The sequence below is a fragment of the Antedon mediterranea genome, chromosome 2 (assembly GCF_964355755.1).
Source record: "Antedon mediterranea chromosome 2, ecAntMedi1.1, whole genome shotgun sequence".
NCBI classification, from domain to species: domain Eukaryota; kingdom Metazoa; phylum Echinodermata; class Crinoidea; order Comatulida; family Antedonidae; genus Antedon; species Antedon mediterranea.
Window position 1 is genome coordinate 36,166,231 of NC_092671.1, and position 1,105,600 is coordinate 37,271,830.

General features: G+C 33.4%; 68 protein-coding genes, 4 long non-coding RNA genes, 5 other non-coding genes and 2 pseudogenes across 118 annotated transcripts; 35 read left to right on the top strand and 44 right to left on the bottom strand.

Moving 5' to 3' along the window:
- Nucleotides 1–16,791: 16,791 nt before the first annotated feature.
- Nucleotides 16,792–81,291, bottom strand: LOC140040918 (RNA-binding protein 28-like). Of its 6 annotated transcripts, XR_011842786.1 has the most exons (18): nt 81,156–81,291; nt 80,694–80,742; nt 80,066–80,226; nt 79,328–79,451; nt 78,734–78,965; nt 77,864–78,038; nt 77,151–77,243; nt 76,096–76,441; nt 75,467–75,576; nt 74,718–74,782; nt 72,849–72,996; nt 72,109–72,329; nt 70,106–70,255; nt 61,008–61,082; nt 59,260–59,556; nt 58,344–58,526; nt 48,953–49,117; nt 16,792–16,876 (listed from the first exon to the last, which is right to left on the bottom strand). XR_011842786.1 is itself a non-coding variant. In XM_072087195.1 (17 exons), the coding sequence occupies exons 1-17, from the start codon at nt 81,289–81,291 to the stop codon at nt 58,395–58,397; spliced, it is 2,472 nt and encodes an 823-aa protein (XP_071943296.1). In that variant the 3' UTR covers nt 57,477–58,394. The 6 variants fall into 6 exon arrangements, 3 of the variants coding, with proteins under 3 accessions (XP_071943296.1, XP_071943295.1, XP_071943297.1); XR_011842787.1 differs by lacking the exons at nt 16,792–16,876; nt 48,953–49,117 and adding an exon at nt 56,697–57,361; XR_011842788.1 differs by lacking the exons at nt 16,792–16,876; nt 48,953–49,117 and adding an exon at nt 57,477–58,003.
- LOC140040915 (calcium-activated chloride channel regulator 1-like) lies at nt 18,763–47,768 on the top strand. Its single transcript, XM_072087189.1, has 16 exons — nt 18,763–19,059; nt 22,416–22,671; nt 27,923–28,049; nt 29,855–29,994; nt 30,189–30,299; nt 31,734–31,904; nt 34,704–34,878; nt 35,173–35,300; nt 35,625–35,787; nt 36,134–36,375; nt 37,194–37,371; nt 39,783–39,955; nt 41,707–41,902; nt 43,867–43,989; nt 44,656–44,814; nt 45,029–47,768. The coding sequence occupies exons 1-16, from the start codon at nt 18,836–18,838 to the stop codon at nt 45,625–45,627; spliced, it is 3,165 nt and encodes a 1,054-aa protein (XP_071943290.1). The 5' UTR covers nt 18,763–18,835; the 3' UTR covers nt 45,628–47,768.
- Nucleotides 81,292–85,675: 4,384 nt separating the features above from the next.
- On the bottom strand, nt 85,676–86,071 carry LOC140039428 (C-type lectin domain family 19 member A-like). Its single transcript, XM_072085029.1, has one exon. It carries the CDS (start codon nt 86,069–86,071, stop codon nt 85,676–85,678), a length of 396 nt encoding a protein of 131 aa, XP_071941130.1.
- A 9,138-nt stretch (nt 86,072–95,209) lies between these two features.
- LOC140039873 (C-type lectin domain family 19 member A-like) lies at nt 95,210–96,152 on the bottom strand. The gene is made up of 2 exons (XM_072085456.1): nt 95,679–96,152; nt 95,210–95,516 (listed from the first exon to the last, which is right to left on the bottom strand). The coding sequence occupies exons 1-2, from the start codon at nt 96,058–96,060 to the stop codon at nt 95,395–95,397; spliced, it is 504 nt and encodes a 167-aa protein (XP_071941557.1). The 5' UTR covers nt 96,061–96,152; the 3' UTR covers nt 95,210–95,394.
- A 4,689-nt stretch (nt 96,153–100,841) lies between these two features.
- Nucleotides 100,842–102,508, bottom strand: LOC140039874 (uncharacterized). The gene is made up of 2 exons (XM_072085457.1): nt 101,954–102,508; nt 100,842–101,399 (listed from the first exon to the last, which is right to left on the bottom strand). Exons 1-2 carry the CDS (start codon nt 102,411–102,413, stop codon nt 101,251–101,253), a joined length of 609 nt encoding a protein of 202 aa, XP_071941558.1. The 5' UTR covers nt 102,414–102,508; the 3' UTR covers nt 100,842–101,250.
- Nucleotides 102,509–103,243: 735 nt separating this feature from the next.
- On the bottom strand, nt 103,244–104,519 carry LOC140039875 (uncharacterized). The gene is made up of 2 exons (XM_072085458.1): nt 103,992–104,519; nt 103,244–103,738 (listed from the first exon to the last, which is right to left on the bottom strand). The coding sequence occupies exons 1-2, from the start codon at nt 104,443–104,445 to the stop codon at nt 103,572–103,574; spliced, it is 621 nt and encodes a 206-aa protein (XP_071941559.1). The 5' UTR covers nt 104,446–104,519; the 3' UTR covers nt 103,244–103,571.
- A 7,011-nt stretch (nt 104,520–111,530) lies between these two features.
- On the top strand, nt 111,531–115,324 carry LOC140040916 (uncharacterized). The gene is made up of 3 exons (XM_072087191.1): nt 111,531–111,590; nt 112,154–114,167; nt 114,862–115,324. The coding sequence occupies exons 2-3, from the start codon at nt 112,157–112,159 to the stop codon at nt 115,152–115,154; spliced, it is 2,304 nt and encodes a 767-aa protein (XP_071943292.1). The 5' UTR covers nt 111,531–111,590; nt 112,154–112,156; the 3' UTR covers nt 115,155–115,324.
- Nucleotides 115,325–115,402: 78 nt separating this feature from the next.
- LOC140040917 (integrator complex subunit 10-like) lies at nt 115,403–126,769 on the bottom strand. 2 transcript variants are annotated; one of them, XM_072087192.1, is made up of 17 exons: nt 126,626–126,769; nt 126,353–126,420; nt 126,028–126,131; nt 125,597–125,653; nt 125,319–125,401; nt 124,923–125,004; nt 123,717–124,047; nt 123,169–123,326; nt 122,095–122,213; nt 121,461–121,617; nt 120,585–120,667; nt 120,420–120,500; nt 119,784–119,843; nt 118,930–119,115; nt 117,426–117,594; nt 116,736–116,820; nt 115,403–115,990 (listed from the first exon to the last, which is right to left on the bottom strand). In XM_072087192.1, exons 1-17 carry the CDS (start codon nt 126,761–126,763, stop codon nt 115,834–115,836), a joined length of 2,118 nt encoding a protein of 705 aa, XP_071943293.1. In that variant the 5' UTR covers nt 126,764–126,769; the 3' UTR covers nt 115,403–115,833. The 2 variants fall into 2 exon arrangements, with proteins under 2 accessions (XP_071943293.1, XP_071943294.1); XM_072087193.1 differs by lacking the exons at nt 124,923–125,004; nt 125,319–125,401.
- Nucleotides 126,770–126,909: 140 nt separating this feature from the next.
- On the top strand, nt 126,910–130,987 carry LOC140039429 (uncharacterized). Its single transcript, XM_072085030.1, has 6 exons — nt 126,910–127,226; nt 127,877–128,008; nt 128,234–128,387; nt 128,861–128,998; nt 129,418–130,012; nt 130,103–130,987. Exons 1-6 carry the CDS (start codon nt 126,968–126,970, stop codon nt 130,985–130,987), a joined length of 2,163 nt encoding a protein of 720 aa, XP_071941131.1. The 5' UTR covers nt 126,910–126,967.
- Nucleotides 130,988–132,059: 1,072 nt separating this feature from the next.
- On the top strand, nt 132,060–144,916 carry LOC140040919 (uncharacterized). Its single transcript, XM_072087197.1, has 14 exons — nt 132,060–132,099; nt 138,353–138,441; nt 138,689–138,782; nt 139,222–139,532; nt 139,867–139,986; nt 140,122–140,202; nt 140,509–140,562; nt 140,885–140,956; nt 141,280–141,358; nt 141,475–141,614; nt 142,010–142,270; nt 143,681–143,762; nt 144,196–144,298; nt 144,442–144,916. The coding sequence occupies exons 2-14, from the start codon at nt 138,364–138,366 to the stop codon at nt 144,539–144,541; spliced, it is 1,575 nt and encodes a 524-aa protein (XP_071943298.1). The 5' UTR covers nt 132,060–132,099; nt 138,353–138,363; the 3' UTR covers nt 144,542–144,916.
- A 620-nt stretch (nt 144,917–145,536) lies between these two features.
- On the top strand, nt 145,537–149,711 carry LOC140040922 (mammalian ependymin-related protein 1-like). Its single transcript, XM_072087200.1, has 4 exons — nt 145,537–145,693; nt 146,748–146,989; nt 148,467–148,675; nt 149,278–149,711. Exons 1-4 carry the CDS (start codon nt 145,679–145,681, stop codon nt 149,538–149,540), a joined length of 729 nt encoding a protein of 242 aa, XP_071943301.1. The 5' UTR covers nt 145,537–145,678; the 3' UTR covers nt 149,541–149,711.
- Nucleotides 147,847–147,918, bottom strand: Trnat-ugu (transfer RNA threonine (anticodon UGU)). The gene has a single exon. It is a non-coding gene; the product is annotated as a tRNA-Thr (tRNA).
- Nucleotides 149,712–150,658: 947 nt separating the features above from the next.
- LOC140040924 (uncharacterized) lies at nt 150,659–153,897 on the bottom strand. Of its 2 annotated transcripts, XM_072087205.1 has the most exons (8): nt 153,843–153,897; nt 153,461–153,523; nt 152,803–152,976; nt 152,316–152,392; nt 151,654–151,767; nt 151,338–151,505; nt 151,060–151,153; nt 150,659–150,952 (listed from the first exon to the last, which is right to left on the bottom strand). In XM_072087205.1, exons 1-8 carry the CDS (start codon nt 153,880–153,882, stop codon nt 150,684–150,686), a joined length of 999 nt encoding a protein of 332 aa, XP_071943306.1. In that variant the 5' UTR covers nt 153,883–153,897; the 3' UTR covers nt 150,659–150,683. The 2 variants fall into 2 exon arrangements, with proteins under 2 accessions (XP_071943306.1, XP_071943305.1); XM_072087204.1 differs by lacking the exon at nt 153,843–153,897 and having other exon boundaries at nt 153,461–153,819.
- A 21-nt stretch (nt 153,898–153,918) lies between these two features.
- On the top strand, nt 153,919–156,075 carry LOC140040925 (small ribosomal subunit protein eS27-like). Its single transcript, XM_072087206.1, has 4 exons — nt 153,919–153,984; nt 154,824–154,932; nt 155,485–155,595; nt 155,826–156,075. The coding sequence occupies exons 1-4, from the start codon at nt 153,979–153,981 to the stop codon at nt 155,852–155,854; spliced, it is 255 nt and encodes an 84-aa protein (XP_071943307.1). The 5' UTR covers nt 153,919–153,978; the 3' UTR covers nt 155,855–156,075.
- A 717-nt stretch (nt 156,076–156,792) lies between these two features.
- Nucleotides 156,793–160,349, bottom strand: LOC140039876 (uncharacterized). Of its 2 annotated transcripts, XM_072085460.1 has the most exons (5): nt 160,055–160,349; nt 159,100–159,251; nt 158,100–158,672; nt 157,254–157,432; nt 156,793–156,962 (listed from the first exon to the last, which is right to left on the bottom strand). In XM_072085460.1, exons 3-5 carry the CDS (start codon nt 158,173–158,175, stop codon nt 156,822–156,824), a joined length of 396 nt encoding a protein of 131 aa, XP_071941561.1. In that variant the 5' UTR covers nt 158,176–158,672; nt 159,100–159,251; nt 160,055–160,349; the 3' UTR covers nt 156,793–156,821. The 2 variants fall into 2 exon arrangements, with proteins under 2 accessions (XP_071941561.1, XP_071941562.1); XM_072085461.1 differs by lacking the exons at nt 159,100–159,251; nt 160,055–160,349 and having other exon boundaries at nt 158,100–158,942.
- A 4,007-nt stretch (nt 160,350–164,356) lies between these two features.
- LOC140040926 (uncharacterized) lies at nt 164,357–209,678 on the bottom strand. The gene is made up of 26 exons (XM_072087207.1): nt 209,599–209,678; nt 205,331–209,313; nt 204,865–205,039; nt 204,382–204,603; nt 203,567–203,922; nt 202,992–203,340; nt 201,951–202,247; nt 195,528–201,719; nt 195,173–195,306; nt 194,705–194,864; nt 194,077–194,363; nt 190,283–193,874; nt 188,985–190,070; nt 188,165–188,890; nt 187,891–188,046; nt 187,031–187,420; nt 186,278–186,574; nt 185,857–186,051; nt 185,256–185,370; nt 184,947–185,073; nt 181,166–184,459; nt 176,406–181,004; nt 175,294–176,246; nt 174,961–175,058; nt 174,395–174,590; nt 164,357–174,010 (listed from the first exon to the last, which is right to left on the bottom strand). Exons 1-26 carry the CDS (start codon nt 209,663–209,665, stop codon nt 165,868–165,870), a joined length of 36,189 nt encoding a protein of 12,062 aa, XP_071943308.1. The 5' UTR covers nt 209,666–209,678; the 3' UTR covers nt 164,357–165,867.
- A 498-nt stretch (nt 209,679–210,176) lies between these two features.
- Nucleotides 210,177–287,541, bottom strand: LOC140039431 (uncharacterized). The gene is made up of 78 exons (XM_072085031.1): nt 287,099–287,541; nt 285,798–286,193; nt 283,891–284,186; nt 283,404–283,563; nt 278,074–278,112; nt 277,678–277,772; nt 277,173–277,218; nt 275,370–277,016; nt 272,322–273,815; nt 271,622–271,872; nt 271,202–271,388; nt 270,835–270,950; nt 268,530–268,590; nt 267,694–267,878; nt 266,801–266,996; nt 266,042–266,178; nt 265,530–265,758; nt 264,677–264,906; nt 263,794–264,155; nt 263,206–263,385; nt 262,447–262,847; nt 261,784–262,046; nt 260,987–261,332; nt 259,888–260,595; nt 255,852–259,661; nt 255,346–255,525; nt 255,054–255,194; nt 254,137–254,702; nt 253,577–253,788; nt 253,042–253,220; nt 252,485–252,633; nt 251,775–251,966; nt 251,242–251,410; nt 250,931–251,071; nt 241,228–241,371; nt 240,590–240,766; nt 240,024–240,262; nt 239,369–239,547; nt 238,682–239,010; nt 238,055–238,285; nt 237,671–237,857; nt 236,991–237,467; nt 236,535–236,676; nt 235,997–236,155; nt 235,255–235,480; nt 234,658–234,848; nt 233,694–233,802; nt 233,199–233,447; nt 232,652–232,831; nt 231,802–232,431; nt 231,475–231,620; nt 231,196–231,307; nt 230,504–230,826; nt 230,159–230,377; nt 229,662–229,928; nt 228,722–229,034; nt 228,199–228,419; nt 227,891–228,044; nt 227,360–227,610; nt 226,745–227,011; nt 226,397–226,622; nt 226,098–226,207; nt 225,276–225,470; nt 224,560–224,674; nt 223,417–224,156; nt 222,752–222,933; nt 222,213–222,441; nt 221,637–221,832; nt 221,152–221,274; nt 220,437–220,639; nt 219,497–220,136; nt 217,173–217,344; nt 216,793–216,881; nt 216,029–216,228; nt 211,516–215,518; nt 210,861–211,213; nt 210,553–210,751; nt 210,177–210,361 (listed from the first exon to the last, which is right to left on the bottom strand). Exons 1-78 carry the CDS (start codon nt 287,445–287,447, stop codon nt 210,177–210,179), a joined length of 28,395 nt encoding a protein of 9,464 aa, XP_071941132.1. The 5' UTR covers nt 287,448–287,541.
- An 8,351-nt stretch (nt 287,542–295,892) lies between these two features.
- Nucleotides 295,893–301,478, top strand: LOC140039432 (choline/ethanolamine transporter flvcr2a-like). The gene is made up of 9 exons (XM_072085032.1): nt 295,893–296,413; nt 296,540–296,669; nt 296,920–297,057; nt 297,234–297,301; nt 297,771–297,874; nt 298,051–298,161; nt 299,027–299,132; nt 299,933–300,044; nt 300,326–301,478. Exons 1-9 carry the CDS (start codon nt 295,928–295,930, stop codon nt 300,430–300,432), a joined length of 1,362 nt encoding a protein of 453 aa, XP_071941133.1. The 5' UTR covers nt 295,893–295,927; the 3' UTR covers nt 300,433–301,478.
- Nucleotides 301,479–303,266: 1,788 nt separating this feature from the next.
- Nucleotides 303,267–311,639, top strand: LOC140039877 (choline/ethanolamine transporter flvcr2a-like). Its single transcript, XM_072085462.1, has 9 exons — nt 303,267–303,288; nt 305,635–305,764; nt 306,019–306,156; nt 306,333–306,400; nt 306,821–306,924; nt 307,101–307,211; nt 308,895–309,000; nt 310,440–310,551; nt 310,831–311,639. The coding sequence occupies exons 1-9, from the start codon at nt 303,283–303,285 to the stop codon at nt 310,935–310,937; spliced, it is 882 nt and encodes a 293-aa protein (XP_071941563.1). The 5' UTR covers nt 303,267–303,282; the 3' UTR covers nt 310,938–311,639.
- Nucleotides 310,187–310,258, top strand: Trnat-ugu (transfer RNA threonine (anticodon UGU)). The gene has a single exon. It is a non-coding gene; the product is annotated as a tRNA-Thr (tRNA).
- A 1,732-nt stretch (nt 311,640–313,371) lies between the features above and the next one.
- Nucleotides 313,372–319,518, top strand: LOC140039433 (choline/ethanolamine transporter flvcr2a-like). Its single transcript, XM_072085033.1, has 9 exons — nt 313,372–313,857; nt 313,984–314,113; nt 314,364–314,501; nt 314,678–314,745; nt 315,183–315,286; nt 315,463–315,573; nt 316,978–317,083; nt 318,376–318,487; nt 319,412–319,518. The coding sequence occupies exons 1-9, from the start codon at nt 313,372–313,374 to the stop codon at nt 319,516–319,518; spliced, it is 1,362 nt and encodes a 453-aa protein (XP_071941134.1).
- A 1,077-nt stretch (nt 319,519–320,595) lies between these two features.
- Nucleotides 320,596–327,988, top strand: LOC140040928 (choline/ethanolamine transporter flvcr2a-like). Its single transcript, XM_072087209.1, has 10 exons — nt 320,596–320,662; nt 320,916–321,407; nt 321,548–321,677; nt 322,026–322,163; nt 322,357–322,424; nt 323,362–323,465; nt 323,722–323,832; nt 324,205–324,310; nt 325,279–325,390; nt 326,520–327,988. The coding sequence occupies exons 1-10, from the start codon at nt 320,660–320,662 to the stop codon at nt 326,621–326,623; spliced, it is 1,368 nt and encodes a 455-aa protein (XP_071943310.1). The 5' UTR covers nt 320,596–320,659; the 3' UTR covers nt 326,624–327,988.
- Nucleotides 327,989–328,050: 62 nt separating this feature from the next.
- LOC140040927 (choline/ethanolamine transporter FLVCR2-like) lies at nt 328,051–342,549 on the bottom strand. Its single transcript, XM_072087208.1, has 9 exons — nt 341,976–342,549; nt 341,047–341,179; nt 338,521–338,658; nt 335,309–335,376; nt 333,728–333,840; nt 332,648–332,758; nt 331,779–331,884; nt 331,012–331,123; nt 328,051–329,861 (listed from the first exon to the last, which is right to left on the bottom strand). The coding sequence occupies exons 1-9, from the start codon at nt 342,468–342,470 to the stop codon at nt 329,764–329,766; spliced, it is 1,374 nt and encodes a 457-aa protein (XP_071943309.1). The 5' UTR covers nt 342,471–342,549; the 3' UTR covers nt 328,051–329,763.
- An 825-nt stretch (nt 342,550–343,374) lies between these two features.
- On the top strand, nt 343,375–351,000 carry LOC140040931 (protein arginine N-methyltransferase 3-like). Its single transcript, XM_072087212.1, has 14 exons — nt 343,375–343,406; nt 343,765–343,956; nt 344,240–344,289; nt 345,070–345,178; nt 345,597–345,786; nt 346,366–346,552; nt 347,055–347,176; nt 347,503–347,575; nt 348,070–348,175; nt 348,700–348,887; nt 349,281–349,367; nt 349,616–349,666; nt 350,137–350,224; nt 350,684–351,000. Exons 2-14 carry the CDS (start codon nt 343,770–343,772, stop codon nt 350,791–350,793), a joined length of 1,548 nt encoding a protein of 515 aa, XP_071943313.1. The 5' UTR covers nt 343,375–343,406; nt 343,765–343,769; the 3' UTR covers nt 350,794–351,000.
- Nucleotides 351,001–351,040: 40 nt separating this feature from the next.
- Nucleotides 351,041–356,263, bottom strand: LOC140040930 (speckle targeted PIP5K1A-regulated poly(A) polymerase-like). Of its 2 annotated transcripts, none has more exons than XM_072087211.1 (8): nt 356,129–356,263; nt 355,594–355,784; nt 354,897–355,106; nt 354,251–354,496; nt 353,796–354,022; nt 353,227–353,456; nt 352,812–352,901; nt 351,041–352,325 (listed from the first exon to the last, which is right to left on the bottom strand). In XM_072087211.1, the coding sequence occupies exons 1-8, from the start codon at nt 356,181–356,183 to the stop codon at nt 351,178–351,180; spliced, it is 2,397 nt and encodes a 798-aa protein (XP_071943312.1). In that variant the 5' UTR covers nt 356,184–356,263; the 3' UTR covers nt 351,041–351,177. The 2 variants fall into 2 exon arrangements, with proteins under 2 accessions (XP_071943312.1, XP_071943311.1); XM_072087210.1 differs by having other exon boundaries at nt 352,812–352,904.
- A 310-nt stretch (nt 356,264–356,573) lies between these two features.
- On the top strand, nt 356,574–364,539 carry LOC140039878 (nuclear envelope integral membrane protein 1b-like). The gene is made up of 8 exons (XM_072085463.1): nt 356,574–356,677; nt 357,082–357,203; nt 358,771–358,987; nt 359,502–359,574; nt 360,072–360,165; nt 360,877–361,217; nt 361,696–361,857; nt 363,416–364,539. Exons 1-8 carry the CDS (start codon nt 356,602–356,604, stop codon nt 363,579–363,581), a joined length of 1,251 nt encoding a protein of 416 aa, XP_071941564.1. The 5' UTR covers nt 356,574–356,601; the 3' UTR covers nt 363,582–364,539.
- A 55-nt stretch (nt 364,540–364,594) lies between these two features.
- LOC140040934 (condensin-2 complex subunit G2-like) lies at nt 364,595–480,871 on the bottom strand. 4 transcript variants are annotated; one of them, XM_072087219.1, is made up of 29 exons: nt 480,868–480,871; nt 382,353–382,433; nt 381,980–382,114; nt 381,263–381,389; nt 381,040–381,109; nt 380,399–380,486; nt 379,913–380,047; nt 379,174–379,268; nt 378,679–378,841; nt 377,463–377,555; nt 377,095–377,220; nt 376,763–376,942; nt 376,049–376,201; nt 375,554–375,776; nt 374,818–375,008; nt 374,278–374,355; nt 373,815–373,885; nt 372,281–372,422; nt 371,483–371,617; nt 370,586–370,738; nt 369,392–369,496; nt 368,973–369,086; nt 368,430–368,529; nt 368,023–368,195; nt 367,664–367,798; nt 367,116–367,210; nt 366,117–366,217; nt 365,644–365,737; nt 364,595–365,371 (listed from the first exon to the last, which is right to left on the bottom strand). In XM_072087219.1, exons 2-29 carry the CDS (start codon nt 382,425–382,427, stop codon nt 365,305–365,307), a joined length of 3,417 nt encoding a protein of 1,138 aa, XP_071943320.1. In that variant the 5' UTR covers nt 382,428–382,433; nt 480,868–480,871; the 3' UTR covers nt 364,595–365,304. The 4 variants fall into 4 exon arrangements, with proteins under 4 accessions (XP_071943320.1, XP_071943321.1, XP_071943318.1 ...); XM_072087220.1 differs by lacking the exon at nt 480,868–480,871 and adding an exon at nt 383,156–383,211 and having other exon boundaries at nt 368,973–369,083; XM_072087217.1 differs by lacking the exon at nt 480,868–480,871 and adding an exon at nt 383,156–383,211.
- Nucleotides 383,328–394,027, top strand: LOC140040938 (aspartyl aminopeptidase-like). Of its 2 annotated transcripts, none has more exons than XM_072087232.1 (15): nt 383,328–384,022; nt 385,228–385,303; nt 385,579–385,667; nt 386,385–386,498; nt 386,830–386,955; nt 387,345–387,469; nt 388,244–388,292; nt 388,875–388,982; nt 389,427–389,504; nt 390,082–390,162; nt 390,503–390,660; nt 390,930–390,969; nt 391,072–391,173; nt 392,851–393,018; nt 393,309–394,027. In XM_072087232.1, exons 1-15 carry the CDS (start codon nt 383,417–383,419, stop codon nt 393,357–393,359), a joined length of 1,971 nt encoding a protein of 656 aa, XP_071943333.1. In that variant the 5' UTR covers nt 383,328–383,416; the 3' UTR covers nt 393,360–394,027. The 2 variants fall into 2 exon arrangements, with proteins under 2 accessions (XP_071943333.1, XP_071943334.1); XM_072087233.1 differs by having other exon boundaries at nt 383,359–383,434.
- LOC140041497 (5S ribosomal RNA) lies at nt 387,796–387,913 on the top strand (annotated as a pseudogene).
- On the bottom strand, nt 394,225–394,297 carry Trnak-cuu (transfer RNA lysine (anticodon CUU)). Its single transcript has one exon. It is a non-coding gene; the product is annotated as a tRNA-Lys (tRNA).
- On the top strand, nt 394,626–416,289 carry LOC140040932 (carnitine O-palmitoyltransferase 1, liver isoform-like). 2 transcript variants are annotated; one of them, XM_072087214.1, is made up of 18 exons: nt 394,626–394,893; nt 398,620–398,774; nt 399,144–399,269; nt 399,735–399,946; nt 403,199–403,284; nt 404,090–404,194; nt 404,912–405,043; nt 405,532–405,586; nt 405,942–406,071; nt 406,566–406,708; nt 407,127–407,326; nt 408,163–408,198; nt 411,274–411,424; nt 411,984–412,055; nt 414,078–414,238; nt 414,540–414,696; nt 415,343–415,456; nt 416,022–416,289. In XM_072087214.1, the coding sequence occupies exons 1-18, from the start codon at nt 394,766–394,768 to the stop codon at nt 416,226–416,228; spliced, it is 2,370 nt and encodes a 789-aa protein (XP_071943315.1). In that variant the 5' UTR covers nt 394,626–394,765; the 3' UTR covers nt 416,229–416,289. The 2 variants fall into 2 exon arrangements, with proteins under 2 accessions (XP_071943315.1, XP_071943316.1); XM_072087215.1 differs by lacking the exon at nt 408,163–408,198.
- Nucleotides 420,172–426,448, bottom strand: LOC140040933 (cathepsin L2-like). The gene is made up of 7 exons (XM_072087216.1): nt 426,291–426,448; nt 425,634–425,877; nt 423,509–423,661; nt 423,043–423,267; nt 421,929–422,094; nt 421,620–421,731; nt 420,172–420,917 (listed from the first exon to the last, which is right to left on the bottom strand). The coding sequence occupies exons 2-7, from the start codon at nt 425,874–425,876 to the stop codon at nt 420,818–420,820; spliced, it is 999 nt and encodes a 332-aa protein (XP_071943317.1). The 5' UTR covers nt 425,877; nt 426,291–426,448; the 3' UTR covers nt 420,172–420,817.
- LOC140039879 (uncharacterized) lies at nt 450,553–452,062 on the top strand. The gene is made up of 3 exons (XR_011842660.1): nt 450,553–450,983; nt 451,134–451,219; nt 451,328–452,062. It is a non-coding gene; the product is annotated as an uncharacterized lncRNA (long non-coding RNA).
- On the top strand, nt 458,996–551,794 carry LOC140040935 (colorectal mutant cancer protein-like). 4 transcript variants are annotated; one of them, XM_072087221.1, is made up of 17 exons: nt 458,996–459,319; nt 478,385–478,680; nt 488,506–488,648; nt 508,035–508,115; nt 534,844–534,957; nt 537,717–537,859; nt 538,975–539,084; nt 539,578–539,738; nt 540,248–540,469; nt 540,829–541,122; nt 541,506–541,899; nt 542,640–542,841; nt 544,279–544,513; nt 544,852–545,049; nt 546,321–546,529; nt 547,895–547,997; nt 550,324–551,794. In XM_072087221.1, exons 1-17 carry the CDS (start codon nt 459,156–459,158, stop codon nt 550,405–550,407), a joined length of 3,153 nt encoding a protein of 1,050 aa, XP_071943322.1. In that variant the 5' UTR covers nt 458,996–459,155; the 3' UTR covers nt 550,408–551,794. The 4 variants fall into 4 exon arrangements, with proteins under 4 accessions (XP_071943322.1, XP_071943324.1, XP_071943323.1 ...); XM_072087223.1 differs by lacking the exons at nt 458,996–459,319; nt 478,385–478,680; nt 488,506–488,648 and adding an exon at nt 498,760–498,926 and having other exon boundaries at nt 550,324–551,792; XM_072087222.1 differs by lacking the exons at nt 458,996–459,319; nt 478,385–478,680; nt 488,506–488,648; nt 508,035–508,115 and adding an exon at nt 513,483–513,756 and having other exon boundaries at nt 550,324–551,792.
- A 1,252-nt stretch (nt 551,795–553,046) lies between these two features.
- Nucleotides 553,047–644,506, bottom strand: LOC140040937 (transcription factor 12-like). Of its 6 annotated transcripts, none has more exons than XM_072087226.1 (21): nt 644,320–644,506; nt 642,966–643,003; nt 641,173–641,250; nt 633,755–633,824; nt 614,235–614,326; nt 608,871–608,928; nt 599,162–599,217; nt 594,286–594,418; nt 589,087–589,118; nt 586,747–586,846; nt 586,046–586,182; nt 585,614–585,731; nt 584,938–585,014; nt 575,709–575,790; nt 570,909–571,027; nt 564,395–564,598; nt 561,025–561,124; nt 557,022–557,196; nt 556,221–556,447; nt 555,730–555,852; nt 553,047–555,205 (listed from the first exon to the last, which is right to left on the bottom strand). In XM_072087226.1, the coding sequence occupies exons 2-21, from the start codon at nt 642,969–642,971 to the stop codon at nt 554,949–554,951; spliced, it is 2,244 nt and encodes a 747-aa protein (XP_071943327.1). In that variant the 5' UTR covers nt 642,972–643,003; nt 644,320–644,506; the 3' UTR covers nt 553,047–554,948. The 6 variants fall into 6 exon arrangements, with proteins under 6 accessions (XP_071943327.1, XP_071943329.1, XP_071943326.1 ...); XM_072087228.1 differs by having other exon boundaries at nt 557,022–557,193; nt 594,286–594,421; XM_072087225.1 differs by having other exon boundaries at nt 594,286–594,421.
- Nucleotides 644,507–646,671: 2,165 nt separating this feature from the next.
- Nucleotides 646,672–667,179, bottom strand: LOC140040939 (uncharacterized). 2 transcript variants are annotated; one of them, XM_072087234.1, is made up of 15 exons: nt 667,026–667,179; nt 666,330–666,472; nt 662,286–662,427; nt 661,922–661,989; nt 661,131–661,275; nt 657,655–657,782; nt 657,122–657,260; nt 656,819–656,886; nt 655,735–655,831; nt 654,152–654,360; nt 653,589–653,733; nt 652,928–653,077; nt 652,483–652,536; nt 650,186–650,281; nt 646,672–649,800 (listed from the first exon to the last, which is right to left on the bottom strand). In XM_072087234.1, exons 1-15 carry the CDS (start codon nt 667,081–667,083, stop codon nt 649,661–649,663), a joined length of 1,782 nt encoding a protein of 593 aa, XP_071943335.1. In that variant the 5' UTR covers nt 667,084–667,179; the 3' UTR covers nt 646,672–649,660. The 2 variants fall into 2 exon arrangements, with proteins under 2 accessions (XP_071943335.1, XP_071943336.1); XM_072087235.1 differs by lacking the exon at nt 652,483–652,536.
- Nucleotides 667,180–675,446: 8,267 nt separating this feature from the next.
- LOC140040940 (uncharacterized) lies at nt 675,447–681,717 on the top strand. Of its 6 annotated transcripts, none has more exons than XM_072087238.1 (9): nt 675,447–675,525; nt 676,377–676,584; nt 677,432–677,538; nt 677,693–677,790; nt 678,316–678,431; nt 678,761–679,044; nt 679,130–680,078; nt 680,451–680,577; nt 681,310–681,717. In XM_072087238.1, the coding sequence occupies exons 3-9, from the start codon at nt 677,452–677,454 to the stop codon at nt 681,635–681,637; spliced, it is 1,989 nt and encodes a 662-aa protein (XP_071943339.1). In that variant the 5' UTR covers nt 675,447–675,525; nt 676,377–676,584; nt 677,432–677,451; the 3' UTR covers nt 681,638–681,717. The 6 variants fall into 6 exon arrangements, with proteins under 6 accessions (XP_071943339.1, XP_071943340.1, XP_071943337.1 ...); XM_072087239.1 differs by having other exon boundaries at nt 676,377–676,538; XM_072087236.1 differs by having other exon boundaries at nt 675,450–675,739; nt 676,377–676,412.
- Nucleotides 681,718–682,086: 369 nt separating this feature from the next.
- LOC140039880 (phosphoserine aminotransferase-like) lies at nt 682,087–691,641 on the bottom strand. Its single transcript, XM_072085464.1, has 10 exons — nt 691,490–691,641; nt 691,048–691,108; nt 690,880–690,949; nt 690,526–690,722; nt 689,535–689,612; nt 689,197–689,294; nt 686,242–686,411; nt 685,657–685,785; nt 683,961–684,098; nt 682,087–683,035 (listed from the first exon to the last, which is right to left on the bottom strand). The coding sequence occupies exons 1-10, from the start codon at nt 691,556–691,558 to the stop codon at nt 682,924–682,926; spliced, it is 1,122 nt and encodes a 373-aa protein (XP_071941565.1). The 5' UTR covers nt 691,559–691,641; the 3' UTR covers nt 682,087–682,923.
- A 369-nt stretch (nt 691,642–692,010) lies between these two features.
- On the bottom strand, nt 692,011–700,817 carry LOC140040942 (pyruvate kinase PKM-like). Its single transcript, XM_072087243.1, has 12 exons — nt 700,765–700,817; nt 698,363–698,526; nt 697,276–697,506; nt 696,814–696,905; nt 696,460–696,579; nt 695,917–696,103; nt 695,598–695,740; nt 695,247–695,374; nt 693,851–694,001; nt 693,206–693,358; nt 692,936–693,102; nt 692,011–692,807 (listed from the first exon to the last, which is right to left on the bottom strand). The coding sequence occupies exons 3-12, from the start codon at nt 697,463–697,465 to the stop codon at nt 692,522–692,524; spliced, it is 1,617 nt and encodes a 538-aa protein (XP_071943344.1). The 5' UTR covers nt 697,466–697,506; nt 698,363–698,526; nt 700,765–700,817; the 3' UTR covers nt 692,011–692,521.
- On the bottom strand, nt 699,289–700,877 carry LOC140040943 (meiotic recombination protein DMC1/LIM15 homolog). Its single transcript, XM_072087244.1, has one exon. The coding sequence runs from the start codon at nt 700,724–700,726 to the stop codon at nt 699,686–699,688; it is 1,041 nt and encodes a 346-aa protein (XP_071943345.1). The 5' UTR covers nt 700,727–700,877; the 3' UTR covers nt 699,289–699,685.
- Nucleotides 700,878–701,201: 324 nt separating this feature from the next.
- On the top strand, nt 701,202–703,780 carry LOC140040946 (riboflavin kinase-like). Its single transcript, XM_072087249.1, has 4 exons — nt 701,202–701,627; nt 701,867–702,018; nt 702,436–702,538; nt 702,713–703,780. Exons 1-4 carry the CDS (start codon nt 701,420–701,422, stop codon nt 702,820–702,822), a joined length of 573 nt encoding a protein of 190 aa, XP_071943350.1. The 5' UTR covers nt 701,202–701,419; the 3' UTR covers nt 702,823–703,780.
- A 77-nt stretch (nt 703,781–703,857) lies between these two features.
- LOC140040944 (large ribosomal subunit protein bL9m-like) lies at nt 703,858–707,127 on the bottom strand. Of its 4 annotated transcripts, none has more exons than XM_072087248.1 (7): nt 707,071–707,127; nt 706,522–706,624; nt 706,224–706,386; nt 705,663–705,829; nt 705,108–705,209; nt 704,682–704,768; nt 703,858–704,307 (listed from the first exon to the last, which is right to left on the bottom strand). In XM_072087248.1, exons 2-7 carry the CDS (start codon nt 706,603–706,605, stop codon nt 704,155–704,157), a joined length of 756 nt encoding a protein of 251 aa, XP_071943349.1. In that variant the 5' UTR covers nt 706,606–706,624; nt 707,071–707,127; the 3' UTR covers nt 703,858–704,154. The 4 variants fall into 4 exon arrangements, with proteins under 4 accessions (XP_071943349.1, XP_071943346.1, XP_071943348.1 ...); XM_072087245.1 differs by lacking the exon at nt 707,071–707,127 and adding an exon at nt 706,835–706,982; XM_072087247.1 differs by lacking the exon at nt 707,071–707,127 and adding an exon at nt 706,849–706,979.
- A 67-nt stretch (nt 707,128–707,194) lies between these two features.
- Nucleotides 707,195–721,285, top strand: LOC140040947 (tetratricopeptide repeat protein 21B-like). The gene is made up of 30 exons (XM_072087250.1): nt 707,195–707,254; nt 707,675–707,744; nt 708,289–708,418; nt 708,783–708,893; nt 709,047–709,111; nt 709,228–709,329; nt 709,445–709,533; nt 709,756–709,947; nt 710,246–710,330; nt 710,747–710,845; nt 711,322–711,514; nt 711,725–711,822; nt 712,024–712,224; nt 712,625–712,840; nt 713,060–713,131; nt 713,523–713,753; nt 714,238–714,392; nt 714,735–714,818; nt 715,100–715,283; nt 715,381–715,519; nt 715,915–716,107; nt 716,715–717,010; nt 717,529–717,679; nt 718,279–718,440; nt 718,728–718,791; nt 719,136–719,261; nt 719,358–719,471; nt 719,814–719,924; nt 720,202–720,322; nt 720,787–721,285. Exons 2-30 carry the CDS (start codon nt 707,718–707,720, stop codon nt 720,930–720,932), a joined length of 3,957 nt encoding a protein of 1,318 aa, XP_071943351.1. The 5' UTR covers nt 707,195–707,254; nt 707,675–707,717; the 3' UTR covers nt 720,933–721,285.
- A 2,650-nt stretch (nt 721,286–723,935) lies between these two features.
- On the bottom strand, nt 723,936–738,313 carry LOC140040948 (metal cation symporter ZIP14-like). Its single transcript, XM_072087251.1, has 12 exons — nt 738,062–738,313; nt 734,778–735,071; nt 733,133–733,340; nt 732,695–732,792; nt 732,117–732,279; nt 729,808–729,977; nt 729,105–729,302; nt 728,907–728,984; nt 728,618–728,684; nt 727,897–728,052; nt 727,314–727,501; nt 723,936–726,247 (listed from the first exon to the last, which is right to left on the bottom strand). The coding sequence occupies exons 1-12, from the start codon at nt 738,266–738,268 to the stop codon at nt 726,122–726,124; spliced, it is 1,953 nt and encodes a 650-aa protein (XP_071943352.1). The 5' UTR covers nt 738,269–738,313; the 3' UTR covers nt 723,936–726,121.
- An 848-nt stretch (nt 738,314–739,161) lies between these two features.
- Nucleotides 739,162–753,263, bottom strand: LOC140040949 (eIF5-mimic protein 2-A-like). The gene is made up of 13 exons (XM_072087252.1): nt 753,224–753,263; nt 746,815–747,066; nt 746,374–746,486; nt 746,147–746,212; nt 745,512–745,647; nt 745,143–745,252; nt 744,442–744,528; nt 744,076–744,159; nt 743,547–743,693; nt 742,940–743,011; nt 741,895–741,961; nt 741,101–741,226; nt 739,162–740,518 (listed from the first exon to the last, which is right to left on the bottom strand). The coding sequence occupies exons 2-13, from the start codon at nt 747,053–747,055 to the stop codon at nt 740,484–740,486; spliced, it is 1,284 nt and encodes a 427-aa protein (XP_071943353.1). The 5' UTR covers nt 747,056–747,066; nt 753,224–753,263; the 3' UTR covers nt 739,162–740,483.
- LOC140041323 (small nucleolar RNA SNORD57) lies at nt 740,842–740,909 on the bottom strand. Its single transcript, XR_011842928.1, has one exon. It is a non-coding gene; the product is annotated as a small nucleolar RNA SNORD57 (small nucleolar RNA).
- Nucleotides 742,566–742,634, bottom strand: LOC140041322 (small nucleolar RNA SNORD57). Its single transcript, XR_011842927.1, has one exon. It is a non-coding gene; the product is annotated as a small nucleolar RNA SNORD57 (small nucleolar RNA).
- A 464-nt stretch (nt 753,264–753,727) lies between the features above and the next one.
- LOC140039881 (methionyl-tRNA formyltransferase, mitochondrial-like) lies at nt 753,728–758,864 on the top strand. 2 transcript variants are annotated; one of them, XM_072085466.1, is made up of 10 exons: nt 753,728–753,798; nt 754,396–754,688; nt 755,142–755,190; nt 755,369–755,550; nt 756,389–756,508; nt 757,071–757,173; nt 757,841–757,916; nt 758,068–758,156; nt 758,265–758,340; nt 758,637–758,864. In XM_072085466.1, the coding sequence occupies exons 2-10, from the start codon at nt 754,528–754,530 to the stop codon at nt 758,843–758,845; spliced, it is 1,065 nt and encodes a 354-aa protein (XP_071941567.1). In that variant the 5' UTR covers nt 753,728–753,798; nt 754,396–754,527; the 3' UTR covers nt 758,846–758,864. The 2 variants fall into 2 exon arrangements, with proteins under 2 accessions (XP_071941567.1, XP_071941566.1); XM_072085465.1 differs by having other exon boundaries at nt 753,739–753,891.
- Nucleotides 758,865–759,270: 406 nt separating this feature from the next.
- On the bottom strand, nt 759,271–783,126 carry LOC140040950 (centrosomal protein of 152 kDa-like). 2 transcript variants are annotated; one of them, XM_072087253.1, is made up of 23 exons: nt 783,075–783,126; nt 782,012–782,150; nt 772,701–772,810; nt 772,221–772,368; nt 771,295–771,784; nt 770,930–771,085; nt 769,960–770,099; nt 769,308–769,508; nt 768,670–768,817; nt 767,776–768,022; nt 767,472–767,661; nt 766,891–767,016; nt 765,256–765,386; nt 764,603–764,731; nt 764,362–764,497; nt 763,792–763,941; nt 762,722–763,393; nt 762,454–762,594; nt 762,212–762,319; nt 761,613–762,056; nt 761,074–761,161; nt 760,819–760,975; nt 759,271–760,622 (listed from the first exon to the last, which is right to left on the bottom strand). In XM_072087253.1, exons 2-23 carry the CDS (start codon nt 782,117–782,119, stop codon nt 759,851–759,853), a joined length of 4,992 nt encoding a protein of 1,663 aa, XP_071943354.1. In that variant the 5' UTR covers nt 782,120–782,150; nt 783,075–783,126; the 3' UTR covers nt 759,271–759,850. The 2 variants fall into 2 exon arrangements, with proteins under 2 accessions (XP_071943354.1, XP_071943355.1); XM_072087254.1 differs by lacking the exons at nt 782,012–782,150; nt 783,075–783,126 and adding an exon at nt 772,972–773,057.
- A 7,889-nt stretch (nt 783,127–791,015) lies between these two features.
- Nucleotides 791,016–804,571, top strand: LOC140040951 (uncharacterized). Of its 3 annotated transcripts, none has more exons than XM_072087255.1 (15): nt 791,016–791,118; nt 791,576–791,707; nt 792,198–792,327; nt 792,734–792,993; nt 793,399–793,518; nt 793,612–793,818; nt 794,009–794,127; nt 794,417–794,547; nt 795,705–795,767; nt 797,750–797,831; nt 798,100–798,156; nt 799,544–800,171; nt 801,756–801,985; nt 802,373–802,435; nt 803,137–804,571. In XM_072087255.1, the coding sequence occupies exons 2-15, from the start codon at nt 791,623–791,625 to the stop codon at nt 803,284–803,286; spliced, it is 2,325 nt and encodes a 774-aa protein (XP_071943356.1). In that variant the 5' UTR covers nt 791,016–791,118; nt 791,576–791,622; the 3' UTR covers nt 803,287–804,571. The 3 variants fall into 3 exon arrangements, with proteins under 3 accessions (XP_071943356.1, XP_071943357.1, XP_071943358.1); XM_072087256.1 differs by having other exon boundaries at nt 792,737–792,993; XM_072087257.1 differs by lacking the exon at nt 795,705–795,767.
- LOC140040956 (uncharacterized) lies at nt 804,541–815,514 on the bottom strand. The gene is made up of 14 exons (XM_072087261.1): nt 815,389–815,514; nt 814,749–814,888; nt 814,529–814,640; nt 813,928–814,033; nt 813,208–813,365; nt 812,761–812,860; nt 811,240–811,403; nt 810,555–810,775; nt 809,480–810,326; nt 808,882–809,128; nt 808,398–808,579; nt 807,973–808,175; nt 806,360–806,453; nt 804,541–804,940 (listed from the first exon to the last, which is right to left on the bottom strand). Exons 2-14 carry the CDS (start codon nt 814,883–814,885, stop codon nt 804,842–804,844), a joined length of 2,670 nt encoding a protein of 889 aa, XP_071943362.1. The 5' UTR covers nt 814,886–814,888; nt 815,389–815,514; the 3' UTR covers nt 804,541–804,841.
- A 126-nt stretch (nt 815,515–815,640) lies between these two features.
- On the top strand, nt 815,641–818,354 carry LOC140040954 (complex III assembly factor LYRM7-like). The gene is made up of 5 exons (XM_072087260.1): nt 815,641–815,817; nt 817,065–817,137; nt 817,399–817,469; nt 817,608–817,689; nt 817,885–818,354. The coding sequence occupies exons 1-5, from the start codon at nt 815,806–815,808 to the stop codon at nt 817,956–817,958; spliced, it is 312 nt and encodes a 103-aa protein (XP_071943361.1). The 5' UTR covers nt 815,641–815,805; the 3' UTR covers nt 817,959–818,354.
- A 49-nt stretch (nt 818,355–818,403) lies between these two features.
- LOC140040952 (histone H2B, sperm-like) lies at nt 818,404–818,896 on the bottom strand. Its single transcript, XM_072087258.1, has one exon. It carries the CDS (start codon nt 818,884–818,886, stop codon nt 818,488–818,490), a length of 399 nt encoding a protein of 132 aa, XP_071943359.1. The 5' UTR covers nt 818,887–818,896; the 3' UTR covers nt 818,404–818,487.
- LOC140040953 (histone H2A, embryonic-like) lies at nt 818,833–819,768 on the top strand. The gene has a single exon (XM_072087259.1). The coding sequence runs from the start codon at nt 819,229–819,231 to the stop codon at nt 819,595–819,597; it is 369 nt and encodes a 122-aa protein (XP_071943360.1). The 5' UTR covers nt 818,833–819,228; the 3' UTR covers nt 819,598–819,768.
- A 1,629-nt stretch (nt 819,769–821,397) lies between these two features.
- On the top strand, nt 821,398–858,539 carry LOC140040957 (C3 and PZP-like alpha-2-macroglobulin domain-containing protein 8). The gene is made up of 40 exons (XM_072087262.1): nt 821,398–821,867; nt 827,240–827,391; nt 827,898–827,920; nt 829,120–829,288; nt 829,831–829,883; nt 830,837–830,909; nt 831,997–832,110; nt 833,215–833,299; nt 834,461–834,569; nt 834,772–835,002; nt 836,631–836,801; nt 837,142–837,276; nt 837,804–837,948; nt 838,264–838,433; nt 838,592–838,741; nt 841,426–841,560; nt 841,938–842,004; nt 842,484–842,604; nt 843,020–843,251; nt 844,183–844,336; nt 844,483–844,583; nt 844,939–844,990; nt 845,452–845,655; nt 846,332–846,423; nt 846,885–847,020; nt 847,343–847,609; nt 847,989–848,227; nt 848,795–849,035; nt 849,272–849,492; nt 849,979–850,140; nt 851,134–851,196; nt 851,442–851,714; nt 851,840–852,020; nt 852,296–852,415; nt 852,875–853,078; nt 853,266–853,337; nt 853,547–853,678; nt 853,971–856,030; nt 856,263–856,421; nt 857,081–858,539. The coding sequence occupies exons 1-40, from the start codon at nt 821,779–821,781 to the stop codon at nt 857,348–857,350; spliced, it is 7,827 nt and encodes a 2,608-aa protein (XP_071943363.1). The 5' UTR covers nt 821,398–821,778; the 3' UTR covers nt 857,351–858,539.
- LOC140040959 (uncharacterized) lies at nt 824,563–826,519 on the bottom strand. Of its 2 annotated transcripts, none has more exons than XR_011842790.1 (3): nt 826,443–826,519; nt 825,714–825,773; nt 824,563–824,987 (listed from the first exon to the last, which is right to left on the bottom strand). It is a non-coding gene; the product is annotated as an uncharacterized lncRNA (long non-coding RNA). The 2 variants fall into 2 exon arrangements; XR_011842789.1 differs by lacking the exon at nt 826,443–826,519 and adding an exon at nt 826,250–826,430.
- Nucleotides 850,885–851,531, bottom strand: LOC140040960 (uncharacterized). The gene is made up of 3 exons (XR_011842791.1): nt 851,464–851,531; nt 851,059–851,190; nt 850,885–850,930 (listed from the first exon to the last, which is right to left on the bottom strand). It is a non-coding gene; the product is annotated as an uncharacterized lncRNA (long non-coding RNA).
- Nucleotides 858,540–859,251: 712 nt separating the features above from the next.
- LOC140041166 (uncharacterized) lies at nt 859,252–861,729 on the bottom strand. The gene has a single exon (XM_072087590.1). It carries the CDS (start codon nt 861,727–861,729, stop codon nt 859,828–859,830), a length of 1,902 nt encoding a protein of 633 aa, XP_071943691.1. The 3' UTR covers nt 859,252–859,827.
- Nucleotides 861,730–884,381: 22,652 nt separating this feature from the next.
- Nucleotides 884,382–888,064, bottom strand: LOC140040958 (carbonyl reductase [NADPH] 1-like). The gene is made up of 6 exons (XM_072087263.1): nt 887,927–888,064; nt 887,173–887,436; nt 886,947–887,059; nt 886,736–886,861; nt 886,490–886,634; nt 884,382–886,205 (listed from the first exon to the last, which is right to left on the bottom strand). Exons 1-6 carry the CDS (start codon nt 887,945–887,947, stop codon nt 886,044–886,046), a joined length of 831 nt encoding a protein of 276 aa, XP_071943364.1. The 5' UTR covers nt 887,948–888,064; the 3' UTR covers nt 884,382–886,043.
- A 922-nt stretch (nt 888,065–888,986) lies between these two features.
- On the bottom strand, nt 888,987–892,433 carry LOC140039882 (carbonyl reductase [NADPH] 1-like; annotated as a pseudogene).
- A 539-nt stretch (nt 892,434–892,972) lies between these two features.
- On the bottom strand, nt 892,973–896,750 carry LOC140040962 (carbonyl reductase [NADPH] 1-like). 2 transcript variants are annotated; one of them, XM_072087268.1, is made up of 7 exons: nt 896,741–896,750; nt 895,430–895,470; nt 894,653–894,916; nt 894,391–894,503; nt 894,003–894,128; nt 893,722–893,866; nt 892,973–893,394 (listed from the first exon to the last, which is right to left on the bottom strand). In XM_072087268.1, the coding sequence occupies exons 2-7, from the start codon at nt 895,448–895,450 to the stop codon at nt 893,233–893,235; spliced, it is 831 nt and encodes a 276-aa protein (XP_071943369.1). In that variant the 5' UTR covers nt 895,451–895,470; nt 896,741–896,750; the 3' UTR covers nt 892,973–893,232. The 2 variants fall into 2 exon arrangements, with proteins under 2 accessions (XP_071943369.1, XP_071943368.1); XM_072087267.1 differs by lacking the exon at nt 896,741–896,750 and having other exon boundaries at nt 895,430–895,557.
- Nucleotides 895,653–905,774, top strand: LOC140040961 (solute carrier family 25 member 44-like). Of its 2 annotated transcripts, XM_072087266.1 has the most exons (5): nt 895,653–895,709; nt 898,894–899,595; nt 900,998–901,137; nt 902,906–903,093; nt 903,896–905,774. In XM_072087266.1, coding segments are annotated over exons 2-5 (933 nt in total). In that variant the 5' UTR covers nt 895,653–895,709; nt 898,894–898,991; the 3' UTR covers nt 903,897–905,774. The 2 variants fall into 2 exon arrangements, with proteins under 2 accessions (XP_071943367.1, XP_071943366.1); XM_072087265.1 differs by having other exon boundaries at nt 902,906–905,774.
- A 997-nt stretch (nt 905,775–906,771) lies between these two features.
- On the bottom strand, nt 906,772–909,888 carry LOC140039883 (uncharacterized). Its single transcript, XM_072085468.1, has 5 exons — nt 909,807–909,888; nt 908,731–909,298; nt 908,046–908,151; nt 907,389–907,483; nt 906,772–906,958 (listed from the first exon to the last, which is right to left on the bottom strand). The coding sequence occupies exons 1-5, from the start codon at nt 909,822–909,824 to the stop codon at nt 906,882–906,884; spliced, it is 864 nt and encodes a 287-aa protein (XP_071941569.1). The 5' UTR covers nt 909,825–909,888; the 3' UTR covers nt 906,772–906,881.
- Nucleotides 909,889–910,651: 763 nt separating this feature from the next.
- On the top strand, nt 910,652–929,168 carry LOC140040963 (pyruvate dehydrogenase (acetyl-transferring) kinase isozyme 2, mitochondrial-like). The gene is made up of 12 exons (XM_072087269.1): nt 910,652–911,046; nt 914,119–914,260; nt 915,823–915,891; nt 916,149–916,212; nt 917,982–918,105; nt 919,321–919,410; nt 921,275–921,352; nt 922,983–923,059; nt 923,591–923,692; nt 924,509–924,622; nt 926,355–926,468; nt 927,119–929,168. Exons 1-12 carry the CDS (start codon nt 910,935–910,937, stop codon nt 927,305–927,307), a joined length of 1,275 nt encoding a protein of 424 aa, XP_071943370.1. The 5' UTR covers nt 910,652–910,934; the 3' UTR covers nt 927,308–929,168.
- Nucleotides 929,169–930,362: 1,194 nt separating this feature from the next.
- Nucleotides 930,363–935,108, top strand: LOC140039884 (uncharacterized). The gene is made up of 5 exons (XM_072085469.1): nt 930,363–930,441; nt 930,887–930,974; nt 931,076–931,273; nt 933,143–933,215; nt 934,513–935,108. The coding sequence occupies exons 2-5, from the start codon at nt 930,936–930,938 to the stop codon at nt 935,106–935,108; spliced, it is 906 nt and encodes a 301-aa protein (XP_071941570.1). The 5' UTR covers nt 930,363–930,441; nt 930,887–930,935.
- A 2,251-nt stretch (nt 935,109–937,359) lies between these two features.
- Nucleotides 937,360–939,585, bottom strand: LOC140039885 (regulator of nonsense transcripts 1 homolog). The gene is made up of 4 exons (XM_072085470.1): nt 939,398–939,585; nt 938,746–938,883; nt 938,389–938,512; nt 937,360–938,204 (listed from the first exon to the last, which is right to left on the bottom strand). The coding sequence occupies exons 1-4, from the start codon at nt 939,539–939,541 to the stop codon at nt 937,759–937,761; spliced, it is 852 nt and encodes a 283-aa protein (XP_071941571.1). The 5' UTR covers nt 939,542–939,585; the 3' UTR covers nt 937,360–937,758.
- Nucleotides 939,586–939,886: 301 nt separating this feature from the next.
- Nucleotides 939,887–947,031, bottom strand: LOC140039434 (uncharacterized). Its single transcript, XM_072085035.1, has 9 exons — nt 946,237–947,031; nt 945,187–945,817; nt 944,904–945,020; nt 942,980–944,574; nt 942,651–942,796; nt 942,092–942,222; nt 941,481–941,795; nt 940,363–941,099; nt 939,887–940,111 (listed from the first exon to the last, which is right to left on the bottom strand). The coding sequence occupies exons 1-9, from the start codon at nt 947,029–947,031 to the stop codon at nt 939,887–939,889; spliced, it is 4,692 nt and encodes a 1,563-aa protein (XP_071941136.1).
- Nucleotides 947,032–948,413: 1,382 nt separating this feature from the next.
- LOC140039886 (sulfide:quinone oxidoreductase, mitochondrial-like) lies at nt 948,414–955,123 on the top strand. 3 transcript variants are annotated; one of them, XM_072085471.1, is made up of 9 exons: nt 948,414–948,569; nt 949,087–949,324; nt 949,806–950,030; nt 950,409–950,606; nt 951,010–951,222; nt 951,622–951,805; nt 952,116–952,183; nt 953,040–953,218; nt 954,140–955,123. In XM_072085471.1, the coding sequence occupies exons 1-9, from the start codon at nt 948,460–948,462 to the stop codon at nt 954,198–954,200; spliced, it is 1,476 nt and encodes a 491-aa protein (XP_071941572.1). In that variant the 5' UTR covers nt 948,414–948,459; the 3' UTR covers nt 954,201–955,123. The 3 variants fall into 3 exon arrangements, with proteins under 3 accessions (XP_071941572.1, XP_071941573.1, XP_071941574.1); XM_072085472.1 differs by having other exon boundaries at nt 948,536–948,682; XM_072085473.1 differs by having other exon boundaries at nt 948,554–948,587.
- Nucleotides 955,124–955,407: 284 nt separating this feature from the next.
- LOC140041167 (kelch-like protein 23) lies at nt 955,408–957,420 on the bottom strand. Its single transcript, XM_072087591.1, has one exon. It carries the CDS (start codon nt 957,322–957,324, stop codon nt 955,459–955,461), a length of 1,866 nt encoding a protein of 621 aa, XP_071943692.1. The 5' UTR covers nt 957,325–957,420; the 3' UTR covers nt 955,408–955,458.
- An 842-nt stretch (nt 957,421–958,262) lies between these two features.
- LOC140039887 (alpha-(1,3)-fucosyltransferase 4-like) lies at nt 958,263–960,477 on the bottom strand. Its single transcript, XM_072085475.1, has 2 exons — nt 960,459–960,477; nt 958,263–959,836 (listed from the first exon to the last, which is right to left on the bottom strand). Exons 1-2 carry the CDS (start codon nt 960,468–960,470, stop codon nt 958,508–958,510), a joined length of 1,341 nt encoding a protein of 446 aa, XP_071941576.1. The 5' UTR covers nt 960,471–960,477; the 3' UTR covers nt 958,263–958,507.
- Nucleotides 960,478–962,582: 2,105 nt separating this feature from the next.
- Nucleotides 962,583–964,472, top strand: LOC140039888 (glycoprotein 3-alpha-L-fucosyltransferase A-like). Its single transcript, XM_072085476.1, has 2 exons — nt 962,583–962,673; nt 963,188–964,472. Exons 1-2 carry the CDS (start codon nt 962,668–962,670, stop codon nt 964,463–964,465), a joined length of 1,284 nt encoding a protein of 427 aa, XP_071941577.1. The 5' UTR covers nt 962,583–962,667; the 3' UTR covers nt 964,466–964,472.
- A 6,826-nt stretch (nt 964,473–971,298) lies between these two features.
- LOC140041168 (glycoprotein 3-alpha-L-fucosyltransferase A-like) lies at nt 971,299–972,481 on the top strand. Its single transcript, XM_072087592.1, is given in 2 exon segments — nt 971,299–971,954; nt 971,956–972,481. Coding segments are annotated over 2 exon segments (1,182 nt in total).
- An 865-nt stretch (nt 972,482–973,346) lies between these two features.
- Nucleotides 973,347–989,171, bottom strand: LOC140040964 (uncharacterized). Its single transcript, XM_072087270.1, has 15 exons — nt 988,938–989,171; nt 985,394–985,718; nt 984,790–984,957; nt 983,469–983,695; nt 982,773–982,899; nt 982,469–982,583; nt 979,547–979,615; nt 978,663–978,799; nt 978,318–978,405; nt 977,824–977,985; nt 977,232–977,347; nt 976,029–976,089; nt 975,192–975,275; nt 974,527–974,742; nt 973,347–974,063 (listed from the first exon to the last, which is right to left on the bottom strand). Exons 1-15 carry the CDS (start codon nt 989,110–989,112, stop codon nt 973,965–973,967), a joined length of 2,169 nt encoding a protein of 722 aa, XP_071943371.1. The 5' UTR covers nt 989,113–989,171; the 3' UTR covers nt 973,347–973,964.
- A 9-nt stretch (nt 989,172–989,180) lies between these two features.
- LOC140040966 (uncharacterized) lies at nt 989,181–996,162 on the top strand. Its single transcript, XM_072087271.1, has 11 exons — nt 989,181–989,318; nt 990,046–990,146; nt 990,564–990,823; nt 991,273–991,342; nt 991,842–992,243; nt 992,657–992,911; nt 993,053–993,162; nt 993,420–993,539; nt 993,911–994,032; nt 994,577–994,681; nt 995,106–996,162. The coding sequence occupies exons 1-11, from the start codon at nt 989,239–989,241 to the stop codon at nt 995,176–995,178; spliced, it is 1,698 nt and encodes a 565-aa protein (XP_071943372.1). The 5' UTR covers nt 989,181–989,238; the 3' UTR covers nt 995,179–996,162.
- A 3,126-nt stretch (nt 996,163–999,288) lies between these two features.
- On the top strand, nt 999,289–1,011,459 carry LOC140040967 (COP9 signalosome complex subunit 8-like). The gene is made up of 7 exons (XM_072087272.1): nt 999,289–999,392; nt 1,006,018–1,006,088; nt 1,006,247–1,006,295; nt 1,006,848–1,006,977; nt 1,008,774–1,008,881; nt 1,009,452–1,009,514; nt 1,010,401–1,011,459. The coding sequence occupies exons 1-7, from the start codon at nt 999,345–999,347 to the stop codon at nt 1,010,478–1,010,480; spliced, it is 549 nt and encodes a 182-aa protein (XP_071943373.1). The 5' UTR covers nt 999,289–999,344; the 3' UTR covers nt 1,010,481–1,011,459.
- A 10-nt stretch (nt 1,011,460–1,011,469) lies between these two features.
- LOC140041169 (tripartite motif-containing protein 2-like) lies at nt 1,011,470–1,013,955 on the bottom strand. The gene has a single exon (XM_072087593.1). It carries the CDS (start codon nt 1,013,953–1,013,955, stop codon nt 1,011,787–1,011,789), a length of 2,169 nt encoding a protein of 722 aa, XP_071943694.1. The 3' UTR covers nt 1,011,470–1,011,786.
- Nucleotides 1,013,956–1,015,799: 1,844 nt separating this feature from the next.
- LOC140040968 (uncharacterized) lies at nt 1,015,800–1,085,403 on the top strand. Of its 2 annotated transcripts, none has more exons than XR_011842792.1 (3): nt 1,015,800–1,015,913; nt 1,083,789–1,084,095; nt 1,084,669–1,085,403. It is a non-coding gene; the product is annotated as an uncharacterized lncRNA (long non-coding RNA). The 2 variants fall into 2 exon arrangements; XR_011842793.1 differs by lacking the exon at nt 1,015,800–1,015,913 and adding an exon at nt 1,082,956–1,083,199.
- Nucleotides 1,033,529–1,037,086, bottom strand: LOC140039889 (tripartite motif-containing protein 2-like). The gene is made up of 2 exons (XM_072085477.1): nt 1,036,691–1,037,086; nt 1,033,529–1,036,042 (listed from the first exon to the last, which is right to left on the bottom strand). Exon 2 carries the CDS (start codon nt 1,036,040–1,036,042, stop codon nt 1,033,877–1,033,879), a length of 2,166 nt encoding a protein of 721 aa, XP_071941578.1. The 5' UTR covers nt 1,036,691–1,037,086; the 3' UTR covers nt 1,033,529–1,033,876.
- LOC140039890 (tripartite motif-containing protein 2-like) lies at nt 1,042,338–1,045,526 on the bottom strand. The gene is made up of 2 exons (XM_072085478.1): nt 1,045,476–1,045,526; nt 1,042,338–1,044,850 (listed from the first exon to the last, which is right to left on the bottom strand). Exon 2 carries the CDS (start codon nt 1,044,848–1,044,850, stop codon nt 1,042,682–1,042,684), a length of 2,169 nt encoding a protein of 722 aa, XP_071941579.1. The 5' UTR covers nt 1,045,476–1,045,526; the 3' UTR covers nt 1,042,338–1,042,681.
- Nucleotides 1,085,404–1,105,600: the final 20,197 nt, after the last annotated feature.

Below are 1,105,600 nucleotides of genomic sequence, written 5' to 3' on the forward strand. Positions count from 1 at the left end.
ATCCCTTGTGATGGATGGCTACAATTTTCCCACGTGACTCATCATCTATTCTGAACTCGTTTGTTTCTCCAGGTAACTTGACGGTTACATCAAACCATGTTCACATGTACACCTGAGATTTAACTTCCATCATGATGATAATTAGGCGCTACAGGTAGATATGTAAAGAAACTTCCGGCAGACGACTGCCACAAGGAGCGAAGTAGCAGGTGGGAGGGATGAGGCAATCGTTAGTTGTGGATGTGGCCGGCTTAAAACATGAAATAAAATGAACACAATGTATTCATTCATCATACGTTGAGTCATTTTTGACACCTGTCATTCTAGCGAGCACCTGTGTAAATCGTTATTTTTTTATTGTAACGTCGGTTAAACATTTTTTGTATAAAAAAGAAATACAGATAAAAATTAAACTGAAGTATCAGCTAAACAAGTTGATTAGTATTACTCTAGTTTTATATACTATAAATATGTAGTATAGTTATTAGTTACTCTGATGAAGAAATAGTGTTTTCCAAAAGCGTAGAATTTCTTCTGTTCTTCACCATTTTGATTTAGATTTTTACTTATTTATTAAATGTGTATCTACATTGAAATCCAGCCAGCCACAACCTTCTATTGTCATTTCTTTTCACTAATCAGTCATGATTAAAAATGTGAAGAATATCGTCATCTGTTATGTTGAGTGAGTTAGTAGAGGAAATCATGGAGAATAGTGTTAACTGTTCTGATAAGAATATTAGCTGTTTAGTGGGCATAATATTCAAGAGGCAAAAAAAGTTAATGAAAAAATGTAAAGGGAATGGATCGGAAAATTTATAAGAAAAAAAGTGAATATAAAAAGCAATAAGGTACAAATCCTCACTAATTTGACTTCGAATTTATAATTATTTGTAAAGTTAAATAAATGGATTACATCAGGAAGAAACCCTAAATTAAATTTGGTGAACATGGGACCACATTACGAGGCCTAAATAAAATTTTATTAGAAATTATTCCAAAAGACAGTTAATTCACGTTTAGCCATGTGTTACCTATCAAAGTGTATAATAATAATAATCTTTATTGGAAATTACACCTTTTTAATCGGACGTGCCAAACGGTGCATCCAAGAAGAACAAAACAAAACAAAACTTAAAAACGACAATAAATATACAAAAAAAATTAATATACATATTGGAAGAACGTAGCCTAAAATGTAATAATATATCTCTAGTTTAGTTTAATTTAGCTTATGTTTGAAACATTAAAAAAAAATTGGATTGGATGAGTCATAAATTCCTTCCCATACTTTACATGGCCTACCTGACGATTATCAGGAGTTTTAAACCTACCTGGGAAAATCAAATACCGGTGCTATCTAAAATTAATGTATAGTAGATACATTCATTGTTTCATTATTTCCTGCGTTTCTTCCTGTTTCTCTATCTTGTCGCAAAGTGATTTTAAGGAAACAGTTGCGTATATTGGTTTTACTTTCACTTATAAAACCCATAGATTACCTGCGGGTTCACGAGGGGTACTGGAATATACTTTAGTTGCACGAAACTGTTACTTAACCAATCTGAGAAGAACACACACCAGTTTCTCTGGTCTAGGTCAACTTCAGTTGCTGTATCTATCAGCTTATTCTCGGTACTGTAAATTTGCCTGTATCATAGACCCTAATCTAACCAGTAACCCTCCCATGATATGACACCACATGTAAAATGTTGACAAATTTGTGCAGTTTTGATAATCGGTTTTCAATAACACTTACTAACGTTATTTTGTGGCGTCATCCTGTATACACATTATTAAGTGGCGAAAGTGTATTCACATTTATAAAAAAAACACAATTTTTGAAAATTGTGAGAAGCTCCACAACGCCATACTGATCATCCACGCTGTAATGATCACACGGCAATGATCGACCACGATCTGCAAATCTATTTTCTTACTGACAACGTGTACGCGCGAGCTCCGTTAAGCAATTGGAATATATGCCTTCACATATATTGAAATAATCAAGCAAATACGGATAACAACAATTATTGATCAGATTTACCTTTATTATAATTACACCTGAACTTTTAATCAATCAGCTGACTTGAATCGCATCGTCGATCGTTTCTATGGAAGGCCAACTGTTACAGTACAACTTTGAATAAGTTACATCTAAAGATTATATTAATCGAGTTTGAACATGAAATATACAAAGTAGCTAAATCTAAGTATTATCGAAGGAGGTGCCACTGCAAGGTTAATGATGTTCACTGAAAGCGTGCCAATCGTATGTACGTCCTTGGGAAAGTCAGTTTTCCACCCATCCCTGTCATATTCCCGTATAAATGAAATATCTTAATAATGACTTGCAATTAGCCCACGGACAAACATTAAACAATAACCATTTTTTTAATTAGAACAATTACAATTACGGGGTTTTATAGTCACGCAGGGTGCACGTGATATTGAATCCAGATTGATGACCCTTGACCAGGAATTTCCCCTAATTGTAAATTGTAATTTCGTCGAACCTATAAGGTAATGATTTCAAACCTATACGCTATAATTTGTGGAATTAGAGTGTATCGTCTGCTTATCTTTGCCGCCACATTTCTTAATGTTCGCTTGGAATCGTGGGATAGATTGCGTGCATAATGTAAATCACGTGAAGCTGTGATGTTGGCTGCAGCCACTGCTTGTTAAGAATTGTTCGTAAAAATAAATGATTAATATACGCCCTGAAGACAGTTTAAAGGGACCGTCCACCGAGTAAACGTGTTAAACCCGGCCACCATAACACACAGTTACACATTACAGTGCAAACAAGTTAGCAAGAGTAAAGCTATGTCTACACTATCAAACTAGTTTGACAAAAAAAGTGTGATGTACCCAAATATGGTAGTGATATGACATCATCATGTCCATATATGTGCACATCACATTTGTTGTCACATAAAGTTTGATAGTGTAGACAGCGCTTAATGAAAATTTGCGGAATCGGCGCCGTCTTCTATTTAGTGAAACGAAAGAGACCTGTTTCCTTATATTTTTTCTAAGGTGGGTGACGCAGAAACCATTCTCGACCCGTTTTTGTTGAACGCATGTACTTGACGCAGCCAACCCTCACGTGTAACATGTTAAGCACTGTCTACACTATCAAACTAGTTTGACAAAAACAGTGTGATGTGCCTAAATATGGTAGCGATATACACAAATATGGTAGTGATATGACATCACAATGTCCACATATGGGCACATCACATTTTTTTGTCACAAAGTTTTATAGTGTGGACACAGCTTTACACAAATTGAAAAGTAATAAATTGTATCTTAAATATACCTCTATACGTAGCAACATGTTTCAATACGTTGACCGTTGATCACATTAAACAATTTGGACAACATACGTCACTGAACCATTAGAATGAACTATTTCTGTAGTCTGAATGTAACATCTATATAATCACAGACATATTTTAATTATAATAGTTTTGACGTACTCTTGGCTCATATTCTATATCCACCGTCATCTAGATGGGCAGATGGGCAAAAGATGTTTAGTGCGCAGTGCATCAAAGGAAAGGCTCCCAAAATATATTATTATACCCGCCCACTGCGAACTGAATAAAGCATACGTCTGATGTATTTAACATATCATTGATTCGGTTTAAAATTTGCATGACTAATTTTAATTTAGGTTACTGTAAATACTAACAAGGCTGGTTTACCACATATTATTTCGGGGATATTATGGCCAACTTTTAAAATATTTCAACCCACTCTATTAACGCCAATCCCAAGGTCGATAACGTTTTAAAAAACATAGATTCTTAAAGAAGAAATGTTAATTCCTCCACTCTATAAACCTCTGCGATTGAACCCTGGCATTCGTGCATTTGTTTCCCTAACCGAACGGAACCATCAAACTGCCGGTTACATGCATCGGTAATTTATTTGAATTCTAACCAAAGTGACGCGTGGAACAATGCCAGATTTGATTGTATTTGATGAACATTCACGTAATCTAACTTGTAAAAGTTTCTGTATTAGTTGCTGGAAAAAACTATGATAATTTTAAATTACTTGGATAATTATGATACAGAATAAACGCGACTAGGTAGATTAGATAAAACAGAAGAGGAATGTTGCTAAGCTGTTTATCACTTTGGCAGTATGACAACACAGGGTCTGACTTTTTGTATTATGAACATTGTCGTATTAACACTAGCCATCACTCGTTATCTCCCCACTCCTTGACTGCTACTCCCATGTATTATGCACATTTACGTAAGCTAACGGGTAAGCAGTCGAGTAAGTTATAATAAAGTAGCGATGTAGAGTTGCTTAAACGGATTAATAATGATGTAAATAAATTCCAGACTATGGCAATTATTTCCAGAACTAAGTGCATGGTAAATAGAAGTATGTGTTATGCGAAGATAATTATTCTGAAAAGGTCTATTTCAATGCTGGTACTCGTCAAGATGAGCAAGGCAATGTTTTTATGATCTCGCCTTGCCAAGATAGGAACTCCTAACAGTCCTTTGATCTTATGTCTGGTTTCGACAACAGTGACTGTATATATTCTCCACGGCGTGGAAAAGGCGTGAAATGTCGCAACTACAGATAACCCCTTTGATCCCCGGAGCTCAGCATCCTGCTAGATTGCCTTGGTCAAAATATGCACGTATAAAAAGCATTGGGGCACGATTTGAAAAGTGGTGTTTACAAGGCGCAACTGTAAAATCAACAAAGAAGTGGAAGTTGATAACGGTTGCCAGAAGGGTTTTACAAAGTGTACAAAAAAATATATTAAGTTCCACTTATGGTCGGTATCATAGCAAGATGGCTAGACAGTGTGAAAGGTGGAAGAGTGGGTGGGATCACTTAAGTTCGTTATGTTTCTCTATTAACACTGACCTGGGAGAGTTTAAATAAGAGCTTTGCCAAGCTGATAATAATACGTTAATCTGGTATATGTGCAACTTAACATCTCTGATATGTTTAGCATGTCCGTGGATTTTATCATGAAGTTACAGACTTACGAAATACTTTATTTAAACGGTCGTTGACATTGTTATGGATTATTGAAGTCGCCTTAAACTAATGCTTGTGTGTAGAGCTATAATACCAAATTAAAAGACGATATTATAGCAGGGAAGTTCACACTCTTCCCTGATTATAGTGTCTTCTGAAAATCAAAGATTGGCATGTACCAAGAATCCCATAATTAGTTAAATATATATAAATAAATAGGCCCTATATAAATTCCTAATATTTAGAAATATGTCTAGGGACCATGAGGATTTTTTTGGTCTTTTAAATTGAAATTGTATATATTTATATATTTATTGCACTTACACTAATGAAGGGCTAGTGTTGCCCGATAGCTCTAACTTGTATGGCTGTTCACTTTATCGTTTTGGTTTAGCTTTTCGCTTTGTTTTGTATCTCCATTGAAATCCAGTCACTGATACCCACAGAATTGTCATTATTTCAGTGCTTATTTTATTTTGTATCTCCATTGAGATCCAGCCACTGATACCCACAGCATTGTCATTTTTTCAGTGCTTAATTATTTTTGATCTCCATTGAGCCCCAGCCACTGATACCCACAGCATTGTCATTTTTCAGTGCTTAATTATTTTTGATCTCCATTGAGCCCCAGCCACTGATACCCACAGCATTGTCATTTTTTCAGTGCTTAATTATTTTTTATCTCCATTGAGCCCCAGCCACTGATACCCACAGCATTGTCATTATTTCAGTGCTTATTTATTTTGTATCACCATTGATATCCAGCCACTGATACCCTCAGCATTGTCATTTTTTCAGTGCTTAATTATTTTTGATCTCCATTGAGCCCCAGCCACTGATACCCACAGCATTGTCATTTTTTCAGTGCTTAATTATTTTTTATCTCCATTGAGCCCCAGCCACTGATACCCACAGCATTGTCATTATTTCAGTGCTTATTTATTTTGTATCACCATTGATATCCAGCCACTGATACCCACAGCATTGTCATTTTTTCAGTGCTTATTTATTTTGTATCTCCATTGAGCCCCAGCCACTGATACCCACAGTATTGTCATTATTTCAGTGCTTATTTATTTTGTATCTCCATTGATATCCAGCCACTGATACCCACAGCATTGTCATTTTTTCAGTGCTTATTTATTTTGTATCTCAATTGAGATCCAGCCACTGATACCCACAGCATTGTCATTTTTTCAGTGCTTATTTTATTTTGTATCTCCATTGATATCCAGCTACTGATACCCACAGCATTGTCATTTTTTCAGTGCTTATTTTATTTTGTATCTCCATTGATATCCAGCCACTGATACCCACAGCATTGACATTTTTCAGTGCTTATTTTATTTTGTATCTCCATTGATATCCAGCCACTGATACCCACAGCATTGTCATTTTTTTCAGTGCTTATTTTATTTTGTATCTCCATTGATATCCAGCCACTGATACCCACAGCATTGTCATTTTTTCAGTGCTTATCTTATTTGTATCTCCATTGATATCCGGCCACTGATACCCACAGCATTGTCATTTTTTCAGTGCTTATTTTATTTTGTATCTCCATTGATATCCAGCCACTGATACCCACAGCATTGTCATTTTTTCAGTGCTTATTTTTTTTTGTATCTCCATTGATATCCGGCCACTGATACCCACAGCATTGTCATTTTTTCAGTGCTTATTTTATTTTGTATCTCCATTGATATCCAGCCACTGATACCCTCAGCATTGCCTTTTTTTCAGTTATTTGCCTTTGGATTTATATATTTATTTATATATTTTGTATCATAAATCGTGTATGTTTTTAATGAGTTGCAAATACATCAAATCAAAAGGGTGCAACAAAGCGTTTGGCATAAGTTATGACATTTTTCTAAACACAGTTTGGACGGATTTAATGTTAACGTTTGCCATCTTCATTTATATATGCATATCATTATACAATCTGTCACCAATAGCATATAGATGTTATCTCAAACCTTAGGTTTAGAAACAAAAATATCTTATTAGGGCTTGTTTAATTATCATTCAGTTTTAGTGACTGAAAACCATCATTATTATGTGTTGCTTTCAAATTTGTATAAACCATGCTTTATAGGTTACATTTGAAATATTGTTAAATTTTGTCTCGATCCTAGATCCTATAATAATGGTAACAGTGTTTTCAACATTTTTACGGCTTATCCGGTCGGCGGTGTTTTCTTTTTCATGTTCTTTGCTTTTTTGTATTTTTGTAATATTTTTGCCAAATATAAATTTCATTTGTAAATTTCTCCACCCATATGCCTGCATATTATGCTTTCTGTTGTGTTTAATGTGGGTGAGGAAAAAAAAACACCAAAGTAATGTGATCACATGACTAGTCACATTTTGTCTAATTTTATGCTAGACAATTCCTGAAAATCAATCAACTCTGTCACGTGGTTTTAATAAATACTTATTAACTATTATATTATTAATTTAAATCTAATGTACAGGAGGCCATCAAAGTCATATGATATTACGTCATGATGGTGCATATTTTAAAACTTGCAGACAGACGATTAGGCCCAGCCAATCAGATTGTCTCTTAGTAAGCGTTCTCCAAGAAACCATGCATGAAGTCAATTTATTAATAAACGGATTCATTTCAATAAAAAAGAAATTAAAAGGAGAAATTATATAGAAATGTAATGCATCTGTGGATAACCATTCACGTGATAATGTAAGAACAGAAAATAAATTAAATGGAATAATTTCATTCTTTGTTTCAACAATTTACATTAGTTTCAATCAATAGCCTAACCCACATCCAATATTAATTAGTTAGCCAATAGAAGTTGACGGGACTACTGTGTTGAATGATTCAAAATTAATTTGATAAAAATGTTCCCATTCCATAGAATAAACAAACAGGGTTAATATTAGGCCTTCAAAACCGATTTTATCAAAATAATTTAATTCTTTACACGAACTGATAAATAAACATGATTTCTGGTCCTAACAGATATCACAAATTAGTCGATTGCAATGTCATAAAATTTAGTTCAAATACAAAATGTTGATGATTTTAAAAGATAACAGTAACATTTTAAGGCTTTAGAGCATGAAGATTTTAATTACACAAACGTTGAGCAAGGAAATATAATTAAACATTTAGTTTAAGCCTTAATTAAAAACAGAAACAGGCGTTAATTATTAATTTAATTTTAATTTTCCAACTTGTAACATATGCGTTCCAGCGCCCACAAGTTCCGAACACTTTCTTCATAAATTGGGAGTACGATTGCCTTTATATAGCATCGGTTTTAGGAGTGGGATAAGTTTAATCAGGAATTTATAAGTATTAAGTAAGTATTAAAAGTATTTTGTAATTAATTTTCGAAACACATTAAAACCAGATCTCTGTGGCGATCGTGGTTTCTGTTCAACAGTTTACATGTATAAAGTACGACTAATTCTCAAATGATGTTTATAAAGAAAGAAGAAGATGATGATAATGACGACGACGACGACGATGGTGATGATGATGTAGATAATGATGATGAAAATGATGATTATGATGATAATGTTGAAAATGATGATGACGATGAAGAAAATGATGATGATGACGATGATGATGAAGACGAAGATGAAAATGATGATAATGATGACGATGATGAAAATGATGATGACGATGATGATAGTGATGATGACGAGGATGAAAATGTTGATGATGATGACAATGATAATGATGTTGATGATAATGATGTTGATAATGATGATGAAAATTATAATGATGATGATGATGATGATGATGACGATGATGATGACGATGATGTTGATGATGAAAATGACGATGCTCATGATGATGATGATGATGATGATGATGATGATGATGATGATGATGAGCGGCCGAGCGGTTAAGACAGTGGAACCGTAATTACGTAGCCATAACATCGGCAGGGGTTCGAGGCTCACTCACTCCATGGTTCTGGTGATAGAACGAGTCTTCTCGGATAAGGACTATAAATCGTAGGTCCAGTGTACACATCTAGCTCGTGTGCACTTTAAAGAACCTAGTACATCTTTCGAGACGAGTATCGGGTTACCCCGGTGTATTAGTACATCACAGCCACTGATCACCAACTGGGCCCTCTGGGAGACCAGTCTTTGACTGAAGAGGTTACCCAGTATAAATATATATTTCAATCAATCAATGATAATGATGATGATGATGACGACGATAATGATGATGATGTTGATAATGATGATGAAAATGATGATTTATATGATGATAATGTTGAAAATGATGATGACGATGAAGAAAATGATGATGATGACGATCATGATGAAGATAATGATGATGACGAGGATGAAAATGATGATAATGATGACGATGATGAAAATGATGATGACGATGATGATAGTGATGATGACGAGGATGAAAATGATGATGACAATGATAAGGATGTTGATAATGATGATGAAAGTGATGATGATGATGACGATGATGTTGATGATGAAAATGACGATGTTCATGATGATGATGATGATGATAATGTTGATAATGATGATGATAATGTTGATGATGATGATAATGATAATGATGATAATGATGATGGTAATGATGATGATGATGATGATGATGGTAATGACGACGATGATGATGATGGTAATGATGATGAATTCATACAAAGACCATGTTGCGAGTGGGCATGATGGGTCCACGTGCCATACACAAGGTATAAAATAAAGCCTGAAAAGAAAGTTCCTAATGTGTTAGGGTGTGAACCAACGTAATATATATAAATGCAATTTCAGGGTAACATTATCAGATTAATGTTAATTAAGGTTCTTTTAAAATCAATGACGATAACAAATACATTGTCACTTTTCGGAGTCTAAATTATGATTTATTTTACTCCGAGTCTAAAAATATAAAAAAAGTTACATTTTTATGAATTAATGTTCCAACTTTTAGAAAATGAAATTACATTTTATGACATTTCTGTCACAATTGATTTAAGGACAAATTGATGTGACTATCAAGCGACATTCATCTGTGACAAAGGTATTATCACTTCTTTCATCTGCATTTTATGCATTACCTCATTCGGTTAAAAAATCCTAATAATTGTTTAAATGTGCATTAAAAACATACATACCGATGTGTTTGACAAACACAACATTAAGATAAACAGAGGAATGTTGACATGCTGTATAACATTCATTAATGTACAGAAATAATGTTACAATGGTCACTCGGCAGCGCTTGGATATGCTAAACAGACGGGTTTGAACAGTTTCTTTATCAAACCTATTTATAGATCGACAGGAAACTTGGCAATTTCATAATTGAGCAAATTATTTTATTATTTCTCAAGTGTTATTATAGACTAATTATGTTTCTGTGTCTTTTTATAAGTTGTATGTTATGATGCGTTACCATGACGACCTATGAAATACGTCATTAATAACTAAACAACAACATAAATATAGAAGCAAGTTCTAAATTAGGACGTTTGACGAGAAGCTAATCCAGTTGTTGAAAGACAATAATATTGAACACGACAAAACTGACAATGTTTGTCAAATAATTCATCAGAACTCTTAAAACCCGACTGAAGACTTTTATTTTCAAAAAAAACTTTCTCATTTCTAACAATGTTCCTATTTCCTCGTTTACTTTAATATATGTCAGTACAGCGCACTGATAATCTTCTTTTTTATCTTAATATTTGCTGTAACCAGTTGTCACAGTTTCATTTTTATCTTTTTTTCTGCATAATTGATGGATTATATATCAATATTCAAGCAAGTACAAATTAATAAATAAACAGTAATTTCATATTCCCTTAAAACATTGTTTCTTCTTTGAATATGTAATAGTTGCATTTGATGTCTCTGTTACTTAAAAGTAGGGCCTATTTGTTTGCTTTTACTACTGCTTTAAGCTCTGTCCACACTATCAAACTTTATGTGACAAAAAAATGTGATGTGCCCATATATGGACATGATGATGTCATATCACTACCATATTTAGGTATATCGCTAGCAGATTTGGGCACATCATACTGTTTTTGTCAAACTGGTTGGATAGTGTAGACAGAGCTTTAGGTATACTATAAAATATCATTCAACCGAGACTGCAAATGTTATGCATTCTATGCATAAGCTTTTGAGATTGATCATTTAACTTTGACTGTTATAATGTGTATACTCTAATAGAGATATGACGTGGGTTTTTAGGGCAAATTTGGCAAAGGTATTAAAAAACTAAAATTGTAACAATCACCGTTTTACCTCAGTAGCGTGTGTGTACCAAAGTAAAATTAACATGATCGCTAATCAAGTCACAGCGAGCAGCAGCGAGTGATAAGTTTGGCATGCGATTGACTCATGGGAAAGCTACTTTAAAGATCAAACATCTCGAAATAAATTGTGATTATTAAATAATTTGACAAGTGTTCTGCTACCGGGCTTTACAGTCTGCTCCTCGTCGTACAGTTAACGATTTTAGCGCGCGCTGCTCGTTGTGATTGTAGCCTGCAAACCACTGTAACACGTGTTGCATTCATTTTCCTAAACTTTCACTTTGAGTTGATTAACACCAGATAATAACAAGCTTAACTTCGAACTTAAAGTCGTTTTAATACGGCATTAGTTCTGATCATTCTGATCGTGCTTATTAATAATAGTAAAGAAAAATAAACATGAAATGGATTAAACATCACATTTTCTGCGCAATTTGACCTTTATTTTTTTTTTAGTGGGAATCGACCTCTACTCCATATTGTCTAGGCGGTACTTTACGTTTTGCTCTTCTTTGAGTACGGTATTGCTCCTCTTTTAGTACGGTATTGCTCCTCTTTTAGTACGGTATTGCTCCTCTTTTAGTACGGTATTGCTCCTCTTTTAGTACGGTATTGCTCCTATTTGAGTACGGTATTGCTCCTCTTTTAGTACGGTATTGCTCCTCTTTGAGTACGGTATTGCTCCTCTTTTAGTACGGTATTGCTCCTCTTTGAGTACGGTATTGCTCCTCTTTGAGTACGGTATTGCTCCTATTTGAGTACGGTAACGTGCCGTTTTTGGGTTCATATTAATGCAAAATATTTGACCATTGCAACATAATTTTACCATTGCAACATCTTACATATCTACAACTCATTAGCTTCTATATTGTAAATTAAGTTATGTTAGAAAGTTTCTCTGTAGGCCTACGTTCGACCTAATAACACTTGGCCATACTTGGTCATTAGCTAGTTCTCCATGGGTTATAGCTGGGAGTAGCTAATACAATGACTTTGTTAATTGCTATATCACTGAATCACAAGATAGATGATTGAGATCCCATAGGCCTATCTATCGGGCCATTGGCTATGAAACAGAGTTGTCACAGCAGTGCTAGGATGCTAGTGTTTAGAAAGATAGAGAGGTCAGGCCTTTCATCAAGGCACCGATTACAATCATCCCTTGTGCTTCAGTAATCTATCAGCCAACATGACCTAGCAATTAGATAAACTAACACTTTTAAAATGTCCACGATACTAATACGAAAGTGACCCAAAATTTGGTCCCTGGAACTTTTTATTTCACCCTGGATATTCTTCACCCATTGAGTTGTAGCACCCCCGTGGGTAATAATCGGAACGTACATTTTAAAAGACATTTTGAAAATTATCTATGTAGGTCATTGTCTATAGTACAATTTTATATTACATTTATTCATGAAAAGAACAATTAATGACAGGTATATAGAGAATCTCTTGGGAATGGAATCTATGCCATAAAACTATATTGACAGGTTGTATGGCATGAACCAGTTACCTTGATTTGGAAGGTTAACACCTGTTGAACCATGGAAAACTACCTGTATCATTATCCAGAACTTTTTAGTGGTCCACACTTTAAAAAAGGAGCAAACAATTGTAGGCCTATACCAGGACGGAAAATATTCAAAATATCGGCAAACTTTCGCAAATATCGGGAGAGTTTGGAGGTGATTGCATAATTTCTTATAATATGTTGTTGGTATAGATATGAAAGCAGCAGCATTTAGAAACAATAAATTCCTTATTAAAAGAAAATGAAAACACAGTTTCAAGAAAAAATGGAATTTTACAAAAAGAAAACAAAATCAGAAGACTGAAAAAAATGTCACAGATGAAATAACAGTATGGTAATCATCATAATTGGAGAAAAAACTACTGTTTTTGGATCTGAATCGGGAAATACGTCACTTTGATAATAAGTTGACGTAACTACAGAAGCTCGTTCTCAGAAGCTGTTCGCTAGCGTCGTCACTGAAGTTTTTTTTTACAATAAGTACCCATGCCAAATTCACCCCACGCTTATAATTACTGGCAATAGTACAGCTTGGAAGAAGGGGCTGCTTCAGTCTAAATTAAAACATCATTGCGTGATCTTAATGAATACATCATGATCAGTATAGGCTAACACGTTTAGAATAAACTCAATCCATTTTATTCAAAGTTTTAACTTTACAAATCGAAGACACTGGATGCGATATGCATCTGGATGATGAGCATTGCAGTTCTTAGAAATTCAGATTTTTCTTATCAAAATTGAAACTAAACTTTCCACAATGATCAACCTGTTACATGTCATGAATGACCTCTGACGGTAAGACCCTCAGACCCGAGGTCATAGTGCGATATGTAAGTATATTCTGAAAGCGAGGTTTGACAAATAAATATGTATTTAGGCCTTATAATCTATCAAGTTTTGCTAATTGTTTTATTGCTAGGCCTTGAAAATTGGTATTAGGGGCCTTCATTATAATACGCATTGGCAGACAGGTAATGTTAACGTCTGTTTGAATTGTGACCCAACTTCAGTCACCTGTTGAAACTGGCTTAAGCCTCCTGACTAAGTTGATGACAAATCACGTCAGTCACTCAATCAAAACCACCAGTTTTGTCAAACTATGCTTATGATTCATCTTTCGTTTCTTATCGATTAATATGGTCAAAATGTTCCCGGGAAACAAGAAACAGACAACCCACCCCTCCACTACACTACATTGACAACGGTACTCGAAGATTTACAATGACCACAACAATGATTTATCTTTGATCTGAATCAATATACGCTTGGATTCACCTTAATCTTCCATATCGAAAACAATGTTTTAAGGAGGAGGATTTAATTAAATATTTCCTTAGTTTAAGATAACAACGCTCATCTTCGGATGTTTGTTTTAGAAAAGGATAGATACATCATTATAATAATATTAAATTAATGATATTATACCTGTTGTTCCAAAATGATAACCTATTTCTGCATAATCTTGATTCATAGAAAATTATATCATTAAGTATTTTAACAGTGTATGAGTTCAGAGAAACAATTATATAATGATAGACTATCAAAGAAGGAACCTTTTCTTCTTTCGCTAAGCAAATACAACTTTGGTCATTAAGATGAAAGATAGTCGAAGATTTACAATGATCACAAAAATGATTTATCTTTGATCTGAATCAAGATATTAGAAGATTTACAATGATCACAGCAATGATTTATCTTTGATCTGAATCAAGATACCCGAAGATTTACAATGATCACAACAATCTTTGATCTGAATCAAGATATTCGAAGATTTACAATGATCACAACAATGATTTATCTTTGATCTGAATCAAGATACTCGAAGATTTACAATGATCACTCGTTCGTCTTAAGGGTTTTAGAAACAATTTTTTAAATGTACTGATAAATCACTCCACTCATTGAAATCCTACCCAAACCCAATCAGCATCATGATAAAAACAAATGTCTTGCTGAAAAAATACATGCACAATTATACAAAATACTTGTACATAGTACAATGTACTTTCTATCGTTATGGAATCTATATTGATTTGTTCAAACTGTTCTTTCTTTCTTGCTTCTAGAGAGACATGGCAACGATCCAATACAATGTTTCCGAACGTTTAACCCAGAAATTAGTAACATAATGATATACAAATTTGTTAATACCTAAGCTTATGAACAGTTTTACTAGGAATTAATAAAGCGAAGATTGATTAATTATAAATAAACAAATAAATAGATAATTACTGATACATATAAATGTCACAAACTAAAAATGCGCGTTAACAATTAAAAAATCTATTTTTGTTGACGACTTGATCTATTTTAGGTATTCAGAAAGTTAAATGGGACTTTGCCAACTTATATCCACAATTACGCCTTGATATTTAAATATAATTTAATTTGGTTGATTAAAAATAGATATTTTAATGCGGTTAAAGAAATTTTAATAGATGTGCACACACTATTTTAGCTGTTAATCGTTTGTTTTTGGTAACAAATAAAAACTGCTTTATCGTCTAGGCCTAATAGATAAATCAACACGAAAAGACATGCTGAAAGTTATGATTTTTATAGGGTTATTTCACGTGCGCGTATATTTGTGTTGCACATGAACACTTTAGTTACGCAAGTATGATTTTTCTTACAAATACAATTATATGTGAAATAGGCCTACTGACACACAAAAAAGCAATGTTTTGAAACTGTCATTCAAAAAATAATTAAAACAAAACGAAATTACCGTCATCCTATTGTAACGCCTATTGTTCATTCATTTGTCTAGATTTTCTTTTTATAGCATAAAGCTCTGTCTACACTATCAAACCTTATGTGACAAACAAATAGGATATGCCCATAGATATGACGATGTCATATCACTACCATAATTGGGAATACAACTACCAAATATTTGAACACATGCTATTTTTTTGTCAAACTAGTTTGATAGTGTAGACAGAGATTTAGGGTGGTCTTCCTATAGCATGCTTCTGAACCTCCCAACAAACACTCCCTTAGCGTGGGATTCACATTAATCTTTCACATCGAAGACAATATTTGAAGGAGGAGTATATAATTAAACATTTATAGTTTAAGATAACAACGCTCATCTTCGGATGTTTGTTCTTAGAAAGTGATAGATCTTCATTATGATAATATATCTGTTGTTCCAAAATGATAACCTAGTTCTGCATAATCTTGATTCATAGAAAATTATATCAAATTAAGTATAGTGCCTTTCACAGTGCACGAGTTCAGAGAAACAATTATATTATGATTGACAATCAAACGAGAATATAGAAAGAATAAGAACATACAACTTTGATCATTAAGACGAATGATAATTGGAAGTCTTAACAAACACAGATAAAAACTACAGAAGTATTTTTAGGCTTACCAGCAAACTAAAGCATCATAATTATATAGGTATATTCAATAATTCAACATTCAAATTCATTTCAAATAATTTAAGAAAACCGATATAATTCGGCCTAAAGCTCTGTCTACACTATTACATTTTATATCACTACCATAATTTGGGCACATCACACTTTTTTTTGTCAAACTAGTTTGATAGTGTAGACAGCAGGCTTTAGTAACACCATTTTACGACAAATATATACACTTGTTACACCGCACTCAGTAACTTTGCTACAATGTATTAACATTTCTCGGATGTGAACATCTCAACCACGTGATTTCCGTAACGTTACATTTTGAACAAAAGATGACATTCATACAATTACAAAGACAAGATAGTAATACTTTGAAGGGTGTGTAAAGGTCATGAAATTGTAATGTCAACGAACGCACTTCAATGACGTAGCAAAAACTTATTGGTTTGCTTCTACTCCATGTCTGCACACACAAATTATTAAAAGATTATTGCAGAAACGGATTGTTTTGAAATTTGGAAATAGTACGCAGTTATATTATTGTATAACAATAGAATAGTATAACTTACCGATAAATGTGACGTCACGAAACGATCATAAAGGACTATAGAGTGCAGTGCGTGGGCCGTAACAAGTTGTCACCGAAGAGATGGTGTTAGATACTGCAAAGATAAATTAATGAAAATAGGCCTAGAATATAGATTACGTGTATAATACGGTATCGATCTATATAAATATACATTTACATTCGATGACATATACTAGGTTAAAGTTAGTGCGTGGAGTTATTTTAATTCGTATTGGATGTAAATCTTTAATACACGTTGTCATATTTAGAAACCAGAAATTCAAAAATAACTTCACAAGTGAAAGTAAGTTATTATAATTATCTCTAAAAGGGCTATTCTAATAATTATGTTCACCGCATTATCTAATTTGTAATGGTTCTTGGGAATTTGGTTGCCTGCTGCTGGGTCAATCTTATAGTATGCTTTAAATAAATATAGTTGGTGGCTAGATCGCGTGTAAAGAACGAATATACTTCCATACTCCGTAGATCTTATTATAGATTATATATAGATTACGGTATATTTAATCTATATGGTGTACGATGTTTGAACGAACATGAAATTGGTGGTACATAGGCCTACATAGTACATTTCTGTGCGCCATTTTAACTAAAAACTAGCTTGCTACTATAGCGTATTACGTAACTGTCAGACCTTGTGTGAACGGCTACTTAAGTTCCGCTACATACTGACGGATACATCTCAACAGTATTTTGTAGCTACTACTAAATGCCTACTTACACAGACGAGAGGTAATATTTAATAACAATATATAATCTATGTTATTCCTTATGACCATTTACACGAAATGCGGAGCGGACGGGCGGGTTCAACTCAGGATAGATACAGACTCTATGTGAGACAATCTACTCCGTTTTCCGCTTACCGTTACCGCTCGTCAAAATGTAAATAGATAGATGGATGGATAGTGTGTATAAATATAATGTACCAGAATGCAATGAAATTTATAAATAAATTAGGAAGCTCCACCAGAAGATAATGACGAACAATAAATCAATGGTACCTTCGATTATGCAAAATCATTTCTATTCTGAACTTTACAATGAACTTTTAACAAGTTATGTTAAAAACAGTATGTTTATTAATAATCTGTTACATGGTCATTTGACCATTCATTCCTAGAATGACGATAATTATTGTTTTAGGTTATTCAACTCGGAGCATCAGTGGTAAACCTCGTGTCGTTATAGATAATGACAACCCGTCTCATTAGTGACACTTCTGGAAATTAGCCGAAATACTTATCAACACAAAACCTGGTTAAAATTATGATAATAAGAACATGCTGTATATAATGTTCCATAAAACATCATTTATTGGATTTTTTTGTAATCGGATACGCCAACACACTCGGCAAATAATTAAAAAGAAAAAACCTAACATTTTATTAAAAACGAATTGCTGTCCTGTGTTTAAAAATAGATTGAAATTCTGTCAGTTAGCTTAATTGGTCCAGTGAAATTGTTTGTTACTTAGCTTAGAATGCGGAAGTGATAAGTTGTAATTTACCAACATTACAAAACAATATTTAAACGTGTATTACCAGGTACGATGTCTTTGTTATGGCTGTATTGCCGCAAGTCAATGCACTTAATATGAGTAATGCATTTTGTTTTAAAGTTGAGAAGTCCGGGATACAAAAAAACCACAAATATCACTTAATAAAAGTTGTAGCGGTCAATAATAGAATGGCCGACCCAGACAGTTAGCACCGTTATGTACTTATTGACATCAAGACAGAGTGTCAATTCAATTTATTTACGTTTAATCCAGATCTTTAAAAACCCACAACAATAGAATGGAATTTCAGAGAAAATTAAGTTTTTCTAATGATAGAGGGCGCTGATGATACTCGATCGATTTAATTAACTATGCTGTGGTGACTTTCGCTATAAAAGACGATTTGGTTTATTTTGTCAAATCAAGTGGATTGGTCTTCATTGGGATAGAAGATCACTTAGTGTTAACACACGCGAAAACAGGAGCAGTGTTTAAAATTTTGGCTACTAGGGTAATTCCAATCGTATTAAAATGTTGGCTACTGATGCAACGTGCCTGGTGAAAGGAGTGTTCTTAATTGTTGCCACTACTCTTTTATTTCACGATGCAACATCATCAAGAATTCTTTTAGTTAAGAATAAATATATCAATGTTGTGGTTGGAATTAACGATCGTGTCAAAGAGGATCCAAATTTAATAGAGAAGTTGAAGCAACGACTAACCGAAGCATCCGCATTCCTCTACGCAGCAACTGAGTAAGTCATTAATTACGTTAAATTAATTCTAATTTCATGTTACAATATGCTACAATATTCTACCATAGCTAGTTAGAAGAAACCACTATATTAATTTGCATAGTAAGTAAAACAGTCTTTATCTTGATTATTTATGTATGTAGTGTATGCATTATATTTAAAAATACAAAGCGTAACGTGTTTTTTGTTTTGTTTAAAAAGGTAATTTAAACAAAAGTCTAAATTGGGATTTGTTTAAAATCAAATAATTAAAAGTGTAAGGACTTGTTTCAACCATTACATTTTGATATAGGTTTTGTCAATATTATTTTCTCACCTTCATCTTTATCCATAGTATCTTATGAACATATTCAATCGTTCTCTCTTTTTTTTTTCATTTCCAAAAACACAAAATAATTAAAAGGGTTCTAAAAATGTTACTGCTACAGTAGCTATGGCTAATAATAAAAGAAATTAATATAAAAAAACCAGCTTTGAACTTAATTCAACATCAGATGTGCATGTGTTTATCTAGAAGCGCAGTGTTAAAACCGGTTGGTCAACACACATTCTGGTTTACTTGTCAAGTAGGGCGCACTTAGATTAAGTTCTTAGTGAAACTAATTCCACAACGAATGTAGGCTGTTTGCTTGAACTTATATGAATAATTAAGAACGACCCTAAAAGGGAAAATTAAAATTAAGGAAACAAGTACCGCAGTAAAGAGGGAATAAGAAACATAGAGAAATCGGATAAATTACCATTATATTAAAAACGTTAATTCTATAAAACCTCTTGTTTTGTTTTTCTTATTTTTTACTTTTTTTATATATTTTTTTTTTGTAAAGCGTTGTTTAAGTTTCAATACGTGTTTTTTTTTTTGGTATTTGGTATTTTTTTTAAAGCGTTGTTTAAGTCTCTATACGTGTGCGGCGCTTTTCTACGCAAATACGCATTTTCTTTCCATAGGCAATAATCAATACACCTGCTCGTTGACAATGTTAAAAAATACAATTCTTAGAAAAAAATCCAGACTTTGAATTTCAATAACCTCTTGATTCAATCGCAAGATATCCAACAACCAATACGGTATTTCAATGCCCGGATGTTCGTTGGTGGTACACCTGTTGCAAAAACGATAGTAGATAACCAGGTAGACCAAACAGATTATCCATTTCCATCCGGGATAGAAAGAAATTCGCAGACAAGTTTTATTTGGTTATTATAATAATATATTTACGCGTAGGGTTCGCATTAGTGAAGCAGCCTCGGTAATTATACTACTGCATAGTGGTTTTTAAAAGCTTTGCTGTAATCGTTTGTTTTGTATCTTAAAGGGACTAAGAAAACTGAATTTAGATTTTTTTTTATCATTGGTTAAATTGATTAGAGCATGACTTTAAAGTTGTATTTTGCAAAAAAAAAACATGAAAAATGAAGATTAATAAAATCAGACTTCAAATAGGACATTTCGCAGTTTTAATAAAGTTATTTACTTCTGTATAAAAAAACAAAAAAAATAGTTTACTTCACTTATCAAAAGATAAACAAAATTATTAAGTTTAAACAAAAACCACAAAAATTTAAATATTGTTTGCATTAATTTACATTTTTTCTGGTAAATCATTTTTTTCCAATCCATTTTTGGTCACAGTGAATAACTATTACGTGACATTAAATGGCATATTCAACAAAAAATTGTAAAAAACATTTTTTTAGGGGGATAATATATCTTTAATGTAGGATTTCTCAGAATAAGTTAAATTTTTTTAATAGTTAAAATGGCACTTGTTAAACATTATGATTCTAAACCCGTGATATTGAATATAAAATCGAATTTATCACGTGCTGTAACTTAGCGTAGTTCAGAAGGAAATGCGCATTAATCGTCAACCTTCTCTGACCCGGCTTATTAAACTAATTTTCAAGCGAACTTTCAACATACGTGCCCACTCGAGATAACGCTATATTTAAACAGCAACATACAAAAAAAAACAAAATGTTACTTATTAAAAATCTACTAGCAATACGAAATGTTAAAATAGGAGATTATTACAAACATTAAGAAAATAGCACAACGTTTATGACAACCATGGGAATAAAGTTCACACATCAAGTATTGTATAACCTTGCCAACTAATTAGCATCCGTATATTATTAGATCGACCAATAGCGTAGTAATAATATTAGTATCCTTGACAATGAACTGCGCGCAGGATGTTACCTTGGCAATATGAACAACGCGCATTCTATAGCCTTGGTAACCTACCGCGCGCAATCTGTAACCTTGACAATGAATGAGCGATAACCAATAGCAATCAATTAAAGCTCTGTCTACATTATCAAACTTGTTTGACAAAAAAAGTGTGATGTGCCCAAATATGGTAGTGATAATGCCCAAATATGGCAGTGATATGACATCATCATGTCCATATATGGGCACATCACATATTTTTGACAAATAAACTATTACGTATTGGCGATAAGACTAATTTACAACGCTGACAACAACACAAATAAAAAAAAACTGGAAACCTCAACATATTTTAAACATCGACGATAAATACTTTTTAAATTGTTGTTTACCGTACGGCCGTACTTTTATTCATCTTTATTTGTATTTTAACCAAAACTACATAAAAAAATACCTTGTTTGTCGTAAACTTAAAAAGGATATAAATTAAATAAAATCGTCGATTCTTTCAATTTTGAGGATATCAAAATAATATAGTGACTGACTCAGTTTGGTATGACGGAACTAACTAATTTATACAATTAAATCCTATATTTTTTACACCTAAACAATAAAAAAAGTATTTTAACATGCTGCCTTGAATATTTCCTCCGCATTTTAGTCAGAAATAATAAGAGTGCGATGATGATGATATACTTTGAATATGTACAAGGTGGAAATATGTAATCTTATATTAATATGGAAATCCATTAAATACGTAGTAATATTTATAATTGAAAATAACCTTAAAACAACCACAAATCGGTTAAAGCTTGGCGCGCACACGAGCCGATGCGTAGGCATATTCCGCTCGGATTTAGGATATCGGTGGTTGTCATAATTGCATATAATCCACGCGTTTGTTCGCGTGTATAGGAAGTGCTTCATTAAATTCAATATGCTGATGTTGAAACTTAAAAGCAATATAAGTTATAAATACCATAGTATAATATCGGCGACATCGATTGTAATCACGCAGGAGTGTGTCATACAGTTGCAAAAATGAATTCTAATAATCATGCTAAGTTTGAGGTTATTATTAGCATCAACAAATCTATCTAACAAAAGTTCTTATTAAAAAACTATTTATTGAGAAATACATTTTTATTAAAAATAGACCTAACTATGTTTAATTTCTTTATAGCCAAAGAACCTATCTTAAAGAAATTCATATTCTGGTTCCCGGATCATGGCGACGTCGTGCGCACTACAGCAACGCCGAATGGGAGCAGTACGATAATAGTGACGTCATTGTAGATTTGCCAAGTGACCATTTCGGAAACAGGCCGTACACTAGCAAAGCCACTCAGTGCGGAGAACAGGGTAACTACATTCATCTCACCCCAGACTTTATTATGGACCCGAAACTACAAACACATTATGGAGAATTTGACAAAGCCGTGAGTATTTTAAACCATTTCAGCACAGTATGGAAACTCTGGCCTTGTTTTCGCAGCCAAAAATTAACCGATAACAATTAACCGATAAACTGCCTGTGGAAACGGGGTTTAACTAATTCCACTCGAGAAAAATTAACCGATAATTATCTCATTCAAATCAGATAATTATTGGATAAATGCGATCAAGTTTAACCTTTAACCTGAACACAAATTGTTGCGATGCGATTGGGTCTCTGGTGGTTCGGTAATGACTGATCATGCGCACATTTTTGTTTTAGCTGGCTCCGGAAACACGGCCTCTTTGAAAGCGTTAGTATAGATACATCAGTATGATGTCATAAGTACTGTACATTGGCAAAGTGACGTCATAATAAATAATAACAAGCGAATAAATACCTATACATATTTATAACTGTAGGCCTACAACTACAATAATAACAATCTTAAAAAAATTCATTTCAATTGACTAAAGCATTTTTTTGCTAACGAATTTGAACAGTGATACGTTGGCCATATATTGAACTCTTTTAATGGTGTATAATGTATGTATCACTTTGTATGTATCACTTTAGTTTGACGAGGGAGATGTAACATAATTGTTGTCCATGGACACAATGGTGAATCAGCACCATGTTATCAAAACTAAGAACTAACTTTCACATTAACCGATTTAGGCCAAAAGGCAAATATGCATTCAACATTAATAAGGTGTCTTAAATACATTTATTTTTAGTATAACCTTTAGTTCCTTTTAGAAAATAATGAGTCCAAGAAATTAATTTAATTACATTTTGCGATTAGCGTTATACATTTAAAATGTCTCTCAAAGAGAGCGAATTTATTTTAAGTGTAATCTTGTTTGTAGAAATTTCTTATAATTGGTAAAATTAATTTCGACGAAAAATTATCTAAGAAATTTAAAACGGAAGTTGATAAAGATTACGATAATAAAAAATGGAAATTCAAGCACATTACCGAAGCACGAAGACATGATTTAGGAAGAACCAAAATGGCATGATATAAGCCTGGCTGTCTAGCTATCTCCACTGAAAATATCCACTACACTTGTCGACGCATTAAGCGTCAACAACTATAAAGTTGACGCTTCAAAGCCTATACTTTCTTACTATGAGAACCCTTGTTAAGGAATAAAGAGGAACACCTTCAAGATCTAACAAAGTGTCCCTTTCACTTCATTCATTTTTCGAAAAGTTTCCATTTTTAAAAAGTCCCCTGAATAGAGAAGGGGTTCTACCACCATACACCAGAACGATGGGTGATTTAAAATCTTTCTATGCATTGCATTGCACTGATTAGGAATGGTACAAATACGATAATATGTGACTTATAGATGTGTAGTATGTAATTGGAAGTTTGCAGCCATGTGTTAGCTTTAGGCTATCTAAGCTCTATATCGGAACATGTTAAAAAAGAAATTATCATTAATGACTAATACTAACTTAAACAAGTATATAAGGTTAAAAGGATGAGGGAATTCATTCCCGTGTTATAATACAAATGAAAGGTCTGATTGATATTTTTGATACAAAATAATACGTCAGAGTGACGTCACAAATCGTTGTTTTACCATAATTGGTATTAAATATCGATACAATAAAGGTGTTTTGTCCGGTTTCTGTAAAGTATAACTAACGTCACTTTATAAGATACGGTCACTGATTGTCCATAAAAACGAAACAAAATAATCCATATAATCTTCAGGATAGGAATACACTTTGTCTGTTTAACCCAAGGGTAAAATTCTTAAACAATATGAGATTAAATTTTAAATAACACCATCTCCGCCTTCTAACTTTCGTTTACCGAAACTTTTAATTGATTTTAAATGACAATATCCAAATAGAAATGTTTCGTTTAAAGCAGTGTCTACACTATCTACCTCTTGGCCAGCTTTGCATTGATTAAATCAGCCTAAAATAAAGCTATGTCTACACTTTGAAAGTGTATGTGACAAAAAAGTTTGATGTGGCCAAATATGGCAGCGATATGCCCAAATATGGTAGTGATATGACATTATTAAGCGCCTTGAGCACTTTGTGTATATGTGCGCTCTATAAATCTTAAAGTTAAAGTTTATTCGAATATCCAACCGGTTGTTATTGACAATGTCAATATCAGTTAATTTTTAAAGAAATAGGCGTTATCGAATTATTATCAAATGAGTAGCTTACTACCTTATTCTTACCGAATCAAGTTTAAAATTGACCTGAGGAAATATCTGTGTTTGGGTGGAGTGCTTCTATCTCATTACTGCAAGGGAAGACGACTTATTTTTACAATTGTTTCTCATTGATGTCTTCCTATTCGTGTTCGTCACATATTGTTCACATATCCTTTGTGAACGTCCTTAATATACGTCCTAAACCTTGAGCATAATTTTCAAATTTCCTAGCCCAACTCATGTTCATTACCAAGGACCTAGACCCCAGCGGCATCTGCTTATCCCGTCGGGTGTCGGAACACTGATAAGGCCAACATGTCGGAAATATGTTTCATGTGGTGTAAACCAGTCTATATTAATGCTGCGTTTAACCCTCCTGTGGTGCAACATGCACCCATCCATTTTACTGAAATGTAGTGAAATATAAACGATATGCTAATTTCTAATAAAAATCAATTTGAAGTGATAATTTTAATCAATTTATTAATAAAATTGTGGTGATAACCAAAACAGTTTATGTCGGTACAAATAATTGATTCATCAAATTACGATAAATGTTAACGTATACAGTAGATTAGTTAGTTAACCACTAACAATACTGTAGGCCTAAAACTCTGTCTACACTATCAAAGTAGTTTTACACCATGGTAGTGATATGCTTAAATAATATGGTAGTGATATGACATCATCATGTCCATATATGGGCACATCACATTTTTTTCACATAAAGTTTGATAGTGTAGACAGAGCTTTAGATTTGCGTTTGCGCCGCGTTTCAATACACCTTTTGCTTATTAGGAGTTTATTTGTACTTCAAAATCGCATAACTCGCACCAACTGGATTATCATAATCGTGCTAAAATAAAACCACACCTGACCTTTAAGCAACCTTAATACTGCGGTATTGATATTACAGGCTTTATCCAAAAGTAACATTTAATCCTAATAATACTTTCTAATCTTCATCAAAGGATTAGCGATGATCGCCAGTAGAAATCTGACACAAACAAAGTTAATCACATCACGTCTTATTTTTTCTAATTCTGCAAGTATATAAACACAGATTACCGTTTGAAATCAATCATTGTTGTGGTTACGTGTAGGCCTAATTATAACAAGATGATGTATCGTACTCTTAATAATAATACTGACCAGTGGCGTAACGGTTATGAGCGCTTACTAGCTAAACCCAGGGGCCCCGGATCTTATGGGGGCCCCTGCGCAGTGTCCAGAGGCATTAAATTAATGTCGAAAGGGGCTAAAAACACTCAGCGTTGGAGGACCACTTGGAGTTCTCAAACCATGGGCCTCAGGCCTCTGCGTTATGCCACTGATACTTATGTTCATCTTAGATCATTGAATCCTTTACTTAGTTCAGATTTCAATACCGGTAGTCGGTTTCGCGCCGTCAATGAAATCATAATTTTTGTCTACGCTAATCTTTGGCACTTGGCAAGTATTTGCAGTTTGTAATGTAATTGTAATGAATTGGCACTGAAACCAAATGATATCATCTAAAAGCCGGATTTAGATTTTGAAAACGAGGCAACGATACAATTACATTAACTTAGTAGCTAGCGACTCGGGTATTGTGTCTAGTGAACGACTCGGGTATTGTGCCTAGTTCGCGACTCGGGTATTGTGTCTGGTATCTAGTGAACGACTCGGGTATTGTGTCTAGTGAACGACTCGGGTATTGTGTCTAGTGTCTAGTGAACGACTCGGGTATTGTGTCTAGTGAACGACTCGGGCATTGTAGTATCTACATTAGTGAACGACTCGGGTGTTGTGTCTAGTGAATGACTCGGGTATTGTGTCTAGTGAATGACTCGGGTATTGTGTCTAGTGAACGACTCGGGTGTTGTGTCTAGTGAACGACTCGGGTATTGTGTCTAGTGAACGACTCGGGTATTGTGTCTAGTGTCTAGTGAACGACTCGGGTATTTTGTCTAGTGAACGACTCGGGCATTGTAATATCTACATTAGTGAACGACTCGGGTATTGTGTCTAATGAATTACTCGGGTATTATGTCTAGTGTCTAGTGAACGACTCGGGTATTGTAGTGTCTAGTGAACCTAAATTATATCAATCGGTTCTTGTTTGGTAATTTACCCCTACTGCCCACCCCTGCTACATTTCGACTGTGGACCTAATAGGTCCATGTTCCGACAGCGTCGATCAAACAGAGGTTTTATAAGAGACTAAAGTTCACCTTCTTTTGGTCTAAAGCTCTGTGAGAAGGTGTGAGATGCCAAAATATGGTAGGGATATGCCCAGATATGGTAGTGATATGATATGACATCATCATATCCATATATAGGCACATCACATCACATTTTTTGTCAAATAAAATTTGATAGTGTAGACAGAGCTTTAGATACTCCTATCTTTTTTTTTTTTTTTTTTTTTTTTTTTTTTATTTCATACTCATCCAAACAGCGAGTAACTCGCCAATTACAGGATGGATAAACTATTTAATAATTTATCGTGCTTATAAACTAAGTCTCATTTGAGGCTTAGGGAGTGGAGTTGAAAGAGTCATGAGTTACAACCCTGTACTAGGTCAGGATTGAACCCGGGACCTTGGGATTGGAAGGCAAGCACGTTAACCACCAAGCTACAGCTCCACTACTTAAAACCTATAAAATGCAAACTCATCGCGTTTGAAGCGGAATCTTTATAACGATTCATACAGCGATAATTTAATTTCTTATAATTACAATTCTCGATTAGTTGATATGAATATAATTTGTATTTACATCTGGGAAATGTCTACACATCGAAGGCTATTATAAATAGAAACTTATTTCAAAACCATTCATTAAATTTAAATTGTTTCAATACTTAACGAAGTAAGATATTACACAACTTCAAACTAACACATACTAGGCCTGATTGAAAAGTTGTCAAAATGTCGTATTTAGCGATTTGGGGTTCTGATTCTGCTGGAATTTTAACCATGCAACTGTAAACCTTTTCAATTCTAGTTTTAATTTCCCTGGTAACAATTATGAATATACACAAATATTAATAATATTAATTAAGTTATTACTATATTGTTTTTCCAGTTTGTACACGAATGGGCTCATTTTCGATGGGGTGTATTCGATGAGTACGCCGAGGACGACATGCCCGCGTTCTACATTGATTCCAACGGAAAAGCCGAAGCTGTACGCTGTGTTCTAGATGTGACCGGTAAGACGACGTCTTTAATTATTAATATTAATAATATTAATTAGTGCAAATTTAAAGCTCTGTCTACGCTATCAACTAAATGAAAATCGTTACATTCTATCACGACCAAGTTTATCATTCTACGTAAGACTTTCAATTTATGAAATTAAATAAAACGTAATCACTTCTAATTACAATGAAAGGGTCTTTCACATCTGTTCCGGCACATTTCCGGTCCGGCGCCGGAAAATGCAATCGAACGTCAATGTTTCGTTTTCACACGCGGCTACGCGCATATCGATTGGCGCATAGCCGCGTGGAGCTTCGTGAAAACGAAACTCTAATGTTCGATTCGTCGGACCGGAACCGTGCCGGAACAGGTGTGAAAGACCCTTAAAACGAATTATTAATAGATTAATATAACAACGTCTACTATTTATAGTGTCGATTCATTGAAAAAATACATTTGTCTACACTATCAAACTAGTTTGACAAAAAAAAGTGTGATGTGCTTAAATATGGTAGTGATATGACATCATTATGTCTATATAATGGGCACATCACATTTTTTGTCACATAAAGTTTGATAGTGTAGACAGGGCTTAAGACTTCTTTGTGAATAGTCTATTTAAACAAGCGGTAACAATGTTTTAAGGTGCAATATAGCAGAACAAGAGAATGTGTCTATCATGTTTCTTTTGCTTTAAACGCTAAACTAAAGCTTTCTTTGGGTAAATGCTATCCATCTCTTAAATCGTTACACATACACAATCTTCTGTCAAAAAAGACAAAAACTTGTATTAAGCCTTGCAGCAATGTTAAAAGAACTACCAAGGTTTAAATTTATAAGATATACATTTCAATATAAATGTACTACTTGGAAAAGAATGAATTACACATCTATCGAACGTTACAGGGGACAACATATTGATCATCTATCACTTCTAAGTTACTACAGAACAAATAATTATATTAGTTAAACAAAAAACGTACGAATGAGTCATTCTTGACAATACTCATTAAAATAAACACTGCCCTTGGCCTAAAAATATCAATAATAATTATTTATATTATTCTTTATTAAGAAAATGACATGAATTGAACTTGGTTGATTCTTCTAGCAATACAATAAAACTTGATTTAATCAATAAACTATGACTCATCCATACTAATTATAAAAATGTAGTATCTCTTAGTACTAAATCGAAAACGCGACCAAGTTCATCATTCTACGTAAAGCTCTATCTACACTATCAAACTAGTTTGACAAAAACATGTGATGTGCCCATATATGGACATGATGATGTCACATTACTACCATATTTAAGCACATTACACTTTTTTGTCAAACTAGTTTGATAGTGTAAACGGAGCTTTAGAACTTGTAAATCGAAATCGTTATATTATAATCGAAATATTCCAACACGACCAAGTTAATCATTCCACGTAAAACTCCTTTCAATTAAAGAAATTAAATAAAACGTAATCTCTCCTAATCACAATTAACACGAATTAACGGTAGTCCCTAAAGTCGTTCTAATTAGTGTAATGGAAACCTAATAGATTAATATAACAACGTCTACTAGTGTCGATTCATAGAAATACAATACATTGATAATTACATTTTGTCTACACTATCAAACTAGTTTGACAAAAAAATGTGATGTTTCCAAACATGGAAGTGATATGCCGAAATATGGTAGTGATATGACATCATCATGTCCATATACGAGCACATCACATTTTTTTCTCACATAAAGGTCGATAGTGTAGACAGGGCTTTATAAGATAGAATTCACATATTTAATTTATTTTATGTAAATTAGGTACCCTACGGAATATACGTACAGGAGGAGATTGTACGTATGGCACGGATGGGTTGCCAGATGGAGACTGCAGATTCGTTGATGACCGTAGTTCTACCAATTACGATGGTTCACTTATGTACAAGCAGTACCTACCAAAGGTATATACAACTATATACATTTTATCTGAAATGTACACGTATATATATTTATATGATATATTGTCCCCCAAAAACATGAAAAATGACGAATAATAAAATCAGACTCCAAATATGCCATTTTGCAGTTTTTTTAATAAAGTTATTTAATTCTGTAAAATAAAAACTAACGTATAAGCCTACACTAACAACTATAGGTGCAGCGGTTTTGCGACCAGCATTCTTCAGGAGGATGGACAGCTAATTTGCATAATCGTCAGGCACCCAACAAACAAAACCAGCAGTGTGGAGGAAAAAGTGTTTGGGAGGTAAGCAGAATATATAACACAATAGAAACAATATTAATATTAATTGCTGACACACAAACAAAATAAAATAATAAGGCGTTACTATACTATAATATATAGATTTATAAAGCGCTTTTTCCAAAAAAAGACCAAAGTGCTGTACATTAATCAGAGCAGTATATAAAGCCAACTAGAACATCTAAACTTATTCCTTAGGCAAAAAAAAACTTTTTTAACAAACTATACGCACATTAATAGGTAAATTATTCCATAACTTAGGTCCAATTACAGAAAATGATTTATCTCCAAATAGTCTACTAGTTTTAGGAACAGCAAGACGAGTAATATCTTATGTGGATATTAAAACAATAATATAATAATTATATTAGGCTGGTAAATAAAATTAACTATCAATAGCCATAGACAATCTCTTTGTGAGTTTATCTTTTGCGGCAGAAAAACGGGATTTAAAATAAACTAAATTCGTAGTAGGTTTTTGAATGACAGTCTATCCTTCCAGGCTATTCACAAATCAAACAACCGATTGCATCTGAAAGGCTCAGCATAAAATCACATGTTTATCTTACAGGGTATACATTTTAATAACGGATTAAAAACTAAGGAAGAACATACTAAGAAGGACATACACAAATGAAAGTCAAAAAAGAGACATTTCCTTCAAACCTTTGCGATCAGATCTAAAGAAATAATTATAAAAACGAACATCAGATTTTCCATTATCACATTTCCTTTGAAGGATTCTTCAAGTAATATACCTAGATGTTCAATTAAACTCAATTTATAGGTAGGAGAGTAAATGCAGTTATGAAGCGATTAATTTTGAATGTATACCTCTAGGTCTAAGATTACTTTGTTATTTAATAGAGAAAGTGAGTCATTTCATTGTGAACTAATCGTGTTTTAGTAGGTCACAGTGAAATCAAGAATAATTAGTTTTCATCAGCAACGAATAGAAACTGCATTTTCTAGATAGAGTTATATATACTAACTATAACAAAGTTCTTAAATTCTCTCCATGTAAAGGTTGCAACAATTTGTAATGCACACTTTCGGACAATGAATTAGATTTAAAAAAATCATCTATGTTTCAATGTATTCATATCTGTTTAAATACAACAACAAAAATATCTACAATTGTATTAATTTGTATTTATATACGTTTTTGACCTGTTTACAAACAATGGCAACGCTGAAGAACTGACTATACTACTGAAATAAATTGATTATTCCAAATTGATTATTACTATAAATAGTATTTTTGATGTATTTTTCTTTGTTGTTTATTTTCATAATTATGCCAAGCAAAATTTCCATTTTAAAATGGACCAATAACATTTCTTGAATTTTGAATGGCTAAATATATGGTACCACCGTACACAATCTACCACCAGTTATGGTAATGAGTTAATAATAATAATCTTTGTTTTCTTTAAGGTGATGAGGGACCACTTTGATTTTCAAAATGGTTTTAACCCATCGCTAGATACAGTTGGACTTCCAGAAGTTCCAACTTTCAAAGTGGTTCATCAACAAGCAAAACGAACTGTCATTGTGTTGGACGTGTCGGCAAGCATGAAAGGGGAACCGTTGACGCAATTACGTCAGGTGAGACAAATGAAATAATATAACTATTATATAAGATACTGTACTTAATTATACCAAGGCAATCTAACAACAGGACACTGAGTTCACCTTGCCAAAATAGGAACTCGTAACAGTCCTTTGATCTTATGTCTGGCTGCGACAAATACCAACAGTACTATTACTATGTACATATTCTCTCTACGGCGCGCGATGTAGAACTAATCGTGTCGCAGCCACAGATGAACCCTTTGATCTCTGAAGTCATGTAGAATAAAACACCATTATGAAAACAAAAAGTTGGATAGGAGAAAGCGTGTTAAACACAGGTGTTTAAAATATTTTTTACATAGTCATCCACAGAAGGTGACAATTTACATAAAACAGGTGGTACAAAAGTGGTAACAGAGACAAAACTTTTACCGTTATACGTAAAACATTGTCCATGTAAAATATGCTTTGTCATTATATGACAAAATGGTAAAGAGAAACATAAAATAATTTAAAAATCTACAATAACATCATGCGATACCAAAGAGTAAAAACACGGATTTTGTCCAGAATTTATTTTCAGTTTATTTGTTTATTTTCTAATTCATTAAAACACATGATTTTATATATTTTATAGAATTACTTAATTACAGGTCTCGTGGATTCGGTTTTGTTTATTGTTTTAATAAATGTATAATGTATTTTGTGAAATATACGCATCTTGAAAATGAAACAAGCGAATGATATAGGCTATGATATCATTTATGCCTTAAAGGCGTCTACGAAATGATTATCTCTTTGTATGTAGAGTTATTCGCTTTGGACCAATTTCATGTCCCGAATGTATTGTGTCATAATTTACTGTAGCATTACACAATTATGACGTATTTCTGAACATCTGTTGTGGTGAATAAACTAAAAGATTAAATTACATTACAGAAATATTGGTATATACACATTTATTTGGGAAAACAAAGGCAATAAATACAAATTGTTTTTTCTACTTCAAAAAAAATCTAGGCCAATGACTAAAAAAATAAGCAGATAAGCGAAATTGAAATCTCACACTGCTATTTTTGTTGAAGAAGAAAAAGTATTTAAAGTATAATCAAGCTGGATATCTTTTGAGTAGGCATATAGATGTTTTATAACTTTTTCACAATGTTCATAATACTAACATATACGATAGAGACTGGACTACGCATAGCTTTCGAGTCTAAAAGACACTCTGCGCACGCTCAGAAAATGCGAGATTAAGCGCAGTTTGTTTATTTTTGTTTGTTCGTTTGTTTTCTTTGTTTGTCTTTAGTTTAGATCCGTGTTCCTATGCATTTTCCAGGCTCTCTCTCTTATAATAATGTTTACCAACTTTAGTCATAAACATATAACAAATTCTAAAAATTGAAATGTTTGAAGTTAGGTGACGCATAGTGGCTCTAAGGTGACTACTATTTACCCCGTTGGGATAGACAATACAATCAACAGAGAAATCTTTGATCGTTTTATTTATTTCCTCCACCATTCGTTAAATACCCAATAAACATAATCAAAGGATATATTAGACTCATTAAACTGTCTTAATTAGAGCAAAATTGCCACAAAAAACTGGCGTGTATTGTTCTCGGCGAAACATAGTATATTCTGTGGCTGACTTGCCCTTTGCTTCACCTTTTAGTTCCTCATCATAATGAATGCGCTCTTAAAGTTAATTCGGCAGATTAAATTTTAAAGCCTAGTCGTTAAATATGAATTCAAGTTTAACATAGTATATAAGAACACATTCCTAGATGTTGAGTCATACATCAGGTAAACAGTAACGGTATTTTCCTTTAAGCGAATTCAATTAGTGTGTTTATAAACACGAGAAACTATCCACAATACAGCTTATTGATTAAGAGCGGATATCAATTTGTAAAATAACCCAGGTGGATTTCAAGAAGGTATAAAACTTACCTATCAATAACAAGTTTCAATCTTACTTGTCAAGTTGCCATTGTTCAAATTTAATTGAACAAAAAACTGAAGATGACATCACTTTCGCTGGACAGATAAAGATATAAAACACATCCCCCAACGGGTAGACATCAGTTAACTCTTTATTTCCCCCCCCCCCCCCCCCAAAAAAAAACACTATTAAGGATTAATATTATTTACTTTGGACTTTTGGGTTAAATCTTGCTTGAGGAACTTGGTGTGATATAATTATGGGAATATAATGGTACAAACACAATTAAAAGTCTTTAATTCTTGTCAAACTTAAATGTACGTATTATACGGTTGCACTATTATGTAATAACGAATAAAGACAATACAGTAGCAACACCGCCTCGCCTAGTCTGAGTTCTACACGGAGTTTTGACTTGGTAAACAGATAAATATTTTGGCACATATGGCGTTTCATACGTATACTACTTGAGCTTGTAAACAACCTATATCTATTACATAAAAATAAAAGCAACATAATCACTCATTAATATTCAAAGCATTCAATAAATGGAAACTTCAATAAAAGTCACATTGATACTGATGTCAGGGAAATGTTATTTAGCAAAAGAGACAATCATCAAGTTCTATCATCATTTTGCCCTGAAGTCAGGGAAGTTGGGTATTAACCCCACAGCAAAAATAGGATATGGGGATGTTATTAACTATTATAAGAGAAATAAAACGACTGAGTGAATCGTGGTTGAATCTGAGGTGAAGAATTGCATAATCATGGTAGATACGCAGTGATGTTTTAGAAAACCGCCACACATCATGATTTGTATAACGTTTGAAATAGATAAGATATAGAAAAAATGTTTATTGCATATTTTTCGATCTATACTGTAGGCTGCAAGTAATCTCATTACCAGCACGGCAGAAGATGGTGAACAAATTGGTATTGTGACATTCAGCCGTGAAGCTACCATTCGATCCCAATTGGTGACAATTAACGAGCGGACTAGATCGACACTTGTCACCAAACTACCGACGGATGCGTCTGGTGGTACGTCTGTTGGTGCAGGTATGGTACACATAAATCAGATACCCAATTCCAATTCTTTCTTTGATATGTTTTTAAAAAATGTTAATATAATTCTAACGTCTGGTTAAAATAAATTTGTATGAGTAATTGTCATAATATGTTGGAATATACGGTGATAATTCTAAAATTAAACAGGAAAATTGTTGTTGACACGAATGTCAAAAAGAAACCGATACTTAACGTTAGTGACTAATGTTTACTAGCTGCCATGTGAATCGGTTGCTCGTGCGTAAGATAACTAACTGCTAGTGGTTCATTATGTTTATGACGTAGGTATTCTACGCGCATTTGATGTTCTCGGTATTAAACTCAACCAAGACTCGAAGGACACCGGCAACCTACTCGTAATTTCGGATGGTGCCGAAAATATCCGACCACTTATCGAAGATCTTCAGGACAGGGTACGTATTGTCAATTGTGACGTCATACTGCATGTTCTGAGCACTTCCAGATTGGAAATAGGAAGTCTTATTTCATCGCATGCTTTTTTTTCAAACTCAATTTCCCATCGTCTCTTATAGTTCCATATGCACAATTTCCGTTCATATGTCAATCAATTGGTTTCCATGGAGAATCAAAATATTGAACGCACATGGTCAAACAATATTGAATTATTCTTTAATAAACTTGACATATTAACAGTAGTTTCACCTGTATACTCGAGAGCTTCTACGTTATTTAGCATTTATTGCAAAGTTTCTATTCTATATATATATATTATATAGATCGCGACAAAGAATATCCACATCAACACCGTTGCTATTGGACCGACAGCTTCGCCAAATTTAGAGGTACTTGCTAATCTCACCAATGGTATGACGTTTTATCACACAACAGGAACTAATACTTTAAATGAAGCTTTTGGAACAAGTTTTAATAAAAATAAAGGTAATTAAGTCTCTAAGAAAATAAAGGTAATTAGGTCTTCAAGAATATGGAAAGAACAAATTTAATTGGCTAGATACGGTATAGCATATGAAGATTATGCATATAAAAACAACTTGCACATGCATATTCACCAGATTGTGTTGCTGTCACTAGATACATCTCAACTGACTATTGCAAGTCAGTAAGATACAAGTTCAGAGATAAGTATTTAATACACACCGATGCTTGTATCTAACTGACTTGAGAAAGTCAGTTAAGATGTATCGAGTAACAGCTGAGGAAGTGTGTGTACAGTTTAATCCTAGTAAAAACTAAAAACGGGTATTAAACAATATTTGTTTTACAGCTGTTCAAAACAGACCAATCTACCTATTTAGTGACGTGATGACATTATTAGGAGGCGAGACATTGATTCGCACGGTCCAGATTGATAGAACAATTAACCGAAAAGCCGAGTTTATATTTGGGTTCGATCCATATTTTGCGAGCTTATCAATCGTCGTAATCAAACCAGATAGAACCGAAGTCACCAATACAGCAGACAATGTGTTCGGAGTACTTCGTGTCAAAGTTCAGAGTCCTGTTCAGGTGCGTACAATGTTGTGCGAGTTTGGGAAAATGCTAATTGGTTATGTTGTTATAAACCAAATTATTATTTCTCTAGTAGACTTGCCCCAAGTCTGTATTTATTGTCTTTTTTATGTTATTCCACCAGTCGACGTTTCGATTTTTGTCTGAAAATACAAGTTTACAAGCTCAAGTAGTATACGTATGAAACGCCATATGTGCCATAATACTTTTCTGGAACCCACACTATATCTCTAGATACACACCACAACTCATATTCAAATGTCATCCTTCTAGTTATTTTCAAAAAAAGAAGAAATTATTTTGCAAGAATAATCGGAAATCTCCGAAAACAACTATAGTTTAATAAACTTAATCCTGTTTTGACAAAAACTATAGAAATGTTTAGATATTTTAGAAACGTTAACACACTTTCGAATAATAGTTGCCTCTTAAATAAGGCTCATAAACCAACCACCAAAGATTCAATCTAAGCCCATTGACTCACTGACCAGTACTTAGTGATACACAAAGAATATATGATAATATTAATGGATTTTAGGTATTAGCAAATCGTATACAAGTCATAACCTTTCAGATCCACTTACTATAGATAGAAGCGGAAATCCATTAAAAATCTTACAAAAATAACTGGAAATACTATTAATTAGGATTAATCAGAACTCCGTGATGGCAAACAAAATATAAAATGCGTCCACGCTTTTAAACTCAACACGAGGTAATACCTAACTGACATTGATTGAACAACAGATCATCTCCATCAATCTATAAATGAATACTAATACATTTTAACAATCTGGCTGTTTTGTAACATACAGGTTGGAAATTGGAGGTTTAGAATTCGCAACGACGATGCACAAAATCCAGCAAAAGTAACCGTTACAATCCAGTCGTTTTCTAGCGCTGAAGAAGATCCAATTGTTGCGACAGCATCGTGGAGCAGAATGGCGGTAGTTCCTCCAGAACGACAGGTTCTCTACGTCTATGTTTCAAAAGGTATAGTTGACAACTGTTAAGGAACGTTTAATTAACAGGATTAATAAACCCCTCCCCCCGCGCCCCCTCTCAATATCTATCCCCACAATCTTGACGACTCCCTTAATTACTTGACCACTTCAAAGTAGATAAAGTCAAGTTTTTGGAACTGATGATTCAATATTTTTCTTACGATTTTCATCACTTTTGGCGTGAATTGCCGAGGGCTTATACATGACGTAAGCACACTCTAATAATAATAAATATCCTTTCACAGTAATTAACTGTCCAATTCCACAAATTAACCTCTCAAATAGCTATATCTAGAATTAAAATTTATTACGGTCAAGTTCAATGAATATATAATCGTAAGAAGAATCCAGGATAGCTTAATGAAAGGCCATTAATAAGATTATGTAAGTCACAGTCACCGATTTAATTTGCAATTTCTTATGAAATGTCCTTGCTTGGAGTAAGAACCTATAAAATACAGGTGATTCATCTACATTGTCATTTTATTTTAAAGGTGACATATAAATACCTAAATACACATCAGCTACAATCTACACTATGTTTTTCAATGTTATAAGAACCTATGAAATGAAATGCAATGATTCATTTTAAAGGTGAAATACATCTAAAACAATAGTGCGACAGCAGTCACTCTCCACACACAGTATACACTATGTTTTAATGTTATACCAGGCCTACAACTTACGTGTAGGCCTCAGTAAAACATAAAGCAACAACATATTCCATGGCCTAGTAGCCTATTAGTGGCATTTTTATGCCTAACTGATATTTATATCCTTTCAAAAAGTGTGTTTCTATTTACGTTATCCTCGCAGTAGTTTTCACCAAAATCTGCATCAAATACCCACGTTATGATGCAGCCATTCATCGTCATTTCCATCAAGTTTAAATTTATAAACCAAATCGCCTATTCATCCTGTTTTATTTTAAAGTCACCCTGAGGCCACCGTTTCCTCTACAACTTGGGTTTAAATTACAATAATATATAACCTCTTAATGACATTTTATTCTGGTCTTGTCACCACCAGAGTTGTGGACCAAGATATTCGGAATATAAGTTGTAAAGATATTTTAAGCAAACCTGTTATTTAGGTCATTAGACGTATTACAGTAATGCAATTGAACTATTTTCCTAATAACATTAATGTTTTGAGTGAAACAGCAAATCATGTCCAGTCATTCGACTCAAAGGTCCAACACATATATGGCACATTAAAGCTTGAATTTTTAATTCATAAATGTGATTTAAGCTATGGAAAGCCAAAGGTGACTAATTGTAACCGACCGGGTAACATAACATTATGTACACCATTATTAAGGTCAACTAGTCATTCGACTCAAATGTCCAACAAATTTATGGCAAATCTTTCTAAATGTTTTTATTCATAATTGTGATACAAGCTATGGAAAGCCAAAGGTGACTAATTGTAACCGGCCGGGTAACATAACAAGTTCAGTGCACCTGTTTTGTCGACAAGTTCTGTAGCGAATTTAGGGCGCCGGGTGGATAATCTAAAAATAACAATAATTAAAGCATCAACTCCAGTCATTATACTAAACATGATTCATTCAATAAACCAATAAGATATGATTTATCAAAGTTCTTTATGCTTAAAATAATTACTTGTGAATATCCCATAATGATACCACACTTCATTAAGCCCCAGTGTCTGTGAGTCACAAACCCGAATCCTATAGGATTCACACCCCGCATCTCAATAATAGTATTTCCGTGCGACCGAAATTCATTGATTGATTATTACAGTACTTTCATAATACTATGACGTCAGTGATCCGGTTCAAGAGGTGTTGCTTAAACCCGTCTAGTGTGTATCCCGTGCTAAGTTCTACATTCTCTTTTAATTGATAGTACGGTACGATAAGCCATTGTATCCCGGTGTGCGCTAAACTTGTTACTAGCCAACGTAATTTCCGAGTGAAATGTTGAAGAAACTTTTATTTTTTTTATACTTGCTCTATTTAAATAAAAAGTTGAAGCGTTTTAAAATTAATATCTACAGTAAGATACACTCACATAGGCCTATTAAACAAACACTTCCGTTATGTTTGAGATACATTTTATATTGCATTCAAGCATAACCTGAACAATAAACACGAATAATACAAAAACAAGTAAGTGGCATACTAGTAATTATTAAGGGTTAGACCCGTCTCGGCCGCTGACAACAATCTCGGCCGCACGATTAAAAAGCAGAATTGTATGACGCGCCACCGATGCGAAAATGTAATGCATACGCACGCATAGTCTATATTATGTAATGAATGAATACATTCATTAATTAACCTTTGAACAATTAATGTTTTTGTTTGTTTTTTGGGGGTTTTTTTTTTCAAATTAATAATCATTATTAATATCACACATAATTTGTTACTTTAAGGTTACACTCCCGTTATTAACGCCGAAGTTATTGCCGAGGTTGAGATTGCCGGTAACATGACAGACGCACCGATCCTATCCGATGACGGTACCGGAGCAGACGTGAACAGAAACGACGGAATCTATTCCGGTTATTTTACTAACTTCATAGCTGAAGGCAGATACAACGTCAAGGTAGATATACAATCTGTATTGATACGTTGTACTTGTTTTAAAGGCAAAATCGAACCTCTAAAATTCGGGCAGAATTAAATAAATTTAGCTGAACAGAGATTCTCTACAATAGTCCGATTGCATTGCATCAAAATTCGACCTAAAATGGTATGATGAAACATATATAATATACTAAAGCTCTGTCCACACTTGTATGAAAAAAAGTGGAATTGCAACAGCTATAGCCAGTGGAGAAGTAGCTTTTAAATATGAAGTTTGCTCCTAAATGGAAGAAGAACGTTATGTGACAAAAAATATTATGTATTATTTGGACATGATGATGTCATATCACTAACATATTTGGGTATATCACTACTATATTTGGGCATATCATATATTTTTCTAGTGTAGACAGAGCTAGCATAAATTGATGACATATCCATAGAAGATACCAATTAATTGAGCGTTAACCCCAGTGTAGTAAGCGGTTATGACTAACATGATTTTAATAAAAAACTCGTTACGTTCACAATTGGAGTAATGCTCTAAGTAAGCTGTAGGAATCCGCGGTAGTTAGTGCATTGTACCGCGTCATGATACGCGATGACATTATTTTGTGTATGCCTGCACAACCCTATGACGGGATACATTCATGTTTTTATTTAAAGCTTTATCTACACTATCAAACTTTATGTAACAAAAACATGTGATGGACATGATGATGTCATATCACTACCATATTTGGGAATATCACTACCATATTTAGGCGCGCACATCACACTTTTTTGTCAAACTAGTTTGATAGTTTAGACAGAGCTTAACAACTCACAGTCCAAAATAATATAACCAAAACCTGTATAAACTAGGTCTATATGCAAATAAATAGGTCAAATACTGAATTGAAAAGAGGTCGTGATTTTAGCCTTAAGCTCAGTCTACACTATCAAACTTTATGTGACAATAAAATGTACACGATGATGTCATATCACTACCATGTTTGGCCATATCTCTACCATATTTGGGCATATCACACTTTTTTTTAAATTATTAATAGTATTCATTAGTAGACGAGACAATTGCCTGATGCTGACTGGGGTACCGTACTGATCTAGAGTGATAGTGGGTGAACAATGTCACGTGGTATGGGAAATGAAAGCAAATTCTTAATACTTATAACAACAACTGTTTAAATAGGATGTAAAGGTTTACACTGATATTATACGATGTATTGCACTAAATGACGATAAAGCACGTGGGGGTACTGTGTACAAGGCACCGTATCACATTATCTTAATGACATTTAACATTATGCCTACAATTACGCGCAATTTTGTATACCAAAAAACGTAAATAATTATATTATTTGGAAATATATATACATGATTGCACTAGGTCTATTTAACAACACTGTTTTGTCAGAATGTTATTTGTTAATGAATATTTTTTCGAAGTAAATTAGATTTGAGAAAAATTATAAAGACAAAAATCTGCATAAGAATTAAGCGCTATAAATATACACACTAGATGTGCAATTTATTTATTAAGTAAATTGAATTTTTTAAATTTAAGGTCAATAATAAGGGTGACCTGCCCGATGTTTAAAAATATAAGCTGATTATCGAGTGTCGCACGAATGTCACACGCGTCCGTCTAACGTTATTATAGAGACAAGTTCTTTTACTTCTATTTCCAATCCCTGAAACAGCTCCTATTATTGTTACCATTTAACTTATTATTTTCAAAAAAAATTAATAAAAAATATTGTTATTTAGGTTAGAGTGACAAACAAAAAGAGTGTTACCCTGATAGCGCATGGCAAGTCATTAGGATCGTCGAAATCCGCCCTCCCTGACCCATTATACGACCAGCAAAACGCAGAAGGAACGAAACAACAACAAGAGGAAGAAACAGGACCGTTCCAGAGAGTGGCAAACGGTGGCAGTTTTACATGTACTGGAGCCTGCACTGGTATGTTGAATATACGCACTCATATTGTTCATGTTTTAAAATTCTGTTAATAGATCTTTGCACACGGCATCATTGAGTAAAAATTTCTTGTCGCGAACAATAACTTTATATTAAAACTGTCTAACCTTACAAATTAAAATGATGATGTTATTGAATTCAATAGTAACATATCGAAAGTTCTGTTGCTGATATATTAATTGTATTTACCCATGGGTGGTGTACTGTGGCATTACCTATTAGATGAAGCATTTTGTGAAGTTAATAATAGTATTACATAGTTTTGCTTTTCATATGCAAGCCGCAACTACATGGCATTCCAATTGATGAATGCGCACATTTAAATGTTGATAATAAATAATTACGGCTTTAGTACGCGCGCGTCTACATCTTGTCAGTTTGTTATCAAAAAATGCAAGCCGCAACTACATGACGTTCCAGGATTGATGAACTACTCCAGTAATACCACGAGCACATTTAAATAAATATTACGGCTTTAGTACGCGCGCGTCTACATCGTGTCGGTCAAAAAATGTACGCGTTGAGCTTAGCCTTACAGCTTAACTTCGTTACCATCATTATAAATTGTGTTAGAAATAAACAGACTCGAGATCACAATCATAATTATTAGTCCCAGGGTTCAAAACTTACTTTTTAACATCAGAATAAAGTACGTAGTTAACATACCCAAGATAATAACAGTATGAATAACTTGTTACTTTTTTCAAACAAATTAATGACGCCAAATGCCCATATTAAGACAATGATCTGGATTTCTTCGAGGGTAGTAATTATGTTTCGGTTTAGTCATGTTGACATTTGGAAATTGTAACGTACATATTTGTCGAAAATGTAGTACTATATAATTGTGCAAATTATACATCGAAAAAAACAAATTGAGAGAATTTGGAAAATGGTTCGTTTTCCAATCGACATTATCATCATATCCAAGTAGTGCATGGTTGGTTGCACATTAGCACAAGGTACTCTATGATTATGACGCGGAAAACACATGGGCTTCCTTCATTGGATTGTTCTATTAAGTGGCCTAGAAAAAATAATGGACATGATTTTAAAGCTTATCACACTCACGCTAACTTTGAAACTAAACTTCCGAATTGACCATTTTAAAAAGCACATATTAAATGTCACACACAGTGAACATTCAATACCTAAGTGACTTTCAAGATCCTAGTGACATTCAAGAATCAAGTGACATTTAAGACCAAAGTGACATTCAAGACTCGCCTAAAACTTTTTCGGGTTCCAAACAATATAACAATCTTATTAGATCATGTTCCGAACATAAGCACTGTTTCAATCATTCGAGATTAAAATATAACAATCCATAGCCAATCAGAACCAAAATTCTCAGACCTACCCAGAATGTTATAATACCGTATATATAGAAACCGGGTACGAGTGAAATTACACTCTTCCCTGAAAGAAACAATATATATATATTGTTGCTATTAACTTGATCATTGCCAAATAAGGCAAAAAATACTCGAATTTATCTACATTTGTCTATAAAAAACTGTTCTCAGCTAATCAAGACCTACCCAAAATGTTATAATATATAAAGAAACAATATAATATTGTTGCTATTAGTTTTGACCATTTCCAAAAGGCAAAACATACTCGAATATATCTACATTTGTCTATAAAAAATGTTATTTTTTTCAGCTGATCAAGACCTACCCAGAATGTTATAATATATAAAGAAACAATATAATATTGTTGCTATTAATTTTGACCATTTCCAAAAGGCAAAACATACTCGAATATATCTACATTTTGTCTATAAAAAATGTTATTTTTTTCAGCTGATCAAGACCTACCCAGAATGTTATAATATATAAAGAAACAATATAAAACTGTTATTAATTTGATCATTGCCAAATAAGGTAAATCATACTCTAAGTTATCTACATTTTTCTATTAAAAAAAAATGTTCTTTTTTTCAGCTGATCGGGACCAATATCCTCCCTCTAGGATTACTGACCTAAGAGCACGCTTAGTAAGCTTCAACAAGAAGGAGGTAGAATTGAGATTCAAGGCACCGGGAGATGATCTCATGTATGGCAAAGGTTAGTCATTTCCACAAGATGCATAATTACGTCCTGTGTTTATAATTAAATAGCTCATTATCAGCTGATAGAGTCTGTGATACCTCGATAATTTGCATAGTAAAAGGTGAAATATGGATACAATTAACTGAAATCAGATAATGATATAGTAAATAAATTGTCTTGAGGTATTTCCCTTTAAAAAAAACTTCTCTTTTTTAATCAACACTGAAGGAAACTCTGACTACACTATCAAACTAGTTTGATTTGTGATATGTCTAAAAATGGTAGTGATATGACATCATCATATCATCCATTATAGGCACATCATATTTTTTGTTCACATAAAGTTTGATAGTGTAGACAGAGGTTAAGACATAATATGATTGGAAACATCCTTTCTAAAACGAATAACAAGCTTTTGAAATTAGCAAAACATATTCCTACGTTATCAAACATACTTACATTAATGTAATAAGACATGTGGCATGCAAATTAAATCTTTTCTTACAATTTAGAAAGATTTAATCAGAAAAATCGTTTCTATTGTTACATAGTTTTCTCCAAGACCTACTTTTCTAAATACTTTAACTTGGAATCAATATTTTTGTGTAATAGTATTTATCGAAAATAAAATACTATTTTTTAATTTTCAATTTTTACATTTTTTTTCATTTATATTTACAGCTAAAGAATATAATATTTACTACTCGACGAATTTTGATAACCTGTACAACAGTATTGGCGTAATGGCCATCACACCTGATCTAGTGAAAGAGGGCAGTCTTTCAACTCCGCTCGAGGCAGGACAAGAAGAAAAATTCAACGTCATTGTTCCGCAAGTTGGTAAGTTGTTGTCTAAATAGATTTTTAAGCGAATCTGTTTTAATATTTTACATCACAGCCTTTACATTATATATACTAATATTTCAAGACATTAAAACTACATCGTCTAAAAAAATTACTTTTATCAAGATAACGACGATCTGATAAAGTGAGATTGAAGTTACTTAACCAAAATCAAATTATCATTGACAATATGTACATTTCTAATCTACAGGTGATTTTGCGTATACATTTACGGTTGTTGCTGTTGATGACGTCGGAAACAAAAGTCCTAGATCAAACTTCATTACAATTTCAGCCAATGACCACAGTGGGAAGGTTAAAACATGGGTTGTATGTGTCATTTTATTTGCAATTGCTGCTATTATTCTACTCGCACTCATGGTATTCGTACTTTTGTACCGACGAAAGATTCGCAATTCACAGCCTGAAAAACCTATACAAAAGAATCTATCCGCGTCTGAAATGGAAAAAGCAAATAGTCTGCGGATTAACTCGATGACAAGGCTTGATCCAACCTTAGAATCAACCAAGAAAGAATCGCCAAAGAAAAAACGAGCACCGAAACCTCCTACTGGTCACATGTCATGTTTTGAACCTTGTCAACTGAACTTAAAGAAGGGAATAAGAAAAACTGATCAACGAGCAAGTGTACCCGCGCGTCATTTACATATAGAACGCGCGCCAAAGTACGAGAACGCTGACTTTAAAACTTACGAAAACGCCATTTTAGATAATAATGTACCACGTGGGCATGTACGAAGTACGGCTTTCCTTATAGAGAAAACAAATACTGTCATACATAAAATATGAAGTGAAATCAGTGAAGAGTCTGATGTTTATTTATGCCGCCTGTTTGCGCGTACCATACGCGCGCAGGTGTCGGGTAATGGTTATATGAAGAACTCGCCTGGTTACTTCTTGTTGAATGTAATGTATTTAGCAAAGAAAAACCTTTGACGGTGATGAACTATAATATAATTTAGGCAAACAATGCATTGTAATATAGGCCTAATTTTATATAAAAACAATTGTTTCATATTTTTACAATTTAGATTATTATAGGCGTGATCTAATTTGCGCATACATTTGAATCTGTAGAATATAAAGGTAATAATTATATTTCAGTTAGAAAGTTGAGTTTTATTTGAATACGCCTTCGATGCATTATAAATAATAATTATAAAATCTACTTCATATTGTTTAATATAAATATTGGTTTCTTTTCACTTGGCATTTATAGCATTTGTAAACAATACATTTTGTAGAATGGAAAAATACCATTAGAGTTGATGGGCATCATGTCATCACGTATTTTTGGCACGGTTTGCGTATTTTTGCAATGCATAGCCCCCTCAAGTTGACGTATTTTTGCAATGCATAGCGCCCTCAAGTTGACGTATTTTGGCATGATGCTCACCAACGCCACTCGAATATACGGTATTTACAAATTAGTAGTTGCTGTTTATTAATTCCTAAAAGATGCTGTCTCCCACGAACATGAAAAATTAATATTAATTAAATCAGGCTTTAAATACATTATTTTGTAGTTTTAATAAAATTAATCCCTTTCTGTAAAAAAAAAATTATGTTTTCGCATGTAAAATGTCAAAATAAATGGTCAAATTCAACCAAAAACCCATTTTCTCTAAATTACAGTTTTTCAGGTAAAGATTTTTTTTCGATTCAATTTTGTTTTTAAGTGGATAACTATTATGTGACATTAAAATGGCGTATTCAATAAAAAAAAAAAAATTTAGGGGGACTGTACATCTTTAAATTAAACTATTTTTATTTTTTAACCATAAAGAGATAAATATTTATTTACTTATTTATATACCATGAGTAAACAATGATGTCATTTGTTGTACGAAACTTCATTCCATTTCATAATTGATATTCATTTATTTACAATATATTTATACAATATATTTATACTAATATGTTGGCTGTTTCTTCTCTAACCATCGAAAGTATTGCTTAATATTATTATGCGGTTAAACCAGAATAGAATTAGATCAACTCAACGAAATGATTACTTTATCAGTACAAGTCTGGCGCCCGTCAATACACCAGAGTTACTATTTATATATCTAGTTTAAAGAAAAAACCCACTAAATAGTTTCTATTTAAATACATAATTTAAACGTTATTTTTTACAAATAAAAGGTTGTATTTATTATATTTAATTCCTTACTAAAGCTCAGTCTACACTACCAAATACGGTAGTGATATGCTCAAATACGGTAGTAATATGCCCAAACACGGTATTAATATGACATCATTATGTCCATATATGGGCACATCACATTTTTTTTGTCACATAAAGTTTGATAGTGTAGACAGAGCTTAAGGAAAACCTATATTGGTTGATTGATATTGCAGTTCTTCGATTCTATAATCGTGACCTATGACCTTATAACAAGAACGACATTCAGGAGTTAGGGAAGGATGACAAGAAGATACAGAGGGTCTAATCTAATCTAAATGATCCTGGAAAATATAGTTGATTAAAGACTGGATATGTATTTTAATTTAGGCGTGACAATGCATGAAAAAATGTTAACCCTTTTAAAAATAAAAACAATTCTGAGCAATGGTTAGCTCCGCTATTTAAGACTACTTCAGTACACTACTGTATTCAAGTGTGCGCCCGATCATACACGTAACAAACGTTCATAAACATGTAAATATGGAACGCAAATTGCGTAAAAGGACGTTCCTCGGTGATGGTTACTATACATATTTCATAAATAAACCGTATACTAACTGTTCTCCACGATTGAGTCAAGTCTAGTATCGGAATGTGATTATAAAACACCTTTTAGTAACATTGAAACGAACTCCACATTTTGTAACATATTATGTAAATTTTGTAAATAGTCTATCAATGTTTTGCTTGGTTTATATTATTATGACGATATTTAAATAAAAGCTGGTGATTGGCTAATGTATCTTTGTCGTATATACTTTTTTTTTTATTTTTGTGAATGTTAATCACTGAAAGATAATAATACTGCACTTTAAAATGTCTTTTGTACTAATTTTTTCCACACGTTTAGCCATAAACATGTTTAGGTTCTAAATACATTCTAAACATTGTAGTCTGTATCCAACTAAACACATCAGTGACGTGTTGATTGTTTAACATGTGGAGCAATTTAAAGACACGTTCAGGTTTTAAATGTGTTTAATATGCCATTTGTCGAGCTTTTCCCGCCACAGTAAACCATATGCACGCAACGCTAAACACGTACATAAACATGTTGACTGAATATAATAGTGACATATTGACTGCTAAACACGTTTAGGTTTTAAACACGCTAACATGTAACTCGTGTTTAAAAGCTAAACGTGAGGGAAAAGTGGGTACGTGTAGGCCCCTAGGTTTTAAACACGCTAACATGTAACTCGTGTTTAAAAGTGAGTGGTAGCGAGTGAGTGGCAGAGCGGTTAAGACAGTGGAACAGTAATTACGTAGCCATAACATCGGCAAGGGTTTGAAGTTCACTCGCTCCATGGTTCTGGTGGTAGAACAAGTAGGATAAGGACTATAAACCGTAGGTCTAGTGTAGATACCTGGATCATGTGCACTTTAAAGAACCTAGTACATCTTTCGAGACGAGTAGAGGGTTACCCCCCGGTGTACTAGTTCACACACAACAGCCACTGTCACATACTCATCATATTATACACTGGGCCCTCTGGGAGAACAGTCTTTGACTAAAGAGGCTACCCAGTATAAAGAATGAATAATAATAATAAAAAGCTAAAGGTGTGGAAAAAGTGGGTACAAAATAGGTGTTTAAGATCTAAACACTGTGATGATAATTATTTCTGCTGATGTGAACGAATATTGATTTGTCTGAATTACCTCTACCTGTTATATTAACCATAGCGAACGACGATAGATAAATATATATTTTTTCTTACAGAAAACAAAAGAATTAGAACAGTTTTCATCAAAAAACTATCAGATCTAGTCCAATGACGTCATCAATAAGAACGTATAAAATCGTTATCTCCCTAGGCTTTAATACTGCCAGGTCTACTCATTTCAATATATATAATTGGCATTTTCGTTTGGGGATTTTTGTTTAAATAACTCATTGAAGCCTATAATAACTTCGGTACTTACCCTGGCGTCTACTGATGAACTGTAATGATGCCTCTGAGTGTCGTGTCTTCCAGCAGATTTTTCTTTCTCCTGATGAAGCCAAGATATTTCTGCTGTTGACGCTTATCATTATCGGCTTCTCGTCTTTATTTCAACGTCAATATAGTTTTCTTACGATCTCACGACCTTTAATATATAAATATAATTATATAATTAACTCTGACGGAAAAATTGTGATTTGTTTTAACCTTGGCACTACTCTCTCTCTCTCTCTCTCTCAGTTTTACTTTATCGTTTTTTGAGATCCATCCAAAAACATTCAGTCTTTAGATTTATATAATTAACTATATAATTCATGAATTTAAACAATATTTATTTCTTTATTTAACAACATCTTTATACAGAATTACACAATCAGGCAAAAGAAAACTTGTTTTGCATTGTGGTTCTGGCTTAAATACAAAAAAAAATCAGGAGAAAAAATGTTTAGCTTTGTGGAGAAAAAATGAGATTAATATCTAGCTTTGAATGAAGCAATTGTTGGGGAATATTTAGTTTCAGTTGGTAGGTTATTCCATATTTTAGCGCCTGCAATTTTGAGCGACGAGTTCACCTCACTAATGGTATAGTATTTATTATAATAATAAATAATTATTGTACGATCGTTGTGAATACAATACGAAAATCGTTTACGCCCTCAGCAGCATTTTGCTTCGCTACAAGCGGAGCATTTTGTCGACGTTTTTAAGTTGCTGCTGTGGCGAGGAACGATACGTACTGTACGTGTTATGTTCGTCTGTTACAAACCAACAATCTTGGAATATACCAGGAATGCTAGGTGCTCACTACACCTGACAGAAACACTGATTTTAATTAAGCAGTGGCTTAATTTCCACCGTATATGTGTTGGTGTGTACTCTGTTATGATATAACGCGTCAGAATATTGGTTTAACGCGTCAGAATACTGCTTAAAGCGTCAATGTCATTACCTAAATTACCTATCTGGGACGATGATACAAGTACATTTTAGCGGAATTAAGCTGAATTTGAACGGATAAAAGAGTAAACGGATTCATGTGATTATTCGAATGTCCTTCAAATCTCTAAAAGTTGTCCAACACTTGGTAAATAATATGTGTTGAATTGTACACTGCAATGGTATTATATTCATTACAGGAAAATCGATTGAACCATTCAAACATAATGTCACGTCGCTTCGCCGACATACTGTAAATATTTTTATTTGCAATTTGAAGTCTAGGAAGTCTATTCTATTTAAATACACTTACATTCAAAACGTGATCACTTGTTAATATAATCAGTCAAAATGGCGACTGCTGCAGCCGAGAATAAATCAGTTCAAATGACCAGTGGACTAATAGAATCACCGACCGATATTGTTTTTACGGAATCGCCATACGGAGAATCTCTTCGGAAATTCAATGTAACCACGGAATTCCCTAAACCGTTTAAGCGGCCGAATAAGCGACGCGGCCGTGATGGAAATCGGTACCGTACACAACCCGTAACATTTGCTGAAATAAAAGAGGTTGATGAAGAGGTTACCAGTGCAGGAGAAAAACAAAAAAAGGATTCGTCGTGGTTAAGGGGAAGAACGATGGAGAAACTAAAGGAATCGGACGTAGATGTTAGTAGCCAGCACTTTGTAAAGTCAGTATCGTTTGATAACGCACTTCATTAGAAGAAACTCAAAATTAATTGTTTACGATTACGTCATGATTCGATAATGACGATGAATCATGACGTCTCGTTGATTTATATGTATCTAAACAATAACTGAACACTTGGTTTGTTTGGCGACGTGCGTACTTTTCATGTTGTCTTTCCGCGCGCGCCTGAAATTAGTCAGATGATTCAATACGCTAATAATGTTATCGTTATGACAGCGAAATCTAGGAGATAGGCCTAACTGTAGTGTAAAAACCAGGGTTTGCTATTATGCTAATTATCCTTAGATAATAAAGCTTTAGAAATGAAATAACAATCGATTTAATAGATGGATTATTGATACGATGAAGTCTTTGTTAGGCCTAGATTCAGTGCAATTTTACTTCTGTCGAAAACATAGTCCTAAACAGAGAGTTGTCAACTACATGGTCCAAAAGTAATACAGATGACATTTGAACATATTGATGTTCAAGGAATCGAAACGGTACTGCGAGGTAAATGAACGGTACCATATCAATACCAGCTGAGTGTTCTGTAATTTATATTAGCTTGTAAATAGCAGAAGGAAAATGACATTATTTTGAAGATAAATAGTACAAAATGCACTTTATTTTCGGCGTATCAATATTGTCATTTTGTATTGGATAACAAGCAGAGAGAGTGATACATCAGGGGGATACATTATACAATTATTAATAAATCACTTATCCATAAGATACCAATCAACTGTCAAACAAACCAATAGACATCCATCTTTGTCTACTACCACAGTAAAAATAACACAAGGGTAATTAATATTGAAAAAAGGGAAATACATCATATTGAAAATTCAACATTAAAACATGTGTGGTTATGTTTTTTTTAAATTATCACCGATTCCCAGTTTTCTATCTCCGCATACTATCTGTCATATGAATATACGGTAATACAGCATCTCATTTATGTCACATGTGATGCCTGTATCATGTACAGTTATTTTAAGGGTTTTATTTTATTTATTTTATTTTATTCAGTTGACACCTAACAGCGATAAAACCGCTACTAATAGGTTGAATATATAGGTATAAACACATGTGATGTTGTATTACAAATATTCCCATGATACTTCGGAAATATATACAGTACTGAGAATCGGTTGAAATTATTCGTTGAATCTTCTGGTAGCCTACATTCAATAATTTTATAACTATAATATATTAAAATAATTCATAATATTGAATCATTATCATAATATACGCGTCGCGAATCGACAAAATACAAAAGGGTGATATTTTTAATGCAAGTATAGATATGGACATATCGATGTGTACATATTGATTGAGACACGTTCAACACATCACAATAAGTACATAATGTACATTCTCATTAACAACATTACAGCCAACATACCAGCACGACCAAAGCTATGTACGCATGCGCACATTGTGTTTGTTGGTATTGCATTTACTAATGGTGTAAGTAATGATAAACCAATATTAAACAAACGTCACAACATTATGGATTGTTATTAGGCTTAATAGTGACGATGACGTTGATTAGGACGATGACGTTAATTATAACGATACCGTTGAGTATGATGATGACGTTGATTATGACGATGACGTTGATTATAACGATAGCGTTGATTATGACGATGACGTTGATTATGACGATAGCGTTGATTATGACGATGACGTTGATTAGGTCGATGACGTTGATTATGACGATAAAGATGATAACGAATTATAAAAGATATACCATAGAGGACCACTATCAAACTTTATGTGACAAATAATGTGCCCATAATTGACATTATGACGTCATATCACTACCATATTTGGGTATACCACTACCATATTTGGGCACATCACACTTGTTTTGTCAAACTAGTTTGACAGTGTAGACAGAGCTTAATTCCTCCATGGATAGACCAACGAAGACATATAGCAATATTACTGCACTGCCATAAAACAGTACAGCGAGAGATAGGTACAAATTGAGATTTAGTTAAAACAATCCATCAATCAACATCAAGGTGTACTAAAACTAATAGATTTGTCGTGCTAAAACTAATTGAAAGTTAGTGGGCTGTAAAATACACTTGCTTAATCATTTACCGTATAGTGCATCAGTAAAATGGGTCAGTGGGTTATGAAATACATAAATCACTTAAACAGTCATAGGATACCTTGCTTCAAATACATATCTAACGCTCTGTCTAAACTATCAAAGTAGTTTGACAAAAAAATGCGATGTGCCCAAATATGTTAGTGATATGCCCATACATGGTAGTGATATGACATCATAATGTCCATATATAGGCACATCACATTTTGTTGTCATATACAGTTTGATAAGACAAGGCTTAAGGACCACATAATTAATATTCTCTGAATGTATGGTATCGAGAAAAACTCCTTCAATCACCATCAAGGTGAGGGTCCATAATGATCAGCTTTGGTTGCATGGACCACCGTCATAAAATATTGTTGAAATAAATAAATAAATAAAAATAAAGCATTACTGAAAAGATCGGTACAATAGTGATTTGTAATGTTGACTAATAAAATACCAGAGGATTCGTTTATACAAAATTACCGAATGCTTATTCCTATTTACCTGCAAACAAACAATACAGGTGAAAACATTTCGAGCATAAAATCTGATCACGTATTAACAATTACGTTAAATTCTTCACGGAGAGTATTATTAGCAAAGCGTTTTAAGCCACAGTTAACTTAGCATTAATGCGTCAAATTACCAGGGACTAATGCGTCTGCTTTCTCTGTTTTAATATACAATTGTCACGCTTCACTGGCTATCGATTATTAATATCCAATACTGTTGTGATGATAGTCACGATGGAAGCACTCAATTATCTGTGAATTAGGGATGGGTTCAAGTTACCTTGAAATAATTGTATTGAGACAATTTTACCGTTACAGAGCTATAGTGGTTGATGATAAATTCAGAGTATGGATGGGGTCTGTTCATACGACAAAGAACAAATGTTTTTAGGGGGTTTATTTGTCAACGTTCGTTTCTCAATTGTCCCATCAAAGCTTGGTTCCCACTAAATATTGGTCCACACTAGCGACGCAACGTAACGCAACCTATACGCAACGTAACCTATACGCAACGTAAGAAAATGCCCTTCTAATTGTGTTTTCCCCCGTCTGCGTGAAATCAAACCTGCGATGTTTGCAACACTGTTGTTGCGTCGACGGTTTTCTCTGTGACTACGCAATACAGCACTTTGCGTTGATACGTCGCTGCGTTGTAATGGGGACAACGCTTTACATACGTAGGGGCAACGCAAGTAATATGACCTACAATCCCAGGCGACGGATTTTTCAAACCGTTGCTTGTCATATCAACTCGCATGGATTGCACTTATGCCCCCAGTGGGAACCAAACTCAGTAGAGATGTCCCCTAAATAAAGGTGTACCAAGAGAGAGGTTCCATTGTAGCGATCAGACTGGGACGTCCCATCGAAAGCGATTGAGTTCGCTGTAGGATTCCTCCGGGTCCGGCATGTGTGATATATGTGTTATTGTTTGTATTGTAAAATCCGGTATAAATTGAATTGAATAGGGTTTTTGAAGAAAACACTGACTGTATAATATACAGTACAGTACGATGTTATTGCGATCAGATGTTACTAATTGCGTTCCACGGAGAATAACATACAACACACGTGTACCGTTTAATTAACTTTTATAATCAGGAGACGGTGCAGTGTAATTATTACATTCGTTGTTTTTGTTATTTTAAACCTTATTTTCCTGTCAAAATACTAGAAAATATACGTAACGGAAATAACAAGGCAAGCTAGTCACAAATGTCTCCCAGAAGAATATTACAACATTTTTAGAATAGAATAATATTGATTGTAAAGCATCAGTTGTTGTTTTAGCGTAGTTGTATGACTTTGAATTCCGGATACAGGCCCTGTTAGTACGTACTTAAAAACAGCATGGTGTTACTATGTAAAACGTGTGGAATAATAATAATGGTATTAGATAGGCGTACATGAGAACATGGATTAAAGAATATTCTTTAATCCATGATGAGAACGACTCTAATCTAACCAGATTTAAGGGACAAATGCCATCGAAACTAAAATGTAGGAGAGAATCACCGGCCATTAATGTTGACATTTTACGTACTTCTAAATAAATTATAAATGTGACCGACACAATATGCACAATAGTGTGTTCGAATCCAGACGGAGTTTTTATTTAATATTAGTCACAAGATATTTTTATTATTTTGGCACATATGGCGTTTCATACGTAAACTACCTGAGCATGTATTTCAGAGACTTGTGGAAAGTCGATGTGCATAAAATAAAGCCTGTCAGAAATAAAGTACAATATTTTATGATCGAGGCATTCAAGTTTAAATTTCTTTTATCGAAAGATAAATACCGGTCACTTGTTTTATGTCAACAAAATAAATACACTACTATTGTACTATTTCGACGTAACCTCCCCTCCACCTCACTGGCTAATGATCTTAGGGAAGGGAACTACTAATAAGATGCCTACATTTTCAGGTATACATGAATGAACCCGAGGAACTTAACGGGGTTTAATGACTGTAACATTGATATCTGATTTCCAACTCAGTGTAATAGACAATTGGTTAGGCCGTATTTCACACAAATGTAACATACTTTGATGTTTACCGATCAGACGACAGTTGATGCCGTAAAAGCTACAATAATTAAAACAAAATTTGGATTGCTACACGTCTTTCAGGGATCATGTAGCGATTTAAAAACTGTCAAACTGCAACAATAGTACATTTATGTAATTGAAATTGTATCAATAAAGTTTTTTGTTCTTATCAATCAACCCTTGGAATATAGGAAGCTTTGTCCACACTATCAAACTAGTTTGACAAAAAAAGTGTGATGTTTTCAAATATGGTAGTTGTATGTACAAATATGGTAGTGATATGACATCATGTCCATATTTGGAAACATCATATTTTTGGTCACATAAAGTTTGATAGTGTAGACAGAGCTTTAATGATATCACCTCAAAGAAACTGTGAAGTTCGCATTTTAGACCCCGATGACGGCGCAAACTTTCGTCGAACGCGCACGATTTGTGCTACTCCGATACTACACCGACGAGCACGTATCTTTGCATAGTAATAACTCTGTGCAAATGCGCTCGGACATAATAGGCATTTTTTTCAGTTTTGATAAAGCATTTACAATAATTAATGTAAATTATTTGATAAAGATATTTACAATGCTAAAATTAGTGTAGTATTTATCAGGTGGGACTAAAACATACGACCTCCAGATTACTAGCCTGGCGATCATACCTCTAGACCACGACTTTGGTTAGGCTCTAGGAAGCAGCGGGTACAGCAACAACATGATTGATTATATTACCATCCAAGTTTATTATAGGTTATTATATTTAGTTGAGTGATATACAAGTGGTTGGTTGTTAAAACGAAACACAAATAAAAAGGTAATAAAAGTAAAAGTAACAATAACACTATAAAAAACGATTCATTAACAGAAACTAAACGGCAATACAACACTAAGTTGTGGATGATGTGTTGAAAGTACAGTTTATAAAATACGACGTTGTATAATGTTGAGTAGAATGTCGTAGCCTATAAAGGCTCTGTCTACACTATCAAACTAGTTTGACAAAAAAAGTTTGATGTGCCCAAGTATGGTAGTGATATGCTCAAATATGGTAGAGATATGCTCAAATATGGTACTGCTATGCTTAAATATGGTAGTGATATGACATCATCATGTCCATATATGGGCACATCACATTTTTTTTGTCACATAAAGTTTGATAGTGTAGATAGTGCTAAAAAGCTGTGCAATAAATTGTGTAGAATGTTGTGATACAATACGGATAAAATAGTGATAATAGGAGTCATGATTTTTAATAGTCCCACTGTTGACAGGAAATACCCACACTAACACAATAAAAAATATAAAGCTCTGTCTACACTATTAAACTTTATGTGACAAAAAAATGTGATGTTCCTAAATATGTAGTAGTGATATGTACAAATATGGTAGTGATATGACATCATCATGTCCATATATGGGCACATCACACTTTGTTGTTGTTAGTCACATACAATTTGATAGTGTAGACAGAGCTTTAAAACAAAACTGAATTGATTGTTTGTCCATATATGGGGCTCAATTACAGAACATAGGAATTTAACATCACATCACACTTTTTTGTCACATAAAGTTTGATAGTGTAGACAGAGTTTAACACACACTTATTAAATATTTACATATTGAGTGTAGAAAATGGGTTAATGATTACACATCTTTTACACTAGTGACAATTTGTGAAATTGAATAAAATAAAATTGTTCAACGATAAATAAAAACAAATAAATTCTAAGTACACTACAGATTTTAAACTTGGATTCTGTTTTCATGGCTGACAGGTTGAATTGAGTTGTTAAATACTGACCTGGATTCATCCATGCGTAACAACATATTATAGTATTAACAATACTGTTCAAATTTTGCAATGGCGATATACGCGGTCTGGTGAGAATTATGATATTAACATAAACAACAAAAGTTAATAACCGAGTGTATTTGAATCAAGTGAAAGACGTTGCAATTAAAAATTTAATTAAAATATTAATTCTGAACTAATTTAAAATCACAAAATACCTACATAATTCCCAAAAGTAGAGTAGGGTGTAGTTGTGAAATTGCAGCTTGTAAAATAAGAGGGGTTCTACCCTGTAAAAAAAAATCCTTGAGTTTTTAATTAAAATAAAGACAATTCAATTTAAAGATGTATTGTCCCCCTGAAAAAATAATTCTTACAATTTTTTTTGTTTTTTTTTTTAATATTCCATTTTAATGTAACATAATAGTTATCCACTTTGATTGAAGTGATCGAAAAAAATGTATTTACCTGAAAAAAAATGTAATTTAAAGCAAAAAATGGTCAAATTGGCTGCCAGCCAATAGATGTTTGGTTAAATGTTACAATTTATTTTGTCGTTTTATAAGGGAAAACATGATTTTTTTCGTTTTTTTTTCTATTGAAGTGATTAGCTTGATTAAACTAAAAAATAACTTATTCAAAGTCTGATTTAATTAATCTTTATTTTTCATGTTTTTGGGGGACAATACATTTTTAATGGATATAATTGATAAGCCCAAACAAACCTAACGTGCCTCTCATCAGAAGACTGCCAGATGTTGATGATGGAATATGGAACACACAATTAAACCAATGTACACTTATTAAAAACATTTACTTTATTTACTCTTCCTCATCACGTTATATAGTAATACATCATATTTTTCCTAAATTGACGCAGTCTCAGTGCATCTGAACTTTAAGGTCTCTCTTGTTAAAGATATATTGTCCCCCTAAAAAAAAAATTTTTTTACATTTCTTTTTAATATGCCATTTTATGTCGCATAATATTTATTCACTTTGACCAAAAACTGGACCAAAAAAAAATATATTTTCCTTGAAAAAAGGTAATTTAAAGCAAAATATAACTAAATTGTCTGTCAGACAGTGGTTTTTGGTTAAAATTAACCGTTTCTTTTTGTTTTTATAAGTGAAATAATTATTTTTGTTGATTTTTTTTCTATAGAAGTGAATAGCTTCATTAAAACTGTAAAATGGCCTATTCTAAATCTGATTTTATTAATCTTTATTTTTCATGTTTTTGGGGACAGTACATCTTTAAGTCTCACTCACTTCTAACTCGTAAACAATTCTTCTTCGTAGTCATTTATGTATTTGTTTCCTTTATTCAAACCACTTGCTCGTAACTTTCCTCTCTTTCGTTACGTCAGATATTTTCTTTTTGTAACTTTCCACAAGCTTGTTGAAATGTCTTTCCTCGTCCTTGCCCTTGTTGCGTCTTGAGCTTGAAGAAATCTACAACAAACAAATTCAATTGATTTAAATTTAAAGATAATCATTGTCAAGTGGATGCTGTACAAATTGAAGAACTTTCCAACAAACTTCAACAACAAAAGAAAAGATTAATATCGTGTGAGTTGTCAAATTAAATAAGTCGCATCCGTTTCGGATCATAACAATTGCAATTATAACTAATTAATCTGAATTTTATTTTCAGAATGGAGAAAACAAAAACTAAGCAATACCAGTCATAATGTGTACAATATTGACAGATATGAGAATGTAAAATGATCCATGCAGTAATGCCAGCCAACACATATACACACAGATGAATTACAATCATTTAGTTACTAGCCAGAGTTATCAGTATTACTGTACTACTATTAAAGATGTACTGTCCCCTCAAAACATGAAAAATGAAGATTAATTATATCACACTTTGAATAGGTTATTTGTAGTTTTAATCAAGTTAATCACTTCCGAAAAAAATGTCTTCACTTATAAAATAACATAATAAATGGTTAAATTCAACAAAAAATCTATTGGCTGGCAGCCAATTTGACAATTTTTTGCTTTAAATTACATTTTTTTCAGGTAAATGCATTTTGTTTTGATCCAATTTTTGGTGAAAGTGGATATTAAATTATTATTATGCGACATTAAAAACCATATTCAACAAAATGTAAACATTATTTTTCAGGTGGACAGTACATCTTTAAAACAACTTATTTGTATCAAAAACACACACCTTAACTTTTTTCTTCTTTTTCTGTTTCTCCTCCCCATTTGTTGGTTTCTGGAGCTTTGCAGCGGATAGTTGGTTCCCTTTCTTTGTTTTTTCTTGTTTCCCCCTATCTCGCCATCTTTCTTTCGGTCCAAAATGTTTTGGAAGTCCTTGCTTCTTTGCTTGAAGTTTTCTTTCCACAAATGTTGAATCGTTTAGGTTGCCTGTGACAGACTTATTTGGTTTAGACTTTTTAGAAGGTTTTTGTTCTACTTCATAATTTTTACTCTCATCATATTTCCTTTTCTCAATGGTTATTTTCTAAGAAAAATAAAAAATGACTTGTTCATTATATAAAGTGATTTATATTTTCTTAAGAATGGGGTGGTGTATAATTATTTAAATTTCGGTCAGATGTTTTGCCCTACTCCGACATAATTTGTACTTTATACCAAGTACATTAAAAAACCTGCGAAAAATATGCAAGTACAGTAATTCTAGGGTTGGACTCGAACCTCACTAGCCTGGAGTTCATACCTCTAGACTACCGAGCTTGCGCTGATAGCTAGAGGTTAGATTTGAGCCCAAGTAAGCAGCGGGTACTGCACCAACAGGATTGTAATTTTAATTTTGATATTAACAGAAAGACAGAACATTCTTAGTGTAAAAAAGACATTATTTTGAAAAACATTCTCAATTTTTAAAAATTGTTTCCAGATTTTTATAAATAACAGTTAAACCAATTATTATTTTTATATTTTACAAATTATTGTCATGTGTATTTTGAAATAACAACATTTATTCTAATCATATTTTTGGAAGAGAACATTAGGTGATACTAACAGTGTTTTAATAAGCTAAATTAGCCAGACTTTATAGAGTGTTGCTATAATATTATCTGTATAACTCATAATGGATTCACAGTCAGAGATTTACAGCACTACTGGATAAGACATCCAACACAAAATAATATGTTGAAACAGTTGGCATAACAGCTGTTTAGATTTGACATATCGTTATAAAGGTCAAAGTTCAAATTATTTGGTTACATCATTAACGCATATATCAATATGATTTTTTTTTCAAAACAGGTTTAATATATGGTCAATTATCTGGATAAAAAAAGTCATCATTCGGCTGGTCAAACAATGTCCATTTTTTTTTTGGCAAAACAGGTTTAATATATGGTCAATTATCTGGATTAAAAAAAATACATCATTGGGCTGGTCAAACAATGTCCATTTTTTTTTCCAAAACAGGTTTAATATTATCTGGATAAAAAAGACATCATTCGGCTGGTCAAACAATGTCCAGTTTAGAATTTTAGACCTTAAACCTTTTGTATACTGGATAGTTTTCAGTTTTACCCGACTTTGGGAGAGATAATGTCTATTTTTACATTTACCTAGAAGAAATTTCGGAAAATTATTTTAAAATCCATTATTAGAGTATTATTCTACTGCAGTTTACTAAACTTTGTTTACTCTTAAACTCAATTATTTAGCAAGCTGGTTTGAGTAATCATACCCATTGTTTACTGCAGTTCCTGCCTTGTAAACCTGTACATTGAAATAAACTAAAATAATGAATTACTGCAGTAAAAAAGTATAGTTACTGCAGTAGGATAATTTTGACACGATCCCTTTAATCCTAACATACTGTAAAGGTCATAATTGCAGCATGTTTCTGTAAATATTTTAATTATGCACAGAAATTATCCACAAGAAATCTTCTTTACACAATGTAAAATCATAATGTTGTTTTTTAGTTACCTTGGATTTTTGCCGTCTTTTTTCCTTCAATTCAAGAGCAGTTCTGTTTTCTAATGAAAATCCAACGATTGGACGCTATGAAAGAATTCAAAAATATATTTTAAAATATATTATATATTAACATAATTATACAGTATTCGACTCTCACAATAATGTAAATAGGTTGGGTAATCATCAGGATTAGTCCTAAACAGGAAGATGAGCACCCCTGCCCACCGATGAGTTTCGGGATCCCTTTGACTTCGAGGGAGAGTACCCGTCAGGGTCCCTACTTAGGATCACAGGTCTCGGGTTTTTATTTATTTTTTTAATGAATCAGTGTTCCATGACCTTCTCATCAAAATTAATGTCTCTCATTGTTGTGCTATGTAAATATAATGTCAATGACGTCGAAACGTCCCCAATAATGGGGATAGCTATGCAAACAAGTAACAAGTAATACAAGACAATTAGAAACTGTTCCCAATAATGGGGATAGCTATGCAAACAACAAGTATACATACAAGACAAAGAAACTGTCCCCACAGCCAGACTGTCTTTTATAACATTAAAAATGCATTCTAATGGAATTTCTGAAAGAACCAGACAATTACCAATATTGGGAGAGTTGACTGTAAATAATAAATATAATTATAATATACAAATTGTTATTGAAAATCATTATTATTCATGTTGTACAAATAATAGTAATAATAACAATAGTAATAATATTTGTTCTTATTGCACAATGCTTCTAACGCTGAACATTATTACCCAAGTTATTTATTTATTTATTTATTTTATTTTTATTTTATTCATTTCGGCAATAAACATGAAATAATAATTACAAAACATAGAAATATATATATATATATGAAGTACAAGACACAAAGCCGGGGAGAGACAAAAGCATTAAACAAAACGCTTATTCATTTCGGCAATAAACATGAAATAATTAATAATTAGAAAACATAGAAATATATATATATATATATGAAGTACAAGACACAAAGCCGAGGAGAGACAAAAGCATTTAAAACAAAACGCTTATTCATTTCGGCAATAAACATGAAATAATTAATAATTAGAAAACATAGAAATATATATATATATGAAGTACAAGACACAAAGCCGAGGAGAGACAAAAGCATTTAAAACAAAACGCTGTCACCGGTAAGGTGTGTCTCTCTCTATTGGATCAAACATGTATGGAAACATACTGTACTCCCATAATAATGCAGCTAGTAATCAGCGCAAAGTTGTGTCTTGATCTAACCGGGTACCCATTTATACACCTGGGTGGAGAGAGGCAAAGATAAAGTAAAGTATCTTGCCTAAGGATACAAGCAATGCGGGAGAGTATTTAGTATATTATTTGGTTATTAGCATTGAAAACAAACAAGAAAACAATAGCCTATAATGACTCTGCTTTTTTGACTAACATTCAGGACGTCAATTATTATGAAATATATATATTATTTCCTGAAATCTATTCTTTAATTGTATACACAGCTTAGGCTCTTGTGAGCTACAAAACAAACACACACTCAATACAATTTTTTTAAATGGATAGACATTTTAGAAACATACACGTAGAAGAGCATACTACACTTTTTGTCTAAAAAATTGGTAAATATTGTTATGTTTACATTATGAATACAGTAAACAGTTACAAAGACATTCATGTTTAGACAATGTCTAGACTAACATTCAAGGGATCGATATGTCAATGACAAATCCAAAATCATTTTATCTTTTGAACAACTGGAATTATTATACTATCATTTTTATTTTTATTTCTTTTATTCAATTCACAACGAACAGAGATAAAATCAAAGAATACAACAAACATTATTCAACTTTTACAATGTTATATCTAAAAATGTATAAACTATTAAAAATATGTCAATTCATTCAAGGAACAAACCAACCATGTTTCCCTTTAATTTTTATTACAAAAGCGTTTTAGTATTTGTCAATTTGAAGTAGGTGTAATCACTTGTTATATTCACAACATTCGATGTCAAGTCAGGTCTATAATTTTAGAACATAATTACAGTAGTAATAAATTAAATATGTTTCCCCTTATTTTGATTGGAATCACAAATAAATGGTAAAATCATAATTTTTAATTTTTAGCATTTGAAATTTGGAAATAACCACTTTCTCAATAGGCTAATTTTTACTATTTAACATATATTTATTTGAGTTTGCTTCATATAGTATTTATTGTGTCTTTCGTTGGTCTTGATGAAATAAATAAAATTTTAAAAATTTAAAACGCTAGAATTGTGTATGATTTTAAAACACATTAATACAGATTTATAAATTATACTCTAAATACTCCTCTTATTTCATAATGTCATATAAATGTAGTGGAGCTGTAGCTTGGTGGTAACGTGCTTGCATTCCAATCCCAAGGTCTGGGGTTCAATCCTGACCTAGTGCCAGGGTTGTATGGAGCGACTCTTTCAACTCCACTCCCTAAGCCTCAAATGAGACTTGTTTATAAGCACGATATATCATAAAATAGTTTATAATTAAACTGTAATTGGCAAGTTAATCGCGTATGAAATAAATATAAATAAAATAAATAAATGCTAAAAATAAAATTATCATTTCCAGAATTTTTGTTTGTTTAAGAAGTATATACTGCAAGTTTGTACTCGCTGTTAGATGCGTACGAAATAAATAATATAAATAAATGCTAAAATGATAATTTTAAGAATTTTTCTGTTGAAAAGTACTTTTATACAGTATTTATATCAACATTTATGACACACCACAGCAATATAATTTTTAATTATTATATTGTAAATTTTGTACGCGACAATACATCATTAATTGTGACATTCAATTAGAATTACCATAATGCACAAATGAATAATCGCCAGATTGTGGTACTAAGCACTCAATAAATTAAAATTCACTTTTGATGGAATTTTTAACAGACTAATTAGGGTATAAATTGTCATTCAGGTACTCCCACACACTCTACCGGTACCTATTTTAGTCTTAATAAATTAAGTTGTTTTCAGATTGAATTTCTAACCATCGAGTTACAATGATAAATGTTTTTGAAATGCAATATGTTCAAATAAAAGCTGTTTACACGGTGACCTTGTCTATGGCAGAAAGATTAGAAAAGGATTTCAATCAATTTAATTTCAATAGGTATAGAAAAAAATATATAAATCAGCTGTTAAATTGCTAAAAATAAAAAGTAACAATGAAATATAGTTGCAATCCTATCCAAGGTTATAAAAATAAATGTTATTCATCATATTGTATGCAGGCTATTGTTATATAATGACATAGACATTTGAATTGAATTGGTATAAAGAGTATATTCCATGCAAACAGTTTTCAATGCATAGTTTCACATATTGAATTTGTTTTATTGCATACTGCCATATTTTATGACACAGTTTTAAAAATGAACAATGATTTTAACATGATTTGAGTTGTGTGTCGTATTTGTTATATTTTAAATTGCATTAGGATCTTAAGCTCTGTCCACACTATCAAACTATGAAATGTGATATGCCCATATATAGATATGATGATGTCATATCACTACCATATTTGGGTATATTGCTACCATATTTGTGCACATAACACTTTTTTTGTCAAACTTGTTTGATAGTGTAGATTATTTTATGATATGCAGTTCTGCTATTTTTTATATATGTAAATATTATTTTAGACCGCTAAGCTATTTTGGTGATGTTGTGATTTATATTGGGCAGAAGTGAGCAGGGTTACCCAAGAAAAGATTATTTTTAGCACTTATTCTATTATTTTCCCTATATTAACATTTACTTACTAATAGCGTTTTTAAAAAAGAGACTACTATACATTTTGTATAATACCAAAATTTGCATTACAAAAGAATATTGATTTTTATAGTAGTTTTATTAGTATCATTAACGATTTTGTTTTTTTTTAATTCAAAGAATCTTGTTTACTAGATTGTCTCCATAAAAAAAATGGATTGTTAATATAGTTATTTAGTTGGTGGATGTTTGTGCACACAATTTAATTAGTTCATGGCTTTTGGGCTTAGTGGTTTACTATATTATTAATTTATTATAAAAAAATTCAGTATGACTTGTCTTGGCTGCCAAGCTTCTGTTGAATGATTCTTGTATTCTTATATTAACTTGTATTAGGGCCTAACTCAAAACCTTATAAAGCTTTGTTCCCACTAGGTTTTGCCTAACTCAAAACCTTATAAAGCTTGGTTCCCACTAGGTTTTGCCTAACTCAAAACCTTATAAAGCTTTGTTCCCACTAGGTTTTGCCTAACTCAAAACCTTATAAAGCTTTGTTCCCACTAGGTTTTGCCTAACTCAAAAGCTTATAAAGCTTTGTTCCCACTAGGTTTTGCCTAACTCAAAACCTTATAAAGCTTTGTTCCCACTAGAGTTTGCCTAACTCAAAACCTTATAAAGCTTTGTTCCCACTAGAGTTTGCCTAACTCAAAACCTTATAAAGCTTTGTTCCCACTAGGTTTTGCCTAACTCAAAACCTTATAAAGCTTTGTTCCCACTAGAGTTTGCCTAACTCAAAACCTTATAAAGCTTTGTTCCCACTAGGTTTTGCCTAACTCAAAACCTTATAAAGCTTTGTTCCCACTAGAGTTTGCCTAACTCAAAACCTTATAAAGCTTTGTTCCCACTAGAGTTTGCCTAACTCAAAACCTTATAAAGCTTTGTTCCCACTAGGTTTTGTCTAACTCAAAACCTTATAAAGCTTTGTTCCCACTAGGTTTTGCCTAACTCAAAACCTTCTATATAAAGGCTTGTTCCCACCATGGAGGAAATATCCTACTAGGTAATGCCTAACTCAAAACCTTCTAATAAATAATAATAATAATAATTTTATTGTTTCTCTTTTAAAACAGAGGCACAATTCTCAAGAGATGTGCAACAACAAAAAAATAAATATGGACTTATCTTACTACACAATCATATACAAACATAAATTATTACATTAAAAAGTATATAAACATTAGGTTATAAAAATTCATTCAATACATTTGAGCGAAAAGTAAAAGATTGTGTTATGGACGGATATTATAAATTTTGTTGCGTTCTTTCCATGCAGTTGTTAAAAATAATTTACAATATTTGTCAATGATGTTACTTGCTAATACATAGTTAATATTGTTTATACATTGGATTTGATATTCTTCATGAATTTCTAGGTTGTTAAAAAAAAGGTGATATTTAAGTTCAGGTGAGCTTGACGTGAATAAGTCCCATATTTTATGCAAATCATTGTTGCATAGATCTTCTTTAAGTTGTTTAACTATTGAGTTTCTAATATTAACTAATCTAGTACAATTGATTGAATACAAAATGATAAACTGTTTCTTTTTCACCACAATTACGTAACAAACATGATCCTAAATGTTGTGGTGACCAAGCTTCCTTTCTTCCTTCGAGTGGTAATGAGTTAGAACGAGCTTTGAATTTTAGACTTGATGCATGGTAGCTACGTTTTTCCAATAAGTATTTTTCCATTTTAGGTTCATTTTTATATCTTAAGTAATTTGTTAAGGATGATTTAGTTTGAGCCTTGTTAAACCATGTTATGTTATCTTCTATAATATTTTTTCTTTAAAACCATTAAGCCACTTATTACAATAATCAATATTGAAAAACATTTGCAAATCAAATTTGTTTAAAATGGATTCAATCTTTTGGAGCCATTTCCAACTGAGTCTATCTTTAAGAACAAAGAGAGCTCTAAATAGTAATCTTTGCCAGCGATGTTCTTCCATATTTTTTAGCCAACTGTATAGATTCAACTGATTGCCAGCCAAGTTCATCATATAGAGCTTCCTTTGCAACATATCTGGGTGCCTTTAATAGATATCTGGCCATTTGGTATTGTAAATTTTCAATTTTTTCTATAGAGTTCTTTTTATCACATAACCATATACTGCTTGCATAATTTATGGTTGGTATACCAATTGATTTCCAAAGAATATCACCATAGTATATTCTATTGAAGTCTTCCTGCCCATTTATTATAGATTTTATATATGATATTATTCTATTCCCCTTTTTAACTACTTCATCAATATGGTAGGTATCTTTTATCTTCCTCGATACAAACATCCCCAAATATTTATAATTATTAGTTTCGTTAATAAAGTTATTACCAATTGGCCATTTTCTATATTCATTAAGGCGTTTTCCAGCTACAATAACATTAGATTTATTAAAATTAAACACCATTCTCCATTTTGTTGCAAATTCATTTGCTGCATCCAAAAGTAATTCTAAATCTTGCTCACTGTCTCCAATCAGAATTATATCATCAGCCCAGAATAGACTGCCAATATTTATGTCAAAAATATTAATTCCTAATTCTCTTTCTTTAATTATCTTATTAAGTTCATTTATATAAATAGTGAATAGAATTGGAGACAGTGGACAACCTTGTTTGACCCCTTCATCAATACTAAAAACATCAGTTTCTAAATCTCCAAATGAAACTTTACCTTTTACATCTTTATACAAGTTCTTTATAATATTTAATATTTGACCTTTGATTCCTATATTTGCAACTGCGTAAAATAAACCTTCTCTCCAAACGGTGTCGAATGCCTTACTGAAATCCATGAAGGCGAGATAAGTTTTCTTGCCTTCAGCTTGTCGACAAGCAATAATACTCTTCAGTATAAGGCTTGTTCCTACTACTGTAGATAATGTCTAACCCAAACTTTCTATAGGCTTGTTCCCACTAGGTAATGCCTAACTTAAAACCTTGTTCCCACTAGGTAATGCCTAACTCAAAACTTTCCATAAAGGTTTGTTCCCACAAGGTAATGTCTAACTCAAAACCTTCCATGTAAAGGCTTGTTCCCACTAGGTTATGTCTAACTTAAAACCTTGTTCCCACTAGGTAATGCCTAACTCAAAACTTTCCATAAAGGCTTGTTCCCACAAGGTAATGTCTAACTCAAAACCTTCCATGTAAAGGCTTGTTCCCACTAGGTTATGTCTAACTCAAACTTTCCATATAAAGGCTTGTTCTCACTAGGTAATGCCTAACTCAAAACCTTCCATATACAGGCTTGTTCCCACTAGGTTATGCCTAAATTAAACCTTTCATATAAAGGCTTGTTCCCACTAGGTTATGCCTAAATCAAACCTTTCATATAAAGGCTTGCTCGCACTAGGTAATGCCTAACTCAAAATCCTTCTATATAAAGGCTTGTTCCCACTAGGTAATGTCTAACTCAAAACCTTCAATATACAGGCTTGTTCCCACTAGGTTATATCTAACTCAAACCTTCAATATACAGGCTTGTTCCCAATAGGGATTGTATGTATGCAACGTATATATTGGTCATAAGTAATGTTAAAATCGTTTTTCAAATTAATTATGTTAAAATTGGAAGCAATCGCAGTGGACTTTATAAGAAAATGGATAGTCAAAAATTTAACTGATGAAACTATATAAATATTTAAAATGTTGGAAATTTGCTAACTGGATAAAAGATTAATTCCAAGTCCTGAATAATCATAATATTGTAATGTATTGAAAAATAAAGTAAGAAGAATATAACATACATTGTGTTGACGATAATGATGACGGATATTTACAGTACAGTATGTTAAAAACCATACAAAATTGGCTATATTTAGATCTTTAATGGATGGAAATATACACATAGCTTCAAAACAATAATTTAGCCGTAACGAGACAGACAGCAACATCCTTTGTAATATTTTTTTCCCACAAAGCTCAACATTCTCATTTCCTACATCTTATCCCCAAGGTCAAAGGGCACGAACAACACATTAAACGAAGTGCAGAACATTAATTTCTAATGTGATTTTGTGCATTACCCTACAAATGTCATTTCTTTCAAGTGCTTATAACGGACAACGAAATAGCAAATTTACATTTATAAGAATTGTATTAATAATTTAAACTATCTTGTTAAAATATTATAATCTAGGAACTATAAATTTAAATCTGTAATTTATTAAGTTTTTCATACCAATTATTTATGGATTTTGTTATTTGTTTGTTATTATTTCTTTATACTGTACTGGGTAGTCAAAGTTTGTTCTCCCAGAGGGCTCAGTGTATGATGAGTACTAGGCTAGTACACAGGGGTAAGCCCCTACTCGTCTCCAAAGATGTACTAGGTGCACATGAGCTAGATTTGTACACTGGACCTATGGTTTATAGAAGACTCGTTCTACCACCAGAACCATGCAGCGAGTGAGCTTAGAACCTTGTCGATGTTATGGCTACATAATTACGGTTCCACTGTCTTAACCGCTCGGCCAGTCACTCACTCTTATCCACTCGGCCACTATTCAAATTTTCTACTCCCCAGTCACAATTTAAAAAAAAACACTTTAGTACAAACATCCGGCCCATTACATTCCCAAGCTCTGTCTACACTATCAAATTGTATGTGACAACAAAATTTGATGTGCCCATATACAGTATATACATGATGTCATATCACTACTATATTTGGGCATATTATCACTACCACATTTGGGCACATCACACTTTTTTGGTCAAACTAGTTTGATAGTGTGAACAAAGCTCTGTCTACACTATCAAATGGTATGTGACAACAAAATTTGATGTGCCCATATACAGTATACATGATGTCATATCACTACTATATTTGGGCATATTATCACTACCATATTTGGGCACATCACACTTTTTTGGTCAAACTAGTTTGATAGTGTGAACAAAGCTCTGTCTACACTATCAAATTGTATGTGACAACAAAATTTGATGTGCCCATATACAGTATATACATGATGTCATATCACTACTATATTTGGGCATATTATCACTACCATATTTGGGAACATCACACTTTTTTGGTCAAACTAGTTTGATAGTGTGAACAAAGCTCTGTCTACACTATCAAATTGTATGCGACAACAAAATTTGATGTGCCCATAAACAGTATACATGATGTCATATCACTACTATATTTGGGCATATTATCACTACCATATTTGGGCACATCACACTTTTTTGGTCAAACTAGTTTGATAGTGTGAACAGAGCTTTAGATTACGCATCATTTGGATCTTAAAGTGAGAATAACTGTGTCTTACCTTTTTTGGGCCAAATACTTCTTGGTTATTATTTAAATGGTTCAATAATTTTAGGGCATTTTCATGGTTATTTACACCAACAAATCCATAACCTAAAGATTTGCAAACGCCAGAAGAATTCTTTCGAGCTAAATCTCTCATTATCCTAGCCTGAAAAAAATAATAACATCATGTAAAATATAATTATATTATATAGTGTTTTTAGCAAAGTTGTGTCTTTCTGTCTGTACCCATTTTATACACCTGGGTGGAGAGAGGTAATGCAAGTAAAGCAGTGAGAGTTGGGTTCAAACTCAAGATCTCACGATCAGCAATCAAACACACTGCGACACATGCCCAAGTTACTAAATGACAGAAACGGCAATAAGGGTAAGAAAGATATAATAAGCTGTAAAAAGTGGAGTTTTTTATACAGGTTTTAATTCAGTTTCAATCAACAGTTTTTTCAACCATATATTTGAACCTGCTCATTCAACTTTGATGTTTGAAAGCTTGTACCGATTTTATATGTAAATCTCTCACAATTCAGTTTTATTTTATATATACTGCAAAGAGAATTATTGAATAAAAGCAGAATGAATGAATATTTGAAAAATTGACTTTAACATTAACATTTCAATTTCTATAGCGCCTTTACAAGGATCAAATTGCTTTACAAAGACCGATCATCTCTTACAATTGATACAGCAATAATAGTAATAGTTGTAAAGTCATTAGAATAATTGTTTTTTTTTTTAAACATATTTTAAAAAAAACATATCGGGTATAGATGTATCACCTGTATCCTTTTACATATGGTCCTGTTTTTAGAAAATAAAAGGTTAACGAAGAATTAAACGAAGGAGACTAAAATGGTATGGACACATAATTAGATTACCAGATGATACCCCAATCAAACAAACAATGAACGAAACTAAAAGGAAAGTAAAACGACCCGTAGGGAGACCAAGAAATAACTGGATGAACCAATTTAAGAAAGACTTACAAGGACATGTAGACACTAACAAAATAACAAACCATCCTGCCATACAACAGACAAAAATGGAAACAAATTGTGGAAAGCGTAATGTCGGAAGACGGAAAACGTTAAGAAGAAGAAGAGTAACAACATTTTATAAAAACTCTTTAAAACTTGCTAAAACAGTAAAAAAGCAACAACAAAAAATATATGTGCAAATTATAATAATATGTATATATATATATATAAATCCAAAGGCAAATTACTGAAAATGACAATGCTGTGGGTATCAGTGGCTGCAGAGCTTTCGGGCAACACAAGCCCTTCATCAGTGCAAGTAAAGGAATTTGGATAATGTCATTGTATAAGAACTGGCAAGTGCTGCCTGGGTGGACAGGAATAAAAGAAATACAACAAAGGCAGCCAGGGTGGAGTCTGAATAAGAGTAGAAAACAAAGAAGGTAGCTTGGTAGAGATATAAACAATTTTGGAATGAAACTAATAAACAGCTTAAATGTTGGTTAATATTGAAACTTAAATTTAGGTAGTCAATGGAAAAATTTTACCAATCTGGGAGTATGTTCCTAATGTTAAGTCCGAAAGGTTTTGTGGTTTTAAGTTGTAATTCCCAGTGGTTTTCTTTGTATTTGCGAGTTTTGTCACTCCATTTGACATCTTGGTCTATTGCAATAACTCAGAAATTTGCAATCGAGTGACCAGGTTGATCAAGCTTGAATGTTTTGATAGCTGATCTGTGTTGTGTCATTCTCATACAGAAAGTGATTTTTGTTTCTCCGACGTACTGTTTGCGATGTATTCCTTCGTGTAATTTCTATTCCGGAGATGTCCGGTTAGTTCTACGGTACGATTCTGAAAATCTAAATCTGAAGAACAGATACGTCTGATACGTAATGCTTGACTGTACGGTATGTTTTTAGTACAGTGTCGGGGATGACAACTGCTAGGGGGAGGGGGGGCAGGTACATATTTTTATCCGTGGGTTTACGGAATAGGTCAGTATATATATAATACAATAGATACAAACCTCAGTAACAGTATTTTTATGTTTTCCAATTGCTTTAACACAGATATCTCTTAGTTGTTTTTGATCAACAGACACGGGTAAGTTGTGAATAGCCAACCGCGTCGGTGACACAAATACGTTTAGATTCTTTAACTTTGTACGTTTAATTTGTTCTAAGTTCGTTCTTTTCTTTATTTCGGATTCAGAGAGGCCTTCTGCCGATTTTGTTCCCGGACGGATCACTGTAATGAAATTTAGATTGGTGTTCAGTTTAAAAAAAGTGGTCTGAGATGTTGATTACAATAATATTTTTTTTAAATATGTCTGTCAATGATTTTGGTCAAAATTAACTGTTTCTTTTTAGAAGTGAAATAATTATTTGTGTTGTTGTGTGTTTTTTTTCTACAGAGGTGAATAACTTTATTAAAACTGCAAAATGGCCTATTCAGAATCCCAAAAATTTTTTATTAATTTAATTAATTTTATGTTTTTGGGGGACAATACATCTTTGACAAATAAAATATTCACACAATACAATTAAGATGTAATATAATTCACTAAAGTCAGTAATATTATTTAAGGCCAAAATATTGCATTGTCAACAAGATACTTGAACAATAATACATACAGTCAAAATGTGGTAGTTTTTTAGGAATACGAATTAGTTTTTCTTTTGTTTTTTACAAGCACCTTGAGTACTTTGGTGGAATGTTCCCTTAACAAATCTTATTATTATTATATTAAGGTATGACTAAACTTACTTCCTTCACGGAGTAAATAAAGATTACGTTTATCTTTATTTTTTACTTTTTCTTTATCTTTTTCTTGAGTTCTTAGTTTGGTTGCTTCTTCTCGGCTTAGTGCCAAATTTAATTGGAGTCTTCGGTTTTTGAAAACAATTCCAGTTTCCTGAAAATATAAATAATATTGATTAATATAACATTCTACAATATTGATTATTATATTATATTGATTAATTTTAATTAATTTTGAAGTTTTTCTGCCAAACGTTTCACTAATTAATCGTAAAAAAAAGAAGAAAAACTCCAAATAACCGTAAAGTGAAAACTGAATGTACGCTTCACTTCGTTAGAGCACCGACAGGTGACGATATAAAAGAAAGATTGCTTGATAATGAATGATTAACTATAAACAATGTATATCTATATATTACAGATTCCCTTTCTCAAACACCTGTGTCCAACAAATCATTATTTTCCTTTCGGCTAAAATGATTAAATTGATTAATGATAAAAGATTTCTTTTTACAGGAAAAAAAAACAATGTAGTTAAACATCAAAGGTTCAGATTAAGTTTCATGTTTTACTAGAAATTGCAGATTATCTGAGAAGATATTTTTAAACTGAAAAAAACCCCATTAATTTGTGCTGTCATAAACCGATTATAAATGCGCTATAACAATGTTATTTTTATGCACAGATCTTGTCCCAACCAATCAGCATTAGTTAATAAATGTGAGAATGTTGTATATTGTAAATATCCTGAGGATTTGATACTAAACGTCTCAGACGTTAAATATGCAGATTAAGGATCAAGTGAAGCAGGTTGGTCAACAACAGTTCAAGGGTCAAAATTCAACCAAAAACCCATTGGCTGGCTGGCATGGCAGCCAATTTGACTATTTTTTGCCTTATATTACAGTTTTTTAGGTAAATACATTTTTTTTAAACTGGATAACTATTAGGTAAAATTAAAATGGCATATTCAACCAAAAATGAGAATAAGAATTTTTTTTTTCCGGGGGAGAATACATCTTTCAAAATTGATTAGATTTATATTGATTGATGGTTGGTCTATCATTTCAGTTATCTGCAAAGTTAATAGTTAATAGTGATTATCCATCGTTTTAAATAAAATAGAAACTTTCCAACATGGTTTTCTTAGGAAAGTGTTCCTTAACAGGGCTGTCTCTTGAATAGGGCTTCTGATTTTTATTTTTGTATAATTTGGTTCGCATATAACATTTTATTTAAGGTTATATTTTATTTTTTTTTATTTTTTGGCTACACTTGGCTAGCAATAATACTATATTATTATATATATATCAATTATCATATACTTCCATTTAATTTATTAATTGAAAATGAAATTATTTAAATGTAAATATAGTCGTCCTTATGTTTAACTGAGAAAATTCTAATTCATTGAATCCTCTATGGATACATAATAGCCAACAATACAGTAAATCGTTTTGGAACTAGTGTGTAATTCAGTGTTATACATATATCGAGCGCGAGTTTTTAGTAGTAGGTAATTTTGTGTGTGTTCTATAGTGTTCTTATAGTTCTTGTATTTATATGAATTGTCATTTTATGATTAAAATAAAGATTATTTGAAAGTTGAAAGATACAGTGCTATACCACTCTTTTTTTAATATAGTGTACCAAGTTTTTTAAAGTGTGATGTGCCCAAATATGGTAGTGATATGCCCAAATATGGTAGTGATATGACATCATCATGTCCATATATGGGCACATCGCATTTTTTTTGTCATATAAAGTTTGATAGTGTAGACAGAGCTTAACAATGTGTACTATATGTACACGGGACCAACAGCTTTAGGTCCCATTTGAAGGATGTGTATTATAAGTAGTAAGGTAGAGACATACCGTTTCTGAAGTAGCAATGCATTCCTCAGCAAGATCTTGCGATTCAAATTTAACAAATGCTGATCCTGGTAAAAAAATATCAATTAATCAATAAAAAACAAAGAAATAAGTATATAAAATAAAATTATAAAATAAAGATCTCTTTCTATACACAAATCAATAAACAATGTTGAGCAGACCTAGGCCCATTTATGATTATTAAAACTTATTAGTTAAGAAAAACAAATCTTCGTTCTTATTGTAGAGCCCTTTATTTTAACGATCACGAAAATAAAATGTGTGCTAAAATCGCGGAATTCCAAATGATGTTGTTTACAGTCGATCAGCCTAGGTTTTATTAGCTAGGCCTAGGTAGGCTAATTAATATGGAAAAAATGAATATAAAATAGTTACACGAAGAACTTCTAATTGTGTATTCTTTGAAACATTTGTAATCCCCGATTATTTATATTGTTTGTTCAGGTGTAAATAGTTGGAATTGTAAAATTGCAAAAATTTAGGGCCACGAACATTTTGGCCTTTACAGTATATGAAATCTGTTGTTTTTTGGAGTTCGTAATTTTGTAATATTATATTTTTTGTTTTGAGGAGCTTATTCATTATACAAGCTATGGTTTTGTTTAGGCTCCTCCACTTTGTTTAAGTTATTAGTAAAGTGTAAATGAAATTATCTATAGAAATAGTGGCATATTGGTAGTATAATGTGAAAGTGAATTCAGTTTTATTCGTAAGAAAAAATAAGCAGTTACCTCGAAGTCGCTCTGTGCTAGGGTCGATGACAAGCCTACAATATGTTACTTCTCCGTATTCCTCAAACAACTCTGTTAAATCGTCTGCTGTGATATCAAATGGAATGTTCCTGAAAGATAACAAATTTTACAATTTAAAAAAACCATCATTTAATTTAAAATGAAACTTCGGATTGGATTTACATTTTTAACCAGACCGATATGCAAGTGCTCTTGAGTACAAAAGTCAAGTTTGGGGCGTTGGGGTACTTCAATAATAATGTGATTTTTTTTTTATGCCATGGTTGTGCAATGTCAATTAGTTTTACATTCATCTGAATGATAGATAAAACTAAGGCAGGACGGTTTAAAGCACCTTGATTGGTCTTAACATTGATCAAGGGCTTCTCTCGTCCAGTACCCACCTTCAACAGAGGAAAGGCATGGGCCAATACGTCTGAGGCAGATACTAGATACAGGGGTTGCCATAAGAGTCAGCAGTGCCGATTTCAAATGGGACATACAGCAGTCATTATTCCCAAATGTTCTCTCATCCAAGCTCTAACCAGGCCCAACGTTGCTCAACTTCGGTGATCTGACGAGGACCGGTGTTTCCACATGGTAAGCTGTATATTAAAGTGAATAATTACCTAACAAATACAGTTTTACCGGCTGAAACATCGCTAATTCTCTTAAAACTTGATTTATTATCTGGTTTTTTAACTGTTGGTTGTGTTTTTCCTTCACCATTAGCTTCATCGCCATCAATCTCTTCTTCATCTTTATCTTCATCAATCTCTTCTTCATCGCCATCAATCTCTTCTTCATCTTCATCAATCTCTTCTTCATCTTCATCAATCTCTTCTTCATCTTCATCACTATCGATCTCTTCCTCCTCAGTATCATCTTCCTCCACTTCAGATGTTTCATCAAATTTCTCACTTCCCTCTGAATCCTCCTCATCTGTTATCTTTTCACCTTCATCATCTGACTCATCTATTACAAAAGAACAAATGTTTGCCAAATATAAAACAAACAGATAAAGTGTGATGTGCCCAAATATGGTAGTGATATGCCCAAATATGGTAGTGATATGACATCATCATGTCCATATATGGGCACATCACATTTTTTTTAAAAGAAAGTTTGATAGAGCTTAATATTCTTTGCTCTAAAACATTCTACACCTAAAAGGCAACGAAATACCAAACAGGTGCGAAAAACCAATTTTAGTTGAAGCTAACTCAGACAGCGTCGTACGTCGAGGCCTGTCAAAGCGAGAAAATGAAAGATTCTCAACTCAAGATGACTCGTCTCGTCAGGAATCAACTCAGACAGCACTGACAAGTCAAGAAGTTTCAATCCGTCCGAGTTGGCCAACTACAGTCCTATTATTTTCCATACCAATACCATATTATGTTTATAATTTTTCAACAAGTACTATGTTCGTTAAAAAGGTTTAAAATCTCTTGTTAACATTCGGCACACAGAGCTTGTTTGCACCAAATAATCTAAAGCTCTGCTTACACTACCAAAGTAGTTTGACAAAAAAAAGTGTGATGTGCCCAAATATGGTAGTGATATGCCAAAATATGGTAGTGATATGACATCATCATGTCCATATATGGGCACAACACATTTTTTTTTTTAAAGAAAGTTTGATAGAGCTTCACATTTTTTGCTCTTAAACATTCTACACCTTTACCATCAATATTTTCGGTGCTCTCAGCTTTATTTTTACCCGTGATTGCATCATACTTCAGTTTTGGTAAAGACCAATCAACTGCAACTTTTCGTCCTGTAAAACAAGCAGACAAATAGTTTAATTATTTAATATTAAAGATGTATTGTCCCCCAAAAACATGAAAAATAAAAGTTAATCAAATCACACTTTGAATAGATTATTTGTAGTTTTAATAAAGTTAATCACATCCGTAGAAAAAAAAATTAATGTTAAATTCAACCAAAAAGCCATTGGCTGGCAGTAAATTTGAACGAATCACAGGTACGTGTCGCTTGTCTGCCTATGCCTAGCGTAACATCAAAGCGAGCTAGGACTATGTATCAGAATTGACCTGGCATTTTATGTAATTTAATTTTCGTAAATTACTTTCCATAAATCTATAATTATATTATAATCATTATTATAATCATTCCTGATTCAATGCAAAATGGATCAAAAACTATATTCATTTTGTAGTTACGAATATGACTGGTGATATTTGTCAACACGAATATGATTGGGGATCAACTCAAAATGTTCACAAATATGTGACTTATCCATTTTTGTATTTGTAGCATTGCGAAACCTCCCTAATCAATACACTGATGCAAGATGCTGTCTAAAAACTTTCATTCTGTTAGGCTTTGGGGGAGAGAAGGCAAGCATTACCCAACAAGCCACAAATCTTCACTTACCTAATATTTCCTTAGCATTCATGTCTTTTACAGCTTTTTTAGCAGAATTTAACTTAACAAACTGAACAAAACCAAAGCCAAATATCTTTCCATTATCATTCCCTTTTCTTGGAATGGAAACTTCAGAAATTTCGCCAAACTTCTCAAATGCTTTCAGAAGGTCGTTCTCCCGACACTAAAAGAGAGAAAACAAATAACAATGTGAAAAAAAATGATTGAAGACTTTAAATTGATATATGACTCAAACATAAGAAATTATTTTTATTTTATTTTATGTCTTTATGCAATGTGGCCAAGGATTACCAATAGTAAATTAATCACTGTGCTATCAGCTATGGTAATCCCACTGATACAGGGGCTATTTTGTGAACCAGTTCACCGGGTATCCCCCTACACTTCTCGAATATTTAACTGGGTTCTTTAAAGTGCACACAGGTTATAACTGTGTACACTAGACCTACGGTTTATAGTCTTTATTCGAGAAGACTTGTTCCAACACCAGAACTAGGAGCGAGTCGGCCTCGTAGAGAGTGAGTGGCCAAGCGGTTAAGACAGTGAAACCTTGCCATAATAACATCAGCAAGGGTTCAAGCCTTACTTGCTCCATAGTTTTGGTGGTAGAATGAGTCTTCTCGGATAAGGACTAGTAAACCGTAAGTCCAGCATACACATGTTGCTCATGTGCACTTTAAAGAACATAGACATCTTTCGAGACGAGTAGGGGGTTACCACAGTGTACTAGAATACACACAGCCCCTGTCCCACACAGACACTTATAACTCATCTTATTAAGAGATGATTTGTCAGCATACGCTGTTTAGGGTCAACCCTCTATAAATAAGGTAACATTTTAAAAAATCATCAAATTACCTTAAATGACAGATTCCTGACAATAAGACGAGCTTTCTTCAGCGTTGTTTGCGAAACTGTTGCATTGTGGGAAGATAGCAAAATCACATCTAAATTCCTATCATTTATTTTTACTTTCTTCAACAATGTTTGAGCCGTTTTAGCATCTGTGGGTGACTCGTAGCGAACATATGAAACATTTTTCTCTTCTTCACTTACAGGGAATTTTACCTCTTCAACATTATTGGTTTTACTGCAAAATCATCACACAAAATTATAAGTAACTAGCAAAGACACAATGTAGTTAAAACCTTCCCAGTAAAATTCATTTTTATATCTCTCTCCCACCGAAAATTATTATTTTTTTTTTTTTATATATTTAGGCAAATTGCCAAGGATAACAATAAGCGAATTCATTCACTATCCTTCTTAAAGGTGGCAATCCGTTAACAAGCCAAACATAAACAAAGACATATAACAAGTATTTGGGAGTGGAGTTGTAATTTGTCATTAGAACAAATCTGACATATATGACAGGACTTGAACCCTTGGATTGATAGCCAAGCATCATAACGACTAAAAATGAAAAAGGTGGTATTATGGTGCGAAACAAACCTTATGATCTCATTAACATCTTCTTTTGTGGTGTCTTTCAATAGGTTTTTGATGACTAATGTTCTATGAGTTGTAACATTTGATGCAAAAGCTTTTGAAACTTTCTCTTTGGTAACCTTCTTACCTAAAAAAAAATGTTTTGAAAGAATGTTTTGTTACAAAGAAATAAGAATAATTATTTTTAGCATTTCTTGATTATTCTAGGCTATATCTCAGGGGAGGATGTAAAAATTGATCAAGAATTGAACCTACAAAAACACTTGACCCTTAGCCGCAAAACCACACCACTAAAAGCCAGCCAGCCATGAGGCTATAAAAAAGCGCATGAATGAGCGATTTTCAATTGCCTCGATTCTGCCGGAATCCTAACCACTTTGTTTAATTTACTATTTGTAATTATATATTAGCGGTCCCTACCCACTTTGTTTATTTTACTATTTGTAATTATATATTAAGCGTGGTTCCCACTAGCGACGCAACAACGTAACGCAACGCAAGTGAATTGACCAATCACAAGCGATGGCTTATTCGCTTGTGATTGCTAACCGTCTATAACTTCGCTTGTCATTGGTCAACACGCTTATGTTGCGTTTACGTCCTTGCGTTACGTTCTAGTGGGAACCAAGCTTTAGCGGTCCCTACCCACTTTGTTTATTTTACTATTTGTAATTATATATTAGCGGTCCCTACCCACTTTTTACAGAAGCCACAAAACATTTATCAACAAACAAATCTTACTTTCAATATCACTTGTTTCTTCATCCTCACTTTCATCATTCCTTTCTATCTCTTTTCTTTTTTTTGGCTTATCTTTTACATTTTTTCGATCAGCAAATTTGACCACCAGTTTTCTACCATTAATGGACTTGTGAGCATGAGTAGCCTTTTCAGCATCTTCCCTGAAAACAAACAAATAAAACAAATTTGATTCAACTATTTATTGTACAGTAGTAGTGCCTATTTTTACAGTAGTACAAAACAATCATTTTCATTGGATGGCCTTTTTTTTAAATAATATATTTCTTATATGAGTTTGTAATATGGAATGGAAAGTTTAGACTCAACTTTTATTTTCTTTAAATCTTTCTCACTACTTCTTTTTGCTTCAATTGTACTCATCTGGATTATGACAATCATGTACAGCCACCGAAGAAGATATGTGTTATACTGTAAACTACCTTTTATTTATTTATTTTTTTTTTTACTTACTGCTAAGCTTCCCTATTTTGGTCTCTGCTTAAAATAAAGTCTGTTTTTATACTTATTTTGACCACCATCCACATTTATACTTAAATAATTAACTAGTATAAAGAAATATATCATATTATATTTGTGGAAAATCAATCAATAAACAAACAAACAATACCTGGAGGCAAATGTAACATATCCAAATCCACGACATTTATCTTTAACTCCTGAAAAAATAATGATAAATTACTTTTTATAGCCTAGCAAATCATAGAAACATGCCTCTAATCTAGGCCTAGCCTAGTAGCTAGCTAGCTAGGCCCTACTATATGATGTGTATATTAGGCTAGGTGGTAGGCACATGTGGACCAGTGTTGTACAATTTTGGAACAATCGGCAGCCAGACACAGTTTAGGCCTAGTAGCAAGTGTAGGCCTACACTACACAGTAGTACTGTAGTTGGTTTATACCTGCATGCATGCCGGCGGACAAGCTTCCTGTCGCTCGGCTCAGCCAGCATGGTTATACTGTATAAATAAAGAACATACAAAACAGCCTACTAGCCTAGGCCCTAGCCTACTAGACGCATCCATTGATTTGGCCTAATAAATTGTAACCTTATTGATTGGATATTACAAACCTTTATCTCTAACAACAAAGCATCGTTTAAGAGGACCGATATCACTAAATATTTCTTCGAATTTATCGTCAGTAGTAAAGAAAGGTAAATTTCTCACAAACAATGTGTTCTGTGAGTGTTCACTGCGTGCGGCCATTTTTTATTGTATGCAAGTGGACAAAGAGGGCGCTTTATATATATTGATACAAATTACTGTTATTTTAAAATTGAATAGAAAAAATATTTTCCTTGATTTGTTTTATTATTCCATACCTAATTCTGAATTATAATATATACGTATACAATTATATAATTTCTGTACATAAACTTTGCTGAATAAATATGAAATAAGGAAGAATCATATCGTCAGACCTGACTCAAGAAATGATTTATAGACAGAGCCATTTAATGTTAAATAAAGTTAACGCACTGCCCTCTATCTCAAGTACTTTTAATCAGATTGCTATTACCGGAAATGCTACCCCCCACCCCCCCCCCCCGTTCCTTCGATCTTTCAAACCTATACCTTTCAGCAATTTATTATGATCGAGCACATTTTTTTTTATATATTTTGCTTATACTCAACCCCGCTTGACCACTCACTCTCTACAAGGCCGACTCGCTCCTAGTTCTGGTGGTGGAACGAGTCTTCTCGGATAAGACTATAAACCGTAGGTCCAGTTTACATAGTTATAACCTGTGTGCACTTTAAAGAACCCAGCATTATTCAAGAAGCGTAGGGAAATACCACGGTAAACTGGTTCACAAAATAGTCCTTGTATCAGGGGGATTACCACCTATCTGATAGGACAGTGATTAATTTACTATTTAAATATAGTATAACGAACGTTGTTGTGATTCTCAAAAAAACACTCACAACTTTTCCCCGTTTTGGAAAATAAACCTAAACATATTTGAAATGTCGCCCTCATCTGAATCTCCTTGTTTATCCTTAGCCTAGCAATAAGTTCAAGGACCAAGAGAAACAAATTGTTTACAATGTTATTTATTTATATACTGGGTAACCTTTTCAATCAAAGAGGGAGGGGGCCCAGTTGCTGTGTGTACAAGTACACCGGGGTAACCCCCTACTCATCTCAAACTAGATTCTTTAAAGTGCACACAAGCTAGATGTGTACACTGGACCTACGGTTTATAGTCCTTATCCGAAAAGACTTGTTCTACCACCAGAACCATGTAGCGATGAGGCTCGAAACCCTTCCCGATGTTAGCTACGTATCACGGTTATTCCACTGTCTAACCGCTCAAAATACAATTACAGTAAGCTTAACCCAGATAAGTTAAACCATTACTTTTCTTATGCTTAAAATTGAATTTAAAAGAACCAATCAGAAAAAATAAACTTTATTCTATGACTATACAGTAAATTTTCTTCAGGGCCAAGATTTATTACGATCCCTGGTACGCCTAGATTTATTTTGTATTAGATTATTTTGGGACGATCAATATAATTGTCCGCCCCCACTTTTTTCATCTGTTATATTAATCATTATAATATTACAAATTTAAGTAACAATAGACACTTTCAAGGCAGCAGTCGAGGCCCTCGCCGCCTCGTCTGAATTTCAATTTTCACCACCCACCCCAATTCCTCAGCACAGATCGTCATATTTTATATTAATAATTGTATTTAAAGCATCTATGTATGACTCGTCTGTTTTTGACCTCTCGCACGGCCTTGCTTTCACTTGACTCTCAAACTTCCCCTGCGTGATGATACGCGCGCCAGGAGCCTAGCCTATACGCTAGGTCTCATATTCTACCTCTGTCATTGGAAAATTAGCCGTACGACACTCATCAAATATAATCATTAATCAAACAAAAAAATCTAGATTTATTTAAATGCAAAGTCGAAAGAATGTTTTAAATCAATCTCACATTAAATTAAATGTAGGCCTAGCCCTATAGCTACAAATTAAAATTAATATAAATCTTATTAAATTATATTTTGAGATCAATAGGCCCTAACAGTACCAAGGTTGTTGGGTTTTTAGCCTAAAGGGAAACATAGTCATCTCTGAGTCATTTATATTGGGCAAATTGCCCATACTTGTGATAGTACAGGAAAACTATGAAATATGGTTGAAAAAATTGCAACAGAATTTATTTTTACCACAGTGCATTTCTATAAGGTCCCTATATAAATATACTAAAAGTCTTGAATAAGCTAGGTAAGGGAAATAGGGATTTTTTAAAACAAAATGGCCAACAATGAAAGTGAAAATGTCTAAAAAAGGACAAAATAACATAAATGATAGATATAATTACCACTTTATAACGTTTTTGCATTTTTGCTTTATAAATTTATTTACAGTTTCTAAGATCTCGTGTTATAAATTAGAAAATGGCCACAAAAAACATATCTTTAAGTATCTAGATATCCCTACGTTATAATATAGAAAATTCAGTCCTATGCTTAATGCATAGGTCTTCGGTGTCTAATAAATCAGTACTGTCTTAACAATATACTTCAACATTGGTAACGCCAGCGAGGAGGGCTATAGGAAGGGGGATCATATGGGGAACGGTAAAGGGTCCGTCTGCCCCCTTTCCAATGGGAGGATCAGCCATGTTGGGAGAAAAATATGAATTTCCTAATGAACATAAAAAAAGAACTGCAGGAGAAAGTTTTTACTTCATGATGCATGTGTATGACGGGAAGCACTGTAAATGTATTATATAGGTGTAACGTATTTCGTTTGTGCTTTTTATACATGGAATAATCCAGAGGGATGTGATACTACATCCCACCTATCCGGTACAGAAAAAGGTGTGCTTACACCAAACGTCCAAAAAATGAAATTTGCATTGGTATAGCTATATACTGTATGGAGGGAACTAAGGATAATTTGGATAACCTAACGTTATTCTGTGAGAAATTAGTCCTCAAAAAGCCAAACGGCACCTGAAATAAAATCGATTCCCCCAACAACAAATGTTGCAAAATGTCATTGATTGCGTGTCTATTACCAGGTACAGCAGTGAAGGAAAATACTCTTTAAATGGCGTGATGTCTCCATTTTGTGAAGAATGCCATGGCATCAGCACATGCCAAATCCCTATCTATAGACGGGGTATGATAACATGATAATGAACGAATTAATAGATTGCAAAATTGTAGTTTATTGTTTGTGACAGTGTAAATCTAAGTTTTATTAGACACTGTAGTTCTATGAATTAAATGCATATGACTATGCTGTCTATTATAACGTGGTTTGATACTTAGATGTTTGTTTTTGCTGCCATTTTCTAAATAATTGCACTTAAATTAAAATGTATATTGCAGTTGAAATGTTTGAAACTAAAGAAACATAAAAAGCACTGTAAAAACTGCTATCAAGTGGTAATTAGATCTAATTTTTAGGCTTATTTGTTCGTCCTTGTTTACACATTTTCGCCATTGGCGGCCCATTTTGTTTAAAATCTTATTTCCCTTACCTGGATTTTTCTAGACTTTTAGTATGTTCATATATGGACCTTATCGAAATGCATTGTGTGGTGAAAACAATTCTGTTGCAATTTGTTCAACCTTTTATTTCTGAGCATATTATCTTTCTTGTACTATGAGTGAAAAATGACAAAATAAGCATAGACAAAATTCACGAAATGGAAGGGCATTTTCTTATTTTGCGTAGGTTGCGTTGGTAGTGGGAACCACGCTTTAGAGATTTATAGTGACATTTTATTTTATTTGACCTTCTGTCACGTGCAAAAATTCACTTTTTTTATATTGCTCTTCTGTTGTGAAGTATTGTCATCTTCCATTTCCACCTTACTTCGTCAGCATCGAAGACCTTGACCTTTGTTATAATCGTTTATAATCATCATCATCGTTATAATAATTGTTATCTTCTTCATCATATTATCAAGTCATCGTTAACATAATGACCTTCCTAGTCGTCATTATCATAACCATCATCATCATCATTACCCACCTCAAAACCGTACTAGCATCATCGTCTTTATCATAACCATCATCATTATCATAATCATCATCATTATCACCTCAAAACCGTCATAAGAATAATCATCTTTGTCATAATCATCATCATCATTATCATCTTCATAATATGATCGTCGTCGTCATTATGATTATTATCATTAGAACACAAATAAACAGACTGTGTACAAAGAAATACTATTTTGTGTTTACACATTTTATTCTGATACAAAAATGCATATGGAAAATTACCGATATTTCTTAAAATTGTTCGTAATTTAAAGCAAAGTGTTGTTCAATTGCCTCATAATAATTACGGTATCGTCTCTACCACTTTGGTACATCTCGTTCCGGGCTAGTTCTCTGGTGCTTGTCATATCCGGTAGTGGTAGTGGTGGTTGTGGTGGTAGTGGTGGTTGTGGTAGTGGTGGTAGTAGCCACCATACTTAGTTCTATTGTTTCTTTTTTTGTTATTAATTTAAAAGTTCGTGTTATCCTGAAAATCATGGTGTCCTCTCCTATCGATTTATTCGGAGCTGTGCTATTTAAAAGTCTCTGTTCCGAGATGATTTTAGTAGGCCTATACCGTATTTGCTCCTTGATCATAATATCCAAAATCTTGTTGTTCTCCTGAAGGAACCATACACACGAATGGCCGTTCAAGCTCACACATAGCGTCATTCCACAATGGCATTCCTCGTCTTAAGAAGAAGGCAACACAATTTTCTATCTCACCAGATGATTGTTGACCGTTATCAGGTTGTTCTTGAGCCCAGTTTACGTATTGGAAAAGGGTTCCATCTCCCCATCTAAAAACTTCTTCGGTGTGGATGTCATTTCCGCTTGTCCAAACTGCGTAGTTTTGCGGCGAGATTGTTCCCATTAATTTCTTCAAGAAAATTTCGTCTAGTCTGCTTTTGAGAGAAATAAGCGACGCTGGCTCTCCTTGGCAGTTCATGAATCTCGAGCAAGCCATTTTTGCTTCGATCCATGGTAAAGCTTCTACAAAAATACGATAGCAGTTTGAATTATATTGTGTAAATAATGCCGGGCAACGGGCCGTTGCCACCACAAAAAGACACGATAAAATAAGAAACCTCATGTCGCAGCTTTCTAGTTTCAGCAACTACTAAACAAAGCTTCTACAATGTTAGCAAACTATCGAGTGATGAAACCTCGATTCTTGAAAACGCGGAAGTGTAGCGCCCTCGCAAGTTGACAAGTTAAAAGTCGCCAACCAGTGACGTAATTCATGTCCTCGACCAATTAGATTGTTTGTGTGATTAAATATGCAAGGAAGCAAAACTTACGACAAATCTCAAAAGTCAGTTGTATATTTTCGTTTTCAAACACAATACAAATCTAAAAATAGGCAAGTGAATCGATTTTACCAGCTACAAAAGTTCCCAGCAATTGGGACACTGTCGGGAAATCGGTCGCCTGGCAGGAAATCTTACCTTCACTACAGATTAACGATTGTCTCAACAAAGTAATGGAGCAACCACCTGTTGTAAACGTTTGACCTGTACGTATTCATTTGTTTGATGACAGTTTAAAAACAAGGACAAAGAATGAAACAATGTATTGTTTTAATAGTATAAATTTACATTTAGGCCTATACGTTTGATCAAATAAGAAAATCGCCATTGAGTTTATAATCAGATGAACTCAAATTGTGATTAACACGCTAAGTAAACTCTAAGTCCAAGCAAACATTTTGTTTACCGACCTAAGTATGTTTGTAATTGTTCTAATGGCATTCGTACATATTTCCAATCATTTTTCTTGTACACAGACAAATAACATTGATATAAACACTAGATTTCACTGACAACAGCAACATATAAAAATGCAAATTTCTTGCATATTATTTTTTTCGGAGAAACAGTAAATTTTGTATAAATAGTTCATCTAAAGGTAAAGGCTCTGAAATATATAAATACCTATTCCGCGACAAACGATTATAAATGACCTTACGTTATATTATTGGGGTCAAGTAGATATGAGAATTAGTGGGTAATTTTAAGAGGTATTAAAAAGTTGGATGTTACGATTATGTTAAGGAAACCCATTGAAATGAATACAGCTTTACTCTCACAGGTGAAAAGTTTAAACGCGAACAATAGTTTTCCTATTAAGGGGACACTTTTAACACTACGACCAATCCCTATTCAGTGGACACTCCTATTAAGGGGACACTTTTAACACTACGACCAATCCCTATTCAGTGGACACTCCTATTAAAGGGACACTTTTACCACTACGACCAATCCCTATTCAGTGGACACTCCTATTAAGGGGACACTTTTAACAATACGACCAATCCCTATTCAGTGGACACTCCTATTAAGGGGACACTTTTAACACTACAACCAATCCCTATTCAGGGGACACTCCTATTAAGGGGACACTTTTAACACTACGACCAATCCCTATTCAGGGGACACTCCTATTAAGGGGACACTCTTAACACTACGACCAATCTTTATTCAGTGGAAACATCGTTCAAGGGGACACTTCGTTGAGTCCAGTAATTTTGGATCTACTGGAGTACGGTACTGTACTGTTTGGAATGATGTTTGAGTGTGTGTTATTCATCTAATCTGTCATTTTTGTTTAGCATCCATTTTTTTTGTTATTCCTAAATACGTTTTAGTTTGTTGTGTATGTTTTTTTTTATCTTGCAAACTCATCATGGCCTGGCCTTGATCAGAGCTTTGATTTCTGTCCATGGCTGTACACGACCGATACACGACTGACAACTTTCAATTATGTATTCCAAAAATATTTAAAAACAATTGAAATACTACTTTACTATCTAAAAATAGATGAGCACCTGCACATTCGTATGGTTATTTTAGACGTGTATACCATGGGTATAATATGTTCGTCTTTTTAAAATAGTTCAACTTACTTTAAAGACGCTATGGACGAACATTGCGTAAACGAAGGTTTTTACTGTGTAAATATATCCTAATAATTAGCTTTTTTACTCCAAATAAGGTCTTTTAGCTTTACTCCAAATAAGGTCGTTTTAACGGTATACAAATATGACAATAGGCCTAATATTGTTATTGGCCAGACTTGACCTTAGCAATAAAATTAACTAAAGTGACAGAAATGAGTATTCACTTCTGTAACAAAAAAATAATATTTATTCACATATAAAAAGAGAAAAGAAACTCAAAAACCATTGTCTGACAGACAATTTAAGTATTTGTTGCTTTACATTACATTTTTTCCAGGTAAAATAACTATTATGTGACAATAAAATGATGACACATTCAAAAACATTTGAAATAAAAAATATTTTTCAATAAGCGAGCAGCGTTTTTTGTAAGAAATATTTCTTGTTTAATATCGTCTATCACAATATCAAATCGAAACACTAAATCGAAAGAGTGGTTTCAAATTACATAGGCATTATAATTATGATTTGTTTATAAGAATATTGACATGGATTTAGACGTGAACGTTGAAATTCAAAGTTTGAAGTATACTCGTGTTTTGATCGGATATATGACTAAGAGGATACACAGTCAAATGAAACTAAAAAAAAAAAGAATCTATGCGCATTCATCATCATCCCTATAGATCTAATTTAAAGTTCTGTTCATATAGGCCTGTATAGTAAAACACACCATATTTGGGCATGTTATTTTCATATCCGTGTCTTTTTAATTTTTCTATTTTTTCTATTTATACACACAATTGTAAATTGATGTGTAGGCCTTATAGGCCCATCGAGTGGTGAGTAATAGAGGAAACGCTACTCATCTTGACTGGGGAAGGAAACATCTGAAATATGACTGACCTCTTTAATAACTTAATTAAACGGAGGATTTCGCGTGGGTATTTTTGTTTTTGAACTTGCATCTGCTTTGCAGAAGATATAAGTTTTTGAAAATCATCATCAACGGTTTATTTTTAGAAATCACAAAACAGAAAAGAATCATTCAATTTTGAAAACGTTATTATAATATCGACAAAATAATTTATGATTATAAATAAAAGTGGCATTAACAAAATGTTGAGCGTATTCGATTGGAAAACTTTGAGTATAGGCCTAGTTGTTTTTCTTTTGTTAATTAGCGCAAACATTACTTTTCTGTTGAGCACAGAGGTTTCCCAATCGAATACTCAAATTGGCAACTTTAGAGCACTTTTGTAAATACTTTATTTTTCACTCTCATAACATAATAACATAATATAGAAATAAATATGACCAAAAAAACGTTAAATGCATTATCACTGATAATAACAACATTTTACTAAATGATTGTTAATCTACGTTGAAACACTCGTGAACAAAATACTGCGAATTCTAATTTTTTGTTTTAATCACATATTTTGGTGTTTTTCTTTCTTTTTTTCAGAAATAAATGTAACCGGCCTATACACTTTGTCTTCAATTCGGATCTGTCTATTTCAACATCATCAGAGAAATCGACATAAATTTATACGAATTGATATGAAATATGTTCATTGGTAACATGAGAAAATAGATTTTTATACAATTATAATGCGTTACAATGTGTTATAATGCGTTAAAATGTGTTATAATGCGTTACAATTGTGTACAATTTTTTTTGCAAGTTCCGACTACTGTATAAGATGCTAACATTTCATCTCCTTCAGATTGAACTGTACTTATTTTAACTCGATTTAATTATGTTAGCATAATCACACATTTTATTCCTTGCTTTCATTATGATATTCAATCATACTTACCAAAAATTGGTGTGAAAGAAAGGAAACAGTACACACATTTTTTAAACAATTTTTTTCTCTTTTTTTACAATTTTAAATTTCACCATTTTTAATTCTTTTTTTCATATAACATTGAAAGCAAGTAAATAAAATGTGTGATTATGAATTATGAGATGAAATGTTTATGAAAATGATTATGCTATCAAAATAGACATAATGGAAATTGATAACATAATTTTTATTTATTCAATTTCTGCCATATACATAACAAAGAAGACAAAACAATTATAAAAGGAGGCACGGAAGTGATTCATACATTCGTCTTACGAGTTTTAATGTATAGGCCAATTATTCCATATCATACATTTTAGTCATTGCCTGTTCCTATGTAACTTTCTCCCTCGGGTTTTCCTCTCTGCACAAGTCACAAATGCAAATATGTTTATGAATTCATAATGTTATTTTGAATAGTTATATCTTATATTGTTTGAAGTTTTGAACGGCGAAATCAAACGTTGATATAAATTTGCGGTACACCGCGTATATTAGTTCTGAAAAAAGTTTCGATATATATGTTTTGATCGTCCTCAACATATTGATCGAAACGTCAAAAAAACTCAACAAACGTATATCATCAATATTTTTATCTTGTTATCATCTAATTGGATTTTAATTAAACATCTTTCCAAATAATTCAGTGAAAATAACTTTTTTTACTACGGTATTAACTTAATTGACATTTTGAATTAATACAAAATTGTTTCATAAATTTGTATAAAGTAACATATTTATTAATAATAAAACATATTTTGATTTTATTGATATTAGTATGTTATTTCAATTTAAACAACATTTATTAACGTCCAAAAGACAAAAAGTAACAAAAAACAACAATGGCAGGAGATAATAAAGAAAAATAAAAAGCTAGCTTGTCTTGACAAGTTAGTGAAACAGTGTGGTGATGGTGAGATTCCGTTTTCGGACTTTTTTTTCTGTTGCCTTAGGCTATTTCGTGGTTTATTTTACATCAACATTTCCATGTGCTCACACTTAGAGACTATTTGTATTTTGCGCTATATAAATTTAAAACCATGAAAATGGATGAAGGCAGATTGCGTTAATGCAGCTAGAATTATTTGTTTATTATACCATGATTATACTATGATTGTACATTTTTTACATGGTTTTGAAATTAATAAAATTAGTTCTAAGCACTGTTTGATAAAGTGTTTCTTTTTGTTTTATATACACATTTAATCATAACATCAGTATACAATCCTAAATTCGCAATTAATTAACCATTTTTTTAAAGCCGGAATGTTTTTATAAAATGTGCTTTGTATATTATTTACTAATGAATTGTCCTTGGTACTATCTCGAGAACTAGAACTAAGTTCACGTGAAAACGAACATCATACAATGCCTATCGAAACAAAACTTGCAAAGTTTAATAGGACGTGAATAATAAATTGGAGGTTAAAATGTTTAAAGCTGTTAAAATGACAGTGGAAGAAAAAGATGAAAAATAGAGAGACACGTCAATTTGAAGGTTATTATAAAAAATATTCTATAAGGCAATCATAATGTTTTTTTGTCCCAGTTTTCAGGACAGGGTTAATTTAGCTAGTTCAACAATGTTAGAACAACAGGAAGGACATTGATATAGAAGTTGACCACGAATGAAAGCAATAACAACCAAATCATATTGTTCCAAATTTGGGCATGTGCAGTTATCGGCAATACATCTTTCTTCATACATCTTTAAAGCTCACATTTTTGTTTAATTCGATAACTCATACAGTATTTCAATTATCAGTACAATCCCTCATTTTGGACACTTTTTTTTCAGAACACACCTCTTATTAAGGCGACACTTTCCCGTAAAACGAACGAGGGGAAACCCCTATCTATGGAAACACCGCTATAAGGGGACGCTTGGGTACCACCAAAAGTGTCCCCATAATTGGTTCTATACTTTGCATTTAATATAGCCACGCCATTTAAGCAACGTATGTTAATATAATTAAAGATATATTGTCCCCCTAAAAAATATAATTTTTTTTTTGTTGAATATGCCATTTTAATGTCACATAATAGTTATTAACTTTGACCAAAAACTAGATGGGAAAAAAGTTTCTCTGAAAAAAATTGGAATTTAAAAAAAGTAGCAGCAGGTATATTTTTCTTTCATTTTTTCAGGGAAATTATTGTCTGTCGGATAATGGTTTTTGGTTAAAATTAACAGTTTCTTTTGTCTTTTTATAAGTGAGATAATTATTTTTGTTGATTTTTTTTGCTACAGAAATGAATAACTTTATTAAAACTGAAAAATGGCCTATTCAAAGTCTGATTTTATTAATTTTTATTTTTTAGGGTTCTTTGCGGGGACAATACATCTTTAAAGCGTTTATAATCCATTTAAGAAATCAATGTCAATGCCTTTAAAAACAGGCCTCACTGACCGGCCGGCGACCGGCCCTACTTGTCCTTGTATCAAAATAGATGGCGTTTCCGTTGGTTTTAACAAGATGTACTATAAGCGGTATCTTTGTGATAATCGCTAGTAATTATCACTGACCTGGATAAACGGAAAGACCATACTTTATTTAAACTTCTATCAAACAAAAGAGAAGAGGTAGAAAAAAAATACATCCTGCAACGTGTAATAGACAGAAGTGGAGTTGACAGCCTATCGTAGTTTCTCAGAGATAGGTTCAGTTACAAAACACAAAAACAAAACAAAAATTGCATATATAAATATATGATAAATCATGAATGATTCCACCGAACTTTCGAGTTAAAATAACGATAGTTATCTATTGGGATGCAGGAGTGATATTGTTTTGAACATCAACATGCAGTGTCCGTACAGTCCGTAAGCGTTAAAGATGTATTGTCCCCCTGAAAAAATCATTCTTAAGACATTTTTTTTTTAATAATATGCCATTTTAATGTCACATAAAATGTATCCACTTTGACCAAAAATGGGATCGAAAAAATGTATTTTTTACCTAAAAACCTGTAATTTAAAGCAAAAAAAGGTCAAATTGGCTGCCAGCCAATGAGTTTTTGGTTGAATTTAACCATTTATTTTGTCATTTTATAGGTGAAAACTTTAATTGGTTTTTTTACCGAAGTGATTAGCTTAATTAAATCTACAAAATAATCTCATCAAAGTATGATTTTAGTAATCTTCAATTTTTCATATTTTCGGGGGACAATACATCTTTATGTATATTTTATTTATTAAACTTTATCGCTGCACATAACATAAAGGCAGCGAAATGAAAAGAATGAACAGGTGACAAGCACCTCTATCCCAACTTAAAATACACATATTAACAAATAGAATATATAAAGGCACAATGTAAATATAAAAATAGCTAAAATAAATTACTTACTTTTAAATACAATACCGAATACAATTTCATTCATTTATTTCATTTACTCCACATTTATTTAGTCATCAATTACAGTACATCATAATTACAGTACAACTGAAAACAGGGATCCTGCATAAAAAAGCTGTAGCTTCGTTTTTGTTGTAGGACCCTTTTACATAAGAACAAGTATATAGAACTTAAATAAAACAAAGGTGTTGTTAATCAGCATATAGTGATAAAAAGTATTTTTTGACCTGTTTTTTTATACATTTATTTTGTTTCTTTAAAATAACCGGTTTATTACCGCCATTACAAGTGAATTCTTTCCACGATTTTGGTCCATATATGTGTATAAACTGTTGACTGCAAGTTAGTCTTGTGAAGGGAATTTCGAATTCAGTTTCTGTTCTGAGGTTATGAGTAGGCCTAATACTGTCACAGTAATTAAAAATTTGAGAAATAAAATAAATAAAATACGGTATGACGTTAAAACTTACACTTTTATATATGAATATGATGTATGTATATATGAATATGATGTATGTATATATGAATATGATGTAAATATATATGTGTACAGTCAATAGCCACCATATGTGATCTAGTATCACAAGGACCAGTACCAGTAGGCTTACTAGTATCATTTGTTTAAATTTAATCATTTTTATGGAGAGGAGTACTCTTTTCATCATTATAATATTATCATTTTCATTATCATCAGAGAAATCGACATAAATTTATACGAATTGATATAAAATATTTTCATTGGTAACATGAGAAAATAGATGTTTATACAATTATAATGCGTTACAATGTGTTATAATGCGTTACAATGTGTTATAATGCGTTACAATGTGTGTGTTTTTTTTCGTCACCGGTATGTGATTCATTGATGTACACGGATTCACGCTCAGCAATTTCCTTTTACTAATCTTTATAATGTTTTTTTTTTTTCATTTGATAAACGTTTTAGATTTAGATTTTTCAATTTGATTTATTATTTTAAACTGGAATTTAAAAAAACATTGTTGTTTTATTTTATTGGTGTCAGTCGACTGATTAATTGCGATCAAACACTTCTTACTAATTGATTAGCAAATCGATCAATTCTTGATTGAATACACAAATATTGATTAATCGATTGATCGATTAATTATAATCGATTAATTACAATCGATATAAATATAGAAATAATAATAATACACATTTTTGTTAAATAAGTTCATTTGGATCTGATAATATAATGTGATAAAAACGTCAAGTTCTCTGGAAATGTAAGTACCGATATCATCTTACAAACTTGACATTATAATTGGATCATATAAAAGTACTTTTTATCACATAATACACATTTTTCATAACCCATACATTATCTATTCATCACCATTAAGGCCCGTTTACACTAGAACGATAACGATCGGCAATAAATAGATAAACATACATTTTGCTTGCATAAAACAAAAGAAATTAGAACAGTTTTTGTTCTACAACTATAGGATAATCATTTATGCTGTCTTTTATAAAAAAAAATCGTTTTATTGTCACGATATCATATTGCTCTTACCGATCATGACGTCATTTGATTGGAAATGTGAAATATCATTTTCATCAAACGCAGCATAGATGGTTATTTTATAGTTCTAGAATGAAAACTTTTTAAATTTTTTTTTTTGTTTCCGGTATGAAAAATGCATATTTATCGTCGATCGTCATCGCCCTTGTGTAAATGGGCATTTAGTCTTCATTTACTGTTTCCATAATCGTTTGTCATAGTTCACATAATTATTACCCGTAATGCATTTCTGTAGTCGTATAAGGTCCAATTCATTAACTCATATATCGTATAATTTCATGCAACAATACCAACTTAATAAAAGAACTACATTACTTTTGTCTGTGTTTTTTTTTTTATTATTAACAGTCACTTAACAAACGTTCATTTTATAAACTTTTTAAAAATAAAACATTAGATCTGAATTCAAATGACCCGTTGCTTACAGTCCTCAAAAAGAGTCTTGGAATTTTATTCTTTTTAGGCTCTTGTTAAATTAGCCCCAATTCTACCCTTTCTATCCATGTTAGTTATCTTCGGATGGGTTTGTCGCAAATGATCATCACGTGATGCTTTTTGTTTTGTTTGAGGGCGTTGGTCACTGAGTGTTGTTGCGTTATTGGTGTTGATTTCTGGAGTTGTGTTCTATCTGTTCTAAAAGAGGGGTTGTAGTTCATCGCCAGCCGGCATTTCACAAACAAATCGCAGCTCACGATCACATGGCACCTCCCTCCACGTATGACCGAATTCGTTGGGAAATGTCCTTGCGCACGCTTCTACATTCGAGACAAAAAAGATAATTCAAAATATTAAATATCATGTATTATAAATAAATAAAAATATTATAAATAAATAATAATTATATAATACATCACGGTACTGTTTTACAAGCAAGTTTCATTATAAAAGTATGAAATAAACATTATAAATATATTTACCGCCTGGTTGGTTGTTTGCCCAATTTGTATAGCCGGGCCTATTTGACTGAGAATCAATTATATTCCCGGATTCCCACATCCAGAGATCTTGGTTTTGTGGGTCTTGCGTAAGGCCAAGCCATATTGGAAAAGTCGGTGGTTCCATCACATAGTCACTCAGTAGAAGATGCATGTAGTTGTCTTTCTGAAGACTTTCGATGCTTAGAAGTCTAGCAAGTTCGCCGTCGCACGAACCGTATCTTGAACAATACTCAGAAGCGGCTAACTTTGTTAAAGGCTTGTTGACATATTTGTAGCATTGTCCCCTGAATTGTACCCAAAAGGGAGGGCACCCAGCCGAAGCTGCCACGACAAGGCTGAACAATACAAGTATAGCTTTCATGATGAGTTAGTAAAGACCCACCGACTAAAAATTTCGCTTCGTGATACAGCTTGTTATACCAAGACTGGCGATCAAGCCATCATAATGCCAAAAACTTAGTTTTCTTCATTCAACTGTATGTGACGTCAGCGGAAGAGTGACCTCTGATTGTACCGTATCTCAGGCACTCGTTGACTCATACTTCAACTAAAGTTTTCAAGGATAGCGTACTGAGAAGTTTCAAACTTATTTTTCCGAATTATAATATTTTCACATAGTGTCTGTATTTGAAAGTTTATGAAGTCAAGGCCTTTGTATCTGTTCATGCCATTAGAGGCCCCATTTAACCTCACACTTTGTTAATACTTTAAAGTATCTGTTTTCCGTTGTTTCTAGCAAATAATATTTCCCAAAAGCAGTATAATCTACATTATTATATTTTAAAAACACTATATTCAATGTCGTTACTGTTTGTAAATAATATGTCTTAAATTATATAACACACTATTGCCAAATGCTAGACAAACATATACTACAGATTGAACGAAACAAAACACAATTTTGCACCACCCACTATGTAAAGTTGATGGATCTGTTGATATTTTTTTTTATTCACTTGCTTGTTTCCGTCACAAGGTTTTGTCTAATGTCAGTAATATCTAAATGTTGTCGTGTTATCTGTTGATTTTTGCTTGTATATATTATATTATATTTTATGACTTTCAACTCTGTTAATGGTGACGTTTGGTCTAAAAAAATAATAATAATAAAATTTCATTTTTTTTAAAAATTATAAATCATATTGTGCTTATAAATATATTTCAATTTCAGTGCATTTTAGGGCCTATAAGTATTAAATCTGCTAAGCATTTCAATATCAACCATTACTTTACAACGGAAATGTCTGTTTCTTTGTTTTAAATAATAATAAGTTTCATAGTTAACAATTTCTCATCATTACTTTTACCATCCTGAGTTACAACTCTGGACATTGGGATTGGAAGACAAGAGTGTTTGTAAATTAAAGATGTATTGTACCCCAATACTGAATAGGCCATTTTGCAGTTTCAAAAAAGTTATTCACTTATGTAGAAAAGAAAATTTAAAAAGTTATTATTTCATTTGTAAAAAGACAAAAGAAACTTAATTGTAACCAAAAATGATTGATGACAGACAATAGATATTTTTTGCTTTAGGCCTAAATTACATTTTTTTCAGATAAATCATTCATGGTGACCTCTCTGTGACCGACTTGTGAAATTAGTCTAAAAACACATTTTTCGCACACAAATTACGTCTTAACAAAACCAAACGGGATTTACAAGATAATATAATAGAAAATAAAAATAAATAAAAACTTAAAACCAAATTATTAAATTATCTCAATATTTATTTTTTTTAATAATTTTGATATTGAAAATGTGTGTAATTGGTCGCTTTCTTGTAGATGCTTTAATTGTAAAACGTAATTATTTCTTTATTTATTTATTTCTGTGCTCTGTATGTTCTGGGTTGACCAACTAGCATAGGTGTTTAGCACCTGTTTGGTCTTTCCTTGCCCCATTTTGTAATTGTTTTGTCTTCTTTGTATTGTATATGGCAGAAAATTGAATAAATAAATAAATATATAATTCGGGGTTTGGTCATGTGGTTTAGGAGGAGATATGGTAACACATTTTGGGCTATAGTGCTATTATGATTATTATGAAAAACAACTGCCTATATATAAAACACTTTAAAGCTCTGTCTACACTATCAAACTAATTTGAAAGTGTGATGTGCCTAAATATGGTAGTGATATGCTCAGATATGGTAGTGGTATATAAATGGGCACATCAAATTTTTGGTCACATAAAGTTTGATAGTGTGGACAGAGCTTAAAGAAAAAGAATATCATTGTTGTCATGTTTACTTCGTTTTGCTGTAGGTCTTATAAAGTGAGATAAAATAAGCCTTTTTTAAACAGAGGGCAAGGTAGCTGAATACAATTTAAAACGGTAAATTCATGATTTTGTGAAAATTCGTGTTTACTAAAAGATTAGCTTGTTTTACAAACAAGGTGTTTGCTTGTACTAACCTTGTGAAATTTCTCAACTGTTGACCATAGGGCTACAATGTGTTTGATGTATAGATTAAGATTATATTTTAAATTATGCATGTTTGTCTAACACCTTGATGATAATCAATCTTCTCTCGAACATTAACCTATCCCAGCAAGGTGTTTTTGTTTTTTCGGCTACTCACTCCATTCTCCTATGTCATCATAAGCGTGGTTCCCACTAGAACGCAACGCAGCGACGTATCGACGCAAAGTACTGTATTGCGTAATCACAAGTGGAAACCGACGACGCAATAGTGCTGCAAACATTGTAGGTTTGATTTCACGAAGGCGGGGGCAAACACAATGATTGGAATGGCATATTCTTACGTTGCGTAGATTGCGTTACGCTGCGTCGCTAGTGGAAACCACGCTTTAATGAACGACCGTGTGTAATCTCAGCAGGGTCTAGACTTAAAGCTCAGGTACAGGCATGAATTTTAAATGTAATATCTGGTTAATTGTACATAAATAAAAAATTTGTAACACAAATCAAGACGAAAAAACATGAATTTCCCTTAATATGGTCAAATACAAAATTTGGCAAAATACTGCCATAAAAATCAGGAAGACTTTTTTTCAGTAGTTAAGTAGTTTAACCTAATGTAATAACATGTCTGGTCACTCCCTAGAAGGTGAAAAAAGATGGTGGATATACGGTGGATAATTGTTGCTATAGCATGAAAATAAAAATCTAAAGTAGAATAAAAATACCAGAAATGTAAAATTCAAGTTATATTACCTATATTTATTCATATGATAACATTTTTTACCACACCGTTTAGTTTTCATAGCTTTTTAAAATGTCTCTCTATTTACAGAATTTGTGTACAAAAGAATAGAGATTTTACTGTGTAATTTGAACTATCCCCCCACTGATAAGAAAGTGCTTATTTTCAACAAGCTCGTGTAAACACAAATAAAATCCCAAAAATTATGAAATATAGGGGAAATTATAGATCGATAATTATTGGAATGTATGATCAATAGAAATTTGTTGCCCGCACCTGGCCTTTAAGTTAGCTTCTGCTGTTACATAGATCCTTGCGTTACGTTCTAGTGGGAACCAAGCTTTACATTGCGTCGCTAGTGGATACCAAGCTTAATGCGTGGTTCCCACTAGCGACGCAACGTAACGCAATCTACGCAACGTAAGAAAATGCCCTTCCGATAATTGTGTTTGCCCCCGCCTGCGTGAAATCAAACATGCGATTTTTGCAGAACTATTGCGTCGTCGGTTCCCACTTGTGATTACGCAATACAGCACCTTGCGTCGATACGTCGCTGCGTTACGTTGCGTTGCGTTCTAGTGGGAACCACGCTTAAAACTTGGTTCCCACTAGAACGTAACGCAAGGACGTAAACGCAACGCAAGCGTTTTAACCAATGACAAGCGAAGTTATAGACAGTTAGCAATCGCAAGCGAATAAGCCATCGCTTGTGATTGGTCAATTTACTTGCGTTGCGTTACGTCCTTGTGTTGCGTCGCTAGTGGGAACCCCGCTTTAGGGGAACCACGCTTTATTTATCTATAATTGTATAGACGTTTGGTGGATCCAGGTACGTTATAGTTTATAATATATTAACAAGGCCATATACATGGCTGCAGTCGCGTGCTCAAGTTAGTGTTTACTGACCAACCGACCGACCGACATAGTGAACTGTAATGACAATATATGAGTTGGGTGTTAAGCGTGGTTCCCACTAGCGACGCAACACAAGGACGTAACACAACGCAAGTGAATTGACTAATCACAAGTGATGGCTTATTCGCTTGTGATTGCTAACTGTCTATAACTTCGCTTGTCATTGGTTAAAACGCTTGCGTTGCGTGTACGTCCTTGCGTTACGTTCTAGTGGGAACCAAGCTTTACGTTGCCTTACGTCCTTGCGTTACGTTCTAGTGGGAACCAAGCTTTAGATTACGATATGTTTACAAGTGTCTTTCAGTCAAGATTTTTTCCAAAAGAGGATAGATTCAATTTATTTCATGTTCATACTGTCTTCATTTGAATGATCCGAATATAGCACATCATTTCATCAACAAGTAACAAAACATTTGATTATAATTATTTCCATTTAAATGTATGATTTTAATAATAATAATAATAATAATAATAAATAATATATTTATACAGGATAAAACAATCAGATAACAGTGTATCTGTTTTACATTGTGGTCCTGTCTTAATCAAAATATACAAAAGAGAAACTTAATTAAATATAATACAGTCATGTTTATGAAAAGAAATGAGATTTGTATCTAGCCTTAAAGGACGTAATTGTTGGTGCCGATTTAATATTAATTGGTAAACTGTTCCATATTTTTGCGCCTGCAACTTTAAAGGACGAATTCATTTTACTAAGGGTGTGTAACTAAGGGTGTGTAACTAAGGGTGTGTAACTAAGGGTGTGTTTACTAATAGTATTACCAGAGTACCATTGTCTCAATCTATGTTTATTAATATAATGTTCATTATGGTAATGTAATCGTTGTATGTTGTACTACACTTTGCTATACGTACTTATTATTTGTAATTTCGTAATGATCAATCTTGTACTTGAAATTTGTGACGTCATAGTCTTGAACGCGTCTAACTGCAAATGACCGGAGAACCGTTTTCGTCTTTAACTCTTAAACAATCATCATCATCATCACATTATTAATATCAAAAACAAAAAAATTAAATGAAATAAACAACCATTGTATTTTCGAATTTTCTTTTTATTCAAAAATTCTATTCTATAACATTTAACGATTACAAAACATTAGCACCGTTGAAAACCTGAGCCTATAATTTCGCGTTACTTTGTTGACGCATTGTTGCGTTACTGTGTTGACGCATTGTTGCGTTACTGTGTTGACGCATTGTTGCGTTACTGTATTGACGTATTGACTCGAAAGGGGAACGAATGAGTTTTTTGTCTCATTTTCTTTTCCTCTCCTTCTTTTTGTTACTATCCTTTTCTGGAGAAGTGCATCAAGTGCGCCAGTAAATAATCAGTACAAATTGTTGTGACCAATGGGTTTATTAGTTACTAATCTAAAAATTAATTTACAATCGTGAGGATTTTCTGTTGTTCTTTCGTCCAGTGACGGCGTTGCCGGGTGTCTACTGTATGGCAACTGGACGTCGGCGTGGTCCTACTGGTCGTCGATCTCCACTTGGCATTTCACACAAAATACCGGCGCGTATGTTGCAAGCGGTTGGCTTCCAGATTAAACCTACTGTATTTTGTAGCGCGGTATAAACACATTGTCCTAAAGAACGAAAACAATTTGTGTTATATAACATAGGTTATAATAAATAGGTTTTTAAAATCGCCGTTGCTAAAGATACGGTACCGTATCCATGCTTTTAAAAACTAAAGATACGGTAATTATAGAGGGCGCTTCCGTTTGCTAAAAGTACGGTAAAATTGCATTCCTAAAACTCGTACCTAAATATAAAACTCCTTCCTAAATATTAAACTCCTTCCTAAATATTAAAAACCTAACCCTCTAAATAATCTCTCTTAAATTAAAAACTAAAAAAAAAAAAAAAAAAAAAGACGTCAAGAAGAGTATCGAACCCCCAAACCCCTTAAGCCAAAGCCTCATCACATGCCCACTAGGCTACACAGCTGGCTTGCAAAAACCAATGCAATAACCTATTTGATTAACATCCACATTACATAGCGCCCTCTATAATTACCGTACCTTTAGTTTTTAAAAGTATGGATACGGTACCGTATCTTTAGACATAACGTTTTAAAATACTTTGACTTTTATTTACATTCACTACTAATGTCTTTGAATTTATATTCATCACTTACCGGTACCAATTGAGGGCAGGACTGTTGAAGATACTCCAAAATTAGTATATGGTGGTACGGGTGGTACGGGTGTTACTCCTGCTCCGGGCTGTTGTCCGGCGTTTCCGATCTTTGTTCCGTCACCCCACATCCACCAAGCATTGTTTGCGCCAGTGGTGGGGTCCCTGACCTGTTGAAGTCTCAGGTTAAGCCAGAATGATGGTGGTTGCCGTTGTTGTTCTGATACAAACATGTTCATGTATTTTTGAAGGAGAATCGTTTCTCGGTGAGATTCGATCTGAACGACTTGAGCCATCTCGCCATCACAGTTACCATAGTCCATACAAAAATTGATAGCTTGATCAATGGTGGCTGGTGTCCTAAAATATCTATAACATGATCTTCCTCCTGATGTCCATAGTGGTGGGCAGGTTGCCGCCGCAACAGCGATCAGAGCGAAAAGCGTTACAAACGACTTCATGATGGAAATTGAAAGGAGTTGTCAAAACTTTAGTGCTAACAACCAACCGAATGAACCAACTTTTTCGTTCGTTCTTAAATGATGAACAAGTACAGTCGGAAAGCCGAGTTGGTGACGCATCACTGATTTCATTCATTGTGAGGGCGCGCTTTTATTAGTACAATTTAAAAATGGTATAATTTTGCATATTGTGTAATCACTAAACGTATTTCAATAGTTAAACTACAAGTTTAAATAATGTTTTTTTTTTTAGCTTAATGTTTTTTGTCTTTTGTTCTCTACCTTTTGTTTTCCATTCTTTCTCTTTATAGTCGAGCGCATAGAGACATCGTTTATTTGCGCTATATATATATATATATCTACCTATTATATATTATTATTATTAAATTATGTCACCCGGCACACATTAGATATAAAGGAAACGATCTCACCATATACGGTCATATCCTCGTCTACTAATGTTTATTAAACAGCTATAAAAAAGACGTATTTATGGAAAATTCCCGCGCGAAACATTGACGCTTTTGTGGAGAGGTCGTTTAAAATGAATGACGTCATGAAGAGTCCGCAATAACGGTCAAAATCCGCAACGCGGCTCTGCGACTGTCTCAATCTATGCTTATTAATGCAATGTTCATTATGGTAATGTAATTATTGAGAACCATGTATGTTGTACTACACTCTGCCACACATACTTATTATTTGTAACCCGTGATTTCGTAATGATCAATCTTGTACTTGAAATATGTGACGTCATAATCATCATCATCATCATCATCATCATCACATTATCATTATCAAAAACAAGAAAATAAAGTGAAAAACAACCATTGTACTTTCGAATTTTTTATTCAAAAATTCTATAATTGATTTAGAAAACATTTAACAACGATTACAAAACATTAGCACCGTTGAAAACCCGAGCCTAGTGTTGACGCATTCTTGCGTTACTGTGTTGACGCATTCTTGCGTTACTGTGTTGACGTACTGACTCGAAAGGGGAACGAATGAGTTTTTTGTCTCATTTGATTTTTCTCTCCTTTTTTTTGTTACTATCCTTTTCTGGAGAAGTGCATCAATTTGGAATTTTTTCTTACTTCATTTCGAAGTGCAAGTTGGTGTTGTGTCCAAGGGGTTTATTAGTTATTATTCTAGAAATTAAACAACTCCAGGACGTCGTGGTGGTGGTCCTACTGGTCCTACTGGTCGAGCTCCACTTGGCATTTCACAGATAAACGCCTGGATGTTTTGCTTGGCGGCACAGGTGGTTGGGCTCCAGATATAATTGCCTAATTGGTTGTTTTGTGTGTGTATAACACATGATCCTAAAAAACAAAAACATATTGTTACATTACACAGGTTGTAATATATTGGTTTTTAAAATACTTTAATGGTCTTTGACATTTATTTACATTCATCACTATGTCTTTGAATTAACATTCATCACTTACCACCACCACCTGAGGGCAGGATTTGTGTTCTGAAATTACTATATGGTGGTACTGTATTCCTGTTCCGGACTGTTGTCCGGCGTTTTTTTTAATACTTTAATGTCTTTTAATTTTATTCATTACTTACCGGGATTCGCTTGGGGTAGGCGTGGTGTTGCAAAATTACTATATGGCGTTACTAGTGGTGCGGGTGTTATTCCGAATCCGGGAAGTTGTCCTTGCTGTCCGAGCTGTTTTCCGTCACCCCATACCCACCAATTAGCGCTTGAGCCAGTGTTGGGGTTCATGACCGGTTGAAGTCTCAGGTTAATCCAGAATGATGGCAATTGCCGTTGTCCTTCTGCTGCAAACATGCTTAGGTATTTTTGAAGGAAAATCGATTCTTGGAGAGATTCGATCTGAACGATTCGAGCCATATCGCCATTACAGTTACCATGATCCATACAAACACCGGAAGCGTCATCAAAGGAGGCTACTCCCCTAAAATATCTATAACATGATCTTCCTCCTGATGTCCATAGTGGTGGGCAGTTTGCCGCCGCAACAGCGATCAGAGCGAAAAGCGTTACAAACGACTTCATGATGGAAATTGAAACGAGTTGTCAAACAGAAGACTTTAGTGCTAACAAACAACCAACCAACTGAATCAACTTTTTAGTCCGCAAATGTTCTTAAATGAAGTAAGTAGGTGGAGCTACGGCAAAACGTGTTACTTCCCATGTCACTGCGAATACACAAGCGCGCGAAGTACGCAGAGGCCTTGATCCAATAAGAACAAGCGATTTAAAGTGATTCATTCTAGGTAAGTGACGTGTAAACAGTTTCTGCGGATGTTTAAAGTATCGATCATAGGAAATAGCTAATCATATCTTTTTAGAAAGTGAATAATAAGACCAAAGCTTGAGTTTTTCAATAATTTCAACAAAGATGGAGTATTATTACTATACATTTGGGACACCCCTATTCAAGGGGACACTAAGGTCGAAGGTGTCCCTATAATAATATGTTTTACTGTATTGTTTTATATCTATTAAATTGGTTTCTATATGAAACATGAACAACAGGTTGGAGTATGATTATAATTGGTAGTATACTATCGTTTTATTTATTTGTTGACATAATATAATTGTTTATGTTTTTCTTCCCGGCGCACACGTGTACAAAATGCAAAATAACTAAAAAATATAACAACATTATGGTAAATGGGAAGACATACGTTATCAGGGAAAGAATTAGAATGTCAATATGGATAGTCTTGTGTGACTTTCTGTCATTGTTATCCTTTAAACTTTTTCGGAATTTTTTTCGTTTTTAATTATTAAATTAATGTCTACTTAAATAATCATTTACTAAGAGTAGTATCAGTTTAACATATTCTATGTATAAATATACATAACAATTAATGATAAAGGGGAAAATATCTACATATCCAGGAAAGAAATGTTTTCTCAATGTTGTAGAGAAAAAAAAATAGACCGCAAAAAACAGGTACCAAAAAATCTTAACTTATATGAAGAATAATCAGTCAAATGTCTTTCTATAGGTGGCGGTAGTCATTAATAGTTTTCCGAGTTCAATATCAGAACTTTTGTTGTTTTAACAATTTAACGATTTAACAAGCACGAATGTGCAATACTCGGGGTACAGCGAAAGAAGCTGTATACAGACGTATACAGTTAGAAAGTAAAGAAAATAGGTTTCGCCAGGGCTCGAACCGGGACCTTCTGCGTGTTAAGCAGACTTGACAACCACTACACTACGAAACCTCTTACATTAAAAATGTGGGTTACAGAAAGTTTTTTAATCCATTTAAATTACAAATAAATGGTAATAAGCACAAAGCAAAATAAACATGTGTAAAAGTGATAATTACCGATTACACAAAATAAGTATTTTAAAAAATAATAAAAATAAGATATACTCTGTATAATTATCATATTGCGTATACAGTACTTTTCACCATAAATTAAAAAAAAAAGGTTTCGTCCGGGCTCGAACCAGGTACCTTCTGCGTGTTAAGCAAACGTGATAACCACTACGCCAAGAATCCGCATATAACCATATAACTACATAACGCTGTGGTGTGTGTCACACATTGTGGCTTCTTAATTAAACAAATTAATTAACAAAAAATTAAAAATCCGGCTCTATAGCTTTGAGGAAATGTCCCTGTAGTATGTTCATGCCAAATCCCAGCTCAATACTATAACGAATAAGGGAGGAGTAGTACTTTAAAAATCGCACTTTTTACTCAATAGTGTCCAGACGGAGGAAGCGAAGGAGAAAATGAGTAAGTACTAGACTCGGGTACCCCCCGAGTAAAAATCGTTTCTACAGGTGGCGCTAGTCAATAAGAATGCTTAGATGAGGACCGTAGACTCAAATATTAATATCAAATCCTAATTATTTTTGACAAAAAAAAAGTGGGGGAGGGAAGACGATACAAACACGAAAACGATAAAAAGATTACCAAAAAAGGGGAGAAATAGACCAAAAATGATGACAAAAAATATTAATATAATTAATATAACAATATGTATCTACAGTATATATCAATTTACGTAAGGGCAAAATCCGGTAAATCGCGCGTTACTTCTAGAATGTTTACTCGGTGGTATATAAAAATGGTTCGTACTTTCGGTGCTGATTTTAACCAATTCCAATATCTCAGTCTCTCTCAGTATAATTATTTGGTTTAACACAAGTAGGTAAATTTATTGGTCCTTAGGGGATAAACTTAACACCTTTAGATATAGAATTGCAATTTTGATAATACTGTAAATACGTATTACACATTTAAATGTCCATGATTATTTTTTCGCACCAATGTGAACTTTTGCGAGGTGACGCTTGAGATTGGTCAACTCATGTTCGTGATTGCGTCGGCGTCTAAAAGTGGGCACCAATATTTAGAGAGGGGAGAGATGGGGGAGGGGTGATTAGGGGGGGGGGAGGAGCAGGTAAATATAATTGCTGCACAACACATCGTTTAATTCTATTCATTAAGCCACAAATTACTTCTAACCAATAATTCGCATTATAGTGTCTTTACACTGGCAGTGAGCGTGACCATGGATTCTATTTACAGAAGATAACGATACACCATACTGTGTCTGATTGATTGTTTCGTTCGTGCATAGTATTGTAAAGAGCCGTGGACGTGATGACCTTGTGTCTCTCAGTCTACTCTTAAATGTCGATCATAATACAGAAAACAATAGACATAATAATAACGGGGTTATATATTGACTGATAATGTACTGTATCTAATAGATATTGTCCTCCAAAAACATGAAAAATGAAGATTAATTAAATCAGACTTTGAATAGGTAGTATTTTGTAGGTTGATAAATTAATTTCTTTCGTTTAAAAAAACAAAATGTTTTCACTTTTATAAAATAAAAACATAAATTTAACCAAAAACCCACTGGCTTTGTTTTTCCATCCAATTTTTGGTCAAAGTGAATAACTATTATGTGACATTAAAATGGCATATTAAAAAAAATTAAGAATTATTTTTTCAGGTAGACAATACATCTTTAAAGCTAACTCTAGTGACACCGGACCAAAACATACCATCGTAAAATGCTAGTGGTCTAATGATAGTGTGATGTTCCCAAATATGGCAGTGATATGCCCAAATATGGTAGTGATATGCCCAAACATGGTAGTGATATGACATCATCATGTCCATATATAGCCACATTTTTTGTCACAACAGTTTTATAGTGTAGACAGAGCTTATACACACCTGGTATGTTGAATAAAAACACAAAATGCTAGAATAGGAAAGACTAGAATAAGGAGGAGTTCAGAAAACATTCGACGTCCGACAAAACAATTTAACGACATTTAATATCAACAACGTTAATAATTAATTGTTGGTTCATCAGTTCAAGTCTTAATTTATTCCATCTATGCATAATAATAATAATCATTGCATTATCACCATGCGAGGTATATACATCGTCCAATGGAAAGAATATAAAAAAGTCGTTGGCCAGTAACAAATACGGGAATTCGCGAAGAACAATAGGCCTACAAGTTCCCATAATAGAAGAACTGCGGGTGTTAAATACACCATTGAATCAAACTAGTTGTCTTTATTACGCACTCCATTATAATACAAGACACGATACCATTTAGTATCATTAAGACTCGATTGAATTCATTCAGAGTCGACATGAACAGGACACAGAAACGACGAAATTCGTTAGCGATTCCAGTACCGTCGTCGCCACGTGAATTCGGAGTCGGCGGTAAGAACGGAACACAGGAACGACGAAATTCGTTAACGATTCCAGTAACGTCGCCACGTGAAATCAGAGTCGGTGGTAAGAACGGAACACAGAAACGACGGAATTCGTTAGCGATTCCAGTAACGTCGCCACGTGAAATCGGAGTCGGTGGTAAGAACGGAACACAGAAACGACGGAATTCGTTAGCGATTCCAGTAACGTCGCCACGTGAAATCGGAGTCGGTGGTAAGAACGGAACACAGGAACTACGAAATTCGTTAACGATTCCAGTACCGTCGTCACGCGAATTCGGAGTCGGCGGTAAGAACGGAACACAGAAACGACGAAATTCGTTAGCGATCCCAGTAACGTCGCCACGTCCTTCTTCTATAGAAGCTCGTAGAAAATCAGCGGACAGTGGTTTGTTGCCCAGGCCTACATCTAGCTCTGACGATCAACCTGTACTTCAAGTTCCGAACAGCTTCAACAGCAGGCGGAGGTCTTCCATATCGCATAACATCGAGAGGTTAACAAATGCTAGAGATGCAAGGACCGCTGCCATTGAAAATCTCGTGGTTACAAATAAAAAAAAACAAGATAAAGCAATGGAAAAAAAATACACCCAGAAGGTAAGAAATTTGGTTGTGAAATTCAAATTGAAAAATAATATATCATCTTTTCAAGGTTATATAGATATTCATGAACAATATTATTTATTTTTATACCTACTGTGTAGGCCTATAATATCTCACGTCTACCGTTTGAAATGTAACTAGATTTGAACTCGTCACTTTGACGAGTTAGTTATCCGCACAACAAACGCCACGTGCACGTCATACATTAGAAAATGCGCAGAGCCTGTAAATTAAATTTATATGATATATAGAGACAGTTTCTTGTTCGCAAATGTTTGGTATTGTCCATTTGTATAATACATGTGAAATCACATCCGTATTTATACTGGGAAGGTTTTAAACTATACTTTTAAAATAAATTCAAAAATTAAAGTACAGGCCATCTGGCAGTGGCGTAACGGCTAGAGCGTTCACTGGCTAAACCCAGGGGGCCCATAAGCAGCGGACCAGGGAAAAAACAGGCATATCCCAAAAAAGGCTAAAAACGCCCAGCATTGGAGTACCACTTAGGGTTCCTAAACCAGGGGCCTCATGTCTCTTCGTAACGCAACTGCTTTCTGGGGCGCGTGTCTTTGCGAGTCAATACAATTAAAGAATGCAGGGCCAAATGTACGTCACATGCGGCGGGAACGATTACTTAATATGATTTCTACTACTAGGCCTACTACTTATAATAATTACTAAAATGGAAGGTATAAAAATAATAACTAAGATTCCTTTTTGTAACAGCCATACAAATTATAAGCGAAGTTACAGAACGTCTCGAAACCTGGTTGTTACAAAAGAAATATTTGTTATACCTATTGTATAACCAAATGACATTTGTCCAACATATAAATATAATGTACATTTATTTACAATAGACATCCGACGAAAAATTGAAGAGTGACGATACAAGATTGAAAACACCTAAAAGCAACTGGAAGAAAGCAGATCCAATAGGCCTACAACAACCAGACATGAAGAAAAAAACAATAGAACAATCATCGGGAAAAACAGTAAAAAACCAAAGTATAAACTCACAACGAAGACGTTCAGTGGTAACAGGACTTATTGATGTTTCCGGGGAGCCTATAAACCTCGCGGCTTTAATGGAAAAACAAAAATTACCTAATGATGAACAAGCAAATAACTCGAACAGCAAAATAGAAGCAGGTACCGACGTACATGGTACACGAAAACCGAATTCAAAAAAGAATTCTATTCGTACGATGGAACAAATCGTTAACGACGTGGAAGAAGAGTTAAAGGAACGGATAGATAAACGGAAAGCGGCAGAGGCTCGTTATAATACAAGGCTATACGACTCGACGTCCCGGAATCAGTTTTATCTCCCGCCTCAACTACATCAACGTAACCAAACGCGCAGAGGGTCCATTCAACTTAAAAAGTTTCTAGAAAGTGTTAACGATGAAAGACGTACAATTGAAATTATTGAAATGAACGAAATTAGATTAAAAAATGCAAAAGAAGGACTATGAATAGAATAATGCACCCGTCCGTCTAATGGACGGACACCATCTTATAATGATTGTAAGTTCGGGAATAAAAAAAGATCTACAGTTATATAGTATAGTACAATGCAGTATACACACATCTGGGTGTATAGTGGCGAGAGGTACATTATACAGTATTGATATTAGAAGCAAGATAAAGTGAATAAGTTAATAATATTCTTCTTTATATTTAATTAACCTAATAATAATAATGAAAAACAATATAATAAATGAATAGAATAGTTCTATTACGTAATATCAGCGAAGAGTGCAATTTTACTCTTCCCTTGTAATAATTATAAAATACAATTGTAAAACAGACGTATACGCTTCGGGTTTATTTATTTAAGTTATAGATCCAGGTTTTTGAAAACAAAAAACACTCTTTTTTGTCTTTGTAAAGCTCTGTCTACACTATCACTACTCCCGTGTCATACTTATATGGTTTTTTTTTGTTATGTAGAAAGATAATAATAAAATCAAACTTGACAAAATAAAGTGTGATATGCTCAAATATGGTAGGTGATATGCCCAAATATGGTAGTAATATGACATCATCATGTATGGGCACATCACATTTTTTTGTCACATAAAGTTTGATAGTGTAGACAGAGCTTAACACTACAAAGAATTTTGTTTTGACAGCAATATCAATTTAGAAAGATACCAGCATATATAAACTGGCTAAACATGGCAAAAAGTATACAGTAACATTATAAAGAGTTTATTATATCCTTGAGGACAGGTATGTATAGAATTTGGCACAAACGAATTTCTAAAACGTTGCACTGTCAAACAAATCCAGAATTGAATATACAGTTATTAGCAGTTCAGTGTTATGCTTAGAAACGATACCAAATCTGTGAGTTAAAAATAAAAGTATCCATTAAAAAATCTTGTAGCAATTTAGTTGCTAATTAAACTAAATTTTTAGTTCAGAAGCATAGTTTTGTTTTGTATTTTATGTTATGAAATAGGCCTAATAGCAGTAAGGTAGTTTGGTATTATTATAGCTTTTTGATATTGGCGAAACTATTCCCTCCCTGTATCCTAAAACCTAATTCGATTCGAAAACATTAATAATAAGATATACAGAACATTTCTTCTATTTCTAAATACGGAAATCAGCTGTGGTTAAAGAGAAATGATGAGGAAATAGAGAAAATATAAGCCGACTTTCTTATATCTATGGATAAGGATTACTCAACCGGCCGACTGGTGGCGCTAATTCCTCTAGCGATTCGATCATTTTGTTGCTGAGTAACAACACATGATAAACAATAACAATACCGAGAAACACAACCACCACAATTAATACTAAAATAGTACAACTCTGCTATATATATGATAATGAAAGGTTAGTATCATAAACGTACCCACTATCTACAGTCTAATAGATCCTACATGAGTTCATTATAACATAATAAGGTGCTAATGATCTGAAATGAAGTCCTTGTCTGCCACATCCCTACTAGCCTATAGGCCTAGCCTACTTACTAGTAGGCCTAGGCTAGGCCTACCAGCTAGCTAGGCTAGGCTGCTACTACTAGCCTGAGTCTAGGCCCTATCCTATCATAATATTAATAGTTAGGCCTAGGCTACATTCACCACTAGGCCTAGATTAGATTAGGTAGGCAAGCAATAGTGCAGGGTATACTTTTCGCTAGTTCCAGGCATGCCTAGTAAGCTAGGCCTATTAATGCCAATGGGAAAGTTACAAGAAGTGTCCCCTTGTTGATTATTTTAAACAATAATAGGCCTAGCTAGGCCATTCTCTAGATTAGATGGTGGTAATATAATATTAAAATTACCCAACAAGAAGCAAGTTACAGTACTCGTTCATTTGGCGTAGATCTAATTAAATCTAATCTATCAATTTCAAAAAAGGGAATTTAATTGAAACAAAATTTTATTTTCTAGACAATGAATTACGAAAATGACATAAACATGTGCGATTTAGAAGCTTCCACAGAACTACAATTAATCTCTGATGACCTAGTGGAAGTTAAGCAAAACGACAGTAGCAACCAAACTGACCATAAGTATGACCACATTTCAGATGAAGTGTTTATCAACGGTCAAGGCAAATACTGCTTAGATCTAAGTGAAAGCGGGTTAGAGCAATTACCTGATCAAGTATGCTCAATTGACTACCTACAGTGCTTGCTACTTACAAATAATAATTTGGAAGAGTTATCTTCTAAGGCATCATCCATCACTGATCTGGAGATACTAGTATTACAGTTCAACAGCCTATTTCATGTCCCTAAAGTCATTTTCAATTTACAGATTCTACAAATTCTAGATCTCAGCTCAAATGAAATTGTGAAACTTCCAGCAGAAATTTCACAATTAAAAGGTTTAAAGCAATTATTTGTAAATGATAATCGTCTGGAAGAAATTCCTGAAGAGTTGTGTTCCTTAGTTGATCTAACCGCTTTCTGCGCAAACCAAAACCAGCTTAAATCGCTGCCATCAGCGATCTCACGTTTGCGTAACCTACGTGTGCTTGCTTTGAACAATAACCGCCTTCAAAGATTACCTAAGGAGGTATGTCTACTCGACCAGCTCGTGAAGTTGACCGTGTCTGGCAATTCTCTTCAAACTTTACCAGCTGACATTGAATTTTTTTTCAATCTAATTGAGTTACATTTGGATAGTAACTGCTTAGAATATTTGCCAATACAGATGTACTGGTTACCTGAATTACAAGAGCTTAACCTTTCAAACAATTGTCTGAGAGAACTTTCAACTGAAATCAACCAACTGGACAAATTAAGAATCTTAAAACTGAATAACAACAAACTTAGAACATTACCTACGAGTCTCTGCCAACTATCTGAACTTAATGTTTTGGGTTTGAATGGTAATCAACTTGAACGTTTACCTAAAGGTATTCATCATCTACATAAACTGCAAGAGCTTTACTTGGACAACAACAGCTTCAAATCTCTACCGGATGAGTTGTCTTTGCTGTCTAATCTTAGAGTAATTGATGTTAATGGAAATAAGCTTGACAGTATACCTGTTGAGTTCTCAAATCTTAAGTACACTCAACAATTATCAATGTGTTCTAACATATTTAAATCTCTGCCGCTTGCTGCGTGTTCCATGCGGAAGATGGAAGTGCTAGCATTAGATAACAATGTGCTGACCAGCATGATACCAGAAATCTCAGAGATGGAATCCTTACACACTGTCACCCTGTCCTCAAACAGTTTCAAAGACTTTCCTTTTGAGCTGACACACATACGATCTCTAACAACTATCAATTTAAGTGACAATCTTCTTTCCAACTTGCCATCCCAGATTCGACACCTGAGTAACTTAAAACATTTAGACTTGACCAAAAACCAATTTACAACTATGCCTGAAGAAATTTGTAAACTGGAAAAGCTAGAAAAGCTGGCGATGGCCGAAAACAGCATCACAAAACTTCCTGAAGACATCAGCACGATGACGTCATTAACAACTCTGGACCTATCAAACAACAACTTCAAAACCTTTCCAATAGAGGTGTGTGGCTTACCAGCCATAGAGGTGTTGATCTACAAACAGGCTTTAGGATGCAAAAGCACATTTATACCAGATAACATCAAAGACCTTGGATTACTTAAAGAACTATATGTGGATGATAATGTTCTAGAAACATTACCAAAAACAATTTCAAAGTTGCAGAATTTGATAATCCTCTCTTGCCGAAACAATAACATTTCTAGACTCCCCAACTCGTTTGCTGAACTTCAATCTTTACGTTGCTTGGACTTGGAAAATAATCAACTGAGTGATCTCCCAAGAGGTTTTGATAAGTTGACCAACTTACACCAGTTAAAGCTTGAGTTGAACCCATTAACTCATCCACCATCGCAAATATGTGATGGAGGTGCAATGCAACCTATTTCAAGGTTTTTAATGGCTGCTGCAGCCCATCAAGGTACTAACATAAGCATATATATAATTTAATTTCATATTCTGTAAAAACATAATTGAAATTCTTCTATAATGACCAAGTATAATCCCATGCTTGTTCAAGTATAATCCCACCTCCTGATTTAGGCTAAATTCAGACACAAGACTTTGGTAAATCCATTGTTTAATCCAAGTATAATCCCATGCTTGTTCAAGTAAAATCCCACCACCTGATTTAGGCTAAATTCAGACAAGACTTTGGTAAATCCATTGTTTAATCCAAGTATAATCCCATGCTTGATCAAGTATAATCTCACCACCTGATTTAGGCTAAATTCAGACAAGACTTTGGTAAATCCATTGTTTAATCCAAGTATAATCCCATGCTTGTTCAAGTAAAATCCCACCACCTGATTTAGGCTAAATTCAGACAAGACTTTGGTAAATGCATTGTTTAATCCAAGTACTGTATAATCCCACCTCCTGATTTTTGCACAAGGCCTTCTAAGACTCTGACATTCATTCAATTTAATTTATTTCCACATACACCACCCACATATGGAAGATGCATATCAAATATAAGATCTGTGCTACGCATTAATAATAATAATAATGTAGCATGGCACCATGACTAAAGTGATGTGTTTTATGTTGTTTTACAAACTACCAAACCCTCTGTAAATAGTCTTAATTATTAAAAATCACTTTTTATTATGCAGATGCGCTGTTGAAGAAGATGTTTGAGTGCGTTTCGTACAACATGCGCGAGCGTGAAGCGAAGGAACTGATGCGTGTCTTTCGTTTCAGTAAGGACGTTACTGAATCAATTGAGAAAGAGTACAAAGAAGACACGCGTAGTATGGTGCTCCACGTACTCAAAAGGTGGCGTAAATCGCGACAGAAAAATGCAAATGCATCCGAGTTAATACGATATATCGGTCTAATAATGATGCCCGTCTTGGCAAAAAAACTGTGTTCTATTAATTTGTATGCGCAATCACACAAACTATAAGCAAATTCAGTAACTACATAATATAAATCATATCTGCTGCAGTAATGAAATTGCTGCAGCAGATGAAGCAGATATTACAGGGCTAATAGGGCTAAATATACCCCAGTGCTAGGTGTCCAACAAGCCAAGACAATATTTAGTACTGAAGCTTAGATTTTATCGAGTTATTATATGAAGAATCATGGAAACACTCATAAAACAAACCATTACTTTGTATAAAATCTAGTATTTAATATTCTCGAAAAAAATGATTGATCATTGCTTTATTTCCATTTCAAATTTAGTAAGTTTCATTTGAATCTAAACAAGCATTTAGACGATCTGTAGTTGCTATACTTTCTGTATAACAATCATAGCGCACGAAAGACAGCAGCCTGACGAAAGCGTTTATATATATCTTTTGAAAACTGCATTAATACACTGTATGAATACTAAAGTGGAATAGTATTAAACAAACTACAATTAATAGTGTTAGTTATTGTTCTATCCAGTAATTTTTATTTTGTCTGAAATTAATATATAAAAAACTACTAGGAGCGTTACCTGCACTGGTATCACAGCTCCTATTGTGGTTGTGCATAGCATATAGCCTTGTGGTCCAAGTAAAACATTTTACAGTTTTTGGTGTATGAGAAATGCTGCAGGCCGTTTGTAATTATTATCCTCAATGTTGTAGTAATCACATGAGATGTTCAAGAAGTGTGTCACGCTCACAAACTAGGAACTGCTTCAAGAGAAACTCAACATTCTCTTCACATCGTTTTACTTGATTTTCCAATGCAATTCGAAAGTCCTCTTTGCCACCTTTCACAACACCTCTTGTAACTACTTTTTGCCTAAATGATAATGTAAAGGAATAACCTTACTTCAGGATTCGCTTCATAGATTAACTTTCATGACTATAACCAAATGCATTATAAATACTGTGAGGGCGTGTGGCGCAGCGTGTTGGATATTGGATTGCTGATCGTAAGATCGTGGTTTGAATCCAACTCTCACCAAAATTCTTGTATCCTTAGGTAAGACACTTTACTTACATTTGCCTCTCTCCACCCTAAGCTAAGCTAATGCTAACGGCCGTGGTGCCCATCTCCATTTCTTTAGCGTTTGGGCCAGACTCCACTATGTGTGTATGTTTGTGGGGGTACGCCACTCCTCCCGCACAAACGAGTCTGATTTACCTTCCCAGTACTTTTTACATACCGGTACCCATTTCTATCACCTGGGTGGGGAGGAACAATGTGGATAAAGAATCTTGCTCAAGGACTCAACACTGCAGTGACTGAGCCGGGGCTTGAACCGACAACCTCTTGATTGCAAGTCCAATGATCTAACCACTGCGCCACAGGTGTATAAAATGGGTTAGATCTAGACACAACTTTGCGCTGATTACTAGCTGCATTATGGGAGTATTTTTTCAGTGTTTGAAATGACCAGCGCATTGATAGTTTGGTTTGCGCTATATAAGAATGAACTATTATTATAAATAGAATTGAGTACACATTATACTACAGTATAGTATACACATCTTTTAAACATTTTAATAAATTTATTTCACAAAACAAAAATCCAAAAGTTAACCTTTGTGCTGGAGGTAAAAGGTCAATCTCAATTTGACCTGCTTCTTCTGTTGCCAGGAATGCAAACTCTTCAAGAATATCAATGTCTGATATCAAGTCAAGGAATTGTAGCTCATATCCAGAACATTTAAAGTGGGTGGAACTTCAATCCATGTGTGCAGAATGAAAATGGGCTGGCTTTTGTAATTCAAGTGTAAAGAGCACTCCCACCCATAAATAAGGCCAATTTACACATACAAGGGGTAACGGTAATCTGAAAATGTGTAGCTTGTCCCCTGTAGAATATATGTATATCTATCCTGAGCAGAAACACCCGTCCGCTCCACATTGTGTGTAAATGGTCATAAAGAATAACATAGATTCTATATTTTTATTACCGTTACCACTCGTCTGTATAAATTGACCTTTAATGGCATTTAAGCGGTATATGATCAATATATTATATTGCAGCAATTGCTCTTCTTGTTTTGCCAGCACATACCATTGCATGTCAATATCCACACAACAACATTATTGTATTGTATTTATAAATTGTAGAATCCCTATAGAGGCACCTGGCATTACTAAAAAAAGTGTCCCCATAATAAAAGTGTTCCCTGAATGGGGTTGGCCATATCCCACTTGCTCATTCCCAGTCGCTCTATCCCTGTAGGACAAGTTCTAAGTACTGTATATAAATTGTAAAGGATACTGATTATAAACTTAAAAAATAAGCTGTAGGTGAATGTTCCTTGTTTGCGAATTTTTTTAATTGCATCAGAAAACAGTGACTCTTCCTTCGGCCAATTATATTGCATCAACACTATCATGTGACCCAGTGCTTTGTCATCTTTTGTACTGTGATGGTGAAATGACTTTTTCTAGATAAAATAAAACTTTGTATGAGTAGGGAAAAGTAAATAGTCTATACATTTTCAAAAATATAATTATTTATGTATACTTTTAATTTGATCTGAGATTTTTAATAAAGTTATTATTTTATTTTTATTTATTCAATTTTCAGGCACACAAAAAATATGACAACAAGACAGCGGTGCAGCACCCTGAGGATTGCCATGCGTGCAAAGCACTATCAAGATGGCTCTCCATGTACTGCACTTGAACATATAAGTAAACAATAAAATTACAAAGAGATAAAAATTTAAAAATTGCGAGGCATCAAATTGAACAATCATTAAAATTGAATCTAAAAATATATAAATATACTGTAAATATTATGTACAGATAAAAATGATTGTTTAAAGATAACAAGTTTAAAGTTGCCTGACATAAGACCGGAGAGCTTATTATTAAGATATAAAAAAAAAATTAATAAAAATAAAAAATTAATTTGGAAAAACTCCTGACTACAACACAGTACATACAGTAAAAGTAAAAGCGCTACATTTTATTATTAACATGCAACACTAACAAAATATGTTCGCAGGAAAAATTAAATAAAGATGTATAAAGAAGTATATATCTTAAACTCATTATAAAGTAAGATATATAAAACATATTCCAAGCAAAACACACTGTTTATTGTCAGTGTATTTTATTTATGATGTCAATTATACTTAATTACATACTTCAAGTTTTGAATTACAAATTTGAATATAATTAAATTTATACTTCATCATATTAGTTAAGATTAAGTTTTTAAGAAAAGGGAGGATATTTTATATTCCTCCTCTTCGTTTATATCCTCTCTACCCGAACAAGATAGTGACTTTTATTGATTTTAATGACTGTTTATAGTCTTTTATTACCATGTTTTATCTATATACTTTAATTAATGTAAATGAAAGCAAATGTGGTTTTATATTGAAATCAATCATCTTATTGTGTAAATATGCATGTATTTTAACTACTTTTAACACTGTAAGATTCTTAATAATATACATTCGGAAGGAAAGAATGCATACAAACATTTAATTGTCACAAATGTACATATATATATATATATATATATGCATATTAAACAGATAATTTTTTTGGGGGGGGGGGGGGGTCATTGTGAGAGTTTAACTTCAAATTTTGATCCCTAAAATGGTCTTATATAAATTGCTGATTATTGTTTATTGTTATAATATTGTTTGTAAATGAAAAAAATTACCATTTTAAAATAAAAGTTTATTGAACTTGAACTTGAATTATATAAAAGTGGGACAAACCCATACAAAACAAAAAAAAGATGTTTTGAGAATTACACTAACCTTGTAGCATTGAAGTAATAAATTAATGCAGTAAGGTAGTAGTTCCCTGCCAGTAACTGGTAGGAGTAACAGCATCCGCGTGTACTTGCTTGTGTGAGACGGCTTCTCCGGTTGAACTGCCTTGGACACAGAAGTCTCAGAAGATGGCATCAGGCTTACTGCATCTAATGTCATCTCACATGCACTCTAGTTTAGATTTAAAAAAAAAGAAATACTGATTGAGAAAAATAAAAGAGAATTTTGAAGATTAAATTAAATCAATTGTTGTCACATTTTTTAAAACAAATATTAATAACAGCGAATTCTTACATATAATTTAAAAATTACGATGAATATATAGAGAAAAGAAATAATGTTACAATTTTAATGGGTTTTTTTTTTTATATGCCTTTCTGTATGTTTAAATTTTATGTGTAGTTTTGCTGTGAATTTGTCTATATGCAAAATGTATGATAAGTAATCTTTACAATTTTAATGGGGTTTTTTCTATATGCCATAATGCCTTTCTGTATGTTTAAATTGTATGTGTAATTTTGCTGTGAATTTGTCAATTTGTGATCAATCTTTCAATGTTTCAATCTATGTACTACAATATTTTCAAATTTTTGTCTGCTTTTTGTAAATTTGTTATACCTGAATAAATAAATAAAAATAAATAAATAAAAATAAATAAGTAAACAATATGTTTTGGAAGTCTAGTGAAGAAATTATAATATTATCGTACAGAGACAAAGAAGGAATTTGTACCCAGGATCATGAAATTGGTAAGCAAGCATACCAAGCTACATTGACACGAATGTGTTAGCTCTGTTTAGGGTGCTGGAAACTAGAAGGTTCCAATTGTAACAACTTACCGAAAACTGAGCCAATCTGAAATGACAAGCAGCCATTTGGAGCAGGATTTTGAGTTTGTCCTAAAAAAATGTTGGATAAGAAAAATTTTAAAATGATTACAAATAATAACAGACTTTGCCATGCAGACAATTAGCATATTCAAATGAGTAATCTTTGTGCTCAACAGAAAGTATTGTTTTCTTTGAATGGCAAATGATTAACTAATATAACACACACTTGTTTTTTGAGTAATGTTCAAATATTCTTAACTAATACTCAATGAAAAAACTGAACGGAAAATCACTCTGAAATCCAAAAGAAATTCTTTGAGTTGGTAGTACAGTATTGCATTTTGAAAAATCTCTGTCCACACTATCAAACTTTTTGTGATAACCAAATTTGATGTGCCCATAGACATGATGATGTCATATCACTACCATATTTAGGCATATCACACCATATTTGGACACATGATACTTTTTTTGTCAATCTAGTTTGATAGTGTAGACAGAGCTTTAAAAAGAAAACATCTTTTGCTTTATAGTGTTGAAAACCTTTTTAACAAATTCCAAATACTGATCATATTGTAATTTTACTGCAAATTTGTTTTGCATTATGCGTAAAATTGCACGCAATGTTCACGCAAATCTGTTTACCTTGGCAACTTCTGCAAGTGGCATACTTGACATCTGTTTGTGTTTCTCTTGTAACATTCTTAGGGCTTGAGAAAAATCTCCCTGCAATAAAACATACCAATTGGGTTTGAGGAAGCAGAATCACAACAGAATATATTACTTGTAAAAAGACCAAAAGAGCTTTACCTTAAAAATCATCATGTCAGTCTGAAAGGATGTTAACCACTGCCATGTGTCGGCCTTCCAACGATGCAACAGCCAGTTCAAATCTGAAATCAATGATAATTAAAATAGATGATAATAATTATCAGTAAAGTGGTAAAGCAAGTACTTATTCACAGGATGAATGACTAAAGCTCTGTCCACACTATCAAACTTTATGCGACAAAAACAAAATGTGATGTGCCCATATATGGGCATGACGATGTCATATCATTACCATATTAAGGCATATCACTACCATATTTGGGCATATCACTACCATATTTGGGCACATCATACTTTTTTGTCAAACTAGTTTGATAGTGTAGACAGAGCTTTATACTCGTTTCTGCCTTCAATGGAAACTGGACCCCCAACGGAAATAAACCGTAAGGTTTTATTGGGTCATCCTGAGCTTTGTTTTTTACTTTTAAGTTTATATTACAATCTTCCATTATTGTATTGTTATTTATGTGCTCGAATAAAATTGAATTGAATTGAGACATGTCAACATTACAATTTAAAGCTCACCTTTGAGATGCCTCTATTCAGGTTACACCTCTATTAAGGGGACACTTTGCTGGGCCTCCTTAATAGAGGATTTACTGTATAACTATCATTCACTGTACTTTCAAAGATGATTGTTTAAATGTCTTCCTGTTAAACTGCACTTTTTAATTACTTTTATATAAAAAAAAATGGTGTTGTGTATAGGTAACTCCAAATACTTGGGACACAATCAAAGAGCATGTTAATAGACAATACTCAACTATAGAAATATTACATAACACAAAAATATATGTAGCAGCATTGGCCGTCAACGTTACAGGCACGACACCACGATAGCTAACTCCGACTAACCTTTTTCGAAATATTCATTTGCGTATAACAGTTTCCAGCAATCAATGCCAGTCTCAAAGTTTTCAATCAGTTCTGGAGTGATGCCATATGATTTGTTAACCTTTAGATTGGCTGGAATACTGGACAGGCCTGGATCGTCTGAACTATCCGAGTCCAACTGTGAATAAAATAGTTATAATCTATCAACTTCTATAGAGGGACACCTTTATAGGGGTTTGGTTGTAGTGTTAAGGGTCTTTCACACCTGTTCCGGAACAGTACCGGCCCGGCACCGGCAAATCAAATAAAACGTCAATGTTTCCTTTTCATGACACTCCACACAGGTATGCGCTAATCAATATTCGTGTGAAATCGAGATATTGACATTCAATTTGATTTGCCGGCGCAGTATCAGATATCTTTATTCATACCTCGTGGGACAATTTACAAAAGAAGGAGATGCATTATTATCTTACAATAAAACGTACAAATTACAACATCATGGTTCCATGACATAAGAGGTGTGAAATACCCTTTAATATTGTCCTTTGGTTCATGGAAAATGTGTCAAAGAAGGGGTTACTCATGAGGAATTCTGTAACAGCCATTTCAATTTATACCTGTAGATTTATAAGCATAACTGATTTGTACTCACAGGTATATCATTCTCATCCAGTCTAAGTTTCTTGTGTTTATGTTTATGCTTCTTAGATTTTAATTTAGCATTCAAGTCTTCCAGAAGTAGAAGAGACGTTGAATGGCCTATGTTAGTACCTGTACAAAAAGACATTAAAATAAACAATAGCTATATTGTTGGAGTGGTCAAATCATGTGCCTGTTAAAGATGTATTGTTTCCCCCAAAAACATAAAAAATGAAGATTAATTAAATCAGAGTTTGAATAGGTTATTTTGTAGTTTTAATCAAGTGAATTATTTCCGTAGAAAAAAAAACGGAAAAAATAATGTTTTCACTTATAAAATAACATGAATGAATGGTTAAATTCAATCAAAAATCCATTGGCTGGCAGCCAATTTGACCATTTTGTGCTTTAAATTTCAGTTTTTTTCAGGTAAATACATTTTTTTTCGATCCAATTTTTGGTCAAAGTCAAACTATTATGACTATTATAACTATTATTATATTATATATATTATTATTATAACTATTATAACTATTATGTGACATTAAAATGGCATATTCAACAACAAAAATTGAAAAAAAGTATTTTTCAGGGGGACAATACATCTTTAATGGGTGCATATCAAGCAAACAATGTGAGTGGCCGAGTGGTTAAGACATTGGAACCGTAATTACATCAGCAAGGGTTCGAGTCTCACTCACTCCATGGTTCTGGTGGTAGAACGAGTCTTCTCGGATAAGGACTATAATCGGTAGGTCCAGTGTACACATCTGTCTCATGTGCACTTTAAAGAACCTAGTACATCGTTCGAGACGAGTAGTGGGTTACCCCAGTGTACACACACAGTCACTGTCACAATCTTATCATATATATACACTGGGTCCTTTCGAAGAACAGTCTTTGACTGAAGATGCTACCCAGTATAAAGAATAGATAACAAATAAAAGCGAGTTTAACCACTATGAAAGTGTTACCAACAAAATGCCTCCATACAATTAACATATATTGCACTCGTCCTCTTAACTTGAGTTTTCTAAAGAACTGTACTTGAATTATTTTTATTGAATTTTATGGTGCTAATACTTACTAGCAAAAGCCTCTGAATCTACTGTACTTGCATATGTAAAGGCTGTCTTGAGAAAGAGTAAGACAGTTGAATAAAAGATAGATTTACTGACTGCAGGTGCATCAGAAGGTTGTTGGCGATGACACTCGGAAAGATGTTGGAATCTTGACGACACGCTTCTGTAAAAAAAAAAATAAATAAAACTGTTAAAAACACCACATTTTGAAGAAGAGTGATTCAATTCAATTTATTTCCGGATTCTACAATACAACAATAACACATACTAGACGTGGGGGACTCCTACAGCAAACTCAATCTAATTCGGGCTGGGTGAGGCGGGACATAAACGAATCCTCCTACTAGCAGAAAAATAAACAAGGTATTGCAAGTCTGTTCAATGGACACCCTATTATGCCAGGTACCTTCCAGTGAAAAGAACAGGAGGCAATACATTTTAACACTACGGCAAGCGACATTAAGAGGAACATCCATATTAAAGGGACACTTCGTGGGGTTCCAAGTAGCGTTTTTAATTTATTATAATAATTGTCAAAGTTCAATCAACTCACCCAGTCATTTTTGGAATAACATGCAGATTCCATCCACACTTTTCAGCAATTTTAATAATTAACTCATGCATTTTCTCCCAGCTATCACTAGCCCCTTCTTTTGGTGGCCCATCAAAACCTGGTCTTGAATAACACGGACTCTTCATAGGAGAGGAGGCGTTGTGAGTAGGACTTGTAAGGACCGGCGTTGTGGCTAGCTGTTCATGTTTCCGCGGGGGCTGGGTTATATAACTAAGGTAGTAAGCCATTGACTTCTGCAACCATTTAGCATAGAACTTGATGGGAACTTCAATCTGTTTGTTAGCTATTACAAGTGGTAAGACTTCACATACTGAAAATAGAAAAAAAATCAATAAATCATAAATCAAAATAAAAGTGTATAGCATGGTATAAACGTAGATCTCTAGTACCTGGTACTGAGGCACTGCCTGGTACCGAGGTAGTGTCTGGTACCGAGGTAGTGCCTGGTACCGAGGCAGTGTCTGGTACTGAGGCAGTGCCTGGTACCGAGGTAGTGCCTGGTACCGAGGTAGTGCCTGGTACCGAGGTAGTGCCTGGTACCGAGGTAGTGCCTGGTACCGAGGTAGTGCCTGGTACCGAGGTAGTGCCTGGTACCGAGGTAGTGTCTGGTACCGAGGTAGTGCCTGGTACTGAAGCAGTGCCTGGTACTGAGGTAGTGCCTGGTACTGAGGTAGTGCCTGGTACTAAGGTAGTGCCTGCAACTGAAGTAGTGCCTGGTACTGAGGTAGTGTCTGGTACTGAGGTAGTGCCTGGTACTGAGGCAGTGTCTGGTACTGAGGCAGTGCCTGGTACTGAGGTAGTGCCTGCAACTGAAGTAGTGCCTGGTACTGAGGTAGTGTCTGGTACTGAGGTAGTGCCTGGTACTGAGGTAGTGCTTGCCACTGAGGTAGTACCTGGTACTGAGGTAGTACCTGATACTGCCTGGTACTGACGTAGTACCTGGTACTGAAGTAGTGCCTGATACTAAGGTGGTGCCTGGTACTGAGGTGGTGCCTGGTACTGAGGTAGTGTCTGGTACTGCCTGGACTGAGGTGGTGCCTGGTACTGAGGTACTGCCTGGACTGAGGTACTGCCTGGACTGAGGTGTGCCTGGTACTGAGCTAGTGCCTGGTACTGAGCTAGTGCCTGGTATGGAGGACTTTCTTTGGCCAATGCAGATACTAGTTTGAATAATGAAATCCTTACCCAGTAGACTACGATATGGATTTAGATCAGCTTTCTCACCTTCTGCTTTTTCCCAATCAATTAAACTTTCAGCAAGACTTACCTACCAAAAAAAATATAACATTATTCTTATAAACCTAAACAAATTAACTAAAAAAAGCACTCTTAATACATAAACACATTTTTAGAGACTGTTTTACCTAACAAGATATTTTGATCAAGCAAATTGGACAATTTTTCGCATTTGTTTGTGACAAGTTTTTATCGGACTACTATGACTTGTTTTATCGTAAATAATTTGATATTGCTGTATTCGGTTCAACGCCTTATGTATAAGAAATAAATACCATAGGCAATGTTCCTAGGAAAGAAAAAAATAAGATTATTATGGGTTACAGAGCATATAAATCGACTTACACCATATAAAGGTATAGAATCAGGAAAATTCTTCATCAAAAGTAGTTTACATCTTGATTTTTCTATCATATTTTTTGTATGCTCTGTAAAACAACAACAAAATCATCAATAAATTATATAATTTTTAAAATGCACAATTACCTATCTAAAGCTCTGTCTACACTATCAAACTAGTTTGACAAATAAATGTGATGTGCTCAAATATGGACATGATGATGTCATATCACTACCATATTTGGGCATATCACTACCATATTCAATTGTATAAACCTGCTTACCTGATGTCTTTTGTAAAATGTCATACTTTGCTTTTGAAGGAAATGAATCAAACATATCTAAACAAAGACAATTTAAATTGAAAGTAGCTAAAGATTATTATTAAACAAAGTGAAATCTATCTTTATAATACATTAATCCATAATAATATACTGGAAATGAACATAACCTCCAATAAAAAATAATCATATTATACTCTGTTATAGAGAAATATATTACATTATTGTTCTGTGTCAATGGTATATGCAGTCTTCACAACAAAACATGTGGCTTTATATTGATCAAATGGTGGTCACATGATTCTCTTTTTTCATTAAATTTTTTATACAGAATTTTATCAATTGAGTTCATCATGAGCGTAATAATAATAATAATAAACAATATTTATATAGCGCCTAATGGATCATGGATGGACCCCTCTAGGTGCACGTACCTCTTAGAATAACAATAGAAGGATCTTGACTTTCAGATTGTAAAGCTACTATCAATGCCTGAAGTTCATCTTGTAGTACAGGCTCGTCAAAAAAATGCTGAAACCTTTTAATCAAAAAAAATTATAGTTAAAAAATCAATCAATTTAGTAATAATATATCTACATAAAGACCTTTCTTACTCATATAATTAATATCAAAACAGGATATAACTTTTGATCAAGATAAAAACTAATCCTAATTCAACTGTGATAATTAATTATAAAAACAAATAAAATGGTAGGCCTATTAGGATAGGAGGCCAGCGGCATGTTGTGCGGTACTTACATATCAAGTAAGATTGCAGCACCTTCTGCTGTTTTTCTTGCAGATTTCTCAATTCTGTATGCTTCAAACTTATTATAAACATAAGAAAAGAAAGAAAAAATTAAATTATCATTGAGAATGTGTCATAAAAACGACCTTGGCCTAGGCTGGGCCAAGCTGACAGGGTCATCACTGACACACTCAGCGGGAGAAGAACGCAAGAAGAGTTACCGAGACTGACTGCTTGTTGGTAGCCTACCATAGAAAGTCTCTAATATATGATATTTAATATACCTGAATCCTAAAATTTCTCGGATAAAGTGATCTTGCCGTTATTAATAATGATTTGGATGCAAACAAATCAGTTCTGAGGCATTTTTGTGCCTTTTCTACCATCCATTCTGGCCCACTCAGACTTTGCGAGACATCCATGGGGGCTGCCATTTTGTTTTTCTTCATCTGAAAAAAAAAGAGGGCGTGCTTGAAAAAATGTAATCAAAACTTTGTAAGCGTGTCCTACAAGAATTTGCATTTTCTTTTAACTTATTTAAATATTTGTTGTTCTCCGGTGGAGAGCATGTGATTATTAGTGCTCTTACTTTACGAAAGAGAGGTGTACTGTATTCACTTAGAAACATGGCGAACAAATTCGAAAAAATACGTGTAATCGGAAGTGGCAGTTTTGGCCAAGCTTGGCTCGTCTGCTCAAAGCAAAGTAAAAGAAAATATGTTGTAAAAGAAATGCAAGTAAGTAATATGACAGAAAAAGAAAGGAACCAAGCATTAAACGAAGTATCAATTCTTGCCAGGCTAAAACATAAACACGTTATTAGGTATCGGCAAGCTTTTGTTAACAATGGAATGCTGTGCATTGCAATGGAGTATGCTGACGGGGGTAAGTATGTGCACCTATATTCAAACGGATATTTTGTTTACAAATTTAATAAATGCAATATGAGATTTTAAAGTTCATAAATTAAAATGTATTTTAATAGGATTTGAATAGATACGATTGGGAACTTTCGTTGTCAACGTAAAGATTCCTTGAGTACTTTTTGTATTCGAATTGTAAATTTGTGCTCAACAGAAAGTCATTCGAATAGAAAACGTTGACAACGAAAGCTTTTTCGTTAAGAACAATCTACACGCTCAAAATACTCCGTTAAAGAAGTACTCAACGAAAAAACTGTACTCAACGGTGAAAGTCTAAATCGAATACGACAAATCTCAACGCTCAAAATAATCCGTTAAAGAAGTAGCCTACTCAACGGAAAAACTACTCAACGGTCCACTCGAATAAAAATAAAAGACAAAGTAGAACCCCTATTAAAAGGACACCTTTGGGACCAAGGATTCATCTTAATAAAGGGAGGGGGATCAGTCTTTGGAAAGGTATTGGTTGGCCGTGGTGTTAAAACATACTGCATGCCTTCATTTATTTCACGAGAAAATTGTCACCTCAACAGAGGTGTCCATTGCATATTGAAATCAGTCTCCTCGAATTAATGTATTAATGAGGTACTTAACTTACTGTAATTAAAACAGGTGATATGGGCGTTATCATTAAAAGGAAAATTGAAACGAAGACTTTAATTCTTGAACATCGTATCACAGATTGGTTTGTCCAGATTTGCTTGGCCCTGGAATACATCCATGCTTTAAACATACTTCATCGAGGTAATATAAACTTTACAAATGTATTAAATTTCTTAAGCTCGGTCTACACTATCAAACTTTGTGTGACAAAAGAAATGTTATGGTGCCCATGGGCATATCACTACCATATTTGGGCACATCAAAAACTAAAACTAGTTTGATAGTGTAGACAGAGCTTAACATAATGTTCAATTGAAGTAAAAATAATATTAGTTAAATTTATTAATTATCTCGTTTTTATTTCAGATTTAAAACCACAGAATATATTTGTAACTTCTGATGACCTCGTAAAAGTTGGTGATTTTGGTATCGCGCGCATTTTGAGAAACGCAGACGAACATGCATATACAGCAATTGGAACACCATACTACCTATCACCTGAAATATGCTGTAGAAAATCGTATTGTCCATTTTTTTTTTTTTCATTTTAATTTAATTCATGTCACTATGTTCAATGTCTCCACATGTTCATACTATTTTACTGTGGCGGAAAAAAGCTCCACACATGAGCTCCACACATGAGCTCCACACATGAGCTCCACACATGAGCTCCACACATGAGCTCCACACATGAGCTCCACACATGAGCTCCACACATGAGCTCCACACATGAGCTCCACACGTGAGCTCCACACATGGCAAATTAAACACGTTTAAAACCTAAACGTTACACTTTATATTGCTCCAAATGTTTAACAATCAACACGTTACTGCTGTGTTGTGTTGGGTAGCGACTAACCATGTTTTTATATCATGTGATGACATTTTAGTACTGTTATTTCTCTTTTAGAAAGCACATTCAACTGTTTAAAAAGAAACGTCTGAATTTACATTTAAAAATCTTCCATATTAAATTGAATTTTCTATTTTTAGATACAATCAGAAAAGTGATATGTGGGCTGCTGGTTGCATACTTTATGAATTATCTACACTGAGGCATCCATTTGACGCTACAGATTTCTCATCACTAGTCGTCAAGATTTTATCGGCAAAGTTCAAACCTCTCAGTCGGTTAGCAAACTTATTTCCAGCTAAAACTCTGTCTACACACTATCAAACTAGTTTGAAAAAAAAAAAAGGTGTGATGTGCCGAAATATGGTAGTGATATGACATCACCGTGTGCTAATATGGGAACATCACGTTTTTTTGTCACATAATGTTTGATAGTGTAGGCTCGACAAAGCTTAAGCAATTTCTTTTTCTTTTTAACTCTTTTGTCACTAGCTTCTCTTTTTTTACTTTGTTTACTAAAACATCATCTCTTTCGTCTTTCTCACTTTCACTTTAGTTTATCCCAGTTTCATTTCTTTTTCTTCCACAACTTATTTAACTCTTTTATCACTAGCTGCTCCTTTTTTACTTTGTTTACTAAATCAGCATCTCTTTTGCCGGTCTTTAATTTACTCCAGTTTCATTTCTTTTCCTTCAGTGTGTACGGGCCGTTTTTGAATGATCTTATATCCGTTCTGCTGAGTGTCAATCCAAATGATAGACCGTCTGCCGAACAAATCCTTCGAACTCCCGCCATTCAACGGTATCTTGCAAAGAAGAGCGATGGCAGCATGACGTCAGCGCGTAACAATGCGTCTGAAGTTGGAGTAGTTGTTGATGCATTGCAGCAAAGAGGCCAACAGCATTTTGTTTCCAAAGAATCTCCAGAAAACCAGAAAGAAGTAGCCAAAACGTTGTCAACTTCACAGAAACGTAAAAGTTCCGGTCATTCAAAATTAAAGAGTTCTCGAGACAATGCTCCACCACAAGTGGATGTTTACAATAATAACCATGAAGTAAATCTTCCTAGTGTAGTTTACAAAGAAGTTGTTGGGCGAAATGCATCGTGTGGTAACACGACCAACAAACCATCGCGTACTCTTGAAAACATGAATTCCTCATCAGACCACGAAATAAAAACACCAAAAATGAGAAAATATTCCGTAAACAGAACGGGGATTCATTTAGGAGTGAGCAGAGGTACAAGATGTGATGATAGAAGAATGCTCACTCCTACAATATATTTAAATAAGGTAATATGACGTTGATTAACGTGGCACGTTTGTGTCGTTACGGTTTTTGTTGATTTCGTCATCATTTTTTATTTCGAACTTCTTTTTCAGGATGACGTAGTGCATCAGGAATCGCCATCCATTGTCGTCGTCAACAGATTTATATCATCAGAGGCCAGTAAATGTTCTTCCTGTTCGAAGACTTCGCCAAAGAATTGTAAACGAAGAATTGAGCGTCAAACAAAGAGTTCGATATCTGACCAGTACTCGACACCAACTAGAGAATTGAATGCTACGAACCGTAAATCGGCAAGTCTACAGAAAAGTTTGATAGCGGCAAATTCAAGGAGTCGCTCATCTTCAGGTTCGAATGTTAGAAGAGCTACTACAAGGAAATCCGATATTAAACACACTTCGGAAACGTCAGAACAAAACTGTTATTCTACTAGCTCACTACGTTGCACTGGTGAGGCAGAAGAATGCATAGATCACAATAGTGATCTGACGTTATCTGATCTAATGTCAGATGAAGATGTCAAGTTCGTTGAAGTAGAATCGGAGGGTGACGTTTACAGTTTAGACTTCGTGCCATCCGGTTCCAAGATGCGCGCAGCAGGTAGACATATGCATTACGAAAGACAAAACGACAACGATAAAGAGAATATTGAAAACACTATGATACACGATGGAAATGACCGAATTACCGATATAAACGTCAACAACACTAAAGGATACACGGTTGAGCAGATGTACTTTTGGGCGCGTAAATTAACGCACTGTGAGCGCGTAGATGCCAGTAAGCTTGAAATGCTGAGGCGGTTTCTTGAGAATCGGGTTCCGTTAATCAAGTTAAAGGCTATTCGTTGTATACTCAAACAAGGAGACCTACAAGATGATGATTCCTTGATGTTGGTTATTAAAGAGGTCCTGGGAAATCATATTAATGTACTCCCGTTAGTTTTAGAATTACATTTCATGGAATCAACGCTTGGATAAGATTTATACAAATACAGAAACGAGCAGTTTAGTACCGTACTGACGCGGGTATAAGTCCCATACTCTGGCGCGTCAGTACGGTAGTTATAATTCATTCCTACACAATTTTAGTATTGTACAATAACTTAAGGCAATTAATAGTATTGTTTATATATTTACGTATAAATTTACATTAATTAAAAATATTAAATTAATATATCAAATTATAATTGTATTGTTATTTCATTTGTAATTTATATATAAATAAAATTACAAATATCACAATTTTTTATATTTTATAATTAAAATATTGTATCCGTGTTATTTATTTTATGAAAAGCTTTGTGTATTTTGTCTATATATAGAAAATAAATTATATTTGTATTTTGGGTTTTATTCTTATTTAAAGTTTATATTTAATGTGTACAAATAAATGATATATTTATTAACTTGTTTAATGAGTTATGTTTTTTAGTTTAAAGTTGTATTTTCCCAAAAAAAAACATGAAAAATGAAGATTTATAAAAAAAGACTTTGAATAGGCCATTTCGCAGTTAATTACTTCCATAGAATTAAAAAAAACACAAAAATAATATTTTCACTTATAAAAAGACAAAAAAAACCATTGAATTTCCGCAAATTTGACTTGTTTTTTTTTTTTTGCTTTAAATTACAAATTCTTCAGGTAAATTTTTGGTTTCGATCTAATTTTTGGTAAAAGTGAATAGCTCTTATGGGACATCAAACAAAAACATTTTGAAAAATGTATCTTTAATGTTTAAACGTAAATATCAACAAAAGCCATTGCAAAAAATAATTGCATTCAATACTCAAAATGCATACCAGATTCTTCATTACGGTCTGCATTAAGGAATGTGAATAAAAACACACAAATCCATTCCATCTTCAATAGACTACCAAGCCTACACAATTACTACAAATCTAATATAGGTTGATTGTATAAATTAATAAAAACGTATCCAATGCCATAAGTTTGAATGAAATTATGTACAGGTCTGTGAATGGACGGGCTATAATGACTACAGTAAGTCTAGCGACAATACTTCGCTGATACACAGTGTGTTAATAAGAGAGCACTCGAGAAGTATCTTTTCGGACATATCACACTAAAGGTAGGATGATATAATTACAACAACAATTACTAAATTGTAGGGTATATAATAAATAACTAGTATAATGTTTTGAGTTATTTAAAATTTAAATAATTCATAAATAATTATTTAAAATGTAAGCTTTAATATATTACATAGAAATGTAGGCCTCCTATATCCAACCGAAAATAATAGAAATGGTGTTATTTAAGGTATAGAGAACCGCTCCTTTGGGACACCCCTTTTAAGAGTGATGGGTTTGGGGGGGGGGGAGGGGTACTCTATTTAGGGGGACACTTTTGTGGTGTTCTACTGTATATCCAAAAAAGGATAAAAATAAAAAGCTACTATAATGATATATAAATTATATTATATTTAAGTCTCCACAATCTCAAGTTGACAAATATGTTGCGCTGGTGTTTAAAGCTCTGTCTACACTATCAAACTTTATGTGATGTGCTCATATATGGACATGATGATGTCATATCACTAGCATATTTAGGAATATCACTACCATATTTGGGCAAATCACCTTTTAGTCAAACTAGTTTGATAGGGTAGACAGAGCCTTATGGTACGTATTATTTAATCGAATGTTAGCCTTGATATTTATGAATATTTTAAAGACGCAATGGCTAATAAGTTAAATACTGTATAATTTAATAGAAATAACTGATTTAATATTATCAGATGCATTCGTTTTCTTTCCACTTTCACAAATCTGAAGTGCACTTGTCAAGTATTGAAAACGATTGAAAGAAATGCATGATCGTTGAGTGACGTGCATGCACTTTTGATGCGACAGATCACAAAAATGCTAACTTAAAATAAGATAAGGCTACACTTTTCGTGTAAGTACACTTCTTAGTGTTGTTGTCGTCCACTCGTTTAGCAGTCAACATGTCACTATTATGTTCAGTCAACATGTCTAGGTACCGTACGTGTTTAGCGTTGCGTGCATAACGATTTTACTAGTGAAAAGCTCCACACATGGCAAATTAAACACGTTTAAGACCTAAACGTGTCTCTACATTGCTCTACATGTTTAACAATCAACATGTCACTGATGTGTTGAGGTGGATACAGACTGCAGAACCTAAATAATGTTTATATCTAAATATGTTTAAGGCTAAATGTTTGGAAAAAGTGGGTACAAAATACATGTTTAAGATCTAAACACTATTTGACAGTTTAACATTGTCACATTGAAATACAGATCAGATGTGGAATATAATTATTAATAGACACAATGTGAGGTTATGCACCTGTTGTATCGAGTGTAACGTATTAGTGGGTTATTCAATGTGTCGTATACCCATAATGACAATCCTACCCGCTGAGCCAAATAAGATAAGCAATAATCCCAAAACTCAAACATAAAAACAAGAGATCTGGGCTACTATATAAAGTTGTATCTCTCATTAAAATAAGACCTATACATTATGATTGTGGTAATTATTATTTGCGATATGTATTTATTCAATATATTACAAACATTGTTATTTGGAGAGCGATTAGGCTATGTTTAGCAAATACATGGCATATTGGTTCATCCATAACGAGTAAAGCTCTGTCTACACTATCAAACTAGTTTGACAAAAAAAGTGTGATATGCCCAAATTTATGGTAGTGACTGATATGCCTAAATATAGTAGTGGTGTGACATTATCATGTCCATATATGGGCAAATTATATTTTTTGTCCTATAAAGTTTGATAGTGTAGAGTTTTAGCCTGTCATTTTAGTATGAATTAAATGTTTACTATAATATACATTTAAAATACCCTCCACTATAGTGAGCGAGTCCAAGCAACTTGGTTGTCGCGTATGCGCGCCTATCATATTTGGGCGATTTCACTTGATGTGTAGGGAATATTTTTTGCCAATTCGGACAATCTTTTGATTGTATAAGCGCTTTATAAATCGAACGAACAACAACAACCAGTGCCTCATTGAAATAGATCTATGATGTGCAATTAAAAATCACAGCCCCTTGGACAGATTTCACCAGCCATTGTAATCTTGGTAATGTTAAGCTCTGTCTACACTATCAACCTTTATGTGATGTGCCCATATATGGACACGATAATGTCATATCACTACCATATTTAGGCATATCACCACCATATTTGGGCACATCACAGTTATGTTGTCAAACTAGTTTGATGGTGTAGATAGAGCTTTAGTTATTAGAGGGCTATCAATTTGTTAAGGAATGAATTGTTAAGAGAAATTCCGTTTTGAAATAGAACCCCAGTAGCCCAAAGCTGTTAAGCGTAATATAGTTTACACAAATTGCTGTCTGGGGTAAACTCACACTATATTTAGCATCTCCCTGACATTACCGTTATATGTACTCACAAAATCGATAATCAAGCCCGTTTAGAAAATTAGAAATCTAATCGATTCCTTGAAGCAGAATGGGTACTGCAATCATTGTTGAGAGTAACCTTTGATTGAAATAAGCATTGAGCTGCGCGGATCAATAATTAATAAGAATCGTGACAAAACTAGACCTTGCGATATTCCACATATTCCACGTGTGCATTGAAACACGTATAGTTCTAAACGGTAAAGACTCGTACACCAAACAAACAATGCATTTGATGTATGTAGTTAAGTATTTTAATTAATATACAATTAGATTTAGAGGATTTAAAAAAAAATAATGTTAAGAAGTAAATACTTTGTATTAATGGTATGATACGAAAGGTTAAAATTATGATATCAATGAGGAAAAACAGAAAATAATGAAAAAAGGTAGAAAATTTTTAGAAATTATGTAATGAAATATTGAATGATTAAAGGTGGTGGTGAACCACAAAAGATGAAAAAAAAAAAAGACTCGTTAAAGTTGAACTTACATAGAATAGGCCTACTATAAATATTTAGTCTTATTGATTTAATTAATTTCTAAAGTACAATTGTTATAACTGAAAAATCTCACGATGATTCTTTGCATTCAATTCAAAATTCATAATTCATTCATAATGCTAAGGCCTATATGTATTTGCTTTGAACGTTATGTAGTGCAATACTAATTTAACCAATTTCATAATACGTGCACTGTAATTATTGAAAAATAGTTTAAACTTATTCTAGATCAGTGTAATGTTTCAAAATATATATCAAATTTTTTGTATATTTTTTTTAAATTTTTACGAAAAAGGCACGTCATAAAAGAATAAAATTTGATGTACATTTCACACTGCATTGTAATTCGTTACTTTTTTGGTATTCACGAGCCTTGAACTTTCATATAAAATAAAAATCGTCCAAAATAATTTAGCACAACAATATCTCCACAATAATAATCTAATCTAAGTTGAACAATTGTCCATTTTTACACTTGTGCTAAACAGCGCATAGATACTATTTTTAGTTTGCGCTATATATTTAAAACCATTAAACCATATGTTTTCACTCACTCGATGTGACTCGAAAGTTATACCAATGTGTATTGGTCGCACTAATCAAAATGACTATGTGCATGTGAGTATAAGTTCGACTGCTGCGCCAAGCCTGAGGCTGCATACAATATGAGATGTTATCATGTTGTATCGAACTTTCTTAGTATCGCAAGACATACTGAAGCGTAAGTAGGCATAATCATCGCTATTAATCACAACCCCAACCCCTCCTGCTTCCACCCTTTATGACGTTATCTCACTTTCTTTCAATTTTAAAGCTTGTGGCCGTGTTCACCATTCACATTTAGGCTAAGGAAAACACTTAGGCCTACCCTTAAAATTACAAAAATCTCCTATCTAAGTAAATAAGGACATACTTAAATATTTATCAAGTTAAGTAAAATACATAATATTTAAGGGAAATATCTCACTTAAGTGTGATTGGTGAATGATAAGTAAATTATTTGACCAAAGTAATTTAACCAATCAAAAGTGATGGATTATCCGAACTGTTGAGTGTTATTGGTCAACTTACGTTGCGCTTACAGTACCTCCTTGCGTTGCGTAATGCTTGGTTCCCACTAGAGACGCAACACAAGGACGTAATGCAACGTAAGTGAGTTGACCAATCACAAACGATGGATTATCCGAACTTCCACTTGTTATTGGTCAACTCGCTTACGTTGCTCTTACACCTTTGTGTTGCGTCAGTTGTAACCAAGCTACGTCCTTTTTAACTGTGTCATGTACATAGCACTCAAGTCCATAAGAAGAGCAAAAGTTAAAACTAATGAATATTGAAATCAAACCATCAACTAATCCAATACATTATTGACATAGCTAGAGGAGTAGATAGACCCGTAGGCGACAGATCATGTTTGATGTTATACAAAATAATCGACTTCCATTTCACTTAAGTCTTCAAATTGACAGAACAATATATTGCGTTGCCATTTTTCTCACTTCCATACATATTAACGACAGATATTAAAAGTGCAATTTATACTGTACAACATAGATTAAAAAATACTATAAATTGAACAAGATAAATTATTACTGAATCCACTATTTCCACGTTGAGAAGCTTTTAAACACGTAGTTACATGTTTAGCGTGTTTAAAACCTAAACGTGTTTATAGCTACATGTTGTTTTCTTCCACTCGTTTAGCAGTCAACATGTCATTATTAATATGTTCAATTTTTCCACACGTTTAGCAGTCAACATGTTTTGGTACGTGTTTACCGTTGCGTGTATATGATTTTACTGTGGCGGAAAAAAGCTCCATGACACATGGCAAATTAAACACGTTTAAAACCTAAACGTGTCTTTATATTGCTCCAAATGTTTAACAGTCATTAATGTGTTGAGTTGGATACAGACAAGAATTTCACTGGAACCTAAACATGTTTCTAAAGACTAAATGTGTGAAAAAAGTGTATATCAGGATTTGGCGTACGTTTTCTTAGAGACTACCGGTAGTACTTTGACCCTACCAATGGCCTGTACGAGTGACATGCCCGAAAGCGCTATATTATATACAAAGTAATTATAGATAAATGTTATTCTATTTCCACACTCGCCATGATGAATGATCTAACCTATATTATCACTGACGTCATTTATCATAACATACATTTACAGCCTTCAGTGTTGATAACCAGGGGATGGGGGATGGGGTAATTGATTGACGATATTCTCTTCAATCGGCTTATTGAAATAACTTGATAAATTATCAACATTTATTATTGTTCAATAAGATCTCAAGAAATAAAATACTTTATATTTTCCTAATTAATCATGTTTTAAATGTAATCAAGCAGCTCAGATAATACAGAGGAACCATTTTAGATTCGATCCAATTATTTTATTTAAAATTTCATAATTACTAAATCAAAGCAGCTATCTAAAATATCTCGATTATGTACACAATAATTATCTGATATAGTTTGGCCGTGTTTCAAAAATATTCATCGTTGGATTAAAGTAGGGCATCTGTGATTGAATCAATGCTCGCGCCATTGGCAAAATACACTTCGACAGAATACGCAGAACAATTTAGGTGGGCAAACAATAATTATTATTGCCAACTAATCCCGCGTTGTCATAAATACTAAATAAAGCATGGTTCCCATTAGAAAGCAACGCAGCGACGTTTTGAACGCAAAGTGATGTATTGCGTAATCACAAGTGGGAACCGACGACGCAACAGTACTGCAAAAAAACGCAGGTTTGATTTCACGCAGGTTGGGGAAAACACAATTATTAGAAGGGCATTTTCTTACGTTGCGTAGGTTGCGTTACGTTGGGTCGCTAGTGGGAACCAAGCTTTAGACACAACGCAAAGACGTAAGCGCACCGCAAGTAATTTGACCAATCACGACGCGATGAATTCCTGAACTGTTGCTTGTGATTGGTCAACACATGCATTGGGCCTACGTAGTACGGTACGAAATATTGTTAAAACAATATTCGGTAAATTAACAATTACGTAATTTATTGATCAACGAATTGATTTGATCCTATTTTTTTGCTAAAATTGACTAATTGAGAAGCTAACTATCTGATCACCAAGCAACGATACCGTTGGTTGACTAACTGCCTGACCAATATTGAATGATTTTTTTTTTCTTACAGAACGTAGAATGAAGTTAATTGCATTTTAAAATGACTAGAGGGCGCAATACTCTTCTTTTACCCTATCTATGTATCTTTGTTTTAATTTGGATGACGTCATATACCCACGCAAATCAACACAAGAAGAGTAAAAAATGTAAATTAATATCAAATATAAAATAATAATTATTATTATGCTTTCATAACCATTTTGTTTATTAACCACTTTAATTCCATTTCTTCTTTGTAGCATGTGAGTATATGCAGACGGGCTTAGAGATAAAACACAGACAAAGTTTTACTTCGCCTGACGATCCATGCGTTCGCTGTATGTGTAAAGTAAGTAACGGTTAAGTGTTGAGACACACTAGTTTTCTTTGCGATTGGAATTAATGTGTATTTCAATAAACAATTTTTTTTAAAGTGACGCCAATTTATCGGCTATCAAGTTTCGATTAAATATACTTTCAGCGATATATTCCGAATAAGTCAGTATCACTGAATACAAAAAAAAACTCTGATAGCGCAACACAAAATGGAATTAAGAGTTACAGTGTGCAGTCCATTATGTCTTCTCTCTTTTTAGAATGGACGTTTAAATTGTAAAAGGCGGGATTGCCTTATATTACATTGCAATGTACAAGTAAAAGAAAAGGGTGAATGCTGCCCAAAATGTGCAGGTGATTGCTCCCTCTTTTTCAACGTAACTCTACCAATCAAGGCAATCTAACAACAGCATGCTGATCTCCGGAGATCAAAGGGTTTATATGTGGCTGCGAACCGATCAGTTCCACGCCCCTTAACAAACACCACGTGCTGAGGAGAACATGTACATAGTATATACAGTACTGTTGGTATTTGTCGCAGCCAGACATAAGATCAAAGGACTCTTACGAGTTTCTATCTTGGCAAGACGAGCTTAGTGCCCTGTTGTTAGATTGCCTTACTGTAGCCTATTTAACGTAACCAGTCAGAATAATGAAAATATAATGTTTCTTCCTGTAGACCAGTGAAGAGTGTCACATAGAATTTATATACTGTTAAATTCAATTAAAGTTTATTCATTACAGAAAATAGTGAGTGAGCTTGCTCAATTAAAGTATGTTCTATTCATTTCAGAAAAGGTTATTAAACCGAATGTAAATGACACATCAGAAACATCTATACGCGTTGAATTGACACTTCCACCACCGCCAGTTATTCCCCCTCCCCCGCCGTCACTTGGTGAATTCATAATAACAGAGCTTCCACCAACTGTTCACAAAAGCGCTATTGGTGCTGTAAGTACACCCGACCTTCAAATTATTCAACTACCTCCACCTCCCATTACACCACCTCCGCCTCCATCACTTGTGACGTCAATGCTAAGCATTTATGGTGTAAACTACGTTCCACAAGCAACTGAGTCTACGGAACAATCGATAACTGAGGTAAGGAACAAAATTACTGACTGACTGCTTCAATAATGTCTGACTGATTCACTCACTCATTCAATGACTGACTGACTGACTTAAATGACTGACTGACTGACTAAGAGTGATCCATGACTTACTGACTGACTCAATGACTGACTGACTTACCCCAATGACTGACTGACTGACCCAATGACTGACTGACTAACCCAATGACTGACTGAATGACCCAATAACTGACTGTCCCTAATGACTGACTGACTCAGTGAATGAATGAATCAATCAATCAATGAATAAATGACTGACTGATTCAATGAATTAATCAATTAATTAACGAAATACTTTTCGTTAGGTTGTAAAAGAAGAAATACACGAATGTAACATTATCAAACAAAGTTGTGTTGGACCAGGTCCGGAAAGAGAACCTGGTGAGTACGGACAACCAGGGCCAGCAGGACCAATAGGAAAGAAGGTAATGTCAAATACGATTACATTTTATGTGTAGGCCGCCTATACTAACTATAATTTGTACAATTATTAGTTATAATGTCATGACTGTGTAGCTTTATTTAATCCATTTCATAATACTGTACAATCTACATTACAGGGCCCACCGGGAAGACGGGGTAAGAGGGGTGATGACGGACCACCGGGTAAAAGGGGAAAGTCTGGTGAAAGGGGTAAACCGGTAAGTGTGACGACGATCGGATGATAATCAAGTCAGTTTCGTGTAGGCATCTATAACATGGCACATACTTACCGTTTAAATAAAATTAGGATAACATTTTAAATAATTAACACTCATTTGTAATGCGAAAGCTCTGTCTACACTATCAAACTAGTTTGACAAAAAAAAGTGTGATGTGCCCAAATATGGTAGTGATATGACATTATCATGTCCATATATGGGCACATCACAGTTTACTGTCGCATAACGTTTTATAGTGTAGACAGAGCTTTAAGTAGGGTAATTATTTTTATATATTTCACGTAGGGTTTGCCAGGAAAGGCTGGACCACCGGGAGAGCCAGGAAAAGACGGAATACCGGTACATTAGTGTTTCTGTTGTCTGTTGTGTTTAGTATTTAGAACAAGGCCATATACATGATGGCTGCAGTCGCGTGCTCAAGTTAGTGTTTACCGACCGACCAACCGACCGTCATAGTGGGCTGTAGAGTGTAGACTAACAATGACGAGGGACGTCAATGTTGAAAATCACCTTCTAAACTAAGAAATTAAGTCATACCGTGAATAAAATAAATACTTAATGTATCCATGGTCAAAAGTAGTCGTTTGGAGAGGAGGCAGTTGGTTTGTTGTGAAAAAAACAAATTATTATTATCTAGAACTATTTCTTATTCTTATTATAGGGTTTACCGGGGATACAATCTGCAACAGGACCAGTTGGTCCCATGGGTGAGCGTGGTCCACGTGGAAAAACAGTAAGTAAGGCTAAAACATTATCAGCAAAACATAATGAATTCATGCTATACAACTAATGGTTAGGCCATCTGCCTATAAAGGAGAAAGTTCCGGGTTCGAATCTCGGTCGGGGTAACTTTTTCTCAGTCTCACAGATTTCCTTATCTTTATCATTTCAAATATTGCTCGACATTTAGTATTACAGTACTTCAAAGTACGTTAATAACTTTTTACTTGCGGGTGACTTAAAATGCAGGCAGAACAATTTTTACTTAATTACAATCATAGTATCCAATGCAATATTGCCTTGCAATGTAATTAACAATTCTGTCATTGGTTTAAGGGTAAGCGTGGGCTAATTGGCCCACCTGGGATAACAGGAAGCAAAGGAAATATGGGTATACAGGGACCAAGAGGAATCGGTAAGTATAGGCTTACCAAATGACATGTGCTACTGATAACGTTAACGTTGGATATATGAATAATAATAATAATAATAATTATTATTATATAAATAACTGTTGTTGAATTCACTTAGATGGCCCACCTGGTTATAAAGGTGACAGAGGCATGATGGGTATCCCCGGAGCACCTGGTTTAACGGGACGGAATGGTCCACCCGGACCTAATGGTGTTGATGGGATCAAGGGAGAGAAAGGAGATACAGTAACAAACGGAGTATGTGGTTGTCAACGTAACATTGTGTTAATTTACTAACCAATAGTTCTACAGACTATTTAATCTGACACACTTGAATACAACCTGGGATTACTGGAATCCTAGGTTGGGATTACTAATCCCAGGTTGGGATTACTGCATTAAGTAATCCCAAGTAAAGCCTGTTAAATTAGATTCATATCAGTACAAATACAAATGTGGTTTTTTTGTCAGCAATTAGTTGTTCCGGACGAATTCGTCTCTTTAATCCGACACACTTGAATACAACAGGAGATTACTTGAATCCTAGGTTGGGATTAATAATTCCAAATTGAGATTACTGTATTAAGTAATCCCAAGTAAAGCCTTAGCTAAATCAGCTTCATATCAGTATAAATACAAATGTTTTTTTTCAGCAATTAGTTGTTGTTGCGGACGAATTTGCCTTAAACGAAATAAACTCCGAGGTTTTACTAGCTTACCGACTGGACAACAAGAAGCTCTATCTACGAGAGGACGACCAATGGCAGTGCGTAATGCTTCAGAAAGATATCCAGAAAATGCAAGGACCGCCAGGACCACCGGGGGAAACAGGGAAGAGAGGGAAACCAGGACCTATGGGCCCAAGAGGAGAAAAGGGTGACGGTAGCAAGGTAGTAAAACATGATGATAGACAGGTAGGTAGATGTTGGGCAGCAGATGATGACACACTGGTGTTCAAACGCTGGTGGCCAACTGTGTGTTTCTTAATGGTGTCGTCACTTTAAAGCTTGGTTCCCACTAACGACGTAACATAAGAAAATGCCCTTTCAGTTATTGTGTTTTCCCCCGCCTGCGTGAAATCAAACCTGCAATGTTTGCAGCACTGTGTGGCGACGTTGGTTTCTACTTGTGATTACTGCGTAGTCTGGGCTCCAGACGGAGTTTTGTCTTAGTAGGCCCTGTGGATTCCATATAAATATTAAACTACGGTCTTTCCACGATTTTTTCTCAAGCTACTGAGTCTGATCCGATATTAACATAATCCTCGTTCTCAGTGACATAACGCCCATGAGCGCTCACTGGCTAAATCCAAGGGGAGGAGCTTATGTGGACCACTGAGTAGTGCCCAGAGGAAAAACAGAGGCATTAAAATGTGTAGAAAAGGCTAAAAACGCATGAGACCTGCGTTGGAGGGCCAGTAAAGCTTGGTTCCCACTAGCGACGCAACGTAACGCAACCTACGCAACGTAAGAAAATGCCCTTCCAATAATTGTGTTTGTCCCCGCCTGCGTGAAATCAAACCTACGATGTTTGCAGCACCGTCGGTTCCCACTTGTGATTACACAATACACTTTGCGTCAATACGTTGCGTTCTAGTGGAAACCACGCTTAAAGCGTGGTTCCCACTAGCGACGCAACGCAAGGACGTAACGCAACGCAAGTGAATTGACCAATCACAAGCGATGGCTTATTCGCTTGTGATTGCTAACTGTCTATAACTTTGCTTGTCATTGGTTAAAACGCTTGCGTTGCGTTTACGTCCTTGCGTTACGTTCTAGTGGGAACCAAGCTTTAGGGTTCCTAAACCCAGGCGTTACGACACTGCTCGTTCTAGATACACTATCTAAGAGAGGCAGATGACACTAATTCATCTAAGATTACATTACTATAATCATAATGGAAGGAAGTCATGTTAAACATTGCAATTTCACTCTTTCCTGCTTGTTACAATCAATCAGTACCATATGTCCATTATGTTACTGTATTTCCCAGTACCGACATACCGTTATTCAATATTAGGCCATCGAGTGACGACAACTTAAGCCCTGTCTACACTATCCAACTTTATATTACCAAAAAATGTGATGTGCCCATAATGGACATGATGATGTCATATCACTACCATATTTGAGCATATCACTACCATATTTGGCCACATCACACTTTTTTTGTCAAACTTGCTTTATAATGTAGACAGAGCTTTAAGTATAGTTTTATATAGTTACTATTATCATTCAATACTGACATGTATTTTATCGTATTCCATGTTTCTAAATTCTGTTTCAAAACGTGTTAAAAGATTCAATTTATTTTCACCAAAACAGTCTGGTAATTGCGGGAATGGTATAATTGAAAACGGAGAGTCATGTGACGACGCAAACAACAATGATAACGACAATTGCATAAGTAAGTGTCATTGTGACAACATTAACATTGTTATTTATACACCACCATTTTTTTCCATTTCGTTTTAACATAGGGCCTATGTATACAGTGTATATAATATGAGTGGATGGAGGTCACGTAAGTTTTGTAAATTAACTTTTTCTCTGATAATAATAACAATGCTATGGATAATAGACTAAAATATATGTTTAATAAAAATCAACATACAATTTAAATTAAAAAGACAGTAAAAGTTAAGATTAACAAGGTAGTTTTATGACGATTATAATGATAAAACTAGAGTATAATGTATCTGTAATAATCGATCATATGTATCTGGTGAAAATTAATTACTTACTTTTTTCTTGAGACAAATGAAAAGAAGAAAATCTTCAATGAGGGTGGGTCTATTATTCAAATATCGGTGGTATCTAAAACAACCCTTTCTTTTCAGATTGTAACCTATCATTTTGCGGGGACGGATACAGACAGGAAGGGGTCGAAGAATGCGATACGTTCGATTTCGGTGATAAAACATGCGATAGTTTCCTTCCTGGGTAAGTCTCATAATCAAAAAAAAAAAAAACTGCTGGTGTCAAAAACCATTTTAACCATTACGATTCGGAAACAATTTAGGCCTGCTGTCAATCAATTTAAATTTATTTTCTCATAATAAAGAACGCATTTTTTTTTTATCCAGGTACGTCGCAACCGGTCGTTTACGGTGCAACTTTGGATGCCAAATCAACTCCCAGGGATGTCGAGCCCTTTACAGAAAAACAAGCACGCCATTTGGTTAATTGATGTTGTAACAACAGTTATATAAAACGAATCCGAAATACGATAATTATGAACACTTTTTAACGAAAAGAACTTATTTTTTTCACAATCAAGAACCATGAACGTGTTGTGCAGATTGTTCTAATTCTGGCCTACACTATCAAACTAGTTTGACCAAAAAAATGCGATGTGCCCAGATATGGTATTGATATGCTTAAATATGGTGTTGATATGACATTATCATGTCTATTGTATGGGCACATCACTTTTTTTGTCACATAAAGTTTGATACTGTAGACAGAGCTTAACGGTATAAACTAGACTAAATTAATAACCAGCTCTTTTAATAGATATATAAAATAGTTTTTCTATTCAATAATAGAAATATAATCAAATATCTATTTTGTATAACTGTACTTGGTATTTTGTGTATAAGTTATAATGCGGAAAATATCAGTGACACCGGCGTCGTTCCTCATATACCGCGGTATCTAAAATCAGTTAGAACAATTATTTTGTGTATAAGTTATAATAATAGTTCCTCACATATCGCGGTATTTAAAATCAGTTAAAACAATTATTTTGTGTATAAGTTATAATGCGGCAGATATCAGTGACGCCGGTGTCGTTCCTCATATACCGCGGTCATAAATCAGTTTTATTTTTAAATCAAAAAGCAACTGTATGACGAACGTGGCGTGATATATATAACAGTCGATCTGCTGAGACCAACAGACAAACTGACTGACTATAAACAAACAAAAAACTCGATTGCAATACATTGAACTTCCAGAACAATAGATCATTAGACCTATATTTTGGAACTGTCCCAAGTGCGGACACATTTAAATACAATTCCCGCAGATTATCACTACAATAGATTTGATCTGTACACCCTAGACAAAGATATATAATATTGTACAATGATTATCACATCCGATAAACCTATAACTATATACAAATCATACATTACCAATACAAAGTTGAGATCTTGTAAAGGAGATACAAGATTATTTTTATTTGAGAAAGACAGGTCACAGAAACAGATTATATGCAAATGATGGAACAAGGTCCGCTGCTGATATTATAAATTCAAGTTCAGTAAACATTTTTCATTTATTTGTTGGTGAAAGGTGCACGAGAAAACATCGAATACAATGACTACTATTCGGGTAAGCTTTTATTATCGTTCTAAAATTCTTATTTTGAATTAGTTTTTCTGTTAAACACGTCACAGAACGTTTAATTGCTTCAATGTGCTGCCAATCTTTATTGCAATTTTTCTTTTTATCGCAAATTTGAAAGAAGAATTTCAAACGGCTTTTCTGACGATTTTAGCCTTACAATCATTACCTACTAAACACATCGACTGCATGCAACTTAGTTTTATTTACCTAGATAATTGCGACAAAAAAGCTTGCGTTGTCAACGTTTTCTATTCGAATGATTTTCTGTTAGCACAAAATTTGCGAATACAAAAAGTACGAAAGTTCCCACTCGAATACAATGTCGTACTGTATTAGTATGTATTGTGCGGCCTTATGGTGCGATTTTAATGTAAAAACTATGAAGTCATTACAGGTCTGTTATAATAACGCACTTAGAAAGATTTTAAGACGCTCAAGGAGCTGTAGTGCTAGTGCTATGTTTGTTGATAACCATGTTCCCTCCTTCTATGAGTACATTCGGAAATCAATTTTTTGTCTCAAAACAAAAATTGAAAAAAGCTGTAATACTTTAATTAGGCCTACATGTGTTTTTTTCTCGTATTCTAAAAGATACAAAGTTGCATAGAAAATGGATAGAACTTTTGTATATATAATCTCATGTATACTTTTACGTGTGTTAACTAGTATCAGTATAGCCATAATAATGTGTTGTTTTGTAAACTATAGTAATCAATAATATAATAATGTCTACAGTCTACATCCAATAAATCCCAAAACATAGTCCACATGTATTTTAAGAGGCAGTATATGTCAACAAATAATTATTAGTCCTCTCTCCATCACATCACAGCCACTGATCATCAACTGGGCCCTCTGGGAGACCAGTCTTTGACTGAAGAGGTTACCCAGTATAAATATAAATTTCTATCAATCAATCAATGACGGTTGTCACATAATGCTTTGTACTATTTTTTATTGTATTTATATGGTTCATATGGACAGTTTGTCTGAAATAAAGTTGAATTGATTGATTGAATATGTTTGTATTCGTTTACAGACCATTCTATTTTTAGCTGTTTGCATTGCGGCGGCGTCGAGTATGCCAACAAAGCAAACGTCGACCGCACCACCGACTACACCTGCGCCAAAACCATGTACATCTCCTCCAAAATGGGAAGGACGAGCAAGTGAATATGACCATAAACAAGGAATCAACAATCGATTTTTGATCAGCTTTGATGGCGAATCCAAAATGAAGAGATTCATCGAGGAGAGAAAATCGTTCATGCCCGGAAAGAGGTAACCTAATAATTAGAGGCTGGGTTCCCCACTTGTGAGTGAGTTGACCAATCACAGTTCAAATGATTACTCGCGTCGTGATTGGTCAAAATACTTTACGTTCTTACGTAGACACATACAATATGAAATGACTTTGTTCCATGACAAGTTTTTTTTGGCAGTGTAGTGATTTGCAGTGTAGTGATCTTGATTGTTTTTAATAACTAGATTTAAGACGGATATAATTATATTTTGGATGTGCATAGCTTTACAAAATCCGATCTTAACTAGGTAATTCAGAGTTTTTCGGAACTAGAGATAGATGACATGTGTTGCCTCTGGCCGGATGAAAGGGGTTACCTATACATGTATAGATGTTGTGCCGCTGCACAATAATTAAAAGATGAAGGTGTAAGCAAAATGACCGGCTACAATTACTTTGGCTACATGCAGTGTTTGGTGAAGGCATGGTGAAGTACATTTGGCACATGTCTTGAACTGTTTTGGTGTTGCACATACTTTTGTGTTATGGTCCTGTGCTAGGAGGATGGCTGTAGTTGATGAATGATTCAACTATGAACTTGTCTTGATGAAAATCATAATTAGAATTGTCCTAAATATTAAAAACCTAACCCTCTAAATAATCTCTCTCAAACTAAAAAATCTCAGTAGAGAATCGATATAGCCCACTGAGAAATTCAAAAGCCCCTATCGTATCAAATTAGGTTATACAGAAGTGTATATATATATATATATATATATATATAAATCATACTGTAAATTATAGAAACAGTGCTCATATTCGGAACATGATCTCATAATCGCGTCGAGCATAGCTCATTGGCGAAAGTTCCGTATTTTTTAGTTGTATGAAAAAATGTCTCTGGCGGGATTCGAACCTGCAACCTCTCGCTTACAGGGCGAGTATCATACCACTAGACCACAGAGCCATGTATGGTATTATCACAGATTTTCACCCACCAGATACATTCTCTCATACAACAAACGCCCTCACAATCAGTGGAGGCTTAACGAGTCAGAATAAATTCCAACTTTAATTCGCAACGGTTTTTTAAATAATATTGTGTATATGTAAATCAATGATGTTGCGTAGCACTGTGTAAATTATATATTAATCATACTGTAAATTATAGAAACGGTGCTCATATTCGCAACATGATATCTCATAATCGCGTCGAGCATAGCTCATTGGCGAAAGTTCCGTATTTTTTAGTTGTATGAAAAAATGTCTCTGGCTGGATTCGAACCTGCAACCTCTCGCTTATGAATGATGATTACTCTTATAACAAAATAACCGCACAATAATATATACAACGCGAGTTTCCGGCCAGGAAAATAAAACAGATGCTAAGTTAGTGACGATTATCGGTAACATGTGACACTGTATTACAGAATGTGTCCATGAAACTGGGAAAATCAGTTCATATGCGGGGATACAGTAGAGAAAATAATGTATTTCTATATATTTTTTTAACAGATTTTTTGAATACATCCAGGACTACACCAAGAATATCCAATACAAGATCAACAAGAGCTACAACCAATGCACCGTTGATAAGCTGAATACCCCATGGCAAAACCATACCATCCCGGTCAATGCTACCCTGGAGGACCAGTACACCATGGGTGATGTTTCGGAACAATTTCATGTGCAGGAGTGGTCCGACAGAATACCTGGACATAAGAGTAGGTTCACACTAGATTTAATCTTTGTTCATATTAGGAGGCGAGCCGAAAACTAAACGAATTGACTAATCGGAAGCGATGAATTATTTGAAACGTCGCTTATGATTGGTCTGAACATAAGATATTATAGTTCACTATATAATATCTCTATGGTCTGAATTCGTTTACGTTCGTCCGTGTGTGAGCCAAGATTTATGGGCGATGCTATGATTTTATGGTACAAGAGTACGGATAAAAAAAAACCAAGGAACCGTACATTTAAATAATACGACGCGTAAAAAGAGTTCGTGTATCCATATACATCATATTTTACGGCAGTCGTTGTTGTAAAGATATACATAGTAAACGCGTTCGACAAAGAACAGTGTAAACAAATATCAACATTTATCTTTGTCAACTTAAGCTCTGTCTACACTTATCAACAAAAAAGTGTGATGTGCCCAAATATGGTAGTGATATGCCCTCATCATGTCCATATATAATTTAACCATACAGATATTAGGCATACAGTGATCATTTTATCAAGCAGAGGCCTGGGGTTTTCCCTCTACAATATTTTGTATATTTTTCTACAATATTTGCGTATAATTATCTATTTCCAGAGGAAGCATGGATTGGCGCATTTACGGTAAAAAATTGCTGGCCTGTCTTTGAGGTGTTCACCTACAACGACCCAGAGGACGAGTACAGTGTGTCCACCTCAACCCGGTTCTTTGACCTGACCGTTGGAATTAAAGACATGAGTGTGTTTACGCCGCCAGACATCTGTAATAAGGCTCTCAAGGAATTTGAGGAGAGAGATGAATCTTTCGTTAACAATGTTGTAGAATTTTTCAAGAAAATGTTTACATCCTGGTCAATCTAGGATTACACGAATAATCAATTCGTATATAATAAAAATATTAGTAACATAATGATCAAATTTTAGATCATCAAAATGTGTTTAAAATTAATATTTACCTTCACCAACGTTAAGCAGATATACTGTATTAATGTGTAGTGAATTCATAATAAAAAAAAAGTTAAACTGATAAAATGTCTGTTTTGAATTTTTTTTTCAAATTGTGTGCTGACATAATGCCAAGAATTATAATTTTGACACATTGAATAATTTATCACTTGTGATTGGTCAAATCCCTTGTGTTGCGCTACGTCTTTGTGCTGTGTGTCCAGTGGGAACCACGTATTACCACTTGGATGCAACACTGGGATATAAGCGCACTGCAAGTAAGTAATTTAACCAATCCGAACGCAACGATCATCCAAACTGCCGCTTGTGATTGGTCAACTCACTTGTGTAGTACCATGGAGTAATAATTAGAAGTACTCCATGGTAGTACCTACATTGTTTTGTTCCATTCAAGTTTTTTGAGTAATTGAGCTTAAAGCTTGGTTCACACTAGGAAGCAACGCAAGAGTGTTGACCAATAACAAGCGACAGTGCCAATAATTTATCACTTGTGATTGGTCAAATCCCTTGTGTTGCGCTACGTCGTTGTGCTGTGTGTCCAGTGGGAACCACGTATTACCACTTGGATGCAACACTGGGATATAAGCGCACTGCAAGTAAGTAATTTAACCAATCAGAACGCAACGATCATCCAAACTGCCGCTTGTGATTGGTCAACTCACTTGTGTAGTACCATGGAGTAATAATTAGAAGTACTCCATGGTAGTACCTACATTGTTTTGTTCCATTCAAGTTTTTTGAGTAATTGAGCTTAAAGCTTGGTTCACACTAGGAAGCAACGCAAGAGTGTTGACCAATAACAAGCGACAGTGCGAATAATAGATCGCTTGTGATTGGTCAACTCGCTTAGTTGCATTACATCCTTGTGCTGCGTCTCTAGTGGGAAACAAGGACAAAGACTTTTTTTAAGTGTTGGTTTTTGTGAGTAAAAATACAGTATATTCAGATTGTAAATTTCAAAATACTGTATAGTGAATGTATTTTTGCAATGCGTATGGTATAAAAACTTAACAAATGCTATTACAATAATTATTGTCTTTATTTCTCATCCAGTACCCTTGCTATAATAAACGATTTACCATCCTTTTCAATCACATTACAGGTGTCAAGGTAATTTGCATTAGATGCACGTGTCTGTTTAAATAATTTATCTTTATCTGCATCAGACCCAGAATTGACAGTTTTTGAAAGTTTATGAAAGTAGTCCCTGGGAGCAGGCGTAGTAATCTGGAAACTAAAGCTGAGAGAACAGCCCTTTACCACCTCCGTGTGGTGCCTCATTCCAACATACCAAAAAAGTAATTCCCCTTAAAAATGAATAATAGTAATTCTTTTTTATAAATAATCAAATTAACACAAATATACAAATAGGTTATTATTCAAAATTTAAAAACAAAAGTTGTCTAGTCCTTACCTGGGTACAAAGTAAACACAATAGGCTTTGACCATTTCAATTCTCCCTCTTCCGAGATTGGCCATGACAGACTCCAATTTTTTACCCCAGAAAACTGCAAAAACATACAGTAAGCAACATGAGGGCTGTAGGCACCAAAACCTGACCACTTTTTCACAGAGGACTTTGGCAACCCAGTGGCTTGAACAGAGATTGTTCCCCTTTCTTACGAAATCCGTACCACTTTATTTCTCGTGGCTACATGGGCGGAATGCGAATATAGAAAAATGAAATCTCACCTGTGCAGATATGAATGTGTCACATGTTTCATCCAGGTGGGGTGAGACACCTGTGTTCTCTGTTCCGATAAAAATATTTAAATTTGGATGTGAAGAATTGATGTGCGGCTCTGCAGTGTAAACATCTTTGAATAAGAAGTAGGGTGCCCTCACATTATTCATCAGTTCCTGAAAGAAAGTTAAGTACATTATTTTAGAGAGACAATTAGGTTTGTGTGTACGCACTTTGGTATTATATTCCTGATTCAATGTCTGAGGGCAGCAAACAGACAATTCAGATACTGTATTAATTTACCCTTAATAAAAATTTACTTACTTGCATATATTTTAAGTTTTCTGGAGTTTGTAAATTCATGTATCCCGCCATACACTCCAAGCCTTCAAATTTGTTTCTCTTATTAATATTTCTTAAAGAAATATTCTCTTGTGCCTGAAAAAAATTAAATGAACATAATTTTATTTCAGTGTTTATACTCAGAAAAGATTAATTGAATTCAATAATACTGAGGTACAGTAGGATTAATACTAATAAAAAAAAGAGAGAAAAAGGAGCTTATGAAGGTTCAAAACTAGGCCTGGTGGTTGTACACCAAACATACAGTATTTTTATAGAGTTCTGCGGTGCAACGTCACAACGAAAGATGGCGCTGCGTGGTTGCTACTATGTTGATAAACACATATAGATCGGTGTTTCTATCAAATTATGTATCTTAGCTTGCTTTTTTTTTAACTTAAACTGTAGTTGAAAAATAAATAGATTATTCAAAACGAATATTTAGTGATATTTTGAAATTTTAGTTCGTTTTTATTGAAAATTATTACGTTTTAAAATGACTACTTCAATAAGCCTATTCCAAACCATTGGTGACCTTGGAGTCACTCAGGCAGGTTGAACGCATTTTTTGGTTGGCTAGCAACCACGCAGCACCTCCTACCGTCCACGCAGTGCCACCTACTAGATTGATTTCAATATCTTACCTGCCAATCAAAATATTTAGCATCAGGATAGTTATAAATAATGGATTGACAGTTTAGTTCACCAAGCCCTGGCCAGTCTAGTGGTTGAAAGCAATAACAATAGAATTAAGTGCAGGCATAATAAAATACTCACGTTGTTATACATTGAATAACTAGTAGACTAGTACTAGTGTTTTGTATATCCTCTGGTATACCCTCCCCCTCCCCTCTTTAGAACATGTAATTTAGTCAACTTTGGGAGTGGGACTATACCCGGAGAAACCTTGGTTCAGGAAAAAAATGATTGGTAAGCATTTATTGTAAACCTCTTTTGAACTGACTAGAGAAAGGCCTACAGTACATCATGACCAAAAGAGACTATACCCGGGGATATACCTGTTTGTGAAATTAGACATAAAATAGGGGGTGGGATTAGACCAGAAGTGGGATTATACCCGAGGATATATTGCAATCTTTCCTTAAATGTCGTAACTTTTTTTTAAATTACCTCTCATTCCATCGGTTACCACAACAGGCTCTCCAGTGTTTACAATGTTTTTAAATTCTTCTGCATTTAAGTTGCTAACTCTTCTAATACTTTTGCTTGAACTCTTGCGGATAAATACTCTTTCTTCTGCAGCAATCCAATTTGGACACGGTAATAACATTGCATTTAAGACGTCTGGAAAAAAAATGGACTAAATTAAATACATGGGTACAATTCAAGAGTAACATTTTAAGATAAATAATTATCATGACAAGTTGGATGATGCATATAAAAAATTAATTCATAAATAATAAGAAAAACTAAATTTAAAGTTATTAATATAAATGTGATCACCATTAAAAATGAAATAGGCTTGAACTTTTTAAGTACTAATTATTAATATTATTTTATTAACTAATTATAAACTTGTCTTTCATTAAAAAGTAATTACTTCTGCTAGCAGCTATGCCTACTAAGTACTACTACTGTATTACTTAGCTACTACTAGCTAGCCTAGTATATTTGATGAATAAGTCTACCTACAGTACTACTACAACCACCAAAGTTTTACTACCCTAGGCCTAGTGGAGATCCGGCCTAGTTAGTACCTAATGCCTAGAACTTGCAATCAAAATTCAAAAACGTTTGTTAAAATGTTAGATATTTAATCTAGGCCTACCTTCTTTTAAGTAAGCAAATGTTTCCACAACATCGACACCAATTATGAATGAGGACGTCGAAGCTATAAAAGGTAGTGTGATATTCCAGAATACAAATAATGCGATTGGAAAACTTAGGCCTAGTAATATTGCCACCTTCGGTTCAACTGGTTGGATGTGCCCCGGTTGCAGTGCCGAACTCTTCTTGCCTTTCATTATTAATATTAGACTGGGGGCCTAGCTATTTTCAAACTGGTTATATTCACGCTTATTCTTAAATTAAGTCTAATTTACACAAATCATGACTAAAAATCACTTATACTGGCCCAAACTATATACAAATAGATAGACGCTAAAACAACTTTTTATGCAGTAAACCTATATTATGCAACACAAACAAACATGTGTGAAACAAGACAACGCCCTCATTGTTGACATTCATTTATTTCCACAGAGCATGCGTGAAAGAAAATTAATGGCGGAGATGGTCACGTGACGTACGACCTCTTTCATGTGAATTTCACATTGCGACGCAATCATGCCAGTAAGTAGGATAAAATTTTACAAATTTAGCACATTTTAAACCCATATTTGTTGATTTTTTCAAGGCCATCATATTTAATAAATGTTACTCTTTCTGTATGTGAATTTACAGCATTATATTCTTTCTGAAAATAGAGTATAGAATAAATCTTTATGAACATGTTTTAAACTTGTGGTAATGCGTGTTTTGCGCTAGGCTACAAATACACGCTAGCCATGCCACCAGTGTGGTGGGTGATCGATAGTGCCTTCCGTACGTACGTACGTACCAGCTTAGTTAGGCCAGACTGAAACTTCTATCTAAACCTATTTATAAAATAACAAAACGTGTGATATATACGTTGAGGATCAAGCTTTTAAATCTTTACAGGGTTAAATGTTTAGGGCTGGGCCTATTAATAATAGTTTTTAGGCTTGGTTTATTCTTTACTCAATGGTTTTATGGAGAGAGAGAGGGGCAAGAGAGGGAGGGCAGCAGATTTTTTATTGAATTGACAATATTTTGGTTGCACAACATATGGAAATTACAACCAAACAATGTTGACTTTGATTGTTTTGATATTTTCATCATTTAAATAGTATTTATTCAACTTTGTTGCTAAAAACAATAATTAATTGTTTAAACTTAATTAAAATCACGATCCAGAATTACAAAAATGGTAAGATTGAAGAAATATGAAGAATCAGTATTCAAATATTTGAATATTTTATTTTGTTTTGTACTTCTTTAACTGAATATAGTGCTTATATGTAACAGTAGTAGTAACTAGTACTTGGTTTTTTTTATTATTTAATGTAATCCGTGAAAACATTAATTTACTTTATTTTTATTTTACTTAGCTCGCCAAAGATTTGTTGAACCCAAGCCTGGAGTGTGAGAAAAGAAGGCACAAAAAGAAGAGATTAGTGCAAAGTCCTAACTCCTACTTTATGGATGTTAAGTGCCCAGGTAAAACAACGTAAATTACTCTGCAATACCGAAAAAAGAAAATCTGATTTCAATTTAAAGTCCTTGCCTTGTCTTTTGAAAATCATAGGTGTGCTACAAATTCCACATCTCAATACATTCAGGGGTGCTGTTTGTATTGTGGCGTGTAGAAGTTTACCAAATTAAGGGGTGTTGTAAATCGCACTCCTCAAGGGCAGTTTAGGAGTGTGTTAGGTGAGTGATCGCACTCACTCGCTCTAAAAGACAAAGCCTGGGACAGAATTTGTTTTAAAATGGAGTGTACAGTACATTAGATTGTTGGGTGCTACTGTACTTTCCCACCAAATCTCTTGAGCTTACCCAATTTAAAAACATTCACCCGCTGCGCGGTGGTGATGGTGAGTGACCCTGAAGTCTTATGCCCAATTTTAGGTGCGAAACTGCAGTAGCACCGATTGTTGCAGGTTACTTTACTTTCAAATGTGGCTTTGTACAACCACTCATCTAACCATCACTACATAAAAAGCTCTCACTAACTGTATTACTTATTTGTATATACTTTTTCTTTTTTAGGCTGTTACAAAATTACAACTGTGTTTAGTCATGCACAAACAGTGGTGTTGTGTGTTGGTTGCTCCACGGTCCTTTGCCAGCCTACAGGAGGCAAGGCTAGGCTAACAGAAGGTAATTTTAATCGCTTTCTGTAACTATTTCTGCTCTAATTTGTAGCCTCCATTTTCTATTTGTATATCTTTGTGAACTCTGTGTTTAATTGAGAATGTGAGTTCAGCTCACAATCTTTTTTGGAAAAGGCAACATGTTTTTTTTTTATTTTTCATTTCATTATGTGCTACATGTTTAGTTGTTGTTATGAGATGAATGTTTGCATTTTACAATGTTTTTTTTTTTTTTAGGCTGCTCCTTCAGAAGGAAAGCCCATTGAGTGAACAACGACTGGGAGAAGGTGTACAGCATGTGTTACATAGACCTAAGGAGCCATTCTCATAACACTTAAAATAGCAGCAACACAACTAATAACAACAATCAGTTGATGGTATAATTATGTAAAATATAAAAAAATATCAAAAAGGCTCGTGTATTTGTTGAATATTCATCAGTTACATTTACAAAGAATTAATAAATGCTGTGAGCCTTTTCCTCAAACTACTTGTTTGGTATTTTTTGTTAGTGAGCTTTTGATTTGGAACAACTTATGTCATGTTAATTTATTATGTTCATTCGGGGAAGTTTGGATGCGCTTCCTCCTATTATTTCTCGACACAGATTTGGTAGTTTCTATGTCTCGACTGACGACACAATGTATAAATCCTCGATTATCGCAAAGTGAAAGCTACTTTTGTATGTAAATGGGTAAATAAACTGCTACTTGCAGCCTACTGGGACTAGTAAACCAGGGGTAACCCTCTACTCTTCCGAAATATATACTGGGTTCTTTGAAGTACGCACGAGGCAGATGTGTACACTGGACCTCCAGTTAAGTACAATGGTCGAGGAGTGACTTCAACCTGTGCCGATTGTGTAGCTATGGTTTGCGGAGCCCCTGCCTTAACCACTCAAGCCGAGTGACCGAGCCAGATTGGCGAAATACATCAAAATTGACAGTCATGAATATGATACGAAAAAATGTTATTCTAGGAAGAATGTAGATTCTAGGATACGGTTTGCCACCGGTGGTCTACGGTATTGTCATGGTTAAATAATAATTGCTGGTCAACAAATGTTTTTAAATTATTTTATTGTATTTAAATTCTACAGTACCACAAAAGTATAGACTTGGTAGGCCTACAAAGAGAAACAGCATAGCTTGGTTCATGCTAGTGAACGTCCAATCTGGACGACGCAAAAATATAGACTTGGTAGGCCTACAAAGAGGAACAGCATAGCTTGGTTCATGCTAGTGAACGTCCAATCTTGACGACGCACGACACAATTACAGTAATGGCCATTACAATCTCTGCCATAGCAAATGATGCTATTAGGATTCGATTCATTTTTTTAAAACGATTTTCAACATCTTCAACGGTTTCTTTCTAAAAAAAAAAGTTTGAAAAAGAACATGAAAAATAAATATTTTGATATTATTAAAGAAAAGTGGGAAGAGTGCGAATGGTCATGCGTTTAGACAACAAACATTAAGTAAAGCTCTGTCTACACTATTAAAGTGTGATGTGCCCATATATGGACACGATTATGTCATATTACTACCATATTTAGACATATCACTACCATACACTACTACATTTGGGCACATCGCACTTTTTTGTTACATAAAGTTTGACGGTGTAGACAAATCTTTATACAGAAGTGGTGGTGTTTTATACCTGTTTAGTGTTTTGTTTATACTGCATGGGACCTTGTTGCTTGGGACCTTGTTGCATGGGGCCTTGTTGCATGGGACCTTGTTGCATGGGACCTTGTTGTTGCATAGGGCCTTGCTGTTGATATGGTTGTTGGTATGGTACGCCATTGGGCTGTCCTACACCGTAACCTGTTGCAGCAGCTAAACACAAGAAATATGCGATTACAATATCTGATGGAATATGGCCTCAATGCACAAACATGCCTTTTATTTAGGTCTAACCCTAACTAAAACATAGGCTTGCAAAACAAGGAAGACGACATACATTGATGTATATAGAGACGGATACTGGTATGCAGAGAGATGAACTGGCTGTCACAATGACAGATATAGGAAGATATGGAGTAATCTAGTCATAAAGTTTGGGTATGTCCCAGACTAAGTAATGCAGAGAGATGAACTGGTTGTCACAATGACAGATAGGAAGTTATGGAGGAATATAGTCATATAAGTTTGGGATGTCCCAGACTACGTAATGCAGAGAGAGATGAACTGGCTGTTCTGTCACAATGACAGATAGGAAATTATGGAGGAATATAGTCATATAAGTTTGGGATGTCCCAGACTACGTAATGCAGAGAGATGAACTGGCTGTTCTGTCACAATGACAGATAGGAAATTATGGAGGAATCTAGTCATATAAGTTTGGGATGTCCCAGACTACGTAATGCAGAGAGATGAACTGGCTGTCACAATGGCAGATAGGAAGTTATGGAGGAATCTAGTCATTTAAGTTCGGGTAAGTACCGGACTAAGTAGGCCTAAGTAAGTAACCCTGACCAGTAGTTACATAAAACAGATATATTACCTGAATTGACATTATTCAACGTATAACCGATAAACAATATCAATGTTGCTAGGCCTATACCAAGTTTGATCATCATTAATAATTCTTAGAAACTTTCAGTGAATGGGATGGCCTCTCTAATCTGCTACGTTTGCTGTTTTTATGTGTTTTGAGTTTGGCCTTCTTGGAGACCAATGTCAAGGCAACAGGTGGTATGCGCGCGTGAGTGTTGTGCGATCAACGTATAAGACGCTTAATGTGACGATTTGCGCTAAACGCGAATAATAACCAACCGGGCCATCAATATACGAGCATTTTATATTATGAAAATACAAACAGAAAAGACAATTTTGTTATAAATATTATTTATTTAATCTTTAGCAGGTGTTTTTTTTATGTGTAAATGTCAAAAAAATGTTAAAGCATTTGCATCCCTTGCTGCATTCCTTTGTCTGCTTTGAAGAGGCAAAACTTGACGAAACCAGTGGTGAAGATTGTCGACAAAATAAACACGAACAAGAAAATGAAAAATCGTTTCACAAATTTCCGTCGAAGTGGACCTTTAATTTCCTTTACTGTTTTCTGTCGTGGAGGCTGTGATTAGAAAAGATATAAACAATGATTATATTATTTAAAGAAACATTATTTAGAATATCATTACAAGAGGCCAACTCAGAGACAGCGTCGAACAACGAGGCCCGATGAGGAAAAAATTTAACATGTTTAAAGTTCTCCCGACGACCTAAGAACGACGCCCGACGCTATCTCAAGACAACTCGTCTCGTCGGGATTCAACTCGGAGAGCACCGACGCACGTCGATTCTGTCTGAGTTGGCGCCCTTTACAAAAGGTGGTTCTGCTGACGTCAGATACGGTATCATAATGGTCAAGTAGGCCTATACAATATTACATTCAAACTACAATGAGGTGCCAATACTGTGTATAATTAGTAGACCATTACTTCAAAATGTTGCAATAGACTATTAGTATTATGGATAATAACATTTTCGTTTGGCCTTACTCTTGGTTGGTATCCAACATTTCTTGGTTCCCGCTGCAAAATCATGTTGTCCGTAATGTTAGTCTTCAACGTTATTGTTACATTTAGTTTGTTTTCAAGACTTATGACATCATTCCCATTGTTAATCGCTGCAAGAGGTCTTGCAGATGCGACTGTTGAAAACACAGAAATTATACTCTATTGACTTAGTGGCCAGATGTAAAACAAAACCCAACTATATTGAATATTTGATGAGAGAGGGTATCATCATTGTTGGACGATGGACGTGGTAAATGGAAATTAAACAATCCGCAATTTTGTGTTGTAATAAATGAGAGAATAAAATGAATGTTGGCATTTAATAATGTGATTGTATAAACTAACTAATTGAAAAAAAATAAGACGGTTTTCAGTAGCAGTAATAGTAATTTATTTATTGTTGAATAATATTTAATATACTGTAATTAATAATACACTTTATTAATTTGTTTTAATTTGCATTTAGCTTAGTTTAGTTTTAGTTTCTTTATTCAAATTCACAAAAACACAACATATAAAAACAAAGAATGAATTCAGGGTAACACAAAAAAGTAACCAAAGGTCTAACTTATTTTCATTGTGGCCCTTAATATTTCCATTGTGGCCCTTGCCCTTTAGCTATAGCCTATTAGAGTGGTGTAACGGCTATGAGCGCTCACTGGCTAAACTCAGCGGCCCCGGAGCTTATGTGGGGGGGGGGGGGGTCTCTGAGCAGTGCCCAGAGGAAAAAAATACATAAAAATATGTCGGAAAGGGCTAAAAACGCCCGAGGCCTCCAGCGTTACTAGGCATATTATAGTTTGGTTGGCCTACTTTACACAACACTACAAGGCACTGCCTGTTTAACGACGTAAAGCGTTCATCCTAACAGGCTCTAGGGCTAGGCCTAGGGGCCTATTAATAAATAAATTATTTAATTTAAAGTGTTTAAACTAACCTGTAAAAACCAATACCAAAACTGAAAATAAAAACATGATACTTGAATCCATAATACACTGTTTTTTTTAACGAAATTTTTAACATAGAAATGCGATCGGTATGAATACTGTAAACCTGGTAACCGATGACGCTCGCATACTATCACTAAGCTACTAAGTACGCGCGCGTGCGTGTTACGTTTGTACTTTACGTGCGTACTTAATTACAAGATATAAGTTTTTGCAAAATTGTTATTGGCTTGCCATAAATAAAGCTCTCTGATTGGCTTAAATATTGTTATCGTTTGCTTCTCAATAAAATATCGCTCATGCAAGCGGTATGCAAAACGATCTTATATCGTACAGGATAGAATCGTATAGTTATCGTCCTATTGTGAACGACTCTATTGATTTTAACTTTTATTTTATCACATATCGTTAAAGCAACCGTCGTAGTGTAAAAAGGCCTTTAAGCTAAGTATAACGAGAGGCAAGCAAGACTAACTCTTTGGTTCATAGCTTGAAACACAAATATTTCGTTAATTATTTCATTTTAGGCCGCCTAAAGAGACATTTTCACGTCGTCGGTTTGTCTGTAGTGTCACCGACTCTTCTTCTTCTTCTTCATTTTCCTCATCATAATGATTAAATTCAAATGATGAGTATTCCATGCTCAATGATTCGGGTAAAGATGATTCAAACAAGCTAGCCGAGCCATCGTCTGGCCAAACCTCGGTCGCTTTGTTGTCGTTTATCCAACCAAATATCGAGTTGCATAGCGTTCTGCCTTGTTCGCACGAACACAGCAAGCTACCTCTGAAGAATCGTTCGTTAACCTGGAAACGAAAGTTAAACGTGTTACGGATTGTAAATTATAAATAGACGAAAAAAGGAAGTTTTTAATAATGCCCTACTGTGAAAATTAAAGTGTACACTCCCATAATAAACAATGAATAATGGATTGTGGTTAGAGCGCAAATAAACAACATACAGGAGGGAGGAAACCATGCCATGTATAGATAGGAATAAATCTAGATCACAGTGGCGGATCTGGGCTTTTGAAATAGAGAGTTGGGGGGGGGGGGGCATGGTGAAATGAAGGGCTGAGCTTAATTTTATGTCCTATATTGTGCATTACAATGGAGATCTACGCACACATTTCAGGGTCCAATCCAAGATGGCCGGAAGGCTCTTGGTTAATAACTAAAGTATTAGGCCTAACTATACTGAATAAATATGGTCTATTATTATAACATCAACGTCATCGTCTTTTTCATGTAATCATCTCCATTGTCTTGCTCTAAATACGTCACCCGTTTTGCTAACTTGCCGTTGGTTTTATCACAGTATAATATGGAACGCCGTTTACGCAACATTCATAATCATCGAAATGTTGCGTAAACGGCGTTCCATAGTTCCATATAATCTCTTTGTGATCAGCATGTTTTATCACCATTGTCATAAAAGTAATTTATTTTTATTAAAAGGTTCTCTAAATAACACCTGGTATTACTTTGTCTAGCTGGATACTATAGTATACCCTTTAAAGCTCTGTCTACACTAGTTTAACAAACAAAAGTGTGATGTGCCCAAATATGATAGTGATATGCCCATATATGGTAGTGATATGTCATCATCATGTCCATATATGGGCACATCACGTTTTTTTTTCATCACACAAGTTTGATTGTAAACAAAGCTGAAGTTGAAATATTTAAATATATAATGAAATAAAAAGCATACTACACACTTACACCATGAAAGACGCCTCTGTGTACGCATCCACATTCAAATTTCGTCACACATTTGTCATCAACCGTTAGATACGTATCTTCTCCATTCCTTTGTGGACACTGGCAACCCGGATGACAAACACTGGTACATTTAAGTTGGTCTAACAAGTTCTCTCCGTAGAACAACTCCTCACATGTTGTCTGTAGGCCACAGTTGCGATGACAGGCAGTTCGTTCCATATCTCCAGCGCAACTTATTTCATTACTTGTTGTACTATTATAATCTTCTGTTAAACAAGAATATGAAATTAATATCTTTAGTTAACATTACATTATATTATATTATGTTACAACGCAGTTGTTAATAAAACGTAATATACCTATCTTAATCTAATTACTAGGCCTAAATTCAGATAACCGAGGTTTGAATGGTGATGAAATGTTAATATACTAAGCCTATACGCAATTGACTATTATTTATACACCGAATGATTTTCCTAGCCTTAATAGTACCAATGCAACCTAACAACAATATGCTGAGCTCCGGAGATTAAACGGTTTATTTGTGGCTGCGACACGATCAGTTCCATGGAGAATATGTACATTGTACATTACTGTTAGTATTTGTCGCAGCCAGACATAAGATCAATTAAGGACTGTTACGAGTTCCTATAGAGCAAGGCAAGCTCAGATAGAGCCAGTCAGTTAGATTGCCTTACTAGTAAACATTTTGTGTGACTACACATAAAGAAATCAGTTAAATAAAAAGTAATTAAATATCATATCATTTAAATATTATACTCATAAATACCAGGGAAGAAGGGAATATAATATATGCCTAGAGCTTTTCCTAAACATCTTAAGGAGATTCTGCATTTTGTAAATTAACTACACTAATAATAGGCCTAAATTACTATACTGAAAACACTATAGTATATAACTTACGTAACGGTATAGCGAATCCAGTTGAAATCAGTAAATAGAAAGTAACATAAAGCAGCAGAAATAGCAATACATTACAAGATTGCGCTAACATTATGTGTCCTACTTCTATAATGCACTCAAAGAATATAAATAATGTTATTCTCGCTACTTCACATTTCATTATCCCACATGATCAAAGCAACATGGTTTATAATGCCGAATTTTTAGATGATTTATAGGGACTTTATTTCCTACTCAGGTTGATTAAACATTTGATATCAGCCAGTTGGCGTACTAATACGAGATTGCAAGTATAAAACAGAGAGGTATATAACACGGCCTGTGATTGGATCATAGAGTAATTATTACTCCATGATTGGAGTTACTGTAGCGACGACCACAGCGATTTACGTCATGTGAAAAAAAAGAGAAACTTTGTGCAAATCACTCGTGTTACCACGAATAATGTAAAGTTTGTTCGAGCGCTATAAATTATAACAGACGTTGTAAGCTGGTTTAAGAGTGGAGATAAAGTGGCTCTTTTTGTGTCTTTATGGGTAATAAATGAGGTTTAACGACATTCGTCTGTTGGTCGATTAGAGTCAGGTCGGTTCACAAACTCTAACCACCGCCAATCCTTCCATAGACAATAATTAGCATTTCCGCTAAACACCGCTGTTTGGATGTGTATATAGGCCTAGTAGGCCTATCTATATCATAGTTGGCCCAAAGGCAACTCCTGACTACATTGTAGGCCGTCCATTCTAAATGAGGGGCCGCATTCTAAAACTATAAACTGTAAAAAATAACTAATAAAGGTAAGATGTCTACACTATATCAATCTATATGCCCATATATGGACTTGATGTCATATCACTACCATATTTGGATATATCATCACTACCATATTTGTGCACATCACACCTTTTTTGTCAAACTAGTTTGATAGTGTAGACAGAGATTTACACGCTCATTATGAAACAGCTTTGAATTAGTTGTATTTAAATAAATGTGGTTTTTTTTGCTTTCCTATCTTTAAAATTATGATTAACAAGGAAAATTCGATATATCCATTTCCTTTTCCACGATTACGCACCGCAGTAAATAAATGTGCAGAATAACCACGGCTGACTAAGCGACCACAAACGGCTAAAAAGCACGTATTCCCAAATATACCGTAAGCTCACATCTTTTGGTTATTAAAATGACTAAAGCTTCTATCCATAATGTACTTCTAACCTCTCATAAATAACGTATTGTGGATTTGAAAGTATTATAGGTACGTCGTGGGCGTGTCTGGAATAAAATGTTCTTAAAATTAAAGTGCAACTAATTTGCAAGTGTGAAAATGAGGATAACACGAGAATTTGGAATTGGATCTCCTCTCATTATGATCGCGTAAAGCTCTGTCTACACTATCAAACTTTGTGATGTGCCTATATATGGGCATGATGATGTCATATCACTACCATATTTAAGCGTATCACTACCATATTTGGGTATATACACTAAAGTCTGATAGTGTAGACAGAGCTTTAGATGTTTAATAATCGTGCATAATCATTACAGATTGAAATGTTGCATTATGTATGCCTATATATAAAATGACATGCTATAATTAATGTAATGACATTAAGAAACATACCGTAGAATTACATTCTGTGTATTTAATTTGAAAGCGATGAATACAATAAAATATTAAATGAAACTTAGCTAATAATTATAATAATTAAAAAAACCTGAATAATATTAATTTAAAATGCTATACACGAGTAATGTGTCAAAGTGCCGGAAGGGTAAATGTTATATTACAAGACATTTTTACTTATTGTAAAAAATTTCTAGGTTAACGTTTTATCATTATTAGGCCTATACATAATCACAATTTATAACGAACCGTTTTAGGCCCTGTAATACACATTTTCACTGTATATTTAATTGTGTTATCATATATGGATTTTAACCCAATATCAACATATTTTCTATAATTCATTATCCTATTGACCGCAGATTGTGCAGTATCATTTAAATATCCATTGTTTCATCATTATGTACAATAAAAGTGGGCTGTTCCCACAAATGAGAATTTGTTGTTGTTATATTTTGTTTGTCATATTTCGGGTTATTCTTCTTCCTTTTACAAAACTAAATGTTTTTTCTATATTATAAAATATTAGTTTCCTAGACTTACTTTACAACAAATATAATTAATAAACGTTTGCTATTTACATTTGTCTCTGTTGTGATACTTATGTTAAAAGAAGTCAATGAAAGTTTGTATTAATTGAATAGGCCTATACACCGCACAAAAATATAATTGCATCTAGAAGTGAAAGGAATTATGCTTAATTTCTAAAAACGTATAATGGTATTTTATACCTTAAAATAACAAGACATTTAACATATATAATCTTATTCTTATATAGTATGTACATATTGTCTTAGCGATAATCGTTTGACAAGCGTTTAAGATGTTATTTGTACCTCTTGGTGATTTTTTAAAAATATTTTATGTAAAGTAAACAAAAGTTATAAAGTGCAAGTAGACTATAACAGTTTAATACAATTAATTTTAATAAAAAGTTGAAAAAAAATAATCATTTGATAAAGTGAATGCACAACCAAGTAACCGCCTTCTTTTTTCATATAATATTCATTCATTCATTCAATCGTTTATTTCGGAATCTCTGGTCTAGAGAAAGTAAAATTACATATAAATGAAATAAAAATAAACAAGACTGTACTAATTACTACTAGTCATTTCAGGATGGCATACCACTTGGAGAGCATCTTTGTCTTATAAGAGACGTTGCCTATAATCGTTGACACTAAAACATTTCCACTTGAATAATCAGGCCATAGGCCAATATCTTAAATTTTCTTTTTATTTCTTAAAAATCCATAAAAGGAAGAATATGATTGCTTCATTACTATATAGCTGAATTTAAACAAACAAAAATCAGGCCTATATTTAAAAAAAAAAATCTTTATTCTTGTTTTCAATTAATTCATAAAAGAAAGAATAATGATTGCTTCATTATATATAGCTGAATTTAAACAAACAAAAATTATATTTTAAAAAAAAAATCTTTATTCTTGTTTTCAATTAATTAATTCTTCAATTATTGGCGAATTGACTTTTATCGCTATTTTATAAGATTGATTTGTGTAATATACTAATAAAAAGAATCGGTTGGTTCTCTAAATGTCATCATCGGGATTGGTGTTGGGGCACCATCTTCATCGGCCATTATGAAATTTTCATTATCATTATGTTCTTCTCCCGAGGCGATATAAGCACGGAACATTTGTCTTTCTTCATAACTCGAAGTCGTCTCTTCGTGATGACTCAAAGTCGTTTCTTCTTCTTCGTAAGCTAACCTCACAGCGGACTGTGTTCTGCCACCACCAGTTTTGCTACTATCTAATTTCTCCGCATCAATCCTACGTTTTCGGTAACGACAGTACATAATGAAACAAATCCATGTCATTAATACGACAAAGAAAAGTATTGGTATCCACAACCACCACCACCATTGATTATTTTCGTCTACGGGCTCGCATAATAAACTGTATCCCTGCTCACAGAATGCTGAAGTAGATAACTGTAGCGTTCGTTGACATAAAAACGCAAACATAGTCGCTGACACGTCCGCATGATCTAGCCTCTGTGACACTGCAACATCTGAGATGCAGGATTCGAAGAAGAATTGCCTTGTACTGCGTAATTCATCGCACTCGGTAAACAGTATCCCCGTGTAATAGAGTTCATAGCATGTTGACATTGCCATCGCTTCATATGTCTCATTCGTAAATTCGGGAATGTAGTTACGTCGAACAGAGATAGGAGCGTTAGACGCTATCCACATATTTGGGTTCATAACATAACCAAGAACTTCATCTTCTTCCATTGGTAAATGCATCGTTGTATTTCCAAATCCTTCATTCAATGGAATATTCATTATAAGCCCATCATCTTCTACCTCAGTGTGCCTGTTTATGTTAACGGCAATGTCAGAAGCAGTCCTACAATATCGCCAGAGTGAAACACTGTCTATAGTTCCCTGGAATTGATTCAACCCGATGTCAATGGACTGACCAATCACGATTGCCGTGGAGAGCCTTACGTTTACAGCCGTATAAATGTTGAATACTGTAAAAACTCTGTAGTTATGTCCGTAGCAGGACACAGAAACTCTTCCATCGAAACTTCTCCATGTCAGTGAAATAAATGTCCAGTTACCACTATCAATAACAATATCGGTTGTAATTTCTATGTCATCAAATTTAATAAGAAGCTGGCCTCCTGCAACAAACTGTAAAACGAGTCTTGTGTCGGTTGTAAATTCTAAAAGTGTTTGCGATTCAGATGGCACCTTCTGCAGAATGAACCAGACATCCAGCGTAAATTCGTGCAGTTCCCAGACGTTGACAGAAACGAATGACAAACGTTCTTCGTAAAAACGTAACGCATAGCCAGGAGACTCAAACGTGACGTCATCAAATCTACTCTGTAGGTTATATCTATCATTATCGTCGATCTGTAATAAACGTAATACCGTTACGTCCATATACGTCTGCGAAAGAACGTCGGTTGCAAAGTTGGTACCAGTGACGTTTGCAGGGTTCAAGTCGTTAAAAGGGTCCTGATCATATGACCCAATTAACATGCCGTTAACGTGTTCAATATCGAGTTCAAATATGCAGGACATGACGTTCGCTTCAAGTACAACCAAAACACTAAAAGTGTCACTAACTGTGATGTTTATTAAATTGAGTTCATACCAATTTATACTAATACTTCCAGTGAGCTGTTCAAACTTTCCATATGTTATTCGTGCCCACTCTTTGCCGCTGTTTTCATAAACAATCAACTCTGTTGACGATCCGTACTCAACACTAACAGAAAGCCCAAAGGCCCCGCTTAAAATCATTAACTCCGTCATCATAAGGCAATTAATGTTTGAATTGCATTGCTGGAATATCGCATGAACAAATACGTCTTCATATTCGAATAGTTTCGTTACTCCGGGAACACCAATACGCACACTTGCACCATCTACGGTGGTCAAATGCAATTCCCCGTAGATGATAGCGATTCCGACCGAGGGGTGTTCACCGTTAATATAACTCACAGCGCAATCATTCGCCATCCACCCAGTAGTACACACGTCACAACTGTAATTTGTAGACGATTGATTGCTAAATCCAAGCCAATGCGAGTCGCACAAACATTCGCCAGTTGTTACATTGCATGTTCCGTGTCCTGAACATGGTTTAATAGTACCACCAGGACACGGGTGTCCACAGTCAATTCCCCAGTATCCAAACTCGCACACGCATACGTCTATATCTAATGTATCTCTCGTTCCAAAAACACACGGAGTTGTACAGTCAACGCCAATCCAATCTGGGAAGTGCCTGCCGGGGAAGTCATTACACAAGTGCCTAGCTGGTGAGATGGTGACGTCATCAATTTCCAGAATACAAAGTTCAGCAAACGCTACGGTCGCCTCGATTGCAGCGCTGAGCTCAAGATGGAATGATATATCACGGACACATTGCAAGTAATACGCATCAACAGTTGCCTGTCCAAAATAGCTTAGAAAACGATTTTCAACAGCAAATCCGGTTACAAAGATGGCGCTACATTTGCCAACTGCAGCATCCTCTAGTGTCTGATTGAAGAATTGTGGGAAGTCAAGCAACGGTTGTCGTCCGAGTGGTAAATCATTATCAGCAATTCCCCACACTGGACTATTCCATTCAGGTAAATGCAATGGCGAGTTGTTTATCAAATCGTACAAACCCTTCTCTCCATTAAATAGTTTCCAGACATAAGTGAGTTCTGCTGTATCTCCCATTGCATTCAAATTCCAATTTGATACCACTATAGATGGGTTTGATCGGCGATTCCAGATTCGTATTTCATCTAATTCTCCGACAAACGGATCCGATGGAAGGATTGGTACGTCGTTTGGATACACGCTGTGCCACTGTCCTAAAGATAAATACCCATTGGTTTCAAATGTATTTTCAGGTAAGGAAATAGCTTTAACACGACCTAATCCATTTCGATCAAAGATATACACTTCTAGGATAAACGTCTGTTGGTTCCAAACAATTGATATCTGGTTCCATACAAGAACTTCCAATGATATTCCAGTTTCAAATAGTTGTGTTCCCACATATATTGCAACGCCGCTTTCGATGTTTACAATGGCAAATACATGTCGAGGTGTTGCGTATGAGAGGATGACGCCGCCGTGTTGGTATACTCGTAAAGATATCTCCAAAGTGAATAAACTCGCTGGTAAATGTATTAATTCTGCAGACGAAATCGTGTAATCGTTAAAGTAGAGGCACAGTCCAGCACCTCTTACTGGTAGCAATGAGTTATAAGATTCGAACGAAGCGTTGACGTTGAAGTTGACAACGAAACTAGCTGCATATTGATCAATGAGACTTTGAGTGACATTTTCTCGACAATGATCAGTATCAGTGATGTTACCGCGGCAATTTGCTCTTTCTATGTCGTCGACAGTATCACAAGATGTTAATAATCCACTTATGTCTACGTCATTACAAATGTCTGATGTTGTGACGTCAAATACAATGTCTAGACGACCGCGGAAAACGGTAATTTGTATATCGAATGGCATAGACAAGATTCGTATTCTGTAAGTTATGAGATTAATACGAATAATATACATGTCCTCGTTGATGATTGTTCTGTGGTCTAAATTGAGAAGTCTGCCATCCAACCAAAAATATGGTCGATAGCTAGAGAGATCAGTTGCTGAAGCTCGTATGATTACTTGCCTTCCATATGAGTGTAGAATCACTGCGTCAAAACTATCACCAAAGTTATGTCCATTAGTAGCAATTGCTGATCTGAAGTAAATCGATGTATGTCTAGAGGTGTATAGGTTGTATACGCCGTGGATTCTCAGATAGATGGATACCCCACCAAATGTTGTTATTTGATTCCCGCCTGTGATATACGCTACGAACCTATACGACACATGTATGCTACGATATTGATATATAAACAAGGCACAGTCATCTCCGAGCCAGTTTGTAGCACACACCGAACAAATGTGATCGCGGTGCCAGTTGATGTTACAGAAGCACTCTCCATTACTTTGGCAGACTCCATTGCTGTAACATGGAGTTATTTCGCCACCGGGGCAGGTGTTACTACATTCAGCACCCCAGTAACCATCAAGGCATATACATGTATCATCTGGAGTTGTATCCCCAAATAAGCACGTATCACACGTTTCTTGTATCCAATCTGGTAAATCAAGTTCGTCAAAAATAGAGCAGAGGAGGCTCGTACCAACAGGAACACTACCATCTATTTGTCGACAGTAGCGCGTAGAAACGGTATGTAGTACGCCATACGCAGAGTCTAATGATCCAGTTGTAGACACAACTTTCAGACAACTCATATAGTAGAATTCAATCATTCCTCGGTCCATACTTGTACATATGTCCTCTAGCCGAATACATATTTCTACGGCCAGTCGGCTTAGTGTTTCATTATCAAATTGCTGTCCGAACGGCCAACCGTTTACTGTTGGAATATCAACATCAGAGAATATCCAGCGAGGAGGATTCCAGGAATCTGTTGGTAGGATAAGATTATTGCCATTTGCTTGCTCTGAGACTACACCTCCGCTTCCTACGTCGAATTTTATGAGCGTCACCAAGAATTCAGAATACACTGTGATATCAATATTTATATTTACTGTCTGTTGTATAAACGCAGGATAGAATGTCGTATTCCATATACGGAATTCTTCAATTTCACCATGGAACGTATAATTCAATACAATAAATTCACTATGTGTTGTAATTACCCATTGTCCAAATGATAGTATGCCATTTTCTTCAAACCTAACAGGCTCCGTAAGCGATATCTCCGTGCTACTAAATCCAATCGTAGAAACTGTATGATAAAATTGTAAGATGTTGCCCTGGCTTATAATAACACAAGCTATGCGATTCCATTCTCCGATTATAAGTGATATTCCAGTGTCGTAACTACGCTCACCAATGATGATTTGCACCGTACCATTTACTAAAATCGTAAATTGTGTTGTTAATCCATACGATAAAATGACTCCGTAGCTGTTCAACGGTTTTACACGGAACTCTATAGTTACATCTGTAGTATTGATGGTAGACGAAAACGTGAATGTAAAAGGCTCTGATGTTACAGCGTTACCGTTAAAATAGAGAGAGAATATTCCACCAGTGGGTACTAGGACTTCAGTATAGATACCGTATACGTGCACGAAAAGACTGTCTATAATAGTCACATGCCATCTGGATACGAGATAAGAGGTTAATTCTGATTGGCTTATATTTCTAGCAACATCAAAGTCATCGTATGCAATAAGACCACCAGCATTGGCTGTAATATTGTCTGGGAAACCAGTTGAAACTTCGATGTATTGACCAACAACTTGGATGACCACTTCAATGTCTAGATGTACCGAACTTCTAACAACGTAAACAGTTGGAGACACCACCTCTAGTATCCAGTTAGTCTGTCTTATATACAAAACATTTGTTTGTAATATTATCTCCTCTTCGTTGATCCATATTACAGCTCGTCCTCCAATTTCGTACGGAGCATGAAAAGTGAATCTTGTATCAGAATCCAATAGAAATGCTATTGCGTTTATACAGACGGCATCACGATAACATGGGATTTGTCGAATTTGTATATCGCATTCAGAATGCCGGAAGAGATAGTATTCTCCGTATGCTGCAAAGTAGTAACTAATACCCGTAAATGTAGTGTAGTATCCATATAGCGTTGTTAATGACACATGAACGTGTTGGTAGACTACTAAACTGATGGTTAACGTGCAGTCAGCTTCATACCACTCTGGTGAACACAACGAGCAGTCGTCTGTACTGTTCCAATTCAATTCACACAAGCAGTTTCCACTTAAGTCACAGACACCATGTCTATTACAAGGATTTTCTGAACCGCCAGGGCAAATACCTTCACATGTCTCTCCATAATAACCATCAAAACATTCGCATTTTTCATTAGCTTCCACACCAAATATACAAATGCCCTTACATTGTGTACCGCGACGTAATTCAGTGGCATTTTGACAAAGTTGCCTGGCTGGCCAAGTTGTTAGGTTCAGGTTTAACTGGCAAATATCCGAATAGGCAAATGCTATCTTAAACGCCTGGTTGATGTCATTTGATACTGAAACTTCACGAAGACAGATTGTATAATACATGTTGGTCACTGCTTTGTCGATGTTTTCACAGTGGTCTGCGATTGGTGACGTCATTAAGACGGTATGACATATCCATTGTGCATGTACTTCTATAGTTATATCTGGAAATGATGGCGTAAGTGGAGGGATTATATCTTCTGCAGAGCGAGGGGCATCGGATGAAACCCACACTGGTGGTTCCCACGGTCCTACTGGCATCTGAAGGATGTCTCCATGAATATCATCGTAAGTGTACGAGCCTTCACCCTCGTCAAACCGCCATGAACGTACAAGACCTATACTGTTCACGTTTACATGCCTTGTCCAGAAGTCGGCTATTTCTGATGGATTAAAGACTTTGTTCCACACACGGAAGTCATCAATGTCACCATTAAATGCTGGTAATGGTATCTGGTTGACAGCTGCTGAAATCGGCTGCCATTGGCCAATGGCGAAATAACCCCGTGTTCTGAAGATTCTTGCCGTTACTGCAAAATCGCGCCGTTTAACTTCACCTGATGAAAAGATGATATATACTTTAAGCTTGCCAGTGTCCGAGTAAATAATCATTATTTTATTCCATAGATTAACCTCAAGAGGTATATAAGTGTCGTAAATGTCAGTTCCAATGTGAATCTTTACTGTTCCATGGACATTAAGAATAAAACTGGTATCATGTACATAAGACAATACAACACCCCCATCGTTAGAGGGATCTCCGCATCTCAATAGAAACTCAAATGTTATATCATAGCCAGTAGTGACAAACAAAACAGTGTTTTGAATATACATAACTGATCTTCTAAACTGAACGTTATAACCAGCATAGCTTTTAATAATTAAATATTGAGTGGAGGTAGATATTATGCTGTCACATGGGTCAACACCCCAATGATCTAAATAACGAGAAATATTATCAGATGATGGTGATATCCAATTTCCAGATGAGGAAAGACTATCTCTTGTATCCTCCATAAGGAACTTGTACTCAATATTTGAATCGAGTGGAGAGGGCGCTTGAAAAGGTAAAATACTCGAGCAGATTCCAATTGTTGTGTTTTCATTTGGATCTAGCCAAAGATCAGGCTGGGCAGAAGTGTCATTACACAGTCCTCCAAAGAGCAGACCAGATGCTATCTCACAAAACCAATCAGGTACTCTGGTATCAACTGTCAGATATCTACCATCCGTTCTTATGGTAAGTGAGAAACCACTTGGCCCGGTTATAAGAATCTCATTAAATGACAACCGTCGGAAAACATAGCCTGACCCACCAAACTCCAGTAGTGTGTCAATGGATTGTGGGTAACCATTTACGGTTATTGACATTCCTCCATTGTGATGACGTGGTCCTCTAAACACTACTGATGAAAATCCTTTGTTAACAGTACCAAATCGAATGCCAATGTGTCTTATACAGGAATACTGTCCATAGCAACGAACATAATGAGCTTGTATTACCAAATCCAGGTGGATCGTTCTAATTAGTGTGTATTCCCCAACATGGTAATGTGTAAACGTGTGTCCAGAGAATGTTGTTATCTGAGAGAAACTTCCAATTATAGATAGTCTAATATAAATGTAGATATGCAGATGTCTTGAAGAGTAGACAGTGACGCAGTCACCACCTGACCATCCATCAGAACAACTGCTACAGTCTATCAAAGAGCCTTGCCAGTTCAACGAACAATCACAGTAACCTGTGATGACGTCACACACACCTTCATCGTTGCATGGGTTAAATGCACCACCGGGGCAAACACGATCGCAAGCAGTTCCCCAGTAGCCGATGTCACAAACACAAATGTTCCGATCTTCCGGGCTGGCATAGCCAAACGCACATTGTATGTCACAGCTGTCCCCAATCCACATTGGGAATGGAGCGCCTGTGAAGTCGTTACACAGTTGTTGAGCAGGCCAATGTGTTAGATTTAATACAACCTGGCAGAAGTCTGAATATTCAATGACAACATCAAGGGCTGCTGCTTGACTGTTTTCAGCTGTTGTTAAAGACAGACAATCCTTGTAGAATTCGTTTGTTAACACTTCACCAAGTGACTGGCAATAACTAGAAAAAAATTATATAAAACAATTACTGTAATATTATAGGTGCATTTAGATATCACACATAGAGGGTCACATCATGTCCATGCAGAAATATACTATGTTGTAAGCACTTATTCATCTATTTACAATTTCGAGAACTGGTACACCGGGGTAACCCCTACACTATCAAGACAATTACTTAACTGCTGAAGTGAGTGTTTTCCAATTTAATTCAAGCAAAATTTGAAAGTGATAAAATAACTAAATTAGCTATCAACTATTGCCGAGCACTGGGACACCGGGGTAACCCATACACCATCAAGACAATTACTTAACTGCTGAAGTGAGTGTTTTCCAATTTAATTTAATTTAAAAATGATAAAATAACTAAACTTATCTACTATACCTGTAAAGGGGTCCATCAAAGAATATGGAAAAACAGAACACCTCTTGCCAAGTATATACAGGTGCTTCTGTAGTCACTACCACTTCTGTCTCAACTGAATGTCCCAGAGGTGCATCACTTCTCTGCCAAATATCTCGATTGTTAGGAATAGGAATGTTTGCAGGATGCAAAGGAACACTATCATGAATAGTAGTGTCTGTAAAAATACAACAAATAATTAATAATGTATAAACAAAGCTTGTACCAGTTTACCGCAATCAAATAACTGCCAAGGTTGGCAAAAAAATTGTAAGCATTACGGTGCATGCTAAAAATGTATATACTGTGTATACAGTATGTGTGTAACTTGACTGTAGTCACATTTTACCCTGCTCCCCAGCTCCACACCCCACCCACCTGTACATTAACCAAACTATCTTTAAACTTTAAGTGAACAATGTGATGTGCCTATATATAGACATGATGATTTATATCATATCACTACAATATTTGGGCATCACACTTTTTCTCAATCTAGTTTGATAGTGTTGACAGAGCTTAAGAGAGATGCTTGGTATATCCTTTACCTTCTCCTTCGTTCATTTTCCAAAGATGTACTATTCCACGTGCAGATGGTCTTGTGTCCACTCCCCAATGGTTCAGAATTTCAACATTATCAATGTATCTGAAAAATAATAAATTAAACATAATAATCAAAATATGTAATTACAAAAATATTTCTCAATAAATTTAAATGCGTTGATCAGGACTACAAAAGGGATGTATTCTTTGCTATGCAAAATGGTTACGTTCAATTTTTTTTTTTATTTAAATTAATTTCAATTTTATCAATAGCTTGCAAATCTTCAACTTTCCACATTATAATATAAACACTAAAATAAATAGAAAATAAACATTACATTTCCCATATTCTTATCTCATCAATCTCCCCTATTAACATATCCTTAGGCTGGAATCCACTACCATCTGGAGATGGCTGCCATCTTCCTACACAGAAGCTTCCTCCAGAAGGAAATATATCACCACCAAAGCCTGTGTAACTTCTTCGTTGAAACGAGCCATCAATATGGAACACGTAGATCTCAAGTGTCAATGTCACTCTATTCCAAATCAGAGTCACCTGGTTCCAATAGTTCACTTCAAAGTATAAATCAGTTGTATAGTTCAGGTTTCCATAATGTATAGTTATTTGTCCAAATTCATTAGATATGAAAAATGTTGATTTACTTGTGAATGAGAATATAGTTCCTCTACTACTGTACTTCACCATCAACTCAAACGCAGTGTATGTAGTTTTTGGAATGTACACATCTGACACAGTTACAGATATATCAGTGATAAAAACGCAATAGCCGGCATATGTTTTCTGATATACGTATGGAATAATATCAACATAAAATATTATATCTGCATCCACTACTACGGTATACCTGCATTTAACATGTATTATGTCCACAGAGTCAGTAGGATAAATGACGACCAAGCCAGGGATTGAAGGTGAATTATCACCCCCTTGACATGGTGTACACGGTCCACATATTCCTTGTGTTACATTTCTACAACACGTGGTCTCTGGCATCTCAATGTCCACAATAAGATTGTTCTTCATCACCGACACGTGGATGATTAGTTCTAAAACAGATGACGTCACTCGGTATTGGCTCGAACTCGGCTGACTAATGGATATTGAATCAGTTGTTTGCATGCTACCATTAATAAAGACATGTTCACCATTCACATGGAGTGTAGATGCATAGGATCCATCTTGACGAATTGTTACTGATGTCTGGCCAAATTGCATTGCTATTGCATCCAAGCAAATTCCATCACTTGTGCACACAACTTGACTAATCTGCAATTAAAAATTTCAAATTTGTATCCAATCTGGTTTAATAATAATAATAATAATAAATTCTAAAACAATGTTATATTATTAAATAGTCAAATTGTATATACATAATCTAATAGTTCTACTTTTACAATGGTTCATAACTATATAAGAGATTTTTACCTGTACTTTGAATGATTCAACTTCTAAGAGCGTATAAATTCCAATATCTTCAAATGTAAAGTAGTGTTCATTGAAATTCACAAACGTGCCCGATCTTGCTGAACAGACGGTAACATGGCGTTCTGGTAAGGGTAGCTCAACTAAAGCACAATCGGCTCCAGACCAACCATGACTACACACACTACAATCAGTACTTCCTAACCAGTTGTCACTGCAATCACACCTGCCTGTTGTCACGTTACAACTACCATGATAATCACATGGTGAAAATGATCCACCATCACAGAAACCAGAGCACTGCTCACCCCAAAAGCCAGGCTCACAATTACAAACACCACTAGAGTAACTGCCAAAATAACACTCTTGGTTACAATCAGATCCTGATAATATTGGGAAGTCAGTAAAGTTGTTACAAAGAGCTCCTGCTGGCCATTCATCCAGATTGAGAACTACTTGGCATTCGCTGCTGAAATCCATTACCGCGCCAATAGCCGATGTTGCATCTCCTGTCAGTGCTGTGACATATAAACATGCGTGGTAATGATACTGAGCTGATGAAATCATAACAGAACATTCTACGCTAAGCGGACCATCATAGATGTACGAAAGGCATGTTGATATTGCGTAGTCTTGTATGTGAATGCTTGTATAATAAACTGATAGTCTGAATGTGATATCTACGTAGATTCTTAATGGCGTGTTATACACAGTCCATATTGGAGGTCTGTATGTTGGAAATACAAGTTGTACATTGCTCACTCTGTCCACTACAGTTGTGCCAATTCCGGTGTTGAGAGGCCAGTATATTATCAAGTTTGATTCATATCGTCTGTAAATACGGGAATAACTGATTTCAATTTCTGATGATGAGAACCTGCGACCCCAACACGAGAAGCCAGTAATATAACCAACAAATCCACTAGATGGTCTATTGGTATAACCTCCTAATGGAGTTTGCCAGCTTCCAAAACTAATCGTTCCTCCTTCAGACGAATAAACATGTGGTCTGATATTAATATACCGCCAACTTAAGATTCCTGTAGAGTCTGATAGATATAGGTCAATCCTTCCAGTGAAACTGTTGTACACCAGTGACATCAAATACCATTGATTTGACACCAACATATCAGTTGGATAAAAGTAATCACCATCATATACATAGACAAGGCCATTTTCAAGTGAGATTGAGAAAGTTTGAGTCTTAGAGTAACTGTAGATTGTTCCGAATGAAGACGATGGTTTAAAATAGAACTGTATAGTAGTCTGTTCAACTGAGAGTAACCCATCCAAAAGAACGGAGCTGACAACACCAGATTCACTGAAAAACAAGGCATAGCCTGATGGATCTACCGGATAGTTTATGAAAACTGTGCCACTGTATGCCCTAACAAAAACACTTCTGCTACTGGTGATTCTCAGAGCATTGCACACACTAATTAACAACTCTTGGCTTAATGGAAATCTTCCTGAATACACAGCAATTCCAAGATGTTTTATTGCGCATATTGGGTCATCATCGGTCGATGTACATGTTGTCTCACGCACGCTACAAGGCCCACATAATCCTAAACTTGTAGCGCAACTATTCTCAGATGTATCGATATCAATATTAATGTGGATACCGAATAAATGGATGCGTACTTCTATGTCAGATATTTTGATGTCATAACGTCCATCAGCTACACGCGTAATAACCAGTTCACTGTTTTGAGTACCATAAGTAGCACTTGATTCAATTTCAATTGTTTGATTATTTACGATGATCAACGGTGCTATTGAGTCACCTGTTGAGGCAGATATGACTATTTCAGTGGTAGCTGTAACTACCCCAAAAGCTTCCACACAGGCATCTTGACCACCACACGGCGTCTGACGTATTTGGAATTCTACAAGTTCATTTTGATAAAATATATAATCACCGGTATCCACGAATGAAATACTTGATCCATCGAATTGCGTGAAGAATCCATTACCAAAGACAGAACAACGACTTGATAACGCCTGTGAAATGTCAGTCACAACAATAGAACAGTCTGAACCTGTCCAACCCTGTGAACATGTTATACAGTTTGTAGTATCATCCCAGTTATCATCGCAAACACATCTACCATTTTCCTGCTGACAATATCCGTGACCACCGCAAGTAGAAGATGAACCACCATAACAGATGTTATTACACGTACTGCCCCAATATCCTTCGGCACAGACACATTTCTCGTTTTCAGTGTTTCTGGGATCTTCATGGAAGTAACACTGGATATCACAATTTCCTCCACGCCATATCGGTGCGTAAACACCAGTGAATCTGTTACAAAGAATCGCAGCTGGTAACATACCTGCAGGAAGGCATTCGTCTGCCAGAGCTAAAGTTGAGTCTAAAACACTGTATAAATCGTTCGAAAATGCATAGTCAATCTCACATGTATACATATAGTAAGAAATTGTTTCTTCGGTGACATTACAAGATGTTGAAAGTGCTAAGTAGCGTAGGTTGTCTTCACATGCTTGAGTGATTCTAAATTCGGTTTCCAGATCGGTGAACGAAAACATATATAATGTTTCAATGATTTGAATATTGACGTACGAGTATCTCCATGTAGGACTAGAAGCCCAGTCGATATCAGTGACTGTAAAATGAGATGAACCAATATAATCCTCAACATCATAACCCTGGCCTTCATTCAATTTCCACAGTGCCCCAAGTCCTTCAGAAGTCTCTAGTACGTTGACACCAATGTTGTTTTGAATATCATACAAAATCAAAGCTCTTTGCCATACTTTAATTTCATCAATAGATCCAATAAAACTAGTTCTTATTAGATCTTCTAAGTCTGGATTGTAAATAATGGTTCGAGATTGAGGAGAAATAAAACCTGATGTTGATGGTTGTTTTTTACCGATTGCAAAGTATCCGCCGTTAATGAACGGGTCAATAAGAGTTTTAAACATATGGTACTTTTGCGTAACATCACCCATAGGAGATACAAGGTTAAACTCAAGCTTTTTGCTATTTCGAATCCACACCAAAATAATCTGGTACCATTTACCAGAATCGTCTATAGCGATCTTAGTATCAAACCTTTCACTGCCAACTTCAACCCAAAGAGTTGTGTCAATATATACCGTTATAGATGTATGGCAGCCATAAGAGAAGATTATTCCTGGACTCAATTCGTCAAACACTATCTGGAAATCTAACGTGACGTCAGCATTATCATCAAATGTATCTTCTACAACAGTTGATACTAAACTGGAATCATCAAAATGAAGGGAGAACCCGCCACCGGTGATATTCCTTTGTTCATAGTAGCCTCCTTGGTAGTATAATCCAGTGAATAGTGAATCTTCTTCTGACACCAGCCACGGCTTCTGAGATATTATATCAGTGTAAGATGTGATGTCATCACCAACGTTATCATTACATGATCCGCAAATTCCACTTGCACTCTCACATTTAGATGATGTAGTCACTTCCAAAGAAAACGATAAATATCTATCAATTACTCTAATTTGTATAGACACGTCAGATCCTTTAATTACGTAGTCGTCTGATGAAATTTGTTCGAATTCAAAAGTATTAAACTGTGCTGTTTTGTTGTAGTAAACAGGAATGTTATTGTTCCAGAGAAGCAACCGGTCTGCAGTTGTATATCCTGCACGCAAGATAATAGTTTCTTTTTCTTTCCATTTTGAAACAGCAAGAGCAACAACACATGAAGACATAGTATAACATGGTAGAATCCGAAGCTGAATGTTTATATCATTAGGATATAATAAAACATGATGTTCTCCAATTTCTTTAAAGTCAAACCGTCCAGCATCGAAATTAATAACATGTCCCTGACCAAACATGCTGCATGTTGGATATTGAGGCGGTTCTGGAGGAGGCCCATCAAAAGCAGCACAATCATCTCCAGACCAGCCTAGGTCACATTCTAAACAGTTTGTGTGAGGTGACCATCTGATCTCACATTGGCAGTCACCAGTTTGTTTATTGCAGTAGCCATGGTGGTTACATGTATTGTCAGGTGCCAGTGGGCAAGACTTATCACAAATAACTCCCCAGTGATCGTCATCACACACACAATTACCAACCTCGTCAAAAGAACCGAAAATACACTCAGTTCCATCGCAGCCAAGTAGCAAAGAAAATTCAAAATCATCGACATTCGTACAATTTAACTCAATTTCTTTTTGAAGGACTGATTCACAATACGTTCTGTAGGCTTTAACAGCAAATGATAGATCATACAAAGATCCTGCATAGGCTATATCCACAATACACATTTCATAGTAAAAAAGTGCCGCAGACTGTCCTAAAGTGTCACACTGGATACGTATCTGTCCTTGTAGAATCCATTCTGTGCATGCTATTTCTGCATCTTCTCTCGATGGATTCGATGTAAATTTTGAATACACCCGCTTTACTTCAGAACTTGATGTGGATGTAAGAGGATCCGATTGTAATGGGGCGTTTCCGAGCCACCAAATTGGGCCACCTACTTGTGAAAAGAAAATTCCATAATTGTTGATTGTATCGTAAGTTGAAAATCCAAATCCATTTGAAAATTTCCATAGACCACTTAAGCCATCAGCTTTCTACAAAATGAATAAAATAACCATTATTTATTATTTATTTTGTAACATCATTTTACATATTTTCACTGTATTAAATTGTAGACTTGTCTGATGCAATGTTATCAAGTTTGCTTTTAAGGAGGAAAAACAATTTCTATCTAAAAAAATTATATAGCACTTACTTCAATAATGTTCAATGTATAACTTTGCCAAATTGTTAACACATCTAGTCTTTGTTTCCATATTCTCAGTTCATCAATGTGACCAACAAATCTAGTAGCTGGAGGGGTTTCACGTTCTGGATTATTTCCAGATTGCCAAAGACCAAGTCCAATCTTTCCACCAGGTAAGAACAATCCTTCCATTGTAGTGTACGAATACCCGTTCATTATACCATTGTCATCAATCACGTAAAGTGACAGGCCACTAGAATCTCTATGATACGTAAATGCGATGTAACACCATCTATTAGTTGTTGTCACAATCTTTGTTACTATCACTTGATAGTCAATATGTATTTTTATGTACACGTCGTTAGTTATTGCAAAACGGTGGTCAGTTTCTATGTTGATGTATGAAAACAAAGTTCCACCATATCCTACAGCATCCTTTCCTTTCACATACATCTCAATTGTTACGTCAGCATCAGGATCAAAAGTTTTGTCCAAAGACTCGGAGATACACCCAGAATCGTTAAAAAAGAGGTTAAAACCTCCGTCACTAAAGTGTCGATCTTCACCATAAATACCATAATTGTAAATAAACTTTGTAGTGACGTTGAAAGGAATTCTACAGGCATCTGAAAATGGACCATTAAGAATGGCAAATGTTAAGTTGCTAACCGGTAGAAAGGTGCCGGTGGAAATAGGAAAATCGTTACTGTTGTCTTCGTCGCAGAGCCCGCATATTGATGAATAACTTGCAGAGCAGAGTGATCTTGCAGTAGCTACAACCAAGCTAATGAAATGGGTATCGATGGTAATAGTAATGTTTGCCTGAGTTGCATGACTCAAACTATACTGAGCACCTGATATTCTGTCAAGTATGAAGTTATTTCCAAGATCTACTGCTTGTTTGCTTGTAAAAGGAGAACCGTTTACAAGTACAACATACTCTGTGTCTTCAGTATAAGGAACGCGAACTTGAATATCAGCCGTCTGAATATTTATCCATACAGAATTTATGCAATGACTATCGCTTCCACATGGAACTTGACGGGCATTAATGGTCATTAACTCATTTGATGTTAAAATAAATTCGCCATCTGAATGCAAGTCAAATGCTGTTCCGTCAAAGTTGACATAATGAGAGTAACTGGACACAGAGCAAACTGCAAACGAGACATCAGGTTGTAAGTCTACGACAGCAATTGAGCATTCACTACCATACCAGCCATATGCACATGTGATACAGGATGAATCCAAGTCATAAAATAGTGGACATTCGCATACTCCTTCTACAGGATCACAAACACCGTTGTCACCACAAGGTTTATCTGATCCTCCTGGACATTGGTATTGGCAGCTTTCTCCCCAGTAGCCGTCCAGACAAATACACTGATCAGAGTTCTGTCTTATTTCTCTCGAAACGCATTTGATATCGCATGATGCTCCTATCCAATCAGGAAATGGCCTACCAACAAATGTGTTACATTGGTTTTGTGATGGTAAAGTTGGTAATAGATTTACTACCATACAATGCCAACTATATGCCATAAATATCTCCATTGTCCAGATGTTTGAACCGGAAAATTTCCCATCCCTTACACACTGTAGATAATAGAAGTCAGTGAGGTCTAAACTGTTGCAAACTGTATATATTTCTGAAGGCTGGTATAATAGATTATAACAGAACTTTTCTAGCAATTGTGCTGAGGATGTGTTGTATTGATTTAAAGAATATAATTCAGAAATTGTGTAACTTTCACGCTGTACAATTGCATCTGAATACACCCATTGCGAGCTTGGCCATAAAGTATCTTGTTCGAATCTTAAGTGTCCTGTAGAAACGCTATCATAAACACTTGACCCTTGACCTTCGTTAAAACTCCAAAGACTTGCAAGATTGACAGTTGATGGAGGAATATATAGGTTTAAGTGTAATAATAATTCAGAAAGCACAAATCGTCGATTCCATATTTTGAACTCATCAATAGTACCAGTAAAACCTTTATAAGGTCTTTCACCAATATTTGATGGTAGAGATTTCCATTGTCCAAGTACAAACACACCTCCTGGAGAATATATATTAATTGTTGATGTAAATATAGCTCTATTGGATTGTCCAGAGGCATCAATGAGGTACATTCTGAGAATAAAGTTTGACTTCTCCCATACTAAAGATACTTGATACCAGTTATCAACCACCACACCAAAGTCAGTTATTACAGTGTTGGTGCTGTCTATTAGAGTGAATGAGTTATCGCAGTATACCAGAGCAAAAGTTGTTATTTTTGCATATGAGAAGACAACTCCACAACCTGTGTGATCTTTTCCAATCTTGAGATTAAATTCAATGGTGACATCAGAATCTGTGAATGTGTGAATTTCATTAGAAACAATGCTGGTGTCATCAAAGAAAATTGCATAACCCGCTGCTGAATTTTCAATGTCACGTATCTCTCCAATTCCGTCATCTCCGTATACAAACAATGATGTTGCGTTCAGATTTATTCGCCATGATGATCCAAATATGCTATGGATACTACTTTGGTTGAGTGCTGTTTCTTGGATAATTAATCCTTCTTTAGTAATGAATTCATTGAGTTGGTTCTGATCGCAATTTCCAAGAAGACCAATGGCACTACTGCATTCACTATTGTCAATAAATTGTAACCTTAGATCTAAATATCTTCCTTGAACCACAATAATTATTGTATACAATCCAGAGTTCTTAATTTCGTAATGATTAAATGAGATTCTTGAAACAGAAACATTAGATTCTAACTGGATAACTGTTCCGATATCAATTCTTTTTCCATTACGCCAGATTATTCCATCAAAATCACTATCATCAAGTCTACCATGGAAGACAAATGTATCTCTATTTATCTTAAATGCTGCTGCGTTGATACAAGTTGTTTTAGCTGTTACAAAACAAGGAACAAGACGTATGTGTCCAAGGAGATTGGCAGTTTGAACCAGCATATGTTCTCCAGTGCCATAGAAAATGTAGTTAGCACCGTCAAATGTTGTGAAATGTCCCTGGCCAAACGACATGCCGTAGTATAAATATTCAGAAAGCGTTGTTAATTTCACCGAGCAATCAGTTCCTAGCCAACCTTGTTCACATACACTGCAGTTTGAGTGTGGTTCAGCGTTGATGTCACAACCACAACTGCCATCATCAGGGGAACAGACACCGTTACCATAACAAGGATTAATTGCTCCACCAGGGCATTCGTATTCACAGGTGTCACCCCAGTATCCTTCGTTGCAAACGCAAACACCTGGATATGTGACATTTGCTAGCCGATCCTACAAAACAATGATACAGTAGCCAATGAACACTTTTACATGGTATAGTTTAGCTATATTCACATTCTCCGTAAGCCTGGATTCGGTCCAGTGGCCAGAGAAAACTCAAGACTGGAATTTAAATCAATCTGGGATGAGTTAGTATGAATTCTATTCTTAAGCTCTGTCTACACTATCAAACTAGTTTGACAAAAAAGTGTGATGTGCCAAAATATGGTAGTGATATACTCAAATATGGTAGTGATATGACACCAGCATGTCCATATATGGGCATATCACATTTTTTTATCACATAAAATTTGATAGTGTAGACAAGGCTTTAGACACTACACGTATTTTTCGTGAGCCACCCGTCTGGAATCCGTAGCTTAACAGAGGACATACATATTCTGTATGTGTATCCTAAAATTCTTATATTTATGAAAACATCTTACAACATCATTGTTGATATAACCATAAATATAATTGAAATCAATTATATACTTACATCATACTGGTCCTGTTCCAATCCAGTACATCGTTTAGGGTAAGTTGGATAAGCAGTCACATCATGTCTCTGGTTGGAAACTAGGTAGGCTATATACCAGGTTACATTAACTGTATTATCTGAAACTCTGTGTAAACAAATAATAATTTAAAAACCAATTTGTAAAATAATTTTACAGCACAATTAATAGACCAAGTGATGAGAAGAAGATATGGAGAGACTGATATAAGCCTACATATTAAATTAGTCTAGTACTAATATTATCTCAATTACATTATAGTGAAACAAATGAAGAGCAATATTACTTACCTCACTTTAAACATATTAGTATGTTTGCCTGGTTTAAATTTAGAAGGCTGGCCTTGGTTCTCATTGATAGTAATAAACTCATCTTCATTAGAAAAATGGAATCTATTATCAGGTCCTTTAAGGAATGAAGAACAATAGTAAAGAAAATGTATTAGTAATACAGTGTCGAGATATTTTATTACTTTTTCTGAAAATGAACCTAAAATATAAATGAGAACACGTTTGAAATACTCGCATATAAGTGTATTCTCTTGATGTAAAAAAGTGTTAAAAAATTGAAATCTTATAAAGAGTGTTGCTATTAGATGAAAACCTTGTTAAACTAGTAATTTAGTTACAAAGGTTCATAGTTCAATTTATTTATCCATACGGAAATTCATGTGACATACAATTGCTCAAAGTTAAAAGGTTAATACAATAAAATTACATAGCAACAAAATTCAACGATTATTAAAATGTCTAATTGAGTACGGAACAAAAGAATTAAGGAAGTGTTTTGTTCTACAACGTGTAGCCCTCAAACGCCTTCCAGATCTCAACCATTGAAAATCACTATAGAGTGGATGACTATACTATACTATTATATAGTAAAGTAACTTACCAATAGCAATGTAAACATTATGTTCATTATCATTTTCATATCCAAACCATACTGTATAACCCGTGCCATTAGAAACAGATTCTACACAATTGACAACTGGCTGAACTAAATTCTGACCTCCAACACCATCCAATGGGTCAATGTATACTCCTTGTCCCACATGGCATTCTTCTACGCAGGCTTCTCCGAAACGACCTAAAATTGGAAATTAGAGCAGTTTATTTCACAGTAGAATATAAACGTGATCTTACATCTTAAAGTCTAGTTTTACAATTATTAGGTTAAACCCCTTATTTTAAAATCCTTGATTTAATTTATTACACTAGAGATAGTAGATTTCTTTTGTTTTTTTAGTTAATCAATAAAAAGCCAAAGTAATTTGAAAGAAGTCCTTAACAGGTATAAAAATTTGAAATCTTACTACGTATGCATGTTTTACAGTCAGGTTCATCAAATCCCTCAAAACATTCATTGCAACTTGCTCCTGTCCAGAATCCATTCTCCTCATCTTTGTAACATTTACAAACATCTCCACCTTCAGTTTCAGCGTATCCATGGATACAAGCAACGCCACAGTCTGTATCATACCCGATGTATAACTCTTCGCATTTTTCGCACATGTCTCCAGCATATCGAGGGCGGCAGCGTTCACAAACCTCACCACTAAAGCCAGGATAGCACACACATTGTGGAATTACGCCAATGTTGGTACAATTTCCTATAAAAGTCAATATGGTTTATTAGTGATGTTCCCAAATATGGTAGTGATATGCTTAAATATGGTAGTGATATGACATCATTATTTCCATACATGGGCACATCACATTTTTTTGTCACATAAACTTTAGACAAGGCTTTAGAGACACTAAAAAGGACAGTGAAGAATGCTATCTATCAACGAAAAGCATTTTTTTTTTCATAAAACTTCATCCTTCAAATACATAGCATTATTTGAGCAAAGTAAACCCATAAACCTCACCAGTATACATGTCTCTTAAGCGTGGTTCCCACTAGCGACGCAACGCAAGGACGTAACGCAACGCAAGTGAATTGACCAATCACAAGCGATGGCTTATTCGTTTGTGATTGCTATAACTTTGCTTGTCATTGGTTAAAACGCTTGCGTTGCGTTTACGTCCTTGTGTTACGTTCTAGTGGGAACCAAGATACTTACCATTTGCATTACATTCAGGAGTACCTGGACAGTAGAATTCACTACAGTCATCCCCTCTATATCCAGGTTTACACGAACAGATAGACTGACCTTCTCTTCGTAGACAACTACCGACATTTGAGCAGTCTGGTTCACCTGGACAATCGAGCTGGTCACACATTTCACCCTTAAAACCTGCAATACACTCGCAGACACCTCCATTGCATACACCATTATCTGAACATTCTATATTACACTCAAGGCCAGAGTAGCAAGCATCGCATACACATCGACTGCTCTGTGGTGGAATCTCTTCACCATGGGTGCAGGGAATGTGACAATGACCACCAATCCATCCATCTGTACAATTAACGCATGATGGTGGGTTAAAATTTATACCATCACAGTCACCTAAAAATAAACAATGAAATAATAATAATAAATAATATAATAATAATATTATACAAACAACAATACAATACTAATTATATGATAACAAATATTAATCAGAACATCAGCAATAATTGTATCATATTAATTATGAATATTGTATGAACAATGACAAACAAGGAAAATCATCAAAGATGAACTCATAATACTGTATATTACGGAAATACTCAACATTTCTAAATCTCTAATATTGTTATGAGAATTTTGAATATTACCCTTATTAGCTCTGTCTACACTATCAAACTAGTTTGACAAAACAAGTGTGATGTGTCCATTGTATGTGTCCATTTTTATTTGGGCATATCAGTATCATATTTGGGTACATCACACTTTTTTTGTCAAACTAGTTTGATAGTGTAGACAGAGCTTAAGGTGATTGGATGAAGACTAGATACAAGTAATCTAAGTACAGTAAATTTTCTGTAAGTTACCTCTATTATTACAATCATCAGTACACTTAGGAATATTACAACCACTTCCTATCCATCCAGACTCACAAATACATTCCTGAGTACCAAGTGAACATACACCATGACCTGTACAGTTACTGCCATCACCAGGACAACCACGATAGCTGCAATCCGGTCCTGCAAATGTTAAGAAATATTCAGTTTTAAACAAATTTGAACGCAACAAAAAGAGAAGAGTTGCTGCTGCACATATACACAAATTACACAGCTGGTAAAGAACAAAATTTAAACTCACCCCACCATGCCTGGTCACAAACACATTCTCCATTGTTACATTTTCCATGTCCGCTACATTCCAGATTACACTCGACACCACCAAAACATGTAGCACATTCACATGTCCTGTTCTGGGTTGTTGTGCCATTAACACACCGTTGTTGACACGCATATCCAGTATAACCATTATCGCATTCAATACAAAGAGGAATTCCTGTACTGCCGTCACAGACACCATGACCGTTACAATCAGGATCACCAGGGCAATCTGGAATATGGCAACCTTCACCAAGCCATCCGTTATTGCAAAAACAAATAGATTCCTCATCTGCATTCACAGTGCATATACCGTGATTAGAGCAAGGACTCCCAACACCCTTGCAGGATGGTTCTTCACAGTACAATCCCCAATTTCCAGGATTGAGTCCATCATTATCTGCACAGTTGCATGTTTGTGTGTCATTTTCACAGATGCCTATACCATTACACGTTATGTCACAACTACGGCCATGCCAGCAACCATGCGTACAAATACACTGACCACTGTTATCTGGGTATTGGTAGCCATTTTTAGGACCACATGGTATTTCACAAGCGACTCCCATCCATCCACTGTGACAATCACGGCATTCTGGTTTGTCACCTCTATCATAGCAGTTTCCTCTGCCATTGCAATCTGGTTCCCCGGGACAATCAGCAGCTTCACAGCCTACTCCGAGCCAACCCTCATTACAATAACACGTACCTACAAAAATGAATTAATATCGATTGGTATCACAATTTTTGTCTATATTATTATCAGTTTAGTACCTTTTAAACAAGAAAGGAATGTAACTTACCAGCAATACAAGAGCCACGTCCTGAACAATCAAGGTCAAACTTTCCAGGACATCCTGGGTTACAGCAGAATTCACCTCGTCCTGGTCCAAAATTACAGTCACAGACACCATTTTCATTGCATGTACCATTTCCACAACACATAATATCACAACCAGGCCCATGAAAGCATGGGTCACATGTACAATTCCCAGAATCCATTGGGATCTGACTTCCATTAACACAAGGGTATTCACATGCTGGTCCCATCCACCCAGGGTCACAGTTTCTACACATAGGTGTTGGCTCTTCTGCAACGCAATCTCCTCTGTTGTTACAATCTGGTGTTCCTGGGCAATCCGGTAATTCACATCCATCTCCCTTCCAGCCACTTCGACAGTAACATTCACGTGTTGCGCGGTTACATTCTCCGTGACCACTACAATCTTCACCATACCCATAGCAACCTTGTATTTCACAAAACTGACCACGCCACGGGCCAAATTCACAGTCACAAGTATTGGTTGTAGTATTACATATTGTTGACTGGCCGTTACATAATAAGTTGCAGGATATACCATAGTAACAATCACTACACACACATTCCCATTCGTTATTGTCTGATCGAATTCCAACACCGTTTATACATTCTAATTCACAAGCGTCACCAATATAAGGAGGATCACAATTGATACAGCGTGGATATTCCTCGGTAGAATTATAGGAACATTCTCCTCGTCCGTAACAATCAGGAGTGCCAACACAATCTGGGTTTTCACATCCAATTCCTTTCCAACCTGCATCACAAATGCATTGAAATGTGGCAAGATTACACTCCCCATGTCCATTACAATTTCCAGGGCAACCAGGTATTTGACAGAAGTCACCCTGAAAGCCAAGCTCAAAGGTGCACTGGCATATTCCATTCTCACAGTTACCATTTCCAGAGCAGATGTTATTGCATCCCACACCATAGTAGCATGGATCGCATACACATTTATCACCATTAATGTTTGTTCCATGTTCGCATTTAACATTGCACACATCACCTGCCCATTTAGGGTAGCATTCGCACTGACGTGGCGTTGTACTTAAACACTGGCCATTACCTGAATAACAAAATATTGGAAAAGGTATTAAAAATGTAAACAAAATTTTATATAGAAATATGCAAGAAATTAATTATTTTTAATAAATTCTCACACAGATAAAGATTGTTTTTACTAAAATTAAAACTAAAGAATTGATTGTTAAGTGTATGCCACACCTAATGGTATATACAACTTCTAATTTTGATGTAGACAAAAATGTCTTGCCATACCTGAACAACTTGGAATGCCAGGACAGTCTGGGAAATCACATGCCTTACCAGACCATCCAGGATAGCAAGAGCATTTCTGAGTAGCGCTGTTACAGTCTCCATGGTTACTGCACACAGGTTTTCCAGGACAGCCAACTTCTTCACATTGTTTACCAAGGAAGGTATTATCACAGACACATTTTTGTAGTTTTTGGTCGCATTTTCCTCTATTGGAGCATTCGCTGTTACATCCAAAGCCGGTGTAGCACGGTTCACATTCACAGAAGCCACTATCCATTGGAACTTGTGTTCCATGTGTGCATGGATCAGCGCACGCTGCTCCCATCCAGCCTTGTTTACAATTGGTACAAACTGGAGTGTCACGGTTTGTTCCATTACAGAAGCCTCTGTTGTTACAATCTTCTGGGCAGTCAGGAATCTCACATCCATCTCCTCTCCAACCAGGATAACAGAAACAAACTTGTATTGCAGAATTACAATCACCATGTCCAGAACAATCAATGTCAATGCCAGGACAACCAATGACCTCGCAATAGTCACCCCACCAACCTGGACTACATTCACACATTGAATTCCGACACTGACCATTGTTAGTACACTCTGCGGTACAGCCTTTACCAGAATAACATGGCTCACATACACAGTTGCCGCTATCCATAGGCACTTGACTACCATACAAACATGGTTCATTACAATCCGGGCCCATCCAATTTGAACTGCAATTAGTACATTTAGGTGGATCAAAAGTAGTGTTGCAAAAACCTTGGTTATAACAATTTGGATGTCCAGGGCAATCTGGTAAATTGCATCCTTTTCCAGTCCATCCATTGTCACAGGTACACTTTTGAGTAGCCAAGTTACACTCTCCATGTCCAGAACAATCAATATTTTCTCCGGGGCATCCAATAATATCACAAAGCTCTCCTCTCCATCCTTCTGTACAATTACATTCTCCATTAATGATTGTTCCATGAAGAGAACACTCAGCGTCACAACCTATACCACTCCAGCCATCTAAACATTTACAGAAGCCACTGTTTGGTGGGGTCTGTACACCATGCGTACATGGGTCTTCACACGCTGGCCCCATCCAACCTTTAGTACAATTGACACATATCGGCGGGTCAAAATCAGCACTGCATATTCCTCGGTCAGCACAGTCAGGGCTTCCAGCACAATCAGGATCTTCGCATCCAATGCCTTCCCATCCACTATTGCAAGTGCACAAGGGTTGTGAACTATCACAGCTACCACGTCCACTGCAATCTAAGCCAAATAGTCCAGGACAACCAGGAACGTCACACAACTCTCCCTTCCAACCGGTTACATAATCACAAACACATTCATTGTCTATAATTTGTCCATGCTCTGAACATTCTGAATCGCAGCCTACACCACTCCAACCCCTACTGCAGTTACAGAAACCACTGTTCATTGGCATTTGAATTCCATTTATACAAGGGTCATTACATGCAGGCCCCATCCATAATAGAATACAGTTTTGACATATTGGAGGGTCAAGGGTATCATTACAGATTCCACGATCAAAACAGTCAGGTTTTCCTGGACAATCAGCGGTAGCGCAATCAATACCCGTCCAGCCTGGGTAACAATCACACTCATGGATGGCGCTATTGCAGTCTCCATGCCCGGAGCAATCTTCATCTTTACCTGGACATCCAGGTATATCACATAGGACTCCTCTCCAGCTGACATCACAATCGCATTCTGCATTTGCATCATTACATTGTCCATGACTAGAACATAAAACGTCACATCCTGATGCTGTCCAGCATGGATCACACAAGCAAAAACCACTATCAGCCGGTTCTTGATGTCCATTCTCACATATGTCATTACAATCTGGACCCATATAGCCAGCTGAACAGTTTTGACACATTGGTGGATGAACAGTAGAATTGCAAAATCCTCGATTGAAACAGTTTGGTTCTCCTGGACAATCAGGCTGAGAACAGTCATTTGCTGTCCACCCAGGCTCACATATACACATGTGGATTGATGGATTACATATTCCATTGCCAGAGCAATCTTCAGTCTCACCAGGACATCCAGCAACTGTGCATAGATCTCCACGCCAGCTTTCATCACAGGTACATGTGTTATTAAAACAGATACCACGACTGTTGCATTCTGAATGGCAAAACTCACCCAGGTAACATGGATCACATTCACACACATCTGACACACACTCTCCATTATCTGAACATGCAATTGAACAGCTGCTACCATGGAAACAAGGATCACATAAGCATTCACCTAACTGCGAACACATCCCATGTCCAGAACATGTTGTCTCCGCATCACACTCGAACTCACAGTAGTAGCCAACATATCCATCATTACACTGACAGCTTCCGTATTCAGTACACACTCCATTACCATTGCACATTATGTCATCACATTTTATTTGACAAGCAAATCCAACATAACCAGACGAACATGCACAATTTTCGTCTTCATATGACCAAGTCCCATGATTACTGCATTGCTGACCTGAAAAGCATAATGTTCCATCACCCCCATCTTCAGATGATACAGCCGTGCCTCCGTCAACATACCTGTTGTTAAGTACAACAGCATGTAGATATTCAGGAGAATATGCTGATATACGGCCACCGGCACCTCCCCCACCATAATGATGTCTAGTACTTGAATGGGAGTGTGTATGGTAGTATATATATGTATGGTAAGTGGCATCAGCACCATTAGCCTTCAGACTACCCCATCCTTCAATATAAAGTCCATCGACCCACAAAGAACCCCCACTCCCTCCTCCGGCACCAGCAGCCCCAGATTGTGCATTTGCAGAGACGAACCCTTCAAATTCAATCAAAGAACTTGCAATTAACTTTACAGCCCCTCCACCTGGACCTCCATTATAACCATGACTATCAATACCTCCGCCACTGCCAACTAGGGTGTCCAAACAGTCAGGGCCATATTCTATTCCTCTGTTGTTATTACTACAAGTCCTGCCTCCTTCTGAACCATGCCCAGCTCCAGTACCTCCACCACATGTGTAACCATGTCCTGGTCCGCTAGCAGAAGAATAACCAACAAAATCAGCATTGATATTTCCAGATCGTTCTATTTTTCCACGATGAATATAAGCAACAAACCCATCTCCCACCGCAACACTGCCTGAGTGATCGATATTAAAAACTCTACTTCTTAACTGTATTGCATTATTGTTTAGATCTCGTACACCACTACCAACAATTTGTAATTTCCCACCGCTTCTAACTGTCATTGACTGCAGCAGATACTGCCCAACCTCATTACTGCTGCTTGAACAGTTGTTACAAACAGAATATCCAGAATGGTAAAGCCTTATCGAACCATGACAAATAATGTCTTCTTGTCCGTATATACCTCCAGCAACATCTAAGATAGCAACTATATCGGTAAATGGTGAAATTGTTAAAACACCTCCAATATTTACTTTGATGTTTGCCAATGGGCGTGTCCTTCTAAAGTGAACAAGGTGTAGATATTGTCGTGTTCCAATTGTTATCAAGCCTGATTTGTCACCTTCAATGTTTTGAATTGTGATGTTTGTAACTACAGAAAGCTAAAGTTAAATGAGAAAACAGAAGTATTAACACACAGATGCACTGTCTTGTTTACATAAGATAAATTTAAATAAGAGAGTTAAATTCAATGCATTTATCATGTCTTTTCCATCATAACTAAGTTACCAAAACAATGAATTGAAATAAAAAATGACACACATCAAGTAATAAAAATAACAAAAACATGTTTGTAACACATACCACTTTGAAGGAAACAGAAGCTTTTCCCTTAAGAGTGACTATGTCCAAAACATATACATCAGTAGCTGGTTCATCAAGTATTACTTGATATGTACTGGAGATATCTCGGTTCAAATTGTCCACATCCAGATATGTTTTTATATCACTCCCTGTTGTTACAGTCGTGTATAGTGTACCCGGTCCACCAAAGGCTGTACCTGTTCCACCGGCTAAACTAACACTTCCTTTAAACAATGATGTTTCTGTCAAGTACATGCCTACACGGCCTCCACTTCCCCCTCCAACGCCTAAATAAACACACAATGTACACAAGTTATTAAAACATTGATCAATATATTATTTTACATATACACTTAAACTACATAATTGAAGGCAAACAGTTAAATATTTTTAGAATCTATGATTAAGTTTAACTTTACATAAATTATTCACTCCAATCATTCAACAGTTAAAGTTAATTTCAACAGTTAGAGACTGGTTTCTATTGGAACCCTTCAAGGTAACATGGTTACCTCAAAGCTATACTGACTCTATCACAGTCACATCCCTTATATCAACCTATAGGTACAGTATCACAGTGAATGACAAATATGAAAATACGATAGAAACAATTAGGCCTTGTACATACTATATGAACCAGACGGGTAACCATTGCCACCATTACAGCTAATAGATCCACGTCCATAGATATTTGGTGCGTCAATGTTGATACTTCCACCACTTCCTCCTCCACCATATCCAGTACCATTGTTTCCATCAGCACTTACTACACCATTGATTACAATGCCCTGTAAAGCCAAATCCACTTTTATGTTATGAATAGTACATTTTGAACAAATAGAAAAAAAAGGCAGGGTACTAGCACATACCTTATCACAACCTTTATTACTTTTCATGACCATCTTTAAATGCCTAATGTAACGACTAAGCATAGAAAGGTAGTCTAGTTTCATTGTGACATGGCTTTAAACAAGTTAGCCATAACTGTGTGCCCAGGAAACCTTATTTAGGTAAATAACTAAGCATAAACTGGCCATAAAGCTCCTTAAATAGGGTTTTTACCCAGGTAATTACAGTATATTAGTACTTAATGTACCTTTCCTGAAAGGATGTTTATTGCTCCTCCTCCACTTCCACCTGTTGAGCCTCCACCACCACTTCCCGGATCACGAGGGTTGATAAACGAGCCGTATGGCACTCCGCTGGAGGTTATGCTTGACCTGAGCCCACCTATAGTTATAAAAGATGATTTACTTTTAGAGTTTATTTTAATATTCATTTCTAAATAGAATACAATCAAATAAATTATACAGTATAAATATACTATAAATACAGCTATGTATTAGCTAATAGTATATTTAAGCATCAATACAGTCCTGTAAGTTTTATAATATTCTGAAGAAATTAGGTTCCGATTTAAATGTTAAAATGTAAAATAAAATGTTAACTACCTGAAGAGCCATGTCCGGCACCTGTTCTATGGTATCCAGAAGTTGACCCACTTCCAGGTCCTGTACCACTAATGTAACCATGCCCATTGGACTGTAATGTTCCACCGGATTCCACTGTGCAATCTCCCACTTGAAGTGTTGTCTGTTGGGTTTCTAAGTCAACATTCCCTCCCTTTCTAACAATGAACATACCAGTGTCCAATACTGGATGTATCGGATTAGTTTTAACCACAAGTTTACCAAGATTATTGACTGTTAATTTTCCAAACACAAGCAACCCTGGAGTAAAAGGTCCAAATTCTACCTCTCTATACCATGTGTCCTTATCTTGGATATTATGAGTATGTGCCGCGTTACCAACAAATTGAATTTCAGCATTTCGCTCGACAAAACATTCCTGAACTCCGGTCAATCTGCCTTCCAATATGACTTTCTCACTTAGTACATACAAAGTTGTCGGTAGCACTGCCTCACCTCCGGCATCTATATGGAACCCACAAGGTGCTTCAAGGTAGGTGTGAGTTGACTCTACAATGTCAACAAACAAGCGCTGTCGATCTTGCACTCTAATCAGTCCTTTCTTGTTGCCTGTAAGTTCATGGATCATTATCGTAACATTGTGCGCTTCTTCTGGGTGATAAAAGTGTACATATGAATATCCTTCAACTTGTACTTCGTCAAATTCATAAAACCATGTATCTTCTTCCATTACCATTACTGGATGGTCGACATCTATATCATGGTTATCAATCTTAAGTTTGGAATGTTCTGGTTTAAACTCTGTTATATTACGTTCAGGATCTCTGTATTTCAATTCCCGGTATTGTGGACCACGTTGTGATTCGTACTTGTAGACTGTTCCTGCAGCACCGTGTCCAATGTTCGTATTTGAACCACTATGGTATCCGCCTCTGGAAACAAACTTTCCTCCAAATGTGTTTTTGTGGATTATGTGTATACCCATTCTACCACCACTTCCTCCACCTCCATCATTAATCCCATTGCCCCCGTTCACATGGATTTCTCCATGACCTGTCATATTTATTGCTTCAATAAGAATACTACCTCCACTACCACCTCCTGACTTATCATTCACTGCATGCCCTCCACTTGCTGATACCAGACCATTAATATGTATCAATTTACCAACTTTCCAATGCAACTTTCCTCCACCAGCTCCTCCACTTCCGGAACTGCCTGCTCCTCCACCACTCCCTAAATGCACTGGTGTAAATACAGATCCATAAGGCATGCCAAAACTACCACCAGGTACCTGTCCACCAACACCACCATAGCTGCCACCAGATCCTATTTCATTAACAGTTTGACCTGCTCCATCTCCACCCAATAAGCCTTTTCCATCAAGTAGAATTTTACCAGTACTTTCAACGTCAGCATTTCCATTCTCAATAAACCCGTGATTAATCAGCACAAGCCCTCCATACTTAATCTCAAAGAAAGCAACAGTAACAATCATATCATTATAGACATGTCTGAATGATATTTCACCGCCTTTCTTGACATACAGCTCCGGCATTGAAAAGTTTCCTTCGTCAGTTATATGTACATATTCTCTATCCTCTACAAGCGCTGTTTGAGCAGTTGAGGTATACTCAATTTGTGCACCATCTTCAATATACATGTCATGAACACCTGTTGTTAATCCACTGATTTCTGTTCTAACACCATGAAAATGAGTCTCCGATGGCAAAATTATTTCACTGTTATAGTCTATTTTAAAGCTACACGGTGCTTCTGTTCTGTTGGATATTGATTCAACAACTTCAACATATAAAGTCTGGTTGTCTCGTAAGTGCAACTGTCCAGACCTATCACCAATAAATCGATGGACCGTAACATTTACGTAGGAGTCATCAGGATGGTATATAGTCATTCTGGAAAATCCAGTAAGTTCAAGTTCATCAAGTTCGTACTCATAAGTGTTATCTTCTAAGAGAACTGTTGCCACTGGAACATCATTACCATCATTATCCACATGTAAGTACTTATGATCAACTTCCAACAAATACATATCAGTTGATTTTATGTATTTACGTATTCGATATTCTAATGGACGTAAATTTTCTTCTACGTAAGCAGTACCAGCAGCTGCTCCCCTCTCCAGCTCAAAGTTGGAACCCAAACCACCTTTATCAATAAATTTACCACCATATGTATATCTCCATCTACAATGTATTGCAATTCTTCCTCCAGCCCCTCCACATCCATTGCCAATGCCATTACCTCCTTGCACTGAAATTACTCCATGTCCAGTGACATTTGTGGCTTCTATGAGAACACTACCACCACTTCCACCCCCTGCATTGCCATCAGTTCCTTTGAGTCCATCCAAGGATAATTTACCATTCAAATACAGAAAATGACTGACTTTCCAATGAAGTTGTCCACCACCAAAGCCACCAGAACCACTTCCATTGCCTCCTCCACTTCCCATAGTAAGAGCCCAAAATATAGAGCCATGAGGTTGACTGACTAGAGAAATATTCTTACCACCACCTTCCCCACCATGCCCAGCACCATACCCAATTGTGCCTATAGTGAAACCTGGACTCGGACCACTTTCAGAAGTATGACCATGTCCATCAAAATGAAATATTCCTTCACTTTCAACCCAACCATACGTTGAGAAAATTTCAGCATGGTTCATATACAGTACGCCTTGATATTTGACGCGTAACTCACTTGATTCCAATTTCATCGTATCAGTTATTCGTTGGAAGCCTGCAATGCCACCTTGCTTGATTGTAACTGTAGCAAATGAAAAATTACCTGGCGGTGTTTCATTAGTGTATGTTCTGTTTTCTAGTAGAGCAGTTTGAGCAGTTGAATAAAACTCCACCCAAGCCATATCCTCGATGTAGAGATGATGTACTCCGGTAATTAAACCAGCTAATGTAGTATTACTGCCATGGATGTGAAATTCAGTTGGCAAAACGATTTCAGCATATTGGTCAATTATATAGCTGCAGGGAGCTTCCGTTCTGTTGCTGATTGATTCTATGTATTCTACATATACCGTTTGGTTTTTTCTAATGTGAAGTTGTCCAGTACGATCACCAATGAATTTATGCGTAACTAGAGTGACCTCTACATCATCGCTTGGGTGATATATTAGAAGTCTTGCTGCTCCAGTTAATTCCATCTCATCAAATTCGTAATCAGTTAGATTTGCTTCCATTATCATTGTCGCAGTAGGAACATATTTGCCTACATTGTCCACATGCAGATAAGTGTGATCAACAACCAAGAATGTGGTGTTATATTTCTTACTGTATTTTTTCTCTCTGTATTGAACAGGTCTAAGATTTTCTTCAACATACACGGTTCCAGCTGCACCTCCATGGGTGTTAATGTTATTCCCTGTCCCATCTCCTCCATTATCCAAGAATGTTCCACCATATGAGTAATGCCACTTACAGTGAATTCCTACTCTACCACCAGCTCCTCCGCCACCTGACCCAATGCCGTTACCACCAGTAACATCAATTATACCATGACCTGTAAAATTAAGTGCTTCAATAAACAGACCACCACCACTTCCACCACCAGCATCGACACCACTACCATGTCCACCCTGTAATGCCAGCAGTCCATCTAACTCAAACCTATCTCCAACTTTAAACCAAAGGAAGCCACCACCATGTCCTCCAATTCCATTAGTACCATTTCCACCGCCACTTCCAAACCCACGTGGTGTATACACCGAGTTATACGGAATGCCTCCATATGGATATTGTCCACCTCCTTGGCCACCATGTCCAGCACCTGTACCAATATCATTACTTGTGAAACCAGCACCAGGACCTTTTTCACTGATATGACCATTTTCATTTAAATCAAACGTTCCTTCACTTTCTATGGTAGCATACGAGCATGCAATTTCAGCATCGTTCATAATAAAGTATCCTTCATATTTGACTTTCAATATTGATGTTTCAATCTTCATGAAATCATGAATCTTTGAGAATTCTGCCAGGGAATTTCTTTCAACAGTTAAACTTCTAAAATTAAAATAGCCAGGTTTTGATATATCAACGTACTCTTGATCTTCTACACGTGCAGTCTGTGCGCTAGAATAGAAATAAACATTCGCTCCACTTGCCATCAACAGATCGTGAACTCCTGTTATCATGCCTGCCAATGTTGTTCGTGTTCCATACAAGTTTACTATTGCAGGAAAAACAATCTCCGCACCTTTGTCTATCTGGTAACTACATGGAGATACTGTCTCATTAGTTACTGATTCCAGTACTTCAACATACATCACTTGATTTTCTCTTATATTGAAGAGGCCAGTTCTATCCCCAAGGAAAAGGTGAACGATGACAGTGACATTAGGTGCTGTTGTTGGATGATGAATCCTAGCATTTGCATAACGTGTTATATGCATTTCATCCAGTTCATAAAAATCACTTTCTTCATCCATCAACATTGTGAAAATCCATTCTGCATGCTGGTTTTCATTATCAATTTGTAAGTAGCGATGATCAGCAACAACAAATGATGTATTTGTAATGTCATTGTATTTTATATCACTATATTGAGGACCTCTTGCTGTTTCTTCTCTATAACTTGTTCCTGCAGCACCAAAATTTGTTTTTGAATCACTTGATCCACCTTTTGATTTAAAATGGCCGCCAAATGTAAACTTCTGCTTGGCATGTATAGCAATCCTTCCACCAGCACCACCATATCCATTGCCAACTACGTCACCACCATTCACATTGATTTCACCATGTCCTGTAAAATTGGTGGTTTCTATTAAGATGCTACCACCACTTCCGCCACCAGATCCAGTGCCTGTACCAGATTGACCTTGAAGATATATCAGTCCATCCATAGTAAATAATCTACCATTTCCCCAGTACAGCTTACCACCACCACTACCACCGATTCCTGATCCGTTTCCTCCTCCACTGCCAAAATGTGTCGGTGAATACAAAGATCCATATGGACTGCCACCTGAAATAGGACTAGGAGCTCCACCATCCCCACCATGTCCTGCTCCATATCCTATATTACCTGAGGAATAACCTCTCCCAGGCCCACTTTCAGCTGCAAAACCAGTGTAATTTAAATTTAAAACACCTTGACTTTCTAAGATGGCGTCCCCTGTTTCAATACTGCCGTGGTTCATATTAACTTGCCCATGGTACTTAATCGTTAGTAAACTACATGTTATTGTTAAATCCTCTGTGGTCTTTACTAAGTCCAAAAATGAATCTTTTTGAATTGTAAGAAAACTAAACGATATATTCCCAGGTTCTGTCATTCTGAAATAGGTTCCATTTGAAATCAATGCAGTCTGTGTAGTTGAAGAACACGTCACGTCTGCTCCTCCAGCAACATGCAATTCCAAGACACCAGTCACCAATCCATCAATGATTGTTCTAGTTCCTAGAAGGAAAAGCCTTGATGGAAAAATAACCTCTGCCCCTATATCAATCTTGAAACTAACAGGAGCAATCGTAAACCCTGACTGGGATTCTACATACTCAGAGTACAATTTCTGGCTTGTTCGTAAATGTAACTGACCGGTTCTATCTCCAACAAATCGATGTACAACAAATGTTGCATTTCCCTCATGCAGCCACAATACAACATGGTTGTTCATCTCAAGTTCATCGACCTCAAAGTATGTTCCGTTCTCGTTCATTATTACTGTAGGAAGATCATGGTTTCTGTTCAAATTATCTACATACAATTTTCTAAATCCATCTGTCCACAGGGTCTCATTGAATTCATTCTGCGTTGCTTTTCGAAATCTTAATCCATCGTTTGTATCGGTATAATATACTGTTCCACAAGCTCCATTACCAGAATTTCCAAGACCACCGTAGGCGGTTAGGTCACCAGAATATTCCCGGAGCCATGACACGTGTACAGCTAGACGACCACCAGCTCCTCCGTACCCTGAATTATGACCATTTCCTCCGTTGACAGATATTCGGCCATGACCAGAGAATAAAAGAGTTTGTATATAAACACCTCCTCCACTTCCTCCTCCATCATCAGTTCCTGTACCATCTCCACCATTGTTGAGAATTTCGCCATCAATGTGGAGTGAATTCCCAACATGCATGGTAATAAGACTGCCTCCACTACCACCGTTGGTTCCTCCTCCTCCGCTACCCATATGAATAGGTTTAATGTATGAGCCATATGAGTATCCTATAACATTTTAAGACAAAATTACAGTGAATAGGATAAAAATGTATATTGTAACATTATATTTTAAGCTGTAATCTTGTGATACAATTTCTTGCATGCTTTTCACTTCACTAAATAAATAAACGTTGATTGTTTATTTTACTATTTGCTATTTAGTTCTACAGTTAATAAATTCAGTTTTTTTTTATTTTAAACATGATAAATAATTTTGCACTTTCTAAATAAGCTTACCTATTGTTGTATTATTAATGTCTGTACCACCTCCAAAGCCACCATGACCAGCACCGGTTCCTTTACTATCCGGTTTGTGACCAGGTTGTTCACCTTGGCCAGCACCGGGACCTCTACCACTTGTCTGGAACTGGGCTTCTCCCTCAATATGGATGTTGTTAGCTAGGATATTGATGGATTGTGCAGAAACAAGAGATTTATAGCGAAGTATTATTTCGCTTATCTGTAACAACATATGCTCTGGATACGTAAGTGTCGACTCTGATTCAAGTTTTAAAATTCCTAGTTGTAAATTTCCTGTTCACAGAAAATAAAACAAATAATAACAGATGAATAACTTGTACTAGCAATTTCTATTAAAGCTTGGTTCCCACTAGAACGTAACGCAAGGACGTAAACGCAACGGAAGCGTTTTAACCAATGACAAGCGAAGTTATAGACAGTTAGCAATCACAAGCGAATAAGCCATCGCTTGTGATTGGTCAATTCACTTGCGTTGCGTTACGTCCTTGTGTTGCGTCGCTAGTGGGAACCACGCTTTTGACAAATGTTGATAGTTGTTAATATCACCAATTTTAATTATAACATTAACATGACATGTTACACCACACATCATAAACTTAAATCTTAAATCCTTTGTCGATTCGATTTCTGTTTGTCATTTGCAGACAATTAAATGCATTTATGCAGCAGCAATTATATACATGAAACATGAAACTTTCAATAAACCAATTATCGAGTACACACTTGCTACGTTTTGGCTATTTTCAGTAGCCTTGGTCACACAATTGACTCTGTGATGACCTGTCATGGCTCGGCGATTCGTGCCATCCCTCGACTGATGTTCAGCTTTCTGCTGATGTCCCCCTCTGGATGCCTGGGTGTTCCTTTTGATCATATCATCATAGATGTGGCTCGCTCATGTCCTCAATAGCCAAAACGTAAGTGAGTACTTGATATTAAATTGTTTTATTGAAAGTTCAACCTTTTTATACAATATTATTTTGAAACCAGGAGTTAACGGTGAAGACTATTCCTTACCTTTCTCTGGTTCGAATGTGTAAGACCCATTGTTAATTTGCACAGTAGTAGCATTTGCACCAATAACTAACTCTTTCTGATCAGCGACAGTGAGGTTATAGACGCCAGTTAACCTCCCATTAAGAATAAACGGAGGATTTTTATCTCCGATTATTCGAAAATCTGAGGGAAGGTAGACTTCACCGTCATTGTTAACATGGAAGTTCACAGGAGGAACAGAACGTCTAATTATGTCTTGGGAATATTCAATATAAAACGTCTGATCTTCTTGTATGTTGAACAAACTTGATCTGTCACCAAGAACAGTACCGATGGAGACTGATCTACTACCATTAAGTTCAAACGTAACCTACAAAAAAAAACAATTGCTACAGTTTAGAAACCATAATTATTAGTATTTTAAAAATGTCTTGTCAGTACTTCAATAATTGGTCAAAAATAAATTTTAAAATGGAATCAGTGATTCTAAGGAATAGGAGTATACAATCTGGAAATTCTGAATGTTTTAAAATATCGTTCCTGTCCTAAAGTCAAATAGTATAATTAGTTTAAATAATAAAATATAAACCACTAACGTTATTTTGCAAAGTTAATTCTTCAAAGGCGAAATCAGCAAAGTTTGGTTCAAATACATCTTCACCCATCATTACTGGGTTGAATTCGTCCAGAATAAATGGCCATGGATGAACACTGTTCATTTCGTCTAGGTAAAGTCTACGATAAATTGTACCATTTCTTTGTTCTTCAACATAGATGGTGCCAGTTCCTCCGCCAGATGTCGTTGATTTTCCTTCAGCTCCAAACGCAATTAAAGCACCTCGATATTCATCTTGCGCGTTGACGTGAATGGCTATACGTCCACCAGAACCTCCACCAGCGTTTACACCAGTTCCTCCTTTAGCTTCTATCTTTCCATGCCCACGAATATGGTCTAAGAAAACAACAAAATATTACTGTGATATTTAATTTTAATCAAATGAAGTTGTAAGTACATTTTAATTTATCATCTTATTTATCATTTATCTACATCTTGAGACAAACATTTCCTATTTCATTTGAAACAACATAAAAATGCAAGAAAACTGTATACAGTACAGCTAAAAATTACTACAATATTTCCCAAGTTCTAACTTCATGGCTAAGCGTGGCTATGAGGTATTGTATTTTTTATCGCGATCCTACTACGAAATACATTGTTTTTTATTTAAAATCCTATGAGAAGCATTGTTTTGCCATACATCTTATCACAGTGTCTTATAAACACCAATTTTATCAATTATCCAAGGAAACAATGATTGACTATACAGAAGCGATGTCCGATATATTTATTTAGCCTAGGGCCAGAGTCCAGCGATCAATTTAACCAAAATATGTATAGCTTCATGCAAACCTGTAGTTATCCAAGTTGATCCACCACTTCCACCTCCTAGTGAGGTCACTGTTCCATCATCGGCATTGACGTTTATAATACCATCAAGATCTAGAATTGCTCCAACTAATATCCGTATTCTACCACCTCCTCTTGGCCCTGTCCCACTACCTCCAGCACTACCACCAAATATTGGTTGGTAAATTGAGCCAAACGTCCTTCCACCCATTCTGCCATTTTTATCTAAAGTACATTACATTAAAAAGTTTACAGTACAGCATGGAAAATGTAATTTAAAAAGTTAAAAAAATATGGAATAAATTAAAATTTATTTGAAATTACATAAAAGTAAGTGCACAGTAGTTAAACGTCACTTTATAGCAAGGAAAATGTAATTTAAAAAGTGAACAAATATGGGATAAGTGGAAATTTACTTGCAATTTCAGAAAATTGTATTAGAATGAAAGAATTTTTGTACTAAAGGTAAATTATTTATCTTCATACCTGATCCACCAAATGAAGCATGTCCAGCCCCAGCCTCTGAATGACTTGATACACCTGGAGAATCACCAACTGGGCCTCTACCTTGGCAATTTAAGAGAGCGCCAGGTTCCAAGTAAAAGTCAGTTACATAAATTTCGAAAAATTCAGCAGTAAATTCTGAGTTTGATTTCATATCCTACATTACACAAAACAAGTTAGGCATTATACAAAAAAAAAATTATTATTTAATGAAATCACTTAAAAGAGATACTAAATTGATTGGAAGAACACACTAACTTTTGAATGAGTTTTCATTCTGGGAGATCATGATGTCTGCATATAAGAGGTGTTCAACTACAGTATGTGATAATATGTTACACATACATATACAAACGTACTTGTTTTAAATGAAGAATAACAGCCATTAAATATCTAAAATGTACATTGGGTGTAATGATAAATAATAATACACATGTTGCATACTCACCAAAAAGCCAACTTCAAATGTGATTCCCAACGGTGGTGGAAATGCAACCCTCGACTCAGCTCCAAATTCAAGATCTGAAAACTTAAAAGTTCCTGGTTCTTCTTCTACAACAACTTCATTAACCAAAAGTGAGGTGTGCGCAAATTCTCCAATTAACGCTTGCCTTCTATATGCAATTCGCAGATTATGTACTCCAAATAGCTGTCCATTCCAGTCAAGGGCTGGGATTCCTTTACCAATTATATCTACAGTTTGTGCAAAATGCGCTGTGGCACCTGGGTCAATTTTATAATTCACTGGTGATTTAAGAACAGTTTTCACAGATTCTTCAACTTCAACTGCATATGTCTGATTTTTAAGCATATGTACTACTGCTGTAAAATCACCATATAGATGGTGTATGACCATTTTCTTGCCAGTCATTTTCAATGCAGCATTTCTTGTCAAATGTATCTCGTCAAATTCATATTCTGTTATATTTGGCTCATCGATGATATGGTATATTTTCCAAGAACGATGTGAGTTATCAAGTCGCAGCTGAACATAAGTTTTGTACTTTTGTCTTTCGTCCTGAAGATAAACCGTCCCTGGACCACCATGTGATAGTTCATCTCCAGTAGGGCCACCCTCACCTCCATAGGCATTGTATTCTCCTTCAAAATTATTTTTCATCGATGTAATGACCATTATACGGCCTCCAGATCCACCACCTGATTTTACTTTATTGCCATTTCCTCCATGAGAGGTGACCACACCATGCCCTTCCATTTCGATGGCCGATACCAAAATTCCACCTCCACTTCCACCGCCACCACTTCCGCTCAGATCTTTTGCTCCATCTGCTTTAATTACTCCATCTAAATGAAGTTTTCCAGCTACATTTATAGAAACATATCCACCGCCTTTCCCATTTGTATTTGATTGTCCATTTCCACCATCACTACCTCTTAACAAAGTAGATTTATAAGAGCCATAATACGAACCACCAGGTGAATTTGATCCATATCCTCCTGCGCTTGCATGTCCAGCACCCGCACCACCTTCGGTGTTATCACTACCTTTCCCAATAGTCTCTGAAATGCTGTCCTCAGGTCTATCTTCAGCTGAACATGTCAGAATTGCTCCTTCCTCTAAGTTTAGTACTGAAGAAAGAAGCTCAATATGTTCAGCAGATATCTTAGCTGCATATTTCGCATCAAATTCAACAACGCTACATCTCATTCCAACGTCTGGTGCGAACTGCATTGTTGACTCACTCAGTAGCTGCAGAGTAGCAAACCTAAATTCGCCAGGCTCATCAATATATTCATATTTTCCATCTAAATACATGGCCGTATGAGCATATTTCATAAATTGAACTGTAGATCCCTGATTTATTACTAAATGCGCGACATTGATTAACTGTCCGTTAAGATCAAAAGAAACAGTATTCGAGTTCAGGCCTTCTCCAATAACATAAAGTGTTTCTGGAAATAAGATTGTAGCACTTTCGTCAATGATAAAATTAACTGGTGGTTTGCTAACTGTTGGAACCGATTCAACCACTTCAATTATGAATGAGTGATTGAGATGAGCATGTAGTAATCCACTGCGATCACCATAAACATTATGAATAACTAATTCCTTATCAACAGATGTTTCTGGAAAATGGAGAGACGACTTACTAGGCATATGCACCTCATCAAACTCATAAAAGTCCATGTTGGTTTCATTGAGGGTAACATATTGGCGAATATCTCTATCCAAATTGTTGATAAACAGTCGTTTGTAGGTATCAGAGTTTTTGGGTTCTTGTAAATACACTGTACCTGAGCCACCGCTATTTGTTAAATGATCAGATCCACTACCACCAACACTTATGAACATGCCTTTATATTCATTGGTTATATTTGTGTACACAGCAATTCTTCCACCTGAACCACCCCCTTTATTTGTACCTCCTTTACCCCCATCAGCAGTTGCTTTTCCATATCCGTTCATTTCAGTGGAAACAATCAACATACTTCCAGCACTTCCACCTCCTCCTTCATTATATGTATCTCCTCCAGAAACTGTTAATTCACCATCTAAAATGATATTACTAGCATCAATGTACATAGTACCACCACCTTTTCCACCACTACCATCACTTCCTCGGCTCCCTTTGTTTGTAGGCAAGTACAGTGATCCATATGGTTTGCCACCCGTTGCTGCATTTGAGGTTATTCCACCAAAACTGCCATGTCCAGCTCCTGTACATTTTCCTCCCTTGCATGTACCACTACCAGTACTAATGTCAATATCATTTGAATCTTTTCTAGTATTACCATCACATGTAATCAGACCACCAAGTTCAACATCCAATAGAGAATATTTTCCATGATGGAAGTCAGAGGCTACCGTTGCATAAAACTTGATCATTAAACGACCTATATTTATGATAGATCCCATGTCGTTAGCAAATATCCATTGACTCCCACTAAACATTTCTACAGTTCCAAATGTAAATTCTCCTGCGTTCGATGAAGATGAAACGCCTGATGTTGAAAACTCTGCTGTCTGTGCAGTTTGGGTAACTTTCATTACTCTATCTTCAGCAAGGATAAGATCAATCACTCCAGCTAACGTTCCAGATAAATCCAGAGCACTGTGTTGATCTACAGTACCAAGAAGTTGTGTCTTTGAAGACATAATCAAAGTTCCACCGAGGTCAACTTTAAGATTGATTTTAGTCTTACTAGCAGTGTTATTGGTCTCAAGTTCACGCTCAACAAACATTGTCTGCTGTTCATGAATATGAACTAAACCAGATCCGTCGCCAACAAGCTTTCTTATTGTGAAAGTAGTATTAAGTTCCTCTTTAACTTCCATTTCAAACATAACATTATTACTGAGATCTATCTCATCTATAAAACCATCATCCCATTCTTCTGCAAGTGTAAAGAAGAGATCAGTTTGTCCATTCTCATTATCAACAATAAGTTTTTCAAACCAGGTACTGTTGTCTGATAATTTTGTCTTGATGTAGATCGAACCAGGTCCTCCGTCGTTACCACCATCCCCACCGGCAGCCTCATATTTACCTATGAACATATCAGTGCCATGAACATAACTGGCAATGCGTCCACCTCCACCACTACCTGAGCCAGACGTACCAGACCCACCATTTGCTGAAAACATACCAGTACCCCGAAGACTCTCATAACATATGATGTATATACTTCCTCCACTGCCAGCTCCAGTACTACTTGATTCTCCATTAGCCAAAATATTTCCATCAAGATTTAGTTGGTTTCCTGACAAATAAACAGTTGCACCGCCTCTGGCCCCTCCACCACCACTCGTTCCTGGATGTATTGGATTGTAGATTGAACCGAAAGAAGGGGCAGATGGATTTCCTCCTCCAGGCCCACCATAGCCACCACCACCATTACCAACTCCTCCACTAGGATGGGTAAGGTTAAAACCTGCTTTAGCAGACACATCGATTACAGCATTTCGTTCAAGAATAAATACTTCTGATGTTATATCAACAAAATCATATGTTAAAGTAACAGAACCCTTGATGTCTAATAATTCAGTAGTTAGTTTAAGACCAGTGTTTACAATTTCCAATAAAGACCCTCGTTTAAGCACCAAACTGGTAAATAAAAATGTTCCTGAATCACCAATTGGTGTGAACCCATCTACTGTCAATCTACCGGCAGTTGATATATTATACAGTCTCAGTATTCCATTCTCTTCTATTGACACCGTTTCAGCTACAAATTTCCCCTCGATGTCAAGTGTTGTTCCATCAACCACCAAATAGTATGGGAAGATGACAGTCGATGAGCTATCTACAATGATGTTAACTGTTGTTAACATGTGACCGAATACATTTTCAAAGTCTCCAGCATACATTGTCTGCATATTATTTGCATAAATTGTAGCACTCTTGTCCCCATTAAGTTGCTTGATATAAATGTCATTCTGAGTACCATTAAACAGAAGTGATGCACATCCTAGAATAGAATAATTTTAGATATATTTTACACAGATTTAGTATATTCATTATTATGAAAGTAGAGTATGGGGTCAGACAGTATTGAAGTTTTGTTATATTACACTAACATATCAAAAGCTTTAATGTATACAATTTACATAATATATGTTAGTAATAAATGTCATTAAATTTTCTTTTTAATGTTTCCAATTATTATAACCATGATTTGTAGGTGTGGCAAGTAATTTACTTTCAAAAATGTAAAAACAATGTTTCACATCACTGATTATTAAACTATAAATACCTTCTACTAAAAGCGTATCCATATCAAAGTCTTCCGCTTCAGTTGTTAACACAGATTTTGAGAACATCGGACAAGGACTCTCTTTTCCACCGTCGATGCTCACATGATATTCAGGAAATCCAGACAATTGAGTTTTGACAAAAATAGATCCTGCTGCCCCAACTACAATATTTATATCATCTGTGTTACTTCCGGCTCCATAACAGGTTATGTCACCTTTAAATCCAAAGCTTAAATGATAAAAGCAAATTTATAAACTGGTAAATTTAGACATAGGTAATACACATTGTAACATAATAATGGATCCGTGTTGGCTCACAATGGATAGTACATACAATTTGTTTGTTGTTTCAGTCAATTTTTGTTAATTTTTTACAAGTTTACATCAAAACACCTACTAGAAACTCTGAATATATAATGACATAAAGGAACAAAATACAATTTAAGTAAATATATTTATTTATATTTCTATAAAACCTAAGTATGGTACAAAAATGTCTTAACAGAAATATGTGATGGCCTTGGTAAAGTTATGTATCCTTTCTACAATGACAATTAAACAACAGAAAACAAGCATCTTACTCATTTTGTACATGGAGAGCTATTCTTCCTCCAGCACCACCAGATCCAATTCCTTGACCCTTACCACCGTTGGCTGATAACTTACCAGCACCAACAATATCAGAAGCTGTAATATACACTCCACCTCCACTACCACCGCCGCTATTACTAGTTCCATCTTCTCCATTAACAATAATGTTTCCTTTAAATTAAAGTTTGATTTTTTATAATATAAATTGTGTAATTTTCTTAAAATAAAGTCATCAATGTTTGTCTTTTCATTCATTCATCAGTGGAAAATTACTTCCATTTAGTGTCATTTGCATATAACATATACATAAAAATTATGTTTGAGATATACAACAGATAATGAATAAGATTAAGAATTTTTACCTTGTAACAACAGATTTCCAATGATCTTTAGATTTAGATATCCGCCCCCAGCACCACCAGCTCCAGAAGCACTACCTCCACCACTTCCTGGCAATGATGGATGCTCCATTGACCCGTACCAAAAACCACCTTGACTATCAACAGTCCTGTCATAACCACCATAACCTCCATATCCTGCACCGGTACCTTGAATGCCCGTCTGAAAAGAACATTAATATAATATTATTCATTGAATACACAGTCAGTGGCATAACGTAGAGACCTGAGGCCCCTGGTTTAGGAACCCTGATGCTAAACTAAAGACTTACTGAATTCCCAGCTCCAAATCCTGTATCACTGGGTTCTCCACCACCAGTCAGATCAATTGTTGCACCAGGATGAACGATAACCTCATTACTTTCCAAAAGAAGCCTGTGAGCTATAAAGACTGCACCATACTCCAACTCCAAATAATCAATAGACAACGGTTCAGTTTGATTTTCAGAAGGCTTAGGTAGTGTCAGTTGTCCATGGTTTTCTACAACTAAGCTTGCAAGCCTGTACACACCTGGTGGTGAGTAGCGGTAACTACCACCAATATTTAGAGATGTTCTTCCAACCGAGGATAGTGTTACTTTCTGATTTGCACCAATTATCATATTGAATATGTTAGTGAGGATACCTGAAAGAAAGGATGGTAAACCTGTAAATTACATGGACATTGTTAGTGCTATGTTAGTAATAATTACCTGTATTTAATAAAGCTCACTAATTTAATGATACTTGTATTGTAATTCTAGAGAGTTGTAGATTTAAATAAATTTAAATATTATTGAGTGTGAACAATTTGAGGGCATATCTTCAATATTACAATAAATTATCTCTGCACACATTCAATGAAATAAATGAGCTGTTGTAGACATTAGCTTGATCCTGTGTTTGTATTTTGGCAAAAACTATTTTTCATTTTTTTGGGCAACATACCTGATAAGTCATTGTCTGGTCCTTGGAAGTTAACAGTGGGTGGCAGACGAAGCTCTCCCTCCTGATGCAATTGGATACTGCATTTTATGACAGTTTCATCATATTGTTCATCAATTCCAAGTGACATCGTGTCATGAATCTGAATCACACTTTCTTTATCACAATAAAAACGATCGGTTGTGACTGTTATTTCCTCACCAGATAATTTCAAATATATGTGACCTTTAACATGAAGTTCATTAAATTCATGCTCAGAAATTTCAGTTTCGTTGAGGAGTGTCGTTGGAATTTTATCATCTGCAGTGACTTCTGAGTTATCGATAAACAGCTTGGATGATTTCACACGATCAATAATCTGAACTTGATAATAAGTTCCTGATCCGCCAGACTGACTCTGACTATGAACTTTTTTCCCACCGTTAATGACAGCTGATCCCGTAAAAAGTGAAGTGGTTTCAACTTGTGTAACTATACGCCCACCTCCTCCAGCGCCTCCACCGCTACTACCACCGTCTCCTCCAACAACATTCATTAGGCCAGATCCAATAAATGAGTACTTTACATCAAGAACTATAGTTCCACCGCTACCTCCACCAGCCGTGTTACTGCCTTCCATTCCACGTGAAGAAACGGTACCATCTAGTCTGAGATAATCAGTATTAAGTATGATAATACCACCTCCGGATCCACCTGATGTTCCATCTGAACTTCCCCCACCACTACCATGATCAGATATGTCGTATAAACTACCATAAGAACAGGTTGAAGGTTCAACACCAGACTTTCCACTTCCACCACATCCTCCATAGCTTCCACCAGATCCGCTGACTCCATCCCAGATACCAAGACCGGGTCCATTATTGGAAGTAAAACCACCACCATCACTTCTAATAATTCCACCATAATCAATTTCTATATATGGTGAATCCACCTGTAACCAATCTGATTTGATTTCAGCCAAATAACGAAGATGGATATCGGTTAAGATAATCAAAGATATCTTGGTACTGTCGCTGTTGAATGTGATTGATCCTGATCCTAACACATGCAGTTCATCAAAGGTGAATTCACCAGGAGAATCTTGGAATTGTGCATTAGCTGTACTGGCTTTGCTATCAATAATTATGTTTGAATTAGCTCCAACATTGAAATTGGTTACGCCATACAATACTCCCATCAGATGAAGAGAAGCACGATCTTGTATATTTGCTTGAAAAATAACATTACTAGCCAGACTGATTTGTGCATATTTTTCTACATGTAAGGCAGTTGTCATGGGGTATAAACTTGCCCCATAATCTGCAGCAATGGATACAGATTGATTCTGCTTTACCAACATAAAACCAGTGTTATCACCTGTCAGGCTAGTAACTGTAACCACTTGACTGGCATCTGTTAAAAATTCAACTCTTCCGTGTCTTATGCAAGTAAGATCAAAAGGTGTGTTTGATTGTAACAATATGGTATTCATTTCAGAAAACCTATCATCATTATCTACAACAACTGTGTCCACAATTGATCCTCTACATAGAACTTTTGTATAAATTGTACCTGCAGCTCCAACTTTATTACCTCCTCCACCAAAAGCATTTATTTGTCCTTGGAAATCATTGGTCTCATCTAAGTAAATAGCAATTCTACCACCACTTCCTCCACCACCGCTTTGAGATCCACTACCACCATTAGAGTAGACATAACCATGTCCTTCCATTCTTGAAGATTTTATAAGAATGCTGCCACCCGCCGCTCCTCCTGGTAATGAATTTTGCCATGATTGTCCATTTGCTGATAATATTCCATTCAGTTTTATTGTGTTAGTGATAGTCATACGCAAAACACCACCACCTCTTGCACCCCCAGCAATACCACTTCCAACATCTGATGGATTTGAGAATGAGCCATAAGCTTCACCAGGTAGTCCAGATATTACACCACCATAGCCTCCATGACTTGCACCTGAGTTAGTATTGTCAGGTGTTCCGACTCCAGTTGTGTTTCCTTGTCCATTCACATCAATCGTAGCATCTGTTTCTAGAATTGCTGTATTGAGCTCGAAAATAAAGGCATTTAGATCAACTTCACCCTTGATCAGTGAACTATACAACATTATCAAAGAATTACATGTTACATTAACTACCTCATCATAGAATGTTACAACTGAATGTTCTCCCATAAATAGTTCTTCTAATTTAAAGTCTCCAGATGTAGATACTTGGCCTACACTGCCACCAGAAGAGATGTCCAATGTAGCACTACCACCCAACTTAACATAATCCGTTTCAATTTGACCAGTAGGACCAACTGTGGCAACACAGCCTCTACAAATGGATAGTTTAGGACTCCTGAGCACACCATCAACAGTTACTGAAATTGTCTCAATTTCGTTTGTATATTCCAGGTTAGGCATAATATCTAATGTACAGTTAGTGAATACATTGAAACTACACCTCGGACCTAGATCACTGTTACCAAACTTGGTGATGTATACTGTGGAGCCATTTACGATGCTCATATAGCCAGTTAAGTCACCATACAGTGTTTTTATGTCAAGGTTAGTTGATATTTTGATTTTAGAAGATGTGTTTAAATGAACTTCATTCAGTACATAGATATCCTCAAGCAAAGCAGATGACAATACAGTTGGTTGATCACAAATTCCATTGATGATAAGCTTTGTGTAGCTGTCATCTGTATCAGAAGTGTCATCAACAAATATTGTTCCTGCGGATCCACCAGATGAACCTTTAGCATTCATTTCACCAAAGAAAGATGTCATATCATTAACATGAAGAGCAATACGTCCACCGCCACCTCCGAGTCCAGACTTTCCTGACCCTCCATGAGAGAGAAAACTTCCATGACCTGTTATTGTGTGAGCTTTAATGGAAATGCTACCGCCACTTCCTCCACCTCCGATTGATGAGCTAGCCCCACTTGTGTCAATTGTACCATCTAAATGAAAGGTAGTAGTTACTTCTATAGCAATTTGCCCTCCTCCATTTCCTCCATTAACTCCAGCAGTACCACATTTCATTGGTTCCGGTATACTCCCATACAAGTAATTTGAATCAGTTTGCCCACCACCAAGACCTCCATAGCTACCTCCAAAAGATTCCAAGTCATCTGCTGTCTTTCCTTTACCCTTAGCATTGATCTTAGCACCAAGACTTACATATAGTTCACCAACTGTTAAAGTGAATATGTCACTTGTACAGTTATTTGCGACTATTATTTCTGCTCCATAGTCTAACATCACTTCATCATAAACATGAGAATCACTGGATAGATAGCATGATTGATTCTGGTTCAAATGTAGTGTGTTTGTTTTTGGGCAGTCAGTGATTTCTAAATCTCTCGGAGAAGGCAAAATAAGTTCGGTGTCCTCTGTAGCTAAAAATGTGTTATTTGTAAAATTTGATCCATAACCAATCACCCATCTGTTTGCGTCAATGCGCATTGGATAGTTGGCATTATTTCGACAATCTGTTGCTCCTTTCATTATACCACCATATAATATATTTAGTTCAGTAATCCTAAATTGTCCTTCAATTCGTTCTTCTGATCTTGTTGGGTAACCCATTTCAAGTGCACCGCCATTATAAACAGTCAGTTCTCCCAATTCCAATCCATTAATAGTTCCACATGTTTCTAACCTTATATTATCTCTCAGAGTTACTGCAAGAGGTACAGTTACAAGGCCCATATCTGTCACTTTTATAGATAACGGTAAGTCTAATTGATCTGTATCATCAAACGATGAACAGCTAGATGGATATTTATTTGAAATATAAGCGTGTACTCTGCTTCCAATATATAGTTGTCCAGATCTATCACCTTCTAAAGATTCAAAACAAAATGTTGTTTCAATTCCAAAAATTGTATATAGGGTTAAAAGACCGCCATGTGAGATGTCTAGAATATTGATGCTAACCGAGTCCACGTCTTGACTGTATGAAATAGATGATGATAATGAAGAAGCTCTGTCACAATTGCGAACAATAAGCTGTTGAAAAAAAAATTGAGCTTTGAGTTAATTCAGTTAATTTAAAAAAATGAAAACATTGAAAAGAAGTAATTGCATACAAACGAACATACCTAAAAACCAAGAGAATTTAAAACCTATTCCACAAAAAATACACAAAAACAAATTCCTAAAATGTAAGCAAAATTTAAACTCATGTAATTAAAATACATAAATAAAAATAGTAAAAAAAGTTCAAAATTACAAGGTATAACTATCGGAATAAATAAAAGCTTTGTCTACACTATCAAAGAAGTGTGATGTGCCTAAATATGGTAGTGATATGTCCAGATATGGTAGTGATATGTCCAGATATGGTAGTGATATGACATAATCATGTCCATATATGGACACATCACATTTTTTTGTCACATAAAGTTTGATAGTGTATAGATGGTCAACCTCTTGCAATCCCAGACAACTCCCTACTGAAACAGCAAACATAAATGACATGTGTTATCAATCATTTTATTTGTATAATAATCAGTATACCTTAGATTTTTGTTCTCCGTCGGTTTCATATTCAATGTATATAAATCCAGCAGCCCCGTTATTTAACCCAAGTCCACCGCATGCTATTGGATCAACAACATTAGTAATCTGTGGGCTTATAATAGAAACGAATCCACCAGCTGCACCTTCCCGGAAGTATTCTGATGATTTTGAATTGCCACCACTAACATCGATAGCACCTATGGTAAAGATATTGATAACGATTATCTTATTGGTTTTCTCCCAACTTGAATATGTTTATATGAGGGCCCCTTGATTTTAATCACATGCTGTTTAGGGCCAACGTCTATAAATAAGATTTCTTTTTAGTTGTTTTTTAGATCATTATATTTATTTTCAAAAAGATAACAAACATTCTATTATTTGGTTAAATTATTTTCATATCTCGATATATTTTATTCAACATATAAATATGGTACAAATACAAACTAATTATAAATGATTATAAATATGGCAGTCCAAAGAGTTGAATGGCAATAATAAATATATATATCAAACTAACATCAACAAAGTTACACAAAAAAACACAATATACAAAAACAACCAGCATGATAACAAATTATGGAATAAACAACTAGATAACAATTTAACATGGAGATGTTTTGTTTGTACACTTCACTAATATTGACTTTGAAGGCTTATACATAGATACCTGTAGTGTAGAACAAATTTAAATAGCTATACTCGAGTGGTCTACCAGTAAATCATTGGCAAATAAATTACTTTGTATAAAATATAAATACCTGTGTTTATAAACACCAGACTGGCTTCAATCCATATACTTCCACCAGCACCGCCACAACCAATTAGTCCGATTGTGATATCCTCACCTCTGTAAAAGTCAAATATTTTTTCAAAAACAACTGTACATTACTTTTACATTTTATAGAATTACTTTACTTTGACATGCAATAGATTTTCTTTTATAGCAAAACTGAATTTTATGCCTTTTTGATGTGTTTTCTACTACTTTTACTTTCTTATTTCAAGTGTTTTGTATTTTTTGTCTTGTTTTGTCCTGCATATACTTGGTCCTCCAAGCTGTCACCTGGGATGTTTGGTACATTCTTATGTTTTTACTTGAAATAAAGGATGATTTTACTACTAATTATTCATTATGTACCTTGCTGATATTTGTCCTCGATTTTCCAAATTAGTACATTTCAGATGTAAAGCTCCACCACCAGCTGGCACTTCTGCAGTGTTACAACTAGCACAGCTACCAGATCGTCCCAACATTGTTGGCGAAGTTACGTTATAAAAGAGTAGATCAACACCCTCGCTACAAGTAACACCTACAAATAAATTGAAATTTATTAAACAGTTTAGGCTCTGCTTTGGTTACAAACAAAATTTGCTGCTTACTTCACCACAAAAACTTTATAAAATCAAGAAAACAAAATTGAAAGATTTACAGTGATAACTTTAAGATAACCTCAATCATTGAACGCGTTCTTAGTAAAAGGGCATTCATTTTACTTAAGTTTGGTATTGGTACAGTGTGGTAGTTATTATTACTAGCAATTGTTTCAGCTTTGATAAATTTAGCAAATAATTGTATTGCAAAGGTAATTCAAGAGTAACTTACAGTACTGACTACAAATCATGTACCATAACCCGCGTTTGTCGCGCGTGTAAAATATGTGTAATTGCCGCGTGCCTGTATTTGCCGTGTGGACCATGACGTCATCACTTTGTAGCTTTTTACTGGTAAAATATGGAACTCCCGGTACGACGCCCGCGACAACACACACGTGGGTATCAGTTTGTTTTGTTTCTATTGTTTAGGCCTACCATCATATTTATGTAATCTGAACCCGCCCGTTACTGTATGTAACAAAGTTTATTTTTTCTCTATTGTTTAGGCAAACAATAAATAAGAAAGTTTATAGAATTCATGTAAATTGTTTTTCATCGGGGTTTTGTTTAGAGTTCACGTCGTATTATTTTATATAATGTGAGGCGTACAGTGAGAAGTGTACAACAGGGAGGCTAGAATAGAGAGCTACTGTACCTAAGCCCCCCACAAAAAAAAAACATATTTAGCGATCTTTAATAGGTCAATAAATAGCCTAATAATAGTAAAATTATAAAATGATGTTTCCTTGTATTTTCGTAACCGTAACCCAAATATTTAAATTAAAATACAGCGCTAGTGTTTTAGGCCAAGTACAGTATTCGCTCAAATAACTGTGAATGGGTTTTCCGCCGTTCGGTGTAGAAAGTAAAATTATTACGTTCTTCTAACACGTTTATTACATGTCTTTTAGTATATTTCTATCTAACATGTCTGCATTGTATACTTGCTTTATACATTCTCTGCTTATGAAACGACTTAATAAGTTGCTAAATTGACGTTTAAAGCAGATATTTGTCTGACATCAGCCCATGTTTATAATGAAAACAAAACAGGGTTCCGAAAATGGTACAGTCCAAAATGAGGTGTGCAATTAAATAGGTCAATAAATAGCCTAATAATAGTAAAATTATAAAATGATGTTTCCTTGTATTTTCGTAACCTTAAGCCAAATATTTAAATTAAAATACAGCGCTAGTGTTTTAGGCCAAGTACAGTATTCGCTCAAATCGGGGCTGTAATTATAAGAGAACTGATTTCCCCTGGACGGGAAATGGTAAAAACTTGTATTTATTCGACCTCGCTTCTCTCTCGCTCTGGCTGTGTGCGGAGGAGAATCGCTCCAACGTGGTCCGGTTTCGTGGAGCGATTAATGGTCCAGTCCGTAACAGGGGTGTACATTAGTTACCGCGCTAAATACATGCATGTCAATACTGGCGTTGTAATACTATATGAATGTTTTCCTCCCCGACGGGGAATGGTAAAACCTTTATGTTATTATTTGGCCTAGCAACTGTGTGTACTCAATGGATGAACTCTACAACGTGGTGCGTACAGAAAGTACGTCATTCGGCCACCAGCAACGATCGTGTTTTGAAAGATATTGTTGGGTCTTTTCTACCTTGTTTTTTTTAATGAGTTTTCTCAAATACTTAATAAATATGACTTAAAAATATATATAAACAAACCCTGAAAGCAAACTAGGCCTAGAATAGTAGTACTGTACTCCCGGTAGTAGGCCTACTAACTAGGCCTAGTATCTTTCAATCACAGACATAATTGCATCATGATTCATGAAGGTTTTTACCTCCAGGATTCATTGCACTATGATAAATAAATCGATTTTTTATTTCAAATAGGCCTATATTTTGTTATATAAAATGGTATGTTATGCTGTACTGTAATTCCAGTTATTGTCTGTTTGATCAACAAATTATAAATACAGTTCGCTGCAGTTGAATTACTCAATGCAGTAATGCATGAGTGAATATGGACAGTATTGTTAGTACCTAATTACACGCGAGTCACGCGTTTTTCACACCCGTGTAAAATGTGTGGGCTTGGTATATGATATGTAGTCAGTACTGTACCATTGTTTTCACCACCATAGTCCAGATTAATGAATCCGCCTTCCTCTACAAATATGTCTGCTGCAGTTATTTCAAGATTTCGTCCTAAAACACTACCACCAGAATTAACAGACAATTCTTCCAAATGTAAAGTAAATTTCTTGTGTGTACCAGTCATTTCAATGGATCCTCCTGCTTCCACATTTACAGTATTGAAAACAAATTCCCTTTCCTTCTCAGAAGAAACAATAGTGTGTTCACTTAAAATAAGCTTTCCTGAACTGACTGATAGATCAGTGGTACCTTCGAGAGTGCCACTGATGGAATTGGTAGTTCCATGCATCATTATTTTCTTCGGTAGTTCAAGATAACCATTTTCATAAACATTAATGTTTACTGGAATATAATAAACAGATGATATGATTTTCACTGTTTGACGAGAGCCAATGTGGATGCTGCCATAACGCGAGCTATCTTTGACGTCTTCGCCAGTAAGTTTCATTACATCAATTTCTACTGATTCTACACCAGGTTCAATAGCAACATGAGCTCCTCCTTTAATCGTAAATTGCCGTATTTCAATGAACCTAGTGAAGTCACTGTACGACAACCATGTCATTCCACCTAGTTGGCTAAAGTCATCGTAACTTGAAATAATGTTCTGAAAAAATAAGAACATGTATTTTCTGTAACTTAAAATAAAACTAAGGCTCTTTCTACACTATAAAAACTAGTTTGACCCAAAAGTGTGATGTACCCAAATATGGTAGTGATCTGCCCAGATATGGTAGTGATATGACATCATCGTGTCCATATATGGGCACATCACATTTTTTGTCACATAAAGTTTTATAGTGTAGACAGAGCTTAATAAGATAAAAATCTGTATAAGCCATAAATTTATTACTTTCATTTGAAATATTAGTTTTAAGGTAAATGACATAAATTTGTAAAAAACTACCTCATTTGGATGTTGTCCACGGTTATCGATAATAATATTTGAACTTTCTTCTGATTCAATTTCCCAGAAAATTGTTCCAGCTGCACCTGGTTCTACTGACGACCTCCCACCATAACAAGTCATTTCTCCATCAAAAGTACTGCTAGTTATAGCATAAACAGCAATCCGTCCTCCACTACCACCGCCACCAAACTCCCCATCACCTGAAGAACATCAAGATATGGTATGACTTAAAAACAACCAAACAGAAGTGTCCAATGGTGGAAGTTATACTGGGTATTGATATTCTGTACATACACTTAATTATTTTCACTGATGCATGTGTATGTGCAACTATTGTTATTTCGCCGTACCACGTCGGGGTGTTAAAGAGTCATTATCAAATCATATTTGAACCATGAAAGCCCCAGTAAAGCTCTGTCTACACAGACAACAACATTGTTATGTGCCCAAATATGGTAGTGATATACATCATCATGTCCATACTATATGGACACATGACATTTTTTTGTCACATAAAGTTTGATAGTGTAGACAAAGCTGTCTGCAAATCAAGGAAAAATTCCTGGTTTGAAGCTTAGTAGTTCTCAAAGATTTCCTCATCTTTCCTCACCGTTTAAAAATAAAATTAATAAATGAATTTTCAGTACATCACTGGGCGGAATTTCTATATTCTATCTGCAAAATTATATACAATATTTAAGTCTTATCTTACCATTTCCTCCATTGGATTGTAAAGTACCAAAGCCATGTAGATGATCAGACTTAATATAAATGCTTCCACCACTAGCGCCTCCTTTGCCATCAAGTCCATTGCCAGCATTGGCCTGTATGGTCCCTGTATAAAAAAAATCAAAAAAATAGTAGTGGCTTTCAGTAGAATTGGAGTAAAACCTATTTTTCACAAATACTACAAATTATAAAAACCAACAGTGGTGTTTGTAGTCTATGAGTGAGATACCTACCTACCTGTATCTCAGGAAATAGACTTATTATAAAAACAAATTTAATAAAAATCTCTTTATATTTCCATCCATGCATTTTGTGATTCAAACAAATGCACAACCAATAAGAATGCAGGAAATGTTATTCATAGCTAGCTAGCTATAAGTCATTACATGTATACTTTATATTAGTCCAATGGCAACTATTTTTCAAACATTTCTCTGTACTGGTATTGATATAATAAATGCTTATTACCATCAATCTGAGCCAGATCCGACACCAGTTTAAAAATACCTCCACCCAAAGCCCTTCCATTGCTAGATCCAAACTCTTCTGGATGAAATAGGTTTCCATAAGCTAAACCAGCTCCATTATTATGACTTCTTCCTCCCATACCACCATGCCCAGAACCAGCTGATGCTGAACCTCTTCCAATTGGATTATCATATTTCTAAAAAAATATTATTTAATACTATCAATAATTTGCATAAACGCAAACATAGTAAAAAGTAATGTTCATAATATTAATCATAAAAAGAAAATAATTTAGTTGATGTAGTGATAAAGATGAAAACAACATAGATGGCAAACATCAAAAAAGAAACTGAGTTTTTCACATTCGGACCAAACAAAAAACACAAGTGAGACACCCAATGTCTAACGACGACTAGATAGGTAGAATTATGTAGATAATAATGATGAGGTCGATGAAATTAATGATAATATAATAATGATAGTGAGGATTGAAGGTGTTTACAATTTTTACATTAATTCATTTATGTAAAATGGAAGATAATCTGAAAAAATATTGTAAAAACTTCTACAACGCACCACTTCATTTAAGTCCACCAATGCAAGATCCTCAAGAACGAACTCAAAGACTTCAAGTGTAAGATTGTCAGCCTTTAGATAAGAGCCACTATGAAGCACTACAGAATTTCCAATTAATGTCAAACCACCTTCACCCTCACCCTCAACAATGACAGTACTACCTCCATGCAGTATCAAATTTTCAAACTGGATTACATTTGTTGTATAATCAGTCATATTAGTGAGAGGTCTAAAAGCATAATCACATTTTTTTTATCATAAACAACAAGGTAATCATTACATAATACAAATTTTAGTAAACAAGTGGTTTACAGTTCGTGTTTAATATTTTTTGAAATTGGACCAAGTAAATCAAATAAGTAACTAATTCAAGTGAATTTGTTCATATGTTCTCAATGTACTTAGCATAAATTACAAAATTATGTCAGAGTGGGCAAACATTGTTCATACTTGTAGTCTAACAATATCAATATTTTAGGATGGCCCCAGAAAATAATTGTAGTCATTCATGGCTGTCACAAATTTAAAAGTAAAATTACCTTAAAATTAATTTACCACCAAAACCAACACTAATGTTGCGAACGGTTTTAACAATTCCCTCTAGTGTTACAGTTACTCCAAATATTTCAAGATGTTCAGGCATGTACAATTCTGCTTGGCTGTACAGCAATACACCCCACATAAGACGTGGGCTAGATGATGGAAGACCAATTCGAATTATCTAAAAAAATATAAAAATAGTTGATAGTTGAAATCTACCAGTACAGTCTATCAAGCATAAACATATGAGCAATAACATTAGAATTATTATCTGACCATTATCTGACCATTATCTGAACATTATCTGACCATTATCTGACCATTATCTGACCATTATCTGAACATTATCTGACCATTATCTGACCATTATCTGATCATTATCTGACCATTATCTGACCATTATCTGATCATTATCTGAACATTATCTGACCATTATCTGACCATTATCTGACCATTATCTAAACATTATCTGAACATTATTGACGCATCAGAAGAATCAATTATTGCCAGGCAAGATTTACAGCTATGTCATAACCACCATAATTATATAACATATAATTATAAATTGTGAGCATTGGTTGGCTCCCTTGAAGTTTACCAAAGTAACAGGTTTAATTTCATTGCAATAACAATATGTGCACAGCATAGTAGACACAAACATTACCTGTAATGGGCCAACATGTACAATCCCAGAAGAATCCCCTTTACTCTCAACTACATTAATAGTCTGTGTATCCTCTTCATCGTGTTTATATAGTGCAACATGGGCACCTCCTCGAATGTCAAGCTCCGTAATATTATGCTCAAAATAATCCATTGATGGTAAAATCCATGTCCGTCCAGTGTCACGACCTGAGTGGTCTCCAATAACACCAGGAAAATGGATATCTTCACTTATAGGAGAACCAATAAATTCATTATTAACTATCAGACGATTTTCATTTGTGTCAGTATTATGTAGTACAACAGTTCCAGCCCCACCAACTTCAATCTCACTTGCCCCTCCACGAATACCAAAAGTACCAGTAAATGTATTGTTATACGAGTGTATTGCAATTCGACCACCAGCCCCGCCACCATTTGGATTTATAGCAGCACCTCCAGTTGCCGATATTACTCCTTGGCCATCGAACCTAGTAGACATGACAAATACAGTTCCACCACTACCACCACCACAATACACACAGGTTGAGTCTTTTGCGTTCGATTCAAGACTACCGTAAATTTTAACGGTGTCTGCTGTAAGACTTATTATACCACCACCATATGCAATGACTGAACCTTCATTATTGCCACCAGCTCGTCCAAACTGATCTGGATAAAATATATCACCTCTTGGTTCTCCAGCAATTTGTACTGCACTCCCTTGACCCCCACTTCCTCCATAACCTCCTCCAGAAGATCCTGTAATTTTAGATTTATACTGGTATTGTTTCATGTAAAAACAAGAAGAATTTAGACAAATATAGGCTACATATGTTTCTTTGAGTGTTATTTTCACATCAGATACGGAAAAAGGATTGGATGAGAATACTTCTATTCAAGGTATAGTTTTCACTAGACTTTCTTGCTTTCCAATAATAGTGAAGGTAATAATAATGAAGGTAATAATAGTGTGAACACAGCTTTAATAGTACTTGTTCTTAGAAAGTAAAGTTTGTTTCACACATGACCAGCTATCAACATGTATTCTAGTGCAAAAAAACAACCAACACAGTAATCCAACATGCAAAATAAATTCCAAATATTTACTGGTCATTTATAGCCTTCATGCAATATTTTGAACTCTAAAAATGTACACACTTACCATGTTCATTATACAAATACTTCATTTTAGTATAAGGACTTTTGTTTGATGTGTCTATTATTCCAGCTGGATCAATTTCAATTTCGGTATTCGCATCGATTTTTATCCAATTACCCTAGTAAGCCAAAAAAATAAATAATGAAATGAAAATTGATTAAACATCCATGTAGAATGATAAATTATAATATGCTGCTAAAAATGATAACACTAAACTCTCTAATCAGGATTGGATAGATTGACATGATAGTTGGTTAGGACATCTGCATATCAAGCAGGAGGTCCGGGTTCGAATCTCGGGCATTTTTTTCTCATTCTTACAGATTCCCTCATTTTATCGTTTCAAATTAATTAATTAAATTTCAGTATATCACCGGGCAGTTTAGAATTAATGTTCTATGCCTAATGTGTTTATAATACCGTAAAACCTCGAAAAGAAGCCCATGGGCTTCTTCTTTTTTTAGTGCTCTTGGGTGGGCTTCTTTTCGAGATGGGCTTCTTTTCGTAGTTTAAGCCCATGGGCTTTTTTTCGAAGTTTTACGGTATAACAATAATACGTAAAAGAGTAAACAAATAATTTATAGGATATATTAACATGATAGTTTACTCATTTTCAACAACATTTCTGGTTTAACCATCATAGAGTGGTGCATTACTAGTTTTTTTATTTTGTTCATTTACAACATTTCTAACTAAATACAATATTATTAAAGATCAACCTCTATTTTTCCTCCTGGGTGGATTTGTAGCGACTGATCTAAATTGAGTTCAAGTGATGGGAATCGATTTTCATCATCCTCTTCATCTTTGTCAAAGTCAGTTGACGGATCGTAAAATGAGGATAACACACCATCACTTAAAATGTCTACATTCGTAAGAAAAAACTGCTTGTAGTTGTAGCCAACTGATTTGCCCTGTAAAACCATACAAAAATATATTTGGTAAAACGTTCTATGTTTTTAGTGCCAATATATGTTGTGTAAATTATATATATATATATATATATATATATATATATATATATAAGTGAGTGGAAAAAATAAATAAACGAAACGAAACGAATGATTTAAATAACTTTATAACATGGGTTCAAGGATGTAGACAATCAGACGAACTGAAATTAGTCATGTGTGCACTCTTTATTTCAGCAGTATTCAGAATGTTGTGCATGTTGCACCATTGTAAATACCCTTGAGTGCGCCGCATCTCCACTAATGCACTCTGACTGCGTTATTTGTATAACAAATCTGATTATCATGTATTTTAACTAATTAGTGTTCTATGACCTTCTCATCAAAATTAATGTCTCTCATTGTTGTGCTATGTCAACATAATGTCAATGACGGCGAAATTTCCCCAATAATGGGGATAGCTATGCAAACAAGTAAGTAAGTAAGTAAGTAAGTAAATAAGTATAGTAAGTAGTTACTGAACTACTTTGGAAATCAGTACATTTGTATTGAAGAAAGTGTATTTCAGTTAAAAGAAAGCAAGAAGTAAAAGTAAAAATACATTATATCAGTGTAATAGATATTACTTACATGTTCTCCTATAACCATACTGATACCTTGACCAATTGTCAATTCTTCTACACCTCCCAATGCACCATCAATCTTATATGTTGCATGTTTAACATCACCCAAATATGTTACTGAACAGAAAAAAAAGAATAATATTGCTTTTGCATCCTTGTATTGTTGTGGATATGCATTGCAAACAAATTTCAATTAAACCATTGTAACGGTTGTTTTACTGACGGAGCAACATGTAACATTCCAGATCCGTGTCCATCTAGGCGTAAAACTTGAATAACTTCATTTTATAATTTAAAAAACTATACCTCTTGGAAGAGAGAGTGTTGACTTGTCATAAACTCGGAATCCGGCCGGTAATGGTGATATCGCATCATCTATAGACATGCTTACTGAAGGAGCAACATGTAACATTCCAGATCCGTCTCCATCCAGGTGTGAAACTTTAATAACTTCATTATTCATTCCTTTCACATCAATTGCCAAGTGAGCTTTATTTCTAATTTCTAGTTTAGAAATTAAATACTCTGAATTCTATAATAAAACAATGAGAAACAACTCCTAATACAAATACAAATTTTAAGCAAAAAGCGAGAAACTCCAAAGTTAAAATTATGATATTGATGCATTACACATGAAATTGAAGGAAGTGTTACCATGTTATCATCCTCTAATACAAGGTAAGCTCGAGCACTATCTTTCGTGACGTCATAATCATATGAAAGATATTCTCTTGTAGGTCCTCTCCCGTCATTATCAATAGTCAGAATAGTTTCAGTCTGATTGTTAGAAACATATATTGTTCCCGGACCTCCAGCCTCAGAATCACTACGACCACCAAACGCCTGGAGCGTACCACTAAAATGGTTGAAGTCAGTGCTATGTATTGCAATACGTCCTCCTGATCCTCCTCCACCAACTTCCTAAGTTTCAACATTAAAAGTAATATGATAGTAAAGTGACTGTAAATGACATAACAAATTACATATGTACAACTGTTAATAATTAAATCACATTTAGTCTTAAATGTTTGCAATCATGTATAATAAAGTTTATTTTAAACACTGGAAATCAACACTCTAAAGCTGGACTTTTTGAGTACTGAACACGTGGATAAAGTCATAAAACAAACTGATGGAAGAACAACTTTTTTTGGTGAAAATGTTTTCTATATTGTGTAAGGTGTACATTTTTATACTTACTAAACTGACAAAATAAAGATAAATAACCTAGTACAGCAGTAAAATATCATTACACATGTTTGTGATTACCTTTCTTTCTGTTCCTTGTTCATTTCTACAATAATACCCTGTACCATAATCATACCAACGACAGCCGTACCATTCATCTCTTCTATACTCACAAGGTTCTTCGTTATCGGAATCATGACATCGTACAACACAATTAGCAGATCTCATGTACCTCCCACATTTACATTGTGTGCATCGCCTTTCAGTATTACACTGGTTGCAACATGGTACACATGAGCCATCTCCACCGATAACTTGCATCTTTCCATTACCTATAAAAATAGATTAATAATCATCAATTATAAACCAATTAATAATAAGTGTTTTAAATTTCAAAGTGGAAGGAACCGTAGGAGATACAAAAGTTGTGAAATCTAGTCCACTGTGCTTTGAGTCAGATACAGTGGCATAAGGGCTATGAAACCCAGGGGCCCAGAGCTCAAAGGGCCCCTAAGTGAGAGCAGCCTCAATGCAACTGCCAGCGTTGGAGGGCCCTTAGAAATGCTAAACCATGCCACTGGGCAGATAGTAGAGAGGCATAATTATGCTTACCAGCAAAGGATTGAGCATTAATCAAAATGCTGCCACCACTTGATCCACCTGTGCGGTCACGATCTGCATGCTTTCCATTGGCCAGAATGTGACCATCAACCAGTGTGTGAGTCTGCGCCGTTAGGATAACAACACCACCACCTGTACATGCATTCTAAATGGCAGTTATGTGAAAAAGAGAAAATACTTGGTCAGACTAATGTAATTGTACTCTTTGTTAAGCACATTTGAGAACATACAAAAATCATGTCAGTATGCTACATATTTCAGATATTATGTTAAGTCTATTAGTCACTTCTCATACTTACCCCACTGTTGCTGCAACCACTACCATACGAAGTCGGTGTTATAAAACTACCATATGATAGATTGGAGTATGATACAAACTCACTAGCACCCCCCATTCCACCATATGATGCACCTGTACCTCCATTTGCATGATGGACTCCAGGAGCATCCCCGTGGCCTGGGCCCCAACCACCTCCACTTGCATCAAGAAATGCTTCATGATCAATATGTATGTTGTCAGCTGGAGAAAAAATATTTAGAAAATGATTACATTCAACTAGTATTCCCTCTGCTATATTTATAGTAATAAAAAAACGTACCAATCTACAGTGTAATAGTAGGCTTAACTAGTAGTCTATCTGCTCTTATAGCATGATTTCTATAAAACATAACAAGGTACGGGTAGCTATACACTTTCAAGCTCAACAAAGTGTGGACTCTTAATTGTGGTGTCCTCTAAATAGGGGCTGACACTTTCTCTGAAAAGGGGTGAATACAGGTGTCTATGATTAATTATATTAAAACTAATTATAGAAATTATACCTCTAATTTCAATGTAAGATGATGTAAACCTAGCACCACCTCTTAGTGCAAAATCACTATCAATGTCAAGTTCCAATGCATTTGGTGTAGTATATGGTGTTCCATGATAAACAACAGAACCTCCACTTAGGATTTCAAACGACTGCAATTGTACATTACTTGGTGATACACTATTAATCTTAGCTGGAGGGTGTATTGTTAAAGTTGATCCATAAGATATTTCTAAATTTTCAACCCCAAAGACATCACCAGATATTAGAGTAAAATCTACATTCTGGAAAAAACTAAGTTCAGGCAAACCAATGCTTCCACTCTAAGAGATAAAACAAGTACAGTTACAACATGTCAATAAAAATTAGTCTTCTGTATTTTGCATTACGTGTACAGCCCCATTAGAGAATGTGTTTTTTCAAAACTTCGGGTAAATGTCACTTAACCTCCTACTGTGACATGTGTTTATATAAGCCCAACTTTGATAGGCAGGTCGTTAAACCTTTTGATCATCACCAAATTTTGCTAGTTTTTGCCGGACCATTGACCTTGAATACTGAAGAATGTACCTTGTCCTAATCAATCAATTACAAGAGAGCTAATAAAATCACAGGGGTATAATAAGATTCAGGTAATTAATCACCTGCTTAGTTGATTTATCTGATAAGGATTTTGACCAAAAAGTTCTAATGGGGATGTACCCCTAATGTGATTATTTGATTATATTGGGTGACCTCTTCAGTCAAAGACTGGTCTCCCAGAGGGTCCAGTTATGATCAGTGGCTGTGATGTACACTGGGGTAACCCCTACTTGTCTCGAAAGATGTACTGGCTACCATAATAAAATATGACATATCGTGTTTAGTATGTTAGTATTAGTATGTCTCTTATTTCTTGATTAAATCTGGATATGTTGAGTATCATACCATACTATTATTATAAACCTTACCTCATACACAATAATATTGAATGGAATATGAGAAGATGCGTTTGTATGAAGTGAAAGCGTATCGGATTGACCGCAGTGAACAGTAGCTGTATAGTCTCCTCTGATATCAGCAATGTTGATGTTCCTTTCAGGTGGATTGTCTTTGATCGGAATTCCACTATCATCAACAGCTTCCAACTCAAGATGAGCATAGCCTCCGATGTCTAGCAAGTCTATGTCATGGTCAGAATCATGAAGTTCAGGTAATGTTACCCACGTTCGTCTTGCCTAAAACATTAATAACATTGTGTAAACTAGAATAGCCATTAATTAAACAAAAGAAAATATTAAATTAAAAGAAAATAGAATATTGATATTTAATTTTGTAATCTTTTTATGTATTTTATATATAAAAATATTTTTAAGAGCCTGTATTTAGTGTTACACGCAATATGGCCATTGGCCGAAAGTTGTAATGTTTGTTGTGTTTTTTTCCCAATAAAGCATATAATAAATACCTGATTTTTTGCATAATTGTCATTATAAACCATCAACGTTTTGTGAAGGACATCGCCTGAATGTTTAAGATAGACAGTGCCTGATGCGCCGTGTTCAGTAACTCCTCTCCCTCCTTTAGCTTCAAATGTTCCATCAAATATGTTCTCTTCATAGTGCAATGCCATTCGTCCACCACCACCTCCACCTCCACCATCATATTGTGCTTCACCACCATTGGCCTACACAAAAGAACATGATGGGTTTTATCCAAACATTTACAAATAAGAAAGGCTTTGTATCATTTGTGAATTATCTTATAATGTTATAGTTTCAATTTATTGGTGGATGGTTGGAACATACTGTACCTCTAATTTTCCTGAGCCTTCAAATATCTTTGTGACAATGAAGATACTCCCTCCACTTCCACCTCCCGCAGAGGTTGCACTTTGCCCGTTAACACTGACTGTGCCCTCAATTTGTAAAGTATAAACGTTCATTGAAATGATTCCTCCTCCACTACCCTGGTTTGATGTGCCGGTACCACCACCACCACTACCAAATTCAGTTGGGGCTGTAAAGGAGCCATAAGCTAACGGAGGTTGTTGAGTGGAGTCTTTGCAACCACCACTACCGCCATGAGATGCACCAGTTTCAAATGAACCATACGTGACCCCAGCACCAGTACCCTCTAAGATAAAGACATTGCAATCAGGTTTATCACAAATACCTTGATTTCGCAAGAAACGCCATTGCACAATGCATGATGAGAAGGGTTTGGGAGCAATAGCGCCACTGTATAATACAAACTTTGTATACTGGTGGTGGCGTTATTACTCCCAAACCCTTCCCATTATGCATTGTTCACGCAATTTGCGATAAACCTTATACATTATCAAATACATTAATTTGCATATCTAGCACATGCTTTTTGTACATTAACTTTGTGAGAGAACATACAGGATTGTGAGCAAGGTTTCGTTATATGCATATAACAAAGAATATACAATCAATTAAACACCATCATTTCTAATAGTTGGTTTATGATTCCATGTTTTACCTCCTGCAGGAAATCCTTCAAAGTCTGCTGATATCCGTCCTTTAGTATCAACAATGACCTCATCAACGTCTAAATGAAGATTGGTTGTTGACAGTGTTCCGCCTCCGAACACCTTAAAATTAAAATAGATTATCACAATTAGTTATTCAAATTTCCGCCATTAATTATAGGCAATAACAATATACCATTTCTGTTATGCTATTGCCTTTATATTAAATTTTCTAAAAAAGAAAATAACTGAACCAAAATTTAAGTTTAATTGTATAAATGGGTAAATACCTGGATATAGCGTCCTCTAAGGGTTCGACGATCTTTTCCATTTTTCGTGATCATATTTCCATTATTTCGAATGTTAATAGAATGGAAGTCAAGCGTTTGAGTGGCAGTTCCATCAATGTTAATCATCTCATGCATGTAAACAGTTCCTACAAAAATTAACAACAAATAATTTGTTTGTTACAGACTGTCACCGGGCAAACAATTCAATTATGATTACAGGGTGCATGGGTTTCTTCTTTTTTTTTGGGGCGGGGGGGGGGGAGGGGTGGTTTGGAGTGTCCAGGTTCTTATAATATTATACAAATTTATTATATTTAGTCAGCTTACCTCCATCAGTAATAGTTATATTTTCTGCATTTTCCAAGACACCTTCTACATTGATAGTTACTCCAGCAGCTTCTAGTTCTCCTTGTAATGTAGCCACACCCCCACGGTATACATCAACATTCATTGGTAAGAAAGCATTTGCCATATACAATGATTGGTTAAAACCAACATTCAAACGACCAGTTCGATCACCCCTGGCTGTGCCAATCCGGATGTCCATGGTTGCTGATGGATCCAAAGGCTCAATGAAACCCACTTGTGCCGAACCATACACGTGAAGCTCATCAATAATGATATGTTCAGTGAAGTTATGACTCCATTCATTCCTTGAAAAATCCAATTCAGATCTATCACTTGGGATCAACCATGTGACAGCACTGGCCAATGAGTAGTCAGCATAATCGTCTGTTAAGTTCTTTGCCTCGTTTCTTGGCTTGCGTCCAAGGTTGTTAATGTACAGCGTTCTATTTGTAAGTGGTTCTGTCACGTTGGAATCATGAGTTATTTGGCCTTCTTTACTGGTAGCATCAAGTAAACGGGATCCGTTGATGGCTTGAAGTCTATGAAGGTAAACAGTACCTGGACCGCCAGGTTCATAACCATTTTCCCCTCCTGCAGCTATAAAATCACCTGTAACAAGAACAAGTCTGCTAGATAATATTTGTTTTCTTTCTTTCATGGTAACATTTGTGATACGTAAGTTGAAGAAAAGAAAACAAGTATAAAATCTTGTACAACTTTAATATAAAAATATTATCATTTGACATTTTACTTCATTATTAGGAGTGTTATTGGGCCGCTAAACAAGAAACCTTAAAACCAGGGATCACTCTTCCCTGTTAAAACGTACCAATGAAATAATTATATCCATAATATATTGCAATTCTTCCGCCGGCTCCAGCTCCACCATAGCTGGAATACCCATCACCACCAGAGGCATCTATAACACCATCGCCATGAACCACTTCTGCTTCTATCCATACCCCACCACCGCTTCCACCTCCACCATGTGGAGATCTCCAGTGGTCACCTATAACACGTAGTAGAAAGTAGGGTTTGTGGTATCACTTACTACAGTAGCAATTCATAAGGCAACACTTTCATGTCAAATATTACATCTCTAAGCATGTAATATCTATATAATATACAATATAGATTAATAAATGAATGACTTTCAACGTTTTATTGCACATTACAGACTGTTTCATGATACAAATCACTTTTCAATCATCATGTGCTAGGCTCAGAGTAAAGAATAAAGTGCAATTCACAGGAAGGGACTGTTTATGTAGTTAATTTATGCAAGCATTCACTTATTGTTAATTTCACTAGTCTATTGTGTCTTATGTACCTATTGTCTATGATACTTTAATAATTCACTACAGTATATATTTTACCTGTGGCATCAATTATTCCATCAATAACAATAGTATTTGTAACATTTATAAATATTCTGCCAGCTCCAAATCCACCTCGATAAGGAAATCTACAATATCCACCGTCAGAGCCTATTTCATTAGGTGTTGTGAAGAAACCATGAGTGACACCCACTCTAGACTGGCCATAACCTTGACCTCCATTGCTACCATAGCCTGCCCCTGAAGATCCACAGCTGCTACTTGGTGTCCCTAAACCAGATCCAAATCCTGCTCATATAGTGTAAAACCATATTTATTGTCACATTATATATAATTTAGTTATTCCTGGGTTAAAATTCTGCCGGATACCAAACACTGTTACAGTCTTACTATATTATATAATGAGTTTATGTAAAGCATTTGTCCGTCTCATTCTGTATTTTTTCATAGGAACTTACATGAAAATTAATTAAATAGTTAGTTAAGTATTTATTACGTTCATTAATACTTTTAGTACACAGATTGTTTACCTACCATGAGATAGTAATAACTTGCTGGTCACAGTATCTCGTTTTGTTGTAACGAGAGCAGAAGGTTCGATGCTGACGTTGACAAAATGGAGACCAAGATCACTCGATAACAACTTAATAAAAGACACAAAAATATTATGATGCATAATAATTGTTCATTAGTTTACTAGTGACACAGAATACAGAAATTTATTGGTCCAAAAGGAAATTCGTTTCGTTATCAAGCTCTCAAAACAATTAATTAAAAATATATAAAAAGTCATGAATACAAAAATACAAGATCTTATAAAAATACGAATAAACATCAAAAAGACAAGAATATAAAAAATATATATCTTAACATATAAGATATATATATAAATATATATATATAATACCAGTATTATATACAGATTACATACAAATTACATTTTCAATCTATCTTTTAATAGTTGCGTTATATAAATGGCAAGAATTTGGAACAAATGACTTTCGAAGACGATCATGATCTCCTCTTGTGGACGTAGCCTGATACCCGATCTGTTTAAAACATAGTACTTATTTAGTGGGTGTGTGTGGTCATTCATAATCATGTTAACTTTATGTAATACTCTTTTTTCATATGTTTGTTGAATAGTTGGTAGGTCAGAGCCCAATACAAGATGAAGTATGGTACAAAATGGATGCCAATAACAAATAAATTAAAGACACAAATAAATTGTTAATGCTTAATAATGGACTTGCTTGCAGTGACAAACAGTACCAAGATGAAATATGGTAGAAAACATATATCATTCAACTTTTTAATGAAGTAAGGTGGTGTCTCGATTTGATCTGATCTGATTTATTGCTTGCTTTGATAAACTTACATTCAAAGGCTATCATTGTTTTCATTACTAGTCTAATTTTCTATTAGATCTCACAATATGTTATAGTCCCCAATGTATAGTTCTAGTGGATAGTTATAACAATTGATGTTGTCTACTTACTTTAGCGCCACTGCGGACATTCAGCGTTGTGCCAGTAATCAACGTTTCACCGTAACTATTATGATTAATGTACATATCACCGAATGTTTTGACGTCTAGATGATTGATATTGAATTGTGTGTCATTGTCATGTTCAAGAGTTACTTGACAACCAGTGCTGATAGTAAGTCGTTCCACATCGTGAAGTCCACCTGAATAAAATTGGTGTAAAAATGGAACTTAAAGTCACTAATAGGAAATGCGCTTCTCAATACCAGCAAATGGTATGAATGCATTTTTTAACATTCTGTAGCTTCACGAATGATTGGTATTAATAAACTTATATTCTAAGGGTATCAATGTATATTACAGATAATAATAATAATAATATTTGTTATTTGAATAGCGCCATTCTAACGATAATTTCTTATGGCGCTGTGGACTTAGATGTTACACTTTCCAACTGCATGCTTCTAATGTCAGTGCTACCAATTCTAGTGCTCTCTACGTTCTCTTATTATGTAACTAGTGACAGGCATTTACAGTTGGTTTGTTTAAAAACTTTTGTAAATAAATGCTTTATAATATTTTCAATAAAATAAAAATGAAATTAATTACCATGTATGGTTAAATCTACTTGTTTGCAATCAAGCACAGTAGGAAGAGTGATGTCTGAATCAGGGTAGCTCAACATTGAGAATGGAAGAAGTGTTCTATTCATTGTTGTGTTGAAAGTTTGTGAGTTACGTATCGTCATCCACCCATGCGTATCACCTTTGATGGTGTGTGCTGTTAAACTGGAAGCATTGGTCATACCTAGTGCACCCTTACCACGGATTTCAATCTAAAATAAAATATGAATTTTGTATTATTAAACAAAGCATGTATATTAATTTGAAGGTGATTGAGTCAATCAGGTTTTTTTTTTAATTAGCAAAGATATAACCCTCCTTCCTATAAGATATTGTTGGTTTTTAGTCATATTCAGCGTTGCTAAACCTTTATTAGCAACTGTATTTCAACTGGTACTGTTTCAAGTAACCATCTAAAAAGAGACATCTGGTAGCCATTGACATAAAAATTGCTACTTTTAAGTGTACAAAATATTTTTGGGTTTTTTTTTAATGTGACATACTACAGACGATGCAATAAATTACACAAAGTAATCAGAATAAACAAAGTCGGAATGAATTTCCTTTTGGAAAAATAAAATGAACTATGATTCATGAATACCATTTTCAGTCATCATTGAGATATTCTATTCAAATTTAGTTCCTAAAGTAATATAAGAATAAAATTGTCTTGAACCAAAGATTGGGGCATGATCTTTGTAACCTCTAAATTGTAACTGGAATATTACCTCTTCAAATTCAAAATCCTGTATCTCTTCATCCTCTGTCACAATGGTTGTTTCTGGTAAAGATGAGTATGGCACCTGACTATTCTCTTCTTCCGATTCTTTAATCCAAATGGTTAATTCATTTAAATATACATCACTTCCAGTCAGATCAACTGTGATCTAAATAAAATAATAATGTATTATTATTAATAACATTGCTTGCTTTAGGATTCATAGTTTCAAATTTATAAACAGCGATTCGGCTCAATACTCAATTAAAACAAAAACGAACAAGAATCAAAATTCCCATCGGTGACACTCGTAAAGGAACTTTAATAACATAAAAAGGAGCACTAAGTAGAGACTGGGGATGATGTTTAAAATTAAATTGATTGAGGAATATCTTTCAAATAGATGATGGTTGGAACATCCAAACCATAGACAGCAATACAAATTAAACATTTAGTGGGTACACATTCAAACTAATCTAAACTTTAATATAATATTTACAACTAGTTGGTCGGTTAAAGATTGTACAAGATATTCTGAAATCGGTTACCTTTTCTATATACCGGTCGATGAACACAATACCATAAAGTTGTTTTTCTTCATTATTTACAAAGCCAGACGTATCAACAAAATCAGGAGTGTGAATAACAGTATCACCCGACACATGAGTGGAAACTTTATATGAGATTGGTCTGTAACAGAAAAAAAACTTTAAATTATTACAAAATTAAGAAAAACACAGCTTTTGAATGAATGTTTTTCTCTTTTTCGTAACAGCCATTGAAATTTACCTTACTGTTATTCAGTCATAATTTAAGTCATAATAGTTTTTAATACATATCAGGCGATTTTAACGGTCAGTATTAAAGTAATTTATAACTTAAGAAATATTTCAGATTGTTAATAGTTTTACCTTAAATGAACAATACATGAAAACAAATGTGTAGTTTAAAAAAAATTTAAATCTTAATGTGCAATATTTTTGTTTTGCTTTTTTTTTACTTACTCATTTTGAACGGGATCTATACGTAGTGCATGTACATAAAGCTGGAAAGGAAGATCTATTGAGATGGTCACAGCATCTGCTGTTGTCCAATAGTAGCTACTATCTCTGGAAAACACATGATCAAAAACATAATCATTTTTATGATTACTATATCTATAACTTGGTAAATGGGTAGTGGCAGTAGTTACTCCAGAGTAAGTTGTGTAGGTTGTATCATAATAGTAAGTACTTGGTCCCTTCATATTTAGAATCGAATATTTGTCAAATCTAGAAGGGTCCTCTGATTCAACAACTACACCATTATCAACCAACAGCTTTCGATTGAATACTTCAGAATCGGCTAAGTCTTCGATGTACACGGTACCAGCACCAGCTTGGACTTGACCGTTACTGTAGCCACCATAAGCCTGGTATTCACCATTAAAGTTGTGTTCACGGTAAAAGTACATTGCCATTCGACCACCTGACCCACCTCCACTATTTGACAAACCTATATTAAAGAAGATAGTATATTTATGATTATACCTTCAGAGTACAGAGAAGCTACTTTTCAACCTAGAAAGATTTCTTTCGCACAAAATACGTCAAACAAAACCCCAAACAATTTCATTAGATTAGAACATTTCATGACAAATGTGACAATCAACACATCACATAGATGGTATAGTCATTTGGCATACTAAATTTTCATGGGCAACATACCTGATCCTCCATTAACCTGTAGTCTACCGCTTCCATCAAGATGTCCGACATAAGCCAAGATACTTCCACCAGCCCCAGCTCCACAATCTCCAGATCCATCTCTACCGTTAGCGTGAAGGTCGCCCTCAATCCGCATATCATCTGCTATCTCTAGGAACATTGTACCTAAGTTCACAAACAGATGGCATACAGAAGAGAAAAAACAAAAGTTTCACTCATTAAAATAACTGTAAATGTTTGAGATTTGAGATACTGTATTAGTTTTTTTAATCGCGCTCTTTATTGAAATTAAACATATACTATAAACAATGTGGCAAATTACTATACTTGGCTACAAAGAATGTTTGCCTATAACAACCTACCGCCTCCATTTCCTCCAAGATTTCCACTACTCCCATAACCCCCACCGCTTCCCATTGTAATTGGCTGGTACAACGATCCATATGCAAATGCTGAGTAAGCCCCATTGAATGTTGTTCCACCACGACCACCATGTGCGCCTCCACTACCAGCCTCTAAGCTTCCAGATTTAGCCAATCCACTACCTACTCCAGAGCCGGGTGCATGTCCACCAAAATCAGCATGCATATCACCTTTCAACAAAATATAATAGAGTGATCATTGTGTATATTTATAGATACTGTATCTATTATGGCTGCCAGAGGCGCTTGACAGTGTTACTCCCATTCTGCTTTTTATCATTAGTGCTAGTGAGAGGCGCTGCCTGAGTGGACTGGAATAAAAGAAATAAAAACAAAGGAGCCACAGGCTGGTGAATAGAGGGTGGATAGAGTAAGAGTAGAAACAATGAAGATAGCTTGGTAGATATAAACAATTTTAGGAATTGAACAACTCAAATGGTGGTTAATATTGAAATTTAAATTTAGGTAGTCGATTGGAATAAACAATAATAAATTTGTTTATCAGTCTTTTTGATGCTTTAATTAGTTTTAAAATTTTCATTCAGACGAATTACAAAAATATCAAACCTGCAACATCTATTGTAAGATTTGTAGCAATCAGATGCAGTTGATTGGTTCTAACATAACCACTTCCTTTCACTTGAAAATCTGTCAGATTCAACGTCATCATGTTGCCGTCTTCTACGGTCAGAAGCTCAAATTTTCCATTTGCGCGTACTGTCATGTTGACAGCGTGGAAACTGCCTACAGGTTGGTCTCTAGATCTTCCGTATGACCACCAGTAAAGCTCACCACCAGAATCTACATTAAAATCAACGATGTCTGCAAGTGTTCCGTTGATCTCCATCCAGACGTCTCGTAAGCTAAGTCTTGGTGGAAGTTCAAATTGTCCATACCTAAATTTAATTTTAAACAATTAGAAACAATACTTTTTTTTATTACCAAACTCCATCTGAACCTTTATTTAAACAATTAAATATTTTTAGCTTAAATGATCTTCATACTAAGATTCAAGTTAAAGTAGTGGAGCGGTAGCTTGGTATTTAACATGCTTGCCTTCCAATCCCGAGGTCCAGTGTTCAATCCTGACCTAGTGCCAGGGTTGTAATACATGACTCTTTCAACTCCACTCCCTAACCCTCAAATGAGACTTAGTTTATAAGCATGATAAATTATAAAATAGTTTATCCATCCTGTAATTGGCCAGTTTCCCGCTGTTGGATGTCATTTTTTTGCAATTTTTCAAATATGTACCTGTACAGTAAAACATTTGCAGCAAAGTAGATGTCAACGAAGTCAAATGATACAGTCTGATTTTGACCAATGTGTATGACGCCACTCCTGTCTCCATAAAAGGCACCGCCCCGGCATGCAACAACCTCTGATGTTGTGTTGCTTAAGACAGCTACGTGGGCATTACCATGAAGATGAAACTGACAAAATAAACAAGACAACAATAATTTGAAAGAAAGCTTAAGCTTTGTCTACACTATCAAACTTGTGACAAAAAATGTGATGTGCCCATATATGGACATGATGATGCCATATCACTACAATTTTGGGCACATTACACTTTTTTTGTCAAACTAGAGCTTTAGACAGCATAAAAACAAGTTTACATTTTGCACAATAAACGTATGCTCATAACTATCATATCAATTCAAGTTCACATTAATTTAGCCACGAAGCATGGCATCAAACTTTATGTGAACAAATGTGATGTGCCCATATATGGACAAGACGATGTCATATCACTGCCATATTTAAGCATATCATTTGGGCACTCACTTTTTTTGTCAAACTAGTTTGATAGTATAGTACATTTTCTGTAGCTGTAAGTCCTTTTACATAATTTAATAGACAAATACAATCAGAATCAGATTTGCTACTTTTCACCATGAATACTAACCTCATCAAAATAATAATCATCTAAATCATGCCACAACCAGGTGATGCCGCCAGCCTGACTGATGTCATCGTACCTTCCGTCCAATAGATTGCGACGAGGGTTGCTCATGTCATGTGACTTCGGGTACGCAAGTCTATAATTGTTGATTTTAATAATTCGATGTATCGGTTCCTTGGTCTCAAAGTGGTACTTTTGTAAGTAAATCGTACCAGAACCACCCACTTCATGGTTACCGTCACCTTCAATTATAAAAAAAAAATATTTTCATTTTCTGTTTATAAAATGAATCAAAAAAATTATTTTAAATAAGTTTTAATTAATTATAAAAAAGTAATGTTATTTTTTGATCAAATTGTTATTAAAATTACTATCAAAACCTTTAAAAGGTTTTGAAATGTCCTTTATTCAATCAATAGTCAGACTTTTTGATTATTTTTGCATACTTTGAATTGATCTTTTGTATCATCATCATTAAGTAAAATGGTAGTTTTGAGTGAGATACCTACCTGTATAGGTAGGGATCTCTATAATTTTAGGAAGCATAATTAGGATTGTCTATTACATACCTCCATGTGCAAAGAATGTTCCATTCCAATTTGTCTTGTCGTTGTAACTTACAGCAATACGGCCACCACCACCCCCTCCACCTGTAGAATCACCACCTGTTGCTGATATGCTTCCATATCCATCAAACTCCTCACACTCTATCCACACTGAGCCTCCTGAACCACCACCAGAGCCATCTGTAACAAAACACAAGTGATATGTTTATTTAAAAGTATCACTGTAAATATCAATTTTAACCTATAGTATAATAGTACTAATACTCATCTAGTTAGTAAGGTTAGATGTTTCTACAATTGATGGCAGAACTCCATCCAGCTCCAACTCTTGTCTTAAATACTTTGTCCTAAAGTTATTTTGAATGACATTTTGTAGTCTGTCTCTCATTTTCCTCTCTATTAAACCTTTTCTACATCTCTTCATCCAGTTATCCTATTCGATCATATAATATTAATATTCATCATATTTTTTATTAGAATGAATTGATTGATTGATTGATCACTTTATTTCAGAATAAAAATTCCATATATATAACAAACAATACAAAATCACACTAAAATAGATAGATTGTAACAGATAGTTTGTAGTACACCTAACAAGATCATTTTCACTATTCAAAATTCTTATTGTCAAATCATACCAGATGTTGTTTCACCATTGGCTGATATGCGGCCATCAAGGATCATGTGACGAGTAGCAACATGAAGGGCACCTCCTCCGCGCCCTCCAATATGTGTACGAACATACGCATTCCTATATGGCTCTTCTCCAAATTCAAGATTTCCTAGAAAATTAAATTTAATGTGATAAATAATCAACATTTTTATATATGCACTGTATTTTAATACATATTCAAATATGAACTAGAATTTAATTCGTCACTTTGACGAATTATAGGTGATCATTTTTATCTTTTTATTGACATTAATATTTTTTAAACATGCACGTACGTTAACATACGATCGAAAAATGTTGATTTATGCCATCCTATTATACGTATATAGTGCTGATTTGTGCCTATTATATGCCATATACATTATGTACAGTATATACTGTATATCTATATACAGTGTAGCATTGGTGAAATTACGGACACAAATCATGATCTAACTTTTTGGTATTATGACATTATCAAAATAAACTTGTGGATAATAATATCGAAAGATAATGAATTGAGCAATAAAATATAACAATTGGAAGAAAATTTGGCACGAAGAAGCGCGGTGAGCGCTCGTAGAAATTTGTATAACTTTGACTAAAGAATTTTAAAAACTACTTTTTTGCTTCAACTGGCCATATGATAACGTTACAACATCAGATGGGATTAATTTGTATATGAATTCATATCTACATTTCACCAACTTTCATAATAAATTATAAACATCAAGGTCAACTTTAATTCAGAAGAGCTGTAAGGTATTCAAATATACATTGTAGGTGAAATTACGTAACCACCGTTATTCAAATTTTAAGACGTGATGACGTCATCAAAATGAAAATATTGGCAACTCATGAGTAACATACTTGGTTAAGGTAGAATATGTTACAAATTAAAAGAAAATCAATCACAGATAAGCGAGTTGAGCTCTGTTGAATATGGTGGTCTATGACAAATGAGGAAAAAACCCTATTTTAAAAATGTATGTGGCCAAATGATGACGTCATACCATTTTGTACGTCTAATGTGTATATACAATTATTTCTACAACTCATTGGCTACCATAGTAAGTTTAAAAAAATGGGGGTCACCTTCCATTCTGAAGAGTTATATTCATTTTAAAAAGGCCTTATTTTTTACCATTTTTAACACGTTTGTACAATTAATGTGCTCATTTTGTCATTTTTAACGTGCTCGTATAGCACTATTTTAAGTCGAAATGGACTCAAATTTGGTGATTGAACTATGGAAGATGAGTAGAATGCAATTTGTACAAAAAATTGTTATTTTTTACGCTTTCTAGGTACGCCCGCGCAAAAACGTGTTTTTGCGCAGTAATTTTTTTTAACACGCAAATGGCCTAATTCATGCTCTAAATTGATCAAAACATAATTTTGAGCTTTTTAAATTTTTAACGCGCGATTTCTTGCGCATGACCCTACGTGCGCGTGGGTTTTTATTTGCTAATATTTTTACCCTTGACCTGAAGTTTACGTGTAGTGAATTTCATTAATATGAGATAATTAATTATGAAGATATGATTGATAATGTGATTTCACAAAATGGCGTATAAATGACGTCACGGATGAGTGATCACGCTAAAAAGCTTATTAGGACTAAGTTAAAGTATTTGAAAAACATTCTGAAATTTTCGTAATCATTGACATTAAACTTTTTGAGATATTTGTTACACAAAATCTGTACAGAAAGAAATTGCGAAGAAACATTTTTTTTTTACAAAAACAATTTCTCACTAGAATTTAATTCGTCACTTTGACGAATTATAGGTGATCATTTTATCATTTTAATGAAATTAACATTTTTTAAACATGCACGTACGTTAACATACGATCGTAAATAGCTGATGTACGCCATCCTATGACATGATGCATATACACTTATAGCGCTGAGTTGTACCTATTATATGCCATATACAATATGTACAGTATATACTGTATATCTATATACAGTGTAGCATAGGTGAAATTATGGGACACACATCAAGTTCAAATTTGTTGGTATGATGGAATTATCAAAATAAACTCGGAGATGACAATTTCGAAAGATAATGAATTGAGCAAATAAATATAAGGATTGGAAGAGAATTTGACACGTAGAAGCGCAATGCGCGCTCTTTGAAATTTGTATAACTTCGACTAAAGAAATTTAAAAACTACTTTTTAACTTCAACTGGCCATATGATAACATCACAACATCCGATAGGCTTAATTTTTATATCAATTCATATCTACATTTCATCAGCTTTCATAATAAATTATAATCTTCAAGGTCACCTTTAATTCTGAGGAGCTATAAGATATTCAAATGTATGGTGTAGCTGAAATTACACGACCTAGGTTATTCAAAATTTTACGCGTGATGACGTCATTAAAATAAAAATGTTGACAACTTATGAGAAAGATAATTAATTGAGCAAGCACATACTAAAATGTGTGCAAAAATTGGGCTCAAATAACGGAGATGCGCTCTATTGAATGTGATAACCCACACAAAAAGATAATAATTACTAATTTTTAAATTCAAGTGGCCATTTGATGACGTGTTACCATTTTGTACGTCTAATATGTATATATATTTATATCTACAACTTATTGGCTTCCATAATAAGTAAAAAAAATTGGGGTCACCTGCCATTCTGAAGAGTTATATTCATTTCAAAAAGGCCTTATTTTTTTACCATTTTTAGCACTTTTGTACAATTAATGCGCGCATTTTGTCATTTTTAACGTGCTCGTATAGCGTTATTTTAAGTCGGAATGGACTCAAAGTCGGAGAATGTACTAAGGATTGTGAGTAGAATATGATGTATACATCAAATTTTATTTTTTACCCTTTTTAAAAATCGCATGCGCAAAAATGTGTTTTTGCGCAGTAATTTTTTTAAACACGCAAATGGCCTATTTCATGCTCTAAATTGATAAAAACTAAATTTTGAGCTTTTTAAAATTTCAACGCGCGATTTCACGCGCATGACCTTGAAACGCCCGAGTTTTTATTTGCTAATATTTTTTATCTTGACCTCAAGTTTACGTGTAGTGATTTTCATTAATATGTGATAATGAATTATGGAGATATGATTGATAATGTGATTTCACAAAATGGCGTATACGTGACGTCACGGAGGAGTGATCACGCTGAAAAGCTTATTAGGACTAAGTTAACGTATTTGAATGACATTGTGAAATTTTGGTAATCATTAACATTAAACTTTTTGAGATATTTGTTACACAAAATCTGTACAGAGAGAAATAAATAATAAGAATAAGAATAAGAAGAATAAAGATTTCATACAATAACAATAGGTGATCATTTATTCTAAATGATCACCTAACTAGAATTTAATTCGTCACTTTGACGAATTATAGGTGATCATTTTTATCGTTTTATTGACATTATTATTTTTAAAACATGCACGTATGTTAACATACAATAGAAAAATGTTGATGTATGCCACCCTATTATACACTATTTTGCTGAGTTGTACCTATTATATGCCATATACATAATGTACAGTATATACTGTATATCTATATACAGTGTAGCATTAGTGAAATTACGGACACACATCATGTTCTAATTTTTGGCACTGATGACATTATCCAAATAAACTTGTGGATAACAATATCATAAGATAATGAGTTGAGCAATAAAATATAACAATTGGAAGAAAATTTGGCACGTAGAAGCGCGGCGCGCGCGCTTTAAAATTTGTATAACTTTGACGAAAGAGATGAAAAAATTGCTTTTTAACTTCAACTGACCATATGATAACGTCACAACATCCGATAGGCTTAATTTTTATTTGATTTCATATCTAAATTTCACCAGCTCTCATAATAAGTTATAAACATCAAGGTCAACTTTAATTCAGAAGAGCTGTAATGTATTCAAATTTACCTTGTAGGTGAAATTACGTAACAACCGTTATTTAAATTTTAAGACGTGATGACGTCATCCAAATGAAAATCTTGGTAACTCATACGTAACATAATTGATTGAGGTAGAATATATTAAAAATTAAAAGAAAATCGATCACAGATAACCAAGTTGCACTCTGTTGAATATAGTGGTCTATGACAAAAGGGGGAAAAACCCTATTTTAGAAATGCATGTGGCCAAATGATGACGTCATACCATTTTGTACGTCTAATGTGTATATACATTTATATCTACAACTCATTGGCTTCAATAATAAGTTAAAAAAATTGCGGGTCACCTGCCATTCTGAAGAGTTATATTCATTTTAAAAAGGCCTTATTTTTTACCATTTTTAGCACTTTTGTACAATTAAGTTGCGCATTTTGTCATTTTTAACGTGCTCGTATAGCACTATTTTAAGTCAAAATGGACTCAAATGTGGTGAATGTACTATGGAAGAACGCAATTTGTACAAAAAATTGATATTTTTTACGCTTTCTATGTACGCACGCGCAAAAACGTGTTTTTGCGCAGTAATTTTTTAAAACACGCAAAGGGCCTAATTCATGCTCTAAATTGATCAAAATGTAATTTTGAGCATTTTAAATTTTTAACGCGTGATTTCACGCGCATGACCCTACGTGCGCGTGCGTTTTTATTTGCTAATATTTTTACTCTTGACTTGAAGTTTACGTGTAGTGAATTTCATTAATATGTGATTATTAATCATGGAGATATGATTGATAATTTGATTTCACAAAATGGCGTATAAATGACGTCACGGATGAGTGATCACGTTGAAAAGCTTATTAGGACTAAGTTAACGTATTTGAAAGACATTCTGAAATTTTGGTAATCATTGACCTTATTGAGATATTTGTTACACAAAATCTGTACAGAAAGAAATTGCGAAGAAACATTTTTTTTTACAAAAACAATTTCTCACTAGAATTTAATTCGTCACTTTGACGAATTATAGGTGATCATTTTTATCATTTTAATGAAATTAACATTTTTTAAACATGCACGTACGTTAACATACGATCGTAAAAAGCTGATGTACGCCATCCTATGACAAGATGCATATACACTTATAGTGCTGAGTTGTACCTATTATGTACAGTATATACTGTATATCTATATACAGTGTAGCATAGGTGAAATTACTGGACCCACATCATGTTCAAATTTTTCGGTATGATAGAATTATCAAAATAAACTCGAAGATGACAATTTCGAAAGATAATGAATTGAGCAAATAAATATAAGGATTGGAAGAGAATTTGACACGTAGAAGCGCAATGCGCGCTCTTTGAAATTTGTATAACTTCGACTAAAGAAATTTAAAAACAACGTTTTAACTTCAACTGGCCATATGATAACATCACAACATCCGACAGGCTTAATTTTTATATTAATTCATATCTACATTTCATCAGCTTTCATAATAAGTTATAATATTCAAGGTCACCTTTAATTCTAAAGAGCTATAATATATTCAAATGTACGGTGTAGCTGAAATTACACGACCTACGTTATTCAAGTTTTTACGCGTGATGATGTCAAGAAAATAAAAATGTTGACAACTCCTGAGAAAGATAATTAATTGAGCAAGCACATACTAAAACTTCTGCGAAAATCGAGCTAAAATAACGGAGATGCGCTCTATTGAATGTGATAACCCATACAAAAAGATAAAAATTACTAATTTTTAAATTGAAGTGGCTATTTGATGACGTCATACCATTTTGTACGTCTAATGTGTACATAAATATGTATCTACAACCCAATGGCTTCCCGAATAACTTAAAAAAATTGGGGGTCACCTGCCATTCTGAAGAGTTATATTCATTTTAAAAAGGCCTTAATTTTCACCATTTTCATCACTTTGATGCAATTAATTTGCGCATTTTGACATTTTTAACCTGCTCGTATACCGTTATTTTAAGTCGGAACTGACTCAAATTTGGTGAATGTACTAAGGATGCTGAGTAGAATGCGATTTGTATAAAAAAATTGCAATTTTCACACTTTGTAAGTATCGCACGCGCAAAATAATTTTTTTGCGCAGTAATTTTTTGAAACACGCAAATGGCCTAATTCATGCTCTAAATTGATTAAAACGTAATTTTGAGCTTTTTAAATTTTTAATGCGCGATTTCACGCGCATGACCCTACGTGCGCGCGCGTTTTTATTTGCTAATATTGTTACCTTTGACCTGAAGTTTACGTGTAGTGAATTTCATAAATATGTGATAATGAATTATGGATATATGATTGATAATGTGATTTCACAAAATGGCATATACGTGACGTCACGGATGAGTGATCACGCTGAAAAGCTTATTAGGACTTAGTTAAAGTATTTGAAAGAAATTCTGAAATGTTGGTAATCATTGACATTAAACCTTTTGAGATATTTGTTACACAAAATCTGTACAGAAAGAAATTGCGAAGAAACATTTTTTTTTTACAAAAACAATTTCTCACTAGAATTTAATTCGTCACTTTGACGAATTATAGGTGATCATTTTTATCATTTTAATAAAATTAACATTTTTTAAACATGCATGTACGTTAACATACGATCGTTAAAAGTTGATGTACGCCATCCTATGACATGATTGCATATACACTTATAGTGCTGAGTTCTACCTGTGTCATACAATATGTACAGTATATACTGTATATCTATATACAGTGTAGCATAGGTGAAATTACGGGACTCATATCGTGTTCTAATTTTTTGGTATGATGGAATTTTCGAAATAAACTCGAAGATGACAATTTCGAAAGATAATGAATTGAGCAAATAAATATAAGGATTGGAAGAAAATTTGACGCGTAGAAGCGCAATGCGCGGTCTTTGAAATTTGTATAACTTTGACTAAAGAAATTTAAAAACTACTTTTTAACTTCAACTGGCCATATGATAACATCACAACATCCGATAGGCTTAATTTTAATATGAATTCATATCTACATTTCATCAGCTTTCATAATAAGTTATAATCTTCAAGGTCACCTTTAATTCTGAAGAGCTATAAGATATTCAAATGTATGGTGTAGCTGAAATTACACGACCTAGGTTATTCAAGTTTTTACGCGTGATGACGTCATCAAAATAAAAATGTTGACAACTCATTAGAAGAATAATTAATTGAGCAACCACATACTAAAAGTTGTGCGAAAATCGGGCTCAAATAACGGAGATGCGCTCTATTGAATGTGATAACCCACACAAAAAGATAAAAATTCCTAATTTTTAAATTCAAGTGGCCATTTGATGACGTCATACCATTTTGTACGTCTAATGTGTATATACATTTGTATCTACAACTTATTGGCTTCCATAATAAGTTAAAAAAATTGGGGGTCACCTGCCATTCTGAAGAGTTATATTCATTTTAAAAAGTCTTTATTTTTTACCATTTTTAGCACTTTTGTACAATTAGTGTGCGCATTTTGTCATTTTTAACGTGCTCGTATAGCGTTATTTTAAGTCGGAATGGACTAAAAATTGGTGAATGTACTAAGGATTGTGAGTAGAATGTGATTTATACATCAAATTTTATTTTTTACGCATTTTAAGAATCGTGCGCACAAAAACGCATTTTTGCGCAGTAATTTTTTGAAACGCGCAAATGGCCTAATTCATGCTCTAAATTGATCAAAACCTAATTTTGCGCGTTTTAAATTTTTTACGCGCGATTTCACGTGCATGACCTTGAAACGCGCAACTTTTTATTTGCTAATATTTTTACCCTTGACTTGAAGTTTACCTGTAGTGAATTTCATTAATATGTCATAATGAATTATGGAGATATGATTGATAATGTGATTTCACAAAATGGCGTATAAATGACGTCACGGATGAGTGATCACGCTGGAAAGCTCATTAGGATTAAGTTATATTATTTGAAAGATATTCTGAAATTTTGGTAATCATTGACATTAAACTTTTTGAAATAATTGTTACACAAAATAGTGTACAGAAACAATAAAAAGAAAAATAAAGATTTGATACAATAACAATAGGTGATCATTTTATTCTAAATGATCACCTAACTAGAATTTAATTCGTCACTTTGACGAATTATAGGTGATCATTTTTATCATTTTAATGAAATTAACATTTTTTTAACATGCACGTACGTTAACATATGATCGTAAAAAGCTGATGTACGCCATCCTATGACATGATGCATATACACTTATAGTGCTGAGTTGTACCTATTATGTTTCATATACAATATGTACAGTATATACTGTATATCTATATACAGTGTAGCATAGGTGAAATTACGGGACCCACATCATGCTCTATTTTTTTGGTATGATGGAATTATCAAAATAAACTCGAAGATGACAATTTCGAAAGATAATGAATTGAGCAAATAAATATAAGGATTGGAAGAGAATTTGACACGTAGAAGCGCAATGCGCGCTCTTTGAAATTTGTATAACTTTGACTAAAGAAATTTAAAAACTACTTTTTAACTTCAACTGGCCATATGATATCATCACAACATCCGATAGGCTTAATTTTGATATGAATTCATATCTACATTTCATCAGCTTTCATAATAAATTATAATCTTCAAGGTCACCTTTAATTCTGAGGAGCTATAAGATATTCAAATGTATGGTGTAGCTGAAATTACACGACCTAGGTTATTCAAGTTTTTACGCGTGATGACGTCATCACAATAAAAATGTTGACAACTCACGAGAAAGATAATTAATTGAGCAAGCACATACTAAAATTTGTGCGAAAATCGGGCTCAAATAACGGAGATGTGCTCTATTGAATGTGATAACCCACACAAAAAAGATAAAAATTACTAATTTTTAAATTCAAGTGGCCATTTGATGACGTCATACCATTTTGTACGTCTAATATGTATATATATTTATATCTACAACTTATTGGCTTCCATAATAAGTTAAAAAAATTGGGGGTCACCTGCCATTCTGAAGAGTTATATTCATTTTAAAAAGGCCTTATTTTTTACCATTTTTAGCACTTTTGTACAATTAATGTGCGCATTTTGTCATTTTTAACGTGCTCGTATAGCGTTATTTTAAGTCGGAATGGACTCAAAGTCGGAGAATGTACTAAGGATTGTGAGTAGAATATGATGTATACATCAAATTTTATTTTTTACCCTTTTTAAAAATCGCGTGCGCAAAAATGTGTTTTTACGCAGTAATTTTTTGAAACACGCAAATGGCCTATTTCATGCTCTAAATTGATAAAAACTAAATTTTGAGCTTTTTAAAATTGCAACGCGCGATTTTACGCGCATGACCTTGAAACGCCCGAGTTTTTATTTGCTAATATTTTTTACCTTGACCTCAAGTTTACGTGTAGTGATTTTCATTAATATGTGATAATGAATTATGGAGATATGATTGATAATGTGATTTCACAAAATGGCGTATACGTGATGTCACGGATGACTGATCACGCTGAAAAGCTTATTATGGCTAAGTTAAGGTACTTGAAAGACAATGTGAAATTTTGGTAATCATTGACATTAAACTTTTTGAGATATTTGTTACACAAATTTGTACAGAGAGAAATAAATAATAAGAATAAGAAGAAGAATAAAGATTTCATACAATAACAATAGGTGATCATTTTATTCTAAATGATCACCTAATTATTATAATATCAATAGCCATTTTGTGGTTCTTTATCTAGCCTTTCAAGAAAGATTACGGTCATTTTTTAAATATTTACCATATCCTGAACCATATCCCCCATTGCTTCCATAATCGACTGGTTCATAGATCGAACCATATGCAAGTCCAACCAAAGACTGTCCAATGCTTCTTCCACCACTTCCACCATGTCCACCACCACTTCCTCCACTTGAAGAACCTGTTAAAATATTACGATAAACAAATAACAACAATTTTATAAAAAGAAACGTGCTCTGTCCATATATTGACAGGGTGATATAACTTCCATATTTGGGTATATCACTACCATGTTTGGGCACATCACACTAGTTTGATAGTGTAGACAGAGTTCTAAGGTTTAGTTCATACCATATCCTTGTCCAGGCCCCTCATTCTCATTAAATCCAGGACCTCTTTCTTCAATAGTCTCATATCCACCATTGTCAAACGTAATCTTTCCACCAGAATACACAGCCATCAGATGTGAAACATTAACATTTAAGCGGTCGTTGGATATGAAATGACCTCCTCCATATATCTGTTAAATCAAAAGATATTACTTTCTCCAAATGTGCAGTAGAATAGAGTACAATATACAGGCTTGTGCCTGTACAGAAGAGACAGGAAAAAGGGAGAGCACCTTATTAACTCTATTATACTAGACTTCAATAAAACTCCTTATGACCCAACAAATTGTACTCTCAATAGGTAGTGTGTCCTCTGAATATTGTAGTATTATTTCAAAGAAGTTCTACTGTATTAAGAAATGTTATCCCAACAAAAATGTAGTTTTAGTATTAGAAATTGTGTGTTTACTGTACTACAGTATAAAACAAGTTTACTGGTTGAACACAAAAATAATTATAAAATAAATTAATTATAAAAATAATATGCAAAATTACGGTAAAGTTAGTGACATCAATACTCATCCCAATGTGCTTATCATTTGCAAACATTTCAAATGTTCCTCTATCTTGCACATGAAGTGTTGACAAGTAGAACTGGGTGTCTGAAGTGTTGAAACCAAAGCTTGCATTTGTGTCTACAAAGACGGAACCACCATCAAAAACAAAAACGTCCTCCAGTCCTGTAACCTATATAAATTAGTTGAAGGCATTGTGATGTTGATTTATACACTATATATTCTAACTTTAATAACCAGAATTGTTCTTTTTTTGTTTCTATATTCTATTATCTCATTTACAGTATCTCATAATTTCTACCACCCTTTTCACATCTACAAAACCAGGTTTACATAGTGTGACAATTTTGTGTCCCTTGTGAAATCTCGGAAGAAAAACACACCAACAAGAGGCCTGTGTTTCGAGATGTTCCGAGTACTCACTACGCTCACGTGTATTGATCTGGTATTAACTGACCAATCATAGTAATCAAATAGCGCCCAGCTACTCTTTCCTCCCGAGATTTCAAAAGGTTCGCGTATCCGTGTGTGAAAAAATGTAATGAGTCATGAGATCAAACCTGGTTACAACTTTTTAAAAGTAACAATTTATGCAGATGTGAAAAAGGTAAAAGAGCAGATTGGTATCCACAAACTAGTACTACAATTTGGGTTGTGTATGCCCTTGTAAGATGAAAATGATATTGTTACCTTTCCAGATGTCTTCAGAGAAACTCCTTTGAAAAAAGCTCGTTTTGGGTGGTGAAGATGGCCAGACTCATAGATACGGCTACTAAATGGAACATCCGGGTGAGTGACATCTATGTTAAATGATTGGCCATATCCAACGTGTATGAAACCTAAGTGAATATATGATAACAATAAAAATATAGAGATACATATACAGATTCCTTTTATTATCCAATATAATGGAAATGACAGTGCTCATATCTTGGCTTACCTAAAATAAATATAAAGGAAAAAAACCTATCTAACAAATCTTTTGTTATAATGTTATATCCCAGCTGGGTAGAACGAGTACTTGTAACGGTCCTTCTGCGCGTTCACCGTCCTCATCCTACCACTTCTAAGTGACAGTGAAGAGGATGATTGGCGTCTTCCAATATAGCATGGACACATTGGCAAGCTGTTCGCTGTATAAAGAGTCAAGCGTTTGCACAGACAAACCAATTACTTTCCACGCAATACAATGCAATTATTAAACAAAAATATTTCTGTTAGCACTACTACTTAGTTATGTTACTAACCTGTTGTGTCGCCAACAAGTTCTCCAATTTGGACATCAAACGTGTCATTGAAAGCATTCATTGGCATAAAAGCAAGTTGAGCACCACCAAGAATTCGGAGTTCATCAAATTTGTACGAGTTTGTTCCTGTTTCTGGCTCTATCCAAGTCCTAGCACTATCCAACTCTCTAAAATTGTACCTGTCAGTAGAAAAGATTAGTAGTCTAAAAAGTGAAATTTTAGAAACATCATACCACGAAATTGCCCTTCAAATATAGGAATATTCATCATATATAATGATGTCTTGCGACATTACGCTTTCTTCTTATTTCTAAAAAAATTTGTTTTGCCTTCTATTTAATAAGACCTATTCCCGCCAATCTCTCGCATTATTTATCCATCCTTTGAAATGTTGTCTTATTCTTTATTCCCAATCAAAACAAGAACAACAACAATAAACAACTACAAAGTAAGTGGCAGGAAACACAAAAGGGAACTAAATCCCAATGACAAGAGCCTGTGAATCCTCTTACCAAGATTTTCTTCTAATTCTTACCTATCATGTGTATGCATACCGTCTTCAAATATCTCTATTTCTGATAATGAAGCATAATTGTTAGGACTTCCATCTCCGACTATGATGACTACGACCTTATCTGCATTCCTTCGTACTGGTAACTCCAGAAACGTCCCTTGTGTACACTTTGAACTTGGATTTATATAATTACTTGTTTCATAATTTATTGAATCAGAAAGTTCTGTTTGCACCTAAAAAAGGTAAACATGTGTTTGAAATTTATTCGCTGTTTTTAATAAATATTCAGTAAATGGAATGTGCATTTGAGCTTACACCATGAAACTTAACTATTTTTAAGCATCATCTTTTGACTGAGCTTATTGAATCATGATTCATAGTAATTCTATTCATATGATATAAACTTTAGCTGCAAAATAATTATAAAACACGAAAACAATATTTTTAATGCAAAATGATAAGTTAGATTGTTTGTTAAAATATTTGTCTGTACCAGATGCATTGTGGGTGATTTTGTGGCTTAGGATTGATGAAAATAAATGCAAACTACATAGAGAAATAAGGAAGAAAAGAAAACTTACTTTAAATTTAGTAGGACGGGAACAGACAGGGTAAATCCTTAAAACATTCACAAACTTAACTTTGTTGTTGAAATCGAAAGTAATCGTAGCGGATGATCCATACGCTAGGTAGTATTGACCATAGGCTGAACCCAATGTTTGATCAAACATATTTTGGAGATAATAGTTATAATAATAGGGATGAGAATAATATGGGCTTGTACTGGTTGTGACTATAATTCCACTAGCTGTTGTGTAACTACTTTTACGAGCGTAAGGGTACCCGGGATCCATCAGATCTAAACGTCGTCCAATGTTTTCAATTTCGTCATCAAGAGATGTACGTCCCCGATTGTCGACAACAAGCGTTTCATGGTCTGTATCCAAGTGTTTGATGTACGCTGTCCCAGATGCACCAGCTTCTGATGAAACACTGTTGATTGTACCACCTTGTACGTTGTACGCACCTTGGAAGAAATCGTGGGTCACATTACTTGTGTGGTAGATTGCGATTCGACCCCCGGCACCACTTCCACCTGTTCCAAAACCTGCTCCTCCAATTACCTCAAATGCACCAGTGTGGCCACCTGAAATAATAAATCATTTTTAATCAAAACAATTTAATAAGCAGTATATTAACCAAATAAATTCATATTTCACAACCAAATAAATGGAAGTATTAATACTGTATGAACTTTCCTTACTGTTATTTTAGCATTTTAATTAATTTGTGGGTATTATTTTTACAAGTTGAAATTTCTAAATATTTAGTATTGCTGACTAGCCTAATCATAACCAAGAGACAGTCAATTGCATATAATTCATAATTACTGTGTTTACGAACACCATATGAACAAGTCAAGCAGAGAAAAAGAATCTTGATGACTTGTAAAATGTTGGAGTTTTACAAATCTAAATGCTAATGCTCTAGAACTTACCTGTGAGGGCGCCCACAGTTACTAACAGACTACCGCCACTTCCTCCACTGCTATTTGGGTCTACGCTATCTAAACTATTTGCAGCTATGTGACCGTCCACGCGTAATATATTTTCAACTTCAATTTCAAGAATACCACCTCCTGTAGATTGATAAATAATAAGATGAAAAATACAATTAAACCAAGTACAGAACTTGAAATACATGCCATTGTAATTTTAGAGTCAAAAGTAAATACAGACTCTTCTATATTATCATCAACATTTGATTTTTGCCTCTTAAAAATAAATTACCTTTTCCGGCGACCTCTGTAGCACCATAGCCTCCGCTTCCGAAATCCATTGGATAGAAAAAGTTTCCATAGGGATGGTTTCGCTTTAGACGGCAAGTAAAGAATCCACCACATTCACCCCTACCACCAATACCTCCATGCGAGGCACCACTTTTCCAATGATAGTTGAACGTTCCTGGTGCTGAAGATGAATAAAACACAGTTAATACAATTTTTGATTAAACCAAGTCTGATTTGAGGCTTAGGGAGTGGAGTTGAAAGTGTCGCGAGTTACAACCCTGGCACTAGGTCAGGATTGAACCCTGGACCTCGGGATTGGAAGGCAAGCACGTTAACCACCAAGCTACATCTCGACTTAAGGAACTTAAAACATAGAGAATGAGTTTTGTAAATGCGTATATAGTTAAAGTTTCCTTTCATTATCTGGAAGCATATAAATCTGATAATACCCAAATGGTACTTCAAATTAATTTTTATTTTGAATACAAAACTAAAATTATTATTTACCTGGACCTTCCATAGGTAAATGACCTCCATCACTTGCATCAACTCGACCACCATCATCAACTACCATATCAATACTTTCAATTTTCAGATGATTACTGTAAATTGCTCCACCTCCTTCAACAACCAAGAGTGGTACATTCAAATTGTATTGGTACTCGTGAGCATTCTCACCGCACGTACGGATAAACGAGTCAGCTTTTATTGTGACCGAGTCATTAAACCGATATTGAAGTGCCGGTAGTCGATTTGTTGACGAGGTATTGAGAATGTGCAAAGCAGCTCCGTTGTAGAGTTTCATAACATTCACATGATCCATTGTACCTTCCAGATATATAAAAACTTTACTGAGAACAGTTTCTGGCGCCAGACCAATGTATCCCTTATCGTACACATACGAGCTGAATGGAGTATCAAGGAATTCACGTTTTAAATCCATTATCTGGTTCGGACCAATGTGTACCTTACCCGTTCGATCCCCGATCATGTGACGGAAGAATAAACTAGCTCCATGATCATATGGTTCGGTTAGTATTGCAACTTCAGCGTTTCCATATATTTGTAATTCTTCAAAATGATAATCCCGACGTCCATTGGCAAAGTAATGTTCACCCGCCTGTGGAAGTATCCAAGCTTTGAATGAATCGCCACTTATATCAGAATGTTCAAGCGGTCTTGTACACATATCTTCATGATCAGGAATCTTAAGCATATTATTGTCAATTAGGAGAGTGCGATGTTCGTAGTAAAGATGGTATAAGAACACAGTCCCAGGCCCACCATGTCTATCTGATTCAATTTGATCGATATCTGCTCCACCAAATGATTGAAAGGACCCAATGAATGTGAAGTTGGACAAGAGGTAAAGTGCAATACGACCTCCTGCTCCACCACCACCTCCTTCACTTCCACTGACATATCCACCAGAAGCAGTAACATTACCAGTTCCTGTAATCAGATTACAATTTATAAACACACTGCCTCCACTACCACCTCCATTGCACCCAGTAACATACTCTCCATCAGATTTGATCTCACCATCCAAACGAAGTACATTGGTGATATTGATCCAGACAGTTCCTCCACCAGTACCACCTTTAGTTCCACCACCAGAGCTTCCATGAACAAAAGGTTCATACAAATTTCCATATGGTTGACCAGTAAATGCATTTCCTTTTCCTTTTCCACTTGTTCCTCCATGGCCACCACCTGAGGAGCCTGTAGAATAACTACACCCATCATAGCCTTTCCCAATATTGATTTCATTATCTTTGTCTGTAGTGTGCTCTGGTGTAAATCCCTCGTAATTGGTATCTAGCTGTCCACCATCATCAATCGTAAGGTTAACTGATGTGACCGACAGTCTTGTTCCGTGAAACAATCCTCCGCCTTCGATGTACAATTCTTGAGTATCAATAGATATTCCTTGATCCATTAATGGTGATGTTACGCCGAGAAGTATCCCGTTATTTTGTATTTTAACATCGTTAAATGTATAAAAGTTTGGATCATTTTCACCAGTATATCCTCCACTCCTCATCCATAAAAGTCCTCCATGCCGAATAGTTATATTTTCCACATGGTGTAAGACATCTTCTAACCAGATACTGACACCATGAACAACTGTATAAGGAGCAAGACCAACATAGCCACCAGGGTATTCAATTACGCTAAATGGCAAGTCAATTACAGGACGTTTTAAATCAAATACAAGATTTTCTCCGATGTGTACAGTACCTGTTCTGTCTCCTATCATATGTCTGAAGAAAAGGGTGAAATTACTATTTACTGGATCAGTTAGTACTGCTAACTGAGCTGATCCATAAATCTGAAGTTCTTCAAAGTGATAATCATAGGTTCCATTAGCAAAAAAATGTCGACCAGATTGAGGTAAAATCCATGTTCTACAGCTGTCAGTACTAAGATCTTTGTAATCCTCAATCAAATGAACTTCATCAGTTATGCCAATTTTAACATGCACATCGTAAGGAGTTGTCAATGGTTCACGTCCACCGTTGTCAATGATGAGTGTTCTATGTTCATGATACAAATGATATACAAAAGCAGTGCCTGCACCTCCATGCTCTGCGTCATTCCCGCCAAACCCGCCTCTAGTGTGATATCGGAAACCTGTCATTGTCTGGTTGTTTACAAAGTAAATTGCAATTCTGCCTCCAGCTCCTCCACCCCCTGTTGCAGTTGCCAATCCATCGCCTCCGTCGGCTTCAAATTTTCCGTACCCTGCCAGGGTGTCAGTATAAACCCATATACTTCCTGCACTTCCACCTCCTCCACCGTTATTATCTCCAGCTTTCTTAGCAGCATATCCACCATTCGCTGAGACTTTTCCATCAATCAAAATCGTGTCGGTAACATTCATCCAAATAATTCCTCCACCAGAACCACCATCAACATTTGTTTTGCTTTTCCCACCAGCACTTCCAAAAACATACGGTTCATAGAGGTCACCGTATGCGAATCCTGCACCAAATGATTCCATTGATTTCCCTCTACCACCACTACCACCATGCCCTGCACCAGCACTTGGTCCCTGAAGTGCATCTGGTGACCCAGGATTCACGTCACCAAGTAGCGACACTGATCCATGTGTATCGTTGCTATGATTTGGTTGATAGCCTAGACCATCTGCTATTATCAAACCTCCAGCATCTATAGTTATGTTAGTAGATAAAAATGTCATGCGTGTTCCGTTAATTAATCCTCCACCCTCTACCACAAGCCCAATTGTATGGAATGTAATTCCAGGTTCATCAATTGGACTGGTTACTGCTTCTATGATCGAGTCATCTTGTACTAAAACAAAATCAAATTCGCAATTACTTGGCTGCTGTCCCGTTGTTCGTCCACCATGTTTGACTGAAAACAAACCGCGATGATGTAATGTAAAATTCTTTACATGTGATAATTGTCCAGCAAGGTGAATCTCTACATCATGTGCAACTGTGATTGGGGCTAATCCCAAATGACCATCATAATACACATGCACATTAAATGGTAGATCTATCTCTTTTCTGTTCAAGTCCATTTCTTGTTGGTCTGCAATATGTAGAGTTCCTGTCCTATCACCAATCATGTGAATAAAGTGAAATGTAACTAGTTTGATTCCGGTTTGGCTAAACTGAACTCTTCCCCATTCATTAAGAGTATCTAAAGTCCTGTTAGGTGTCAATGCAGCTACATGTGCGCCCTCGAATATTTGCAACTCTTCAAAATGGAATTCATTACTACTTCCAGCAAATTCATGACCACCTGATAATGGGAGGATCCATGCCCGGCATCCATCTTCATCAAGAGTGTCCCAATCAATTGATTTGGTTCTAGGTTGCAAGCCTGCATTCTCTACATACAAACTTCGATGATCTTCTAATTGATGATAAATAAATATAGTGCCTGGACCTCCACCTTCACATTCAGAATTGCATCCAGTCCCAGGTTGCCCTCCATGAGCTTCGTAATTGAAATCACTAAAGGTAATGTTTTGGTTAAAATAAAGAGCAGTTCTACCTGCTGCTCCCCCTCCACTGTACGACCCACCGTCGCCACCATTCACAGCAATAGTGCCATATCCTCTGATTGTATCACAATACATCCATATACTTCCTCCGCTACCACCACCACTTTTGTCATTTCCATTTTTACCATTGGAAGAAACAAGGCCATCAATATCAATGGTGTCTGTAACATTAAACCATATCCTGCCACCACCTGGACCACCACCTGTACCACCACCTGCACTACCAAACTCTGTAGGTTCATATAAAGTACTGTATGGCTTTCCGGTTTTGCTTAATCCTAAGAAAACATAATAAATATTCTTTTATTGAATAATAAAATAAATAAATGAGTGACTGAATGCTTAAACATATTCTGCACGCTAGCTAAACAGTAAAAACACTATATAATTCAGTAAATAGGGCAGGGTATGAATACATAGGAAATAGATTTGTGTGATTTACAAGAGCTATTAATATTGGTTAGAAACAGCTGAAAATTGACACCAAAATTGAACTGTTACTACCTTTGCCATGTCCACCACTGCCACCATGCCCTGCACCAGACGATCCACTGCTACTTGTAAACCCCTGTCCATAGTTGATTATTCCATGCATGCCAACTCGGTAACTTCCATCGGTGTCTGTACTACCCCCATCCGAAACTGCATAACCAAACCCGTCTGCCCGAAGAACACCTCCAGAATCGATGGTAATGTTTTCCGAATGCATATATAAATGAGTTCCTTCCAAAAGACCACCACCATCAATGTGGAGAAGTCGGGTAGTAAATCTGATCCCAGAATCCGTTACAGGATCAGAAACCATGTGCATGTAACCTTCTGTCTGCACATGGACTGTGTCAAACTCATACGTTGAGGACGATAGGTTACCAGTATGACCATCGTGATTCAGCCAAAATCTACCACCATGATGTAAAGTCAAGTTCTCAACATAATCCAGAGCACCATCTAGATATATAGTAACACCATGGACAATAGTTTCTGGCGCTAACCCCAGCCTTCCATCTTGATACACTCTTACATTGAATGGTAGGTCTAGCTTTTCTCTAAACAAATCCATCGTCTGGTTCCTTGCAATGTGAAGTGTACCGGTGCGATCACCAATCATATTTTCGAAGAACAAAGAAGCTGGTGTAAATAGTGGATCAGTAAGTACAGCAAGATGCGCATTTCCATAAATTTGTAATTCTTCAAAATAGTAATCAAAATCACCTAATACAATACAATACAAAACAGAATTAATGTTCAGCTTATAGAAAACAATTTGAAAATGAATGTTAACTTTCTTTTAAACTTGCAATATTGCAAGTTTTTTTAACGGTTTAGTTTAATTTTATTATTATTACGTTCATTGTTAACAAAGATTTCAGCCTTAAATAAGTGGTGCTGTTTTGTATGTTTATATATATACATAAAAAAATAAATAAATTTGAAAACCTAGACCTAAAGAAAATGGGAATCCATGATGGAGAGAATCTACCATATGTTTGTAGTGGAGACAATTATTATTATTCATTATATAAGTGTTTTCTGCAACATTTGGATGCACAATCTCAAGATAAGACAAAAACATAGTAATCAAACTGTTCAATAAAGCACATACCTGCAAAGTCATGCAGACCTGAGGATGGTAAAAGCCATGTGTGACTTTCATCTTCAGATAAATCTTCATAATTCTCAATTGCATTGTCATCCTCTTGTCCTTTGCCATTATTATTAACAAGAAGCGTTCTGTGGATGTAACGAGTATGGTAGAAGAATATTGTTCCTGCTGCACCTACACCAGATGATACACCCCCACTATCACCTCCATGGGCTTGCCACGAGCCAGAAAAGGTGCGATTCAGAGCAAAGTAGACTGCGATACGACCAGCGGATCCACCTCCGCCTTGGTATGTGGAACTATGTGTATGTCCATCTCCACCGTTAACAGATATCGTTCCATATCCCTGAAAATTAAAACTTTATCTGATCATTACAGTAGATTTATTCAATATTATTTATATTTAGTGATTTTTAGGTATTGTTATAGAGAACAAAGACAATAAACACACTATAAAGCTCTGTCTACACTATCAAACAAATATATATGCCCAATTATGGTATGTCTATATACAAGAGCACATCACATTTATTGTCACATAAACTGTGTAGACAGAGCTTTAGACTATCAAATTTTACTTTCCTCCATTTTTCCCTTTTCACTTGTTTCACAATGCTTCAAGATTTTTATTTGTGCTTTATAAATTTTTAAAACCAATGTCAATTGATAACAGTAGATTTTTAAATAATATGTGCATTTCCACTTTGAAAAATGATTTAATATAGCATTTTGCACTTTTAGCTCCATCAACATAGTCTTGCACAATAAAACATCTCAGTGATAATATCAATATATACCTGCATATTGTTCGTATTGATCCAAATAGTTCCTCCACTCCCACCCCCAGAACCGTACTGTGTACCTGCCTCTCCGTTGGCACTTATTTCACCATCTATTTTCATGTTTTCTGTAACTGCAATTGTTAATGTTCCTCCACCTCTACCCCCAGAATTACCGCCACCTTTACAACCCATGTGGTATGGTTCAAATACATGGCCAAATGGGGCACCTGTCTTTGCCTGATGTGAACCACGACCTCCTGTGCCACCGTGACCCGCACCTACCGGTAAAATGTTTGTTTATGGTATTCATGCAAAGAAAAGAAAACCCTAAACCATCAAATAATAATAGACAAATAATAATGATTAAAATCCAAAATGGTATCAATAAAAAAAATGTAAATTTATGATAAATATCGGGAAATTGTCTAATACACTTTTGTTTCCATTAACCTACATTTACATCCCAAGTTTTAACCTTTGACATCATGGCTTTATTTCAGTTATAAGATCAACAGTTTTCAATTTGCGATGACTAGGACCTAATTCAGTGTGCGCATGCATTGAAATGTAGGAGGGCTCTTCCTCACTCGATTCCTCAAGGACAACGACCTATGACACAATAATGTGTAGGTCACAGGTCATAACAAAATATAAGCTCCCTAATAACACACACTATACCTGAACTTCCATATCCATTTGGAGAATTTTTCCCTATGCCATCAGGGTCAATACAAGTCACATCATGATAGTCTGCTACAATACGACCTAGGTCATTAACAACTAACGAGTCAGCATTCAGTTCCAGATTGACGGCATGAAGATGTCCGCCACCTTGCACATGAATTACATCTGCAGTGATAGTAATGTTGCTAAGAGCATCATCGTCATCATCCAATGCAGTAACCTCACCTCCATCTGCTATGGTTAAGGTGTCAAACCTGAAGTGACCCGCTAAGCCTCCTGATGTAAATTCTATAGATGTTTCTACCGAGTCGTTGATGAGACGTGACGTTCCACTTGGTGCTAGAAGCAGACGACATCCTGGACCAACAATCATGTTGTGGACACTTATTACACCTCTGAAATAATGAAACCAAATTTTAATTAACAATTTTACAACCAGGATGGCATACATACAACAAGAAACAATAAGGAAATTGACAGAGTTGTCAATGTTTCAAAATCGTTGTGTATTGTATAAATAAAAGTGTGTTGCTAAACTTTTGCCTGATGAAATCGAAGAACTGATGAAAAAAAAATGTGTAGCAACCGTTAAGCTCTGTCTACACTATCAAACTTTATGACAAAAAAGGTGTGATGTGCCCAAATATGGTAGTGATATGCCCACATATGGTAGTGATAAGACATCATCATGTCCATATATGAGCACATCACATATTTTTGTCACAAAGTTTGATAGTATAAACAGAGCTTTACCTTATTGAAATTTCAACATCATAGCATTCAAATGTTGTTGGGAAAACAATGGTTCCACCTTCATAAACATGGATATTAAGCTCCCATGATCTGTCATGAACTGGCTTAACAACATAAACCTGCCCTGATCCAATGTGAAGGTAAGACGTTGTATCACCATGAAATAGATCACCACGGAGACTGAAAAATAACAAAACATTTAATAAAACATTTAAAGATGTATTGTCCCCCAAAAACATGAAAAATGAAGAATAATTAAATCAGACTTAGAACATGTTATTTTTTAGTTTTAATAAAGTTAATCATAGAAAAAGAAATAATGTTTTCACTTATAAAATAACAAAATAAATAAAATAGTTAAATTCAACCAAAAACCCATTGGTTGACAGTTTTTTAGGAGAAATATATGTTTTGGATAACTATTATATTACATTAAAATGGCATATTCAACAAAAATGTTGTTAAGAATTATTTTTTCAAGGGGACAATACATCTTTTCACAAAACAATAACTTTATTTGTATATTTTGTTTAATTCTATGCATAGTGTAACCATGCTAGCTTTAACATTTAAACAAATATTTCTTACCCAGTAATATTTGAATCAGCAGCAAAATGAGCTTGTTTTACTACAAATATATTATCTAAATGCAGTTCTTCATCTTCTTCCGTTGACAACCATGATCGGCTTGTATCCATGGAAACATCTTTGAATGATGCAATCTCCTCAATCGGGGGCTGTCGGTTATTGTTATCAATCAACAGCGTTTTATTCGGGAAATGCGGTGGCAGTGCTTCGAGATAAACGGTCCCTGCACCACCAACACCATAACTACCACTCCCTCCAAACGATGTCAGTTGTCCGAACCACCAATCGATAGCGCGGTAGAAGATAGCAAGTCTACCGCCTGAACCACCCCCACCATTTGTCCCACCGTTGCCTCCATTGACCTACAAATAAATATATTTAAACTTAATACAATAATTCTTCAAAAGTTTTGTGCAGCAAGCATTTTTTAAAAATAAGATATTATCAAATACAGTAAAACCCTTTCCTATTAAAGGGACATTTTTCAGTAAATAATCAAAGGACCCTACCGGAAACAATTTTAAGGACTAGGTTATCCTTGGTGTGAAACACCCAAAATAATAACAACACACTTTATTCATGGGACACCCTATTATGGGGACATTTCGTTCGTTCCTGAAAATCAGAAAATGTTCCCTTAATAGGGTTCTATAATCTAAACTACACTGATCAGGGAAAAATTTCATTTCGAAATTATGTTTAGCAATATTGCTAATCAAAGTGATTTTTGATCCGAGAAACATAGTTTTGTATTGTATTTTTTGCTACACAATTGTACAAATGTGTAGCAAGGTTGTTTTGTATAGCTTTTTGCTATGCTACACTGGCGAAATTATTCCCTGCTGATACTCTCTAGACTAATATATTACTGAATGTGTCATACCTGTATACTACCAATTCCCTGTAGTTCGTTTGTGTAGACCAAAATGGAACCTCCAGTTGCTCCTCCTTTATATGAGGCACCATTGTCACCCACTGATGTAATAGAACCTTCCACTAATAGTGTAGTGGTATTCAATTTCAAAATACCTCCACCTCTTGTACCACTACCACTACCACTACCAAAATATATCGGTTGATCCATTTTACCATATGGTTGTCCAACATGTTGATCTGTTAAATAATATCAGTTTCAGAGGTTTTAAAGTTTATTTACCTCCGCCAAGGAGGTATATGTAGTCGATCGTGTGTGTTTGTCTGTTTGTTTGTCAGCAGGATTACTCAAAAAGTTATTGCAAGTTCCTTACCAAAATGAAAATACAGATAGATATGTGGTCAAAAGATAGGAGATAATTTTCATAAGCTGGCAAGCAGTTTTAAAGTAACAAGTAAACTGAAATTGCATTTTTACTCGAGAACTACTTGTCCAAAAAACTTTGTACAAGAGGCAAGAGTTATAATTTGTGATTTGTAATTTCAAAATCTCTATATCTTTTTTCCGGTGAAATTTTATGTAGGGGGACTTTACAGTAGGAGGTATGCACTCTAGGAGTGACGTTCTGTTTTTTTTTTTGTAATTTATTACACAAAAAATATATAAATACACACAAATAAAAAGTTAGCTCAAAACCTTTCATCAAACTTTCATTAAAAACTTTAGACACTAACTAAATTTATTTTGTGTGAAAAAAAAAATTTTCTTTATTTTAGTTTCATTGACTTTGAAACCAATCTAATTTTCTAACATTTACATTTCACATATTTTTACATAATAATAATAACAAAAATATTCTCACCTGTACTACGTCCTCTGCCACCAATTGCCCCGAACCCAGCTCCAGATGTCACTACTGATAGAGGTGTGCCAGGTCCTTCACTGTACCCCATTCCGTTCACTGATAATTGTCCTGAAATCTCCACATCAATGCTTTCAGCAGTAATATCAAGAACCGATCCACGAAGTAAGCCACCGCCTTCAATTGTCAATTTTCCTGACCTTTGACCTTCACCTGTTCCTTCTAGAATCTAAAAATAGATTTTAAAACAGTTAATGAAACAAAACTGATGGAATAAATTTCTGGTTTGATTAGACATTGAGTCTTTATTAAGGTGAATGGGGAGACAATTAAATAATGACAAAATAATAATTTTTATTTTTTTTTTACAGAAGTGCATAACTTTATTATTACTACAAAATGGTCTATTTAAAGTCTGATTTGATTAATCTTCATTTTTCATGTTTTTGGGGAACAATACATCTTTAACAATTTAAAATATTTTTAAAAGAAAAAAAGCCACAACAATATACCTGAAGAGTCCATCTATCATCCTCATCGTCTACTAAACTTTTAAAGTCTAAAATACCATTTTCCTGAATAGTGATGCCAACGCATTCTATATGACGTCTACTTGACAATTCCAACGATAAAGTTGTACCTGAAGCAACTAATTGTAATATAATATAAATGATTAGGGATGAAGATTAGGGATTAGGGATGAAGAGTAGGTATTAGGGATAAAGATTAGGAATTAGGGATGAAGATTAGGAATTAGGGATGAAGATTAGGTATTAAGGATGAAGATTAGGGATGAAGATTAGGGATGAAGATTAGGGATTAGAGATGAAGATTAGGGATTGGGGATGAAGATTAGGGATTAGGGATGCAGATTAGGGATTGGAGATTAAGAATATCATGTTGGCTGATTTACATTATCATTTTGATTTAGCTGGTTACATAATTTTATTTTTATCTCCATTGAGATCCAGTCACTGATACCAAGAAACGAAGAAAATGTTTTCTGTAATTTGCCTTTGGATTTATAATATACATAAATCATACAACAGAATATATACCGTAATTATGTACACAATTTATTGATTTAAATAATAAATTTTTACTTTAGTCAATTTAATTTCTGTAAGAAATATATACCAAAAGATCAGATTTTGAAATAGATGTACTTTTTACTCAAAGAATTTTGTTTAAACTTAAATTATTGTATACAATTTTTTTTTAAACAAAATATAATATAGAATAGTCATGTACATATTTCCGCTGTTATTTACCATATCCAATCAGAAGGTGTGCTCTGGAAGTATCTAAAATACCCCAGATTTTCACATGAGAGCTGATCAAGTTTGTCCCAGCACAACCAGTTCTGTAAGACTGTCGAAACTCTACCGTGGCAGTAGGAAGTATCCACATTGCCTCTTCATAGATGTATGGAGCCCAGGTAACATTGGCTCGAATGTAAGGCGATACCTTCAAAGAAAGATGCATTATTTATGATTACAAAACACCAGTTGTTTGTAGCCTTACTTTCTAACAAAGTTATTAGAGCTCTGTAAAAAAAGAGAAACTCAACAGTTCTTTTCAGAACTAGATATGTTGGTGCACCGCAAACTTCATATCAACAGCTCTGTACAAGTTATCTTTTTTATACAGTATTATGATACTGTTTAAGGTTTGCATACAAATACACACTAGTAAAGTTCAGAATGTGAAAAGAGAAATAAAGAGTACAGTTGAGAATGAGTTGAGGTTGGATTCTCAACTTTACTTTATTTTCTTTTGGATACACTTTTTAATGGTTGAAGTCTGTCGCAAACGACAATGTCAGTTTAGTCTTACATTCATCTGAATTGATGAAACTAAGTCAGGACTGTTTAAAACACCTTGGTTGGTCCTAACATTGATCAAGGGCTTCTCTCGTCCAGTGCCCACCTTGACCAGAGGAAAGGCATAAACCAATACATTTGAGGCAGATACTAGATGCGGGAGGTGCCATAGTCAGCAGTGCTGATTTCAAATACCTGATGGGACTCCAGCTTCATATATACAGCACCTGATAAGCCCAGATGGTCTCCCATCCAAGCTCTAACCGGATTAACCGAATTTTGACTTTATACTGTACTAAGATATTCAACTCTATGTCTAGCCAATACACATTAATACTCACAGCATCTACATCCAGAATGTGATTTGGTGCAACATGTATATAGCCAGTGTCATCACCATGAACCCATTCTGTTCTAACAATTGTCCTATTTCCAGCAAATGTCAGATGTGCACCTCCATAGATTTCAATGTGAGTGAATCTGTATTCAAAATCATCAGATGCTGGCAGCAAATAGGCAATGGCCCCTGTATATTAAATAACATTAATAGTAGATAATAAAACATCTGCATAAAGATCTTTAATTCAATGCATTTGTGGTGTAATAATATTTTTTGAAGCTACACATTTACAACGGTGGCACATGTTCATACACGGTGTATAGGCTAGTCTAGATTATAGACAGAGATTTGACTTAATATTTGTAATGAAAGCACTCAGAAACTGAGTGAAGTACCATGTATCATGTTCATACATTGACATGATACATTTTCTTTTTTTTATTTGTGAAGTTATTAATGAATCGATTTTCTTGAATTTCAGTATGCATGTTCTGTAAGTATATACCTATCTATACCAGAATCTTCAGAATTATAACTTGAAAATTGTAGGCGCTATCGTGCTAACAAACAAAGCAAGTACTTTACTAAAATTATATTTTTATATTTTTTAAGTAAAAAGATAAATACTTTGGTGCACAAAGCATTTTATATGTAAAAAAACTTTTTCTTATCTATTTAAAAAAAAAATCCCACCCATGCAATCTGTCTCTCTACTTTTTTAAAGCCATGATTTGAGTGAATTTATTTTTTTTTTCAAATAAAGGATTTTTCATATAACATAATATGCAAAATACTATTTAAACATGGTTTATAAGAATTGCCATTACAATACATCACCTGTGTTTATATATGTTTGATATTGAGCCTTTGTAGCACTGGTTCCTGAAGGCATTGTCACCTAAAAATAAATACAATTCGTTGTAAGCATGTTTTACTAACACACATACTATTCTTAACTTAATGGTATAATTTTCTTTAGCAGAGAACGTCATTTTAAGGTCATTTGTTTTATGTGAACACAAGTTGTGTGCACCTATCACTATACGCAAAGTATACATGTGTACAATATAATAGGTTGAGTTTCAACCAATGTAGGCAAAAGTGTTCGATGCAAAGCAGGGCAGAAATATAGTTATAACTTGAACATTTTAATGCACTACATGCTGTTTCATTAGGAGTACATCAATCATGTGCTTGGCTCTGAATGTCACATAAAACAAGGTTACATAAAAGGTAGCAGGCAAGCAGTTTTATGTTATGTAATTAGTAGTTGCAATATACAGTTCTATTGTTATTTAAAGATGTATTGTCCCTTGAAACAAAAAAAAAATGAAGGTCAAAATATTCTAAATTTAAAGTGGCCATATCAAAGTAATATTAAAGTTATTCACTTTAAGTTGAAAATTTGAGCCAAAAGCAACAAATTTACGTAATTAACAGGTAAATTAGTTTGATTACATTTCATCTGGAAAATCGTCACGAGCGAAAGTAAACAAAGATTTCAAACCATGAGTACGCATTATGCATATGCTAAATTAGGATTGTTTGCAACTCGTCACGGTTAAGAAGGTATTTTCACACAGATCATGAGGAAGTTTTATGATTATGCATACAGAGTATCCAACCAAGCGCGTTTCATTATGGGATATTTTTTGATTGAAAACTTTGACTGGAAGTCAAAGTTATTTTTTTAACAAAAAAACGTCTGTATTTCAGTTAAATTTTTTTTTTTTCGAAAAATTTTTGGTGATAGTTAATAGCTATTATGATACTTCGAAATGACCCATCTTTTTTCGAAATCTTTTATTTTTTATTTTTTTGGAATTAGTCAAAGGGACAATACATCTTTAAATTACTGATAACTTAAAAGGAACTTCTTTCTATCATGTGTGATGTATTTTACAATAGAATTAATGTAGCTTGTTCAACCATACCTCCCTGGTTCAACATACCACTGAGATCATCATTCAGGTTCCATATCTCATTATGCTAGCATAAGTGTATCTTTTATCATAATCTTTTATAAACAATTCCTCATTGTAAACCTTTTAAAAAAAATATTTTAAGTGCGTTGTCTGAAACCATAATGCATACAATAAGCAAGCCTTAAAAATTGTGTATTCTTCAATAAAGATTTTACTGTATTAATCTATTTTAAACATCTTAATATAATAAACATTATGTTCCACTCTGATTCGTTGAGAGTCATATGAAATGAACTCCTGTTTTATTTTAAAAGAAATGATAACAGGCCTTGCATTTTGTGGCTTTTTGCCAATTGATGTTTAGTTTAGATATAATATGGGTAAGTTTGTTTAGTATTGTTATCTAAAATTGTTGAAATATCTTGGAAAATACAATTTTTAAAACATGGAGGTATAAAAATAAAAAAATATATAATATATTTGTATACCTCCATGATTTAAAACTTGCATGCAGTTTGTGTGAGTTATGTTTGCAAACTTGTTTTCTATCCTAGCCTAGGGACCTGTGTGGCTATTTATTTTACAATGACAGACAATCATGACCTGCACTGGCTGGGGAAAAAATGTGACACTCCAACGTACAACTTATAGCCTAGTCTGATCCAAGCCTCCTCCTCCTACTACTACTACTACTAGGCCTAGGCTAGGCTATGCCTACTACTACTACTAGTACTGTACTACTACTACTAGCTTGGCCTAGGATGTATAGGCTAGTCTAGGGCTAGCGAGGTCTAGAAACGTGATGTTTATAATGTATTTTAGCCTAAAATACATTATAAACATCACGTTTCTAGACCTCGCTAGCTCTACTATTACTAAATACAATTATCATAATTCTTAAAGCAATTTCCACATCACCAAAATCATCGTTTCATAATAATCAAAACCAATGTTATTTTGATGCTTGGCAAAAATCATGGAGTAATACTAATACTCCATGGCAAAAATACACATTTTCTCTCCTCGTGGGTAGTGTCGTCTGCTTTCAATTTTTAAAGGTCCCGCATCTGAGAAATGAGGGCAGCATTTATAACTACAGTTCAGAGCCATGTATGACTCTGCTACAGTTTGATTGTCTCTTCTTTCATCGTCATGATGATCTTTATTTCGTTTGGTTTGTTTTCCTTTTTTAAATTAAGGCAAATAATGGTCCATACCTCTGGATTTTGGCACTTGTTGTCAATTCGTAGGTTTTTAATTTGTGGTTCTCGTCCCTCTAAATAAATGACACCTGGCCCTCCTGATTCAGCTCCATTGGCACCTCCTCCACCACCTTAAAAGACCGTAAATAAATTAATTAATTCTCAAAGTATTTAATTTATAAGAGTTTGCTGGGGCTCATGTGTAGATTTAAGAAAGACCCAGTCGGGACTCCACCCCTAATCAGGAGACATCCGCTATTAAAGAGACTTTTTCCCATCATGTGAATATTTTGTAACAGAGCCCTATTCAGAGGACACTCCTGTTAAGATATATTTTAAGGTTTCTAAATACAATTTCAGAAATAGGAAGAGTAAGGCATACCGTTAAATGTTGCTTGACCGCTGTTGAAATTACTAGATCTGTAAAACACCGACATTCTACCGCCTGATCCTCCGCCAGCATAGTTATTGCCATCACCGCCAATACCATAAATATGCCCTGTTCCATACAAACTATCGCATTCTACCCAAAGACCACCCGCACTTCCTCCGCCATCATTAGTAGAAGACTGAAACAGATTCGGAATATGTAAATTGTTTTATTAAATATCAGTTAGTGAACTACAACAGGCATACCTCTATGAGATCTAATAGATATAATAAAATCTGTTATACGGCAAAGATGACGGATGTTTGGCCACTTCTGTGTGCGAATGGGGCTTTAGTTACCTCCACAAATTCAGATCTTTCAACTGAAAGAATAGAAATGCAAACTGTCACCCATATAAGGGCTATAACTTACACCGTCTTCCCCATTAAGGTGTATTTGACCATTTAATGTAAATGTTGTGTTGATATTCATCTGAATCCTTCCGCCTCCACGTCCTCCATTTCCGGATCCAGACCCTCCTCCACTCCCCCATTCTGGAATTCTATAGATGTTACCATAAGGAAGATGTTCTGCTAGCGTTTTATGACTGGAATAACCTCCTCTTCCACCTCGTCCACCATGACTGGCACCAGAAGCACCATTAGAATAAGACACGCCTTTTCCTAAAAGAGTATAATACATAAAATTGTACTAAAAAGCATGGTTCTTCTGTTGTGTTCAAAAGCTTTCCGAAGCACGTATTGAATTGAATTGACAAGATCATTAGGCCTAATATTTTTTTTTGTCATTTGGTATGTTTGGGCTTGGGCTTCAATGAACACCCGATAAATCTCATTTTCCCCGGCGTGTCCAATAGCAGATTGTACTGTAGACACTGTTACTGTAGGCCTACTACTGTATACTCTGAGGTTAGTACAAGAACAATGCTATCAACGAATAAATGAATTAACTTACTGTGACCTCCATCTATTCATAAAATCTATATACTTATTTTATTTATTTTGTTTTAACATTCATATTAAGAGTGGAAAAATAAACGAAAAGAAAGAAAAAGCACATTGATGGCATTTAAACAAACTGGAGAGCTTGTAAAATAGAACATAGAACCTACCTGGACCACTGTCACTTGCGTAACCACCACCAGATACATCAATTTGACCATTAGTGCCGACATTAAGAGAATTACAATCGATTACAAGAGATCCCGCCTTGAGGAATTTATCAACAGTAATCGTTGTCACGTAAACGACAGATTCATCGCAACCACTTCCTTCGATTGGAGAACCTTTGAAGTCTAGGTCCAGTGTTCCTGTCGTAGAGATCAGTAGCTTTATGCAAATGAGAGATGCGTTGATGTTCATTGGAGTATATGTCTCCATTAGACCATGTACTGTCAAATAATCTATATAATAGACGTCTTTAGGCTCCAATTTGAATGTTCCAGAAACACCAATAGTAACATCTTCCCATCCAGCACCGACTTTAAGTAAACCTCCATAAAGATCTCCATTAACAGTAAGATGAATTAGCTTGAAGGTCGAACCCTTAGAGCTTGACCATTCACGTGACGAGTGATCGCTTAATAAAGAATCTAGTGTCATAGTTCCAGAGACTGTGATATTGTCTGTCAAATCTTCCGAACGACCTATGACCTCAACTTGATGAAATATATCGAGTGTTCCAATAACAACAAGAATATCGACTCTCACTTCTGTACTGGCATCAAATGAAAACGATCCGCTTACTTTAACTTCGTAAGACGTCAAAGATAGTTCCTTTGCTTTACAATCACCACCAATATTTAAATAATCAATTGAAAATATTGAAAATGTCAAATTGGTTAGAGATGTGTTAGCATAACTTCCGACATCCAGATGCAGTGATCCACCATGTCCAATAGTGAAGGTATCTGTGAATGGTTGATCTCTTCCACGAATAACTACAGGATTGAGTATCCGAACTTCACCACCGATATCGGCATCGTTTAGACGCAGCTGTGATGGATCGTATAGCTGGAACTTAAAACTACCTGTTGAAGACATTTCCAGTTTTAACCAGCCAATACCAACGTCTAAACCACCCGGTAAAAATATGCCATTGACAATGACGTTATCTGCATTAAGCTCAGAATAGCTACCACGCCAGACTTGCCATCCACCTGATGTTGTATCCAAATAAACTGCACTTCCTGATCCAATCTCTAAGCGTCCAACTCTTTCATTTATATTTCCGCGAATAATTATCGTGTTCGATGTTCTGAACACGGTAGAGTTCAGAATAAACATTGCGTCACAGAGAAAGTCATCAGCTGATTCAAAATCCAAGAGGCCATTTTGTGACATATATAAAGAATTCCAGCCATTTCCTTCTAATTGATTTGTCATCCTTCCTGCTAGAAACTGTCCATTAATTGTCACATCTCTTAGGGCAATTGTAGATGTATTTGTCCAGTTGCTATGCGCCCTATTACTCTCGTCTATCTTTAGAACTCCGTAAGGCTCGATTATGAACGAATCAACACGAATATCTGTTTTCCCGCGTAAATGTAGTGTCTCGTTTACTATTACCTCTCCATTGATTCTCACGTGATTTATTTTAAATGTAGCTACAAAAAAAACATAGCATTAACAATCATCTTGGAGACAACATTATAACTCCTTTTAATTTTCATTTTTATTAGCCGCTTGACAGTCTTTTGGATTTTGAACTGTTTTCTTTCTTTTTTTTGTGAAAAATGAAATGAAATAAAAATGAAATGATAATAACCCCATACTTATTTTTCGGAGAACGAGAACGTGAAATTTAACAAAAGTTGTGCTACTTGTTATAAGATAGGAAGTCATGTAGCACTACTTGGTATTACTACACGATATTTGTTTGCTGTCACTTCCCACAAGAACGCAACGCAATGACGTAAGTCACAACGCAAGAAAATTGGCCAATCAAAAGAGATGGATTATTCGCTGTCGTTTGTGATTTGTCAATTCACTTGGCTTACGTCCTTGCGTTGTGTCCTAGTGGAAACCAATCTTTAGACCACTCGAGATTTTATTATCCGTTAACAATATTTATCAGCACTGGAGTAGATGTTATACTTAAATCGATAGTTCTAAAAGGCCAAACTGTATAAAGTAAACATACTGTACAAGCTATGCATGTTTATTCCATGATAAAACTAATGTATTAATGCTAATTGCATCGGTGTTATCGTGTGACAGTGTATTACAAAGATAATCACTATGGTAGGCTTAGTCATATCATATAAAGTCAACGACTGGTCATGTAGACGATTAAATCGTGAACGCCGCCTGTCATTGATTTCTCGTGACGAATTTGTCAATATGCATTTTAGATACATACATTTTAAAAGTTCGTTCCCGTTTGGACAAAGCGCAAGGACGTAGGCGCAACGGAAGTGAGTTGACCACCAAGACGCGATGAACCATCGCTTCTGTGGTTCGTTACCGTAACTCACTTGTTTGCGCCTTATACGTCTTAGTCACGTCCAAGCTTTACGCGTACCGAGTACAGTAGTAGTTGCGCAATCGGTCGTAATATTTAACCCACAAAATGCTGTCAGTTAATAACGACCCTCCACAAAGTACAATTTAAAATACGTCCAGGGAGGGAGTTATCATAAGAAATATTATAATAATTTTCCTCGGTCATACAGTCAGGAAAGATGGCTTGGAGAACCTATCATTAACTGGAAAGATAGAAGGAAAGAGGAGCAGGGATAGAAGACGAGTAATTTATTTATTTTATTTATTTATAAACTTATTTTACATGGATGACATTTTCATTAAAAATAATGTTCTTACAAATGGTCCATGATAAAAAGAAATGTATGCATAATAGTGAATAGTTACAAAACATTTTGTTGTTGTTTTAGATTATAGAAAGATATACAAGAACAATTACATTTTAAATACAGATACAGAATTAATAATAATAAACAGTTAAGTAAGTACTGTGGATGACAAGTGTAATTGAGTGAATAACAGAAAAGGTGTAAAACATCAAGGAGTGGACCTGTTAACGAAAGCGATAAGCAGAAAATTGAGGCAGAACATGATCGCCTACGTCCGCAGATATGGCACCAGGAGAGAGAGAGAGAATAATTTTCCAGATAAAATATTTACAAAATATGTGTACTCACCAAACCCATCCAAGCTACCCACTTTCACTGTAGACCTGGATTTGGTTGAAACTGATCGGCATATGAATTCATTTGCTAAAATAAACTCCATACGTGCATTATCACCGACTTCTAACGTATTCCAGCTATCATTGTTCAATTGATTGTCCATGGTAGCAGCAAGAAATATACCGTTGATATTTACTTCATATATTCCGATCGTTGAGACACTGGGAAGATCTGACTGCATTGAATCTTCAGTTTCTGTTAAGTTTCTACCACTATCAAATACAACACGAGATTCAACACCAGTCGTAAACGATTGAATTAAGGACTGAGATCGGCCAGCTAATGTAATATGTGTTAAGCTATCAAAGATTCCATCAATCTTCACTTCGTCGAATCTGAATGTGTCGTTCGGTTGAAAGATAAAAGAGCCACCACCTTGGAATTTTGTCCATCCGATTCCTATGTCAATCCGACCAGATTGAAAAATACCATCAACTGTGACTTCTTCTGCCAACATTTGTGACGTCATTGTGTCATCTCTCCATTGACGCTTTACTGACTGATATACGTTATCTAACAAAAGTCTACCAGTATCACCAATAACAACCATCTGAATCAACTGATTGCTTTTACCATTGAAAGTCAAAACGTGGTCGAAGATGAGGTAGCCGTTTATTTCAAGTTCATCGGTAATAAAATTCCCACTGAATTGTTCTATCTTCGCGTACCCATGTTCTCCTACGGCAAATTTTCTAATACCACGTCCGTTTTGAAACGGTTCAGTAGCAATGAATTGTCCGTTTATGAAGACTTCATCACAAGATAGAATAGTTTCTAATCCTAACCACGTGACTGATCCACCTTCGTTTATCGTAAACTCAGAACATGATATGTTAATTGAGTTTCTAGAAATCATGCTGCCATCGATGGTGATGTTTGTATCTAAAAAGTTCACGTCGTCAACTGTTAAGTTAAGAGTGCCGGCAGACGTTATGGTCATATTACTGATGTCATAAATACTGACCAGACCTAAATCGCAGTCACCATTAACAACTAGCGTTTGTGTCTGTATTGTGTTCGTCAAAAGAAGAGAATCTCGAGAAAGAACATCCGTATTGAAAACAGCATCTACCAATTGTATGTATCGGGCAGTAATGTTGGCAGTACACCCGACTCGTAGTTTTGAATTAACTTCCATCAATAGATCACCGGTAGCATCTGTCATGACGAGGGTATATCCACACGTATTCGTAGTATCTAATAAAACCGACGCATCAGAATTTATTGTCAGGGATTTCAGTGAAAGAGTCAAATAATCTTCTGCACCAGAGAGAGCAAACATCTGAAGAACCGTGTCTGGGTTACCTCCAATTATCATCTCGGAATCTGGAGTAGTAGTTAATGTACCAGCTACATACAGCGACCTATCAAAGGTGTAGTCAGCATCTTGGAGATTTAGGGTGGCATGGTCATAAACATAGGCTGTACAGCTAAGACCGACAAGAAGAGTGACATCGGAACCAATGTGAAGATAGCTGGATGGTTGACCATTGATGCTGGACACTGTTATGGCTTCGCTGAGAACAAGATGATCACTGTTACTGATACTAATGTTGCTGAGAGTCATCGGTAAAGTAGATTTCACCCACGCTGCAGCACCTGATGTTATAATTTTAAAATATAAATTATTTATTGATCTTTCTAAATGTTATTACATAATATTTTGTCAATGTTGTGAATCTCTACTCATTTTTCAGAAATATATATTGGGACATTTAAAATATTGGAACTGATTTAATAATATTGTTATCATACCAGATTCTTCATAGAGAAACTCGGAACAATCAGTTGTCATTTTTATCTAAGAAATGAAAATAATGCCATTATAAGAATAAGATATTAACAAGTTACAGTATAACATAATACAGTACAGTAGAGTACTTATTTTCAGTACAGTACAGTACAGTACAGTACAGTACTTATTTTCAGTCAGTAAAATGTTATCACAGTACCTTTAGAGGAACACTTTTTGTGAAATGAACTGAGAGGAAATAATGTTCTAACCAGAGAGACATACCTCCCTGTTGTAACACTAAAGAATATATTCAGGGGACACATTGAAAAGGTAAAGAGTCCAAAAGTTGTCCTCTTAAGATTGGTTCCCACTAAGACGTAAATAAACCAATCGAAAGCGAGAGTTCGAATAATACATAGTGTTTGATTGGTCGATTCGATTGCGTTGCGGCTAAAATGCACAGTGTAAAATGTGTAAGTGTAAAATAAACTTCGGCATTTTTATTCTGAATATATCATTATTTACCTTTGGAAATTGTCCTTTATTATCGATAATCAAATGAGAAGAACTGCTAGAAGTGTCTTCGATATAAACTGTTCCAGGTCCACCCGGTTCAGGTGCTGAAAAAAAGTTTATATCAACAATTTTTCAAGATAACTTAATTTCAAGATAACAGTACTGACATAGACTATGATTAACGACTTAGGATTTGGTCAAGTGGGTGATACGCTTTTTATAGACAGAAAGTGTTGTTAAACGATTTGTGAAATTTAACGATAATGGCCGGCCAACAAATATTTATTATGTTGAAAAACAAATATTACACCATACTTTCTGCCCAAAATGTAGTTCATCTTGATTAACTAGTCAAATGGCGTCATATCACCTACAGAACAAGTATGTCAACTAATATTTACTTACATGGATTCGTTCCTTCCTGACATGAATTAATTGAGGTGGCTGAAATAAAAGTTTCAATGACATCAATTAGTAATTACAATGACAGCTTAATGCAACGGTAATCTTGGTTCGCACTTGTAGGCACAACGCAAGCGATCGACGCGCTACGATGTCCTTGAGTTACGTCAAAGTGCAAGCGATCGACGCGCTATGAAGTCTTTGAGTTACGTCAAAGTGCAAGCGATCGAAGCGCTACGGCGTTCTTGAGTTACGTGAAAGTTCAAGCGATCGACGCGCTATGATGTCCTTGAGTTGCGTGAAAGTTCAAGCGATCGACGCGCTATGATGTCCTTGAGTTACGTCAAAGTTCAAGCGATCGACGCGCTATGATGTCCTTGAGTTGCGTGAAAGTTCAAGCGATCGACGCGCTATGATGTCCTTGAGTTACGTCAAAGTTCAAGCGATCGACGCGCTATGATGTCCTTGAGTTACGTCAAAGTTCAAGCGATCGACGTGCTACGATGTCCTTGAGTTACGTCAAAGTGCAAGCAATCGACGCGCTACGATGTCCTTGAGTTACGTCAAAGTGCAAGCGATCGACGCGCTACGACACCCTGAGTTACGTCAAAGTGCAAGCGATCGAAGCGCTATGATGTCCTTGAGTTACGTGAAAGTTCAAGCGATCGACGCGCTATGATGTCCTTGAGTTACGTGAAAGTTCAGGCGATCGACGCGCTATGATGTCCTTGAGTTACGTCAAAGTGCAAGCAATCGACGCGCTATGATGTCCTTGAGTTACGTGAAAGTTCAAGCGATCGACGCGCTATGATGTCCTTGAGTTACGTGAAAGTTTAAGCGATCGACGCGCTGCGTAAAAGTGTGAACCACATGCGTTTTATTACCTGTAATAACTTCATGTCCTGCAGGTAAATTTAGCTCATGTGTATATAGTACAGGCTATATGTGATATTTATCCTATGTAACCTTGAAAAAATTCTAATAAAAGGTCTTTTGGTATTTTCTTGTAGCTTTAGGTGTGAATAAATACCAAAAAATTTTTGCAGCCTTCTAGTTGCTGCGTTAGTGAGATATTGAGGGTCAAAGGTCAGTGACCTTTTTGTGGCATTTGATGGCTCATAACTCCTCAATTCCTGGGTTTAAAAAGACAACTGTGGTGTCTACATCTATGTTTTAGTGGTCAAACAACAAAATAAAGTTTGTGCAAATTTCGGGTTACTTGTGCCATTGGTCAGATTGTCGGGTCAAAGGTCATTGACCTTTATTCATTAATAACTACTACTAGTTTAGGACCTGGGTAAGATTTGTATGCATTCAATTTAGGAGAGAATATCTCAACTGTTATAGGATAATTAGACCCCAAGGAACAACATGGGATGTGTACCAAATTCGTTATCGAAAATACATATTTATGTTCAGTCGAACACAACGTTTACCCCAAAAAATGACCGGAAATGCTTTTACTGACCTTTGACCAAACTTACTTACTTAATCTCATCCCACTATTAAGTGGGTGCCATGATAATTTGTCTCCACACATCTCTATCAAGCATGCTCTTTCTCAGTTCACTCAGGTCTAGTTTGGTATCTTTCAACAGAATGTAGAGCGAAGTCAGTTGAGGTCTTCCCACTTTCCTTTTCTCTTCTGGTTCCCAAAGGAGAACTCTTGAGGCAGACTCAGAGCTTCTCATAACATGACCGGCAAGGCCCATGCGACGTCTTTGAATGATGGTCGTAAGACGGGGAAGGTTGGCATATAGTGTCTTGTTGGTGGCGTGTGAGGACCATGGGATGTTTTGGACTTTCCTCAGCATGCGGGTGTATGCTCCATCCAATGATTTTGAGAGCGATGAAGTAAGACTCCATGTCTCACAGCCGTAAAGAAGAATGGCTTCAACTGTTGACTTAAAGAGGCGGATTTTTGTGGACTTGTTGATACGAGATGCCCATATTTTTGAAAGACTGTTCAGCGCACCCCATGCTTGACCAAGTCTTGCTTCGACATCATGGTTAGTGGATGAACAGTAGCTTCCGAGGTACTTGAAATCCTCTACTTGTTCTATTGCTGATCCATCCAGTGCGAGAGTTATAGAAGGTGATGAGGGGTTTAAATATATGAATTGGGTCTTCTTGATGTTTAAGTATAAACCTATAGCTTGTGTGGCTTGTTGAATTCTGTGCAGTAGATTTTCGGCAGCATGTATGGAATCTTCAAGAATGGCGATGTCATCGGCAAAGTCCAGGTCTGGTAGTACTTCAGCTGGATGTCTTCTACTACGGCGGAGGGTGAGACCGTCTGATGATGTAGTTGCTGATCGCACTACATAGTCAAGGCAGACAATAAACAAGAATGGAGCAAGAGGGTCTCCTTGAACTACGCCAGAGTCGATGTTGAAGCAATCAGTCTCACCATCTGGAGTCAGGACAACTGCTGATGTATTGATATACATTACTCTGATGGCTTCTACAATTTTATGAGGGATGCCGTATGCTAAGAGGATCTTCATCATGATGTTGCGATTGATGGAATCGAAGGCTTTGCGAAAGTCAATAAAGATAATGACTGCCTCTTTGTGATGGTTCGTAACCTCTTCAACAATTCTCCTCAGTGCAAGAATGTGCGTAGTTGTTGATCGAGCCTGACGAAAGCCATTCTGGTTGGGGCGTAAAACTTCATTAATCACAGGACGTATCCTATTTAAAATCAGGCGATTGTAGATCTTTGCAGCCAATTGTGATAATGAAATACCCCTGTAGTTATCTGGTTTTGAAAGATCACCTTTTTTCAGGATATGAACGAAATTCCCCATTCTGATGGCCTGTATCCATCAAGAATTTGATTGCAGAAAGAAGTGAGAGCTTTCTGGGTGCCAGGTAATTTCCATATTTCGATGGGAAGACCGTCAAGACCAGTTGCTTTGCCAGATTTCATCTGTTTGCAGGCAATTGACACCTCAGCCTCGGAGAACCTCTCGGAGCTTATCTGGTGGTTAAGTTGAAGATTTTGACGATATCCATGTCATCTACCACTGAAGTCTCCACCGATAGTAGTTTGTGGAAGTGAGTTTTCCATGCTAGAAGACAATCCTCTCCCATGATGCATGCACTTTGAGATCTCTTCCCTGAGAGTTGTTTGACAAGTTGCCATGCAGATTTTAAGCTGTTGGCCGATGCTGGTTGATCGACACACTGTATGGTATAAAATGGAAGCATATACAATATGCTACCCATTGCTACCCAACTTGTATTGAAATAATTTTTGATTAGGAATATAACTTTATGGAAAATGTGCATAATTGACTTCAGTATTTAGAATTATTATTAATTTATCTTTATCAACTAGTACGACCTTTCCTGATGATTTGAAGTTGGGTCTAGTTACATTTATTTTAAAGAAACCTTCACTGGATCATACTTCCATGGCAAATTTTTGATCTATTTCTAATGTCGCTTTTTTATCTAATTGATCCTTGAGAAATGCGTTGCTTTAGATCTCATACATTTTCTTGACGACAATAATTTGTTCGACCCTCTTCAATCAGCATATAGAAAGCACCACAGTACAGAGTCAGCCATTCTCAAGGTGCATAATGATATTATTTTAACTCTGAATAAAGGTAATTGTCTTTTTTCTGTGTACCTCGACCTGTCGGCAGCTTCTGATACCATGTACTATTCCATTCTTATTGCAAGACTCTCGTCTATTGTTATATGTGGATCTGCTCTAAATTGGTTCAAGTCATATTTGTCTTCTAGGAAGCAGCAGGTCCGGATTGGTAATGTCAAATCCACCTCTATCGACCTGAAATGCGGTGTTCCTCAAGGATCAATACTGGGTCCAGTATTGTTTTTAGTTTACATCTCGCCCATGAGTGATATCATTAAGAGACATTGTGTCCAATATCATGTGTACGCAGATGATACACAACTGTACATCAGCTTTAATCCAGCAGAGTTTAATGAGGCGAAATCGGTTATCGAAGCTTGTGTTGTTGATGTTCAGGATTGGCTAACTAAAAACATGCTCTTTTTAAACCTGGTAAAACAGAAATCTTATTTCTTCATTCAAAACACTTCAAGAAATTGGCCATTGCTAGAAACATCAATCACATCATCGTTGGAGGTTAGATATATCGGAGTTGTATTTGACTCAACGATTATGTCCAGACATATCAACAACATTAGTAAATCTGATACCTACCACCTTCGTAACATAAGATCAATTCGCAAACACACTCCTCGCTTATTAAACTTGTCCATGCACTAATAACATCACGGTTAGACTACTGCAATGCCATTTTGTTTGGTCTACCAAATAAAGAACTTAATAAACTACAACTAAGTCTTTTCTTTCTTATACCAAATATTTCATTACAACGCTAGAATTATTTCACCTAAAATAAACTTACATTAATTTATACTCATTTTTGTCTAAATTTAATAAAATATGCATATTTTCCAAAAATAACATCACATAATTAAATACAAGTTGGGTAGCAATGGGTAGCGTATTGTATATGCTTTCATTTGATACCATACAGTGTGTCCATTGACATTTTAAATATTTAACCCGAAAATGTTTTTTTTTGGTCAAAGGTTAGTAAAAGCATTTCCGGTCATTTTTGGGGGTAAAAGTTGTGTTAGACCGAATATAAATATGTATATTCTGAACAATTTGACACCAAAAGCAAATCTGTATGACAAGTGGTTTTCGAGATATAAGAACCACACATTTCTAACCTTTGACCCCGATTTTGGGCATGTTCGCCCCAGATAACGAATTTGACACATATCCCATGTTGTTCCTTGGGGTCAAATTATCCTATAACAGTTGAGATATTCTCTCCTAAATTGAATGCATACAAATCTTACTGAGGTTCTACACTAGCAGTAGTTATTAATGAATAAAGGTCAATGACCTTTGACCTGACTATCTGACCAATGGCACAAGTAACCCAAAATTTGCAAAAACTTTATTTTGTTGTTTGACCACTAAAACATAGATGTAGAAACCACATTTGTCTTTTTAAACCCAGGAGTTGAGGAGTTATGAGCCATCAAATGCCACAAAAAGGTGACTGACCTTTGACCCTCAATATCTCACTAATGCAGCAACTAGAAGGCTGCAAAAATTTTTTGGTAATTATTGACACCTAAAGCTACAAGAAAATACCAAAAGACCTTTTATTAGAATTGTTTCAAGGTCAAACCATATATAGCCTCTACTAATAGTTGTATTATTATTTTTTAACAGTCTACATTGTGTTTCGTGTACATGTGCAATGAAAACAAACACATAGGCTTACAAAAAAGTATGTATATAATAGACCTACCTATGTTATATCCAAAAACTTGAATTGTCATAGACACTGCCGTTTGTATTTCCAGTGGTTTAATACGCAACGTCTTTACTTTAATAGGGTCATCCAGATCATTGCGGACGATACCATTCCCGTTTGTATTCCCATTGAATTCAACTACTTCTCCGAAACGCTTAATAGAAACGAAATTCGATAATGTTTAAACTGTTATATATTCTTACCTTATAATGCACCAAATCATCTTCGTCGTTTTTTTTTCAAAGATACATTTTCACATATTCAGTTGCATAGTCCTTAAGTGATACTTAAGCTTGGTTCCCATTTAGACGTAACGCAGGGACGTAAGCGCAACGCAAGCGAGCTGACCAATGACAAGCGACAGTTCGAAAAATTCATCGTGTGTCATTGGTAAAAAAAAAGACTTGCGTTGCTTTTATGTTCTAGTGGGAACCAAGCTTTAGGCCACAGGAGCATCAAAAATAACAATCGTCATTCTTACCTTATACTCCACAAAACCGTCTTGTTCGTTTTCTTTATATTGTAATGAATACCTTTTCACATATTCTTGACTAGAACCAGGGCAGTTACTACCACATCCACGTGTATCTAGACCACTAAACATCACAGGATCTTCAAAGTTAACCTGCAGGTATTCCTGAGCGATGTGAGTCGTCTGTCCGCGCCAAAACTGATCATCGTCATTCGAACGTATGGCGTATGACGGAGGGTGGTTATTGGATTGTGAGTATGATGATAGCCAGTCTGAAGATAGGGTTATAGCATCGTCCTGGAGATCTAAAAGAACAAAATGTAGGCCCAGTCATAACCTCTAAAGCTAAATGATAAAGCTCTGTCTACACTATCAAACTAGTTTGACAAACAAAGTGTGATGTGTCCAAATGTGGTAGTGATATGCCTAAATATGGTAGTGATATGACATAATTATGTCCATATATTACATCCCAATTTTTGTCACATAAAGTTTGATAGTGTAGACATCCCTTTACTTTGAAAATCAATCATTACATGTTGTAATTCCTATTATTACAAGGCCGAAACATGTGTTGGTAACTTGGGTTTTGTATTCCTGGATAACTTACTAAACCTTACTAGTAGTGGAAGGAGATAAGTAAGGCAACTAACATACCGTTGTAAGAACCGAAAAATTAATATTGCTAAAATGTCTGTTATTACTCGTATCGGACGGGAGTGCACTCTGCCACCCACATTAGACTCTTGTCTATAAGTGTTTGTATAAAACTGATTGAAATATCCGTTTATAGCCTACATTCAATAAAATACATTTTATAACACTATATATCTATTACGATTAGGTTTAGTAAAACAAGCCTACAAAATATACACTAGGAGAAGCTGTCAAACATCTTTCCAATGAGTTCGTTTCAGTGACGTATCAAAGAATGTTGATGCTGGAACGGTATTACTAAAATTGAAAGGGCTTTGGTGGAGAGTATTATTAGGAATCACTCTGAAACTTTTCTTTGCTTCTGCACACACAAAAACATAAATAATATATACATTTTACCAGAATCCCATTCTGTCAACATAAACCCACAGGTAATGGATTAAGAAATTGAGTGAATAGAACAAGATAGGATCTGTTGTCTGACATAAAAAGACAGCAGCAATAGAGATAATCATAGTACAATAACAGCAGCCGATTCTTGCATAGAAACTACGACATCAACATACAATGACATTCATTGTTTAATCGCTTCAGAAAATAAAATCCTATCCGGGGGGTAGTTCTCCAGAAGTTACAATTGTCTTTTACTATAGACAATATCGTAGTTATTCCATTTTAAATCCTAGAGGTAGTTTGTCGAGGTTGATAGTTGTCCTAGGGGTAATTTTTCTGAGATTATTGTCTGATTGACAAATGTTACCGCTTTATTATCACTGTACTGAAATTTACATTTAGTATAATAGCTGCACTCGAGTGAGACGACTTACTTTTTGTCAATTCTATCTTATTTTCAGCTTTGTTTAGAGTTTCTCACTTCGCTTTATATAATCATCACAAATAGTATAATAATACGATTTTAAACCAAAGTAAGAGATGTATTTGTACTAAAATGTATATAATACTTACATTGTGTAGTCAGATTTTTACTACACGACACAATTTACTGTGAGGTTATGAGGTTATAAGTACTAATTGAAAAGTTTAGCTATAAACACACTAAATAATAGTAATACAAATTTATTTTGCATTTTTCTTGTATTGAATTTATCTAGAAATGGCTATTATGGGGTTTTTTTTATGTAAAATTAGTTTTCGATTAAATTTTGGCCAAAATGAATAAAATGTGACATTATAATAAAAATTCAACAACAACAAAATGTATGGGGACAAGAATATCTTTATGACAAAAAAATACGTACCATTCCGTCCACCGTGGGAATTGGTTGTTCCAGTAAATGACCCAGAATTGAAAACTATAGAGATGCGTCCACCAGCTCCACCTCCTCCTCCATCTGCGCGTCCACCATTTACTGATACATGACCACTACCAGAAATAGATGTGGTGGCTTCGAGGTGAACACTACCTCCACTTCCGCCTCCACTATTTCCTCCGGTTGCATCATTGCCATTCGCCAAGATGGTACCACCTAAGTCAATAGTCGCAGCCTTTATGATCACCACGCCTCCTCCGTTTCCGCCGCTACTTCCGCCGCCACCACTTCCAAGCATCGATGGCTCAGTAATGTCACCGTACGAAATGGAGTTTTGCTTTGTAAGGAAAACTGAAGACATGCCTCCCCGACCTCCATGTCCACCTAAAAAAAATTCCTTCTTTTTATGAATTGTTAAGAAAATTGATATATGGCTTGATGAGTAGACTAAATACAAGTTGAAAATGTTTTAGTCTCAACGATTATAAGCAACGTAATATTTCAGTCTAAGATGCTCTCTAGATGGAATGCCTTCCTGAGATGAGTAGTAGTAATTAGTCTTGTTTATTTAATTTTAATTATATGTAATTTTTACTTTCTATGGACCAGAGATTCCTAAATAAAAGATTAAATTGAATACAAGTTTTTGAAACACAAGTGTTTATATTTTACTGAAATTACTTATCAAAAATAGAAAATATAAAAATTAATTTGTTGCTATATTATAATATTTTTATCTAGATAACAATTATTGCAGGCCTACATTTTATATCAAAGACAAACAGCATTGCTGAATTTACAGTATTTCTTGCATTCATTTTTAAAGATATAAGTTGTGACTTCCATATTATCCATTGAAATGGAGATGGGTGACAGTAAGTGTTTCAACAATCCATCTTATATGTTTAGATATAGCTATATTTTTAAGATTAATGTTTGATTTAAAAAAATAAATATTATCGATTTTAATTTGTTATTTTTTGGAACAAATTATTTTATCTTTTCTGAGATCAATAACATTTTACTGATTACTGATTAATTGTACCTATTAAATGTAATATAAAAAGAATTGACAACAAGAATTTTTGACAAAAAATGTATTCAAAAAGTTTTAGGTTATGAATATTTTTGACATAATTTAATTTTACCAAAACATAAAATATAGGTCCAATCAAAAAGTTTTGGAATATGAATATTTTTTACAGATTTTCACTAAAAATTTGCAATTTATTTTTTACTAAAAAAAGAACGTTGAATCAAAAAGTTTAATATAAACAACTTAGGCCTACCACCAGATCCAGTTGCGTCACCAGCACCTGTCCCTGTGGCTGGTCCATGTCCAGCGCCATTAGCGTCAATGATACCCTTCGTTCCTATATTGACCGCGGTGGTAGCAGTCAGTTCCAGAGAAGATTCATAACTAGATACATCAATAACAAGTGTTCCATCAATATCAATCTGATCAAACGCGTAGGCCTGGGCTGTAATAGTACATGTATCTCCTTCAGGAATTGTTAACGTAGTTGGACCGGGAAGATTTGGACACACAGCCTGGACATTCCCGATGATGACCAATAGAAGAACAACGATATAAGTAAAGGAATACCTAACGACCGGTATTCCTTTCTTCACTTCCATTCGTAAGCTATTTTCTTACATAGGCTCTGTAATAAACAACGAAACTTTAGGCTAAGTGAAAACAAATTGTTTTACAATATACAATACAGTGTACATGCGGTGTTGCCGCATTCAAATGACTCCTATATAATATATATATACTATATATATACTTGAAATACCAATAGACCTATAGTCCAAGTTTTAAAAAGTAGGCGGAGTTTCAGTATATTATGTATATAAAAAACAAGTATAGGCCAAGTAAAGGTATTTGGTCTTGGTTTTACAACAATTTTATCGCAATCAAATGATACCATGGCAACCAGTAAACAGCTTTGATAAGAATTATATACTTTCATAGGCGGAGTTTCAGTTTTATGGTAAGTCTATTTCAGATATGACAAACCTGATGCAAATACACTGTGACATTCGTTTGATCCATTTGGAGTTAAAATACATAAAATATCACGTGATTTCATAAACACAACCCGGTTACAAACTATGATATCTGTGAAATATTCTTTGTAAACAAATTCCAAATATATATTTAAATGAATACGTAGGTATTTACTTATATGGCAAAACATTTCTTTTGATCACGTAAGACTATAGATTAAGTATTTTATAAGCTTCTAGATGCGTATTTTACCATTGTCGTAAGGAAAACTACCGTATATATGGTAATGATGATCACTTTAATATAGGCCTACATATCATAGAAATTGTTGAATTCGGTCCATTTGCACAATGTTTCTGCACCTGTCACTAGATCACACATCTGACAAGCGTAAATCAGATACAAGTCTCAGAGTATGTTATGTACTTTTAATTCATCTCTTATGATCCATGCGTGCAGACAATAGAAAAACCCTAATACTGAGTTTTATAGGTTCCAATAAGGGACGTAAATGGGACGTAAATGGGACGTAAATGAGACGTAAATGTACAGCGATAATCAATACACAATTAGGAACAGCATATAATTATAGACCTCAAGATGTAACAATTAAAAAAAAGATGTAACAATTATTGTAGAAATCGGGTTCCTTATTTCTCGTTATTATTTTTAGTACATAAATTTCTGGGTGTAACGAGACATCTTCTGATTGGTGTTGCGTGGTATAACCGAGAATTGTTATTTATATTGATTCACACCTTCAATCTGTGTCAAACTTATAATGCAGGTGCATAACAAATACAAAAGGACCAAAAAGGGTAATGGCGAAAACAGATACGGATAAACAGTGTAAAATCTCCCTGGCAAAACAATAATAAATTGACCTGCTTATTAATTTTGTTCACTTTTATCATAGAGGTATTTTTTACCTTCCATTCTTTTATTAAAACTATTATCAGAACGTCAATTTTAAATCGCTCATTAATATTAGGATTTGTTAAATGTTTCGTTTGACTTTGAATGTTATATTGAATACAACATAACCTTGCGTAACTTTAAAATAATTACCAAACACTAACAAATCTGAACCATAGAAATTTGTTAATGTGTGTTTACACGATAAACAAGACTATCACTTCTTAGATAAAACGGATAAAACGACTGCTGTAAAAATCCTGTTATACACACCAATCAACGAGGAAGTTACATGGATATAAAAAGGAAGTGGTTATATACTAATTTGACAGTCTAGATCCAGGTAAACAATAATCGATTGACCTTTGTCCCATCGATCACTAATAGAATAAACAACATATTGGGCAATTTGTATCGTTTATCTCTCTCTTTTATAGCTTCACGTTTTCACTTTTTATTATTCCAGCATGTGTATCAAAAGTAGGCATGGCTATAAAATTGAATTAAATTAACATTTATGTCATAAAATATAATTAAAATATGCAATTAATATTTAAGGGCCTTTTCAGGAGAAAATCCACAATAAAAAAGAAAGAAAACGGATCTCTTCAGTTCAAAGCTCTGTCTACACTATCAAACTTTATGTGACAAACAAAGTGTGATTTGCTCAAATATAGTAGTGATATGCTTAAATATGGTGGTGGTATGACATCAGCATGTCCATTAAATGGGCACATCACATTTTTTTGTCACATAAAGTTTGATAGTGTAGACAGAGCTTTATACAAGTTTTCAGTAAAAAGTTAAATTTGTACTTTATTTGTTAGATTGTTTTGTTTTAAAGAATGTCCCTGTTAATATTCGAACATGACCTCGCAGTTAGAAGATAGGTCTATTAAAATCACAAAAGTCATGGAGACAGTTTGTTCATACATTAAATAGTATAGCTGCGTAAAATATATACTAGATAATATTCAATCCATCATTTTGCAAAAGTGCATTTATACATTATACCGTAAATCCTTAGGGCAAACACACTTCATCGTATGTGTTAATGGACATAATACAGTAACAACACTGACAGTTCAATTCTTAATACACATTATAAAAATTTAACTGAAAATAAACTTATTTTTGAAAAAAAAAACCCTTTGGTTGAAATTAAAACTCATCACCATAGGCACTGCAGACACATCTACAGGCTGTAGTCACCCACAGGGTTTACATCCATGAGGTATTGCAATGGAATTGAAGGCAAGCCTACCATCTGATTATTTAAGGCATATTACATAAGTTTATCTGAAAAAACTTACCATGGAAGTGGGGATTACTTATTGATAAGAATAATTAATCGATAATCTTCCTCTTGATACAAACTCCACAACGCCTTTTATTTTACTCCTGGATCTCAGTAGGCATCGTGTCTTAACTTGTACTCATATTAAGAAATAAGATTGCAATACTTGAGGTGACCCATTCAAGGAAGTAGGCTTACGTCAAATTAGTATTATCTTACCGACCAAACACATTCCTTTAGTAGAAAAGCTATCGGCAAGGTGTGTTACTACAATTCAACCGACAGGAACATCGGATAAAACGTCAGGTTTTTTTACGGATGTGGGAAAATAGGTCCGTGTGCTCACTAGACTAATCGTATTCTACAGAATACCACTAATTTTTCTTAGCGGCCCCGAAGTCCCAGCAAATTGGGAACACTTCAAAATGTCCTAGCTCTTTGTGAAAATATTATGGTAGGGAATAACACATAAGTTGTTTATTTATCCGATATTATTTACAAAAAGTAAAAAAGTATCTTGATGGAAATGTGGGTACTATTCAGATGTTCTCAAACATTTACTTCCGCTTACGGCTAAACAATTGTGCGTTAGATAAAAAGATTAGGCCTACACTTTTAATTCACACGGAAACAAACCGATTTGTATATCTTACTTGATCCTTTGCCAATGAGGAAGTAAAATGGAAAGAAATGAAACGCTTCTAATTGTTTATACTGAATTCAGTATAATTGTGACAAAAGCAAATCTAATTTTACGTTCCCTCAAAACTTCCCTGTTGGTTTCATTGTAAAAGAATTTACTCGTCGACACAATGTTCCCGCATATCTCTTCAGGTGAAACACTAAATTAAATTCGGTTACGTAGAGAAAAATCGAAGAATTCATGAAAATTCCCTATATATCTTGTCTAAAGCTCTGTCTACACTATAAAACTAGTTTGACCAAAAAAAAGTTTAATGTGCCCAAATATGGTAGTGATATACTCAAATATGGTAGTGATATGACACCATCATCTACATATAAGGGCACATCACATTTTTTGTCACATAAATTTTGATAGTGTAGACAGAGCTTCACACGTCAACCGGAGCCACAAATTGGAGGAGAGAAGAATGTCCTATCAGTAATGTTAAATTGATTAAGCCGAAATTGTATTTATCTGTTTTTAGCATTTAAAAATATAATTTTTTTGGTGTGACGTCACGTCATCCAAATAAGGACACGCTATAAATTACGCCATTTTTGCCGGTAAAGCGTAAGTTTCCACAAGATACGCAACGCAAGTACGTACGCGTAACGCAAGCTAGTAGATCAATCACAAGCCACGGTTCGAATAATCCATCGCTTACGATTGGTCAAATATTGCAAAACGTCATTGCGTTACGTCGCTAGTGGGAATCAAGCTTAACTCATTACGGCGCACATCGCCGACAACAACTGGAGTGTACAACTGGCAGAACACGCCGCGGAATTTTCAAACGTTTCTAATTCAGTAGGCCTACTATACTTTCAATTGCAACCTAAATTGTCTAACTCATATTAATACATCTTGCATAAAAATCTCCTTACCACAGTACTATATAAAACATTTTGCATTATGTATCTGACTATTAATTAACTTTTAAGCGTCTACCTAATTGTGTCTGTTTTCTTTAACAACAAACATAAATGTTTATATCACAGAGCTCATTTACCGAAACGGTTTAATAAACCCTGCCAACAAATCCCCATCTCAGACACCTCACAAACATTCCCACTATCCAAGGGCAACACAACATGTTTACAACCACTAACATTATAAACTTATTTATTTATATAGCATAACTTCCAACATTCCCGTACATTAGTATATTGAATGATTTTGTCATGGTGTACAACGTAACCAAAATAACGAACTGGTTTAATAAACCGTGTTTACATGATGGTCTATATAATATTACTAAATCCCACTTATCATCTTTAATAGTTCCGTTTACACTGGGTAAGATTAATTAAAACATACAAGACAGAAAAGTGCTGAAATGCATTAATTGTTTGAAATGAATGAACATACAACAGTTTGTGAGACAATCTGTCACGGGGACAACTTATTTTCACTTACTAGATGGTACGCTCGCTTCGCTCGCGTACCATCTAGGTCGTGCCCACAGATGTGGTTCTCGAATACATAGTAATTTCAGCGTTAAAAAAACTGGCGACTTCAAATGTACATGCAGGACAATAATACATGTCGTTTACAGGAACGAATAAATAAACACGGTGATTTATGTACTCAACTAAAATTAGCACACCGGGAATTACTTCCGAAAAAGAAACTTGTCACAAAATAAGAAACAAACTGAATTTGTGTTTTGTATGTAACATTAGGGTTGAGGGATGGGGAAGAGGATGGGTGCAAAGACGAACAATGTTTAAATATATTCTTTATCGATTTAGTAACGAAATATGAATTGGTTTCATGTTTACCACTAAACACAGTAAAACATTGCGATGTAATACTTTGTTGAAACTATCACCGTCCTAGTCGATTGAAATAGTACAGTACATGTAACGATACATCACTAATACGATGTTTATATTTTTTTGTAGTTACATTATTAATTAATACAAACGTTCAGAAGAAACTGTCAGTAATAAAGTAAACACCTCTATTCGGGGCAAATCGTAAATTCGCTTTAATCGTCAATAAATAATTATCTAACTCAACTTAATTAGTAGGCCTAATGGTCAATTGTTTCATAGAGCCAATTCATACTTAAGTTGTTTCCTAACCACCAAAGTTGTTCTGCGTTTAGGGCATGTACTGATCCTTCGTACTGTAGGTCTGTCCTCTACTGGCTTTACAACGCTACTCATGCCAGTGAGGGGGAGGGTGGTGGTGTTGGTGGTGGTTTAGCTGCAATAATAAAGTTGATTGTACATAACAGACGGCGACTGGAAAGGCTAGCTGATTATGCGTTAAAAAAAAGATTCCACAGATTGGAAAAAAAATGTATCGAATTTCTGTTATGACTGTACTTGTCTTTACGACGCCTGAATTTATATATAGATAATTATAATTGTATAGAGTTATTTCTTAGAAAATAGCTTACAATATGTCTTTATATTCATGCATTGGATATTCTGGTGGGATAGTGACACATCGGTGTACTTTTAGCGAAAAAAAATATTACGCAATAAATTATTTAAACTGAAAAATTGCAAAATGTATTTATATCATCATAGAGAATATTTTTTACTCAGATACTATACTAAAGTAAAGGTTGTATGATAAAGCCTAGACATCACCACTCACACATTACTGAAATAACATTCAACTATCTGGTAATGAATGGAATATGATATATTTTTTTTATTTTCCACAAATAAAACTATTGTCAAATATACAAAGTACTCTTATTATTACAAATTAGTTTGTTTAAATATAATCACCCAGTAATAAATTATAAATAATATTATAGCAAATATAGTATATGCTACTTTATAGTAATAACTATTGCTTAAGTCCAGTACCGAACTACATATATAATATAACGTTTAGAATACTGAATCAGCTTTAAAAACTATCTACCAAACAGTAAAAAATAGCCCTAATACCTGAGATGTAAAAGGTTAGTTTTTTTTTCAAAAGTTTTGAACTTCTCTCTTTCTGGCTGATTATTTTCGATTTTATTAAGAATTTTGTCTACTAGATGGCACGCTCGCTTCGCTCGCGTACCATCTAGGTCGTGCCCACAGATGGTTCTCGAATACACAGTATTTCCAGCGAGAAAAAAATGGAGATTTCAAATGAACTGCAGGACTATAATACATTTTCGTTTACAGAAACGAATAAATATACACAATGATTTATGTAGTCAACCAAAATTAGCACCCTGGGAATTACTTCCGAGAGAGAAACAAAATGAGTCAATTTTTTTATTTGGACTCATTTAAACAAACCCAATTTGTGTTTTGTATGTAACATTAAGGGTTGAGGGATGGGGGAAGAAGATAGGTACAAAGAGGAAACATTTTAAAATATATTCTTATCCACTCAGTAACGAAATATTGTTTTTAATGTTTTATAGGCCTATAAATAATATACCACTAAATACAGTAAAACATTTACGATTTAATACTTTGTTAAAACTCTCACTGTCATAGTCGATTGAAATAGTAAAGTACATGTAACGATACACCACTACGACGTTTATATATTTTTAAATTATTAATTAATACAAACGTTGAGAAGCAACTGTCAGTAATAACGTTTATTTATTTGTATATTATATGTTTATAATCTAACAGTAGGGCCTACCCACACTCACAGTAATAAAGTTTATTTGTATATTTGTTTATATTATATCTAACAGTACCAACACTCACAGTAAGAAATTTGCGATTCAAATTGCGATCAAAAGTGGTTAATACCTTAACAGTATTGTACAGCATTGCAATACTATTTATGTTTATTCTCAAAGGGGGCCCATAAATCTAAATCTATACCTCTATGGTTAAACCAAATAATTTGGAATGTTCCATTCATCACAAATCAATACATTTGTAAAAACGTAAATTAAATCTATCAAAATAGTATTTTTTAAAGAAAATCGGCCTGTCTTCAACATTATGATGCTGTACTCGAGCAGTTCAATCGGTTTTCAGCTATTAAAAACAATTATCGTAGGAGGAGATAGGAAAATGCGAAGCGTCCTCGTATTATTGTGTGCGGGTATTTTTCAAGTTGGACATCCATTAGACAGTGTATACCACGATCGGAAAACACCCCTATTTGGGGCAAATCGTTGAACCTAAATTCGTTTTAATCGTCAATAACTAATTATCTAACTCAATTTAATTAGTAAACAGGGTTACATCAGGTGGTTAAAATCAGTACCGAAATTACGAACCAACTTTATATACCATCGAGTAAAAATTCTAGAAATAAACCGCGATTTATCGAATTTTGCCCTTACGTAAATTTATATATAGATTGTACCAAACAGATGGCGCTATTCATGAATGAACATTAACACAACTTGTTCCTTCCATTTCGTCGCCTTTCCCTTTTTTGCATTCTCTCTTTGAAACGAACTGCCACCTTTTGTCAAATATTCATTTAAAACTAATTTAAAAACTCATCTATTTAGCAAATTACAGGATACGTTGACATTTTGTTTTAATTGGCGTAATATAAATGTTTGATTATAAAATGTATGTTTGATGAGTACTGTATCTACATTCACATGGGCCTACCAGGCATTAAAGGCACACAATAAAAAAGATTTATCTATTTAGTGCTTTAAAATTGAAAAATAAAACGGCAAAGAAATAATAGTTCAATAAAATACGGTAACATTATTACATGGTATGGTGAGACTCAAGCGAATTCAAGACATTTTGGAAAGATAACTTTAAAACTGTAGGCCTAATGTAAAAGGTTCAAACGCATCAGGTCGGTGATTATAAGCTACCTTATCAGTCAGTTAAGTATGATTTTCAATTTGATCCATGATTTTAGGGGAATGAAGTGAGTCATGACTTTATAAAATTAAAGTCAGGACCTATCCTACATTTGACTTAAGCTGCTATTTATATCAAAAGTGTTACAATTTGTGAAAAGTACACAATTATTATTGTACCAGCGGTGACTTTTTTTAAAAATACTAGTATTTTTTCCAAAAAGGATTAGTTAATGATTTGGTTTGGCCATGAGAGTATATTATCGCTGTCGAAATGTAATGGTATCGCTTCAACCGATAAGTTGTAAAGAAGAACACTGTATTATTATTTGTTAAGTTGAATACTAATCCGGTTGAAAATTGGAAAATAAAGCACCGTATAACACGCATCACTACATCAGTAGAAAGATTGATCTGTAGCCTATGACTATTTTGTATTTAGTTCATCATGGAAGACAAGCCTGAAAAGTCGTGTTTGCTGGTTGATGAATCTGGCTGTAAGCTTTACAAACGGCGATGGATTATGCTGGCTAACTTTGGTCTTTTTACGACGACAAACTTGTTTATGTGGGTACAATATGCTGCAATATCTGACGTAGTAGCTGAACATTACGACGTTTCAACGAACACCGTTGATTTACTAAACTCCACGTATAGTATAGCTTACATAGTTTTTATTGTGCCAGTTATGTTGATAACCGAAAGATTTGGCTTAAGAACTATTATAATGCTCGGTACTAGTTTACAATGTGTTGGATCATGGTTTCGGTTTATTGGGACATCACAGGATTCATTACTTCTACATTTTATTGGTCAGTCCATGTGTGGAGCAGCAGGGCCGTCTGTCATGGGGATGGCGCCACAAGTTGCAGGGACATGGTTTGGGATTGAGGAAGTATCTTTTGCATCTGCCTTAGGTTTTATTGGAATTGAGGTAGGAATAATTTACTATTATTACTATTACTTATCACTTTTAAGTGAATATTAAAACATTCAATTATGTTGTTTGAGTTGATTGGGAATAATTCTGCATTAATTAATCATACCATTGTGTTTTTAGGTGGGGATTGGTATGGCCTATATTTTACCCTCATACTTCGTACAAGGACCAGATATTGGACATCAAATAAAATATTATTTCTTATTCACTGCAATAGTGATGACGATATTAATGTTGATTACTGCATTTGGTAAGATTTATGAACTGTGTGTTAATTAATATGAAATCAGCAAGTATATTGTGAATTTCAATTGCTACAATCATGGCTACATTTGATTGAAAACCAATATGATGCACTGTTTATTTTAAGTGGGCCTACATACGATAATCCTGCTCTCTGAAATTGACAAAAGATGGATTATTGCTTTGAATTATGGGATTGTTTTTATTGGATAAGGAGGATAGTTGAAGGATCATATTTTTTTTCTTTTTGTTTTCAGTATTTGAGAACAAGCCACCCCTTCCTCCAAGCAAACCTCGGATGAATGTGAAAAAAGCCGGGAAAAAGGACAATTTCCTGCAGTCAGTTAAATACATTCTGAGCAACAGGAATTATTTACTATTATTGGTAGCATTCGGTACTTAGAAAATTAATGTTTTCCGTTGATAAGTGAAGTGCTATTCAGAGATATAAATTGTTATTCATGTTACTTTTATATTATTTTCATCATATTAATTAACCATAAATGTTTGATTAAATTGTTTTAAATAAATACCATAAAGCATTAACATAATATACGTATCATATTTTCAGGTATAAACGTTGGGTTCCTCAATACAATAGGCCTAGTATTGAAAGACTTTTTGAGCTCAACGTATACGGTATGTATTTTAATTAGTATACGGTAGTGATAGCCAATCGTTTTAATTTAATATTCATTTCCACAATATAATGACATACAGGATAATATATACAATGAAGTAATCATGTTGGGGGTGGGGGGGGGGGGGCGGTCATATAAGTCAGAAAGACTTTAAGTTTGACCCACCCCAAGATCACATTAAAAACGAATATGAAAACGAAAAAAATAAAAATACATAAACTTAAAATAAATAAAAGAAAACAAAGCATCATGTTGTCTTAAAATTAATACAACTTATATTATTATCTATTTTCATTATTAATATTGGTATTGGTAATATTGGTAATATTATTTTATTCATTATTTATATAGTAAAAAAATATATTAGTTGGGAAGGTGGGTGCAATGGTAGGCAGGAGGGCGGGGTCTAATATTTATATTGAGACAAAACAAACATAGTTTTCTTTTTTTATACTTATAATTAATAGGACAGTTCAACCATCTTGAGTCATCTTGGTATAGCAAAGATTTTGTGTGGAGTATCTGGGCCACTGATTTCAGGAATCTGGCTCGATAGGTCAAAATATTTCAGGTAATAATTCTTTTAATCGGTCTCATTTTCGGTACAATTTTTTCCTAATTAATTAATATCAATATCACATCCTCTCAATTTTACGAACTCGCAGCTCCACTTAAGTTACATTTGAAAGAACGAAGATGGTTTGTAAATAATATATTATGATAATAAGGCTATTTTAATTCTTATAGGGTAACAACAATTGTGCTTTCTATTCTGATTGCCACCTCGGTATTATTATTTGCAATTTCATTGGCTAATGCCACTAAATTGCTTACTACAATATCTATAGGAATATTTTTGTAAGTATTTTGAAGTTATTGTTTTACGTTAGGCTCTGTTTACACTATCACTTTATGTGACAAAACAATGTGATATGCCCATATATTGATATGACGATGTCATATCAGTATCATTTTTAAGCATAACACTACCATATTTGGGAACATCACACGTTTTTGTCACATAAAGTTTGATAGTGTAGACAGAGCTTTATGGGCCTTATATATTAAATATGTATTGTCCCTTGAAACACAAAAAATGAAAGTCAAAATATTCTAAATTTAAATTGGCAATAGCAAATAGCAAAAGTAATATTAAAGTTATTCACTTTAAGTCGAAAATTTGAGCCAAAAAACAACCAGTTTACGTAATTAACAGGTAATTTAATTTGATTACATTTCATCTGGAAAATCGTCGCGAATAAAACTAAACAAAGATTTCAAACCACAAGTATGCATTATGCATGATGTTAATTAGGATTGTTTACAACCCGTCATGGTTGAGAAGGTGTTTTCACACAGATTGCGAGGAAATTTTATGATTATGCATACAGAGTAGCCAAAAAAGCGCGTTGCATTATGAGATATGTTTTGATCGAAAACTTTGACTGGAAGTCAAAGTTTTTTTTTGAACAAAAAAACGTCTGTATTTCAGTTAAATTTTTTTTTTCGACAAATTTTTGGTGAAATTTAATCATTTTTATGATACTTCAAAATGACCCATTTTTTTCGAAATATTTTTTTAATAATTTTTTTGGAATTAGTCAAAGGGACAATACATCTTTAAGTAGATAGCATCTTTCATATTTGACAGATATAACCAAACCATATGTTATGATGGTTTAATAACAATTATTATAATAATGTTAGTTTCTTTTACTTCAAGTGTTTTTATATCCTCGTTTTTTGTCGTTGCAACTGAACATGCTGTAGAAGTAACGTATCCAGAATCTGAGGTAATGTCCTCAGGAATTCTAAACACTACTGGTTTTGTAAGTAATTTTCCTTACTATGTCAGAAAGTAAACGTCTAAAGCGTTTATTTCGGTTGTATATATTATATATATATATATATATATATATATATATATAAACAAATCAGGCATAGAACATTAATTCTAAACCGCCCGGTAATATACTGAAATTTTAATTAATTAATTTGAAACGATAAAGATGAGGAAATCTGTGAGAATGAGAAAAAGTCGCCCAAACCGAGACTCGAACTCGGACCGCCTGCTTGATATGCAGATGTCCTAACCATTAGACCACTGGGGCTTTCATGGTATTGTTCGAACTCGATTGGATAACGACTCTTTAACATTCTCGGCGTGGTACGGCGGAACAGCACTAGTCCTCAGTTGTACGCACGCGCAACAGAGATCAAATTGATACGCCCTCATCTTTCAGTATTTTTATTCACGAGGTGGGATCTCCGAAGAGATACTTTTATATATATATAAACACAAGAGGCAAAGAACATTAATTCTAAACCGCCCGGTGATATACTGAAATTTAAGTAATTAATTTGAAACGATAAAGCAGAGGAAATCTGTGAGAATGAGAAAATTTTCAAAACGATAAAGTAAACAGCCAGAAAAGTTAGCAGAGCTTTCGGGCAACACCAGCCCTTCATCAGCTTTTTCTCATTCTCACAGATTTCCTCATCTTTATCGTTTCAAATGAATTAATTAAATTTCAGTATATCACCGGGCGGTTTAGAATTAATGTTCTTTGCCTGATGTGTTTATATATATATATATATATCAATGTCAATGGAGTTGTTTTTCTTTTAGGCCGTTGCATTGTTGATGATGTTTACAATTGATGTTATCTTGTCTGATCAAACTGTTTTTTTCAAGGCATGTTTTTGTTTTCTAATTCTCATCATTCCAGTTATAACTTCAGGTAAGTTTTGTATCTGAAACAAGCTCAATTGTTTAGAGTGTTTTGAAGAGGTTTCCAATATTTTCGCTGGTATCAACATAACTGTTTCATGAAGTGCATTTCATGAATGATAAATGGAGGATTGTTTGAATTGCGTACATGCCACATGTTTAGAATGTGAAACATGTTTCATATCTAAACATGTTTACTCGGCTAAATGTATGGAAAAAGTGAGTACAAAATACATGTTTAAGATCTAAACACTATTTTTACAGTGTATATGTGTGTTTTTATATATACAGTGTGTATAACTAGTAATAACAGAAGACAGGATGCTGACACGGACAACTACCAAGAAGAAGACAACTCTTTGGCGGTCACTAAGTTGATGGAAAGCACGCTGGATTGAAAATGAAAATAAATGATGGGTACGGGGCGCCGTCCGGGACATTACTCATTTTGTCGACATAATACAATTGTGTGACACATAAAGAAAATAAGATGCCAGGGAGAGAATTTCTTCTGAATTGGAAGAAAGTTGTTGATCATTATATAAGATAAAGTAATTATATCAGGAAAATGTATATACATATCATATTTATTTAATTGATAAAAGAGAATCGTATGACCAAAGAAGAATACGAGAAGCCGTGATTGTGTTTTACAAGGTCGTGTTCATAGATGGTCTACGAATATACATTAATTCCACCGAGATAAAACTGGCGATTTAAAATGTACGTACCGCAGGACTATAATACATTATCGTTTACAAAAATGAATGAATAGACACGGTGATTTATGTACTCAACTAAAATTAGCACCCTGAGGATTACTTCCGAAAGAAAAACAAAATGAATCAAAATGTTTTATTTGGACTCATTTAAACAAACCCAATTTGTGTTTTGTATATTATAACAGTAGGGTTAAGGGATGGAGAAGTAACAATTTTTAAACATATTCTTATCCACTCAGTAACAAAATATTTAGTCATGTTTTATAGGCCTATAAATAATATACCACTAAATACAGTAAAACATTTGCGATTTAATACTTTGTTAAACTGTCACTGTCATAGTCGATTGAAATAGTAAAGTACATGTAACGATACACCACAACAATGTTTATATTTTTTGTAATTATTAATTAATACAAACGTTGAGAATCAACTGTCAGTAATAAAGTGTATTTGTATATTATGTGTTTTATAATCTAACAGTAGGGCCTACCCACACTCACAGTAATAAAGTTTATTTGTATATGTGTTTATAATCTAACAGTAGGGGCTACCCACACTCATAGTAATAAAGTTTATTTGCATATATTTTGTTTATATTATATCTAACAGTACCAAAACTCACAGTAAGAAATTTGCAATTCAAATGGCGATCAAAAGTATTACAATACATATTTACAGTATTGTACAGCATTACAATACTATTTATGTTTATTCTCCAAGGGCCCATAAATTGACCTACTTGTGTTAAACCATGGATGTATACCTCTATGGTTTAAACTAAATAATTTGGAATATTCAATTCATCGCAAATCAATACATTTGTATAAACGTATATTAAATCTATCAACATAGTATTTTTTTAAAGAAAATTGGTCTTTAACATTATGATGCTGTAATCGAGCTGTTCGAACGGTTTTCAGCTATTACAAACAATTATCGTAAGAGGAGATAGAAAATGCGAAGCAGTCTTGTATTATTGTGTGAGGGTATTTTTCAAGATGGGCATCTATTAGACAGTGTATACGACGATCGGAAAACACCTCTATTTGGGGCAAATACCTAAAATTAGTTTTAATCGTCAATAACAAACTTTCTAACTCAATTTAATTAGTAAAACAGGGTTATATTAGGTGGTTAAAATCAGTAAGTACGAACCAACTTTATATACCGTCGAGTAAAAATTCTAGAAATAAGGCGCGATTTACAGAATTTTGCCCTTAAAGTTATATATAGATACTGCTTTGGTGGTCCAAAGAACTTCGAAGTCGGGTAGAGGGTAACATGACGCAAATAGGTTTTGTCTATTTTATTCTAAGCTCTGTCTACAAACTAGTTTACAAAAAAGTGTGATGTGCCCAAATATGATATTGATATGCTTATATATGGTAATGATATGACATCATCATGTCCATATATTGGCACGTCATTTTTTTTTTTTATGTTCGCCCATAGACTTATAACACAACTATGTTTTATTATGATTCACATCTAGATAATAATAATAAATAGAAACATTGTTTATATTGTGATTAGAAAATATTTATTTACAGAAAACATAGAACTAATCCTATTAAAATATATAAAATCTTTTGTTATACCATGAAGATTTTTATGTCAACAGTTTGTACTAAAAATAGACAATAATTGTTAATAATCAGCAGAAGTAAAAAGTAATAATTAAGCCTAAATATGTACTTTATTAAATATACTGTGAGAGCATCCAAATGGAACAGGTGATTCTCGTAAAGTACGAGACAAAAAAACTGAGGTGCAGTTTAAGGTCTGATTGTAGACAATAAGAGAACCAGGTGAATGGTAAGTGAGATAATCGCTTCAATATAAGAGCTGAAAGCAATTCAGTGTTCGTATAGTTGTTATTGAATGCTTAAATTTTTTATAAATTTCTTTAAAAATGTGAATCAAAAAGGCCTAAAAATAAAAGTATAACACGCTTTAGTGCATCAACAGAATGCACTCAGGATATGTGCATTGTGACATGGAAGATTAATCTGTAGCCTAGGCGTATTTTGTATTTAGTTCACCATGGAAGACAAGCCTGAAAAGTCGTGTTTGCTGGTTGATGAATCTGGCTGTAAGCTTTACAAACGACGATGGATTATGCTGGCTAACTTTGGTCTTTTTACGACGACAAACTTGTTTATGTGGGTACAATATGCTGCAATATCTGACGTAGTAGCTGAACATTACGACGTTTCAACGAACACCGTTGATTTACTAAGCTCCACCTATAGTATAGCTTACATAGTTTTTATTGTGCCAGTTATGTTGATAACCGAAAGGTTTGGCTTAAGAACTATTATAATGCTCGGTACTAGTTTGCAATGTGTTGGATCATGGTTTCGGTTTGTTGGGACATCACAGGATTCATTACTTCTACATTTTATTGGTCAGTCCATGTGTGGAGCAGCAGGGCTGTCTGTCACGGGGATGTCGCCACAAGTTGCAGGGACATGGTTTGGGATTGAGGAGGTATCTTTTGCATCTGCCTTAGGTTTTATTGGAATGGAGGTAGGAATAAATTACTAGAATTACTATTACTAAAGGAATAGAATTACCTAAAGTAGAAAATGAAGATCATATTGTTAAAATAGCTCAACTAGCTGACGATACTGTAATATTTACAAAGGATGAAATTAGTTTAAACCATATTCTGTATGAAATTGAAATGTTCTGTTCAATATCAGGTGAAAGGTTAAATAAAAGTAAATAGAAAGGAATTTGGATTGGAGCAAATAAAAACAAACAAACATTGCCATTTAATATCAAATGGACCAAAACCAGTGAAATTCCTTGGAATCAACGTAGGGTATGATAAACATACTTGTGTTAAATGAAATTGGGATGATACAGTTTTAAAATTAGAGAATACACTAAAACTATAAGAAAAACGAAACCTTACGTTTTTTGGCAAGGTAACAGTAATAAAATCTCTTGCCATTTCGAAATTAATATACAATGCTTGTATAATAGATGTACCATCTTATATCTTTCCTAAAGTTGATACATTGTTATATAGATTTTTGTGGGGAGGAAAAAGGGAAAAAATTAAAAGAAAAACTCTTATAAACACAGTAGATAAAGGTGGTATAAATATGGTGAATTTTAATATCTTAGTGGACTCTCTGAAGTTGAGTTGGGTTAAGAAACTGTTAAATCCTAACCCAGGTATTTGGAAATGTATTCCAAACTACTATAGGCATCCAGTTGATTATACTGCGAATTGTAGTAAATTAAATACTGAAGCGCATACTAAATTTAAAAAATATGCCAGTATTTTATATTGAAAGCAGCTGTAAAGTTAAACAATATTGTATATTGTTTAGAGCCGCAAAATTTACAAGAAATTAGGTCACAACACTTATGGGAAAACAAATTTATAACATCAATTGAGGGAAAATCTCTATATTTCAACACCTGGTTAAACTCTGGATACAAAAGAGTAAATGATATAGTCGTTAATAACAGGTTATTGACTGCAGCAGAAATTATTCCAACTCTGTCGAATAAACAGAATGGATTATTAATTGAATACTTAGCAACAATAAATGCAATACTTGATATATGGAAAGAACAAATAAGGTTGGAAAATGCACGCATAGGCTACATATAAAATTAAGAGAACGTAATATATTTCATAATAGGATAAGATCGTCTTACTATTATAAGCAGTTTATAAATGATATATGTATTATTCCAAATCCTCAAATGAAATGGGAAATAGAATTTAGAGATGAAATTATTGACTGGAATGAAATATGGAATTGAAAAGTATGTAGAATGAAACACATGGTAAAAGTTGCTCAATTTAATTTTAAGTTGTTACATCGAATCCTTATATGTAAAAAAAGACTAAAAAGATGGAATTTTTCCACAACAGACAAATGTAATAAGTGTAAGAATCATATAGAAAACGAAAAACACTTATTAATTGCATGTAAAACTATTCAACCAGTCTGGAGAAAGTTTAAAGATATGCTGGTTCAGTGTCTTCCAAATGAGGTTACAGTACAGCAAGACTTCCCCAAGTGGGTTAATGTAATTTTGGGAACAACAAACAAACATGTAAACGAATTAATTTCAGTTTTTACTTTTTGTATATATAAATCCTCCATAATATATAAAGAACTAGAAACGACAGAAAAAAAAAAGAATCTGCAAATATTTGGGGGCTATTTAAAAATGAAATTATAAACCTCATAAATAATGAGTATTCGTATAACTTTTATACTGCTGATCAGAAATGGAAAAATAGTAAAGACAGGATATTTGACATCTTGGACTTGCACAGTGTATGGACTCTAACCTTACGGTTTTCATTAAATATATCATTGCATGCTATCATTCTAAATATCTAACTTTCAAACTTTTGCATCCCTCTTTTTCATTTCATCCTTTTTATCTTGGTGAAAAGGGAGGATACTACATTTTCCTCCCCTGAGTTTATAGCCTCTCTACTCAAACACAAATAAGATCACAAATAAGATAGTTTAACAAGAAAATTGTAATCATGTATTTTACCGCCATTTTTCATTTTGATATTTTAATTAATATCGTATCTAAAATTTTAATGAAAACAAATATGGTTAATACTGAATTCAAGCATCTTATTATGTAAATATACCTGTATTTTAACTACTTTAAACACTTACTTTTAATTGTCACAAATGTACTTATATGTATATAATATATTCACCAATGAGAATTTAAATAAACGTGAGATGAACTCACACAAGACAAAAAAAAAAGAATTACTATTACTTATCACTTTTAAGTGAATATTAAAACATTCAATTATGTTGTTTGAGTTGATTGGGAATAATTTTGCAATAATTAATCATACCATTGTGTTTTTAGGTGGGGATTGGTATGGCCTATATTTTACCCTCATACTTCGTACAAGGACCAGATATTGGACATCAAATAAAATATTATTTCTTATTCACTGCAATAGTGATGACGATATTAATGTTGATTACTGCATTTGGTAAGATTTATGAATTGTGTGTTAATTAAAATGAAATCAGCAAGTATATTGTGAATTTCAATTGCTACAATCATGGCTACATTTGATTGAAAACCAATATGATGACTGTTTATTTGAAGTGGGCCTACATACGATAATCCTGCTCTCTGAAATTGACAAAAGATGGGATGTTATGGCTTTGAATTATGGGATTGTTTTTATTGGATAAGGAGGATAGTTGAAGGATAATATTTTGGTTTCTTTTTTTTTTTCAGTATTTGAGAACAAGCCACCCCTTCCTCCAAGCAAACCTCGGATGAATGTGAAAAAAGCCGGGAAAAAGGACAATTTCCTGCAATCAGTAAAATACATTCTGAGCAACAGGAATTATTTATTATTATTAGTAGCATTCGGTACTTAGAAAATTAATGTTTTCCGTTGATAAGTGAAGTGTTATTCAGAGATATAAATTGTTATTCATGTTACTTTTATATTATTTTCATCATATTAATTAACCATAAATGTTTGATTAAATTGTTTTAAATAAATACCATAAAGAATTAACATAATATTCGTATCATATTTTCAGGTATAAACGTTGGGTTCCTCTATACAATAGGCCTAGTATTGAAAGACTTTTTGAGCTCAACGTATACGGTATGTATTTTATTTAGTATACGGTAGTGATAGCCAATCGTTTCAATTTAATTTATTTCCACAATATAATAACATACAGGATAATATATACAATGAAGTAATCATGTGGGGGGCGGGGGGGGGGGATCATATAAGTCAGAAAGACTTTAAGTTTGACCCACCCCAAGATCACATTAAATACGAATATGAAAACGAACAAAATAAAAATACATAAACTTAAAATAAATAAGAGAAAACAAAGCATCATGTTGTCTTAAAATTAATACAATTTATATTATTATCTATTTTCATTATTAATATTGGTAATATTATTTTATTCATTATTTATATAGTAAAAAAATATATTAGTTGGGAAGGGCGGGGTCTAATATTGATATTGAGACAAAACAAACATTTTTTTTTTATACTTATAATTAATAGGACAGTTCAACCATCTTGAGTCATCTTGGTATAGCAAAGATATTGTGTGGAGTATCTGGGCCACTGATTTCAGGAATCTGGCTCGATAGGTCAAAATATTTCAGGTAATAATTCTTTTAATCGGTCTCATTTTTGGTACAATTTTTTCCAAATTAATTAATATCAATATCACATCCTCTCAATTTTACGAACTCGCAGCTCCACTTAAGTTACATTTGAAAGAACGAAGATGGTTTGTAAATAATATATTATGATGATAAGGCTATTTTAATTCTTATAGGGTAACAACAATTGTGCTTTCTATTCTGATTGCCACCTCGGTATTATTATTTGCAATTTCATTGGCTAATGCCACTAAATTGCTTACTACAATATCTATAGGAATATTTTTGTAAGTATTTTGAAGTTATTGTTTTACGTTAGGCTCTGTTTACACTATCACTTTATGTGACAAAACAATGTGATATGCCCATATATGGATATGACGATGTCATATCAGTATCATTTTTAGTCGCATGGAAGCGACTCTATAGTTCACTATGTCGGTCGGTCGGTCTGTCTGTCTGTCTGTCGGTCTGTCGGTCTGTCTGTCGGTCTGTCTGTCTGTCTGTCTGTCGGTCCGGTATCACTATGCGTTTTATCGCTTTATGACCTTATCTTGATATCAGTTTAATCTAGCTAAGTCAATTTTTCACAGAATATTCCTTATGGCCAGGAATCGATGTGGTTATGTTTTCACGGTGCGCAATAAAAAATTACGCGGTCTACGCACGATTTAACGAAATAACGTTTGTAATCATATCTTAACAACCATGAATCACAATTAAATAAAATTTGGTACTCATAAATTTCAGGGCATAAATCATCATATGGCAATACAATTACGTGCGTAGCGCATGTAACGCATGCGTACGCGCGCTTAAAATTTTCAAAATTTATTTTCGATGAAATAAGAGTACGTTTCAGGCAATTTTAAGCGTTTACAAAATTGCCATGAGTGCGCAGATTTTTGCGCGCGCACTGCGCGTTAAATGTTATTGCGCACTCTTTTTACCCGATTTCTGTTTTCTTGACTTACTTTTCAACTCGAAATTACGTTATACGAGCACGTCAAAAGTGACAGGCTACGCACGTGTAAATTAAAAAAATATAAATGTTTTTAAACATTTCAACATTTTTAAACATGTTCAGTAATTTCGGTCAGTATAGTTCACTATGTCGGTCGGTCCGTCTGTCTGTCGGTCTGTCTGTCTGTCGGTCTGTTTGTCTGTCGGTCCGGTATCACTATGCATTGTAGCACGCGACTTAATGGCTGTTGGTCTTGTTAAGCATAACACTACCATATTTGGGAACATCACACGTTTTTGTCACATAAAGTTTGATAGTGTAGAATGAGCCTTATGGGCCTTATATATTAAAGATGTATTGTCCCTTGAAACACAAAAAATGAAGGTCAAAATATTCTAAATTTAAATTGGCAATAGCAAATAGCAAAAGTAATATTAAAGTTATTCACTTTAAGTCGAAAATTTGAGCCAAAAAACAACCAGTTTACGTAATTAACAGGTAATTTAATTTGATTAAATTTCATCTGGAAAATCGTCGCGAATAAAACTAAACAAAGATTTCAAACCACAAGAATGCATTATGCATGATGTTAATTAGGATTGTTTACAACCCGTCATGGTTGAGAAGGTGTTTTCACACAGATTGCGAGGAAGTTTTATGATTATGCATACAGAGTAGCCAAACAAGCGCGTTGCATTATGAGATATGTTTTGATCGAAAACTTTGACTGGAAGTCAAAGTTTTTTTTTTAACAAAAAAACGTCTGTATTTCAGTAAAAAATTTTTTTTCCGACAAATTTTTTGTGAAATTTAATAATTTTTATGATACTTCAAAATGACCCACTTTTTTCTAAATATTTTTTTAATAATTTTTTTGGAATTAGTCAAAGGGACAATACATCTTTAAGTAGATAGCATCTTTCATTTTTGACAGATATAACCAAACCATATGTTACGATGGTTTAATAACAATTATTATAATAATGTTAGTTTCTTTTATTTCAAGTGTTTTTATATCCTCGTTTTTTGTCGTTGCAACTGAACATGCTGTAGAAGTAACGTATCCAGAATCTGAGGTAATGTCCTCAGGAATTCTAAACACTACTGGTTTTGTAAGTAATTTTCCTAACTATGTCAGAAAGTAAACGTCTAAAGCGTTTATTTCGGTTGTATATATTATATATATATATATAAATCCAAAGGCAAATTACTGAAAAAAATTACAATGCTGTGGGTATCAGTGACTGGATCTCAATGGAAATACAAAAAAAAAGCGAAAAGCTAAATCAAAACGATAAAGTAAACAGCCAGAAAAGTTAGCAAAGCTTTCGGGCAACACTAGCCCTTCATCAGTGCTTTTTCTCATTCTCACAAATTTCCTCATCTTTATCGTTTCAAATGAATTAATTAAATTTCAGTATATCACCGGACGGTTTAGAATTAATGTTCTTTGCCTAATGTGTTTATATATATATATATATATATATATATATATATATATATATATATATATATATATATATATATATATATATATATATATATATATATATATATATATATATGTAAATTATAGAAACAGTGCTCATATTCGGAACATGATCTCAGGTTGCAGGTTCGAATCCCGCCAGAGACATTTTTTCATACAACTAAAAAATACGGAACTTTCGCCAATGAGCTATGCTCGACGCGATTATGAGATCATGTTCCGAATATAAGCACTGTTTCTATAATTTACAGTATGATTTATATATAATTTACACAGTGCTACGCAACATCATTGATTTACATATACACAATATTATTTAAAAAACCGTTGCGAATTAAAGTTGGAATTTATTCTGACTTGTTAAGCCTCCACTGATTGTGAGGGCGTTTGTTGTATGAGAGAATGTATCTGGTGGGTGAAAATCTGTGATAATACCATACATGGCTCTGTGGTCTAGTGGTATGATACTCGCCCTGTAAGCGAGAGGTTGCAGGTTCGAATCCCGCCAGAGAAATTTTTTCATACAACTAAAAAATACGGAACTTTCGCCAATGAGCTATGCTCGACGCGATTATGAGATCATGTTCCGAATATGAGCACTGTTTCTATAATTTACAGTATGATTTATATATAATTTACACAGTGCTACGCAACATCATTGATTTACATATACACAATATTATTTTAAAAACCGTTGCGAATTAAAGTTGGAATTTATTCTGACTTGTTAAGCCTCCACTGATTGTGAGGGCGTTTGTTGTATGAGAGAATGTATCTGGTGGGTGAAAATCTGGGATAATACCATACATGGCTCTGTGGTCTAGTGGTATGATACTCGCCCTGTAAGCGAGAGGTTGCAGGTTCGAATCCCGCCAGAGACATTTTTTCATACAACTAAAAAATACGGAACTTTCGCCAATGAGCTATGCTCGACGCGATTATGAGATCATGTTCCGAATATGAGCCCTGTTTCTATAATTTACAGTATGATTTATATATATATATATATATATATATATATATATATATATATCAATGTCAATGGAGTTGTCTTTCTTTTAGGCCGTTGCATTGTTGATGATGTTTACAATTGATGTTATCTTGTCTGATCAAACTGTTTTTTTCAAGGCATGTTTTTGTTTTCTAATTCTCATCATTCCAGTTATAACTTCAGGTAAGTTTTGTATCTGAAACAAGCTCAATTGTTTAGAGTGTTTTGAAGAGGTTTCCAATATTTTCGCTGGTATCAACGTAACTGTTTCATGAAGTGCATTTCATGAATGATAAACGGAGGATTGTTTGAATTGCGTACATACCACATGTTTAGAATGTGAAACATGTTTCATATCTAAACATGTTTACTCGGCTAAATGTATGGAAAAAGTGAGTACAAAATACATGTTTAAGATCTAAACACTATTTTTACAGTGTATATGTGTGTTTTTATATACAGTGTGTATAACTAGTAATAACAAAAGACAGGATGCTGACACGGACAACTACCAAGAAGAAGACAACTCTTTGGCGGTCACTAAGTTGATGGAAAGCACGCTGGATTGAAAATGAAAATAAATGATGGGTACGGGGCGCCGTCCGGGACATTACTCATTTTGTCGACATAATACAATTGTGTGACACATAAAGAAAATGAGATGCCAGGGAGAGAATTTCTTCTGAATTGGAAGAAAGTTGTTGATCATTATATAAGATAAAGTAATTATATCAGGAAAATGTATATACATATATCATATTTATTTAATTGATAAAAGAGAATCGTATGACCAAAGAAGAATACGAGAAGCCGTGATTGTGTTTTACAAGGTCGTGTTCACAGATTGTCTACGAATACACAGTAATTCCACCGAGATAAAACTGGCGATTTAAAATGTGCGTACCGCAGGACTATAATACATTGTCGTTTACAAAAATGAATGAATAGACACGGTGATTTATGTACTCAACTAAAATTAGCACCCTGAGGATTACTTCCGAAAGAAAAACAAAATGAGTCAAAATGTTTTATTTGGACTCATTTAAACAGACCCAATTTGTGTTTTGTATATTATAACAGTAGGGTTAAGGGATGGGGAAGTAACAATTTTAAACATATACTTATCCACTCAGGAACGAAATATTTAGTCATGTTTTATAGGCCTATAAATAATATACCACTAAATACAGTAAAACATTTGCGATTTAATACTTTGTTAAACTGTCACTGTCATAGTCGATTGAAATAGTAAAGTACATGTAACGATACACCACAACGATGTTTATATTTTTTGTAATTAATAATTAATACAAACGTTGGGAAGCAACTGTCAGTAATAAAGTGTATTTGTATATTATGTGTTTTATAATCTAACAGTAGGGCTACCCACACTCATAGTAATAAAGTTTATTTGTATATATTTTGTTTATATTATATCTAACAGTACCAAAACTCACAGTAAGAAATTTGCAATTCAAATGGCGATCAAAAGTATTACAATACATATTTACAGTATTGTACAGCATTACAATACTATTTATGTTTATTCTCCAAGGGCCCATAAATTGACCTACTTGTGTTCAACCATGGAGGTATACCTCTATGGTTTAAACCAAATAATTTGGAATATTCAATTCATCGCAAATCAATACATTTGTATAAACGTATATTAAATCTATCAACATAGTATTTTTTAAAGAAAATTGGTCTTTAACATTATGATGCTGTAATCGAGCTGTTCGAACGGTTTTCAGCTATTAAAAACAATTATCGTAAGAGGATATAGAAAATGCGAAGCATTCTTGTATTATTGTGTGAGGGTATTTTTCAAGATGGACATCTATTAGACAGTGTATACGACGATCGGAAAACACCTCTATTTGGGGCAAATACCTAAAATTCGTTTTAATCGTCAATAACAAACTTTCTAACTCAATTTAATTAGTAAAACAGGGTTATATTAGGTGGTTAAAATCAGTAAATACGAACCAACTTTATATACCATCGAGTAAAAATTCTAGAAATAAGGCGCGATTTACAGAATTTTGCCCTTACGTAAATTTATATATAGATACTGTTTTGGTGGTCCACAGAACAACAGAACGAAGTCGGGTAGAGGGTAACATGACGCAAATAGGTTTTGTCTATTTTATTCTAAGCTCTGTCTACAAACTAGTTTGACCCCAAAAAAAGTGTGATGTGCCCAAATATGATATTGATATGCTTATATATGGTAATGATATGACATCATCATGTCCATATATTGGCACGTCATATTTTTTTATCACATAAAGTTTGATAGTGTAGAGAGAGCTTTAGCATTTCTTTTCTATGTTCGCCCATAGACTTATAACACAACTATGTTTTATTATGATTCACATCTAGATAATAATAATAAATAGAAACATTGTTTATATTGTGATTAGAAAATATTTATTTACAGAAAACATAGAACTAATCCCATTAAAATATATAAAATCTTTTGTTATACCATGAAGCTTTTTATGTCAACAGTTTGTACTGAAAATAGACAATGATTGTTAATAATCAGCAGAAGTAAAAGGTAATAATTAAGCCTAAATATTTACTTTATTAAATATACTGTGTCAGCATCGAAATGGAACAGGCGATTCTCGTAAAGTACGAGACAAAAAATGAGGTGCAGTTCAAGGTCTGATTGTAGACAATAAGAGAATCAGGTGAATGGATATAATATATAATAAGAGCTGAAAGCACTTAAATAACAATTCAGTGTTCGTTAGTTGCTGACTATTATATGCCAACCATTGTTATAATATTATAGTATTTTTGGTCAAAAAATGTTTCTTAAATTGAATTGAATGCTTAATAGTTTTCAAAATTCCTTTGAAAATGTGAAACAAGTAGGCCCAAACAAAAAAAGTATAACACGCTTTAGTGCATCAACAGAATGCACTCAGGATATGTGCATTGTGACATGGAAGATTAATCTGTAGCCTAGGCGTATTTTGTATTTAGTTCACCATGGAAGACAAGCCTGAAAAGTCGTGTTTGCTGGTTGATGAATCTGGCTGTAAGCTTTACAAACGACGATGGATTATGCTGGCTAACTTTGGTCTTTTTACGACGACAAACTTGTTTATGTGGGTACAATATGCTGCAATATCTGACGTAGTAGCTGAACATTACGACGTTTCAACGAACACCGTTGATTTACTAAACTCCACATATAGTATAGCTTACATAGTTTTTATTGTGCCAGTTATATTGATAACCGAAAGGTTTGGCTTAAGAACTATTATAATGCTCGGTACTAGTTTACAATGTGTTGGATCATGGTTTCGGTTTGTTGGGACATCACAGGATTCATTACTTCTACATTTTATTGGTCAGTCCATGTGTGGAGCAGCAGGGCTGTCTGTTATGGGGATGGCGCCACAAGTTGCAGGGACATGGTTTGGGATTGATGAGGTATCTTTTGCATCTGCCTTAGGTTTTATTGGAATTGAGGTAGGAATAATTTACTATTATTACTATTACTTATCACTTTTAAGTGAATATTAAAACATTCAATTATGTTGTTTGAGTTGATTGGGAATAATTCTGCAATAATTAATCATACCATTGTGTTTTTAGGTGGGGATTGGTATGGCCTATATTTTACCCTCATACTTCGTACAAGGACCAGATATTGGACATCAAATAAAATATTATTTCTTATTCACTGCAATAGTGATGACGATATTAATGTTGATTACTGCATTTGGTAAGATTTATGAATTGTGTGTTAATTAATATGAAATCAGCAAGTATATTGTGAATTTCAATTGCTACAATCATGGCTACATTTGATTGAAAACCAATATGATGCACTGTTTATTTTAAGTGGGCCTACATACGATAATCCTGCTCTCTGAAATTGACAAAAGATGGATTATTGCTTTGAATTATGGGATTGTTTTTATTGGATAAGGAGGATAGTTGAAGGATCATATTTGGGTTCTTTTTTTTTTTAGTATTTGAGAACAAGCCAGCCCTTCCTCCAAGCAAACCTCGGATGAATGTGAAAAAAGCCGGGAAAAAGGACAATTTCCTGCAATCAGTTAAATACATTCTGAGCAACAGGAATTATTTACTATTATTAGTAGCATTCGGTACTTAGAAAATTAATGTTTTCCGTTGATAAGTGAAGTGCTATTCAGAGATATAAATTGTTATTCATGTTACTTTTATATTATTTTCATCATATTAATTAACCATAAATGTTTGATTAAATTGTTTTAAATAAATACCATAAAGCATTAACATAATATTCGTATCATATTTTCAGGTATAAACGTTGGGTTCCTCAATACAATAGGCCTAGTATTGAAAGACTTTTTGAGCTCAACGTATACGGTATGTATTTTATTTAGTATACGGTAGTGATAGCCAATCGTTTCAATTTAATATTTATTTCCACAATATAATGACATACAGGATAATATATACAATGAAGTAATCATGTTGGGTGGGGGGGGGGGGGTGGGCATATAAGTCAGAAAGACTTTAAGTTTGACCCACCCCAAGATCACATTAAATACGAATATGAAAACGAAGAAATACAAATACATAAACTTAAAATAAATAAGAGAAAACATTAATATTAATACAACTTATATTATTATCTATTTTCATTATTAATATTGGTAATATTATTTTATTCATTATTTATATACTAAAAAAATATATTAGTTGGGAAGGTGGGTGTAAGGTGCAATAGTAGGCAGGAGGGCGGGGTCTAATATTGATATTGAGACAAAACAAACATTTTTTTTTATACTTATAATTAATAGGACAGTTCAACCATCTTGAGTCATCTTGGTATAGCAAAGATATTGTGTGGAGTATCTGGGCCACTGATTTCAGGAATCTGGCTCGATAGGTCAAAATATTTCAGGTAATAATTCTTTTAATCGGTCTCATTTTCGGTACAATTTTTTCCTAATTAATTAATATCAATATCACATCCTCTCAATTTTACGAACTCGCAGCTCCACTTAAGTTACATTTGAAAGAACAAAGATGGTTTGTAAATAATATATTATGATAATAATGCTATTTTAATTCTTATAGGGTAACAACTATTGTGCTTTCTATTCTGATTGCCACCTCGGTATTATTATTTGCAATTTCATTGGCTAATGCCACTAAATTGCTTACTACAATATCTATAGGAATATTTTTGTAAGTATTTTGAAGTTATTGTTTCACGTTAGGCTCTGTTTACACTATCACTTTATGTGACAAAACAATGTGATGTGCCCATATATGGATATGACAATGTCATATCAGTATCATTTTTAAGCATAACACTACCATATTTGGGAACATCACACGTTTTTGTCACATAAAGTTTGATAGTGTAGACAGAGCCTTATGGGCCTTAAATATTAAAGATGTATTGTCCTGTCACACCAAAATCAGTCCGGGCCAAAATCGATCCGGCGGACCAGTTTTGGCTGCTAAAATCAGTCCGGGGGACCATTTATGGCTGCCAAACCCTGTCCGGCCGGACCAATTTTGGCCGCCAAAACTGGTCCGGTCTGGATAAAATCGGTCCGGGCAGTAGGACTGTTTTTGGCCGCCAAATATGGTCCGGTCTTACAAATATATGGTGCGCAAAATGATTCATAATGCATATATCATTAAAAAAGGCCATGATTAGTCATTATATTGAAAACTATGGGGTTTTATTTGTTATTTTAATATTCTAAATTAAGCCTGTTTTTTTTATTATCATTATTAGTAGTAACTCATCAATAAAATAAGTACTAATTGTTAGGCTTTTTGTATACAATATGTATCTCTGCCTGTTTTTAATCCATTTTGTTCTTTTTTAACATCTTCGTTTCCCCATGATGTTAAAAACAATTTAATTTATCATTTATTTATGGTTAATCAATCAATATATCAATTCAATACAATTATTATAAAACAATTATCCAATATTGATTAGGCTGAGGAAGGCAAAAAATGAAGGTCAAAATATTCTAAATTTAAATTGGCAATAGCAAAGTAATATTAAAGTTATTCACTTTAAGTCGAAAATTTTAGCAAAAAAACAACCAGTTTACGTAATTAACAGGTAATTTAATTTGATTACATTTCATCTGGAAAATCGTCGCGAATAAAACTAAACAAAGATTTCAAACCACGAGTATGCATTATGCATGATGTTAGGATTGTTTACAACCCGTCATGGTTGAGAAGGTGTTTTCACACAGATTGCGAGGAAGTTTTATGATTATGCATACAGAGTAGCCAAACAAGCGCGTTGCATTATGAGATATGTTTTGATCGAAATTTTGACTGGAAGTCAAAGTTTATTTTTTAACAAAAAAACGTCTGTATTTCAGTTAAATTTTTTTTTTCCGACAATTTTTTTGTGAAATTTAATAATTTTTATGATACTTCAAAATGACCCACTTTTTTCGAAATATTTTTTTAATAATTTTTTGGGAATTAGTCAAAGGGACAATACATCTTTAAGTAGATAGCATCTTTCATATTTGACAGATATAACCAAACCATATGTTATGATGGTTTAATGACAATTATTATAATAATGTTAGTTTCTTTTATTTCAAGTGTTTTTATATCCTCGTTTTTTGTCGTTGCAACTGAACATGCTGTAGAAGTAACTTATCCAGAATCTGAGGTAATGTCCTCAGGAATTCTAAACACTACTGGTGTTGTAAGTAATTTTCCTTACTATGTCAGAAAGTAAACGTCTAAAGCGTTTATTTCGGTTGTATATAATACATATATATATATATATATATAAATCCAAAGGCAAATTACTGAAAAAAAATACAATGCTGTGGGTATCAGTGGCTGGATCTCAATGGAGATACAAAAAAAAAGCGAAAAGCTAAATCAAAACGATAAACACTAGCCCTTCATCAGTGCAAGTGAGGGAATTTGGATAAAGTCATAGCATATGAGTTGGCAAATGCTGTTATATATATATATAAACAAATCAGGCAAAGAACAGTAATTCTAAACCGCTATATATATATAGCGACAAAACTCGCAAAGACAAAGAAAACTACCGGAAATTACTACTTAAAACCACAAAACCTTTTGGACTGAACATGCTGTAGAACTAACGTATCCAGAATCTGAGATAATGTCCTCAGGATTTCTAAACACTACCAGTTTTGTAAGATACTTATATTCTTTATTATATCAGAAAGTGGACGTATAATGCCTTGTCTAAACTATCAAACTTTATGTGACATAAAAATATGTGTACTCATATATGGACACGATGATGTCATATCATTAACATATTTGAACATATCACTACCATATTTGGGCACGTCACACTTTTTTTTGTCAAACTAGTTTGATAGTGTAGACAGAGCTTAAAGCGACCAGTGATACAGTGTTGGAAATAAGTATGTCTGTTTGATTTGGCGTGAACGGTAAAAGGTCACCACAAGTTCGAACGTTCTGGTTTTGTGTGAGGTACAAAAACGTAACCCAGTCCGAAATGTTTATCGGTCTCTGGATCGAATCTGGGTTTAGTTGAAACGCGCTTATCTCGATATATTGAAGATTAGATCCATTTCATGCTATATTGCCCCATTTATGATGACATCAGAACGGCATTATTCTCGATAAATCTAAATCTAGATTTTAATCTAAACTTATGAAAAATATGTCACAAAATGATAAGTTTATATTTATTATGGGTGCAAATGATCCCGATATCATCAAGCCAATTATGAAGTATGTATGTTCGGCGTTTGAAAGGCGCTTGACCATTCAGGCCTCCACCTGATACTGAGCGACCTTTATGCAACATACATGCTCATTGAATGCTTTTATTATTGCTTTTTCTTTTAAATCTTTGTTTATTTTTGTAAATGTTGTTGTTAACCATACCTTGATGTCAAGGTGAATGTTAATAAATTTGAATTGTTCAGACTACCTGGTCTCAATTATTCGGTTGTATACATCAATGGATTTGTTTTCCTTTAGGTCGTTGCATTGCTATTGATGTTTACAATTGATGTCATCTTGTCTGATCAAACTGTTTTTATCAAGACATGTTTTTGTTTTCTAATTCTCATCATTCCAGTTACAACTTCAGGTAAGTTTTGTTATTTTCTAGTGACAGAGAGAGGACAAGGAATCTTCCAATCTCCATAAAGGTCAAATGTCGTGTAAAATAAAAACAATTTTTGTAGTAATAAAAACATTTTAGTTATACTGTATCTGAAACAAGCTCAATTATTTGGAGTGTTTTGAAGAGGTTTCTAATATTATCGCTGGTATCAACAATAAACGCAGGATTGTTTGAATTGAATCAATTTATTATAATTTTTTTTTAACTTGGTGCGAATCAACCGGCAGACACTTGTGATCTTTTATATTTTACATTTTTCTTGTTCCTGTGAGTACACAAATTCAGTACATTATAATATCTCTATGATTCAACCAATTGGCTGCCAAGGCACTTATGTCATAGAGTTTTAAAATAAAGGTATTGATCAATATAAATCTTATCGTAAAATACCTTTATTACACTGTAAAAGCAGTGTGGAGCTTTTAAACACGTAGTTACATGTTTAGCGTGAATAAAACTTGTTTATAGCTACATGCTGTTTACCTCCACCCGTTTATCAATCAATATGTTCAATTATTTTCAACATGTTTAGGTACGTGTTTAGCGTTGCGTGCCTACGATTTTACTGTGGCGGAAAAAATTTAAAACCTAAACGTGTCTTTATATTGCTTCACATGTGTAACAATCAACACGTCACTGATGTGTTAAGTTGGGTATAGACCACATGGTTAGAATGTGTTTAGAACCTGAACATGTTTCATATCTAAACATGTTTAAGGCTAAATGTGTGAAAAAGTGGATAAAAAATACATGTTCTAATCTAATCACTATTTTTACAGTGTATATGTGTGTTTTTATATATAGTGTGTATAACAACTTTGAAACGTTATCACTATTCATTCTTTCGTGGATACCTACATTTTCTAATGTGTGTGTTTTTATATACAGTGTGTATAACTAGTAACAACAGAAGACAGAATGCTGACACGGACAACTACCTAGAAGAGAACAACTCGTCGGCGGTCACTAATTTGATGGAAAGCACGCTGGATTGAAGATGAAAATCAGATGTCAGGGAAGAAAGTTGTTACTTTCTATTATTATATAAGATAAAGTAATTATATCAGCGAAATTTATACATATTATATCCTATTTATTTATGTTGTGATTGAGATTAATACTGTTTTGGTTGTCCACAGAGCTTCGAAGTCGGGTAGACGGTAATATGTCGCAAATATGTTTTGTTATTTTTATTTTAAGCTCTGTCTACACTAAAAACTAGTTTGAGCAAAAAAAAGTGTGATGTGCCCAAATATGGTATTGATTGTACAACAATACAACAGAAAAGTTACAGAAAAACAAAAGCCTATAAATAAAATAAATTAACAGTCTGAAAAGAAAATTTGGAATATAGTAAAAAATTAATATGTTAAATTAAGTAAAAATAATAAATATATATATATATACTTAGGTCTAACATTTTACAATTTAAAGTCTTGAAAAGGATTATATAGTTTGGAGAAAAGTCATAAGTCTAGTTTTGAATGAAGAAAAGGATAAGATCATTGTAGAAATGCGGGCCTTGTAGCTGAAAGAGAGTTTGACAATTTCAAGAGAGGATCTAGGAATGTGAAGATTTCCTTTGGAGATTTTGAGAGTAGTCCTCCCATTGGCAATAATATTAGTTAGTATAAGCTTATATATGGTAGTGTTATGTCCAAATATTGTAGTGATATGACATCATCATGTCCATATATGGGCACATCACATTTTGTTGTCACATAAAGTTTGATAGTGTAGACAGAGCTTTAGCATTTTTTTACTATGTTCGGCCATGGACTTATAATAATAATAATAATAATTCACACCGAGATAATAAATAGAAACATTTTTTTATATTGTGATTGGAAAATATTTATTTACAGAAAACATAGAACTAAGCCCATTAAAATATATAAAATATTTTGTTAACGATATACCATATGCTGCTTTTCATGTCAACAGTTTGTACTGAAAATAGACAATGATTGTTAGTAATCAGCAGAAGTAAAAAAGTAATAATTAAGCCTAAATATTTACTTTATTAAATATACTGTGAGAGCATCGAAATGGAACAGGCGATTCTCGTAAAGGACGAGACAAAAAAACTGAGGTGCAGTTTAAGGTCAGATTGTAGACAATAAGAGAATCAGGTGAATGGTAAGTGAGATAGTCGCTTCAATATAATATATAATAAGAGCTGAAAGCACTTAAATAACAATTCAGTGTTCGTATAGTTGTTATTGAATGCTTAATAATTGCCAAAATTTCTTTGAAAATGTGAAACAAAAAGGCCTAAACAATAAAAGTATAACACGCTTTAGTGCATCAACAGAATGCACTCACGATATGTGCATATTTTTATTTGTGACATGCAAGATTAATCTGTAGCCTAGGCGTATTTTGTATTTAGTTCACCATGGAAGACAAGCCTGAAAAGTCGTGTTTGCTGGTTGATGAATCTGGCTGTAAGCTTTACAAACGACGATGGATTATGCTGGCTAACTTTGGTCTTTTTATGACAACAAACTTCTTTATGTGGGTACAATATGCTGCAATATCTGACGTAGTAGCTGAACATTACGACGTTTCAACGAACACCGTTGATTTACTAAACTCCACCTATAGTATAGCTTACATAGTTTTTATTGTGCCAGTTATGTTGATAACCGAAAGATTTGGCTTAAGAACTATTATGATAGGCGGTACTAGCCTACAATGTGTTGGATCATGGTTTCGGTTTGTTGGGACATCACAGAATTCATTACTTCTACATTTTATTGGTCAGTCCATGTGTGGAGCAGCGCATCCCTGCGTCTACGGGATGGGGTCACAAGTTGCAGGGACATGGTTTGGGATTGAGGAAGTATCATTTGCATCTGCTCTTGGATTTATTGGAATTGAGGTACGATGTTTGTTTTTTGGGGGTTTTTTTTGCAGTAAAGTACTTAAGGTTTAAAAATAGTAGTAGTAAATTCCTAAATAGGCCTATACTTAATCACAACACTATTATACTTCTGCATTCATTAATGATATCATTTTTAGGTTGGGTTTGGTATAGGTTATATTTTGCCCAAATACTTCGTACAAGGACCAGATATTGGACATCAGATGAAATATTATTTCTTATTTACTGCAATAGTGATGACAATATTAATGTTGATAACGGCATTTGGTAAGCACATATTTATATAACTGTGACAAACAGTAAGGTGATACTTGAATAATTGTGTGTTCTGGATGTTCGAACGAAAGGATGGGTAGACGGCATAGGGCCCACATATCAGGAAAAGCGTCACCTCACATATACCGGTATAACTTGCATAATCCTGCTTAAAGTTTAGGCCCGCACTCTGCAATTAGGGAGCTTTCTATTTCACGACAACAAAACTACGTCATGTTAATTCACTGTGCGCATGCGGGGACGACGCGTTTCAATCAACCCGTTATGGGTTTGGCTTATGGGTTTTTAATGGATGGATAGCTATTATGGTAAACCAATGAAGAAATCCTTTTTTTTCAGTATTCGAAGGCAAGCCACCCCTTCCTCCAAGCAAGCCTCGGATGAATGTGAAAAAAGCCGGGAAAAAGGATAATTACCTTCAATCAATTAAGTTCATTCTTAGCAACAAGAATTTCTTACTATTATTAGTAACATTCGGTACTTTTTTTTTTCACAAACTTATAGAAACGTTTCCGTTGTTAGCTTAGTATAGGCCTACTAGTCAGAGAGTTATCATTCTTATATTATATATATTCTATTATTATATATAATAATTTGTTTTTCTATCACCATCATAAAGTTAATAATATATAGAATATCATTATTAACAACCAATATATCGTATTTTCAGGTACAGTCACTGGGTTTTCCAGCACACTAGGTCTAGTATTGAACGAGTTTCTAAGTTTAACGTACGCGGTATGTATATACTTAGTTCAGTTTAATGTCGTATTAAGTTGGTCGATTAATTAATACATTATTATCGAAATATTACTACAATTATTACTTATAATATAATAATTTATTTGGAAGCTACACTTTTGAAACAGTGGCACACTTTTTGAATTAAGGTGCATCCAGAGTAAGTAAAGTAAAAGTTAGAGGAAAAAAATGATTTAATGTTAGGCCTATTTACAGTACAAGGAAATTTAACTAAATTATGTACAAGATATAATAAAATTAAAATAACATTAACAAAAGTCATACTTTTGAAACAGTGGCACACTTCTTGAATGGAAGGTACGTCCAGAATAAGTAAAATAAGAGTTATAGAAAAAAATAATAATAAATTATATACAAGATATAAAAATAACATTAACAAAAGTAATACAGGATTTTAAAAAACAAAGTACTAATCATTTTTATTGTGGATTTCCCTTCTCTTTTTCCATGCCCGTTTGGTGATTGAATGCAACCTCAGTAATAGAGAAAGAACCATATTAGCAGGGGTGTTTGGGTGCGGTTATAAGATTGATGTTCGGATCCTCATAATTATTATTCATTTCATTTTACTTTTAGTTTTTAGTTACAAAATCAATTACATTAATAAGTTTAAACAAAAAAGGCAGACACAGAAAAACAAGGCCATATAAATGGCTGCAGTCGCGTGCTTAAGTTAGTGTTTACCGACCAACCGACCGACCAACCAACCAACCGACCGACACAGTGATCATCTCAGGATCTCCATAATTTTGTTATGGAGCCTGAATGATTCAAATGACCATAATACATTCTATCATTCCATTTTTGGTTATAGCTGACATTTATTTAATCATTTATAAAATTAACAGATTTTCTAGTTAGTTATTAAAGCAGTTTGTTTAAAATAGTAACACATTCCAATAATAATTAATAGGACGGTTCAACAATCTTGAGTCATGTTGGTATAGCAAAGATATTGTGTGGAATATCCGGTCCACTGATTTCAGGAATCTGGCTCGATAGGTCAAAATATTTCAGGTAATAATTATTATCAATAAATAATCAACCTATGTGTCATTATCATCACCATCATCATTATCATCACCTTTTTTCGAAACCAAATAAGTAATGAATCATCTTGGTAATTTTACTGTAAACTGTAAACTTTAATTTTTTTTGATACAAGAAATTACATTTGGAATTGAAAGTAGTTATTCGATAATGTTTAAATATTATATTTGGTATTTATGATAATAATACATATGATGATAATAACCAATTTTTATTCTTATAGGGTGACAACTATTGTGTTTTCTATTCTGTGTGCCATCGTAGTATTATTATTTGCAATTTCATTAGCTTATGCAAATCAGTTGCTTACTACAATATCTATGGTAATGTATGTGTAAGTGTTTTTGACGTTATTGCTTTACGGTATGTTAAAAGAACTAGTGCAATAGTGTTTAGATTTTTAACATCTATTTTGTACCTTTTCCCACACGTTTAGCTTTTAACCTAAACGTGTTTATAGCTACATGTTGTTGTCGTCCACTCGTTTAGCAGTCAATATGTCACTATTATGTTCAGTCATATGTTTAGGTACGTGTTTATCGTTGCGGGCATAATGATTTTGAAAAAAGCTAAATGTGTGGAAAAGTGGGTACAACATAGATGTTTAAGATCTAAACACTATTTTACAGTGCATGTATTATGTTTATTGAAAAAAAAAATGATGTAGTTTTTCGCCACATAGCTTTTCTATTATTTTCTATTCAAGCCTTTGCATCACCTCATTTTTTGTCGTTGCCGCTGAGCATGCTGTTGAACAAACGTATCCAGAATCTGAGATAATGTCCTCAGGAATTCTAATCACTACCAGTTATGTAAGTAATTATTTCCATATTAGAAAAAGAACGGCTAATCGAAAAACATAAAAGTTTGCTAATGAAGTCTACACCAGCAAAGTTTAACTATCACATACTAGCAAAGACGCAGTTTGCTAGTATGTTATAATTAAAGTTTGCTGGTGTAGACTTCATAGTTTGACAACAAAAAAGTGTGATGTGCCCCAAATATGGTAGTAATATGAGATCATCGAGTCCATGGGCACAGCACATTTTGTTTTCACATAAAGTTTGATAGTGTACACAGAGCTTGAAGGACCATTCGACCGAGAACCATATTTTAACAAAGTATTAGGGATGTACATATGATTTCAATCCCGCAATTTAGTGTTGACGTTATCCTGCTGACAAACAGACAACAAATTCACAGACAAAAATAACAACATTATTATTTATGATATCGCCGCGGTCAAATACAAAATTTGGCAAAATTCTCCTTAAAGACCAGGGAGACTTTTTTCCAGTAGTTAAGTAGTTTTACCTAGTGTGATAACATGTCTAGTGACTCCCTAGAAGGTGAAAACAAATGGTGGATATACGGTGGATAATTATTGCTATAGCATGAAAATAAAACTCTGAAGTTCAATAAAAATACTAGAAACGTAACATTCAAGTTATATTACATATTTAGTCATCTGAAAACATTTTTTACCACACTGTTTATTTTTCATAGTTTTTTTTAATGCCTCTCTATTTACAACATTTGTGTACAAAAGAATAGAGATTTTACTGTGTAATTTGAAGTATCGCCCCATTGATAAAAAGTGCTTATTTTCAGCAAGCTCGTGTAACACAAATAACATCCCAACAATTATGAAACATATCGGAGACTATAGATCGATATTTATTGGACTGTATTAATCAATAGAAATGTTTTGCCCGCAACTGGCTTTTAACAAGCCTACGATTGTATAGGCCTACATGTTGATGGATTCGTTTTCTTTTAGGTCGTTGCGTTGCTATTGATGTTTACAATTGATGTCATCTTGTCTGATCAAACTGTTTTTTTCAAGGCATGTTTTTGTTTTCTAATTCACATAATTTCAGTTATAACTTCAGGTAATGATTTTTTTTTTTATCATTTTTAAGGTTACGACGGAATCGCTTATATTCCCTTTATTGATTTCTGATCAAATTTATCAACGTTTTTGGGAAATTAAAATTATTGTTTAGTTTTAGTATAGGGAGTGTTTTTAAGAGTGTCCAATGAGTGGCTGGGGCGGAGTGTTAGCGCGCGTCCCGGCTGCGATTTTTTTTCGTACATAAGTTGGGGACCCCATGTGAAAGATAGCCGAACTACTTCAACTAACCCTGTAAATAATCTCTCTCTCACTATAGAGTAACAGAAGTAGCTCATGGGATTTAAACTCCATACATTGACATGTAAATGAATATTCATGTTTATTTTGTGACATAAAAGGTCCCCAACTTATGTATGAAAAGAAATATCGCTGCCGGGCCAACCTAAATTTACAAATTGCAAAAGATAGAGCAGTAGGTTCAGTTCAGCACAGTTTTCAAAAAAAAATCCTGGATCTGCCCCTGTATTTTATTGTTTGAATTGTAACAATGTACCGTCATGCTATGAAGACTTCATATAGCCATATCAATAGACTTGTAGTATTGCCTGTAGACCTAATAATGCCTGTATTAGAGTTTATTGAACAACAACAATCTAAATTTAGTTTAACTTGGAATGAACTACTGTACTATTTATGTATTGTTATGTAAATTCAAAACAAAAATGAAATGAATATAAAGTTATTATAACCCAGATATTCATTTATTATACAATTGTTGCTGTTAAAGATGTATTGTCCTCAAAATCATGAAAATAGGATATATAGGCCATTTTGCAGTTTTAATTAGGTATTCACTTCCATAAGAAAAAGAAACAGAAAAAAAAAACATAATTTCACAAGACAGCATAATATAAACAGTTAACCAAAAATGCATTGTCTAGACAGACAACATGACTATTTTTTGCTTTAAATTACAGTTTTCTCCGGTAAATATTGTTTTTAGTAAATAACTAGTGTGTGACATTAAAATAGCGTATTACTATTACACACACAACAAAATATTTTTTTTAGGGGACAATATATTTTTAATGAAAACAACTTTGAAACGTTATCACTATTCATTATTTCGTGGATACCTTAATTTTCTATGTGTTTCTTATATACAGTGTGTATAACTGGTAATAACAGAAGACAGGATGCTGACAACAACAACTACCAAGAAGAGAACAACTCGTCGGACATTAAGTTGATGGAAAGCACGCTGGATTGAAAATGAAAATAAATGATAGGTACGGGTGCCGTCCGGGACATTACTAATTTTGTCGACACAATTATGTGACACATAATTTATTCCATTCGCGGGAAAAAAACAATTGTGTGTCGACAGAATATTCTATATATTTTGTCCGAATAGAATCAATTATGTGTCACATAATTGTATTATGTCCATAAATGAGTAATGTCACGAACGGCGCCCCGTAGATAGCAGGAGTATCGTCCAAGTTTTGAAAAAGAACTGTTGATTTCTATAAAGGTTTCACCAAACGGGCATGAAAAATAGATAAGGGAAATCAGCAATGTTTTTTAAATAATGTATTACTTTTGTTAAAGTTATTTTTCTATATTTTGTATAACATAATTTAGTTTAAGTTTCCTTGTAAATAGGCCTATTAATTTTTTATTTTACTTACTCTGGACGCACCTTCATTCAAGAAGTGTGCCACTGTTTGTAATAAATTACCATTCCTAACAAATAGAGTAGCATAGTGTCTACATAAATATTCTAGAATAACAGTATGTTTAGATTTAAGAAACCATGTATAATTAATAAGAACAATCAGGAACATTTCAAAAGTGCTATTAATAGAAACTGTAATCCAATAGAATAAGAAGTATAAAGAATGATCTAGAAGGATAGGAACATCTTGTATATAAAGGGATGTAAAACTATTGTAAGGTTGTTGGATTAGAGGTTGGATATTCGATTGTAAAAGTTATTGTGAAGCTGTTGTTTAAAGTGCTTACTGGATTGTTGACAGTTGAAGTTGTTTGAAATTAAAGTTTTGTTTTTGAGTTATTTTACAACTTTGTGGATTTTGTGTGTATACTTTTATGTTACAAGGGAGTTCCTAAAGTAATTTCAACCGCTCGGAAACATACGTAAAGGGAGTTTGTGCCACTGTTTCAAAAGTGTAGCTTCCAAAAAAATATTTTTTTTATATTTTGTACATAATTTAGTTTAAGTTTCCTTGTAATTAGGCCTATTTTTAGATAAATTTTTTTTCTTTAACTTTTATTTTACTTACTCTGGACGTACCTTCATCAAAATGTGTGCCTGTTGCAAATGTGTAGCTTCCAAAAAAAAATTTTTTTCTATTTTGTACATAATTTAGTTTAAGTTTCCTTGTAATTAGGCCTATTGTTAAATCTTTTTTGTCTGTAACTTTTATTTTACTTACTCTGGACGCAATTCAAGAAGTGTGCCACTTTTTCAAACGTGAAGCTTCCACATAAATTATTATTATTATAAAATATAATATCAGTGAACTGTAAAAAAATACATTCTGAACAAACAATATATCTATTTGAATGTCTTTTTCGAAATATCGAGGAAATGTTTTTTACTATTATATAAAACAACATTATTTGGTTTAGGTTACATCAATAATTAATATACATTGTAGAGAGAAAATAAAAAAGAAACATATTTGATATTGTATTAATTTGGAAAACATTTATTTAGATAAAACAAAGAACCAAACATATTAAAATACAGATTATAGTGTCCAGAAATTTTATCATTTCCTACTACAACATTGGTGTTGTACGAACAGTAGCAATTTTACATTATCATTGGACGAATTTATTCACTGCTACCGGTACCAGTAAATGGTAATCGTCCACACAAACACATGTTCATTATCATAAATAAAACCTTATAATAAATAGTCTTTGTTTTCTCCAGCTTAATGAATGTTCAGACTAAAGTTTTACAATGGTTAGGCCTAAGATTCATTTTGTTGACACACAATGAATTCTGTCTACACAGAATGAATTTTGTCTACATATAATAACTTTTGTCTACACAGACTTGTTTTTGTCCGAATAGAATCAATTATGTGTCAGAAAGAAGTATCCCATGCATTAACAAAATAAAACAACACAAATAATATCATTAATAAGGAGTGGTAGATGTTTTCTTGACGCCGATCAAGTTTGCTGGGATGGAGTGAAGGGGAGACACATTCGTATAGCGGTGGCGTAACGCAGAGGCATGAGGCCCCTGGTTTAGGAAACTAAGTGGCCCTCCGAGTTTCAACGCTGGAGGCCTTTTAATGCCTGTTTTTTTCTTCTGTGCACTGATCAGGTGCACACATAAGCTCTGAGCCCTGAGTTTAGCCAGTAAGCGTTCATAGCCGTTACGCCACAGTCAGATAGAAGTGGTCAATCACGGTTCGCCCTCAGACTAAGTCTGAAACCACCTTTCCCATTTTCCAACAAAATTTAGTGTTGCCGTGGAAAAAAGGAACGTGCTCCCATCCCTGTACTACATGATCGACACCAATGCATAATACAACGATGTATGAAGGCGAAAAGGTGAATAGGATCAGATCCTATCCTCGGTTGAACCATGATGGAAAACTGCTCTGAACATGGTTAAAACTGTACCATGTAATAATGTGAGATAGTTCTGTTTATTTTATAATATTGCACATTTTCCTAACCACTGTTATCATCACTGTTGTTGAATCAACGTATTTGTATATACAAAATAAAGTAATTGGACATTATTATTAATGTATTCTTTTTAGGTATATATAAATTAAAACATGTCCTTTCAAATTAGATAATAAATACATATCAATTATTAACTATTGATACCTTTTTAAATACAGTTTATATTCACCGGGTTCATCTAACCACTTTTATTGCTTTTAATTGGGCTATTTACCTTGAATAGCAAATTAGGATATATAATAGCAAAACGAATAACAAATAAGTTAATATCGGATACGATACGATATATCGGATATATACCATTAATATCATACACCAGCTAATTATATACAATATTTCCGATACCATTATATACTACTAATCTGGTTTTCCACTTTACGAATTTGTTCAGTGAATCAAAAGCGTCAGCTTATACGCATGCGTATTCATATTTTCATTTTCCAAAATCCCTCTCTGTGACGAATCCTAGTTCCTTAAGTTTTTCGAATCGGATTGTGGGAAAATTGCGCAAACAATCAGTGCGGCGGAAATGAAAATCGCAGCTATATAGTCTGATTTATTTTTGCGCTACAGGCTTTATAATATATCTTTACATAGGACCTAAGCTTAAAATGAAACTTAAGACTTAACACCTGGGATAAAAAATGTACTAAAATATTTCGTAAAAGATCTTTACTTATTTGTAATTTCTGTGTCAGATTCAGAAACGATGGAGTCATCAAAATTGTCTATATCTGCGTCTTGTCTTCGATAGGTTGGATCGATAAACACTGTAAAGGGTAACATATTGATAAGATATTAAAATATTGATGAGATATTCATAAGATGTAGATAAGATATTGATAAGATATTGATAATAATGTATTGATATTGATACGATATGTTCATCTTCATCGTTATGAGTTCCCACATCATGTTAATTATCACGGAACTAATCGGTGTGGTGGCAGTATTCACGGCTGATTTTGGGTTTAGTTTTGATATTGATACGATATTGATACGATGTTGATAAGAGAATAGATATGATAAATACCGCCACGAGCTATTGAGTGATTCTTTACACACTCAGTCCAGATTTCCCTGCTCAGATCAAGGCAATCGTAAATCTCTGTCTACACTAACAAACTAGTTTGACAAAAAAAGTGTGATGTGTGATGTGCATATGAATATCATCATGTCCATATAGGCTTATGTGCACATTTTTTTGTCACATAAAGTTTGATAACAGAGCTTTAGATTGTATGCTCAGATATGACGGTCGAGGAGTACATATCCTACATACTCAAATAGTTTAATTATAATATTTTAAGGATGACATTTTTTGTTTTTAACAATCTATAAAACGGAATACTTATACTCGAAACGTTTTTTTATAGCTTTTTCTAATCGAAAATTTCATCTTTAAAATATTAGAAGCTAAATGAAATTCTTCGAAGATATAATATCTTACTAGATATATTACAAAATGAAACTGGATTTATGATATTGCTTGATAAATTGAAAGATATGATGTTTTGTGCAGTTTGAATACATGTAGAGCAGCAATTTTCTGAACTGAGCATTATCATACAGAAGACAATGATCAAAAACCTATGTCGTTAGAAATTACTTGATAAATAATAATAGAGTCTGGTAACTCCAATGTTGGACCAAGGCAATCTAACAACATGATGTTGAGCTCCAGAGATCAAACAGTTTGTCTGTGGTTGCGACACAATCAGTTACACGCCCCTTAACCGACACATAGCACATACACAGTACAGTACTGTTGGTATTTGTCGCAGCCAGACATGAGATCAAAGGATTGTTACGACTTCCTAGATTGGCAAGACGAGCTCAGTGTCTCGTTAGATTGCTTTGGTTGGTTATTTCTCCATGGTTGGACCAATACAAACATTCTTCACCTACAGTAATACTTACATGTTAATATGAATGCAATGAATAGAGTACAGCAAAAGATTGTTATTGTTATATAAACGTTTGTACTTTCCAGGAAAACATCATAAAGCAACATCATAAAGCAAGCGACCGTCTGAAAATAAAATATTGACGTTATAAAGCGTGGTTCCCACTAGCGACGCAACGTAACGCAACGCAGTGACGTTTTGACGTAAAGTGCTGTATTGCGTATCACAAGTGGGAACCGACGACGCAACAATGCTCCAAATATCGTAAGCGTGGTTCCCACTAGCGACGCAACGCAAGGACGTAAAGCAACGCAAGTGAATTGACCAATCACAAGCGATTTTTATATATATTTATTCGCTTGTGATTGCTAACTGTCTATAACTTCGCTTGTCATTGGTTAAAACGCTTGCGTTGCGTTTACGTCCTTGCGTTACGTTCTAGTGGGAACCATGCTTTAGACCTACACTATATCAAACTTTATGTAACAAACAAATGTGATGTGCCCATATAAGGACATGGACACGATGATGTCATATCACTACCATATGTGGGCATATCACTACCATATCTGGGCACACCACACGAGCCCACAAAATAAGTAACTGCGTTAATTGATAATTTATATGGAAGATCAACTAAATTTCAGATAAAATACGAATGTAAATAAATGGTTTACAGTATTGTAATGTATATATACATAATATACATGCCTACAATATTAGCAATCAAATATATGAATACAGACAGACGGAATGGGAGTGTTAGGAAGTTGTTCTTACATATCCGGTAGCGTTTAAAAGACCCGATGACATGATCTCTGGTTCAGGATACGTCAACTCAACAGCATACTCAAACACCACAATGATCATACAGGCAGCAAAGAACCTGTGAATAAACAGATATATTGTTTAAACAACATCAGTAAACATGTGACATATGGTTTATTATTGAAAATATTGAACGATAAGAATGTGTAAAACCGTACTAAACGCTGTGATAACAATTACAAATAACAGACACTAAAGCTTGGTTCCCACTACGACGCAACGCAAGGACGTAGACGCAACGCAAGCGAGTTGACCAATCACACGCGCCGGCTGTTCTAATAATCCATCGCTTGAGATTGCGTTACGTACTGGTGTTGCGTTCTAGTGGGAACCAAGCTTCAGTGGTATATCAATTGGCTGTATTCACCAGTCACACTTAAGTGAGATATTTCCCTTAAATATTAAGTATTTCAACTCAATAAATTTCCCTTAAATTGTATCATATTCATAGATATTTTTAATTTTAAAGGTGTTTCTCTTAAATGTGAATGGAGAATTCGGCCACAGAATTTGAAATCGGTGGGTGGGCGGAGAAATCTAACGTTGTAAAAAGAAGTGCTGAACTGAACATAATATCTATCTTCTTTTGCATTCGAAATTAGTCCTTGGATCCGCCTATATAAACTTATAAAGCATATTGCGTAGCACAATGCTTGTATTACAGTACATCAATACCTTACTAGGATAAAATAAATTAGTTAACGTTTTTTTAATTCCTTTTTTTATTATTATTTTAAACAATGCAGTATTAATGGGCTTAAGTTCAATCATGCAGAAATTTGCCTAATAAGACCATTTGGCAAAATGATGATTTTACTTACCAATATAAAGCCATAGATAAAATAACTAAAAAACCTTCAGTAAAATAGAGAGACAAGGTAAAACAAGCAATTGCAATGGTAGCCATAATTGCTGTGACAATAGTAGTACCTCTGAAATAGAAATAATTAACGTAACGTAAATTATGACGTAATGTAAATTGTGAGTAACATAAACTTCGACATCAAATCAATTATGACGTAACGTAAATTGTGACGTAACATAAACTTCGACATCAAATCAATTATGACGTAACGTAAATTGTGACGTAACACAAACTTCGACATCAAATCTATTATGACGTAACGTAAATTGTGACGTACCATAAACTTCGACAAAAAATCAATTATGACGTAACATAAATGAACGCAATGTGTAATGGCCTACATTTAGATAGACATATTCTATGGTTAATAAAAGAGAAACTGATTATATTAATAGGGCTATTAATACTGTATAAAGGAAATGTAATTATTATGCCCACCAGACGCAACGCAAGGACGTAAACGCAACGCAAGTCGAATAAATCCATCACTTGGGATTGGTTAAATCCCTAAAGCGTGGTTCCCACTAGCGACGCAACGCAAGGACGTAACGCAACGCAAGTGAATTGACCAATTATTCGCTTGTGATTGCTAACTGTCTATAACTTCGCTTGTCATTGGTTAAAACGCTTGCGTTGCGTTTACGTCCTTGCATTACGTTCTAGTGGGAACCAAGCTTTAAGCGTGGTTCCCACTAGCGACGCAACGGAACCAAGCTTTAAGCGTGGTTCCCACTAGTGACGCAACACAAGGACGTAACGCAACGCAAGTGAATTGACCAATCACAAGCGATGGCTTATTCGCTTGTGATTGCTAACTGTCTATAACTTCGCTTGTCATTGGTTAAAACGCTTGCGTTGCGTTTACGTCCTTGCATTACGTTCTACTGGGAACCACGCTTAAAAGATCAATCACAGGCGAGGCCATTATTCGAACAGTCGCTTGTCATTGGTCATCTCGTTGCGCTTACGTCATTGCGTTGCGTCCTAGTGGGATCCAAGCTTCATTCTGTACCACAAAACAATGAAATAACTATACCTGAAACTTCTAGATCTATCCAGCCAAATCCCGACTGCAATAGGGCCAAATATACAGCTAATAATCTTCACCATACCGACATACTGAACTATTTCTGTGCTGCTCTCATCCTCCTAAATTAATTTTAAAAATAAACGATCACAACCTCTTTCTTGTTGAATTGTTACGTGGGGAATAAGAACTATAATATAATAATTGATTATTGATTATTAATTGGTTAGATGTTTTGAATTGAATTGAATTGTCCTACTCTGACGTAATTTTTACTTCATACTAAGTACATTGAGAATACTTGCGAAAAAATACGCAAGTAATTCTCGGGTGGGACTCGACCTCCAGATCACTAGCCTGGCGTTCATACCTCTAGACCACCGAGCTTGTGCTGGTGGCTATTGGTTATAGATTCGAGCCCAAGTAAGCAATGGGTACTGCACCAACAGGATTGTAATTGTTTGTAACTACTGTGGAGTAGCTTTTTTTCTCTCACAAGTAGGCTATTCTCAATGTACTTAGTATGAAGTACAAATGACGTCAGAGTAGGGCAAAACATCAGACCAATTACTCAACACCCTGACGCAATGCTTACTCCACAGTATAGTTACAATCAATTACAATCCTATTAATTATTATTTAAAACAAGGAAAGATAATTAGGAGCTAATAGATATATCTTGGCTTTCATGGTTAATACAATAATAATTGGTCAGATGTTTTGCCCTACTTTACTCCTAGGCCTACTGGATAAATAATGCGAGCACGTCGAAGCTGCTTTGGGTTGATAATTAAGCCAGCTTACAAATTGTTCTCAATACACAGGCCTAGTATCCGACAGTACAATTAAGTCTTTTCTATATCTCATATTGTCCAATTATATCAAATAGATTCAAACTAGGCCTCTTTTCGTTTTTGATATCGATATGATAAACTATTGATAAATAGTGTTAGGGATTTCTGTTTGATGATCAATAAAACTGTTAAACTGAATAAAGACGTTAAAGTTATCGTTTTATTAACGAGCTTTGGCTGGTTTCCGACCATTATATCACTATAATATTTGATTCGACACAGCTTAACCTGACTAACCCATAGAGCTATAAGAATCATAGAATAATTACTATGATATAACAACAGGATCATCATGAGCTTCGGAGATCAAAGGGTTTATCTGTGGCTGCGACACGATCAGTTCCACACTCCTTAACATTAACAGACACCGTGCGCCACGGCGGAGAATGTACATTAGTTCAGTACTGTTGGTATTTGTCGCAGCCAGACGATGATCAACGGACTGTTATGAGTTCCTATCTCGAAAAGGCGAGCTCTGTGTGCTGTTGTTTAATTGCCTTTGTTGAATGAACAGCAAATGCTCCATAATAAAACAGAATTACAAGTAAATCCTTAGTTTAATAACAAAAACGATATGGTATAATATTATTAGCCTAAACCCTAGGCTATTAGGCCTATGTGGATTTTAACAGAATTGTTGATAGGCCTAATTAGATAGGGCGTCTCAATATGTGGGGTGGGGGGGGGGGGTGTTTACATTATATAATATTCGAAAAGAGCTAGAATGGGGACTTACCGAAAATGCCAATAGAACTGTTTCATTTAACTTGAACGCTATTAGCGACAAAAACCCAAGGTTGAAGGCTAAAAAAGAAATTTTTTATTTTAGATCGATTTTTATTTTGTACTTTATAATGTATATATATCATTAAATCAAAGAAATATTTCTATAATTAGATCCTCTGTTAATTGCCTCGAAATGGACAAAAGCAGTTAGTTTTTAAACACGTAGTTACATGTTTAGCGTGTTTAAAACCCAAAGGTGTTTATAGCTACATGTTGTTTTTCTCGTTTAGCAGTCAACGTTTCACTATTATGTTCAGTCAACATGTTTAGCAGTCAACATGTTTAGGTACGGTACGTGTTTGGCGTTGCGTGCATACGATTTTACTGTGCAGGAAAAAAAAAAGCTCCACACATGGAAAATTAAACACGTTTAAAACTTAAACGTGTCTTTATATTGCTCCACATGTTTAACAAGTGAGTTGAGTACAGACTACATGTTTAGAATGTATTTAGAACCGAAACATGTTCATATCTAAACATTTTTAAGGTTAAACGTGTGGAAAAAATGGGTAAAAAATACATGTTTAAGATCTAAACACTATTTTTACAGTGTATAATAGCGCTATCAGAATGATTGTCGAAATTTTAACTTTAAACATATTTTTGGAATAAAAGAGTATTGTTGTTACAGGGGCATGTACTTTGGATACAGGTAATCGGGATTAAAGAAACCACTGAAGTGTGCAGTGTTAAAAGCATCACATTGTGAAGATCACTAACGGGTCTACAATATAACAATGTCAATATATATTGCTGAAAAAAAACGTAACTGAATGAATGCAAATGACAGTCATAACCAGATCTCCCTTGCCTAACCTTTATATAGCAAGTCAAATCATATGGTTGTCAAATTAATTTTATAGCTCCTGCTTTTATCCGATAATGTTACAATCAGTCGCAGTAGCGGATTAAAATAAACAAAAACGAAGTGCTGACACCAATCATTATTTCATTGACAAAGATTGTATAATAGAAAAAAAATAGCAAGCATACCGAAGTGCTGTTGTATTATTTACAACCCCCACCCGCCTCCCACCTTTTAAGCCCAGCTAGGCCTACCCCGTAGACCACAACCCACGAAATAAATTAAAAATTAGGCCTAAATGGGCTCCCTTTATCTGGTTTAAGCCTCTGCAAAATAATCCGATTGGAATGTGTTACACATCAATACAGTACCAATAACAAAATGTAAATATTCTCTATACAAATCACAATTAACGTGGCATATCATATATGCAGTATTGTCTACGTAATATCACGGTTATGCTAATTATACAATCAGCGATTAAAATCTATAGTTTTTAAGTAACTTCAATTGTACAGCTGCAAATTTATAATTATGCGGGCAAAATAGCATACCCGCACCAAACGAGTATCCGTATGGTGCGGATGAAGGCCTAGGATATCTAGGCCTTCATCCGCACCAAACAAGTATCCGTATGGTGCGGATGAAGGCCTAGGATATCTAGGCCTAGGTTGAGTTCAAAGAAACCTTAATTATCAAATGGAATCCACTTTGAACTGACCTAACGAGTTATTAATGCTTTAGATAATTTACTTAATATCCAGGTAATTAAATTTACAAATTGAGTCCACTGTTTAGATTTAGATTTAATTAGATTATAAGGGTGCTAATGGTATAGCTTTAGTTTAAATTAAATGTTAAATTGATAATGTAGAGAGAGAGAAATATAAGTAGTGGAGTTGTAGCTTGGTGGTTAACGTGCTTGCCTTCCAATCCCTAGTTCCAGGGTTCAATACTGGCATAGTACTACCAGGGTTCAATCCTGACCTAGTACCAGGGTTGTCAACTCCACTTCCTAATCCTCAATTGAGACTTAGTTTATAGGCTAAGCATGATAAATGATATAATAGTTTATCTATCCTGTAATTGGCGAGTTTGTGCTCACTGTTGGATGCGTATGAAATAAAAACAAATACAAGAAGAGATGTGATTAAACAAATGGCTAAAACAAAAACGGCAGTTTACCATTTTTAGCAATGAGTAATTCACACCTGAGCCAGATGCACTATCAGTTCATTAACGTAATAATGAGAATAATTGGAAAGAGAAGTCATGAATATATCCTTTCGTGATTGGATCCAATTAAATCAACTCCTTTGGGAAATTACTTAATCGTTTATCGAAGAAATGCGCTTATTACGGTTGACGTTCTTTTATTACTCCGACACGCGCAAGGTATTGAGTATTCAACGTTCTGATTTATTTAATCATTTGAAATTCTTGAAAATAATGTATTAAGCTCTGTCTACACTAGCAAACTAGATTTACAATAAAAGTGTGATCATGCCCAAATATGGTAGTGATATGCCAAAATATGGTAGTGATATGTCCAAATATGGTAGTGACATACACAAATATAGTAGTGATATGACATCACCATATATGGGCACATAACATTTTGTTGTCACATAAAGTTTGATAGTGTAGGCAGAGCCTTATGGTGGCTATCTCGTGTAGTAAATTTAGTGAACCGTATTGTTAAGTGAATCTGTATGAGTATTGTGAAAATTTCAGATTTTGTTCATTGAGTCAAATCATTAAAAGCTATTTAAAAACAAATTTAGACCTTATACACTCCAAGGCCTCGACTGCACAGGCTAAGACTTATAATATCATTATGATATTTATTATTTACCGTACCGTACATAACTGTAGTATTGCGTGTATTGATAGTAAAATAATTTGTAAAATATTTATTCTCAAATTTATAAAATTCGGATTCCCACCTGTGCCGATCGTATTGCCATGGTTTGCGGCGTAATATTTCATTAATATTAAAATCTAAAATTAGAATATATTAATTCGAATTATAAATATCTATCTTATTAATTAGGATATATTAATTAGAATTATTCATATCTAGAGTATGGTTACATTGTTCCCAAAATATACTCAATATAACCATGGAGAAATAACTTATTTCTCCATGATATAACCAACCAATTCTACCCATCATATACAACTTCGCAATAAGAAAAGATATGGAAATATTGTTCGTACCATGAGTCGTAAGAGTGACAAGAGTCCCATTCCATATCTTACTAATCTTATCGATTAATGTTATTGATGTTGTATTATATTTTTGATGTTTTATGGAAATAAAGATACCGAGATATATACACCGTCTGATGACTTACAGTTGGCAGCTAATATGACCAGAAAATTTCGGTTCTGGAACAACACCTTTAACGACAGGTAATATTGGACCTGTTTTCCGGCGGCCGCCATGTTCATTTTAGGTCTACTTGGAGGTAGCGGTGGCGATGCTTCAAAAACTGAAATTAAAAGAATATTTATTTTACAAGATACATTAAGAAACTGTATTTGCCGGTTGTCAGCAATTCAGATTAAAAAGATAATAAATATACAGAAACGGACTAAAAAAGTATAAACAGTAACATAAATTCGGTTAAAATGTTAAAAAATCATGATGACCGCACTCCATTTAACAAACCTATTTGTTTAATTCTGTATGTTGAGAAACGGATACAAATTATATTTCTCAGAGCTATTTTTCATTTTAACATACGTGTCTTATAAAGGAAATGGAGTGTCTCAATTACTGAAGGAAATACATCTAACATTCAATCTACACTATCAAACTTGATGTGACAAAAAGTATGATGTGCCCAAACATGTATAGTCATATGCCTAAATATGGTAGTGATATGAAATCATCATGTCCATATATGGGTACATCGCATTTTTTTGTCCCATAAAATTTGATAGTGTAGAAAGAGCATTATTTTCGTACGCTGTTTTAACATGAAATACTATACTATGAATACTATAGGCCCACTGTAGCCTGTATATTAAAATCAGCCAGTAATCCTAACGCCAAAATTTATCGTATAAGTTATTCATTATGTTTAAAAGTGTTATAATAAGTGTATAATATATATAAATAATATTTATGGTAATTAATAATTTTTAATTAATATATATAAACACGTCGGGCATAGAACATTGATTCTAAACCGCCCGGTGATATACTGAAATTTAATTAATTAATTTGAAACGATAAAATGATGCAATCTGTGAGAATGAGAAAAAGTCGTCCCAATCGAGATTCGAACCCGGAACCTTCTGCTTGATATGCAGATGTTCTAACCATTAGACCACTGGGGCTTTCATGGTATTGTTCAAACTCGATTGAATAATATATAATGTGCACTCTTTGTGTTCATAATCAGTGTACATGTCCCGCATACCTGGTTCAGCATAATATATTGTGCCAGTTCTGCGGTACATTTTATTTCGAAACCTGAGCTGCACTGACGAGATCTAATAAGATCGAAACGGACTGTAAACATTATGTATATAGATGAATTTGTATGTTTAAATGTGTGTATGTGGTTTATGCAGGTTAATACTTGAGACACTGTGTACACCATACAACGAATTTAATGCAGGTAGTTAAGTATAAAAGCACAGGCAATGAGCAAACAATAAGCTGGTAATTTGAATTAATATACAATACAATTGCTTTTGTAAATAGAAGATTTAACAAGAAGCATGTTAAAGCTTGGTTCCCACTAGAACGTAACGCAAGGACGTAAACGCAACGCAAACGTTTTAAAGCGTGGTTTCCACTAGCGACGCAACACAATGACGTAAACGCAACGCAAGCGTTTTAACCAATGACAAGCGAAGTTATAGACAGTCAGCAATCACAAGCGAATAAGCCATCGCTTGTGATTGGTCAATTCACTTACGTTGCGTTACGTCCTTGTGTTGCGTCGCTAGAGTGGGAACCACGCTTAAAAGGTAAATAATACTTGTAATGTTTATTAACATTACAAAAAACAATGCAAACAGATGTTTTAACAAACAAAATTGTAAGTGAAATATAAATGAATGTGATTTAACCAAAATAATATTCAGTAATGGTATAATATTTAAGGTTAAAATTATAAATGATTAATATTAAAGAGGGGAAAATCAGAAAATAACGGGAAAATAAGTAGAACATGTTTAGAAATTATGTGATCATTATTATTTATGAACATATTGAATGAATAAAGGTGGTGGTGAACCAAAAAAAGATTTAAAACGTCATTAATTAAATCAAATCACTGGTAAACAGCTTCCAGTGGCATACGGTATTCAATACAAGTATGTCGAGAGTAGACACAACAATGAATATCATAAAACATTAGTATTTCTGTTGTTTTGTTTTGGTTTTATTCCGACCAATCCTTGTACATTCTTTAATCTTTTAGGGAATGAATAAAGCTGATTTTAAGTAAGTGAGTGAGTGAGTGGCCGAGCGGTTAAGACAGTGGAACCGTAATCACGTAGCCATAACATCGGCAGGGGTTCGAGGCTCACTCACTCCATGGTTCTGGTGGTAGAACGAGTCTTCTCGGATAAGGACTATAAACCGTAGGCCCAGTGTACACATCTAGCTCGTGTGCACTTTAAAGAACCTAGTACATCTTTCGAGACGAGTAGGGGGTTACCCCGGTGTATTAGTACATCACAGTCACTGATCACCAACTGGGCCCTCTGGGAGACCAGTCTTTGACTGAAGAGGTTACCCAGTATAAAGATAAATTTCAAATTTCAAAAGTACATTGTATTAATTCATTGTATCATCAAGTTTGTATTATAAGAAGCTAAATAGGAATCAAAATAGAAGAAACAAAATAGATAATACAAACCTAGTATTGTCAATGGAAGTATCAACGTGATCACTATTGCAGTGTACAGAAATAAACTCTTCATTTGGCTGTCAAGTTCTGGGCCATTTTGAACTACTAACGGAGAAATCACGATAGAAAACCCGACTCCGATCTTGCAAGAAAGAAAAAGAATATTATTTATGTTAATGTAGGCTAGACACTATCGATAAAGTTTTATTGGAGATCTGTTATTGAAGCCTGTTGATGGGAAAAAAAACTCTTTCTGATCTGCATGCCATGTTTGTTGTTTTTAGTTTCATGGTTGCATTTCTCATGGTTTTCACAAGCGCCTTGAGCACTTTGTGGATATGTGCGCTCTTATAATTTACTTGATTTAGGCTACTTGATGTTGACTTATTAAGCCGAAGCTTGTGTGTCCCTCGACGTGTTTCTATATATTAGCTTGTCTACTATACTACTATAGGGGGAACACTTGCAGAAAGAAGTAGACAAGTGTTTTTCCAGTCTTATTATTATTTTTATTTGAGAGACGAATGGTGGATTGTAGAATCCCCTTTTTTTTTCTAAGACAGTCCTATATGGGATCCACCCCCATTGATAAGTGAATACAGTAGGATTATCAATTCATGATACATTTTTTTTTCGTCAACGTTTAATTTAATTTCAATATGACATAAATACAGAAAAAGTTTACATGGTAAACAACAGAGGTAAAAAGTCATTGAGGATCTATACTACTGTAGATCTTGGGGTTGTTGCACACCAACTCTATTAGGCTAACTTCAAAAACTTGATAGATATTGGCATGATGGAATGATAAGGGGTCGAAACCGTCTTTTAAACCGTAAGATAGGCGTGTGTATCTTTGATTTTGGCGAGGTTGTGACTTCGTTAAATCAGAGCACATGATGGTTTAGAATTTTTCAAAAATTGACATTTAGACCTACCTCAACAGCGGCAAACCCAATTCCATTTGCTAAGGAGACTTCACTAATGCCAAACCACGTTCCTGCCATTTGTGAGGACATTCCAAAACAACATGGCTGACCCAATGCACATAAGATTTGACCAATAAAATTGACCGCTATCGAATATTTCACTGTCCCGGCGTAACGTATCCATGCTCCAATACATTGTAGAAAAGCACCGAGTACGAGAACAAACTTTAAATTACATCTTTCCGTCAGCCACATAACAGGTAAAATTGCCGCAACATACGTTATTAAATTCACAATACTAAGCCAATCCACAGTGTCCAAGGAAACGTCGTAATACTCCGCTACTGAGTCTGAAATCGCTGCGTACTGTGCCCACAAAAAATAATTGGACATCGCAAAAGTACCGAATATACCTAACATTAGCCATCTTTTATTGTATACTACGTAACCTTCTGCTTTTAACAAATGTAACTGTTCTCTGTCTTTACCGTCTAAGTCAGCCATGTTGAGTTGTTAACAATGGGCCTATTTTGTCAGCTGTTGTATGGGCCACACTGTGTACCAGTATATCGTAGTACGTTGTGATTCAATGATTCTCTTAAGTTTAATCGATACGCTACACATGCCGTATTCTTTTATTGTCAAAAGTCTGTGAAGCGAATCGATTCGCTTATAAAGTTTTATGAATCTAAGAGATAACGAAATGTTGCATGGAAATTAACATAAATTTACACTGCCCACATACCTACTGATATATTATTTAGTATATATTGACATAGGCCTAATTTATTTTGGGTTATTTATTTAAATATATAAGTCAATCAACATGCACAGGAATGCCTGCCAACAGTTACAGCATCATAGGCCTCCATGATATAGGCATGAAGCACCGGGCAGCTTATACAAAACACATCACAGAAATTCAAATTAGCCAGATATATATATTAATATAACTACTGGTAAAATATTGTATACTACTATGAAAATTCCAAACAATTGGCTTCAAAATTTAATTCTTTTTTTCTCCGGAATCCTTTTAGTGGACCATTTTGACCAAAAAAAATATAATAATATTAAATTATGTTAAAGACAAAAATAAATAAATAAATAAATGAATCAATATATGCAGACATTTGGACGCCGGTAACATATTGTAGAATAAACATGCACTTCATTTTTCAACACTGAAAAGTTTTGAAAGTCACCGTTCAATTAAAGTATTGTACTATGGTATCAAATGATATGTATGAACAAAACTTTTATTATTACAGTATTTTTATTACGGTATAACGGTACATTAATATTAATAAGGTGAATATTAATGGATGTATGTCAAATACCAAATCCAACGAAAATTTATATGTCGCCCTCTGTTGTTTCATTTTTTTTACATGTGTGTACCTGTGTGTGTACAAAATCACGTTGTTTATCTAAATAAAAAAGTTGGTAATTCAATGAGATCTTTACTTATTTTCAATATATAAACATAATATAGTTTATAATCATTTATGTTAGTACATTAGGCCATTTTAAATTTAGATAGGTCTTGTTTTGTGTAGTTCTCAGTTAGACCTCTAAGCCTATGCCAGAGCTTTGCATGTTTCTTGTTTATTGTAGCAGCAGGGTAAACAGACGAACTGAAACAGCCGATCGTCTGTGTGCTGCTGTTAACTGTAACTATGTAGTAGTAGGCCTAAGATGTATGTAGGTCTATGTTTTTTTACAGAATATGAATTTAATAATTATGTAAAAATATGTTATAATATTTTTAAACATTTGTCATGAAATAATATTTTAGACAAAATGGATGACCTTCCTGACTTAGATGATATAGATGAAGATAATACCTGGGATGACTTCGAAGATGAACCGATGAATTTGGAATCTCCGTGTTTGTTTTGTTCACGGATATTTCCATCAGCCGAACAAGTTCTACAGCATTGCAATGTAGTGCATTCATTTGATATCTTAGCAGTACAGAAAAAATATGGTATGTATGTGCATACCGTACTGATTATTTGTGTGGTACTGCTGTAGTGTAGGCCTACAAATAATTCTTATTTTTAACTGAAATTCATAACTATGCTATTTACTACTATTCTATTATAGCTAATGTCAATTTCAAGGTATCATTGTGTTCTTGTTGGTAGTGAAATCCAATAAAATCAATCTAATTATTTTTAATTAACTTAATTAATGACATTTTAAATTTAAATTATGAACATTTTGAATTTGTAAAATTTAATACTGATTATTAATATTGTTATTTTCAGACCTTGATTGCATTTCATACATAAAGATGATAAACTTCATCAGGTTACAGGTATGTATTAAAACTGTCTCTAAAGCCCGGCGCACACTAGAGCTTCCGGCTGAGCCAACTGGCATGAGTAATACTTGCCTCACAGTGTGCGCCGGGGATTTCGTGAGGAATCGGCCACACATGCCGCTGAGGAAAATATCTATCGTGTTTAATATTTTTTGGAACCCGTACCATTTTCCTCAAGTGTGCGCCGAACGTGAGCTTCCTGCTCACTAAAAAATTCCACTGCGCATGACATGTTCTGATTTATTACGATATTTCAGCGCGTGCTGTATAGCGTAGTAAGTAATTATCCAATCAGAAAATCAGTGTGTGTCTGATAGAACGCGATCATAGTTTGCGACAAATTTTTTAGTGAGCCAAGTGTTACTCGTGCCAGTTGGCTCAGCCGAAAGCTCTAGTGGGCGCCGGGCTTAAAGTTGTGTCTACACTATCATCAAACTAGTTTGACAAAGTGTGATGTGCCTAAATATGGTAGTGATATGCCTAAATATGGTAGTGATATGACATCATCATGTCCATCCATCACATTTTTTTGTCACAGTTTGATAGTGTAGACAGAGCTTTACATTAATAAAGTAGAGCCCTACCTATTCAAGGGACACTTTCTAACCTTATTTAAAGAACACTTTCCAATGAAGGACAGTATACGTTTTAACACTACAGCCAACCTCTATTCAGGACCCCCTCCCCCTTTAAGCGGAAACTTTGTTTGGTTTGGAAGGTGTCCCCAATAGGGGTTCATCTACTATATAACTTAGCTCTTATTTTATTTCTTAGAAACCAGAGCCAGTTAAATTTCAAGAAAATTATCCAATCGGTCAGCTTCCTTGGACAGCAGATGAGTTTATGAAGCCTGTTCTCGACAATGACCTCATGCTTGTATATGGTAAACACAAACATTTTTTGGAATTTGAGCGAACTACTTGGCAAAATGCAGAGCTATATCAGGGGCGGATCCAGCATTATAGATTAGGTTGGGGGTGGGGGGGGGGTGCTAAATATTTCATAAATGATAAAAACAATCCTTCGGGTTGCAGAAAAATAAAAATAGTAATTGTTTTATTTTAAAAAGACATGGCTGTTACATTTTAAAGGGGGAAGGGGGAGCTAAAGCATGTTTAACCCCCGCCTAAATCCGTGCCTGTCTTTAATATCTTGGCCCACACTGAAGATACAGATAAATCAAGATTTTAATAAGCTATTGTGATGTTAAAACATTCTCACTCTATAGAACATTTTTTCTTTACAATTATCATCGTAAATTGCTATATTTTGCATTATTTTTTATCAATTGATTCGTTTAGATATTGAGTCTATGACTATAGAATGTATGACTACAGAATCCAACACATATGGTAGTGTAAATGATGACATCAACATAGATAAAATGGATAGCAGCAGTAGCCTATTACAGCGGTTGAAGCATGCAGAACATCGTGCTGCTAGAGCTGAAGAGGCATTGGTTCAAGCACTTCAAGATCTTAACCTTGCAAGGTGAATTGATCAACAATTTCCATAATAAAGAAACAAAATAGAATGGGTTTAGACAAAAGAGATTAGATAATTAACTAGAGTATGAATTCCAATTCAGTGGAGTTGTGGCCTGGTGGTTATGATGCTTGGCTGCCAATCCAAGGGTCCTGGGTTCAAGTCCTGTCATATGTCAGGATTTTTTCTAATGACAATTTACAACTCCACTCCCAAAGACTTGTAATAAAGACTTTGTTTATGTAGAGCATTGTGTGTATATGTTTGTCTCGTGAACGGATTGCCACCTTTAAGAAGGATAGTGATTGAATTTGCTTATGGTTATCCTTGGCAATTTGCCTAAATATATAAAATAAAAAATAAATAAAATAAATAAAGTAATCACAGCTCAGTTTACTGTACAGCTCTGTCTACCAAACTAGTTTGACCAAAAAAATGTGATTTGCCGAAATATGGTAGTGATATGAAAGCATCATGTCCATATATGGGCACATAAACATTTTTTTTATCACATAAAGTTTGATAGTGTGAACAGAGCTTTATACTTTATTAATAACTGTATGTTTTAACTGATTTGTTTTTTAGGTCAACTACAAAAAATTTATTTGAGACCAAAGATGTTCAGTTAAATGTTGAAAATGGCGAAGAAGACCAATCATATTTCGATTCTTACGCACATTTTGGAATTCACCAAGAAATGTTGCAAGATAAAGTTCGCACAGAAAGTTATAGAGATTTTATTTACGACAATCAACACATATTTAAAGGAAAGGTATGAAATATTTGTTGTATGGAAAATATGAAATTATTAAAAATAGCCACAGTGCATTGATGCTTAAAAATGTATTGTTCTCCAAAAACATGAAAAAAAGATTAATACAATGAAACTTTAAATAGGCCATTTTGCAGTTTAAAAAAAGTTATTTATTTACGTTTTGTTTGTTTGTTTGTTTCATTTATTTATTTTCCACGCATTGAACAAAAAAGAACAGATATGCATACTTTAGAGAGAAAAAAAAAACAATGAAAAAAAAAATTATTTCACTTATAAAAAGACAAAAAAAACGTTTAATTTTAACCAAAAACCATTGTCTGAAAGACAATCTAAGTATTTCTTGCTTGGAATTACATTTTTGTTAACTATTATGTGACATTAAAATGGCATATTAAAAAAAAAAATTGTGAACATTTTTTTAGGGTGACAATTGAATAAAAGTTGTTCACAATCTGAAGCATAAAATGTAATCATATGATAATTAAATTGTATTCTGTAGGTAGTGTTAGATGTTGGATGTGGTACCGGCATCCTGTCAATGTTTGCAGCAAAAGCAGGTGCGAAGCAAGTGATTGGAATCGACCAATCAGAAATCATCTACAATGCAATGGATATAGTCAGGTAAGACTAAAGCTCTGTCTACACTAGCAAACTAGTTTGACAAAAAAAGTGTGTGATGTGCCCAAATATGGTAATGATATGACATTATCATCGTGTCCATATATGGGCACATCACATCACATAAAGTTTGATAGTGTAGATAGAGCTTAACACAAGCAATATTGATGAATATATATTAATGAATTACAAAAGTTTGACAAAAAGTACCTATTTATATTTTTGTTATACAATTTACAGTATTTAATGTGCAGTTAAAGCAGTACTGTTAAACTGAGAGTGTTAGCACATAATCACATAATCACAAAATCACTATGTTTCTTTTATAGAGAAAATGGATTGGAAAATGTAGTGATGCTTATAAAAGGCAAGATGGAAGAGGTCAAGCTACCGGTCAAACAGGTCAATTGTGATTTATTATATCACACAAAACAGAAAAATACTGTAATGTCAAGCTTAATATATGTTGGCTATCCCTCGTTTTGAGGTCTATGTTCCTTGTTGGTGTCGATGGACTATTAGGTGACTTATTAGTTCAATTCTGGACTTATTTTTGTAGGATAGGATAGACATAGGCCCTTTTTCCTCAAGCTCCTGTGATCATCAATGAGCTGGAGAATGGAGCGGTGTAAATAGTTCCTCTGCTTTTCTTCTTTTTTTTTATCATTATTATTATTATTATATAGGACACATGGCTCCAGGTGGTAGGTTATAACTTTGAAGCTGTCTTTCTTTACACATTGTTCTCCTATTTCCAATTTCTGTGCAATTTTTTGTTGCAAAGGTTTTTGTACCTTCGTATTATAATTGCTCAACATTTCAACATGCTTGTTCTGTATTTTCCACTGTCCTATACATTGTTAATATGTCATATTGCAATTTGTGTCATTATTTAGGTCGATATAATCATCTCAGAGTGGATGGGTTACTTTCTTCTCTTTGAATCAATGCTGGATTCTGTTCTCTTTGCTCGTGACAAATATCTTCACCCAGATGGTACAGGTAACGTAATCTGAATTAACAACACATCAATAAAAACAATTTGTGTTTATTTAAAGATATAGGACTATTGTCCCCCTAAACAATAGGACTATTGTCCCCCTAAACAATTTATAATTTGTTGCTTAATGTGCCATTTAAATTCGCTTTGACCAGAAACTGGATCGAAAACAAAAAATTATTTAGTTTAAAGGAAAAATTGTCTGTCAGACAATGGTTTTTGCTTACAATTAACTGTTTCTTTTGTCTTTTTATAAGTGAAATATTTATATTTTTTTTGGAGAAGTAAAGAACTTTATTTATTTAACTGCAAAATGGCCTATTTAAAGTCGAATTTTAATAATCTTTATTTTGTATGTTTTTGGGGACAATACATCTTACAATACAGTTTATAAGCATGATAAATTATAAAATAAAATAGTTTATCCATCCTGTAATTGTTGAGTTTGTGCTCGCTGTTGGATGCGTAAAAGCATATCAAAATAAAATATTATAAGTATTTTTTCATTAATTTTTATTAATTTCAGTCTACCCTGACCTATGTACTCTACGTCTTGTTGCTATTGACGATCAAAGAAATCATGATTCAAAAGTAGATTTTTGGAACAATGTTTACGGATTTAAAATGACGTGTATGAAATCATGCGTGCTGGAAGAAAGCAGCGTTGAATATGTGAAAAAGGATACGGTTATATCAACGCCTTGTATGGTTAATGTGGGTGGAGCTTTTTGTTTGTGTTAAAAGTAGTTCTGTCTGCCAGGAATGTCCCCTCTTCGGTTCTATTTTTCAAAACTGTTCTTAGCTAGCCCCAACCATGGTAGAGTCCTGGAGACATATATTTTGTTTCATATTTCGTATAAGTTCGATATCCAGGGACCTAGCAGCTCTATTTTTCAAAATGTGTTTAGCTCCACCCCAACCATGGTGGGCTGGTGCTGTAGACTTATATATTTTGTTTCATATTTCGTATAAGTTCAATATACAGGGACCTATGAGCTCTATTTTTCAAAATTTTCTTAGGTCAGCCCCAGGGGAAGGTGATTACACATGGGTAGTGGAAGAAGCATTACGTATATTTCAAACAATTCATTTTTTTTTTGTCAACAGTGTGTAGATATTTGCAGTATCCATGTTAAAGATTTAGATTTTACTTCAAGTTTTAAACTGGAAATTCAACGAGACTCTAACTGTACAGTAGGTTATTTTATTTTATTTATAAACTCTGTCCACACTATCAAACTAGTTTGACAATAAAAGTGTGATGTGCCTAAATATGGTAGTGATATGCTTGAATATTGTAGTGATATGACATCATCATGTCCATATATGGGCACATTACATTTTTTTTTGTCACATCATTGTAGGACAGAGCTTGAGAAAATAACAAATAATACAGCATCTGTGTACAATAAACTAAACAAATAAAAATTTCTACTTTTCAGGGAATTGTTGGATATTTTGATGTCATTTTTGAAAAACACTGCAAGAAAACTGTAAGTTTATAGGCCTATACTCTGGTACTGTATTACATTTTAAATTTGTAATTATTTTTTCAATTCTTGTTCATTCCTTATCTTCATTTACTGTAGCAAATTCACCTACTTCTGGTGAGCCTGTTTCTATTAGCTTCTGTCTAAACATCGGACTCGATATTACCGTATATCCTCTGATATAATCCCAGCCCCCTAGAACATGAAATTGGCCCGACTTCGGTGGATGGGACTATACCTGTGAAAACCCTGGTTCAGGGAAAAAATTATTGGCAAGCATCTGGACTGGCTAGAGAGAGGCCTACATCAAGACCAAAAGTCAATACTATACCCGGGGATATGCCTTGTAAAAATCAGATATAAACTAGGGGGTGGGATTAGACCTGAAGTGGAATTGTACCTGAAGTGGAATTGTACCTGAAGTGGAATTGTACCCGAGGATATACAGTATTTAATTTTGACATTTTCTATAGGTGATGTTCTCCTGTAGTCCAACTAGTGAGAAAACCCATTGGAAACAAACAGTGTTTATTTTACCTAAGCCAATACCACTTAAAAAAGGCAAGTCATACTACAGTATATCTATTTAAGATTTTCCTACAATATTACTATATTGGCATGGCAACAGATTTCTCCCTGAATTTTAGATGGACATGAAATAGTACAGTCGTTTTTTAATGTTCTATTGCATGTAGTAGAGTATCGTATTATTGAACATGAGAGGGCATGTGGTGCAGTGTGTTTGACGTTGGATTACTGATCGTGGTTCAAATCCAACTCTCGCCACCCAGGTGTATAAAATGGGTACCGGTTAGATCAAGACACAACTTTGCGCCGATTACTAGCTGCAATATTATGGGAGTATGTTTCCATGCGTTTGATCCAAAAAATGACCGGGGTTATAAGTGTGCAGCACATTGAGAGCTTGCTTATATGCACAATCTTTAAATCAAATGATAAGGTTCCGCTTGATTGCATTGTAGAGAATCACAATTTTAACATTTATTTTTCTGTTCTTAGGAGATGTCTTAAACGGAACCATAGAGTGTGCGAAGAATCCAAAAGACAAGAGGGCACTTATAATAAAACTGACAATAGATGAAGAAGCTTTTAATTACATTGTCCAATGAAATTAATTAAACGCGTCAACCAATATATTTGATGTCTCTTGTATACTCTACTTTGGAACTAACTGTCTCTAGCCAATGGTATAAATTATTAAATAAAGTTGTGAATATAACATTTCTTGTTTTACTCTTTATTTCATTTATTGATAAATGATGCTTTAATTTTTTATGAATCAATTTTTAAAACAAACAATTCTTTTTTTTTATGAATAAAAATATTGTAATATCAAGAGTTCAGTACAGTATGCCTTACTTATAAATAATATGTGTACCAATAAAATGGTATACAAACAAAATAGTTTTTACATATAGTACATTTTTGCTTTTTAAAAATCTCAAACATTCTAAAATAAAATACTTTTTTAAGCACTTTTTATTGTTATTTTTTTACTGAAATGTATGTTCAGATAACAGTTTCAAAAAGAAATTGTCAAAAAAATGAAAGAAACTTTTGCATTCAATTTCCTCGGTCACTGGTTCCATTTTGAGAACAAGTTTACAACTACCATCTTCAAACACTTTCCTCAGATGCAACTGTAGGCTCATTGATCCAGATTTGAAATTGACATCACCCATAAGCTCCTGTTCTTTTACCACTTTGGTAGTTACAGCACGTTCTAGTGCAAACACGTTTGACTTGTATTCTGGTGCCTTCATCAACACTCGTTTGTGCTTCCGTCGACCAATCCACATTGGGAACTTTGTCTTGCATATATAGGTGATAAGATGTTCACCAGGGAGCGAGATTACAGATGAGGTAGAAGACTGAACATCCATGTCAATGGCATGAGAATCTGTGGAAGAGATGAAAGAAACATCTGCAGAACATAGACTTGTGTCGGATGTCTGTGGATTTTCATTGTGTACTTCTCCACCATCCATCTTTAATTTCTTGGTTGGCAGAGACGAATCGTCTTCAAGATGTCTTTTTAATGAACCATTTGAACTAGTGACCTCAACTTCCTCAAACGTTGGTTGATTGTTCATGTCAAACATGTCCTCTTTTCCATCCAGAGACTCTACATGGCAATCAAACTTTAAAACATCTTGTAACACTGTTTTATAAAACAGCATGACCTGATGCACCCATTCCGCGATGGCGCCATTTTGATTGCCGTCCCACCTACTTTTAAACGAATCCAAGAATGTGCAATTACCGAAACCCACTTCTAAGCAACCAGTAACCTCGGCTTTCAGTGAGTCACTAGTTCCTTCCTTCACCAGCAGCATCAAACCCCATAACTTCCTTTCACCATCAGATTTTGAGAACCTCTTTGATTGACATCGCACCTGTGCCACTTTGATCTCTCCAGCCAATCTCTTAACTGTCTTTTCATTGACATTGCCTGCCACGTTGTGACTTAGTTCCAGTGGATCTTGTACATTTAAACACCCACATTTGAACTCCTTTTCCTTTTCTCCTGCTTCTGTCTGAAACATTTCAATCGGTATTATCTTGCCCTTTCTTGGGCAAATTACATTCCTTGAAAAATCCACTGTAGCATAGAACTTATAAAATCCAACCAACAGATTATCTAGAAAGCAGTTAAAGTAAAATAAATGTGTTGTAAAATTGCTTTAATTAACAATAATGGAAGATTGATAAAATAATATCAAATGATTAACACTATATTAGCGAGCGAGGGGTTGAGTGGTTAAGACAGTAGAACCATAATTACGTAGCCATAATTTTGGCAAGGGTTTAAGGCTCACTCGCTTCATGGTTCTGGTGGTAGAATCTTCTCGGATAAGGACTATAAACCGTAGGTCAAGTGTACACATCTGGCTCATGCGCACATTAAAGAACCTAGTACATCTTTCGAGACTAGTAGGGGTCTACCCCTGTGTACTAGTCATAGCTACTGATCATATCTGGGCCCTCTGGGAGACCTGTCTTTGTCTCAAGAGGTCGCCCAGTATAAATAAAATATTTAAATTCAATATTATATAAATGCAATACATAATGGAGAATTGTTATTCTCATGATTGTCATTTATAGCTTATATTATATATATACATACCTAAAGAGTTCTCTTTGGCGATGGATGCAACATTGTTGACGTCACAATTAAAGGTACAGTTCCAGCCATCAATAATACATTCATCGCCATCTTCTGGAAATATAATAACAATCATCACAGATCCTATTCTCTCTATGTACCTATCCAATATGATTGTAGTCTTGAGCTGTCTACACTATTAAACTTTATGTGACAAAAAAAGTGTGATGTGCCTAAATATGGTAGTGATATGCCCAAATATGGTAGTGATATGCCCAAATATGGTGGTGATATGACATCTACATTGTGCTGTTCTCATCCAGGTTATACAATTGTTCAAGTAATTTCATCATGACATCTCAGTTTAAGCCTAACCACCCTACCCCACCCCTAAATCTAACCCAGAATCCTACATGGCCTATTTGCCAAACCTTACCATTAGCAGCCTGTAACTCTTTCACAGAAGGTAGCACTTTGACCTCTTCCATCTGAAGGTATGTAATCACCAGTAGAGTGAGTGCGTAGTTCGTAAGCTTTGGTCCAGCTCCAACATTGCCAGCAATCTGTTTTACTTTAGCCCACTGACGTATTGCGAACACTAACGGTCGTACAACTGCATTTAGCTTGCCATAGAAAGCTAGAAGTTCAGTATTACGCAATGCTAGTCTATAAATAAGATAATTTACAAACATATCAATACAAAAACATTAGTTTTAAAAAAAATCTCAAATAGATGTTTGAGGGTACATTGCATATAACACGTGTATACAGATAATGCACTCACATAAAACAACAAGGCCATATACATGACTGCAGTCGTGTGCTCAAGTTAGTGTTTACCAACCGACCAACTGACCAACCGACATAGTGAGCCGTAGAGTCGCGTTGCACGTGCCTAAAAATGCACTGTTGATATAACATGGGCTTTATGGAGTATTTATTGAATATCATGTGACCCACAATCCTCCAATCAAATTTGCTTAAAATAAATATGTGACGCAATACCTGTTGTTGATTGATATATCACACAAGAGACCCGATTGAGAATGACTGAATTTCACAACTGGTTTTCTGGCTAATGGAATCCCTCGAACATGTTTCACTCCTGGTACCAGTTGGCGTATTATCTTGCAAATGATTTCCATGGTAACACTGTCATCATTATCATCAATATCCATCGTTTCACTTTCATCAAAGTCTTTTAGGTTTTTCTTATCTATTTTCTCAACAATCTAGTGGATATAAAAATGTGTTAATAATGTTATTATACATACATGTTTTAAAAACATTAATCATCAAACTAAGATATTTCAAAACATACTATAATATACCAGATAAAAGTTGTATTATTTATAAGTATAAAGCTCTGTCTACACCATCAAACTTTATGTGAAAAAAACATATTTGGGCATATCACTACCATATTTAGGCACATCACACTTTTTTGTCAAACGACAAACCTCATCTTCTGCATCTGGTGTTGAGAACTCGTACATGAGATTTCTGCTATCTATCGTTAAATTTAGGTCCAGGTCACAACCTTTGACCCCATAACTATTGACTGATGATCCATATGGAGCAACAGCAGCATATGGCATGAATTCTTGGAAAACACTCTGGAGTAATCGACAGACTAGATAACGAAGATTGACATCATCTGGTGACAGCTGTAACTGTGCCATAAGACCATGCATTTGCTCTGTTACCTACACAAGATTAAGAATGGGATTAACATTGATTCAACAAGATGAAGAATGAGATTAACATTGATTCAACAAGATTAAGAATGGGATTAACATTGATTCAACAAGATGAAGAATGGGATTAACATTTAAATATAAAAAATGCTGTAGTAGTTTGCTATTGGAGAGCATCTCCATTGTTCTTGTCCTGTTAGATGATGTGCAAGAAAAAACACTAAAAAAGCCACAGTAGGAAAGAAAAATGTAAAGAAAACCTTAAAGCTCTGTCTACACTATCAAACTTTATGTGACAAAAAAAATGTGATGTGCCCATATATGGACATGATGATTATTACCATATTTGGGTACATCACATTTTGTGAAACTAGTTTGATAGTGTAGACAGATCTAGGTAGACACTTACATTGTCCAAAGCTACAAGCGATTCAACGACTCCTTCATCAACCTGACCTCTTGTGTTTTTCTTCTTACTTGGTTGCTTTTGTTTCCCCATTACTGGTTTCCATTCTCGTTGTTTTACATTTACCTTTCTACCGCCTATGATATGTTTCTTGGTTGCTAGAGCTTGTTCTACAACTTCTTCAGATTGAAATTCAACAATTGCATACCGGTGCTGAAATGAAGTATTTTCTGTGTAAATGATTTCGAATAAAAAAAAAAATTGTCCCCCTAAAAAATTATTTTTTAAAATTTGCTTGTTGCTATGCCATTTTAATGTTACATAATAGTTATTCACTTTGACCAAAAACTAGATCGAAAAAATGTAATTTCACATTAATTTTTAAGCAATAAATACCTAAATTGTCTGTAAGACAATGGTTTGTGGCTAAAATTAACCATTTCTTTTTATAACTAAAATAATTATTTTTGTTGATTTATTTTTTTTACAAAAGTGAATAACTTGATTAAAACTGCAGAATGGCCTATTCAAAATCTGATTTTATTAATCTTTATTTTTCATGTTTTGGGGATAATACATCTTTAAATTAATATTATTATTAAATGATTTTAAACAATAAAGTAATAATAATTACAATCTATAAAGCACTCAAGGAGCTAAACATAGAGGGTGGACATACATTTATGATTCATTGATTTACCTTTTCTTTATCCAAAATAACTCTTTCAACTGACCCAACCTTCATAAAATAATCTGTAATTTCAATTTCTGACATACTCTTCACAAGATTACCAACAAATATACTCTTCTTTGCTTGGATCTGCCTCATTTTAGTTACTTCTTCAACTTTCTGGTGTTTTTTACCCTTCAGATGTTCTTCCATTGCTTTCTCTGTGGAAACAAGTTTACCATGTTATCTCATCCTAGTCCTTAGGCCCTCTAGGCCTGGCCCTATACAACTAGCTAGAGACCTGTATGTAGGCTGGTGGGCCTACCAAGCTAGCCTAGACTCGGCCCCTACTACTAGCTAGGCGAGGCCTAGCTAGTACTGTAGTTAGACAGGCTTTTTTTAGTTAGCCTACTACTAGCCTACTACTACTACTAGCCTAGGCCTAGGCCTAGTACTATCTACCTAGGCCTAGCTAGGCCCTACTAGGCCTGGCCCTAGCTAGCTAGCTAGGGTCTAGGCCTAGCCTAGAGACCTAGCATTATAAATAACCCTTAAATTACCTTACCTGAAATTAAAGATAAATTACAGACATCGCAAAGAAATTTGTTGCTTGATGCCATCTTCGTTTATGGAACCTTAACTACTAAAAATAAAGTAATTGTACGTCCTACGACGTACGACGGACGTATTACTATTATATTTTGTCAGCATGCATGACTGAGTTTAATGAAGGCTATTTACACTCATCAACACATCTACTGTTAACTTTAATTTATTTGAAAAAGAATAGATTTCTTCTTTTTACAGTTATAAATTATAAGAAAATACCAGGCTATCATTTTTAAATAAACAATTAGGCGTATTTCTTTTATTTATGCTCATTAAGAAAAATGCTAGGCCTATATCTAATGATCGGGTAAATAGACAATTTGTAAAAACGTAGGTAGGGATTTCCCCTTTTCGAATTTGAAACGCGCCATCGCCTTTTCATTGATCGGCCTTGTTTAAAAAAAGAATACAAAAAAACCCACATTTAAAATGGATATCACCATTTTCTATATAGCTGTACTTTTGTGCCTATTTACATGTTTTCAAATTGGTAGTTCTAGTAGTAGTAAGTTGATTGGTTATAAAATATTTAGTTTTAAAAACATTTAGGCTAGCTAGATTAGGCCTACTACTAGTACTAGAACTACTAGCCTAGGCCTAGTAGGCCTAGGCCTGCCTCTCTCTAGGCTAGCCTAGCTAGGGCTAGGCTAGGCCCTACTAATGTTTTAAGCCAAGCAAGAAGGGCTTGTCTTCTCTCTCAGTACAGAGGCCATCAAATGAAAGTACTGACTGGTGGCCTCGGTCGGCTTTCTTGGACCTATACTGTATACCTACTGTAGTATATCATGGAAAATGTTTTTTTTAAGAAAGTTTTTTTACATCCAAATTTAAAAACTTTAATTATAAATAATGTTAATTTGTATTTCTTTTTCTAATTTAATAATAATAGTTATTGCATTTATTTTACAGATAATTCCTTTGTGATACCCGTACCCTATAAAGTTGATGTTCAAAATGACAGTGGTTGCGAAATATATTGTATTTCTTCTGCAGAATCAATTGGTCTGACTAATCTATGGAAAACAATTAAGGTGATTCTAATTAAATTGTATTTATCATTTACAAACATTATTTTAAGTTTCAGGATATACGAATATATGATGAGTATAGTCCCATGTCCAAGTATAATCCCACCCCTTAATTCTGGCTGAATTTGGACACAAGACTTTTTATTAGCAATCCAAGTATAATCCCACCCCCTAATTCTGGCTGAATTTGGACACAAGACTTTTTATTAGCAATCCAAGTATAATCCCACCCCCTAATTCTGGCTGAATTTGGACACAAGACATTTTATTAGCAATCCAAGTATAATCCCACCCCTCTCTGGCTGAATTTGGACACAAGACTTTTTATTAGCAATCCAAGTATAATCCCACCCCTTAATTCTGGCTGGATTTGGACACAAGACATTTTATTAGCAATCCAAGTATAATCCCACCCCTCTCTGGCTGAATTTGGACACAAGACTTTTTATTAGCAATCCAAGTATAATCCCACCCCTTAATTCGGGCTGAATTTGGACACAAGACATTTTATTAGCAATCCAAGTATAATCCCACCCCTTAATTCTGGCTGGATTTGGACACAAGACTTTTTATTAGCAATCCAAGTATAATCCCACCCCCTAATTCTGGCTGAATTTGGACACAAGACTTTTTATTAGCAATCCAAGTATAATCCCACACCCCCTAATTCTGGCTGAATTTGGACACAAGACACTTTATTAGCAATCCAAGTATAATCCCACCCCTTAATTCTGACTGAATTTGGACACAAGACTTTTTATTAGCAATCCAAGTATAATCCCACCCCCTAATTCTGGCTGAATTTGGACACAAGACTTTTTATTAGCAATCCAAGTATAATCCCACCCCCTAATTCTGGCTGAATTTGGACACAAGACTTTTTATTAGCAATCCAAGTATGATCCCACCCCCTAATTCTGGCTGAATTTGGACACAAGACTTTTTATTAGCAATCTAAGTATAATCCCACCCCATAATTCTGGCTGAATTTGGACACAAGACTTTTTATTAGCAATCCAAGTATAATCCCACCCCCTAATTCTGGCTGAATTTGGACACAAGACTTTTTATTAGCAATCCAAGTATGATCCCACCCCCTAATTCTGGCTGAATTTGGACACAAGACTTTTTATTAGCAATCCAAGTATATATAATCCCACCCTCTAATTCTGGCTGAATTTGGACACAAGACTTTTTATTAGCAATCCAAGTATAATCCCACCCCCTAATTCTGGCTGAATTTGGACACAAGACTTTTTATTAGCAATCCAAGTAATAATCCCACCCCCTAATTCTGGCTGAATTTGGACACAAGACTTTTTATTAGCAATCCAAGTATATATAATTTTTGTCAAATTCATATATGACTGACTTTAAATATAGAAAATTAGATATTTTACCTACATTAATTTTCAATAGCCAAAACTTCACAATCACCTAATTTGCTATCCTTATCCATCTGCCCATCTGTAGCTAGTCTAGCCTGTAATGCCAGTACTGTTATTTATTCATTTATAATATCATATTAAACAAACAAATTACAAACATGATTTATTTCATATTTTTAAAGGTGCAAGCTGTTTGTAATCGCACAAAATATGCAAAATGTGACAGTCCTAGTGTCACTGTTGGTGAAAATGAAGAAAAGTTGAAGGGAAGCTGTATTAGAGGATGGTTACCAAAATATTCCCCTTGGGAGAAAAATGTTGCAAGTGTGTCCCCATTCAAGAATATCTGCTTTTCTGTGATGCATGACAATACTTACAAACTTACTGTTACACCTTATAGTAAGTTCATATAGACCTAGTTTACGGTTTTATTTACAACTCTCAGTTTTATTTTGTATTTATCTTGACTGTATTGAAATAAATTGTGCTATCGCAGCACAAAATCGAGGGATTACCCTAAAAAGTATTTTTAACTGATCCACCCACCAGTTAACCAATGTTATTTCTAGCCTAAATTCAAATTTGCTGGCCATCAAGTATTTTAAAGAATTATTCAATATATTCTTTGACCGAAACAGGCCAGTTACTGGAAAGAGCTAAATCTAATGGTTTCAGAAACTTAAATTCACTTAAATGCAATATCCTATTTCCAACTTTTTACAATAAAAAGGATAATATTGGATAATTATGATACAGTATACATATATTTACTGTATTACCAATAGTGCTAAACCCTGATTTTTTATTTAGAAATGACCAATTAATTATTGTATAATCAGGCCAAAGTAACTAATTTGCTTTTTTTATATGAATATTTTTAATTTATTTATTTTAGCTTTTTTTTTTTAATTAGCTGCATACCTGTATTACATCGCTCTCTGTATATTTGGCTTGGTTATTTTTATTTATGCTCCAGCATTAAGTCAGTAAGTCTATGAATGTACCGGTAGTAGCCACCTTTTGATTTTTAATGACACGACATGTGAACACACAGCTATTGAGTCTAACAGTCATTCCACACATTCTCTTTAGAGAGTGTGCCTTTTCGACTCAACAGCTGCATTGTGGCGAGTCATTAAAACAAAAAGTTGCTATTATTGCAGAAAGAAAACAAAAATGATTAATTTTTTTTAAATTTAAATAATTTTGTTTTAAATTAATCTAGGGTCCTTATCATACAAACCTCCTGGTTTCTTGAGACCCCATTTCATCATTTTCTTAAATCATTGTACATACTATTATTTTATTGTGATTTGTTGAATATGTAATGTATTGTATACAATGACAATGTCTATGTTCATAATAATTCGATAAATTTGCTGATTTCAGCATTAAATACTATTTTATAAACACGCATACACTCTCTATATATTTGCAACATGTATGGTATTGATTTCATTTAACCTTTAACCTTCGTTTCTAGGAACCTTCTTTTCTATTACTCCTCTGGAATCACGATTGGCGTATTTGCATCACTCATCATACTCGTGTACATTTTAAGTAGAATGATACCAAGGGTAAACTTTTTTTCATTTTTGTTCTTAAATTATTATCATGTTGCCAACTTTATGTTGTCAGGCTGACAGAAAGTGGTCGAAATGTTATCGTATATACCACTGAATTAGTTACCTTACACTAGTTAATATAAATAATAACAGAGGTATATTAAAGAATTATCATTTGCCTGTCTGTTGTAATTCTTATATGATTCTCATTATCGAGTTGAGTGGCCGATTGGTTAAGGCAGGGGTGCCGCTGCAAACCATAGCTATACAATCGGCACAGGTTCAAGTCACTCCTCGACCATTATTCTGGTGATAGAACAAGTCCTAGGATAAGGAGGTCTAGTGTGCACATCTAGCTCGTGTGCACTTAAAGAACCTTGTACACCTTATGGAAGAGTAGAGGGTTACCCCGGTGTACTGGTCCATTCAGCCCCTGTCGTTGCAGACAGACGAACGGGTGTCTATAGGGGAGTAGAAAGTTTTTGTATGTGTCATCCACACCTGTGCGCAATTAAGCCCAGTAGGCTGCAAGTCGCAGGTTATTCCCCCATTTACTTTATCTTATCTATATTACTCTGCAGACTTAACTCTAGTGTATGTAGTTTTTAATTTATTACGCGGTTGAATGATTAACCCAGTAAGGTCTAATTAAACGTCGCATTTAATATCTTAAGAACTGGTTCATCAGTTGTTCATATCTAAAGTTTGTTTTTCTATTCACAGAAAACTGGTGCGTTTGCCGTCATTGCCCTGGGCTGGTCCGGAGCACTTGTTATTCTTAACTGGGTGTTTGAAAACATAGCAGATAAAGATTATCAATATCTTGTAATTTGCTACACAGGGATCTCTTCCCTGATAAGCTTTGCTGTATGTTACTACTATGGGCCTAGCTACCATGAACGCGCTCAGAAGCTTGTTCAGTGGGCGATACAGTTGTGTGCGTTGTTTTGTATATATCAAAGTACTCACGACCAAATTGCTGCAGTCTCCCTCATTGTCGGTCTGTTAACTGTTATTAACTTACCGTATGGATTCTTTAAAAGGATTTTACCAAATTTACGATGGTAAGTAAGGTTATTTTTTGGTCATATTTTAGTACGACAGGATTCATATAATTTGTCAAGAGTTAATTTCCATCACAGTTTAAATTTTTTTTTATTAAAGGAAAATAATGTTTATAAATTGTGTTTTATTATGTTTATTTTATGAAAAGTCAATTTGTCATTACTTAAAGCTCTGTCCACACTATCAAACTTTATGTGACAAAAAAATGTGATGTACCCATATTATTTGGACATGATTATGTCATATCACTACCATATTTGGGCATATCACTACCATATTTGGGCACATCACACTTTTTTATTCAAACTAGTTTGATAGTGTAGACAGAGCTCTACAGTAAAATTCCAGGTTTTCAATTACCCCTGTAGGACGCTATAGTGGATAGTTTAGTCTGGGGAGTATATTTTCATTTTCTGCGTTTGTACACTATTAAACTTTTTCAAAAACCTCTTTTGACGTCTTTTATACAAATATAAGGAAATTCAAGAAAATAAAGAAGCCTAGATTCCTTACGGAGGAAGAGTATGAGGAGCAAGCGCGTGAAGAAACTAAATCTGCTCTGGACGATTTGAGAAAACAGTGTTTAAGTCCGCAAGTAAAGACCTGGAAGATGGTATCACGGTTAGAATCACCTAAAAGGTATGTAACAAATTTTATATAAATTCCTGTCATTTGATTGGACGAATTAAAAATAGAATATATATTTCCAAAAAAAATATATTTGTTTTCGTGTAATGGTACAAATAATGGAATTTGGTGAATGATGAAAGGTTAAATATCAACTTGGCTTTGCCTCGTTGATATTTAACCTGTTATCATTCACCTCATGCCATTACACTCATAAACATTCATTATTTTTATAATATTGATTTGAAAAACATGAGTAGTTGCTGCTTCTATCTTAATTAATTCATTTATTTCGAATAGTACATCTATATACAAACATACAAAACAAAAAGAGAACAATTCACCAAGAAATTAACAAAAGCATCTTCCACAAAAAAACAACCTAAAATATCCTAATGTTTAAGGCTAGACAGAACCATTAGATTAAACCATTTAAAGGTTGGTCTGATTTTGGTACAACATTTATAGTTTGTTTGTTTACATTTTGTTATATATTATACATTTTATATAATTTTTTGTGCAATTATTATAAGGCGACAGTATTTTCTAGTCACGATTTTATAACTTTTTTTTATATCTATTTTTTTTTTTTTTTTTTGTGTATAAATATATCTCTGATGTTCTTGTTTCTTTGTTATATCGTTTTTAAATATTTCTTGAAACGTTTTCCGTCATTCCAACTTTACGCTTTCCATGATTTGTTTCCATATTTTTCTGTTTTGGGTAGGATGGTTTGTTATTGTGCTAAAGTCTACATTTTTTCCTTTTAAATCGTTTTATATTTAGTTTATCAAGTTTTCTTTTGGTCTTCCTGGTGTCTTTTTACTTTCTTTTCAGTTTCCTTTATTGTTTTGTATTGTATTTTTGTCTCATCCGATAGTCTAATTATCTGTTCATACCATTTACATTACCTCACTGAAAGAGATGCTGTTTCCGATTTTTAATCTTTTAATTTTGTATATTTATGTACCGATCGATCCCTTATACTAATTTTGAGTATTCAGAGACTTTTTTATAAGCTTGTACAAATGTTTTACTTTGTGCAATATTTGTTGTATTTCGATGTGTTTTAAGGGGCAACTGACTCTTTGAGTTATAGTAATTGTTTTGCTTTAGTTGCCTCTGACCATTGTGCTTTGTTTCTGTTCTGTATCTGTTTATTGGTCAAATAAATAAATGGAATGAAATAATAGTGTTTCATTTAATTCTTTTACTACATTCCTTTTGTTTTGTTATTTTGTATTTGTGTTACTCACTCTATCTGTTAGTTATGTGTTGCAATATAACTATAGTAAAAGGCATATGATGGCAAATTAGCCAATTTCCATGATACACTAAAGCCTGTTTTCCTGTCGATGTTATTCGACGCTATCGTCGTTGATCGTTAACAGTTCAACGACGATCGTTTGAAAACGATCAAGTTGAATTTATAACGATAGCGAGTACCTTTTTCTGTAAATCGTTAACATTTCAATGTTTACGTAGAAGATCGCCAATTATTGTTAACGATAGCGTTGAATAACGTCGACAGGAAAACAGGCTTTAGAGACCGTTTTTTTCTAATCTAAAGATTTGCACACTTTGTGTTGGGTGAAAGTCACTTGTCTGGTGACGAGATCACCGCGTATGATTCGGATGTGTCGTTGATAGAAGATGATGACGACACGGCAGAAGATAACACCTCTGATATCATGACTGACGACATTAGCTATCAAGAAGAGGGCGTAATAATATGAGGAAGCCAACCAACCAGTTGATGGTACGGAGACAGAAGCCATATTGCTAGAAACAGTCATGGTAGTGGTGGTTTCTTCTATCAAAACCATGCAGTTAAAATGTTTCTACAAAGTTGTTTTAAACTTTTATGATGGCAGTTTACAGGTTTTAAGCCCTTTTTTAAAGTGGTGTTGATACACTATGCGAAAAGAAGTAAGGGGGAATATAAAATGTTTTAAACATGAGTGCCATCATTCGATACCTAATTGTTGATCATGGTGTTTTATTTACAGTGATAATATTTAGAAGAATAACTAAAGCTCTATAAATTCATGTTAAGAATTGTCTGAACTTGGAAAAGGGTAACAAAATAGGGTAAATAATTATTAAAGCTCTGTCTACACTATCAAACTAGTTTGACAAAAGAAAGTGTGGTGTGCCCAAATATGGTGGTGATATGCCCAGATATGGTAGTGAAAGGACATCATCATGTCCATATATGGGCACATCACATTATTTTGTCACATAAAGTTTGATAGTGTTGAAAGAGCTTTAGTCTATGTTCACACGGAATCTGGATGCAGACCCGATGGCCAGATAAAAAAACGTGTGATGTTTAGAAATACAATCATTCATACACTAACTAATTTCAGATTCTATAGTGAATGCACCACATGAAAAACATAACATAGATAGATTTCTATCCAGTCATTAGACCGAATTCGGTGTAAAAATAGATTTATCGGATGGGCATTCTATAGAAGCTTTAATTTAATATATATAATTAACATTTATGTTACATTAATACATTTCTGTTGACTAAATGCCACAATCTCAATTTTTTTTTTTTCGTTTTAATGTTGTAGCAGTTAGACATCATTTTACTGTTTTAAAGTTTGTTTTCTGTGAAGATGTTTTAAATATTACAAATAAAGTTAGTTTTTTGGTTTTATTGTTGTAGCTGTTAGTACTGTTTTATTGTTGATATTTTGAATAAATTATATACAAATAAAAAAGGCTACTTTTTTGCCGAGTTATAATTTAATATCTCTTGAAATATAACAAATTACAATATTAATCAAAGCCAAAGCTTGTAATAGCCACAAAGATCACTACAGTAGATGTGACACTCCTACAATAGGGACTTTTAGATTTACGTGAACGAAGACCATGTCCACATGGCTCGTAGTCGACTGTTGCTCGTAGACAGATATACGAACGTTTAGATTAAGTGGACGTTTATGTGCTAGTGAACGTATGACGTAAAGATCTCTGGGCCAGTGGAAGTACACAAGCTTAGGTCAAGTTAAGTGTGTTGCTTAGGCCTAAATTCTTAATTTTCTGAACAAAGGCTGGCGTCCTAATGATAAGACCCAAGCAATAACCTGTATTATTAAAAGCTTTATTTAAATTAACCAATTTAAATCAACAATTCAGTTTGCAAATATAATTTCACTGAAAATCACTTTGCAGTGTTTTGACGTCATATGTCCACCCGTACTCATGTACAACAAAATGCCATTGAACAAGTGCTCAAATTTCTCAGTCGAAGCTCCAGTCACCTAGCGCATGTGCATATTATAATTATGATGTAATATGGTAGTAATCGAAAATCTAAAGTGTTGTTGACAACAGAGAAACTCTTTACAGCACTACACAATAATTATACAGTATATAAATAAGTAATAAATCTATAGTGTAAATCCCTGGTTATATACAGCATACAAATTACATGTTTATTTTTCATTCAATCCATCCCATATGTTGATTTAATTCAGAAATTATTCCATTCGCCTGTTCAATCAAATTCCTAAAAAAAGAAGAAAAAATAATTACTTATAAATCAAAGACGTATTTAGGGCTCGATATTTTACTAGCCCGGCATACAAAGGCCAGTACTATTGGCCGTGGGCTAGTCACAGTAACTTCCTATAAGCCTGGTTGTCTAGAGTAAAATTGGGACGAAATGCAGTAATATACAGTATAATTTGTGAATGAGTTGGTTTGTTAAACAGCCAGTTGGCTTGTGAACCTCGCAATGAACTAGTCGAAAATGTTCGCATTTGATTTACCACCACCTACCTTTCACTTTCCTCATTATCTGTCCGATTAAGTTTCGCAATCTCTTGCTGAACCAACAGCACGCACTCATTTAAGCCGTTGGTTTTCTTACCAGCTAAAATTAAACAAATTACACTTTATATGTAGTTTTATATAGATTAACATGCACATAAATTCTAAACTGCCAGTGATATACTGAAAATGAATTATATATACATACTTTTAAAAGGTAATGTTACCAAAAGCTGTGTACTACTATTAAATTAGTATTACAGAATACAGAAATTTATTTGTCCAAAAGGAAATTCGTTTCGTTAACAAGCTCTCAAACAATTAATTAAAAATATATAAAAAGTCATGAATACAAAAATACAAGATCTTATAAAAATAAGAATAAACATCAAAAAGACAAGAATATAAAAAATATATATCGTAACATATAAGATATATAAAAATATAAAAATATATATTAGAGTATGACAACCAAAATATACCTTTTGCAATTGTGTAGACAATGTAAACAGCTGCTAGCAATCCATCAATCCCTCGTAGGCCTCCAACACTGACACACTGGTGCAGTTCACCCACAAAGCTCCTAAAAAGGTAAAATTTAATTGATTGTACTTAAAACCTGGTTCCACATGCCCGGGTCAGGCGCGTTTTTATAATTTGGATGAACAATTTTTTTTACAGAAAACTCCTACAGCGGGAAAAAAAAACTATCACTGACACAATCCACATAGTTTTATCGATTGACATACTGCAGCACACGTTGTCAAATCATAGTAAACTAGCCCCTGGACACCTTTCCCACCACCGCCATGTCAGATCATGTCTAAGGCCCTGTTCCCACTAGATATTTGACCATATATAAGCAATTGTTATTGATTACTTAATTGAAGTTGAGTTATCTTTTGTGGTTGATAGGATGCTACTGGGAAACGGACAGATTTTAATGACTGAAAACAAATTTTTTTAAAAAAAACGAGATAATCCAGTGTCAAAAGTGCCTTTCTTTTAGCAATATGAAGCTTACAGCAAAAACGAAATGTCAAAATGATGAATGCTGTTTGATGTTACTGTACATGGTTATGAGTTAAGCTTGGTTCCCACTAGAACGTAACGCAAGGACGTAAACGCAACGCAAGCGTTTTAACCAATGACAAGCAAAGTTATAGACAGTTAGCAATCACAAGCGAATAAGCCATCGCTTGTGATTGGTCAATTCACTTGCGTTGCGTCCTTGCGTTGCGTCGCTAGTGGGAACCACGCTTAAGACCTATGTGGTGTGATCTTGCCAAAAATGATCGTAAATTTATGATGCAGGGCTAAAGTTTGGATCGCGATGTAATGTAGAATCTTGTGTGACACATGCGTTGTGTTCATTACAAAGAGGAAACCCTGGACTGAGCTGCATTTCTAAAACTGAATTTTAGGACGCAAATTTGCGGAAAGCTTTTCTAATACATCTCATATACTTTGAAGCTTCTTACCCTAGTATCGAGACCTTGCTGTTTACCAGCGTCATAAGAAATGATGACAGAATCGGTAAATCACTAAAACTTTCACTCAGCTGGAGTTTTCCTTCCTAAAATAACAGTTTTTATATCATTTGATTTACAAAATTATAAGTAAAGAATTTCTTTATGTTGATAAAATAGTTAAATTAAGAGTATTAGTTTACATTCACAAAGATTATAACCTGAAATGTGACTTTTTTCAGATAACAAATCTAAAGCTCTGTCTACTAGTTTGAAAAAAAGTGTGATATGCTCAAATATGGTAGTGATATGATCAAATATAGTAGTGGTATGCTTAAATATGGTAGTGGTATGCTTAAATATGGTAGTGATATGCTTAAATATGGTAGTGATATGACATTATCATGTTCATATATGGGCACATCCAGTTTGTTTTGTCAAATAAAGTTTGATAGTGTAAACAGGGCTTTACTTGACTTGAGAGTTTCTGGTTACAACTGTGGACAGAGCTTATTCAGTACAATAATAACAATATTAAAAGCACATTTAATAATTTTTACCTCATGAACAATGCTGGTCAGTTCAGCGATAGTGGCGGCCATGATAGTAGCCAATACATGCTGGCAATTGTCAGGGTTGTTTCTGTGATAGCATATAAGAGTCTCCATTAATCCAGGTTTCACAGCGGACAGTATCTAAACAAGACAACATTAAAATAAATAATGATATTGATTATTATACAGTGTATATAAATTAAGGCATTGACAAACTAAAAATTGGCCAGTGAATTTGTGCTGATTGCTAGCTGCATAATGGGAGTATGTTTCCATACGTGACGGTGTTTGATTAAAAAAATGACAGCGCATTGATATACAAGAATGAACTATTATTATTGTTATATATGAATATTTATTCCGACCTTTTCAACATCTTCTTTTGCGTCTTTAATCTTCTGAGCCAGTAACTTTATAATATGCATAATCAGAAGAGGTATGATGTCATCCTCTCTAGCTTCATCATTGGATGTCATTAACTTTAGACACACCTGGTACAAAACCGACACTACTGAAGGCATTAACTCAACGGGAGGATCTGAAAATGCAAACAAAATTCTGCTAAAAAATCTGGAACCTGGATAAAGCTCTGTCTACACTATCAATCTTTATGTGACAAATGTGATGTGCCCATACATGGACATGATGGTGTCATATCACAACCATATTTGGGCATATCGCAATTTTTTTGTCAAACTAGTTTGATAGTGTAGACAAAGCTTCAGCTCAATTAAAAAAGTAAATTAAATACACTGTAACTGTATTGCATTACCTTTTTGTAAGATAATTGCCAGAAACCCAGCTGAATTCTTCGCAATTTCCACAGTAACTTGACCAACCATGAAGGCTTCTGTATTTACTGTCAGGAAGCACTGTAAATAAATATCATTTTTATGAAGTTTTCTTTTTTAGTTAAATTTTAATCAGCAACGTTGTTTATACCAATCTAATATTTGCCGGATGTATTTTCTACTATTTTTAACTTCTTATTTTAAGTGTTTTATATTTGTTGTTGTGGGATGTTTGTTACATTCTGATGTATTTTATTTGAAATAAAGGATGATTTTATAAAATATATTAGTATAGTTTATCTAAAAATAATACCATAACCCTGTATCTCCCTATTAGCTTAAAAAACTACACTATCAAACTAGTTTGACAGAAAAAAGTGTAATGTGCCCAAATATGAGTGATATACCCAAATATGGTAGTGATATGACATCATCATGTCCATATATGGTCACATCACATTAACACAGATGTAAATTTGAAAACAGCTCCAATACATTACTTAAAATTACTCCAAACATCATACCTTAACCCATCGACACTGTGTTGAGTGAAATGTGATTGGTTCGGAGAAAATATCAACCGCAGTCATGAATGAGGTCAAAAATTCACCACACAAGTCTCTATCAGTTTCAGTCTTCTATATTCAATAAAAAATATATTTTAAATATTTACTTTTTTTATCTTATTTATTTATTCATTTTGACAGGTGTGTGTGTAATTCATAGCTTTATATAAGAGTTACTTAGTTAATGTCATAATATCTCTAAAGCTCTGTCTACTCTATCAAATCATTTTGACAAAAAAAATGTGATGTGCCCATATATGGTAGTGATATGCTTAAATAAGGTAGTGATATGACATCATCATGTCCATATAAGGGCACATCAATATTTGTTGGTAGTGTAGACAGAGCTTTAAATGAAGTTGTACGGTTGATCATACCTGCTCAGCTTGAATATGCATCAATGTTTTACAGTATGAGTAAATGACTTGTTCCAAAACAGCTTCCATGTCTTTATTCATAGGTTTGTCCATCTGAATAGATTCCTTAAAAATAAAAGTACTTTTATTGTAGAGTATCTACAACAATAGAGACTTTACGAAACATGAAGGGAAGCCACAGGATGGTGCTCATAAATAATTTATGCATGAGCTTTAACAAAGTTGGCAGAGCTTAGTGTGAAATCCTGTCGTCTTAACTTTTTGAGGACGATCAAGTTGCAATTTTCTCGTTTACGGAGAACAACTAGAAATAATGTGTATATAACCTTTAATATACAGTTCAAATTACACTTAAACGTGGAATTTTCAAAACTCTAATAATATTTAGAGCGTCCCGCGTCACAAGAAAGGGGAGGGCTCGGAGAGATAAACTGCCGGTCGTCATCTTCGCGCAAGGGTGTGTAACTAATAAAATGTTGACTGTATATGATTTTACGCTCTAGCGAACACATTCGTTGTCCTCCCCTAACCGTCGTGTTTCGAAAAAGTCCCTAATAGCAGACCTTGTCATAACATAACCTGAACTAGAGATTGATTGATTGAAATATATATTTATACTGGGTAACCTCTTCAGTCAATGACTGGTCTCCCAGAGGGCCCAGTTGGTGATCAGTGGCTGTGATGTACTAATACACCGGGGTAACCCCCTACTCGTCTCGAAAGATGTACTAGGTTCTTTAAAGTGCACACGAGCCAGATGTGTACACTGGACCTACGGTTTATAGTCCTTATCCGAGAAGACTCGTTCTACCACCAGAACCATGGAGTGAGTGAGCCTCGAACCCCTGCCGTTGTTATGGCTAGGTAATTACGGTTCCACTGTCTTATTGTTATTGTTATCAACTGCAGGTCCACATGACTGCAAAGACTGACATTCTAGTTGTGCCAGAGGAAATCTGACATTGCCTCATATCACACTGACCCCTTCATTGCACTGGTCCACACTATCAAACTGAAGTTTGCTAGTGTGGACCATTTTGATTTTCTTTTGCTATGGATCATGTGAATTTTAAATCAAATATTTTTTTTCTTTTATATGTTTTCTTTTTCTTTTATAAATAATTTACTGTTTTACAATGTGTTCTCCTAAGGGGGGTGAATGAATTTGAAATTTACTGTACTTCAGTTTCTTACCATCAAAGTTTTTAGAGCTGACAACACCTGCATTAAGTTCGTCAAGTTTGCTTGCATCATGAATGCTCTCGTAGTCGGCTGACCTAACAACCAATTAAGTAGCCTCAATGCTACTTTACACTGTTCTATGCTTTCTTTCTCTTCGTCTTCATTCTTCAATAAATAAAATAATGACAAAACTAAATAAAATATATTGTACTATCCGAAAGGTGAAGTCGACCCTAAACCGTCTCGGCCAAAGTCAAGTCGGTCCCACATCAAATCGGCCTAACATCAACTAGGGGCCGACTGGGATCGAATTTCCCCCCAAAACCAGGCTCATAAGGAACAAACAGTCCTAAATACTTTTTACCATTAGAAAGACAATCTGTATACCAGACTTTCTAGAAAACCAGACAAAAGGTGTCCAGTTAGGCTGAGAGTTGACTGTATTGTGGTTTTAACTGAATGTGTTATAAACAGTTGGGAGCATAATAATTTGCAGGATGGACATTAAAACTATCAAATAAATGACGGCATTCTATTAAGGAATTTAAGATAATGATTTGTGAGGGCATGTGGCGCAGTTTGTTGGACGTTGAATTACTGAACGTGAGATTGTGGTTGGAATCCAACTCTCACTGCACTACTTGTATCCTTAGGCAAGACACTTTACTTACATTTGCCTCTCTCCACCCAGGTGTATAAAATGGGTACCGGTTAGATCAAGACACAACTTTGCGCGGATTACTAGCTGCATTATGGGAGTATGTTTCCATACGCGTTTGATCCAAAAAATGACAGGGGTAATAATGTGCAGCACATTGAGAGCTTGCTTATATGCGCTATATAAGAATGAACTATTATTATTATGGGCCACAAGGCCCGAGGAGGTTAGGTGAGGTAAAAAACACTAACAGCTTGTGTAATATCCATACTAGGATCGAATTCCGTTTCGTTCATCGTCGTTTCTTGTAGCAACGTGCAATTGACGTTCATCAGTTTCCTTCCTTTTCTCGTTTTATTGCTCTTGTTTCTCTGTTGGTATTGTGGCTATAATCAAATCAAAAATATATTCTTTGTCAGTTTGACGTTAGTTTAGATTTATGAATTCAGTATGCCAGGATTTAATATGGAGCTTTCAATGGAACTGTAAAAGCCAATTTACACAGATGAGCAGCAATGGTAATAAAAGAGAGAATATACGTTATTCCTTTTGACCATTTACATACAACACAGGATAGAATACAGATTCTACATTGGACAAGCTACATGGTTTTCAGCTTACCATTACCACTTGTCTATTTAAATTGTCCTTAAAGCTATTGCTGATCATTAGAGACCCTCAGAGAGAGGTTCACAAGACAAACATATACACAAGATGCTCTACATAAACAAAGTCTTATTACAAGTCTTTGGGAGTGGAGTAGTAATTTCGTCCTTAGAAAAAATCCTGACATGTGACGGGACTTGAACCCAGGACCCTTGGAGTGGTAGCCAAGCATCATAACCACTAAGCCACAACTGCACTGCAACCTACAAAGCTCTTTGTAAAGCAATAGTGATATTCTTAAGCCCTGTCTACACTATCAAACTAGTATGACAAAAAAAGTGTGATGTACCCAAATATGGTAGTGATATGACCAAATATGGTAGTAGTAGTATGACATCAGCATGTCCATATATGGGCACATTCACAAGGTTAAAAAAACAAACCTTAATGTTTTTTAGCCGCTGATGAATAATGTTAAGAATGTCCTCTCCCTTTCCCCAGCTAACAAGACATTCAAGAAGCGGAGCAATATCATTCATTGAGCTCTCAGAACTTATCAACTCTAATTTCTTCAGACAATTTTCTCTAAAATTAATGATAAAGAGCAAATATAAAAAACACACTAATTAGAACAACAAGAAAAAACAATCTTAAGTGCCAAAATTATTGAAAATAAGTTAGCACAGTTGGTAGTGTGACAGTAACAGGTTTTGAAAACCCAACCCCTAGAGCTCCGTCTACACTATCAAACTTTATGTGACAAACAAAACATGATGTGCCCACATATAATAATAATATCCTGGATTTATATAGCGCCTAATGTAATGAAACCTCTAAGCGCTGAACACTATTACCCCAGTCATTTTTTTTGGATCAAACACGTATGGAAACATACTTCCATAATGCAGCTAGTAATCAGCGCAAAGTTGTGTCTTGGTCTAACATGATGATGATGTCATATCACTACCATATTTGGGCACATCACACTTTCTTTGTCAAACTAGTTTGATAGTGTAGACAGAGCTTAATAACCCTTTTAACCTTTTGCTCCGGCAGTCACTCAATTATACATAAAGTACACACATTGATACGGTTTCGATCCAAGTCGGCCCTAAACCGTCTCGGCCAAAGTCAAGTCGGCCTCAAGTCAAGTCGGCCTCAAGTCAACTCGGCCTCAAGTCAACTCGGCCTCAAGTCAACTCGGCCTCACGTCAACTCGGCCAAAAAATAATCGGTCAACTCGGCCCCGTTAAAGTATGGAACGCAAAAAGTGCAAATGAAGGGGATTGATAAAATAATATTTCTTCAGAATTTTTTAACTATAAATAATTCTGACTTTTAATGAATATTAATATTTAGACAATAATATATTTAGCAAAAAAAATAGGAATGATTTCACCAACTTTCCTTTATTAATACGTTTAATAAAATTTCAAATTGCACAATTGAAAACAATTCGTAGCTGCGCCTCCCTGCGCCTTTGGCAGCTTTTTCGATATCTACAACTGCTACGTGTTTTCACTGACCGGGGGATTCCCCTTTTTTTTAAACGCAAATCATGGACAAAAACGATGTACAATCATTTTTTCTATGGCCAAATGGTGGAACGTAGGCCTCCGTCTTCGATTTACTAAAATGCGGTACCTGCACGTGTTTTTTTAACACGCGGGTACTTATATTCATATCGGCAATGAGTTCATTTTTTTATATGATAGCCTATTATTTAATTATATTTTTTTTTTATTCATTTTTTTTAAAGCGTGGATAGTAAGAATCATAATAATATTAAGCACTTTTTGCGTTCCATACTTTATTGTGGCCGAGTTGACCGATTAGTTTTTCGCCGAGTTGACGTGAGGCCGAGTTGACTTGGGGCCGAGTTGACTTGGGGCCGACTTGACTTGAGGCCGACTTGACTTTGGCCGAGACGGTTTAGGGCCGACTTGACCTGCACCCCCTTACCCCATTGATACTCACTTAATATCAGGTAAAGCCGAGCCAGGCAAGAAGCTGGCTAAATATAGAACCGCCTCTAATGATCGGCCACCCTGTGGTATAAGAAATTATAAAACCTATTTTAGTTCAACAGTAATAGCAAACATAAAGGTCTGTCTACACTATCAAACTTTATGTGACAAAAAAATTTCATGTGCTCATATATAGACATGATGATGTCATATCACTACCATATTTGGGCACATCACACTTTTTTTGTCAAACTAGTTTGATAGTGTAGACAGAGCTTAATAGTCTGCAGGACTATTTTTTTAAAGAGATTATTTATACAACAATCGTTCTCCTTTACCACGAAAAATAAGTAGGGTTATTATCAGTTATTGTTGGAAATGTTTATATTTTATAATAAACAATATGTTAAACTCGGAATTACTTTTTAACATTTTTAATAAATTGAACTTAAAATTTGTTTTTTATTCTTTACCTGAAAAACATCAATAAATAAGGGAACAGCCTTGCTGAATCGCTTCACTAACTTCTGTCGTACCTCAGTATGAGTTGTCTTAAATAAAATAAAATTAAAACTTTAAACGTCAAGCTAAAAATAACATTTATAGTTTTAGATATCATAGTAGTAGGCAAAGTATATGTCTTGAGGGTTAAGGAAATCACTAACAGCATTTATTTTAAGTTCACTTTTAATGGCCAGCATTTTGTTTTTCAAAATGGCTGCCATAAAGTACAGATTTTTGCTAATTTCTTAGCTCCTATACATAATGAAGCCATGGTTTTCGAAAAGTATATTTTGTTATGGTTACAGAATATAAATTCAGCATTCTCAAAGACTTAAAATTAGAAAGAAACATGAATATTAATGAATTAAGTAAACTTTAAAGAAATGTTGTATTGAAAAGTGCCAATAAATCGGAATCATGGAAGCAAAGACAGAGATGTCGGGAGGAATATCCAATCATTGATTGATTACTGATATCTAACTTACAACTTACTAAAACTTATAACTTACATTCAGTTGATGCTCTATATTTGTCCATATAATGACCATCACTTCCAGTAGGCCGTCTATGATGTCTTTATCAGCAAGGGTCAACACTTCTCCATCGTTCTCTTTCTCAACTTCATCTTCTGAATCAGAACTGTTCAATGACCTTTGTACACATCCAAAGACACACTGGCCAATCAGCAGAATGAACTTAGCTGTAAAGATGGTTTATTTTAGCATTATTTAACTGCAAGTTCAATTTGTACTTTTATTTAACAGTAACAGCACTACAAGCACTCAACAGGTAGCTATGGGCCATAGACCAAAACAAGGTTTATTTTAGCATTATTTAACTGCAAGTTCAATTTGTACTTTTATTTAACAGTAACAGCACTACACACACTCAAAAGGCAGCTATGGGCCATGATACCTCTAAAACATGCATTACAAGCACTCAAAAGAAAGCTATGGGCCATAATAGATCTAACACAAGCATGGATTTTCTTTATTTAATACAAGCTACAAGAGTAAGTATGAAAGTATAAAACATTGTGTCAGAATTCATTATTTAGTTAAGCTCTGTCTTCACTATCATGTGGCAACAAAATGTGATTTGCCCATGGACATGATGATGTCATATCACTACCATATTTGGACAATATATCACTACTATATTTGGGCACATCACACTTTTTTGTCAAACTAATTTGATAGTGTAGACAAAGCTTTACATTAGTTGAAAACAATTGGCCAGACATACCTGAATCAGCTGGTGACATGTGCTTTTGAGCATATCTGTAGAAAACTCTAGCAGCAGCAGGATTAGCCTGTACAAGAGCAATGCATCTGGTCAACTGGACCTCTCCAGCTTTGTCTAACGGCTGGAAAGAGTTGAAGAGAAGTTGCACGAGGCGTCTGACAATCGGAGCCGAATCCAATTCTAAACGCACCAGCAAATGTTCCACTGGGACTATTTCATTCACCTATCAAAAAAAAAATTATACATACCATACCTGTACCAAACAATATTGACTGTTAAGCTCTGTCTACACTATCAAACTAGTTTGACAAAAAAAATGTGCCCAAATATGGTAGTGGTATGCCAAAATATGGTACAGATATGACATCATTATGTCCATATATTGATAGTGTAGATATATTGTTTGATCCTGCCACATAATGTTTGATAGTGTAGATAGAGCTTTAAATTTCATTTATTGTCATGCGTAAAAAATAGCTTTAAAAAAAAACTAACCTTAATGTCACGAACACCCTTGACTTTGAGTATAAGATCGATGAAAGTAATGCGCACTTTCTCTGACGTATCGTGAATTAAAACACCTATCTGAGGCAGGAGACGCTTCATTAGGACATGGCTCAAACGGTTATCAAGAACGGAGGTCAAGCCCTGCAAAGAGACAGTAGTACTTGAAATTTTGATACGAATTGAAAACTAAAACATTTACTCTATTAAAAGTTTTTTATTTACTTTTATTATTAATAGACATATATATATATACATAAATCAAAGAGCTGCATAGGCAGGATATAGAAAAAAATCAAGATCAAATAAGTTAAAACTGCCTCAATATAGGTTATATATATATATTTATATATATAAATCATACTGTAAATTATAGAAACAGTGCTCATATTCGGAACATGATCTCATAATCGCGTCGAGCATAGCTCATTGGCGAAAGTTCCGTATTTTTTAGTTGTATGAAAAAATGTCTCTGGCTGGATTCGAACCTGCAACCTCTCGCTTACAGGGCGAGTATCATACCACTGTTTCTATAATTTACAGTATGATTTATATATAATTTACACAGTGCTACGCAACATTGATTTATATTTATATATATATATATACAGGCAGCCCAGGGCCTTGTGGGTCACATGGCGTGTCTGTCCCATATTATGTCTTATCGAACGGTCATTCAATAGTACTTTAATTGTGCAATCAAACCTTGTAAACAGCAGCTCTGACATCGGTAGAAGATACATCTCTAGCAAGATCCTGAACCAGCTTAGTAAGAAGATCTTCAGATGTTTTAAGAGGAATCAACTCCCAGAAAACGCTAATAATACGACAGATTCCAATGACACACGTGGTACGAACAACTACACACGGGTCATAAAGCAATTCCTGAGGCAAAAAACAATCATTGAATAAAGCACATGAATTGTTTTAAAATGACGATAATGTTATACGATACATGAGCTGGATCTGGGTTTGTGATAGCATTCACAAAGGAAGCTACAGACATAACTAGCCATTGAAAGTGTCTTTCTACTCACAGATAATATGTCAAACTGTTTTTGAAGCAAAATATCTCTTTCTTCATTTGTATGCTCTGGGTCCAGCAGCGGGAAAGTGTCCACTAATATAGCGATTGAATTTGCGCGTACCGTTCCATTTGCAACCTGACAAGTACAAATTCATGATTTCATATTTCACGGAAGCTACAGCTGACGAGTATAAGTCAGCTTAGATTCATGTCATTTGATGCTTAATAACAAGCCAGTTTTTCTAATTTCTTTTCTTTTATGTAAGGAAAATGCATGCTTATCTATTTATCATTGGTCGTTTTTGTCCTAGTGTAAATGGGCCTTAAATCCGTCTTCTATGCTTATTACCAAACAAGCTGAATAATATGGCTACTTACTTTGAGGGAACGCCATAGAATAGGGTTGTAGAGATTCAATAACATCTTATCCACTCCCTGATGAACTTTTTGTTTATGAAAACATCCAAGTATCTAGAAGAAAAACATCTATATTTATACGCATCTCTCTATGCTGACTAACTTTTGAGATGCGATTACATTGGAGTTGCCTCTCCAGTTAATAATATAATCTCTTTGAGTTGCCTCTCTAGTTCATTGTGTTTTTGGGTTTCCTCTCTAGTTCATTATATAACCTCATTGGGTTGCCTTTCTAGTTCACTATAAATATAATAAGCAATTTATGTATACATATTTTTTTCATTTACCAATATCGGTATTTATTTCATTTATAATTATCATGAAACTATTGAAATATAATGTAAATAATTTTTATAAAGAAGATGTTAGTTATGTTATTATACTGTAATTTTTTATCCTAAATTATATAATTATATATTCTAGGTTTATTTTTATTTTTTTAGTAATGTGTTTTGTTGTGGGTCCCTACGAGACAAGTTTTTAACTTCTAGAAGGGATCCATGATAATAATGACTACCAATTACTGCTTTATCTATGTTCACTTTAATATCTTTTTTCTATTTTGTATATATTCATTCATTATTATCTAAAAAAATATTATCTGAATTATCTGAATGAATAATCTCTTTGGGTTGCCTCTCTAGTTAATTATATAATCTCTTTGGGTTGCCTCTCTAGTTAATAATATAACCTCTTTGGGTTGCCTCTCTAGTTCATTATATAATATCTTTGGTTTGCCTCTCTAGTTAATAATATAACCTCTTTGGGTTGCCTCTCTAGTTCATTATATAATATCTTTGGGTTGCCTCTCTAGTTAATAATATAACCTCTTTGGGTTGCCTCTCTAGTTCATTATATAATATGTTTTGGTTGCCTCTCTAGGTCATTATATAATCTCTTTGAGTTGCCTCTCTAGTTCATTATGTCTTTGGGTTGCCTCCCTAGTTCATTATATAATCTCTTTGAGTTGCCTCTCTAGTTCATTATATAATCTCTTTGAGTTGCCTCTCTAGGTCATTATATAATCTCTTTGAGTTGCCTCTCCAGTTCATTATAATCTTTTTGGGTTGCCTCCCTAGTTTATTATATAATCTCTTGGGGTTGCCTATATAGTTCATTATATAATCTCTTTGAGTTGCCTCTCTAGTTCATTATATAATCTCTTTGGGTTACATACTTTTCTTAGTGTACTTGACATAGACCGTGTCCCTTCCCTGGATGCGTGCACAGCATGATGCATCAGGTCTTGAATACAATGTTGCTCAATTTTGTCAATGTAAGGCCCAGTAGCCAACTTCCATGCCTTGAAATACACATTGCCGTACCATTCAACCATTGGCCTAATAGAATACAGTAGTACATTTTGATGTTTAATTTACCTACCACATGTATCATTGTAATTTTTTCAGTAATTTGCCTTTGGGTCAATAGGGATATCGTTTAATTTGCGACGACCATCTTCGATTGAACTGACCTCGGTCGTCAACCTAGAAACCATCAAAACTGTGCTAAGGTGGGGAGTGAAGAAACACGTCCCAATATCCCCTCACACACAGTGAATGACATAACTTGGTCATTGGTCGTCAGAAATCGACAAACTCCCTATTACCTTAGAAACATTAATTGCGCTATATAAGATTACCATTATTATTATTATGTTTCCTATACATACTTTGGACAGGCTGGAACTTGGTTTTTGATAACCTTGTGAAGCTGTTCAATAAACTCCAAATTAAGCCCGAACAAATAGCTTAAGAATCTCTGACCCTACAAATACAAAACATTTTTAATTCATTCATCCATTCAAACGCTAAAGCTCTGTCTACACTATCAAACAAAGTATGCTGTGCCCAAATATGGTAGTGAAATGTCCAAATATGGTAGTGATATGACATCATCATGTCCATATATGGACACATCACATTTTTTTGTCACATAAAGTTTGATAGTGAAGACAGAACTTTATAGTAATGTGTGTATTAGGATGAAACCAAAATTTTTTTTATTTTATTTTATTTTATTTTTAAAACCAGAAACAACAGCAGAAACAAATCCGCCACTTACAGCTTGGTTTAACAGATACAAAACAATTACAACAACTCAGAAACACTTAAATTACGACGAAACCGATAAAGATTGGAATTAAAAATGTCAATATGGGGATGGGCCTGGACTAAACTATTATAATATAAACTTAATCTACTGATGTAACCACTTTTGAGAACATTGACTCTACAAAAGGGAACACAAAGGATACTATTGTTTCTTAAATTACGGGCGGGAACACGAATACCGAAATAGGAGATAAAGTTGCAGTCAAAAATAGAATGAAGACATTTAAAAAGAAAAATAAGATCACTATGCTATGCTATGCTATGCTATAATTTTGTACAATTGACAATAACATTTACTTCGTCGGGTTTTAGGAAAGTTGGACTTATAACACATCGTAGCAACAAGTTCTTTATGGTGGTACTGCTCTCGTCTGCATAGTCAATTTGAAGTAGGCTGGCACGTAAGGAATACACACGTTTTACGTCAGCAAGCTTAAATGAAAACACAAAATTTAGAGAGATTAATATTTTTCTTGTAAATCTGCCAGTTGCAAAATGAGGCAATGAAATAGGAACGAAGCAACATAAAATTTGTTGCAAAAGTATCAAATGTATACTGTATATCTTTTATATATTTTTTATATACTTTTATTGAAAAAACAGCACACTTGTACCAAATGGATAATTGCAGGTTACAATTACCGAAAAATGTTACATTAAAAATAAAAAACCATTATTGAAAACATTTATAGCCATTGAAAGTATCATTATACTGTGTGTGTAAGAGTGCAAAAATTGACATTTCACTATATTGGAATACGGTAATTAAATAATTATACTTACAGATGCATCTGGCTGAAGACTTTTAACAAGGAAGAACATGATTGTGTTGGCAACTAGAGCTTCTCTTCCTTCTAGTTCTTTTATCCACCTAATCAAAAAACATAAACTTAAAATGCTTTAGACACTCCTATTCATTAGAAATTCCTATTAAGGGAACACTTTTACAAGAAACAAACCAGGGGATATATTTTTATTTTTTATTTATTCAACTTTATTCAACAAGGATCGGGACCAACAGGTGGTAAACACCTCTAAAAGCTGTCCAGTCCCAATTGCACAGTGGCTGTGTGTGACAATGGCTGTGTTTGTGTGGACTAGTACACCGGGGTAGCCCCCCTACTCGTCTCGAAAGATGTACTAGGTTCTTTAAAGTGCACATGAGCTATGTGTACACTGGACCTACAGTTTATAGTCCTTATCCGAGAAGACTTGTTCTACCACTCGAACCCTTGCCAATGTTATGGCTGCGTAATTACGGTTCCACTGTCTTAAACGCTTGGCCACTTACTCACTCAATATACATAACACAACAGTCAACTCCAACTCATAGACCACCTCTAAATTCTACTGTTCAGTAATATTAAAGCAAATAGAAAATCAACAGTGTAATGGATTTGCATACTCTACTGAAATGTACATACCAAGTTTGACAAACTTTAGCGATGCTGGCTTGAAGGCTGATAGCCTTTTCTGGGAAATCGAGTAAAAGCTCTGCAAAAAACACAGATTAAATAAAAAATATATAAAGTATATTGCCCAATTGCAAAAGCACAACCGTAGGCTAATAAACATAGGATTATTATAGATTTATTGCCTTGGAAATATAATGTTTAACTGTTTTAAACATTGTAAATGTATACATACCATGTAGAGCTGTAATCGTTTGTAACATTTTATCTGGAATGATAATATTAGCTTGGTCCAAGACACAATCGGTAATTGTTAAAATATCCTGCAAACAGTGGAAAAGTATCTGAAGCTCTTCATCATCCTACAAAGAAATTTAATTTCATTTATTTATTTGACCAAAAGAAACAACAATAAAATCAGGTCAGGAAAAACATAAGTGACCTAGGCCACTATGACTCAATGAGTTAGTAATTCGTTCATACAAAATAAAAATATATAAATTGGTAATTATGAAAATCACCATTTACAATAAAAGTTTAACACAGGGCTGTAGCCATCAGTGGCATAACAGCTACGACAGCTCACTGACTAAATCAGAGGCCCTGAAGTTTATAGGGGCCCCTATAATTAAAATAATGTCGAAAAGGCTGAAAATGCCCAAAGCCTTAAGCGTTGGAGGTCCATATAGCGTCCTTAAACCAGGGGCCTCAGGCCTCTAAGTTACACCACTGCCACCAGTACAGTTGGTAAGGTTTCAACCTGACCACTTTTTCACAGAGAGGCCTTTGACAACCCTGTGGTCAGCACATAGGTTGTTCCCTTTTCTTGTTACCACCTCACCACTTTACTTCTCATGGCTACAGCACTGTAACATGTTTGAAATCACAAATACAATGGCTTCGCTAACATGAAAAATGTGTATTGTTGTGTGGGAGGTAGAGGTGGACTTACAGCATTTTGCATGAAGGGTGTTTTTGTAAGCAATTGTATCATCAAGTTATATAGTCCGTCCCACATCTGTTCTTGCTTCTTTTTTGTATACACAGGAAGAACTTCTCTTAGGTTAAAGTCGTCATTTTTTTTATTCTAAAAAACAAAACAAAAACACTTTATTAATAATTGCATTGTGATTCCAAACTGGCACTATCTATTTGTTGTATTTTTAATTTCATCATCACTGTCATCATTTTTTTATTCTAAAAAAAACAAGAACTTTAACAATATTTGTATTGTGAATCCAAACTGGCACTATCAATTCATTGTATTTTTAGTTCCATATCTAACATCACTGTCATCATCTATGTTTTCTAAATGTTATACTCACATGTTTGGATATTAGATTATGCAGTTTTTTGGGGTCAGTCCCGTTACAAGCATCAATAAAGCTTTCTATCATCATATTTTTCTAAGTAAACAAAAACAAACTGAATGATTTAACATTTAACACCACTTAGTTACATTGGAATATGTACTGGTAACAAATATAATAAACATAAAGCACAAATTCAACATATTTTGAATTTTCGACACCTGATAATGAAGACATGTAATATAGTTACAATACAAGTCAAAAGTTTTGTGCTGTGTAAGTTTGTTTAAAACACTTATATTATAACTTCTTATAGTTGGAAGTGATTATTAGTATCGGCTCTTATTATAGTTATTAAGGAGTATTGTCGACTGTAGAAAACAATGCAATTGCTGAAAATGAAATGAGGATTATTAATAATCAATATTATAGATCATAATCATGGTAGTTGACTTTTTCACACAGCAGTCGGTCATGCCAATCAATAGCCACCAGTTACAGTACTTATCTAGGCTAGGCCTCTCTCTCTCTCTCTAGGCTAAGCTAGCTTAGACCTAGTTTGGAGTTAGCCTACCTACTACTAGGCCTAGGCCTAGTCTTGAGCCTGGCCCTAGCTAGGCGCTGCGCTAGTCTATCAATCATTTGTTTACCCAGCCTAGCCTAGCTAGCCTACTAACTAAGGCTAGGCCTAGGCTAGTCTAACTAGGCCTACTTAATTTATTTATCTAGATAAGTCTAGGCCTATGCCTAGATGAAAATGTATTTCTTCAATTTATCTAAATCGTGTTTTGAATATGCTTGTAAATACTGTACAGTACTATAGTATTTTTTAGTTTTTCTATCTTAATTTATATTCGCCGCAGTGTGTGTTGTTTTACTATCAAAATTTCGCGCGAATATGGTTAACTGTAATAGAGGGCAGGCTTCAATTTTAAAAACCATAATATTTATGGTTCGACACGGTTAGGTAAGCAAGCGATCATTTGCTGATTCGTTATTACAAAAAATCAAAGACCTACTACACATTATCAGTATCGTTGCTAAAATAGTAAATATTCAACAGGCAGGGGTGAAATTTAATGTCAGATTTTTTGTTGGTAAGTCTTCAGAATCACAGATTAAATAAAGTTAAATTTATTACTAATATGAGCAAGAAATGGACCCCACGATTTTTGGACCATTGGTTGACAAATCCCGAACTGAATACATGGCTAGAGAGAGTTCCTGGAAATGAACAGAAAGCAATTTGTCGAGTCTGCAAACAGCAACTTCGTGCCCATCATGAACATCTGATGCGACATGCAAAAACAAAAAAACACATTGAGGCTGAATCTTCAAATAATGGTGGACAATTTCAAAAGCCGTCTTTTTCATTTCCAGTTCCTACATTTAACACTGAAACTTATCAATGGCCTGATAATAGATCATATAATATTGATAGATCGATGATTCATGTCCATGATGATGCTGGACTGCAACAACAACAAAGCCAACAACAAAGTGCACCGAACATCAACAGTTATACCATTAATAATGATGAGTTCCATGAAAATGAAAGGATAAAAACTGAAGTATTCGAAAACAATATTCATATTGTTGAAAACAATAGACCGTTAGTTGATGATGATGTGCAGAACAGACGTAATGATGATAATGTTGGTGTATATACATTTGAAGAGCTGTTTGTTAGTTGTTTTTTTAATTTGCTTGTCGTTAAAATTGTTAAAAAAGTAAATGCATGTAATTGTGGAATCTACAGTCACCCTCATTTAGGCATGTTTAAGTTCATTATGCACAGATTGGTTGAGAGGTGCAAATAATTAAATGTGCAAATAATTAAATATGCAACTTAAGCGTAATCAAATTGCCATTTATATTCACCACAAATAGTTAATACCTGTAAGTTATTGCTCAGTTCCCATGTAAAAAATATAAGCTTTTGTCGGCCTACCGTATGGATGCATGTAGTGGATGACATGGATTGCGAAATCAACCTATAACTATAGGAATAGTGGTTATATATAAAAGTAATTATTCATACATTTTTTTTGTAAAATGCGCAGATGCCAAGCCCAAGTCGAGATGCCTGTACATACATACATACATACATAGTTGCGGCATCGTGTTTGTGATTTATAAACTTGAGGTGGTCACGATACCTATAGGCAAAAATTGACTTTGCCGATACAGTACTTGAAACAACCAAAAATATATCAATCAATAATTTCATTATTTGGCATAAAAGAAATCTAAGAATTCCTCCAATTGCTGATTATATCTCTCAACTTGGCATCTCAGTGTAGAATGAATCTTGTTTAAGTTGTCTTTATTAACTCATTTGCAAGAATAGCATGTGTTTGCTCTAGTGGTGTTGTCTAGTATTCTCACCTTCTCACATTGTATTGTTCATTGAAATAATTTAGATTTATCACATATACTACATGGCATGGGAACTAAACCAACTAGTCCGTTTTAAACCTGTGTGGTGCATCCTACTAGGATGTTTTATATACTAGTTTTACTACCGTAATTGTAAAGTAAGCTCTGTCTACACTATCAAAATTTATGTGACACAAAAATGTGTGGCATTATGATATCATATAACTGCCATATTTGAACGTATCACTACCATATTTGGGTGCATCACATTTATTTTTTCAAACTAGTTTGATAGTGTAGACAAGAGTTTTAAGGTTTGCAGATCACCAAGGAACATTGAGTCAACTCCTGAAGATGGTTGTAGCATTACATAAAACATTAAGGCATTTTTTAATTTACTTTCATTTTGAAATAACATGGTGTACAGTACTACAACCCCCAAATTACAAGTGTTAACTTCCGTGCAAACCTTTTAAATATGAATTAACTATTTACTCGCTTTCTATTCTAGGGAGAACAAAGAAACATGTTGACTGCAGCAAAACAGTTTATAGAATTTGTAAATAAGGGGCCATCTCCTTTTCATGGTAGGTCATTGTAGAAAAATACTCGTCACATGTAAATCTCACCTTTTGAGTTAATTAATAATAAAATGATATTTTGTGTAGTCATTTAAAGCTATATTGTCCCCTTGAAAAAAATATTTTAAACATTTTAATGTCGCACAAAAATTAGATCAACAAAAAATTATATACTAATAAAAAACTTTGTATAAAGGTTATTGTAGGCTGCTTTAGCCCCCATAGCATTCTTTTTTATTCAATCCTTTATATAATAACCATATATTCTTTCTCCTTTTTAGTTGTTGATGAATGTAAAAACCTTCTACGGGCGCAAGGCTTCAAAGAGTTGAGAGAAAGAGACTCTTGGAAGGTAGAAAAGAACCAGAAGGTAAGGTTTTTAGCTGATATCAACATTTTATCGTTAAATCTTCAGTTAATATTTTAAGAGTTATCAATACACACATGAAACATATAAAAGAATTCTTTTATTTAAAACAACATCTGTTTCAACTTGTGTCTTAAATAATCAATATCGTAGAGTTTTAAATAAAGAGTTAAAATGTATTGAATTTAATGATCACATCATCTGTGATTTTTAAATAGACTCTTCACAACAATAGTCACATTAATTATCTCAATCTTTTAAGCTCTGTCTACACTATCAAAAAAGTGTAATGTGCCCAAATATGATGGTGATATTCCCAAATATGGTAGTTCTTCCACATCATTGTGTCCATAGGCACATCACATTTTTTTGTTGCATAAAGTTTGATAGTGTAGACAGAGCTTTACATAGGAGTTTGTAAGAATTGTTTTGTCATTGATGATGGTTTCGTATTGGCCAAATATGGCTGGTTTTCCAGAAAGTCTGGTTTCAGAATGTGTTTTTAATGATAAAAGATAAGATAAGAGCATTTATAAAAGCGCACATATCCACAAAGTGTTGAAGGCGCTTGTGTAAACCATGATACAAACCTTTACTTGAATTTTAGACTGTTTGGACTTCCAGAAAAATCTGGTATTTGAAGAGTTTCTGGTTTTCAGAGAGTATTGGGAGAGTTGAATGTATGATAAATAATCTGTATGAAATTGATATCGTTTATAGTATTTTGTGACCAGAAATCAGTCAACTATCATTGCGTTTGCTGTTGGGGGAGAATTCAAGCCTGGTAATGGGTTCACAATGCTTGGTGCTCATACTGATAGTCCTTGTTTGAAGGTAAAGCTTTTTGAGTTGTTTAGCTTTAGAATACTTACTGATTATAACATCATTAGAACTACCAATACTGTGGGCTATTCATTCAGAGAGGGGTGCATCCAAGTTTTTTTTAATAGTTGGGGTGAAATGGTGATGGGGTGGGCTTAATTTGATGTCCTGTATTTTGCACTACAATTTGTAAAATGCTAGATAAATAGTGAAATGAAGGACTGGGCTTAATTCGATTAACCCTCCTTTTTAGGTCTGTCCCTGTTTCAATAATTCTAAGCGTTCTAAAATGTTAAAACTTGTCATATTTTTTGTAAGATATTGTACACTTCTTGTTCTTTAGGTAAAGCCAAAGTCTGGTAAAATCCGTCATGGTTACCACCAAGTAGGTGTGCAATTATATGGAGGGGGTATATGGAACACTTGGTTTGACCGTGATCTTACGGTAGCTGGCAGAGTTTTAGTGAAGGTAAAATTTCTTAGTTATTTTAATATTGTACAATGCATTGTATGTATACAGTTGGTTTTTTCACTTAAGCTCTGTCCACACTATCAAACTTTATGTGACAACAAAATGTGATGTGCCCATATATGGACATGATGATGTCATACCACTACCATATTTGGACATGTCACTACCATATTTGAACACATCACACTTTTTTTGTCAAACTAGTTTAATAGTGTAGACAGAGCTTTAGTTTAGTAAAGTGGAGAAAAGTAAGAGAAGAGAAGAGAAAGCTTACATAAAAATGTCGATGAATTTAATTGAATTGAATAATAATTCTCTGAATATTTCCTTTTTTTGCTACCAAATACCATTTCATCTTTATTTACTATAACATTTATTTTTTTTAGGAAGGTGATAAGGTTAGACATCGTCTGGTGAACGTTAAGCGACCAATCCTTCGTATCCCCCATCTTGCTATTCATCTCAATCGTAAAGTCAATGATCATTTTGGACCGAACTTAGAAAGTGAACTGTGAGTATATATAATACCACACTACTATTATAGCCAGAGTAGCCAACAAAATGCTATAAAAATAGAATTGAAATGTATTTAATTTTATTCCACCAACTTTTCTTTGTTTTTATTGTTAAATTCTAAAACAAAAGCTTTCTATCAAGTTCAAGTTATCTTTATTGTGTTTTTAGAAACTGGTATAAAATAATATAAAAACACACAAACAAAAAATAAAAGTCAAAAACATTCAGATTGTATAAAAATATACAGTTAAACATGTATTGTATAAAAACTGCTTTAGCATAAAAAATCTATTATAAAATTAGAACGTTTCTAATGTATTATTATACGGCTTTACCACGTTGAAACACCGGTTCTCGTCAGATCACCGAAGTTAAGCAACGTTGGGCCTGGTTAGAGCTTGGATGGGAGACCATCTGGGAATAGCGAGTGCTGTATACGGAGCTGGGGTCCAGTTAGGCATTTTAAATCAGCACTGCTGACTCTTATGGCAGCCCCTGCATCTAGTATCTGCCTCAGACCTCTGATCAAGGTGGGCACTGGACGAGAGAAGTCCTTGACCAATGTCAGGACCAATCAAGGTGCTTTAAACAGTCCTGGCTTTGTTTGTATCAAACCTGTTAGTGGCGGTAATTATCGCTGTTGGTTTCGATTGAATAAAATAAAATAAGATTATTATAGTACCCATAAACACGTTTACTCTTGTACTTAATTCTATTACTTTTACCCTGTATATGGGTTTATTTATTAACATGTGTTTTTATTTGCTAGGCTTCCGATAATTGCCTCTACAGTAGAAAGTGCTTCTTCTGCACCAGGGGTAAGTTATCTTACTATAGTGTTATACTAGTCTAGGTGTCTTGCATATTGTCCAACTCCCACCCCCATCCCCCCTCCTCCTTTCCTATATTAATATCCATCTGCTAAGTGCACCAGAAAGGGCCAAAAATACCTCCCAATTCTCCTGATAACCACTGAATGTGGCCTCTATGTTTCAGTGATGTAGCCAAAGTGGCCCATTTTTCGCAAGAAGTCACTGGGTTGTGATACATGTAACTATAGCCCTGTGTTTCGATACATTTTAAACAAACAAAATTTCTAGCATCCTCTATTGTTTGGCCACAATTGTTAATCTCCTCATATTTCTTATTTTCCAAGTTAAATGACCTTCTCAAGAAGTAAATCATTTCCAACCTTTATCTATGATAATCTGTCTAAAGCTCTGTCTACACTGTCAAAATGGTTTGATGTGCCCAATTACGGTAGTGATACAGTATTCTAAAATATAGTAGTGATATGATATCATCATGCGACTGTGCATAATATGCGCGCATCACATTTTTTTTTCACATAAAGTTTGATAATGTAGACAGAGCTTTACAAATATGATTGTCTTTTACAGTCTAGCAAACATTCACCTGCATTGCTTGATGCCATATGCAGTGACATGGGTGTTGAAAAAAGTCAACTCCTAGACTTTGAGCTGTGCCTTGCAGATACACAACCAGCTGTAAGTGTCATTCAATTATAGTGTCTTAAGTATAAGCCTACCTCACTTAAGTATTGAATCTATTATCTCAAAGGGTTAATTATATGAAAGTGGAATTGTGGCTTGGTGGTTGTGATGCTTGGCTACCAATCCAAGGGTCCTGGGTTCAAATCCTGTCAGTTTCAGGATTTTTTCTAATGACAAATAATAACTCCACTCCCAAAGACTTGTAAGAAGACTTTGTTTATGTAGAGCATCTTGTGTATATGTTTCTCTAAACAGGATTGCCACCTTTATTAAGGATAGTGAATGAATTTGCTTATGGTTCCTGACAATAATTTGCGTAAATACATAAAACCAAAACAATACTCCAAAATGGGAACATTTTTGAAAATCAAATAATCATTTATTTTTCAACATACAACTTTATTTCATCAGGTAACTGTATCTTTTTTCTCTCTTTAGAGCATTGGTGGAGCCTTGGAGGAATTCATATTTGCTCCTCGTTTAGACAACCTTGTCAATGCTTATTGTGGACTACTTGTAAGTATTTAATGTAGCTTGGTGATTATTGTGCTTGCCTCCCAGTCCCAAAGTCCAGGGTTCAATCCTGACCTAGTGCCAGGGTTACTAAAATGAAGTTATCTAAAGCTCTGTCTACACTATCAAACTTTCTGTAACAAAAAAATGTGATGTGCTCATATATGGACATGATGATGTCATTTCACTACCATATTTGGGCATATCGCCATATCGTCATTTATTTGTCAAACTAGTGTAGACAAAGCTTAAGCCTAAAATGAGACTTATGTGTATAAGCATAATACTGTATAAAATAGTTTATCCATGCTGTAATTGGCGAATAATACTAATATTTATAAATAGGAAAAACTTATTATAATGTTTTTATGTCAGCTATTATAAATCATTTATTTATTACTGTAAATGTTCCATATTTGTCAACCCTGTATTGTGTTGAAACAGTTTTGAGGCTATATTCTTTCCAATTAACAAGAGATTGTGAATAATCAAGTGTGAATGCATTGTATTATAATGATGCTTTGTTCTATTACCACTAAACATCACTCTTTTGTAATGCAGATTTATTTTTCTTTCATAGGGCCTAATTGAGTCTTGTGCAGTAGATAGCTTGAACTCTGACCCAAATATTAGGATGGCTCTATTGTTTGATAACGAAGAGGTACATTTTCCTTTCCTTAATTCCATAACAAAAGAAAAAAAAAATTATTTGTTCGATATAGAAGACGTGTACTGAATAACTAATTAACTTAAATGAATTTTAACATTTTCTAATTCATTGTACAATATATGAATTTAAACATTTTTAATCTGTTTGAGAATTTTATGAATCCTCTTGTATCTTTATATTTGAATGTCTTTTTGTATAATTGTGTATTGTTTTCAAGAGGGCCTCTTGTTCAAGTTAACTGTACTGTAGTACAGCTGTTAGAGCTACCTTTGTAAAGCAAAGTAGAAAAAATAAATAAACATTTATTTTAACATAATGTCTTTGTTTTTAGGTAGGGTCTACCAGTGCTCAAGGTGCCCAGTCATCGCTAACCGAATGGATACTGCGTAGACTATCTACTGGCGGTAGCCGAACCGCCTATGAAGAAGCTATTCCTAAGTCATTCCTGGTCAGCGCTGACCAGGTGCATGCTTGCCATCCAAACTATGCGTGAGTTCACCTCTTTGTCATACGTTTCTGATTTAGTAAAATATGCAGAATGGCTATGTCAATAAACAACCCATCTGGTTAACTGTAAAATACTTTTTTTTTTCATTTTCTAACTGGAACTGTCTTTCTAATTGGAACTAGTTTATTTAATTTAAATTAATATTGATTGATATTGATTGATAATGGTCAAAACATCATTATTTTTTAAATACAGTGTATCCAACTGTATTCATTATTTGCTTATCAATATATAAGATTTATTTTTTTAGTGATAAACACGAAGATAACCACAAAGTTGGTCTTCACAAGGTAATGCCTTATCTTATCTTATCTTTTCATTTGTACCACATAAGAAAATAAAAGATAATTAAAAAAAATTTTTCATACAATATTCTAATTATGATTTTCTAGGGACCTGCAATAAAATTCAATGCGAATCAACGGTATGCAACAACAGCTATTTCTGCCAGCATATTAAGAGTCATTGCAGAAAAAGCAAGTGTTCCAATACAGGTACGTCAAAAGGATAACAAATTTCTGCTTGGTTTTTTATCTTTTTCTATCAGTAAAAGTAGCTTGAATTGAAGCCTTGAAAGTAATAAGAAATGGTATATTTAAATTCACCAGTGATATATATATTAGTTATATTTACATGCTCTTTTCTTTATTGGAGGTAAATAGGTCAATCTTTAAAGATGTATTGTCCCTTGAAACACAAAAAAATGAAGGTCAAAATATTCTAAATTTGAATAAATAAATAAAAGTGGCCATATCAAAGTAATATTAAAGTTATTCACTTTAAGTCGAAAATTTAAGCCAAAACAACAAGTTTACGTAATTAACAGGTAAATTAGTTTGATTACATTTCATCTGGAAAATCGTCACGAGCGAAAGTAAACAAAGATTTCAAACCATGAGTACGCATTATGCATGATATGCTAAATTAGGATTGTTTACAACTTGTCACGGTTAATGTAATATAACGATATACTTTTATATTTAAGAAATTGACCTTTGTATCAGAATTCAAATAGGTTCACAAACTTGACCCAGAAAGTCCAAAGGAGAGTTTGTCCAGATGTTTTAATGACCATTTAGTTTATAATAGAATTACATGGTGGAAGACCCGGGCAAATTAAATATAGTGTTGCGTTGTTGAGGTACTAATGAAGACTCTGACTCGCTTAACTGTCGTAACACATATATTGTTTATTCAGTATAATACTTCAGTACAATATACAACTATAAGTATAGATAAGGATACAGAGGATCAATGATGCTGTCGGTGAGGTGTGAAGTGTGTAGGTCTGCTTCTGGAGAAGTGGCTGTGAGGTGTAGATGTTCTTCTGAAGAAGTGGCTGTAAGGTGTGTCTGGGCTCTTCTGAAACTTGGGAGTATATTGTATATATTATTTATATTTATTGAAGGTATTTTCACACAGATCATGAAGAAGTTTTATGATTATGCATACAGAGTAGCCAAACAAGCGCGTTTCATTATGGGATATGTTTTGATTGAAAACTTTGACTGGAAGTCAAAGTTATTTTTTTTAAAAAAAAACGTCTGTATTTCAGTTAAATTTTTTTTTTTTTCGAAAAATCTTTGGTGATAGTTAATAACTATTATGATACTTCAAAATGAACCACCTTTTTTCGAAATTTTTTATTTTTTGGGAATTAGTCAAAGGGACAATACATCTTTAACTTGTTCTGCATGTCTTGTCTTATGTAAAACTCTGTCTACACTATCAAACTTTATGTGACAAATAAATGTGTATAGACAGACATATCACCACCATATTTGGGTAAATCACACTTTTGTTGTCAAACTCGTTTAATAGTGTAGACAGAGCTTTACATTGTTGACTGAACACATCACTGATGCAGTTGTATGCAGGCTTAAACTCTAGTGCATGTGGACACTGCTTTTACAACAAATTGTCAACTCTCTAAATACGAGATACCTTTGGGCTGGCTGGATGGTTTTCCAAAAATTCTGGTATTCGGAATGTGTTTTTAATGGTAAAAATGAATTTGGGACATTTTGAACCTCAAGAAAAGTCTGGTATTGGTAGAATTTCTGGTTTTCGGAGAGTCCAGTACTGGGAGAGTTGACTGAATATTGACTGAATATTGACAGATAATTCAAAATGTCTGCTAATGTATATTAATAAGATGTATTTTTGAATAGGATATTGTTGTGAAGAACGACAGTCCATGTGGCAGCACTATTGGTCCAATAATCTCGGCCAAGTTAGGCCTAAGAACTGTAGACATGGGTTCGCCACAACTATCAATGCACTCTATAAGAGAGATGTGTTGTACTTCAAGCATTAGTCAGAGTATTGCTTTGTTTAAGGTAAAATTATAGATTCTATTTATTACTGTATAATATTACTGAAGGAAATAATTTTACTGTCGAATTCTGTGACTCATTTTTAGTTTTATATTAATTAAAGGATACGGGTTGGGTAGGTTTGGCCAGTATGCATACGTTTTTATGGCCATCGGGCGTCCCGGATATTGCGTAATATGGCCAGCGGGCGTCCATTTATTGCATAATATTTTTTCAATGGCAGCGTCCGCTCCGTGCGTGTGAAGTATATATATGTGTACAGTATGTAATATTTTTATTTGTTTGCTTTTCAGACTTACTATAACACGTTCCCAGCCGTAGATGAATCTTTCATAGTTGAGTGAACATTTAAAATCAAGAGATGATATTAAAAATATCACATTAAAGTATTGCACTACTCTTATTGGTTAATATAATAGTAATAATATTTTCATTTATTGATGTCAACTAGGTTTCAACAGTCAATTTATCAACTATGAAAATATCCCCTCCATATCAACTCATACATTCAATATGTGTATACATGGCTGTATACAGGACAGTAAATAAACGTGTATAGATAAATATATATATCCAAAGGCAAATAACTGAAGAAATGACAAATTCTGTGGGTATCAGTGAATGGAGATACAAAATAAAATAACTAAAAAGCTAAATCAAACAGCCAGAAAAATTAGCAGAGCTTTCGGGCAGCTCCAACCTTTTTTAGATAAATATATATATAGGTCATCGAAATAGAAGATACAGTCTTCAACTCCTTGAATATTCACCCAAAAAGCAGAATCTTTTAATACCATCAGAAACCATTTATTTTGGACTCGTATTGTTTATAATTTTTTATATGACATGTCCAAAATCAATGTAAGCACATTATTATATTTATAAATGATTAATTCTCAATTGTAGCTGAACGATGTTAATTCTTGTATTTGAGCAGCTTCTGTTATTGTGCATGTGGAAACAAAGCAAGTGTATATAATATTTTGTAAAATGATTTCAGATGGAAAATAAAATACACAAAGCATTAATATACGTGTTTATTTTTAAAAACAGTTTTTGATCTAGTGTGTAAGATTATTTATCCTGGAAGATAATTTTAAGGAATCGATTTGAAGAAATCATTATTTATTGTTGGATGAAACCAGTTTATATTAAAATAAAAGTAATGTTGGAAAAAAAATAGGAAGGTGTAAACAAAATTAAAAAGTGCGCCCAATGTGGGGCTCGAACCCACGACCCTGAGATTAAGAGTCTCATGCTCTACCGACTGAGCTAACCGGGCTTGTCGAGTCCTTACTGCTTGAAATTCTCCATGAACATGAAAAGGGCGGGAAAATTATCAGTGGGTTTCAATGTGGACGATTCTATTTCTTAATTTATTTTTAATTTTTATATTCAATAAAATTGTATGTAAATTTCAACTAGTATTCATTAGTTTATTATAAGAAATATAAGATAATAATATTTGATAATTATGAGGTTTACGAATTACTTTAATCATTTATTATTTCCCCAATCCCCTTCTTTCCAAAATGGACGCATCCAATAATATATTGAACATCACACCGTCGTCGTGGTCGTGTGCAAAAGTGCCCGTGCGTGAAAACAAAAAACTAAACACGGCGGGCTAGCCAGCTGACATAAAGAGAGAGGAGGTTTTTTGACCGGTAACTTGTAATTCTGCCTCTCGAAAATAATATTTCCCTAGGCCTACGTTCAAATAATTTATTACTGATAATAATTCGTAGAAATGGCTGAAGCTAGAAGTGCAGTTGGCGAGCCAATTGTACCCGAGTTGGATGAAGATGAAGCGAGTTCATATTTGGCAGCTCTGAAAGAATTTCGCCGTTCAACAATACGACGATTTTTTCGAACAAGGTATGAAAATTATTGGAATGATGATTCATAATCATGATTTGTATTAATAATAATATCCGTTATCGTCTTCTGTGGTCGACCTAGACTTAGCAAGTAGGCTAGTTTAGTAGTAGTAGGGTAGGCCTATAATAAGTATTTATATTATTTATATTTTTTTAATTTACAGTACAAACAAACAACAAAGGTATTCGACAGGGAACTTTTTTATTGTTTGTACATTATTTTGTAGTCATAGATTCGTTGAATATATTTTGTATTCGAATTTATTTATTTATTACCATCTTTACTGAGGGTAGCCTATCCAGTTCCAATAGAACTGATCATTTAGGTCCTTCGAATGGTAAATTGTAAAGAATTATGCTCAACAGAAAATCATCCGAATACAAAACTATAAGTATAACAACTCAAGCTTTTTCGTTAAGAATAATCTCAACGCTCAAAATACTCCATTAAATAAGTACTCAACTAAAAAACTATACTCAATGGTAATGTCACAATTGAATACGACAACTGTCTCTCTCTTTTTTTCTGATTTCCTTCATAAAGCTTGTTCGCACTAGGACGCAACTCTAGGACGAAAGCACAATGTAAATAATTTCAGTGGGAACCAAGCCTAAACAATTTCCATTGACTCTAATACTAGTGACATACGGTATTTCCGCAGTATAACATACATAACTGCATAAAATTATCGGTTAATTTTTTACCAATCAGATAATTATTTAAAAAATAAAGTGTGCATGTGCACATATTACTGGACAACCAAGTCTTTTGAGACAAAGAAATAATTCCTTTCGTAAACTACCAATGTTTAGCACGTTTTTCAATGTTCCTTGCTATCTGTCTGTACAATCAAACAAAATACCATTTTTCAAGTTTCAAATGCAATAACACACTATTTAACGATTTAGTGATAAAGAAATTATTTATTATCACTGTAGTAGTTTTGGTCTATTTGCAATTTTAATCATGATAAAAAGTAAAATTATTAATTTCTATAATTGAAATATCAATATGTTGTTTTGTTTTACAAGGTCAGTTATAATCAATAACATTACAAACGAACCATCAACAAATTCATTGTATGTGTTTAACATTTTCTATCATTATCATCATTGATCAAAATGAGCAAAGTGTAAAGCATGGCACTAATTAGTCACCTGGTCTGGCACGGTCTTTGTTCTCAATTATTGATGCAGTTACAGTAGATGGCACAGAATGCTTGGTCACATCGTTTAGCAAAAATAATAAAGAATTTAGCTTTTAAATTCAATAATAGAGAATGTAAAAGCTAAATTCTTTGTATTAACTAATGATTACACTACATCTCTTTTTGTCACTATATTCATGGGACACAAATAAAACAATAGCCTACTGTAGGTCAATCTTGTGAATTAATTCGTCAATGGGTCAATCTACCAGGTGACCCATAACAAATTGATTATGTCCACTCCATGTGAGACAACATACAGTGCCATATGTAGTAGGAGCAAAACCAACCATATATTATTAAAGCTGATCTAACGCCTTGTTCATTTATCTATGAAAAGAGTATTCTAAAAAAAGTTAACAATATTATGAAAGACCCCACTCATCCGTTACATTACTGTTATAACTTAAATAGATCTGGCATTAGGCTACAACCTCCGAGAGCAAATCTTTGTAGAACTAGAAAATCCTTCGTTGTAAATAGCATTCAAATCATCATATGGCAAATAAGTCTATAAAGATCTGAAACTCTACTCATGCCAACCATAAATTATGAATAAGGTTGCAATCAAATATTTATTGCCTATGCTTTATATAGTATCCAAATAATGTTTGTTAGTTTATGAGGCATTATTAGAAAACTTATTTTCATATTATACGTTTATACGTTTACAGCCTTTAGTACTCAATTCTGTACAGTATATACAGGTACTACAATTTTCAGACCAATATACTGTATTTAACTGCATACTTATGTACTATAAGTATATGATAACAATATTATCAGTAAAATAGATAAATTACCAACATTACCCAAGATACAGATTAACAACTCCCTGCAGATACAATTAGTAGGTCATGTGGCATTAAAAATAGAATTTCTTATCGATTCTAAACATTTGAACAGAACAAGTGTTTAAAGATTAGGGGCTTCCCTGTGTCTGTGCTACTACTGTACCATTCCTGATACGCTTTCTTAAGCTATGTCTACACTATCAAACTAATTTGACAAAATAAGTGTGATGTGCCCAAATATGGTAGTGATATTCCCAAATATGGTAGTGATATGACATCATCATGTCAATATATGCTCACATCACATTTTTGTTGTCACATCATTCATTCATCTTTTATTTCTGAAAAAAAAGTAATTCTCAAGTTTGATAGTTAAGAGTTTTAGATTATTGTGTTCACAAATATTATTATACCAAAGATAATTAACCTTGGTTCGCACTTAGATGCAACTCAAGCAAGTATAGTAAGCTAAATTGTTTGACCATGGAGAAATAACTTATTTCTCCATGGTTTGACTAATCATGATGTGATGGATCATTCCAACTTTCGCTTGTGATTGGTCAACTGACTTGTTGCGCTTGCGTCCTTGCGTTGTGTCTTAGTGGGAACCAAGCTATACAGTCAATGAAATATTCATTTGCTATTTTAAATAGAAAGTAATCCATGCCCTCTTGTTGATGATGGTACCAGTACTATAGTATTAATATTATGTTATACAATTATTTATGTAATTCTAGAACAGAATAACATTTAACCCCGTGACATTGGAAATTGTATACTACAGTACTACTACTACTTAGTAATAGTATAATGTGCAGAGAATAATTTCGTCAGTGTAGCATAGCAAAAAGCTATACAAAACAACCTTATTGCTAAACATTTCTAAAATTGTGTAGCAAAAAATACAATACAAAACTATGTTTCTTGACTCCAAAATCAGTTTGATTAGAAATATTGCTCAACAAAATTTTTTTTTAATGAAATTTTTCCCTGTAATAACCTAATATTAAAATGATTTCTTGCAAAACAAAAAAAAATCCTTAAAATTTAATTGATTTGATAATTACAGTATTATTTTACCTTGTAAATTACTTCAGCTTTCAAAATGTTGAGTTTGTTTCTAAAAATAATACTGACCGTTAATTTTAATAGACAACTACAGTATTAAGAAATTTCAATAGATTATTTTGTATTTGTAGGTTCATCCCACTTTATTTTATTAAGTATATTGTAAATATTATTAATTTCTGACTTTGACATTTGACTTTGAGAATTCTATTTATATCTATCAGTGTCATTCTATTCAAACCATATTAGTCATTTCTCATGCAATTTGCCAATCATTTTCTTAGGGCCTGTTCAGACCTGCAGAGTTATGCTTTTGTACCGTACGCTGCGTACAACTCCATAGGTCTGAACCAGGAAAAGATTAGTGGAAGCGGCAGCCACCTATTACGACACTGATCTTTCGGTTGTTATGACAGCTCAAGGTACAAGATTAGTGAACGACGCTTACGATACGAACGTCATGCATCAACGATTTTTACCTCTAACCAATCAGGCTTATTCCTGCATACCAGATGTTTTCCCAAATCAGTGACACTTCTTAGCTTCAAACGAAAGCCGCAGCGTTAGTTAGGCAAATCTGAACACTTTGCTGTTACAATGTTACTTTATATTATGACATTGCTTGCCATTCTGTACCCTTATTTTTTTTTTTAGAAATCAAATTAAAAATGGAATGTGGCCAACATCTTGGTGGAATCTTGGTGTTACAGTGGCATTAGTTTCCATGGTGATAGTCAGTGACCTTGATATATTTAAATGCATTAATAGAAGACTATGGGCTTTTGGTGAATACTTCTATATTTCCAATAGTAAGTATGGAAGGTAATCTTGGTCAAAAACAATCACATTCGTCATTTTGTTGTGTCATAAGTTGATAAAAATTGAAAAGACAATCGACGCATTTATTTTCTCTTGTTACCGTAATTAACCATAAAAAATACACATCTAAGACAAAACATGGACCTGGTTTAATGTTTTGTAAAGTAATATATATATGCATTATATTTACAAAACATCAACAATTGTAGGGAAAGTATCTTTAATTAATATCTTGGATATATATATGGTTAGCGCCTATAGCGTCAAAAGAAAGCCATGCCAAAAATAAGTACCAAGAATCTTTGTTTATTAATTAATATTATTATTAAGTTAATTAATAATCATGATTATTTTTTCAGCACCTCAATATTTATATGTTAAGGTAGTCATTTTATCGTGGCTTTTTGGAATTTTCTTCTTCATCATTGTATTGTACGTTAGACGTTATCTGCTTCGACTTCTACTAGCATATAAAGGATGGCTGTGTAAGTATTATCTTACATTCTCATACATTTGTAGGCCTGTTTTAAATTAACGTACTGAAGCACGGAAGTTTAAGTCTTCACTCAAAACAATAGACCCATTGTTGTGTTGATTTCTTAATAGAATTCTTATGTAAAACCAGAAACCCACACATGTGTTACTGTTATGTTGTACAGTGTAAGTAAAGATATACCCTGTAGTGATGACATGATCTCTAATAATTTGTAGCTTGGTGGTTAACGTGCTTGCCTTCCAATCAAAGTCCGGGGTTCAATCCTGACCAAGTGTCAGGATTGTAACTCATTACTCTTTCAACTCCACTCCCTAAGACTCAAATGAGGCTTAGTTTATAAGCACGATCAATCATTAAATAGTTTATCCATCCTGTAATTTGCAAATTACTCACTGTCTGATGCGAATGAAATAACAAAAAAATGTTTTAATTAAATTTGAGATTTTTATTTCAGATGAGCCACCAGCGAAACAGTCGTGGATAACATTATTATGGGGCGCTTGTATGAGGTTAGTGACTGGTTCGAGTCCCTCAACGTACAGTTGTCAACAGAGTCTACCTCGAATGCCCGTACCATGTTTACGAGCCACTATCAGGAAGTTCATGAAGTCAATAAAGCCATTAGTTAGCCAGGAAGAATATGATCAATTTAAGAAAGAAGGACTGGTAATGTTTAGTACTTATTACTATTTTGTCATCAGGTCTGGTTATTAAATTACACAACAGTAAAACTCCTATTAAGGCCAATACACAGATGAGCAGTAACGGTAATAAAAATATAGAATCTATGTTATTTCTTATGACCATTTACACACAACATGGAGCAGACGGGTGGTTTCTGCTCAAGATAGCTACAGATTCTATGTGGGACAAGCTACGCGGTTTTCCGCTTACTGTTACCGCTCGTCTGTGTAAATTGGCCTTTAAACGGATACTTTTTGACCCAAACAGTGTCTCCTTAAAAAGGGTGTCCCCTGAATATGACCATCCCAAAGGAGGGGTTGTATATATTTTAAATCAATATTTTCAAACTACCAAAGCAGTAGCACTAGGTATCCCAATGAAGCGGATTTTCGTTACCGCGATTTTAACACGTTCGTGAAATTTCAAAAAGTGACGTGTCTTTGAAGTTAAAAATATACTATTTCTTATATACACATGTGAATAAAAATTATATGTCTGGAAAGATCTTGTTTAAGGAATTATTTTCATATATTTTTAATCTATGTTTATTAAATATTTTAATAGAAAACGCGAGTTAAAAATGAGGTACAAAAGCCGGCGAGCCGAAATCCGCGCGCTAAAAATAACTTTGGAAAACACCTACCCATTTTCAAAACACGATCGCATGAGGTCCATAATAGGTGGTGGAGTAATTTTTGTTGCATGTTATCAGGCTTTAAATACTCTTTATTTTGATATGTAAATCGGTTATTATTATTATGTACATCCGCCTCAAATGTCAATTTTAACGATAAAAATTGAATTTTTTAGTCTTTCTCATTATCAAAATCTGGCTAATTTAGTATTGAATTGAAGCTAATTTATATTTCTGTTTGATAAACCACATCGTTTTATTTGACTTTGCGTGGACCTCGTGCGAAGAGGCCAACAAGACCAACCACTGAAAAAAATCATCCCTACCATAAATATCAGTGTTTACCATTTTCTTTACGGGGGGGATTCAGTTCTCCGCTTATTACTAAATTACCGTCGCCCAGACAATGTGCATGGTATGCATGTATTAGCGCGTTAATTAATGATTGGATAACCCCTGCAGTGGACTGTTCCATTTTCTGAACTAGTCTTCGCCGCACACGAGGCATGTCGAAAAATGTCGCCTCTCATGGAATATTTGCTTCGAAACGTCAATTTTACCGATTTATTAAATTATTTAATAAGTGGAATATTTATAAATCTACTATATAAAGCAAGTACGTTAGGAAGAAATGTACCGAAGAAATTTAAGAAGCTTTGATTTTGCTATGCAGCGGCCGTAAGCCATTCTATGTAGGCGGCCGAAACGCGCTTTGGCCTGTGTTGCCGTTGTATGTCTACGCTGTTTCTAGGCCTAAATTTTATTCCGTATATTTCAATTCAAAGTGCAACTTTCGGTTAGAATTATCGAAAGGGAAATAAAATTAAACATGTTACAATTATACCATTGAGGTAATTACTTTGTTAAATAAAAAATTTCTTCCCGATATTTCTTAGGCAGAATTTTCGTCAGGCTTTTATTTAGACCTTAGCTAGGGGCCTATATAACTTAACTTGTAGTAGGCGCGGCCGAGTCTACGTTCGGCCCGGCGCTCCAAATGGAATCGAACACATAATAAGCACGGGCTTAATTCTTATTTTTGGCGGTTCGAAAATCAATTAAAATAATATATGATTATAAATATAACTTTAAATACTAGAATTATTAAAAAAATGTATACTTACGAAAAATAATATTTAATGAAAAGAAACAATACCCACACAGTTTTTTAATGCAATATTTTTTTTTCTTCACATTTTAACATTTTTAACAATATTTTATGTTGTATTTCAGAATTACCTACCTGTCAATATAAATAACCTTACTAAAATACATATTACATTTTATGCAATGCAAAAAAAAAGAAGTTAATTCACACATTGGTTCAAAAGTTATGAATCATTTAAAGACAGGAACTTTTTGGGCATTTTTGAGACATTGGGAAAATCACGCGTAAAAAGCCCTCGGACGAATTTTGGAGGGCGATATCTAAAAAAAAAAAATGTCGAGGACACCCAAAAAAAAAATATTCTTGTACAACTCTGTTGTATCTATGGGTTTGGAAAAAATAAGAACTTTAAAATTATTAGTATAAAAGTTATAATCCTTCAAAAATGGGTTCAAATATAATTAGAAAAAGTGCCATTTTTCAAGCAAAAATCACTGTTTTTTGGGCACTTTAACGGACCATAACTTTTGAATGGATAATCCGATTTCAGTCATTTAAATTGCAAAAGTTTATGTTCAGTAAGTTCCTTCTGATTAACTGAAAGAAAAAGTACCATCATTAATTTGAATTTTTACATTGGGATACCTAGTAGCACCCCTATTGAGGGGATACCTTTTGGATCATAACAGTGTCCTCTTAATAGGAGCATCCCCAGGGTTATAATATATTTTAAATCAAAATTTTTAAACTACCATAACTGGTTATTTGTATTTATTTACATATTTCAATTCTTGAATATTATTATTAATATAGGCATGATAAAATAGAAATATTCATAAAATCAGATGCAAAAGATACAATCAATTTCCTTCCTTAGGATGTGGAAAACTTTGTGGTTGTAAAAATAGATGAGTTTATTGCCCTCAAATCACTACTGTAAAATTAATTTTAAAAAAAAAACAAAACCCATCAACTATTCTAAACAATGATATACATACCTTGAAACATAGTCTGGGTTCCAGACAGAGTCTTGACTTCATATTAGTAAAAAGATAAATATTTTGGCACATATGGCATTTCATACGTATACTACTTGAGCTTGTAAACTGTATTTTCATACAAAAATTGAAAAGTCGACTGGTGGACTAACATAAAAAAGACAATAAATACAGACTTGGGGCAAGTCTACTTGAAACATTATGTAGAATTAAAGTTTTTAGAATCAAAATTTTCGTTTCTGATGAAGGACAACTAACGTTGAACTTACCAACGTTTCGTGCGTTAGCATCGCACTTTTTGGGAAGGAGATGAATTTTTTCAATTTTATTAGAATTAAAGTGTTATAAAAGCTGATACAATAGTATGAAGTGCAAATTACGTCAGAGTAGGGCAAACATCTGATCAATTAAGTGTTACTGTTATTATGTAACATCATGGAGAGAAGAAACTTTCTTCATGGTAACATTAACAATAATTTATGTTCTGATTATAGGAGTTTGAACAAAAGGTTGCTCCAAAACTTCAAAATTTTCTTCATCTAAAGAGTTGGTGGTCTCAAAATTATGTTACAGATTGGTGGTGAGTATAAACAGGGTAGTTAGGTATTTAATTGCATTTCAGGTCAATTTATTGGTACCATCAATTTTAAGAAAAATCCGTCACTACAATAGTACAGCTATAAACCGTATAAACTAAATATTTAAAAATTAATGTTTAAACTTTTTTGCCTGAGGTGTAAAACTGTTACTTATTATAAATGTTAAATTTTTTTTAAACAGTCAATTTTCATGTTGTATTATATTTTAACCAGATAGTCTTAAGCATTTTATCCCATAAACTGTAATTATTAAATATTGAATGATGAAGAATAGAAAATAATGTCTTCAAATTACTATGCTAGATATTGTATACAAATCTAATCTTTATTCGTTTCATTTATAAAAAATGTACATGGAAAAATTGTTTTCCTCTACAGAAAAATATGGTAAAACATTCACATTTACATCGAACAAAATTACAATTTAAAAACATAAATTAAAACAGCCATCAACTGTAAAACTTTAAAATATATATTGCATGTGCGCGATTATGATCTAACAATCTTTGAGTTAAAAATATGAGTTGAATTTGGTACAAAAGACAGTCGGTTTCTTGACGTATCAGCTTTAGGAACCCGTAGCCGGCCTGACTTGTTCTTATAAAATCTCATAAGTAATGGATGTTTCTTATCTTCTAAAATTTCACTTAATTTACTTAGGACCTGTTTATTTCATAACGATATTTTAAATCATTATCATTATTTTATCATTATAAATTGGAAATGAAAAGGAAAGTAATATTATATATTATTAATTATTACTTTTGTGTATTGAATTCCTTTCAGGGAGAAATATGTATATTTAATGAATAGGTCGCCAGTTCATATCAATTGTAATTATTACGGTCTTGATAATTTTAGATGGAAGCCTACAACATTCCAGTGTGCAAGGTACAGTATGTGTGTTATAAATACTATCTCAAACACAAATAAGATAATTGGTCAGATGTTTTGCCCTACTCTGACATATTTTGTACTTCATAATAAGTACATTTGAGAATACTTACAAAAAAATTAATTCTCAGGTGGGACTCGAACCCACGACCTCCAGACCACTAGCTATCAGCGCAAGCTTGGTGGTCTAGAGGTATGAACTCCAGGCTAGTGTTTTGGAGGTTGTGGGTTTGAGTCCCACCCGAAGACGCAAAGCTACTCCACAGTAATACGATTACAACAATTAAGATGTTTAACAAGAAAGATTTTAATCATGTATTTTACCGCCATCTTTTAATTTTACATTTTAATTAACATCGTATCTAAAATTTTAAATGAAAACAAATATGGTTAATACTGAATTCAAGCATCATTATGTAAATATACCTGTATTTTATATACTTTAAACACTTACTTTAATTGTAACAAATGTACATATATACCGTATACAATATATTCATAACTCACATAAGACAAACAAATAAATACTATCTCTGTGATTGGCACAGATGTTCTTATTCTTTTTATTTTCAACATTCTTTGGATCATATTTTTATCGTTTCCTGATATGGTTTTATAATTTATGCTCCTCTAATGACAATTGGATTGAATCATTGTTGTATATCTTATAATATTAATAGTTGTGGTGAATAATAAAAACATGTTTTGTTATAGGGCTGGTGCAATTACACATATGATAATGTGTTTTAAGAGAATATTGGAAAGAGAGCAGTTACCAGCTATGCGTATACGTAATACAATATCTGTGTGTATGTCTCAGTACGAGCGTGCATTTGGTACTACCCGGTTAGTATTTTTTATAAACCACTTTGAAAAAAGGGGGAAATTTCACCTTCCTCTAAACTAAGGTTTATTATGCTGGTTTGGTAGAAGGTTTGGCCAGATACAGATACAGATTCATTTATTGTCCAAAATAATAATGGAAATTACAGTGCTCATAAACCTTGGCTTGCCTAACATAAATATAAATATAAAGGGGACTATCTAACAAATGTTTTGTTATAATGCCTTATCCCAGCTGGGTAGAACGAGTAATTGTAACGGTCCGTCTGCGCATTCACCGTCCTCATCCTACCACTTCTAACGATAAGATGAGTAGTACCCAAAAATAAGATTTGAACCAGTACTCTAGCATTGATAAGCAAGCATGTTAACTGCTAAATAATACCATTTTCCTTGCAGTTTGCTTCATTAAGTGGTAACTTATAAATGTTATGTGTATATAGAAAGATATTGAAAATCAAATGATTAGAGATGATATATTTTCTTTGTAGAGTTCCAGGTGAAGAAATAGATGAGTTAGTACAAGCACATTCCTCGCAATCAAAGGTAAAATTAATAATCAATAAAATTCATTGTTTTTAAAAAATAAAAATGAATGCTTAATGTGTGAATTTGCTATTGTTTCTGGCTTTCACACCAGTCCCACCCTAGTCCACTTATATTACAAGTTTCCTGGACTTTCTGCATTCTCACTCTTGAGGACGATCAAAGCATATTGATCGAAACGTCGAGAAACACAACAGTTATTTTCAGAACTAATATACGTGATGTACAACAACATTTGATTTCGCCATGCAAACCTTAAAACAATATATTAATGTTTAATGGTTAAAAAATCCATATATTTTTTTAATATTTTGCTATTCGACACTAAATTTAATATTTGTATTTTTTGTCATAGCATATCATTGTTCTCAGGAAAGGCATATACTATAAAGTAGATATGATGGACAAAGAGGGTCAGCTGTTATCACCAAAAGCTATGGAAGGCATTATGGAATGGATTATAAAAGATGCTGATACCCATCAAGGTATGAATGAACTATATACTTGGGGCGGATCCAGGATTTTCTGAAAGGGGAGAAAGGGATTCTGCACCAACTCAGTTGGTTGGGGCAGAGTAGAGGAGATTTTGAAAATATGACATCTATATGGTCGGAAATGGCACTCTCATGTTATTATAAATGTGTTGATAAATGAAATTGATATTTTAAGTATGAAAACTAAGGTATTAGCTTATTAAAAGGTGACATTTTTCCCCTATATTTTAATGATTTATTTTTGCTTGTATATACACATAGCGGTTGTGTTTCGAACAAGTGCGCCCCCACATGATGGGTAAAGACCTTGTCATGCGCCAATCGAACCTTCACGCACCGAATTCACCAGAGTTGGCTATGAATCATTTCTTCTTTTTTTTATAGCTGATATAAAGGGGGATGCGTGCCCTTGGATTCTAGAATTTTAACCACAAAATTTAAAATTTAAATTTTGGAGAACAGCATCTATAATTATTTTTTGTTAGATTCTAAAACGGCAAAAGCTGGTGAACATATTGCATCGCTAACAGGTTTAAAACGTGCTGATTGGGCAAAGATTCGGCAGGAACATCTCCTTGAGGGAGTGAATAAAGAAACGCTAGAAAAAGTTGAAAAAGCAGCGTTTATGGTTAGTTAGCTTTAATGTCTTAATTTTAATATATTTTTTTTTAAATTGTTTGTTGATTAATTTTTTAAATGTTATTTCTATTGTTGTATACTGTTTTATTTGTATATGAAAAATTATCTGTATAATACAGATAATTTTTCGAAATATAGAAATGAAAAAGACATTTTTTAACATTATTTTTTATTGTAATTGTGTAAGTGTACACTGTTGTATTGTTTACAATGAAAAAGACCACTAGCTAAACATTATTTAATAAATTAAAATGGGGGGTATGTGAATGTTTTCAAATACCATCTTGTGTGGAGTAAAAATAGAGAGAATTGGAATAGGAATAGAAAACAATTTTGCTATTTTTTTACTACAATAAATTAAATAATAAGTCATGTATAAATCAAAAATTAAATTTCTTTGTTTATAGGTAAATTTGGAAACCATTTCGCCTGAGGATATAGAACAAAGAAGTAATTACATGCTTGGAGGTAGTGGAAGTAGTTTCTGGTTTGACAAGTCCATCTCTTTATGTTTCTTTGCGGACGCTAGATATGGATTCAACGCTGAACATTCATGGGCAGATGCCCCGGTTGTAGCTCACATTCAGGAATACTGTATGACCGAAGAGTAAGTATTATTTTACAATTTTACCAAATATGGGTAAATTTACAATTAAGTGAATTTTAACTTTTCTGTAATATATTCTGTGTAAATTTTACCAAAGGTAAATATAAGTGAGTTGTTGTATCATATTTTTACTTTTATGATAGTTTGTCCGGTTCCAATTTTTTGTTATGTATTCTTTGTAAATTTATCAAATTAGGTAATTTTTCAATTTAGTAGGTTAAAAATATTTTTTTCCACACTTTATTAATTATATATTAGTTTGTCTGGTTCAAATTTGTTTTGTATTCAGTGTCAATTTTAACAAATAAGGTAAATTTACAATTTATAGTGAGTTTTAAATAATTCTCTTTAAAATCTCTCTGTCACACTGTATTATATACATCCTTGTCTACACACTATCAAACTGTATGTGACAAACAAATGTGATGTACCCATATATAAATATGATGATGTCATATCACTACCATATTTGGGAATATCACTAACATATTTTTTATCGCTACCACACTTTTTTGGTCAAATTAGTTTGATAGTGTGGACAGGGCTTAAGAATAGAAAGAATGATATATACTTACGCTTTGTCTACGCTATCAAACTTTATGTGACAACAAAATGTGATGTGCCCATATATGGACATGATGATGTCATATCACTACTATATTTGGGAATATCACTACCATATTTGGGCACATCACACTTTTTTTGTCAAACTAATTTGAGAGTGTAGACAAAGCTTAATATCGATATGCTTCCTTTTTAATTTGATTTTTGTATTAAATTACAATCTGTTTTATGTTTTTATCTTATTTTTTTTCCTTTATTTTGATTGAAATCAGAATTCTTAGTTTTCTTCGGCATGATGATTCAGACAGGCAAGATATACAATATTTATTTTATTGAGTTTGCCAAAATGTATTAATTAACCCAATGCTTTTTAAACCAATTAAAGCTCTGTCTACACTATCAAACTTTATGTGAAATAAAAGTGTGATGTGCCCAAATATGGTAGTGATAAGACATCATCATTTACATATGAGCATATCACATTTTTTTGTCATATAACGTTTGATAGTGTTTGTAGACAGAGATTTAGATATTATATATAAGTTCAGTAATTTCCAATTTTTATATTATTTTTAGTTTTGCAAAGCTTTAGTTGTTAAATGCACTACACAATATAATAAAATATAATTCTTTACATAATTATGATGATTGGATTTTGAAATTGTAGCATTTATTGCCTAGTTGCTTATAAATCCTGACATTAATTTCTCTTTTTATTTTATTTATTTTATTACATATTTTTATGTGAAGAGCATAGAAACATTAGGCATTATGCGCTTAAAAGACAAAATTTATTATTATTAGTATTATTATTATTATAGTAAAATAGCTAAACCCAACTAACTACATTTATTTAATAATTTATTACCGTATTTTGATTTTTACGTTTAAAATTAATGTTAAAATTATGTTTCTCCTTCAGCAGGGTTTTGGGAATAGACTTTAAAAAAAACTAGAAATAGAATTTATAAAAAGATCACTGCTTTGGTACAAATTGTGTGTTAGGCTTGTCAATGGCGGATCCAGGATTTTGTTTTGTTGGTGGGATGAGAGAGAGAGAGAGAGAGAGAGGGGGGGGGGGGGGAGAGAGAGAGGCAAGACCTAAACATTGTGCTTAATTTGACCTATGTCTTAAGGCCCATTTACACTAGGAAGATAACAATCAACGATAAATATGTATATTGTTTGTATATATAAATCCAAAGGCAAATTACTGAAAAAATGACAATGCTGTGGATATCAGTGGCTGGATCTCAATGGAGATACAAAAAAAAAAGTAAAGCCAGAAAAGTTAGCAGAGCTAATATGTATTTTCATACATAAAACAAAAGATATCTAACAAGTTTTCATACTATAACTATAAGAAACCATCTATGCTTCCTTTGATGAAAATGATATTTTTATGTCCAATCAAATGACGTCACGATTGATAGCAATAATATCGTAACAATACAACGATTTGATTGGGTTATTAAAAAAATATTATTCTTATCAACATAAAGCACATCAACATAAATGATTATCCTAATCCTATAGTTCAATAGCAAAAACCCTTCAAATTTGTTTCACTTTCTGTAAGAAAATGTTTATTTATCATTGACCATTATCGTCCTAGTGTAAATGGGCCTATATCTTTTGCAATAAAATGTTCAAAATATGGAAAGCTGAGGCTTCATCTGAATCACCTATGTGTTTGATGCATGGTCGTTGTTGATAGTTGAATGTTTACAGACTAAAATGTAAGGCCTTTACAGCTTTGTCTACACTATCAAACTCGTTTGACAAAAAAGTGTGATGTGACCAAATATGGTAGTGATATGCCCAAGTATTGTAGTGATATGACATCATCATGTCCATATATGGGCACATCACTTTTTTTGGCACATTTTGATTTTTGATAGTGTAGACAGGGCTTACAGTAAGACTAGTCAATGTTGACTTAATTGGTATTTAATATGAATAGGAATACTCGGTAATATTGGAAAAAATTATTCTATTAATAAGTATTATTATTAATAATGTTTACCCTGTAATGATTTCACACAAAAATTGACACATGCACAATTATATTTAATCCAAGCGCATTATAACTGTATTAATTTTCACTCAAAGTAATAACAGTTTATCACAAGTAACATAGATTGCCTCACTTATACTTTTATTACAGATTTAAATCCAATTCCTATTCTAAAGTAATGGAAAATACACAAACTCACATCACCAATCAGGACCAACTAAACAAAACAGTAACACTCGCCATATAATGTTATGTTATTTTCTCACACTTGGGTAAATTTGGACATAATAAATAATGAATAAATATTTAATTATTAAATATTATGGTACAGGTCTGTATGCTGGGGTGGTTTTCAGGATAAACACCACAACTATTTGAAGTTCCTCCAAAGCCAGCCTCAAGCCACAGTTAGTTAGTTTCTCTCCAAACCCAATTGAGAACTCTGCACAGTCCTGTGTTATATATATTTTCTGAACTGCCTTTTTTCTTTTTTTGACAGCCCTGTTTACAATATCAAACTTTCTGTATCACAAAATAAGTGATGTGCCCATATATGGACATGATGATGGCATATCAGTGTTATCACTACCATATTTGGGTATATCACTACATATTTGACACTAGTTTGATAGTGTGGACAGAGCTTAAGTCTGTCATTGTCTTGTTTTTATCATCCCTATGCTTTGCTTTCTATTTGGTATTTCTATTTTCATAATAAAGTATTTTACTCCAACAGGATTGAATGATATTTATAAATTTATTTGTATTATTTGTACACTTTATATCTGATAAATTATTATTCTGACAAATACACACACCATGAACACAAGTATGAAAGGCATGTTATTTAAAAAAGGTTGATTTCTGGCTTTAGAATAAAAGAGAAGAAAGATATTTTAAAATAAAATATTTATGTGTGTAAATTGTTCTTCAACCATGAAAGTTGAAAGTACTATAACTATTTGAGAGTAACTCCTCTGTGTTTGAACTAAAGGCCAATTTATACAGACAAGCTGTAACAGTAATAAAAATATAGAATCTATGTTATTCCTTATGACCATATACACACAATACAGAGTGGACAGGCCGTTTCCGCTCAAAATAGATATACAGATTGTACATGGGACAAGCTACACGGTTTTCCGCTTACCATTACCGCACGTCTGTGTAAATTGGCCTTAACAAACCAATATTAAAATATACTTAGATCTTAAAAGTTACCTTTGAAGTTTTGTTCTTTTTTCATGAACAGTTTCTTAAAATCATAATTGCGTAATTTATCATTTTTCCCTAATTTCGGCTGGAATGACCACCCTCATAAAATATGGTTGAAATAAATAAATACAATTTGTGTCTTGTACTTTAGGGTACTAGGTGATCTGTATACCGAAGATGGACATTGTAAAGACGTACCAGGAGTTACACAGTCCAGTTATAAAATGCCGACAATGTTGATATGGGAAGTAAATAACCAGCTATCAATTCATATAGAACGGGCAATGACCTTTGTCACAGAGGTAAGCATAGCATCAACCCATTTACAGTATAAAGCCCTGTCTACATTATCAAAGTTTATGTGACCAAAAAAAATGTGATGTGCCCAAATATGGTAATGATATGCTTAAATGTGGTAGTGATATGACATCATCATGGCCATATTGGCACATTACATTTTTTTGTCACATAAAGTTTGATAGTGTAGACAGAGCTTAAGACTTCTCTTTCAATTCAGTATTTGACCTATTTATTTGCATATAGACCTAGTTTATACAGGTTTGGATTATATTATTTTGGACTGTGAGTTGTTAAGCTCTGTCTACATTATCAAACTAATTTGACAAAAAATTGTGATGTGCGCACCAAAATATGGTAGTGATATTCCCAAATATAGTAGTGATATTCCCAAATATGGTAGTGATATTCCCAAATATGGTAGTGATATTGTGTGAAATCCAAAGTAGCCTTGCTTAAACAATATATCGTAACATTGGTAATATTATAATAATAATATGATCCAGATATATGTAACTGCTCTGTCATTCAAAAATCATCTTCAAACTTCTTTTTTTTTTACAGAATAATAGCGACTTAGATTTGCGTGTTCGAATTCATGAAGTTTATGGTAAAGGATTTATGAAGAAGAGTAAGGTAGGCTTTGATTAAGAGTACTCTAGCTTGATTTCATTCTCTTCAAAGATATACTTGACTATACAGTACTAACAATGGTTTGAGTGTAGAAACGATGTCAACCCAGTTCTGATTGGTTGGTATAATTATATATTTTTGTATAATTCAACCCAAAAGTTGCAATAAAAGTATTTTATCCTTATTATTATTTAGAGGGTTAGGTTTTTAATAAGAGGTTTTATAGTTAGGAATAAATTGTTTATATTTAGGAACTAGTTTTATGTTTAGGGAGTTTTATATTTAGGAAATAGGACAGCCAATCACAATGCAGTTAACATCAATTCAATTCAATTCAAAATTCTTTAATCATCCCACACGGGGCAATTCAAATAAAAAGGTCTGGATTAAAATGATCTTACAAAATATACAAAATATCACAATACACAGAACAAAATAGAAAAAAAGTCAAGTCAAGGTTCAAGAATTTAAGAGTCGAATAGCCACTGGCAAAAACGATCTCTAACGTCATTATTGAGACTAATATGTTTTATTATTATTATTTTAGCAGAAAGTGAAATCTCAAATGATCATATAGAAAATACTCTCACTTCTTCTTGAATTGTCTTTAGGGTTTTTATTAGGCTACATTGTAATATTATATTGTCACTCCAGAAGAGCATAACAATCGAAACCTCAAGACATTCGCTTTTTTAATTTCAAGGAAATAATTATGCTTTCATTTTATTTTTTTATTTTATTTCACATACATCTAACGCCAAGTACAGGATGCCTTAAAAACTCAAATATAAGTAAATTAGATTAAAATATATATAACAAGTTACTCAAAATGTACAAAGTTAACGATCAAAAAATCAAAACAAGAACATAGAAAAATCATGAACTAACAAACTTTTCCTATTTCTACATCCTAAACTGTTTTTTATTTTTCTACCATCATACCTTCTATATTTTCATCCTTTATCTATTATACGATATAAACAGCATTACACGCGTACATCGTAACGCGAGCATTTCATTCTATACGCATACGCACTTTTATCGAACATAATTTACGATAAGACATCAACCGATTCAGTTCAAAACCAGTTTAAGGTAAACATTTTAAATTTAAATTAATTTATGTTTCTATCCACTCTACCATTTTCATATAAAGATATTGTGGAACCACGTCAGGTCAAGTTCAATATTGAATATCGAAACGTGGCAGGCTGAAGGCGCTTGACCTTTGACAAGATCGCCTAAATTTTTAATATATTAACTTTACAATACTTAGTGTTGTATATTCTGGTACAGCCGCTCCATAATCTCTTTGCTTTTCTTCCTTATATCTATATTTTTAATTTATACTAACAAATATCTTTTTTATCTTTTTTATTAATATAATAATAATAATATATCAAACATTTATTAGATAATATTCATCGCATAATATGCAATCTACGATAATTTAATTAATTGATATAACAAATTTATTAAATACATAACATCATTTGAATAAAAAGAACAAATCACATATCTACACATAATCATAACATCGTATACTCTATCTCTAACAATTTATTCAATCTTCTATCGACTAAAGCCGAAGTATAGTCGTTATCTCGGGACCGTTCTATGGCCACCACCAGGTAGGCTTACTTCATTAAGGCTTCTATGAATGGATGTACTGGTTGGGAGCAGGAACGCTAGTAGACCAAACCCAGTACCGTTTTGATTACGATCAATCGGGAAATTACCTCATGAGTAAAAAAAAAAATTGAATGAACAATCGTAGATTGCATATTATGCGATGAATATTATTATTATACTATAAAATGGAAGTTATTAAAATGAACTTATCTAAGCTCTGTCTTTATGTGACAAAATAATGAGATGTGCCCATATATGGACATGATGATGTCATATCACTACCATATTTGGGCACATCACACTTTTTTGTCAAACTGGTTTCATAGTGTAAACAGAGCTTAAGTACCTTAGATGAAACTAAACAATTTAAAAAGTGTAAATCTATTATTGCAGATAAGTCCAGATGCTTATGTTCAAGTAGCTCTGCAACTGGCCTACTACAAAGATGCCAAGAAATTTGCACTTACGTATGAAGCATCAATGACACGTCTGTATCGTATGGGACGGACCGAAACCGTGCGTTCGCTTACACCCGAGTCATGTGCATTTGTTAAGTAAGTGCTCATTTACGCAAATGTTTAGTTTATCTAACATAAGAAAAAATTGCATTGTGTGCATACATAAATTTTTTTAATTTATATATTAGATATATTGTCCCCTAAAAAAATGTTTTTTCCAATTTTTTTTTATTATGCCATTTTATGTCACATAATAGTTATTCACTTTTACCAAAAACTGGATCAAAAACAAATTTATTTACCTGAAAAAATTGTAATTTAAGGCAAAAAATACTTAAATTGTGTGTCCAGAAAAATGGTTTTTGATTAAAATTAAACGTTTCCTTTCCTTTTTTAGAGCGATGGTCGAGGACAATCGCTCGGATGAAGAAAAGGCACGGCTTCTCCACGAAGCAGCAAAGGTTCATGTACAATTATACAAGGATGCAATGAGTGGACGAGGTGTTGACCGACATATGTTTGCACTCTATGTCCTTTCAAAAGGCTTTAATCAGGTAATCATATTACTGTATTCGGGAGTATAGTGACCTTTGAACTTCAGTATAGCTCCTTTGTGTTTGTCCTCTATGGCCTTAAAAAAGGCCCCAGTCAGGTATCAGATTTTTATTTTTATACGCATCCAAAAGCGAGTAACTCACCAATTACGGGATGGATAAACTTTTTTATAACTTATATCATGCTTATAAACTAAGTCTCATTTGAGGCTTATAAACTAAGTCTCATTTGAGGCTTATAAACTAAGTCTCATTTGAGGCTTAGGGAGTGGAGTTGAAAGAGTCTTGAGTTACAACCCTAGCACTAGGTCAAAATTGAACCTTGGACCTTGGGATTGGAAGGCAATCATGTTAACCAGCAAGCTACAGCTTCACTATTTTCTACCCCCAGTATTTTTGTAATCATGAATGTATACATGAATACAGTGAATTTTTAAGTATGAACCCCTCTTTTGAGGACACCCTCAACAAGAGGACAATTTTCTGTGAATCAAACAAGGAGTAATATATATTTAATAACCCCTATTCAATGGACACATAGTTTTACTGTACTCCCTGTTTTTTGTTTTAATATTTGTTTTCCTAATGGAAAGTTGTATATATAAAATAGCTAATAACTATTCTTATTAATTGTTCTTGTGTTCAGGAAAGTGATTTCTTGCATCATGCACTAACGATGCCATGGACATTATCAACAAGTCAGACACCACAGCAACAAATGTCATCCAGCCCCAGGCTTGACTATGCTAATCGTGATAAAGTATGTCATTTCAAATACAATATTACTATATATTTCCATTTTTAAATATTTAGTTATTGATTTTTTTAAAATATTTTTGACAAATCTTGGAATATCAGGGATTTAATAAAAGTTAATAAAGTTATTAAATCAATGCTAAAATTATAACTCAGAGATAAGCAATGAAACTTTTCATTTTTAATGAATGCATCTCTAAATTTGATGGTGAAGGTTTGCATGATGAAATCAAATTATTTATTTTTTTTATGTCAGCTGTACTGCTATACTTCCTGCAATATAGTTATTAATAATATTATCGTGCCTAATGTTGTGAAACCTCTAAACTCTGAACATAAACTAATACGAAAAAAGGAAATTCCTACCATGCCAAAATCGGTCGATCGGTCTAATTGAACCCAGGTCAGCACCAGTTGTGTCTCGGTCATCCCGGACTCAGGCGCCTCCTGCCCTACTAAATTAGATCTGAAACAATCTAGGTGGCACGTTAAAGGAGAAAAAAGGAGATTAATATGCTCTATTAATTAGTTGAATAAATAATAATTAATTAATATCTATATCACCATAGGTATGTCCAGGAGGTGGTTTTGGGCCAGTGTCAGATCAAGGTTACGGCATATCCTATATGTTCCCAGAAGATAGTATGCTGTTTTTCCATGTGTCGTCAAAGAAGTCGTGTCCCTTAACAGATTCTCAACGTATGCAGGACAATATATTTCAAGCCCTAGCTGAAATGAAACAACTTTTAGAGAATGTTGGAAAGAGCAAGACTTAGTTTATTACTTTTAATTAATTGTTTAATTATTTAATTATTTTTAATCATTAAATTATTGTTTTGTTTTTGTATTACAATTAATTAAATTTTAGACACAAATTTAAATTTATTTATTACAAACTAGTACAAGAATGTTGAAAAAAGCAAGACTTAGTAATATTACTTTAAATTAATTTTTAAATTATTTAATTTTAAACAATTTTTAATTATTAAATTATTGTTTTGTTTTTGTGTTACAATGAATTAAATTTTAGACACAAATTTAAATTTATTTATTACAAACTGTTACAAGAGGTCAAAATCAAATAATTGTGAAAACAAAAAGACTTAGTTTATTACTTTTAATTAATTTTAACTATTTTTTTTGTCTTACAATGAATTAGTTTTAATTTATTTATTACAAATTGTTAAAAGAAAACATTTACTGTATCCAGCAGATTTTTAACTGAACTTTTCCGTTGAAAATAGTTTAAATAAGTTGTACACTACTTTTACCCATTATGGTGTGGAGCTCGCCACTTATAGAATGAAACAATTTTTTTTTTTCAACGATAAGAATTTAATAAAATTCAAAGCACTTATCAACTCAAAACATTTTTTAAATTTAGATTAAAATAATAATTTTAGAACTGCCTTCTGTTATTATTTTAAAACATGACTAAATATTTTAATTGTTTGTATATAATAAATAAAGCAATTGGTGCATATTACATAAGTATTATGTTGTGTGATAATATGTTGGTTTCTTTTAGTACATTTAAAATGTGATACCCTAAACATTGAAGCATATGCTTATATCGGTGTGAATATTATTAAATAAGTAAATGTGTGTGTTTATATAAATAACTTGATAGTTTATCCAAGTTTGCCAAAATGTGACAATACCTTTTAACGAAATGATCGCACTTAGGCATCTCATTTAATCTTGGACATGTTAATGAATATACAGTACTTTTATAGTCATGTTATCAGTCAGTCAGTGAGTTATAGTTTATAGAGTTTTACAGCCAAAATGGTTGTATACCTGCTTTGCGATGTGATAATCTTTGGGGGTTTTTTTTCTCAACTCAATTGTGTAGGTCAAATGTCATACATAGCGCTTGCTATTACCTTATTGATGCTGTTGATATATAGACAATCTTGCCATTATTTGATATTTTTGTTTTTTTATTTATTGTATAATATAATTTTGTGAATTTTCTAAGTAACAAATTATGATTTCTTTTAGTAACTTTTTTTTGTTTTTCGCTTTCATTTCTTTCTTTTTTGTTTTTCACCTCTCCACTTTTAATACTTTTTTTTCTCTTTTTTTGTTTTTCACCTCTCCACTTTTAATACTTTCTTTTTTTCTCTTGTTTGTTTTTCACTTTTCCACTTTTATTATTATTAATATATTATTATTATTTTCTTTTTCTCTCAAGACATATTTTACTGACGTAACATGATATAGCATACAAAAACATAATACTGTAACAAAATGCATAAGGTAAAGGGAAAATTAGCATGAATACTAGTTTCAGAATTGTAAGAAATTGACATTCACACTTTTAAAGCACTGACATATAATAGTAATAATAGTCTGTAAAATATAAATATTAAAAAAATAGTTCATAATTTAATTTTAGCTGATAAAAGGAATCTCCCTACAACTAACTAACTTAGTTTCTTATAACTATTTTACATTTTTTCTTCACTTCTAGAAATAGTATACTGTAGGTAGTCAAACAATATTAACGTTCAGGGGAAAAACTATAAAGCTATGTCTACACTATCTAACTTTATGTGACAAAAATATATGATGTGACCATTTATGATGATGTCATATCACTACCATATTTGGGTACATCTCTACCTTTTTTTTTGTCAAAATAGTTTGATAGTGTAGCCAGAGCATTAAACATTATCTCTTTTAAATTTATTCCCGTCATTCACCTAAAGTTGCCTCCAATCCAATTTAGTTTATGTAAATATTGTATGTAGAACTTTGATGTTATTGTTGGATTTCATGTTGATAAAAAAAGGCAATTTTCAAAGCGCCATTTGCAATAATAATGAGTGTTGTAATTTGTTTCACCTCACAGTGGTTTGGCAATATTTGAATTGAATGTTAGCTAGATAAAGGGCTTTTTTTAATTAGCTTGTTGATAGTTCTTCAAATGCTCAAATGTTAACATTTGTAAGGTTTAAAAATGTTTTTGTAATGAATTATGTGTATACTGTACTTTTGATGAACAAACTAACGAACAAAACCCCCTTTGATTTTGTTTAAAATTTGAATTTGATTACAATCTAACGTAATAAATAATGCAAAATTAAATTGTAAAGATGTCGACATTTTAATAACAATGTGGGATAAAGCAAGTGTGCTATGTGGTATTATATTGAGCATTAGCCTATATGTATAGTATGTTATATAATGCCAGTATCCTTTCATTTAAGATTCCTCAATATCCATTACAGTCAAATCTCCCAAAATTGGCAATCAACATCCCTAGTTTTTCCAGAAATTCCAGTTTCAAAAAACCATTTTAAAGTTAACTAAATATATAAACTTTTATTTTACAAATTCAATGCATATAAAAATCATATGAAGTTAATGGAAACCTTTTGAAATTCTAATTTTTGCGAGTTTCCGGTTTTGGGAGAGATGACTCGATAATGGTATTAATCAATGCAAGTAAAATATATGTAATGCTTTTTTTATGCAATATTATAGTTTAATGTCACTTTGTATTAATGAATATTCATTAGCCATTTTTTGCATAAATGTAATAAGCATTGAATGATTTGAAAGAAAAAGTTTGATTGAATGTTACTTGTCTTGTTGTATTCTTTTATTGTTTTCAATTCAGGCTGTAAATAATAATAACAAATTACATTTATAAAGCGCTTCATAATGACAGAAACAAACTCCAAGCGCTGTACATAAAAATAACATAAACATCTGGTCAGCTTAAAGATATTAAATAATTTTGTTTACAATTTTTTTTGTTGAATATACCATTTTAATGTTATATAATAGTTATTGACTTCAACCAAGAATTGGATCCAATGGATTTTTGGTTGAATTTAACCATCATGTTATTTTATAAGTGAAAACATTATTTTTTTCTGTTTTTTTTTTACGGAAGTGATTCACTTTATTAAAGCTAAAAAATAACCTATTCAAAGTCTGATTTAATTAATCTTTATTTTTTTATGTTTTTGGGGGACAATAAATCTTTAATCTAAAGCAATCAATAGCAAAAATTTTTAAATTACAAAATAAAAAAAGGTATAATAATATACAAGCGAGAACAGTTTTAAAATACACATGTAGTTTTTGCAGGGGAGGTGTGGGGTAGGGGGAATGCGATGAAAGTAAAAGTTTCAAGAGAACTTGTACATTAACACTAAACATTAGTGTCACACATTTCATATACATATAATAGTGCATTACATCACATATTAAAACCTCAGCATTATGTGGTAGGGTGACCAGTTCATTTCCATGCTGCCGCATCCTCCCTAGTATTTTCAACCAGGTACTCATTTACAGCCGAGTAGACTGGGAGTTGTCAGGAATTGAACCCAGGTCTCTGTATGACAGTCAAGTGTCCTAACCACTCGGCTACCCAACTCCATATGTTATGTTATATTGTCTCACACTATTGCATCATCTATTTCTTTACCTTTTTAGAGTTCACGATTATCTTCTTAACCACAAGCAGTATTCAGTCCAGACTTAACCCAAAGTCTCTCGTTATTATCTTTTTATGTTTATAGTATATCACTATACCAATATTTCGGTTTTTGTCTGTCCAGCTCAAGTTTTAAACATATGAAACGTCATGCGTGTCAAAATGTCTATCATATAACCAATATTAAGTTGAATCGCCGTTTTGCACGTAGACTATACTATAGTCGGTCATTTAAAAGTGTAATAAACACAAAGACATCAAAGTACAATTATACATTTTTATTGAACCTACTAAAAAATACCTGCATTGAAAAAGTGACGAGGCACAACATACTACAAATAATACTAGATAAGAATAAATATTATAAAGTATCGGATGTATTAGTCCAAAAGAATGCAACTTTACTATTCTCTTTGGTGGACAACACGTATCCTTAAGCACTGTCTACACTATCAAACTAGTTTGACAACAAAAGTGTGATGTGCCAAATATGATAAGTGATATGGCCAAATATGGTAGTGACATCATTATGTACATATATGGCCATTTTTTTGTCACATAAACTTTGATAGTGTAGACAGAGCTTTATAAGACAATAACAACTGTATTTACGAAGGTTTTACCCAAATGTTCAAAAAGTTTATATTGCATTTAGTATAATAATAGTAACAGTATAAAAGTACATTTTCGAAAATTATTTTTAACACTAAATATTGTTCACGTCTCACAAAACAAACTTTACTAAAGAAAATAGATGTGGTTGTACGTAGAGTATTAATTAATAATTTTATTGTCATATCAAACTATAATGAATATTATATAACTGGAATTTTTACACAGCATTAAATTAATTAATATCCAGAGGTAATGATTTATTGTGTGTAAAAGTTATGTCAAAGAATTTTAAATTTATACTAGAGGGTAGCTAGCAGTAGTAGCAATTCCACACTGGTTGTTTTTGTTACGTGACATCATAATGTATCCTTCTTGTCCCCATGTTGTTCCCCAGCTGCAAAAAAAAAAAGAAACATAATTGTTTACAATAATTGCAATTAAAAGGATAATTAAATTAATTACTCCTTGGATCACCATAGTAGGTTGAATCTCCAATGTATTCAAATTTGTTAATTATTCATTTTTATTTTTATATGTATTTTGTTTCGGCTCACTTTATGCAATAGTTCATTTAACCAAGGCAATCTAACGAACGATGTTGAGCTTGCCTTGCCAAAATATGAACTCGTAACAGTCCTTTGGTCTTATGCCTGGCTCAGAAAAATATTAACAGTACTATCTGCATATTTTACCCGGTGCATGGTGTCTGTTAATAAAGCGTGTGCAACTGATTGTGTCGCAGCCACAGATAAACCCTTTGATCCTCCCGTGTCTGTTAACCAAACATTTGAGAAAGTAAATTGGCCAATCGAAAATAAGTCAACAAGTTAAGGGAGCGTGGAAGTGATCGTGTCACAGCCACAGGTAAACCCTTAGCTCAGCTAATCCTGTTGTTAGATTAAGTTAATTTAACTCGCAGACTGAAACAAGACCACTATTTAACCCTTGCATAAATTCTATGTATAAAGCTTGGTTCCCACTAGGACGCAAGCGTGTTAGCCAATGACAAGCAACAATTTGATTAATCCATCACTTGTGATTGGTCAACTTGCGTTGCATCCTAGTGGGAACCAAGCTTAAGGCAGCATGTTCTTACCTGTTCTTGACCAACCAGTAATCTGAACCAGATGCACTATCTGTGCCATATCCAACAACAAGGACACCATGATCTAACCTAGTTGTGCTGCATGCAGTTTCATCATATACACCTGAAATTAATATTTATATACATCTTATTAATATAATTCCTTAATATTATAATAAAATATATTTAAGAAAGAAGATCAGTTTATCTGAAATCGATCACAAAAATAGAAGACCAATTCAAATTTGCTCCAGCCAAAAAAAATGGTATAAAAATGTAGTTACCTAAAAACATTTTTGTTAATGGTAACAATGCACTTACCACTTTCATACAGTTGGAAAGACCCATGGCTGGCATCAATAGCAACAGAGATTGGTCCAACAGTTGCTGAAGCCTGCTTGAGGGCGTCTTCATCTCCAGATGTTACGTCAGTGAATCCTTTACATTCAGCAGCATCACCGCTTTTAGTGAATTTACATTTTTCATCCTGAAGTATGAATGAAAATACAAGATAATTAATGTAGACTTGTTGAAACTAGCTTGGCTACGACCAATGGAGGACTTGATAAAACACAAGTGTGGAAATAAGTTGGGCTATTACCAATGGAGGACTTGCTAAAACACAAGTGTGGAAATAAGTTGGGCTATTACCAATGGAGGACTTGATAAAACACAAGTGTGGAAATAAGCTGGGCTACCACCAATGGAGGACTTGCTAAAACACAAGTGTGGAAATAAGTTGGGCTATTACCAATGGAGGACTTGATAAAACACAAGTGTGGAAATAAGCTGGGCTATCCTGAATGGAGGACTTGATAAAACACAAGTGTGGAAATAAGCTGGGCTACGACCAATGGATGACTTGATAAAACACAAGTGTGGAAATAAGCTGGGCTACGACCAATAGTAAATTGCTGATACTGGTGAACCCTGGCTGAACATATTACTGTCATATTATAATAGGAAGTAAACATTAGCACTATCACCAGAATTGCTACCCATTAATGTATTATTACAAGGGTTCAAGTATGTAGCCAATGATACGCGCTGAAATTAGTCACGTGTGCAACAATAAAGCATAACAGCACTCTGCATGTAAACCTTATGGCAGATTACGTTGAAGCTACACAATATACGAGTACGAACCAGTCATCTGCACCGCAGCCCCATTTATTTTGCTAGGCTAGGCGGTGATTTGATCGCCGAGCACAGTGGTGCTTGCCGTGGTAGCCTAAGCTAGGCCTAGGTGTATTAACCCAAAGAGAAGGCAAGTTCATAGACCCATGTTATAAAACAAATTAGTGGACATGCGGCGCACTCTCAGGTATTCACAATATGTCGTGTATTCGCGCCATTGTAAATACCCTCAAGTACGCTACAACTCCACTAACGCACTCTGACTTGTGCATTATTTGTATACTGCAAAAACTCTTACCTCGGCATCATATGGGTAAGAGGCTTCCGAGTCAATACCGCCATTATCTTTGACATATTGGAAGGCTTGATCCATATATCCACCCTCACAGCCAGCATTTCCTTCAGATGCGGAACAGTCAACCAGATTTTGTTCACTGAGGCTTACAAGTTTGCCAGTTTTCTTGAAGGTTTGACCCTCAAGGGATCCAGTAGAACTAAAGGCCCAGCAAGAACCACATTGTCCCTGAAAATACACCAATAAGAGTAATTGGTAGTTAATATTTAATTATTGATCCTGAGGATAATCAAAGTATATTGATTGAAACGTCGAGAAACTCCTCAACAGTTCTTTTCAGAACTATGTATACGTGGTGTACCGCAAACATTTGATATCACCATACACAATCCACTTATATTTTTGATACACTTATAACTGAATGCGATTATAATCGCACTCATATTGAATACATAATTTGTAACTTTACCTGATTTTTGACTGGTGTTACATAACCTTGGTCTCTCCAATCAACTTTGTCTGGCATTTCCAAAAAGATAGAGGCCATGAAAGTGGAAGCGGCACCTTTTGTTTTATTACTGGCTTTGAAACCGTTCATTATTCCAACAAATTCTCTATTTCTCTGCAAAAAAAAAAGAAATATAAAACTAATTTTTTTTTTTGTGTAAAATCATTATCTTTCCATTCAGTGTTTCAGGTTTTGCCTCCAACTGGTGCAAGACAATTATACATAAAATAACAACTTATCTAGTAGTGGTAGGTTATACTAGCCATTAAAAACATAGATTAAGAGCAATTAGAGGCTATTATTTTGTCCATTGAATCGACAAAGTACAATATTATTTGAATTCCTTGTATTTAGTAGATTGGTTACAGCTTAGTATAGTAGGCCTATATCAATAATTCGGTATTTTCTTAATTTGCCAGACTTTTTTATTTTGTTATTCTGTTTGGCCAACTAAAGGATCATCTTTTTGTGTGTTCACTGCTTGATTGTGAGATATTACATTTTTTTTTACAAATTATTTAATTATTTTGTGGGGGGGGGGGGGGTTGTAGAAGTATTTCTTACATTAAATAATTTTAATTAAAAATGTATTTTTTATGAATTTAATTCCCATGTAAATAGTTAATATTCATTATTTTCAAATTTCACTTTGTATACAATTTATAATAATTTAAATTTTCAATTTTAAAATGTGTAATCTACTATATATTTGATTTGATTTAGAAATAAGTTATATTTTGAATGTGTAATTAATTTCTAACTTAATTAAAGACTGTTTGTGCAATTTGTTTTCACATGACCCAAGTGGAAATAAGGACACTTTTCCTGTGGCTATCCTTGTATGCAAGGTCTGTTCCTTTGTGCAAATGTTTTTTTTTCTATTTCAGTGTTAATTTGATATTCATGTACCAGTATTTATTTGAAATGACCTTGATTGCTTAATTAAAGAAACTCAAAACTCAGGGTTTTAGATAAGAGAGATAGAGATAGGAAAGAATAATCCAAAATTTACAAGGTTTAGTTCACTTTATATTTTAAGTTCCTGTTTAAATGTTCTATTGTGTATACACGTCACGTTTTGTTCCGTGTCGTTACGTTATTGAATCTTTTGTCTTGTATTTGGAATACCAAATATAGATGAATTCAAAGCCAAAACCAAACTTAATTTGAATTCAATGTATTTCGATGAGTCACTCTCAAACGTAAAAAACAATGAATTTGTTTAAAATCGACATACATTTTCTAAATGATCATAAGTTATATTTATTCTACATTAACCAGCATATTATAGCAGTTATTATTATAGCAGTTATTTGCCAGCCTTGCAACAAGTAAGTGATTCAACCTTGATGTCATGTGATCCAGTGAACAATCACTGGTCACATGATTGTTGGAGTAGGTATTGTTTGTTTGTGGTTAGTTTAGTATTTCATCCAAGGTTTAGTGTCATGTGACACACTGGTAATATTATTATTTTTAGTTATATAACAAAGTATAAAGACTGCAATGACAAACATTTTATATAATAGCATACTATTACTATAGATAAATAAATATATCTTATCAATTATCTGGTCTCAAGTAACAACAACAATTGAATCGTAATACAACTGTGTCATGTAACAGACTGGTATTATTACATGTTGGGGTTTTTTGTAGTTATATAACTAAAGTATAAAGACTGGACAATGAAAAATCCATTTATAATAGCATAAATCAATAAATTTATATGATCATATTTATCTTATCTTGTCTATCAGGTAACACTTTACACAATCGTAACACAAACAATTCTAAGCTGATAAAAGGTTAATACTGTACAATGGATAATCAGTAGTTGTTGATTAATACATTTACAATGGTACTCCAAGATAAGTATTTGATTAGGATTCTAAAAGTGACGCCATATGGTGTAAAATTACACAAAAACCTTCAGAACACTTGTGTGAGTTATTAATTAAAGGTTTAATTTGTTTTTGTTTTGTTTAGGTTGAACATTTTCCATACAAAGATTTTAAAGTCCTGTCTTTAGGATTGTACCAAGATACTTATATTTATTATTAAAAAACGTAATACAAAAACTCACCATATCAGCGTATTCGTTCATGCCTAGTTTATAGGAGTGTTTCTTCATGTCGTATTCAAGATTGTGCTTTGCAACTTTTTTCAAATTTTCTTCCCAAATCAATCGTCTGACTTGTTCTTCGCCCTTTTCATACGCCTTGTTGTGCGTGTTCTTCCACATTTCCCAATCATCATCAAGGTCCAATATGAATGGGCTTGCAAGCGTGGCAACAATAGCCAATGATAATACTACGAAACGCAACATTCTGTGTGAAAAAAAAAGAAACGGTTAGAAGGAGCATAGATGGATTAATACTTTTAATTTTTAGGCGTTTTTAAGTTTCTTCTTCTACAATGTTTCAGTTACAAATACTCCACCGTCATTCAATTTGTTTTGTGCTTTAGAAATTCTTATTTTTATTCTCTATTTGTATTACTTATTACGGTAAACTTAGGCCTAGTCATGGTATATGCTTTAAAAACAGCAAACAAAAAAGATGCATGGATCTGTTTTGTTATAACATCCAGGCTGTATACGTACGTCGTGTCCTCTCGGCCCAGCAGCCTGCTGATTGAGTCGAGATGAGAAACTGCTGCACAGCCGGTCAAAGAAAAGTGTACCCTAGTTATGCTAGGCCTAGATAGAATATTTAAATAAAACAATTATTTTTTTACTTACTTAATATTAAGTACAAGGTGAAAGACAACCGGTGACAAGATTTTGTAGTACGGTTTAAACTTTAAAACGTGTGGGTCGTACTTTTATACTGTCGTTGCTGCGTAGTGCGGTGATGTGTGTAAAGTCGCGAACAATGAACTTCCTGGTGGTTGGTGGTATAGTATCCACGGACACGTGAGACGGTATGCGTCTCGTGACTTTACACAGTCATGTGATTCGTACTCATGGATGTTATTACGTCATAATACTGGATGATGAAATAGTTTTTAATAATTATAACAGCGAGACTGCATGCGATATTCGGCCTATATATTATGTAAGATAATGAACAATTGATTTCCTTTTATTATTATTATTATATACGGATCAGGTGCCGTTTCCGGCCACCTCGACTCGTATGGACTATACCATTATAAAAAGATGGGAAAATAGGGGTGTCCCATTTATTAATTCAGTGTGTTAATGTGTTAAAGTACTGCTGCTTTTGTTCTTTTGTTTTTCTTGTTGTTTCAGCAACAAAGGGAAAACAACTACGCCCTGCATGCTGTAGAATTAATTTCAGTTTTCAAGTTAATGCAGTATATTATGGCTTTTATTTCTATATAATGTTTACAGATTTATAGATACAGAAAGTATATAAAGAAAATATAATTTACCTAACGATAACACAGTAGTACATTTAATAAAGATGACAGTATACATTTAATAAGATCTATCACATACTCTGATTATTAGGTAATCAGTAAAACAAATAAACATTATAATTTTGTCAATCTGTACCATTTTGTTCCCAGAAAACACAGCGTTTGACATTGCATGTTTTTAGGTTTGGTTTTTCTAAAATGTTTTAAACACGTTTTTAAACGTTTCTGTGTAGAAATACATGTTCTAATTGAACAACATTTGCATCAAAAACGTTATAATAGCGAATGCAAAACGGAGCTGATAATGTCGCCATGAAGAGGATGATTGGTGGTGTCTTCTATAGCATGGAATACACCGGCAAGCCGTTCGCTGTAGAACGAGTCAAGCATTTGCATAGACAAACCAATTACTTTCCACGCTCTACCCAGCACCTTCTCAATTTGGTCTTTATCCCCCTTACATTCCCTTACTGATATTCCTAGCCCAATACACAATATGCCCAAATAGAACATCACTGATTAGAGTAAAACATAAACACTACTGCCAGATACTTATAATTGTTAACAATCTCTACTTCCTTTACTTTAATTAATGTATACTGTCAGACCAATTATGTTTTCGAAAATCAATCCTTATTTCTTTCGTTTTATTTATGTTTAGTTCAAGAAAATAAAAAATATGATTTATCTACCGATAGGATTGGGCCTATTAGAATGCATTTCCCAACATTCTTTAACATATTTCACAACATTATAGAGTTTAGGTAATTTAACCGATTGTAATGTAGTATTTAGGATATTTTAATATCGATTGTACTGTAGTATTTAGGATGTTTTAATTACGATTGTATTGTAGTCCATGGGATTTAGACTTTTAACTCACACAAATTGCAAGAAAAGGTTTTTTTGATGAAATGTGTTCTTTAGACCCTACTGAAGACATTTATCAACGTTAGGACATTTTTCGACAACGGGAAGTAGCCTAATTTGCATAATTAAAAATGGCGGCCATTTTTAATAACGTACTATGTATCTTGGAAACCGCTAGTCACAGATACTTAATTATGGTGTTAAAATCGTTAGAATATATGTATTTATATTCACTTTAATGAAAAAGTTTGTCCAAAAATGAATGGAAGTGCTATTTCTAACATTATTAACCTTTGACCTTGAATTCTCATATCTCAGCAACCACTAATCGGAGATATACAAATTAGGGCTTAAATTGTTCAGAAACTGCACATTTATATCCAGTCTAATGGCATGTTTTTGCAAAAAATGGCGGATTCTAACATTATTGACCTTTGACCTTGATTTATCATATCTCAGCAACCACTAATCGGAGATATACAAATTAGGGCTTAAATTGTTCAGAAACTACACATTTATATCCAGTCTAATGGCATGTTTTTGCAAAAAATGGCCGATTCTAACATTATTGACCTTTGAACTTTACACTACATAAAATCGCATAACTTTGAAAATATTGTACATATGAAATTATTTTTAGTGTCAAATTGTTCAGAACATACATGTTTCTATAGAGTCCAATGACACATTATGTCCAATAATGGCCTATTGTATGGTTATTAACATTTGAACTATATTTGAAAAGGATTTAAACCCGGAATCTTCTTCATGTGGACATCCATTAGAACATGTGATTTGGCACTCTAAAATGTAAGAGTTGCAACGTTGACTTATTATGTTTAGTTTAAAGTAGGCCATTGGTACATTAAATTTACTAGATGATACGCTCGCTTCGCTCGCGTACCATCTAGGTCGTCACCACAGATGGTTCTCGAATACATAATAATTTCAGCGTTAAAAAACTGACGATTTCAAATGTACAATAATGCAGGACAATAAGACACTGATTTATGTACTCAACTAAAATTAGCACCCTGGGAATTACTTCCGACAGAGAAACTTGTCGCAAAATGAGACCAATTGTTTAAGTCAAATTTAAACAAACTTAATGTGTGTTTTGTATGTAACATTATGGTTGAGGGATGGGGAAGAGGATGGGTGCAAAGAGGAACAATTTTTATATATAGTCTTTATCCATTTAATAACGAAATATTAATTGTTTTCATGTTTTACAAATAATATACCACTAAACACAGTAAAGCATTGCGATGTAATTGAAACTATCACCGTCCTAGTCGATTGAAATAGTACAGTACATGTAACGATACACTACGACGTATATATGTTTATATAATGTTAAACAATTTGTGAAAACCACCTCTCTATTCGGGGCAAATCATAAATTCGATTTAATCGTTAATAAATATTAAATTATCTAACTCAATTTAATTAGTAGGCCTAATGGTTTTCAATTGTTTCTAGAGCCAATTCATACTTAAGTTGGTTCCTACCCTCCCACCCGAAGTTGTTGTTGATCCTTCGTACCATGAGTATACAGTACTTGCCTTTACGACGCCTGAGGGAATAGACACTTGTGGAACAGAGATTGGAATGTTCCATTCATTTCAAATCAATACATTTGCATAAACGTATATTAAATCTATCAAAATAGTATTTTTTAAAGAAAATCGGCCTGTCTTCAACATTATGATACTGTACGCGAGCTGTTCAACCGGTTTTCAGCTATTAAAAACAATTATCGTAGGAGGAGATAGGAAAATGCGAAGCCTCCTCGCATTTTTGTGGCGGGTATTTTTCAAGATGGACATCCATTAGACAGTGTATACCACGATCGGAAAACACCCCTATTTGGGGCAAATCGTTGAACCTAAATTCGTTTTAATCGTCAGTAACTAATTATCTAACTTAATTTAATTAGTAAACAGGGTTACATCAGGTGGTTAAAATCAGTACCGAAAGTACGAACCAACTTTATATACCATCGAGTAAAAATTCTAAAAGTAAGGCGCGATTTACCGAATTTTGCCCTTACGTAAATTTATATATAGACTAGATGGCACGCTCGCTTCGCTCGCGTACCATCTAGGTCGTGCCCACAGATGGTTCTCGAATACACAGTATTTCCAGCGAGAAAAAAATGGAGATTTCAAGTGTACGTACCGCAGGACTATAATACATTGTCGTTTACAGAAACGAATAAATATACACAATGATTTATGTAGTCAACCAAAATTAGCACCCTGGGAATTACTTCCGAGAGAGAAACAAAATGAGTCAACATTTTTTATTTGGACTCATTTAAACAAACCCAATTTGTGTTTTGTATGTAACATTAAGGGTTGAGGGATGGGGAAGAAGATAGGTACAAAGAGGAAACATTTTAAAATATATTCTTATCCACTCAGTAACGAAATATTGTTTTTAATGTGTTATAGGCCTATATAAATAATATACCACTAAATACAGTAAAACATTTACGATTTAATACGGTACTTTGTTAAAACACTCACTGTCATAGTCGATTGAAATAGTAAAGTACATGTAACGATACACCACTACGACGTTTATATATTTTTAAATTATTAATTAATACAAACGTTGAGAAGCAACTGTCAGTAATAACGTTTATTTATTTGTATATTATATGTTTATAATCTAACAGTAGGGCCTACCCACACTCACAGTAATAAAGTTTATTTGTATATATTTTTATATTACATCTAACAGTACCAACACTCACAGTAAGAAATTTGCGATTCAAATTGCGATCAAAAGTGGTTAATACCTTAACAGTATTGTACAGCTTTGCAATACTATTTATGTTTATTCTCCAAGGGGGCCCATAAATCTAAATCTATACCTCTATGGTTAAACCAAATAATTTGGAATGTTTATTTGTATATTATATGTTTATAATCTAACAGTAGGGCCTAACCACACTCACAGTAATAAAGTTTATTTGTATATATTTTTATATTACATCTAACAGTACCAACACTCACAGTAAGAAATTTGCGATTCAAATTGCGATCAAAAGTGGTTAATACCTTAACAGTATTGTACAGCATTGCAATACTATTTATGTTTATTCTCCAAGGGGGCCCATAAATCTAAATCTATACCTCTATGGTTAAACCAAATAATTTGGAATGTTACATTCATCACAAATCAATACATTTGTAAAAACGTATATTAAATGTATCAAAATAGTATTTTTTAAAGAAAATCGGCCTGTCTTCAACATTATGATGCTGTACTCGAACTGTTCAACCGGTTTTCAGCTATTAAAAACAATTATCGTAGGAGGAGATAGGAAAATGCGAAGCCTCCTCGCATTTTTGTGGCGGGTATTTTTCAAGATGGACATCCATTAGACAGTGTATACCACGATCGGAAAACACCCCTATTTGGGGCAAATCGTTGAACCTAAATTCGTTTTAATCGTCAATAACTAATTATCTAACTTAATTTAATTAGTAAACAGGGTTACATCAGGTGGTTAAAATCAGTACCGAAAGTACGAACCAACTTTATATGCCATCGAGTAAAAATTCTAGAAGTAAGGCGCGATTTACCGAATTTTGCCCTTACGTAAATTTATATATAGATAAGCATAAACTATTGCATTCATCCATAAACTGCCTACAAGTTTACACGTTTGTTTATTTTATTTCTTATCGTCCTCGCAGCTGAAGCTGAATTACAAGATATTTATATTAAAAGCATTAAAATTGATGGTTAAAAATGGTAAAAATTAAATCACATAGAAACATGGTACATACACAATACATTCACGTAAAAAAAGTACAAAAACAAATTATAAAAGGTTAAAAACTATACACCACTAGTAGTCATACTGTATATGGTTATTGAAATAATAAATAAATTCCATAAGAAACTGAGGTTTTTACTGTATACGGCGAAAATATTGCAAGTGGTGGTCAGCCTAATTATGAGTCTCGATAGCCAATTTAAACTAAACTAAATATGTTGCATTAATATCGATCTTTTAGAATTCCAGTTGTCAACAATGCGTCTAGTAGTAGAAAAGGCCTTCTTAATAAGACTATGTTTCAACCTAAAAGAATGCCCTCAAGAGTAAATATAAACCAGGGAGTTGTTATTAGACAACTCCCTGTATAAACTAAATAATCTTTAGAAATTTGTTTGTTGAATATGCCATTTAATGCCAATTTAATTTGATCGAAAAATAAATTACTAATTTGAAAAAAACTTTAATAAACCTGCAAAATGACATGGCCTATTTAAAGTATGTACAATATATCATTAAAAAAACGACATCTTTGTTGGCTCTGTTAATAGTGTGAACACCAAATTTCTCCTGAGTAAGATGCAAGACCTAATTTAAAATTTATTAATAATCCAAACCTATAATGTATGTATACATAGTCTAATATTTTTTTTAAAAGTGAATATTTTCAGTAACTAAATTAAATCAACTGGTTACATGCACGTTAAATTACCACCATATTCTAAACAACAAGTACGGTAGTGCCAAATCAAATGTTCCAATGAATGCCTACATGAAGAAGATTCCGGGTTTAAATCCTTTTCAAATATAGTTCAAATGTTAATAACCATACAATAGGCCATTATTGGACAAAATGTGTCATTGGACTCTATAGAAACATGTATGTTCTGAACAATTTGACACTAAAAATAATTTCATATGTACAATATTTTCAAAGTTATGCGATTTTATGTAGTGTAAAGTTCAAAGGTCAATAATGTTAGAATCGGCTATTTTTTGCAAAAACATGCCATTAGACTAAATATAAATGTGTAGTTTCTGAACATTTTGAGCCATATTTTGTGTCTCTCCTATTAGTGGTTGCTAAGATATGATAACTCAAGGTCAAAGGTCAATAATGTTAGAATCCGTCATTTTTTGCAAAAACATGCCATTAGACTAGATATAAATGTGTAGTTTTTGAACAATTTAAGCCCTAATTTGTATATCTCCGATTAGTGGTTGCTGAGATATGAGAATTCAAGGTCAAAGGTCAATAATGTTAGAAATAGCACTTCCATTCATTTTTGGACAAACTTTTTCAATAAAGTGAATATAAAAACATATATTTTAACGATTTTGACACCATAATTAAGTATCTGTGACTAGCGGTTTCCAAGATACAGAGTACGTTATTAAAATTGGCAGCCATTTTTAATTATGCAAATTAGGCTACTTCCCGTTGTCGAAAAATGTCCTAACGTTGATAATTGTGTTCAGTAGGGTCTAAAGAACACATTTCATCAAAAAAACCTTTTCTTGCAATTTGTGTGAGAAAAGGGTCATTTTTTAGCTAAATCCCATGGACTATTGTAGTATTTAAGATTTTCTAATTTCGAATCCGATTGTACTAAAATTTAAAGTGTTTAAATCCAGATAGGAATAACATAGGCCTTGTATTTTATATACTTTAATTTTGATTATACTGTAGTGTTTAGTTTAGTTTTTATATATAATAAGTAAGTATACCTACTTATATAGTTTTTATTCATTCATAGGAATCACCTTTATATTGGTGTCACACATTTATCAGTTAATGGTGCATCCAATTTACAAACAGAATTACAAATAACATAAGCCACAAAGTTCTAAATACTAATACATACCATCAAAACAAAATGTAAACTAATTAATTAATTAGATCTGTATGAAAATACATAATACGTAAATTGTACAATAACTACAAAAATACAGGATAGGCCTAATAAATAAATAAAACATACAGATACATCCTCATAGAGATGTCTGTAGCTTGTTTACTATATTAATCAATTAGTTGAGAGAGGTAATGCTGATAACATCTAGTAACCCATGCTTTCATTCAATATTTTTTACAATAAAAATCAAAGATTTTTCCAAATGTTTCATTTTCAGTGAATAAACTGTCTAGCATAAAGTGGTGTTTTAATTCCTGAGGTCCACAATTACAATTATCCAGTACATACTTAATTATTGTCTAACAGAGTTTAATGAAGGACATTTAATAAATAAAAAATGGTTTACTGTTTCTTTTTCGTTAGTACTACACATCTTACATAATCCTGTGTTATGATTTGACCAGGATTGTCTACGACCCTCAAGATCTAGAGAGTTTGATCTTGCTTTAAATTTTAAATTGATACCCTTAAAATTAGTTTTATCTAACAAATATTGTTCAAGGTTTGGTTCCTTTATACATAGTATATTCCGTTAACGTTGTTTTGCATGGAATTTCGTTTTGCTTTGGGCCTTTGAAAACCACTCGTTATGATCAACTTGTTTATTATTTTTTCTAAATGGCTTTATCCAGTTAGTAGATGCATGGTTCATTAAATTTGTCTATAAAATTTGTTTTATTTAAAATATCTTTAGTTAGTATAGTAATATTGTTGGCATTCCCTAACACAGTTACCTAATAATAACATGCCTTATAAAAAGTACATGCATTGCTAGGTTTGATGTTTTGTATTGTTCCTTGTAGTTTGTACTGTAGGTTACATAACAGAACAATTGTATTGTCTTCCCATTCAATAGACACCCTTCTCTACATAACACATAATACACCACACCACCTCGACTTGTATGGACTATACCATTATAAAGAGATGGCAAAATAGGGGTGTCCCATTTATTAATTGAGTGTGTTAATGTGTTAAAGTACTGCTGCTTTTGTTTTTCTTGTTGTTTCAGCAACAAAGGGAAAACAACTACGCCCTGCATGCTGTAGAATTAATTTCAGTTTTCAAGTTAATGCAGTATATTATGGCTCTTTATTTCTATATAATGTTTACAGATTTATAGATACAGAAAGTATAAGAAAATATAATTTACCTAACGATAACACAGTAGTACATTTAATAAAGATGACAGTATACATTTAATAAGATCTATCACATACTCTGATTATTAGGTAATCAGTAAAACAAATAAACATTATAATTTTGTCAATCTGTACCATTTTGTTCCCAGAAAACACAGCGTTTGACATTGCATGTTTTTAGGTTTGGTTTTTCTAAAATGTTTTAAACACGTTTTTAAACGTTTCTGTGTAGAAATACATGTTCTAATTGAACAACATTTGCATCAAAAACGTTATAATAGCGAATGCAAAACGGAGCTGATAATGTCGCCATGAAGAGGATGATTGGTGGTGTATACATCGGCAAGCCGTTCGCTGTAGAACGAGTCAAGCATTTGCATAGACAACCCAATTACTTTCCACGCTCTATCCAGCACCTTCTCAATTCGGTCTTTATCCCCCTTACATTCCCTTACTGATATTCTTAGCCCAATATACAATATGCCCAAATAGAACATCACTGATTAGTAAAACATAAACATTCTATAGTACAAATATCCTGCTTCACCCCAAAGAACCGAGTTTCCTCAAGCAGTACAGCCTTGTATTTAACTTCTTAACTACGATCAACATGTCCACTACTGCCAGATACTTATAATTGTTAAAGCTCAGATACAGGCATGAATTTTAAATATAATATCTGGTTAATTGTACATAAATCAAATATTTGTAACAGAAATCAAGACGAAAAAGCATGAATTTCCCTTAATATGGTCAAATACAAAATTTGGCAAAAATTTGCCATAAAAACCAGGAAGACTTTTTTTCAGTAGTTAGGTAGTTTAACCTATGTAATAACATGTCTGGTGACTCCCTAGAAGGTGAAAAAAGATGGTGGATATATGGTGGATAATTTTTGCTTTAGCATGAAAATAAAAATCTGAAGTTGAATAAAAATACTAGAAATGTAAAATTCAAGTTATATTACCTATATTTAGTCATTTGATAACATTTTTTACCACACCGTTTATTTTTCATAGCTTTTTAAAATGCCTCTCTATTTACAAAATTTGTGTATAAAAGAATAGAGATTTTACTGTGTAAGTTGAACTATCCCCCCCCCCCCCCCCACTGATAAGAAAGTGCTTATTTTCAACAAGCTCGTGTAACACAAATAAAATCCCAAAAATTATGAAACATAATTATGGGAAACTATAGATCGATAATTATTGGAATGTATGATCAATAGAAATTTTTTGCCCGCACCTGGCCTTTAACAATCTCTACTTCCTTTACTTTAATTAATGTATACTGTCAGACCAATTATGTTTTCGAAAATCAATCCTTATTTCTTTCGTTTTATTTATGTTTAATTCAAGAAAATAAAAAATATGATTTATCTACCGATAGGATTGGGCCGATTAGAATGCATTTGCCAACATTCTTTAACATATTTCACAACATTATAGAGTTTAGGTAATTTAACCGATTGTAATTTTGTATTTAGGATATTTTAATATCGATTGTTCTGTAGTATTTAGGATGTTTTAATTACGATTGTATTGTAGTATTTAAGATTTTCTAATTTCGAATCCGATTGTACTAAAATTTAAAGTGTTTAAATCCAGATAGGAATAACATAGGCCTTGTATTTTATATACTTTAATTTTGATTATACTGTAGTGTTTAGTTTAGTTTTTATATATAATAAGTAAGTATACCTACTTATATAGTTTTTATTTATTCATAGGAATCACCTTTATATCGGTGTCACACATTTATCAGTTAATGGTGCATCCAATTTACAGACAAAATTACAAATAACATAAGCCACAAAGTTCTAAATACTAATACATAACATCAAAACAAAATGTAAACTAATTAATTAATTAGATATGTATGAAAATACATAATACGTAAATTGTACAATAACTACAAAAATAAAAACAGAACAACAAAAATACAGGATAGGCTTAATAAATAAATAAAACTTACAGATACATCCTCATAGAGATGTCTGTAGCTTGGTTACTATATTAATCAATTAGTTGAGAGAGGTAATGCTGATAACATCTAGTAACCCATGCTTTCATTAAATATTGTTTACAATAAAAATCAAAGATTTTTCCAAATGTTTCATTTTCAGTGAATAAACTGTCTAGCATAAAGTGGTGTTTTAATTCCTGAGGTCCACAATTACAATTATCCCAGTACATACTTAATTATTGTCTAACAGAGTTTAATGAAGGACACTTGAATAAAAAATGGTTTACTGTTTCTTTTTCGTTAGTACTACACATCTTACATAATCCTGTGTTATGATTTGACCAGGATTGTCTACGACCCTCAAGATCTAGAGAGTTTGATCTTGCTTTAAATTTTAAATTGATACTCTTAAAATTAGTTTTATGTAACAAATATTGTTCAAGGTTTGGTTCCTTTCTACATAGTATATTCCGTTAAGGTTGTTTTGCATGGAATTTCGTTTTGCTTTGGGCCTTTGAAAACCACTCGTTATGATCAACTTGTTTATTATTTTTCCTAATAAATGGCTTTATCCAGTTAGTAGATGGTTCTTCATTAAATTTGTCTATAAAATTTGTTTTATTTAAAATATCTTTAGTTAATATAGTAATATTGTTGGCATTCCCTAACACAGTTACCTAATAATAACATGCCTTATAAAAAGTACATGCATTGCTAGGTTTGATGTTTTGTATTGTTCCTTGTAGTTTGTACTGTAGGTTACATAACAGAACAATTGTATTGTCTTCCCATTCAATAGACACCCTTCTCTACATAAAACATAATACACCACACCACCTCGACTTGTATGGACTATACCATTATAAAAAGATGGGAAAATAGGGGTGTCCCATTTATTTATTAATTGAGTGTGTTAATGTGTTAAAGTACTGCTGCTTTTGTTTTTCTTGTTGTTTCAGCAACAAAGGGAAAACAACTACGCCCTGTATGCTGTAGAATTAATTTCAGTTTTCAAGTTAATGCAGTATATTATGGCTCTTTATTTCTATATAATGTTTACAGATTTATAGATACAGAAAGTATAAGAAAATATAATTTACCTAACGATAACACAGAAGTACATTTAATAAAGATGACAGTATACATTTAATAAGATCTATCACGTACTCTGATTATTAGGTAATCAGTAAAACAAATAAACATTATAATTTTGTCAATCTGTACCATTTTGTTCCCCGAAAACACAGCGTTTGACATTGCATGTTTTTAGGTTTGGTTTTTTCTAAAATGTTTTAAACACGTTTTTAAACGTTTCTGTGTAGAAATACATGTTCTAATTGAACAACATTTGCATCAAAAACGTTATAATAGCGAATGCAAAACGGAGCAGATAATGTCGCCATGAAGAGGATGATTGGTGGTGTCTTCTATAGCATGGAATACATCGGCAAGCCGTTCGCTGTAGAACAAGTCAAGCATTTGCATAGACAAACCAATAGTACTTTCCACGCTCTACACCCAGCACCTTCTCAATTTGGTCTTTATCCCCCTTACATTCCCTTACTGATATTCCTAGCCCAATATACAATATGCCCAAATAGAACATCACTGATTAGTAAAACATAAACATTCTATAGTACAAATATATCCTGCTTTACCCCAAAGAACCGAGTTTCCTCAAGCAGTACAGCCTTGTATTTTAACTTCTTAACACGTCCACCCATTTAAGCTTTAGTCAAACACTACTGCCAGATACTTATAATTGTTAACAATCTCTACTTCCTTTACTTTAATTAATGTATAGGCCTACTGTCAGACCAAATATGTTTTCCAAAATCAATCCTTATTTCTTTCGTTTTATTTATGTTTAGTTCAAGAAAATAAAAAAATATGATTTATCTACCGATAGGATTGGGCCGATTAGAATGCATTGCCAACATTCTTTAACATATTTCACAACATTATAATAATAATAATAATAAATAACATTTATAAAGCGCAAGAGACAAAGGTTTCAAAGCGCTGTGTTTTCCAAGATCAGTGCAAGTAGTAGCGTGCGATTATGCTTCTCTGAAGAGATGAGTTTTGAGTTTAGTTTTAAATGTGATAACAGATTTTGATGAGCGTATTTCGAGTGGTAGAGTGTTCCAGAGTTTTGGGGCTGCGACAGCGAAAGCACGATCACCGTAAAACCGAGTTCTGGAACGGGGTCCAGGTTTTAGAAGAAGTCTGCTGGATGAACGAAGCGAAGAGTTGGTTGACGGAGTAATGATGTCACATATGTAGGCTGGAGCACATCCGTTGATGGCCTTATATATGTCAGCAACAGGATTTTAAAACGAATGCGCTGATCAACAGGCAACCAGTGTAAGTCACGTAAAACGGGAGAAATATGTTCATGTCGAGAGAGTTTAGGTAATTTAACCGATTGTAATGTAGTATTTAGGATATTTTAATATCGATTGTACTGTAGTATTTAGGATGTTTTAATTACGATTGTATTGTAGTATTTAAGATTTTCTCATTTCGAATCCGATTGTACTAAAATTTAAAGTGTCTAAATCCAGATAGGAATAACATAGGCCTAGTATTTTATATACTTTAATTTTGATTATACTGTAGTGTTTAGTTTAGTTTTTATATATAATAAGTAAGTATACCTACTTATATAGTTTTTATTTATTCATAGGAATCACCTTTATATCGGTGTCACACATTTATCAGTTAATGGTGCATCCAATTTACAAACAGAATTACAAATAACATAAGCCACAAAGTTCTAAATACTAATACATAACATCAAAACAAAATGTAAACTAATTAATTAATTAGATATGTATGAAAATACATAATACGTAAATTGTACAATAACTACAAAAATAAAAACAGAACAACAAAAATACAGGATAGGCCTAATAAATAAATAAAACTTACAGATACATCCTCATAGAGATGTCTGTAGCTTATTTACTATATTAATCAATTAGTTGAGAGAGGTAATGCTGATAACATCTAGTAACCCATGCTTTCATTAAATATTTTTTACAATAAAAATCAAAGATTTTTCCAAATGTTTCATTTTCAGTGAATAAATTGTCTAGCATAAAGTGGTGTTTTAATTCCTGAGGTCCACAATTACAGTTATCCCAGTACATACTGAATTATTGTCTAACAGAGTTTAATGAAGGACACTTAAATAAAAAATGGTTTACTGTTTCTTTTTCGTTAGTACTACACATCTTACATAATCCTGTGTTATGATTTGACCAGGATTGTCTACGACCCTCAAGATCTAGAGAGTTTGATCTTGCTTTAAATTTTAAATTGATACTCTTAAAATTAGTTTTATCTAACAAATATTGTTCAAGGTTTGGTTCCTTTATACATAGTATATTCCGTTAACGTTGTTTTGCATGGAATTTCGTTTTGCTTTGGGCCTTTGAAAACCACTTGTTATGATCAACTTGTTTATTATTTTTCCTAAATGGCTTTATCCAGTTAGATGGTTCTTCATTAAATTTGTTTTATTTAAAATATCTTTAGTTAATATAGTAATATTGTTGGCATTCCCTAACACAGTTACCTAATAATAACATGCCTTATAAAAAGTACATGCATTGCTAGGTTTGATGTTTTGTATTGTTCCTTGTAGTTTGTACTGTAGGTTACATAACAGAACAATTGTATTGTCTTCCCATTCAATAGACACCCTTCTCTACATAAAACATAATACACCCCACCACCTCGACTTGTATGGATTATACCATTATAAAAAGATGGGAAAATAGGGGTGTCCCATTTATTAATTGAGTGTGTTAATGTGTTAAAGTACTGCTGCTTTTGTTTTTCTTGTTGTTTCAGCAACAAAGGGAAAACAACTACGCCCTGCATGCTGTAGAATTAATTTCAGTTTTCAAGTTAATGCAGTATATTATGGCTCTTTATTTCTATATAATGTTTACAGATTTATAGATACAGAAAGTATAAGAAAATATAATTTACCTAACGATAACACAGAAGTACATTTAATAAAGATGACAGTATACATTTAATAAGATCTATCACGTACTCTGATTATTAGGTAATCAGTAAAACAAATAAACATTATAATTTTGTTAATGAATCTGTACCATTTTGTTCCCCGAAAACACACGTTTTTAAACGTTTCTGTGTAGAAATACATGTTCTAATTGAACAACATTTGCATCAAAAACGTTATAATAGCGAATGCAAAACGGAGCTGATAATGTCGCCATGAAGAGGATGATTGGTGGTGTCTTCTATAGCATGGAATACATCGGCAAGCCGTTCGCTGTAGAACGAGTCAAGCATTTGCATAGACAAACCAATTACTTTCCACGCTCTACCCAGCACCTTCTCAATTTGGTCTTTATCCCCCTTACATTCCCTTACTGATATTCCTAGCCCAATATACAATATGCCCAAATAGAACATCACTGATAAGTAAAACATAAACATTCTATAGTACAAATATCCTGCTTTACCCCAAAGAACCGAGTTTCCTCAAGCAGTACAGCCTTGTATTTAACTTCTTCAACATGTCCCCCCCCCCCCCCCATTTAAGCTTTAGTCAAACACTACTGCCAGATACTTATAATTGTTAACAATCTCTACTTCCTTTACTTTACTTTAATTAATGTATACTGTCAGACCAATTATGTTTTCGAAAATCAATCCTTATTTCTTTCGTTTTATTTATGTTTAGTTCAAGAAAATAAAAAAATATGATTTATCTACCGATAGGATTGGGCCGATTAGAATGCATTGCCAACATTCTTTAACATATTTCACAACATTATAATAATAATAATAATAAATAACATTTATAAAGCGCAAGAGACAAAGGTTTCAAAGCGCTGTGTTTTCCAAGATCAGTGCAAGTAGTAGCGTGCGATTATGCTTCTCTGAAGAGATGAGTTTTGAGTTTAGTTTTAAATGTGATAACAGATTTTGATGAGCGTATTTCGAGTGGTAGAGTGTTCCAGAGTTTTGGGGCTGCGACAGCGAAAGCACGATCACCGTAAAACCGAGTTCTGGAACGGGGTCCAGGTTTTAGAAGAAGTCTGCTGGATGAACGAAGCGAAGAGTTGGTTGACGGAGTAATGATGTCACATATGTAGGCTGGAGCACATCCGTTGATGGCCTTATATGTCAGCAACAGGATTTTAAAACGAATGCGCTGATCAACAGGCAACCAGTGTAAGTCACGTAAAACGGGAGAAATATGTTCATGTCGAGAGAGTTTAGGTAATTTAACCGATTGTAATGTAGTATTTAGGATATTTTAATATCGATTGTACTGTAGTATTTAGGATGTTTTAATTACGATTGTATTGTAGTATTTAAGATTTTCTCATTTCGAATCCGATTGTACTAAAATTTAAAGTGTCTAAATCCAGATAGGAATAACATAGGCCTAGTATTTTATATACTTTAATTTTGATTATACTGTAGTGTTTAGTTTAGTTTTTATATATAATAAGTAAGTATACCTACTTATATAGTTTTTATTTATTCATAGGAATCACCTTTATATCGGTGTCACACATTTATCAGTTAATGGTGCATCCAATTTACAAACAGAATTACAAATAACATAAGCCACAAAGTTCTAAATACTAATACATAACATCAAAACAAAATGTAAACTAATTAATTAATTAGATATGTATGAAAATACATAATACGTAAATTGTACAATAACTACAAAAATAAAAACAGAACAACAAAAATACAGGATAGGCCTAATAAATAAATAAAACTTACAGATACATCCTCATAGAGATGTCTGTAGCTTATTTACTATATTAATCAATTAGTTGAGAGAGGTAATGCTGATAACATCTAGTAACCCATGCTTTCATTAAATATTTTTTACAATAAAAATCAAAGATTTTTCCAAATGTTTCATTTTCAGTGAATAAATTGTCTAGCATAAAGTGGTGTTTTAATTCCTGAGGTCCACAATTACAGTTATCCCAGTACATACTGAATTATTGTCTAACAGAGTTTAATGAAGGACACTTAAATAAAAAATGGTTTACTGTTTCTTTTTCGTTAGTACTACACATCTTACATAATCCTGTGTTATGATTTGACCAGGATTGTCTACGACCCTCAAGATCTAGAGAGTTTGATCTTGCTTTAAATTTTAAATTGATACTCTTAAAATTAGTTTTATCTAACAAATATTGTTCAAGGTTTGGTTCCTTTATACATAGTATATTCCGTTAACGTTGTTTTGCATGGAATTTCGTTTTGCTTTGGGCCTTTGAAAACCACTTGTTATGATCAACTTGTTTATTATTTTTCCTAAATGGCTTTATCCAGTTAGATGGTTCTTCATTAAATTTGTTTTATTTAAAATATCTTTAGTTAATATAGTAATATTGTTGGCATTCCCTAACACAGTTACCTAATAATAACATGCCTTATAAAAAGTACATGCATTGCTAGGTTTGATGTTTTGTATTGTTCCTTGTAGTTTGTACTGTAGGTTACATAACAGAACAATTGTATTGTCTTCCCATTCAATAGACACCCTTCTCTACATAAAACATAATACACCCCACCACCTCGACTTGTATGGATTATACCATTATAAAAAGATGGGAAAATAGGGGTGTCCCATTTATTAATTGAGTGTGTTAATGTGTTAAAGTTCTGCTGATTTTGTTTTTCTTGTTGTTTCAGCAACAAAGGGAAAACAACTACGCCCTGCATGCTGTAGAATTAATTTCAGTTTTCAAGTTAATGCAGTATATTATGGCTCTTTATTTCTATATCATGTCATGGAGTAATGTTTACAGATTTATAGATACAGAAAGTATAAGAAAATATAATTTACCTAACGATAACACAGTAGTATATTTAATAAAGATGACAGTATACATTTAATAAGATCTATCACGTACTGTGATTATTAGGTAATCAGTAAAACAAATAAACATTATAATTTTGTCAATGAATCTGTACCATTTTGTTCCCAGAAAACACAGCGTTTGACATTGCATGTTTTTAGGTTTGGTTTTTCTAAAATGTTTTAAACACGTTTCTAAACGTTTCTGTGTAGAAATACATGTTCTAATTGAAAAACATTTGCATCAAAAACGTTATAATAGCGAATGCAAAACGGAGCTGATAATGTCGCCATGAAGAGGATGATTGGTGGTGTCTTCTATAGCATGGAATACATCGGCAAGCCGTTCGCTGTAGAACGAGTCAAGCATTTACAAAGACAAACCAATTACTTTCCACGCTCTACCCAGCACCTTCTCAATTCGGTCTTTATCCCCCTTACATTCCCTTACTGATATTCCTAGCCCAATATACAATATGCCCAAATAGAACATCACTGATTAGTAAAACATAAACATTCTATAGTACAAATATCCTGCTTTACCCCAAACCGGGGCCAAAGAACCGAGTTTCCTCAAGCAGTACAGCCTTGTATTTAACTTCTTAACTACGATCAACATGTCCACCCATTTAAGCTTTAGTCAAACACTACTACCAGATACTTATAATTGTTAACAATCTCTACTTCCTTTACTTTAATTAATGTATACTGTCAGACCAATTATGTTTTCGAAAATCAATCCTTATTTCTTTCGTTTTATTTATGTTTAGTTCAAGAAAATAAAAAATATGATTTATCTCCTATAGGATTGGGCCGATTAGAATGCATTTGCCAACATTCTTTAAAATTTCACAACATTATAGAGTTTAGGTAATTTAACCGATTGTAATGTAGTATTTAGGATATTTTAATATCGATTGTACTGTAGTATTTAGGATGTTTTAATTACGATTGTATATTAGTATTTAAGATTTTCTAATTTCGAATCCGATTGTACTAAAATTTAAAGTGTTTAAATCCAGATAGGAATAACATAGGCCTTGTATTTTATATGCTTTAATTTTGATTATACTGTAGTGTTTAGTTTAGTTTTTATATATAATAAGTAAGTATACCTACTTATATAGTTTTTATTTATTCATAGGAATCACCTTTTACCAAGGAGGCCAAAAAGAAAAACCAGGCGTGGTACAAGAGCTGGGCGTGACAAACACACTAAAAACAATCTATCATTTCTGGACTTATCATCAAACTCTCTCTTATCTAAAAACAATATTAAATTTTGCAGTATTAATACAAGATCCGTTCGGAACAAAACAACAGAATTTGTGGATTTCGTTATCGAACATAATCTGGATGTTGTTGCCCTTTCGGAAACGTGGCTTAAACCAGAAGACACATCAGTTATAGGAAATATTACACCCAACGGATACTCTCTCAAACATGCTCCCCGTGCTGGTACTAAAAGAGGTGGTGGAGTTGCACTTCTTTACAAGGAAAGCATAGCGGTTAAATGTTATGACACGGGATTATTACCAAAATCATTTGAACTGCTAAATGTGGAAATAGTCAGCAATGCATCCTCAGTTTTCCTCGTAGCAGTATATCGTCCTCAAAGCAAATCAACGGGTTGCAGTCTAAATGTTTTCACTGAAGAATTCTCAACTTTGGTTGATCACTATGTATTGAAGCCGGCTCCCATACTATTCGTTGGAGACTTTAACATCCATGTGGATATGCCAAATGATGCAGATGCAATTCATTTTCGGAATCTACTTGTAGCAAGCAGTCTTCAACAGCATTTGTCTACACCTACACACCGACATGGTCATACATTAGACTTGCTGATCACTCGTTCATCTGATCCTCCTGTTTTCTCAAACCTTAATGTCATTGATGGTATATCAGATCACTATGCAATCACATGTAATCTCTTTATCAAGAAGCCACCCGTAATCACTAAATCCATCGAAACTCGTCATTGGAATGCTATAAATTTTGAGACATTATGTAAAGATATCAGTACACAGTCTGATCTCGGAACTTCGCTCTCAAATCTTGATTTATCAAGTAAAGTACGACTATATGTCACCACTTTGAGTGAACTTCTTGACAAACACGCACCACCGAAAAAGAGAACAGTAAAGGTCCGACCAAACACTAGTTGGTATAACAGTGACATCTATGCTGAGAAAAGAACAAAGCGTAAGCTTGAAAAGAAATGGAGAATCTCTCATCTGGAAATAGATCGTCAAGCTTACATTGCACAGAAGAGGAATGTAAATTCCATGGTAAGAAAGGCAAAGGCCAACTACTACATTGGCTTGTGTGAAGAACATGCAGCAGATCAGAAAGGACTTTTTAAAATTGTTAACCAACTCCTTCATCATCGCCAGGTATCACCTCTCCCAGATAGTCTTTCTGACTTAGATCTTGCGAACAGGTTCTGTCAGTTTTTCACAGACAAGATCAAGATCATCAGAGACGACTTCAAGATTGATGACATGTCATTTAATGAGCCTGTGACAGCTGTTCATCAGCATCTCACAACATTTACACCAGCATCTCAAGATGAGATCCGCAACATTCTGATGAAATCACCAACAAAATCATGCAGGTTAGATCCAGTTCCTACTTCTATACTGAAGAAGTGTATAGACGCAGTCGTTCCAATAATAACGGAAATCATTAACCATTCTCTTAATACCGGCATAGTGCCAGATGAACTGAAAATTGCTCACGTTCGTCCTTTAATAAAAAAGCAAAACTTGGATCATAACACGCTGAAAAATTACCGCCCGGTGTCGAATCTTTCTTTTCTTGGAAAGACTCTGGAGCGTGTAGTGACATCACGCATTACTCCATATCTTCAAAAGCATAATTTAAATGAGAATTACCAGTCGGCATATCGTGCATGTCATAGCACGGAGAGTTCCCTTTTAAAGGTACAGAATGATTTGTTACAAGGAATGAATGATGGGAAAATAACGCTATTGGTGTTGTTGGATTTGTCAGCAGCGTTTGATACAGTTGATCACCAAAGACTGATAACCCGTCTGAGAAATCGCATTGGCATAAATGGTGTTGCTCTTAACTGGTTCCAGTCATATCTTACAGGAAGACGTCAGCTAGTCTGTATCAATGATGCATTCTCAGATGAAGCTTGCCTGGAATATGGTGTACCACAGGGGTCAGTAATTGGGCCTGGCCAGTTTTCCATTTATACGCTTCCCCTTGGTGACATTATTCGCAAACACAGTCTACATTTCCATTTCTATGCAGATGATACACAGATTTATGTGTCAGTAAATCCAGTGCAAAGGGATGTTGCTGCAGCAATCAGTAAGATGGAAGCCTGTATAGAAGATGTTCGCAATTGGATGACAACAAATTACCTAAAGTTGAATGATGGAAAGACAGAGTTTATTATCGTCGGGTCTAAATGTAACATCTCCAAAATCAACATCACACATATCAGAATCGGAAACTCTAACATCGCTCCCTCATCGGTGGTCCGGAATCTGGGAATCATGCTGGATAGTAATCTCACTATGGAAGCACAAATAACAACTGTATCCAAAGCAGCATGAATATCGATTAGGAACCTTGGTCGTATTCGCGGTAATCTTAACAAGAAAACAGCTGAATTGATTGTACACTCATTTGTCACTTCTAAAATTGACATTGGTAATGCCTTGTTGTTTGGCATACCAAAATCTCAAATACAACGTTTGCAGCGCTTGCAAAATATGGCAGCTAGAATTGTAACTTATACAAAATCAAACGCTCACATAACTCCTGTCCTGATGGATTTGCATTGGTTGCCTGTTCAACAACGTATTAAGTACAAACTTGCGTTGTTTGTATTCAAGATCCTAAATGACAGTGCTCCTGCTTATTTATCTGACCTTGTGGATCCTTACGAATCATCCCGCAGAGGCCTACGATCATTGTCACAAAACCTTCTTCAAGAGCGTAGAGCGAAAAATCAGTGGGGTCAGAGATCTTTTTACGTTGCGGCCGCAAGTGTATGGAACAGCTTACCAGCAACAGTTAAATGCTCAACTAGTCTAAACAGTTTCAAGACCAACCTAAAGACGTCGCTATTCGCTGATGTTCTCGCACGTTGTTAATGCACAAAGCGCCATGAGCGCCACATGGGTGGAGGATACCGGCGCTATATAAGTTTTCATTTATTATTATTATTATTACCTTTATATCGGTGTCACACATTTATCAGTTAATGGTGCATCCAATTTACAGACAGAATTACAAATAACATAAGCCACAAAGTTCTAAATACTAATACATAACATCAAAACAAAATGTAAACTAATTAATTAATTAATTAGATCTGTATGAAAATACATAATACGTAAATTGTACAATAACTACAAAAATACAGGATAGGCCTAATAAATAAATAAAACATACAGATACATCCTCATAGAGATGTCTGTAGCTTGTTTACTATATTAATCAATTAGTTGAGAGAGGTAATGCTGATAACATCTAGTAACCCATGCTTTCATTCAATATTTTTTACAATAAAAATCAAAGATTTTTCCAAATATTTCATTTTCAGTGAATAAATTGTCTAGCATATAGTGGTGTTTTAATTCCTGAGGTCCACAATTACAATTATCCAGTACATACTTAATTATTGTCTAATAGAGTTTAATGAAGGACATTTAAATAAAAAATGGTTTACTGTTTCTTTTTCGTTAGTACTACACATCTTACATAATCCTGTGTTATGATTTGACCAGGATATTCTACGACCCTCAAGATCTAGAGAGTTTGATCTTGCTTTAAATTTTAAATTGATACCCTTAAAATTAGTTTTATCTAACAAATATTGTTCAAGGTTTGGTTCCTTTATACATAGTATATTCCGTTAACGTTGTTTTGCATGGAATTTCGTTTTGCTTTGGGCCTTTGAAAACCACTCGTTATGATCAACTTGTTTATTATTTTTTCTAAATGGCTTTATCCAGTTAGTAGATGGTTCTTCATTAAATTTGTCTATAAAATTTGTTTTATTTAAAATATCTTTAGTTAATATAGTAATATTGTTGGCATTCCCTAACACAGTTACCTAATAATAACATGCCTTATAAAAAGTACATGCATTGCTAGGTTTGATGTTTTGTATTGTTCCTTGTAGTTTGTACTGTAGGTTACATAACAGAACAATTGTATTGTCTTCCCATTCAATAGACACCCTTCTCTACATAAAACATAATACACCCCACCACCTCGACTTGTATGGATTATACCATTATAAAAAGATGGGAAAATAGGGGTGTCCCATTTATTAATTGAGTGTGTTAATGTGTTAAAGTTCTGCTGATTTTGTTTTTCTTGTTGTTTCAGCAACAAAGGGAAAACAACTACGCCCTGCATGCTGTAGAATTAATTTCAGTTTTCAAGTTAATGCAGTATATTATGACTCTTTATTTCTATATAATGTTTACAGATTTATAGATACAGAAAGTATAAGAAAATATAATTTACCTAACGATAACACAGTAGTACATTTAATAAAGATGACAGTATACATTTAATAAGATCTATCACGTACTCTGATTATTAGGTAATCAGTAAAACAAATAAACATTATAATTTTGTCAATGAATCTGTACCATTTTGTTCCCCGAAAACACAGCGTTTGACATTGCATGTTTTTAGGTTTGGTTTTTCTAAAATGTTTTAAACGTTTCTGTGTAGAAACACATGTTCTAATTGAACAACATTTGCATCAAAAACGTTATAATAGCGAATGCAAAACGGAGCTGATAATGTCGCCATGAAGAGGATGATTGGTGGTGTCTTCTATAGCATGGAATACATCGGCAAGCCGTTCGCTGTAGAACGAGTCAAGCATTTGCATAGACAAACCAATTACTTTCCACGCTCTACCCAGCACCTTCTCAATTCGGTGTTTTTATCCCCCTTACATTCCCTTACTGATATTCCTAGCCCAATATACAATATGCCCAAATAGAACATCACTGATTAGTAAAACATAAACATTCTATAGTACAAATATCCTGCTTTACCCCAAAGAACCGAGTTTCCTCAAGCAATACAGCCTTGTATTTAACTTCTTAACTACGATCAACATGTCCACCCATTTAAGCTTTATTTAGTCAAACAAATTACCTTTATTTTTTACCTCCGCCAAGAAGGAGGTATCGTTACCCATGTTATGATATTTTACTTCGGACGGCTGGTACCATTTATATTTTAATGATTAATCGATTTTAATCTTATTCTTGTGCTGTCTGCCCCCAAAATTCTTATCCTTTTTTTTTTTTTTTTTTTTTTTTTTTTTTATTTCATACTCATCCAACAGCGAGTAACCCGCCAATTACAGGATGGATAAACTATTTAAAATTTCACAAGACAAACAAATACACAAGATGCTCTACATAAACAAAGACTTATTATTAAGTCTTTAGGAGTGGAGTTTTAATTACGATATATGATTATTTAGCATTTGTTTTCTTTTTTAATGTCATGTGACAAGCAAAAGTCAAATTTCAAAGTTCATAAAACAGAATAAACGGCCGGGCAGTTACCGCACTCTTTCATTTTTCCAATCAAGGATATAATAGGACTCAACAATGATTCAGCAATAGTAGTAGTAATGGGAGACCAGTCCACCCTAGAATTTCATAATTAATTAATTAATTAATTAATTAATTAGATTTCCTGTTATTGTAATAATTAAATTATTCTTAATTAATGAAGGTCATTCTTTTCCTGTTATTGTAATAATTAAATTATTCTTAATTAATGAAGGTCGTTCTTTTCCTGGTTTCATAATAATTAAATTATTCTTAATTAATGAAGGTCGTTCTTTTCCTGGTTTCATAATAATTAAATTATTCTTAATTAATGAAGGTCTTTCTTTGTTTAGGGATGTTATTTATTAATATATTTATTTATATTTAGAAGGTGTTATGTAATGAATTATAAATCGTTCTTCCTGGAGGCTAATTAATCTAATTATTTCGGAGTTTCCGTTTTGACCTCTAGTAATTATTTTTGCTGGTAAAAATTTAATTACCATATCCTCCAGATGGCTCTTTATTTAATTATTTGTTTTTTGGCGCAATTTGTAATTCTTTTGTTTAGTTTTGATTGAAGGGGGTATGTTTTTATCGGGTGTATTATATTGTTTACTTTTGCAGGTAGGGGATACCCTTCAATGTCACCCTCCATTGTCATCCTCCATTGTACCCAATCTTTCTTAACGCATTGGCCTTAATGATTGTAGTGTTATTTCAAGATATTTATTTTAACTGTATAAAGTTCCCAGTCACTTTCAAATCTCCATTGCTGACTCAACATCTCGTGGTTGCCATTTCTAGTGGATTTTATATAATATATTTTCAACTGTTCTACTGTACCTGTTCTTCGATTTTGTAGGCCTATAATATATTTTCTACTTTTCTGCGTTCCTGTGAATTAATATGTAAGTACTAATGTTGTTGTCTCGGTATAGTTTTTTTTTTTTATTTAGTAATTACTTCTTATTGAGTCGTACTGTCACGTAAAAAGTATTTAATTATCGTGTTTCCTCGATTTTTTAATTATTTTTCGCTGTCTCTTTTTGTCTCTCTAGATCCCTTGCTTGCTGTATTCGGGGTCATTTGTCTCGTTTTTTTTGGATTTACAAATTTGTTTGGTATATTATTTCTATAGCCTAATGTGAGTTTCTTTTTTTCTGTTTATTTTCTATTTCGTTATATTAGAGTAGCTCTCAACTTTTTTTTTCTTTTTTTTCAATTAATGTATTGTTATTGTATCGTTGTATAGATGGATATGTCTTACATCCCTACAAGCATGTTAGAAGATGTGGTCAAGCTCCTTGACTACGCCGCTTGTAGGCGGTACATTTTGATGGCAGTGCCTGATTCCACGCTTTGGAACCTGCTGAAGGTTGCCATAGAGCAAATGGAGGAGGAGTTTCACTGGGAGCCTGAGGTGTATCACCTATATCCACCGGCATAATCCTGAGTTTATCTTATTTTTCCAGGTTATTTTTGTTAACAAAAATTCTGTTTTTTTGCTGTTTTGTATTTTATATATTTTTTTTCATTAAATGTTTTGAGAAATTGATTTTGTAAACAATTGTTTCCAGTTGTTTCCTTTTAATTGTTGCAGTGCTTCCCGTTTAGGTATATTAAATTATTTTTCTGGCGCGTATTTTTGATTTGTCCTTTCACTACATATCTTCATTTTCCCCTTTGTTGTTTTAATTAAGGTGTTTCCTGGGTCCATGTTTACCGTTTGGTTGAAGGCTAAATCTAATGGTCACTGATGTGGGAAGGTCTTCCTAATTATTTAAGGGCTGTTTGACCAATCTTAATAGCGGACACATTTCCTAAAGGAAGTTCTAAGTACCTTTGTTTGCATATATTTTTAAATTTGATTAGTGTCATGGGATGGTATAAAAACAACGTAAGTGTGGGTAATTTTTTCATTCGCTTACTGATTATCCAAGACTTATTACTGATATTTTTTTACAATGGCTCATTACACATTCATCATCATCTTCCGATTCTAACGATAGCTTGTTTATCAAATGCCAGAGAGCAGTTGAAGCTATCGTTAGTTTATCGCGGAATAATGTCGAAAATATCGATACCGACGATGTTATCCCCGATATTGGACTACTAGAAGATTTTGTATTTAATGACCAGGATCTTGATTTGGATGTTAGCCAGAGTGTTTCTGAAGCCGATAGCCTCTCACTTTCGGATATTTGTAATAATGCTATTGAGATAGTGCAGGAGCTATCGGCTAATTTGCGTATTGATGACGTAGAAGTAAGTGTTTGTTTATTTTATTTTTTACGTAATATTTATTTTACCGTGTATAATTCTTAAAAGTAGATTGTGTAACCGAACGTGTGTTTACAGCGTTTTACGGCTTCTTTGTGTTTCTTTCTAATTTATTTATTTATTAAAAAAATTTTTTTTTTACCGTGTATATCTCATAAAGTATTAGTTTATGTAATTGGGGCATTTACAAAGTTTTTCTGCGTTTACGGTTTATACGCGTTTTCCTTTCTAATTTATCTATTTATTTTTTTTCTGTATAGTACGGTGTTGGTGCTCACACCAAATGTTTGAGTTTGAGAGGAAATGTCGAGATTAATGATTCAGCGGAGTCTTCGATTATTGAGGTAACTATCGTTTTATTTTCTTTACTACTGTTGTTGTTGCTGTTGTACAACGTCTTTTATTTCTTTTTCTTTACCGTTTTTCTCTGTTTGTTTTCAGCCTGCACCCATACAATACGGAAGGGGTGTTAATAGAAAGAGGCTCAGAATCGAAGACGGAGAAGAAGAAAAAGAAGAAGAAGAATTTGCCGATATTGTTACTGTTGAAGACAGTATAGCATGGAATACATCGGCAAGCCGTTCGCTGTAGAACAAGTCAAGCATTTGCATAAACAAACCAATTACTTTCCACGCTCTACCCAACACCTTCTCAATTCGGTCTTTATCCCCCTTACATTCCCTTACTGATATTCCTAGCCCAATATACAATATGCCAAAATAGAACATCACTGATTAGTAAAACATAAACATTCTATAGTACAAATATATCCTGCTTTACCCCAAAGAACCGAGTTTCCTCAAGCAGTACAGCCTTGTATTTAACTTCTTAACTACGATAAACATGTCCACCCATTTAAGCTTTAGTCAAATACTACTGCCAGATACTTATTATTAACAATCTCTACTTCCTTTACTTTACTTTAATTAATGTATACTGTCAGACCAATTATGTTTTCGAAAATCAATCCTTATTTCTTTCGTTTTATTTATGTTTAGTTCAAGCAGGGAGTTGCTCCCTGGTTCAAGAAAATAAAAAATATGATTTATCTACCGATAGGATTGGGCCGATTAGAATGCATTTGCCAACATTCTTTAACATATTTCACAACATTATAGAGTTTAGGTAATTTAACCGATTGTAATGTAGTATTTAGGATATTTTAATATCGATTGTACTGTAGTATTTAGGATGTTTTAAACGATTGTATTGTAGTATTTAAGATTTTCTAATTTCGAATCCGATTGTACTAAAATTTAAAGTGTGTTTAAATCCAGATAGGAATAACATAGGCCTTGTATTTTATATGCTTTAATTTTGATTATACTGTAGTGTTTAGTTTAGTTTTTATATATAATAAGTAAGTATACCTACTTATATAGTTTTTATTTATTCATAGGAATCACCTTTATATCGGTGTCACACATCAGTTAATGGTGCATCCAATTTACAAACAGAATTACAAATAACATAAGCCACAAAGTTCTAAATACTAACACATAACATCAAAACAAAATGTAAACTAATTAATTAATTAGATATGTATGAAAATACATAATACGTAAATTGTACAATAACTACAAAAATAAAAACAGAACAACAAAAATACAGGATAGGCCTAATAAATAAATAAAACTCTCAGATACATCCTCATAGAGATGTCTGTAGCTTGTTTACTATATTAATCAATTAGTTGAGAGAGGTAATGCTGATAACATCTAGTAACCCATGCTTTCATTAAATATTTTTTACAATAAAAATCAAAGATTTTTCCAAATGTTTCATTTTCAGTGAATAAATTGTCTAGCATAAAGTGGTGTTTTAATTCCTGAGGTCCACAATTACAATTATCCCAGTACATACTTAATTATTGTCTAACCATGGAGTTTACTCCATGGTCTAACAGAGTTTAATGAAGGACACTTAAATAAAAAATGGTTTACTGTTTCTTTTTCGTTAGTACTACACATCTTACATAATCCTGTGTTATGATTTGACCAGGATTGTCTACGACCCTCAAGATCTAGAGAGTTTGATCTTGCTTTAAATTTTAAATTGATTCTCTTAAAATTAATTTTATCTAACAAATATTATTCAAGGTTTGGTTCCTTTATAGGCCTACATAGTATATTCCGTTAACGTTGTTTTGCATGAAATTTCGTTTTGCTTTGGGCCTTTGAAAACCACTCGTTATGATCAACTTGTTTATTATTTTTTCTAAATGGCTTTATCCAGTTAGTAGATGCATGGTTCATTAAATTTGTCTATAAAATTTGTTTTATTTAAAATATCTTTAGTTAGTATAGTAATATTGTTGGCATTGCCTAACACAGTTACCTAATAATAACATGCCTTATAAAAAGTACATGCATTGCTAGGTTTGATGTTTTGTATTGTTCCTTGTAGTTTGTACTGTAGGTTACATAACAGAACAATTGTATTGTCTTCCCATTCAATAGACACCCTTCTCTACATAAAACATAATACAACACACCCCTATCATAATAATGGTATAGTCCATATAAGTCAAGGTGGCCGAAAACGGATTATGGAATTTATGTTTAACCATAATTATTTCTCCGATATAGAATATAGTATGGATTTTGTTATAGTTTGGTATAGTAGGCCCTATTTTAGTGATCATGCGTACCTGTAGTGTGCCTTCTCCAGTTTGTCGTGTCTAAAAAAACATTAATTTAAATTTCTATTTATTTTGAACGCCCAAAAAAGAGCCAGGGAAGTCTAATTACCTTTATTTTTTACCTCCGCCAAGAAGGAGGTATCGTTACCCATGTTATGATATTTTACTTCGGACGGCTGGTACCATTTATATTTTAATGATTAATCGATTTTAATCTTATTCTTGTGCTGTCTGCCCCCAAAATTCTTATCCTTTTTTAATTACTATATATGATTATTTAGCATTTGTTTTCTTTGTTAATGTCATGTGACAAGCAAAAGTCAAATTTCAAAGTTCATAAAACCAAATAAACGGCCGGGCAGTTACCGCACTCTATCATTTTTCCAATCAAGGATATAATAGGACTCAACAATGATTCAGCAATTAAAGACGTATATACGTTGTTAGATTTGAGAGAGATTGTTCTAGGCCTAGCCAGGAAAAGTATGCCACCACTGATATATTGAAAAGAATACTCATAATCTCTCTGGTGGACACAATGAGCCATAAAAGAATTTCGGTTGAGCATCCAGGACGGTGACGACACAGACATAAATTTTTCTTATGGATGGTTTAATGTGTCACGTGGGGTTGAAAGCTATACAATCAACGGAAACCATTGTATAACTGTCTCATGAGTATATTGCAAATAAATTGGCCCATCATCTGAATATCTACTGTTCCAAAAAGTACTTTTTTTTCCTTAACTTAAAATATTTAAAAAACATATGTATACAGAATAAAAACATGTTTTGCATGGTCCTGTTTTTTTAAATCAATAGATTAAAAAACATTGCATAAATGGTAATAATAATATAATAATAATAATAATAATAACAACTTTATTTAAAAACGGATGCAACACTTGAATCACCATATTGGTGTTTTTCACAAGGCCGTTACTTACTACAAAACTATTTATACTATTACACAAGTTATCAATTCATATGAATCTCTTGGTGCAAATTTTGCAACCAAACAGTGATTTTTAATATGTACCTATTGAGCTGTTTATCTACTTATAAGTTCATACCAAGTTCATGCAACCCAAGTCTTGTCATCGTCCATTATATTGGGGGGTCAACCAATATGAATACAACTAATTTCCACAATGATTGATTATATTTTTTAACCAAAGAAATTAAAATGACATAAACTAGTATAGTATGAACATTTCCAGACTTTGTAATAATTACCATCTATTCATTAAACAAACCAAGTCACAGAAAGATAAACATAACCATTACCCGAATGAAAATGGTAGATCCCAGCTCGCTATCATTAAAACATAGGTGTCTTAATTTGGCAATTGTGAATATAAAACACGACATATTGAACTAAATAACACCTAACAATTGTTCCTTATATATCAAACATTAGAATGATATAACAATTAAAATGCTACTTACAATTATATAATGAAAAAATTAACCCCAAACTTAGCTACAATCCAACGGTCTGTCAAGTGAAGACTTCATAACACAGGCAAACCCTATTTGAATTTTTCCGCCTTTTTTTAGCATTTTTTAGATTTTTTCAAAATAGATTTTGCTATTTTGACACAGTCTATTTTAAGCCAATGCTCATAAGATAAGTATGTAAGGAATCTATGAATATTCAGCTTTCTTTTAAGAAACTATCCAAAATGATTGATGGCCTACAAGTGATTTTAAATTGCAAATAAAACACTGTGGTGCTTTAGAAAATAGGTAAAAAATTGACCTCACACTGTCAGCGGGCAATGGATGGTGAGTTTTAAAACGTAAAATGACACATACTTTTTGTAACTTTACAATTTCAAACATATATCATAATGTTCAGTATTGTCTACAGTTTATTTTGAGCTACTATCCAAAAAAATCCGATTTATAATAGCCGAGATATTTAGGTGGGAACATGAAAATCAAGTGTTTTGTAGAATATCACGATGCGAAATCAGTGGTATCCATGTCCCAGTGGAGTGTGTTGGGGCAATTTAGCTATTTCGTTGCTCAAGAGATTCATATGCAGTACAAAAACAACAACAACAACAACAAAAAAAAAAATGAAAAAATATAGATATTAAACTAAACTCTCGAAATCACAATATAAAGACAAACAATATTTACAATTTTCGACAAATTTTTTCATCTGGTTTTTATATAACTATCTGTGTATAATTCTTTACGTTAAACCAGGGAGTTGTTACTGGTTAAACCATTCATGAATACGTACGTGTAGGCCTACTCTACAACTTACAAAGCTAGCTACATACTCCTAGCATGGAGAAATTTCCTAACTTATTTCGCCATGCTCCTGCAACCATTAACATCTATTGCCAGATGAAGATTTTGTTGAAACCAAGTCGATACGTCGAACACGTCCGTACGTAGGGCCTATTCATGAATGTATTTTGCCATGTTTAAAAAAAGGAGTGAAAATTAAAGGAATAATTATGGTAATTGTTCAAAACAAGGATATCAAATATAGTAGCCTAGTTCCTAGCAATAAAGTAGTCTAAAAAGAAAATTTCAAAAACGAATCCAAAATACAATTAATAAATTGTAAAATAGTGAGGATTTACTTTGAAAAGAATTTGTTTCATAATTTGATTCTTTATAATATTATATATAATTATGACTATGATCCAAACAACTGTGCTACAACAATGTGAATCAACATTTGTTGTCATTCAATCGGTAATTAATAGTAGAATATGTGTAGAGAGAATATCACAGTTTGAAAATGTTTAAAATTTGGGCAACAAAGTGTAAAGCTATGTCTACAACATCTAACTTTCTGTGACCAAAAAATGTAATGTGCCCATATTTGACGTTTTGAGCATTTCGAAAAAAATTGTTAATATAAAAACACCAAAGTGCTTAGAATGGCTTCAAATCGCATTTAGAGATTGAACACAATGACGTCATATCACTACCATATTTGGGCACATCGCACTTTTTTTTTGTCAAATAATTTGATAGTTTAGACATAGCTTCAGCAAATGGAATAAATTCAAGAAAAGAAAAAAAAACGGACAGTATGGATAGAAGGTGCTCAGTTTTCGCCGAATGCCATTTCGTCGGCAGACATTTTGCCGACCGGGAATAGAGAACGGTTTGTTCTACTATAAAACTTTCATTATTCTGAGTTGAGTTGGTAATTAAAATCCACGCTTGCATACAAGAGAGATAAACATAGGTTGTTTTGTGTCTTGCTTAAGAACTTACTAAGAACCCGAGTTTTTGTGGTCATATCAGTGGTAAGTTTTTGCGCCAGTGTATATATAGAGGGCAGCATATTACTAAATACGCCTGTCTTGTTTCATTTTGAACTGAATGTTAGTATTTTTTATTCGATTTAAACATTCATCACTAGATTTTACGCGACGGTAGTTTCAATATATAAACAAATATAATGGCCAACTAAAACAAAAATGCTAAAATTGTAAAACTATATTTTTATCAGGGAGATGTAGGCCTATTTATATTTTTAAAAAACTGGTTTATAAACCGACTGTGTTTTTCATGTTGACACATGCTGATTAGATGAACAAAGCTTTATTGCTACTTTGTCCTTGTAATTGTTTAGATGGGAACTGGTTGATTTTTGAATTATTCTAAATAAGTAATAATAATATTACTGCATTGTACTATACTCAACACACAGCTCAGACTAAATAAAACTTTGAAAGTTAGATTTAATATCTTTGAAACTATATAGCGCCACCAACTAACCTTTTAGACTCTTCGAAACTCAAAATAGTAATGCATAATACTAAAATTACAATTAAATGATTTCACATTGATTAAAAACTTTTCTTCAAATAGTTAATACGTTTTTTAGTAATTGTATTAGATACACTTATAATAAATGTAACTATATTTAGGAATACAGATTACCAAAAATGTAAATTTGATTTTATTCCCCTAAAAATAATAATCGACGATGCGAACTGCTACATGACCTACATGTGCAATGATTCCATTCAAGCGTGGCGGCGAAACGGCAATACAGATGTTTTTGGAACATTCTCTATAGGCCTAGGCAAAATAACAGAATAAATAGCATTTCTGGAGTTAGATGACAGTGTTCTTTCAATTAGATTATAGTTTACAAAAGTATGCATATTTAGAAAACCATGGATAGCGCTGACGAAGGCGCAAAAATGTCTGTTGCCAATGCTAACTGTTCGTCTGACAGTTCTTGTTCGGACGATTCGGATTCTACCAGTACCGCAGACGAAGAACGATTGAGGCGTTTATTTGATACCTGTGACAGTGATGGTGATGGGTTTATTGATGGGTAAGCATGTACCTGTTATAGTAAATTCAATTAAATCACGATATATCTATACCTATGCCTAATTGCTTGTTACATAAACTGGTTACATTATCACCCATCCTGTTATTTCTATGCTTTTTCAAAATTTGTTTGTATGTATACAGTATTATATCATATGAAATATAATAATTAATATTGTGGATCAATAATAAATTTGAGATACGATTCTGTACTTAAATTTAGGGTGCCAGAATGTATGCTTCATTTTCCCCAAAAAATGTAGAAACTATAGAGGCCAGTGTTATAAAATCCGATTACACATATAATAGGCCTAGGCCTAGGCCTATTTAGTTTTGAAAGGCAAGAAATATTTTCAGCTGGCGAAATAGAGGTTTAATTAATATTTCATTATTAATAATATTAGTATTATTATTCATATTAATAGGTCCTATCAATGTTTTATGTACAGACTCATATCGTCGTACAGCTAGCTGGTTCTTTATAAAAACCACTCTTTGCAGTTTAAAAATAAAAACAGAAAATAAAACATACATTGATTTCTGGCAATTTTCTGATTCTAAAATGGCCACAGTTCGATCGAGGTATTCGCGGAATTGGAGCTGTTTTGAAAGGCATTTTTTATTGTGATAAAGATAATATAACGGTGGCTAAATCATGGTAACATGTTACATAATGGGCCAAAATTGTATGATGTGGGTGTGAAAAAAAAATAATTAAGTGAGAAATCGAAGATTTAACAGTGTGGTTTGAAACTGCAGTAGCGCCAAATTTAGTAGGTCTAGGCTACTTTATAGTTAGGCCTACTACTACTAGGCCTAGGGCATATGTTTCAAAATACTGTAGTCCGTACCATGTGTTTTTCCACGAGCCACCCAATGTTAACATTTTTGTTTTGTATTTATATATTTAATATGCATCATAAATATGAAGGTATTCCATTAATACAATTTTTAATTAACCAGCTTTTCTTCACCATAAAAACTGCAGGATCCAAGGTACATAAATCCCATCATACTGGCACGGTGCATCCAAATTCACTTAGTTAATATAAAAGTGGAAATTAAATGCAACACTGTGAATTAAAGTGACCCAGCATCCAGAAAGTTAGACCTCACATTGTTTAACGAAATACTTTTTGCTAACAAGATAACAACTGGTTGATTGGCATATCTGAAGTGTCAATCATCTTTAAACATAGACAACTCAAAATCTACTACAGTACAATCGGACTATTCCTGATTCATACTGTGTGTACTGTAGCGTTATAGTATGTACAGTATTAAATATTATTATTATTCTTTATACTGGGTAGCCTCTTCAGTCAAAGACTGTTCTCCCAAAGGGCCTAGTGTATTGTAGTAGTAGTACTACTGTACAGTGTACAGAGTTTTTAACAGGAGTGGAGCTGTGGCTTGGTGGTTATGATGCTTGGCTACCAATCTAAGGGTCCTAGGTTCAAGTCTTGTCATATGTCAGGGTTTTTTTTCTCATGACAATTTACACACCCAAAGACTTAATAATAAGTCTTTGTTTATGTAGAGCATCTTGTGTATATGTTTGTCTTGTGAAATTTTAAATATTTTATCCATCCTGTAAATGGCGGGTTACTCGCTGTTGGATGGATAAAAAAAAAAAAAAAAAAAAAAAAAAAAAAAAACTAGTATCCCGGGGTAACCCCTTGTTGAACCCACAAATGTGAAAACGCCCACAAATGTGAAAACAACCACAAATGTGAAAACGCATCACCCACAAATGTGAAAACAACCACAAATGTGAAAACGCATCACCCACAAATGTGAAAACAACCACAAATGTGAAAACGCATCAACCACAAATGTGAAAACAGCGCCCACAAATGTGAAAACGATCATCGCCCACAAATGTGATAACGCCCACAAATGTAAAGAAAAGAGAGACTTTTTCGCCCACAAATGTAAAAAAAATCAGATCAAATTTAATGCTAGATTCAGACAAACATTATATCATGATTGTATTGAGTTGTTTGTTCACGATACGTCTGTAAGGGTCGTCGTTAACACGTTGGATTATTATCATTTGCTGCTCATGCGCGCGATATTTGCACGTTAACTCGTTTGTTTAATGAACGTAATAGTTCAAGAAAATATTTGTTATTTGCTGCGCGCGTGCACCATACTTCAAGGTCAAGGCCATGTTATATCATTGTTGCTTCTAGTGTGTGGTTGTTGGCTTACTATTATGTACGTATAGTTATAAGTCGATGTTCGTTATTTTTTTTTGCGCGCTCACACGATACAACAAGGTCAAGGTTAAATTGCTACTTGTATGTAGTGTGTGGTTATTAACTCGTTGGCTTTCTGTTATGAACGTATAGTTCCAAGTCGATGCTCGATTCGATGTTTTTGGGCGTGTACACGATACCACAAGGTCAAGGTCATATATACTATTGCTACTTGTAAGTGTTAACTCGTTGGCTTATTGTTATGTACGTATAATTCCAAGTCGATGGTCGATTCGATGTTTTTTGTGCGCGTGCACGATACTACAAGGTCATATATCATTGCTGCTTGAAGTGCAGTTGGGTTTACTATATTAGTATTATGTACGTATTATAGCTCCAAGTCGATGCTCGGTGTACACGATACTACAAGATCAATGCTATACTCGTCGTTCAGTTATTGACCTTGTAGTATCGTGCAGTTATTGACCTTGTAGTATCGTGCACGCCCGCAAAACATCGAACTTCGACTTGAAACTATACGTTAACAACCACACACCACAAGTAGCAATGGTATACAAGTCATGACCTTTGTAGTATCGTGCACGCGAACAAAAAAACATCGAATCGAACATCGACTTGGAACTACACGAACATAACAATAAGCCAACGAATTAACTCCACAAGTAGCAATAGTATATTATGAACTTGACCTTGTGGTATCGTGTACGCGCACAAAAACATCGAATCGAGCATCGACTTGAACTATACGTACATAACAGTATTAAGCCAACGAGTTAATAACCACACACTACATACAAGTAGCAATTTAACCTTGACCTTTTAGTATCGTGTGCACACGCAAAAAAACATCGAACATCGACTTATAACTATACGTCCTATACGCGCGCAGCAAATAACAAATATTGTCTTGAACTATTACGTTCATTAAACAAACGAGTTAACGTGCAAATATCGCGCGCATGAGCAGCAAATTATAATAATCCAACGCGTTAACCACGACCCTAACAGACGTATCGTGAACAAACAATTATTGAAACAACTCAATACAATCATGATATAATGTAGTACCTCGATCAAAATTGTTTGAGTCTAGCATTAAATTTGATCTGTTTTTTTTTTTACATTTGTGGCCGAAAAATTCTCATTTTTTTTTACATTTGTGGGCGTTATCACATTTGTGGGCGATGATCGTTTTCACATTTGTGGGCGCTGTTTATTACATTTGTGGTTGATGCGTTTTCACATTTGTGGTTGTTTTCACATTTGTGGGTGATGCGTTTTGACATTTGTGGTTGTTTTCACATTTGTGGGTGATGCGTTTTCACATTTGTGGTTGTTTTCACATTTGTGGGCGTTTTTACATTTGTGGGTTCAACACCCCTCCTAAACTATATACATAAAGTATAACGACTTGTTCAAATTTCATAAATAGCTATCAGGTTCTGCTGATTCTACTGTACTAAAGTATACACTACCATAATCATGTATCATAATGACACAATATAATTTTTATATTAAGTTTTATTTTTAAATTCATAATGATTGAATCGGTAAATGATTATTATTAATTAATATAATTATTATTTTGAAATATTGTATGTTTGTCACTCATTATTTTTCCTTTCCTTCAGTTCTCCTTCAAAATACTGTAATCTCCTTATTTTGATATTCCACATCATATTATGATGATGATCATCTTTATAATCGCTTATGAGTGATTGTTGTTAAATCCTGGAGACTGTTTGTCGGTGTGTGAGTGATGATTTATGAATTAATGTCCAGTTGCACCAGCATTTCTGTTGTTGTCAAGTATGGTACTATATCAATAAAATGAATGCAAATTGATATTGCTGTACTGACGCAGGCAATTAATACGATAAGCCTATCCTAGGGTTTGAAATGACCGTAAACTCGGAATAGACTCGCAGTAACTAATGTTTAATCATTCTTTAAGCCACTATTTTGTAATTTAAATAATTGTATGTATACAGTAAAGATACCAAATGATATTGTTAATGTTACTACAATTCAAGTTACAAATACAGTAGAATTCTTATTGGAAGAAAGAGAGACACATTTAAGAACAAGAAGTGTCTCCTTAAAGCCCCCTTCCCTACGTTTTTTAGATCTAATTTAAGATCACAAACTATATTTAATGTAAAAATAATACTATATGGTCCTATTGCGATAATTTTTTTCGTCTTTAAACGGTTAAAAATGTGAAAAATAAGTCGATTCTAATAATTATAGCGGCCCGCTATAAATCCCAAAATGCATTGCGCGCGGATTGATATTTTTGTTTTTCACCTGTAATTCGCCCACTTTTTCCATCGATCGTGAGGCCAAAACAAATGGAAGACTCCTAACTTTTCAGCGAAAATACCGGGTTTTCCCCAATTTGTATCAACGGAGTCTGCCAAAAATAGAAAGACAATTAATGCAGCAACTATACAACGTCAGGCTAGGTATATAGCTAGCGTACGATGTTCGTACATTACCGATGTTTACCAGCTAGGCCTACAAAACTAAGCCTAGCTAGGCTAGGCCTAAGACCGTCCACAAGAGGTCGATCGCCGCGAGCTACTTAGGTAGTGCATTATTTCTCACTTTTTATCATAATTTACCATAAAACGTACATTTAAGACAAGGAATGACATGGTTTAATGTTTTTAAAGTGATATATATGTATTATTTTCCAAAAAAACGTCCAAAATTGCAGGGAAGGGGTCTTTAAGTACTATAATGGGTGTCACCAGAATAGTAGCCTGTAGGTTTAAAAATTACTGTACTCCCTATTTTTGTTTCAAAGGAAATTATTGCGTTGAAAGAGGTGTCCCAAGGTGGGGAGTGGGGAGGGGGGAGGTGTGTGTCTCTATTTACAGTAAGGCTGATTTTTTAAACTGTTTTTGTACAGTATTAAGATAACTTTTATACAGTAGTAGTAGTAGTACTACAGTACTGTAAGTACTACTGTATACTTAATAGGCAAATTACATTTTAGGTCACATTTTTAGTAAGTCACATGGAAACGCAACTCTACAGCTCACTATCTCAGTCGGTTGGTAAACACTAACTCAAATTTGCGCACGCGACTGCAGCCATGTATATGGCCTTGTTAAATGTATAAATATACAAATATTTCTGTTTTTTAAATAATGAATCTTGTTAATGAAAATGTAACCTTGAATTTCTGTTTACTCATGTGTAACAAGTGGTAGTAGTAGCAATTGTACTGTTATTTTAGATGCGTTTTTGTTTCCATGTCATTGTGTTCAAATCTATTGTAGTCTAGACAAAAATAATTAGAAATTTTATATCTAAATTGAATGTATAAATATTTGATTATTCATTTAGACAAAACATATAGGAAAATTGTGGCCAGTACATTTAAACAAAGAACTATATTTGAACTACTGTAGTCACTTTGACGAGCATTTAACTGTTTAATTATTACTGTACTGTATGTCTCCTTGTTTAAATCAGTTTAGTTTTTATTGAGTAGTGAAAAAAGGTATCAGTGTGCATGTAAGGTATGTAGATCAACCAACTCACAGAAATCTACTGTACATCTACTGTACAGTGTGGTCCTGAGATACAGTACTGTAAGCCTACTATGTCCCAAAGCTTCAATTTCAAGTTTTAAAGGGGATGGGCTTCATTTTATGTATAATGCTGCTGCTGATACTGATTATAGCATACAGTCAGTATTAGTATTTTTAATGAATAAAATTTGAAAAAAATGTGTGACCCAAGGCTTAGTTTCGGTGTATCACAAGAAGTCGGTGTTTACGCATTCAATTCAACAAGGTTTCCTAATGAGTGATGTAGTTTTGCTATCGGCATATATAACACAGTATATTTCCTGTATAAACCTATTAAAAATCACTAGATTATTTATTAATGCCTTGGATATTCAAATACTAAATCTAATGGCATGTTTTATAGTATAATGTACAGTAAGTTTATTCTACTAGTTTTAAGGAATTTATTTATACTTTTCATATAATAGTGGTGTGTCTCTTGAATAAAGGTCTTGAATAAATATTGCCCATATGCAGTACTGTAGTGTTAACATATATATTGTCCCACGTTCAGGTACTGTAGGGATGTTGAGCCTAAATTGGTGTCCCAAACAAGAGGTTCTGCTGACATAACAGTATTTGTTAAGCTCTGTCTACACTATCAAACTTTATGTGACAAAAAAACATGATGTGTCCAATATGGATGACGATGTCATATTACTACCATATTTAAGCATATCACTACCATATTTGTGTACAATCATCACACTTGTTGTCACATAAAGTTTGATAGTGTACTGTAATGTGTTCGTTGACTTGATAGAGCTTGTCTTTTAAATAAGTGATGTTGATGCTTAAACGTAGGTGGTCCCATTGAATTGTAATGAGGGGATTTGATATGGTAATCCAAACTAAATAAGCCCTTTACAGTTTCACACAATTTATACCAACATTTAAAATAGTATCATACTGTTCTAAACAGTTACAAGAAAGGTTATTAAATTAGAGGTACTTATTCTGAAAGATTACAATAGCCTTGCAAAGGATAGAAGATTCCTCTTTTAGAGTGTAGTGTTCTTAATCTGGATTAAATCGACAGTGGTGTCATGATTTTTAACTCAACATTTATTTATCAAATAATAGAATAGAAGTGGCAAATTTGTTAGATTGTTCGTTATGATGTAGAATTCTAAAGAATTGGCCTTGGTAAGAATAACAGCCAGTTGTTCAGTTATTGTCAACATTTGTACATTTTCTGTATAAAAATAACTGTTTTTATGTAAAAGTACTGTATAACTGAATGAATGCTCATCTTTAATCTGTAATGATAATAATACATATAATTAATATTTATTTATAATATTTTACGCATTCAAATTTATTACTTGTATACTGGTAGTAGCTAGTTTTTGAAGTACAGAAGTAGTCCTACAGTACTGCTGACCGATAAAGTTACTGATATGCACTACAGTGTAGCTAGGTTAAAAACTTGGAGGAACGGGAGAGAGATATACTGATAATTCAGCACCTCTATTTAAACGTCAACTTAAAACTTTTCTTTTTAATTAATAATAATAATGCTAGTATTGTTAAACTCTCTGTACTTTGTAGGGCGCCATACACAAATTTGAATAGAATACAGTAAAATGAACTGAAGTAAAGTAATAATACAATCGTGACCAGGCATGTACAGTACATGGTCGAATTTTACGTTATGAAACAAAATGATTACGTTGGTACGTTCCCACATGAGGGCGTGGTTGCGGACTGGTCCATTATAATACAGGGGTGTTCTAGGAACTTTTCACTTTCGTATCTAGAGCACGGGCTATTGTCGGTTTATACAGGTAAGCTAGCACTCATAGATTACTAACACCACTACTGGTTTGTGTAGTTAAATTTAATGATAAAGTTTGAATTTGATTAAGAAATGTAGCTTTGTACAATACAGTTAAGCTACTGTACTGTAACTGTACAACAATTTTGTTTGTACAGTACAGTATACTGTATAAGTTACAGTACTTCAACTACAGTGCTGTACTAGTATTACAATATGCAAAAAAAAGTCCGTAACAGATTAGGTGCATACTATATTAGTTTATACAGTACAGTATTTGATAATTATTAATATACAGACAGATTCCAATTGTCTTTTGGGGTAAATAGGTCCTGTAGAGGATGTAATAAAAGATTAAACTAATTGCATTTATGCAGAACAAACAATGTTGTGAAAATATTTGACTGGTAAAACTACCTGTAATACTTGAACTTTGAATGTTGTCTATTACTCTATCAGGTAAAGACAGGTAAGGACGACAAGTATTTACTTATGATAGATATTGATTGATTGACAGGCAGTTGGCATTATCTTTTGCCAATTAAAACCACATTGTGAACCTCTGTTTAAAGGCTATAAATTATTTATCGGTAGGTTTTATTTTATATACATTAGTGGAAAGTCTGAACTGAAGTGTTTAACATTGTGAATGCAATGGAAATACTCAGTAGTACTTTAATTGTCTCTGTGTCTTAGTGTAGACAGAGCTTTACAATGAAAACAAAGACACCGAGACAATTAAAGTACTACTGAGTGATGTACCCATATTATATGGACATGGTGATGATGTCATATCACTATCATCTTTGGGCATGTTTTTTGTCATGATAGTGTAGACAGAGCTTTAGAAATAGCAAAAACAACGAAATATTAAAATGTAACAAGATACAAACAGAAGACCACACAATGGCCGCCAACTGAATTTGGTAGTTTTAGCAAGGAAAGTTATTGTTTGCCTGTTAAAGCATTCTTTAACATCTGATCTATTTTCAGCAATGCCTAGAGGCTTTAGACAGCTTGAAATTCTTGAATTTGTAGGATGTAGGAGAGCAGGTCAAGCACAACTGGACTTTATAGTGTCACATTATTTAAGCCCCTGTTCACATTGTACTGTCAGTGTGCCACAGAGAGGGTAGTACATTTACTTAAGCCCTATTCACATTGTACTGCCAGTGCCATAGAGAAGGGTAGCACATTTTAGCACCTGTTCACATTGTACTGCCAGTGGCACAGAGAGGGTACATATATCTAGGCTCCTGTTCACATTAAACTGCCAGTGCCACAGAAAGGGAAGCACATTTATTTAGGCTCCTGTTCACATTGAACTGCCAGTGCCACAGAAAGGGAAGCACATTTATTTAGGCCCCTGTTCACATTGTACTGCCAGTGCCACAGAGAGGGTAGCACATCTATTTAGGCCCCTGTTCACATTGTACTGCCAGTGCCACAGAGACAGTAGCACATTTATTTAGGCCCCTATTCACATTGTTCTACCAGTGCCACAGAAGACAACAGTGTGAAGAAATAACAATTTGGAGAAAGATTAGCATAACTATTGTGAAATCAAAGTGTATAGATTAGCAGTCCAAAGAACCAGAAAATGATGAAAACAGAGAAAATTAATGAATTTATGTTTCAAATTATGAGATGAAATAAAATTTTAATTTCACTGTTTTAATAACCACACCTTGATTTGGCCTTGTCCTTGTGTTTCATTACTCTCATTACAGTAATTAATTAATTAAAAGTAACATGTGTCTAGCCTACACCATCAAGGACAATGCAACCAACTTATAAATAAATGTACCAAATTTATGTATTTACCATACTATTTATTCCCCTTAAAGATATCTATTTAAAGATGTTGTTCCCCAAAATGAAAAATGAAGATTAATAAAGTCAGACTTAAAATAGGCCATTTTGCATTTATAATAAAGTTATTCACTTCTGTAACAAAAAAAATTATTTCACGTATTATAAAAAGCAGTTAATTTTGGTCAAAATGAATAACTATTATGTGACATTAAAATATAAAAAGAAAAGGGGGACAATACTATATATATCTTTAATTTTATTTTTAGATCTTACATTTCAAAACAGTTATTAAATAAATTAAAGAAGACAGACAATTATTGGGTAACAGAAATTGTACAGTTGGCTGTATGCGCAAAATATTTGATAACAAGAATAAAATTTGATTACCATCTAAAGTATTTAGTAGAACAGATTGTTACTGGACTATCATGATTGAATCTAGAAATTGAATCTAACCTATAGTAATTTTGCTTGAAAATTGGTTACACCACTCCATACTATGCACAACTGATTCTCAAAAATTTATCTAGCTTTTTATTGCTACACTATGATCAAATGTATATACTGTAGGTTGATAATTTGTCGTAGAATTCACAATGCAAATTCTACTGAAAATCAAGTCCTTCAATCAACTGTAAACCTGTTAATTACAAAACGTAAAAGCAAGCAGAATAAAGCATGCTTCGTGGACATTTCTAAATTGAGAATAATATGATGTGATGGTGTATTGTTAAAGGTGGCAAAGTGGAAGAATTCCTTCTGGCTATCTTTTGTTCATGATCCATTTATTAAGTAATGTCGAGAGATTTGCTTGTTTTTATAATTTATTCTGAATGTATTCGTAAAGACAACTTTGCTTCTTGATTTTTGCCGGTAAGCTTGTCATTCCGTTTGACAAGCCGCTTAACTACAATATGTATTGTAATGCCGCTTTTCGAATATAAAAACATTTCTTTCATTAATGAAATTCAGATTTTGATACCTGTTTTACAGTACTGTACAAATGATTTTGTTTGTTAAAATGTCCCAAAATACTGAAATAAATAATAGATTACTGTCACTGCTTGAATAATAATAAACGAAAGATTTAAATCACTATCGAATGAGTGCCACTGATAATTAAGCGCCGCAGTTAAATAAGCACCAAAATATTAAGTACGTTATCAAAGAAGACCTGTTGTGGATTATTGTTATTATCATTCCAGTATAATCACAATCACATCTAAATTATCATTGTCATCGTCGTTATTAATTTTCTCGTCTATTTTTTTCTACTGTATGTCAAGCCTTAGTATGTAAAGGTCTTTCTACACTATCAAAGTTTATGTGACAAAAAAATGTGATGTTGTACCCATATCACTACCATATTTGGGAATATCACGTCCATATTTGGGCACAATAAACTACTTTTGTCAAACTAATTTGATTGAGTGTGGACAGAGCATTAGTGTCTGTTATCAGTGATAGATCTTCAACGATCAATATTCTGTAGACTTGCTTAAAATAACTTTATGACAAGACATAATTTTGTAATATTCATATTTCATAATGATGTATGTACACTGAGTGATAGCAATGTTATCATCATCTCTTTCACCTTGATTAATTATGGGTGTTGCACTGAATTAGTCATCCAAGTTGATCATCAGTGAATAACATATTATGGAAATGCATGATGTCTGTTGATGTAAAATAGTTTAAGGTGATTTATGATAAATAAAGCTTTATAAAATCACGATTTTTAATAGGCCATTTTGCAGTTTCGATGAAGTTATTCATATAAGAAATAATTATTCCACTTATAAAAAGACAAAATAAACAGTTAAATTTACCTAAAAACCCATTGTCTTACAGACAATTTTACAATTCTTTGCTTTAAATTACAGTTTTTCAGGTAAATAATTCTTTTGCATATCTAATTTTTGGTCAAATAATGTGACATTAAAATGGCGTATTCAACAAACGATTTTCAAAAATTATTTTTCAGAGAGACAATATATCTTTAATTAAGGTATATGTATGAAACATTAACCAGGATTAAATGGATTATACCAGGATTAAATGGATTATACCAGGATTAACTTGACAGTAGTTTGAGTATAAATTGTAAAAATTATATACCTGTAGGTTAAAAAAAATAGTAAATATTAAAACTAATTAAGTACTATTAAACTAACAATAAATTAAACAATTAAAAAGTATGGCTTTATGTAAAGTATGCATATGTTCCTAATATCAGATCTTTACATTAATTGTTTTAATTAACTACAGTATAGTAGGTTATTAAAACAATTTTTAGCATAGATATGATTTATATACCACATGTGTTTCCACTAAGTGTTACTGTACATAATTGGTGTAAAGCAGAAATACTTTATAACATGGAGGAATTTCAACCAATATTTTCTAATAAAATTTTATTTATTTAGCAAAGTGAACTGAAACATGTTATGGACAGATGAGATAGTATTAAAGTAGATATTCTTTCTCTTCCAGTTGAGTAAGGCCTATTATTTCTGTCCTCCACATTTCCCAGTCTTAGGGCCTGTTCGTAGGGGTTGAAAATACCAGCTTATTCCCGATTTCCGTTCGCATGATCCAATTAACTTTTGCCTCAGGCTACAAAAAATTCGAGGCAAAATGTTCACCAAATTTGCAGGTTATTTCAGCGATAATCCAATTATACTCGGCCTTCGAGGATTAATAAATCTCCGATAGAGGCATTGTGTCAAATTTTGACAAACGTTCGCTGCCTAGGCCCGTCATTTCTCCTACGAAGCTCTCCCATACACGCTTCGAGAGCAATCATCAGCTGGTGCTGTCCTTGTTGGTGTAGACCGCTTAGTAGTAGGCCTAGCTGTTCGGTGGTGTTTCCGTCGTGTAACATTGGGCTCAAATTCTTCATCAATGAGTACAATAATGGTTGTCAGGAGAAGGCATATTTCGGCAAGATTATCGGCGTTAAGAGGCATAAGGTTTGTCGCAAGGATAAGCAGTGTAAAAGGTAGCAAGTAATTGTTATTGTAAAGAAAGATCGCGAGTAAAAAATATACAACACGAAACTAGCGTGCGAAAATGGGGTCGTAGGTTGTAAAGACAACTGACCTTAAAACGTAATTTCCGGTTTGTGATTCGTCGATTAAGCATTTAAGCGGTTAAATATTTCAAGTACGAACAACACTCAATTTATAACCCGAGGCATGGGTGAAATTAAGCGCTTATTTTAACCACCGTACGAATACAACCTTAGGCTGAAGTCGCTGCCCATGTCCTGTACCTTAACTTGTTCCTTTTCCACAGGTCTTAAGCTCTGTCTACACTATCAAACTAGTTTGACAAAAAAGTGTGATGTGAGTGTCCAAATATGGCTGTGATATTATATCATCATGTCCATATATGGGCACATCACATTCTTTTTCACATAAAGTTTGATAGTGTAGACAGAGCTTTATAGTTGTCTGTTGGTCCCTCTTGCAGGTGGCCTTGGAAGTGCTACAGTACTCTGGGTATATCATCCCGTCTAGTTTTTATTTTCATCATAAAAAGTAGATTATTATTATTATTATAGTTAAGTTAATATTCAAACCAGTAAAACTAAAAAGGTTTAAAAAGTATAACTCATCCATTTAATGTTAGTAATTTGTAAAATATTTTTCTTATAAATTATGTATTTCAAAATTGCAATTAATAATTTTAATCAATATTCTAGTGTTTTCCATGTTGGGTAGCAGACTTTATTAATAGCTGATAAGCACATTGTCACACTTAACTGTAAATCCACTCACTTCATATCTGCTGCGCACATGCTGTTTATTCCTAAGTCTTTTGTAGTGCTTTACTCTATGTGTTGCTAGTGTTCAGGTTTTTCAAATTGTTTGTTGGATTTATCCACACTGCAGGTTCTTGGAGCTTGTTCCATTTTCAGCAGAAAACATTGATTAAAAATAAAATCTATTTTGGAAAGTTTCTTTAAAGCTCTGTCTACACTATCAAACTTGTTTGACAAAATAAATGTGATGTACCCAAATATGGTAGTGATATGCCCAAATATGGTGATGCTATGATGTCATCGTGTCCACATATGGGCATATCATATTTTGTTGTCACATAAAGTTTGATAGTGTATACAGAGCTTTAGGTCAGTAGTAGTGCCTTCTGGATAGGTACAGTAGGGTTGGAAGAAACAAGTTACTGTAAGTCTATTTACAGCATTTCGGCTTTTAACAATACCAAGTCATCATTATTCAGGAAAAATATGGGGGCACTATGGCTACACACTTAATTCCTTAGAAACTCTTTATTCTACAAAATCTGTCAACAGTCAAGTAAATATGCAGATTATTATAAAAAAATTACCAATACTATATTCTTTTTTTTTTAAACAAAATGAAGAAAACACTTTGGAATGAAGTTATTTGATATCCAGACACAGAAATTATTTATTGGTTAAATTTCAATTCAAAATGGCTCTCAACATAATCATAAGTTAAATCATCATTTTTATTTCTGCTTACATTTAACCTTGTTGCTAAGTAACCCACATTGAACTGTGCTCTGGGCATAATGTTACTCTATGTAACATTATAGTCAATTTATAAAGTCTCTTATGATTTATAATAATGTCATTTTACATTTCATTGCAATATATTAAAACATTATGGTACTGATGATACCTTGTCAAAATGCTATTAATACCTTAATATGAATCAATGCGTTTATGCTATACTGTACAATAATACATTCTTCAATACTTCTGTACAAATGAGTACAGAATACACTGGAAAATGTTTATATCACAACAACACAATTTCTTTTGCTAAACTACTGTACCAAATTGTTCCCACCAAAAGTGCATTATTGGCAGCATTAATAAAGTACTACCACTATACAGTACTTCAATATGACCACATTATTTATATCAACATCCCTATCCTTGTACTACTGTATATACAGTAGACTAATACTAAAGATAGTGGACCACTACTAATACAGTACGTTATTTGGACCACTACCAATACATTATTTGTACCACTACCAATACATTATTTAGACCACTACCAATACATTATTTGCACCACTACCAATACATTATTTGCACCACTACCAATACATTATTTGCACCACTACCAATACACTATTTGCACCACTACCAATACATTATTTGGACCACTACAAATACATTATTTGGACCACTACCAATACATTATTTGTACCACTACGAATACATTATTTAGACCACTACCAATACATTATTTGGACCACTACCAATACATTATTTGGACCACTACCAATACATTATTTGGATCACTATGAATACATTATTTGGACCACTACCAACAGTATTTGGACCACTACCAATACATTATTTGAACTACTACCAATACATTATTTGGACTACTACCAATACATTATTTGGACCACTGCAAACAAATATTTGGACCACTACCAACATTATTTGGACCAGTACATAATTTGTACCACTACCAATACATTATTTGGATGACTATGAATACATGTTATAATTGTAGACCAACCCATTATTACATACCAACACTACCAAATTATTTGTACCAATCAATTTGTACCAACACTACCAAATTATCTGTACCAACCCATTATTTGTACCAACACTACCAAATTATCTGTATCAACACAACACCAAAACATTATTTGTACCAACACTACCAAATTATCTGTACCAACACCAACCAATTATTTGTACCAACATTACCAAATTATCTGTACCAACAACAACACATTATTTGTACCAACATTACCCAAATTATCTGTACCAACACCAACACATTATTTGTACCAACACATTATTTGTACCAACACTACCAAATTTTCTGTACCAACATTACCAGATTATCTGTACCAACACCAACACATTATTTGTACCAACACTACCAAATTTTATGTACCAACATTACCAAATTATCTGTACCAACACCAACACATTATTTGTACCAACATTACCAAATTATCTGCACCAACACCAACACATTATCTGAACCAACGCTACCAAATTTTCTGTACCAACATTACCAGATTATCTGTACCAACACCAACAGTTGGAGTGGAGCTGTGGCTACTTGGTGGTTATGATGCTTGGCTACCAATCTAAGGGTCCTGGGTTCACGTCCTGTCATATGTCAGGGTTTTTTTCTCATGACAATTTACAACTCCACTCCCAAAGACTTAATAATAAGTCTTTGTTTATGTAGAGCATCTTGTATATGTTTGTCTTGTGAAATTATTAAATAGTTTATCCATCCTGTAATTGGCGGGTTACTTGCTGTTGGATGAGTATGAAAAAATAAAAAATAAAAATAAAAATAAAATAAATAAAAAATAAAAACACATTATTTGTACCAACACTACCAAATTTTATGTACCAAAATTTTATTACCAAATTATCTGTACCAACACCAACACATTATTTGTACCAACATTACCAAATTATCTGCACCAACACCAACACATTATTTGTACCAACACTACCCAATTACCTGTACCGACACCAAAACATTATTTGTACCAACATTACCAACACCATTGTCATCATTGTTTATGAAACATCATTTGATACTGTACAGTAGCTTGTTAGTTAATGCATTTGCAGCCACTCTATTCCAGCATATTTGTTACCATACTAATAGTCTGATTCAAAATGAACTCCTCTAAATTGACCTGTATTTTCTATTCGCTTTTATTCAACTTTATTATCATTACAGATTAATCAATAAAGGTATGTATCTCCATGCCTATTAAGTTAAAAATGATTTAAAATTCATACTTTCCTAAAATTGCAATTTAGATTTATTAAATTTGCTAACAATTTCTGAACATTTTTGAATAAATGTGAAGAAACATGACCTTGTAGATGTAATGATTTTTTAAAAGAAACATTTAAGAAACAGAAAATAATAAACCTCTTTAGGAATGTCAAATGTACTTAAGTATTTTATTTATCACTTGAAAAAAATGATTATTGACTGCTAAGGTACAGTATGTTGAACCACCTAGCAAGCTATCAACCTCAGCAGCCAGCTATCGTGCTCATTAGTAGGCAGAACATAGCCTTTACTCCACAGGGCCTACGGCCTGAAATAATGTTTTTATACCGTAAAACTCAACGAGTTTGTTGCATTAAGGTTTAAATATCAATCAGACTGTTTGTGTTTTGCATGTTGGAAATAACGACAATGTTATTAGTGGTTATAGCCAAGTAGTTCTGCATTGAGTAGGTTGTGCTTGTGTAGAATCTAAATGTTTTTATAAGGTTCATTTACCTTACAGATGCATATCATATTAATAATGAGGAATTTAATTTGCATGGAAAATCTACCAATATAGAATTAATAATATCTGTACCATACAATCATGGTTGACCGATCTACCTGGCCGGAACAGGTTGATTTCAAGCATCGGTAATTTTTATTAGTTATTTTATCAACGTGATTATTTCAATATGATATTTGATGACATAAATTGCCTCAAAGCACATTTTAAAATTAAGATTGAATGTACGATAGGAGTATTGTCATTTTAGATTTATTCAGAATTTTAAAGGGAAAATTAAATTGTTATAATGATATTTGCAATCGGTAGATTTCCTTCAATAGTTCAGTTTGAATTTCTATATCGTTAGATGTTTTAATGTTATCATAAAGGTTATATTTCATTTAATGTGCGAAGTGTATGAAAATCAATGCACGGATATACCTTTAAGCAATGCTTAAAAACTAGCACGTTGCGTGAAGTACAGGGTAACGTGAGAACGCAACGAAAGAAAGATTGTACGGAAGTAGTTTACTTATGTTTTGAAAGCGATACTAGCTTGGAGGTACATGTTAATTTTCTACATGATAGTTTTAGGAAAATGATGTGAAATTCAAAATAAAAATATTAAAAGTGAATACATTTTCTTCTGGCATCCATTAGTATATTGATATGATAGTTCATAGAGTGCCGTGTACATTGCGATGTTTCCCGTTAACTTGTGAGTGGTGGGTGTTTTAAATCTTTCGAGTATACACACATACAGTATATATTTTATATTTTATTTTTTTATATAACATTACCTGTAAGTGGAAAAATTGTTCCTGTTTGAATGTTTAAAAAAAAAAATAAAATAAATGAAATAAACCAGTATAACTTTTATTTTATTTTACCATCATATCAAAAACATTAAACATTTCTCTATGGAAAAACATCACATACTGTACCTAAAGATTATTTTATGTGTTTTACCCGAGTTAAGTTACAGTAGGTGATGCTCAGTATTAATACAGTACAGCAGAACCTCCAAAGGAATACAGTATACTGTTTTATGAGGTTTATATTTTGTACGATGGCCTTGATTATTGAATAAATTTACATTCAATATTATTTTTATAAATAACAAATGTGACTCATTTATGTGAATAGATTATAAAATGAATTATACATCTTTGATGTTCTAGCATTGGTATTTTGTCAATTGTCCAATTGGTACTGTTATTATCACTGTACCAATAAAATAATATTTGTCTAACAGTCGAGGAAAGCAGATGTTTTATCTTCTGTTTGTTTCATTAAACTGTAATGATAAAATGTTATGGAGTTATTAATGAGAAACATAAAATGAATATGGAGTTGTTTATTATTAGAGAGACATGCTTTTATATGCTTTTATTTAAAATTATTATGCTAATTTTTAAAAATAATCAATTTAAAAATATCAATGTATGATCTTTATCTACCTGTACCGCTCCCCCTCATTTCATCCACACCCAAAACAAATATGGAGTTGTTTATTACTATAGAGACATACTTTCATATGGTTTTATTTAAAGCTAATTTGTAAAAATAATCAATTTAAAAAAATCAAAGTATGATCCTCATCTTCTCCCCCTCATCTCATCCTTCCTCATCTCATTCCCCTCATCTCATTCCCCTCATTTCATCCACCTCATTTCATCCCTGCTAATCCCCCCCCCCCCCCCCCTTATCCTCCAATGCTACTGTAGTAAATAAACTATGTTAATTTTATAAACTATAAATAGAATGTACTAAATGCTGCTTTAAAGGCTCAGTTTTTAAGTAATTTTTTTCATGAAATTCAGGTGCTTAATCACCAGTTGATGCAAGTTAATAAATAATTCTGACGTTTTTAGCAGGTAATTGAGAAGATGGAATTATATTCTCTACACTAAAAGTTTTAAATGAACATCATTACATTCAATTTAATGCTATATGGCAACATTAATATGTTCTGAATGTGTCATGTGATGTAATTTAAATAGGTCACATATTAGATACAGTTTGTTATGTGAATTTACATATAGAACTTCTACTGAATGCCCATCAACGTTTTACTGTCTTTTTTGTGATCTTAAAACTACATTATTAGCATTATATGTATTTATTTTATGTGCATTTTATTTTTATGGACCATATGTGAACCGATCTGAATTCAATACATTCGTTTTTCTCTTTGTCCGTAGCACATTTCTGCTGGTTTATGGGCATGATTTATTTTATATTGGTTAGTTTCACTGAGCCACAACGTCAGTCAATGTATTGTACTTTCTTATGGATAGATATTAAATAAAATGTATTAGGAAACAGTTTGTTACAGAAGTACTCTTCACCAATTCATTTTTTGTCTATTTAATTTTTCTTAGACAAGATTTACTGGTGATGTGTCGGCAACTAAACATGGAAGAATGTGCCAATGAAGTCATCCACCAGCTAGGGGGCGACAGTATGGGTCGTATAACCTTTCAAGACTTTGCACGATGTCGTAGAAAAGTGCGATACGAGATCAATGAAGCAGTGAAACAGCACGAAGAAGAGTTGAACAACGATAGTCTTGAAGCTAAGCTGTGCGGCGTGGATTCAGCAATTTCGGAGAGTCTGCCTAGTCTGCAACAGAATATGAACTCTTGGCCTAGAAGTATTGACACCAATACAAGTCTTGGTAGGTATTTACTTGGCTACACTGAAGGTGTGTTTACGAAACTTTTCTGGGAGTTTCTGGGACATCCTCTGATAACTTGCCATTTATCATAGTTACAACCGCTAATGTAAAAAACGCCAGCTAATGTTGAAACAACTGTTAATGTAGAACAATCAACCGCTAATGTAGTAAAACCTCCAGCTTTTGTAGTAAATAAAATATATAATATTTTCTACATTAGCTGGCAATAGTAAACATTAGCTGGAAGACCATTTTTGTTACTACATTTAATAGCTGTTGACCATTCTACATTAGCTGATTTTAACAATTCCGTCTGGATTCTTCTGAGGCTGGAGTTGACCAGGCAAATCTTAATTTATATGCAAATCAAGCTACTTTTGTGCATTTTTTAAGACCTAATACAATACAGTACAAAATGTAGGGATTGTGAAACAGTTGAATGTGAATGTCATTATCATTGCTGAATTCCAAGAATTATTATTTCCATCAATTATTAATTGTACTTTTATGCAAGATTTGGTTTCAAGTATTTCAAGACATTCTTAAAATGTTAGAAAATTATGTTTAGAAATGGCTGTATAAATTGTGTAGTTTTACTTTAGTATGAAAGTTTTTGGTTATCCGCAACGAAGTTGCAGGATAACCTCTTGTGATTGTACGAAATCATCATCATCATCATCATCAACTTTTTGGTTATCCGCAACGAAGTTGCAGGATAACCTCTTGTGATTGTACGAAATCATCATCATCATCATCATCATCATCAACTTTTTATTAGTTATCCGCTTAGTAGCGGATAACTCCTTGTAATCGTCCTGTTTCAATTTTATATTATTCTTCTGTCTTTCTCCCTCACTTTTTGTGCAGAGCGCATCTCTAAAATGGGTAAACATAACATTTCATAACTTTGTCAACATATGGGCATTTACGTGAACTTGTGCACCTCCTATTTTTGAATGACGTCAGAGTTGCGCAACGTGACTTACGTGCGATTTTATGATTTTTTATGATTGCTCATAGACTAAAAACCAAGCATAATTTAGTTTTGACACTTTGTGAAAATTTAAGTCATATCAGGTGCAAACTTTTTATTGATTAAAAATGGCATGTTGTACAAGAAGTTACGCGCGCACGCGCATTTAAAGTTTCAAAATGCGTAAAATTAATTTTTAATCAACTTTTTACACGACTCATGACATTTCGCGCATGTCAAAAATTCCCACGTGCACGCATTTTTTTACGCGCGCGGTGGCCACGTACCGTGAAAAACATCTTTTTTTCTCATGAATTATGTTTTTCCAGCCTTCTAGAGTAATTTTACCATTTTAAAACCATTTGTGACTTTAAATTACGTCATACGAGCACGTCGAATTGAAAAATTTACGCGCGTTTTTGATCAAAAATCTAAAAAAATCGTCAAAATTATGCCTTTTTTTAAACAGTCGTAGTTTCTAAACTAAACGGTGAAAGTTATTTTTATTACATATTCTGGAAGTTGATGAGTTGTAGATATCAAATCATACATTAATATGGCTAACAGGACATTTTGACGTCATCGTATGGCCACACGAATATAAAATATAGGATTTTTGTCTCTTTCGTTATTGCTCATCACATTCAATGGAGCGCATCACGCTTATCCGTATTCCATTTTCTCCGAGATTTTAATATTGTCTAGGTCAATCAACTACCTTTCGCATGAGTTAAAAATATTTTAATATTTGTAACGTCATCATGCCTAAAAATGTTAATTACTTGGGTCATTAATTTCATCTTTACAGTAAATTTTAATCTGTTATCGCTCGTAAGAACAAAATGGGATAATCACGATTAAAATGTTTTCTGGAAGCTATTGGATTGTAGATACGAAATCATGTAAACATTTTGCCAATCGGATGTTGTGACGTCATCATATGGCCAGTTAAATAAAAAAAGTCGTATTTTCATCTTTTGCGTCATAGTTCATTACATTTAAAAGAGCGCGCATCAATATTTCACGTGTTCAAATTTCTTCCACACGTTAATATGTTGTTGCTGAGATAATTTCCTTCCGAAATTGCTACATTCGCGTTTCATTTTGAAACCGTCAACATGTTAAAAATTGCAATAAATAGCGGGTCCCGTAATTTCACCTATTCTACACTGTATGTGATATGTATACAGATTATACTGTGTATACTATATGACACAAAATAACAGAATTCAGCAATAAAAACATATCATATTCTTCAGTTCAGGTCACAATGCCATAATCTTTTTCCGTGTGCAATATTCCAACGTATGACGTGCACGTGGCGTTTGTCGTGCGGATAACTAACTCGTCAAAGTGACGAGTTTCATGTCTAGTTCTTCTTCTTTCTTTCTGTATGATTTTTGTGTAACGCTTTTCTCTGAAACTTGCAAACATAACATTTTGTTAACTATGTTAACATTTTGACATTTATGTAACGTCGTCAAGCGAAGCTTTTCATGATGTTTACAATTGCGCAACGTGACGTATGCGCGATTTAACGATTTTCTCGTATTTAACATATGTCGAAAACCAAATAACATTTTAAAGTGAAACTTTGCAAAAGTTTAATTTATATCATGCGCTAACTTTCTGTTGAAAAAAAATTGCGTGTTTTACACAAAGTTACGCGCGCACGCGCATTTAAAATTTCAAAATGCGCGAAATTAATTTATAATCAACTTTCTACGCGTTTCAAGTCGTTTTAAGCATGTCAAAAATTCCCACACGTGCGCACATTTTTACGTGTGCGGTGCGCACGTAGCATTGAAAACGTATTTTTTTCGCGTGATTTATGTTTTTCCAGCCTTTTCATGTAATTTTACCAAATTTTTAACAATTTCGACTTAAAGATACGTCATACGAGCACGTCGAATTGGACAATTTGCGCGCGTTTTTTATGAAAAGGTTAAAAAATTCGTTTAAAATATGCCTTTTTTTAAACAGTCGTAATTTCTAAACTAGACGGTCAAATTTTTGTGGATGACATATTCTGGAAGTAGATGAGTTGTAGATATCGGATCAGGTATTAATATGGGTAACCGGACATTGTGACGTCATCGTATGGCCACGCAAATATAAAATTTAGGATTTTTGTATCTTTCGTCATAGCTCATCACATTGAATAGAGCGCATCTCCACTTATTCGTTTTCCATTTTCACCCCGATTTTGATATTGTCTAGGTCAATCAAGTATCTTTCGCATGAGTTAAAAATATTTTAATTTTTTTGACGTCATCATGCCTAAAAATTTAAATCACGTGTGGCATTAATTTCATCTTTACAGTAAATTTTAATCTGTTATAGCTCGTAAGAATAAAATGTGATAATCACGATTAAAACTTTTTCCGGAAGCTATTGAATTTTAGATACGAAATTATGTAAAAATGTTGCCAATCGGATGTTGTGACGTCATCATATGGCCAGTTATATAAAAAAGGTCGTATTTTCATCTTTTGCGTCATAATTCATTACATTTAAACGAGCGCGCATCAATATTTCACGTATTCAAATTTCTTCTACACGCTAATACGTTGTTGCTGAGATAATTTCCTTTCGGAATTGCTACCTTCGCGTTTCATTTTAAAACCGTCAACATGTTAAAAATTGCAATAAATAGCGGGTCCCGTAATTTCACCTATTCTATGTATGTCACTGTATGTGATATGGATACAGATTATACTGTGTATACTATATATGAATTTAAATAATAAAATTCAGCAACATATCATATTCTTCAGTTCAGGTCATAATGCCAACGTGAACACTTCCTTTTGTCCTCAACCTATCCCCTTAATGTTAATGTTGCACCACTTGCGCGGCGGATAACCAAACTCGTCAAAGTGACGAGTTACATGTCTAGTTATTCTTCTTCTTTCTTTCTGTATGATTTTTGTGTAACGCTTTTCTCTAAAACTCGCAAACATAACATTTCGGTAACTATCTTAACATATTGACATTTACGTAACGTCGTCAAGCGAAGCTTTTCATGACGTTTACAATTGCGCAACGTGACTTACGCGTGATTTAACGATTTTGTCGTATTTAACATAGCTCGACAACCTAATAACATTTCAACTTGAAAATTTGCAAAAGTTTAATTTATATCATGCGCTAACTTTCTGTTGAAAAAAAATTGCGTGTTTTACACAAAGTTACGCGCGCACGCACATTTAAAATTTCAAAATGCGCAAAATTAATTTATAATCAACTTTCTACGCGTTTCATGTCGTTTTTAACATGTCAAAAATTCCCACGCGTGCGCACATTTCTACGTGTGCGGTGCGCACGTAGCATTGAAAACGTATTTTTTTCGCGTGATTTATGTTTTTCCAGCCTTTTCTAGTAATTTTTCCAAATTTTAAACAATTTCGACTTAAAGATACGTCATACGAGCACGTCGAATTGGACGATTTACGCGCGTTTTTTATGAAAAGGTTAAAAAATTCGTTTAAAATATGCCTTTTTTTAAACAGTCGTAATTTCTAAACTAGACGGTCAAATTTTTGTGGATGACATATTCTGGAAGTAGATGAGTTGTAGATATCGGATCAGGTATTAATATGGCTAACCGGACATTGTGACGTCATCGTATGGCCACGCGAATATAAAATTTAGGATTTTTGTATCTTTCGTCATAGCTCATCACATTGAATAGAGCGCATCTCCACTTATCCGTTTTCCATTTTCACCCCGATTTTGATATTGTCTAGGTCAAACAACTATCTTTCGCATGAGTTAAAAATATTTTAATTTTTTTGACGTCATCATGCCTACAAATTTAAATCACGTGTGGCATCAATTTCATCTTTACAGTAAATTTTAATCTGTTATAGCTCGTAAGAATAATATGTGATAATCACGATTAAAACTTTTTCTGGAAGCTATTGGATTGTAGATATGAAATTATGTAAAAATGTTGCCAATCGGATGTTGTGACGTCATCATATGGCCAGTTAAATAAAAAAGGTCGTATTTTCATCTTTTGCGTCATAATTCATTACATTTAAAAGAGCGCGCATCATTATTTAACGTATTCAAGTTTCTTCTACACGCTAATACGTTGTTGCTGAGATAATTTCCTTTCGGAATTGCTACCTTCGCGTTTCATTTTAAAACCGTCAACATGTTAAAAATTGCAATAAATAGCGGGTCCCGTAATTTCACCTATTCTACACTGTATGTGATATGGATACAGATTATACTGTGTATACTATATATGAATTTAAACAATAAAATTCAGCAATAACAACATATCATATTCTTCAGTTCAGGTCATAATGCCAACGTGAACACTTCCTTTTGTCCTCAACCTATCCCCTTATTGTTAATGTTGCACCACTTGCGCGGCGGATAACCAAACTCGTCAAAGTGACGAGTTACATGTCTAGTTTTTTGTTTTTTTTATTTTTTATTCAGTATATTACACAGAGGCGCCTTACAAGATGGAACCACCTTAGCTTCAAGGCGCCTCAGATTAACAAATACAACATTTTAAAACAACTAACAGAAACATCAATCAAATCTTCCAGAATTAACAAGAAATTGTTGTACATGATAAAATAATAAAGCATTTTCACAATTCGAAAGAAGATCGGAACCAAAAATAAAAATTTCACTTAAAAATGTAAAATTAAATGTTAAAGAAAAATCCTTGGCTAAGATATCCTCAATAATTGAGTTAGCGCTTACAAGTAGAATATCTCTTTGTGTATTATAATTAGGGCAGTAACATAAGAAATGAAGCGGATTCTCAACATTAAAGCCACAAGTACAATTTGGATTGTCCCGAAGTCCATGTAAGAGTAAATGCGAATTGAGACAGCTGAAACCAAGTCGGATTCTAGTGTGAATTTGGTTAATCTTCTTATCACCTGTGTCATAATAAGAACGTATGAAAGTTTACAATGAGCATCTTCTTAAAAATGAAATTGTAGAAAAGTTGTTGTCCAGAAGTATACATTTTGACTTGTTCTACTAGTTCATATTTCATATTTCATTTAGGAAACAACATGATTCTTATTCCTTCAAAGGAAAGAGATGATTGTGTTTTGGGATGCTCCCACTTGAGGGTAGGGTTCATGGAATGTACCATTATCTGATAAGGGTGTTAAATAAAATGTATATAATAATATATTTGAGTTGTAGCTCACTTCTCTGAGAGAATAATAGGCAAATGTCAGTTTATCCAGGTAAGCTAGCACTTTTGGTTGGTGTAATTTCTACTGTAGTGAAGTCTATTTAAAAGGAGCTGAAGATTTTGAATTGTCACGTTCATGCTGTAAGCAATACAGTTACAATTTACAGATTGCAACCCGGAGGTATATCTTGAATATAAATCTGTTTGGCTACAATATCAAATTATTCTTATTGATATAATATATTTATCAGGTGTCTTGTTTGTTGTATTTACTATGTAAAGTTACTGATTCTGAGGATGTTAGGCCGTGGTGTGAGAATTGTCACCTGTTTTAGACACATAATGTGTGTGTCAAAAGGACCCCAAGGAGAGTATCCTATGTAGAGTGTATGATCCTATTTAACCTGCGAGGGGTAACATTGAACTATTCTTTACTTAGTTTGGTTGATTACCTTGTTAGGACTTGGGGTTATGTTTTAAATTTACGTTCTGCATGTTGTCCCCACGAGAATTCTAACAAGGTGTATTACCCTGAAAGCGTGCCTACAGTACTGTAGTGGTAAGATGTCTTCTGTATTTATCAGAATAGTTACAGCACATGTTCAGTTTTAAGGCTACTGTATATTCAGTTTTAGTTATGAATAATAATTAAAGATAGATTAGTGTTTAAAATTTATGCAAAATGCCAAGGATAACCATAAGCAAATTTATTCACTATTATCCTCAATGTGGCAAAGGAGTGGAGTTATAATTTGCCATTAGAAAAAATCCTGACACTGACAGGCTTGAACCCAGGACTGAATTCATAGCCAAGCATCATAACCACCAGCTACAACTCCACTCCGAAACATTGTTAGTGTATTGCTTGCGTTACATTGCATTGTCAGCTTTGAATTTAATTTATAGATACTATACAGTAATAATCATAATCATAATATAAATTCCCAATTTTACTTGAAATACAAAATATTCAATTTGTAAACTTTCTATAAAACTTTATATATAATAATTCAGAAGCTTGTTCAAATTGCCAATATATTTTTTGTTCTGACATTTAGTAACATTTCTTTAATGTCTTCTTTTCTAGTTAAAAGATAATCATTTTGAAAGAATCCAATTTAGTTCAGAATCTTGAAACTATAAAAATAATCTTTTGATGTATCTGTCATGTTACCAATTATGTTTTGTCTGATTGATTTCTAGTTTTTCCTACGACACCATTTTGAGATTTATAACATTTAAAAGAAATTCCTATTTTATCATTTTATTTTTATCGATCAGAAATATTAAAAAAAGATGCTGCAAAATGTTCAATTACGGAATTGGCAAATCTGTAAAATAAACATTTGAGTAATGTAATGTATGTTTTATTTATGTTATCTAAAGCTTGGTCTATCAAACTTTACTGTATGTGAAAAAAAATTTGTGATGTGATATCACTACTATATTTGGATATATCACTACCAAATTTGGGCACATCACAGTTTGTTTGTTTTTTCCAAAAGTTTGATAGTGTAGACAAACCAGCTTTAAGAAAAATGTTCCTATATATACTTTGTATGTATACATTAGTTTCAATAATTTGTGCAAAATTTCCACAAATGCTCACATTTTGGAGTACAGTTTATACTTATAGATGTCTTTTTATTCAATAGAAATTTACATTTCACAACATGTTTTGTGTCTAGGGAAAAATATATTAAATTGGATTTTAAAATTCTTGATTATAACATGAAAATGTTCAATATGTTGAATTATTAATCTGTATTTGGTTCATGTTGTTATTCATGATTTATAATAAAATGCATTTGATTGTTGAAAACATGCTGCAGCAACAATATCCATGTATATCTCAAGTGTGCTTGACCTTTCACCTTAATATGCAAATTCACATTTTGGATGAATTATATATTGTATGAAGCTATAATATTGAGATGAGATTTTAGTAAACATTCTAAATTACAGTACATTATCTTAAATAGTATAGATGCTGAAAAATTATTATTAATTTTATGGTTCAGAATAAATCATTCTGCTCTTTTTACATGTCATCAACATTTGTAAGTCCTTTGGGTGAGATATTAAGCTGTTGGTCCCTTCTTTTTAAAACCCATTGTAAGAATAGGGTACTATGCTGTTTAAGGGTCTATTTCTGTTGCATAGTGCCAAATAAGCCTCAGCTCAGCAATAACCGGTTAAATGGCGTTCCGACACCGAATTGAATGGGTGAATGGGGTTTTTTTTTTGCATGCCTTTTTTAACCGGTTACCACCAACATTTTCTGTTTCTGCTCCCAAGAAAATGGGGTTAATTTATGCAGCAGAAATAGGACCTAGGAATGTGTACCACCTATATCTGTACTTTTAAAAGATTCTCTACCAGAGATAGCACTGTCTTCAATTACTTTAACATCTCATCTAGGATTTTATTGTTACAATGAATGATTACCCATTCAGAAATGGTAGTATCATAATAATTGTTGTAACATTAATGACGTTCATAAAAATTTTCAAGGTACTCTAGTCTGCTGTAGTAAACTGTACTAGGCAAGATTTCTAATAACTTCAGTACATTTTTTACTATCTTTTTTCTAATGAGTTTTGCCTTGGGCCAAAGTTTGTTTCCTTGCATCTACGACAGTTGTTAGCTTTATATTTTAGTCCCTCATTTAAGCATGTACTGTACCTGTTTGGGTTTTACGTATAGTTGTGTATAACTATAATTAAATAGAGTTTTTATTTTTGTATGTACAATGTTCACGAAATAAAGAATAAATGAATGATCGAGAGCATGCTTTTCCAAACAAATTGAGGTAATTTTTGTGGTTATGTAAAAATGTTCAAAAAAGGGTACTGTATCAATATTATTTTTACACTGGCAGCCTGCTAAATCGGAACAAAGGGAACAACTTGGGTTGCGTACAGTAAATCAGTGGAGCCAAAAAATATTTAATTTTATGAAGCAGTTATATTTTCTTTACCACTGGCCATTTGCAACTTAATCGCAATCTTTCATCAGGTTTCTTATGCCTTACATTATGGCCAATTGGTCTGTTTGTTTTCTTAGGGTGGTCTTGGTTTATTGGTGGTGTTTCAACTGATGAGGATACTGTACTATAGAGGATAGGACTTTTTTAGTGTTATCTGGTTAGCAACGAAGGCATATTCCCTTACTTCGGTTTGAGTTTTTTTTGGCATGGTTGGAATTCCCTTTTTTCGTATTAGTTTATGTATAGTGCTTAGAGGTTTCACAAAATTAGACGCTATATAAATCCAAGATATTACGATTATTATTATTTGACATATCGGTAGAATCAATCTGTGATTAAAATATTATACAAGTTGTGTTTTTACATTTACATGTGCTGGCATTGCATCAGCGACGCCATAAAGTGACACTAATGTGACTACAGCCACTACACATTTGAAGTGGATTTTGTGTTGTCCTAAATAGACACATTTGTTTATCCTTAATACATTATTACTACTAGTTAATAAATATATTTACAATTAAACAAAATCTTTTAATAACTGAATATAACTTTACACAGTCAAGTAAATACAAAATGTAAATTTCTTGAAGCCAAGATTATGTTTTGTAGAGCTCTTTACTTGAATCACAATCACAAAATGCTTTGTTTTATCAAATGTATCAATTAGGTTACATATTATTTCAGGTACAGGTTACTCCTCAACAGCAAGAGAATCCTGGGACCATGACTCCGGAGCACGGGATCTGAGTCCGGAACCAGGAACATGCATGCAGAAAGGAGGAGATGGAAGCAGAAAGTGTGCAAAATATCTTGACATGGCCAACAGAGTAAGTAATTATCAAATCAACTAACATTAATCTAGTGTTCTAAGCTCTGTCTACACTATCAAACTGTATCTGACAAAAATATGTGATGTGCCCATATATGGACATGGTGATGTCATATCACTACCATATTTGGGCATATCACTACCATATTTGGGCATATCACTACCATATTTGGGCAATAAATGTACAGTAGAAAACCATCCTGCAACGCCTACGTACTAGGCCTGGTCTGAATTGCACACAAGTGTGTCTGATCAACTTCTTTCTGAATAGTCCCATTGTTTTGTGCACCTGACAACCAGCTATCATTTGTCTGTGCATAGCAGGGGCTTCGATCAACACCAACACTTGGTTATCTCCCCTACTCTTCTGAATCTGAATCCTTTTCAAGTGTACAGTTAGATGTGTATACTGGACCTAAAGGCCAAAGTCCATATTCTTAAACGCGTTCCCATGATGCAACAGAAGCAGGTATAATCATATACTATATCATTTTACATTTAGGTATGAATACAAAAGCTGTCATAAAAACAAGAAACCAACAATAAATATGTTTTTTTTCTCAAAATACTATTGTGTGGACTTGGGCCCTTCTTATCCAGATATTCAATTAAGTACCCATCTACTCTAGTTCCATCTACTCTGAAAGCAGTCTCATATCTGTTAAAATATTTTAACAAAACATTTGTAGCAGGGCTTGGGCTGACATAGATTTGAAACTTTTCTTTAATTTGAAAAAAAAAAAAAATACCCAAAAAACAATATCAGTAATGTATAAATAGAAACTAATTCAACAAATGTGAAACCTAATTTTCGGCAGAAAAAAAAATTGTAATGAATTCTTAAGAGTAATTGATTGATATTTGCCATTGGCTAAACCAAATCCGTCCCGGAATTCATTATTCTTTAATGTCACCATCTCCTCTGGGAATGGTATTTCTTAAATTAGTAAGAGCTGAGAAACAGATATGAACGTGTTATAAAGATCTTTCTTGAAATGAGGAGAGCGGCGGAAGCAGTTGAATGCTCGTGTCGACATCAAGGGAACTAGTTTATATGCGAATGCGAAAATTGTTAGAGAGTTAAATAGTAACAGATACGTTTTAGGAGAAGTAGTGCAGTGCACGCTAATCATGTTTGTAGGATATAAGAAAATTGTATTTAGAAAGTGCATTTAACCTTATTTTCTGTTCACATATTCAAGCCTAGTTTTCAACAACTTGAAACTGCATGAAAATGGATGTATACAATATTGTATCCCTTGGTGTGAGATACACCCCAGATAAGGCTCTACCAAAGATTAGGTTATACTGTGTAGGATATCCTACGCAAAAGGTTTGCTAATAACATACCAAATACCTGGGCTTATATCTACTGTGACGGGTTTAAACCAAGGATAGGCTTGTATCAGTGGCTGTAACCTGTTTCTGTAACTATAGGCCTGTTCCTAAATTCCTTTGAACTGGGAAAAAAACAGGTTGTCTGACCTTTTTTATTTGATAATAACGTGCATATAAAATTATTTTATTACAAGATTAAACTGTTTTTCTTCAAAAACAGAATATTTATATAACACTGTGATAACCGGCCTACATTCCATGTTAAATTTGCTGTTTCTGTCAATATTCTGTACTTTATTATTGAGACGTTATACATTTAAATCCGATGTCGCCCGTTAAACTTACCCTATATATGTGTTCCCATTCCTTAAAGAGATTCAAAACACAATATAAGAAATGAAGGTTCAAAGAATTTTGTCTATTACTGAGAATTCAAACAACTGTGGCATCATTTATGATAAATGATAAATTGCGAACAAAAGTTGCACAGGATGTAAAAATAGACAGATAATAAATATCAAGTTATAAATATGAAATTCATAATCCACATGTTGAAAAAAAATACAAATCTTATCCATGCAAAGTTATGAACCTGTAAATGCCTTGATAATAATAAAGATTTATTTATTATATTAGATTAATCATATATTTCAATTTAGAACACTAAAACTCTTCATAAAAAAAAAATGTGATTCTTGTAGTGAGCCCTCTATATTGAGAAAATTTGTAAAATAGCACCCTCTATAGTTTTGTATACAGTGTTACTGTATCTTATTCTGAAGCTGTAAACCTTAATTTAATTTATTACATTCTATTGTACAGATTTTTTAAGGATGATAATTTTTTTTTAAAGTATAATAATGAATGAAAAGAATGAATGAATGAATATTTATTTTGACCAAAAATTGGGTCAAAACAAGATTATTTACCTGAGAAAACAGTAATTTAAAACACATAATGTAATAGTCAAATTGTCTGTCAGACAATGCATTTTTTGGTTAAAGACCCCTTCCCTGCAATTTTGGACGTTTTTTGGAAAATAATACATATATATCACTTTAAAAACATTAAACCATGTCATTCCTTGTCTTAAATGTACGTTTTATGGTAAATTATGATAAAAAGTGAGAAACAATGCACTACCTAAGTAGCTCGCGGCGATCGACCTCTCGTGGACGGTCTCAGGCCTAGCCTAGCTAGGCTTAGTTTTGTAGGCCTAGCTGGTAAACATCGGTAACGTACGAACATCGTACGCTAGCTATATACCTAGCCTGACGTTGTATAGTTGCTACATTAATTGTCTTTCTATTTTTGCCAGACTCCGTTGATACAAATTGGGGAAAACCCGGTATTTTCGCTGAAAAGTTAGGAGTCTTCCATTTGTTTTGGCTTCACGATCGATCGAAAAGTGGGCGAATTACAGGTGAAAAACAACAATATCAATCCGCGCGCAATGCATTTTGGGATTTATAGCGGGCCGCTATAATTATTAAAATCGATTTATTTTTCACATTTTTAACCGTTTAAAGACGAAAAAAGTTATCGCAATAGGACCATATAGTATTATTTTTACATTAAATATAGTTTGTGATCTTAAATTAGATCTAAAAAACGTAGGGAATGGGGCTTTAAATTTGTTGGCTTTTTATAAGTGAAATCATTTTTTTCCCATTTTGTTTTCTTATGGAAGTGAATAACTTCATTAATACTGCAAAATGGCCTATTCAACATCTGATTTTATAAATCTTTATTTTTCATGATTTTTGGGGGACAATACATCTTTAACTTTTTTACTTTTTACCTAGTTTTTGTTGAATCTAGTAGAATTTTACATTTCGTTTTATTATTTGTAAGATTACTAATCTATAGTAAATCTAACATTACAATACCAAATCTCACGATGGTATTAAAAACAAATCAAACTCGGTCATGTTGATAATAATACCGATGCTGGACTCCAGAGAACCAAAATCAGTCAAGCGTTGCAAAGTACAATCAAGCACGTCACAACATTCTGACCAGTGGCCTACTTTTTCAAGTTTCTTTTTATTACATGATAACATATTATGTCTGGACATTAATGGCTCACTGATTATAGGTGCATTTTAAGCATTTAAGAGGGCGTGTGGCGCAGTGTGTTAGATGTTTGACTACTGATCGTGAGATCAAGGTTCGAATCCAACTCTCGTCGCATTGCTTGCATCCTTTAGGCAAGATACTTAACTTACGTTTGCCTCTCTCCACCCAGGTGTATAAATGGGAACCCGGTTAGATCAAGACACAACTTTGTGCTGATTACTAGCTGCATTATGGGAGTATGTTTCCATACGTGTTTGACAAAAAAAATGACTGGGGTAATAATGTTCAGCGCTTAGAGGTTTCACAACATAAGGCGCTATATAAATCCAGGATATTATTATTATTATTATTATAATGCTGTATGGTAGTTTCACTAGCTTTAGTACATACATACATTGTGCATGAGATAAAATTCCATGTTTTTTCACCTGACGTTATTCGTATACAATAATTCAGAAATCAACCTTTTTTGCAAATTAACAAATTAAATTTGCTGTATACCTGTAGGTATGCAAGGGTATTGCTAAACACTGCAAACCACACAGCAAACCTAAAAAAAAAACCATCGCAAACCCCATCGAATTTCGATGGGGTTAGCTTTTTTTTTGGGAGGTTTGCGCTGTTTTTTAATTATTGAAAAAAAAAATGCAATTTAAAATAAAATATAAAAAGGCCATACCAAGTGTGTAGTAACCTGTATCTAAACTAAAACTATATTATTAACCAACAATAATAAATATATTTTAGAAATTATTTCTTAAAAGTTTTAATGGTCATTTAGCTTGAGTGTGAGTGAGTGGCCGAGCAGTTAAGACAGTGGAACCATAATTACGTAGCCATAACATCGGCAGGGGTTCGAGGCTCACTCACTCCATGGTTCTGGTGGTAGAACAAGTCTTCTCGGATAAGGACTATAAACCGTAGGTCCAGTGTACACATCTAGTTTGTGTGCACTTTAAAGAACCTAGTACGTCTTTCGAGACGAGTAGGGTGTTACCCCGGTGTATTAGTATATCACAGCCACTGATCACCAACTGGGCCTTCTGGGAGACCAGTCCTTGACTGAAGAGGTTACCCAGTATAAATATATATTTCAATCAATTAGCTTACCTTAACATACTAGTTTGATAGAATAATAATATTACCATTTTTTTTTTAGGTATGCAAAACAACATAATGAATAAATAGATTTTACGAAATTATTTCTTATAAGTTATGTTTTAATGGTCATTTGATGTCATAATGAATTCCAATACAATACTAGCTTGCTAGAATAATATTATTAATGGCCCAAGGACCTAAATATTTCAATAGTCATTTTAATACATTGGTCATTTATCATTTTTCATTTGTTGGCTAGTTGTGGATCAATAGTTAGCTAATGATTCTTGTACAAGTCTAATGAGGACATAATCAATGGTCAGTTTGTGATTACACAGCTGGACAAACACCTTGGATGCGCTGCATGAATTCAACATTTTATCTTTAGAAACAACAATCATTACGTACTGCTAAAATTCTCCTTTAATTGATGATTATAAAGTATAGAGTTAAAATTTATTTTCATATTTCATACTGGCTAATTTAAAGATGGGAAACCTATGCTTTCAATAAACCAAGTCTCATATTATTACATTGTTAAAAATATAAGTTTGACAAAAAAATACCAAATATGGTAGTGATATGCCCAAATATAGTAGAGATATGACATATTTTTTTGTCACATAAAGTTTGATAGTGTAGACAGAACTTTAGGTAGTGGCGCTGTTTGACCATCAAAAAGGTCTTGTGAATTGTGACAGGATTTGAACCAATGACATTAGGATTAGGAAGCAAGCCACTGTACCACTACTAATATGCAGCAAAGTCAAATGTGAATGTACTTTATTCCATTGGGATCGTTAGAGGGAATCGAACCATGCATACATCGGTCTTCGCGGTTAAATGCACACATCATAACTTCAAAGTTTTTACCATCTGCTTTAGATGAAGTTATCAACCTTAATATGCTTTTAATACAATCTAATCATAATTAATATGTAATAATCCAATTATTTCATCTTTAAATTAACATTCGTTTAATGATTTAGCAGCTGGTGGGGTAATTATGGTATCTTTGCGGCCGATTTTGAAGGTTTTTTCCTTATCAGTTATCTCCCATGGAAGGATGCTGTTTCAGAAATTGATTAAAGAATCTCGCTTTGCTGGCAGCAAGCAAACTCTATTGACATACATTAACTGTATGGTACATAAACATCATTAACAAGAAAGTATTTTGATAAAACGAAATGCATTTAGCAGTGATGTTATTCGGTGTTGAGATGAAAGCTGCATTTGCTAATTGGAGTTCATAACCTTAAATAATCGTCTTAGACTTGTGAAAGGTATGTACGGAGTGAGTAATAACTTTTAATTGAAGTTTTAACAAGTTTTGTCTTGAAGAAACGATAATTATCATGAATTTGAGGCAGTATATGTCGCTAATAGCCAACCTGTATTCTGAGAACATACCTAGTAAGGGGACATTTTGTTGGGTCCAAAAGATGTACATATTTCTATGGGTTGTACTGTCTCAAACCTCTTGTTCAAATTAGTTTTACTAGTCTTATCCAAACATTTTCTTCCCTTCCTACTGTATCTTTCTCCCTCTCTCTTCCCATCTGTTCCCTTATGTTTGGATTTAGGCTAATACTATTTTGTATCAATTGAGATCCAGCCACACACATGTACCAGTAATCATACAATGTTGTAGACAAGCAAGAACAGGTTGACATTTCCTGATTCCCATTTATCATACCAAAGTTATCCTGGACTATTGGAATTAATGCAAGTAGCAATTATCCATCCCGTCTGACCGTCTCCTAAGGGATTATTCTAAAAATAGGTTAACATAAAGGTTAAAGTAATTGTCATTATTTTGTGATGTAATTAACAACCAAAAGTTAAAAAACTTATTTTTAAAGCTTAAGCTCTGTATACACTATCAAACTAGTTTGACGACAAAAAAAAGGTGTGATGTGCCTACCCAAATATGGTAGTGATATGACATCATCATGTTCATGGGCACATCACATTTTTCTGTCAAGTTTGATAGTGCAGACAGAGCTTTAGGATATTTTAAACAATTACTTATTTTGTACTGTTATGTATTTAGTCACAGTACAGTTTTAAAGGGTGAGTTCTACAGTGTCTGAAAAACAGACCAGAACAAAAAGTTAGCCTTTACCAAACCCATCAACTACACACATACTTGCAATGGTTTTTATAGACAACTAGACAAAAGAATGGAATTATGATAGTTAAATGAAAAATAAAGCAACAATGATATGAATGAAACTTGCGGTAAAAATATCTACAACCTAAACTCAAACGGTTTTTATAGACAACAACAACTAGACGAAAGTGGCCTGGAAAATTAGAAATTTATGAAAAGATAGGCACATTACACATTACTGTTATTATCAAGACACCTATTTAGAAATAATTACAGAAGAAATTTAAAACGCCTTGTGATTCATTCATATATCAGGTGTGTTCACATTGCTCATTCGTTAGTCATCGATATAATGATACACTTATCTTGATTGTGTTACATGTATATAATTTCATCCACTATGCCTCCAGGTATTTTCTAAAATTATTTATGAAATCATAACATCACATCACTTAGTTATTTTGTGGATTGATTGATTGAAATTGAAAATAAGATTTTGGAATAAAGTCATACTGTGATTAAAAAGTAACACAAAATAATAAGAAAGTATATTATCATTATGTTGATATTATTTTTGCAGTACACCACGTTTATTTGATTCTGAAAAGAACAGTTTTTTTAAAAATGTTATACTACTGATCGTCCTCAAGAGTGAGAATGCAGAAAGGCCAGGAAAGGAGGAATATAAGTGAAATTGGGTGGGACTGGTGTGAAAGCTAAAAATATTAATTTAGTACTATATTATATATTTAATACAGTTTTACATTTTGTACCAGCAAAACTGAAACGTATGATTTTGTCTAGAATGTAATTAATACCCATAATTCTGCAATATCTAATGTTCTTTTTACACTCAAACTTTATGGCTTGTAGAAGAAAAAAGCTCAAGATATTTTTAATACAGTACCTCAAATGTTTGTTTGTGGGTATTTTTACTGCATAATTTTCCTTCTACTGTAAATGTAAAGAAACGAAATGTTTTTTTATTGATTATTTCCAACAAAGCAATTTATCATATTGCATATATAATATTATAAAAAATTATTTTGGAACTATTTGTTCAGAGTCCTTATTGTGCTGAATTGGTACATATTTTTAGAGGCTACACACCAGGGACCTATTTCTGTGGCTAGACCAGCATTTTATTGTATCCGTCTGTCTAAGAATGGAATTATGATGATGGGATAATTGAATGGATTGCTTTCCACATCATGGTCATGTTCAAAGTTGTTTCTAAATGCAGACCAAGGTTGCACCAGTTGGTGCAAAAAAACCCAAAAGTAGAATTTATACAAAAGAAACAATTCAATTAGAAAACCGTTAATGCTGTAATAATAGATTTCAAGGATTCTGTGGAATGCAAGGTTTCATAGTGTCTAACAAACTCATTTGTGCTTTATATAAAAAATAAAGAAAATCAAAAACCCAGCAACAATTATATTACAGTGCTATTGACTTCATGTCCTCCATGAGGTAGAAATATATCCAACTTAAGCTCGAACACAAATTTTCCACTTTATATGTAGACATCCTATCATTAGGCCACCGGCGCTTTTCAGTATGCCAGATAGGGTATGAAAAAAGTCAATTTGAACATTCAATATTAAATGTCTACACTATCAAACTTTGTGAAAAAAAAATGTGTTGTGCCCATATATGGAAATGATGATGTCATATCATTACCATATTAGAACATATCACTACCATATTAGAATACTGTATATCACTACCATATTTGGGCATGGTTTGATAGTGTAGACAGAGCTTTATTTTTTATTTGTCTGGGGACAAAATATTTACAGTAAACTATTCCGTCTGAATTAATCTTCTTCAAATTTCATATGGATCAATCTTACTTGATTCCTTACGGATCAAGATTTGATTCCATCCGGAACGAGACTTGCTTGAAGCAATGTAAGATATATTGCGTTAAAATTGTTATTGATTTAAGGGCAAAAGGATGAGTAGAGTTTCTCTTGAGAGTTGTTACATTCTTTAATTAAATTTCATAGAAGAAGTAGCATAGTTAGTTGTACTTAAATTGACTGCAATGAAGGAAAATGAAACGACCACCAGGAAGACCAAAAGAAACTGGATAAACCAAATAAAAAAGGTTTAAAGGGAAAAAATGTAGACTTTAGCACAACCATCCTGTCCTAAACAGAAAAATATGGAAACAAATTGTGGAAACCGTAATGTCTAAATGACAGAAAACGTTTCAATAGAGAGATTGACTGTGAAGGAGGAGCTAACAAGTTCTTGCTAGTGTAGATAAGCTTATGCTTATTTAAAATTAAATTAATGCTTATTTAAAATTAAATTGTATACTATTGTAGAAAAAAAGGCAAAATGATTGAAAAACATTTTAATATTTTGTAGGCATGGATTAGTAAGGCCACTAATATCACATGCCTAAAATGTTTTATACATGAACAATTACAATTTATATAATTATTATAGAAAAAAGGCAAAATGATTAAAAAACATTTTAATGTTTTGTATATATGGGTTAATAAGGCTACTAAACATCACATGCCTAAAGGGTTTTATACATGAACAATTACAATTTATATATTATTATTATGGAAAAAAGGCAAAATGGTTGAAAAACATTTAAATATTTTTTAGGTAAAATTTAATAAGGCCACTAAACATCACAGGCCTAAAAAGTTGTTATACATGAACAATTACAATATAGAGTGCTGTTATAGTGCATTGAATTGTGCAGTATTGACATAAACTCAGGTGAATGGATGGTATTACTACATCTGAAGGGCAATTGTGGATTTACCTTACAATTGCTAAACAGGTAGTAAAACACAATCTAAATTATCACACCTTTTAATTCATAATCAATTCCGTTGCTCTGAAATCTACCGGTAGTCATTGCACAAGGCAACACGCCTCAAATCAACCTAAATATTATTATCAATCGTTGGCGAATTGATTATTCTTGTCTTGGAACTGACAGATCCAGTGACATAGAAGTCGTGTCCCGGAAGAAGAAAAGTTTATTCTTGAAGTCATAGTCGGCTAGTTCTTCACAAAGATGCACTCATAACACAATATTATTTTAGTGTCGCAGCTAATTGAACAAAGACGGTTTTGAGTGACTTTTTTTGCATTAGCCTCGGGCTAAGCACTGGATTCGCTCATGTTTGAATTATTCACCCTCGAGGATATTATTTATTTGAAGATAGTATTTATGTATAAGGATGTTATGATCTTAAATTGAGATCTTTTGTACTGCCGACACTTATGCAAGTGCTTGAATAGATTGCTGAAGGAAGGTACTCAACTGTCATGTTGGTAAAGGTGTATAGTATACTAAAAGAGATTATCTTCTACTGTACAACATTGGATGAATTATTACACCACCCATGTGGTTCTATTAGAAGAAAATGAATATATAAATACTTGTGTATTGCGTTTGTATCAGGTTGACAGAAACATAAGCTATTCTCGTTCTTAGAAACCGTACACTCGTCCAATGCTGCTAAGGGATTTCACTTGTAATTGATTTCAAAGCAAAATCCTTTCATTGAATGTCTATATATCTGCCTTTGTGGATTTCAATACTCTTTCGATTGTCACCAGTGATAATACTACTACTCTGCAAGCATGTTGATGTTAAGAAAGAAAAAAGTAAGTATGCTATTAATTGTAGAAATATGTGCTTAACCATTTTTGCAGCTTGCGGTTTTTATGGTTCTTTTAAAACTTTTTTAATGTGAATGCAGCACCAGTAGCCTGGATATGTCATTCTTAATTATATTTGGAGCAGTCCATGTGTTCTATTGATTTACCAACCTGTACATGAACAATATACTATAGTAGGCTTACAACAATATTAATGGTATTTCAAAACGTTTTATTTTCAATTTTATTGAGGATGTTTCAGATGGGTTTAAAGTGTAAAATCAGTATGTATTACCTTGACAAATATTTTATTTAAACAGCAGTAGTAGAGGGAATACTTGCCCGACTCCAGTCAAGTTTAAAATCTTCCAAGTATAAAGTCCGGTCATCTCGTTACCCCATCACTCCCAAATCACAACCCCTCCATGACAGTTTTTAAATGTAGTTTAACCTTCTCACCCAGTACAAAGTCCAATTATCTTGTTACCCTAAAACTCCCTACCCACAACCCCTCTGTGGTACTGTAGTTTTCATATGTAGTTTCAAACCTTACCAGTACAAAGTCCAATTATCTTGCTACCCTAATACTCCCTACCCACAACCCCTCTGTGGTACTGTAGTTTTCATATGTAGTTTCAAACCTTACCAGTACAAAGTCCAATTATCTTGCTACCCTAATACTCCCTACCCACAACCCCTCTGTGGTACTGTAGTTTTCATATATAGTTTCAAACCTTACCAGTACAAAGTCCAATTATCTTGCTACCCTAATACTCTCTACCCACAACCCCTCTGTGGTACTGTAGTTTTCATATATAGTTTCAAACCTTACCAGTACAAAGTCCAATTATCTTGCTACCCTAATACTCCCTACCCACAACCCCTCCGTGGTACTGTAGTTTTCATATATAGTTTCAAACCTTACCAGTACAAAGTCCTGTCATGTTTAGATATTAAAATAGATGTAGAAAAGGTGCCAGAATTTCATACTTTACAGAGGAATTTATTCTTCCTACTTAAATTACAGTACTTTCAATTTTAACTGAAAATAAACCAAAACAAACCTAATTTCACATCATTTTTAAATGTTGTACCAAAAACCAATACTTTATGTTAAAATATTGACATAAAGGAGTTGGGTAGTCGAGTGGTTAGGACACGTGACTGTCATACAGCGAGACCTGGGTTCAATTCCCGACAACTCCCAGTCTACTCATCTGTAAATAAGTACCTGTTTGAAAATACTAGGGAGAAAAAAGGCGGCAAGGCCACCCTACCATGGCCACCCTACCACATAATGCCAAGGCTTAAGTAAAATGAGCTAACAGCTCATTACCCTATGTTCAGAATTGAATACGGAACCTTTACCTTATTGACAAAAAATAATTAATAAAGTGCTATTAATACTGTATCTCTTTACTTGCATCTCTTCAAGTGCAGACAATTATTATCAATTATTTCAAAGTGCAAAATCATTAATTAATTTACATAATGCTGTATAGTATATCTCATAAACTTATACTCTAATTAACCAACATAGATTGCTAAGTAGCACCATGTACTTCAAACCACTGTGATTACTAAAGAAATGTCTGAAAGGTGTTCACGCCCTATTACTCAAGAACAGAAAATGGCTGTATCCACTTGGAATCAATTACAAATGATCTCATTCATACTCCAATTATTAATAACATCAGAATTGTTTGTTCGTAAATGGTTCCGTAATTAATAATCTTAGTCATCGTTGATAATTTAGAATTGGGGAAGGTGAAGACTAGAAGACTAAAGCTATTGTGCTTAAAATAATTGCACCATTGTGAGTCACTCATTGGATCATGCTAGTTCCCCTTATTCTATCTACTGTAGTAGTAGTAAAATGCATGCTTGTATCAGGAAAGAGTGGAATTACCTGCTTATATTAAGACAGTGTTAAGGTAGGCAGCTACTTTAAAACCTATTTAAAGTACATTTACCGGTTGACTCAACTTTCAAAATGATAATCTGTTTTATTTCCATTTTAATGCATTATAAAATCCACTAGTGTGCTGATGAAATCCTAAAGAGGTGTTTTAAAACGATTGCTTTAAGTGATATGCTAGATAGTAGTTAGTTCCATACACTGCACCTTTTCTACAATTATAGTAATCTCGCCTTGGCTGGATCGATCAACCTGCCATAAATATTGGTGAATTTTAAACTATACTATAATATTACAATTCTTATTTTATAGGGCATGTTTCTGCTGAATAACGCAGAATAAACCGTTTATTTAAAAATATATTTTTTTTGGACTGATATCTCTTCTCCCAAAATAACTGTTTTGTTGTGGTTGGTTATTAGCAAAAACATTAACATTATCCAAAATGCAATAAGGGTTATCGCAAATAGCGTGAGTGATGCATGATGGGAAGGAATTGGAAGCAATAGCTCCACCACCAGTATAAGTTTTTATTATACTTTGGTGCTATTGCTCCCAAACCCTTCACATCATGCACTGTGCAATGACGTGCCTCACGAAAAGCAAGCTGTTTGGGATAAACCCTATGCGATCAGGCGATCAGCTACATCAAATATCCATTATTTTCCATTGCAGCTAGAAGTTGTACAGCACTATGTTTTTCTATGGTGTGTGTATTAGTACCTAAGACTTTTCTCACTAATAACATAAATCTTAAGAGAACTGAACAAAGTGAGCCATGCAGACAAATATTATATACAATAGGTCTCCTGGGGTATATTTTACACAGAGAATAACATTGAAATTCATTGGTCTCGTATTTTGAACTATTTGTTCACCTAAAGGGCACTGTGTAGTAGACTCTGTGTGCACTTTATTTACTTTTGAGGGATGCGTCCACAGTACGCAAACTTTAATTGTTATGATTGCCAACCCCCTATAGCTATGCTGTATTACCCAACATCAATAAAAGGCAGGTAATTGTAGTCAAATTTATACGCTTTATTCCTAATATTGTATACACTTTGCATTGTACTATGCAACACTGGTTATGTATCTTGTGTCTATGGGTAATTTAGCGTACTGTGTGTTTGATATCGCCTTGCAAAGTTTTATAGAGTGCTTATGCATTGTTATGGAGTAGGTTAACTTTAAATTACAGCGACCATGAATGGGAAATCTACCGATACACACAATCTACCAATATATAATATTTTGTGCGAGGTGTAGCGTGGAGAGCTGATTAGATAGTTCTTAACACTCATGGCAATCCTCGCGGTGCTGCACCTTTGCCATGTGTATAATGTTGTAGATTAAATTTCGTACCTGAAAATTGAATAAAATTAACAATTAAAAAAATTATATTTTATATACTTTTATTATACAGTAAGTACAGATTGATAATTTTATAGAATATCCCATTATTAATATTGATTTAAAGATTTAACATTATAAAGATGCATGTACACTATCAAACTTTATGATGATGTCATATCACTACCATATTTGGGAATATCACTACCATATTTGGGAATATCACTACCATATTTGGGCACATCACACTTTTTTCGTCAAACTAGTTAATAAAGTTAGTTACAATCTATACAAACAAATAAACCTTGAATTCTTTTATATGAAAATGAGTAAATAAATATATAAGATTACTATATTCACATCTACTGTGTGTGGACAGACATTATATTTATCATTCAGATTCACATGTAATAAGCTCTCCTTTTTACTTCATGACAACTATACTTCGTACTTGTCAATGTTGACATAAATAAATCACACTCCTCATGCAAGATAAGTTTCAAAGCAAAACATTAGCAAACTTGTCTCCAATTTCCTCTATAATTCGCCCACGAATTTATGTGTCTAGTTTTCTAATCAAAGTTTATGTCGGAGATTCTTCTAAAAATTCATTACATCTATTTTTTACGGATGTCACTTTCAAGCTGATATTTTGTTGTAATACTGTCGACTGTCGGAGAATATTAACAGCAGGTTTGTTCTTAACGCGATGCACTAAAGAAAAGTATTTTTTTGGAACTGAATGACTGAGTACTATTTAACGTTATATCGTACTGTGGTATGTGTATTCGCACTACTTTTTATGTAGATGTACAAGTGATTTTCCAACTGATCAAGCACGTTCACACTCTGTTTAAATTCCAAATATCATTGTTTTGCTTGGTAGCATCTGTGGAGATAGTAAATGTGTTGCGGGCTTTGCTATGTGTTTAACCGACAAACAATTAGGCCATAATAGCCTAGACAATGGACAAGTAGCCTGAAGGACTAGCGGCTAATTCTACTGTTAGCGCCAGTCTGTGTTTTTCATTAAACACATTATTAGTGTTCTGCAATGCATAGCAATGAATCTACTAAAACAAGTGTCGTTTGATGAGTAATCAACATTTTTAGGACTGCTTTAACCATTTCTGGTGAATTTATTCAGTTTTACAGTAGAGACATAGATAACTGATTGATACGGACAGTTAATACTGTACTAACTGTTGAATTTGAAGTTGTTATGTCGTCGTTATTAAACAGGTAATTTGTTGTTTTTGCCAATTCTTCAAGAGAATATTTAAAGTAGACCTTGGAGCACGGTTTTCTTGCATATTGAAAACTAGTACTTTACATTCTTTTCCATTAAAATGTTGGATTAGCTTCCATTGTATGTATTATCAAATGTAGGCCTCCTTCGTGCCTGTCATTTGTAAAAGTACTACCGGATGTGTAGCATAATTTGTATCGTAGATTGTTGCCATATTTTCATTTGGAGTGAGCTTCTTATTTATTATTTGTAAGTTGAATTGAACTCAACATCCAATATTAAATTTAAAACTATGGCAGTTAAATTGTGTTCTGTTTACACTTTAAAAATGTAAAACAACTTTAGATGCACTTGGTATGTAAATTAAAAGTTAATTGTTTTCATTGTGTAGTTTAATTCATTTGTTTCTTCAAAGTTATTTATTTATTATTTGTAATTTTAAATTGAACTCCACATCCAATCTTAAATTTAAAACTACAGTATGGCAGTTACATACACTTTCAAAAACAGCAAAACTTGCAAATTTAGATGCAGTCGGTATGCAATTAACAATTATTTTCATTGTGTAGTTATTTATTTGTTTCTTCAAAGTTATTTATTTATTATTTGTAAAAGTTAAATTGAACTCAACATCCAATCTAAAATTTAAAACTATGGCAGTTAAATTTTTTTCTGTTTACACTAAAAATGTAACAAAACTTTAGATGCACTTGGTATGCAAATTAACAGTTAATTGTTTTCATTGTGTAGTTTAAATTAATTTGTTTGTTCAAATGTATTTATTTATTATTTGTAAAATTAAATTTAAATTTTTTTTTCTATTTACACTTTAAAAATGTAACAAAACTTTAGATGCACTTGGTATGCAAATTAACTTGAATGAATTGTTTTCATTGTGAAGTTATTCATTTGTTTGTTCAAAGTTAATTAAACTTTAATATTGTATAATAAAGTGGTTTATTTATTTAAACCTGGACATTTGATACTAGATTAATTAGCTTATTAGCATCCTTATGATATATCGCTTCCTGTAGGTGACTGGCCATAAGTTTAATTATACTTGTTAGAATAGACAGTTCCTTATTATCCATTGGGGTGGTACTGTATTATAATCATTAGCTTTGCTTATTCTTTACCTGGCGGTCAGCGGATCATTACTGTAGTTTACAAGTTTGGATTTTAAGGTGATAGGTAGTTTGGCTGATTCTTTTTTTTTTAAATTGAAACAGTAAGTACAATTTGGTTCTATTTTCAAAATTATTGATAAATTATATATTTGTATTTTTTTTTTTGTAAGTTTCTTTTTTTTCTAAGCCAAAAAAGTATTGTTACATACCACTACCTTTCATCGTCGGTCATCAGGTCAGGTGAATGAGCTAGCCGAAGCTAGGTCGTATCATCGGTAGGTATTCTCCGATGACGTGCGTCTTCTGTGATGTTAAGAGGTCTTTTCCAGGGGGGGGGGGGGGGTCCCGGGTTCTCGCTGTTGGTGTAGAAGGTCATCATATATATTTGACAGTTCGTATGCCAAATGAAATTATTTGAACATATATATTTGCATCTTATAAAGAGTTGTAGAACTAGAGAAGGACTATTTTACCTCAAATTTCAACTTGAAAACAGTATAGAAAAAGTAAACTTACTTACAGTACTTAACAATATGGAAATCTTATAATGCGCCTGTTTCCATAAAAAAATTAGATGCTCTTAGCGAACTTGACATACCAATGCAATGAATGAAGTCATGTAGTAAAGTCGGAGCTGATGATAAACATCTTAAGCTTTGATTTAGGTTTACTTAGATAATATACTGGATGCAGGACTAAATTAAGAGTCCTCTATATCCAGATCCAATTGGTCACTCCTTCTGTTTTTGTATTCTTAACTTGTGATCATAAATTACAGGTTGATTCATCTAGAATTTGTCCAAACCATTCACTGTGAGGTTGCTGTCACATGTTCGGGCAAAGAATTCCAATTATTGGACAATTTATTTTAAATTAAATTATTTATTTGAGTTGTTTTTGTTTTACTCCAATGACCTTTCAGTAAGCAACTGTCAAACATGTGATATGTTCTGCAACTGCTACGCTCTGAGAATCCTGATCATACAAAAACATCTTTAATTTTCCACTACCATGCCCCGTAAAGCGCCCCCTTCCTGATTGTATTGATTGGTAATAACGTAAACAAGATTCTTGCATGCTACATGCTAGGAATCCTGATTCCTAGCATGATGTTTATGATTATTTCAATTTCTCGTACAAAGTTTCTATTTCTGGTCTAAAGCTGTCTACACTATTAAACTAGTTTGACAATAACATTCTGATGTGCCCCAATATGGTAGTGATATGCCAAAAAATGGTAGTGATGACATCATCATGTCCATATATAGGCACATCATATTTTTTTGTCGCATAAAGTTTGATAGTGTAGACAGAGCTTTAGGCATTGAACAAACATTGTGCTTACTAAGTTACAACCCTGGTATATTGGTTTGTAACAAGTATAAAATACCGGTCTTGGGTTTTTTTTTCCTTGTACCACGCCAAGAAGCCTGGTTTTACCCAAACATGATTTCATCAAAAACCAGCATCTATCGCCCTCTCGTAATTATATGTGTCAGGAGCAACACGTTTACATTTGTTTTCTTTCTTCATACCGAGAAGCCTGGACATACATAAACATGTTTATCATTTTCTTTTCTACCACCAAATGCCATTCTAGCCCCCTGGTATCTTTACAGTAGGCCTATATTTCTACTTATCGTTTTTATTTACAGGCATAAAGCTTTGTCTACACTATCAAACTTTATGTGACAAAAAAATATGATGTGCCTAAATATGGTGGTGATATGCCCAAATATGGTAGTGATATGACATCATCATGTCCATATATATATCCACATGTATTTTGTGTCACATAGTTTGATAGTGGATAACAGTAGACAGAGCTTAAGGAAATAGCAAATTCGTTTTTCTCTATTCAGAGCTCCCTTTTGCTTTCAAACTATTCATGTACTGTAGATTACAATACATTAATGTGTACTACTTTACTGCTGATTTATTCTTTTATATCTCAAAACAGCTGGGCTTTGGTGATATATTTTGTAATAATTTATACAATATTTCAAAATAACACTCTTTATATTAACAAACAGTAATTGTTAATTTGAATGTAAAAAACATAAAACCCTGTCTACACTATCAAACTGTATGTGACAAAAAATGTGATATGCCCATATATGGAAATGATGATGTCATATCACTACCATATTTGGACCATCTTTATAGGATATGCGACACAGATATGTTTTTCAGATACTTAAATATCATCAAACTTAACGAATTCTTATATCAGTTGATTCCTAGTATTGTTGCCAAAAACATTTTTATGAATTATCTATAGAATACTGTATCTTTACTTTTTCGATTAAAGTTTGTGATTGTTTAACGAGATTGATGAAACTTTATTATCTTCGAAATTTGAAATGGATTCCAATATTGGACTGGATCCTCAGACATATCTGTTGATTAATAACTGAATGTTATCCATACCTGTGTCTCGTGGGATCTATGCAATTAATTGCAAGTAAATATTGACATAATAAGTAATGATATAGTTTTACTGTGTTTATCACTTTTCTAGGTTAATAACCTTATGTTGATGAATGATAATTTATTAACCTTTGTCTTTGTTTCAAGTAAATAACAATTTTTCTTAAGCTCTGTCTACACTATCAAACTAGTTTGACAAAAAAAAGTATGATGTGGCCAAATATGGTAGTGATATGCCCAAATATTGTAGTGATATGCCCAAATATGGTGGTGATTTGCCCAAATATGGTAGTGATTTGCCCAAATATGGTAGTGATATGACATCGTCATTTCCATATATGGGCATATCACCTAAAGTTTGTAGTGCAAACAGGGCATTACAGTAATATAATTATTTCAGTCCTAATTAAAAAAAAACACTTCTTCTTTTCTCATCAAATTTTGGAAATTTATAACTAGTTATTTTGATTGTTTTCATCAATTTAATTGGAAAAAAGATCATTCAATTTTCATCGTAATTTCATTATTGCATTATGAGGTGTGAAACAGTGACTGAAAATTAGATGATACATAAGTACACCAATATGTAATAGTACTAATTTCTGGACGTGAAACTAAATTTGTTTTAATTATCCTAAAACAGCAAAAAGCCGTTTTACACTGCCCAGAGGTGAAAAAAATAGGATAACATTCAATTTCATTTAATCCTAGAGTGTTTTTTTTTACAATTTATTAAGTTGTAAAACGTGGTAGAGTATTGTAAAAGGAAACGTTTATGAATTTGTGTTGCATTAAATTGAATTCTAGTTACAACGATAATTAAAATCATTGCCATGTGTTCATTTATTTCTGCTACACTTACCTTCTAAATAATGGCGTTAAAATAAACCGATTGCAGTGACCTGAATTAGGTTTTAGAGACTCATTAATGTTAAGAGAGTTAATGCGATTAGGTCTGTAATTTGATGTGTTCATTTAATCAATTGTTTCAAGCTGCCAGTTGCTCATAACTAAATTTGCATCCATTGTTCTTGCAGAAACATCGACAAGAACTGGAAAACATTGTGATGTCCAGTGCTGCGGGTCAGAGTCGCCAGTCCCGTTCCAATGTGGAGGCAGTAAGTGTTATTTAGTCATTGTCATATTATCTTTATTTGTCCATTAAAACTGAAATGAACAGAAATTTGCTTTGAAAAACTGGTATATCATCATAAAAAAATATAATAAATAAAACAGTAAAAATACACAGAAAATTGTACAACACAGAATAGCTTGTTAACAACACAGAAACAACACAATTCTCTGATAAAAGATTAAAAATTACTTATTATAATAATTTTACTGTATTTCATTAAAAATATCTTGTACTAATGAAAGAACTGAAATTTAGATTCCTGGAAGACTTGCCTACCAGTCACTCCCATTTCCTATTTCATTTCATTTCATAGTAACATTTATTTCCTTCATAATAATAATAATATACAAAATATAAATAATACAATACAAACATTCATAACGAGAAGTAAGGTCAAGTTCAATATTGAATATCGAAACGTGGCAAGCTGATGGCGCTTGACCTTTGACAAGATCGCCTAAATTTCTAGTTTTTAACCTTACAATACTTGTATTGTATATTCGGGTACAGCCGCTTCATAATCTCTTTGCTTTTCTTCCTTATATCTTTTAACATAAAATTGTTTTTACTAACAAACATGACTGTTTATATGCCTAGTGTAGTATGTTTTTACATCTTTAACATATTGTCATAAACATCTTCATATCGTACAACTACTCGTAACAAATTTTCTCAACTTTCTATCATCTAAAAGTCGTAGTTAGTCATGTCTCGGGTCACATTCTATGGTCACCGTACAGGTAGGCTACTACATCAGTACTTCTATGAATGGATGACTAGTTGGTGACAATAACGCTAGTTGGTCATAACCAGTACCGTTTTGATTTCACAATCATTCGGGAAACCACCTCACGACGTTAAAACAATACAATCTTTGTATTCCATAACTAACGTGTTTTATGAGTTATTTATTTCTTTTTAAGACATTGCAACGGAAATAAAAAATTATAACATTGCTATCTGTATACAACTCTTTACATTAAGCCAGTAATTGTATACAGATATTTAATATAAAACCACATGAAAACATCTTATTACTGATATAAATATATTAATAACAATTTTTACACAATAAACATTAATATATTTTAAATATCATTGCATTAAATATACAGATTTTACTTGATATGGTTATTTATTTTTAATGCAGTTTCTACAAAAAAACGTCCAGTATACTATTAAGGGGACCCCTTTAGGATAAGCGTCTTAATAAGGGTACAGTATCTCTTAAATAGGAATGTCTCAAAGGAAGGGTTTCTGCTGTGTTTAGGCCAATTTACACAAACGAGCGGTAATAGTCATAAATATAGAATCTATGTTATTCCTTTGACATTTTCCACTCAGGATAGATTTAGATTCTACATCGGACAAGCTACGCAGTTTTCCACTTACCGTTACTGCTCGCCTGTGTAAATTGGCCTTTAAAATCAATTTTTGCCAGATAAATGACTTGCTCTGTTTTCTTTAAATAATGTTACATACACTATACTACAATGAACCCAAAATCAATAATGTTGCTTTTATTTTGGTGTTTCTTCAGCTGCGGGATGTTTGCTTACCTGTGTTTCTGAACACCTAACTAAACATTTTGTTTTATAAGACAGATAATGTTATACTACATTATTATACTGTAGCAATAACACACTAAAGGTTACCTCCGTTCTATACTGTACATGTTAATCTGATCAAATCATATAAAAGTTACAGTACATTTGCAGTAAGTGCGTGTATGATCAGGTAACTCTCTTATACCTCTTACCTCTGATATCAGAGGATACTGGTTTCAGAATGTAAAATTAGATAAACAAGCGCTTCCCATTTTGGGGAAGGTGGGTGTTGTAAAGGATGTGAGAGGGAGTGGTAGAGGGATGGTGTTTTGTTTGGTATTGAATGTTAGTGGTACGAGAGGCTGGTGTTATTAGGGAGCGAGAGGGGGAAGGGTGGTTGGTGGTCAGTATTTACATTTTCCTGAATGGTGTCAAAATAAATAAAATCAAAACTAATTATTAGGTGTGTGTTGAAATATCATACAAATTTTAATTAATATTGTTAAGTAATGAGATTTAATTCTGATGAAAAGAGAGGGATATTCTCCTTTGGGAAGATCAGCATTTGTTATTCTAGTGCCCTTCAAAAATTGATTTTAATAAGCTGTATACAGTACTAAAGCCTTGTCTACACTATCCAACTTTATGTGACAAAAACATGTGATGTGCCCATATATGGACATAATGATGTCATATCACTACCATATTTGTGCATATCACTACCAAATTTGGGCACATCACACTTTTGTTTTATCACACTTGTTTGATAGTGTATACAGAGCTTTAAGTAATAACATCATTCGTTTTTACTGCACATGCTCAGAGCATTCTTCTAAATAAAGACCCACATATCCAGCAGTGTATTAATTTATAACAGATAATAACAAATGCTAAGCACCGCATTACAGTAAGTCAAATTAGCTTCCCTCCACACCTCATCTTTTCTGCATTAATGAGGCTGACTCATACTTTTTTTAAATCTGTACTTGAAATTTTCAAACTATTTAAAATGCAAATAATCAAAGGTCAATAGATTTTGATATTCATCTGTGGAGTAACGCCTATGAGCGCTCACGGGCCTGAGCAGTGCCAAGAGGAAAAAATATGTCGAAAAAGCTAAAAACGCCCAAGGACTCCAGCGTTAGAGGGCCACTTAGGGTTGCTAAACCAGGGGCCTTGGGCAACTGCGTTATGCCACTTATACATCTGACCTGTATTATTATGGCTTCCATATTTTATACTGTATGCAAGGTCTTCAACAAGAATTAGTAAATGTTCAGGGAAGATAAAAAATATTAACTTCATAAATAAATAAAAAGAGGGTACAGTAACCCCAAAAAAATAGGCAGTCATGAGTAATTTTTAAACCTTGTGGAAACAACCCGGCATTTCATAATTGCATTTTCTTAGTTTTTTTTTCTTATCCTTTTTACGTTGGTTATTAATCATCAGTTTGATTGCCGCAATTATTTTTTATGGTTGAATATTTATCAAACATCTTTATCTGTCATTATTAATGTTCTCAAAGGAAAACAAACTGCGACAATGTTATTACATGCTACAAGGGGCATGCAGGTTGAACTCGGAATGAAACTCGACAATGTTATTACATGCTACAAGGGGCATGCAGGTTGAACTCGGAATGAAACTCGTAAAATTACATGAGCATGTTGATTGATTACTCGCAGTTGTCATTGGCAACCAAGTAGGGAATTGCGGGTTGAAAACTGTAGTATAGAGAAGATGGTTTATTGTATATTTTACAGTAGCTGCAATATAAATATTGTTAATGATAATCTAAATGCTATGGCATGGAAAAAACTGTTACATTTTAAAATAATGTACATTAAAGCATGGATGGATGGCATAGAGTACTGTGTATATAAATCCAGGTTGCTAAAAATGGAATATCGGTGCTATAAGCTCTGTCTACACTATCAAACTTTATGTGACAAACATGATGTGCTCATATATGGACATGATGATGTCATATCAGTACCATATTTGTTAATTTCACTACCATATTTGGGCACATCATATTTTTTGTCAAACTAGTTTGATAATGTAGACAGAGCTTATTAATGTGAATGAAAAATGGTGGACCCTCATTACCCTCTCAATAAGCCTCATTATCAAAATGTTATAAAACGTTGTATTATGGAGCTGTTCTCCTTCTGCCACAGGCGTATGTTTCAGTAAATGAATATATTGGTGCCCTTTAATACAGTATCAACTTTGTTTATATCCATTAATTATACATTTTCTTACTCTGCCATTTATTATTTATGTCTATGATTAATTATAGCTAATTAAAGTTTGCAAATTAAAAGCTATTTTCCCAGGAGGGACACCTTACTTTAAAGTAGAAACACAATTAGATTTTGTATATTTGGAACTTGATTAATTATTTTAAATAATCAAAAAGTTTGCCAGGAAGTCAGATCCAAAATTCTTGATGTGTGTAGGACTGTGTCGTGTTGCCACGGTTACTTGACTTGCATTGTTTGTGCAACTTGCTAAATGATATACTAAGTAAATATTAACCTTGGGTTTGGATAAGACAAAACAATACATTTGTGGTGTTATCAAACCTTCACAATGTTCTGTTGATCGCTGGTCATACAATATACATACAGTAACTGATTGAATGTTAGCATTTAGATACTTTGAGTGCGTGTTACAGGTACTTGCGTCCGACAAGCAAGATACGAGTGGATTTTTCTATGTATTGCACTACTTTCTATCAGTAAGGGCTGGTTGTGTAACATTCTTTGTAGATTCAATTTGGATTACGTGTTCATTTCCATAACATAAATTTATTACATGGTTTTCCTGGCGGTGCAAATGCTGTGAAAAAGGTATTGTAATTGGTATTATTTGTTGGTATAGTTATTCTTGGAAAAGATCAAAAGTACAGATCTCAGCCTCCTATGGACAGATATCTACAGGACCTTCATACCTAAAGAAATTGGAAACTACTAGAAAAACAAGAATCGTTGAGGAGATGAGCGACAAAATTAGATTTTGATTGCAAATTAACCTAAGGTTAATTCATCATGTTTTCTTTTGAAGATTAAAGAAATCTATGAACATGAACAGGTGAACTTTTACGGAAATGTTTTGCAGCGAAATTGAAATACACGAAGAGGTACATTTTACATTGCAAATCTATCAGACATTAGTTTAGTCTTGCCAGCTTGACTTCCAACCCACTGTTGGTATTAATGACATTTTTATTGTCTGCTTTATTATTTCTTGAGTAGGTCAAATCATGGCAGGTCACAGTTCAGTTCAAGGTCAATATAGTGTAAATCTAGCAACATAGGGGAGCTGTGATGTTAGATAGGTCTTGATGTGGTTTCCATGCTCAGCAGGCATATGGTATGAATGATAGGGGCCAGGTGACTTCAGTGAACATACTCAGCTGCGGAAAGATGGCCTAACCTGCATGGGAAGCTCTGTGTTTGTGTTTGGGAACTTTATTTATCAAGTGGAAACTAATACGCAACAACAAAATTGTTTGTTGATTCTAGGATATTTGATTTAACTGTAAAGTTTAACCTAATTTGCATATGCAAATGAAGCTGTGTTATATTATAACATATGACATAATACTGGACAAATAAACATGCTGGTATTGCCATGAGCTTTTAGTATTGTAAGTAATACCTCCTAAACTTTATTCAGCGTGTGTTTATTCTATGAAAAACTTTTTTTTTAGTGTGACTGATTCCTGGAATTATTATTTCATTTTTCCTGTGGATTAAACAGAACATATTTTCTTAATTATTGTTTCCTGAAACTATATATTTAGAAAATTATACATTTTTACCACCTGGCACCAGCAAATATGAAATAACATTTTCATTGCCTAAGTTTACCTTGGAGTATTTTATTCAGAAGCTAACCCTTGATAATCTTGGATATATAATTATGGGATTTTATTATCGACAAGATCATCGCCGATCTCAAAATCACCAGAGATTTGGTGATACAAGAAGATCAAGAAATGGTGACGGGATTAGTGATCACTCGTCTTTATCTGAAGAGTCTTTGGAAGAAGAAAGAGAGCGAATGGTAAGTGAATGTGTCATAAACAAATTATATTATTTTATAAATGAAGAAAAAGGTTTCTTAATGTTTTAGAAAACTTCTGTATTTTAGTTTTACTGTACATGCATCATATGCGACTAAAAAGTCATTAAAGCTTGTTCAGACTTACAGAGTTATGGTTTTGTATCATACACAGTGTAGTGTATAACTCCATCCCTCTCAACTAGGAAAAGGTATTAGTAGAATCTACGTCAAAACAGACACTAAATTTGTCTGTTGTAATTACAGTACTGATGAAATGATACTTACCACCTAGTGTTTAACTTATTGGAAGTTGATTATAGTGCTGACAAATTGAGGGCAGCATTCACAGTATGTTGTGTTGATGGATGTTCAGTGAAGCGTGATATTTTGGTTAAGCAAACCACGCTCCTTGGTAATTGAGATACCATTACATTGAATATAAGCAGTTTCAATTCACAGTTGATACACTAGGCGAGGTATTTAAAGGCTTAATATTTCTACCACCAGACCACTAAACGGTGCTCATATGATATTTAGCGTCATTTTCCAAAAGCTTGATAGAATATTTTTTGGAAGGTCATTCTAGAAGTTTATATTGTGATTGTCTTTACTGTTAATTATTGTCTGAAGATGAAGAGCTTTAAAGGTCAAGAATAAGTTGGTAACTTTCTGATATCTTATACAAAATCTTGTTCTGAATGGAAGTTGAATAGAGGTCATGTTTCCAATGATAATTGTACAGGAGTAGATTTGCAGTTTTTGTTAGAATATCTTTATTTTCTGCACTGAGAGCAGTACCTGGTTTTCGATAAATTGTCTATAGTACAAATGACAATTTGGAAAAGGTTTTATGTTTGTGCTTTGTCCTGTTTTTAAATCGGTTGAAGTTCGAGCAGTTGTTTAAAAAGTGACAGAAGAAAGCATTTTGTTGATGAATCAAATCCAAAAAAGGCATTATTTTTTGTTGAAGCATCAAATGAAATTCAAGAAGGCATTTTGTAGATGGCTGACATGAAATTCAAGAGGTTGAAACAGCTTTGAATCCAATATAGATTTATTGCATTTTCACAGCATAAACTAAATTATAAATCATGAAGCAGAGTTCTCTGACAAGATGTCACTCATTTTTTGTTTTCATGACAATTTTCTTCTTTTGTGTGAAGTTAGGTTACCTACTGTGAACTTAGATCTGTCAGCTGGAATAAATGAATCTGTGTGAACAATTGACTTGAAGGGAAGTACGACTTCAGTAGATCTTTACATTGATTGATTCATCTATTTTTACATCTGTTTCTCTGTTACAACCATATTTCTTTAATTACTACCTAATCAGTTATATACTCTGGATAATAATAAAACTCACAAAGCATGGACAGAATTGTGAAAAAAAATAATTTAAAAAGAATTAGGAATGAATGAATAGATCATGTCTGGATGGTAATAAAGTTCATAAAGTGGAAAACTAAATAATTTCAACAAATAGATTGGAAACTGAGTGAATTATTATTTGATTGGATGCATATGGGAATATTAGAAATAGCTGCAGATGTGACAAGAATACAATTGTACCTTCTTTTTATTGTAATTAAAGACAGTGTTACATTACTATACTGACCAGTTGTGGACAATAACTGACCAGTTGTGGACAATAGAAAGGAACCGTGAAAAGAAAGACATTTTATTGTTTGGTACAGAAGTTACAAATACGAGGATTATCTATAAAAATTGGATTAAGTTAAACTTAATTAAAACCGTATCCAGATAAGAAAATTTATTCACTGGAGATGTAACCCAACAATATCTGTTTGAATTTGTTTGCACAATCGGCAGACCAAATCGTATGTAGTAATGCACGGCTGATAAAACAGTGTCCACGGTTTGAAGATTTATATACTTTATCTCCAGAAAGCAATTTCTGAAATAATTTATTACATTGCACATTTCAAAGAATATTTTTTGACACATATATAAATTAATATTTATGGCCGACCATGTAGAGATTCAGCATTAATGCCGTTGAGTAAAAACTTGTGATTTTCTTCAAAATATATTTTTAGTGCTTCATAAATTTATTGATACAAATTGATTACATACCTGTATGTTGAGATTGTCACTGAGCAACATCGGTGACATTTTTTCACGAGTTGTTTACGATCGCTGACGTTTATCAAGTACACTATTCCATGCATATCTGATCAGATTTCCATAATATAAGTAGAAGGTATTAAAAACACATAACAATTACACTGCGAAAGTTTAAAATCAAACAGGAATACAATAACTAACAGTTTTCAGATTATCAGTGTTTGTGCTATATACTAAAGTATGTTGGTGTGGATTTGCACTATATTGGAACTTCATTGCTAAATATAGTCCTCGGAGTTAGTAAATACAGTGTGTCTATTGGATAGCAACTTCTATGTGGTTTTGTCTGATTTCCTGAAAATTATTAAGGCATTTTAATTCAAAACTTGTTTTGTCCTGGATTCAATTCTTGGAGGTCGTGGAAGGGTCAAGATGGACCCGAGGATGAAACAACAAGCAGAGGTTTGTTATTTTCTTGATTTTTTAAATTGTCATTGTTTTTAATATTGCATTATTTAATGTACATTTAGTTTAGGATTTATCTTGGAGGGAATATTTTTTGTTTTGAAATAGAACGACAAATTGTAAGTTGTGAAGGTAGCATTAGATTATGTTTTTAAGCAGCCTATTCTCGATAATGTGTCTATTTCCAAAGTGGAGGATACAGTACAACACTTGGGAATCTGGTGTTTTTAGCAGGTAACATAGACAAACAGCTACAAATTAACAACATATACTATAGAATAGATCCATTGTTTTTCCATTCCTAGATATCCTGAAAGATGTCCAATTTTATAAATTACAAATTGCTAACATTTTATTTGACAGCTTCCCGAGTTCACTGACTTGATTTGTCCAATGGGAGGCAACCAAAACGGTGTAAAAAAAGCTATAAACATTGCTTAGAATGCAGTGCTTAAAAGCTTAACAGAAACCTCGTTGATGTGCGACATTACGTTTAGATAACGTAAACACGTTTAGTACAAACACCTTGGATAATCCTCTGTAGAACGTTTTGTACTGGCAATTAATTTTCAAAGTGTGGAAGCTGGCAATGTGAACTAGATGGCTTTAGTAAACACACTTAAATGGTCATTTCTGTCTTACATCGCATATAACAATTACAATTTATACCAATTTTAAAATATGTTTGGATACAGATTGCGTTCTTCCTGGTGTCTAAATTGTAATAAGGATTTTTTTTTATGTGTTTTTTTTCGGATGAAGTTAATGTTGTTATATTTATATATAATTTTATATAACTTTATTCAAAAACTGAGAAGTTAGCTATCAATTTTATCATAAGTCTTGTAATCCATGTATTAATATGTAACATATCCTAATGAAAAATAAATAATTTCTATTATATAAATAATCAATAGCATAAAAGATAGAAACGATTTGGTGAATAGTAGAAAACAGACAGGACTGGAGATATACGCAAAGCAGCCGAGGCGGGAAAGTCATCGGACTATCTGACAGACCGGCAATAAACATAAACATATACATAATTAATAAATTAAAAATTAATGATTGTCTTGAAAGTTCTACAGTAAATTGCTATTTAACCCAATTTAACCCAATATATATCCTGTCGATCAGCATCGCATCAATCCTCTAAAGCTCTGTCTACACTATCAAACTGGTTTGACAAAAAAAGTGTGATGCACCTGAATATGGTAGCGATGTGCCCAAATGTGGTAGTGATATGACATCATCATGTCCATATGGGCACGTCACATTTTTTTTTTGTCACATAAAGTTAGTGTAGATAGTGTAGACAGAGCTTTAGATTGTCTTCTCCAGCCAAAGCCTGTCCAACAACAATTCTATGACCAAGATAAATATCTACCATTTGCAAACAAAAGATAAAATATGGATGTAACACAACAAAGGACATTACCTCAACAAATGATTATTATTAGAAAAGCTTTTCTGAGAGGTCGAATTTATTATTTTTCATCTGAAACAAATTACTAATAAATGCTTATAAATGAATGATGAATGGTAGCCAATAAAATATTAATTCATAATTGTATTACTAATCAAAAACATTTTTATGATTGTAATTTCATTAGTAGATTTTTGTTTTTATTTCATTGTTTTGTTTTTTAAATGCACATGGGAGATCCCCAGGGTAGTACATGGGAGATCCCCAGGGTAGTACATGGGAGATCCCCAGGGTAGTACATGGGAGATCCCCAGGGTAGTACATGGGAGATCCCCAGGGTAGCAGATTGTAAGCAATACCTATTATATTGTAATGTGATACTATATATGTATTACAGTACTATATAATGAAAAATGATGTGTTGACACTACTAATGTTTTATGTATGATCGATGAAATAATTTGAATGCAATAATTAACATGTTTCATCACCCTGGAAGAAACATGCACTGACAATATGTGTTAAAAAGGTAACAATAGAAAGCATGTCTGTATTAAGCTCTGTCTACACTATCAAACTAGTTTGACAAAAAAATGTGATGTGCCCAAATATGGTAGTGATATGCCCAAATATGGTAGTGATATGCCCAAATATGGTAGTGATATGATATCATTATATATGGGCATATCACATTTTGTTGTCGCATTTAAAGTTTGATAGTGTAGACAGAGCTTAGGTAGACACTCTTATTTCATTACAATGCAGATGGATCTTAGCTGTGTCTAAATTTGTCAACTAAACTATCTGTTAAAAAATGTGGTATGCCCTACATTGTCATTCCCACCTAGAATGATCTGCTGCCGAAACTTTTTTCATAAACTGATTAGTTAAATTATACATTTTAACAATGTAATATTATGACTGTGAAATTAAAATTATAGACAAAATATGAATTTGTATCATACTACCAATACATAAAAATAATATATAATATGTTAAGTTATTCCGTACCTATAGGCGTTGAACACCTGGTCTTACAAGATGCGTTGATGATATGACCTTTAATTGTTCAAATTATTCAAATGAATTGTATCCTTAAGCAACATATCTATTTTAACTAGTTATAATATAAAGTACTTCAAACCTTAAGTATATAAAAGTAAACTTGGATTTGATATCATTATGAAACATACCTTGCTAATGTTCTAATCTTTGTTTAATATTAAAATTATTCACTTAAAGATGTATTGTCACCCTGAAAAAATAATTCTTAAATTTTTTTTTTTAAATATTCCATTTTAATGTAACATAATAGTTATCCACATTGACCAAAAATTGGATCGAAAAAAGATTTATTTACCTGAAAAAATGTAATTTAAAGCAAAAAATTCTCAAATTGGCTGCCAGCCAATGGATTTTTGGTTGAATTTAACCATTTATTTTGTCATTTTATAAGTGAAAACTATTTTTTTTTTCTATGGAAGTGATTAATTTTATTAAAACTACAAAATAACACATTCAAAGTCTGATTTAATTAATCTTCATTTTTCATGTTTTTGGGGAAAAATACATCTTTAATATAGAAATATATATTCATTTTATAGTTTGCTCGCTTTGTTTTCTAATTCCTAACAATACTAACAGTTCATTCTTAAGAAGCCCATCTTATGTCACTGATTGATTGAATAACACTATTAAATACATTCAGTGATAGCTAGTGATCTAGTACTGGGTCAACAAAGGACATGAGTAGGGCTATTGATGACTCAGCGTATTTGAATAGATGGATATGATATTATTGATTTTAGTCTAGTCCCTATATACACGTTGCATCCTAATGTCTTGCAGCGTGTTTCTTTCACCTTGGAGATAATTAATGTAAATTATTATTTATACAGATGATCATTTAAATCATTCATGTTGAATCATCTAATGCTTTTCCTTCTTTAATAGTGGAACATCTGGTATATTATTAAAATATATGAATTCAAATTATCAATTCAAACTTTAACTAGTCCTATTTCGACCTATACGGTCAATTCAGTTTTGATGTACCACCACACTGTCCTCTCTTTAGACACACAGCATCCTCTTAAAACACACAGCATCGCCAGTCATACATCTTCCTCTTCAGAAGCACAGCATCCTTTACAAACATCCTCCTTAGACACATAGCGTCCTCATTAGACACATTGTGTCCTCTCTTTTAGCCAGACAGCGACATCCTCCTTAGACACATGGTGTCCTCATTAGACACATTGTGTCCTCTCTTTTAGCCAGACAGCGACATCCTCCTTAGACACATAGCGTCCTCATTAGACACACAACATCCTCTTCTTTTAGACACATTGTGTCCTTTTATTTAGACAAACAGCGTCCTATTTAGACACACAGTGTCTTCTTTAGACACATAGCATCCTCTTCAAACACATTGTGTCCTCTTCTGTAGACACACAACATCCTCTTCTTTTAGACACACAGCATCCTCTTCTTTAGACACACATCGTCCTCTTCGTTAGACACATGGCACCCTCTTCGTTAGACACACATCGTCCTCTTCGTTAGACACATGGCGCCCTCTTTGTTAGACACATGGCGCCCTCTTCGTTAGACACATGGCGCCCTCTTGTACTTAAGTTACTGTTTTGTCCTTGTTACTGTTTGTTAAGCTGAAACTTATTTTACTTAGTTATTGGTCTTAAGCTCCTACTTATCTTTGTTACTCGTCGCCCATAGCAGTCAAATTTTTTTAATTAATTACTGACACAAGGATGAATCAGCAGACACCTGCAAAGGTTTCAGCAAGGTGTTCAGATCAATGGTACTTAGACTTCGGTTAATTAGTCATTAAATGCATCAATAACAAGTCTTTCTATATCGTATTGGTATAACCTACTCTTATAGACTTCATATTGATTGACTCAATTGTAACATTGTTTTTAGTTAAAGATTTGAAAAATTATTTCTGTATAAGCGAGACAACCATGCAGCATCTAAAATGTCAGTGATAAATAAACACAAAGCAATTTTACAAAAGTAGACAGATGAAAATGGACATTAAATTATGTTACTCTTCGTTAATATTTAATATTCTTTTATTGCTCTTTTATTGGGTCCTATCTTTTCATTGTGTTGATTTAGAAAGTCTTTTATTGAATGAATGTGTGTTGTTTTGCTGTACGTATCGCAACCGTTTTCATCATGATGTCATCATCATCCCATCGTTACCACCAGATTCATCATCATTTCAACATCTTCATCATTTCATCATCTTCATCTCATTTTCATCAACTTCATCTCATTTTCATCAACTTCATCTCATTTTCGTTATCTAATCATCATCTCATCAGCATCATTTCATCACCATCATCTCATCATCATCATCTCATCATCATCATCATCCTCTCATCATCATCATTTCATCATCATCATCTCATCATCATCATCTCATCATCATCATCATCCTCTCATCATCATCATTTCATCATCATCTCATAATCATTTCATTATCATCATCTCATCATCATCATTTCATTATCATCTCATCATCATTATCATTTCATCATCATCTTCATCTCATCATTTTCATCTCATCATTTTCATCTCATCAACTTCATCTCATCATTCATCTTATCAACTTCATCTTCATCTCATTTTCATCAACTTCATTATAGAGTCAATCATGTCGCAATAAGCTTTCTGTTTTTGTTACTGTCTCGCAATCAAATTCCTCTCATTCCTATGAAATATAAAAATAGAAGTCCTCAAAGCCTCAACTCTCCATTAAACTCGTATTCGGCTATTCCACTAATTATCAGCTCATCATCCAATGATATCAACGATAACTGTGCTTTGAAATTATCCGAGGGTATTGCAACCAATGAAGCCTATACAACTACTGTATCAATGAATTAGAGCATCCATAGATCAATTAAAATAATTTGAAAAGTAATTGAGTAGTAAACAAAACAAAACAATTTATTTAATTAACTAGATTTAATTTTATACCAATTAGTCACCATGCTTTTTTTACAGTAATTTCAGATAAAAATGTGGTGTTTTAAGTAATTGTTCCTGTTTATTACCCAAAAATAACCAATACAATAATAAAAATATTTATTATGATAATAAAAATAATATTATTTAGTAAATTATCTAATAATGGTATGGAGTGGCTTTGTGGTTATGATGCTTGGCTACTAATCCAATGGTCCTGGGTTCAAGTCCTGTTCGTTTCAGGATTTTTTCTAATGACAAATTATAATACCTTGTTTATGTAGAGCATCTTGTGTATATGTTTGTCTTGTGAACGGATTTGCCACCTTTAAGAAGGATAGTGAATGAATTCGCTTATGGTTATCCTTGGCAATTTGCATAAATATATAAAAACAAAAAAAAACAAAAAGTAAGAGTTCTTTATAATTTGAATTTATGTAATATTTTTGTATTTAATAATACGTACAAGTTGTTTTGCATACTATATGCACCTGCTTCTGAGCAATTTGTTTGTGATAACAAACTGACAGTATTACATTAAATATCTAATTTTAACATAGCAAATGTTGTTGTAGATGTTTGTTGAAATGTTTAACATGAATGATTTAGTGAGCATTTTAATTACATGACATAGTGTCTATAGATGTGTCATGTTGTCTAGCTGATACATGACATAATTTCTAGTGGTTAACATTTAATCAAATGTTTTTGAATTTTGAATAATTAATTTTCATATTTCTGCATTTGTAAAGATAGTACACATATTGTTGAATGTTAGTACTATAGTTTGTTAAGCCCCTTTGACACACAGCTGTAAGACGGTAATATTGCGGTAATTTGTGAAAGCCGGCTTATTTATGTGTGAAAGAGTAAAAACTCTGTATTGCTGGCTTCCGTTAGGCCCCTTCTGGACCTACTATTAGGCAGTTATTAGCACAGAGTGGTGTTGGGAAAAAATATAGGTTTTATGCAGTGTAAATAAAATCCAATAAAACTAAGCAACAGACACACAAAACAACATCAGCAAACACATGTGCGTGCATGGCATGTTTCGTCGACGATGCCTGCCATTTTTTTTCCCCTTAAAAAGTGTGACCTCTATTTTATGAAAACAGAAATCTTTAAATATTGCACCTTTTCACTGTGGCCTTTCACACAGAAAACCGTAAAATTACCGTAATATTACCTTCTGTGTGAATGGGTCTAGACCGGCAATAATACCGGCTTGCTTACTGGGATATTGCCGCAATTCTATGTGAAAAGGGCTTTAATCTCATTCCTGGATCATCTCCTTCAGGGTCAGATAGGGTCCAATGGGTCCAATAACCCTAAATGCTCAAATCCCCAGACACTCTTTACCACCACTTACATCCTTTATTAGAAAATTCTTTTAGGCTATTCAATGGAAATTATTGCAGAATTATTTTGAATTAATATAAATTACATCCAATGAGGAATTATTATTACATGACAATGAGATTTATCACAGTGTTTGACCTCTGACAATAAAAGGTCATTATATTGTAACATTAATGTTTTAGTTTATATATCACATATTTTTAAAAGTCCTTTTGGGAATAAGCATTTTTACATGTAGGGGAATGTAGGGATCGTCTATCTAATAATGGTAGGCGTGCACTATGGATGACGTAAAGCCTAATCCGAATTTTTATTTATTTGTTTTTTATTCATTTATAAAAGATTTACAAAAAGCATACAAAAAGTCTGAAAATATTGTATTACAAATTCACAGCAAAACTACACATAAAATTTAAACTACAAAAAAAACCATTAAAATGTAACAGTATTATTTATTAGATTACTTATTTCCACAAACAAGGACAAATAATATTAAATTTACATTTTATTCAAAAATTAATTTCTAATTCTGATAAATACTGAGTTATCACAAAGAATCGTGAAAGAATTAAAAACCTAAAATATCTGGTTTTGTTTGGGAGAGTTTCTGGTTTCTGTTCCCCTTATGGGAGACTTCACAGTATCATAATTAATGTTGTCAGCTCTCCTCCTTGTTGGTAACAACTCTCCTACACATGGCTTTAAAGGATTTGTCTGTTGTTAAATAAGCTTACAAGAAAGGTTCAATTAAGTCCGTCACTAAATAAGGTTTCATTAAGTTACGATATTCAACTGTAGTCTATCAGGTGCTGGTTTCTAAGCCTCTTTTAAAATCTCTAAAGATGTATAAAATGTCATTCTATGTGGTCATAAAAGATTTTCTTAAGATTTATTATATATATTACACAACAAAATACTGTAGTGTAAATTGACATATACAGAATCTCAACTGCTTAACATTTCATCTGAAGGACAAGCTTTGAAAGAAAACCTCAGAGACACAAACAAGAAAGTCGGTCATTTTTTATTCATTTTGAATTTGTACAATTTGAATTAAAAGAAAATAAAATGCAATATTTAATCTCTGAATAATGTGTGATGTCTATATTACTATTAAATATATTTTATATTTAAATTGATCATATAGTTTTGTTACTAATGCATGTCGGGAATATGAAAGGAGAGAAAACGTTTGTTGCAAACCGAATTGGAACAAGATTAATGAATGTAATAAATAACAATGAAATATATTTATTATAGTGGACCTAAATATGCAAGGCTACTAACTAGGTTTGTTACCATGGTTATATAACCTATTGGAAAAACTCATTGTATCCTAAGCCTATATCTACTTAAATTCTATTGAGCTATGTTATAATATAATACACACTTATAATAAAAACTTTTGATTAATATTTTATCTGTTTTATGTTAACAGTATACTTCTGTATTTATAATATATATATTATATATTGTGATTATGATTACAGTTTTTTAAATTAATTAAAGTGATCTTCATTTTGTTAAAGACACCTTCCCTACGTTTTTTAGATCTATTTTAAGATCACAAACTATATTTAATCTAAAAATAATACTATATGGTCCTATTGCGATAACTTTTTTCGTCTTTAAATGGTTAAAAATGTGAAAAATAAGTCGATTCTAATAATTATAGAGGCCCGCTATAAATCCCAAAATGCATTGCGCGCGGATAGATATTTCTGTTTTTCTTCTGTAATTCACCCACTTTTCGATCGATCGTGAGGCTAAAACAAATGGAAGACTCCTAACTTTTCAGCGAAAATACTGGTTTTCCTCAATTTGTATCAACGGAGTCTGGCATGAATAGAAAGACAATTAATGCAGCAACTATACGTCAGGCTAGGTATATAGCTAGCGTACGATGTTCGTATGTTACCGATGTTTACCAGCTAGGCCTACAAAACTAAGCCTAGCTAGGCTAGGCCTAAAGACCATCCACGAGAGGTCAGTCGCCGCAAGCTACCTAGGTAGTGCATTGTTTCTCACTTTTTATCGTAATTTACCATAAAACAAACATTTAAGACAAGGAATGACCTAGTTTAATGTTTTTAAAGTAATATATATGTATTATTTTTACAAAACGTCACAAATTGTAGGGAAGGTGTCTTTAAGTTATTTATTAAGAAGTAGTATTAAACATAGTTAGGCCTATTCACTTTGACCAAAAACTGGATTAAAAAAAACAACTTCCCAGAAAGAAATGTAATTTAAAGCAAACTATACATAAATTGTCGGTCAGACAATGGTTTTTGGTTGAAATTAACCGTTTCTTTTGTCTTTTTAAGTGAAATGATTATTTTTGTTCATTTTGTTTTTCTACAGAAGTTAATAACTTTTTTAAAACTGCAAAATGGCCTATTCAAAGTCTGATTTGTTTATGTTTATGTGGGACAATACATCTTTTAAAAAGAAATATTATTTGGTTATTTTTTAAATTAAGCAAATGTGTTTAAAATGTTGCCTATTAGCCAGTACAGTATAGTTATAAGTTAATTAAAAATTCATGTTAAAAGCTATTTATTACACAGTAATATTAATAAACCATTGTTATAAAGTGTTTAGTTATACAGTACTAGCAAATGAACGAGTTGATCTTTGACATAAGTATTGGATAATTAGTCAAATTCCTTCTTTGTGAAGATAATCTAAGAAAAGCCAAGTATGATGTAGAATAAACAAGAACCCCACTTTTGCTAAACAGAGTGTGAATCGTTCTTAGCCAATCAACATGTTCATAGCAAATAGGATTAGACTGGTGTAGATTTGCACAGCTCTGCATACAACCTTGGAAGACTGATCATTGAGTACAACACTAGGCCATAGACATAAGCTATACAGGTGTAGGAACAACTTTACCAGGAGTTATGGTTACTTTGTGTGGATATTTTTATTCAATAGCAATATTTGTGTGCTAAAGCAAGTTTTTAATGGGCTTACTGTGGTTTGGTGTACGGATTTTACTCTCTTGAATCTATACATTGTTGGGATATTATGAGGCCTTGTTGTCGTAACTGTGAGGTAGGGTATACAGATATTGATAATAATATAGTCAGTGAGTTTGTTGGTTGCCTCCATAGATTTTATCATCACCTGGAAAGATACTTCAATAGGAAACATACTTACTATACTGTACACTATATGTATACGGTCAAACTCTCTTTCTATATTGTAGATATAGCTTTGAATTTGATAGATTCAAAAGTAAGACTTCTAAAGCTCTGTCCACACTATCAAACTGTATGTGACAAAAAAATGTAGTAGTGACAAAAATATATACTGTACTATATGTATACGGTCAAACTCTCTTTCTATATTGTAGATATAGCTTTGAATTTGATAGATTCAAAAGTAAGACTTCTAAAGCTCTTTCCACACTATCAAACTGTATGTGACAAAAAAAATGTAGTAGTGACAAAAATATATACTGTACTATATGTATACGGTCAAACTCTCTTTCTATATTGTAGATATAGCTTTGAATTTGATAGATTCAAAAGTAAGACTTCTAAAGCTCTGTCCACACTATCAAACTGTATGTGACAAAAAAATGTAGTAGTGACAAAAATATATACTGTACTATATGTATACGGTCAAACTCTCTTTCTATATTGTAGATATAGCTTTGAATTTGATAGATTCAAAAGTAAGACTTCTAAAGCTCTGTCCACACTATCAAACTGTATGTGACAAAAAAATGTAGTAGTGACAACAAAATGTGATGTGCCCAAATATGGACATGATGATGTCATATCACTACCATATTTGAGCATATCGCTACCATATTTGGGCACATCACACTTTTTTTGTCAAACTAGTTTAATAGTGTAGAAATAGTTGTACTATGCCAAAACCAGTCTACAGTATTATAGCTACCTTGATTGAATAAATAGTGGGGACAAAAATATGGGCGGTCAGTTTTACTGACCAGGTCAAAGTTTACAACAAAATGTTCAAACATAGGGTAAAATCATATTTAGAAAGTCATGCAAGGATTATTTCATCTTTGCTACTATTTGTAATATAGTACTTATAATGTGGTATATAGCTTATTGTTGAGTGCTTCAAGGATAAGCCTACCATATCTGTACATATTGTATCGTTAACAGCTGGTTATAATGTTATTTATTAAAAACATGTCTTAGCAACCATAACAGGCTTAATATACAGAGAGCAATGTATTAGCTTAAAATGCATAGTTGTACAACTGCATATTAACACAGGGTTATTAATGCTTGCCAGAAAGCGGTTAAAAGTTCCCCGATGTCTGTTAACCCACACTTAAGTATGTAGTTTGGGTTAAGAAATGCTCACATTAACTTCGGATTAGCTTTGCAGGAGATTTTCTTAAATTGCCTGTATGTGTAAAAATGCACATTTTATTTCAGGCAAAGTAGGAATTATATATTTATAGATTTTGCAATAATATGTAAAAGGAATGCTGACAAGTGACATAAAGATGGAATTAGGGTATTAATACAGTTGAACCCATATTAATGAGACACCTTCTAAACATGCCAATATGCCTTGAATATGGATGTCCCTTTAATATGGGTAGGTTATAATGTCAAATATATCCCTTGTCTATTTTGTGCTTTACTTACCTGGATAAAAACCGAATTGGCCTATTTTCTCCAAGAAGAGAGCTACAGCTTGAATACATCAAATTTTATGAAACACACCTATTAGATAATGGTACATTCCATGAAACTTAATAGGGTTGTCCCTTTAATAGGAGTGCCCCAAAGAAGGGATTTTACCTTAAATACTCTACAGCAAGTTCAGCAGTAACATTGACTAAACTTCAAACATTAATATATTTTAATATTTTAAAAATAGTTTTGTAACAAATTCACATATTTTGAGGTTTTTTGCTTGAAATCTCCATTAATATCTATATTTAGGTTTTGGTGTAGAGAATGGTTTTTTTTGTATTTTGCAATAGTTAATGATACACATTGAGCTTTAGTTTTAAATCTTTCACCCATAACATATTACTTTGTTCTAATACCTGCAAGCAAAGCTTTAGTGCTTAGGGCTTTAACACATTATAGACTTAATGCTGTAAGTACATCCCACTGAACCTTAGTATAATATCCAACAAAGCTGCAGTCATTCTGGACATAAAGCATTTCCACTGACTGTAAACAAATCATTCGTAAACCTTAAGCTCTGTCTACACTATCAAACTTTATGTGACAACAAAATGTGAAATATGGACATTGATGTCATATCACTACCATATTTGGGAATATCACTTATATTTAGGCACATCACACTTTTTAATAGTATAGCTTTAGATAGGGATGACTGATTTTACAATTTACCATTTTTTACTGCTTGTTTACTTGATTTAAAAGTGTGGGTTTTCTCTATTCAATGTCAAGTGACAGTTCCTCTTTATAAATCCGCAGATCTGATTTGGAACCGAACCTGCAAACACTGTACCAAACAAGGAACAGTTGTGCCATTATAATCCTTGAGTTTATTGTTAATATTTCAGTAATTTCTGCTGAATGTCTAAAAGTACAGTTGTTCCTACTGTGCTCTGATCTTGCCATAATCTCTATTTGATGGTTTATAGCCTAATCATATGGATTAATGTTAATCCCTTTTAAATGGATTTAAATACTGTACTATGCTTATTGATTATTAATCCCCTGTAATACACAGTAGTACAGATTGCGATAATGATAGCTAAAAGAAAATGCTATTTAAAAGCATTTAAGACAAAATACAGTAATAAGAAAATTGTGACAATTTACATGCTAGTGAGATGAACTGCATTCCTCAAATTCTCCTACTTTAAAGCAAAATAGCAAGACTCACTTACCCATGTTACATACTTTAGCTTGCTAGCATTCCACAACACTAGCAACTTTTACCTTTGTCAAAACATTGCGTTCTAGGAAAAAAAATTTTGATATATATACTGTATTTATTAAATTTTATTCCTTCAACAATACAAGATACGCTTCTCAACGGACTGAATGTCATATAGAAAATTACTGGAACATTCCAAACATTCACAGTACATTTTATTTTATGCAAGACATTTATGTTCAAATGTTATCAAAGCATATATCAGCACTTATACTTTTCATCATTGCATTGATGTATGTGTTTGTATCATAGAATAGCACATTTAATACTTTTTATATAACACCTAAATCAATTCCTGTCACATGGCGTGCAATAGTACATAGCCTATGTAAATACGCGAACGTGATTGGTTGAAACTGCATCACATGACTACCGCTGCGAGGATCGTAAATCGTATATATCCTCGAGAACGATGATATTGACTGTGTAATTTTCGCGTAATTATCGTGTCCCCTGTCATTAAACATATAGATTCTCGAGTACGATGATATTGACTGTGTAATTTTCGTGTGCCAACACTCGCGTTGCCGATAAATAAACAAAAGTCATCTACTCGATCTTGAACTCGGGTGGAATTGTCACTCCATCGCAAGACAACGCTTCAACCGCTGCGCCACGTAGCTTGCTTGAAGAAATTAATCATCTAAACTATTTAAACTATGCATACATAGCGCCCTCATTTGTTATTAGTCCACCCTAAATGTGATGAAACATTGTTTGTGATTGGTCAATACTCACGGTAGTAACCTAGTAACTAGTACGCGCTGAACATCCGGTGATTCGGCTCCTCGAAGAAGAGAAGAAGACGAATTGTTTATTCGGCCTACCTGATTATAATATTATTATTAATAGGCTTATTGATGGAAATTCTTCTGTTAATTTAAACGACCTAGGCCTAAGTGAATATTTTATTGCCAAGGAATCATTAATTAGTAATTATCTGTATATTATTCTTCTCAAGGTAAGGTGTCTAGGCAGGCTTGTTTAAATACAATACAAATACTATAGGCTATAGGAGGCCTAGCCTAGCTTCACCCAACCCAGCAGCAAACTTGTTCTTGGCTATATAATATAACAGATATTGCCTTTTATATCGGTTAAATATAAGATTTGGCATCCCCTCGGGAATGATATTAAGTTCTCGGGGAATATATATTTCCCTCAGCTGGCGCTTCGGGAAATATATATTCCCTCGAACATAATATCATTCCCTCTGGGATGTCAAATCTTATATTTAACCTCTAAACAGTCAATATCTGTATAATAGTACACTCATAAACATTCATTATTTGTATAATATAGCATGACCAGTAGCAATAGATTTAATATGTTTTGATAAGACATGCTGGTACTGAAATCATGAAGGTATTTTTCAGCAAGCCACCTAAATGTCATAAATTACTGATAACAGTGCAAATAAGGGTTCCTTTTTAGCATCATAATGTCAATGGTGTATTGTATTCCTGTGAAACAAACAGGGACAATTATATACGTTTAACACTTAGTTGGTTTGGTTCTGAAAGTGTCCCCATAATAGAGCTTCTACTGTAATGTGATGTAATAGTACACGGCCTAGTAAGTAACTCCTCTACCCTGGAATATGTACAGTACTATAGTTTAGTTTAGGACTTTGTTTATTGTTTACAGAGGTGAGTACAGTACGTTGTTTACAGAATTATTCAGCCTTTGGCTGCCTTCTGTTTGTACTATTTATGTGGTTTTTTTTATATGAATAAATACCTATATATATATATTTCAGACCAAAAATACTGTAAGATGAGGGCGTATCAATTTGATCTCTGGTGCGCGTGCGTACAACTGAGGACTAGTGCTGTTCCGCCGTACCACGCCGAGAATGTTAAAGAGTCGCTATCCAATCGAGTTCGAACAATACCATGAAAGCCCCAGTGGTCTAATGGTTAGGACATCTGCATATCAAGCAGGCGGTCCGAGTTCGAGTCTCGGTTGGGGCGACTTTTTCTCATTCTCACAGATGTCCTCATCTTTATCGTTTCAAATTAATTAATTAAATTTCAGTATATCACCAGGCGGTTTAGAATTAATGTTCTTTGCCTGATGTGTTTATATTTTCAGACCATATATATGTTACATAAAATGTTTACTACTGATTGTTAAACAAAAATAATTGATAATAAATCATTATTTTTTAAATTATTAAATAGAATATCAATAAAAAAGCATCATTTAATGAAGAAAGAATTTAATAATAAAAACAGTTGCGTCAAAACGCTGAGCGGCGCTTTTGGTAAGAAATATTTCTTGAATAACTTTGATTCAATGCTTTTAACAGCATGTTTTTTTAGTCAACATAATAAATTTATTCATATTTTTCCACTATTGATTTTTTACCTTGCCAACAATGTTTTTATTTGTTCACTAATAATTTTGTAGGTCGGTATTAAACTATACAAAGGGATATCATACTATAGAATTGATATCAAATTTAATTGGAATATTTTTAAAAACTGATATTTTATACACAATGATCACTCATTTTTTTTCTAAATATAGATATTAATATTAATATAAAGAAGCAAGGTAATAATTTAGTTTGATGCCAACTCTGGCAATGAAATAGTCTTTCTAAATATAGATTTTTTTTCAAATACAAAGTAGCAAGGTAATACAGTTTTCTGTATTTACAATTAAGTATTAACTTAGGATGTGGTTTTAAGCATTCAGGTATATGATTTTTACAAATCTACAAGGTCTGAAGTGATCCTTTAACAACAAAAAAACAATTTTGCCATATGGTGGTTGAATAAAGATTCAATGAGCTATATTAGATTATCTTAACAAAAGTTGTATTATAATCTTAGTGCAATCTAATTATTTTGATTATCTTGGTTGAAATTATTTTAAATCGTTTTATTTTGACTTTTTGTACCTGTACAATTGCTATTGTTTATTACCAGAACTTATATACTACTTTCTTTACATCACACCAAAAACATTGAACAACATACTACAAAGTTATTTATTCTATAACTTAGAAACCATACTGTAGGGTACATCATAATAGCGATTTTTGGAATTTGGTGTTTGGTCACAGAAGCTATCACAGAATGAGCAGACAGCAGTATTCTGTACAGTATTAATATTTAATGACTAGAATTCTATCAAATCACCATGCACCCATCCAATTCTACTAACCCAAATTTTCTCCAATCTGAAAAACAACACATGATCAATAATTGATGGATAATAATGTTTACGTTTTGCTCGTGTAACAAATCAACCTATTTGTTAATGATAAATTGTCATTGATGTTTGAAATTAGGTTCAGCGTTACACAACGCTTGACTGAGTCAAGATCATGCTTGTAATTTAAGAAAAATGAATTGACTATAAATTGTTTATCCTTCACTGAGGATGACAACGTCCCTCTAGGGGATATTTGTTATATTAATAAACAAGGTGTTTAAATCTGTGCATATGAAAATGATGAATAAGATCATTTGAGGCATGGCATCACAAAATCGGCATATTGTCGAAAATAATTATTATAATAAGATCTTCAGTAATCTATATTTAATAAGCTTTAAAATGAGTCGTTGTTTATTAAAATTGGTTTATTTAATGAAGAGTTATTAATGGAAACATACAAGTCACTTTCTAGCTATTTTGAGAAAAAGCATCATTAAGTTTTTTTAAATATTTTTGTTGTTGTTATTAAAATATATAAGTTTGTTATATATGATGAAACTGATTCTTTAATACCTACCTCTTCTCAACATTATAACAATATCACTTGCACTGATGAAGGTCTAGTGTTGCCCGAAACTCTGCTACTTTTTCTGGATGTCAGCTTAGCTTTTTGCTTATTTTATTTTGTATCTCGAGATATCTCTTGAAATCTCTCTTGATACCAACAGTCATTATCATTATTTTCAGTAATTTGTATTATTAAGTGACAAAACCATCATAAAAGTTGGCAAAATAAAATACCAATTTATTTAAGCCTGAGAGAGGTGCGGTCTGAGATTTATTTATTAATAGTTTTGTTCACAATTTCTACAGAAACTTTCAATGTATTAATAAATGGCCATGTGACACATTAGGTAATATGAAAACATGAAATACATGGACATGTGTGATGCGTAGTGTCCCCACAAGCTTCCATTGTGGTATTACCTTCCATGTGTAAATAACCAGGGGTAACACAACACAGTTGAGATAAAGCAGACGTTATAATGACGTCTAAAATAAGCAACAAGCTACTCAAAAGCATATTGACTAAAAAGTTAAGTAAGCAGCTTGGAATGGTGCTTACAAAAGGAATCGTGCTTACAAAAGGAATCGTTTGATCATCTTTGTGAGTACAGATTAAAGCTCTGTCTACACTATCAAACTAGCTTAACAAAAAAAGTATGATATGGCCAAATATAGTAGTGATATGCCCAAATAGGGTTGTGATATGACATCATCGTGTCCATATATGGTCACATCACATTTTTTTGGTCACATAAAGTTTGATAGTGTAGACAGAGCTTAATGCATGTAGTCATCTTACTGGTAATCGTTTGCCCACACGCTTTGATAATTTAGAGAAATAAACAAAGCAAAATGACTTGTTAATAGATAGGTCTACATTCCTGAAAGTGTATCATCTACGTACAATAAATAACATGAATGACTTCCAACAAAATTGATGTAATTAAAAAGCACAGGTGTACTGTATATGTTATTTTGTTAGAATGTAGTTCGGATAGGCATGAGTGTCACTTAAATCATGGCACATCATCACATTCTCATCATAAATTGTACAACTAACCGTAGTTATATTAAATCCAGTGTAATAATACCAGCATGGACCTGGTATATGAACATCTGCTAAAAGTGCATTGACCTGATGAATTATTTATTCACGATATTATCACCATGATTTAACAATAGGATTAAGATTCATGTGTGTTTATAACCAGTAAGCCTATTATTATACCAAAAATGATTATACTTTAGCTGAAATATAAGTTTTTATGTCAAGGCTCACTCGCTCCATGATTCTGGTGGTAGAAATAGTCTTCTCTGATAAGGACAATGAACCGTAGGTCCAGTGTACACATCTCTCTCATGTGCACTTTAAAGAATCTAGTACATCTTTCAAGTGCGGGGTTACCTCGGTGTACTAGTACACACACAGCCACTGGACATAACTGGGTCTTCTGGGAAACCAGTCTTTGACTGAAGAAGTCACACATAAAATGTTTCAATTAAATTTTGTAGTGGAATATTGCATGCCCTTATATGGGTACATTTAACAACATGGAAACCTACATATTCACTGTCATTGTCATTGCCAGAGCTGCCACCATCCAGCAAATTAAGTGCAATTTATGAACTTAGTACAGCATACCATTGCAAGCTATTTACTGAATCTCATCCTCGACCATTGTAAATAAATAATAAGTGTGCACTAAACAAGTTCAAATTACAAACTTTAAGCAGCGAAATACGCTTATCGATTCAATATACACCTATCAATATACAGCTATCAACATTACTGTATATCATCCAAAGATATGAGATAATGTTAATAATGAGATTCGTGAATTTGTTTAGGATGGAAATGTTAAGCCTATATTTGTACTATACCAAATTGATACTAGTGTCAAAATCTGTATACAATTGTTTACGTACATATGAGACGTTTCAACTTGTTGTTGCACATGTATGTATTTATTACTGGTTAATGTCAAGAATTGTATACAGATAGTTACTAAAAAACCAGATGAAAACATTGTTCGTAGTGACTGTCAATGTATTGTGATTTAGTTGATGCGTTAATTGTGTTTTTTTGTTGTATCTTTCAGTTACATTTAGCAGCTTTAGCCTCCCTGAAAGGAGAGATAAATGAGCTGAAACATAGATTACAATCAACTGCAATAGAAAGAGATGGACTTGAACGCAAGTTAGCTAAAGCTCAGGTTTGTGTTGAGTACTTATAAAGCTAGATCAGTATTCCCTGCTTGACCATCATGTTGCAACGATCCCACTCTGTTCATTGACCTTAGATCTTAATTCACCCATGTGCGCACATGGGTACCACTATCCCATCTAGGGTTAATCTACCTACGAATTCAATTCAAAGTTATTACGTATTAAATACATATTTTAAAGCAATTTATAGTTCTTATTTTTAGTGTTATTCTAAAGTATTAATAACACCACTTTTAAATTGACAATAATGACCACACTCAATGTCTCAACGCATTTTTGAAAAAAATAGAAATTCTTTAATACTCATCCTTTTTGATTTTTTTTTTTTTTTTCACAGATTACTTTTATTTTTATGTGAATAGCATAGACGCTTAATATGCATTATGCGCTTAAAAGTCCAAATTTATTATTATTATTATTATTTATTGAAGCATTGTAGCCTAAAATTATTTTATTTAAAGAAGATAATTTTTTAAGATTTAAAAGGAGTTTCTGAAAATGCTACCACATTCTAAATCGGTCATAATACTGAACAGATTCTGAAAATCAATTGTTGACACCTATTCTTCATGTACATACATCGTATCTTAGAAATAAGATAATTTAAGTACTTTGAACTTTGAACATTATATTCATTAATCACACAGTAAGTTGTGTAATGCACATTAGGATATGTGGGTGACCAGAGTTCACTTGAATAATAAACAGATTTTAATTCATCTCAACATTCAATAACTAAATTATGTAAAATAATGTTGTTATTGTTAAAAAATTAAAATGTGAGCAAGGCAATAAATTATTTAAAATCTATTGCTAGCTGGCATTCAAATTGCAATGAACATTACAGAAGACATAAAACAAGACATAAAACAAGTTCAACATAGTACAGTAGAGGTTGAAATCATATCATTTTAAAAAGTCAATACATTTCTGAATTTTACTATAATCATAAATTGTCGTTATTTTTAATATACATAAGTAGGAAAAATACAATGGTTTTTCAATTGATTTTTGTCAAAATGATTATTCATATAATTTATTTATTTTGTTGTAAAGTCGATTGAAAGAGCAAATTGATACAAAACAATTTTTTGAAAAAAAATTGATTTTTAAATGGTCTACATAAAAATTGTTCTTTGTCATTAATATAATAGGGAACCCTCCCAATACCGGACACCAATGGGCTGGCCTAATATGTCTGGTATTTGGAATGTGTAAATGGTAAAAATAAATTTGGGACATTTTGGACCTCAAGAAAGGTCTGGTTTTGGAAGAGTTTCCGGTTTTCAGAGATTCCGGTATTGGGAAAGTTGACTGTACTATTGTGTAGTAACCTATGTGAGAAATTCAAATAGATACATTATCTTCTGTAACACATAGTTCAATATAAACATATTAGGCACAGAACATGAATTCTAAACCGCCCGGTGATATACTGAAATTAAATTAATTAATTTGAAACGATAAAGATGAGAAAATCTGTGAGAATAAGAAAAAATCGCCCCAACATGTTAAGCGTGGTTGCCACTAGCGACGCAAAGCAACGCAGTGACATTGACGTGCTGTATTGCGTAATCACTAGTGGGAACCGACGACGCAACAGTGCTGCAAACATTGCAGGTTTGGTTTCACGCAGGTGGGGGAAAACACATTTATTGGAAGGACATTTTCTTGCGTTGCGTCGCTAGTGGGAACCACGCTTTATATGCTTTGCTGCAGCAGTGGCTACTAACACTACCGCCTAGACACCTAATCAATCTGCAAAGTGCTCGTTGTTTTACTATGGATATCGTTTGTCATTTAAATCACAATAGGTAAACTGACTTAAGTTGTAGCATGCCCTCGGGCATTACACAACCATTTGCAATAAAGAGTAATCAACGAGTTTACGCAATGTACAAACATCTTAGCAGGTCTACTCAAGTTCAACTGATAATTGCAATATTGTGTGGATATCTGCGGATGGATGGTTTGCTTTGGTTAATCAAATAAATTTTAGCAATAAATGAAAATTAAAGAATTTATCAAATGCAATAAATTATGTATTCTACAAATATTGTTTTTAATTTATCCTATTATTATTAAATAATAATGTTAGACTGAAATTAAAATTATGAAATGTTTGTCTATAAAAATTGGAAATAAAAATTTAAGATGATCATTTTATATTTAATTTATATTTATTTTGTATTGTATTCTGTATGTATTTGCTTTTATGATCTCTGTATTTTAAGTATTTTAATTGGACTGACCGTTTTATTGGGACTGGACCGTTTTATTGGGACTCGACCGTTTTATTGGGACTCGACCGTTTTATTGGGACTGGACCGTTTTATTGGGACTGGACCATTTTAGAGGTGTTTGTTGGCCCTATCCTTCACTAATTTGTGTTTTCCTTTTCTGTATAATTATACATTTTAATTAGTGAGAAGTTGAATAAATAAAAATAAAAAAATAAATGTATACTGTATACAGGTATACAGGTATCATTATGGAGGAAATGAGAGCTTTCATAAAAATTATGTCTAATATTAGCAATGCAAAAAAAAAGAATTATTCACAAATAAATACATTTTTGTAAATTAATTAAAAATGTTACATGACAATATTTCTAGTCTTAATGAAGTGTATAAAACATAAATGGTATGATACATAACATCTCAACATACTGTAGTGAAGTATTGCTCTTAAACCTCTTTAAGTGAAACATATTGTAACAAGTGTCTTATTTACATATCTCATTTAGGTTGAGCGTTCCCGCTTAATACACGACAATGAAGAGCGTCTTGAACAGCAAGCGATCCGGTATGAAGAGCGTATTACCGAGTTACACAGCGTTATCGCTGAACTCAACAAGAAAATTGACAGAACTCATAAAGACACTATTAGGTAAAGATTATTATTATTCGCGGTACTAGACGTACCATTTATTTTGTATATTATAGACAGTATTTCTTTTACAATAATATTTCTATAAGTTTAATCTAAATCATAATGAACGGAAAACGTATTTGATAAAAAATGGGTGAAGCTCTTAAACGCATTACTCTAAAATACCGAATCTAATTAGCAAATAAAACAATACAAGTAAATTATGCGGTTTAATTGATTGCCTCGCTGTAAAATCTTTTTTTTTTTATTACAATACTCAATTAATATGAGTATGTAATAACATTTGAAATTTCAATAATTTATTTATCCAAAGAGAAATTAAAAGAAAAAAATAGAATAAAATACATTAAAAGATGAAAAGACCCATCAACACAAAGCTAAAAGCTTGTACGTGTTTGACAACCTAAAAAACCATAAAACAGTAAATACAAAACAAAAAAATAAAATTAAGTACAGTAGCATCAATAGAAATTAAGATGTATACTTGTTAAATAGATTCAACTTATATAATTGTTTGAATTTATACTATATGTGCGAGTTTCATAAGTTAAATGTTAATATCATGTTTCATATTTATTATATACTGATTTTTTAAGATACAGTAATTAGCAGGTAGATTGGCCACTTGATATTATCTGTAATACGATAGTATAGGCTAGAGACGCAAATGTAATAATTTAGATAATTCGTCTGCACTTGTTGTCATTAACCGGCTTCTAGATTAGCGTTCAATAATGAAGACCATTTTGGGATTGAATTGCATTTTAGCAAGCGGCCTTTACGCTGTAATTGGAACACGGTATAATCAGCTGTATATAGGTTGTCTGCTGCAACACTAAGACCGAATGCGTGTTTATGTATATCTCGACTTTTGAACATTTTGCCGTCTGACAATTTGGGTTTGTAGAGTTCACGTAAAGAAGGCCATGACAACATTTTTTTCCGATATCGTACAATTGTAAATCATTTCTTAACCAATTAGTATCAATTTTCTGTCTTCTACTTGCCGATTTATCATCAATAATTCATAATCAAATGTTTTCTTTCAATTTCGTCTTTGTATTCATTAATTGATAACGATATTACATCAAAAATAATTTTGTTTTTTATAGGGAAGAGGATGAATTTTCACAATCGGCATCAAGTCCTCCAAGTAATATTAGCAACAGTGGAGGCAGTTGTAGTGGTAGCTGTTTCCATGGTAGCGAATCTGTTCAAATAGGTAAAGTAGCGGCAAATCATGATCTCATGGGTTTATAATTATTGTACTTGATGACTAAATAAATGTGGAATAAATTAAATGAAATGAAATTATCTGGTTGCTCGTTGGGATGGACTTTTTAAAGTTTAGTTTCCCGACATAATTTTTTGGCCGCCACAAGATGTCCGACAACCCATTCTGCACTAAAGTGTAACTAACAAACAAAGTCAAAGTGGATAACAAATTATGTGACATTAAAATGGAATATTCAAAAATACATCTTTAAATTATACAGTATTTATTTGAATATACTGAAACAGGTGTAGTATGAAAGAAGTGCTAAGTTAAATTTCTGATTTCATTGGCATTTATTATCACTTGAAATCATTTTACCCCTAACCATACGCCCTGCAACCATGTTGAGATTGTGAAGTTAACCTCAACAAAAACCTTTCATCCTTTTTTTTGTTAATCTCTGAAACTTATACCATATTTGCTGTGTTTATTACTACAGACCAGTGCAATGATTTAAATGCAGAATTAACCCGTGTGTTTGAAGGCATTGAATGCTCAATACCATCACGGAGAGACCTTCATCAACATGTGACCAGCATGGAAAGACAAGCTCAACAGCTGGAGAGTGCAAGTAAATACTCACAGCAACAAGCTATACAGGTAACAATGCTGAATAAAATACCCATATACAATAGAATACATAATATTATCTGTATTAAGAGGACACCTTCCCAACTTAGAAAGTGTCCCTTTAATAGAGGTGTAGTAGTAGTAGTATATAATGTACTTCATTTGAGGTGGTCCAAAGGAGGAAATCTACTGTATTCCTACAACAGTTTGTGGGAAAACTGTTTCTATTTATTTCCACCATATAACAACATATAATATAATAACATAAAAAAAAGTAATTCAGTCAAGAAGGGGTGGGGGGGGGGGGGGGCAGAATAAGTCAGAAAGACTGTATTCAGTAGTACATACAGTATATAGTAGTTCAGAAAACATGTAAAAAGAAAGAGAAAAGCTTTAAATTAAATGGTGAAAAAAAAGAAATGAAAGGTAGTAATGTCACTAAGAAGGGAGTCTATTGTATGTGCAAAGATATAAATTAATATGCCATCTTTTTTAGCATTACAATTAATTATTTATTCTGCTCTTTGTCTTGTATATAGGTAATGAAGGAGGTTGAAGCCATGAACTTAGATTCATCTAGTGATGTTGATCAAACCACAAAGATACAAAGAAGAAGGAGCAGCTTAGAACAAGAACTGAGATTGTTACAAGAGGAAAACGATAACTTAAATACAACAATGTCACGCAAAGATGATGAGATGCAGAAGATGAAATCAAATTTGATGAACGTCCGAGAAGAGAGGGAAAAATTTAGAAGAAAAGTACTTAACTCTAAATATTATTATTTTTAATTTATTATCATTGTTTTTGTTATCAATGTTTATTATTTTAGTTTTTTCCTTAAGGAGAACTTCATTGCCTTGTCAAATAAATGAAGTATTATGTTCTCTTTTTCCATACGCATCCAAACCGTGTAACTTGCCAATTACAGGATGGATAAACTATTTAATAATTTGTCATGCTTATAAACTAAGTCTTATTTGAGGCTTGAGGAGTGGAGTTACAACCCTGGCACTAGGTCAGGATTGAACCCCAGACCTTGTCATTGGAAGGCACGTTAACCACCAAGCTACACCACAACGTTTGTGAAGAATGTAAATTATTAATTATTATCTTTTAGGTTAGAGAAATGCAAGCAATCATATCGACATTACAAAATGGCAATCATCGGACCGGCAACTCATCATCATCGGAGCATTTAGCTTCACCTACCCAACGTCCATCCCCTGCCCAATCATATTCTGGTATCAACCCTAGCACGGGTGAACTCAGTTTGACCGGGTCAGAAAGGAAGAAAGAGATGGCGGTCAGTAAAGTAGCTGAAAGAGTGAAGTTAAAGCAATCAAGATCGGTTGATGTCCGACAGGGAAATGACCCCAGACAGGTCTTAGGTCATGAAATCACCACTGCTGGGGTAAGTTTAGGAACTGAATATTTGTTTTTGGTGATAAAAAAAAATGTAAAAAATAAAAATAAAAATAAGGGTCTGTTTAAATTTGATGTGACAATAACATGTCATGTGCCCATATATGGACATGATAATATCATATGAATAGCATATTTGGGCACATCACTACCATATTTAGGCACATCACTACCATATTTGGGCATATCACTACCATATATGGGCATATCACTACCATATATGGGCACATCACACCACTTTTGTAGACAGAGTTTAAAGTAAACATCAAAACAAATAAAAAGTTGCTGCTGAAACCAGTAATATAAAGAAGACTCAAATTATTTATGAATGAATGCGAGAAATAATTATTAATATTGATTTTTTTTTCTCAGATTCAAAATTCAAAGCTAGCAGAACACTTAGCCCATTCCTTACAAGAGTGCTCTAGCCTCCAAGAGGTTTTCCAAACACTCAATTCCCATGGACTGTCCATTCCAGAAAATAAAGTGAGGGAATTTGAGGTTGAAATGGAGCGACTGAACAGTAAAATTGAACATCTGAAATCACAGAATGACCTGTTGACCTTAACGCTGGAAGAAAGTAAAGCCAATTGTGATAGACTTAGTATGTTAGTTGGAAAGTATGAATCGAATAATACAGCATTGCAAATGGCTGTCAACTACAGTGATCAGACGATAGAGGCTTACAAAGCTCAGCTTGATCTAGCACGATGTGAACAGCAATCGTTACTAGCAAACTGTAAAGCAGCGGGGCTAGGTGGATTAGGTATGATGTGTTTATAGTGAATACTGAAACATAATATGATTTACGATTCTTCATGATCTTAAGCCCTGTCTACATTATCAAACTTGGCAACAAAATGTGATGTGCCCATATTGGGACATGATAATGTCATATCACAACCATATTTAAGCATATCACTACCGTGTTTGAGCATATCACTACTATATTTGGGTACATCACATTTTTTTGTCAAACTAGTTTGATAGTGTAGACAGAGCTTTACAGCAACACAATAAATATCAATCGAAACAACAATTGATATGCATTATTACACCTTAAATGGTTTGTAAAGGTTGCTGGTTTATTCATTAATTTTTTTAGTACCATTAATACTACCAGTAGAGAAGTAAATTTGTAATACCTAAACAGGTTTTATTGAAGACCCGCAAGATCATAACATTTTACCAAAATATTTTTCCAAGCCTGGAAATCATTGGGAAATTTACAAAAACCATTTGAAGACCATGACGAAAAAAATGTCTTTCTTGCAGATGCAATTTATACTGTTTGCTGTACCATGACCCATGACCTTTTAAAATTTTGTTTAGAACTGTTCAAAAGTCATTAAATCTTGGTTTAAAGGTCTAGAAATGAACTCTTTGAGTGTATGCCTTCTGTATATTGATTGTATCATCAACTCAGTATGATGATAATTATCTGTATATTTTACAATCCATTTAGCATCATCATTCTTTTTATCATCAATATTCTTGTTATCACAGGTGAGAATTCAGAAAGCTCTGGAGACGATTCAGAGGATACAACCAGCATGTTACGGCGAGTTCATGAGAATAAGAAAGTTGCCGAGAGCATGGCTAAGTCATTGCTACAGAGACTGGATAGAAGTTGTGGCGCAGTGCTTACACATGTTCAGGGTGCTACGCTACAGCCATGGGAAGATGTTTCATCTCAAAGTCACACTAGGTAAACTAAGAATAAGTATTTGTTTACTGAAATTGTATTACACCTTTTCAACAGATAATACTATAAACTTTTGTTGTTTACCATTTTTCTTCCCCTCAACAACATGAAAAATAAAGATTAATAAAATCAGATTTTGAATTTAGTTTAATTTAAAGTTAAATTTAGCAGTTTTAATAAAGTTATTAACTTCTTTAGGAAAAAATTGTTGTTTCACTTATAAAAAGACAAAAGAAACAGTTAATTTTAACCAAAACAACATTGCGTGACAGACAATAGGTATATTTTGCTTTAATTATATTTTTTTTCAAGGAACGTTTTTTTTTATCCAGTTGTTGGTCAAAGTGAATAACTATTATGTGACATTAAAATGGCATATTCAACAACAAAAATATTTCTTATCTAAAAGTATTTATAAAGAAGTAAATAAAGAAAAAGAAAGTATAGTGTTCATAATTTTTAAAATCTATATATCTTTACCAAACTGTTGATTGATCTATATTACTTTTTAATTTAGCGTTACTTCCTTATTTTGAACAAGGAGTGAACCTAAAAATGTACATTTTAAGATTTAAACCATCAAACCACAACTGCTTTCAGTTCAGTCATCAGTTTGTCATCAACTCATTCATCATGAAAATTAGTACGGAAAGTGAAACACAACCAAGACGTAAATGACATTATTAAATGTTCATGAAAATGTAAACACATCGTATTCACCTTGTTATGTGTTGATTAGCATGGTTGTTGACAGACATGTGACTGGGTGGACGGTCTTAGCTTGTAAGGTCAAGAAGGTTATTTCCAATAGAACTGACCATTAACAGGCTGACTGACAAGCAGTGGATGGTGATAGATGCATTGTACAAGCTAAATATCACAATTACAATTTCAATTTGAATGCAAGTGGTGCTTGCGTCAATGAACATCAACATTAATGAAAGGAAAATAATTAACGGTAGTTGGCGTGTCATGGGTTGTTTTTTATAGAAAAAAAAATATGGCAAAAAAAAGTAGGCATTTTAAAAACAATCCAATTAAAAGATTTAAATATCTTATTAAAACTTGATATTTTAATTATTATTCATGTATTGATTATGGTATGTGTTAAATATAACACACACACACACCCATCTCTATCTTTGAACTACTTTATCAATTGATCTTAAGGATCAGTTTGTTTTCAACTTGAGATCATTCTTGCGTGCTCTTCGATCTAACCTGCCTGACTTATTTTATTTGTAAACTAATTTTATTGACCAATATTTATTTCTTGCATTACAGCGATGTATTTTTACAAAGCTACCCCTGCCCAGCATTTTTTCATCTTTTTATATATATTTATATTGTATGAATTTTATGCTGGTCATATAAATAAACAAAACGAAATACTTGAGCAAAACTACTGATAATTTAAAAAAGGTTTTTTTTTTATTGTAGCACGACGAGCTCTACAGCAAGTAGTTGCGACACTGAGTTCAGTAAGGAGGATGAACAACGACTCAAAGATTACATCCAACAGTTGAAAAATGATCGAGCCGCAGTTCGTCTCACCGTCATGGAACTTGAGAGTGTACATATTGATCCATTAAGTCATGATGTAGCGCCAAGACCGGACACGCAACGTTTGGATTTGGAAAACGCGGTGTTAATGCAAGAACTGACAGCTCTTAAGGTGACAAGCATACTTAACTTTGTGTCATGTGTACTTAGCATAAAAATACTGAGTACCGTTGCTTAGCAACGGGGGATCTGTAGCGGAAATGCTGATTAGCTTCAGTTGTCAAACATTAGTTGTTAGCTCATTCTTCCTAATTATTTTTGTTAAAAGCTTCTTTATTATTTACGCGGACCAACAAAGAGTCGTCTAACTAACATAAATATAAAATGGAGAATGCATGTACAACTATAAACAAACAAAAAATTGCTTTTACAAGTTAAGATATAAAATAGAAAACAGAAGTAAAACTATTATATTAAAACTATTATTTATTTATTTTTTTTTTATTTCAGGAGGAAAGGGCAGAGCTTAAAGCACAGAATTATTTACAGGAAAAAGAACGCAAAGCGCTTGAACTTAAACTAAGTTCACGAGAAGCACAGGAAGAGGCTTACTTGGTTCAAATCAATAACTTAAAGTGTGAAATGAAAGAACAAATATCACATCATGGTGAGAAAGCAACTTATACACACCACCATCACTACTCTAAGGTAAACTTATTTTTCCTATATCTTATTCAAACTTTCTTTTTAGCAACACATTTAAGCGTTAACAACATATAGTAGAACCCCTCCTTAGGATGCCCCTCCTTGGGATTACCCCTCCTTGGGATTACCCCTCCTTGGGATAACCCCTCCTTGGGATAACCCCTCCTTGGGAAACGCCTCCATGGGATAACCCCCCTCCTTGGGAAACGCCTCCATGGGATAACCCCCTCCTTGGGAAACCCCTCCTGGGATAACCCCTCAATGGGATAACCCCTCAATGGGATAACCCCTCCTTGGGATAACCCCTCCATGGGATAACCCCTCCTTGGGATTACCCCTCCTTGGGATTACCCCTCCTAGAGATACCTATCCTTGGGATATCCCTCCTTGGGATATCCCTCATTAGGATACCCCTACTTGGGATATCCCTCAATGGGATACCCCTCATTAGGATACCTCTCATTAGGATACCCCTCCTTGGGATACCCCTCATTAGGATACCCCTACTTGGGATACCCCTCCTTGGGATACCCCTCATTAGGATACCCCTCCTTGGGATACCCCTTCTTGGGATATCCCTCAATGGGATACCCCTCATTAGGATACCTCTCATTAGGATACCCCTTCTTGGGATATCCCTCAATGGGATACCCCTCATTAGGATACCTCTCATTAGGATACCCCTCCTTGGGATACCCCTTCTTGGGATATCCCTCAATGGGATACCCCTCAATGGGATACCTCTCATTAGGATACCCCTCCTTGGGATATCCCTCAATGGGATACCCCTCATTAGGATACCTCTCATTAGCATACCCCTCCTTGGGATACCTCTTCTTGGGATACCCCTCCTTGGGATACCCCTTCTTGGGATATCCCTCAATGGGATACCCCTCAATGGGATACCTCTCATTAGGATACCCCTCCTTGGGATATCCCTCAATGGGATACCCCTCATTAGGATACCTCTCATTAGCATACCCCTCCTTGGGATACCTCTTCTTGGGATACCCCTCCTTGGGATACCCCTCATTAGCATACCCCTCCTTGGGATACCTCTTCTTGGGATATCCCTCCTTGGGATACCCCTCATTAGGATACCTCTCCTTGGGATACACCTTCTTGGGATACCCCTCCTTGGGATACCTCCATAGGATACCCCTATTAATGAGACACCTATTAATGAGACACTTTTCTGGAAAGCAAATTAGAGATAATGTATGCTTTTACTAAAGAAGACACTTTGTCATTTAACAGTTAATTTCTCTTTACAGAATGGCATATCATCACCAGTATCACTAACAGAAGTTGGGTCTTTGGATGGCAGTAGTGTTGGGTCCCAAGAAGAGTTCCTTCAAAGAGAGAAGAAGATGAAAGCAAGACTTCAGGAGCTGGTGACAACCCTTGAGAAGGTTCAGAAGAGTTCAGAGTTACGACATCAACAGTCTTCAGAGTTTGTGGCAGACCTTAAGAGAGCTAATAGGTATAGAACACTTCCAATTAATGACCACCCTCTAATTATAGAGGTGTTTGGTGTGGAATATATGCACAAAGATATAGCCTGCTTTATCCAAGTTCTTAGGAATACAGGGTTGTATGTAGTTTGTTTAGTCCATCCAGTTTTAAAGGTCCTCTCGTCTATTTTAAAAATACCATTATTGTTCAATAATATAATAAATTTTAACAATTTTTATTGGGTATTAAATAATACATTTTTTAATGTCTTAAAAATCTTTATAGATAAAAAAATATGCCTAATATGGTAACAACACCCTAACCTAGTATATCAACATTGTATCTCACAATTCATGGTAATACCCATAAAATTAAACATGACAACAAAAGATTGAGTTTTCTCTGAATGTTTTAAATGTCATCACATAATTATGAAATTGTCAGTCATAATTAGCATGAAATGATATACAAACTGCAAATGTCTATCAAACTATCTCCCAAGAGATCCAATCTAATCCTTCGGTCTTAAACTGTCCGTATTCATTCATCTTTGAAATCTGTATAATAGTTACAACTGATTCCGTGATTGGCACATTCAATTTGTTATCATATTAATAATCTTATTACATGATTTATATCTTTATGAATATTTTTTCTTCCCTTGTGACATCATGAAAATATTTTGCATACTAACATTTTAAAAAGATAACATTTGCGTTAGTTATCTTGTTATTTTGCCAAACCACTTACAACAGGGAAAAAAGATCAAGTAAATATAATAACCGCTTTCCTTTTAAATATGGACTGTGGATGGATATAGATTTTATCCATCAATACTTCTTGGCTTTATAACCGAAAGTTACTTTAAGATCTTTCAAAATGTAGACAGCCACTGCAAAACACTCCGAGAAAAATTTCCGTTTATTTAATTATTTTTGGAATGTTTATAAATGTTTTAGTATATCTAGTAAAGATATTCTTTTGGGACTCGTCTAGTCATGGGACACTTTTTTGGGTCCCAAACTTTACCCTTTTATAGTGGTGTAGTTCTACTGTATTGACTAATTTCATATTGTTTGAAGGTTTGCATGGCGAAATCCAATGTTGATATAAAGTTTGCGGTACACCATGTATATTAGTTCTGAAAAGAACTGTTGAGTTTCTCGACGCTTCGATCAATATACTTTGATCATCCTCAGGAGTGAGAAATCAAAGCATTGATTGAGAGAACTTTTCAGAACTAATATATGTGGTGTATGACAAACGTTATATCAACTAATTTAATGTTACATCATTACATATTCTTTTAAACGTTTATATCAAATTTAAGTACATTATTTAACTGTTTTTTTAAGAACTATATTTGTTAAAATGATTGTATTTCTTATTTCAGTGCCTTAGTAACGGCGTATGAGAAAGCGAAGAAAAAGCATCAAAGTCGGCTGAAGAAACTGGAAGCGCAGATGTTGGCTATGGTTGAACGACACGACACACAGGTATGTTTTATATACATTATTACAATGGCGTTCCACTGTGTTTTTACTTGTTTTTATTTCAACCCTTTGTTTTTTCAAGATTTGTCATCAGTACCAGCCACTGTGGTTACGGCCTTCAATTTGAATTAATAAATCGGTCAATTTAAAAACTTCTTTCTTCTGGTATCACTTAAATAATAATGTATATATGTGACTCAATTTAAATAGATTAATGTTGTCAAATGGGTCACATTACGAATAATAAATATAATTTCAATCATTTTTTTCACTTATAAGATGTTTAATAAAATATATATTACAAATATATGACATTTACAGTTCAGACATTTTTGTAATTTAAATTAATTGTTTTGATCCTTGAACAAAAAAATTGAAAAGCATCAAATAGAAAAAGACATCCAAAGTACGGAAAAGCTAAAGCTTAAGTTGTCATGGAAATATGTGACAAGGCTAATGTTGTACGTTGAACTGTAATGTACTACAATGTGTCAGCATTATTCCATACAGGAATTCAGTAAGTTTACTAACTTGAATCAAAGATTGAAATAAATATACTTTGTTCATCATAAATGTGAACATTTACAATCATTTCTTGGCAAGATAAAACATGTTAACCCTTTCTCTGCGTATACCCGGTACTACCGGGTATAAACAGACGTCGTTGAAATACGTATACTCGGTAAAACCGGGTATGGGCAAAACAATGATTTAAGCGTATTTGCGTATAATATATAGCACCCTCTGTATTTTTTCGATGAACTTGAATATTTTTGCAAGTCATTAAATTACATACCTGTAATGACGTCACATGACGTCATCAATATGCAAATTACTTTTTTTTTTATACCTAACTGTAAACTAACCCTTTGCCCATCACACACCACAAAAATAATTACACAATTATCTCAATTAGTATTTTTTTGCAATTAATTAAAATATCATAGGTTTTTCTTAAATATATATTACGCACAGAGGTGGGAATAATGCTCCGCAGTGAAAGGGTTAATATACTTTTAATTTACTTATATAAACAAATATTTAATGGCAACATTTAAAAGTACTAGTCTAAACTTAAGATTATCACTTTAAACTGTAACTTTAATCCGTAAAAGAATAGCCATCATACCCATATGAGACATTTCTGAGAAGCTCAAACAAATGATGTCATACAATTTGAGTGATTTGTATATATCACTGGTATATTTTATTCAATTATTAAATTGTATACATAAAAAATACGTTCATAAAATTTAGCAGCAGAAAAAAATAAAAATTTTTCAGCTGAATTGCACTTTATGTTAACAGAAGAGGATTACAATAAAAAAAAAACACATTACAAATTTAACTCCTTAAGTAACTGTACTAAAATAAGGGACTAGTCTTGTAAATTTGTGGTGTGTGCAATTGTGCTTTATGATTTAATGTACCACAACATACATGAAGGGGTGGATGTCATGTGATGTCACTCGGATCGTAGATGACAGAACGCAAGCCAAATGGCGCAAAGGAACCCAAGCATTCCAAGTTCATAGGCCATCAAAATGACTTGAATTAAACATGACAGACAGTGGTTGTTTTATTGGCAGTTCTAAGCAAGTCAGTTAGGATTTTCGCAACATTTTAGCAAACTTTCATTTAGATACAGTCATCCTGTAGATAAGTCCACTCAACGTGTCATACTGGTGTCTAAGCTAATTATCTGTTTTATGATGAGAACTGCCTATTGACGTTTATTACCTTACACAAACTTCCTATTCTGATACATGTTTTGCACTTATTGTTTAAACACTATCAAATTCTACCTACTAAAAATAATGAGATTAAACTTTTTTATGGGAAGAAAAAGTACTCCAACTCCTATGGTTATGGTTTTGTCTATTAGGAATTTTCTCAGTCGTAAATAAATCTATCATGATTAACTTGCTAAATATGATTTACTCTATCATGATTAACTTTATCATGATTTACTCTATCATGATTTACTCTATCATGATTAACTTGCTAAATATGATTTACTTTATCATGATTTACTCTATCATGATTTACTCTATCATGAATAAAATGATTATCTATATCATGGTTAACTCTTTCTTCATTTACGTTATCATGATTATCTCTATCATGATTACCTCTATCATGATTAACTCTATCATGAATAAAATGATTATCTATATCATGCTTAACTCTTTCTTCATTTACGTTATCATGATATCTCTATCATGATTATCTCTATCATGATTACCTCTATCATGATTACCTCTATCATGATTATCTCTATCATGATTACCTCTATCATGATTAACTTAAATGTTTTGTTGCTTTTCAGGTACGAATGTTAAAGCAAAGGATTGCATTGTTGGAAGAAGAAAATCAATCATCTAGACGTCCACACAATGAAACATCACTATGACATTGCATGGTAACCTCTCTATGATCATATGGATTACATGATCATTTCACTATGACATTGCATGGTAACCTCTCTATGATCATATGGATTACATGATCATTTCACTATGACATTGCATGGTAACCTCTCTATGATCATATGGATTACATGATCATTTCACTATGACATTGAATTCCTGTAAACCATTGACATCTAGGAAATTAAATGAACATTTTTTCCACTTGTCATCAAAGACGACTGATTATTATACTATAAATTACTGTAAATATTGTTGATTTGCCGAGCGGTTTTATTTATATAGATTATATAAATAATTTAGGAAGCTCACCTACAGAATGTTTTATATATTTATTCGCTTTGATGTTAAGTACAACATTCATTTACTACAACTTTGATCAAAATTATCCAGTTGTATCACAGGAAATGACTTCTAGAATAAATAAAAATACCAGCGAAACAAAACCCCTTCCATTTTAACATTCTGCGAGCCTTTGTATTAAATACACATTGTATCTATTTATAGAATTGTAAAATATGTAAATATATTGCAAAGTACATGAGTAGGTCATAGGTTAAACATGGCATCAGCTGTTTATGACTTAAATGAACAAATTTATTAAAATATTTTATTTGTAAAATATAAAAGATTTATTTATAAAACCTAAAATGCCATGAATGATACAATGAAATGTAGTTAACATGAAGAAATAAGCATAGAACAATATATTGCAGTTTGTATAACAATTAGTACACTATTGAAATAAGTGCATATAGCAAAGGAAGAATAGACTACCTGCTACATGTTCAATTTGTAGACTTTTGAAAGTATATGTGAAAATGCGCTCTATTCAAACTGTTCTTCTCAAGATTGTTTAGTTTTTGCTTTAAGTTTACGTTCTCGGATAAGGACTATAAACCGTAGGTCCAGTGTACATCTGGCTCATGTGCACTTTAAAGAACCTAGTACATCTTTTGAGACGATTATTGGGTTACCCCGGTGTACTAGTTCATTCATACACACACACTGTTGTGGACAGACGTATTGGCGCCGTAGTTGGCTGCCGATGTCACAATGGGACCCTTAGTGGAGCAGTAGCCTTTAACTATGAAGTTTGCTCCTTAAAATAGAAGAAGAAGAAGAAGACATGTTTAATTTTCAATTTAAGCTTTAGTTTAACTCATAACAATGAAGATAATAATGTATTGTACAATATCTTTACTGTATTCATTTTGTAAAAGAAATCTTTGACATGATAACAAAATATAAATGCATAAACTGTATAGCAATGTTGGTCTCATTAATTTGCTATTTTTTGTAAAATCCTCAATTATGATGGCAATATTATTGCATAATAATTGAATTTAAAAAAGTGAATATTTTCGCCATTTAAAAAAAAATCCCTGTACTATAAGTACAGGTAAATTTTCGAATACTGACCTATAAGATGATAACACAATATATGCGCATAGAGAGCAACATTATTGCATAATAACTGAATTTTAAAAAGTCGATATTTTGGCAATTTTTGAAAAAATCCCTGAACACAGGGAAATTTTCGAAACTGACCAAATTTCGACCCTTTTAATTTTGACATAAATAGTTGACCAAATTTTGACACTTTTTTTGACATAACTGGTTACTATGACTCTATAAGATGATGATAACGCAATATATAGCAATATTATTGCATAATAATTGAATTTGAAAAAGTCGATATTTTGGCCATTTTTTAAAAAAATCCATGTACTATAATACAGGAAAATTTTCGAAAAATTAACAAATTTCGACCCTTTTATTTTTCGACATAAGTCGACTCTATAAGATGATAACGCAATATATGATCATATTATACAGCAATATTATTGCATAATAAATGAATTTGAAAAAGTCGATATTTTGGCCATTTTTGAAAAAATCCCTGTACAGGGAAATTTTTGAAAAATTACCAAATTTTGACCCTTTTATTTTTCGACATAACTGGTTACTATGACTCTTAAGATGATGATAACGCAATATATGATCATATATAGCAATATTATTGCATAATAAATTTGAAAAAGTCAATATTTTGGCCATTTTTGAAAAAATCCCTGTACTATATAGTACAGGGAAATTTTCGAAAAATTACCAAATTTCGACCCTTATATTTTTCGACATAAGTCGACTCTATAAGATGATGATAACACAATATATAGCAATATTATTGCATAATAATTGAATTTTAAAAAGTCTATGTTTTGGCCATTTAAACAAAAATCCATGTACAATAGTACAGGAAAATTTTCCAACTGACCAAATGTTGACACTTATTTTTTACATAACTGGTTACTATGACTCTATATAAGATGATGATAACGCAATATATGCGCATATATAGGCCTAGTAATATTTTTGCATAATAATTAAATTTTAAAGTCGATATTTTGGCAATTTAAAAAAAAATCATGTACTATAGTACAGGAAAATTTTCCAAAACTGACCAAATTTTGACCCTTTTATTTTTGACATAACTGGTTACTATGACTCTATAAGATGATGATAACGCAATATATGCGCATATATAGCAATATTATTGCATAATAATTGAATTTTAAAAAGTCGATATTTTGGCAAACATTTGAAGGAATAAAAAACACAATTTTTCTGTTGTTACAAAGATGGCACATTTAATTTCTAACAGCTGACTATTTACAGTGATTCTATGGGAGCGCTATCCCACAGATAAACGCTAACAAAATGATCAAGGCTTGTGCCAAAACCTACACAGTGCAAGAAACAAATCCCTCTTAGTCCCTTTTACTCCCAACAGGACTAAAAAAATACAATGATTACCTGACAATAAATTACAATTTCATTAGTAGCAAGTCAATTAGTACACAATCTGGTGCCATAAAGGGTCAGAGAGGGGTCAAAGTGACCAGAGGGGTCAAAGTGACCAGAGACCTCAAATAATTAATTAGAAGACATCATAATAATAACAAAAGGTATTTTCCACATCAACAGGAAAAAGAAAATCCCTGACTGGTGCTCCTAGGCAACGTATTATGAAAAAAATCTAAGCTACACTTAAAGAACAAATGAAAATAAAATATATAAAACTATTCTACAACCAGAATGCAAGTGACAATGCTGATAAAGAGTGTCACATGTGATGTCACACGTGATAAACATTTCTGGAATGATCAGATGACTAAGATAATATTCTATAAAGGTAACAAGGTATCCGTCAATCAAATGACTCGTTCACCACGGTTCTCATTAAAATTCAACAATTAACAAAACAATGATAAAATGTGCTCAGATTTTAAATTCTTCAAAATTAAGAATCAAATGATATAATATCTATCTTATTAAATGTCTATAAATAAGTAAATCTGTCACAAATGTTGATATAATCTTTAGTTTTTTACCAATTTAAGGGCACTATAAAATGCCATGTCACAGTATGAGGTCAAAGGTAAGTGACATTGGGTAAATGAGTCGTTCACCCTTACACGACAACAAGTGGTAAAATTAAGTTTTAAAATCAAGTTGTACTGAAACAAATAAAATTTGGGCTCATTTAGTACTTAATAGTTATTTACAATCTTTAAACCATTGTTAACACTATTTGTTAAAAAAATTCATGATAAACGTAATCAATTTCTAGAGTCATCAATGGAAATCTAAATAAAGTAAAGGGAAGACAAATGTATTTTACAACAAAAGGCATTATGGAATTGTGTTCCCCAAAGATTCAAGTTTATTGATTGTAAAGCTTAACCAAATTATACACGGGTGGTAAAACCAGGGGGTGGGGGTGTAATCTTAATCCTGCTCCCCTCAGTAAAAAGTAAAACCATGGGGTGGGGGTGTAATCTTAATTCTCTCCACCTCGGTAAAACTAAGTAAACACTACTGAACATTGAAAGCTTCCTAATGTGGTAGGTTGAAAGACGTACACTCCTAAATAATAAACAAATTTATTTTACGTTCCAGTGTTGAATAAAAAAGAGTTACGTAAACTCTCTTACTAAAAACATACCATTTTTTTTAATCAAGAAAAAATATTTTAAATCGATACATTTGATATACATTTTTGTTTGAAAATTATTCAAAATATAAACAGAGAGTGTAGCAATGAATGGCGGCAGTCATCAGACGTCTGATCCGACTACCGACATTATTCCAAAAAAAAATGGGGGGAGAAACAAACAAAAATGACAAACACCACGAATAATTATCAGCAAACGCTGACCACTGGTGGCGGGATAACGATCCAGAAGATAAAAACAATTTTAGTTTTTTTTTTTTGTAAATTTAATTATAAAAAGAGCATCCATAGTAGAAATGCCAACGGCATCTCTGAGCAGCACCAACAATGCTGTCCTCATCGACTCAAATTTCATCTTTAGAAAATAAGTTTGAAACGAGTGAATTCACGACGCGTCCCCATTCGTGTCATCCTCAAGTATTTATTAATATCTACATGTTTTCAAAACCAGTGAACATCCCTCGTAAAATGGCTACAAAATCTTTAATAAATAAGTCTTGTTCATGCTTATAAGTTGTCTTCGGGTGATATTTGATTAACGGACGTCTGCATAGGTTCACTGGTGCGGAGCAACTCCAGTGATCCTGCAGGCGGCATATTAGTGACTGTTGCTGAGGATGATGGAGGTATCGTTGATAGATCGAGGCCATGGTGAATGCCGTATTCGTTGAGTTGTTGTTGTAGATGGCTTGATGGCTGATGTCCTAGATTGTCCATGAGTTCATTATAACCTCTCATTAAGCTACTTACAAGACTAGAAGAACCTGAAAAACAAAGTACTATATTTAAATATGCATGAATCCAAAGAGGTGATATTAATTATTTAAAATAAGTAGCTACTAACAAAACTGTAAAAAAAAACCACTGGATCTGTCTGTATCTAGTGGTAGATGTACCCCCTAGCCTCAATAGCTAGCAGGCACTGCTTTACTACTTGTCAATATTTTAACCTTTATATGACATTTTAATATTAATTTTGCATTGTATTTTATAATCTTATGTCATACTGTTTGTATTATTATTATATTATTATTTTAATTTCATTTTTATATTGATATCTGTGACAAGCAAGAGACATTTCAAACCACTATGTTTGACCAAATATATATATAAAAATAACATCTTTACCACAACATACCATATAAAAAAGTATTTAAAATCAGTTCCAACATTTTTTTTTCATGTATCTTTTACTACTATATTTATCTTTTATGTATTTTCTATATATCCTTGAATATATACTACATACTAAAAGAAAAATAGAGAGAAAAGCTTGGAACTTACCTACCTTGGAGGCCATGCTGGGGTCCAAGGTGGTCACTGGTTGGCCCTAGACCACGATTTGGCAATTCATCTACTTTTTCTTCTTCTCGTCTTTTAAGGCACGCTGCTTTGGGGTTTAAATTGCGATCTGGGGAGAACAATTGTTAGAATAAATTGTTGAACTGAAATTAACAATGCTTTAAAAAAGGGATAAGAATTAAGAGCTGGATTAAACTCTGAGCCATGTATACAAAGTTAACTTTTGATCGGACAACTTTTAAAAAAATACTTCAAATGTATAATGATCCTTTAGTCATCAACAGAGCAATCTTAAGCCCTGTCTACACTAGTTTGATGTGCCCAAATATGGTAGTAATATGCTTAAATATGGTATGTGGTATGGTATGACATCATCATATGGGCACATCACATTTTTTTCACATAAAGTTTATTAGTGTAAACAGAGCTTTAGGGAAAAAATGGTAATTTATAGGTAATATGTATTTATAAATTTACCTCTAACTTGTGTTTCTAGGCTGGTTATAACATTGACAGCTTGGTGAAGTATTAGGAGCTTTGTTTGTGCCTTATCTGTATTTAGGTGTAACTGACACATGCGACCCAACTCTTTGAATGCTTCATTAATATCTCGAACTCGGATTCTTTCTCTAGCGTTGTTTGCGCTTCTTCGCTCTTTTTCCTTCTCTTGCTTCGGGGGTGCTTCTTCCAGATCATCCGTAGTTCTACGAAAAAAAAAATAATGGAATGTTACTGATATGCAGGTATTCCTACCTATACATTGTTTCATACTGTACTCTTACTCTTATACTTGTGTATCATACTAAAGTATAGCCATCCTGTTAACATGTAGTTATTGTTCTAATATGAACCGGAAAACCATTCATATTTATTTTATTTATTATTTAATTTGGATTTATATAGCGCTTTTCCAAGTGACCAAAGCGCTGTACAATTGATAATACTATATACCCAACTAATACTTACAAAAACAAATATAGAAAAAGAAACGAAAATACAAAAATATATATATATATATATAAAAACTATGAGGGCCTATAAAAAAAGTTACCATAAATAACACCTCTCTTTAAGCTCTGTCTACACTATCAAACTTTATGCGACAAAAAATATGATGTGCCCATATATGGACATGATGATGTCATATCACTACCATATTTTGGCATATCGCTACCATAGTTGGGTACATCACACTTTTTTGTCAAACCAGTTTGATAGTGTAGACAGAGCTTAAGGGTTTTTTTTCCTTAAACAATATTTCATACTAGAATATCTTACCGTTTTTTTGTTTTTCCTGAATTACTTGAACGACCATTATCACTTTTATTGTCGTCTGGTTTGGTTATATCCATTTTTTCCTCTTTCTTGGGTTTGGCGCCAATTGATTTCGTTTTTACCTTCTCAATCTTTAATCCGTCTCCTTGGTCATGTCCCATCAAGTCATTCTGTACTGCTGCAAATAATCACATATAGACATTCATTAAATATTTACCGACTGATTTCATTGACGCCAACATAACATAAAGGATTTAAAACAATTTAAAAATGTATACATGTATACTAAAATAAAATTGTCATAATTTTATTTTACCATTTTTAGAAGAAAAAAAAACAACACCAGCTTTTAATTCAATTACATTTTCCAAATGTTAAATAAGTTAAAACCAATTAGATTCAATGTAGAAAAAGCGAATTCATATAATATTCTACATACATTCTGGAACCATATAAAAGGTATGATAGAGAGGTGAAAAATTCTCGATTTGATTGACAGCTACCTGAGAATATTAAATCACCTGCTGTAGTCTAGGTTAATGGCTTTAGATGAAAGAAGCCTACCAACGCAGGTAAGAAAAAGAGCATCACCATTAGGATGGGTATGTCATCCCCGTGCCTAACCTTATCACCTTTCTCATTCCAATCAAGCCCACATTTCTACCCTATCACACTCAATTGGCATATAATGATGCTGGTAATCTTGAATTTAGGACGCACCTTCGTCATCGACTACTCATTAAAGTCTTTAAACTCATCGTGCGCTTTGCAAGTGAGTTGACCGCTGTTTAGTGACGTTTATATGACACATGTCCAGGTTATTATCCTCTGCCCAGGAGTTTTAACTTCTATATTAGGAAGATGCTATTGCAAAGGTTGCCATGCCAACTTAACTCTACCTTCAAATCTAACTTACAACTCATCTCGGGTACATCAGTGGGATTATCGCCCGACCTATATTAAGAGTTTTTTTTTTCGCTCCAAGAGGAATATGTACATTTAATTATTATTTTGAAATAAAACAGAAAGTGATAAGTAGACCACCATTTTGACCCATGAGTCAGCTGTCCACTAAGGTCCTACTGTATTACATTGACCGCTGACCTAATTCTAACCCAGGGAGAAGCAGGGGAATGAAGATATGGGCAAATTAATCCACAATTAGGCTACTGAACCCAGCCAAGATGAAATTGCAAATTTAATTTTATACAACATGGTATACAGTGGGTAAATGACTATAGGTCCACTGATGGAACTTAAAGTATAGTAACAAAACTGCAGTACAGTATGAAGCTCACAAAAAATGTGATATGCCCATATATGGACATGATGATGTCATATCACTACCATATTTGGGTATACTGTATCACTACCATATTTGGGTATACTACTACCATATTTGGCCACATCACACTTTTTGTCAAACTAGTTTGACAGTGTAGACAGAGCTTTACTAATCTTTATTCTATAGATCCATATTACAAGAGGCATCCTAGATATCAAGATATTTGAATGTCAAACATAAAAAACCATGCATGTTACAAGTCAATACTGTAGTTTCAATTTGGAACTTTTTTTTCTAATGTGAGGACATTTTAATAGGTTTACTCAAAGGATATGCCTAATTTGAGCTTAATTTAATTTTCAAGTGACTGATAACCAAGTAGATTGGAAAAAGAATCTTTTAACACCTATCAAAGGCAGACCTGCTGACTTCATTTCGTTAATTTTACTCAATGACTGCAGATTAAAAGGTGAATTTTGTAGTAGTACTTCCAAAGAAATGTACACAATAACAGGAATATTCAGTTTAAATCTTCACTTAATATTTAATTTAGTTTTGGGGAAAACAGCTAAAATATAAATTTTCTAAGAAAAAGTTTAGTGTTTAAATGAATCGCATGTTACTGTTACTATTTGCCTTGAACTTAGAGGATGTAATATTAAGTACATTTTGTAGTTTACATTAAAAAAAACATTGTTTATAAATCTAAAAAAGTATTGAAAAATAATCATTTTTTTGGGTTATTTAATTTACAAGTACTGTATCTCTACAAAGCATAAACATGAAAAATACAGATTAATAAAATCAGACTTTAAATATATTTCTTTTTGTAGTTTTAATGAAGTAAATTTTCCAATTTCTGTTGAAAGTGGATACCGTAACTATTAGGTGACATTAGAATGGCTTATTAAAAAAAAATGTTGAGAATTATTTTTTCAGGGGCACAATACATCTTTAATGACAATATAAATTATCTTAGATGATGACACTTCATCAATTTAAAAACAATCATGTTCTTTTGTGTCCTTTACAACATCCAATTATTTTATTTTATCTATTGTGCGATATTAACACAACACGTCTTTTACTGAGTACTGCTACTAAAGAAACAGTTTGTTTTGAAAGCAGCAAGGATTAAAAGCATCGCTAGAATTCAAACGTGTTATAAAAATAAACTATCGAGCTTCAACATATCTCAAGTAATGTAAATCCTTATCAACAGGCTAATTAAACTCGTCACTGATATACAATAAAACCTCAAAATAAATCATCCCGTTGGAGGACAAGATAAGAACAAAGGCGGTTACGGTTTTACAACATTTTTCCATCATTATTTTTCGATGTGCAAATGAAATTGTTCTCAGAAAAAGATGATCATATACACGCTTGCCATAAACAGCTAGTATTGGGGATTATATATAAATTGAAACTTAAAGGATGTGATGATTTTTACTTTTTACTAGTGATATCTTTGGGGCAGGACACCCACCATGCACTGACCAGCTGGACAACATATGACCGCTGGAATTAGACCAAAAGATCATGGAGTGCACTAGATATTAAATGGTTTGATCTATATAGGATTAATTTCATCCCATGATATGGTCTGTGTATGTACATACACGTATGGATTACATTGCTAAAATAACAGATGATAGATAGAACTACCAAAGACCAAGAATACTATTTTATAGGTTAAAGATAATTTAATATAGAACAATAGGTTTGGTTTAAATCTGTCTGATACCTACTGAACGGTACCCACAAAACAAATTGACCAACTTTGAGTAATAATTTAAATTATGATATTCAAAAATTTAAAGATTCATGTAATTTATTTTTTAGGATCTAAGATTTCGTTTAAGCATTAATTCAATTACAGAGGAACTTTCATTTTTATGGATATGTAATTTGAGAACTCCATCAACGTTTTCCATCAATATATAAAAGCTTTCCGGAGAACCATCCATTTAAAACCAATCATTTCCTTATTGCTAGTAAAATGAAAGATTCCCAGGCTACAGTACTGACTGACCTCTATCGTGTAAACATAACATTCATATCAAATAATTATGTTCATTTTATAAACATGTCCGCAATGAACAAATATGTAGTACTGTACAGTAATACGGAGTTGTACAAGCATAATTCAATGTCACTAAGATATACATATTAAAAGATTTCCAAGATATTTTAAAATAGATATCAGAAAGTAGGTCATAATTTAATTTTAGCTGCCAAAAAAGGTGGGGGGAGGGGGCAGCGCATGTGCCCCTAGCACACCCCTTGGATCCATCCCTGATTTTTAAGAATTTGATTGAGAACGCCATTCTAACCTACACTCTGAATTATAAAAATCTAAAGCTCTGTCTACACTATCAAACTAGTGTGACAAAAGAAGTGTGCCCAAATATGGTAGTGATATGCCCAAATATGACATCATCATATCCATATATGGGCACATCACATTTTTGTTGTCACAGAAAGTGTAGACAAGGCTTTAGAATTAATTTAACGATCAGTGAATTTCAAGTAATACAGTAGAGTTTCAGGGAGTTGTTATTAGAATAACAACTCCCTGAGAGTTTATAGCGTTTTAATAATCACATTAGACTAATCATCGAATCATCTGTCATAATTCTTAATTAATCAGCCAAACGAAATGTGTCTGAAATAAACAAACACTTGCAAGAGATAAATTAATAGACATAATATACTTACAGCTGAATGGTTGTTGAGGTTGTGCTATTTCTGATGGTGGGAGAGGAGCGCCAGACATTGCATTGCGATGATTGTCGGGTACAGATGAAGGAGGTCCACCCTGTCAATAAACAAAACAACAAATTAGCATAAAATGTATTATGTTCATTTCATTGATATGCTTTTTTGTTAGCTCCAATTTTCTATTGGTAAATAAAGAAAGAATTAATGAGAATGTTGTCAGTTTTAAAAACTAACTAATCAAAGCAACAATTATTAATGACACATTTCATAAGAAATATGTAAATTTGAGAAAAAAAATTTATAAAAGTGACTGATTATGTGACAACCTGAAATGTGCATTGACTTGTCACATGTCAGCGATAAATATCAGTCCAAATCAAAAATGAAATATCACATTGAATGGTCAATAAGAGTTTTAATTTCCATCAGATAAAATTTGAAATCTCGGAAGAATTTAAGTATGAAACCTAATAACTTTTAAAACTTCATTATTTTATGATAACATAATTATTCTACATTATATAAAATGACTGACATAACTATATTTCTAATTGGTGCATTTTTTAACTTGCATAATTAAAGGAGATTGTCATAGACTTGGACATGGCAGATGATAAAGACAAGACAAGGTAGGTAGATAATAAAGAAATAAAGCAGAACAACGTTAAATAGAAAGCTAAGGAATAACAGAAAGATTTGTAAAGTAATTCTTACAACAAAATTATACATCTTATGAGGAAGATTTGCACTCTGTTCACTTCGCCAAGTCCTACCCTCCACATTCAAAACAATCAATAAATTACCTTTTAACATTTTACATATTTTAGTGTAGACTGTAAGAAGATGCTGGTAACAAATTGGGCAGAGCTATGACTGCAGGAATGCTAAATGTTTAGCAATTTTTTACAAAACTTTAAACAAGTACACTTGATAAAATAACCAAAAGACAATTTAAGTGCATTACTGGGAATCATCCGAGTAATAAAGCATCGTTGAACTTTGGAAAAAAAGGTATGCAAGCAAATTTATTTATAGCTTGAACTTAAACAGGCTTTATACAATTTTGTTAAAAGTATTTTTTTAATTTGGCTGTAGCAACAACAATAAGATTCACATTCTAAAAATATAGTTCCTAAATTTTTGACAAAATGACTCTTATATACAAATAGTGTAGTGATTGTTTGGCATCCTTACAAGCACGTAGAGCATAGGGGAAGCTAACAAGAAGAAACTTATTTAAAACAATCAATTTGTAGATATTACAGACAAATATACAGCTTGACAGGATGAAATCACTAATACATGCAGCTGAAGAGATTTCAAAATCTTCTGCTAACAGCTCGCAAAAACAGCTGAAAAGAACATCTGAAATCCAGACAAGTATTTAAAATTAGAATGATAGAATAGCAGGTGGATTACCATCATCTCAGGATAGAAGCTGTAATAGTGCGTCTCTGCAGGTGTCATGCCGTATGGGCTTGCGTACAAATGGTTTGGGTTCCACATACTGTCTGCTTGATACTCGGATATCGTATATCAAAATGCTGCTACCCGGCGGTTCTTCGTGGCTACCCTCGTCGCTCACTCTTTACTTCGACTTCCACGAGAACTAGCAATCGTAGACAGGACCACAAAACAGTAAAAATCGTACTAAATCCTTTGCAAACTAGCAGCGTGTAATATCTCCCAAGGCGGAAGTCGAATTGGAGAGAGCATGCTAGAGAATCGCTCTTATACTGGCGTGGAAGAACGTGATGTCACGTCGAGCGTATGGTGTATATTCAAATAATTCACATTAGACAGCTGGGTACGTGTTGAAAGCAGTGTTCAAGAGACGAACAAGAAAAGTTGACAGCGACGTAAAAGGCAAATTTGACAGCATGTGCTTGGTATCTATCCGCAGACTGTTAGCCGAGTTTGACAAACCCCAGTCGTCCTTTTTTTTTGCCTACATTCAAGTGTGAAACCGTTTTCCTACTACTCTACTGTTGAAGTATTGCTATTTCCCTGGCGGATCTTACCAGAAATGAAGGCTCGAAAACAAACCCAACGATTTAGTAGTAATTTCCTGCCTTTGCTGGCCTTCAACCACGATCTTAGATATATTCACCTACAACTTTCTTTAAAGGAAGTACTCTGCTAGTAATCATATGAATCTAACCTAGCGACCACATAGCCAGCATTCATTAATGAACTCTAATATCGGCTAATTCAAATCTAAAAAACATTATCGTTCTATTTTCTATTTTACATTCAACCAAAATAGTAAACTTTCTTTTGTTCTGAGAAAAGACATAATCTTAGCAAATTCGTATTAAATTAAATTTAAAAGACGCTAAATATTGTTTCTATATTGTTTTTGTTATTTTTGTTAATATCCAACAATTTAATCTTTGTTTTACATAATTATATTGATGGCCTTGTGTGGCCAAGATGTATGTACCAATTTCAAACTAACCAATCAGAACGGTTCTAACACTTTAATATCAATGGCATCCTCAATGCTATTGAATCAAGTACAAACCAAATTTATTTCCGATTGCTGTTCTTCTAACTGCAACCACATGGTCTAGTACCTGACGTAACTATGGTTAAAGGTCTATTAATTGGGATTCGGTAATTAATGACAGAATACACTGAGCTGGCTTAAGAAGCCGACTTTACAAATTAGCCCTGATAAATCCGCAAGGATCAGTCAATTCAATATGATGTCAAGGGTTATTGTAAACACATGGATATGTTTGGAAATTGCTCAATAAAATAACTATATTGTACTACCACCTTGTATACTGTATAATGTATTGTAAATAGATAGATAATACCATGTAATCTGACAATATAATGTAAATGTTGTCACCGATAATAACGTAATATAGATAACATTTTTTCATAAAGTTATTGTGATTTTTAGGATTAACTATTGACTGCAGGAGGTGAATCTATCCATAGTATACTAACACCATCAATTGAAAAAATACTTGCAGGCAGCAGGGGGTAATTCAGTAAAGTGAATGATGGAAGGGCAAAATAACAGCAGGGGTAATTCTGTCTAGCAAATGATAGAATAGCAAAGCAGCATGAAGGTACTGGGTGTTTGATACGATCATGCCCACAGCAGTCGTCGGATCACAAAAACTGATTCATACGTTTAAGTTCATTCGCCTATGGTTTCGTCGTCGTACTAAAAATATTTTGATATATAATTTTTAATATTACAAAAATGGTTTAATGTAACAACCAAAACAATTTAAGGAATATTTAAATCGATTTTAGTTGATACAATCTGTTATAAAAGGTTCATGATATTTAGAGAGACTCAGCACAATCTGTGAAAGCACACAAAGTGACATCCACCAGGTTGACTTACCATGTGAGGATGGTCAACACCATATTGTGCCGGATGACCGTAAGGATGGGAAATGCCGGGTGGCAGACCAGAACTGGAATGTGGGGGTAATCCGTTCATCATTTCCGGTGGCATGCCGGGTGCCATTGGATTCATCCCTTGTCCTTGTGTTGCGTGTCTTTGTAAAACATGAATAGCATCATTTAAGCATTCTTCCATTCGACTCTGAAAAATATAATTTGATAATTAAATTTAACTAAATTCTAATTATGCTTTTAAGTGTGTTTTATAAATCATTATTTTGTATGTTTGTTAAACCACATTTTACAATTTAGGTTTTGTGAAATAATGTGTTTGTACTATTATATATAAATTTTTGTTATTGCTATTTACCAATCTTCTAGAAAATTTTATCTGTTGTTATTTTATGATGATGATGATGGTGATAATTGAGAAATAAAGTATTTCAGAATTGAGTATTATCAAAACATTAGCAATCTGTATCTTCATGTCCATGTGTTTAATTTAAATCAACAACATTGTTTTAAATAATTTCATCATTTTGACAGTTAATTATCACAATCATTAAATGTTTTTTTTGTTAAAATTTGATTGTGGTAATTTTGATCAATTTCCAATGCCTTCAGGCTGTATACAGATGGCATGTAACAACCAGCTATGGTGTCAAAGCAATTGACAAACACACACTTAAAACAGAATGCACCCCTTACACCAGTTCACACCTGTTAATTCCCCCCTCATACCATTTGATAGCGCCTGTCACATTGCCCCTTCACGCCGTTGGTTAACGCCACCTGTTAATCCACCACACTACTATCTGTTAATGTTCGGTGACGAATTGTAAATGCGTGAACTGTCGGCACGTGTTGTTCAACACTTACGCACTTGTGAATTTTCACATGTAAAAATTGACAGTGTGTATAATCTATTTATACTAACTACAGCGGCCTTATAACCTGTTAGAGGACAGGCCGCAGTACATCATAGCTTACTTATACCAAACCTGCTGACCTGTTAACCCAATAAAAATAATCTCTGAATCATGTTTCTAATAATTCCAGAGCAAAGTATTCCAGTCATTTCAATTTGTTTTATTTATTGACGATAAAACGTCAGAAGAAATGAGTTTGCGACAAAAAGAAAGCCATAAAAAAGCGTAACATTAATAAACATAATAATACGAATATAACATTAAGCGTCATAAACAAAAGGATTATCTTTTACTGTTATGAGTTGAATTGTTTATAAAAACCAAATAAAGAATCCAAATAGAAAGGAACATTGTTTAAACATCTTTTATAATGCTTTGTGACTTGCCGAAATTTATAGGCCATTTTCAAACAAAGTAAAATATAATTTTATAGGCCTAATATTGCTTTTTAATATTGAATATTTGTAAATATTTTAAATATTATACTGTACAACCAGAGTTAATATATTAATAAATGTATTGTACATTTATCTGTAAAATTTGTTTTTCAACAATTTATAAGAAATACTACTAGTTACCCTAATCAGATTATACACTGATGTAGAAGTACCAAACGAATATACTTCATTGGAAGCCATGGATAGCTAGCCCTTGGCTGTTTGCATCTTATAAAGGATCCAAAGCTTGTTTTTATTACTAGCGTAGGGCCTAGTAGAGTCCATTCTAATAACTAGCAGCCCAGCATGAAGTAGGCTGGCCAAACCTAGCAAACACGGCCATCCTTCCCTTTGGGTTTTAGCCCAGACAGGTGTCAAAATAGCCAGCAGCCTGGGAAATGAGTATAGGGTATAGAATAGCCAATATTTATCTGCTAGAAATACTCTCATGTGACTTCCAGTAGTAAATAGAGCAGAGAGTGAAAGTACTATTATTTCTATGTGTTTGTAACATTCTACAATTCTACCTTAAAATCCTTTTACTCACAATTTGTTTTAAAAAGTATTGTTGTTTAGACTATTTTATTATAGATGATTATGATACTATCTAAAAACTGGCAAAGCTACAGTTCAACAATTAGATGAATTATGGGTAAATTTGGAATTTATAAATCACGTCAATATGGTCTTATGGAACAGCATCTGCATAATTAGCAGAAAAAGTTACGACTTCATTGACAAATTTCCTAAACATTTACTGTAAGTATTTAAATATTATAAAATGGTTATTAAAATTGAGGGTTTAATATGAAGAGGTATTATATTTTCAGATTTATGCCCTAAATAATAATTTATTAAGATCGTCGGTTTCCTTTTTGCTAATTGAAAATGAAATATAAAGTTTACGATCCTTGAAATGAAGGTAGAATTCAATGGCAGAGGAAACACTAAATTAACACTAAATCATAAAATATGTGATGTTGATAAATTTCAAGCTAAACTTTATTTCAAGTTCAATATTTAATTGATATCATTTAGTATTCCGTCTTAAATAGTTTTGATTTCAACATAAAGTTGAAGGATCGATCAATAAATTTCCATTTTTTTTTAAGTTTCTTTTTAATTTTAATTCCATAAACTCTTTCAAGACCCAGTTAAAGTCTTTCCTTTTCAAACAAGTTTTTCATTAATTTAAATTATTGCCACATCTCGCCTATTTTAATTTATGTACAGCGCATTGAGAGCTTGCTTATATGCACTATATAAGAATGGACTATTATTATAAAATGACTTTTGAAGCAAGTAGCATTCTTCTTTGTATTATTAAACACTGAAATAAAATTATCTAAACTGTTTGAACTTTGATTTTTTCAAGAGATCTTGAAAATGTGCCAACAAAAAGCTATGACAAATTGTCTTAAAATGTTGGCCACTTCTTCTTCAAAAGCCACATGCTAATATTCATTATCCTTTGTTTACTCTTCTTCGATAGTCATGAAAGGTAGAAAATTGAGTGAAGACAAATAAATTAATGTGGACAGTTGGACTGGGGTACTTGATTCGTCCGTACCTGGTCTTTTTCACGCATCCTGTCACAGACTCATGTGATTAATATCTCGTATATAGTTCTTGACAAGTTTTCACTCGATGGGGTCAGTTTTAGGGGACGGTAAACTTTCCAACCCCTCGGGACAATAACCACTATCACCTTTTTAAATCCCTTGGGACGAAAAGCACTCTCAAAATTCTCACCCTTTGTTCTCTAGGGACATCCCATTTTACTCTTTATTTCTGTGCTTAGATGTTCTTCTTTGCAATTAATTTCAAGTTTTAATATCTTATCTGTGCTATTATAGCCTTCAAATTTAATACCATATCATAGTAAGTTGTTAAAATCACAGTTTTCCACCAATGTATAACATCCTTGCTAATAGCAGAAAAATTATAAATATTTTGACAATGATACAATCATATAAAGACCAGACTTATCATCAATATTTAGGATTCAAGCGATCATTTAACCAATTAACAAATGTGTATACTTAATTAGAACAATCTTTGCGAACTGGCAGTCTAAGAACATTAACTGTACCCCATACCAGGAGACTAATAACAAACTCTTGCATTTAAGCATGTACCATATGTAACAAATTAAACTTATACAAAAGTATTGTTCATTGTGTGGAGAAAGACAAATAATAGCGGTTAATTAAAACAAGTTTGTTGGTGTTTTAAAAGTTAAAGATAGCTCACAATTCAAGGTTCTGACTGTGGAACCAACCGACAAGGTCTTGAACTATGGCGGTATTCTTTTAAAAATTTGTTGACATTTTTCTTCAATTCAAGAAGATAAGGTAATTTGGTAAATTAATCAGTTCATAATTTATAAGCTTTTAAATAGCACCCTCTAAGTTTGGATGTATTTTGTAAAAATGTTAGCACCCTCTATGGTTTAGCGATGCTTTATAAATGTACCGATATTCCATTTTTTTAACTTGGGACCTCTTTAGATTGTAATAATATTTGTTATTAAACTTATACAGTTGTTTGATCTGTTTTGGAAATTTCTAAAAGATTTTTTACAAAATTATTTTATTTTCATAATTTTGAAAAGTAGTAAACTTAAAGTTCAATTTTTGGTGTCAGGAAGTTTTTAATAAGCAAATTGTTAGATTTATTATCAAACAAGTGTTGTTCTTCCTTAAAAGGTAACCTCCTGAGTGTAGGCCTAGAACAACCAGATATACAGCACCCGGGGGATACTGTACAAGCATGCAAAGAACACATAAGCTCTGCTTGGCTTAAAATATTCCACAACACCCTGGAAACAGGCATTCAGAAGGGAGCAAGATTTCAAGAGCAAAGTACACAAGACCTCATCTTTGACATGTTGATGGAAATGAAGAATTGAAAAACAGCTGCCACTTGAGAAATTGTCATGTGTCAAAGGTCATTGTAAGCCAAAAATGTGTTGTGTACTCAATGAACAGTTTAGTTAAATCTACCTACGCAAATGAACGTGCTTATAAATCTTAATTAGATATTAATTAGTTGATACCAACGCAGGTTAAAGTATGACTACTGTTATTAACTTTCGGTTGTCGTACATCTTCTATTATCCATTGAAATAAAGTACTTCTTAGTTTTATCTTTTAAATATTTTTAAATTTATTTACTATGGTATAAAACATAAACTAAATTGTATACTAAAATATGCCTATTTCTGATGATAATAAATAGATAAATCAAGATTTAAACATGGAAATATAAAGACCCCACTTTTTTGTTTAGTTTGTTTTATATTGTCAGTGATCACAAACTTATTAGTGGAATCTCTGGTTTATACTACTGTATAATTTGTTGTGGCATTATATTTATTTAATTGTTTCAACATTATTTTTATTTTTTATTTCAGCAATATTTTACGAGGGTGGTCCACCCAGCCAAAGCTGATCATTAGGGGACCCTCACACTTTCCCAATAATTAAAAAGAAATCTTTTTCCATTTTACACTTTTCTTAATTTGAACTCTTATAATAGCCATAATCACTTTGTAACAGGTATTGTTTTTGTTTTTTGCTACTTGTCACATTAATTTAAAATTCTGAAAAGACAGGAACTAGTACACATTAGTTTTCTGAACTATATTTACCATTAAAACTGTTAAATATCAAACTGAAACCAACTGAGAACAAATGCCAAATAACAGGAACAATAAATAAAGTACAAATAATTAGCAAGCAAAATGAAAATTATTTTTCACAATTTCAAGTATGACTTTTATGTTCCTCATCTCCAACTGGAGCCAAGACTTCCATAAAGTTTTTGTATGAATAAATGCAGCATTGGCATGACCCATAGATATGATATATTACATATGTGAGCTTCCCTGACAGGTATTGGGCCGGTGGCGTCTACTAAGTTAGACTTGTGCTTTTAACAATTCTTTTAATGTAGAATAGTTTATAGTACATTACGGTAAATTGGTTGAAATAACGTAGAATAAACATTGTTTACAAAATTTTTTTTTACCAAAATGACACACATATTTATTAATTGTATTTAAATATTACTTTCATTTCATTTTCATTTCATTTCATTATTTATTCGGTCTATTTAAGTATATACAAAACAAAAAAAAACTGAAATAGGGGAGACCAGGGTCAACCTAAGTGAACTTAATCACTGTAGCTGAGCCGGTTGACCCAACCCCAAAGTCAGTTTACACATAAGACATAAAGACAAAATACAGTTACAGCAAATCAAAATGAATATGAACTTTTCTAATGAAAGCTGATGGGCTTTCTAGGACTGCAGCATCTGTACACTAGGTGTATTTATATACAATCATTGGTAACTATTTCTATTATTGTTATTAAATAAATTCAGCTGGTTCCTAATAATTATAATTAACAGGAAAATTATTACTTTTTTGTTGAACCAAACTTTATACCAATTGTGTATGTATTTTTTGGTTCGACAAAAAAGTAATAATTTTCCACAGTTAACTAGTATTATTTAGTTTTATCTTTCAGAAAAATGTACAAATAGTGCATGTTATTAAAAAAAAACAACTAAAGTAATGTTTTGCGTGTAGAACACAGAATGAGTAATGTAAAAATAAAATGTTGATGTCACTCCCCAATGAATAAAATTTAAGTAAAAATAAACTTTTAATGATCAATGATTTGACAGGTACTCAAGTTGAATCAATCTACAACTAATAGTATAAAATCCTTAATTGCTCTTTTTCCTGTATTTGGCAAGATATTGACAAGATCATCTCAAAGTTTTCAAGGATTTTATCTATACCATCAATTAAATATGATTTTGCAAAATATCATGCAAGTAGCATGACATAATGTTGTTGTATTCGTTTCAAATTTAATCTATTAGATGATTCTAAAACTAATTTTAGTAACATTTTAAGCTCTACACTATCAAACTAGTTTGACAAAAAAAATGTGATGTGCCCAAATATGGACATGATGATGTCATCACTACCATATTTAGGCATATCACTACCATATTTGGGCACATCACATTTTTTGTCAAACTAGTTTGATAGTGTAGACACAGCTTTAAAGTAAATTTGACAGTGAATAAAAGTTTTATTATTAAGCAGTAATAATGGAACTTGTCTTACCAATGAATGGAGGTTTTCTCCACTAGGGTTTGCAGATCCTGGTACTGAGCCAGGCCCAGCACCGCCATTGTAGCCTGGGCCAGCAGGTGACGGCTGGCTACCACTCCTAGGCCAAGGACCTATGGATGAGATTATAATTATTTTGTTAATATAATGTTAATTAAATGCTATTAAAAATATTATATTTAGACAAACATACGTAAAAAAGTTAAATCTTTGTTTTTCATGTTTCGATTGAGTTGTTTACCGTTTTATCAATAGTCTGCAAAACATACAGTAGGTTAAGTCTGCTCGGGAGACTTAACCAAAATACCCAACAATGTTTTACACTAAGTCTACATTTTTCATCACATATTCACATGTTCCCCTTGTTGCCGTTACTACATTGTACGCAATTAAAGGGACACCGGGGAGTGGGAAAAGCGTTCCTGCGAGGCGAGCATAGTGTCAAAATGATTGTTGATCGTTCACAATACAAGATCCTCTGGGAAGCGCGTGAATGCTTTCTATTAAGCGTATTCAGCCAAACGTTCACAGTAGTTTTCTTTCATTCTGAGTATAATTGGAGTTGTCACGCATTAATCTTTCTATCATCACCTCATAGATACATGGATAAAGAAGCTTGTAAGGTTCCATATAGGCTGTGATAGCATTTGCACACGACAAATCCAAGTTTCTTAACGTGTAAAAGGGAAATCAATAGCGACACTTTTCACTTCTGGCTGAAGAATACAATGCTATTTGCATCAAAGAAATTGAAATATATCAAAGATGGGGCCGATTGAAAGTGGCGGACGAAGGAAATGTAAGGTAGTCCACTGGGACTGCTCAACCTCGCTTGCATTATCTACGGAGGGTCACGGACAAAATAATCACTTAGACGATATTCGTAATGAAAGTCCAATTGTTGGCCTGCGTAGTCTGTGAGGCTAAGCAAAAGGTGAAATGACTGAATGACAAAGCATATTGGCTGCAAGTAGCGAGCAAATTGGCTTTGGCAGGCCGACAATGCTAGCCTAATTTTGTAAAAAGTTGTTGAGAGAATTAATATAGCTAGAATCGACGCTGACGGAAGCCTCTTGTCTGAAACGTTGGGCCTAGGAAATTGAGCCCGACTCACTGAGCTACAAGATGGCAGTAGGGAAATTAACACCGACTTAAGGTGAAAAGGTCGTCCCCATAACGCCTTATAACCAGTTGAGTCAGGGAGACAATAGCCTATATCAATCGCCACCTCGCATATTTTTATCAAACCGTTGTTGGGGTTACACCTCTACGTTGCATTATCACCTCAACAATTTACCACAATGGGAAAACGCCGGACACACGGGAGCACAAAATAAATGTACACACATTTTAGAAATTTCAACAGGTAGGGATAAATGGTAACTGCCAACAAAAGATAACAAATCACAAACGAATTCATAACTAATATAGGCCAAGTTGAGGTCATAATATTCATAACCTCATTTCAAGTTTTTGTAGTTAATTAGTCTGATAAATATTCCCATGTAGATTAGAACCCAAAAAAACTAATTTAATTAATAACTAATGAACCTCCTTTTACCAAAATATCTCAACCTCAAGTTTAATCAATAGTTCAGGGTGGCAGACAAGATTGAAAATTAAGTTAAAGTGGACTTAGTAGATGAAATTATATAGAATTAAATATGCCATCACAACATGATAAGTCCAGCAAATTAAATTAACACGTTGGTAACTTCAAAGATGCAAACTGATTACCATTGTAATGCTATCAAAACAAAACCCATGAAAATCTATCCTAGTGGTAAATTGGACAAGACAGCAAAAAACGAACAGGAAAATTAGAATGTGCGATGACAAAGACAACGCTGATGTAGAGGTTATGTTAGTGCGAAACGACTAGACAAGGTTTCTGGTGTCTAATTGCATCATCATAATGTATAGCTATGAGCCACCAAAACACTAAAATAAACAGTGTCGATGAACTTTCACACTTTAGTAGGTATATAACTAGATGCTTCTAGCAACAAAGCAAATTTAATACTGCAGAAAGCCATACCTCACATAATACAATATCAATTGGAGAACTAAGGTGAGGATAGTCTTCTTCCACATGTAGTAGGAACTAATGTATACATTGAAAGCTCTGCTAATTTTTCTGGCTGTTTTACTTTATCGTTTTGATTTAGCTTTTTGCTGTATCTTCATTGAGATCCAGCCACTGATACCCACAGCATTGTCATTTTTCCAGTGCTCATTTTATTTTGTATCTCCATTGAGATCCAGTCACTGATGCCCCTAGCATTATCATTTTTTCAGTGCTTATTTTATTTTGTATCTCCATTGAGATCCAGTCACTGATACCCACAGCATTGTCATTTTTTCAGTGCTCATTTTATTTTGTATCTCCATTGAGATACAGCCACTGATACCCACAGCATTGCAATTTTTTCAGTGCTTATTTTATTTTGTATCTTCATTGAGATCCAGCCACTGATGCCCACAGCATTGTCATTATTTCAGTAATTTGTCTTTGGATTTATATTACAAAAAGAAAACAACTTTGATTTTGCCCCCCCAAAAATGGAATTGCTATTAATCAAACGAATATAGGAATTCATTTGCATGCCTATATTGTCACTTCTTGTTCATCCAATAGCATGGCCACAAAACAAAAACTAAGTGGCAGTCCCCATGGAAATATATTTTCCTATGGAATCTGCATGGAAACAGGTCCCTATGGATAGCAGCATTTCCTCTAGTCCACTTGGCTCAAGGCTGTTTATGGTCTAATCACCCTACCCTACACATCTGCTTTACCCATTCATAGCAGCACACTATTTCCTTTATAGGGTTATACTACTACAAGTCTACAACATACCACATTGTTATAATTAGAGAGTGTGAAGAATGGTAGGTGTGGAAACATGTACACAAGGCATGGTACTCAAATAGCTTGCTGGAATACCAGCATATTTTACTTCAAAAAAATTAAGTAATTAGTTTATTACCAGTATTAATAATTATGGTAATTAAGTTTCTACCATCACCATTTAAGTAATGGAATAATTTAATGTTTATGATCACTTTCAGTTTATTTAAAAAAAATGTTCTAGTCACAAATTATTAATCTTAGAAACTATTATGATTGATTTAAAAGTATGTAAATAAAATCTATGAATCTATTTGATATACATAATATATATAGTATAAATTTCTTTGTTTTTTACTGTATCTTGTATGGGCTGTGTAACTTGTTCAAGTCCCAAATCCTATCAGTAAGTATAATCCGGTTTAGTGCGATTAAACTTTTCCGAAAGATTGTTATTATTTGCAGATGTTTTCTAGGTAATTGGATTTTTAAGATATATTTATAATTTGCCAGATTTCAACACTAATCAACAACAACAACAACTAGTCACTACTTTGTAAACAAATGTGTAAACAACCGCTTTGGTATACTAAATAATCTGTAGTTTTATCATAATGACAGTGAACCTAGAAGTTACCTCATCTTAAAAACAAATTTATTTTGTATGTACTTTTAATGACAAAAATATTGTTTGAATATTGTACAGTATATGATTTAAGTTTATCAATACAGTATTTATTAAGCTGCGCATTTAAAAAAAATTGGTTTTGGTTGTGTCCTGATTATAAATTGACAACCAATACCAAGTTTGTGAGAGTTTTAGTTTTTTAAATTTAACTTGCAGATAAAACAACTATATTTTCATACTAGGTTACTCATTTCATTAAAATTGACTTCAATTGCCCAGTATGTGCCTCGAATACTGTAATCCAGCACCTAGAACGACCACATAAAATAAAGGTCAGAAACGACGACAGATAAAATATAATCCTGCTCTTCCTCTCAAACTTTTCCCATAGAAATTCTCAAATCGACTGTCATGTTAGCGAATATTATATTTTAGCCATGTTGTTGTGTACAAGAGCTAACAAAGAGGTTCCTTTATGTAAAATGATCACATCTGATGTTCATTAATATCTCCAAGCCAAAGAAAACAAACAGTTACACTCAGAACATTAGTTTGGTACAAATTGATAAACTTGATATCAAAAAAATTGGACTGCATGTAGCTTATGTTACATTCTATTAAATCTAGTAAAGTATTATTTACCAATTTTTGTGGTAAAACCTCTTAAAAGTAATAACATAATACACTATTAATAAATACCCAGTTATAGATGTAACAGAATATTATAGAAAACCAGTCAATTGTTGTGGTCAGACCAACACATTTAAAATCTCCACGACAACCACAAACAACAAGAATTAAATGTTGCGGTCACTTTTGAGCGAGTGAACCCGATATGTCCGGACAAATAATTAGAGCGAATGACTGAGTGGGTAATTCTCGTTCTTCATGGTTCACCGTAGATTATAGACTTAATTACACGACTGATGATGAGTAGGTTTAAACAGTGCAGACTTTGTATAAAAAGTCAGTGTTGTTGAAGAATACTACTGGATCCTAGATTCTATGTTAGCGATTCTGACCAATGAAAAGCTCTAATATGGTAACTCCTCAAAACCACTAATTTAAGCATTTAAAATATTACTTAGCCACTAATCGGTTTAAGCATGCACGTACAGTACCTCCATGGTTTAGAGAAACACAATACTTTAACAAACTGATAATTATTCTCTTATTTTGTTGTCTTCATGCCATTGGTATAACTATTGAGTTATGACCGGTTTGGCAGATACAGGGTACATTGGAACCAAAAAAAGGCTACAAGAACATTATTGATTATTAGCATGCACTTAAGTAAATTGTATAAAAGTCTTACCTGTCATCGGTGGGGGTGAACTGACCGGCGTGGAGGGGTTGGAAGGGTAACTACTGTTGGTCTGTTCCGATGTTGAATAGATCTGAAAAACAGAGTACAAAACATATTATTATTAGTCATATTAAAACAAGGCTGATGAGTGTAGTAAGCTTGTGTATCATCATTCTATTTCCTCGCGAGGATTTAGACCTTCCTTGAATCGCAATGGCGCTATTCTATCAAGGACGTCAAATTCAAAATATTTACCACATTCAAAAAGAAAATAACGCATAAGAATGCAGATGATTTTTGCAGCAAAATGTGAAACTTAACTAACAAACTTATGTTAAATGTAACTTTATATTTAATAATCTTATTTTCAAAACATCAGTCAATCTAATAATATATTTTAATTGCTAATTGGTTTAATAGTAAAATTAAGGAATATATTTTTATAAATGATCATGTTTGTTTACAAAACATATTCAATTATTCCTTCTAAATCAAGATCAAGGATATAGGCCTAAGTTTGACGACAATATCATAAATTTATTGGTAGTAATTTTAGTGCTGTTAGCAAGAATAGTGTTTTTCATCAAGTGAGTTGACAGCTGTTTGGAAGGCAGGGCCTGGGGTGAGCATAATATCGCAGAGTACTGTACCGAGAGCAATGAACCTTTACTTTACACACGCACTAATCATATTATTATTGGACGATGATGAGGTATGATGTAAGTGAAATATGACGTTGGAACTAAATAAACAATGGTCAATTATTAGAGGTAATAAAGAATGATGATCAAAGTTTGGAAGTAGTAAAAAGTTACATGTAACATGCCCGGACTGAAGCAAAACATTCTACAAAAGAATTTAAGTTTGTCATAAAAGTTTCCAGTAATAATGATTGTTGATATCGTCACAGAACCATAACAACATTGCATAACAGAGTATGTTATTCTCTACTCTATTACCACTATAAACAGTTTATACATTAATATATGCAAAGACTAAATCAACCAATACAATTTTAACTTAATAGAATAGTTAAATTATAATCATAAATGTGTAAAATAATTAGTACCCAAGAATATCGCGGATGTCCATAAGTTGTTGGTAAAAACATGTTGCTTTGGTTGCTAGGTATTATACGGGAAATGTTACAAAAATATCTTCAAAAAATACTAAAAAGTTTCTTGCAAAATCAACAGCAATTCCGGTTCATCATATAAACAAAATCAATTAAAAACAAATTAAAAGCAGATAAATGATAACTATTTTTATCTATCCAATAATTATTCCTCAATTATCTTCTATGATGTTCATCTTCTATAGTAAAACAATTTATTAAACGCGTCAAAACAATCCAACTGAAGATTTGAAGAAAAAAAAACAACTTCTGAAAAATCTTGCAGATCACAAAATTCCAAGTTTTTCTAGAATTAGACGCTTTGTTCTGATGAGTCACCTGGAAAAGCTGAGTCAGGAATAATAGTCTCTGTTTAATATCTGTACCAATGCTGTATCTGCTGTATACCTGTTCGTGGCAAGTCAAAGAGTCCTGTTGTGTGCCTATCCGTAGGAGGAGGAGTCCTATACGTATTTATCAACAAAAAAGATGTTCAATGTATTTAGATAAAAGCTGTCATCGGCAAATGCTCTGGTATAGTCTTCTAAAAATCAATCCCAATTTGTCTGTCTGCTTACTCTTCTAAAAGATCATCATCTGCTGACGTCGTTTACTTTCATAATATTCGTTAAAAAACTCTCATTTAGATAGTTGCTGATGAGTACAAAACTATGGAAGTTCCTACCAACACTAACAATACCTCATAAAACAATGAATGAATGAATTGATCAACAATAGAAATATGATAAGAGCCAAGTCAGATGGAAATGATTTGCTGTTTCCTGTGTCAACACATGAAGAAACCAAAATCAGTAGGCTAGCTTTTTCCAAGGAGAGATCCTAACTCAATGAATTCAACAGAAAACCAATCAATGTCTACGACATCTAAAGCCTGACTAAATTGGATGTTATCATTGCTGGTCCTCCTCCCTCTACTCTACATAGTTTAATATGGGATTCAGCAGGGCATGAATTAAGTAGCTGGAAGAGCTGTTGAGTGAGTTGCCATAGACAAATCTAACTGGTCCTTCCATTGGCCTCCTTTGAAGTGTAAATCTGGTTGTTGGAAAATGACAATGGGGATGTCCTATTCACAGTAAAATTAAAAGTAATAATAAAACAACCATAACTTGTAAACTTTTTAATTACATTCATACAAATCTACTTTATTTTTATTTCTTTAATTTAAAAATAATAATCACTTTTTATCAGCTCACAAAATTATATCACCATTATCATAGTATAAGTAATTTTTAATTTAAATTAAATCATTATTTAAATGTTTTACTTAAAAATTCATGTAATTTTAGTAAAACTAAGCCAGAAAATATCAATTTTTATATAACATTTCTTGATTTAAATTTAGATTTGATAAAAAACAAAATGACACTCCCTATTTGAAGAATGAAATAGTCCAATTTTTAAAACAACAGTTCAAAAGTTGCTATAAAGTGTCTGGATATCTCATCAGAATTTTAGTGATCACTTTACTATTAAAACTCTAGGGACTCCAGATTACAACAACTAAATCAATGGCTACTGTATTGCTTGGAATAAACATACCCTTTTGTTATATAATCACATTATTACATATGATAGACTGTAAACACTTTGAATAAAACCTATATATACAGTAACAAAATAATAAAGAAAATTAAATTGGCTGTATATATTTTTTTTCTTTGATTTTTGAAAAATGTTATATTATTATATTATCATTAGCCCTGACGACGAAGGAATAGTGTTTTCCGAAAGCTTGCCTGTTTCTGGCCGTTTTACTTTATCGTTTTGATTTAACATTGTTCATTTGTATTGAGATACAGCCACTGATACCCATAGCATTATCAATTTTTCAGTAGTCTAGTAATTTGCCTTTAGATTTATTTATTTGTATTATTTTATCTTATATATTCTATATCAAAATTCTTCAAAATATCTTGTTTGTGTGTTGAGTATATGTGATGATTTAATTTGAATGCCAAACCAAATCATGTGATATATCCCACTAAATCATCATACAAATGTTATTGGCAAGTTACTGTCAAACCGCAATTCAATCAAATATTTTTTTTCACATTTTCTTTAAATCAGTCAACCATAAATCGTTTAAAATGCACTATTAATTTAATCAAAATTCAAATCAGTTTTCAGTAACTATATCTACTAAAACTAAAAGCTCTGTCTGTACTATCAATTGACAAAAAAAAGTGTGATGTGCCCAAATACGGTAGTGATATGACATCATCATGTCCATATATGGGCACATCACATTTAGAATGAAGCAGAAACACAAGTCCAAAACTGATAAGGAAGTTTCTAAAATTTCTAGCCCCAAATTAATTTTCAAGTCATGCACATAATGCATTTAGAGTCTGCTTATAATAATCTAAAATAGAAGAATTAATTAACTATCATTAACATATCCATTAATTAAACTATATTTAATTAATGGATATGCCGTCAGTACTTTACTATAATACAACAGTAAATAATATTTCAACAAGTGGAAGCCTAGGCCTATGTATGTGATTGCAAAAGAAAAGCACTAAAATAGATGAAATCTAATGGGAAAAAAGTCTACCTGGGATCTACTACATTGTCTGTTCAATGTGCCTTTTAATTCAATTAAGTACATATGAACTTTCTCCAACTGTGCACTAGTTATCATTGTACAATAGTTCTTTTGGAACAATTACATTTCAAACAAAAAGGTTAAAAACAGAATTATTCAAATGACCTAACCTATCTATTCTTTAAAAATTAGGTCACCCTAGTTCCACATTATGTCTTTATTCATGCTAACCAGTTTATTTATGGGTTTAGCAATTTATTCAATTGATACAGGGCGCCAATGCAAATATTTATCACATTCAAATTTAGTGTTGGGGATAATTAACCCCGATGTTTGTGTACAGAACGCCGCAATTTTATTTCTATCATAGGTTAATTTAGTATTAATAAAAGTCAGAATGGAGTATACAAATAATACATTCAAATTCTCTGTTGTATTGCAGATGAATCAAAAAGTTGTGGTTGATACAAAAAAATCAGTGTGAGAACGAGGGCAATATTTTGCTATAAAGGAAGTTGGGGGCAAGGAACTTGAACGCAACCCAGGGTGTCCGCCAGTTCAGTCCATCAACAGTGTACGCAGATAGGGTAAAGTTGCTCATGGTTTCTACCAATGTTTTATTATACTTTCAACGCGTCTCAGAAACTTCAGCAAACTGACTCCAGTTAAATTGAACATAATTTGGCCCCTTCAAGTCTCATTTGAAATCTTGCTAAAAGATACTTTATCCTTAATTTAAGTGGCCCTTTACCTTGGTTGTGGACCCCAACTTGCCCTTTTGTATCCTTGATTGTATTCATTAACACCTAGATTCTGTTTATGGGCTACTTGCTATACTCATGGTTTTTATACCTCCATGCTATACTCTACATGTTGACCTAAATTACTAATTCTAGTAATTTTATAATCCTATTTTGACCTAAATACCTAGATAATAAGCACAATGTATAAAAACGAAAGAGCAGGTATTAATTCACAAAGCACAATATTCTATATCAAAGACATTTATATAAGTTACCATTACATTTATCAATTTATATTCATTTATACTTTCATTCAATAAATTATTTTATTTGTGAATTTGTGAATGTTTGTAATAGAACAAATGTCTCAGTTTTTATTTTCCATTGTTTTTTTTAAAAAGTAATTGTGTAGTTTTTTGTTGTTGTTTTTTTTAAAGTAATTGTGTTGTTAAAATTCTGTATTTGTATGGACGCACCATCTACGCATGTGTGCCACTGTTAAAAAAGTGTTGATCCAAATAAATATTATTATTATTATCTACTTTGTAAACATTTTGTACGGGCCATACCTCCCGTTATTAGAGAGTTCTTCCGATGATAAATGAGAGAACCAATAAACAAAGCAATAATGAGTTAAAAGACAGGATAAATGTATACTGAATACTAAATGCAATAATATAATAAGATAATACAAGTTGACCTAAAACTGTTGTATTGTACACATATTGTAACACAATATTATAATTCAATAATTATTTTATAGTCCAGCTAGGAACAAACCTATAAATACTTAGCTATTAATCAGATAAATTAATAAATCCATCACAAGAATGGGGGGTGATTACATAAGAAGGAAGTGGGGACTTTTTTGGTTTTAAAATAGAACAAAGAACTGATGAAAGATTAGACATGGCCTGTAGCTGAAGATCTACTAAAGCCTGCTCATAAGGGTGTAGTAAAAACACTAATCACTTCAACACCTGGTCGTTCACCTTTGATCATTAAGCCAAGGACATTTCCCAATTTTTAATTTTAAATTCAACCTCAATATACGTTTTATAACTATCAAGAATACGTTCATTCCTTTTTATTTTTAAGTTGCTAGTAGCAAGAAGGGATATTTAAACCCGTAGGGTGGTTCAAAAATTTAAACGAACCTCTTTTTTCCTGATATGAAATTTTAAGAAGTGAACTTAAATAATATTAAACATCAATTTATTATGCTTAACTAGCCTAGCTTATGATGATTGTTTTTCCTTTTTTGCAGGAAAAAAAAACACTCTGTAAAAATTCCTGGCTATGGGCTTGTTATTTTCATATATAAATGCTTCAATGAAATTGATTGGAATAATCAAAACAGTTACCAAAACTGTTACTTTTGTGGTTGGTAATTTCAGTTTCAATCTCTTGAACTAATTATTTCCACCAGCAGCTCAAAATAGTTTAAAAACAAGGTGATTAATGTGATTTCATTTCTGTTTGACTAACATTTAACCACTAAACTGATTCTCAGTTTAAAAAATGCATAAATCAAAACATAAATGGGGAAAAAAAAAAATTACTCCAACACAATTGAGACAAATATTTAAGTGACACAAACTGGAACCTAATAAAAAATAATTGTGACTGTTTGATGTTTATTTTCTTATGAAATGTTACCTCTGGAAGAAAAAAATCAAATATTTTGGAGGAAAATGCAAATAAAAAAGTACAGAAGGATGGTATATTACTTGGTGTTGGTCCTTGGGGATGAAAAAACTAACTAATGCAGTCTATGGCCTGGAGGATGGAGTCACAACGGCTCATCATAAACATATTAAAATAAAAACCTATGGCTCAGCTCCAACTTTAATAATAATCTATTTTAAACAAACCATTTATGGTATATAAATTCTATGAATTAATAAATTTGATATAAAATTCTTATTTACGGGAAGCGCTTTAGTTTTGAATAGTTAATCAAAGATAAGCAGTAGATACTGTAAATAGGTACATTACCTTTTAAAAGTATAAATACATTGAATTTCCATTATCTATTACTTATTAAGTATGCTTATCTAGGTCACTATCAAATATCTATAAATTATTAATAAATACACCTAACTGTTATAATTTATTATTAATGACAAAGCCAATGGATACACTCATACAGCCTCAATAAAAAGAAAAAAAACAAAGAGAGCATCAATGTCAATGAAACAAACAATAGATGCGTTGTTTTCTCCGTCAGAGTTAAACACAGTGCTTCAATCGCACATGATCTGCGTTTCAACGTGTGTGGTATTGCGTACAGCTCTGTGTACACTATCAAACTTTATGTGTTAAAAAATGTGATGCGCCCGTATATGGACATGATGATGTCATATCACTACCATATTTGAGCACATCACCAACATAATTTGGATGCACTGGACAACTATTATATCGGAGGTACATCAGAGTTTCAATCCGACATGATAAGGATGTATAAAAAAGAATTAACTGATGAAGGTACATCAGAATTTCAATCCGAGATGATAAAGGCCCATTTACACTAGGGCGATAACGATCGACGATAAAAAGATAAATATGCATTTTTCATACTTTTAAAAAGTTTTCATCCTAGAACTAGTGGATTATCATCTATGCTGCCTTTGATGAAAATAATATTTCCACACGTCCAATCAAATGACGTCATGATTAGTAAGAGCAATAATATCGTTACAATACAACGATTTTATTGTTTTCATTGATCATGACGTCATTTGATTGGTTTTTCAAAAATAATATTTTTATTAAATACAGCATATATGATTATCCTATAGTTCTAGAATGAAAAATGTTCTAATTTCTTTCGTTTTATCAAACAAAAATCTATGTTTATCTATTTATCGTCGATCATTATCGCCCTAGTGTAAATGGGCCTTAAGGATGTGTAAAAAATAATTAACTGATGATCACACAGCATTTACGTCAGATATAACTCTGATATGATTCGGATCAGCTTAAATCTGTTCCAAGCATGATTTACTCTGTGTTTGTGTGAACACAGCTATTTTTTTTTTTTTTTTATTCAAATAAAATGGACGCAAAACATTATTCAAGGTGTCTTCTTGTCGTTTGATTGGTTGATTCATTATCACATTGCGTACAATATGTTTTTCCTTTCTGTTCTATTTATGAAGGTCTATAAAGCTCTGTCTACACTATCAAACTAGTTTCACAAAAAAAAGTGTGATGTGCTCAAATATGGTAGTGATGTGCTCAAATATGGTAGTGATATGCCTAAATATGGTAGTGATATGACATGTCCATATATGGGCATATCACATTTTTTGTTGCAAAAAGGTTGATAGTGTGGACAGAGCTTTAAGCAATATACCAAAAATTATGTACGGAGAACAAGAATATGTAAAATGTTTGCTGGAAGAGGTATGGAATAGATTGCTCACAGGAGACAAACTAGTTTTCAAAATCTATTTCCTGTAAAACAAATAACGTGCTCTTCTGGGAATTACCTGGCAACCTTTGTTGTAGCTGCCAGCCAAGGACACCATTTAGGAAGTCTAAAAACTTCTTAATTTTTTTAATGTTGTGGCTTACAAAGGCCTGTATAGTGAAAATCTTTACAATATGCGATTGATGTAGACGCTTGCTATTGTAATAGACTATTTTGAAATAATTATTTCTAAATATTTATTTACAAAAATTAGTTTGACTTTGTTACAATGTTTTTGCTTGATGTAAATACAATCAAATATTAAAGTTATACTTGGGGCAGATCCAGCATTATAGATTAGAAGGGCTAAATATTTCATAAATGATAAAAATGATGAAATAAAAAATAAATGAAAAAGTCCACGCCTAAATCCGTACCTGATACTGTATTATATATTATTCTACTACATCTATGACACTTGCACTACCTTCTAATTCTTCTCCTAATCTATTCATAAGTCTATGTTGTGATTTTACAAAATAAAATTGTGAAACAACTGAAATTTTGCTCTAATAACCATCAATAAACTAAAATTGCTGGAGTCAAAATATTCCCCAATGAAAAAACAATTACATAATGCAGTAACCTCCATCAAGAATTTCTTTGCCAACTTCCTTGGGAAATCTTGAATACTATAGTTAACTTCCTAGCTGGCATCATCAACAACCGATCATTGTCACCATTGGGAGTCATCACCATTGTTTCGTCAACTTCACATACAATGCTAGGGAATGTTCACTTTTCCGATATTTACCTCGGAGAAGTTGTTATTTCCTACGGAATGCGCCAAGTTTCTTTTTGATCTTGGTATATTCAATCACATGTTTACAATTACCGCAGTGCGAATGGACCTACTTTATGGGTTATTTCCATTGTCATAGTGATGTTGCATTTAAGATATAAATCGTAGGAGATTCTGCACAATACAGTAATCTAGTTAGTAGCATTTTATTAACTACTATTTCTTTTTTGTCAACTGGTGTTACTTTCAATATGTAACCTGACATTTCAAATAATTTGAAAGTAGGTTAGTAACATGCTTTAGCGCAACCAATCAACACGTTTTATTTTTCTGTTTCAATTTATTTATCATTAATTTTCAATAAAAAAAACAATCTTTTAAAATGTTGCTGTATATTAGAATGCCACATGTAACCACAAGAATGCTTCTCTTGATGTAACAGTCTTAGGGTATACCTAATAAAAATGCTGCCCTCAACTTTATAAATCTGAAGAGGGCAGCATTGCATATTTCTCATTAATGAAGATGAAAGATTGAAAAAAAATACTAAAAGAGAAATTTGTGAAGGAAATAAAGACACTTGACTTACAGATGCTAAAGCTTTTCCTAGCGTGACCCCAGTTTGTGAATTATCTGCTGCGCTAGCCGCCGTTGAACCTCGACCAGCTAAAAAAAATGTTTGAAATATTATATAAAAGAATATTAATGAGAAAATAATAATAATAAAAATAATCATAATCATCATTTATCACTTTTATGTTATAAAATATATGTAATGTGTTTTAATTAATGTGAAGGGACCGTTATTGCGTGCCATATTTATCAAGTTTTAAATTAAGATAATAATTATTGTTATTTTCACTGGTATGTGATAATGAGGATGATGTGAACAATTAAATTGCCAAGGATAACCATAAGCGAATTTATTCACTATCCTTCTTAAAGTTGGCAATAATGTTCACAAGACAAACATATACACAAGATGCTGTACATAAATAAAGTCTTATTACAAGTCTTTGGGAGTGGAGTTATAAATTGTTATTGTCATAAGAAAAAATTCTGACATATGACAGGACTTGAGCCCAGTACTCTTGAATTGGTAGCCAAGCATCATTACCACCAAGCCACCACTTGTCATTAACGAGTTAAATCCCATCTGAATGCTCAGCATGGTTTCAGTTTCTCTATGCTGATTCTTATTATTCATTATCAATTTAATTAATACCAGTATAAAAAAACATGATAATGATGATTTTGAAACACACCTAAGTTTGGTTCACTGCCGTTCAATGGTGACCTAGCACTGGGGTGGGCTTCGGGTCGAAAGCTGGTCATAGGGGGAAGACCTGAATTGGAATTCATCATTGCCTCTTGGCTGTAAGTCTGTAAAATACAAAAACGAAAAGGTAACAAAAAAGCTTGTGTTCATCTGTAATGAAGTGAAATAATTGGAGACATCAATTTTGTTATATTTAAAGTTTATACTGATCACTTTTGACTTGTTGAAAGGTACCATGGAATTTATATGAAGATTACAACCTTTGCACATTAAAACAATATACATAAAGATACATGCCAATCAAATCAGTACCTCACATATAAAATAATCCAATCAAATTTTATGGCTCAGATGACACATGAGAAAAATACTTTTTTTTTTTAATTTGCTTTTTTATTTTGAGGAATGTGATCCTTACCAGAGGATCTTGTGTATAATTAGTTGACGTTTGTGAATGTGATGTTGAGTTGGTTAACAAGGTAGATGATGGATAATTTGATGCTGGTCCCATGCCATTACTCCATCCTCCTCCCTCATGACCACTATGAGCGCCATCTATAAGACAAAATAAGCATCTATTATTATTAGTCCTATTTGACAATATTTGAAATTTTCTTGGGAAAGATTACTAAAGCTCTGTCCACACTTTCCAACTTTATGTGACAAATATTGTAGTTACATGACATCATCATGGGCACATAAAGTTTGATAGTGTAGACAGAGATTAATGCAGTAAATAGTAGTAACTCTCTGAATAGAACTGAAATACTGCATCCCCGAAGGTTTGGATGATGAATAACCTGAATTCCCAACGGAAGAGGAACTGGAAAATAACTTACCAAGGTAGTAACTCTCTAAATACTGCATTCCCGGAGGTTTGGGTGATGAATAACCTGAATTCCCAACGGAAGAGGAACTGGAAAATAACTTACCAAGGTAGTAACTCTCTAAATACTGCATCCCCGGAGGTTTGGGTGATGAATAACCTGAATTCCCAACGGAAGAGGAACTGGAAAATAACTTACCAAGGTAGTAACTTTCTAAATACTGCATCCCCGGAGGTTTGGGTGATGAATAACCTAAATTCCCGACGGAAGAGGAACTGGGATATCAACTTACCAAGGTAGTAACTCTCTGAATACTGCATTCCCGGAGGTTTGGGTGATGAATAACTAGGTGATTCTGATTGGTAGTCGTCTGAACCGGCTGGTGAATAAACCTGAAAGAAACACAATTATCAAATATGTTATTAAAATTAAGATTAAAGACAGAATTATGTTACCTGGAAATAGAGCAGTAAAAAATGGCGTATTAAAGGTAAGGTTCTTTTTTATAATATTAATATTATTATGTTAAGAATTTTCTAATTCCTAGATCTGTTTCTGTTTTATATAACAATAAAATATGTAACTAACCTAACTAAATGTAAATAATGACTATAAATGAATATTGGTGTCTAATCAATAAAGATAAAACAGTTTAAATGAGTTTGTAAGATTCAGACATATATTGATGAGGAATATTAACTTACTGTGTACTTTATGAGTCATCAATGTCTTTGTTTCTAAAACCAAACTCAATTGAATAAATCGACGTGCATGATTCTAAAGGTCTATTATTTTAATTTTTCACATTCTAGTAAATGAGATTTCCTGATTACATTTAAAATAGCATATAAACTAGGTTTTATAACATGATTTTAAAAAATATCACAACAGGGTTAACTGTTTAAAAGGGGGATATTCCTCGCCCAAATAGTTTGGACTAAGGCTAACTTGGGGTAGGTGTGGATATATAGGTATTACGTAAATTGTTTTATTCACTTTCCATCTCCATAAAAAAAAAACACAATGTATCTCCTCTCCTTCCCTCCTTAAGCTCTGTCTACACAAAAATCAATCTTTATGTGATAAAAAATGTGTTGTGCCCATATATGGACATGATGTTGTCATATCACTACCATATTTGGGCATATCACCATTTTTTGTCAAACTAGTTTGATAGTGTAAACAGAGCTTTAAATATATACCAAGATGTTATATAGGCTTATTGAAGTCTTAAAATCTATTTACTACAAACAAGAGAGGAACAATCTCCTCTTCTTCGATCTATACCCTAATTTGATTAAATTAATTTCCATTAAAAAACAATCTGCAAGTAAAATTCATCTATTAAAAGACAATTATAGTAAATAATGACAAAAGCAGTACTAGCAACATTTGAAAATAAAAACTTAATATCAGTAAAAACCATACTGCAAATTATCATTATGTAAATGTTGGAACAATAAAAAATTCCCTATCAACAAATAAACATTAAAAACCTGGCAGAAAAAAAAAACCTATTCTCATTATATTAGCCAATGTAAAGCTCTGTCCCCACTATCAAATTAGTTCGACAAAAAAAGTGTGATGTGCCTAAATACGGTAGTGATATGCCCAAATATGGTAGTGATATGATAAGTCCATATAAGGGCACATCACATTTTTTTTGCAGTGTAGACAGAGCTTAAATCAAACAAAACAGAAACATGACAATATGTATCAAATAAGGAGTAAAGCATGCACTACAATGTAAAAGTAATTAGCTATTAAATAAAAACAATGGAATATGTTCACTAAGAAATGTCTTTGATCTAAACTATCTTATTTAAACAAACCTATTGTAGTCCAAACTGTAAAACGCTGCAACACTATTCACCAGACCTCTATGAATTGGCTGTCCAACGGTCATAATATATCCTAAGCCATCGTTAACTTTACCCATATAAAATAATGACTTACTCCTAGAATACAGTGTACCCTATCCTAGTGTATGTAACTTAATCTTCATCAGAGTATACTACAAGACAACAACTACTTACTAGGCGGTGTGAATTTGAATAAAGATGATGATATGGATACATAAAAGCAGACTCTAGATCAATCTCGGATCGTCTTGGATCTAACATCTCGTTTTACGATCAAAATGAAAAAATCTCAGCACAAAAGTATAAATTCAAACCATAGACTACCATCAACAAAATATCTGATATCTCTGTGTATAATACTCTATGTACCCTTTTTTATTATTATAATGGTAAAAGTTTATGGATATGAAATCGACCAATGAATTTATAAGTACCTTATTATTTTAATATTAACTAGCACAGTAATACTCTCAACCACCAGCATAAAATCTATGTTATTTAAACAATTTAAATTATAAAAAAAAATCTTTTTACTTAAAATATAAAATAATATCTCAACAACAAAGCTACTTTAGTATCGATTGTATCATTATACTACGTTTTTAGGATAAATTTGGTGTTGAAAGGAAATAGGGTTATATTGAGAAAAATAAAAAGTAAATTAATTTTACATCATACACAGTTTAAAAGAGAATGCCTTAATCCTTTTTAATTGTCTTTTTTTTTTAAATAAAAAATGTAATATAATGTGTTACATTCAAAATACTTACTCCAATTGTGGGTTTTCTCCTCTTACCAAGACCTAGGAAATAAAAAGGTTAAACAAAGTTGAATTCATTGTGCATAATTCAAACTGCTCTAGACAATATTCTAATATTCTGTTTGTCGCCCTCAACCTACAGTAAAAATGTGCAACAGATTTAACAAACTATTATATTATTATTAGCAGTAATTAAATACCATTTAATCATAAAATAAAATGTTATCAAATTAACATTCAACAAATCCCTCAAATTTTTATAATACTAGATATTTGAAAAAAACATTTTAAGCTTATCGTAGTTAATCTAAAGCTGTCTGCACTATCAAACTAGTTCGACAAAAACAAGTTTGATATGCCCATATATGGTAGTGATATTCCCAAAAATGGTAGTGATATGACATCATCATGTCCATATATAGGCACATCACATTTTTTTTTGTCACATAAAGTTCGATAGTGTAGACAAAGCTTTAGATATCTAATAAGAAGCTCAAAACAGAAATCATTAAGTAAACCTCTGTCTACACTATCAAACTAGTTTGACAAAAAAAGTAATAGTATGATGTACCCATATATAGTAGTGATATGCCCAAATATGGTAGTGATATGACATCATCATGTCCATATATGGGCACATTACATAAAGTTTGATAGTGTAGACAGAGCTTTAGATATCTAATAAGAAGCTCAGAATATAAATCGTTTGTAAGATCAAGCAAGATAAAGATCGTGGAGTTTCCGTGGTAGGGTGTCTACCAATACAGGTCAATATAGGAGATAGCGACCTATGATCACTCTTAAGTATAAGCTATAGAGGAAGTACGAGTACACTAACTGCCGTGTGTAACCAAGAAAAGCGTGGCTCCTTAATCCTACCATGTATTCACCTGTTGTAAGATGACATTGCTGAAAAATGGTATTTACACCAACTACACTAGACTGATTAATAAATGAACGCGTGTATATTTCTAGGGTGAAAAATAAACATTATCTTTTCCTAAATCAGAAATACATTTATTACTTCCTTGATAAAAAAAAGATTCTATAAATAAAATTTAAACATTATATCTACTAGCTATATTGCTGTTAAATAAAATCATTTTATTCTTATTTTTATCTTGAACCTTCAATTATAGATACCAAACAAAGGTTATCTTTCTGTTTTAGCATAATGCTATTATTTCTGTTAATGTTCTTCTTGTACTGGAAGAGATATACTGTTCATATTGAAATATGTTGACGTCCAAATAAAGCTAACACAGCCACTGATTTAGTCCTAAAGCCAGATCCATATTTTAAACTATTCATATATTCAAACAAAAGATTGAAGGCTTAAATTCATCTCCGAATATTAAGTTTAACTTGGTATCAGGTCTACAACTTTCACGTCGTATTACCAACTTCCTGTCTTGCCTATCAAAAAGGTCACATATGTGTAAGTTGGCCTCTTTATGCATATTCTATACACAAATACGCATTATCAAGGCAAAACGCTAAATCTTTTGTTAATGATTTTAGTTTGATGGTTGATCCAAGTGGCTTCCTGTACCTAATACAGATATTATGATGATTGCTAATACAAGGACCTGGATAAAGAAGGAAGATAATCCCAGGGATGAGGCCTGCCAGGAAATACAGCACTATACAGTTATCAGTTGGCTTAAAAACAACGCTACTTTTTAACTTCTGTGTGTGTGTTATAATATGTATTGTACAACCGGATATTAATGTTTGATTATTATCAACATTAATGTCGATTTCTGGGAAAACATGTGATAGTTTACTCCTTTTTAAAATAACAGTATTAGATTGTTTCTTCCCTATTTCACTTTGAGTTAAGCTCAGGAATAGAAACCCATGTTTAAAGCCCCATTTCCTACGTTTTTTAGATCTAATTTAAGATCACAAACTATATTTAATGTAAAAATAATACTATATGGTCCTATTGCGATAACTTTTTTCGTCTTTAAACGGTTAAAAATGTGAAAAATAAATCGATTCTAATAATTATAGCGGCCCGCTATAAATCCCAAAATGCATTGTGCTATTGTGATATTTTTGTTTTTCACCTGTAATTCGCCCACTTTTCGATCGATCGTGAAGCCAAAACAAATGGAAGACTCCTAACTTTTCAGCGAAAATACCGGGTTTTCCCCAATTTGTATCAACGGAGTGTGGCAAAAATAGAAAGACAATTAATGTAGCAACTATACAACGTCAGCCTAGGTATATAGCTAGCGTACGATGTTCGTACGTTATCGATGTTTACCAGCTAGGCCTACAAAACTAAGCCTAGCTAGGCTAGGCCTAAGACCGTCCACGAGAGGTCGATCGCCGCGACCTACTTAGGTAGTGCATTGTTTCTCACTTTTTATCATAATTTACCATAAAACGTACATTTAAGACAAGGAATGACATGGTTTAATGTTTTTAAAGTGATATATATGTATTATTTTCCAAAAAACGTCCAAAATTGCAGGGAAGGGGTCTTTAAATATATATATATATATAATAACTACTAGCTTAGAATTTGTCAGATAGTTGGTAGATAACATACATGAAGGAGATCAAGTTGCTCTCTTTGCCATAAGAATATTGTTATTTTTGGTCATACATTATAGACGGACTATAGATGCATAAATATTTAAAAGCTATATTGTTAGGCCAACAGGATGCTACTGAATTTGTAATTATAATAATAGGTATACATAATTATATGAATACAAAATGTAACAGGTTTGTTTGTTTGTCTATTAATAGAGAGAACTCAATCTTATTAAATTATCTATAATAATGTATTACCAAAAATTGTCCAAAATGTTACTTTTATTATTATTATACTGCAAAAACATTCAAAAACGATCTTAATATTTTTTAAGACGAAGGTTCTATGTTATACAATAATTTGTTTAATATAATACTAAATAAAAAAATACTATGCCTCTTTAATGTATATAATTATTGTATTACTATTACATATTTACATTGTTTTATGTTTTAATGTATGCTTTGAGTGGTGGTGTGGCACGCCTTATGGCAACAGTGGTCCTTCGACCTCTTTTGCCACTCCTTGGCACACTCAAAGTTTATGTGTTGTTTTAATGTTGCTAAAATTAATAAAATAAATAAATAATAAATTATTATAATTCTATCAATTTACAAACTTAAATAATCATAAATATAATTATTCTAGTAATCTCAGATTAATTTAATAAAGACATAAAAATTGCTTTCATAATTTGCACTTAAGCTCTGTCTACACTATCAAACTGACAAAAAAATGTGATGTGCCCATATATGGACATGATGATGTCATATCACTACCATATTTAGGCAGATCACTACCATATTTGGGTACACTTTTTTTGTTAAATTAGTTTGATAGTGTAACCAGACCTTTTAAAGTCAATTGTTTTTGCACAAGCGCACCAAATCATTTACATCCCAAACAGCCCTTATTTCAATAGCATAATACAGATACTGACATTAATAAATGTTACATTTTGAGAGAAAATAAATAAAATCTTATGGGAATTAGACGCTCAACTAGAAACATCAATCGTGGTAATCTGAATTACGAGAAGTGAGCAAAAGGCCACGATAGTTACATGTATTTCGTCTCTAGATTCTCGCTAAGTGTCTATACGTTTAGAAATTACACATTATATCTAGGCCTAGTAAAATATATATATAGGACGTTTGTCATGCTATATTCTTATGCCTCTTTTTCATATGCAGCTTATTAGTAAATAAAACCATGATAAAAAAAAATTAAAGATAGTTATTAAAAAAAATAAAATGTACACATACTACAGACAAACAGGGGAAATATTATTAAATAAATTCATCTGATTCCGAATATAATTAACTGGACAATTATTACTTTTTTGTCACTAAGGTATTTATACCATTTGTGTAGGTATTGTTTGGTTCAACAAAAAAGTAATTATATTTTCCTGTTAAGGGGAAATATATTTTAACACTAGTGGATATCCCTATTTTATGACACTTTATTGGGCCCCGAAGTTGTGCCTTTAGAGAGAGGTTACTTAAATACTAATTATATTTCATCCTTTATAGAAATTTGTTGTTTGTATGAAAAATTATTTTTCAGTTCTGTATATAAACAAAATATGTAATTTTGTTATTTTATATCTCTGTTTTAACAAGTTTTTTTTTATATTAAAATAAGAAAGCTTTTTCTTCAATGTTCTGTGTTTTTTAATTTGTTCTGAAGGAACGTGATGTGTTTATCTATGACCTGACTATGAAGTATATTATGTTTGCGATATTAGAAAACATCTTATGACATTTGTGGTGACATTCTTTAAAGTCTCATTCATCAAAAGTGACAAGTTGGGAGTGTCACCTGATCTTTTAAAAAAAGTTCACCCTATCAAGTAAGTCTTATCTATGGACTGCAAGATGGAATAAACATCTAGAATGATGATGACCTAGTCTGTTTATTACTGCCATGAGTAAGGGTAACTATTTAGAACAAGCCACCAAGCAGCAAACCGTTTTGTTCCTGGTCTCGGGCAAAAGGTATCAAATAAATCTATTATTAGTAATATCTAAGATTGCCACCCACCAACTAATGTTTTATTTATTCATCCTATAGTTGTGGTCCTCTACGGACCCACGGCAGCAGTGCTTACTGTACCATGATCAGTACACTAGAAGATGAGGCAATGAGAGTGAATGTAATGACAAGCAATATGGCACAGACATCTCTCGAAACCCTTGCTCTTAAGGCTAACTCAGACAGCAATGTACAACGAAGCTTGACGAAATGTCTTGACTCGTTGGTGCTGTCTGAATCCTGTCGATACATGTCGTATGGAAATAGCGCCGGGCGTAGTTTTTAGGTCATTGTGAGAACTTTAAACATGATTAATTTTCTCTGGAATCTTTTCGGCCCTGGTCGTACGACGCTGTCTAAGTTGGCCTATACATGTCGGGTATAACATTCCGTTATCATTACCCCATACAGTATCGCTCTCCAAACGCACCTTATACCGTTTGCCGTTACTGTACATCGGGTATGAGAGGAGCGAATTCGGCACCTCTATTTAAACGTCAACTTAAAACTTTTCTTTTTAATTAATTACTTAGTATTGTTAGGCGCTCTGTTTTTTGTAGGGCGTCATATAAAAACCTGAATAGAATAGAATAGATCGTGCAAGAAAACCAAAATGTGATTTACCTGTTGCTGGTATTGGTGGTTGTTCTGGCATGGGCCGCCGTCTTGATGAGTTGTACATACTGTAATAAGATGCTGTTGATTTGCCATGAGGAGACAGGGAACCAGAGCTTGGCATTCCAAGCGCTAAAGCTGGCTGCTTTAAAAAAAAACAGAAAAAACATTCAAAGAAGAATGTAGCATGGAAAACAATAATGGATTTACAATCAAATAAGAAAGCCTAAATATACAGTAGAAAATGTGTTACCAGTATTAGGAAACTAAAATTTCTGTAATTAAACTAACAAAATATAATATATGTTTAGTTTTATGTTATTCCAGCACTTTACAACGAATTATAATATTTATATAAGCATTATTAACAATATTAAGTTGCCCATATAAAGTAACACCCCTCCCTAATTAGATAATCTAATTGACATTATTAATATCATACAAGGCACCAGATAGTCTAACTTGAATACTGGAGATAATGAGGATTATGTATTCCCATGACTATCAATAAATCTTGTAATTATTTAAACATTATTCTCAAATTATGATAAAAACTGTATGAAAAGAGAGGAACCTTAAATATGCTCAACAATATTTAAATAAATGGCAAGAAAAAAAAAACAAAAAAAAACCCCGAACTATGCTATTCTGTTTGAGACGCCATACCATTAAACCACTAGGGATTGGTTCAATATGATAGCAACTTTCAATCTAGCCTTAATGTCATACTTAATATAGTGACAACAATATTCAATAAGGGGTTCAGTGTGTGGCATCAACCACACCCATTGTTGTTGACATATTTTGAGAAGAACACAAGTCATTTTTTTCATAAACTGGATTTAAACAACTAGTTATAAAATATACCTATACATTATTAATTTTACACACAAATGTAGAAGCTGCTATAAGGAGAGGAATCTCTCAATCTGCATATGGTTATAGACTTCATTTTAGAATCAGGTTGCTTGGACAGTACTGAATTTTTTTATGAAATAGATGTGATAATATTTTATCGTTCTGTTTAGGGAAATGATAGTGTTATATTTTATAGTACTATCTGAATCATTTAAGGCTCTTCACTAACAACAAGAAAATCTAAAATATCCAAACTCATTAAATCAAATACATAAAATAAATCATAAACTTAGGAAATAACAACTTAAAAAAAACAACAGTGAAAGCATTCAAGAACAGACAATTATAGTTAACGAGATTGCCACAAGCCATAAAGGGGTTTGTAACGTAATTGGCGAGCTTTCATTTACTTTGTAATTTCAATAACCAGAAGCATAAGATAGTACAATAAATAGCTCGGCCAATCAGAGCGCTAACATCTGCTGGAGCACACTAACAAAAGACCTTACTAATTTACAATTCTTCTACTGTGGAGAATAATTAAAAGAGATTCTAATCCAAGGTACGTCGGCCAAGATTCACTAGATGCTTCAGCCAAATATGCCAACTATTACATTCACAGTTTTTTATATATATTTATAAATATATTATCAAATACATTCAAGTATATCAATCCTTTATATTTATAAATATGTTATCAAATACTTTACATTCAAGTATATCATATACCTTTATTTTTGCTTTGTATACTATGTATCAGCATGTTGAGCCTTCGTATTATATTTTAATATTTGATTTATTGAATTTTATGAAATCTCGAAGTGTTATCACAATTTTTATATAAATATAGTAGTTTTTTATAATTATTTTTTTATGATAATGTATTTTCTTACTGTTTGTATTGTCGAGGGCCCCAATGATCAGCTTTGCTGGTGGGCTACCCTCATGATACATGGTTCAATAACAAATTTTAAAAATGCATTTTTATTGTACAAAATTCAGACCTGTTATGAATGTTTTTACCAGAATAAATAAATATATCTACAATTTTACTAATAATTTCTTTCTTTATTTTTCAATCCATAAATAAATGTTATCAAAAATGTTTATTGTCTCAAGATTTGATTGTTAAATAATTTAAAATCTTTGTTTATACTATAAAACAGGAATCAGACGGAAAAATTATTGGTAATTTTGTACGTTTACGAGTAAACCAATTATGAAGATATTGAGAGTTGATATTCTCTTTATGTTCCATGAAATCACGTACAATTGTGGAGACAGGAATATAAAAATCTTTAACTGCAGTAGGTCTAATATATTTTATATTACATGTAATAAATTTTGTAACTATTATGAAATATAATGTAAGTTGATAATAAACTCAATTCTAAAGAATAAAAACCAAAATGAATATTTTAAAGCTACAAAATCTACATCAAACTTAGCGGGAATCTTGAAATTCTTAATCTTAATTGTGGCTTTAACCATTTTTGTTTTACATAAAAGATTTATTTAAAAAATATTTGAATCTGTAATGAATATTAATATACAGTTATTAACAATTTATTAACGATTTATTTTGAAAATATTTTAATCTGAAATGAATTGAAACTACATTGCCCTAATTCCAGATAGGGACAATTTAAAATTCAATAGTCAATATTAATAGGTAGTTATTAACAGTTAGCTCTTTTATATTAAAATTAATTTGATGGTATTTTGTATGTCTATAAATTAAATATTTCAATTTCAAATTATGAACACAATTTGAGTAAAATTACCAGTATGAAATAAATGTGTATATTAGATACTGTAGTCATCATTGATGTAGACATGTTAAGGTTTAAAATAATAATTTGTTAATGTTGTTAATTAATACAACTGTCAATCATAAATTAAATTGTTATGCCACATTCCGTAAACAAATTCTGTAATACTTAACACAGAACTAGATTACAGTAAATTAAGTAACAAATTAATTGCAATATTATTTTAAGAAAATATTATCGTGAATGATTTAGATGATGGCTCAGGAAATCAAACTTCAACAAGTGTATTGTGAAGCTGTGTTATTGATTTTGATCCAATCAATGTTTGTGGCAGGGCTCAGTTTAGCAGGATGCCGGACTGTATTCAATGCAAACAGAGAACAAAAGAAATGGAATTACTGAACTCGCGTAGCTTACAGCCGAATCTAATTACGTCAATCCAAATATAACAGCAACAAAAATTGGAATTCGCTAACTAGTATTTAAAGTTTAGTCAGAAAAAAAATAAAATGACTTTGTATCTAGCCATGGAATAAAATAATTTCTACACAATCTAACATGAAAAACTCCTTACATAAAATAATTGCATTATTATCAATGAATGTTTTATTTATACTGTATTTAATTAAAATCACATTTTATTAAGCAATATGTATGTTTATAAGTTTGTAATCTAAAAAGGCAACATTGAGTTCTAAAGTTAAAAATCAAAATCTTTTCTTTTCAAAATAATTAGGTAATGTTTGATTGAACTACTCGGGTACACACTTTTAGTAAACTACTATTAAGCCAAAAATTAATTGAAATTAAAAAGGGGAAGCTTATTTGTAAAGGAAATATGTAAATTAAATCATGAATTAACTTGTATAAGAATGTTTTGACCTAGTTTGGTTAACTGGTACCATAACACAGCTGCTTATAGTTGTATAGTAAAGGCAGATGTGATCATACCCAGCCACCTGCACCAATCGTTCATAGGTTTAGCCTAAGCCAAGCAGGCGAAAGTCAGGGAACCACACAGGTGGCTTGCTAGCTGTCTACTAACTCAATTGGAGGTGTCAGCCTAGCCAACTATAGCTAGCCTAGAACACAGGTGGGACTTGGACCAGTCCTCACACCACAGGTGTATGCATAAGACCAGCTGTCTAGTGCCTTCTCTGCTATAACATCTGAAACCTATTACAGTATCTATAATGCACCTGACAATACATAAGTTTTATACATGAATTTCGTAATATTTCATTTACTTAACAGGCAGGTATCCTTAACCCTAACACGGACATGATTTATTGCCAGCCTACGTTAAATGACAAACTAAAGCGCTTTTCAGTTTACCTATTAGTTTGTTGTTGTAACATGATTAAGAAACATTATCCAATAAAAAAAATTCTTCAAATGTTTCCATACTTCAGTAGCGAACGCGCCGAATAAAAAAAATGATATTTGCACAGCAGCATAAATTCTAATTTACTAGACACATTTTTTAATAAAAATACATTATTTCCATAACTAAATTGTAATCTTTATTTCTATCTACACGTAACATGTTTTATTATACTTATTAAAGATAATAAAAAATAAAGCAGTACATAACACACATAGAGTAACGAGTCCCTTTAGTCTCGTAATAATTGCTCTAGCTATTTCAGATTACTAGAAAAAAGAAGACGCGTAACTTTAAAATTGTTGAAGCTAATAACAATAAAAACACTCAAATAATATGTCCTAGTTAGGATAATTAGACATTGCTTCATACAATGTTCTACAAAACAATTCCAATGAAATAACAAGAAAACGCAAATTAAGATATAGGACCGACGATATCAATATTATTCAACGATTTCCTTTGTTACTATATAGTAAGATAAGGCACAAAAAATGGATACTAAAGTTAAGCGCGTAGTACGTTAGTATGTGTATACCACTTATTCTAGAAAATGGCGGTTTAGGTACACTTAACAGAGTCTGCCATTGGTAAATCATGATAAACCTTACATTTTGGTAATTTTAAGTTATACCTTTTCAACACATCCTTTACCAGGTAAAGGGCCGTAGCCATGAGTATGGTTGGTAAGGTTTCAACCACACAGGGGATTGTTCCCTTTTTTTGCAACCACCGCACTACTCTAATTTCTGTGACCACCACCTCTAATTTCCGTCACTACGACACTGCTTACCGGGAGTATCAGTCAATGATTCATATGCATAAATCAAATCATCTTTTTTTTATTTATATTTTTATATTAATTTCTTACCTGTGGTACTCCAGGTTCCCTTGGCATATAAGGCATTCCATATTCTTTTGATTTACCTGAAAAAATAATAAAATAATTCATTAATTCATTCCTTTATTTCGAATAGTACATCCATATACAAACATACAAAACAAAAAGAGAACAAATTTCACCAGAAAATTAACACAAAAATCAACCTAAAATATCCTAAAATATCAATTTGCTCCAATGCCGATGTAGGTTGGATTGTGGAAGTATGTTAACTAAGGTTTGAATCAGACTATTACAACTCTCCTGAATTCTGTTCTTAAAAAAATGTTCATAATGAGTAAATAAGTACAGAACAAGTTTTTTGTTGGTTAATAGTTATTTTAAATTTCTCATTTCTTGACAATATTTTCTTATTAAAATCAATGGTTAAAACAATACAGATCTTTTTCGTTATTTGTACGGATATAGATATACAAATAAAAAGAAATTGAACTGAAAATGAAAATGAAAATTGAATTATTAGAATATTAAAATACACAAAAGATTTATTTTAAATTCAAATTTTATATTCTTGGAAATACTGAATTAGAAATGAATTATTTTATTTTATTCATCCTATAAAAATACCCTTCAATTAGAAAAACGTATTGTTAACTAAAACCACAAGATAGCTTCATATCAAACAAACGAAATAAAAATGAACAATTTCTGAACAAGTAATAAATTACCGGTAGGTAAAATCATCGACACTTTCAGTACACGCTGTATATTGAGCATAATAGACGCAATTAACGCAACAATCAAGCAAATTAACCTTTCTTATGTGTCTTGATACAATCACACCATTAAAATTTATTTTTTTATTATATTGAAGTCAAAATATGTTTTCATTTGGTCAAGAAAAAACGCTATGAATATCTTTCCAAACACAAAAACATGCAATAACATATAAATTTCAAATGAGACATAATTATTTACATATTATACGTTTGTTGCGATTAGGAAACATTTTTCTACTCTCATCAACTTCAGAATACAAAATTAAAATATTTCATAAAAAACAAACAAAATACATAATTTCACACATATCAAAAGATAAGTTTTGTGTTGAATTAAAATTTGCATTATAAAATTGAAATATTTTACAGAATAATAACAAAATATATACATTCCATACACTGATTAGTGTTATTGAATATCAAAAGCTTTAATTAGCATTCATAATTTAATAATCACTATAATATTGTGAAGTGAGTCAATAATCCATATTATTCGATTTTCTTTTTATATCAAATCTAACAATCATAATGTGAATTCCAATCATAATTTAATAATCAAAATTCAATTTGTAATCAGTTTAGCTTTTATCCGATAATTTAATCGTTTTCATTTTACATGCCATATACAGCGCTGAATGATGAACAAACACTTGACTATTGCTACAGTACAACGCTGCTTAAAATCAATAAATGATTTTCTCTCCATCATTAAGCCTTTCTTGCATAAGTGTGAAAAGCCCACATTTAATAACCAACTCCCTATTGGATTAGAATGGCTAACGACAAGGAGACGTACGCTGTTGAATATCGCAACGAGAACACGCCACTCTGCCACTAATCTATATTAAATTACGATACCGCCGTTTACAATTATCGCTAAAGCGTAGTTCATTAATATAGACATCTTACACTATTATGTAAAATTGTAAATTAATTGTCTGCAGTTTAGGAGAAATCAGATTCTAACAAGATGTATTCACCTTGGTTACGTAAACTAACAAAGAAATAGAGTAAATTACTTTTTACAAAGCATACAAGACTTCCTAATGCTTGTAAACATAATATACAAAAAATCACTGATTCACCATAAGTTCAAGTGAAAAATAAATACACAAATTAAGGAGTGATATCACAGTGATGTTATAGCTTACATTTCATAACATTATGAATTCAATTTATTAATATTATAAAAGCACCAAACCAAATTATTTATTATTTTATACATCTACAAAAATATTGGACTGATACTGTTGCCATTTAGCACCTTTTATTTATATATTATATATATTTTTTCCTTTTTCTACCCGGATCTACCTGAATTTTGAGACTAAGCATTGATGTTTCTGTGCCCCTCTTGACCAGAACATATTCTTCTTTGATTCAGATTTTAATTTGAGTTTATTCTGTTTTTATAGATTTCCCACAAAGAAAGATTTATTAGATTAAGAATATCCTTTTTTTTTCCATTTTCCTTTTACAGTCAATTAATTAAAATTTATTATTATTATTTATCATAAAAAACTAAAAAATTTACTTGAAAATATTTAGTTATATAATTGCATATTATATAATACTTTTTTAAATATAAAAATGTATTACCTGCAGAAAGTAAATTGAGCTTAACTGCTACAAATAATCTTGATTGAACATAAATAGTCAAGCTTCCAAATGAATTAACCTTTAAAATCTTTAATAGTGACTCAAATTGGTTTTCGAAAATTAGTAATTATGAGTAATTATCAGAAATTTCACAATTCATTATAAAGATTGTGTAATACGATGAAGCAGTGTTCAACAAAAGGTAGGTGAAACAGTCCTGAATTAATATCTGTTGAACAAAGGGTAGAGAAGAGATAGCCCCAAGGTAAAAATCGTCATAATTAATTATGCTACTAGAGTCTTACAATAGACATCAAAATCAATACTAAACAATATCAGTTTTTTTCACTATCTACACACATACCTGGACTTTTGTTCATTTAATTAACTTCTTGAAAGAATTTATTTATGCAAAATTAATTTGTTACAATTATATTATAGTTAATTGTACTATAATAAAATACTAAAACTAACTTATTTTATAGTTTATTATAGATAATAATGAAGGTATACTGTACCTCCATGGTTGTATTATATTCAGGTATATTTATTATTTTAAAAAAAGATCAATGATACAAATAGCCAAAAGGCTGAACCCTTAACATTTTATAATAAAAAAGTTAAAATCCACAAGAAAATATATGCATTATGTAAAAATGTATAGATAATTAAATATATATTAAAATGATAATTACTGTATGTGAAATCAACAACTACTTGTTTTTTCTTATACTTTACTATCCTCGAAAGCTAAATTTTATTTTTATTTCATATGATGCATTATGCTTCTTAGAACAAAGAAATATTAAAAATAATGGTTTAGGCATTACACAAGTTACTGTATATGACGATATTACGAAGGTTGAAAACAAACAAACAAATGAAAAATAATGGTTTTATTGTATTCGTTTTAACATCTGGTTCTGAATCATATTGTGCACTTTGCGGAGTTGATTGAAACTGGTGAAGTTTTCACCGCATACCCAAAAATAGTGTCACAGTTGAGCTTCCATACCCGTGGGCTAATTTCCTAACAGTGTTAGCCTAATAACAAAATTTGAGACTTTCACGCTGTGCAATCAAATTGCTACTTTCACCACCCCATACTACTAGTGTAAACCTCGTCATTACTTCATGTATTTTGATTGGTCGCCGGGTGACTTTAGGGCGGCCATGTGTCAATTCTGGTCAGATCTGTGTTCGTATGTAAAGGCGGCCCCTAGAGAGTGCACTGTTTATCGACGGTGAGGTCTTTGCTCTACTTTGCTTGCCGATATGGTTTTGTTTCAATCACAACATACATTCACCGTAACGGTATTTGGAATGTCCCTCTAGGAACGAAACATACATTGGATCTCTTTCACCGCTGTTTGCTTCTCAGTCTTTACTATAACCTGAGGGAACTGACAGAAACATTCTCGCATAAAAACAAACGCTGTAGATTGTTGCCACGCACTTATGTCAAAATAATCAGAACCTATTTTCTAATACCAGCTATCATTATAATATCCTTATGTCACATGGCAAAATACAGTGGCTGAAAAGACATATCTACATACATTGTTTAAACAGTGTAAAAAAATAACTATTTGTACATTAATTTATCAAGTAAATATTAATATGCTTTCTTATTTTAATTGCATGATTATTTTTCTCATATTATTATATACTATTAATATTAACAACAGTATGCATTTTGCTAAAATCTTTATATTTCAAAAAGTGCAATTCATCGTTATACTTTACTATGTACTTAAGTGAATTTTAAGTTATTAAATATGTGATATTGGGCCTGATGACTACACATCCCTAGAGTTGGTGGGTGTTGGCGCAATAAACACACCAGTCAACAAAATCAGTCTGTTAAACATGATGAAACGAACAAGGAGAAATATATATTTTAACACTGTACAGGCTGTATTAAGGGATTGGGGTGGGGGATGTGACTGTCATGAAATTTTATTTTATACAGTACCTTCTCATAATTGAATAATCAAACTAAAATATTTAAAACTTAAACTACATTGTTTACGGTTACAGTATATGCATTCTCAAATATCTTTTTTATTTATTTAAGCTATATTAATATAGTACAGTAGGTCAGTATACCGATATATAAAACATTATTATTGTTTAGTTCACACTACAGACTATTAGCAGGAAATACTCGATAAAATGTGTCACATTAGGCCTAAATAAATGTAATTATCTGTGTTTGGTGTGGGTGGTAAATATACCTAAAAGGATACACACAACACAAGATGTTAAATCAGATAGCCTATCGTTTTTGCAAGTAAGCATTTCATACGAGAAGACGTACTCAGCTTTATCATTAGAATGTTTATCAAATGGTAATTTCTTCAATTTAAACAGATTAATCTTTAGGAGGCTGGGGAAGAGTAAATCTCCCCCGAGTCAATTAAACATCGACCTGTGCTCGCTACTTGGCCTAAAAAATAATGTTTTTAACACATCCAGGGTTATAAGTCAGATTTGAACAAGCATACGATGTTGCGATCTGTTATGACGGTAAGATTTTCAAATCAACGTTGACGTGTATATCCACGTAAGGTGAATCGTCTACAAATTAATGAAAACCTTTACAATTTAATTAAACTATTGGATTTCTTATTTAGACGGATAAGATGAATATAATCGGCTTTCTATTAGCAACAGAGAGTGCTTAAATGTGTTGCACACTGAATTAGTATCAGAATTCCTTTTATTAAAGTCTATTAAATAAATTCAATGTTTAATCTGCGTAGTTTTATTGGTTTATAATGTGCAATAATATATATATTTAAACAAATTCTACATTTGGTATCGTTAATTTACTAATCTTCTAAAATTTAGATTTAGAAAACATAATTTAAATTTAATCTACCCCTTTTTCCTAAACCTATATCCGTGTTAAATACACTAAACTCTCTTCATAAAGATCTATATTTTAATAAATGTTTTCTTTATTATTATTTTTATCTTTCGAAGAAGAGAAAGTTGGAACGTCATTAGAGATGAGAGGTATTATAGTCGCATCTATCTTTAATTTATCATCTTATTGAGTGCTTGTTTATTTTTGCATGTTAGAAGCATTACCAAATGATAATAAGTTACCTTTTAGAAGTGTTGTAAAAATAAATTGATTATTGTTGAGGTAAAAAGGAATTTAAGGCATGACCACTCATAAAGTTTAAGGGTAATAAATAAGTGCAAAATGGTCAAAGGTCATTCGTTCTATCTAACTATGATCGCTGATCGCTATCTCTTTTTCTTCCTTAAAAATGTTCTGAATTAAATAAATAATCGCCTTGTATTAAGAACAAGCCTTAAAACAAGAATTTGTTTTTATTGGAACTAAATATAATATTTTAAATCAAAATGTGTCAATGTTAATATTGAATATAAAATTTACATTAATAAACAATTACACAGCTGATTCATCATATGGTATGCTGAATAAATGAATATATCTATTTATTATAAATTAATATTATTATTAAACTATTAATTCTTTACTTTTCCAAACATTCTAAAGTAAAATAATATGTTTTACCAATTATTAATATTATTTAACACAGTTTGTACTGCACAGTGTAAAAGTTCAAAATTGTTCTGTTAGATGTATCTTAACTGCATGAGGCCAATGAATATTACATGCGTAAATATCAAAGTGCATTAATGAACTATGGCTGTACCAAGCATTTATAGGGGTCAAATGTCTACCGGTAGAGGTCACCACTACCTGGTAGGGTCTACAGTAATAGAGCAGTTGTGAAGCTCCAACGTCAATCACAACCTCCTGGGTTCAATCCTTGAAAGATTAAATATATTTTTACGAAGATAAGAGCATGATGTTTGTCACCCAATTCCATTGGCTATTATGGTATAATATCAGTCAACTCTCAGACAAAATATCTTGGGTTCAATTCTTCACAAAGTCGCATACATCCGTAATTTGATTGGTTATACCAATGGACTAATTTCTTAAATAATTTTCATTTTCTTTTAATTTTCTAACTACAGTATGTTTCTTTATATCAGTTCTAACATTCCCTTTAATACTATATTAATTGAATTTTCTCTCCAATCGAATACTAAATCTTATTCTAAGGAACTAGTTCACTAAAAGTCAGTCCTAGTTGATAAGACAAATTAGAATCATAAGTACCACACTATCAAAGTACGACTGTTTATTCCATTAAGTGTAACAGATTATCAAATCAAATACGTTACGACACGATGCGATGCGTCAATATTCCCCAATTCAAGTTTTGATCAGCATGTGGGCTAGATGCAAGGATCAAAAGGACATTCACAACACAAAATAAATATAATTTCACAATAATGTCTTTTACAGGACATATACCTGAGTATCCCATATTCAAATATAATCCCACCCCCTAATTTAGAACCAAACACAAGAATTAAAAGTTCCATTGATAATGCAATATAACTCCACATTTTTGCTAAATTTTATATACAGGCTCCCTTTAAATGGTATACAGAATAAAGTGGGCATGTTACTCTGATTTTGATACTAAAAAATTACAAGCAAAAATATTATATTTTTATTTGGAGAATGTTGCACTAAAAAAGATTTAAAAAATGTAAATAAACTTGTTAAAATTTGGAACATGCATCATCAGAGAGTCAGCAAATGCCTGTAAAGTAATTGACCTAGAGGTCAAACTGTTGTCCACTTACTGTATGTTGCTGGAAATCTTATATTCTGTAGATTTTATCTTAAAAAATTATAATAGCAAAACAGTTCAATAGGTCTTTAGCCTTGTCAATCTATGATACAGTAGGGTGCTAACAAGGTTTCAGAACTTATTTTATGGTATTATGTCTTGTAGGCTTGTCCTTACCGTTTGAATCAAATGCAACAAGCATGGGACTTGCTTAGGCCTCATGGGCTTATCCGCAGGGTCTAAAAACTTAATATCAGTATTAGCCAAGCTAAACAACTTTACCTGATATTCTCTACATTCCTTGAGGGAGATCACTATTTTATATTAAATTTATACCTAGAAGTAAAGTAAATTAAACAAAATATCTTGTTTGCTGTTTACACTTTATGGTAGTGGTACTGTAGCATAGTGCCTGCCTTCATCACCAAAGCTCTGGGTTCAATTCTAATTAATTCCACATAACTGCAACCTATAATTACTTTTCCTATTTGTCTACATTATATCTGAATTACGTGATACACTCAATAAAAATTAATATACAACAAACAAAATACATTGATCTCTGTATCAGCATACTACATATTATTTTCAAAATGCCTTATTCTAATACATTTTTAATATCTGGTGAAATAATTTCAGTATTTTTTCTTTGATAATTAGTCAGCCAGCCCAAAGGGCATAGGTCATATAGCCTTCCAGGCAAAGACAACTGCAGGCTGTAATTAGATAGGCCTTTCTGAACAGCTAAAACGACTGCCTAGAAAAATTGAAACTCGATATCATCATTCCATGAACATTTATGATTTATATAATATACAAATCAACAAACAATCGTCTCCTATCAATTTTAATATCTTATTATATCATATTTAATGACTAAAGATTAGGAACACACTAAGAATGATCAAGTTCTGTTAGTATTTCTGATTTATATTGCATAGTAGCGCTTTCATTGTTTTCTTCGGCTTTTCGTATGAGGTCATCCCTTGTGATTAATTGAAAACAGATGATGTTTCTGCCTTGATTTATTCTAAGTTTCCTTATAAAACAATTTTATTCTAACAATAAAATATTAAACAATATTCATTTTAAGGAAAATATTTGATACTTGCGTTCCCAAAATGAACAATTAAAATTGGTTTTAAATTGCTTTTAAAATTACTGTAAATTCTTGTGCATGTTATTCCCAACAAAATTTAAATTAAATTTAAATACAGCACTTATTGTAAGCAATTATTAGACTACAAAATCTATGCTATGGGGGTCAAACAAATTGTATCATTACTTCTTATAATTCTACAACTAACTTTTTTTTTTTTAACACCAGTCCTGTTTAGTTGATGTAACTGTAAAGTTAGGGTGGTATTATAACAATTTTTGGAGGGGTTTACAGGGAACATTTTCGCCAGTGTAGCGTAGCAAAAAGCTATACAAAACCACCTTATTGCTACACATTTTGAAAATTGTGTAGCAAAAAATACAATACAAAACTATGTTTCTCGACTTAAAAATCAGTTTGATTAGCAATATTGCTAAACAAAATTTTTAAATGAAAATTTTCCCTGGTTTATATCTGCATAAGTTTTCTAATATAAAGTTACAACTGATCGACAGATCTAGGTTTGACAGTGAAACAAGTTGTAAAGAATAAACATGAACGGACATGAATTACGACACAGAATCGTGAGGTAGAAACCTAAACTTGAATGTTGTCCTTTAAAAATAACCTAAGGGGCAAAGGAACAGCACAAACCTGTTAACCAACGAACAATAGGGATCCTATTACAGTAGGACATCAAAGAAAGGAAGCTAATTACTATGTATCCCATTTTGATATTAATTTAGCCGTTTTTACGCTGTCATGGAGCGTGCGGTTGTGACTGAGAATTGCTCTTGGTTATTCCATGCTGAGGTGCTAGGCCTACACATTCAAGGTTACCTTCTTGTTTTTTCCCAAGGCAGAACACAATAGATTCTACTGGCTGGGTGCCGACAATTTCATCGTGGGAAGTTTCCATTTGAAAACGAGTTCCTCTCATGTAATACTATCTATTGTTCAAATTTTTTTTAAAGTGCAATTGTGAAATGAAATACCAACATGATTAATATACTTCTCTTCCAGGTAGTAACGTTTAAGATTTTCTCACAATCAAAAGTTGTTGAACTTTCTTTCGTTGTACCATAATATTCAAAAGTGTAATATAGTGTCATAGCCATGAGAAATAAAGTGGTGCGGTGATCGCAAAAAAAAGAACAATTTCTCATTGGGATGCAGAATTGTCGGAAATGTGGTCCAGAAAAAACCATACCAACGGTACTAGTGGCTACAGCCCTGTGATATTGTTTGTACTACCACAAATTTTGTTTTGTTTTTGTTTATAGAATTAAACAAATCTTGATATTTCTGTCAGCAATGTGATTTAAAGATGTGCGATTGTAAAAGGGAAAAAAACCCTAGCTGGGAAGGGGGTACAGGGGGGCCCTCAAATGTTTGCAGTCAGGTATGGTTTTAATTCAATATTTAGATGCATTTAAATGATATCTTGTTGAAGAATCTAATAAATTAATAATACATTGATCTAATAATGGGTTTGGTCTATCAAAATCTGACCAACCATTCTGGTGGCTACAGCCGTGTTACCATGGTAACAACACACAACCAACACTTACCTGCTACATAGTTACTTTCATTCATTCCTCCTCGTTCACTCATTTCATATTCATAATTCTGAAAATATTAAAAGAAAAAAAAATTCCTTAAAACATTAAAGAATTAAAATTATATAATACTAAAAAAATAATCCTAGATAACTAGATAAAAATCTTAAAAGTATGTGTACTTTGTTGAAAATAAATTACAGTACAGAAAAATATGTTCGATGAAAAAAAATGTTTGATGATACAGTAATAAGTATGGTACCATTTTCAAGTAATACTTACCAAATGAAATTATATAATTTAACTACAAAGAAACTATGTACAAATTTAACTATATACAGTAGCATATAAATCATATAGACCAAAAATCTTTAAAATTTATATCTGACTTTCTAAAATCTTCATAAAAAATAGCAAAAATCTGATAACGAACAATAGATCACAAAATCAATAAAGTTTGTAACGCATACAAAAATGATAATTACTGATGTAAGGAGAAACTAAGGATAATATTTGTAAGCAAATAAAAACGACTATAAATATTGATTAAGGTAGTATTGAATGCTATCAAATAGAAATCACAGGTAGAATCAAAGAATAAATGAAGACAAGCTATTAAGCACTTTCTCAAGGGACACGAGTTCAGCAGAAAAATGATAAATTTATTGTCTCGCTATATGGTAATGGCGGAAATCAAATCCGAACGAACCTGTCATTCGTTTCCTGGTGTTAAAGCTTCAAAGGATGTTAGTAGATTCAGGTGATGTAAAATTATCATCGCATTCATATCAAATAAAACTCCAAACAACAAAACATGAGAAAAAAAACCTTAAAATTAGCTTAAAACCAACTCATTAAAAAGATTCAAATTAATTAATTAAATTTCAGTATATCACCGGGCGGTTTAGAATTAATGTTCTTTGCCTGATTTGTTTATATATATATATATATAAATCCAAAGGCAAATTACTGAAAAAATGACAATGCTGTGGGTATCAGTGGCTGGATCTCAATGGAGATACAAAAATAAAAAGCGAAAAGCTAAATCAAAACGATAAAGTAAACAGCCAGAAAAGTTAGCAGAGCGTTCGGGCAACACTAGCCCTTCATCAGTGCAAGTGATATATATATATATATATCCAAAACTACTGCATAAATTTTTCTCTTTCATTTACAATTTCTAATGGAAATATTCTAAATAAAATTTTACATAATTTTTGACAATTTGCTAAAATTGAAAAAAAAATGTGATGTGCCCATACATAGACATGATGATGTCATATCACTACTACAGTATATTTGAGTACACCACACTTTTTTTTGTCAAACTAATTTGATAGTGTGGACAGAACTTAAGTCAGTAAATGAATCCACCATTCTGTCAACAAACTATCAGCGTAAAGACATCTAAACAACTCAGTGAATCTTGTTTATTTTAACACCTAAGTGCAAGCGATCCTGGCGATTACAGTTTTTATCTGTCAACCAACGAGCTATTATTACTCTGACAGCGTACTTATTAAAAGCCTTTTGTTTTAATGCAATCGCTTTAGGAAGTTGTTGCCAACCATTATATATCTTGTATTATCTTGATGATTACTTTTGATATTGCTCAATACCTTTCACTATCATAATGTCAAGCACAATATATCTATTAACAACTATTATCACAAGATTTTTATTACATATATTTTTAGTGCAAGTAGTTTTATATAATGAAGAATAAAAATTAAATATTTATGGTAAAGAAACATATAGCATATTTGTTGAGGAAAGATCTGATACGTTTTTGCTGAGATACTGTAGGCTACTGTATCTTTATTTATATCTCTTTTTAAATATCTAATTACAAGATTTTTATTACATATATTTCTTAAAGTTTTGTATGATGGAGTATAAATATTAAATTATTGTGGTAAAGAAACATATACTGTAGTATATTTGTTCAGGACAGAACAGATTGTTTTAAGATGAGATACTGTAGGCTATCTATATTTATATTTGTTTTTAAAGATATTTAATTTCTTTTTATTTATATTAAATTAAAGGAGCCTTTTGGGCTATTATGGAAAATCTTTTATTTATTTAAAATGTAGTTTTTCTGTGCTGTCAGTATAGTAGTTATAATGACTTTGTACAATACTGTATGTATTTAAAATAAATAATTTTATTTTTTAAAATTCTTTGATTATTGAAATATCAAATGATTTGTATAGTAACAAATTGCTCTCTTGCTTGGAAACTTTTTTGTTCCTGATTGTCGAAAGATTGAAAATAAAATAAAAATAAAATAAAACAATGTTTATTAGTGATTTAATGTATTAAAAGCAAACATTTTTTTGCCGATGGATTAGCTTAAAGCGTGGTTTCCACTAGCGACGCAACACAAGGACGTAACGCAACGCAAGTGAATTGACCAATCACAAGCGATGGCTTATTCGCTTGTGATTGCTAACTGTCTATAACTTTGCTTGTCATTGGTTAAAATGCTTGCGTTGCGTTTACGTCCTTGCGTTACGTTCTAGTGGGAACCAAGTTTAAATAAAGATGTTTCTTATTTACCATAGGCCTAATTATATTACTGCAAAATGAATCAACTACAGTATGGCATAAACGGCAAACAAACAACAACAAAATCATTTATTTTACATATTTATAAATCCACATCTGTATGGAATAATTAACAATATAATCCAAAAAGGTGGCATTTGTCAATAAGTAGTATTTTCCCCTCAATGAACACTTTCACTTCCATTTTTATCTGTGGGAATAATCTATCGTGCCAAATTAATTTGCTTCACATTCAACTGTCAAATACTTGAATATACTTGTGTACTTCACCGGCGTTCACCAACATTTAAACTTTCTGAAGTAAATTTGAAACTTAAACTTACATAGCCATACTGTACAAACTTAGTGGGAAATAGCATTTCATTTTAGTATTATTAGAAATGGCATATCTATTATTTGGTTAAAATTGTATATCATATTATAGTACAACAAACTATAGGGTGGTGGGTACGGATTAGGGCACCTTCAGAACCAAACAAAAGTATCCCCTTAATATTGGTGTTCCCTGAATAGGTTGGTTGTAGTGTTACATGATTTCTCCTTGTTCATCTTACGAAAAAAGTGTCCCTTTAATGGGGATGTCCCTTGAATAGGAGTGCCAAAAAGATGGGGGTTTATTATAGGCCTTTATTATTTATAAGGGGATACATTGAGATGGTCCAAATTGAGGGCATTGTTCATGAACTAGAGACTTATTACGGATAAAGGTGTTCTCGCATTTCCAATATTGTAATATCCATCTATACATACAGACAGAAGTGCCTGTGCAAAATATCTCGTTAATCTTGGCAAGAATTAGATAATGTTTGTATATTTTGTGAACATACAGTACTACAATGTAAATTATGATACAGTATCTAAATATCAAAACGTTTAATAACAAGAAATGTTGAGTCATTAAAATCAATGGACAGATTCCAAGTTTTTTAATTGGAAGTCTACCAAAGTAAAGTTCTGCTAATAACGAATTAAACTATTATGTCATCTTGTTCATATTTTAAATGACAATACTGACGACGCTAATATTGCATTTAAGAAATTCTCACCATCTAATATTATTACTAATCATTAGATAAGAATAAATAAACAACTTTATTCTAGTTAAATGAACAAATACAAGTGGATATTAAATCATAATTAAAATTAATTTGTTTAACAAAGAATCAGACTTCAGAAATATAAATTATATAAGATATTGTTTGTTTATCCTAAAAGGTAAATTCCATTGACGTCAATGTTATTTATTTATTTTGACGATGTATTAAAATTAAAATGTCTGGACATACTTTACAAATCTAAAATTGGCAGTGAGCCAAGTACAATGTACAACCCGCATTATCATCAATTGGTCATATTTTCAATATTAAAGATATTTTCCCCCTAAAAAATAGGGGTTTTTTTTCAATTGTTTTTTAATATGCCATTTTAATGTCAAATAAGCAAAACAATTATTTTATTTTATTTATTTTTATTAAACTTTATTAAAACTGCAAAATGGCCTATTTTGTCTGATTTTATTAATTGTCATTTTTCATGTTTTTGACTGAAAGTATATACTAATCAACAAGTCACATACCAATGATTAATCATTTAAATACAATTTATTTTACAACTAACTTTTAAAAAAAATTAAAATATTTACAAGTTTGAATTAGCTATTTGACTAGTAACCAGACAAGTTGAATATACGTTTCAACTTAAGATGAAATAAATAGTGTTATGACCTCTACCGAAACTCTAGAAACCAATGCGATAAAAAAACCGACTTATTATCAACACAATAATGAGAATTCACGTCTTGTATAACCTTCTGTAAGCTAAAAAATCTCATGGTGATCAGTTTGATTGCTTTGTGTAAGGAGTGCCAAGTAGCGAGATTATTACTGTACATGACACGATAACAAAATTCTATGCGCAACCAACACTAAGCTCTGTCTACACTATCAAACTTTATGTGACAAAAAAATGTGATGTGCCCATATATGGACATGATGATGTCATATCACTACCATATTTGGGCATATCACTACCATATTTCAGCATATCACTACCATACTCGATATATGGGCACATCACACTTTTTTTGTCAAATTAGTTTGATAGTGTAAACAGAGTTTAAAATTCTCATGAGAAAGTTCATGTTTTAAGGTGATTAACTTCCAAAAACTCCGTTATCAAGTGTTATTAATTTCCCTGTTTGAAATTGTCAGCCATATTTATTATGCGTGCAAGTTTTTAAAGTCTTAAATATACGATGCAACTCATGAGGGAATCAGACACGAGTTCTCAAGGGAGAGGATTTCGAACAAATTTAATCAAAATATTGGGCAGAACTTGTCTGGATCAATAACAGGCTCTAATGTAAAAATTCACTAAAACTGTTTTTAATGGTCGGTAACCTAGCAACAAGCGACTGAATGGGTAATTATTAACAAGATTGGGGTAATACCTGGTTAGTATAAACTACATTTAATATATTTTGTGGATCAGTAGTTGTTTATCACAATATAGTATACTGTAAAAAATAGAAGTTGTCTATGAATTTTTCTACTGACAGCGTTTTGCAGGGGCACCACTACAATGGGGGGGGGGGGGGATCCCACCATGGAGCATCCTACCATGGGGAGGGGGGGGCTGTGGCTTAAATACTCAGCCTGAGTCTCTCTATTTCATAATCCTGGAACTTCCCCGGTTTTGAGCCAAACTTGCATTCATTGAATGGCTGTAAATTTGCGACCACATGGAAGCAACATATAATAATTCCGGCAATACCCCCCATAATTCCATAATTTTAATGTGACTTACCCTAGATGATTCATAATTTGGACTGGGTCTTGGGCCGTTACTCCATGTTGAACTATTTTCCATTTGTCCTCCTCCTCCTCCTCCTCCTCCTCCTCCTCCTACAAAAAAAGGTTAAATTCCCATATAATAGTCATTATAAAAACGTGTCATTCTTCTTAATAATATAGAATACATGTTTGTTCACAATTATTATTAAAGCATTACTTAAAATAAAACAATGAATGAAAATTGAATGAAATATGAAACAAATACTATTTCATTTTACTATACTCTACAGTAAACCACAAACAAACTCATATTATAACATAATGATTTCATTGTAATCAATGATTTAATATCATTTTCACCAATAAATAACATTGTCACCAAAATTAACATAATTGGTGACAAAAATGATCATAGTCGCAAACGATTATAATACACATTTAATCTAAGGTCACAAAAATATGATTCAAAACTTATTAAAAAGGTAACAAAATGCATGTCATGACAAAGTAAATATATAAATGATATCTTCCTGTCTCTAAAATGATCAGATTTCTTTACAAATCCACAATTTCAGAAAGATATTTTTAAAACTATGACGTCGTAATAAATGCAAATATACATTTTGTTGTCTTGCAATTTTGGTTTGAACAATTTTATGATATCATTAAACTACCTACATATAATTATAAAATTTGAGCAATCAATTTATGAAAAGAATTTATAATTATTATTGATTTCTTTAGAAGAGATCAAGAAAACAGATGTTTTTATTATTGACTATGTGATATCTCTACAAATAAGTACATGTGAATCACTACGAGCCACAATCTTTTGCATATCACCATTGAAAATAACAGAGTATAAAACTGTTTATCCAAAAATTATATAACATAATTTATGATACAAGTGTATATTTGCTTTGATTTAATTTTACATTACTATAAAATCTATTATTCTTTGTGATATACAGTATTTATTTGAAATCTTTTATTCATTGTATAAAATACTCTAAAGGCAAATCCGAATTTGCTGCAAAATGTATTTTAATTTTTGATTTTTTTATTTTTGGAACAAAAACTAACCACTGCACAAAGAGCTATGGAAAGGCAGATGCTTGGAGTGACAATTAGGGACAAAATCAGAAACACAGTAATAAGGAAATTGACTAAAGTCAAAGATATAATGAACAAAATAAAAGAAGCAAAATGGCATTGGCGCGGGACACCTTGCAAGAAGGGATGACAACAGGTGGACAAAACGTATGACAGACTGGCAACCAAGAACCGGCACAAGAAAAAGGGGAAGGCAGAAACGGCGATGGAGGGACGACATTACAAAGTATGCAGGCACCACGTGGGCGAGGATAGCACAGAACAGATGGGATTGGCAGAAGCATGAGGAGGGCTACATCCGACAGGGGATGATACAGCTAAACTGAACTGAACTGTATTTTAATTATGGATATGTTGTGATATACTTTTGAAGCACGTCAAATGTATGATGGATCCAAATTCAAATCTAAAAACACCTAGGACACCAATCTATACAACAACAAATGTTTTAAATTCTGTCTACACTATCAAACTTTGTAACATAAAAAAATGTGATGTGCCCATATATGGACATGATGATGTCATATCACTACCATGTTTCGGCATATCACTAAACATGTTTAGGTATATCACACTTTATTTTGATAGTGTAGTTTGATAGTATAGACAGAGCTTTAGAATCAATTCTCAGACAATTACATGTTATAGCATAACAACAAAATGATGGCATGCTGGGAAATCAAATCCATTTAAAATATTAAACAATATAATAATAATAATTTCATATAAAATATTAAACAAATATTAATCAACCAAATTTATATAATAATCAAGTAGGCCTTCCCTATTTGGTAATTTGATTGATTTTTTATTCAAATTTCTGAATATTGGAAAACAAACAAGATTTAAATAGCAAGCCAAACAGATGATACTTTACATTTAATAAAAACAAATCCTAAATAATATTGAATAAATTTATTCTGTAATTGTTAACTTTTTTTTTAGAAATTTTGTATAAAAATCAATAGCTTTTTACATGAAAACGTAATGCTTTAAAGCAACTGGTTTCCAGTCAGTTTATTACATACAAACAAGATATATTATTTTATTTTATCAACTATGGCTATAAAACAGAGTTCAAAAAAGACCCTGTGAATCCTGTCATCTGTTGGACAACTGTCTGTATATACAATTCCTCTAGTTTCTCTGTGTTAGATTAAGGTTATTATTTTCGTACTTGTAATTTTACACGTGTGGCAATTAAATCCTAGTATTTGATTCCGATCAGAAATCAATAATTGTACGACTACGATGAACAAAAATTGTCAACAGTTTTGTTTACTGAGACCTTCTCCAAATATTGAACGTAAACCGAGAATTCTTTACAAAACAATTTCCGTAATCAGTACATTTATTCGTTGAAAAAAATCTATGATTTTTGCCTACCACAAAAACCGACTTTTAACATCAGTTTATTTTGGTTTAAAACACAAATATATAAATTACTTATCTACTACAAATATTATTTTAATTTTACATTACTTGAAAAGATTTTTAAATATTTAGTATGTTTTAATCATACAGCATAATAGAAGAGCATTCATGATTTTTGTCTACCACAAAAACTGACTTTTTACATCAGTTGATTTTGGTATAAAACACAACAAATATTTACTACTAAAAGAATGTTTTAATTTTACAATACTTGAGAAGATTTTAAAATATTTAGTATGTTTTATATCATACAGTACATTAGAAGAGTATTCATGAAAAAATGGTTGTCTTTAAAGAGTAAAAGGTCATCAATATGACCTTTAACTCCTCCTAAGACAATATCATTCATATTCCAAAATTATCAACAACCCTACCTCTATACAGAATCATTTCAACCAATGAAGGCCACATCAGCGGACTGTTCTCCTTAGAAAAAACTATTCTTAATATTCCACCAATATCGAGTCATTGTCCTCATCTTAAGCTCTTCTCAGTTTTCTAAAACCCCTTGGGGTATCTCTCATCCAATCAGCCAATCACAAGCCATACTTGGTACCAACTATACCATATAAGGCTAGTGTACTTAAAGCCCTCATGCTTTAGTTAAGGTCATTACTACACTTCCTCTAAATTGAAATGTGAAAAGCCTAGTGATTTCCATTTTCCTATTACATTACACTTATAACTTTATTGAACCAATTCAGGATAATTTTGTTTTTTTTGTTTACTTTAGTAAACATGCATCACATGTAAACAGGGCTAAAAAATAAGCCTCATCACACCACTAATTACAGTAGAATTCAACTAATACGGTATAGATGATTTTATAAATGGAAGAATGTTGGTATTTTACCAATTTTATCATATTTTAATGATTTATATTCGTGACAAGCAAGACACTTTTCAAATTAGAATGCTTGACGAACTAAAATGATTTGAATTGACACGGAGAACTACAGAAATCACATAAAAATTGATACCAACATTGAAAAATATATATTGGGTTAAATTATCTTCAAAATAATAATAATATCCTAGATTTATATAGCGCCTAATGTTGTGAAACCTCTAAGCACTGAACAGTATTACCTCAGTCATTTTTTTGGGATCAAACACGTATGGAAACATACTCCCATAATGCAGCTAGTAATCAGCACAAAATTGTGTCTTGATCTAACCGGGTACACATTTATACACCTGGGTGGAGCGAGGCAAACGTAAGTAAAGTATCTTGCCTAAAGAACACAGTACAAGCAATGCAGTGAGAGTTGGATTCGAACCTCGATCTCCCGATCAGTAGTCGGACGTTCAACACACTGTGTCACACGCCCTTACAATTGCATCGTGCTGTAGTGACATGATACAATATTTTCCAATCTAATCTATTTATTTTACAACAATGCATTCAGCCTCATGTTCCCTCAACTATGTAAAGATATGAGGTATTTTTAAATGATTTGACACTTTTTTTTATAATAAGTACTAAAACGATTGCAATGAGCAAAATGAATCTCTTCTTGACACCATTTGCAGAAATTAAATTATACCAAGGCAATTTTTCTAATAACTCTGCAGGCTTCATTAAACGCTACGCTAATACTAAAATTCCTCCACTGGGAAGAATAAAATGAAGCAGGTTATTAAAGTCACGATTCTCATATATAATTCTTACTTCTGAACGGTTATCAGACGATTGGCTAGTGAGTAAACTACAGTGTTACACTTCCCCCTTGAGGCACATGTACAACACCTATCAGTGTATTGGCGTTTAATGGCAAGTATTTCATCTTAGGCATACATTCTGTGATCTGTCGATGATGCTGAATATTATCTATCCTACACTGTAACTAAATACTCCTGCACTGTCAACATCTGGGTCACAGAACTTTTCCTTGGAGAGAGAAAATCTAGAATCTGTATCAAATTGGACGAACTTTAATAACATGGAAACTATCCAAATTAATTGGAAATTATTAATGAATAATATTGATTACATTTTACTTCTTTTAAGATTTTATGCTTTGAAAGAAATGTATTGTAGGTCATCTAATTTTTATGTATTTTCAAATTATATATCTTCTGCCATATATTATTGTTATACGTGTTTGTATGTTTATGCCGTTTGTTGTAATTATCTGTTTTTAAAGGACTGCAATGGAATGAGGTTGATTTTCCTTTCGCATTAAGGGCTATCCTTAGTTTTTTATTTAATGTATTTGCTTGTAAATTGTTTGTATTCATATTATCAATCAATCAATCAATAATTTTTATTTCTCAAATAAAAACAAAATACAGTTAACATTTTCTAAAAATAATAGATAATAAATGAGAAAAAGGGGTACCCCACTGGAAGCTTAAGCTTTAAAATGTGGGGTCCTGGCAACATAATTAAAAATATTGTCTTGTAATCTTATGGTGAAACCGAATCAAATCCAATCATTTTTATCAAACCTATTGAGTTATACCGCTGTTAACTATAGGTTGTATTTGATTAAGCTGCTCTTGCAAAAAAGACCTACTTTGTTTATTACAGATATTATATTAGTCATAATAATATGAATTTGAACATCAGAAACGATGTATACATCAAAGTAATGCATCCTGAATAGTCATAAACGGAAGTATCATCAGGTATTATTATATATATATATATATATATACTCTTTACAAAAAATATATATATCACTTACATTTCCTACCAACGAAAGCTAATCAAAATATTAACCGATACTGTACTGTATGTACTTTTCCTATGCAGCGTTTAAAGATGTATTGTCCCCAACAACATGAAAAATGAATTTTTTTTTTGCTTTAAATTACAGTTTTTCACGTAAATACAATTTTACAATTTTTGGTACTGTAAAAATGGATAATTATTATGTTACATTAAAATGACATATTCAACAAAAATAATTATTTTTCCAGGGGGAGAATAATGAATCCATTCTTCTTGAATAGTAAATTTATTCCATAACCTAAAAGTCATCCAAGTTAATCATGTTATATCGAAAAATTACAAAGAAGAGGTTAGGCTGCTTGATAAAAATCAAATTTGGCTTAATGGTGACCCCACCCAATACAACAACAGCAATGTCAATAAATTTAACTATATTTCATTCCTGGATGTAATTGTTTGATATCCTGACCTACATTCATATGTGCTGCAGCATCATGCTACATGGCAGTGATCTTCCGGTTTCTCCTTCCCGAGGGAATTTACAATAGGACAAATTGCCATTCCTAGAAGAATCATGATGATCAAAAACTTTTGAGGCATTTTACTTCCTCAGTTTCGATTCACTAGTTTATATATAATTTTATATAACAGTTAAATAAATTCCTGGCATTTGATTGGAAGATTGTGGGTCACATGGCGTGCAATAGTGCGATAGCTAATTCTATATAGGTATTATTAAGTAGGTATTACAGTCAAGAGATTATTTTAAAATAATAGTTAAGTACTTGTTGCTACAGAAAAATTCATTTTAATTTCATAAATATAACGCATCAATTTTTATCATCAAAATTTCTGAATATTTTAATGCTCTTAAATTTGACCTGTTAATTCACATTTTAGCTTATCACAGTTATAACTGCTGCTGCCTTTGACCCGCTAATTTACATAGCGCATTAGCTCATTAGTTTATCACTGCTATAGACTTTATATAAATGACCTTTGACCTGCTAATTTGCATAGCGCATTAGCTCATTAGTTTATCATTGCTATAGACTTTATATAAATGACCTTTGACCTGCTAATTTGCATAGCGCATTAGCTCATTAGTTTATCATTGCTATAGACTTTATATAAATGACCTTTGACCTGCTAATTTACATAGCGCATTAGCTCATTAGTTTATCATTGCTATAGACTTGATATAAATGACCTTTGACCTGCTAATTTGCATAGTCGTAGCACTGCCTGTTTATCAATGCCCAGGTAATGAACCTGAAACACAAAGAAACCTGAGCCTAGGCGATCATCTAATTAAACTGCACTACCGATACAATGTTCATTTTTATTATATCACGGACGCTGCTTGATATACAAGAGTGTTCCTGTTGGCGTCTACTGATTGAATATATACATAATATTTAGATTGTGTTAATGAGAAATGATTCTGATTGTTATCAAATTAAATTATAATAGTTTGATTAACAGGTTTTAAAACCAAATTGTCATGATTGAGAAAGCAGTTTATATATCAATCCAATTATGTCCAACTTGTCGATAATTGTAAATAATTTATAACGGTTTAATAGAATATAAGATTTCCTATTTAAAGCTATGATTCCTAGTAAACACTAAATGGAAATGTGTTGTGTGTGTGCCACTTTGTGATATTTTGGAATTAAAAATAATCTAATTTTTTATTTATAAACTATTAATACATTTTTGTTCTTCAATCCCATTTTGAATTCTCTTCTCTTCCCAAAAACCTCAGTCTATGGCGCTATAAATTTACATTTTATGCCTCCATGCTTAGTCCGTTTTCATAATATTCGAATGGAGTTGGTTTTGGACCCAGTTAATTTTATGCACTACTATCTTCTTTCAAATTGTTTTTTTTTTTTGTTTTGTTTGACAGAGATTCTAACAAATATACAGTGATCTTTACAATTTTTAACTCGAACAATAAATAGTGCATTTATGATCATACAGTTAGTATTCTTTATAACAGTGTCTACATGTTAACTAGGTCAAAAGTAATATAATGTAATTTTACAATGTAAAACATGTTCTTAAACAAGAGTATAATATAATCCCAGACGATACTACTACACTAGCAAAACGATAAATTGTTATTAGACATCGTACATCAATTCTCTGTCTTATTCTGTTTCCTTGCCACTTTGATTACACTTTCTTTACTATCATTGCCTAAATGGGGACAAGTGAAAAGGTGACTTATATAACAGCTTTTGTTGGCCTAGTAAATCTTATAATAGGTAGTCATACATATATAGACTGTACTATATTACTGTATAGTAGTGGTATTCCGTAAATAAATTGAATCTTTAAAGATGTATTGTCCCCCTGAAAAAATAATTCTTAAACAATTTTTTGTTGAATATTCCATTTTAATGTAACATATAGTTATCAACTTTGACCAAAAATTGGATCGAAAAAAATGTATTTACCCGAAAAAAATTCATTTACCCGAAAAAAATTTATTTACCTGAAAAAAAATGTAATTTAAAGAAAAAAAAAGGTCAAATTGGCTGCCAGCCAATGGATTTTTGGTTGAATTTAACCATTTATTTGTCATTTTATAAGTGAAAACATGATTTTGTTCGGTTTTTTTTTTATGGAAGTGATTAACTTTATTAAAACTACAAAATAACATATTAAAAGTCTGATTTAATTATTCTTCATTTTTAAATTTTAGGTCAAAGTGGATAACTATTATGTTACATTAAAATGGAATATTCAACAACAACATTTTTAAGAATTCTTTTTTCAGGGGGACAATACATCTTTAAACGGGCAAACAAATATATTCAATTTTGTAAAATAGTTTCTGTTACTTCATTCTGCCAAATACATAAAGTTCTTTAAATATATTCACTATACTTGTATTTAATTATATTATTCAAAACTTTCTAACTGTACTTTTACTGTTTATATACAATACAAACAACAATTATTCTAAAATTAGTGAAGACATAAAATGATATTCTTTTAAAGTGTTCAAGTTGGTTAAGAAAGGTCAAAAGAGTAACATATAAATAGGTTGTAATTGGACTAATTTAATATGCTATGCCATTCTGCTAAATTAAAGCAAGAATTTAAAACCTCCAAGACATTCATTCACACGCAATAAAAAGTCCAATATATAAACTTACCCACAATAAAAAAAGCCAGAGTAGATGTGGAAAAAATGTAAAGGAAACCTATTGCTCTGTCTACACTACCATATTTGGGCATATCACTACCATATTTGGGCATATCACTACCATATTTGGGTACATCACACTAGTTTGATAGTGTAGGCAGAGCTTTACTTATATGTTTGACATAATCGTTTGACATAATCGTTTAGATTAATCTTTGATTAAAGTGATTAAAATCAAAGACACAATCTTAATAGAGATCAATAGTTTGCTTTTTAATTATATTGTTTTTAAAGAACTTTTTAAATCTAACTTAATCAGTTCTTACTTAGCGCCAGAAAAAGGTTTATCTTTAAAAGCTATACCAAAGTGGTCTATAATTATAAGACAACACATATTGTAGTTTGAAGTGCAGTTTGTAAAATGTACTTTCATCTAATTGTATCTCGAGACAACACAGTTTTCGATGACAAGAAAAATGATCTCAGTGTCTTTACTGCATGACTATTAAGCACTTTCTTATTGTCCATGCTTATTGTAACCAGTTGTAACTAAAACAGTGTTATGGGACAATCAATAGAACAATACACTAATCCTTTGGTATGTGATTAGGGAAAGAAAAGAAATCTGATGAATAAAAGACAGCATGAGTAGTTGAAACCTATTATTCTCATAACTATCATAACAAGAGGCAATTCACAGAGGTGTGAAGAGGTCCGATAAATGGCTAGTTGGGATTTCAATAGAGGCTATTGAATGCTAGATTTGGGCAATTACAGGTATGCTTTGGCCCCCCTGGTGGACAGGTAACTGTGGGCTTTCAAATAAAGGGCATTGACTAAATTATTATTGTGTTCACCTACGCATAAATTTCCCAAGCTTTAAAAATCACAAAGTATATTTCTCTTTCGTTTTCTAAGAAGAAAGGAACAATAATATCCAATAATCTTTCACAATGTTATTGATTAAGAAAAGATAAGGTTTCTAAAGGAAATAAAAATGATAGGAACTAATCAGTTGTAGATTAATCTACGTATTCAATGGGCAATTTCTTTTTTTATTTATTGCAGTATATTGAAGATTTGTGGTAGGGGGTTAATGATAAACTTCATAGCAATGAACCACCCTGATAATATAAATGTCTTTCCAGCTATAAACACCCAGTGTTGACATGCAGTGGAGAAGCTATCGGTCAATCCATAGTTTGTAAATTTAATTCATGATCACTTCATTTTATTTATGAAATGTTACATTTTGTATATTGTCATTACGTAGGAAGATAGATATTATATTAATTTTATAAAAAATAAGAAAGATATTTAATTTAAACCGCACTGAATTAAATTTCCTAAGCGTATTAAAATAAGAAGTAACAAATAAACCCTCATTTTATTGTAAAGATTGATAAAAAAACAACAAGCCAACATCTACAACATTGTCATTACAGTACACCCCAAACTCTAACAATGGTACAGTCCAGAATTGGTGGGTACAGTCCAGAATGGGTGGTTATAATTGTCGTAGTGGTTATTGTCCAATTTCCAAAACATTTAAGTTGTAGTTTATAATCTAATTTAAATAAATAAACAACAATTCATAATTGTGAATGTAGTTGAAATATTATATTTTTGTACTAATATCACATTTAAATTAATTAATTGGATCCAGATAAAATTATTAAAATAATTCATAGTGCTTTATTTACATTTTAAAGAAATCACGTTGATAATTTACTTGAATGAATCTATTCAATCATTGCAATAAGGACAGAATTGTGACTACCTTGATTATAAAATTAAATATTAATGAAGCAGGTGTTTTATTTGTGTACACTGCTTAAGAGACACAGACATCAAATAATATAACAATGCTCTTCTTATAAATATTGCACATTCAATTATTTAGCCAAATTTCTAAACATATTGCATTTAAAATAGCCGTCTAGATCAATAACAACAATATGAAAAAACACTTCCTTTCGTTTACACCCTGGAGAAGCCCCCTTACAACAATCTAAAATCAATGAATATATTGCATTATTTTTATTAAAAGGTCATAGATATTATTAATGTGTTGGTAAGTATTATTAAATAATGTCCGCAAGATTTGCCTTTAGATACAAGCCCTTCGTAATCAGTCTACTTAACAACCATTTTGTTTTATAATTCATCATCTTCTCGGTAATCAATCACATATAAATCACGCAAGACGTTTTAAACTCCAGCAAAATAAAGAAACTGTGCGTCGGGGCAAAGCTAAATTAAACATAGCAAATCCGGACGGTAAGCCTTAAGTGCTATTATTTCCATTGGCCTAGAAACCTAAACCTTTTATAAACTGATGGAACTTAATATAATACACCCACATATAAAGCTTTGTCTACACTATCAAACTAGCTTGACAAAAAAGTGTGATGTGCCCAAATATGGTAGTGATATGCCCAAATATGGTAGTGATATGACATCATCATGTCTATGGGCACATCACATTTTTTTTGTCATAAAGTTTGAGAGTGTAGACAGAGCTTAAAGACTGTAAACTGAATATACAGTTTACACACCTAGTGTTCGGATGCGTTAAAGGCCTGAAATATTAACATAACCAAGAAATCACCTACAAAATAGAAATATAGATGAAACAAAACCCTTGTTGCTCAAATGTTTGTTGAATATGAACTTTGACCTTTTATTAATCAGGGATTTAATATAATTATTCTACTGTGAGCACTCATGTGGAACCAGTCTAGATGCAATGGCCTGAACACTTAATGAGACTTATAACACTGTGTTTTTTTATTAAATTTTTTTTTAAAATACAACCTATAGTATAGTATTATTAGTAGTCATATGTACAAAATATACTACTTGTACACAACATGGATATGTAAAGATATTATATATTCATCTCATGAATGTCTGTATTTCATCAATATATAGGCCTATACAAACTTAGTCCGTGACCCAAGATTAAAATTCCAAGCATGATAGAACAATTATTTAGCCATTACAGCAACTCGCTGTAGGAAGACAACATCTTCTTATTACTGTACATTACACCGAGATGATCATAACAAAATAATTTACAGCCCAATGGAACAAAAAATATCACACATCTTTTATATTTTCATATGGGTGTAACTTTCCCATTTAGAAAACACTATAAAAATTCTCAAAACATTAATATTATTCAGGGGCAGATCCACCATTATAGATTGGGGTGGGAGGGAGGAGCTAAATATTTCATAAATGATATTTAACGATCCGTCTAGCCATTACAGCAACTCGCTGGAGGAAGACAACATCTTCTTATTACTGTACATTACACCGAGATGATCATAACAAAATAATTTACAGCCCAATGGAACAAAAAATATCACACATCTTTTATATTTTCATATGGGTGTAACTTTCCCATTTAGAAAACTCTATAAAAATTCTCAAAACATTAATATTATTCAGGGGCAGATCCACCATTATAGATTGGGGTGGGAGGGAGGAGCTAAATATTTCATAAATGATATTTAACGATCCGTCTGGTTGCAGAAAAATAAAAATAGTCATTATTTTATTTTTAAAAGACATGCCTGTTAAATTTTAGGGGGTGGGCTAAGGCCTGTTTAGCCCCAGCCTAAAGCACAAAGTGTTAAGGTATTAACTATAATAGTCAACATGTAATCAACACTATTAGATAATTAATTTTTATGGGGCATTACTGTATTTCCAAGTAACGAGCTCCAATAATTAATAATGTAATTTTATACTTTGGTTAGATATCATAAACATTTTCCTAAGTATCAATTATTCATTAGCTACCATATTATAATGACATTTAATTTTGAATTTGTCAATTTTATGGATTTTGAGATAACATTTTTTTTTTAAATTTAAAATTATAATAACTGTAAATTGTATAACTTGACACGAATGAACCTAACAGTTTTATCAACAAAAATATGTTTGAACTTGTCAATTGTATGGATTTTGAGATAAAATTATATATCAGTTTTTAAAAAAATTGTAAAATTATACAATAACTGTATGTAATTGTAGAACTTAATATTTTTATCAACAAAAAATTAAAAATCATTTTATATGTTTGAACAAATAGTTTATCATTATAATTGCACTTCCTTGATAAACAGTAAAACCCAAGTCACTGTGAAGGATGAACCCCCTTCCTACTAAATAAAAGGTCGCTACACTTCTCAATACCCCTGGGAATCTGAGAATACAACAAGCAGGATATGGTTAACCAACGCCAGTTTCATCGACGCATAATGTCGTTGAGATGAATATAAAACATCACAATACCCTGAGAAAGTGAAAACTACACCATTAATGATTCATAATAGCCTCGCTGTATCAAGTATAAGAAAATGAAGATTACTGTAGAAACTGTTTAAAACAGGACAAAATCTGATTGAATTAGGCTAAGATTTGGCAAGGTGCCAAGGCTAACGCTGCCTAAATCTTCAAAAAAAAAATCAATTAAACTATCGCTTGGACAATGTAACAATGATGTACTGTATGGGCCAAAATGACACATTTAGCAGTATGATCGAAGCTTGCTATAATCATATAAAAACGTAAAGCTCTGTCTACACTATCAAACTTTATGTGACAAATGTGATGTGCCCATATATGGACATGATGATATCAATCACTACCATATCTGGGCATAACACTACCATATTTAGGCACATCACGCTTTTTGTTGTCAAACTAGTTTGATAGTGTATACAGAGCTTAACATGTTTATCTACCAAGCATAGGCGAAGTAAGGAAACTAGTGCATGACAGAATATTGGAATAAAATTAAGTACGACGTTTCAGCATGTGTAATAGTGTCCTGAGAATACAAAACTAATCACCTTCTTCCTCTGATTGTATTCCTTATACACTGATTTACTACGCTATACTTTCCTAAAGAGTTGAGGCCCAAAAAAACTTATCTACTGTAGCGCATGAAAGGACAAGCAAAAGATGACCGGTAGAATTATCACTCCAATGAGAAATCACTTGTTTTTCCCTTCCATTTAAATGCGACTCACACGAAATGAAATTAAACATAACATGAAATTTGAAGTTTTTTTTTGCATGACTTATGATATAACCTATTATTTGGGTACATATTTAATAATGACCATAACAAATTTTGTATCATATTATCTCTTAAGGAAATGCTATATTAATATCATGGGGAAATCTGTTGTACTGCTGGTATCTATACCAGTACTAATAAATGTGGTTCGTATAATAATGTATATATAGTCTCTTCTTGTCTTCTGTGAAATTTTCGAAGTTTAAACAACTATTCCCTATACTCCAGTTTGGGTGCTAGCTTGGTGTTTTTGTCTTTTTGTTCTCTTCCGTTTGTTTTCCACTCTTTCTCGTCGAGCGCATAGAGACATTGTTTATTTGCGCTATATAAATCTATCTATTATTATTATTATAAAAGAACAAGACATCTTCGGGACTAACAAAATGTCCATGCCACCTCTCTACTGTATTTATACATCTTTAATAACTTTTTTTTAAAAACATGTTATAAAAATGTTAATTAAAAATTGTGCATAGGAGACAAGAAAAAATATTGATAGATATTGCTGTACATTAAAAGCACGAAGTGTGATGTGGTTTACAAGTGTATACCGGTATTACAGTACAAATGAGAGAGGAATGTTAATATTATACTAGTGCATTCATTAGAGACATGATAAGGGCCAATCGTATCCTGCTTCCATTGCACGCTACCGGCCTACACAATCATCCGATTTTAAAACCAAAAAACAATTATTTTCAATAAAAAGATTTTTATGAATTTTTATGATGATTTATTTGTACAGTAATTACTATCTACTTAAATCAATATATTTAAAAAATCTTTTATATATTTTATTTATTGCTAAAAAAAGTGATTGTAATAAGTTCTTTATAGTCAATTTTATTATTATATAATAAGCAAATAATGGTCGCTGTCGAATGTGTAGTAACTACTTTACAGTAGTACTAAAAAGAACACAGAGTTAGTACTAAAATGGTAATCACAAATCTGTAATAATATCTCAATAAAACTATTGAAAAATGACATAAAACATATCTGGTGTTAATAAAAAAAAAACTGCTCAACATTTGAGTAACCAATCAAGTACACGTTGAAGTTGTGCGATATGAAAAAACTTAAACAAAGGGGTAACATATATAGAGACATAAGCATAACACCAAGAACACAAAGGCACAGCTCATTTGCATACAGCTGGCGTTGTGACCTTTGCTGTAAGAGGGCTAAAATGATTATGAGAACGGACCATCGGAGACGTATCTTTCACCATTTTCCACTTGGTTAGTTTACAAGTACGGGACTCAAATATTAAGCAAATAATATTAAACAAGTGGATAAATATACATACAGTGATATCATACGCTTTGCTTAACCGATTTTGTTAAGGTGGGAGATTTTCATGGGTTACTTAATGTACGTGATTGTTCTCCAAATTGTTTTTTATCGAGTTACATCTCTAAAAGTGAAGTTTAAACAATTTAGTCAAGATATAAAAACAATATAATGATATGAGTCACCTTTTGAGTGTTAGTATTAAATCAGTAAATCAACTTAATTCGAGATAATACCAACAATGCATTATAATACGATAAATGTGTTATTAAATTTGTCCTTATTCATTTGCGAATCAAATTTAATATTAAATTATGAAATAAGGAGAATGAGTAATAGTAATTGTAACAGTAAATTTAATTATTTAGAGCATGTATCAAGCACAGTAACATTTTATAAGGCTCTGTTTACACTATCAAACTTTATGTGACAAAAAATGTGCTAACGTATTGACATGATGATGCCATATCAATACCATATTTGGGCATATCTCCACAATATTTAGGTACATCACACTTTTTGAGACAGAGCTTAAGATTTTTATATTTAGAAGTAAAAGTTGGTGCATAAACAATCAAAACATTAAGGAAATATTCCCAACAATACTGTACTTTATTTTTCCTCTTTCAGAACACAAAGGGTACTTAACTTTATTCCTGTGGAAAATGAAAATTGTTTTCGTAAGAAGTTTTTAAACAATTTGCTCATATCATATTATGATTCTTATGTTAAAATGCAGTGTCTCAGTAATGACTCTAATTTTGAGCTTCGAAAAAAAATGTCAAAGAAATGAAGGCACCTTGCAGATGGATGTAAATAAAAATACACTGAGATACAGTACTTCGAAAATAGGCACAGTACCATACAATTCCAAAAAGTACATTTAATCGCATAAAGATCCTTAAATCGACCACTAAAGTGTAAATGTTTGATAATATAATATAACCAATCCAACACTTTACTAGCCAAACGATTTATCTAGGTGTAAAATGGAACAAGGTCTATGTGCTAACCTATCAAATGAAGATTAATTTCACGAAAATTGCTACAAATTTCACAAACTCTCAAATGAATTAGAAATTACTATAGTTTTTTTTCACTCTGTATAAAGTGGTAAATTCATAAGTGAAAATGTATAGTCCTGTTGTGGAGGCAACGATGCAGAAATAGTGGTGATTATAATTTGCACTGCCTCCTCCTGCTCGTAACCCTGATGGAACAATAGCATACGGAAAGCATCGGAAAGCGTTCATCTATGACGATAACGAATCATCATCATTTTCGCTTATCAGTGTTTAGTTTCTTATCAAATGATAAAATATATCAAATTGGAAATCAAGATTCTTTAACGCCATGTTCTTAGATTTAAGGAAGACTTTTTGTACAGTACAAATATATCTTAGTAACAATTAAAGATGTATTGACCCCCAAAATCATGGAAAATAAAGATGTATAAAATCAGACTTTGTATAGGCCTGTATTAATAATGCAGTATAAATGAAGTTCCATAAGAAAAAATGGAAAAAAAATATGATTTCACTAAAAAGTTAAATTTAACCAAAAATTCATTGTCTGACAAATAATTTGACTATTTTTTGCTTTCAAATTAGTTTTCTTACAGTAGGTAAATAATTTTTAAATAGCATATTCAACAACAAAAATTAAAATTTTTTCAGAAGGGGACAATATATCTTTAATAGAAACTATTTATAGATAAATATTTTGGCATTTTCATCATTTGCAGTACATACACGTTTTTGTATTATATTATTTTTTTCAATATTTTTACCACTAATTAAAGAATAACTAAATGATGAAGTCATATACTATAATAATATATACAGTTGAAGTAGCTATATTAGAAATCATTATGAAGGAAATCAAAGGAAGAGGATATTGCTAATAACTGTGAGTCCTACAGTATATAAATTTTACACTTTAATAATTACTTAATCAAACTTTTATTAACGAATTAAAATACATTTATCAACTTAATCGGATTAAAATTTCAAAAAGAAACATTTAAATAAATCAAATAATTATCATGATTTTCAATTAAAAATAATTGCCAAATTTAAAAATAAATTGTTATGGAAACGGGTAGATGAATTAATTTATGAATACAACACTTTTAGAGAGAATTATTTTGATAATTTAGTGCAGCGAGTTCATTATGAATATTGTGTAGAATCGTTGACCATATCAAATGTAATAATAATAGAGTTCTTACGCGCAACGTGATTAGCTTGTAAGACCGATTCAAAATGAAAGTATCAAACTTGATGGATATTAAATGATTGGTAATTTTATCAAAATAAAATTTATACCCATTTGCGGCAAAATTATTCACAGATAATTAACATATTTTGTCATATTTTTCAGTTTTTCATAACACAAATCAGTTACTAACAATAAAAAAAAAAGTATAGTTGATCATATTTCTCTAAGTATACATAGGTCAACCTTTGCCCTAAATATTTTGTTTAAATTATAACTATTTTGAGCAAATTTGTAATTGCAATAAGTTATTGTCAATTGTGTTAAAAATGATTTATTTATGGAAGATAGGTGGACATTTTTGGGATAGGAGGGGGGGGGGGCATCAATATGGTATTTGGAGGCTGAGATACACCTAGTATATTCACAGCTCCCACCAGGTGAGATGTGGTACAAATCGTAATCGGTGTTAAAATGTTGGAACCCGTAAAAATATACAACATAAGAAAAAAATAAAAAAAGAAATCATGAAAAATCACAAGCATCTTCAGCTGACTTCCAAATTCCTTGTACTGTAAGAAATCTACACTATCTTAATACCTACAGTAATGTACTGTACCACCATAACCACAAACCAAATAAATAAATAAGTACTATTACCTGTACTGTATTTCAATGATAAAATAATCAGTCAGTTTTAGTTAAAATTAAATTAATTTTGGTAACAGTAACACAGATGTCTTGGCTATTTTTGTATGAAATTGGGTCAAACAATTGCATGTCATCTATAGTAGAGAAGTGTAACGTGGGCTGTGGAGTGCATTTATCAATATGGTAGGTATCAGTTTTTATAATTCATCATTCCATGTGTAAATCCTGGTTCTCGACCACGGTTATAAAATTTTATCTGATAATCCATTATTTGCACAAAATCACAGATAAGGACATTATCCGGGTGATGAATTTAAATTGATAAGATATTTTAAGGATTAAATAAGAGAAGTAAGGATTTCATCTCCTCTAAATTAAAATCACAATGTTTTTGATGATAACAGTATTTTATAATAAGACATTTTTCGATATGTACACTTAGATGGGTTTAACTTTGCTAATCTTGTTGGATGTGATGTTCCAAATATGATAGTGATGTTCCCAAACATGGTAGTGGTATGACGTCATCATCATCAGGGCACATCACATTTTTTTGTCACATAAAGTTTGATAGTGTAGACAGAGGTTTACAAGAGTTAATGAAAAAAAATGGTATACACTAATACTTTTAGGTATCCAGAGGTTTCTTGGTGGGTGCTGTGTTAAAATTAGACAAGTAGTGGAAGGCCCTAAAATGAGCTTTAGGCTGGGGGGGGGGGGGGAGATTTCAAAGGTGGGCATCATTTCCTACCTCCACCCAGTGTAATAGCATTCATAAAATTCAATGCTACAGTAAATTGTTTCTCCAATCAAGCAATTTACCACTTTTTCCTCAACAACAATTGCACTGCACAAAAGTACTAGCACGTCCGCTAAACAAAGACTAAGACCAGTTGAGTAGATCTTAAAGATCAATTGAAGAAAATCATAGAACTCTAAAGCTCATAAGCATAACACTGCAAATAATCCTCAACACTGGTCACATGATCAAATCAAAATACCGTACCTACTTAAATAATGAAAAGCAATGCTGTTTTTTTATCTAGACAAAGACTTGGCTTGTGGCTCAACAATTTGCCCTACAATACAACCTGTTTAAATACAGTAGTTCTTTCATTTAATTAGGAATTGCAGGTATAGCAAAACAATATTGTAAATGATGAGAATTTAATATTTTTCTTCAGACTGTACTTTAGGTACTGTACATACAGGGATCATATTCAAATGACAGTATTCTACAGTACTGCAGTTACTGCAAAAACTTTTATTTTTATTTTATAACCTGTCTGCAATAATATAGCAGGTTTTTTATTTATTTCAGTGTCTACCACTAGTCAAGTCAAGTATCATTCACTATAAACTATTCTATATTAAAACAAATTAAATTCATACACGTTATTTTAGATACTGCAGTAACTGCAGTGGAATAATGTTGATCTCTTATTTGACAATTTACATGTGTCACCATCACAACAAATTATTATTTTAGTTTTAATATAATCATTCACATTTTTCTAAACACAAATGTTTCATTATCTTAATGATATTAAGAGTATAATAAGTATAATAATAACTCTCTGTTAAATGAATTGTCAATTTGTTATATTAACAACAAATGCTTATTTTCTCTAGATCATTATTTCCCAGGTAGCCTTGCTCTGCAGGATGTCAAACTTGGCGACATGCTATGTTTTTTACAAGTTCAATATGTCACTAGTACAATGCTTAATTTGATTGAACACTAAATTAATTTGTTACAAAATATCATAATTTTTCTTTGGAACAATAAAAGTTTTAAGATATAATATTTTTTATTTCAATAATTTATTAAATTATGATACAAGATCATGCAGTTTTAAAAACGTAAACGTGAATACAATGATTAAATACCTTGTTTAAATGGCGCACCTTGCGCTGGCTGGCCCGCGTTCTTTGACGCACCAGTAGGAGGTGAAAACATCTAAAAAAAGAAAAAACAATATTTAATAATCAAAATTATCCTCCTTACAATCACTATGCTGTCAAAAAGTGAAGAAAAAAAAAAGTGCAGTAAATATTCTTTCCATCTGTGTTCCTTCAAATCACACCAAAACTTAATTTCAACTTGAAAAAGAATTCCTTTCAGTTACTGTATGCTATAAAATGATAGTAAATTCCGATAATTGTCTAATTTTCAAACTGAATTTGATAACTATGAACATCATCTAGTGTAGAGCATGCAGCGAGATGAAATGAATGGATTGGCTGGAAACAAAGAACATAGCAACATTACTGTACTATGGACATCCAAATAGCAATGTCCACCTACAGTACTATAATAAGTACTTTTAATCGCGATATAATATTCGCAGCAAGGAATGTAGTGTTGAAAGCAAAATGAATTACAACATCAAAACTAAGCTTTCATAAATCTTCTAATCATCCTTCTCCAATCCCACTGATTTCAATCAAAAAACATTACAAATTGAATATATACGGAGAAATGAACATTTTTCCATAACTGGAGCTAAACAAACCTGGCAACAGCAATAAATCATTGTGGATAGATAATGCATATCAATTAAGTATAATCACATAAACCAGACACATTAAAATGATAATCTGACTGAAGGGAGCAAAATGAGCCCTCGATTAATACCTCTCTCGTGATTTATGACATTGGGAGAAAGAAATAATGAAAAACAATAATACATAATAGATTGGAATAAACTTTTAAATGCCTAGAAACAAGTAGAAAAGCCATATGTACTACCCTAGCATCTAAAAATAAATCGTTTACGAATCACTTCGGTAATCAACTTTTAGAGTCGCAATAAAGTGCACATGCTGGCCCACAGTAGTATGATAGTACTTTGTAGAGGCCTATGACCCAGTCAACAGTTAATTTTATTATCTTATCTACAAACCTGAACATTATTAACTACTACTGTAGTACTATTTAATTGATTTGGATTTCATCAAATCATTTTGTAAGTTAAACGAATACAATCACCTTTAAAGCTCTGTCTACATTATCAGACTTTATGTGAAAAAAAAATGTGATGTGACCATATATGGACATGACGATGTCATATAACTACCATATTTGGTGATATCACTACCATATTTGGGTACATCACAAACTAGTTTGATAGTGTAGACAGAGCTTTAAGTCATTCATAGAAGATAGAACGATATATTACTGTATGATAATGTTAAAAGCAGACTATAAACCACATTGAAAAAACTGAATATGGTATATTACTTTATTAACAATTTTAGGCTTACACAGTTCAAAAACATACGAGAGGATTTAGAACAAGTGTGACCATATACAGCGCCACATGCTGGTACTGGTACTATTTTCTTCCTGATTTGATAATTTATTGTTTCTACGTCTGGGTTTCTACTTGAAGAGATTACATTTAATGACTTATTTTGATAAGACAGCAAGTATATCACAGTTGGATAAGTACAGTGCATGTGATATCACAGTTGGGTTCAGCCACCGTTTGTAATACCTCCACCATGGTGGTGCATGCTTACTGTTTGTGTGTACAAACATCTCTTGAATTGTATTTACTAATTATTCTTTAAAATACTGGCAGAAACAGAAATATTAAGAAATACATTGAATTGAGAAGTGTATAATCATTTGTACCATTTGCATGGCATGTGCTGTGAAATGCACAATGAAAAATTCCAATGGCCTGCAGTGCGGTAAATAGCTCCACGACTGTGCTTTGTAGAAAACATACATTAGCATAGCAATACCCCATCTATGAGCAAGTGGGTACAGTATTTATTAATAGCCGAGAATGGCTTACTGTACACTCTCACAGACTACTGGTATAGGTGATCTGGCAACTGCTGGAACCATAGGGCACAAGCAAGTGTCTTTAGCATAGGTGTTCAGGCTATTGGAACCAGCTGGACTGAAACCCTTGCATGACCTCATGTGACAACCTAGCCTGACCAGTCAAGCGTACAACATTAGAAACACCTGCAAACTTAGTAACAGCTGCTTGACTTCCACTTCTCATTAGTAAAATGTCCTTAAAACACTGAGATTCCACCAGTAACCACTGGCTACAGGTGTACTGTGCTATCTTTAAACACTAAATATTAAACTGTACAGTATACTGTACTACATTTTAACTGTACAATACCAGATGTTACTACAGTAACTTTACTACATTTTATCTATAGCAATACATAGCAATGTACAGTACCAGATGTTACAGACGTAGTAGGTTTCCACTTCTGGATAATAAGCGATTGCATACATTACTGCATGTACTGCAAGATTTGATACTGTACGTCATACAGTAGTTGATACTTTACGTCATACAGTAGTTGATACTGTACGTCATACAGTAGTTGATACTGTACGTCATATAGTAGTTGATACTGTACGTCATACAGTAGTTGATACTGTACGTCATACAGTAGTTGATACTGTACGTCATACAGTAGTTGATACTGTACGTCAATGTACTGTATTGATGTAGCCTCTATTTCAATTACCTTTTTTTCATTTCAATGTATAATCTAAACAAAGATATTGGTGTTAAGCTCTATCTACACTATCAAACTTGACAAAAAAAGTGCCATGCGCCCAAATATGGTAGTAATATGCCAAAATATGGTAGTGATATGACATCATCATGTCCATATATGGATATCATTTGTTTGTCACATAAACTTTACATTGTCCACAGTATGTTTATATATAAACAATGTTAAATTAACTACTGTATAGTAAATAATGGAAACTGTAATTTAAGAATGATGTTACGTTCTTTACTGGAAACTCCAATTTTAAGAACCATTTTATTTTACTGTACGTTCTTTACATACTGTAGTAAAAAATAAGGACCAAATGCAGGCATAATTCATATCAAACTATTTTTTACCCAAAAACAAGGTTTTATCAAATGAAAATAGGATAGATTAGAGTAGAACTAATATTCATAGGCAACCTTGAAACAATAAAGTTTTGATAATCTTGTATTGTGACCTTCTCCAGTCAGGATGTATACTAAATTCATATCTATTCCTTTTTTAGGTTACTTCATATAAATAACATCCGTTTGAGATTTGAATAATATAACATGTACTGTACTGTATACAGTAGGCAGCTTCTGTATCTTTAATAATAAGAGCCAATCATTTTCATCATCAGCATGAATTAAATCCAGTAGCTTAAGGGGTCCTATTGAATTACTCTTGGAATCACAGTTAATAGCAGTTACAGGTTTGAATAAGAACTGCTTAAAGTTTGTGTTTATCTGGGTTGCACATACTGTAAGAGTGATTATAATTTGGTAATATTGTAATGTTAAACATTCATACAGATCATTAGTTGTTATGTTACACATTTTTATGTGCGAAAAAATGTAATTAGACTATTGGTTTCGGACTTGAGATTGGTGGTTTTATCTAGCCTAAAGTATCCAGTACTTGGCTTGCACAGTAGAATAAATAATTGCTTGTTTGCTAATATTTTACAGTAGCTCCACACTGTATAACAACATATCATTTGAAATTATGTTACACATTTAGACATCTAGACATAATTAGACTAGAATAATACTGTAGTTGTGCTAATTTGAGATTGGTAGTTTTATCTAGCATAAAGTACTTGGCCTACACAGATAAATGTTGCTTTTGCAGCCTACTATATCCTATTTTTGGCATCCATCTTACAACCCTATGCACCCCCACTTCCCTCCACCCACATCTTAGGATTTTGGCATATTGTCTTATGTTCACTATGTTTTTTGTATAACCTTATACAGTAATTAAAACATGTGATGTGAAACATGTACAGTACAGTACTGTTGTAAAGTACACCAATATTCTACTCTGTTAGACAGAAATTGAGTTGAACCCAAGTTTATCTAGAATATTGTAAATCATTAATAGTTTGTGAATTGCGCATACCGGAATACTGGGCTAGAAAGGGTCACTTCCTACTACTTTCAATCTTGGCTCTGTAGTAGACATCTTTTAATAAATAATTTGTATTTAATGTCATATTCTTATGTGTATATATGAGAAAAAAACATGAATAGAATATTAAAGATGCATTGTCCCCCCAAAAACATGAAAAATGAAGATTAATAAAATCAGACTTTAAATAGCCAATTTTGCAGTTATTTTATAATAAAGTTATTCACTTTTGTAAAAAAATAAACAATTATTTCACTTATAAATAAACAAAAGAAACAGTTAATGTTAACCAAAAACTACTGCAATTTTAATATTTTTTGCTTTAAATTACATTTTTTCAGATAAATAATTTTTTTTTTGATCCAATTTTTGGTCAATGAATAATGAATAACTATTATGTGACATTAAAATGCCATATTCAACAAAACAATTTCAAAAATAATTTTTTAGGGGGACAATGTATCTTTAAATCATTTTTTTTAAATTCTTTTATAGGAAGTTCTTTGGATTTACTGTACTGTACCTTATTAAGATCATTTTAGATATTTTATTTACAAGAGAGTGAAAAAAAACAAGTCTCCTAAAGTTTAATAAGAAAAATAAAACATTTAGTTGATTTATGAAGAAAAAAAAAACATGGTACAGTACAATAACACGGAATAATAGATTTTTTTTTTACATTCTTTTATAGGATGTTCTTTACGTTATCATAAATATTTGTGGATTTTTTTTTATTTATAAGAAATAAAATAAGTCTCCTAAAGTTTAATAAGAAAACTAAAACATTGGTTGATTTATGATATAATCACTGCCAATTTGTTAGGAAATATACAGTTTTGTACAACACTATAAAGTTAAGTTGAACATTAAGTAAGAAAGTACTATATAAACAAGATACGATAGTAATCTGCAAGTTATTTTTAATACAGATCTTTAATTTTGTCTTTCCGTACAGTTTAAAACTTGTAACTCGTTATCAAAATTAAGAAATTTTTTCCCAAAAATTAAAAAAACTAGTTGACACAAGATTAAGATTCAGTAAAAAATGTCAAGCAGTTGATGAAAATGCGCTTAAAGTCATTGTAAGAAAAATGATTTCAAACTCATATTCCGTTGACCTAGTATTTCATAGTATTACCATATGTCCTAATTAGATGATTCATTTTAGTTTTGGTTTAGAATTACAATAGAGCTAATTAAATCAAAAATTCAAATACAGCTTAATACTCTTCCCACTTTTACGATGATATAATCGTTTTATTGAAATGAGATTGCTTGGTTTAAAGGTAAAGTTTCATATTGTGTCTTTGAACTGTACCGCTTCTTTATAATCTCTTTTATATATGGTATGCAAGCGATTTGTGCAATAGTGACTTTATAATGCAATAGTGACTACTAAAATGCAATAGTGACTATTAAATGCAATAGTGACTATTAAATGCAATAGTGACTTTAAAATGCAATAGTGACTATTAAATGCAATAGTGACTATTAAATGCAATAGTGACTTTTAAAATGCAATAGTTATTTTTAAAATGCAATAGTGACTTTTAAATGCAATAGTAGGTTAATAAAAATAGGTTAATTTATTGCATACAGTAGCATGGTGAATGCAAGTGATAAGTCAGACTTTGACTGGTCTCCAATGCAGGCATGGTGGGTACTGGAATGATGGTAACGCTCATGTATCATGCATATGTACACTATAGACCGAAGTGTGATGTGCCAAAATATGGTAGTGGTACTATGCCCAAATATGATAGTGATATGACATCATCATGTCCATACTGTATGGGCACAGACAGACCATTAGTATGGGTATGTATGTCAGACCACAATATGAAACTAAACTTAAACCACACTTAATAAGTACCATATTCCTTTCATTTTTTTCATAGATATTGTAGATATTGTAAGAAACCTTATTATTACCCCCTCCCCTTCCCCCTAATCTATAATGCTGGATCTGCCCCTGGAAACGTTGCCTAGTATCTGTACACTGTACTGTATACCAGACTGTACATTAACAATGGTGCCATCACATTTTACTTAAGTTTAAAGGGTCACATCAGAACTATACCTGGATAATCATTAACAAATTATTATAAATTTTACTATGAGTAACAACTGATTAACTCGGTTCCACGTAAAATAAAAACATAATTACCGCTATCACACTAGCTTATGGAATCACCAACAGATCAAATACGGTCAAATAGGATTTGTATAAAGCTCTGTCTACACTATCAATCTTTACAGTATGTGACAAAAAAATGTGATGTGCCCATAATATGGACATGGTGATGTCATATCACTACCATATTTGGGTATACTACTACCATATTTGGGCACACCACACTTTTGTTGTCACATTAGTTTGATAGTGTAGACAGAGCTTTATAATAGAGCTCAATGACAGAATGAAATATAATGCTTATGGTGTAAAATAATAATTCATAAATAATTCTGTTTGAGTTAATTATTAAAAACTATTAACTTTAACAAGGATACTTTACAACATGTATTTCCAGTATAAAGTGATGAGAGTGAGAGAGAAAAAATAATGAAATATAAAATTCTGGAAGTGAGAAGAATATTTTTAATAAAATAGCTGAAGTGGAATTCATACCACTTGCTTTACATTATCATTATACTGAACTATTCTATTGAAATTAAATGCTTGATAACTTTAACAAGAGGACTTTACCTCTTACAAATTAATAGTTTTAATGCCCAAATCATATGCATTCAGTTTCATCCATTGAATTTCAACATTGTATCTGATCTACGAAATACGCAGTAAAGCCGACTTGAAAAGATGAAATTATACGCCTCGACTGGTTTAACTTGCAATCCTTTCATAGATATATTGGTTGTAATTTGCCGTATTAATAAAACTTGATTCTACTAGGATTGGTTACACAATAGCGGTGGTATATAATTGGTAGTCATAGAAGAATTCTATTATTGTAGTTTTGCGTGTATAGTACCTTTTAGTTTCAAATTTGTACGCTTCGCAATATCTTCATAATTAAACTAGTGGTGTTCACTCAACCATATCAAACACAGAATTTAATGTGGTAGAAATGTACGAATTTCTCAAAATGTGTTTCCTTTTTAAAAAAGGAGACCTTTTGTGCACCCTTACCAGACGTGATCTAAAGCCTTGTTTGTATACACTATCAAATTTTATGTGGCAAAAAATGTGCCCATATATGGACATGATGTCATATCACTACCATATTTGGGCACATCACCACCATATTTGGGCACATCACATTTTTTACATAAAAGTTTAATAGTGTAGACAGAGCTTTACTGCACTAAATCTAGAAACCTGATGACATATTTAGTGTTTTATCGTAACAACTTACCGCACTAAAATCTAGTAGATCGCTAAGCTCCTTGTCCGAGACCATCGGAACCCGCCCATTCGGACTCTGCATCATATCCTATTCAAAAAATTAAATCATCATTATTGTCTTTATAACACTCTGTAATATCAACTTTAAGCATACACAGTAGGTAGATACTTAATCAAAAATAAGCATCTGGACCTAGTGTTAAATGATTTAGAAATTCATCCTAGGCATTAAATTATTGTCTATCCGCTGATAAAATATTTAGCAGATGAGTCAGAGTAGAAAATATAGAGGACATTGTATAAGATGGTGTTTAGTTGAGCTACCATCCTGACCACAATGTGCTTTAGATTGGTAATATGGTAGTGCTTGCTTAAGCCGTGGTCTTCCGCACAAGGCGAATACTTAAGCCATGGTCTCAGTGTACAAGGCAAAAAACATTTGCTTTAATGTGTGTTTATACTCAAAGTCAATAAGGCTGTTGCTTTTGCTACCAAAACATTATATAAAAGATACTGTACATTACAATATATACAAAACAATAGATACATATGTGTTTTAGGTACAGTTACATCTTACAGTTAATGTAAAACACAATGTACAAAACAACACCATCGGGAATTCCCAAATAGCTAAACATCTTTGCAGTTTTTGCTAAGCAAACATCTCTACATCTTTACAGTTACCAAACAATGACCTACAGCTGCATTTAGTGTACAGTACAGTACTTTCTATAAACTTCACTATGATATTAATAACATTGAATATACGTATATATTTTTAATACAGTACTTGATTGACAGGATATAATTCTTATCAATCAACAATTTATTAGCAAAGTAATTAAGGACCCCATTGGAATTAAGTAGATTTAAAAACTTTCATTTTAGTATAGTAGCCCTGCATTTACCTTGATAAATAAAAAAAGTGTTTACTAAAATAAACTTTAACAGAACTTTCTAATATTGTTTTAAATTTACTGTTATTAATAATCTGTAGTATTATGAACAAAAGTAAAAACGTTGCTATGCATGAAAATTAGTTTTAGCATGAACATGTTAAAAAGTCCCTTTATGGTGGGCCTATAGTATATCTGGACCAGTAATACATAGGCAGTATATACTGTGTACCATATTTGTATACATACTGGTATATTTCTTATGGTATTTAGTGATTAACTGTATTATTTTGTTATTAAATATATTTTTGAATATGGCAGTTTCTGTTAAAGGCATCTTATAAAGGCTTTAGAGTTTAGCTTTATTGTGACCTGTATTGTGTTGCATAGCTTTGTGTTTAGTTAATGTTCTGTTTGGTTCTTATAATGTACAGCAACTTATTGGACAACTCCACAGTAACAACCAAATTAGTATTGTGTTTAATTTGTCGAGGCATGAACACAAAGTAACCATTTTCAGAAAGAAACAGTTTAAAATTTAAAATATAAGTTTTGAATTATAGTTTTAAATTATTTTTCTCTATGTTGCCCGAAAGCTCTGCTAATTTTTCTGGCTGTTTTACTTTATCATTTTGATTTGTCTTTTTTTTGTATCTCCATTGAGATCCAGCCCTGATACACACAGCATTATCATTTTTTCAGTAATTTGCTTTTTGATTTATGATATTAGAAGATAGTTAATAGTTAATTTAAATGTAAATGTTCTTTTTTATAATAGTTAGCATGGTATCTGTGTTAGTATTAGGTGAACAATTATTTTGTTGTTGATTTTTAACAATTAATAGTTAAAGCTATGTGAATCTAAAACATTATCCTCAGTCCAATGTGTGTTACCATAGTAACCTACCTTCATTCAATGTTGGAATATCCACACTAGAAACAATTCTGTGAAACAAAACATAAAATATTAATGTTTTTAGAATCCAAACACTCAAAAATATAAATAAATTATTTTCTTTTTTATGATTCACTTAAATCAGAATCAGACAATTATATTTGAACAGGAGTGAAGTTATATGGGCAAGCACAGGACAGTACTAAAAATAACACTGTATAACACTACAGTATAATGTTTACGAAATTAAAGAACTACAGTTTAATTTACTGTACCACAACTGGTGAACTGAAGTGTATACTGTCACTGATAAATTGTTTATCTATTCTTTATACAGTATAAGTCCTTGTATAGTATCATATTTAGATCAAAATTCACAAAATTGACATCAGAATATGTCTATTTGCTCAGCCTCCAATCATGAAGATACAGTAGGCCTACCTCCATGCTCCAGTAGTTCAATTTGTGTGTTGCAAACAAAAGTAGGCTTTGCTCAGTCATTTAATGAAGGTAAAACAATAATGTGTGCAATCCTGATAATTATTGTATTTTGTTATACAATAAAAGACGGTGATTAACAGAACAAACGGTCTTAAAAAACAATAGAATCTGTAAAATGCTAGACTACTTTTTGTGCTGTAGAATGTGAACATTGTGTATGGTACCTGTCTCTAGAATAGATAATTTGAGTGGTGGATTTATGATTATGGAAAAAATGGTGGGGGTGGGGGCTCAAGGTCCTACTGTAAAGTTAAAAATTAAAGGAGAGGGGAATGCTGGTTCCCCCACTTCAATTCGCCCAAATTCAAATTTCCTATAATGCTTTTTGCATACAAATAATATTAAAGAAATATTTATAAATACTAAAATGAAAAAAAAAACATTTCCCTGAAAAAATCAAAAATACAATTAAATCATATTTTAACACTATACTTTTTAAAATAAATTTGCTTAAATTTTAGTAATTACTGTATAAGGTTGTGTTGGACACACATTAATTTGGAAGAACACAAAATACCTACCGTGTCCTGTAACACTAAAAGTACCAAAATTCTAAGACAATTCTCTAAACTAACACCACCACAAGTAGGCTAAATAAAACCAATGCTTGCTCACTGGTTTTCCGTCCTATAGATCCCAGATTTATTATTAATTAAATATAGAATACGAGACAAACTTTAATATATTTAACTCAAACTATACCATTTAGATGAACTTAAAAATGTTTGTGTTATTGGCGCCTTTTAAACACACCAGACTACGGCGAGTGCTAGGCCCACGATAGCTCTGTAAATCTGAGCACCAAATGTATGACCAATCGAGCTTAGAGTAAGCACTTTCTAAACAATGCCGACTCAATACCCACCTAAATATTTTTTAATTTCAGTCCAAAAATTAAACACTTTCCAAAGTAATACGATAAAACATATTTAAATCCAATAAATTCCTGCCAGAACAGTTTCTGAGTTGTTAGTTACACGCTAAGCCAGTAATGTTGAGTATATCTGCAGTCCTACAAGCTCACTTACACCGTAGACATATTTCCACACCACTCTCTGCTCTGCTTTGTTGTGGTTGATACGAAGAACTACGCAGGGTCAGGGGTAAGTAATTCTACATAAAGTAGTTCCTAACAATTGTCTTTCTTATTTCGTACTTAATGAGAAGCACAGACAAACAAAATATATATCAACATAGAAGGTAGCTAATTTTGAAGCCTGAGTGTTGTAATAATTCACTATTTAAACGTGTTTTATTTAAAATATTTCAATTACAAATATTAATCCGCATTAAGCATGCCATGTACAGTACAGTGTACATATAAGTGCGTACTTAATGTGCGGAAAAGACGATGTACGCTCAATGCGCAAAAAATTACTGTATAAAAATGCGGCGCTCACAAAAGTCCTTGCAAGTAAATGTGTCATTTTATAGTAAATTCTCTTGTCGTGTCGTAAATTTTTAGTTCGTGTCATTTACACCATAGAGATATTATAGTGCACGCGTTAAAAAAGTAAAGTAGAAACCCTAGTATTACAGTAGACCTCAATTGCAATAATTTAAATAAAAATTATAAAGATATTTTTTATTTAAGGTAACTTAAAAAAAAAGTTCATTTAAGATAAGATAGATGTAGTGTGAATAGGTTGTTTTTGTATACAGTCATTTAATAAAGAAATCCTTTGTTAGCAACAATGAACAAAAAAATACCATGAAAAAGAGTAAACCCCATTCACCCCACAAGTTTATATTAGGTCTATGTTTGATTTATTTTATTTAGATACTGGCATTGTTAAAGGTTAGTGCATGTTTGTGTTATTTTAGAAACGTTCAGATGGCATTTCTACCGGCTGCGAACTCGGCAAGATTTTTTTTGCGTGCGCGTGCGTTAAATTTGAATGTTTTCACGTTATCATTTGACCCCAAAAAATACAAATAAATTGTAGCAGCAATGTCAGTATAAATCTTGTTAGCGCCCTCTTTGGTTATGATCCACAAGAACGAATCATAATCATTCGCATCAAAATCAATCAATCTTGATCCGTCGCCTTATCATAATAATATCATTGTGCAAAAAATATACTTAGGACTACCTTCTTCTTGTGTTATATCTTTATTAATATGCTTATCATAAATAGTATACGCTTCTTCATCTTTTGTTTTATTGATAAGATTTTAGAACATTACCATCGTATCGTAAAAGATATTTAAAAAATAACAATTTTTTTTTTTTAAATTCAAAATCAATGTTAAGTCTCCCAATGATCCACTTGTTTCTGAAATGAGAAACAAATATGTGATGTTGGAATTAAAATGATTGACATCGCACTTTATTTTGTTGTCGATGTATTTTATTATTAGTAGGCATACGTCTTAATTTGAAAACGGCAAAAAATGAACTCATCATACATCATATCTAGTTGGAATCATCATAAAACCTAATATTTTAGGCATTCTTTAGTATATTTCGTACAGTTTTGTTTTGCCGATATTTACGTTGTCATTCGTTTTTGTGCGGTCATCCATGACGCGCGCTATAATGATTGGTTCCCACTAGAGAGACGCAACGCAAGGACTTAACGCAACGTAAAGCTTGGTTCCCACTAGAACGCAACGCAAGGACGTAAGCCGTAACGTAAGCGAATTGACCAATCACAAGGAACGGTTCGAATAATCCATCGCATGGATTGGTCAAGCGCTGGATAATTCGAACACTAGAGACGCAACAAAAGGACGTAACGCAACGTAAGCGAGTTGACCAATGACAAGCGACAGTTTGAATATTTCATCGGTTGTGAAAAGAGCTTGGTTCTCACTAGAACGTAACGCAAGGACGTAAACGCAACGCAAGCGTTTTAACCAATGACAAGCGAAGTTATAACAGACAGTTAGCAATCAAAAGCAAATAAAAAATAAATAAATAAATAAAATAAATTCCAAGTATGATGTTTGCACACCGAGAGACTGGCGCATATACCCATGTGGTCCTTCGCCAGTATTCATCCAGATCCAGAAGCCATCGCTTGTGATTGGTCAATTCACTTGCGTTGCGTTACGTCCTTGCGTTGCGTCGCTAGTGGGAACCACGCTTTACGTTGCGTTACGTCCTTGCGTCTCAAGTGAGAACCAAGCTTAAAGGCGCGAGTACCGTGCGTCCTTCTTGTTTTGAGGTTTATCCACAAAAATAACAAGTGAACATTTATTATTTTTCCATAATTTCATTTATTAAAGCAAAATATTTTGGCCCAAGTCAAATTTATATAAATTTATGACAAAAAATTGAAAATGAGTGAAATTTTTATTTTTTTAGTGTACCTAAACCAAACGTATATCTACGGACACAAAATTGTTATAATCTCACATAAAATGAACAAAGATTAAAGTTCTGTCTACACTATTAAACTTTATGTGACAAAAAGTGATGTGCCTATATAGACATGATGATGTCATATCACTACCATATTTGGGCACATCACACTTTTTTTTGTCAAACTAGTTTGATAGTATAGACAGAGGTTTAGAACATGGGAATCAGCACAAATTTATTTATAAAAACTATTTGTCGAGGCAGTACAAAAGATCTTATACATAAAAACACATTTCATTTTATTCTTAAAAGTACTATTTTTAAGAGGGCGTATTAATACGCGCCATATAATATTAGACTTTGCATCAAAATAGGCAATTTATAAGATCCTTGTACTGTATTACGATACAGTAAAATCCATATAGAGGGCGCTTTACCAAATTAGTTATAAGTAAGTTGCAATAAGGTGATACATTAACAAATTCTAGTAAAGAACAATGCTTTTTCATTGCACAATTAAATCACAAACAAATATAACAATTATACCTTATAGGTCTATACTAGCACAAAACAAACACATATATACATATCAATATGTATAAACTAAATTGTCATTTAAATGTACGTTACCGTATTCATAAAAATAACATATTAAGATTTTGATACAGATCATAGAGATATTATCTCTATGGATATATATCTATTTAGTACCAACATTTTTATTTAAATAAATAAATGATATTGTCTGCTGTACAATTTATGAAGAAGATAACAATTACAATCCAAATGACAATTCAGTATGTCATATTTTTTGAGTTATTAAATTTATTTGAGCCTTAATTATTAAAGATAATAGTTTAAGCCACCACCTTAAATGTCATATAATAACAATGTGATGTTGCACAAGTTGTAATAAAACCATTTCGGCTCATTGGCCTATGAGCTCCGCCTGCAAAGCCTAAAGCTCTGTCTACACTATCAAACTAGTTTGACAAAAAAAGTGTGATGTGGCCAAATATGGTAGTGATATGACATCATCATGCCCATATATGAGCACATCACATTTTTTTGTCACATAAAGTTTGTTAGTAATAGACAGTGCTTAACACAAGTTAAACAAAAATAATAAATAGTTTTTTGCTATAATTGTGTATATTGCCAATATTCAATAATCATTTTGTTTTCTTTTGCTCGACTTCTTTATAAAAGTAATTGATTAAACGAACTTATCCCCCACAAAAATCAAACTTTCCGTTTTTCAGTAATGCAGTCTCCTTAAATAACAATCATAAATGTGGGATATCCACATTTGTCCAGTAAATATAATTGTCCATTCAAACAATTCAAACTTTTTTTTCTTCTTTGCAAGAAGTCCAACATTACAAAATTGTTTACATTAATGCTTGAAAAAAGCAGTAAAGTGCAGCATGTATTAATTACTCTAAAATAAAAAACAAATTACAAATAATATTTTTTTTTAAATCTTTCTTCTAAATTGTTGTTATATACATAATAAGGCCTGTAGGTTGTTCCCCAGTTGACCGCAAAAATGAAAAATTATGAAGTATTTTTTATATTAATTTTGGACAGACCATTACTTTTATATGTACACCCTTTAAATTCGCCTCTGTGATTACCTTTTATTACTATGAGTGGCTTCAAGTGGCATTAGTCTAATTAATTTCTAACACTGAGTCCCATTCCAGGGTGTGGCTCGGGTGGGCCTCATACCAGGGTGTGGCTCAGGTGAGCTCCATACCAGAGTGTGGCTCAGGTGGGCCCCATACCAGGGTGTGGCTCAGGTAGGCCCCATACCAGGGTGTGGCTCAGGTGGGCCTCATACCAGGGTGTGGCTCAGGTGAGCTCCATACCAGAGTGTGGCTCAGGTGGGCCCCATACCAGGGTGTGGCTCAGGTGGGCCCCATACCAGGGTGTGGCTCAGGTGGGCCCCCATACCAGGGTGTGGCTCAGGTGGGCCCCATACCAGGGTGTGGCTCAGGTGGCCCCATACCAGGGAATGGCTTAGGTTGTGGTTGTGGTATTTTCTAAAAGAAACTAGTCAGCCTCTCAAACAGGAAAATTCACTCCTGCTCATCAACCATTAGAGTACAGACCTGACAACATTTAATAAACAATACCTAAACTTATATCAAAGTCAATGTTTTTCTTTTAAGTTAGTAGTCCATATATTAAGTATATGATAAATGAAATAATAATAGATAATATATAACTCCCTAGTAATCTATACAAATATAGAAAGGTGTTAAATTCAATAGTAAAGCCAAAGTTTCAAAATTAAAACTGAAAAAGAAATTAAAAATTATTAGTTAAATAATTTTAAATGTATGCAAATTTTTAAAACCATGAATAATCTACACTTAAAAATCATAGCTTGTTTTGTATGTTTTAGATGGAAAATCAAGCCAACAACAACTACTTTCTGGTAATATCTTAAAGATTGGATTGTGTATGCTGTGACTGAAAAAGTGTGCATGTGTATTTGCTGACACTTGCATATCAATTGGGAACCGACAAAAGGTTTTGGTTGAATGCATTGAATGAACATGTCAGAAAAACATTTACAGTTAAATGCTTGTCATAACAACAATGTTATTTAAATTCAAATAAAACCTACTATGTATCAACATAGAAATCAAACCCATAGCCAGGATTTTATAGAAGGGTTCCATTTCCCTTAAAAGAGGCAAAAATCATCATAACTTATACTAGTTGAAGCTGTCCTCACTACCACTGTGAGTGTCTAGTTTGAAAAGGGCAGCCCATCAAAAAGAGTGGTTTGTTTGAACCTTCAACTCCCTCTGACCTTTGACATTTTTTCTTGTGCATTAATTAAAATAAAGATATCATCTTAAAGTTGGTTCTGAAAGAAGTCATTATATTATATCTCAGCAAAACTGTCTTCAATGAGGGCGGTCTCATCTGCTCTACGGTATCGTCTGCGTCTGTTGACGTACAACAGTCCAGCGATGACGCACAAGACGACCATTCCAGCGAGCAAAACACCAAACACGATACCAACTGAAAAATAATGTATCAAGTTTTAACCAATATTTTTACTGAAATTTCCCTTTTTTAGGAATTTAATCAAAAGTGGTAAAAAAAGGACATTTTAAAGATAAGTGCTTGTTAGAAATACGGCACTTTAGTAACGAAAAAAAGTTAGGAGAAAAGTCTACAAAAGTTGAGGATAAACTTGTGAATTGCCAGCACTAAACTCTGTTTACACTATCAAACTATAGTGTGATGTGCCCAAATATGGTAGTGATATGCTCAATTATGGTAGTGTATGACATCATCATGTACATATATAGGCACATCACATTTTTTGTGATAGTATAGACAGAGCTTTAGAAATATTCCAAAAATGATATATTGAGAAATAATAATTGTATAATATATTCACCGTTGTTTGAATTTCCGTCTTCTACAATTGGCACTTTGTTAGGCTTATCATTGCCTGCCAGTGTTGTTAGTCCAAATGCCTTCATTGTTGGTTCAACTAGAAAAGAGAAAACAGAGGATTTACTTTTTACTTTAACAGTCAGTTGATTTTATTATATGTGCATTTAATAATATCTATAAAAATGATAGTGGAAAGAATGATTCATAATTTACCTATTATGGTATTCACAATTTATCTATGTGACATTCAAAATTTACGGTACACCACGTATATTAGTTCTGAAGAGAACTGTTAATATACAAATAATGAATGTTTATGAGTGCAATGGTACAAATAATGGCACGAGGTGAATGATGAAAGGTTATATCAACGAGGCAAAGCCGAGTTGATATAACCTTTCATCATTCACCAAGTGCCATTATTTGTACCATTACACGAATACAAAACATTCATTATTTGTTTTATATAACATCTAGACGTTTTTTTTTCGTACACAAAAATGTTTCAAAAAGTACTATTTAACGATCGTTGAATAGTGCGTACTATTGCACGCCATGTGACCCACATTCGTCCAATCAAATGACAGGAATTTATATAGGTGTTATATAATATACTTTGATCGTCCTCAGGAGTGAGAATGCTGAGGAAGATCAAAGTATATTGATCGAAACGTCGAGAAACTCAACAGTTCCCTTCAGAACTAATATATGTGGTGTACCGCAAACTTTATATCAACATTTGATTTCACCATGCAAACCTTCAAACAATATATTCACAATTTACCTATGACATCCACTATTAACTATATGACATCCACAATTTACCTATATTATGTGAATTCCACGACAAAATGAGCAAAACACTATACTGCTATAGTGTAGCACAAAATAGTCAAGTCCTAAATAGCATGCCTACATTGTGTGTGTAGTAAGACCGCATAAACCCTCACCACTGGTGTCACTCCATCAAGGGGCAAAGGTTTTGTTCAATGTTTACACAATGATAACTATAATATTGATAGCTTTTATTTGCTGTTTTTACTACAATCAATGATTGGACATTCACCTTAGGTTTATTAACAATTTGATAGGTACTAAATGTGTCAATGAGCTATGTTAAGTTTTATACAAATAATAATATGAATAGTGAGGGTAACGATATATTGTCCCAAAAAAAAAAACATGAAAAGATAATTTATTAATTAAGATAATTTTTAAAATCACGACATTTTGTAGTTAATCACTTCCATAGAAAAAAAAACCAAAAAAATAATGTTTTCACTTAATAAATGACAAAATAAACAGTTAAATTCAACCAAAACACATTGGCTGGCAGCCAATTTGATTATTTTTTGCTTTAAATTACAGTTTTTATCCAACATTTTTTCAGGTAAATAATTTAGTTTTTCGGTCCAATTTTTGGTCAAAGTGAATAAACTATAATGTGACATCAAAATGGCATATTCAACAAATTTTTTTGTAGGGGGACAATATATCTTTAATTGAATCTATTAAAAAATATATATACAGTACTTAAAGACCCCTTCCCTGCAATTTTGGACGTTTTTTGGAAAATAATACATATATATCACTTTAAAAACATTAAACCATGTCATTTCTTGTCTTAAATGTACGTTTTATGGTAAATTATGATAAAAAGTGAGAAACAATGCACTACCTAAGTAGCTCGCGGCGATCGACCTCTCGTGGACGGTCTTAGGCCTAGCCTAGCTAGGCTTAGTTTTGTAGGCCTAGCTGGTAAACATCGGTAACGTACGAACATCGTACGCGAGCTATATACCTAGCCTGACGTTGTATAGTTGCTGCATTAATTGTCTTTCTATTTTTGCCAGACTCCGTTGATACAAATTGGGGAAAACCCGGTATTTTTGCTGAAAAGTTAGGAGTCTTCCATTTGTTTTGGCCTCACGATCGATCGAAAAGTGGGCGAATTACAGGTGAAAAACAAAAATATCAATCCGCGCGCAATGCATTTTGGGATTTATAGCGGGCCGCTATAATTATTAGAATCGACTTATTTTTCACATTTTTAACAGTTTAAAGACGAAAAAAGTTATCGCAATAGGACCATATAGTATTATTTTTACATTAAATATAGTTTGTGATCTTAAATTAGATCTAAAAAACGTAGGGAATGGGGCTTTAAGTGATACTAGCACTAGAAAGTGAGGTGCACACATGCAAAAATCAAACAAACTGTTACATAAAAATGAGCAGTACATGATCCACTAATTAATTAATGTACGAAAAAAAATACAAATAAACAAAACACGCTACCTGTCTTTTCACCAGATTTGTCAGTTGTCATGGCAATAACTGTAGGATTACTACCTGCAACAATATTCCCAAGATGCACAAAGGTTAAAGGTGAGTTTAGAGGTCAGTTTAGTTACAAACATGAAGCTGTTATATTGGTTTTAAACAGTGAAAATGAAAACAATCACAAACAAAAATGTGCAAAAATAATAAATACTTTTGGTAGTGCTAAAGCGTGTTTCCCACTAGAACGCAGCGACGTATTGACACAAAGTCCTGTATTGCATAATCACAAGTGGGAACCGACGATGCAATAGTGCTGCAAACATCGCAGGTTTGAATTAACGCAGGTGGGGCAAACACAATTATTGGAAGGGCATTTTCGTATGTTAAGTAGGTTGTGTAACGTTGCGTCACTAGTGGGAACCAAGATTAATGATTGGCCTCATAGATAGGTTTTACTTACCATTGCATTGGCTAACAGTGATCAACTGATCTTCAATAAGTGTATCTGTGTAAGATGCTCCCAACAATGAAAATTTTACATCCAAGCCTAGTTCCACGTGTGTGTCGTCTTTCTTCTCAAGAGTGGCCTTAAACGACGGGTTAAGCAATCCTTTAAAAAGAAAGTTAATTAAGTTAAAGATTTATTGTCACCTAAAAAAAACAATGTTTACCAAAAAAAACATGTTTTATTGTACTCAATTTAAAAAATATATATATTTCATTTTTATTATATAGTACTAATGCTTCATTATTCTCACTAGTTCTTATCATTTTTTTGATGAAAAAAAAAACTGAGACAAGTTTACTTCTAGGTTGGTCCTCATTTTATGCTCTGTATTAGTTGTATGGCATTTGATGAAATAAATGTTTGTTGAATTTCAATTTGATATCGCTCCTGTTGAACAGTCCCCTGAATGGTCTGGTTGATCTGATTGGGAAACTGACTAATTAGACCCAACTAAAGCTCTGTCTACACCATCCAACTAGTTTGACAAAAAAAGTGTGATGTGCCCAAATATGGTAGTGATATGACATCATCATGTCCATATATGGGCACATTTTTTTGTCACATAAAGTTTGATAGTGTAGACAGAGCTTTAGGACGGTGCGAATTAACCTACCAGACGTTGGTAATACGAAGCTTTCTCCATGAGTTATAGTCTTTTGCCAGTCCACATCACCATCAGATTCGCTCTTAATACTCATCCAAAGTTCAATTGGGGTCACACAATGTCGAAGGTCAAGTCGAGCTATATATCCTTTACCCTGAAATAAGTAATTTTTAAAAATCATTACTCGATTTTGTCCGTTTTTAGCAGCTATAATTTTACTAAACCGGAATTGAAATGAAATATTGTATTTATACTGGGCGACCTCTTCAGTGAAAGACTGGTCTCCCAGAGGGCCAGTTAAGATAAGTGGCTGTGATGTACTAGTACACCGGGGTAACTCCCTAATCGTCTTGAAAGATGTACTAGGTTCTTTAAAGTGCATATCAGCTAGATGTGTACACTGGACCTAGGTTTATAGTCCTTATCCGAGAAGACTTGTTCTACCACCAGAACCATGGAGCGAGTGAGCCTCGAACCCTTGCCCATGTGATGATGGCTACGTAATTATGGTTCCACTGTCTTTAACCGCTCGGCCACTCTCTCGCAATAAATAAGGGATTAGGTTGACTTACCGAGACTAAGTCTTCACAGACTATTCCAGTACAGTTTGCAGTCACGTTACACGTTAATGTACCAAGACCTTTTGCTGACTGTATCATGTCATGAATGATATTTGCCCACGAGGTGCATTCATTTGAAGGAGTTGGTGTTACAGTGATCAGTGACGGTTTATTAGCTGTAGTCATGATGTTAATAGGTGGTGAAGGCGTTGTTGCTGGTTCTAATGAGATGCATGATTGAATTAAATGCTTAAAACTCTGTCTACACTATCAAACTAGTTTAACAAAAAAGTGTGATGTGCCCAAATATGGTAGTGATATGCTTAAATATGGTAGTGATATGACATCAATATGTCCATATATATGGGCACATCACATGTTTTTTGTCACAAGTTTCAAGTCTCATAACATTTATTTACAAACTCTGACATAAAAGATAATAAAATACAATGCAAAACAAAAAAAGATATGAGGTCAGAGTTTGAAGGCAGATGCCATTGAAGATGTGGTGGGAGAGCCTAAAAAAATGAATAAAAAAAAGGAATAAATGAAAAATAAATATATAAAAATACTGTATGGAAAAGACAAGTGGGGTAAAGAAATGAATGGCTAGTATTTAGAAAAGATATAATTTTGGATTTAAAATTGAGTCTAAAATGGTGGATGGAAGATTATTCCACAGTGTGGGTTCGGACTATCTTATATTGTGTTGGAATCAGTTGGTTTTATGGATGGGTACAGACATATTGTTTTGAGATCGTGTGTGGTCGTGATCAGAGACGAATTCAAGGATAGCAGAGATGATTTGGCATGAGTCAGTTAATGCAGGAGAGCTTACAATAAGGATTAAAAAAATAAATAAAATTGTCAGATAGATAAGCTCAGGTACAGGCATGAATTTTAAATATAATATTTGGTCAATTGTACATAAATCAAATATTTGTAACGGAAATCGAGACAAAAAAACATGAATTTCTCTTAATATGGTCAAATACAAAATTTGGCAAAATTCTTCCATAAAAACCAGGAAGACTTTTTTTCAGTAGTTAGGTAGTTAACCTAATGTAATAACATGTCTGATGACTCCCTAGACGGTGAAAAAAGATGGTGGATATACAGTGGATAATTTTTGCTATAGCATGAAAATAAAAATCTGAAATTGAATAAAAATATAAGAAATGTAATATTCAATTTATATTACCTATATTTAGTCATCTGATAACATTTTTTAACACACCGTTTATTTTTCATAGCTTTTTAAAATGCCTCTCTATTTACAAAATTTGTGTACAAAAGAATAGAGATTTTACTGTGTAATTTGAACTATCCCCCCACTGAAAAGAAAGTGCTTATTTTCAACAAGCTCCTGTAACACAAATAAAATCCCAAAAATTATGAAACATAGGGGAAACTAAAGATCGATAATTATTGGAATGTATGATCAATAGAAATTTTTTGCCCGCACCTGGCCTTTAATCTTCATTATTTATTTTTATAGAAGCTAAATTGAAAGTTATTGAATAAAATAAAATACTATTAATAGAGAGCTGCTATGCACAGTGACATGCCTGTGATAATAATAATGTCTTACTTACTGCATGGAGGAACTGGGATAGGTTGGTTATCAAGTAATTTCTCTTGGAATAAACACACAGGTATTCCCAAAACTTTAGGACAGCTTTTCACTATAACCTATTGAAATGTCGAATAAAAGAATTATGAATGATATTAAGACAAAGAGGTCTGCTCATTTTTACGGCTGTTTTACTTTATTGTTTAAGTTTTTTGGTTATATGTTTATTTTGCTTATTTTTCAGTAATTTGCCTTTGAATTTATATATCATAAGAATGTAATAAATTTATATTTTAAAACTATAAAAAAAGTATAAATTCTTTATTTTGTATTGGTTTTTATTACTGTTATATTTTCTGTATATGTGTGTATTTTAAGCATCAAGGAAAACAAATTTCATGTTCGCCGTGTTGTGGTCATGACAATAAAGATTTATCTAATCTTATATTGAAGCAGCTTTAACATTTTTTATTTTGATTTTATCAGAAGAATGAGTTCCCCCCTCCCCCCACCCACCAATTTTTAGAATTAAACATTTGTAACACTGTTAAAAAAACAATAATAACCGCTTTCACATAAGCGGATACATACAGAGACTAAAGAAACCGGGCGTAGATTTGTATGACTGCCGCAAAAAGTTACTTATAGAGTTCTGCGGTGTGACGTCACAACGATAGATGGTGCTGCGTGGTTGCTAGCCAACCAAAAAATGCGTTTCAACGCTACTATGTTTATAAAATATATAGATCTGTATTTCTATCAAAATTATGTATCTTAGCTTGATTTTTTTAAACTTAAACTGTAGTTGAAGAATAAATAGATTATTAAAAACAAATATTTAGTGATCTTTTCAAATTTTACTTCAATAAGCCCATTCCAAACCATTGGTGACATTAGAGTCACTCAGGCAGGTTGAACGCATTTTTTGGTTGGCTAGCAACCACGCAGCGCCACCTACCGTCGTGACGCCCAGCGCCCTAATCAATGTGAAACCATCATGTTTCATAGAAAACCAAAAATTGCTTATTATTCTGATATGACTAAAAAACAGTTAAAGTAAGTAAAACTTTTCTAATATTTTAACAAAAACTAAAGTAATACATTACTGTGGTCATAATCGTATTTGTACTTGGATCTGGGATCATGGTAACATCTAGATCAACAGGAGCAGGCCCTACAAATAATAAAATTGAAATAGATTTATTAAAAATTGTTAATAACCTTTCGGTGAATTGAAAGTCAATGTTTTGTTTTCACGTAACTCCACAATCAATATGTGTGTAGCCGTGTGAAAACGAAAAAATTGCCGTTTGATATTATTTGCTGGCGCCGGACCAGAACCATGCCGGAACAGGTGTGAAAAACCCTTAAAAAGGCACAAAATAAATAGTACACTTATATATACATACCTGCAAGAATTTGGAAACTTTCTGATTGGGTAAAATTATGTGTCTCGGCAAGACCTAAAGAGTTACTTTTAACCGTGATGTTGAAGGAGTATGGAACGCTACAAGGGTCTATCCTCAAGTCAACCAGAACATCATTTTCCTGGAAATATAAACACTAGTGGTTAAGCATGGTTTCCACTAGAACGCAACGTCAACGCAACGCGGCGATGTATCAACCACTATATTGTGCATTCACAGGTGGCAACAAATGATGCAACAGTGCTGCAAACATTGCTACAGGAAATCAGTTTGGAAATCAGGCATCGTACTGTACATTTTCAATTTATATTAATCAAAGTATCTTCGCAGGACAGAATAAAAATGCAAAATAGATTTAACCTTTTTTATTGGTTCGCTATTTGTTTTTGATGGATTTGATGTGGGCCACATAATATGCATTCTTAGGCCACATATTATGCACTCTCAGGCCACATAGTATGCACTCTCAGGCCACATAGTATGCACTCTCAGGCCACATAGTATGCACTACCTACCGCTTCTGTTCCATTGCATTGAAAGCCATTGCAGTCTTGGTGACTTCTACAAACAAAGCTGCTTGGTATTCGAGCTTGTGCTAACATATTATTCATGTCTGTACAATTACCAGCTTCAACAGCTATAACTAAATAGACACAACATTAACTAGACTAGACCAACTAGTTATCCGCACGACAAACGCCACGTCCACGCCATACGTTGGAATATTGCACACGGAAAAAGATTATGGCATTATGACCTGAACTGAAGACTATGATATGTTGTTATTGCTGAATTCTATTATTTTGATTCATATTATAGTATACACAGTGTAATCTGTATACATATCACATACAGTGTAGAATAGGGGAAATTACGGGACCCGCTATTTATTGCAATTTTTAACATGTTGATGGTTTTAAAATGAAACGCGAAGGTAGCAATTTTGGAAAGAAATTATCTCAGCAACAACATATTAACGTGTAGAAGAAATTTGAATACGTGAAATATTAATGCGCGCTCTTTTAAATGTAATGAACTATGACGCAAAAGATGAAAATACGACTTTTTTTATTTAACTGGCCATATGATGACGTCACCACATCCGATTGGCAAAATGTTCACATGATTTTGTATCTACAATCCAATAGCTTCAAGAAAACGTTTTTATCGTGATTATCACATTTTATTCTTACTAGCTATAACAGATTGAAATTTACTGTAAAGATGAAATTAATGCCACACGTAATTTAAATTTTTAGGCATGATGACGTCATAAAAATTAAAATATTTTCAACTCATGCTAAAGATAGTTCATTGACCTAGACAATATCAAAATCGGGGTGAAAATGGAAAACGGATAAGTGGAGATGCCCTCTATTAAATGTGAGGAGTTATGACGAAAGATACAAAAATCCTAAATTTCATATTCGCGTGGCCATACGATGACGTCACAATGTCCGGTTAGCCATATTAATGCATGATCTGATATCTACAACTCATCAACATCCAGAATATGTAATAAAAATAATTTTTACCGTTTAGTTTAGAAACTACGATTGTTTAAAAAAAGGCTTAATTTTGACGAATTTTTGAAGTTTTTCATCAAAAAAGCTCGCAAATTATCATATTCTACGTGCTCGTATGACGTAATTTGAAGTCGAAATTATTCAAAAGTTGGTAAAATTACTAGAAAAGGCTGGAAAAACATAAATCACTCGAAAAAATGACGTTTTTAACGCTACGTGTGCACCACGCGCGTAAAAATTTGCGCACGTGTGGGAATTTTTGACATGCTCAAAATGACATGAAACGCGTATAAAGTTGATTAGAAATTGATTTTTCGCATTGGAAAATTTTAAACGCGCGTGCGCGCGTAACTTTGTGTAAAACATGCCATTTTTAGTGCACAAAAAGTTAGCGCACGATATAAATTAGACTTTTGCTAAGTTTCAATTTAAATTGTTATATGGTTTTCGATCTATGTTAAATACGCGAAATTCATAAAAACGCGCGTAAGTCATGTTGCGCAACTCTGACGTCATTCAATTATAGGAAAGCACAACTTCACGTGATTGCCCATATGTTGACAAAGTTATAAAATGTTAACTTTACACGTTTTAGAGATACGCTCTGCACAAAAATGACAGAAAGAAAGAAGAACTAGACATGAAACTCGTCACTTTGACGAGTTAGTTATCCGCACGACAAACGCCACGTGCACGTCATACGTTGGAATATTGCACACAGAAAAAGATTATGGCATTATGACCTGAACTGAAGAATATGATATGTTGTTATTGCTGAATTCTGTTATTTTGTGTCATACACAGTATAATCTGTATACATATCACATACAGTGTAGAATAGATGAAATTACGGGACCCGCTATTCCAATTTTTAATGTTGACGGTTTCAAAATGAAAAACTAAGGTAGCAATTTCGGAAGGAAATTATCTCAGCAACAACATATTAACGTGTTTAAGAAATTTGAATATGTGAAATATTGTAGCGCGCTCTTTTAAATGTAATGAAATATGATGCAAAAGATGAAAATACGACTTTTTTTATTTAACTGGCCATATGATGACGTCACAACATCTAATTGGCAAAATGTTCACATGAATTCGTATCTACAATCCAATTGCTTCCTGAAAATATTTTAATCATGATTATCACGTTTTATTCTGACGAGCTATAACAGATTGAAATTTACTGTAAAGATGAAAATTAGTGACCCAGGTTATTTACATTTTTAGACATCATGACGTCATAAAAATTAAAATAAATTTAACTCATGCGAAAGATAGTTGATTGACCTAGAAAATATAAAAATCGGGATGAAAATAAAAAACAGATAAGTGGAGATGCGCTCTATTACATGTGATGAGCTATGATGAAAGATACAAAAATCCTATATTTTATATTCGCGTGGCCATACGATGACGTCACAATGTCCGGTTAGCCATATCAAAGCATGAACCGATATCTACAACTCATCAACTTCCAGAATATGTAATAAAAATAACTTTCACCGTTTAGTTTAGAAACTACGACAGTTTAAAAAAGGGCATGATTTTGACGAATTTTTGAACTTTTTCATCAAAAACACGCGCAAATTGTCCAATTCGACGTGCTCGTATTGACGTAATTTTAAGTCGAAATGGTTCCATATTTGGTAAAATTACTGTAAAAGGCTGGAAAAATATGATTTACGTAAAACATTGACGTATTTCACGCTTTGTGTACACCGCGCGCGCACAAATTTGCGCATCCGTGGGAATTTTTGACATGCTTAAAATGACATGAAACGCGTAGAAAGTTGATTAGAAATAAATTTTGCGCATTTTGAAATTTTAAATGCGCGTGCGCGCGTAACTTCTTGTAAAACATGCCATTTTTAATCCACAAAAAGTTTGCCCTTGATATAACTTAAATTTTCACAAAGTGTAAAAAAAAAATTATGCTTGGTTTTTAATCTATGATCAATCATTGAAATTCATAAAATCGCACGTAAGTCATGTTGCGCAACTCTGACGTATTTAAAAAATACATGCTGCACAACTTCATATAAATGTTCATATGTTGACAAAGTTATGAAATGTTATGTTAACACATTTTAGAGATACAGGAGCCACAAAAAAGTGGAGGAAAGAAAGAAGAAAAACATAGAAATTGATCCAGTACAGTTACAAGGAGTTATCCGCTCAATGCGGATAACTAATAATGCATACAATATATTAATAATAATATAATACTATGCCAGGGCCGTAGCCACCAGTATGGTTGGTAAGGTTTAAACCTAACCACTTTTTGACAGAGGCCTTTGACAACCCAGTGGCTTGAAGAGAGATTGTTCCCTTTTCCTGTGGCTACATCACTGTATGCATATAATATAATAATGCATGCATTTGGGGAAACATAGATCTTTAAATGAAACACAAAAACACCAATATATATCACATTGGATAATATTTATTTAAGGTATCAATACCTCTTGGTGGATTAGGATGACTGACATCGGTAGCTCTTGTTGGTTGGTTGCTCGGCACGGTGTCACATGGCGGTGTCCTGATCACCTGATCTGTCACAAGAGGTACTGTTGTTGTTTTGCCAACAGCTGTCGTATCTAAGAAAAGCTAAGTAAACAAAAAATTAAAACATTAAAAGGTAGTTCTTTAAACTAATAAACATTACTTCTGAAGAATGACAAATTTATCATATTATTATTATAATACTTCTCAAGTAGAAAAGCAGAGAGCAGGAGTAAATAATTAATCAGGAAGCAATAGATATATTTATTCCATAAACAAGAACACTTATGTACAATAAGTTGTAAATAATAACAGCATTCGCAATAACATTGGTCTGCCGGAAAATAACCAGTTAAATGTTTGCAGACCTGTTAAATAATCAATAATTAATAATTAATTAATTAATAATTTTCCAGTTAAAATTTCAATAAAATCTGATGAAATATCAATAATTTCACTTGATTCATCTCTTCACATCATTTCATACCTGGACTGAATGTAAAGATCGATTGTCTGTACCTCATTTTTAGTCTTTTAAGTTAATTGAAGGCCTTCCTTGAAGGGTCATATTTTGTGACCAGTAAATGAAGTGGAGAAGACCAGTGAAAATAAAAATGTACTGGTCCTCTTGTCTAGTTTAAGGTAGACTTCTGAATAATCTGACAGATTGACGTCTAGGTACAATGTCCATTTAGAAAGTAAAACTTGACCTGATAACAAACAGGTTTCTAATTAACTAAAAGTTACGCACCCCAAATCTCACTCCTTCTGTTACAGGTTGAAAGTCAACACGCAAGCTGGATGTTGATAAACCAAATGCTTAGGAAAAAAACACAGAATTAGGAAGTGTGATGCATTAAAACACAACTAAAAATAATTGAAAAGTCATGACTTTAAAACAAAACAAAATTATTTTTTGCTCTCTCTATCTCTGTTACACGCACACAACCAATACAATTTTAGTTACCAAATTCTTAGGGAAAAAATATAGAATTAGGAAGTGTTATATGCATTCAAGGTTGTTGGGATGTTGACACCACAGTTGTGAAATTCAGCATTATAATATTTCACTTTGATTATTTTCCTTGTCAGATAATAACAAATAGAATACTTACGGTCACTGGGTAAAGGAAATGTTGTTTGATGTGTAATGTTAGTATTAACATTAATTTGGCCACTTGTATCTTGGAGAATGAATGTCATTTGCGGAGGAATAGAACATGGTGACAATAGTACGCGCATATCTAACTCCTTTCCCTGAAAAACATAACAAAAGAAATAAACATTAATTTAGTTTTTTCATTTCATTTAATAATTGTTCACACATTGAACAAAATACAACAGATATTTATACTTTAGAAAAGAAAAAAAAGATACAAAGACAATATGGTATCCTCTCCACACTCCACTTCCTAAACATTTACAAAAGTTGTATTTTTACTGTGGTTGGTGTGATCAACAATTAACTAAAGCTCTGTCTACACTATCAAACTAGTTTGACAAAAAAGTGTGATGTGCCTAAATATGGTAGTGATATGCCCAAATATGGTAATAATATGACATCATCATGTCCATATATGAGCACATCACATTGTCCCATAAAGTTTGATAGTGTAGACAGAGCTTAAAAATTTTTGGTTAAATTTAAGACTGATCATTATCGTATGTGGTGTGACCAGACCTTTAGGAGAGAATACTGAATCATACCGTAGTTTGACTTGAGTGACTAAGTCCGTAACTTTCCTGTGAGTAAGCTAGTTTACATTACTTAACTAGACCGTTTGGTTAATTTGCAAATTTTGATAAAAAAAAAAATCCGTATGGATTTAATTACAGTAGAGATATTACTCACTACACATCCTATGTACAGCCATTGTATACAACTACAAGTAGTCACTTTATTTGAAGAAAGTTTAAACAAATGTCTTTAATAAAGAGGCAAATACAAAAATTATCTTGTAAAGATGTATTGTCCCCCTGAAGAAATAACTTATTTTTGTTGAATATGCCATTGTCATATGTCACATTATAGTTATCCACTTTAAACAAAAATTGAATAAAAAAAAAATTATTTACTGTACCTGAAAAAACTGTAATTTAAAGAAAAAAAATATTCAAATTGGCTGCCAGCCAATGGGTTATTGGTTGAATTTATCCATTTATTTATTTGTCATTTTATATGAGAAAACATTATTTTTTTTAGTTATTTTTTTTTGGAAGTTATTAACTTGATTAAAACTACAACATAACCTATTAAAAGTCTGATTTGATTATTCTTCATTTTTCATGTTTTTGGGGACAATACACCTTTAATATATTGTAGGTTTTTATGCAAAAACCAAAGGTTAATCCTATTTAAATGAATGTGATTGATAGGAAGGAAACACAATTGTTGATAAGTAAGTCAAATGGACAATACGGTATCCAGATATCAAAGTAATCAAGGATACAGGAATTGCACAATGTTTATGTATTCCTGACCTCAAATAAATGTGTTGAATATCTGCGAAGTCAGTACAATATTACAAGTGTTCATTTATGACAGGGAAGAGGGACTAGTTGTCATGGTGACTGCACATTCCATAATAAATAATTTTATTGAGCATAATCACAATTTGGCATAGAAACTAAAGCTCTGTCTGCAACTAGTTTGACAAAAAAAGTGTGATGTGCCCAAATATGGCAGTGATATGCCCAAACATAGTGATATGACATCATCATGTCCATGTAGGCACATCACATAACAAGTTTGATAGTGTAGACAGAGCTTCACAAAATGCTTTCAATAATTTTATTTAGCATAATCACAATTTGGCATAGAAACCAACAAGAAATATGGAATTTGGCAAAAACACGGAGATGGGATTTACTCACATAACTTGAACATCGATAAAGAAATTAGGACTTTACAGTTTATTGTTACCTTATCTTATTATTATCTATTTACAACCAAAGAGTTTGTAAACCGTTCAAATAGAATAAAAGATAAAAAAGTGGGCAATCCTGAGGAAACATCAACAGGAAAGCTAAATCACTCGCAACAACTCCCTCAAAACCCACCATTTTAATTTGCACTATTAATTTGTGTTCTTCTTTCTGTTGATTGTCTACATCACTATCAAAATTTATGTGACAAACAAATGTAATGTGCCCATATATGAACATGATGATGTCATATCATTACCATATTTGAACATATCACTACCATGTTTGGAAACATCACATTGATTTTGTCAAACTAGTTTGATAGTGTAGACAGAGCTTTAGAGGCGGCCTGCATTTGTGCTATATTAAATTGAATATTATTATTATTATAAATAGTTACTGCAGTAATCGCCAACCAGATACGATAGTCTAAATTTTCCGCACCTCTACTCTGTCATAGACCACAATGCCTACAATGCTTGCATATGGGCAAATATAAGATTTTTACTCAAAATTTAAATACCATAGCAACCTAGAATTAATCAATAAAAACTGTACTGTACTAAATCTCTCTCCTCAGCCTCACTAGGCTGTTAACTAGTTGCGAATACAGTAATAGTCTTTGTTAACAACATAAATATGAAGTATTGACAAATGGAGTAGCATAGTGTTTAGCTAATCAATAAAAATATTAATGCCTATTGAAACATGCAGTTGGTTTCACTCTCAGTTGGAACATAGAATATATTGAATCTTGTTTCTGCTGTAGGATAGACTATTTCTAATCTGGTTCTACTGTAGGATACTAGACTATTTAAATCTGTTGTAGGATAGACAATTTTCAACCATTGTTTTTAACTGTAGTATAGACTATTTTCAATCTTGTTTTCTAACTGTAGACTATTTTCAATCTTGGTTCTACTGTAGACTATTTTTAATCTTGCAAAATGCAATATATTTCAATATTATTATAGTATTTTTCTTATACAATTGTTAAAATTGTATTTTTCTTTTTATGTTGAATTTAAAGAGCTTATTGAAAACACTTAAAAATTGAAATTTAATCTAAGCCAATCAATTTAGATGCAATAAAATAAATTAATAACAACTTATTCAAATCCTTTGCATTACCACGGAAACTAGCTAGTATACTGGTTTTTATTGAAATGATTGGGAGGTTTAATCGTTATAACTTGAAAGAAACCTAAATAATAGTTTTCACTGTTTTTTTGGTGAGAGGGGTGGGATCCTTTTTTTAAAAAAAAGGGGAAATTTTGTGACAATGTAACAGGGCGTTAACACAAAGGATGGGTTCAGCATGAAATTCAAATGATTGGAAATATGGCTTTGTTACCAAGGGGATATTTTAAAATTCATAATTGGTGTTTTTGATGTTATGGGAAAGCAATAACTGTCAATTATCTGCCACGGACATAAGTTAACGCGAGCGTGTATAACATCATTTGAACGTGCACGCGTCAAGAGTCTCTAAAGCTTGGGGAGCATGGCAGTCACCAGACAGGCAAAGAAGACTTGGAATAAAACTTTGTTTTGGTCAAAAACACTGTTATTATCCCTATCCAGGTAACACTGTCAATAAACTTGTACTCTATAAAATGGTGTTAGACTTAGAGTGTATATGTCTGCACAATGGTTGAGATGGGATGTTTCGTAATTTTGTTTTGTTATTTCCCTTATAGTGGGAAATATATTTAAGTTAGGTAGACAAACAATAAAGGAGACTTACGTTGTTGTAACCATTCAACATCTCCAACGAACCAAATAAAATTGAATCAGGGACAAAGGGATTTCATTTGGAAAGGTCTTTCAGGTACTGACAATTCTCTAATGGCTTTTTGTATACATTTTTTAAAACTAAATCTCCTTGCTAGTTTATTAATTGTTATATTGTATTAAATGATAGTACCTAGTTTTAGCTACTGTAGTACAAAATTTATAGACACATTCATTTATTCAGTCTACTACCCAACCAATGTGAAGTATACAATAACTGTAGACCTATGTACATAAATATTATTATATACAGTATTAGTGATGAATTAAAAAAACATAAAGGCTCCATTTTGTTAACAAAGTAAATTTCAGAAAAATATCTAGTGGGGATTAGAGTATAAGAATGCTTTTGTGATAACAGATTTTGAGACATAAACAGTAGTTTCATATTCTGAAGTGTCAGGATAGATTTTATAACTCTAAATTTACAATCTTCTTACCAATAAAGAGAAAGTGCAGTGTAGAGAAGTACAGTCCGCTGATTTGACGCATGTTGGTACGGTACCTCCTGGTAAGTTGCTACTTAAGTCGGTAATTACAGAATCTAGGTCATGGCATTCTGGTTGATACTGACTCAAAACACCTAAACATGTGTTACAATACAGTTAAATGGGCTTTAAAAAGAAATAATGGTGAAATAAATTATTCATTTTTAAATAATAATCTTTCATTGATTTGATTCACAATCTTAATTTTAATATAATTTTGTCATAAAATGATAATACAGTATTATTCATAAGCATGCCACAGCAGGCATAAAACTAGGCAGCATTTTTAATCGTGTGGGGTGGCGGATGAAATTAACTGATAGACACGAAAAAAAACTTTTAATACATCTTCTGAAAATAAAAAAAAGGTCAACAATTTTCTTGTGTTGTTGGTAATGGTCATACAAACAGAATTGAATAAAAATAATTGTGTTTTTAATGAATAAAGACCAGCAGACAAAAACATTTATCAGATTCTGACTTCCTCAACACCTAACCTCAGGATGTGACAAAACAGGCGAAGTAGCCTACACACTCACATTACCTTTTACATCGTACCTTCTACCTGTGTCAGCCAGGGAAAGGTGGTCAGTATCGTTTCCGTCTTGCAGCCTGCCTGGCTAAACAAAGTAAATTGAATGTTCTTACCTGTTAATGATAGCGAAAACACTGCTAACAATAAGCATTCAGAGCTAAATGATATCATAATAACTACCCTGGTTAAATTTTGATAAAAATGTTTTATTTCTTTACATGAACATCCGACAAAACATTGACTTTTTAATAGGAGCTTCGCAATCGTTTTTTTGTTGTTGTTTTTCTTTATATAAACAACAGAGGGCGGCAAACACAGTTTTGCGATCACACACGACGTACACACGTCACAGTCAGTCACCATTTGGAGCTATATATCCAATACCAAATTGGCGAGTAAATCATGTTTTACTTTAAATTAAATTTATACGCTCTTCCACAAGGTCAATTGTTAGTTATACATACAGACTATATTAAAACAATGATTTTGAACACGTAGGGCATTTCTTTGAATTCTTTCCTATTGTCGTTTTGTGGTAATTTACAGCTTTTTATATGTTTAACAAACGTACATAATCAATTGCGTCTGCATCATGCTAGACTACAACTTCCGGTAGTGACGTAATCAGCATATTTTTGGTAATAAAACTTTTTCACTAAGCTAGGGAATCTTCTGATATCAATATTCATTAGACCGTACTTTAGTTAGCCAATCAAAATAAACGTATAAACAATTTTGCGGCGATGTTGTTGAGGTAAAATATACTGTGTTTTACAATAACCAATTTGGTTAGAGTAAAACACAATGATAAAGAATAGGAAACATTTAATAATATGATAAATGTCATTTACATAGCAATTTAGCACTGTGTTTTACTATAACCAATTTGGTTAAAGTAAAGCAGAATGATAAAGAATAGGAATTTAATAATATGATATATGACATTTACATAGCAATTTAGCACTGTGTTTTACTATAACCAATTTGGTTAGAGTAAAACACAATGATAAAGAATAGGAAATATTTAATAATATGATAAATGACATTTACATAGCAATTTAGCACTGTGTTTTACTATAACCAATTTGGTTAAAGTAAAGCAGAATGATAAAGAATAGGAATTTAATAATATGATATATGACATTTACATAGCAATTTAGCACTGTGTTTTACTATAACCAATTTGGTTAGAGTAAAACACAATGATAAAGAATAGGAAATATTTAATAATAATGATTATTTACATAGCAATTTAGCACTGTGTTTTACTATAACCAATTTGGTTATAGTAAAACACAATGATATAGAATAGGAAACATTTAATAATATGATAAATGACATTTACATAGCAATTTATCACTGTGTTTTACTATAACCAATTTGGTTAGAGTAAAACACAATGATAAAGAATAGGAAACATTTAATAATAATGATTATTTACATAGCAATTTAGCACTGTGTTTTAATATAACCAATTTGGTTATAGTAAAACACAATGATAAAGAATAGGAAACATTTAATAATATGATATATGACATTCACATAGCAATTTAGCACTGTGTTTTACTATAACCAATTTGGTTAGAGTAAAACACAATGATATAGAATAGGAAACATTTAATAATTTGATAAATGACATTTACATAGCAATTTAGCACTGTGTTTTACTATAACCAATTTGGTTAAAGTAAAACACAATGATAAAGAATAGGAAACACTTAATAATATGATAAATGACATTTACATAGCAATTTAGCACTGTGTTTTACTATAACCAATTTGGTTAAAGTAAAGCAGAATGATAAAGAATAGGAATTTAATAATATGATATATGACATTTACATAGCAATTTAGCACTGTGTTTTACTATAACCAATTTGGTTAGAGTAAAACACAATGATAAAGAATAGGAAATATTTAATAATAATGATTATTTACATAGCAATTTAGCACTGTGTTTTACTATAACCAATTTGGTTATAGTAAAACACAATGATATAGAATAGGAAACATTTAATAATATGATAAATGACATTTACATAGCAATTTATCACTGTGTTTTACTATAACCAATTTGGTTATGGTAAAGCACAATGATATAGAATAGGAAACATTTAATAATATGATAAATGACATTTACATAGCAATTTAGCACTGTGTTTTACTATAACCAATTTGGTTAAAGTAAAACATAATGATAAAGAATAGGAAACATTTAATAATATGATAAATGACATTTACATAGCAATTTATCACTGTGTTTTACTATAACCAATTTGGTTATGGTAAAGCACAATGATATAGAATAGGAAACATTTAATAATAATGATTATTTACATAGCAATTTAGCACCATGTTTTACTATAACCAATTTGGTTATGGTAAAGCACAATGATATAGAATAGGAAACATTTAATAATATGATAAATGTCATTACATAGCAATTTAGCACTGTGTTTTACTATAACCAATTTGGTTAGAGTAAAACACAATGACAAAGAATAGGAAACATTTAATAATAATGATTATTTACATAGCTAGCAATTTAGCACAATGTTTTACTATAACCAATTTGGTTATGGTAAAGCACAATGATATAGAAATAGGAAACATTTGATAATATGATAAATGTCATTACATAGCAATTTAGCACTGTGTTTTACTATAACCAATTTGGTTAGAGTAAAACACAATGATAAAGAATAGGAAACATTTAATAACATGATAAATGACATTCACATAGAAATTTAGCACTGTGTTTTACTATAACCAATTTGATTAGAGTAAAGCACAATGATAAAGAATATGAAACATTTAATAATATGATAAATGACATTTACATAGTAATTTATCACTGTGTTTTACTATAACCAATTTGGTTAGAGTAAAACATTTTAACTATGATAAATGATATTTAGCACTGTGCTGGATACAGTAAAACACAAATTAAGAATAGGAAACATATAATAATATGATACATTTACATACAAATTTAGTATTGTGTTTTACTATAGCCAATTTGGTTACAGTAAAACACAATGATAATGAAACATTTATTATATGATATTATTTACATAGCAAAATATTATATTAAACATATCTTATTATCTAAACGTTATGAAAAGAATAGGATACATATAATGTAATAATATAATAAATACAAGTTACATAGTTTATCATCTTGTTTTACAGAACCAATTTGGTGACACAGTTAAACACAGTGATAAAGAATAGATACTGTTTTAGGTTATATAACCCTAACCCTAGTTTGAAGCGACATAATAAATTCATCGCGAAAAAGTACGTATCGTATTTAGAAACTTTTGAAATTTGTTAGATATGTTTAATAGGTTCTTACGTCTATAAAACAAACAAAAAATATAAATTTCACAAAAAAATCGTGATTTTAATAATTTGCATTTCTAAAAATGTACACTTATGAAATACCATACATTTTCCAACACATTTTTACTTCATTGATGATTCCCAGAAATCAAAATAAAACAAATTATGATATTTCTTTTACATTATAGATGTAAGAACCTATATTGAACATGTACCAAATTTCAAACGTTTTTTAAGACGATACGTATTTTTATCGATGAATTAAGTATGTGATCGCTTCAAACTAGGGTTAGGGTTAAATAACCTAACAGTTCATTCTTTAACACTGTGTTTAACTTTTAACCAAATTGGTTTTAGTACAACACAATGATAAACTATGTACATTTTATTTTTCATATTACATTATAGGATACATATAATGTAATAATAATAAATACAAGTTACATAGTTTATCATCTTGTTTTACAGAACCAATTTGGTTACACAGTTAAACACAGTGATAAAGAATAGACACTGTTTTAGGTTATATAACTCTAACCCTAGTTTGAAGCGATCACATACTTAATTCATCGCGAAAAAATACGTATCGTATTCAGAAACATTTGAAATTTGGTAAATATGTTCAATAGGTTCTTACGTCTATAAAACAAAACAAAAATAAAAGTTTCAAGACAAATTCGTGATTTTAATAATTTGCATTTCTAAACATTTACACTTATGAAAGACAATACATTTCCAACACATTTTTACTTCATTGATGATTCCCAGAAATCAAAATAAAACTATTAGGATATTTCTTTTGCATTATAGATGTAAGAACCTAAATTGAACATATCTACCAAATATCAAACGTTTTTCAAGACGATACGTATTTTTAGCGATGAATATTAAATATGTGATCGCTTCAAACTAGGGTTAGGGTTAAATAAACTAAAACAGTTCTATTCTTTATCACTCACTGTGTTTAACTTTTAACCAAAATGGTTATAGTAAAACACAATGATAAACGTACTTATATGTCAATTTTATTTTTCATAACATAAAATGTTTGATATTCTTTATAATATTTAATATTATATTTTAGGCCTACTATTAATGACGTATAAATGCACACTACATCTGAAATAACTTTCTACTTCATTGGCGATTCTTACCAAAAAAAAGAACTAATTTTGTTATGTATATAGAGCAACCTATTATAACATGTCTTGTATGATTTTTATCTCGTTTCAATGACATTTTATACTACAATTCAAATGAAAAAGCATCACAAAAAAATACGTCTGGTATTCAAAAAGTTTCTAAACTCGGTACACAGAAAAAAGGAAATGTTGAAAATGTATGGTCTTTCATAAGTGTGAATTTTTTGAAATGCAAATAATGGAAATCATCGATTTGTCTTGAAATTTATAATTTGTTTTGTCTTATTGAACATATCTATACAAAATGTCAAACGTTTCTGAATACGATACGTTTTTTTTCTCGATGAATTTATAATGTCGCTTCAAACTAGAGGGTAGGGTAGTAACCTAACAAGTATCTATTCTTTATCACTATGTTTAACTGTGTAACCATATTGGTTCTAATAAAAAACAATGATAAACTATGTAAATTGTATGTTTCATATATTACATTTTTGCCAAAAAAAATTATTGGGAATGTCAAATTTCTTTTTCATGACATATATCTACAAATTTCAGAAGCTTTTGAGTACGAGTATTTTACGCGATGTTTTTTTATCCTCATTTTAATATTTTGGTAATGTAATTCACATAAAGTTTTGTATCCAAAAATTGTTTATTCTTGGGTAGAAATGAGGAAATAAATAGTATTCCTGTATAATATAATAATCAATAATAAAGTATAAAAAAAAGTGTTGTGTAAACGAACGTTTTTTACGCTTCGAATTTTCTGTTACATTATGTTTGAATTGAAGCTACAGATATTGAATCATGGACCTATAAATTAGTAATTTATAGGTCCATGATTGAACATATCGTCACTCACCACACATTTTTTGTTTTGTATTTCGAAAGTATTTATTCTAAAGAACAATTGATGCAAACATCAACTGCGTATCTTATTTCATTAATTAATTATATTAATTATAATTTGGCGATTATTCGTCACACGAAGAGTCGAATATCGATTCGTCTCGTCATGGGAAGAAAACGTGCATTGCGCACACTGTTTACGCGCCTCAACAATAAACGGCGAATATGCGATTCGTCACTTATGGAACGCCGTTTTACACAAGTTTTTGGCGATGATAAAAATTGCGTCGATGATGAAATTGCGTCGATGAAAATTGCATCGACGCAATGTAGATTGCGTCGATGCAATGTAGATTGCGTCGACGCAATTTACATTGCGTCGATGAAAATTGCATCGATGAAAATTGCGTCGATGAAAATTGCGTCGATGAAAACTGCATCGATGAAAATTGCGTCGATGAAAACTGCATCGATGAAAATTGATGTGATGAATTTAATTGATTATGAAAATTCCAAATGGTTTTAATTCAATCAATGATGAAAATTACTACTAGTAAAGTAAATGATGATGTTAATAATGATGTTAATAATGTTATTATGTTGCTAAAAATTGACGGTTTCTGAATATTTTGATATGATAAACATGTTTACCGCTTGCGCTAGCGCGCGTTATAGACAAGCGCACAGTGATCGCGCACTAAAACAATGTTGAAATATATGCACTGATTAACATTTTAGTGATTTATTGTCAACACATTTTAGCAATGGATCCATTATTGTCCTTTCGGACACATTATATCTTCTAGCTAATTGCTTCCGTTAATCCACCAGTTCAGTACATAAAATCCAGATGTCCAGCATCCATGACATCATATTCAAATCATACCGGCAGGGAGATCGCAATTTTCATCGATGAAAACTGCATCGATGAAAATTTTTTTTTTTTTCATCGATGCAGTTTTCATCGATGCAGTTTTCATCGACGCAATTTTCATCGACGCAATTTTCATCACATTAACGCAATTTTCATTACATCGACGCAATTTTCATCGACGCAATGTTCATCACATCATTACATCAATACTATATTCATCGACGCAATTTTCATCACATCGACGCAATTTTCATTGCATCATCGACGCGATTTTATCATCGCCTAAACTGGCATTCCATACTAATTGCGTGTGATCTGATTGGTGTATTATAAATAAATTCATCGCGATGAATTTTTCAGTAGATGTAATGAGACAGTTCAGTAGATGTAATGACAGTTAATTTAATTGTTCTGCTCTTTTTGTACAAATCTATACTACTTTATATTATGGATTTTGTAGTACTGTTAAAATTATTAAATCTCTGGAAGTGTGTTTTACGAGTATGTCCGCAAATTTATGCGTTTACGGTTTTAAAATGTGAGTTTTAAATAGCGAACATGATCTTGTTAGGTGCACTACGCACGCAGTATTCCAAAATGTCTTACTAATTGGGAGAAAATCATATTGTATCATATCATATTATATCCATTCTTTAAATTCATATTCTTTATCCAAAACTAAATTGGTATAGTAAAACACAGTGCTAGCAATTTATCATATTATTAAATGTTTCATATTCTTTATCATTGTGTTTTACTCTAATCAAATTGGTATAGTAAAACACAGTGCTAAATTGCTATGTGAATGTCATTTATCATATTTTTAAATGTTTCCTATTCTTTATCATTGTGCTTTACCATAACCAAATTGGTTATAGTAAAACACAGTGCTAAATTGCTATGTAAATGTTATTATCATATTATTAAATTCCTATTCTTTATCATTGTGTTTTACTCTAACCAAATTGGTTATAGTAAAACACAGTGATAAATTGCTATGTAAATGTAATTTATCATATTATTAAATGTTTCCTATTCTTTATCATTGTGTTTTACTCTAACCAAATTGGTTATAGTAAAACACAGTGATAAATTGCTATGTAAATGTAATTTATCATGTTATTAAATGTTTCCTATTCTTTATCGTTGAGTTTTACTCTAATCAAATTGGTTATAGTAAAACACAGTGCTAAATTGCTATGTAAATGTTATATATCATATTATTAAATGTTTCCTATTCTTTATCATTGTGTTTTACTTTAATCTGATTGGTTATAGTAAAACACAGTGCTAAATTGCTATGTGAATGTCATTTATCATGTTATTAAATGTTTCCTATTCTTTATCATTGTGCTTTACTCTAACCAAATTGGTTATAGTAAAACACAGTGCTAAATTGCTATGTAAATGTCATTTATCATGTTATTAAATGTTTCTTATTCTTTATCATTGTGTTTTACTCTAACCAAATTGGTTATAGTAAAACACAGTGATAAATTGCTATGTAAATGTAATTTATCATGTTATTAAATGTTTCCTATTCTTTATCGTTGTGTTTTACTCTAATCAAATTGGTTATAGTAAAACACAGTGCTAAATTGCTATGTAAATGTTATATATCATATTATTAAATGTTTCCTATTCTTTATCATTGTGTTTTACTCTAATCTGATTGGTTATAGTAAAACACAGTGCTAAATTGCTATGTGAATGTCATTTATCATGTTATTAAATGTTTCCTATTCTTTATCATTGTGCTTTACTCTAACCAAATTGGTTATAGTAAAACACAGTGCTAAATTGCTAAATGTCATATATCATGTTATTAAATGTTTCTTATTCTTTATCATTGTGTTTTACTCTAACCAAATTGGTTATAGTAAAACACAGTGCTAAATTGCTATGTAAATGTAATTTATCATATTATTAAATGTTTCCTATTCTTTATCATTGTGTTTTACTCTAACCAAATTGGTTATAATTTATTTAATTTCATTTCAAAAGACATTTACCTAAATTGCTATTTAATTATAGTAAAACACTGTGCTAAATTGCTATTGTATTAAGGACGAGTTCCGAGAAGATGTATTCAAAGCTACAACCAATCAGAACAGTGTTAATCAATATAGTCCATGGCTACAGCCAATCAGAAACGTCCAAATCGCAATAACCCCTAGGCTAATAGAAATTATTGGTCCGAGTAGCCTTTTCAACCAGACGTTGCGAGGTTTAAAAAGTAAAACATGATTTACTCGCCAGTTTGGTATAGTTTATATACCTGCCATTTGACCTCACCACACACCGCCAAAATTAAAAACAACATTTTATCTAGCCAGGAGAAAATGTCGTCTCTCAGTAGAGAGGATGGCATTGAATATGAAGTTTACTGGACAAAATATGGTTATTAAGTTCTTGCGATGTGTAATTATTCAAGATAAAACTGTAGTATTTATTTGTATAATGGTGGATTACCTATTAAGCCCTTATTAGCTATGTGGAATTACCTTCTTTGAGAGTGAGCTGAGAGGCTAGGCCTAGCTAGGCTAGCCAATGTTGGGCAAGTCTCTAACAAAAGGGCTTTCCTACCTCCTCCTAGCCTCTAGTCTTAGTTTAGGTAGGCCAAGTAGTAGTAGTAGGCAGGGCTAGAATAGCTAGGGGTAGTACAGTTGTAGTCCTTTTTACAAACTTTATATCATTTAAAATCAAGTGAATAGTATTTATATTCATTATGTCTAAAGATACGGTACCGTATCCATACTTTTAAAAACTAAAGGTACGGTAATTATAGAGGGCGCTTTGTAATCTGGATGTTAATCAAATAGGTTATTGCATTGGTTTTCTGCAAGCCAGCTGTGTAGCCTAGTGGGCATGTGGTGAGGCTTTGGCTTAAGAGGTTGTAGGTTCGATACTCTTCTTGACGTCTTTTTTTAATTTTTTTTTTTTAGTTTTTAATTTAAGAGAGATTATTTAGAGGGTTAGGTTTTTAATATTTAGGAAGGAGTTTAATATTTAGGAACGAGTTTTATATTTAGGTACGAGTTTTAGGAATGCAATTTTACCGTACTTTTAGCAAACGGAAGCGCCCTCTATAATTACCGTATCTTTAGTTTTTAAAAGCATGGATACGGTACCGTATCTTTAGCAACGGCGATTTATATTATGTAAATACAGTATTAAAATGTGCTTTCAAATTCAGATTTGACCATAAATTAAAACATTATTAATCTTAATTTGTTTTTATTTTATTATAGAAAGTGATGAAAGTTCTTCTGAAGCATTTATTCCTGGTAAATAAATCTACCCAACACACAAAAAAAAAAGATTATTGCATCTCTTGAATGAAGAAGCCGGCATACATGCATGTGAAAGCTCATTTGGATGAAAAATAGACAAAAAATATTGTGTCTAAAAACGTAAACAGACTAGTGAAGTGGAATAAACACATCTCTCTGACTACTGGTAAATGCAATAAACTTGTAGGATTTATTAAGAGGTGTGTTAGAACCAATGATCAGACCGTTTTTCCTAAATTATTTAAGTCTATCATTAGGCCTGTAATTGAATACGCTTCACCTGTCTGGTTTCCATTTCTGCAAAGCACCATCAATCAGATTGAATCTGTTCAGAGACGCTTTACACGATCATGCTTCCCACGTTTTTTTCACATGGATTATGACATGCGGCCGTCATACGAACAAAGGTTACGGACTCTAAAATTACCCACGATTTATAATAGACTTAAATTCATCCGTGTTAAATTTGTTGTGAAGTGCCTCTGTACAGATTTCCTAATTGATGGTGCTTTGCTACCTAAACCTGTTGAACGTAGAAGTGAGAAACTTGTTTTCAGACATGAGAAGTCTCGTACTAATGCTTTTTTTTATTCTGTTTTTATTTCATTTCCACGGATGTGGGATGAGATTCCGGTATATATAACAGACATGTTTATTTATAATGATTGCAATTTTTATTCTGTTTTATATAAATTCTATGTTACCGGGTTGTTAAATGTTTATCCTTGTTAATGTTATTTTGCCACCAGCACTATCAGGAGAGTCTTTTATAGCGATATTTTTTGCTTTTTGACAATCCGCCAGGATAGTGTTCTGCGCTTTTTCTCTGCTTGTTGTTGTTCTATGTAATATATGCTTTTTGTATTGTTTTTGTATTATTTTTTCTGGATAATAAATGAATATATGAATATGAATACTAGTAAATAATAACCCGCATAAATGTAGATGTCGCCTAATTAATTTATGGCAGTAACATTTTGAAATATTGAATTTTTATTGTTTATTTATTATAGGATTGACACAAAATAATAAAATGAAATCTTCAAAATTGAATGAAAAGAGAGTAAATTCAACAAAGTCAAACTCAGTGAAACAACGGCGATTAAAATCCGATAAAGAGGTAAAGTCATCTGTATATTCGACCTGTCATAATAATATAAAACTAAATCATAATAATAAAGAAAAATTAATACAAACAATTATATAAAATACAATGATATATAGCAAAAATACAAAGTGGTTCAGTATGTAAAACAGAATGTCTTTGATTTTAGAATTCAAATATGAAAGAAGATCGAGACAAGCCATCTTTAAAAGATTTATGTGCAGAAGACAAGACGCGGGTTGCCAACTTGATAAGAGAGTTAGCCAAGTATGTCATGCAGTAATGTAGCTAAACAAGTATAAAGCTCTGTCCACACTATCAAACTTTATGTTGCAAAAAAACATGATGTGCCCATATCCAAATCACTACCATATTTGGGCATATCACTACCATATTTAGGAACATCACCCTTTTCTTCAAACTAGTTAGTGTAGAAAGGGCTTTAGGGTGGTGTTAAAAGTTATGGATACGGTAGGAAAGAAGGTTTCTTGGTTTCTTGGTTCTATGGTGAGATTATACTTATTATTCTCTGTCTACACTATCAAACATTATGTAAAAACAAAATTTGATGTACTCATATATGGTGGTGATATGCCCAAATATGGTAGTGATATAAAATCATATCCATATATGGGCACATCACATAAAGTTTGATAGTGTAGACAGAGCTTAACACAAGTTAAACTTGTACACTTATAATTAGTGCCTAGTAAATAATACTTTGTATCAGTATCTTTTGATGCATATAGCTATGTTGACAAGTATATTTATCTCTTTTTTGCAACCTTATAGAACGGGTCGAGAAAAGGACAATGCAACAAATGAGTTGGAATCAGAAAGGAAAAAATATCACCTACAAGAACAGCAAAGCAAAGAGCAGTTAAAGTTGTTGGAAAAGGAAAGAGACAATATCTTTACTGGTTTTTGAAAGCAAACTAGTTAGCTAGCCAACTAGTTAATGTTAGGTGGTATAAAGCTCTGTCTACACTATCAAATATTTGACCACATCAAACTTTTTTTGTCAAACTAGTTTGATAGTGTAGACAGAGGTTTAGACACAGATTAGAGCAAAGCTGTTGTTTATAATGAGTGAAGAGTTGGCTGAAAGGTTTTTAATTGATAAGAATTCAAATTACTTTCCCACTTCTTTTCAGCACAACTGTATCTCTACAATATGTAAACTAAATACAATCTATGATAACAACAACAAACAAATCTAATTCTTAACTCTTCGTACCAGTAAAGAAACACTATGTTGACTGTCAACAGCTTCTTGCGCAATACCAGAAGGAACTAAACGAAGAACAGTTAAAGGTGGCAGAAGCTGTCGAAAAGAACAGGGAAAAAGAGAAAGCTCTGAAAGCTGCACAAGAGATGGCAGAACAGAAAGCAGCGTTGGCTGCCAAAGTTGATGCGGAGAAGGAACGAGAGATTGCAGAGAAAGCTGCCCAGATTGTTGCGGAAAAAGAAATTGCAGACCAGAAGAGATCATTGATTGCTGAGAATGAAAGGTTTGCAATGGTGAGTAGGTAATGGAAATGAGGTGGATAATGTACATCTTTCTATGTTTCTGCAAAACTAGAAATATTTTTTTTTCTCTTTCCAGTATCAGAATGGTGATCAGAACCGGTCAAGACAAAATAGAACAAAATCTTCACATCAAAATCATTCCACAGTTGGTCCTCCTAAAGTGCATACAAAGATTCCTGTTGAGGGAGAGTTCTATCCAGCTATGACCAGTACAAATCGTACCAAACTTGTAGGAGAATTTTATCCAGCTATGACCAGTACAAACCGTGCCCAACATAATGGAGAATTTTATCCAGTTATGATCAGTACAAACCAGTTACATCATCATTTATCTCAGAATATTCCTCCACAATCAAAGGAATTAAGAAACCAGGCAAATAACCTCAAGGATCCAAACTGGTTTGTCAATGATGTAGAAGATCCCAGGAGGTCAGTGGAAGAGTTCCACGCTCTTGAAGCTCAAGTCGATGACACTCCAACATTAGAAGATGGTTTTACACCGATGTTACCGGTTGAACGTCAAGAGTATAACGATACTGCCCCAGAGTACAGACAGAGCTACATGCACTTGACATCTGAACAAAGATGGAATGAACTTCTACAGCACAGAAAAAAACTGCGTGACGAACAAGAATGGCTTCGGAGAAAGCTTCATGAGCAAGAAGAGTTGTTAAAACATCGACACAAAGTGGAGACTCATGTTGCAACAAAGCCTTTAACTCCTGCTCACTTGTTATCAGAACAGCATAGTGAACCTGGTTGGCCAGTGTCACCTTCAAGGCCTACTCCTTCTCATCGAAAATCTGAACCAGTATCAACTCAGAATATGAGAAATGGACATCCTGATGAAAGGATTAACAGTGGCTATCTTTCAAGAGCCTTTAGTAGCCATCAACCAGGTAGTAGAAGACTGGTTTCAGAACCTAGACATAAAGCTGTTGCCATGGATGAAAGAGATGTAATAGCTAAGCAGAACCATCTGCATACACCTCCTTCGAAACAGACTGTAATAATGAAAGACAAAGGTAAGGGAGAATAAAAAATAACACACTTAAAATATTATTATTAAAATAAAGACAGAAACTAAGAAATCAATTTAAACAATGCATAATCTTATTTTGTAATCTTAAGCTCTGTCTACACTATCAATGTTAAATTCTACTACACTGTTTGCAGTGATACTGTATAATACTATTTTAACATTAAAAAAAAAATCTTTCTATTTAAAACTAAATCTCAAGTTATGCTGCTGTTTTTTCATGGAGGTAATTGTGGTACAGCGACAACAATGATTTGAACCATTGACTATGGAATTAATAAGCAAGCATGTCAACCACCAAACTACAGTGCCGCTACAATAGATTTATTAACCTAGAGTCCTTTGATATTTTATACAGGATGTTCACCACTTTATGTTGAAAGGGAAATACAGACTACATTGAAACAAACTGGTGGTGAGTCAAGAGACCGAGTGCTGGATTCGAACCGTTACAAGACAGATACAAGATATATGGAAAACAGAAGGTTAGGTATATTTTTTTTACCTCTGCCAAGGAGGTATATGTAGTCGATCGTGTTTGTCTGTCTATTTGTTTGTTAGCAGGATTACTCGAAAAGTAATTACAAGATCTTTACCAAAATGGAAATACAGATAGATATGTGGCCAAGGACCACTGCATTACATGTTGGAGGCAATCTGGACCACGGTCCCAATTCTGGACCACTTTTTAGTATAATTTTTAGACCTGCTAGTTTTAAAAGATAGACATAGATATTTGTTTTTTGGCGTTGTTGTTCTATTGTTAGTCAACAGAATCTGTTGTTACTTGAAAGAGTGGTTACATAACCATTACACCAAATTCACATACACATGCTTGTAGTGAAATTAGCCTAAATCACAAACAGCATTAAGACACACACAAATATATATATATATATATTTTCCAAGATAAATCTTATGCAGGAGAATGTTACAGTAGGCGGAGGTATGCAGTCTCGTAGTGGCTTTCTAGTTTTAAATGAAACTTTGACCAAGAGATGCGCTACAAATTGCAACACACCTAAAGCTCTGTCTGCACTATAAACTTTACATGACAAAAAAATGTGAAGTGCCCATATATGGACATGCTGATGTCATATCACTACCATATTTGGGTATATCACTACTATGTTTGGACACATCACACTGTTTTTGTCAAATAGAACGAGTTTTAATGACACTATTTGTTTCATATTTGTTATTTTTCCGTAATATAGTTTGTTGAAAGACATCGTAGACACTGTTGAGAATATTGGCATTACAGGGTATGATACGTCTCAAGACCCACCTGAAGTTCAACGACACCTTTCTATGCAAAAAGACCAACTTTCATCAACACAACGCACCCTCTATATGCAAGATCAACCATCGTTTCAGCCACGCCCTCTATCATCTATTTTTCAAAATCCACTGTCATCTGGTCAACAAAATCCATTCGCAATACAATCGCAAACTTTTTCTAATTCAGACCTTCTTGATATTCCTGGCGACGATGACACCGCTGAAGAGTCCCAGATTCTTCAAGATATATTTTTTCTCAAATGAACAATAAATTAAATTGAAGAATGCAGTTAATGAAATGTATAGTATTTTAGAGAAATAAAGAATTAACATTTTGTACAGATTATGTAATTCTGGGCTATCTGTAATTTTTTTAGAAGACCAAATTAGGACCTATTTGGCGAGTCAAAAGAGCGGTTAAGACAGGAGTGCCATTTACCGTACCTAAAGAGTCAACGATATCGGCATGGGTTCTCACTTCTAGTTCTGGTGGTGGAACAAGTCTTCTTGGATAAGGACTCTAAACCGTAGGTACATAGTTATCATCCGTGTGCATTTTAAGGAACCCAGCTCATTAAAAGACGAGTAGGGGGTTATCCCAGTGAACTGTTTACAAAATAGCCCCTGCATCAGGGGGATTACCACCTATCTAAAGACATAAAATAAAAATATTGAATACTCAAAACAGAACAACAATTCAACACTTTCCAATGTTTAATTGATACTTTTAAAAGTCAAGTTTTACATAATTATTTTACAAAGCTATATACAAAAGTTTACATGTTTGCAAATAAAACTAATTCTGTTAAAAAAAACACTAAAATAAAAATGGTCCTAATAGTCTAACCCTATTATATATCATGGTATAATACTAAATTTATACACACTTTTCAGCTGTCAAGTGTATAGCTTGAAACTGCACAAAGTATTACAAATATGAACTGTTTAAATGTTCGAAAATACTTGGATTTTGGCTTACAACCAGTATTATGTATTGGGTCAAGTTTGAATTTGTTTTAACTGCACTTATAATCTACATTAATTGCTATAGTACTGTGCTACTGGCAACCATAACTTACTTCTTATACAATAAATAGTATATTTGAGCATTGCATAAAATTGATAAAGAGAAATTAATTGTATGACAGACAGACATCTAACATATGGAAAACAATTTCTTATTAACATTTTGTTTTATATTAATTTATTTTTTTTATATTTTATTCATTTGATATCAAGCATGATTTTCTGGAGCTAAAATGTATATATCTTGTATAGAATAACAGTGGCATCAGCCAGTGAATATTCAACAAGCTTATGAATATTCAACAAGTAAATGAATATTCAACAATCTTTTAGTAAACAAACAAGCTTATACTAATATTCAGCTTTTGAATATTCAACAAGCTTTTGAATATTCAACAAACTTATAAATATTCAACAAGCTTATGAATATTCAACAAGCTTATAAATATTCAACAAGCTTATAAATATTCAACCAGCTTCATAAACAATTAAACAGTATGCGATGTTTGGTGAGCATTGATAATTTACATTAATGAAAAATATCGATCTTTGAACTCTGACATGAATTCGGCAAGTTTCATGGTTTCTTCAATTGTCGTAGCATTGTACAGTGAAGCACGAATTCCGCCAACAGATCTGAAGATATAAGTGTGTTTTTTTAATATCATATTTGGGATTTTTGTGAAGTAGTGTAAATATTATCAAAAATGATACTGTATACTATTGTTGTACACACAATATAAAATGTGTGCTCACACAAAAATGATTATTATTATTAAATAATTCAATTTACACAGACGAGCAGTTACGGAAAGCTGCTTGCTTGGTCCACGTAGAATCTGTATTTATCCTGAGCGAAACCTGCCCGTCCGCTCCGTGTTGTGTGTAAATGGTTATAAGGAAATTACATAGATTCTATATTTGTGTGGACCCCTTTGAAAACAAGCCTAAATGGTTATCCCCTGCATTCCATGTTTAATTTCTCATATTTGTGTTTTGTTGGGGACCCCTTTGAAAACAAGCCTAAATGGTTATCCCCTGCATTCCATGTTTAATTTCTCATATTTGTGTTTTGTTGGGGACCCCTTTGAAAACAAGCCTAAATGGTTATCCCCTGCATTCCATGTTTAATTTCTCATATTTGTGTTTTGTTGGGGACCCCTTTGAAAACAAGCCTAAATGGTTATCCCCTGCATTCCATGTTTAATTTCTCATATTTGTGTTTTGTTGGGGACCCCTTTGAAAACAAGCCTAAATGGTTATCCCCTGCATTCCATGTTTAATTTCTCATATTTGTGTTTTGTTGGGGACCCCTTTGAAAACAAGCCTAAATGGTTATCCCCTGCATTCCATGTTTAATTTCTGAAGTTTAATGTTTGTATTATTCTAGGTTTTTTATTTTCATTCATATTTTATGCTGTTTTAAATATAAATTGTATTGTGCTTGGAAAGTAATAATTATTACTTACTTAATTATCTTTGTGTAAATTGGCCCTTAAGCTTTTTACTATATCAATGAATTTTTGTACTGTTTTATTATTTATTTATTTATTCAAATTACCTGTGTCCTTTGAGTGAGACCATGCCTTGCTTTTTAGCCTCTTCTACAAACTTCTTCTCCAGTTCTTCGTTGCCGCCTGGCCCTCCTATCCTGTATGTAATATTCATTCTACTTCTTGCACTGACATCAACTGGACAACTATTTAAAAATTAAAAAATGCATTATTATTGCTTGATTGTTTACGAGGTAAAGGTTCTATGAATAAATACAACATATAAAGAAAATCTATCTGATTATGTTGCCATATCTAAATTAAGGAGACACTTTCTTGGCTCCTGGGTTCAAGTCCTGTCATATGTCCAGATTTTTTCTGATGACAATTTATAACTCCACTCCCAAAGACTTGTAAAAATGACTTTGTTTATGTAGAGCATTCTTGTGTATTTATGTTTGTTTTGTGAACAGGATTTCCACCTTTAAGAAGGATAGTGAATAAATTCGCTTATGGTTTAATCCTTGGCAATTTGCCTAAATATATGAAAACAAAACAATGTACAGAACAATTTACACTATACCTTACTGTATTTATAGGGATTGTCCTCTTACTGTCCCGGCGGAGGAATTCTCTTGTAATTCATACATATTTATCATACATCAATTGTTATGATACAGTATTGTGTGTTTATTTTCATATTGGGACACAAATGTTTCCATAATAAGGGTGTCCCAAAAGTAGGTATTTAACCAATCTAAAGCTTTGTCTACACTATCAAACTAGTTTGACAAAAAAGTGTGATATGACATCATCATGTCCATATATGGGCACATCACATGTTGCTGTCGCATAAACTTTGATATTGTAGACAGAGCTTAACATAAATTTATACTAAAATTTAGTATTGAATCATTTAAAGGTTGTTTTCCCAATACGTTTATGTCAATAAATAACACTATTCAATACTACTATGATTTTTTTGAATGAATAAGGTTTAACTACATAATATATCAGCCTTTTACAAGGTCTTATAATACAGTACACAAACAATGTAAAAAAGTGATGGTATATTGTTGAATAGACAGAAATAGACCTTAAATGGATTAGGGTTTAAAAGGACTATGAAAGGCATGATTTTAATACAAAATCAGAATATTTTGGGTTGGTCTTTTTAAACAGGTTATATACAAAACAAAATCCTGTAGATTTCCTGATCTGATCAACCTACACAAATACAGTGCAGTGTACCAGGAAGTGTAAAGAACTTGGTAACCAAAACAAGACAAAACAAGGACTACAGTAGTATTTTAAAATTCATTCAATAGTCAATTCATGTAAAGCCAGGCAAAGCAACAAAATATCTATGCTTACCAAAGTCTAATTCATAGGAAGGTATGGCAATGTTTTTTGGCAAGGAAAAATTTCAACTTTAAAATTTGTTTAGCAATTCGTTTATTTTTGTTTCGTTTATTTATTTAGCAATATAAAATAATAATAAATATTATTTATAACAGATTTTTGAGTCGAGAAACACAGTTTTGTATTGCATTTTTTGCTACACAATTTTAGAAATGAGTAGCAATATGGTTGTTTTGTAGCTTTTTGCTATGCTACACTGGTGAAATATATCTCGGTATCTTTCCCTGTTGGGGCATGAGAAGTGCACTTATACCAATTCATGTCTATTACTCCCACACTATAGTACAATTAAATTTATTATATAACCAAAATGTGTTTTAAATTCCCTCATAGTTCACTCACCAGTAAAAGTTTTCGGAGTTATCAATGACATCATATAATAAATTAGACTTCTTTATACTTCGTTCTTCCATAACTTTAACACCACCTTGTTTTTTAACCCATTCAAACACCAAACCCATTATATAAATACTGTAATAATAAAAAAAGACATTTAAAACTATTAGTTATGTATTAGAAACTGTAAAACAGACTATGTTGGCCTTTCATCTATTCAGGACACTTTGTCCCAAAGGTGTATTCCTAATTTGGATTCTACTAGATCTTAAACTAAGCAAGAGGCAGTTCGTGTAATTATTAGATGTAATCTCCCCTTGAAAAATAATTTGTTAAATTCTTGTTGTTGAATATGCCATTTTAATGTCACATAATACTTATTCACTTTGGCCAAAAAATGGATTGAAAAAAAAAAATAGTCAAATTGGCTGTCAGCCAATGTAATGGTTTTTGGGTTGAATTTAACCGTTTATTTTGTCATTTTATAACTGCAAACATTTTTTGGGGGTTTGCAGACCGAAAGTCTGGTTTTATTAATCTTCATTTTTCATGTTTTTGAATATACACCTTTAAGAATTATTTTAAATTTACCTGTATACAGGTGGTGTATTGTATAATGAGTTCATGCCAACTTGTGTCTTGTAATCAAGTATAATAGGGCATTCTGGGATTGACGTTCCGACAAGATCCTCTCTTACAATAACTGCAGTGACACCAGCACATCCCATGTTTTTCTGTGCTCCAGCATAAATTAAACCGTGCTACAAAATAAATAATGTACAGAACATCCTCAAAAGTTATACCAGAGAGAACTCAAAATGAAAATGAAGTAATAAGAACAGGAATAAAAAAAATAAAAAAAAAATTATGGTATTCAAATAGCTAATTGTATGTAAAGATATTGTCCCTCAAAAAATAATTTTTATATAGTTATTCATTTGAACAAAAACTGGATAAAAAAAACCAAAATTATTTACATGAAAAAATGTAATTTAAAATACTTAAATTGTCCGTCAGACAATTGTTTTTGGTTAAAATTAAACGTTTCTTTTGTCTCTTTATAAGTGAAATAATTTGCAAAATGGCCTACAGTATTTGAAGTCTGATTTTCTGTCTAACAACACATCTTTAAAATGTGTGCAATAATTGCTTATTTGCCATTGATAAACACAATCAATTCTTTAAACCAATTATTTTGAACAAGTCCTGGCATACAATAACAGATTATTATCGTGTTAAAGATGTATTGTCCCCCAAAAACATGAAAAATGAAGATTAATTAAATCAGACTTTGAATATGTTATTTTGTAGTTTTAATTAGGTAATCACTTCCATAAGAAAAAAAACGAAAATTATGTTTTCACGTGTAAAATGACCGAATAAATGGTTAAATTCAACCAAAAATCCATTGGCTGGCAGCCAATTTGACAATTTTTTGCTTTAAATTACATTTTTTTAGGTAAATTTTTTTCAATCCAATTTTTGGTCAATGTGGATAAGGCCAAATAAAAAAACATACTTGTTAAGCGTCAGCGCCCGCTCCTGATTATCCAGCCGCCTCTCTTTTTATTTTTATTTTTTTTTTACCCATATACAACGGAAAGTTCAGCGGCCCGGCCCAGCTCCAGAGCAGGGCTCAAAATTCACTCTAGCAAACTAGGATTTTGCTAGTAGATTCTTCATAATTGCTAGTTGAAAATTTCAAAACTAGCAAATGTTTGCTAGGCTGGTGTAATTTTTGAAAAATACGTACTTCTTAGCTTAGCCACGCTAGCCACCGATCGCTCTATGTCGACAACGGCAATTTGGTGAAAACAATTGTTTCATTTACACGCCGCCGATTTACGTCAAGGAAACACGAATAGCACCGCGAATCATGTAATGTGGTAAACAGCAAGCTTTTTCCCCAACACATTAAATCACGTGCATTTAGTACGTCGCTGAGGATTACATCATCAGTCACGTGATTACAGAATACACGATTATCAATTTAGGGATTTAACGAAATAAATATTTTGCCTACACAGTGGTCGAAGCGCGTTTTTTATAGGTTCGTAAATAGGAAACACCCCATACATAATGGACTCTACCAATTTTGTTTACGATGTTCTCACGCTCGAGATCGGCACACCACGAGGTCCTGTTGGGCGATGGGCGATGGGTTTTCTTATGCCTGGTTTACCTGTGGAATAATTACACACACTGTTCGCATTACAACTTTAAATACTGATTTACACAGCAATTGGCAAAGGATTCATCAAAGAAGAATGAATACGTTGAATAAAAATTCACTTAAGAAATGCCGTAAGCTGTTTTCAAAATCAGCCCACTATTTAGTATTATTGAGACCAACATCATGCTTCTCGCGATAGGGAATTTCCTGGATAGATGAGTTGAGCGAGAGACGGCGGACCATGGCCGATGAGTGAGGCGGGGGTAGCAGCTTGGACAGATTAGCCTAGGGCCTACAATTTCGCTCGGTGGCAATTAAATTTAATGTTTTAATTACGTCTGGATATAAACAATACAAAACTCAATTTTCATACATAGTCAATTTTGTTCTGTTTCGCATTTTAAAAGTTTGACGTTTCGTCCTAAAAAAAAGTGGGCCAAAACGTCCATCGCGCAAAAATATACCTCCATAAAAAGCAAAAAAAAAAAAAAAAACCGTCCCCCCGCCCCTGAAAATTTATGAGGGTGTGACGCTTAACAAGTATTTTTTTTTATTTGGCCTAACTATTATGTTACATTAAAATGGAATATTCAACAAAAAATTTTTTAAGAATTATTTTTTCAGGGGGACAATACATCTTTAAATGTTTACCCCATGTCAATTGAATTCTTTGAAAATAAGTACATATACATATTTGTATTGGTTGAGTTTTTTTTTAAAGAAAAGGTAAGGTTATCACTCAATTCATCATGCTACTAAGTCCTGGAGGATGAATTATTTACTCATTTAACTAAATAATAAAATAATCATAAACACATTTGGTCATGGATTATTGCTGGTACGGTCCGGTTTCTGCTGCCTAAAAATAACCGGTGGTGAATAAATTAACTCCAATTTCTTGGGAGCAGAAACAGGACAATTTTGTGGTAACCGGTTAAAAGGCAGCGCACAATGACCAGTTAAAAACACCCATTCAATTCGGTGTTAGAACGCCATTTAATTGGTTATCAATGAGCAATTTTTAGCTGCAACACAAAATAATGGTTATTTGATTGACAGCTGCTGACCCCGAGTTAACTACACTACAGTAACGTTTGAATTAACCGCCAGGACCAATTGCATTTTGGGTAATTCTAATGATTTTTGTCAACAACCACCCACTGATTTTAAATGGTTATTTTGAAGCAAAAATTGAGCAGAAATGCAGTCATTATAAAAATTACATTTTTGAAATAATCGGTTTATTCGGCGCTATGCAGCAGAAACAGACCGTAAGATACTCCTTAATTACAGATGGCAAATTCAATCAAATTCTCATTCTCAAGGGCAGTGAACCACTGAGCAGACAACAACAAATAGGTAGCATAATTTACCTTGGCAACATCAATTGGTCTTGACAACATATTTGATGAACTGTCACAAACTAAAGGAACGTTAGGTAATGTGTAGGGTGTCTGCTGGAACTCAACGCCTGTAAAAAATATCAGAAAAATCAGCATATTTTAGGTATTTTTAAACGTATGTATTTACATTAGGCTCTGTCTACACTATCAAACTTTATGTGACAAACAAAATGTGATGTGCCCATTTATGGACATGATGATGTCATATCACTACCATATTTGGGCATATCACACACTTTTTTGTCAAAACTAATTTGATAGTGTGGACAGAGCTTTAGAGATGTATACTATGATTGTATAAAACTCACCATGTACAGTTTCATTATTACAATAATACAAATATTTAGCATCTGGATTCAGATTCCATGTGTCATGTGATGGGATACCTATTTAATAAAATGCAGAAAAAAATATCAAATCATAGTCAATGTTTTATATTTTTATTACTAAACTTTAATATTTTTTTTTTTCAAAGTAATTTTTTTTTAATACTGCAATGTCATTGTCAAAAATACAAATTAGAAATAAAAATTCTAAATTATTAAATTTAACATTTTTCATGGTGATGAGAAGATAAAATACAGATAAAATTAAATATTTATTCTCAAAACCAGTTCACTGTGGCTTTTACATAAGAGTTAAGTTCAGTGCTATTTTTTTATTCACTGGCATTCCAAAATGACATTTTAATATTAAGTTTCTTCCCAATATGTTTTTATAAATTTCATTTTATGTATTGAACTTCTTATAGAACTATTAAATAACCAAAAACACTTTTTGATTTGAGTTAATACTTAAAACCACAAACAGCTGGTGCATATAGCATAAACACCCCTATTAAAGATAATGTAGCAGTCCAACATAAAGACTTTACACTTCACTGGCCTTATTAGGATTACTGATTTCCTTTACAGTCTACTTCCCCCATATTTGGAACATGCGATATTGCATCAGCCATATTAGGTGAAGCTCCTCCCATATTTGGAAGCCACGTAAGCTATTTCATCAGCCATATTAGGTTTTTGATGTACCTTATTAGGGTGAGGTTTTCTAGCTGCCATATTAGGGAGATATCTCCCCATATTTGGGAGGCAGTTATAGTAAACTTTTTTATTCAACATACAAATGGATATTCAATGATTTTCCAAAAGAAATTAATGCATTTTTGCTGAATTTAACTACTGCTTAAACATCTAAGTGTACAAAAACACAATTTAACACAAATTTAGACAATTATTATGTCTGATTTACGTCTGAAATATCATTATATAATGAATAACTGCAATGAATTGTACTAACCTGTGTAGGCTTTTGGTTTTTTGAAAACCTCTTGTACTTTTCCGTATTTCTGTGCCTCTTTTAATGCCTTTGCTGACCAACTTCCAGTCACAATGTAATCGGCTGTACCCCCATTCAAAATATTCATAGGCACTGCGCTAAATTGACCAGTACCACCTCCAGGTAAAAATAACACCTTGTAATTGTCTGGAATGTCACTGAAAGGGGGAAAAAATTTCACATTTAATACAAAAATATTTCTTTTATTTTAAATTACCATGAAATTACTGAGTATTTTTTTGTGTTTTTTTTTACGCATTGATAAATGTTTTTAAAAATATTATTAAAATCATAAAATTCTATTAAAACACTCACAGCAAGTCTCTATAATCTTGTTCTACTTTGTTCATTATTTTACCAAATTCAGCAGAACGGTGACTGAGTTCTGAAATAAGAAACACAGACAGGGGTTGTATGATTTTATTTTAATTAAAAAAAATATGTTGTGGCAAATTGTTAAAATTTTAAGAAAAAAAAACTTACCCATAATGCTGACTCCCAACCCAGAATAATTCATCATTTCTCGCTGAGCAGTTAGAAGAACCTTTAAAAACAAAATTAGGATCATCAAAAGAGAAAGGAAGCAACAAAAAAAAATTATTATTATTATTGACATAGGCCTAATGAATGGACAATAAGAACATTAAGATGGCTCCACTTTAGTCTTTAATCTTTATTTTTTTTTATAAAGATCGCATAGGCTACAACACTGAATCAACACCTTTATTTACGTCGTAATTAATCTCAGTTAAATAACATTTAGTCCCGTTGGATTCTAAACGGGCCTAAAACCGACCTTCTTTGTTTTCCTTGAGGTCCGGGATGGATGTCCCAGCTTCTCAGGCCAGGGCCAACCACCAAGACATTTCATTTCCTACACAACACACCTTTACTTTAAACGATTGTAAAGGCTGTAAAAACCTACCTCTTCGGGTAATTTTGCTGGTCCTGCGGCGAAGTTAATCACTCTTTGATGATCAATAGCGTTGGCCATCTTTCTTACTTTTTTCTCGATTTTTGAGGAGATATTTTTTGTTGAACACGCTTGACCACACTGCGACTTCACAATAAATTGTGATCGGAAAAATCCAAACAGCGGTGACCGAATCATAATAAAATTGACACTAAGCACAGTTAGCGCGTCACGAATCCTTGAATGTTATTGGATGCACGGTAGTCAGATCATTAATATACACGATTTGATTGGCTAACTAATTCCATGCAACACGCGAATACTTCATGTTAGCTTAGTTCTCTCTGCAGGTGAGTTTCAAATAGAGGGCGACAAATAAACTTTTATATAATATGATGATTACTGCTGCTCCTGCTTTTTTTGTGTTTAGCATTTTTTTGTAATGGAAAATTTTGGGAAGGTGTACAATAATGGTTATACAGTATTTACGTAATATCTTTAGAATATGAATAATACAACAGAACTAAACAAACTTTTTTTTCTAGTTTATTTCTTTGTGCAACTCCAGCTTGTTTGAGTAAATGCTGTATGGCTTGGTTCAGTACACACTCACAACTATTATCCTTTTTATAATTAACATGGATAAATAAGAAAAATAACTTTTTCTGCATGTCTATGGATTACATATTGTATATACTGTATTGTTTTCTAATTGAACTTTAAACTGCAATTCTAAACTAGCTGACAAGGTAACAAAAAATAATATTTTTATTATTTTGCATCTATAGTTCTTAAAATTATGGCAAAAAATGGAAATGATAGTTTTGATATTTGCATTAATATATTGTTTATATAACTTATGCTAATTATATATATTATTATTAATAGATATATGAATTACTTAACACAGGGATTGATCACATCAACACAAATAAAATTGTATAATTTGACAAAATAAAATCAGGTAATCTAGTAGCTACCCATCTTTTTTTAGAAGTTCAACTTCAATCGAATGAAATATTACAGTTTTTTAATGCTAAATTTCTAAGCTGGAATAATACGCATAGTGTTGGTAAAGCCTTGTCCTCCACGCCATCCAGTAATGCAAATAATCGCAGCGCCCTCTTGGAAGAATCCTCGCTTCTTACCAATGTCAACTGCATATTTAATACGGTTATCTACGTCTTCTTGCCACTCGGCGCAAACCGGTTCGGAATAATGTACCGGGAAACAACCACGCCATAAGTGGATCTTGCGAAGAACACTCTGATCACGGCTTACAGTAAGCACGGGAGCCAATGGCCTGAATCTGGATATCAAGTGTGCAGACCTGTAAAAAGTTGTTGTACATTGTTGAGTATGTAATACATTACAGATACCTATTATACATCACAGACATCTATAATAGAGAAAGTAAATTGGTCATAATTCATAATAAAATAAAACGTTGCTACATACTTCCCGGTTCTTGTAAGAACAATAATAGCGCCAGCCTGACATTTAAACGAAGCACCAACAGCAGCCAAGGCAATGGTTTCAGCAGGGTCAGTTGGAATCGCTACTTCACGAAGACGTTCTTCATATGATTGTCGGTGGAATAAAGCTGCCTCTGCTTCACGAGCAATCTAAATATAATATTTTAATTTGTTAATTCATTTAATAAACTGACTGGTTAAGCATATTTATTTGAGCATCAAATTATAGACAACAAATAACATTATTTCTTACTGAGTGCATCATCTTAACTGCTTCAACAGGGTATTTCCCTTTTGCCGTTTCCCCTGACAACATAATACAGTCACACCCATCTAAGACTGCGTTAGCGACATCACTGGTCTCTGCTCTTGTAGGGCGTGGATTTTTAACCATACTTTCTAACATCTGTATAAGTAGTAAAAGAATATGGTTATTTATTATTTAATCAAATAATTATAATTTCTTTATAAGTTGTTGTCATCACAATAATATATGTTAAATGATATGGAAACAGCAGAAAATCATCTTAAGCTCTGTCTACACTATCAAACTAGTTTGACAAAAAAGGTGTTATGTGCCCAAATATGGTAGTGATATGGCCAAATATGATAGTGATATGCCCAAATATGGTAGTGATATGACATCATCATGTTCATATATGGGTGCATCATATTTTTTTGTCACATAAAGTTTGATAGTGTAGACAAAGCTTAAAGCTCTACACTATCAAACTAGGTTTTACAAAAAAGGTGCAATGTGTCCAAATATTGTAGTGATATGCTTCAATATGGTAGTGATATGACATCATCATGTCCATATATGGACACATCACACTTTTTTTGGTCAAACTAGATTGATAGTGTAGACAGAGTTTTAGATTCAAAGATCTTTCTTTACCTGTGTTGCACATATAACTGGTTTCCCCACTCTATTGCACTGACTTATCATTTTCTTTTGTGCCAAGAAAACCAACTCTGCTTTGATTTCAATACCAAGATCACCCCTAGCCACCATCACACCATCTGTCACCTTCAGAATGTCCTCAAAACTAAAGAAAAAATGACAAATTGTAGAAATCTACTGTAATATTATACCTTATTGTGGTTACCATTATAACAAATGTACGATTGATTGAATAAAGTTCACATATATGTAGCACTCTTTATATAAATGACACAGACTGTTGTTATATTCTCTCAATGATGGTACTTCATTTACACTATATACAGGTACACAGAGAGTGATTAAGTTGTAGCTATCGGTTCAAGTTATTTCCAAATTGTGTTAATCTACAAGAAGTGTTAATTACAGAACATACATGACTATTTAAGGAGTAGCCCAGTGAGGTGACTTATCAGTTCAGTGACCCTCCTTGTCCCCTCCCAAGAGCTGGTATATCCATTAAGATCACACCCAAGTAATCATTAGTAAGTTATTACCAATTCCATAGAATAAGGCAATTAATTATTAGGAGTTGACACCTTTGGTTACAGCCCAGGTCTATAGTCTACATTAGTTAAGTATGGAAAACCACATGAATTCCAGGAGAGCGAGTGACCTGCTACATCTATATAGAACAAAATTGTAATTTAATACTACTTTTAAGTTGTAAAATGAAATGTTCAACATAAGCTAATGGTTTATTTTTTGCATTGTATATTCCACAATTTAGGAATCCCATCCATGTATGTAATAAATTCTAATTTAAGCTCTGTCTACACTATCAAACTAGTTTTACAAAAAAAGTGTGATGTGTCCAAACATGGTAGTGATATTCCCAAATATGGTAGTGATATGACATCATCATAAAGTTTGATAGTGTAAACAGAGCTTTACTTAGGTTGACTAATGCTTCTATTCTCTACTCTATCAATTATAAATAAATTTGTTAACATGCAAAAGTCAATGTGGTAACTAGTCGTGAAAGTTGAATTGGATTTTTAATGTGGATATCAGAAAATATCATTACTCTTTCTCTCCATACAACAGTAAACTGTGACCTATTATACGTTTTTAACCCAACTACTACTACAATACATATTAAAAACTGCAAACACTACTTCCATTCTTTATGCTAGTTGTGTAACACACCATATTAAGACTTATTAATTATCAAATATTATTATTAGTTTATATAAATATCATTTTAGTATCTTGTATGTAATTTAACCTATACCTATCTTGGTATTAATTTTTAAATTGTTTCTTAATATTGTACATCAGCTTCGGCTGGATGGACCACCCTCGTAAAATATTGTTGAAATCAAATAAAAATGAATGAGACTATACATACTTTTGCAGCCCCTCTTCATTTTCAATTTTGCTGATAACGAGCACCTTTTTCCCAGCTTCCCCCAGGCATTCACGCACAGCTTCCACGTCCTCCTTCTTACGAATGAACGACGCAAACACCATCTCAATCTAAACGAGAACAATTTCAAGAGAGTTAATTCCTTGAAAACATAATAATTATATAGCTGCATTCATGGTAATTTAGGGGGAAACTATCAAACTAGTTGACAAAAAAAGTGTGATGTGCCCAAATATGGTAGTGATATGCTTAAATATGGTAGTGATAGGACATCATCATGTCCATATATGGGCACATCACATTTTTTTTGTCACATAAAGTTGAAAGACTTACACCATGTTTTACTCCAAATGCAATATCTGCTTTGTCTTTTTCCGACAATGCGGGAAGGTCCACTTTCGCACCAGGTAGATTGACACCTTTACGACTTCCTAGGCTCCCTCCGTTTATAATGGTACAGTCTAGGTAGTCCGCCCCTTTAAATATATGACAAAGTTTGAAATCGAATAATGTACTACAGGTTGAAGAGAAACACAAACTAAGATTAGGAACTGAGATTAGAATTATCTATATTAGCACACAAACCATATGGTACACATACATACATACAGTGCACATTCTATAAATCAGTATGATTTTTATCAGTGTTTACCTTTTCTATCTACTTGCAGTGAGATAAGGCCATCATCGATGTACACAACAGCACCTAGGTCCATGATCTTAGGCATGTTCTTATAGTCAACATAAATACATTCTTCAGTTCCACACTCTGAGTATTTAGTATCAAACGACAGACGGATCTTATTTCCAGTCGTCAATTCTATTTCTGCAGATCCACCCTAAAATATTAAATATAACATTACAGAGCCGCATAGGAAGGGTAGATAGAAAAAATCAAAATCAAACCGCCTCAATATAAATTGATTAACACATGTTTCGGGCATAGCCCATCATGAGGTGAAGAGAATTGTAACAAAGGATAACACTATGAAGTAAACACAATATGAAGCTGGTGCATAAGCAGGTTAAATAGAAAAAATAAAAAATCAAGTTAAAACTGCCTCAATATATATTTTCAATGGTCACTGGTTTAAAATCATGTAACAATAATCTGGTAATAATATTTTATAACTCTTGATGCTCAAAGCCTCTTGTGGGTGCCTATATACTGTACCATGGTCATTTTATGACTTACCCCCTTTAGAAGTCCAGTTCTTATTTCAGGTCCTTTAGTGTCCAAAGCAATTCCCACATTTCTTGAGAAAGAAAACCTGCTTCTTGCTTCTTTGATGTTCTTAATGACACTCTCATGATACTAAAAACAAGTCAATATCAGATTTTAATATAACTGCCTCTTAGGCATTGTCTACACTATCAAACTAGTTTGACAAAAAAGTGTGATGTGCTCAAATATGTAGTGATATGCCCAAATATGGTAGTGATAATGATATGGCATCATCATGTCTATATATGGGCACATCACATTTTTTTGTCACATCAAGTTTGATAGTGTAGACAGAGCTTCACACAAACAGTGTACTGTACTAACCTCATGTGTTCCATGTGAGAAATTGAGCCTAGCAATATTCATCCCGGATTTCATAATCTCCTCTAAAATATCAACGTCCTTAGAGGCTGGACCTGAATTTTTAAAGCAAATAATATTTTTTTAATTTATTTAAATGTCAAACTTAATAAAAGGCTTTTACTAAAAAAAGCTTTAGTGAAAGTACAGCATCTTAATTTATAAACATTAAAAATGAACACAATTTATTGTTGGAACTGTTTTACGCAGGGATTTCCAGACTAACCTGAACGAGTTTTTATAATCATGAATTAACGGTCTTTCACACCTGTTCAGACGCTGGTCTGTCGGCAGCAAATTAAATCAAAATTTGCAATGCGGCAATCGATATGCGCGTATCCATGTGAAAACGAAGCACTGACGTTCAATTTGATTTGGAACAGGTGTGAAAGACCGTTTAAAGTACGAACCACTTGGTATACTTACCAATAGTACAGATAATACCACTGTTGCGTACGCTGCCTGGCGTTGAATGAATTTCAAGATGACTGTAGTGATCCAATTGAGATACGGCATTTATGGTAGCTGGATGCGCAATCTGCATAAAATGCTCACTGTCATGACCACTGATGTGACGCTCTGTGCGAGGGCGCTTTGCCATCTTCTCAGCAGCCATATCGCTCTGAGTATTTTGTTGAAAATTTTTTCTACTGAATACTGTACAAAAAAAGGAATACAAATGATTGGCTTTATTATTTCTTTCTACTCATTATGCACTTGTCAATTTTATGACCCACTATAAAACCCCCGGGAGAGGTGCGTCATTACAAATAATTACTGACTCAGGGGTGCGTAAAAAAACAATGAACAATGGCATGTCAATGTCCGTCACTTTAACACCCACCATATCATAAACAACATGGTCACAGTGTGCGTCAAAATGGGTGCGTCATAGTCACCTAAAGGCAAGTCACATTTTTGACTCACAATGGTATTCATAAGGTATGACGCACATCGGACAAATGACGCACCTCTTCCAGGGGTTGTATAGTGGGTCATACAATTGACAAGTGCATTATTCAACAATTGAAATGCAAGCCTATTCTATTATTTATATATTCATTTATAACAGCACACTTTATTTAGGTTTATCGGCTGGATGGACCACCCTCGTAAAATATTGTTTAAATAAAATTTTTGTTTAAATAAAATAATGCGAATATATAGGACTAGGCCTAGCTAGGAGGCACTAGCTAGCTAGGTTAGGCATACCTCTCTCCAGCCAACTACTTGAGTAGGGGCTAGCCCTATATGTCTAAGCAACTGACTGAGCAGCCTATACTAGGCTATACTAACTAGGCCTACAGAATATGTAAGCTCATTCCTCAGGCTTTTAAAGACACATACCATATCCCACCATGCCATGGATGGTACATGATGGAGTTTAGCTAGCAGCAGCTACAGGCCTACAATCTTTGAGTAGAAGCCTATATATGCAGTAACATTTATCGACAATAATCTAAAATACACAATATTGCAAAGCTCAAATAGTTCATATCTATAATGTACTTACAAGACTGCAGAACTTTGGAATGCCTTTTTTACTATCTACCGGTGCCGCTAGGAGAAGAAACACACTGGCTGCTCTTTTTCTTTTTCCTTGAAGAAGATTGATCTTCCGGTTGTTGAATGAGTTCAAGTTCATTGGCCAATCAGAAGTACGAATTTACACGGTGCCTGGAAGAGGATCGTGCATGGGAAGAGCATGCATGTTTATTGGAGGTTTTACAATAATTTATGAATGGTGCCAGATTACAACAATCGTAAAAATAACAATTTTATCAACAATATATTAAATTATAGGAAAAGCGAATACATAGTTCTATAATTTAATACTAATTGTATAAATCATTTGAAATAAAATACATTTTTATAGATAATACTACAGCAAGAATATATTTATAGGAAATGTTTTTGTTTTCCCATGAATAATATTCATATTATTTCAATTAAAGTTTATAGTTTCTAATTGAAATACAAATGTAGATTAAATCCTATAATCAACGATTGTATTATATACGATATAATTATCTCAAATTAAGAATAGTAAAAGATTTTGATTTTTTTTTAAATGGTCTATATTAATTAACAATAGAGGGCAGCAGAGTAATATTTTTAAAGATCACAAAATAATTTTTTTAACAAGTATTTTATTATAGAGGGCGGCAGACTGAAATGTTAAACTATCAGAATTGGATCAATTTGTATTTTAATCGTTATAAATAGTATTATTAGGCCAATACCTTGTAATGATGAAGAAATAATTATACTTGGGCAAGGAAAGGTTTATATAACTCATCACAATGTTTCCTTCTGGAAATAAATGATAAAGGTACACAAACTACACTTCCTTTTTTAATGAGCATAGACCCTATAGTGTAGAACAATTAACAGCTATTTAAAAACTTAGCACAATAATATACTAAAATCTTCCTTTAAACTTATATTATTTATATAATACATATGATTATAATTTATATATATATATTAGGTATATGTCTGAAAGTTTACAGTATTGCATGCTATTATTATTCATTTAAAATAGTTCAAACAGTGGATATTCCAAAGGAAAAATAAAATTATGGCATAGTTACTGTGGATAATTAATTTATAATAATTAATATACTGTTCCGCAGTGTACTTTAACATAAGGCAATATTCTAGGATATAAACACTGTAGGAACAAATTGTGCTAGTAAAAAGCCTTTTTTAAGCGGCATGTTTAAATAAAACTGTTAACCTTTAACACTCTTAAATTGAGCAAATCTTTTATATAAATATATAAATTAAATACTATCATTATCAATTGGTGGAAAATGTCACATTTAGGCCCAGTCTAGTCCTTAGCATCTGTAATTCCACCAGCAGTAATGGCAAATGTAGCTTCATTTTCAGGCATATTTGGGCTGTCATATACTTTGGCAATTCTCAATTCTCCTCTTCCTTTCCGCAAACTAAGACGAGTGGTTGATGCATGTGCTAAAATATGCCCACCAATTGGTTTCTTTGGATCAGCTTGAAAACTCATGGTTGCTCCTGGGTCAGATGTCATCTGGTTTGTGATGAATACAGCTACATTATACTCTTCCGATATCTTCTGTATTTTTGACAGTAATTGCGCAAGCTTTTGCTGTCTGTCTGCCAACTCACCACGTCCACTGAAGTCGACACGGAATAAAGCCATTATCGAATCAATAATAAGCAGCTTGAAAACTCCAGCTTCTTCGTGAAACTTGGCTGCAACATAATCCATCAACTCCATTTGATGCTCACTGGTATATGCTCTTGCATACAAAACATTGTCAAGCATTGCATCATGGTCCAAGTTGAAACGATCTGCAATGTCTCGCAGTCGGTCAGGACGAAATGTGTTCTCAGTGTCAATGAATATTACTTTTCCTCCTGTGTATCCATTTGCTCCTGGTAGCTGTGTTGTGACGCAGAGTGTGTGGGAAATCTGTGTTTTTCCTGTACGAAATTCACCAAATGCCTCAGTGATAGACATACTTTCTATTCCTCCACCAAGAAGCTTATCCAGCTCTGCACTCCCTGTAGTGATTTTGAAAACATTCTTGCGTCGAATGCTAAATGATAATGCAGTTTCAAACCCAGGATCATCCAGTTTAGTTGCTGCTTCCTTTATTTTTTCCATTTTGGCTTCAGAAATTCCTTTAATGTCACAAAGACGTTTTTTAGTTGTCATCCGAATTCCTTTGATGGTACAAATTCCATGAGTTTTTAGTTTCTTTATGTCAGCTGCATTGATGCCATGATGTTGAAGCATGTCAATATCTTGAAAAAATGATTCTTCTTCTTCATCATTGTTGATGTTTGGCTCCTCTATTCCAACAACAACTTGATCTCCCATTGTATCCATTATTTATATCTTTTGAAAAATAATTGTTTTAGGCTTACCAAGTTGATAGATTCGATCTGCTTGCTATGTGAATACAATGTGCTTTCTTTACGCTCTCTCTCTCCCCTCACACAAAAAGTTTAAATGCCTCGTCTGCCACGCGCGCATGCACCGGACACGCGTCATCATCCAGGGTCGTATGCTGCATGCATGCTGCACACTGCACATGTTTTAAATGAAATAAACGCATTTTTCAGCGCAGTATAAAAAAGGATGGCATTTATATTACACTAATAATATTCAATTTGATTGAAATCATACATATCTTTAAAATAATTTACTTCATGGTGAGTGTTTTTATTAAAATTTATCGCGGACGACGCGGATCCACAAAAAAAGTCAAATAAAAAGGCAAAATTTAAAAACCCCAACATCATCGTCTCGCTTCACTGCACACATACATACACACTGCTACACACACGACGACGACACGCCGTACAAAACTTTTGTGAGGGCGGATCGGTACAACGAGAACATTCTATTTTGCGGGTCTATTTTGCTATAGTACTAGTAGGCCAAAGAGTCACGTTCAACTATTACTAATTTCCTTCTTCATATAGTAAAGTTAGTGACTTATAAATAGATAACAGGCTATATTAATTAGGCCAGAATTATTAACGAGAACAGTTATTGTTTACGCCACTCGACGTATGTATGCAGATACTGCGGAGAAGAACAAATCCTTTCCGCCGTCAACTACTTGGTTATTTGCACATCAGGCCTAACTTATATAGGCCTAGCTCGAGTAGAGGTACAGACATGGAGGAAGTAAACGATTTTTCAAAACACATTCCATATTTTGCTCGTGGAGAAGTTGTGAAAGGTTTTGGAAGGGGAAGCAAACAGCTTGGCATTCCAACAGGTAGGCCTAGGTATTTTTAATTAATGTAATTAATAATAATAAGGAATTTATAAAATTAATTTTATGAATGATTCAGCAGAAAAAACAAATCTTTTGTTTCCTTCATTATTCAAAAATTGCACTGGTCATGTTAGTAATAGTATCTCCCGATACTGTATACCCGTGTATTTGAACAATAATATGGTATATTTTGTGTGTGTCAAAGAACTATTTCTGTAAATGTTATTGTTTTTCTTAAGCTAATTTTCCAATAGAAGTAGTGAATGATTTACCAAACGACTTTGCAACGGGTGTTTATTATGGATGGGCAAGAGTCAATGATGGTCAAGTACATAAAATGGTCATGAGTATTGGCTGGAATCCATTCTACGATAACGTTAAAAAATCAATGGTAAGTATTATAGTGTCCCTATATTTTATTACCAATAATTTGGCAATACATTAATTAAGAACAAGACATATTTCTGTCCTTTGGAATGTGCCTTGAATTTGGGCATTCCATAACCGGCAGCCGAAAAAACCTCTCTTGCTGGTATTAGTATCCAAGCCCAGGGTGATTTTTAGTAGTAGACAGCCCCGCTAATAAATAAAATACCTTTCACAATAAATCAATAGTAACATTGAATAGTTAAATTGTATGGATTTTTACTTCATATATATATTTTTTTTATTTGTCTCTTTTTTTCTCCTTTTTTTCCTCTTTTCGTATTTGTATCATTCCCGTTTTGTCAGCCTTGTATGTTTTGAGTCACCCTCATTAAACAAAGTTTCATAAAAAAATATATTTTTTTTTTTTTTTAATTTGCAGGAGACTCATATAATACATGATTTTAAAGAAGATTTTTATGGCTCAACGTTAAGTATAATTATACTAGGATATATAAGAGAAGAAAAAAACTTTTCTTCCTTAGGTAAGATTAACTATCAGTCAGTATTTTGACAAAGCTCTGTCTACACTATTACAAATTTATGTGACAAAAAAATGTAGAAATGTGTAGAAAGAGCTTAAATCCCAGAGTCCTGGATTTATATCTTAATAATACTCAATTATAATCATAAAGTAATAAATTTGCTTTTCTTTGCAGATGAATTGATAATGGCTATTAAAGCTGATATAGCGGAAGCCGAGAACCAATTAAATAAACCAGACAAACTTGTACATAAAGAAAATAACTTTTTCAAAGATCCAAAATGATGATTGAGGCGAATGCAAGGGGGGTTGTAATCACCTTATTCATTGGACCAAATTGTGTTGGCCAAAAATGCAAATGTCTGGCCGGTATACTCATCATCTAAACTCCTTTAAAAGTCATGGTACCGACATTTTTGTGAATATGACAAATTACAAAAGTACTGTATTTTAATCATGGATTGTTATTGGTAACAAGATGTGTTACCCAACGAGTCTGTCATTGTCAATGTTTAGTTGTTTAAAAAAAAATAACATTTAGTCTTTCATTCGTGCTGTAAACTTCTATTTGATCAATCTAGCTATTGGATAAAGATTACTTGAAATGCTACAATAGATGTAGATACAAAAATGTTTAAAAAATAAATTTGTAAAAAGAAATGATCTTTTTTGGTGCTAGTTGTGAACATCGGTTTCCAAATATTTTATTTGAAACCACAGATATTCCAGTAAGCTAAATTATTACTTAACGTAAGCTCTGTCTACACTATCAAACTAGTTTGATAAAAACAAAGTGTGATGTGCCCAAATATGGTAGTGATATACTTAAATATGGTAGTGATATGACATCATCGTCCATATGGGCACATCACATTTTTTTTCTCATAAAGTTTGATAATGTAGACAGAGTCTTAAAACATATGGTTGGGTATTTCTAGATTTTGACCCCAGGTAAAATAATGAAAATGATTAACAGATGAATACCATTTTTGTTGAGTAATATGCCTGTAGCATATGAAAATTTTGTTGCCAGGTACATTGCAGAAAAGGGCCCAATTATGGAAAATGTAATAATGGGATGTTTATTATTGTTGGTTTAAAAATATGGGTTTTGTTGGTTTTTAGAATAATATTGTAAGGCCAGTGTATTATGGAAAGATTATGTTGATATATTTTCCATAAAGGCTGGTAATACACTGCATTTCTTATGACATGCTGGAGTGTATGGAAATAGATTTTATAAATATTTAATATAGATAAAAACAATATGAAAATAAATTGTGTACAGAACACTAAAGTATGCATATTATATTTGATATTTTTATTTACAAATATTTGTTTATCTTTATCACAACTAGACAAACCTTGTTGGAATTACATACTTAAAACCTTGCCTTGCCAATGTTGTTTAGCAAGGCCATAGCGAAAGGTTAAAAACAGACGAGGCAAAGATGTTTTAAATACAATTATTAATATAAAACATAACGATCTGTGCTGGGGAATTGGGGTGGGTGGTGAAAATTGAGCGAGTGCCTCGTCTGCCTACGGCCCTGTTTAATACCTTTCTCTTAGTAGTCTTTAAACTTGGCCTGTCTAGCCTGGTGTTTATACACAATCCTAAAACTCCTCCTCTTTTTTTGACCGTAATTGATACCTCTTTTGTCTAGCATTTTCCTGTTCTGCTAACATCCTTTCCATCTTTGCTTCTTTTGATTGGTTTATTGCTTCAACTATTTCCATGGCAACTGGTACTGTTTGAATACCATTTATCTACATTCATTTTATGGAGAAAACAATAAATTGTACTAAAAAAGAACAATAAATATGTAAGAACTGCTGTATCACATTTGAACAGAAATAACAAATGCTTTTCATAAATATCTTTCATAATTATACAAGCATTTTAGAAATTATTTGTACAGGGCTTAGATTACTGTATTAAGCTGTGATGTGCCCATATAAGGACATGATGATGTCATAGCACTACCATATTTGGGCACATCACAGCTTATTAAACTACTGTAGTTTGCTAGTGTAGACAGAGCTTTATCAAAAGGCATTTTCTACGCAATAATTTAATAGCTTCATAATTCTTATCAATAGAAGAGAGTGTCAAATGTAAAATTATTTTTATCTTTCCTTACCGTTACTTTGACCTCAAACTTTCCAAATTCATTTACAATTTCTTTTTCTGGCATCGTAAGAGCGTAGTCTGGAACCATGACGGAAAGCTAAAGAAAGATTTAAGTTTTAAAATATGTATACAGTGTAGGCCTATATGGGTGGATGGAGAAATTATGTTTGCTCTGAGATATATACAAAATAATATAAATGAAAAACTAACAAAACAATTACAAAGTGTCAGATCACTCTTGTACGGTATACTGACAAGCATTCAGTGCCCGAATGGCAGCTGGATAGAAGCTGTTACGAAACCTATTTGTATGAGAGATGATGGGACTGATAACATCTATCTAACACCTCAAATACATTATGCATGGGATGAGTAGATTCTTGCAATATAGAAAGTGTTTTGTATACATATACTGTATATATATGTGTTTGCTTACCTTCTTTTTGAAGGCATGGAGCACATGTTCCCTTTTCAACGTCCAATCTTGATCTCGTCTCATTTCCACAGTCAATGTTTGCAGTTGTAAATATTTAATTGTCTGAAGAAAAAAAATACTCTTACTAATTACTACGTCTTGCTAATAGCAAATGTAATTACTGTTCATAATAGGGTGGGATTTGAACCCGTGACTCTGGTAGTACAGTCAACTCTCCCAATAATGGACACCATAAAGGCCCATTCACACTAGAATGATAACGATCGATCAAATAGATAAATATGCATTTTTCATACATAAAACAAATGAAATCTAAAAACTTTTCATTCTAGAACTATAGAATAACCATCTATGCTTCCTTTGATGAAAATGTTGTTGTCCTAGTGTAAATGGACCTTTAGATTGGCCATTTAGTCCAACAATTCTGAATGTAGTTTTAATGTGACCTTTTAGACTTCACGAAAAGTTCGATTTCCGGAGAGTTTTTCCGTTTTTTAGGGATCAGTCTAGTAATTGGGAGAGTCAACTGTATTATGGCACTCAAACTCTGCTTACCTTCCGTGCGGACGCTGTGAGCTTAGGATCCATCCCAGACGCTATCTGGGTGTCTGCCATGTGTTTTATGTTTTCAGGAGAGGCGTAGGTAGCCAACTGAAATGGAAGCAATTTATTCCTTCCAACTTGTTTAGTTACGTTCACGATTTCACCTTTGACACCAATTTCTGCAAAACAAATGTTTGTATTTTATTTTGTTAGTCTTTAAGAAGGAAAAAGAAAAAAAGTATTTCATATATGCAATGAATGTTTAAACATTACTACACATGGTTTTACAGAATTTATTTATTCACTCACAAGTCAGAAAGAAACGATTTTCGTGCTACATAAACAGTCGTGACCAGCCGTGTAAAAAAAAAATAGCATGGCTTCTGTAGCACGAAAATCGTCTATAATATAAGCGACTTCGATAACTCCAGAGGGCACCATATTTACAAGGTAAATCGGGAATAAAAATTTCCCTCTAGGCCATAGTGCGGTGATGTAAACTTTTGTCCCGATTTACCTTGTAAATATGGTGCCCTCTGGAGTTATCGAAGTCACTTATTGAAAATGACTTACTTGGAACATCCTGTAAGAGTATCAACTGTAGATCTCCTTGAGGTTTTAAGTTCTCATTTTCTGTAACGTAATACACCTTATGGCGTCTTTTCATTTTTCGTGGGAATTTTTTTCCTAATTGAGGCAAATTTGCAGGGGTCACTCGTGTGACTACAACTGTATTCTGAAAACAAAAAGTTTTTATTTAAAAAAATAATAAATATTATTAATACGGTAGCCGTAAAGCAGAAATAAGATTTCACTATTTTCACTTTCCATTTAACTGTGAATTATAACAATTTTTTTTTTTAAATCTTACCCTAACATGTTCTTTTACTACGGCAGATCTCCAAATAGATTGTAACAGTTGATATCCGACTCTAGTTCCAAAGTTCCAGCTCATTTTATTTTGAATAAATTCTCTGAAAAAATGATAGATTGTTTAAAATCAACAAAGTTGTGGGGTCTTTCAACTTAATCTTAATAATAATACCCAACGACCCAATAATGAGAAGTGTCTATCGAATGGTCAAACAGAAATTTCAAGATAACAAACAAAAATGTATGTCATTCTGGAGCACCTGAAATCTCATAGCCTAGGCTAGGCCTAGTTGTACAATCCTAAAACTAACTGGATTCTCAATACCATAGTCTCCCCCGGCCCTAATTCCTGTCTGCCCTGTCTTCAACACAAAGAGGTTCGTTTGGCCAGCAGGCTAGTTAGGCCTAGCCTTACTGGCTAAATTTATGGTTATTGTAATTATAGTAGGTTTTTAATACTGAAAATTTATAAATAAATTTTAACTATATAATAATACAATACCACACAGATAAATGATGATTAACATTAACAATACATTATTCTTACATAAATATTTTGGCCTGCTAAAAAAAAACATGTGAATAAACTTTTTAAAGACAGATTTAACCAAAACAGCGCCACCAACGGACATCGTCTTACCAACCATCAACAACCCAAATTCCAGAACTTCTAAATCTGATGAGCTAATTTACCATATTTTATGGGGCTATAATACTTTATTTAATATACAGTAAGTATCAAATTGGAAACAAATAGTATGTACATGTTTGTTTTGAACATTTTATTGTAATTCATTCTGAAATATAATGTTAGAAAGCTAGGCCTGGGTTAGGATGATAATAAGGCACTCGTGACCTGTGAGGAGAGGCACCCTCGACGCTTTATTCGTGTGAGCCAGTGCCTTTGTTCATTGGGAGTTAGCGCTAGACATACAAGATCATATATTTTTAATAAAAGATCAAATTTTTGGTTATTATTATTATTGATGATGGAATAAGAATACAAATATGAAGGTGGTTTATTAAACTTAAATTTTTTAATTTTATTAGGTTTTAAAATATATTTTGTTTATTAATTATTGTGACTGTCTTGAAATATAGAATATCATTTTCTTATTAATATTATTAACTTAATGTTGTTGATTTAATAGACTTCTAGTCAACAAGTGCATAAGCTATCTATAGAGGTGCAGCATGGCTGATTCAGATTCTACAACTTTGGTAAATTAAATATGGTTTTCCATTGCTTTTTAAAATTTGTAAATTTTATAATTAAAATATGATTTTTCAAATATTAATAATAAAATATGCAGTTTATTTATAATTACAATTATTATTTGATTAAAAATTACTTAAAAATAAATCATAATTTATATATTAAGTAATAAATATAATCATTCATATGCAAATGTAGTTAAAATATATATATATATTATAATAGATTTCCATAATAAACTTATTTTGAAATTGCCTGGAAAAATATGTAAATTATTAGACATCTATTGAAAGAGTTACGACATTCCGTTCATGGAAGTCACGTGGTACACTACCGACCATCTTTGTGTCCCAACTATTCCTATGTAGAGTATGGTGTTAAATCCGTTTTATAAAAATGTATACCGTTCACAAGTCTTGAACTATCAAACTAAACGCACACAAATAGAGTGTGCTTTGAGCATGCAATATTTTGGACACAAAAAATGGCTTCTAATCCATTCAAAGTCATAACTCTTAAAATATATGGCTCTGTAAATTATATTTATAGGCTGCCCTAAATTATTACTGTCAAGAGAAGCTATATAATCATATGCAAATTGTAGCAACGGAGGCAATCAAGAAGTATGGCAACGATCCCTTGCTTGTCTTCTACCGTGCTTTTAGCTTAGTCCTAGAAGGTAAGTTGTCGTCAAAATCTACGAAAGAAAAAGAGAACTGAGTGACAAAATATATCTGGAAAAACTATATCAATTTTCCTAAAAATCAATAGGCATGACGTTCTGTAAGTATACGAAATGTATGTACACCAACATTTTCAGAATGTAAGCGTTCTCGTGCTAACAAACAAACAAAGCAAGTATTTTACCTGACAAAATTCTATTTAGCCAAGTAAGAAATAAAAGGCAACAGCATACTTTATTTATAGCATTTGTAAAACATTTAAAACGAAAATACAATAAAGTAGGTAGTTTTCACTTTCATAATACTGAAATTACTAATTAACAGAAAGTATTTGATGTTGTATTTTGAATGTGTATTCAGGTCGTCTTTCTGAAGGCATGCGAGATCTAGAAACGCTGAAAGATAAATTAGACGTGAACATATGTTCTACGATGGCTCTAATGTACGCTCACAAACGCATGAAAACAGTCGGTAAGTGTCACACATATCCTGCTCAGCTGTTATTGGTGTACTAAATAAGAAGTAAATTTGTTGTATATCAGTTTAACTTTGGCCAAAATAGCTTTACAAAAAATAAGATTGTACCAAAGTATTTAAAATGATGACGATTTGATTTTTTTTCAGATCGCGAGGCTGTACAAGAATTAGATGCCAAATTAAAAGAAGAAAGGCGCTCAGCAGGAGAAAAGGTTTAGTTTGTTAATAAATTAATTATATAGTATTTATACGTCAAGTAAACGGAAACAATGGTTTGATTGGTTATCAGTGAATAGTCTTGTTAAGTATCTTTTTTTGTTTGTTTTAGGGCTTACTGTTTGGCGCTACTTTCCTGTGGCATAGTGGTCGTCACGACAAAGCGAGGGAGTATGTCGACAGAATGCTTAAAGCGTCACCATCAGCAAAAGAGGTTATATGTCAATATTGATATTAATAACTGTAATAGATTTGTTTTGATTATAATGGTCTTCATAAAATAAATAAACTGTGAACTGTGTTAATTTTATAATGTCACTGTTCTTCAGGGTCAAATTTTGAAAGGTTGGATTGACCTAACGAGTGGAAGAGAACCTGCAGTAAAAAAGTCGGGAAAATATTTTGAAGAAGTTTTAAAGTAAGTTGTGAATATAAACTAAAGTAAATTGAAAGATAAGATGAATACAATGCATACTATATTAAGCCCTGTGTACACTATCAAACTAGTTTGTGATGTGTGATGTGCCCAAACATGGTAGTGATATGACATCATCATGTCCATATATGGGCACATCACATTTTTCACATAATGTTTGATAGTGTTACACCTTATTGAAAGTTTCACATTTTCTTTTATCAGGAACTCAAAAGAGCTTGAAGCATTGCTTGGAAAGACACGTTTTCTTGTAATGCGGCATAATTTCAGTGGCGCCCTCGAGGTTATAAATCAAGCAGTTGTTGCATTTCCTGGTTGTATTCCAGCTCTTATTGAGAAGATGCGTGTGCAGCTTGCACAGGGTGACTGGGAACAAGCGCTTGACACTGCAAACAGGTATAGTTTTAAAATACTTGAATCACAGCCACATACTGAAGCACCTGATCAGAACACTGAAGATGACCCTATGTTTGAATACTGTCTCTTAAAACAGAACACGCTTGAGTCAAATGAATAAAACAAACAATATGTTTGAATTGGCTAGTTTTCATGAATGTGGGACATATTAGAACTCAAGAAAAGTCTGGCATTGGGAGAGCTTCTGGTTTTCAGAGAGTCCGGTATTGGGAGAGTTAGTTATTAGTAGTAAGAAATTTCTTTTTTATATAATACTGAACCTTGTATTTTGTATCAGAGCATTGAACCAATCCACTCACTGTTTGGAAGCTGTGCGTGTCAAGATCCTCTACCTCCTAAGTAGAGAGGGTAACTGTGAAGAGGTATGAGTCATTTTATCACACAAACTCATAAAGAAAAATCTGTATAGTAATGATGGGTACTCTAAATACTCACCTTTAACAACTGTACATTTTGAGAGTTAAGCTCTGTCTACACTATCAAACTAGTTTGACAAAAAAAGTGTGATGTGCCCAAATATGGTAGTGATATCCCTAAATATGGTAGTGATATGACATCATCATGTCCATATATGGGCACATCACATTTTTTGTCACATAAAGTTTGATAGCGTAGACAGAGCTTTAGAAACTATTATAAAAATTGTTTAATCATTAGTATAAAATATTGACCCTAGTGACCCTTGTACTATATTAAAGTCTACTATCTCTGTTATGATAAAGATTTATACATAATTAACATGTTTTATAAAATGTTTTATATTTTGTTTTATTTATAGGCTGCTGACAAACTAGGAGAACTGATTGAGAAGCTTGACAGATTCGAACCCAAGAACCCACATGCTTATTACAACATGTCATTAGCATTTTGCAGGATGGTAAGGCTTAACTTTATTCATTCTGTGGAAATTTTCAACATTAAATTCATTAGTATAACACTTTGTAAATGTCTACCAGTACAATGCTATGTCTACACTATCAAACTTCATGTGACAAAAAAATGTGATGTCCCCAAATATGGTAGTAATATGCTTAAATATGGTAGTGATAGGACATCATCATGCACATATATGGGCACATTTCACCTATTAAGTTTGATAAGGTAGACAGTATTATTTTATAATCTTTATCCTAAATTAACTTGTTGGAATCCACCTTAAGCTCTGTCCATACTACCAAAATTATGTGATGTGTCCATGCTAAAGTATGGTAGTGATATGACATCATCATGTCCATATATGGTCACATCACTTGTCGCATAAAGTTTTATAGTGTAGACAGAGCTTTAGGCTAATTGTACTTGCCATTTTTTTTTTGTATTTGTCTCACTAATAAATAAATTCCTTGTATCTAGTGCGGACGGCATCCCATTGTATTGCAACAGACCAACACATTACTAGAGCGAACTTTGAACTTGGAACCAAATAATGCTGAGTTTGCTACTGAGGCTGCCTATGAACTTCTGCTTCAGAATAAAACACGAGAAGCCATGAAAGGATATCGTCATGCAATGAAACTTGATGAAACAAGTGTTACTGCCCTCACTGGTAAGTAAGGTTTATCTTGGTGGTTAAGATTCTTGGCTACCGATCCCAGGGTCCTGGGTTCAAATCCTGTTAGGATTGTTTTTCATGACAAAAAAAAAACTCTACGCTCAAAGACTTGTAGATGTAGAACAGCAGCACAAAACATACAGTAATACTAGTGACAACAAACATATTGTTCTTCATGTTTTGGTTTTCTTTATTTCTCAACAGGAATCATAAGATGTCAGCTTATTGAAGATAACTTGGAAGATGCAGAACAGCAGTTGGAGTTTCTTGGTGAGATCCAAGACTCCATTGGGAAATCTGCAGTAGGTTTACTATTAAACTTCATACTTCTATCATATAAAATCAAAGCATTACTTTTCATCTATGCTCTGTCTACACTATCAAACTTTATGTGATGTGCCCATATATAGATACGATGACATCATATCACTACCATATTTGGGCACATCACACTTTTTGACAGTGTAGACATAGCTTAAAACATAGAGATATCCTATTCACAGGAAATTATCTACCTGAGATCAGTGTTAGCTAGCAAGAAAAACAAACCAGCAGAGGATGTGGTGGGTCTATTGAATGAAGCTGTAGAAGTGCACTTTGCTAAGTTCACGGGCACCCCTCTAGGACCTGAGTACTTCACTACACTCAACCCAGACTTTGTTCTTGAAATGACTAAAGAATACATCAAGTTCGCACCAACAGAGGTAAATTTCTAAGATTCTTAAAATTGTATAAGTAGATGTGGTCTAATGGAAAGATGCTCACCCTGTAAACAGAATGTCATTTGTTCAAATATGCACTAAGATCAATGAATTATATAAAACATTTCAACAATTATATACTTTTGCATATACAGTTGACTCTCCCAATACCGGACACCTTTGGGGTGGCCTAATATTTCTGGTTTTCAGAAAGTCTCATATTTGAAATGTGTTTCTAATTTGGGACCTTTTGGACCTAAAGAAAAGTCTGGTTTTGGGAGAGTTTCCGGTTTTCAGAGAATTGACTTATATATTATATAAATAGCCACAATTTGACTTAAATATAAGTCTTTCCTATGCTATGTACCTGGTTTCTCTATTGTTGTTTCTTTTTCTCCTACAGCCTCAGGCACCAGGCCAAGCTGTGTCTCCTCTTCTAAAGCGATGTGCTAGGATCCTTGAGCCCCTTACCAGAGGTGTACCAGGTCTGTTAGAAGCTCTGTACTTGATGGGTAAGGTTAGGTACCTGTCAGGCCAGGTTGACCAGGCTCAGAGCAGTCTTCAACACTGCTTGGATCAGAACCCTCAGTATGTTGAGGCTCACTTGTTAATGGCGCAGGTAAATAAAATCCTACTATAATGCTCAATTCTTGAAACCTTTGTGCTCAAAAGGCTTTTGTAGCGTCTTCTATTTAGTTAGAAAGTATGATTACTACTTAGCACTTGTTGTACACAGCAGGTATGTTTTAGTATCCATTTCCAGTATTATATTGTTTTAGTTAATTTAAATAAGTAATAATTTATTTAATTCTTAATTACGGTAATTCTATTTACTTAGCTTCACTTGCAACTTGGAAACTTCCAACAGTCATCACAGTCACTAGAAATGGCACTAAGTTACAAGTTTGAGGTAAGTATGATACTTAAGATAATAAGTATCTTATTCTGGTATTTGAAATTATAAAGTTAAATACAGTAGTATATATTTATTTAAAAAAAATGTAATACTTGTCCAACAGCGAGCACAAACTCGCCAATTACAGGATGGATAAACTATTTTATAGTTTATCGTGCTTATAAACCAAGAGGCTTGAAGCTTAGGGAGCGAAGTGAAAGTGAAGAATCGTGAAAGAGAGTTACAACCCTGGCACTAGGTCAGGATTGAACCCTGGACTTTGAGATTGGAAGGCAAGCATGTTAACCACTAAGCTATAGCTCCACTACATGTATATATATATATATAGTCTATTTTGTCAGGAAAGTATGAATAACCAAGTCATTTTTTCTAAAATTGACTGTAGGTCCGTGAGATGCCAATCTACCATCTGATCAAGGCAAAAACGTTGAAGAAGAAGGGTGAATATCAAGAGTGCGTGAAAACACTACAAGCCGCTATGGGTCTGCCTGGTATTCGCAAACGAGGGGGTTCAGCATCAAAGCGTGCCAGACAAGTTAAACATCCCGTCAGTCAAAATGACAGAATATCTGTATTCTTGGAACTTGCTGATGCGTACAGGCTAACTAATTCTACAGTAAGTCTTGGCTCAGTCTTGTTACTATGTGCAGTCAGTCTTTCAACTCATAAACATACGGCCATACAGTTTTGAAACACCGGTTCTCGTCAGATCACCTAAGTCTGGAATCGCGGCAGGTGCTGTATATAAAAGAGAGTGATGGTGTAATGATAATATTGGACTAGCATGTGATAGGCATGGGTTCGAGCCTATCTATACATACATTACTAACTGTATACTGTAGGCAAGATGTAAAGCCATTGGTCCTGTGTACGTAGTGCACGTTAAAGAAGTTAGTACACATTAAAGAACTTGGTACACTATTCGCAATTGGAGGGATCGTCTCCCGGTGTGCTAATCTACTGGCTGCCGTGGGTCCGTGGAGATCCTAATCTGAATTTCCTCAGTTAAGCTTGAGGACAAATATAAATACCTTTACATTCATTATTGTATAATGATCACAATTACTGTGTTTGAGAGTGCTCTTTCTTATTTATTGCAGCATGAAGCTGCTAAGATTATGCAAGATGCCATAAATGAGTTCAGTGGCACACCAGAGGAAGTTCGCATCACTGTTGCTAATGCTGACCTTGCCCTCAATAGGGGTGATGTTGAACATGCACTCACTATGCTTAGAAATGTAAAACCAGAGATGAGGTAAACTGTGGAAAATATCAAATTCTGTGTCTGATGCAAAATATGTTCCCTTGTCATTTGTTTTGGAAGTGACAATATCTTTTGACTAGGTTTTATGCAATGTCCCTAAAACTCTGCTTCTCTAGATGCAATAGTATAAAAGCACATTAAAACAATATAATATTTTAACTGCTTAAAACTAGTTTGACAAAAAAGGGTGATGTACCCAAATATGGTAGTGATATGCCCAAATATGGTAGTGATATGACATCATTATGTCCATATATGGATATATCGCTTTTTTGTCACATAAAGTTTGATAGTGTAGACAGAGTTTAAGTTTAATTGGTGTATTTTTTTCAGTTACTATGTCCAAGCAAGAGAGAAGATGGCAGAAATTTACCTACATCATCGTAAAGACAAACGTTTATATGCTAGTTGTTACAGGTAATGCACCGTGGATAGATTTTCGTGGCCCTAACACTTTTAAGCTTTGTTTCTCTCTTTTGTTGTCATGTTCAAGTTCATCAGTGAAATTTATTAACTATAGTATTTTGTCAAACATATCTTCCACAATCCAAGCTACATTATCAGTGTTGGTGCAAATTGATATTTTAGGATTCCTGGTGAAATTTGTTCTCTTTTTGTTTTTGTATGTTTTGTATAATATGGTTGTGCTATCTGAAATAAAGGAAATGAATGAATGATATCCATAATTGTTTTTTCAGAGAGCTTCTAGATAAGCACCCAAGCCCTCACACAGCACTGTTGCTTGGTGATGCCTACATGAGTATACAGGAACCAGAAAAGGCTATAGAGGTGTATGAACAAGCAATGAAACGTAACCCAAGAGATAGCTCCCTAGCTAGTAAGATTGGACAGGCTTTAGTTAAGACACATCAGTACGGAAAGGTAGGTTTTTGTTGAAATAAACAGGCCTAGCTGCTATCTTAAGACTTCACAGGAACAGAATTTAAAAACTAAGGCTACTCAATAATATTTTTTTTAGGCTATAAATTACTACGAATCAGCCATGAAAAATGGAGGACAGGCATTTATGCGGCATGATCTGGGTGAACTATTACTGAAGCTGAGGCAGTATGCAAAGGCAGAGAAGATACTCACACAGGCACTTGAACATGACCCATGTAAGACATTTAAATAAAACCTCTATTAAGGGGACACCCTCAGGACCAAATAGTGTTCTCAATAGGAGGACCCCTTATTAAGGATTGGCCGTACAGATAGTTTTAAAAGACTTATATGACTCTTCCCTCAAATGATTACTTCATTGTATTTATTATGCGGTATATTATAGTATTGTGGAAATAAAATAAAATTGAAATTGAAGTGTCCCCTTAATAGAGATGGGTTCAACTATACTATAATGTCAGTTTGTTTATGTTCATTTTTTTTATTAAATAGAATTTGAAATGTGTTATATGGTTTTATATAAGCCATTCACAAAATATTATCTACTAACAATATAGAAAAATATAGTACAACATTCATATTTGTCTCCTTTTTTAATTTTCAATCTCAGCCAATGATTTAGCTGTGATGGTTGATGACGTAAAGCTATTGATTCTGCTAGCCAAAGTTCAAGAGAAGAACGGAAAATTGGAAAATGCTTTACTAGCATTGACTAAGGCTAGAGATATGCAAGCTAGAGTTCTTAAGAGGGTTCAAGTAGAACAGCCAGATTCACTGCCAACACACAAAGCACAAGCATCTAGGTAAAGTAAAAAAAAAAAAGTCAAAACAGTGGTGTAATAGCTATGAGTGCTCACAGGAAAACACAGGCATTAAAATATGCCGAAAAGGCTAAAAACGCCCGAGGCCTCCAGCGTTGGAACTTGAAGAGCCACTTAGGTTTCTTAAACCTGCATTACGCCACTGAGTCAAAAGTATAAATAACAAGAGTTTGTCCGCATATGTTCTAATGCAAAAAAGAATTGGGTTGCAAGGGTCCCTTTAAAGCTTTATTGCCAAACCAATGTGCTCCAAGTAAATTTTTGCTATGTAGATTAAGAGAACAAACAAATCCTTTAAGGTGCAACCATACTGTGACTGTATTGTTTCATTTTGTATATATTACGGGAAATAAAAGAAATTTGGATATGATGAAACAGTGAATAAGTGGCCGAGCTCTTAAGGGGAACCGTAATTACATAGCCATAACATTGACAAGGGTCCCACTCCCTTCATGGTTGTGTCTTCTCTTGTACACCTTTCAAGACGAGTTGGCGGGGGGGAGAACCCCGGTGTACTAACAGTACACACACAGCCACTGATCACATTTAAAAGAAAAACAATACATTTAAAAATCTTTTCTTATTAAAGTATTTGTGCACAAATTGGCAAACACCACAGTGATCAAAGAGAATATGACAAAGCAATCAAACTGTACAAAGAAGCATTGGTATATACAGACAGTGACGGAAAAGCCATGCTAGAGGTTGCCAGGTTGTACCTGCTCCAAGACGATATGGATGCTTGTCAACATCAGCTGGTTCAACTGCTACAAAGTGAGACAGAGAATGATGCAGCAACGGTCATGATGGCTGACCTCATGTTCAGGAAAGGAGAGTATGACCAAGCCACGTTCCATTTCCAGCAGCTATTAGAAAGATCACCAGGTACTTTTTTAATTTAAAATTAGAATATAAATTATATAGTAAAATATTATAAGTAAAGCAAAAAATACTATGATACAAGCCTGTAGACAAGCTATTGTAAATGTACTATCCATTTTGAACCAATAAGCGGATCAAATCCGTGCACGATGTGAAAGTAGCTATAGGGTTTATTAAAGTACATGTCTGGCAAGTCTGTCTAATCATTTTTTCACAAATTGTGGTTTTTGTCTTCGAAAAATGAGGGGACCATTCAAACCCTCCCCACCAATTTCACCTGGAACTGCGGAACTGGCCTAATCTACAGTTTCCATTAAGCTCTGTCTACACTATCAAACTTTATGTGACAAAAAAATGATGTGCCTATATATAGACATTATGATGGCATACAGTATCACTACCATATTTGGACATATCACTGCCATATTTAGGCACCTGAAACTTGTTTGTCAAACTAGTTTGATAGTGTAGACAGAGCTTTATGTACATATATTTATTTACTTGAATATACTTTAAATCAGATCATTACGAAGCCATGGAGAAGCTTGTTGATCTGCTGCGAAGGGCAGGCAAGTTAGAAGATGTTCCTCGTTATTTAGAAATGGCCGAATCATCATCAGCTAAGGCTACAGTTGAACCAGGTTATAACTACTCTAAAGCACTGTATGAATGGTAAGTATGTATATATGCTCTTTAGGGTCACCCTCTATAAATAAAGTGAAATAAAAATAAATAAATTAATATAAATCATTGCATACTCATCATTTAAAGATAATTGCTGTCATCATCTTTATCTTAAGCACTATTATCATACCATGGCATTAGTTAGAAATCACCAAGCTCAACTATTAGTGCCCTAATGGAATAATGGTTAAAATTTGTATAGCGCATAATACATATAGTCTCTATGCGCTGTGGACTCAGATGTTACACTTTTTAACTACATGCTTTTCCCATATGGGCCACATCATGTCAGTGCAGCCACTATGATGCGCCTATCATCTGTCTACAACACAGTGGCTGAGTGTGAACTAGTTCACCGGGTAACCCCCTACTCTTCTCGAAAGAAGTGCACACGAGCTCGATGTGTACACTGGACCTACGGTTTATATTCCTTATCCAAGAAGACTTGTTCTACCACCAGAACCATGGAGCGAGTGAGCCTCGAACCCTTACCTATGTTATGGCTACGTAATTACGGTTCCACTGTCTTAACCGCTCGGCCACTCACCACCTATTGTGTAATGTTACTATAACTATTGTTTGTATAGGCACACAGGGAAGCCAAACGATGCCTTGAAGCACTTTAATATGGCACGCAAAGACTCTGACTGGGGCCAGAAGGCAATCCAGAATATGATTGAGATCTGTATCAATCCTGATAACAACACTCTTGGTGGAGAAACGTTTGAAACTATGGCGGATGATATGTCGTAAGTATTCACAATCAAACATGTTGAAAAACAAAACACACAAATAGACTTGTTCAATTCTAGCCCTCAGACAGAAGGTAATTTGCTTTTAATTATAAGGAAATTTACATATGACCTTACCATGTTTAAACCCTGATTCTCGTCAGGTCACCAAATTTAAGCAACCATCTGGGAATATCGGGTACCACTGGTACCTGGTGGAAAAATAATATGGAAAATAAGCCCATTCCCCTATTTTCAGAATGAATTTGAGACTAATCTTAAGTGTATTTTGTGTGCTTTTATAGTAGCGCTGCAGAAAAAGCAGATTCTGAACAGATGGCAGCAAGAACTGCAGATAAACTTGTTAGAGTAAGTAGAAGTTCATACAATTTGTATAGCAGACTTCACCACTTGAACCAGGGTTTAAGCAGGCAATCGAACAACAGGATGCTGAGCTCCAAATATCAAAGGGTTTATCTGTGGCTGTGACACGATCAGTTCCACGTCTCTTAACAGACACCACGCACAGTGGAGAATATGTACGTAGTTGTACAGTACGTAGTACTGTTGGTATTTTTCACAGCCAAACCTAAGATCAAAGAAGGACTGTTACCAGATCCTATCTTGGGCAAGGCGAGCTCAGTGTCCTGTTGTTAGATTGCCTTGGTTTAAGAGGCTTTTATTTATTAATTTATTTTTCACTTTATTTTTAGGAGCTGAAACCTCAACCAGGGTCTGATAAGCACGTTATGTTGGAGAATTATGTCCTAATGGCAACCAAGTCCAAAACAAACATTGAGAAGGCGCTTTCATCTTTTATGGAGATGGCAACTTCAGAGGTAATGTAGCAATATTCAAACAATGACAATAGTTGATGCTACTGGTGATAATATAATATTTTTTAATGATTTTAATGCTTTTTATTGTAATGTTAGAGAGAAAATATCGGAGCTTTGCTTGGTGTTGCTACAGCCTACATGATGATGAAACAGACTCCACGAGCAAGAAATCAACTTAAGAGGATTGTGAGAATGAATTGGGTTGCACTGGTAAGCAATAATTCTTAATCTACCAACTGTATGAAGGCTGATAATTTTTAACACATCCATGTCCATTGGAACACCCTATTCATGAACCCTGTCCCTTGAAACGAACAAGGACAATATATGTTTTAACACTACAGCTGACCGGTCATTCTCTTACACAGCTCCATCCTTATAGAATACTCTTCCACAATCAAGAATGCTAATTCTTTTGCCATCTTCAAACAATTGCTGAAAACCCATCTCTTTCGAATAGCTTAGCATCAAGAGACACCCATATTCAGGACATTTTATTGGGTCCTGAAGTTGTCCCTTTAATTGGGGTTCTTTTGTAATTTTTTTTTTTAGGATGCTGAGGAGTATGAAAAAAGCTGGTTACTCTTAGCTGATGTATACATTCAATCTGGCAAGTATGATATGGCCACCGAACTACTTAAAAAATGTCTTCAACATAACAAGGTAATAGTTAATTGCTCTTGTACTATATGATTGCACTCCTCAAATATCTGTAAAGCTCTGTCTACACTATCAAACTAGTTTGATAAACAAATGTGTTGTGCCCAATTATGGTAGTGGTATGACATCATCATGTCCATATATGGACACATTTTTTTGTCACATAATGTTTGATAGTGTAGACAGAGCTTAACACTTGTAATGTGGTAAAAACAACTGTAATTCACTGTCAATGTTTTAAGTTTTTTTATAAAGATGCTTATTTTTTTGTTTTTCACAGTCATGTTGTAAAGCCTATGAGTACATGGGATTTATCATGGAGAAGGAACAATCTTACAAAGATGCTTCAACTAATTATGAACATGCCTGGAAGTTTAGCAACAAAAGCAGTCCTACAATAGGTAAGAAACAGTGACGTAGCAGCTATGAACGCTCCCTGGCTAAACTCAGAGGCCCCGGAGCCCCTCTGAGCAGTGCACTAAAAAACAGGCATGAAAATATGTAGAAAAAGGCTTATAATGCATGAGGCCTCCATCGGTGGGCCACTTAGGGTTCCCAAACCAGGGGCCCCAGGCCTCTGCGTTAAGCTACTAGTAAGAAAGTTTCAATACATAATAGCATTAGATTTGAGTATTGTGTACAACAGCCAGGATCCAGAAATTGTTTAGTGAAAGAGGAGCGCTAACATGTGATATTATTATTCTTTAAAAAATAGATAAATTGTTTATAGTTTCATTTTAGCTTACAGCCCCTAGCACTCCCCCACACTGAATCTGCCCTATCAGCCTACAAAACATATTAACCTATACTATGTATATTTATTTAAAATCCTAAATTTTCCAAATTCCTCACAATCTTCTTGTAGGATACAAGTTAGCGTTTAACTACATGAAGGCACGCAGATATGTGGATGCCATCGATATCTGCCATTTAGTGCTAGCGGATAATCCAAATTATCCACGAATGCGGAAGGACATTTTGGACAAGGCACGAAATTCTCTACGAGCTTAATTAACAAGCAAGCTACACACGATGACCAAAGAGGCATTTCATAACTACAAAATGGATACAACCAGATCATTGTAAAAGCTCATTATAACTTTATTTTAACCTGATAAACACCAGTGGCTGTATTCACCAATCACACTTAAGTGAGATGTTTCCCCTTAATATTAAGTGTTTCACTTAACTCAATAAATATTTCCCTTAAATTTTATTCACTTAGATAGGAGATTTGTAAGTGTTTCCCTAAGCCTAAGTGTGAATGGTGAATACGGCCACAGGCTCATAATTAAAATGTAATGACTAACAGAAAACTACGAAAGCCCATTAATGCCATTTTAAGTATATGTTTTTCGAACGTAATCCGTTATAACGAATTAGTAATTCGTTTGAACGGATTAATAATCTGTTCAAACGAATTAGTAATCCGTTCAAACGAATTGCAACATATACAACAAGTGCCATTTAAAGTATATGTTGTAATTCGTTTGAACGGATTACTAATCCGTTCAAACAAATTACTAATTTGTTTAAACGGATTACTAATTTGTTCAAACGGATTATTAATCCGTTCAAACGAATTACTAATTCGTTCAAACGAATTACTAATTCGTTCAAACGAATTAGTAATTTGTTTAAACAAATTAATAATTTGTTTAAACGGATTATTAATCTGTTTGAACAAATTAGTAATTCGTTTGAACGAATTAGTAATCCGTTTAAACAAATTATTAATTTGTTTAAACAAATTAATAATTTGTTCAAACGGATTACTAATTCGTTAGAACGAATTAGTAATTCGTTTGAACAAATTAGTAATCCGTTTAAACAAATTACTAATCCGTTTGAACGGATTCCTAATTCGTTTTAACAGATTATTAATCTGTTTAAACAAATTAGTAATTCGTTTGAACAGATTAGTATTCCGTTCAAACGAATTACAACATATTCTTTAAATGGCACTTGTTGTATATGTTGCAATTGGTTTGAACGAATTACTAATTCGTTCAAACGAATTACTAATCTGTTTAAACGAATTACTAATTCGTTTAAACGAATTAGTAATCTGTTTAAACAAATTATTAATTTGTTTAAACAAATTACTAATTTGTTTAAACGGATTACTAATTCGTTCAAACGAATTACTAATTCGTTCAAACAGATTAGTAATCCGTTTAAACAAATTATTAATTTGTTTAAACAAATTACTAATTTGTTTAAACAAATTAGTAATTTGTTTAAACGGATTACTAATTCGTTTGAACGAATTAGTAATCCGTTTAAACAAATTATTAATTCGTTTAAACAAATTAGTAATCCGTTTAAACAAATTAGTAATTCGTTTGAACGAATTAGTAATTCGTTTGAACAAATTAGTAATCCGTTTAAACAAATTAGTAATTCGTTTGAACGGATTAGTAATCCGTTTAAACGAATTACAACATATACTTTAAATGGCACTTGTTGTATATGTTGCAATTCGTTTGAACGGATTACTAATTCGTTTGAACAGATTATTAATCCGTTCAAACGAATTACTAATTCGTTAGAACGGATTACGTTCGAAAAACATATACTTCAAATGGCATTAATGGGCTTTCGTAGAAAACAGTTCTGTCAAACCTATTCTATTCTATGTTATTTTAATACTTATGATGAATTAGAAAATCTCTGATTGAAATCGTTGTTATAGTTGATGCAACTACAGTTTGTCATCAAAATGTCCGACTGACAAAATTACGAAAGCCCATTAATGCCATTTGAAGTATATGTTTTTCGAACGTAATCCGTTCTAACGAATTAGTAATTCGTTTGAACGGATTAATAATCTGTTCAAACGAATTAGTAATCCGTTCAAACGAATTGCAACATATACAACAAGTGCCATTTAAAGTATATGTTGTAATTCGTTTGAACGGATTACTAATCCGTTCAAACAAATTACTAATTTGTTTAAACGGATTACTAATTTGTTCAAACGGATTACTAATCCGTTCAAACGAATTACTAATTTGTTTAAACGGATTACTAATTCGTTCAAACGAATTACTAATTTGTTTAAATGGATTAGTAATCCGTTCAAACGAATTACTAATTCGTTCAAACGAATTAGTAATCCGTTTAAACGAATTAGTAATTTGTTTAAACAAATTAATAATTTGTTTAAACGGATTATTAATCTGTTTGAACAAATTAGTAATTCGTTTGAACGAATTAGTAATCCGTTTAAACAAATTATTAATTTGTTTAAACAAATTAATAATTTGTTCAAACGGATTACTAATTCGTTAGAACGAATTAGTAATTCGTTTGAACAAATTAGTAATCCATTTAAACAAATTACTAATCCGTTTGAACGGATTCCTAATTCGTTTTAACAGATTATTAATCTGTTTAAACAAATTAGTAATTCGTTTGAACAGATTAGTAATCCGTTCAAACGAATTACAACATATTCTTTAAATGGCACTTGTTGTATATGTTGCAATTGGTTTGAACGGATTACTAATTCGTTTGAACAGATTACTAATCCGTTCAAACGAATTACTAATTTGTTTAAACAGATTAATAATCTGTTCAAACGAATTAGGAATCCGTCCAAACGGATTAGTAATTTGTTTAAACGGATTACTAATCTGTTTAAACGAATTAGTAATCCGTTTAAACAAATTATTAATTTGTTTAAACAAATTACTAATTTGTTTAAACGGATTACTAATTCGTTCAAACGAATTACTAATTCGTTCAAACAGATTAGTAATCCGTTTAAACAAATTAGTAATTTGTTTAAACAAATTATTAATTTGTTTAAACAAATTATTAATTTGTTTAAACAAATTATTAATTTGTTTAAACAAATTACTAATTTGTTTAAACGGATTACTAATTCGTTTGAACGAATTAGTAATCCGTTTAAACAAATTATTAATTCGTTTAAACAAATTAGTAATCCGTTTAAACAAATTAGTAACGAATTAGTAATTCGTTTGAACAAATTAGTAATCCGTTTAAACAAATTAGTAATTCGTTTGAACGGATTAGTAATCCGTTTAAACGAAATACAACATATACTTTAAATGGCACTTGTTGTATATGTTGCAATTCGTTTAAACGGATTACTAATTCGTTTGAACAGATTATTAATCCGTTCAAACGAATTACTAATTCGTTAGAACGGATTACGTTCGAAAAACATATACTTCAAATGGCATTAATGGGCTTTCGTACAAAATGGACATTTCTCCAAATGTTACAATTGTTCAACGGAGGCAGATGAACAATTTGCAGCAAATATTGTATCAAAATTGTATATTATACACACATTAAGAACCTTGAAAAAAAAACTATAGGCTAAGCCTAATTAAAATGTAAAATGATTAGTATAGATGTTATTGCTAAATGTTAATAGAATATTTTATACAAAATTGCTTTTTAATAGTGAGAGGGCAAGGCTCACATATTTGTGGGGGTGACTGTGATGCAGGCTTGTTAGCCTAAACCTAGATTAACCAAGTACATCACAGCTACTGTTGGCCTGGGGCCTAGAATACATCATCAATAATGTATCATGTTTTCACTGAATCATTGCAATAAAATAAGTATAAAACACACAATTTACCTTATGAGTAAAAACAACATAAATTGTTAGTTTATATTAATTAATTTATATAACTAGATTACCTGTATAAAGTTGATTCACCCTAAAACATTTTCTGTCGTCTGCTGGCTGATTGCAAACACTTTAGTATGATGGTACACTTGGCACAAAAATTTTTCAAAAATGTGCGCCAGCCATGACTATTGCACGCCATGTGACCCACAATCGTCCAATCAAATGACAGGAATTTAGGAATTTATTTATGTGTTATATAATAGTAATTATTTAACTTCATATGTGAAGATTTCAAATAGATTATGTAAATATTAAAATATTTTCAGTGACAAATTCTCCCTGGTATAAGTTTTATTGCCAATACATTATATTTACATTATAAATTATGAATTTCGCGCATTACAATAAAACTTATATCCACACATATAAAATGAAAAAATAATTATTATAATTGTTATAGGGCCTACCGAATAATTTGGTCAAATATTTTTATTTTGTATTATATATCCAACAGGGACTCGCCAGTTACAGAATGGATAAACTCTTTTAATTTATCATGGTTATAAAATTTGATTCTTGGGGAGTGGAGTTGAATAAGTCGTGAGTTACAACCCTGGTACTAAGGTTAGGATTATTGAACCCTGGACCTTGGAATTGGAGGCACGTTCACCATCAAGCTACAGCTCCACTACGCCAAGCTACAGCTCCACTGCGCCAAGCTACAGCTCCACTGCGCCAAGCTACAGCTCCAATACGCCAAGCTACAGCTCCAATACGCCAAGCTACAGCTCCACTGCGCCAAGCTACAGCTCCACTGCGCCAAGCTACAGCTCCAATACGCCAAGCTACAGCTCCAATACGCCAAGCTAAAACTCCACTACACCAAGCTACAGCTCCACTACGCCAAGCTACAGCTCCAATACGCCAAGCTACAGCTCCACTGCGCCAAGCTACAGCTCCACTGCGCCAAGCTACAGCTCCAATACGCCAAGCTACAGCTCCAATACGCCAAGCTAAAACTCCACTACACCAAGCTACAGCTCCACTACGCCAAACTACAGCTCCAATGCGCCAAGCTACAGCTCCACTGCGCCAAGCTACAGCTCCACTACGCCAAGCTACAGCTCCAATACGCCACTACAGCTCCACTACGCCAAGCTACATCTCCACTACGCCAAGCTACAGCTCCACTACGCCAAGCTACAGCTCCAATACGCCACTACAGCTCCACTACGCCAAGCTACAGCTCCAATACGCCACTACAGCTCCACTACGCCAAGCTACAGCTCCACTGCGCCAAGCTACAGCTCCACTATATGCATTCATTCGTTTATACATTGTAATGTTCAAATAATATAAAGAGGGTTTGCGCGCCTCTGTGTGTCGACCTGCTCTGTGGTTAAAGATATATATCGTCGGACCATGGAGATTTTACCTCCATTGTCTGACAATCCAAATCATCCTCTGTTATTTGCTCATGCGCATAAATCAGTCGTTCCCCCATTCAATAATGCAATGAGCTAGCTACGAATTAATTCTCTTAAGTACCGTCTCATTTGCAATTTGAAACTTGTCAGGTTTATGTTTATGCCAGTTGCCCCTCAAAGTACGCGATAAGTACCATCATGGACCAGCCGAGTACTAGTCCAATATTCTGTAATAGGAAAGTCTGGCCAGGATTGTCCGACTTTGTGTGATCCAATTCTGGCATCTAATAATAAAGAGAAACAAAAATTGACGGTGATATCAATAATGACAAATGTTGATATAAAGTTTGCGGTACACCACGTATATCAGTGAAAATAACTGTTGAGTTTCTCGACGTAAATATGCTTTGTTCGTCCTCTCAGGAGTGTGAATTTAAACCTTCAAACCTACAATAATTACAAACATAAGTAGGGCCTATATGAAAAGTAGGCTTGGCTTTTCGTCATTTGTTTTACCGCTTTCTCAATGAGACTATAGGCCAATGTCTCTGATTCATATTACAATATGAGAGTTATATACGCCAATATATCTTCGTATTACAATATCATTTCTAAAATAATAATTTTTCATTTACGATATTTCGGTCATGAATGTTTTATATAGGCTACATACTAGCATTTGTTTACATGGCTGTAACATTGTAGTTGTGTACACAACTCGTGAGTGTGTTGTTAAGCAGGTATTTTATTTACTTTACCGAAATGGAGCTTGGACCCCCTTCACCATACATTGGATACACCACGAAATATTGATTTGCTATTTACAAGTTCACATGGGGTGGGGTATCAAATGGGCTACGCCTACACTACTCTTGAAAAGGCATCCGACATAGAAATTAAAATATTTACATTTTGAGATAAGGATCAAGAAGTCCAAAGTTTGTGTAACTCCCAGTTTTTGAAGTGCAAAACATATTGCGTGTGTCTAAGTCAGTCATTTAATTAATGATAGGCCTACTCTTGTGTTTGAAAAACATCCCATAATAACATTATTGTGTAGGAGGCGGAATAAAAAACGATAAACTTTATTAACTTAGAGCCTACGCTAGTAGCGGCACGCAATGTCGGTACGGTGCGTTCACACATAAAATAATGTATCTATATATAAATTCGGTAAATCGCGCGTTACTTCTAGAATGTTTACTCGATGGTATATAAAGTTGGTTCGTACTTTCGGTACTCGTTTTAACCACCTGATGTAACCCTGTTTACTAATTAAATTGCGTTAGATAATTAGTTATTGACATTTGTATAATTATTATGTAAGTGACGTCATTGTTGTTTTCTTACCAAATCTACAAGAGAAACGTAGATAAACATTCCGGCTGTGACAGCAAACACCCATTGATGGATAGCAGTTCCTTCCCCGGCAATTATTCCAATATATAAACCGAAGAAAGCCATGCAAGCAGTTCCAAAGTTACATAATAATGCTTTCTTTACACTCAACCCATTATTTACCAATACGGCGAAGTCACCTATAAAAGATTATGATTCTTATAAATTATTACTGACATATAGGAGTTATGCCAAATTTCAGAAACAATTGACACAGTAATTGAATGGGATTGCATTTGAATCCGATTAGGCCTAAATCGATTTTAGAATATGAATAAAGAAAGTTTTATAAAATTATTATTATATATGGTACAATCCCGTCATGACAGACGACATTCCTCAGATCCAAAATATTATATAACTAAGCTAAGTACTTCTCTGCTACAGATGAGTTCTGTTGGGTTTATTTTGTTGTTCAAATATTTGTATACAGTAATGTTATAAGCATCTGCAATTAGAATTAGAATTTGTCTACATATACAAAATTGTTTTAAAAAAAAAGCAAAAACAAACGTTAAAACAAGAAATATCGAACCTAATTCGTGTGGTAGTTCGTGGAACACAACCGCAATACAAGTTGACAAGCCGACTGTTATACTGGCAGTGAATGCAACTCCTATAGCTAGTCCGTCCATTAAATTATGAATTCCATCACCAATCAAAATCATTGCATTCAAAGAATTAATGCCACCTGGAATTTAAATATTTGAAGTTTTGTAATTGTTGAATTTCTGTCCGTAACAGAACTTAAAAAGTATCAGACCCTTGGCCGTGTGGAACTTCGTCTTTTATTTACGGTAGGCCGTCCCACACCACCACCGATATTATGGTCGCACATTCTGTCTCTATTAATTGTATATTACGGTACTCGGACATTTTGGCGAATGCCCTTTCGTCATGACCATAACTATTGTCGGCAAAGTGTCCTGTCGGCAAAATGTAACCTGTGGGTTTAGTGTCTAACATCAATGGTATGTCGGCCAACCGTATAAAGGGCAGAATGTCCTGTCGGTCAATTGTCTCTCGGCAAAATGGTGGTTTTCGACGAAATGTCCTGTCGGAGAAATTAACTGTCGGAGAAATTTTCTGTCGGTAAAATTTCCGGCCAGTAGTCTGTCGGTGAAGTGGCGTTCGGTAAAATGTTCCATATATTATCCCTGATAAATACTGCATAGTTTGTATTTTCCTTTAATAATCATCACATTACAGTAATCAATAATAATCGATATCAACATAATGCCGATTATAATGTTTACCATTTTTGTCATCTATTTTCTTCTTTTCTGATGTTCCGCCTTCATTCATTGATAAGCTAACAATATCCTGTCAAGAAATTATAACATGACGTTGACATTGACATAAATAAAGCTCTGTTCACACTATCAAACTATCAAAAAAATGTGATGTGTCCATACATGGACATGATGACGTCATATCACCACCATATTTGGACACTTTTTTTGTGAAACAAGTTTGATAGAGATAATTATTATAATTATGCCTAGAATTGATCAAGACTTTAACGTACAAAGAGCATGTACCAACCTTCCCTGTGACGTCATCCTTTTCGTCTATCACATCTTCTTGAAAGCCCTTGTTAGTTTCGTAGCAATTACCATTTTCCTTTAAAATAACATATAATTGAAATAACAGATTAGAATGAATGGTCGTGAATTGATTAATTGATGGCTAACATTCATTGATATTAATTGATTGATCGATTGATTGACTGATCGAACCTACTTGCACTTCTTTATTCACTGGCGGACTAACACTAGGTCCGTGTCTATGGCTATGTGAATGGCCACCACCTAGTAAACTTGCGGATCCTTTCTCGAACAAGAAGAACACGTACAGAGATATAACTACTGTCAGGTTCTTCCACAAGACGTTCTGGGCGGTATCCTCAGCACCTTCTTCGTGAGAATGCAATCCCAGAGCCTGTCGTTGAAGAAGAAAAAAAACATCTTTCGTTATAAAACTTGAGTTTAGGCCTATGTACGTGTGCAATTATCAATGTTGTATCTTCGCGTATGAATCACCATTGATTCTATTCTTTCACGCACAAGAAAACACGGAGGATGACTATATCTTAAAGCTCTGAATACACTATCAAACTAGTTTGACAAAAGTGCCCAAATATGGTAGTGATATTCCCAAATATGATAGTGATATGACATGTGATTGGTCAAATCACATTGCGTTACATTACGTCCCTGCGTTGCGCCCTTGTGGGAATCAAGCTTTATGCATCAACAACACCAATGTTACCTATACTCAGTTGTAAACGTGACGATAAATCGTATCTTATGCGTCAACAACTGACGTACGCCCACGCCAATAAAAACGCGTTTATGATAGTTTACGATTTCTTATAATTGGAGACACTAAAATAATACAACCCGGATGAACAATACAATGTTTTTGTAATATCTAGACTATTTACCTCTGGCATCAAATGGAGAAAAGCATCGCCTGACATCGTACCAATAGCAAGTGCTATAAACACTTGGAGTACTTTATCATACGTTGAGCTGTTTAACATTGGGATAGTTGCGGCTCCAACTAGTGACAGTAGACTGATAATTAACACACTTAACGTACCCCATCCATAGACTACAAGAAAAATGAAAATAATGTTGTTTATTTATGTTTAATGACCTTGTCTTAAATTTGCATTTTTCTTGAATTCTTTATGTATTAAGACCAATTTACACAGATGAGTTCAAATGCAATACATAATCTTTTATCCTTATGACCATTTACACACAACGCGGAGCGGACGGGCGGTTTCCACTCAGGATAGATACAGATTCTATGTGGGACAAGCTAGGCAGTTTTTCCACTTACCGTTACCGCTCGTCTGTGTAAATTGACCTTAATGCTGTTGTATTATTGTCTTCTTTAAAGATGGTAATTATTAAATACAGATTGATTGAAATATATTATTATATTCTGTTTATTATGTCATACAAGATATAATATTAAAACAGTTTGTCATTGGTAATACCGTATTAAGAGGCATATATGAGCAATTTCACTATATATTTTGTCAGTGTCAAATGGTAATTAAAGGGGGTAATTGAAATCATTGACTGGGGCGGATCCAGACATTTTTGAGAGGGGGGGTCCGCCGATAAAAAGGGCACATCAGATATTGAGTATTTGAGCCACAGCCCCCCCCCCCCCCATGGTGGGGGTTGTGGCGAAGCGAATTTTGTTACAGGACACACTTAATGGCCGGAAATGGCACTCTCGCACGCAAAATCCATGATAAATGGCACCTTTCTAGTTCGCCGGAAATGACACTTTATTAGCAGGGATAACGATGCAAAATTAAAAGTTGTTATTTTTCAACCAATTTAAACATTATCTGTTGGTATTTTGTTTCAATATTCCAATAAAGAAAGAATTACGAAAATCTGACTTGTAGTTTTCGAAATATAGGGTCTAAAACATTGCCGAAAATGATCGTTTTTAGCCACGAACGTTGTAAACAAATTGCGCCATTTTTCGCTAAAATAATTACATATAATTACGTTTTATAGTAATTTCTTTTATATATCAACATTGGAAATATCAATAAAATATGTTATTAAATGTTTATAAAATATATAGAGTTGTTTATTTAACGGAGTTCGTACAAATTCATTGCTCTAAATTTGTGTAGTACCGTTCAGTACAGAGTGATCACGTGACTTCTTGGTACACGTACGCGAGAGAAAACATTCCGCGCGCTGTGGGTGATTCGCGTCCACCAATCAAATAGCCAGAATCCAAAATCATTCAACCGTGAGCTCTGCCGATCGCGGGAAAGCTCAACTTTGATTGGCTTACGATGACATCATATCACAAAATGGTGGTTTTGTAGTTGAGCCTCACGTAATTTTCACAAATAATTGTTTCAAAAATGAAATAAATGAACCTTCTTTATGGTATGTGTGATTTTTCTTTAAAATATTTGAATAATAAAGGCTTGATATCGAGAAAAAAACATTTTTTTTGCACTTATAATAAATATTTCTCAAAGAAAAAAGCACATGGCTTGTAGAACTATATTATCTTGGCGTAGGAAGTCAAACAAATCCCAGGTCATGAGAGGCTCAACTACAAGAACAAAGTTGAATAGTGTAGGATGACCGTTCGATGATTTTTGAGTAAACAATCTACCGCGTATGGTCGTACGCGCTAGATAGTACGATATTTTAAATACATTTTTTACATGTTTGGTTGGATGTAATGGAAATAAAAAACAGTTGATCTGATGGAATGATATGTAAATAAACAAATACTCAAAAGAATTATGTTTACAGTTCAATTATTTTCAGAATAATAATACATCAAAATGTGTTTACCAATGGACAAATAATCGCGTCAATGACATAGCGCGCATGGTAACGTACGCGGAGTTGAATTGTAAAAAGTTTACATGCGGCCTCTGTAGTATGTGAAACGATCTATTTTTAGAAGTTTAAGTAGAGATCATCACGCGTCACCACCTCTCACGATGCTCTTTGATCGGCCGCCGTAACTTAACATCGCGCTCATTGTGATAAATTTCTGTTTTTATTTTTGGGGTTAGTGTAGCCTACTCTGTGCATACTAATATACACACAAATATGTCACACGAATAAAATATTGAACCTCTAAAAAAAGGGCACCCTTAAAATTTAGGGGGGGGGGGGGGTCCGGACCCCGTGGACCCCCCCCCCCCCCTATGGATCCGCCCCAGATTGAAGCCACTGCATGTTCTACCTGATAGATTATCTGGTCCTTCAGATGTCTCCTCGTCATGATGGTGATCACAAGTGCTGTTGAGAAGTTGTTGGATGAGGGATGGACATATCAGTTGAAACGAAGGCTTATCTACGTCATCAACAATCTCGAATGTATTTAGCAAATCGTGGCTCGTCAGGCACTAAACATTAACAAAATCAATTTAGTACGAAATGCATAATCTAGGTTCTATAACATCAGTTCTGTCTACACTATACAATTTTTTGTCACATAAAGTTAACTTTATGTGACAAAAAAATGTGATATGCTCATATATGGACATGATGATATCATATCACTAGCATATTTGGTTATACAGTATCACTACCATATTTAGGCAATCACACTTTTTTTTGTAGAACTAATTTGATAGTGTAGACAGTGCTTTACTCATTACGTATGGTGACGTCAGTGACACAACGTCACAAGTTGGCGCGCGCACCAACAGCACTTGGACGCTTATTCAGAAGTGGACTATAGGGATGTTACCAGCACAATCTCCATACATTATTTTGACTCACCACATCACAAAAGTTAATTTTTATTCGTTAACTCACCTCATCCATTCTTTCTGGAGCAGAGAAGCCATGTTCGTCCGCTGCTGCCGTGTGTGAATGACTACCAAGCCCAAGTGACGTCATTATCTGCTCAAACCCTTTGAATAATAATTTAATTACAGTATATTTTAATAAAATGTAATTGTGACATAAACAGATTTTTTTTTTTTTTTTAAAGCAGTCCTATATACCATGCTAATACTACAGCTTTCACAACAACGGGATCCACAAGCAGATTTTCTCATCTTTGTCGTTTCTAAATTATTAATTTTCAGTATATCACTGGGTGGTTATTATTACGGTGATGATATTTTTTGATAACGACGTCACTTTGATGATGGCAGAGTGTCTTTTGTCAATAACCGAATCTTATACACGCGCGATTAAGAAATATTAGACAGTAATCTAAATTTAAACTATAATTGCTTATAGACAAACCTCCGTGCGTTAGTTGGTCTCCTTTTCCATATTGCCTGTAGATTTCACCTATAAACGCATTCGGTTGAACATACGTATTCTCCCCGATACAGTCTCCTTGAAGTAAATCAGATATGGTGTAGGCGCACACGGATTCAGTTTGAAGTTTATCGGCGCCTGGATTAACGTCTACGTTCGCGTCTTTGAATAAACTCTCAGTATAGAAACACTGTAAGCAAAGAATGAATGATTATGTAACTATTGAATACAATGGGACTGAATCTATGACAAACGTTGTGTTTAAAGCTAGCTTGGCCACTAGAAGTGACGCAACGTAACACAACCTACGGAACGTAATGAAATGCCCTTCCAATAATTGTGTTTTCCCCGGCCTGCGTAAAATCAAACCTGCGATGTTTGCAGCACTGTTGTGTCGTCGGTTCCCACTTGTGATTACGTAATACAGCACTTTGCGTCAAAATGTCGCTCGCTGCGTTGTGTTACGTTGCGTCGCTACCTTTTGATCATATTTTACATTAGAAACGATTGTCCGAATGAAAACATAACATTTATTGATTTATGAACTATAGCAGGCATAGGACTTCGTGAAGTTAAGCGTGGTTCCCACTTGAACGCAACGCAACGACGTATTGACGCAAAGTGCTGTGAACCACGGTTGAAGCTTGGTTCCCACTAGAACGTAACGCAAGGACGTAAACGCAACGCAAGCGTTTTAAAGCTTGGTTCCCACTAGAACGCAACATAAGGACGACGTAACGCAACGCAAGTGAATTGACCAATCACAAGCGATGGCTTATTCGCTTGTGCTAACTGTCTATAACTTCGCTTGTCATTGGTTAAAACGCTTGCGTTGCGTTTTCGTCATTGTCTTGCGTCGCTAGTGGGAACCACGCTTTAATCCTATTTTGTTTACATACAAAAAAGTATCTTAATGAAAACAACATTTAAGTTGTTTTATGAACTAAAGCAGGCATAGGACTTTGTGAATGATGAGGGCGCTGTCAATGATTTACAATAAAACATAGAAACGTCGTTGTCACTGTTGTAGTTATCTTATCTTTTGGATAAATATACTTGACAAAACAATTAATTATTGAAGTACGGAGGTGCATACTTAAACATACGACCCGAACACTTTTAATATAAATTAAATAAAAGGATGATAAAATGTTATGATGGTTTTAAACGTGATAATTTTACATCTTTTTAATCTGTTTATTTAAGCGGGATTTTAAGATTGGTCCGATTGCGTGCACGACGAAAAATATAGATTTGTTTATATGGACATTAATATGCCCATGGAGTAAAGATGATATGCCTACTGGCAGTCATAAAATATCATTATTGATTTTGACCTTCACTTAAGCTCTGTTTACACTATCAAACTTTATGTTATGTGCCCATATATGGACATGATGATTTCATATCACAACCATATTTGGTTTATTACTACCTTATTTGAGTAGATTTTTTGTCACATAAAGTTTGATAGTGTAGACAGACCTTAAGATACAGTATACTAAAATCAAAGGGTCATCGGTTTGTTGATTATAGAGGTTTAAATTGATGACGTGTTTAGCTGTGAAAACGTTTGTAATAACTATATATACAAACAAATATATCTATTTAAAAGACGTAGGCCTACCTTCACTTTAGAAAGTGCAATATATGTTTTATTGATTTTATTTAAGATATGTGAAAGTTCGTTGTCGGTTAAAAGTAGATCCTCTTCGGCTGTTTTATCGCCGTTTACCCCGGCTGTCATCAGTTCTTTCAGGTACCAAGTGTAGTTATGTGGGGCTAGTTTATTCTCACAGATCTCGGCAAAGTTGTACAGATAATAAGTTAAGACTACAGTAGCTTTTGGAAAGGAGCTTTCTGTTAACCCGACACTGGAATTGGCTCCGATTATCTCGAACAGAGTATCAACAGGTAAACACTGTGGACATAATACAAATAAGATAATATTAATAACGGGCCTAGAATATGACTTTCTCGTCTAGGTTGCTGAAATTACAGGTTTGATACAACATGATAGGCCCTAAAGGTATGATTCTGGCATGAATTCAAATCAAAATTTGCAGATGACACTAGGCCTAATATATGAGGATGAGACGAAAGTATTGACTTCGTTCTCTTTTTCTGGCAAGACCAATTCGCTACAGAATACACTTCGTGACGAAGAAACATTTTTAGAACCATTATCATACACTTGGGTTTTTGGCAAAACGTGTTTTTACGTCATCGCCGTAGGCCTTGACACGTCTTGTTAGCATAATTGGTGTGGGGATGGAAACAGAATATGTTTAAAAAGTAGACAAGGCCTGAGTGTCAAAGTTTTTGAGTTCTCCATTGTTAAATCCTTAAATGCCTTAAAAATGTATCTTAATACAGTGTAGGCTCAAAGTATTGAAAATGTATTACTATTACAGATGTTATGATGATTATAATAATACAACACTATATTTGATAGAAATAAATTAATGATTTACGATAGGGAGACGACAATGGCTTCTACTTGTTGTTGAGAAACAGGAAGAGACCAGGTGTGTGAAATTACGGACATTGATAAAGTTCGTTAATTAATAGGTTCATTAACACACATTGAGAGGTATAGCTATCTCAGTACATTGAGTTCTAAGGCTTTGGTCTACTTAGATACATACATTTGATTCCAGAATGGAATACAATATCTCAATAATGAATATCTCAGGAGCAATTCAAAATATCACATAATATTTATGGTGGAACATGAGTAAATAGTCAACTTAATGTTTAGAGAGTTGATAATAGCCAACCAGGTTTCGTCAAAAAGGAAGATAATGATAATAATAATATATTTAGGCCTATGTTTACCAAAAATAGTGTGATGTGCCTAAATATGGAAGTCATATGCTCAAATATGGCAGTGATAATGAGATCATGATGTCCATATATGGGCACATCACATTTTTCTGAAAACACAGAGTTGTATAGACAGAGCTTTAGATTACATAAATGGAAAATTGCAGCTCCAATAAATAGAAGATAATGCACATCTTTTTTTATTAATTTAATTAAGTTTTATTAATAATAGTTTATTACTGGACATACCCTATTGAAGAAAATAAATGGTCATGCTGATCATACATTTTCTGTTTTATGTATATGATACGGTAACATAACAAAAGCATACGTTATTTTAAAATCTTTAGGCAAAATGCAGCTTTAACGGTTTCCAGACGATTTTAATAATTTATGTTTTTTAATAACCAATAATGGAGTTGTGTATGATTATATTGAAAAATTGGTTGGTTATATAACTAAAAAAGGGAAACAAATAGATAGGCCAACAGTTCCGTTTTTATTTCGAGCAAATTAAAAAAAAACTTAGAGTAATGAAATATTATTAAACATGAATCAAAGTAATAACATAATTGTAAGACAGACTTCATAAAAGTGCTATAAGCCTAGATTTATAAACCCTAATATGGTCTGTATTTTACACTAGGCTATAAAGAGGAACCCGCATGTTTGCTTTATGACCAAAACTAAAATTGTTTTCAGTTTTTGCTAACTGAAAGCAATTATATAAATGTGACTTAACAATGCAGTTTAATATAAAAATGTCATGATTTATGATGTTTCTTTGGCGGCCTTCACCCGGCTATAATGTAGAAACATGCTCCGAATACACGAGGGGGGATTCTATTCGTGGAACAGGTGTGCGACCGTCTAACACGTATGCCTCATGCCGGATATCAAATAAACCTTTAGTTACCCTCATTCATCAATGTATCAGGAAAACATAGGCCTATTCCATAAAGGAACATAAAAGAACATAAAATAGATGAACATGCGCCCGAGCCAAACACAACAAAACAGTTTTTACGAGAATAAGTAGTCCTAGCTAATAACTGTAGTACCACCCGATACCATCGCGAATTGGCAGGTATAGTTAGGCTATACTAAACACATTTGAATAATCGAAAGGATAAAGCTTGGTTCCCACTATAGGATGCAACGCGAGAACGTAAACGCAACGCAAGCGTGTTGACCAATGACAAGCGACTGTTCGAATAATCCATCGCTTGTGATCGGTCGACTCGCTTACGTTGTGTTACGTCCTTGCGTTGCGTCTGTAGTTGGGGAGAACCAAGTTGAAGATAACTTGACGATTGACTCTTTTCCCAATTTTAATCGTTTAAATGTTTGATAATAATCACATTCAAGATTGCCATTTAGACACATAGGCGGACGTCAATGGCTTAGTAGGCTATTTTAATCAATGTTAATGTTGTAGAATTTACGCTTTAAAAAAATCAGAAAATTGTTCTAAAGCTCTGAGCAGTCAGGGGGAAAATGGCTAAATGTTTCCTACATTCTAGGATTTTTATCAGATAATCTACTGTTTTGAAAACCCTTGAACATGACCACAGTGCTGATTTTACCATTTTCCCTCTAACTGTGAAATTAAAAGAGAAAACAGTTACAGATTGCATTAATCAATCAACCACCAATTGTTTTTACTGCTTCCCGCCTGTTCGCTCTCTGTCTCTATCACACATTTGAACGACGGTTTTCTCAGCTTGGCTCAGAAATGTCATTATGGGAGTTGGAAAAATGGAATCAAAGTCTCCTTGACAATACTATACTAGCAGATATCATGTTCATCATTCATTCATTCATTTATTTCGGTTTAAAATCATTGTCAACATTATATAATTATGCACACACAATCATGACAACAAAAAATACACATAAAATGGAGTTAAAAAGGTATAAAACTGCAATAAAGCAATACATTTACAGTCATAAAAGATTATAGTAAATTACGTTTAAAAAGGTATCAAAATACATTATGTTATTGTCCAATAATTTCCAATTTCAATCAAATTAATTAATTATTTAAATCTAAATAATTCATGATACAATTTGAATACACCTTACCTCTAAGCACTTTTCATTTAAAGATTTAATGCAGCCTGACCGTTCCCATAATATTTCTAACAATATGTTTGTCTGTTGTTTCGATAAATGTCCCCCTTGCGACGATTCAAAGTCCTGTATGAATGTCATGGTGTCCAGTAAAGGGTCGCCACACTTACTGCAACATACGCAAAATAATACCGAAATTAATGTATACGAAAAACGCATTTTGTTGATTTGACAGTGGTACTTGCTTTGTAGTATGACATAGACGTCACGATATCTTCAAATGGCGATATAAAATTATAATTTGTCCTTTATCGCTTTCTTTTGTTTTGTTGTGCACACAGCACACTATCAAAGGTTTAGTTATTGGCCAAGATATTATTTGGAATATTCCATTTTAATATAGGGTAGCGATTATGCGATTTTCTGTTCGAAACCCAATACAGTATTTTTATATCAGATCACTGTATTCTGATGTAAACTGTTCGTATCCATGCAATGCATGTAATGTGTATATTTATATATTATTGTAGTATGAACTAACTTATTTACAAAAACAAAATCGGTAGTACTATAAAAATTAATATCTTCCAGGTTGTAGCACGTATGGCCTTGGTCATAACCATAAACGATAAGTCTTTATAAAGTAAAGATGAACAAAGTGTTAAATTGACGGCCAATTATTGACAAAATCATCGTGACCATAAAATTATGTGACAATAATGTGATGTGCCCATATAGGGACATGATGTCATATCACTACCATATTTGGACACATCACACTTTTTTGTCAAACTAGTTTTAAGTTTCATATATGATATAGAATAACAGTCAATTGGGGGCGAGGAATTGGGTTAAGTTCACCACGCTTCATTTGTTTACGCTTGGTTCTCAGACGCAACGCGAAGACGCGACATAGCGCAAGTGGGTTGACCAATCACAAGCGCTGAATTATTCGCACTTTCGCTTGTCATTGGTCAACACGCTCGTATTTATGCTAAATGATTTATATTCTATAGTAGAAATTGTGTGCAGCACAAACAGGCATAATGTATGTTACAATGTTTATCAGACATAAATAATGAAAAGTTAAAAAGAAGCACAAATGCATACAAAGTTAAATAATAATTCATCAAAACCATTTTATTTTTCTTTCACAAAAAAAAAGGACAAAAAGAATCTCTCAGTCACAGAATTAATATACCTAATAAGAATTATCAAAATATTGTACTACTGGAAGAAACGTGAACCAGCAAAATTATCAAATAATTTGGTAAATTAAATGTTTTACAGTTTAACTGATGAAATCATTGAATGAATTTGAAATTTATGTATTTCTCAATTTTATTAGGAATGTACTTTAATGAATGCAACTTTTTAAAATTCTGAATAATCTTAGTTTATTAACTCATAACAAAAAGTACACCAAATATGGGCAACAGTGTGCCAAATATGGGCAACAGCGCACCAAATATGGGCAACAGTGCACCAAATATGGGCAACAGACATAAAACAAGACACAAACATGTAGTAGACACAATGACTGAAAAACTGTTAATAAATACCCACAATTCATTGCTTCATTGTACACATGAACAATAGTAATCACTGGTGCATCATTATCTACTATAAAAAACTACAGAAAAATCAAGTGGGGTTAAAAAGGTGGACTTTGTTTTTACATCCAACACGACACAGTGACTTACAAATGTCTTTTTCTTATCTCTTATGCAAAATAGAAATTGGTTTATAAATACGTAGGTTGACATTCTAAACCGACAAGTACGATATTTATCTGTGTGTATAATTGCACTGTATACATACTCATGCGCTTTTATATTATCTAAAATAAATGTCAGCCTGACAAGCGAGACTGCTAGGCCAGCTATCGTATTACATAGCCTGTAGGCATATTAATATCTTTAATTTCAACCAGATTAAGTACCCAACCATTATTGTGTATCCCTATAAATAATATTCTAAATTTTGCAACTCTACACAAGATCTAAGATTTTATCTAAAATCAACAAACCAAATTCTGCCAAACCATGATAATCTGTGTGGAGAAATCCGTACCAGTATTGTTTATGTATAAAGCAAGTCCCTAATAAGTTAATGGATTAACTAACCAGCATATTCAACAACCAGGAAGGCATGCAAACCTTGGTTATACCATTGAAGTTTTAAATTTCTAGATATTGCTTCTACTGTTGCTAAATAATTTCATCATTTGATGATGGAATTAAAAATTATGTTTTTGAATCACAAACATCATAAACTGACGTTTAAACAAGCGGTATTGACCAAAATAAGAACAACTATGCAAATAATATGCAAATTTGAGAGCCCTGACACCCATGCTGCTGTCATCTTCTACATCACTAAATCAACGTACAGCGCAGTCCACCAGACTAGAGCATGCAGCACCAACAAATCTCTATTTCTCCTCTTCATCTGATTCTTCTTCGGAGTCTAAACAAACATTTGTAAAAACATTTTATTTGATTTTCTTCATAATTCAAGCATTTTGGTGCATTTTAACTAAGCAAATAAACGCTTGAACTAACATGATGTACTCACACTTTTATCAACTAAAGCTCTGTCCACACTATCAAACTAGGTTTAAAAGTGTGATGTGCACAAATATGGTAGTTATATAACTAAATATGGTAGTGATATGAACTCATCATGTCCATATATGGGCACATCACATTTTTTGGCAACCAAGTTTGATAGTGTAAACAGAGCTTTATAAAGCTTTTTAAGTAATAGTCAGGATGTTAAAAATGACCGCTGCATCAGGCTCATTAAATCAGTTTACCTCCAACTTTAAAGTCAGGTAGTAAAAAGCTCATCATATGCAAATTAGGTCATTAGCAATGCATATTGAATCTTGATATTTAAGACCCATTATTGTGGATATTACCTATAATATGGGGTTAAGTTGCAAGTTATACGCAACTGATCAATAACAAACATGCAAGGTCCTCTAAAACTAAAAACACAGGTCAAAGGTCCTCTAAAATAAAGGTCAAATGTCGTCAAAAAACATACCTTCCTCCTCAGCATTTTTCAACCATTCCACCATTTTGGTTGTTTGCTTAATGAAGATCGACTTGCCTTTAGGTAGATGCAACTCATCATACCATTTAACAATCACCTGCTCAGACAGAACATCAACTAAAAAAATAAATAGTATTTAAAAAAGAGGGTTAGGGAGGGAGCAGAGAAATAGTTAATAAATTAGTATGTAGTAGAATTTTCCATAAGATAATAGGTTTCGCAACACTACGAATACGATAACAAAACACACTTATTCATAAGCCAGTAAAAAAAATATTGAGGATGCCGTCCAAAATTTGAATGAAGCGCAGGTACGTACTGCTTGGCTGCCTAGGCCTAGCGTAACGAGCGATGGCTTTAAAAACTGCTATTTATCAAAATTGACCTGACATTTTTAGTAAGTTGTTTTCAATAAATTATCTATAATTATATTATAATCATGAATCATTCTCGATTCAATGTAAAATATGCAAAGTTTTGTAGTTATGAATTTGACTGGCAATATTTGTCAACACGAATATGCTTTACGAACATGAAATGGGGATCAGCTCAAACGTTTCACAAATGTGTGACGTTTCCGTTTTGCGAAACCTCCCTAATGTCAACTGTCAAGCATAAAATAACGAAAATCTTTGCCTTGACAAACTATATTATCAAGTTATAAGTAAATGCTAATCTATGATAGCAATTCAATTTAGTACCAGCAAGTATTATTATTTAGTTAGTCACTTGTGTTGGTAATTCAATTTAGTACCAGCAAGTATTATTATTTAGTTGTCACTTACGTTGATAAAAGATCATTAAGATCTTACAGAACATCTTCATAAGATACATATTGTCGAAACAATACTCCTAAAAAAGAAAAAAAATAAATCAAATATTGTTGGACAACTTATTTCAAGGGCCTATTATTTTTAAAAATTAAAAATAACCACCATTTTTGTTATTACCCGTCTGTGTTCTAAAGTTAAAAAATCTAGGTCAAATTCATATTTCTTTATTGCGGCAAAACAAATTAAAGTTCAAAAAAGGTCACTAAAAATTAATGTTATGTTGCAGCTAATAAAGTACACAGTAAATAAATAATAAAATACATGTGAAGGACAAATGAAAGCAGTTTGAATGTAATCTGTTGTTGCATATACAAAATTGTCGTGAGGTAATTTTCCGATTGATCGTAATCAAAACGGTACTGGGTATGGTCTACTAGCTTTTCTGCTCCCAACCAGTACATCCATTCATAGAAGCCTTGATGAAGTAAGCCTACCTGGTGGTGACCATAGAACGGTCCCGAGATCTGTTGTTACATATACAAAATTGTAATATAAAAAATGCAAAATAAATATATATGAAAAGAATGATAAAAACAAAATTGATTACAACAAACAAGAGGCAAATTGTAGAAAAGCTTTGAAAAATATAAATATTTCTAGTCATTATTTTTATAATTATCTTTGCATCAGGCTCATTAAATCAGTTTTACCTCCAGTTTTAAAGTCAGGTAGTAAAAAGCTCATCATTTGCAACGTACATTAACACCATGCAACTTAAGTGTTAACACCATGCAACTTGAGTGTTGACACCATGTAACTTGAGTGTTGACACCATGCAACTTGAGTGTTAACACCATGCAACGTGAGTGTTAACACCATGCAACTTGAGTGTTAACACCATGCAACTTGAGTGTTAACACCATGCAACTTGAGTGTTAACACCATGCAACTTGAGTGTTAACACAATGCAACCTCAGTGTTAACACTATGCAACTGCAAGTGTAAGCATAGGTTTTTTAAGTAGATTCTGCGTGTAGTGTAACAATTATGGACTCACCTGTATTTTCAAAATCAAACTGATCTCAGACGTTGCTTTAGTTGTAAAGGCTTCAAATAATGGCGCATACATCTAGAAAATAAATTGAATTAAATAAAGAGTAAATTATGTATTTGTTCAATAGTGGAGTTGTGTTTTTGCTTGGTGGTTATGATGCTTGACTACCACACCAAGGGTCCTGGGTTCAAGTCCCGTCACATGTCAGGATTTTTTCCAAGGACAAAATTACAACTCTACTTTCAAAAACATGTAATAAGACTTTGTTTATGTAGAGCATCTTGTGTATATGTTTGTCTTGTGAACTTCTACAGCAATTGCTGGATGGATCACCTTCATTAAATATGGTAAAAAAAAAAAATTATGAACTGAGGAATGATTCAACCCCCGGGAGGTAATTTACGAAACAAAAAAAGTATTTTAGCAAAAAATGCGACTGCGGCCGCTTACGAGAGGTGGCCGCTTACGGGAGGTACCATATGCACTAATTAGATAGGAGGAACGAACAGGCTTTTGAAAGTGCGTCCGTTAAGGGAGGGGGAGCCAATAACGGAGGTTAAACTGTATATAAAGAGATAATTGGAGTATGATTATGATTACTATTATATACCTTGAGATGTTTAGTGACCTGTTCTGTTATCTGGTCGTCTTTCTTACTCCATTCCTGAGCAGCCATTATGGTTTTCCACAGCAGTTTTGCAACCTCTGGCTCTGGAATATTATGCTTCAACATCGTCTCAGAGATGTATGCTTCCATCTGATAAAATATTGTTTATTTAAATGTATTAAATTTACTCATAATAAACATTTATCATTATTTATAATATATATTTGTTAACAAGAATACAAATTTATATGAATATATATAATTTCAAACGATAAAGATGAGGAAATCTGCGAGAATGAAAAAGGTCCAGCAACCGAGTTTCGAACCCACAACCTTCCGTCTGATTTGCAGATGTTCGAACCCTTAGAACACTGAAGCTTTCATGGTATTTGTTCAAAATCAATTGGATAGCAGACTCTTTAACACTCTCGGCATGGTACGGCGGACCAGTACTAGTCCCTCAACGCACTAGAGATAAAATTGATACGCCCTCATCTTTCTTTATTCATGAAGCTGGATAACACTGGCTTACCTCTTTAAGTGGCCTTTCATTTTCTATATACTCTTTAAGCTCAGACACCATTTCATTCTTAATACCTGCTTGTTGCAAGGCTTTCTGCAAAAAAAAACCCCACCAAATTTCAATTTAGAAAATTAAAACCAGTATATATACACGGGTAATATTAAAGTCAGGCAATACGGCTGAATGAATTTAACATGCACATACAGTTGAAAAAAGAAACATCTTACATATTACAAATTTGAAGCACTTTTCACAAGAACCTTAATTAGTTTTATCACATTTCATTGCAGAGTACAAACATTAGGTTTCTTAGTATTTTGAGACTGATAACTGGCTTATTCTTTAGCATTACTGCTTTTACATACATTAACATACCTGATAGTTGACGAGCGATTCCAAGCCTGCTGCTTCAAAGTGAAGTGCAAAATTCTCATCCGTGCGCTTATTGGCAGGAAAAATATGCTACAAATACAGAGATATCAATAACAGTCAATCCAATGCTGTTTCAGCTATACTCTAAATTCACTAAACTAAATACATATATAAATTAGAAAAAGTGAAAGAATATATTGTCCATGATAGATTAGAAGACTCGGATAAATCATCAGTTCTTTTAGGTAGTTCAGATTGTACTCTTGTGTATTTTAAAATTTTTGTTTCACCCTAGGGTGATCCTAAACAGCGTATGCTGACAATCAAGAGGCCCTCTTGATGAGTTATGATAAGTGTCTGTGTGTGACAGTGGCTGTGTGTGTACTGGTACTGGTTCAAATAACCATCTCACAGAGACATCTGGTAGCCATTGACTTAAAGTTGGCATTTGGATGTGTTACTTTTAAATGTACAGTATGAGAGTGACTACTACCAAATTGCAGAGTCACAAAACAACTTATAAAGCAGTTCATATATACAGTTAAAACATTGCTGGGAATTATAAATTTACTAGTACACTGGAGTAACCACTTACTCGTCTCTAAAGATGTACTAGGTTCTTTAAAGTGCACATGAGCCAAATGTGTACACTGTTAAGTATTTCTGCTACATAATAAGATCATAAAACTGTTAATATTACTAACCATAAGCTTCTTTTCCAACTCTGCCTTTCGCAGAGTGGCTGCAATGCTGTTTATGTCTTTGTCCAGAAACCATGTTCTAAAGAGCACAATGGCAAACTCTACAGAAATACCTGTTGAAATCAATCAATTGAATAAACAGAATTAGTATGCAAATACCGGTATAAGGAAATCACAATCTCATACAAAGTGTTCGAGCAGGTAAGACTACTGTGTGTTTGAAAGTTTAAGCTCTGTCTACATATCAAACTAGTTTGACAAACAAATTGTGATGTGTCCACATATGGTGATAATATGCCCATATATGGTGTTGATAAAGTTTGCGGTTATAAATTAATAAATTTAACAATACAAAAATAGGGAATAAAGTACCTTCTTTAACCAAGTGCTCTTGAAATAAACTTGCCAAGCAATTTGCAGGAATCAGACCAGCGGACAAGAAGATTCCAGTCAGCATAGCCAGCTTGTTGCGATCAGACTCAGTAAAACCCTTCAAGAACATCAGGATCTACAACATACAAACAGATACAGGACTTGAGAGATTCACTATCATTATTTCTAGTGTACAGGTTACAGTCAGGAGGACCAGCACATGATTTTTATATTTAAATTGATTTATTATTTATTCAAACTGGGTAAGCAAAAAAAAAAAACCTCTTCAGTCAAAGACTGGTCTCTCAGAGGGCTCAGTTATGATCAGTGGCTGTTCTAGTACACTGGGGTAACCCCCTACTCATCTCAAAAGATGTACTAGGTTCTTTAAAGTGCACATGAGCTAGATGTGTACACTGGACCTACGGTTTATAGTGCTCATCCGAGAAGACTCGTTTTACCATCAGAACCATAGAGTGAGTGAGCCGAAGTAGCGCATCAATCAAGGAGACCTCATGATGAGTTATGATAAGTGATGAGTGGATGTGTGTGTACTAGTACATCGGGGTAATCCCCTAAATCTTCTTGAAAGATGTACTAGGTTTTTTTTTTAAAGGCTATTGCTTACAACTTACCTTCTTCATCTCATCTTCCAATAATCTTTCCAGATATTTATAGCGTCTGGTCACCTTGATGAATACCTACAGAAGATAGTAAATTAATGAAGAAATCTCTGAAAACTAGAAACTCTCCCAATACCAGAGTTTTCTAAAAGGTTCCCAATTCCTTTTTATTGTTAAAAACACATTCCGAATACCAGATAGGCCTTCCTGGAAATTCATATGCCCATAGATTATTTTACCTCATGGGAATATTTCCGAATGGATGCCACATTTTCCTCTTGAGCGAAGAGGCTGACATCACTCCGTGAGACCTTAGTCTTGTCTCCATCTTCCACAAGCGTTCCTCCTGGTGCTGCAAAAATAGATAATTTCATAAAATTATCTTACTCAATTATATACATCTAACAAGTTTATATTATGGACTATAATTTTTCAAAAATCACTCAACAGACATTACATAGATTACATTCTTATGTATGTGTTTGGTACAGAGGATGTAATTATTTGAACCTTTCAACATAGTAAGTAGTAATGTCATAAATTCATACATAATGTATAGGGACATTAAGATGCTCGTCCTCACTCTTCTTTAACAGGGATTGGTGGATTCAACGTCTAGAAGAGACTAACACAATTAATACAGGCAAGTCACAAATTGAAAGTTCTTTTTGTTAGCATACCAAGAATTCCTCCAGCTATCAAAATATCAAATAGAGGCTCTGCGTAGCGGCGGTAGTCAAGCTTGTGTCCCTGGGTGTCAAGGAATTTAGCTACTTGGGCCAGATCAGTTCCTGCTGCGTTAAGCCCCTGTACAATTGCATCACGAAATCCACTAGGGTCGTATTTTTCTTTCTCATCCCTTTTTCGGACCTTGATCCGTTGTCCTGTCAGTGTTGGTTTTTTCGGCCTTTGATTATTCATAAAACTCGTTTCTAAAAAAAAACACCCAAGAAATTTTAATAAAACCTGAAAACAGACATTTCTTTGTATCTTGTATCTAAAAATGAAAATATGTTATCTACTGTATATAACCTTTTTAGTACTGTAGCATAACAGTATTATAGTTAAAGCCCCCTGTCCCTACGTTTTTTAGATCTAATTTAAGATCACAAACTATATTTAATGTAAAAATAATACTATATGGTCCTATTGCGATAACTTTTTTCGTCTTTAACACTTTGACTGCCAAACACGAAGATCTTCGTTTTTGGAAACACAACGCTTGACTGCCAAAAACGAAGATCTTCGTTTTTCGCGTTTTTTTACTAAATCCGGTAGATAGGTTAATTATTGGTATATACTAAAAATATGAACACTATATTCGGTCTGGACCGTCAATATTTTACAATTTGAAAGTAACTAATCTGGTTACGAACGACTGTCAAAATGGTACCTGTCGAAATAACAAACACCGCGCATCACAGTAGCGCGTAGAGCGATGGCTTGGCGCATTGTGTATCGGTCGCGCGCTAGCTATGCCGCCGAAGCATTACAAAGGTTTTTGTGGATTGACATGTTTGTTTGTTATCTGAATAAAAAATAATGGAGTCATTTTCAATATGAAGTCTTTAATTTTATTATTGTATGTATACCCTAATTGTTTTGGTGTTTTACTGAAAGTGACCGAGTTTCACGCAACAAACTTGTTTTGAAATGGTATGGTTATTATCATCAGTTTATTATCTCTTAGGCCTAGGCTAGTAGTACTAGGCTATAGCCTAGCCCTAGTCGTAAAACGGTTCCGGACCAACTTTAGGCCTGGTTAACTAGGCCTGGTGTCTTTACTATGTGGATTTTGGCGAAACATTGATGTAAGATTTATGATTTATAAAATGTAATACATTTTTCGATAGTGATAACTTGTTTTTATAGGCCTATCGGTGCCGTGTAAGTAACTTTTTCGTTGTTTGTTGATCTCACCGGGCGATATTTTCATATTGTGATGTCTTGCACAAAATCGCGATTATCTCGACTTTCTTGCGCGAAACTACGAAAAATTCAAAAAGTGGGTTACTTTCATTTTACTATTACGATTTACATATTGCGATTTAAAAATCGTTCTTGGTACCAATGTAAAGCTAAAATCTTTATGATTATTTTAGTCTAAATTACATATAAATCAGATCACATACATGGTTTCAATCAGCTTTAATAAAAACATCGAATTGGGCTAAAAACGCTGGCGGTGGCAGTTTCTAACTGGAAAAACCTCTGGCAGTCAAAGTGTTAAACGGTTAAAAATGTGAAAAATAAGTCGATTCTAATAATTATAGCAGCCCGCTATAAATCCCAAAATGCATTGCGCGCGGATTGATATTTTTGTTTTTCACCTGTAAATCGCCCACTTTTCGATCGATCGTGAGGCCAAAACAAATGGAAGACTCCTAACTTTTCAGCGAAAATACCGGGTTTTCCCCAATTTGTATCAACGGAGTCTGGCAAAAATAGAAAGACAATTAATGCAGCAACTATACAACGTCAGGCTAGGTATATAGCTAGCGTACGATGTTCGTACGTTACCGATGTTTACCAGTTAGGCCTACAAAACTAAGCCTAGCTAGGCTAGGCCTAAGACCGTCCACGAGAGGTCGATCGCCGCGAGCTACTTAGGTAGTGCATTGTTTCTCACTTTTTATCATAATTTACCATAAAACGTACATTTAAGACAAGGAATGACATGGTTTAATGTTTTTAAAGTGATATATATGTATTATTTTCCAAAAAACGTCCAAAATAAATATTTTGAAATGTGATGCAATCCTGCATTCTATGTTTCATTTCAAGTTGGAATCCGATTCGGTTGGCCTCATTCTTATTCAAAGTATAATCCAGATAGCATAAACGCACACAGAGAAACAGTTTAAAAAGAAAGGATCAGGTGCCGTTTTCGGCCACCTCGACTTGTATGGACTATACCATTATAAAAAGATGGGAAAATAGGGGTGTCCCATTTATTAATTGAGTGTGTTCATGTGTTAAAATACTGCTCCTTTTGTTCTTTTGTTTTTCTTGTTGTTTCAGCAACAAAGGGAAAACAACTACGCCCTGCATGCTGTAGAATTAATTTCAGTTTTCAAGTTAATGCAGTATATTATGGCTCTTTATTTCTATATAATTTTTACAGGTTTATAGATACAGAAAGTATATAAAGAAAGTTTTTATTCCAGTTAGGCCTACAAATAAAAAATATAATTTACCTAACGATAACACAGTAGTACATTTAATAAAGATGACAGTAGTACATTTATCACATACTGATTATTAGCATGGAGTAAAATTCTTTACTCCATGTTATTAGGTAATCAGTAAAACAATAAACATTATAATTTTGTCAGTGAATCTGTACCATTTTGTTCCCAGAAAACACAGCGTTTGACATTGCATGTTTTTAGGTTTGGTCTTTCTAAAATGTTTTAAACACGTTTTTAAACGTTTCTGTGTAGAAATACATGTTTTAATTGAACAACGTTTGCATCAAAACGTTATAATAGCGAATGTAAAACGGAGCTGATAATGTCGCCATGAAGAGGATGATTGGTGTCTTCCAATATAGCATGGAATACATCGGCAAGCTGTTCGCTGTAGAACGAGTCAAGCATTTGCATACTAGACAAACCAATTACTTTCCACGCTCTACCCAGCACCTTCTCAATTCGGTCTTTATCCCCCTTACATTCCCTTACTGATATTCCTAGCCCAATATACAATATGCCAAAATAGAACATCACTGATTAGTAAAACATAAACATTCTATAGTACAAATATCCTGCTTTACCCCAAAGAACCGAGTTTCCTCAAGCAGTACAGCCTTGTATTTAACCTCTTAACTACGATCAACATGTCCACCCATTTAGCTTTAGTCAAACACTACTGCCAGATACTTATCAATAATTGTTAACAATCTCTACTTCCTTTACTTTAATTAATGTATACTGTCAGACCAATTATGTTTTCGAAAATCAATCCTTATTTCTTTCGTTTTATTTATGTTTAGTTCAAGAAAATAAAAAATATGATTTATCTACCGATAGGATTGGGCCGATTAGAATGCATTTGCCAACATTCGTACATATTTCACAACATTATAGAGTTTAGGTAATTTAACCGATTGTAATGTAGTATTTAGGATGTTTTAATTCCGATTGTATTGTAGTATTTAAGATTTTCTAATTTCGAATCCGATTGTACAAAAATTTAAAGTGTTTAAATCTAGATAGGAATAACATAGGCCTAGTATTTAATATGCTTTAATTTTGATTATACTGTAGTGTTTAGTTTAGTTTTTATATATAATAAGTAAGTATACCTACTTATATAGTTTTTATTTATTTATTTATTCATAGGAATCACCTTTATATCGGTGTCACACATTTATCAGTTAATGGTGCATCCAATTTACAGACAAAATTACAAATAACATAAGCCACAAAGTTCTAAATACTAATACATAACATCAAAACAAAATGTAAACTAGTTAATTAATTTATAGATCTGTATGAAAATACATAATACGTAAATTGTACAATATATATAACTACAAAAATTAAAACAGAACAACAAAAATACAGGATAGGCCTAAGAAATAAAACTTACAGATACATCCTCATAGAGATGTATGTAGCTTGTTTACTATATTAATCAATTAGTTGAGAGAGGTAATGTGGATAACATTGTAGATCTAGTAACCCATGCTTTCATTAAATATGTTTTACAATAAAAATCAAAGATTTTTCCTAATGTTTCATTTTCAGTGAATAAATTGTCTAGCATAAAGTGGTGTTTTAACTGAGGTCCACAATTAAAATTATCCCGGTACATACTTAATTATTGTCTAACAGAGTTTAATGAAGGACATTTAAATAACAAAATGGTTTACTGTTTCTTTTTCGTTTGTACTACACATCTTACATAATCCTGTGTCATGATTTGATCAGGATTTTCTACGACCCTCAAGATCTAGAGAGTTTGATCTTGCTTTAAATTTTAAATTGATACTCTTAAAATTAGTTTTATCTAACAAATATTGTTCAAGGTTTGGTTCCTTTATACATAGTATATTCCGTTAACGTTGTGTTTTGCATGGAATTTCGTTTTGCATTGTGCCTTTGAAAACCACTCGTTATGATCAACTTGTTTATTATTTTTCCTAAATGGCTTTATCCAGTTAGTAGATGGTTCTTCATTAAATTTGTCTATAAAATTAGTTTTATATAAAATATCTTAATATAATATAATAATATTGTAATATAGTAATATTGTTACAAAATCTTGGCATTCCCTAACACTAGGCCTACCTAATAATAACATGCCTTTTTAAAATGCTAGTTTTTGATGTTCTGTATTGTTCCTTGTAGTAGGGATACCGAGAGCTGACTCCATTTTCATTACCACGATTAAACAGCGCGCACGTTACTATGCGCGCAATGTCATTGACGCGGTATTTTTTTACTTTGGTAAACACTTTTTATTAGGTAATTATTCTGAAAATAAATTAATTATGAAAATATCCTTTTGAGTAAATATTCATTTACCTATTATTCTATAAGATCAAGTATTTTTTATTTCCATTTCATTCAACCAAAAATGTTAATATAGTGGTTAAAAGATCGTTATCGCCTAGCGCGTATAGCTTTTGTTTACTACGAAACCCTCGGAAGGCTCAATGACCTACCATTTTCAACCTTATTTTTGTAGTTGAGCCTCTTATGACCTCAAAATGTATTTTATTCCTACACCAAGATAATATAGTTCCACATACCATGTGCTTGTTACTAAGAAAAATATTAATTTTAAGTGCTAAAAAAACAGTTTTATCCCGATATGAGGTCTATATAATTCGAATATTTCATAGTAACAGCCCATATACCATGAAAAATAGCTGTTTTGTCCATTTTAAAAATAATTTTTGGAAAATTCCGAGAGGCTCAACTACAAAAACGCCATTTTATGGTATGATGTCATCGCAAGCCAATCAAACCTTCGCATTCGACCGCTCCGCATGTCTCACGGTTGAACGATTTTGGATTCTCGCCCTTTGATTGGTTGACGCGAATCAACACACAGCGGAATAATTTTCTCGCAAGTGCCGTGAAGTCACATGGTGTCAGGCCAGTCCAATTACACGGGAAAATAATGCATTGAAATTCTTTGAATGAGGTTAAATAAACACTCTTTTTTATATAATAAATAAGTATCATCATATTTGATTGAATTTTACAATGTTGATATACAAAATATATTACTTAAAACCGTGATTTTATATAATTATTTTTACGAAAAATGACTAGTTCATACAATTGTCGACTGGGGGCGCAATTTGTTTACATCGTTCGTGGCTAAAAACGATCATTTTCGGCGATGTTTAAAACCCTATATTTCGAAAACTACAAGTCATATTTTCATAATTCTTTCTTTATTATAATATTGATACAAAATACTAACAGGCAATGTATAATTTGTTTGCAAAATATTAACTTTTAATTTTACATCGTTATCCCTACTTGTAGTTTGTACTGTAGGTTACATAACAGAACAATTGTATTGTCTTCCCATTAATAGACACCCTTCTCTACATAAAACATAATACACCACACCCCTATCAAAATAATGGTATAGTCCATATAAGTCGAGGTGGCCGAAAACGGCACCTGATCCAAAAGAAATAACTGAAAATCCATTTTTTTATTTTTACTCTTTTTAATTTGAATTAAAGCCTAAAAAAACTATAATTTCATTAATTAAACAATAAAATCATACTTTAATAACATAAAATACAGTAATTGAAATGACAAAACATAAAGCCTACAAAGTTTCTAAATAGCCTAGTCTTAAATGAAAGCCAATCCGGTCTTGGACACCCGAATGAGGCTTTCTCTTTCCTTGTTCACACAAAAAGAATACTTGGCTTCGGCCTACAGATTCTTGTCAGACAACACCCATAATTTATTACTCATTGTTCATTAAAACTATAATTTGTATAAAAACCGGTCATACAAATGTAATAAATATATATTAGAGAATATAATGTAGTAACAAATATGACATGAAATGTTTTCAAAGTAGAATATTTAAAGAAATAAGGCAACTCACGTGTCCTTTAGATTAAAAAAATGCTCTTTTTTCAACGACAATGAAACGGGGAAGTAAAGACAAAACGGTTTAGGGGTCAACATGACTTTACCTATTTTTTGTTAAATTATTTGTATTAAAATTGTAAAACTCATTGATTATAGAAAAATAATAAATAAATAATAATATTTTATAATATTATAAATTATATTTATTAAAAGCAATAAAAAGAATGATTCTAATGTTTTACCAAATTTTATTAGGTGTGTATACCCCGAGTATAACCTTTTCCGGGTTCTTTCCGGGTATCAGACTATTTTTAACTTTGTTTTTTAAAAACGTGCATATCTTTGAATAAATAAACATAAAGATAAAACAGCAAATTAAAATATGACTTAAATAGAATTCTTTATTTTAAATTCTTTAATTAAAATGTTAATATCAATTTGAAATTTAAAATTGCAGAATGTTGTTACATAATGTAAAAGGTTACACGGTGGGTCATATACTAGTCATTCATGCATAACGTTATGCAATACTGCTGTACCATGTGATTACAGTGTATAATTATTCAACAGCAGTATTCAAATTAACAAGTGTGTTCCTTTGTTCTATGTTGGTTAAAAATTCCTCAATGTGATTTGTTTCATCGGCGATTCAAATTAGCAAATGGGTTATTAAATTTTAAGGTTAGAATAGAGTAAATGCTAGGCGAGAGGTATAAATGTAGAGTAAATATTAAAATATGATGAAACTATCATCACATTTTTGATAGACCTTTGCTGTCTAAGTCTTAGGGCCTAGGCCTAGCCTGTGCCCTCCCCTGGCTATCTAGGAAAGGATAGGCCTTTTGTACAAAATAATTTTGCATATATTATAAAGACAAAAACAGTTAACCAATCCTCTGTTGATAATATTCAATGCCTTCTATCTAATTGACCATTCTTTTATGGTTTTTAGATAAATATTTTTGTTTGTTTAGGACAATAATTATGATCAATGAATCTTCAAAGTAAATCATTATCTGACATTAAAATAAAATGGCTTATTTATTCAAACATTATCTTTTAATTGCAATTAACACCTTTTTACCATTACTCTTTTTTCTATGACTTATTTTGTACTTGTTTGATGACACTTAAAACCATGAGAATGCTTTAATTAATTCTGTCGACCATTTTTTTTAAAAACAGGATTTGGAAAATCAATTCATGGTATGGAAACTTCATAAATGATTTCACTATCATTTCAAACGCAAGATGCTTCCTGAAAGTTTTTAACATTTTATTTGCTTTAAATTTTGAATACGAGTAGTATTTGAAAAAATGTATAGATTTCATAGACATTTATTAAAACTATGTTCAATAAAGCCCTATCATAAGATTGTCAATGGTTACTGCAAGTCACAACGTAGAAATTGGAAAATTTTGTTTTTCGGTACCGATTCTTTCTCCTTAGAAACACTGAAGTTACTCAATGAAAACAGGTGAGGACTGAAGATAAATTTTAATTAAAAACAAGGTTTTCTGACTTTTGAGGTTTTCATAGTGAGAGTCATAAATAAATTATTCTGTGACATTCATCATTTAAACTTGGAGATAAAAAACATATGGAAAACTACGTAACTTTAATAAATAATGACTAAATTAAAATGGAATCCCTTTAAAAATAAATACATTGAATAGAAATAAAGAACCAAAACAGATTAGCTACAGTAATACAGAAACGACAGTAAACCTTTGCAAATATTATTTATATTTTCCATATATTTAATGAAATTGATATTTTTTCTTTTATAAGCATTTGCTTCTTGAATTTTCTCCTTTTCTTTGTTTAAATCAGTTATTTTAAATTTTTTGTTATATTGAAATTTAATTCATCGGTCAAAGAAAATAAAAGAAGTTGTCACTGTCATCAAAATGCATTTTTCTTTTTTTAGAAAGAAAGATGGATTGGTTTGTGAACTCCAAGTTGTCTGTGCTAGTAAAGTAAGTAGAAAAAGAAAGGGTGCAAAATATAAATGCTCTTGCAGTAACAGCTATTGTTCTACTAATTCATTTTGTGCTTTTTACATTTTCTGTTGATTGTTCAGTACTTTAGAGGCACCCGCATTTTGCGCTATATAAATTGAACATTATTATTAATCTAATTTTTTAAATTATTTAGTTTGTCAAAGTTCGGCGTAAGTTGAAGCAGGTTTCTCCCGTGTGGACTTACGTGCAAGACAACGATTTGAAGACTATACCATGGCCGGTGGTTGATAAACAGAGTCTGAAAGGTTTTGATGTTGGTGTACTGTCATCTTTTGGCCATCTTATACCATCTGACGTTCTAGATTCACTACCACTGTAAGTGTCAACTATGTTTAAGAACTATTTATTTATCTGTGTTTACAATACCAGTACAGGGCCGTAGCCACCAGTACAGTTGGTAAGGTTTCACCCTGACCACTTTTTCACAGAGGCTTTTGACAACCCTGTGGCTATAGACTTGCTCCAAGTCTGTATTTATTATCTTTTTTTATGCCATTCCATACGTCATCGTTTTGATTTTTGTCATGAGTATCCAAACTCAAGTAATACACGTATGAAACACCATATGTGCAAAAATGTTTATATTTTTACTAATATTAAGACAAAACTTCGTCTGGAGCCCAGACTACCCTGTGACTTGAACAAAGATTGTTCCCTTTTCTTGCGAAAACCGAACCACTTTGTTTCTTATGGCTACAGCACTGCAGTATGGTAGTTGCAAAAGGATATTGTCACCTGTTGTTTAAAGATGCCACCAAAGTGAATGATGAATTAAATTACATTTTAGTAAACATTACATTTAGTTTGACAAAGTAAATACTGTACATTTACTTTAATTATGAACTGTAATCTAAACCATAGTAGATGTTACAATTAGTTCAGAAAGAGTTCACACATTTGATTACCAATACCAGACAAATTGAAATATATACAGTTATTGTAAAGCTCTGTCTACACTATCAAATTAGTTTGACAAAATAAGTGTGATGTGCCAAAATATGGTAGCGATATATTAAAAATTATGGTAGTGATATGATGATCATCATGTCCATATATGGGCACATCATATTTTGTTGTCACATAAAGTTTAATAGTGTAGACAGGGCTTAACTGAACTACAAACTCATAAATATATAATGTGGCCATTTTGCAGTGGTATTATAAATGTACATCCCAGCTTACTTCCACGTTGGCGAGGTGCCAACCCAATCATGCATGCTATACTTAATGGTGACAAGGAGACTGGAGTAACCATAATGCAACTTAGTGAAAGGTAAGCATGTATATTGTGGTGGAGCTGTAGTTGGTGCTTGCCTTCCAATCCAAAGATCCAGGATTCAATTCTGACCAGGTGCCATGGTTGTACACTATCAGTATCAAAATAATTTGACAAAAAAAAGTGTGATGTGGCCAAATATGGTAGTGATATGACATCACTATGTCTATATATATGAGCACATCACATAAAGTTTGATAGAGACAGAGCTTAAGCCTCAAATAAGACTTAATTTATAAGCATGATAAATTATAAAATAGTTATATCCATCTTGTAATTGGCGATTTGCTTACTGTTGAATGCGTATGAAATAAATGTGTATATAAATAAGAAAGATTGAAGGCAGTCTAGTATATAGAGTATATTACACCTCCATTCATCGGACACCAATTTTAAAGGGGGCGCTATATACTGTATGTTTTAACAGACAACTCCTATTCAGAGTACACTTTGTTTGATAAGGTTTTGATAATAAATCTGTACTCTTATACAGTAGCCATTTTTGTATTTCATCATAATTCAAATATTTAATATATATTAAAATAACATTTTATTTTAGGTTTGATTGTGGACCTATATTAAATCAAAAACACTATCCTGTTCCTGCTAAGTGTACTGCTGCTGATCTGAGACAATTACTTGCCAAAGAAGGTGGAGCTCTAGTGAGTGGAACGTCATCATACATGTTACTAAAAATAGAACAGTACACTCATTTGCTTTCAAACCATTATTATAATTGTTCAACCGGATTTGCTCATTAGGGCCAATATAGTATGTTTGCAACAGATAACATGATAGAGCGTGGTTCCCACTAGCGATGCAACACAAGGACGTAACGCAACGCAAGTGAATTGACCAATCACAAGCGATGGCTTATTCGCTTGTGATTGCTAACTGTCTATAACTTTGCTTGTCATTGGTTAAAACGCTTGCGTTGCGTTTACGTCCTTGCGTTACATTCTAGTGGGAACCAAGCTTAACAGTTGTATCTCTGCTTCCACTACTGCAGTGTAAATTGTAAACAGTCGAAATTGATGGCAGCAAATATAATTAATAGGTAGTTCAGTAAATGTTAAAATGCTAGGCATACTATTTTCTAATACAAACTGTATAGTAGACTTACTGTCCGTATACTATTTATGTCATGTGTAAAAAGAGTAATATGCTCTAAAGCTCTGTCTACACTATCAAACTTTATGTGACAAAAAAAATGTGCCCATATATGGACATGAAGTCATAGCACTAACATATTGGGTATATCACTACGATATTTGGGCACATCACACTTTTTGTGAAACTAGTATGATAGTGTAGACTTTGTTGTTTCAGTTAATAGAAACACTGAGAGATCTTGAACAATGTATTGCTAACAAGAGGGAACAGGATGAAAGAGAAGTGGTGGATGGTAGGTACAGTAATTATTACGTTGTATAGCTTTTGTGTTCTATGAAATTTTATTAATCAAATTAAGTAATGACAAAAATATAGAGGTTTACAAAGGTTTATGAAAAATAAAAATTAAACATATTTAATTAATTAATTTTTAAAATGTTTAGCACCCAAACGAAAGCCAGGGATTGAAATAGTGGATTGGAGTAAGAGTTGTGAAAGTATTTCCCGATTATATCGTGCAATATCAGATGAGGTGAGTTATAAATATATAGTCATAAAAATAAGTAGTCATTTTAATCATGTACTATAGAACATTACTGAACAAAGAATAATTTTGTATGTTTAAATTTGTTATTTTTAGGTAACATTACAGACTGTTTGGAAGGGTGATGTGGTCAAATTGAGCAAAATGGTAACAGTGGAATCACAAAGCATAGGTTTGTTGAAAAATATATCTACATTATCAAACTTTGTGTGAAAAAAAATGTGATGTGCCCATATGATGATGTCATATCACTACCATATTTGGACATATCACTACCATATTTGGGCACATCACACTTTTTTGTCACATAAAGTTTTATGGTGTAGACAGAGCTTAACTGTTGCTAGATGAACAATTTTAGGCAAGGTGAGGCTTGGTATATATGATGATGCCTGCCTATTAATGCATGTGTTTCTTACAACAAAACTTCTCAACTCAAACCATGTTAAGTTTATATTCTTTTTATAGGCATCAGTGATGTTGTTGCAGGTCAGATAAGCTACTCAAAATCACACAAGGCCCTGTGTGTTCATTGCAGAGATGGGTGGTTAGGATTCCAAGAGATTGTGTTCAATGGGAAACGGTTATCAGCAGCAGATTTCAACAACGGTTTCTTAGCAGGGCCTAAAATCAAAACAGTTGAAATATTTCAATCAAACATAGATGATAAATCGTGACATAGAGATTAGTTGTATGATACTGTATATAGATTTGCGAATAAAAGAATTGTGTTGAAAGATATCATTTTGTGTTCTATTAGGTGAACTTGTGCAACTGCACAGCTTAATTTGTCAGCACAACCTTTGGGCTGGCCAAGACATTTGGTCCCACATGATCCACAAGGCACTTGCTTTAGTAGCCCGGTTTATAATACATGATACACTTGTTTTCAAAAATTCCTTTTTGAAAACAAGTGTAAGGTTGTAACTTTCTGTAACTTTCATCAACAACTGACAAGATCTACTGTGTATACTATAACTACAACATGTAAAGTTAATATCATTTATTTCACAACAAATATAAAATATCAGGAATAAATTTATATAATTTATAATAAACTATAATTACATAATATACATATTTTTAATACATACAACACTAGAATACAGTAAATAGATCAAAAATTGGAATTAAAACAATTCATTTAAAATTGATAGTTACAGTAAAAGATTATTTTGCAAATGCATATATTGTTTTTATACTATCAAACTTTATGTGACAAAAACATGTGATGCGCCCATATGGACATGATGATGTGATATCACTATCATATTTGGGCACATCACACTTTTCTTGTCAAAATAGTTTGATTGTGTAGACAGCTTTACAGTATTGAGGTATAAAATCCTTATAGGGCACCAATATTCACAAAATTGAAATTTTAAAATTTGTCCATTTTGAGCTTAAAAGCTATTTTTTAGATTCACTGTAATACTATGGGATACATTAATGTTTTATGTCATAAGTTTTGTTCTGGTTTGTCTTGGATACTCCACAAACATTTTAAAATCCTTGTCGCGACTTTCCCTTGAATCCGTTGGCGACAGCGACGAGTCCAAACTCGGAGGAAGCTCATTATATTCGGTTAATATTGATGCGCTTGAGAGATTACACAGGGTAGGTATTTGTGTTCTGTGCGTTATTCTCATTTGAGCTCTCTCTGCAGATCCTCGTTGGCCAACTTATCTGAAACTTGACTGCGTGGATAGTTGTGGGTCACGGCCAGAATTTCTAGCAGAAATGTTATCAGCATATTGTGAAGGTATTCTATTAATAGAGCTGTTTGAAGTGTTTAATAGTTTATTATCACACGGTTTTGATTGTAACGAATTGGAATAGTAAGTCTTATCTTTCTGATTGTCTGAACTACTAGATTGTCCTTTCTCATGTCTTCTTGAACGAACTGTTATATTTCCACCAGTTTTACTTTGATCCGTATGACTTCTGGTGTTAAAAGACTTGATTGTCTGAGGAACACCAGCTTTTTGTGGTGAAGATGACATTGGTTTCTCTGGCATTGGGTTAAATTCTCTTGGGGACATTGACAAGGACTCCAAACTACCAAAATTGATATCACTCCTGTTTTTTTCTGATGAAGAATGTTTAGATGATTGAAGATGTCTTCTAGAATCTGTAGGATCAGATCTACGATGATTAAGCTCGCCATCTGTATCCAGAAAGCTGCTAAGACTAGACTCGCTGCTCCACTGTTTCTTTAAGTTGACAAGAGGTCTAGAAGATACTTTTGAATCGTGCTGATCTGCAATTGATGTCATTTGATTAGATTTTGAGGAAGATGTTTCATGGTGATGCTGCCTCTCCAGACTTCTTGTGACACCCTCAGGATGGAAGTTTAAACTGGTTGTTTGTTGTGCTCTTTCTGGTGATAACTCCAGTGCACTAGCCATAGCTGCCAGTTTGTTTGCAGTACTTAGCATGGTTCCTGCACCATTGCTGAAATTACATAAAAATAAACTTAATATTACTCTATTATTGGTTAGATGTTTTACTACTCTGACACAAAACATAGCAAGTAATTTTTGGATGGACCCTGACTTCTAGATCACTACTCTATACCACCAAGCTTGGCCAAGTAACTTGACTAAGCAATTATCATATTATATGTGTGGTCAATATGACATGACCTTACCTTTGACCTTTTCTGTCATCTTCAAGGAGCTGTTGCAAACATTGCAGATAATACTTGCGAAGCTTCTTGGCCGTTGCGTGTCGTTCTTTGATAACCTCTTTGCGCACTGTTTCTCGACACTGCTCCCGTGTCTTCTCTACATGTTGTAGAACATCATCTGATGTACAAAAGTAATGATAATTTTACGGTCAATTCTGAATGCATCGTTTCAAGTCTTAACATATTTTTTTGGATAAGCAATGTGTGTCAACATACCTTTTATTTTGTTTACTGTTGCCAAGTAATGTGATCGGAGTTCTTGGAGTCCATCTGTTGCATCAGAAGGTGTATTCATTGTTTGCGTCTAAAATTATGATAAATAACAAATACATTAGTTCCTCCTAAAGCTCTGTTTACACTATCAAATTTTATGTGAAATGTGATGTGCCCATATATGGACATGATGATGTCATATCACTACCATATTTGGGCATATCACTACCATATTTGGGCATATCACTATTATATTTGGGCATATCACAACCCTATTTGAGTACATCACACCTTTTTGTCACATAAAGTTTGGTAGTGTAGACAGAGCTTAAGTTTCATATAATATAAGTCAAGATAATAATAATTGGGGATGGGGGAATTAGGTTGAGTTTACAACTTCGTTTTACCATTTTTAGGCCCTGAGCTCCTCTACCCGCTATTTAAAAAAGTTTGATAGTGTAGATAGAGCTTAAGATTAATTATGTTTTAATTGATAAAAAAAGTTATAAAAAACAAACAAAAAATAAATACAATAAACAAACCTGAATACTGTTGTTAGAAACCTTAACGTGCTCCAAACGCCATCGTTTACGTTCTTGCGTATGTTTTTTCTCCTGTGTGTCTATAGCAACTGTATGTCTTCGTTGTAATTCGGCCATTTTAGCTTGCATCGTCTCCATAGCAACTGATCCCTCACTTCTTAGCTGATCTTTTAGATGTTCTAACTCTTTGTTCATAGTGTACTCTGTCTGTTCTAACTCCTTTTCTGTCATTTTAAGCTTTCGTTGCAATCTTTGTCGTTCCAACTGTGCTTTTTCAATTAGTTTGTTATGCTCTCTTGTAAACTTTCTTTTATAACTTTCTACCTTCTCTTCCATCTTTTGTTTTGATTCCTCCGCTTCTTCTAATTTCAGAAGTAGTCTGTGTTTCTCTTCTTCCCAAGTGTCGTGTGCTAGGTTTGTTTTTCTTGAAGCATCATTATGATTCTAAGATGAAAAATTAAAAACATATATGAACACAATTAAATAAAATATATTTTCAATGTTGAATAAGAAGAAAAACTCTAGTTAGTGTTTGGTGCTCGTTGAAGGGATCAGCGTAATTCAACTTTGAGTATGATGCTGGGCTATGTTCTATTTACCATATTATATTCTTTCTGAGTTTCTTCTTGTTGTTTAATAATTCTTTCTTTTTCTTTTTCAAGAGCATTCAATTGGTCAGTATACCTCTCTTCTAATGCTTGCCTTTCCTATTATTGAAAAACACATTTAAATAATGTGATGATTTGAATAATGTTATGTCATATCACTACCATATTTAAGCATATCACAACCAAATTTGATAGCGTAGACAGAGCTTAATGAAAATTATGCAGTTTTTCACCTTTTGCCACCTAGCCTGCTCTTCATTAACCTTTTCTTCAACAGCATCTCGTTTACTAACACTCCATTCTTCCAAAAGTTTAGTTCTTAACTTTGCTTCAGAAATACTGTGTTCAAGATCCCTTTGTTTTAATATCTTTGTCTGAAAACAAATAAAAATCACCTGATAAAAAACTCATTAGCACTTATTTCAGATAAGGTATAAAGATTTAAAAGGTAGAAAGAACAATAAACACCAATTGATAGACAGAGAAATCAGTAAACACTACCTTCTCATTATCAAATGCCTCTCTTGCTGATTTCAGAGCTTCCGTCAGAACAACCTTCTGTTCTTCCAAAGTCATCTGGAGACTATCATCATTATCTCTCCTAAGTCTATCCAGTGCATCCTGCTTTTCCTGATCTTTCCTCTTCTTCAGTGCTTCTATTTCCTGGTATTTCTTTTCCTCCAACACCTCCATTTCTCGTTTCCAGGATGTCTGTAGCTGTGACAACCGTCTGGAACTGTCCCTTGACCCATGAAGTTTTTCAATTTCTTGACTCCACTCCACTTTGGCAACCATCACTGCATCTTTGATTTTCTTTTGGACGTCTGAACTTCCTAGAATGCTTTCTCGTTCTTTCTCTAAGGCGCTGGCGACTAGTTCTTTGAGAGTGATCTCCTGTTTAGACTGCCATTCAGATTCTCCTCTAGACAATGCTGCCCTCACTGCAGATTCAATCTCATCAGCATGAGTTGTCTTCAAAAGGTCTTTTTCTTGAGAAAGTTTCTGCTTATATTCTTCCATCACTTCTTTTCTTACTGAAGTAACTTTATCTTCTAGGTTTTTGTTGACTTCAGCTTCAAGCCTAGCCTCCCATTCAGCTTCGGCTGCTTTGGTTGCACTCTCTCTGGCCTGTCTCTGAGCTGACAACATCCAATCAGCCTTTGCCAAAGATAACTAACAAAGACACAAGTAAAAATTCAAACAAAGGCACAATATTCCTTCTCTTCATTTCTTTTCCTTATTGTAAACCTTCTAGTTGTAGTAACATTGAAGCCGATTCCACTAGGCAAATTTGTTTATCAAAAGTGTCAGCTTATATGCCAGCGTAGAGAGGAATTTGGAAGATGGGAACATGAATATGCATGCGTATAAGCTGACACTTTCAATTAACGGGAACAAATTTGCCTAGTCGAAATTCAGCTTTACTTGTCGAATCGGAAACAAGGTTCCAGAAGTTTTAATCTAACCAAAACCACAACAGAACTATTCCAATGAATAACCCACCTACATATGTAAACAATATGATTTGCACTGTTGGAGGGTTTGGTTATTTCATTCCAGACATTTCTTACCTTTTCTTCTACCAATTTTTCAACTTCCTCATCCTTCACTTCCATAATCTTTTTCCGTGAGATTGCCATGGCAACACGATTGTCAGTTTCCAAAGAATTTTTTATATTATTCAATTTCTCTTCATTGTGTTTTTCAAGTTCTTCAATTGTCTACCAAAATGATAAGACGCATTTAATATTTAAAATATTATTTTATAGAAGGAGAGAAAAAGTTCTCAACAGGCTACTGAATGAAGTTTTGATTGTTGAGATGCTCGCCTACATATCCCAGGATCATACTGTAGGGTCAAATCCTGTCAGATAAAGAATTTGTTTATCTTGTCTTGTGAACAGGGTTACCTCATTTAAAGGACAATGAAGGAACTTTATGCCCAAATATGGTAGTGATAATATGCCCAAATATGGTAGTGATAATATGCCCAAATATGGTAGTAATATGACATCATCATGTGTCCATATATGGGCACATCACATTTTTTTGGTCACATAAAGTTTGATAGTGTTGACAGAGCTTTAGAGATATGCCTAAATTGAAAAAAGTAATATGACTACACAACAATTTTGTTTTACCTGCTTTAGTTGTCTTTCTGCATTTTCTGTCATCTTTGATCGTACTGTATCTTCAATTTTGTTTTTCTCCTCACAGACTTTGACATAAAGATCCTTGACATCATCTAATTCCTTTACTATTCTATCATTTTCTTCTCTGAAAAGAAAAAAAAAAGTTTTAATCACAGAATGAAGTTGTATAAATTCAATGTTGTTAAAGGTAAACAAAAACTAAGTGAATATTTCTATGTTTAACACTCACTTGAGTTGTTGAAGACGATGTCCATACGCTTCTTTGAGGGTTACTTTTTCATCTTCCCATTCTCTCACCATCTCTTGTCGTAGGTTTTTTGATGAGTCCTCGTGAAGTTGAAGAACAGCTGTACGACATCTACGAAGAATGGCATAAGATTGAAATAAAAATTGTGAGATATGTAAGATAGAGGACACAGAAATACCAAAATTTCACGAACAAGTTAATTTACGGTAATAATAAACAACAAAGGTAATCTTTCCTCAAGGTCTGTCGTCTACACTGTGATGTGCCCATATATGGACGGACATGATGATGTCATATCACTACCATATTTAGGCATATCACTACTATATTTGGGCACATCACACTTTTTTGTCAAACTAGTTTGATAGTGTAGACAGAGCTTAAGGAGTTCTTCAATAGAACCAGAAGGAAAACTATTTATTATTATCAAAACACAGATTTCATTTCTTTACGAGTGTCTACTGTAAAGCTCTACACTATCAAACTAGTTTAACAAAAAAAGTGTGATGTGCCCAAATATGGTAGTAGTATGCTTAAATATGATAGTGATATGACATCATCATGTCCATATATGGGCACATCACATTTAGTTGTCACATAAAGTTTGATAGTGTAGACAGAGCTTAAAGTATTACCTGTCAACAGCCGTTTTGCTATCTTCATCATGTTGCGTAATCATCTCAGACATCTGAATCTTCAGCTCTGCATTCTTTTTGGACAACTCTTCCGTCTTCTTCTCCAGTTCTTGCAAAGATGATTTTAGCTTCTATAAAGAAAAACAATTTCTAATAATAATCAATTTTATTCTCCAGGTGGAATGCCATCCTGAGATGAAAGCGCATTGTCTTTTTCATTTCGGAATACCATGATGGCATATCCATAGCAAAAAAGAAGCTTAATCTAAGAAATCATTGTACTGATAACCAAAAAAAAAACAAAAAGGATTGAGGTTGTACAGAATAACTGTCAAAATATATAAAGTCAGTGCAACACGGCATTTCACTGTATGTGCATTCTTGACACTTTAAGAACGTGGCGATTAATGGCCATGATCAAAGAATTACTACTTGCGTTCTTGTTGTAATTAGTCAGTACAGTTTTTTTTAATGTATACATAATTTTACTTTCTATGAACCAGAGATCCCGAAATAAAAGATTGAATGAATGATTATTATAATTCAAATGTTCACAATATGCTCATGGGTCGTTTTGGGAGAGTAACGCCCGTATTCTTAAACCGGACTTTAGTCGTAGTTCGAGCTAAAACTAAAAAAATGACGTCATTTTAATTCATAAACCGAACTTCAACTAAATCACCGACTAAATCAGGCCAACCTCGACTAAATCGAGACGGATTTTGATTGATTTTTTTAGTCCTGGAGGGGGCAGACTAAATGGTCGACTAAATGGTTTTTAAACGATGTTTATAAAAAACGTAACAGTCATTGAGTTATTATATTGGCCAGATATTGAAGAATGAAATATCTATATTTATATTAGCTTAATTAAATATACATTGGTATAAATTATAATAATGAAAATCATCTTTATTTACAACTGTATACAAATTACATTATTTTCTTCGCGCAAGTCCGACTTGAGCTACGTCACGCCATAGCGACAATGGGAGATGTGGCAATTCACCACGAGATGGAATGTTTAGGGGGCCTAGCGCTTTCTTGTCACGCTATGAAGTGCGTGGTTCGTGGCGATCATACTTTGTTGGGGGCCTAGAAAATATAAAAGTTACCGTACCGCCATGGTTCCTAAATATATTTTTAAGATTTTATTTGTTGTTAATCAAATATACTTCACTGTTAAATTAATACTGATATTGTTCTAATATTTAACGATTACAATTATTTTTCATGTATATAGTATATAAAATACAAAAAAAAAATACAATATAGTCCTGTGCGTAAAAAGTGTTGTAAGAAATGGAAAGTGATATCAATGCGCAAAATTTCGTCTGCTCCTCAAATACTCTCTTGTCATTGGCCAATGTATAGCCTTTGTTACCCAGACGTGTGCAACTCGACTAAAAGCTCGACTTCATTAAGTCAAACTGCAAACTTCGACTACTTCGTTTTTGAATCGAATTTGAAGTAATAGCTCGAACTACGACTTTTCCAAGTCGAACTTCGAACTACGACTAAAGTCCGGTTTAAGAATACGGGCGTTAATTTCACAGTTTATATTTTCACATTAAAATTTTATGAATAAACGTATTTGTGTTGGTTTGTATTTGTATATAAATAATTAGAACTAACAGCGTTTTCTTCTCCGAGTTGAGCACACTCTTCTTTAGTCTGAATTAGCTCAGAACGTAGATTTTCAGCTTGAACACGGCTGCCATCATTTGGTTTATCTTGAGATTCAAATATCCTTAGTTTAATCTGAAATCAAACAATTCATAGTTCGTTTATAAATAGAATTTAAAATAGTTTTTAGTCTGTACTCCATATTGGATTGTATCTCACAGCACTGATCTGTATATGAGACAAATGCCTTAAGTCTTTTGGTAGTGAGTGAGTGACCGAGCAGTAAAGACAATGAAACCGTAATTACGTAGCCATAACATCGGCAAGTGTTCGAGGCTCACTCTCTCCGTAGTTCTGGTGGTAGAACGAGTCTTCTCGGATAAGGAAGAGTAGGGGGTTACCCAGATGTACTAGTACACACACAGCCACTGATCATAACTGGGCTGTCTGGAAAAACCAGTCTTTGACGGAGGTTACCCAGTATAAATAAATAAATAACAAATTCAAAGCAAACTAGTTTACTACATTACACTACAGGTCAACAACTCATCTAAAACAAGGTGACCTTTAACACAATAATGAACAATTACCTCCTTGTCTTTTAGTTCTGTTTCCATCTCAATAATATTTTTCTTTAAATTCGCCAATTCTTCTTTGACACCTTTCAGTTCATTTTGTAATCGTGTCACTTGACCTCGCTTTGACCTATTACTGGTCAATGACCTCTCAAGTTCGGTTTTTAAACCAGACAGTAAATCATCAGGCGCCAGCTTAGATGATCTGAGAAAATGAGATAAAATAAAATAATATCCGATACACTGTATAAATATAACTATATGAAACAATTGTGAAAAATGTTTTTTGAATTGAAAACAACAAAATATGAGTGCATACTGTAACAATCTAGGAGTTTTCCAGTTTTCTTTGGCAAGATTGCGTTGAATGTACGAGTCTCCAGCAGAACCGTTAGGAGACTTGGAAGGACCAACCCCAAGACCAGCAGCAGCTTCATACATCCTTAACTCCTCTTTGACATCACCCAGTTCATCTTGCAGAGCCTGGCACATGCTCTCCGTGATGGTCTTGGATGATATGGCTTGCTGCAGATGTAGCTTCAGTTGTCCAATCTCTTGCACAGAACCTAGTACAGAAAGTAGTAAAAATTTTTTTTTTTTTTCATATATTTAGGCAAATTGCCAAGGATAACCATAAGCGAATTCGTTCACTATCCTTTTTAAAGGTGGAAATAATGTTCACAAGACAAACATATACACAAGATGCTCTACACAAAGTCTTATTTAGTAATTTATCATTTAAAAAAAATCCTGACATATGACTTGAACGCGGGACCATTGGATTTGTAGTCAAGCATCATAACCACCAACCACAACTCCACTCTGAATGTTGTTGTATGCAATAAATCTATATTTTACTTAATTCTAAAAAAACTGTAATGATAATAATAACAATCAGATTTTAAGATTTACATCTACTGAGTGATTAGTTTGATTTATTTATTTTTTATTTCCTATGCATCCAACAGTACAGCATACAACTAGTAACTCGCCAATTACAGGATGGTTAAACTATTTAATAATTGACCATGCTTATAAACTTATTTAAAGTCTCATTTAAGGCTTAGGAGTGGAGTTGAAAGAGTCGTGAGTTACAACCCTGGCACAGGTCAGGATTGAACCCTGGACCTTGGAATTGGAAGGCAAGCATGTTAACCACCAAGCTACAGTTCCAGAACTAAACTAACAATTACAAACAAAATATCACAAATACCAGTGTCCAAAAGATCTCTGCACTGTCTTTGGGTTTCATCCAGCTTCCTGGTGAGTGAACCGATTGTCTCAGTCATTTCCAACTTTTCTCTGTTTTGATCTCGTTTCAACTGACCTAACACTTCTTTTTGGGATGATAGTTCACTCTCCTGTTTAAGAACAAAATTAAATATTAATAAAATGTATTGGAGACTACTAAAACCTTTGTGTAATCTGCTACCAGTGTCATAGGCCTAGCCAAGGAAGAGCAATTTTGTGGAGTGTCTGGTAGTATCTATCATTTTTTTTGTTATAGAACTGTGGGTTTTTTTATTATTTTCTTGTGTTATTATTGCAAACTTATTAAAGGTGAATACAAATGAATAAAGCTCTGTCTGCATTATCAAACTAGTTTGACAAAAAAAGTGTGATGTTTCCAAATATGGTAATATGGTATGGTGATAGTAATATGGCATCATCCATGTCCATATATGCGCACATCACATTTTGTTGTCACATAAAGTTTGATAGTGTAGACAGAGCTTAACAGACCACTCGTATTATTATTCTGCATTGTGTGTGATAGAACAACTCGACTCGACGAAATATTGGGTCAACTTAAAAGGAGCTATGACCTGAATTAGATGTTTATTTGATTACCTTTTCCTGTAAGGATCCATTAAGTTTGTCCAGTTTTGTTTCAAATTCATAAACTTCTTGCTGTTGCCTTCTCTGCAACTCGGCTAATTGAGCGTCATACCGATCATGTGACCTGGCGATTGTCTGTGATTTGTTAAGTTGAATGAGTTGATGGTTTAGGGCCTCGTTGTTGGCTTTTAGTTCTTCTAAATCATTTGCAAGCTATAAAAAAAGCACAAAAAGTATAAAATAAGTAAAGAAATTGTTTATATTTGGGAAATACATCAATATGCTTTATCAATATATTAAAGGTAATTGTTTTGTAGAGTTGTGGATAACTATACGGTAAGTACACTACGTAACAAAACACATTAATTTAAATCTTCTAATACAAATACAAAGAAAATAAAGTTAAAGATATATTGTCCCTCTAAAAAATTTTTTTTCCAAATTTTTTTTTGAATATGTCATTTTAATGTCACATAATAGTTATTCACTTCTTTTTTGTAGTTTTAATAATGTCATATAATAATTTTTTTTTACAGAAGTGAATAACTTTATTAAAACTAAAAAATGGCCTATTTAAAGTCTGATTTTATAATCTTCATTTTTCATGTTTTTGGAGGACAATACATGTTTAAATAAAATAATCAATTAATATAACTGTTCCTACTTGTTGTTTGCTTGCCATAAGCTCCTGTATGTTCTCTTCATATGTGTTTATTGTCTGTTTCAGGTTTTTGCTATCATGAACACATTTCTGAAATTGTTCTTTGTTTTGCTTCAGATCTAAATTCAAGCGGGACTTCTCACCTAATAACATAAATATATTGTTAAACAAATAAATAATTTAAAAACTCTAATAATGTTAAGCGCTTAGAAGCTTTGTGCAATAAACGCTATATAAGAGTATTATTATTTATCATAAGAAAAGATGCATTGATTGATGATTGATAGTCATGTCTATCACAGAGGTTGTATTTAACTACTTTACAATCTGAACAGAATTCAACTAGAGAAAGGGTTTTGAGATTATAGTCAACCAAACTCTCTAAAAACTGGAAACTCACCCAAACTAGATTTTTCCTGAGGTTCAAAAGGTCTCAAATTCTTTTTTTTTTAACCATTAAAACACATTCCGAATACCTGAATTTCCAGAAAACCAGACATATTAAGTAAGCCAAATGGTGTCCGGTATCAAAGAACTTATCACAAGAATCTCCTGTTCGTCCGAAGCGCGTAACAATTTCGAAAGGCATTGTGGGATAGAATAGATCTAATGGGTGGCGCCATGGCACGCCCTCATCAAATTAGAAAGTCAAAATCATAGAGGGGATCTGCTAATACTATAGGGGGGATAGAGTAATTGACTGAGCCCTCTATTGGAATCAATAGTTTTGACTTCCTAGTTTGGAGGAGGCACTGCTCCATGCTGTGAAATGGCGACGCCCAGTTTGACCTTTTAACCCTGTACTTCTGATACTGTGTTTTGAATGCAAATTGATTCTTGTGTTATAAGTTCTTTGCCGGTATTGAAAGAACGGACTGTATAAGACGCAGGATGATGAAATGACCAGTAATAACTTGCAGCCATGGGCTGCTAAAACTAGCATATCATCAAATAATTAAAAGCTTATTCTCACCATCAGCTATAGCAAGTTGATGATTTAGCACTCGTGTTTGCCTAGCCCCTTCCTCTGTCACTTGCTTCAGTTTCTGACGCAACTCCTCAAGCTCTCTGCCTCTTGCTTTGTATAAGATCTGTAGCTGGCCTAGCTGCCTCGTATCATTACTACCACCTGTGTAACAAATTTAGCTCATTTACATATTTGGTCATCAGAATGCATAGTGAATCAATTAACATGAATTACTGTATTAATAGTCCAATTATGGTCTAGGAGTATCCTAGGAGCTTTTCATATCTAAGCCCTCCCTCTGGACAGCATGGCCGATTGTCGGTTTATCCTGGTAAGCTCGGCATGAAATAGACATTTTGATTTAAAAATACCTTGATTCATGAATTGCTGTAGCCTAATCTCCTCTTCTTGTACACTATTTACACCCCCATTTTCAGAATGGACTTGTCCATTGTGATCTGCATAGTTCTGTGGGTAGTTTTCTTCCTGATGTGGTTTATATTCCACATGCTGGGTATACGTTTGTTGTCTCATGTAACCATCTGATAGCTTATTATGTGGTTCATAATATTGTCCATTTTTCACCCACGTGTCCACATTCTTCCCTGTTTGACGTTGCTTGTTATTGTGTGCAAACTCTTCATTACTGTTGTCATTTTTCTGAACATCTTCCTCGTGCTCCTGTGTCGCACGATAGTGAAACTTGTGGTGATACTCTGGTTGTTCATTTGTATACTGTTGTTCATGATGGTTGGCAAAGTTGTTGCCAAAGTGGTGATTGTCGTGGTAGCCATTTTGAACAGGTCGACTTAGATCTCCTGATTCTGTGTCACTCTCTTCAAAATGATCAGGTGTATCAGGCTATAATTATAAATAACAATTTTAATTGAATACTTTGAATTTGTTATTTATTTTATTTATACTTGGTAACCTCTTCAGTCAAAGACTGGTCTCCCAGAGGGCCCAGTTATGATCAGTGACTGTGATGTATTAGTACACCGTGTAAACCCCCTACTCATCTCTAAGGATGTACTAGGTTCTTCTAAGTGAACATGAACTAGATGTGTACACTAGACCTACGGTTTATAGTCCTTATCCGAGAAGTAGTTGATTACTTAGCTCATGATGTTTAAAAAAAAATAATTTAAAATTTTGTGTAATGCAAGGATGGTGAACGTTCGACGAAACCAACCTATGATGTGAGTCATATATACAATGTCTCTCTCAACTACTAAATTCTGAACATTATTATTATTACATTATTTTGTACAATATCTAATGATCACAGGTGACCAACCTGATGTAACCTGTAATCTCGTGTCGGTGCTGGGGGTTTCAACGAGGGCACACCACTATCAAATGGAGTTGATGTATGGGTCAAAGGTTGAGTATGGGTCAAAGGTTGATTTTGATGATGCCATCCAAACTGTTGCCACATTGGGTTTCTAATGCAATAGAAAATAATTTTATTTACATTTTTTAATTCAATTCAATTCATTTGAAACATTTTAATATAAAAAAAAAACAGATATTGTTAATTTGAGTCAGTAATACTATATATTCAATGTGGTAGGTACAATTGATATTGCATAACCTATAAAATGTATTTTATGTTTACACTAATACAGTATAAGATAAACATAATTATCTCTAAGTACCACTGTACCAACATGGCCAATGTTTGATAACCATTTAGCCTACATTACAGTAAGTTGCTTTTAGTGGTCTGGTTTTAGGCTGCAAATAAGTATTGTGCAAGAATTTTAAATGTAATTACCTACTACTCTTCGTTGTTGGCGATTCAAATCCGGAGGAATCACGTGACGAGAGAGATGAGCAATCATCAAGTAGATCATCTGGAAGTTCATTGGACAAGAGATCATGTAACTGTAAAAAAATATACATTTAAAAAAAACAATAAAATCACAAAAAATATCAATTCTTACCTTGCAGTATGACTCCATTTTTGTCTTCTGTACTGTAAATGGTTACCTTTAACTCCATTCTTGTCATTAAAACAAAACGCCAATACAAAAAACTTGTCTTACCTTGTGGAGAAGGTGCTCAATTTCCACAACATCCTCAACCGTGGGAGGATCGCTATCCAACTCACTAAACATACTGACCTGTGTTAGCGACCATTAGGTTTTTAGAGCAACGTTTTGTCATGTTATGAGATGTGTAGGTCTGTTTAGTAGAGTAATTAAATTCAGAGTCTTACAAACACACAAACATCCTGTCTGTCAGCTATGAATAAAAAAAAGTATTTTGAGGACTAGAATTCTATTTTAAGGTCAGAATTTACTCAGACCAGTTGAATAAGAAATGTCATTAAATATCTATTTAGACGCGACAATGATAAAACCTTGCTGCCTAATAACATACTTAGTAAATAGGTTCATAATCTTGTAACAGGAATTTTAATTGCTCATTTTATAGATTATAGGTTTGTTTACAAATATATCTTATCAGATTTTATGTACAGCAAAACATAGTCCTAAAATAAATAATAATTGCACATCATGTGGCGTACTGTAGGCACTGCTGAAAATCACTAGAATATGAACTTCAAACAATGTCAGACCAAACGATGCAAAAAATATATGCAGGGATGATTGTGTACATAAACGTACAAATAATACACAAAGCATAGTTTTGAGGAATTAATGCAATTATAGAAAATACACTGAAAATTATAGAGGAAAAGAATAGGAGGAAAATCTGCTGGAAAGTGAACTTTTACTGAAGAACTTAAAAAACAAATATAACCATTTGTTGAAAATCAATCGTAATAAAGAAGTCTACACTATCAAACTTCATGTGATAAATAAATGTGATGTACCCATATATGGACATGATGATGTCATATCACTACCATATTAAGCATCCACTACCATATTTGGGCACATCATACTTTTCTGTCAAACTAGTATGATAGTGTAGACAGAGCTTTACACTTGAAATCTATTGTATCAATTACATGTATAAAAAATGAATGATGAAATTCTAAATGAAAGAGTGACGACAACAAATAAATACATAAACATTTTCTTGAATGTTTGTTACAAAATATATCAATGAAAAAACATTCTGAATGTGATTTCTGAAATATTTAGCAAATTAAATGTGTTTACTTAACAAAAACAAAGATATGGCAAAATTGGAAAGGGAAGGATTAATTTGTCACCTAAACAAAAAGAGTAACCTTTACCTTTTGTTTTCTAAACAATTAAAACTATAATCTCTTCCTAGAACCCCTGCTAAAGTTAAACCTTTCCTAGAAATAACAATTGGAACTTGCTGTGTCCATCATCATCTGACTTTAAGTTGTAATTATAGAGTATTTATTATAATAAAAGGTTCAGATCATTTTGAGTGATTGGCAGATGGGTGTTAGTACAAATCAATTGATGATGAATTCATGTTGTGATAATGAAACCAGTCTTGTTCTAATTGCCTGCTATGCTTTGGTCAGTTTCTAAACTGACCACACTACTTGATCTTTTTATGACATTGGATTAGACATTGGGATGTTTAACTTGCCTTGAGTAGCACTTATATTAAAAATGTTACCGTGAATTGTTCAAAAATATTATTTTTTTCAATGACCAAACTTTTCAAAAAAATTTTGACAGCACGATTTCATGTAGGGCACGCAGCTTTGACATCACATCTTCATGTATGGCACGAAGTTTTGACAGTACAATTTCATGTATGGCATGCAGCTTTGACAGTACAATTTCATGTATGGCACGCAGCTTTAACAGCACAATTCCATGATGTTTGGCACACAGCTTTAACAGCACAATTCCATGTATGGCATGCAGCTTTGACAGTACAATTTCATGTATGGCACGCAGCTTTAACAGCACAATTCCATGTATGGCACGCAGCTTTAACAGCACAATTCCATGTATGGCACGCAGTTTTAACAGCACAATTTCATGTTTGGCACACAGCTTTGACAGAACAATTCCATGTATGGCATGCAGCTTTGACAGTAAAATTTCATGTATGGCACGCAGCTTTAACAGCACAATTCCATGTATGGCATGCAGTTTTAACAGCACAATTTCATGTTTGGCACACAGCTTTAACAGCACAATTCCATGTATGGCATGCAGTTTTGACAGCACAATTCCATGTATTGCACACAGCTTTGACAGCACAATTTCATGTATGGCACGCAGTTTTGAATACAGTTTTTTTTTTTATTACAGTATTATCACTTAAAACCTATCAATTCATTTAATTGTGAATTTTAAAAGCCATGAAATATATTAATTATCAACTATCACAAAACATGATGGCTGCAATAAAAATTGGTCTTCAAACCAGCAAAAAATAAAAAATAAACAACCAAAAAACAACAAATCAAAAACTTGTATTAATCAATTTATCAATTAATGTTAATTGTGAATTTTAAAACCCAAGATATATCATCAACTATAAAAAAACATGATCGTTGCAATAAAAATTGGTTTTCAAAACAGCAAACGAAACTAAAATTTGTTTTTGTTAACTATAACGTCCAAAAAAACAAAATTTTGCACAAATTAAAGGCGTTCATTAAGTGTACACATAGTCAGTGACTAGTTCTTCTTCATTGATTTTTCATCTCAAAAAAGGAATTTGATACGGTGAACAAGAGGCTCGCAGTGTGTAGGCGATAATTGCGATAATGTTTACATTCAACGAAACAAGATATCAATACTATTCTTTGGTGTTGACTAATCTACGTTAAAATGAGAGTAAAGATTTCGCATAACTACTTTAACTCCAAGGACGCTTCTATGAAAAGAACATCAATATTCAGAAACTTAATTCCAAAGCAAGACGTAAGGGGTATTGATTTATAAGTGTAATTGATGACTGGATTATCTCAATTGACCCGATCCTAACCCAGCTGGGCGACATTTAAAGTCTATAATACATTGCTTTGGGGCACCCCTATTCAGGGGTCACCACTATTTGCACAGATACCAGAGATCTGGAACCAACTTCCTCTTTCCAGCCGTTACACTCCATCCCCTTTTCAATTCAAATCTCTCCTGAAAACTCACCTATTTCAATAGTTATTCTTTTCATGTTATGCTGTGCGACTCCGGTAAAGGCCGCTCTATAAATGTTCGATATTATTATTATTAATTTATTATTAGGGGACAATTTCAGAGAAACATGTATACTTATTAAATGTGTAATTAATTCCAAAAGAATACAAGAACATGAATAATGATATTAAACATATTGTACCTATAACTGTATACTAGTATTATAGTAAATAAATCCATGTTAAAGGAAGGGGTATAAAACAACTATGACTAAAGCCTGGTTCCATTAAAATCGCTACAACGTTTCCATTAAAATCGCTACACGCGCAGATGTCGCCGACGCAATCGGGAAGGCTCCCCGATTCATCGCAGTCAAATCGGCAAAGTTCAACCATGTTCAACTTTGCCGATTTTGTCGGCGATGAATCGTATACGCGTATTTAGCGCTTGCGTACTAGATCCCCGATAAATTCTAGCGTTTCCATAGAATCGCTACGCTCTGTCGTGTAGCGATTTTATGGAAATCAGGCTTAACCTGTTACAACAGAGATTAGGGTGAGTAACAATGCTCAGATTAGACACAATTAAACACCTTTGAAATAGGATGTCAGATTACAATGTTCCAGCATTCCTGTCGCTCTTAGTAGTTGTTTTTATTTCTCATAGTTTACATACTGTACAAGCCTGTTTGTTTACAAATTCAAATATGTTTGTATTTAACCAAAAACTTGAAAAATATTTTATACACCATTCAAATATTTTTTAACCAAAAACTTTAAAAATATTTTATACACCATTCAAATATTTTTTAACCAAAAACTTTAAAAATATTGTATACACCATTCAAATATTTTTTAACCAAAAACTTTAAAAATATTTTATACACCATTCAAATATTTTTTAACCAAAAACTTGAAAAATATTTTATACACCATTCAAATATTTTTTAACCAAAAACTTGAAAAATATTTTATACACCATTCAAATATTTTTTAACCAAAAACTTTAAAAATATTTTATACACCATTCAAATATTTTTTAACCAAAAACTTTAAAAATATTGTATACACCATTCAAATATTTTGTAACCAAAAACTTAAAAAATATTTTATACACCATTCAAATATTTTTTAACCAAAAATATTTTATATACCAAAATGCTGATTGTTTTGACATCTACAGTACATACAAATGAATATGGACCACAATTAATACAAAAGTACTAAGTATTAAGCTCTGTCTAAACTATCAAACTTTATGAAAAAAAATGTGATGTGCCTATATATGGATAGGATGATGCCATATCACTACCATATTTGTGCATATCACTACCATATTTGGGAATACCAATACCATATTTGGGCACATCACATTTTTTTCCGTCACACTAGTTTGATAGTGTAGACAGAGCTTTATAGATTAATATTTTATGACTTTCCATAACTTCCAATCCTACAATGAATGTTTTTATGTCTCTGATTGATTTACTGTTGTTTTGTACCTTGTAATGTCAAAGGTCAACAACTTACTTAAATGCTTCTTTATGGTTGTCTGGTTTGATTAATTTAAGAGTATTACATACATTTTTTAAATGCATACTAAATTATATTTAAGTTCTATTTTTAACACCTTTCACAAAATGTTATTGTGTGATATGTGCCATTTATTTTTTTATTCATAAAATGTTACAGTATTTTCTTTTAGAAACAAAAAACACAATCTTTAAAATTTCCTTTAGTATATAAAATGTTGTTGTGACTGAACTTATTTTGGGAACTAAACTATATGTCATCTTCAAATTTGTGGACAAATTTTTTTTTACAAATATTTGAACTTTTCCTATTTTTTAATGAAAATTATTCATGATTTAGTAATATTTTTTTATTATTTATATAAAAAATTATTTATGTGAAATTTCCCCAGGAGAATTGACGGATTAAAAATCTTCAACATGATTTCAATAAAATTCCCTTCAGTATAAATTAAAATATTGTTGTGACTAACCTTTTTTCGGGAACTAAACTATGTCATCTTCATTTGACTAACTTTTCCTATTATATATGATTTAAAAAAAAAAATTTATACATAATTTTGCTTTACAAAGATTCCAAAATAAAAGATTGAATGAATTTATTAATTATTTTTTAATTAAACAAAGCAAATGATTCTCATAGTGAAGTATCCCCAGTACAGTCGAGATTAAAAAATCTTTAGAATTATTTCAATAACTAGTACACAATTAAAAATTACATTGTTCTTTTGCTTTTTTTGGTTTTATCGCACTATCTTTGAGTTCATATGCCAACGAACATGTTTAGCTAGTATTGTCTCGTCCTGTGCTTCAATTATGTTTGTATCATGTATTAATTATTTTGTTAAGGTGGCCAAATACTGTACGAGCTTTGCTCTTTTTTGGTCATCCTTCCATTTTTGCATATATTCTGTTTCATTACACTTGTTTATATTGGAAAATAAAAACTGAAACTGAAAATTGTCCCCCTTAGTTTTCTCAAAACTGATGATCACCAACACCAAAGAAGGTACAACAGTAGCCCACCTGATCTAATAACAAATCAGCAAACATATTTTTATCCTTAAGTAAATGATCAACTTGGCAGTCAAACACTTTAGAATTTTCCATGAGATTCCGAAAGTAAATCTTTTGGTCTTTTATTTACCGACAAGAAATTAGATATGGGACAAGAAATTAGATATGGGACGAGAAGAGATTCTTTTTGAAGATTGCTTGTTTCGAATCTCATTAAATTTCATTCATCAATAAGTGATTATTTTGAATTGATGGTCAATCGGTCAAGTGTTGGAATAGAATACATAGTGTTTGGTGAGACGCTTACGAGAGGGATAATAACGTGCTTATACAAGATGTTGATTTAGGTAACAAATAAAAAACGAAATACGATACTTAGATCTATTAAAATCTTTAATAAGACAGACTATTATTATTGCTGACACAAGCAGTTACCATATCAACAGCTTTATTAAAATATATGCTGGTCTTTGTTGGATTGTACATTTAACAAGAAAAACAAGTCTTTTAAAGGTGTATTGTCCCCAAAAACGAAGATTTTTTTAAATCGGACTTTGAATAGGTTATTTTGTAGTTTTAATAAAGTTAATCACTTCCGTAGTAAAAAAAACCCCTAAAAAATATTGTTTTCGCTTATAAAATGACAAAATAAATTGTTAAATTCAACCAAAATTCCATTGGCTAGTAGCCAATTTGCTTTAAATTACAGTTTTTCAGTTAAATACATTTTTTTTCGAGGGGGACAATACATCTTTAAACATTACTAAGAACTATAATTGTTCAATCACCTCTAAGTATTATTATCATCACAGGGAAGTACCAACCAGAAATTAATTTCTTGGAGAAGATTGGTAGAAAAATAATTAAATCAATTGGCATTCAGTGTCTATTCAATCTCGCACAACCTTTTAATACTGTCTTTAAACAAGCTACATTGGTCTATTAATTAAATCAGGGTGAAAAGGTGAGAGAGACAATGTAAACATTGTTTGAGTATTTCTAGCATCATTTTAATTTTACAAAATTTGTACAAAGTATCTTTTGCACCAGGGAGCTATTCAGACATGATTGTACTTGTACTGTGTTGACCACATAGTAGCATTGCACCAACATAAACGGTAGTTGATACAGTGTATTGAGCATCTAGTAAATTACGTTGCAATAGTGAGATCTGACCAATCAATTTTGAATCTGATTAGGATGGCATGACACTAGTCAATTGTTTCTCAAATCTTAATCTTTACCTCTGAAACTTTTCAGGAATGATTTCATAAAACTTTAAATAATCTTGAGCCCTGGTGGTAAACTTTACACATGGACACAAAAATATTAATTCCCAACAAATGTAAAAAATATGAATTTCTAAATTGTCATTGTGATACTGTATTAATAAGTTAGTTTTTTTAAATGATAATTATTAACCTTTTTAAATTGAATTAAAAATTACAATAAATCATTTCTTTACTGAAAACACATTTTCTACTAATATTATAAAAATTATAAAAACGGTTTTAATCTTCAGACTTTTAATTTCTATTTATTTTATTGTTTACTAAAATGACCAAAAAATTAGAGGTAAAATAAAAAACAATACAATTGCAGTAATTGAATAATATCACAATAAAGTATATTATGAAGAAATAAAGAATATAGATCAATATAGATCAATCAAATTATTAAAATTACCTGATAGATTAGAAAAATCAGTATAGACTCGAGTATGACTGGAGTAGTTAGATATCAAATCCAAATCTTTGAGCCTCTCTCATACATCAAAACCCCGTATCTCTTGACCATTGTCAATCAAAACAAATGTCATTTAAGCTCCACCCCTATTATACTTTTGAAAGATGACTATTCCAGCAAGAACAACCAATCACAGACAGTGTATTGTATAGCTCCACCCATTTTGAATAGGATCTGTTTTGAGTGACATGATAAAGTCACTACTTTATGGTTTAGACCTCTATGTTTAGACATTATGTATATCAACTACATAAAGAGTAATAACAAAACCAAAAGCTCCACTAATGAGAGTCTAAATATGGAATTAGTTTAATTATAAACACCTAAACAATGAAATACACACAATCATGTCAGGGGTCAATATTTAAACATTAATTATACCATCATGACATTACAGGCACAAGTTAATCATAGAAATAACAAGACATGCTTCACAAACTTTAAAAATTTTTTTAATCAACATGTTGGAATGTTGATACAATATATTATTTATTTGGGTAAATAACATGATTAGAGAATCAAACATCAAATGGTATATATATGAGATATTTATTTTGGATTTTGTTGAGATGAAAATATTGTTGTCTTTAGCTCTGTCTATACTATCAAACTTTAAGTGACAAAAAAAAATGATGTGCCCATATATGGATATGACGATGTCATATCACTACCATATTTGGGAATATCAATATCATATTTGGGAACATCACACTTTTGTCAAACTAGTTTGATAGAACAATAATGATGACGTGTAAGTTGGAATTTCTACAAAAAGATATTACTTACCATTTATAATAACAGACAGACAGACAAACAGTTATTGAATGCACTTACTTACCTTTGCCTGATATACATTCAAGTTCAACAAAAATACACCAATGCTTAACATTGAACAAATGTGTACTTAAATGGCCTCTGATCTTATAAATACTTTAATAAAAAATGTCTAATTTATGGTTCAAAATTCCAAACACAGTAAATGTTACCAAATGCAAGTTTTGTTTTGGCAACATGAGTTGGTATCTTGAAATATCTTGAAATATACACTATGTATAAATACCTGAATTATATGTTTTTTTTAAATAAAAGTGGGAAGAACCCACAAAGACAAAAAAAAGGAAAAATATTTAAATCCTTGATGTGGTAAGCAAAACTAAGCATAACAAAAATATTAAAATAACATTTTACTAGTTGAATCACTAATTTTCATCACTTCAAGTGGTAGTAATTAATGAAAATGTTAAGGCAGTGATGTACAGATTAGACCTCCCAAATCTTCCAATATACCAAGTGGCCTATGTTACAAGTGCAATTTCTCCTGATTTTCCATATCATAATTAATCATCATCATAATGCACACTTGAATGCAATGCTATGAATTAGGACCTCTGACTGCCTATTGTTTATTTTATAAATAAAATTTGTGAAGTTAGTTAATAACCTTTTCACATCTGCATACATGTTTACAACTTGTAACAACTTGTAACCGAGGTTTGATCTCCCGATTGTTTTCATATATGCATACGCGAACGCGTAGTTGATTACTATGATTGGTCAGTTTAATACCAGAGAAATACATGCGTGCACAGTAAGAACTCGGAACAAAAACAAGCCTCACATTAGTGTGTTTTTGTCCCGAGATTTCACAGAGGTCCCCTTTGTTAAAATTGTTACAGCAGTCATAAATAGCGAATTTGCAAATGACTACAAAGTCAATAACAAAGATGAGCTCTTTTACATTACCTCTTGCTCTCGTTTTAAATCTTCCTTCTGTTGCTCCTGTTCATCTTGTTCTTCGAGGGCATTGGCATCAAAATGAATGCTTGTCCCTGGGTTGATCATACTGGCCATCCTTATTTTGTTTTGCAGTCAACTAGTACTACTAAAATAAAAAAAGTGCCTGAACAACAAATGCTGGAAATGCTTATTTGCACAACTTTTCATACCAATGAACGTTAGGGGCCTATATGTAATTTATTATTTTCTATCACATGGACAATCGTGCGCTTAGTTCTCTGTGCGAATAATAAGACAACATGGTGCCATAGGCTATTATTTCAATCAATTTTATAACCCACTATACGACCCCCAGGCAGAGGTGCGTCATGGGAGCATTATTTCAAGTAATTGATGCAGGGTGTGCATCTCAAAACCTAAATGGTACGTAACAATGCAAAATGGGTGCGTCATGGTCACCTATAGCTAAGCCTAAAGGTTTGAGTATCTTTTTGTCACAGCACATGGGTGCATCATGGTATCCATAAGGTATAACAGAAATCAGACAAATAATGCACCGGACATGGGTCATATAATTGACAATTGCATAGGCCTATATAATAAAATAAATAATTTGTATTATTAATTATATTCATCCATGGTCCATGGACCAGGCTTTAGCCTACTACTACTACTCTATCTAGGCTAGACATATAATAAATAATATAAAATTAATAATAGTAATTTCATGAATAATATTAACAACACCTAACTTCATTAAATGACACACTCTCTTGTAACCACCGGGATTAGCAAGTCAAAGCATCAACCTAGACCCTAGGCCTATGCTAGTAGTACCCAATCCGGCGGGCACTGGGGCTGACTGAGACGCATCTCTACCCACACCAAACACTACTCCAGCACAGTCACTCAGTCTAGACTAGGCCTAGGCCTAGGCCTAGCATTTATGTAGTATGCAAAAGTAGAATTATCACTTCGAAGTTAGTAACACAAAGTTGTTTAATCATTGCTCAAGATATTAAATTCAATTCACATATAAATAATTATATTTTTTAATTGATGAAATTACCATATATTCGAGTAAATTTACGGAGCAAAACTTCAAGTTTCAAAACATTCTCATTCACGCGCCATATTTTTTTGTAAACTGTTTGAGGGCGGTGTACATATTTTTGGGTGTTTTTTTATCGTGATCGAGCTATATATCCAATACCAAATTGGCGAGTAAATCATGTTTTACTTTAAATTAAATTTATACGCTCTTCCACAAGGTCAATTGTTAGTTATACATACAGACTATATTAAAACAATGATTTTGAACACGTAGGGCATTTCTTTGAATTCTTTCCTATTGTCGTTTTGTGGTAATTTACAGCTTTTTATATGTTTAACAAACGTACATAATCAATTGCGTCTGCATCATGCTAGACTACAACTTCCGGTAGTGACGTAATCAGCATATTTTTGGTAATAAAACTTTTTCACTAAGCTAGGGAATCTTCTGATATCAATATTCATTAGACCGTACTTTAGTTAGCCAATCAAAATAAACGTATAAACAATTTTGCGGCGATGTTGTTGAGGTAAAATATACTGTGTTTTACAATAACCAATTTGGTTAGAGTAAAACACAATGATAAAGAATAGGAAACATTTAATAATATGATAAATGTCATTTACATAGCAATTTAGCACTGTGTTTTACTATAACCAATTTGGTTAAAGTAAAGCAGAATGATAAAGAATAGGAATTTATTAATATGATATATGACATTTACATAGCAATTTAGCACTGTGTTTTACTATAACCAATTTGGTTAGAGTAAAACAGAATGATAAAGAATAGGAAATATTTAATAATAATGATAAATGACATTTACATAGCAATTTAGCACTGTGTTTTACTATAACCCATTTGGTTAAAGTAAAGCAGAATGATAAAGAAAAGGAATTTAATAATATGATATATGACATTTACATAGCAATTTAGCACTGTGTTTTACTATAACCAATTTGGTTAGAGTAAAACACAATGATAAAGAATAGGAAATATTTAATAATAATGATTATTTACATAGCAATTTAGCACTGTGTTTTACTATAACCAATTTGGTTATAGTAAAACACAATGATATAGAATAGGAAACATTTAATAATATGATAAATGACATTTACATAGCAATTTATCACTGTGTTTTACTATAACCAATTTGGTTAGAGTAAAACACAATGATAAAGAATAGGAAACATTTAATAATAATGATTATTTACATAGCAATTTAGCACTGTGTTTTACTATAACCAATTTGGTTATAGTAAAACACAATGATAAAGAATAGGAAACATTTAATAATATGATATATGACATTCACATAGCAATTTAGCACTGTGTTTTACTATAACCAATTTGGTTAGAGTAAAACACAATGATATAGATTAGGAAACATTTAATAATTTGATAAATGACATTTACATAGCAATTTAGCACTGTGTTTTACTATAACCAATTTGGTTAAAGTAAAACACAATGATAAAGAATAGGAAACACTTAATAATATGATAAATGACATTTACATAGCAATTTAGCACTGTGTTTTACTATAACCAATTTGGTTAAAGTAAAGCAGAATGATAAAGAATAGGAAATATTTAATAATAATGATTATTTACATAGCAATTTAGCACTGTGATTTACTATAACCAATTTGGTTATAGTAAAACACAATGATATAGAATAGGAAACATTTAATAATATGATAAATGACATTTACATAGCAATTTATCACTGTGTTTTACTATAACCAATTTGGTTATGGTAAAGCACAATGATATAGAATAGGAAACATTTAATAATATGATAAATGACATTTACATAGCAATTTAGCACTGTGTTTTACTATAACCAATTTGGTTAAAGTAAAACATAATGATAAAGAATAGGAAACATTTAATAATAGGATAAATGACATTTACATAGCAATTTATCACTGTGTTTTACTATAACCAATTTGGTTATGGTAAAGCACAATGATATAGAATAGGAAACATTTAATAATAATGATTATTTACATAGCAATTTAGCACTGTGTTTTACTATAACCAATTTGGTTAGAGTAAAACACAATGACAAAGAATAGGAAACATTTAATAATAATGATTATTTACATAGCTAGCAATTTAGCACAATGTTTTACTATAACCAATTTGGTTATGGTAAAGCACAATGATATAGAATAGGAAACATTTAATAATATGATAAATGTCATTACATAGCAATTTAGCACTGTGTTTTACTATAACCAATTTGGTTAGAGTAAAACACAATGATAAAGAATAGGAAACATTTAATAACATGATAAATGACATTCACATATAAATTTAGCACTGTGTTTTACTATAACCAATTTGATTAGAGTAAAGCACAATGATAAAGAATATGAAACATTTAATAATATGATAAATGACATTTACATAGTAATTTATCACTGTGTTTTACTATAACCAATTTGGTTAGAGTAAAACATTTTAACTATGATAAATGATATTTAGCACTGTGCTGGATACAGTAAAACACAAATTAAGAATAGGAAACATATAATAATATGATACATTTACATACAAATTTAGTATTGTGTTTTACTATAGCCAATTTGGTTACAGTAAAACACAATGATAATGAAACATTTATTATATGATATTATTTACATAGCAAAATATTATATTAAACATATCTTATTATCTAAACGTTATGAAAAGAATAGGATACATATAATGTAATAATATAATAAATACAAGTTACATAGTTTATCATCTTGTTTTACAGAACCAATTTGGTGACACAGTTAAACACAGTGATAAAGAATAGATACTGTTTTAGGTTATATAACCCTAACCCTAGTTTGAAGCGACATAATAAATCCATCGCGAAAAAGTACGTATCGTATTTAGAAACTTTTGAAATTTGTTAGATATGTTTAATAGGTTCTTACGTCTATAAAACAAACAAAAAATATAAATTTCACAAAAAATTCGTGATTTTAATAATTTGCATTTCTAAAAATGTACACTTATGAAATACCATACATTTTCCAACACATTTTTACTTCATTGATGATTCCCAGAAATCAAAATAAAACAAATTATGATATTTCTTTTACATTATAGATGTAAGAACCTATATTGAACATGTACCAAATTTCAAACGTTTTTTAAGACGATACATATTTTTATCGATGAATTAAACATGTGATCGCTTCAAACTAGGGTTAGGGTTAAATAACCTAACAGTTCATTCTTTAACACTGTGTTTAACTTTTAACCAAATTGGTTTTAGTACAACACAATGATAAACTATGTACATTTTATTTTTCATATTACATTATAGGATACATATAATGTAATAATAATAAATACAAGTTACATAGTTTATCATCTTGTTTTACAGAACCAATTTGGTTACACAGTTAAACACAATGATAAAGAATAGACACTGTTTTAGGTTATATAACTCTAACCCTAGTTTGAAGCGATCACATACTTAATTCATCGCGAAAAAATACGTATCGTATTCAGAAACATTTGAAATTTGGTAAATATGTTCAATAGGTTCTTACGTCTATAAAACAAACAAAAAATAAAAGTTTCAAGACAAATTCGTGATTTTAATAATTTGCATTTCTAAACATTTACACTTATGAAAGACAATACATTTCCAACACATTTTTACTTCATTGATGATTCTCAGAAATCAAAATAAAACTATTAGGATATTTCTTTTGCATTATAGATGTAAGAACCTATATTGAACATATCTACCAAATATCAAACGTTTTTCAAGACGATACGTATTTTTAGCGATGAATATTAAATATGTGATCGCTTCAAACTAGGGTTAGGGTTAAATAAACTAAAACAGTTCTATTCTTTATCACTCACTGTGTTTAACTTTTAACCAAAATGGTTATAGTAAAACACAATGATAAACTTATATGTCAATTTTATTTTTCATAACATAAAATGTTTGATATTCTTTATAATATTTAATATTATATTTTAGGCCTACTATTAATGACGTATAAATGCACACTACATCTGAAATAACTTTCTACTTCATTGGCGATTCTTACCAAAAAAAAGAACTAATTTTGTTATGTATATAGAGCAACCTATTATAACATGTCTTGTATGATTTTTATCTCGTTTCAATGACATTTTATACTACAATTCAAATGAAAAAGCATCACAAAAAAATACGTCTGGTATTCAAAAAGTTTCTAAACTCGGTACACAGAAAAAAGGAAATGTTGAAAATGTATGGTCTTTCATAAGTGTGAATTTTTTGAAATGCAAATAATGGAAATCATCGATTTGTCTTGAAATTTATAATTTGTTTTGTCTTATTGAACATATCTATACAAAATTTCAAACGTTTCTGAATACGATACGTTTTTTTTCTCGATGAATTTATAATGTCGCTTCAAACTAGAGGGTAGGGTAGTAACCTAACAAGTATCTATTCTTTATCACTATGTTTAACTGTGTAACCATATTGGTTCTAATAAAAAACAATGATAAACTATGTAAATTGTATGTTTCATATATTACATTTTTGCCAAAAAAAATTATTGGGAATGTCAAATTTCTTTTTCATGACATATATCTACAAATTTCAGAAGCTTTTGAGTACGAGTATTTTACGCGATGTTTTTTTATCCTCATTTTAATATTTTGGTAATGTAATTCACATAAAGTTTTGTATCCAAAAATTGTTTATTCTTGGGTAGAAATGAGGAAATAAATAGTATTCCTGTATAATATAATAATCAATAATAAAGTATAAAAAAAAGTGTTGTGTAAACGAACGTTTTTTACGCTTCGAATTTTCTGTTACATTATGTTTGAATTGAAGCTACAGATATTGAATCATGGACCTATAAATTAGTAATTTATAGGTCCATGATTGAACATATCGTCACTCACCACACATTTTTTGTTTTGTATTTCGAAAGTATTTATTCTAAAGAACAATTGATGCAAACATCAACTGCGTATCTTATTTCATTAATTAATTATATTAATTATAATTTGGTGATTATTCGTCACACGAAGAGTCGAATATCGATTCGTCTCGTCATGGGAAGAAAACGTGCATTGCGTACACTGTTTACGCGCCTCAACAATAAACGGCGAATATGCGATTCGTCACTTATGGAACGCCGTTTTACACAAGTTTTTGGCGATGATAAAAATTGCGTCGATGATGAAATTGCGTCGATGAAAATTGCATCGACGCAATGTAGATTGCGTCGATGCAATGTAGATTGCGTCGAGGCAATTTACATTGCGTCGATGAAAATTGCATCGATGAAAATTGCGTCGATGAAAATTGCGTCGATGAAAACTGCATCGATGAAAATTGCGTCGATGAAAACTGCATCGATGAAAATTGATGTGATGAATTTAATTGATTATGAAAATTCCAAATGGTTTTAATTCAATCAATGATGAAAATGACTACTAGTAAAGTAAATGATGATGTTAATAATGATGTTAATAATGTTATTATGTTGCTAAAAATTGACGGTTTCTGAATATTTTGATATGATAAACATGTTTACCGCTTGCGCTAGCGCGCGTTATAGACAAGCGCACAGTGATCGCGCACTAAAACAATGTTGAAATATATGCACTGATTAACATTTTAGTGATTTATTGTCAACACATTTTAGCAATGGATCCATTATTGTCCTTTCGGACACATTATATCTTCTAGCTAATTGCTTCCGTTAATCCACCAGTTCAGTACATAAAATCCAGATGTCCAGCATCCATGACATCATATTCAAATCATACCGGCAGGGAGATCGAAATTTTCATCGATGAAAACTGCATCGATGAAAATTATTTTTTTTTTTCATCGATGCAGTTTTCATCGATGCAGTTTTCATCGACGCAATTTTCATCGACGCAATTTTCATCACATTAACGCAATTTTCATCACATTAACGCAATTTTCATTACATCGACGCAATTTTCATCGACGCAATGTTCATCACATCATTACATCAATACTATATTCATCGACGCAATTTTCATCACATCGACGCAATTTTCATTGCATCATCGACGCGATTTTATCATCGCCTAAACTGGCATTCCATACTAATTGCGTGTGATCTGATTGGTGTATTATAAATAAATTCATCGCGATGAATTTTTCAGTAGATGTAATGAGACAGTTCAGTAGATGTAATGACAGTTAATTTAATTGTTCTGCTCTTTTTGTACAAATCTATACTACTTTATATTATGGATTTTGTAGTACTGTTAAAATTATTAAATCTCTGGAAGTGTGTTTTACGAGTATGTCCGCAAATTTATGCGTTTACGGTTTTAAAATGTGAGTTTTAAATAGCGAACATGATCTTGTTAGGTGCACTACGCACGCAGTATTCCAAAATGTCTTACTAATTGGGAGAAAATCATATTGTATCATATCATATTATATCCATTCTTTAAATTCATATTCTTTATCCAAAACTAAATTGGTATAGTAAAACACAGTGCTAGCAATTTATCATATTATTAAATGTTTCATATTCTTTATCATTGTGTTTTACTCTAATCAAATTGGTATAGTAAAACACAGTGCTAAATTGCTATGTGAATGTCATTTATCATATTTTTAAATGTTTCCTATTCTTTATCATTGTGCTTTACCATAACCAAATTGGTTATAGTAAAACACAGTGCTAAATTGCTATGTAAATGTTATTATCATATTATTAAATTCCTATTCTTTATCATTGTGTTTTACTCTAACCAAATTGGTTATAGTAAAACACAGTGATAAATTGCTATGTAAATGTAATTTATCATGTTATTAAATGTTTCCTATTCTTTATCGTTGAGTTTTACTCTAATCAAATTGGTTATAGTAAAACACAGTGCTAAATTGCTATGTAAATGTTATATATCATATTATTAAATGTTTCCTATTCTTTATCATTGTGTTTTACTCTAATCTGATTGGTTATAGTAAAACACAGTGCTAAATTGCTATGTGAATGTCATTTATCATGTTATTAAATGTTTCCTATTCTTTATCATTGTGCTTTACTCTAACCAAATTGGTTATAGTAAAACACAGTGCTAAATTGCTATGTTTTATCATTGTGTTTTACTCTAACCAAATTGGTTATAGTAAAACACAGTGATAAATTGCTATGTAAATGTAATTTATCATGTTATTAAATGTTTCCTATTCTTTATCATTGTGTTTTACTCTAATCAAATTGGTTATAGTAAAACACAGTGCTAAATTGCTATGTAAATGTTATATATCATATTATTAAATGTTTCTTATTCTTTATCATTGTGTTTTACTCTAATCTGATTGGTTATAGTAAAACACAGTGCTAAATTGCTATGTGAATGTCATTTATCATGTTATTAAATGTTTCCTATTCTTTATCATTGTGCTTTACTCTAACCAAATTGGTTATAGTAAAACACAGTGCTAAATTGCTAAATGTCATTTATCATGTTATTAAATGTTTCTTATTCTTTATCATTGTGTTTTACTCTAACCAAATTGGTTATAGTAAAACACAGTGCTAAATTGCTATGTAAATGTAATTTATCATATTATTAAATGTTTCCTATTCTTTATCATTGTGTTTTACTCTAACCAAATTGGTTATAATTTATTTAATTTCATTTCAAAAGACATTTACCTAAATTGCTATTTAATTATAGTAAAACACTGTGCTAAATTGCTATTGTATTAAGGACGAGTTCCGAGAAGATGTATTCAAAGCTACAACCAATCAGAACAGTGTTAATCAATATAGTCCATGGCTACAGCCAATCAGAAACGTCCAAATCGCAATAACCCCTAGGCTAATAGAAATTATTGGTCCGAGTAGCCTTTTCAACCAGACGTTGCGAGGTTTAAAAAGTAAAACATGATTTACTCGCCAGTTTGGTTTAGTTTATATACCTGCGTGATCGCGGAAATTCACATCGTTTATTATTGCCTTTTTTGGTTGGTTTTTATGCCATTTATAATTCATAAAAAACACGGTTAACGGGATGGGAATTCATTTTTAAATGTAAGCCTCAGAAATAGTTTATATCATTGATTAATTGGTTAGGCTAAAGGTAATCTAGGCAGTATGGAAAGGCTGGCTACCCTGGCTAAGCTAAAAGAAGGCTAGCCTAGCTTTTATTTTTTAGTTAGTTAGGGTAGTACTGTACTATAGTAGGCTAGGGTAGGTTTTGTTTTGATGTCAGTCCAGAGACAGAGAGAGGAGTATGACTATGACTATGAGTGAGTGAGGTGTCACAATTGAAACGTCATAGGCCTAACCATTACTATAAGTACAGAATAGTTGAGGAGTAGGCCTAGCTAGCTAGGCTAGGCTAGATGGATAATATTAGTGACGACAAAAGATTCAGCAGACTTGCTTATAATTGAATATTTGTTTATATTTATATTTTTAAATGATTGCTTACAATTAATTTTACAAGCCTACTTAATAAAAAAAAAAATTCATTGATTACTTGCAGATCACAGAAAACTCTACTAAAACCTGTTATACTTGTACGGTATAAAGATGGCTGACGACCGTGTGATGGAACCGGATGTGCCATCACAGACATCAACCTGTCCAGATGATGAGGATGATGATAGTTTTAGTGGTACCGTATTGTTGACTTTAATATTGTGTTCAATCAATGCAATCTAACAACCGGACACTGAGCTCGCCGTTCCAAGATAGGAACTCGTAACAGTCCACATATTCTCCGCGCGGCGGCATGCAGTGTCTGTTAAGAGGAGTTGGACTGATTGTGTCACAGCCACAGATAAACCCTTTGATCTCTGGAGCTCAGCATTCTGTTTGCATTCGATTGCATTGGTTCAATAAAACATACTACAATGCAGGGCGGATCCAGCATTATATAGATTATGGGGGTGGGAGAAAAATAAAAATAGTAATTATTTTATTTCAAAAACGCATGGCTGTTAGATTTTAGGGTGGGATAAAGCCTGTTTAGACCCCACCTAAATCCGCGCCAGTTCACTATGGCCGCATATATTAGTGCCTTTCAAGACAAGACCTTGAAGTTTCCAGAATTACTTTTAAAATGTTCTTTTTAAATATGATTTAAACAATATTTTTTTTTATAGCCGAGTCAGAATTGGCAGATGCGGAACCACTAAAGGGACGCAGGCTTGATGGTAAAGGGAAGAAAAAAGAACGAGGGTACAAAACATTTGAGGAAGACGAGACGTCCACAGATGGTGGAACCCCAGATAAGTTAGTATTTAGAACAATTAATTATGAGTATTAAAAATATTTACAGTAAATGTAAAAATCAAAAAATAATATTTGATTTGTTGATAACTAAAACTAAGAATACAGTATATTAACAAAAAATGTTTTTTAATAGTTTTATCCCAATACTACTGTATATTTCATGATACTGTACTGTATTGTCCAAAATGTTAACAAGTTTGTGTTCAAATACAATAATATGTTGTGTTTTTCTAATAACTTGCTTTCTTTAACCTCATGCTGAGTATCTAAGTACAGTTTATCCACATAATTTTCAAGAGATTGGCTTTAGCTTGTGTTTTTCTCATTTATCTGCTACCCAACAACACACTTTTTTATTTGTGTAATTTATATGTAATACTAATTGACAATTTTACACTTTATTTAGTAGAGCAAAACTTACAAAAAAATCCAGCTTCTTTCGGATAGGGTTCCAAAAACCGAAAGTTAAAGAAAAAGACAAAGAAAAGCAAAAGGAGAAACAGAAACCAAAAGCAAAGGATAGAAGTAAAGAGAAAGAAAAAGAACGAAAAGTGTCAAAATCGAAAGAAGGAGGAAGATCAAGAAGCAAAAGTAAAGATAATAAAGACACAAAAATTAAGAAACAGTCTTCAACTGCTGGATTAGAATCACAATCAACTGAACCAGGTGGGTCATTATTTATCAGTACCAGGTGGTAATATTTGAATATTGATCTCAGCAACCCAATGTGTCGTAAGGCAGGAGACAAAGGCACTGGTTTAGCACTCCTTAAGCTCTGTCTACACTTTCAAACTAGTTAGACTAAAAAGTGATAGTACCCAACTATGATAGTGATAATGACATCATCATGTCTGTTTATTACCACATTACATTTTTTGTCACATAAAGTTTGATAGTGTAGACAGAGCTTTACACTTATTTTATTAATTTATATATATATATATGTATCAAACCTGTTAGTGGCGGTAATTATCGCTGTTGGTTTCGATTAAATAAAAAAAAAAAATTAAAAAAAAAAATATTATTATAACCTAGTTTAAACTTTTGCTTCTCTGCTTGTTTTTTTTCTAGTTGAGCCACGCCCTGTTTTTGGCGTGGACTTGGTGTTGGCAGTTGATCGGTCCAATCCACATGATGGTATACAACTCCCCCTTATTGTAAGAGATTGCATTGATTATATTGAAGCAAATGGTATGTTGTTTTTCATTTTCTAAATACAAAATTTTTAAAATAAGTTATGAAAATATGTGTATTCCTAAATTTTTTTTTAATATTAAAATTTAGGGATGTATGTTGAGGGTATCTACCGGCTTTCGGGTGTAAAATCGAGGATAGACGCTCTTCGTACTGCGTATGACACAGCGGGTGAAGATGTTGACCTGACGGACCAGGATCCACACATCGTGGCTGGATTGTTAAAACTCTTTTTACGAGAACTTCCAGAACCACTGTTAACCCAACGAATTATGCTGTCTCTGGAAGAAGCCTCAAGTATTTATGATTTATAAACAAATTAACAAATCAAATAGAAGCAAAGAGAACTATAAAATACCAAATTAGAGAATATTAAAATAAAATAAAAAAATAAAATAAAAAAATAGTGTGGTTATATTAAAACGATATATAATTAATAATCGCACAAGAGAAAAATACAAATAATGATTTTTTGCTTGCTTTTAAGAAATTCCTGACAACAAAGTTAAAATTCAAAAGTTTCGTGGTGCTATCAACTTATTGCCAGTTTGTAATAGGACACTGCTGTCATGGGTCATAGTTCATATGGCCCACGTCATAGGCAACGTAAGTAGACTAAACCCTTGTCCACATTATCAAAGTTTATGTGACCAAAAAAAATGTGATGTGCCCATATATGGTCATGATGATGTCATCACTACCATATTTTGGCATATCACTACCATGCTTGGGCACATCACACTTTTTTTGTCAAACTATTTTGATGGTGTAGACAGAGCTTTAAATTGAAAGCGTGAATTTATTTCCAAATCTTTTCTAGTTATGTACTTGCTGTTTGAACATGTGTTAAAATAAATTTAAAGATTAACTATTTTCCGTAATTTATTTTTGTTAGGAAATTGAAACTAAGATGAATCTTCAGAACATATCCATTGTTCTTTGCCCTACACTTCACATCAGCCATCGTGTGCTCAATGTCTTCTTTACTTTTTGGCGTGACATATTTGGAGATGTAGTTCTCAAAAAGTAAGTCACAATTTTTCTTTAATATCATAATTTCCAATTTTAAGAGGAAAAACATTCTGACCTATAAAGCAGTTCATAAAACTCATTAGGACCAAAATATTTCATAAGCTAAAGCTCTTCTACACTATCAGTGTGTGCATAAATATGGTAGTGATATGACATCATGTCCATACTGTATATGGGCACATTTTTTGTCAAACTAGTTGATAGTGTAGACAAAGCTTAAAGTATTGTAGATCTTTAGAGGGCATTCAAGGACTACATTTATTGAATGCTGTTCAGCTATGTTTATTGGTATTTAATAATCAAAACAAATCCTCTGTTAAGCTATGTCTACACTATCAAACTTTATGTGAAAAAAAAAGTGTGATGTGCCCATATATGGACATGATGATGTCATATCACTACCATATTGGGGTATATCACTATCATATTTGGGCACATCACATTTTTTTGATAAACTAGTATGATAGTGTAGAAAGATCTTTAAATTATGATATGTTATTGAATCCTGCTGTTGTAATATTCTTGATATATTAATGTTGTGAAATTCCTTCCCAGAATGAAATCAAAATTCTTGTCTGTATCTGCACCATAGTGTTTGTGTATCATCAACATTTAAAATGACTGTGTTTGTTATTATTATGTTGTACCCTGAGAAATAAGAAGTTAACATTCAAGATACAAAATGCATTCTAGAAGCTTGTTAAACTTTATCTTTGAAAAACTTGTCATATAAACTATTATTAACAATTTTATTTCTTTCTCTCTTCATTTAAATATCATAGAATTATCTTTCAGTCACAGGATTTTCCCCTAAGCTTTAACCTAGTAAAACAATTAATCATCAAACACGTATGACTTACTTGAAAATTAATATTTAAATGGAAAGAATAATTAAATTTTAATTGTCCAGCATCTTATAGACAGTTTGATATCCCAAATTTCATACATACATGCAAATGTAGTGCTTTAGCTGTTTGTTGTTCAGTACAACTGTACCATTTTACTGTACTTTTTCTTTTATCTGGTGGCTTCTAAATTGGGAGAGGGTGGGTGCGGAGGGATTCCTTTCTACCCTATAGATATACGTTTTATCTTGTATTGTCTTGTTCGCATCTTCATTGTTGACTCACTCTTTCACATCACACAACTAGAGTCAAAAGACGACTTCGATGGCGCTCTTCTCGAACATCTCTCGAGCTCCCAGACAGTTCATTGTAAGTCATCTCTAACCCTTTGCTTCCTTCTATTCTAATCATGCCTAATGTTTATTCATTACTTCATGTCAAAGTTCATGCTTGTTTCTTAGCAGAGGCTTAATTGTGGGAGATGTGTATCTTAGCTTTCATGTTTTGTACTATCTGTTATAGTTCTCCTGTTGTATTTTTTAGCAAATTTTCTTGGCCTAGGTTAACTTACTGTAATATTTATTAATGCAGATTGCATGTTTGTTGTAAATTGTTTGTGACGTCTTGTTTTGTGTACTGATTTTGTGTACCTGTTGTCTAAATGTTAAATGTCTGTGATGAATTTTTTGGTTAATACTGTAGATAGCATTGCAATTTTTAACAAAAAATATTACTTTTTATATCAAGCTAACAACAGCCAACACAACAATAATTTTCATTTAGCACAGAAACAAATTTTTTTTATAGAGTGTGGTTGATTGATTGCATATTATTTTATAGGTTAAATAACAAATAAATCGTATAATTTTGTTTACAGCAGCAAATGCAACCGGTTATATTTAGGTCAGGTTTATTAATGAGGACTGGACGTTGCGTGGAAAAGTGCCTTACTGTGGACAGAGTGGGTTAGTGGGGACAGGGTGTTAGTTGAGACAGACTGTTAGTGGGGACATGAACTAAAATTGTCTTGTTAGTTTCACTACTTTAAAGTTGAGAGTTTTAAGAAATTTAGTTCAATATTTTACAATGATTTCAAAAACAAAAAATGAAGCTGCAATTAATAAGATTTTTACCAATATAATTGCAGTCCTAACTAGGTTTAAACAAACCTTTTTTTACTGTTAAAAATATTATAATAAATGATTCGAGATACAGTACTTAATAATATAGTATTGATAATCGTGCAGTGTATTCCATATTTATAGTTCTGTTCTGAGTTAACAATAAGCTAAGGTGAATCTTAATTTTTAGGAAAAATTGGCGGTTTAGAATTAATGTTCTTTGCCTCTGGTGTTTATATATATAAATAATAATAAATCCAAAGGCAAATTACTGAAAAAATGACAATGCTGTGGGTATCAGTGACTGGGGCTCAATGGAGATACAAATAAAATAAGCACTGAAAAATGACAATGCTGTGGGTATCAGTGGCTGGATCTCAAATGGATACAAATAAAATAAGCACTAACAAATGACAATTCTGTGGGTATCAGTGGCTGGATTTCAATGGAGATAAAAATAAAATTAAGCAAAAAGCTAAATGGAAAACAACCAGAAAGTAATATAATAAACATTAGGTGAAAATCTTGTTTCACATATTTTGTTATTATAAATTTAATATGTCAGAATTGGAACACTTGCATTGGTATGTCTTTTGCACATAGTGTATTTTATAAATAACTAATTAATATCATTTATGCATATTTTAATAATGCTAACACACGGCACCGGTGGGATTTGTAGTGAATGTTAACTAGAATATTTAGGATTTAATAAAAAATAATATAAAATAAGATATCTTTATTTTGACACATATCATTGAGGCACTTTTTGATATTATGCACCCGTTTGATTCTATATTTTAAAATGTGTATTTGCAGCTAGCTAAATATTATAATTAAAACAAAACAATATAGTTAAAAAAAGACAACACTAAGCATGTTCTGTTAATTAAACAGCAGAAAGAAACATTTTAATTTTTTGACATTTCTTTTAAGAAATTACTGTATTAATTCCAATAATGTATTAAAAAAATGTATTTGCACATTTTTTATAATCTAGACTAGGGCTAGTCCTATTTATTTTCAAATCAAATGTTTTATTAAAAAAAGAAAATATTTGAATATCATCTGTATTAGACTCTTCTAAAAAACTTAGCCATGTCTATTAAACACTGTTCTTTTGGTTTTGTGGATATTATAAATAAAATTGTCCATTTTGCTTACAAATTTCCCTAAGTTGTATTTGTGCTTAGAGCTTCTAAATGGCAAATAATTGAATTATTTATACAGGATTTTGGAAGAAGAGCTAAATAAACAAGAAGCAATCTTGTCTGAAATGCATGAACGTGTAAATAAAGGAACGGCTGATAAGGTAAATCAAATGTTACACAACATTTATCTGTGTAAATACTTTCTTTTTCGCTCTCATAACATAACAACATAATATAAACATTTCATTAACAAAATGACAAAAAAGACCAAAAGAAATCAGCTTTGTTAAAGTTAAATTAAATAAGTTTAAATAAAAAAAAGTTATTCATCTTATTTCAAATTTCAGTCTTTAAAAACAATCTCATTTATTTTGGTTAAATTATTAAAATAATTCCACTTAAAGTATGATTCTTTTTTTCTGATTACAGAATACTGAAGAGCAACTTTGGGAAGTTCAGAGAATTGTAACCCAGCTGAAACGAAAGGTAGAAGCATTGTAGTAGTTTTCTAGCCCTTTCACATCACCTAGAAAAGTTTTGGGGAGGCACGTCTGGTGACCATCAACACTAGCATTTGGGGAGGCACGTCTGGTGGCCATCAACACTAGCATTTGGTGAGGCACGTCTGGTGGCCATCAACACTAGCATTTGGGGAGGCACGTCTGGTGGCCATCAACACTAGCATTTGGGGAGGCACGTCTGGTGGCCATCAACACTAGCATTTGGGGAGGCACATCTGGTGACCATCAACACTAGCATTTGGGGAGGCACGTCTGGTGGCCATCAACACTAGCATTTGGGGAGGCACATCTGGTGACCATCAACACTAGCATTTGGGGAGGCACATCTGGTGGCCATCAACACTAGCATTTGGGGAGGCACATCTGGTGACCATCAACACTAGCATTTGGGGAGGCACATCTGGTGACCATCAACACTAGCATTTGGGGAGGCACGTCTGGTGGCCATCAACACTAGCATTTGGGGAGGCACGTCTGGTGGCCATCAACACTAGCATTTGGGGAGGCACGTCTGGTGGCCATCAACACTAGCATTTGGGGAGGCACGTCTGGTGGCCATCAACACTAGCATTTGGGGAGGCACGTCTGGTGGCCATCAACACTAGCATTTGGGGAGGCACGTCTGGTGGCCATCAACACTAGCATTTGGGGAGGCACGTCTGGTGGCCATCAACACTAGCATTTGGTGAGGCACGTCTGGTGGCTATCAACACTAGCATTTGGGGAGGCACGTCTGGTGGCCATCAACACTAGCATTTGGGGAGGCACGTCTGGTGGCCATCAACACTAGCATTTGGGGAGGCACGTCTGGTGGCCATCAACACTAGCATTTGGGGAGGCACGTCTGGTGGCCATCAACACAAGCATTTGGGGAGGCACGTCTGGTGACCATCAACACTAGCATTTGGGGAGGCACATCTGGTGACCATCAACACTAGCATTTGGGGAGGCACGTCTGGTGGCTATCAACACTAGCATTTGGGGAGGCACATCTGGTGACCATCAACACTAGCATTTGGGGAGGCACGTCTGGTGGCCATCAACACTAGCATTTGGGGAGGCACATCTGGTGACCATCAACACTAGCATTTGGGGAGGCACGTCTGGTGGCCATCAACACTAGCATTTGGGGAGGCACATCTGGTGGCCATCAACACTAGCATTTGGTGTCTTTTGTAATGTGCACCTGGTGTATGCAAACTCCAGAGTTGAACATTTAAAATTAATATTTCTTGGCAAAAGTTTTTGAATGCAACTTAAATAGTAGGAAACAATTATGGCTATTTTGAAAAAATATGTTTTTTTAGAGAATGTTGAATTTTTAAAGTGAACTGCTTTCTTATTTACCATAGATTCGAGTTTGTAGGAAGACTTCTGAAACTGCAATTGCTCCTACTCTTGAAGAAGAGGAGAAACCAGAGACAGAAGATGAGAAACCAGTAGTGGAAGAAGACAAACCAGTATTTGAGGAAGAGAAACCAGTATTGGAAAAAGAGAAACCAGCAGTGGAAGAAAAGTCTGCTGATGATAAGGCAGAAGATTCTGTATTCCTTGACGCTGTACCAGCAGTTGCTGACATAACAGAGCAAAAAGCACCAGAGGCAAAAGAGATTGAAGGAAAGGTTGAAGAACCAATTAAAGAGGAATCTGAAGTAAAACCGCAACGAAAGGAAAGTGACCAGGATGTAATGGAGACAGTGTCAACAAAGAAAGAAATTGTTGATGAATCTGTTGACAAAGTAGTTATTGAGAAAGAAAATGAAGTAGAAAAACAAGTTGAAGTAAAACAAAATGAACAAATTCAAGAAAGAGAAGTGAATAAAGTTAAAAATGTAGAAAATATTGCAGAAGATAGTGTTCAAGGTGTAAAAGAGAAAGAAGATAAAGAAGAAGAAAAACAGACAATTGGAGAAGTTGATAATCAGCAAGTGAAAGATTCAACAGAGGAAGTATTTAAGGAAGACGAAGAGGATGATGAAGGTAATTAATTGGCTTAACATTCTGTACCTTTAATGAAAACATTTCTTCTGGTTTCGATTCGTATAATAATATAAGTAGTTCTTTGATAGTAAACCAAGAAAACTTACGTTGGCAAGACAGTTTCGTCTAGCTGTCAGCTTGACTTCTTCAGTTGCTATGATGCGTTATGGCGCCGACTGGTCTCCTTTCCAGCCACTAGATGATTTTGTTGTGTAGCCTAGGGGACCAGTCGTCGTCAGAAGCTGATCGTAAATGTGAGATAGTTGGTGCGCGCCTTCGTCTCTATTCATCTTTGTATTTTTATTTTGCTTTCTTATGCTGATACTTTCTTTAATTTTACGTTTAAGCCAAACTTGTTCTTTGTGTAGTACCTCTATCTTATCCCAGTTAGGTATGTGGTTGTGTGTGGTCATATGGTCCGTGATTGCTGATTTATGTAAAATGGAGGACGAAACTTTCCGTGATGCACGCGTCTGCATGTTCTGTGTGTTTTCCTCAACATCTTTCATACATATAACATACGAACATACTTTAAACCATCTAACAAAATTAAAAACTTAATCGTCCGACCGAAAGATAAAGCATGCAAAGAGGATTCCTGTGGTGTTGTCTACAAAGTGGGGTGCACCAACTGTGAGATGGTGTACATTGGGGAAACGGGTAGGGCACTCAAAACCAGAATTAAAGAGCACAAGAAAGTTGTTGAGGAAAACACACAGAACATGCAGACGCGTGCATCACGGAAAGTTTCGTCCTCCATTTTACATAAATCAGCAATCACGGACCATATGACCACACACAATCACATACCTAACTGGGATAAGATAGAGGTACTACACAAAGAACAAGTTTGGCTTAAATGTAAAATTAAAGAAAGCATCAGCATAAGAAAGCAAAATAAAAATACAAAGATGAATAGAGACGAAGGCGCGCACCAACTATCTCACATTTACGATCAGCTTCTGACGACGACTGGTCCCCTAGGCTACACAACAAAATCATCTAGTGGCTGGAAAGGAGACCAGTCGGCGCCATAACGCATCATAGCAACTGAAGAAGTCAAGCTGACAGCTAGACGAAACTGTCTTGCCAACGTAAGTTTTATTGGTTTACTATCAAAGAACTACTTATATTATTCTGTACCTTATTTAAATCACCAACTTAGTACAACACGTCCTGGTTAATATTATCATTCCATACTAAATAACTATCAGCATGGTTGACTGTGCCTGTAACATAGGTTTTCTATTGACATGATTGACCATGCGCTTAGTTGACTGTGCCGTCATAATTATGAAACTTGTCAATAGAAAACAAGGTAATAGTCTTGACCTTGCCGAGAATAGATATGCCGATATAGAATTTCATTCCCAGTATTCCAGATAGCCACCACACCAAAATCCTAATTTACAATCACAGTGGACAGTACCTATAGAAAACTTCAAATTACATGCAGAACCGTGCCGATAGCCTTCATAAGTAGTTCTTTAAGAATGATATACTGTATATTGTGGTCATTAGTGGCATTAAGCACTCTTTATTATTTAAATTAAAATAATATATAATTATCATTTCTTTATACAGAAGTTATTCAATTACTTCTAATAACTCAAGCAGAAGCAATGGCAAGGCAGCAGGAACTGAAGAAGATCCAGTCAGAGTTACAGGAGAGGATCGAAGCAGAAAGAAACGACATTGAACGATTGCGGCAGAAGCTTGCTGAAGAGGAGCGCAGAGAGTCTCTTCAGTTGAGGCCATCCTCATTTGAGAGTGGTAACAGCTCAGACTCTTCTAATAGCAGTAGTAGTGAAAGTGTATCCTTTGATTTCACCAAAAAAACAACAACTTCCTTATTTTTCTGTATAGTTATTGAACTACTGTGTCGTCTTCTCCTTTCTTCTTCCTTTTTTCTTCCTTTTCCTTGCGTATGCCTTATTTATTGTATAGTCATTGAACTACTACGTCTTCTTCTTTTCCTTCTTCTTTCTTTCTTTCTTTGTTCCTTCCTTCTTTCTTCCATTTGAAGCAAACTTCATATTTGAAGGCTAATGCTCCACTGGCTACAGCTGCTGCAATTTTTCCCATACAGTGTGTGGTGCATACAAAGTTAAATATTAGTTTTAAAACTCCCAAACAAACTGGAACAATAATTAATATAACATTTATGTACAATATTAGTTACTCCTTAACATTTTTGTTAGGAGGATGAGGATACGTTAATGGAGATTCTAACAAAGCTAACCGAAGAAAATGAGAAATTAGAAGTAAGTATACAGTAACAGTGGTGGATTCAGAATTTTGAAATAGATGGAGGGAAGGGTGGGCCTAGGGATTCAAAACGTGAAATGAAAATCTGAACTTAACCTAATGTAGTGGAGCTGTAGCTTGGTGGTTAACATGCTTGCCTTCCAATCCCAAATTCCAAGGTTCAATCCTGACCCTTTTAACTCTGCTCCCTAAGCTTCAAATGAGACTATAAAATAGTTTAGTTATTGGCGAGTTCATGCTTGCTGTTGCATATGAAATTTAAAAAAAAATCTTCTGCATTGTATCCACCTATGAGTAATGTGCCTCTTTACTTCCGTAGACGGATTCACAGACAAAGGGTTAGGTTCAGGACAAAAAAGTGTTTGCGTAGGTAGGGGAATTAAAATCAACGTAAGACAGTATTTTGCAAAAGAAATTCTCTATATAGTTAGAAAAGGCAGTTAGAAATAATCATGGCATTTATGCAGTATTTAGAAATAGAAGAAAAGCACTCACTGTACAGAAAAATTAGTTAATATTTTCAATTCATATTAAATATGATCACCCATTGATTTGACCCTGATAATCCAGGTAGGTGATTGGTTAATGTTTTAATCAGCTTTACCAGGATCCTTCAGCAAATTGACAATTTTGAGGACTTCATAGTATATGAAAATATTTAAGTAAAATGATTGTGTTCAATAATGTTTTTTTATAGGCTAAAAATAACGAGTTGGTTACGAGTATTCATCTTGAACGTGAACGATGCGTAGATCTACGAGTGAAAATGACTACGATGATACTAAAGGAAGATTTACAAAAAAGGAGGTCTTTTAGTGGTCCGGCACCATTGGAAACAGATCTATAGTATAGAGAAATAGACACTAGTCAGTGCGCTGTTTGTCTAGTACAACTAAGAATCAATAATCATAGTGGCACATATCTAGATTGGTAGGTTACATATTTACTTACAAATAACAGAATTTCTCTCTAAATACCAGAATTTCTTTCTTCCTTTTGATTTGCAACCTGACTTATCACCTATGACCCACATATATTGTATAATTTCTCGCACTGTAGAATCCAAAATGCTGTAAATTGAGCTAGGAAGTATGTGCCAATGTCCCTGGGACAAGTTCTTACGTCATCTAAGATCAAAATCTCTCTATTATCTACAAAAAAACTTAAAACTCAATATTCGTATAAAGTAAAGTTTGCCATAATTTTTCTGCATTTATAATTATTAGCAGCGCTATTGAATATCTAAACTATTTATTATTTAATTATAGATGCATAATTTATCAATTAATATAAATGTTATATTGGTGCTTTGTAAATGTAAAACAGGGTAGGGAATGTTCCACATTCATGTTTTTGACAAGATTAATGGAATGATTTGTCTATTAATAAATTAAATTACATTTGGAAAAAATTAATAAATCTGTCCCAAATTTACAGTAATAGGGAGGTTTCACAACCTTTCATAACGAAAACGGATACGTCATACATTTGTGAAACTTTTGAGCTGATCCCCATTTCATATTCGTAAAGCGTATTCGTGTTGACGAATATCACGAGTATAGTTTTTGATCTATTTTGTACATTTTGCATTTGAATCAGGAATGATTCATGATTATAATATAATTATAGATTTATTGAAAGTAATTTACTAAAGTAATTTACTAAAATGCCAGGTCAATTTAGATAAATAGCAGTTTTTAAAGTCCTCACTCGCTTTGATGTTACGCTAGGCCTAGGCAGCCAAGCAACACGTACCTTCGCTTCGCTCAAATTTACCACAGTCATATTTTGGACGCGCCTCGATATTTCGTTGCCATGCGAAACAGATTTTTTTATGGCTTACGAAAACGAATACGTGTGCATGACGTATCCGTTTTCGTTATCGTATTCGTAAGATTGCGAAACCTCTCTATTTTTTGTTGAATAAAGGTATAGACCAAACTTAACTCAGATATGTATTTTTGTACACTTTTACAAAATACAAAAACAATTTTAAGCAGAAGATGAATTTATTTTCAAGTCAATATATATACAGTATTTACTATTTAAAAAATACTTGTGTATAATCTTTATTTACAGATATTTAACAATATTTGCACCGAATTTAAAATAAATAACATTTTATTATTCCAGAAGAAATTGAGTTATTTTTTGTTACTTTCATTGTTGTTAAAAGATCATATTAGCTTGATATGATACTGATCTTGTAAATGGAGCTGGTAAGGATTCTGAGATTGTTAAAAACATGTAAATGCTACAACTCTACACTTGACAGCATTGGGAATTGATGGAAATGTAAAGACATATTGGAATGTTGGTACAAGTTTATAAAATAATGGTATTGTGTAGCAGAAGCCATCTTATGACACAAAGAATATATTTGTTTTGTTTTTTTAATTCTTTTAAACCATACTCAGACTTGATGGAGTTTTCTTTTCTTCCGCCTCTTTCTGCTTCTCTTTCTCCTCATCTTCAAGCATTTCTTGGAGCTCCTTTCGCCACTTAAAAAGTAGAAAAAATGGTTACTTGGAGTGAGTCAAACTTATTATTGTTAGAATACTACTTATTTAATACAAAAACTATCTTAAGCTCAGTCTACACTATCAAAAAAATGTTACAGTAGTAATATGCCCAAATATGGTAGTGATATGACATCATCATGTCCATAGGCACATCACATTTTTTTGTCACATAAAGTTTGATAGTGTAGACAGAGCTTAAGAACTGATAAGTACGAAAGCCCATTAATGCCATTTTAAGTATATGTTTTTCGAACGTAATCCGTTATAACGAATTAGTAATTCGTTTGAACGGATTAATAATCTGTTCAAACGAATTAGTAATCCGTTCAAACGAATTGCAACATATACAACAAGTGCCATTTAAAGTATATGTTGTAATTCGTTTAAACGGATTACTAATCCGTTCAAACGAATTACTAATTTGTTTAAACGGATTACTAATTTGTTTAAACAAATTAATAATTTGTTTAAACGGATTACTAATTCGTTCAAACGAATTAGTAATCCGTTTAAACAAATTAATAATTTGTTTAAACAAATTAATAATTTGTTTAAACGGATTACTAATCTGTTTGAACGAATTAGTAATTCGTTTGAACGGATTAGTAATCTGTTCAAACGAATTAGTAATCCGTTCAAACCAATTGCAACATATACAACAAGTGCCATTTAAAGAATATGTTGTAATTCGTTTGAACGGATTACTAATCTGTTCAAACGAATTACTAATTTGTTTAAACAGATTAATAATCTGTTAAAACGAATTAGGAATCCGTTCAAACGGATTAGTAATTTGTTTAAACGGATTACTAATTTGTTCAAACGAATTACTAATTCGTTCTAACGAATTAGTAATCCGTTTGAACAAATTATTAATTTGTTTAAACAAATTAATAATTTGTTTAAACGGATTACTAATTCGTTCAAACGAATTACTAATTTGTTCAAACAGATTAATAATCCGTTTAAACAAATTATTAATTTGTTTAAACAAATTATTAATTCGTTTAAACGGATTACTAATTCGTTTGAATGAATTAGTAATTCGTTTGAACGGATTACTAATCCGTTTAAACAAATTAGTAATTCGTTTGAACGAATTAGTAATCCGTTTAAACAAATTAGTAATTCGTTTGAACGAATTAGTAATCCGTTTAAACAAATTAGTAATTCGTTTGAACGGATTAGTAATCCGTTTGAACAAATTAGTAATCCGTTTAAACAAATTAGTAATTAACAGATTATTAATCCGTTCAAACGAATTATTAATCCGTTCAAACGAATTACTAATTCGTTATAACGGATTACGTTCGAAAAACATATACTTAAAATGGCATTAATGGGCTTTCGTAGATAAGCAATCTAAAGTTTTGACAAGTTTACAGAAAAGTTTCTTACTTGATCTTCCACTATTCGTTTCAAGTCCAGACTTGTTCTGGTTGTGAAACTTGGTTGTTTCTCTACTAAAGCTGAAGACATCATTAATTCTTCCCTGCGGAAATACAAACAGTATGTAAATACTTTTGATTTTTCATAACATTTAATTACAAACTCTGACTCTGGTAGCAAAGTAATTTATTAAAACAGAGAATGAAGGAAGATGCCTGAAGATGATCTTGTGTTGGGGCAAGTCTTAAATAAAGAAATGAAAAGGAATAGAAAATTTAAAATAAATAACATTTTATTATTCCAGAAGAAATGAGTCGGGTTGGTGAACATCAGTCCAAAATACGCAGATTTTTTTCCAAAATACGTCAAGTTGAGGGCGCTATACTAATCCAAAATACGTGAGTCTTTCCAAAATACGTCGACTTGAGGGCGCTATTCATTTTCCAAAATACGTGAATTGTTCAAAATACGTCAAGTTGAGGGCGCTATAAATTATCCCAAATACATGAATTGTCCAAAATACGTCAAATTGAGGGCGCTATTTATTTCCAAAATACGTGATTTGTCCAAAATACGTCAATTTGCAATTTGGGACCGCTAGTAATTTTCCAAAATACGTCAACTTGAGGGCGGCAAACTTTTTTTCCAAAATACGAGAGCCTTTCCAAATGTATCATATTGAGAGTGTAAGGTAAAATTACAGTTTAATGTATTCAAAAAAAGTTTCTTGGAATAAAACAAACAAGTACATTTTAGTTATAAATGAAAGTATTAGAAGGCAGAATTTTTTGTAAATAAAATGTCAGAGTAGCCAATTATTATTTTTCAATGTAATCATTTATTACTGAAAAACAACAAATATGTGCCAACATCAGTCAATAGACATAGACAGTGCCTATAATATACGTTAATAATGTCTGAACGATGTACGATTGCATTGCCAGACGTAGCTAGTTTAAATGCGGCATAAACCGGCTACAAAACCAGCATGTACGTATATAGTATTTAAGTATAGTGATAGGTATGTGTTATATATTTGGTGATCTACAAAATCGATATTTTTCCCGAGCTCGACAGACCAACATCGCTTTCAATTTAATGTACAGTACTTATGGTCTAATAAGTTACCTAATCTGAAATCTAACATAATAATTATTTCATATAATATATAATAATAAAAAGCATATGGTATTGTGATTAAAATAATAGCAATAATTAATTGGTTAGAAGAAGTAAAGGAGTTATTTAAATTGCGTATTTTGGAAAATGAATAGCGCTCTCAAGTTGACGTATTTTGGAAAATTACAAGCGGTTCCAAATTGACGTATTTTGGACAAATTGCGTATTTTGGAAAATGACTAGGGCCTTCAACTTGACGTATTTTGGACAATTCGCGTATTTTGGAAAATGAATAGCGCCCCCAAGTCGACGTATTTTGGAAAGACTCGCGTATTTTGGATTAGTATAGCGCCCTCAACTTGACGTATTTTGGAAAAAATTCTGCGTATTTTGGACTGAATTTCACCAACCCTATTGGAAGAAATTGAGTTATTTTTTGTTACTTTCATGATAATGGTTCTTTTATGATGATCTTTTATAGTGTTGTCAGTATGTTTACTTACTTTAAAGATGGTCGATTTGGACCCTTTCTCACTGGTTGACTTGGCTTTGGTAATTCAACTTTTCTTCTGGGTGATCGTTTTGTGACTGTGACTGGAGGTGCAAGTGGAGGAAGATAAAGAGCTGACAGACTTGCAGCCAGACGTCCATCTAACGAATGCACGACATCAATCTTCATAGCTTCTTTCTCTATTTGGGCATTCACCTGGAAAAATTAAATGACCCACATGGAATTTTTGCAATTTTAATTTTTGTTTAAATGTCTTCAAGCATATGTGGCCAAGGATTACCAATAGTAAATGAATCACTGTCCTAGCAGATGTGGTGGTAAACTCCCTGATACAGATATTCAGATATGAACTTACAACACACATGGAATTATGCAAATTCTTTTGTGCAACATAGATGCATCCAGATGTGAACTTACCTGGCCAACTCTTATCGCTTCTAAAACACGATCATCTTTTTCCCTGGTGTGACATTTCATAAGCATATTCCACGCCACAGTTCGCATTCCATCATTTGTCTTGTCTCCTTCAGTACAACGGCATATCTTAACTAAACCCTGGACAGCCCCATATCGAATACGCCAACTCCAATCCTCAAAACCTGTAAAGTAAACCACTATTCTATGAACAGATACCATAATGTTGGTTTCCATTTTTAAGCCCTGTCTACACTATCAAACTAGTTTTACAAAGAAAGTGTGATGTGCCCAAATATGGTAGTGATATCGTGTGCACATCACATTTGTTGTTACATAAAGTTTGATAGTGTAGATAGAGCTTAAAAGTTCTACTTTTTTTAAATATAGAACTTTTAAACAACCCAGACATAAAGTGTGAAAAGAATTCCCAATCCCAAGACTTTAAAGTATACATACTCAACTGAATCTTGGCAGAAATACATACCTGTATCATTGACATCAGTTTCCAAATCCAGTGTAAAGGTAACAAGGTCAAGTAACCCAGCACTGACAATGCCGAGTGATCCATTCATTTTCCCAGAGTATAGAGACCCCTTGTGCTTTTCATTTCCAACAAGAGCAACTTTCCTGATGTTTGAGGTGTTCCCATGTAGACACAGGTTCGCCATCAACTCAGTGTATGTAAACGCTACTTCCCAACGCCAACCAATCAGGCCTAGCATGTTTGGTAGCTGAAGGTAAAGAATGATGACCAACAGAAGTGACGTTATGTTTCATTGGGATTTTTTTATTTCATACGCATCCAACAGCGAGTAACTCGCCAATTACAGGATATATAAACTGTTTATTAATTTATCATGCTTATAAACTAAGTCTCATTTGAGGCTTAGGGAGTGGAGTTGAAAGAGAGTGAGTTACAAGCCTGGCACTAGGATTGAACCCAGGACCTTGGAATTGGAAGGCAAGTATGTTAACCACCAAGTTACAGCTCCACTGGTTAAAAGGATGATGATTATGGAGTATACAACCTCTAATATTCTCAGGTACACTATTATTGAACAGAAGAAGAAGCATAATCTTACCCGATTTCTACTGGAAAACTTAGGTGTACTGGGTAGGGATGCAAATACAGGCCGTGAACCGGGCTGTACTATTCTTCCTGTTTTAGACGAAGATTCCGTTGACTTTCCACTGGCTTTCTTAGAACTACCATCAGTACCTTTCCTTTGCTCTGGAACAACTTTATCGTCATCTTTACCTCTGTCAGCTGAAGCATCAAAGCTGACTTCTCTTTTCATCTTAGGACCTTGAGCTAATTTTAAGGCTGTCTTTGGTCCTTTGGTAACATCCACCTGGTTAGGGTACACCTGGCTGTCATCACCTGGTAACATGTCGCTGTTAATGCTTGGCGATCGATCTTGGTTGATACCATAACCGGACATCTCACCAGCCGAGTCTAAACTTTCATGACTGCTTATATTTGGAAGAGTTGCTGGGGTGCTTAGCATTCTGGAATCTTTATTGAAGAAACTACTGTGATCTGTTAGAGATTCTGCATGTTTGTCCTGCAGAGTGTCTATCGTAGCTGCCATAGAGACATTCATCAATTTTCTTAATGATTGACTACTATATTCTTCAAAGCTTGTTTTCTTTTTCTGTTTCTCCTTGGACCAGTGCTTAGGTGAAAGGTCAAACTTAAGTTCACTAGTTTCTAAATCACTAAAGCTGGATTTTGTACTGGTAAGACTTGTTGCTGAATCATGATCATCAACATATATGTCACTCATAGTATCATTCTTGTCGTCTCTTGGCGGGAGTGGTGTTTTTGGAGGAACAATACCTTTCGCAAGGTTCTGCAGCGCCCTCAATACTGTTATGTTAGACTTTGCTGCCTCAGAAAGCACCTTAAAAGTGCATAATGCATCAATCCTAATAAAATGCAGAAAATTATTATCTATTTCAGTTTTAATTAATTTTATTCCGCTTTTTTAGTGAAATACATTTTATAAACATCAACAGGAGATAGAACAATTTGAAAATTGCATCATACAAAAACAGATTTTTTTAAAGTGTAAAACTTATACATACACCTGAAAGCAACTACCTTGGTCAAAATACTGTACATAATGCTGAAAACATATAAATAAATAACTCTACCAATTTTCAGTAGCAAGGCCTGTTCCACATAGTGTCAATGCTTTGACCGCTTCCTGGAAGCCATCGCTAAGGTGAACGGTGCACCTCCAAACATCTAGGCTATGCCAGAGGCTAGGGCTAAGATCATGTATGGTTGTCTCACTCAGTGCCTTTGAACGACTTGTGTGTCTAACTGTTTCTATATTATCTGTTGTAGAGTTTCTTCCACTAGTATTTATCATCTGCTTGGAAAATAAAAACATGTTTAAGTACAAATATACCATATTGAAGTGAACATTTCCATTCATCCCTGGGTTTAAATGAATACACTATAATTACAATATTATTAACTATTGATTCGCCATCACACAATACACTTTAACTTAATAAAATAAGTTCAGGTTAGTTGAGCTTCCATATCCAGTCTTAAATACCTTTCAGACCGCACATTCTAATAATGAATTAATTTTAGTTTTAAACAGTTCTTGCACATAAGAATTCCTTTAAATTTGGAATGATAAAGCTTCAGGCTATGACCACAGGTTCTGTTGTTGGCTGTATGTTGTAAGGTTTATTTTTCATGCTTAAAAGCTCTGTCTACACTATCAAACTTTATGTGATGTGCCCATATATGGACATGATGATGTCATATCACTCTTCCATATTTGGGCATATCACTACCATATTTGGGCAAGGATATAATTACCGTTTCTCTAGTAGACTCATTCTTTAAAATGTTGTCACTTTCCTTGATCTCTCCAGCATCTCCTGCATCGTCTCCAACAATCATGGCTCCGACCTCTGCAATGTACCTCAAGGCTAGGTGGGCACTTGGGTAGGGGTAGTATGCATCTTCAAATTCTGTAAAACCTATACAAAATAGCAACTAGTGTCAATTCTGATGCATAATATTGGTCACTATTATCATTTTGGCATAATCCCACCCACCAAGAAAACAAATTTGGGCCGACTTTGAGAGGGGTGGGACTACCCTGGAAAACTCTAGTTCAGAAAAAATGATTGATAAGCATTTCTGGTAAAGTCAGACCAAAAGTCAATACAGGGACTATGCCCAGGGATATGCCTGTTTGTGAAATCAGAAATAGGGTGTTGGATTAGACCTGAAGTGGAATTATACCCAAGGATATAGGGTAACAAACTCACAACTTTGCAAATGGATTTCCTCTAAAAATTAATGCACTTTAAAAATATCAAATAACTCTTGTGATTTAAACTATACTGATTATGCAAATGAGGATTTTATTCTCAAAATGTTGTAATTATTATTCTATTATACAAGCTGACAGAAAATGCTACAAACACATACAGCATGCACATTTCACAATGAAAAATCTATGTAAACTCAACCATAAAATGAACATGTTGATGAAATACATCAGGGTGACAGAAATTAGCTGCGTATACAAAAATACTTTATATAAAGATCCAAATATTAAATGGAATAATTAATATCATCATATACTGAAAACTGATAAAATGTTTCATAAATTATGTATTAAAACTACTGTACTAAATAACATGCTGTATAAATAAAATGTAAATATACTATACTTTAATCAACAACATGGGAGGGAGGGGGTGTTAGGGTTGGCGGAGGGGAGGGGGATGCAATGGGGCACCTTATACTTACATCATGAACCAGTAACCAATACAAAAATAAATATGAGCTCCATAGATGCATATAAACATAGAATTAATAGATACACTGATTATGTTTAAATAACATAGAATTATGAGTAAAAAGTTACAAATCTCTATTCTACACTGATGACAAGATAAAAAATACTATAAACTAAAAATACATGTTATCCTAATAGCGAATGGAATTGAGCGTACGATTTGAATGACATCATGCACATTATAAACTATTAACATGTGTAATGTGCGGATGCTATGCTATCCTGCAATATAGGAAATGGATGCACTGACATGTGGGATTTGTTTTTTATGTAGGTCATCACATGATAGACAGCACATTTGGACTTTACTTACCACTAATCAAAGCTTTAATAAAAAACGAGATAAAACTAAATGATAAATGGAAGAACATATTCATATCATAAATGGAAGAACATATTTATATCATAATAGAAATCAAAATATAATATGAATATTAGATAAACAAATGTAGATGATACTAAAGAGACAAGAAACTTGTGTTTTGCATATTAAAGTGTTGTTTTATATATAATACTAACATCTTTACCTTCTAAATATGTAATCAACCTATCTTTGTATTCTCTGTAGCCATGGAGATGACCTGCCATGTGATGAAAGAACAACCTACTGAACACAAGCTGACCCATCTATATTAACAACAAAATAAGAATTGAATTAAGATTACAGTGATACTCTGTTTTCATTGTATATAATTGATGTTGTATAGAAGGTTTACATTTGTTGGTGTTTTAAGGCAATCTAAGAACAGGATGCTGAGCTCCGGAGATCAAATGGTTTATCTGTGGATGCGCTCCTTAACAGACATTGCTCTCTGCGGGGGATATATACATAGTACAGTACTGTTGGTATTTGTCGCAGCCAGACATAAAATCAAAGGACTGTTACAAGTTCCCATCTTGGCAAGGCGAGCTCAGTGTCCTGTTGTTAGATTGCCTAGACTCAACATGACACCAATGGATTGAAACTATTTTACCTTCAATAATTTGATCTCTCCTATTCTGAGGAATGGCTGATCCATAGCGTCTGTCCGCAACCAGTAGAGTGTGGTCTCACCCAAGTAAAATAAACTGTTAATGTTATTTGGTGACAGTGGTGCTTGGTTGAGAGATATAATCATCACATCTAGACACTCTAGGGTATAGTGATACAGTAATGTATTCATTCATACAGAATTATAAAAACAATAACAAGATCAGCGCTATTGAAATGAGTGATCCACTCAAATGGCAACATAAAAGGAATTTGAATTGAATTTCTTATTTATTTATACTGGGCAAACTCTTCAGTCAAAGACTAGTTTCCCAGAGGGCCCAGTTATGATCAGTGGCTGTGTGTGTACTAGTACACCGGGGTAACCGATGTAAAAGGTTCTTTAAAGTGCACACGAGCAATGTGCATACACTGGACCTACGGTTTAAAGTCCTTATCCGAGAAGACTTGTTCTACCACCAGAACCATGGAGCGAGTGACCCTTGCCGATGTTATGGCTACGTAATTACAGTTCCACTGTCTTAGCCGCTCGGCCAGTCACTACCCTAACACACACAGAAAACTAATTTATAATCCCAATCCAGTGACCCAATACAGAACTGGACGACATTTTATTGGTATTTAGATTAATACTTTTAAATTCTTAAAAACCAAATCAAATTCTTGCAATCAAAAATTGACAACAAAAGTAATGTTTGTAAACCTTCTTGAACCCTGCCGCGACATTGTGCCAGCATTGAGAGTTCTGACCAGGCCTTGGGAAGATCAACATGGCTTCCTCGACTCGCATCTACCAAACCAACTCTTCGCTGTAACATTAATGAAACATTTAAAAATGTTTTAACTGTATAGTACAAATATTAATCATTTAAAATAACATCCATAATTAACTAATCTAGATTAATGCTCTATCTACACTATCAAACTGGTTTGACAAAAAAAATGTGATGTGCCCAAATATGGTAGGGATATATCCAGATATGGTAGTGATATGACATCATCATGTCCATATATGGACACACCATATTTTTTTACACATAAAGTTTGATAGTGTAGACAGAGCTGATGTCACATCACTACCATATTTAAGCATATCACTACCATATTTGGGCACATCACACTAGTTTGATAGTGTAGACAGAGCTTTAGTGAGTGGAGTACAGTTAATCCCTGGTACTATTGAACAAGGGACATTGAAATGCAAGTACGCCAACCACCAAGCTACAGCTCCAATACATCCACTCATGTTTTCATATATTCAAAAGTTTGATTTGCATTTATATTAAAATGTTAGCACAAATGACCTTTGCCCTTGCCAGCATCTTGAAGGCAAACTCTTCCAATTCTTCTTTAACTTCAAAATCAGTTGCATCATTGAAATTACGGATAAATTCTTCTGATAATTCAAATGGATTCCTTCAATTAAAAATAAACAGTAAATTAAACGTGTATATAAATATCACTACCAATCAAAATGCAGCGCTTTGAATAGAATATTTAACAAGTAGTAGTACACCAACGAACCTTGTGGTTGGAATTTCCCTGTTGCTTTTTGGAAATCCTAAGAATTTCTGTTTCATCAGCCTTTCTTGCAACTCTTCTCGTTGACTATGGGATATTATCCCAAATTTATGGACAATGGGAACTTTAGTTATAGGCATCTTCTATTTGAAAAGAAAAAAAAACAACAATATTTTAGCAAGAGTTTTCTGAGAATAGATTTTTATATAGCATTTTTTTTTTCACTTTGAGTAATGACAATGTATTTTGGAAGAATATTATGCCGAGATTTGATTGCTGTACCAGCCAGGTCCTCTTAGTTAGGTCACATGATTCTGAATTAAGCATTTATGATTTAAATATTTTTTTATATAGGGCCTACTTCTAGCCTAGGAGGCACGCGCCAAGATTAATTTGGCTAGCCTATTATTTAGGCCTAGCTAGATATAGCCTAGGCCTCTCTAGCCTAGGTAGGGCCCTAAAGAGAGAGTAAACTAGTAGTAGTAGTAGTAGGTAGGCTAGTAACCTGTAGTAGGCCTAGTTAGGCCTACCTAGTAGCTAGCCTGGCCCTAGGAAGTGGTATTCATTCATTATTAATAAGTTTTGTATGGTCGCCAGCTTTGTTTGTAGCGCCAATTATTGTTATGGTTTATATTTTACTTACAAACTACTGTATTATAAGGTAGATAGAACCGTTCCAACAATAAGGATTACAAACATTCTCAATTGAAAATGTCCAAGCCTAACAAATTGTTTACAGGTACCTAGCGATAAAAAGTCTTCTGCTAGAAGATTGACCAATCAATTTCAGGATAGGCTCCTGTGTACAGCCGAGACGTTCACGGTCCAGTAATTTGATCACACACAGTACTTAGGCTAGGCCGATCCTTTCTATAATTACACACAAAAACGCACAGAGTACACACGGCAGCAGCAGTCCAGTGTGGTACTCTAAAATCATAACAAATCACAACGGGCAAGGCCTAGCTAGCTAGAGGTATGGCCTAAAGACTAGATCAAAAACAGAACAGAATAATAACTTTGTTCGTTCAATTCACTTTTCTAATTTTAATTGGCAAGTATGAGAGAAAAGGTAAGATTAAATGAAAATATTGAATATTATTATTATTATTTATTTTAATATTAAATATTAATTATTAAATTCAAAAATTAATTAGGCCTAGAGGGGCCTCCAAGGCCTAGCTAGGCTAGGCCTAAACTAATATTTATCATATAGATTATAGGCCTCCGTGCGTGTACGTGCTCTGTCTGTGTGTTTCCCTAGACTAGCCAACTAGGCCTAGAATAGATTATTTTGAATGCTTTTAATTGATAATTATAATAGGCCTATTTATTATAATTATATATATATGTTATGCGCGATTTGAACGATTTGCGCAATTTGAAATTGCGCAAAAAAATCCTTGCGCAATTTGAAATTGCGCAAAGAATTCTTGCGCAATTTAAAATTGCGCAAGGATTTTTTTGCGCAATTTAAAATTGCGCAATCAACTTGCGCAATTTCAAATTGCGCAAGAAAATCTTTGCGCAATTTTAAATTGCGCTGCACAATTTGTAAATTGCGCAAGATAGTTCTTGCGCAATATGACACCTTTGCGCAATTTGAAACGAACTGTAAATTTTCCCATACATGGCTAGGCTAGGCCTAGGCAGAGGAGTTTAAAATTTAGTATTTTATTATATAAATAAGACCATTTCAATGAAGATAATGTTTAATACTCACTTTTTAAGTTTTTAATATTAGTTTAAGCTAGGCCATGTAACCTAGTCAGTATCAGTAGTCCAGACCCTAGCTAGGCTAGAGTAGTATAGCCGGCCGCCCGCACCGCGCCCGCCTGGTGGAACACCACCGCTTCGTTTTCCTTCGTCGGTTCTTCGACGGTATGCTAACTTATAACAATATTTGCACTACTAAAATAAGGAAATGCGATATTTATGTTTAATTTTGAATCATTCTTAGAAATTACTATAAAAATATGGGTGTGCATGATTTCACAATCTGTCGAAAAACCTTGCGCAATTTGCAGATTACTTGCGCAATTTAATACGTTGCTTGCGCAATTTGAAACACATGTTTCAATTCAAATTGCGCAAGGATTTTTTTTGCGCAATTTCAAATTGCGCAAATCGTTCAAATCGCGCATAACATATATATAGCTAGCTAGCTAGGTAGTAGTAGAGTAGCAATATAATAGGTGCCTAGAACTATTAAAATAGCCTCAGCCTGTTATTAATTAGAAATTCAATTAAGTTGTTGACTAAATAAAATGAATGTCTGATGATGTCTGGTAAATATTAAATTTATTTTTTCAAATAAAGGTACTTGCAACATTTCGTGCTCTTCATCGAACAAGACAAATGGTATTTAAAAATGATGACCATGTTTTAAATGGTAAGCTTATTTTTTAATAATAAAGAGTAAATTTAAGATATTATAGGCCTACTGAAGTATAACTACTTAATTGGTTTGATTTTTAAATGTTATTTCTTATTGTATGTACAGTTGAAAGGCCAAGAGAGTCTCCCTATATTGGATAATAATGTTTTAATGTTTAATTTTTATTATTGTAGTTTTGGTGTTTACTTAGTAACTGGCAATTTATGTTGCAAATAATGAACTTTATAGCTTTAACTTATTACTTATTTTTTACAGCTGCAAGGTTAAAAATAAATGAAGAATTTAAAAAGAACAAATTTGTGGAAGATGGTGAAGAAATTGAAAGGGTATAAAGAAAAAAACTTTTTTTAGGAATTACATAAGTACTTGAAACATTCACACTAGTTTAATTTTTTTTTTTATCAAAAAAAATTATTTGCCGTCTATATTATAAAGAAGCAATAATGTCGTTTGTTTTTATGTAGTTGGTGAAGATTGGCCAGGATGCAGAATTGTTTCTTAGGAAGAGAGTTGTACAAGCAGAGCATAAATCAGATGGTGTGGCCGGTAAGATGATTTTAAATTTAGATTTCAGACTCCAGGCCTAGGCCATGCCTATGCTTTTTAAATTTTATCTGGATCATGAGAGTCCCAAAAAAGAGTGAGTCGAGTACAGTACAAGGTCTGACTTTCAATTTAATGCTTTAAAGGACATAATATTTTTTTAGTAAAGTATTAACACCATAAAATTTCTTTTTTTAGAGCTTCAATTAAGAAATGAAGTGTTATCAGAAAACGCAAAACAGCGAGTGTGTGATCAAGAAACAGTTCACTGAGCTTGTATTCGATTGGTCTGTTGCAGCAGTTATTTGAATACTGAACTTTAACATGTGGAATTTAAGCGTGTACAACCTAGGCATAGATATGCTTAGGCCTATACCTACTCTTAACTAGCCCAACATGGTTTGTGGCTTTGAAGTGGAGAGATGTTGATAGGCCTGCTGGAGTGTGGTAGATTTAACATGTGGTCAACAAGAAAGCCTAGAGGCAGACCTATCTGTTGTTTTATAGTGTTGTACTAGGCTAGTAAAGTGGTGTTATGTAGGCCTATTAAAATTGTGGAAAAGAAAAGGGCATGATGACAATATATTTGCATGTTTAGGAACGCCTCATGTTATGTTTTATTGTTTTTATATATAGGAATAGGCCTAGCCTAGCCTTTACCCCACACATATCACACAATCACCTGTTTTTATTTCTGTATTAAAAAAAAGAGTTAAAAAGCAAATAAAATCTCTTTTGTTAAGTTGGGGGCTCTGAAAAGAGCCGTTTGGTTTGAGAAAATAGGTTTGTCGAAAATTAAATCTACTTCGAGCTGGTGTATTTGGTTACAGCCTTGGTTCCCTCACTCACTGCATGTTTGGCAAGTTCGCCTGGCAGGAGAAGACGGACTGCAGTTTGCACCTCACGACTGCTGATTGTAGACCTCTTGTTGTAATGAGCCAAACGGGATGCTTCTCCAGCAATACGTTCAAAGACATCATTGACGAAGCTGTTCATGATTGACATGGCACGGCTAGAAATGCCAGTGTCTGGATGTACTTGCTTCAGGACTTTGTAAACATAGATGCTGTAGCTTTCCTTTCGTTTGCGTCGGCGTTTTGTTACAGCACTTCGTCCACGACCTTTCCCTGCCTTCTTCATGCCTTTACCAGCCTTCACTGGGCTCTTCTTAGGACTCTTTTTTGGACTCCTTGGTGGCATCTTGAATTTATTACACTCAAAATTGAATGATGATCATTTCATTCAATTTGGCTGGTATTTATAGGCACGGTATGCAAATTAGGTTTCTAATTTGGGCTATCCTGCAAACACTCTTAGCCAATCAAACTATTTAAAAGATAGCCAATCATCGTTTTCCTTGTAGGTTATTGGCTAAAAAGTTTTACAGCTTGAGCCCATCTGTAATTGGTTGGCGCGCGCGTAACATTTCGATTGGATGTTGATAAACCGAACTACGAGCCTCCAAAAACCTATAAAAATAGCGGTGTACATTTATTTTCCGTTTATTTCATAGTTGAAAATATTTGGAGTGTAAATCATATAATGTCTGGACGAGGTAAAGGAAAAGGAGGAAAGAGAAAGGGTGCGAGGACCAGGTCAAGCCGTGCTGGACTTCAGTTTCCAGTAGGACGTGTACATCGTTTTCTTCGCAAGGGCAATTATGCCAATCGTATTGGTGCTGGTGCACCAGTTTACATGGCGGCTGTTCTCGAATATCTGACTGCTGAAATCTTGGAGTTGGCTGGAAACGCAGCGAGAGACAACAAGAAATCAAGAATAAATCCACGTCATCTTCAACTAGCTATTCGCAACGATGAAGAGCTGAACAAATTACTCGGAGGCGTAACAATTGCTCAGGGCGGTGTTCTACCCAACATTCAGGCTGTGCTTTTGCCAAAGAAAAAGAAATAGGCTAGGCCTAGGTAGGCCTAGTAGATACCTAACAAAATAGGCACTCTCAACTCAAAACAAACGGCTCTTTTCAGAGCCACCAAACAATAAAAAGTGATTTAATAAGTTTTGCTTGTCTTGTTTATTTTCTTATATTAAAAAGCCAATCTATCTAGGAGGGCCTCTTTATATAATGAATCAATATAGGCTACCGGAATCCAAACCACGGCGATCAATATAGGGCCTGTAGTAGGCCTATTCTATAATACAAGAAAGGGAAGAGTGACAATAATTATTTCACTATTCAATTCCCTGCCAGGAGCTATTATACTCGACGACTCTGATATCTCTACATTCATTTTTTTTACTAAACTGAATGCCGCCCCCTCTGTGTTGCATTATTGCGGCGCGCAATACTCTCTGTTGTAGCCTACTCTTCTCTTTCGCGCCACGTGTAGTGGTGGCCGCGCTACGGTGGTTCTTTCAATTTTCAATAATAGTCAATAGAAACATGGATTAAAGATATACCTGATAGAAAGTTCAAATGCACTCTCGCACCCAAAAAATATATACAATAGAGTAGGCCTAATAATAGTGAGTGGGTAGGTGTTGGCCCGAAAGCAACATACAAATAAGACTGATGCTAAAAATCGATCAAACATCAATTAGGCAACATTTATGTTATATTAAAAATAACTTTAAAGCTAAGCTTGGGTTCTCATTACTCATTAGAAGTACGTAGGAACGCGCAGCGCAAGCACACGTACGTAAACGCAACAAGCGACTGTAAAACAAATCCATTTTTTCTCCGGATTTTAAGGAGCGACTTTAGATTTTGATGTATTGCCCCATAAAAGGTCAACCAACAATTATACAAATCTCCTCATATCGAATGTTTATAAACATTTTCGAAACACCCCGAAGTTGAAGGTCAAAGGAGAGTCGATTTATTGATAGTGCACACTCCTGAGTAGATTTTTATTTATATTTGTGGAAATTCGTGTGTGGCACGCATTCAGTCCGTTGTACTGTACAAAAAGGAAGAGCGTGAATGAAAGCTGCATTAATTTTATTTATAGTTGAATGTTGTAGCCCCTTTGTTCTCTGGTAGGCTAAAATGTACAGCGGCTCTTCAGATAACCAGGTCAGTATTATTTTGCGCATTGCATCAGTGTGAACATAGTCAATAGCTATTGACTATGGTGTGAAAGACGAATTTGCGGCGCGTACAGTGTATCAAGATTTAAACGTGCTCGACTAGACTATATAATATATAGTCGATCGTGCACGTTTAAATCTTTACTGTATAATGAAATATTATTGGTGATCCACTCTCAGGATGGCCAGCAGGCCTACGTGTGATGATTTAATTTTAAATGTAAATATGTATATGTTTGTATGATGGCATTTGCAGCAGCAATAAAGAAATTAAATTGAATTAAATTGAATACCCTATATGTCCTATCCCCCGCACTGGGCCATTCCTGCCCGTACGTGTTTACGATTGGATCTCATCATCATCACATCATGTGTAGGCTATATAGGCCTAACTCATGTACAAAAAAAGAAAATTATACCTATTTTTATCATAATCAGCGCTTTCACTCTTTAGTCTCTTTGTATTTTATATCTTTCTTTTAGAATGGCACGCACCCACCACTCCGTATAAGAATTCCAATTAACTCGTTTGTCCATTGGTGGTTAATAGCCGATACTTTATCCGGTATTATTATTGGTTGAAACAAGTTGTTACGTCATATCCACTTTTACTTCTTATGCAAACAAGTTTGTGAGACACAAGGTGTTTAAAAGTGATCTTGATGTCTTATTTTGATCTTTATAGCTCATCTTGACTTGGACATAGCCTTTTATTGAAGTTATCAACACTCGAATACTCGACAATTTTTAAAAGTTACTGGTAGCTGTCTAGCAAGACATTTTTGTACTGTTGTGAGGTGGATATATCATATCGTGTGAAGATAAAATTAGTCATATATGTTTCTTCTGTAAGCATTAAACCTTAAGCGAGATGAAGGTTGAAAACTCATAATAATACACCATAAATATGCTGATTTATCCAAAGGAACATTTTTACTACGAGTGGATTTAAATATTGTGCTATACAGAGATTGTTGACTATACGATCACACCGAGATATTTTCGGTTGTTTGTGTGTGCGTATTTCGTTCGATATAATTTATAATGGCGATGACAATAATGGCGAAATTCAGAGTTTCTGTTTTTGTTTTAATATCTCTTTGCTGTTTCTGCACACGCGCAAATGCGAATAGGTAAGTCTTAATTTCAACACTTGACTATGTTTGACAAGAGCTTTTTATTTTGGAGTATACAATGTTTTAAACCTTACAATAATATAGGTGACAAGTATTAGGCCTACTATAATGGCAGGCCTCGTTGTACTTAAACATATAATTTCTAGTATCTTAATCGATGACTGAAACGCATGCATCTAACCTTTAACATCCGTTTAAGTCTAATCATTTTGAAGTTTTTTTTATACAGAAGGAAGCCGTTAATACGGTTCAGTCACTAAGGAATTTGTAACTTATCCCAGGGCATGTGGCCTCGACGTTATAGCATTGTTTCCATGTGATAGGACAACTACATTGCTCAAATCTATAGCTTTACTTTATTTTCCACCACATAATAAAACTGTTTTTTTTATGATCTTCTTTGTTAACGAATGAAAAAATTTGACTTTTATATACCTTTTTAATATTGAAAATATTCATATTAATGTTTGGATTGCTTTTATAGTTGCCCTTTTACAATTCATCTTTAGGTTGAGTGTCTTGAAAGAATGGAGCGTAAATTTTGTCCTCTTCCGATTTCAAAATTCCGTTAAAAACGATGTGCAGTTTCTCCTGCCCTGAAAACGTTTTATATAAATAAAATGTTTCAATCTTTAAGACTTAAAACAAGGCCATATACATGGCTGCAGGTCGCACGTGCACAGATTTGAGTTTACCGACCCACCGACCAACCGACCGACATAGTGAGCTGTGAGTCGCGTGCACGCGACTAAAAATGTTTAAAACATCTCGAGTTATATAATTTTCAAAAATAAACTTTAATCGATTGATGTGCTAAGAATATAAAAATTAGCATTTGCTTTCTAAGAGGACAGTAATAAATGTTAATGTTGTTGTTTGAAATGTCTCAAACATTACAATTTAAACAGCTATTTTCTCGTTTATTTTCACTTTTTTTTAGCTTGCCTAATACTCCCACTACACAACTTTCCGGTCTTAAATTCGATTATAAATATTGCGAAAACTTAAAGAACTGGCTGTAATATACTGCGGGAAGTACCCATTAAGAAAAGCCGTCTATACCAAAACACGTTTGGTTGATTTCATAATTATGCTTTTAAAATCAGCAGCTCGATAAACTTACTTGACCTTAAATAATATCGTTAATTTGTATTAGTCTGTAAATGAATCCCAATGTTACATTGTATTATTCTGCGACTCATTCAGGCCTTAAATTTGTCGCTGAATTAACAAGTCTACCAAGTTTATTTATCATAAAATTACCTCTTTACAATTTACTGGACTCAGTATTATCGATATTCTTTATTAAACCAATACAATACACTTTGTGATGGAAATAAGTAGACCCACACAGAAATGTTACCGCTGCCATATACGTTGCGATTAAGTGGAAACGTTAGAGTGGGGTTGGTGAAATCTGTCCATAATAGGTTACTTTTCTGTCCATAATAGGTTACTTTCTGTCCATAATAGGGACTAGAGGGCGATGTTGTTTGTCCATAATAGGTGACTTTCATAATTGGCTGTCCAAAATAGGTGACTTTTTGTCCACAATAGGCGAGTTTATTGGAGTAGTGCGCCATCCATTGTGTTGTCCATAATAGGTGATTTTTTTGGCGTACTCGTACATACGTAGTTTATTTCGCGAGTAGAAGTAATACTAATTTGCTTTCTGTTCAGACTTCGAGGCTACCTAGGAGGCCTAATTAGTATATAAATATTTAAGTCTTTCTAGCCTAGGCCTAGCTAGGCTAGTCCTGTTAGTTAGGCTACCTCTATAGGCCTACTAGTACTACTAGCCTAGGCCTAGGCCTAGTCCATTTGTTATTGTCCACTAATAATAATGAAATGTGAAATTTATTCAGCAACAAATAATTTAATTTGAACTTCATTTTAGGTTTGATAGTACGGACAGACATTACGCAACTTACCATACTATTGCAAGTTTAAATAAACGCCGTTGCTAAAGATACGGTACCGTATCCATGCTTTTAAAAACTAAAGATACGGTAATTATAGAGGGCGCTTCCGTTTGGTAAAAGTACGGTAAAATTGCATTCCTAAAACTCGTACCTAAATATAAAACTCCTTCCTAAATATAAAACTCCTTCCTAAATATTAAACTCCTTCCTAAATATTAAAAACCTAACCCTCTAAATAATCTCTCTTAAATTAAAAACTAAAAAAAAAAAAAAAAAAAAGACGTCAAGAAGAGTATCGAACCCCCAACCCCTTAAGCCAAAGCCTCATCACATGCCCACTAGGCTACACAGCTGGCTTGCAGAAAACCAATGCAATAACCTATTTGATTAACATCCACATTACATAGCGCCCTCTATAATTACCGTACCTTTAGTTTTTAAAAGTATGGATACGGTACCGTATCTTTAGACATAACGTTAAATAAATCACCAAACCCACACGTTCTTTTACAAAAATAAAAAATACCCCATAATACTCTAATGATAATATTGATAAAGTTTTATTTTTTTAAGATAATGAAAATGTAAACTGTTATTTTTATAAATGCATTGGTGTTTCAATGTAATTGTTGTATTTTTTTTTTCTTTGGACTTATTTTGTTTTGTTAACAGTAATAATAAAAATCAATTTAATATTGAAAAAGACATCACAGTTCAGCACTTCATTTCGTCATTTTAGGTCCTCCCCTATTTCAAAATTCTGGATCCACATAGCTCAATGACAAACCATCCCAGTCTAAAGTGTATCAACAGCAGCACATCTCATCCATTTATTATATTGTTTAATTAAATGAATCAATTTTAATGTTTAATAATAAGAAATACGACAATAAATCAAGTTTACATACACGCAGTGTACAAGCAACACCTTTGTTCTGTATTCAGAACAGTTTATTCAAAATCTAAATCACATTAAAAAAATACTGAATTATATTAATTTTAAAAGTGTAAAAACATGGTTAAACTACAATTTAAAAAATAGCAAGGATAAATAAAATGCACCATAATTATTATGTTTATTACTACAGTATAATTATTGATCGATGATTATGATCAAAAATAATATGTTGAAGTGATGTACTTTTTCTTTTGAGCAGCATACTGTATATGAGCAGAATATCAAACATCTGTATGCCTATAATAAAAAAAAAGGAAGCATTTAAATACTATAATAATGTTTAAGTATTTTATAATGCAAGTAACTTCAATCTTAGTAATGCTGAGACAAATTTTCATGTTGTATGGTGGGAAACAGTATGGTGGGAAACAGTTATGTTTAAATATTTTATTGCATTTAAAAAAAGATATGTAGGATTGTTTTACTAAATTTAAGTTTATACCAGTTGTTAGAGTCAATTATTACCATACTCACTATATGAAAACTGATATTAAATGTTTTAAAGACAAATGCTTTATTGAATGAATGCTTTAATAATATAACATTCAATTAAATTTTGAAATATTTTCTGCATGAATTTGTTAGTGGATTTATCTATTCTTTGTACTGTGATTGTAATGTTTATAATGAATGAAAAAAAAAATATCTACTTTTAATTTCTTAGCAATTCAAATGAATAGAATATTTCAAATCAGAATGTTAAAAATTAATTTTCATGTATTGTCAGTTTTTCTACTACGGTACTGATAAAATTCAGTTTGTCTCTCTAAAAATGTTTGACTAAATTGTATCCTTCTTTTCCGAAGATTACTTTTGCAAACAAATACTTTTTCTAAATAGGTTTCTTCTTGGGATTTTACAGTATCTTGGTCATATTGAAAAATGTCCTAAAAGATGTAGGCCTAGTGGGTTGTATGTAAAGTATTATTCTTCAATTGTAAGTTGGGCCTATCTGTTACTTACCCTGGTTAATGTCCATGCTACTGTACTATAACATTGATCAGAAGATACACTGTACACAATCTTTGATACATGCAAAAAATATGGAAAAATTGAGATTTAAATAGATGACATAATTAATAACATACAGTAACAATAGCTCTAGCTCTACTATACTGCCAACCTACTAACTGTCCGAACTGTCTGGATAAGACTCATTCATTCAAAAAATAATTTAAAAAAACAAAAATTTAAATAGGTCAATCTAGCAATCTAGATGTCTGTGATTTGAAGACAAACTACCAATAGGTCTAGTAGACTAGGCTAGTAGTAGCTGATTTCGGTCTTCAAAGTATAGTAGTGGGCGGTGGTGGCAGTGGTATTAGTAAAAGACTGTATAGTGACTAGTCCGCCAGACCTGACCTGCAGTTAGGCAGTATAGTTACGAGTAGGCCTAGCCTAGGCCCTAGTCTGTAAAATATTCATATTAAAAAAATAAAATAATAAAAAAACAGATAATGAGGATAGGCCTAGTTGTTTGTAGTAGGAAACCTATCTACCTAATATGAGCCCATGTCATTTGTATTCCTTCCCTGCTGTAAGGTAGGCCTACTAATTAGGCCTAGGCCTCCTACTAGCTAGGCCTAGGTAGCCTCGAAGTCTGAAGAGAAAGCAAATTAGTATTAACTAATAATACTATTACTTCTACTCGCGAAATAAACTACGTATGTACGAGTACGCCAAAAAAATCACCTATTATGGACAACACAATGGATGGCGCACTACTCCAATAAACTCGCCTATTGTGGACAAAAAGTCGCCTATTTTGGACAGCCAATTATGAAAGTTACCTATTATGGACAAACAACAGCGCCCTCTAGTCCCTATTATGGACAGAAAGTCCCCTATTATGGACAGAAAAGTAACCTATTATGGACAGATTTCACCAACCCTATTGAAACGTTAGCACTGTAACTGTAAAGTTTGCGATTAAGTGGAAACGTTAGGTCTTAAATTGCGGCGAGTAGGTGGAACAAATTAGGACTGTAACTTGCGATTAAGTGGAAACGTTAGCATTGCAACTTGCGATTAAGTGGAAAAGTTAGCACCGTAACTTTACGATTAAGTGGAAAAGTTAGCACTGTAACTTTGTGATTAAGTGGAAAAATTAGCACTGTAACTTTACGATTAAGTAGAAAAGTTAGCACTGTAACTTTGCGATTTAGTGGAAAAATTAGCACTGTAACTTTACGATTAAGTGGAAAAGTAGCACTGGATGGAAGTTTGAGATTAAGAACGTTAATACTATACTGCGAAAGTGAGAATAAAGAATGAGACACTTTTCCAGACATTCAATTCAAAAGACTTTTAAATACGTCCAACATAGGCCTACAAACAATAAGAAAGTAATAAAGATAACCTGTATTTACAATGTAAAAGGTAAAATGGACGAAGACATATTCCCAAAAAGATCAAACTTTTGTGGCGGGATTACAAGTTTAGTTAATATCTTTCTGTAATTATATTAATTTGAAGATATCACTTTTTAGGGGTTATCTAGTGACATGCCCATCAGTATTAAGATCGACCACAACTGAAACGATTAGTGTTACAATATTCCAACCATCTGAACCTGTTTTAGTAAATGTGTCACTTATTTACGATGGGAAGGAAGTTTCATCAACACAAGAAGAAATTTTAGGTAAGTTTCTTGTTTAATCTTTGAGTTAAAACAACACCAAAATAATTATTTTTATATTCAATACTGTGTCAGTGAAACCCATAATTTTGTAACGTGCGCGCCGTCCAATTTTAAGTTGGCCATGCACCTGTACCTGCAGCCATCACGTTTGTACAACTGTCCCATCGTTTTGACCTTTTTATTTATTTTTGTACCTAATAACATTACGATTCAATAAATTCAGTTTATGTTAACAGTTTGAATCTATACCGCATAATCAGGTGTATACAGATATCCGATTGCCATAATCTGAAACTTCCTATGTTGTAGTAGTAGAGAACCTCAAAAATAAAAACACATACACTTATTTAATGCCAATATGCAACGTTGATAATGACAGAGTATTTCAATGAAATGGACCCTATGAAATTGTTTAAATTAAAAACAGTATTGCAGTGTATAGTTCATACTTCATCACATTCCGTGAGTTTTAGGCTAACTGGTTTAATATCATTTTATTTTTACAGGAAAGGGGAACATTGATTTTAAGGTAGGAATACATAATCAAATAATATGAAACTGATTTAAAGACCTAAACACATTATACTTATGCCTAAAATATGGCTGCAGTTCCATGCTCACGTTAGTGTTTACTGATCGACCAACCAACCAACCGACCGACCGACATAGTAAGCTGTAATGCATGTTGGAACAATACATCAATAATGTGCAACAACAGCAGCCTAAACACATGAAAAAAGTAGAAACATGGACATGGAACCACCATGATTTCCAATCGCTCGGTTTGGTACCTAAACAAACAACTATGTAATTTACCGTTCAGGTTTGATATTCTCTTTAATTGTATAGGTCTCAGCAAGTTTCCACAAACAACTTGTTCTTGTCTGACCCCAGCGCTCAACTTTTCCAGCTTATACCCATCTAACACGATATAAAATATACACAAGCTGTATTTATCAATGTCATGCAATATTTATCAGCTTACAATTATAGACAAATTCCAAGAATGTGAAGAGTTTTTTTAAATATATCAGATTGTCTAAACGGAGCAAGTCGCGTTTTTGTCATTAGCAGCTTTTTATTTAGGGTTTCCGTGTAAATATTGTGAGTACTCTGCAATTATTCGCGACGTTATGTTTGTTTAAACACACAACCTTAATGTGATCACTACTCACGTTCAGCCAATTTACACTAACCTTTCCATCACCTGACAATTTCTTCTCTTATATAATGTCTATTTCGCAAGCGATTAAAAGTAGGTTTTGTGTATATTATAAACATTCCATGATTGGGTTTATTTAGTTTGTTCACCGACTGGTGCAGTTCATTGCATCTGGAGAAGGATATTGTATGGCAGGGGCGTTTACCAAATAAATCAATTTTGGCCTAGTTTGGAGTAGCCTATCAAGCCTAGCCAGTCAAGCACATATCCCTCTTGACGTCGAAAATAAATGTGTTCAAATGTTTAAAGAACTTCTAATAATAAATTTGTAATTACTCACAAAAATGGAGAAAACCATGAAGTTATAAAATTGTCATACCTCCTCCATGGAGAAAACGATAACTTTTCGTAGGCCCATTGGATTATGGTATAAACACCGAGTATAGCTTAAAATAGGTCTAATTGTGTTTGATAAAATTACAATCATGTTTGCATAGGCCTACTATAAATGATATTTTCGTTGATTAAATTTTGAAGAAAAAACTAACGTTATTTTTAAAATTTAGGTACCGAATCTACTACGAGGTGAAGCCATATTAAAAGTATGCGGTAACTGCGTTCCTGGAAACACTAAAGAGTATACATTTTTTAATTCAAGTCTTGTTCGTATTGAAGAAAAGGGGTCTTCTGTATTTCTTCAAACTGATAGACCAATTTATAAGCCCGGCCAAACAGGTTAGTGACATTGGGAAATAGCGTGCTCGTGCAAAAACTCCCGAATGTGATTGAGTTTTAAAAGTTTGTAAAAGTTTAAAAAAAGTTAAAATACAGTAGGCGGCGTCCTGTATTATTGTTCCCGTTTTGTGTATATTTTCTGCTTGTGGAAAAATGTTGTGAAAAGAGGAAAAAAATACAACAAAATAAAAAGATTAATGAATACATATATTCCCCATTTGATTATCCAGTATACAGTGTAATGTTTCCAGAATACAATAAGTGTGACTGTGTCTAAGAATTCATGTTAATTATTTTGTGATAGTAGTAGTAGTAGTCTTCAGTTTAAGAATTCGGTAAGTCAGGCTCAAAATCACTGACACTAACTAGGCTAGGCAGGCCTAGAAATAACCTACACCCAAGCACACCACCTGTATGCGACATATATTTCCTGCTAGGCCTACACTTGGTTGGGGTTGGAAAATGTTTACCAGATATTTATGCATTTGTCACACGTGTCATCTCCATAAAAAAAATGTCATAATATCTTTGTTTTTTTACAGTACTTATCCGAGCCTTTTTGGTGGATCCAGATTTGAGACCAAAAGATGCAGAGGTGAGGAGAAATAAAAACTTGTTTGGAAAAATGATTAAAAAAATAATAAAATAAGATTTAATATACCTAAATCATACATATAATGTTAACCAATACACAGTGATTTTCAAACATTTGGTGTATTTGATTGGGGTCTTTACTTTTGAGTTTTTTTGTTGAGTATTATTAACGGAGTATTTTCAACATTGGGTTTAAACCAGCTTTGGTTACTTTGATAGTAAACAAACAAATTATTTATTAACATTAATTAGCATTTAAATAAAAAAAGTACTTTTCTCTGAGCACAAAAGTTTTCCAATTAAATATGCCAATTGTTACATTTACCTAGTTGTTTACATGATGATACAACTAAGGATAATGTTCCTTTCTAATGAATATTATTATCTTTTCTATTATTATTAAAGCAGCAATTGTTAATGTTTAGTATCCATAAAGTAGGATATATTTGCATCAAGGTCAATAACTCTGTCAGTAGGCCTAACTCCCTAAGTGCTGGAAATTATCAAATCATTTTTGTGAAGTTTAATCAATCAATATAACCTATACATAACCCAGCCACCATTAATTTCTCCTAAACTGACCAGGGTGCCCGTTAAATTGTAAATCCAGTGCACTGTGTTAAGGTATAAAAAGATTTTATTTTAAGAAAACCCAGCCGGGCTAGTGGGTGTCCTACTAAGTATAGTAAAAAAGACCATTACCTTGAATCATACTTATCGAGATTTAGAAATTTAAAATTAGAAACATAGTTATTTGTCCAGTGGTGTATAATTGGCCTAAAAATCCAATATAAAAAAAGCTACCGTAGTTGAAGTAACATAATTTATTTCAATAATTTAATTTTTAAAATAAAATTAACCAAAGCATTCATAAAAATAACAATCAGTGACACTTTACATTGTTGCATCTCATGAGTTCTTTAACTAATATGGTCTAATGTTATTTGTATCTAGATATTTGCTTATGTGGTTGACCCTCGGGGGTCACGGATGATACAGTGGGAAAATGTGGAACCAATGTGTTGTGGTAAGAACTTTTGTTTGTTTCATATACAAATATTTTCATTTTTGTTAAATTTCATTTCTGACTCGCCAATTACAGGATGGATAAACTATTTAAAATAAACTAAGTCTCATTTGAGGCTTATTAGGGAGTGGAGTCGAAAGAGTTGTGAGTTACTTTGGCACTAGGTCAGGATTGAACCCTGGACCTTTGGATTGGAAGGCAAGAATGTTAACCACCAAGCCACATCTCCACTATTCTAGACATAACTTATTAAATATAATAATATTTGTTTGGAAACTTTTAAAAAAGTACGTAGTTTACCAAGGGGGCAAGTAATAAGCATTAGCAAAACACTTCCCTTATTTAATCTTGTGAACTTTCGTCTCTGGACGGCAGATGGTAATTTAACACTGACGGTTGTGGAACATTGACAGTATGCAAGTACCACTCGTCAAGGCCTGTTCAGCTCTGTCTACACTATCAAACTTTATGTGACAAAAAAATGTGATGTGTCCATGGACATGACGATGTCATATCACCACATTATTTTGGCATAGCACTACCATATTTGGGCACATCATACTTTTTTTTGGTCAAAATAGTTTGATAGTGTAGACAGAGCTTTAAATTGCGGTCCTGAAATGAATGCTTGTTATTGACACCGATAAAATATAGTATACAAAATAAATTAAAAATGTGGGCGAGGAGGGATAGAGTCAGATAAGTCAGAAAGACATTAAGTTCAACCCACCCCAATATATAACATTTACACACATGAAAAAAACAAAAATTACGTAAACTATTAAAATATTTAAAAAAACAAAGCTACGATCTTATTTCAGCAGTTAATTATTTTAGTAATAATAATTTAATTAGATAATTCAGATATTCAAATATTTAAAGCAACCAAGAATATTTAGTAGAATCAAAATTTACAATACAGAATTAAGTAGAGCATAACTGAAATAATATCGTTAGTGTTTCATATCTGACTATTAAAAATGGCTGACAACATCACGACTTCCTTTTAAACTCTTATCTACAGTGTTTCATTGACTCAGGTTTATCAATGTTTTCTTTTCAAATATCTTTGTTTTTTTTGTTACAGGAATCTTTAACTTAACCTTTCCCTTGTCGGATCAACCTATTTTCGGAGAATGGTTTATTTATGCTGAAGAACAAGGCCAAGTGTACAACGTCAGCTTTGAAGTCAAAGAATATGGTAAATTTAAATACTATTTTAAAGATATATTGTCCCCCTGAAAACAAAATTTTTTAAAATTTTTTTTGTGGATTCTGCTATTTAAATTTAATTTTTAATCACATAATAGTTATTCACTTTGACCAAAAACTGGATCGAAAAAAAAATGTAATTGAAAGCAAAAAATTAAATTAAAATTAAACGTTTCTTTTGTCTTTTAATAAATAAGTGAAATAATTTTTTTTTAGCAGAAGTGAATAACTTTATTAAAACTGCAAAATGGCGTATTAAAAGTCTGATTTTATTCATCTTCATTTTTTTAAACGTTTTTGGGGGACAATACATCTTTAACTTTTTGTCTAATTTTTGATTAAAAAAATATATTCCGAAAGTACACAATTTTTTCATACATTTTATGATGTATTCTGAAAATCAGATGCAGAGGATACAACCAATTATGGATTTGTCACTGCACACACTTTTACTTTATAAATGAAAAATTCAAAAAAATAGTGTAAAAGCCTTCCATTTGGTTGTGTCAATATATTTAGGTCATATCAACAATTGTTCAATCTTCCCTAGTTATTCATACGTACTTCCTTCACTCCATAGGGTCACATTTTATCAGCTGTTGTAGTTAAGTAGGCCAGAAACGTGATGTCTGTAATGCTGTTCTAAAGCTCTGTCCACACTATCAAACTAGTGTGATGTGTCCAAATATGGTAGTGATATGCCCAAATATGGTACTGATATGGCATCATCATTTCCATATATGGGCATATCCCATTTTTTTGTTCACATAAAGTTGATAGTTTAGACAGAGCTTAATTATTAGTTTGAGTTGATAATTCTCTATTAATATTATTTATATTAAACTCAACATCATAATAATGAATAAAAATGTTTGTTTGTTTCCGCCATGTTTTCGAAATGTAATTATAATTTGACATGTCCACTAATGTTATGCCAACATTGTCTGAATGTCAATTGAGATACTAAACTAAACAAAGCAAAGAGAGATATAACTTAATGTAAATCTTTCAGAGAATATTCTATATTGGTGAGAAATTATATAAAAAAAAATAATTATAAAATGAATAATGATTACTTTTACAATTTCTTTAGTACTGCCTCGATTTCACATTGACGTGGAACCTCCAAAGTATATTGTTGGATTTGAAGATTGTTATCCAATTGTTATAAGTGCAAGGTAAGTCAATTAAAATTATGTGGCTGAATATAGTCCCATGTTCGCATATAATCTCACGCCTAAAATAAGTTTTATATCAGGCCCTAAAATGAAAGGTTGAACTTAATTTGATGTCCTATCTTTTGCATTACAATTTGCGAAGTTTAGGGAGGGCTCGGGCTGACTAGGGCTCCCCTTGGATCCCCCCCCCCCCTGGTCATTGGTAATTGTTATTTATATGTTGCTAAGATACTATATTTTCACCTGACAATGACCGACGATGAAAGTTGGAAACTGTAGTGGTACTTTTTTGGCTTAGAAAAAAAGGAACTTCATCAAAAAAATACTATATTTTGGTAAATCAACTGTTATCAAAGCTGCATTTAGCCCGTTTTTCAACTACAAAAATATTATTTTGTGAAAGAGAGGATTTAAAATGGAAGTTATCAGTGTCAGAAAAGTAATTACTTGAATTAATTCCTTCCTTTTTGGCTCACTTTGAAACCAAAATAATTCATCAACACGGCGTATCCTTAAAGATCACTAGCCTGCTCGTGTCAAACATTTGTACAGGATGTATTCGGGATGTCAATTATATAAATGTTTTCCTGTTTTGAAGAAAATGGGGATGTAGACAATTTTTTTTAATTTTAAAATAAGTTCAAGAATTAAATGAATGCAAATTATTTGAAATTTTAGAGATAATTAGCGTTTATTTCTGAAATAAAAAAAATACATTGATATTGGCAGTATTTAGGAAAGCCCAAATTGCCACATTCAATTGCATACCAAACTGGTCCCTTCTGTCATTTGCATAAACTATGCCAAAATGTGTACAGTGTACCTTTTTCTTTAAAACAATCATAAATAAGGTAAAATAATTGTGATCTTAATGACTAATTTATACTGTTTGCATTTACATGAGAATTGGCATTTTAAAAAGAAAGGTAGACAGGAATTAGTAAGTTGCAACACTGTCTATAATCTAAAGCTCTGTCTACACTATCAAACTTTATGTGACAAAAAAAATGTGATGTGCACATATACTGTATGGACACGATGATGTCATATCACTACCATATTTGGGAATATCATACCATAGGTTGGCACATCAAACTTTTTTTGTCAAACTAGTTTGATAGTGTAGACAGAGATTTATTTATTTACCATTTCCTGTTGCAGCTATGTATATGGGCAACCAGTTCAGGGCAAGTTGATGGTGACCAGTAACGTCCATGGTGTTGGCTACTTTGAAGACCGTAGGGGACACCCACAAGAAAATACTGTGAACGTTAGTGTGCCAAGTTTTTAATTTCAATAATGCATTTCCGTCAAAAAATAATTTTAAAAATTTAAGACAGAAACAAAAGCAAAACTTTGAATAAAAATAAGGATTATTTATACTATAAACTAATTTAAAAATCACTACTGAAACTAGTATTGGTAATAATATATTCTACAATAAAACTTTAAGAAAATAAACAATTTTACAGATTGATGGTTCTGCAACTGTACGTGTTTGTCCAGAAAAGTATGTTGACGGTCTTTATGGTGACTACTTTCGAGGTGTCCTTCACATAGAAGCCAAAGTGGTTGCATCCGATGGGAACACTTTTTCTGTGATTGATGAATCGTGTCCAATCTACAAACAACAGTTGATACATATTAAGTTTTCCCAGGGCACAAAGCAACATTTTAAGCCAGGGTTACCATATAAAGGAAAGGTATGAACACAAAGAACACTAAACAACACTAAAACGTAAGAACACTAAAACACTAAACAACACTAATGTAAGAACACTAAACAACACTAAAACAGCAATTTTTATCATTAGATAACACCATAGAGAATCTCTATGATTTACACCAGTTTCCAGCAAGCTATGTTATTATTGTAAATTTTTCGTGACAAAAAGGGGATAAATAACAGATTCAACATGTTGTGGGAGGTAAAGATGATACAGTGAAAAACAAAGTATGGCGGGAATTATAATGATTATATTTAGGAAGCCGCTGTCATTAAGAAAAGAAATGATCATTGTTTTGAGGAAAATATTTGCACAACTGATGGAAAAAGTGAGCAGCTTTGACATGATGCAGGAAGTATTGTCTGGTAATAGGAAGCTTGTTGATTGGACGCTAGTGCTGTCTGAATAACCTCCCCAGCTGGGTGTTTTAAAGTCATTAGGCCTAATAATTTGTTGGTAATTACTCTTGATGCTGAGATAAAGAACGCCCCACCTTTCATATACAAGAAGCAGATGTCTAAATTTTGTGTCTGCAAGATTGTTAAATTTACGAATAAAAAACAAATGTTTTTAATTTGTTGTTATGATATCAATTATAATACTTCCTGTGATTTTGAATAGTTCAACTTTATAGCTAAATTAATTTTGTTTCGGTTAATTAGTCTGGAGCACTTTTATTATGCCATAAAGAATATGAAAACTAGCTTTGTAATGCTTTTATAACAAACCAAATTTTATGACAGTGGAACAGTAATTAAATAGCCATCACATTGGCAAGGGTTGGATGCTCACTCGCTCCATGGTTCTGGTGGTAAAACAAGTCTTTTCTGATAAGGACTATAAACCGTAGGTCCGGTGTACACATGTAGCTCATGTGCACTTTAAAGAACCTAGTACATATTTAGAGACGAGTAAGGGGTTACCCCGGTGTACTAGTTCACACACACACTGTCGTGGACAGACGTAATGGCGCCGTAGTTGGCTGCCGATGACACGATGTGACCCTTAGGGGAGAAGAATGTTTTTGAAAAGGTGTAACATCTAAGTCCACAGCGCTCTGATCTTATTGAAATAGGGCTATATAAATGTCGCATTACATTACATGCCTTTTGGATGTGTTTTCTACTACTTTTACCTTCTTCTTATTTCAAGTGTTTTATATGTGTTGTCTTGTTTTGTCCTGCATATTCTTGCTCCTCCAAGCTGTCACCTGGGATGTTTGTTACATTCTTATGTTTTTATTTGAAATAAAGGATGATTTTAAGTATTTATAATTTAACATAAAGTGTTTATTCAAGAATTCTAACAATATGTAAGTTGTTTAATGGGGAATAATTTTAATATGCTCTCTGAAGTAAAATTTATTTCTTGAACCATAACCGAATTCAGACCTATCTTATAGACACTGTACCTTTATCATAACAAATTTGTAAACCCTATTTTAATCCAAATGCCAACTCGATGTCAATGGCTACCAGATGTCTCTATGAAGTTGGTTACTTGAACCATTACTAAATATACTGTACATGTTTATTCAACATTCCATTCAATAAGGTTGATTCAATTGAAATAACATAGAATTTTTACTATGCTTACTTATACAGATTTTAGTTACCTACCCAGATGGATCACCAGCAGATGGCGTCACTATCAGAGTCAAGACAGCAGCAGTCCAGGAGGAGGCAGCTTTTAATGAGGAATTTGTTTCAAGGAATGGCGCTGTCTCGTTTCAAATCCCAGTAATTGAGATTTCAACACAAATGCTTTGGCTTGAGGTGAGTAAGCTTTCAAAATAGTGATATTATAAGCATATAAATAATTTTGCTCAATATTTTATTTATTTTATTGTTTATTGTTTTTATATTTCTTTTTATGTATTACACATTGTCGGGGCCCTCATAAGGCAAGCCTTTGCTTCAAGTGCGGGGCCCCAGTTATTATTGTTCTAAAAATGCATTTTTCACATCCATAGATGTAGATGCAGGTCACTTCTAAATGTCACCTTTTCAATAATTCTTGTTGTTCTTTTAGCGCTATGAGACATCAGTAAATAGCGCTTTATAAAAGTTTATTATTATTAATTATTATTATTTACTATATAATTTATAATTACAGGCTTTAGTGACGGCCATTGATGGTAAACCAGTAAAAGAATTCACTTACTCTTCAGAATACCTAACAATTTACAGTTGGTTCTCGCCATCAAAGAGCCATCTTCTGCTAAGCAATCTCAATGAAGGGGAGGTTGAGGTAAGAAATGCATTTTTGCCCTGTAGCTTGGTGGTGATCAGCTATACTGTAGTTCAATAATCTTGCCTCAATTCTGCACTTCTCTAGTTTTCTGTCTACACACTACTACTACTACTACTTTCTATACACTATCAAACTAGTTTGACAAAAAAAGGGTGATGTACACAAAGATCATCATGTCCATATATGGGCACATCACATTTTTTTTGTCACATAAAGTTTGAAAGTGTAGACAGAGCTGTATGAGATACTGTATATGAGATAATGCACATGAGATACTGCACATGAGATACTTCACATAAGATACTACATATGAGATACTGCACATGAGATACCGTACATGAGATGCGGCACGTGAGATACTGCACGTGAGGTACTGCACATGTGATACTGCACGTGTGATACTGTACATGAGATACTGCACATGAGATGTAAATATTATGACCTTTAATATCTGTATCTTTGTGTACCATCAAACCAGTATCCAATTTAAAGACTTGTAGAATGAATTGTTTTATTTCCATTAGGTTGGCAGCATGGCAAGAATTGGACTCATGTCAACGATGCCATGTAACTTTACTTTAAATTACGATATCATTTCAAGAGGGCGCATAGTTACCTCCAACAGTCGCATGATTACTGAGCAACGGTCGGAAGAATTCACCTCACAAGGTCAGTAACTTCACAACTCCCATTGAAGTGCAAGATTTATTTGTTAATCTCTGTCTACACTATCAAACTAGTTTGACAAAAAAGTGTGATGTGCCCAAATATGGTAGTGATATGCCCAGATATGGTTATATGACATCATCATGTCCATATATGAGCACATCAATTTTTAATTAACGTTATTATATACCTATAACAATGTATTATTGTAGTACTCGGTATACTATGCTATCCTATTTTTTTAATGTGTTTTATGAATGTTTCATTATTTTTCTTAAAATAATAAGTAGGATATATGTACATACATTTTTGTTACAGATACTTTGAACACAACAATGTTAAATGTTGGATGCCACGTAACTTTTGATGTTGAAGTGACCCACGCTATGGCTCCTGGATTCCAGGTCGTTGGTTATATGGTCAAGCAGGACCGAGAGGGTGTGACCGACACAGTGACCATTCCAGTTGCACACAATCTGCAGAATAAAGTACATTTTTTTTTCTTAAAAATAAATTCTAAAGAATGAATTAACTTAATTCAAAAAATAATCTTCATAAAAAACTATGTAGCTTTTCTTATGTAAAAAATATGACTTTCTTATCTGAATTATAAAGTTTTATGAAAGTCTTATATTTGTTTCCCTAGGTAACTGTGACATCATCAGTAAATGAGACTTATCCTGGTAGGAAAGTTGACATTACCATCAACTCCACACCTGGATCATGTGTGTGTATTTTGTCAGTGGACAGAAGTGTACATTTAATGAAGCCAAATTACCATCTAACCATTGACAAGGTATATATGTACAAAGATAGGCATAGTATAATGAGTTCTTAAGCTTGGTTCGCACTAGAGACGCAGGTATGTGTACAAAGATAGGCATAGTATGATGAGTTCTTAAGCTTGGTTCCCACTAGAGACGCAGGTATGTGTACAAAGATAGGCATAGTATAATGAGTTCTTAAGCTTGGTTCGCACTAGAGACGCAGGTATTACAAAGATAGGCATAGTATAATGAATTCTTAAAGCTTGGTTCCCACTAGAGACGCAGGTATATTTACAAAGATAGGCATAGTATAATGAGTTCTTAAGCTTGGTTCCCACTTGAGACGCAGGTATATGTACAAAGATAGGCATAGTATAATGAGTTCTTAAGCTTGGTTCCCACTTGAGACGCAGGTATTACAAAGATAGGCATAGTATAATGAGTTCTTAAAGCTTGGTTCCCACTAGAGACGCAGGTATATTTACAAAGATAGGCATAGTATAATGAGTTCTTAAGCTTGGTTCCCACTTGAGACGCAGGTATATGTACAAAGATAGGCATAGTATAATGAGTTCTTAAGCTTGGTTCCCACTAGAGACGCAGGTATATGTACAAAGATAGGCATAGTATAATGAGTTCTTAAGCTTGGTTCCCACTAGAGACGCAGGTATATTTACAAAGATAGGCATAGTATAATGAGTTCTTAAGCTTGGTTCCCACTTGAGACGCAGGTATATGTACAAAGATAGGCATAGTATAATGAGTTCTTAAGCTTGGTTCCCACTAGAGACGCAGGTATATGTACAAAGATAGGCATAGTATAATGAGTTCTTAAGCTTGGTTCGCACTAGAGACGCAGGTATATGTACAAAGATAGGCATAGTATGATGAGTTCTTAAGCTTGGTTCGCACTAGAGACGCAACGCAAGGACGTAGACGCAATGCAAGAAAGTTGATCAATCACAAGCGATTGCTTGAATAGTCCATCGCTTGTGATTGGTCAAATCACTTGCGTTATGCTCTGAGTCTCTAGTGCGTACCATGCTTTATCACTATCTCAATTTCTATTCCTATTATAAATGCATGCTTAAAACTTTCGATTTGCGATGATTTATGTTCCATAGGTCGTTTTACATTTGTTCTTTACTCTCCCGAAACAAAAGCTCTCTAATGTCATTGCTAGTGAGTTGTCGTGCATGTAAATGTCAAGTCATGCTTCTAATAGAAATGGTTCTATTTAGCTTCACCATGGCCGCACTAATCCAATTTACCCATACTTCCTGATGCACATTGATAAAGTTACATGAATGAAAATGTTTATTTTTTGAAGGAAATTTGCAATTGCCATAGTGGTCGTTTGTAAACTACTATTATATATTTCATACAATATGGAACATATTTAAAGTTTAAATATAATTTTATAATTTAAAATTTTTTATAATATAGATTGATAGATTTTAATGTCTTAAAGATAAAAAAATAATTTTTTTAAATGTTTTTGTTGAATATGCCATTTTAATGTCACATAATAGTTTGACCAAAAATTGGATCGAAAAAAAAATTATTTACCTGAAAAAACTGTAATTTAGAGCAAAAAAATTGGTTCAATTTATACAATTTATTTTGTTTTTGTTTTTTTTCTAATTAATTCTGTTAAAACTACAAAAATGGCATAATCAAAGTCTGATTTTAATAATCTTCCTTGTTCGTGTTTTTGGTTGACAATACATCTTTAAAAGAAAAGGACTTTTTAGTTACTGAATTTATAAATTGAACATTTTAATTTCAAAAACATGTTTTTACCAAACTTTGTTCACTGCTAAGTTTCTAGGAATCATAAATGGGTTAATTGGTTTGACAGAAGGTATCAGCTTATCACATAATAAGTGACACAGCATATTGTATAATACCAGATTGACGAGCTGTAAAAATAGCATTTGACTAACTTTCCCCATTGTATGAACTATTGGTTGTTGAACTTTTAATTCATAAAAGGTGTTTTTCTAATTTAAATATAAAGTAATATTGCAATATCATTCTTTCATTTATTTATTACCCATAAATAACAACAAATCAAATAACACAATGTCTCTTTATTCATCTCATAAACAAAAACAAAACACAAAACAAACAAGGAGTGAAAAATATTTTTAAAGATAGGGGGACCTCCAGGAAACCCCAAATCCCTGTACTATATAGTACAGGGAAATTTTCGAAAAATCGCCATTTTTTCGACCCTTTTATTTTATGATATAAATAGTTACTATAGCATAATAAACATGCGCAGAGTCGAATATTAGGTTCTGCGCATGTCAAAAGGGGCTTGTGATAGGAGGCCCAGTACAATCTACTACTGTAGTTACATTGATTAAGATACTGTAAAAAGAACAATAAATAGACCATAAAAGGATTAACAGATACCAGATGAGGTTCAAAACAGAAGCAGAAAGGTTACTGTACATATAATTAGTTACAGGCTAACCATATTTCATAGCTGTACTTTTCGCTTTGTGATAAAAATGCATTGTAATTGTATTGTAGTAATAGCATACAGAAGTCTCAAAACAATTATGATTCATATAATAAATTGTACGTAGCGATTATCTTTTTTTTTTCAAAATTATTTCACTCAGATTTTTTTTTCTTTACCAATTTATATTACTGTAATAATATGTGTCTGTTGCTAATTATGTACATCTTTTTTTTTTTTCAGGTTTTTAATGAGATGGAAAGTTATTCATCTCATGATGAATATTCATATGAGAATGTTTGGTTTAGTGAGGGTAAAAGAAAAAAGAGATCTTTATGGAATTATATTGGAGGAAGAGACGCAGGACTTGCATTCACTGTGAGTGGGTCACACTTTATTTGGTTACCAGATTAGACCGATGTCACACTTATTAGTTAAAGGCCAACTCAGACAGCGTCGTACGACAAGGCGCGTCGGGAGCAAATAAAACATGTTTAATGTTCTCCCGACGACCTTAAAACTAAGCCTGGCTACTGTATAATATCTCTGGATTATATCTCCAATTGCATCCAAGTTTCAATTTGTGTTAATTGTCAATTTTCATCTTAATTTTTCTGTATTTGAAAATTTAAAGAATAAATGTTTAGTTGAATTGAATTGAATTTCATACATTGTGAATCATTGTTGTTGTATAATTAATGTTGCTTGTTGTTTTAAAGTTTAATGTTTGTTTTCCTTTATGTTTTGACATTCAGGAAGCTGGTCTGAAGGTAATGACAGATGTTGTGTTGCTGAGGTTTCATCAAAATGGTGCTATAGATGGTAATAATTATAATAATATACAGGTGAAACTGTGAAGGGGAGGGGTGAACCTTAAAGGTGTATTATGTAAATAGGGATTTCACTTATAAAAAGACAAAAGAAATTGTAACCATTGTTTGACAGAATTTAAGTATTTCTTGCTTTAGAGTACATTTTTTCCAGGTAAATAATTTATTTTTTTGTTCAATCCAGTTTTTGGTCAAAGTAAATTTGGTTATTTGAAATTAAAATGGCATTCAACAAAAACATTTAAAACATTTTTTTTTTTTATTATTAGGAACAATATATCTTAAAAGATCATTAATATTATAATATACAGTCAAAAGGCCCAAAACGTCACCTCTTTGTAAAAATCATTTTGGAACCCCAGGAACCTAAAACAAAATTATGGTTTTTAACAGTGTTACAAAACAAAAACAATAACAACAGAGTATTTTTGTAATAGTATATATTTTTGTCCTTTTTTTTGTGTAAATTAGAAAGAGTTGAAGTGGTCACAACACTAAACAAAAAGAAAGAGGAGTCTCGACTTCCAAAGCGGGAAACACAAAAAAGATCATACTTCCCAGACACTTGGATTTGGCATTGTTTTAACATGAGGTAAACTTACAATTAATACTAATAATAATTTTTGTGGAAGCTATTTTTTTATTTTAAATACCATCATGGATAAATTGATGGATAAAAAGGGGTAAAATTTAAAAAAAATGTTTTTAGAATGTTTTTAAAGTCTTAAGCTCTGCCTACACTATCAAACTTTATGTGACAAAAAACTTTGTGATGTGCCCACTACCATATTTGGGCATATCCCTACCATATTTGGGCATATTCCTACCATACTTGGGCAGATTATCACACTTTTTTTGTCAAACTAGTTTGATAGTGTAGACAGAGCTTAATCGAAGTACTATCCATTGTATGCTTCATGGAGAAAGAAAGTTGGGAGAATTTTGTATTTTTTTCTCTTGATAACATGTTTGCATGCTTGGAACTTTCATCCTTTTTAAAACTTTAGTTCAACAAGGAAACAAGAAACATTTAGTGTCCACATTCCAGACACAATCACAACATGGGTGACAGATGTAGTGTCAATGTCGAAGCATACAGGTCTGGGCATAGCAAGACAGTCAACTATTAAGACGTATAAACCGTTCTTTGTTGAATTTGCTCTGCCTTACTCGGTGATAAGAGGAGAAAAGGTGAAAATACCTATCACAGTGTATAACTACTTGGATACGTGTGTACAGGTAGGTAGCATTGTATTATGCTTAATATTAAATTGTTTAATTTTCTTGTATAAAGATTTATTTTAACTGTTTGTATTGTATGGAGTGAGTGCAGAATCTGTTTGGGCTATAGCCTATTCACACTCCTGGTCATTTTTCATTGGTGACCGAATAAATATTAATATTATCTACTATATGGGCGGTTGGGTTGGAATTTTGGAAGGGACATCAAAGCTGTAAAAGAAATTTCATAATACTGTAATCAGGGAGGAATAAATAATTATTTTTATACCTCTCTGTTGTAATGTCATCAGGAGAGACAATTGTTCCATATTTATATTTAAGTATATTTTTTGAACTATAGTTATAAAAATAAAGAAATTCTGTTTTCTTTTACATTCTTGGCATTTACAGACATTTTTAAATCTCCAATTTGATATATAATCTTGTTTTATTTAGGATTTCCAGTTAAGTTGAGAAATTTTTTTTTTTACTAATTTGATTCATAATTTAATGACCGGCTGTTAAATAAGTTCTTTTAGGGAGAATTTTAGGAAAATTGTGGTTTTAAACTAAGTTGTTTGGAGTTAAAATATTAAAGGTCGTTAGGGGAATAAAGTTTAGTTGGCAAAAATCCAATATAAAAATATTGTATACATTTATTGTATAATATTATGTTTATAAATCTAGGTGTCAAATTTGAAGATATTGAAAATATGAGAGAGATTGTTGTGTATATGACGGTTTTGTCTGTACTGTATTATAAAGCTCTGTCTACACTATCAAACTAGTTTGACAAAAAAACGTGTTATGTACCCAAATATGGTACTGTAGTTATGTTTCTAAATATTGTAGTGATATGACATCATCATGTCTATATTTGGGCACATCACATTTTTTTTCACATAAAGTTTAATAAATTTCTCTTCCAACAAAAAAAAAACCTTTTTAGGCATCAGTGACTTTGCACCTGTCAGATGGTATTCATTTCGTGGACCATCCTGGAAAACGTCATGAAATTTTAAAATATTGTATGGAACCAAATGAACTGAAAACGGTTGAACATTTGTTGACCTTTGACCAGCTAGGGACAGGAAAAATACAGGGTATGCATGTTATTGTGTTTTTTTTTTTACAAATGTCAACAATTGTACAGAAATAAATAGCAATGTTGATACTCCTCCCCCCCCCCCCCCCCCTTCCCACTACATAGATTTGATAACAATTTAACATTTGATGACATTTCTTGCAGCTAAAGTTGTGGCAACAAGGTCAATGTTATGCTGTGGTGATACTTCTGCAACTGAAACACCTCTAGCCATTGACAGACTGTCAAAGCAGATAGAAGTAGAGGTAGAACCTTCTTAACATTGCATTTTTTGATGTTCCTTATACCAAGGCAATCTAAAAACCGGATGCTGAGCTCCGGAGATCAAAGGGTTTATCTGTGGCTGCGACACGATTAGTCAACAGAAACCACGTTCCACAGAGAATATGAATAGTACTAACAGTACTGTTGGTATTTGTTGCAGCCAGACATAAGATAAAAGGACTGTTACAAGTTCCTATCTTGACAAGGCGAGCTCAGTGTCCTGTTGTTAGATTAGATTATATAGATTTAGATACTCTTTAAAAAAAGTTCTAGCAAAATGTGTGACGTATTTATTTTACTTTATGTAATATTTATTTCATGTTTTTATATTGACAGGCAGAAGGAATACTTCGCTATTATACACACAGTGTATTCTTCTGTCCTAACGGTAAAGTCACTTATTGATATCTTTTGAATCATTTCTTCATTATTTATACTATAGAGAAATACATTTTTTTTGTATACAGCAATTTAGATATTATTTTCTCATATAGCTTTTGAATAAAGACATGTCATAACCATTATTAGTTAGTTAATTGTTCAAATTTATTTTTTTAAATGTTTTTCAATTCACAACCAACATAGATAAAAAAAACCTCCATTAACAGGCTGAGAAAAATTTCTTTACAATTTTAGATCTAAAAATGATAAACTATTACTAAAGCTGTTTATTATTTAAAAATTTTAGTATCATAAATATTCCAAGCATTAAGATTTTGAGCAAATCTCTGAAATAAACCTCTTTGTAACGTCTACTCGCCCAAAAGGGCTATAAGGTATTTAAACAAAAAAAATTTTTAAATCTTAAATGATTAAATGTATTATTTTAAAATGTATTATTTATTTCAGAGCGCATCACAATTTCAACTCCTAACACATATGATTACAAGTATGTGAAAAAGCCCTCCAATCTGCAAGTGTTTTCATTTGCATGCAAAGCAGAGAACGACGCACACATCGCATTAGCTGTCGACCCAACTGGCATGGATCTTTATGAGATTGTTCTTGGAGGATGGCAGAATACAAAGTCGTGGATCACAGCCTCTAAACAAGGTAATCATTGTTGGATTATTGTCACTCAAGTTCAACACCTCTTTACAATCAAGTATTCTTAGTGTATGATTTGATTTCAATTTATTTGGAAAATCATCATAAAAAATACATATAAATTACTGACATTACAAAAAAAACATTTATAAAAGATTTTCCAGGATAGCCCAAAAAGCTTATTCAGATTCAGATTTATTTGGTCCTTGCGGAAATTCTTGACAGGCACAAGCGCACACATAGAAATACAATGACTTACAAAATATATAAGTAAAAGTAAAGATAAACAAGTGAAGAGTTGTAAGAAAGACACACTATACAAAATAAACTACAAGGTGGTTCAACAGTATTTGTCATTGAAAGCATGGATGGAAAAAGGGATGTGAATGAATTTAGATATCTGTTATTTCAACATAGTAGCTTATTAGCTTATTTCCAATGAGATCCTGTATGTGTGAAAGTGAAAGTGCGACAAGATAAATAAATTGATGTTACTATCATATTAAGGAAATAAAGAATTTTGCTAAAAAAAAAAATTTCAAATCAACCTTAATTTTCCATCATAAAACCTTACAAATTAAGATGAAGGACATATAAAAAAATGCGAAGCCTAAAAATGTTTTACCGTTACCTAGACAATCACAACACAATCATACAACAAACGTTTTTTTGTATTTATTAGGAGAACATCTAGTAACAGTTTCAACTCCTGGAATTGTATCCTGGGATGAATTTAGAGCGTTCTGGATCACCTTTGAGAATGGTCTCATTGTGGTAAGATACTTGTTATTGTTAAAGATATTTTGTCCCCCAAATACATGAAAAATGAAGATTAATAAATTCAGACTTTATATAGGACATTTTTAATGAAATTATTCACTTCTTTCAAAAAAAAAACCAAAAAAAAAATTATTATTTCACTTATAAAAAGTCAAAAGAAACAGTTAATTTTAACCAAAAACCAAAAAGTATTTTTTGCTTTAAATTACATTTTTTTCAGGTAACTAATTTTTTTTTTCAATCAAGTTTTTGGTCAAAGTGAATAACTATTATGTGACATTAAAGTGGCATATTCAACAAAAAATGTGAAAACAAAAATGTTTAGGGGGATAATATATCTAACTATAGTAACATTTGAGCCTTTATTGATTTGGTAGAATATGAACTATTTAATGATGACAATATAGAGTAATGTCCACATTTTTTATTAAATACTTTAATTGTTTAATTTTTAGGTTGGCCATGGTGAAATCCCAAGTAATACCTCTACTATCATGAGTTGGCAGTTGGAATCTGAAATCAATGTAGATTATTTAGGATTTTCAACAGGATGGGGATCAATGGGGGAGTTTAGAATTTGGAGAAAAGAGGGTAAGTAGACATTGTAATGTTTATTTGTAGTATAACTCTGTCTTCACTATCAAACTTTGTGACAAACAAAATGTGATGTGCATATATACAGACATGATGATGTCATATCACTATTTGGGCATATCACTACCATATTTGGGCACATCACAGTTTTTTTGTCAAACTAGTTTGTGTAGACAGAGCTTAATATGCATAGAGAATGTTAGTTGAGATCCTTTTTTTATTTCATTTTATTCGTTCGTCTCAAAACAATAAACAAAACAATAAAATACACCAACGTAATAAATAACACATTTTTTTAATGAATGAACTTGTACTTTAGATTCTCAGAATCGTTTCTTGGAAGTGTTCAACTTGGGTTTACCGTTAAACTACATTCCTGGATCAGAGTATGCAGTGGCGTCCATGGTGGGAGACGTCATGGGTCCCACACTGACAAACTTACACAACCTAATCAGATTACCGTTTGGATGTGGCGAACAGAACATGATTCATTTTGCACCGAATGTGTATGTGATGGGTTACTTGGAACGTACGCATCAGCTCCATGAAGGAACACAGAAAGAATTGGTCACGTTTCTTGTACAAGGTGAGTGATAACAATCATTTTATTTTCTTTAAGCTCTGTCTACAATATCAAACTAGTTTGCCAAAAAGAGTGATGTGATGTGCCCAAATAGGGTAGTGATATTCTTAAATATTGTAGTGATATGATATCATCATGTCCATATTTGTCCATTTTTTTGTTTGGTAATGTAGACAAGGCTTTAAAACTAATTTTTGTTATTAATGTGTTTTGTATGATCTAATCAATTTATAAGTACTTAATGTTTGTATTTTTAGACATTTTATCATCATCTGAGGTGTCAATTGAATTTAGATGCAAAAAATAATTTATGATCATTCAAATGTACTGTAATTTTGTTTTAAACTATTGATTGTTCATTGGTGTCAATTTAATTTGTTAGGCTATCAAAGACAGCTGACCTACAAGCACAATGATGGGTCATTCAGTGCCTTTGGTCAACGAGATTCCTCTGGAAGTATGTGGCTTACGGCATTCGTCCTCAAGTCCTTTGCTCAATCACGACCGTTCATCTTTATTGACTCAAAGTTGTTGGATGGCAGCAAACGCTGGATCATAGGCCAGCAGCTTCCTGATGGGTCATTTCCTCCTGTTGGAAGAGTTCTTAACAAAGACATTCAAGTAAGTAACCTACGTGGAGTAAGTGAACTTAGTTGAGTAAGTGACCTAAGTTGAGTAAGTGACTTAATTCAGTTGAGTAAAGTGAGTAAAGTGACCAAAGTTGAGTAAGTGACCTAAGTTGAGTAAGTGACAAGTGGGGTAAGTGACCTTAGTGGAGTAAGTGACCTAATTTGAGTAAGTGACCTAAGTTGAGTAAGTGACCTCAGTTGAGTAAGTGACAAGTGGGGTAAGTGACCTTAGTGGAGTAAGTGACCTAATTTGAGTAAGTGACCTAAGTTGAGTAAGTGACCTCAGTTGAGTAAGTGGCCTGGTTGATCATACTGTTAAATTAATTTAAGTAAGAATAATTTTTACAAAATAGCATAGCTACAGATATTAAAAGTCTCTTAGAAATGACTTTAAATCAATTTTGATTGCTCTTGTAACTTGCACAGATTCATTGCGAACATTTTAGTAGAGATACTGTACCTCTGCACTGCACTGATAGAAGTAGAACCAACAACCACTGATGATACAGATTTAAATAAATGTTGAATATTAATTAATTAATATGAATATTCATTACAGGGTGGAGTTAAAGGAAAAGTGTCTCTGACAGCATATGTAGTGATTGCATTACTGGAAGCTGGAGTTGAGTCTGTGAAAGAACTTGCATCGATTGATAATGGAAAGAAATTCCTTGAAGATAACATACAGAATATAGATGACCCATACACTGCTGCCCTTACAGCTTATGCATTGGTTAAACTTGACAGTCAGGAGTCAAACAGAGCTGTGAGAATATTAAGAAATATGGCCATTACACAAAGTAAGGATTTTTTTTTTTAAAGTCAATATAGTATTGCTAAATCAATTTTTCAGTCCTCACTAAACTTTAAATATCCCTACAAACTAGAGCAATATTTAAATCATTTCATTTGGAAAAGGAAATGTTCATGTGTTAGCGTTATTTATACAATGTATAAATAACTTTATAAATAATTTAACTTTCTATGGATCAGAGATTCCGAAATAAAATGAATGAATGAAAACACTTTTTTTTAGATGGATACACATCTTGGCGTCTAAACGGCAATCCAGTTGAGACTGTGGCGAGGTTTGGTGGATTTGAAGACCTGAAGCAGACTATCAACTCAGCAGAAGTGGAAATGACAGCGTATGGTTTACTGACGTACACGGCATTAGGCGATATTGCATCATCATTACCAATTGTAAAATGGCTTTCACAGCAGAGGAACACACTTGGGGGCTTTACATCAACACAGGTATAAAAATCTATATATATTAGGAGTATCAGTGGTTAGATCTCAATGGAGATACAAATAAAATGATCAAAAAGCTAAATCAAAATGGTATAGTAAAAACAGCCAGAAAGCTTTTGTAAAACACTAGCAAGTGATTGGCCGAGCAGTTAAGACAGTGGAACCGTAATTACGTGGCCATAACATTGGCAAGGTTAGTCGAGGCTCACTCGCTCCATTGTTCTGGTGGTAGAACAAGTCTTCTCGGATAAGGACTATAAACCGTAGGTCCAGTGTACACATCTAGCTCATTTTAAAGAGATCAGTACACTTTTGAGACGAGTAGGGAGTTACCCCGGTGTATTAGTACATAACAGTCACTGATCATAAACGGGTCCTCTGGGAGACCAATCTTTGACTGAAGAGGTTGCCAAGTATAAATACATATTATTTCAATTATATTTCATCATCAGGGCTAATTCTAAAATGTTTCTACTTATCTTCATATAGGATACTTGTATAGCTCTGCAGGCTTTGTCCGAATATGCTTCCTTGGCATATGTTGGCGGTGTTAACTTGACCATTGCCCTGGCCACTGGTAGCTTAGATCAGAGCTTTGAACAGACCTTTGAACTTAACAATGATAACAGCAAAGTATTACAGCGAGTTTCGGTAAGTGAATTATAATATATCATTATTGTTTTGTTTGTTATACATACCATACATACATACCATAGCCAACTGTTTCAATGTTAAGCTCTATCTACACTATCAAACTGTATGTGACAAAAAAATGTGCCCATATATGGACATGATGATGTTATATCACTACTATATTTGGGCATATCACTACCATTTTTGTCACATAAAGTGTGATAGTGTAGACAGAGCTTTATATAGTTTATTTACTTTATATACATTGAATTGAATTGAATGGACCAGAGTTTGTTCTCTCAGTATACTTTTTATTATGAAATGTTTGTATGGTCGAATTGATCTTAATATTCATGATTTTGTTGATTTTAATACAAGTTATTCCGAATCAGTTATTTTTAAACACAAATATGCCAGAACCAATTCTTTTAAATATTCATTGTACACTAATTTTCCCCGTGTATGGCAAGAGATTCCTAATTATATTAGAGAACATTCTTTATTTAGTTTTAACACATTTGTGACAGCTCTCCGGTCTTATGTCAGGCAACTTTAAACTTTTTATTTTTTTTTATCTTTAAACAATCATTTTTATTTGTACATAATATTTATATTTATAAATTTTTTAGATTCAATTTTAACGATTGTTCAATTTGATGCCTCGCAATTTTTAAATTTTTATATCTTTGTATTTTTATTGTTTACTTATATGTCCAAGTGCAGTATATGGAGAGCCATCTCGATAGTGCTTTGCACTCATGGCAATTCTCAGGGTGCTGCACCGCTGTCTTGTCATGTATTTTTGTGCCTGAAAATTGAATAAAATAAAATAAATAAATAAAATAAATGTGAATTTAGCAACTTTAACCCATGTATAAAATGCTACACATTTAAAATGATATACAAAAAAATACAATACAGAACTAGACTGCTTACTTGGACTTGAATATCAATTATCACTTCTTGCTAATCGAACGAAAATTTCCCCTGACACTTGTTTTATTTTTCCAGATTCCCCAGATTCCAATTGTGATGTTTGTGAAAGCTGAAGGAGAAGGCTGTGGCTTGCTACAGGTAAGAACAAAAATGTGATAAAAAGCCGCTTGTAATCTTTGTTTTTTGCATTACATTGACAGATCCAGGATTTTGAAATAGGCTGGCATAAGGAAACCTAAATGTTGTGCTGCAACAGCCTATGCCATAATTTGTAATTCATCCTATTTTCCTACCACTGTATTCCGACACTTTTTCTTCCATTTTCCAATATGTAATTATCTTTGAAGTCTATTATATTAAAATTATATTACATTTACACATAGATCGATGTCAAATATAACATACCTGATCCATCCACCAAACAAGCTTTCAAACTCAGTGTTAAAATGAGAGATGCAAAGAAGACTGCAAATTCCATTCGTAGGAGGCGCTCTACTGATGGCCAGGAGGAGTTGCAACAAAACTCTTCTGAAGAACAAGACATGGTATTGATCCAGGCTTGTGCACGCTGGCTGCACCCAGGCTCATCCAACATGGCTGTGTTAGAAGTGTCACTCCATACCGGTCTTACTGCAGATTTAGACAGTCTTGATCAGGTAATATTGCTTTTAGATTTCCAAAGACTTTGTCTAAAAATCTTGAAGAGGGCATTCCATGTTAGTAAGCGTATTTTTATTTATGCATAATGAAGACGATAAATGAATATGTATGTTTTGTTTAGTTGATTTATGATCGTTCAACTGGTGTAAAACGTTTTGAGGTTGACGGCCGAAAGGTGTTGTTCTATTTCAATGAGATTCCTAGTCAATGCCAGACGTGTATTAACTTCACCGCGTACAGAGATTATGTTGTTGGAAATCTCAAATCTGTGCCAGCAAGAATTTATGACTACTATGAGCCAAGTAAGTCAAATTACATTATCATATTGTTTTTTCCAATTCAATTCAATTCAATAAAAAAGAATGTATCTGTTATTGCATTTGTATTTTGCAATGTAGACTGGGTTACCTCGTATTATGTTGTCTTGCTTTTGTACTCTTTTCATAGAAAACCAGGCTCACCAACCCTTTTCAAGCACCTACCAAGCACACCATTCTAGATCTCTCTGCATTTATCAATTATGCCACACATGTATATACATATCCCACTCACAGTGATGACTGTATTATTTTCTCAGGTTTTGAAGCTACCCAATTTTACAACGTAAGCAGAAGTAGTTTTATTGCAAGAGACCCATGTGATGGGGATGAATGTAATAAGCTACCAGACGATACACCAGACATGGCACAAGAACAAGGTAAATGTGTGTTACAATGTAGCTTGGTCTGATATCAGAATTGTTCCTGGCAGTGCTCTACTACTTAAACCTCCACATAAATCAAATTAGGTTTAGTATTGTTCTTCCTGTATTGTTGATGGTATTCATATCTAACCATTATGAAACTAAGAGTATCAAAGATCGTTTCTCTGCCTCTGAAAGGAGACTTCTTTATGAAAAGTCCAGATATGATAAATTTGTTTAGATATGCCAATTTCATATGTGCTACGTTTGAACTTCAGTATGTCAATCGCTGTTGCCCAGTTCTGTTTACACTATCAAAATTTATTTGACAACAAAATGTGATGTGCCCATATATGGACATGATGATGGCCATCACTACCATATTTGGGTATATCACTACCATATTTAGGCACATCAAACTTCTTTTGTCAAACTATAAGTTTGATAGTGTAGACTAACTAAACTTTTTACTAGTTCTAGACAATGATTGCAATACATTATCCAATGATTGTGATGATAATGATGTGGATGTGTGCGGTTGTGACCGTACATGCATTAGCACTGGAACTCAGATCTGTGGTAGTGACAACAACTGGTATAATAGTGTCTGCCAAATGGAGGTTGCAGCTTGCAAGTCATCGTATTCTGTCTATGCAGTTCCTCCTACTTCCTGCCCAGGTACTCTTAACTTTATTTTCCAAGTTGTCTGTAATTTTTTATAGTGGGTTCAGAGTTCAAATCAAGTTTAGTTCTTAATTTGTATTTAACCCTATTGAATTTCCATTGAAATAAGCATGAAAATAGTTAACATTTTAACGTATGAGCCATAGTGGCTTTAGAGCTAGTTATTATTGACATTTTTTAGAGCAACTTGTAATTCCGACTCCAGAACAACCGATAATCTCAACCAGTCGACCAGTGGATGTCAATTTTGCAGGTTAGAAATAGTTTGGCTCACTTTCTCTCTTACAAATAGTATCTTATCCAGTTTTAAATTAGATTAATATCAGCAGTCTTGTGCACTGTATTTCTAGTTTATACAATACCAAATGAAAATATTAGCAGTTAATAATGAAAACTTAAAATATTCCATTTCCATTTTCCAAACTTGGTTAAAGCATCATGTTTTTTATTCTCAATGTGAAGAATACGGTAGCTCTGGAGACATAGGAGCAGTGTACCAACCTGAGATGGTAGACTATAGCAGCAGGTTAGGTTCTATGTATGAACTGATTTCCTCCAAATTACAACCTAATGCTGATATCGTTGAAGATGCAGGTGAGAAAGCTTTGGTATGGTTACTTGGTACCTTACTTAATTTAAGATCCATGGATTGCATTAGTTACCCTACTCTCCCCATTTTAATAACTGGCCCGTTGCCATTGCTGAATTTTGAATAACCATCTGTTCTGGAAATCTTTTTAAATCTGCCAGAGATAGGCTGAGCATAGTGAAACTTATGGTGCTGAGTTGTACATTCTATAAAAAGCTTCTTTGAATTTTCTTTTTTTGGTATCAAGAATGTAAGTGTAATTTTATTTATTGATAATAGAATGATATTAATTTATAGTAAACGTTGATGGAGATATTGATTATGAAGAAGACCTGATTGACTTGACAGAAGAAACATTATCTGGAGAGAAAGTTGGAAATGATTATTTTGACTTGGCAGAAGAAAAATTACCAATAGAGGAAGTTGAAAAAGAGTTGATTGACTTAACAGAAGGAATATTACCCAGAGAAGAAGTTGAAAAAGATTATTTTGACTTAGCAGATGAAAAATTACCTGAAGAACTAGAAAAAGAGGAAATTGACTTAACAGAAGGAACTTTACCAGGAGAGGAAGTTGAAAAAGAGGAGATTGGCTTAACAGAAGAAACATTACCTGAAGAAGAACTAGAAAAAGAGGAAATTGGCTTAACAGAAGGACCTTTACAAGGAGAGGAAGTTGAAAAAGAAGTTGAAAATGATTATTTTGACTTAACAGAAGGAACATTACCTGAAAAAGAACTAGAAAAACAGGAAATTGACTTAACAGAAGGAACTTTACCAGCAGAGGAAGTTGAAAAAGAGGAGATTAGCTTAACAGAAGAAACATTACTTGAAGAAGAACTAGAAAAAGAGGAAATTGACTTAACAGAAGGAACATTACCAGGAGAGGAAGTTGAAGACGATTATTTTGACTTAGCAGATGAAAAATTACCCAAAGAAAAACTAGAAAAAGAGGAAATTGACTTAACAGAAGGAACATTACCAGGAGAGGAAGTTGAAAAAGAGGAGGTTGGTTTAACAGAAGGAGCATTACTTGAAAAAGAACTAGAAAAAAAGGAAATTGACTTAACAGAAGGAACATTAACAGAAGAGGAAGTTAAAAAAGAGGAGGATGTCTTAACAAAAGGAACATTACTAAGAAAAGAAGTTGAAAATGATTACTTTCACTTAGCAGAGGAAAAAGTACCTAGAGAGGAAGTTGAAAAAGAGATTGGCTTACCAGAAGGAACATTACCCAAAGAAGAACTTGAAAAACAGGAGATTGAATTTACTGAAGAAAAAGTACCTAGAGAGGAAGTTGAACAAGATTATTTTTACTTAGCAGAAGAAAAAGACAAATTACCCAGAGAGGAAGTTGAAAAAGACTATTTTGACTTAGCAGAAGAAAAATTACCTAGAGTGGAAGTTGAAAAAGAGGAGGTTGGTTTAACAAATGGATCGTTACCTGAAGAAGAACTTGAAAAAGACGAAACTGAACTAAAAGAAGTGATTTTAACTAGAGAGGAAGTTGAACAAGATTATTTTGACTTAGCAGATGAAAAATTACCTAGATATGAAGTTGAAAAAGAAGAGGTTGACTTAACAGAAGGAATATTAGTGGAAGAAGAACTAGAAAAAGAGGAGATTGAATTAACAGAAGGAACTTCACCTGAAGAACTTGAAAAGGAGCAAATTGAATTAAGAGAAGAAACATTACCTGAAGGAGAACTTGAAAAAGAGGAAATTAGAAATGATTATTTTTACTTAGCAGAAGGAAAATTACCAGGAGAAGAAGTTGAGAAAGAGGAGGTTGGCTTAACAAATGGAACATTATCTAAAGAAGAGCTTAAAAAAGAGGAGGTTGGCTTAACAGAAGCATTGCTCGAGGAAGAGGAAGTATCAACTGTCCTTGTTGAGCTCCAAACCGATGTTAGCGATATCCTTCTACAATCTTCAAACTATATGTCCTATCTGGCTGAATCCTTCTATACAGTTGACATTGATCAGCAAGACCCTTTTCCTGAAATGGTTACCCCTCATAAAGATCCAAGTCATGAAATTGACCAAACTCAAGCGCAAGAACCCACTCCCAAACTTGACCCCACCCATGAGGAAGAACTTGTCCATAAAATACTATCCTTTCAACAGCAGGAACCTACTGAAAAGAACTCCACCCATCAACAACAGAACTCTACCCAAGTTGTTGGAAATCAGCAAGAACCAGTATCTGAAGTTGTTGCAACCCATGTGCAGGAATCGCTTAATAAACTAGATACCACTCGCCAACCAGCAGTAACAGACGGTTCTACCCAAGAACCGACAGTTATTGTTGAGCAGACAACTGAGATTGTAGAGGTTGAGGAAGAGAAGGATACAAAGGTACTGGAATAGAAATACATAGAAAGTAATAAAAAGAATTAAAACATTTAAGATATAAAGTTACACTAATCAGTTTTTTAAATTAATACATTGTTGAGTCAATTATATATATATATACGATATAAAAATATATACAGTACATAGAAATCAATAAAAAGTTAAAAACATTATAATAAAAAAGTTAGTTAAAAGTATTTAAAACAATTTCTACATTTTAATAATAATTCTTCAGTTGCTAGAATTAGTGGAGTCATCAACCGTTACGCCGATGGTGCCATCGACAGACCACTTCCCAACTGATAGTGCTTCCACAGAAGAAATTGTTAAAAAACCAACACAAATATCCTTACAGAAGGAAGAAATTGTTGGTGAAACAGAGGTCGAATATAAGGTAATCACATCATCATTTTTAAAACTTTAGTTTTACATTTTAGACTCTGCCTCCCTAAATGTATTTTAAAAAAAAATCTCTTCTCTTATTATTAGCCTGTCATGTTTTGACCTTTACCTGTCTTTTCTATACTGTATCTTTATTTTAAGGCTCGCCCAACACAAGATGTTTATCTTCATCTGTCCGGGCATCTGCCTTTGACCTATTATTATATATATATGCATTGTATTTTTATTTTTATTTTTTGTCAGAGTTTGTAAATAAATGTTATGAAATGAAACGAATACTGGTAGTTAGGTTGATGTTTTATTTAATAATACTAGTATTATATTATGTAACACCATAATTGAGAAAAGTTCTAATAAGATTATTGGTAATATATTAGTAGTAGTAATTTGTAGTATGTTTAAAGTTGTTTTTTATCACCTCTAATTCCGAAAATTACGATACAAAAGAATGATAAAACTTTAGGTTAAGTTGAGCACAATTGTACACTTTCAAAATCTTAGATCCACCAGTCGTTTCCCTTTTGTAATAGAATTGAGATTTGTAATTGAGATTTAATAGAAAAAATAAGATGTATTATTCATTCATTAATTTTAATCAAACTGTTACAACTGTTTTGAATTATAATTTACTTGTTTATTATTTCATTTTAGATATCAAATGTCAGTAACTCGACATTAGTAGAACATGCAGATGTGATCTTTGACAAAATAGTGCACTATCTTGACAGGCCTGCTTCTGATGATCCATCAAGATCAGCTGATACAACCGCAGAAAAAGAAAACAACACAAAAGAACAACTCGAACAACATCACAAAGATAAAAAACATCACAAAGTGAATGTCAGTCCAAGAAGCAATCCGTCAGAGCAGACAAGTCTTCTTCAATTAGGTAAAGTTAATCACGAATTAAGGGGAGAATAATTAATCATATTTATATAATTTTATTGTATAGAATTGCTGTCAACAATGTAAATGTTATTCTTTGTTTTTCGTTTACATTTTATAAGAACAATGATAAAATAGGGAAATTATGTGAGATTATACCATCTCGTATTATAATAATATAGTAATATTGTATTATATACTGAGGATTACCTCAATGATCTATATATAGTTAGACCAATACGTAATGTGTGTGAAGTGACACAAAAAATTTTGAAGAAGAAAATGTGATACTGTATTTGAATCGTGTTTTTTTTTGTTAATCTTAAAATGTACACAGTAATCAGTCACTGCCATTTTAGTTACGCCTATAGCATTGCTTTTATCCTTAGGCAAGACACTTTACTTACATTTGCCTCTCTCCACCCAGGTGTATAAATGGGTACCTTTGCGATTACTAGCTGCATTATGGGAGTTTGTTCCATACATGTTTGATCCAAAAAAATGACCGGGGTAATAATGTGCAGCGCATTGAGAGCTTGATTATGCGCTATATAAGAATGAATTATTATTGTACAGTAAAATTACTATGAATACATGTTTGATATTCATGATACATTTGACGCTTAAAACTTTCACTTTCTCTGAAAATGTTTATAAATGGCCGCTGATGTCAGTCGTCAATTTTTCGGAATAGTCTACACAGACTCAATTGTGCCCGCGATGTGTCACTGATTAATTATGATGATCGCATGATATGACGTAGATACGATTACGTCAAGGAAACTAGTACTGACGTCATAAATTGACCATCATTACTTTGAACCAATCAGAAGAGAGAATACCACGACATCTATTCCGAAAAGTCATATATTGTAGTAAAGAATATCGAAATTAATGTAAATATAGCGTAAGTGTATTGGACAAAAAAGTCGTACATTTTTGCCCTCTTTAAAATTTAAATGTATTATTGTTGCAACATTAATACTAATATTCGCGCTCTATACGTAGTTTGTAAGAATTATTTTAAAATAAAGTTCGTAAATGTTTGCTCTCTTTTATAGTTAACTATTGTAGCCACGTAAATACTACAGTATATAATCGCTGTACACGTTTCTATATATCTATATCTGCTGTAACAATGATACACATTCTAATATACACAACGGTTTTTAATGGTTTTTTAACATTCTAATATATACAATCTCCCTCATATTTAATGGTTTTTTAAATCAACTTTTGTCAAAATATCATATCAAAAAAAACATGCGGTTACCCAGCAAACAATGTTTATTTTGTGACCAATTTCTTTTTTCTTTTATTTACATAAAATATAACAACAGTCTATTGCGAAGCACAAAAATGATAACTGAGTCTAAATTTAGCCCAGTGACAAAATAAAAGTGATTATAACATTACATTTGTACACAAATTGAACGCTGTTGTGTTGAGTATAGTTATACATACAAGTATATTACAGTATCTTACACACTGGAGAATGGTTTATTTTGTATACACGTGTACAATATTATTTGATTACCTACAGTGGCCTTAAAAATGTTTGATTCGTGTGTGTATATGCTGTTATTTTTGTATCATTTTTTTTTTGTGTTATAACGTGGTGTTTTACGCGCTGTCTACACTTATATCAAACTTTATTTGACAAAAAAAATGTGACGTTCCCATATATGGACATGATGACGTCATATCACTACCATATTTGGGTACATCACACTTTTTTGTCAAACTAGTTTAATAGTGTAGATAGAGCTTAAGGGTCGCTTCGTCTTTCGAAACAATTACACTAGAGGTTTTTATTAAACCGCATTAAATGTACATAACAATAGGTACTATATTCTTTTCTATAACACTGTAAAACGTTTTTCTTAGCTTAAGTCCGAGACATAATTATTACCAATATATGTCTCTGTTTCAGTGAAGTTTTATGTGCTATATAAACTTTTGACATTATAATCTTTATCATTGTCTCACGGTGTTTTCTTCAACAATACAATGCAACAATTGAAACTTTGGTTTTCGAAACAAGTGACGCATTACTCAAGTGTCAATATAATCCCGGTGAACATTTCCGTTTTAAGAACAGGTCGAGCATACATACCCTACACAGAAACTCACTCGCATACATCAACTCGGTAATTACTTATAATGAAAACTATCCTATTTTTTACCTTCGTCGTATACAGTTTCGAATTAATTTACAATTAACAGATTATCACCTTTGATTGTATTTCTCACTGGACTTTGTCCTATACATGGTATTTCGCTTTTACGAGCTTTGTATAACGAAAGTCGAAAACAGGTGTATGTTACAAATTATAGTCTTATCATTATAATCTACCATATTAATTATTTAACATGTTCTTGTATATTATAAATGATTACGTTAATTACGAATTATTATCGACGATGAAATTTAAACCATTTAAATATTTAATAGTCACCGATTTAATGAATATCTAAATCAACGTTACGTCATTCGGGATTAAATTGCGTCATCAGATATTATCAATTGCGTCACTTGGTTGTGCAAGTTTTGCATATTGCGTTTTCATCGATATATCGGAGTGTATTTCAGAAGAACAGTTTTGGTTAATTTCCAGATCTGCATACTTCAATCCCTCGGCGTTTAATTTCCGCGGATCAACGACAGCAACAGGCGACTGTATTAAAACCTCTTCGTATTTATTTTTTCCTACGTAATTTTGTGACGGTGACGCCGCTACGTTTGTTAGTTCCGCGTATTCGTTATTCTTTCTTTGTTCACATGACGTCGGTGGTGAGTTGCCATTAGTTGGTGACCTTGTAACATCCTCCAGGGATAAATGAAAGTCGCGTTTTATCGGCATGGCGTATTCGGGAGGTGGGTTTTTGGGGGTTCCTTTCATAGGTTTCGCGTATTTTGGGATCGATTGTTTATTAAATGAGGCCGGTAATGTGGCGCAGGATTTTTTGGAAATTTCGGTAGGGGAGTGCTTAGACGTCGGCAGTATTGGAGAATGCTTCGGGGAAGGGGGTTGTGACCGTGTAGGGCTTGCTGCTGGAGTAACCAGTGGACTTCTGTTGATAAGCTCTTGTGTTTTTTCATCTTTCATTTTATCAGTTTCTGATACAAGGTTACCATTATTCATTTTAGTAACTTCAATCTTGGCATAAGGCGCGTAATTCATTCCAACTAATTCGTCATCGTCAACGCTATCGGAGATGTTATACGATTTTCGCTTCCGTCTACACACAATAATAAGAGCTACCATTGAGAGTAAAACGATAAAAAGTCCAGCAACACATACGGCCAAAATTAGAACATTGTTTTGGAAGAAATCTATTGCCGTATGTTTAACTCTGGGTTTTGCCGGTATAAACGGTAGCTCGGTGGCTCCAGGGGCAATAGTAGTTACTAAATCGGCATCTTTTTGAGTTATCCTAAGCCCAATTTTATCTTCTACTATTAAAATAGCTTGCTCGCTGGCAACCTTATCTCCATTTGCTCCTCTGGCTACGCACATTATTTTAGACGCATTGTCGGCTAATGTAGGTCCCCGTATCGTTAGCGACACCGTTTCCGAGTCCGATAAAAATCGTTTTGTGAGAATCAAATTCGGTGATGCCATCCATTCGTACGTCGGATTTTCTAAGCCGTGTGAACTACAGTTAAATTTTATCTCGCCATCTTCCACAACTCTTCCTATTTTTGGCGTAATACGAACAATAGCCAGTAACGGTGTCAATGAACACGTTTTTGGAGTTTGTAAAGCTTGGCTGTTTAAAATACATGTGAAGGTAACTCCTCTGTGGATCTCCGTTAATTTGATCCTTATAAAGGTATTATGACCGTTAACTTCTGATTGTATGTTAAGCCTGGTGTTATCTGCGTTGAGTTGAAGTGTTGGCGTTGGGTTCCCGCCTTCAGATGAACATTCGAATTCGACGTCTCCAGTTGGAAGTGCGTTTATAAGACATACTGGAGAGCTCGGAGTCGGCGCTGTCAACACAACCAGCTCCACTGGATGTCCAACGTTGGTGTAGTACGACTTCTGCAATGGTTCATCTTGGTACGCGTACATACAGGAAAACAGTCCAGCGTCAATCAATCTAACATTTTCTATTTTCAAATCGAATCGGTGATTCGATGATCTTATTATAGAATATCGATGTTTGAATTCTGTTTGTTGTGCGCGTATCACCTGTAAGTTTGTACTTAAGAAAACGTTACGACTATCGGAAAACCAGGCGATATCGTAACTTTCCCGTACTTGTTGGCTGACGTGGCAATGGAATATTGCCGTTCCACCCTCAACTACTGCTAAACTTTCAGGTTTTTCTGTTGTCAAAAAGTTCGAAAAAACTGGACTTACAAATGTAAATAATGTACACGAGATAAATATTCTGGAAATGCTCATTTTCGTGACGTCAATTCCGAAACTGTTTGTATTTTTTGTCAATTCTGTGAGAATAGAATAAAATAAATTACGATGTCATAATATTTGTTTTTTAAATAAAATTTGTTTAGATTAAATAAGTGAAATAAATTAATGCGGACGAATTTTAAAAATAAAACCCCATTTTTTTAGATTAAATAAAATAATGACAGTTAACAACCATATATTTTCACACTACAGACTGCTTCATGAAGGTAATGAAATCAGTCTTCAATCATCAGGTTAAACTTTTTTTTTAAATTTTGTTTACACATCGCAATCTACAGAAGCGTTAATAATAATATAATGATGAAATATTTATAACAAAAATATCCATAAAAAAGTTCTCACGGTACTAACAACAAACAAATATTTAAACAAGAATATATAACCTACCTGTCACAACAGAACGGCTTTGGAAAATGTTATTTCAATAATAATGTTTCGTCTAATTGAACACAAAATGCCAGGTAGCTTTCCTGACCACATCAACTTGTCTATCTGTCTGTCTCTTAAAGTATACTTAATATTTCGCGTGACTGCTTCGACACAAGCAACAATAGACAAGAAATGAGCCAGCATCCTGTAGGGCACTTTCGATAGCTGTCACAACTCGATTCAACCATAGATATATAACAACGCCTCCACAAATACTTACTTATAAGTAATCCACGTGAAAGTCTCTCGCTATTATTTAAACAGGCTGTATTAAATAAATTTTCCTGTTTTTCAAAGTAGGCTTACTCTAGGCTATATACTATGAAAGTACATATGGAGTGTACCTTATAGACACCAAGGACATCACATTACATGATGCTGACTTGATAGTCAGTGATAATGGTGTATATATAGGCCTAAGTATAATCCTCAAATCGAATAATTGGAGCAATTGTGTGCAATGGTTAAACTGAAAAGCAATTTCTACACCATTCAGGTGAAGAATAATAACAAGTTTGTGAAGTACAATACTGACAATATGCGTGTATAATTTTAACTTTAGTAGAAAAGTTGAAACAGCCAAGTATTGAAATGCTTGAGTATAAAACCGCCTTTAAATGTATTCTTATACCTAAAGATGTATTGTCCCCCAAAAATATGAAAAATGAAGATTAATTAAATCAGTCTTTGAATAGGTTATTTTGTAGTTTTAATAAAGTTAATCCCTTCCGTTAAAAAAAAAAGAAAAATAATAATGTTTTCTCATATAAAATGACAAAATAAATAGTCAAATTCAACCAAAAACACATTGGCTGGCCGCCAATTTGACTATTTTTTTCTTTAAATTACAGTTTTTTTAGGTAAATCATTTTTTGGCATATTGAAAAAATAACATCTTTAATACAATAAATTTGTTTTTTTTCTTTTTATTTATTCAAATTCTCATAAAAATGTACATACAAAGAAAGAAAAAGACATAACATGAAAAAAACAGAGTACATTCAGTCAAGGATGGGACCAACAGGTGGTAAACACCTCTAGGACGGTCCAATCCCAAATTGCACAATGAGTAATGAAAATGTTTATAACATTATAATAAATATTGAAATATAATAGTAATTTATACATTTGTATGATTGTATAATTGATTTTAATACAACTGTCATGTGAAGAAGGCCGATGATGAACGATTCAAACTCTTGTATTTTTTTTTATTCATTTAGCATCCAAGACAATCCATTCAACAATACATTTAAAATACATAAACAAAGAATAAATACACATACACATACATATTATTAACAAGGCCATATACATGGCTGCAGTCACTGACGTGCGCAAATTTGAGTTAGTGTGTGGATGGAAGAACGACCCATAAAATCGACATGTCAATTTATTTCCAATGCGGTCCATTAAGAAGAAAACGGAGATGTGAAAGTGATGTATTAAGTATCTTCTCTTAATTGACTTAGTGTGTTTTATTTTGATGTTATGTTAAGCAACTGTATGCAGGCGGCAGTGGTATAATGAGTGTGACTATCAGTCAACGTCACCCATAGGCCTATTTAATCAAAATAGGCGCTTTTTTCTTTTTGGTTTCACTTCATTAAAACGTTTACCTTTACGTCATGCACGATTCATCCAGCGTTTTGGAAAGTTCCATCGCATGGGTGTTCTTCTTTCATAATAATTATCAGTAATAATAATTAACAGTATCAACGTGTGACTGGCTTTGGTTTAAATAAAGCGATAACTTACAAACACACACACGATCCACTACATAGGGCCGGCCTCCGATTGGCGAAACAGTGTTATTTTATTTTACGAGCCACAAAAATATACGAAAGGTTTCCCAGAGTAGTTCCGGCCTCCAAAACGGTAACCACAAACCCAGTAATCAGCGCACCTGGATAAATTTTAGTTTAGTACGCCTTTATAATTCACGAATGAAACGGTGTCCATTTTAACTTAAATGTTAAAGTTTTATGCAATATACAGCATGCTTATCTTGTAGCTATACCGGTATTGCTTTGTAATTTGTACTGGTTTTTGTATGTTTCCGCAATAAAATATTTGAAATATATTATCATCTATTAAAGCAGTTTGTAAAGCATTGGTATCTGTTTCTCCCAACTTTGTCTACATTCCGCTCTTCTTTCGGCTTCTACACAAATCAAACGAGTGACCAATTAAACACAATTCAACAACAGCCTATGACAAATTTCAGAGTAGTAAAAGAGTGACAAAGTAAGCAATCAAAAAGCCGTTAAAATTTAGGCCTAGATCATTTAAAACGACGTTACAAGGGGGGGGGGGGGAGAATGTCACATAGGCATACAGAACACGGAAAGTTGTGGAATTGGGAATTCCAAGATATTCACAAATAGGTACCATAGGAAGTAAACCTATATAGTATATCGTGATTTAAATCTGGTTCTGTTCAGTTTGTTGTCTACTTTTCGGACTTACATTATTGCTTTTAAGAACATAGTTATGGCGTCAAAATGGATTTGTTTTACCATGTACATGATGGTAGGTACGATTGTTCGTGGAAACTATGTAATTCAGGATTTTTCAAAAACTCGACCTTACATTAAGGTGAACAACAGTCCATGTTGGCCAATACAAAATACAACTTATTGTGATCTAATGCCGACAATATATGGGGATATTGGTAATAACAAAACTATGAACATCAGCGAACTGGTTGACCGTTCTAGAAATGTTTCTGTTGTGAAATTTAACATACATAGAGGCTCAGAGTCTGATACACTTGCATGGGTTGACGACAAAGTAGGAGCAACTATAATGTCATATCCCGCCAACTATGAAATATTGTCTTTAGGAACATTGACATTTGAAGAGATCACAGTGAATCTAAGATTTAACAACGTTACAGACAAAGAATGTATGGAAAAACTCACCGCTGAAGACATTATGGTGATAATGAGCAGGATAATAGGAAATTATTCCAGTGAAACAAATCTTTTTTGTTTAAGAAATTATACTACGAAGAATTCAAGTTCCTCAGTTGTTGATCTTGTGTACAACTATATCTACACTGCAATGCATGGAAATACTCATTACTCGTGCTACATGATTTCAGAGAAACAACGTTGCAAAGCAGCTTTGTATAAATTTTACTGGAATGTACCTATTACTGTAATTGGCTTAGTGGTGATGTTATTTAGTCCATTGGTAATTGGGGTGTTATTAGAGAACCCTTATCGTAAATCTTCAGATGACAATACGTGTCCACGAACCACAGAGGATGTAGCTCTTTTGGAAACAGACGATACTAAACAACCGCCAAGATTGGCTCTAAATTCTCCGTTACCTTTGGGTGCAAGGTACGCCATATTTCATTGGGGTAACAAACATGTATACCTACTAAGCCTCCGGGTTTTCTGCATTTGCATGGTAATAATTGTTTTGATTCCTGTGGCTAAATATTTGGAAGTCCATTTTCATGTTAACTTTAAACGGCAGAATGGTAACTATTTAAAAAAGTGTATTATTCTACAAAATGTTCTATCATCATGCCAGTTGTTAGCACTTCTGATCATCACAATTCACCCGGCATCGCTTTCTTATTTCGACGATGGATCAGAATGTAGACTTGACTTCGACAGCAACCGATACACATGTCTTTATCGTCAGATATTGAATCGATTTAAACTGGTGACCAGTTGGGAAGTTTGGCAAGATAGACCATTTATTGGTTTTACCTCACACATGCCAACGATATTTCGCAGAATGTTTTTGATCGTAGATGTTTTCATAGCTATATGTCGCATATTAATGTTTCTATTTCCATTCCTTTATTTCATATCAGCACCAATAATATCTATCTTCAAGTCTCTCTTTCAATTTTTTAAATCACGAGGTCCGCCTTTCCGTATAAAGTCTCTTCCATTTTATATGGTATTGATTGTCATACGGTCCGCGTTGTTAACCATATTTGTTGCATCTCTCTCAATGCAAATGATGACCATTGCAATTTCCATTATGCAGATGATTGTTCTGACCACTATAGGTATCGTGACGGAATATAACGATATCGTTGTAATACGAGTAATTACAATCCTCTCCTTTGGTTGGTACATTCTTAATGGCTTTAAAGAATACTACAACTGCTATGCTTCAGTTTGGCGTACCATAATTGATGCAGCAGAATCGTGGCAAGCCGGTTGTAACGAAGAAGCTTACAATGAGATTAACAACGACCCGAATTATCAAAGAGAAAATGTTCTTAAGGTTCGAAAATCTCCTAAATTAACAAAACCGCTTGTTGTTTATACAGAATTGATTCCATATTTACCAGAAGAGGTGTTGAATCACGTTATCAATAGATGCAAAAAGAAGAGTTTTCAGATTGCAAAAATGGTTTTGTGGAACGCCATTGTTGCCATCTTTTTGACAATCACATATTCAACGATCGTTTCAACTCATAAATTTACCGAATTCACACAAGTTACTAAATCGATGCTAACCTTGGCAATGGCACCTTTTCCAAAATTAGCATCAATTGCTTTCACCACACAAGAATATGCTTCGAGAAAAGAAGCCAAACAACGTCGAATTTGGTTTGAGGTGTTTAAGTACGCAGAGGAAAACGGATACAATAGAATTGGAGACGTTCAAGACGGTCTGCAATATGGCGAAGAAAATAATGACAGTGAGAGTAACTAACAGACAAATGTATTGATGCTATACAAAATTAATTTTACCAACTCTGAATGGAGAGAACTTGATCTACAAATCAGAACGTTACGTAACTTATACTCAGACAAATGTGTAGGGCCTATTATTTTATAGCAGTATGAAAAGCTTAAGTTTTAATGAATACTGATGAGGTAATTGAAAAGTGTGGCTTTACAATGTTTATAATGTGTTAATGACTTCTTAGATGCTAACTTTGTAAATATAACAATAACTTAAAATCCAAAGGAAAATTACTGAAAAAATGGCAATGCTATGGTATCAGTGAATGGATCTCAATGGAGATACAAAATAAAATAAGCAAAAAGCTAAATCAAAACGAAAAAATAAAATAGCCAGAAAAATGTTAGCTTAACAAATAATTTGTCAATATTTATATATAATTGAAGCTATATAGTAGATTTACAAGTAATGTTTGCATAATAACAAGTAAATGCATGGTACCATAGCATTCCACATAAACTACAATTTCATTAAAATTTTAAAAAGTCTATAGTATAAGTTTGATTTTCCATTTAATTCGGAAGAAGTTTCTCGCTCCTCTTTAATTTGCAAACACCTGTACATATTTGAATAGTGGGCTACACGTGACGAAGTCAACTGGACTACTCAGACTGAGCCACCATGTAGGCCTAGGCGCAGCCGCAGAGGTGTAGAGTTTTATTAGATTTTGGTTGTTGGCACCTGTTGCTACCAGCAATGTGAGTAATAAATTATTATTATGTATATGGTGGACAATATATAATTCGGTAGGTAGTAACATATACTGTATCAAACACCTGTCGCTCCGTTATTTAAAAGTACAGAACTATCGGCGACTGCTTTTTAAACATTTCCGTTCTACCGCCGGTGTAAGATTTAAATGTGTCCGGTGTTTGAAAGTGTCCACTGGACAATTTTCAGCATTGAATAGTGTAATACCAGCTGTTGAAAATGGCTGCAACCACCCGGGCAGCTTTCATCGATAAAAAAGTAGGACCATCGACATCATATTAACCCCGTAAAAACTAGGGCACTGGACGGTCACCAACTCCCGTTAGGGTAATTATAATTCCTTAGAATACCAACTTGAATCGCAAAATATCAAGTCGATTGAAATAAATATTACTATTATTATATCTGGAGACATATAGTCTAATCAAATTAAATTGTTTGTTTTTGATTGAGTATATACAACCTGTTGTCAATTTGAAGTAAATCTGACAACTTGAAAAAATATATAGCCTACCGGTACTGTATTATTATTTCTAGGGAATGAATATCACTAAATCATATAGGCATAGGGCCTACCTATTTTCGTTCTCTCGAAATATTATTTCATTGGAATTCGAATTACTAATTCGCGAGAGAACGAAATAATTTCCCTCGAAATTATTTCGTTCTCTCGATCATTCCTTGTCTCGAAGTAGTAATTCATTTTTTATATTGTTCAGTTCTTGAAATCTTATTTTGTTCTCCCTAAATATATTTGTTCCCTCAAAATATTTTTCAGTTCTCAAAATATTATTTTGTAATATTCATAATACTGTTACTAATTTAATAATATTAACTGATAACAAAAGTGCTTTAAACAAGTAAGTTCGTCATTGTTAAAGTGAGTTCTTTTTCATTATATTTTTTTTCACAGATGCCTGATTTTTGGTTTTATTTAATAAAACATTGAATTGATTAGTCACAATATTTTATTTGTTTCTAGAGATTTTACATTATTTATTTATTTATCTAAAATACATTTGAAAAATATTGTTGATGCATATTACCAAAAAATATTTATTTTTTTATATTTTATATGGCAAAATAAACACCTTAATTGCGCATCAAAATTATTCGTTCACTCAAGGGTATTTCGTTTTTTTGTATTTTTCGAATAATCTCTAAAAAAAAAACGTCCACCTCTCCTAAGGGACCACTTCTCATAATTCCGTAACGACCACCTTTCGCAAATTACCACCTCTATTGAGGTGGTCACTTACGGGAGGTGTAGTCGGTAAAAGAAGTGGTCGTCTACGAGCGGTGGTAGTTTATGAAAGCAGTCCGTTATGAGAGGTGGTTACCCCTTCAGGAGGTTGTCCATTGTGAGAAGCGGTCCATTAACAGAGGTAGTCCCTTTTAAATATTAAAGGTGGTCGCTAACAAAGGTGGTTGCTTACGATCAGAGTGCTAAGTTTTGAAAGCCGATCACTTACGAGAGGTGGATAGACTGACGACAAGTAGAGAAATACATTTGCACATGATTTAGACATTTTTAATTCAACATTTATTAGTTTCTATCAATGGTATAACAATACAATAAAAAGAATGATAATTTATAATGAGAAAATACAAAAAATACCATTAATAGAGGATCTTGCAAGAAGAGAATACTTGTCACGCAAGACCCATAAACAAAAGAAAAAAATACATTTGTATATAATTATTAAATAAAATAAAAAAAAGTCATGACAAAAACATTTTGAAGGTCTAGTTTGAGTACAATGATAACAAATTACTTTTAAGTTTTTTACGAAAAGTTGGGAGAGAGGAAGAGTTAACAATACTAGTATCTAATTGATTCCAAATTAAAGGGCCAGAAACATAAATAAAGTGAGAAGAACTAGTTAATCTTACAAAAGGAATAGTTAACTGAAACTTATGAACAGTACTTCTTAAATTATGACCATGGTTGAAATCAGCAGTGTTAAATAAATTCATCATGGGAGAAGGAAGATTGTTAGAAAAATATTGAAAGACAAAAGAGGCACTTTAGGTTTGTAAAATATATAATATTTTATTAGCTGGCGATATTAACTACATTAGCTGTGAGGCAATTTTCGTTACTACATTACCTGTTGAGTTGTATATGAGTATAATGTTGATTTTTATTTGATAAATAAGCTGTTGGTGTTTCTACATCATTAGCTAGTTCTAGGTTTTATTATATGGGTGGATTTGACTTTTCTACACTAGCAGTTTTGAACAGGGCCTACTGTGTTTAAATGGAATGCTACAAGTTGTATTATTTTTTTTTATTTATCGTTTTGTGTACTAAAGTGGCAGCATAATCAGTATTTATTTTTACCAGATGTCCAACAAGGGTAATGTCCCAATTGGTAATTGCCACAATTGTCAGGTCAACCTCAAAACAGCGGCTCTCGGGACCGGGAGAGTTGTATGATTTGTTTTTATTATTATTTTTTTTTTAATGCGCCTTGAGCACTCTGTGGTATGTGTGCTATAAAAATCCTGTTATTATTATTTGTTATTATTATTTCACCTTTTAGTCGTGTCTGTCTTAAAGTAAAGTGATCTTTAATTGGAAGAGGACCAGTACAATTACTTGTTTTTAATCACATGATTATAAACTATTTATTCCTCTTGTCTGTGCTCGTACAAAATAATAAAACGGTCGCTAATTGGAAGTGTATTAAAGTAAAGTGATCTTTAATTGGAAGAGGACCAGTACAATTACTTGTTTTTTATCACATGATTATAAACTATTTATTCCTCTTGTCTGTACTCATACAAAATAATAAAACGGTCGCTAAATGGAAGTGTTTAAATTGAAGTGATCTTTAATTTGAAGAGGACCAGTACAATTACTTGTTTTTTATCACATGATTATAAACTATTTCTTCTTCTTGTCTTTATTCATACAAAATAATATAACGGTCGCTAATTAGAGGTGTCTTAAAGTAAAGTGATCTTTAATTGGAAGCGGACCAGTACATTTACTTAATTTTGTCACATAATTAAACTATTAATTATTCTTACCTTTACTCATACCAATTAATAAAAATGGTCGCTAATTAGAGGTGTCTTAAAGTAAAGTGATCTTTATTTGGAAGCGGACCAGTACAGTTACTTAATTTTGTCACATAATTAAAACTATTAATTATTATTGTCTTTACTCATACCAATTAATATAATGGTCGCTAATTGGAGGTGTTTTAGGTAAAGTGATTTTTAATGGAAGAGGACCACTTCATTTACTTGTTTTTGTCATATACTTAACAATTATTTATTCTTTTTGTCTTTATTAATACTAAATAATATAATGGTCGCTAATTGGAGGTTTCTTTAAGTAAAGTGATCTATAACTGGAAGAGGACTAGTACAGTTACTTAATTTTGTCACTATCATAATTAAAACTATGTATTCTTCTTGTATTTAGTCCTACCAATTAATAAAATGGTCGCTAATTAGAGGTGTCTTAAAGTAAAGTGACCTTTAATTGGAAGCGGACCAGTACATTTACTTAATTTTGTCACATAATTAAACTATTAATTATTCTTGCCTTTACTCATACCAATTAATAAAAATGGTCACTAATTAGAGGTGTCTTAAAGTAAAGTGATCTTTAATTGGAAGCGGACCAGTCAGTACAGTTACTTAATTTTGTCACATAATTAAAACTATTAATTATTATTGTCTTTACTCATACCAATTAATAAAATGGTCGCTAATTGGAGGTGTTTTAAGTAAAGTGGTCCTTTATTGAAAGAGGGCCAGTACAATTACTTGTTTTTTGTCACATAATTAATAACTATATATTCTTCTTGCTTTATTAATACTAAATAATATAATGGTCGCTAATTGGAGGTTTCTTTAAGTAACGTGATCTATAACTGGAAGAGGACTAGTACAGTTATTTAATTTTGTCACTATCATAATTAAAACTATGTATTCTTCTTGTATTTACTTCTACCAATTAATAAAAATGGTCGCTAATTAGAGGTGTCTTAAAGTAAAGTGACCTTTAATTGGAAGCGGACCAGTACATTTACTTAATTTTGTCACATAATTAAACTATTAATTATTCTTGCCTTTACTCATACCAATTAATAAAAATGGTCATTAATTTGAGGTGTCTTAAAGTAAAGTGATCTTTAATTGGAAGCGGACCAGTCAGTACAGTTACTTAATTTTGTCACATAATTAAAACTATTAATTATTATTGTCTTTACTCATACCAATTAATAAAATGGTCGCTAATTGGAGGTGTTTTAAGTAAAGTGGTCCTTTATTGAAAGAGGGCCAGTACAATTACTTGTTTTTTGTCACATAATTAATAACTATATATTCTTCTTGCTTTATTAATACTAAATAATATAATGGTCGCTAATTGGAGGTTTCTTTAAGTAACGTGATCTATAACTGGAAGAGGACTAGTACAGTTATTTAATTTTGTCACTATCATAATTAAAACTATGTATTCTTCTTGTATTTACTTCTACCAATTAATAAAAATGGTCGCTAATTAGAGGTGTCTTAAAGTAAAGTGACCTTTAATTGGAAGCGGACCAGTACATTTACTTAATTTTGTCACATAATTAAACTATCAATTATTCTTGCCTTTACTCATACCAATTAATAAAAATGGTCATTAATTTGAGGTGTCTTAAAGTAAAGTGATCTTTAATTGGAAGCGGACCAGTCAGTACAGTTACTTAATTTTGTCACATAATTAAAACTATTAATTATTATTGTCTTTACTCATACCAATTAATAAAATGGTCGCTAATTGGAGGTGTTTTAAGTAAAGTGGTCCTTTATTGAAAGAGGTCCAGTACAATTACTTGTTTTTTGTCACATAATTAAAAACTATATATTCTTCTTGCTTTATTAATACTAAATAATATAATGGTCGCTAATTGGAGGTGTTTTAGGTAAAGTGATTTTTAATTGGAAGAGGAACACTTCATTTACTTGTTTTTGTCACATACTTAACAATTATTTATTCTTCTTGTCTTTTCACATACCATATAATATAATGGTCCCTAATTGGAGGTGTTTAGGCAAAGCGATCTTTAATTAGAAAAAAAAAATTTGTTTGGCATCATTAAGTATTATTGGTTATTAAAAGAAGACAAGACAAGTGCAGGCGTGATAAAAACAACCACCTATCATAAAACGTATGATACAGTATTTAATAGTGGACGCATTTCAATCCATGGGTCAGACATTATTAAACGGGCCGGACAGCATTAAATTGTTGAAAAACGCCCACGAACCCGTTGAAACATGCAACTGGACACTATCCAATGCTGAAAAGTGTCCACCCGGACACTTTTGAATGCTGGACACAATTCAATCTTACACCGGCCTCCGATTGGCGAAACAGTGTTATTTTATTTTACGAGCCACAAAAATATACGAAAGGTTTCCCAGAGTAGTTCCGGCCTCCAAAACGGTAACCACAAACCCAGTAATCAGCGCACCTGGATAAATTTTAGTTTGGTACGCCTTTATAATTCACGAATGAAACGGTCACTTATTATTTGATATTGTTGAACTGTGTCCATTTTAACTTAAATGTTAAAGTTTTATGCAATATACAGCATGCTTATCTTGTAGCTATACCGGTATTGCTTTGTAATTTGTAATGGTTTTTCATATATCCGCAATAAAATATTATATATTATTATCTATATTAAATCAGTATCTGTAAAGCATTGGTATTTGTTTCTTCCAACCTTGTCTACTAAACATTCCGCTCTTCTCTCGGCTACTACACAAATCAAACGAGTGACCAATTAAACACAATTCAACAACAGACTATGACAAATTTCAAAGTAGTAAAAGAGTGACAAAGTAAGCAAAAAAAAGCCGTTAACATTTTGATTTAGTAAATTTAAAATGACGTTACAACGGGGGAAATGTGTATAGGCATATAACACGGAAAGTGTAAACAAAAAGTTGTGGAATTGGGAATTCCAAGATATTCACAAATAGGTACCATATAGGAAGTAAACCTTGTTTTGGTATTATAAACACTCGTGATTTAAATCTGGTTCTGTTCAGTTTGTTGTCTAGTTTTCAGACTTGCAGTATTGATTTTAAGAGTTATAGTTATGGCGTCAAACTGGATTTGTTTTACCATGATGGTAGGTACGATTGTTCATGGAAACTATGTTATGCAGGATTTTTCAAAAACTCGACCTTACATTAAGGTGGTCAGTCCATGTTGGCCTATTTGGAGTCAAATACAAAATACGACTGATTGTGATCTAATGCCGACAATATATAGGCCTACTGGTAATAACAGAACTATGAACATCAGCGAACTGGTTGACCGTTCTAGAAATGTTTCTGTTGTGAAATTTAACATACACAAAGGTTCAGAGTATGGTACACTTGCATGGGTTGACGACAAAGTAGGAGCAACTATAATGTCATATCCCGCCAACTATGAAATTTTGTCGTTGGGAACATTGACATTTGAAGAGATCACATTGAATCTAAGATTTAACAACGTTACAGACAAAGAATGTAAGAAAAACCTCACTAACGAAAACATTATGGTGATAATGAGCAGGGTAATAGGAAACTATACCAGTGAAACGGATCTTTTTTGTTTAAGAAATTATACTACGAAGAATTCAAGTAGGCCTACCTCAGTTGTTGATCTTTTGTACAACTATATCTACACTGCAATTCATGGAAACACTAATTACTCGTGTCACATGATTTCAGAGAGACACATTTGCAAGGTAGTTTTGCATAAATTTTACTGGACTGGACCCATTACTGCAATTGGCTTACTGGTGATGTTATTTAGTCCATTGGTAATTGGGGTGTTATTAGAGAACCCTTATCGTAAATCTTCAGATGGCAATACGTGTCCAAGAACCACAGACGACATAGCTCTTTTGGAAACAGACAATACTGAACAACCGCCAAGATTGGCTCTGAATTCTCCGTTACCTTTGGGTGCAAGGTACGCCATATTTCATTGGGGTAACAGACATGTATACCTACTATCCCTCCGGGTTTTCTACATTTGCATGGTAATAATTGTTTTGATTCCTGTGGCTAAATATTTGGAAGTCCATTTTCATGCTAACTTTAAACGGCAGAATAAAGTAAATAAAATATTTAAAAAAGTGTATTATTCTACAAAGTGTTCTATCATCACAGGCCCGTATGCAGCATTTATAATGGGGGGGTGCGAGCGAAGCGAGCAACAATGGCTGGGGGCCAGGGGGCCGCCAAGGGCCCCCGGTCAGGGTCCAGGGGCCGAAGGCCCTGGAAAAATTTGCGTTATTTGACGTTCTAAAGACTGATGTAAGACTCTCTGTTGTGGCTTGGGCTAGTTGAACGATGGACACCAGAACTTAACGCTTTCATGATGAGGCCAACTCAGCAGGGGTGGCGCCAGGATCTTCCCGACGCGGGGGCTACATTCCCCGACGAGGGGGCTATGCGAGCATCACTAGGCTGAGGGCCAGGGGCCGCCAAGGACCCCCGGTGGGGTCCAGGGGGCGAAGCCCCCGGAAGCAACGCGTACTAGCGTCATTTGAGGTTTTTTTTAATCAGATTTAGGGTAGCCATTTTTTCCATTTTTTATAATGCATAAATAAAATACTGCGTGCAAAAAAACGATGCGCGATGACGGTTTCAATCCATATTTTTCAAGTTAAAAAATAAAAGTTCAAAGAAAATTTTGAAAAATAGAGTTGGAGGTCCTGGAAATTGGACTTATTTATACTTCAAAACATGAAAAAAAATATATAAGTCCCTATCATGGGTTGTGACTGAGCTAAGAAATGTTTGAAAAATAGAGATGTTAGGTCCCGGAAAATGTACTTCTTGTTCTTCGAAATATGACCAGCTTTATTGTTGGGGCTGAGCTAAGAAAATGTTTAAAACTAGAGCTGCAGGTCTTCAAAAAATTGCATTTTATACTTTGGAAACATCAGGCCTAGAGGCTTAAAAAACGCAAGCGTAGACCTTTTTCAGTCGGGGAAAAAGTTTATTCCTCCCAGGTGTATGCATGCGTACCATCTGGACTTCCGAGTGGTGAGAAATTCATGACATACAGGATATTGAAAATGTAATAACTATAGCTATAATGTTGGCTAAGCGAAAATGGCATGTTTTTTTGTTTAGTAATGGATGAAAAATTTATTTTAGGTGCCCCACGGTACAGAAGGTTACTTGTAAATTAAAAAATTGGTGAACAAACGAACAATTAACATAATTCGTTTTTGCTGTAGTGTAGCGTACGTCGACGCAGTACACGACGTAACCGTCGGTAAACTTCGCCTGGAAAATAACACATTACACATTTTGGTCCCTGGATGAAACTTGATATCACGCGTCTCGACCCAACGTTGAACGATTCGTACAAAGGGATACCGCCAGACAAGTGCGTACCTAGCTATTGTTTAGTAGTAAGTTAGATCGCTGGCAATAATGAATGCATATAAAGTGCATAATATCACTCTGACGTACTCTCACGGTGAATGAAACGTCGCGGTTTTCTAGGCGCTGAAGCTAGCTACGAAGTGAACGCGAACGCTTTTTACTGTATATTATATTCCCCGACAAAAAGTACACGTGTTCCCTGACGTTAAGTTGTCTGTATTTCTCCAGCAAACACTTTACCGCGTACCGCGTACATGAAGCGCTAAGCTATTGCTTGTCGTCACATGATCGACTGCGCATGTTTTACATCGAGTTTGTAGTCAGTTCAGATTCCGTAATTTAATTACCGGTATTTTTTCATTTTATATTAGCATATTTTTGTTTGTATACCATTGATAATGTAAATTTTGTATATATATAATGATATTGTCTTTAGTTAAACAAGACAAGAAAAAATACCAACCGAGGAAATAGTGGACCTTTTGGGACTTGGGGGGGTGCGTCTGCACCCAACGCACCCCCCCTGGATACGGGCCTGCATCATGCCAGTTGTTAGCACTTCTGATCATCACAATTCATCCGGCGTCGCTTTCTTGTTTCGACGATGGATCAGAATGTGGACTTGACTTCGACAGCAACCGATACACATGTCTTTATCGTCAGATATTGAATCGATTTAAACTTGTGACCAATCGTACGATTTGGCGAGATAAACCATTTGTTGGTATTACCTCTAACATGTCACTGATATTTCGCAGAATGTTTCTGATCGTAGATGTTTTCATTGCGGTGTGTCGTATAATAACGTGCCTATTTCCAGTTATTTACTTTCTCTCAGCACCAATAATATCAATCTTCAAGATTCTGTTTAAAGTTGTTGGATTTGACAATCCACGAGAGCGACGTATACAGTTTGCTCCACTGTATTTATCATTGGTTGTCATACGGGCTGCTTTGTTGACCATATTTGTTGCATGTCTGTCATTACAAGTGATGACCATTACATTCTTCATTTTTCAAACGATTGTTCTGACCACTATAGGTATCGTGACGGACTATGGCGATAACGAGATTATGGTAATACGAGTAATTACAATCCTCTCCTTTGGTTGGTACATTCTTACTGGCTTTAAAGAATACTACAACTGCTATGCTTCAGTTTGGCGTACCATAATTGATGCAGCAGAATCGTGGCAAGCCGGTCTTAATGCAGAAGCTTACAATGAGATTAACAACGACCCGAATTCTCAAAGGCGAAATGCTCTTATGGTTCGAAATTCTCCTAAATTAACCAAACCGCTTGTTGTCTACACAGAATTGATTCCATCTTTACCAGAAGAGTTGTTGAATCACGTTATCAATAGATGCAAAAAAAAAAAAGTGTTCAGATTGCAAAAATTGTTTTGTGGAACGTCATTGTTGCCATCTTTTTTACAATCGCATATTTAACGATCGTTTCGACTCATCAGTATAACGAGTTCACACAAGTTAGTAAATCTATGATAACGTTAGCAATGGCGACATTTCCAAAATTGGCATCAATAGCTTTCACGACACATGAATATGCCTCAAGAAAAGAAGCCAAAATACGCAGAGTTTGGTTTGAGGTGTTTAAGTACGCAGAAGAAAAAGATTACAACAGAATTGGAGACGTCCAAGGTTTGGAATAATGGCGAAGACAAGTTGTGCGACCATACTCAAATATACAGGATTGATTAAAATTTAAATTCTGAATAGAGAGAACATGATCTGTATATACAAATCCGAAAACGTTACGTAACTTATACTAAAAAAAAATTGTATATATTTTATAGCAGTATGAAAGCTTAAGTTTTAATGAATATTGTTTGAGATTTGTAAAGTGTTGCTTTACAATGTTTATAATGTGTTAATGACTTCTTAGGTGCTGATTTTGTAAATATAAGTTAAAATCCAAAGGAAAATTACTGAAAAAATGGCAATCTTAATAAAGATAGAAAATAAAATAAGAACAAAGCTAAATCAAAATGACAAAGTGAAACAGCCAGAAAAATGTTAGCTTAACAAATCATGTGTAAATATTTATATACGCCTATAATTGAAGCTATAGTAGGTTTATAACTAATGTTTGCATAACCAGTAAATGACACTATAGCATTCCACATAAACTACAATTTAATTAAAAATAAAAAAGTTTAGTAATTGAATACTTTGTGTGATGTTAAGACATAAAATATGTAGGCTATTATAGGCCTATAGTTACTGCGTGCAGCTTGCCATTAACATCTAAAGTTTAGAAGAATCTTAAGAATGAGAGAATTAATCAAACTTTAGTCAGTTTAATTCGGAAGAAGTTTCTCGCTCCTATTTGCATACACCTGTACATATTTGAATAGTGGGCTACACGTGACGAAGTCAACTGGACTACTCAGACTGAGCCACCATGTAGGCCTAGGCGCTGCAGCGGTGTAGAGATTTATTAGATTTTGGTTGTTCACATTGTACAATGTGAGTAATACATTATTATTATGTATATGATGGACAATATAATCTTAAATAATTCGGTAGGTAGTAACATATATTGTATCAAATACCTGTCGCTCCGTTATTTAAAAGTACATAGTAGCTGTCGTTGGCGACTGCTTTTTTTAAATTTCCGTTCAAAGGTCATTATGATTATTACCGGGCTGCGATTTTTTTTTTCGTACATAAGTTGGGGACCCCCTCATGAAACGTCACAAAATAAACATGAATAATTCATCAGTTAAATTTGTTGTTCCGTGTGCACCCAAGCGTATAGCAACAAGAAGTGATTACACGCACAACTAAACTGCGATACGATTCTTTCTACAGTAGGCCTAGGATTCTAGGTCAATTCACGTGATTGCCTTCGCGCACTCTTCTTTAAATCTTCACACACACACCACTATGCAAAATGTGTCGAGGCTAATCGACAGCTAGGCAAGATATTAAACTAAGTACTGTAGTTAATTGGACATAGCCCAAAGAAAGCAGACCCACAAGAATAAAAAATGTATATAATTTGTGTACTGTATTTTTTTAATTCTGCTATTTTAATTATCAAACAATATGCATGTACTCAAAGGAATTTTAAAAATGCGCGTATATGAACACATGAGATGGGAAGATTTGACCCACGAGAATAAAAAATGTATTTTTGTGTAATGTTTATTGTTTAATTTTGCTGACTTATTACTCGGATTGTGTGGGTAGTAACAAAGTGCGAGGCAGCGAGGCACGCGAGGCAGGGAAGGCATGCGAGGCAAGTCAGAAATTTATGCGAGGCATCGTTTTACCATCATCAAAAAATGCGAGGCATCATTTTATCATTTCTCAAAATTGCAAGGCAGGAAATCACCGAAATTGAAGTAGCCTAGGCCTAGGCCCGCTAGGCTAGTTTCCTTTTGCACCTGCCTTTTATTTTAACCAACTTTATCCTGAATACCACAGCTTAGAATTAGTAGGCCTACTTTAATGAAGAAAAATCACATAAAAGTAACAATAAATCCATTAAATTGGTGATTTTACAGACGTTGTTTTTCTCGCATTTCGCACACTCAATGTTCAATATTTTGGTTTCTATGGAACGCCAAAAGAGCAAAATTAATTAGAGGGCTAAAAACTCTGTGGAATCCATTTATATTTAACGCATTATTTGGTGAAAATCAAGTACAATTTCAATAGATTTTGTCACTGTCAGTAAAGAATTTTTTTCTTTGCGGCATGTTATTGGATCGCCATATCAGTTACCTTTTATTCACCGCCAGTTATTGAACTTGTCCTGACAATCGCTGTTCACCTTATTTGCGAGAGAGGTACACGTGTTGTTCCTAGAGAATGGAATGTCAAAAATGTCTTTGGCACGCCGCTCAGAGAGAAGTCTGTGCGTTGCTGCTGAAACCACGTGCTATAGGAGGGGAATGCACCTCAATCCTCTGAGCTGAGGGCTGAATCATTCCGCTACCTGCTAAATAGTAAAGAGGGATCTAGGCGCAGGGGTGTGATAAAATATTATTTTCACTCTGCTATGTTCGAGAGACATGTGAGTGAACACGCTCGAAATGCCAACAAACATTGCAGTCATTTGATGAGTGTGTCGCTATAACAATTATTGTTTATCGAAAGTTGAAGACTGTCGTTCAGATTTTTGAACCGTAGTTTGGGCACTTTTGTAAAAGTAAAATTTGACACGATATGACTTGAATGAAAAAACAATCGTTACATAAAAATAAACAACATGATGAGCGTATACACGAATCTATTTAGATACGCTTGTATCGATTGATTATTAGGCCTATAATATAGCATAATAGCACGTTAAGATATGCCTCGTACCTTTTTGAAATTGTAAACTATATGCATCGCATGCCTCGCACTTTTGGAAATGATAAAATGATGCCTCGCACAAATATTTGGCATGCCTCGCGTGCCTCGCTGCCTCGCACTTTGTCAACACTCGGATTGTGTCATACCAAAGATAGTAAGTGTAACTATTTTTGGTCATACCTAACACACACACGTCACACACACCCACATAGCTACTACTAGAATAGACATGGGTTTAGAGACTAATAATTAGACCTAATAGTATTAATAGAAACTATAGTTTTAACACGTAATTCTTTAGTAATAAATTATATTAAAAACACCATAAACTAAAGGCTGATTATTTCGACAATCCACACAAAACGCCGCTATTCTTCTTCTATGAAATCGCACGCCGCAACAACAGCGGAGATAGGAGGCCTAGAATCGTACCGCACTTGTGTAATCACTTCTTGTTGCTATACGCTTGGGTGCACACGGAACAAGAAAATTTAACAGATGAATTATTCATGTTTATTTTGTGACGTTTCATGAGGGGGTACCCAACTTATGTACGAAAAAAAAATCGCTACCGGGCTGGCTTTGGATTGGTTGAAGCGGTTTAGGAAAGTCCCGAAAAATTTGTTAGGCCTAAATTAATGTAACGTAAAAATTGAAAAATTCCAAAACAGATTCGTTTGCTTTTGAAATGGTTTTCCCAATCATAAACATAGAATTCTTATAGCCTAACATACCTATATTTAGACATATTGAGTGACTCACATCCAGGCTAGAATTTAGAGTATAGTGAACAGGAGGACATGATGCTAAACACGTTGCTCCAGTACAACAGTAAGTCTCTGTAGGCCTACATCTTATTATTAAAGAAAAATAGAGTGCAAATAGTCCTGTTTTCTTTATGATTATTATTATTATTATATGTCTCTACGCTTTTACAAGTCTGCTACACTTTAGTCATGTTCATAGTGTAGACAAAGACATTTCATTGAAAACGTTTGCTAAATTAAAAGTTTTAGGCTAAAGTGCAACATAGAAACACGGAAATAAATTTAAAAAAAAAGGTACATACCTGAGATTGGGAATTCCGAGACAGTCACAAATAGTAACAAGACGAGGAAGTTTATTATGCTCTGATCCGGGTTCTGATGGTAAAACGTCTCGTGATTTTGTGATTGTGTTCAGTATAATGCTTGATGGTTGATGTATGACAATCTTTTCACAAAATGGCCTCAAAATGGATAAGTTTTACAATCTACCTGATGGTATGTACGACTGTGATTGGAAATAGCGATGTAATGATGCCGATTATTCCTCAAAATCCTTACATTGAGGTACTGCATGAGACGTGTTCTTGGATAACAATCATGAGTAATACAACTGATGCTGATCTTACACCAATAATAGTCAATGACACCGATCACAAAATTATTAGCAGTGAACATCTGGTTGGGCGTGCCAAAGCGGAGCATTCGATTTCTGTTGTGAAATTTAAATCCGACTTATTTCCACCATTTACCTGGGTTAACGACAAAGTAGGAGCAACTATCATGTCATATCCCGTCAACTATGAAATACTGTCTTTGGGAACATTGAAATTTGAAGAGATCACAGTGCGTTTGGAATTTAACATTACAGACGAATACAGACGCATATTATCTCCTAATGACATAATGGCGGTAATGAGTAAGCACATAATTCAAAATTACACAACTGAAAAAGATCTTATTTGCTTTCGTTCTACTCCAAATAATTCCAGCGCCTCATTCGGTCATCTTGCGTACAACTATATTTACAGTGCAATGCAGGGAACTGCTCATCATTCGTGCTTCAAGATTGCAGAGAAACAAAGTTGCAAGGCAGGTTTGAATAACTTTGTCTGGAATGGACCTATTACTGTATTTGGCTTGCTGGTGATGTTATTTAGTCCATTGGCGATTGGAGTGTTATTACAGAATCCCCATCAAAGACCTTCAGATGACATTACGTGTACAAGAACCACAAAAGGAGACGCTCTTTTGGAAACAGACAATACCGAACAACCGCCAAGATTGGCTTTGAATTCTCCGTTACCGCTAGGTGCAAGGTACGCCATATTTCATTGGGGTAACAAACATGTATACCTACTAAGCCTCCGGGTTTTCTGCATTTGCATGGTAATAATTGTTTTGATTCCGATAGCGCAGCTAAAAGTACTTTTTGATGCCAACTATACGTATTTGTATCTTTTATCCTCGTATTACTTTGTACATTTAGTTGTAACAGCATGTCAGTTGTTAGCACTTCTGATTATCACAATTCACCCGGCATCGCTTTCTTGTTTCGACAATGGATCAGAATGTGGACTTGACTTCGACAGCAACCGATACACATGTCTTTATCGTCAGATATTGAATCGATTTAAACTTGTGACCAATCGTAAAGTTTGGCAAGATAGACCATTTGTTGGAATTACCTCTAACATGATAACTCGCAGAATGTTTCTGGTCGTAGATGTTTTCGTTGCGGTGTGTCGTATAATAACGTGCCTATTTCCTGTTCTTTTCTTCATCTCAGCACCAATAATATCTATCTTCAAGTCTCTCTTTAAATTTGTCAATTCACAAGATCGGCCTTTCCGTATACAGTTTCTTCCATTTTATATGGTAGGGCTTGTCATACGGTCATCTTTGTTGACCATATTTGTTGCAGCTCTCTCACTACAAATGATGACCATTGCAATTTTCATTATGCAGATCATTGTTCTGACCACTATAGGTATCGTGACGGACTATGGCGAGAACGAGATCGTTGTAATACGAGTGATTACAATCCTCTCCTTTGGTTGGTACATTCTTAATGGCTTTAAAGAATACTACAACTGCTATGCTTCAGTTTGGCGTACCATAATTGATGCAGCAGAATCGTGGCAAGCCGGTGGTAACGCAGAAGCTTACAATGAGATTAGCAACGACCCGAATTATCAAAGAGAAAATGCTCTTAAAGTTCGAAAATCTCCTGAATTACCAAAACCGCTTGTTGTCTACACAGAATTGATTCCATCTTTACCAGAAGAGCTGTTGAATCACGTTATCAATAGATGCAAAAAGAAGAGTGTTCAGGTGGCAAAAATTGTTTTGTGGAATGCCATTGTTGCCCTATTTTTTATAATCGCCTATTCCACGATTGTTTCAACTCATGAATATAACGAGTTCACACAAGTTACTAAATCTACATTAACATTGGCTACGGCTGCCTTTCCAAAGTTAGTATCAATGGCTTTCACGACACAAGAATACGCTTCAAGAAAAGAAGCCAAACAACGTCGTATTTGGTTTGAGGTGTTCAATTACGCAGAGGAAAACGGATACAATAGAATTGGAGACGTTCAGAACAGTTTGGTCGTCGGGGATAACGGCGACGACTAGAATGGCAGTAACAAGCTAACTGGTGACAACGATGTAAAAAAAGATGAAGAAGAAAATGAACAAGAAGATGGCAGTGACAAAATATAAAAGGACGGTGATTGCAACGTTTCTAATAAATGTTGGAAAGAAAAATGTATAGAAAAAATGCATTTTTGTAAGAAAAGCTTGAATTTGTAGTTTCTGTTAGTATCTGGTATAACGGCCTCACCAAAGAGAACAAATACAAACTTTATCGAGTTATAAGGAAAGCAGATAACATTATGGGTACCAAATCTGAGGACTTAAGCTTGGTTCCCACTAGAACGTAACGCAAGGACGTAAACGCAACGCAAGCGTTTTAACCAATGACAAGCGAAGTTATAGACACTAATTAGCAATCACAAGCGAATAAGCCATCGCTTGTGATTGGTCAATTCACTTGCGTTGCGTTACGTCCTTGCGTTGCGTCGCTAGTGGGAACCACGCTTTAGATAGCATATGTAACGAATTGTTGGCTAAAGCCAAAGTCATAATGTCTGATTCTGTCCATCCCTTGCATAGTTCGTTTGCTATGTGCTGATCTAGTAGACTACGTCATCCTTTGACAAAAACAAATAGGTTTAACAATTCTTTTATTCCCTCCTCAATTCGTCTCTTTAACAAACAATTTGTAAGATAATTACTGTAATTACTTTTAATGAACTTTACATAGGCCTACAATGTATTTGACTTGACTAATTGTATCGATGTTTTTACATGGTGTTTTTATTACGAATGTAACGCGTAGCTGAGTCTCACATTTTATAATTATTATGTGACAATAAAGTATATCTATGTCTATTTTAACGAATACAATGTTACTATATGTGCTTAGATTAGATGGTAGGCAAATAACTTGTTAGCTAAGCCTGCTACTGTTATTAATAAACATAATTATAACAAATATTATACCCTTTAATTAAGATTAACTATATTTTGAAGATTGGCTTTACGTGTAAATTTGAAAAAAAAAAAACATTAGAAAAATCGTTTAAAATGTTTAAGTGATCACCAAGTATTGGTTCATATTTTGCGTGCCAATAGTAAATGCTAATTTTAGGTATACGACAAGTCAACATAAGTTTCTCGCTAATAATCTTCTTTGTAATTGTGTATTTAACTATTATTGTTTGTGATGATAGCAGCATTGTGATTAAAAATAACTTGGTAGTACAGTATTTGAATAGTATGATGTGTTTTTTGTGTAATGACAGATTACTGCCATCATAGTTGAATTGATTCGCGCATGCCTCTGGTTTAATTTGATCAGCATTCGTTTTTCCTAATCTATGGTAAAATTAAAGAAGGATCTAGGCGCTCGCCTGGTCTGAAATTTTCACCACCCATTCCAATTCTCCAGCACAGCTCGTCATATTTTATTTTAATAATTATATTTAAAGCATATTTGCCGCGTCTGTTTTTAACCTCTAGTGGCTACGGCCGTGCCGCCCATGACAAATAACCGAATTGGCTGGTTCACACGTCATTGTGACATAGTAGGTGTAAACGCTTTCCATTAGCGAATATATTCGCGCGTGAAACAAACATTCATGAGTTCTGATTGGTTGCGCATTTTTCCACGTCACAAAATAAAATTATCTTATAAAATAAATGAGAATATTAATACGCATGCGTATTAGTCAGCGATTTGTATTCGCGCGAATAAATTCGCCTCTAGTCTAAAGGGCCTTTCACACCTGTTCCGGCGAACCAAACGCCAACGTTTCGTTTTCACGACGCTCCACGTGGATATGCGCCAATCGATATTGACGTTCGATTGGACGATTGCATTTGCCGGCGCCGGTCCGGCGCCGGTCCGGAACCGGTGTGAAAGATCAAGACCCTTTAAGCAGACTTTAAATAGCTTATAGCCTGTTTCGGTTTTATTGTCCAAGAAGTGAAGTGCCCTTTAGAAATTTAGTTTCATTTTATTTATAATCATATATTTCACGATGTTATATTATATTCTAAAAATTAAAACCCTCCCGATTAATACGGTACCGTATAACCTATAACCTATTTAATTAATTAAAATTTAAATACATAATTTGCACTGGAATATCAAGGAATATTTTAAAAAGTCCTGGCTAATTAATACTGAACCACAATGTATTATTATATTATAATTACAAAGTATTTCATTAAAATACTGGAATCTATAAAGGTATCAAATAAACCAACCATTAAACATTAATTAAATAATATTATTATTTTACAAAATGCCAGCCAAAACAAACAACATAGTTAATATATTGGAAGTTTTTACCAAGTTAATACTACAGATTTGTCAGAAAGGTGTTTCCCATTTGGTGTTCCTGAATTCTCAGGCAACAATGCACAATATACTGGTGTTATGGCGCCCTCATCTGGGGTTTTAGTTCCTTTGTGACTTGACATGTCAGTATCAACATAACCTGGGCAACACTGCAAAATGAAATCAAAGAAATCATCAATTACAGTATTTTAATTATCCATCTTAAATTAATAAAATATATGAATTTGTGAAATAGTTTTGATAAAATTTAATAACAGTTACCACTGTATGTACATTCAGGCCAGGCAAAGATTTTAAGCTCTGTCTACACTATCAAACTTTAAGTGACAAAAAAAATGTGATGTTCCCATATATGGACATGATGATGTCATATCACTACCATATTTGGGCACACCACACTTATTTTTTATAGTGTAGACAGAGCTTTACTTACACAGTTGATAAGAATATCCTGTTTTGAGGTGTCTGCACTCATGGCTGCAGCCTGGATCCTTGTTATGGTGATAACTGCTGCCTTTGAGGTACCATAGGCACTTTCTACCCATCCATCTTCTTTTATTGTCCCCTTTTCTGCACTCCTGTCATATAAATCATGTTTAATGTAAATACCAGTAATCCAACAGAAACATGCTTAAACTTGCGATTTTGAATCTATGCAATTACAAGTATTTATACTAACGCAACAAAGTCAGCCATCAGCTTATTGACATCTTCTTCTGTTTTTGCCTGTTTGAAGGCTTGCTGAAGTTTGGGACTCAACTTCTTGTACACCATTGGTCCGACTAAACTTGCCAAATGGCAAACCCTAAAATGAAAACAAAAGTTAAGTACATTGCAGACAAGAAAGAAAAAACCTATGCGAAAGAAAACATAATGAAAGCCTTCAGTACCTTCCATGCGAACGTATCAATGGGAACAGAGCGTGACAAACATTTAATGTTGCAGTGTAGTTGGTTGCTATGGATACCTTGGCTTGTACACTAAATGGAGCTGTGTCTGTTTGCTGAAATATAAGTAAAAATACATTTTTTTTTAAATTGCAAATACGTATCATGTAAAGTTTGGTTCTCGGAATGAAATGGGAGATGGTTGTATCCCGAGATAAAAATATTGTACCTTATACGCAATTGCAGCATTATTAACAAGTATATCTAGGCCCCCATGAGTGGATTTAAGAAAATCTCTCAAACGGTCAATGCTCTCTGATGAATCAATGTCCAGCTGATGAAAGTGAGGGTTCAGTCCTTCCTTCTTAAGTTCTTCTACAGCAGCTTTCCCTCGTTCTTCATTCCGTGATGTCAAATAAACGATACCATTCTGAAGTTCTTTGCAAAGAGCCCTCACAATGGCAAAACCAATACCTTTATTTCCCCCAGTCACCTAATAAAAGAAACCAATATTTTAGTGGATTTTGATGGATGATTTTAACCGGCATTTTCATATACCTGTACTGCAGTAGTATCGTATGTTTTGCAAGATTTATAATCAATATTTGTCAATAGTCTATAGATACTGTAGTACAAATAATAATTAATAGATATTTCCTACATCGACGTATGAAAACCTGCGGTTTTATATTCATATACGTGCATTAATTAACTTTTGTGAGATCCGGACCTTTCAATAAATACAAAACAGGCGGCCTCTGGAATATCTGATCTGATTATACAATATAATATTAATAACCTGTTGGCCCTGGCCTGCTGCCCCTCCCTCCCGCCGGCCCTGTCTAGGCTAGCCTACTAAGTACTAGGTAGGGCCTAGGCCTAGCTAGGCCTACTAGTACTAGGCTAGGCACCTTTAATTTATCTAGGTAGGCCTAGGCCTAGGCTAGAATAGAAGCAAATTCACTATTGATTATGATACTCACCACTGCAATTTTTTGTGACATGATTTGTTATAATTAATGGTTCGGTTCTAGGCCTATTCGTTGTCTACGACGAGTACAGCAAGGAAGTGAGTACTCTTTATATCAATTTCACGGGTTCATGATCTTGTTTGTTTACGACCGAGATGACTTTGCAATTTTTTTACGCACGTACGTCCACGTGTCCATAATTTTCTGTTTGCTATCAACACGGCGACCGTGACTTTGCTTAATTTAATCAATCTATCAATAAGTCCGACCCGATAAGCCTTTTTTTTTTTCAATTTGTATCTATTTATGACATTGTGTCTTATATGTTGTATGCTCAATTGACACAGTAAGTTTAACTTTTGCACAGAAGAAATGTTTGCAATAAACACTAGCCTACTACTTAGGCCTGGGCCTACAGCTAGTTCACTTCAAATCAGGACCCCCCCCCCCCCACCCCCTGCTTTGGTTAAGCCGATTTTCTTTTTCAGGGAGTAGGCCTAATCAACATACACGAACAATTATCAATCATCTACACAATAATTACAGATATGCCTTTTATATTCTTAGTGAATTTAGTTTTAATTTATAATAGTTTTAATTGTTAATTAATTAATCATAGTACGTCATTACATTATTTCTAATAAACATATACCGTAAAACCTCGAAAAGAAGCCCATGGGCTTCTTCATTTTTTTAGTGCTCTTGGGTGGGCTTCTTTTCGAGATGGGCTTCTTTTCGAGATGGGCTTCTTTTCGAGAGTACGTTTGCAAGCTGTAGAGGGGGGCTTCTTTTCGAAATGAATGCTGTAAATTTTGTGAATTTCTACTACAATAATATGACTTTTTATCTAGAATTAAAGGACACCATGTTTTTCAGTACAATTACGAAATAAACGAAGAAATGATATGTAAATTGGAACCTGAAAACATGAAAAGTCTAGCCAGAAATGCAATCAAGGTATGTTCGTTGAATGGTATAGATGTTGGACATGTTCCTGAATGTTTGGCTCAGAAAATAGCTCCGTTGATGAAAGATAGGACACTAGTGCAGCTTAAAGCCAAGATAACTGGAATGGAACAAACGGCCCCAGAAGGAAAATGGGTACTTGGTGGAGGTGTGGAAATTCCCTGCCGATTTTACATATAATTGCCAACGAAGAAGACAAGAAAAAGATATATGCGATCAAAGCACCATTTGAACGACAATAATAAACACGATCATACATATTCTTTATTATCATCAGTCTGCATCACAAGTATCTGGCATTAAATTATCCTACTACAGTAACTCTTAATCACGTGTTTGTAATGTTTATTTCTGTTCCTTTGACGTTCAGTTAATAAAGCTACATTCTTAATACAGTATAGTAGTCTATCTCGAAAAGAATTAAGTCCATACTATCTTGAAAAGAAGCCCAGGAGGCTTCATTTCGAGATTCTTTTCGAGAGTACTTTTGCAAACTGTAGAGGGGGGCTTCTTTTCGAGATGGGCTTCTTTTCGAGGTTTAAGCCCATGGGCTTCTTTTCGAGGTTTTTAGCTATTATAAATGAATAACCCAGTAATAATAAGCCCTATACGTTGTTGTTACAAATCAATATTAACTGTAAAAAAAACATTATTTTACTCTTAGACAATTGATATTAATGAAGCATTAAAACTGCCATTTATTCTGACAAAAGCCAGCCAAACCAATATATAAAGTCTTGGTAGACTAATTACCAAGTTTCAACTACAGATTTGTTAGAAAGGTGTTTTCCATTTGGTCCTGCTGAAGGTAACAATGAACAATACACTGGTGTTATGGCGCCCTCATCTGGGGTTTTAGTTCCTTTGTGACTTGTCATGTCAGTATCAACATAACCTGGGCAACACTGCAAAATGAAATCAAAGAAATAATCAATTACATGATTTTAATTATCTTAAATTAATATGAATTTGTGAAATAGTTTTGATAAAATTTAATAACAGTTACTAATGTAAAAAAATATGCATCCTATGATCAAGCAATTAAACTACTTAATCTTAAATTTTTAGATCAAAGAAGAGAAGATATTCTTCTTGATTTTGCTAAAAATCTTAACAAAATCGTTCCTAACGCACTTCCTAAATTGAGAGGCGAAACGTGAGGCAGGATACTTAGGAATGCTAAGAAGCAAAGTGAAATATATGGCAATACTAAAAGATTCAACAACTCATGTTTCCCAGCACTGTGTAGACTAATTAATAAACCAAAATAAACACAACAATAATAATAATAATAAGTAATAAGTACTTTCATCAGTTTCTTCCATGTGTAATATCTCCTTTTTTAAAATATTTTTTTAACTTTTTAACTTTTGTTGTAAATTTTGATGTTTGAAAGCTTGTACCAATTTTATATGTAAATCTCTCGCAATTCAGTTTTATTTTATATATACTGCAAAGAGAAATATTGAATAAAAGCAGAATGAATGAATGTATGTACATTCAGGCAGACAAAAATGTTAAGCTCTGACTACAGTATCAAACTTTATGTGGCAAACCAATGTCATGTGCCCATATATGGACATGATGATGTCATATCACTACCATATTTGGGCACATCACACTTTTTTTTGATAGTGTAGATAGAGCTTTACTTACACAGTTGATAAGAATATCCTGTCTTGAGGTGTCTGCACTTATGGCTGTAGCCTGGATCCTTGTTACGGTGATAATTCCAGCCTTTGAGGTACAATAAGCAGCTCCTGCATATCCTTCTTCCAATGTCCCCTTTTCTGAACTCCTGCCAAATAAATCAAGACATTTAAAAACACTTCAGACTGGCATTCTTAATCATTTACATAGAATGCATATTAACCAATGCTAATCACTATTATAAGAGTTACTAACAAAATAAATTCTCCATTAGGTGTACAATATCCAGCTACCCATCCATCTTCTTTTATTGTCCCCCTTTCTGCACTCCTGCCAAATAAATCACGTTTACAAGAAAATTAATAACATCTATAGACTGTCGGTATTCGTTTTCTCATGGTTTTTAATAATTTATTATTTTAGTATGATTATACTATAAACCTTTGGATATTCCATTCTAAACGCACGACCAATCGCGTGACGACACGATGGATGATCTTCGCGTCCTGATTGGTCAAATTGCTTGCATTGCGCTTTCGTCAAAAAATATAAAGTAACTAACGTAACGAAGTCAGCCATCAGCTTATTAACATCTTCTTCTGTGTTTGCCTCTTTGAAGGCTTGCTGAAGTTTGGGACTCAACTTCTTGTACATCAATGCTCCCAACATACTTGTTAAATGACAAACTCTTATATGAGAAAAAAACATTGCTATAGTGAAAACAAAAATACACGCTTCTTTCTGAAGGAAAATAGTTTTTAAAAATAACTTTTTTTCATCCCCAATTCTTTTTCAAAACAAATTTAAATTGCTCATTGATTTTTTCCAAATGTCCGTTTTCATTTTGGGATTTTTGACCTTTGTTATATTTTTATATCGTTGTATCTTCTTGTGTTTATGTGAGGCACCTTGTAAGAATTCTGTTTTAGGTCACTCTCTATAAACAAGGTTAAATACAATTACTTATCAAATTTCTATGAAATACTGTATAAGCTGAAGCAATGTCATGGGGTGTCAGGCCTTACTTACCTTCCATGCGAACGTATCAATGGGAACAGGGCATGGCAGACATTTAATGTTCCAGTGTAGTTGGTTGCTATGGATATTTTAGCTTGTACACTAAATGGAGTAGTATCATTTTTCTAGAAGAAAAAATTAAAATGAAATCTACATATATCTACATATATTTAAATTAGCATCATGATGAGATGATGATGTTCCATGAATACCTTAAAATTATACGAAATTGCAGCATTGTTAACAAGTATGTCTAGCTAGGCCCCCGTGAGTAGTTTTAAGAAAATGTCTGAAACGGTCAATGCTCTCTGATGAATCAATGTCCAGCTGATGAAAGTGAGTGTTCAATCCTTCCTTCTTAAGTTCTTCTACAGCAGCTTTTCCTCGTTCTTCATTCCGTGATGTCAAATAAACGATACCATTCTGAAGTTCTTTGCAAAGAGCCCTCACAATGGCAAAACCAATTCCTTTATTACCCCCAGTCACCTAAAAGAAAATAGTTGATTTTTAAGAATTACTTAAAAAGCAACTATTTTAAGCAACACATGATCTATAGTATAGTAGTAGTAGTAAATAGTATTTTTATCAAAGACAGCATAAATGGTTATCCTATTAGTATTATTTCTAGAATAAAACTTTTCTAATTTCTTTTGTTGTATGTAATGTAAGACAAATGTATGTTTATCTTGCTTTCGTCGATCGTTATCGTCCTAGTAGACTTCAAGGTACTAAAAGCAAGTGAGCCTGAGATCTACCCTCTCTCTTCCCAGGGAGTTGTTAATAACAACTCCCTGCTCTTCCTAAGTAAGCGGCATGACGCGGGTAAATAGTTCAATATTCACTAGTATATGTAAACGGTACTCACCACGGCAATTTTTTGTGACATGACACGTGTCTTGATCTGTACTGATATTGATATGACTTCGTGAAATCTCTTACAAAATTGTTTATTCCGAAAAGGCTTATAATGATTTCTTACTTCAATCTTAGTTTTATATAGCCGATATTTCTTTTTGTATAGAGACAAAAGTATGGCGTCTGGTCGGGTTCAGAAGGCTACAGTATATTGTGAACGTGAAACAATTTGCCATTTAAATGGAAGATTGATGAGTCCCATTAGGGACACCACAATGTCGAATTTTCTTTTATGTGTATGATGCATGCTATTGTTATTTAAAACTGAATATAGCCAATACAATTGTTACAGAACTTAAAAGAAGAGCCCATAAAAACGTCTACCCATGGATGAATATTACTCCATGGTCTACTATAGTTCATAAATTTTAAGGCAAAGGTATGGAGGGCCGTGCCTACCTTAACTTCAAGTTGATTAATAGGGTTTAAAAGCATACACAGTAGAAACAAAGAAAATGGGAGACAAAGAAAATATTTCAGATCCCAACACTTATTAATCCATCATGGCGCTAGACTACTTCTAGCCTCTAAAATCTCTTCTACTCCGTTATTACAGAAATAAATGCCCATTAACAAACATAACTTCTCAATTTGAAGCTTTGTTTTATTCATCATTTATAATTATTGATCATTTCTTTCATATTAGATTACATTATTTTTAATAAAATATAATACTAGTAATTGAAATTATTATAATTATTTAGCTACTATGATAAATAATTGTCATTAGGTCAGCCAAACAACAATCATATAAAGTCTTGGTAGACTAATTACCAAGTTTCAACTACAGATTTGTTAGAAAGGTGTTTCCCATTTGGTGTTGCTGAATTCTCAGGTAACAATGCACAATACACTGGTGTTATGGCGCCCTCATCTGGGGTTTTAGTTCCTTTGTGACTTGTCATGTCAGTATCAACATAACCTGGGCAACACTGCAAATGAAATCAACGAAATCATCAATTACATGATTTTAATTATCCATCTTAAATTAATTAAATATATGAATTTGTGAAATAGTTTTGATAAAATTTAACAACAGTTACTAATGTATGTACATTCAGGCCAGGTAAAGATTTTAAGCTCTGTCTACACTATCAAACTTTATGTGACAAACCAATGTCATGTGCCCATATATGGACATGATGATGTCATATCACTACCATATTTGGGCACATCACTACCATATTTGGACATATCTCTACCATATGTGGGCACATCACTACCACATTTGGTAGTTTGATATACAGAGCTTTACTTACACAGTTGATAAGGATATCCTGTCTTGAGGTGTCTGCACTCATGGCTGCAGCCTGGATCCTTGTTATGGTGATAACTCCAGCCTTTGAGGTACCATAGGCATTTTGTACCCATCCTTCTTCACTTAATGTCCCCTTCTCTGCACTCCTGTCAATAAATCATGTTCAAATGAAATTTTAAATAACATTCTGACTGTTTGTTTGTTTTAAATTTTTTACTTATTTGACATGTATATTAAAACTAATAAAAGTTGGCAACAAATTATTATATAAAAGCAACTAACGCAACAAAGTCAGCCATCAGCTTATTAACATCATCTTCTGTTTTTGCATGTTTGAACGCTTCCTGAAGTTTGGGACTCAATTTCTTGTACACATGTGGTCCTGACATACTTGCTACATGGCAAACCCTTATGAGAGATGAAAGAAGTTTAAATGGTACACTGTTAAGCTGTAATATAATGGTGATACACAAATATACACTCTGAAAGAAGGTGGTTTTATCTAAAGCTCAAACTTTATGTGTAAAAAATGTGATGTGCCCATATATGGCCACAATGAAATCATATCAGTACCATATTTGGGCACATCACACTTTGTTTACCGAACTAGTTTGATAGTGTTTGACAGTAATAGTAAATGGAAAGATAATGAAAGCTTTTATTCCTTTACCTTCCATGCGAACGTATCAATGGGAACAGGGCATGACAAACATTTAATGTTGCAGTGTAGTTGGTTGCTATGGATACTTTAGCTTGTACATCAAATGAAGTGGTATCTTTTTGCTGGAAACAAAATTGAAAATTTGAAAAAAAGGCAAAAATAAATGTTAAAATTCTGATTAAATCTGTATTATTATACAGTATAATAAATGTTCCACATAATAAAGCAAACCAAATTTCTTAATGTGAGCATACAAAAGTGTGCGGGATACCTTAAACGCAATTGCAGCATTGTTAACAAGTATATCTAAGCCCCCATGAGTGGATTTAAGGAAATCTCTCAAACGGTCAATGCTCTCTGATGAATCAATGTCCAGCTGATGAAAGTGAGGGTTCAATCCTTCCTTCTTAAGTTCTTCTACAGCATCTTTTCCTCGTTCTTCATTCCGTGATGTCAAATAAACGATACCATTCTGAAGTTCTTTGCAAAGAGCCCTCACAATGGCAAAACCAATGCCTTTATTTCCCCCAGTTACCTAATAAAAGAAATCAAATTATAGTGGACTTTATTTAAGTATATTATGTGTTATGCGTGAAAGAAAGCTGTATTGTATGCATGGATGGAGGGTTTTCATCCATTCTCTAGCCTAGCTACTCCTACTCCTACACCATGCACACTATCACCTCTGCTCTGGTCTGGTGCAAATAAAAACACGCTAGGCTAGGCCTAGCCTGTAGTATGTAGGCCATAGATAGTAGTACGGGACCCCTACAACTAGTACTAGCCTACTAGGATAGCTAGGCCTGGCTGGGAGTCCTCAGATCCTCCATAATAATGCCTGGCCTACTACTACTACTACTACTAGTAGTACTATTATTATTAATATTAGGCCTAATTCCCTAGCTAGGCCTAGCCCTAGCCTAGTAGTTCGGCCAACAAGCTAGCTAGCTAGGCTTACCTGTAAAGTGTAAATGTATTTAGGTAGGAGGCCTAGGCCTAGCTTATATTTGCATATAAAATAAAACGGCAATTAAAAAACGATACTTACCAAAGCAATTTTTTGTGACATGATTAATAATTTTAACTAAATTAGAAGGGCTAGGCCTAGGTCAATCTGCAAAAACAACAACACGGTGTACACTGGACCGCAGATCACTATTTACCAAATGTGCCGAGTCAGTCCACATTCATCATTGATAAGTTCAGTTCAACTTTTAGCATAAGCCAATGATATGATGAGGGGTGAATTTTTATTTTTTATGAAAAAGACTGTCCGGCGGAGAATCCAATTTACCTTTGACTTTAGATGTATTATTGTGTTGTATCTTGTAAGTTTTATGGCTTTTTTTCTTGGTTTAAAAAGTTTCTAACAATAAGCTTGGATACATAAACTATATAACAATATATAAGAATAATGGAAAAGTGGTCAAAACACCGTGTTAGCTAGGCCTACTTTAGGCTAGTCATGAGCCTGACGCCTAACTAGGTCTAGGCCTAGCTAGGCCTAGGCCTAGGCCTTAAAGGGTAGGCCGTATAGGCTGGGTGCTGGTCAACCCGTACCCAAACCAACCCGTACCCATGCCAACTCGTACCCAACTTGGCTAACCCGTACCCAAATAATTGGTCAACTCGTACCCACTTTGGCTAACCCGTACCCAAACCAACTCGTACCCATGCCAACTCGTACCTACATATTTGGCTTACTCGTACCCAAGTATTTGGCTTACTCGTACCCATTATTTGGCTTACTCGTACCCATTTTTGGATAATTAGGCCTACTTGTAATGATTTGATCGGCGCAAAACTAGTGGTATGCTTTCAAACGTATGAATATTTTTATATTTAAATAGTTTTTTTTATTTTACAGGTCTCGGTGAAATTTGTGCTAATAAAAATGACCATTGATTTGATTGTAAACTTCGTTTTAGGCATATATTTGTTAATGTTATGCGCGATTTGAACGATTTGCGCAATTTGAAATTGCGCAAAAAAATTCTTGCGCAATTTAAAATTGCGCAAGGATTTTTTTGCGCAATTTGAAATTGCGCAATCAACTTGCGCAATTTCAAATTGCGCAAGAAAATCTTTGCGCAATTTTAAATTGCGCTGCACAATTTGTAAATTAAGCAAGATAGTTCTTGCGCAATATGACACCTTTGCGCAATTTGAAAACGAACTGTAAATTTTCCCATACATGGCTAGGCTAGGCCTAGGCAGAGGAGTTTAAAATTTAGTATTTTATTATATAAATAAGACCATTTCAATGAAGATAATGTTTAATACTCACTTTTTAAGTTTTTAATATTAGTTTAAGCTAGGCCATGTAACCTAGTCAGTATCAGTAGTCCAGACCCTAGCTAGGCTAGAGTAGTATAGCCGGCCGCCCGCGCCGCGCCCGCCTGGTGGAACACCACCGCTTCGTTTTCCTTCGTCGGTTCTTCGACGGTATGCTAACTTATTATAACAATATTTGCACTACTAAAATAAGGAAATGCGATATTTATCTTTAATTTTGAATCATTCTTAGAAATTACTATAAAAATATGGGTGTGCATGATTTCACAATCTGTCGAAAAACCTTGCGCAATTTGCAGATTACTTGCGCAATTTAATACGTTGCTTGCGCAATTTGAAACACATGTTTCAATTCAAATTGCGCAAGGATTTTTTTTGCGCAATTTCAAATTGCGCAAATCGTTCAAATCGCGCATAACATTAACATTAATTTAAATGTAGTATTATAGTTTTATAAACGTAATGTTTGATGTGTCTTTTTATTTATTTACGTAAGAACATTAATTAATAAAAAAATATTTTTACTGTTGTATAGTATTACAATTCAATTAAGCCCAGGTAAAGTACCAACAACGTATCATTTTTATACTTATCAATTTTTATTCTTATCACCTAATTATCTTCCCTGATTACATTCGATCATGGAGGTATACCTCCATGATTCGATCAAGTAATTATTGTTTCTATTGTATTGGTATATTTAAAATTGGTTGAATTAACGACGCACTGTTTTAATCAAAAAGCCCACAGGGCTATGGGGTCGAATTACTCGTAGATTTCGTGTTACGTGTTTTTGCTGACCGGGATTAACCTTTTATTATAAAAAAAATGACGTATGATCGTTTTCCATATTTTATTTATTAATAATTCAGTGAAATGATCATGTACACGTACTGTAAAGTCTGCAGGGCTATGGGCCTAGATTTTGTGTTACGTGTTTTTGCTGACCGGGATTAACCTTTTATTATAAAAAAACACGCATTTATCGGGCGTCAAAGAGATGACTCATTAATGACGTATATGATCGTTTTCCATATATTTTATTTATTAATAATTCAGTGAAATGATCATATACACGTACTGTAATGCCTGCAGGGCTATGGGGCGTAGATTTCGTGTTACGTGTTTTTGCTGACCGGGATTAACCTTTTATTACAAAAAAACACGCATTTATAGGGCGTCAAAGAGACGACTCAGTAATGACGTATGATCGTTTTCCATATATTTTATTTATTAATAATTCAGTGAAATGATCATATACACGTACTTTAAGGCAGTTAAACATTTTTGGCAGATTTTCTTCTATAACAGCTACAGTGTGTAAAAAAAAATAGACAACGCAATTTGGCGTACGATCGTTTTCTTTTTTTTTTTTCTTAAATAATTCAGTAAAATTATCTGTTTGTTTACAGCAATTAAACATTTTTGGTAGATGTTTCCTCAATAACAGCTACGTGTTTTTGCTGACGAGGGATTCCCTTTTAAAAAAAAATACGCATTCTATAATATTCTACAAATAAATGACCCACACTCGTTTTTCCATGGCAACGGATGTCGTCTTATTTACTACACGTGTCTGTGTACATTCGTATCTGTCAGCGATAAGATGATTTTAAATAATAGATCAATAACTATTCATAAATGAAAAAAAATAGAATGCAGCACAGCAGCCGACCACTGACATCTTCCATGTAAAACAGCGCCCTCAAGTATTAATTTAACTACGACCCAAATACGATGAAAGCTGTGCTTTTTTCGTACGAGTCTGTACATAAATTATACTTAGGTAAATAGTTTTTGCCATTATAATATCGAACATAATGACCTAAAAATATGTAATAAAACTGGGTTTAACTGTAATAGGCCTATATAAATATACTTTAAATAGCATTAAACTTGGGTACGGGCCAGCCAATGATGGGTACGGGTTAGCCAATGATGGGTACGGGTGAGCCAAAATTTTGGGTACGAGTAAGCCAAAATTTGGGTACGAGTTGGTGGGTACGAGTTGGCATGGGTACGGGTTGACCTGTATTCCTATAGGCTTCCTTGGTTGTGGGCGTCGTACTCAATAGCCTAGCCCAGCCTACCTGCTAAACTGGACTTCCATAGCAAAGGTTAGTTAGACTATGCCTCTAAGCTAGAGTATATGTAATTTCCGTATTAGTACTGTGGTTTTTTAGTTTATTTGTAAAAAAATTTCTTTTCTTTTTTTAGAATTTGTTTTAACGTATGCTCACTGATGGTTCTGTATGTTGCAGAAAAAGTAAATATTTACACAGGCTAGTAATCAATAAGTTTGTCTTCCAATCACAATGATTTCTAAAACTACTGAAACAGAATCGAAGATTATAGAATGGGATGATATGGACAAGACTAAATTCTATTCATTTGGTGTTTTATTTGCATTATCAATACGAACGGTTCTTTATCCTACCACCTTGATCAAAACAAGACTGCAAGTGCAAAGTCAAAAATCGGCATATACCGGTACTTGGGATGCAGTAAAAAAAATAGGACGTTACGAAGGTATACGCGGATATTATAAAGGCTTTATGATCAACACGTTTACGATATTCTCAGGACAATGTTACGTAACTACTTATGAATTGCTACGTAAAACATTTTCTGGTGCTAATAACTTTACGAAATCTTTTATCGCTGGAGGTGGAGCGTCACTCGTGGCCCAAAGTATCACTGTTCCGATTGACGTTGTGTCTCAAAGGATAATGATGATTGGTCAGTCTGTAGATGGCAGTGTTGCACGGCAAAATATATCATGGAAGCAGACAAGCTCGATTGCAAGCGATATTTTAAGGACTAGTGGTGTACGTGGGTTTTACAAGGGGTATACTGCCTCCATTATGACTTTTATGCCAAGTAGTGCCCTGTGGTGGCCATTTTATCATTTTTATACAGGTTAGTAAATTGCCAATACACATTAATAATTTATTTTATTTATTTATTCAATTTCTGCCATATACATATTAAACAAAGAAGACAAAACAATTATAAAAGGAGGCACGGAAAGACCAAACAGGTGCTAAACACCTATGCTGGTTGGTCAACCCAGAACAGAGAAAAATAAATAAATTACGTTCTACAATAAAAGCATCGACAAGAAAGCGACCAACTACACACATTTTCAATATCGAAATTATTTTAAAAATAAATATTGAGATAATCATCTCACTATTTATTAACTATACATCACATGGAATTACCTTTTCAGCATATGGTACATTAATTCATTGAATAAATTTAGATTTTAAATGACAATTAGTATTTCCTTGTGTTTTTGACTAGCCCGTGGCCTTATTCACCAATCACACTAAATTGAGATATCTCCTATAAATATTTCACTTAACTCAATAAATATTTAAGTATTTCCCTTAAATTGTGTTCACTTAGACCCCATTTACACTTACGATTTAGGCCGGCCCTGGGTCGGCCCTGGGTCGGCAATTGATAAGTGTAAATACTCCAAAAAGTTAGGCCGGCCCTGGGCCGGACGCAGATCTGGGCCACCTCTCCAGGTAGGTTCAGGAGCGGCTTTTACGTTTGGACCGGCTTACGCAGTGAACTGTGAACAATGTTTGACCTTTTTATGAGGTGGTTGTTATGACAATTTGTTTTCTTCATCATTTATTATTATATAGTTAAATTTATTTTCAGACATCTTCTTTCAATAAAGTATTCCTCTGCTTGTTTCGCATATACATAAAATACAGCCATATTATATATAAAACAGTGGAGTTCATTTTGTTTTTAATGGGACAAAAAAACAACAATACAGTATAAATATAAAACGGTCGGTTCGCGCGGAGATTTGAATTAATTGACGATCGAGAGAGAAAAATTTAAACAAACTGTACTTCGTATCCCAGCATGCAATGGTACTTCCGATAAAATTATTTACGACCAGTAATCTGCGTCGCTAGTGTAAACGCTCTGGGGCCAGCCTAAAAGGTAAATATTTGCAACCGGCCCTGGACCCAAACGTAAGTGTAAATGGGGTCTTAGGATAGGATATTTTTTTTATTTTAAGGGTAAGTGTCTCCCTTAGCCTAAGTGTGAATGGTGAATACGGCCACTAGGTGTTGTTGAATACAACATTTGGTAAAGTAAGTTTGTAGATATACCGTTTGACCCAGTTTGTATAAACCAAATTCAATGTGAGTGACTTATACCTGCATAGTATGGTTGAAGATAGTATTTATTTATTGTTGAAGGTAATAATACAATTAAACAGTATCACATGTTTATTATTATTAATTAAAATATTATTATTATATTCTTTTATATTAATTTGTTTTTACAGATAGGTATAGCTATATAATTAAAGATGTATTAGATTTTCCAGTACCTCACATTGCAATACAGGCCTTAGCTGGGCCTACAGCAGGCTTCACTGCAACCACAGTCACCAATCCAATGGATATAGTGCGTACAAGACTTCAGGTAATAGCACAAAAATGTCATATTTTTATTATATTTACCACCGTAATCTATTTGTTACTTGGCAAAAATATAATTTTAATAATAAATATTGTTTGTTAGGATGATAGCGCCTACAATTTTTAAATTATCATTCTTAAATTTTCGGTGTAAAAGGTATACCTATTGAAATTAATAAAAATCGGTTCATTAATTAACTTCACAAATAAAAGTACTAAACTTCAAGTAAAAACAAAAATCTAGGCTGAAATATTAATATGCGCCCTCTGTGACAATATTTTGCCAAGTACTTCACTCAGTTTCTGAGTGCTCATTATTTTTGTTGAGGGTGTTGATTTGTAAAAAGGTTTGATAATAAAAAGCCCAGTTTGTTAACCATGAACAAAATACTGGCATATCAATTTGTAACATTAGAAATTCATTATGCTGTATTTGAGATTGGACCAAATCCAACCAAAAGTAATAAAATTTAATGCTTATTGAATTTGCACTTATGGAAACCAGATTGTTGTAATCTACTTTAAATAAAACATGTACAAAACAATTTTTATATTGTTTTAAAAAAAATTACAATATTGAATGAAAGTAATATCATTTTATTACGGTATTCTCTTCGTCCTTATTTCCATTCATCATACACAATCATAAACATACATAAATAAGCATACAGTAGTACAAAGAAGAAAAAAAAGAATATTATATGTTATTTAGCACAATAAAATGATAATATGTCAGTAAAACCTCTATTATTAAAGGGACACATTTGGTAGAAAAGTGTCCCCTTAATAGGAGTGATTGTCCAAAAGTAGGTTTTGTATTAGTACTGTATATCCTCTGGTATAATTCCACCGGTTCCAGGACGATTCGGCCCTGAGACGATTCGGCCCAGTTGTGGTGGGACGATTTGCCCCACTTTTGGGCTGAAACATCCCACTTTGTGGGCCGAAACGTCTCACATTTGACCAAATTCATATCCATTTTTTTTGGTATTTATCAAGTTTTTAAAGGTGTTTAACAATCCGTATTTTATTGATATTGACAATGTTGATATAATATATATAATAAATTATCTAAAAAACGTATTTTATATTTATTTTTATTTTTATATATATATATATATAATTTATTTTTTTATTACTTCGAAAACCTTGTTTATTTCGTGCATTCGCCAAGCGGCCAACAGAGGGCGTAACTTGTTTACATCGTTCGCGTGACTAAAAAATGATCATTTTCGACAATGTTTTCAAAATGTTTACTTTATTGCATCTTCAACCCTAGTAGTAGTGCTACCCCATAGTTTCTCTGAAAATAAAGTTTGGGGAAAAAAGGTTATTTTATGCTTATAAAATGCATATCAAAGCCGATAAATTTAAATGTGCCGAATCGTCTCAGGGCCGAATAGTCCCGGGCCGAATCGTCTCAGGGCTGAATCGTCCCGGGCCGAATCATCTCATTGCCGAATCGTCCCGTTACCATTCCACCCACCTAAAACACAAAATTGGGCCAACTTTGTGGGGTAGGACTACCTGTATACCCGGAGAAACCCTGGTTGAAGGGAAAAAAAAATCATTGTAAAAACTGTAGGACCCCTACAACCAGATCAAAAGTCAATACAGGGACTATACCTGGAGATATGCCTGTTTGTGAAAGCAGACATAAAGTAAAGGTTGGGATTAGCCCTGAAGTGGGATTATACCCGGGGATATACGGTAATTAAAATGAGCATATTTGATAGCTTTATTTATTTTCAATGACTATATTTCTTTCTCAGGTGCTTGGAGGCGATTCAATAATTGGTTCATTTAAGAATTTATTTCATGAGGAAGGGCTGAAAGGTTTCACCAAAGGACTAAGTGCTAGGTACCTAGCAACGGTACCAACAAGCCTCATCATTGTCCTTGGTTACGAGACACTGAAGAGAGTTAGTTTACGATCTGAATTAAAAGAATTATATGAATGGTAGATTTAATTCCTTTGTTTTCTGCTTAAGCTCTGTCCACACTATCAAACTTTATGTGACAAAAAGATGTGATGTGATGTGCCCATATATGGACATGATGATGTCATATCACTACCATATTTGGGCACATCACCACTAGTTTGATAGTGTAGACAGAGCTACTTTAGATTTAATAACATTTAATTCCAACATTTTGTAAAATCCATAACTCGAGGTTTGTCTGTACTGTTGCAACTATCCACTTATTAAGGCTCAAATTGTCCTTGCACCAAATTTGGTGGTGATATATCCAAATATGGTAGTGATATGACCAAATATGGTAGCGATATGACATCATGTCCATATTTGGGCACATCACATTTTTTTGTTACGTAAAGTTTGATAGTGTAGACAGAACTTTAAAGCATAGAGGAAAACTCTATGCTTAGAGCTATCAAATTGTATAGCTCCATGATTGTACAAAGCTTTTTTTTTCAATTGTGAATATAAGATAATTCCATCAATGAACAATAAAATATAGTATATCCTGAAATTATTAATTTGGTGAATTTAAACTCACTTTTTATGTATGCTGCTTAGCTACTATCTAGCTGCACAAAAAGCAAGGTTCTTTTTACTTTTTTGTAATTAGTATCCCTGCTATGATGGCATGCATCTGCAAATGAATGAATCAAGGGGGACAGCTTGTACTATGCATTTTGATCGCTCTATTTTTAGATTCCAGATTATGAAGTTAGTATTACATTTAGATTATTAGCACTTAATAATAATAATAACTTTATTTTTTCTCTTTTATAACAGAGGCACAATTCTCAAGAGATGTGCAACAAAAAAAATAATAAATATGGACTTATCTTACTACACAATCAAATACAAACATTATAAATTATTACATTAAAAAGTATATACACATAGTATTGTATAATATTCAATTTTACAAATATGAGTGAGATTTATTTTTTTTTAAATTAAGCGATATTTTGAGTATATTAACATATCTTTGTGAATATTATTAAAAGGGGCAGATCCAAGATATTTTAAACAGGGGAGTACCTAACATTATTATATTAATGGTCTATCAAAATAGATTCTTTATACCAAAATGTAGTTCATAATATCATTTTAGCGGGGGAGCCTGTCCCTAGTGCTACCCACCTGAATCTGCCCCTGATTTAAAATATTAATTGTGCTGACAATGTAGAACCATTCGATGTAAAATAATAAATACTGTATATAGTAAATTGATATGCAATAATACCTCAACACAAATTTATTTTACACTTAATATATAATTTAGCATTGGTATTTAATATTGGTATATATATATATTTAGATATAGTGTTTCTGCAATTATTTTAAGCTGTAAAGTGCAAGGAAGAACGGAATATAACAATTCAACATAATGGGCCATAAATTAATGGTACTATGATACATGTACCTTGAAATCATCAGGGCGCCCTCTCTAATTGAAAACTACTTTTATCTGGGACTTTGATTTTAGTATTTTATATCTGGGCGGGAGAGGGTGTTTGATTGAAAATACAAAAGTACAGTAGTTGTTTTTTTTTCTTTATGTGCGCGGTTGGTATGGGATTTTCTGTATTCAGAGATCTCACTTTCCCTGCCCTCATATTAATTATAATTTAGATCGATGTTTTATGAGCTATAATTAAGAGCTTATTATTTACATTCATCGGCGTAAAGCTTGGTCCGGTTCCCAACTACCGAAGCAACGTAGAAAAACGCAAGTGAATTGACCAATCACAAGCGATGGCTTATTCGCTTGTGATTGCTAACTATCTATAACTTCGCTTGTCATTGGTTAAAACGCTTGCGTTGCGTTTACGTCCTTGTGTTACGTTCTTGTGGGAACCACGCTTTTAGAGTGGTTCCCACTAGGATGCAACGCAAATTGATTTGACCAATCACAAGCGATGGATTATTCGAACAGTAGCTTGTCATTGGTCAACTCGCTTGCGTGGCGTCTACGTCCTTGCGTTGCGTCCTAGTGAGAACCAAGCGTTACGCATATGTCTACATCACTTTCCGTCGATCGTCACTGCGTTGCGTTCTAATGGGAACCACGCTTTATGAAGTGTTTTCATAAACGTTATATAATTATTGAATAATGTATCAGAATTGATCTCTTCAATGATTTCTATTTTTATTATACTAATTGTGCAAATTTAAATTGGTTGTATAAAAAATCGTTTTAGATTTTGAAATCCATATGTATGTATGTACTACAGTTATAAGTTGTTATATTAAAGTGGTAACTATATACTATATCCCTTTCACACAAAAACTCCGGAGTTTTGCTTTTGGTTTGAAAGGGGTATAAAATAAAATAAATTACAGTGTTTTTAGCTTTGTAAATCCTGAGGTTTAAGCCAACAGAGTCTGCAGTGGTAAATGAGTGAATATTTCATCATTATCTAGTGGATAGAACAATTTATACTACCGTATATTCATTGAATTTCAATTCCAAAAAGTGTTAATTGAACTGAACAGATGTGACTCGTATATTGATCTATGTAGTTGATTTTTAATTCAATATTACATGGAAGTGGGTATTTTATTTTTGCTTTTTAAATTAATTATTAAATATTGATGATTTGTAATGATGATAATATTGTTATTTTTGCCGTACAAATAAATGATTCTTATTTTAGTGTGATAATTATTATGAATAGTTAATTTAAACGAAATAAATGATAAAACAATAAATTATAACACTTCTCTGGAAATTCTGCTTGACTATAACACCCGATTCTAGACTGTATATCCACATATGGCATTATGATGATGCAAATCCTGTAATACAGGTATGTTGGGCTTATAGCCTGATACGGTACCGCGTGTGACACAGATATGACACCGTATTACAGAATTAACTGTGATAAATTTGTTATACAATACTCTACCAATAATCAGCTCCGTTAATATTTTGCTTGTGTAACCAAGGCAACCTAACAACAGGATGCTAAGCTCCGGAGATCAAAGGGTTCATCTATGGCTGCGACACGATCATTTTCACGCCCCTAATTATTAACAAACACCGCGCGCTGTGGAGAGAATTGTACATAGTATAGGCCACAGTACTGTTGATATTTGTCGCAGCCAGGCATACGATCAGAGGACTGTTACTGGTTCTTATCTTGGCAGGGGCGCCTGTTAGATTGCCTTGTGTAACTAAACTAAAGGCAACCGAAAATAAAATATTTCCATAAAGCATGGTTCCCACTAGAACGCAACGCAGCGACGTATTGACGCAAAGTGCTGTATTGCGTAATCACAAGTGAGAACCGACGACGCAACAATGCTGCAAACATCGCAGGTTTGATTTCACGCAGGCGAAGGCGCGCAAACACAATTAAGCGTGGTTCCCACTAGCGACGCAACGCAAGGACGTAACGCAACGCAAGTGAATTGACCAATCACAAGCGATGGCTTATTCGCTTTTGATTGCTAACTGTCTATAACTTCGCTTGTCATTGGTTAAAACGCTTGCGTTGCGTTTACGTCCTTGCGTTACGTTCTAGTGAGAACCAAGCTTAAGTAAGCGTGGTTCCCACTAGACGCAACGTACAACGACGTATCGACGCAAAGTGCTGTATTGCGTAATTGCGTAAGTGGGAACCGACGACGCAACAATGCTGCAAACATCGCAGGTTTGATTTCACGCAGGCGGGGGCCTACACAATTATTGTAAGGGCATTTTCTTACACTGCGTAGATTGCGTTGCGTCGCTAGTTAGAACCAAGCTTTAGTTAGGATTAAGCTCTAATCATTCTTCTTCTTGAATGGAAGAGTGATACCACGAAGTTGAGTCGAAAATACAATCCACACTCCGACCCATCTGGTCTATAAGAAAAAACAAACAAAAAACCTCTAATATCCAACACAAATGTACTCTTTTAAAACTACGACCACATTATAATAATGTAATTGTTATAGGCCTAGGCCTAACAAGATATTTTTATAACGGAAATTAAATATCTTGAAATCTTGAAAAATATTGACCAGTTTACAAAAGTTATCACCACTTGGTTTGCGCATGTGTGCATTTAAAAAAAATGATAGAAACCGAATTCAAAAAGTTTTTGTATTAAAACAATTCATCGGACAGGTTTTATACGGAAATATTTACATCCGGATCCTTGCGCACACATTTTATAATCGTAAAAACTATATATTATAAGGCTACCTATAATGACGATGTAAAGTAAGTAAGTAAGTAAGTAAGTTTAAATTGTGCCAAAAAAATTGTTTATTACATTTAACTATAGCTTACTCATGTTTATATACTGTTCTTGGTCACCTTCGTCGTAGATAGACGTAGTGTCGCCGATGGACGAGGCCGGTATCGGAGGCGTAAATTTTTTGTTTCTATGTTAAAAAAACATGTTTACAGAGTTGTAATTGCGTTAATTTAGATTTACATAACCATGTAGATTATGTGCATTTTCATTTTTCTCATTCTACAAAATGAATACATATTCTTACAATGTGGGTTAGTAAGACCAGGGTATGGATACCGAGTAAAGGGCCTTTCACACCTGCTCCGGCACGGTTCCGGTCCGGCGACGGCAAATCCAATCGAACGTCAATGTTTCGTTTTCACGCGGCTACGCGCATATCAATTGGTGCTTGGCCGCGTGGAGCGTCGTAAAAACGAAACATTGGTGTTCGATTCGCCGGACCGGAACCGTGCCGGAACAGGTGTGAAAGGCCCTTAAGTGTGTTGTTCATGGCCAGGGCTACATTATTTTGGACAATACTTTATAGGTTTTGGTTTATAAGCTCTGTCTACACTATCAAACTTTATGTGACAACAATGTGATGTGCTTATTATGGACATGATGATATCATATCACTACCATATTTGGGTATATCACTACCATATTTGGGCACATCACACTTTTTTTGACAGTGTAGCTTTAGTTCATACCTTCTTTTCTTCGTGGCTGCTCTGTATACAATGACCAGAAGTAAGATAAAAACAATTGTTGATAATATAGCAATTCCCAATTGAAACCATAATGAGTGGTATACGGCTAAAAAATAAAATTATGAACTTTTATTTGCTATAGGCCTACCATCTAAGATTTTATTTTCTGTTGTTTGTGTTATAAACGCATTCCCTGATTTCATAAAAGCTCTGTCTACACTATCACTATCACACTGCCCAAATATGGTAGTGATGAACATCATCATGTTCATATATATGGGCACATCACATGTTTTTGTCACATAAAGTTTGATAGTGTAGACAGGCTTAGTTCCTTTGTATCTTTATTCATGTATTTTTCGCGCCGCTCCTTTGGGCAGTTATTATAGGCATATTCAATAGAATGGAAGCATAATATGGCGATTCATACGTATAACTACTTGATTTCAAGACAAAAATCGAAACGTCCGACTGACATAAAAGACAACAAATACAGACTTAATTAGAGCAAGTATAACGCACACCCAAAACACGTTGGGAAGATCGAGATTCTAAATTAGAATTTAAAAACTCGGACTCCTGGGCAAGCGCTCTGGAATTTATCAAATAGAATATCAATAAAATAATTAATAATAAAGGAAAAGTTTTTTTGTAAGAAATATTTCGATCTTGTTTAGGCCTATACCTGATTTGCTGGAACATTCATCGGTGCAGTCACAGTCATCGCAGTCATCACAGGTTGCTCCGCTCCAGTTATCTCTGCAAACGCATTCTCCTGTGGTCCATTTACAAAACTCTGTACGGTTGTGATTGCATGTACAGTTATGTTCGCATTTGGTCCCAAATGTCCAATCAGCACATCTGCTATCACAGTGTTTACCCATCCAACCTGCACTACAACTGCAAGCACCATTGATTTTGTCATAAGATTCAATATTGTCTTGATTACATTCGTGAACATCTCTACACCGTGGGCCATAAAATGGGACTGGACAGCGACTTTCACAGAGGCAACCGTACCATCCTGGTTCACACAAACATCGTTTGGAATCAGAGCAGTTTTTAGCATTATCGGGTTTAATATTAGATGGAATTGGTTCACATCGGTTTTCACATTGCGGACCAAAATATCCTGGCTTGCAGACACAAACACTGGCTTCACAGACCTTTGCATTTCGGGGTTGAGTGGATATAGGCCTAGTTGTGGAGTTGACCGATGGAAAGGTCAACAAGACCGTTATTAGACCTAAAATCTGTCTCAAAAAGAATGTTATAACGATAGAAAGCAATAATGACGACTAATAGTACAGTAATACAAAATATTAATTTGGCACGCAGCATGTTTGCCCTCTGTGATGTAGTTCGGCTCGTGGAGTCGAGTCCTATATGCCGAGAATTGCAAGTGTTCTCAGTATCCAGTACAGAGCAGAGAGAGGACAAACATCTGATCAATTAGCCTAACTTGCTCCTCTTGACGCAAAGGGTCAAGATTACACTATATTACATTATTGTGTAAAGTTTTGAACAATCAGATTAATGATGATAGAATTGCCCAATGGTATTTATTAATGTTCTCTGACGAATTGCAATTAATAATTGAATGTTTGAATGTTCAGCATTTCTCTCACAATAATATGCTTAGTGAACAAGGCATTAGTTTCATTTAGGCCTATATTATTAAGCATTATAGTAGGTTTTTATTTGAGCAGAAAATCTGTGTTCTGGTTGCTTGAATTAAGCACAAAGAAACTATTTTCTTACCGTATATTTTGTATCCATTTTGTAGTAGCCTATTGTTTTATTTCAAAGGCACAAGCCAATTTAATTTGAAGCACGACATAAGAGATGTATGATGTGTTTGATCATGCGGAATCGGGTGCGGAATAAAATCTAATTGTTTAATTCATCAACATCACCACAACTGAGTATGATAATAACAGTTTTGATATTACTCTTTTACTTGTTTCAGTTTTGTATTCCAAGTGGCGGCGTCGTTTTCAGTCAGTCAGGCTGTCTATCATCACTCATCAACCACCAAATAATATATAAGAAGAAAAAATAATTTTAATACTTTTTTAAGAATTTTATGAAAATGTTATGATACCCGTTTCTAAGCTGTTCTATCGGAGTATGAGATACAAGTTTAGATGTATATAACTATATGATACGGACTGTATCTCCATGACTCTCGGTTGTCAGTTAAGATATATCTAATGACAGCTGCAGATTCATAACTTTTTTCAGGTAAAATATTTTTTTTTCGATCCAATTTTTGGTCGAAGTGAATAATTGTTACAGAATTTTCGATCCATTTTTTGGTCGAAGTGAATAATTGTTACAGAACATAAACAGTGAAAAAATGTTTTAAAATTCTTATTTTTGAATTCTTATCAATAGAAGAATAACAAATATTGATTGTTGATTGAAAAATATGAACGTAATTTTCCCGCGATATAATTATCGACACCCAACACTGTGTACGCATGCGCACAAAAAAACTGTTCAATGGAAAATTACGAAAAAAATACGAGACTTCCACACACACGTCAGCTGCTTGTTGTTTGTGGGCGGCTCACAGTACACACACACACGTACACAGAGAAGACAGAGGCAAGAGATGGGTTTGTTATTGTTATCAACGAACTGAGTACAGAAATGTGTTAAACTTGATCTAAGTTTATTATTCAATACTTTTAATTTGTTTTCATCGTCTTCATTTTTCAACGTTCACAAACGTCTAGCAGCCTAGTTAAGCCCGATTGTCACACACCCTCCTGCTTCTTGGAAATTGTTGCACAGCAGGACTGAACTCCTTTGCTACACGCCAATTCTCTTCTCCGTCAAGGAAGGCTTTCATATATAGGCCTAGCTCAACTTTGACTATAAACAATGAAGCTTACACTATTATTACTGAACTCTTTAAAAGGGTTACCAGCACGTATGGATCATTATTCCAGATTTTCACCATCACCTTTATCTATAAAGCAGTTTTTAGAATTTGGTGAGTACACAGAGAGAGAGAGTAAACTAGCCTAGGGAGGGGCCTAGATAGGGTAGGCCAGGCCCAAGGGGAAGGCCTATACTATAATAATATAAAAACATTCAATTCAAGTTAGGTTCAACTTGTATTTTTTTAATTAAAACAAAAAAATGTCTACTGTATATAGCCTAGGCCTACTAGGGCCTATTATAGTATTCATTTACCTATATTGTGATAAATTGTTATATTTTCTACACTTTTTGTATAATATAGGCCTAGCCTAAACTAAATATTGATTATGATATGATATAAACTTGTAATTTTGCAAGGTACAAAAGAAATTTGGTTGGTTGATTTACATGCAATTTGACAATGAATTTTTTTTAAACATTGTAACCAGTGAGTGATTCTATAGGGATCTTACAAAATTGCTATTAAATACATGAATTGAATTATAAACAAATGATTGTCGTCAGCAACGTTTAGTGTTTTGATTCAGAGTGATCAGTCTACCAGTTTGGTTTTTTAGAGGATGATCAGGGTCCTGACAAATTGTAGAGTTTTTAGAATATCCCTTTCATGAAGCAAAATAAAAGGTTCAAGGCTAGGCCTATATGTCGAAGAGTTTACTAGCCCACTGACGGTTTGTCTTTTCCCCTTTTGTGTAAGATTCGAGAACCAGACAATAGAGATGAATTAAAGAACACTTCTACAGTAATAACACTATTTAAATATTACGTTTAAATTTTTTTTATTATTATTTAAATTTGCCATCAATATACTAATAATGTGTCACTCTGACCATCAGGTCAACAACCCTGTATCACTATTTCTCCATACATTACTCCATCTATTTACATTCCTAGTGGTTTCTTTCTGTCCCTAGTTACTCTTTATTCACTTTCCTATAACCCACATCCTTAATCAATTACTGTTTCTACATCATCAAGGAATGTTACTAGCTGGAGTAGGGAGAAATAGTGATACAGGGTTGTTGACCTGATGGCCAGAGTGTTACCTTAATATTAAATAATATATTATTAATTATGCCTAGGCCTAGTCAAACTTGATGTATACTATAATTGATAATAAAAACATAAATTAAATAAATGTATCTTCATTGTACTGTCGTAAATTATATTTTTGAAAAATCAACAATATTTTAATATGGTAAATCTTAGATTATTACTGTAGATGGCAATGGGTCTAATATAATTTCCTCACATCTTTAACATCTGTTAATATCATTACTGGGTCATAATGCTATTGTTGCATCATTTTTTAGACACTGGCTGAACTCATATTTCTTCATTTATTATAAATATTTATTTTTGTTCAAAGTTCAAAATATTAAACAAAAGCCTTGTTTGCTACATGTTTTTCTTATGCTTTTAAAATCATGAATTAAAATTGGAATATAAAATTGGATTATACCATTGTATTTTTTTTGTTTGAATAAAAATAGTAAAGAAGGGTTTTGTATCTGATACTTAATATTTAATAAGTATTATAATACAATAAGTTTAAATATTGATGCCGTTTTTAAATTGCATGGTGATTATGACTTGCATATCATAGCTTGGTATAATATTTAATAATACAATGATATTGATATCCTGTTTGTGATGCAAATTACCTTTCACCAAGCCTCGTACACACCCACATAACTAGCCACTTAGAATGCTGCTTCACACTGACTACTATATACTGCTTTGTAATGACGTTTGTCATTCATGATTTATTCCACTGAAGCATAGTGGTTGATGACGTCAAGAAAATTTGTTTACATACATCAATAATTAATTTTCAATATGTACCGTATACTAAATACTATACTACTACAGTTAGAAAATCTGTAGTTAGTAGACTAAACAACCAAAAGATGCACTGATTATATTTAAATAATAATAATAGTATAAAAATGAGAGGCAAGCCATGATTCAAAACTAAACAGCTAAATGTATAAATTAGATCCAAAAGGAGATTATTTAATATTGGTAATATTAATTAAATAAATTTTGGTCACTACTGTAGATAATTATGAAGGCATACAAACATTTATTTGTCCAAAATATATGATAATTTTTATGTTTACAACAGCTTAAATACTGTAACTTAAAATATATGTCATTATATTATTCAGTCTTAACCATGTCATGTACAGTAAGCAAAATATGTACTTTAAATGAGTAAAGATGCTTGTTGGATGTTGAACATTTGAATGTATAGCCTTTTTTTAAAACTGTTACAAATTTACTAGATATATTACAGGCTACTAACCTATACTTCAGTGATAAAACTTAGTATTGACTATATCAATCATTATAAGAAAAATCTATGATCAATTTTTTTCTCTGGTGTTCGATAAATCATCATTTAAAAATAATTTTAAATGTCATGCTTATTTTCATTTAGTTTAGTAATCATATTTAAAAGGAAATTACGATACTTTAAATGAATTGCAATTTCGAGTTATTATTTGCCACTAAAACCCGGATTTGTAACCACAAATCTACACTAATTGTTTAAATAGTTAATTTGAATGTTGACCTTTGTAAAATTAATTTTTTTCAAATTTAAAGGTGAAATTTTGTACAATGTCATAACCTTTTGAATGGTTTAAAATGGTTTTAAATTTATATAGCGCAAAATACAAATAGTCTCTATGCGCTGTTTAGCACGAGTGTAAAAATGAAAAAATGTTGATGTAAAATAAACCACGAAATAGCCTAAAAACCGAATAAATTGACCAAGAGACAACAGAAAAAGTCCGAAAGTACTGATGACAGTATAAGTGGGTTACCAATTTACTAAAAAAACAAAAAATATTCAATAATGTATGCCCAGTACTGTTAGAACCTCTGTTGAGGGGACACCCCCAGGACCAAAATAAAAGGTGTAACCCTGAATATGGGTTGGCCAATAAAAGTGTTGAAACCTATATTGTTTGTTTGTCTTAATATAAGTATAAAACTTGAGGATACTCCTCCTAATCAAATTATTATTAAGGAGGAGTTCTTGTTTATTAGTAATAGATATTAAATAATAAATATTGATACTAGTTTTAACGTAATAAATTTGCCGATTTCACAGGTATGAAGAGTGCAAATGAGAAGAAATCATTTGAGTTTTTAAGACAAGAACTTCCAATCAGAATTTGCAATATGATGAAGGAGATGAATCTTCTACCAGAAAAACTGTTAAAAATGCCTTCAGTTAAATTAGTCAATAGCTGGTAAGTGTACAGTATATTTCAAAATGCCTTCAGTTAAATTAGCTGGTAAGTGTACAGTATATTTAAGTGTCTTTAAACAGCTTGTCATCCAATCAGGATGTCTCTTCAATGGGCCCGTTCGGACGGGACTGCCGTGTACTTCCAACTGTGAGGTCGCGTGTGGCAATTAACTTACGCCTCTGGCTATAAAAAATTAGAAAACCATCTGGACGAAAAATCCACCAACTTTACTGGTTATTTCAATCCCATTCCAATTACACGCTGCCTCGGGGTATAATTAATCAAGCGTTAACGGGGTCATGTCAAATCGCGACCTCAAATAAGCTTTATGATTGTTTAGCAATTATTGTTTAAAATGTTCTTTTTCGTTAATGCGAATGTATATCTATTGTTTTGTAATAAATAATCAACTCGTTGGTTTTTTTTCCGGTGACCTGAACTTGCGAATCGGTGGCTTATAATGTACATGTAACGGCAGGGAGTTCTGTATTGTGGTAGCCTGGTGTCTGTGAATTACCACATCAACCGTTCGGCTCGCACGATAAGAGGGGTACAGTGCGTGTTAAATGGAATTTTTACAACAATAGTTCGGCTCGCACGATAAATACACGTGGCGATTTTTACAAGAGGGGTACAGTGCGTGTACATTAAATGGAATTTCCACAACAATAGTTCGGCTCGCACGATAAATACACGTGGTGATTTTTACAAGAGGGGTACAGTGCGTGTACATTAAATGGAATTTCCACAACAATAGTTCGGCTCGCACGATAAATACACGTGGTCAACAAACAACATACGTTAGCAGGATTTTCGATCATTATTTATTTAAAAAGTAAATTGTATTCGATGTATTATAAATATATAGGTCTGGTTGTCGATTGAAAAATAATAATTGAACGATTCGCGCGCGAAACGACATGCAATATCCAGTTGAATTTGTCAACACGCCATGTCAATTGATATGGGTCGACGCACAGAGGGCGCTTTTTGACCTAAGAATTCCGATCTTAATTGGTTTCGTGTCAGCTTACCGGTACTTTGTTTATTCGTACGAACGTTGTATGGGTTTTACCCCAAGGGTAAAAACCAAATAAACGTGTATTTCAATCGCCGTACGAACACGGTCAATGACACTGAAGTAAGTAATTTAAGTCGTTAAGGGAAAGTGTTTCTCTACATGAACTATTATCATTTCCTTTATCGGATTATAAAAAGATTTCCAGTTTTATGTTATTTATGGCACAAAATTAGATTACCGTAAATTCATTGATAATTAGTATAAACAGTGAATAACTTTGCCAGTGTAGCAGAACAAAAGGCTACAGTATACATAACAACCTTATTGCTACACATTTCTAAAATTGTGTAGCAAAAAATACAATACCAAACTATGTTGGACTCAAAAATTAGTTTGATTAGCAAACAAAATTTAAAAATGAAATTTTTCCATGATAAACCATTTGATTTAACATTACATTATCATAAATAAAAGACAATACAGTATTTTGTAAACAATATGCAATAGTTAGTTAATATATTTGTAATGAATTTTTATTTAGGTATTTACAAACACTGCAAGACCTCCTTGAATTTGAAGATTCTGTGAATGATTCACCAACAAGAGAAAGGTACAGTATCTCACTTTAAAAAAAATGTAATCATATTTTGTTATATTTTTTATATATTATGTTATATGACATAAACAAGCAACACAAATTTAGAGCCAGAGTGCTTAAAGAAATAAAATAATTGAATTGAATACGTGAATAATGTGTTGTATGAGTTGTTCATTTCAATCACTTTAACAATTGTGACTTTTGTGTTTACTAAACACACCATATTAACTCTATAATTATTAAATATTTTTATTAAATATTTTTTTCAGATTTACAGAAAGTTTGACAACAATACGCAACAGACATGCAAATGTAGTTGAGACAATAGCACAGGTATTTATACAATTTATCTATATTTCATTTGGTTAAGGGACAGAGTAAAGGTTACTCTCAATATTATTGTAAAGTTATAGAAAGGTCAACCAACTATTCTGAAATCATATGTAATGTTTTACCAAATTAAATTTCATAACATTTGTTATGAAGTTGACATTGAAGAAGTTAAAATTCATAGACAATAAACAATCAGGTGTATGCAGCTTAATTTTTTCTTTTACTTTTTTCCCGTTATTTATTCATTTTTACTACATTTGAAATATTTATTATATACTTTTTAAATTCTTTTTAGCCTCTGGGCATATTTAAGTTTCTCCAGTATAATTGCATTGTACTTTAAAAAAAACTGTCATGTTATTATGAAATTATGAAAATAAAATTGAATTGAATTGAGTAATAACAAAAAAAGAAAGAAACAGAATTGTTTTTGGCGATAAACGTTCACATTTTAAGTCCCATTATCAAAAGGGCGTTGAATAGTGGTAATCAGTCATGTGAAAAATCCTGATACTAAATATAAGCAGAATTTCAATTGGTTAATGCTCAACTACTAGAGAATCTGAAGTTCTGAGAGTCTTACATTCTTTAGTATTTGGTTGTCCATTTTATATTCATATTCATATTCATTTATTATCCAGAAAAAATAATACAAAAACAATACAAAAAGCATATATAACATAGAACAACAACAAGCAGAGAAAAAGCGCAGAACATTATCCTGGCGGATTGTCAAAAAGCAAAAAATATCGCTATAAAAGACTCTTCCTTTTTATGTCTTGCTTGTGTGATGTACTCAAATATGGTAGTGATATGCCCAAATATGGTAGCGATATGCCTAATATGGTATTGATATGACATCACTATGTCCATATATGGGCACATCACATTTTTTTGTCTCATAAAGTTTGATAGAGTAGACAGAGCTTAACATTGTAAACCTATAACAATGTATTATTGTAGTACTCAGTATACTATGCTCCTGATTTCAAATCAAAAGTAGTAAAGAAGCAAAAAAACTATAACAATGCATTGTACTATCAATATCTTGCTGTTTAGAATTCCTTTCATTTTATTGAACATAAAAAAGTTTAGATGCTATCAATTTTTTCATGGAAATCAAAGAATGTAAAGATACCTCTATCTGAAATAGAAGTAAAATCCTATAACATTAACAATGCATTGTACTATCAATATCTTGCTGTTTGCAATTCCTTTTCAGTTTATTGAACTTCAACAAAGTTTAGATGTTATAAATGTTTGCATGCAAATCACATGTAAATATACTTATCTACAACAGAAGTACAATGCACTCTCAATGACAGTAGAATGTCATAGGTCTTGTTCACATAATTAACAATAGATTTAAAGTATTTCACGTCTGTTACTGGGCGTGGTAACATTTGAACAAGTCTGCATTAGATGTGCTTTTAAATAATTCTTTCTTCTGCAACATTGGTGTATTTCATTTAGTAATTTTACATACATGAAATGAGTTTGGTAGTCGAGTGGTTTGGACACTTGACTGTCGTACAGGTTCAGTTCCCGACAACTCCCAGTCCACTCAGCTGTAAATGAGTTGAAAATACTAGGGAAGATAAGGCAGCGTTGAAAGGAACAATGCCGAGGCTTAGTACAATGAGCTCCTAACAGCTACCCTATGTTCAGAATGAACTAGAGACTCACCTTTACCTTTTTTTGACTGTATACAAATAAAAAATGTATTGACCTTATTACTTCTTACTATTCTACTTGTATTAATGATTTAGGGAGTGCTAGAAATGAGGGAAGGCAAGTGGAATGTGGACACACATGAAGAATGTAATATACAGTACTTCTTAGATCGATTCCTGATGAGCAGAATTAGCATTAGAATGTTAATTAACCAACACAGTAAGTCAACCTGTAAATCAAGTTAAAGATGTGTTGTCACCCAAAAACAGTTTCAACTAGAGGGTACTCCGAGAGTACAAACCTCCGCCTACTGTCAAATTCCCCTACATAAAATTCCCCCCGAAAATGTTTTTTTTTACATTTTTTTTATTAGTTCTAAAGTGTAAATAGGCTAACTGCACACTACAAAGTTGTGGATGAGAGTTTGGTGTAATGGTTATGTATCCAGCCTCTCACAGTTAAGGTCCCTGGTTCAAGTCCCGCTGAGAATTTTTTAAAATTTTTTTATTTATTTTTTTTTTTTGTGGACCTTGATCTTTAACCCTGACCCTTCAAAATGTAACCAAAATTATATGATGAGTCATTGATCATTGTGGCTAAGTTTGGTGAGAATCGGATCAAAACTGTGGTCTCTAGGCAGTAATATAGTTTTTTGTTAGTTGTGACCTTGACCTATGACCTTTCCCCCTCAAATTCGAACTCGTCCGAGCTTTTTGGGCATAGATCATTGTGTCCAAATTTGGTTAGAATCGGATAAAAACTGTGGCCTCCAGGCTGTTCACAAACACACACACAAACACACACACAAACATACAGGGGTGAAAACATAACCTCCTTGGCGGAGGTAATGAAGATTAATAAAAGAAAAGGAATAGGCCATTTTGCAGTTTAATTAATTTTAATTTAATTATTTCCATTCCATAGAAGAAAAAAAATATTAACAATGTAAACAAAATAAACAGAAATATTATACTCCCAAAAGATGAAAAATGAATATTAATAAAATCAGACATTAAATAGGCCATTTTGCCGTTTTCATTAAATGTTAATCACTTCCATAAAACAAAAATTATGTTTTCACTTTTATAAAAAGACAAAAAAAAACAGTTAAATTCCATCAAAAACCTTCCAGTCAATTTGGCTATTTGTTACAATAAAATACATATTTTTTTGATAAACTATTTTTTTTTCCAGTCCAATAATTTTGGTCAAAGTGAATAACTATTATGTGACATTAAAATGGCATATTAAAAAAAAATTAAAAAAATTTTTTTTTTCAGGGGGACAATACATCTTTATATATATTTATAAAGAAATAATAATTTTGTGAGAGAGACCATGCATTGCATATTATTTTCCCATATTTTTTTATTGCCAATTTATTTTTTATTGTGTTTAATTGATTATTAATAAAGTAAATTGATTTAAATATAGCTTTAGTGTTTGGGTCAGAAACCAACGGTCACTCATCCAGGCATATTGGCAGCATTGATCCTAACTGTGATGTTGTGTCGGTCACTCAAGGTAAGTGACAACAACAATAAACCACAATATTAAAATCTATACCTGCTTATAAACAAGCTTTCTACTTAATAAGGTCAATTCAAAATATACACTTTCTTTTCAATTGTGATTCAAAAGTGATTTACATATATCAGGGCCCCTGGTTATGAAAGCAATAATTAATATATTTTTTTTTGTCATTAAATCTTTCAGTAAATTATAAAATTTTGTATGGTAATGGTAGCCTGTTCAGACTTAACAATTTACACATATAATGCTCGCTTATGGCATATGGATAAACCAGCTGTTTCAAAAACCCATGAGGTTGAGGTGGATTTTTTAATTACACCTTAAACAGCAAGCCGATTAACCATAAGATTACATGCGTAAATTGTTTGTAGTCTGAACTGGTTGTCTGGTTTTCCCAAAGGTTACACGTTACTGAATTTAAAGTCTGAACACAGCTTATTTACTACATTTAATATAAAGTTGACATTCATTGTGTTCCACACTCTGAATCCTGCTCCTACACACTAAAGCTCTGTCTATATTATCAAACTAGTTTGACAAAAAAAGTGTGATGTGCCTAAATATGGTAGTGATATACCCAGGGAGTTGTAAAATAATTATTATTTTACAACTCCCTGATATACCCAAATATGGTACTGATATTACATCATCATCATTTTAATATATGGGCACTTCACATTTTTTTATCACATAAAGTTTGATAGTGTAGACAGACCTTAACACTCTGTGTGATTATTATACTATAAAATTATATTTTAATACAGTATCTCCCTGTTTCATTGTGGAGTAGTTTTCACTTTAATCGGAACAATGCTTTTCGTAATAATATATTATACTATTACTTGTGAGCCGATTAATAATATGTTGTAATACCTATTAGTATAATAACATTATTCAAAGTTGGCATGAAGAGTAAAACAACATCAGAATGCAGTTTCAACCTGAAATGTGTTGTGCAGACTAGTTTAGTTAGTTTGTTTTGAATAGCGGGAAGGAAGTTCACTATATTAGGAAATATTGGCAATAAGTAGAGGATTTAAATTGCTGTATTTAATGCTGCCAGCTGTACTGTTATTGTCAATTTATCTTTTTTTTTGCACAGAGGTACAAAGACCCTGGCCTTTCATAACAATACATTGACCATATGACTACACAACTATAAAAATGTACTTACAGTATTATAGCCTACTTTATAATAAGAGAGACTTGTTGTTGGTGTAGTATAAAGAGAGGGCAGGATCAGTATTAAGTTATATTTAAATCAAGGTTTAATAAATAGATAAATCAAGGGTATTCTACCAGTTGATTGTGTATACAGTACATGTATATGCCAAGATGGGTTGATAGATAATAAATAAGTTATTGCTCATTATTACAGAACTATCAAATCATAACAGCAATAATTATAAAATACTGAGTTATTGCTGTTAGGTTACAGAACTATGAAATGGTAACACTAAACAGCTATAAAGCCTTTTCTACACTATCAAACTTTAAGTGTCAAAAAAATGTGATGTGCCCATATATGGTACTAGTGCTATGCTTAAATATGGTAGTGATATGACATCATAGTGTCCATATATGGGCACAACACATTTTTTTGATAGTTTGATAGTGTAGACAAGGCTTAAGGATAAAATACTGATGTATTATTTTATTTGATAATGTTATGGAAGTGTTTACTATACAGTTAGTAAATTTGTTCCTGTGTATTATTCCTAAGCGTAAACTAATACATACAGAAATAGCTTTACAGTAATATTAAAAGTTTTACTAAAATATTACTAATTTAAGAATTAATAATATTTGTAGGCTATTATTATTAATTTGTTTAATGACATTTTGTTTATTTTAGATGCCTATGATAGCGCAAGATATCTGTGTGATCAATATTATCTCGCTTCACCCGAGCTTGAAATATTCACAAAGAATGGTAAGTGAACGTGTAAAGCTCTGTCTACACTATCAAACTAGTTGTTTGACAACAAAAAGTGTGATGTGCCCAAATATGGTAGCGAAATGCCTACATACTGTATGGTAGTGATATGGCATCATCATTATTTTGTGACATAAAGTTTGATAGTGTAGGGATATTCCCATTGTGCCATATCACTTTGATTATTTTAAATGCTACTAAATTTAGAGTAATATACTGTATACAAGAAGTATCACATTGTCTATGTAGAAAATACAATAGATTTACACTGTACACTAACAGATATGTTCAACTAAAAACAACTTTACAAATCCAAACATAAGAATACAATATTATAGTGAGATTTTGTTACAATTGCAAGGAGGAAACAAAAAGTTGTGTTTTTCGTATTGTCGTTTTTTAAGTGTTGAGGGCGTCATGCATGCCAGCCTCAGCTGTTTTGAGTCACCCTCATTAAACAAAGTTTAATAAATAAATTGTAACAATTTTTCTAGTATGGTATTTATTGTTTTGTTATTAATTTCGACCCTGTACCAATATTTACCATGATAAATTTGGAATTTGACTGTAGAAATATTGACTTAATTAATAAGATATGTCTCACAGGTTATCAGTAGGTTGACTTTGTACAATTTCAGAAGGTCAAACTAAAATTAATAATACAGTAACAAACCAATGTAAAGTACTGGAAATGTTTGATAATGTTGTAAAGTGCAGACTTCAAACATGCATTATGTTATAGGCGTCACTTTACTGATATCGTTTTTCTCTTTAAGTTATTCAATTCTTATATAATTAATACTGACAAGTTATTTAATATTCGTAATCCACAACGTGTTACTCGTAGCTCTTCTTCTGTTGGTACTCTTTTTGATATTCGTCGCTGCAGAACTGAATCTTCTTTTCAATCATATATCCCACGTGTTACCAGAATTTGGAATAACTTACCCAGTGAAATCCGCAACTTAAATATTTCTGTTAGTTCTTTTAAAACCAAATTACTTAATTATCTCAATATTTATTTTTTAAATAATTTTGATATTGAAAATGTGTGTAGTTGGTCACTTTCTTGTCGATGCTTTTATTGTAGAACGTAATTTATTTATTTTTCTCTGTTCTGGGTTGACCAACTAGCATAGCTGTTTAGCACCTGTTTGGTCTTTCCGTGCCTCCTTTTATAATTGTTTTGTCTTCTTTGTTATGTATATGGCAGAAATTGAATAGATAAATAAAAATAAATAAAAAGTGCTATTGCTAGAATAATTTTCCTAAAAAGAACTTTATCAAAGTTTTTAGCTGTTTTTGTAATTTCAAATTAGAATAAACTAGTATTATAATAATTAACAGCTTTCTTTATGCCTGTAATTAACTATGATAGAACCTTTATTAAAAGTACACCTTTATGTTTTAATGCACATATATACACATAGTCCCTAAGTTGTTCACAGGGTGGAATAAATGTGTTCTAATACTCACCAAAAAATGTGATGTAAATAAGTATCTTGTTGTGTAAAATATATATAAAATTAATACCTCTTGTCTGATATACTGTACTTCATTGTAAAACATTTAGTGAAACTAATTCCTCTGACTGACTTTAACAAAATTCTTTTCTGTACTTTTGTAGGAAGTGACCCTACAAGTGGTATACACATGGTGTATGTACCATCCCATCTCTACCATATACTATTTGAAATTTTCAAGGTGAGTTATTCAGCTTTTATCAACATATAACAATAATAATAATAATATCCTGGATTTATAAAGCGTCTAATGTTGTGAAACCTCTAAGCGCTGTACATATTACCTTGTTCATTTTTTGATCAAACATGTATGGAAACATACTCCCATAATGTAGCTAGTAATCAGCGCAAAGTTGTGTTCTGGCCTTACCAGGTACCCATTCGTACACCTGGGTGGAGAGAGGCAAACAAAAGTAAATTGTAAAAGCAATGTGATGAACGTTGGATTCGAACCCATGATTTCACAATCAGTAGTCCAAACACAGGCCATAATAACGGAATTATTAAAAAGCATACAGGGTTGTTGTAGAGATACAATTTGAGCAAAGCAAGATTGTTAAAGAATTGTGCTTTTGCAGAATAGTAATTCTCTCAGATCATAGAGCAACTAAATAAACCAACACATATTGCATCTTACCACATAATAATTTCTATTCGTAACACCCACTGAGTTTAAAAATCAACATCCAATCCATTCACTTATTTTCTAAAGAATTCGATGCGTGCTGTGATGGAGCACCATGGAGTGGCTGCGGAGGAATTCCCAAAGATCAAAGTAATGGTTACCAAAGGCAAAGAAGATGTTACAATCAAGGTAGGACAGTGTGTACACAGATGTGTAATGCATTGTAAAATATAATGGCTTAATATTTTTTCCACAATATAACATACATATATTATACAATAACATAATGACATTTAATTAGAATTTATTTATATTTGGATAGTAAATGTTTATTTTATTTATATGTACTGGATGGATAAGCAAGCCTGCGAGCTACAGCGATTTGAATTGATTTTGCTTAATCCTTCCCTCCTTAGATTTCCGCCTGTCTTGTTTTTATGTTTGAATATATTTCGATTTTGAAGGCTAAATAAAGAATGAATAAATGATAAACTAGTTTGTTAATAAATAAAATTGCATATAAATACAATGAAAAGTAGTCATGTGAGGGTAGAGTCATATAAGTCAGAAAGACTTTAAGTTTGACCCACCCAAAGATATAACAATAAATATGAAAAAGAAAACAAATTACATAAACTAATAATATATAAAAGAAAACAAAGCTACAATTTGCACAATACTGTGTGTACAAAGAGTAAATGAGAAATATTAATTTTTGCTGTAGTAGAAGCAGGCTCTATTATTTTTTGAACAAATCATAAAAAGTAATTTAATATACAAAAATAAATGTATGACAAGTTGAAATGCCCAGTGGTGTAATGTAGAGGTAAAAGGCCCCAGGTTTAGCACTTGAGGGCCCTCCAACTCTGGGTTAAAGGATCTTTCAGACCTGTTCCGGCACGGTTCCGGCCTGGCGAAACGAGCGTCAATGTTTCACAATGCTCCACAGGGCTATGCGTTTTATTTTGGTGCAAAGTTTGTCACTAATTATTTTCTGTCTTCTAGGTATCTGATGAAGGTGGTGGTATACCAAGGAGTGTGACCGATGAAATGTTTAACTACATGTACACAACAGCGCCCTCACCACCTAAACCAGGAACGACAACTATTCCACCTCTTGTAAGTTTACAATTATTATTTGATAATTGATAAACACAAAGTTTAACTTGTGATGTATCGCATAAAATAGTAAATTAAATAAAGGATATTCGGTAGATGAGTGGAGTAAGAACGTAAAGAAAAGAAGGCTGACATGGTATGGTCACCTGCTCCGTTTAAATGAAAACACACCAGCTAAGATCGCACTGGGAGAGGCTCAGAGAAAGACCAAAAAACCAAAAGGAAGACCAAAAACAACATGGATGGCAAACATAAAAAAGGAAACAGAACTTTTCACACGCGGACCTATACACATGCTAGCTCAAAAACGTACTGAGTGGCGAAGTGAGACGCGCAATGTCTAACGACGATTAGCGTTTTAGGAGAGATTCGGTAGACACCCTACAGGAACACCTTCAGGACCCAACAACGTGTTCCCTTAATAGAGGTGTCGCCTGAATAGGGTTGGCCGTAGTGTTAAAACATATCTTTCCCCTTGTTTGTCTCATAGGCAAATGACACTACCCTAAATACAAGTGAATGGCCGTAGTGTTAAAACATATCTTTCCCCTTGTTTGTCTCATAGGCAAATGACACTACCTTAAATACAAGTGAATGGCCGTAGTGTTAAAACATATCTTTCCCCTTGTTTGTCTCATAGGCAAATGACACTACCTTAAATACAAGTGAATGGCCGTAGTGTTAAAACATATCTTTCCCCTTGTTTGTCTCATAGGCAAATGACACTACCCTAAATACAAGTGGATGGCTGTAGTGTTAAAACATATCTTTCCTCTTGTTTGTCTCATAGGCAAATGACACTACCCTAAATACAAGTGGATGGCTGTAGTGTTAAAACATATCTTTCCCCTTGTTTGTCTCATAGGCAAATGACACTACCTTAAATACAAGTGAATGGCCGTAGTGTTTAAACATATCTTTCCCCTTGTTTGTCTCATAGGCAAATGACACTACCCTAAATACAAGTGGATGGCTGTAGTGTTAAAACATATCTTTCCCCTTGTTTGTCTCATAGGCAAATGACACTACCCTAAATACAAGTGGATGGCTGTAGAGTTAAAACATATCTTTCCCCTTGTTTGTCTCATAGGCAAATGACACTACCTTAAATACAAGTGAATGGCTGTAGAGTTAAAACATATTTCCTCTTCTTTGTTTTATGTGAAAGTGTCTCCTTAAATAGGTGTCTCCTGTAATAGTATACACCTAAAGGCCGTGTTTCCGCAGCCATAACAAAATCGGATAATTGTTTAACCAATCAGATATTTAATAACAAAATAAAGTGCGCATGATCCGACCAAAACAACCAAGTGCCCAATCACAACGCAATGATGTGTCCTTCAGGTCAAAGGTTAAAAATTATCGCATTTATCAGATAATTAAATTGAATAAGATAATTATCGGTTTTCAAGTGAAATCGGTTAAACCCCATTTCCACATTTTTACTGGAATCTCTTCCTTCTAATTCATTTGCATTGTAAAAAATAGACTCCAGATGGCAAATTATTTTCTGGTTAATTGGATTAATAGTGATCTTGTGTTTTTTTTTGGTATCCATAATTCTATTCATATTGTACATATTTGTGAATCTGTTGTGAATAAATTCTATAAATATTTTTCATTGTGCATAATTTTTCAATTATGTATCTATCATTTTCAAGGATCAATTAAAAACAAGGTTATAGTATATATTAATATATATATATTAATATTTCATATTTTTATTTTGCAGGCTGGTTATGGATTTGGTCTTCCAATTGGTCGTTTATATGCAAAATATTTCCAAGGCGATTTGCAGGTGTCATCAATGGATGGCTACGGGACGGATGCTGTTATATATTTAAAGGTATATTATTCAAAATTAAACATTTGGTTGAGTGATTCCATCGCATCATCGCATACGTCATGTTTCTAGGTACTCTTTCGAGCCGAAAATTTCTAGTAAATAAATTTTTTCAATAAATCGTAAAAAATACAAATGTTTTTTTTTATTTCTTTTGCCAATTGGGATAATGTTTCTTCAAAACAACACACTGAACATTTTGGCAAATTTAATGACAGGTACCTATCTCATGTATGTTAAAAACAGTGAAAACTCATGAGGTAGATTTTGCTAAGCACACTTGACGTCACACACACTTAGATACATTGTTTTAGGCACTATATAAGACTACCATTATTATTATTACAAGAAAATTGTCTAAAAACATATTTTTTCACAAAACAATGGCCATTCTAAGGGTCTGCCTACACTTTCAAACTTTAAACAAAAAAATGTGATTTGCCCAAATATTGTAGTGATATGACATCATCATGTCCATTTATGGACACATTACATTTTTTGTGACATAACGTTTAATATAATAGACCGGGCTTCACATAGATGAATGACTAAAGGGCAGTTAAATGTATGCGAGTGTGAGTATCGGTCATGCAGCTTAGGAGGAGATAGAGGACAAAAATATTTCTATAATGATTATTTTTGTTTGTTTTCAGAAATTATCAAGCGAGGCGAATGAACTTCTTCCAGTGTTCAACAGCAGTGCTTCAAGACACTACAAGACACCAGCCATCACTCACGACTGGAGCCGGGCTGGTAATCACGTCCGCCCCTACCACTCTATATACCGCAGTATGTCACGATGCTACAAGACGACCTCCATCCCAGTATCATTAGCTAAATAATGTTAGTTATTTATCCTGTCTTTCTCGCTGACTTTAGTTGCATAGTGGCACTGTGGGTTGGTGCTTGCTTTTTAATCCGGTATCCTGGTTCAATTCTTGGGTGATACTTTCTGAATACGTACTGGTATATCTCATGGCAAATTGATGGGATGGCAACAGAATTGTACGTTTATCACATATATTTTGTCCAATATTTTCACATACTTTAAATGTGAAAATCTTTATTATTTTCAATACTGTAATGATATTCATTATGTATATATATTTTAACTTGAAAGAAACTGTTTTAGTTGTAAATAATTTATGATAAGATTGTTTTATTTGGGAAAAATGCATTCCAATTTGTTTTATATTTAAAATGAATGAATATGGCATGATCTGTACAAAGTTGTTGGTCAAGTTGATACGACTAAGATGTGGTAAATTCCACTTTATTTTGTTACGTGGGTAAAAAAAAAGGTGAGTCCCGTGTTCTCTGAACGTAGGGGAATGAGCTGTTAGGAGCTCATTGTACTAAGCCTCGGCATTATGTGGTAGGGTGGCCAGTTCCTTTCCACGCCGCCTTTTTTCTCCCTAGTATTTTCAACCAGGTACTCATTTACAGCTGAGTGGACTGGGAGTTGTCGGGAATTGAACCCGGGTCTATCTGTATGACAGTCAAGTGTCCTAACCACTCCGCTATCCAACTCCAACCCACGTCTGTTACGTGGGTACATATTATATATTGATCAACCCTCCATGTGTGCTATTGCTTGTGTTTAAACATATGGAGTAACACAATACTTACACCTCTGTTACAGTTGAACCTCTTCTATAGTTTAACCCAAGGAAATCTAACAACAGGATGCTGAGCTCCGAAGATCAAAGAGTTTATCTGTGTCTGTAACATGATCAGTTCTGAACAGACACCGTAGGCTGCTGATAATATGTAATACTGTATTTGTCGCAGCCATACATAAGATCAAGGCGAGCTCAGTGTCCCATTGTTAGATTGCCTGGTTTTTAAACTAAACTATTGTAATATGATTACTATAGAAAAACAAAACCAAGCTTGAAGCTGGTGATATACAAATCACTTATTGTAAACTAAAATGTGTAAATAATTTTAACTTAGAGATTGTGAAAAATATCATTGGGTTATACCAATGGAATGACAATAACCATTTGTACATACACTTTAATGTTTCGATTTGTTGGAACACTATAGCAATCATACATTGGTTATGAAATAGAAAAGGTTATAATATAAAGACCTTTATTAATACAACACATGCCATGAATATACAGTAACTGTTCTAAATCGTTAAAACTGCCATGTAATGCATTTTATATAATGAAGAGAATTATCTATAGTGTTGTACAGTTTATTTGTTTTAGAAATATTTAATGGATTTAGTTCAAATGAATATTTTATTAAAACTGTATTGAAATTCATAGAATCTTAAGCTCTGTCTACACTATCCAACTACTGTAGTTTGACAAAAAAAAGTGTGATGTGCCCAAACATGGTAGTGATATGCCCAAATATGGTAGTGATATGACATCACATTTTTTTGCCACATAGAGTTTGATGGTGTAGACAGCTTTACATGAAGTTGGGTGAAGAGGTGGGCTAATCTGGATTATATAGTTGAATACAATAGACATTGTCAATTGGAGGATTTTCCATTGAGTATTAACAAGACTAAGTTAGTACTCAACAAACCGGCTTTAGTTAATTAATGTTATACAATTGAATAAGAAAAGAAGTTTATAAGTCATTCTTTTAAAAGGCTGCATTTCATCAAATCTCGTTGATGATTTTTGTATGACCTTATAAGGTAAGTTTATTTACCACTGCCAACCAGAGACATATATATATATATATATATATATATATATATATATATATATATATATAGAAACAGTGCTCATATATATATATAAATGTCACTGCTGCCAACTGAACAACTATTAGTATTACTTTAGTATAAACAGTACAGCAATCCTTGTGTTTTAACATGGATTCAATTGATAAAATACAGTATAACCCCCCTTTGGGACACCCCCATTCAGGGGACACTTTTGTTTGTCCCCTGAATAGAGGTTCAACTTTCTATCATTGCATTTTAATGAAGGAGTTAATATTTAAATATATATTTGATTGATGACAATGCATATAAAGATATTTAAAGTTTGGAGTTGAATTTAAAGTTCTTTCTAGAACTATATTTAAAATATAAGTGTATATTTAAAGTCAAATATATTATATTCATATTATTTATGGGTTTTAAGCACTTACCTAAACTTTAACAACAGTCATTGAAATTGAAAAAGCTAAAAGTTGAAAATAATTTTAGACAGCCAAATAGTTTGTAAGCGAATCACCTAATTTTTTCAGTTTGTGTTTTTTTGTCAATGCTAATTTAAATTGACTTGCAAGAATCAACGTTGTTATTATTTATTGAAAAGTTATATTTTTTTATTCTGCAAAATAAATCAATTTATTGAATATTCATTAAAAGTTCCGACCATCCGTTGCATTTGCTCATAAATTATTCTTGATTTTCCCCAAAATTTGTATTGTTTTATCAAATTTTAATTTCTTTGGACAATACTGTAAAACAAATGGAGTTTAGGTATGTGCAATATTTTGTTTATTTGTATTTTAGAAAGAATTTCTAGTTGATGTAACTTTTATCAGTTAAAACCTACCTCTCTTTTTTTGTAAATTTTCATTGAAAAACAGGAAAAACAAAAACCAAGAATGTAAGTGTATCCTTGGTACATCGTATGTGATTGTATGAATCCTAACTAATACAGCCTTTGTATACCAACTGGTTTATTGACCATGTAAATAAATGATGTTTAACGAAGTTAAGAGCGTTTTGTATTATTTTTTCCTTTAATTTTCTGCGTAGAGGAAATCTGTACAGAACTACACCTACACCCGGTCGGGTCTATTGTAGAGGAGATTTTGTCAAATAAAATGTCATTATTGGTGGCGTAGTACCACTCCATGTTTTGAAACTGGTCAACCGTAACAACGTGACAGCAGAGTGTGTGTGCTAACCTAGAATATGTGCTTGTAGAGAGTGTGAACATTATGCGCCGTAAAAAATCAGCATTGTATGTTTTTTAAATTATTAAAAACGGTAAATATTAATACAACTTAAGCACTACAAGGCATACAATTAATTATTTTTGTTTGTACAGTAACAGATAAACGCTTGGCTTTGCTATCATCTGACCGAAATTGTTTAGAGAGAGGAGGTCGAATTCATTAACTTGGGTGTCTGTTTTTTCCATTAACTTTAACAACCTAGCTAGGCCTAGCCTTAGGCTAGGCTAGGCCAGGGAGATGTATTTTAGGCCTAGTACTAGTAGATAGTAGGTCTGCCAACCTAGTTTTGGCCCTGGGCAACTAACACACGTAACAGGGCTAGGCATATTGAACAAAACCCGAACAAAGGACTGGCTATGATGAGTGAAAGTAATATATATTAGGACTAACTTATTTCCAATTATTTATATAAAGTTACTAAAATTAGAATAATTTAATTTAAGTCTAAAATACAGATAAAAATTCTTGTTTTACAGTTTTAAAATGTTGGTATGAATTTGTGGATTGTGGTATGTGTGATATTGAATGGAAGTTGCAAAAATGGCTTTAACAACTCCAAGAAAAGTAAGTTATGTTTCTAGAATTGTTATTTACAATTTACCTAATTGGATTCCAGAAATTAACAATTAAATATAGATATTATTATGTAACTATTGTTTCCACAGTCAGCACCATACATCCCGTCGTGGCCTTTAATCCCCCCGGAGGAACCTTGTGTTCGATTCTTTCTCCTGGAATGGAATGCAACGGATCCCACTAATGCCGGAAGTATGCAGGAAGAAAAGGAAAGAGTAATGCAAGTATGGAATGAAATGAAAAATGAAGAGAAGGAAGTCTACTATAAAGAGTATGAACAGGATTTAGTAAGAACGCATTTAATTACCGTACTGACGCGGGTATAAGCCCATACTCGGGTATAAGCCCACCCCCGACTTTTGACTAATTTTCATGAAAAATGAGGCACTCGGGTATAAGCCCACCCATTAATTCGAAGATCTACAGTGTGTGTCGTAATACATTATTTGTATTTGGCGACGTCCATACACCGAATACACCTACCTTTGATCATAACAAAGCTAAGCTAACATACGCTAGGCCATATGAGGCCTAGCGGTCCTGTTTTGTTTACACTCCATCGCGGTCGAAGATCGCTTCACACACGACGCTACAAGTCGCCAAAACGGAAAACCACTATTTGGTATCGGCTGCCATAAACAAGCTTATTAAATTTCTTTGGTACATTTCTATTTAACGAACATTGTATACTTGTTTTTCTGCTTGATAAATTCTTGTTCAATTGATGTTTAAAATGAGATATTCTACGATAAATTACACAAACTATAAGCTTAATTTTCCGACACTCTACACCTCGTGTATTTAGAGGCAACGTCGTACACGTGAGGGCGCTCGCTCGCATGGTAGAATACACAGTGTACATGTGCTGTTTTTGACGATCTGCATTTTTGGATCCTCGGGTATAAGCCCACCCCCCAAACTTGACGTGATTTCATGTTCGAGGGGTGGGCTTATACCTGCGTCAGTACGGTAATATAAAAAGGACATTTCTATTCTTTGGGTTCTTGATATATGATATGTTTAAAAGGTCTTTTCATTCATTCATTCATTTATTTACACAAAGCAAAATTCAAAATTTCACACATGTTCCGACACGGTTCCAGTCCAACTTTGTCAAACCAAATCAAACGTCGATGTTTTGTTTGCCCATTACATCGATTGGTGCATAGCCCTGTGGATCATCATAGAAACAAAACATTGCTGTTCGATTTGATATGCCAGCGCCGGACCAGAACCAAGCCAGAATAGGTGTGAAAGACCTTTAAAGATGTATTAAATGTTTTAATGTCACATATTATAGTTAGTTTACCTCCGCCAAGGAGGTACTGTATGTAGTCGGTAGCGTGTGTTTGTTTGTTTGTTAGCAGAATTACTCAAAAAGTAATTACACGATCTTTACCAAAATGAATATACAGATAGATATGTGGTCAAGGACCATTCCATTAAATTTTGGGACTATTTGGGACCATGGTCCCAATTCTGGACCACTTTTTGAGTATACTTTTCAGACCTGCTAGTGTTAAAAGATAGGACAGAATTTTTCAAAAGCTGGCGAGCAGTCTTAAAGTAACAAGTAAACTGAAATTGCATTTTCTCGAGAACTACTTGTCCAAAAAACTTCATTTTTGTACAAGAGGCAAGAGTTATAATTTGTGATTTGTAATTTTAAAACATAATTTGATTTAATGTGCACGTTTTTTTATGCGAGTAGTAAACCTATTTCTTTTCAAATTTACTCGTTTGATTTTTGCGTTGCTGTTCTATTGTTAGTCAACTGAAGCTATTGTTAATTAAAAGGCTTGTTACATATCCATTACACCAAACTCGCATACACATGCTTGTAGTGAAATTAGCCTCAATCACAAACAGCATTAAGACACGCACAAATATATATATATGTATTTTTACCGGAGAAATCTTATGTAGGAGAATGTTACAGTAGACGGAGGTCGTAGGTATGCACTCTCTGAGTGGCTTTCTAGTTAGTTATATATTATAGTCCACTTTGACAAAAAGTGGGGAACAATGCATCTTTTTTTCAAGTCAAAGTTATTGAGAACATTTTAATTATGATTACAACAAGGAAGAAAGAGTATAAACCTATTGCTGAAATATTGCTGATTGATTGCATTTAAACTAATGTTATCTGTTCACAGACCATTTATTGGAGGATGCAAATGGTGATATGTGGATGCCATACCTGTAGGCAAGAAATTCAAAGCCACAGTAGTAAGTAACTAAGTTATAATTGGTCACAAAATAAATGATAAATTTATAAATATTGCTATTAATATAATGAAATAAATTATTGGTATATTATAAATGATTATAGTCTATTTTCAATAAACCAACGTTGGCCTATTCTCTCTGGGAAGAGAGCTACAACTCAAATACTGTACTGTATATAATATTTTATTAAACACCCCTATCAGATAGTGGTACATTCCATGAACCCTGCCCTTAAGTGGGAGCATCCAAACACCAAACCATCATCATTATGATAGACATGGTAGAGGTAACAATTTGGCCCTCAGGCTTAAATTCTAAAATTAAGTCTGAATTTAACCTTCATTGGGCATTATTTACCTGAAAAAAAATGTAATTCAAAGCAAACAAATACCGTACTGACGCGGGTATAAGCCCACCCCCCTCGAACATGAAATCACGTCAAGTTTGGGGGGTGGGCTTATACCCAAGGATCCAAAAATGCAGATCGTCAAAAACAGCACATGTACACTGTGTATTCCACCATGCGAACGAGCGCCCTCACGTGTACGACGTTGCCTCTAAATACACGAGGTGTAGAGTGTCGGAAAATTTTAAGCTTATAGTTCGTGTAATTTATCGTATAATATCTTATTTTAAACATCAATTTAACAAGAATTTATCAAGCAGAAAAGCAAGTATACAATGTTCGTTAAATAGAAATGTACCAAAGAAATTTAATAAGCTTGTTTATGGCAGCCGATACCAAATAGTGGTTTTCCGTTTTGGCGACTTGTAAATGTAGCGTCGTGTGTGAAGCGATCTTCGACCGCGATGGAGTGTAAACAAAACAGGACCGCTAGGCCTCATATGGCCTAGCGTATATTAGCCTAGCTTGGTTATGATCAAAGGTAGGTGTATTCTGTGTATGGACGTCGCCAAATACAAAATAATGTATTACGACACACACTGTAGATCTTCGAATTAATGGGTGGGCTTATACCCGAGTGCCTCATTTTTCATGAAAATTAGTCAAAAGTCGGGGGTGGGCTTATACCCGAGTATGGGCTTATACCCGCGTCAGTACGGTACTTAAATTGTCTGTCAGACAATAATTTTTGGTTACAATTAACTGTTTCTTTTGTCTTTTTATAAGTGAAATACTGATTTTTTTTTGTTTTCTTTAAAAAGAAGTCAATAACTTATTAAAACTGCAAAATGGCCTATTCAAAGCCTGATTTTATTAATCTTCATTTTTCATGTTTTTTGGAACAAAACATCTTGAATTATTAATTTATTATTATTATTTGATTATTTATAGGTATACTTGATGTTACTCATTTTGTCAATAAGCTGAAACAAAGTCAGGATAGAAAAATTTCAAAAGAAAGACAAAAACCAAAGGTTGGAATAAATACAATTGAACATGGTGCTCAGGTAAAACAAAATCTTGTATCCACTTGTGAAGTCATAGCAAAATCTGTAAATTCTGTGGAACAAAATGTCCACACAGAAGAGCTGCAGCAAGTACCTCAACAATGGTACAAAAACAGCAATGAAAAATGTTGTGAAACTAATCAAAACACATCGATAGAGTTTAAAGAGGAAATGCCGATTGATTTTCATTCAGAAACATGCAATACAGCGGAACATGGTTGTTTAAGACGTGAGAACAATTACTCTAAATTTGTTGATAAAAAAACTACCCAACTGATAAACATATCACCTGATAATAACTGTAAGTTACCACTGTCAAAAAATTCCAAAGAGAACAGTTCTGAAGTCAGTAATTCGTCTGTTGTGACACGTGGATACCCATTTACTACAACAAACTGTATGGATTTCTCTGATAATGAGTCTGATGTGTCAGAAGAAGTCTCTTTACAAGATTTAGTAAGAAACAATTCTTTTGTCTGATGATCGTTCAAGTCCCATTCACCAAGACTCTCCTGGCGCTTCCTGTCCATCAAACACAAGTGCAGAATTTTCTACTCACTTAATATGTTCTACCAACAGTGGTCTTTCAGTATTTCCTGCAGACTCTCTTGTAGCAGTTCCTTCAAAATCTCTTGTAGCAGTTCCTGCAGACTCTCTTGTAGCAGTTCCTTCAGAATCTCTTCTTGCAGTTCCTTCAGAATCTCTTCTAGCAGTTCCTTCAGAATCTCTTCTTACAGTTCCTTCAGAGTCTCTTCTTGCAGTTCCTTCAGAATCTCTTCTAGCAGGGATAGAAGGAAGTCATTTGCAGTCAAATTCAGAATTTTCTTCAAATTCTCATTTACCTAAACCATTGACTTCCAAAGATTTGCAATCTGCAACTGACATCTCCAATTCTCCAGTTGATCTTTTGACAGATTCTTTGAATAATGTGCTACTACCTGATGCTATGTCATGTCTTCCAATACCAGATTGTCATTTAGAGAGGTCAGTTCCATTAAATAAAGAAATTAATGATTTAAAACCAAATGAAGTTGAGTATTCAGACATTAAAAGGATTACCGTTGAAATGATCCTTAAAAAGTTGAGACATCTTAAGTCACAGGATGAGAAAACCCAAGTTGACAGTGGAAAGAATATTCCAGATTCAACAACAATGTCCGATGTTGACCACATAAAAAATGACATTGATAATAATTGGTCAGATTTTGCACCAATTAAGAATACCTTCACTCAATGCACTTGGGAATTCTTCATTGAAAATGAGGCTAGGAGAAACTATAACAGAAAGGTGACTTTAAAATTACGTTGGAATTCAAAAGGCGGAGAACCTATTCGATGCGTCGATAACAAAGGTGCAATATTAGACATACGCAGTATGCAGCCGTTTGTTAGATTAAAACAGTTAAAGTCGCTTACAACTCCCATTGTGCTAAAAACCTGTGATAACAGTCCTCTTTCAAGAATAGGAAAAAAGAGACCACCGATATTTATACGTAAGAGCAGATTGTCAACGTTTCGTCAATTCCGTTCCAAAGAAAATGTAATCCGACTTGGAAATAGACAAGTTATTGATAAACCTGTTGTTTGCAAGGTGTGTAATTTTGGTTTCGCAAAACAGGAAACTTTTAGAGTTCACATTGCTTCCTGCAGTAAACCAATTCATCTAAAGAAAGACAAAGCTTTAAAATCATTATTTGATTGCTTACCGTCACCAGTAGATAAAGACAAGAATTTAACCAGTATCGCACAACAATGTACGTTATGCACGGAAACATTCACTGATCGCGTTCAACTTAAGATTCACATGTTCACTGTTCACAAGGCACGTGTCTTGGAACACTTGCCAAATCGACCGTACGCATGTTCTATTTGCCCGAAGCGATTTAAAAAAAAGGGTCACTTAGTTGGACATGTGTGGACGCACATGCCACATGGATATAAGTGTAGTGATTGCAGAATGTCATTTCCGCGTCCTCATATACTTAATGGCCATATTAGAAAATACCACCGTACTGGAGTCCGATAGAATTTCATATACGAGAGAAAAAATGAGACACAGAATGTGCAGAAGATAAATTTGTATTTGTTCATAATAAATAAAAACATTAGTCAGGACCAGACTCAAATTATATATACATATATATATTTTTATTTAGCAACTACAGTAGAGTATGTATTGTTCTTACATACAACAAACAAACAGTATTCAAAATATTTTATTTATATCTATTTTACAATACATATATGTATAGATATTAATATATAATTATTAATATATTAATATAAAGACATTTTTTAAAGAACTTTGCAAATTAAAGCAGTATCAGTATTTTATTATAGGCCTATTTTAATCTTTTTAAATAGTAATTTATTAGCTATGTATAATTTTTGTAGTTAAAATTAAATTTGATTAGTTTATGATAAACTCAATATTGTTAAAATCTATAATTAAGAAAGGTTTTTATTAGTACATGCTAATTAAATATAATTATTTTATGATAAACTCAATATTGTTAAAATCTATAATTAAGAAATGTTTTTATTAGTACATGCTAATTAAATTTAATTATTTTATGATAAACTCAATATTGTTAAAATCTATAATTAAGAAATGTTTTTATTAGTACATGCTAATTAAATTTAATTATTTTATGATAAACTCAATATTGTTAAAATCTATAATTAAGAAATGTTTTTATTAGTACATGCTAATTAAATTTACATGTGTTCTTTTTTGCCATTTGGCGTACATTCTGTTAAAGAATTATACATTCTAAAAGGATACAATGTTACTGTAAGTTGCAGTATTTGATTAGTTTTGCCTTGAATTTGAAAAATTACTGTTACTTTGTTATCTAGTATTATGTTTAGAATATTTAAATAAATTATGTTGACGTGTTAATTAGTTTTTAATGAGATACCTTGTATTAATTTAAAGAATTTATTGATTTGTCTTTTAATTGATAATAATAAGCATTCATTAACTAGTATTTTACACCACCCAAACGATCACTTCTACAATGGTTGCGGTTACCACCCCAATTATAGTACTGACTGCCACCACCATAATTGGAATGCGGCCACCTCTGCTGCCACCACCCTAATTGCGACCACCTCTGCTGCCACCACCCTAATTGCGACCACCTCTGCTGCCACCACCCTGACTGTAGCCACCACCCCGACTGCCACCACCCCAACTGCCACCACCCTGATTGCTACCACCTTGCCTGTAACCTCCCTGACTGCTACCACTCCGATTGCTATTACCCCTACTTCTACCACCCCGACTGCTACCACCTCGACCCCTTTTTCTCCTACCATGCTCAAAACTATCTCTTGTATCCCCCTGTTTCTCTGTCCTGATATTTTGTGATTCGCCAGCCTCTTCACCCCTTCCAGATTTGGTTGTAGACTCCATATCTGCTTCCGACACCATTGCATTCATTTCTTTGACCCAATTAATCCAATGGCTCCACAGGGCACTACTCCTCAATGTACTTGCATTTCCAACTATGATTAAACCTCGTCGTGCCCGCGTTAACAACACATTAAAACGTCGTTCATCGTCCAGGAATCCTACAACATTACCAGGTAAATGGTTTTTTTGTGAGTATTACTTTGTTAAAACAATAAATTAATTTAATTTTTGTATAAAAGTGTTCAGTAATAATGATAAAATTATAACCATATATTCTTTTTTTTTATATTCATGCATCATAGTTTTCTTATATCCATTGTTGAATAGTTAAAATGTACTAACCAATAAATTGATCTTTATTCGACCGAACAGCAGAAAATATGATCACTTCTCTTTCCTGTCCTTGAAAACCATCCACAGTGCGGACGTCAATTTTCTGTTTGAGTGTTTTCTTGATTAAATTAACCTACGTACCAGGTATGAAAACTTACATTAGATAGATCAAAGCAATCTATTGGATACATTTGTGTTCTGTTTATGTTTCAGGTCAAAGTTTACACAAGTCAAAGGTCAACTGGTTGAGAAATTTAAATTAATAGCATATACGCATGTTGTGTTCAATTCGAATGCAAGTTATACTACATTATGTAAGTACAGCATATATTTTTCTATCACATTGTGATATGTATTATTTTGTACCTGAGCTGTATATGGTGATATGATCCCTATTTCACTTTCCTTGATCTGTTTTGCGTTTAACAATCCAGCAACAAGTGTCTTGATGCGGTTGGCTTCATCAATATTAGACTTAGAAGAACCTGTCGTCATTTCTTTACTCTACAATTGAAAGTAAAACATGCTAAAGTGTATAGAAGACTACACAAAAAGTAAGTATCGTATATATCCTCGAGTATAATCCCACTTCGGGTTCTAATCCCACCTTATACTTTATGTCTGATTTCACAAACAGGCATATCCCCAGGTAGAGTCGGTCCCAGTATTAACCTTTGATCTAGATGTAGGCCTCTCTCTAGCCAGTTTAGATGAGTTTTTACAAGAAATGGTAAACAATAATTTTTTTTTTCTGAACCAGGCTTTCCCTGGTACAGTCTCGCTGATCGGCCCAATTTCGTGTTAAGTGGAATTATAGCAGAGGATATACGGTAGTACAAGAACATAAAGACGATGTATTTCATTTTTCAAGTTTTTTAGACATTTAGTAGACATTGACAATCACAATACTACTTAAAAGCAAGTATGAACAGAGTATGATACAATGAAATCAAAATAGTTGTTCTTTGCTTTTGTTACAAGAGAGTTCTTTGTACTAATAGCTTTTGAATTATATTACCTTAATATCTAAGAAGATTATAGGCTGGCCTTTTTCGTGATAAGGAAATCCAGACGGAAGAGGTCTTCTTTTTGCCTCTACTCCGTTCAGTAGTTTGCTATCATAAAATTTCAGAGATGGGAACTCTGCGAGCTTTGGATGCATTCTGTACTGGGTGTTCAGAAGATGTGTTGGGAAGCTCCTTCTTAACCTTTATGCAATAAATAAAATGTATTATTTTTTGTTCAAATCAATAAAAGAATTCTAAACTCTGTCTACACTATCAAATTTTATGTGACAAAAATATATGATGTAGCCATATATGGACATGATGATGTCATATCACTACACATAATGGGCATACAGTATCACTATCATACAGTATTTGGGCACATCACACTTTTTTGTCAAACTAGTTAAGTTTGATAGTGTAGACAGAGCTTAATCATTTTCTATGTCGTTTACATGATTAGAAGACATTAGAATTTCATATGAGAACATTTCAAATATTTACCTTTCAAATATAGACATTTTGAGATTGTCTGCATTAGAGCTCTTCACCAGTGGAGGTAGTTGTTTGTCATCTCCAACAAGACATAATCGTATGCAGCCATATTGCAGCGGCACTATGGCTGCTGGTTCTGTAGCTTGTGACGCCTCGTCCATCAGAACATGTGGGAAATGTTGGTCTGTCATATAGCCTACACCCGCCCCAATACAGGTAGTGAAAACGATCTACGAAATTGAAACAGATATTTGATCTATTGAATGGTTAAATCAACTTATAAGCTAAAAGATCCACAATGAATAGTTAGTATTTAAGCTCTGTCTACACTATCAAACTTGATGTGACAAAATAATGTGCCCATATATGGACATGATGATGTCATATCACTACCATATTTAAACATATCACTACCATATTTGGGCACATACTTCTTGTTTTTTATCAAACTAGTTTGATAGTTGAGAGAGCTTTACAGTACCTTAGCCCGATGTATAATATCTTTTGCAACAGCAAAGTCCATCTGCATAGCATGCATCTTGTGTCCTCCAGCCGAGTACTTTGCCTCAAGAGTTATGCGTTTCATATCGTCAGTCACTTTACTAACGTTTCCAATTCGAACCATATCATCTGGAGATATGAAACCAAGTGTTAACACTTTCATAATCAAGTTATTTACGCCCTCGTTTGTTTCCGCACATGCTAGAATCGGTTTAGAATCCCAGGTGTCCACCCATCTCTTGATAATCTCAGTGGCAGTAAATGTCTTTCCAGTTCCAGGTGGACCTTGGATGATAGTTATCCCATCATTCATTGCAGCATCGACTGCTTCCATTTGGCTTTCATTCAGGACTCTTGCCTCACCCCTTTTTGCTGGTTTACGACGTGTAGACGAGGCAGCTCCAGAAACAGCTGATTGTTCTAAAGTGTTAGAATTATCTGGAACTTCTCTTTCATGTTCTGGTTGTTTTGCATTGTCTGCATTTACGTCTGAATGATGAAATTCTGGTGAGATTTCTGATGCGATTGGACAGGTTTCCTTAACGGTATCACTTGAAAGAGCACATATATTTTTCAGAGCATCTATCATGCGTCTATATGAGACAAGGCTGGCAAATCTGTCAACACGCCAGTAGCTGTTGCGTGGGACATCTTGAGCGGTCAACTCATCTGGCGACGAGCCAACTTTACAGATGAGATTAACCTGAATCATAAGACCTTTAAAGAACAGAAAACATAATTATTAAATATAAACTCACTCAAAGGCATAAAAGAACTCTAAACCACCTGGTGATATAATGGAAATTAATTACTTTTTTAAATGTTAAGGTGAGGAAATCTGTGAGGATAAAAAAACGAATAAAAAAAAAAAAAAATTCTTTGAGAATGAGAAAAATCTGACCCAACCGAGAATTGAACCCAGAATGTTCTGCTTGCAGACTTCCTACTATTAGACCACTGGGACTTTCATATGCATACATTTGAGACAAAAATCATTAATTTACTTATACAGCAACATGTACGTAGACCTACTAAAATACCAAAGTCACAAAATCATAATAGAAATACATGCAAGATATTATGTCACAGGATACCTACCTGTTCTTTTTGATTGCACGCATTCAGCAAAGTATTTTGGTTGAAACAGCAGGTTTTCATCCATTTGATGAGATGGAGTAAGTGCCATGCCATCTTGAGGCAAAAACGTCTGACGTGGAGCCTGAATGTTCAACCATCTTGCCAGCTTGCTTTCTGGGAAGGCATGTGCTTTTGAGAAATTGTCTGTGTTGATGGCAGTCTTCTTAAACACCTTGGCTTCCTCTAAGACTTCTATTGTCAAAAGACTGGTCCATCTAAGAAAGTATGTCTTGGCACCTTCCGTTTTGAAATCAGTTGGATCCAACGGAAATAAACCTGAAAACAAATTTACTTTTATATCAAAAACTTTTTAAATTATTTTATCTATTTCTACAGTACAATATTTTAGTAACAAACTGCTGTTAATATTAATATTGGGCCAGATACAGTCAACTCCCCCAAAACCGGAAAATCTCCCAAAGGTCCCAAATTCCTTTTTACCATTAAAAACACGTTCTGAATACCAGACTTTCCAGAAAACCAGACATATTTGGCCAGCCTAAAGGTGTCGGCTTTTTGGGAGAGTTGACTGCATCGTGATAATTATCATTACATTAGCTCTTTATACCTACCAATCTCAAATTGTTTGAGAAGATCCACAGAATGTGTTTCCACTGCATTCCCATAGATCAATAGCTTTAGGAAATTTACATATGTGGCTACTCGAAAAAATGTACATTTTCTCTCCATGCTTTCCAAAAACCTGGAAATCATAATATTATTAAATAATAATATTTCAGGACTTGTATTTTTAAAATTGTAGGTGTTCTACAAATTGCCTACACTATCAAACTAGTTTGACAAAAAAGGTGTGAAGTGCTAAAATATGTAGTGATATGCCCAAATATGGTAGTGATATGACATCATTTTTTGTCACATAAAGTTTGATAGTGTAGGGTAGACAGAGCTTAATAAATGTGGTGTTTGTATCATAAAAAGTGTAAAAGTTTGCCAAATTTAAGTGTGATGTAATTTGCACCACCTTAAAGGTCAAATTGGCACATGACCTTTCTAGATTTTTTTAGTTTTAATGATTATAGGATATAGAGCAATCTCCATATACATCTGTACTTATTTCTCCATGGAATAAATATTGCCAACAAAGAATGTAAGAATGTGCACAGCAGTAACCTTGATGTCTTTGGTACAGCAAAATTGCGTTCCATTGCAAGAAAGCAAAGTAACTTGTAATACGGGTCATCAGTGTAGTCATTGCTCAGTTTGGCATTTGTTTTCGAAAAAAGTATTTCTGTATAACTTGCTATGTAAGCACCATTCTGAAAAGAACACAGTTCAGTAACAAATTAAACTAACTGTGCAGTTGTTGTATACATTTGTAGGTCTATAGGCGGACCCCCCCCCCCCCCCCTCTCAAAAATGTCTGGATCCGACCCAGATAGCTAAACTTTGTCTCCCCCTCCCAATTTTCACAAACTCTCTGTAGTTTTTTAACAACCCACCTCAGAGTCTCCCTCAGCCATTGCAAAAAATTCCTGTAGTTGAGAATCCAGTAAAGTTTCATTGTCTGCAAAAACCTTCAATTCATCAAACTTCTTATCAACCTCGTCAAACCAGGTCTTTTTGTGTTCAGTATGTTGTGAATGAGAAACCACTGGAAAATCATCTTCATTGTACTCAAATTCTGGAACTTCAGAATCATTTAGAACTGGTTCTACATCCGGAGGATCTGTATCTGCTATGTAATATGTCGGTAACATTCTAATGTCTGTATACCCTAAAAATAATTCACAAGACATTACAGGTTCCCGTCTTAGATACGCATTACGATGTCTACTCTTAAACCCAGTGGAGAAATTCTGGAGGGCGACGCTCATTACTGTATGTCCATTTTCTTCCATGATGTTAATGAACGTGTTTCCTGTAGATTGATCAGCTGGATAGATTTGCAGCCTGCTACGGCGTACAAGCACTGCTTGGATAAATTGGCCTTTATCAACTATGCAGTTCTCTGATTTGAAACCGTGGATGGAAACAAACGCCCTCAAACCAGGAGATGTCGTTGCATCATTAGACATTTGCGATAGTTCAAGTGCTCCGGGTATAAGAATAGTTATTATCCATATTCCACCGAGGTCAAACTTGCAGATCAGTAATTTTGGAAGATCTTCAGCAACTTTGCTTATTATTTCTTCCCAAGAAAATGATTCTTGAGTATGGTCCGCCATAGTGTACATCAAAGACCATTTAGTAGGGGATATTTCGGAGTCAAGAGTAGCAATATCTTCTTGAGACAATATAGACGAGTGATTGAGGCCTGAATGTTTTGCTTTGATTACGTCTGTGCTATCTGGACAATCAACCATTGCAAGATCTCGCTGCAATCTGGTGAACGTTTTAAAGTCGATCAACTGACAAAACTCTGAAAGAAGATCCATTTTGTCATTCCTACAGCACCACTTAAACATCATTCGAAACAGTTTAAAATTGTCGGCCGGCCAGTTGTTGCTTCGTAATAAAGAAGAAATTGTTTTTTCGTCCTCGTTCATAAGATCATGTGACAGTATAGTAGATTTTTCACAAATTTCTAGATTGTATCGTATCATCAGAAGCTGTATGATTCCACTTCGTTGTCGTTGCAGTATGTTGCTATCGCCCTCGTAACAATGTTCTGTTCTTACCTCATCACCTGCTTTGTAAACAAGTGAAGCGGCCTCTTTAAATGTTTTATATTCTTCTGAGTTCTCCCCATATTCTTCCATCATCTCCTTTTCAATTTTGGAGATACTGTCTTTCGTTTCACCACTCAGTAATTTCGCGTTACTCACCATTTTTTGACAAATAAATGCATTTTCTTTTGGACGGCCAACTTTTAACAAGCATTTTGGAATAGTAACATTTTCACCAGTTTTTGCTGAATCAATTGCATGGTTGAATAGGTTAGCCAGGGCCATGCATTCTGGTGAATCAATTCCACCCATGTCTGCCCATTTTTCAAGTAGATTTGAGAATCTTGCCACCAGTCTGACATCATATCTAGCAAAGTAATCTATGAGATGTGTTGTGGTTATATTTGCTTGCGTTTTTGCCTTACAACCTTAAAAGACAAACATTTAACAAAATCAGTAAACCGTTTCATTCATTATATTCACTAATAGATTCACTTCGTGACTTGTTATGCTATTGTTATTTTACTATTTATACTGGGTAGCCTCTTTAGTCAAAGACTGGTCTCCTAGAGGGCGCAGTTATGATCAGTGGCTGTGTGTGTCTCTTTCGCGATGTACGAGGTAACCCCTATTCATCTCGAAAGATGTACTGTACTAGGTTCTTTTAAGTGCACAGGACCTATGTTTTATAGTCTTTATCCGAGAAGACATTTGTGAATGTCAAATGTGAATATCTATAGAAGTATGTTACCAGTACCTTGATATGATGTTGGTTGCCAGTGCGTTTTTGGAACCAGAGTTGGATCCCAACAAATCAAGTATTTATCTCCATCCAGGTCACTTCCAGCAATTTCATCGCAATGGGGTCGGCTGCCTATAACATAATTTGGATTCAAACTAATTAGAATTTGTGTGACATGCGGCCATATACTACTATACCATAATATAAAACATACTGTACTACTTATATGAGTAACCAGTAACAAAACATCACTCTTTTAAACGAAATATAATTACTTGGTAATGGTTCGTGTGCTTACCTTTCACTGGGAAGACTACACAGTCAACAAGATGTCTGATGTGTTTGTTATCCACACAATTAAGTATCCTAATATCGCCAGGATAATAACTTGGGCTCTTTGCGACAAACACTCTACCCTTTATTACCTGTGATTTTCCACGTATAGTCGGTTGAAAAAACACTGTTCCTTCCTCAAGGGTCTCGGAGATGTCGCATACACCAAAGACGTTACGCGACATCTCTGCTCGAATATTGAGGCCTTCAGCTTTAGATTTCTTGATTCGTTCCAGCTTATCAGAAGCACCGATTTTTCGGTCATCAAATACTTTTCTTCGAATGCTCTTCAAAACCTCTCTGATTTCTCTACTAGAGCAGTAATCACCTCCCTCTGTTGCTATCACCTTCTCTGCAAGGTCACTCCGCCCATTGATATACAGATGTTTTACTGCTATCCACTTGTCTTTTTCCAGATTTTGCAGTTCATCAAAGAATGTTGTCTGAAGCTTTAGGAACGCTTTATCAGGAATGCCCAAAGCTGAAAGAATTCTGATAAAATGCTTTATGAGGTTACCATACGCATATGGTTTGGCGATACCATCGTCGACCACTCCAAGAATGTGTGGCTCAACCAGCTTCCATGAAAATTTCTCCTGTAAGACAAATACATACATCAATACAAGCAGAAAGTCAATTTTTCATGATTATGTAAACTATACTATACATTATTATACAAATAATGAATATTCATGAGTGGGTCATTAAATAGTATGTACTATTCCATGCCATAGCGTACATCAATACAAGTAGAGAGTCAATTTTTCATGATTATGTGCACTACACTATACGAGTGGATCGTTAAATAGTGTGTACTATTGCACACCATGTGACACACAATCAAATGACAGAAATTTATTTAGGTGTTTTATATAATATACAAATAATGAATTTTTATGAGTGGATCATTAAATAGTGTGTCTATTGCATGCCACCAAATCAAATGACATGAATTTATTTGTTTCAAACCTATACTATTAGGCTGTATTATCACTGCTGTATAATGTATACTTACCAAAGAGTCCCTTAGCTTGATTCCTTTTTGGAGTTTTGGATCCACAACCAATACACCTTTACATCCTTTCAGTCTAATTTGGAAGACTGAGGGTACTGGTGGGTACTGGTTCTTGTATAGCTCTGTTAGACCCTTTGACTCTGCAACCCTCATTGCGCATTCAATCGATATTGTTCCGCATCCATCCGTAAAGTTATACCCATCTCGTTCAATATCGCCTTCCTTTGAGATTTCAGCATCTTTCAATCGGAGGACTTCGTTTGCGGTGGAAAGTAACAACCCAATGCGTGCAGCCCGCTTAGCAACATTATTGATGCTACTGAAGTCTCCAAACAGGTTGATGATATCATTGAGGTTCCCTAGCTTCTCGTTGTACATATAACACGTTCGATTCCTAAGTTGGGAAGAACTGTGTCCGAAAAACATGTACCGAGAAGGGCTGGTTTTTTTGTTGCGGTAACTTACAAGTAGTCCATTTGACAGACATTCAAATAGTTCTTGTCCCGGAAGATCAACATGAACATGAAGGACTAAGAAGTCACGATGGTTGAAGTTTGGATGTCTAAACAGGTTACACATCTTTAATTCACTTCCTTCTGGATGCGGATCAAGGACGAAATCTTCACAAGTCAGTTTTGGTCGTTTAGACGGTGGCGGTATTTGAATTTTTTGGGGTTTACGTAAAATATCTACAGATTTCATTCGCTTTTCTGATTCTGCTCGAAATTTTAAAGAGTCCGTTTTGATACGACTCATTTCAACAGCATTCTTTGAAATTTTGGCCACAGACGCCATTTTTATTCTATAAAGAGATATATAAGCTTTTAAAATAAACTCTGAAAAATACATGGAAAAAATAGCCAAATTATCTGTCAAATGGTTCAGCATTTATATAAAAAATAAATTTTAATTATAAAAAAACTCTGTTTTTGGTCAGAGTAGTTAAATAGTATAAATAACACTTGGACAAGGCACAGCAGAAACCATGGTGAACTACTGTATACATATATATTATATATATCCAATCTGCAGACAGTACTGTTTCGATCTTATTAGATCTCGTCAGTGCAGCTCAGGTTTCGAAATGAAATGTACAGCAAAACTGGCACAATATATAGGCTGAGCCAGGTATGCGGGACATGGTACACCGATTATGAACACAAAGAGTGCACAAGCTCAACGAGCGTGCTTTGCAAAATGCTAATAGTATTCACAACAAAAATGCACCGTTTCGAAATAAATATATATAAATCCAAAGGCAAATTACTGAAAAAAAATGACAATGCTGTGGGTATCTCAATGGAGATACAAAAAAAAAGTGAAAAGCTAAATCAAAACGATAAAGTAAACAGCCAGAAATAATTATATATATATATAAATATATAAATATATATATATATATATATATTTAAAACAGCATTCAAACTTTAATTCTATGAAAGGTCTTCATATTATATATTTCAACCAATAATGAGTAGCGCGCTTGGAGGTTTTGTCATTTTATTCAATTGATTTTTTTTGTACAGCACTACGTGTATATACTGTATATGTACTAAATGTACAAGATAGAGTTTTCATGTAGCTAATGTTTTATAAAAAAGTATCATTCATTAAACAAATTTCATGTCTATTATTACTAGCCTATTATGTGTCTTTAATTGGTAAATTTTAATAGCTGAAACATTTTAAAAATCACACCATTGAATAAATACCTGTGTTTGGCGTCTCTTTTGACAAATTTCAAGAACTTATAGATGTTTGTAAATCAGAATAATGGACTCAAAACGTCTTGAAAACTGGGAACTCTTCTTAAAATGGAAAATCCCCACTAACAAGGGAATTTCCGGCCAACGCGTCATAATGTGGTAAAAAAAACCGTCGATTGGTGGCGCAAATTGAATGTTAAATCAAAACAACGATTTAACGATTTATAAATAACCGTATTTGCTTTATAAATTAGGCATAATTGAACAAAATGATTAGTAGAATAAATCTAAATGTATGTTAATTGTGTGTCAGGATGATTTGTTACGGTGTGGATTTTTAGATAAAAACAGAATACAAAATCGTTACAAACCTGAGACAACTAATCCAAAACTTTGAGACTGATTTAACCCGTGTGGGGGCGGAGACTAAAAACTTCTCTCACACCCCGCGCGTGTCTCATCATGTGGAAACAAACTTTGTTCATGACGTAATAACAGTGACGTTATTAGCCAATCAATGAACCGCTTGCATTTAGTTCGCACACAAAAACCACCAGTGACGACACACTATACGTCACGTACACTGGACTCGACACAACCGGCCGCCAGCAGGAGGCGTGCGTGTGTGTACGTGTTATACGAAAAGTAACTTTTGTTAGGCCTAGTTTTTAGTATAAAAATAAGTTGTAACACGTTGATGTTGTAACAAGATACGTATCCTGAGATAGTTTATCTTTAGAGTACGTTATTACTACTAATAACTTGTTATTTAATTATACGTAACATGCTGGTGATGATAATTAATGTTTAGTGCGTGAGAGGGAATTTAGGTACTTGCACTGGCTGGCAGTGTCTGTAGGTACCTGGATGAAAGGTCTCGCACGCCTGTATGTATGTGTAGAGGTCACCTTGCTTGTGCAGTGAGGGCCTAGGCTAGCTATTAAAAGATTGTTCTCTGACCTAAAAACTGCTGCAAAACATAGATAAATTATTCCCCTTTTTACTCCCACCATGATACTCTTTTATTGTAATTTTCTATGAAATAGTGTGTGGCTACCTTGTTTTTAAGTTCATAATTATTAACATAATAATTATTTTGTAATCAATTCAAAACGACAATTAAAATTTTAAAATTTATTTACAGAAAGCAATTAGAACTAGGACCAAGTAAAACAATGGCGTATCGTTCAGTCTGCAAAACGCTTGTAAACCTTCATGGAGGAGCTACGTTTGTTCAGATGCGTCATCTCAGCACAAGTAACAAGTTAAACAATAGCTACCGTGCTGTCGTTGTAGGGGGTGGTGCTGGTGGGCTAGCTATGGCTAGCATGCTTGGCTCAAAGTTCGGAAAATCGCAAGTGGCTGTTGTAGAACCATCAGATGTAAGGCCTTACAAACAGTGGCATAACGCAGAGGCCTGAGGCCCTGTATTAGGAACCAACCCTAAGTGGCCCTCCAACAGTGGAGGTCTCGGGCGTTGTTTTTATTCGACATAATTCAATATCTGTTTTTTTCCTCTAGACACTGCTCAGGGGCCTCCATAAGTTCCGGGGCCCCTGGGTTTAGCACTCATAGCTGTTACGCCACTGTGATTATAAATAATTCATTATTTAAAATGATTTTTTTTTTAATAAAACCATAATAATGTTATTTTTACAAGGCTATTTTAGATGAATAATATTCAAAAACAGAAAATCAAGTTTAAAACACAGTAGGACCCCTCCTTTGAGACAAACCTGTTCTAGGGTGAAACTTTGTTAGACCTTAATGTGTTCCGTAATCGGGGCTCTTGTTAATTAAAACATACATTCTGTAAAAATGATTTGAGACATTGAAAATAATATACTCTTTATTGTAATATAGAATCACTATTATCAGCCAATGTGGACAATGGTAGGTGGCGGTCTAAAGACATTTGACCAGTCGGCGCGGATGACCAAAGACATCTTTCCTTCAAATGCCACTTGGATTCAAGATGCCGCTGTCAAGTTTGATCCAGATAACAACACTGTCTACACAAAAGACGGGAAAGAGTTAAAATATGACTTACTGATTGTGGCGATGGGTTTGCAGCTTCGCTTTGAACAAGTTAGTACTGCTAAATTTGTGTTTTAAACATACATTTTTACAAATTTCTTTTATCATGGTTTTTTTTTACGTCTTGGATTATTGATTTTCAATTTCTTCTGGACCCCAATGGAATTAAGTATTTTACTTTTGGGATATTCTTTCAATTGATTTCTTTATTGTTTTATATTGATTAGATAGATTCTGATCTTTTTAAATTTATTTTAAAAATTCAGTTCTAAAAATATGAGAAAGTGAGTAGTCATTCTCTATAAAGTGTGTTTATGGTCTTTGTGATATCCTAATTTAATTCCATAGATTAATATCCATATATCATTATTTATTATAGGCCTAATGAAATGACTTAAATCATTAAATATGTAAATATTGTATTGTAAGGTCAAAGGATTACAGGAAGCAATTGCCAATGACCCAATGGTGTGCTCAAACTATTCGGCAGAAACAGTAATGAAAACGTTTCCAGCCCTTCAAAAGCTTGAATCCGGCAATGCCATATTTACTTTCCCAAATACACCAATCAAATGTGCTGGTGCACCGCAGAAAATAATGTATCTAGCTGAACATTACTTTTCAAAGGTATTATTTTATTTATAGTACATTAAATGGTGTTCATACTGAGCCCAGATTCCAGTCCAGTGGTGGGATGAAAAATCATAAAAATTGTGTGTAGTGTTTAAGTATAGTATTCACACAGACTTATTTCTTATTTATTATTATTTACTGGGTAACCTCTTCAGTCAAATAATGGTCTCCCAGAGTGGCTGTTAGCGACTGTGTACTAGTACACCAGGGTAACCCCTCTACTCATCTCGAAAGATGTACTAGGTTCTTTAAAGTGCACATGAGCTAGATGTATACACTGGACCTACAGTTTATAGTCCTTATCTGAGAAGACTCCAGAACCATGGAGCGAGTGAGCTGTACAGTTCCACTCAACGACTCACTAACAAATTTGATTATTACTGTAACGTCTTTTCAGCATGGAAAGCGAGATAAGATAAACATTATCTATAATTCATCTCTTCCTGTCATCTTCGGAGTAAAGAAATACGCAAATGAGCTTTTAAAAATTATAGAGGAGCGGAACATAACTGTAAATTTCAGGCACAGTCTCTCAGAAGTAAATCATGAGAAAAAAGAAGCTGTGTTTGTCAAACTCGATTCTGAAAACCAAGAAACTGTTAATTTTAACGTAAGTATATCTGATGATTTTTAGAATGTAATGCAATTACTGTCATATAGAATCGGAAGAAAGTGTTAATGTTGAAAGGAAATTGCTTTTTATTCATGGTATTTTGTATGTTAAGTTCTGTCTACCAAACTAGTTTGGCAAAAAAAGTGTGATGTGTTCAAATATGGTGGTGATATGGCAAATATGGTAGTAAGTGATATGACATTCATATCCATTATATAGGCACATCACATTTTTTTGTCACATAAAGTTTGATGGTGTAGACCCAGCTTCCAAACGTTTTATATTTTTACAATATCTTTGACTTGATGTCCCAGTGCATGTCAAGCCAAAGATATGAGTTTGAGTCAATCATAGTTGGTAGTTTTTTTTAATCATCGCAAATATTTGATTTGATAGTATGACTTTCTGCATGTAAGCCCTCCAATGGGCTCACCAGACGTTCTCAAGAACAGTCCTATTGCAGCTGAGAACGGCTTCTTAGCTGTACACAAAGAGACAGGCCAGCACACTAAATATCCAAACATCTTTGGCATAGGAGATTGCACTGACATACCTACAGCGAAGACTGCAGCTGCTGTTGGTAAGATTTTGACATATTTTTATAGTTTCTCTAGTTAGTGGAGCTGTAGCTTTGTACTTTGTAGGTTCAATTATGACCTATTGCCAGGATTGTAACTCACGACTCTCAACTCCACTCCCTAAGCCTCAAATGAGGCTTAGTTATGATGATTTATAAGCATGATAAATTCTGTAATTTGCAAGTTACTCGCTGTTGAAAAACATATACAAGAAGTAGTTCTTTAGCAAGTTGGCAGTAACTTGCGTTATTTTCAGGTAATAAAGATATATTCCATATGTAATAATATTGAGTATGTTCTTCTCAATTTTAGCTGCTCAATCTGGTGTATTAAATAGAACTATAGAAGCTGTATTAGCTGGCCGCGAACCACAAAAATTGGTAAGCCAACATATTTTTATTTTAACTTGTATTGCAAGCTGTGGGTAACCATAAGATGTATTTAGACTACACCAGTGATATCAATTCAGGTTTGTATAAAATAAATGGTTTGATGGAAACATCAATAGATTTGTTTACTGTAATATAATTTGTTTGTGTTTTTTTTTCTAATAATTAGATTTTTTATATAATAACTCAATGGTGAAAGCATAGTTCCATTCTTTTATTTATGGTTTTCTTGTAAGATTAACTGGTAGTCATCAGTATTAACTGTAAACTGAAAGAAATTCACTGTTGTATTTAACGATAAAGGTAGTTTTACTGGTCCTCAAACTTAAATTCAGATTAGGCCCTCAGCGGACCCACAGCAGCCAACAGTGCAGTGCCTACCAGATCAGCACACCAGAAGAGTCCCCTACTCTTTTCAAAGATTGTGCCAAGTTCTTTAACATGTACTATATACACGAGGCCAACGACTTTACATCCCATCCGAAGGATGAATTTCCCTTTTTTGTGTACCGACTACATGGTGTACTGCGAACCTCTGACCTTACTAGTATTAATTCACCATACACATTTTTCTCCTTGTTTTTAGTCGCGTCTCAATAGTTCACTATGTCTGTCTGTCTGTCGGTCTGTCTGTCGGTCCGGTATCACTATGCGTTTTATCGCTTTTCTGTACTTTTTGAACTGTTTTGATGTACATTTTTTTCTGAGAGCATGCGACTTATGGCTGTTGGCCTTGTTTTCTCTAATTTTTATCATTTGACTGTTTTTATTTATGATATGTATGATGTATGGATTTGAAATAAAAACAAACACCTTCAAACAGAACTAAAACATTGAATTCTTACAGTATGATGGGTATACTTCTTGTCCATTGGTGGTTGGATATGACAAATGCATCTTAGCAGAATTTGACTTCAATGCACAACCACTTGAGACCTTTCCATTTGACCAGGGTAAGAAGAGAACATCAATGTATTATCTCAAGAAAGATATGATGCCAGAGTTCTACTGGAAAGGTTTAATCAAGTAAGAATTGATATTTTTTTTAACAATACTGTATCAGTTTACAAATAATGAATGTAAACAAGTTGAGTAACGTTTTTTGCAAATGGCATGCGCGACGCATGGTGGGAATGGTTTGGGAGCAAACATCATGACACATACACTATGTGATTTGTTTGTACGTATGCACCATGATGTTTGATCCCAAATCCTTCCCATCATGCATTGTGTAACGACATTCCTCGCAAAATTAAGCTATTTTCGATAAACATTATGGGAAGAATATTTTCTTGAAACGACAGTTAAACTCATAAAATACTCCCACTCAATAGATACAAATCATTCATTATTTGTTTTTAAACACATTAATGTTTCTAAAGTAAAATTTGATTGATCTGCTAACCACTTCCAAAGCTCTGTCTATCAAACGTTATGTGACAAAAAAATCTGCCATATATGGACATGATGCCACTACCATATCTAAGCAAATCACTACCATATTTGGGCGCATCAAACTATTTTGGTCAAACTAGTTTGACAGAGCTTAACGAGAATCAATTTTGAAGGGTAGACCATTATAAAGTAGAGTAGACCAGTATAGATTCAGTCGACAGCCTTGTGTGGCCTTTTTACCAATCATGCAATAGAACCATTATATGAACTTTTACCGTGCAGTAGAACCTAATTCTGAATAACATGTGATACAAAATTAACGAATCAGATACTACTACTAGTATTAGGTTGTACTAGTAGATTTAATTATAAACAAACAATATAACACGTATATAAACTTCTCAACTTTGTTTATTCACTTGTTTTTGTCGGTAAATAACAATTGAAACTAATTCATTCAAAACTAAGGAACCTGATTGTAACAATGGCAGTGCATGGAGATGAAACATGTTCATATATTATTATTTTCGCTTAATGTATTTTTTTTTTCAGGGGAAAGTGGGAAGGACCAGGAGTATTCCGTAAAATTCTCCATCTTGGAATGGGAAAATAAAGGGATGGTAATCTGTATCATTGATACTGAAATATAATAGCATTTTATTTTATAAATAAGATTTTTTTAATCTTACATAGTATATATTTTTATGATAAGACTTTATCAGTACTCGGTTACTATGTATCTTTTACTCAGTCAGAAATTTGATTTTTATTTTCGTTAAATTAAGTTTACAAATGAAAGTAATTGCAACACAATTTTAGATTTTATAAAAATTTTAGATTTTTTACATAAGCCCTTAACATAGCCTTGTCCTCTCTGACTTAAATTTTAATAAGTCAGTTTTTAAAGCTTTGCTTAGTTAACGTTTATTGATCCAATCATGAACATCCAACTAACTTTATTTTTAGATGACTTTTACAGTATTAGAAATATGTATTCCATTTCAAAATTAGGTAATTTTTAAACTACAGTATTCCTATTTGTACAAGAATGTTAGAAGTATGAAACTATATTAGCATAACTAGTTAACACATGACAGAATATCATGACATCTTCAAACTAATCAGAAGTGTTTTTGAAAAAAAAGTGTGGTATGTGGCACAGTGTGTTGGACTTTGGATTACTGATCGTGGTTCGAATCCAACTCGTGCCGCCTTGCTTGTATCCTTAGGCAAGACACTTTACTTACACTTGCCTCTCTCCACCCAGGTGTATAAAATGGGTACCCGGTTAGATCAAGCTGATTACCAGCTGCATTATTATGGGAGTATGTTTTTATACGTGTTTGACCGACACATAATATGCAGCGCATTGAGAGCTTGCTTATATGCGCTATATAAGAATGAACTACAGTATTAATATTATACGTTTCTTTACTAAACCATGATGCCTTAACTAGCTTTTGATTACAGTATTCATTTTTTTAAGTAAGATAATCAGTATAATTATAGCATGAAATGCAATAAAATGGAATTAGAAATGCATATTTGTATTGTATTAATTAAGCTGATGAGTCTATTAATACTATTGCACATATAGATATATGATATATTCTGTATATATTTCTATATAATATTTATAGCCTTTAAATTGTACAGTATTCTACATCACATGAAATATCAGGCGCAGATTTTGGCCGGGGCTCCCCCACCCCCCATCTAAAATTAAATAGCCATGTCTTTTGCAATCTAACAGATTTTTTTTTATCATTTATGAAATGTTAAATCTCCCCCCCCCCCTCCCCGTAATCTATAATGCTTGATCTAACCCCGAATAAGTTTACTCTGACAGCTTGATGTTGCATCCAACGTACTTAACTAGATTCTTCTGCTTTTATTAGTGTAAAAGGAGGGCCTAGATATTTTAAGCCTGCAACACATCCATGGAAACATAGTCCTTCTGGCATTGATGTCTCCCCTGACCACTTATCAAGAACAGGGTCAAAAGATTCAACTTTTTTTACATGTTTCTGAAGCTCGCCGCCGGTCACAAAGATCTTTCTACCGACAACTGCTGCAGACGGACAATTGCGTTTGTATCTCATTGGGTTAGCTGTACACATGGACATCATCTTGGGATCCAACACTGTCACCTCTTTCATTGTACAGTTACCCATAAGATACAGGTTCTCATTTAAAGAAACGGCAGGAAACATTGCTCTCGTCATACCAGATGTTAAGATCACATTGCATTCTAAAGTGTCCAGATCAAAAACTTGAACGGAACAGACTCGAGTGAAACACAAAGGGCCTATGATGTATAGCTTATTACGCATGGCCGCTAGACTTGCGTTACTGTTTGTTGGATTAATATGTCCGATGATCGACCAAGATTTGACCTCTGGGTCATACACCTCGATACTCGTTAATGTGTTGTTGTCATCTTCACCGGCTACTACGTAAATCTTCCTGTTGAAACTCGTAGAAGCATGATTGCACCTTGCCCTTTGTAAGCCTGTGACTTGTTGCCATTCGTTTTTCACTAAAGAGTATTTCCAAACATGGTCGCACACATGTTCCTCGTGGAAACCACCGATTACATAAATATCTTGATTGACGGAAGTGACGCTGTAATCTGTGTGCGAGAACGGAAGTTGCGTAAGGTTGTACCAACAGGCTTCATGGTAAAATATAACATCTTTTTTCCATTTTCTGTCAGAGGTCATACCGCCAACAACTATAAGTATATTGTGAAGCATTGATGGTCTTGGATATCTGACCAGCTTCCCCTTAACTATCATCTCCTGAAGATTTAAAGCCTCCTTCACCATATCTTTACATTCCTTAACAGCTATAAAAGCAAAATTGGATTTCAGAATATCGTTTATAATTGACTTGTCAACGAATTCTAGCCTCACACATTCTAAGACGGATTTAAAACATTTGGCTCTCTGCGGTTCAAAGTTGACCCATTTTATACATGCCTTTAAAACGGAGTCTTCTTTACTAACGTACAGTCTTTTATCGGATACTAACTGGACTAGCTTGTCTTCGCTTATGGAAAGAAACTCTTTTGTTAGTGAAATTTCGTTGAATTTGACCAAGATATAATCCCAGGCTTCCGACATCAGGTTCTGTTGGCTGTATGAATCTGCAATTTGATGGATTCTGAGACAGTTGGACGGTTGTAGATGCGTCATCAGAAAAGATTCACATTCTGCAACGAGCCTAGGGTACTGTAGAAAACAAGCAGTCGCTAATAAGTCACCTGCCGTCGACAATTTGATCTCAATTTGTCCTAGGTACAAGTAGTCGATGATTTTCCCCAGCATGTCTGCTTTAACATCATGGAGATCAATAACGCTTTGAGAACTTTCTCGTAAATCGTCGAGGAACATAGCTTGAAAGAACGGACTGCTTGCAGCTAGGATGCTTTTGTGGCAGTGGATCATCAGGTCTCCAGATTGCAATACAACATCTGTCAATTTTCCAAGTTTTCTTTGCTCCTGTAAGACCAGCAAAAGGTCTGTGGCAAGGGGTTTGTTTGTGAAAGTAATAGTAGCGCCATGGTCCATGTAATGGTCTTCTAGCGTATTGCCACATTGTATGCCTTTTTCTTCTTCATACACTACGGTATCTTTGTGTGTTATTGCTTTGTACTCTATAGTTGTTCCATGAAACCCCTCCTCCTCCACTATGAGAGCAATGTCACTGCATTCTATTTCTAAAGCTGCTGCCATTGTCTCTTAACAATTTCCTAAAAAATAAAATTAAAACAACATTTTATCCATATTGCTTTATTTCATCAGCAGATCCAGTGGGTAGTGCAAGCTCCCCTTTTGACAGCCTTTTTAATATATATTTAATACATCTATCTATATATCTGAATAGCATTTCTTTAATCTTACTGACGACATGCATTTTGGTTTACCAACCCTGACTGAATGATCACATATACAAAATAATATATCATAAATAAACACAATTACATTTAGCAAAAGTTAATAAACAGGAAACCAATACAGTACAGGCAAAAACCATAAGGACAATACTCCACCTGTCTGATCTACTCTAGTTGTATGCGATTACCCCATTTAAATAGTTACCGGCGGCGGGGTACACCCATTCTGCAGACTACATTATTATGTGCACATCACATCCAGGGGTCAGTTGTCAGCACATCATTTGCAGCAGCAGTGATAATGGGTTGACCTAAACAGCGTTATGGTTTCATATATAACGATGTACATATTTCATTTTTAGCCTAAGGTCCTTTATAAACAACGTTTACGTGGGTACGTGCACTGTACCTCAGTTGTCATACCTACCTTGTTTAGTAAAGATCAATTTTGTTAGGAAAATTAACAGGGCTGCTTCTTGTCTCCAGGCCATTTGTTTATGTTAAATTGCGCCCTCAAACGATACAGACAGAAAGACGATGTTCAATACATTTATTATCAGAACCGCGTTCTGTGACGTACTACTTCAATTATACGGTAGTCATATTAAATAGGCCTTATACGTTATAGGATTCAATATGTCGACAATCGCTCTACAAACTGCAACCAAACTGAAGCTTGTAAATAAATGAAAGTTATTTTTATTTTGACATATTTTATTTAATAAAAAAAACACGAAATATTAAGTACACGATTCGGCATCACCATTTTTTAGGGTCATATGCTGCATACCGTACAATTGTTTTAAAATGTTCAAATTCAAATAGAACATAGACAGCTAGTTGGCCTTCCTTCTATATGAATTGTAAGACAAAACAATATGCATATTATATAAATGAAAACTAAAACTTGAACACAAACGCAACACTAAAGGATTGCGCTTTTTTGCAGCTACGCACATCCTTATAAAAATGCTCTTATGAATGCAAGTTATGTTTATTCCTTTGAGTGGTAATTATAATGTTTAAATAAGACCAGGTGGCATATTTGTTTTATTCCTACATGACTTGAACCAAGCTCGTGAATTTAAAGCCTTCTTGTTTTTAGTACCACTTTTCGGTCGTTTTAAAGTTGGTATTACATTACAGAAAGAGGAAGACTTTAAAATAGGATATGTACTCTTAACTTGATCCTTCGTCTTCCATCCGAAAAACTTGTTGTAGAGGTCGTCGTTCCTGTCTAAAAGTTGAATAAAATCTGCAAGATGATTGACGTTCGCAAAGTCACCGATGTGTATAAAAGAATAGCGCGGTAGATAACGTAGATAGTCTGTCTTCGGCGCCCCATACACAATTGGAACGATATTTTTGGACAAACTCGTAAGCCACAACTTATGCGTGATGTACTCATCGCACTCGGCGTCTTCTAGCGCTAAATTAAATTTATATTTTGACATTAATTCAGTACAATTTTCTAATGATGAACATCTGACGTCACCGCATTCACCGAACGTGTCTACGCCAATTAGACGATCTAGTTTTGCTATAAAGTTTCGCATTGGCCAGAAAGCAGATTGTTTACAATCGTTCACTAACCACGATAAAAGTTTCGTCTTTTTTCTGGCTACGTTATAACCACCGGATTCTGGACGCGGCTCGACGAAACCAAATGGTTGATAGATATCTGCTGAGCTATGATAAGACCAAATGTAATCTACATTGAAATCGTCTAGGCCTATTCCTTCTACCAATGTAGCCATCCTCAATGGCGATTCGTAACCAAAAAGTATCCATCCTTGAGTTGTGTATTTATATCTTAGCGTACGTATGTGTGCTGAATGTTTAACAAGTGTATCCAGCGTTATGCCGAACACCGTCGCATCCTGTCTTTCCATTAGTTTCAAGTCAGACCCTAAAGTCAAACTTATTTTCGCATTTTGTTCATGACAAGTTATTGTTGCCTTTAATGATATGTTGTCGTGTTTTTTTAATACTGATCTTAATTCAGAAAATCGATCAAGTTTTTGAACATCGTACAAATCAGCGAATGCAAGGATTTTCCATTCGTTCCGTTCTTCGTTGTTTGTTTGATGTATGTCTGCACTGTTCGTTTTTTTGGGGTAATCTCGCTTCAATGGTGGTAACTCGATTAGTTCAAGCGCCGCCACCGCCGGGTTGTTATTCACGTACTCCTTGTCCATAATCCGTCCAGATTCTTTGTCATTGTTGATTAGTGGTGGTTGTTCGAAGGATTTATATCCTTTAACAACGTAAATTAAGTTTGTAATGATCATTCCTGATGCTAATATAAACATAATGCAGACAACATGATGCACTCGGCAGTCTCGTATCATCTTTAAAACAAAATTAAAATGTAAGACTGTATTATAACAATAAATATGTGAATAAATCACTGATCAGAACGTTTTTGGTCGTTTTCCTACAGACAGTGGCCTAACACAGGTCCTTGGTTTAGGAACCAACGCTGGAGACCTGATTTTTAGCCTTTTCGACACATTTTAGTGTATGTTTGTTTTCCTCTGGGCACTGGTCAGGGGCCAATTAGAGCTCATAGCCGTTACGCCACTGCCTACAGACTATATAGTTCAATTCCAGGTGCTGTGGAATTTCTTTTCGGGAATGCAAATAGGCTTCTACTGAAAATTATAGGAGATACCCGGCCTATCTATAGGTAAACACTTCCATAGTATTTATATTATAGTTGCATTCAGAGTGTGGCTTATCGGTCTAAGTGCGCTCGTTCAAAGAATGGATTATGCATTCGTACTAAAAGACCACCACTGCTCACAGATAGTATCATACTGCTCACAGCATATATATACAACAGACAACCACAGAGGTACCTCCATGAACAGACCACGGACCTATGCAATGTTATAGCTACATGCATAGACCACTAATTTATAGGTCCATGCATAAAACATCAACACATAATCCAGTAACAAAAACTATTACCTGAAAAACCATAGTGAACAGCACATACGTCTGGCTGACAATGCGTGAGTTGCTACCAAAATATAACACTATAGCCTTGTTGTAACCCCTTTTGTGTTTACTATAATAGTTAGTGCTAATGCTAATCTATCACGAAACTGTTCGGTTCAATCATTACTCCATGGTTCAATCGGTAACCGAATATCATAATGTGTGATGAACATAACAATGCCACGATATGAAACTGTTGCTGTTTACACAATTAAGATATACTGAGGGTTTTGTTGAGTTGTTTGCTTATGGTTTGGTATTATTACGACGTAGGCTGAAATTATCTCATTCTAGTATTGATTCAAGCATACGTTAAGTATTGAAAGCAATAGATAAGTTATGTGCACTTAAGAACCCGAGTCGTGTCTTAATACATAAACATCATAAATTTTAATTAACTACTATTCAAATTTATTTCGATTATACCGATAATAAAACTACACTAGTTAATTAAATGAGAGAAAGCTTTGTTTCTATCACGCAGAAGGCGGCGAAAGGGAGAAGGGGAAGTGGCGTAACGGCTATGATGAGTGCTCACTAATGCTTTGTCCCCACTTGTGAGACGCAAGACAACGACGTAACGCAATGTAAGGGATTTGACCAATCACAAGCGAGGGATTTATTCGAATGTTGCTTGTCATTGGTCAACTCGTTTGCGTTGCGTCTACGTCCTTGCGTTGCGTCCTAGTGGGAACCCAGCTTAACTAACCAGAGTCCCAAAGCTTAGGGGGCCATGTGCAGTGCCCAGAGGAAAAAAACAGGCACTAAAATGCCAAAAAGTCCCCCAGATTGGAACTTGGAGGGCCACTTATAGGATTTATAAACCAGGGGCCTCGTGCCTCTGCGTTACGCCACTGGAAGGGGTGATGGGGGGGGGGGGGGTGGGTTGGAGGGTGTTCATTTACATTATTATTCAACCTCGGGAAGATGAGAAAATAAATTACATTACATAGTGCAGTCTGATTGTATTAATTTGTCTGGTAAACTTTTTTTTTTTAAATTTGGACTAATTAGGTTGTATTGTCAGGGATTAATTATGAAGTATAATGTAATTATTGTGAAATTTACCTTGAAATTTACCTTGAATCGCCACAGTCCATCTTCTTTTGATAGAGTGTGGCAGGGTTAAGGGGGCTTTTTGGCCCATTATAAACCCATGTGTTTATTTATCTCTTTCTTGAAGCAGAGTAGGTTTGGAGCAGATATTGCACTTTGTGGTAAGTAGCCTATTACAATCATAATCGATTTTCAAACATTACTGATTATACCAATGACAGTATAATAAGACTTGAGTCGCAATAAATATACAAATAACTATAGATGGTATAATTCGATTAAATACATGAATACAGAATTAATATCGACTATGACTCTATTGGTAGAGTACGGTGCCAATTGCCACCCGCCACCCGTATTTCTGACGAATAAACTGAACTCCTACGGTGTCTGTTATATAAAAAGCGACCTGTATAAGCCTACGTTTACACGGTTAACTGGTTATACTGTATACATACATTGTTGGCATTCTTCAACTTCTGTATTGTTTTTATGTTTGTTCGCATAACAATAGAACTTGTTGAAATGCCCAAAGTCAGGTTTCTCAATAGATTCCCTTTTATAGGCGCGGCCTGCAACGCTGCAGTATCCTAGACACTAACACAATGTAAGTATTCTGTTTTCTTCATTAATTTTACGTTAATACACAGACCTCCTATTCATAAAAAGTTATTATTCGCACTGTCTTAGGCCTAGTGATGACGTACGGTAGTGTGCATAGGCTATTTGCACGTTGGTTTTATATCTAATTAGGCTACAACTCCCTGTATTTTATAGGAAGAGCACAATACACGTGTAAATGATCATGGACCAATAGAGATCCGATGGTCTGTGTTAACTCTGTAGGCCTACTTATATTAGTGTTTTCTAGGCCCAGGGTGTAGATATACCGTACACAGCGCCAGTGTAATTTTTAAAACCACGTGCTATAGGGAATATGGTAATCTGTACAGGTGCTACACTTACACCACCACCTGTATAGAATCGTCGACAGCTCAGTGAAAATCAGAAGACCACATATTTCATGATGACGGTATATTTAATTAGTGCATGATTTTGTATACATTTTATTTTATTTTTTTCAGACATTTATCAACGCTTAAGGTTCAACGCATCAAGAAAAATGTTTGTAAGTACCGTAGACTTTTTTATACGTTGTATTGACCTAGGCTCATTAATTATAATACTAATCTGTACCCTCTCATCTCATGAGATGTAACTACACATGAAGAACTAGTGTTGCTCAAAAGCTCTGCTAATTTTTCTGGCTGTTTTACTTCATCGTTTTGATTTAGCTTTTTGCTTATTTTATTTTGTATCTTCATTGAGATCCAGCCACTGATACCCACAGCATTGTCATTAAAAAAAAGTAATTTGCCTTGGGATTTATATATTCGTTCATTCATTCAATATTGTTTAATCTCGAATATACAATTATTTTAATTTTATTATGTGGCCAGTGTGCTTCGTTTGTGGTTTTTTTTATGTGAATTTGAGCTTTGTCCTGTTTTTATTGTTATTTTTTAGTCACTTTTATCATGTAAAAATCTATCGCAATTCAGTTTTACTATGAATTTGATCTTGATAAATATACCATATGAATCAAATATGTTTTTAACAATTTTAACGGTTTTATTTCTCAGAACAAACGTTATTTAACCACGAAAAAGATCTGGATCAGTTTCTTAAGTTTCATTGCAGTAGTCGGTACTGTAAAGTTATTTCATGTTATCAAAATGGATTTTCCCGAAAAGAGTGACGTCATGGACCTAGTACGTGGCGCTAGTAAACATTTGATTGCTAAAAATAAAGTCGTGAAAGCGAATCTTCTTCCCAGTAATACGAGTCCGAAAGAGATATTAATATTCGGGGACATTAGTGTCATCGAAAGTTGGTTTGAATTGAGTGTAATGGTCAAATGTTTTAGAGGCTCAAATGGTGTTAAACAATGTCCAGTATTTTGTCCGAAATATAATTCTTCAATTAATCTATCTTTGGGAAGTAAAACTTCCGATTATAAAAACAAAAACGCAATCGTTTTCGGACTTTCGCCGTTCACTCTTCTTCGCAACCACGGTGAAGTTACTAACATTAAGAATCCGAAATTTCCGCCAAATGTTTTGACTGTTTTTTACAGCATGGAGTGTCCATACAGAATCCATAAATGGATCTGGCGTATTCCGGATGGGAAGTACCACGTGACGATGACCTACCTCACAGGATCCAATATAACAGTGCCCTATGCGTATTATAAACCATTTGAAAAGGAAAAAGTTCCTAATAAACGAAATTTCGCTGATGGAAAAACTAAACTCATAGCGTGGATGGGTAGCAACTGCGTGAAGGAAGTATTCTGGCCTAGGATGGAGTTTATTCACCGTTTGCAGTCGCATGTTCCCGTTGATACGTACGGCAAATGTGGCAACTTAACCTGCCTACCAAGACTCTCCAAAAAATGTGTTAACATGCTGCAACAATATAAATTCTATTTAGCGTTTGAGAATTCCGAGTGTCATGAATATTTGACGGAAAAGTTCTGGGCTAGTTCACTTCAAAACGACGTAGTTCCAATCGTTTACGGAGCTAGTAGAGAAGATTTTAAGAAATTTGCACCCGAAAATTCGTACATACACGTCGGTGATTTCAAAAACGTAAAAGAATTAGCAAGTTATATAAAATTACTCGATGAAAACGATCATCTTTATAATAAGTATTTTGATTGGAAGACTAAAGGCACTGTTGTCAATGTGTATCCTCAAATGGAACCGTCCTATTTCTGTGAGGTTATACCATTTTTAGATAGAAATTTAGAACGTAAACCGCTTAAAGATTCCATATGGTATAACTCGTGTCGATCGAAAATCAAACACAAATTTGACCCTAAAAATATCGGCAGCTTTGATAACTGGTCAAGCTGGTAAGTTTGAAAGAAGAAATATGAAAATAATATGAATTATATAGTTAATATAAAAATAAATATTGATAGTGTTTATGTACTCATGATTGTATTTCTGTTTTAGTGCTGTTAGTGTAGGTCTTCCTTTATATATTAAACATACAGAGCTACAATTCTCTCTCCTGAGGACGATCAAAGCATATTGAGCGAAACGTTGAGAAACTCAACAGTTGTTTTTGCTGTGGAAAGCCCGATAATAAATATAACACGTTTTTTATGAGGTACTGATCATTTTTGTGGTCCTTTTTGGAGTTCAATGTGTTGGGAAGAAGGAAGCAATGTTAAGTATCCCTATTGTATCTAGTCTCAAATTTGGTTTGATTGCTAAGGTTGCATCACATTGACTTGCAGGCTTCGTTATTCTCCATGTCACATGGTAATGTCTGTACCCAAATACATTTTGTCATGTAATTTACACTGTTACTTGTTATCATTGCAAATCTAAAAACTTATATAAAGTTTTTTATCTTTACAAAGTTTATGAAATTTAAACAACAAACAATTATAGATATAATTAGATGATTGTTTAGGTTTAGCAATAAATAAAAGAAGTTAAGTAGCATAAGTGAAACTATTTGAATATGTGTGCGATTTAAAATTGTTGTATCTTAATCTATCCTTCATGTAAGATGATTTAGACTAATAAAGATTATTCTAAATGTGGGGTTTTTAAAAATAATTTCATTAGATCACAAACAACAAATAATGACAGAAGACAATAGGCTATCCACAACATTTTTGTTTCCATACTTGAAATAATACATTAGGCCTATATTATAAAATAAAAAATTATATGTATAAATATATATTATAAAAGAGTAGTTTCTTATAAAAAATGTATCATCTTTTGAAGACTGATTTTAAAAAAATAATAAAGTATCTTATTTTTAAATTAAAATAAAAAAAAATAACTATTTTATGTTTTAATTAACTTAGTATTTACTTACAGGTAAAATAAAAAATAAAAAAACATGGAAGGAATTTAAGGTAAAAGATACTTAATCAGTAATATTTTGAATTTAATTTTTTAAAGTTGAAAGTGTTATAGATTTATGGTTTGATTTGTGTAATTTGAAAGTTTGTTCCATAATTTGGTTGATCGATATACAAAAGTTCTTTTACCGTGTGTATGTTTCCATGATGGTTCAATAAGTGTATTATTACTCTGACTACGTGTACAATAATGAGTGCAAGCAATCATTAAAAATAAATTTGTTTGATAATCATAGAGCATGACACATTTAGACACTTGAATAACATTATAAGTATTTGTTCTTCCCACTTATCACGAAGTTTACAACAGCACCCCAAAGAACTTAAAATATCTATAACTGGTGTTTTAATATCTTCGGAAAGTAAAATTCTTCTAAGTCTGTTTAACAGTATTTGGAGAGAGTTTGCAAGTTTTGCATTACAATTTGACCAAACACAGTCTCAGTAGTTAAAAAGAGGTATTACTAAAGCATTAGCTAACATTTTTAGAGTATTTCCTGGTATACGTAGTACTTTACACGTCAGATAACACCAACTCGTTTAGAGATTTTACATTTCAAATTGTCAACATGTTCTGACCATGTTAATTTAGAATCCAACACAACTCCAAGATATTTGAATGAACAACTCTGTCAATACGAGTTCCATTATAGGTTAGGGAAATATTTAAAAATGTGGGTAAACTGTGGTTTGTTCCAAAGATCACACATTTAGTCTTCTTGATATTCAATGCAAGTCTTTTTTCCTCAAACCATTTAGCAATTTTGTTTAAATTTGAATTTAATTCATTTTGAAGTAGAGTGGGATCAGATGAGTTACATATGATTGTAGTGTCGTCTGCATACATAACACACTTCGATTGAGAGTGACATTAGTACAGGGGCACACCGATGTTCACTTCCATATGAGTAGATTGTGTTGAGTTGATTTTAACAACTTGAGATCTCCCACTAAGATACGAGATGAACCAGTTCAGAGTAGATGACTTAACAGTGTCAAATGCCTTTTTTAAATCAATGAAGATAGCAGCAGTTGCTTTACCTCCATTTAAGTTATTTAGGATATAATCTGACACACCTTTCAGGGTAGTGTTTGTTGAGTGGTTTTTCCTAAAGCCAGATTATATTTAGTTATACAGTCATAATTGCTGATGTACAGCACGTTCGATAATTTTAGTAAATAATGGTAGGACTGATAGGCCTATTGGTCTGTAATTATTGGGGTCAGCTTTGTTACCATCTTTGTATATAGGTGTGACTCTAGCCTGTTTCCGTTCTAATGGAAAAATTGATGTAGAAAGAGATAAGTTATATATATATATATATGCAAGTGAGTCACAAATTACAGGTGCTGACAACAATAGAACTTGTTGAAACGCTCACATAGTTAGGGAAAATCAGCACCAAACCTAGAAAAAATTATTTACAAAGCGATTTTTATGGGAAAACCTTTATATGAATCTAAAATACCACCAAAAAAAAAGTTCTAAGGATTTGGCCCATGGGAAACTTTTTTTTGGCGCCATTTTCAAAATGGCCGCTTACAACTTGACATGCTTGTATCTTGGTAACCATTAATCATGGAGACTTGGTTTTGGTCTTAAATTGTTTAGAAGATACATATTCCTATTCTTCATAATGAAACATTTTGTCCAAAAGTGACCAGAAATGGTATTTCTGACGTTTTGACCTTTGACCTTAGCTTATTATATCTCAATAACTACTGATCGCATAATCTTCATATTGGTCTCAAATTGTTAAGAACATGTATGTTCCTATTTAGTATAATGGAGCATTATGTACAATTGTGACAAGAAGTATGGTTTTATTAACTTTTAACCTTATATGTGAAAAGAGCACCAAACTTGAGAAAAAAATCACATTTTAAATGTTTTTGAGGGTGGGGGAGGGGATTATTCATCATGTAATAACACCGAAACTTGGATATTGCTCCCAGTCGTTTACTTACTAAAGATTCCTTATTATTGGTAATAGTTTAAAATCTACATGTAATTATAGACGTACAATGATATTATTTTTACCAAATAATCAACTTTATTTAAAACATACACCGTCACTTAGACGAAAGCTGATGATTTTTTTTTTGTTGAGACTAGCCAGATTATTACTGTGTCAGTAAAGCCTAGGTGTCTTCATCAGAAAAATCATGGTCACTTAATGAAAAGTTACATGAGCCATTTTCACATTTGCCCATACATCCCCCACATGCACTTAAGCATTTAAGCTTACTCTTTCTACAATTACATCTATTCGTTGTACACATCTCATTACCATTTCCAGATTTACAGTTACAACACCTTGTCAGGCTTCCGTAAAAATTCAGAGGTATCATACAGGGATGTTGGTATATGTGTCAGTTCATATTTTAATGTTTCACGTAGTGAAAAGTTATCACGTTCACTGAGAAGGACAAGTCTTGTAAATAGGGTTGTATTGTTGACATAAGCATTCTTTCCTCCAACTTTCACACATTTTTGTAGACATGATCAGATAATGGTTTAATGTTTCGTGTAGACATTCTGTGATTCAGAGGTTTAGCATCTACTTGTTTCTGTATGGTGAGACCTATATTGTAGCCATTGTCACAATTTACTTCGTTGACGAATTCAGTGGATAAACCTGTCGACAGTGAAACGATGATGTTACTATTCTGTGGATCTTCAAATGGAGAACGTTCATTGAACCAATTGAGTACTTGACCGAAGGTAGATGTGTCAATTTTCATTGCACTTTGTGAGCATTCTTTGTGTGGCAGGTTTGGAGTGTTTCCTTTGTCTTCTAGTAGGTGATGGATCTCAGAAAAATGATTCAAAGTCAGTACCCAAGGCAGGTATGTTGCTCCGCTTGTAGTTGAAGTACCCCTCATCCGGCCCATATAGACAAACCGCCCTGTGATTTTGAATGTCTCATAAGGGTCTGTTCAATTTCTATGTCACTCCATACACCTGCCCACTGTTTTTCGTTATATCTGATGGTATGATCCCCATTGCAGAATATCGCCCATGTGACAGGATCATCTTTTTTCAGCTGCAACATAGTCTGAAGGTATATACGGCTGCCTTTAGCATAGTGAGCATGTCCACACGCTGCAAAATAAGGCAGCATTTGTCCAACTGCCTCAATGTGTAGTTCCCAGTTGTTTTCTCGTTCAGCTCTTATGAAGTTTCGTACTATTATTGTTACCATATAATGAAACTCCGTCCACAGCTTTGCAGTCCTAGATTTCTTGGATATTGCGTCTAGTTGTTTGCTTAACTGCAAATTTATGTTTTCAGCATGTTGCAAAATTTCCGTGTTGGCTCATATTGGCCGAATACTTGATCTTCAGCTGGTCGAATGGTTCAAAGACTACAGTGTTTAGACTGCTGACTGAGGATGAAGGATAGTAAGTTATAGGAATTGCAGCATCCTTTACAATTTTGGTTGTATCTAAATCCTTCATTTGTCTGCGGTGTATTCTATAGGTTGTGTTGATAATAATGATGAGCAGGTGTTCCACTATTATCATTTGTCATCTTGATCAACCCCATTGCATGAAATGATGTATTCCCGTGCAATGAACGAATGTCCAAATCAAGGTTATCGCCAGCAAACTGAACAATCTTAGTATTATAACTTTTCAGTGTCTGTGTCCTCCCTAGTAGAACTCCAATAATCTCTTAATATTTCATTTTGGGTACTCTTAAAGCATACAATATCTTTTCTGCCCTTTTCACTAGAAAAGTAAATCTCATTACCAAACTCTTCAAGAAGTAGTTTTTTCAAATACTTTGAACTGTAAAAGAAATCACTATTACTCCCATCATCTGATAACTCTCTCATTATTTCACATAGGTCTTCAGTTGTATAAGAACCAGTTTTTGCTATATATTCTATTTATGCTTACCAAAATTGCATTTGATATGCTGTTGCTGCACTCTTTCTAACAAACATTTGAAATGTAGCCTGCTAGATGGCGCTTCCTGATTGGTCAAAAAGCTTAGCCTATGTACAGCCATGTGGTGGCGGTGTTAATACTTGAATTATATTATTAATAATAATTGAATAATATTGGTTAATTGGGTTCAACGGTCAATAAATGGTATTTCTACTTGCTTTATAGAAAAATGTGTCATTACTGCAAATATAAAGTTGTACATTATAAACAAATTAAGACCAAAACCAACTCTCTAGGTCAAATAGTTATGTAGCTATGAAACTTCCGGTCAAGAAAGGTCAAAGGTCAGAAATAGCATTGCTGGTAATTTTTTTGAAAAATATTCCATTATTGCAAATAGGAAATTGTACATTGCGAACAATTTGAGACTAAAATTAAGCATATACACTGTGTGGTTAACGAAGTACTAACTCGTTACTAAAAATAGATTGACCTTTATATAAAAGGTCATAACTCCTTCCCCCATAGAGAAAATCACTAGAACTTTTTTTTGGTGACCCCTGGGACTTATATGTTAAGTTTGATGATAAAAATCCTTTGTAAATAATTTTTTCCAGGTTTGGTTAAAAAATGACGTTTTTAACCCTAACTAACAGTCAGGTTTGTCAACGGATTCTCGTTTATAGACCTGCAACGCTGATGTAAATATACAACAACCCAATGTAAGTACAGTATTCTGTTTTCTTCATTAATTTTACGTTTAATATAAAGACCTAATGGTAAACAGTACTTATTATTTGTACTGCCCGGTGGATGACGTAGTGTGGGTAGGCTATTTACACATTGGTTATACAGTATATCTAATTAGGCTACAACTCCCTGAATTATTATAAGGAGAGCACATAATACACGTGTACATGATCATGGACCAATAGAGATCTGATGATCTGTGTTAACAATAGCATCTCTAGTTCTAGAGGCCCAGGGTGTAGATGCACAGCGCCAGTGTAGCCTAATATTGAAAACCACGTGCTATCACCATGCATGATTTTGTATAAACAAATTTTTTTCAGACATTTATCAACGCTTAAGGTTCAACGCATCAAGAAAAATGTTTGTAAGTACCGTAGACTTTTTGTGTACGTTGTATTGACTCATTGGATCATTAATTATAATAATAATATATTTTACCATCTTATCTTCTTGAGATGTAAGTATACTAAATGAATGGCTTGTGTTGCCCGAAAGCTTTGCTAATTTTTCTGGCTGTTTTACTTTATCGTTTTGATTTAGCTTTTTGTTTATTTTATTTTGTATCTCCATTGATATCCAGCCACTGATACCCACAGCATTGTCATTTTTTCAGTGCTTATTTTATTTTATATCTCTATTGATATCCAGCCACTGATACCCACAGCATTGTCATTTTTTCAGTGCTTATTTTATTTTGTATCTCCATTGATATCCAGCCACTGATACCCACAGCATTGTTATTTTTTTCAGTAAATTTCCTTTGGATTTATATATTAATTCATTCATTCAATTGTTTATTCTCGAATGTACAATTATTTTAATTTTATTCTACTATTCTGTATATTGAGATTTAAATCCATTCCCTTTTGTATGTCACCAGCCAGTGCGATTTTATTTTGTTTGTGTTTTTTTAATGTGAATTTGGGCTTTGTCCTGTTTTTATTGTCACTTTTATCATGTAAAAATCTCTCGCAATTCAGTTTTACTATGAATTTGATCTTGATAAATATACCATATGAATCAAATATGTTTTAAACAATTGTAACGTTTTATTTCTCACAGAACAAACGTTATTTAACGACGAAAAAGATCTTGATCAGTTTCTTGAGGTTCATTGCAGTAGTCGGTACTGTAAAGTTATTTCATGTTATCAAAATGGATTTTCCCGAAAAGAGTGACGTCCTGGACTCAGTACGTGGCGCTAGTAAACATTTTATTGCTAAAAATAAAGTCGTGAAAGCGAATCTTCTTTCCAACAATACGAGTCCGAAAGAGATATTAATATTCGGGGACATTAGTGACATCGAACGTTGGTATGAATTAAGTGTAATGGTCAAATGTTTTAGAGGCCCAAATGGTGTTAAACAATGTCCAGTATTTTGTCCGAAATATAATTCTTCAATTAATCTATCCGTGGGAAGTAAAACTTCAGATTATAAAAACAAAGACGCAATCGTTTTCGGACTTTCGCCGTTCACTCTTCTTCGCAACCACAATGAAGTTACTAACATTAATAATCCGAAATTCCCGCCAAATGTTTTGACTGTTTTTTACAGTATGGAGTGTCCATACGTAATCCATAAATCGAATTGGCGTATTCCGGCTGGGAAGTACCACGTGACGATGACGTACCTCACAGGATCCAATATAACAGTGCCCTATGCGTACTATAAACCATTTGAAAAGGAAAAAGTTCCTATTAAACGAAACTTCGCTGAGGGAAAAACTAAACTTATAGCGTGGATGGGTAGCAACTGCGTGAAGAAAGTATTCTGGCCTAGGATGGAGTTTATTCACCGTTTGCAGTCGCATTCCCGTTGATACGTACGGCAAATGTGGCAACTTAACCTGCCTACCAAGACTTTCCAAGAAATGTGTTAACATGCTGCAACAATATAAATTCTATTTAGCGTTTGAGAATTCCGAATGTCATGAGTATTTGACGGAAAAGTTCTGGGCTAGTTCCCTTCAAAACGACGTAGTTCCAATAGTTTACGGAGCCAGTAGAGAAGATTTTAAGAAATTTGCGCCCGAAAATTCGTACATACACGTCGGTGATTTCAAAAACGTAAAAGAATTAGCAAGTTATATAAAATTACTCGATGAAAACGATCATCTTTATAATAAGTATTTTGAGTGGAAGACTAAAGGCACTGTTGTCAATGTGTATCCTCAAATGGAACCGTCCTATTTCTGTGAGGTTATACCATTTTTAGATAGAAATTTTGAACGTAAACCGCTTAAAGATTCCATATGGTTTAACTCGTGTAGATCGAAAATCAAACACAAATTTGACCCTAAAAATATCGCCAGCTTTGATAACTGGTCAAGCTGGTAAGTTTATTTTGAAGATAATGTAAATTATAGAGTTAATATATAGATAAATAGGCCTATTGTAATTGTTTTAGATTCGCTGTTTTAGTGCTGTTAGTATAAGTCTTCATTTTTTATATTATTATATATTGTTTGAAGGTTTGCACGGCGAAATCATTCATCATTTCTCACTCCTGAGGACGATCAAAATAGGCCTATATTGATCGAAACTCAACAGTTTTTTTTCAGAACTTATGTAGGCCTACGTGGTGTAGCCTATCCGCAAACTTATCAACATTATCATATTTAACATATACAGCTACAATATACCTGTTGAACCGGGCCCGATAATAAATGTGTAAGACCATTTTGTGGTCCTTTTTGGGGTTCAATGTGTCGGGAAGAAGGAAGCAGGGTGGGGTATCCCCCGTGGCGTAACGGCTATGAGCGCTCACTGGAACCCAGGGGCCCCGGAGCTTATGGAGGCCCTGAGCAGTGCACAGAGGAAAAAACAGGCATTAAAATATGCCGAAAAGGCTAAAAACGCCCGAGGGTCACTTAGGTTTCCTAAACCGGCAGGCGCCTCTAAAAACGCCACTGCTTCATTGTATCTCAAATTTACCATAGTAATATTGTTATCATTGCAATATGAAACTTAAATCAAGTTTTGTATCTGTACGTTTACGAAATTTAAACAACAAATAATTATAGATATATTAGATGATTTGTTTACTTTCGGCAATAAATAAATGAAGTTCAGTAGCATAAGTGAAACTATTTCAATGTGTGCTATTTAAAATTGTTGTATCTTAATTTATCCTTCATGTAAGATGATATTGACTAATAAATATTATGCTAAATGTGTGTTTTTTTAAAAATAATTTTCATTAGATCACAAACACCAAATAATGATAATCTACAACATTTTTTTCAATACTTGAAATAATACATTATATTATAAAATAAAAAATTATATGTATAAATATATTTTACAAAAGAGTAGTTTCTGAAAAAATGTATCATCTTTCTTTTGAAAGCTGATTTAAAAGAATAAATATAGTATCTTAATTTAAAATAAAAATAATCATAAGTGTAGAACCATTTTTTTAAATTCATTAATTTAGTATTTACTTACAGGTAAAATTACCTGAGACAACACACAGTAATTTATTCATAGGCTAATGCAAAAGATAGGTTCAGTTTCAGCACTTAATTTTACCATTTTTAGGTCCTGGGTCCATGCCCCTCCCCCTATTTCAAAACCCTGGATCCGCCACTTAATAGTCATGCATAGTTTATTTTGGTGAAAGTTCTTCTTAAGTAGATGTTTTCATTGGCTTTGCCTCTTTTCTGAGGTGTCTTCTGAGATTTCTTCCCTTCTCATCCTGGGTTTAGAACATGCAGTGTCTGTAATGTTCTCATTATATCCAAGACCAATAACTATGGCTGGCACCACACTGCGATTCATCTTCAGTAACACATTCAAACGTTGTCTACCTTATACGTTTTCAGTTCTTAGATTTGGTGATATCGCAAACACAGAACTCCATCTCAACTAAATTGTCCGAGCAAGGTTGAAATTTATTGTATGTACTTTTCTGATGAAGCTGTAAACAAATATTAAACAATTGTACACATTTAGTACAGTACGTACAGTATTATTCTTTCTACAAAACCACTGGTTAATTGACTAGGTTAGTGATAGTTAACCTGTTCATCAACAGGTTAAAATGGTAGACTATTTACTTATAAATTTCTCACTTGTTATCAACAATTGCTAACCATACTTGCTTAGGTGGATAATTGACTAGGTTAGTGATAGTTAACCAACTGTTTAATTAGTCACCAGACTACTTTATGAATTCCTCACTTGTTATCAACAATTGCTAACCATTGCTTGTTTAGGTGGGATAATTGACTAGGTTAATGATAGTTAAACAGGTTATAGTAGACTACTTTATGAATTGTCCAGTTGTTATCAACAGCTGCTAACCCATATTGCTTGACTTGTTTGTTGGGTTTATTAACTAGGTTAGTGATAGTTAACCAACTGTTTAACAGACTACTTACCTTATGAATTGTCCACTTGTTATCAACAACTGCTAACCATACCGTTTTAAACTGTTTAGCTTGGAACAGTAACTGGTAGTATATTGCAGTACTTCCATCAGCACCCACTTCTTCCCGTACTTGTATATTTAGTATCTTGTCAAGGGAAATATTCATACAACTTGTGTCATGTAAGGGATTCCAATCTTTTCTCTTACCAACTTTATAAAGGGTTTTCTGTAAAACAAGAAATATGCAACAGGTGGAGTAATATTTTTTTGTTTAGGGGTGTGGTAACATTTAGTGAGGTATATTGATTGAAAATATATTTAATCCATCCTGATGATTTATATACAGTATAGTTAAAATGATTTACATATTGATTATTGTAAAACTGAACCATGCTTTGAAACTGAAAAACGAAGTGAGGTAAAGTTGATTTTATAAATATATTTAATCCATCCTGATGATTTATATATAGTATGATTAAAATAATTTATTGATTATTGTAAAATTGAACCATGCTTTGAAACTGAAAACAGATATATTGATCATAAACATCTTTGTTTATGCATTTCTAACAAAATCAAAATGATCTACAATGTCTCAGCGGTTTGACGAAGAGATACAAACTGTTACGTGCATATAAGAGTTTAAAATTTGAATATTGTTATTATAATTTTTACCTTAGAATGTTTATTATTGATGAATTTGATAACAAAGTTGACTGTTTCATAATGAAGTATTCCCCATTCACTTTTGGCAAGCTCCTAACAAAATTAAGAACATTTTGTTAATTGTATTCATTTTACGAAACAAACAAGGTGATTCAAGTGGTAAAATTGACAATAATTGATCACGGCCTTGTAGAAGAACACCTTTATGGTGAAACAAGCTTTTCCGTGTTAAAATAAAGTATTTATTATTATTATTAATATATTACTACTCTTTAAAAGATGCACTGGATTCTTTTAAGTTTACACAAGTCAGATGGGTTCCACCGATTCTACAACTATATTGTTGAGGAGAGCCTTGAACCAGTGTGCCGATTTTATAGCTGTGATTGGCTGCTTCTTGCCCTGGACGCGATTTTTTTTTGTACATAAGTTGGAAACCCCATGTAAAAGATAGCCAGACAACTTCCTAAATATAACTAAACCCAACCCTCTAAATAATCTCTCTCTCTCACTATAAAGTAAAAGAAGTAGCTCATTGGAGTCGAACCCTATACATTGACATGTAAAGTCCATAGCCTTATCCACTCGACTACACAGACGGCTCGACAGAAATCGTTTGCACTAGCGAATTGTAGTTAGCTCAATTCTTACGTCACACCTTATGGATATGACTAATAAATATTCATGTTTATTTTGTGACGTTTCACGCACCCTGGACACTCTACTAGACAGTCTATTTATTTGTAGAGATATGGTATATTCAAAGATTTCAATAATTATTATATACCCTGATTGAATATTAACTACCCACTCATTACAAAATTGAGATAAAAAAACATCCAGCACCTTAATTTTGCCACATGCACAGCTCCATGCTGATATCCCTGCTTCCTTGCAACTTCTTTTTCTGCAAAGAAACGACCAAATCTCACTCTTTATATTTTTACCTTGTTGTTTAAATGAAATAAAATGAATAAATGGATGAAAAAAACTATTATATCCGTCGTATCTCCTTTCAGTTCCAGAAGCTTTGGTCGTTACCTTATTTTTTGGAGAAAGAAGATAACTTGTACAGTTTTTCAAAAGAACTGACAATATTAAGAGGACCCTATTTAGTATTAGGATCTGTGTAAAATAAAACCTTGCTATATTGTAATAATAACTGATTCAATTTTTTTGTGTGTGTTTTACTATTAATTTTGAGATATTTTAAACCGATTTATCTTGTTTGTGTAATTGAAAAACTCCTACTGGAGTATCACTCAACATGTAGATAGAGGTTGAGGAGGGAGTATCACTCAACATGTAGATAGAGGTTGAGGAGGGAGTATCACTCAACATGTAGATAGAGGTGGAGGAGGGAGTATCACTCAACATGTAGATAGAGGTTGAGGAGGGAGTATCACTCAACATGTAGATAGAGGTTGAGGAGGGAGTATCACTCAACATGTAGATAGAGGTTGAGGAGGGAGTATCACTCAACATGTAGATAGAGGTTGAGGAGGGAGTATCACTCAACATGTAGATAGAGGTTGAGGAGGGAGTATCACTCAACATGTAGATAGAGGTTGAGGAGGGAGTATCACTCAACATGTAGATAGAGGTTGAGGAGGGAGTATCACTCAACATGTAGATAGAGGTTGAGGAGGGAGTATCACTCAACATGTAGATAGAGGTTGAGGAGGGAGTATCACTCAACATGTAGATAGAGGTTGAGGAGGGAGTATCACTCAACATGTAGATAGAGGTTGAGGAGGGAGTATCACTCAACATGTAGATAGAGGTTGAGGAGGGAGTATCACTCAACATGTAGATAGAGGTTGAGGAGGGAGTATCACTCAACATGTAGATAGAGGTTGAGGAGGGAGTATCACTCAACATGTAGATAGAGGTTGAAGAGGGAGTATCACTCAACATGTAGATAGAGGTTGAGGAGGGAGTATCACTCAACATGTAGATAGAGGTTGAGGAGGGTAGAGAGCTAGTCAAAATGAGAAATCAGCTTGGAGAAGGTTTAATAATAATTTAATAGCCAACAACGTACTGTACCTGCTAATTTCTTGTGTAAACACATTAATAACATTATCACCCACAACTCCAGAAACCTGCTCCATATTCGGAAAATGCATCAAAGATTTCATACTTAGATGTAGATCCATATGAGTCTAATAAAACAAAATTAAAAATTCCATTTACAGTATTGATAAACATACATTCATTAAGTAGAGTCGTTGAGCAGTTAAGGCATTGCCGCTGCAAACCATAGCTATCAATCGGCATAGGTTGAAGTCACTCCTCGACCATTGATCTGGTGGTAGAACAGGTCTTCTCAGTTAAGGACTTAAAACTGGAGGTCCAGTGTACACATCTGGCTCGTGTGCACTTTAAAGAACCGAGTGTATCTTTTGAAGGGTAGGGGGTTACCCCGGTATACAGGTCCATTCAGCCCTTGTCGTTGTGGACAGACGAATGGGTGTCATTTGGTGGCAGCACTTGACATGAAGGGACCCTTGGTGGAGAAGAAAGTTGTGGTATGTGTCATCCACGACTATGCAACCTACTACAATTCAGTCCAGTAGAGTGCATAGTCGTAGTCCCCCAACGTGTTTCTCATTGTTTTTACGTGGGATAACATTCTTACTAAGTATCGTTGCTGGTTCACAAGTAGATTATAGTGAACATCTGGTTTCATTTCCAGTAACCATGACGGCATTATGATTGACAGGAATGGTAAAAGTGACTCATACTTTCCCCCAAGATGAGTGATGTCAGAATATGGCTTACCGTGATCACCGAGTAACAACTGTAAATTAAAACATACATGGTTGATGAATAAATATTTTTATTTCATTATTTATTTTCATACTTATTAATATAGTGTACAACAAATTTCTTTAAGCTATGTTTACAATATCAAACTAGTTTGACAAAAAAAGTGTGATGTGCCCATATATGGTAGTGATATGCCCATATATGGTAGTGATATGACATCATCATATCCATGTGTGGGCACATCACATTTTTTTGTCACATAAAGTTTGATAGTGTAGACCTCTATTAAAAGGCTACTCCTTCAGGACCGTATCCCAAAAGAGGGATTTTAATGTCTTTTATATCAATTATTAAAATGTTTACCACAACTAAATTAGCATTATCATTTAGAACATTCTCAAGAAATCTTCTTAAATCTTCATCCACTTGATTAATTGATTCTGCTTTACGGCTGAAATAATAATAAAATTAATTTTAATTTTGTAATTATTGTTTTTGCACTTTTATACTCGATATCACAAGCTGTAGTGAGCCACACCAGATGCAAACTACTGTATTTTGCTAGTGTTCTTGAATGAGACACTGTACTATGTGTGATGGGGTAGCCTCCGGCATCAAAATGGATTCAAAATGTCCTCCATTAACCTCAAGACTTAATCTGCATAGCTTAGACTTAAAATAATGGCAGGGGAGATCTTAGAGTATTACCTATGATGAGCATTGATACCAATTGCTGCCCACTTGGCCGAGTGAGGTTGTTTAAGAAATCCCTGAGTATAGTTTAAGATGTACTCGTGGAGAAAATGATTCCCTTCACAAAAACCAGACAGGACACCCGGAGATACCTACCAAGATAAAATATATAATATGATATGATAGAATGCAACAAAGAATTAAGCACAACATGGGAGCGCTACAAGATTGTAATATGAATTTAGATGGCTGAATAATAATAAATAATAATATGGATTTATACACATACCACTCAAGATTGCTCAAAGCGCGTTAAAATCAACAAATGTATGTACATTTATTTTTATAAATAAATATATAATATATAACAATAATAATACAGTAATGTAAGTTTTGTTTACACATTGCTTTCATGATTCTTCATTTTAAAATAACAGATAAAGTTTTTATACCAGTAGGAAATAAATAAAATCAGATTTAAGTATTTATAAAGCCTTATGTGACAAAAAAATGTGATGTGCCCATATATGGACAAGATGATGTCAAATCACTACTATATTTGGGAATATCACTACCATATTTGGGTATATCACTACCATATTTGGGTATATCACTATGTGTGTGCATTCTATATTTTAATTGTTTGCTTTATATTGTGAACATATATCTGGTTTTTTTTTATCATACTAATATTTATTTACCAATCTTTAAGAAGAATTTCTATTAATTTTTATATAATAAGGGACAAACAAAGCTTTTCAGTATTTTTTTCAGTACACAGAGCTTTATACACTATTTCAACTACATCAACAAAATGTCAATATTTAATATATAATTATTCCAATGTTGATATTCAATCTTGTTTTTAAATAATCATATGAAAATAAAGGCAATAATACCTGCTCGTTTTCCCTAGCCATCCAACCATGCTCCTCATGTGCCATTGCAGGGGGTCTGTAGTGACAGCCCTGTAATAAAAACATTGTATAACATCAGTGTGACATATAACAACACCAGCAAGACCAATCAGAATAGGCCACCCAGTGCATTCTAAATTAATAAATAATATCCCGTTTGTCACAGAAGCAACATAGGCCTAGGTAACTTAAATGTAAAGATATAATTATTGTCCCCCTAAAAAAATTATTTTTTAAAATTTTTTAAATAGTTATTCACTTTTACCAAAAACTGGATCGAAAAATAAAATTATTTTCCTGAAAAAAACATAATTTAAACCAAAAAATAAAAAAATTGTCTGTTTTTGGTTAAAATTAACTGTTTATTTTGTCTTTTTATAAGTGAAATTTATTTATTTTTGTTGATTTTTTTTTTCTACAGAAGTGAATAATTTGATTAAAACTGCAAAATGGCCTATTTAAAATCAAATTTGATTAAAGCCCCCTTCCCTACGTTTTTTAGATCTAATTTAAGATCACAAACTATATTTAATGTAAAAATAATACTATATGGTCCTATTGCGATAACTTTTTTCGTCTTTAAACGGTTAAAAATGTGAAAAATAAGTCGATTCTAATAATTATAGCGGCCCGCTATAAATCCCAAAATGCATTGCGCGCGGATTGATATTTTTGTTTTTCACCTGTAATTCACCCACTTTTCGATCGATCGTGAGGCCAAAACAAATGGAAGACTCTTAACTTTTCAGCGAAAATACTGGGTTTTCCCCAATTTGTATCAACGGAGTCTGGCAAAAATAGAAAGACAATTAATGCAGCAACTATACAACGTCAGGCTAGGTATATAGCTAGCGTATGATGTTCGTACGTTACCAATGTTTACCAGCTAGGCCTACAAAACTAAGCCTAGCTAGGCTAGGCCTAAGACCGTCCACGAGAGGTCGATCGCCGCGAGCTAATTAGGTAGTGCATAGTTTCTCACTTTTTATCATAATTTACCATAAAACGTACATTTAAGACAAGGAATGACATGGTTTAATGTTTTTAAAGTGATATATATGTATTATTTTCCAAAAAACGTCCAAAATTGCAGGGAAGGGGTCTTTAATCTTTAATTTTCAGTTTTTTTTTTTTGGGGGGGGGGGGACAATATATCCTTTAGTCTACTATGTATATTTACTATATTATTTATAAAATCTTTTGTTTTTCTTTTAAAATACAAATCAGTTGATTATTTTCCGGGGTTAGATTTAGGGTTTTTATTTTGTTACCTGCGTCAAAATATACTTTTTCAAATTGAATATTCTTATATAAAAGTTGTTTTTAATAATTTAAAAACATCATCTTAATAGAAGATTAAGATTATAGCCTAGGTGAAGTAGGTCTAGATTTGATGTGAACTAGTTGCATGACATAACTCAGGATTTATAGCTAAGCTTTGTCACCTGTGACACCATCAATCACACGCAATGTACAAGGTGTTAATGTACCTATGACATATTTATGATTGTTTAGTGCTGAATCTTGAGTTATCATAACATAACACAAGTAGGTTGAATCAGTTAATTTTGATACTGAAAACCTGAAAGAGCTCTCCTCAATTTTATTTAATATTGTTGATACTGTACTTGGTCAGATGTCTTGCCCACTGACATAGAACAATATGTAATTTGTAATTTTCAGGTGGGACTCGAACCTACGACGTCAGATCACTAGCCTGGGGCTGTATTCACTATCCACACTTAGGCTAATTAGGGAAACACCCTTAAAATTAAACAAATAGTTCTTACAAAAAACGCGTAACAGTTTTAATTAATGTTCTTTCTTCAGAAGTAATAATGATTTATTATCAATTATCAGTTTCCTAATATGATTTCATTCTCTTGAAAATAACTGCCTAAAGGCGCGGAGAGAAGAATTTCCTATATAAGGGCGCGTTTATACAACACGCTATTACACGCATATTCTACACGCCTACGAGAAGTGTGTTGTATAACAACAAAGAGATTCCGTGTAATGAGATTTTAATTGCAAAAAAGGCTACTTGGCTGAATCCTAAAATTTGGTGGATTCCCGGTCGCCGTTACCGTGTTGGAAGTGTCCTCAGGGTATATTTTGACCTCTTGTTAAAACAGGTCGTAATATCAATCATGTCATGCGACGTCTAACAAGATTGGGCCCATTTATGGCTGCTTCGCTGCCAGCAATCATCCTCCTAGTCTTACGCCTAGCCTGGTAGCGCCAACTCGTAGTGGTAGTAGGCCTCTATAGACAATCGTTTCCCACTCCAAACAGAATAAAAAATAACATCGCAAAAATGGCATCTTCTTCCATAGTGTATAGATGAAACAATGAAACCCTTAAAATAACTTTTATTAATTTAAATGAACCGAGAACAAAATAAACAACAATGCAAACGTGAACGAATACAATAATGAAAACGGTAAAAACCGCGCGAATACATCGGACAGCGAGGAGGCGACGATGATTTGTTGACAACTCAGCCAACAATTCAATTCAAGCGATCAACGATTTGACCTTTTATCCTAGCATGCACTGCGTGTTGATGAAACTTCCGGTACAACACGGTATCGTGATTTCTAGTATAACAGCAAACGTTAAGGTGGGTTGACCTCGGTCCGAACAACACGCTAAAAATTAAAGCCGTGTTCAAATTTAGGGTGTTGTATAAACACGACCTAAGTGAATACAATTTAAGAGACTTAATATTTAAGGGAAAAATCATTTATGATGCAGTCTATTTTCCTTCCTATATTTTTTCCTGCAACGGATTTGTGACCATTCAACAATTGGAGAGTGAAAACTGTAGGAAATTTGAAGAAAATCACAGATTGGTTGTTTTTTTATTTAAATAAAGAAATCAAATACCAAAACTATACATACATTCCATTTTGTTTTAGAACCCATCATCATACATTTACTGTTGCCACAACTTGTCAAATAGCCTCGTTTGTTGGCATACTGCCAAATCCATTCTTCAACATAATCAAGAGAGTTCCTTAAAATAAAGATAATAAATTCCAGATGTGAAAGTATTTATATCATTTAGAATTAATATGATATACCAACACCAGAACACACATTAAAACATTCCTTCACATTACAGAGATCAAAGCGGCACATATCTCCCTGAACCATGTAATTAGTTTTATTAGTTGACAAAATCAATGTAAACCTAACCACTTACTTTTTCGTTTTATACTTAAATTCATCTTTATTCTCAAAATTCTGACCAGAAAATAGCGGAGTAAGGTTCTGAATGTTGTCTGTGCCCGCAGAATTGAATCGGTTGAAGAGAAACGAATGAAAAGGACCTAAAATACAAAGAAACTCTATTTATATTATTATTTTGAACTGTATATTGATAAATAATGTTATGTAGTTAAGTTCTTCTGGGGCCCAGACATATCATGTTATGGTGACTCTGTTGCCGTTTGGGGTCCCAGGAAATGATAATAAATTAATTGAAATGGAACGAAATACTTCAAAAGTTTTTTATTTGCTATCAACACAAGTAAATGTGGCAAAATACAAGTATATAATTTATTATGTTGGTTGGTCCAGTGTAATAAAAAGTAGTAGGGGATTATAGTACGGTGTGCTGACATTGGTAGGGGTTGCATTGCTGGCTGTCTTGGGTTTGTAGAAGGCCTAATTAGAACTTCTTCAGTTTCCAGTTATTAAGTATAAGGACATTATAATTAACTTTATATAACAACAGTGTTAATAGGGACGTTTAGATTTTCATGTCGACTATATCGACCGCTTCCCTATTACGTCATTTTATGATATGTGCATACACTAGGCGACTGACACTGCCAGTACATTTTTTTTCCCCATTTAATAAAGTTGTACTGAATCTGATATTATTTTATAAACTTACTATTTTCTCGCTTGAGATTTTTTAGAAATGTCATCGTCTTAGGGAGTCCACATGATCTATGAGCATGTGCTCTGGATAGGGAGTCAAGGGATACAACTAACAGAGAGATTGGTTGCCAATTTGGTTCAAATAGTAGTTGCTCCTTTAGCTTCTTATGTTGTTCTGTGTTCACCTTCTTCTTTGGTATAAATTGGGTGTGGTAATTGTGATTGGCTCTTTCTCTCAAACTAAATTCGGAAAAAAAAACTAAATGATGTCTATCTATATTGTTTATTATTTAAAATGTTAACAAAATTGATAATTTACCTACATCAAATGTATTGTCCTGAAAAAATAATTTGTTTATAATTCTTTTGTTGAATATGCCATTTTAATGACACATAATAGTTATGTATATATAGTTATATTTGACCAACAATTGGATCGGAAAAAAATTATTAACCTGAAAAAACTATAATTTAAAGCAAAAAATAGTCAAATTTGCTGCCAGCCAATGTGTTTTTGGTTAAATTTAACCGTTTATTTTGTCATTTTATAAGTGAAAACATAATTTTTTCGGGGTTTTTAGTTAGTTAGACTCTATAGTTCACTATGTCGGTCGGTCGGTCTGTCGGTCCGGTATCACTATGCGTTTTATCGCTTTCTGACCTTATCTTGATATCAGTTTAATCTAGCTAAGTCAATTTTTCACAGTATATTCCTTATGGCCAGGAATCGATGTGGTTATGTTTTCACGGTGCGCAATAAAAAATTACGCGGTCTACGCACGATTTAACGAAATCACGTTTGTAATCATATCTTCACAACCATGAATCACAATTAAATAAAATTCATAAATCTCAGGGCATAAATCATCATATGGCAATACAATTACGTGCGTAGCGCATGTAACGCATGCGTACGCGCGCTTAAAATTTTCAAAATTTATTTAATTTTGATGAAATAAGAGTACGTTTCATGCAATTTTAAGCGTTTACAAAATTGCCATGAGTGCGCAGATTTTTGCGCGCGCACTGCGCGTTAAATGTTATTGCGCACTCTTTTTGCCCGATTTCTACGCACGTGTAAATTAAAAAAATATAAATGTTTTTAAACATTTCAACATTTTTAAACATGTTCAGTAATTTCGGTCAGTTGGTAGGTTGGTCGGTCGATCGGTAAACACTAATGAGCACGCGACTGCAGCCATCTATATGGCCTTGTTTTCTACGGAAGTGATTAACTTTGTTAAAACTACAAAATAGCATATTCAAAGTCTGATTTAATTAATTTTCATTTTTCATGATTTTGGGGGACAATACATCTTTAATATAAATGATACCTTTTTGTATTGCATGCAATGTCCATGTACTCTGTATTGAATTCAACAACAGCAGGTCCTTTGTGGTACATCCACTTGGCAGGTTGGGCTACATACACATCATTCTGTTCGATTAATGTTCTATCAATGGTGTTTACACGAAAATCATCGCAAGTAACATGAATTGTCCTGGGAAATATGAATAAACATACAGTATCCAGTAAAACTACTGTATTACAAAATAAAAATAATAAAGATATTGATATTAAAGAATCAAGAATCCTATTTCACAAATTTTAAAATGGCTATAAAAAGTTGGTGTGATGTTGACAATGACATAAATAATTAAAACTTAACGTCCCTTGTGATTTTAAGTTTTTTATTTTTTATTTCAACATACTGTAATATGTGGTTGATATTTTCATATAGTTTTTCAATAGCTGTTTAGGTTAAATATGAAATATAATAAAAATTAAATAATATTTAAATATCATGTATTGTTTATTATTATCTGTAGCTTTATTTTATTTTTAAAATAAAAATCCCTAGCAGCAAAAAGAGTTAGATTGAGGTTTTTTTTTACAAAAGCCCTTCAATTAAAAAAAAAAATATTGTATTGGCTTACCTATTTCCATTATTATGTGAGAATGTTGGTCCCAAATTACATTTCCAAGCGATGCTTTTTGGACAAATGTTTGGAACTTCTAATTTTGGAATGAAGCAAATAGAATCACTTTCAGAATGAACTGAACTGTTGAAGATCAAACCTTCAAACTGTTTATAACTTTTACTTTCTTTAATACTTTTAATTCTACTGTTGATTGCCTGTACGTTAATCTGTTTTCGTTTCAAATAGTTGTTTTTTTGTTCGCCTTGGGCCGCGTCGATGTCGTCTTGAGGAATGTGAAGTTGAGGTGCCATTATCACATCTGCATTATCTTCCATAATATCTATGAAAAGTTTAAAAGTTTAATGACTGTAAGATGTTATTTTACTGATTTGTAATTGATAAACTTTTAACAAATTTTTAAATAATTCAATAAGCATGATGTTCGTTTTCGTTTATTTATTTTTTCCACTCACTTATATATATATATATATATCATTTACATTTACATAACATATATTAAATGTGGGTGGATGGAAGTCACAGTAAGTTCACTGAACTTTAAGTCGTGACTCCCGTATGCCTAAGTATACTAACATTGCTACAGAGTAGACTAAAATATGAATATATAATAGTGAAAGTACATAAAATAAAGAAATAAAAAAATTTTATGTTAAAAAGATTAAATAATTATTTTTAAATAAAACACAATTTAAGAAATAAGAAATACATACTAAAGTAACTTGCTGAGACATGAAACACAATTTAAAGGGCTGTAAGAAATACATACTAATTAAGTAACTTGTTGTTGAGAATTTTCTGACATAATTTAGGACAAAGTATACCATGCAAAGTTTACAGTTTAATGACTGTAAGATGTGGTTTTAGTGATTTGAAATTGATAAACTTTTAACAAATGTTTCAAATTTTTAAATAATTCAATTCACCCTGGAAAAAATAATTTTTTAACATTTTTTTTTTAATATGATATTTTAATGTCACTTAGTAGTTATTCACTTTGACCAGAAATTGGATTGAAAAAAAAAAATTATCTACCTGAAATTTGTAACCTTTTTATTTTTTATTTTTTTTTACAGAAGTAAAACTACAAAATGACCTATTCAAAGTCTGATTTTATTCATCATCATTTTTCGTGTTTTTGTGGGACAATACCTTTAAATCTAATTATTAAATATTTATCTGGTAAAACATGTCGTACATAGCAGATGATGAAGTTCTACATGAATTAACTCGTGTCTGTACAATCAATCTTGTAGACATTATCTAAAGTGATTATCAATTGAATTCCAATATCAGGTATGAGATAAGTGCCTTCAATCCTCCTCTCTTATGGCTTGTGTACTAGGTATTTCAATCATCCCATGTCATTTCAAAACCGTAGGAATGCTTCTTGCATATCTAATACTAACTTCTCTTGCTCTTGAAACATTTTCCATCATACTAACTATATGCATTAAAAAATATAATTACTAGTTACTGAGTACAGTAGTAACAAATATATTTGATGTTTATTTTTTTATTTTGCTTCACATAGTAAATTGCCTGTAAGGGTTCCTTTAATGTTGTGAATGTTATTCTATGATTACATAGGGAATAAAGATAGTAAGACCTTTAATGCTCTCATGTCGTGGGATGATGACTAATGGTGATCCTGAGCATGAAAGGTGAACTCAAAAAAGATCTCTAGTACTGAATAGTAACTGATGTATTTGTTTATTTTTTATTTCGCTTCACACAGTAAATTGCATGTTATTATTAGGGTGCCTTTAATGCATGCTGTGAATGCTATTCTATGATGATATAGTAAATAAAGAGATAGTAAGACCTTTTGCTCTCATGTCATGGGATGATGACTATTTATGGTGATCCTCAGCATGAAAGATGAAACCCAAAAAAGATCCCTAGTACTGATCATAGTAACTAATATATTTGTTTATTTTTTTATTTCACTTCACACAGTAAATTGCATGTTATGTTTGTGATGCTATATGATGATATAGTGAATAAAGTCAGTAAGAGGGTAAAACCTTTGCTATCAAGTCACGGGATGATGACTATTATTATGGTGATTCTAAGCATGAAAGGTGAACCACTCCCCCCCACCCCAAAAAAAAGGAAGAAAACTTCTAACACATTTACAGCACAACATCTCATCTGAAGGACAAAAACATGACTTTTGAAATTCAATAGTGTCTGATCACAAAACTGGAATTTATCTCAATTTTAAAAAAAGAATGAACTTGTTGACCTTTTTATATCAGATTGACCATTCGAGAAAAAATAAATGAACCGTGAATTTGAAGTGTAAACATCAAACACTTGTGTAAAGTATTTAAAGGTGCAATTAGTGGACTGAAATGAAATAATCAAAGGCAAGGATTGAAACATCCTAAATTACAGGGTTGTTGTCCTACACTTTTACCTACTACAGCCCTTAATAAAAGATTCCATTTCCTATAGGCTATTAACAAACACGACACACACATAACCCTTTAAATGCATAGATTTCCCAAAAGGGCAACCCCATACAGGTTTATGCATTCAAACAAAGATCTTTTAACCCATTTTGTTAGTTGAAAATCTAGAATACAATCACTGCTTGTAAATCAGTAATTTGATTGTTCATTTTTTTTATGGTATATTGTTTCTTACATATAATAGTAGGCTACTGGATCGATTTTAAAAATTATCTTGAGACTTAGCTAGCCCACTATATACTTCTGGGTTCAAGTGAAATCACTAACCAAATCACCATCAGCCCATGCAAGGAAATTAGCCTAGATTCAATTTTGGGGTGATGACATATACTGGCTTTTATTTTAACATAAATTCAATGACTGATTTTTAATATTTTTGTTTGCTATAGTGGGATGTACTTGTTAATAATACTCTAGACAACATAATTATATTACTTATAATGTACATGCTTTTACATAAATCAAATCAACATGTTCATCTGATACTGGATCTATTAAGATGAAATGCCTACCACATTTTACAAGCGAAAATAAGGGAAGCTCAAATTTCCTCCATCTCCCTAGGGTTTAATATTTAATTACCATGACAACTGACTTTCAATTGGACTCCTTATATGGTACTGTATGCTTGATGTATGTATGTAATTCTCTCTCCAAAGATTAAAGATTTGAGTTTTTTATTTTATTTTCAAACAAATAATAAACTCAAACGAATGATTAGATACACATCATTAATGACCTTGATCTGTCAGTTTCATAGCAGGGTGTGAACAAATTAAGTAACACACATATTCTATGACGTTAAATTTCATGTTATAAAACTCCGCAAAATATTCTACAACAAAGGCCCTAGCTAGGCTAGAGTTTGTTATGTTGTGTTTTATAATCAAATTATCAAGGGAATGCTATCATCAGTTGAGTAGTATCACATGCGACCAGGTGAATCTTGGCCTAGATTTTCATAAAAAGGTTTAAAAACATGGCTATATAGAAAATATTTACTAGGCCTATGGGCTTATGTCTATACAGCCTAGGCCTAGGCCTAAAAAAATAAAGTAACTTACCATCCTTGTGGGCCCGGTCCCCTTCCCGTCGCTGTTCATCGTCGTATTGACTAGCTACGAAATCCATCTTTTGGTCATTCTTCTGACTAAAAGAAGTCAACCCTACAAGTAGTAATATCTGAGGAACGCAAAATACAACAAATATTATACATAACTTTCTTAATTGTCTTCTCATTTTAAAGATGAAAGTGCGAAGAAGACAGTCTCCTCTCCTCGTTCCAGCGTGCACCTCTTGGTGGTGTGAAAAAAGAAAGAAAATGTGTCGAAAACTTTCCTAAGAAATGAGGGCGCTATATAAAGTATGGCAGCCTGTGAAGACAACAGGTCTGTTGAAAATCAAGACTATTCAAGACTAGAATTAACAACTACAGATACTTATAGGTTTGTATTAATATTGCTAGTTTGTTTATTATTTACTAGTTGTTTGTATACAGTGATTTAAAAGTAGTTTTGAAAGCTAATTATTACGATTTGAAGGGACGATGTTTGCGTCACTCAACCAAAAGGCAGCCACAGCATACACAGAGCCCAGCAGGGAGGGCAGGCTTTGATTTGTCTCCTGCACTGATTTTGGTGAGAAGAGTACCAGTAGGCCTAGCCAACAGTTGCAATATACATGAAGTCGCGGTGTCGCAATACCACATTTATATAATTTGTACTGGTACCCCCAATATTAATGGCATCTTTTTCTGGATTACGTCAAGGACAGAGAGAGTAGTGTCATACTACTATCTATATAGGCCTGGCCTAGTTTAAAGCTTCAAACCAACCCAACATTATACAGCAAGTACAGTATATACTATTTAGTATACCGGCTCAACAATGATTAATCAGTGCCTATATAACATAACATAATAATCATGATGCATGCATTCTAACTCATAGGCTATATAAGCCTACCCTCCCCCCCCCCCCGCCTAAATAATCAAATTCCTTCATAAATAATTGCCATCAATAAACTTAACTTAAACCTCTAACCTAAATAAGTAATCTCTTAATAAAAACTAGCCCGCGTCCTGATCATCAATTTTGTTGTATTTTGCTATTAAATTGACCACATTGTGATACAATTTTGATTAAACGATACTTTGTTTGATTTACGTCATAGATTAACGCTAATAGATGATTATGACAGCGATGGTGTTTTTGAAAACGAGGCTGAACTACTTGGAAATACTAGCTTTGACAATGTTCACTTTATAGCACAATGTAAGTGATTATTCTATATAATGTGCTTTTAATTAAACATCTACATTTTCTAAATTTGAAAAATATGTTTTTAGTCTAAGATTTCTTGTGAAATGTTCTTTTATCAATGTCTGTATATTGTAAAATTACTACGATTTTATGTGTCAACAACTCAAATGTTGGAGCTGTAGCTTGTTGGTTAACATGCTTGCCTTCCAATCCCAAGGTCTGAGGTTCAATCCTGACCTAGTGCCAGAGTTGTAACTCACGACTCTTTCAACTCCACTCCCTAAGCCTCAAACGAGACATAGTTTATAAGCACGATAAATTATTAAATAGTTTATCCATCCTGTAATTGGCAAGTTACTCGATGCGTATGAAATTAAAAAAAATATACAAATTTTAAACGTAACAATAAAGTTGATCTTTAATCTTTAGCTCCTGAATCGGCACAAAGAAAGGAGAATGAAACTGAAAAAGAGGAGGACACAGCTATTGACGATGATGCAGAAAACACAGACTTGGGGAATAACAACAATTATGACATACTGCAGCATGTTCTTGATGCCTCAGATACGACGTCACATCACGAGTCGGATTCAGATTACAGAGATAAAAACGACCGATGCACTTCAAAGCTCCTTGATATATTAGATGAGGAGCTTGCAAAAAAGAAGTGTAGTGCTAACAAAAATGAGGTAATTGAGAGAGTATAAAGCTCTGTCCACACTATCAAACTAGTTTTGACAAAAAAAAAGTGTGATGTGCCCTAATGTGGTAGTGATATGCCTAAATATGGTAGTGATATGCCTAAATATCGTAGTGATATGATGTACAAATATGTTAGTGATATGACATTATGTCTTAACTGTATATGGGCACATCACATATTTTGTCACGAAAAGTTTGATAGTGTAGACAGAGCTTATGGACCTTGCCTATCTTTCCTTTCACATTACCTTTCAAAAAGCTGGTGCAGACTTTACACAAAACCCCTGTGTTGACGACAAAGTGTGCTAGTGCGGAGATTTGTAACGGGTAACAGCCCAACAAGTGTACTTAATTTTGTTTTTTTTTAAAATAATATAATGTATGTTCGATTTGAAACATTAATTGATTTTTAATTTTGAAAACCTTTTTTTAATAGAAAAACGAGAAAACACCAAAGAGAAAGAAAAAAAGAGGAGGTCGAAAACTTCCTCAAATGCCACCAAGTAGTAAGTTTATTTCGCATTCAAACTAACAAGACATTCACTATCCAAAATCCTGATTAATGCAGCCACTTAAACTTTGTCCACACATCAAACTAGTTTGACAAAAAAATGTGATGTGCTCAAATATGGTAGTGATATGCCCAAATATTATAGTGATATGACATCATCATGTCTATATATCGGCACATCACATTTTTTTGTTGCATAAACTTTGATAGTGTAGACAGAGCTTCAGAAACCCAAAAGTATTATACTGTATTAACTATTTAGTTTCTTTCAATATAGAAGTTTATATGAGGCAGTGACTGTAATAATTGATTTCTATAGAAACTGTATATGATACCCCCAAACAATGGTTGCTAAATGATTGCATAAAAAGGTTAAAGGTCAAAGAAGACCAAAGTATAGGTACTGCAGTAACTGCAGTAGGATAATATTGACATGGCCCCTTTACAAATCCATCCATATCAATCCATAAAATGAAAATGTTTGTTTTCTACAGAGAGCGTTCAAGATGAAGTAGAAGGTGCTAATTTAAAACAATCCAAAAATACATCTCCAAACGTATCTACAACTCCACTATCTATTGGTGGTATATCCAATGATTCCCCAGCTGACCACCAATCAGAAAGCTCCTTAGAAAATCAGCCACTAACTGCAATAAAAAATCGACCTAGAAAATTATGCTGTAACTATCAATCTGATTGGAGCATTAGTCCGGATTATTCCATTACTTCTGAGGTGAAATCTATAGGATTCAATACCACTAGTTCAATTAATCGACCGTTGTTAAATAGTGATAACGTGTACATAAACGAAGATAAAAGTCCTGAGATACGACCCCAACGAAGGAAGAAGTCAAACGCAGGCTTTAAAGATGAAACTATATTCACGCAAAGTCCAGGTAAAAAAATTAATTGTTAAAATAAAAAGGTACATAAGCTAAATATTTTGAAAACATTTATTTCACCTTATTTATAGAGGGTGACCCTAAATAACGTATGCTGACAATCAAGGGGCCCTGTTGATTAGTTATGATAAGTGGCTGTGTGCTGTGTGTATACTAGTACACCAGGGTAAGCCACTACATGTCTCGAAAGATGTACCAGGTTCTTTAATGTGCACATGAGCCAGAAGTGTACACTGGACCTACCATTTATAGTCCTTATCCGAGAAGACTCGTTCTACCACTAGAACCATGGAGGGAGTGAGCCTCGAACCCTTGCCGATGTTAATATGGCAAGGTATTAAGGTTCCACTGTCTTAACAGCTTGGCCACTTACTCGCTCCATTAATATATCTTTATGTCTTTTGCAGAAATTGGCCAAAAGGTGTTTAGACCTACAACTCTAAGTCTCAATGGGTATGTGATCTCACAGACACATAAGGCTATATTCCGCTTCATTCCACGGCATCATGATGAGCTTTTACTTGACATCAGTGACCCCGTCCATCTAGACAAGAAATCTAAAGACCTCTGGTTTGAGGGAATTAACCTACGAACTGGAAAAGAAGGATGTTTTCCAGGTCAATATGTCCGTGAGGTCACCCCTGACACGGAGACTGAACCAGGTGAATATTGTGTATAATTAAACCATTTCCAGTTTTTAATATTAATGTTTTTTTGTTTTTGTTATAATATAATTTATTTGACTACTAAAGAGAAAAGAAATTTATTTAAAAATAAATAGTTAGTGGTTTTTTTTTTTGAAGGAATGAATGGAAAAAGAATGTACATTAATAGGTTTCACCTGAAGTTTCTAGGCTCAGTAGAAGTGCCTTCTCACAAGGGGAATGACACACTCTGTAAGGCTATGCAAAAGGTAATGTACCAGTTAATAAATCAATAGGGACTTTTAGATTGAGTGAACCTTGGCATCTGACCTTGTAATCTCTATACTAGAGCTCGGCCGTGGTGCTATTACACCGTGCTGGGCCGGTGGAAGCACACAGGCTTAGGTGGCTGAGTGTGTAGCTTAGGCTTAGCCTAGATCCTTAATTTTCTCAACGAAGGCTGATGTCCTAGTGATACGCAATCATTTTCTGGAGATCATTAAAATTAATCGACATTTTCTTAAAGGTTGTAACAGCAAGACATGTGTCGGTAGAAATCTATTGTCCAGCTCCTTGCCAGCTTGAGATAAGTGATAAAGGAATCCGTATGATTGATTACACTAAAGAAAATAAAAATGTTATTCCGGTAAGAATTTCATTGTCCTCCTTTGATCAGTGGTGTAACGGTTATGAGCGTTTGCTGGCTAAATTCAGAGGCCCTGGAGCTTATGGGGGCCCCTGAGCAGTGCCCAGAGAAAAAAAAAAGGCAATAAAATACTGTATGTAGAAAAAGGCTAAAAACGAATGAGGCCTCCAGCATTGCGGGGTCACTTAGGGTTCCTAAACCAGGGCCCCCAGGCCTCTGTGTAACGCCACTGATAAGGATGAAGTGGTATCCTCCTTCATAGGTGTCTATTATGATTTTAGTGACACATTGCATTGTATATTATTTTAAAATAAATTTAATGTAGTAGTAGTAGTTAGTATTGTTAAATCAATATTGTCAATTTTTTATAGAAAAAAGATTCTATGAGGAAGAAAGTTGGTAAACTGTTGTCAGGAAAACAAAAACAGGGAAAGACGCATTTCTTTTCATTAAAAAATGTTTCATTTTGTGGCTACCATCCTGCTAATGATAGGTAATTATAGTTAAAATTTCTTGTAAATCGCATTTGAGTACCTAGCTTCCTTATTTTGTGCTTATGAATTGTTTTTTTAATCGCATTTGAGTACCTAGCTGCCTCATTTTGTTATGAATTAGTTTGTTTTAATCGCATTTGAGTACCTAGTTGCCTCATTTTGTGGTTATGAATTATTTTCTAAAAATCGTATTTGAGTACCTATCTGCCTCATTTTGTGTTTATGAATTTATATTTTTATATTGCATTCGAGTACCTAGCTGCCTCATTTTGTTATGAACTGAATTTTCTTAAAATCACATTTGAGTACCTAGCTGCCTCATTTTGTGGTTATAAATTTATTTGTTTAAATCCCATTTGACTCTCTAGCTGCCTCATTTTGTGGTTATGAATTATTTTCTTAAAATTGCATTCGAGTACCTAGCTTCCTCATTTTGTGGTTATAAATGTATTTTTAAAAATCACATTAGATTACCTAGCTGCCTCATTTCAAATGTATTACTTATAATGGAGTTTGTAATATATTTGTTTGTTGTTTATTTAGGTATTTTGGTTTCATTACTAAGCATCCATCTGAAACTAGATATGCTTGTCATGTATTTGTAACTGATGAAGGAGAGAGTGCCAAACCAATAGCTACGGCCCTAGGGTAAGTTATTATTTTATTTATTAATTTATTATTTAACTATATTTCAAGAGGGTAGCTCTAACAGCTGCACTACAGCAGTACAGGTAACTTGAAGAAATATCTAAAAAATATACAATACAGTAAAACATCAAATTACATAACATTTTCATAACAGTTAAAATTCATGACTATATACAAAATAAAACATTTTGAGATGTCAACATTCATTAACCTATCATTGTCATTTATATTTATTTGTATGAATGCAGTATCATTTTTAACAATTATTATTTTTCTTCTTTCTTCTTACAAAAATCAATTAAGAATAAAAACAATAACGATTACAATGTAAACCTATAAATAACTTAAATCATGAGAAATGTTATCTCTTATATAATATATATATATATATATCTCTTAAATATTATAATTTATTTTATTTTAGATTTGCCTTCCAGAGATTTTATGATGAATTCATTGAGTTTACCAACCCAACTGAAGACATCTATATGGAGTAAAACATTCAACGTAATTTGGGGTATAGGAATAGACCCAAAACAAAAACCATATCATTTTGGCACTCAAAATTGCTCTTGCACCTTTTCCAATATTATAATTACACATTATTGCAAATCAAAATTAAATTAGTGCAAATGATGTAAAATTGAAATGAATTGTAATTGTAAATTGCACAATTAAACGGTGTAAAATGAAACATTAAAAGCATGAAGCATACATTTTGAATATGTAGTCATCTATAAGGTCCAGTAGCTGTAGTCACCATTCACACGTAGGCTGGGGGAAACACTGAATTATATTCAAAACCTTAGCATGCATGGGGAAAAGGTGCAGTTTTGAAGTAAAGGCCTATTCACACTAGGACGATAACGATCAATGATAAATAGATAAATATGCATTTTTCATACATAAAACAAAAGAAATCTAAAAAGTTTTCATCATATATGCTTTGATGAAAATAATATTTTCACACGTCCTGAATGATGTCATGATTAGTTAAAGCAATAATATCGTGACAATACAACAATTTTATTGTTTTTATTTATCATGACGTCATTTGATTGGATTTTAAAATAAATAGTATTTTTATCAGACAGTATAAATGATTATTCTATAGTTCTAGAACGAAAACTTGTATAATTTGTTTTGTTTTATGTAAGAAAAATGTATGTTTATCGTCAATCATAATCGTCTCTCTCTCTAACTTTTTAAAAACAGTGATATTGTAGTAGTAGTAGGTTACCACTTCAGAATTAAGATATTGTGAGCTATTTTAATTGTTAACACTCAGATGAGATTTATATTATAATTGTGCAATATTTGTCTAGATTCCATCCACAGTATTCCATTTTACTATATTTTAATACCAAATTATTTACATAAATTTATCACCTTGGTTATATTAGTATTCTTTCAAATTCAGGTATGTTTAATATTCAGTTCTTTTTTATATTTTTCATATTTTTCTTAGTTTTCTTTTTATGTAAAATGTTTATTTATATTTTATTCGTGTTCTTTTATGTAAGATTTACATATTTTCTTAGTGTTCCTTATGTAAGAGGGTAACATAGTTTCTGTGTTTTCTTTTTATGTAAAATGTTTACATATTTTTTATTTGTGTTCCTTTATGTAAGATTTACATATTTTCTTAGTGTTCTTTATGTAAGAGGGTAACATATGTTCTTTGTTTTCTTTTTAATTTAAATGTTTACATATATTTTTTTGTGTTCCTTAGTTTTAAAAACAAGATGTAACCAGATCATTTCATTTGTGTTTCATTTATATAGCTTTACTTTCTTTAAATTAATAAGGAATGAAATTTTATTGTAAGACAATCTGTGAATTTTATTAGAATACGGATATTTCAGCATGTTTGAAGGAGATTGTTAATTTTGCGAGAAAAACCCTAAAATTTGACCAAAAAATTCTTCATATATTTCTTGTTCTGCTAACAGTGTATGTTACTATGCATCATATTTGTCTTCTCCTTCAGCATGGTCTCTTTTCTCGTTTTAAAAGGGTGTTAATTATTTTACAGGGTGTATTATAACATTGTGCTATGTAAGTCTTCCCAACTTTTCTGTAAATATCTTTTAAATAGTGTGCAAAATATTTATGTTTTATTATAATCTTTTAGTGGGATATGAATATTCTCATTTATCCAGGTAGTTTTAATTTTAGAAAGATTTCAATCTAATCCACTGGACTTGTTTAGTAAACAGCAATGTTTCACGACCTAGCCAGGTCAAATTGTTGCATTTGGTCAGTGACCCGTGACAGGGGTCGAGGATCTGTAAAATCTGTTATTATAACTTGATTTTACCCTTAGCTTTGTACAGAGGTGCTTACATGGTACCTGTATACCTTGTCATTTGCCATTTGGCATGGCAGTCTTCTTTCTAAAGCTCTGTCTACACTATCAAATTTTATGTGACAAAAAAGTGTTTCCCAAATATGGACTTGATGATGTCATATCAATACCATAAGTGTGATGTGTTCAAATATGGTAGTGATATGCATAAATATGGTAGTGATATGCATAAATATGGTAGTGATATGATATCATCATGTCCATATATGGGCATAGAGTTTTATAGTGTAGACAGAGCTGTACTAATAATTCAAATGCATAATTGAATGCATCATTTATTATATGGTATGTAATTTAGTTTGATTTTGCGATAGTTATTACAAATTTTTAGATGTTCTTTTGTTTGTTGATTTAATATGATTTTTAATTTTGTTTTATTAATTAATTTTGTTTAATATGTGAATCTTTTATCATTGCTATACATTTTATCATTTCATTTGCAGAATGTATATAACTATATATATATTATTCATATTATATGATATTACAATATTTTTATTTAACATTTTATTTCAATGTTTTTTTAACAAGTTTACTATTTGAGTAAAATTAACACAGTTTAATTTCAATTGTTTAATTTACTTTTTTATTGACTGAATAATGTTATTGTTGTTAATCTACAGTATACAATTCTTATTTATATAGACCACCTATCAAAAACTTTCAACAGTTATATATATATTTGTTTTAAACAAAATTGTTTATCTATTTACGTGTGTGTGTTCTATCTGTTTCTTTTTTAAAGACATAATATTTTTAATTTTCTTACCTTGATTGTACAGTATGTGCAATAACATTTGGTATAGTATTCACTATTGTGACTCTGTACCTTGGTTAAATAGTATTTATCAGGGCATTCCTAATTACAGTATCTTCTGTATAGTTTGTAACCAGCAGAGAATCATGGACGAACGACATTTTAGTATTGGATTTTAGCTCATTTTTTATTCTTTTTGGCCTTAATTTGGTTAATTTCTTAGTAGCTATGCTATGTTATGCTCATATAATAGTTTGCTTTATAAATAAAGAAAATATATTAAAAAGAAATCGAATTGTCTTGTGCAGTTGTGTTCTATCACATGTTCTATCACACGCAATGGAGATATAATAAATTATGTATACTGTAACTGATGTAAATTGTATTGATCAACTTTAAAAATCACTTGAAATATAATCTGTTTGAACGAATTAGTAATTCGTTTGAACGAATTAGTAATCTGTTTAAACAAATTATTAATTTGTTTAAACGGATTACTAATTCGTTTGAACGAATTAGTAATCCGTTTAAACAAATTATTAATTTGTTTAAACAAATTATTAATTTGTTTAAACGGATTACTAATTCGTTTGAACAAATTAGTAATCCGTTTAAACAAATTAGTAATTTGTTTGAACGGATTAGTAATCCGTTCAAACGAATTACAACATATACTTTAAATGGCACTTGTTGTGTATGTTGCAATTCGTTTGAACGGATTACTAATTCGTTTAAACAGATTAATAATCTGTTCAAACGAATTAGGAATCCGTCCAAACGGATTAATAATTTGTTTAAACGGATTACTAATCTGTTTAAACGAATTACTAATTCGTTTAAACGAATTAGTAATCCGTTTAAACAAATTATTAATTTGTTTAAACAAATTACTAATTTGTTTAAACGGATTACTAATTCGTTCAAACGAATTACTAATTCGTTCAAACAGATTAGTAATCCGTTTAAACAAATTATTAATTTGTTTAAACAAATTATTAATTTGTTTAAACAAATTATTAATTTGTTTAAACAAATTTCTAATTTGTTTAAACGAATTAGTAATCCGTTTAAACAAATTATTAATTCGTTTAAACAAATTAGTAATCCGTTTAAACAAATTATTAATTCGTTTGAACGAATTAGTAATTCGTTTGAACAAATTAGTAATCCGTTTAAACAAATTAGTAATTCGTTTGAACGGATTAGTAATCCGTTTAAACGAATTACAACATATACTTTAAATGGCACTTGTTGTATATGTTGCAATTCGTTTGAACGGATTACTAATTCGTTTGAACAGATTATTAATCCGTTCAAACGAATTACTAATTCGTTAGAACGGATTACGTTCGAAAAACATATACTTCAAATGGCATTAATGGGCTTTCGTACAATTATTTATTTATCATGTGTTTTATAAATTGACCTACATATTCAATTTATAGAGGGCGCGCTATCAAACTAAATATTTTTAATAAAATTAAACCTGACTAGCCTAGGCCTCAACTTGTAGCATTTAAAGGCTACAGCAATTTAAAATGGATGTTCCTGTTCTTGTAAAACAACTAGAGCAGCAAGAATTAGAGGTATTTGTTTTGTAATGTTTCAGTGAATTCCAGTAATCTAACAGAAATATAAGATAAATAGGTTTGTTTAGCTAGGCCAGGGGCAATCAGCAACAACAGCCCGCCGCTACTAGCTAGCCCACCTCTAGAACTAGACGTCGACTACTGCCACCACTCACTCACTGGTGCTGGATGATTTAAAGGCATACCTAGAAGGCCTACGAATTTCTCCATGATTAAAATAGTTAGCTATAAGTAACGCCAGTAGTAGCTAAGGCCAAGGCCTCCTATATAGGCTAGGCCTATGCAGGTCGATCGATGGTTAATTTATATGATGATATCTGTAATTTTATTTTAAGGGTCAGTCTAATTACCGAAAACAACCGAAAACAACCGAAAATAACCGAAAACAACCGAAAACAACCGGAAACAACCCTAAACAACCGAAAACAAACCGGAAACAAACCGAAAACAAACTAAACAAGAAATATTTCTTACAAAAAACGCCGCGTAACTTTTTGACTGGACAGTTGCAAGAACAGTCTTCATTAATCTAATATAATAGGTCAGCCAATCAAAACGCAAGTGAACAATTGGGACTTTACTTGTGATTTATGTCATTGGCCTGTCAGCACAGTCGTTTCTTTCTAGAATTAAACGCACACACTTGTATTGGGAATAATGTATGTTTATGTGGTTATTACTATCGCATTTAGGTATTGATAATAATAATAATAATATGGCTTTTGAATATATAATTACTGTCTGTAGAATAGCATTTATGCATTTTCGGTTCGCGATGAAAAGTTATATGAATGCATTTGTAATAGGTATTTATAATAATAGTATATGGGTTGTATTATTGCTAAGCAATCACCAAATCGCGTTATAACATTATTTCTCAGGGTTTTTTGCACCATTGATCAATACCAAACGCGTATCGGTATTATATTTTTTAATGAATCATTACATTAATAAAAATACCCAATTAAATCAATCGCGTCAGTCCAATTCCGACTTATGTTTCGATCACATAGTTCTGTGTCTACACTGTCCCAACTAGTTTAACAAAAAAAGTGTGATGTGCCCAAATATGGTAGTGATATGCCCGAATATCGTAGTGATATGACATCGTCATGTCTATATAATATGGGCACATCATATCTAGTTTGATAGTATAGACAGAGCTTAAGGATTATATTTAAAAAATGTTTTCTTACATTTTGAAAAAAAGTATTTATTTGTTTATAAGCCCAATTTTCCAGTCTTAATTTTACATTTTAAACGAAATTATTTATTTGTTGATAAGCCGAATTTTCCAGTTTAATAACAATGACCCCTTCCAAAGTGCTTATACCATATACATTTTACATGATATTGACCGTGGGTTCTTTACGCCTCTGATGCATTTGTTTTTATTGTACCTTTTTAATAAATTATTATATGTTTAGGCCTAATCACACCCAATTTAATGAAACAGTCAGATTCCGATTTCAATTGAACGAAAGTAGGCCTAGTACTGTATTTATTATTCATTGATAAGCCAAGGGTCCCATGGCGTTAGCCGATATCTTGAGCATTTGACTCATGTGTCAACCTGTAACACAAATCATTCTTCAAAATCTAAAGAAAGGACCTCACACGTCTTTTTTGTGAGTGATACACTATGGATATGCCCACGGAAATAATATGTGGACATTGCAAACAATCATAGGCCTACAGTAACAAACATAACATGGCTAATAAGCATAACATTCAGACTTGTTTGTTTTCTAGTGGATTTTTATTTACTTTAGCATGTAGAATAAAACTAGTAACAGTGGCTATATTAATAATTATACTGATTATCCTTGATGTTATCGCGTCTAATAATAAAATATTTTGTTGTTGATAAGCCCAATTTTTCAGCCTTGATTTTAGGCTACATTTTGAACGAAAGTATTTATTTGTTGATAAGCCCAATTTTGCAGTCTTAATATGACCCTTCCACAGTGCATTTTACATGATATTGACCGAGGGTTTTTACGCCTATAGCCACTGATCAATACCATAATTAATGTACTTTTTTAAATGAATATTGAAATGTTTCAACATACCCAATTCAAAAAAACGGTCCGTTTTCGAGTTCAATCTTTTGATTATTAGAGAGGTTGGAGTTTCATTTTGAACGAAAGTATTTATTTGATTGATAAGCCAAATTTCTAGTCCTAATGATTTGAGATAAATATAATAAGTATAATTATGAATTCACCAACACTTTCAGGCCCAATAACAATGATCCCGGGCCCGAGTTTTTGTAGACCGGACTTCCATGCACAGCCACATGTTAAGGAATATGAATCTCTTTATGATTTTAATATGGTTCGAAATGATATTACACAACAACGATTAGACAGCAACTGTGCAAGAGTCCAACTAATAAAATCGGAATGATCAATTAATTGAACATTTACAGCATAAGGCCCATACACTAGGACGATAACGATTGACGATAAATAGACAAATGTGCATTTTTAATACATAAACCAAAAGAAATATAAACAATTCCTTTGATGAAAATTATATTTTCACACGTCCAATCAAATGACGTCATGATTAGTAAGACCAATAATATCGTGACAATACAGCGATTTTATTGTTTTTATTTATCATGACGTCATTTGATTGGAATTTGAAAAACATTATTTTTATCAAAGACAGCATAAATGATTATCCTATAGGTCTAGAACGAAAACCTTTCTAATTTCTTTTGGTTTATGTAAAAAAATGCATGCTATATATTTATCGTCCGTCGTTATCGTCATAGTGTAATTGGGCCTTTATACAAAAAAAATAAATTGATTACGAAGTTACATGTCATTTTCACCTATCACCAAAAAACTAACCTTTTCAACACTAATTAATTGGTACGAAGCCAATTTATATTATATATTTCATTAAAACTGAACTTTACGGTAAATGAAGAGTAAATATCAGTTAATATGAATAATATAACTAGTAGGTCAATGAACTTGCGTCCAGACACAGAACTGTGACATTACTATCATAAATGTTGAAACCACTTATAAACCTTTTTTTAAAGAAAATATAATTGTGTTAGGAGAAGGCTAATAAACAAATAGATAATGTACAAACCTTTTTGGATTAATTAATGAAGCAGGCGTTCCTAATAATCTGCTGCTGCTACCTAGACTGATTGTTCACCTTCTGACGATAATTGATTGGACCCCCCCCCCCCCCCCCCCACCCACGGCATCTGATAACCAAAAAAAAAATTTACCAGGACTGTTTCAATGATTTAATATCTGACGGCGTATTATTATAACATTGGCCTAGATTGACAGTCAAAAGAAAGTCATTGTAAATATCTCCCTTTATGTTGACAGAGCCAACATAAAGTTTTGACCATTATCGAATGATTATTTGACAGTGACCTATTATAATACCGGCCTGGTTGACAGCAAAAACGAAGTTATTATTTATTGAACAAGATTTTACAGATTTCCGTCTACATCTCAATAATACTGTATTATCAGCAAAGGCTTTCATATAGACTCTCTTCTCCCAGACGTTTTTTGGGTCCAGCAGCTACCTATAAATTATAGTCGAGTTTCCAAATTCACAAAACTGTCAGCCTTAGATACTAAAGCTACCGCTATGAAACAGCTTATTAATGAATGTGTCCTCCTGGGACATAGCTGGCTAGAGCCGCGGCGCGAAAAAATCTAATTACCGAAAACAAATTTTTTTTACGTCGCCCTCTATATTAATGATATATTGAAGTAGATAGCACTGCGTTACTACACGTGAGCCTTGGTTTGGTTGTCAGGATCTGACGAGTATTCGGCACCAATATCAGGGGCGGATCCAGGATTTTGAAATAGGGAGGTGGGAGGGGGGGGGGGGGGGGCAAAGGTAAAGTTTTCCCCTATGACATGTTCATTTCAAACTGAGAAGCAAAAAGCAAAGCTAAATACGTCAGAGGTGTTTTTTTGTTTTATAGTAGGCCTATACCTCCACCCCACAAATAATCCACTGAAAATTCATTCAATAGTCTATTATTTATTAAACTTTGTTATTCGGTGGCCATATAACAGCTAGTAGGCCTACTAAGAGATTTGTAATGCCTGAGATAATCATTGTGGGTGGGTGGGTTTAGTTCTGATAAAATGATAAGAAGTATTGGAACCATGGTGGGGCCTGTGGCGAAGCTAATTTACTCCCATGACACCCCTAGCTAGATGGCCGGAAATGGGTACTCTCGCGCGTAAAATTCATGAAAAATGGAACCTCATATCATTTGACGTTATTTTAATGTTGATTCTTGAATTTATTTGTTCACTAAACGAATAACTGTAATTTATTTGAATGCAAATAGAGAGAAAATGATGCCTATGTGCTCACGCATGAATTTGTTCAAAGTACTTGTTTCATTAAAAAATCACTTTGAAAAGAAAGAGTATAGCTAGCCTTCTGGTGTAATGCCCAATTCACCACTAGACTTTACAAGTATTGTAATACAAATTAAAATCAAGGTTAAAATAAAATAAAAAAATATATAAAGTTAATTATAAAACATTTATTAAATAAGTTAAATTCTTAATTCCAGCAGTGTGCGTTTTAGAGAGGATTCATTTTAAGTGCCCTTTTGCAGCGACAGCTTAATTTTGATTAAGTTGTTTAACAATTAAACGTAATGTTGTTTCCCCTGATTAATGAGTTAATGAATGTTTTTCTCCGTTGAAATATATATATATATATAAAATAGTCTGACAAAAATGATGACAGGAAGTGAAAACACAAACATTTTACATTAACTTGTAAATCTTTATTAACCTTAGGCCTAATCATATTGAGAGAACATGAGAACACAACTCAAGTCTGTAACATCTTTTAAGTACTAAATTTCATTTTGTTTTCGAGGTACAAACTCGATTCAAGATATCAGATGTATTATCAACATCTAGCCATGTTTGTTTAACTACAACAAACTAAATTTAAATAACATAGTGTAGTAAATAAATAACATTTTTCATGTTTTAAATAATACATGAGAACACAACTGAAAATCTGTAACATAATTCCTAGTGTTAAAGCGAATTTACGATTTGCACCGAATAGAGGTGTTTTTCACAAACTGTTTTACATATAAACACAATATACACAAATAAACGTCGTAGAAGTGGTGTATTATTGTCATGCGGTACGTACATTTGAAATCGCTGAAATTATACTATGTATTCGAGAACCATCCCTAGTTGTTAAAATTGTTATAAAATACTAAAAAATATTTTATAAGTGATTATATCGAATTACAGTACTTAAAAATGCTTATATATTAAAATGCTTATATATTATGCGTGGTGCGTGTGAGTGTTAGGCTACTATTATGTAGTTTCTTTTATATTATATGTAGCAATACTTTAACTTTCCAACTTGTATCTTTAAAACCTTATTTCATGTTTTTTTCTTTATGATAATGTTTTATTTTTCAAAGGGTCTTACGACTACAGACAATTCCTTGTCTCTGTAAGATTCATGTAACATATATATTAAATATCTAACATATTGTAGATTCTGTAAGTAAATGGTACGGTGTTATCATTGAGTTTGTACGATATCGAGTTAAATTTTGTGCACACTTCCATTTCGTATGGTCTCTCTATCTCCTTGGCTTTGCGCGCGCGGTCTTGTTGGCTTTAGAAACACCTATCAATAGAGGGCGACATTAAAAAAATATACTGTAGAAATTTGTTTGGCGTGCGAGGTCAATATAGTAGCTGCATCAAATTTGTTTTCGGTATTTAGATATTGTTATTTTGTTTTCGGTTTGTTTTCGGTTGTTTTTGGTTGTTTATGGTTGTTTTCAGTTGTTTATGGTTGTTTTCGGTTGTTTTCGGTTGTTTTCGGTTGTTTTCGGTAATTAGACTGACCGTATTTTAAAGACCCCTTCCCTGCTATTTTGGACGTTTTTTGAAAAATAATACATATATATCACTTTAAAAACATTAAACCATGTCATTCCTTGTCTTAAATGTACGTTTTATGGTAAATTATGATAAAAAGTGAGAAACAATGCACTACCTAAGTAGCTCGCGGCGATCGGCCTCTCGTGGACGGTCTTAGGCCTAGCCTAGCTAGGCTTAGTTTTGTAGGCCTAGCTGGTAAACATCGGTAACGTACGAACATCGTACGCTAGCTATATACCTAGCCTGACGTTGTATAGTTGCTGCATTAATTGTCTTTCTATTTTGCCAGACTCCGTTGATACAAATTGGGGAAAACCCGGTATTTTCGCTGAAAAGTTAGGAGTCTTCCATTTGTTTTGGCCTCACGATCGATCGAAAAGTGGGCGAATTACAGGTGAAAAACAAAAATATCAATCCGCGCGCAATGCATTTTGGGATTTATAGCGGGCCGCTATAATTATTAAAATCGACTTATTTTTCACATTTTTAACCGTTTAAAGACGAAAAAAGTTATCGCAATAGGACCATATAGTATTATTTTTACATTAAATATAGTTTGTGATCTTAAATTAGATCTAAAAAACGTAGGGAAGGGGGCTTTAAGTATTAGGCCTAGCTAGGCCCTACAGTACTAGGCCTACATTTTATTTTATTATTATTTTTTATTTAATTTTCAGTCCCCAGGAGGCGTGGCAACACCAGAGGTCTATGCTAAGCTCATGCTGCTATATCTTCTTCAGAATGATTTGTAAGTGTGCAATGCATTGTATTCAACCATGGATTAAAGAATAATTATATATTTTTTATAATATTCTTTACTCCATGATTCAACACTATAATAAGTTGAATTGCTAATTTGTTTAACCGTTAAAAATGTATAAAATGTAACTTACATTTCCTCCTCAGAAATAATGCAAGATATCTTTGGAAAAGAATACCAGAATCTGTCAAGACAGTAAGTTACGATTACATCTCCAGATTGCCAATCAATGCCCAATCAATCGATCAATCAAGCAATCCATCAATGCCCAATCAATCAATGCCCATCAATCAATCAATGCCCAATTAATCAATGTCTAATCAAATCAATCAATGCCCAATCAATGCCCCATCAATCAATGCACAATTAATCAATGTCTAATCAAATCAATCAATGCCTAATCAAATCAATGCCCAATCAATCAATTCCCCATCAATCAATCCCCCATCAATCAATCAATGACCAATCAATCAATGTCCCATAAATCAATCAATGCCCCATCAATCAATCAATGCCCCATCAATCAATGCCTAATCAAATCAATCAATCAATGTCCAATCAATCAATGACCAATTAATCAATGGCCAATCAACCAATGGCCAATCAATCAATTCACAATTAATCAATACCAAAAATTACAGACTTCCAAGACGCTGCTCTACTTGCAATCAGTTGTCCTCCAGGTCTTCTAAAATCAATTTGTAATCTGTCTACAAATTAATGTTTTTAATATCAATTTAAAACTAGGCAAACACAGATCTAGGCCAAATATGGGCTGTTGGGCAAAAGTTATGGCAGCGAGATTATGGGGGCGTGTACATACATCTCAATCATGATTGGTCAGATAGTATCAAGAACGAAATGGAAGAATTAACAAGTAGGTATATAATTTCATAAAGCACAGATAATAGGTCATTTTTCCAAAGAGCAATATGACCATGATATGGGATCAAACTAGAGACATAAGTTCATGCCATCTTGCTTGCTTAAAGACTTTATCTTCATTGCTTCATCCTTCAGATGGGACATAAAGCTGTCACGTCTATATAATGCATATACACACTATATAGAACTTAATTAATACACTATTAAAAGGAGTAAGGAATTGTCTCCGGTGTGCTAATCATAGTAGTATAATAGCTATTTTAAAATTTAAAATATATTTTAAAACAATTTATCTTGCGAATATTTAAAGATATATTGTCCCCTTAAAAATGTTTGTTACAGTATTCACTTTGACCAAAAACTGGATAGAAAAAGCACGAATGTGCAATACTCTGGGTACAGCGAAAGAAGCTGTATACAGACGTATACAGTTAGAAAGTTAAAGAAAAATAGGTTTCACCAGGGCTCGAACCGGGACCTTCTGCGTGTTACGCAGACTTGACAACCACTACACTACGAAACCTCTTACATTAAAATTGTGGGTTACAGAAAGTTTTTTAATCCATTTAAATTACAAATAAATGGTAATAAGCACAAAGCAAAATAAACATGTGTAAAAGTGATAATTACCGATTACACAAAATAAGTATTTTAAAAAATAATAATAAGATATACTGTGTATAATTATAATATTGCGTATACAGTACTTTTCACCATAAAGTTTAAAAAAAAAGGTTTAGCCCGGGCTCGAACCAGGTACCTTCTGCGTATTGAGCAAACGTGATAACCACTACGCCAAGAAGCCGCATATAACTACATAACGCTGTGGTGTGTGTCACACATTGTGGCTTCTTAATTAAACAAATTAATTAACAAAAAAGCACGAATGTGCAATACTCGGGGTACAGCGAAAGAAGCTGTATACAGACGTATACAGTTATTTCACCATAAAGGAAAAGAAACCCGAGGTTTCGCCAGGGCTCGAACCGGGACCTTCTGCGTGTTAAGCAGACTTGACAACCACTACACTACGAAAACCACTTACACTAAAAATGTGGGTTACAGAAAGTTTTTTAATCCATTTAAATTACAAATAAATATGGTAATAAGCACAAAGAAAAATAAACATGTGTAAAAGTGATAATTACCGATTACACAAAATAAGTATTTAAAAAAATAATAAAAATAAGATATACTGTGTATAATTATCATATTGCGTATAGAGTACTTTTCACCATAACGTTTAAAAAAAAGGTTTCGTCCGGGCTCGAACCAGGTACCTTCTGCGTGTTAAGCAAACGTGATAACCACTACGCCAAGAATCCGCATATAACCATATAACTACATAACGCTGTGGTGTGTGTCACACATTGTGGCTTCTTAATTAAACAAATTAATTAACAAAAAATTAAAAATCCGGCTCTATAGATTTGAGGACATGTCCCTGTAGTATATTCATGCCAAATCCCAGCTCAATACTACAACTCATAAGGGAGGAGTAGTACTTTAAAAATCGCACTTTTTACTCAAAAAAAAGAAAGGAGAAAATGAGTAAGTCCTAGACTCGGGTACCCCGAGTAAAAACCACATTTATTTACCTGAAAAAAATGTAATCTGTCAGACAATGGTGAATAACTAATGGCCTATATTTAAAGTCTGATTTTATTATTCTTCATTTTTCATGTTTTTTTGGGACAATACATTTACTTTGTTATGTGTGTTGTGTAGTCTCTCATTTCTGTATCTATTACCTACTTTTTTAAATGTTGTTTTCTTGTATGTTGATAGGTGTTATCAGACAACGAATGTTTAATCTTGTATGTCAAGCATACTCTTCCATAGAAGCTGACAGGTTTGCATCCATGGTAGGAATGGCTGTAGAAAAAGCTATTCAAGGTATACACTTTACACACCTCAATATGCATGAAATATCTTATTGAAATATTTTATTTATACTGGGCGACCTCTTCTTATGATGGCAGGCATCCACTCTCTGTTACAAATTTATAAATAAAAATTTGCAGGTTACTCATTCTTGAGATATATACACAATTATATTCTAACATGAGCTCTGACAATTAATTGAAATATTTTATATATTTTACCTGGGTAACCTCTTCAGTCAAAGACTGGTCTCCCAGACGCCCCAGTTATGATCAGTTGCTGTGTGTGTTCTGTACTAGTACACCAGGGTAACAACCTACAGTACTTGTCTCAAAAGATCTACTAGGTTCTTTAAAGTGCACATGAGCTAGATGTGTGCACTGGACCTGCGGTTTATAGTCCTTATCCGAGAAGACTTGTTCTACCACCATGGAGCCAGTGACCCTCGAACCTTTGCCAATGTTATTGCTACATAAATTACGGTCCCACTGTGTGCTCGGCCACTCACTCGCTCATATAGGCCTAAGTTTATTGAATGTTGTTGGGGCTTTTTTTTAATGAAACATTCTGCATTTTCTACAGCTGTTCTTGCTGAAGGCTGGGAATATAATGAAGAAGTAAACATGATATTACCAAAAGCACAAGGTAAGTGGTTTTGGATTTATATCAACAATTATGGTATTCATTTTCAGTCACAGAAAGTATAAATAGCCCTCCGTGATATTTTGGAAATGAATGAAAATCTGTAAATGCTCTGTCTACACTATCAACTTTCTGTGACAAAAAATGTGATGTGCCCGTATATGGACATGATGATGTCATATCACTACCATATTTGGGCACATGACACTTTTTTTTGTCAAACTAGTATGATAGTGTAGAAAGCCACCACTTGGATTCAAACCCGGAATCTTCTACTTGTGTGTGGACACCCTAACCATTAGACCACTGGACTTTCATGGTATGGTTGAAATTTGCTTGTATAGCAACCGACTGTTTAACACTACTTCAATAAGCCTATTCCAAACCATTGGTGACCTTGGAGTCACTCTGTTGGTTGGTTAGCAACCTCTCAGCGCCACATACCGTCCACACAGCGCCACATACCGTCCACACAGCGCCACCTACCGTCGTGACGTCAGCACCGCAGAAATCTTATAGCGACAGACTGTTTAACATCCTTGGTGTGGTACGGTGAAACAACACTGGTCCTCAATTGTACACATGCGCAACAGAGATAAAATTGATACGCCCTCATCTTCCAGTAAATAAGGCAAGAAGAAAAAACATTTAGATAATAGGCACGTTCATAAATTTTTATTTTGAATTTTAATCGTTTTAACAGTATATTACAGAGCCTATGGCGTTTTTCTAATAATTTGGTTTTTTAACATAGGCCTATAAATTTTAACTTTGCCTTTTGCAATTTGATGTATTTTTCTTTGTTGTTTTATTGTCTTAATTATGCCAAGCAAAACGAATTTCCATTTTAAAGTCCACCAATAAAATTTCTTGAATCTTTTCTTTTTAGCAATTAAACAAGATGTACCACTTCCAAGTGAACAACAAATCATTCAGCTTACAGATTTTGTGTCCTTTCTTGAAAATTAAAAAAACTTTTAATGAAAATCAGAAAATTGTTTTATATCGGTGAAAACATTCACAAAAGATTTTGTTGAAGATTAGCAAGATATTAGTTTGTTCAAGAAATTGTTGGCATATTCATATTGTTTAATCATTGTACGATAAAAGTGCTAACATTAATAAAGATAAGGTGGAGAGTAGAATACTGAATCTGGCAGGCTATTAAACCTGACATTTAAAAAGGTAATAACATAATTATATTACGTTTTCATCATCTTGTAGTTACTAAGTCGATAATCTAACAGTTGCATTGTACATGAAATAGCTCTTTACTTCTAACAACTGCTATAATCCATAAAATAATACAAATCCCTTTTCTCATTTTTTTAAATATCATTTCTTTTACTTTAATTAATACAGCATTGTTAATTTTATTTACAGTAATATAATAATTATTATGAGGCCTATACACGTTTTTATTTCTGTTACCAGCGCGATTCACAGACAAAATAAACATCAAAGTAGATTGTCAACACCATGCCGCCTTCTGTCAAGATTGTATAATAAGTAAAATAATTATCATACGAGGCAATTATACCGTTTTGATCGTACGATTAATCGGGAAACCACCTCACGAAATAATTATAATCTTATTATTGGAGTAACATGTATATAAGACAATTATACTAGTGTCAATATTAATATTATTATGTAACTTCTTATTATAGAGAACCTTTGGGGACACCTTAAAGAACCAACAAGCGTTCCCTTTTAAAGAGGTGTCCTCTGACTAGTATTAAAATAGTAAACATATTATTACCCAATCGGTCATTTCGAGGGAAAGTGTCCCCTTAATGGGGGTATCCCGTTTAGGGGGTCCCAAATAAGGGGTTCCACTGTAATTAAGAAACCTGTGTAAATTAAACAACGATTCCAAGTTACAGGTCTTAAAATTACTGTATCATGTTATCTGTATAACCTTTGATAATGTACTGTATTCCTCCCCCCCCCCCCCCCACATTAGAATACACAGTACGTAATAAAAGATATTAGTGTGTACATTAAAATAAAAAATTGAATGTAGAAATATTAAACAATAAACATCCAATTTTTATACACTATATTAAATTAAGGTCATGTGATTGTGTTTTACGTAGTAAAATGTAAAAACATATTTTTAATTAATTTTATAATTAAACAAATATTAATATGCAAAAATATTAAGATAACAACAGAACATTTAAATACACAAATTAAGACATAAATGGTAATAATTTAGTTTGTGTACACTAATTGCTTTAATAATGTGATTTGTTCATGTTTTGTAGTTAATTTAATAATTAAATATTTTTACATTGTTGGCTCTGTGGTTTGCCACTGCAACCCTCCTTGGTCTTTCTGAGATTACAGCAATCCCAGATGGAATATCCAACCCATCATCTTTGTTATCTATTCGTTTAATGAATTTACCATTTTGATCAAATAGTTGTAGTTTAGGATTACTGGATACTATCATATTCCCATCCATGTCTATGGTTATACCATAAGGACCCTTGACTTTACCATCTTCTACACCAGAGCCTACAAGGATCTTTATCAGCTTATCATTACCATCAAACATTTGTATTCTGTGATTATCAAGATCAGCAACAATCACATGACCCTCATTTGTTACAGCAACATCTTGTGTTTTATTCATTTCACCTGCTTCACTACCTTTAGAACCTATTTTATCAAGTAGACTACCATCATCAATATTGAATTTAAACACACAGTGACATTCGCGGTCTGCTACATATAACATCCTGGTCTTTTGGTTTACTGTTACTCCATCAGGATATTTTAATACTCCTTTACCAAAGGTTCGGATTTCATGATATTGATTATCACACATTACAACACATTTACCTAATTCATCACTATACACCATGTGACCATTGCCTATTTGATGCATGCGATTGACTTGTACATTTTGTGGTATTTGTATCTTAGAAACAAAACTACCTGATTGATCAAACTTTATTAAATCTTTACTGTAGCTTGACACTAACATACATCCATCAGTATCCAATACTACATCTGTCACTTTGTTTGTTTTCGAATGTTCTTTATACTCTGATATGTTATCTATGGTATGTACAAGTCCAACAGGTTCCACCTTGATACTCACTGGTGAACCTATGACATGTGACATATCTCCATCATTGATATCCATGTGCCAATCTCCTTCCAAATCACATCTACCTGTTACTGTGTACTCTCCCTTTCTGTGTGTTACTTCAGTGGCTGATTTCGCACCTGATGAGTTGCTTAGTGTGGCTGTTAATTTACCAACATCACTCTCTGCTAGTCTTGATACTCTCACACTAAATGGCTGTCCTTTTGTGACTGAAATGTTCTCATCTTCTTTATTAACATTGTGTACACCACCAACAGTGATAAGTCTACCAACACCTTCATGATTCATCAACTCAACCAGCTGTGGAGATGGAATAAACTTTAGTGTAATTCTTGTTTTTGTAAATGATTTGTCCAATTCATCTGCTGCAGCGTCATTCTCAACTACAGTGATAGTCGTCTGGTATGATGCAAGGTTTTCTGTTTCTGTTGGTTTATTCATTGTTTTCTTGATTGATTCCATCAACGTGTTTACTTGTGTCAGCTTGAATTCAATACTTTTAACTTGACGATCGATAACTTTGCTTTGGTCTTTATAAATCTGTTTAAGATTTGCCATCATTATCTTTGTTTCTTCCTTCACCTTTCTGATAATTGTCTTCTTGTGAATTTCAATCGCTGTTCTGCTTAACTTCAAATTGGATTCAAACTCTGATCTGTCTTTAGTGATAACATCTAATCTCTCTTTTAGTTTTCTTTTAATTCCTTCAGCTGTCTTCATAGTTTCAGTAACAGTTGTATTAATCTCATTCAGAGCTATCTTCATTGGGATCACCTCATGTTTATTTCTATAACAACGGACAATATGCTTGCAATCTTCACATGCAGGAAGTTTACATGTACGACAGTAATCTTCCAGTTTTTTATTCAGGTGATTTTGGCAGTTTAGTGAATCTTCACTTTGTTCTTCTATGTCTGTATCCAGTGTGTATAGTGAATGGTTCTCCAGCGTAGGGAACATCTTATGCTGTTGGATGCATTGCCTACACATATACATTTCACATTCAGAACAATAGTGCTGAGGTTGATTCAAACATCTTGAGCATGTTTCAGGTTTTTCAGATTCAATCTTCTCAACGTATTCAACTAGGTAACTGATTGTTTCATTGCACTTCAAATGTTTCAAATCACCATCTTTAAGATCGTACGTCTCACGGCATTTTTGACATCGTATCTTGCCGTGTCTTCTCATCAAATCTTGCAGGCAGTTCAGACAGTAAGTGTGAAGACAGTTAAGCGCCTTTGGATCTGTGAATCTTTGTAGACAGATTGAACATTCCAGATCTCTTTGGTCAAAAAACTTCAATACTGTTTTAGCAGACATCTGTAAAATACAATACAGTATTTTTTTCAGTTAGTGTAAACTATAAGATGTATTCCAGAAGGAATGACAGAGTATGAGGATGCTCAACATAACCTTAATGTTGGCTTTGGATGGATGGCTAAGAAAGAATATAAGAAAATGGTTTCTAAAAATGTCTACAATTAAAAATAAAAGCAACCAACATAAACTACGGTAACGGTAACCTCTGTAAGTTTACAAAAAAAAATCCCATCATCGCTACTGTATAATACAAAGGTCAACAAATATACATAATGAATGTTTATGAGTTGAATGGGGTTAATTTTAATGATTATAAAAATTGAGGCTGTCACAAATACAACATTCGTTATTTGCTTCATAACCGTCACACATTGTGTAACAACTTTTATTCAATTTCATGTATTGTAAATGGCGACACCACGCAGTAGATATCAAGTCGGCTTTCACAAATATAACCCAACCTATCGTATCGAATACCATGATAAAACTGTTTACACAAAGCTAAGAAGAGTGGCCTACAATAATATAGGGCCTACGTTCAATCGTTAAAAGGAGATTTACACACACCACAAATAGGTTAAGCTTCCAAGTTTATTCAGAGTATACATATTTACTGATACTGTACAAGCAATGCTAAAAACTACTAAAGCTTAATAATAAACTACATTTGGCCTCTTGGGGGCTACCACTCATATGACATCGCTGTATGAAAGGTCCAGTGTGTTGTCACAGGAGCCAGATCAAATGGTTGTTATTAAGTATATCGGTAAGGATGTAATAAGTGACATCCGTTAGGTAAATTGTGGAATTTGGGGGCAAAATAATTCCCCAGAATTATACCAGCCAAATTAGCGAATAACCTGAGTAACATATGAGTAGCGCCTGTGTTGAGTTAGGTGTTGGATGATGCCGGGGGATGGCTGGGTGGGAAAGATTGAAAAGTTTGTACAACTATCGAACGGCTAATTTAAAAATGAAGTGTGCTAGTATGCATCTTAGTAAACAACTGAAAACACACTGAATTCCCATTGGTTGCCAATTAGAAATTAGCCTATCCTACATTTTTGTGGTTCCACTATTAGATATACCCGTTGGTCTATAGAAATACATTGTCAATTACTGTGGTTGGAACTTTGATAAAGTGTCTCCCTTGACTAACATTCCGTTTTAATTACCTGTAAAAACAATATACCATATTCGGCGCTAGTTCCGTTTCGCACCTGTTTTTATTTCGACTTCCTTTTGACTCCAAATTGTTAAGCAACTTATTGTGAATACCACACCTTAAAATTGGCCTCATAAGTACTTTTATGAAGAAGAATCACATAAAAAGTAACAAATAAATCCTTAAATTGATGATTTTACAGACATGTTTCTCGCATACCGTTCGCGAATTTAGCATAGCGAAGTTCAATATTTTCGTTTCTATGGAGCGCCAAAAGAGCAACAACAATAGATGGTTAAAACCTCAGTGGAATGCGTCTTCTTTTAATGCATTTATTATTGAAATACACGTTTAATTTTAATATATTTTGTCAATAAAAATGCTGTAACATTTTACTACTAATAATTTGCTGTTTTCAAAAAGCAACCAACCCTAGGCCCACGAGTAAAGACTAGGCCTAGTACATGTAATATGATGATGAATTTGTCGATTTTCATTCCTAAAAGTTCCTGCAAAAACCATGTACAGTATTATTTTTTTTGCATTGACAAAATATGATAAAATTGAACGTAATTTTCACCAATAATGCATTAAATATACGCAATTTACTGAGTTTTTAGCCCTCTATTATGATTGCTCTTTTGGCGCTCCATAGAAACAACAACATTGAACATGCGAAATTCACGAACCGATGTGCGAGAAACACGTCTGTAAATTCATCAATTTAAAGGATTTATTTTTTACTTTTTGTGTGATCTCCTTCGTAAAAGTATTTTTGAGGCCTAATTCTAAGGTGTGGTACTCACGATAAAGTTACTTAACCAATTTTGAGTCGAAATAAACGACAGGTGCGAAACGGAACTAGCGCCCCATATTCATCCTAACACTTCTATTACTCTGAAATCTACCCACATTTATATACCACATCCTTAGTTAAAAGAAAGTACTTGTGCCGTGTATAAACTATAATTTATTACTTTAAATTTCCTGAAAATAATACATGGCTGGATACAAAAGATATTATCCATGTGTGTTATAATACACATTGTATATAGAACCTTATTTTTATTATAGAAAAAGTTATTACTTACTGTGAAAATGTTGTAAACTTCAAAAGACTGTAAATATTCAGACGAACAAGAGTCTAAATGTCATCCGTCAGGGCACCTATTTATTTTACGCATGCGCACTTAATTCCTTGGATAGATGGACCGCAATTCATAGATCGTATTTTACCATTTGCACAATTATTCGATTATTACAGTGTAAGTGCAACGCGATGGTGAAAGTTGTTCTCGTTTTACCTTTGTAATTTTCATGCAATTCCACTACAAAACCATGAATCATAATTTTAGCGTACTGTTGCAAAATTTTAATCTTCGAATAATCATAATTTGCTTATATTTAGTAATTTTATTGCGTCACGGCACCTAGTTAGCTCAGTGCTGAGTTAGCTACATGCACTGAGTTACCATACGTTGTTCGGTTCGATATGAACGAAGGTCTGAATTCACTATGAATCTGGTAGTGCCCTGACGGATGATAAGTATTAATTGTCATCCGTGAGGGCACCTATATAGTTAACATACACGTTGTTTTCCGTTAACATACACGTTGTTAATTCACTCTGTGTAACTGGTAGTGCCCTGACGAATGATAAGTATTAATTGTCAATCGTCAGGGCACCTATATAATAGTTATAACATACACGTTGCTAATTCACTGTGAAACTGGTAGTGCCCGGTCTGACGGATGAAAAGTATTAATTGTCATCCGTCAGGGCACCTATAGGCCTAATAGTTATAACATACACGTTGCTAATTCACTGTGAAACTGGTAGTGCCCTGACAGATGAAAAGTATTAATTGTCATCCGTCAGGGCACCTAAATAGTTAACATACACGTTGTTAATTCACTGTGTAACGTAGTGCCCTGACGGATGATAAGTATTAATTGTCATCCGTCAGGGCACCTAAATAGTTAACATACACGTTGTTAATTCACTATGAATCTGGTAGTGCCCTGACGGATGATAAGTATTAATTGTCATCCGTCAGGGCACCTAAATAGTTAACATACACGTTATTAATTCACTCTGTGTAACTGGTAGTGCCCTGACGGATGATAAGTATTAATTGTCATCCGTCAGGGCACCTATATAGTTAACATACACGTTATTAATTCACTGTGTGTAACTGGTAGTGCCCTGACGGATGATAAGTATTAATTGTCATCCCTCAGGGCACCTATATAGTTAACATACACGTTGTTAATTCACTCTGTGTAACTGGTAGTGCCCTGACGGATGATAAGTATTAATTGTCATCCGTCAGGGCACCTAAATAGTTAACATACACGTTGTTAATTCACTGTGAAACTGGTAGTGCCCTGACGGATGATAAGTATTAATTGTCATCCGCCAGGGCACCTATATAGTTAACATACACGTTGTTAATTCACTATGAATCTGGTAGTGCCTGACGGATGATAAGTATTAATTGTCATCCGTCAGGGCACCTAAATAGTTAACATACACGTTGTTATTCACTATGAATCTGGTAGTGCCCTGACGGATGATAAGTATTAATTGTCATCCGTCAGGGCACCTATATAGTTAACATATCATGTTGTTAATTCACTGTGAAACTGGTAGTGCCCTGACGGATGATAAGTATTAATTGTCATCCGTCAGGGCACCTAAATAGTTAACATACACGTTGTTAATTCACTATGAATCTGGTAGTGCCCTGACGGATGATAAGTATTAATTGTCATCCGTCAGGGCACCTATATAGTTAACATATCATGTTGCTAATTCACTGTGAAACTGGTAGTGCCCTGACGGATAGGATAAGTATTAATTGTCATCCGTCAGGGCACCTATATAGTTAACATACACGTTGCTAATTCACTGTGAAACTGGTAGTGCCCTGACGGATGAAAAGTATTAATTGTCATCCGTCAGGGCACCTATAATAGTTATAACATACACGTTGCTAATTCACTGTGAAACTGGTAGTGCCCTGACAGATGAAAAGTATTAATTGTCATCCGTCAGGGCACCTAAATAGTTAGCACACGTTGTTAATTCACTGTGTAACGTAGTGCCCTGACGGATGATAAGTATTAATTGTCATCCGTCAGGGCACCTAAATAGTTAACATACACGTTGTTAATTCACTATGAATCTGGTAGTGCCCTGACGGATGATAAGTATTAATTGTCATCCGTCAGGGCACCTAAATAGTTAACATACACGTTATTAATTCACTCTGTGTAACTGGTAGTGCCCTGACGGATGATAAGTATTAATTGTCATCCGTCAGGGCACCTAAATAGTTAACATACACGTTGTTAATTCACTGTGTAACGTAGTGCCCTGACGGATGATAAGTATTAATTGTCATCCGTCAGGGCACCTATATAGTTAACATACACGTTGTTAATTCACTCTGTGTAACTGGTAGTGATAAGTATTAATTGTCATCCGTCAGGGCACCTAAATAGTTAACATACACGTTGTTAATTCACTGTGTAACGTAGTGCCCTGACGGATGATAAGTATTAATTGTTATCCGTCAGGGCACCTAAATAGTTAACATACACGTTGTTAATTCACTATGAATCTGGTAGTGCCCTGACGGATGATAAGTATTAATTGTCATCCGTCAGGGCACCTAAATAGTTAACATACACGTTGCTAATTCACTGTGTGTAACTGGTAGTGCCCTGACGGATGATATAAGTATTAGGCCTAATTGTCATCCGTCAGGGCACCTAAATAGTTAACATACACGTTGCTAATTCACTGTGAAACTGGTAGTGCCCTGACGGATAGGATAAGTATTAATTGTCATCCGTCAGGGCACCTATATAGTTAACATACACGTTGCTAATTTACTGTGAAACTGGTAGTGCCCTGACGGATGAAAAGTATTAATTGTCATCCGTCAGGGCACCTAAATAGTTAACATACACGTTGCTAATTCACTGTGTGTAACTGAGTGCCCTGACGGATGATATTAAGTATTAGGCCTAATTGTCATCCGTCAGGGCACCTAAATAGTTAACATACACGTTGCTAGAGCACACATGGTCATATTTGATACTACTGTATTACTGTTATTAATTGTAATGTTTATACATTATTTAAGGAGTTAAATGATTGTGTTAAGGTTGTAGGATAATTGTGAGCCATATCGATAAAAGTATTTGACGCAGATACAAATGTTTTAGAACTATAATAACTTTATTGTAATAAACTGGGAATAAACTATACAAAGTACACATCTACACAGTAGGAATAAATGGAAGAGTGATTCACATAGAAGAATGTTATCTATGTTAAGGAGTGAGCAAAGCAATGATGGATTGCTTCGTGGTCTGGGGACAGTTCCAGTATAAACTTTCACTTATCATCTATGGGTGAATGACGAGTAGGCTATTGGAAACATTTATTGTACTGTACAATGAGAGCAAATTTTAACAGATTGTTAAATATGGTATGATTGTATGATTGCTTGAATAAAGATTTTCTGAATAAAAACTAATCCTGCATTAATCTCACATTTGTTCATTGCTTTGACTATTTAAGAAGCTGAAACTTAAATAAAACCACGCGTGATTATAGCCAACGTTAAAATAAAATTAACTATATCTAGTTGGTTTTTGTGATGCTTTTATTCTACAGTATAATTATGTAGTCATATAACATCAATAAATAATAAAAAATATATAATTCAAACAGTAATAAAAATCAATATATATATATATATATATATATATATATATATATATATATATATATATATATATATATATATATATATATATATAAGTATGTAATAGGTTATCATATACTTTTAAGTTACTGTAGTTTGCGACCTTATTTTATGTAGATTCGAGCCCAAGTGTATAAATACATGTAAAAGTGAAGTGAAACAGTGATATATGCGGATTGTTTTTCCCTCCAAAACTTTTTATTACAACAAACACTCCTAAATTGACGCGATGATGATGCGGGAGAATTAAGCGAATGGTTAAAGATTGATCATCGCTTTTAATATTATCAAGTTTCATATTTTGGTGACTACGTACCAGCAGATCAATGTCGGAAACATCAAGTCCTAATAGACAGACGGTGGGGTTAGCATCTGAAGAACATGATGAGGAGGTCCCATCCTTACTGCCTAGGCCTACAACTTGTCAATGGAAACCGGGAGATAAATTACACGTGCTTATAAGTACTTGTTCTGAACTTGAGGAGCTAAAGTCTTCATTCGAAATTGAAACTAACACAAGCTTTGTTAAAAGTAAAACGTTTTCATGTTTTGGAGAGACTGGTAATATTTTTAATTGTTTATTATGCTTTAAGCTTATTAATATATTACGCTTAATTTTGTGGCGTGTAGAGGGGAGGTTGAAAGGAGGGGTATAGGGGTTGAACACCGTCTCGCATCGTGCGGGACGGTCCCGTATTATAAAAGTGATTTTCTAAGGAAATACGCATTTTCAACACGTGCCTGACCACATTTCTGTTTTTATTTTAATTTTACATCTAGCCCAAAGCCCCAACACACCCATGATTCCACCATTTTTATACATTGCCAGCCGATTCTGCTACTATAGCAAAATCGGGTCACATTGCGGTGGATAGATTACCAATATTTGTAAATATGTATTCATTTTTTACATCAGAGAATGCAAATTTATAAATTTTAGGCGATATTGTCAAAGGTCAAGCGCCTAGCCTGCCACATTTAGATATTCAATATTGTCCGGTGTCACATTCTTAAAAGATTGCATACGACCCTCTATAAATAATGAAAAAAATACACTAAATAATATAGTCCAGAAGCACAAGAGCATAGCCGGAAATGTGATTTACGGCCATCTAGAGGGGAAAAAATTCCGGCCTAAAGTATGGATCCACTAACCAAGATCCACCCAGCCATTGAACCTGGTTACAGCCCGGTCAATAAATTCATTCTAAACACAAACCATCTATTATAGTAAATTCTCAATCCAACCACCAATAAATAAATGAGAAAATATAAATTAGAGCCAACTCCTTTTATCAATATGCCATACCCATACATTGTATTCGTGTTAAAGATAAGTCATCGTCGTATGCTTAAGCAACCGATAGCAAGAACTATATTGTGTTTTGAACCTGTTTTGAAGGGTAGGCTTATAATATAAATGATATTTTTTATTCGTATCGATTTCTTTTACAGAAATAAAAGACAAACCACACAAACTCCTCTGGAAATCCGATATCATAGTTCATCCATATATAGTTTTAAATACTGAGCGGTATATATGCCACCACGGACCACAAAGGAAAAAGGATGAAGCAGAAGTAGTAAGACACGAAGTGCTCAACATTATAATTAATTAAGGACTTTTTGATGATGAAAATGATGATGTTAATGATGATAATAATGATGATGTTAATGATGATAATAATGATAATGATAATGATGGTGATGATAATAGAATGATGGCGATGATATTGATAATGATGGTGATAATTATAATAATGATAATGAAAATGATGATAATCGAACAGCGAGAAACTCCCGAATTGATGAGTACTATTTTGTAATTCGTCGTGTTTATAAACTAAATAACATTTAGGGTTTAGGGAGTGGAGTTTACATCCATTTTTATATATATTTTTTTAAATATCGACACCAAAATTAATATTGTCCTAACAAAAAATTACTTTCCCTAAACCCTGGTTTAATACAAATACAACTTATTATACATTAATATATAAAATATATTATACAATATGCAAATTTAAAAATATTGAACAAACCATGTTACAGATCATTCAACCAAATGTTTATAAAGAGTAGTTTTAAATAATATGATGCGATAGGGAGCGGATATCAAACATAATGTTGTTTATGGTCACCCTGATAAGGTTAAACAAAAATATAATTGTCATCATCACTTTAGAAATCATTATTATCATTCATTAGTATTAATCATTATTATGATTATAACCATTATCAATTCACTAACATCATATAATAATTTATAGTTGTACTACTGTGTTTGTGTAAATGTATGATCTACATTTTAACTTCAGTGTAAGGACCATGAATACGGTAAACGACGAATTCGTTTGCAACCGTAAAAAAAACTTGCATGTCCGGCTTCTGTTGTTGCAAGAGAAATAATTGTCTTCACAGACTTTCAGGTGAGAAACCATAGCTCATGCATAGAAAAGGGATTAATTTTAAGCCTAAAATTGAAAAATAAATATTGATTTATCAGATTTGTAATAATTATTCTGGTTCCGAATTGAAATATATTATTTAGTGTTATTTTTGCATTGTACTTCGTCTATGTATAGCGATAGGATGATGGAGGTGCAACATTATAAAAAATGCGTATAATTGCTAACAGTATCTCACTTTAAAATATGTAGTCTAGTTTACCAAAATGGAAAAGAGACAGAGCAGCAAAGAAAATCAAATTAAATCTACATAAAGAAGGCACGGACTTGAAGTTTCAGCGAAAGATTTATGTATTATTGCCAGATATTTCCGAACACAAGAATCATTCGCATGGAATAGTAAGTTCAACAATTATATCAAGTTTAATCTTTTGATTACCACATTTGTCCGAACTGTATTTGAGAACTTTTACCATACAAACTCTTGGTGTATATTTTTTTACGTGAGTTCGTCTCCCTTTTATTTTCATATACATTTCTTTCTCTTTATACATTTTCAGGCTGAGGAAATGTCGCTTTCAATTGACCCTCGAATAGTGGCAAAATCAGAAGAATATGTTTCTGAGGGTTTCCTATCTTCAAATTTAATAAGATTACTACTAGAGGCATACGTGAAGAAGGAGTTGTTTTACGGCCAAAACTGTCCATCTTGGACAAACAGGAGATTTTTTCCAAGTCGGAGAGACATCACAAACTTAGTCTACAGCAAACGGCAAAAAATGATAAAGAATAAATTCGATCAGGAAAACCTGATTTCTAGCATATCGGAGTGGCGTACGGATTGTCCTGATGACAACTTCCATTTTGAGCCATCAACCACAGCCTATTCTGATTTCCTATTCATTTTCCAATCAAAGTTTCAGAGGCAACTTCTGAAACGTTACGGAGGGGAAGTATGCCTACTGGACGCAACATATCGAACAACCCGATACGCTGTGCCGATTTTCTTTTTGTGTGTAAAAACAAATGTGGACTATTGTGTTGTCGGCGTTTTTGCCACTATACACGAAGACCATGAAACAATCGCAAGGGCTTTGAGTAAATTCAAAGACTGGAATCCTGGATGGAATCCTCCTTTTTTCATGGTGGATAACTGTGAGGCGGAAATTAAGGCCATCGAACAATCATTCCAAGGTAGGAATTAAGCCTACATTTCATAATTTCAAGAACTGAGATTTCATTTATAAATTAAAATCAGGATGTTGGCATGGTGTAGACGATAACGATGGTAATGTTAGACGGTTGGATATAAATACATACTTTGCCTTGTTTTTTCAGGTTGCAGAATTTTTCTCTGCGACTTCCATAGAGAACAGGCGTGGATCCGCTGGTTAAAAGCAGGTAAGCATAAGCTTAACCATTCCAGCGATGATGTCCTCACTTTATTGCGAAACATCGCCAAAGCTGAGACTGTGAAGCATTATAATGCTTCTGTACAAGTGCTTCAGTCTAGCACCTATTGGAAGTCGAATATGGCATTTAGGAATTGGATCACTAATGTATGGTTAAAACACTCGGAGGTAGGTAATCAACTTTATTTATATTTAACCATACAATCTGCAAACAATTTATTGAGTTAAGATTCAAATTAACGCGGTAATATCAAAAACATTACAAAAATTATTCCAGTTTTGTGTGTGTGTGTGTGTGTATTATGGTCTTTTTGAAAAGTATTGTATACAATTAAACCGCAGTGTATTTTTCCCATTTACATTATGTCTAGTCGATTACATTTGTACAATATTTACATTTTCGGTTTATATTTTCATTTCTTCTAATAGAAGTGGGTTTGGTGTTATCGAGTCAACAGATTTAATTTGAAAGTAAACACGAACAACGGTGTTGAAAGGCAAAATCGTACATTAAAATACGATTACCTACGAACTTATACTGACCGTACGTTAACTGGTATGCTGAAGACAGTTATCAAACATTATTTGCCGGAAATGCAGCGAAGGTATATCATTCTTTGAAATGACCGTTATGCCTTGTTAATTTGTTAGTGTGACTGGACCAGCTGGTCATATGAAATACAGTTGTAAGAAGTTAATATTAATTGCCACTTATTTTTTGCTTTATTTAGTTATGTAACTTTTTTACCCATCAGATATGTCAGAAGCAATATCACTGCCTCGTCTGCATATCGAAAGTACAACGAACGTCTTCCAAAATTTCTTCATAATCGACCAAGGCCATTTTTAGACCACTGTAGAAAGCGGCTGACCGACCAGACAGAAATTAGCCCTTTTCTAAAGGAGACAGCACCAGGTTCATTTGTAGTGCCAAGCCTTTCATCGTCGTTGTCAACCTACACACTAGATCTTGGAAATCATAACCACTTGCCATCATGTGGATGTTATGATTTCACTCATACGCACTGGCCATGTAAGCATATGTTGGCAGTTGTTGTCCACCACCCTGACTATTCCTGGAAAAGCCTTCCTGCTCATTACAGGAATCACCCGATATTCACCCTTGATGAGGATGTGGTTTCAGGACTCGATGATGACATTTTGGAGGACATTTCCGTAATTGAGGAAGATTGTGAACCAATATGCACAAAGAGTGAATTTTCCAATAAAACATCTGAAAAAAATACAACACTACCAGAGAGCATCCGTGGAGTAATTGGAAAGATCCGCAGTATGACATACCTTCCACTGCCAGTGGATATTCTTTCAGAAACAAAGCAGAAATTAGAAGAAATCTATGTGAACATTTGGACTCAGCTGCCAAAGGAAAGTGGTATCCCTGTCACCCAAATAAACCCAACCGTGGCCGAAGCAGAAAAACTACCATTTGGTATTAGCAGTGGTTTAAGAACGGGTAATAAAATGTTATTGTCATTATGTTAGTTGTATACATGTACTTACGCTGTGCAAACTTTTAGATTATATATTTTTATTCACAGACCTCGGGAAGAAAAGAACCAATTCCGTATGTCAAGCTACAAAGAGAAAGTTATCTAAGTGTAAGTCGTATTGTCATCAAGCATTACCATGAACATCGAGTAAGTTTTTGAACAAGTTGAACAAGCTCATAATTAATTTTTATTGATATTTCAGGGCGTTACAGTAACAATGTAGGCCCACCAATGGAAAAGAAAAGGCTTAAAGACCTTCCATTAAGAAAACGACGGAAACCCAATGTTCAGGTACACTGCAAAGATGAGGCAATAAGAATTCCTGAAGAACCTAGTAAGGCAAAAAAAATTGGTAAGTTATTAAGACTACCATGGAGTATTTACATATATACTGAAACATAACTAATATAAGTAACACATCACAAACTCTAGAATAACGAAAAAACGTTTGTTTGTAAACAGCCAAGGCCTTACTCAAAGGAACAAACTTCCTATTATTATAAAACAAATCAAACATTTTGTTCAATTTAGGAAAGAGTTATAGAAATATCTTTTATTTAAATATTAAACCCTTTATTGTATTATATAGTACTGTTGCTTCATATTCTCACTTGTTCTTATTATTTTTTGTAACCATGTTAAAAGGCCAATTCAACTGAGACAAGTTTACTTCTAGATTGGTCCTCATTTTATGCTCTGTGCTATTCGATGAAATAAATGAATGATCAATTTTTTTTCCATTTAAACATTTAAACAAGGCATTGAAAAGAGCTCCTCAAAGAGAAGAAAAGGCATCTCTCAGTACAAGGCTTGTGCAATTCCTCTTACAATGCCAAGTATGTTCATTGGTAACCTTAGAGCTTAAATAAAAAAAAAAAGTAGTAACAATACATATTCTAAATCCATATGCATTTTAGGTAAACTAACCGCCTGGTATACTATATATATATATATATATATATATATACAGTATATATACTTCTATAAACTCATTTATTTATGTTTTGATGATGAGAAACAGCCACCCAACTCATGAGCATAATTCTCAGCCTTTTTAATAACCTGTCTTTATAATCCCACTAGTGTGTAGTCGTTGTGTGCCCATTATCCCAAAGGAAAGCATCAATTCTAATGGTGTGATTGATTTTAATTGAATGTAAAATGGTATATACCGTCATTATTTAATTACTTACTATTCATTTATTAACATTTTCAGATGATTCTGTTATTAAAGATTTGGTAGAAATCGCTAAAACACATAAATATGTTCCCCACAAAATAAAATATGGGGCCGAAGTGACAACCCCAGCACATGGATTGGTGCTAGAGGCTCTCCGATCAGACGAAGAGGTGTACGAGGCAAGATACCTACAATTATGTTCACGTGCCTCAGAATTGTTGCCAGGTGAGGTAGGAGATGCAACAACAATAATGCAGGTGGTTGTTGCCCTCATCTCAATAATTCAAACCGAAGGGCTCTCAATTGAAGAAGTAAACGAAACTATAAGTTTGAAACCATCGCATCTTCAACTCACAAGAAAATGTGAAAAATCCCTTAGAGGTAAACTAAAAGTTGGAACAACTTCACTCACTTATAAAGATATGGGAACATTACGTCCAGGCAAGTGGTTGAATGACCAGGTAGGATTGTCACCAAGTGGCCACCATTGAGAGGCCCACTGTGTTGAAATTTGATATTAAAAAATCTAACTAAATATGCAATAAGTAATAATTTAATGTAACAATAAATAAATTTACCAACATTTGAGTTTACCAAGTTTCGATCCTTATAATTAAACATTTTTATTTAATTGCAGGTTATCCATGCCTATCTTAACTTGCTAAAGAACGAATATTGTGACCAGCTCTTTGTCCTGCCTTGCTTCCTAGCCTTGAAATGGGGAAGGAAACAATATGAAGATTGGTTGTATGAAAAGATAACGTTAGTGTTTAACTATTAGCAGTACTGTCGATCATTATCAACTTTACATGTTATATATTTTACAATTATTTTTGTTATTTTAAGGATGGTTTGGAATCCTACGAGTGGGTAATGCTTCCAATTTGTTACAATAGACATTGGTTTTTGTTAGTAGCCAACAATAAAAAGAAAACCATTGGAATCATTAACTCTGTCAAGAATCATAACACAGAAAATACTTTCATTGAGCACTGGGGGTAAATACTTATATCAAATTCTCATGCCTTCGTATTGATCATAGATTTAAGATTATGATTTACCACAAATCAGAAATATGTTTTTATATACATAGGCCTATAAGGTATAATAAACGATAAAGATGAGTAAATCTGTGAGATTCTGTTAGAATGAGAAGAAGTCTTTCCAATCGGGATTCAGACCAGGAACCTTCTGCTTGATATGTAGATTTCTTAATCATTAGACCACTGGGGCTTTCGCAGTATTGTTCAAATTCGCTTGGATAGCGACACTTTAACACAGCACTAGTCACTCTTTCCGCCTCTCCCCTCCCCCACCCATCTCTCTCTCTCTCTCTATATATATATATATATATATATATATATATATATATATATATATATATATATATATATATTTCGAAACCTTATACAGTATGATTTTTTTTATCATTATATTATCACAGAAGATTCCTAAGAGCAAGGTCAAAGTTGACAGGGTTTGAGCATCAGACGTACACACCAATAAAGTATAATTCGGGTATGCAAACGGATGGCAGCAGTTGCGGTATTTTCGTACTTATGGTAAAGTTAATACAATATATACAGTACAATTGTTCCTAATTTAGATATAATTAACATCAATAAAAATGCAATACATAGAGTGATCGATTTATACCGTTGTAATTGTAGAATGCCGAAGCAATCATGGCATCTGTACGGCCAAGGGTTCTGCGACAGCACCATTGTCCTGCCTACAGGATTTACATAAAAGAACGGCTCATGCAGAATTCAACAGCAAACAAACATGAAATGTGCGACTTGCCATTTTGTACTAGACCTTCAGGCAGCAACGTAAAATGGGTGCAGTGCGATAGTTGCCAACGATGGATGCATTTTGATTGCTGCAAGGTAACATCCGTAAAGGATGATTATGTATGTGTCATGTGCAGTGAAAATGTGTAATTACATTTGTGCACTGACAATTAATATAAATCTGTTTACTTAATTCAGAGTTTTTTACCTGAACAAAATGAAAATTTAAAAAAAACATGTTGGAAAGGGTTTGCCTGAGAGATGAAAGAAAAAGATTTGTAATACCAGATTAATACAGTATGTAAATAAGGTTACCTTTAGGCTTACGCTTTTAAACAAAATAAACAATGCATTAATAGATGATAGTTATGTGATCAGCAAATGTAAACATTTCTAGTTATCAAAATTGACGGGGTTAAGTTGCTTATTAAAATGTTTTACAAAAAAGGGTACTAAAATGTAGGCCTAATGTGTTTTTGAAATTGAATATTTAACCATGTTCTTGAATATTTCAAATGTCATTACAAACGGCAGATTTGTAATAGTATCGTACAGTAAATGTTTTTTTTCTTCAATCCATTAAAATAATTATTTTTGTACTTTATATACACTTTTAAACAAAACGAATACGATTTTGGTGAGTTATATAGTTATACAGTAGTTGTTTATTCAAAATGTTTTACAAAAAAGAGTACTGAAAGAAAGACTTACTGTGTTGAACAACAAAGACGAATACATTTTTTTTATTGGAAAAAAATATGCCAAGTGTTTTTAAAAGGAAGTGTCTAGAGGCAAGTTCTTAAATATTTCTGAACATGTCATTACAAACGATTTGTAATAGTATCGTACAGTAATTTTTTTTTTTCAATCCAATAAATAATTATTTTTGTGTTTTATATACGCTTTTAAACAAAAACGAATAAGATTTTAGGGAGTTATAGTTCGAAAATACCCGATGCATTATAGATGATATAGTTACATGTGGTCAGTAAACGTAGTAATAAATATTTACGGGTCTAAGTTAGTTGTTTATTAAAAATGTTTTACAAACAAGGGTACTAAAAAGTAGGCCTACTGTGTTAAACAACAAAAGACAAATACAAATTAAACAAAATATGTCAAGGTTTACAAACGAGAGATTTGTAATAAATGTTCAATAAATGTTTTATTTAATCCAATGAAAATAAGTTACACAGTGAATTAACAACGTGTATGTTAACTATATAGTTGCCCTGACGGATGAAAATTAATACTTATCATCCGTCAGGGCACTACCAGATTCTTAGTGAATTAACAACGTGTATGTTAACTATTTAGGTGCCCTGACGGATGACAATTAATACTTATCATCCGTCAGGGCACTACGTTACACAGTGAATTAACAACGTGTATGTTAACTATTTAGGTGCCCTGACGGATGCCAATTAATACCTATCATCCGTCAGGGCACTACGTTACACAGAGTGAATTAACAACGTTTATGTTAACTATATAGGTGCCCTGACGGATGACAATTAATACTTATCATCCGTCAGGGCACTACCAGTTACACACAGTGAATTAATAACGTGTATGTTAACTAAATAGGTGCCCTGACGGATGACAATTAATACTTATCATCCGTCAGGGCACTACCAGTTACACAGAGTGAATTAACAACGTGTATGTTAACTTTATAGGTGCACTACCAGTTACACACAGTGAATTAATAACGTGTATGTTAACTATATAGGTGCTCTGACGGATGACAATTAATCCTTATCATCCGTCTCAGGGCACTACCAGTTACACAGTGAATTAACAACGTGATATGTTAACTATATAGGTGCCCTGACGGATGACAATTAATACTTATCATCCGTCAGGGCACTACCAGTTAGGCCTACACAGTGAATTAACAACATGATATGTTAACTTTATAGGTGCCCTGACGGATGACAATTAATACTTATCATCCGTCAGGGCACTACCAGTTAGGCCTACACAGTGAATTAACAACATGATATGTTAACTTTATAGGTGCCCTGCCTGACGGATGACAATTAATACTTATCATCCGCCGTCAGGGCACTACGTTACACAGTGAATTAACAACGTGTATGTTAACTATATAGGTGCCCTGACGGATGACAATTAATACCTATCATCCGTCAGGGCACTACCAGTTACACAGAGTGAATTAATAACGTGTATGTTAACTATATAGGTGCCCTGACGGATGACAATTAATCTTTATCATCCGTCAGGGCACTACCAGTTAGACCTACACAGTGAATTAACAACATGATATGTTAACTTTATAGGTGCACTACCAGTTACACAGAGTGAATTAATAACGTGTATGTTAACTATATAGGTGCCCTGACGGATGACAATTAATCCTTATCATCCGTCAGGACACTACCAGTTAGCCCTACACAGTGAATTAACAACATGATATGTTAACTTTATAGGTGCCCTGACGGATGACAATTAATACTTATCATCCGTCAGGGCACTACGTTACACAGCGAATTAACAACGTGTATGTTAACTATTTAGGTGCCCTGACGGATGACAATTAATACTTATCATCCGTCAGGGCACTACGTTACACAGTGAATTAACAACGTGTATGTTAACTATATAGGTGCCCTGACGGGTGACAATTAATACTTATCATCCGTCAGGGCACTACCAGTTACACAGAGTGAATTAATAACGTGTATGTTAACTATTTAGGTGCCTTGACGGATGACAATTAATACTTATCATCCGTCAGGGCACTACCAGATTCTTAGTGAATTAACAACGTGTATGTTAACTATTTAGGTGCCCTGACGGATGACAATTAATACTTATCATCCGTCAGGGCACTACGTTACACAGTGAATTAACAACGTGTATGTTAACTATTTAGGTGCCCTGACGGATGACAATTAATACTTTTCATCTGTCAGGGCACTACCAGTTTCACAGTGAATTAGCAACGTGTATGTTATAACTATTATAGGTGCCCTGACGGATGACAATTAATACTTTTCATCCGTCAGGGCACTACCAGTTTCACAGTGAATTAGCAACGTGTATGTTATAACTATCATAGGTGCCCTGACGGATGACAATTAATACTTATCATTCGTCAGGGCACTACCAGTTACACAGAGTGAATTAACAACGTGTATGTTAACGGAAAACAACGTGTATGTTAACTATATAGGTGCCCTGACGGATGACAATTAATACTTATCATCCGTCAGGGCACTACCAGATTCATAGTGAATTCAGACCTTCGTTCATATCGATATCCGAACAACGTATGCTAACTCAGTACATGTAGCTAACTCAGGACTGAGCTAACTAGGTGCCGTGACGCAATAAAATATAAGCAAATTATGATTATCCGAAGATTAAAATTTTGCAACAGTACGCTAAAAGTATGATTCATGGTTTTGTAGTGGAATTGCATGAACATTACAAAGGTAAAACGAGAACAACTTTCACCATCGCGTTGCACTTACACTGTAATACTAATACAGTAATCGAATAATTGTGCAAATGGTAAAATACGATCTATGAATTGCGGTCCATCTATCCAAGGAATTAAGTGCGCATGCGTAAAATAAATAGGTGCCCTGACGGATGACATTTAGACTCTTCCAGCCTAGTAGACTGGAAATGTGAACAGTCTACTTCCGATCAGTTATTTCCTGATGTTAAGGGATTCCCCTGTTAAGTACCAATTAGTTCGAGTTGAGTTTACATATCTCGTGTTATGTTGACAACGCTCGAGTTGAGTTTACACATCGCTCGTGTTATGTTGACATCGCTCGAGTTGAGTTTACACATCGCTCGTGTTATGTTGACATCGTTCGAGTTGAGTTTACACATCGCTCGTGTTATGTTGACATCGCTCGAGTTGAGTACTGTATACATATCGCTCGTATTATGTTGACACACATGCGCAACAGAGATAAACATTGATACACGCCCTCATCTTCCAGTATATTGGGCAAGAAGAAAAAAAAACAATTAGATAAATAAAAAAAAGGCACGTTCATTAATTTATTTTTATTTTGAATTTTAATCGTTTTAACAGTATATTACAGAGCCTATGACGTTTTTGTAATCTGCATTTTAATTGTTTTTAACAATATTTTAACGTAGGCCTAAATAGTATTTTAAAATTGTCTTTTGCAATTTGATGTATTTTTCTTTGTTATTTTATTGTCTTAATTTATATGCCAAGCAAAACGAATTTCCATTTTAATTTTTGTTTTGTTTTGTGTCCTTTTTTTGAAAATTAAAAAAACTTTGAATGAAAAGCAGAAAATTGTTTTATATATGTGAAAACATTCACGAAAAGATTTTGTTGAAGATTAGCAAGATATTAGTTTGTTCAATAAATTGTTGGTAAGACTTTGAAAAACATTTTGTTGGCATATTCATATTGTTTAATCATTGTACGATGAAAGTGCTAACATTAATAAAGATAAGGTGGACAGTAGAATACTGAATCTTGCAGGCCATTAAACCTGACATTTAAAAAGGTAACAACAACATTATATTATGTTTTCATCATCTTATAGTTACTAAGTCAATAATCTAAAAGTTGCATTGTACATGAAATAGCTCTTTACTTCTAACAATTGCTATAATCCATATAATAATACAAATCCCTTTTACTATTTTTTAAAATAGCCTTTATTATACTTAAATACAGTATTGTTAATTTTATTTACAGTAATATAATAATATTATTATGAGGCCTATACAAGTTTTTATTTCTGTTACCAGTGCGATTCACAGTCACCACTATGTCTTCTTCGGTCAAGATTTTATAATAATAAGTAAAATAATTATTATCTTATTATTGGGTAACATGTATATAAGGCAATTATACTAGTGTCAATATTAATATTATTATGTAACTTCTTATTATAGAGAACCCTTGGGGACACCTTAAAGAACTAACAAGCGTTCTTATTATAGAGAACCCTTGGGGACACCTTAAAGAACCAACAAGCGTTCTTATTATAGAGAACCCTTGGGGAAACCTTAAAGAACCAACAAGCGTTCTCTTTTAAAGAGGTGTCCTCTGAATCAGTATTAAAATAGTAAACATATTATTACCCAATCAGTCGTTTTGCGGTAAAGTGTCTCCTTAATAGGGGTATCCCGTTTAGGGGGTCTCAAATTAGGGGTTGTACTATAATTAAGAAACCTGTGTAAATTAAACAACAAATTCCACAGATCACAAAGTTACTGTATCGTGTTATCTGTATAACCTTTTATAATGTATTCCCAAACCCCTCCCCTCCACCCTCACATTAGAATACACAGTACGTAATAAAAGATATTAATTTGTACACTAAAATAAAAAAAAAATTTAAAGTAGAAATATTAAATACTAAACATCCAATTTTTATACACTTTATTAAAATAAGGTCATGTGATTGTGTCTTACGTAGTTAAATGTAAAAACATACTTTTAATTAATTTTATAATTAAACAAAAATTAATATTTCCAAATATTAAGATAACAACAGAACATTTAAATACACAACTTAAACAATTAAGACATAAATGGTAATAATTTAGTTCGTGTACACTTGCTTTAATAATGTGATTGTTCCTGATCTGTTCTGATTACGAACATTTAACATAAATGTTTTCATGTTTTGTAGTTATTTTAATAATTAAATATTTTTACATTGTTTGATCTGTGGTTTGCCACTACAGCTCTCCTTGGTCTTTCTGAGATTGCAGCCATCCCACATGGAGTATCCAACCCATCATCTTTGTTATCTATTCGTTTAATGAATTTACCATTTTGATCAAATAGTTGTAGTTTATGATTACTGGATACTATCATATTCCCACCCATATCTATGGTTATGCCATGAGGACACCAGACGTTACCATCTTCTGTACCGTAGCCTACAAGAATCTTAATCAGCTTATCATTACCATCAAACATTTGTATTCTGCAATTTCCAAATTCAGCAACAATCAAATGACCATCCTTTGTTACAGCAACATCTTCTGGTTTTTTCATTTGACCGGCTTCACTACCTTCAGAACTTATCTTTCCCAGTAGACTACCATCATCAATATTGAATTTAAACACACAGTGACATTCATAATCTGCTACATATAACATCCTGGTCTTTTGGTTTACTGTTACTCCCATTGGATATTTTAATACTCCTTTACCAAAGGTTCGGATTTCATGATATTGATTATCACACATTACAACACATTTACCTAAATCATCACTATACACCATGTGACCATTGCCTATTAGATGCGTTTGATTGACTTGTACATTTTGTGGTATTCGTATCTTAGAAACAAAACCACCTGATTGATCAAACTTTATTAAATCTTTACTGTAACTTGATACCAACATACATCCATCAGTATCCAATACTACGTCTGTCACCTTATCTTCTTTATCATGTTCTTTATACTCTGATATGATGTTTGTGGTATGTACAAGTCCAAGAGGTTCCACCTTGATACTCACTGGTGAACCTATGACATGTAACAAATCTCCATCAGTGATATCCATTTGCCAATCCCCTTCCAAATTGCATCTACCTGTTACTGTGTATTCTCCCTTTCTGTGTACTACTTCAGTGGCTGATTTCTCACCTGATGAGTTGCTTAGTGTGGCTGTTAATTGACCAACATCACTCTCTGCTAGAATTGATATTCTCACACTAAATGGCTGTCCTTTTGTAACTGAAATGTTCTCATCTTCTTTATTAACCTTGTATATACCACCAACAGTGATAAGTTTACCAACACCTTCATGATTCATCAACTCAACCAGTTTTGGAGATGGAATAAATTTTAGTGTAATTCTTGTTTTAGCAAATGATTTATCCAATTCATCTGCTGCAGCGTCATTCTCAACTACAGTGATAGTTGTCTGGTATGATGCAAGGTTTTCTGTTTCTGTTGGTTTATTCATTGTTTTCTTGATTGATTCCATCAACGTGTTTACTTGTGTCAGCTTTGATTCAATACTTTTAACTTGACGATCAATAACTTTGCTTTGTTCTTTATAAATCTGTGTAATATTTGCCATCATTATCTTCGTTTCTTCCTTCACCTTTCTGATAATTTTACTCTCGTGAATTTCAATCGCTGTTCTGCTTAACTTTAAATTAGATTCAAACTCTGATCTCTCTTTAGTAATAACATCTAATTTCTCTTTTAGTTGTCTCTTAATGCCTTCAGCTGTCTTCATAGTTTCAGTAACAGTTTTGTTGATGTCATTCAGAGCTGTCTCCATTGGTATCACCTTGTGTTGATTTCTATAACAACTGAGAATATGTTTGCAATCTTCACATGCAGGAAGTTTACATGTACGACAGTAATCTTCCAGCTTTTTATCCGGGTGATTTTTGCAGTTTAGTGAATCTTCACTTTGTTCTTCTATGTCTGTATCCAGTGTGTATAGTGGATGGTTCGCCAGCGCAGGGAACATCTTATGATGTTGGATGCATTGCCTACACATATACATTTCACATTCAGAGCAATAGTCCTGAGGTTGATTCGCACATCTTGAGCATGCTTCTGGTTTTTCGGATTCAATCTTCTCAACGTATTCAACTAGGTAACTGATTGTTTCATTGCACTTCAAATGTTTCAAAGCACCATCTTTAAGATCGTACGTCTGACGGCATTTTGGACATCGTATCTTGCCGTGTCTTCTCATCAAATCTTGCAGGCAGTTAAGACAGTAAATGTGAAGACAGTTAAGCGCCTTTGGATCTGTGAATCTTTGTAGACAGATTGAACATTCCAGATCTCTTTTGTCAAAAAACTTTACTGTTTTAGCAGACATCTGTAAAATATAATACAGTATTTTTTTCAGTTAGTGTAAACTATAAGATGTATTCCAGAAGGAAGGACAGAGTGCGAGGATGATCATGATCAACATAACCCTAATGTTGGCTTTGGATGGATGGCTAAGAAATAAAATAAGAAAATGCTTTCTAAAATGTCTACTATTAAAAGAAGAGCAACCAACATAAAGTACGGTAACCTCTGTAAATTATTATTTACGGGAAAACAATCTAAAACCATCATATTCTAATGCAAAGATCAACAAATTGAGTTGAATGGGATAAATTGTAATGATTTTAAAAATTGAGGCGGGGCCATGATGAATTCTGTCACGAATACAACATTCGTTATTTGCTTCATAACCGTCACACATTGTCTAACAACTTGTTTTCAATTTCATGTATTGAAATGGCGACACCATGCAGTAGATATACAGTCGGAATTTACAAATATAACCCAATCTATCGTATCGAATACAATTATAAAAATGTTTACCCAAGCTAAAAAGCGTGGCCTACAATAGTAGGGCCTACCTTCAATCGTTAAAATGAGAGAAATATGGCTGGATACAAATATTATCCATGTGTGTTATAATACACATTGTATATAGAACCTTATTTTTATCATAGAAAAGGTTATTACTAACTTTGAAAATGTTGTAATCTTCAAAAGACTGTAAATATTCAGACGAACCTTCTACTTGTGTTCCTGTTCCTGCTGTCTGTTGTGTATTAGGGAATATACCTTCTGGCCTTCAAATACTGTTATTTAACGTTCTTTCTAGTAGACTGGAAATGTGTACCGTACTTGTGTTCCTGTTCCTGCTGTCTATTGTGTATCAGACAATGTACACTCTGGCCTTCAAATATTTTTATTGAACGTTCTTTCATCTAGCCTAGTAGACTGGAAATGTGAACTGTACTTGCGATCAGTTGAATGTGTGTAGATTATTAGTGCTTGATAATATAACATTTGTATTTAGAAAATCAGGGTAGTAAATTAATAACAAAAAAAAACTTCTTTGTTTGCTCTTTTACGTAATTGTGCAATAGAGGTAAACAAAAGTCAGTTTACATAAGATAGTGTTAACAATATATTTAATATTAACGTTATATTTTTACACACGAAAGACCCTTTTGAGAAGTTGACTCAAACTTGTGTGTGAATAGGCCTATACTTTATATAATTTCTTATGCGGATTTTAATCCTAAGTTATTAATAAAAGTTAATGAGTGCCTGGTCCTCGAAAGACAATATGGGTTATAATGTTATTGTTTTAATCCGTTTTAATTATTAAATACGGTTTGTCGATGTTTACACAAATTAAGTTGGAAAAAATAGGCCCTTTAATTTGAATTCATGAGCAATTTGTAACTATAATTAAAATTGGGAAAATCCAGTGTTCTGATTAGACTTGCTTTATGTATTTGTGTTTGCCAGTTACGCTTAGCAACTAGAGACAAAAAAAGCACCAATAGATTTATCATGTAACCAGGTCCATGGATTTATTATTAACTTGTATAGACCAATAGATTTATCACGTAACCAGGTGCATGGATTTATTATTAACTTAGACCAATAGATTTATCACGTAACCAGGTCCATGGATTTATTATTAACTTGTATAGACCAATAGATTTATCATGTAACCAGGTGCATGGATTTATTATTAACTTATATAGACCAATAGATTTATCATGTAACCAGGTGCATGGATTTATTATTAACTTATATAGACCAATAGATTTATCACGTAACCAGGTCCATGGATTTATTATTAACTTGTATAGACCAATAGATTTATCACGTAACCAGGTCCATGGATTTATTATTAACTTAGACCAATAGATTTATCACGTAACCAGGTCCATGGATTTATTATTAACTTAGACCAATAGATTTATCACGTAACCAGGTCCATGGATTTATTATTAACTTGTATAGACCAATAGATTTATCACGTAACCAAGTGCATGGATTTATTATTAACTTATATAGACCAATAGATTTATCACGTAACCTGGTCCATGGATTTGTTATTAACTATTTATTTGTATTTAAATCAACAAAAGTTAACTAAATTAAGTATGGTAACACAATGTTGCATAAAACAAGAATAAGGCTATTGAATGAATGAATGTTTGGTTCAAACTATGTCCTTTGAACAATGATATTTCTTCCTACTGGGTGCATGATTTATTACAGTATTTTGTCATCATTTTTTCCAATCGTTCAATTTACACAAACAATTAACTCGTTGAATGAGTAATGTTCGTAATTCAAATTCTTTATAAATGGCAAGCATGCGCAGTCATATACAGCGGAATTATACATTACCAATCACTTATTTAGATTTGAAGTGAAAATTGAAAAAGCTGAAACTTCAATCTTGTTTTATAACACACCTAAACTAAGTTTAAATTCAAATTTATTGTAAATTGCGAGCATGCACAGTCATACACAGCGCAATCACGCATTACCAACAATCACTTATTTTGAATTGAATTGAAAATCGAAAAACTAAATCTTCAATCAGTAAAAATAATACATAGCGTAGCACATAGCGATACAACATCAACCAATCAAATGACAAAGACAGGCATGGATGTACCCTGTAGGCCTAATACAACAAATTGTATAAAACCTAATTTTTACAACACCTAATAATTGTAGAGAAAGTATTACTTGCATTGAAAATGTCGCAGACGTCTTTCTTTTTAAATGTTGACTGAAATTATTCAGGCGAACTTGTGTTCCCGTCTGATGTGTGTTAGCCAAATATACCTTTGGTCCCCTTTAACGTTATTTTCTATATAGGTGTATATCTTCTGCGATCAGTTGAATATGTGAAGGATATTTTGTGACAATACGTCTGTTAAAAGGTGTATTGCACAATGTAAGGTACCAAGTTCACTGCAATGTACATATATATATAACAACGTTGTATTTGGATAACCAGGGTAGTAGTATACTGTAGTATTAAGAACTTTGTTCTTTTGCGAACAGTTTAATTTAATAAGTAAATAGATAGACAAGCCGGTTTAACTACAAACTCTGTGACAAAAAACGAGTCTGATAGTGTAGACAGAGCTTTAGACTGAGAGAAAGCTACCACCTAGATTCAAACCCGGAATCTTCTGCTTGTATGCGGACACCCTAACAATTAGACCACTGGACTTTCATGGTATGGTTCAAATGTGATTGTATTGTATAGCGACATTTTAACACCCTTGACGAGGTATGGTAAAACAACACTGGTCCTCAATTGTACACATGTGCAACAGAGATAAAAATTGATACGGCGCCTCATCTTCCAGTTCATATAAGGCAAGAAGAAAATAAGGCCATATACATGGCTGCAGTCGCGTGCTCAAATTTGAGTTAGTATTTACCGACCGACCAACCGTCCGACCAACATAACAAATAAAAACATTTAGATAATAGGTACGTTCATAAATTTACTTTTATTTTGAATTTTAATCGTTTTAACAGTATATTACAGAGCCTATGACGTTTTTGTAATCTGCATTTTTAATTGTTTTTAAACAGTACGGTATTTTAACAGTATTTTAACATAGGCCTATAAATAGTATTTTAGCATTGCCTTTGCAATTGGATGTATTTTTCTTGTTTTATCTATATATAAATTTACGTAAGGGCAAAATTCGGTAAATCGCGCGTTACTTCTAGAATGTTTACTCGATGGTATATAAAGTTGGTTCGTACTTTCGATACTGATTTTAACCACCTGATGCAACCCTGTTTACTAATTAAATTGAGTTCGATAATTAGTTATTGACGATTAAAACGAATTTAGGTTCAACGATTTGCTCCAAATAGGGGTGTTTTCCGATCGTGGTATACACTGTCTAATGCATGTCCATCTTGAAAAATACCCGCATACAATAATACGAGGATGCTTCGCATTTTCCTATCTCCTCCTACGATAATTGTTATTAATCGCTGAAAACCGGTTGAACAGCTCGAGTAAAGCATCATAATGTTGAAGACAGGCCGATTTTCTTTAAAAAATACTATTTTGATAGAGGGGGTTTTCACAAATCGTTTTACATTTTATAAACATATACACTGACGTCGTAGTGATGTATCGTTACATGTACTGTACTAATACAATCGACTAGGACGGTGATAGTTTCAACAAAGTATTACATCGCAATGTTTTACTGTGTTTAGTGGTATATTATTTGTAAAATATGAAAACAATTAATATTTCGTTACTAAATGGATAAAGAATATATTTAAAAATTGTTCCTCTTTGCACCCATCCTCTTCCCCATCCCTCAACCCTATGTTACATACAAAACACAAATTAAGTTTGTTTAAATTTGACTTTTAAACAATTTTTCTCTTTCGGAAGTAATTCCAGGGTGTTAATTTTAGTTGAGTACATAAATCACAGTGTCTATTTATTCGTTCCTGTAAACGACATGTATTATTGTCCTGCGGTACGTACATTTGAAATCGCCAGTTTTTTAGCGCTGAAATGATTATGTATTCGATAACCATCATCTGTGGGGCACGGCCTACATGGTACGCGAGCGATGCGAGCGTACCATCTAGTTGTTTTAATTATGCCAAGCAAAACGAATTCCCATTTTAAAGTGGACCAATAAAACTTCTTCAATCTTGATTTTTTTTTTAGCAATTAAACTAGATGTTCCACTTCCAAGTGAACAACAAATTATTCAGCTTACAGATTTTGTGTCCTTTCTTAAAAATTAAACCTTTTTTAATGTAAATCATAAACTGTTTTATATCGGTGAAAACATTCACGAAAGATTTTCTTGAAGATTAGAAAGATATTAGTTTGTTCAAGAAATTGTTGGTAAGACTGTGAAAAAGATTTTGTTGGAATATTCATAATTGTTTAATCATTGTACAATAAAAGTGATAATATTATTAATGATAAGGTGGACAATAGAATACTGAATCTGACAGGCTATTAAACCTGACATTTGAAAAGGTAACAACAAAATTATATTACGTTTTCATCATCTTATAGTTACTAAGTCGATAATCTAAAAGTTGCATTGTACATGAAATAGCTGTTCATTTTTAATAATTGCTATAATCCATATAATACTACAAATCCCCTTTTTTTTAATATCATTTATTTTACTTTAATACAGTATTGTTAATTTTATTTACAGTAATATAATAATATTATTATGAGGCCTATACAAGTTTTTATTTCTGTTACCAGTGTGATTCACAGACAAAATAAACATCACTGTTGATTGTCAACACCATGCCTCCTTCTGATTTTATAATAATAAGTAAAATAATTATTATCTTATTATTGGAGTAACATGTATATAAGGCAATTATACTAGTGTCAATATTAATATTATTATGTAACTTCTTATTATAGAGAACCATTGGGGACACCTTAAAGAACCAACAAGCGTTCTTATTATAGAGAACCATTGGGGACACCTTAAAGAACCAACAAGCGTTCTTATTATAGAGAACCATTGGGGATACCTTAAAGAACCAACAAGCGTTCTTATTATAGAGAACCCTTGGGGACACCTTAAAGAACCAACAAGCGTTCTTATTATAGAGAACCATTGGGGACACCTTAAAGAACCAACAAGCGTTCTTATTATAGAGAACCATTGGGGACACCTTAAAGAACCAACAAGCGTTCTTATTATAGAGAACCCTTGGGGACACCTTAAAGAACCAACAAGCGTTCTTATTATAGAGAACCCTTGGGGACACCTTAAAGAACCAACAAGCGTTCTTATTATAGAGAACCCTTGGGGACACCTTAAAGAACCAACAAGCGTTCTTATTATAGAGAACCCTTGGGGATACCTTAAAGAACCAACAAGCGTTCTTATTATAGAGAACCCTTGGGGATACCTTAAAGAACCAACAAGCGTTCTTATTATAGAGAACCCTTGGGGATACCTTAAAGAACCAACAAGCGTTCTTATTATAGAGAACCCTTGGGGATACCTTAAAGAACCAACAAGCGTTCTTATTATAGAGAACCCTTGGGGATACCTTAAAGAACCAACAAGCGTTCCCTTTTAAAGAGGTGTCCCCTGAATAGTATTAAAATAGTAAACATATTATTACCCAATCGGTCGTTTCACGGGATAGTGTCCCCTTAATAGGGGGTCCCAAATGAGGGGTTCTATAGTAATTAAGACACCTGTGTAAATTAAACAACAATTCCAAGTTACAGGTCTTAAAGTTATTATTGATAATGCATCCCCCCTCCCCCCCCCCCCCTCACCCCACATTAGAATACACAGTACGTAATAAAAGATATTAATGTGTACGTTAAAATAAAAAATTGAAAGTAAAAATATTAAACATTAAACATCTAATTTTTATACACTATATTAAAGTAAGGTCATGTGATTGTGTCTTACGTAGTAAAATATAAAAACATATTTTTAATTAATTTTATACTTAAACTAAAATTAATATGCCAAAATATTAAGATAACAACAGAACATTCAAATATACGACTTAAGCAATTAAGACATAAATGGTAATTTAGTTTGTGTACACTAATTGCTTTAATAATGTGATTGTTCCTGATCTGTTCTGATTACGAACATTTAACAGAAATTTATCAATTATCTGGATGCATGTTATTTTAATAATTAAATATTTTTATATTGTTTGCTTTGTGGTTTGCCACTACAACTCTCCTTGGTCTTTGTGAGATTACAGCAATCCCTAATGGAATATCCAACCCATCATCTTTGTTATCTATTCGTTTAATGAATTTACCATTTTGATCAAATAGTTGTAGTTTATGATTACTGGATACTATCATATTCCCATCCATATCTATGGTTATACCAACAAGACCAAATACTTTACCATCTTCTACACCAGAGCCTACAAGGATCTTTATCAGCTTATCATTAGCATCAAACATTTGTATTCTGCTATTTTCAAAATCAGCAACAATCAAATAACCCTCCTTTGTTAAAGCAACATCATGTGATTGTTTCATTTGACCTGCTTCACTACCTTCAGAACCTATCTTACCCAGTAGACTACCATCATCAATATTGAATTTAAAAACACAGTGACATTCACGGTCTGCTACATATAATATCCTGGTCTTTTGGTTTACTGTTATTCCATTAGGATATTGTAATACTCCTTTACCAAAGGTTCGAATTTCATGATATTGATTATCACACATTACAACACATTTACCTAAATCATCACTATACACCATGTGACCATTGCTTATTTGATGCATGCAATTGACTTTAACATTTTGTGGCATTTGTATCTTAGAAACAAAACCACCTGATTGATCAAACTTTATTAAATCTTTACTGTAGCTGGACACTAACATACATCCATCAGTATTAAATACTACATCTGTCACTTTTTCTGTTTTATGATTTTCTTTATACTCTGATATGTTATCTATGGTATGTACAAGTCCAACAGGTTCCACCTTGATACTCACTGGTGAACCTATGACGTGCGACATATCTCCATCAGTAATATCCATGTGCCAGTCTCCTTCCAAATCACATCTACCTGTTACTGTGTACTCTCCCTTTCTGTGTGTTACTTCAGTGGCTGATTTCTCACCTAATGAGTTGCTTAGTGTGGCTGTTAATTTACCAACATCACTCTCTGCTAGAATTGATATTCTCACACTAAATGGCTGTCCTTTTGTGACTGAAATGTTCTCATCTTCTTTATTAACATTGTTTACACCACCAACAGTGATAAGTTTACCAATACCTTCATGATTCATCAACTCAAAAAGTTTTGGAGATGGAATAAACTTTGGTGTAATTCTTGTTTTAGCAAATGATTTATCCAATTCATCTGCTGCAGCGTCATTCCCAACTGCAGTGATAGTTGTCTGATATGTTGCAAGGTTTTCTGTTTCTGTTGGTTTATTCATTGTTTTCTTGATGGATTCCATCAACGTGTTTACTTGTGTCAGCTTTAATTCAATACTTTTAACTTGACGATCGATATCTTTGCTTTGTTCTTTATAAATCTGTGTAAGATTTGCCATTATTATCTTCGTTTCTTCTTTCACCTTTCTGATAATTGTCTTCTCGTGAATTTCAATCGCTGTTCTGCTTAACTTCAAATTAGATTCAAACTCTGATCTCGCTTTAGTAATAAAATCTAATCTCTCTTTTAGTTTTCTCTTAATTCCTTCAGCTGTCTTCATAGTTTCAGTAACAGTTGTATTAATCTCATTCAGAGCTATCTTCATTGGGATCACCTCATGTTTATTTCTATAACAACGGACAATATGCTTGCAATCTTCACATGCAGGAAGTTTACATGTACGACAGTAATCTTCCAGTTTTTTATTCGGGTGATTTTGGCAGTTTAGTGAATCTTCACTTTGTTCTTCTATGTCTGTATCCAGTGTGTATAGTGAATGGTTCTCCAGCGTAGGGAACATCTTATGCTGTTGGATGCATTGTCGACACATATACATTTCACATTCAGAGCAATAGTCCTGAGGTTGATTTGCACATCTTGAGCATGCTTCTGGTTTTTCAGATTCAATCTTCTCAACGTATTCGACAAGGTAACTGATTGTTTCATTGCACTTTAAATGTTTCAAATCACCATCTTTAAGATCGTACGTCTCACGGCATTTTGGACATCGTATCTTGCCGTGTCTTCTCATAAAATCTTGCAGGCAGTTAAGACAGTAAGTGTGAAGACAGTTAAGCGCCTTTGGATCTTTGAATCTTTGTAGACAGATTGAACATTGCAAATCTCCTTTGTCAAAAATCTTCAATACTGTTTTAGCAGACATCTGTAAAATACAATACAGTATTTTTTTCAGTTAGTGTAAACTATAAAATGTATTCCAGAAGGAAGGACAGAGTGTGAGGATGCTAACGTAACCTTAATGTTGGCTTTGAAGAGCAACCAACATAAGGTACGGTAACGGTAACCTCTGCCAATTTACAAAAAAAAATATCTAAAACCATCACTGCTATAATAATACAAAGATGAACAAATATATACATAATGAATGTTTCTGAGTTGAATGGGGTATTATTTTAATGATTTTAAAAATTGAGGTGGATCCAAGATGAATTCTGTCACGAATAGAACATTCGTTATTTGCTTCATAACCGTCACAGATTGTCTAACAACTTTTATTCAATTTCATGTATTGTAAATGGTGACACCACGCAGTAGATATCAAGTCGGATTTCACAAATATAACCCAATCTATCGTATCGAATACAATTATAAAAATGTTTACACAAAGCTAAAAATAGTGGCCTACAATAGTAGGGCCTACCTTCAATTGTTAAAATGAGAGAAAATAATACATGGCTGGATATGATACAAAAGATATTATCCATGTGTGTTATAATACACATTGTATTTTTAACCTTATTTTGATTATAGAAAATGTTATGACTTACTTTGAAAATGTTGTAAACTTCGAAAGACTGTAAATATTCAGACGAACCTTCTACTTGTGTTCCTGCTGTATGTTGTGTATTAGACAATGTAACTTCTGGCATTCAAATATTGTTATTGAACGTTCTTTCATCTAGCCTAGTAGACTGGAAAGGTGAACCGTATACTTCCGATCAGTTATTTCCTGATGTCCCTGTTAAGTACCAAGTACCTTGATAATATAACATTTTATTTAGAAAATCAGATTAGTGAGTTAATAAAACTTCTATGTTTGCTCTTTTGCGCAAATTTGAAGTTGACCCGACCTTCCGGCACGGTTCCGGTGAATCGAACATCAATGTTTTGTTTTCACGACGCTCCTCGCGGCTTTGGGCCAATCGATTTTCCAGATGTGAACCTTTAGTGGTATTGCACAATGTAAGGTACCAAGTTCATTGCAATATACTTATTATAATCTATATTATAAGTGAGAGAGTTTGTCTGTCTGTTTGTTTGTCTGTTTGTTCGTTATACAAAATTTTGTTACTGCACATAATCTTACATATGGGGTATCAAAATGACCGCAATTGTACCGGGAATGTTCTAAGCTATATTTCAACATCATCCGCCACCTAGGATCCAAGTTAGGGACCAAGCTATATTTCAACATCATCCGCCACCTAGGATCCAAGTTAGGGACCAAAATGTGGTCAAACCCCCCACTTTCGATGTTTGTTCGTTATACAAATTTCTGTTTCTGCACGTAACCATGCGTATGGGGTATCAAAATGATGGCAATTGTACCCGGAAGGTTTTAAACTACATTTTAAAAAATTCCCCCGGCTCTTGGGGTTTTTGTCGGAGGGGTGGTGGGGGGGGGGGGGTGGTGTGGTGGTTTGTGATGTCATTTTTGCTAGGGCTCGGGGTTGTAGGCTATCGAATTGTAAAATTATACTACAAAAGTTTTACAGTATTTTAATTATCCTCAGCAAGGTGTTTGGGGAAATATAGATATAGATATACATATTTTATTCATTACCCAATATGACACCTATTCAATTACACATTTAGCAAAGTACTTTAACCATATCCAGCTATGTATCGGTCTCTTGGATTTTCTCATTACAGACATCCATTCCTGTGTGAACATAAACACGTTGTTTACCGTTACTGTGTTCAACTACATCACGATGCCTCCAAGGAAAAAACTTGGGGGTTGGGAGTTGTGCTTCAGGGGATAGTGGGGGTTTTGCTTAGACCAGAATTGTGTTTGGAAAATGTTAAAGTATTTAATTATTCCTGGGAAGCGGCTGGGACTTTGGGGTGGGGATGTAGGCCTATCACAATGACCGAAACTGTATTTGGAATGTTTTAAACTACATTTGAAAACTGCCACTGAGGGATTATGGGTTGGGAGTGATAATAACATAATTTGTACTGCAACCGGCTTCAACACATCACCCAGTGTATCTGGGGTGTGTTTGTAGGGGGAGGAGGAGCGAAAATACTAGCGTAATGAAGTAGCCTATATGATTGGATTGTACTAGGAAAAGTTACTAAATTTGAACTGTCCAGGGGAGGAGTTAAGGTTTGTTGATGGTGGCTGGGGTGGTGAAAGGAGAAAGAAGGCTGGGGACCGCAGTATTTAAATTACATATTTTAATTATCAGCAAATATGAAACCTATTTATTTACACAATTTACAACGTACTTCAACCATTATTAGACCCATCGTAGCTATGCATACTCCTCTCAATTCGAAGCTTAGGTTGAATTGAATTTGTCCATCACTGGGAAGAATTTGTTTTTAAGAAAGAGTATGGGGTGTTATTGAAGAGGGGTGGAGGTTGGTGAGTATAGACAGATACTGGCGTCGGGTGTTATGTACTGAGAAGGCTGTAAACTAATTTTGAAACCCGCCCTGGGGCGGGTATAATTGCTAGTATATTATAATTCATGATATTATTCCCTTTTATGTTCATTTCAATCTTGTGAGTTTAAAATATTTAAAGTTATGTTTAAGCCGAGTGTCCGGTCCTTTAAGAGATAATATGGGTGATACTGTTATGATATTAATATCAATACTTTTTTTAATTAAATGTGTGTCAATTAGACCTACTTTGAATTCATGATCATTAGGCAATAGCTATAATAACTAATAGCTAATTTTTTAATTGGGAAAATCCAGGAAACATTCTGCATTTTCCACAGCTGTTCTTGCAGAAGGCTGGGAATATAATGAAGAAGTAAACATGATATTACCAAAAGCACAAGGTAAAAGTGGTTTAGGATTTATATCAACAATTATGCTATTCATTTTCAGTCACAGAGAAATTCTAAATAGCCCTCAGTGATATTTTGGAAATGAATTCAATTATAAACGGTGATAAGAAAATCTGAAAGAAAACCATTAGATTCAAACCCGGAATCTTCTGCTTGAATGCGGACACCCTAACCATTAGATCACTGATTGTATAGTATGGCAGGACGGACATAATGTCAAGTAGACATCGCTCGAGTTGAGTTTACACATCGCTCGCGTTATGGAGACATCGCTCGTGTTATGGAGACATCGCTCGAGTTGAGTTTAGACCGTATCGCTCGTGTTATGGAGACATCGCTCGAGTTGAGTTTAGACCGTATCGCTCGTGTTATGGAGACATCGCTCGAGTTGAGTTTAGACCGTATCGCTCGTGTTATGGAGACATCGCTCGAGTTGAGTTTAGACCGTATCGCTCGTGTTATGGAGACATCGCTCATGTCGAGTTTGTGTTAACAACGCTCGTGTTCAGTTTATACATCGCTCGTGTTATGGAGACACCACTCGAGTTGAGTTTACACATCGCTCGTGTTATGGAGACATCGCTCGAGTTGAGTTTACACATCGCTCGTGTTATGTTGACATCGCTCGAATTGAGTTTACACATCGCTCGTGTTATGTTGACACCGCTCGAATTGAGTTTACACATCGCTCGTGTTATGGAGACATCGCTCGAGTTGAGTTTACACATCGCTCGTGTTATGTTGACATCGCTCGTGTTGAGTTTATACATTGCTCGTGTTATGTTGACACCACTCGAATTGAGTTTACACATCGCTCGTGTTATGGAGACATCGCTCGAGTTGAGTTTACACATCGCTCGTGTTATGTTGACATCGCTCGACGTGTTGAGTTTATACATTGCTCGTGTTATGTTGACACCGCTCGAATTGAGTTTACACATCGCTCGTGTTATGGAGACATTGCTCGAGTTGAGTTTACACATCGCTCGTGTTATATTGACATCGCTCGAGTTTAGTTTACACATCGCTCGTGTTATATTGACATCGCTCGAGTTTAGTTTACACATTGCTCGTGTTATGGATACATCACTCGAGTTGAGTTTACATATCGCTCGTGTTATATTGACATCGCTCGAGTTTAGTTTAGTTTACACATCGCTCGTGTTATGGATACATCGCTCGAGTTGAGTTTACACATCGCTCGTGTTATGGTGACATCGCTCGAGTTGAGTTTACACACATCGCTCGTGTTATGGATACATCGCTCGTGTTGAGTTTACACATCGCTCGTGTTATGGTGACATCGCTCGAGTTGAGTTTACACATCGCTCGTGTTATGGAGACACCGCTCGAGTTGAGTTTACACATCGCTCGTGTTATGGAGACATCGCTCGAGTTGAGTTTACACACATCGCTCGTGTTATGGATACATCGCTCGAGTTGAGTTTACACATCGCTCGTGTTATGGTGACATCGCTCGAGTTGAGTTTACACACATCGCTCGTGTTATGGTAACATCGCTCGTGTTGAGTTTACACATCGCTCGTGTTATGGAGACACCGCTCGAGTTGAGTTTACACATCGCTCGTGTTATGGATACATCGCTCGAGTTGAGTTTACACATCGCTCGTGTTATGGAGACATCGCTCGAGTTGAGTTTATACATCGCTCGTGTTATGGAGACACCACTCGTGTTGAGTTTACACATTGCTCGTTTTATGTTGACATCGCTCGAGTTGAGTTTACACATCGCTCGTGTTATGGTGACATCGCTCGTTTTGAGTTTACACATATCGCTCGTGTTATGTTGACACACATTCTTTGTTTTTCTCCTATCCCAAGGTTAAGGAGTGATTTAGAAAGATGTTATGGTTAGCATACATTTTCTTTCGGCTCATTAAATTATCGTTAAAATGTAACAGGTTTTCACTGTTAGGCTTAAAGTTTATTTGTTTGTAACAAAAAACTTATCTAGGCTTCCTTCTACACATGCTTTTTATTATGTTACATCGTGTATTTTTTGTATGTGTAGAGAATTGTTAATATACGAAACGAAACGAAACTGATATAATAAGTAATTCAACAAAAGTCATTTAAGATATTTAAACTTAATTTTAATGCATTTAGTATTATTTACATTATAAAATTGGTTCAACAGAAAGTATAAAAATACAAGGCTATTTAATTTTAATTTTTCTTACATTCCTTGGCATCTGAAACGAAGATATGTAATTAATTTTGTTGGTTTATTATATACGATGTGCATAGTGTTATGGTAGTTGGCGTGTGTGGCCGCACCGTCCCAGAATAAACATGTTTTCATGTTTTGTAGTTATTTTAATAATTAAATATTTTTACATTGTTTGATCTGTGGTTTTCCACTACGGCTCTCCTTGGTCTTTCTGAGATTGCAGCCATCCCACATGGAGTATCCAACCCATCATCTTTGTTATCTATTCGTTTAATGAATTTACCATTTTGATCAAATAGTTGTAGTTTATGATTACTGGATACTATCATATTTCCACCCATATCTATGGTTATACCATGAGGACACCAGACTTTACCATCTTCTTCACCGTAGCCTACAAGAATCTTAATCAGCTTATCATTACCATCAAACATTTGTATTCTGCAATTTCCAAATTCAGCAACAATCAAATGACCATCCTTTGTTACAGCAACATCTTCTGTTTTTTTCATTTGACCGGCTTCACTACCTTCAGAACTTATCTTACCCAGTAGACTACCATCATCAATAATGAATTTAAATACACAGTGACATTCATAATCTGCTACATATAACATCCTGCTCTTTTGGTTTACTGTTACTCCCATTGGATGTTTTAATACTCCTTTACCAAAGGTTCGGATTTCATGATATTGATTATCACACATTACAACACATTTACCTAAATAATCACTATACACCATGTGACCATTGCCAATTTGATGCATGCAAGTGACTTTTACATTTTGTGGTATTTGTATCTTAGAAACAAAACCACCTGATTGATCAAACTTTAGTAAATCTTTACTGAAGCTTGGCACTAACATACACCCATCAGTATCTAATACTACATCTGTCACATTGTTTTCTTTATTTTTTTCTTTATACTGTGATATGTTATCTATGGTATGTACAAGTCCAAGAGGTTGCACCTTGATACTTACAGGTGAAGCTATGACGTGTAACATAGCTCCACCAATGATATCCATGTGCCAGTCTCCTTCCAGATTGCATCTACCTGTTACTGTGTATTCTCCCTTTCTGCGTGTTACTTCAGTGGCTGATTTCTCACCTAATGGGTTGCTTAGTGCAGCTGTTACCTTACCAACATTGCTCTCTGCTAGAATTGATATTCTCACACTAAATGGCTGTCCTTTTGTAACTGAAATGTTCTCATCTTCTTTATTAACCTTGTATATACCACCAACAGTGATAAGTTTACCAACACCTTCATGATTCATCAACTCAACCAGTTTTGGAGACGGAATAAACTTTGGTGTAATTCTTGTTTTAGCAAATGATTTATCCAATTCATCTGCTGCAGCGTCATTCTCAACTACAGTGATAGTTGTCTGGTATGATGCAAGGTTTTCTGTTTCTGTTGGTTTATTCATTGTTTTCTTGATTGATTCCATCAACGTGTTTACTTGTGTCAGCTTTGATTCAATACTTTTAACTTGACGATCAATAACTTTGCTTTGTTCTTTATAAATCTGGGTAATATTTGCCATCATTATCTTCGTTTCTTCCTTCACCTTTCTGATAATTTTACTCTCGTGAATTTCAATCGCTGTTCTGCTTAACTTTAAATTAGATTCAAACTCTGATCTCTCTTTAGTAATAACATCTAATTTCTCTTTTAGTTGTCTCTTAATGCCTTCAGCTGTCTTCATAGTTTCAGTAACAGTTTTGTTGATGTCATTCAGAGCTGTCTCCATTGGTATCACCTTGTGTTGATTTCTATAACAACTGAGAATATGTTTGCAATCTTCACATGCAGGAAGTTTACATGTACGACAGTAATCTTCCAGTTTTTTATCCGGGTGATTTTTGCAGTTTAGTGAATCTTCACTTTGTTCTTCTATGTCTGTATCCAGTGTGTATAGTGGATGGTTCGCCAGCGTAGGGAACATCTTATGATGTTGGATGCATTGCCTACACATATAGATTTCACATTCAGAGCAATAGTCCTGAGGTTGATTCGCACATCTTGAGCATGCTTCTGGTTTTTCGGATTCAATCTTCTCAACGTATTCAACTAGGTAACTAATTGTTTCATTGCACTTCAAATTTTCAAATCACCATCTTTAAGATCGCACGTCTCACGGCATTTTGGACATCGTATCTTGCCGTGTCTTCTCATCAAATCTTGCAGGCAGTTAAGACAGTAAATGTGAAGACAGTTAAGCGCCTTTGGATCTGTGAATCTTTGTAGACAGATTGAACATTCCAGATCTCTTTTGTCAAAAAACTTTACTATTTTAGCAGACATCTGTAAAATATAATACAGTATTTTTTTCAGTTAGTGTAAACTATAAGACGTATTCCAGAAGGAAGGACAGAGTGTGAGGATGATCAACATAACCCTAATGTTGGCTTTGGATGGATGGCTAAGAAATAAAATAAGAAAATGCTTTCTTAAATGTCTACTATTAAAAGAAGAGCAACCAACATAAAGTACGGTAACCTCTGTAAATTATTATTTACGGGAAAACAATCTAAAACCATCATATTCTAATGCAAAGATCAACAAATTGAGTTGAATGGGATAAATTTTAATGATTTTAAAAATTGAGGCGGGGCCATGATGAATTCTGTCACGAATACAACATTCGTTATTTGCTTCATAACCGTCACACATTGTCTAACAACTTTTTTTCAATTTCATGTATTGAAATGGCGATACCATGCAGTAGATATACAGTCAGAATTTACAAATATAACCCAATCTATCCTATCGAATACAATTATAAAAATGTTTACACAAGCTAAAAAGCGTGGCCTACAATAGTAGGGCCTACCTTCAATCGTTAAAATGAGAGAAATATGGCTGGATACAAATATTATCCATGTGTGTTATTTACTTATTTTTATCATAGAAAAGGTTATTACTTACTTTGAAAATGTTGTAATCTTTAAAAGACTGTAAATATTCAGACGAACCTTCTACTTGTGTTCCTGTTCCTGCTGTCTGTTGTGTATTAGGGAATATACCTTCTGGCCTTCAAATATTGTTATTTAACGTTCTTTCTAGTAGACTGGAAATGTGTACCGTACTTGTGTTCCTGTTCCTGCCGTCTATTTTGTATCAGACAATGTACCTTCTGGCCTTCAAATATTTTTATTGAACGTTCTTTCATCTAGCCTAGTAGACTGGAAATGTGAACTGTACTTGCGATCTGTTGAATGCGTGTAGATTATTAGTGCTTGATAATATAACATTTGTATTTAGAAAGGGTAGGAAGGGTAGTAAATTAATAACAAAAAAAAACTTCTTTGTTTGCTCTTTTACGTAATTGTGCAATAGAGGTAAACAAAAGTCAGTTTACATAAGATACGGTAGTGTTAACAATATATTTAATATTAACGTTATATTTTTACCCACGAAAGACCCTTTTGAGAAGTTGACTCAAACTTTAGTGAATAGGCCTAAACTTTATATAATTTTGACATTTCTTATGCGGATTTTAATCCTAAGTTATTATTAAAAGTTAATGAGTGCCTGGTCCTCGAAAGACAATATGGGTTATAATGTTATTGTTTTAATACGTTTTAATTATTAAATACGGTTTGTCAATGTTTACACAAATTAAGTTGGAAAAAATAGGCCCTTTAATTTGAATTCATGAGCAATTTGTAACTATAATTAAAATTGGGAAAATCCAGTGTTCTGATTAGACTTGCTTTATGTATTTGTGTTTGCCAGTTACGCTTAGCAACTAGAGACCAAAAAAGCACCAATAGGTTTATCATGTAACCAGGTCCCTGGATTTATTATTAACTTAGACCAATAGATTTATCACGTAACCAGGTCCATGGATTTATTATTAACTTAGACCAATAGATTTATCACGTAACCAGGTCCATGGATTTATTATTAACTTGTATAGACCAATAGATTTATCACGTAACCAGGTCCATGGATTTATTATTAACTTATATATACCAATAGATTTATCACGTAACCAGGTCTATGGATTTATTATTAACTTGTATAGACCAATAGATTTATCACGTAACCAGGTCCATGGATTTATTATTAACTTATATATACCAATAGATTTATCACGTAACCAGGTCTATGGATTTATTATTTAATTATTATTTAAATTTTTTATTTTTTATTATTTAAATTATTTTAAAACCACCTGCATTTAGTTACTACGTATGATGGCTGCTCAACGTATCTTTTCTGCTATTTGTCTCTTTTTGTGTTTTGCATCAACTATTGGTGTTATTAAACCTTGTCTATCGAATTTAAGTAGGACCTCGAACCCACAGTTTCGTTTTCAGTGCAATACCTCTATACAAATATGTTATACTTTAGACGCAAATTTGGACCATTTGCTAGGCTCAACTTCTGCATTATGTTGCGAGTGCTCGCATGGTGTGGAGTGCACTGTAGCCCTGGATCGACTAAGGCAATGGGCTCAGTTCTGTACCTTGTTTACTAGGCCTAGGTGGTCTATTTTAGCATTTGCCTATCTAACAAAGCCTAAAGGTAAACGAAAACATGCTATTAAATATAGTGGAGCTAGGGTTCCTTACTATTCAAGTTATTATTGTTCATCAAGTTTTCAGCCGGAACTTTCCTTATGCGGTGATATTGAACAAAATCCAGGCCCCGCAGAGGAAAACAAGGACAGGGCTAGTGATAACACAAACACAAGTAACAACAGTAATAATCCAACATTTTATTACCAAAATATAAGAAGTCTTAAAAACAAGATGGACACATATCATTCTGAACTGAATGTGCACCTCATTAATAACACGTTCGACTTTGTTGCATTTACCGAGACTTGGCTAAATTCAACGGTTCTTGACTCCGAACTTTACTGTGATGGTTTTACAATTCATAGAAGGGACAGGAACGATGGCAGAAGAGGTGGTGGTGTTCTTTTCCTAGCTTCTAATCAGTATAAGTCTCGACGTCTGGAGCACCTTGAGAAACCAAATATTGAAATCCTCTGGGTTGAAATTAAGCTAACCAAGACAAAACGAGTGCTGGTTGCTGTTATTTACAGGCCACCCAACAGCGGAAGAGATGTCATGTTGCAACTAGCGCAATCAGTTGAAGATGCATCAGCCATGTATTCAAGGCATCATATTGTTCTTATTGGAGATCTGAATCTTTCTGAAATCACGTGGACCAATGATGGATCTGGAACTGCACCTGCTAACTCATTGGGTGAACTTTTTATTGACTGTTTTATTAATGGACATAATTTGTTTCAGTGCAATGTCAATCCAACGTGCAATAATAATGTTTTAGATTTAATTTTGTGTAATAATTCAATTGATTTAATCTCGGATATTTCTGCTGGTCAGAATATTTTTGAATCTGATCATTCTTCAATTTCATTTATTCTTAAAATCTCAATTCAAAAACACTTTTCTAGGGATTCAAGACAACTATATTGTTTCAAGGCTGTAAATAATGATGATCTTTTAAATGCTTTTAATGTTATACCTTTTGATTTAATCCATATGTGCAATGATATTAACGATAGTGTTTCTCTTTTTTATGATTTAGTTGATGCTGCTCTCCGTGACCTTGTGCCTATTGTTAGACCTAAAAGAAAAATGCCGCCATGGTTTGATAATGAAGTTAGAGTCGCTCTTAAAAACAAAGAGAAATGTTTTCGTATCTCTAAACGACTTAATACACATGAATCAAAACATGCTTTTTCCGTTGCCAGAAAAGAATTTAAAGTCCTTATGAAACTTAAATATAAAAGTTATATGCAATCCCTTTCTGGGAATCTTAAGGCAAATCCCAAACGCTTCTGGTCGTGGATAAAGACCAAAACTAAATCGTCTTCTTATCCGTCGGTTATGTCGCATGGGCACTAGGTCGCGGAGACAACAAATGATAAGGCTGCTTTATTTAACAGTTATTTTCATTCAGTTTTTAGATCTGGACCTTCTGTGACTGATGAACACCAATGTCTGCCTGAGGCTTCTGTCGGCATTCTCAATGCTCCAATTATTCAATCTGAAATTGTTAACTCGTTACTGTCATCCATTCAGACTCATAAGGCATCTGGATGTGATAATCTCAGTAACCATGTTCTTAAAGTTTGTTCTCGTCCTCTTTCTATTCCTATTTCTTTCCTCTTTAATAAATCTCTTCAAACCGGTAAATTTCCTTCTGTTTGGAAACGTTCCAATATTGTTCCTATTCATAAGGGGGGGACCAAGAAATTGATTTCTAACTATAGACCTATCTCTCTGTTGCCTACCATTTCTAAATTGTTTGAAAAAATTGTTTTTAACCATATCTCGACTCATGTTTCTCCTGCCATTGCTTCCTGTCAGCATGGCTTTGTAGCTGGTAGGTCATGTGAAACAAACCTTGCCACCCTGTTGACCACAGTTTACGAAGCCATTGATGACAGGAAGCAATGTGATATTATTTACACAGACTTTTCTAAGGCGTTTGATCTTGTTCCTCATAATTTACTCTTATTAAAATTACAACGTTTTGGTTTTCATTATGATTTTATCTCCTGGTTTCGTAGTTATCTTAATGGTAGGTTCCAGAGAGTGGTCATTGAGGGTATATCCTCTGAATGGCTTCCTATTCATTCCGGTGTCCCTCAGGGATCGATTCTTGGTCCTCTCCTTTTCAATCTTTTTGTCAATGATATCCCAAAACTCTTCACCCACTCCAGATGTCTTATGTTTGCTGATGATGTTAAGCTATACAAAATTATTGGTAGTGTTGAGGATGCTGACAGGCTTCAGGTGGACTTGGACAAGCTATGTTCTTGGGCAGCTTTATGGGGTATGTCCCTCAATCCAGTAAAGTGCAATATTTTAACTATTACTTTGAAAAAGAACATTTTATTTTATAATTATTTAATTAATGACAATCCCATTAATAGGGTGCAATCGCAAAAAGATCTTGGTGTTTTTATTGATAGTTCCCTTTGTTTTTCTTTTCATATTGATTATCTTGTTGGCAAGTGCAATAGACTGCTTGGGCTGATGTGGCGTAATTGTAAACATTTTGACAGGCAAACCAAAATCCACCTTTATTATTCAATTATCCATCCTATTCTCAACTTCAGTTCTGTTATTTTTAATTCTATTTCGAAAACTCAGTCTACGCGCATTCAGCGTCTGCATAACCGTTTTTTACGCTACATCAGCCACAACCAGAATCCTGACTTTCATTTCCATGTCCGATCTCCTGAGTCTCGTAGAACCTTTTTTGATCTTGTTTTTTTGTATAAATGTATTAATTCTTTATTTGACTGTAATTTAGTTAGTAATTTTTATCTTAGAGTCCCTAGTCGTCGTCTTAGAAGAAATACTACTTTTCATATTCCTTTTAGTAGAGTAAATGTTTTAAAAAATGGTTTTATTAGTAGATTAAGTCAAACTTATAATTCTTTTACTTTAAGAAATCCTGAGTTAGATATCTTTAGTAATAATTTCCGTAAGTTTCGTAACATTGTTAGTAGTTTAGTTTAATGTTTGTTATTGTATATGTTCGTGTTTGTCTGTGTTCCCTCCTGTAAGTGGTGAACCATGAGCTCACTGTTGGTTGGGAAATGAATAAATAAAATAAAATAAAATAAACTTGTATAGACCAATAGATTTATCACGTAACCAGGTCCATGGATTTATTATTAACTTATATATACCAATAGATTTATCACGTAACCAGGTCCATGGATTTATTATTAACTTATATATACCAATAGATTTATCACGTAACCAGGTCCATGGATTTATTATTAACTTATATATACCAATAGATTTATCACGTAACCAGGTCCATGGATTTATTATTAACTTATATATACCAATAGATTTATCACGTAACCAGGTCCATGGATTTATTATTAACTTATATATACCAATAGATCTATCACGTAACCAGGTCCATGGATTTATTATTAATTTAGACCAATAGATTTATCACGTAACCAGGTCCATGGATTTATTATTAACTTAGACCAATAGATTTATCACGTAACCAGGTGCATGGATTTATTATTAACTTATATATACCAATAGATTTATCACGTAACCAGGTCCATGGATATATTATTAACTTGTATAGACCAATAGATTTATCACGTCACCAGGTCCATGGATTTATTATTAACTTGTATAGACCAATAGATTTATCACGTAACCAGGTCCATGGATTTATTATTAACTTGTATAGACCAATAGATTTATCACGTAACCAGGTCCATGGATTTATTATTAACTTGTATAGACCAATAGATTTATCACGTAACCAGGTCCATGGATTTATTATTAACTTGTATAGACCAATAGATTTATCACGTAACCTGGTCCATGGATTTATTATTAACTTGTATAAACCAATAGATTTATCATGTAACCAGGTGCATGGATTTATTATTAACTTGTATAGACCAATAGATTTATCACGTAACCAGGTCCATGGATTTATTATTAACTTAGACCAATAGATTTATCACGTAACCAGGTGCATGGATTTATTATTAACTTAGACCAATAGATTTATCACGTAACCAGGTCCATGGATTTATTATTAACTTGTATAGACCAATAGATTTATCACGTCACCAGGTCCATGGATTTATTATTAACTTAGACCAATAGATTTATCACGTAACCTGGTCCATGGATTTATTATTAACTTGTTATTTGTATTTCAATCAACTAAAGTTAACTAAATGAAGTATAGTAAGCCAATGTTGCATACAACAAGAATAAGGCTCTTGAATGAATGAATGTTTGGTTCAAACTATGTCCTTTGAACAATGATGTTTCTTCCTACTGGGTGCATGTTTTATTACAGTATTTTTTGTGCACTTTTTTTCAATCGTAAAACCAATATTTCAATTTACACAAACAATTAACTCGTTGAATGAGGTGAATGTTCGTGATATGTTTTATAACACACCTAAACTAAGGTAAATTCAAATTCATTGTAAATGGTGAGCATGCGCAGTCATATACAGCGGAATCACGCATTACCAACAATCACTTATTTTGAATTGAATTGAAAATTAAAAAACTAAAACTTCAATCGTTAAAATAATACATCATGAGCGATACAGCATCAACCAATCAAATGACAAAGACATGCATGGATGTACCCTGTAGGCCTAATACAACAAATTGTATAAAACCTCATTTTTACAACACCTAATAATTGTAGAGAAAGTATTACTAACATTGAAAATGTCGCAGACGTCTTTCTTTTTAAATGTTGACTGAAATTATTCAGGCGAACTTGTGTTCCCGTCTGATGTGTGTTAGCCAAATATACCTTTGGTCCCCTTTAACTATTTTTATTCAACGTTATTTTCTATATAGGTGTATATCTTCTGCGATCGGTTGAATATGTGAAGGATATTTTCTGAATACGTCTGTTAAATGGTGTATTGCACAATTTAAGGTACCAAGTTCACTCTAATGTACACACATATATATAACAACGATATATTTAGATAACCAGGGTAGTAGTATACTGTAGTATTAAGAACTTTGTTGTTTTGCGAACATTTTAATTTATTAAGTAATTAGACAAGCGGGTTTAACTACACATCCAACTTTGTAACAAAAAATAGTCTGATAGTGTAGACAGAGCTTTAGACTGAGAGAAAGCTACCACCTAGATTCAAACCCGGAATCTTCTGCTTGTATGCGGACACCCTAACAATTAGACCACTGGACTTTCATGGTATGGTTCAAATGTGATTGTATTGTATAGCGACATTTTAACACCCTTGACGTGGTACGGTAAAACAACACTGGTCCTCAATTGTACACATGCGCAACAGAGATAAAAATTGATACGCCGCTCATCTTCCAGTTCATATAAGAACTTCAGGTGAAGATTAGCAAGATATTAGTTTGTTCAAGAAATTGTTGGTAAGACTTTGAGAAACATTATGTTGGCTTATTCATATTGTTTAACCATTATACGATAAAAGTGATAACATTAATAAAGATAAGGTGGACAGTAGAATATTGAATCTGGCAGGCTATTAAACCTGACATTTAAAAAGGTAACAACATAATTATATCACGTTTTCATCATCTTATAGTTACTAAGTGAATAATCTAAAAGTTGCATTGTACATGAAATTAATAATTCTCTTCGTTACGAATTTATATGTCATCGTAGTTGTACGACACAGTTTGGTATGCCGTCTGTTATGCAAATGGACTTATGCAGGTGCATTGGGAAAGGGAGTATTCTTAGTCATTCGCGGTCAACACGTCACACTGTTAAGTTTTTGTTAATCTTGTTAATATTAGAAGTTGCCCAGTATTGTATTATTTTTCTGCCATACCACATTTTACAGTATAGGTTGCTACACACTACACATTGTTTGAGCGAAATACCCGTTTCATGCACGGTATGCATGGTAAAATGTTATGTATTATTTTCAGTCGCTCTCGACCTTCTTGGAGCTTTTCAATGTTATTCAACGTACTGGGTTCAGGGACGGTTCGGCCCTGAGACGATTCGGCCCACTTTTGGTGAGACGATTCGGCCCACTTTTCATTTTTTTTTGTATTTATCCAGTTTTTAAAGGCGTTTAACAATCCCTATTTATTGATATTGACAATCTTGATATAATATATATAATAAATTACTAAAAAAACGTAATTTTATATTCAATTTATTACTTCGAAAACTTTGTTTATTTCGTGCATTCGCCAAGCGGCCAACAGAGGGCGTAACTTGTTTACATCGTTCGCGTGACTAAAAAATGATCATTTTCGACAATGTTTTCAAAATGTTTGCTTTATTGCATCTTTATCCCTAGTAGTACTACCCCATAGTCTCTCTGAAAATAAAGTTTGGGAAAAAAGCTTATTTTATGCTCATAAATGCATATCAAAGCCGATATATTTAACGCGCGTATATTTAAGTGTGCCGAATCGTCTCAGGGCCGAATCGTCCCGTTACCAACGTACTGTGTGCTCGGTCGCCACCGGCCGGATAGGAATTTTCAGAGATTTTTCTCCGATTCAATCATTTCCGGGGTTTTCGCGCCGCGGCTCTAGCCAGCTATGTCCCAGGAGGACACATTCATTAATAAGCTGTTTCATAGCGGTAGCTTTAGTATCTAAGGCTGACAGTTTTGTGAATTTGGAAACTCGACTATAATTTATAGGGAGCTGCTGGACCCAAAAAACGTCTGGGAGAAGAGAGTCTCTATGAAAGCCTTTGCTGATAATACAGTATTATTGAGATGTAGACGGAAATCTGTAAAATCTTGTTCAATAAATAATAACTTCGTTTTTGCTGTCAACCAGGCCGGTATTATAATAAGTCACTGTCAAATAATCATTCGATAATGGTCAAAACTTTATTTTGGCTCTGTCAACATAAAGGGAGGTATTTACAATGACTTTCTTTTGACTGTCAATCTAGGCCAATGTTATAATAATACGCCGTCAGATATTAAATCATTGAAACAGTCCTGGTAAATTTTTTTTGGTTATCAGATGCCGTGGGGGGTCCAATAAATTATCGTCAGAAGGTGAACAATCAGTCTAGGTAGCAGCAGCAGATTATTAGGAACGCCTGCTCCATTAATTAATCCAGAAAAAGGTTTGTACATTATCTATTTGTTTATTAGCCTTCTCCTAACACAATTATATTTTCTTTAAAAAAAGGTTTTATAAGTGGTTTCAACATTTATGATAGTAATGTCACAGTTCTGTGTCTGGACGCAAGTTCATAGACCTACTAGTTATATTATTCATATTAACTGATACTTACTCTTCATTTACCGTAAAGTTCAGTTTTAATGAAATATATAATATAAATTGGCTTCGTAACAATTAGTGTTGAAAAGGTTAGTTTTTTGGTGATAAGTGAAAATGACATGTAACTTCGTAATCAATTTATTTTTTTTGTATAAAGGCCCAATTACACTATGACGATAACGACGGACGATAAATATATAGCATGCATTTTTTTTACATAAACCAAAAGTAATTAGAAAGGTTTTCGTTCTAGACCTATAGGATAATCATTTATGCTGTCTTTGATAAAAATAATGTTTTTCAAATTCCAATCAAATGACGTCATGATAAATAAAAACAATAAAATCGCTGTATTGTCACGATATTATTGGTCTTACTAATCATGACGTCATTTGATTGGACGTGTGAAAATATAATTTTCATCAAGGGAATTGTTTATATTTCTTTTGGTTTATGTATTAAAAATGCACATTTGTCTATTTATCGTCGATCGTTATCAAGTCAAGTCAAGTATCATTTATTATCATTTGTTTTAGGAAAAACATAGAAATTCTGTTTGCTCTGTTGGCGGAGCACAATATCCAACGGACACAACACGAACTCAAAAAACAAGAACATTACAAAAAAAAGTCTACATCATATTTAAGGCTCTAATAGATCCTGGAAAGAAACTATTTGTAAATCGTGCCTTATTGGCCTTAATAGAACGAAATTGCCGACCGCGTCCTAGTGTATGGGCCTTATGCTGTAAATGTTCAATTAATTGATCATTCCGATTTTATTAGTTGGACTATTGCACAGTTGCTGTCTAATCGTTGTTGTGTAATATCATTTCGAACCATATTAAAATCATAAAGAGATTCATATTCCTTAACATGTGGCTGTGCATGGAAGTCCGGTCTACAAAAACTCGGGCCCGGGATCATTGTTATTGGACCTGAAAGTGTTGGTGAATTCATAATTATACTTAATATTATATTTATATATATTAATATATATATATAATTATATATATATATATATAATTATATTATTATACAATTGAAAGCAAAACCCGTTGAATCTCAAATCATTAGGACTAGAAATTTGGCTTATCAATCAAATAAATACTTTCGTTCAAAATGAAACTCCAACCTCTAATCAAAAGATTGAACTCGAAAACGGACCGTTTTTTTTAATTATGGTATTGATCAGTGGCTATAGAGGCGTAAAAACCCTCGGTCAATATCATGTAAAATGCACTGTGGAAGGGTCATTATTAAGACTGCAAAATTGGGCTTATCAACAAATAAATACTTTCGTTCAAAATGTAAAATCAAGGCTGAAAAATTGGGCTTATCAACAACAAAATATTTTATTATTAGACGCGATAACATCAAGGATAATCAGTATAATTATTAATATAGCCACTGTTACTAGTTTTATTCTACATGCTAAAGTAAATAAAAATCCACTAAAAAACAAGCAAGTCTGAATGTTATGCTTATTAGCCATGTTATGTTTGTTACTGTAGGCCTATGATTGTTTGCAATGTCCACATATTATTTCCGTGGGCATATCCATAGTGTATCACTCACAAAAAAGACGTGTGAGGTTCTTTCTTTAGATTTTGAAGAATGATTTGTGTTACAGGTTGACACAAGAGTCAAATGCTCAAGATATCGGCTAACGCCATGGGACCCTTGGCTTATCAATGAATAATAAATACAGTACTACTTTCGTTCAATTGAAATCGGAATCTGACCGTTTCATTAAATTGGGTGTGATTAGGCCTAAACATATAATAATTTATTAAAAAGGTACAATAAAAACAAATGCATCAGAGGCGTAAAGAACCCACGGTCAATATCATGTAAAATGTATATGGTATAAGCACTGTGGAAGGGGTCATTATTATTAAACTGGAAAATTCGGCTTATCAACAAATAAATACTTTCGTTTAAAATGTAAAATAAGACTGCAAAATTGGGCTTATCAACAAATAAATACTTTCGTTCAAAATGTAAAATAAGACTGTACAATTGGGCTTATCAACAAATAAAATCCTTTTTTTTTCAAAATGTAAAATTAAGACTGGAAAATTTGGCTTATAAACAAATAAATACTTTTTTTCAAAATGTAAGAAAACATTTTTTAAATATAATCCTTATGCTCTGTCTATACTATCAAACTAAATATGATGTGCCCATATTAAATAGACATGACGATGTCATATCACTACGATATTCGGGCATATCACTATCATATTTGGGCACATCACACTTTTTTTGTTAACTAGTTGGGACAGTGTAGACACAGAACTATGTGATCGAAACATAAGTCGGAATTGGACTGACGCGATTGATTTAATTGGGTATTTTTATTAATGTAATGATTCATTAAAAACTATAATACCGATACGCGTTTGGTATTGATCAATGGTGCAAAAACCCTGAGAAATAATGTTATAACGCGATTTGGTGATAGCTTAGCAATAATACAACCCATATACTATTATAAATACCTATTACAAATCCATTCATATAACTTTTCATCGCGAACCGAATGTATAAATGTTATTTTACAGACAGTAATTATATATTCAAAAGCCATATTATTATTACTGTATTATCAATACCTAAATGCGATAGTAATAACCACATAAACATACATTATTCCCAATACAAGTTTGTGCGTTTAATTCTAGAAAGAAACGACTGTGCTGACAGGCCAATGACATAAATCACAAGTAAAGTCCCAATTGTTCACTTGCGTTTTGATTGGCCGACCTATTATATTAGATTAATGAAGACTGTTCTTACAACTGTCCAGTCAAAAAGTTACGCGGCGTTTTTTGTAAGAAATATTTCTTGTTTATTCTTTGTTTTTCGCCTATCCCAAGGTTAAGAGTGATTTAGAAAGATGTTATAGTTAGCATACGTTTTCTTTCGGCTCATTAAATTATGTAACATGTAACAGGTTTTCACTGATAAAATAATTAATTCAACAAAAGTCACTTAGGATATTTTAACTTAATTTTAAATGCATATAGTATTATTTACATTATAAAATTGGTTCAACAGAAAGTATAAAAATACAAGGCTATTTAATTTTAATTTTGCTTACATTCCTTGGCATCTGAAACGAAGATATGTAATTAATTTTGTTGGTTTGTTATTTATACGATGTGCATAGGGTTATGGTAGTTGGCGTGTGTGGCCGCACCGTCCCAGAATAAACATGTTTTAAACAGATAGTTTGTTTTTGTTGGTTCTTGTATGGGGTTAACGGGGACTGAGATTATAATCCATATAATAATAATACAAATCCGTTTTTCCATTTTTAAAAAATATAATTTATTTAACTTAAATATAGCATTGTTAATTTTATTTACAGTAATATAATAATTATTATGAGACCTATAAAAGTTTTTATTTCTGTTACCAGCGCGATTCACAGACAAAATAAACATGAATGTAGATTGTCAACACCATGTCTTCTTCGGTAGATTTTATAATAATAAGTAAAATAATTATAATCTTATTATTGGAGTAACATGTATATATGACAATTATACTTGTGTCAATATTAATATTATTATGTAACTTCTTATTATAGAGAACCCTTGGGGACACCTTAAAGAACCAACAAGCGTTCTTATTATAGAGAACCCTTGGGGACACCTTAAAGAACCAACAAGCGTTCTCTTTTAAAGAGGTGTCCTCTGAATAGTATTAAAATAGTAAACATATTATTACCCAATCGGTCGTTTTGCGGTAAAGTGTCTCCTTAATAGGGGGTCCTGTTTAGGGGGTCTCAAATGAGGGGTTGTACTGTAATTAAGAAACCTGTGTAAATTAAACAACAAATTCCACAGATCACAAAGTTACTGTATCGTGTTATCTGTATAACCTTTTATAATGTATTCCCAAACCCCTCCCCTCCACCCTCACATTAGAATACACAGTACGTAATAAAAGATATTAATTTGTACACTAAAATAAAAAAAAAATTTAAAGTAGAAATATTAAATATTAAACATCCAATTTTTATACACTATATTAAAATAAGGTCATGTGATTGTGTCTTACGTAGTTAAATGTAAAAACATACTTTTAATTAATTTTATAATTAAACAAAAATTAATATTTCAAAATATTAAGATAACAACAAAACATAAATACACAACTTAAACAATTAAGACATAAATGGTAATAATTTAGTTCGTGTACACTTGCTTTAATAATGTGATTGTTCCTGATCTGTTCTGATTACGAACATTTAACATAAATGTTTTCATGTTTTGTAATTATTTTAATAATTAAATATTTTTACATTGTTTGATCTGTGGTTTGCCACTACAGCTCTCCTTGGTCTTTCTGAGATTGCAGCAATCCCTGCTGGAACATCCAACCCATCATCTTTGTTATCTATTCGTTTAATGAATTTACCATTTTGATCAAATAGTTGTAGTTTATGATTACTGGATACTATCATATTCCCATCCATATCTATTGTTATACCATGAGGACCCCACACTTTACCATCTTCTTTACTATAGCCTACAAGGATCTTTATCAGCTTATCATTACCATCAAACATTTGTATTCTGCTATTTCCAAAATCAACAACAATCAAATGATCATCCTTTGTTACAGCAACATCTTCTGGTTTTTTCATTTGACCGGCTTCACTACCTTCAGAACTTATCTTTCCCAGTAGAGTACCATCATCAATATTGAATTTAAACACACAGTGACATTCACGGTCTGCTACATATAACATCCTGGTCTTTTGGTTTACTGTTACGCCCATTGGATCTTTTAATACTCCTTTACCAAAGGTTCGGATTTCATGATATTGATTATCACACATTACAACACATTTACCTAAATAGTCACTATACACCATGTGACCATTGCCTATTTGATGCATTTTAATGACTTGTACATTTTGTGGTATTTGTATCTTAGAAACAAAACCACCTGATTGATCAAACTTTATTAAATCTTTACTTCCGCTTGACACTAGCATACATCCATCAGTATTAAATACTACATCTGTCACTTTTTCTGTTTTATGATTTTCTTTATACTCTGATATGTTATCTATGGTATGTACAAGTCCAACTGGTTCCACCTTGATACTCACTGGTGAACCTATGACGTGCGACATATCTCCATCAGTGATATCCATGTGCCAGTCTCCTTCCAAATCACATCTACCTGTTACTGTGTACTCTCCCTTTCTGCGTGTTACTTCAGTGGCTGATTTCGCACCTAATGAGTTGCTTAGTGTGGCTGTTAATTTACCAACATCACTCTCTGCTAGACTTGATATTCTCACACTAAATGGCTGTCCTTTTGTGACTGAAATGTTCTCATCTTCTTTATTAACATTGTATATACCACCAACAGTGATAAGTTTACCAACACCTTCATGATTCATCAACTCAACCAGCTTTGGAGATGGAATAAACTTTGGTGTAATTCTTGTTTTAGCAAATGATTTATCCAATTCATCTGCTGCAGCGTCATTCCCAACTACAGTGATAGTTGTCTGGTATGATGCAAGGTTTTCTGTTTCTGTTGGTTTATTCATTGTTGTCTTGATTGATTCCATCAACGTGTTTACTTGTGTCAGTTTTGATTCAATACTTTTAACTTGACTATCAATCACTTTGCTTTGGTCTTTATAAATCTGTGTAAGATTTGCCATCATTATCTTCGTTTCTTCCTTCACCTTTCTGATAATTGTCTTCTCGTGAATCTCAATCGCTGTTCTGCTTAACTTCAAATTAGATTCAAACTCAGATCTGTCTTTAGTGATAACATCTAATCTCTCTTTTAGTTTTCTCTTAATTCCTTCAGCTGTCTTCATAGTTTCAGTAAAAGTTGTATTAATCTCATTCAGAGCTATCTTCATTGGGATCACCTCATGTTTATTTCTATAACAACGGACAATATGCTTGCAATCTTCACATGCAGGAAGTTTACATGTACGACAGTAATCTTCCAGTTTTTTATCAGGGTGATTTTGGCAGTTTTGTGAATCTTCACTTTGTTCTTCTATGTCTGTATCCAGTGTGTATAGTGAATGGTTCTCCAGCGTAGGGAACATCTTATGCTGTTGGATGCATTGTCGACACATATACATTTCACATTCAGAACAATAGTGCTGAGGTTGATTCGAACATCTTGAGCATGCTTCTGGTTTTTCATATTCAATCTTCTCAACGTATTCAACTAGGTAACTGATTGTTTCATTGCACTTCAAATGTTTCAAATCACCATCTTTAAGATCGTACGTCTGACGGCATTTTGGACATTGTATCTTGCCGTGTCTTCTCATCAAGTCTTGCAGGCAGTTAAGACAGTAAGTGTGAAGACAGTTAAGCGCCTTTGGATCTGTGAATCTTTGTAGACAGATTGAACATTCCAGATCTCTTTTGTCAAAAAACTTCAATACTGTTTTAGCAGACATCTGTAAAATACAATATTTTTTTCAGTTAGTGTATACTATAAGATGTATTCCAGAAGGAAGGTAAGGGTGTGAGGATGATCAACATAACCCTATTGTCGGCTTTGAATGGATGGTTTAGGAAATAAAATAGGAAAATGGTTTCCTAAAAATTTCTACTATTAAAAAGAAGAGCAACCAACATAAAGTACGGTAACGGTATCCTCTGTCAATTTACGAAAACAAAAATTTAAAACCATCATCGCTATAATAATACAAAGATCAACAAATATATAATAATCAATGTTTATGAGTTAAATTGGGTAATTTTTAATGATTTTAAAAATTGAGGCGGAGCCAAGATGATTCTGTCACGAATACAACATTCGTTATTTGCTTTATAGCCGTCACACATTGTTTGACAACTTTTATTCAATTTCATGTATTGTAAATGGCGACACCACGCAGTAGATATCAAGTCGGATGTCACAAATATAACCCAACCTATCGTATCGAATACAACAATCGTATAAAAATGTTTACATATAGCTAAGAATAGTGGCCTACAATAGTAGGGCCTACCTTCAATCGTTAAAATGAGAAAAAATAATACATGGCTGGATACAAATTATATTCCATATAGGTTTTAATACAAATTGTATATAGAACCTTATTTTTATTATAGAAAAAGTTATTCCTTACTTTGAAAGTGTTGTAAACTATAAATATTCAGACGGACCTTCTACTTGTGTTCCTGTTGTCTGTTGTGTATTAGCCAATGTACCTTCTGGCCTTCAAATATTGTTATTGAACGTTCTTTCATCTAGTAGACTGGAGATGTGAACCGTCTACTTGTGTTCAGTTGAATGTGTGTAGGCGTAGGTTATTCTCTGCTGTTAAGGGTGTATTGCACAATTCAAGGTACCAAGTTCACTGAAAAGTACACATATCTTGATAATATAACATTTGTATTTAGAAAATCAGGGTAGTAAATTAATAAAAAGCAAACTTCTTTGTTTGCTCTTTTACGTAATTGTGCAATAGAGGTAAACAAAAGTCCGTTTACATAAGATAGTGTTAACAATAATTATTTAATATTAACGTTATATTTTTACACACGAAAGACCATTTTGAGAAGTTGACTCAAACTTAATGAATAGGCCTATACTTTATATAATTTCTTATGCGGATTTTAATCCTAAGTTATTAATAAAAGTTAATGAGTGCCTGGTCCTCGAAAGACAATATGGGTTATAATGTTATTGTTTTAATACGTTTTAATTATTAAATACGGTTTGTCAATGTTTACACAAATTAACTTGGAAAAAATAGGCCCTTTAATTTGAATTCATGAGCAATTTGTAACTATAATTAAAATTGGGAAAATCCAGTGTTCTGGTTAGACTTGCTTTATGTATTTGTGTTTGCCAGTTACGCTTAGCAACTAGATAAAAAAAGCACCGTCATCAAAATGTGTTATCAAAGTGTATTGATTAAATTGTGTAGGCCAATATATTTATCATGTACCCAGGTCATGGATTTATTAATAACTTTTTATTTGTATTTCAATCAAAAAAAGTTAACTAAATGAAGTATAGTAAGCCTATGTTGCATAAAACAAGAATAAGGCTATTGAATCAATGAATGTTTGGTTCAAACTATGTCCTTGGAACAATGATATTTCTTGCTACTGGTTGCATGATTTATTACAGTATTTTTTCTGCACTTTTTTTCAATTGTAAAACCAATCTTTCAATTTACACAAACAATTAACTCGTTGAATGAGGTTAACGTTCATGATATGTTTTATAACAGTACACCTAAACTAAAGTAAATTCAAATTCATTGCAAATGGCGAGCATGCGCGGAATCACGCATTACCAACAATCATTTATTTTGAATGAAGTGAAAATTGAAAAAGCTAAAACTTCAATCTGGTTTTCTAACACACCTAAACAAAGTTTAAATTCAAATTTATGTCAATGGCGAGCATGCACAGTAATATACAGCGCAATCACGCATTACCAACAATCACTTATTTTGAATTGAAAAAGCTAAAACTTTAATCATTAAAATAATACATACAGTAGTAGTAGTACATATGAACGATACAACATCAACCAATCAAATGACAGACATGCATAGGTGTGCCCTGTAGGCATAATACAACAAATTGTATAAAACCTCATTTTTACAACATAATAATTGTAGAGAAAGTATACTAATACATTGAAAATGTCGCAGACGTCTTTCTTTTTTAATGTTGACTGAAAATATTCAGGCAAACCTTCTACGTGTGTTCCCGTCTGATGTGTGTTCCCGTCTGATGTGTGTTCCCGTCTGATGTGTGTTAGCCAAATATACTGTACCTTGGTCTCCTTCAACTATTTTTATTCAACGTTGCTATATAGGTGTATATCTTCTGCGATCAGTTGAATATGTGAAGGATATTTTCTGATAATACGTCTGTTAAAAGGTGTATTGCACAATGTAAGGTACCAAGTTCACTGCAATGTACATATATATATAACAACGTTGTATTTGGATAACCAGGGTAGTAGGATACTGTAGTATTAAGAACTTTGTACTTTTGAGTAAATTTTAATTTAATAAGTAAATATAGGTAGACAAGCCGGTTGAACGTTGTGTTAGATAGTATTAACCATTTTGATATAAAATTGGCATTTTTACACAAGAGTATTCCCAATATTAAAAGTTGACTCGAACTTTTTTAACACACTTATATATTATAATTTATGATATTATTCCCTTTTATGTTCATTTCAATCTTGAGTTTAAAATATTCAAACTTGTGTACTCTTAAGCAGAGTTTAATGAGTGTCTCGTCCTCAAGAGATAATATGGGTGATACCGTTATGATATTAATATAAATATTTTTTTTAATTAAATGTGTGTCAGTTGGGCCTACTTTGAATTCATGATCATTAGGCAATAGCAATAACTAATTTTTTAATTGGGAAAATTCAGGGAACTTTCTGCAATTTTCTACAGCTGTTCTTGCTGAAGGCAAAGAATATAATGAAGAAGTGGTATTACCAAAAGCACAAGGTAAGTGGTTTAGGATTATATCAACAATTATGGGATTCATTTTCAGTCACAGAGAAATTATAAATAGCCCCCCGTAATATTTTGGAAATGAATGAAAATCTGTAATGCTCTCTGTCTACACTATCAATTTATGTGACAAAAAAAATGTGAAGTGCACGTTATATGGACATGATGTCATATCACTACCATGTTTGGGCACATCACACTTTTTTTTGTCAAGCTAGTTTGATAGTGTAGACAGAGCTTTGGAGTAAGAGAAAACCACCACTTAGATTCAAACCCGGAATCTTCTGCTTGTATGCGGACACCCTAACCATTAGACCACTGGACTTTCATGTTGTGGTTCAAATTTGATTGCATAGAGTATGGCGATGGCACGTCAGGACGGACATAATGTCAAGTAGACTTCGCTCGAGTTAACTTTACACATCGCTCTGACATCGCTCGAATTGAGTTTATACATCGCTCGTGTTATGTTGACATCGATCGAGTTGAGTTTATACATCGCTCGTGTTATGGTGACATTGGTCGAGTTGAGTTTATACATCGCTCGTGTTATGTTGACATTGGTCGAGTTGAGTTTACACATCGCTCGTGTTATGTTGACATCGATCGAGTTGAGTATGCACATCGCTCGTGTTATGGTGACATTGGTCGAGTTGAGTTTACACATCGCTCGTGTTATGTTGACATCGATCGAGTTGAGTATGCACATCGCTCGTGTTATGGAGACATCGCTCGAGTTAACTTTACACATCGCTCGTGTTATGGAGACATCGCTCGAGTTAACTTTACACATCGCTCGTGTTATGGCGACATCGCTCGAGTTGAGTTTATACATCGCTCGTGTTATGTTCACATCGCTCGAGTTAAATTTACACATCGCTCGTGTTATGTTGACATCGCTCGAGTTAACTTTACACATCGCTCGTGTTATGTTGACATCGCTCGTGTTGAGTTTACACATCGCTCGTGTTATGTTGACATCGATCGAGTTAAGTATACACATCGCTCGTCTTATGTTGACATCGTTCGAGTTGAATTTACATCGCTCGTGTTATGGAGACATCGCTCGAGTTGAGTTTACACATCGCTCGTGTTATGTTGACATCGCTCGAGTTGAGTTTATACACATCGCTCGTGTTATGGTGACATCGCTCGTGTGAGTTTACACATCGCTCTTGATATGGTGACACCGCTCGAGTTGAGTTTACACATCGCTCGTGTTATGGAGACATCGCTCGAATTGAGTTTATACATCGCTCGTGTTATGTTCACATCGCTCGAGTTGAGTTTACACATCGCTCGTGTTATGGTAACATCGCTCGAGTTGAGTATACACATCGCTCGTGTTATGTTGACATCGCTCGAGTTGAGTTTACACATCGCTCGTGTTATGTTGACATCGATCGAGTTGAGTATACACATCGCTCGTGTTATGGAGGCATCGCTCGAGTTGAGTTTACACATCGCTCGTGTTATGTTGACATCGATCGAGTTGAGTTTACACATCGCTCGTGTTATGTTGACATCGCTCGAGTTGAGTTTACACATCGCTTGTGTTATGTTGAAATAGCTCGTGTTGAGTTTACACATCGCTCGTGTTATGTTGACATCGATCGAGTTAAGTATACACATCGCTCGTGTTATGTTGACATCGTTCGAGTTGAATTTACATCGCTCGTGTTATGGAGACATCGCTCGAGTTGAGTTTACACATCGCTCGTGTTATGGTGACATCGCTCAAGTTGAGTTTATACACATCGCTCGTGTTATGGTGACATCGCTCGTGTGAGTTTACACATCGCTCGTGTTATGGTGACATCGCTCGAGTTGAGTTTACACATCGCTCTTGATATGGTGACACCGCTCGAGTTGAGTTTACACATCGCTCGTGTTATGGAGACATCGCTCGAGTTGAGTTTATACATCGCTCGTGTTATGTTGACATCGCTCGTGTTGAGTTTACACATCGCTCGTGTTATGGAGACATCGCTCGAGTTGAGTTTATACATCGCTCGTGTTATGTTCACATCGCTCGAGTTGAGTATACACATCGCTCGTGTTATGTTGACATCGATCGAGTTGAGTATACACATCGCTCGTGTTATGGAGGCATCGCTCGAGTTAACTTTACACATCGCTTGTGTTATGTTGAAATAGCTCGTGTTGAGTTTACACATCGCTCGTGTTATGTTCACATCGATCGAGTTAAGTATACACATCGCTCGTGTTATGTTGACATCGCTCGAGTTGAATTTACACATCGCTCGTGTTATGGAGACATCGCTCGAGTTGAGTTTACACATCGCTCGTGTTATGTTGACATCGCTCGAGTTGAATTTACACATCGCTCGTGTTATGGAGACATCGCTCGTGTTGAGTATACACATCGCTCGTGTTATGGAGACATCGCTCGAGTTAACTTTACACATCGCTCGTGTTATGGTGACATCGCTCGAGTTGAGTATACACATCGCTCGTGTTATGTTGACATCGATCGAGTATACACATCGCTCGTGTTATGTTGACATCGCTCGAGTTGAATTTACACATCGTTCATGTTATGGTAACATCGCTCGAGTTGAGTTTATACACATCGCTCGTGTTATGGTGACATCGCTCGAGTTGAATTTACACATCGCTCATGTTATGGTAACATCGCTCGAGTTGAGTTTATACACATCGCTCGTGTTATGGTGACATCGCTCGAGTTGAGTTTACACATCGCTCGTGTTATGGTGACATCGCTCAAGTTGAGTTTATACACATCGCTCGTGTTATGGTGACATCGCTCGTGTGAGTTTACACATCGCTCGTGTTATGGTGACATCGCTCGAGTTGAGTTTACACATCGCTCTTGATATGGTGACACCGCTCGAGTTGAGTTTACACATCGCTCGTGTTATGGAGACATCGCTCGAGTTGAGTTTATACATCGCTCGTGTTATGTTGACATCGCTCGTGTTGAGTTTACACATCGCTCGTGTTATGGAGACATCGCTCGAGTTGAGTTTATACATCGCTCGTGTTATGTTCACATCGCTCGAGTTGAGTATACACATCGCTCGTGTTATGTTGACATCGATCGAGTTGAGTATACACATCGCTCGTGTTATGGAGGCATCGCTCGAGTTAACTTTACACATCGCTTGTGTTATGTTGAAATAGCTCGTGTTGAGTTTACACATCGCTCGTGTTATGTTCACATCGATCGAGTTAAGTATACACATCGCTCGTGTTATGTTGACATCGCTCGAGTTGAATTTACACATCGCTCGTGTTATGGAGACATCGCTCGAGTTGAGTTTACACATCGCTCGTGTTATGTTGACATCGCTCGAGTTGAATTTACACATCGCTCGTGTTATGGAGACATCGCTCGTGTTGAGTATACACATCGCTCGTGTTATGGAGACATCGCTCGAGTTAACTTTACACATCGCTCGTGTTATGGTGACATCGCTCGAGTTGAGTATACACATCGCTCGTGTTATGTTGACATCGATCGAGTATACACATCGCTCGTGTTATGTTGACATCGCTCGAGTTGAATTTACACATCGTTCATGTTATGGTAACATCGCTCGAGTTGAGTTTATACACATCGCTCGTGTTATGGTGACATCGCTCGAGTTGAATTTACACATCGCTCATGTTATGGTAACATCGCTCGAGTTGAGTTTATACACATCGCTCGTGTTATGGTGACATCGCTTGAGTTGAGTTTACACATCGCTCGTGTTATGGTGACATCGCTCGAGTTGAGTATACACATCGCTCGTGTTATGTTGACATCGCTCGTGTGAGTTTACACATCGCTCTTGCTATGTTGACATCGCTCGAGTTGAGTATACACATCGCTCGTGTTATGTTGACATCGATCGAGTATACACATCGCTCGTGTTATGTTGACATCGCTCGAGTTGACTTTACACATCGCTCGTGTTATGGTAACATCGCTCGAGTTGAGTTTACACATCGCTCGTGTTATGGTAACATCACTCGAGTTGAGTATACACATCGCTCGTGTTATGTTGACATCGATCGAGTTGAGTATACACATCGCTCGTGTTATGTTGACATCGATCGAGTATACACATCGCTCGTGTTATGTTGACATCGCTCGAGTTGACTTTACACATCGCTCGTGTTATGGTAACATCGCTCGAGTTGAGTTTACACATCGCTCGTGTTATGGTAACATCACTCGAGTTGAGTATACACATCGCTCGTGTTATGTTGACATCGATCGAGTTGAGTATACACATCGCTCGTGTTATGGAGACATCGCTCGAGTTAACTTTACACATCGCTTGTGTTATGTTGAAATCGCTCGTGTTGAGTTTACACATCGCTCGTGTTATGTTCACATCGATCGAGTTAAGTATACACATCGCTCGTGTTATGTTGACATCGCTCGAGTTGAATTTACACATCGCTCGTGTTATGTTGACATCGATCGAGTTGAGTATACACATCGCTCGTGTTATGGAGACATCGCTCGAGTTAACTTTACACATCGCTCGTGTTATGGTGACATCGCTCGAGTTGAGTATACACATCGCTCGTGTTATGTTGACATCGATCGAGTATACACATCGCTCGTGTTATGTTGACATCGCTCGAGTTGAATTTACACATCGCTCATGTTATGGTAACATCGCTCGAGTTGAGTTTATACACATCGCTCGTGTTATGGTGACATCGCTCGAGTTGAGTTTATACACATCGCTCGTGTTATGGTGACATCGCTCGTGTGAGTTTACACATCGCTCTTGCTATGTTGACATCGCTCGAGTTGAGTATACACATCGCTCGTGTTATGTTGACATCGATCGAGTATACACATCGCTCGTGTTATGTTGACATCGCTCGAGTTGACTTTACACATCGCTCGTGTTATGGTAACATCGCTCGAGTTGAGTTTAATACACATCGCTCGTGTTATGGTGACATCGCTCGTGTGAGTTTACACATCGCTCTTGCTATGTTGACATCGCTCGAGTTGAATTTATACATCTCTCGTGTTATGTTGACATCACTCGTGTTGAGTTTACACATCGCTCGTGTTATGGTGACACCGCTCGAGTTGAGTTTATACATCGCTCGTGTTATGGTGACACCGCTCGAGTTGAGTTTATACATCGCTCGTGTTATGGAGACACCGCTCGAGTTGAGTTTACACATCGCTCGTGTTATGGAGACATCGCTTGTGTTGAGTTTATACATCGCTCGTGTTATGTTGACATCGCTCGTGTTGAGTTTACACATCGCTCGTGTTATGGAGACACCGCTCGAGTTGAGTTTATACATCGCTCGTGTTATGGTGACACCGCTCGAGTTGAGTTTACACATCGCTCGTGTTATGGAGACACCGCTCGAGTTGAGTTTACACATCGCTCGTGTTATGGTGACACCGCTCGAGTTGAGTTTACACATCGCTCGTGTTATGGAGACACCGCTCGAGTTGAGTTTACACATCGCTCGTGTTATGGTGACACCGCTCGAGTTGAGTTTATACACATCGCTCTTGCTATGTTGACACCGCTCGTGTTGAGTTTATACATCGCTCGTGTTATGGTGACACCGCTCGAGTTGAGTTTACACATCGCTCGTGTTATGGAGACACCGCTCGAGTTGAGTTTACACATCGCTCGTGTTATGGTGACACCGCTCGAGTTGAGTTTACACATCGCTCGTGTTATGGAGACACCGCTCGAGTTGAGTTTACACATCGCTCGTGTTATGGTGACACCGCTCGAGTTGAGTTTATACACATCGCTCTTGCTACGTTGACACCGCTCGTGTTGAGTTTATACATCGCTCGTGTTATGGAGACACCGCTCGAGTTGAGTTTACACATCGCTCGTGTTATGGTGACACCGCTCGAGTTGAGTTTATACACATCGCTCTTGCTATGTTGACACCGCTCGTGTTGAGTTTATACATCGCTCGTGTTATGGTGACACCGCTCGAGTTGAGTTTATACATCGCTCGTGTTATGGTGACACCGCTCGAGTTGAGTTTATACACGTCGCTCGTGTTATGGAGACATCGCTCGAGTTGAGTTAACATAATATTATCACTCGTATTATGGTGACACACATGCGCAACAGAGATAAACATTGATAAACGCCCTCATCTTCCAGTATATTAGGCAAGAAGAAGAAAAAACAATTTAGATAAAAGGCACGTTCATTAATTTATTTTTTTTTTTTAATTTTAATCGTTTTAACAGTATATTACAGAGCCTATGACGTTTTTGTAATCTGCATTTTTAATTATTTTTTAACAGTATTTTAACATAGGCCTATAAATAGTATTTTAACATTGCCTTTTGCAATTTGATGTATTTTTCTTGGTTGTCTTAATTATGCCAAGCAAAACGAATTTCCATTTTAAAGTCCACCAATCAAATTTCTTGAATCTTTTATTTTTAGCAATTAAACAAGATGTACCACTTCCAAGTGAACAACAAATCATTCAGCTTACAGATTTTGTGTCCTTTCTTGAAAATTAAAAAAACTTTTATTTTTTAATGAAAATCAGAAAAATTGTTTTATATCGGTGAAAACATTCACGAAAACATTTTGTTGAAGATTAGCAAGATATTAGTTTGTTCAAGAAATTGTTGGTAAGACGGTGAAAAACATTTTGTTGGAATATTCATATTGTTTAATCAGTGTACGATGAAAGTGATAACATTAATAAAGATAAGGTGGACAGTAGAATACTGAATCTTGCAGGCCATTAAACCTGACATTTAAAAAGGTAACAACAAAATTATATTATGTTTTCATCATCTTATAGTTACTAAGTCAATAATCTAAAAGTTGCATTGTACATGAAATAGCTCTTTACTTCTAACAATTGCTATAATCCATATAATAATATAAATCCCTTTTACTATTTTTTAAAATATCCTTTATTATACTTAAATACAGTATTGTTAATTTTATTTACAGTAATATAATAATATTATTATGAGACCTATACAAGTTTTTATTTCTGTTACCAGCGCGATTCACAGACAAAATAAACACCAATGTAGATTGTCAACACCATGCCTCTTCTGTAAAGATTTTATAAAAATACATAAAATAATTATAATCTTATTATTGGAGTAACATGTATATAAGGCAATTATACTAGTGTCAATATTAATATTATTATGTAACTTCTTATTATAGGGAACCCTTGGGGACACCTTAAAGAACCAACAAGCGTTCCCTTTTAAAGAGGTGTCCTCTGACTAGTATTAAAATAGTAAACATATTATTACCCAATCGGTCGTTTCAAGGGAAAGTGTCCCCTTAATAGGGGGTCCTGTTTAGGGGGTCACAAATGAGGGGTTGCACTGAAAGAAACCTGTGTAAATTAAACAACAATGCCAAGTTACAGATCTTAAAGTTACTGTATCATGTTATCTGTATAACCTTTGATAATGTATTCCCCCCCCCCCCCACATTAGAATACACAGTACGTAATAAAAGATATTAATGTGTACATTAAAATAAAAAATTGAAAGTAGAAATATTAAACATTAAACATCAAATTTTTATATACTATATTAAAGTAAGGTCATGTGATTGTGTCGTGCGTAGTTCAATGAAAAAAAAAATGTTTTTAATTTTAAACTAAACCAAAATATTAAGATAACAACAGAACATTTAAACACACAACTTAAACAATTAAGACATAAATGGTAATAATTTAGTTTGTGTACACTAATTGCTTTAATAATGTGATTGTTCCTGATCTGTTCTAATTACGAACATTTAACAGAAATTTATCAATTATCTGGATGCATGTTATTTTAATAATTAAATATTTTTACATTGTTTGCTCTGTTGTTTGCCAATGCCACTCTTCTTGGTCTTTGTGAGATTACAGCAATCCCACATGGAAGACCCAACCCATCATCTTCGTTATCTATTCGTTTAATGAATTTACCATTTTGATCAAATAGTTGTAGTTTATGATTACTGGATACTATCATATTCCCATCCATATCTATGGTTATACCATGAGGACCCCAGACTTTACCATCTTCTTTACTATAGCCTACAAGAATCTTTATCAGCTTATCATTACCATCAAACATTTGTATTCTGTCATTTCCAAAATCAACAACAATCAAATGACCATCCTTTGTTACAGCAACATCATATGGTTCTTTCATTTGACCTGCTTTACTACCTTCAGAACCTATCTTACCCAGTAGACTACCATCATCAATATTGAATTTAAACACACAGTGACATTCACGATCTGCTACATATAACATCCTGGTCTTTTGGTTTACTGTTACTCCCATTGGATATTTTAATACTCCTTTACCAAAGGTTCGGATTTCATGATATTGATTATCACACATTACAACACATTTACCTAAATAGTCACTATACACCATGTGACCATTGCCTATTTGATGCATTTTAATGACTTGTACATTTTGTGGTATTTGTATCTTAGAAACAAAACCACCTGATTGATCAAACTTTATTAAATCTTTACTGTAGCTGGACACTAACATATATCCATCAGTATTAAATACTACATCTGTCACTTTGTTTGTTTTATGATCTTCTTTATACTCTGATATGTTATCTATGGTATGTACAAGTCCAACTGGTTCCACCTTGATACTCACTGGTGAACCTATGACGTGCGACATATCTCCATCAGTAATATCCATGTGCCAGTCTCCTTCCAAATCACATCTACCTGTTACTGTGTACTCTCCCTTTCTGCGTGTTACTTCAGTGGTTGATTTCTCACCTGATGAGTTGCTTAGTGTGGCTGTTAATTGACCAACATCACTCTCTGCTAGAATTGATACTTTCACACTAAATGGCTGTCCTTTTGTAACTGAAATGTTCTCATCTTCTTTATTAACATTGTGTACACCACCAACAGTGATAAGTTTACCAACACCTTCATGATTCATCAACTCAACCAGTTTTGGAGACGGAATAAACTTTGGTGTAATTCTTGTTTTAGCAAATGATTTATCCAATTCATCTGCTGCAGCGTCATTCCCAACTACAGTGATAGTTGTCTGGTATGATGCAAGGTTTTCTGTTTCTGTTGGTTTATTCATTGTTTTCTTGATTGATTCCATCAACGTGTTTACTTGTGTCAGCTTGGATTCAATACTTTTAACTTGACGATCAATCACTTTGCTTTGTTCTTTATAAATCTGTGTAAGATTTGCCATCATTATCTTTGTTTCTTCCTTCACCTTTCTGATAATTGTCTTCTCATGAATTTCAATCGCTGTTCTGCTTAACTTCAAATTGGATTCAAACTCTGATCTCTCTTTAGTGATAACATCTAATCTCTCTTTTAGTTTTCTCTTAATTCCTTCAGCTGTCTTCATCGTTTCAGTAACAGTTGTATTAATCTCATTCAGAGCTATCTTCATTGGGATCACCTCATGTTTATTTCTATAACAACGGACAATATGCTTGCAATCTTCACATGCAGGAAGTTTACATGTACGACAGTAATCTTCCAGTTTTTTATCCGGGTGATTTTGGCAGTTTAGTGAATCTTCACTTTGTTCTTCTATGTCTGCATCCAGTGTGTATAGTGGATGGTTCTCTAGCGCAGGGAACATCTTATGATGTTGGATGCATTGTCGACACATATACATTTCACATTCAGAGCAATAGTCCTGAGGTTGATTCGCACATCTTGAGCATGCTTCTGGTTTTTCAGATTCAATCTTCTCAACGTATTCAACTAGGTAACTGATTGTTTCATTGCACTTCAGATGTTTCAAATCACCATCTTTAAGATCGTAAGTCTCACGGCATTTTGGACATCGTATCTTGCCGTGTCTTCTCATCAAATCTTGCAGACAGTTAAGACAGTAAGTGTGAAGACAATTAAGCGCCTTTGGATCTGTGAATCTTTGTAGACAGATTGAACATTCCAGATCTCTTTTGTCAAAAAACTTCAATACTGTTTTAGCAGACATCTGTAAAATACAATACAGTATTTTTTTCAGTTAGTGTAAACTAAGATGTATTCCAGAAGGAATGACAGAGTGTGAGGATGCTCAACATAACCTTAATGTTGGCTTTGGATGGATGGCTAAGAAAGAATATAAGAAAATGGTTTCTAAAAATGTCTACAATTAAAAAGAAAAGCAACCAACATAAACTACGGTAACGGTAACCTCTGTAAGTTTACAAAAAAAAATCCCATCATCGCTACTGTATAATACAAAGGTCAACAAATATACATAATGAATGTTTATGAGTTGAATGGGGTTAATTTTAATGATTATAAAAATTGAGGCTGTCACAAATACAACATTCGTTATTTGCTTCATAACCGTCACACATTGTGTAACAACTTTTATTCAATTTCATGTATTGTAAATGGCGACACCACGCAGTAGATATCAAGTCGGCTTTCACAAATATAACCCAACCTATCGTATCGAATACCATTATAAAACTGTTTACACAAAGCTAAGAAGAGTGGCCTACAATAATATAGGGCCTACCTTCAATCGTTAAAAGGAGATTTACACACACCACAAATAGGTTAAGCTTCCAAGTTTATTCAGATTATACATATTTAACAATACATAATATTTATTTCTACTGATACTGTACAAGCAATGCTAAAAACTACTAAAGCTTAATAATAAACTACATTTGGCCTCTTGGGGGCTACCACTCATTTGACATCGCTGTATGAAAGGTCCAGTGTGTTGTCACAGGAGCCAGATCAAATGGTTGTTATTAAGTATATCGGTAAGGATGTAATAAGTGACATCCGTTAGGTAAATTGTGGAATTTGGGGGCAAAATAATTCCCCAGAATTATACCAGCCAAATTAGCGAATAACCTGAGTAACATATGAGTAGCACCTGTGTTGAGTTAGGTGTTGGATGATGCCGGGGGATGGCTGGGTGGGAAAGATTGAAAAGTTTGTACAACTATCGAACGGCTAATTTAACAATGAAGTGTGCTAGTATGCATCTTAGTAAACAACTGAAAACACACTGAATTCCCATTGGTTGCCAATTAGAAATTAGCCTATCCTACATTTTTGTGGTTCCACTATTAGATATACCCGTTGGTCTATAGAAATACATTGTCAATTACTGTGGTTGGAACTTTGATAAAGTGTCTCCCTTGACTAACATTCCGTTTTAATTACCTGTAAAAACAATATACCATTCATCCTAACACTTCTATTACTCTGAAATCTACCCACATTTATATACCACATCCTTAGTTAAAAGAAAGTACTTGTGCCGTGTATAAACTATAATTTATTACTTTAAATTTCCTGAAAATAATACATGGCTGGATACAAAAGATATGGCAAGCCTCAGCTGTCTGAAGTATTCAAAATATTATATTATTATATCATTTTTTTATTATATTATATATTGTATTGTAATGAATTATACATTTTGCATTATATTACTTGGTTTTAGCATTATATTATATCTATTTCTAATATATTATGTGAAAAATGTAACAAATTATTGACTTTTTGTATTATATTATTTGGTTTTAGCATTATATTATGAACATTTAATATTATATTATTAATAAAATACATTATATTAAAATATAATTGTATTATATTAAACGCATTTACTTTACTTTATAACATACAACATTATTATATTATACGGATTCGTTAGTTATATTATTATGTTGTACGATGTTTATTATACGTCACGGCTTATTTCAGTTCTTCTAACTCTTTCTCTCCCTCCCCCTGTTCACTAGCAATCAGCGGCCGGCAGAATCTGAATTGTGACTGTTGAAGAATAACTACGTACTAGGCCTAGCCTAGGCCTACTAGGGGATCTAGACAAGTGACCAAGGATCACCGGACAGCTACAACTAATACTACAATACAATAATACTACTACAATAACTACTACTGCTACTACCTAGGCCTAGCTAGTGAGTAGTAGGTAGCTACTACTAGGCTCTAGGGCGTATGTATGATGTTAACTACTAGGTAGGGCTAGGCCTAACTAGAGGCCTACTAGTACTAGGCTAGGCCTAGACTTAAGTTGTAGTAGGCTAGGGCCGGGCCTGCTGCCTTAGGCTAGGCTACTACTACTACTAATACTACTAGGCAGCCCATGATGGGTACGAGTAAGCCAAAATTTTGGATATATGTAAACCAAAATTTGGGTACGAGCGTGTTGGCATGGCATGCGTACGGGTTAACCTGTATCCTTCTAGCTAATCGTACTATGCCTAGGCCTCAAGTAAGTCTACGCTACCCAGTCCGGCTACAATATGGTCTATTTTGTTTTATAGCTTTATTGATAGCTGGGTTCAAATCTGGGTTGGGACGGCTTTTTCTCATTCTAAAACAGATTTCCTTATAATAAAATAATATATGAATTTATTTGTAATATTGTAATGTATACATAATATAAGTAATTGCCATTGCCTTTATTACTATTAATTATGTATTAATAATTATACGGTTACCCCTTAATTATACTATATTATAATTTCATTGTTATATTTTACAATATTTTCTTCCTAATTCTACAATTTTGTCTTTCACAGCACAAATTTATCATACTGAATCATCACACACCAAGTCTCATAAATCTCTACTGTATTTGTCCAAGCTACTCCAGCTACATGGTATTGCCTTGAGGCTAAATTACACGGTATACTGGCACTACCATCATTCCTGGCTCGTCAACCTGTACCACATAAGCACAGTTTCAGTTTCAGTTTATTTACCATTTCAATTTCTGAACATAAGAGATGAACAACTTATATGGATGGATAACCGTAAGAGCGAAGCTCGTTTACCGGTCACCCGTTAGTGCAGTGACATTACAGACAACATAAAGACAGGACAAAGGTGCAATACTTAACAAGACATGTGAACACTTGTGTTTGCAACCCCTTGGATAAAATAATATATTTATATAATGGAGAAAGTTAGATATTATAATATTTCTTTTTGATCATACAATGATAATTTTTAAATTACTTCTTAAGAAGTCATACTACTGATTCAAAATAGTGACTTACACCCTGTGGTCAAGGCTTTCTTTGCTCTTAGGCTTATTTCCTCCAACATACAGAGTACATAGGACTTTTTTTATTCATAACTGTTGAATTGTTTCCCAATACATAGTACCTATTGGTATTATATCTAAAAATACAAAGGCGGCTAACACAGATAGTTCCATATATACAGTACTCTTTTATAAATAAATGTATCTCTCCAAACTACTCCCAACTACCTAATCTAATAATAGTACTATTAGCATACTACTATACACTTTGTAGACAAGAAATAAGTTGTATACACTAGAGGACTTATGGTAGTACAGTCGATCGCCCTCTAACTGGCCCGGTCAACATAATCTATACCTAGATTATTACAGTAATTAAAGTACATTATTACAGAGTTTTTTTTTTTTTGCAGAAATCAAAGTTATGTGTATAGAAAGCAGTACTCGTATTAAAAACTAAGCAGGTTTTTGAACGCAAACTGGCAGGATATTTTGAATATTTTTTGTTGTTGAAACGATGGAATCCTAACTTCAATTTCCACGAACCCTTTTATTTAAATTTATTTGAATAGACCTCCATGTAAACTCATTAAAGGCTACATGATTGTTTTATATTTTAATATGTGATAGTAGAAAATCATTGTGTATAATGAGGACTATGAATCTGATATTTACTTGCATTCTCATCTTTTTAAATTATTATTTATAATGCCGGTAATGAGTTTAAAATTTAATTATATTGACTATTTTTGATAATCATCATGTCCTTATAAATTCATTTATATTTCTTTTGTGTAATATAGTTCATATATTATGTATTAAGTAAATTGGTAAGGCCCTATACTGTTACTATTTAAGGAAAGTTTATATACACTATTATTTTATGCCTACCAATATTAGTATTAATTGTTTATGTAAATATTTTGTCTAATTGCCTTGATTTTTTGTATAGGCCAATGGCATCAATGTTTTTCTCAAAGCAAATTAGCCTAATAATGCCACATTTAGACACATGATTCATTGATTTCTGATATTCTGTACTTGTGTATGCATTACTAAAATAGTAGTTAATATATTTCATTTATAATGTATGTATAAACATATATTCATATTTTTTTAAACATTTTTAAATTTAAAAATTATTACAATACCTATCTACCTTTCTGATATTGTTACTATTATATATTATTTTTTGAGGCAGCAATAAAAAAAAAATTAGAACAATTAATTTGAGTTATACTGTACTATGTTAGTTCAGGAGATGAAGTGTGTGTGGGCAGAAACTAGTGTGTTGGAGGTTGGTGGTGTGAGGTGTATAGTTGTCACTTTAAGATCTAAATTAGATGTTTTCTGAAGAAAAGAAGTAAGCGCATACGCTTTCAAACAACTCCAAGAAGATTCACACAAAAATAATTACTTTCCAATAAAGTAGTATAACAGTGTATATTACAGTACATTGAATAAACTCGAGCGGAATAATAACGCACATAAAAAAACATTCATTTTCTTTTCGAAAAGTGCCCTCTCTAGTTTTCTATTAATTTATTAATAATTATTATTAATTAATGAGTAATATGAACATATTTTTAACATTCAATGCTGGAAGCTGGTTCTACTCCTAACAAAGTTTCATATCTCCAAATTTCATCAACGTATTCAAAGCACTTCAATATTAAATATCACATTTAACATAAAAATTCGGGTTTTGGATAGAATTTTGCTTAAAAACATATACAAAAAACATCGATAAAAAATACTTTTCGTATTCAAAAACATTTGATACTTGGTATAAATGTTCACTATAGGTTGCTCTATTCACAGAAAAAAAATTGCATTCATGAACGTTTTTTGTTGGTTGTTTTTTCAAAATAGTTATTAGCTTGAAAAAAACGAGTTGGAATTGTATGGTCTTTCATAAGTGTACATTTTGTAAAAACGTAAATTTAAAAAATCAGTGATATGGCTTGATAGTTATTTTTGGTTTGCAATATGGATGGAGCAACCTATATTGAACATTTATACCAAGTATAAAATGTTTTTGAATACGAAAAGTATTTTTTATCGATGTTTTTTGTATATGTTTTTAAGCAAAATTATATCCAAAACCTGAATTTGTAATGTTAAATGTAATTTATTTAAGTGCTTTGAATACGTTGATGAAATTTGGAGATATGAAACTTTGTTAGGAGTAGATACAGTTTCCAGCATTAAATTTTAAAAATATGTTCATATTACTCATTAATTGATAATAATTATTAATAAATTAATAGAAAACTAGAGAGGGCACTTTTCGACAAGAAAATGAATGTTTTTTTATGTGTGTTATTATTCCGCTCGAGTTTATTCAATGTACTGTAATATACACTGTTATACTATTTTATTGGAAAGTAAATATTTTTGTGTGAATCTTCTTGGAGTTGTTTGAAAGCGTATCCGCTTACTTCTTTTCTTCAGAAAACATCTAATTTAGGTCTTAAAGTGACAACTATACACCTCACACCATCAACCTCCAACACACTAGTTTCTGCTCACACACACTTCATCTCCTGAACTAACATAGTACAGTATAAGTCAAATAAATTTTTTAATTTTTTTTTATTGCTGCCTCCAAAAATATTATATAATAGTAACAATATCAGAAAGGTAGATAGGTATTGTAATAATTTTTAAATTTAAAAATGTTAAAAAAAATATGAATATATGTTTATACATACATTATAAATGAAATATATTAACTACTATTTTAGTAATGCATACACAAGTACAGAATATCAGAAATCAATGAATCATGTGTCTAAATGTGGCATTATTAGGCTAATTTGCTTTGAGAAAAACATTGATGCCATTGGCCTATACAAAAATCAAGGCAATTAGACAAAATATTTACATAAACAATTAATACTAATATTGGTAGGCATAAAATAATAGTGTATATAAACTTTCCTTAAATAATAACAGTATAGGGCCTTACCAATTTATTTAATACATAATATATGAACTATATTACACAAAAAAAGTATAAATGAATTTATAAGGACATGATGATTATCAAAAATAGTCAATATAATTAAATTTTAAACTCATTACCGGCATTATAAATAATATTTTAAAAAGATAAGAATGCAAGTAAATATCAGATTCATAGTCCTCATTATACACAATGATTTCCTACTATCACATATTAAAATATAAAACAATCATGTAGCCTTTAATTTCTTTACATGGAGGTCTATTCAAATAAATTTAAATAAAAGGGTCATAATATGTCTTCGTCTCCAGTTCGTGGAAATTGAAGTTAGGATTCCATCATTTCAACAACAAAAAATATTCAAAATATCCTGCCAGTTTGCATTCAAGACCTGCAACCTGCTTAGTTTTTAATACGAGTACTGCTTTCTATACACATAACTTTGATTTCTGCAAAAAAAAAAAAAAACTCTGTAATAATGTACTTTAAATACTGTAATAATCTAGGTATAGATTATGTTGACCGGGCCAGTTAGAGGGCGTTCGACTGTACTACCATAAGTCCTGTAGGTGTATACAACTTATTTCTTGTGTATAGTAGTATGCTAATGGTACTATTATTAGATTAGGTAGTTGGGAGTAGTTTGGAGAGATACATCTATCTATAAAAGAGTACTGTATATATGGAACTATCTGTGTTAGCCGCCTTTGTATTTTTAGATATAATACCAATAGGTACTATGTATTGGGAAACAATTCAACAGTTATGAATAAAAAAAGTCCTATGTACTCTGTATGTTGGAGGAAATACGCATAAGAGCAAATAAAGCCTTGACCACAGGGTGTAAGTCACTATTTTGAATCAGTAGTATGACTTCTTAAGAAGTAATTTAAAAATTATCATTGTATGATCAAAAAGAAATATTATAATATCTAACTTTCTCCTTTATATAATAAATATATTATTTTATCCAAGGGGTGGCAAACACAAGTGTTCACATGTCTTGTTAAGTATTGCACCTTTGTCCTGTCTTTATGTTTTCTGTAATGTCACTGCACTAACGGGTGACCGGTAAACGAGCTCCGCTCTTACGGTTATCCATCCATATAAGTTGTTCATCTCTTATGTTCAGAAATTGAAATGGTAAATAAACTGAAACTGTGCTTATGTGGTACAGGTTGACGAGCCAGGAATGATGGTAGTGCCAGTATACCGTGTAGTTTAGCCTCAAGGCAATACCATGTAGCTGGAGTAGCTTGGACAAATACAGTAGAGATTTATGAGACTTGGTGTGTGATGATTCAGTATGATAAATTTGTGCTGTGAAAGACAAAATTGTAGAATTAGGAAGAAAATATTGTAAAATATAACAAGGAAATTATACTATAGTATAATTAAGGAGTAACCGTATAATACATAATTAATAGTAATAAAGGCAATGGCAATTACTTATATTATGTATACATTACAATAATATTACAAATAAATTCATATATTATTTTATTATGATAAGGAAATCTGTTTTAGAATGAGAAAAAGTCGTCCCAACCCAGATTTGAACCCAGCTATCAATAAAGCTATAAAACAAAATAGACCATATTGTAGCCGGACTGGGTAGCGTAGACTTACTTGAGGCCTAGGCATAGTACGATTAGCTAGAAGGATACAGGTCAACCCGTACGCATGCCATGCCAACACGCTCGTACCCAAATTTTGGTTTACATATATCCAAAATTTTGGCTTACTCGTACCCATCATGGGCTGCCTAGTAGTAGTAGTAGTAGTAGTAGCCTAGCCTAAGGCAGCAGGCCCGGCCCTAGCCTACTACAACTTAAGTCTAGGCCTAGCCTAGTACTAGTAGGCCTCTAGGCCTAGCCTAGGCCCTAGTAGTTAACATCATACATACGCCCTAGAGCCTAGTATATTCCTACCTACTACTCACTAGCTAGGCCTAGGTAGTAGCAGTAGTAGTTATTGTAGTAGTATTATTGTATTGTAGTATTAGTTGTAGCTGTCCGGTGATCCTTGGTCACTTGTCTAGATCCCCTAGTAGGCCTAGGCTAGGCCTAGTACGTAGTTATTCTTCAACAGTCACAATTCAGATTCTGCCGGCCGCTGATTGCTAGTGAACAGGGGGAGGGAGAGAAAGAGTTAGAAGAACTGAAATAAGCCGTGACGTATAATAAACATCATACAAAATAATAATATAACTAACGAATCCGTATAATATAATAATGTTGTATGTTATAAAGTAAAGTAAATGCGTTTAATATAATACAATTATATTATAATATAATGTATTTTATTAATAATATAATATTAAATGTTCATAATATAATGCTAAAACCAAATAATATAATACAAAAAGTCAATAATTTGTTACATTTTTCACATAATATATTAGAAATAGATATAATATAATGCTAAAACCAAGTAATATAATGCAAAACGTATAATTCATTACAATACAATATATAATATAATAAAAAAATGATATAATAATATAATATTTTGAATACTTCAGACAGCTGAGGCTTGCCATAAAAAGATATTATCCATGTGTGTTATAATACACATTGTATATAGAACCTTATTTTTTTTTTTTATCTTATATTATGGCAAGCCTCAGCTGTCTGAAGTATTCAAAATATTATATTATTATATCATTTTCTATTATATTATATATTGTATTGTAATGAATTATACGTTTTGCATTATATTACTTGGTTTTAGCATTATATTATATCTATTTCTAATATATTATGTGAAAAATGTAACAAATTATTGACTTTTTGTATTATATTATTTGGTTTTAGCATTATATTATGAACATTTAATATTATATTAGTAATAAAATACATTATATTATAATATAATTGTATTATATTAAACGCATTTACTTTACTTTATAACATACAACATTATTATATTATACGGATTCGTTAGTTATATTATTATTTTGTATGATGTTTATTATACGTCACGGCTTATTTCAGTTCTTCTAACTCTTTCTCTCCCTCCCCCTGTTCACTAGCAATCAGCGGCCGGCAGAATCTGAATTGTGTGACTGTTGAAGAATAACTACGTACTAGGCCTAGCCTAGGCCTACTAGGGGATCTAGACAAGTGACCAAGGATCACCGGACAGCTACAACTAATACTACAATACAATAATACTACTACAATAACTACTACTGCTACTACCTAGGCCTAGCTAGTGAGTAGTAGGTAGCTACTACTGGGCGTATGTATGATGTTAACTACTAGGGCCTATCTAGGCTAGGCCTAGAGGCCTACTAGGCTAGGCCTAGACTTAAGTTGTAGTAGGCTAGGGCCGGGCCTGCTGCCTTAGGCTAGGCTACTACTACTACTACTACTAGGCAGCCCATGATGGGTACGAGTAAGCCAAAATTCTGGATATATGTAAACCAAAATTTGGGTACGAGTGTGTTGGCATGGCATGGGTACGGGTTGACCTGTATCCTTCTAATCTAGCTAATCGTACTATGCCTTGGCCTCAAGTAAGTCTACGCTACCCAGTCCGGCTACAATATGGTCTATTTTGTTTTATAGCTTTATTGATAGCTGGGTTCAAATCTGTGTTGGGACGGCTTTTTCTCATTCTAAAACAGATTTCCTTATAATAAAATAATATATGAATTTATTTGTAATATTGTAATGTATACATAATATAAGTAATTGCCATTGCCTTTATTACTATTAATTATGTATTATACTGTTACCCCTTAATTATACTATAGTATAATTTCCTTGTTATATTTTACAATATTTTCTTCCTAATTCTACAATTTTGTCTTTCACAGCACAAATTTATCATACTGAATCATCACACACCAAGTCTCATAAATCTCTACTGTATTTGTCCAAGCTACTCCAGCTACATGGTATTGCCTTGAGGCTAAACTACACCGTATATTGGCACTACCATCATTCCTGGCTCGTCAACCTGTACCACATAAGCACAGTTTCAGTTTCAGTTTATTTACCATTTCAATTTCTGAACATAAGAGATGAACAACTTATATGGATGGATAACCGTAAGAGCGAAGCTCGTTTACCGGTCACCCGTTAGTGCAGTGACATTACAGAAAACATAAAGACAGGACAAAGGTGCAATACTTAACAAGACATGTGAACACTTGTGTTTGCAACCCCTTGGATAAAATAATATATTTATATAAAGGAGAAAGTTAGATATTATAATATTTCTTTTTGATCATACAATGATATTTTTTTAATTACTTCTTAAGAAGTCATACTACTGATTCAAAATAGTGACTTACACCCTGTGGTCAAGGCTTTATTTGCTCTTATGCTTATTTCCTCCAACATACAGAGTACATAGGACTTTTTTTATTCATAACTGTTGAATTGTTTCCCAATACATAGTACCTATTGGTATTATATCTAAAAATACAAAGGCGACTAACACAGATAGTTCCATATATACAGTACTCTTTTATAGATAGATGTATCTCTCCAAACTACTCCCAACTACCTAATCTAATAATAGTACTATTAGCATACTACTATACACTTTGTAGACAAGAAATAAGTTGTATACACCTACAGGACTTATGGTAGTACAGTCGATCGCACTCTCACTGGCCCGGTCAACATAATCTATACCTAGATTAATATTACAGTAATTAAAGTACATTATTACAGAGTTTTGTTTTTTTTTGTTATGTGTATAGAAAGCAGTACTCGTATTAAAAACTAAGCAGGTTGCAGGTCTTGAATGCAAACTGGCAGGATATTTTGAATATTTTTTGTTGTTGAAATGATGGAATCCTAACTTCAATTTCCACGAACTGGAGACGAAGACATATTATGACCCTTTTATTTAAATATTTGAATAGACCTCCATGTAAAGTAATTAAAGGCTACATGATTGTTTTATAGTTTAATATGTGATAGTAGGAAATCATTGTGTATAATGAGGACTATGAATCTGATATTTACTTGCATTCTTATCTTTTTAAAATATTGTTTATAATGCCGGTAATGAGTTTAAAATTTAATTATATTGACTATTTTTGATAAATCATCATGTCCTTATAAATTCATTTATACTTTTTTTGTGTAATATAGTTCATATATTATGTATTAAATAAATTGGTAAGGCCCTATACTGTTATTATTTAAGGAAAGTTTATATACACTATTATTTTATGCCTACCAATATTAGTATTAATTGTTTATGTAAATATTTTGTCTAATTGCCTTGATTTTTGTATAGGCCAATGGCATCAATGTTTTTCTCAAAGCAAATTAGCCTAATAATGCCACATTTAGACACATGATTCATTGATTTCTGATATTCTGTACTTGTGTATGCATTACTAAAATAGTAGTTAATATATTTCATTTATAATGTATGTAGGCATATAAACATATATTCATATTTTTTTTAACATTTTTAAATTTAAAAATTATTACAATACCTATCTACCTTTCTGATATTGTTACTATTATATAATATTTTTTGAGGCAGCAATAAAAAAAAATTAAAAAATTTATTTGACTTATACTGTACTATGTTAGTTCAGGAGATGAAGTGTGTGTGGGCAGAAACTAGTGTGTTGAAGGTTGGTGGTGTGAGGTGTATAGTTGTCACTTTAAGACCTAAATTAGATGTTTTCTGAAGAAAAGAAGTAAGCGGATACGCTTTCAAACAACTCCAAGAAGATTCACACAAAAATAATTACTTTCCAATAAAATAGTATAACAGTGTATATTACAGTACATTGAATAAACTCGAGCGGAATAATAACACACATAAAAAAACATTCATTTTCTGGTCGAAAAGTGCCCTCTCTAGTTTTCTATTAATTTATTAATAATTATTATCAATTAATGAGTAATATGAACATATTCTTAAAATTTAATGCTGGAAACTGTATCTACTCCTAACAAAGTTTCATATCTCCAAATTTCATCAACGTATTCAAAGCACTTAAATAAATTACATTTAACATTACAAATTCAGGTTTTGGATATAATTTTGCTTAAAAACACATACAAAAAACATCGATAAAAAATACTTTTCGTATTCAAAAACATTTGATACTTGGTATAATTGTTCAATATAGGTTGCTCCATCCATATTGCAAACAAAAAATAACTATCAAGCCATATCACTGATTTTTTAAATTTACGTTTTTACAAAATGTACACTTATGAAAGACCATATAATTCCAACTCATTTTTTTCAAGCTAATAACTATTTTGAAAAAACAACCAACAAAAAACGTCCATGAATGCAATTTTTTTCTGTGAATAGAGCAACCTATAGTGAACATTTATACCAAGTATCAAATGTTTTTGAATACGAAAAGTATTTTTTATCGATGTTTTTTGTATATGTTTTTAAGCAAAATTCTATCCAAAACCCGAATTTTTATGTTAAATGTGATATTTAATATTGAAGTGCTTTGAATATGTTGATGAAATTTGGAGATATGAAACTTTGTTAGGAGTAGAACCAGCTTCCAGCATTGAATGTTAAAAATATGTTCATATTACTCATTAATTAATAATAATTATTAATAAATTAATAGAAAACTAGAGAGGGCACTTTTCGAAAAGAAAATGAATGTTTTTTATGTGCGTTATTATTCCGCTCGAGTTTATTCAATGTACTGTAATATACACTGTTATACTACTTTATTGGAAAGTAATTATTTTTGTGTGAATCTTCTTGGAGTTGTTTGAAAGCGTATGCGCTTACTTCTTTTCTTCAGAAAACATCTAATTTAGGTCTTAAAGTGACAACTATACACCTCACACCACCAACCTCCAACACACACTTCATCTCCTGAACTAACATAGTACAGTATAACTCAAATTAATTGTTCTAATTTTTTTTTTATTGCTGCCTCAAAGAATATTATATAATAGTAACAATATCAGAAAGGTAGATAGGTATTGTAATAATTTTTAAATTTAAAAATGTTAAAAAAAATATGAATATATGTTTATACATACATTATAAATGAAATATATTAACTACTATTTTAGTAATGCATACACATGTACAGAATATCAGAAATCAATGAATCATGTGTCTAAATGTGGCATTATTATTAGGCTAATTTGCTTTGAGAAAAACATTGATGCCATTGGCCTATACAAAAAATCAAGGCAATTAGACAAAATATTTACATAAACAATTAATACTAATATTGGTAGGCATAAAATAATAGTGTATATAAACTTTCCTTAAATAGTAACAGTATAGGGCCTTACCAATTTACTTAATACATAATATATGAACTATATTACACAAAAGAAATATAAATGAATTTATAAGGACATGATGATTATAAAAAATAGTCAATATAATTAAATTTTAAACTCATTACCGGCATTATAAATAATAATTTAAAAAGATGAGAATGCAAGTAAATATCAGATTCATAGTCCTCATTATACACAATGATTTTCTACTATCACATATTAAAATATAAAACAATCATGTAGCCTTTAATGAGTTTACATGGAGGTCTATTCAAATAAATTTAAATAAAAGGGTTCGTGGAAATTGAAGTTAGGATTCCATCATTTCAACAACAAAAAATATTCAAAATATCCTGCCAGTTTGCGTTCAAAAACCTGCTTAGTTTTTAATACGAGTACTGCTTTCTATACACATAACTTTGATTTCTGCAAAAAAAAAAAAACTCTGTAATAATGTACTTTAATTACTGTAATAATCTAGGTATAGATTATGTTGACCGGGCCAGTGATCGACTGTACTACCATAAGTCCTCTAGTGTATACAACTTATTTCTTGTCTACAAAGTGTATAGTAGTATGCTAATAGTACTATTATTAGATTAGGTAGTTGGGAGTAGTTTGGAGAGATACATTTATTTATAAAAGAGTACTGTATATATGGAACTATCTGTGTTAGCCGCCTTTGTATTTTTAGATATAATACCAATAGGTACTATGTATTGGGAAACAATTCAACAGTTGTGAATAAAAAAAGTCCTATGTACTCTGTATGTTGGAGGAAATAAGCATAAGAGCAAAGAAAGCCTTGACCACAGGGTGTAAGTCACTATTTTGAATGAGTAGTATGACTTCTTAAGAAGTAATTTAAAAATTATCATTGTATGACCAAAAAGAAATATTATAATATCTAACTTTCTCCATTATATAAATCATGGAGTCTTTACTCCATGTATAAATATATTATTTTATCCAAGGGGTTGCAAACACAAGTGTTCACATGTCTTGTTAAGTATTGCACCTTTGTCCTGTCTTTATGTTTTCTGTAATGTCACTGCACTAACGGGTGACCGGTAAACGAGCTTCGCTCTTACGGTTATCCATCCATAAGTTGTTCATCTCTTATGTTCAGAAATTGAAATGGTAAATAAACTGAAACTGAAACTGTGCTTATGTGGTACAGGTTGACGAGCCAGGAATGATGGTAGTGCCAGTATACCGTGTAATTTAGCCTCAAGGCAATACCATGTAGCTGGAGTAGCTTGGACAAATACAGTAGAGATTTATGAGACTTGGTGTGTGATGATTCAGTATGATAAATTTGTGCTGTGAAAGACAAAATTGTAGAATTAGGAAGAAAATATTGTAAAATATAACAAGGAAATTATACTATAGTATAATTAAGGGGTAACCGTATAATACATAATTAATAGTAATAAAGGCAATGGCAATTACTTATATTATGTATACATTACAATATTACAAATAAATTCATATATTATTTTATTATAAGGAAATCTGTTTTAGAATGAGAAAAAGCCGTCCCAACCCAGATTTGAACCCAGCTATCAATAAAGCTATAAAACAAAATAGACCATATTGTAGCCGGACTGGGTAGCGTAGACTTACTTGAGGCCTAGGCATAGTACGATTAGCTAGAAGGATACAGGTTAACCCGTACCCATGCCATGCCAACACGCTCGTACCCAAATTTTGGTTAACATATATCCAAAATTTTGGCTTACTCGTACCCATCATGGGCTGCCTAGTAGTAGTAGTAGTAGTAGTAGCCTAGCCTAAGGCAGCAGGCCCGGCCCTAGCCTACTACAACTTAAGTCTAGGCCTAGCCTAGTACTAGTAGGCCTCTAGGCCTAGCCTAGGCCTACCTAGTAGTTAACATCATACATACGCCCTAGAGCCTAGTAGTAGCTACCTACTACTCACTAGCTAGGCCTAGGTAGTAGCAGTAGTAGTTATTGTAGTAGTATTATTGTATTGTAGTATTAGTTGTAGCTGTCCGGTGATCCTTGGTCACTTGTCTAGATCCCCTAGTAGGCCTAGGCTAGGCCTAGTACGTAGTTATTCTTCAACAGTCACACAATTCAGATTCTGCCGGCCGCTGATTGCTAGTGAACAGGGGGAGGGAGAGAAAGAGTTAGAAGAACTGAAATAAGCCGTGACGTATAATAAACATCATACAAAATAATAATATAACTAACGAATCCGTATAATATAATAATGTTGTATGTTATAAAGTAAAGTAAATGCGTTTAATATAATACAATTATATTATAATATAATGTATTTTATTAATAATATAATATTAAATGTTCATAATATAATGCTAAAACCAAATAATATAATACAAAAAGTCAATAATTTGTTACATTTTTCACACAATATATTAGAAATAGATATAATATAATGCTAAAACCAAGTAATATAATGCAAAACGTATAATTCATTACAATACAATATATAATATAATAAAAAAATGATATAATAATATAATATTTTGAATACTTCAGACAGCTGAGGCTTGCCATATTATATGGCAAGCCTCAGCTGTCTGAAGTATTCAAAATATTATATTATTATATCATTTTTTTATTATATTATATATTGTATTGTAATGAATTATACGTTTTGCATTATATTACTTGGTTTTAGCATTATATTATATCTATTTCTAATATATTATGTGAAAAATGTAACAAATTATTGACTTTTTGTATTATATTATTTGGTTTTAGCATTATATTATGAACATTTAATATTATATTATTAATAAAATACATTATATTATAATATAATTGTATTATATTAAACGCATTTACTTTACTTTATAACATACAACATTATTATATTATACGGATTCGTTAGTTATATTATTATGTTGTATGATGTTTATTATACGTCACGGCTTATTTCAGTTCTTCTAACTCTTTCTCTCCCTCCCCCTGTTCACTAGCAATCAGCGGCCGGCAGAATCTGAATTGTGTGACTGTTGAAGAATAACTACGTACTAGGCCTAGCCTAGGCCTACTAGGGGATCTAGACAAGTGACCAAGGATCACCGGACAGCTACAACTAATACTACAATACAATAATACTACTACAATAACTACTACTGCCACTACCTAGGCCTAGCTAGTGAGTAGTAGGTAGCTACTACTAGGCTCTATGGCGTCTGTATGATGTTAACTACTAGGTAGGGCCTAGCTAGGCTAGGCCTAACTAGAGGCCTACTAGTACTAGGCTAGGCCTAGACTTAAGTTGTAGTAGGCTAGGGCCGGGCCTGCTGCCTTAGGCTAGGCTACTACTACTACTACTACTACTAGGCAGCCCATGATGGGTACGAGTAAGCCAAAATTTTGGATATATGTAAACCAAAATTTGGGTACGAGCGTGTTGGCATGGCATGCATGGGTACGGGTTAACCTGTATCCTTCTAGCTAATCGTACTATGCCTAGGCCTCAAGTAAGTCTACGCTACCCAGTCCGGCTACAATATGGTCTATTTTGTTTTATAGCTTTATTGATAGCTGGGTTCAAATCTGGGTTGGGACGGCTTTTTCTCATTCTAAAACAGATTTCCTTATAATAAAATAATATATGAATTTATTTGTAATATTGTAATGTATACATAATATAAGTAATTGCCATTGCCTTTATTACTATTAATTATGTATTATACGGTTACCCCTTAATTATACTATAGTATAATTTCCTTGTTATATTTTACAATATTTTCTTCCTAATTCTACAATTTTGTCTTTCACAGCACAAATTTATCATACTGAATCATCACACACCAAGTCTCATAAAACTCTACTGTATTTGTCCAAGCTACTCCAGCTACATGGTATTGCCTTGAGGCTAAATTACACGGTATACTGGCACTACCATCATTCCTGGCTCGTCAACCTGTACCACATAAGCACAGTTTCAGTTTCAGTTTATTTACCATTTCAATTTCTGAACATAAAAGATGAACAACTTATATGGATGGATAACCGTAAGAGCGAAGCTCGTTTACCGGTCACCCGTTAGTGCAGTGACATTACAGACAACATAAAGACAGGACAAAGGTGCAATACTTAACAAGACATGTGAACACTTGTGTTTGCAACCCCTTGGATAAAATAATATATTTATATAATGGAGAAAGTTAGATATTATAATATTTCTTTTTGATCATACAATGATAATTTTTAAATTACTTAAGAAGTCATACTACTGATTCAAAATTCTGACTTACACCCTGTGGTCAAGGCTTTCTTTGCTCTTATGCTTATTTCCTCCAACATACAGAGTACACAGGACTTTTTTTATTCATAACTGTTGAATTGTTTCCCAATACATAGTACCTATTGGTATTATATCTAAAAATACAAAGGCGGCTAACACAGATAGTTCCATATATACAGTACTCTTTTATAAATAAATGTATCTCTCCAAACTACTCCCAACTACCTAATCTAATAATAGTACTATTAGCATACTACTATACACTTTGTAGACAAGAAATAAGTTGTATACACTAGAGGACTTATGGTAGTACAGTCGATCGCCCTCTCACTGGCCCGGTCAACATAATCTATACCTAGATTATTACAGTAATTAAAGTACATTATTACAGAGTTTTTTTTTTTTTTGCAGAAATCAAAGTTATGTGTATAGAAAGCAGTACTCGTATTAAAAACTAAGCAGGTTTTTGAACGCAAACTGGCAGGATATTTTGAATATTTTTTGTTGTTGAAATGACGGAATCCTAACTTCAATTTCCACGAACCCTTTTATTTAAATTTATTTGAATAGACCTCCATGTAAACTCATTAAAGGCTACATGATTGTTTTATATTTTAATATGTGATAGTAGAAAATCATTGTGTATAATGAGGACTATGAATCTGATATTTACTTGCATTCTCATCTTTTTAAATTATTATTTATAATGCCGGTAATGAGTTTAAAATTTAATTATATTGACTATTTTTGATAATCATCATGTCCTTATAAATTCATTTATATTTCTTTTGTGTAATATAGTTCATATGATATTTATTAAGTAAATTGGTAAGGCCCTATACTGTTACTATTTAAGGAAAGTTTATATACACTATTATTTTATGCCTACCAATATTAGTATTAATTGTTTATGTAAATATTTTGTCTAATTTCCTTGATTTTTTGTATAGGCCAATGGCATCAATGTTTTTCTCAAAGCAAATTAGCCTAATAATGCCACATTTAGACACATGATTCATTGATTTCTGATATTCTGTACTTGTGTATGCATTACTAAAATAGTAGTTAATATATTTCATTTATAATGTATGTATAAACATATATTCATATTTTTTTAAACATTTTTAAATTTAAAAATTATTACAATACCTATCTACCTTTCTGATATTGTTACTATTATATAATATTTTTTGAGGCAGCAATAAAAAAAAATTAGAACAATTAATTTGAGTTATACTGTACTATGTTAGTTCAGGAGATGAAGTGTGTGTGGGCAGAAACTAGTGTGTTGGAGGTTGGTGGTGTGAGGTGTATAGTTGTCACTTTAAGATCTAAATTAGATGTTTTCTGAAGAAAAGAAGTAAGCGCATACGCTTTCAAACAACTCCAAGAAGATTCACACAAAAATAATTACTTTCCAATAAAGTAGTATAACAGTGTATATTACAGTACATTGAATAAACTCGAGCGGAATAATAACGCACATAAAAAAACATTCATTTTCTTTTCGAAAAGTGCCCTCTCTAGTTTTCTATTAATTTATTAATAATTATTATTAATTAATGAGTAATATGGACATATTTTTAACATTCAATGCTGGAAGCTGGTTCTACTCCTAACAAAGTTTCATATCTCCAAATTTCATCAACGTATTCAAAGCACTTCAATATTAAATATCACATTTAACATAAAAATTCTGGTTTTGGATAGAATTTTGCTTAAAAACATATACAAAAAACATCGATAAAAAATACTTTTCGTATTCAAAAACATTTGATACTTGGTATAAATGTTCACTATAGGTTGCTCTATTCACAGAAAAAAATTGCATTCATGAACGTTTTTTGTTGGTTGTTTTTTCAAAATAGTTATTAGCTTGAAAAAAATGAGTTGGAATTTTATGGTCTTTCATAAGTGTATATTTTGTAAAAACGTAAATTTAAAAAATCAGTGATATGGCTTGATAGTTATTTTTGGTTTGCAATATGGATGGAGCAACCTATATTGAACATTTATACCAAGTATCAAATGTTTTTGAATACGAAAAGTGTTTTTTATCGATGTTTTTTGTATATGTTTTTAAGCAAAATTATATCCAAAACCTGAATTTGTAATGTTAAATGTAATTTATTTAAGTGCTTTGAATACGTTGATGAAATTTGGAGATATGAAACTTTGTTAGGAGTAGATACAGTTTCCAGCATTAAATTTTAAAAATATGTTCATATTACTCATTAATTGATAATAATTATTAATAAATTAATAGAAAACTAGAGAGGGCACTTTTCGACAAGAAAATGAATGTTTTTTTATGTGTGTTATTATTCCGCTCGAGTTTATTCAATGTACTGTAATATACACTGTTATACTATTTTATTGGAAAGTAATTATTTTTGTGTGAATCTTCTTGGAGTTGTTTGAAAGCGTATCCGCTTACTTCTTTTCTTCAGAAAACATCTATACACCTCACACCACCAACCTCCAACACACTAGTTTCTGCCCACACACACTTCATCTCCTGAACTAACATAGTACAGTATAAGTCAAATAAATTTTTAATTTTTTTTTTATTGCTGCCTCAAAAAATATTATATAATAGTAACAATATCAGAAAGGTAGATAGGTATTGTAATAATTTTTAAATTTAAAAATGTTAAAAAAAATATGAATATATGTTTATACATACATTATAAATGAAATATATTAACTACTATTTTAGTAATGCATACACAAGTACAGAATATCAGAAATCAATGAATCATGTGTCTAAATGTGGCATTATTAGGCTAATTTGCTTTGAGAAAAACATTGATGCCATTGGCCTATACAAAAATCAAGGCAATTAGACAAAATATTTACATAAACAATTAATACTAATATTGGTAGGCATAAAATAATAGTGTATATAAACTTTCCTTAAATAATAACAGTATAGGGCCTTACAAATTTATTTAATACATAATATATGAACTATATTACACAAAAAAAGTATAAATGAATTTATAAGGACATGATGATTATCAAAAATAGTCAATATAATTAAATTTTAAACTCATTACCGGCATTATAAATAATATTTTAAAAAGATAAGAATGCAAGTAAATATCAGATTCATAGTCCTCATTATACACAATGATTTCCTACTATCACATATTAAAATATAAAACAATCATGTAGCCTTTATTGACTTTACATGGAGGTCTATTCAAATAAATTTAAATAAAAGGGTCATAATATGTCTTCGTCTCCAGTTCGTGGAAATTGAAGTTAGGATTCCATCATTTCAACAACAAAAAATATTCAAAATATCCTGCCAGTTTGCATTCAAGACCTGCAACCTGCTTAGTTTTTAATACGAGTACTGCTTTCTATACACATAACTTTGATTTCTGCAAAAAAAACAAAACTCTGTAATAATGTACTTTAAATACTGTAATAATCTAGGTATAGATTATGTTGACCGGGCCAGTGAGAGGGCGTTCGACTGTACTACCATAAGTCCTCTAGTGTATACAACTTATTTCTTGTCTACAAAGTGTATAGTAGTATGCTAATAGTACTATTATTAGATTAGGTAGTTGGGAGTAGTTTGGAGAGATACATCTATCTATAAAAGAGTACTGTATATATGGAACTATCTGTGTTAGCCGCCTTTGTATTTTTAGATATAATACCAATAGGTACTATGTATTGGGAAACAATTCAACAGTTATGAATAAAAAAAGTCCTATGTACTCTGTATGTTGGAGGAAATACGCATAAGAGCAAATAAAGCCTTGACCACAGGGTGTAAGTCACTATTTTGAATCAGTAGTATGACTCCTTAAGAAGTAATTTAAAAATTATCATTGTATGATCAAAAAGAAATATTATAATATCTAACTTTCTCCTTTATATAATAAATATATTATTTTATCCAAGGGGTTGCAAACACAAGTGTTCACATGTCTTGTTAAGTATTGCACCTTTGTCCTGTCTTTATGTTTTCTGTAATGTCACTGCACTAACGGGTGACCGGTAAACGAGCTCCGCTCTTACGGTTATCCATCCATATAAGTTGTTCATCTCTTATGTTCAGAAATTGAAATGGTAAATAAACTGAAACTGAAACTGTGCTTATGTGGTACAGGTTGACGAGCCAGGAATGATGGTAGTGCCAGTATACCGTGTAGTTTAGCCTCAAGGCAATACCATGTAGCTGGAGTAGCTTGGACAAATACAGTAGAGATTTATGAGACTTGGTGTGTGATGATTCAGTATGATAAATTTGTGCTGTGAAAGACAAAATTGTAGAATTAGGAAGAAAATATTGTAAAATATAACAAGGAAATTATACTATAGTATAATTAAGGAGTAACCGTATAATACATAATTAATAGTAATAAAGGCAATGGCAATTACTTATATTATGTATACATTACAATAATATTACAAATAAATTCATATATTATTTTATTATGATAAGGAAATCTGTTTTAGAATGAGAAAAAGCCGTCCCAACCCAGATTTGAACCCAGCTATCAATAAAGCTATAAAACAAAATAGACCATATTGTAGCCGGACTGGGTAGCGTAGACTTACTTGAGGCCTAGGCATAGTACGATTAGCTAGAAGGATACAGGTCAACCTGTACCCATGCCATGCCAACACGCTCGTACCCAAATTTTGGTTTACATATATCCAAAATTTTGGCTTACTCGTACCCATCATGGGCTGCCTAGTAGTAGTAGTAGTAGTAGTAGTAGTAGCCTAGCCTAAGGCAGCAGGCCCGGCCCTAGCCTACTACAACTTAAGTCTAGGCCTAGCCTAGTACTAGTAGGCCTCTAGGCCTAGCCTAGGCCCTAGTAGTTAACATCATACATACGCCCTAGAGCCTAGTATATTCCTACCTACTACTCACTAGCTAGGCCTAGGTAGTAGCAGTAGTAGTTATTGTAGTAGTATTATTGTATTGTAGTATTAGTTGTAGCTGTCCGGTGATCCTTGGTCACTTTTCTAGATCCCCTAGTAGGCCTAGGCTAGGCCTAGTACGTAGTTATTCTTCAACAGTCACAATTCAGATTCTGCCGGCCGCGGATTGCTAGTGAACAGGGGGAGGGAGAGAAAGAGTTAGAAGAACTGAAATAAGCCGTGACGTATAATAAACATCATACAAAATAATAATATAACTAACGAATCCGTATAATATAATAATGTTGTATGTTATAAAGTAAAGTAAATGCGTTTAATATAATACAATTATATTATAATATAATGTATTTTATTAATAATATAATATTAAATGTTCATAATATAATGCTAAAACCAAATAATATAATACAAAAAGTCAATAATTTGTTACATTTTCCACATAATATATTAGAAATAGATATAATATAATGCTAAAACCAAGTAATATAATGCAAAACGTATAATTCATTCCAATATAATATATAATATAATAAAAAAATGATATAATAATATAATATTTTGAATACTTCAGACAGCTGAGGCTTGCCATAATCTTATGTGGGTTCATCCCACTTTTATTTCCAAACCACTGTTCTCTTTACATATATTTTTCACTATACACTATACATATCATTATATTTACAATGTTTGTTTAATCATCTGTATACATATACTTATTTATTCATTTGTTTACATATTATCACATTGATTAAACATATTATCTGTAACACATTTTCATTAACAAGCTTTTTTTTTTCTTACGTAGTTGTTTTTGATTTTTTCATCTACCACATTTTCATTTAACAATGCATATTCTCTGTTATACTCATTACTTACTACATGTTTACTGTTAACATAATATTGTTCTCATCCTTTAACATTAATATTAATATTTTTGTTCTTTAATGTTTACAAAACCAGCAGATCCTTTTTTGCATCTATAACTTCTTAAATTTTCATTTAACTTTTTTAATTTCTTCTCTTATGTGGATTCATTCCACTTTTTTTTTTTTTACTTATTTTCTTTAAAAAAAAAACTATTTCCATATATTATTTTGTTTATACATACATTATCATTTAACCACATTGATTACATAGTTTCCTCTTTTTATACATATTATCTATAACACATTTTCATTAACAAAGCTTATTTTTTCTTACATAGTTGTTTTTGTTTTTTTTTTTCATCTACATGCATATTTATTTCATACAATTATAATACGTTTATGTTTAATAAATCCATCCCATGGGTTTGTCCCATTTTATTTTTCTTTGGATTTATCTATGCAAACATATTTTCATTTAAACAATGCATATTCTCTGTTATACTAATTACTTACAAACTTTTTACTGTTAACATTATATTTTCCTCATCCTTTAACATTGATTTTTTTGATCTTTAAATGTTTACAAAATTTATTTCCAACAGATTATCCTTTTTTGCATCTACAGTATAACCCATCAAAGTTTCATTTAACTTTTTTTTTTCCTATGTGGGTTCATTCAATTATTTTTTTTTACTTATTATTTATTCTATTATTTTTTTATACATACATTATCATTTAACAAAATTTGTGTTTAATGATCCATTAAAAAAATTAGACATTCTTTTTTTTCTTTTTAACCATTTTATCATTTCAAAATTCCACATGCAGTAAGAATGTGCAAATTACATATATACGGTATATACCTATAATATGAAAGCTTTGATGAAAACACTTCCCCACTTAAACCTAAACCTTCTTATCCTTCATCATTTTTTTTTTATCATCAATCTATAAAAAGCTTTTCACATTTTGTCTTTTTGTTTTCAAATCATCAAGGTATACATGTTTACAAAACATACAGTATAGTAGCAAGAAAAAAAAAAAAAAAAAAAAAAAAAAAAAAAACAAACATAATAGATTCATCATTCAT

What these genes read in the sequence shown, in the direction of transcription:
- LOC140040915 (XM_072087189.1), top strand. Translation starts at nt 18,836, where the DNA reads ATGTTGGCTACTGATGCAACGTGCCTGGTGAAAGGAGTGTTCTTAATT. An exon ending in ACAAGCAGTACCTACCAAAG is followed by an intron (nt 29,995 to 30,188) that starts GTATATACAACT and finishes TAACAACTATAG; the next exon opens with GTGCAGCGGTTTTGCGACCA. An exon ending in CGTCATTGTTCCGCAAGTTG is followed by an intron (nt 44,815 to 45,028) that starts GTAAGTTGTTGT and finishes TCTAATCTACAG; the next exon opens with GTGATTTTGCGTATACATTT.
- LOC140040918 (XM_072087194.1), bottom strand. Translation starts at nt 81,291, where the DNA reads ATGGCCGCACGCAGTGAACACTCACAGAACACATTGTTTGTGAGAAAT. An exon ending in GAATGCTAAGGAAATATTAG is followed by an intron (nt 77,244 to 77,863) that starts GTAAGTGAAGAT and finishes CTTGTTTTACAG; the next exon opens with GACGAAAAGTTGCAGTTGAT. An exon ending in GGTAAAACTGTATTTGTTAG is followed by an intron (nt 75,577 to 76,095) that starts GTAATTATTCAC and finishes GTTATCTTTCAG; the next exon opens with GAACATTCCATTTGATATCA.
- LOC140039428 (XM_072085029.1), bottom strand. Translation starts at nt 86,071, where the DNA reads ATGGCTTGCTCGAGATTCATGAACTGCCAAGGAGAGCCAGCGTCGCTT.
- LOC140039873 (XM_072085456.1), bottom strand. Translation starts at nt 96,060, where the DNA reads ATGAAAGCTATACTTGTATTGTTCAGCCTTGTCGTGGCAGCTTCGGCT. An exon ending in GGCAAACAACCAACCAGGCG is followed by an intron (nt 95,517 to 95,678) that starts GTAAATATATTT and finishes TCTCGAATGTAG; the next exon opens with AAGCGTGCGCAAGGACATTT.
- LOC140039874 (XM_072085457.1), bottom strand. Translation starts at nt 102,413, where the DNA reads ATGAAGTCGTTTGTAACGCTTTTCGCTCTGATCGCTGTTGCGGCGGCA. An exon ending in CCTGCCCTCAATTGGTACCG is followed by an intron (nt 101,400 to 101,953) that starts GTAAGTGATGAA and finishes TTCGTTCTTTAG; the next exon opens with GACAATGTGTTTATACCGCG.
- LOC140039875 (XM_072085458.1), bottom strand. Translation starts at nt 104,445, where the DNA reads ATGAAGTCGTTTGTAACGCTTTTCGCTCTGATCGCTGTTGCGGCGGCA. An exon ending in CCTACCCCAAGCGAATCCCG is followed by an intron (nt 103,739 to 103,991) that starts GTAAGTAATGAA and finishes TTTGTTTTTTAG; the next exon opens with GATCATGTGTTATACACACA.
- LOC140040916 (XM_072087191.1), top strand. Translation starts at nt 112,157, where the DNA reads ATGAATTACGAAAATGACATAAACATGTGCGATTTAGAAGCTTCCACA. An exon ending in GGCTGCTGCAGCCCATCAAG is followed by an intron (nt 114,168 to 114,861) that starts GTACTAACATAA and finishes TTTATTATGCAG; the next exon opens with ATGCGCTGTTGAAGAAGATG.
- LOC140040917 (XM_072087192.1), bottom strand. Translation starts at nt 126,763, where the DNA reads ATGGATGTCTCGCAAAGTCTGAGTGGGCCAGAATGGATGGTAGAAAAG. An exon ending in TGGATGAGAATGATATACCT is followed by an intron (nt 121,618 to 122,094) that starts GTGAGTACAAAT and finishes TTTTATTCACAG; the next exon opens with TTGGACTCGGATAGTTCAGA. An exon ending in TCAGATTGGCTCAGTTTTCG is followed by an intron (nt 119,116 to 119,783) that starts GTAAGTTGTTAC and finishes AATCTAAACTAG; the next exon opens with AGTGCATGTGAGATGACATT.
- LOC140039429 (XM_072085030.1), top strand. Translation starts at nt 126,968, where the DNA reads ATGGCGAACAAATTCGAAAAAATACGTGTAATCGGAAGTGGCAGTTTT. An exon ending in TTTAAACATACTTCATCGAG is followed by an intron (nt 128,009 to 128,233) that starts GTAATATAAACT and finishes TTTTTATTTCAG; the next exon opens with ATTTAAAACCACAGAATATA. An exon ending in GAAATATGCTGTAGAAAATC is followed by an intron (nt 128,388 to 128,860) that starts GTATTGTCCATT and finishes TTCTATTTTTAG; the next exon opens with ATACAATCAGAAAAGTGATA.
- LOC140040919 (XM_072087197.1), top strand. Translation starts at nt 138,364, where the DNA reads ATGCAGACGGGCTTAGAGATAAAACACAGACAAAGTTTTACTTCGCCT. An exon ending in TAAAACATGATGATAGACAG is followed by an intron (nt 142,271 to 143,680) that starts GTAGGTAGATGT and finishes TCACCAAAACAG; the next exon opens with TCTGGTAATTGCGGGAATGG. An exon ending in TGATAACGACAATTGCATAA is followed by an intron (nt 143,763 to 144,195) that starts GTAAGTGTCATT and finishes CTTTCTTTTCAG; the next exon opens with ATTGTAACCTATCATTTTGC.
- LOC140040922 (XM_072087200.1), top strand. An exon ending in TCGTTCATGCCCGGAAAGAG is followed by an intron (nt 146,990 to 148,466) that starts GTAACCTAATAA and finishes TTTTTTTAACAG; the next exon opens with ATTTTTTGAATACATCCAGG. An exon ending in CAGAATACCTGGACATAAGA is followed by an intron (nt 148,676 to 149,277) that starts GTAGGTTCACAC and finishes ATCTATTTCCAG; the next exon opens with AGGAAGCATGGATTGGCGCA.
- LOC140040924 (XM_072087204.1), bottom strand. Translation starts at nt 153,656, where the DNA reads ATGAAAGGCAAGAAGAGTTCGGCACTGCAACCGGGGCACATCCAACCA. An exon ending in GGTAACCGATGGAATGAGAG is followed by an intron (nt 152,393 to 152,802) that starts GTAATTTAAAAA and finishes TTCAACCACTAG; the next exon opens with ACTGGCCAGGGCTTGGTGAA. An exon ending in AAAACTTAAAATATATGCAA is followed by an intron (nt 151,506 to 151,653) that starts GTAAGTAAATTT and finishes ACTTTCTTTCAG; the next exon opens with GAACTGATGAATAATGTGAG.
- LOC140040925 (XM_072087206.1), top strand. An exon ending in TATGGATGTTAAGTGCCCAG is followed by an intron (nt 154,933 to 155,484) that starts GTAAAACAACGT and finishes TTTCTTTTTTAG; the next exon opens with GCTGTTACAAAATTACAACT. An exon ending in CAAGGCTAGGCTAACAGAAG is followed by an intron (nt 155,596 to 155,825) that starts GTAATTTTAATC and finishes TTTTTTTTTTAG; the next exon opens with GCTGCTCCTTCAGAAGGAAA.
- LOC140039876 (XM_072085460.1), bottom strand. Translation starts at nt 158,175, where the DNA reads ATGATGATCAAACTTGGTATAGGCCTAGCAACATTGATATTGTTTATC. An exon ending in GTTGAATAATGTCAATTCAG is followed by an intron (nt 157,433 to 158,099) that starts GTAATATATCTG and finishes TCTTGTGTTTAG; the next exon opens with CTGCTGCAACAGGTTACGGT. An exon ending in ATAAACAAAACACTAAACAG is followed by an intron (nt 156,963 to 157,253) that starts GTATAAAACACC and finishes TTTTTTTTTTAG; the next exon opens with AAAGAAACCGTTGAAGATGT.
- LOC140040926 (XM_072087207.1), bottom strand. Translation starts at nt 209,665, where the DNA reads ATGTTCTCAAAATCTGTGTTAACAACTGAAGCGGAAGACTTTGATATG. An exon ending in ATCAACTTGGATAACTACAG is followed by an intron (nt 203,923 to 204,381) that starts GTTTGCATGAAG and finishes TTGTTTTCTTAG; the next exon opens with ACCATATTCGTGGGCATGGA. An exon ending in TCCTGAATGTAATGCAAATG is followed by an intron (nt 186,575 to 187,030) that starts GTAAGTATCTTG and finishes TGACTTTTATAG; the next exon opens with GAAATTGTACCAACATTGGC.
- LOC140039431 (XM_072085031.1), bottom strand. Translation starts at nt 287,447, where the DNA reads ATGGAAGTGAAGAAAGGAATACCGGTCGTTAGGTATTCCTTTACTTAT. An exon ending in TGGAATAATTGATGCCACAG is followed by an intron (nt 232,832 to 233,198) that starts GTAAAATATATA and finishes TACGTGTTATAG; the next exon opens with GTGACCACTGGAGATCTCCA. An exon ending in TCAATATTATTGTGTATGAG is followed by an intron (nt 229,035 to 229,661) that starts GTAAGGTTTATA and finishes TTTATCTCTTAG; the next exon opens with AGTGGAAGCATTGGTTTGCC.
- LOC140039432 (XM_072085032.1), top strand. Translation starts at nt 295,928, where the DNA reads ATGGAAGACAAGCCTGAAAAGTCGTGTTTGCTGGTTGATGAATCTGGC. An exon ending in AATGTTGATTACTGCATTTG is followed by an intron (nt 296,670 to 296,919) that starts GTAAGATTTATG and finishes TTTTGTTTTCAG; the next exon opens with TATTTGAGAACAAGCCACCC. An exon ending in CATTCCAGTTATAACTTCAG is followed by an intron (nt 300,045 to 300,325) that starts GTAAGTTTTGTA and finishes TTATATATACAG; the next exon opens with TGTGTATAACTAGTAATAAC.
- LOC140039877 (XM_072085462.1), top strand. An exon ending in ATATCTATAGGAATATTTTT is followed by an intron (nt 307,212 to 308,894) that starts GTAAGTATTTTG and finishes TTTTATTTCAAG; the next exon opens with TGTTTTTATATCCTCGTTTT. An exon ending in CATTCCAGTTATAACTTCAG is followed by an intron (nt 310,552 to 310,830) that starts GTAAGTTTTGTA and finishes TTTTATATACAG; the next exon opens with TGTGTATAACTAGTAATAAC.
- LOC140039433 (XM_072085033.1), top strand. Translation starts at nt 313,372, where the DNA reads ATGGAAGACAAGCCTGAAAAGTCGTGTTTGCTGGTTGATGAATCTGGC. An exon ending in ACTATTATTAGTAGCATTCG is followed by an intron (nt 314,502 to 314,677) that starts GTACTTAGAAAA and finishes TCATATTTTCAG; the next exon opens with GTATAAACGTTGGGTTCCTC. An exon ending in TTCTAAACACTACTGGTGTT is followed by an intron (nt 317,084 to 318,375) that starts GTAAGTAATTTT and finishes GTTTTCCTTTAG; the next exon opens with GTCGTTGCATTGCTATTGAT.
- LOC140040928 (XM_072087209.1), top strand. An exon ending in ACTATTATTAGTAACATTCG is followed by an intron (nt 322,164 to 322,356) that starts GTACTTTTTTTT and finishes TCGTATTTTCAG; the next exon opens with GTACAGTCACTGGGTTTTCC. An exon ending in ATATCTATGGTAATGTATGT is followed by an intron (nt 323,833 to 324,204) that starts GTAAGTGTTTTT and finishes TTTCTATTCAAG; the next exon opens with CCTTTGCATCACCTCATTTT.
- LOC140040927 (XM_072087208.1), bottom strand. Translation starts at nt 342,470, where the DNA reads ATGGCTGACTTAGACGGTAAAGACAGAGAACAGTTACATTTGTTAAAA. An exon ending in GGTCATATTAGCTGCCAACT is followed by an intron (nt 335,377 to 338,520) that starts GTAAGTCATCAG and finishes TTTCTTTTTTAG; the next exon opens with CCTTCAACCTTGGGTTTTTG. An exon ending in GATAGATCTAGAAGTTTCAG is followed by an intron (nt 332,759 to 333,727) that starts GTATAGTTATTT and finishes TTTCTATTTCAG; the next exon opens with AGGTACTACTATTGTCACAG.
- LOC140040931 (XM_072087212.1), top strand. Translation starts at nt 343,770, where the DNA reads ATGGATGACCTTCCTGACTTAGATGATATAGATGAAGATAATACCTGG. An exon ending in AATGCAATGGATATAGTCAG is followed by an intron (nt 347,177 to 347,502) that starts GTAAGACTAAAG and finishes TTTCTTTTATAG; the next exon opens with AGAAAATGGATTGGAAAATG. An exon ending in GCCAATACCACTTAAAAAAG is followed by an intron (nt 350,225 to 350,683) that starts GCAAGTCATACT and finishes TTCTGTTCTTAG; the next exon opens with GAGATGTCTTAAACGGAACC.
- LOC140040930 (XM_072087210.1), bottom strand. Translation starts at nt 356,183, where the DNA reads ATGGCATCAAGCAACAAATTTCTTTGCGATGTCTGTAATTTATCTTTA. An exon ending in TAATTTATCTTTAATTTCAG is followed by an intron (nt 355,785 to 356,128) that starts GTAAGGTAATTT and finishes TTGTTTCCACAG; the next exon opens with AGAAAGCAATGGAAGAACAT. An exon ending in GATATATCAATCAACAACAG is followed by an intron (nt 353,457 to 353,795) that starts GTATTGCGTCAC and finishes TCTTATTTATAG; the next exon opens with ACTAGCATTGCGTAATACTG.
- LOC140039878 (XM_072085463.1), top strand. Translation starts at nt 356,602, where the DNA reads ATGGATATCACCATTTTCTATATAGCTGTACTTTTGTGCCTATTTACA. An exon ending in AATTGGTAGTTCTAGTAGTA is followed by an intron (nt 356,678 to 357,081) that starts GTAAGTTGATTG and finishes TTTATTTTACAG; the next exon opens with ATAATTCCTTTGTGATACCC. An exon ending in ATTTTACCAAATTTACGATG is followed by an intron (nt 361,218 to 361,695) that starts GTAAGTAAGGTT and finishes TACAAATATAAG; the next exon opens with GAAATTCAAGAAAATAAAGA.
- LOC140040934 (XM_072087219.1), bottom strand. Translation starts at nt 382,427, where the DNA reads ATGATGATAGAAAGCTTTATTGATGCTTGTAACGGGACTGACCCCAAA. An exon ending in AGGGTGTTCGTGACATTAAG is followed by an intron (nt 375,777 to 376,048) that starts GTTAGTTTTTTT and finishes TTTTTTTGATAG; the next exon opens with GTGAATGAAATAGTCCCAGT. An exon ending in ATATAGAGCATCAACTGAAT is followed by an intron (nt 374,356 to 374,817) that starts GTAAGTTATAAG and finishes ATTTTATTTAAG; the next exon opens with ACAACTCATACTGAGGTACG.
- LOC140040938 (XM_072087232.1), top strand. Translation starts at nt 383,417, where the DNA reads ATGTCAGATTTTTTGTTGGTAAGTCTTCAGAATCACAGATTAAATAAA. An exon ending in AGGTAGAAAAGAACCAGAAG is followed by an intron (nt 385,668 to 386,384) that starts GTAAGGTTTTTA and finishes TATCGTTTATAG; the next exon opens with TATTTTGTGACCAGAAATCA. An exon ending in TTGCAGATACACAACCAGCT is followed by an intron (nt 388,983 to 389,426) that starts GTAAGTGTCATT and finishes TTCTCTCTTTAG; the next exon opens with AGCATTGGTGGAGCCTTGGA.
- LOC140040932 (XM_072087214.1), top strand. Translation starts at nt 394,766, where the DNA reads ATGGCTGAAGCTAGAAGTGCAGTTGGCGAGCCAATTGTACCCGAGTTG. An exon ending in CAATGACCTTTGTCACAGAG is followed by an intron (nt 411,425 to 411,983) that starts GTAAGCATAGCA and finishes TTTTTTTTACAG; the next exon opens with AATAATAGCGACTTAGATTT. An exon ending in GAGTCATGTGCATTTGTTAA is followed by an intron (nt 414,239 to 414,539) that starts GTAAGTGCTCAT and finishes TTCCTTTTTTAG; the next exon opens with AGCGATGGTCGAGGACAATC.
- LOC140040933 (XM_072087216.1), bottom strand. Translation starts at nt 425,876, where the DNA reads ATGTTGCGTTTCGTAGTATTATCATTGGCTATTGTTGCCACGCTTGCA. An exon ending in TGAACGAATACGCTGATATG is followed by an intron (nt 423,662 to 425,633) that starts GTGAGTTTTTGT and finishes TTTTTTTTGCAG; the next exon opens with AGAAATAGAGAATTTGTTGG. An exon ending in TTTCCAACTGTATGAAAGTG is followed by an intron (nt 421,732 to 421,928) that starts GTAAGTGCATTG and finishes TATTAATTTCAG; the next exon opens with GTGTATATGATGAAACTGCA.
- LOC140040935 (XM_072087221.1), top strand. Translation starts at nt 459,156, where the DNA reads ATGGATAGCGCTGACGAAGGCGCAAAAATGTCTGTTGCCAATGCTAAC. An exon ending in ATCTTGACATGGCCAACAGA is followed by an intron (nt 488,649 to 508,034) that starts GTAAGTAATTAT and finishes TTGTTCTTGCAG; the next exon opens with AAACATCGACAAGAACTGGA. An exon ending in CACAGCAACAAGCTATACAG is followed by an intron (nt 539,739 to 540,247) that starts GTAACAATGCTG and finishes TCTTGTATATAG; the next exon opens with GTAATGAAGGAGGTTGAAGC.
- LOC140040937 (XM_072087225.1), bottom strand. An exon ending in GAGAAAACCTCCATTCATTG is followed by an intron (nt 564,599 to 570,908) that starts GTAAGACAAGTT and finishes TATATTTTTCAG; the next exon opens with AGTCGAATGGAAGAATGCTT. An exon ending in ACCCCAGCATGGCCTCCAAG is followed by an intron (nt 555,206 to 555,729) that starts GTAGGTAAGTTC and finishes TTTGTTTTTCAG; the next exon opens with GTTCTTCTAGTCTTGTAAGT.
- LOC140040939 (XM_072087234.1), bottom strand. Translation starts at nt 667,083, where the DNA reads ATGATATCATTTAGCTCTGAATGCTTATTGTTAGCAGTGTTTTCGCTA. An exon ending in CAGAAGGAGTGAGATTTGGG is followed by an intron (nt 661,276 to 661,921) that starts GTGCGTAACTTT and finishes TTGTTTACTTAG; the next exon opens with CTTTTCTTAGATACGACAGC. An exon ending in AATGCAATGGAACAGAAGCG is followed by an intron (nt 657,261 to 657,654) that starts GTAGGTAGTGCA and finishes TTATATTTCCAG; the next exon opens with GAAAATGATGTTCTGGTTGA.
- LOC140040940 (XM_072087236.1), top strand. Translation starts at nt 675,676, where the DNA reads ATGTTGGGCAAGTCTCTAACAAAAGGGCTTTCCTACCTCCTCCTAGCC. An exon ending in AGCCTCTAGTCTTAGTTTAG is followed by an intron (nt 675,740 to 676,376) that starts GTAGGCCAAGTA and finishes ATTTTATTATAG; the next exon opens with AAAGTGATGAAAGTTCTTCT. An exon ending in AGAATGAAAGGTTTGCAATG is followed by an intron (nt 679,045 to 679,129) that starts GTGAGTAGGTAA and finishes TTCTCTTTCCAG; the next exon opens with TATCAGAATGGTGATCAGAA.
- LOC140039880 (XM_072085464.1), bottom strand. Translation starts at nt 691,558, where the DNA reads ATGGCCAACGCTATTGATCATCAAAGAGTGATTAACTTCGCCGCAGGA. An exon ending in CAAGATTATAGAGACTTGCT is followed by an intron (nt 690,723 to 690,879) that starts GTGAGTGTTTTA and finishes TCCCCCTTTCAG; the next exon opens with TGACATTCCAGACAATTACA. An exon ending in GTCTCACTCAAAGGACACAG is followed by an intron (nt 683,036 to 683,960) that starts GTAATTTGAATA and finishes TTATATCTTCAG; the next exon opens with ATCTGTTGGCGGAATTCGTG.
- LOC140040942 (XM_072087243.1), bottom strand. Translation starts at nt 697,465, where the DNA reads ATGGCTGCTGAGAAGATGGCAAAGCGCCCTCGCACAGAGCGTCACATC. An exon ending in TCTCACATGGAACACATGAG is followed by an intron (nt 696,580 to 696,813) that starts GTTAGTACAGTA and finishes ACTTGTTTTTAG; the next exon opens with TATCATGAGAGTGTCATTAA. An exon ending in AATGAAGAGGGGCTGCAAAA is followed by an intron (nt 694,002 to 695,246) that starts GTATGTATAGTC and finishes TTTTTTCTTTAG; the next exon opens with TTTTGAGGACATTCTGAAGG.
- LOC140040943 (XM_072087244.1), bottom strand. Translation starts at nt 700,726, where the DNA reads ATGGATACAATGGGAGATCAAGTTGTTGTTGGAATAGAGGAGCCAAAC.
- LOC140040946 (XM_072087249.1), top strand. Translation starts at nt 701,420, where the DNA reads ATGCAGATACTGCGGAGAAGAACAAATCCTTTCCGCCGTCAACTACTT. An exon ending in ATAACGTTAAAAAATCAATG is followed by an intron (nt 702,019 to 702,435) that starts GTAAGTATTATA and finishes TTTAATTTGCAG; the next exon opens with GAGACTCATATAATACATGA. An exon ending in AAAAAACTTTTCTTCCTTAG is followed by an intron (nt 702,539 to 702,712) that starts GTAAGATTAACT and finishes TTTTCTTTGCAG; the next exon opens with ATGAATTGATAATGGCTATT.
- LOC140040944 (XM_072087245.1), bottom strand. An exon ending in ACTCTTACAGGATGTTCCAA is followed by an intron (nt 705,830 to 706,223) that starts GTAAGTCATTTT and finishes TTTGTTTTGCAG; the next exon opens with AAATTGGTGTCAAAGGTGAA. An exon ending in TCCATGCCTTCAAAAAGAAG is followed by an intron (nt 704,769 to 705,107) that starts GTAAGCAAACAC and finishes ATCTTTCTTTAG; the next exon opens with CTTTCCGTCATGGTTCCAGA.
- LOC140040947 (XM_072087250.1), top strand. Translation starts at nt 707,718, where the DNA reads ATGGCTGATTCAGATTCTACAACTTTG. An exon ending in ATTCAGATTCTACAACTTTG is followed by an intron (nt 707,745 to 708,288) that starts GTAAATTAAATA and finishes TTATATTTATAG; the next exon opens with GCTGCCCTAAATTATTACTG. An exon ending in AAGTGTTACTGCCCTCACTG is followed by an intron (nt 711,515 to 711,724) that starts GTAAGTAAGGTT and finishes ATTTCTCAACAG; the next exon opens with GAATCATAAGATGTCAGCTT.
- LOC140040948 (XM_072087251.1), bottom strand. Translation starts at nt 738,268, where the DNA reads ATGCGTTTTTCGTATACATTAATTTCGGTATTATTTTGCGTATGTTGC. An exon ending in TAAATGAAAAGTGCTTAGAG is followed by an intron (nt 735,072 to 738,061) that starts GTAAGGTGTATT and finishes TTATGTCCACAG; the next exon opens with TGTTTACCTGTTGATACTCT. An exon ending in ACGTTTCTCTTGTAGATTTG is followed by an intron (nt 726,248 to 727,313) that starts GTAAGAAAACAA and finishes CTTTATTATTAG; the next exon opens with ATGCCAGAATTGGATCACAC.
- LOC140040949 (XM_072087252.1), bottom strand. Translation starts at nt 747,055, where the DNA reads ATGAATAATCAAAGGCCGAAAAAACCAACACTGACAGGACAACGGATC. An exon ending in TTCGGAAATATTCCCATGAG is followed by an intron (nt 746,213 to 746,373) that starts GTAAAATAATCT and finishes TATCTTCTGTAG; the next exon opens with GTATTCATCAAGGTGACCAG. An exon ending in AGTTGGAAAAGAAGCTTATG is followed by an intron (nt 744,529 to 745,142) that starts GTTAGTAATATT and finishes CTGTATTTGTAG; the next exon opens with CATATTTTTCCTGCCAATAA.
- LOC140039881 (XM_072085466.1), top strand. Translation starts at nt 754,528, where the DNA reads ATGTATAGATTTCATAGACATTTATTAAAACTATGTTCAATAAAGCCC. An exon ending in AAGTTACTCAATGAAAACAG is followed by an intron (nt 754,689 to 755,141) that starts GTGAGGACTGAA and finishes TTCTTTTTTTAG; the next exon opens with AAAGAAAGATGGATTGGTTT. An exon ending in AAGTTGTCTGTGCTAGTAAA is followed by an intron (nt 755,191 to 755,368) that starts GTAAGTAGAAAA and finishes TAAATTATTTAG; the next exon opens with TTTGTCAAAGTTCGGCGTAA.
- LOC140040950 (XM_072087253.1), bottom strand. Translation starts at nt 782,119, where the DNA reads ATGGCCAGTATGATCAACCCAGGGACAAGCATTCATTTTGATGCCAAT. An exon ending in CAGAAAGACAACTAAAGCAG is followed by an intron (nt 763,942 to 764,361) that starts GTAAAACAAAAT and finishes TCATTTTGGTAG; the next exon opens with ACAATTGAAGAACTTGAAAA. An exon ending in AACAGTAAACAAAATAAAAG is followed by an intron (nt 760,976 to 761,073) that starts GTATGTTGACAC and finishes TTTGTACATCAG; the next exon opens with ATGATGTTCTACAACATGTA.
- LOC140040951 (XM_072087255.1), top strand. Translation starts at nt 791,623, where the DNA reads ATGGCTGACGACCGTGTGATGGAACCGGATGTGCCATCACAGACATCA. An exon ending in ATAAAGGAACGGCTGATAAG is followed by an intron (nt 797,832 to 798,099) that starts GTAAATCAAATG and finishes TTCTGATTACAG; the next exon opens with AATACTGAAGAGCAACTTTG. An exon ending in ATAGCAGTAGTAGTGAAAGT is followed by an intron (nt 801,986 to 802,372) that starts GTATCCTTTGAT and finishes CATTTTTGTTAG; the next exon opens with GAGGATGAGGATACGTTAAT.
- LOC140040956 (XM_072087261.1), bottom strand. Translation starts at nt 814,885, where the DNA reads ATGCCTATAACTAAAGTTCCCATTGTCCATAAATTTGGGATAATATCC. An exon ending in AACTGATGTCAATGATACAG is followed by an intron (nt 808,580 to 808,881) that starts GTATGTATTTCT and finishes TTTACTTTACAG; the next exon opens with GTTTTGAGGATTGGAGTTGG. An exon ending in CCAAATCGACCATCTTTAAA is followed by an intron (nt 806,454 to 807,972) that starts GTAAGTAAACAT and finishes GTATTTCCGCAG; the next exon opens with GGAAGAATTAATGATGTCTT.
- LOC140040954 (XM_072087260.1), top strand. An exon ending in ATGGTGAAGAAATTGAAAGG is followed by an intron (nt 817,470 to 817,607) that starts GTATAAAGAAAA and finishes GTTTTTATGTAG; the next exon opens with TTGGTGAAGATTGGCCAGGA. An exon ending in TAAATCAGATGGTGTGGCCG is followed by an intron (nt 817,690 to 817,884) that starts GTAAGATGATTT and finishes TTCTTTTTTTAG; the next exon opens with AGCTTCAATTAAGAAATGAA.
- LOC140040952 (XM_072087258.1), bottom strand. Translation starts at nt 818,886, where the DNA reads ATGCCACCAAGGAGTCCAAAAAAGAGTCCTAAGAAGAGCCCAGTGAAG.
- LOC140040953 (XM_072087259.1), top strand. Translation starts at nt 819,229, where the DNA reads ATGTCTGGACGAGGTAAAGGAAAAGGAGGAAAGAGAAAGGGTGCGAGG.
- LOC140040957 (XM_072087262.1), top strand. Translation starts at nt 821,779, where the DNA reads ATGGCGATGACAATAATGGCGAAATTCAGAGTTTCTGTTTTTGTTTTA. An exon ending in CACAAGAAAATACTGTGAAC is followed by an intron (nt 834,570 to 834,771) that starts GTTAGTGTGCCA and finishes ACAATTTTACAG; the next exon opens with ATTGATGGTTCTGCAACTGT. An exon ending in GGGGCTTTACATCAACACAG is followed by an intron (nt 849,493 to 849,978) that starts GTATAAAAATCT and finishes ATCTTCATATAG; the next exon opens with GATACTTGTATAGCTCTGCA.
- LOC140041166 (XM_072087590.1), bottom strand. Translation starts at nt 861,729, where the DNA reads ATGAGCATTTCCAGAATATTTATCTCGTGTACATTATTTACATTTGTA.
- LOC140040958 (XM_072087263.1), bottom strand. Translation starts at nt 887,947, where the DNA reads ATGTCACAAAAAATTGCAGTG. An exon ending in TGTCACAAAAAATTGCAGTG is followed by an intron (nt 887,437 to 887,926) that starts GTGAGTATCATA and finishes TTCTTTTATTAG; the next exon opens with GTGACTGGGGGAAATAAAGG. An exon ending in AGGATATTCTTATCAACTGT is followed by an intron (nt 886,206 to 886,489) that starts GTAAGTAAAGCT and finishes TTCATTTTGCAG; the next exon opens with TGTTGCCCAGGTTATGTTGA.
- LOC140040962 (XM_072087268.1), bottom strand. Translation starts at nt 895,450, where the DNA reads ATGTCACAAAAAATTGCTTTG. An exon ending in TTGATACGTTCGCATGGAAG is followed by an intron (nt 894,129 to 894,390) that starts GTAAAGGAATAA and finishes ATCTCTCATAAG; the next exon opens with GGTTTGCCATGTAGCAAGTA. An exon ending in CTGATGGCTGACTTTGTTGC is followed by an intron (nt 893,867 to 894,002) that starts GTTAGTTGCTTT and finishes ATTTATTGACAG; the next exon opens with GAGTGCAGAGAAGGGGACAT.
- LOC140040961 (XM_072087265.1), top strand. Translation starts at nt 898,992, where the DNA reads ATGATTTCTAAAACTACTGAAACAGAATCGAAGATTATAGAATGGGAT. An exon ending in ATTTTATCATTTTTATACAG is followed by an intron (nt 899,596 to 900,997) that starts GTTAGTAAATTG and finishes TTGTTTTTACAG; the next exon opens with ATAGGTATAGCTATATAATT. An exon ending in TAGTGCGTACAAGACTTCAG is followed by an intron (nt 901,138 to 902,905) that starts GTAATAGCACAA and finishes TTTCTTTCTCAG; the next exon opens with GTGCTTGGAGGCGATTCAAT.
- LOC140039883 (XM_072085468.1), bottom strand. An exon ending in TGAATGTTCCAGCAAATCAG is followed by an intron (nt 908,152 to 908,730) that starts GTATAGGCCTAA and finishes TTTATTTTTTAG; the next exon opens with CCGTATACCACTCATTATGG. An exon ending in GCAGCCACGAAGAAAAGAAG is followed by an intron (nt 907,484 to 908,045) that starts GTATGAACTAAA and finishes TTTTTAACATAG; the next exon opens with AAACAAAAAATTTACGCCTC.
- LOC140040963 (XM_072087269.1), top strand. Translation starts at nt 910,935, where the DNA reads ATGAAGCTTACACTATTATTACTGAACTCTTTAAAAGGGTTACCAGCA. An exon ending in AAAGCAGTTTTTAGAATTTG is followed by an intron (nt 911,047 to 914,118) that starts GTGAGTACACAG and finishes CCGATTTCACAG; the next exon opens with GTATGAAGAGTGCAAATGAG. An exon ending in TAGTTGAGACAATAGCACAG is followed by an intron (nt 916,213 to 917,981) that starts GTATTTATACAA and finishes TTAATGATTTAG; the next exon opens with GGAGTGCTAGAAATGAGGGA.
- LOC140039884 (XM_072085469.1), top strand. Translation starts at nt 930,936, where the DNA reads ATGGAAGTTGCAAAAATGGCTTTAACAACTCCAAGAAAA. An exon ending in CTTTAACAACTCCAAGAAAA is followed by an intron (nt 930,975 to 931,075) that starts GTAAGTTATGTT and finishes TTGTTTCCACAG; the next exon opens with TCAGCACCATACATCCCGTC. An exon ending in AGAAATTCAAAGCCACAGTA is followed by an intron (nt 933,216 to 934,512) that starts GTAAGTAACTAA and finishes GATTATTTATAG; the next exon opens with GTATACTTGATGTTACTCAT.
- LOC140039885 (XM_072085470.1), bottom strand. Translation starts at nt 939,541, where the DNA reads ATGCATCCAAAGCTCGCAGAGTTCCCATCTCTGAAATTTTATGATAGC. An exon ending in TATCACCATATACAGCTCAG is followed by an intron (nt 938,513 to 938,745) that starts GTACAAAATAAT and finishes CCTGGTACGTAG; the next exon opens with GTTAATTTAATCAAGAAAAC. An exon ending in GAATAAAGATCAATTTATTG is followed by an intron (nt 938,205 to 938,388) that starts GTTAGTACATTT and finishes GTAATGTTGTAG; the next exon opens with GATTCCTGGACGATGAACGA.
- LOC140039434 (XM_072085035.1), bottom strand. Translation starts at nt 947,031, where the DNA reads ATGGCGTCTGTGGCCAAAATTTCAAAGAATGCTGTTGAAATGAGTCGT. An exon ending in TGTAGTCTTCCCAGTGAAAG is followed by an intron (nt 945,021 to 945,186) that starts GTAAGCACACGA and finishes ATTATGTTATAG; the next exon opens with GCAGCCGACCCCATTGCGAT. An exon ending in ATATTATACATCGGGCTAAG is followed by an intron (nt 940,112 to 940,362) that starts GTACTGTAAAGC and finishes TCAATTTCGTAG; the next exon opens with ATCGTTTTCACTACCTGTAT.
- LOC140039886 (XM_072085471.1), top strand. Translation starts at nt 948,460, where the DNA reads ATGAACCGCTTGCATTTAGTTCGCACACAAAAACCACCAGTGACGACA. An exon ending in CTGTTGTAGAACCATCAGAT is followed by an intron (nt 949,325 to 949,805) that starts GTAAGGCCTTAC and finishes ATTGTAATATAG; the next exon opens with AATCACTATTATCAGCCAAT. An exon ending in GAAGACTGCAGCTGCTGTTG is followed by an intron (nt 951,806 to 952,115) that starts GTAAGATTTTGA and finishes TCTCAATTTTAG; the next exon opens with CTGCTCAATCTGGTGTATTA.
- LOC140041167 (XM_072087591.1), bottom strand. Translation starts at nt 957,324, where the DNA reads ATGGCAGCAGCTTTAGAAATAGAATGCAGTGACATTGCTCTCATAGTG.
- LOC140040964 (XM_072087270.1), bottom strand. Translation starts at nt 989,112, where the DNA reads ATGAGAAGACAATTAAGAAAGTTATGTATAATATTTGTTGTATTTTGC. An exon ending in TTTAAGTATAAAACGAAAAA is followed by an intron (nt 982,584 to 982,772) that starts GTAAGTGGTTAG and finishes CTTTATTTTAAG; the next exon opens with GAACTCTCTTGATTATGTTG. An exon ending in TCAATAATAAACATTCTAAG is followed by an intron (nt 974,743 to 975,191) that starts GTAAAAATTATA and finishes CTTGTTTTACAG; the next exon opens with AAAACCCTTTATAAAGTTGG.
- LOC140040966 (XM_072087271.1), top strand. Translation starts at nt 989,239, where the DNA reads ATGGCAGCCTGTGAAGACAACAGGTCTGTTGAAAATCAAGACTATTCA. An exon ending in TATATTCACGCAAAGTCCAG is followed by an intron (nt 992,244 to 992,656) that starts GTAAAAAAATTA and finishes TGTCTTTTGCAG; the next exon opens with AAATTGGCCAAAAGGTGTTT. An exon ending in AAAATAAAAATGTTATTCCG is followed by an intron (nt 993,540 to 993,910) that starts GTAAGAATTTCA and finishes AATTTTTTATAG; the next exon opens with AAAAAAGATTCTATGAGGAA.
- LOC140040967 (XM_072087272.1), top strand. Translation starts at nt 999,345, where the DNA reads ATGGATGTTCCTGTTCTTGTAAAACAACTAGAGCAGCAAGAATTAGAG. An exon ending in TATCTTCTTCAGAATGATTT is followed by an intron (nt 1,006,089 to 1,006,246) that starts GTAAGTGTGCAA and finishes TTTCCTCCTCAG; the next exon opens with AAATAATGCAAGATATCTTT. An exon ending in TGTAGAAAAAGCTATTCAAG is followed by an intron (nt 1,008,882 to 1,009,451) that starts GTATACACTTTA and finishes CATTTTCTACAG; the next exon opens with CTGTTCTTGCTGAAGGCTGG.
- LOC140041169 (XM_072087593.1), bottom strand. Translation starts at nt 1,013,955, where the DNA reads ATGTCTGCTAAAACAGTATTGAAGTTTTTTGACCAAAGAGATCTGGAA.
- LOC140039889 (XM_072085477.1), bottom strand. Translation starts at nt 1,036,042, where the DNA reads ATGTCTGCTAAAACAGTAAAGTTTTTTGACAAAAGAGATCTGGAATGT.
- LOC140039890 (XM_072085478.1), bottom strand. Translation starts at nt 1,044,850, where the DNA reads ATGTCTGCTAAAACAGTATTGAAGATTTTTGACAAAGGAGATTTGCAA.